The sequence below is a fragment of the Lissotriton vulgaris genome, chromosome 3_1 (assembly GCF_964263255.1).
Source record: "Lissotriton vulgaris chromosome 3_1, aLisVul1.2, whole genome shotgun sequence".
Classification (NCBI taxonomy): Eukaryota; Metazoa; Chordata; class Amphibia; order Caudata; family Salamandridae; genus Lissotriton; species Lissotriton vulgaris.
Window position 1 is genome coordinate 551704690 of NC_141689.1, and position 1016901 is coordinate 552721590.

The 1016901-nt window shown below is 46.9% G+C and overlaps 2 protein-coding genes, 1 long non-coding RNA gene and 1 pseudogene across 7 annotated transcripts; 2 read left to right on the forward strand and 2 right to left on the reverse strand.

The window, feature by feature from the left end:
- Positions 1-4845: 4845 nt before the first annotated feature.
- LOC147726780 (uncharacterized) lies at positions 4846-5922 on the reverse strand. The gene is made up of 3 exons (XR_015309290.1): positions 5794-5922; positions 5594-5697; positions 4846-5277 (listed from the first exon to the last, which is right to left on the reverse strand). It is a non-coding gene; the product is annotated as an uncharacterized LOC147726780 (long non-coding RNA).
- Positions 5923-49775: 43853 nt separating this feature from the next.
- LOC147726781 (uncharacterized) lies at positions 49776-54764 on the reverse strand. The gene is made up of 2 exons (XM_086960826.1): positions 53832-54764; positions 49776-50210 (listed from the first exon to the last, which is right to left on the reverse strand). Exons 1-2 carry the CDS (start codon positions 54762-54764, stop codon positions 49776-49778), a joined length of 1368 nt encoding a protein of 455 aa, XP_086816952.1.
- A 9245-nt stretch (positions 54765-64009) lies between these two features.
- ZFYVE16 (zinc finger FYVE-type containing 16) lies at positions 64010-807507 on the forward strand. 5 transcript variants are annotated; one of them, XM_086960831.1, is made up of 18 exons: positions 64049-64386; positions 156463-156569; positions 229143-231358; positions 335802-335898; positions 377605-377751; positions 398489-398634; positions 414297-414546; positions 449908-450030; positions 482539-482694; positions 500780-501004; positions 540271-540353; positions 565153-565257; positions 567449-567599; positions 586596-586676; positions 623334-623496; positions 712432-712537; positions 754151-754318; positions 802907-807500. In XM_086960831.1, exons 2-18 carry the CDS (start codon positions 156473-156475, stop codon positions 803066-803068), a joined length of 4476 nt encoding a protein of 1491 aa, XP_086816957.1. In that variant the 5' UTR covers positions 64049-64386; positions 156463-156472; the 3' UTR covers positions 803069-807500. The 5 variants fall into 5 exon arrangements, with proteins under 5 accessions (XP_086816956.1, XP_086816955.1, XP_086816957.1 ...); XM_086960830.1 differs by lacking the exon at positions 377605-377751 and having other exon boundaries at positions 64010-64405; positions 802907-807507; XM_086960829.1 differs by lacking the exon at positions 377605-377751 and having other exon boundaries at positions 64040-64386; positions 802907-807507.
- Positions 598406-599489, forward strand: LOC147726783 (homeobox protein Hox-B5a pseudogene; annotated as a pseudogene).
- Positions 807508-1016901: the final 209394 nt, after the last annotated feature.

The window sequence follows — 1016901 nt, forward strand, 5'->3', positions numbered from 1 at the left end:
ACCGCAAAGCATGGCTAGTCATCTGCCAACATATAAGCCTGACAGTGTCCTACCTGCAAGTAGAGAGAGGCAGGTTGAGGTGATTAAGATTTTAAACGTGCACACAGACGCACACAGTAAGTCTTTACCACCAAGCTGGAAAAAAGGAAAACAACTACCATGCTTCTTATGAAGAATGACTCCAACAGGAGGGGATCATCTTGGAGTCAGCCATCCCTTTAATTTCAAAGGAATGCTGTGCTTATAGGCAGCAGAGGGCGTATTTAGCAATAAAGTAGTTTTAGGCAGCAACGGGTTTATATCAGCCGGTAGAGGAACAAGAAGGAGACACAGTGACATCAAGGATCCACAGTTGTGGTCATTCTGTCTCCAAACAGCCTAGTTGGGAATAAAAGGAACCCCAGAGAATTATAAATCACTGACATTTTTCTAACCACGAGGAATGTAATATACATATATATTTTTATTTCCTCCATTTTCACCTTCATGCACACTGCCCACCAGTATCCAGCGCGTCTTGAGGACGAGCAGAAGAACAGCACCACCAACTCCTGTGTAATGAGGTAACTCCTTTTTTATTTTTCTAAATTTCAAATGGCCTCCATCACTCACTGGGCCATCACAAGCAAAGTGCAAGAGTGCATACAACCGGAAAAGATGACCTACGCGTTTCAGCTTGCGCCTTCTACTGGGTCATAAAGTGTTGTGCTGAATGTCAATTTAAAGGGAAAACACTCCATTTCACCACCACCAATTAAAAAACAGGTTTCACTTTTAAAGGGGACACAACCACAAATTAGGTTAGTAGGTTACTGCTGTACCAAACAAATTTCACGATAGATGTGATTAAGCAGCATCAAGAAAAAAATAATTGTAAAGTACACTTAGTCAGGGACTTGTTTGTAATTAACCTGGTTTGAAATAAAGGCTTATCTGTATTTTCATCTGAAAGATGGAGTATGCTACGGGTAGGACAAATTATCTCTGGGAAAAACATATGTATATATGTGTGTGTACATACAATATTGTATATGCCGCTGGGATGGAGGTACTCCTTCATTTGCTATTTACAGTGACATTCCTTGGGGATAAAGTAACCACCTCCATACCAAAAAGATAAATATATAAATGTATACATCTTTTTTGCAAGTAAAAGTACTCCTCTCAGCCTCCACATTATATATAATTGTTTTTCCACTGATAATATCATTCCATATGTTGATTAATACTTTACCCCAGATATACATCATATATACATTTAGCACAAAATAAACACTTCCTAATGTATATGCAACAACCGTGCATTTGCAAAACCCTAATGGTGTATTCCTAAATTGATCACCTATTCCAATACACATCAAAACATAATCAAAATAATCTGTTAGCTCGAGCTCATGAAAAGATATGTGTGATTAGTAATCACCATATCTTCCACAATTAACAAAATGTGATGTGCATGTATTGATCACTAAATTCAGATATACCTCCCAATTCTATAATCCTCCTCTTATTTTAGTTACCTCTATAAAGAAGAGGTCTACTTTACGGTGCAAATTACTGCTCACAAAGTGACGCATGTTGGCATTAAATGTTGTACAAAGTGCAATATTCTAAAAATTGCTCTAACCCACCAAAAAGAAACACTAACTCTAGGTTTCAATTTCGATTGAAGTGCGTAGTGCATGACTTCCAAGAAGAACACCTGCCTCTGGTTCTAGGTCTTAGCTAAAACATTATCTTGGAATCTTTGTAAATATGTTGATCAATGTAATTTCATCAAAACTAATCAAAGTGAGAAGTGTAACAGTACTCTTTTGTATAAAAAGTGACATGTGCATACACCGAACCCCAGACCCCTTTTGCTTGCGAGGCTGTGGGGAGGAGGGCACCTTCTTCCATACATTCTGGGATTGCCCACGCATACACAACTATTGGCGTCAGGTCCTGCGTACTATATCTCAGGTGCTGGAGGTCTCGGTGCTACCGGAGCCACGACGGTGCCTCCTCAATGTATGGGAACCAACAGATTTGTCCCGGTACGGCCGTCTTTGGGTGACACTGGGAATGATGGTAGCAAAGCGCGACATTGCGCAGCGTTGGGGGGTGGCGGACCTCCCGACAACATCACAATGGTGCACAAACATGGACAGAACGATGGTTACAGAGAGGGCGGTATACCTCAGCAGGGCCTGTCCTGGCAAGTGGAACAAAGTCTGGTCCCCATGGAACACCTACCGGGGTGACATCTGCGACCCGCTGCCAGAAGATGACCCAATGGACTCGGATGAGGATGATGGGTTGGAGTGAGAGTGATTGGCTGTGGGAGGGGGTCCTTCAGGAGGGATTGGGGGAGACGATGTTTTCTTTTTGCCCTACGTTAATTCCAGGATGAAAATGGCTTTGTCTTATCCCAGGTGTACTCTCGCATCTATCTAGCAATGTACGTAGTCAATGATCGCACTGTGATTTCCCGATGTTCGAATGTTCTTTTAGTTAGTTCCAAAAATAGAAAATGAGAACCTCATCTACCCTGTATGAAACATTTGCTTTTGTCCTTCACTACTTCTTCCGGCGACCCTTACTGAAATGACTTCTTCAACTCTTGCACTGTATGTACTCAAGGCTGTCGTTCCGATGTGGCACTCAAGATTAGCGGCCGGCCCTTCGGGTTGTAGGCGACATGCTGTGTAAAGATGTGAAGGTATAATAAAGGTTTTCAAAAAAAAAAAAAAAAAAAAGTGACATGTGCAATCTTAGGATATCAATAGACAAGTATTCGCCGTGATCAACTATTATTCCAAAAACAAGACATATAATTAAAATTGATTAAAGCACTGAAATATCATGGATCTATACAGGGAGTGAAAGCCACTGTTAATATACGGTTATGCTCTAGTAAAAACCGCTTCCAAATATCATAGTCTTACAGAAAGGAGTATAGTTCTGCATCCGTATTCAGGCCCAAAGGAATTTCTGTGCCCAAATTCACAATCCATTGCGATTCGGCATGCCTTAGGGCTAATTCTCTATCCCTTCCCCTGATCTTTATTGGTATATTGTCGTATCCTGGTTTTGGTTGCCTCGGAAACACCACGGAAGCGAAGCTTATCCACAACTCCCCTACACTGGTTCACTCTACACCAATATATATAAACACTGGTGAACAGAGATGATGCCAATGCCGGGAAAGCAGGGAAACAAAACAAGGAAAGGCGGGGAGACACAGGAATCAGGAATCCAGGATGCGTAGAGAACAGGAAATTCCCCTCAATGGTCAGCAATCTCTTCTCCTGTAAGTAAGAGGACCGATTAATGGAAACGTTCAAGTGACCCCTCTTATGTGTATCCCCTATGTCTTCAATATGATTTACCTGGATACAGTGTGTAAAGCATCTACCTAGACGTGACTGGATTCTGTTACCCTCACAGAAGAAGTCGATATAAGATGCAGTAAAAAGAACACTCCTATAGATAAGGAATATATATTAGCTCTTAGGGTCTATTGCTACTGGGGACTATTTAGACTAACATAAGATATAAATAGATACCAATTCTGTAGCGTGCTGTAAGAAGAATGTCTCCCTGTTGCTCCACAAGAAGTTCACTGGTTCTCTAATATTGATTCCCTAAATACAATAGAGATATTTAGTTTTCCTGTAGTATGACCAGTAGTTTTAGAAGCCCTCTTATAAATCAGGAGTACCTGTTTTGTGCCTGTGAACCACCTATAAAATAACGTCCTGGAGCGCTGAAAACTTATCAGAGCAGTTCCAACTCAAAGAAAAAACATCACCATAGCCGGTATTATTTCACGGATAAATTCTCCGTTTAACCAGCTTCAATATAAATACTTCGTTCAGCACAACCTGTCCTGAAACGTAATCTTCCACTAGGAAGCAGTAAATCACCAGATCTCTAATCACTTAGCTCTGCACTCGACGGAAGAACTCTGGAAGACGCCTCGAGAACACCAACCGTATCCCGACGCTGTCCGAACGCCAACAAACCCGGAAGCAATGCACCAAACCCGCAACGAACGCAAAGCGTCCTACCAAGACCAAGGAAGGACTAAATACTCTATTCACGCATGCGCTAGTTCTTGCGCATGCGCTCTTCCGTGAGTAGCGGAGTTATTGCCAACCATGTTATTGCCAACCATGTCTGTACGGGTTCGGCAGGCATGACATATATGCTCAATGCCGGAATAGAATAGGTGGTTTGTATCAAAAATGCTATCATGCTCTTTCCAAATCTGCTTAGCCATTACATACATGAAATCTTTATTGGTCACATCCCGCAGATGCTGGAGGATGTGTAACTTAAGTTTGTTCACTATACTCCAACATAACGTTGTCCGCATCCACACTCAAACAGATATACCACATGTGTGGTCTTGCATGTGATCCTCTCTTTAATGAACTTCTTAAAACCTTGGATGGTTGTTATTTCAACCATATTCCGCCCATTGTTGCAGGCTTTGCACTTGTGGCACTTATGGCATTTGACAAACCCCTTGTAAGAAAGCCACATACTTCTTTGGGCATTTTTGTTGGTAAAGTAACTTTGTGTTAACAGATCGCCCAATGACTGTACCTTTCTGTAAGTGATATTCGCATGCTGTGCAATAACTGGCTTGAGATCTTGGTCCTTTTTTAAAATATTTAAAAGAAAAAGAGAGGGACCCAACAGCCAAAGAAGTAGGGTACCAGACAAGATCAAGGTCAATAAAGAACCCCCTTTGGGTCAATCCACATTTATCATATTACACTACACATACACACAAAACCTCAAATCACCAATGTGAGAACAGTGGACGGAGAGACAATGTAATCACAAGATAACTTTAGTGTAAGAAATACAAATTTAATTGATAATGAAAATACAGGTATATAAATATTAGTGTGTTTCATACAACATACATTTAATATTTCAAAAGATAGTATCCTATCTAAGCTACATTTGGCAATAACATCACACACAATAAAAAAATGATAATGGCCCAACAAACAATAAAAAATCAAATGCTACTGAAACGAATTGGGAAACCAGGTAGGAAGAATACTTCCAAATCAAAGAAAAATACTACTTAATCAGAAATAAATCAATCGTAGTCATCTCAAACATTATTTCATAGATCATATGTAGTACAATTGTTCATAAAGATTTAGAGTAGACTTCTCTTTTCATTGCATCTCGACGCGTTTAGGTGGGCACTTGTATATAGCCATCACCTTCTTCAGGAAAAAACATAAATAGTTCCCAATACCAATTAAAAATCTGTAAAAAATCAACAAAAAAACAGGCATTAGCTATACCACTTTGGATACATAGTCTCCTCGTCCATAGGATAAACACATAGTTGACAATAAAAAAGGTTTCCACATTGATACTGTTCATTCTTCTCTCACACACACACACACACACAGTTTTCTGTCATTATTCTAGGGCACACATGGCTAAGAAGAAAGTTTAAGAAATCACAACTTCTCAAGAGAGGGGATCCAAACATCCTCCTCTTTTTCCTGTTCGTATAATAGACCAGTGTCTATGTGTTCAATACTACTAAGATCTTATTAAAGAACCTATATATTACCTTGAGAGATGTCTAATTTCTATGAATACGGAGATAAACCATCTCCAAAGGCAACCTATCCTGATACAGAGGTGCCAGTGAAAAGGTGCCGATAATTTCAGTACCTATTCAGAAAAAGAGAGAAAAGAAGAACCACCCTAATTTGTAATTACAGGTGTCTCTCCCGTGGGGTGTATATAGGTGTTCCTACAATACATTACCTCAAAAACTTGTCAAACTATACAGGCTATTATTGCAATGTCCTTTTTCTCAGCACATTGGGTCTCAGTAACCTGTTGTCAGAAACGTCTTGTAGTTACTTCCCCCGGACAATATAGGGCTATCTCAATCTGTAGATGTGTACAACATATCATCAATATATTTCAAATGAGGGTCATACCGAAAGATAAAAACATAGTATACATCGCATTACTATGATGAAAATGCCGAAATAGGGGCCACCTTATAGTTAGCATGCAGAAGTCTGTTTACCCCGCCTAGAAGTTTAGTCTGTATAAGACAGTCTCAAACTGCCTAATATTTAATACTTATTCCGGCCAAAAATTACACACTTAGACCTTCTTAGCTAACACGTGGCCTGTTGTGTAAAGTCCTTACGTAAATAATCTCTAAATTTATACTCGCTATTCGCCTTGTACCCATACGCTTGCAAAAGCCTGCACTGTAGTTTTAGGCATTTTACAAACCGTAATTACCTTAAAACTCTTTTTAGTGCTCTTGATCAGGCTCTTGTTAGATTAGTTATGTCCTCCGATTAAAGACCGCTATCACTGGCAGACTTCTTCGTCCTAGTCTCTTAAAATAGCAGAATATCTATCAATCCCGTTGCCGAGTCTGCAAAAAACAGTCCAGTTTTATGGGACAAAAATTACTCATTATGCAGTCTCTACCGCAATGTGCCAAAGCGTTATCAATCTGAGATCGGTATTGAATACAGTGAATCCGAAATTGGTATTATGTGCAAAAAACAACAATTTCAGATCTGCGATAGGTGTTTAAAAAATAAAAAAAATATATAAGATATGATATTCTATTTCGAAGGGTATGATCAAGACATCTTCCTTATTTGCAAATTGTATTGCCTCTCTCCAACCTCCCTAATATACTCACGAAAATGTTCCAGCAGTACCTTGAGACATGTAGAATCCAGTGGGGCCCAGTGAAGAAGAGGCTTTGTCAATGAAGCCACATAACCACAGTGATTTTACTAAATGTCCCCAATTAGTCGATCCCACTCCTCCCTTGAATTAAGTCCATTCCTCACAGTGTTAAGATAGGAGATATACCATTGGATATTTCCACCTCTTTTCCCAATTGTGACCTTCTCTAGAATAATGAAACTGAGGTCGGATGGATGCACAGCTTATTTTTGAAAGGTAAATGCACGATGTTTAGTAATTTTAATTTTGGTTTTGTGGTGCTCCGCAAGGTGACGTCGAGGGCCCAACGGCGTCAATTTAAATGCTTAGAAAGTGAGGCTAGAGGATCTCTAGTCTCATCCCTTGGCCGGCACACATTTTGTCGTCTTTTTAGAAGACGAACACCAGATCGGAACCCTTTCCAATCAAACTCCAGATTTCAAACAACTTCTGCAGACAGGCATTGTCGATTCCCTGATGAAGGGCATGATGGAAATGCCCGAAATGCATTGGATACGCTATAAAGACATTGCCTGAAGTAAAACACTTTTCATAATGATTTTGATGATATAATGAACTAATTTTGAAAAACTGGAGTTAAATCTGCAATGAAATATAAAGAAACGTAAACTAAAATACATTGAGTGGAAGTCTTTTGTTACCAGGAAAGACGACAAAATGTGTGCCGGCCAAGGGATGAGACTAGAGATCCTCTAGCCTCACTTTCTAAGCTTCTCTAGAATAAACCACATGAAATCATTTTCATTGTGGTTATATTCTATAAAATGGGCCACTAAAGGTGCATTTATCTTTTGGTCTTAATAGCTGACCTATGTTCCTGCAGTCTGATGCGCACCTCTCTGCCAGTTTCTCCCATGTAGCCCTTACCACAAGGGCATTGTAGGAAGTAAATAACATTCTTCCTCCTACAGTTATTCAAGGTTTTTGATTTGATACAACAGCCATTATGGGTGATCTCTTTCATCTGTAAGCATTGAGGACATACATTGCACGTTCCACATTTAACATTCCCAATTGCTAGAGCATCGGTAATCGTTCTCTGGATATCCTGGCCACTTTCCCGATAGGCATGTACTAACATATCTCTCAAATGTTTATTCTTTTTAAAGGCAAAAAGTGGTTTGTCTATTCTGACCTCTTCTTCATAATTCAGTATATGCCAGTTTCTGTAGACCACATTTTTTATTTGATTGCTTAGACTTGAAAATTTGCTGACAAACACCACTTTAGCTAGCGGTTCTTTTTTGCATGCAGACTTGTTGATATGGGCGTCTCAATCATAGAATCTTGGTCGCTTTACTGAGTGTGATAGAAGTTTTTTAGGGTATCCTCTGTCCCTAAACTTACATTTATTTATTTTTATTTTATTTTAGATTTTTGTAAAGCGCGTAGTCACCCTCGAGTATCCCAGCGCTGAACCTTGTGCTCTACAGGGGAGGGGCGGAGGAGACTTCAAGTAGATCAGGGAAAAAGGAGTGTTTTGAGGGACTTCCTAAATTTTAGGAGGTTAGGTTCCGCTCTAAGGTTCGGGGGAAGAGCGTTCCATTTTTTGGCCGTGTTTACAGAGAATCTGCGACCGCCAAAGCGGGCTTTCTTCACCCTGGGAACCGCGATGAGGTTACCCTGTTCAGACCGGAGCGCTCTCGATGGTCTGTAAGGGGTGATCCACGAGCTCAGAATGGGGGGGCCAGCCTTGTGTAAGGTTTTGTGGGCTAGGCAGAGGGCCTTGAACGCAACTCTTTCCCTCACTGGGAGCCAATGAAGTTTTCTCAATGCTGGTTTGGCCGATGTTCTTGAAGGGGTGTTTGTGAGCAAGCGGGCTGCGGCATTTTGGGTTTTTTGTAGGATCTGGTAGGTGGTTTCCGGCGCGCCGAGGTAGATAGCGTTGCTATAGTCTAGTCTTGCTAGCACTAGACCTTGGATTAGCAAGAGACGGGACTGGAATGGAAGTAGGGGGAGTACCTTCCTACATGATCTCAACAGCCCATAGCAGATGCCTGCAGTTTTTCTCGCCTGAGTCCGGAAGGTGAGGTCTGTCTCTAGCCACACTCCTAGACTCTTGACCTCTGTTTTGGGGGACGGGGGGTCGCCCATACAGGCGGGCCAGATGTCAGGAGGGAGACTCAAGGTTTTGTGGCCGAGGAGCAGGATCTCAGTTTTAGATCCATTAAGCTTTAAGTCCGAGTCGCTCATCCACTGATGGACGGTGGAAAGACAGTCACGCAGGTTGGAGGGTTTTAGCTTGGGGTGTGAGAGAGTCACCACCAGCTGGGTGTCGTCAGCATAGCTGACGATTGTAACTCCGAATGGAGCGACCAGCTCCTCCAGTGGGGCCATATACACGTTAAAAAGCGTGGGGCTCAGTGAAGAGCCCTGAGGCACTCCACACTGGAGGGGGATTGAGGGGGAGCGGCATTCTCCTTCCCAAACTTGGAAGGAGCGTTGGGAAAGGAAGGATGTGAGCCATCTCAGCGCACTGCCATGTATGCCTATGTTATCCAGGCGCTGGGCTAGGACCTGATGGTTGACCGTGTCGAATGCCGCACTGAGGTCCAGGAGGACCACTGCCACTGATCCTCCTGTGTCAATGATTTCCCTCGCTTTTTCTACCGCAACCAGGAGGGCGGTGTCTGTCCCCTGCCCTGGTCTGAAGCCGGTTTGGGAGTTTTTTAGGAGAAGGTTTGCCTCCAGGAAGTGGGACAGCTGTTTGTTTGCAAATTTCTCTGCGACCTTCCCTATCCAGGGGAGGAGCGAGATGGGTCTGTAGTTGGACCAGTCCATGGGGTCTAAAGATGGCTTCTTCAATAAGCCTTTGACTACGGCCTCCTTCCAGCTTTGAGGGACTTCGCCTTGTGTAAACGAGGTGTTAATAAGGGCCGTGAGTCTGGTTACAATAGTCCGGGCGATGTTTTTTGTAAACCGGACGGGCACTAAGTCGCTGGGGGCGCCACTTTTTGTGGCTGCTAGGGTGGATGCCACTTCTTCTTCCGTGAACGGTCCGAATGAGGCTAGGTTGGGAGGTTCGGAGGAGTCAGTAAGATTGTTTGACATAAGGGTACAATTCTTTGCTGATCCGGGGGTGGCATGCTTAGTAGCGGGTAGGGAGGAAAGGATTTTCTTTATTTTATTATCAAAGAAATTAGCCAGGCTGGTGCATTTCTCCTCGGCTGCTTTGGGGTCCAGGGATATCTGCGTGGGAGCTGGGACATTGAGAAGCTCTTTAAGAATGGAAAAGGTCTCCTTCGCAGAGCATGCAGAGTTTTTTCTTTTTTCCTCAAAGAAGGAGCTTTTTGCGCTGTGGAGGGCTTGTTTGTATGCCTTCATGGCTGTTTGGTAGGTGATTTTGTTCGACGCCGTTTTATTTTTCCTCCAAGTCCGCTCCGTCTTTTTGCACTCTTTCTTGAGGATGTTCAGGTCCGGAGTGTACCAAGGGGCGTGGTTGATCCTTTTTACATGCTTGAGGGTGCATGTTAGAGGGATGAGGCTATCTAAGGGATTGGAGAGCCAACTGTTGAATTCCCTATCTGCGGTGTTCGGGTCAGTGGAGAGGGGACCATCGGATTCCCTCAGCTTTACTTCCCATTCTTCTGGTCTTAGTTTATTCCAGCGTCTGGCACGAATCTTGGTTTTTTGTCTAGGTACCGTGGCTGGCTGATAGGGCCAGTGCATGGGGACCAGGAAGTGGTCGGTCCATGGTAGTGGGGTGGGGTCTTGTGTTTGGAGATTAGCGATATTGGAGAAAACTGGGTCCAGAAGGTGCCCCTTCTCGTGTGTGGGTTTCGAGTTGAGGAGCAGGAGGTCGGCTGCCATGAGGTCTGCTTGGAGATTGGTGGCCGTGTTATCTGCTTTGTCAAGGAAGTGGAGATTCAAGTCCCCTAGGAGAAGGAAGTTGGGTGTTTCTAAGGTTTTCGAAAGAATGTGGTCCATCAGCGTGCTGGGGAAGTCACCTGTCGCGCCTGGTGGTCGGTATACCAGCAGACCCGATAAAGAAGTGGTGGGGGAGATCTGAAGGGTGAAATTTCCGTTCTCACAGTCTTTTACCGTGCCCTCGTTGATCCTACAGCTAAAATTGCTTTTATACAGAATGGCGAGCCCGCCACCTCTTCCGACCGGTCTATCCAGGCAGCAGATTTGATAGCCTGGGGGGGTTGCGTTGACCAGATCCGAGCCGTTACTGGGGGTCAGCCAGGTTTCGGTCAGAAATAGGGCGTCTAACATAAGGGTTTGAGTGAGGAGATTGATCTCGTGCGAATGTTTCGCTAGCGACCTACAATTCAGGAGGCCCAGCCGCAGCGTGTGGCGGGGTTCCGTTTTTTTTTGGGTGTCGCAATGGGGGCATCCTGTGAATGGGGTGTCATCCTTAAGAATGAAGTCGCACTGCGGGTTTTTTCTAGTGTTCCAGAGACGGAGGGTATCCGGGGAGTAGGATAGGTGGGACTGTGATTTGGGCATAGTGACTGGTCCTAGGGCCGGCTGGGCCCGGACGGGCCCAGACGGGCTTGCCTTTGGCGCGCCTTCGGCGCGCTGACGGCGCGCCCGCTGCGCCCGTCCGCTGCGCGTCCGGTGATTGCACATTTTTTATGGGAGGGGAAGGTGCGGGTGGGCGTGGCCTCGGGGTGGGCGTGGCCTGTCACCTCGCCGTCAATGGCGTCCAAATTGTTTGTTTACGTTGCAGCGAAGGTCGCTGTTCGGCGCTTCTGTCGCCTGCGTTACCGTGTAGGCAGGGGGTGAGTGGGGTATTAAAAGAGCACACAGAGTGAAAAATACGCTATTACAAATTTAAAACTAGAGGTCTCCCGGCTTCCGCCTCAGGAGAGTAGCAAGGTTTGCTTTGCAGCGCTGAGTGCCGCGTATTTATGCTGTGGAGGGCGGGTGGGCGTGGCCTCGGGGTGGGTAAGGTCCGCAGCATGTTTGTAGAAATCATTCAAGTCAGAACAATTCATCCTCAACCGGAGGAATTGGGTAAAGGGGATGCTCTCTCTCTGTGCTGTAGGGTGAAAACTAGAAAAATAAAGAAGTGTATTTTTGGCCGTAGGCTTAATAAAAAGCTCTACCTCCAAAAATCTTTTCACATCCTTGATTGATATAACAAGGAAATCCACTTTGGTGGAGCTGTAGTGTGAGGTGAATTTGAGATTGGGGTCTCCTAAATTAAGCCACTTTAAAAATTCCTCCAAATCCTTAGTCGTGCCTTCCCAGATAAAAAATATGTTGTCAATGTAGCAGTACCAGCCCGCTACATTTTCAAAAAATGGGGCTAACTCCTCCAAATCTTCAGTCATGCCTTACCAGATAAAAAATATGTTGTCAATGTAGCGGTACCAGCCCGCACATTTTCGAAAAATGGGGCTCATTTTTTACAGATATTGGAAACTATTTATGTTTTTTCCAGAAGAAGGTGATGGCTATAAACTAGTGCCCACCAAAACGCGTTGAGATGCAATGAAAAGAAAAGTTTACTCTAAATCTTTGTGAACAATTGTACTACATATGATCTATAAAATAATGTTTGAGATAACTACGATTGATTTATTTCTGATTAAGTAGTATTTTTCTGTGATTTGGAAGTATTCTTTCTACCTGGTTTCCCAATTCGTTTCAGTAGCTTTTGATGGTTTATTGTGTGTGATTATGTTATTATATATTATATTATATTATCATTTTTTTATTGTGTGTGATTTTATTGCCAAATGTAGCTTAGATAGGATACTAACTTTTTAAATATTAAATGTATGTTGGGTGATACACACCGATATTTAGATACCTGTATTTTCATTAGCAATTAAATTTGTATTTCTTACACTAGAGTTAGCTCGTGATCACATTGTCTCTCCGTCCGCTGTTCTCATATTGGTGATTTGAGGCCTTTTTTACAAATATTCCAGTGTTTGTTTAATGCCAGTTTTACTCTGATATTGGAGCTATTAAAATCTGTAATAAACCTTGTTGTTTCAACAGTGTGTTCAGTTGATGTCTCAGTACTTTTGGGTAGTAATAGATCCTCCCTCTTCATGTTTGTGGCCCTCAGTCATGCATTTTCCAAAACCATAATTGGATATCCTCTTCGCATAAAACGGTCGAACATTAGGCCTACTTGTCTCGTGTACTCCCCATCCTCAGAGCAATTCCTGCGAGCCCGCAGGAACTCTCCATACGGGATGCTCCATTTTAGGGCTTTTGGGTGTGCACTGTTCGCTGATAGAATTCTGTTTCAGGATGTGGTCTTTCGGAAGAGGGTGGTACTTATTTGTTTGTGCTCAGTATAGATCCTTATATCAAGATAATCTACAGAGGTCCTGCTGTATGTATGCGTAAACCATAGATTGAGAGAATTATCGTTGAGTGATAATAGAAAATCCTTCAAATCATCTTCTTCTCCCTCCCATATGAGGAAGTGATCATCGATATAAAGGACCCATAGCACCACCCTCTGCAAGTTGATGTTATTACTTTCTGACCACAAACATCATGCCTCCCAAAAGCCCATGGTCAAGTTTGCATAGGTTGGAGCTAATGATGTCTCCATGGCAGTCCCATGATTCTATCCAGAGAACATCATCAAATCTGCTGAATTACGAGTATCAAAGAAAACAAGAACTGAACTACTGAGTCTTAAACAACGTGCAGAAAACAAAGAGGAGCGTCCTTGTTTTGTGTCGAAGTTTTGCACCACCAGCACTCAAATCAAAGCCTCTATCAAGAAACATTGGCAGTTACTACAACTGGAACCTGATTTTAATAACATCTTCAAATCTCAGCCTATCTTTGCGTACCAACGCACTAAGAACATTCAGCAACTGCTGAAAGCGAAGAAACAGGTCACAGATGCTAACTACAAAGGCACTATACCGTGCCTGAATTGTGGAAACTGTACCAGTATCATCAAAGGAACCATTATACAACACCCCACACAGGGCACCCCTATCCAACTCAAAATAAACACCAGATGCGACACCACCAATGTGGTATATCTCCTTAAATGCCTGTGTGGCTTACCCTAAGTAGGGAAAACTGAGGAAAATCAAGACCAGACTCACTGAACATCGCAGTAATATCCGGACTAAGAATGTAAAGTCCTGCGTAACAGCACACTTCATTAACCATTCCCATAACGTCAGCCAGTTGCGTTTCCTGATTCTGGAAGTCATGAACAAAGTCATAGGCAGAGACAATAAGAAATTCCTCTTCAAAGAGAACTTTATTGGATGCACAAATTAAATTCCATTCACCCGAAGGGTCTCAATGAAAGGCTAGAATACAGCTGTTACTTATAAGATGCCATTAAGTACTTGTTGAGACCAATGTGCTATGACCCCTCTGTTACCTATTGTCCACCTTCGTATGTTCGTTGTGTATTTCATTCTTATCCTGGTTTTAGTTCATTTTTCACCTTCACACTCTCACTAATGCTGATAATTATGTCATTACCCTTCTTGTTATCCTATGGTCATCTGTCTACCTTCTTTTTAGCTATGGGTACTGACATGCACACCTTCTATTTACTTTCTCCTTCCTTTCCTGGCCTTACGTCACTCTAATCAGTCCTACTGTCTCCCATTCTATGTCTGTTACTATTTCTGGTTTGTCTTTTTCACCTTTTTTCAGACATCCTTTACTTCACATTTTACCTCGCACACATATCCTGCTATTTTATGTCATTGTTTATATATAATCTTATTTCTGTATATGATTCACAGTGTTTGATTATCTATCAGCTTCCTTGTTTTTTAAGGTTGTGTTCCGATACTGTTTGTTTTCCTCATTCTTTCTCACATGCTTATGCTCTGCTTCCGTCTTTTTCTTTTCATAACTTTATTCTCCAGAATCGGGCCGAACATTCACTTTGCTCAGTCCGCTCTCTATCACATTTGTTTTGCACCATTTTCTGTGTTTATTACCCTGATAATGCTGCTTTCGCGCACGGCAGACACCATTGCTTTACTCGCGTTCGTGACTTCAGCACGCCAATTTCATGCTTGCGGTAAGCTTTTCTGCACCATGTCGGATTCTTCGGATACTAACGGTAGCGCACAGCCGACAGGCTTTTTTCACCGTTAATTCTATTTAATCTTCCGTTTCAATTTCTTACGCCCGCACTGGTGACATGCATTCTAATTTGTTCCAAAGCCACGTTGTGTTCTACGATTTGGTCGCGGTTACTTTCAGTGATTTTTAATTCACAATGTCAGTTTATCCACCGATTTTACTTTGTGAGCACATATTGATCTCAGGCACGCAGTACAAATATTGGGTATGTTCACTGTATTATTTGTCGCACGTTATTAACCTACTTAGGTAGCAACACAATTTTACCATCTCTGCACAGCTTTTCCTTACTTCAGATCAGCATGCAATTTTCACTTATACTGATTGAAATTGCTAGCCCTCATTTCGCGCTACATCCCCTATATCTTTCTCATCTGTTACAGACATTCCCCCTGAGGAAGAGCATCGCTCGAAATGCATAGGAGATGCATTTATGAATGACGTGTACATATTGAACTGTTCAAGAACATTGCAATAATGCAGTAACTTTATTTTGACTTATCCATCGTTCATTTAAGCTTTCTCAAGCTTTTTAAGATTGGTTCAAATTAAACCATCGACTTCAGGATAAACATTGGTTGTTTATTTGATTTTACTTCATTCAACACGCTTTGGCGTTTTGGGAGGATTGGAGATTCATCTCACACTGTACGAGACCTTTTGAGTCCCATGATTCTGCCGGTAAAACTTGCCATCAGAAATAAAAACATTGTTTGTAAGACAAAAGGACATCATTTCGAGAAGTATTTTCGTGTGGCTCAATAAATTGAGGGACCTTGATCCTAAAAAATGCTTGCATGCTTTGAGACCATCCTCATGAATTATTGAGGTGAACAACGAGACTACGTCGACCGTAACCATGATGTAACTTGGTTTCCATGGGGTGTTATTGATCCGGTTCAGATAATCCATGAAGTCACGGATATACGATGGTAGATTTGCAAAATAGGAGAAGATAAAAATGTCTATGAACCTTGAGGTGTTTTCAAGAAGAGATCCACACGAGCTAATAATTGGGGGGCCAGGAGGATTTTCAAAACTCTTATGCACCTTAGGCAGTACATAGAGTGTTAGCATGATGGCATGGTCTACTTTCAGGTATTGTAGCTCGTCATCATCTATAAGGCCATCTTCATGCTATTTATGTAACTTCGCATGGAAGATGGACTTAAGAACAATCCAATCCACGATATTAAGTCTCTCGTAGTTGGTCGAATCCGCTAACTGTCTTCTGATCTCTTGTTGATCTTTATTCTGATCACTAGATCCTCCGCTTGTCAGCCCTTTTCTTTGTTTTAAATTCCAACAGTAGATGGTGAAATACCACACTGCAACTCACATGAGAAATCTGACTTTCATGCCATTTGCACAGTTTTGGCAGTTTAATCGTGGACTTATCTGAAAGTGAAATAAGCCAATTAGTATTTACCAAACTGCATTGGAGACAGGACACATTCAGTGGGAGCCTCTCACTGATCAGAGGTTCACAAATGTAAGCATGCTTGATCAATCAGTTCGAAATACGTAGGCGTAACCTGTGAAAAAGCAGATTTTACTACAATGAAATTTACCAGTCTATCTCCATCACTTATATGTGCAGCTACTGGGATGACAAATTAGTATGAAAAGCACATGGCTGGATGTTTGCGAAAACCTAAAAACAAATGGTTTCATGGTTGTCAAACTAATTGCCTTGTATTTTCCTGGCTGCAAATCTTACATACAAAACTGTCAACCCTTTGGGATACTTGCTTTTGGATACTCAGTCAGGTTATATGTCCCCATAATGTACCCAAGCCTTGTTTAATGTTGTCACACATTAATCGCATATTCACTGGAACCTCACTCTGGGATTCCCCAGCCAATCTGCTGAAAGCCTCACTGCCTAGAGACACCAATATCAGGATATTAGTGTCTCGGGTGTGGAGTTACCGGGGAGTACCAGTGGAATCCTGAGCCTCTCTAGGGAAATGGGGTTCCTGGGGGATTCAAAATACTATAAACAATTCTGCGCGTACCTCCTTATGCCCCTTCAGAGTTCCACATATAGATTTTGGCTGCCTTCAAGAGCCAACCTGAGAGGTTAGAATAACTGTCCAACCCCCATTCATGGTGGGACAGGCATAGTCAACTACCAGGAAACAATTACACGCATTTCAGCAATGTTATCTCTGAAACGCTGCTTCAGCTGTTTAACCCCATATCACTTCACCCTGCAACGCACGCGAGACCTAATCTTGCATTTGCTAGAGTTTAAGCTATTGGCATTGTAAATTACAATGCTTTTTTATTTATGTCTGTTTTTTTAAAACAAATAAATAAAAGGCATTGTCATTACAATGCCAATAGCTTTAATTCTGCAAAACAACAGTTGATGGACAGAATGCAGAACATTGTCATACATTCACCCCAGTACAGAGATCTGGGCCATGTCTGAACTGGGGAGGCAGAGTGGGCTAAAGAATGGTGATGGATTAAACCCAGATCTGTTGACTGGGTGTGAGTGTTTGATTGGTTCAGATGCTCCGTTCATCACCACCCCCTTTTGTACCGCTTTGTTCGCCATAAGTTGGCAGGGTATGCTCAGACATGAGTCACTTGCTCATTTTGCCACTGGATTCAAGCAAGCCGGGCTGAAGACGGCTGTACTGCCAGAAACCGGTCCTCTGTAGCTTGTTTCCGGTCCAGGGAAGGCATGGCTTGGCAGTTCAGGCTAGACTGTTCCCATGAGGCACAGGGTCAGACTGATTTGCATATGGCCATGTCTGAACTGGGGAGGCAGAGTGGGGCTAAAGAACGGTGATGGATTAAACCCAGATCTGTTGACTGGGTGTGAGTGTTTGATTGGTTCAGATGCTCCGTTCATCGCCACCCCCTTTTGTACCGCTTTGTTCGCCATAGGTTGGCAGGGTATGCTCAGACGTGAGTCCCTTGCTCACTTTGCCACAGGATTCAAGCAAGCCGGGCTGAAGACTGCTGTACTGCCAGAAACCGGTCCTTGGTAGCTTGTTTCCGGTCCAGGGAAGACATGGCTTGGCAGTTCCGGCTGGACTGTTCCCATGAGGCACTGGGTCAGACTGATTTGCATATGGCCATATCTGAACTGGGGAGGCAGAGTGGGCTAAAGAACGGTGATGGATTAAACCCAGATCTGTTGACTGGGTGCGAGTGTTTGATTGGTTCAGATGCTCCGTTCATCACCACCACCTTTTGTACCGCTTTGTTCGCCATAAGTTGGCAGGGTATGCTCAGATGTGAGTCCCTTGCTCACTTTGCCACTGGATTCAAGCAAGCCGGGCTGAAGACAGCTGTAATGCCAGAAACCGGTCCTCAGTAGCTTGTTTCCGGTCCAGGGAAGGCATGGCTCGGCAGTTCGGGCTGGACTGTTCCCATGAGGCACAGGGTCAGACTGATTTGCATATGGCCATGTCTGAACTGGGGAGGCAGAGTGGGCTAAAGAACGGTGATGGATTAAACCCAGATCTGTTGACTGGGTGTGAGTGTTTGATTGGTTCAGATGCTCCGTTCATCACTACCACCTTTTGTACCGCTTTGTTCGCCATAAGTTGGCAGGGTTTGCTCAGATGTGAGTCCCTTGCTCACTTTGCCACTGGATTCAAGGAAGCCGGGCTGAAGACAGCTGTAATGCCAGAAACCGGTCCTCAGTAGCTTGTTTCCGGTCCAGGGAAGGCATGGCTCGGCAGTTCGGGCTGGACTGTTCCCATGAGGCACAGGGTCAGACTGATTTGCATATGGCCATGTCTGCACTGGGGAGGCAGAGTGGGCTAAAGAACGGTGATGGATTAAACCCAGATCTGTTGACTGGGTGTGAGTGTTTGATTGGTTCAGATGCTCCGTTCATCACCACCCCTTTTTGTACCGCTTTGTTCGCCATAAGTTGGCAGGGAATGCTCAGACGTGAGTCCATTGCTCACTTTGCCACTGGATTCAAGCAGGCCGGGCTGAAGACGGCTGTAATGCCAGAAACCGGTCCTCTGTAGCTTGTTTCCGGTACGGGGAAGGCATGGCTTGGCAGTTCGGGCTGGACTGTTCCCATGAAGCACAGGGTCAGACTGATTTGCATATGGCCATGTCTCAACTGGGGAGGGAGAGTGGGCTAAAGAACAGTGATGGATTAAACCCAGATCTGTTGACTGGGTGTGAGTATTTGATTGGTTCAGATGCTCCGTTCATCACCACCCCCTTTTGTACCGCTTTGTTCCCCATAAGTTGGCAGGGTATGCTCAGATGCGAGTCCCTTGCTCACTTTGCCACTGGATTCAAGAAAGCCGGGCTGAAGACTGCTGTAATGCCAGATACCGGTCCTCGGTAGCTTGTTTCCGGTCCAGGGAAGGCATGGCTTGGCAGTTCGGGCTGGACTGTTCCCATGAGGCACAGGGTCAGGCTGATTTGCATATGGCCATGTCTGAACTGGGGAGGCAGAGTGGGCTAAAGAACGGTGATGGATTAAACCCAGATCTGTTGACTGGGTGCGAGTTTTTGATTGGTTCAGATGCTCCGTTCATCACCACCCCCTTTTGTATCGCTTTGTTCGCCATAAGTTGGCAGGATATGCTCAGATGTGAGTCCCTTGCTCACTTTGCCACTGGATTCAAGCAAGCCGGGCTGAAAACGGCTGTAATGCCAGAAACCTGTCCTCTGTAGCTTGTTTCCAGTCCAGGGAAGGCATGGCTTGGCAGTTCGGGCTGGACTGTTCCCATGAAGCACAGGGTCAGACTGATTTGCATATGGCCATGTCTGAACTGAGGAGGCAGAGTGGGCTAAATGACGGTGATGGATTAAACCCAGATCTGTTGACTGGGTGTGAGTGTTTGCTTGGTTCAGATGCTCCGTTCATCACCACCCCCTTTTGTACCGCTTTGTTCGCCATAAGTTGGCAGGGTATGCTCAGATGTGAGTCCCTTGCTCACTTTGCCACTGGATTCAAGCAAGCCGGGCTGAAGACAGCTGTAATGCCAGAAACCGGTCCTCGGTAGCTTGTTTCCGGTCCAGGGAAGGCATGGCTCGGCAGTTCCGGCTGGACTGTTCCCATGAGGCACAGGGTCAGACTGATTTGCATATGGCCATGTCTGAACTGGGGAGGCAGAGTGGGCTAAAGAACGGTGATGGATTAAACCCAGATCTGTTGACTGGGTGTGAGTGTTTGATTGGTTCAGATGCTCCGTTCATCACCACCCCCTTTTGTACCGCTTTGTTCGCCATAAGTTGGCAGGGTATGCTCAGACGTGAGTCCATTGCTCACTATGCCACTGGTTTCAAGCAAGCCGGGCTGAAGACAGCTGTAATGCCAGAAACCGTTTCTCGGTAGCTTGTTTCCGGTCCAGGGAAAGCATGGCTTGGCAGTTCGGGCTGGACTGTTCCCATGAAGCACAGGGTCAGACTGATTTGCATATGGCCATGTCTGAACTGGGGAGGCAGAGTGGGCTAAAGAACGGTGATGGATTAAACCCAGATCTGTTGACTGGGTATGAGTGTTTGCTTGGTTCAGATGCTCCGTTCATCACCACCCCCTTTTTTACCGCTTTGTTCGCCATAAGTTGGCAGGGTATGCTCAGACGTGAGTCCCTTGCTCACTTTGCCACTGGATTCAAGCAAGCCAGGCTGAAGACGGCTGTAATGCCAGAAACCGGTCCTCGGTAACTTGTTTCAGGTCCAGGGAAGGCATGGCTTGGCAGATCGGGCTGGACTGTTCCCATGAGGCACAGGGTCAGACTGATTTGCATATGGCCATGTCTGAACTGGGGAGGCAGAGTGGGCTAAAGAATGGTGAAGGATTAAACCCAGATCTGTTGACTGGGTGTGAGTGTTTGATTGGTTCAGATGCTCCGTTCATCACCACCCCCTTTTGTACCGCTTTGTTCGCCATAAGTTGGCAGGGTATGCTCAGACATGAGTCACTTGCTCATTTTGCCACTGGATTCGAGCAAGCCGGGCTGAAGACGGCTGTAATGCCAGAAACCGGTCCTCGGTAGCTTGTTTCTGGTCCAGGGAAGGCATGGCTTGGCAGTTCGGGCTGGACTGTTCCCATGAGGCACAGGGTCAGACTGTTTTGCATATGGCCATGCCTGAACTGGGGAGGCAGAGTGGGCTAAAGAACGGTGATGGATTAAACCCAGATCTGTTTACTGGGTGTGAGTGTTTGATTGGTTCAGATGCTCCGTTCATCACCCCCCCCTTTTGTACCGCTTTGTTCGCCATAAGTTGGCAGGGTTTGCTCAGACGTGAGTCCCTTGCTCACTTTGCCACTGGATTCAAGCAAGCCGGGCTGAAGACGGCTGTAATGCCAGAAACCGGTCCTCGGTAGCTTGTTTCCGGTCCAGGGAAGGCATGGATAGGCAGTTCGGGCTGGACTGTTCCCATGAGGCACAGGGTCAGACTGATTTGCATATGGCCATGTCTGAACTGGGGAGGCAGAGTGGGCTAAAGAACGGTGATGGATTAAACCCAGATATGTTGACTGGGTGTGAGTGTTTGATTGGTTCAGATGCTCCGTTCATCACCACCCCCTTTTGTACCGCTTTGTTCGCCATAAGTTGGCAGGGTATGCTCAGACGTAAGTCCCTTGCTCACTTTGCCACTGGATTCAAGCAAGCCGGCATGAAGCCGGCTGCAATGCCAGAAACCGGTCCTTGGTAGCTTGTTTCCGGTCCAGGGAAGACATGGCTTGGCAGTTCCGGCTGGACTGTTCCCATGAGGCACTGGGTCAGACTGATTTGCATATGGCCATATCTGAACTGGGGAGGCAGAGTGGGCTAAAGAACTGTGATGGATTAAACCCAGATCTGTTGACTGGGTGCGAGTGTTTGATTGGTTCAGATGCTCCGTTCATCACCACCACCTTTTGTACCGCTTTGTTCGCCATAAGTTGGCAGGGTATGCTCAGATGTGAGTCCCTTGCTCACTTTGCCACTGGATTCAAGCAAGCCGGGCTGAAGACAGCTGTAATGCCAGAAACCGGTCCTCAGTAGCTTGTTTCCGGTCCAGGGAAGGCATGGCTCGGCAGTTCGGGCTGGACTGTTCCCATGAGGCACAGGGTCAGACTGATTTGCATATGGCCATGTCTGAACTGGGGAGGCAGAGTGGGCTAAAGAACGGTGATGGATTAAACCCAGATCTGTTGACTGGGTGTGAGTGTTTGATTGGTTCAGATGCTCCGTTCATCACCACCACCTTTTGTACCGCTTTGTTCGCCATAAGTTGGCAGGGTATGCTCAGACGTGAGTCCCTTGCTCACTTTGCCACTGGATTCAAGGAAGCCAGGCTGAAGACAGCTGTAATGCCAGAAACCGGTCCTCAGTAGCTTGTTTCCGGTCCAGGGAAGGCATGGCTCGGCAGTTCGGGCTGGACTGTTCCCATGAGGCACAGGGTCAGACTGATTTGCATATGGCCATGTCTGAACTAAGAAGGCAGAGTGAGCTAAAGAACGGTGATGGATTAAACCCAGATCTGTTGACTGGGTGTGAGTGTTTGCTTGGTTCAGATGCTCCGTTTATCACCACCCCCTTTTTGTACCGCTTTGTTCGCCATAAGTTGGCAGGGTATGCTCAGATGTGAGTCCCTTGCTCACTTTGCCACTGGATTCAAGCAAGCCGGGCTGAAGACAGCTGTAATGCCAGAAACCGGTCCTCGGTAGCTTGTTTCCGGTCCAGGGAAGGCATGGCTCGGCAGTTCCGGCTGGACTGTTCCCATGAGGCACAGGGTCAGACTGATTTGCATATGGCCATGTCTGAACTGGGGAGGCAGAGTGGGCTAAAGAACGGTGATGGATTAAACCCAGATCTGTTGACTGGGTGTGAGTGTTTGATTGGTTCAGATGCTCCGTTCATCACCACCCCCTTTTGTACCGCTTTGTTCGCCATAAGTTGGCAGGGTATGCTCAGACGTGAGTCCATTGCTCACTTTGCCACTGGTTTCAAGCAAGCCGGGCTGAAGACGACTGAAATGCCAGAAACCGTTTCTCTGTAGCTTGTTTCCGGTCCAGGGAAAGCATGGCTTGGCAGTTCGGGCTGGACTGTTCCCATGAAGCACAGGGTCAGACTGATTTGCATATGGCCATGTCTGAACTGGAGAGGCAGAGTGGGCTAAAGAACGGTGATGGATTAAACCCAGATCTGTTGACTGGGTATGAGTGTTTGCTTGGTTCAGATGCTCCGTTCATCACCACCCCCTTTTTTACCGCTTTGTTCGCCATAAGTTGGCAGGGTATGCTCAGACGTGAGTCCCTAGCTCACTTTGCCACTGGATTCAAGCAAGCCAGGCTGAAGACGGCTGTAATGCCAGAAACCGGTCCTCGGTAACTTGTTTCCGGTCCAGGGAAGGCATGGCTTGGCAGATCGGGCTGGACTGTTCCCATGAGGCACAGGGTCAGACTGATTTGCATATGGCCATGTCTGAACTGGGGAGGCAGAGTGGGCTAAAGAATGGTGAAGGATTAAACCCAGATCTGTTGACTGGGTGTGAGTGTTTGATTGGTTCAGATGCTCCGTTCATCACCACCCCCTTTTGTACCGCTTTGTTTGCCATAAGTTGGCAGGGTATGCTCAGACATGAGTCACTTGCTCATTTTGCCACTGGATTCAAGCAAGCCGGGCTGAAGACGGCTGTAATGCCAGAAACCGGTCCTCGGTAGCTTGTTTCCGGTCCAGGGAAGGCATGGCTTGGCAGTTCGGGCTGGACTGTTCCCATGAGGCACAGGGTCAGACTGATTTGCATATGGCCATGTCGGAACTGGGGAGGCAGAGTGGGCTAAAGAACGGTGATGGATTAAACCCAGATCTGTTGACTGGGTGTGAGTGTTTGATTGGTTCAGATGCTCCGTTCATCACCACCCCCTTTTGTACCGCTTTGTTCGCCATAGGTTGGCAGGGTATGCTCAAACGTGAGTCCCTTGCTCACTTTGCCACAGGATTCAAGCAAGCCGGGCTGAAGACGGCTGTACTGCCAGAAACCGGTCCTCTGTAGCTTGTTTCCGGTCCAGGGAAGGCATGGCTTGGCAGTTCAGGCTAGACTGTTCCCATGAGGCACATGTCAGACTGATTTGCATATGGCCATGTCTGAACTGGGGAGGCAGAGTGGGCTAAAGAACGGTGATGGATTAAACCCAGATCTGTTGACTGGGTGTGAGTGTTTGATTGGTTCAGATGCTCCGTTCATCACCACCCCCTTTTGTACCGCTTTGTTCGCCATAAGTTGGCAGGGTACGCTCAGATGTGAGTCCCTTGCTCACTTTGCCACTGGATTCAAGCAAGCCGGGCTGAAGACAGCTGTAATGCCAGAAACCGGTCCTCAGTAGCTTGTTTCCAGTCCAGGGAAGGCATGGCTCGGCAGTTCGGGCTGGACTATTCCCATGAGGCACAGGGTCAGACTGATTTGCATATGGCCATGTCTGAACTGGGGAGGCAGAGTGGGCTAAAGAACGGTGATGGATTAAACCCAGATCTGTTGACTGGGTGTGAGTGTTTGATTGGTTCAGATGCTCCGTTCATCACCACCACCTTTTGTACCGCTTTGTTCGCCATAAGTTGGCAGGGTTTGCTCAGACGTGAGTCCCTTGCTCACTTTGCCACTGGATTCAAGCAAGCCGGGCTGAAGACAGCTGTAATGCCAGAAACCGGTCCTCAGTAGCTTGTTTCCGGTCCAGGGAAGGCATGGCTCGGCAGTTCGGGCTGGACTGTTCCCATGAGGCACAGGGTCAGACTGATTTGCATATGGCCATGTCTGCACTGGGGAGGCAGAGTGGGCTAAAGAACGGTGATGGATTAAACCCAGATCTGTTGACTGGGTGTGAGTGTTTGATTGGTTCAGATGCTCCGTTCATCACCACCCCCTTTTTTACCGCTTTGTTCGCCATAAGTTGGCAGGGTATGCTCAGACGGGAGTCCCTTGCTCACTTTGCCACTGGATTCAAGCAAGCCGGGCTGAAGACGGCTGTAATGCCAGAAACCGGTCCTCGGTAGCTTGTTTCCGGTCCAGGGAAGGCATGGCTTGGCAGTTCGGGCTGGACTGTTCCCATGAGGCACAGGGTCAGACTGATTTGCATATGGCCATGTCTGAACTGGGGAGGCAGAGTGGGCTAAAGAACAGTGATGGATTAAACCCAGATATGTTGACTGGGTGTGAGTGTTTGATTGGTTCAGATGCTCCGTTCATCACCACACCCTTTTGTACCGCTTTTTTTCACCATAAGTTGGCAGGGTATGCTCAGACGTGAGTCCCTTGCTCACTTTGCCACTGGATTCAAGTAAGCATGGCTGAAGACGGCTGTAATGCCAGAAACCCGTCCTCAGTAGCTTGTTTCCGGTCTAAGGAAGGCATGGCTTGGCAGTTCGGGCTGGACTGTTCCCATGAGGCACTGGGTCGGACTGATTTGCATATGGCCATGTCTGAACTGGGGAGGCAGAGTGGGCTAAAGAACGGTGATGGATTAAACCCAGATCTGTTGACTGGGTGTTAGTGTTTGATTGGTTCAGATGCTCCGTTCATCACCACCCCCTTTTGTACCGCTTTGTTTGCCATAAGTTGGCAGGGTATGCTCAGATGTGAGTCCCTTGCTCACTTTGCCACTGGATTCAAGCAAGCCGGGCTGAAGACAGCTGTAATGCCAGAAACCGGTCCTCGGTAGCTTGTTTCCGGTCCAGGGAAGGCATGGCTCGGCAGTTCCGGCTGGACTGTTCCCATGAGGCACAGGGTCAGACTGATTTGCATATGGCCATGTCTGAACTGGGGAGGCAGAGTGGGCTAAAGAACGGTGATGGATTAAACCCAGATCTGTTGACTGGGTGTGAGTGTTTGATTGGTTCAGATGCTCCGTTCATCACCACCCCCTTTTGTACCGCTTTGTTCGCCATAAGTTGGCAGGGTATGCTCAGACGTGAGTCCATTGCTCACTATGCCACTGGTTTCAAGCAAGCCGGGCTGAAGACGGCTGTAGTGCCAGAAACCGGTCCTCGGTAGCTTGTTTCCGGTCCAGGGAAGGCATGGCTCGGCAGTTCCGGCTGGACTGTTCCCATGAGGCACAGGGTCAGACTGATTTGCATATGGCCATGTCTGAACTGGGGAGGCAGAGTGGGCTAAAGAACGGTGATGGATTAAACCCAGATCTGTTGACTGGGTGTGAGTGTTTGATTGGTTCAGATGCTCCGTTCATCACCCCCCCTTTTGTACCGCTTTGTTCGCCATAAGTTGGCAGGGTTTGCTCAGACGTGAGTCCCTTGCTCACTTTGCCACTGGATTCAAGCAAGCCGGGCTGAAGACGGCTGTAATGCCAGAAACCGGTCCTCGGTAGCTTGTTTCCGGTCCAGGGAAGGCATGGATAGGCAGTTCGGGCTGGACTGTTCCCATGAGGCACAGGGTCAGACTGATTTGCATATGGCCATGTCTGAACTGGGGAGGCAGAGTGGGCTAAAGAACGGTGATGGATTAAACCCAGATATGTTGACTGGGTGTGAGTGTTTGATTGGTTCAGATGCTCCGTTCATCACCACCCCCTTTTGTACCGCTTTGTTCGCCATAAGTTGGCAGGGTATGCTCAGACGTAAGTCCCTTGCTCACTTTGCCACTGGATTCAAGCAAGCCGGCATGAAGCCGGCTGCAATGCCAGAAACCGGTCCTTGGTAGCTTGTTTCCGGTCCAGGGAAGACATGGCTTGGCAGTTCCGGCTGGACTGTTCCCATGAGGCACTGGGTCAGACTGATTTGCATATGGCCATATCTGAACTGGGGAGGCAGAGTGGGCTAAAGAACTGTGATGGATTAAACCCAGATCTGTTGACTGGGTGCGAGTGTTTGATTGGTTCAGATGCTCCGTTCATCACCACCACCTTTTGTACCGCTTTGTTCGCCATAAGTTGGCAGGGTATGCTCAGATGTGAGTCCCTTGCTCACTTTGCCACTGGATTCAAGCAAGCCGGGCTGAAGACAGCTGTAATGCCAGAAACCGGTCCTCAGTAGCTTGTTTCCGGTCCAGGGAAGGCATGGCTCGGCAGTTCGGGCTGGACTGTTCCCATGAGGCACAGGGTCAGACTGATTTGCATATGGCCATGTCTGAACTGGGGAGGCAGAGTGGGCTAAAGAACGGTGATGGATTAAACCCAGATCTGTTGACTGGGTGTGAGTGTTTGATTGGTTCAGATGCTCCGTTCATCACCACCACCTTTTGTACCGCTTTGTTCGCCATAAGTTGGCAGGGTTTGCTCAGACGTGAGTCCCTTGCTCACTTTGCCACTGGATTCAAGGAAGCCGGGCTGAAGACAGCTGTAATGCCAGAAACCGGTCCTCAGTAGCTTGTTTCCGGTCCAGGGAAGGCATGGCTCGGCAGTTCGGGCTGGACTGTTCCCATGAGGCACAGGGTCAGACTGATTTGCATATGGCCATGTCTGCACTGGGGAGGCAGAGTGGGCTAAAGAACGGTGATGGATTAAACCCAGATCTGTTGACTGGGTGTGAGTGTTTGATTGGTTCAGATGCTCCGTTCATCACCACCCCCTTTTGTACCGCTTTGTTCGCCATAAGTTGGCAGGGAATGCTCAGACGTGAGTCCATTGCTCACTTTGCCACTGGATTCAAGCAGGCCGGGCTGAAGACGGCTGTAATGCCAGAAACCGGTCCTCTGTAGCTTGTTTCCGGTACGGGGAAGGCATGGCTTGGCAGTTCGGGCTGGACTGTTCCCATGAAGCACAGGGTCAGACTGATTTGCATATGGCCATGTCTGAACTGGGGAGGGAGAGTGGGCTAAAGAACAGTGATGGATTAAACCCAGATCTGTTGACTGGGTGTGAGTATTTGATTGGTTCAGATGCTCCGTTCATCACCACCCCCTTTTGTACCGCTTTGTTCCCCATAAGTTGGCAGGGTATGCTCAGATGCGAGTCCCTTGCTCACTTTGCCACTGGATTCAAGCAAGCCGGGCTGAAGACTGCTGTAATGCCAGATACCGGTCCTCGGTAGCTTGTTTCCGGTCCAGGGAAGGCATGGCTTGGCAATTCGGGCTGGACTGTTCCCATGAGGCACAGGGTCAGGCTGATTTGCATATGGCCATTTCTGAACTGGGGAGGCAGAGTGGGCTAAAGAACGGTGATGGATTAAACCCAGATCTGTTGACTGGGTGCGAGTGTTTGATTGGTTCAGATGCTCCGTTCACCACCACCCCCTTTTGTATCGCTTTGTTCGCCATAAGTTGGCAGGGTATGCTCAGATGTGAGTCCCTTGCTCACTTTGCCACTGGATTCAAGCAAGCCGGGCTGAAAACGGCTGTACTGCCAGAAACCTGTCCTCTGTAGCTTGTTTCCAGTCCAGGGAAGGCATGGCTTGGCAGTTCGGGCTGGACTGTTCCCATGAAGCACAGGGTCGGACTGATTTGCATATGGCCATGTCTGAACTAAGAAGGCAGAGTGAGCTAAAGAACGGTGATGGATTAAACCCAGATCTGTTGACTGGGTGTGAGTGTTTGCTTGGTTCAGATGCTCCGTTTATCACCACCCCCTTTTGTACCGCTTTGTTCGCCATAAGTTGGCAGGGTATGCTCAGATGTGAGTCCCTTGCTCACTTTGCCACTGGATTCAAGCAAGCCGGGCTGAAGACAGCTGTAATGCCAGAAACCGGTCCTCGGTAGCTTGTTTCCGGTCCAGGGAAGGCATGGCTCGGCAGTTCCGGCTGGACTGTTCCCATGAGGCACAGGGTCAGACTGATTTGCATATGGCCATGTCTGAACTGGGGAGGCAGAGTGGGCTTAAGAACGGTGATGGATTAAACCCAGATCTGTTGACTGGGTGTGAGTGTTTGATTGGTTCAGATGCTCCGTTCATCACCACCCCCTTTTGTACCGCTTTGTTCGCCATAAGTTGGCAGGGTATGCTCAGACGTGAGTCCATTGCTCACTTTGCCACTGGTTTCAAGCAAGCCGGGCTGAAGACGACTGAAATGCCAGAAACCGTTTCTCTGTAGCTTGTTTCCGGTCCAGGGAAAGCATGGCTTGGCAGTTCGGGCTGGACTGTTCCCATGAAGCACAGGGTCAGACTGATTTGCATATGGCCATGTCTGAACTGGAGAGGCAGAGTGGGCTAAAGAACGGTGATGGATTAAACCCAGATCTGTTGACTGGGTATGAGTGTTTGCTTGGTTCAGATGCTCCGTTCATCACCACCCCCTTTTTTACCGCTTTGTTCGCCATAAGTTGGCAGGGTATGCTCAGACGTGAGTCCCTAGCTCACTTTGCCACTGGATTCAAGCAAGCCAGGCTGAAGACGGCTGTAATGCCAGAAACCGGTCCTCGGTAACTTGTTTCCGGTCCAGGGAAGGCATGGCTTGGCAGATCGGGCTGGACTGTTCCCATGAGGCACAGGGTCAGACTGATTTGCATATGGCCATGTCTGAACTGGGGAGGCAGAGTGGGCTAAAGAATGGTGAAGGATTAAACCCAGATCTGTTGACTGGGTGTGAGTGTTTGATTGGTTCAGATGCTCCGTTCATCACCACCCCCTTTTGTACCGCTTTGTTCGCCATAAGTTGGCAGGGTATGCTCAGACATGAGTCACTTGCTCATTTTGCCACTGGATTCAAGCAAGCCGGGCTGAAGACGGCTGTAATGCCAGAAACCGGTCCTCGGTAGCTTGTTTCCGGTCCAGGGAAGGCATGGCTTGGCAGTTCGGGCTGGACTGTTCCCATGAGGCACAGGGTCAGACTGATTTGCATATGGCCATGTCGGAACTGGGGAGGCAGAGTGGGCTAAAGAACGGTGATGGATTAAACCCAGATCTGTTGACTGGGTGTGAGTGTTTGATTGGTTCAGATGCTCCGTTCATCACCACCCCCTTTTGTACCGCTTTGTTCGCCATAGGTTGGCAGGGTATGCTCAAACGTGAGTCCCTTGCTCACTTTGCCACAGGATTCAAGCAAGCCGGGCTGAAGACGGCTGTACTGCCAGAAACCGGTCCTCTGTAGCTTGTTTCCGGTCCAGGGAAGGCATGGCTTGGCAGTTCAGGCTAGACTGTTCCCATGAGGCACATGTCAGACTGATTTGCATATGGCCATGTCTGAACTGGGGAGGCAGAGTGGGCTAAAGAACGGTGATGGATTAAACCCAGATCTGTTGACTGGGTGTGAGTGTTTGATTGGTTCAGATGCTCCGTTCATCACCACCCCCTTTTGTACCGCTTTGTTCGCCATAAGTTGGCAGGGTACGCTCAGACGTAAGTCCCTTGCTCACTTTGCCACTGGATTCAAGCAAGCCGGCATGAAGCCAGCTGCAATGCCAGAAACCGGTCCTTGGTAGCTTGTTTCCGGTCCAGGGAAGACATGGCTTGGCAGTTCCGGCTGGACTGTTCCCATGAGGCACTGGGTCAGACTGATTTGCATATGGCCATATCTGAACTGGGGAGGCAGAGTGGGCTAAAGAACGGTGATGGATTAAACCCAGATCTGTTGACTGGGTGCGAGTGTTTGATTGGTTCAGATGCGCCGTTCATCACCACCACCTTTTGTACCGCTTTGTTCGCCATAAGTTGGCAGGGTATGCTCAGATGTGAGTCCCTTGCTCACTTTGCCACTGAATTCAAGCAAGCCGGGCTGAAGACAGCTGTAATGCCAGAAACCGGTCCTCAGTAGCTTGTTTCCAGTCCAGGGAAGGCATGGCTCGGCAGTTCGGGCTGGACTATTCCCATGAGGCACAGGGTCAGACTGATTTGCATATGGCCATGTCTGAACTGGGGAGGCAGAGTGGGCTAAAGAACGGTGATGGATTAAACCCAGATCTGTTGACTGGGTGTGAGTGTTTGATTGGTTCAGATGCTCCGTTCATCACCACCACCTTTTGTACCGCTTTGTTCGCCATAAGTTGGCAGGGTTTGCTCAGACGTGAGTCCCTTGCTCACTTTGCCACTGGATTCAAGCAAGCCGGGCTGAAGACAGCTGTAATGCCAGAAACCGGTCCTCAGTAGCTTGTTTCCGGTCCAGGGAAGGCATGGCTCGGCAGTTCGGGCTGGACTGTTCCCATGAGGCACAGGGTCAGACTGATTTGCATATGGCCATGTCTGCACTGGGGAGGCAGAGTGGGCTAAAGAACGGTGATGGATTAAACCCAGATCTGTTGACTGGGTGTGAGTGTTTGATTGGTTCAGATGCTCCGTTCATCACCACCCCCTTTTTTACCGCTTTGTTCGCCATAAGTTGGCAGGGTATGCTCAGACGGGAGTCCCTTGCTCACTTTGCCACTGGATTCAAGCAAGCCGGGCTGAAGACGGCTGTAATGCCAGAAACCGGTCCTCGGTAGCTTGTTTCCGGTCCAGGGAAGGCATGGCTTGGCAGTTCGGGCTGGACTGTTCCCATGAGGCACAGGGTCAGACTGATTTGCATATGGCCATGTCTGAACTGGGGAGGCAGAGTGGGCTAAAGAACAGTGATGGATTAAACCCAGATATGTTGACTGGGTGTGAGTGTTTGATTGGTTCAGATGCTCCGTTCATCACCACACCCTTTTGTACCGCTTTTTTTCACCATAAGTTGGCAGGGTATGCTCAGACGTGAGTCCCTTGCTCACTTTGCCACTGGATTCAAGTAAGCATGGCTGAAGACGGCTGTAATGCCAGAAACCCGTCCTCAGTAGCTTGTTTCCGGTCTAAGGAAGGCATGGCTTGGCAGTTCGGGCTGGACTGTTCCCATGAGGCACTGGGTCGGACTGATTTGCATATGGCCATGTCTGAACTGGGGAGGCAGAGTGGGCTAAAGAACGGTGATGGATTAAACCCAGATCTGTTGACTGGGTGTTAGTGTTTGATTGGTTCAGATGCTCCGTTCATCACCACCCCCTTTTGTACCGCTTTGTTTGCCATAAGTTGGCAGGGTATGCTCAGATGTGAGTCCCTTGCTCACTTTGCCACTGGATTCAAGCAAGCCGGGCTGAAGACAGCTGTAATGCCAGAAACCGGTCCTCGGTAGCTTGTTTCCGGTCCAGGGAAGGCATGGCTCGGCAGTTCCGGCTGGACTGTTCCCATGAGGCACAGGGTCAGACTGATTTGCATATGGCCATGTCTGAACTGGGGAGGCAGAGTGGGCTAAAGAACGGTGATGGATTAAACCCAGATCTGTTGACTGGGTGTGAGTGTTTGATTGGTTCAGATGCTCCGTTCATCACCACCCCCTTTTGTACCGCTTTGTTCGCCATAAGTTGGCAGGGTATGCTCAGACGTGAGTCCATTGCTCACTATGCCACTGGTTTCAAGCAAGCCGGGCTGAAGACGGCTGTAATGCCAGAAACCGTTTCTCGGTAGCTTGTTTCCGGTCCAGGGAAAGCATGGCTTGGCAGTTCGGGCTGGACTGTTCCCATGAAGCACAGGGTCAGACTGATTTGCATATGGCCATGTCTGAACTGGGGAGGCAGAGTGGGCTAAAGAACGGTGATGGATTAAACCCAGATCTGTTGACTGGGTATGAGTGTTTGCTTGGTTCAGATGCTCCGTTCATCACCACCCACTTTTTTACCGCTTTGTTCGCCATAAGTTGGCAGGGTATGCTCAGACGTGAGTCCCTTGCTCACTTTGCCACTGGATTCAAGCAAGCCAGGCTGAAGACGGCTGTAATGCCAGAAACCGGTCCTCGGTAACTTGTTTTAGGTCCAGGGAAGGCATGGCTTGGCAGATCGGGCTGGACTGTTCCCATGAGGCACAGGGTCAGACTGATTTGCATATGGCCATGTCTGAACTGGGGAGGCAGAGTGGGCTAAAGAATGGTGAAGGATTAAACCCAGATCTGTTGACTGGGTGTGAGTGTTTGATTGGTTCAGATGCTCCGTTCATCACCACCACCTTTTGTACCGCTTTGTTCGCCATAAGTTGGCAGGGTATGCTCAGATGTGAGTCCCTTGCTCACTTTGCCACTGGATTCAAGCAAGCCGGGCTGAAGACAGCTGTAATGCCAGAAACCGGTCCTCAGTAGCTTGTTTCCGGTCCAGGGAAGGCATGGCTCGGCAGTTCGGGGTGGACTGTTCCCATGAGGCACAGGGTCAGACTGATTTGCATATGGCCATGTCTGAACTGGGGAGGCAGAGTGGGCTAAAGAACGGTGATGGATTAAACCCAGATCTGTTGACTGGGTGTGAGTGTTTGATTGGTTCAGATGCTCCGTTCATCACCACCACCTTTTGTACCGCTTTGTTCGCCATAAGTTGGCAGGGTTTGCTCAGACGTGAGTCCCTTGCTCACTTTGCCACTGGATTCAAGGAAGCCGGGCTGAAGACAGCTGTAATGCCAGAAACCGGTCCTCAGTAGGTTGTTTCCGGTCCAGGGAAGGCATGGCTCGGCAGTTCGGGCTGGACTGTTCCCATGAGGCACAGGGTCAGACTGATTTGCATATGGCCATGTCTGCACTGGGGAGGCAGAGTGGGCTAAGGAACGGTGATGGATTAAACCCAGATCTGTTGACTGGGTGTGAGTGTTTGATTGGTTCAGATGCTCCGTTCATCACCACCCCCTTTTGTACCGCTTTGTTCGCCATAAGTTGGCAGGGAATGCTCAGACGTGAGTCCATTGCTCACTTTGCCACTGGATTCAAGCAGGCCGGGCTGAAGACGGCTGTAATGCTAGAAACCGGTCCTCTGTAGCTTGTTTCCGGTACGGGGAAGGCATGGCTTGGCAGTTCGGGCTGGACTGTTCCCATGAAGCACAGGGTCAGACTGATTTGCATATGGCCATGTCTGAACTGGGGAGGGAGAGTGGGCTAAAGAACAGTGAAAGATTAAACCCAGATCTGTTGACTGGGTGTGAGTATTTGATTGGTTCAGATACTCCGTTCATCACCACCCCCTTTTGTACCGCTTTGTTCCCCATAAGTTGGCAGGGTATGCTCAGATGCGAGTCCCTTGCTCACTTTGCCACTGGATTCAAGCAAGCCGGGCTGAAGACTGCTGTAATGCCAGATACCGGTCCTCGGTAGCTTGTTTCCGGTCCAGGGAAGGCATGGCTTGGCAATTCGGGCTGGACTGTTCCCATGAGGCACAGGGTCAGGCTGATTTGCATATGGCCATTTCTGAACTGGGGAGGCAGAGTGGGCTAAAGAACGGTGATGGATTAAACCCAGATCTGTTGACTGGGTGCAAGTGTTTGATTGGTTCAGATGCTCCGTTCATCACCACCCCGTTTTGTATCGCTTTGTTCGCCATAAGTTGGCAGGGTATGCTCAGATGTGAGTCCCTTGCTCACTTTGCCACTGGATTCAAGCAAGCCGGGCTGAAAACGGCTGTAATGCCAGAAACCTGTCCTCTGTAGCTTGTTTCCAGTCCAGGGAAGGCATGGCTTGGCAGTTCGGGCTGGACTGTTCCCATGAAGCACAGGGTCGGACTGATTTGCATATGGCCATGTCTGAACTAAGAAGGCAGAGTGAGCTAAAGAACGGTGATGGATTAAACCCAGATCTGTTGACTGGGTGTGAGTGTTTGCTTGGTTCAGATGCTCCGTTCATCACCACCCCCTTTTGTACCGCTTTGTTCGCCATAAGTTGGCAGGGTATGCTCAGATGTGAGTCCCTTGCTCACTTTGCCACTGGATTCAAGCAAGCCGGGCTGAAGACAGCTGTAATGCCAGAAACCGGTCCTCGGTAGCTTGTTTCCGGTCCAGGGAAGGCATGGCTCGGCAGTTCCGGCTGGACTGTTCCCATGAAGCACAGGGTCAGACTAATTTGCATATGGCCATGTCTGAACTGGAGAGGCAGAGTGGGCTAAAGAACGGTGATGGATTAAACCCAGATCTGTTGACTGGGTATGAGTGTTTGCTTGGTTCAGATGCTCCGTTCATCACCACCCCCTTTTTTACCGCTTTGTTCGCCATAAGTTGGCAGGGTATGCTCAGACGTGAGTCCCTAGCTCACTTTGCCACTGGATTCAAGCAAGCCAGGCTGAAGACGGCTGTAATGCCAGAAACCGGTCCTCGGTAACTTGTTTCCGGTCCAGGGAAGGCATGGCTTGGCAGATCGGGCTGGACTGTTCCCATGAGGCACAGGGTCAGACTGATTTGCATATGGCCATGTCTGAACTGGGGAGGCAGAGTGGGCTAAAGAATGGTGAAGGATTAAACCCAGATCTGTTGACTGGGTGTGAGTGTTTGATTGGTTCAGATGCTCCGTTCATCACCACCCCCTTTTGTACCGCTTTGTTCGCCATAGGTTGGCAGGGTATGCTCAGACGTGAGTCCCTTGCTCACTTTGCCACAGGATTCAAGCAAGCCGGGCTGAAGACGGCTGTACTGCCAGAAACCGGTCCTCTGTAGCTTGTTTCCGGTCCAGGGAAGGCATGGCTTGGCAGTTCAGGCTAGACTGTTCCCATGAGGCACAGGGTCAGACTGATTTGCATATGGCCATGTCTGAACTGGGGAGGCAGAGTGGGCTAAAGAATGGTGATGGATTAAACCCAGATCTGTTGACTGGGTGTGAGTGTTTGATTGGTTCAGATGCTCCGTTCATCACCACCCCCTTTTTTACCGCTTTGTTCGCCATAAGTTGGCAGGGTATGCTCAGATGCGAGTCCCTTGCTCACTTTGCCACTGGATTCAAGCAAGCCGGGCTGAAGACTGCTGTAATGCCAGATACCGGTCCTTGGTAGCTTGTTTCCGGTCCAGGGAAGGCATGGCTTGGCAGTTCGGGCTGGACTGTTCCCATGAAGCACAGGGTCAGACTGATTTGCATATGGCCATGTCTGAACTGGGGAGGGAGAGTGGGCTAAAGACCGGTGATGGATTAAACCCAGATCTGTTGACTGGGTGTGAGTATTTGATTGGTTCAGATGCTCCGTTCATCACCACCCCCATTTGTACCGCTTTGTTCGCCATAAGTTGGCAGGGTATGCTCAGATGCGAGTCCCTTGCTCACTTTGCCACTGGATTCAAGCAAGTCGGGCTGAAAACTGCTGTAATGCCAGATACCGGTCCTCGGTAGCTTGTTTCCGGTCCAGGGAAGGCATGGCTTGGCAGTTCGGGCTGGACTGTTTCCATGAGGCACAGGGTCAGGCTGATTTGCATATGGCCATGTCTGAACTGGGGAGGCAGAGTGGGCTAAAGAACGGTGATGGATTAAACCCAGATCTGTTGACTGGGTGTGAGTGTTTGCTTGGTTCAGATGCTCCGTTCATCACCACCCCCTTTTTTTTTTCACAACCAATTTTATTGAGCAAGTGAACAATAAAATCGTGGCACCCCACAGGCCGGAGATCACCACAACAATACCGGTATAGTAAATCACATGAGTTGCAAATGTCAAAGTAGGCATCAAGAATAGGCTCAGTATGAAGAAACCCCCAACCCACCCTACCCCCCAACCCCGGCCCCCCCAACACCCAGAAACTCCCCCCACACCCCGCCCCCACACGTGTACATATAGCAACAGAGAAAAGGTGTAGGTGTAGCGCGACAGGAGTGTCGCAGACTCGGGCCAACAATGTCCGTACAATCAAATGTCTTCTTCTCGCTCCGCTGGGGGATCCAGTGACAGACCCCGGTAATCGGCCCACCGCTTCCAAATTTTGTAGTGTTTGCGTGGGCAGCCCCTCGCCTCAAAGATCGGCCTTTCAAGGCCCATGAAGTAGTCCAGCCCAGCTTTCCACGCAGACAGGGGATGGGCCCTCACAGCCTTCCACGCCCGGGCCAGGTCCTGTTTGGCAACAACAAGCTCCAAAAGCAGCAGATGACGCTTATAGATGTTCCCACCAATGCCCTCCATGACGTGCAATAATCCTAGCCTATGGGTGCGGGGAAGGTCCCAGCCTAGGACCTCGGATAGACAATCCCACACACCTCTCCAAAAACCAGACAGCCGACCACACGACCCCACAGTGTGTATCAGGGATCCAGGCACCGTCCCACAGCGCAGACATTCCGGGGATGCAATCAACCCAGCTCTCCACAATCGTTCACGGGTGTAGTAGGCCCGGTGCAGGTATTTGAATTGGATGAGTCGGAGCCGCACAGCGATGGCGGTTCCACGCGGGCATTCTAGCGCCTCCCTCCAATCGTCCTCATCCAGGGGGCCGACGTCCACCTCCCAAGCCGCCCGAAGAGAATGCAGGGTAGAGGAGCAATGGATGACCAGCGTCTGGTATATCCGGGAAACCTTTCTATCCCCCAGGTCCCCCATAAAAACCTTTGCCTCGACTGGGCTGAACTCTGGTATGGAGTCTAGGTTGGCAATGCTCAGGGTGAGGGCATGGCGCAGCTGCAAATAGCGGAAAAACTGGGACTGAGGCATTTGGAACTCCGTGCGGAGTTCCTCGAACGATTTAAGGGTAGTGCCGGACATGACTTGGCCCAGTAGCGTGATACCTATCGCTTCCCAGCCCTCAAAACCGGCCAGGGCCGCCAGCTCCGGGAGCAGACCATTGTGCCAGAGCGGCGTCTCAGCCGTCAACTTGCCCCACCAGCCCATGCGGCGTAGGGCCTGCCTCCACACAGCGAAGACCACTCTGGTAACCGACGGTAGTGCACGACGCAGGCGGGCTGAATACAGAATGGTGTGGAGCGTATTATCGCCCATAAGCGACCGTTCTAAGGCATACGCCGGTCCCCCCTGTCACTGTACCACCACTCATTAAGAATAAGCAGTTGGGAAGCCTGGTAGTAAGAAAGGAGATCAGTGGTGGCCAGGCCTCCGTAATAAGTAGACAGGAAGCATGTTTTCAACGCCACTCTGGCCGCTCCACCAGCCCATAGGAAACGACCCAGCGTCGAGTTGTCCTGGCGAAACCACTGCGGGCCGATAGGGTACGGGAAGTTCTGAAGTTGATACAACAGGCGCGGAAGCGCCACCATTTTGAAGATGGCCGATCTTCCAAAGATAATAAGGGGCATTCTGGACCAAGTCTTGACATCGGCTTGGACCCGTTCCCACACCGGCAGGATGCCACGATCCCAAGCCACGGCGCGCGACTCCGAAAGAAATACGCCAAGGTACTTCAGTCCATCTGTCGCTACTCGCAGTCCTGCAGCCCTGGGGTCAATCACGGCCCCACCGCCCAGTACCCACAGGGTCGACTTGTGGAGGTTGAGTCGAAGGCCGGAGATCTCGCCAAATACGCGCATGACCTCCAGAACCCGGGGACCCGAGCGTTGTAGGTCGGTGAGAAAGAAAAGGATATCATCCGCATAGAGTGCGATTCTATCTACCAATTCACCACTCCAGACAAATCCGCGTATCTGGGCATCAGCATGCACCCGGGACGCCAGGGGCTCCATCGCAAGGGCGAACAGGTATGGGGACAGTGGGCAGCCCTGCCGGGTGCCCCAACCAATCCGAAAGCGCCCAGACGTGGCCCCGGCCACCCGGACTGAGGCCGTGACGTTGGTGTATAGTAGTCTCAGATACGACAGGAACACCGGACCAAGGTTAAGGCGGACCAGGAGTGTAAACAAGTATGCCCAACTCACAGAGTCAAAGGCCTTGTCCATATCCGCTAGTAGGAGTGCCGCCTGCTCATCCCGAGCACCCATGGCATCAACCGCCGCCTGCGCCCGCCGGATATTGTGGCGAGTTGCTCTACGGGGCATGAATCCAGCCTGGTCAGGGTGGACCAGGTCTGTAATATAGGGCAGCAGTCGGTTCGCCAAGGCCTTTGCCAGGATTTTGGCCTTGATGTTTAAAAGTGAAATGGGCCGGTACGAGTTGTGCCTGTCCGGCGCCCTGCCTGGTTTCAGAAAGACCACGATCTCAGCGTGGCGCCAATCGGGCGGTAGTTCCCCCTGGGCCCGTGCCGCCTCAAGCGCGCGCCTGTACTGAGGTCCCAGCTGGAGGTGGAACTTTTTGTAGAATTCACACGGGTAGCCGCTCGGGCCCGGCGCCTTCCCTGTATTCAGCTGTCCCAGTGCCTCCCCGAGTTCCTCAGCCGTGAGCGGGACGTCCAGTGCAGTTCTAGTTTCGTCGGAGGCGACCTGCGGCAGCAGGTCATCGAGATATGCGGATATCTCCTCCGTCTCCAGGGAGTCCCGGGGGGCATACTGTGTCTCATAATAATGGGCAAAGCTAGCTGCGAGACGGGCCGGGTCTGTCACCACCGAACCATCCTCCGCCGTGAGACCCGGCAATGTGAGAGGCTGGAAGGTAGCCTGACACAATCTGTGAAGCATCGTACAGGACTTGTCGCCCCATTGATAAATCTTGCTACGCGTGGCGAGCCACGCCTGTCTGGCCTCATCATGCAGGACCGAGGTGTAGGATTGCTGCGCCTGCAAGAGCTGTCGTACCGCATCTTCATCACCCCCATCCCGGCCACGCTGTTCCAACGTCTCCACATGAGCGGCGGCGGCCGTAATGGCCTCCCGATGCTTCCGCCGTGCGGCTGCACACCAAGCGATGTCAACTCCCCGTATCGTGGGCTTCAGCGCCTCCCATACCACCACTGCATCCACATCCCCCACAAGGTTATCGCGCCAATAATTATCAACCGCTTCACGCAAGTGATGCACATACTCAGGCTGCTGTAGGTGCCACGAAGACATCCGCCAACGAAACGGCTGTCGTTTCGAGGGGAGGTCTATGGTAGCCACAACTGGGGAGTGATCAGACAGACCTCTGGGTAGGATTGCAGCGTCCCTCACACGGCTCAAACAGGCACCAGGCATAAAGATATAGTCGAGTCTCGAGAAGGAGCCATGCACCGCCGACACATACGTGAACTCATGCGCAGCAGGATGAAAATGGCGCCACACATCAACCCAGCCTAAGCTATCCGCCGTTGCACGCAGTCTAGTATGCGCAGTGGCGGGGGGGATCTACAGCCACAGGCACGCGTCTCTGGCGGTCCGAGCCCACATCCATGACCTCATTCCAATCGCCCCCAACCACCGTCAACACATCTGGAATTTCATGCCACAACGTTAACAGTCTCTCTGACAGGGCCCACTGCATGGGAGGGGGGGCATAGACACTACCAAAGACCACTGGTTCGGCACCCATCAGTCCCTTAATAAAAACATAGCGGCCCTGAGGGTCGATCCACTGCTTTTCATGAACGTACGCCACCCTGCGATGAACCAAGATAGCCACCCCCCGTGAACCCCTCGCGAAGCCGGCATGGTAAACTTGTTGGAAGCCGAATCTCTGGAGGCTAAGGACCTTGGAGCCCAGCATATGAGTTTCTTGGAGCAACAGCACGTCCACCGCCTCCCTCTTCCCCCAGCGCAATATAGCTCCACGTTTGATTTTATCAAGCATCCCCCTCACATTCCACGTTACAATGCGAATGGCCTTATTAGGGGGCACGGCAGTCCGATCAGCCATCATCTAAGCAGTCCCCCCCATTAGGCCCTCCGCGCCACCCCGGCGCACCCCACCATCCACTCGATCCAACATCAATATACACGTGTGGTCCCATCCCCCCAGTACCAACTCCCCCCACCCCACCCCAGGCCCGAACCCCCCCCAACAACAACAGATCAACTCCCCCCCTGACCCCGCTCCCCCCACCCCTATACCTCATAGAACACTGAAGTATCTGTCGCGGCATGGAGAGACCCGGGTCCAAAACGGAGGACCCAGGGCCCGCCATACCAAGGGATCCCAAAACCCCAGTCATCACACACTCACCCCCCCCCCCGACAACACCCACAACTCGTGAGGGTCTAAGGCCCATAGAAGTCGCCTCCCGAGCCCCACAGCATTCCCACAGGTAGCCTCAAAATGTCTCAAGCGTATGCAGTCTGGCATTAACGAAGCCCCAATACAACAGCCCCACCAGCCGATCCATCACAAAGTAGGGCAACACATTACCGGACAGAACCAGGGTCCAGGCCCCACCAGAGTTCAACTGCCAGCATCGGAATGTTCAGAGTCCATCGTGCCGTTGGTCTGTGTCGCACTAGCGGAGGCTGACCGTTTACGTGATCTGGACCTCCGATGTCGTCCTTTTCGGTTTGGGCGGTTCGTCCGCTCCGGCGATGATCCCCGTGACCTGCCCGGGTCTAGCCCTGGCTGGGCATGCGGCCTGATTCTCACTGCTTCGTCAGTCCACCGAAAGACCTCCTCGGGCGAATCAAAGAAATGCGTCCGGGACTGGTACACCACCCGCAGGCGGGCCGGGTACAGAAGAGAATACTGGAGCTTCAGGCCCCGCAACTTGGCTTTGGCGGCCACAAAGGACTGTCTCTGCTGCTGCACCAGTTTCATATAATCAGGGAAGATCATAATGGTGTGGTTTTCATAGGTGAGCGAGCCCTTGTTCTTCGCCTCTCGCAGTATGGCATCGCGGTCGTGGTAATTCAAAAGTCTTGCAATAACAGGCCGAGGACGCTCACCCTCCGGCGGCCGCTGAGTCAAGGCCCTGTGCGCCCGCTCGATCACGAAACAAGTGGACAGTGCCCCCTCCGGGAGCCAGCTCTCCAGCCATCGGGTCAAAAACTGCTCCATACCATCCTTCTCACACCGCTCCGTAAAACCTATAAAGCGTAGGTTGTTCCTCCGTGCGCGCCCTTCGGCATCCTCCACTCGGGCAGCGAGAGTCTTTTGGGTACGCTCCACCTCCGCCATTCTCTGCTTCAGCGCGCCAATGTCTGTTTCTGTCACCGAGATTCGGGATTCGGTCTCAGTGATCCGCTCCACCGCATTGCGGAGGTCCTGGCGCAGCAGTGTAATGTCCGCTCCCACAGCCCCGATCTTGGCATCGAGCATGTCCCGGGATTGGGTGATGGCAGCCAGGATCGTTGCATTGTCCGGCCCTGTCCCGCCGCTGCCGCTGGGCGCCCCCAATCCACCACTGGGCCCCGTAAATTTATCGATATGGCCTTGCTTAGGCGGGCCTCCTCCACCACCCCTGGTCATGGCCGCTCGCAGGCTCAGCGGTGTCTCTCCTTGAGAAGGGCGGACACCTTCCGCGACAATCCTCAGCAGATCTTCAGGAGCAAACCCACAGCGATGGGCGCAGGAAGCCTCAGGCCCTGGGCTGGGACGCCGGCACCGGTGGCCTCAGAATAAGGAGCGACAAGTACTGCTCCCAGGCTAGGCCGGTCCCAGTGTCGCGAAACTCGAGGCCCCGGCCTCACAAGGGCGGGGTAGGCCTCTACCACGCTGTGTCGCCTGTAAATGTTCTCCCTAGGCACAGCACTGGAGTACAGGACACCTCTGCGATCCGTGGGCAACTGGAGCTGCAAGGCCAGGCCGGAATCCGCGTCGCCGATGCGACCTCCAGCAGCCTGCCAGCGACCGCCACCTGGCGTCTTGAAAATCGAGGTCCCAGGTCCACAGCCAGTCACTAGGCCGCGCGTCGGCGCCTCCGGTCCCCGGGAGAGATGGAATCGTGGGATCAAGACACCGGAGGAGTCAGAACACTCCCTGGAACCGATGCCACTCACGTGGTACCAACTGCGGGCTCGGGGGCCAGGATAAATGAGCAAATTGTGTCCGGGCCGGCGGGAGCTCTACAAGGCTGCGACATCCATCTTCGCCCGCCAAGCCACGCCCCCCACCACCCCCTTTTTTACCGCTTTGTTCGCCATAAGTTGGCAGGGTATGCTCAGACGTGAGTCCCTTACTCACTTTGCCACTGGATTCAAGCAAGCCGGGCTAAAAACGGCTGTAATGCCAGAAACAGGTCCTCGGTAGCTTGTTTCCGGTCCAGGGAAGGCATGGCTTGGCAGTTTGGGCTGGACTGTTCCCATGAGGCACAGGGTCAGACTGATTTGCATATGGCCATGTCTGAACTGGGGAGGCAGAGTGGGCTAAAGAACGGTGATGGATTAAACCCAGATCTGTTGACTGGGTGTGAGTGTTTGATTGGTTCAGATTCTCCGTTCATCACCACCCCCTTTTTGTACCAATAGCTTTAACTCTGGCAAATGTGAGACCTATTGCGAGTTTAAACATTTCAAGACATAAAAAGTATAGATGAATGGAAGTTCCAAGAAAGCTCTAGGAAGGAGAATATACAGCATGTGCTTCGACGGTCACATCCAGTTTCATTCACCCAATGTCTTTTTTTGTGTGCAGTTTTTTATAATGCAAACTTGACCCGAAGGTACTGGAGAGCATTACTTGAGCACCAGTTTCATTACACAAGGACACATTAATTTTTGGTAGGCACAGGGAGACTAACAGCCAGATTCATCAACCAAAATTACGATCGCAATAGCTGCGAATTAGTTATTGCTATCGCAATTCAATGAACCGCCATTTATGAAAAGAAAACTGACCATTTTGCAGATTTGCAAAATAGATTTTGCGAAATCGCAATTAAAATCGCAGAATCTGGGAGGAGCTTAGCGCGCATCCAAGATGGTCGCGTGAGCACAGGGCTCCCGAGACTCTCGCCGCCTCCTGCATCTATCCTGTCACAGATCCTGATATAGACGACGGGTTCTTTTAGATGTCACCCTGCTGACATAGAAGCTTTTTCCAGAAATCGATTTGGCTGCCGGAATCCGGACTTACTCCGCCTCGAAACTTTGTGGCCTACACCGATGAGCAGCCCGGGACTTGAGTTCTCGAGGTACCCAGGTGGCAATTGAACAACAACGGCCAGTGGAAACCGACCATTGCCCCTGCAGTACTTTCGGTTTCGTTTTTGGTCTTTGTCTGCTGTAACCTGCTGCCGTCTGACTTTGCTGGCCCGTGGTCCACCACTGGTCGAACGCTTGCCTTCTGGCCCCCGTCCCTGGACTCTACAAGTCAGCTTTGTGAGGAGCCATTCAAACCAGGTCCCAAAGGCCCCGTCGGGGCGCCTTTGCTCAATATGGCGGGCAAACCAGAAAGTGAGAAGCGGACCACCAAGGTTACGCACCGAGGGGGCACCACCCAATCCAACACTATGGACCGCTTCACCCGCCCAAAAGGATCTCCCAGTGGTGTGGGTAAAGCTCTGGACGAGACTGGGGATGGCTCCCCTGCGACTGAAGAACTGACATTGAGGGACGTAATGGGCGCCATTGCAAGCATGAAGACGGCCATGGGCCAGCAGTACGAGACACTGGCTTCAAAGATTGACACGGTAGCAATCGATGTCACCTTGATCAGGACTGATCTGGCGAAGACCAATGAGCGGGTCAAGTCTCTGGATATTAAGACCGCCAGTCTTACAACCGCCGTGTCCGATCTTCAGACAGACGTTCGTAATCTGCGGTCTTCTAATGACTTTTTCGCCCGTCGGCTGGTTGACTTCGAAAGTCGGGCTAGGCGCAACAATGTGCGTATCATCGGGGTTCCGGAGAAGCCCACTGAACGATCGACGGATCTCCTTGTAGAGGACCTAATACTGAACCATTTGGCCCCCAAGGGCCTCAGTACCTTTTTTTGCAGTGGAGCGCGCTCACAGAGTCCCTGGTGGGAAACATAAACCGGGTGCCTCTCCGCGGCCCATCATAGCCAGGATTTTCAATTTTCGTGACAGGGACGCTATCCTGCAGGCGTCGCGAGCCAACGGTCCCACGAAATTCGAAAATGCGACCATTGGTTTCTACCCGGATTTCACACAGGCTGTACAAAAACAGAGGATGGGTTTCATGGGGGTGAAACGACGACTTAGGGACATGGGCTTGAAATATGCTATGCTCTTCCCTGCCCGACTACGCATCGAATATAAGGAACGTGCGCTCTTCTTTGACCGACCCGAGGTTGTCAGTGACTGGCTTGATACTCTGCCAACGCATCGAGATCACCCGGAACAATTGAGAGGCGCTGAAGGTGGCTCAGCGGAGCAGGAGGAGTGAGAACTGACAGGTATGCGTGCTCTATAGACATTGCAGCAGTGGTTCGATGACTTTTTGTGTTTGTATGTATATTGGTAAATACCCGGGGGCGGTGGGGAATCGGGACTCTTCCTCCTCTGGGGATTTTTTCTCTTTTTGTAGATTAGTTTTATACTGGGGACACAGGCACACTGCAAGTTGGGGTGGCTTTTTGGTCTAACGCAGGGGTGCAGGGTGGAGGGGAGTGTTCGGGGAATTTCTTTTGGGGTGGTGGGAGGGACTTTGTTTTCTATTTATTTATTCCGAGGCTACATATTACTGCATATTCTGATTTTGGTGCCTGTTTCATTATAGGAGGGGCTCTGTCTTCATTTCCGGGATGGGGGGGTAGGGGGCTGAGGGTGCTAAGTGTGAATGTTAACGGTCTGGGAGATAGGATAAAGCGGGGGATAGTATTGCAGTATTTGAAACGTCTTTCCCCGGATGTAGTGTTGTTACAAGAAACACACTTGATAGGAAACACATGCCATGCACTGAATAGGCGGGGCTATCGTCTGGTGGCACACTCTGGATTCACTACTGTGTCGAGGGGGGCTGGCGTGCTTGTCAGGAACTCCCTCCCCCTGGAAATAGACACAATACTCGACGATAGGGGACGATATGCTGTTATCATGGGCAGGTGGGAGGGGAAAACGATTTCCATACTTTCTGTGTATGTCCCGCCAGGTTCGCAGTCCACGACGTTCTCTGATTTGGGAAAAGTGGTGTTGGGGCTCCCTGAAGGTATATTGGTTGTGGGTGGTGATTTTAACTCTGTAGTCTGTGGTAGGGAGGACCTCAGCCCCCCCAGGGATCTTGCGAGATCACAATCTTGGCTGGGTAACTTCCTGGAAACACTGGGTCTGGTGGACTGTTGGAGGATGCTGCACCCCGGACAGGCACAATATACCTTTTATTCGGGCGCGCATGGGAGCCTCTCAAGGCTTGATTATATCCTTGTGCCGGCGGTGCAGGCGGTCTCGGTGAGAGAAATTAGACACTTAGCCAGGGGCATCTCGGACCACTCCCCACTTTGGCTTTCTATTTATATACAGCTGGGAGCGGAGGGTCGAGTGGCTCCGATTAACCCCTGGCACCTTCGCAATCCTACAACTAGGGCTGGGGTGGTCAAGTCTATGGATTACTATTTCACTGAAAATGTGGGGTCGGTGTCTTCCTCCATCTCACTATGGGAGGCTTTCAAGACGGTAATCCGTGGCCAAACTTTGTCATTGATCGCTAGTGCAAAGAAAAGTAGGAATGAGGAGGTGGTACTACTGGAGACCGAAATTACTGACTTGGAGGAAGAACTGCAATCTGGGGTTACACAGGAGGGGCTGCACGTCTTAGCCCTTAAACAGTCTCATTATAGGGGTCTGGTGACTGATGCGGCCAAGGCAATGAGTCGTGAGCAACAGGGGCGTTTGTATGATGTTGGAGACTAAGCGGGGAAATTGATTGCTTGGTTGGATAAAAGGGATAGACTGAATCGTGTTGTGCCTGTTGTTGAGAGAGAGGATGGGGTGCAGGTTGTGGATCCGGTTGAGATAGTGGAGGTCTTCGCACACCACTTTCAAAAGGTGTATGCGCCGGTTTCAGACAGACCGGAGGAGGACTCGCACTTGTTGCTTAGAGATATCGCATTGCCTAGCTTGTCTGATTTGGACAAAGAGCTTATGGAGGCGGAATTTTCCAACGATGAAATAGCGCTCGCCATCCGCTCCATTCGCTCGGGGAAAGCAACGGGCCCAAATGGCATCCCCATCGAACTGTATAAGTGGTGTCCCGACAAAATGGCGCCACACCGTCGTCAGATGTTTCTAGAATCGCAAGATGTCGGATCCCTTCCCCGAGATCAGAGACTAGCGTCCATTGTTGTCATTCATAAAGAAGGGAAACCCCGAGACCTATGCACATCGTATAGACCGTTATCGCTTTTGAACGCCAAACCCAAAATCTTGGCAAAACTTCTGGCAAACCGGCTGATAAAGGTGATCGGCGATCTGATACACCCAGATCAGTCCGGGTTTATTCCCCACCGAAACACCGCGCTCAACCTGCGCCGTCTTCATGGCGTCTTGGCAAGGGTGGAGTCGCTGCGCAAGCCGGACATCTTGGTCTCCTTGGATGCCTCGATGGCCTTCGACACGGTGAAATGGCCATATTTATGGGCGGCCCTTGTCAAATTTGGTTTCGGCCTCGGGTTCATTGGTTGGGTTAAACTCCTATATGAGGAACCGTTGGCCCAGGTGGTGGTCAACGGCAGGGTCTCGGAAACCTTTGTTCTTGGGAGGGGTACGCGACAGGGGTGCCCTCTATCTCCATTGCTCTTCGCGCTTGCTTTGGAACCCCTCGCTGCGTGGCTGTGATGGGAACCGTTGCTTAAAGGCATTAGGTGGTCCCCTGATTTTGAGGACCGCATATCGCTATACGCGTACGACATTCTGCGATATCTCACTTCCCCCCGGAAGTCACTGGGGGTACTGTTTGACTTACTGAGTTCGTTCGGGAAGAACTCTGGTCTGGTAATCAATTGGGCTAAGTCTTGTATTTATTCGCTCAACGGAGAGGTACCCCCATTGCCGCGCGTCTGCCCGATACCGATTTCACACGTTGGTTTTAAATATTTGGGGATCTTTATATCTCTAGATCCCGTAGCACGATATGAGCGGAATTTGCTTCCTCCGCTTCTCCGGTTTAAATCCAACGTGACAGCTTGGTGCGGCCTGCCGCTGTCCCCAGTGGGAAGGGCTGCTCTTTTTAAGTGCAACGCTGCCATGGGGTGGTCAGATAGATTGACTAAAGCGACCCCGCTCTACGCGGCGGAGAGATTGGGCAATCTGTGGGCTACGAAAGGCTTCGAGAAGTGGGATCTTATTGGCACTAGCAGGGTCGGGGATCTCTGGGTTAAGAACAGGGTCAAGACTTTTGACGAACTCAAATCAGAATACGCGCTAAGTGATAGGGAGCACTTTCGTTACATGCAGATCCGTCATGCGCTTGGGTCGGTTTTCCCGGTCGGGACCGTTATCCCGGAGTCTTCTCCTCTTGAAGATAGAGTGCTTGACGGACACATCCCTGATAGCACTATTTCCCTAATATACAAAAAACGTATTACCGATCGATCGGACTTGCTTACACAGCTTCGGGGTGCTTGGATCAGCGATGGACTGGAGTTGGACGATGAAGATTGGCAGGCTTCGATATCCTCTCCTAAGGAGGTCGCGATTCCGGCCCGTCTCCGGCTGGTGCAATTAAAAATCCTACACCGTATCTATATCACGGGTCCACGGCTGCTGTGTATGGGTTATTCAGTGGACGGGCAGTGCAAGCGCGGGTGTGGTATGATTGCTACCTTCCTTCATATCATATGGGAGTGTCCGGATGTTGTGGTGTTTTGGAATCGTGTGCATGCTGTTATGGAAGAGGTTACGGGTTTTTCGTTGTTGCCGGAGGCTAGACGCTGTTTACTGAATGTATGGGAGCCAAACGACTATAATGTGGCGCAGACGCAATGGGCTACCCTTGGTAATATGGTAGCTAAAAGGGACATAGCCCAACTATGGGGATCCCAAAGAGCACCTCTGGTTTCAGCCTGGAAAGAAAACATGGATTGGTGCATGTTCAGGGAAAAAACTGTATGTCGCTCGGGGTAGACCCAAGAAGTGGGGGAGGATATGGAACCAATGGAACTTATACCGTGGGGAGATTTGCACTCCTCCTCTTGTGGACGTTGCTGAAATACCTCTGTCCCCGTGACCGCACATTCCTTGTATGGTACATACTACCACCTATGATGTGTTCGCCCGCTTCCTGCCCCCCTCTTCAGAGACTTTATCTCCTTACATCGCATACATTCTTTCTGATGTGATCCCCCTGCCCCAGAGACTGGCACTCATTGTATAGTTTTGTTGCCTCGCTAGTTTTTCTGTTTGTGTTTATTGTTTATTTATGAAATGTAAAATGTGAAACCTTAATTTATCCTGCCTACCACCACAGGACCTCTCAGAACGATGTGCGTAATCGCTGCCGGGCCCTCAGGTTGTCGGCTGAAGAGCTGTGTAACGATGCAATTTCGTGCTTTTATTACTAACGGCCGGCCCCTGTGGTTGTAGGTCTGCAACTGTATTGCTCTGATTGAATAAAGGTTTTCAAAAAAATAAATAAAAAAATAAATAAATAAATGTAAAAAAAATAAATAAATAAAAATCGATGAATCTAGGTGGAACCCCCTTAGCGAATCGGAATTAGCGAGACACCAATGATTCTGCGATTTCATTTGCGAATTCGCTAAATAATCGCAAACAAAATGAATGAAAAATCGCAATTAGTGTAAAACCTCAAAATCGCTATTTGCGAGGCGCAAGTTAAGGAGAACCCAAACCAGGTGGTACCCATGAAGTTAAAAAGAAATAAAATAATAATAATTCCCAACCTACCACAGGTGCGGGCCTGACCAAACACACTTAAGGAGACACAGTAGGAGCATGAGGACATTCACAATGCCAGGACTCTACATGGTGGTCAGGCGGCGAAGGCTCCAGGCTGCAGCAAGGAACAGACGCAGGATCCAGGAGCAAATTTTCCACCAGCGGATCACACTTCTGGGCCAAACTGAGGAAGAAATCTACTCCAAGTACCGTCTGAATGGGGCAATGATGACAAAGCTCATCCGGGACCTTGACCCCCTGATGCAGCACCCAACGAGGAGGACCAATGCCGTACCCACCCATGTCCAGGTCCTGTGCAGCCTGCATCTCCTGTCCTCCGGAAGCTTCCAGGGGATAGTTGCCGTTGCAGGGGTGATCTCCCAGAGCACCATGTCCCGCTGCCTAAGCAGTTTCCTGGAGGCCATGCTGACCCGGCTACACCATTACATCACTGTAGCAGGCTGGGGAAGGATAGGCAATACACTGATTCGAGTTGTTCTGGGTTTTATTTTACTATACAGGGTATCAGAGCTTTTCTTCCTAATAGTCCGTGATAATCGGGGAGAGCGACTCCGCACTGCTTTCCTGCTGCCTGACTCGGGGGAGGTTTGTTTGCGTCCCCGGTCGGTTGTCCGCCGAGGGATGTCTTCGTCGACTTCCGTGGTGCTCGATAGGTACCGGGAAGAGAAAAGCAAGAAAACGGAGTATCAGTACTCGTTCTACCTTGCTGTCACAGGGAAAGGAGTGAGGGACCAAACACACGTGAGGCACACTGCGCTTAAGCTGCCGAGGTGAAAGGGGGTTGTGCTCGGGGTGGGGAAAAACACACCAAGGAGTTGGGGATCCCGGGTTTAGTCAGACGCTGCAAACTTACGAGTGACCCAACCCCTCAACTTGTCACGCACCTGGTTAAGCCATACACCTCCCCCGGGTGTATGGCTGGGCGACTCGTGGTGTCGGTGGCCTCCTGGCGTCTCTTTTTCAGCGTCCTCTGCTCCGTCTCTCTGGGTACTCTCCTCGGACCCGGTCTTCCTCCGGACTGCAGGGGTTACTTCGACTTTCCTTTCGGTCCCTTCTCGCTCCGCATACAAGTCTCCACTTAACTCCGCTCCGCTTCCGTCCTCCTCCGCGTCTCCTTCGTCGTTCTGGGTGAACAAGCACACCCTTGATTCGTCCAGACCAGCATATGAGGTTTCCGTGTCCTGACGAGACTCCTCCCATTCCGAAACCCATTCTGAATTAAAGGGCCAGTGTGTGGAATGCGTGTCAACCTCCGTTTCAACGTTCTGTGGAGAGGGAGAGGTATTGTTTATCATTTGTCTATTCGTATATTTATTACAGACATTGCTTCTTGTCGACCCCGCTGTGTTACACACCTCCCCCTCCGGACACTCACGATCGGGGAGTGGATGACGGGATAAAAAGTCTGCCCCAATATTGTCACAGCCTTTTCGGTGATGGATGGAAAAGGAGTATGGTTGCAGTGAGAGGAACCACCGCAAAACTCTCGCATTATTAGCCTTATTGCGTGCCATCCAGAGTAAGGGAGCGTGGTCTGTAAACAGTTCAAACCTCCGGCCTTCCAGGTAATATGCCAGTTTATCAATGGCCCACTTAATTGCCAGGCACTCCTTCTCGACGGTTGCATATTTTAATTCGCGAGGAAACAATTTTCGGCTGACATATAATATTGGGTGATCCAGACCATCTTGCCCGGTCTGGGAGAGCACTGCCCCAATCCCATAGTCCGAAGCATCAGTGTGCAATGAGAACGGACGAGTGAAATCAGGGGAAGCCAAAACTGGTGTAGATGTAATCACCGACTTCAGAACTCTAAATGCCTCCTGCATCTGTACGGTGGGATGTACTGGTGAAGACGCTCGCCCTGCGTTTTTCAGTGCGTCCGTTAGGGGGGCGGCAATGTCCGCAAACTGAGGGATAAATCGTCTATAGTAGCCCACCAGGCCCAAAAAGGAACGCAATTCCCGTCGTGTGGATGGGAATGGGGTGTCAGCAATGGCCCTAACCTTCTCGATTTGAGGTTCAATCAAGCCATGTCCCAAGACATATCCAAGGTATTTAACTTTGTGAAAAGCTAGCTTGCACTTCTTAGCGTTGACAGTGAGGCCAGCCTCCCGAAGCGCCTTTAACACCACAGACAGGTGTCGTAGATGAGACTGCCAATCCGGACTGTAAATGACAATGTCATCCAGATAAGCTGACGTGAAATCCGACAAACCTGCGAGAACAGAGTTCATGAGGCGCTGAAAGGTGGCAGGCGCCCCGTGAAGGCCAAAAGGAAGAACCGTGAACTCAAAATGCCCCTGCTCTGTAGAGAACGCCGTTTTTTTGATGTCTTCCGGACGTAGAGGCACCTGCCAATACCCTTTTGTCAAGTCCAGGGTGGAAATGTATTTGGCCTGACCTAGGCGCTCAATTAACTCGTCCACCCTAGGGATGGGATACGCGTCGAAGAGTGAAATGTCATTAAGTGCCCGAAAGTCCATGCAAAACCTTCGGCTGCCATCTGGTTTAGGGACCATTACAATGGGGCTGGACCAATCGCTTTTCGATGGCCGAATCACCCCCAATCGCAGCATTTCATCAACTTCAGCCTTAATCGCCGCTCTTCTGGCTTCGGGAACTCTGTAAGGTTTAACCCTAACCTTTTTGTTGGGTGGGGTATCAATGCAATGTTCCGCTAGTGAGGTCCTCCCGGGTTTGTTGGAAAAAACATCCCCATACATCTCCAAAGTCCCCCTCAATTCCTCCTGTTGGTGGGCCTTGAGTTCCTCATTATGAACAAGCATGTCAATAGTAGAACCCACACCACCCGGTGTGTCTGTCACATGGATGTCCACAGGAGGAGGACCTAACCACTTTTTCAGCAGATTTATGTGATAAGATTGCCGCTTTCGGGGCGTTACCTGCAACTGATAACTAGTACTGCCAATGACCCCGACCACCTTAAACGGGCCCATCCACTCTGCCTTGAATTTGTGGGATGATGATGGGAGCAGCACCAAAGCCCAGTCCCCTATGTTAAGGTGTCTCCATTTTTTTCCTTTGTTGTAACTAGTTTGTTGTCTATGCTGACTAAGCTCCAGATGGTCTAACGCCAATTCCCTTAACTTAGCCAGTTTAGCCTTTAGGTCCCTGGCGTATTCAAGAGTAGCTTTAGCCTCCTCTTCCTGTTCATTAATCCAGGCATCTCGAGTCATCTCTAGTAATGACCGAGGTTGTCGGCCATAGAGCATTTCAAAGGCTGACACTCCCAGACTACTCGGTCTCTGAGCCCTAATGGCGTAAAGTGCCAAAGGCAACATCCGGTCCCAATCCTCCCCACTAACCTCCATCATTTTGCGAAGGGTGGATTTTAAGGTCCTGTTGTAGCGTTCCACCAGTCCGTCCGTTTGCGGATGGTAAACTGAGGTACGGATCTGGTGGACGTTCAAGGTGGCACAAATCTCCTTCATTAACTTCGACACAAAAGGCGTGCCCTGGTCGGTCAAAATCTCCTTCGGAAACCCAACCCGACTAAACAGCTCAATCATTTTGTCCCCGACCTGTCTGGAAGTGGCCACTGACAACGGAAAAGCCTCGGGGAAGCGTGTGGCATAGTCAACGACAACTAAAATGTGTTGGAACCCCTTTTTAGTTTTAGGCAGTGGACCGATAAGGTCCATGCCAACCCTTTCAAAAGGTTTGCCAATGACAGGTAAAGGTTGCAAAGGAACTGCCTGTGGTCTAACCATATTTTTCATTTGGAAAATTTCACAGGACTTGCAGTAAGCTTCGGTATCCTTATAAATACCGGGCCAAAAAAATTGCCTGAGGATGTTTTGGGTGGTTTTCTCCGCGCCTGAGTGCCCAGCGATGAGATGGCTGTGAGCGAAAAAAAGGACCTGCTCTCTGAAGGAGACCGGCACCAATAGTTGCGCCGGCTGACCCTCACCACTTATGCGATACAACAGGTCATGATCGATAATGAACCCTGGAAAAATTTTCGAGTTTTCCTCCCTCTGATGCGCTTGTTCCCATGCGTTGAGCAGCGTGGGATCACTGATTTGCGCAAATTTGAAGCTTCTATCCATAACCCAGGGATCCTGTGTCAGGAGCGAATTCACTGTCGGTGGACGTGACCCTGACGAGCCAAAACCCTTGGCGCCTCTCTCTGTGTCGTCCAGCTGTTGGAGGACCTCTACCCTGGTTTCTGCTATGCGCTCACAAAGTAATTGTGCTACTCTATCTCCTTTTCTTACTTGGAATGGTTCTGTACCAAAATTAAATAGTAGGATGACAACGTTACCTCTATAATCTTCGTCAATAACACCAGCCCCTACATCAATAAAATGTTTTGCTGCAAGGCCTGATCGTGGAGCAATTCTCCCATAGCAGCCTGGAGGGACTGCAACTTGTAGGTCTGTTTTGATCAGTGACTTCCCTTTTGCAGGAACCATATAATCATATGCACTGTAGAGGTCATAACCCGCAGCTTTTGCCGAACCTTTAGTGGGGGACCTTGCGTTATCAGACAATTTCACAACTTGGAGGCTAAGTCTAGGCGGACGTTCCATCAGGGTATTACCCTCCCCCTTTGTGTGGGGCACTGTTTTTAGTTTATCCCTAAACATGTTCAAGAAACTAGGGTTATCGGTCCCAATTATTATATCTTCGGGGAGGTTGGACATTACTCCTACTCTTACAGTTTGTGGAGGCGCCCCAATCTGTTCAAGCACAATGTCAGCAATGGGGTATGGCCGGATATCCCCATGAACACATTTAATGTTTACTATCCCCTGGGGAACATATTGCCCTGTCCTGACGTAGGGGGATTGTACTACCGACTGTCGGCAGCCTGAATCCAACAACGCCGATAATGAGTGACCATTGACGTTTACACTTACTCTAAAAGAGCCGCCCATCTCTGCTGAAAACAGTACCGCCCTGGGGAGGTACCCGACCTCCATTGGCTCCTCTTCATTCCTTTTCTTGGGGCACATCCGTGCAATGTGTCCCCATTGACCACAGTCGAAGCATTGTGGCCCTGGGTTGGTCATGTTCTCAGTCCTCCACGTACGGGGCCGGGTGGTCTCTTTTCCCCTTGCCGCCGGCTTCTCCAGTCGTCCAACTCCTTTCCTTTCCATTTCAAAGGGAAAATTTTTAGGTTGAGCCCGGGTAAAGGATGAGGCCATCTCCACTGCTTGAGTGGTTGTTAAATCGTTATGTTGGCGGAGCCACTTTTGAGTAGCGTATGGGAGAGCCTCAAGAAATTGTTCTAAGTAGATTCGATCAAGTATTTCTTCTTTCGTGCTGGTAGTGGGGGTTAGCCATTTATCTGCCGCCATTTTTAATCTCACGAATAGAGTTTTGGGATTTTCCCCTACTGTACCTCTCTCTTTTCTGAATTTTATGCGATATGCCTCGGGGTCTAATCCCAAATGATCTAGGATTATTTTTTTAATTTCGACATAGGTGGTGTCCCCTCTTGGATTTGCTACTTGGTACGCCGCCTGGGCCTCTCCCCCTAAGAGTGGTGCCAAGAAGAATGGCCATTTTGCCACTGGCCATCCACAGGCCCTTGCTGCCCTCTCAAAATTTAACAAGAAAGCGTCGGGGTCTTCTCCTTGTCTATATTTTTGCAGAGACACGGCCGGTGCGCCATGGGTTAGAGTTCTCTCTGTGTTCCCACTCCTCTGTGCTGGGTCTACCCATGGTTGTTTCTCCTCAATGGCTTTCTTTAGTATCTCTCTGTCGGCTTGTGCAGATACCAGGTGTTGTTCTAGCACCCACTCAATCCGTCCTTGACCTTTGACTAACTGATCTACCACGGTCTCCATCTTGACTCCGCAGATGGTGCCTATGCCCGCATTCTCCACCACTGTAGCAGGCTGGGGAAGGATAGGCAATACACTGATTCGAGTTGTTCTGGGTTTTATTTTACTATACAGGGTATCAGAGCTTTTCTTCCTAATAGTCCGTGATAATCGGGGAGAGCGACTCCGCACTGCTTTCCTGCTGCCTGACTCGGGGGAGGTTTGTTTGCGTCCCCGGTCGGTTGTCCGCCGAGGGATGTCTTCGTCGACTTCCGTGGTGCTCGATAGGTACCGGGAAGAGAAAAGCAAGAAAACGGAGTATCAGTACTCGTTCTACCTTGCTGTCACAGGGAAAGGAGTGAGGGACCAAACACACGTGAGGCACACTGCGCTTAAGCTGCCGAGGTGAAAGGGGGTTGTGCTCGGGGTGGGGAAAAACACACCAAGGAGTTGGGGATCCCGGGTTTAGTCCGACGCTGCAAACTTACGAGTGACCCAACCCCTCAACTTGTCACGCACCTGGTTAAGCCATACACCTCCCCCGGGTGTATGGCTGGGCGACTCGTGGTGTCGGTGGCCTCCTGGCGTCTCTTTTTCAGCGTCCTCTGCTCCGTCTCTCTGGGTACTCTCCTCGGACCCGGTCTTCCTCCGGACTGCAGGGGTTACTTCGACTTTCCTTTCGGTCCCTTCTCGCTCCGCATACAAGTCTCCACTTAACTCCGCTCCGCTTCCGTCCTCCTCCGCGTCTCCTTCGTCGTTCTGGGTGAACAAGCACACCCTTGATTCGTCCAGACCAGCATATGAGGTTTCCGTGTCCTGACGAGACTCCTCCCATTCCGAAACCCATTCTGAATTAAAGGGCCAGTGTGTGGAATGCGTGTCAACCTCCGTTTCAACGTTCTGTGGAGAGGGAGAGGTATTGTTTATCATTTGTCTATTCGTATATTTATTACAGACATTGCTTCTTGTCGACCCCGCTGTGTTACAATCACATTCCCAACCACCCAACACGACTTGAACCAGATTAAGCTAGATTTTTACAACATTGCGCAATTCCCCCATGTAAATGGATGCATTGACTGTACCCACATCCACATCTGCCCACCTGCAGGAACAGAATACGTGTACCGGAACCGCAAGTCCTACCACTCACTGAATATCCAGATGGTGTGCAATGCTAAGAAATCATCACGGACATAGTGGCACAATACCCGGGGAGCACACATCACTCCTTCATATTCCGGCACAGCGGCATGCACACACGACTGGTCAGAGGAGACTTTGGAGAAGGACACCTTCTAGGTAAGTACACATGTCAACAAATAATACATCGCGACCATGTAGCTGCGCATGACAGGCACTCACCCTCTGCTCCTTTCATTCAGGTGACAGCGCCTACGGTCTCCGTGACTAACGCCTCACCCTATACCTCAACCCTGCCATACCACACCAACAGCGTTACAATGCTGCACACATCCGCACAAGAAATTGCATTTAGCGGACATTTGGGCTTTTGAAGAGCCGATTCCGCAAACTACACAAGACTGGTGGGGCCCTCAAATACCAGCCTGAGGTCTGCTGCCTCATCGTGGCCGTGTGTGCAATACTCCACAACATTGCTACCAAGCGGAGGATACCTATAGAGATCTCTGGCAGTGAGTCAGAAGGGGACAACCGCCCACCTGCACATGTGCCTCATGCACACGGGGAGAATCCTGCTGAAGGACACAGGCGCCGCAACCAAATCACAATGAACTGTTTCTAGTGCACCCACTCCCCTTACCCAACACTTCACTCATGCATGACAAATGAAATAATGACATTAGTGAGATTAACTTGTGACTATTAAATCTTATTGTTTTTTTCACAATAATGTAGAATTTTTTTTTCATATGACATGAGCTGTATTCACTCATACATCCCCATGTTTGTGAAGAGGACATGCTTGTATCACCAGCATGGCCCTGCTGGTTCAGTACAATGAGTCAGTGGTGCCTCCGGGTGGACGCTTTTACAGTTCAACTTCCTCAACATCAGTATTCGCCTGTGAGGCTGCAGTGGGCCTGGTGCTGCGGCGGGGTACCGTCCCCAGCGGCAAGGACAGGCTGCTGTGGCTGGAATTGCCGTCACTGGCATCTTCCCCCCCACTAGCTTGGCCATGACCAGTCGGCTGCAGACTCTGCACTATTGTGGTGACTTGCTCAAGTGCCCTAGCGACGTCCTGGCTGCATTGCACCATTTGGATCTGCATCGCAAGGGAGCGACGCGATAGTTGGGAGGTGGCATTTCCAATTATATATTTGATCTTGTGTAAGTTGACAGGCGTGTTAGCAGCTGGCGGCGGCGGCGGGTGACATCCTGCTGCGACAGCAGGACCTGGCTGTTTTCATGGACAGCTGCGGTCATGAGTTGCATGCTATCAGTGAGCTGGCCCACATTACGCGCAGTCTTGTGCAGCTGCAGGTAGATGGCTGCCAAGTGGCGTGCTTGCTTCTGGTGGACTCTAAGCATCCGACGTTCAATGGACAGGTCAGGATCTGGGACATGTACCCCCCTGCCAGCGCTTGTTGTTACGTTGCGATGCTCCCTCACCAGTCCGCTGGACTGTGATCGCTCAGTGGCTGTGCGCATTGTCTGCTTCCTGGCTGCTGCCGTTGTGGCCTGTGCCACTGGCATGGGTGTTACATGGGGTGGTTGTGCAGCACCTGTGGCTGCAGGGGTGGCCCTGTTCACATGGGGTGGTGGTGGTACTGCTGCTGCTGACTGTGATGGTCCGGGTTGAGTGGAAGGATGGCCCTCTCCCTCGGTGTCCTCTGGGTTCTCATCGATGTGTAGGGCCTCACTGTCGGTGCTGGGTTGTTCAGTGCCACCTGTGATGTAAATGGGACCATGATTATTGACATGTTTCTTGCACATGGGAGGTTGCTACATGCATGCAGGCTTGCATTCCCCGACTGGCTTTAGGAATGACTCTCACTTGACAGGTCTGGCTGTGTGGGGCTATCTGGTAATAGTGGTCACACTACGAGTCACACAATGCAATTGGGCATTTCTGGTGTGCATGGCCTGCATTACTGGGGTTATCTAATGGGTAGCTCTAGAGTCATGGCCATTGTTAGGGGACAGGGTCGCAGTCGCATGGCACTTACCTTGGGATTGTTGGGTGGGTCGGGATGAGTCTAGCCGGGTAACCCCCACACATGCTTCTGGATTCAGGGTGTCCTCCACAAAGTCTTCCAGTGGGGTGTTGGGTGCGACAGTGGGCTCTCCTCCTGTTGCAACTCGCTCCCCCAACCTCTCTGCAATGCGTTCTTTCGCACGCCCTCTGAGGTCATACCACCTCTTTTTAAGTTCGTCAATGGAGCGCTGGGTCACTCCCACTGCATTGACCTTTGCGCGGATGCGCAGCCAAATACGCCTCTTGTCCGCCTCAAGCACCCTCTGGGAATCCTTACCGAACAGGCGGTCATGGTCCTTTGTCACTCCCTCTATTAAGTACTCAATTTCCTGCTAGGAAAATTTAATTTTCCTTTTTCTGCCCGGGGCACTGCTCCCTGATACTTCCTGGGACATTTTCTGAGGTTGTTTGTCTCCTGGGGTGCTGCTGCAGGTGGTCTGTAGTGGAGCTCTGGCCAGTGCTGCTTCCACTTTCAGGCTCAGGGATCAGAATGAGGGAGGGAACTGCCTACTTCCTGGTTGTGATGTCATCATTGTGCTCGGAATGCGACTTCCCGTTTTTGCGATCTCGCAATTAGCGAGATCTATATATAAGAGCTTTATTGCGTGATTAAAAGAAAAATCATTGCAAATACAGAATCTTTAAAATATGTAAAAGATACATTTAAAATACATATAAAAAATGGCGACTGATTGGGATCCAAGGTGGATAGGGACAGCCGATGGAGCCTGCCAGAACTTTAAGCCATCGATGAATCACTGGCATTTGGCCCCTCGCAGAGTTTTTTTTCTGCGAGGTCCATGAACCTTACCAAGGCACAGTTTAATTTGATGTTCCTGGGGTCAAAGCAGGCCAGAACTGCTGCTCTGCACGATCTAATCTTGTTTGTGTTCCAAAGGTGCTTCAAAAGGAACCGTCTTTCATTCAGCAGTTTTGGACAAAGACATAAAATGTGCGTGATGTCTTCTTTGTGATTCCCACAAAGTCGACAAAGTTCTCGTCCATGATCTCTTTTCCATTTTGGGAAATGGGCCAACAGGTTGATAACTCCCAGTCTCAATTTTAGGAATTTTGATTTAGTTCGTGCAGTAAAAGATACAGTTAGATACTGTTGTGGAATCAACAGGGCATAGGAATGCAGAGTCAACCACCCATGACTTCTTTTTGCCAGCCGTGCCTTATCTTCCACAGTTGACAACTTTTTTGTGCTTAGTTTCGCTAGCCGTTTAAATTCCATTTGGCTTACATGCATGCTCCAAAGTTCATTTAAGCATAAGGTTGTTAGGCCTTTTTTCCAATAGTCGTTCCCTGCGCGCCATGAGTTCGTATCGAGACTAACCCAGAGATGGTGTGCTAGACTGCCTTCCTTAGATGATCTCAGTTTGTGACAGCACACAAAAAAGGTCATGGCTCTGGCGTATGGTTGATGGCAGATTCCCAGTTCCAACCTGATTTGTGCCGGAGATGTTTGAATTTTTTTTTTGTAAAACAGTTTTTATTGCAGATTCCAATATGATCATTACAACGCGTTTGCAATTATGTTTGCGCAGGACCCCAGTGTCTCTCATTACTTCTGAGTAGTATGTACACAGCCTTATAACCCGCATCCCTGAGGCCGGGTGGCGTTCATCGTAGTCAGTGCATTCTTTTCATTACTCAGTGTAGGCATGTCCAGTGGTCAACCGCCATCTGCTTTTAACTTTTTTCCCCCCCCCCCCAACAGGTCCCCCCCCTCCAGCAACCGGTCAATGTGTATTTCTAATCTCGGTATCATTGGGGTGCTATACCTCCCTCCCCCTTCGCTCTACCCTCCCCCCTCCCCTCCGGTGTTCTGTGGTGTCCAGTGCCTGCGTCCGGTAGTAGTGTACTAAAGTATGTGGGTAAGCTGCGGAAGATGGAGTAAATCATTGAGTGTGTGTGTCCATGGTAGGCGCAAGGATCGGCGCCGCCTCCCCCTGGACCCCAGAGTCTACTGTGCCCTCTTCCTCCTCGCTCTCCACTGCACTGTCCCTGAGCGCTTGGGCTAGGATTTCCCACGCCAGTGCCATTTCCTGAGCTCTCTCGTCTGACCCCCGTCGTGCTAGTTGGTATCTGATTGTGCTCTCTGCCGCTGCCCACTTCTGAAATTCAGTCAGCCATTTCCGGTGCGTCGGCGCCGTCTTTGACTTCCATCCCCTGGTGAGTTCCCTCTTCGCAATAAGTAGGCCCATGTCTATGAATTTGCTCGTCAGTTTATTTTTGCGTGTGTGTGGGAACCAATGCCGGAGATGTTTGAATTGGTAGTTTGAACGCTGTTCTATAAATCTTTGTAATTATTTTGTCCAATTGGCCACTGTCCAGTCCTTTTAGGACTTCGCTGCCGTAGGTTAGTGTGGGAATGATTTTTGCCTGAGCGGCCTGTAAAGTAGGTGCAAAAGTTGGTCCTTGTAGTTTCTTGTGAACGGATCCAATGGCGAAGGCAAGTGCTGCACCCTTCCAACTGAGATTTATATCTGTTGTTGTTGTTAAAGATGACTCCAAGGTACTTATGGCATTTAGATTCGACAATGCTTTCCTTATTAAGGGTCCAAGACAGATTCTTAGCTTTACCTGAACGGACCGCCAATATTTTTGTCTTCTTATTATTGATCTGTAGGTTATTCTTTATTTGCGATTTCGGTAATTGCGAGATCGCAATTTCAACATGGAAAACGGCCGAATCTGAGAATTTTATGCGATTTTGGCAAAATCGCAATCGGCAATAGCGGCCGATTGCGATTCTCTTTTTTTTGATCGCATTTTTTCATGAATCCCATTCTGCGAATTCTAAATTGCGATTCGGTAATTATCGCAATTTGGAATTCACAGAATGTGACCTTGATGAATCTGGGGGTAAGTGATTTGCCCCAAATCACAGGATGTTGAACCGACGCGGAGACTCTAACCTGGTTCACCAGCTCCAAAGTCGGAAGCTCTGACCATTGCGCTACATCCTCTCCCCGATGTTATTGCAAGCAGTAGTAATCGTGAAGTATGCTAGTGTTTAACAGCCCAGCTGCCGTAGAATACTTGGGATTTCATCAAACCTCCACATGTTGAACATGTTAGAAACAGATTAAAAATAATGTATTGAGGGAGAGTGTCACTTGCATTTAACAGCAGTGCTATACTGCTGCGATGTGTTTAAAATACACCTCTGCTGGCTTACAAAATGTTCAAACATGTCCTTTGTGTGTCTCCGCACCGGATTCTTTGACGGTGTTTAAGATGTTTGAGCGCGAGGGTAGTTCAAAAGGGCTCGAGAACAGATCCCAGTGTCGAGCACCCTAAGCACATTACAGAGTGGGTTGGATATGGATCGGTGCTACCGGTTGTCTTCGAGATCTCGTCAAGTGATTTATTCATGTCGAGAGCAAGCCTTCTCCGTTGCAGAAGATGAAATATCAGCATGACACTGGAGCATGACGAGGCACGCTGCTCTTCAAGGAAGGGCGACTAGAGGGGGTTATACTGTTACACACAAGCAAGCCACAATTTCCTAGCACACATTCAAACCGTTCCATGCAGTTTGGGCGGGTGTACAACTATTTAGTAGTGTTTTCCGGCGGCTGCCTCCACGGAAAAATAATAACGAGCCTTGAGTGACTGGGAACAAGGGTTTGATTAAGTGGTTGTCACAGAGGCTCTTAAGGCATGGACAAAGTGGGGCCCGGATCAGGACCCCAGACTTTCAGAGTACCCCCTAATACAGCCAGCTCTGTTCCACAGAGTCTTGCCTTGATGACCTTGATTAATTTTTAAACAGCGTCTTCCTTTAATTTAATTTTAATGTGGTTGATATGTGGGAGTCTATTACAGACTTTTTAAAGAGAAACTATTTGGGTTTTCAACACTATTCAACATCCATAAAAATGTTTCTTTTAGATAAAAACAGGATGTTACAAAAGAGAAATGGGTTAGGATTGCAAAGATAATCTGCAATAATATTAGTGAGCTGCTGCTGTATATTCTAAAATTGAAAATACGTTACTATTCTTGAATATTAAATGTAAACACTTTTAGAATACGGACAAGTGTGCTTGTGCACTTTCAGTGACCTGGCCAAAGAGAGCCTGAAAGAGCTGCTATTGGATCAAGAATCCAAAACTGTTCCGCACAAAGCCCCCCAAATTACTTTTGGCCCAAGGCCCCTGAACTTCTTTGGATGGCCCTGGGCTGTCCTGTGCTCCTCTGCTCTCGTGTTGGGGGAGGGGGCTTTTTACATTGCAAGTTGTGTTTCAAAAAAAACAAATTGTAAAGTGTTACTGGATGAAATCCATGGTTGTCTAAGAAGTCAAGCATTTCATGAGGTCTGTTGGATGCTGCGATACTACATGTTAATACTGTAACTGCTTGATCCACAAGTGAAATCAAATTTAAGCCCTGCAGAGCTATTTTAAGGAAGTGCATTTTCCATTCATATCATACTTGTAACAAACATTGACAAAGCAATATATTACTATTTTGAATAATGCATAGAGAATATGTTATCATTAAGTTTCTCTAAAGGGTAAGGCAGGTAAAGCAGTAGCAGCAGGGCAAGCTTTTCTAGCACAATAAAAGCAAATTTACTAATGGAAGTGTGAGTGGCAGTGTGTGTGAGTGAGTGAGTGTGACAGTACAAAGGTACAAGAATGCAAGAGATATAGTGAGAAAGTGTGTGACAGAATGTGTGTGTGAGTGTATGCATGCTATCCTTACAGAGGGATTTTTTTAGAGGTACCCAAGACTATTGCTGCAGTATCAATGGTAACTTTTTGGTGCTGTCATATTGAATGTACTCATTGGCAGATGGGGCTTCCCCATGAAAAAATTAGGACCTTGGCATAGTGGAAGTTATTTCTGACATAAGACATTTAAAAAAAATCAGATTTACTCCTAAAAAAGCCAGGCCTCCTTGGTGCACCTTGAGAGTACTGGAATATTTTATGAATGCTCCATAAGGGACTGCCACATATTAGAAATGTGATCCCACAAATTTAAAAACATTGTCAGGGAAGAAGTCAACTCTCCCTTAAATCTTCTACAAGAAATCCTGGTAAATTGGTTTGCTTGCTGCAATCTGGGGAAAGTATCCCACCCCACCAATTACATGGATGTTTTTCCTCATATAATGGCTGTAAGGTTAGGTCTGACCCAGTTTCGGGAAATGCTTGTGCTGCCCCATTGCTGCTGGGAGCTTGACCGGCTTTAGGGCGGTGTGACCTGTTGCAGCCGCACCTCGCGTTGACTTTGGTGAGGGATACAGAGTTTAAAAATTATTTTTGGTTTAAAAGCAAGTTTCCTTGTGCATCAGGCAGTTTTCAGACAAAAATTAAAAATATCAAAATAACTCTAGTGATTAATGTTCCTACTCGTTCGAAATTTTGTCTAGTGAAAGTTTTGACTCATCGTAAAGTAGTGCAGAGGGTTAATGTGGCTGCTGCAAAGAACATGTACCATGCGGATCACAAAACTGAGTGAACTATGAGTAGCACTCTAAAAAATAGACATGATTTTTCCACATTTGGTCTAATTACTTTATGAATGCAAATAACAATAAAGCATATTGTGACTATATTCCTGCCTTTCTCAATATTTTTCTTCAAAACTATCCGATTATATTTGTTTACGGGGCGTATGGTCTCCTGCAACGGGAGATTTGTATTGGGATGCTGGAAAGTCCACAAGGTTGTCCCTGTCCCCCCCAGAAATTTAGTGTCTCCTACACCCCTGTGCAGTTATATTACAGTTCTACCTAAAAACAAATCTTCAGTGGAAGCTAACTAATTTATAACCAGCATTTGTACAATATTAAAAGGCGAAATAACGCTACCTTGCAAGGAAAATCCATGCAAGTTTTTTTAAACGTATTTTGTTACCTAGCCAGTTGCTGAACGTTACAGCACGGCCTGGCCTTTATGTGGCAGCGTGCGACGCTTCAACTAACATCCTCTGGTAGCGAACTCCTACCAAGCAACTTCTGACCAGCCTCATTCAAGTGAATCCAAAGACACACCTTTCCTCTGACCAACGAGCTATCATGTGATGCTGGGACACACTGCTAGTTAACGGCGCATGCGCAAACCACGGTGTTTACGCACGGATCACGTGAGCAGCAGTAGTCGTCCTCTTCACCGGGTTGCTTCCTGTAGTAGTGGGAGGTGATAGTTGCTTGCTATTTGGACCGCGGTGGGTGATGGGGCTGGTGTAGGATTGTTTGCACAGGTATAGAGGGTACGCGGATAGCAATGAATTTCAGCGTAAACAGATTAACTGCCCCTGCCCAGGATTTATATTTTGCTCCCGCTTTTGATTTCTTACTGACATTTTAGTGTAGATAAACCAGCTGAAACATACTAATCAGCGTCTTTGGAAGTTGCTGTATTCATCTCCTAATTGTATTTAAGATGTATTTGACCACAGTAAACCAAATCTGAAGTGAGGATGCTTTGTCGCCGAAGATAATAGGTAACCCTACTTTCTTAAAGTGCTTTGGGGAGATGATCGGGATATAATGTTATTGTGCATGTCATGCTGTGCCGCAAGAATATTAGTCTGCTTTTGTGCCCCATGAAGCTTTTATCTATCTTGTTTTTATTGTATGATTCTAGCATTTGTATAGCGCATACTACCCTTTAGTGGGGCGCCGAAGGGCTTAGCCACACGGATCGGAAGCAACCCTGTGTGTGCTTTACGGCTGGGAAGGTGTTTTTAGCCTTTATGTAAAATGTTTTCATGTCATGAACGATGTAAACCGAGGATGCAGCGTCTGGCGGGGTGAGGTGTATGTGAGGAAAGACGTGCTACTGATGTTGCTTTTGCGCCTGCACTGTGATTGTTACTTTGAACAACTTCTACCCAGTGGTATTTTCTTATTCACAGTTAGAAGGATAAAAGGCGGAATCTGACCCAGCAAAGGTTTGAATCTGTAACGTTCAGGGTATAATTTATGCACCTCAGTGTATAGCAGGTTAAATGGTGATGTATGTTAGAAGAGCACAGTGTTACTGTGTCCCATTTGGGAGCACTGGTTGATGTAGTGTTACGTTGAACTTAAGTGTGTACAGCAGAGGGCACGTGATTAGGCATGGTAAGTGAGCAGAAGTGAATGTCGGTAAAATCTTGGATTATCCCATGATAGGTGTGTGCAGCGAACCCAGTCCTGCTTTTCAATACACCCTGTTAGTATTTTTATATGGCCCGTGCAAATTTGAGACTGTTCTCCATGAAGTTGTCCTTTTTTAGTATGCAAGTAGTGAAGTGCATTTATAACTGCACTCTTGTATGCAATGTTGGTTTGTATTTATTTGAAGACTGCAATTATATTTTTGAAACCAATTTACTATGGATGTCCCACTTGTATGGCTAGTTTGCTTTTAATGTACTTCCATGTTGTTATATTTGTAAAGCAATTTTGTCTTATGTTCTGCTTTCTAGTGTGGTTTAAATGCTCTTGCATGCCCTTGGTATATAACAATGTAACTATTACATTTCTAATTTTAACTGCTCTGTATTCCACATTTTTTTTGTACTATTTATCTTTGCAGCTCTATCTGCTTTTCTGTCTACCATTACAACGCTGTCTGTCTAGCTAAGTATTTTAGCAAGTCCATCTATCCACCTCTCTCTATTTTTCTATTTATTTAAAAAGTTTTCTATAGCGCGAACATGACCACCGGGGGTATCGGAGCGATTTACAGTATATAAGTCAAGGAATGATACAAGGGGTAAAAAGCAGAACAACTAAACACAGTAAAAACAATCTTAACAGCTCCATAAAGCACACAACCCTAGGGAGTATTGGAAGCAAAGAGTCCAGACAAAAGTTTCTTTATCCATAACGTTTTTACCTCCTTGAGAAAGGATGTATAGGGATAAAGTCTCTGTTGCGAACATGGTCACAGGGGGTATCAGCGCTTTACTGTTTATCAGTTGCAAGTGGAATTTGGCGAAGGTAATAAATGACCGACTGAACCGCAAGACAGTCTTCATATATAGGGTTATCTATGTAACCCTTTCTATGTATGCAACCCACTATCTATGAAACTCCATGTAGCTATTATTTTATGCAATGCCATGTATCTATGCAATGCCGGTATCTATCTAGCTATGCAACACTGTGTATCTATCTAGCCATGCAACATCATGTCTCTAGCCATGCAACATCATGTCTCTAGCTGTGCAACACCATGTATTTAGCTATGCAACACCATGTATATAGCGATACCACCCTCTTTAGCTATCTGCCTTTGCAAACATCTCGAGCTACCTGTCTTTGCAAGCCTCTCTAGATATTTATCTTTGCTAGCCTCTCTAGCTATTTGTCTTTGCTAGCCCCTGTCAACACTAATCGAATCTCTCAACTGCCCCTGGTCCCCCAACAAACCCTTGCATTGTTGTCTTCGTGAAGGTGGACAACCAGCTCAAGGATCTCAGGAGATTGACCCAGCTCCTGCAGGACACACCGCAACTTACACCTAGCGATGAGGTCGAAAGCTGATTTCAAATCAATGAATGCTTTGTAGAGGCGTCATTGTTCATTGGTCACAGTTTTCCAGGCCAGTAGGGAAAAACGGAAGACCTGATCGATGGAACTGATCTTTCTTCTAAACCCTGCTTGGAAGGAGAATAAGATATTTTTCTCCTCCATCGAGATTGTGATTTTTGTGCGTAGTACACAGGAAAAGACCTTCTGAGCACCATCGATCAGGCTAATGGGCCTGTAGTTGGATGCTTGAGACCGATCACCCTTTTTGAAAACTGGGATCACCTTGGGGCCCTTCCATGAGGGAGGTATGGCCCCCCCTACAGCAATACCATTGGCCAAGGCACAGATGTATTTAGACCAGATGGGGATGTCGTTTAGAAAGACGTCGCTTGGGATGCCATCAGGCCCTGGAGCTTTGTTCCTAACAATAGATTTTATACTAAGTGTAATTTAAGATGAAGAAAACAGCCTAGGGGTCTAGTAACTGTTATAATTGATAGTAGGAACTTCGGTAGCCGGATCGCCTGTGGTATAGTGTGGTAAAGTGATCATACCGGGTGGCGATGGAAATGTTGTTGGTGGGTGGCCTTGGTATTTCCGTCTCCCCATCACAACTAAAAGCCAAAACTGTTGGGAATATTTCCTCTGGCAAGCTTTACTAATGTGAAGCCATCGATCCTCATCCCAATCCCTTTTGGCTTCGTCCAGGACTGCGTTATAGTTTCTTCTTGCCTCTCTTAATTCTGTCAGATCATTTGCTGTGATAGCAATAGCCAGTTTGGATCTTAAGTTCCTACACTCCTGGTTGAACCATGAGAACCGTGGTCTGGTGAAATTGGGGCCGTTGGGGCATACTAAAGTAAAACGCCAAATGGCTGAAAAAATTGGTATGGTATGCCGTGATCTTAGTAAACCCATCCTGCCGTTTAAGCAGACAATGTAACTCACTAGAGCTATCTAAAAGGTTAGACTTCATATCTTCAAGTTTCGCTACTCGGTCCCATTTGAGTCCCCTATTGTCGTTTGAAGGACAAACCTTCCTAGTTGTAAGAGGCATACTTGAAACGCTAGAGTTTTTTTCTTAAAGTGATGAGATGGTAAGCTCAAGGGGGTTGTGGTCCCTATCAGTAGTTGTTCCAACCACCAGGTCCGTCACACCTGGCCATAGTTTGACATCTAATAAAATATAATCAATGCAGTTCATATTCATAGTTCTATTATATGTATTCACCCCCATTTTGTCGGACTTGGTATGCCAGTTTGCGGCCCTGAGCCCATATTTGAGGGGTGGGGCATGATGCTGTTGTGCTGTGCATGTCCATTATTAGGTCTCGCACCTGCGCCGATCGCGAAGCGATGCCGCTGCGAGCCCTATTGTCGCCGGTTCTGCTTACAACGAGCTAAGGGAAACAAGAGATGGGCACGCACACCCTGCCGTAATTGGATCAGGTCGCGCGCGTTCACCATCTCCTGTCTCCCTTGTAAGCCTCCGCGCACAGCACACAGAGACACACGCACACGCGTGCACGCATACACACAGACACTCGCGCACACATCCCCTCCCCGCCCCCCCCACCAGTCATCCGGCTCTTTTTACACACTCACGCATACACACACACGCGCATACACGCATACACACACACGTGCACACACAGACACTCACACACAGGCACACTCGCACACACATACGCGCGCACACATCCCCCGCCCCCCCCCCCTCGCACCCCACTCACCGGGTTCTTTTTGCGTGTCCCTCTCTCCCTCGGCAGCCAGCGGGTCATTCTCGGCAACAGGCGGGGCTCTCCATGAGCACGGGAGCCCCGCTAGCTGACACGTAAATCTTCCGGACGGCTTCATGGGCACAGGAGTGCGGGGCAGGCTCCCGTCTGTTTCCTGTATTTTTGCGGCCCCGCCCCCGTCCCACCAAAGGTTGCCTGGTTTCCTGTTCAAGCTGGGCTGCGGCAGTGAGTTTTTTTCAATACCTAACTTGTTGTTAATGCGATCTCATGGGCCCCGGCGATAAGGTGATTTGTGTTTAGAGACTTCAGGTTCTATGTGGGGCACTCTGTGAGTGTGCATACTAACTTTAAGTACTGCCTGGAAGTGATGGTTAATATGAAATCTGGTTTGGTTTTTGTTTTATCTTACATACCGCTCACACTTTTGTCTCCTGACTACAGTAAAAGGGGCAGACTGTAACCCAGATCGGCGCGAGTATGTTAAGCTTGTTTTACGGCCCCTGTCAGGTTCTGTAACTCATGTTCTGAAGGAGGTAGCCTCTAAGGGATGCACTTTTAGCTTCGAGACGCCCATCTTCTTTATTAGAACAGTGGAAATGAGAACTGTGAAGATCTGGCAAAGCGAGGCATATCTGCAAGTCCTCATACCCTTAATCTCCACCCACCTTTCAAGAAACTTAGCCGTGGACATGGCAAGATTCAGGCATTGCCCTTTAAGGATCTATACACGGAGACTTTCTCTAATTTGCATGTCATTGCTAGCAGCATCCAACAAACTCGTGTATTGGCACTGGGCACTCGAGAGAGCAGGGAATCCTTCCAGAAGCACCTCCTGGGTGAGGCAGATGGGGAGGAAGAAAGGGGACTTCCATTGCTCTCTTATTGCCAAAGCCCCAGCATAGCTGTTTTTCACGGTCCAGAGCAGGCTTGTGGCCTATGGGAAGGCAGGATAGAGTACCTCAGCCGTGGAAGTTGTAGCCTCTGTCTGTGTACTATATGAAAAGCATAAACAGCTATGATTCTCACTCTCAGTGCTATGACTACTATATAGTACAAGTGAAGGAAAAAACAAAGTAACTCAAATAACAGCCATCCTAAAACCATGCTGTCCAGCAATCTCTTTTACTTAGTCACCCACCCGCACGTCACTGTGCAGGGTGGAGCTCCCCCCATCCCTGCCCTGAAGGCCTGTGAAGTAGGACAGACGCACACACTCTACTAATAAGGGCTTTTTATATGTTAAGGCTCCAAAGCGTTTCTTAATTGACAAGGATTTAGTTTTTTTTTTTTTGAGTTCAAATCTTTTTTATTGAGCAAAAACAAAGATGATAACGGCCATAATGCATCAGTAGATTTACATTCGTATTGGAGTGACGCCGTGGTCAAGCATGGATCAATGCATATAGAACAATACATACAGGAACGGAAAATAAAGCATAATGAAAACAAGAAGGTAACATCAGACCGAATCTGTAAGTGAGATGAGATGAATGAATAAATAAATGGATAAGCAAATAAATAAATAAATGAGCAAGGTAAACAATAAAATATGCCATCATTGCAATCTTCACGGCTGTGCACAGTTCCGTAGAGCTCTCCATCCAAATCTTATCAGATAATACCAGGTATACTTGTCATCCCTGCACATTGTGTCTAAGTCTGGTAAGCCCATATGGGCAGGATATAACCAGTACAATTCGTGCGTCAAGCACCCCCACATTTACTAAGTGTTGATCTCATTGATGGTGTATCATGGTGGATCGAAGGTAAAGGAAGCCTGGTCTAAAGAAGACCATAGTTTTTTGTTGGTAACCTGCCATGGTGATGAGTGAAGAGCAGGATTGTCAGTGCCCCTAATGCAGGATAGCCATTCCCTCCAGGCGTTAAAAGAGACCTCAGATGTTGATTTCCAATTGCATAGGACTACCTTGCATGCTAGTGTTAGCAGGAGATCCAGGAGCTGACGGTCATGATCACCCTTTAGTAGTGGGTCTAAAGCCCCCAGGATAATGTAGATGAATTCCCTTGTAGGGTGTATGTCACATGTGTGCCAAATGTAGTCAAAGATTTTAGTCCAATATGTTTGGAGCATGGGGCAGTTAAATAACATGTGTGGAAGGTCCCCAATACCCGAGGAGCAGTTCCAGCAATTCGGTGTATCTCGTAGGCCAACCTTAAATAATCGTTGTGGGGTCCAGAAAGCCCTGTTAAGAATCATATATTTGGTCTGTGATAGTATCGGCGAGACCTTATGTGTGAGTGCTGATGCATGTATCCTGACCCAGTCTATGCTTATGCCAGTGTTATTTGGTTCTGATTCCCATTTTGCTTCGTTACGCCTCATCGATTTGTTGGGTGTTGGTGCAAGAAGTTTATATATTTTTGAGACAAAATGTCCAGAGGATTGAAAGTGAGGGAGCATAGATTTCAGCCAAGGCGTCGCTAGTTTGAACGTTCTGCTGGATAAGGCTGACTTTAGCTTCAGGAATGAGTAAAAGTCAATCGGTAATAGGGAGTGTCTAGCCTGCAGAGTCGAGAATGGTAGTGGCATGTTATTTTCGTGTAGGTCTGCAATCACATTAACACCTTTATCAGACCAGTGGTCCCATATTATGGGCGATCCGCCAATTTTGATTGACAGGTTACGCCATAAAGAAGCAGATGATGAATTATGGATTTGTAGACCAGTTTTGTGAGCGCGGTCTAACCGCAAGAGAGCTCTCTTGGTATTAAGTATGATGTATTTAGAATTCGTAAGGTGTGAGAGATCAATTGTGAGCACAGCAGAGAGCGGGGCCTTTCTGATAATGGATCTCTCAATGTCAATCCATAAGGGCGTATAAGTAGGGTCTTCAGTAAACCAGGAAGCTCCTTGTCTGCAGAGAAAGGCGGTTTGGTAGTTTCTGAAATTTGGTAGACCTAAGCCCCCTTTAAGCTTTGGCAATTGCAGTTTCTTCATGGCAATTCTTGGTTTCTTCCCTTTCCACAGGAAGTCCGTTAACGACTTCTCAACTTTATGTAGAAAATCCTCTGAGAAGGTCATGGGGAGCATACATGCCATATAATTTACCAAGGGACTGATCATCATTTTTAATGTTTCCGCCCTACCCCACCATGAGAGGAACTTTGGGGACCAGCCATCTAAGAGTTTTTGTATTTTTTTTTGTAGAGTATCTCCTCATTAATTTTTAGGGTGGTTACCAAATCCCTTTCAAATTCCAGACCTAAGTATTTAAAACTCTTCGGCTGCCAGGTCAGCCCGGAATCGCCCAGGATGTTTTTATCACACAGATTATTTAACGACTTCACCTCAGTTTTATCCTTGTTCAGGGAGTACCCAGATACACTTGAGAATTCTTCGATTGTGGAGAGTAACGCCGGTATAGCCTTATCAGCTCTTTCACTCATGACCAATACGTCATCAGCATAGGCCGTGAGTTTGATTGTACAGTCTGAAAACTGAACTCCTGCAATTTCAGGGTTTTCCCTAATATAGTACAAAAAGGGTTCAATTGCCAGGAGGAATAAGGACGGGGACAATGGGCAACCCTGCCTAGTGCCTTGTTCTAGACTAAAGGGGGAGGAAAAGGCGCCACCAGCCCGCACTCTAGCAGAGGGACAGGCGTAGAGGGACATGACTAACCTAGTGAATAGGGGACCCAGGTCGAACTTGTGTAGTACAGCATTTAAATAAGTCCAGTCAACTTTGTCAAACGCTTTTTCAGCGTCTAGTGTGATAGCCACGGTGGGCGTTGATAAGAACTTCGCTTTTTCAATAACGTGAGCCAGAATTCTCGTGTTATCGCTCAAAAGCCTGTTCTTCAGGAATCCCGCTTGCGAGGGATGTATTAGGGTCGGCAGAACCTTCTGGATGCGTTTTGCTAAAATCGATGCCAGGAGCTTACAATCTAAATTTATCAGTGAGATAAGCCTGTAATTTTTGGGGAGTTTATGATCTTTGCCTTCCTTATGTATTACAGCAATTACGGCTTCAGCCATAGTTCCCTTGACCTCTCCTGTGATGCTAATTTCTTGAAAAACTTCTAATAGAGGAGTTGCAAGAATATGGGCAAAAGTCTTATAAAATGGTGCAGTATAGCCATCAGGGCCAGGGGCTTTCCCTTTTTTAAGGCATTTGATCTCGCTAACCACCTCCGATTCAGAGATCGGTTCATTTAAAGCTTCCCTTTCTGCGGTCGTAGGTGTTGGTAGTGTGCAGTTTGAGAGATACTTCTCCATTTTTTCACTGTCAACGTGTACGTTCCTAGCATAGAGTTTTTCATAAAAGTCTTTGAAAATGTTCGCAATCTTAGTGGGATCAGACTTAGGAGTACCATCGCCATCGATTAAGGAAGTAATGGTGTTCTTCTGAATTTTAAATTTAAGATAAGCCGCTAACCCCTTCCCTGCTTTGTTCGAGTCGCAGATTTTAAAACGCTTCTTCCTGTCCAGCCAAATTCCTGCTTTCTCACTGATAAGTTTATTATAGGTGTATTTTTGATTGGACGGTTCATTTAGGACTGCAGGGTTCCTACTCATCAGGTATTTGTGCTGAAGTTTCGAAATGTCCTCTTCTAACTTCAACAAGGCTGCAGTGCGGTTTTTATTAATAGCAGAGGATATTTTTATAATAAGTCCCCTTATAGTGGATTTCAGTGCCTCCCAACGGATGGTGTCTGAAGTGTCCCCTCTCTTATTGGACAATAAAAAGTCTCTAATGGCGGTATCAAGGATTTCTTTGTGTTTCGTGTCATTAAGAATAGTATCATTAAATCGCCACATAGATTGACGGGTAGATGGTTTAAGATTAGATAGTGTAAGGGAGACGCATGAGTGGTCAGAGACTAATCTGGGAGCAATGTCCGTGTCCTCAACTCTTGCCACTGCGTTTTTAGATATGAGTATATAGTCGATTCTCGAGAACGAGTCATGTGGCGGGGAGTAGAAGGAGTAGTCTCTGCCATCAGGATGCAGTAAGCGCCACGTGTCCACCATATGGGATCTGTTGCATAGTTTCATGAATGCCTCATGGGCTTTGCCTGGGCAAAAGACGCATTTAGAGTCCCTATCCAATACAGGGTCATATGGGAGATTGAAATCGCCTGCCAAAATATGGAGTGCTGTGTCAGGAATGGAGATGATCTGCTTCGAGAGGCCTACCCAGAAGGACGGATCATGTGTATTTGGGGCATAAACAGTTGTGATAAAGAACTCAGTGTCATCTTTGCGTAATTTCGCCGAAATCCATCTCCCTTTCGTGTCTGTAGTAGTAGAGACTACGTCCACATTCGCATTCTTGGCCACTAGCATCACCACCCCATTCTTTTTTGAGATTGCTTCAGAGCCTATCACTTCGGTGTAATATTTGTTACGTAATGTGTGAAATAGCTTCGCCTCTAGTTTTGTCTCCTGCAGTAAAGCTATATCTCCACGCTGCCTACGTAGATAATCAAGTACCTTTTGACGTTTAACTGGCTGATTGAGACCTTTCACATTTAACGATAATATTCGAAGATTAGCTATAGTTGTTGTCCCTATTGGAGTGTCCATTACAGGAGCCATCAATTATACAATAAGTGATACCGTCTCATGACCCATGCGTATGCGCAAAAGTTGGATCGAGAAGAGGGTCTCATACCTTTGTCAAAGCCAGTAGAGTCATATCTCGCCTTGAATACAGGGTTAGTACCTTTTGTAGGGGATCGGCGGACAGAGTTTAGGCTCCGGAACACAATGTAGTGCAATGTACGCAAGTTAGGATGCAAGATGGACAAAACTAAACAAAACAATATACAAAATGCAAAAACAATCCCGACAAGGATTTAGTTTTAACAAAACTAAGTCATACTCGTTTTATTAGCCCCGGGGAGTTACCGTGACCGTTAGGGAGAGTCCAACCTTCATTACTACCTCTGAGCTCAGCAGCTTGTTGTGCTGCGTCAACTAGCTACATGACACTTCCACCAACCCCACACAGACCCTTCCTCGTTGTCAGTCTCCCCCAATTGTCTCTCTCCTTAACACCCACCCCCCATAAATCAGTTTCCTTCATTTGCTAACATTGTTGTCCGACCCTATTTCTGCTCAGTTTCTCTCGTTGTGCCCATGGTCGTACAGATCGTCCGCTCGTTGTAAAGTGTGGTTGATCCCTTTCCTTTGCTTATTGCTATTTTTAGGTAATAAACTTGTACTAATGAGGTAAAAAGTTTTGCTTCGACCGCGGTAATCAGTGTAAAACCGACAAAGTAAGGAAATTATACTGTTACGAAATGTTGCGCTTTACACGGTGTAATTTGCCCTTTTTTTTCTCACAATTTTGTCATCTCTGCTGCGTAATTTGCGCTTCCCCTATTAGTAATTCCAGACCAATTTAACCCCCCTCTCCCCCTCGCTGGTGCACAGCAGACCCTGGGGCCTTGTGAGCCCACAGTTAGAGCCGACAAGTTGCTTTCTCAGTCACTCCATCATGCTGCTGTGAGTCATCCTTTTAACGTTTGTTCTGTCATTGTTTTGTCACCTTGTGGTGTTGACGGACTGATGCTAACAGGTTGTCCCATTCTAATCCTTATCAGTACCACACACTCCCACCCCACGGCTTCCGTTCTTCAGTCTTGTCCTCCTTTTGGTGTTTGACTGCACAACCTGTACTTTAATTTTGTTATTTGACAGCTATAGTTGTTTTATTTGTGCATCTCCTCTTATGGCTGCTCTGAAGCGAGCAGAGCTGCTGGTGGTTTCCTTTGCCCCCACATAAAGAAAGCTGTGGTCTTTGAATGCTACTGCCCTTTGTGCCAGCCAGCAATGCAATAGGTCTCGCATTTGCAAGAGTTTAAACTATTGGCATAGTAAATCGCAATGCCTTTTATTTATGTTTTAAAAATCAACACATAAAAAAAGGCATTGTCATTTACAATGCCAATAGCTCAAACTCTCGTAAATGCGAGACCTATTGCATTGCAAATGCTTGTTTAATAGCTAATAGATCAAGAGGGGGGATGTGCCGTAACTTGTTAAGCTTGCCACTATCAGTTATGTCCTCTGTGTCGAGGGGTTCATAGGTAACATTAAAGTCTCCTGCTATTATTAATGGTGCTAGGGACTCCCTCCCCTCAATACAGTCTTCTAACACTTGGAGAGTGGATGACCTACAACCAGCCTTGGAGCCTCGGGCATAGACATTAGAGAGGTCTAGCCCTATGCCCGTCCTGCCCCTAATGTGAATAACTAAAATATCTGGGCTGCTAGTCTTGAGCTCACGTATGGTACAGTGGAGCTCAATTTTGACCCAGATCTGCAGCCCTACAAGCAGACCGTCCTTCTCTTTTAGTGACTGCTGGGTGACAGAACGTCACATACCCAGGGATAAAAACTGGAGTGGTTGACCAGGTTTCCTGCAAAATACACATATCCTGTTGCTCTATTTATTGGACCCAGTGGGGGAGTGCCACCTTAGGCCTAACTCTGGCTACATTTCATGATAATATACTAAACTTTGGTGTCAAGCCTCTTGGGGCCAGGCATAGAGAGTGGTTCCCATCCATAGCGCACCTTAATCGCGGACCTACAATAGTATCACGCAGTGATAAAGACCCCATTTCTAGGGTACCAGTGGTGGACTGTGAACTATCTAAGGGCCCTTCGCTATTGAGTTTTGGATTTGGTGGTGTGTAGTCAATATGATGCCTAGGTTTGTGATGGGGTCACGGAGTCGAGCAGGTTCCAGATCACCATGACGTGTTTGTGGAGGGGGTACAAAAGGGGGTGGTAATGGACAGAGCATCTGAACCAATCAAACACTCACACCCAGTCAAAAGATCTGGGTTTAATCCATCACTGTTCTTTAGCCAACGCTGCCACCCCAGTTCAGACATGGCTTCCGAGGACCGGTTTCTGGCATTCCAGCCGTCTTCAGCCCGACTTGCTTGAATCCAGTGGCAAAGTGAGCAAGGGACTCACGTCTGAGCATACCCTGACACACTTATGGCGGCCAAAAGCGGTACAGAAGTGGGTGGTAATGGACGGAGCATCTGAACCAATCAAACACTCCTCTCACCCAGTCAAAAGATCTGGGTTTAATCCATCACCGTTCTTTAGCCCACTCTGCCACCCCAGTTCAGACATGGCTATATGCAAATCAGTCTGACCCTGTGCCTCATGGGAACAGTCCAGCCCGAACTGCCAAGCCATGTCTTCCCTGGACCGGAAACCAGCTTCTGAGGACCTGTTTCTGGCATTCCAGCCGTCTTCAGCCCGGCTTGCTTGAATCCAGTGGCAAAGTGAGCAAGGGACTCACGTCTGAGCATACCCTGCCACACTTATGGCGGCCAAAAGCGGTACAAAAGGGGGTCGTAATGGACGGAGCATCTGAACCAATCAAACACTCTCACCCAGTCAAAGTACTTTGGGTGCTAACTCGGATCCCCTTTGTCCTGAGACTAACACCTGGAGCTCTGTTCCCACAACCCTGTGGCCTGCCCGTGAGCAGCCTCCAACTGGAGGCCGCCTATTTCCCGTTGGATAACATTGGCACCCAGCCGCCCTATTGTGGCTGAGGGTGTTTTGAGAGTGCATCCTTGAAGGGGGAACCCTTGTTCTAACCCCAGAAACTCAACCCCAAAGACAGAGTACTTACCTGTTAAATGATAACCTAATTTCTCTCCATAGGAATACATTGACTGTGCAAGTCTTAAAGTGTAGATTTGACTTGTTTGAAAACCTGAAAAACTACAACTGTGCAAAACTGTTTACTTACCCTTTCGCTAGGAAATGTCCCAGAGTGATATCAGGCATATCACACTGAGTAGAAAAAGTAACTTAAAAAATAATCTGAATAGTAATTTCGACATTTTGACTTGCCTGTATGCCAATCAGTGGTATTTGAAGTTGTATTCAATTGTAAAACACTGCATAAGATTTGGCAAAGCATTTATTTCACTTACCTGTGCCAGTCATGGCTTGGTACTAGAAGTAAAATATCTTAATATTTTATACAAACAAAATTGATCTGAGTTCAGTCTTTGAGTGTGTGACATCATTTGCTGATGGTATATAATGAGCCAGCTTCCTACATTGGTGGATCAGCGGTGGGATATACAACTTTGTATTTGTTGGCTTACTTGGTTACCACCTGATCACATGACGGAACTCTTAAATTGTCTTTGGAATTCTGATTTTTTTTAATTGCAATTTTTCAAAATTACTAAATGTCTTGTTAGGGCCTTGGTTATGTCCCTTTAGAATATTAGAAAAATAAAAGTTCACTTTAGTTTGGGTTAATAGGGGTTAGAAGTTTTGTTTTTTTAACCATGTCTCTTAATAAACCAGATGTTAGTGAAGAAAACCACAATGGCATAGAGAATCCGATTGAGGAGCTCAATATCACCCCTTATTTCCACTTGGAATTTAGGGAGTTACGGTCTCTATGCCAAGTTAAATATATCATCACTGGGTCCCATCCCTCCAAACAAAGCTCCAGGAGCTGTGGTGAGGGTATGCAAAGGACCATGCTTCTGAGAAAGGTGAAGACTCTTCGATGAAGACGTAGAGGGAGGAGATGAGGATAACCCCCCCCCCCTTCATAGAGAGATAAGGGCCCCAGTGCCCCTGACTCCAAGAGTAAACCTCTCAGTACCTAGAGCTCACACAGGTAGATCAGGTGCTACTGAGGACATTGGGGCCAGCCTCAATGAGGAGTACAATCTTTTAGCACGTTTGACCAAAAGAGTTTATCTAGAGACCAGACTCCTGGCTATAGAGAGCAGAAATGGGCTTAGATCCCACCAGTGCTGGCAACTATTTAGTAAACAAGTATAAAACACAAACATATGATCCTAACATCCCCAAAGAGATTGTCACTAAATATGAAGAGGGTGATGATATCACAGAATGGTTCATAGCCTTGAGAGGGCCTGTGAAATGAGAAAACTGAAGAAGTCAATCTTGGGGGCACTCCCTTGGGAACTTTCCACTGGTAACTACAGGGACAGACTCCTGACCCTTACAGGGGCAGATGCTGGGTCTTATGCCCTCATGAAGAGTACTCTTATTGAGGGCTTTGGACTCACAACTGAGGAATATAGAATTAGATTTAGGGAGCCTTACAAAACCCCAAATCTTTCCTGGATTGACTTTGTTGACCACTCACTTAATACACTAGATGGTTGGTTACCTGGAAATAATGTGCATGGACTTTTCCATTTGTTTATGAAAGAACATATTTTAAGTGCTTGCACTACTAGAAAGTTACATCAACATTTGGTAGACGTAGGTCTGATTTTTTCCCAAGAATTGTGAAAGAAGGCATACCGCTGGGTCAAGACAAGGGTCACAAAAACAGCCACTGGATTTGACCAAAAGAAAGGGGTCACAAAACCTCCAATGGGGAACATTGGTGAGAATCCCTAAGATAAAAAGCCTGATTCTTCAAATGGGCCCCAAAAAACCTCCACAGGGGTGTGGGTCCCAAAACTCTTCCCTGTCCAATAATAGGTACAAGGGAAATAACTTTGGTCCCCTAAAGGCCTGGTGTCACAACTGTAAGAAGTTGGGACACTTAACTGGAGATGCTACTTGTCCTAACAAGAAGCCAATAGTCCTCCTACAGCTACTCCTGGTGTTGTCAATCTCCAGATGGGATCAGCGGTGTGCCCAGAGCATATCAGGGTTCACACTGAAGCAGTTCTAGTCACAGAGGGTAAAGTTGAGTTTGCCACTTTAGCTGTATGGCCACCAAACTTAAAGAAGTATTTACAATACCCCTGGATCAATGGGACTAGGATAGAAGCCCTGAGGAATACAGACGTCTGTGTCGCTATGGTGAGAGATACACTGGTTTCCCCAGAGCAATACCTGATTGGGAAATCTTACCCAGTCACCAATGCTGACAGTGTTACTACTAACCATGCAGTGACTATGGTGACATTAGACTGGGGGGGGGAGATGGGGGTGAGGGGTTACTGGCCTGAAACAGGTACTGGTCTCGCCAAAGCTTCCAGCTGCATGTCTGCTTGGTAATGACCGGTAAACCTCAGCATGGGTTGAGGTAAAATTAAAAACCTGTGCAGCAATGCTGGACATCCCTGAGATAGTGTGTGTAAAGACTAGAGCACAGAGCCGAAAGCAGGGTGAAAAAGAAGTGTTGGAGCCTGAAAGAATGGCCCAACCTTCCAAGAGAGCTGGTAAGAAAACTGGAAACCAGCTTCTGTACAGCAAACGGATCAGGACCCCTCTTCTCACTTGAGAGGACCTGGAAGCCCCAGAGAGAACTGAGCCCATGGAGCTTGACCCTTACCAGGTTGAACTCTTAGGCCCAGGGGGACCCTCTGGGGAAGTGCTTTGCATTGGACAGCAGGACTGTCCAACTCTTGAAAGCCTTAGGCAGCAAACTGCTGCACAGGAAAAGGGAGATGTCTGTGGTACCCACACAGTCTATTGGGAGGAGAGACTACAATACACTTAGACCAGAGACCCCAACCCTGGAACCACTAGGAGAGTGGTAGTGCTTCAGAAGTGCATGGAGTTCTTACTTGTGTTTAAGAAACTGGACCTCTTTCCCTATCCAACTCTTCCACCTGGGTTGTGTAAGCGCCAAGATACTCCTTGGAGTGGTAGCAGCGCTCTATAAATGCCCATTACATTTACATTTACATTTTACTAACTTTAGCTCATGACATCCCCCTAGCTGGACATCTAACCTAAACCTAATTAAACCTACATGATAATTATACTTGACCCATGGTCTTCTTTCAAGTACAACACAAACCAAAACCTTTGAAAGGCTAGTTTGCCACTTTCACTGGCCCTAGATGTCTGAGAAGGTAAAGGAGTTTGTCAGCTCCTATGTCACCTGTCAAGCCAGTGGTAAAACAGATTGACACCCAAAGGCCCCCTTGATGCCACTACCATGGCTGGGTTTCCCTTTGAGAGGTTAGGTGTGGACATAGTGGGTCCACTTGAGCCTCCCACAGCATCAGGAAACACATTTATATTAGTGGTAGTAGATCATGCCACAAGTTATCCAGAGGAAATTCCCCTTAGGACTACAGCTCCTGCAGTAGCCAAGGCCCTCATTGGTGTCTTCCCCGGGGTAGGGTTTCCTATGGAGGTGGTTTCAGACACAGGGTCAAACGTCATGTCTGCTTACCTATAACACATGTGGAAAAGTGTGGAGTGCAGTGCAAGTTTACTACACCCACAAACCAATGGTCTTGTTGAGAGGTTTAACAAGACATTGAAAGGCATGATTATGGGGCCCCCTGAAAAGCTCGAAAGGAGATGGGATGTCCTATCACCATGCTTCTTTTTCGCCTATAGAGAGGAGCCTTGGAAGGGAGTAGGAGTTTTTCTCCTTGAACTTCTGTTTGGCCATCCTGTTAGGGGACCACTCTATCTTGTGAAAGAAGGTTGGGAGAAGCCTCTCCAAGAACCCAAAAAAGACATTGTAGACTATGTACTAGGCCTGAGGTCCAGAATGGCTGAGGACATGGAAAAAGCTTCCAAAAATCTTGAGTCCAGCCAGGAGCTCCAGAAGCACTGATATGACCAAAAAGCTGCACTGGTAGAGAATTTCAACAAGGGCAAAAGTTGTGGCTTTTGGAGCCAGTGGCACCAAGGGCTCTCCAGGACGAATGGAGTGGCCCTTACCCCATCTTAGAAATAAAAAAGGGAGGTCACCTACTTGGTTGACCTGGGCACAAGCAAGACACCCAAAAGGGTGATCCATGTGAACCGCCTTAAGCTTTTCCATGACAGGACTGACATCACCATGCTGATGCTGATGGTGACTGACGAGGACCAGGAGACAGAGCGTGAACCTCTCCCTGACCTCCTCCTCATACAGACCCAAAGATGGGTCCCTGGGTAGAGTTGTCTTTTCAGACACCCTCACTACCCAACAGCAGACTGACTGCAAGCAACTTTTGCAGCACTATTCTAAGCTCTTTTCCTTAACCCCTGGCCAGACAAACTGTTTTACCCATGATGTGGATACTGGGGACAGTGCACCTGTCAAAAACAAAATCTATTGTCGGTCTGATCAAGTTAAGGAGAGCATCCGAGCTGAAGTCAACAAGATGCTGGGCTCAGGGTTATTGAACCATCTGAGAACCCCTGGGCCAGCCCAGTGTTTCTAGTCTCCAAACCTCATCCACAGGGTGGAAAGAGAGGAGAAAATGATGTTCTGTGTGGACTATAGAGGGCTCAACTTTGTCACCAAGCCAAATTTCTACATACCTTTGAATTAACTGCAGGGTACTGGCAGATTGGTGTGGCACCAGGAGCAAAAGAAAAGACAGTACTCTCCACACCTGATGGTCATTAATCAGTTTACTGTTATGCCTTTTGGTTTAAAGAATGCCCGTGCCACCTTCCAAAGGTTGATGAACCAAGTCCTTGCTGGATTGGAAGCCTTTAGTGCAGCATATCTAGATTATATTGCTGTTTTTAGCTCCACCTGGCAGGATCCCTTGATCCACCTGGGGAAGGTTTTAAAAGCCCTACAAACTGCAGGCCTATCTATCAAGGCATCTAAATGCCAGATAGGGCAGGGAACAGTGGTATACTTGACCCGCCTTGTTGGTGGAGTCCAAGTGCAAACCTTACGGCCCAATTTCTAGGCCATCCTGTACTGGGCCGCTCCAACAACTCAGACCCAAGTCAGGGCATTCCTTGGCTTGACTGAGTACTTCAGGAGGTATGTGAAGGGATATGGGTCCATTGGGACTCCCCTCACAGAACCTACCTCCAAGAAGATGCCCAAAAAGGTAAACTGGACAGTTAGATGTCAAAAGGCTTTTGACACCCTGAAAGAGGTGATGTGCTCCACACCAATTCTCAAAGCTCCAGACTATACCAAGCAGTTCATAGTGTAGACTGATGTTTCAGATTTAGGGAGGATAGGAGCGGTCATATCCCAGACCAATGATGAAGGCCAAGACCAAACTGTTGCTTTTATAAGCAGAAGGCTTCTCCCCAGGGAGCAGAGTTGGAGTGCCATTGATAGGGAGGCTTTTGATGAAGTTAGGTCCCTGAAGAAGCTAAGACCATGCTTGTTTGGTACTCCCTTCCTGGTTAAAACTGACCGCAGACCTCTCAAATGGCTATTGCAGATGAAAGGTGAAAATCCTAAACTTTTAAGGTGGTCCATCTCCCTACAGGGAATGGACTTTATAGTGAAACACAGACCTGGGACTGCCAATGCAGATGAACTTTCCACGTTCTACCACTTAGACAATGAAGACTCTCTAGGGGAACGTTAGTTTAATCCGGGGGGGGTGTAAGAATGCGCCCTCTTTTTGCATGGTAGCCCCCACTTTTTGCTAAACTGCTGATGTACTTTGACTGAGTGTGCCCTAGGTTCCTGCCAAACACGTTCCCAGGGCCTATATTCTTTCCCTAAAACTGGATTGAAAACAAAACCCAATTGGCACTCTTTGGCCACAGGTCAGTCCCTTGTAAATGGTTCGATAGGTACCAAGGGCTCTGTGGCCAGGGAAGGTCTTTAAGGGCTGGAGCACTTATTGTGCCACCCTTAGAGGCCCCGTACCTTTACACACACACTTACTGCCTTCACAGGCTGCATGTTTTGGTGCAGAACAAAGTGAAGAGTCGACATGGCACATATCCCTGTGAGCCATGCCTACAGCCCACTGCCCTGGCATAGGTCAGCCACCCCTCTAGCTGGGTGTACTATACAAATGGTGAAGGTACAGGTGCATGAACCCTGTACCCCTTAAGTGGCTAAGCCAATTCTTAGACATTGTAAGTGCAGTAATGCCATTAAGAGTATATGGAACTGTGAGTTTGTTGTTAACTACTCCACAGCACCATAATGACTTTACTGAAAACTGGGAAGTTTTGTATCAAACTTCTCAGCACATTAAACCCACAATGATGCCAGTGTGGGATTTAATGAAAAATGCACACATCTTCGGGTGCCCCCTGAAAAACGACCTAACACTAGTGTCCAGGCTGAGCGGCTGCTTGACACCTGCCACAACCAGACATGTTTCTGGACCCCTGGGTCTAGACCCCCTTTGCCCGGAGCCTAGGCCTGCTCATGAGCAACCACCAAACGGTGGCCCCTATCCCTCATTGGATAACATTGGGCCTCAGCACTCTGCACCCGGCCGCCCTAGAGCTACTGAGGGTGCTTTGAGAGTGTATCCTTGACCCTGGGGAAACCCTTGTTCTAACCCTAGAAACTCAACACCAAAGACCGGGTACTTACCTGTTAACAGATAACCTCATTTCTCTCCATAGGAATACATTGAGTGTTTTCTCTTGAAAAATGTTACAAGTGTGGAGTTGACTTGTATGAAAACCTGAAAAACTACAACTGTGCAAAACTGATTTTACTTATCCTTTCTCTAGGATATGTCCCGGTGTGATATCTAGGCATATTACACGGAGTAGAAAAAGTAACTTAAAAAGAAATCTGAAAAGTAATCTCGACACTTACCTGTGTTCCAATCAATTGCATTTAAACTTGCATCAATTGTAAAACACTGCATAAGATTTTGCAAAGCAAAGTCAAAGTCAAGTTTATTTGTATGATTAATTAAAATCTTACAAAAAATGCTTTTAAAATATCACCAGAGAATAAAAACTTTAAAACACCATGTACATAATTATTCTAATATCGTATAATTTGTAAAATTAAAAAATATTTTTGGAGGAGCTTCACGTGCAACCAAGATGGCCGCGTGAGCACAGGGCTCCCGAGACCCTCGCAGCCTCCTGCATACATCTTGTAGCTTATCCTGACTTTCATATATATCCCCATGAAGACGAACCGCTGGTGAGGCGAATACTGAAACCAGAATCCGGATCGAACCCCGGAAGCCGGAGTTATGACGATTTGAAGATCGCGGCCTGCGCCTCTGTGATGCCCGGCTGTGGGGTTGGCATGGTCCCAGAGTTGTAGTTGAACAACATCGGCCTGAGGTGACGGAGACGACCGGTCTGGCTCACTTTCACTTTCGTTTTCTGTTTGCTGGGAAGATCAAATACTGCGGTTTCAGCACTGCTGCCCGAGGGACCTCGGAGATCTCCATCTTTCTACCAAAGAATACCGTTGCCGGGCATGGCCATCCACTCAGCCCCTTGATTGCGCTTTTATCCCCCCCGCCCCAGTTCGGAATCATTTTTGCTGCGAGCGAGCGCTGCGAGGCCTCAGGGTAGTTACTCGCTATATAAGTTTAATTTTCATTTCATTCATTCATTCATTTCATTTCATTTCATTCATTTTCGCTGTCTTCACGATGGTGGGGAAGCCGGAGGGGGACAAGCAGAGATCAAAGGCTACTCGGCGGGGCAGCTATACCCAAACTAACATTATGGACTGCTATGCCCAGTCTAAGGTGTCACCTATTGGACCGGGTAGGTCGCTGGAGGGAACGAAAGATCCACTGACCTCAGCGACACAGCCTACCCTGCAGGACGTCATGGCTGCCATTGATGGGATCAGATCGTCCCTCGGGGGACAAATGGAGACTCTTTCCCATAAACTTGACACTGTGGCGATTGATGTGAATCTGATCCGCACTGACTAGCGAAAACCAACACAAAGGTTAAATCGCTTGATATTAAGACTTCTAGCCTGACGGACGACGTCGTTGAGATGCAGACGGAGGTTCGCAACCTAAGGGCTTCCAATGACCTCCTTGCACGTCGGCTGGAGGATTTTGAAGGAAGGTCTAGGCGGAATAACGTCCGTATTATAGGAGTTCCGGAGAAGGCGGAGGATTCAGCAACTGATCTTTTTGTGGAAAACCTGATCATGAATCACCTTGCACCCAAGGGCCTGAGCAATTTTTTTATAGTGGAACGAGCTCACAGAGTTCCAGGTGGACAACCCAAGACGGGTGCCCCGCCGCGGCCTATAATAGCACGCATTTTCAATTTCCGCGACAGAGACGCTATCCTGCAGGCTTCGCGTGCAGGCAGTCCCATAAAGTTTGAGAACACTACCATCAGTTTTTATCCAGACTTTACCCAAACCGTGCAGAAACAGAGACTTGGTTTTCTTGGGGTGAAAAGAAGACTCCGAGAGATGGGCCTCCAATATGCCATGCTTTTTCCGTTGCGCATCGAACATTTTTTCGACAGACCGGACGTCGTGTCCGACTGGCTTGATACTCTTCCGGCCCACCATCCGCAGGACGGGCAGAGTGGTGGCGCGGAGGGCGACTCGATGGACCAGGAATAAGCTTTATCATTGACTGGTTCCTGGGGTATTCTGGAAGCCTCGAACTGTGGTGCACTAATTTGTGTAATGTAACTTTGTGAGGCGCTTCGGGGGGTTGCGGGGCTATTGGGGGGTCGTTTTCCTCCTCTGATTTACATTCTGTAGATCAGTTTAGATGTGGGGGCGACAGGCACACTGCAAGTTGGGGTGGCTTTCTAGTCTTATGCAGGGGTGCAGGGTGGGGGGTGTTGTAACGGGTTGTTTGGTGGGGAGGAGGGGGGTTGTGGTGTTCTTTCAGTTTCGTTTTCTGCAAGGCAATGTATTGCAAGACTTTCTGAGCGGAGCGCTGGGTTCCTCATGGGGTTGGACTTTCTTTCTTGTGTGGGATGGGGGGGGTAGGGGGTTGAAACTTCTGAGTTGGAATGTGAATGGGTTGGGGGATAGGATAAAGCGTGGGGTGGTACTGCAGCAGTTAAAACGTCATTCCCCAGATGTGGTCCTACTACAGGAAACTCACTTGATAGGAAATACATGCTACGCTATGAATAGGAAGGGGTATCGCTCATGCAGGGTTTTCCTCAGGTTCCAGAGGGGTGGGTATTCTAATTAAGAGTTCTCTTCCGTTAGAGGTGGATGCAATGGTTCTCGATGATAGAGGGCGCTATGTCGTCCTTACTGGTCGTTGGGAGGGTAGGACCTTGTCCCTGGTATCTGTATATGTTCCTCCCGGTCTGCAGTCCACTACCTTCGCAGATCTGGGGCGGGTTCTCCTGACTCTCCCCGAGGGGTCATTGATATTGGGTGGGGATTTTAATGCGGTTGTGTCTGGTACTTTTGATAGACAACCACCTAGAGACCTTAAGGGGGCGCAGAACTGGCTTTGTGGTCTCATCGATACCTTAGGCCTAGTAGACTGTTGGAGATTGTTGCATCCCACTCAGCGGCAATACACGTTCCACTCCGGTGCCCATGGTAGCCTTTCGAGGATTGATTACGTCCTGGTGCCTGCTGCACAGGCGACTTCTGTTGCTGAGGTTAAACATATGGTCCGAGGAATTTCTGACCACTCTCCTCTGTGGCTTCGAATTGAATTATCTTCGGGGACCGAGGGGCGGGTGGCCCCGATCAACCCTTGGTATCTCCGTAATCCTAAAACTCGTAACAATTTGATAAAGTCACTTGATCTATATTTTTCAGAAAATGAGGGCTCTGTGTCGTCGGCAGTGTCACTTTGGGAGGCCTTTAAGACAGTTCTCAGGGGTCAAGCCTGTCTTTGATTGCTGGCGTTAAAAAACTGAATAATGAGGCGGTGGTGAATATCGAAACCGAAATAGCAGACCTTGAGTTGGACCTAGAGCAGAAGGTAACCCGTGCGAAGACACATATGTTAAGATTGAAACAGTCGGAATATAGGGCTCTAGTTACAGATCCTGCTAAGGCCATGAGTCGAGAGCAACAGGGTTGTCTATATGAAGTGGGAGATAAAGCAGGTAAATTGATAGCATGGTTGGACAAGAAGGACAGGGCTAGTCGGGTCGTGCCTGAGATTGAGAGGGTGAGTGGTATACGGGTCACTGACCCGGTAGAGATTGTTGAGTGCTTTGCTAATCACTTTCGGACGGTATACTCCCCCGTGTCGGATAGGCCGGAGGAGGACTCTCAATTGTTGCTGCGTGACATTGCACTGCCGAGTCTCTCGGACGTTGATGGAGAGCGAATGGATAGCGCACTAACCGCCGATGAGGTTGTCCTTGGGATCCGCTGGTAAGGCCATGGGTCCTAATGGGCCGCCGATAGAGCTATACAAGTTGCGACCTGATAAGATAGCTCCCTATCTGAGAGATATGTTTTTGGAGTCTCGTGAGTGTGGTTCTCTCCCCCGAGACCAGCGACTTGCGACAATTGTTGTTATACATAAAGAAGGGAAACCAAGGGACAAGTGTGGGTCGTATCATCCTACATCCCTTTTGAACGCCGAGCCTAAGATTCTTGCAAAGGTGTTGGCCAATCGCTTGATCACTGTCATTCGTGACCTGGTCCATCCAGATCAGTCCGGTTTTATTCCCCATCGTAACACTGCGTTGAATCTCAGGGGTCTGCATGGGGTTTTCGCGAGGGCTGGGACGTTGCGCGAGCCGGCCATCTTGGTGTCCTTGGATGCCATGATGGCTTTTGACACCATTGAGTGGCCTTATTTGTGGGCTGCATTAGCTAAATTTGGGTTCGGTCCCGGCTTTATCGGTTGGGTTCGGCTTCTCTATGAAGACCCGCTTGCTCAGATTGTAGTCAATGGTCGAGTTTCGGTACAGTTTAGCCTCTGGCGTGGTACACGTCAGGGATGCCCCCTATCACCGCTCCTGTTTGCCCTGACCCTGGAGCCCCTTGTTGCCTGGATACGCTGGGAGCCCTCGATGAGGGGTATTCGGTGGTCCACTGATTATGAAGATCGCATTTCGCTCTATGCTGACGACATATTGCTATATCTTGATGCTATATCATGATGCAACTGCTTCTATGGGTTGGCAGGACCGCCTGACTTTAGCGACCCCACTTTTTAACTCAGATAGGCTTGGTACTCTGTGGAAGACAAAAGGGTTTGATAGATGGGACCTCATTGGCATTAGCAAGGTAGGAGACCTATGGGTCAAAGGACAAGTGAAATCGTTTGATATGCTACAGAAGGAGTTTGAATTGGGGAACTCGGAATATTTTCGCTTTGTTCAGGTCCGCCATGCTCTGTTGTCTGTCTTATCGGTGGGGAAGACGATACCCGAGTCGTCCCCGCTAGAGGATAGATTAGATTGTTAGATGGCCACGTTCCGGATAGTACAATCTCCCTTGTGTATAAAAAGCTGATTAATGATAGATCGGATTTTCTGTTGCCCTTGCGCGAACTCTGGGTCCGGGACGGTCTTGAATTAGATGATGAAGATTGGCAGTCGGCAATTTCCTCTCCCAAGGAGGTCGCGATCCCAGCGAGACTTCGGCTGGTTCAGCTTAAGATCCTTCATAGGGTGTACGTCACAGGCCCTCGTCTGGTTCGCATGGGCTTCTCCGAGGAGGGTTTGTGTAAGAGGGGATGTGGATTGGTGGGGATATTTCTACATATTATCTGGGAATGTCCTGACGTAGTGGCTTATTGGAACGAGGTGTATGATGTGATCGAAGAAGTTACGGGTGTCCCCCTCCTACCGGAGGCTAGACGCTGTTTGCTAAACGTCTGGGAACCCACAGACTATAACGTGGCCCAGACCCGGTGGGTGACCCTGGGGACCATGATTGCTAAACGTGATATCGCACAACTGTGGGGGTCCCAAAGACAACCTACAGTTGAGATGTGGAAGGAAAACATGGATTGGTGCATGTTTCGGGAGAAAACGGTGTATTTGGTCCGGGGCCGTCCCCGGAAATGGGGGAAAATCTGGGGGCAATGGAATAGGTTTCGAGGTGACATATGTACACCACCTGCTGTTGATGATATCGATATCCCACTTTCCCCCTGACCACACATTCACTGTTTGTAATATCGTCTGCTTATGGTCTTTCCCTTATGCTCCTCCCTCCCTACAACGATTGCTCATTATTTGATGTACTGTCTATCTGACCTCATGTGAACGAAGCGCTATGTATATTGTGTTTGCCTTGCTTGTTTTACCTAATAAAATTTTAAAAAAAATATATATATATATATAGGCTCCCGTTTCATCAAGAGGCTCTGTTAACACTGGGACATTGCTTGTTTCTCCGGGGTACCGGATTTCACAGAGCCCACCACGCAGCGAAGCAAGAAGTACGACGGTGTGGAAGCCTGTGTGCGCCACGTCGGGCTGGTTGGATTATCACGACCTGCCCCCGTCAGAAAGGATTACTAAACTGCGGTGGTTGAAGCGGTATGGGGACCGGAGGAAACACACGCTGCGCATTTGTGCCTTGGGAACAATTGAAGGATACAAACAGACTTTGAGGTTCATTTTCCTTCCCCCTTCACATATGTGATACCTACCAGCAAAAAATCATTGCATGCTGGACCTTGTGGGCGCTGACAAGCAAGCGGACTACAGGAGGTGTATGCATTTAAAATCAAAGGGGGAGGAGCCAAAGTCCGTTTGGGAGAAGGCAGAGTATTTCAACCTTGCTCACGCCCGTTCACTCAAGCACACACACCTGGCGCTGAAGAGGCAGAGAATGCCGAAATGCATCCGCCATAACAAAGGAGAACATTTTCCGTGATGTGCAGCTCATTAAAGTGTTTCCGACTTGATCCTCAGCTGTGGCCTTACTTCTTTTCGAGTGAAAGGAGCGGAGTTTGATATTACAGCGCGGTTCCAGGACGCGCTTCTAAGGCTCCCGTTTCATCAAGAGGCTCTGTTAACACTGGGACATTGCTTGTTTCTCCGGGGTACCGGATTTCACAGAGCCCACCACGCAGCGAAGCAAGAAGTACGACGGTGTGGAAGCCTGTGTGCGCCACGTCGGGCTGGTTGGATTATCACGACCTGCCCCCGTCAGAAAGGATTACTAAACTGCGGTGGTTGAAGCGGTATGGGGACCGGAGGAAACACACGCTGCGCATTTGTGCCTTGGGAACAATTGAAGGATACAAACAGACTTTGAGGTTCATTTTCCTTCCCCCTTCACATATGTGATACCTACCAGCAAAAAATCATTGCATGCTGGACCTTGTGGGCGCTGACAAGCAAGCGGACTACAGGAGGTGTATGCATTTAAAATCAAAGGGGGAGGAGCCAAAGTCCGTTTGGGAGAAGGCAGAGTATTTCAACCTTGCTCACGCCCGTTCACTCAAGCACACACACCTGGCGCTGAAGAGGCAGAGAATGCCGAAATGCATCCGCCATAACAAAGGAGAACATTTTCCGTGATGTGCAGCTCATTAAAGTGTTTCCGACTTGATCCTCAGCTGTGGCCTTACTTCTTTTCGAGTGAAAGGAGCGGAGTTTGATATTACAGCGCGGTTCCAGGACGCGCTTCTAAGGCTCCCGTTTCATCAAGAGGCTCTGTTAACACTGGGACATTGCTTGTTTCTCCGGGGTACCGGATTTCACAGAGCCCACCACGCAGCGAAGCAAGAAGTACGACGGTGTGGAAGCCTGTGTGCGCCACGTCGGGCTGGTTGGATTATCACGACCTGCCCCCGTCAGAAAGGATTACTAAACTGCGGTGGTTGAAGCGGTATGGGGACCGGAGGAAACACACGCTGCGCATTTGTGCCTTGGGAACAATTGAAGGATACAAACAGACTTTGAGGTTCATTTTCCTTCCCCCTTCACATATGTGATACCTACCAGCAAAAAATCATTGCATGCTGGACCTTGTGGGCGCTGACAAGCAAGCGGACTACAGGAGGTGTATGCATTTAAAATCAAAGGGGGAGGAGCCAAAGTCCGTTTGGGAGAAGGCAGAGTATTTCAACCTTGCTCACGCCCGTTCACTCAAGCACACACACCTGGCGCTGAAGAGGCAGAGAATGCCGAAATGCATCCGCCATAACAAAGGAGAACATTTTCCGTGATGTGCAGCTCATTAAAGTGTTTCCGACTTGATCCTCAGCTGTGGCCTTACTTCTTTTCGAGTGAAAGGAGCGGAGTTTGATATTACAGCGCGGTTCCAGGACGCGCTTCTAAGGCTCCCGTTTCATCAAGAGGCTCTGTTAACACTGGGACATTGCTTGTTTCTCCGGGGTACCGGATTTCACAGAGCCCACCACGCAGCGAAGCAAGAAGTACGACGGTGTGGAAGCCTGTGTGCGCCACGTCGGGCTGGTTGGATTATCACGACCTGCCCCCGTCAGAAAGGATTACTAAACTGCGGTGGTTGAAGCGGTATGGGGACCGGAGGAAACACACGCTGCGCATTTGTGCCTTGGGAACAATTGAAGGATACAAACAGACTTTGAGGTTCATTTTCCTTCCCCCTTCACATATGTGATACCTACCAGCAAAAAATCATTGCATGCTGGACCTTGTGGGCGCTGACAAGCAAGCGGACTACAGGAGGTGTATGCATTTAAAATCAAAGGGGGAGGAGCCAAAGTCCGTTTGGGAGAAGGCAGAGTATTTCAACCTTGCTCACGCCCGTTCACTCAAGCACACACACCTGGCGCTGAAGAGGCAGAGAATGCCGAAATGCATCCGCCATAACAAAGGAGAACATTTTCCGTGATGTGCAGCTCATTAAAGTGTTTCCGACTTGATCCTCAGCTGTGGCCTTACTTCTTTTCGAGTGAAAGGAGCGGAGTTTGATATATATATATATATATATATATATATATATATATATATATATATATATATATATATATATTTTCTTCAAGTTTTTTACCAATCACAGATAAAAGTTTTACAAATGCAGAATCCATAAATACGTCATTCAGGTTTAGGCATGCCATTAACGCTTGTCTACATGTCCTTACCCCACGAGCATTAAATAGTCTCTTAAGGATAATTTTCCTTTCTGGTTCTATTGCAGGACAAAGACATAGTAGGTGTATAAAATTCTTATGGCCACATTTACATAGCCTACATAAAGTATTGTCCTCACTAATTTTCCATGACGGCAGATGACACAAACCTGGCCAAAGTCCAAAACGTGCTTTTGTAAAAATTCGCTTACTTTGCTGTGACCATGATGTTTCAAGATATTCTTGGACTTGCTTTTTTTAAAATCCATTTATAATTGGCCATGCGTGTCTTCTTTTTACAAGTACCTCTTTGTCTTTTATCAGCGAAAGATGATTAGTCAGTTTATTAATTGTTCTTTTGAAACTTTCCTGGGTAATTGTATTCTCCCAAATTGATGTTATTCCAAATTCTTCCGTCGCTTCCTTTAAATATGCCCAAGCTTGTAGTTTCAGGTTGTCTTTCACTTCTTGCCATAGTATCCGGGACATTTGATTGTCAAGGTCATTTTTTATACGATTCCATATTTTCAGGATTTGACCTTTTCGTGCGTGTTGCTGGTTATTTATCCCAAACTCCAACCTCACCTGTGCTTGCGAGGCATTATATGGTAGATGGAATAAAATCTTGTAAGTTTTAGCAACTGCATTATTAATTATCTCTGCGTCTTTACCATTCAAAACTTCAGAGCCATATGTCAAGGTTGGTAATAATTTAGCCGATATGATCTTTAATAAAGGGCCGTAGGACAGTGCTGTTAGTTTTTTTTGTATAACCCTAAATGCAGCCACCAAACTATTAGCTTTCCTAGTAATGTCTTTTTTCTGTGGGAGAAAATTTCCACTATCATTAAATATAACACCGAGATACCGGTAATAATCAACTTGCTCTAGTTGAGTTTGTTCCAGCATCCATTTGCATTTATTTTTTTGTCGTCTGTTCTTTGTGACTACCATTATTTTCGTCTTTGATTCATTTATTACCATTTGGTTCTCTTTTGCGTACATTGATATGCGATCAATTAGTCTTTGCAGGCCCACCTTAGTTTGACTTAGAAGTACAACGTCATCTGCGTACAGCAGATTTGATATTTGTTTTCCTGCTAGCTTTGGTGGGTGTGCATTAACTTAATTCAATGCAATGGTGAGGTCGGCTATAAATAGATTAAAAAGTAGTGGAGCAAGGACACAACCTTGCTTTAGTCCTCGTGTCGTGGGTATTTTATTAGATAATGTTCAGCCATCACCGATTCTCACCCTGACCCAGTTTTCAGAATACAATAATTGTATAAGTTTTAGTAGTGGGTCCGGAATTCCTTGGTCTTCAAGTTTTTTCCATAGAAGTTACCTGTTTACACAGTCAAATGCCGATTTAAAATCGACGAAACAAAAGTAGAGAGGTTGTTTAGCTAAAAGCGCCTTATCCATTAGAACAGATAGAATTAATATATCTGTGGAAGTTCCTAGACCTTTGATAAACCCAGTTTGGTTTGGGGGTAATATTTGCTTTTCCTTAACCCAATCTGATAAACTTGATAGTAAAAGACCCGCAAATAGTTTTGCGTCAGTATCTTGGAGGGTAATCAAGCGATAGTTCTCTGGTAGTTGCCAATTACCTTTTTTGTAGATACAAGATATTAGTGATCCTCTCCAAGATTTTGGTATTTGCCCTGATCGGACAACTTCATTAAAAACCTTTGTCAAATAGGTAGTCCATAAATCTGGATCTTCCTTGTAGAGAGCAAGCGGGATTCCATTAGGTCCTGGTGCTCCATCTTTGTTTTTTTATTACATTTGTTACTTCAATTTCTTTGAAAGCAGTTTCCAGATTAGTTTCTCGTTCTTTATCTATCCTTATTGTCTGCTTGTCTTTCTGAGTGTTAAGTCCCGATACAGGATCTAAGGTTTTTTTGAGGAATTCCAACCAGTCATCTTCAGTTAAGGAGGAAGCTACCACAGTTTTGTTGGGTCTACTTAGACCGTTAATAATTTTCCAAAACTCCCTCGAGTTTACTTGATTACAAGCATGAACATTTTTTGTCCATAATTCTTGCTGGATATTTTTTTTGTTCGTTCCACATTAATTTCCTAAAGTTATTGTTGGTGCTTTTAAGTTGCATTTGAATTTCCTCTTTATTCGAAAGCCTGGTTAGCTGCTTCCTCAGTCTATTACGGATCCGCCGGACTTTTTTGATCGTATGTGGGAGATTAATATTAGTATCTCTTGTTTCCATTTTAATCTGTTGAGTTTTTCTACTACAAGAAGTTACATCATTTGGTTGGACTATTTCCTGCGTGAAATGTTCCCACTGCTTAATTGCAGACTGCATAATATGTTCTTTGAAGCAATCTTTAATTAATTCTTGTGCCTTTTTTTTCATGACATCTTTATTATCAGTCTTCCATATGAGTTTCCTATAGTTGATAGTACAGGTCCGACCTTGTGTAGTTAGATAATTTTGATGTTTCGAGCATGCCAGTTTTATTTCTACTATTTGTTGGCTATGATCACTATCTTGCACCTTCTTTAAGCGATAGGAAACAATGTTATCAAAAATGTTTATAGATATCATTGTATAGTCTATTCTTGATTTAAATTTCTGTGTTTGGAATGACCAACCTGCAGGTATATCGGTTGAGAACCTGCCATTTAATACTCTTAGTCCCAGTGCTTCCACATCCATCAATAGTTTTTTTCTGATTGGATTATGCTTAGTATTTATGTCGAGATCCAGTGTTTGTTCGGGAATTGACCATTGGTGATTTTGGGACTGTATAAAATCATCCCATGTTAATTTTATTAACAGATTTATATTAAAGTCACCTGTAAAGATAAAGTTAACAGTTGGGTCATCTATTATTTGTTCCAATCATAATCCTGTTAGAGCAGCACTTATATTCTTCCTTGATGAGTACTTTAGTGGAATATATATATTGATTAATATTAACGTTTTCATGTTCTTTTACTCACTTGTTACATATTTTAACTTCACTGCTTGGATGTTTGAATTATTTGTGATCAACTGTTCATGTTCAATTCTCAAATTAATAAAAATAAATGTTGCCAAGCCTCCACATGGACGACCAAATTTGCAATCTCTAATTGCAGGCACATAGTATCCTTTGTACCATAAATGGGTCCGTTTCCCATGTCTCCTGCAGAAATATGATTTGATAGTGGTTTGACAAAGTATCTATTCGAGCATTTTTTATTTTTTTACAATCCGTTTATGTTCCATGAACATACTCCTATCGATAGGTGATCCTCATTCACTTCTTCTAATTTATATTGCGATCTATCATGTCACAGGAGAAGTGTGGCTCAATAGTTAGAGCGGCAGACCCTGATGCAGAGGTCTAGCCCGGGACCAGGGTTCAATTCCCCGCCTCGGCGGGTCTTGGGCTCAAAATTCCACGGACCTGATAATTCTCGCCTATTCCAATCATGGAGTCCCACTCTGCAACTCTGGGCAATAGCTTGCTCAATCTCCACAACGGCCCCCACAACGCTAAGGATGCCTGGCCTCCACCTTGGGGGTGCCCAGGAGTGGACGCCTCACAGGGAAAGCCAGGATGGGTTCCACAGCGGTATTCGTACAAGCGCCTTGAGACCCTCGCGGGTGAGTAGTGCGCTATACAAGTATCAATTTATCAATTTACATTTACTGTTTATGTAATACTGTCCTAATCCAATTTTCATTAATTTTTGTTTCTACAAATTTTATTTCCTCCATAGCTTTTTCATCATCCCGATGTGTATTACCCAAAGGGTTTTTTAATATTGAATACACTGAATTGTTCTTTCTCACTTTAGAGTTTTTTGTAGGGAATTCTTCCATTATAAACGGAGTCGGGTAAGGCTTGGAGGCTGGTAGAGTAATTTTTATCCCCCAGCCTTGAAAAACTTCTTGTTCCTGCAGGATTTGGTCCACTAAGGAAACTGTATTTACGGTTAGGAGTGTTCGCAATTGGCTGCCTTCCGGGTTTTGTACAAACCCCACAGATTCAATATCTCTTGTTGTCACTTTTTCTAATGAGGGAACTGATTTCATCAGCTGAAGAATAGTACTTCTATTCAAGATATGGTTGTTACCTCGTGAATCGTATAATGGTGTAAGAATTATTTGAGCAGTCTTCTTCAAAGGCAACGATTGTTTCTTTTTGTCATCATAAGTTTGATGGTCTTTATAAGTAATATGCTTAACTTGACCGACTTTTGTAATAATGAGTTCTTCTTTACTATGTTTGTAATCTTTATCGTTGATCTCTTTTTTTGATGTTACAGTGTTAGTCATAGATTCATCTATCCGCTGTTCTTTGAGATCTGAATTTTTTTTTGTTGTGACAGACTCCCATTTAATCTTAGAGGGTTATTTTGATCTTGTTGAATTGTTCTGTAGTCTTTGACCTGAGCGATTTTCATCTCCATTTAATAAGGTATTGGACTCTACCAAAGTCAGATAATTCTTTTTTTCCATCGGGTTACTTTGGATATCCCTTAAGTGGCTCCTAATAACACTTCTGTTTCCTTTTTGACCACATGTTACTTTTTTTTCTTGGTCTTGGTCTTTCTTACCCTTAGTTTGCTTTGGGACCAGTTGTAGATCCGTAGTGTCCGCTAATGTAGATGTGTTAGTTGTATGTAGTTTGTAGTCTGAGGAAATATAAATTTTATGGTCAAGAAATGTTCCCTAGCGTGTACCCCACCGTCTCCATGTACGAGCTTAAAGTACATGTAACTTCCCTCCTGTGCCAGCTATGAAGACGCAAATACATTTGCGTCCAACGTTAACATGTCCTCTTTCATATCCACCCTGAACGGGTTGAATATTCCGTTCCTAAGTATGCCATGCCAACGTCTTTTTGTGGTGTACTTTACACGTTTTTCAGCTCTGGCGAAGTAGGCCTCTGAATTCTGCCATCGAGTCTTTTCCTGCCTTCTGACTCTGAACGCCTCAGCCTGGGCTGCCTCTGTACCCGTGACCTCTGCCTTACTCCCTGCGCGGCTAACGGCGCTTAGCTCAGCCTGCTGCCTGCCAAGACTGTATTCAACCTTCGAATTATCTGCTCCGCTCCTCAAACATACATTCCTGCCTACTAGTTCAAGTAAACATCCTTCCAGCTGCAGAGCAAAGGGCCCGGCCTCACTGTCTCCGGGCAAGTAATTCATAGCTTCTGTTACCATGGTAGGTCCATGCCCCCTCGCATCTCATGCAGACACGTAGACGCCTATACACGCACTCACAGTCAGTATAGAATAGCCTCTGCCCAAGAGACCTTTCCCTCTAGATAATATGGTTCCCAAACATCAGATATTAGATATGATATAGGTACGAGTTGATCTGACATGCCAGACTTCTGTCTCTTTCCGCTAGTGTAAATGTCAAGTCCCCTGCACCCTCCAGCTTCACGTCAATCACACGTCATGCAGCTGCGCACGCATCCAGACCTCAGATTTCTGCTGACATTGCAAAATTCTGCTATGTACCCACCTACTTGTGACACTTACATGTGACGTTTCTTGCACACACCTCTATGTTCACGCCTAGTTCACGCCTTTTGATTACGTATTGCTAACACGTGTGTGTTTTTATCTTGTTTCTCTCAGCTGTTACGCCTACTGTATTGGTATTCATTATATGGTTTAAGTATAAAAGTTATGTCTTGTCAATAAAGTATGCTCTATCCCTTCCTGCACCCCAGTGGTGTCAGGAACCCGATATCCGGTACCAGAACCATTCCTTTTTAAGGAATAAAACCCCTAAGAACTCTAACACCACGGACTCTGCGTCTTTCTTTCCGATTGAGTTATTTTTGTTTAAGTACTTACCTGGATAGAAATTAGGACGGTAAATCAAATATTTACCACATTATTTTGGCGCCCGAACAGGGACCCCTCCCCCACCTTACGCGCCGGTTGGTGCGTTGCAACCTTTGCCCCCTGCCATAAGTCAAGACGGACAATTACGCGTACCCGCAGGATTTCCTGTATCTCCCTCTGGCCCACGGAGGTGACGGAGACTGCGATCAGCACCCAGACGAGGCGGTGAGGAGTGCGGAGGATCCCGACCAGAGCATAGCCGAAAGAAGCAAGGTCCGAGGTGTCAAGAGGCCCACCAGTTTCCGAAGTATCCACGTGTCGAGTCGAGTCCGGTCCAGTCCAGTAGAGTTTTCCGAGGCCTTCTGTTCCGTGCTTCCCGGTGAGTACCATTGCTGGGACGTATCTAGACGGGTGCATTATTATGTATCCGGTAAAGACGGGTTTGGGTACACAAACGCGGTCTGCACTGTTTTAGACAGTGTATCTGTACTGTTTAGCAGTACATCTAGTATCAAGGGTAGTGATATATGTTCAAAATGTTTTCATGTGATTAATGTCGTGGTATGAGTGACTGTTTGATGTACATTACTGTGTTTTTGTGTAACTAGCTGTGTTCAGAGTAAGTAACAAGTATCGAGTATCCAGTACTAAGCAACAAGATGCCGTTCTTCAATAAACTAAGACAGATAGGAACTAGGAAAGGGATGCTAGAGGAAGAAATTCCTATCCCCCCTAGGGACACTCCTGGAAATTTTATGTACCATAAGCATGGCTTGGATGCCATATTGTATCTAGATTTATGGGCCGATTATACTAAGCACCTAGACAAGAGACACAGATGGCCCGTTACAGGAACATGGGATGCCGAGTGCATCATGAAGGTAGAAGAAGCGTTATGGAAAAAGAAAGCCAGACAATCTCAGAAAGACGCCATAGAATTTTGGCGTAAAGAATCACATAAACGTGCTGAAAGAGCACTCCGTAAAGAAGACAGACATAGAGAAGAGTCGGATAGAGTCCGAGAAAACGAATTAGTTAATGAAGGGATCCGAGTAAAAGCAGAACAAGTAGACCGCATGCGAAACAATCTTGTAAATGGCATGTACTTAGTGGCCGAGGGTTTGCCTGAAGCCACTTCGGAAATACCGAAAAATCTGCCGCCACCATTGGTTCCGACTAAAGTAAATCACAGGACCACCAAAGACATATTCCTTGCTTCCTATCTAGACGATGTAGCACCCGCTTACACCAATCCACGTGCCCGCGTCCCGCCTACTGACGGTGACGGGGACGGAGGTGGCAACCCGCCTCAAGACCATATCCTGCCATTGCCGCAACAAGGTTCACCCGATCGACAGCCTGCTCCACTTGTTCCTCCACCTCCACCACTTCCCACACCTAAGATTAATATACCGAATCCGATTGCGCCTGATCCCAGTAAGAGACCAGTTCAGGTACACATACAGACTCCACAGAGAAATAATGCTCAAGCCTCTGCCTCAGGAGGTGCGACAGGAGGTCTCCAGACCCCGCCAGCAACACACAGATTCAACTTAAGGGACATGCTGAAGCAACATACACCCCAATCACCCCGTCTCGACATGCTCAAAGAACCCCTTCCAATTTGCAGATACGATCCAGTACCCGGTAAAGACGATAGAATGTTGATAGCATCACTACGCTTGCGACAAGCTACAGATTACCTAGTGTTATTCCCAGGGATGGCTGATCACCTAGATAGAATATATCATTTTGTCCAGACTGGGGAAAATCCCGAAAGTATTAAGGAGGCCCTGGCACACCAGAAAGTTGACACTCAAGCATATGTATTACGTTTTTTCATAAATTGCTTAATAAGAGACCGAGACAGGCCTGGGGTAGACCAGGAAGAAATGGAAGCACTAAACAAGTGGGGTCAAAATATAGCCGACGGAAAGCATGATAAACTGAATTGTATAGCAAGCATGTACAAGAAAATCAGATAGGAAGTAATAGAAATACACAGAAAAGAACAAGAAAAGGAAAAAGAAAATGACAACTCCTCCGAGGAGGACGAACCTGAAGAACCAGAAACGACTAAAGAAATGATAGCGTATGTAGGTAGGGGAAATTACCTTAGGAAAGGCATTCGTCCGGAGAGCAAGAGAGTTTTTCTCTCTGGCATATCAAAACCAAGTTCTCCTGAACATCTGTTTCAAGTTACCGATAAAATGCTTCAAGAACAAATGGGGTACCATGTACTCCAATTCTATGGACGAACAAGAACTAGCCCGGTCAGCAGTGCTATGGGCTGACAACCCTAGCACATACAATGATGATACGGTAGCACAGACATTTCTGAACCTTTCCCCAGACGAGCAGAAATTAGCTGGTGTATACATGATTCAGCATCTCATCACGTTATACAGACAACAACATTCTGATCCAGGTCCCTTACCTGATACATTAGAAGCCCTACTTATGAATAGATGGAGAGGCCTAAGTACCAGATTAATTCAAATAATTCTAGAACAACGACGTAAATATAACGCTTTCTTAGGCCCACAATATGTTTCAGCTCAGCCACCAGAAAGAAAAATGTGTCACTTTGAGCATTTTGACAGGTAGAATCCTTTACGAGAAGTACACCCAGTTATGGGTACTAATAACACCTTGGAACGTGTGTTTGTGTACACACCTTTAACAAAGTTAGAATTGTTAGAAATGAAGAAACTAGTACCCTGTCATGATAAAGACCCTGCAGGTTTTCACCGAGAACTTAAAGACATGTTACTCATGGGAGATTACACATATACAGACATTATGAAATTGTTAAAAGTACTGCTGCCCACCGGCATCTACGAGAAACTCAAGGAAAAAGAATGGGAGGTGGGAGATAAAAAGATTATATGGACTGAAATAGAAGACGAGGAAAAAGGTCGTACCCCAGGGCTAGGCCTTGGGGACAAAGCTAAAGCATTACCAGGTTTAATAGTACAGGTCTTGCCAAGATTATTGACAACTAAAAAGGAAGACTGGGACGCAATCTCAGCCTGTAAACAGAAACACAATGAAGATACCAGTGACTTCTATTCAAGATTCGAGAAATGTTTCAATATTAATAGTGGCCTAAAACCAGGTAGCGAGTCGTACCCGCATCTTTTTGTAACAAAGTTAGTCGAGAATTCCCTGACATCAGTTAAGAACCGTGTATATAAAGTTGAAAGTACATGGCAAGCAAATACGCCATCCCAGATGTTACAAATGTTACAATACCACCAGAACAGAATTAGAGAAGAACAGGATCACGAACAGAGACGTATGAAAGACACGAAAATGAAAATGTTAGTGGCCCAGTCGGTTCCAGCCGACGGCCAGAGAAAGGGTACGACCCAGACAGGTAATGCAGCAGCTCCCGTTAAAGGGACATGCAACTATTGCAAACAGCCAGGTCACTACGTACATGAATGTCCAGTCCTGAAACACAATATAGCAACAGGTAAAACTAAAGAAAGACCGCATCCGCCTAGACAAGATCAGGTCCAGCAACAGACTTCACAGAATTCACAACCTATGCATACTGCACCCTCCAGCTTCACGTCAATCACACGTCATGCAGCTGCGCACGCATCCAGACCTCAGATTTCTGCTGACATTGCAAAATTCTGCTATGTACCCACCTACTTGTGACACTTACATGTGACGTTTCTTGCACACACCTCTATGTTCACGCCTAGTTCACGCCTTTTGATTACGTATTGCTAACACGTGTGTGTTTTTATCTTGTTTCTCTCAGCTGTTACGCCTACTGTATTGGTATTCATTATATGGTTTAAGTATAAAAGTTATGTCTTGTCAATAAAGTATGCTCTATCCCTTCCTGCACCCCAGTGGTGTCAGGAACCCGATATCCGGTACCAGAACCATTCCTTTTTAAGGAATAAAACCCCTAAGAACTCTAACACCACGGACTCTGCGTCTTTCTTTCCGATTGAGTTATTTTTGTTTAAGTACTTACCTGCATAGAAATTAGGACGGTAAATCAAATATTTACCACATTATTTTGGCGCCACATCCAGCACAGACCGCAGCGGTATCACAGTCACAGCCACAGCCCATTGCCGCGACACAGCAAGTTTCACGACAGATGAACCAGTATGCCCAATCTGATTATCCCGATTATCAGCGATACACATGAAACAGCCTAGAGAGGGAGGTTGGCTTGCCTCTTATTGAGATTCCTGTAGATCAAGAGGGTCCTTATGTACACAGTCAAGTATTAGGAAAAGACAGAAAATTTTTAATAGACACGGGGGCAAGCCGCACAACAATCAGCCATAATGAAGTCCCAGGGGCACCCCTCTCAGGCTCACAGAATGTTTCCCTTGGTTTTTCAGGACAGCCTATTGTAAATGAGGTATCAAAACCAGTCCCCCTGGCTGTGGGTCCATTATCACGCGTTACAGACTTGTTACTCACGAAATCATGTCCAGAAAACTTGTTAGGTATCAAAACATTGAAGGCTCTAGGAGCTGTGATATGTTGTTCTCCGGAAGGAGTTAGACTTTTCCTGCGTGACTTTAAGGGTCACTATGTATTACGAGAGTTTGATGTCAGATTGAAAAATGTACCGAAACACCTGTGGGCACAAGGCCCAACCGATGTAGGTTGCATGCACATCACACCATACCGTGTTACACTCAGACCAGGAGTTGTTTTACCGCGAATCAGACAATACAAGTTACCACCCGATGCTGTAGTGGCTTTACTGGAAATCATTGAAGAGCTCATTGCCCAAGGAGTGGTCGTAGAAACCGACTCCAATATCTGTAATTCCCCTATCATTCCGATTCTTAAACGTACTGATCCCAATGCACCGCCAGTATATCGGCTGGTGATTGATTTACGAGAACTGAATAAATGCATTGTTCCACAGTACCCTGTGGTTCCCGACATCTCATCCCTATTGACTGCTATTGATTCAGAAGCAACGTTCTTTACTGTAATTGACCTCAAGAACGCCTTCTTCAGTGTGCCCATTGATCCAGAGAGCCAATACCTCTTCGGATTCAGTTTAAATGGACGAAGTTTCAAATTTTCACGCGCACCTCAAGGATTCACAGAAAGCCCCAGCATCTATAGCCAAGCACTGAAAAGACAACTTGATTGTATCCAAATGCCAGTTAATACCGCCTTACTACAGTACGTCGATGATATGCTGATCACCGCACAAAGTGAACCTGAATGTGAACAAGCATCACTGACAGTTTTACATTTTCTGGCCGACAAGGGACACAAGGTGTCTCCTTCGAAGCTACAATTCTGTGTTCAGCAAGTTGTGTACTTGGGTCACTTGCTGTCCAAAGTGGGGAGACAGCTCACACCTGACCGCATCCAGTTAATTATAAATATGCCACAACCCCAGACACAAAAGGAAGTGCGGGCCTTTATAGGCCTCACCTCGTACTGCAGACAATGGATTCCTCAATATGCATTTCTAGCTAAACCACTCATTCAGTTGACAACACAGGAGGCAGCGACTTCGACTGCCCTCCCTTGGACTCAGGAACATACACAGGCCTTTGAGGAATTAAAGAAAGCTTTATGTCAAGCACCAGTTTTAGCAACACCATGTTACAGCAAACCTTTTACGCTTTTTGTTACAGAACGTGATGGTACAGCGTTGTCTGTCCTCACTCAAGATCAAGCAGGTTCACATAAGCCTTGTGCTTATTTTTCAAGTACATTGGATTCAGTAGCCCAGGCGCTCCCTGCGTGCTTAAAGTCAGTTGCAGCGACAGCCCTAGCAATCAGACAGAGCGACTCAATTGTATTAGGACATCCATTAACAGTACAAGTTCCACATTCTGTAGAGGTTCTTTTAAACCGAACCCAGACTCAACACTTGACTATAGCACGACTGACAGGTTATGAATTGACGCTATTCCAGCCACACATAGAAATCAGACGCTGTAACATTCTGAATCCTGCAACATTGTTACCTTCGATTATGACAAATTCAGCCCCGCATGATTGTATAGAGATCATTAATGCAGTAACAAAGCCCCGACGAGACTTAACAGATGTTCCACTGACAAATCCAGATCTGACACTTTACGTGGATGGTTCATGTATGAGAACAAACACAGGAGAATTAGTGGCCGCGTATGCAGTGACCACTGAAACTGAAGTTAAAGAAACATATCGTATTGATACACTGTACGCTCAAGCAGCAGAGCTCATCGCTCTGACCCGAGCCTGTATACTAGCCAAGAACAGAAATGTTAACATATACACAGATTCACGTTATGCTTTCGGAGTCGTACACGACTTCGGAGTGTTATGGCAAGAACGAGGTTTCTTGACCTCTCACGGTGCCAAGATCCAACACGGTCCCCTCATTCAAGCACTATTAGAAGCAATACATCTGCCTTTAGGCATATCCATCATGAAGTGTAAAGCACATACTAAAGTTACAGATTCCATTTCCCAGGGTAACGACCTGGCAGACCAAACAGCAAAACATACAGCATTGACTCACACCCAGACAACTGATGTGACAAAGACAATAGTGCCGACACAGTGTATGACAGTTAGGGATCCCACACTAGATGTAATCGATATTCAGACACATGCTACTCCAGATGAAATCAAGAAATGGACTGAACTAGGAGGGATCCAGACAGCTCAAGGATGGATGACGAAGGGAAAATCTACATGGTTTCTCCCCGACTCTATGGTTCAAGTCATAATAAATACAGCACATAGTCCAGCACACCTAGGAGAAAAAGCTATGTTAGACAGTTTACAGAATCTCTGGTACAACAAACATTTACGAGCAGCAGCAAAACAGAAAGTGCGTACTTGCATGATCTGTTGTCAGTTCAATCCAGGTAAAAGCGTCCCTGTAGAGCAAGGTGGATTTCATCCTCCTGATCACCCTTTTGAAGTCCTCCAGATGGATTATATCCAGATGGACCGTTGTCGAGGATTCAAGTATGTCCTCGTAGTTGTTTGTGCACTTTCCCGTTGGACCGAAGCATATCCAGTCCCAGATTACACTGCCCCGACCACTGCCAGGCAGCTGGTTCGAGAATTCTTCCCACGGTACGGCTTGCCTCGTATCGTGTACTCAGATAACGGACAGCCATTCTCATCCGAGCTCATGAAGCAGGTTTCACTTCTGCTAGGATATCAGTGGAAATTCCATTGTGTCCGACATCCCGAGGCAGCTGGCCTTGTAGAAAGACATAACCAGACACTGAAAACACGCCATGCCAAAATATGTAAAGAGAAAGGGGTCGACAGGATAGTCGCCCTGCCAGTTGCACTGTTCTATATGAGAATGGTCCCCCATTCAAGATCAGGACTATCCCCGTATGAGGTGGTCTTTGGCCGACCACCAAATATGTGGGGGACGCCCATGCCTAAGAAAATAACCGATGTTGATTGTAATATGCTGACAGATTACCTTGCCTCCTTGATGTCTGCACTCCAATCATGTCGTTCACAGGTTGCCGCAGCCTTTCCCGACAACACTGATGTAAAGCCACACGACGTCCGTCCAGGTGACACTGTGTTGATTCGCAACTTCGACAGGAAAAGCCCGCTGGAGCCCCGCTGGAAGGAGCCGAAGATCGTCCTTCTGACCACGAGGACGGCAATTAAAGTTGAGGGCCGAAAGGGGTGGATCCACACGAGTCATATTAAAAAATGTAATGAACTGTTGCCAGAAACTGACTCTTCCACCCCCTCAAAGGACTGCCTCGATACTAGTGACTTTAAAGTTCCCAAGAGAGAGAAAACTCCCCAAGAGGAGTATAAAACGAAACTACGGTCTAGCAAGTCAGACAGTTTAATTGTTTAAGTCCTCCCCTAGGTGAATCGGTTAAATTAGTTTCTGACATGTATCCCCTAGACCGAGATAGAGAGAGAGACAACGTTGACCGCTTGGGGATGGAAGATCCTATCCTTCCTAGGCATTGCCCTTGTCATAGTATTCAGTTGCTGCCTGTGCCTACAGTGTGGGCCAGCGATTTGTGGTCTGTGCGCTACATCATGTATTCCACATACCAGTTTTCACTCAAAACGCGAAAAGAAGAAAGAAGAGCAAATGATGTTACAAGAACAGACTGATCGGTTCATGAGGATCGATATATCATGAAGGGTCCGTAGGGAACAAGGAGGGAATGAGGAAATATAAATTTTATGGTCAAGAAATGTTCCCTAGCGTGTACCCCACCGTCTCCATGTACGAGCTTAAAGTACATGTAACTTCCCTCCTGTGCCAGCTATGAAGACGCAAATACATTTGCGTCCAACGTTAACATGTCCTCTTTCATATCCACCCTGAACGGGTTGAATATTCCGTTCCTAAGTATGCCATGCCAACGTCTTTTTGTGGTGTACTTTACACGTTTTTCAGCTCTGGCGAAGTAGGCCTCTGAATTCTGCCATCGAGTCTTTTCCTGCCTTCTGACTCTGAACGCCTCAGCCTGGGCTGCCTCTGTACCCGTGACCTCTGCCTTACTCCCTGCGCGGCTAACGGCGCTTAGCTCAGCCTGCTGCCTGCCAAGACTGTATTCAACCTTCGAATTATCTGCTCCGCTCCTCAAACATACATTCCTGCCTACTAGTTCAAGTAAACATCCTTCCAGCTGCAGAGCAAAGGGCCCGGCCTCACTGTCTCCGTGCAAGTAATTCATAGCTTCTGTTACCATGGTAGGTCCATGCCCCCTCGCATCTCATGCAGACACGTAGACGCCTATACACGCACTCACAGTCAGTATAGAATAGCCTCTGCCCAAGAGACCTTTCCCTCTAGATAATATGGTTCCCAAACATCAGATATTAGATATGATATAGGTACGAGTTGATCTGACATGCCAGACTTCTGTCTCTTTCCGCTAGTGTAAATGTCAAGTCCCCTGCACCCTCCAGCTTCACGTCAATCACACGTCATGCAGCTGCGCACGCATCCAGACCTCAGATTTCTGCTGACATTGCAAAATTCTGCTATGTACCCACCTACTTGTGACACTTACATGTGACGTTTCTTGCACACACCTCTATGTTCACGCCTAGTTCACGCCTTTTGATTACGTATTGCTATCACGTGTGTGTTTTTATCTTGTTTCTCTCAGCTGTTACGCCTACTGTATTGGTATTCATTATATGGTTTAAGTATAAAAGTTATGTCTTGTCAATAAAGTATGCTCTATCCCTTCCTGCACCCCAGTGGTGTCAGGAACCCGATATCCGGTACCAGAACCATTCCTTTTTAAGGAATAAAACCCCTAAGAACTCTAACACCACGGACTCTGCGTCTTTCTTTCCGATTGAGTTATTTTTGTTTAAGTACTTACCTGCATAGAAATTAGGACGGTAAATCAAATATTTACCACAAGTCTGTCAGGTATTTTCCTGACTTTGTAAATATATCATAGTATTTTCCATTATTTTCCGCTCAGTACCTCACTATTTTGTATTTCTAATTCCTCCTGAGTCGGTCCTTCATGTCTCATTTCTATAGGTCTTTCCAAATTAGAATATACGTTTACTGTATTTTCATTCTTTACCGTATTTCTCGCCTTGCAAATTTTTTTCCTTTGCCTCTTTGTTATTTTGTAAACTTGATCATTTTCCTTACTTGTATTTATCCTTTCATATGCCTCTTGTGTAGTTTCTGTTACCAATTCAATTTCCACATTCGGGTCTTTTCCTTTTTCCGTTTGGTTCAATTTGTTCCCTTCTACAGGTTCCAATAGATTTTTTCCTGAATTTCCCATTTCGTTATTATGATCTTCGTGTTTATTACACAGAAGTACATGTCTCCTCTTTTTTGTTGTCATATTTTTTGTGTACTAAGTCTTTAACATCTTCCAAGATGGTGTTTACTACATCTGGGATAGTCGAAAGTTTATTTATGATAGGTTCACAAGTACATTCGAAGTAGTTGGAAGCTGCATCTTTTTGGGCTTTGTTGATTAAGTTATTTAACACGGCCAGTTTTCGGTCAATTCCGGTGACTGCGTTGGCCATTACTCCAAGTTTTTCAATTTGGGTATCCATTTTGTTAGACTGGTATGTCAATGCCTCTAATGTTAATGTTGATGTTTGATAAAATAAATCCCATGTAGATCCTAGATCTTGATTTTCTGTATTTTTTTTAATTTTGGTCGAATTGTATCTTACTGTTAATAGGATGGTTTTTAATATCCGTTTCATCAGTGTGATGATCTCTTTCCAACGTTTTAGTTTTTGCCGAGTTATCATAATTACCTATACAATCTGCTTTAAGCTCACCTTGGACTCTACTTTCCGCATTTATTCCCTTTGAGATGGCACAATCTGAATTTACATAATTCACATCCCCATATTTTTGCTCGATATTAAGCAAAGCATTTATTTCACTTACCTGTGCCAGCCTAGGCTTAGTTCCAAAAATACAATAACCTAATAATATTTTGATACAAACAAAATTGGTTGGAGTTCAGTCTTTGAGTGTGTGACAACATTGCTGATTGAGTGGGTACAAGAAATGCTCAACGCTACCCTCTGATAAAGCCTTACTGCTCGCCCACACTACCACAAATAGAGAGTAAGGTGCTATCTACTTTTACATCTGCTGCCTTTGGGCTACCACTGGACTCTGCACACTATACCTCATTTTGGTATAGTATATACAGAGCCAGCTTCCTACACACCCTACCTGTCTGAACCCACAGAGATCTGCTGTTGAGTACCCTAGGGATCCTCACTCAGCCCCACGCTCTTCAACATCTACATGGCCGCTCTCTCCCCCATCCTCAGAAAACACGGACTCATCATAGTATCCTATGCTGACGACACCCAGCTCATCCTCTCCCTCACCAACAAACCTGACGGCACCAGACACAGCTTGCAGGAAGGTATGGAGATGTCGCCCCAAAGATGAGATACAGGTGCCTAAAGCTCAAAACAGAGAAGACAGAAGTACTCGTCCTCGGATCCACACCTTCAGCATGGGACAACACCTGGTGGCCCTCCACCTCTGCGATCCTCCCACACACCACCGCACAACCCTGGCATCATACTCTACTCCTGCCTCACCATGAACCGACAGATCAACACCATAGCCTCCACATACTTCAACACCCTCTGCATCGTCCGCAAGACTTTCAAATGGACACCCCCCGAATCCAGAAGGATCGTCAGCCACACACTCATAACCAACAGACTGCACTACGGAAGCGCCCTCTACGTCTGAATGAACAAATCTCTACTCCACAAACTCCAGACTATCCAGAACGCTGCAGCTAGACTTGTCCTCCACATCCCACGACAACACCACATCACACAACACCTAAGAGAACTCCACTGGCTCCCTCTCGAAAAGAGTGACTTTCAAGTTCCTCACTCATGCCTACAAATCCCTCTACAACATTGGACCCCAATACCTCAACGAAGAATCTCCTTCCACACACCCAACAGAAGCTACCGATTCGCCGACCTTGCCCTAGCCATAATCCCAAGCACCTGCAGAGCCAAAGCGGGAGGATGATCCTTCACCTACATCGCTGCCAAAACCTAGAAGGATCTCCCTCTCAGAATCAGAAAATCCCTCACACTGCAAGCTTTCCGGAAACTCCTCAAGACCTGGCACTTCGGGTGAGACAAAGCTGCTCAAACCTGTTCTGCAGCACCTTGAGACCCTCGCGGGTGAGTAGCGCGCTTCATAAATCGCTTATTGATTGATTGAACCAATAAATAATTAATCCTCGAAGGAGTGATGTGGAGATGAGTAAAATGTATGATTGCTTCCTGAAGGGTTATATAGTCGCCATATGTCAAGTTATTATTATTGAAGCACATTCTCATTTGTTTGAGGGTTGTTCCTCTTAAATGTATGTGATTATATTCTGTCAAGATTGACATCCATTGGAAAATTGAAGTCTCCTCCCATTGTTACCGCAAGGCTGTCAGGTAGTTGTTAGTTGTTTATCTAGGTCCTTCCAAAAGTCTACCATATTGGATGCATAGACCATAACAACATAAAATTCTAGGTCTCTTTTCCTAACCCTGGAATGAGCCACCTACCACGTTGATTGTGTGTATGAGATATCCAGGTGATGTCAGATTTTCTTTATATTAAGGTGGGAACCTCATTCCTTTTCTGTGGTGCTGGGGAGATACAAATCTCTGCAATCATCGTGCTGTAAAATGTTGCATCTTGGATGGATTTTAAGTATATCTCCTGTAGCAAAATAATGCTTCCCTTCAGCTTGTTACAATAGTCTGCAATTGTTCTGCGTTTAACCGGATAGTTAAGACCTTTTGTATTTAAGGATTATGTTATGTTGTTGTGGATTGAAGTGGGGAGATGAAATGGACATCTAGGGTAGATGTGGGTAAAGAGAGCCCTCATGAGCGTTTTTTTTGTAGACCTATGTGTGAAAAACGGGGTCCCAAAACGTGTTTTCCCCATGCAATTTCCCATAGGACCTTTAGACAAAGCTACAGCCCGAATGGCTGAACGGAATTACACCAAATTTGGCAGAGAGGTAGTCCTCCGTTCCGACTTGTGCCTTTTGCTTATATGGCGTCAATCTGTTCAGTAGTTTATGCGAAAATTACAGTTAAAGTCTTTTATATATCTATGGGCGCGGTGGATGTGCGGATTCTGCGAGGTTTGACATTGTAGCATAAGCGCACCGTCTCGATCACACGCTCAATTCTAATTGGTTGTCAAGCTGTTGTAAACATTCGAAACCAGGAACTGTTGGCAGCCATTTTGTGCCTCGGTGGAAACGAGGGTGAAGAAGTCTGTGAAATATGTGTGCAAGGGGGGCGTGGTCTAACCAGCGATGTGGTGAGACGTGTCTCAGGGGAGCTCCCGGCCTCCACCACCTGTATAAGCTATCATAAGCGGAGTTGGGGCCACATCTGCACCCCCCGACGTGGACGATACACAAAGAGACTGGGGGGCCTGCAATGCGGTGCGCCTGCTGCCTGCGGCGACGATCGGGTCGGACGGCGAGACTGTGGGACGGTGTGTCTCACGGTGCCTGAAACCCAGTCTCAGGGCCTGGAGGGTTCCTTAAGGGAACACCAGGTTGGGGACCTAGACTGTACTTGTAGGCCATTTGAGGGGGATCTACTAGTGTCTGTTGAACGGGGAGTGCCTGTAACCAGGCCTCCATCAGTTCTGGTGTCTGGCAGTGCCACTCCAGTTGGGAGGGTGCAGAAGTCCAGACTGAGGGGTGAGAGGGGGAAGGAGTCCCCAGTGGGAGAACCAGTGTGTCAGGGACCAGTTACAAGGGCTGAGTCTCCCAGGAGTGACCATGGTGACGCCACTTCTGTCCTGGGGGATCTTCCCGCACTGTCAGGTGGACAGGGGTCGGGAGATCTCCGCCAGGCGGACTGTCACAGGACACATGAGTTGTCAAAGGCTCCGCGGTGGGAGCCGCCATCTTGTGGAGCTTGACGGGGATCCCAGTCAAGCGGACTGCCAGCCTCAGGGGAACTTCTGGCCCAGCGGCGTGTGTGCGGTCCCTTGCTGGCAGAGCGGACTGCGGGGCCTGGGGAAATCCGGGCGCTCGGCGGGTGACAGGACCGCCCCCGTGAATCCTCCGGTGCAGAGACCCAGGGGCCTGGGACGGAGCGGGTAGCGGGCCTAAGAGCTGCAGGCGGCCCTCTTCCCCCCCGGCCTGGGTGCGCCCGGGGAGGTGTGGACCAGTGACGACGGAGACACTACCTGGGGACCTCTGCGGCGGACTGGGCCTGGTGCGCTGGTGGGTCGGTGGCTGGCTGTTGGGACCCCCGGTGCCTCGTGACTGGGCTACAGGTGCTGCTGTGATGGGGGCCGGACTGCGGTGCCCCTGCGGTTGGAGGCTTGTGCAGGCAGAGGCCCTGGAACCCTCTGTGCAGCGGAAGGCGGACCCTGATGTTGAGGCGGTACTGAAGGCCCCCCACCCGCCTGAGAGAGGTTAGCGAGGAGCGACCCAGCGGCGACTGGGACATTGCCTGGCGGACCCGGTGAGTCGGTGGCAGGCTGTGGGGCCCTTGATGTTTCTGGGCTGGGCCGCCGGCGCTGCTGGGGGCGAGGCCAGGTTGTGTGGACACTGAGGGAGGACTGGAGGGGGCCCCGGATCTGGGCTCCCTCGCTGCGCGAAGGCCTCTGCCCCCTGCGCCTGGCCTCTGCGGTGAGCGGCGGCATTGGGCGCGCTCCCCCGCCATTTTGCCTCTTGACCCCGATGGGCCTGGTGACTTGGACTCCGGGGTGTCCTGGCCCCCCTACGCCCCGACCTAGACTAGGGCTTTCACCCTCCACCCTGGTGCTACTTGGGGGGCCTGCTGGACACCTGTGCGGGCGGTAATGGCCAGACTGCGGTGAGGCAGCAGGAGAGGAGCTGCGTGGCGGAGCCCTCGACCGCCATTTTGTGCTCGTCCCTGGGAGAGGCCTCGGGGTGCTGACTGCCTTCTTTGACGTCCGGATCTGACCTGAGGGGACTGGGAGGCTTGACTTTTGGGTCCCCGCGAGCTGTGGAAGTCACTTGCCAGCAGGGAGTGTGATAGGGCAAGTGCTTTTGCCCCCATACCAGAACGTGTCCTTCTGAAGTGGCCATCGGCCCTTGTCATTACCCCTGCGCCCTGGGGCCCGGTTCTGTGCGCCTGGCTTGCCGGGATATCGCTCCTGAGCGCGGCAGGGGGTGCTTGCACTGCGCTCTGGGAGTCCTCTGGTGGGGTGCATTGTGCTTGGTGGGGTGCAGTGAGGCCTGATTGGGAGACGTGTAGCTGAAGGGTCTGTGGTGCTGCCTGGGTCCGCTGGGCCTCCTGCACCCCTGGTTTCTCTGCGGAGGAGGGTGGTGGGTGCTGTCTGCGGCCCGCCTGGCTATCTTGGGCCTTCCCTTGTGGAACATTTGTGGTAGACGTCCCTGGGGGGTAGATTAACCTCCGTTGGAGGCTGTGTCACACCTGCTTCAGCCTCACAGGAGGGGAGGGGGGACCGTAGGAAGATCCCCGGAACTCGAGTGGCAGTGGGCGGGCAGTCGGGGTGCTGGGGACTGGTCCCTACATACTATTCTGCGACTGCGACTTTGGCGCATACCTGATAACCGACGACACAGTGAGGAGCCCCTCTGGTTATGGGGTGCTGAGCGGGTTGTGTTGGCATACTACCGGGCCGCCCCAAGACTGGCGATGACGCGCTCCAGAGGGGGTAACGTGGATCCGGCCGTGACCCTTAAGGACAACTCGGTCGTGGCAATGTGGGATAAGACGGGGGCGTCGACGGCCTCTGGAGGTTCTTCTCGGGCGGCAGGGGACTCTATTCCGGTTACACAGGCGTTTATGGACACTTTTATGACGAAGCTCAAGGTGGAAATCGGCTCCCTTAGATCCGAGGTACACACCTGTGGGACAGAGCTACGGAGAGAAGTCACGGACCTGGGGGAGCGAGTGGATGGCCTGGAAAAAATTATGAATGCCCGTATGGAGGACCAGGAACAGTTGTGGCAGCGCCTGGCGGTTCTGGAAGAGCTGCAAGTCAAACAGGAGGACCTAGAGAACAGAAGCCGCCGGAACAACCTCCGCATCCGGGGTATTCCCATCGGAGAAGAGGGGAAGGACATCCTCACGTATGTGGTTTAGCTTCTCCATGAGTATGGGGCGATGAGAACGCATCCCCGCCGACTTTGGATAGAGCGCATCGAGTCTCTGGACCCGCAGGGCGACTGGGCCTCCTTCCAGACATACTGACGCGGGTCCATTTCTTTATGGAGAAGGAAGCCATCTGGAGAGCGGCCCGTGACAAAACAGACCTCCGATATCAAGGTCACAAGATACAGATCTTTCAAGACCTGGCGCCCAACACTCTGAAGCGGCGACGGGCCTTCAGGCCAGTGACAGAGAAACTCCGCACCCTGGGCATTCCGTACCAATGGGGTCACCCTTTTGCCCTCCTCTTTCAGTGGGAGAGCAAGCGAAGAGTGATCAGGACTTTCACGGAGGTGGCGCGGCTCCTTCAAGTGCCAACATCGCCATCGGTGAGCCCGTCACACCCTCGACAACAGGAACGGGTGCCCGCCAGACCGACTTGGACCACTGTCCAGCGCCATCACCGCACGCCCCTGCGGGATGAGCGGTCGCCTTCTCAGGCCAAACAGGACATCATAGCCCACATTAAATCCTTTTTTTGTTTTTAAACTTTATTTTACAGATTTTCAGAAAAACAAAGCAGAGCACAGATATCAGTAAATATATATAGCAGGTACATTTCAATAATGGCGGTACATTACACTCTCCGTCGGAAACACATAGCAGTTCATCCCGGGCATAACACAGTGCATGGCGATAATCAGAAGCAGTTTGTAAGTAGGGGTCATCCCCTTAAAGTGTCCAGAACACTCTGGATTATCCAGCATATGCATAATTGTCTGTATTAAATTGTTCCAAGCATGCAAAAATATGAGTACAAATGTACTATCCTACTCAGCCTATCCCCGCTGGTTTCATACCCTGGCTTCATTGTGTAGCGGGAGGTTGCTGCAGCGAGGCCAGATAATTATTATTATTATGTTTCTTATATAGCGCCAGAATCGACCCCGAAGGGGTATCTCCGCGCTTGCCTTGGGAACCCGTCCTGGCTTTTCCTTGTGAGATAGCCCCTACAGGGCATCCCCAAGGTGAAAGCCAGGCATCCCGCCGCGGGGGGCCGTTGTGGAGATTAGGCAAGCTTAATGCCCAGAGTTGCAGAGTGTGAACCCATGATTAGGTCAGGCACCGAAGCGAGAATTATCGAGCCCATGGACATTTGAGCTCAAGACCCTGCCGCGTCGGGAATTGAACCCTGGTCCCGGGTCTGACCTCTGCTTCAGGGTCTGCCTGCTCTAACCAGTGAGCCACACTTCTCCACACGGAGAGGCCCCCAAATATTCTTAGGTCTGGAGGATGTAGGACAGGTGTTAGCATACATATCGCTGTGCGTTGTACAAGTTGTCATACTTCGTACCCATCCCTTCGTCGTTGGCACTTTCCGACCACCCCAGTAAATCGCAAACTCTCGTTTGGTGAGAAGCAAAGCAATAGCAGCGAATCTGCAGACTTTCAATTGGATTTACAACGCAATTTCTGGGATCGGCTGCAATGGGATTTGGATAATTACACTGAGGAGCCGATTTACATCTTCCCAGTACTCGTGGACTCGTGGACAGCTCCATGCCAAATGTGCGTAGCCTGCCTGTGGTGCTTGGCAACTTTGGCATGTGTGTGGAAATTTAAAATGTAGGTGTCTATGTTTACTGTTACCGTCCCTGTGACCCTGCAGCATCCCACCCACTGTTCATCTGTGATGGATATGCCTAAATCAGACTCCCACGCGGAGCGTATTTTCGAGTCGTCTAATGGTATCTCCTCGGAGCAGGCCTTGTAAAGTTGTGATGTAAGGTGTAGCCCTTTGTCGCTGGTTATTACCAATGTTCGTGGGGGGGAGGAGGGTGGCTCCAACGGGTAGTCGGGGAACTTGGCATGGAGTGCTGCGCGTAACCTGGCCAATATAAACTTGTCCGTGAACGAGGCCTCCAAAAGTGCGGGTGTTTCTTCCGGGTCAAAGATATGACCAAAGGGAAGAAGTCTCCTATTGTATGGAAATTGAATTTAGTACAGGTCTGTTGAACAATTCTCTCAGAAGTAATGGGTATGTAGGGGGGATTCAATATGGGAAGTGAGGAGGAGTACATAGCGCTCCTCTGTGCGAGTTTTTTTAGTTTCTGCCACGCCCAACTGGTAGTATAAACAGGTTGTATAATTTTTGGATCACGGGGGGTATTCCCGAGGGGATCACCGAGGCTAACGCACCGGGGAAAACAATGTCTGATTCGGGCGGAGATAAGTAAATCTGGCAGGTACCAAGAGTGTGCAAAGCTGGCTTGCGCGGCCAAATAGCATAGACGGAAATCAGGTACAGCATACCCGCCCCTCTCGTAGGGAAGAGTCATGACCTGCCACCACACTCTGGGCGTCCTGGCACCCCAAACTAATTTAATCAGCAAGGACCGTAATGTGCAGAAGAAGTTAGTAGTTGGGGGGGATTGGGATATTCTGAAATAAATACAAAAATCTAGGGAGGACTATCATTTTTATCAGGGCCATGCGGCCTGCTATAGAAAGTTGAATTTTAATCCAGGACGCAATACGCGCCTCCAGTTGGGATATCCCCACCCCGTAATTTCGGCGTACAGTCTGCTCAACATCGCGATGAACGTAGATTCCCAAATACTTCACTGATTCGATACACCAGTCCAATGGGAACTCCATGGTCCACTGATTCATTCTCTCAGTGAGCGGGAAGATAATTGATTTACCCCAATTAATTTTCAGGCCAGAAAAAGTGCCAAATCTTAGGATCTCCCTGAGTAGTGGATCAAGGTTAATCTGGGGGACATAGACATACAAAATTGTGTCGTCTGCATACAAGGAAACTAATAAAGGGCCCGTCCTGAGCACCAATCCTCTTTGGAGGTGTTTTTCTTGGAAGTGTCTGATCAATGGGTCCATTGCCAAGATGAATAATAAAGGGGAGAGGAGGCAGCCCTGGCGCGTCCCGCGTGATAGAGCAAAGGGAGCAGATAGGGTCCCATTTAACCGCAGTCTGGCTGTGGGTCGTGTATAGAGCAATGCTGTGGTTGAGCTGAATCTCTGGGGCATACCCATAGGCTGCATTACGGAGAGAAAAAAAGGGCCACTCTAAGGAATCTAATGCTTTCTCGTTGTCTAATAAAATTGCCGCTGCGGGTGTTTCTCGGGGTATTCTGTGTAGAATATTAAACAGGGTATGAAGATTGAAGGCAGTGGACCGATGTTGCACGAATCCCGATTGGGCCGGGGAAATTATGGACTCCATGAGGAGGGATAATCGGCACGCCAACGCTTTCGCTAGGATTTTAGAATCTAAATTCAGCAATGACAGCGGTCTATAGGAACTACAGTGGAGGGGATCCTTGCCGGGCTTCGGGAGTAATATTATCACTGCTTCTCTTAGAGTGGGAGGAAGCTGTTGGGATTCTAGGGCCTCCGCGTACATATCCAGTAAGTGTGGGGTTAATAGTTTCTTATATGCTTTATAAAATTCAGGAGTGTAGCCATCTAGTCCCGGGGTAGTGGATGTGTTTAATGCGTCAATTGCCTCATGTATGCTGTCAGCGGTGATGAGTTCTGCCAAAAAGTCTTGCATGAACTTTGTCAAATAAACCAGTGCTATCTCAGAAAGATATTCTTCCTGATCAGATTGGTCAGATCCTAGCTTAGTAGTGTATAATTGTTTAAAATATGATAGGAATTCTCCCTGTATCAGCACGGGATCTGTAAGTGTATGTCCTGTTTCCGAACGCAGCTCTGTGACATATGCCTTCGCATATGGTGGTCGAAGCATCTGAGCTAAGACTCTGCCAGGTCGCTCCCCCTCCCCATATACTCTGGCCTTAGGGAAATTTTGTATATTGGTAAATACCATATCGGCCGTCTCCCTGTATTGCAGGAGGAGGGCTGCTCTCTTGGTTTCAAACCCAGGGTCAGGAGTTGCCTGATGCGCAGTGTCCAATATTGTCAGGTCTGACTCCAATCGGGACAAGGAATTCCGTAGATCCCTAAGTGTCCCAGCGCTCTGTGAAATGCATATGCCTCTCAAGTTTGCTTTGAAGCCCTCCCACAGCACTGCCTCCGAGTCTACCGACCCCGTGTTGATATCAAAATAAGTTTCAATGGCGACATGTAGTGCTTCCCTAAAGTGCTCGTCTGCTAGTGCTAGTGACGGAAATCTCCACTGTCTCTCATACCCTTCAGGGCGGGGGACGTGCAACCTTAACAGCACAGGGGAATGGTCGGAATAAGACCTGGGCAACATGTGTATGTTGTGAGACCAACTGGAGAATTCGGGAGTGGCCAGGCAGTAATCGAGTCGGTTCCAAGTGTTACTAGCGCCTGTGTAGTGTGTATGTGCAACGTGGTTTGGGTCTCGCGTGCGCCCCAATTCCAAAAATGAGAGGCGGTCACACAGGGAGTGTAAGGCTTTGCGTGCTCTAGGCTTTGGGTCAGGAGCCTTGGAGGTGCTGTTGAGGTGCGGGTCAAAGGTAACATTGAAATCTCCTCCAATCAAAAGGGGATGGGGCCCAATTGCAATAGTTTTGCGTACAAGTCATGGAAGAAATCTGGGGAGTCAGTGTTTGGGCCATAGAGACATCCCAGTGCAATCTTGGCATAAAAAAGGATGCCCACCACAATAACAAATCTACCAGATTCGTCGTGTAGGACTGAGTGGCATTTGAAGGGTAGTCGCTTGTGAATTAAAATAGCTGTGCCTCTGGCGTAATTACTATAGTTAGTAAAATAGCAGTTTGGGCCCCAGGCAGCCGCAAACCGAGAGCGGTCCTCTAGTGGGAGGTGAGTTTCTTGTAACAGCGCAATGTCTACGGTATGTTGATTTAAATAATGCAGAACCTGCCTCCTCTTCCGAGTGTCGTTTAAGTCTCTGACATTCCATGTGGCCAGGGTAAGAGGGGATGGACCAGTCGTGTGCCCTACGTGTGCCATAGTTGCAGGGTAAACTCAATAATGAAGTACCGCCTAGGCTCGTACTCTGCTAACAAACCAATAATCATAACAATTCTGAACTTTGTGCAATGCAATTTAAACAGTTCCCATCCCCCCACCTCCCACCCAGCCTTCCCACCTGTCCGGTGAGGCAACATCCTATTGCTCAAAACAGCCCACAGTACCCAATAACATACCATTGTTACATCTAATCTAAACTTTGGGTGTACGAAACATATAATAATCATAGTTCAACGGTGTACACCAATTAGGGGGACGTTTGCCATCCAGAGTGCAGTAAACAAAGAGCAAATAATGACAACATATTAAGAGGTGCTATTGAGGACACATTCGGTGACCAAATCAAAAAGGATATTATTTCAGCCGGGGCCAGACGTGGAGAATAAGTCCGCACTAGCATCAGATCCGCTCAGTAGGGGAGAGGAGGAGACCTCGCCCGGAGAGCCCTTGTTGTTTTGCTTGTGAGTGTGTGACAGAAGTCCTGCACCTCCGCTGGGTTTTCAAATATTCTGGAGCGTCCATTAATGTCTACACACAATCTGGCGGGGTACAGCATCCCATATTTCAGTCCCAGGTTTCGTAGAGTGGCCTTGACACCCTGGAACTTTCTCTGGGCATTCTGCGCCATAGTGGTGAAATCCGGGTACATGGATAGTTTAGAGCCTTGCCAGTTAAGCTCACCTTTCTCTCTGGCCATCCGCAGCGCGGTGTCTCTGTCCCGGAAGTGCATTATCCTGGCAATGATGGGTCTGGGGGGAGGCCAGGGTTAGGTCTCGGGCCCAGTGTCCTGTGGGCGCGTTCCACCAAAAAACCTGGGGTGAACGCCTCCTTGCAAAAGAGATCCACCAGGATGGCCTCTACCAGGTTTCCATGCGGCCTGACGCTGTAGATTCCGGTACGCCCACAAGGTGGATGTTATTGCGGCGGCTCCTGGCTTCTAAATCCTCGTTCTTTATTGCCACGTCTTTTAGGATCTTTTCCATTCTGTCTATCCTCTTTAGGGATTGCGCCATGCCATCTTCCAGGTCCGATGTTCCCGATTCTACCACGTCCAGGCGGCGGTCATGAACTTGGATCTTTTCCCCTAGATCAGCGATATGTTTGTCCATAGCATCGAATCGGACATCCAGTGCTTTAAATCCTGCCCGCATTTCCAGTAGTAGGGGCTCCAACTGTCCCTTTTCTTCCGCGGAGGTGGATTGGTGTTGGCCGTCTGTCGCCATAGTGTAGGGTGGGCCCTTGCTGGTGTTGGTTAGTTTGTCAAAGGAGAGCTGACTTTGCTTTAAATCTCTGCGGCCCATGCCGCAATAGCCTGCCAAATAAGGCAGGAAGTTCAAGCTATGAAATGTACAAACTCCAGCCAGACGCTGCCCTGGAGTCACAAATTGAGCCGCCCACTCAGCCAGTGAGGCGCTCTACATGTGAGAGTTCTAGTTAGTGTCCATCGGAGGTTTGAGCAGGGCCCTCCCCGGTTAGTTTCGCCATGGGCCAGTTATATGCCATTACCTCAATGCGCCATCAGGTAGAAAAAGGCCGCCTCGATCCGCCGTTCTTGAAAGATGGGGCCCATGCAGTGTATACAGGGAGGACAGCTGAGTTAAATATGGTGCGGTGGGGCCAGCGCACCGCAGTACAGACAAAGATGGTAATTGGGAGGCCAGGGATAATGATTCACAGTACCATATAGTGCAGTGAGATCCCTTAGTAATGTTTATAAGGTGTCTTCCACCTCCTCATCCCTCCAGCGGTAGTAGCACTAGGCCGCAATGTGACCCGCGCTGCTGGTGTCTTTCTGCTGTCAAGGGGAAGCTCAGCCCGCCAATGTAGGGTCCTGTGTGCCAGCCCCGTCCTCACGCACACCGTGCTCTCAGCCAATCGGGGGGGGGGGGGTAAGGGGGGGGAGTCCAGGGGCGGCAGCCGGATCTTTGTTATGGGATCGCACCCCCCGGTCACCCCTGTCCGCCGCAACGCCTTCAGATCAGGTGGGGGGGGGGGGCACAAAGAGGCCTGGCAGGATAATGCAGGATGGTGATCCCCCATCGGCGCCGCGTGGAGCGTGGTCAGGGACACTAGCGGGAGCACCCGGCACTCACCGCATCAAGCCGCAGCGGTAATGCCACGGAGGCCGTCGCCAGTCCGCCCACCTCCTCGTTCCGGCCACGTCGCCCGACCTGGAAAGCACCCGGGGGAGCCGTGGGGGCGTCCGGACAACCGCCCGCCACTCCAGGCTGCAGCAGGCTGTTGGGGCAGCCCAGTCCCAGCGGGCGCCGCCCGACCCTCCTATCCGCCGTGGAGTCAGTGTTCAGCGGCGGACGCCGGGAGTCACCGCCGGGCCGCCATCTCGGATCTTCCTGGCCGCTCCGCTCACCGGCTATTTCAGGAGCTTTCTCAGCGCAGTCGGGGGGAATCCTAGAAGCAAGGGGCTCTTCCACTTGCTGCGGTGTTCCGACACTTCGACGGATCCAGTTGGGGCCACCAGTGTGTCCGTCAGCATCAAATGGGTCACATTACATTGGAGAGCTTCAGCGTAGCACGGCCATTTCGGTCGCCAGCTTAGCCACGCCCCCGGCCCACATTAAATCCTTGGAAGGTGATCGGGAGGAAGCTGCATCGCGCCCTTCGACATCATGATCGGAGTCTGAACTTCCGGCTAAGCAGCAGCCCCCCTGCTTCACCAGTGGCTTTATCCCACCCCCGGTGAGGGGTATTCTTCAACATGTCTTACCGTACGCCCGGCTCCTTGATGGGAGGGTGGGGGTGGCGGGAGTTCCCCGACGATGGGATTGTAGGATTGCTGCAGACCCACCCCGGACTGTCCCTAAGGGAGTGACATCCCAGAGAGTATCCAAATCCTTGGGTGTAGGATGCCTGGAACATGGCCCAGAGAAGTGCGGCCCTGTTGGCCGTTATGGTTCCACTGTGTTTTATGGCTGATTTGGCCGCTTTTTGTACTTTTGATCTTCTCTTTCTTTCTTTGTCTTGATCTGGCTTTTCTCCCTCTTTCGCTTCTTCCTCTCTTCTCCTTTCTTCGCCTCTTCACACCTTGCTTTCCCTCGCTTCCGCTTTTTTCCCCACTCCCTTCTTTCGTGTGCGTTGGGTTGGGGAGGATGCGACGTCAACAGTTGGGGTGGAGTGGGGAGGGGGGCATCCCCCACGAGGCTGCGCTGCGCAGAGAAGGAGAAATAGAGGCTAGGATAGGTACGGAATGGCCCATACCATGACAGCTAACATACCAAGGCCCTTGAAGGTCTTAACGCTGAACATCAAGGGCTTGAACTCCCCTAATAAGCGGCGCCAGACATGGCGGTATCTTCTGCTGCCGAGCCCAGACATTATATTTTTGCAGGAAACCCATATTTTACAGGCTGACACTGGACGCATGGCACATCCCAGATATCACCTTTAATTTTGGGCGGCAGCAGACACTAAGACAGCAGGTGTAGCTATACTGTGCAGGGCTGGCATCAGGCTGGGAGAGACTGGCCTTTCAGGAGTGGCGATGGGCGCTTCCTTAGGGTAAGTGTGGCGATTGGACTGTGTACTCTTACTCTGTGTAATGTGTATGCACCCAATCCGATGCAGGATCGGTATCTTCAGTTGCATCTGAAGGATCATGTTCCGCGGGGAGACCCCTTTCTGATACTAGGTGGGGATTTCAACCTAGTCTGGGACCCGGCAGTGGATCTGGGCCATGTCTTCCGGGGATAAGCGCGAAGCGTTTCAGTCCTATTACTCGGCGCTATATCGCTCTGGGAGTCCTCTGGTGGGGTGCATTGTGCTTGGTGGGGTGCAGTGAGGCCTGATTGGGAGACGTGTAGCTGAAGGGTCTGTGGTGCTGCCTGGGTCCGCTGGGCCTCCTGCACCCCTGGTTTCTCTGCGGAGGAGGGTGGTGGGTGCTGTCTGCGGCCCGCCTGGCTATCTTGGGCCTTCCCTTGTGGAACATTTGTGGTAGACGTCCCTGGGGGGTAGATTAACCTCCGTTGGAGGCTGTGTCACACCTGCTTCAGCCTCACAGGAGGGGAGGGGGGACCGTAGGAAGATCCCCGGAACTCGAGTGGCAGTGGGCGGGCAGTCGGGGTGCTGGGGACTGGTCCCTACATACTATTCTGCGACTGCGACTTTGGCGCATACCTGATAACCGACGACACAGTGAGGAGCCCCTCTGGTTATGGGGTGCTGAGCGGGTTGTGTTGGCATACTACCGGGCCGCCCCAAGACTGGCGATGACGCGCTCCAGAGGGGGTAACGTGGATCCGGCCGTGACCCTTAAGGACAACTCGGTCGTGGCAATGTGGGATAAGACGGGGGCGTCGACGGCCTCTGGAGGTTCTTCTCGGGCGGCAGGGGACTCTATTCCGGTTACACAGGCGTTTATGGACACTTTTATGACGAAGCTCAAGGTGGAAATCGGCTCCCTTAGATCCGAGGTACACACCTGTGGGACAGAGCTACGGAGAGAAGTCACGGACCTGGGGGAGCGAGTGGATGGCCTGGAAAAAATTATGAATGCCCGTATGGAGGACCAGGAACAGTTGTGGCAGCGCCTGGCGGTTCTGGAAGAGCTGCAAGTCAAACAGGAGGACCTAGAGAACAGAAGCCGCCGGAACAACCTCCGCATCCGGGGTATTCCCATCGGAGAAGAGGGGAAGGACATCCTCACGTATGTGGTTTAGCTTCTCCATGAGTATGGGGCGATGAGAACGCATCCCCGCCGACTTTGGATAGAGCGCATCGAGTCTCTGGACCCGCAGGGCGACTGGGCCTCCTTCCAGACATACTGACGCGGGTCCATTTCTTTATGGAGAAGGAAGCCATCTGGAGAGCGGCCCGTGACAAAACAGACCTCCGATATCAAGGTCACAAGATACAGATCTTTCAAGACCTGGCGCCCAACACTCTGAAGCGGCGACGGGCCTTCAGGCCAGTGACAGAGAAACTCCGCACCCTGGGCATTCCGTACCAATGGGGTCACCCTTTTGCCCTCCTCTTTCAGTGGGAGAGCAAGCGAAGAGTGATCAGGACTTTCACGGAGGTGGCGCGGCTCCTTCAAGTGCCAACATCGCCATCGGTGAGCCCGTCACACCCTCGACAACAGGAACGGGTGCCCGCCAGACCGACTTGGACCACTGTCCAGCGCCATCACCGCACGCCCCTGCGGGATGAGCGGTCGCCTTCTCAGGCCAAACAGGACATCATAGCCCACATTAAATCCTTTTTTTGTTTTTAAACTTTATTTTACAGATTTTCAGAAAAACAAAGCAGAGCACAGATATCAGTAAATATATATAGCAGGTACATTTCAATAATGGCGGTACATTACACTCTCCGTCGGAAACACATAGCAGTTCATCCCGGGCATAACACAGTGCATGGCGATAATCAGAAGCAGTTTGTAAGTAGGGGTCATCCCCTTAAAGTGTCCAGAACACTCTGGATTATCCAGCATATGCATAATTGTCTGTATTAAATTGTTCCAAGCATGCAAAAATATGAGTACAAATGTACTATCCTACTCAGCCTATCCCCGCTGGTTTCATACCCTGGCTTCATTGTGTAGCGGGAGGTTGCTGCAGCGAGGCCAGATAATTATTATTATTATGTTTCTTATATAGCGCCAGAATCGACCCCGAAGGGGTATCTCCGCGCTTGCCTTGGGAACCCGTCCTGGCTTTTCCTTGTGAGATAGCCCCTACAGGGCATCCCCAAGGTGAAAGCCAGGCATCCCGCCGCGGGGGGCCGTTGTGGAGATTAGGCAAGCTTAATGCCCAGAGTTGCAGAGTGTGAACCCATGATTAGGTCAGGCACCGAAGCGAGAATTATCGAGCCCATGGACATTTGAGCTCAAGACCCTGCCGCGTCGGGAATTGAACCCTGGTCCCGGGTCTGACCTCTGCTTCAGGGTCTGCCTGCTCTAACCAGTGAGCCACACTTCTCCACACGGAGAGGCCCCCAAATATTCTTAGGTCTGGAGGATGTAGGACAGGTGTTAGCATACATATCGCTGTGCGTTGTACAAGTTGTCATACTTCGTACCCATCCCTTCGTCGTTGGCACTTTCCGACCACCCCAGTAAATCGCAAACTCTCGTTTGGTGAGAAGCAAAGCAATAGCAGCGAATCTGCAGACTTTCAATTGGATTTACAACGCAATTTCTGGGATCGGCTGCAATGGGATTTGGATAATTACACTGAGGAGCCGATTTACATCTTCCCAGTACTCGTGGACTCGTGGACAGCTCCATGCCAAATGTGCGTAGCCTGCCTGTGGTGCTTGGCAACTTTGGCATGTGTGTGGAAATTTAAAATGTAGGTGTCTATGTTTACTGTTACCGTCCCTGTGACCCTGCAGCATCCCACCCACTGTTCATCTGTGATGGATATGCCTAAATCAGACTCCCACGCGGAGCGTATTTTCGAGTCGTCTAATGGTATCTCCTCGGAGCAGGCCTTGTAAAGTTGTGATGTAAGGTGTAGCCCTTTGTCGCTGGTTATTACCAATGTTCGTGGGGGGGAGGAGGGTGGCTCCAACGGGTAGTCGGGGAACTTGGCATGGAGTGCTGCGCGTAACCTGGCCAATATAAACTTGTCCGTGAACGAGGCCTCCAAAAGTGCGGGTGTTTCTTCCGGGTCAAAGATATGACCAAAGGGAAGAAGTCTCCTATTGTATGGAAATTGAATTTAGTACAGGTCTGTTGAACAATTCTCTCAGAAGTAATGGGTATGTAGGGGGGATTCAATATGGGAAGTGAGGAGGAGTACATAGCGCTCCTCTGTGCGAGTTTTTTTAGTTTCTGCCACGCCCAACTGGTAGTATAAACAGGTTGTATAATTTTTGGATCACGGGGGGTATTCCCGAGGGGATCACCGAGGCTAACGCACCGGGGAAAACAATGTCTGATTCGGGCGGAGATAAGTAAATCTGGCAGGTACCAAGAGTGTGCAAAGCTGGCTTGCGCGGCCAAATAGTATAGACGGAAATCAGGTACAGCATACCCGCCCCTCTCGTAGGGAAGAGTCATGACCTGCCACCACACTCTGGGCGTCCTGGCACCCCAAACTAATTTAATCAGCAAGGACCGTAATGTGCAGAAGAAGTTAGTAGTTGGGGGGGATTGGGATATTCTGAAATAAATACAAAAATCTAGGGAGGACTATCATTTTTATCAGGGCCATGCGGCCTGCTATAGAAAGTTGAATTTTAATCCAGGACGCAATACGCGCCTCCAGTTGGGATATCCCCACCCCGTAATTTCGGCGTACAGTCTGCTCAACATCGCGATGAACGTAGATTCCCAAATACTTCACTGATTCGATACACCAGTCCAATGGGAACTCCATGGTCCACTGATTCATTCTCTCAGTGAGCGGGAAGATAATTGATTTACCCCAATTAATTTTCAGGCCAGAAAAAGTGCCAAATCTTAGGATCTCCCTGAGTAGTGGATCAAGGTTAATCTGGGGGACATAGACATACAAAATTGTGTCGTCTGCATACAAGGAAACTAATAAAGGGCCCGTCCTGAGCACCAATCCTCTTTGGAGGTGTTTTTCTTGGAAGTGTCTGATCAATGGGTCCATTGCCAAGATGAATAATAAAGGGGAGAGGAGGCAGCCCTGGCGCGTCCCGCGTGATAGAGCAAAGGGAGCAGATAGGGTCCCATTTAACCGCAGTCTGGCTGTGGGTCGTGTATAGAGCAATGCTGTGGTTGAGCTGAATCTCTGGGGCATACCCATAGGCTGCATTACGGAGAGAAAAAAAGGGCCACTCTAAGGAATCTAATGCTTTCTCGTTGTCTAATAAAATTGCCGCTGCGGGTGTTTCTCGGGGTATTCTGTGTAGAATATTAAACAGGGTATGAAGATTGAAGGCAGTGGACCGATGTTGCACGAATCCCGATTGGGCCGGGGAAATTATGGACTCCATGAGGAGGGATAATCGGCACGCCAACGCTTTCGCTAGGATTTTAGAATCTAAATTCAGCAATGACAGCGGTCTATAGGAACTACAGTGGAGGGGATCCTTGCCGGGCTTCGGGAGTAATATTATCACTGCTTCTCTTAGAGTGGGAGGAAGCTGTTGGGATTCTAGGGCCTCCGCGTACATATCCAGTAAGTGTGGGGTTAATAGTTTCTTATATGCTTTATAAAATTCAGGAGTGTAGCCATCTAGTCCCGGGGTAGTGGATGTGTTTAATGCGTCAATTGCCTCATGTATGCTGTCAGCGGTGATGAGTTCTGCCAAAAAGTCTTGCATGAACTTTGTCAAATAAACCAGTGCTATCTCAGAAAGATATTCTTCCTGATCAGATTGGTCAGATCCTAGCTTAGTAGTGTATAATTGTTTAAAATATGATAGGAATTCTCCCTGTATCAGCACGGGATCTGTAAGTGTATGTCCTGTTTCCGAACGCAGCTCTGTGACATATGCCTTCGCATATGGTGGTCGAAGCATCTGAGCTAAGACTCTGCCAGGTCGCTCCCCCTCCCCATATACTCTGGCCTTAGGGAAATTTTGTATATTGGTAAATACCATATCGGCCGTCTCCCTGTATTGCAGGAGGAGGGCTGCTCTCTTGGTTTCAAACCCAGGGTCAGGAGTTGCCTGATGCGCAGTGTCCAATATTGTCAGGTCTGACTCCAATCGGGACAAGGAATTCCGTAGATCCCTAAGTGTCCCAGCGCTCTGTGAAATGCATATGCCTCTCAAGTTTGCTTTGAAGCCCTCCCACAGCACTGCCTCCGAGTCTACCGACCCCGTGTTGATATCAAAATAAGTTTCAATGGCGACATGTAGTGCTTCCCTAAAGTGCTCGTCTGCTAGTGCTAGTGACGGAAATCTCCACTGTCTCTCATACCCTTCAGGGCGGGGGACGTGCAACCTTAACAGCACAGGGGAATGGTCGGAATAAGACCTGGGCAACATGTGTATGTTGTGAGACCAACTGGAGAATTCGGGAGTGGCCAGGCAGTAATCGAGTCGGTTCCAAGTGTTACTAGCGCCTGTGTAGTGTGTATGTGCAACGTGGTTTGGGTCTCGCGTGCGCCCCAATTCCAAAAATGAGAGGCGGTCACACAGGGAGTGTAAGGCTTTGCGTGCTCTAGGCTTTGGGTCAGGAGCCTTGGAGGTGCTGTTGAGGTGCGGGTCAAAGGTAACATTGAAATCTCCTCCAATCAAAAGGGGGATGGGGCCCAATTGCAATAGTTTTGCGTACAAGTCATGGAAGAAATCTGGGGAGTCAGTGTTTGGGCCATAGAGACATCCCAGTGCAATCTTGGCATAAAAAAGGATGCCCACCACAATAACAAATCTACCAGATTCGTCGTGTAGGACTGAGTGGCATTTGAAGGGTAGTCGCTTGTGAATTAAAATAGCTGTGCCTCTGGCGTAATTACTATAGTTAGTAAAATAGCAGTTTGGGCCCCAGGCAGCCGCAAACCGAGAGCGGTCCTCTAGTGGGAGGTGAGTTTCTTGTAACAGCGCAATGTCTACGGTATGTTGATTTAAATAATGCAGAACCTGCCTCCTCTTCCGAGTGTCGTTTAAGTCTCTGACATTCCATGTGGCCAGGGTAAGAGGGGATGGACCAGTCGTGTGCCCTACGTGTGCCATAGTTGCAGGGTAAACTCAATAATGAAGTACCGCCTAGGCTCGTACTCTGCTAACAAACCAATAATCATAACAATTCTGAACTTTGTGCAATGCAATTTAAACAGTTCCCATCCCCCCACCTCCCACCCAGCCTTCCCGCCTGTCCGGTGAGGCAACATCCTATTGCTCAAAACAGCCCACAGTACCCAATAACATACCATTGTTACATCTAATCTAAACTTTGGGTGTACGAAACATATAATAATCATAGTTCAACGGTGTACACCAATTAGGGGGACGTTTGCCATCCAGAGTGCAGTAAACAAAGAGCAAATAATGACAACATATTAAGAGGTGCTATTGAGGACACATTCGGTGACCAAATCAAAAAGGATATTATTTCAGCCGGGGCCAGACGTGGAGAATAAGTCCGCACTAGCATCAGATCCGCTCAGTAGGGGAGAGGAGGAGACCTCGCCCGGAGAGCCCTTGTTGTTTTGCTTGTGAGTGTGTGACAGAAGTCCTGCACCTCCGCTGGGTTTTCAAATATTCTGGAGCGTCCATTAATGTCTACACACAATCTGGCGGGGTACAGCATCCCATATTTCAGTCCCAGGTTTCGTAGAGTGGCCTTGACACCCTGGAACTTTCTCTGGGCATTCTGCGCCATAGTGGTGAAATCCGGGTACATGGATAGTTTAGAGCCTTGCCAGTTAAGCTCACCTTTCTCTCTGGCCATCCGCAGCGCGGTGTCTCTGTCCCGGAAGTGCATTATCCTGGCAATGATGGGTCTGGGGGGAGGCCAGGGTTAGGTCTCGGGCCCAGTGTCCTGTGGGCGCGTTCCACCAAAAAACCTGGGGTGAACGCCTCCTTGCAAAAGAGATCCACCAGGATGGCCTCTACCAGGTTTCCATGCGGCCTGACGCTGTAGATTCCGGTACGCCCACAAGGTGGATGTTATTGCGGCGGCTCCTGGCTTCTAAATCCTCGTTCTTTATTGCCACGTCTTTTAGGATCTTTTCCATTCTGTCTATCCTCTTTAGGGATTGCGCCATGCCATCTTCCAGGTCCGATGTTCCCGATTCTACCACGTCCAGGCGGCGGTCATGAACTTGGATCTTTTCCCCTAGATCAGCGATATGTTTGTCCATAGCATCGAATCGGACATCCAGTGCTTTAAATCCTGCCCGCATTTCCAGTAGTAGGGGCTCCAACTGTCCCTTTTCTTCCGCGGAGGTGGATTGGTGTTGGCCGTCTGTCGCCATAGTGTAGGGTGGGCCCTTGCTGGTGTTGGTTAGTTTGTCAAAGGAGAGCTGACTTTGCTTTAAATCTCTGCGGCCCATGCCGCAATAGCCTGCCAAATAAGGCAGGAAGTTCAAGCTATGAAATGTACAAACTCCAGCCAGACGCTGCCCTGGAGTCACAAATTGAGCCGCCCACTCAGCCAGTGAGGCGCTCTACATGTGAGAGTTCTAGTTAGTGTCCATCGGAGGTTTGAGCAGGGCCCTCCCCGGTTAGTTTCGCCATGGGCCAGTTATATGCCATTACCTCAATGCGCCATCAGGTAGAAAAAGGCCGCCTCGATCCGCCGTTCTTGAAAGATGGGGCCCATGCAGTGTATACAGGGAGGACAGCTGAGTTAAATATGGTGCGGTGGGGCCAGCGCACCGCAGTACAGACAAAGATGGTAATTGGGAGGCCAGGGATAATGATTCACAGTACCATATAGTGCAGTGAGATCCCTTAGTAATGTTTATAAGGTGTCTTCCACCTCCTCATCCCTCCAGCGGTAGTAGCACTAGGCCGCAATGTGACCCGCGCTGCTGGTGTCTTTCTGCTGTCAAGGGGAAGCTCAGCCCGCCAATGTAGGGTCCTGTGTGCCAGCCCCGTCCTCACGCACACCGTGCTCTCAGCCAATGGGGGGGGGGGGTAAGGGGGGGAGTCCAGGGGCGGCAGCCGGATCTTTGTTATGGGATCGCACCCCCCGGTCACCCCTGTCCGCCGCAACGCCTTCAGATCAGGTGGGGGGGGGGGCACAAAGAGGCCTGGCAGGATAATGCAGGATGGTGATCCCCCATCGGCGCCGCGTGGAGCGTGGTCAGGGACACTAGCGGGAGCACCCGGCACTCACCGCATCAAGCCGCAGCGGTAATGCCACGGAGGCCGTCGCCAGTCCGCCCACCTCCTCGTTCCGGCCACGTCGCCCGACCTGGAAAGCACCCGGGGGAGCCGTGGGGGCGTCCGGACAACCGCCCGCCACTCCAGGCTGCAGCAGGCTGTTGGGGCAGCCCAGTCCCAGCGGGCGCCGCCCGACCCTCCTATCCGCCGTGGAGTCAGTGTTCAGCGGCGGACGCCGGGAGTCACCGCCGGGCCGCCATCTCGGATCTTCCTGGCCGCTCCGCTCACCGGCTATTTCAGGAGCTTTCTCAGCGCAGTCGGGGGGAATCCTAGAAGCAAGGGGCTCTTCCACTTGCTGCGGTGTTCCGACACTTCGACGGATCCAGTTGGGGCCACCAGTGTGTCCGTCAGCATCAAATGGGTCACATTACATTGGAGAGCTTCAGCGTAGCACGGCCATTTCGGTCGCCAGCTTAGCCACGCCCCCGGCCCACATTAAATCCTTGGAAGGTGATCGGGAGGAAGCTGCATCGCGCCCTTCGACATCATGATCGGAGTCTGAACTTCCGGCTAAGCAGCAGCCCCCCTGCTTCACCAGTGGCTTTATCCCACCCCCGGTGAGGGGTATTCTTCAACATGTCTTACCGTACGCCCGGCTCCTTGATGGGAGGGTGGGGGTGGCGGGAGTTCCCCGACGATGGGATTGTAGGATTGCTGCAGACCCACCCCGGACTGTCCCTAAGGGAGTGACATCCCAGAGAGTATCCAAATCCTTGGGTGTAGGATGCCTGGAACATGGCCCAGAGAAGTGCGGCCCTGTTGGCCGTTATGGTTCCACTGTGTTTTATGGCTGATTTGGCCGCTTTTTGTACTTTTGATCTTCTCTTTCTTTCTTTGTCTTGATCTGGCTTTTCTCCCTCTTTCGCTTCTTCCTCTCTTCTCCTTTCTTCGCCTCTTCACACCTTGCTTTCCCTCGCTTCCGCTTTTTTCCCCACTCCCTTCTTTCGTGTGCGTTGGGTTGGGGAGGATGCGACGTCAACAGTTGGGGTGGAGTGGGGAGGGGGGCATCCCCCACGAGGCTGCGCTGCGCAGAGAAGGAGAAATAGAGGCTAGGATAGGTACGGAATGGCCCATACCATGACAGCTAACATACCAAGGCCCTTGAAGGTCTTAACGCTGAACATCAAGGGCTTGAACTCCCCTAATAAGCGGCGCCAGACATGGCGGTATCTTCTGCTGCCGAGCCCAGACATTATATTTTTGCAGGAAACCCATATTTTACAGGCTGACACTGGACGCATGGCACATCCCAGATATCACCTTTAATTTTGGGCGGCAGCAGACACTAAGACAGCAGGTGTAGCTATACTGTGCAGGGCTGGCATCAGGCTGGGAGAGACTGGCCTTTCAGGAGTGGCGATGGGCACTTCCTTAGGGTAAGTGTGGCGATTGGACTGTGTACTCTTACTCTGTGTAATGTGTATGCACCCAATCCGATGCAGGATCGGTATCTTCAGTTGCATCTGAAGGATCATGTTCCGCGGGGAGACCCCTTTCTGATACTAGGTGGGGATTTCAACCTAGTCTGGGACCCGGCAGTGGATCTGGGCCATGTCTTCCGGGGATAAGCGCGAAGCGTTTCAGTCCTATTACTCGGCGCTATATCGGGGAGAGCCGCCGGACGTTCTCAATAATTACATGGGCGCGACCCTGCACCCGCACTATGCTGACACCCTGGAAGGTCCTATCACCCAAGAAGAGGTATTGGCAGCCCTGAGGCATCTTCCCCTGGGGAAGACTCCGGGACCACATGGTCTACCCTTATCTTTCTACCACATGTTCCAATCCCAGCTCTGGCCGCATCTTTTGAGGCTGTATAACTCTTTTACGGATACCGAGGGGCTGTCTAGAGATATGGGTATGGCGGAGATAGCATTAATTTTAAAGCCAGGGAAGGACTCCGCGCAGTGCGCGTCGTACCGCCCCATCGCCTTGCTAAATACTGACCTTAAAATTTATACCCAACTCCTGGCGAAGTGCCTGGACCCCTATATGTCGGATCTGGTAGACCCAGACCAGGTTGGCTTTATCCACAACCGGCAAGGGGCTGATAACGTACGCAAACTAGCCCACTTGGTGGGTAAGGCGCGCCACTGGGAGATCCCTGCTTGCCTCCTTTCGTTGAATGCGGAGAAGGCATTCGACCGTGAGGATTGGACCTTCCTACGGGCGGTATTATGTAAAATTGGATTGGGACGGAATATGATTACCCGGATCATGGCGCCATATCTTGCTCCACGGGCTCGGATCCGGGTCAATGGCCGACTTACGGAGCCGTTCACCATCTCTTGGGGTACCAGGCAGGGTTGCCCCCTTTCACCTCTGCTATTTGCCCTTGTGGTGGAACCACTGGCAGAGATGATTCGTCAGGCGCCTGATATCCATGGTATCCAATTGCGAGGGCATGAGAACAAGGTGGCGTTGTTTGCGGATGATCTCATTCTCTCTTTAACGTGTCCCCGGGAATCTCTTCCGGCCCTCCATGCTGCCCCGTGCCTTTTTGAACGCGCTTCTGGCCTTAAAATTAACCACAGTAAATCCTGGGCCCTCACCTTAACCATCCCGCAGGAAGACATTCCCATCCTGGAAATCCTGGTTCCATTCTAATGGACCACACACTCCATTCACTATCTTGGTCTTCAAGTGACTCCCTCCCTAGACACGTGGACGCAAGCTAACTGGCGAGACTTTCGCAGATCATTACTTGAGGATCTGAGGCGGTGGCGACCATTGCTGCTGTCGTGGCTGGGCCGCCTCAATGCTATCAAAATGTCGATCCTTCCAATAATTCTATATCTTTTCCAATGCCACCCCACCCCTATTCCGTTGCACCGCATACACAGCCTACAGCGCGACCTTACAAACTTTATATGGGGCAGCAAGAAACCTGGGTTCTCACAAAAGCTCCCGATGGCGCCTAGGGACAGGGGGGACTGGCATGGCCCAACTTCGTAGACTACTACTGAGCAGCACATCTTCGGTGCGGGGTGGAATGGGTGGTCGCGTAGAGTGAAAAGGGATGGCTACACATGGACGAAGCTGTGACAGGGTGCACTGTTTGGGACCTTGCCTGGCATCATCGGGCGGCGCGCTCTAAGAGCGCCTATGTTTCGGTGCCCACAAAAACAGTCCTAGACATCTGGGATAAAGTAGCCGTACGCAGAGGCCTCACGACCTTCCCCTCACCACACACTCCGATAGAGGGGAACCCATCCTTCCCACCGGCCTATCGCACACAGGCCTTTACAAAATGGTCGCAAGGGGACCGCCAGGTTATAACGGACCTGTTTGAGGGGGGTGCGCTTAAATCCTTCGCTCAGTGCAGGGAAGAATTCCGAGTCCCGATGACCGCAGGGCTACAATATGCCCAGCTGAAGCACTGGGTATCTGCAGAGGAGATGTACCAGGCGGCCACGCGGGACTTCACTCCCTTTGAGCGCCTGGCCCGACACCCGATTGAGTCAAAGGGGCTTATATCTCGAATCTATCAGATTCTCCAGCACCCACAGCAGCCACCTGCACACCCCTACCAACACCGCTGGCAGGAAATGTTAGACGCGTATATTTCACCTGCCCAGTGGAACCGATTGTGGCGCGATATTCCCAAAGTGTACCGTAGCATTCCACAACGGTAAAATGCTTATAAGCTCATTACCCAGTGGTATTACACGCCCCAACGCCTCCATAGGATGTTTCCCTCGTCTTCCCCCTTATGCTGGAGATGCCGATCTGCGACGGGAGACCTCATTCACATCTGGTGGGCCTGCCCATCGTTAACTGTGCTCTGGAAGGAGGTCCTCAGCCACATCAAGAGGGTGCTAGGGTTCCCTTTGCCTGACGATCCTAGCGCAGTCTTGCTGAACATCAAACCTGCTGGCCTGAAGGCACTCACCAGGACCGAGTGGACTCTGGCGCTTCAAATGTTGGGAGCGTCCAGACAGCTCATTGCCCTGTATTGGAAAAAACCTGAGAGACCCCCAATCGCAGTTTGTGCATTTATGGCATGTTGCCGCTATGGAGCTTTTCACAGCGCGATTGAAGGCGCGTGAAACACACTACAAGGCTGTCTGGCAACCTTTAATTACATACCTATGCAGAGTAGAACACGCACACCACATGCCCACCAAACTGAGAACGCTGCACCTGTTTACGGACGCTGTCCTCCCCTCAAACCCAAGCAGATTGCTGCCCTAGCCGCTTTCCTGTGCTGTGACCCTATCATGGCCATATGGGTAAGATCTTCATGCCCTGCTCTCATCCCTAACGCATACTACCCCTACTCTTGCTCCCCTTGTGCTGTCTCTTCTCTTCTCCTCCGTTCCTCTTCTGTTCTCTAGCCCTTCTTTTTCCTTTTCTCCGCTACTTTGCGGGCTCTGGGCCCCTGTTGGGCCATCTGTTGAGTTGCCCGCCTGTTGACAGAGTGGATACTAAGGCTCTCCCTCCATAAGGGATCAGATTATACCATCATGGACACTACAGAACGCGGTTGGCCCCTTGTGGGTTGTAGGCGTAACGCTGTGTAACACTTAGCCTTCTTTGCAGAGCACTAGCAAATTACATGTAATACTCGACCACGCAGCCGGCCCTGGTTAGGGTTGTAGGCTTAACGCTGTATATTCCTGGTCCTGTGATATGTGATATCCCTCTTCCTTTGAAAATAAAACAGATTTGAAACCAATATGTGTGCAAAACGTGGACAGGGGCTGGGTAGACACACCCTGACCCCCTAGGCCTGGCAGGGGGGTCACATAAAGACCCGTAGGGCAAAAAAAGTAGGACAATAATTTTTGTTTTTAAAATAGTCACGGGGTGCGCGTAGGATCCGCGCATTTCGCCGGCAAAAAAAACCAAAGCATGCATTTTTGAGATATACATCAAGCTTATGTGTTTAGATCTTGGATGGCTCTAAAAAGAGCCCTTGTGTTTATTGAGAGATTTTAGTACCTACAAGTCAGTACCGATGCAGAGTCTAAAGTTCATTAGGAAGACTCCGTTCCCTATATCTGACAAATGTACAGCATCTCTCCTATAGATGCCATGCATATTGAAACGCAGATTGTTGTGGTAAATGGACCCCATTCTAAAGTCTCTTTTGCTCAAGAAAATATAGTTGTGTCCCGCAATTCACAGTCTAAGCATCTTGAAAGAAGGTCTCGATGCACTCAGATGGTCTCTGTAAATGAAATGGCAGTTTGAAAACTAAGATTTTTCTAAAATGGTGGATGAGATGCAGTGTTGAAATACAGAAAAGAAATGAATGGATGATTGACAACATTCTACACTGAAAACTAGGGTGCATGTTTCTGTTTTTTAAAAGCACGATTCTTATTGGTTATCAGAACGTGATTGAAAATAACATTACTTAGGATAAGCTGGTATATTGAGAAGTCAAGCACGTTTGCTGTTTTATTTAGCAACATTGTGTGATGAACTTTTGCGTTCTTCGGGAGCCGGCATTGCTTTTTCGCATGGGGAGATGGTAATTTGTATGTGTTAATGCAATCTGCTTTGGATTTTCAAAGTGAGAACAGATTTCTCAGCTCTGTCTTTCAAAATGCAAACTAAGTTTGCTATGGGAGGGCGGGAGTCGTGGGAGTCCCGCCCTGTCAAAGCAAACAGCAGTGTCCCAGGGGTAGGACCCCGGGACACTGCATGAGCCGGCCGTCGGGCGTGCCGGTCCCCAGGGCCCACGAGGGCACCAGGCGGAGGGCCACGCAGTGTGCTTCCCGTAATACACAAATTCCCGGGTTTGGTGGTTCCCGGGACTTGAGGGGGGTTGTTGAGGCCCACACACTTCTAATTTTGTAGGGAGTTTGGACGCAAAAGTGGTGCAAGGGGGTTGTAAATCTGGTACACAGTGTTCTGTTTTACTTTGCTTTCCTTTCTGTCATGTAGAGGATCCTGGGTAAATATAACGGTTTTTGTACAGCCAGTACCTTTCAACCCTACTCCCAAACTGCTTACTGCCTGTTACTATAGTAACAGTTCATGGAACACATAAGTGAGCACAGAGGTTAAAAGTTCACCACACTATGTTGCTAATGATGTTGTAGTTTTAAAACTTTTCCATAGGAACCGTTAGTTGTAGCAATAGACTCTGGTAAAGATCTGGTAAAGAGTTAGCCTCAGAATTATACTTCAAATTGTAAATATCATTTCTATTGGGGACTGCAACCCCCACAAAAAAAAAAGACGTATATACTTTTTTTTATATTTAACTTTTATATAACTAGAAAGATAACTAAAAGATAACAATAAATAACTACAACCATAACTTTAACAAAACAATATAATAAACAACATGTTATAAGGACTCCAATAGAAGTGCTGTAGGTAAAATGCAAAACAAAAAAGAAAATTAGTGTTTAAAATTAGATCGATGTGACTAAATGAGGTGAAACATTACAAGTCAAAATAACACTTGACAATATTTACTTTTACATGTGTAGTGTGCCTAATACATTTCACTTGTCTTATAGGCTTGCGTTCGAGCGGTGTCTGTATAGAGTTGCCTACTGCGTCATATTTACATTGCAGATCAACAGGTCTTTAACCCCTTCACTGCTGGCCCGTTTCCGCCCCCGTGCGGTAAACAAATGAACAGGGGCGGGCCATGACGAACCCCAGCCGTCATCAGCACACGAGCACCGTAGTGCATGACGGCTGGGGTTCGTCACCAGCATGGAAGGGGTTAAAATGATTCAGAGATGAGACAGAATTAGGTGAGAGATCAAGTCATTATGCAGGACAATATTCTTTAGGGCTTATTTACAAGACTCTTGTTGCTTTTCTCATCTTGAAAGTGACGCAAAAGTGGCGCAAGGGGTTTCTAAATAAGCTCTTTTAGTTCTAATACATTTAATCGGAGGTATTGTATATCAAGGCCGTTCTGCTTACTTTGCGTAAACACTGTGACCAACTGAGTTCACAACTTCAACATGAAGTACATGAAGTACATGATGTACAGGGGGCGTGGCTTGGGCGCCGATGGCGATGGTCGCCTGAGAGCTCGGCTCCGGGACTAAGCCCGAGATTATCCTGAAATTCGGAGGCTGCGGGGCACCCCAGACCCCGCATTCTGCTGAGCGTGCCGACGGCAACCTGCCGGGGGCCCTGGTGGAGCTTGGACGAGGGTTGCTCCGAAGTAATACCGAAGTTTGCGGAGTTGCGGAGTGCGACCCAACATGGCGCCCGGACTCCTTTGTCCCCCTGATCGAAACTACTGAGTTGAAGAGGTGTCGCGGGTGTCGACTGGCGCCCGGCTTCGCCATCCTCGGTTGTTCTGGACATTGGACATTTACAGGATTGGACCTTTTGCAACGGATTTGCACTCGGTTGGACGGCCGGACGGGTGCCCGCGCACTGGAGGGCACCGGGAGCGGACGCCCTGTGATCCAAGCGGTGGCCCGCCTCGCGACTCCGCAACTGGCTACGTCTTCCTGGCCAGTCCAACTACATGGGAGGCGCAACACTCTGGCGCCACAGATCATCCGAGGAAGTTGGTGGCCCTCACCCCGGGGCTATAGTGGGTGAACGGGTCTGCCCGACTCGGCGACGGCTGTCTCCGCCCCCTCATCGGTGCCCTCGGACGCCGTGGCGGTGGCGTGAGCCGAAGCGGCGGAGTCTCCACAGGCTCTGGAGAAGGAGATCGCCCATACCCGAATTGAGGACAAGCACCCGGGAAGGTCGTGATCGACACCTGTACACGGAGACACCTACTCCGGGACCCTCACGGAGTGCCCCTGGCTGCATGGGGAAACCTAGAGGAGCTAAGGGATCCAACCAGACCACCTCGGACTCTGAAGCCCAGGACAAAGAGGAGCATGGGGACCCAAAAAGTTCTGGTAGCGCGCCACTGCAGCAACAGTTCGACCGTGTCCTAGAGGCGATAGAGGCTACGAGATCGGCCCTCCAACAGGACATTGCTCAGGTGGCGACGAGCCTGGGCCTCCTCAGGGCGGACCATGGCAAACTCTCAGACCGGGTCAAGGAGGTGGAGGGCACGGTGAAAACTTTGGAGCCGGCGCAGCGAACCTTGGCTGCGACGATAAAGGACGCCTTATCCCGAATCGAGACCCTCGAACGGAGGGCGGAGGATGTGGAAGGCCGCAACAGGAGGAACAACATCCGAGTGGTGGGCCTGCCGGAAAAGATCGAGGATGGCGACATGGTGCGATACTTGGAGACCTGGCTCCGAGACACGGTGGTCCCGGAGGGTCTGTCCTCCTTCTACACTCTAGAACGGGCCCACAGAGTCCCAGCACGGCCCCCACAGCAGGGACGTACCCCGAGGCCGGTGGTGGCGCGGTTGCTGCATTTTCGGGACAGGGACTTAATCCTCAATGCCGCCAGGCACAATGGCCCGTTCCAAGTTGCGAACAGTCAGGTGAACATCTTCCCTGATTACACCTACGAGACGCAGCGCAAGCGGTTCTCCTTCCTAGCGGTTAAGCGCGAACTCAGGAGCGAGGGCATTCAGTATTCACTCCTATATCCTGCAAGGCTCCGCATCATTGTCGACGACAAAACCCAATTCTTCGACACCCCGGAGGAGGTCTGTGACTGGCTCGAACTGTACCGGACAGGGAAAGATGGTTTTGGCTCCTCGTCCCAACAGGCGGATGAGCCGGAACAAAGGAGGCGATCCAAGAGGGTCAGGAATCGCCGCGGCCGCACGGGAGGGCCCTCGACTGCGGAGACATCATCGGAACGGAGGGGAGTGTTGGAAGTATTGTCGGAACTGTCGGGAGCAAGAGACGAAGCCATCGAGGAGGAAGAAAACCCGGGTGCTCAGGGGGCACCGTCGGACTCGGAGGATTCAGTGGCAGATAGTACCCATACACCGGTGATCACACCGAAATCGGTGGAGGACCTTCTAGATGGACAAGGGTAACGGGGTATACTGCCTTGTTTTGGGTGGGGGCCCGGCAGGGGGGAGGCGGTTGCCGTCCTTTATGGCTGACAACGAGGGAGAGAGGGTTGGGGGGCCTCTGCTTTTGCCCCGGAAGGTTTTGACACTGTTTGGGGCTTGTTATAGTCCTGGTGGCCTGGGCGACGAGGGCCCACTGCCTCCGCCCAGCCCGCACCTGGCCCATAAGGCCTTCCTACGGTGGCGACCGTAGGATTAGTGGGGGTTCTGGGGTTGATGTACGACGGGGTTTGGATGGGATCTAGATGGTGCAGTTTGGGTCCTGTTCTGGGGTGGGTGGGGGGGGGCTTTGTTGGTTCTTGGGTGGTTTGGTTTTGGTTGGGGAAAATGGCCGCCATCAGCGCTGGGAGGATTGATGCTTTTTCTTTGTGGGGACCCGGATGGGGGGACTGTGCAAGAACAATCTGGGACAATGGCTGATGTTGCTAACTTGAAATGTGTTACTTGGAACGTGAGGGGGCTTCACACTATGTCCAGGCGCCACAAGGTCCATGCTTATTTAGTGCGTAGGGGAGTGCAAATGGCGCTGCTGCAGGAAACGCATCTGAACAAGGCGGAAGGGGCGGCGCTTCAGCGTAGATGGCGGGGGCAGGTCTTTTCCACGTCGTACTCTGCTTATGCCAGGGGGGCGCTAATATGGATCAGGGCAGGGGTCCCCTTCCAGGTCACGAGGACAGTGTTGGATCCAGAGGGGCGTTTCGTGGCCATCTCAGGCACTCTAGGAGGGAGGGACCTGAACGTTTGCTATGTGTACGCTCCTAATGTAGACCAGACTGCCTTCCTTTCCAGGTTATCGGGCTCGTTGGCCCACTTTTTCGCCGGGCCCCTCCTGTTGGGGGGAGACTTTAACTCCGTAGTGGATGTGGACATAGACCGCTCGCATCCCCCGCTCCCCGATTCTCCGGTCCGTCGCACGGCTAAGGGTCGTCAGGATTGGCAGACCCGCTGGGGTTTGACGGACATTTGGAGGGCGCATCACCCCGCATCTAGGGATTATTCATATTTCTCGAGCCTCCATGGGTTGCATGTCAGGCTAGATGGCTTTCTTGGTTCGCCTGAACTGGTTTCGGCAGCGGTCCGATCAGAGTACTTATCGAGGACCATCTCGGACCATAACCCCCTCCTACTGGACATTCGCTGGTTTCCTGGGACGCCGGCGGTACCCACCTGGAAGATGCGACCCGAGATCCTCGAGGACAGTGTCTTCAAGGCGGACCTGGGGGAGAGAATATCGGATTATTTTGCGTCCAACGGCGGCTCCGCGAGTACTAGGGCGTTCGAATGGGACGCTTTTAAGGTAGTGGTGAGGGACTACTGTATCTCTAAGAAGGTGGGCATGAGGCGCGTCATCCTGGCTGATTTAGACACAGCGGACCGGGCACTCCGCGAGCTTGAAGTTAGCCGCCCCGGACACCCGGAATTGCAAGCACAAACGGTGGAGGCGAGGGAGAGGGTAGCGGTGGAGGTCGAACGGCTCCGCTGTTTTGATTATAAGGCCTATACGGTCCGGGCTATCGCGGAGGGAGACAGGTCGAGTGCGTTGCTGGCGTGGTTGGCCAACCCTACGCGCCAGTCCCAGACGACGACAAATATGCGTGGTGCAGACGGGACCGAGGTATGCACCCAACCGGAGATTCTTAGTTGCTTCCGGCATTATTATGAATGTTTATACCGCAGTCGCTCCGCACGTGACCCAGACCGGCTTGATAATTATCTTCGCCCACTGGAGCTCCGCACAGTAGGGCAGGAAGTGGCGAAAATTCTGGGTTCCGATATCGACTTGGGGGAGATCCGCGGGGCCATCAAACGGATGGCGAGGAACAAGACCCCGGGCCTAGATGGCCTACCAGTGGAGTTCTATGCAGCTTACGCTGACCTCTTAGCCCCTCGGTTACTGGTGGTCTACAGGGAGGCGAAGAGGTTGGGGCGACTCCCGAGCTCGATGTGTGAAGCGTTGGTGGTTCCTCTCCTCAAACCGGGCCGAGACTCCTCCGACCCGGGGTCCTACCGTCCCCTATCAATGTTGACGGTGGACTACAAAATATTGAGCAGCATCTTGGCCTCGAGGTTGCTGGGACATATGAGTTCCCTAGTGCATGAGGACCAGGCCGGCTTCATCCCACGGCGGAACACGACTATGAATATTCGAAGGTTGTTCCGCTTGCTTGGGGAACCATTTGTGGATGCCCCGTCCCCGGTAGTTTTGTCGGTGGACCTGGAGAAGGCTTTTGATAGCCTAGAGTGGGACTACCTCTGCATGGTGTTACGGAGATTCGGCCTCGGGGAGGGATTTGTCAGATGGACCGCGGTTCTCTATGCTTCTGCTTCGGCCAGGGTCCGATCGGGCCCATTGATTTCATCGCGGTATCCGGTGGAACGAGGCACGCGGCAGGGGTGCTCCTTGTCCCCGCTTCTTTTTGCGCTAGCGGTGGAGCCACTGGCGATGCACCTTCGCTCGGGAGCCCACTATACGGGCTTATGGACGGCAGCGGGCCCGCATTATGTCTCGCTATATGCGGACGACCTGTTGCTCTTCCTGGAGGACCCGGTCGACGCTTTGCGGGGAGCGGAATTGGCGCTCACGGAGTTCGGAGCGGTCTCAGGCCTCCGAGTGAATTGGTCTAAGACCTGTCTTTTTCCGGTACGCAGGGGTACCCCCGCCCCTGCGCTAAGTAGGGAGATCAGGTGGGAGCCCGACTGCTTTAAGTACCTTGGGGTATTCGTTTACCACGACCAACCCGACCTCCTAGATGGGAACATTGCCCGCTGCATTCGAGCACTCCGAGGTTGCATGGACTTTTGGGCCACGCTGCCGCTCTCAGTGGCGGGACGTATCGCCCTGCTCAAAATGGTGGCGCTTCCCCGGTTATTGTATTACTTCCGAACTTTACCGGTCTGGGTCCCACCGGCCACGTTTCGTCGCTTGCGCTCTATGGTGGTCGGGTTCCTCTGGGGAACGGGCCGGCGGCGGGTGGCCCTCAATACCTTGATGAGGCCGAAGGACGAGGGGGGGCTCGCTGTGCCGGACTTCGAGAAGTACTATCTGGCGGCGCAGCTCCAGACCTTCGCCCAGGAGATCGCCAGGGAATTCAGGGGCCCGGAAGACGGTAGAGGGACGGGTATGGCCAGGCATGTTCTCTCCTTTATAGCGCTGCGACAACGCTTGGTCCTGCGGGACTTGTCGATGGAGGAGCGGACTATCCGACTGTGTTGCAATCGGGCTCACGCCAGGGGCCAACTAAGAACACCATATGCGCCTGAAATACCGTTGGGGATGCTGACGGCCCTCCCCCACGGAGGGGATTGGTCACGATTGGCGGCCTGGGAGGATTCCGGTTTACAGCTCGTCGGTGATCTGTACGAGGACGGAGCGCTCCTGTCCTTTCAGGATCTCATTGACCGCTTCGGGATCTCCCGGGGCGACTTTCTGCTGCACTCGGCCATTGTGCGAGCGATCCAGGCACACTGGCAGAACGGGCTGGAAGAACCCCACTTGTCACAGGTGTGCCAGTACGTAATGATGTCGGCGGGCACGGTGAAGGCGGTCACTTGCCTCTACGGCAGGTTGATTGCCGAGGGATTGGCTCCTCTCGCCACATTGAGGACCCGCTGGGAGGAGGACATTGGTAGGGAGATCCCGGAGACGACCTGGGCCCAGTTGGTGAGACGTGCCTGGAAGGGCACACGTAGCGCCCGTTTCCAACTGGTCCACTATTATGTTCTCCATAGAGCGTACCTGACCCCGGTGAAGATCAGGCGTTATTTTGCCACGGCTTCAGCGGAATGCCCTAGATGCCCGGCTCAGGAGGCGGACCTCCTACACATGTTATGGGCCTGTCCAGGACTGACGTCCTACTGGCAGGAGGTAGCGACGACTCTGGAGGAGGTGACGGGGAGGCGCTTATCATTCGATGCGGCGATGGGGCTCTTACACTGGTTTCCCCATACCCCCCGGAATAAAATTTCCAGTAAATTTATCGACCTGGGGCTCCTCCTTGCTAAGCGAGAGGTGACCAGGAACTGGAAGGCACGAGCTGGTCCGGCAGGCAGCAGATGGCACAGTGAGCTTTTGAAATGGGCGGCGGGAGAGAGCGCGCTGAGATATCAGCTGGCTTGGAGGCAGGGTAATGAGAAGGCGCAGGAGGCCGCGTTGGAGTGGGAAATGCTGGTGCAGGCCCTCAGGGATTATTGTGCCCCCAGCGACTCCGAAAGTGAAGAAGCGACTCGCCCCGAGTCCCGATGAACGTCAGCACTGACAGTCCTATTACCTTCCCCGTGGGTCAAATAGTAGATCCTATGTTGATAAGCTCCCTGGCGCTGGTGGTGGGGGGGGAGAGGGGGGGGGTTCACAGTTAGTAGGTATTTTGAGGGGGGGGTTTATTTTGGGGGTTTTGGGTTTGTTTGGAAAAGCAGATGACGGACAGTGTATTATCCGGACCAGCTCCAGCATCCTACTGACCCCTGTTGCATTTCGCCGCCCGACCCCAGGGTTGTGGGCCGGTTGGCTGTGTACAGACTTTACGGAGGGGGGCCAGAGGGCTTTATTCTGTATATGTTGCTTATAATACAATGCTGGTCGCTACTGTACTGATTTACTGATTCCTGCAATAAAAATATATTTAAAAAAAAAAAAAAAAATGAAGTACATGATGTACATGCAGACTTTGGTCCACCAAAATGAATGTTTTGAAATTAATTTCCACAAGTCTTAAAAAAGGTGAATGCAAGAAAAGTTACTTGCCGCATATGCAAGACTGCTTTCAAGAGGAGATCCCAATAAAAAGTACTGGAGTGGAACTGCAAGTATGCGGAAGCACCTGCAGATCAAGCATCCGGTCAACTTTGCAAGGGAAGAGTTAACGAGATTGAGAGAGACTCCTCCTGCTTCATGAGAAGGCTCAAGTACCAGTGGAGCAACACCTCAACCTCTACTGCACAGGCTAATATTCGTCCCAAATTTCGAACGCTTTAAGAGAAAAAGTAAGAAGGTTGGGAGCTCTGTATGCCATCCTAAGACCTAATCATCCATTAGTTATAGAGAGATCCACCATGTATCAGACCCATCCGTACAAGTGTGAATTGGAGATTATCTGCCACCAAAAACCCCTCAAGTACTTATATCCGTTACTTTTTAACTTCGTCGACTAGTCATATTGAGAGTATTTACCTTAACGTTATCCGTTAAAATTATTATTTTTTTTTTGGCTTTTCACATCTAGTTCATGCCATATTTGAGACATCGTTGTAATGAGCTAGAATAGGAGGATATACTTTCTTCAATCTCAGCAATTTACTGCTGACTTATGTAACATTCTGCAAAATGAAAAAAAGAGTTAAAAATGTATATGTTGTACATATGTCCAAGCTTCATTTTAATGTACATAAAAACAATTGTTCTCAATAGGATTGGGGTTGAAAAGCAATCATCAGAGGTTTCAAACCAACCGCGTTAGGACCATACTAGTGATTAGACAAAATCATATGCGAATACCAATATGCTTTCGAGGGGCACTATGGACGCGCTCGGTAGGCGTTCATAAATGTCATCCCTAAGAACCCTCTTTCCTATTTACAACTATTCTAACGAAAAAAGTTATTAACATAAAATAACATAAAGTAATGTATCTTCAACAAATTAATGTTTTTGGACGTATCATTACCAGCATGCAAAAAACACCACAATTGTAGTTATCTGTCCGCAAACACATGAAATACACAAATGCTCATCTCCGAATGCTTTTCTATCATGAAATCTTGAAGTCAAACCTGAAAACTCCATTCGGTCCATTGCAATTTTCGGCTGATAGCATATGGAGAGTAGTCAGTGGATCTGGTGGGTCGAGTTGTTGACCACAACCTGGGATAGTGCATGGGCAGGAATAACCAGTTTGTGGCGACCAATATGTCCCATGGTTGAGACATCTGTATAATGAGCTAGAACAGGGGCAAATCAAGTTTAACGTTATTAAAAAACATGGAGAGCGTACTAAAATAAAATATTGGCCAATCGATTACATGTGCATTACACAAGAAAAACTACATCGCATTAACTTGAACAGCACTTAGCACACTGCTGCGAGAACGGCCACGTGGCGCTTGGCAAATGAATGAAATGGGCAGGATTAAGTGATTTGCACAAAACAAACGATAAGAAATCAAGTTTAACGTTATTAAAAAACATGGAGAGCGTGCTAAAATACGACATTGGTCAATCGTTTACATGTGCTGTGAATGGGGAGGAAGCAGCACGTGGCGCACTACTTAAAAAATTAAAGGCGGCAGGATTAAGTGATTTGCCCAGAAACATCGCCTACCGAGGCAAGATATTTGAGGTATAAAAGCTGGAAACTGTGCTAAAATACACTATTGCCGAAAACCTTTACTTTTGCAATGCATGGGGCACGTGACTCACTATTTACACGAGAAAAACTACATCGCATTAACTTGAACAGCACGTAGCACACTGCTGCGAGAACGGCCACGTGGCGCTTGGCAAATTAAAGAAATGGGCAGGATAGTGCATGGGCAGGAATAAACCGTTTGTGGCGACCAATACGTCCCATAGTTAAGACATCTGTATAATGAGCTAGAACAGGAGGCAAATCAAGTTTAACGTTAATAAAAAAACATGGAGAGCGTGCTAAAATACAATATTGGCCAATCGGTTACATGTGCATTACACGAGAAACTACATCGCAATAACTTGAACAGCACGTATCACACTGCTGCGAGAACGGCCACGTGGCGCTTGGCAAATTAAAGAAACGTGCCTGGATTAAGTGATTTGCACAAAACAAACGATAAGAAATCAAGTTTGTTGTTGTAAAAAACTTTATTTCAGCCAATGAGGCCATAAAAGTGCATAATTTAGCATTCCACTGTATACATACACTTTATACAATAATTTACAAATTCATAATAAATACATGGTTGAATAAAAAAATAAAACGGAAGAAGGAAAATAACCAGTGTAAACATAAAAAATACACAATGGCTATGGAGAATCATGTGTCCTTATATAATCCTCCCTTATCCAGATTTCAATAACAGCCTTCTTCTAATAAGCCACATAGCATTTAAAAAACAAGATACCGCAAATACAATTACAGGTTCGGTATCGTATTTTAAAACTCTAAATGCCACGGAACAGCGGGTAAAGCCTAGGTTTTCACATAGCTGAATTACCCAGCGTTTGTGGGGTAATGCATATGCCGGGCAAAAGAATAAAACAATACATCTCAGTTTCATCCGATCGTTTACAGCAAGGGCAGAAACTTGAATTCTCCGAGGCCCATGAGCTAGTGTATTCGCCAGAGGTAGGCCCTCCCCCCCTTTTAACGTTATTAAAAAACATGGAGAGCGTGCTAAAATACGACATTGGTCAATCTATTACATGTGCTGTGCATGGGGAGGAAGCAGTATGTGGCGCACTACTTAAAAAATTAAAGGTGGCAGGATTAAGTGATTTGCCTAGAAACAACGGCTACCAAGATAAGTTAATCGATATACAAGAGCTGGAAACTGTACTAAAATACACTATTGCTGAAAACATTACTTTTGCAATGCATGGGGCACGTGACTCACTAATTACACGAGTAAAACTACATCGCATTAAGTTGAACAGCATGTAGCACACTGTTGCGGGAACGGTCACGTGGGGCTTGGCAAATTAAAGAAACGCAGCAGGATTAAGTGATTTGCACGGAAATAAAAGTTGCAAAGTCAACTTTAACGATATAAAAAAGCAGGAAAGCGTGCTTAAAAATAACATTGTCAAATCGAACAAATTTGCATTTACGTGGTATTTAAAGATCGTTCAGATTAATTAATTTAATTACTCTTTAAAAAAGTGCTTACCTACGAAGAAGTGGATACGCACAGTATCAATAGCTGTGACTGCGGAATAGTTAAAATTCAAGAAAGTTGGCAGGTTATAAATGCTTTGCAGAATGATGATTGGTTGATCATGATGTCACTGGGTGTGAGAGCTGTGATTGGGCATGTTGTAATTGAGCATGCGCACATAAAATGAAATACTTTAGGGGTACTTAGCCAGACGGTGGGACATATTGTGCGCATGCGTAACATTAACACGCATACGCTACCACAAACATGCTTGCGCAAAGTGAAGGCAACTCCTAGGGGGTAAATACACAGATGGAGTTCAGATGTCGTTTGAACACTGGCTCCTGCAGGAGGCGGGGAGCCGGCGGGACAGTGGGGGAATTGGAGACCCTCCCACTGTCCTCAACGGTGACGGCCAAAATACATTTTTTAATAAGGCCGTTTCCGGGGAATGGGGTCCCCGGGACCTTGAAGTGGCTTCAGGACGGGGGCTATGTAGCCCTCCTCCTTAAAATAAAAATATATAATTAGCCATGCCCCAGGGGATGGGGACACCGGTGCCCGGAATTGGCCACTTGAGGGGGGCCACGCGGCCCCCTTCCCATAAAAAAATTTAATACAGATACTCTGCTTATTGTCATAGTACCATAAGGGTACCCTTTCGATCACGAGCTGAATGCTAATTGGCTGACAAGTGGTTGTCAACATTCGAAACTAGAAACTGTTGGCAGCCATTTTATGCCTCGGTAGAAGGGAGGCTGAAGAAGCGTGTGAAATGTGTGTTTAAAATGTGAAAAGGGGAGGGTAAACACACCCTGATGCTCTAGGTCTGCTGAGGGGGTCCCACAAGGACCCCCAAAGCCCCAATTTATTTATTTTTTTGGGTAAAATCGCGGGGTGCGCGTATGATCCGTGCATTCTAGAGATATTTAAAAAAAAAACCTGGGCTTTCGTGCGTCTTTGGTAATTTGCATTCTTTCAACTGTTTAGACGAGATGCACAAGTGCAGGATCCAGGATCCACCCCTGAGTAAGAAAAGGTAACGATAACACTATTTACCTGCTAAGTGAATTTTCTTCAATAGACTAACATTGAGTGGATTCACTTGCAAATTCTTCTAAGTGTGGAGTTTTGGAACTTTAAAATATTCACCTAAAATCATCCGAACAACGAATTCCAATTTACTCGCCTGTTATCAGGAGAGAACCCAGTGCTGCATCTTTTAGCCCAACACTGACCCTGAAAAGTAGTTCTAAGCATACTTACAAGTAATTTGTATTTCTTTCTGTAGGAATCCCCTTCCTATAAAATAAAAGCTAGATTTGCTGGTCAGGCTCTAGAGGATGAGGTCCCCAGGACCCAAAAAAAGTAAAAGGAAGGGGGACCACACAATGTAATGTAATTTAAAAAATAAAATATTTAAAAATAAATAGTTTTAAAAAAAATTAGTAAAGCAGTGTCAAAAAATTAAATATAAGAATAAATATATTTAAAAATTGTCATTTACTAAACCTTTGAAATTCACTGAAACACATAGGTTTCAGACATGTTATAGTTAGGAATTAGCATTTAAAAAACCTCAGAAATTCACAGAAAAACCCAGGTTTCAAAGGTGTTATAGTTAGTTGGACATTTCACTTGTACAAAACCATTGAAATTGGTGGGGAAAATGTATCCCAACCACAGTGCGTACGGTACAGAGCCGGTGCAAGGGCTTTAGCCCCCTCTTCTGCAAAATTCAGCACATGCTCCTTCGAGACTGTGTGAGTGAAACTAGGGAGGATTACCTCTTCCCCTCTCGGAACTGCAAGAACAAAAGGTGGCTGTCTGCCTTATTGCCTTTTTCATAGCAAGTTTGATTAACATAAAGCAATTTCTTAGCTGTCTTCATTTTAATTTGTTCTAATTTCCCACTAAGCCAGTGACATTCTCTTAGCTATCTCATTCTCAACCCATCGTTTCCGGAATGGGCGTTTTGGCACGCCAGGCTCAGCGACAGCCAGACCAGGGCGTTGTTGGACAGTCACTTGATATCTATGGTATTACGTAAGCTGTGGCTTTGGTGTAGCTCTACAAGGTGTCCTTTCCCACCCATGGGTGACAAGGGTGAACTTGGTCTGTGCACCAATGATGAATGTAAAAGACAGGTTACTGTAGCCCTGCAGACCTTTTTCGTTATGCACAATATCACATGCTCATTGTACTAAGAAGAATGAAGACTTTGAAATAAAAAGTATTTATTACTATAGGAACAATCTGTTTATGAGTACATCTAACACTACTATAATATTAAAAAACAGCAAGAAGGAACTGTATAAACAATGAGAATGAAATGAGCTTTTCTAGCATGTTAACAATGTAATCTAAAACCTAACACCCTAATGCCTACTTCCATGTGCCACACTAAGAGAGCATGGAAGGCAGAGCAACTTACAGTCTAGAATTTCTTAGGGAGAAGAGACGCACTGCATTGGCAGCAAAAGGCTGTCTTTATCAGCAGAGGCTTGAAGACCCTGTTCCCTGCTAAGGGCAAACACGTACTGCGGTAGTGGTCTTCCTCTGGGACTCCGCTTTATCGTTTTCAGGCGAGATGTAGCATCTGTGAAGTGTGCTGGCAGTAGGTGAGACAGTCTCTGGCAGAATCTCGTGCGATAATCTGCACAAAGGATTTCTCCTGGCAATTGTTCAAGTGGCAGTACTTGTATACTAAATCTTATCGGAATTTCTGACATAAGTTGAGGAATGTCTGACATAAATTATGTGCCTCAAGGTGTGCGTCCCAGATGTTTCCTTATGAATATATAAGGTAAAAGTATATCAATTCAGACTGCACTATTTCGGTATTTGTTCTTATTGAACCTTGACATGGTGAAAAGTAGACATTTGTCCCGGACGAATGTTGAATCAAGTGTGGTATCTGTGTCCTTAATCAAATGACTGGATGCTTTCACAGTTCTTAGAAAGATAAGGTCAGATGAAATATGCATCTAATGGCAGACATGACCATGCTTTTGCAAAAATTGGAGACAATAGTGACTTCCATTGCCTAAGATTGAGAAGATGGTGACCTCCATTACATAAGCTGGAGTCAGGGCCTGCATCAAATGGAGTCAGACCTTAAGGGCTTTACGTATGTGGTGGTACCCATCAGCATGGGCTGTAGGGTCTGTGCGGTTAGAAATAAACTGCATGAGTAAGTTTTATGGACATTGGAATAAAGTGTGTAGTTGCGATCACCCTGGTGGTGGTAACACCAGTCGTCCATACACACAGATCTGCTATTCCCTGTGTCAGGGAAGCTGATGGTTGAGGTTCACCACGGCAAAGGTGGGAGCGGTCCAACCCAAGACTCTGTGGGGGAGGGGGTATTGAGGTCTCTGCTTATAAGTATATTGCCCACTGTGAAGTGGGAGATCCTGTGGAAGAGGCCAGTAAAGAAGTTTTCTTTGAATTCTTTAAGACTTTAGATTGATTGGTCATCGTAGTTCCACCCAAGGTTCCTCTTATGCCAGCCCGACGACCCTCACAATTGGTATATGTATTGTTGATGTAGAAGGTTAGCTTTCTGCGGAGGAGCATCACTACTCCCTGAGATTTCCGTAGGTACGTGAAATGGAATTGCACAGGGTAGTATCAGTGGAGGCCTTCGGTGTCGGATCGGACCCTGGGGGGGGTTGAGGGAGCCGTCCAGCTTTGATGATTCCCTCTGCACAACAAAAGGGAGCCCCATTTTCACCTACCTACATCCACCATCAACTTAATGACAGTGCTCAAGAAACAGGTCATCAGGCCTTTGTTTTCTTTTTTTAAACAAACGTTATTGCCTTTTATTTTGCATACAGCATACATCTGTGAAATAGCAGTGCACATTGGTCTTGGACAGATAATTCAACCCATTGACCTGCTGATGTTGTCCATGTCCTTGTCGTGCCCGATCTGCACGTTACAGCTTGGGATTTTACCGTAGCCCCTTTAGCTATGCACCGTGCACCGTACATATACCCCCCTCCCCTGCTCCCGGCAATAAGGCCTCAAACAACAACTATGACCCCCCACCCCGCACTGCTGTCTTCCCCTGAGCATCATTCAGATCGGTTAGTGTGCTCCCTGGTACAGCCTGGACAGTGATGGTGTGCCAAGACCTTCCCTTGTGGTCCCCTACTGCACCCCTGGGTGTCAATGCTGGACCCATTCTCGCTTTTCTATTGTGTTATCCCATCTTAATATGGTCCCGGGGGGTGCTCTACATGCTGGATGCTCTCTGGTGTGGAAGCCTCAGAGTCCCTGCCCAGTCTCATTTAGTTTACCACCAGACCCTCCCATGCCTGAGCTCTCTCCAGCTTGCCCACTCCCCGCAGTGCATTCCGAAGCAGGACCCTGTCCTCGCAACCCATCCATCTCCCGTCTCCATCTGAGGACATCGGACCCCCCCGGCTTCTTCCAGCTACTAGTGATTTCCTGCTTCGCCAAAATAAATGCTAAGTCCTGGAACCTGGATGTGGTTTTGGTTTTAGCAGTGTGGAAATAAATGAAGCAGTACGTGGGCCGGCGTGCATGGGACCACCCTTTCCGTCAGCCTCGCTGTCACTTGTGTCACTTCTTGCCAATCTTGGGAGGTCATCAGGCCTTTGTTGTAAAGGTCTTTGCTACATTCTCATAGCAGCCCTGCCTCAATGTTCCCATACTTCACTATCTAAGGCTACATCCTTCTGCTCTGGAATGCAAGCATTACACACAATCCATGTCTGGAATGGAACACCTCCTTCCTCTCCGGCAGAACCCAGAGCGTTCGCCTCCCCCCTTTCCGTTCCAAAGCCTCCGAGATCATCTGCGGCGTACCCCAAGGATCATCCCTCAGCCCAACATTGTTCAACGTCTACATGGCTCCGCTCGCCCACGTCGCCCGACTGCTAGACCTCAACATTAACTCCTATGCTGACGACACCCAGCTAATCCTCTCCCTCACCAAGGACCCCCTCAACGCCAAAACCAACCTCCACGAAGGAATGAAAGCTGTCGCCAAGCGGATGAAGAACAGCCGTCTGAAGCTGAACTCGGACAAAACGGAGGTCCTCATCCTCGGCCTCACCCCCTCAGCCTGGGATGACTCCTGGTGGCCGACCGCACTGGGAGTAGCACCAACAACCACCGACCACACACACAACCTGGGGTTTATTCTCGACTCCACGCTCTCCATGAACAAGCAGGTTGTCAAAGCCATCTCATCTTCCTGCTTCAACACTCTCCGCAAGATCTACAGGTGGATCCCCACCGAAACAAGAAGAACGGTCACCCAGGCCCTCGTCAGTAGCAGGCAGGACAACGGAAACGCCCTCTATGCAGTAGCCTTGCCCAAACTCCTGAAACGTCTACATGCCTCCCCAAACATGGATTGCCTTGTGTGCGTGCGTGCGTGGGTGAGGAGCTTGAAGGTGATCCTCTTGTTGACGGGAAGCCCGTGCAGGGCTCTCAGGTGGGGTGTGATGTGGCTGTGGTGGGGGATGTCAAGGATCAGGCGTGCAGAGGCATTCTGTATGCATGTAGACGTTTCAGGAGTTTGAGCGAGGCTCCTGCATAGAGGGCGTTTCCGTTGTCCTGCCTGCTACTGATGAGGGCCTGGGTGACCGTTGTTCTTGTTTCGGTGGGGATCCACCTGTTGATCTTGCTGAGAGTGTTGAAGCAGGAAGACGAGATGGCTTTGACGACTTGCTTGGTCATGGAGAGTGTGGAGTTGAGGATAAACCCCAGGTTGTGTGCGTGGTCGGTGGTTGTTGGTGCTGCTCCCAGTGCGGTCGGCCACCAGGAGTCATCCCAGGCTGAGGTTGTGGGGCAGAGGATGAGGATCTTCCTTTTGTCCAAGTTCAGCTTCAGACGGCTGTTCTTCATCCGCTTGGCGACAGATTTCATTCCTTCGTGGAGGTTGGTTTTGGCGGTGAGGGGGTCCTGGGTGAGGGAGAGGGATCCGCTGGGTGTCGTCCACATAGGAGTTAATGTTGAGGTCTAGCAGTCGGGCGACGTGGGCCAGCGGAGCCATGTAGTTGTTGAAAAATGTTGGGCTGAGGGATGATCCTTGGGGTACGCCGCAGATGATCTCAGAGGCTTTGGAACGGAAAAGGGGGAGGCGGGCGCTCTGGGTTCTGCCGGAGAGGAAGGAGGTGTTCCATTCCAGAGCCTTGTCTTGGATCCCAATGTTGTGGAGGCGTGTGCGTAGGGTACGGTGGCAGACACTGTCGAAGGCGGCTGATAGGTCCAGAAGGATGAGGGCCGCGGTTTCGCTGTTGTCCAGCAGGGCCCTGATGTCATCGGTGGCGGCGATGAGGGCAGTTTCAGTGCTGTGGTTGCTGCGGAACCGAGACTGGGATGGGTCCAAGATGTTGTTCTCCTCGAGGTAGGAGGACAGCTGTCTGTTGATGGTTTTCTCGATGACCTTCGCCGGGAATGGGAGCAGGGAGATGGGCCGGAAGTTCTTGAGGCCTCTCGGATCTGCATTGGGTTTCCTGAGTAAGGCGTTGATCTTGGCATGCTTCCACCTCTCCGGGAAGGTTGCTGTCTCAAGGGAGATGTTGATGGCCTTCTGGAGATGAGGTTCGATGGTGGTGCTAGCTTTGTTGAAGAATTGGTGCGGGCATGGGTCTGACAGAGAGCCGGAGTGGATGGTGTTCATGATTTTGATGGTGTCGTCGTCGTTTATGTTGGCCCAGGTGATCAGGGGTTTGATATGGGTGGTGGCGGTGGGGTCTGAGGTGTCGGTGGCTGTCGGGGCAGTCAGGTTGTTGAAGCTGTTGTGGATGTCTGCGATCTTGCGATGGAAGAAGGTGGCAAGGGAGTCGCACAGGTCTTGCGATGGTGGGATGTCGTTGGTGTTGGAGAGTTCCTTCACGATGTTGAAGAGCTCTTTGCTGTTGTGTGCATTGTTGTCGAGACGGTCCTTGAAGGAGGCCCTTTTGGCGGATTTGATGAGGCGATGGTGTCTGTGGATGGCGTTCTTGTGGGCTGCATAGCTGTCTGGTGTCTGTTCGTGGTGCCATTTCTTCTCTAGTTTCAGGCAGGTTTGCTTGGAGGCCTGGAGGTCTGCGGTGAACCAGCTGGCTTTCTTGTCAGTGCGTCTGTTGGAGGGTGTCTTGATCCTGGCTAGTGTTGGCGCAGTCGTCGATCCAGAGCCTGAGGTTGCGGGCGGCGGTGTCTGTGTCGGTAGGATTGACAGGTGGGCTTCTGGTAAGGGTGGTGTTTAGCTGGTCTTCGGTGATTTTGCTCCAGCTGCGGCGGGGGATCTGTTGCGTGTGCTGATGGGTTTCCGGAAGGTGAAGTGGATGCATCGATGGTCGGTCTAGTGGAGTTTGGTGGTGTGGCTGAAGGAGACGTGTGGGCTTGCGAAGAAGATGGGGTCAAGCGTGTGGCCGGCAGAGTGGGTGGGTGTTGTGATGAGTTGTCTGAGACGAGGTTGTCAATCAGGGTGGTGGAGTTGGTGTCATCGTTGTTCTCGAAGTGAAAGTTCAGATCTCCGAGGAGGATGTAGTCTGTGGAGACAAGGGCGTCCGTGCTGACTAAGTCGGATATGGAGTTGCTGAACTGAGGCTGAGGTCCGGGGGTCTGTAGACAAGAGTTCCTCTGAGGGTAGTGTTGGGATCAGTGTGGATCTGGAAGTGCAGGTGTTCAGCGGTGCTGAGGGTGTCTTCGGTGCTGGTCGAGACCCTGAGGGTGTTCTTGTGGATGATGGTGATTCCCCCTCCTACTCCGTTGGTGCGGTCCCTGCGGGCGATCTTGTAGCCGTCCGGGATGGCGATGTCTGGTGCAGAGGAGGCCTTCATACAGGTCTTTGTCAGGAAGGCGACGTCTGGGAAGGATGTGTCGAGCAGGTCCCAGACTTAAACGGTGTGTTTGCGTGCGGAGCGGGTGTTCAGTAGTATGCATCTGAGGTGGTTGCGCCCTGTTGTGGTGGGCGGTTTGGCGGCTCGGAGGCTGGTGAAGCTGCAGCTGTGGCAGGAGAAGAAGGGTCCTTTGATGTGCTTCGGGCGGCCAAGAAGCAGGTGTGCTGTCGTCTGGTGTTGAGTGAGTGGAGGGTGCTGGTGGTGTAGTGGAGGCGTTCAGTGTGGCGTCCGCGGAGGCCAGGGGTCTGTCGCTAGGCGCGGACGGCCGCAGACGGGCTTGCCTTAGGCGCGCCTTTGGCGTTCCAGCGGCCATCTTATGAGGGGAGGTGGGAGGGAGGAGCAGCTGGGAGGCGCGAGCGTGGCGGCGGATGGGCAAGTAGGGGGCGGGTACGCAACAGCGTCAAAATGAGAGGGTAGAGCGGGCGAGGTTACAGAATGCATAAAACGGGCACAATAACACTACAACAGTACAAAAAGGAATAAGGCAAAATACAATTAATTACACTAGGGGAGCAGAAGCACAATCACAACAGGGCTAACAACGGAATAAATGGCACAGTGAGCGCAAGAGCTTACGGACTACCAGTGGTCGACATGTTTCGTTGCTGTAGATTTTGCAACTTCATCAGGGCAATTAGGGGTTCGCCACTTTTAAATTCCACTCATCGCTTAATTATAACCTGGGGGTTGCGTGTCTACCGCATACCTGCTACCTCCCTCAGACAGGCTTCTGTGTCATTAAAATCACGTATCCTGCTGGAAACCCGCTACAGTCTGGGCTTCCTGGCCGGTGAACACACGTTCAGTAACTCAGCCCTGATGAAGTTGCAAAATCTACAGCAACGAAACATGTCGGCGACTGAGACTCACATGAACTTGGTCTGATGTGAGTCTGTTTTAGCTTGGAGCACTCACAGCCCAGAATAAAACTGGAGTGGCCAGTGAGCGCTTCAATTTTAATGTGTGAGATTCACTTTTTGCTTTTGTCACTGGGGCCACTGGTGAATGTGTACACTAAACAGCGATTGCTACTTATTATCTGCTGTGGCACGAACATTCAGCACATTGTATGTCTGTTGTGGAGTATAAAGGATTGTTACATGGTGTTTGTCCTTTCCTTCCGTGTGTCTGTACCTTTTTCTTTCCACTATACCGAGAGTCAGCTACCTATGATGAGAAGTGGGTAGACTGGCAATTGTTAGCCAGATAACCCCATTGGTGGTTCTACCGTGAGGCGCTTACTCTTTTTCTCCACAATTTTTTGTGGTATGGGTGATGGTTGTTTGGCAATTTTTAACTTTACCTTATATGTACTTTGACAAAGAGTGACACTTGCACAGGTATTAAGAGCCCTGATACATCAGGAAAGGGGTAGTGATATTATTATGCACACACCTATATGAAGCCTGCAGCTTAATCGAATAAAGAGTGTCTTGAGGGACAGGCCATATTTGGTTTGGCAGTTTTTGAGTGGGGGCGGCCTGTACCTTTGTTCCCCCTAAGACTCCAAGGGAGTCGATACCAGATAACCTACACCTGAAGTCAGTCAGGGCAGGGGTGCACGTCTGTACTTTGAAGCTGGGGACATTCCCATCCCAACATCTAGTTTATCTTCACACTTTAAATGAGCTTTATATGCAAGTGCAGAATATAATTATTTATTATTTCAACTTGCAACAACCATCGTGATCTATCATGATTTCAATATTATCATTTACTTTGCAGACATGAGTTCCTACTGTGCCTTCTTTGCATAACATTTTACGTTTAGCATTAAAATATAACTTAAATATTGAAGTCTGTAACACGCAATGAATTCTGGAGATTTTCTTGCACTATGCCAAAGCAGGATGCTCTTTATTTAAAGTTATTACAAGGTCGCATTATTTGCTGAAAATTAACGGTATAATGTATGTTCCTAAGGTACAATTATATGACATTTGGAGTCCACTCTATTAAGATGGATAGCTACTTCAAAGCAGCTGTGTGTGACCTCGACAAACTACTTGATGACTTGGAGGAAAACACTGGTATGTGGATTTAATTTTGTTATTTTGAAACATTTTGATTATCTTACCTAACGTACATCTAAGGGCCATTACAAAGTGTTCAAAACTCATTCTAATGAAATCGCAGCGAATGTATTGCAATGTCTGGCTCGATCACCAGAAACACTTAATATACCTTGGTTCCACTGTTTGACAATGACAATCTGGTTTTAGGCAATACGTAATTAGTGTACTTTGCTTAGATGGATGCCACATAGGCAGGTCTACAGCAGATTAATACTGTTATTTTAAAACCACATTATTGCCATAATCGTTGATAGTGGATTTGTGAATTCAAATAACATTAATGATGGTATGCAACAAGGATGACTCTGGAACTCTTTCACTGTTAGTCATGCTCCTCAGGTTGTACATGTATGCCAGGCAAAGGTTGAACGCCACTCAAGATGCACTTCGCTGATGAGGTCAACAAGGACTAAATGAATCTGTGAGTTCCTGCTCATTTCTGATGTTCGGGCTATAGAGATCCTTTCGAGGCAGGATTAAGACACGTATGCTGTATTGGCATAGAAAACACAGAATCCATTTAAGACTCACTAGAGGAATTCCTAGCTTATATGTTTGGTGCAAACACTTTTGTTGATCACTTTCTCTTTTTCATTTTTCAAAATCGATTTATTAAGCACATTAAACCTTGGTACAAGCCAAAGGCCACAGAAACAACATGTATGTTCCAATTAATAACTAAATGCAGAATGGTGGTAAGCAATTAAACTGGTTACTGATTATTGTCCTCATATCAGAAGTAGTCATATTACCGTATTTTCCGGCGTATAAGACGACTTTTTAACCCCTTAAAATTTTCTGGAAAGTCGGGGGTCGTCTTATACGCCGGATACAAAATTAGACCGTTTGTTTTCATGGTTTTTTTCAACAGCGCGGACTACTCCTGAAGGTTCCTGCGCTTCCGGCCCAGCCGGAGGTGGGGGAGGGTGGCTCTAATCCAGCCGGAGGTGGGGGAGGGTGGCTCTAATCCGCCCGCCAGCCACAGAGGTGAAGAGTCGAAGAGCATTGCATCCTGGGGGCTCCCGCGCACAATTGGCTTTCAAGCCGCAACTTCGCTCCAACTTCGCCCCTACTGCCTGGTGGGTACCCCCGAGGCCTCCCGCAGAAATTGGCAGCCATAATGCCGGAGGATTCCCGCCGGAGCATTGCATCGGTGGACAACGCTGAGGATCCGCGATAGCATCCACGGAGTCGGAGGACGCCGCCGGGCACTGGAGCTGCTTCACTGCGGTAAGCTGAGCGTACTCGGAGGACTAGCGGGTGGAGAGATTACGGTAGGCTTGCAATATTCCCAGCATACAAGCAAGGTGGAAGAAACATTTCCCGCCTAAGTTACATGGTTCAAAAGTGACAATAGCGAGCAACCAAAATACATGAGGTAGCAATCGGTACATTACAAGAGAAAAAAGTGATAAGTGTGCAGGTTATAAAAGCATACAAGGTACAAGTAGAGTGTTGGACTGTGCTGGAAGTGGGGGTAGTCTTGGGGTAGTCTTATACGGCGAGTATAGCACAAAACCTAAATTTGATCAAGCAAAGTGGGGGGTCGTCTTATACGCCGGGTCGTCTTATACGCCGGAAAATACGGTATAATTGCGGGTTAAAGGGAGTGGAAGAAAGGTAAAGCATAGCAATAATTCAATTGCTTCATGTCCCCCTGCTGCACGCGGGCCAATGAATCCCTCACGGCGCTCTAAAAAATATCGTAATTGACACTGCCACTCTCCTGCAAGGAATTCCTACTATCCAAACATCATTCTTTCAGTGCGTGGCAAGGAGCCAATGTAACACAACAAATACTGCAGTCAGCATCTGAAGTACTTCCCTTTTATATCCATATTGATAGACTTTTGAAAAGATGTTCATCTAGATGCTCTAAAACATGTGGATGCAGATCATGTCACCACCTCTATTTACAAATTTTTCTCAACATTCAAAGCAATCGTTCTGCACTTGGAAACGTAGAGCCATGGTCAGTTGTAAGAAGCCAAACACTTTAAGGCAGCTCTAAAATGCAATGAAGCACCTGTATACTCATCCTTCCTCAGAAAAAGCAGTAATGAGGACATTGCATCCTCTCTGCTTGACAATGATGACACCATCACCCCCAGCATCCTGTTTGTTGCAGTGCTGGCCTATTATCCAAGCTTACCACTTCCTGTTCCTGACGCACCAGCACAGTTCTTGAAGTATTCAGTGACGTGCATCATTCTTTTATGTGCTTGGGTCTCCAAAATTGTCCTCGAGTCCAGATCCTGCATCTGCTTCTTTTTGTGCTCCACCTTGGATAGGAATGTTGATTATTATGTGGTGTGGTTGTAAGACCTCACCATGTATACTGTCACAATCTTTATCAACTCTAGTTAGGTCTCTTTAATAAAACCCTTAGCTCAGTCTGGGTAGCTGTGGCAGAGAGTAGTCTGACTTAATCCAAAAAATAAGTGTAACGCATTTAGTAGTATTAACACAGTTAATAAGTAAGACACTCAACTGACAGAGACGGATGGGGGTGAGGTGTGTGTGGAGACAACAGGGAACCGAGAAAGAACTATTGAAAACATTAATGGAGACTAGTGATAAATTAGAGCTTTACACATTGAAGTCACATCGTAAACTGCTTCACAGGGAGGGAGATAGATCGGGCGGATTACTGCCTGGATCCTCCGCCGAGAGCTGCCCCACACCCCAGTGCTTGACCTCACAGATCTCCTGGGGAGTGAGGCACAAACCTAAAAGTACTTGCTAGAGGTTTTCCGGGGACATTTATAGCGATTATACCCTAATTCAGGAGACCCGGACCATGATGGTCTTTGGGACTACCTGACAGGGATACGGATTCCACTGCTGGGTGACGAGATATGAAAGGAATTGTACTCGGCCATCACCTTAGAGAAGGTTCAGGCAGCTATTAAGTCCTTTCCAACTGTGAAAATGCCAGGGATTGACTGCTATGCAGCTGAATTTTATCAGGTTTATAAAACAGAACTGGCTTCCCAGAATACTCGAGGTTTACAAAGAAGCCTTTGACAAAAATATACTTCTGCCCTCAATGTGAGACAGTATCATAGCAATGATCTTGAACCCTGGTACTCAAGCATCTGACCCGTCTTCCTACTGTCCCATCAAAATGATAAACATCGACATGAAAATATTGTGTAAGGTTCTAGCCTCCAGATTGGCCCTGGAAATTGGCAGGCTGGTCCACCCGGACCTGTGTGGCTTCAACTCGGGGCATAGTACTACCATGAATATCCGGCGCTTAATGCATGCCCTGCATGAGGTGGAGGGCAGGGAGGAGAATTTAGCCTCAGTATCCATAGATATTGTGAAGGCCTTTGACACTGTAAACTGGAGGTACCTGTTGGCCGTCCTGGATGCCATGGGGTTTGGCCCTCGATTAACAAAATGGGGGAAGCCCATGGCCAGAGTTGGATTGGGCAGCCTGTTCTCCTCCCCCCTGAAATTGAGAGGGGTATGCAGCAGGGCTCCCCATTTTCGCCCCTGATTTTTGCAGTAGCACTGAAACCCTTGGCCCTGAGATTCACGTGGGATATGGTGGGCTGGGGAATTCGAGTGGGAGGAACCAACCATTTAATAGCGCTCTATGCAGATGACAAACTTTTCATTTTGTCAGCATTGAGTCAATCACTCCCCTTGCTTATCGAACAGTTTGACACCTTTGGGGACATCTCAAACTGCATATCAATATGAATGTCTTTGATGTTCTCCCTGGGCCAGCTCGAGACATGGGACCCCACCACATTGCTGAGTTTATCACTGCACTGGGAAACTGACCACTTCCATTATTTGAGAATAATGGTGGCACATACAATTCAGAAGCTGAACCAATATAATATTGCACATGAGACAGATGGCATAACCAAATCTGTGCAGTTTTGGACCTCGCTCCCCCTCTCTCTAATAGGACGTGTTGCAGTGGCGAAGATGGTGTTTTTGCCACATTGCCTATACATTCTACAACACTCTCTAGACACACTACCTAGGACAGTCTTTAAGCAATTACACTCCTTATTAACTACGTTAGTGCGGGCGGGAGGTCGGAGCAGAGTCACCAGTGAGGTTTTACACCTACCGGTTGGATGATGGGGAATTGGCACTGCACAATCTGGAACTTTACTTCTTAGCATCTCAGCTGCAACATTAGCACACTGGTTATATGAAGGGGGAAACTGGAAAAAACGTTAGTCTCTGGTGACCAACGAGAGGAAACGTTGTCACAGTTACTTCATCACCGTGAGAGAGGGATCCTAAAATGCCAAATTTAATCACGCACACATCATCATTGTGGGAGTGTGCAGTCAGAGTGGTGCTCACCCGTGCCCCCTTTGCACTAGAGTTTATCTTCTGAGATCTCCCAGCTTTCTGCTTGCTGTCTAACGCAGTTGATGTTGGCACCTGGGGCAACAGCGGGTGCATGACCCTGAGTGATCTATATCCAATGACACGTTTATCACTTATGAAGCAGCACAAGAAACATTTGGAGTGAGCCAGGGTCAGTTTTAACATATTATGGACATAGTACGTGAGATCTGGCCCACATAGCCGTACATCCCTCCTTCCTCTGAACTATTTCGAACGCAACTGGAATTAAGTGGAGGTTGACACTTAGTTTCCCATCTGTATAGAGCTATGACTTTGGATAAACCAAAGACAATATTTCGAGCCAAGGTGATGTGGGAGGAAGCATTGGGTACACCATTAGAGGATACACGATGGAAAGGACTTTGCGCACTTGTTAAACACGGCATGAGCAATGCGCGGTCCAAAGTAGTACATTTTAAGTATATACACCACACGTCATCCCAGTTTTCCTACATAGAATAGATCCCACCAAAACTGATGGGTGCCACCGATGACAGTGTAGACCTGCAACTTTCCTTCACTTAGCTTGCCACTGTCCTCCGGTACAGGCTTATTAGGAGTTAGTAGTCAAACGTTTGGAAAACATTGAGTGTGTAGAAGTGGCGTTGGACCTGACCACCTCTCTCTTGGGGACAGTTTAGAAACGCAAAGGCAGGAAAATGGAATTGAGATTTCTGCAACTCGCCCTGCTGCTAGCAAAACGGAGAGTTGCCATTTCCTGGATGAATCCTTTTGTGCCCTGGGAACAAGGATGGTAAAGGATGAAACAAGAGTGGGCAATATCTGAGGAGGTGAAACTATGTCATTGTAGGAGAAATTAACATGCACAAGAGGATTTACAAACCTGTTTGGAGACCCTTGCTATATTTGGGGAGCTCGAGGCGGGCTCTGCAGAAGACGGACGGGAATCGGAGAGTTGACCTTTGAGGGCATCTGTAGAGAGGGATGCAATTACCTGGGAGAAAAGGATTGACAGCTGATTCCAATTGTGATGTTATTTGCATAATGGTCCCTTTCAGATGATGGCTTCAATATTTGAGCTCATTGCTGATTCACTGTTTGGAATGTACTGCTTGTGTATGTAAAACATAATTTGTAAATACAAAAAAAAAGAAACACAACAACAATCTAACACCAATTTATAAAAATGAGTATTTTTATCATAACAAACACCGAAATGACAAATATATCACAGGAAACTGGAGATATGTTTTTCAAAGTTGTAAGTCATTTCTTTAAGTAAAGATGCAATATATCTTTGTAATCTGTTGAGCAGTTTTTGGCAACTGGCTAGTGGGGCTGTATCTCTTATCTTTGATGGGACATGGTGGAGTGGTATCTATTGACCGGGACTTCTTTGGCCCAGAGGGACAGTTACCTGCCCCTTCCAGCAGTATTTGTGTTCTCAGTATCTTTTTCTCCTTTACTATGGTTCAGCCAAGAAGTAGTCCTTATGTTGGGGATTCAGGATGATGAAGATACTGAAGACCCCCAGGAGATGTGGTTAGTTTTGCAGGTGCTTACCTGGCGTCCAAGAACATCAGGGGGTCATGTCCAGCTTCAGGACTAGATCTCCCATGATGCACTCAGGGAGTCTAGTGCAAGCCAAGTCTCTTCAGGTCAACTGGTCTCCCTGTTGCAGCACCCCCATTGGTTGCTTACTGGTAAGTACCGTTTTTGTTTCTGGGGCTCAGCATCCACTTCGGCTACAGGTTCCATTGGCTTGGAGACTCCTGGAAGGTCAGGCCTCTGTCGCTCTGCAGGCACTTTGGCATCCAGTGGCAGGCAGGCATTCATGGAGAGCTGGTCTCTTGAAGTACAGGGTTCCTTAGCTTTTGGTGATCCTGAAGCTTTTTAGGGGGGGGTAACCAACTAGCCCTTGAAGAACATTTTTTCATCCTGGCTCAAGAGGAGCTCTTTTCCCTGAGTGGGCACAGCAGACATAGTCCTCTTTGTGGGTCCTTTGGGTGTACCAGGTGAAGTCTAGATTTGGTACAGCTTCTGTTTGCTGGGTCTAGCGAACAACAGGACAATCCTTCTGTCTTCATCCCAGGCCGGTAGTGATCTGAGGACTGTGGGGCCACTTTCATGCCATCTCTGTATTTGTAGGAGGGGAATACACGCTTGCCAATGGCGCAATAGTTTCCTTGGGGTCATCTGTTCCAATTTACATCACTTCCTGGGGGCCTGGCTACCTGTCTAATCCCAGGATACCCTTCTCTACCCAAATTCAACATGGTGAAAGTCTTCTTTGTCTGTGAGGAGCCCCCGGCACACCCTTGGGGAGTACCCAGCATGATGAGCCTTCGCTCCTGGAAAACCGGTTTTGAAATCAGGATTCCACCACTGGAGGAGATGCCAGCCTGTATGCCTACACAAAGGAGCAGGCAGGCAAAGGTGTAATCACCGTTTGCTTATGTGAAGCTGTGCGATCTACGGCCACTGCCCTTAAGGTAGTCTTGTTGCTGATGGAGGTCACATTTCCTCCCACCAGAAATTCTCTTTATTCCCTAGTCCACTTCACTCGTCATAGCGGGGGCAGCATGGTTCCCGATTGACAGCTCCGGCAGATAAACAGGAAGGACTACCAGAGTTTTTGGCAACATAATAGTGACTTTCTAAACTCACCTTTCTAGTAACAGTTATCTTAAATATGATTGCGACAATGCATTGGGTTTAATGTAACAATTTATTTGAAACCCTGGATTAGTGTCTTTGGTGGTCCCGAATGGAAGCTACCACTTGGCACATTTGCTTAATGAAACCCCAGTTGGACCAACAGCCTTCCTACAGATAAAACGACAATTTGGTGTTTTCAGTGTCGGGTCATGTTAAACACAAAAGAAACATGCTCTTCTTTTTAACATTGGGTACCCTGCTTGGTATGCTTCCAAGAGCTTCCGTAGGGGTGGCTTATTAATATCGAAAAGGAAGAGTTTGACCTAGCGAAAGGTTTTGGCATGTCGAGCATATTATTATAAAGCTGACCAACTAGTCTGCAGTGGCAGGCCAAGTGTCCTGGTTTTACCCTGTCACTGTAGTGGTAGCACAATTAAGTGCTGCAGTCCTCTAGTGACATTTAACTTACTGATCGGAATACCTTTTGTACCATTTACTAGGAACTTATAGGTAAGTTAGATGAGCGAATCAGGGATTAGCCAATTGTAAACTTACTTTGGAAATTAGAGCACATGTACTGGGTGCTGTACAGCAGTGCCTAGTACTACCGAGTCAAAAGCCATCAGCATCAGTCTTAAAGCTTGAGGGTTGGTGGGGTCGGGGAAGGTAGTGGAGATCATACAAAAATACATCCTTTAATACATTTTGGATTTTAGGTCGTCCAATGAACCTTCCACTTGTGAGACCTTTCAGTGCATGCCATTGGTCATAGTTCCTAAACCCCCAAAAAGGTCATACAGAACACTATAAACTTGTGTGAAGAAGGCCAGACGAGGCTCATAGATGCGCTCTCCTCCCTCCAAGGTTCCTGCTTCTGCCATAGATCAAGAAAGTTTCTCTGGTCCTTAGTCTCTTTTAGTTTCAGTATCATGGTGTGTATAACCATATGGCATGAAACGCTTACACACTGTGTAAAATAGAACAAGATCTGCCCCAGTCTTTAGAGGCATCTTTCAGTAGTCACTTAGAATATTGCTGAAGTCAAGTAATGGTTGGGGTGGGTAGGAGTTACAGAACTTCCCTGCACAGCACTATGTCCACAAGTTCTGCTGAACTTGTCTCCCTGACTGCACCCACCATTTTGCACGCTCTACATTGCTACCAGGCCATTTCCCTCAAAACTCTGATTGTCTAGATTATGCGTTTTGGTTTTGGTGTGAAATAGACTAATAAAGATTCCTAATGTGTGTGTGTTAGGCCCTGATATCATACTAATATAGTGTGTGCTTGTAGGACTAGGCTAGTCTCTGGAAAAGAGAGGCCCAGAACCATTTTGGTCACACTCCCAAGCTTTTTATGATTTGGTGAATCGCGGACTTCATACAAAAGTTTTGGAATTTTAACAAATCAGACACAAATAAGAAAATCAATCCTGTGTATGTTTTCTTCATTTCAGAGGCCTGGAACAGGCTGGGTTTGTTTTCTTCATTTCAGAGGCCTGGAACAGGTCCCATGGAGGTGTGATTGCTGGAGTGCTTCCTTCCCTCCAACTCTGCTGAGGGAAGTGCTTTGGGAGAGGATTAGCGGTGGGAAAAGAGGCCTTGCATATCTTCTTTTTTCATTATTTATTTTTAATTTGTGCACCGTATCTCAGTGACTTGCTGGGTGAAACTGCACAGATAAAACAAGCAGCCATCGGACTCATCTTTATAACCTTTTCAAAGCACAGAGTTACCACGTCAATTTTTCAAACTTCTTAAAATGTTTGTTTAGAACTGTGCCAGTGAAAGCCTGTGCCCACCGCAGTCACTTTAAAAACTAAATGATGTTTAGTGATATGCACCCGTATCAGTGCAGACCTTCCTTGTTTAGCTGTACCATTCTTCATTAAGGTATTATACAGGGCTACTCTTGGATGTTCCAAAAAGCTATTTGCTTGCTAAAATCATAAGGTTATTAGGTGACTCCTTGCCATAAAAGACACAGTTTGCCTGTCTTGGCATGTCATTTAACAACCATAAGCGTTCTGAAATTTATAATCTAAGTTCATGTTAACTGAAGAAATTGCAGCACAGTTCAAGATTAACAAGCATTTAGCAAAGCCAATAGGTCTCGCTTTTGGCTGCCAATACAGACCTGCTGGCTATGCCAGTGGTTTTTGACAATGCTGTGCAGCATCAGAAAAAGAAATGCTTTTTGTTGGTGCTGCTTAACTTTAGCAGTGACATGCGTATGGCTGCCGTTAAGTTTATTTTTTTTTTAATTCCACATGGTGGATGCCAAGCTTAGATCAGATGATAACATTAAAACGTGCCTGTGTAAAAGGATCAGTGTAATGGCAAATTATCATTTAATGGACCGTGTAAAAATTTAAGAAAAATGTTTTTCAAACATTAAGACTGTGACAAAAAGGGGGCGTGGCCTGGGGGCGATGGAGTGAGCAGCGAAGCTCTGGACCTCTGTCCGGCTGACCCCCACTACGATCCATCCTGATCCCCCCCCCGAAGCCCAAACACACCCAGTAATCACCCCGGACCCACCCTGAGGTAGTGGGCACCCTGATGCGGCGTGAAGTTGCGTTACAGCAAAGAAAGAAGCCCCCGAGGCAGCACGACCGAGGGAGGCAGTACAAACTCCTCAAAATGGCTGCACCCAACGGAAACCGACGGAGAAAACCCAGGGGACTGTCCCCGGAGAGTTGGCGGCACTGAGGAAGTGCGGAGCCCACTGCGATCTACGGCTGCAGACTGCACTGGGTCCTGGAGGGCAGAGACGAGTGGCTGGCATGCAGTGGACCCACAAGCCGAGAAGTGAAAGCGGACCGAGATTGAAGTGGTTTCAGACGAAAGAGCCCTATGAAGTGTGAGATGCGAAGGGCAGCGTGAACAGAAACGGGCCCAGCAGTGTGAGTATTTTCGTGGCGCAGTAGGGAGCGGCTGTGTGGGCACCCCAGAGAGAGAGTACCTGTGGTGCTTGGAGGACGTAGGTGGCGGCTGCCTAATCTAAGATGGTTGACCCCAGCGTGGCGCTGACACCAGAGACTGAGGAGCGGACCGGAGCATTCCGAGAGCTGACGAGAGCCAGAGGGGCACTCCAGTAATTCACACCTGTGGTCCCACCCTTGCAGCAAGCAGGATGAAGGCGCCCAAAAGTGGAGGGTACCAGTAGGGAGCACTTGCGCCCCCCACCCCTCAGAGTGCAAGAATCGGAGAAGACCAGATTTGGGGGGGCGGCAGCAGCGGGCATATTTGACCCCCCTCCTAAAGAACACAGGCAGGAAATGACAGGTAGCAGAGGACGCCAGGGGCGGAAGAAGGGACCAAGTCCTGGCCAGCTGAGTAGCCGGGAGAGTGAAGCGAAGCCCCCTGAGCCTCAAGACAGTCGTCACGCACTGCAGAAACACCCAAACAAGGAACTGGGGTCAAGACCAAGGTGCAACGTGATGAGAGGCCCTGCAGCAAACAGAGGTCCCCGCCCTCCCCGAAGACGGACACTTAGCAGAGAGCGCCAGCGCCTAGGGGGGGAATCCCCAGAGGCAACAGATAGAGGGGAAGGACATACCCCTGCACAGTAGAGGCTCACAGAAAAGCAGACAGTGGACAAAGAAGGGCACTGAGCACTACAAACAGTGCAGGCAGCGCAAGGAACGCTGTTAATGAACAAAAAGCGTGGGGAGAGCCAAGCTTCCCCTAGAGGTGCACTGAACCAGGAGCAAAAGCCCAGAACTTGCGGTGTTGTGCTGGGGGTGTGATCACCCACTGAAAGAGTGTAGTCATCTCACGAGACGCTGGGCCACAGGACCCCAGATGCTAGAAGATCCTCAGCACGGACAAAGGAGGGCCCTCCTCCTTGGGGAACAGACCATAGCAGCATAGACCCTGAGAAAGGCGCACACACAGGCCTGACGTGGACGGTGAATGAGAAATGGGAAAAATTACAAAGAAGGGCACTGAAGGAACCCTGCTGGAGACTCGATTGAGGGAGGTGAGACCCCCCAAACTCAGACTGACTGCCCCCCAGCCCCAACTTTACAAGACATTCTTCAAGCAGTAACAAGTTCCAGTGAGCGACTAGAGGCAAAAATAGGCTCGATATGGGTGGACCCGGGCTTTTTTTACGAGACGACGACAAACACCTAGCAGAGCGAGTGATGGTGAACGAGTGACCGGTGTCAGATTGGATGGGAGGCACACACTTACTTTTACTGGGGAGTGGGATTTGGGGAGGTTGTTTGCAGTTACAAAGTTTAGGGGGTCTTGAGTTGCCCCGCCTACTAGGGCTAAGACAAAACAACCTGCAGAGTGGGGGGAACTGGGGAGAAAATGGGGAGTGCTTCAATTAAGAGTAAGAATGGCGACCTGGGCACATACATATAAACACGTCATGGAATATCTGGGGAATGCAGTCTATGACAAAGCAATATAAAGTGCTATCATATCTCAGGAAAAAGGGAGTGCAAATAGCACTCCTTCAAGAAACAAATCTCACACAGATGGAGGGGAGGGCACTGCAAAGACGATGGAGAGGCTAGACATACATCACCACGTACTCCGCTTACACTCTGGGGACATTGATCTGGGTGCAGGCTGGGCCCCCTTCCAGGTGATGGACTCCTTAGTAGACCCGAGGGAAGATATGTAGTGGTACGAGGGGGACTAGAAGGACGAGACCTAAACATAAGTGTCTACGCCCCAAACATGGACCAACCAGCATTCTTCAAACGGTTGTCCCGTAGATTAGCCCCATATATGACTGGCCCTACACTAATAGGGTGGAGGGGGAGACAGGGACTTTAATAGAGTGGCTGATGTAGTATTGGACAGATTCCATCCCCTGCAACAACATGCAGCGCATGAGCATTCACTGCCTGGCAGAAACACAGTGCACTGCTAGACTCTTGGAGGAGACTCCACCCTCACGATAGGGACTACTCTTCTCGCCCATGCACTAACTCCACATCCAAATAGATACCCTTTTGTGTACGGCGGATGTGCAGAGTGCGGTGTCCTCAACAGAGTATCTGGCCCGAACGATCTCGGACCATAACCCAGTTTTGCTAGAACTTACGTGGGCGCATACCTGGCATGTAATCCCACCATGGAAGCTCCGCCCAGAGGCGCTAGATGACCAGGTTTTCAGGGAAGGGATCCGGATGAAAATCACACAATATTTCGAGGACAGGGTAGGGACAGCCTCCTCCCCAATAGCAGAATGGGACGCCTTTAAGGCAGTTCTGCGAGGTCACTGCATAGAGGAAAGCAAGGGGATTAGGTGAACGCTCCCATTGGAGATAGAAGGGGCGGAGCGGACCCTCATGGACCCAGAGAAGGAGCGCCCAGGGAAACCAGAGATCCAGACAGAAGTGCAGTACGCTAGGGAGGAAGTAGCGAAGCAAATAGAACACCTTAAAAGCTTCAATTATAATTAATACATAAGCAGGGCGCACTTGGAGAGAGAAGTCCGGGTCTCTGCTGGTGTGGCTGGATAACCCCAATAACAGGAATTCCCCGATAAACGAATTTGAAGATCAAGAAGGCACTAGACGCTTTACCCAAGAGGCAATCAATAACATCTTTGCGCAATATTATGCTGGACTATACTGCAGCCCTGCAGAGCAAGATGGATCTGCAGCACAGGAATACCTAGATGGGGCACAATTGCCTAGGCTAGAACTAGAAGAGACGGATGAACTAGGGGACAACATCGCAGAGCAGGAGGTACGTAGAGCCATAAAACACATGGCACGTAGCAAACCCCCTGTACGGATGGGCTGCCGGCTGAGTTTTATGGGACATATACCAAAGAATTGACGCCTAGACTAACTGCCCTGTACAATGCGGCTCGCAAGGCTAGAATTGTGCCAGAGAGCTCCAGAGAAGCACTCATTGTTCCGATACTAAAGCCAGGTAATCTGGCACTTGACCGTAGAGCCTATCGGCCCCTTTCCATGTTAAACATGGACTACAAAATACTAAGTACAATCTTAGCAACGTGACTATAACCTTGCATGACAAAGTTGGTGCAGTTGGACCAGGCCGGGTTTATCCCGGGGCGAAACACAGTGATCAACTTACGGCGGCTCCTGGCCATCATGGACTCGTGTGATCACGATATACCTGAGGCAGCGGTGTTTGCAGTGGACATCGAGAAGGCCTTTGATAGCCTTGAGTGGTCTTTCCTCTGTGTGGTGCTGGACGCAATGGGACTGGGAGGCGGTTTCGCTGCATAGGTGAGATTGTGGTACACCAACCCTACGGCAAGGGTGTGCACAGGTAAAGTGATATCCGGAACACAGGCGATGCAACGGGGAACGCAGCAGGGCAGCCCCCTTTCCCTGCTGCTGTTCGCCGTAGCTTTGGAGCCTTTAGCCTCCTGAGCAAGACCGGGACAGGCCTTTAGAGGCCTCCTGGTGAGAGGCGTGCAGCACCACGTAGCACTATATGCGGATGATCTACAGACCATGGTAGAGGGGTTTGACAACCTGTCGGGACTCAAAGTTAATTGGCAGACGTCAAAACTATTCCACATGGAGCCGAACACGCCACCCCCCTTGGTATTGAATAACCTCCAATGAGAGCCCAATGCCTGTCATATCTGGGGGTAAGAATCTACCATGAAACAGCGGACCTGCTAGAGGGCAGCGTGGGCAGCGCAGTAAGCTTTCTGAGAGCGTCCATGAGCTTCTGGTGAACCCTGCCATTGCCTGTGGCTGGCAAAGTCGCCCTACTGAAGCCTACTGGCCTTACTCCGACTGCTGTATTTTTTCTGAACCCTCCCAGTAATGATCCCAAGGGCAACGTTTAAGGACCTTGATTCCATGATCTCATCGTTCCTATGGGGAACGGGCGCAGGCTAGCGGCTCTAACCACGCTGAAACGTTTTTCGGTGACAGGAGGACTGGCGGTACCTGATTTAGAGCTATATTACCTGGCGGCACAGCTCAACTGGCTGATCCAATGGCTGGCAGCGGGGCGCAACCTGGAAAGGACCCAGTATCCATTAGCGCCGACCTAGGCAGAACAACCAAAACTGTTACTGCGAGTCCGAAGGCAGACAGAACAAGATTCTATAGAAACCAAGGTGATCAATAAGTGCTGGTCCAGGTACCGCCAGCTCGCGAATCATCGATACCTGTATTTACCCGCATGAGCTTGAAAAATGGGCAAGTGCAGAATGGAGGATACTGTTGGTAAAAGCTGGATGGGGCATAGGCACCATTGACAGAGCCAGAGCATGGGGACATAGGCACCATTGACTGAGCCAGAGCATGGGGACAATTAGTAAATGAACTGATGGCACCTGAGCAGGAACAAGAGCAGCCAACTCCTGATGGCTTCCCACCACAAAACCAGACCGAGGAAGAGCAGGCAAGATAGAGAGGAGCCAACTCCTCCCCAGGAAGCCTCTCCATTGACATCAGACACATGACATATAGGATCAAAAGATCCTACAGTAGGAAGATGCTAGTTGTCACCCACCTAAGAAGAGAGAACAATAAGCGAAAGCGACTCAAGAGGGAGGGATAGAGGGTGGAAGGAGGGAACTTGATACTAGTTGAACGTTCGTGTTTAGAGTGCCAGCAATACATTAAAGATATATGTATGTAACACACAGATTTGTTTATATGTACTGTGAAGGATTTTAAATGCAAATAAAATCTGGTGACAGAAAGAGAAAGAAAGGAACGCAATAGACCAGCTGTGTAGAGGGAGATGAAGCAAGCCCAGCGCTATTAAAAGGGGAAAACAGCAGAACCATGGAGTGCTAAAAGAAAATAGAAGTTAACCGTATGTGAGCAGTGGAAGAATAAAAACCATCCAATCAAAAGGGTGAAAAATAAGCTTTGCTCACAAGGGATGAACAAGCACAAAAATAGGAAGCATATTAATCTAAGAGGAAACAAAAAAATGACTGACAAGAAAGCTAAAAGATCTCTGTATGTGAGAGCTAAGGAGCTGTAAAAGGGAACACTAGACTGGAGCATGACCTTCTCTCTGTATTACTTGGTGTGATTTAGTAGCTATGCAGAAAGTGCTTTATTTTTCCAACAATACTTTTTCCCTCCCTTATTGGTGTCTGTGTCGTATTTATTTGCATAATGTGTAGGCCTCTCAGCTGGCACGTGCATCGGTAACTAATTAAAAAAAACAGCATTTGCAATGCAATAGGTCTCGCAGCATCTAAGTTTAAGTGTTGGTATAGTTAATAATATTGCAGCAGAAAGTGTTTAGTGTTGTAAAAGTTGTTAATACAACATTGGCGTTTGTACAAATGAGGTAGTATGAAGTTATATAAAAGCATTTTACAAAAGCTAATAATTTGTATACAAAGAATATATGTACAGGTGGTTTGCATTTTATGGCATTGTTGAATGCTGTTCATATTTATAAGTGGTATATAGCAAGTCATAGAACATTTTGTGAAGGTATACTTTTGATAGCTAGCAAATATCTAGTTGATATTGTATATATTGGTTAAGATGTTCTGACTCAGTATATAGTATTTATAACTGTTTGTTTTACACATACGTTGTACATAATATATAGTATTGTATACAGTGTTAGCATTTTTTAATATATTTTAATAATTTTTAAGGTGTAACAGGTAATTAATGTAAGTACATAAAACAATTTATAAAGATACATACAATTAAAGCAAGTAATATAGTATTGACTATCAGTATCTAATTAGCATATATTATAGAAAATGCACAGCAAGGAATATGTTTAATAAAATGCACACAGAGTAAGCATAAAAGTGACAATAGTAGCATGCTAAAAGTTGCACACATTATATTAACTGCACATTCAAATAAAAGTAACATTGTTATTTATGCTCTGTATAAGTATTGACATTTATTGTAGCAAATTGTACAGAGTAGTTATAAATGTTGTGTTACATAAAGTTGCTTAATGATTTCTTTGATATATCCATTTGAGAATAATACATACAAAGTTAGTGACAAATGTGGCATTTATCAGGGCTTACCCTAGGTTAGCCATTGTCTGACCTAGGGTGGTGTGGAGCACAAAAAAACGATGGATTTAGGCCCAGATCTTTTTTACTGGGGTGAATGTAAGACATTACTCTGCATTCTGTCCATCAACTGTGTTTTTTTGCAATTTTCACCCCGAGCGGGCTGGGTATGCTCAGACGTGAGTCCCAGGCTCTCCACATCACTGGAGTCAAGCTATACAGGCTGAAGAAGGCCGATAGCCAGAAACCGGTCCTTGGATGCTTGATTCCGGTCTAGGATAGACATGGCTTGGTAGTTCGGGCTGGACTGTTCCCATGAGGCACAGGGTCAAGGCTGATTTGCATATAGCCATTGTCTGACCTAGGGTGGTGTGGAATGCAAAAAAACGATGGCTTTAGGCCCAGATCTTTGTACTGGGGTGAATGTAAGACAAGGTTCTGCATTCTGTCCATCAACTGTGTTTTTTGCAATTTTCACCCCGAGTGGGCTGGGTATGCTCAGACGTGAGTCCCAGGCTCTCCACATCACTGGAGTCAAGCTATCCAGGCTATAGAAGGCTGAGAGCCAGAAACCGGTCCTTGGATGCTTGATTCCGGTCTAGGAAATACATGGCTTGGTAGTTCGGGCTGGACTGTTCCCATGAGGCACAGGGTCAAGGCTGATTTGCATATAGCCATTGTCTGACCTAGGGTGGTGTGGAGTGCAAAAAAACGATGGATTTAGGCCCAGATCTTTGTACTGGGGTGAATGTAAGACATTGTTCTGCATTCTGTCCATCAACTGTGTTTTTTGCAATTTTCACCCCGAGTGGGCTGGGTATGCTCAGACGTGAGTCCCAGGCTCTCCACATCACTGGAGTCAAGCTATCCAGGCTGAAGAAGGCTGATAGCCAGAAACCGGTCCTTGGATGCTTGATTCCGGTCTAGGAAAGACATGGCTTGGTAGTTCGGGCTGGACTGTTCCCATGAGGCACAGGGTCAAGGCTGATTTGCATATAGCCATTGTCTGACCTAGGGTGGTGTGGAGTGCAAAAAAAACGATGGATTTAGGCCCAGATCTTTGTACTGGGGTGAATGTAAGATATTGTTCTGCATTCTGTCAATCAACTGTGTTTTTTTGCAACTTACATCTAGGATATCCATTAAAACGGTGTTGTATATATCCATTGACTGGAAATGTTCGGTTGCTTCCACTTGTACCGTTACTGTACTTATTTCAGTATTTGTTTTTTCCAAGCCATATAATGTCAAAGTAATGTTTTATTCTGGTGGTTGTATTACCAATTAAGGAAGATTATAATTAATGGCTATACAGCAAATGTTTGTATGTCTATTTAAGAGTATAATTTTAAGTTTACTTACTTGTATTTGGGTGAGGCGAGTTGTGTTGAGTATTTTTTTCACCATTGTATTCATGCACTGTCAAATGGGTTACTTTGACATATTTTCCAATTTCAATTGGGAAATCCGTTGCTTCTCTCCATAATGTTATTTTTACTGAGTCTCATTCAGGGTTATGGATTTTAGCTTTGTATCTTGCCCTGCAATGAATATTGCCTTTGTTGCTTCTTCCTGTAATAATTAATGTGTAAGCTATGCATTTTGTGTGTAAAAAAACATTATTGGTTTAATGCACAAACTTTAGAGAGCATTTGTGAAGGAATTACAAATAGTTTGCAATAAACATTTTGCAGTTTTATTAATCTGTTGTATTAAAAGTTGTTAGCAGTGCTTAGTGATTGTTAAAATAAATATAATGGTAATAGTAGTTACTTACCTTTACTTTGTGTTTTATCATTGTTACTTAGCTGGACATGTATATTTATGCAAAATAGAAATGTTTAATAATATACAGCTATACAAAATATATTTGTATTTAAAAATTATGAAACGCTCGCAGAGTGCTTGTGGAATTTTGGCAGCAGCAGAGGGTCACACAAACAGGGAGAACCACGTTCCCCAGCAGACAGCTGGGCTGAGAGCCGCCCTACCCCAACGCCCCTGCCCCAGGTGCTCCTTACCTCTTGCGTTTCCCGCTTCAAGGGAAACGCTCGCAGATTGCTTGTGGAATTTTGGCAGCAGCAGAGGGGCACACTAACAGGGAGAACCATGCTCCCCAGCAGACAGCGGGCTGAGAGCCGCCCTACCGACAAGCCCCTTCTCCACAGGTGGATTTAACTAGCCTCTCACTCCTGTCCCTCGGGACGGGACGGGGCATTCCACTAACCTCTTCACTGGAAGGTTAGTGTAACTTTAACCTACTCTGTAAGCTTTATTGCACTATAGTAGTTAGTACCCTTTAAGATATTGGCTGTTCTCTGTATTACATAATGTCATCATCTCTGGGCAGGAAAGGAAAAAAATCAACCGCAGATGGCTCCATTGTGGGATTCCTTGATCAGTTCTTAATAAGAGCATCTTCGGTCCTAGCCCTTGAAATTGTGCAGACAAAAAAGACTCTCACTGGATATTGCCTTTGAAAAACGTTCATCATTGGGTACCATGGCCGAGGCTCGGTCACCGCAACAATCTTATGCTCAAAATCTTACTGAGGCAGGCTGTAATAATGAAGGACAGGGGGAGAGCGTACCGTATCTGGCAGAAAGCCAGCCTTGCCCCCCTGTAATTGTTGAGATGGACGCGAGACTCGGGGTGGGGGAGGGGGGGGGGGTTTGTTGGGCTCGCCCCCCGCTGTGCTCCCTGCATCATTGGCACAACGCACTAAAACCTGTTCCGTATGTAGCTCTGAACAGGGGCGGACACAACTATGTTAAGTCAAACCTTTAAAAGGAAACGTAGGGGTGTAAATATTAAATAAAGAATGCCAAAAATCGGAAAATTAACACTTAAGATAAGGACGTTGGATCACCAGTGCCCCATATCCCGGATTTAGGCCAACCTCCTAGCGAAGCGATAGACCTGTCCTCTACTCCTGGTGACGAGTTACATGCTGAGCTGGGGCTGGATTTCTGGACTAAATTATAATCTATTTTTTAAAAAACGTGCCTCCCTATTTACGATAGGCTTGACATCATTGAAAATAGACTAGTATACCTTGAACTGTTATTTGCCAGTTTTGGCCACGGACTCGAATGTGATTGGCCATTCTAAGGGCCAGACGACTATGAGTAAATCTGTTGATACTGTTGTCACACTGCATATTCCCCCTCTTCCATCCTTGGGAAACCAAGATGTATCTAGTGAACCAGCGTTGAGTTGTGGGGTTGCAACAGGGGGAACTAACAGGGTGATGCCACATACCTCCCAAGCAAATCTGGGTACACCCTGTGTGCAACTAGTAAAAAGATTACCGCCTATTGATCTCCCCCCAGAATCCATCCCCTAAGTGGTGGTGCTTGCGGGGGTTCCCCCTCTAAGTCAGGGAAAAAGGGAGGAGTATAGGGACCTAAAGAATAAATGTACTCACTGGCTTAATTCCAATCGCCCATTGCCTGTGAATGTATTGGCTGAAATTCTCTTCGCAAGGAGTGTAGATTGGGTGGGTCCTCAGAAAAAGTCTATAGAGGGAGACTGTATGATTGTCAATTTTAGGGACAGAAGGGATGTTGAACACATTTGTTACTGGCTCGGGGCAAGTACAGCTATGACAATACGCCCCCTATCCTTACCTACTTTTACCAAGTAATGCATCAGCCCCTTGTAAATATGTTACCTGCTAGAGAGATTGAGTATAGGGGCAAAGAAGGAGGTATAAGGGTGTCCAATAGATATGAGAGGTTGTCGGGGTTGGAGGATTGCTATTGACAGTCCCCCTTGTCTAGGGTTGGGGTTCCTCACATGGAGCCAAGTCAGGGAATATCAAGCAGGAGAGTAGATCTACCTGCAGATAGTGCTAATAGCCATGTTGATATAGTAGCTCTTCACTCGAGTGGAATTGAATCAAAAACTGGTAATACTAATCAGGGCCATATGTGTGTAGTGACATTGCCAAATCCACCCACTGGGGATACAACAATTGTGACCCTACCCTCTGGCCCTGGTAAAGTAAATGGGCAATGTGATCTTTTAGGCAGGTCAGATGTTGGTGGTGGTTTGTCTCGCATGAATGGGAGTACTTCGATGATATCCTGGAATCTAGAGGGCCTGGGTCCTAAACTAGCGTCACCTGAGTGGTCTGATTTTATTGAAAATTGGACTTTTGTCTCTTCCAGGAGACATGGTCAGTAGACCCTGTTTTCCACTTGGGCTATCTTAACTTCTATGTCCCAGCGGTAAAGAAAGATAAGGGTTGTCCTGCTGGCGGGCTAGTTATATGGGTCAGGCAGGATCTGAGCTGTAATATCCAACAACGCCCGGTATGTAGCATTGATATCCTCGTAGTAAGACTTAGTACTCCTACAGGTATAAGCCTAGACATCTTTAATGTCTATGCTCGAGGCAACCCAGGAGGAAAAAAATTTGAGGTGTTAACCGCCCTAGAGGAGCTGTTGGTGATCATGCCCTCTAGCATCTTGCCTCTTATATCAGGGGATTTCAATACTACTTTCAAGCCTTTAGGGCATGATGACCAACGTCTCACCGAGGAGGAAGATTCCAGGTGGAATATCCCCGATCTGGAATTGGCACCCATAAAAAAGTGGACTGAGGCGGCCATTCAATTGAAAGGCTTGTACCTGGGTAACCACTTGAGGGCAGTTAATGGACGCACACTATCAGACAAGTTGGAAAATAATACCTATGATAATGGCCTTAGGACTAGCCGCCTAGACTATTTGCTCGTTCACCTAAGATTGTGGCATTATCTTAGGGATATGGTGGTAAGCGGCAGGTTAGAAAGTGACCACAACCCACTTACATCTATTTTTAATCTGCCATTAGTTGAGGGTGTATTATTAGACCAACAGGAGGCTATGGCATCGGATCTTGTATTAGCCAATGACATGCACCACCTAAAGTGGAATAAAATGGTTGACCACCCTGAAACATTGGCTATAATTAAAAAGGATGTAACTAATGTATTGGCTGAGTTGGGGTACAGCAATGCCGGTGTGGATTCCCGTCCCTTTGTATTTGATGTCCACACAAGTTCTTGACCGCCTATGATCCCACTTTTATAAGCCCAGTACAGGTAGGACTAAAAAGTGTAAAAAACCTGTGGGATGGTATAATGGGGCCTGTTGAAAAGCTCGGATTAGTCTCGGTAGGGCCTTAAGAACGGAAGACTCATGCAAAGTAAAGGAAGCTCGAGGCTGTTATAGGAAGATTCAGGCTGAGGCAAAAAAGTTCTGGCATGATGACAAGTGGCAGGAACTTAAAGATGCCTGTGTGGCTAAGAACCCTAAACAGTTCTGGGATATGTTCAAATGGGATAGGGGAGGTTGTCCGGATCGCCCTCAGAATAATGTGGCCCAGCACGCTTTGGTTGATTATTTTAAACAACAGTATGCTATAAGTAGTGATGTGGAGCCCCATGGTTCATTTGCATATGGATTGTATTCCGGCTGATCTTTTTGTAAATGACAAACAAACCTGGCGATTATATATTGCCCATATTGCAAATGCAATTGCCCAAGGAGCCGATGTCCCCCCCCTCATGGAAGGGGGCGGAAATTATCCCAGTGTTCAAAAAGGGAGATAAGTCCGTAGCAGGTAATTGTAGGCCAATCAGCCTAATCGATTCAGGTCAGAAGATTATGGGCAGATTGGTTTTGGGTAAGGTACAGGCCTGGATTGATGATAATGATATCTTGAGTCCAATGCAGGCTGGCTTTTGCCGCCTAACTAGCACAGTTGACCAAGTCTTCCGTTTTGTTACCATGTACTGGAGGACGGTGTTACTGGGAAAGAGAGCTTTGTAAGCTGTCTTCGTCGATTTGAGGGCAGCTTTTGATCTAGTACCGCGTAGAAAATTATGGCAGGTCTTGGGAGAGATGGGGTTGGCCCCGGAGTTGTTGTCTCTTATCATCCGGTTACATGAGGATAATTTTGCCCGGGTCCGGTGGGTGGCACAGGGTGAGGTTACGGAAGCCTTCCCCGTGGCAGGGGAGTCCGACAGGGATGCGTTATGGCGCCAACCCTGTTTTCACTCTTCGTCAATGGGGCAGCTGACTATCTTTCCCTGACCGCAACGGATGCCCTGGTGTTGGCAGGTACCCGAATTCCAATCCTCATGTTTGCGGATGATACTTTGATTATTTCAAAGACTCTGAGTGGTCTCCAGAAGGCCCTCCATCGATTAGAAGAATTTTGCCTTCTGCGCGGCATGGAAATAAATACTGTCAAGACCAAGTTAATGTCCTTTGATGTACACAAAACATTCAGTGGCAGCGTGTAGATGAACAACTCACCCCTGGAACAGGTTGAATCTTTTACATATCTGGGTATTACCTTAAAGAAGGATATGCGTTGGTAAAGCCAACTTGACCGGGCAGTCTTGATGCACAAGCAGCAGGCTGGTATCCTTCTAACCTCATTTAAAACCTCTTTAACTAAACCAATTAGCCCAGTGTTAGATATTTATGGAATGAAGGTGCTGAGCTCTGCCCTATATAGTGCAGAGCTATGGGGGTTGAATATTTAAAATGTTTGACTGTGCTGGAGAATGCGTTTATTTGCAGCGTTACTAGTCTCCCTCAAAGTACCCCCCTAGAACCTTTTTTTTTTGACCTCGGTAAAAAAAACTGTGGTATATTTAGCAAGTCTTTGCCCTTTATTGTACTGGCGTAGGCTATGGTGTACAGAGGAACTCTTACACTACGCCAAGGGCCTCCTGGACGTTATAAAAACTGACTCCTTCCACAAAATTAAATGGCTGAAGGACATTTGAACCCTGTTCGTGAAGTTGGGGATGACTGAACTTTGGGATCATCCCCTAAATGCAACCTTTCCCTCCCAAAAAATCACGAAAGAAAGGTATCGGAATTGGTACTTACGACAGCGAGTCAACAAGGTTTCACTACCTACCTTACTGGTATCTTTCTTGAATACAAGTCCTGCCCACAGTTTGAGAAGTATTGGGTTCTGATTGAGAAACCATATGATCGCAAACTGTATTTTCAGTTTAGGGTGGGTTCTCTCCCAACTCGAGATTTTACTTCTAAATGGGGGGGGGGGGGGGAGACAATCAATGACAGGTGTGGCAAGTGTTTGGAACAACGTGAAACAGTAGGTCATATCCTGTTTATTTGTTCACTATATGATGTACCACGGAGGATGTGGATAGGGCCTATTTGTGAGGCAATGGGTACTAGAAGATATACTGTAGCTCTACGAATTTTGTGTACTGACCCTGCCCCTCCAATAGCCATTGCTGTGGCGAACTTTCTGGAATGGGCATGGAAAATTCGCTCGAGAATGTTGTCACAAATAGCTAGTGATTGACTGTCTATGACATGCCAAGCAATATGAGGTTTCTGTGTTACTACCGCTCTGCTAAACTGACTAGTGTGTTGAGTTTCTATTGCCAAAGTCTGATTTTGGCTCCTTCTCTGGAGTTATATTTTTTAGCTTGTTTTATTGAATCTGAGTAATCACTTTTAAAAATGTTTTCGATAGTTGTCACAGGATTTAACCTCATAGATGCTATTAAACATTCCTCCCCAGTGCTGCGCTGTCCATTGGAACTAGTGCTGAATGGACGTCCAATGGTCGTGCGCAGCAATGGGGAGGTAGTGCTGCCGTCGGCCAATGCACCGAGGCAGCACTTAAGGGGTTAATTGTATCTTAAATATTTATTTAATTGGTTTTAAAGGAAAAAAAGAGTGTTTTATATTGTACTTTTATGACTTAATTGCCGAATTAAGTTTATGAACGAACAAAAATGTACATACCTGTTATATTGCTTCTTCATGTTTGCAATTTTTATGATCTACATTTATACATGTAAACAACATTTGTTACTATAGTAATATGATAGGTTGACAGAGTAATATTTGCTGTTTGTAGAATGCATATGTTGTGTAGGTACAATCATTATATACAGTTATTAACAATAAAGTATGAGAATTATGCATATTTTGTATAATACTTTGATTGTTGCTACTTAGTATTATTATATCAGCAAAGTTAGTGTATTTTTGCCCCTATTGGCAAAAGTAGCATTACCCCATAATAATAGAAACTAGAATAATCAGTTAACCTGTATAATGTAATGTGAAACATGTAATATCTTTTCAAGAGTATTTACTTACCTGTTAAGTGTTTTATTTTGAATGTACCTATTTTTTTTTTTCACAACCAATTTTATTGAGCAAAGCAGGCAATAAAATCGTGGCACCCCACAGATCGAAGATCACCACCAACAGTACAGACAAAATGTATCAGATGAGTAGCAAATGTTCAATCAGGCACCGAAAATAAGCTCAATATGAATAAACCCCCAACCCACCCTACCCCCCCAACTCCCGACCCCCCCCAGTTCCCAGAACCCCCCCCCATACCCCCTCCCCCACGCACATGTACATGTAGCAGCAAATAAAGGGTGTAGGTGCAGTGCGACAGGTGTGTCGCAGAATCGGGCCAACAATTTTCACACAATCAAATGTCCTCTTCTCGTTCCGCTGGGGGATCCAGCGTCAGACCTCTGTAGTCGGCCCACCGCTTCCAAATTTTGTAGTGTTTGCGTGGGCAGCCCCTTGCCTCAAAGATCGGTTTTTCAAGTCCCATGTAATAGTCCAATCCAGCTTTCCACGCAGACAGGGGGGGGGGGGCCCTCACTCCCTTCCACGCCCGGGCTAGATCCCGCTTGGCAACAACAAGCCCCAAAAGCAGCAGGTGGCGTTTATAGATGTTCCCACCAATGCCCTCCATAACATGTAGCAACCTCAGTCGATGGGTGCGGGGAAGATCCCAACCCAGGACCTCAGATAGACAGCTCCACACGCCTCTCCAAAAGCCAGACAACCGAGCACACGACCACACAGTATGCAACAGGGATCCAGGCACAGCCCCACAGCGCAGGCACTCCGGGGATTCAATCAACCCAGCCTTCCACAATCGCTCACGGGTGTAATAGGCCCTGTGCAGGTATTTGAATTGGATGAGCCGGAGTCACACAGCAATGGCGGTCCCACGCGGGGATTCTAGGGCCTCCCTCCAATCGTCCTCATCTAGGGGGCCCACGTCCACTTCCCATGCCTCCCGAAGAGAGAGTAGGGTAGAGGAGCAGTGGATGACCAGTGTCTGGTAGATACGGGATACCTTCCTATCACCCAGGTCTCCCATGAAGACCTTCGCCTCAACCGGGCTAAACTCTGGGAGAGAGTCTAGATGGGCAATGCTCGGGGTGAGGGCATGGCGCAACTGTAAATAGCGGAAGAACTGGGATTGAGGCATTTGGAACTCCGTGCGAAGTTCCTCAAAAGATTTAAGGGTAGTGCCGGACATCACCTGGCCCAGTAGCGAGATACCAATCGCCTCCCAGCCCTCAAATCCGGCCAGGGCCGAAAGCTCCGGGAGCAGGCCATTATGCCATAGCGGTGTCTCCGCCGTCAATTTGCCCCACCAGCCCATGCGGTGTAGGGCCTGTCTCCACACCGCAAAGACCACTCTTGTGACCGACGGCAGTGCACGACGCAAACGGGCTGAGTATAGAATGGTGTGTAGTGTGTTATCGCCCATAAGCGATCGCTCCAAAGCATATGCCGGGTCCCCCCTGTCGCTATACCACCACTCGTTAAGGACAAGTAATTGAGAAGCCTGGTAGTAAGATAGGAGATCAGAGGTGGCCAGGCCCCCGCAATAGGTAGATAGGAAGCATGTCTTCAACGCCACTCTGGCCGCTCCGCCGGCCCACAGAAAACGGCCTAGCGCCGAATTAACCTGGCGAAACCACTGCGGGCCAATAGGGTAAGGGAAATTCTGCAGCTGGTACAATAGGCGAGGGAGCGCCACCATTTTGAAGATGGCAGATCTTCCAAAGATGGTGAGGGGCATTCTGGACCAAGTCTTGCTATCGGCCTGGACCCGTTCCCACACCGGCAGGATACCACGGTCCCAAGCAACGGCGCGCGACTCCGAGAGAAAGACGCCAAGGTATTTCAGCCCATCCGTTGCCACGCACAGTCCTGCTGCCCAGGGGTCCGCCACGGCTCCGCCGCCCAGCACCCATAAGGTTGACTTGTGAAGATTGAGCCGAAGGCTGGAGATCTCGCCAAATATGCGCATGACCTCCAGAACCCGGGGTCCTGAGTGCTGCAGGTCTGTGAGGAAAAAGAGGATATCATCCGCATATAATGCAATTCTATCCACTAGTTCGCCACTCCACACAAACCCGCGTATCTGTGCATCAGCACGCACCCGAGATGCCAGGGGCTCCATCGCCAGGGCAAACAGGTACGGGTACAGTGGGCAACCCTGTCGGGTCCCCCGACCAATCCGAAAGCGCCCGGACGTGTCACTGGCCACCCGAACTGAGGCCGTGACATTGGTGTACAGTAGTTTCAGGTACGATAGGAACACCGGACCCAGGTTAAGGCGGGGCAAGAGTTCAAACAAGTATGCCCAACTCACAGAGTCAAAGGCCCTGTCCATATCTGCTAGCAGGAGTGCCTCCTGTTCGTCCCGAGCCCCCATGGCATCCACCGCCGCCTGTGCCCGCCGGATATTATGGCGAGTTGCTCTACGGGGCATGAACCCGGCCTGGTCAGGGTGGACCAGGTCCGTAATATAGGGCAGTAGGCGGTTCGCCAAGATTTTGGCTTCTATGTTTAATAGCGAAATGGGCCGGTACGAGTCGTGCCTGTCAGGGGCCCTGCCCGGCTTCAGAGACCCCACGATTTCGGCGTGGCGCCAATCTGGCGGTAGCTCCCCCTGGACCCGTGCTGCCTCAAGCGCGCGTCTGTACTGAGACCCCAGCTGGAGGTGAAACTTCTTGTAAAATTCGCACGGGTAACCGCTTGGGCCCGGCGCCTTCCCTGTATTGAGCTGCCCCTGCGCCTCTCCGAGTTCCTCAGCAGAGAGCGGAACGTCCAGCGCAGTTCTGGTGTCATCGGAGACTGCCTGTGGCGACAGGCCATCGAGATGTGTGGATATCTCCTCCGCCTCCAGGGAATCCCGGGGGGCATACTGTGCCTCAAAATAGTGGGCAAAGCTAGCCGCGAGGTGGGCCGGATCCGTCACCACCGAGCCATCCTCCGCCGTGAGGCCCGGCAACGTGAGTATATGGAAAGTAGCCTGACACAGCCTGTGGAGCATCGTGCAGGACTTGTCGCCCCACTGATGAATCCTACTGCGCGTGGCGAGCCACGCCTGTCTGGCCTCATCGTGTAAGACCGAGGCATAGGATTGGTGCGCCTGCAGGAGCTGCCGTATCACAGCCTCGTCCCCCCCCTCTCGGCCACGCTGTTCCAAGATCTACACCCGAGCGGCTGCGGCCGTAATGGCCTCCCGATGTTTCCGTCGGGCGGCTGCACACCAAGCGATGTCCACTCCCCGTATCGTGGGCTTCAGCGCCTCTCACACCACCACCGCGTCAATGTCCTCCACAAGGTTATCGCGCCAATAATTATCAATCGCCTCGCGCAAGTGATGCACCTGATGCCACGAGGACATCCGCCAACAGAACGGCTGCCGTTTCGTGGGAAGGTCTATGGTAGCCACAACGGGGGAGTGATCGGACAGACCCCTGGGCAGGATAGCAGCGTCACTCACACGACTCAAACAGGCACCAGGCATAAAGATGTAATCGAGCCTCGAAAAGGAGCCATGCACCGCCGACACATACGTGAACTCGCGCGCAGCCGGATGGAAATGGCGCCATACATCCACCCAGCCCAAGCTGTCCGCTGTCGCACGCAGCCTAGTATGCGGGGCAGGGGGAGAGGGATCCACAGCCACAGGCAATCGTCTCTGGCGGTCTGAGCCCACATCCATACCCTCATTCCAATCGCCCCCAACCACCGTCAACACATCCGGGATTTCATCCCATATCGCAAACAGTCTCTCCGACAGGGCCCACTGCATAGGAGGAGGGGCAAAAACACTACCAAAAACCACAGGTTCGGCACCCATCCTTCCCTTGATAAAGACAAAGCGGCCCTGAGGGTCTATCCACTGCTTTTCATGAACATAGGCCACCCTGCGAAGAACCAAGATGGCCACCCCTCTCGATCCCCTCGTAAAGCCGGCATGGTAGACCTGTTGAAAGCCAAACCTCTGAAGGCTAAGGACCTTGGAGCCCAGCATATGAGTTTCTTGGAGCTACAGCACATCCACCGCCTCCCTTTTCCCCCAGCGCAACACTGCTCCACGTTTGATTTTATCCAGCATCCCCCTCACATTCCATGTTACAACACGAACGGACTTATTGGGAAGCATAGAAGTCTGATCAGCCATTATCCAGACGGTCCCCCCCACTAGGCCCCCCGCACCACCCCAACGCACCCCACCACTCACTCAATCCAGCAGTAATATACACGTGCGGTTTCACCCACCCATCCCCAGGCCCCCCCACCCCACCCCAGTCCTGAACCCCCCCAACAACAAACCAACGCCCCCCACATCCCCATCCCAACTCCCCCCACCCCTATACCTCATAGAACACTGAAGTATCTGTCGCTGCATGGATAGACCCGGATCCAAAACAGAGGACCCAGGGCCAGCCATACCAAAGGATCCCAACATCCCGATCACAACACACACCCCCCCCCGACAACTCCCACAACTTGGAAGTCGCCTCCCGAGCCCCAACAGCGTCACCACATATAGCCTCAAAGAGTCTCGAAGGTAGGCAGTCTGGCATCGATGGTACCCCCACACAAACAGCCCCACCAAATGAACCATTACAAAGTAGGGCAACACATTACCGGAAAAGACCAGGGCCCAGGCCCCAACAGGGTTCAACTGCCAGCATCTGAGTGTTCAGAGTCCATTGTTCCACTGGCCTGTGTCGCGCCAGCGGAGGCTGACCGCTTGCGTGATCTGGACCTCCGATGTCGTCCTTTTCGGGTTTGGCGGTTCGTCCGCTTCTGCGATGATCCCCTCGACCCGCCCGGATCCAGCCCCGGCTGGGCGTGCGGCCTAATCCTCACTGCTTCGTCCGTCCACCGAAAGACCTCCTCAGGTGAATCAAAGAAATGTGTCCGGGACTGGTACACCACCCGCAGGCGAGCCGGGTACAGTAGAGAGTACTGGAGCTTCAGGCCCCGCAACTTGGCTTTGGCGGCTACAAACGACTGTCTCTGCTGCTGCACAAGCCTCGTATAATCAGGGAATATCATGATAGTGTGATTTTCATAGGAGAGTGGATTCTTGCTTCTCGCAATATGACATCGCGGTCATGGTAATTCAAAAGTCTTGCAATGACAGGCCGAGGACGCTCACCCTCCGGCGGCCGCTGTGTCAAGGCCCTGTGTGCACGCTCGATCACAAAACAAGAAGACAGGGCCCCCGCCGGGAGCCAGCCCTCCAGCCATCGGGACAAAAACTGCTCCATATCATCCTTCTCACACCTCTCCGGAAAACCTATAAAGCGAAGGTTGTTCCTGCGTGCGCGCCCTTCGACATCCTCCACTCGGGATGCGAGAGTCTTTTGGGCACTCTCCATCTCCGCCATTTTCTGCTTCAGTGTGCCAATGTCCGTCTCTGCCACCGAGATTCTGGATTCCGTCTCCGTAATCCGCTCCACTGCATTGCGAAGATCTTGGCGCAGCAGTGTAACGTCTGCACCCACAGCCCCAATCTTGGCGTCGAGCATGTCCCGGGACTGGGTGATGGCCGCCAAAATCGTTGCGTTATCCCGCCCTGTCCCTCCGCCACCGCCGGGCGCTCCAGACCCACCACTGGGCCCTGTAAATTTGTCGATAGGGCCCTGCTTAGGCGGGCCTGCGCCACCACCTCTGGTCATGGCCGCTTGCAGTCTCAACGTTACCACTCCTTGGGCTGCCGCCTCTGGCCCCGTCACCGGAGACCTCCACCTAGCCGGGCGGCACACCTCGAGATCAGGGCAAACACCTTCCGCGGCGGTCCTCAGTGAATCCCCAAGAGCAGACCCACAGCGGCGGGCACAAGAGGCTTCGGGCCCCGGGTCAGGGCACAACCGAAAGCGTCTTTGGAATGAAAAGCGACAACCACCGCGTCTAGGTCTAGGCCAGTCTCAATGTCGCGAAACTCGAGGCCCCGGTCTCACAAGGGCGGGACAGGCCTCCACCACGCCGTGTCGCCTCAAAAGGTTCTCCAAGGCACGGCGCCAGAACTCAGGGCACCTCTGCGACTCGTCGGCACTTGGAACTGCAAAGCCGGACCGGGACCCACCCAGCTGATGCGACCTCCGGCAGTCTGCCACTGACCACCTCCCGGCGTCCTGAAAATCGAGGTCCCGGCTCCACCGCCAGTCACTAGGCCGCACTCCGCCGCCGGCGTCTCCGGTCCCCGGGAGTGTTGGAACCGCGGGGCCAGCACACCGGAGGGATCAGGGCACCACCAGGAACAGGCGCCACTCACGTGGTCTCGTCAGTGGGCTCGGGGGCCAGGATAAATAAGCAAATTGTGTCCGGGCCGGCGGGAGCTCTACAAGGCTGCGACCGCCATCTTCGCCCGCCAAGCCACGCCCCCCTGAATGTACCTATTTTAACATAATGTTTGTCATATATAAATGTTACATGTTTACAAAACATACAGCTTTATATAGAGTATATTTGTATGTACAGTATAAATAATAATATATTTACCTAAGTGTTATATTGCTTTTTAATGTGTTGCTTAACTCTTAATCCACTCCTGATGAAACCATGGGTGACGGCTGTGGGAGAGTCATGTCCCAGTGCCCTATACCACACCTTGCTTCCCAGTATTGCATTGCCCTGTTGTTCCTTCTCTCTGCTTTGTCCACATACACCTTAACACTCAACCCACCTCATCTTTGGCTATTTTTATTTTCTCACATTTAATCTGTAGGTGAGGGTGCAGTTGGGTTTCTGTTAGCAGAGCATGAGTTACATCTGTAATAACACATTTTTACTTACCTGTTATTTTGTTATTGTTGTATTGGTATTTAATGCATATTTATGTTAAAGATGCATATTTAAGTCAAAGATGCATTTTTTAGCATACAACTTTATAAAACAGTAGTAAATGTAATCTTTTACAGTTAACATGTTAAAAAGCAGTTGAGCAGTTAAAAGCATAGCTGTATTGTATTACATTGTTTATGAATTATTAAAAAAAGTAACATTAGGCGTCAATGAAAAAATATAATATGTAATTTAGCTTACCTCTGTGATGGTCCCGGAAACACTTAGCAGTGTCTTTATGCTAGATTCTCTCACTGTTCATTTGTAAAGTTTTGCATAATTTCATTGTATTGCTGTTCTGGCATAATATAGTTATTTAATATTTCTTATTCAGTAGAACTTCTGATACCTAAATCTAGTGATAAGTCATACTGTATTTGTTTTTCATGTAAATGTAAGGCATTGTTTTCATCATTTATTGGTGTATTTGTTAATGGTGATACTGGAGGTGTAAGCATAATGTCATCATTTGCTGATGTGTTTGGATGAGTTGGTAGTTCAATATGTTTATTATATGCATTATGGTTTTCATCAACTATATCTTTTACATGTAAGCATCTTTCATAGTATGTATTTTCTTTATTTAGTATAGTATCTTCTGTTCTCCATGGGTAAAAAAGCAATAATAATTCTCTGTAATAGTTTTCAGAGTCATTAGTTTTGTGGAATCTACAAAAGCGTATTATTTTAGTTTGTTAACGCTTAGTAATTTTACTATTTTTGTTTGTATGTTTTTTCTTTATCTGAACTGTAAAAGTCTGTTTGTAAAAGTAAATCATCATAGGTATTTTTTATGTTTTATTTTTGTATTAGTTATATTGTAATTAGAAGCATAGTCTGCTAAAGTGCATTTTTCTAAGGCTTTTGGGCGATAGCTGTATTTGACAATTATATTGTCATATTGCACATCGCTTAATGTGTCTGGTAATAAATTGATTGTATTCATGTCTTTTATTAAGTGTTCGCTTAACTGGTGTGTTTGTATTAATGAATACAAATGATCTGGAACTTTTGCGCAATGGAATTTGCAAAATAAGGTATGCTGCTTCTTGTGCACTTATTTCAGTACAGTTTAAGAACTTGTTCCGTATGTGCTTTAATTGTTCTTTTGTATTTGGATTATGATGTACTTCTTTAGTAGCTTGTGCAATAAGTTTACTTAATTCACTTTGTAATTTGCTAATATATGAAACAATATATACCGCTCAAGCATAAGCATCTAATATGAACTGTAAATCTATCTTTGCTTGCCATGCTTGTAAAATAATTGGATTATAGTTATTTATGAAACATTCAGCAGGTGTTCTTTTTAAAAGTATTATTGTTTTTTGTATAGCATATTGTATGCATTTTATATATTGGGCTTCAGTTAATTGCATACATTGTAAAAACTCATCAAAAGTATATGTATTAAAATGTTGACTATTCATTGTTGTATAGATTAACTCTATTTGATATTTTAATATTGTATCTTTTTGTCTAGCTGTAATGGTTCAAGTATAATAGTATGGCACATAGGATAATTAGGATAGTGGTATTTACTTGTTTCTTTATGTTTAATGTGACAATTGTTAGTATGTCCATGTCTTTGCAATGGTAGCAAAGATTGTATATGTGTGTCTTGTGCTTTTGTACATGTAATGTATTTGTCTATAAACTGTATGACTCGGCTATCTTCAGTTTTGTTATATTGTGGAGCATTTTCTACCCATATTAAAGCATGTATATGTGGTGATCCTCATTGCTGAAATTCTACTCTATAAAAGTAATCTGTTATATTTCCTATTGAGTTACTTTGGTGTAGTATAATACAATTAAACAATTTCCTAACTTGATAATCAAAATGACGTGCACATGTAATAGGGTTATGTTAGATAAATGTACATTTAGTTTCCCATGACATATGTAAAAATTATTTTTTTGTACATTCAATTTTATTTGCAATGCGCAATAGTATGTTTATTCAATGATACCTTTTTGTTTCTGTAGCTGATAATGTTAGAAAAAAATTTGGTATTCCTAATTGCCTTATCATTGCAAATATATATTTTTTACAATGTTCCCAGTATGGTGGAGAGCTACGTATTGTTTTAAGTATTTTGTCCCCTTCATTGTATTGTAAAATAGTTTCTAAATTGTGTTTTATATCTTTAGCTGTTATAATTTTACCACAATTGAAATGTTTTTTAAGTGATATATATTTTGTCTTGTATTTGTTTTATTTGTAATTTCTTAAGTTTGAAAAATATATTTGTTATACATTTAGCTACTCTTTTGTCACAGCTTCCTAATTCCCATTGACATGTTGTACTGTAATGTACTGGTAAATGTCTATCTTTATTTGTAGGTCTACGTTTTCAAACAAATATTGTTGGGAATGCTAAATAATCCAAGTCCTTATCTTCATATAAATCACGTGGTGTGTTATGTTCTGCAGGTGCTAAGCTTAAAATATTAATATCGTCTGTTATTGGTTCATTTGTTAATTAAGTATCTAAATTACCTGCTGGTATGTTTTCTGTTGAACTCAATGTATTTTGTGTTTCTGAAGTGCTTATAAGGTCGCTTTGTTCTCCTAATGTGTATTCCCAATTTGTGTTTACAGTCACTCCATATTCTTTGAATAAATCACTATTGTTTTCTAAATATACTGCTGCTTTTTTAACTATGTTTGGTCTTACATTTTCTAAATGTGTGTAGGAGTTATAGCTTAATTTACACTATAATTTAATTGGAATTGTCATGTTATCATTTATTTGTCTTGGTAATATTGTAATAGTTGTCATAACACCTGCAGGTACATTAATAACAGCACCTGATAATGACTTTTGAAAACCTCGTGGTAGTGTTTTAATTTGCGGAAAAGGTATTCTTGGTGATACTAATCTTTCTTCTAAATTATGGAGACAAAGTTCAGATGGTATGTCAGGAAATTGCATGCCATTGCATGCCATTGTAAACAGAACTACTTACACTAAGTAATTTCCTCTCCTTTGTACAATCTATACTGAATGCAGCTCTTTATTATCTATCTGCTCCCTTTATGCAAGCTATGGCCACTATAGCTGCCAATCACAGTTGCCTATAGTAATGCTTTTAAGATAAACTATGACAAAAGCATTAGCTACCTATAGCTTTCCAACAAAAGCTATAATTTCTATTTAGTCCTCATTTGAAAAACTTTAAGCTTCCTGGCCACTAAAGCCTGGAACAACTTGCCCAAAAAACTCAGACAACAATCCCTCGAAAAACCCTTCAGAAAGCTCTTAAAGACCTGGATCTTCAACCTCTCTGATGACTACTCCAAGGCAGCCATCTAATCCCCCTCCGTCTCTAGGACCGATCATCCAGGATTTTTAGCGCCAAGATGCTCCCTCCGGAGCGAACGTTGCGCTGTAGAAATACCCTCACAAATATCACAAACTAGGTGGTATTTTTTCTTGTACAATATATCTGTAGCATATAGTACATATATAGTTTGTTTTTACTTTGCTAATGTTACACTCTATGAATGTTATATGTTCATGAATAATATGTGTTGCTTGTATTGTTTGTCTATGCCACATTTGATTAACAATAGTACAAATGTAATCCGGACCATATTGTACATGTGTATGAAAGACATTTATAATATTACTGTATGCTGTTTCGGTTAAGTTTATGGATATAGTATTTGTATTTTGGTTAGATTTGTTTTTGTGCTTGGTTTTTTTTTCTTGTATTTTGGGTCAAGCTTATATTGTTTTTTTTTATTTTATTTTTTTAAAACCTTTATTTACGAATGCACAATACACAGCGTCTGCCTACAACCCCGCAGGGCCGGCCGCTATGACATAAACAGGCTGAGTGAAAAGTAGATTATGAGACAGTACGTTGCTGAAGCAAACTTTCAAGTCCACATTATCGGTTAGAGCATAGCATCATACAATAGGATAAGAAAGGTTTAATTTTATGTTTTTGTCGAAAAGAACAACAACACACAAACACATGGTATCATAGTGGCAAGGGTCGCTGGAGGTGGGGGGAGAAAGTGACTTAGTAAAGAAGGACACCTGGCAAGGGGGGGGTGAGCACGAGAGGGAAAACAAAGCATGTAGTGAAATTGGAGGAGGAACGTAAATCATGGAGAGGAGGGGAGAGGGACCTCATAGTCAAGCGGAGGAGAACAGATATCTCCGCGATAAGTATTCCACTGAGCCCAGACTCTGGACCATTTCCCTGGACGCCCCCGAGCCTCATATACCGTCTTCTCTCGGAACATGGACCAGTCCATGTTCTCTTTCCAGGCACTGAGCAAGGGTAATCTAGGGGAGCCCCAGAGCTGCGCGATGTCTCTCTTTGCGACCATGTTGCCCAGGGTAACCCAAAGTGTCTGGGCAGCATTACAATCAGACGGTTCCCACACATTTAACAGACAACGTCGTGCTTCGGGAAGGAGTGAGATCCCAGTGACACGACTCATAACATCATGCACCCTGGACCAATAAGCTGCAATCATCGGGCATTCCCACAGAACATGAAGAAAGGTACCATCCATCCCACACCCACGCCTGCATCGTCCATCCGAAACCAAACCCATTCGCACCAGACGCACTCCAGTCAGATACACACGGTGGAGGATCTTCAACTGGACAAAGCGAAGCCGAGCCGGAATAGCCACCTCCTTAGGGGAGGACACAGCTGACTGCCAGTCCTCGTCGTCCAATTCGAGTCCGTCTGCCGTCCAGGAAGCCCGGAGCTTCTCAAGTTGGTCAGCCCTGTTGTTAATAAGCTTTTTGTAGATTAAGGAGATGGTACTATCGGGGACGTGGCCGTCTAGAACTCGATCCTCCAAAGGGGAGGACTGCGGAATGTCGGTACCAGATGGAAAGACGGAAGACAAGGCATGCCTCACCTGCAAATACCGGAAGTGCTCTCTATCATCGAGCCGGTATTCCAGTTTCAATAACTCAAAGGATTTAACCGCGCCCCGTGCCCATAGATCCTCCACCGTGCTGATCCCAATCATGTCCCATTTCTCAAATCCTTTCGTCTTCCACAGGTTGCCCAACCGTTCCGAATCATACAGTGGCGTCATACGTGTCAGCCTACCACCCCAGCCCGTGGCCACGGTAGCGTCCCTCCATGCCCGCACCGCACATTTCGTCGGGCCCGTAAGGAGTCGAAAGGGTGCCTTTGAATACAGAGCCCTATTGAAATTGCCACCGGGTAACAATAGTTTATCCAAGGCAAAGGCGGGAGCGGGCTCCGGAGCGTAGGTCGCATGGTTGATAGCGCTCAGGTGCGAGGCCCAGTAATACCGTCTAATGTCCGGCAACGCAATACCACCATCATACCAGGAGAGCGTGAGCTTGGACAAAGCAATGCGGGCACGGCCATCCCAAATCAGTTGACGCTGTAAGCTCTCAACTTCACGAAAGTAGCGAGCTGGGACAGGGTCGAAAAAATTTTGCAGGGCGTAGAGAAATCGGGGGAGCGACATCATTTTAAAGAGTGCCGCTCGGCCCAATGGAGATAAAGGCAAATCGCGCCACCGTCGAACGTCTTGCTTAAGTCTACGAAGCGGAGCGTATAAGTTTCGCTCGTAGCGGACCGAGGAGGTCATGGATACATAGATCCCCAAATACTTAAAGCCGTCGGTCGCTACCAGAATGGGAAACCTGCGGGGCAGAGGCGGCAGAGTCCCAGCTATGACGTAGACACAGGATTTGGTCCAGTTGATGATAAGTCCCGAGTTCTTACCGAAGGACGTGAGAACGTCGAAGAGAACGTTAAGCGACTTCTGAGGGGAGGTGAGATAAAGGAGGATATCATCCGCGTACAAGGAGACACGATCCTCGAGGTCTGGGGACCATCGGATCCCTTTAATAGAGGGTTCCCAGCGAAGCCATGCGGCAAGGGGCTCGAGCGCCAATGCGAATAGAAGCGGGGAGAGCGGACAGCCCTGGCGCGTGCCACGGCCTAAGGGGAAGGGGTCCGAGCATCTACCATTTACCGCGACCTGGGCCAGTGGCCGCTCGTAAAGGAGCTTGACCCATGCGATGAAATTAGGGCCAAAGCCAAATTTAGCGAGGGCCGCCCATAGGTAGGGCCATTCGATAGTGTCAAAAGCCATCGTGGCGTCCAGGGAAGCGACCACTGCCGGCTCGGCGAGAATTGGAGCTCTCGCGAGAACGCTGTGGATCCTACGCAGATTAAGGGCAGTGTTCCTATGGGGGATGAAACCGGATTGATCCGGGTGGACCAGGTCGCAAATCACCTTAAGCAACCGATTGGCCAGTACCTTGGCAAGGATTTTGGGTTCCGCGTTAAGGAGAGAAATGGGGCGGTACGAGGCGCAGCGGTCACGAGGTTTGCCGTCCTTATAAATGACTACTATAGTAGCGAGGCGCTGCTCAAGGGGGAGGCATCCAGCCTCAACCGCCTCGAGAAACATATGACGCAGGTGGGCGGCCATCTTGTCCGGACAAAGTTTGTAGAGCTCAATGGGGAGTCCATTGGGGCCCATCGCCTTTCCCGAGCGCAAGGATCGGATAGCGAGGGCAATCTCATCAACAGTAAAAGGGGCCTCCAGGGCAGGACCATCCTCATCCGAAACAGTGGGTAGGGCAATGTCTCGCAATAGTAGCCTGGAATCGGCCTCATCGCGATCACTCACAGGCGTGTAAACCTTCCGGAAGTGGTCCACAAAGCAATCAACAATTTCACCCGGATCAGAGACACTCTCACCAGATTCACGAACAATGGCAGGTACAACACGACTCGCACGTTCAGTCTTATCCAGCCACGCAAGGAGCTTGCTAGCCTTGTCACCCACATCATACAGTCGGCCTAGTTGATTCGCTCGCAACAGTTTAGCAGCATCCGTGACACAGGCTTTATAGTCTGCTTGCTTCAATTCCAGAGTGTGCAGCAGTGCAGGCGTGTCATTCCCACCCAACTCACTTTCAAGCGCAGTAATTTCGGTTTCGAGAGCCAAAACAGCCTCCCTCTTTACCCTACGCTCTGCAGCAATGAATGATAGGGCGGAGCCCCTAATAACCGTCTTGAAGGCCTCCCAAAGAACAGTGGGGGAAGTGACCGAGCCCACATTCTCATTGAAGTAGCAATCAATTGCCTTGATCAAATCTGAGCGGAGCCGGGGGTTTCGGAAATGCCAGGGAGGAATCGGGGGGACCCTGTTGCCAAGTAGACCACCCACAGAAATCGTAAGCAGCAAGGGGGAGTGGTCCGAGATACCCCGGGGAAGATGCCGTACCTCCCGAACAGTGGACAGAGTGGAGGCTAACATAAAAAAATAATCGATACGGGAGAGGCTGCCATGTGCACCAGAGTGAAAAGTGTATTGCTGGAGTGTGGGGTGTAGTGAGCGCCAGACATCTACCAAGCCAAAAGTATCAGTCATCTCACTGAGCCACATCTGGGACGGCAACAATACCCTAGGGGGAAGTCGATCACATTCACCGGACATAACAGAATTGAAGTCCCCGCCCAGGATTAACAATCCATCCGGAAGCCCAAGGAGAGTCCTGCCAAGATCGGCATAAGTGGTAGCCTTCAGTCCCGGGGGGATATAGACAACAACAAACACGATCTGTTTACCCTCCCACCTCCCAGAAACAGCAGCATACCGCCCACGGTCGTCAAGGATAACCTCGTCAATAGCAAGAGCAAGGGAAGACTTTACCATGATACCCACGCCCCGGGACCCCGAAGTGAAACCAGCATGTCCAACCAGGCGGTAACCCCGGCGGTCTAGGGCCTTGCAAGCGTTTCCAATTAAGTGGGTCTCCTGAAGGAATACAACATCTGGGGTATGGCGCCTCAAGAATTGCAGTACAATGCCCCGCTTGATCCTATCACCCAATCCGTTTACGTTCCAAGAAAGAACCCGCATTTCACCCCCCCCCATTGCGACAAAGACATTCCACCCCCACCCCCCAGCACAACCCACAGTTCAGGATAATTGCAAAATGTGAAATACCATGAAAACAGAGACGGAACAAACTAAACGAAACACAACCCAGTCCCCAGAAACCAACCCCAAAACTGAAACCCGTTACAACACCCCCCTCCCTGCACCCCTGCTGACTAAAAAGCCACCCCCAACTGCAGTGTGCCTGTCGCCCCATCTTATCTACACAAAGAACCCCCCGAGGAGGAAGGGAGAAATCACCCGTTCCCGCACCGCCACGGGCAGTACCATAAAGCACAAAGTTAATATACACAGTACAGTGCGTAGTCTCAGTCAGAACCTCCGGGGCCCCATATTACTCCTGGGCCGTTGCACCACCTTCCGCACCACCAGGTCCTCCACTCCCAGAGTCATCTGCCGGCAACGAGTCCAACCAGTAGGCAGCACGGTCAGGCTGATCAAAAAAGTAGGCACGTTCTCGAAATTCTATCCGTAGTCGGGCCGGAAACAGCATGGCGTATTTCAGTCCCCGATCTCTCAAGCGACGCTTCACTCCAAGGAAACCTGATCTCTGTCGCTGCACTTGGGGAGTGAAATCAGGATAGATGGCGACAGAGTTATTGTCGTATTTCAACGGGCCGTGTTTACGGGCGGCCTGGAGGATAGCGTCCCTGTCCCGGTAGTGAAAGAGTCTTGCAATGATAGGCCTCGGTGGGCTTCCCGGTTTCACTTGTCCTCCTGGAAAACGATAGGCGCGCTCTACGGCAAAGAACTTACTGAGTCCGGCCGGAGCAAGTTTAGCAACAATAAGTTCCTCGACCAACAAGTCGATCGATGCAGCACCATCACATTCCGGCACTCCGACTAGGCGTATGTTGTTCCGCCTGGCCCTGTTGTCATAGTCCTCCATACGCTTGAGCAGCAGATCGTGCGAGGCACGCAGATTACCAATCTCAGACTGTGCCTCCGCCATGTCCGTCACCAGACTCGACGCTTTAAGATCCAGAGCCTTCACCCGCTCATTTGTTTTGGCTAAGTCGGCCCGAATAAGAGTTACATCCACAGCCACCGTGTCTATTTTGGACACTACGGCTTCGAATTGCTGACTCATATCGGCCTTAAGTCCAGAGATGGCAGCCAACAGATCTTGGAGCGATACTTCCGAAGAAGACGGCATGTCCGTTTGAGGTCCTTCAGCACCCACGCTTGTGACACCGGGGGAGCCTCTCGGCTGGGTGTAGCGTTCGATCATATTGGACTGGATCGATCCCCCCCGGGTCGCAGCCTTCCTGCGTTTTTCGGCCTCCGCTTTCGTTGCCATGTCGCATTCAATGTTGGCCGAGTAGTCAGGAGAAGCGGAGAGAAGGAGAAAAAAAAAATCCAGAAACTCCGACGTGCCAGTGAAGTGGGAGTATCACGGCCTCCTTGCCAGTCCTATGGAGGAAAGTGCGGACTGTGAGGGCAGCAGGCGAAGGCAGAGTAGGAGGAGACAAGAACAATGAGGCTGGAAACCGAAAGTGAAAGCAGTACACCTCCGGTGGGCCAGATGCCAGGCAGCCGCTGTTGTTGAATTACGGGTCGGCCACAGTAGGTAGCCGAGTCCCCGGTCGCGCCCGTGGGCAGGCCAAAAAGTTGCGGATGACAGAAAAATGGTCCCCAGGGTCCGATTTCGACCAAAAAAGGATCATTAGCATCAGTGAAGATAGCGCTGCAAAAGCCCGTCAAAATGATCAGGATAAGTGAAGGATAGATAAAGAAGGGCGGCGCGGGTCTCGGGAGCTCTCTGCTCACGCGACCATCTTGGATGCCCGCGTAGCTCCTCCTCCGCTTATATTGTTATCAGTATCATATTGATTACTAAGCATTGGTGTTTGTTGATTAGTAGTATGTTGTATTTTGTCATTTCTATTATATTGTAAATTTATTTACATGTTTTGTAACATCACTATATGGTATATTTTTACATTTTAGTGTAGTGTTTTAGTAGTATGAATATATATTTTTTTAGTAGTATTGTTTGTATTGATAGAAATGCTTCTTTTTTGTGCTTTTTAAGAGACTTTTTTATGATACTTACATTAACAGGTATAATTTGAACTGATTATAGCAAATATACTATTAGTAATGCATGGGTTGCTATCTGTATTGTGTTGAAATTTTGCTTTTTTAAATTGATAATCTGCCTGTATTACTATGTTTTTATATTGTTTCTTACTTGAATTACTTTTTTTATAGCGAGTGATTGTTGTTTTTGTTGTTGATGTAGTTTATCAATTAATTTTTTATTGCTTGCTGTTAATATATTTTTGATAGTATTCTGGTCTTCTATGTTTTCAGTGTGTATAACATTTGTTTTAGTATTTGTTGTATCTAATATTGTACTAATGTATTGTGTATTTTTTATTGATGTATTACATTGATTTGTATGTGTTAATTTAGTAAAGGTTATTAATGGAATATTATGTACTTGTGTAGGTGATGTTTGCATATTTGTATCACAATTTTTGTATGTTACATTACTGTGTATAGTGCTCAATTGTAATTTTGTATTCGTTTTGTTGGTGTGTTTGCTTTCTTTAAGTGGACTAACATTTGCTGTGTTTGTAATTTTTTGTTTTTCTAGTGTGTGTTCTAGTATTGTAGTATGTATCATTTGTAATAAACATTTGAGGTTTATTGATATTTTAGTGTTAGTAATTGTTTTTTGTAGTTGTGTTGGTGAAGGTTGCTTACTACAATGAGCATTTGTTATAGTATTATGCAGAAAAAGTGTATTTACTGCTGGAGACATTATTTTTTGTTTGTTTCTTTGTTGTACTTTTTGTAAGGAGCATTTTGTAATAGTGTTTATACTTATTGCAATTAGTTCAAATGGAATATTATTTGCCTTGTGTTCTTTTAATGTTCTGCCTAATTCAAAAATTTAATTTATTACTTCAACAATAGTATTTTTTAATAGTAGTATACATGTTTCATTTGGGTGTGGCATTCCATTGCTGTCTCGATTGTGTGAGTCAAAAATAGCATATGCATTATTTTTGTCCATAATAGAAATAACATAGGCACCCATACAAAGAAAGATCCCTGTATGCCTAGGCAAAGACATTGTTAGAGCTTGACGTAAATCTGGATATAATGTATCAAAAGCTGCAGTATTGTTACATATGTAATAAGCATGGTCTGGGATTTTTATATTTGCTGCAAGTAGTTACAGTATTACTACTCTGATGACATGTATGGCATTAGCATTATAACATTTGCAATTTACATAAGTAGCAGTATTAACATATATAATAATGACGTTGCATCAACATCAACATAAGTTAAATTAATGCAGGCAACTGCAGTAGTTGTATACTTGCAATACATATAACATTATTCTTATTCCATGTTGGCAAGTTTAGCTGCATATACATGTAATATGTATGGTAACAAAATATAACAGTTTATAGTATAGCAAGCTTTGGGAAAAACAAGCATTTTAAGCTAGTTTCTGGTTAGTTACCTGTTATTAGTGATGGTAGTGTTAATAGTTGCATAACAAGTAAGAGAGTTATGCCTCAACATACCTTGCCATTGGTATTGCATTGTCTGTTCTAAGTTAGGATAACATGTCTAAACGTGGGCCTGTTGCTCACTTCTTACTGGATTTAAGGTAGCTTAACTGATGATAGCTCATTAGCTAAGAAGTAGTCTGTTTTAGCATGAGTGACCGTGTGTTTTGTTTTAGTATAAGTTACAATCTTTTTTATTTTTAGCATGAGAATCTAATGTGTAATATTTGGAATTAGTCTATAAAAGTATAGAGTAGTTAAAATGGCAAGAGTGAGGAGAGTATAGAAGACTTTAGATTCTGTCTTCTCATAAAAATTGCTAAAAGTATTAAAGGTGTGTAATTATGTTAAAGTATTTTCTTAAATACTTTTAAGATGTTTGTTTTAGTGCATGTAAATGCAACTTGCAAAATATCTTGTGAGTATACAAAAGAATGCTCTAAGGTAATGCCAAATGAGGACTAAATAGAAATTATAGCTTTTGTTGGAAAGCTATAGGTAGCTAATGCTTTTGTCATAGTTTATCTTAAAAGCATTACTATAGGCAACTGTGATTGGCAGCTATAGTGGCCATAGCTTGCATAAAGGGAGCAGATAGATAATAAAGAGCTGCATTCAGTATAGATTGTACAAAGGAGAGGAAATTACTTAGTGTAAGTAGATAGGTTCACATGACTACTTTTGTTATATGATCACAGAGATCATTAACAAAATGATATGGACTTTAATAATGGAAAGGGGCGACCATTCGGTCCCCCCGAACGTATGGTGTAGTACCACCATCCCCCCGGGAAGCCATCTTGGGCGGGAGGCGCGTCTTGGCTGGTATGCCCGAAGCGGCGTAGCCGGGGCGCGCCTTTTCCTGCCCTGGAGTGGGCTGGCCTAGACACTGACGCGGCCGGCCACGCCCTTGGGGCAGGCAGGGGCGGGTTTACGCCCGCCCTGAAGACGGATAAAAGGAGCAACAAGCCAAGGAAGCATCCTCTTGTTCCTGTGCTCTGAAGCTGCACCTCCTCGCTGCACGTGAGCTCGAGACGGAACGAAGAGCCAATTTTGAGCGTGGTAATCTTTCTTTTTGTCTTACAGATACTCTGTCTGAGAATGCCCAAGAAAGTCGGAAAGCGAGTCAGTACCGATCAGATGCTCCGCATGCTCATGAAAGAAGTAACCGATCTGAAGAAGCAGATGGCAGCTAAGGACGGGGAAGGGGGACCGAAACGACCTTTGTCGGGAGCAGCCCCCGGAGGGAAAGGCAAGAGGCCCAGAAGGGGGGAAGCTGGGGGGGAAACCCCGGTTCCCGATATCCCACTTGAAGAGCCAACTCCAGTGCCGAAGGAGGGGAATCCGATTCCCGTGGTGGTCACTCCCGTATCCGGGGAGGATATGCCTCCCGAGTTGGCAGCACAATTGGCAGCGTGGTTGGGGAAAGATAGCGAGGGCGCCACGGCTGACGACGCCCGGGTGTTAATGAGACAACTGCGTGAAACTAGGGAGGCGGTGAAGGCACCATCGTCAGTTACCCCGCTGTCTCCGGCGGCAGAAAAAGCAACAGGCCCAGGTCCGGCGGCAGATGCAGCTTCTGGTTCAGGTAAGCGGCCATTGCCGATTGCGAGGGAGGGGTCTGCACCTTCACGAAGGGAGAAGGTGGGTCAGCATGTTCCTTTGGCAATTAAGGAAAAGATGAGGGTGGATGAGTATGTAAACATTTTTTCTTTGCTTACCGACCATTATGAGATGGAGCATGTTAAGAGCCAGAAGGAGCTCATGCATCCGAGTGTTTGGCGCGCAAAAATGGCCACCTTTAAGGTCGACGAAAACATTGGCACTTGGGGCAGGGCATGGGGAATCTTTACCTCCATCATGGGCGAACGTAGGCCCGAGTTGCTGACCGAATTGCCTATTTATCAGTCACGGATCATGGAGTATTACGTATCATATGAGGGCAATCGGTGGTTCTGCTACGATAATATTTTTAGAAAGGCGAAGGAGCACGACAAAAACTTGACTTGGGATTGTTACGACTCCGTTTCATGGTCAAAAATGGAGAGTACAGGAATGTTAAAAGTACCATTGGTAGGTAGTAGCGGGGGTGAATCCTCCCGCCAATACGCTGGGACACCCTTTCGGTCGGGTGCAGGTAACGACTATCACTCAAAGCCGAATGGCAGTGCAGGTAAAAGGGGGATTTGTTGGAATTTCAAAAGGGGTAAATGTACGAGGCCCCAGGGGTCATGCAAGTTTAGACACGAATGTGGAGGGTGTGGGCAGCCATCCCATCCTGAGTCCATGTGCAGAGCCAAAACGGGTGATAACGGTGGTAGGGGAAGCGCCAAACAGGTCTGAAATAGTCCGAGGGGCGCCTTTACCTACTCCGATTGATACCATGGCAATGATTCCTTGGCTCAACGAATACCCGGATAATGCTTCCGCTGGGGTGTTGCGGAACGGGTTTTCATATGGTTTCCGCATCCCAGTGGGGGATTTTCAGGGTGTAGCAAAGTGTAAAAACCAACTGTCGGTCTTGCAACATACGACCGTGGTACAGGAAAAGATTGGGAAGGAGGTTACTCGAGGTCGAGTCGCCGGTCCATTTGATGTGCCACCAATGCCTAACTTTGTTTGTTCCCCTTTAGGGGTGGTCCCCAAGAAGGACCCGGGTGAGTTTCGGCTGATACATAATTTGTCAGCCCCACGTGGTCTTTCCGTGAATGATGCGATAGACCCGGAAGTGTGTTCGGTGCGGTACGCATCTTTCGATGAGGCCGTCGCCATGTTGAATCGCCTAGGGCCCGGTGCGCTGATGGCAAAGTCAGATATTGAGTCAGCGTTCCGGTTGCTCCCGGTACATCCAGACGATCAGCGTCTCCTTGCTTTCATGTTTCAGGGTCACTATTACATGGATAGATGTATGCCAATGGGATGCTCTATATCTTGTGCCTATTTTGAAAAGTTCAGTTGTTTTCTGCAATGGGTCTTCACAAAGAGGACGGGTTTTCAACATGTTATGCATTATCTCTGACTTTTTGTTTCTGGGGGCAGCCGGGGATCCAGAATGTGGACAGGCTTTGAACGAATTTTGTGTCTTAATGAATCATTTTGGTGTGCCATTGGCACCGGGTAAGACTGTGGGTCCCTCGACTTGCCTCGAGTTTCTGGGGATCGAGCTCGACTCAGAGGAAGGCTGTTTTCGATTACCAAGAGAAAAAGTGTTAAAATTCAGGGCATCCCTTGAAATGTGTATTAGTGAGTCTAAGGTTAAACTGCATCAATTACAACAATTGGTGGGCCAGTTGAATTTTGCCCTGAGAGTAATGCCGATGGCCCTCCCCTTTTCCCGCTCGATCGCTCAAGCCATGGTCGGCCTAAAGGAGGGTCATCATCGCACGAGGCTATCGGCAGAGGTTCGCCAGGACATGCGCATTTGGTTGGCATTTCTGGCGGATTTCAATGGTCGAATTGTTTGGAACAAACCGGCGGTGTCCTCCGAGGAGCTGGGGCTGTGGACAGATTCGGCTGGGAGCATTGGTTTTGGTGCCATATTTGGCACACAATGGTCGGCTCAAAGATGGCCGTCGTGGTGGCATGAGTGTGGACTGACAAGTAACATTGCTTTTCTTGAACTTTTCCCCATTCTGGTGGCCCTGCAAACTTGGCCCGAGGGATTCAGAGATCACTCTGTGGTGTTCTGGTCTGATAACATGACCGTGGTTGAGTGTATCAATAGCCAGGCAGCACGATGCAAATGGATTCTGAGATTGCTCAAAGAAATCGTGTTATTGTGTATGCAATTGAATGTGCTATTTAAGGCAAGACATGTGCCGGGGGTAATGAACAAAGCGGCTGATGCGCTTTCTCGTTTTCATATGCAGGCCTTCTGGGGTTTTCTGCCCACAGCGGACCCGGTGGCGGCACCCTTTCCCGAAGCTCTCTGGTCTCTCGGTGCCCCGAACTACAAACCTCGTGGGAGAGAGTTTAGCACCCAGGACGAGGAAGGCATATGAAGGGGCGTTCCGTTCCTATTGGGCCTTTTTGGGGGTTGCTAGGGGGGAGCTTTGGGGCCAGGAGGAGTTGGTAGTAAAATTTTTGCTGTCTTTACATCAGGCAGGCAAATCAGTGGCTACGGCCCAGAGGCACCGGGCAGCCATTTCCTTTATGGCAAGGGCTCATGGGATCCAGGACCCGACTGCGTCTTTCGTTGTGCAAAAAGCGCTACGTGGGTGGCAACGCCTTGAGGGTCGCAGAGTATGTGAAAGGCGCCCGATAGGTTTGGATAGGTTGGCCCTGTTATTATCTGTACTTCCTGCAACGTGTTCATCCCAGTATGAAAAAGTGTTATTCCGAGCCGCTTTTGCGCTAGCATTCCATGGGGCTATGCGGGTGAGCGAACTAGTGGCGAAGAACAAGCAGGATGCCATGGGGGGACTGTGCCAAGAGCACGTTCAGGTCAGGGGGGAGACAATGACTGTCTCGTTTGTCAAGTCCAAGACCGATCAGGGTGCGGTTGGGGACTGCATAATCATACAAAGGATTCCCGGGTCTTCCATGTGCCCTGTAGTGTGCGTAGAGGAATATTTGGCGCAAAGGGTGGCATCATGGGGGGGGGACCTTGTTGAACACGCTGACGCCACCCCACTGACGAGGTTTCAGTTCCAGCGGGTGCTTGCGATGTCGATTTCGGCCGCGGGCTTGAACCCCGGCGAGTTTGGGACCCATTCCTTTCGGATAGGGGCTGCTACAGAGGCTACAGCCAGGGGTCTGAATGTAGAACAAGTAAAACGTGTGGGGCGTTGGTCCTCGAACTGTTATAAGAGGTATGTGCGGTTGCATATGTTGTGAAGCTGTAATGATGTACTCACGCTTCTTGTTTTGTTTGGTTTTCAGTTGCGCAAGCCTGCGAGGCGGGGCGGACTGTGCAGTCGACCCGACACCGGGGGGCCAGCGGTCAGACATCACCGGCTGTGAAAAAGGAGGTGTGGGTCGTGGGCCACTCATACGTGAGGCGTGCCGCGGACGTATTCAAAGCAGGTGACATGATTCACGTGGCTGGGGAATACGGGAATACGGGTACAGGGTGTCCTTCTACGGAAAGGGCGGGCTCTGTATTGACCAGTTTCAATCATTTTTCGAGGGTTTGTTAGGGCGGACAAGGTCACCGCCGTCTGTAGTTGTAGTACATCTTGGGGGCAACGATTTGGTGACCACTGGTAGACGACTTCTTCTTGAGGCGATGCTTTCCACTGTAAGTTGGTTAGCGAGAAGAGTTCCAGGGTGCACAATTGCATGGTCCCATATGATCCCACGGAAAGTGTGGCGGGGGGCTATTTCGGTCTCTGCTCTGAATCATTCAGTAAGGAAAATTAATAATAAAGTGAGTAGATTGTTCCGTTCAAGTACACTGCATTCTGTTTCGCATGGTTGTATTAAAGGGGACAGTATGTATTTGGGGGATGGTGTTCATTTGTCCCGGATGGGGAACGAGTTACTCATAGGAGACCTGATAGCTTGGCTAAAGATTTTATGACATGACCTTTAGGCAGGAGTGTTGTGGGGGGGTCCGGATAGCCGGTCAACTATCCGGCCTGTGGCGGTAAGGTCATGATCGGTGAGCAGTAATTGGAAGATCCCTATGGGTGGGCGTCACCCATTACGGATGGGAGCGCTCGGGGGAGGTGGCCATTGGCCCCTCAACGGGGAGGCGGTCCCTTCTAAGGATGGGCCGCCGAAAGGAAAGGAAAGGCGGTCAAGGCCCCTTCCTGGGTAGGAGGGGCTACAGCCCTCTCCTGGGGAATTTCCCGGGGCCAGGACATCTGCGACGGCAGATGTGGTAAGTTGTGTGGGGTTTGGGAGGGGGTTTACGCTACCTTCTAGACACCTCACACGAGTCCTCGGACGACCTTTAAATGGCGTCGAGTTTATTGGGGCCCCCGTCAAGTCAAGGGAAATTGGTAGATGCACTTGAGGTACACCTCTGTGCGGTCGCCCCTCACAAGTGAGGGGGATATTTCTGGTTTAGGGATCTGACACCGGTTACGACCTTGCCGTTGGCCCTTAAACGTTAGGATGTACAATTTCAAGTTAAATGTCTTGTAGGATGTTAGTTCGGCTAGGTGAACCTTTGTATTAGAGAATATGTTAAGGTTAGCCAAACATCGCAATGTGGAAATGAAATTGTACATAATATGAAACTGTTATTTTAATGTTTTAATTTTGTTTCATATTTTAATAAATACGGCCGGGAGGGTCACTCCCTCCCGTCTTCCAAAAGTTCAGAACCGTTTCCAGTTTCCCATCCTTGGGGATTGTGTTGAGAGGGGGTGGCGGGTATCTCAGCCATATGGAAAGGGGCGACCATTCGGTCCCCCCGAACGTATGGTGGAGTACCACGATCCCCCTGGGAAGCCATCTTGGGCGGGAGGCGCGTCTCGGCTGGTATGCCCGAAGCGGCGTAGCCGGGGCGCGCCTTTTCCCGCCCTGGAGTGGGCTGGCCTAGACACTGACGCGGCCGGCCACGCCCTTGGGGCAGGCAGGGGCGGGTTTACGCCCGCCCTGAAGACGGATAAAAGGAGCAACAAGCCAAGGAAGCATCCTCTTGTTCCTGTGCTCTGAAGCTGCACCTCCTCGCTGCACGTGAGCTCGAGACGGAACGAAGAGCCAATTTTGACCCACCCACCAGCCCCTGAGGACAGCAAGTGGTTTTTGAATAAAGTTTTGATGTGGTAACTCTATTTCTTGCAGGTTGTGATGACTATCGTGATAACTTTGAGTATGCAATAAAGAATGGTCAATTTTAGTTTGTTTTGCAAATAAAGTAATTCTGCACTAGTGTTGATCAGTAATCATGCCTTTTAATAAGTGGTAATTGTTACTGTCATGTAGTAATGTAGTCATTTAGAATTTAGTTAGAATTGTCGTATTTATTTTGGTCGGGCGGTAAGGTCATGATCGGTGAGCAGTAATTGGAAGATCCCTATGGGTGGGCGTCACCCATTACGGATGGGAGCGCTCGGGGGAGGTGGCCATTGGCCCCTCAACGGGGAGGCGGTCCCTTCTAAGGATGGGCCGCCGAAAGGAAAGGAAAGGCGGTCAAGGCCCCTTCCTGGGTAGGAGGGGCTACAGCCCCCTCCTGGGGAATTTCCCGGGGCCAGGACATCTGCGACAGCAGATGTGGTAAGTTGTGTGGGGTTTGGGAGGGGGTTTACGCTACCTTCTAGACACCTCACACGAGTCCTCGGACGACCTTTAAATGGCGTCGAGTTTATTGGGGCCCCCGTCAAGTCAAGGGAAATTGGTAGATGCACTTGAGGTACACCTCTGTGCGGTCGCCCCTCACAAGTGAGGGGGATATTTCTGGTTTAGGGATCTGACACCGGTTACGACCTTGCCGTTGGCCCTTAAATGTTAGGATGTACAATTTCAAGTTAAATGTCTTGTAGGATGTTAGTTCGGCTAGGTGAACCTTTGTATTAGAGAATATGTTAAGGTTAGCCAAACATCGCAATGTGGAAATGAAATTGTACATAATATGAAACTGTTATTTTAATGTTTTAATTTTGTTTCATATTTTAATAAATACGGCCGGGAGGGTCACTCCCTCCCGTCTTCCAAAAGTTCAGAACCGTTTCCGGTTTCCCATCCTTGGGGATTGTGTTGAGAGGGGGTGGCGGGTATCTCAGCCATATAGCTTTCACTAATGGCATCTTATTAAAATTGCAAAAGAGCCAAAGACTGAAGTAGGCTCACTAAAAGCCCAATGTTTTAATGCATATATTCTAATGAATGTATTGTAATAAAATACTAATGATACAATATCTACAACTACATTGTGTATTGAGATGTTCTATAATGGTATTGCTATGTTTTTTGAAAGAGTGTTCATGACAAAGCAGGTTTGAGTAACACGGAGTGGGTGGAAGTGACATGTGAACTTGGTACAAATGCATTTTTATGTTACTGTAGAAAAGTATAGTGAACAGTTAATTGAAGCCCTTAAAAGTGGCAACTAGTGCTGCTATAATTAGTCTGTAATCTATTGTAGTGTGTCACAGGATGATGTTATGCTATATGTGGTTTATAGAAGTGTACCTAATGTTAATTTATAATAATTTTTAATAAACATCTAATCCAAATGTGATTCTCAAAATGTGTTCCTTGTTGGAATAACTTTTATAACAAAAACGTAGATTTGTAGTTAAATCCTCAATGTAAGATTTTTTTCTAAATATTCTCTAATTATATTTAGAATAGTAAATGTATGCAGTTTTAAGCAATAGATATGAAAGTGGCCAAACAGCATCGAAGTTTAATACATTGAAGTATTGTATAGAAAAGTATACAATTTTTGTTTATATTAAATCTAATTAATTGTTAATGTACTTTACTAAGACTAAATACTTTGCAAAATGTTTGTTTTAGAAAAGGAAATAATATAAGTTTTCTCTAAAAGTAAATAGGAGCATAAATGTAGCGAAATGTAAAGCATTTGTAATTAATAGTGTGGCCAAAACTTTGTTCGAAGGGGTCAGGGACAGATGGAACACAAGCAAACTATAAGAGTAGAGTTTGTTTTCTAAATGTTGTTGTTGTAAGTGGATAGGCATTACTCACTTTAAGAAAAAGTGAGCATATCTGTTTTGGTGCTAATAAGGAGTATGGTTGTTCACCTATACATAAAACGTTATAAAAAAAAATGTAAGGTTGATAAAGTATAGATAGGTGTGCTTTCTATGCGTGATTAAATGCTTGCTATTTCCTTACTAAGGAAGCCAATAGTTGCTTTTTTGGATTGTCGCAACCTAACCTTTGTATTTGAAATGGGGAAGCTAAGTTGCATTGGCTTCTTTAATAGCAAAAAGGCATTAAATAAGAAGAAAGAAATAATGTAACCCCAAAAAACTGGCTCTTTTAAATATGGAATCTTTTTTCTAAAGAAGCACATTAATTGGCGTATAGTATTGAGTAGTGTGTGTATTTCATAAAAGTAGTCTTACTTTTATAAAGCAAAGTACAGACTGGACAATCAATTATTGAGTGTTATTTTGCGTACTTGGAAATGGCGTTTACTAGCCCACACTACTTTTTTACGTAAGCCTAAGATTGCTCTACAATGTATTATTTCAGAGTCAGATGCTATAATTGGGTGTTTGTGAAGGACAAATGTAGTTATGTTTTGTGTGCAGGTCTCACAGATGCAGCCTTGTATTTTATCATTAACAAATGTACATAAGCTTCTGGAATTACTTTAGGACATTGTATAACATTTCTACCCCTTCCGCTTGGTGGTGAGGGTTTATTACTACCACTCCTATATATATGCATATTATTTTGCCCCTAATGCAATTAGTCGAACATAACTTTGAGCGTGGGCCATTGCTTATATTTAACGAGGGTCTTGTGTATTGGCATGCAGTTAAGCCCATTGGTAGTAAGATTTAGGTTTCTAAATCTATAATCGTGCCATAGAAGCTACAGATGAAGACATTATATAATTGGCATGGTTTATGGTAGTGCTGGAGTTTTTGGAGTTGTAATAATTGGTAATGTTAAAGTAGACGGTAGGTAAGTGAAAAGAACGTTAGTACACAAGAATGTCTTTGTATATACTTGATTGTCATATTTTGCATATATCTTTTTATTTTCTTAAGAGGAAGCGGGTTTGCTATTTCTTAGCTTAAGAAATTTTCAAAACACAATATTTGAAAGGGGTGTTTACTTAGGATGTGAAGAAGTTGGTACGGAATGTGAGTTTGCAAATGTTATATTAATAAGTGACGTTACTGGTGAAAAGAAAAAAATTAATTGGTGGATGTTTGATTGTGAAGTTACAATTCTATTCTATAGTATAATTCTGGGGTAGATTTTTCTGATATCTTCTTCTGTACTATTTTGGAAATACCATAGTTGAAAGCTTTAGAAAAAGGCTAAGTTTTCTTAGACATATTTTCTATCTACATAGAGGGTTACCCATGCCATAATGTTTTAAAAATAAAAGATTAAAATGTAATCTAGTATGCTGGCAAATTACACTTCTACAGGTACAACTTACAGTTCCATCAGAAAGTCTTTATGAAACTATTCTAAAACACAAGATTACTTCTGGCAGGTAACAATAATTTTATAAAGTTATTTTTAATAGACTTAAAACTTAGTTTTTGCAGTTCAGTTAATAAGTAAAGGCTTTGACACTTGTAATTGCTAAAATCTTGTTGACAAGTATTAAAAGTATACTTCTGTATACCCACACTCATACATGTAGAGATGAGATGAATGATTTGAATAGTAGGCCTTCTATTGTAATAGTTAAGAATGCTTAAATGTAGAACTAAAGATTACTATTATTTCCACTATTAGACTCGAGATGTAGCTGGTTAAGAATTCGACAAATGCGGTTTTAATTCACATCTGAAAATGACAATAAGATAGTTGCCTATGTATTGACTATCTAAAACGTAGGAGTAATGGGGCTAGCAGCATGTTGTTAGCTGAGGGTGATCTAAATATGAGGTGCTCGTGCTCTAAGAGAAATAAAATAGTGGCATGCTAAAATTCAGCTCTGCTAGTAGTTATCGCAGTGCCTGTTTTTTAGTTTGGTATTTTTCATTGTAATCTACCAGGCTACTGTAGTACACATTAACTATGTATGTATCTGTTTAGATTTAAAATCAGCAGAAACAGTTGAGCTTGAAGTGCCAGGTCCCATTTAGATGAGAAGAGAAGCAAGCTGGTATTGTTTTTTTGCCTATTTAGGCATCATTAGTGAAGTGTAACTTCATTACTGCGGAATTATAAACACAAGATCTATTGTTCACATCTTTTCTGTGGTCTAAGTCTAATGTGTATAAATACAAATAAAGACCTAACATTTAGTTGGTGACATACATATACAACTTATTGCGATTAGTTGTAGATTGTCTAGTTTGTTTTTGAAAGCCCAAGTTATAGACTCGCTAAGAATGCGCTTGTCAGTTTATGAAGCACATCAACTCTTCTGTACAGCATTAAGCTATTAAAGATTGTGTTGCAAACTGTGTTATATGCAAATGATGAGCATGGTATAAATTATTAGTTGTTCACATTTTTAGCTATTGACTAATGTGTGGAGTAGTGCTGTACGTGGCTTATTATGTTTTCCTAAGTTCTATGTATATGAAAAGATGGTTTTTATATTTCTTTTTGAATTATTAGTTACGATAACATTAGGCATTACCATGCAGAAAGGCACAAGCTTGATATGTTTTGCAAGTTTTTATTTTTATGATAACGGAACTCTGTCGAGATCCACATAACGGTTTAGCAATAAAGAAAAAAAAACAACATTGATTACATAAGTAAATAGAAATGTCAATACAGTGTTAAAAAACATTTAAAGAAGGAAAACAATTTAAAGCAAAACATTTCGTTAGGAGGATTAAACATAGCTGCAATGAAATCATAAGCAGTAAAAATACCCAGCTGAAAACACAAAGGTTTTAACCATTTTCGTCTGTGTACCATAAGGGCTGGGCAAACAAAAACTACATGGTATAAATCCTGGGGATAAAGTTTACAGAGTTCACAGATATCTGTACCACCATGCCATTTAGACAATAAACAATTCAATGGAAGTAAATCATATCTTAACAAAAAAATAAATCGCCTAACTGCATGAGGAAGATTCCAACCTAAATATGGTTGAAATTTTTTAATTTCACAAGAGTTACCGAGGGGGAACATTCCTCTCTTAGACTTTCGGATCGCACTGTCAGCTCTAAAACTCAACTCCCAAGACGAGGTCTTTAAAGATAACTTTAGTTGGGGAGCTGATAGTGTAAAAAGACTTTGTTCATCTATCTGTAATAGAGAAATTGCCTGTCTAAAGTTTTTTACAATAGAGGAGTAAACATTATAGGAACCCAACAACTCATTTTTTATTTGAAACCTCAGGGTGCCAGGTTTTCCTTCAGCAATATAAAAAACCCATCGCACCACACTCGCCACTGCCTGGGTCCGTGCACTACGCAGACCAAACTCTTGTCGTAACGATGACGTAGAGCTTGCAGTGTTTACAGAGGCTAAATTACGAAGAATTCTTCCTTCAATAGAATCCAGGAATTTCCAGCATGCCATGTCCACTATTTCTAGTCCGTAGATTAGAGATGCGGGGATTTTTGCCCGATAGACTTCGAGCAATATAGAAAAATGCCTCCGACCTGTCGCTTTATATAAGGAGATAAGACTCCTCCCTTGAGCGAGAGCTTTCCTACCATTTTTCTCTGTATGGGTTTTTTCTGATAGACTACTCGTGACTATCTTCCCAAGGAAGGGGTAGGATTTAACTACTTCTAATCTTTCCTCCCCGACTGACCAGAAATAATCGCTGTATTTAGGTTTTCTCCTTCCACAGAAGCACATTATTTTACTTTTTGAGGTGTTAATTTTTAAAAAGTGGGCCTCGGAGTAGGAGTTCAAACTTTTTAAACGATTATTCAAACCCTTTGGGGTGAGATCTAGAATTAAAATATCGTCAGCATACATTAAGCATGCGATGGATGATCCCCCTAATACAGGGGCAATACCATTGCTCGTGGATAATATGGCTTTAGGTAAATCCGCAATGTATAGGGAAAATAACAGGGGCGCCAGGAGGCAGCCCTGTTTAAGCCCATTATTGGTAGGTATTATCCTGGAAAGTCCTCTATCACCACCCATTAAAACTCTGCACCAGGTGTCTGTATGGAGTGCGATAACTAGTTTCAATAGGCTCGGGGGCATTCCTAATTTTATTAGCTTACTCCAAAGCAGAACTCTTTCCACCTTGTCAAAGGCCGTAGAGAAGTCAATAAATGCTCCATAAATACCTCCTCTACGGACTGTGACATATTTTTCAATCAAAATTTGGAGAGCAGTAGAGTTATCTAAGGTGCCGTGTTGTTTTCTAAATCCAGTCTGCTCCAGTGGAAGAATAGCAGACATGGTCACCCAGTCGTTTATAGAATTCAATAGACACTTGGTGAAAACCTTGCCTATAGCGTCTAGGAGAGCTATTTGTCTATAATTTTCAGGTGAATCCCTGGCGCCCTTTTTGTAGATAGGGATTAACAAGCTCCCTTTCCAAGAGTGTGGAACAATGCCATTATTATAACAAGCTTTAAAAACAGGGTATAGAATTTTTCCCCATAAGGCACTATGAGTTTTCAATACTGAAATTGGAATTTCATCTGGGCCGAGGGCACCGGACGAGCGGAGAGCTTTAATTGCGGTTTCAATTTCTAATTCGGAAGGAGGATCATAAGGACATAAATCTTCCTGCAATTTATTAAGATCAAACTCCTCACCATTACTACTATATAGACCCTGAACAAAATTTACCCAAGTCTGCTCATTTATTGATATCGGAGAGGGTCTGGCTCTCACCCCACAACCCTCCCCGATTAATGACCAAAAGGTCTTAGTTCGACCATTCTTGGCTGCTTCACGTAATTTGCCTTTTGCAATTGTGAAATCTAAGTACGAAAGACATTCAGGTTGCTATGGTCTAGTTGCAGATGCTATTGTTTTATTTGTGGACTATCGAATTTTATTTTGTACAGCTTACTAATGGGAAAAGGTAAATATCAAATCCATTTAGCAAACGTCAACATGTTCATTTGTACAGGTTTTTCGTGTTGCAGCTTTTTTATTTGCTGAGCATAATGAACTTTTTTGTGGGCAATTAACGGGCATTATGGTACTGCTCAGCTTCGCAGCAACTATTAGAATTATTAGTAACTTTTGTTTGCTGCTGTGCCTAGCTGAGTGCGTTGTGGCAAAGGTATTTAAAGCATAATTGTTGCATTGCTGTGATGCAGATCAAGTTTTGAGGTATCATTAGTGCATGATACAATATGCAGCGATTATGTACAAGGAGACTGTCTTTTATCTTTTTTATGGTGTGAAGTTCTGCACAGCTTGAAAGATGGAATTAAGGCGTAGACTCTTTTATTACCTGTGCAAAACATTGTGTATATTTAAATGTTACGATCTTATAATGTGCCAATATTTCTTGGGCTTCTGGCATTAAGTACATAAATTTTCTTGTGCTTAAAACCGGGTTCTATAAAGAATATTATGTAAATTACATAGATATAACGATGGGCATTAACCTTATTCTTATATGGACGAAAGTTATTCGTAAGTCTAACCAGTATTTTACATAAAAAATTAGCATACAGATGGTCAGCACGGCATATATTTTTATGTGTATAATGCACTAGTAAGATCAAATTGACTGCTTGAAAAGTACGTGCTCCTAAGTAATGTTTTTAGTAACAGAGAAAAGCAGTATAAGAAATGAACACATCCTACATCTATTATTATATATTGTCCTTATTAAAAGCATATTAAGGAGTACGGAAAATTTACAAGCCATGCATATAATATGTTTTGTTTATATTTACAGTGCATCCTTCTGATAAATGCATACACCACATGTATATCAACATGTTTTATAGTGCACCAAATAATTAACTACTTGCGCATTATGTGCTACTAAGTAATGATATCCTTTTATTAAATTTGCTTGAAATAAAAATTAATACTGCTTAATAAGCTTAGCAGATGTTCACAATATGCCTAAAGCTTTAATTTAGTCTATTTGCTGCAATCTGGTGTAATAAAATGAACTTAATTGGATGGATAGCGTAAAACTGAGCAGCAAAAAAACAAAATATGTAAGCAATGCAAAAACATGGTGCTTTTTTAAGTATACTTAGTTTAAACATGCGACAAAAAATGGTAAAGTAAGAAGTAGTGTTATAAGATGACACAAGTAACAGAAACACTTTTTTGTAGTTTTAAGATGTTTAGTAATAAACATGCCCCCTGAGAAAACCGTAATAACATGGATGGCCCTATGGTAATTTGTGAGCTATTTATAAGATGCTAATTAAAAGAACAAATTGGAAATAGGGCATTAGTTATATGTGTCTACATTATGTGGCCCTAATTCAACAGCATATTATGAAAGCAGCAACAATATTTAAAGCGCACACCAAAAGTATGCAACTAAAAGTGCATATAAAAAAGTAAAACAGCGTTGTAATGTATGGAGAACAACTGAAAAGCATTACTAAGTATTAATTGAAAAACACATAATATGCGTATGTTTTAATTTTATACCGCATTTGTAGTAGCATAAAAATATAAGCTACTTCTAAAAATCTTATAAAAGAAGAGAAGTAGTTAACTGCGTATTAGTAATACATATGCATGTAGCTCGCATTGTAACCTATGGTGTTGCATTTAATTGAAAGCGCCTATATTGTGTGGCTGTGAGTTGTTTCTTTGCTGTTTAACTTTCCTTGAATAATTCACAAAACAATCTGCGCACATGCCAATGTTTTAGTCTTACTAGTACAGCACATTACTTATTCATAAATAATGTGTTTCTAAATAATCACAAAACAAAAGAAGTGTGTGTATGTTTACAGCACGCTGTTATTATTTATGAGCACGCCACGCGTATATTATTATGTTTGATGGCGCATTATGAATTACAAAACAAATTAATTGCGTGCAAATTATGCTCTATTAAGTAATTTATGGCTCTTTAATAAATGCGTCTTAAAAAGGACACGTTCACGGCATGTCGACTAATTTCACAAAGCCAGGAAACGTAAATGAAAACACTGCAAGTGTTCGACTCTCCCGCCTTCCTGACCACGCTTTGTGCTGAACAGTGTGTCTTAGTAGCAGCTCGCAAAAGTAAAAGTGTAGGCAGCGCTAGAACAGAGGTGCATGTTTACAATTGATTTCTCCAAAAGCTTGTGGTAATAATATATCTAACTTGCTAAAGGACAAAGTTGGGGGCTGCTAGAAAAGAGGTGCACGTTCACAGTTTATGGTTGAAAGGTGTACACATACATATTACCGTTAGTAATTAGAAGTGCACAGAAAAGACAGACTATGCATATGTTTTCATTTTATACCGCACTCGCAGTAGCATTAAAATATAAGCTGCTTATGAGAAGCTTATAAAAAGATTAGTTAATTGTAATTAGTAATACTCATGCATATAGCTTGTATTGTAACGTATGCCGTTGCATTTAATTGTAAGCGCTTATATTGTCTGGCTGTGAGTGTTTGTTTGCTGTTTAACTTTTACTCATATAATTTACAAAACAGTATGCGCACATGCCAATATTTTAGTTTTACTAGTACAGCACATCATTGATTCATAAATAACGTGTTTATAAATCGCATACTAAGGAGTATGGATAATTAATACAACACACTTATATTATTTGTTTTCTTTTTATTGGGAGCACGCTAAGCAGGATGCTAAATTGACATGCCAAGCGCATTCATTAATGTTCTGTTTTTAATAAAGCATGCAAAGCAGTACAACAAGTGTATCCATCACACGTATATAATTTTTTTATTTATGAAACGCACATTAAAATAGGAGGCGTTTACAGCATGTTGATTATTATTTATGAATGCCATAACAAAGGAAGACATTGACGGCATGCTGTTATTATTTATGAACATGTTGCTCGTATATTATTATGTTCGTATTGCATTATTAATTACAAAGTAAATGAACTGCGTGCATGTTAACGGTATGCTATTATTATTTAAGCAATACTATGCTATATCATTATGTTTGATATTGCATTATTTTTCACAAAACAAAAGAAGTGCATGCACGTTCACAGCATGCTGTTATTATTTATGAGCACGCCATGCGTATATTATTATGTTTGATGGCGCACAATTGGGTACAAAACAAATTAATTTTGTGAACATTATGCTCTACTAAGTAATTTATGGCTCTTTAATAAAAGCGTCTTAAGAAGAACACGTCACAGCATGTCTACTAACTACATAGAGCTAGGAAAAGTAAAAGAATACACTGCAAGTGCGCAAGTGCGCAGCTCTCTCGCATTCCTGACCTTGCTTCGTGCTGACCTAGTAGCAGCTCGCAAAAGTAAAAGCATGGGGAGCGCTAGGAAAGAGGTGCACGTTCACAGTTCATGTCCCCAAAAGCTTGTGGTAACATTTAGGGCATGTTGTTTTTATTTATTTATGAACATGGCACACGTGTATTATTTTATGTGATGTTGCATATAAATAAAATGCGTGCACGTTCTATTATTTATGAACACACCACCTGTATATTATTATATTCTAATGGCACACTATTAATCACAAAACAAATGAACTGCCACGCGTATATTATAATGTTTGATGACGCATTATTAATGACAAAACAAATTTGCACTATATGCTACTTGTAATGTATGTCTCCTCTTGACGTTTATCGCAAAACAAATGCACATTATGGTAATGTATGGCTCTTAACGTTTATCACAAAACAAATGCACACTATGCCGTACTGGTAATGTATGGCTGTTCATGTTTGCGTATAAAAAGGTACACGTTCACGGCATTTGAACTAACCACACAAAGCTACACACAAACCGAGAGAAGGCAAATTGAAAATATTATGCACTACTGAGAATGTATGGCTGTTGACGTTTATTACAAAAGAGCGAGAGTAGGCAAATGTAATGTTTGGCTTGACGTTTATTACAAAAGAGCGAGAGACGGCAAATGGAAAATAATATGCGCTTCTGCTAATATATGGCTTTTGACGTTTATCTAAAAAAAAAATGCCGCGGCATGTCGACTAACTACACGGAGGCAGGGAAAGCAAATACAAATACTGCAAGTGCGCAGCTCTCCCGCCTTCCGGACCTTGCTCTGTGCTAAACAGTGTGTCCTGTTAGTAGCTCGCGAAAGTAAAAGCATGGCGGAGCGCGAGGCAGAGCACGAGGGAGAGCGCGAGAAGAGACGCGCGCGTTTACAGCCCATGTCTCCTAAAGCGCACGGTCACAGCCATTGTCTGCAATGAGTTTGGTAATCTTGTGCACCTCTCATGTCTTACTTCGTGTTCACAGTTCATGTGCCCAAAAGCTTGTGGTAATGGTATATTTAACTTGTTAAATGGCAATGTGGAGAGCGCTTGAAAAGAAGTGCACGTTTACAGTCTATGTTCTCAAAAGCATGTGGTAATAGTATATTTAACTTGTTAAGTGGCAACTAATAAAAGCGTTTTTTTGTGTTTCAAGCGCCCCCATTTGCTCATTATTAAGAACTTGTTTATGGGCGATTGCCAAGCACCGTGCTGCTCCTTAGTCGCGGAAAACAGTACTTCAACAATTAATCACTTTCGAAAGCTGCTCTGCCCAATAAGTATATTCTTGATGTGGAGGGAGGGACGTCGAAAATCTAAACTGTTACGCCGCCGACCAACAGTTAATATGCAGTTAAGCTTAGTGTGGAGGTGAGGGCGTGTTGTTATAGATGCATACTGTCGGTACTGCATTTGTTTTAGAGGAGAATACTGTGCATCTTACTTTAACTGTGAGTAAAATATATTATTTGTATTGTTAAAAGCATGTGAGAAACGTTTTGCCAACAAAGAGTATATGCTAATGTGGTATGGTAAAGCAATAGTAATTGCTACATTAAAGAGGTGCCTATGTTTTGTTCAGCAGTGTCACGTAATGCAATTGTATCTTAAGTGTGTATAGGTTTAAAAAAGCCTGTTTATATTGCATGCGTTAAATGTGTTTAAAAGCGGCATTAGAGGCATGCATATAACTTTAACTGCAATTTGAGGAGTTACGCGTGAAATGTGCATTAATTTGTTTAACTGCTTGTGGCAACTTTAAAGAAGCAAAAAGCTTTGGCATGTGTATATTGCTTATGTTGCAATATTATATAAGCAATGGCAGACTAGTGCGTAGTTTAGGATTTAAAGGTGTAAACACATACAGAAGAGCACAGATAAATGCAGCAGCATGAAAGGCGTGCGCAGTTAGCTAGCACAGCATTTAACAAGGATATATGCCTGTTGTGTAGCAAAGCAGTAAAAACAAAAGCAAGTTTGAATATGAAATTGCTTAATAGTTGTGCATTTATGCCTTTGTACCTAGTAGGGTGGCTAACAGCTTAAGACAGTTTCGGTTTGATTGTTGACTGTGAATAGCTTATTTTATTGCGAACAAAAATATTTGTGTTGCATATTTGTAGGTACTTTTACAATTTACTGCATAAAACATTTTACAATTACTTAGCTAGTACGATTAACGGTTAATGCATATACAGTAGATATCTAAATATTGAAGTATGTCATAGGAAATGTTCGCAAGCATATTTCCTGTTGCAATGTTGGCAATGTTATATATTGTTGGCAATAATGTTATATATGTAGTTATGGAGTATTACTAAGTGTTAGATATTTCATACGTATTTAATGCATGTAGTAATTTGAGCACAGTATGTACAAAAAAACTTGCTCTTGTGAATAACCGATGCGGTGGCTAAAGATTTAAAAAAGAATATTAAAAACACGTGTAATAAAGGGCAATTTCGAGATGAATCTGTTACTGCAAAATGCAAGCAGTTATGTTATATGTGGTAGCATTGATAAAACATTACTGGCATACAGGTAGCAAACTACTTGTACTCAAGATAATCGTAAAAGCACTGTAATTGGACAAAGCCAATGAAAATAGGATAGTTACAAAGTGAAACAAAGTGTGCATAAAGAAGATTATTACCACATTTTTTTAGCACAAATGTTTCTTAAAGTAAAAGTAGGTAATACTAAAGCGCTAATATATTTAAGGTAAGCATTTGTTTTTGCGCAAGACGTCTGCAGGCATATTTGTAAGTTCAGGAGTGGCTGTACGTTTGCCGATAGCCTGTTACTGCATAGGCCATATATAATGCGTAATAGCTGCATACAGAAGTTGTAAACAAAATGTGCAGAGTGAGAAATGAACACCATTAAAACGTGTATCTAAATAGAATTAGCAGGTCAATATATAGCAAAGGGTGAAAGGCGGCCTTGTTTTGCGTTACACTAAATGATTATGCCAAAGAAAAGTAAACAGTATTATCTGCTAGTAGCAACTTATAACGGTTGTGCAAATAGATATTTATTGCACACTGAACATTGTGTCTTATTGCGTAGTGCAGCTTTTGTGAAGCAAATTGTGTTTGAGGCAAAGAACTTCAGCAAATAGAAATGCGGCATAGCTACAATATAAACATAATACAAAGAGAGTTGGCCAGCAAGGGATTTTGTTGATTAACTAATTTACAGCACCATAGGGACCTGTATTATATCATGGTACCCGGGTATGGAATAAATCAATGGCTGTTTTTGGATTTGTTAATTTCTTGAAAAGAGTCCAGTAAAATCAGAACAACACAGTGTTACCACACTAACACCATATATACATTAAATAGAAAATTTTAAGTAAATTTTAAGTAAAAAACGGAAAGACCAGGATTTTGTGTTATTGGAGTATTATTATTCAAATCAGGCAGGGTACATACATAGATATTATTTAGATATTCAAGGTATTGGTAGTATCATCCTTAAACATATCTAAACATTAAGTCCAAACTGCGCAAAAATAAATACAATGATTTCAACTCAAAAATCAGAAGAAAATCAAAGGAAGGTAAATACACAAAATATGCAGAGATGGACTGAAGAAGTCGACGTTTCGGTCTTTTTGAAGATTTCACAAGACCATCATCAGGACAGTACGGTTATATATACAAGTGATGACCCTTTAGATTTCTTGAGTGTACGTCTATGAGTAGTTAAGACGATCGCAACACATTGAATCGTGGCGTTGGTTCGGGGCAGATACTGATTCTCAAGTGCCCAAGTGTAACTCTTGGTTTACATATAAATGTTGTCTGAGATTTCCAACAGTGAATCCAGAATGGGGCGTTTTCCCAGCACACATGTAATTTTCTAATTAGAGTTATACGAAGTGGCCGCATCCGAGAAAGCTTCTGGCAGGTCCGGCAAAGCTTACCTGTTTATTCACAATATAAACATGGCGGTTAAATTTAGGTTGAGCATAAGAAAAGAAAAGCAGTATTACAATGTACAAAAGCGGCAAATAAAATATGTTAAATATTTATGTACTTACAATTGTTCGAAGAAAAGTATACAATATACTGTAAGCAGTTTTGATTGGTCTTGCTACTTTCTTAGAACAATTGCTCTTAATGGAATATGTGCACGGATTTGCAAGCCACATACATAAGGAGTAAACAACAGTATTAGTATATTTGGAAAAAATATTGCTATCACAAAATGAATCAAACAGGTACACAGTAATTCGTTTTTAAAAAGCCAAGCGTTTATATAAAAATGCAACGGCATTAACATGAAGCAAATAGCACTACAAAAAAGTCTGCGTAATGTGTAATAAGCTGTAAATAAAATAGTTAAGATTAGCAATATATACTAAAGGAACGGAAAAGTAGGTAAATTAAGTATACCGAAAAACATCCTTTAAAACTTACTTGTTCAAAAGAACTTGTAAAGACGGGCATAAAGGCTTCAATGCTGCATTGGATAGCTCCGTTGTAAAGGTTTGCCGATGTTTACGGCGTCCCTGTTAAATAGAAGTCTGAGAGCAAAGATAGGGATCTTTAGGTGCAATAAAATAAAAAAACACATGCGACAAGGGGAAAGCATGGCTTTGCGTGAAAGTGGCTGAGGGCTGATAACGTGGTCAACTTAAATGTATACATAGTAAGTTATTAAAAAGATTTGCTTTAAAGATGCTAGTAAAACGCGTGTATATAAATATATTTTTGAGAGACGCACACTTGTATTGAAAGATTCTTGATATCCACAAATACAACTAATTGCGCGAGCAAAAGGCTTTGCAAGTAAGTTTATATACAAGTCCTTGTATTGCCATGTAAACCAGAATGCCCTATAGAAAAAGTTTATTTACAGGCTAATACATTTAAGGTGCTGATATGCAACTGAACATATTTAGAGCACATACCTTTAAAAATGTGTGTTACAGATAGTGTTTTTAAAGCGGCATGATTGGTGTGCATATGGGCTGTATTGCTACGTAAGGAGCCATACGTGTTTGCATGTTTGTATGTGTGTGCATATCTGTATATATGCAGTTAAGCTTATTTCATTTTTTGTATGTGCCTGTCTATGTAAGACTATGTGTGTTAATGCGGCATGCCAAAAGAAATAATGCGCATGCAGTATTAAAGGCTTGTACATAACTTGTAGTGCAACCTTAGCAGTTATGTTTGTATAGCTTTCTTTTTGTTTGCTTTACTTTATAAGATAACGTGTGTTAATGCGGTATGCTACAGAGATAAAGTGCCAAAGCAGTATTAAAGTTATGCACAAGATTTAAGTGCAATGTTACCACGCGCAATTGACCACATTTAGAGTGCATACCTTAATATTTGTTCCTTACAGTCTATACTTTAAATGTTTTCACAAGTTGTATTAATTGTGCACTTGGCTGTACTGCAACTTTACGAGATATACGTGGATTTGTATGTTTGCATGTGTGTGTATGTATATGTATGTATATATATATATATATATATATATATATATATATATGATTGAGTTATTTGTATGTAGCTATTTATATATGTACACTTTTTTATGTGTTTTTATGTATGCGTGTGGATGTAGTTTTGTATATGTATGCATATGAGTGTGTGTGTGTGTGTGTGTATGTCGTTGTGTGAGTGTGAATATATGCATGCACAGCGGTAAAAGTAAGATAACAGTAAAAGGTTTCCTTGCTGTGACAATGGATATTATTTATTGCAAAAGCTATATTAAAGCATGCATATCAGCTGTACTGGAACCTTAGGTTATACATGTGTTTTTGCATGTTTGGATGTGTGTATATATGTATACGAGTGTGATTATATAGGTGTAGCTATTTGTATATGTGCCTTTTATATATGTGTTTATATATGTATGTATATATGTAGTTTTGTATGTGTATATGTGTGTGTGTGTAACTTTGTGTGCATAACTGTATGCATTGCCAGCATGAAAATTAATATAAGCTGAAGGGTGCAAACACGATGACAAAGCTGTGTACATGATTAGATTGCAACTTCAGCTAATGCAATTTTCTGCATTTGAGATGTACAGCTTAAAAATTACGCGTTTGCAAAGTATATGTAAATATTTTGCAATGTGGTACTAAAGCCTGTCCATGGCTTGCATTGCAATTTCAGAATGGTTGTGTGTGAATAAAATATTGGGCTAGCAAATCTGCAAAAAATGCTATGAACAACGCATAAAGTAGAAGGCTTAAAGGCAACTTTATATACAAAATATTACCTGTGGAAAGCACAAGGTTTGCAACTAGCACTTCCCACGCACATGTATTTTTTATTCTACATGCATGCTAATGCTAGCAAAAAGTGTGCTAGCAATTCTGCAAAAATGCTCCCAACAACATATAAAGCAGGAGCCTTAAAGGCAACTTTATATACAAAATGACATTAACTGAGCAAAGCGCAAGGCCTGCCATACAAGCATTTCTTCTGTAACAACGGGCGCCAGGCTAACTCAATCATTGTGCATTCGGAGTTACCAGGATTGTAACCAATTCTAAATGTGGCTCAGCCCCAGGGCAAGTTAACTGCTGTTTTTGAGATGCTAGCAAAGGGAAACAAATCACCAATATGGCTCTAGCTGTACGCGTCACATTGTCAATCCCGATGTATTTTAAAAGAACTAAAGCAGAAGGGTGCAAATACGGAAGCAAAGTGTCATACTAGCTAGATCGTGACTTTAGCTAATGCAATTTTATTAATCGAAGATCTACAGCTTAAAAATTGTGCGTTATAGAGTAAATGTTAAAAGCGGTACTAATGGCTTGTACATAACCTGTATTACAATCTTAGAATACACGCGTTTAAACAAAATAAAAAAATGTGCATATGAAATTATACATGCTTATACGATCTACTACTATTTGCAAGCATAACTAAAGACAAGTAATGTAAAAGGGAACGCGTGTGTATTTTTAAATATTTTATGCATGCCAGTATTCCCGAAAACTGTAGTAGCAAATCGGAAAAAAATGCTTAACCCATCAAGCAGAAGTGTTACAGGTAACTTTATGTACAAAATGTTCTTAACTGTGCAAAGTATAAGGCCTACCACTGAAAAGTTACTTTTCAAAAGCCATATATAACATGCTAAGCAACGTCCAACTAGTATGTTATTGCGGCAATGGGCATACAAATAGGCTGTACGGCGTCTATTTTATGGTGCATAATGCACTAATAACGGCAAATAAATTGCGCGCACGTGTTTTTTAATACTACATGCATGCTAGTTCTAGCAAAAACTGTGCTAGCAATTCTGCACAAAATGCTCCTAACAACATATAAAGCAAGAGGCTTAAAGGCAACTTTAACTGGAGAAGTGTGGCTCAGTGGTTAGAGGCGGCAGACCCGGAAGCTGGGATCGACCGTGGACCAGGGTTCGATTCCCGGCCTCAGCGTGTCTCGGGCTCATAAAAAATTCCACGGCCTCGACAATTCTCGCTCCGGTGCCTACTCGGCTCACGGGGTCTCACTCTGCAACTCTGGGCAATAGCTTGCTTAATCTCCACTACGGCCCCTCGCGGCGGGATGCCTGGCTTTCACCCTGTGGACACCCTGCCGGGGCCTCTCACAGGGGAATACCAGGACGGGTTCCCTAAGCAAGCGCCAGGATGCCCTTTGGGTGACAGGTTGCGCTATATAAGTACACCTACATTTACATTTACATATAGAAAATGCAATTAACCGTGCAAAGCACAAGGCCTGCCATAGAAGCACTTCTTTTGTAGCAATGGGTGACAGGCTAACTCAATCATTGTGTGTGAGGTGTTACCAGGAAGGAGACAAATTAGAAATGTGGCGGTGGGCCAGGGCAACTTAACAGCTGTTTCTGAGGTGCTAGTAAAAGGAAACAAATTACTAATATGGTGCTAGCTGTACGCACCGCATTGTCTTCCGCATTGTATTTTAAAACGGCTAAAGCCACAGTGTGCAAATACAGCAGCAAAGCTGCATGCATAGCTAGATCGTAACTTTAGCTAATGCAATTTTATACATTGAAGATGAACAGCTTAAAAATTGCACGTTTACAGAGTAAATGTTAAATTTGTTACTAAAGGCTTGTACATAACCTGTACTACAATCTCAGAATAGACGCGTTTAAACAAAATGAAATAATGCGCATATGAAAGTATACATGCTTATAGGATCTACGACCATATGGAAGCATAACTAAAGATAAGTAATGTAAAAAGGGAACGTGCATGTGTTTTTTATATTTTATGCATGCCAGTGTTACGAAAAACTGTAGTTGCAAATCTGTAAAAAATGCTTAACGCATTTTTACGCAGAAGTGTTACTTTATGAACAAAATGCTATTAACCGTGCAAAGCATAAGGCCTACCGCAGAAAAGTTACTCCAGGAAGGGAAAAAATTAGAAATGTGGCGGGTCGCCAGGGCAACTTACCTGCTGGTTTTAAGGTGCTAGTAGAAAGGAAACAAATTACCAATATGGCGCTAGTTGTACACGCCACATTGTCTGTCTCGATGTATTTTAAAACAGCTAAAGTGGAAGGGTGCAAACACGGCAGCAAAGCTGCATACATACCTAGATCAGAACTTTAGCTAACGCAATTTATTCATCGAAGATGTACAGCTTAAAAATTGTGCGTTCGCAGAGTAAAGGTTAATAGCGCAACTAAAGGCTTCTACATAACCTGTACTACAATTTCAGAATCGACTTGTTTAAACAAAACGTAATAACTAACTATACGTGCTTATAGGATCTACGACCATATGGAAGCATAACTAAAGACAAGTAATGTAAAAGGGAACTCATGTGTGTTTTAATATTTTATGCATGCCAGTGTTGCCAAAAACTGTAGTAGCAAATCGGTCAAAAATGCTTCCGGACCTTGCTCCGTGCTGAACAGTGTGTCCTGGTAGCAGCTTGTGAAAGTGAAAGCATGGCGGAGCGCGAGGCAGAGCCCGAGGCAGAGTCCGAGGCAGAGCGCAAGTAGAGACAAATACACAAACTACATGTATATTGGTATTTCTTTTTATTATTTATGAAATGCACATTAAAAAGGAGACGTTGACGGCATGTTAATTATTAGGTGTGATTGCGCATAACAAAAGAACACGTCTAGGGCATGTTGTTAATATTTATTTATGAACATGGTACGTCGTCACAAAAGAACAAGAGAAAACAAATGGAAAATAATATATGCCACGGCATGTCGACTAACTAAACAGAGGCAGGAAAAGCAAATAGAAAAACTGCAAGTGCGCAGCTCTCTCGCCTTCCGGACCTTGCTCCGTGCTGAACAGTGTGTCCTGGTAGCAGCTTGTGAAAGTGAAAGCATGGCAGAGCGGAGGTAGAGCACGAGGCAGAGCGCGAGAAGAGACGGGCACGTTCACAGCCCATGTCTCCTAAAGCGCGCGGTCACAGCCATTGTCTGCAATTAGTTTGGTAAGATCGTGCACCTTTCATGTTCCACTTCGCTTAACTGCTGGTTTTGAGGTGCTAGCAGGAAGGAAACAAATTACCAATATGGCGCTAGTTCTACGCGCCACATTGTGTGCCTTGATGTATTTTAAAAGAGCTAAAGCGGAAGGGTGCAAACACGACAGCAAAGCTGCATACATAGCTAGATCGGAACTTTAGCTAACGCAAGTTTATTCATCGAAGATGTACAGATTAAAAATTGCGCGTTCGCAAAGTAAATGTTAAAAGCGGCACTGAAGGCTTGTACATGACCTGTACTACAATTTCAGAATAGACGCGTTTAAACAAAACGTAATAATGCGCATATCTAACTATACGTGCTTATAGGATCTACGACCATATGGAAGCATAACTAAAGACAAGTAATGTAAAAGGGAACGCAGGTGTTCTTTAATATTTTATGCATGCCAGCGTTACCAAAAACTGTAGTAGCAAATCGGTCAAAAATGCTTCCGGACCTTGCTCCGTGCTGAACAGTGTGGCCTGGTAGCAGCTCGTGAAAGTGAAAGCATGGCGGAGCGCGAGGCAGAGCACGAGGCAGAGCACGAGAAGATACAAATACACAAACTACACGTATATTGGTATTTCTTTTTATTATCTATGAAATGCACATTAAAAAGGAGACGTTGACGGCATGGTAATTATTATGTATGATTGCGCATCACAAAAGAACACGTCTAGGGCATGTTGTTGTTATTTATTTATGAACATGGTACGTCATCACAAAAGAACAAGAGAAAGCAAATGGAAAATAATATATGCCACAGCATGTCGACTAACTACACAGAGGCAGGAAAAGCAAATAAAAACACTGCAAGTGCGCAGCTCTCCCGCCTTCCGGACCTTGCTCTGTGCTGAACAGTGTGTCCTGGTAGCAGCTCGTGAAAGTGATAGCATGGCGGAGCGTGAGTCAGAGCACAAGGCAGAGCACGAGAAGAGACGTGCGCGTTCACAGCCCATGTCTCCTAAAGCGCGCGGTCACAGCCATTGTCTCCAATGAGTTTGGTAAGCTCGTGCACCTCTCAGGTCCCACTTCGCTAGCTGCCCAGCAACAATAGGTCTCGCTTTGGGACCAGCGCATGGCGCTGCATCGCTAGGCGAGACCTAAAAATGGGCATCCTCTGAGAGCTCTCTCCTTCAGCAGGTGTCTATGCAGCACACCCAGAAATGCAAAGTGAGGGATTTATATCTACTTCACTACTAAAACTGTTATGAGGAATGACTTTAATTAATACAAAGTGCTACAAAACTCTAGCGAAGCATGCACTTTTTTAGCCTTTGTTTACAGGAAAATGTAATTCTCCATGCCACAGTATCCCAGGTATCAGACTTGATAATGTGGATAAAAGTGTCATCCAAACTACTTCTTTTGTTCCTGTTCCAATTTCTCCATAACCAAAGAAGGGAGTTCTCCACAGAGTACACAAAGCGCTCCTGTGTGACCAGAACTGTAATGCCATCCAACAGATAAAAGCTGCAACCAGAGAGAGAGATTAGAACAAATGGCAGTGTACAGTGGCATACACATCCATTCATTAAAAAAATATATATATATTTCATTGAATTTTTAAGCAAAATATGATCAATTACAGGAGTCGAAGGTCAGTAGTAGTTCTCTGGATTTCAGCAAGTCTCAAATACATTTCCACATTCAAGAGTCTCTTGTTAGGCATTATTATTTATAAACACGAAGTGGGGCCTGGCCCATCAATCAGAGATTCCTTATTGGTCAGCATCCATCGAACCCTTCTGCGACTTAAGCAAGGCATATAAAGAAAAAGATCAAAATCACTCCCCTCCTCCCTTTAATCCCCTATCCCCGGTATGACCTCTATAGCTCAAACTAGTTTGAGTGTAGTGACATAGGATTCAACATTATATTACACATCCATTCGTATATTGACCCACACAGATGTATTAAAAGATCTAAATCTACACTTCCTATATAGTCTACCGGCGCTTAATTTGAGCCTGTGGTTGTACTTGGAGCCCACTGGCATTCATTATTTGGGACCCGCATACATTTTTCCTTGTCAGATCTAAACCGTGAGCAAGACCGTAAAAAAACTTCACAAGGGGGAAAGAAGGAGGAAGAGCAAGACAAACAAAAACCTGAGAGAATGAGATAAAGGAGCAGGGAGTGTCTGGTGGTGCATTAGTGGCATGAGCTGGAATCAAGACTATGCAGCCTTTGTATTCGTTACCCCTTAGCAAAACTTTGGCTCCATCACTTATTCTTTATTTTTTTAAATATCTTTTTCATTTTAGTTGGCATAGAACAAGCAACAATAAAGACGGAATCCATGCCCTACAGCAAAGGGGAAGGCAGGTATATACAGGCAGCTGTTCACACAATGCTGATATACGGCAACAAACAAAGTCAAGAAACATTGACTCAGAAGGCAGTACGTACACACTTTCCTCATGTTATGGGCATCGGCCCCAGCAACAGAAAACTGTAGGCCATAATGCTTTGACCAGCGTCCCCAAACCTTGAAAAACTTACTGCGGTAAACCCCTGCCTATATATGTAACCTTTTCCACCGCCATGTAGAGGTCAATCCCTAACTTCCATTCTTTCACAGACTGGACCACAGGAACACCCCAGTGACTTGCAATATCATGCTTAACCACTACAAGCCCCAAATTCCAAAAGAGGAGCTTCACTATGGGGCCATCTACATCTCCCGGTATTCCCAAGAGAACATGTTTGGGCTCTAGAGAGATATTTTTCCCCCAACACCATGCTGAGCTCCCGTCACCTGTGACCAGTGTACCAAAATAGCCAGGCAGCTCCAGATCGTATGGACAAATGTACCCTGCATCATCCCACACCTCAGACAATCCGAGGATGCAGCCCTCCCTATGCGGTGCAGATTGTTGCATTTCCAGTAAACTCGAGAGAGTCCTTTAAGTTGTATCCGGTGCTACAGGGACTTTATGGTGACCTCCCTTGGGTGAAACAGGTCCGCCTCCCAGTCCACATCCTCAAATTCCCCCTGCACACTCTCAGCGTAACCAGTGTATCTGGCATATTGTTCTTAGGTGTTTTGTAGGTGAGAAGGATTGTCTTTGAAGGTAACTCCTCTTGGAGCAGTCTGCCCTTAAGAGGACATACTTTGGCATGTCCAACATCCTGAGTGTCGGGGGAAGATTGGCTGAGTCCAGGGGTCCAAAGGGGTGGCAGAGCACCGATTTACTCCAGTTAACATGGTAAATAGAGTATGATGCATGCGTCTCAAACACTTGAAGGATAACCGGAAACCCATCACTTATTATTTTTACAAGTTAGCCACTGCACTGAACAATATTATGAATGGTACAAAACGTGTGAGCTACTATCCAGTGTGACTCAACCCTAAAAACATTACTTCACACAGTCAAAGACAATTTTAACAAGCCACTTTGACTCCGGGCAACAAGAAACTCAGAACCATAATTGTTGCCCAGTTTCCTAAAGAGCTTCAGGACCATACAAGTAATGAGAGTATGGTATGTGAATGTATTTACATAACATTTCGTTGCTCCTCGAAATGGTTTGTTTTTATTTCTTTGGAAACATGTTAATATAGTAATTTGTATTAAAAGTCAATAAAGCCTTGTTAAATCTTCTAATACGCATTTATGGCTAAATATTTGTGGGTTGTTTTAAAGACTATCCCATTTGATCAAAATGATAACCTTTTGTGCCTATTCTTGTTTTCTAGATGAACTGGAAAGCTACAGAGCAGTTGTCAGTGCACCAGAGGTAAACCACCATTCCTTTTCTTCTGAGCTATTATACTTTCAACCAGAAATCAGTGCACCTAAATTGCAACATGGAATTGGTGCTTCTTCTTTGGAGCCTCTATTCACATTAGAGCAAACTTCAACCAGTAAAGCAAGTTTGGAAGAATTGAACTCTACGCAAAATGAGAAAAACATCACTGGACCAGATCTGCTATCAATGGTAGATACCGGCATTTCGGATGAAATCCAGTCATCAAGCCTTGGAAGAGGAGGTGAACCTCTGTGTGATCTCATCAGTGACACGGGGAACCTAATCCACTCAACTGTAAATCCTGATAGTGGGCAACAACGCACTGAGGATTTCTCCTCTGGTAATGACTATTTACCTACTTTGGATTACTTGCCCAGCTCTCTCGAGACAAAGCTTGCAGGGCCTATGTCACAAAGTCAGCTTCCCATGACAGTTGGAGAGATAGGCTTACTAGATTTTAAGTCTTGTGGGTCATGTTTGGAGGAAAATGGCACAATATCAAAAGAGGAGAAGGATGTTAATAATTTGAATTCAGCTCCGGGAAACTTGCCCATGTCAAACTCCAGTGATAATGAACTTACTGCAAATTTGCATGGTGACTCTATGAAAGCTGCTGTCCACCTAATACCAGACGAATGCATAGAAAGTACAGATTCACTAACTGTTAATAATGATAAAGGGGTTAGCTTGAAAATTGTTTTGTCGGGTGAGCATAAGAGTTCAGATGGATTAAAGCCTGGCTCGTGCCTCACATCTGAAAATGTGTCAGTTTTTTATAAAAAAGAAGAAGCTGGTATAAGACAGGAGCATGATCAGGTAGTGGAAGAACAATTAAGTGTCTCTGAAATAAAGGACAACAAAGCACAATTAATGGAGGTATATTCAGCTCCAAGAACATCCCCAGGGGAAGTACACAGCTCCCTTTCTTGTCTTCCGATAGCAGTCTCATTGTGTGGTTCCTTAGTGACCTCAGAAGATTCTGACTCTCTTGTACCTCCTGAAGAAGATGCTCATGTCATTCATGATGCAGCATCTGTACATGCAGGAACAGCTAGCAGTCTTTCATCTGACTGCCTTTCCAATGTTTTAACTGGACATTGCAATGAACAGGCGGGGGAGGTGGAAGAAAAAGCGGAGAATATAAACAATGTCAATCAGACTGTTATAAAACAGGAAGAAGATACTCACTTACACAAAACTGTTGATTCTGAAACAATTGACATGGTTGCCTTGCCTCATCTGGAAGCCATTGCTGCTCTTTCAAGTACTCCAGAAGCTGAAAAGGATCCACCCAGGGATGTTGTCCGTCAGTTAAATGTAGACAATTGTAAAGCAGTTTCATCACCTATAACTGACGGTGAGAGCCAGAGTTCAACATCTGACCCAAGTGACATGCTAATGTCTGGCCAGGATGATATGCTGATGTGTGATGTATTAATCAGCGATGCAGAGCTAGATGCATTTCTAAAAGAGCAAAGTAGTTCGGTTTATAACACTAATCCATTCCAAGATGGTTTTCCAGTGCTTGATGCTGATCTCTCAGAGTTTTTATACATTGAGGACTCCATAGGTGTGGAAGGAAATACTGAACAAGCACCTAAAGTGACAGCAGATGGTACTGTTGAATATCCTGATCGAGCTGTAGGATTATATGATGCTGAAATGGAAGCACCAAGCTTGTCCGAGCCACCTGGAAAAGACAAAGATGTTTATCATGAAACCTTAAACCAGACCACTGATGTAGTCCTCTCTGAGAACAAATGGAGGAGCCATGGAGGTGCCAGACCGAAACAGTTGCTTGATCTTTCTCCACAATTGGCATCTGATGGGAAACTTAGTATGCCAATCCCACCTTGTAGTGTGACAGCTGGGCCTGAAAAGCAGCTAGTGAACTATGGAGAATCTTCTAATGTACCTGTTGACATTGACACTAGTTCTGATATCAGCGCTAACTTAAATTCTTCTGGCATCGAAACTAGCGTAGAAGCAGAGGATACTGTTAGTACTGTCAACAATGAACACTGTCCTACGGGTGGAGATCTGAATTCCCTAGGACAAAAACAACCTTCGTGGGTTCCTGATTCAGAAGCACCAAACTGCATGAACTGCCAAGTCAAATTCACTTTCACAAAGAGAAGACATCATTGTCGAGCATGTGGGAAAGTAAGTAAAAACAAAATCTGATACTTGTCAACAAAGGTAGGATGGGATCATAATTCTGGTTACTTAAGGTTCATATTTATTTTGTGCTTTTCCCAGTTTATAGGTTGTTTACGAATGAACGACATACTGGCAGATGCAGTGCAAAGAGAGCAGCACTAAGTTCAGTAAAAATAATCACAGCTATTAAGCTACACATATAGACTTGTTGTTTGGCTGAAGCGATTTTTTAAATATTTGTTTTTCCTTTAATGATTTAAAGAAAAAAATCTAAATATTATTGGTAGATCTGGAGAACAGCTGCAACATAGGAAATTGCCAGGTTCAAGTCTGAACACCTGTGTTTTACCTGATCTAACCTTGTTATGAACATCTCCTCTGCTATAGGGTGCATGTCTGGAGTGTTATAAAATGACAGAAGCAGTGGCGTCACTAGGGTTGGTGTCACCCAGTGCGGGTAACTCATGGTGTCACCCCCTCACAACTTACCAGATGGATCATCGCACCCTCTGCCTGCACCATCTCACCCCCTGCCTGCACCATCTCACCCTCTGCCTGCACCATCTCACCCTCTGCCTGCACCATCTCACCTCTGCCTGCACCATCTCCCCTCTGCCTGCACCATCTCTCCCTTTGTCCGCACCATCTCCCCTCTGCCTGCACCATCTCTCCCTCTGCCTGAACCATCTCCCCTCCACCTGCACCATTTCTCCCTCTGCCTGCACCATCGCTCCCTGTGCCTCCAACATCTCGACCTCTGCCTGCGCCATCTCTCCCTCTGCCTGCGCCATCTCTCCCTCTGCCTGCACCATCTCCCCCTCTGCCTGCACCATCTCCCCGCTGCCTGCACCATCTCCCCGCTGCCTGCACCATTTCTCCCTTTGCCTGCACCATCTCTCCCTCTGCCTGCACCATCTCTCCTCCGCCTGCACCATCTCCCCTCTGCCTGTACCATCTCTCCCTCTGTTTGCACCATCTCCCTCTCTGCCTGCACCATCCCTCCCTCTGCCTGCACCATCTCACCCGTTGCCTGCCCCATCTCTCCCTCTGCCTGCACCATCTCTCCCTCTGCCTGCACCATCTCTCCCTCTGCCTGCACCATCTCTCCCTCTGCCTGCACCATCTCACCCTCTGCCTGCACCATCTCACCCTCTGCCTGCACCATGTCTCCCCTCCTCCTGCACCATCTCTCCCCTCCTCCTGCACCACCCCTCCCTCTGCCTGCACCATCCCTCCCTCTGCCTGCACCATCCCTCCCTCTGCCTGCACCATCCCTCCCTCTGCCTGCACCATCTCACCCGTTGCCTGCCCCATCTCACCCGTTGCCTGCCCCATCTCTCCCTCTGCCTGCACCATCTCTCCCTCTGCCTGCACCATCTCTCCCTCTGCCTGCACCATCTCACCCTCTGCCTGCACCATCTCACCCTCTGCCTGCACCATGTCTCCCCTCCTCCTGCACCATCTCTCCCCTCCTCCTGCACCATCTCCTCCTCTGCCTGCACCATCTCTCCTTCTGCCTGCACCATCTCCCCCTCTGCCTGCACCATCTCCCCCTCTGCCTGCACCATCTCCCCCTCTGCCTGCACCATCTCCCCCTCTGCCTGCACCATCTCCCCCTCTGCCTGCACCATCTCCCCCTCTGCCTGCACCATCTCACCCTCTGCCTGCACCATCTCACCCTCTGCCTGCACCATCCCTCCCTCTGCCTGCACCATCCCTCCCTCTGCCTGCACCATCCCTCCCTCTGCCTGCACCATCTCACCCGTTGCCTGCACCATCTCACCCGTTGCCTGCACCATCTCTCCCCTCTGCCTGCACCATCTCTCCCTCTGCCTGCACCATCTCTCCCTCTGCCTGCACCATCTCACCCTCTGCCTGCACCATCTCACCCTCTGCCTGCACCATCTCTCCCCTCCTCCTGCACCATCTCTCCCCTCCTCCTGCACCATTTTCTCCTCTGCCTGCACCATCTCTCCTTCTGCCTGCACCATCTCCCCCTCTGCCTGCACCATCTCCCCCTCTGCCTGCACCATCTCCCCCTCTGCCTGCACCATCTCCCCCTCTGCCTGCACCATCTCACCCTCTGCCTGCACCATCCCTCCCTCTGCCTGCACCATCTCACCCGTTGCCTGCACCATCTCACCCGTTGCCTGCCCCATCTACCCTCTGCCTGCAACATCTCTCCTTCTGCCTGCACCATCTCTCCCTCTGCCTGCACCATCTCACCCTCTGCCTGCACCATCTCACCCTCTGCCTGCACCATCTCACCCTCTGCCTGCACCATCTCTCCCCTCCTCCTGCACCATCTCGCCCCTCCTCCTGCACCATCTCCTCCTCTGCCTGCACCATCTCTCCCTCTGCCTGCACCATCTCCCCCTCTGCCTGCACCATCTCACCTCTGTCTGCACCATCTCTCCCTCTGCCTGCGCCATCTCTCCCTCTGCCTGCACCATCTCCCCGCTGCCTGCACCATCTCTCCCTCTGCCTGCACCATCTCCCCTCCGCCTGCACCATCTCTCCCTCCGCCTGTACCATCTCTCCCTCCGTCTGCACCATCTCCCCTCTGCCTGCACCATCTCCCCTCTGCCTGCACCATCTCCCTCTCTGCCTGCACCATCTCCCTCTCTGCTTGCACCATCTCTCCCTCTGCCTGCACCATCCCTCCCTCTGCCTGCACCATCTCACCCTCTGCCTGCACCATCTCCCCCTCTGCCTGCACCATCTCCCCCTCTGCCTGCCCCATCTCCCCCTCTGCCTGCCCCATCTCCCCCTCTGCCTGCCCCATCTCTCCCTCTGCCTGCACCATCTCTCCCTCTGCCTGCACCAGCTCACCCTCTGCCTGCACCATCTCGCCCTCTGCCTGCACCATCTCGCCCTCTGCCTGCACCATCTCTCCCCTCCGCCTGCACCCTCACCCGCTCTGCCTGCACCATCCCTCCCCCTCCACCCCCTTCCCCCTCCAGCAGCTCTTTTAACCCTTTCCTCGTCGCCTTCGCCCTCCCAATCCCCCATGGTTTACCCCTCACAGTTCTCGGCTCTTCATAAAATGACTGAAATAAACTTATTAAATGTGCTTTGCATTCGTGCACTGGCAGCAAAACAATATGAATCTGCTGCCTACGTTCTCACAGGCAGAACGGACAAGATTGCCCTTACAAGTTGCCATTCTTGACTCATTGGCAGTGGAGTGAATGTTAAAAACGAATATCACTTTGCCTGACACGCAAAATATATTTTGCACCCTCAACTTTCATATATTAACATTTTTCCGTCAACATGGCAGTTATTTTGGGGACTTTTTATTGTATATAAGATAATAAAGCAGACTTACAGAATGCGTCCTACACTAATCCTTAGCCAACACACCGACATCAATCATTTATACCAGTGAGAGTTGGTTCTGCGCTCCGCTTTGCTTATGAGGTCAGGCTTAGTGGGTTGTGGCACTTATGAAATATTTATTTAGCAGAGAGTGCATTTTTTTGCCGAATAAAATCCATGCTCTGTTGCGCTATATTCAAATTTTCCAAATATTTCTTACTCATTCTGCGCACGTTCCCTTGCACGCAGATAACAAATGGTGCGTCATTCCGTCATTTTATATGCTCATTTATGCATTTCTAAGATGTCAAAAAGGTATTGCAGTTTTAATAGGAGAGATGTGTTCCTGAGTATGAACGCATGATTAGTGCATGCGACACTGAGAGGATACATTTAAATACACACACACAGAAGACACACTCGCCCTCACCTTTGAGCAGAGCTGTGTTACACAGCGTAACGTAACCAGATGGTGTCACCCCATGTGAGGGTGTCCCCCGGTGCGGTCCGCACCCCCCTAGTGACGCCACTGGACAGAAGCAGAGCCTTTTCTGGAGTTCATGCTTATTTGATGCTGTAGGTAGGTAAACAATCTTTAAAGTAGGCTGTGCAGAATGCAGTTTTTTTTGGTAATGAAATGTTCGAGGCATGTATGGCTGTAGATACACATGCTGTGCATACTCCTGCCATGTAGTGCTCGGCCCATATGTGTTCAAGTTGATTTTCTTCGAGAAAGTCTTTTGAGTCACGAGGTACTGTGATTCCTCTTGCTGGTAATACGCATGGACATCAATTCCATTGTTAGATTTTCTTTCCACTATTGGGATCGGATGTGTGCTTCCATGTTCCGGTTTGACACAGTTGTGGTGCTCTGTTCTGTTTACACTGGTTTCTTACCTCAGTCGGTATTGTTTTGATTGCGTTTCTCTTTTCCTTTTTTTTCAGGTCGACCGGGCAGTCTTTTTGTTTCGCTCTAGGCACCATGTGGGCTTTAGCCCTTCAGAGCCTCTTTCCATCTTCCGACGGCATCCCCCCCACTATATCCTTATGGTGATATAATAGATGCCATTTCGCTACTGTCCTTGCTTCCACACAAAATATCCCTAGACCACTCGCCATCAGGTTTGTAATTTGTGACTGTCTCCTGAGCATAACAAGGTTGCTTGCAACACCTGTCGCTCTTTCTATTCTAAGGAAACCCTCTGCGACCGCAAGGCCCAAAGTCTTGAGATGTCACGTAGGAGAGGTGACCACACAACGGATATTGAGGGTGAACACCAACCACAGTCCTCGGCCACAGATGAGGCTTTGCTCCTCCCACCCACCCAATTGACGGCTCCGGCTTCGAACTGGAGATCCAGGATCTTCCACAAGTGCATCCAGCTACGAGTACAGTACTCCACCCCTGACAGAGATCCCAAGCTGAGAGCCCATGTCAAAGGGTCGTCCAGCCACCCTGAAGCACCAGAGATGACTCCCGGGCTGCCACTGCTTTCAGCCCATGGTCATCACTGACCATAAACTTTGGACGCAACGCCCAGACCCAGCCCTTTGCTGAAGAAACCAACTAGGCTGACTGCTTCTGCACCACCAACGCCTGCCTCGGAGCCAACAACTTTGGCGTTGGAGCCAAGATCCTTGGTGCCGACCAGCTCCGAACCATCAAGCCCATTCTCCATAAACTTCAGGAGGAGATTGACACCCAGCAGAAACACAACACACTTGATGGTACATCCCCACATAGGCCGGATACTCACCTGCTCTTAGCGATAGGCAGCTCAACTGTCCAAACGGCAGTTGTCCTTCGAGGAAGCCTTAGACATGCCACCTTCACCCAAGCAGTGCAAGAAAGTGGGCAGGGCTATACGCCCTTTGCCAGTCACTTTTCCACCACATCCTGCTCCACGTCATCCACTCACTTCTCCAGGAGAACCTTTTCCCTATACATCTTATGGGTCACCTCATTCAGATTTGGGGAGACAAGGGGCAAGGGATACCTTCGATACTCCTCTGGAGTAGGAACCCTGGGACGTCTATGATTCTGACTCACCAGGGTACACACATCCAAACCTGTACCCTGCCTGTTCCTCCCCTCCTGACGATTCCATGTCCTGCCATGAACATATTGGTAGGGCTGCATCCTTCCACAAGGTAGATCTCCACACTGAGCCTTAAGAGGAGGACTTTCTATTCGAGACCCTGTCCTCCTTGCTATTCGAGACCCTGTCCTCCTCCTATTGCTCCCCACAGTAACTTCCCATGATTAAAGGCATGCTCAGTCACATCCCGGGCATCTTTAACAACCCTGTCTGCCCCAGACTCATTGCACCTAGGATGGACAAAAAATACAAACCTTCCCCTACTGATCCTCTGTACATTCGTGGCCAGCTTCCACCCAACTCTCTAGTAGTTGCTACCACCCGTAAGAGGGATAGCTCTCAGACTTCTAGTGATGCCCCTCCACCAGATAAATAGAGTAAACAAATAGATTCTGCAGGTGTAAGAGGGTAGCTGCGCAATCAGCCAACCATTGGCACATTGCCAATTCCATTTGGTAACTCTCTAGGTATGACCTTACCCATTGGAATAGAATGGAGGAGTTCCTCCAACATCTCCCAGGGGAGCACAGAAAAAGTTGCTATAAGGTCGACTCTGAAGGAAAGCAGATCGCCAACAACACCTTGTGCTGTGCACTAGATGCCGCGGACACTGATCGAAGGGTGGGGGTCAACTCCTGTGTCTTTCTGAATAGGCATGCCTAGCTCCGTACATCTCCAGCTTCAAGCCAGAAGTCCAGCAAAACTTGCTCAACCTACTTTTCAATGGCCAACATCTGTTTGGACCGCAGATTGACCAGATGTTGGAGAAAAAAAGAAATATACGGAGACGACTAAAGCGATGGACGTCCTTCAAACAACTACCCCTCTCGGCTCCTTTCGCCAGATGCTCTACTGTGTAGGCTCAAAGACCCCCCCTCCTCTGAGGCCTCCAACTTGTACCAACAGCCACACGCCCAACAGTCCTCTCCCAGAGGCTTTTTTAGGGTCCTATAGAGGCAACAACTCAAAAGGCAGGGGTAAAGGTGGATCCTTCAAAGGAGCTGCCACCACCACTAAGCTCTGAATTATTTCCCTTCCCTGATTATACAACACCTGTTGTGGAGCGTTTTCAAAGGTACTTTACCGCATGACAGAGCATCACCTCTGGCCACTGGGTGTTGGATATTATCTAACATGATTGTCTGCAGCTCACTTCCACGCCTGCCACTATTCTACCTTGCAAACACTAACCCTCTCCAGAACATCAAAGGATACTCTGGTAAAACGTTCAAGCACTCCTTCTCAAAGGGGCCATGGAACCCATCCCTTACCATCACCAGGGCACAAAAGTATGCTCTTTGTACATTTTCAGTCTCAAACAGATGGTTCTCTTCAACGCATTCGAGACCTCAGGACCCTAAACAAATACATTCTTTCAGAGCACTTCCACCTGGTCATCCCACTGCTACAACAAGGTGATTTTTATGGCCGCTTTCGAACTGAAGGGTGCTTATTTTCACATACCAATCCACCGGCACTTCGCTGGTATATCAGGTTTGAAATCAGCAGAATGCATTGGTAGTTCAAGGGGATCCCCTTTGGGGTCACCGCTGAACCAAGGGTGTTCACCAAGTGCCTTGCGGTTGCGGCTGCTCATCTGCACAGACCGGATATTCATATGTTCTCCTATCTGGAATACTGGCTCGTCAAGATTGTCACCCGCCAAAACTGTCTCGAGCGAACTCTGCTCACAATAAAGCATCTTCACCAACCAGGTTAGGGTTTACTAGCAACACTAAAGAATCCTTCCTCCAACCCCTCCATAGATAGCCCTATCTGGGGTAATCCTCAACTCAGAAGTTAGCATGGCTTATCCAAATGCTGTCAGGATAAATTCCTTCCAGGCACTAATCCTAATTTGATCCTCATGCGTATTATCAGCAAGAGGGAGTTACTCCTGACTCAAAATATTTATTTGAAGTAAAATAACTTTCACACATCTGGGCCCAACACTACATGGCAGGAGTATGCACAGCATGTGAATCTGCAGCACTACATCGCATAAACAGATGCTTACTGGGTAAATAACAACCTCTTTTCACAAGAGGGTACATTATAAAAAAAACAGCTGTCAAGCCGTAACCGCTCTAAATTCTTCTTTTTAAAACACTCTTAGACTTGCACCATCTCAAGTTTGATCAAATAAATCATAAATAAATGTTAGTTGGTTTATACTCAGTGTTACCAAAAAAGGCAGGAGAGATGAAGAAAGGACAAAAATGCAAACGCACAGTTTTCTAACACCGGCAAGGATAGTGTTCCTCTTTGCCATTCACTTCCTCCTCTAACATTTCAAGCTCTAGAAGGTCTAAGCTCAAAGATAACGGTTAGCTACCCCACCAAAACTCACCTAATGAGTCACTGCCCGGGGTTTGATCGTAGAAGAAAGTGTTTTGCCTCATCGACTAGCATGAAGCGTTACTTTTTGCCATCATGGTCCACTTTTAAACTCCTCTGGTATCCGGGAGTATAATTTTTGTAATTTTTAGGTCGAGTTTACTCAAACCTATTGCTGTCCATCCAAAAGCTGACTTTTTACGATGCGGATTTTCAAAAGTTCACGTGAAATCACGTGACCACAAGCTCCTTCGTGCGCGAGCTTGCATTTCCCCACAGGCTTCCCCCTGCCAGCAGCATTTGCCACATCAAAGGCTTCCGCTGCCCCACCCCCGCCGTCACTTATTCACGGCCGCACTTCAAAGGGTTCCGCTGCCCTGCCCCCTGCTTCATGGCCATCTGTTCCCTATGTGAAAGCTGCAGTATTTCTCTTTGGTCAGTCCAGGGTTGCTATTTAAAATATCATACTAAAGGTGTTGTAACGGTATACCCTTACTTTATTGTTACGACAACGGTTTGCTGCGCCTGAGAAGGGGAACGGCTGTTCCTTGCTGAATGTTATGTAATGTACACGTGGTGCGCATTCCTGTATTTTCGACTGGGCTTTGACTGCAGGCGTTTTCCGAAAAGCAGGCTTCTAACAGCCTCCCACGGTCTGGGTGATGCTCCGAGCTCCTCGGGGAGCAGCAGTTGATACGCGTTCGCTTTCGCGCCCGTGACATTTTAGTCAACCTACATGTGTCATCATACAAGGAAGGGTGCCCTGCTACTTCTCTGCGTGCGTTTTCCCACGTGTTTTTGTTGTGCTGAGGTTATGAATGATATATTTAGCCATGTGCTTCGAGGTGTTAAGATTAATTCACAACGACTTTGAATTCTCCACATCACGCCTTCCAGGTTTTTTTGTAACTCCAGTTTTTGCCCCCTAACGATTCGCTCATGTAAGTACCACAGCGCAAGCAGCTTAACTGGAAGCCTTCTTAGACAGTGGCAGCAACAGTATTTGTATTTCATTTGACACCTTTTACAAAGCGTCACAGGCCAAGCTAGAAACGATTTCCATTTAATGCAAAAGCGTGTAGATTTTGCTATTTTTGTTTTTTATTTATCGAATCAGTCATTGATACTAATGTCAGAATGAGAAATGGAAAGGAAGGGATTCTCGTGAATTATCCTATTGCAGACATTTCAAGAACTATGAAGCAATTGAGCCCTGGTGGTGTGAATGAATGTAGTCAAAAGATTATAAATAAAAACTATGTAAACACAGTAATGCAATTTTCAAACTACTTTCCAGGTGACGCAGTGCATGTTTTGATAATTTCAGACTCACTTGCGAACAACGCATGTTATGGAATATACACAATAGGTTCTGACTTAAATGTAAGGCAGATGCTGCAGCCCGCTCAGATACTTAACGCTGTGACTTTCGCTGGAGACTGGCGTTAGCAACAAGACAATAGTGGCTGATTTCAGCTGTGTGCATGCGAAACCCAATACACATCCATAGCTTATTTCTGTGCTCTGGCAGGGGTCACGGGTTACAGCGGCTCTGCAGGGTCTCGGCCTTTGATGTGGACCCAATCCTCCCTCTGTAGCATCCGCACCAGCTGTGATGCTTCACCACACGTTGCTGCATCATAAACCAGGGGCTGACATCCCATGCCGGCCCTGCTGCGGCTGGCTCGCAGGTTCCTTGTTGATTTAAGATGTTCTCCTTCTTCAAAGAGCCCGATTTCGTTTAATCCAGATTTAGTGTGACCACTAAATTCTCTCCTGTAGTAATGCTTAATACGAAATTTCTATCTTTAACTTCGCAATGTTTTTCTTAAGGATTATGCTTGTTTCCATTTTTAGTATTCTCGCAGTTATTTTACCACTATCTTTCCCTTAATGTGCCTTTTTTTTATTCTTTCACCATAATCCACACTTTATTGTTTAGAGCTCGCATTTGCAAGAGTTTAATCTATGGTTATTGTAAATGACAATGCCTTTTAGTTATCTGTTTTAAAAACAACACATAAATAAAAGACACTGTCATTTACAGTGCCAATAGCTCAAACTTTCGCAAAGGCTGCGAGGCTTAGTAATTGGCAATGTTTATTAATGTGAATAAATTATCACCAATACACTTGAAGACGGAGGTTAACCAAGGGAGGACGAGGGGGCAAACAAAGGCAAGAGAGAGGGAGAGGAAATAAGAAACCCCACCCGTCTGAAATAGAAAAATATAAAACTGCATGAAATAAATAAATAAATACCTGATTGTTTGTAAGAATTGCCGGCACTGTCCAAGTAAAAGTATCACGTTTTTCTTTAGAAGTGCTGGTACTGCTCCCTCTAAAAATAAAAAAGTGCTGGTACTCCGTACTGGACAGTTCCGACCCATTTAACCCACTGGTTATCAAGTATTTATTTTTGAGTATCTTCGTGTATGGACTAGCTGGGACACAGGCTCACACCAATTACCTGGTCACTAAATGAAATATACACGTTCCTAACACCACCACAGCACCACTCAGCACCACCACAGCACCACCACAGCACCACCACAGCACCACTCAGCACCACTACAGCACCACTCTGCACCACCACAGCACCACTCTGCACCACCACAGCACCACTCTGCACCACCACAGCACCACTCTGCACCACCACAGCACCACTCTGCACCACCACAGCACCACTTTTCACCACCACAGCACCACTTTTCACCACCAAAGCACCAATACAGCATCACTCAGCAACACTACAGCACCACTCAGCACCACTACAGCATCACTCAGCACCACTACAGCATCACTCAGCAACACCACAGCATTACTTAGCACCACTACAGCATTACTTAGCACCACCACAACCACAGCACCACTTTGCACAACCACAGCACCACTCTGCACCACTACAGCACCACTCTGTACCACCACAGCATCACTCGGCACCACCACAGCATCACTCAGCACCACCACAGCACCAATACAGCATCACTCAGCAAAACCTCAGCACTACTACAGCATCACTCAGCAATACCACAGCATCACTTAGACCACCACAGCATCACTTAGCATCACCACAGCCTCACTCAGCACCACCACAGCACCACTCAGCGCAACCCCAGCATCTCTCAGCACCACCACAGCATCACTTAGACCACCACAGCCTCACTCAGCACCACCACAGCACCACTCAGCACCACCACAGCACCACTCAGCACCACCACAGCATCACTCAGCATCACTCAGCACCACCACTGCATCACTAAGCACCACCACAGCATCACTCAGCACCACCACAGCATCACTCAGCACCACCACAGCATCACTCAGCACCACCCCAGCATCAATCTGCGCAACCATTCAACAACAACTGGTTCAAATATGTTCTCTCAATGTATCACGCTTTATTACAAATGTCACAAAAATATGTTAATATTTCACTTCTGTTCTTGGATTTTTGTCACAATAAAATACACTGAACATAATCTTCACAAAAGTTATTTACAAAAGTTTAAGCTATTGCCATTATAAATTACAATCACTTTTATTTAAGTATTAATTATTTAAAAAAATTAAAAGCCATTGTTATTTGTAATATCAATACATCTAAGTCACGTAAATACAACATATGTTGCATTACAAATGCTATAGGTGTCACATTTGCAAAAGTTAACACTATTGGCATTGTAAATGACAAAGTTAATAATTTCGCTATTTTCAAAACAAAAACATAAATAAAAAAATTGTCATTTACAATACTAATTCCTCTAACTTTACTAATGCGAGACCTATTGCATTGCAAATGCTTGTTTTTTTATCACTAATAGGCTCAATTTCTCATCAATGTCTCCTTCATTATGATGGCATTTCCCACCCTATATCACAGTTCTCAGATCTGTTAATCACTGTGCCTCCTACCAAGTCACTTAATTTTGAACAACTTGTGGGGACCCGGTATACTTATTGCAGGCACTATATTTCCCTCAAGTCTTTTGAACCACACACAGATGCTAGAAAGCCCTATTCAACCCCCAACATTTCTCCAGCGAGGACCGTAGGAGGGATCCTAGGTTTTCACAGATAAGCTCCAGGTCTTGCATTTTCTAGTGTAGCCAATTTTGCAACCATTCTTAGCAAGTTCTATATAGCACCATTGTGAAACTCCTCACTCTTCCTAAGACCTCGCCCACACCTGTGTGAGCCACCACTGCTGCTACCTTTATAAGCTTTACAGAAAAACTGATGATGTTAACCTTAACCGAGTGTGCACTCTGGTCAGTAGACAGTGCCTTGATTAGTTTCTCCAGTTATGCAGGAGTCTACTAGAGGGTCGTCTGAAACCATATGGCTCTGTGTGAGCGGTATCTGAAGGTTTAAAGAAAACGTCACCTACTGTTTTTATTTTTTTTCCTGCCAGGTCTGTATTTTCTGTGTGACTTTTATGCCCACAGCCTCCTCAGCAACTAGCGGGGCATAAGTGGTGTCCATGGCAAACGAGGTTCATTGGGTTTGCACCAAGCTGAGTCTCCTTCCTCTCTTATTTCGTGTTTAGAGAGCTTTGCTGGCTTTTTAAGGACCAAATAGTTTGCTCACCAGACAGTACTCTCCTCCCTAGTTCAAATGCTCCTCCAAACACGTTTTACTATTCACCTTTCAATTAATTTGTAATCCCGGATGTATTAGTCTGTTATAAGAATCATTATCTACTCAGTCTGTCATAGGAAATTGATTTTTTGGTTTGCCTATAACTTTTCACAGATCTTCATAACTTTTGACAAATTTTCACAAAACTTTCCAAAAAAAAGTCTCATGCTCCTCGGCTCCTTCCTGGAAAGTTTTTGGGAGATCTATCCAGTAGAGGCCAAGAAAAAGGGGGCCCAAAGCGGATTTTTCCCATGCAATTTTCCGTAGGAAGATTAAACACAGTTGAAAACACTGAACAGAATTACTCCAAATTTGGCTTCCAGCTAGATATTGGTCCAGAAAGTATGCTTTTTGTACGTAAATCTGAAATTAAGGTTCAGAATTATGGAACTATCTTTTCTGAGCCTACAGATCTTAAGATAAGATCTCATGATCGGGTTGAATGCCACAACATCAACAGATATGTGGGGCAGACATTTTAAGAGTTTGGGGAGCCAGTCCCCCGTCCTAGAAAAAGAATATCAAAAACATATGCGGGGCAGAGTAGAGATACCCAGCCTGGTGGGTGAGGTTTTCAGAGGGATCGAGCGAGGGGGCGTTGTTAATATTTACTTTCGTAGTAATGGTTAAACAAAATAAAGATGGGCTCCTGTCCTTTAAAGAAATAGGTTCCCTGAGGTAGGAGGGGAATGGGTGGATTGGTGAATTGTTCATTTTTGCACAGGTAGGGCATGCTTCCAGATCCTCTCCAAGCTTTACACTGGGCCCCGAAGAGAGTAGTGTCTCTGGAAGGTCATCCCCTGGGACATTGGAGTTCCGTGCCTGGGAGAGTGCGGGCAGGGAATACAAATTGAATTCTGTGCCCGCACTCTTCTGGTCAGGGAACACAAATTTCTCCTGGCCAGGAGTAGAAAAATAAATGATTACCACCCTGGTGGGAGCAAAGGAATAAAGCCGGCTCCCACCGCACCCAGGTTGGTTGCTGACTGGGGAGCCTGCAGAGTCCGTGTGAGGACCCAACTAAAAAAAAAAAAAGGTGGGTACTGTGGGTGGACACCTGGGCACCCACGTTAAAAGTTATATGTCTGGCTACCTCCCACAATGGGTGCTGGCTGGGGTGCTGCCAGGGTCCACATGGGCCTTGGGAATCTGCCTGAGGCCCCATGGTTAATATAAAGTGTGCTCTTTAATTATTCACTGCTCTGTGCACAGAGTGTCCCATAATCGCCTATTAGGGCTTTGTAGAAATTTGATCATGCTGAACCTTCCACACGAATAGGCAGGAGCACCACTGTGCCTTTTTTTTGTGAATGTTGTGGAGGGGTGCAGGGAGTGCAGCAGTTTCTGAGACATTTTTTTAAAATCATAGCAAGTCTCCTGAGTCATAGAATCCATGACCCCAGGATATCTTACCAATTTTTATTTAAAGGACTCGGAGCAGGAGCTGGATGTTCTTCCTCTGGAGTGTAGGGACATCTTGTGTTTGGTGTTATGGCTACACTTTGTAGCCTGAAACATGTTGAAGAAAAAAAAGGACTTAAATACATGTTACCTTTTTTATGCTTTGTTGAAAATATTTTATAACAATCACTATAAAATAAGTTGCTTTGTCAAATATGATGTGTTGACACCTCAATAAAGCCAGTAGGCTAGCTCCAGTTACAAAAAATATGTTGATGTCTGACTCTTTGACAAAGGTGGTGGGGTTGCCTTACTTAAAATGTCACCCTTTTATATCGTTACATGACCTAGTTAGGCGTGCACGCGTAGGGTGCTGGGTGCAGGGCCTTGCTACAGGCCAGGCCCTCTGTCCAACCCCACATGCCATATGCTGCACCCAAACCAACACCATGTGCAGCAAGGGACAACTTACTTTACATTTTAAAAGCATAGAAATTTACTGAAAAAACGAAGGTTAAAGTGGCCTCAGGGTGTCAAAGACCGGAGACTGAACCCTTAGAAATCAGGTAATCTTCCGTGCACTACTGTTCACTGAAATGGCTTCCCCCACAGTTTAACAGGTAATTATGTAGGTCAACCTCTACCTCATTTGTACCCTTTTTTTGGGTCTCCCATTGACAGGAGACTCCATGCTCCACCCCACCTTTCTGCTGACACTGAAAAATACCGAGGCTGCCCAAGACCAGTCTTGGATCTGAAATGTGGAACTCAGAAATGCTTTCTGCAACCCTAGGATAAAAATGGGACTGAAGCTTCCAGACACTGTCAACTTGTCTTTTCATGAATCTATGCATGTCCACACCAATGGTCACCGAGAAACTTTCTGTGCTTTAGAGTTGAAGTATTTACAGCCAACAGTCCTTGCTGTGTTCAGGGCCAGAAGTGTGATGAATTCGACCAGCCTGCCAGGAGAGGCTGCCTTGACTCGGATTTGAAAGGGACCTGGCTGACTGCTCAGGAGTGGCAAATTAGGTGCTCTGCAGGTGTTCTGCATGCAGAAGAAGCTGCACGAAAGTGCTGAGGTGGGGCGAACTGAAACTGTTTGCTGCCCCACTTTGCCAAGGTGTGGAGCTGGAAGTCCTGGGATACTACTGCAGCATGAGTTAAGGCCAAAAAACGAGCACCAGGTAAAAATGTCCTGCAAACCCAATAGTTCCTAAAGGTTTCCAATTTTTCAGAGTCTTAATTGCTGTCTGGACTACCTTTTCTGTCACTTTTGATGCAATATGATACTGGGTGGAACATATTGTGCATGCCAAGCATGCAAATGTATCTCCACTGTGTAACGGGAGGCACAATGCCTCTGATATTCCAGTAGTTTGTCCACTGGAAAATTTGAGTGTCCCCCTGAGACATTATGGTCTCCTTAATGCAAGGTTTCTCCCTGTTACCCCATTGTAGGGGACGCAGGTGTGGCTCATTAAAATGCAGCTATTTGTCATATTGTGATAAGTGGGAAAAACAAGGAAAGCTTTAATCTTCCATGTGGAGCTCCCACCACTTGTCTCTCAAACAATCTCCCAACTGATTTCCCTTTATTGTTTTGCAAAAGGCTCCTGTGTAATAGTTACCCCTTCCACTGGACCTGTCCTTTTGTCAACCCTTCACCACATTAAAATCTACAGCTATGGAAATATCTCCCACCGCTACTTCTCCCTAAGTTGACTGAGTATTCCGGGCAGTTTTTGCTGAATAAATCATTGCTATGGTCACCTGCTTTCCAGCCAAGTAATCCCATAGAGTCAAGAATCTCTCCTGCTTGTCCGATTTACTATTGTCACTTAGAAAGAGAGGTCCTTTCTTTTGAATTATGGCCACCCTGCTATGCTTTGTGTGAGTGGAAGAGTAGAATGCCTCGAGAAAGCCCTTTCTCATTAATGCTGGCCTCCCCTTGTTTGACTGGGAATGTCCCCTGCATGGTATAAAGGTATGTTTCCTGCATACCGGTATGTATTCCTGCTCTAACTGCCAAACTGCATGCATATCTGTTATCTTAACTTTTATGTTGGCCCTAGCATCATGCTGATCTTAGTGTGTGCACAGAGTCCTAGGCCTGTCCTTCACTATGTGAGGTCCTGTATTTGTCCTCTGACCTGGAGGGTGACCAAAGCATGCACTCCTTATGGGCTGAGAGCACTGTCTGTCTTTGGTATAGCACCTTAAGCTGTGGTGGTAGGATAACATGCTCTAAAAAGATCATTAGTGTGACCAGACCTTTTTATCTGTTTCAGTGGGAGTGAGGCATACTGGTCTACTTTTATAAAGTCCTGCTATTATGTGTATGGCCAGAGCCTTGCCCTGGCATTCCAGGTGTATGTCAAGTGTGTGCAAATCTTTTTGTTCCCCCTGCAATTCCAGTTTGAACCCAGCCATATGCAAATCAGTCTTGACCCTGCGCCCAAAGTGAACAGTCCAGCCTGAACTGCCAGGCCATGTCCTCCCTGGACTGGAAACAAGCATCCTAGGACTGGTTTCGGGGTTGCACCCCTCATCGGCCAGGATAGCTTAACTCCAGTGGCATACCCATCCCACTCGGGGTGACAAATGTAAAAAGAACAATTGATGGACAGAATGCAGAACAATGTGATACATTCACCCCAGTACAGAGATCTGGGCCTAAATCCATCATTCTTTTTCTCCCCATGCCATTCCAGTTTTAACCCAGCCATATGCAAATCAGTTTTGACCCTGCGCCTAATGGGAACAGTCCAGCCGAACTATCAGGCGATGATGAATTCAACCCAGATCTGAGACTCGGTGTGAGTGTCTGGAAAGTTTCAGCGCTCCGTCCATAATCTCTTTGTGTTTGCTTTGTTCACCCTAGGTTGGCAGGGTATGCCCAGGCGAGGGTCCCTTACTCACTTTGCCACTGGATTCAAGCGACCCTGGCTGATGAGGGGTGTTACCCCGAAACCTGCCCCAGGATGCTGGTTTCTGGTTGAGGGAAGACCTAGCTTGGCAGTTCGGGCTGGACTGCTTCCATGAGGCAAAGGGTCAAGACTGATTTGCATATAGCTGAGTCTGAACTGAGGTGGCAAAGTGAGCTAACGAACGATGACGGATTCAACCTAGATCTATGACTGTGGGTGAGTGTCTGAAAAGTTTCAGCACTCCGTCTATCATCTCTTTGTGTTTGCTTTGACTGAAACTGCTGGCAGGTCCCAATTACAGGCTGCGATTGCCTGAGGCGACTGGCTAGGGCTAGGGTTGGGTCACGCCCTCTGTCCTGTGGCGCATCCCCTTGCCACCAAAACTGGGGCCTAGTTGGCCAACACCAGCACATAATAATTTTGACATGGCCTCTGAGGTTACATGATGTGACACCCTTTTCCATATTGTGGGGGCAAGACCGTCTTGCAGTAAGAGGGCATCATGCCATGGAGGCTTAACTTAAATAATTGGAGTACACTTGGAGATGATTGAGATGTGGGCTTTTAACCCATTCCATGCTCATGACGAGCTCAGCTCGTCATGCAGCATAGTGCTCGTGTGCTCATGACGAGCTGAGCTTATTGTTACCTGTTCAAAGGGCCAATTGTGGGCTTAGATACCTCTTCAGACTGTGGTGTGATGTGAAGCCGGTAGGCGTTGTAGCTGGCATCCACCCTAACCTATAACTTTAGCAGTTGGAATGTCGGGTCTGAATAACATAGCCAAAAGGTATAAGGTACATACATATTTAAGGAAGAGGGGGCACCTATATCTCTTTCACAGGAGACTCACCTCACTGCCACTGAGAGGGATGCAATACAAAAAATATGGCGGGGACAGTTGAATGCAACTTCACGTTCCTCTTTCGCTAGAGGGGTCCTGTTGTGGATCTGCCCTTGTGTACCATTCTAAAAGACGAACAAAGTGATTGACCTCGAGGGGAGATACGTAATAGTAACAGGTCGCCTCGCGGGCCTGGGCTTGAAAATTGTAGTGATGTATGCTCCTAGCACAGACCAGGGGGGATTTTTTTGCTTACCTATCTTGAATCTCAACCCTCTATATAACACAGAACATACTGCTGGGCGGGGACTTCAACTATTTTGCAGTTTCAAATCTCAACAGATTCCACCCACTACTGGTGGACTCCCTGGTCCGCCAATGGCACTGGCCTTATCGACCTGCCAACAGGGATGGGGGTTAGTGGTCTCCTGAAGAAGACTTCACTCCGGGGATTATTCCTTCTTTTTCACGGTGCTTGGCCTCCGCAATGCTTTCCTGTGCTCCCCAGGGGTCCATGGAGTGGTCCGGAACTTTGAGTATCTATGTTGGATGGTCTTAAGCTACAAACTGGTGTTGATTTCCTCAAATTGGTATAGAGAACAGCTGCGAATACCAGATTGGCGCCTACAGGTGGGGGCTCTAGAGGACTCTGTATTTTTACAAACCATCGGTAACACCACACGTAATTATTTTGCAGATAATGAGGCCTCAACCACTCTACCATTGGTTGAGTGGAATGCGTTTAAGACATTCATTAGGGGAGATGTATAGCAGATATAGTGGGAGTGCGACGCATACTAGGAGAGGTTGAAGCTCATGATAGAGCGTTGGGAGACTGGCCAGGCCTGGGAATCCTTGCCTAAAGCTACAGCTCTTGAAGGCTAAGGAGCAGCTGGAGGCCCACCATGAAAATCTCAGTTACTTCGATTATCGAGAGTACATAGTATGCGGTCTCGTTGAGCACGATAAGGTGAAGACCCTACTGGCCGGGCTGACTATTTAGCAGCTCTTTGGTAACAAAAGGCCTCATAGGATTTCTAAATGTAGCCCTGTCTTCATCTTCCCAACTCCGGAGTCTGGGTTCTCTCCCTCAAACTTCAGGAATGCAGGCAATGCACTTCCTTTTGTGATATAGAGATGCAGATTACCATACGTGTTTGAGACAATTATTAAATATGTGTTCTAGTATACTAGTTAAAACCACAGAACACTTAGCAAATTACCACAAATGTAGCAAGTGCAGAGAAAAATTATTTTCTTAATGGTGGTTTGTACAATAACTGCAATATGTTACAATGAATAACTGTAAGACAATGGTATGCAAATAGTACACTGCATTGTGCAATGTTAATGACTGTAAATGGAGAGCACTGACGAGACAAAATTCTAACAGTTGATGTTCGACAAAGAAATTATGGCATAACGTAAAATCAAACATGTCTAAATTAAACCTCAAATGGCAGAACACTGATTGCATCGCTCATTACTGATCCACTGGAAATGCACTGACTCACCCATTGGCATTGTTTTTTGATAATCAAGTTTATTGGATTTTTTAGAGAACAACAATACATTGGTAGCATTTCAGTCACATTATTTAAATACAGTACAGACGATAAAAGGCGGTAGACTCCTAAGGCACTGATAGTTTGAATACAGCACATGTTTACAAATATTCATGTACCTGACCCACCCAAACCCCTCAAACGGGCAGTAAGTTGAACTATTTGCCCCATATTTTACCAAAAGGTTTGGGGCATCCCCTGGCCTCGAAGAGGGGCTCCTCTTGGGCTCCACACCAGTCGACTCCCCGTCTCCATTTCCGCATATTAGGTGGCTTGGCTTGGGACCAGAACGCTGTGATATCACGCTTTGCCACTGCTATTGCCATTCCCAGGAAGCGCTTATCGGCCCGGGATCCAAAAAGGCCGTCAAAAACCCCCAGGAGCAGGCGCAACGGATCGTGGGGCACCTCCCTCCTCCCCATGAAAAGCGGGTGAGGACCCCCTCCAGTTCCCGAAACCAGCCGCCTGGGAGATAGATGGTAATGTTTTGTAAGATGTATAGGAAGCGGGGAAGGACCATCATTTTAAAAAGGGTACCCCTGCCAAGGGGGTTTAGAGGGAGAGATTGCCATTTCCTGAGGTCCGCCTTTTCCCTAGTGACCAGGCGTGTGATATTTATGGCCCACTCAAGTTCCGGTAGAAGGGTGACCCATACCCCCAAGTACTTGAATGACTGCCTGCGCAAGGGAATGGTCTTCTGTCAGTTGAAGCATGCTCGGGACGGGTGTAGGGGGACCAGTGTGGATTTCGCCGGGTTGAGTCTGAAGGCGGAGAGGGCATCCAAGCATCGTGGGGCGGAGCTCTCGGGATCTGCCAGGTAACACATTGGCATTGTTATGCCCACACTCTATTTTCTTATTCTCTATAATGGCAACACATTGCCAAGGTGGATAATGCCTAAATAACAGATTTAACCACAGAACTGCATCCAGCTGATTTAGACTAATACCACCAAATTTTCACAACTTGTGTTTAATCGCACTAAGATGTGGCACTACATATAACATAACCAAGATGCCAGTTTTAATCAAACTCAGACACACTAACCACATACTTGTTAAACACTGATATTACATAACTAGCATTCAGCTTAGACCCTCCTTTTCTCAAATTCCTAAACCAACAAGTCTCACCATTACTGATAATTACCGATTCATGGCAATTTAAGATATACTTCCAAGATGGCACCAAACACCACTATCCTGTTTTGCTTTCCCAGTCCAACATTAGCAGTCTTTGTCACTTCCAGGCCCACGGTCCACTTTTGCACGCAACAACCCCTAAGATCTTAAAAATAATACCTAGGATTAACCTTCTCTGAACAGACTGCTTGATACCAAAGATCCGATTGAAGACCAGACCTCTGCCTCCTGCTCTCCACAGTACCAGAAGCTGTGCTGTAAACCCATATCTGCTGTCTCCCAGCAATTACACTGGCAGTGCACAATCACTGAGGTTTGGGCAAGTCATTACTTGACTATCACTCATATGAGCATAGCTATCTCACTAATACTCTTGACAGTATAGCGATTCTTACTTAATTGTTCTCATCCGATGTCGATATATGAGAATATACTGGCAATGGAACACTTGTGGTCATAATTTCTAAAAATTACTTAATGCACCCTCGAACAAGACCTCATGCCTTTTCGTGCTTTGCCTGGCCTACAAAAGAATAAATGATACATTTATCATTTGCACCCTTTCAAGTCGCCGCAATCTAAATGTATGCAGAGAAAGAATCCAATAATCTATGCGAACCAACTTACTCTGGAGCACTTGATTGTCAAGGTATCTCACATTACTCATATCTATAATTACTAATAATAATGGACTCCCAATTGATCTAGGAACGCCTTTTCTTTCGCCCCCAGAATGAACTGAACAACAGAATTACACCCATTTCAAAAAAGGAAAAGAGGGACCTTCTTTTTATAGGAGGTATGTCAACTGCCTGTTTTAATGTCACAGATAGGCTGGTAAATTGACCAAAGCCAGGCTATGAACATAGTCTCAAACTAAGGCTAAATCCCCAAATTAAATTAACACAGACAATTCCAGCCAGTCCACCTATTCCTTCAAACTTAGAATGCACCTTCCAATATTCCCTCCCCGCCTCATGTATGCTGCACTTTAGTGTTTTGATTTTGGCTCTTGTCACATTTGCAGTGACTCATGTTCTGTCACAGTTTTCTTAATTTTTAGCCAACAATATTTAAAACGCCCAAGGCCTGCAAGCTGCTATATAGGGTGATATACGAGTTGTCTGAAAACGCACCTTTACCACAGTTTCATGATCATCAAGTATATGCTCTGTACAATTAAATTATGTAAATTACCTAACAAAAAGTTGTTGTAATACCAGTACACAAGCTTGTTTTCAACTTGGAAATTGTTATACAAACAAGAATTAGATTTTTTAAAACAAAATTTTAATGCGGTTTCCAACAATAGTTGGACAGCAGAATTACTGTTACAGTATGCAAGTCAATATGTTTACCTCTGGGTGATCTCATTGATACATTCAAACGCTCCCTTCCGATAATCAAATAACATGGGGCAGGATCACACAATTGCAGCAATCCAGAACCCTGCTCACCACATCTGGGGCATGTTGCTCCAGAGGTTTGGAAAAGTCATATGATTTCACTGGAAGTGGGGTATGCCCTGTGTAAAAAGTAAAAATTATTCAAATTGAATCTAGCGTTCCTAGATACTGTGTAGCTGTCGGTAAGTTTCTCAGCCCATTCTGCTTCCACAATTGGTAGTGCAATGTCCTCTTCTCATTTCTCATGTAATTCCACCAGAGGTGTAGTAATGTTGGACTGTAGTGCCTGATACAGGCATGTCATCCCTCTCTAATGGCCAGTCAAAGTGCATAAAACGTAGCAACAATTGTGGGGAGTGGATTCGGCTATGCCAGCTCTCCAGTGTTTGTGTAAAGTTGCTACTACTGTTCAGTGTAAAGTAATTGGCCCCACGGTATTTCTAATGTGGTTGAGAAGAAGTCAAATGTAAGGAGTTCCCCATCTTTGTATAGATCTCCCACCGGGTCACCCCATATTAGGACCAGTCCACTGGTGCATTAGTGCTTAAACTCGAGCTCCAGCATCACTCCTGAGCCTCCAGGTTTTCCCTGGAGCCGAGGCGACCTGGTAGCAGATGCAGAGATATTATGAAGCTCTCCATCTGTTTTTCGGACTCTCTGGAGCGCCTTCAAGGGGGGTTGTAGGCCCTGTAACTGCCTCTGACTCTGAGGTGTCAGTGCGACTCGTGGCCACCAGTGGCGTCAGTTGACTCCGGCGTGACATTGGGTAGCTCAGGTGCAACTCCGGTCGTCATTCCAGTGCCCAGAGTTGCAGCGCCGGTAGACTCTGAGTTGGAATCTTTGTGCACTATAGAGCTGGCTTCACCACGACCTCTGATATCTTTCCAGGCGGACGTCGGCATGGCATCTCATTGATAACATTTGACCTCGTTTATGGAGGTATTTACTGCACCGCTCATTTTTGTGGAGGATCCACAAGACCTGTTAAGGGAAGGTTGTGAGGAGATGACCCCCTTGGAGAAGCCAGTGGCACTTTCTGGGTTGGATAGCTGGGTTGCGGAGCTGAGTGAAGAGAGCGGGCTAGATTTGTCTCCTGCTTCCTCCCTTTTGACACCTTCTGGCCTTGCCTCGGAAGCCAGTTCCTTTTTGGCAAAGGCTTTGAGAAGAGTGGCTGATGTCTTGCATATCGCTCTGCCTACTGGTAAAGGCTACTGACCCACTTATTGAGGTCCGTCATCCCGGCCAGCCAGGGGTTGAGCCGGGACTCCCTTTTTGGCAGGTCCTTACTGATATTTTATTGGGGGCATGGGTGAAACCACAGTGTGCTAGTGGACCGCATTATTGCCCACACATATCGCCCTGACCCTGGTGACTCCGCTTGCCTGGTTAGACAGCATACCCACCACAGCTTCGTGGTCCAGGCCATTACGGCATCCCCTGAGATGGAAAACCTCCCTCATTCCCCCCTTGTTAAAGAGTCCAGGAAACAGGATTCTTGCTGGAAGGGGATTTTTCCTCAACTAGTGCAGATTTACACTCAACTAATACAGTCTGTGTCCTCTGACATTTTCTCCATACCTTGTGGAAGTCTTTGGGCCAACTTTTGCCCTTGATCCCCGAGGTTAGCAGCGTTGAGTTCCATCGTTGATTCCAGATGGCTTTCAGGCAGCCAGACTGCTCATCAAGTGTGGAATGGATTCCACTGACTACATTGGGCGGGCCATGGCATCTGATGTGGCATTACGCCGGCACACATGGCTCTGGGCGTCTGGATTTTCGGAAGCTGTCCAGTCTGTCTTGATTGACATGCCATTTGATGGGGCTAATATTTTTGGAGCCCATATGGGTTTAGCCCTACGTAGATTCTGGGACGGCCAGACCCTGATCTGTCTCCTTCTCCCCTTCTTCAAATTACATGTTCTACGGGCTTCCCTTCTGTTTTTTGCCTAAGTTGACTGAGTCTGTCTGATTTTTACACCCCCTATTCTTTTGGTGAGCCATTGCTCGTTCTGCTGCTCTTTGCAGACACTTTTGTTGCGGTAGTCGAGGTTTCTCTAGTTTACTTGGCTCAGTGTGACTTTTGGTTGTACATGTTTGACAGCCGTTCAGTTTCAGTGTTATAATGCATCATGGCTGGTCGCTTATAGGATGTCCTTTTCAGGTCTTTTTCTTCCCTTTTATACAGCCACAGTCGTGGATCTTCAAGTTGACTGAAGGTTTATTTTCTGCCTCCTCTGTTGTGCATTTTGGTGTTTAAGTATCAAGCACTACTTCTTTTTTACTGAGAGAGTAATTTGCCTCTGGATTTGACTATGTTTGATCTCTGGAGGGGCCTTGCAGCTACATAGCTGTTTTGTTCTTTTATTGTACTCTGATGAGAAGCTTAGTCTCGAGTTCATACCTTTTATGGTATACCTCTAACTCTATGTAGAATATTGGTTCGCAAATGTGTAGCTTGTATATGTACTACTTACATCGTCTATTTGTTTGCTATTAGATTGGTCCTTCTTGAACTATATTATATAACCTTTATGGGCCCTTATTTTTTTTCGGTGCTTCCTTTCATTCTTGTTTGCTTTTTTATAACCAGGATATTTAGTGCAGTTCATTTACTCTTCTTGAGCACCGGGTGAAGATGTTCTAGTGCCAGTGCATGACGCCGCGTGTGGCGATTGGCTCAAAGATGTAGCATAATGCCAGGAGCAGCTGAGTGCATATTGGGAATTGATGCCGGCACGTTCCCCTCCCAAAGATATCTGGCCCCTTTTAAATGCATATCTTAATGCCCAATCGGAACTGGGAGAGGCTGTGAATGTTGATGATGTGGTTGCTTCGTTTGAGCCCATTGCTGTAGAATTCCTATAGCCGGACACCAAGGACATATTGTTTTGAGTCAAGGACAACAAGTTTTTATATTCATTTTGTCCTTGGGACAATTAGGCCAAACTCCCTGCAGGACAAACCCTTTGGCTACCAGTTTACAGTACCACATTATGGCTCCGGAAGGACATTGTCTGCAGATAAGGTAATATTTGTGTCCATAGGTTAATTCTGTTCGAACTTGTATTTATGGTTCATTAATGCAAAGCCTTTATTACTAGGGTGAGAACTCTAGGGAAATGTTGTAAGCACAGACTGCACAACTTATGGTATAAAAATGTGTACACATGTTATGCAAAGTCTAACAATATGAGAGTACGTATAATACCCCCAAAATGCTATCTGATTTGATGCAAATATTTGCAGAAACTGGAAAGCAAGATTGATGGATTATTTGCTTTGAAAATAAAATGTTCACAAAAAATGCAACTAGAAAACATAATGTGTTGCTAAACTAATGTGAAATTTTAGGTATCATTTCTTTGAAGCATCATTTTATTAAATGTGTTGATGCATGCCAGTATTTCAAAAAAATATAAAAAATGGAAAATCAGTGTAACAAGTTTTAACAAGATTATTGGAAGCATGAAAATAAACAAGCATTAGCAAAGCCATTAGGTTAGACATTGGCGGTCAGCCTTTTGGTTTTGTCCATGCATGTCTTGTTTTGACCTCAAACTTTCTTTGTGGGAACTGCGGGCCCTCGCTATTATAACAGACACTGGTAAAAAGCTAAAATATTTTGGGGTCTCAAAAAGCATGCATTGCCAATGTAGTTCCTAGAACTAAACAAAACTACTTTGTGTGCCGATATAATTCTTGTGATGAAGCAGAATGCGGGCACGGATAGTATAGCCAGCTTATAGATAGAGAGACAGAATTTTAATGAAAACAAAAGGTGTTTGTGTCCTCGTGGCCCCCCCCCCTTCTCGAGTGTGGTTGGTTACCCAACCTACACCTTCTCTCCGAAAGGAACACCAGAGTCTTGGGATATGATAGGAATAAGTCTTTATTTTGGGCTATTCAGGGTCTTCTGCTTGGCCTTTCCAAGCCTATTTTGGTCAAGTCACAATAGGTTTTTGTTGAAGCTAAAGAAATGAAATAAAAGGGGGGGGGGTAAACCAGGGGGTTGTAGGATCCAACACCGCTAGATAGGGGGTGCTTCTTTATGTCCTTAGTCCAAGGGGAAAGGGTCCTCCTGATGGTTGGGTGGTCCACGTCTGGTCAGTTCCACGAATGCTCCAGTCTCTTACAGGGGAACCGGAACTCAAAAAAAGAAAATAAATAAGAGCGATTGTCAGATCTCTTCACAACAAGGTATGTTAGAGTAAGGGATATTGTGCTGCCGCCACCAGTCCTTAACAGTGAGGTGCCTATGTGAGGGAAGGGGTTTTTGGTGTCCTAGTGTTTTGTGCCCCGTATTCCCTCCCAGCAACCCTGTAAAAGAGATCCCGGCACTTGCCTGAACCCACGGCCCTCCTTGGCTGTGGGGAGGGGAGTCACAGCCTCCACTTCACCTGCTGGAGTACCGGACTCGAGGGTGCTGCTCCCAGAGCTGTTATCCTCTTCGTTCGTCTCCTCTGGTAGGGGCTGGTCTTCCCGACGTGCTCCTGCCTCGGTCCTAGTATTCTGGAACTCTGGGCTCTTCTTCTCGCGTTCTCCCTCCGCCTCTCCTTCTCCTGCTTCCTCGATGGTGAGACCCTTCCACTGCAAGTCGGCGTTTTTAGGCCCTCCTCCGAGAGAGTTCACTTCCGTACCCGGGGCTTTGGTTTCAGCGTCTAGACCACTCATTCTACTTCCGGTTTGGAGTCTGGCAGCCGCCATGTTGGAGGGAGGCGTACCGCCCAACCGGGATGGGACACCATCACATTGCCTTCCATCCAGGAATGGACGTGTGGGCCATTCAGTCACGGGATATCTGGAGAAAAAGTCTACGTTCGTCTGAAGTTTCCCAGGGACATGTAAAGTACAAAAAGAAAAGGGTTGCAATGCAAGAAACCACCGGAGTACTTTTGGGTTTGAGTCTTTATGCATGGAGAGCCAGGTCAAGGGAGCATGGTCAGTCAAAAGAAGAAGACCTCTACCAAGGAGATAGTAGTGTAGAGCTTCTACCGCCCCCTTGATGGCCAAACACTCCTTTTCTATCATGGCATATCGTGTTTCCCTAGGGAATAACTTCCTACTTAGGAAAAGAATAGGACGTAGCTCCCCCTGTTCTTCTGGTTGGGATAGGACTGCCCCGAGCCCCCTACCAGGAGCATCTGTCTGAAGGACGAATGTCTTGGTATGGTCAAGACATGAAAGGATCGGGGCTTGCCATAACATGGTTTTCAGAAGGGTAAAACTGTGTTCCTGCGGTTGGGGCCATTGGAAGGGTTTCCCTGTTGTGGCTTTAGTTAAGATGTCGGTAAGGGAGAAGGCTAGGTCTGACAAACAGGGAATAAACCTCCTGTAATACCCCACCAACCCCAGAAATGAACGGACATCCTTTCTATTGGCGGGACGAGGAATGCGAGTGATAGCTTCAAGTTGATTCAGCTGAGGTCTGATCTTTCCTGCCTGTATGTCGTACCCAAGATATTGGATGTGGTCAGTACCGAATGTTGGGTTTTTTTTGGGTTGACAGTGACGCCAGCTTACCTTAGGGCATCTAATACTGCTTGTAGATGGGTAAGGTGGGTTTCCCAGTCAGGACTATGGATTACAATATCATCCAGATAGGCCACTGCGTATGTATGGTGTTTTTTAGAAGGACGTCCATTAATCTTTGAAAGGTGACCGGTGCGCCATGAAGGCCCAAGGGAAGAACCTTAAAATGGTAAAGGGCTGAGGGTGTTGAGAAGGTCATTTTTTCTCTATTTTCTTTGGCGAGGGTTTTTTGCCAATACTCCTTCGTGAGATCGATCGTGGACATAAGCTTTGCTTCCCCTAGCCGTTCAATTAACTAATCGACCCGGGGCATAGGGTAAGCATCAAACTTAGGTCTAGAGTTCAGTCGGCGGAAGTCGATACAGAATTGAATGCTCCTGTCTGGTTTAGGTACAAGAATGACCGGGGAGGACCAAGGGCTGTGCGAGGGCTCAATGATGCCAGCCTTCAACATATCCTTTATTTCCTGGTCCACGGCTTGTCTCCATGCAGCCGGTATGCGGTACGGTTTCAGTTGAATCGGATCAGCCCCCTCAGTGTCTATCTTGTGTTCAACTAAGGAGGTTCGTCCGGGTACACCTGATTTAGGGCGAGAATAATCGCCGCGCTGCAGCACTTACTTGCACAGAAAGCTCTGATATGCTGACACGCTGTTAAATACCTGAGCCCGCTATTGTTTCCAACCTGCATTATTGCATTTTAAAATCGCAGTTTGTACTGTTAGCTTAATGATTACGATTTTGCACAGTATATCATTTTAATTGTGGGCACATTAGTAAATTTGCACTTACTGTCCTAGGGCACCGCTCAACTCCCCGTTTCACCGCAGCCTGTGCTGTTTGTCGTGGAGGGAGTGGACTAGCGTGGTACAGAGGGAGTCTATCACCCTCACTTCCGGGGGCCATCTTTGAGAGGTGACGGTCTAGTGGTTGCACTAGGACCATCAGTAGCCTCCTATTTAAAGCTCACATGGGGCTGACGCGCAGCGGGCGCACCAATGGTGCATCGAAGGGGCGCCAAAGGTAAGCCTGTCTGTGCCCGTCCGTGCCGCGGCCGGGCCTAGGGCCATCCATCATGGCCAACCCATGTCTAATATCCTCCTCACCAGAGACGAGATACTTCCTCTGAACATTCACGACAGCCACTGTCATAATACCATAAATGTAGGTGACTGGCGGGGACCGACCTATTTTAAGCACTGCAGGGTAGAGTTGACCCCAGAGGAACATATCTTAGTGCCTAATAGGTCTTCTTCCCTCCGGGGAGGACTTATTAATGCCAGATCAATGTGCAAAAATGGGGCACATATCTATGACTTAATTTCTGAGAATGACTTAGATTGGCTGTTCGTCACAGAGACGTGGCTCAAAGCCTGGTGTACCCCAGATATTGTATCAGCCTTGCCGCAAGGGTACCACATCCAAAGACTAGACAGGCAGAAACAACGTGGGGGGGGGACTCGCCATTATTCATCGAAACTCGGTAAAATGTACTTCTTTCGAACTTTCAGACATTAAGGGGGCTGAAAGCTTGGGTTTCTGTTTACAATCACATAACTATTGCTTTTTCTGGGGCTTTAATTTATCGCCCACCAGGGCAACAGAAAGACTTTCTTGATAGCCTTGCGTAAGTGATTAGCGAACTTACTCTTAAATTCGCCAGTTTCACATTGTTAGGCGATCTAAATCTCCATCTTGATTCGGCTACGGACTTAAATGCGTCCTGTTTTAAAGACTTAATGAACGTGCTGGAGCTGACTTTACTGACATTGGACCCCACCCATAAGGCAGGACATACTCTGGACTGCATCTGCACAAACCTAACATCTCTGAAGGTTGAACCACCTTTTATCCTGACCTGGACCGATCACATGTTCATTCCTTTCGATTTCTTTGTAGAAGAAAAAGTGGTTTGGAAGAGCCTTCTAAAGTCGGTGTTAGCATGAAACAGGACTGGAAAAAAATAAGTAACAACCCAGACCTCCAGCGGATTGCAGTTAAAGGTAAACCCATACCGACTGGTGTCACAGAGATAGACAATAAAAATTTCAATCATTGGATGGTTGAAATTTGAGGACCACCCTAGGTGATTAATTCTAGCAAAATATATAATAAAAAAAAGTCTGCACCCTGGTTCTCACTCTCCCTAAAGGAGAAACATACTGAGGTTAGAATACTGGAGAGAAAATGGCGCCGCTTATATATAGCAGAAGAACTCAGCCATTACAAAGAAGCTAGGAGGCAGTACCATGCACTGATTAAAAATGCCAAAAAAGAATACTATCTAGAAGCAATCAATTCCTCTAATAAAAAACAGAAGGAGATATTCAAAATAGTTAATAACTTTATGAATCCTAGGTTTTTCCTACAAGAGATTCCTCCTTCCCTCACCCTATGTAATTCGATTGCCACCTTTTTTGAGCAGAAAATATTAGGCCTTACTAGAGATTTCCCTGAACAACCGAATTCCATCTGGGAAGAGGAAGCTGAAATGGACACCAGGACGGCGCATTTCAGTAATTTCCTGCTCATCAGCTTAGAAGACTCTCATCAATCAATATTATCCAGCAAATCTGGCTCTCCTTTTGACCCCTGCCCCCCCATGCTGCTGCATGCCTTGGTAGACACGGTAAACCCGATCATTAACAACATCATCAATTCCTCCCTGTCCTCTGCTGGGATCCCGCCGGAATAGAAAATGGCGTCGCTGAAACCTCTGCAAAAAAAGCCTTTAGTAGACCCTTCAACACTCTCCAATCTTCGCCCTATCTCGCTGCTTCCGTTACTTTTTAAACTTACGGAAACAGCTGTGAATAAACAACTGACTACGTTTTTGGAGGATGAGGATGTTCTGCACCCTAATCAATCTGGGTTTAGGGCGTCGCACTCTACAGAATCTGCTCTCTTGTTTACTGTAGAGACTTTGAAGACTGCCATGGATCAAGGGAAGACGGCTGTCCTAATTCTACTTGATCTATCGGCGGCCTTCGATACGGTGTCACACTCCGTACTGATTGGCCGCTTAGTAAAAGCAGGGACTGTGCTTGATTGGCTAAAGAACTTTCTCAGCCATAGGAGGCAAGTCACGGTGCTGGGGGAGTACTGCTCTGAAGAAAAAGCTATGCCAACAGGGGTGCCTCAGGGCTCAAGTTTGAGCCCGGTTCTGTTCAATCTGTACGTGACCCCCCTAATTTTTTTTTTTTTTTTTCAAATATATTTTTATTGCAGGAATCAGTAAATTTTTACAAAGCGACCAGCATTATAAATGCAATCAAAATTGTCAGTATACATCCTTCCGTCCCCTAGCAGGATGAACCATTACACAGCCATTCAGCCCACAACCCGAGGGTCGGGCGGCGATACCCATTGGGGACTCAACAGGAAGTCGGAGCTGGTCCGGATGATCCACTATCCGTCATCTGCTTTTCTAAACCATCCTACCAAAAACCAAAAGAAAACCCCCCCTCAAAACACTATGAATTAAAACCAAAACCCCCCCCACCCCCGCCATCAGTGCATGGTAACAGCCGTAATAGGATCTGTGAGAGGACCCATGAGGAAAGCAACAGACATGTAAAGTGCAATCGTCTATCGGGACTCGGGGCGAGCTGCATCTTCACTTTCGGAATCGCTGGGAGCGCAATAATCCCTGAGGGCCTGCACTAATGTCTCCCATTCTAGCGCCGCCTCCTGCGCCTTCTCGTTGCGTTGTCTCCTAGCTAACTGGTACCGCAGCGTGCTTTCCCCCGCTGCCCATTTCAGGAGTTCGCTGTGCCATCGGGCCCCCGTTGGACCAACCCGTGCCTTCCAATTCCTGGTTACCTCCCGTTTAGCAAGGAGAAGCCCCAAATCAATGAATTTACTAGTGATTTTATTTTTGGGGGTATGTGGGAACCAATGCAGGAGCCCCACTGCCGCATCAACCGATAAGGATCTCCCCGTTACCTCCTCCAGGGTATCCCCCACTTCCTGCCAGTAGGAGGACAGCCCCGGGCAGGACCACAACATATGAAGAAGGTCTGCATCAGGCGCCTGGCATCTGGGGCAGTCTGCGGAGTCCGTGGCAAAATATTGTCGGATCTTCGCCGGGGTCAAGTATGCCCTATGGAGTACGTAGTAGTGGACCAATTGAAATCGGGCGTGGCGCGTGCCCTTCCAGGCCCGTCTCATGAGTTGGGACCAGGTCGTCTCCGGGATCTCCTTCCCTATGTCTTCCTCCCAACGGGTTCTTACAGTAGTAAGGGGGGCCAACCCCTCAGTGAGCAGTCTGCCGTATAGGCAAGTGACCGCCTTAACAGTCCCCGCGGACATCATAACGTACTGGCACACCGGAGAAGTAGGAGGTTCCTCCCGCCCGTGCTTCCAGTGCGCCTGAATCGCTCGGACCAGGGCCGAGTGTAGAAGAAAATCACAGCGAGGAACCTCGAAGCGATCAATGAGCTCCTGAAAGGGCAGAAGCGCCCCGTCCTCGTAAAGGTCACCCACCAACTGTAGGCCCGCGTCCTCCCAATCCACTAATCGTGACCAATCACCGCCATGAGGCAGGGCCGTCAGCATGCCCAGAGGTATTTCGGGTGCATACGGTATCCGCAACTGGCCCCGGGCGTGGGCTCGGTTCCAACACAAGCGAATGGTCTTCTCTTCAAGTGTCAAGTCCTGCAAGGCCAAACGCTGTCGCAGCGCTATGAAGGAGAGAACATGCCTAGCTATCCCTGCGCCCCTCCTGTCCTCTGGGCCTCGGAATTCCCTGGCGACCTCCTGGGTGAAAGTCTGCAGCTGCGCTGCCAAATAATACTTTTCAAAGTCCGGCACCGCCAGCCCACCCTCAGCTTTCGGCCTCATCAGGGTCTTGAGGGCCACTCTTCGGCGGCCCGAACCCCAGAGGAATCCGACCACCATGGACCGTAACAGTCGAAATGTGGCTGGTGGGATCCAAATCGGCAGCGCCCGGAAATAATATAGCAACCTGGGAAGCGCTACCATTTTAAGCAAAGCGATCCGTCCAGCCACCGAGAGCGGTAGAGTGGCCCAGAAGTCCATGCTACCACGCAGCGCGCGAGTGCTGCGAGCTATGTTTCCATCCAGGAGGTCTGATGGTTCATGGTAAACGTATACCCCCAGGTACTTGAAGCAGTCAGGTTCCCACCTAATCTCTCTATTGATATCAGGGCTAGGTGTACCCTTACGAACCGGGAAAAGACAGGTCTTAGCCCAATTCACCCAAAGGCCCGAGACCTCCCCAAACGCCGTGAGCGCCGTCGCAGCTCCATTCAGGGCAGCAACTGGGTCCTCCAGGAAGAGCAACAGGTCATCAGCGTACAGCGAGACATAATGTGGGCCCGAAGGCGTCCATAAGCCATTATAGTGGGCTCCCGACCGGAGTAGCAGCGCCAGAGGTTCCACCGCTAACGCGAAGAGAAGCGGGGATAATGAACAACCCTGTCTCGTGCCTCTCTCCACCGGATATTGCAAGGAGATCAGCGGGCCTGCCCGTACCCTGGCTGACGCCGAGGTATACAGTACCGTGGTCCATCTGACGAAACCCTCACCGAGGCCGAATCGTAGTAATACTGTGCGCAAGTAGTCCCATTCCAGGCTGTCAAAAGCCTTCTCCAAATCTACCGAGAGGACTACCGGGCACGGGGCGTCCACGAGCGGTTCTCCCAGCAAGCGGAACAGCCTACGGATGTTCATGGTCGTGTTTCGCTTGGGGATGAATCCAGCCTGGTCCTCATGCACCAGAGAGCTCATGTGACCCAGCAACCTCGATGCCAAGATGCTGCTCAGTATTTTATAGTCGACCGTCAACATTGATAAAGGACGGTAGGACGCCGGATCGGACGAGTCCCTTCCCGGTTTAAGGAGGGGAACCACTAAGGCCTCACACATCGAGCCGGGGAGCCGACCAAGCCGCTTCGCCTCCCTGTAAACGATCAGCAACCTCGGTGCCAGGAGATCAGCATAAGCGGCATAAAATTCAACCGGAAGGCCGTCCAGACCCGGGGTCTTATTCCTCGCCATCTTTTTAATGGCGCTGCAAATCTCACCCAGTTCAATATCGGAACCTAGGGCTTTCGCTACGTCAGGTTCCACCATTGGGAGCTCTAGGGGTCGCAGGTAGCCATCAAGCTGGTCGGGGTCTCTGGCAGAGCGACTGCGGTACAAACGTTCATATTAGTGCAGGTAACATCTCAGAATCTCAGGCTGAGTGTGCACTTCGGTCCCATCCGCCGTACGCATGGACGTCGTCAGAGAGGTCTGGCGCGTAGGATTAGCTAGCCACGCCAGCAATGCGCTCGATCTATCCCCCTCTGCGAGGGACCTAACAGTATAGGCCTTATAGTCGAAAGAGCGCAGCCGTTCGACCTCTGCTGCTACCGCCTCCTTCGCCGCTGCCGTGCGTTCCTGGAGTTTCGGGCGCCCGGGACGACGGAGTTCTAACTCACGGAGCTTCTGATCTGCCAATTCTAAGTCATCAAGGATGATTCGCCTCATGCCCACCTTCTTGGAAATGCAGAAGCCCCTGACCACCACCTTAAAAGCGTCCCACTCTAGCGCCCGTTGGATGAGAAGTATTCCGAGATCTTGTCTTCTAGGTCCGCTTTGAATACAATATCCTCTAAGAGTTCGGGACGCAACTTCCAGGTGGGGACCGCTGGCACCCCCGGAAACCAGCGAAGGTCCAGCAGGAGAGGATTATGATCTGAGATGGTCCTGGTCAAATATTCAGACCGGACCGCCGCTGAAACCAAGTCCGTCGAGCCCAGAATAACGTCTAGACGGACGTGTAACTCGTGCAGGCCTGAGAAGGTGGAATAGTCCCTAGTGTCGGGGTGCTGCGCCCTCCAGATATCCGTCAGACCCCAGTGCGTCTGCCAGTCCCTCCTACCTTTAGCCACACGGCGAACTGGAGAGTCAGGGAGGGGGGGATGCGAGCGGTCATTCTCCACATCTACCACTGAATTGAAATCCCCGCCGAGCAGGAGGGGCCCAGAAAAGAAGTGGGGTAACGAGCCCGATAACCTTGAAAGGAAGGCAAGCTGGTCCACATTGGGTGCATAAACACAGCAAACGTTTAAGTCCCTCCCCCCTAGAGTGCCCGAAATGGCCACGTATCGACCCTCCGGATCCACCACTGACTTCGTGACCTGAAAAGGAACCCCAGCTCTGATCCAAATTAGCGCCCCCCTAGCATACGCTGAGTACGAGGTGTAAAAGACCTGCCCCCTCCACCTACGCTGTAGCGCCGCCCCTTCCGCCTTGGTAAGATGGGTTTCCTGCAGCAGCGCCATTTGCACCCCTCTACGCACTAAATAAGCGTGGACTTTGTGACGTCTAGACATAGTGTGAAGCCCCCGTACATTCCAAGTAATGCATTTCACATTAGCAACATCAGCCATTGTCCCATATTGTTTGTGCAAAGTCTCCCCATCCGGGCCCCAACAAAGAAAGAGCAACAGTCAACCCAGCACTGATGGCGGCCATTTTCCCCAACCAAAACTCAACAACCTCGGTTCGACCCAACCCCTTGCCCACCCTCCCCAGAACAGGACCCAAATAGTTCCATCTAGACCCCATCCAAACCATACCCCCAACAAACCCTCTGTCCCCGACTAATCCTGCAGTCGCCACCGCAGGAAGGCCTTAAGGGCCAGGTGCAGGCTGGGCGTCGGCAATGGGCCCTCGATGCTCGGGCAATCGAGACTAAAGTGAGCCCAAAACAATAAGAGGAAACCCTCAAGGCACAGGCAGGGCACCCCACCTCCACTTCCCCGGGAATTATGAGCAATCGCCCACCCCAGCCACCCCCGCTGCGGGCCCCCACCCAAACGGACGTGGCTCACCCCGTCAACCCTGTCCATCCAGAAGGTCCTCAACCGAGTTCGGAGTGATCACCGGGGTGTGGACACTGTCGGTCACCGATTCCTCCGAGTCCGTTGGCACCCCCTCGTCACCAAGGTCCGCTTCCTCTTCTATGGCACCATCTCGTGAGCCAGATAGCGCAGACAGCACCTCCAGCACTCCCTTCCGCTCCGTCGACGTCTCCGCAGTCGAGGGTCCGCCTGACCGGCGACGGCGACTCCGAATCCTTTTGGACCGCCGTTGCTGTCCAGGCTCCACTGCTAGTTGAGATGAGGAGCCAAAGCCATCCTTTCCGGCTCTATAAAGTTCTAGCCAGTTACAGACATCCTCCGGGGAATCAAAAAACTGAGTCTTGTCATCGACAATGATGCGGAGCCTTGCAGGAAACAGGAGCGAGTATTGGATGCCCTCGCTCCGGAGCTCGCGCTTGACCGCCAGGAATGAGAACCGCCTGCGCTGGGTCTCATAGGTGTAGTCCGGGAAGATATTCACCTGGCTGTTCGCCACCTTGAAGGGGCCATTATGTCTGGCGGCATTAAGGATGTGATCTCTGTCCCAAAAGTGCAATAACCGTGCCACCACCGGTCGCGGGGCTCGGCCCTGTTGCGGCGGCCTCGCTGGGACTCTATGCGCTCGCTCCAGGGTGTAGGAGGATAGACCCTCCGGAGCCACCGTGTCCCGTAGCCAGGCTTCTAAGTAGGCCATCATGTCGCCATCTTCGATCTTTTCCGGCAGGCCCACCACTCGAATGTTATTTCGCCTGTTGCGACCTTCCGCGTCTTTCGCTCGCCTTTCCAGGGCATCAATCCGGGATAGGGCATCCTTCATCGTCGCGGCTAGGGTTCTCTGTGCTGGCTCCAAGGTTTTTACCGAGCCCTCCACTTCCTTGACCCTATCCGAGAGCTTGCCGTGGTCCGCTCTAAGGAGGCCCAGACTCGTCGCCACCTGGGCAATGTCCTGCTGGAGGGCCCAGCGTGTGGTCGCGATCGCCTCCAGGACCCGGTCAAATTGTTGCTGCAATGGCGCTCCACCAGAACTCTCCGGGTCCCCACGTTCTTCTTTGTCCAGGGCCTCCGAGTCTGAGGCGCCCGGGGTGGTCCCCTTGGCTCCCCTCGGTTTTCCCATGGCGCAGGAGTCACACGGAGGAGAGCCAGTCAGAGGCGCCACCAAGTGCGGGTGTCGGCTATGTCTCTCTCGGCTAGTGGCCTTCGGGCCGAGGGCGGGCGATCTCCGTCTCCAGGGCCTGTTGGACCACCACAGCTTCGGGCCGCGCCACCACCGCGTCGTCGGAGGGCACTGAGGAGGAGGCGGGGACAATCGGCGCCAGGTCGGGCAGGCCCGTTTGGCCGATGAGGATCTGGAACGAGGGTCTCCAACACCACCGGAGACTTTGTGGCGCCAAGGCGCCGTACTGCCCATGGAAGTCAGTCACTCGGGGGGATGCAGCCAGGCGCGGCTCAGGGGATCGGCACCGCAGCCAGGGCCGCCAGGCGTCCGTGAGTCGAGGTCCACTATAGTCTGGGCATCCGATCATCCAGGAGCAATCACCGCAGTCAAAGTCCGATCAGAGCGACACTCAGACCATCACATTACAGGAAGATGAAAAGGTGGAGGCTGCGCTGTAGATAACGACGCTCCTCCAGACTAAAGGTCCCGACCAAGGGGACAAAGAGGTCCGGGCGCCATGTTGAACCGCACTCCGCGGGACCGCAAACTTCGACTTTCCGTCGGATCAACTCATATTCGAGTTGCACCAGGTGCCTCGGCAAGACCCAATCAGCCAGGACTAGGGTGCCCCACGGCCTCCGATCTGCAGGATAATTACGGGCTCAGTCCCGGAGCCGAGCTCTCAGGCGACCATCTCCATCGGCGTCCAAGCCACGCCCTCTGACCCCCCTGATTGAGCTGATTACATCTTTTCACATCAGCACTATATCGTATGCTGATGATACTCAGCTCATCCTTGTACTAGACGGGGAAACAGTGAAGGCAGAGGAAAATCTTAGAGATTGCCTCGCCGTAACCTTCGCCTGGATGAGGAAAAATCATCTCAAGTGTAATACTGGGAAAACCGAAATTCTACCGTTCGAGCCCCAAAACCCCTTTCCCCCTAGATTATAATGGCCACGAGACGCGAAGGGATTCAGGCGAGGGGAAGTCCCTAGCTGCTGAAGGCGGGTTTTTCTAAGAAATCGTTGTTGATTCTTGGAACTTAGTGGAAGTAGCCATGCCGTATTTGGGCTGTATAGGCTCAGTCCAAATATGGTAATGATTTCTATGCCTATATAAGGATCGGGTAATTTATACCTGTATAAGGGCATACATCGGTAAAATTACACTAGGGTCCTAGATTCATTTACGACACCCACTCCACGATATTGAGTTCAATAAACTAAATGTATAAGCACTGAACATATCTAAGGCATGTGTTTACAATCCCTCCCCAAAATACATGAAATGCACTTGAAATGGTTGTACAGGAAAAAATTAGTATTTCTACAGTACGCATTCAAGAAAATTATGTTATTCAAAGCATAAAGCATGATATCTGAAATGCAAACTGAATGAATCATGTAATTACATTTATGAAAATGGCTCTTAAGTACAAAAGAAAGGTCGAGACCATTTCATAACATAACCTAGCATATCAATAGGACAAGGCCCGAAAAGTTTTTTTTTTTTAGGAAGTGTTCAAAAAGAATTTCTTGTTCTCTAAGAATAGTTCTACTTTAAGCAGATTACTTTGCACCAAAAAAAGTTCAATGTTTTGGAGAAAATAAAAATGCAATTGTGAGTTCCAAAGTTAGAAGACTTTGTTTTGAAAACGGGAAGGCCGAATTTCAGAGTTCAGGGAACGCTGTGTGCATGAATCAAGAGTTATTCTCAGTTTCAGGAGCAAACATCAAATCGTCTAGGCTGGCAAAGAAATCGTCTACCACAGTAGGTGAAAGTGGAACTATTTCATCAAGTAGATCAAATGTGCACAGATTAGAAGTATTGCCGTCAGCGCCAGGTGCCGCATTAGCAATATTCATATCAGATGGTACCTGTGTGCCTGTTGATCCTCGTATCTCACCCTCAGTTAGACTTACTGGTAAGACTTACCAGCAAGACAAGGAAGGTCCAAGGATTGCAAGGTTAAACAACGCTTTAATAAGCTGCTTTTATAAGTAGATGGAGACACACTCGAAGCTCTGGACCTCTTGAGCTTCATAAAGGAAGACAAGTTTGAGAAGTGGAGAATGTGTAATCCATGAAAGATCAAAATTGTACTTATTTGGATAAATATCCGTTCTTTCAAATTGTCATATAGAGGACAGAACTACTTCAGGTTGCAGTGTGACATCTTTATTATTTTGTTGTGAGAAATGGACAGCCGACACGTGTTTCGCCCCCTATTGGCGAGTTGCGCCGGGGCTTTCTCAAGGCTATTTACACATATACAACGTATATTGTTACTGTTTCCAAATTGTCAAAATCCAAAAGACAAGAGTTTCAATACTCGTGGAGCAAAATTCTTATGTAAATTTTCAAAGGCTGACTAGTGCAGTTCGGTCCCTGCTCGCGGCTCTCAGTCGGCGGGTCGGTGTATGAGTTGAATCTCAATTTACGTTTCTTTAGACCAGGTCAGTGGCACAGTTTTTTGCAAAAGAATGACTTTCATTCTGCTTAAAGTATCAATTTGTATAGAAGAGATATTCAGTGAAGGCCATGACTCCGTCTCCCTGTCTGTCTTGCTCTTTGGATACAATACTTGCATACAACAAGTGACCCTGGATGACACACTAACGAGATAAGTTTTTCCTGGCAACATGCCACAACAGCTGTGGTCATTGAGCATAACGTAGCTGCCATTGGATAGCTGCCTGAAAATTGGTTCTATCACTGTGGAGGGTGTACCGTGCAGGTGGCAAGAGAGGTTATTTGCAGATCCTTCGCAGGCTCCATGTAAATTAATACCTTGGCACAAAAGTGTACCACTTAGTGAGTTCTTACAATTTTTACCACTAAGGAATACTTCTTTTCCCCCACTCCAACATTTGTGTGTGTATGGTAAAGTCCTGGTCGACTTAATGTATTCTTTACCCAACCTTTCATACAGGCCCGCTGGCACATGCTGTAGACCGTACTGAAATTGGAAAATCGTCACTGGTATCGTAAAGGTGCCATGAATTATCCATTCAATGACAGGTTTCTCAGAAACTGTTAATGGTAATCTTTCCAGTTTTTCAATGCTCAGTATCGTATAGTCTGCTCCTCTTTGTGCCAAAGAGATTTGTTTAGCTATAAGGTTAAATACAGCAAACAATGACATGGTGTTGATTAGACGCCATGGCACGTAGCCTGAACGAAGATTTTGTAACGTCCAGCCTAACTGCATTATAGAACGTAATTGAGACTGGCCATGTTGTAACATAAGCAAGTCCTGCTCTATTATGTCAATTGCAGAGGATACAATGCTGTCCAAAGAATATATCCTGGAGGACAGAGTCATTAACCCATTGTTCACTAAAGAGAGCTTTCTCTAAATTAATACGATCAATTTCTCGTATTCCTTCTGCAGTTTCCATTTGCGTTATATTCCAAGCTTCGTTGTACGCAGCGTATATACCGGCATATATGAAAAAATTTTGACGTGATTTGCGAGGCCCCATTAAGAAATCTCACAAATCATTGCCTTCTTTAAGTAAAGATAACTTGCGAAATTCGGTTTTGGTCCGGGTTTTGTTGGCTGGGTAAAACTTTTGTATGAGGAGCCATTGGTGCAGGTAGTAGTGAATGGTCGTGTGTCTAAGCCTTTTGTATTTGGGACGGGTACGCGGCAGGGCAGTCCGTTGTCTCTACTTCTTTTCGCCCTTGCCTTGGAGCAGGGGTACTCATAGTACGGCCCCCCCCCCCTAGACATCATACCTGAGTTTTTTTTTTTTTTTATTAAAGGCTGTCTGCAACCAGTGTTCGAATCAGAGACTCTGCTGGCTGTGGGGGCGGGCGATTTCCGCCGTATTCAGAGTGGGGCCGCAGGGGCGCTGAGAGGTGAAAATAGCCTCATTAACATGCAAATGGTCTTCTAAAGACCTGTGAAATGCTTTGATGCGGCTGTGTGAGCGTGCCTGGAAGCTGTCACAGCCCGGGAGGGGGAGGGCACACAGGCAGGGTCACCCTTTTGACCATGTCAGAGGAGTGGAGCACTGCGCAGTTCTTGACGCCTTTGGCCCCGTCAGTGCTCAGATTACCTAATCGGACAGAATCCCTCAGCGAATTAAACGCTCACAATTGAGAAATGCAGTGATCTGCAGGTCACAAATTCGAATCCTCGCAAGGCTGGCTGGGACTTCTAGCCTTCTGGTGTCGGTCAATGCAGTTCTGTGACTTTTAAGTAATAGAAACAGCTTTTAATCACAGCACTTACAAAGAATATATGTGTGGCTTGATGTGCTGTATACAGGTCTTTCAAAGACCATTTGCATGTTAATGAGGCTATTTTCACCTCTCAGGCCCCTGCAGCCCCACTCTGACTACGATGGAAATCGCCCGCCCCCACAGGCAGCAGAGTCTCTGCTGAGTCGAGCTCTGGTTGCAGACAGCCTTTAAAAAAAAAAGGGGAGGGAGACAGGGAGGGAGGGATGGAGGGAAAGAGAGGGAGAGCGAGGGGGAGGGAGAGCAAGGGAGGGAAGGAGAGCGAGGGAGGGAAGGAGAGCAAGGGAGGGAAGGAGAGCAAGGGAGGGAAGGAGAGCGAGGGAGGGAAGGAGAGCGAGGGAGGGAAAGAGAGCGAGGGAGGGAAGGAGAGGGAGAGCGAGGGAGGGAGGGAGAGGGAGGGAGGGAAGGAGAGCGAGGGAGGGAGGGAAGGAGAGCGAGGGAGGGAAGGAGAGGGAGGGGGAGGGAGGGAGGGAGAGGGAGGGAGAGCGAGGGAGGGAGAGCGAGGGAGGGAGAGCGAGGGAGGGAGAGCGAGGGAGGGAGGGAGAGGGAGGGAAGAAGAGGGAGGGAGTGCGAGGGAGGGAGAGCGAGGGAGAGCGAGGGAGGGAAGGAGAGGGAAGGAGAGCGAGGGAGGGAAGGAGAGGGAGGGAGGGAGGGAAAGCGAGGGAGGGAGGGAAAGGAAGGCAGACAGAGGGAGGGAAAGGGAGGGCGAGGGAGAGAGAGGGAGGGAGACAGAGGGAGGGAGTGAGAGAGTAAGAGTGAGTGAGACAGAGGGAGAGATGGAGACAGAGGGAGAGATGGAGACAGAGGGAGAGATGGAGAGATGGAGACAGAGGGAGAGATGGAGAGATGGAGACAGAGGGAGAGAGGGAGACATAGGGAGGGAGTGAGAGAGTGAGAGGGAGTGAGAGAGAGTGAGAGGGAGTGAGAGGGAGTGAGAGGGAGTGAGAGGGAGTGAGAGGGAGTGAGAGGGAGTGAGAGGGAGTGAGAGAGAGTGAGAGAGTGAGTGAGAGGGAGTGAGAGAGTGAGAGGGAGTGAGAGAGTGAGAGGGAGACAGAGAGTGAGAGGGAGACAGAGAGTCAGAGGGAGAGGGCGAGGGAGAGGGCGAGGGAGAGGGCGAGGGAGAGAGAGAGAGATGTGTGTGTGCCGGGTCTGGTGGCTCAGTGGACGAAGGCATCCGCTGTAGGGACCTATGATCAACCTCATGGTCACAGTTTTTTTGTTGTTCTAGCCCCGCCCCTTCCCCACTGACCCCGCCCCCACCGGTGCGGCCCTCGGACTCAAACCACACTGTAAATTTGGCCCCCTAGAGAAGGTTTGTGAGTACCCATGCCTTGGAGCCTCTGGCTGCCTGGCTCCGTTGGGAGCCGTCGATGAAGGGTATTCGGTGGTCCCCAGAATTCGAGGATTGTATATCGCTTTATGCAGACGACATTTTGCTGTACCTCACGTCCCCTCGTAAGTCGTTAAATGTATTGTTTGATGTGCTTACCTCATTTGGAAGGAACTCTGGCCTGGTGATTAACTGGACCAAGTCCTGTGTGTATGTGCTATCGGGGGATGCCCCCCCCTTTACCGCGCGGATGTCCTATCCAGGTGTCGCAGACGGGATTTAAGTATTTTGGAATTTTCATAACATTAGACCCCGTGGCTCGTTACGATCGTAACCTGCGCCCTCCTCTACAGAGGTTGAGTTCCGACGTTGCTGGGTGGCTCAGGTTACCACTTTCTCCTCTCTGGCGCGCAGCTCTTTTTAAAATGATGTCCCTACTGCAATTTCTATACGCGCTCCAGAATACTTTTGACGTAGTCCCGGCGAGCTATTTTCGGGAGGTGGAAAGCCTGCAGAGACGATTGATCTGGGTTGGACACTCTCGTATTGCCCTCGCCAAACTCACACTTCCCTGGTATGACGGAGGTATTGCCCTTCCGGATATCAGACGATATTACTGGGCCTCTCAGTTGGGAGCAATTAACCATGGAATGTATGGACCTGCCTCTAATCCTGCATTTGAGATGGATAAGTACTTGTTACCGGGCGGGAACTATTACAGGGCCCTTTATTCCAAGGCAGTGGGAAAGGGGCTCTCAGGACCTACCAAGATTGCGGTACGAGTGTGGCATGATGCGAATGCGGCATCGAAATGGAGGGATCGACTGACCTGTGTGACTCCGCTTTACGCTTCTGAAAGATTGGGTTGCCTGTGGAGGACGAAAGGATTTGAAAAGTGGGACATGATAGGTATCAGTAGGGTGAATGATCTGTGGGTCAAGGGTAAAATTAAGACCTTCGAGGCACTGAAGGCGGAGTATGAGGGGGCGTGGCTTGGACGCCGAAGGAAATGGCGGTGTGAGCCCAGAGCTCCGCGCCTATTCCCCACGTTAATCCTGATAAACGGAGCACGGAGCCCAGGAAAGCCCCGAAGACGAGGGGTCCTAGCACAGGGGCTCGAGGAGCACACGTGGAACCGCCGGTGGAGCTGCCTGATCGAGTGCAGCCGCCAAGGACCGGAGTTGCCGGAGCAAGGAGGAATCCAACATGGCGGCCGCGAGGAGAGGCCGATCGCGCTGAGGCTAGCCCGGCCGCCGGATACTGTCGCCGGCTGAGGAGTGGTCACCAGGCGATGTCCCCCGGGAGCTGGGGGACCAACGGGACTCTCGCCCGCTGCTGCTGGGGACGGCAGGACCGGATAGCGGTGTGACGCAGGCGGCTGCGCCGCGAAGGGGGGGCCGCCCGAGAGTGCCCGACACTGCAGCCGGAGTGGAGATCGGGCCGGCGAGGCCGGGACTCATGAGACGGAGTCTGCCCTGGGCCCTCCCCGCGGGAGAACTGGTGAGAGGATGGACCGAGCATTGGGCCAGCGGCGGGAAGGGACAGACAAGAGCTGCCTGCGGCCCCGCGGAGCCCGGTCGCTTCCCAGAGCGCAGCGGTCTGCTGGAGGGGGAGAGAGCCGGTAAGGAGGCCGGGGCTGCTGCCAATAGACGCCGCGAGAGGCGACATCGACCCGCCTGAGAGTTGCGGGGGAGCCCAAAAACGACACAGGGGCAGCTGTCTGAGGCCGGATTGCTCACGCTGAGCGGCCAACGGAGAGCGGCGGACAGGGATCGGACGCCAGAGGTCGGAGAAGGAAGAGATAGGCGGGATTCCCCCGATAACCCCAGGAGAGAGCAGCGGAGCCTGCGGCTGAAACCGCGGCGTTCACACAGCGGGACCTCACCATCTGCTGGAGGGCCCGCGGGACGGCGGGAGGCCTACGGGGTGGCCGGACGCTGGGCAGGCGCCTGTGGCGAGACACTGAGCAGCATGGGGAAACCGAGAGGTAAAACGGAGGGAACGGCGACCTCAGATGCAGCGGAAGGTGACCCTGCTGAACCCACTGACCTGCAGCGGCTGCAGGATCGCATTCTGGAGGCCATAACGGCCACGCGGGACACGCTGCAAAATGACATTGCGCAGGTGGCGTCGGGGCTGGGCCTACTCCGAGCGGAACACGATAAGCTGAAAGATAGGGTTAAGGAAGCTGAGATCACCCTAAAGGACCTGGCTCCCGCTCAGAAAACTTTGGAGAGCAAACTTACAGATGCCCTAGACCGAATCCAAGTCTTAGAAAGGCGGGCTGAGGATGCGGAAAATAGGAGTCGACGCAGCAATGTTCGAATAGTAGGTGTACCGGAAAAAGAGGAAGGAAAGGACATGGTGAACTTTCTTGATAATTGGCTTAAAACTGTGGTGGCACCAGAGGGCCTGTCGCCCTTCTTCACATTGGAGTGAGCACACCGAGTCCCGTCCGGACCGCCTAAACCAGGGCTGCCGCCAAGACCGATCGTAGCCAAGCTACTACATTAGAAGGATAGGGACCTGCTGTTACAAAGAGCCCGAGACGCTGGCCCATTTCAAATTGCGAACAGCAAAGTCAGGCTATTTCCTGACTTCACCTTTGAAACACAAAGACTGCGGGCCTCCTTCTTAACGATAAAAAAGGAGTTGCGAACCGAGGGCATCTAGTACTCCTTGCTCTTCCCAGCTAGACTCAGGATAGTGGTGGATGAAAAAACGCTTTTCTTCAGTACGGCAGCGGACGCTTGGGACTGGTGGGAAACGTATAAGGCGGGAACAGACGGTGCCAAGGTCCGGGAAGAAAGGGAGAAGGAACGTGAGCGAGCACCAGCGGGCCTGCGGAAGTCGAAGAGACTGCGCAAACGGAGACATGGGACACGCAAACCGACGGCCTCACAAACCGAAGCTGAACGGAAGGCTGCGCTGCATGCAGTGGAAACGATAGCACGGGCCGGGGACTCCCAATCCAAACAGGGCACGGACACGGAAACGCATGCTTCGGCCTCAGGATCGGAATCGGACCGGTCTGGGATCCATCATGCCAAAGGCCCGTTGGTGACGCCGCAGACGTCGGAGGAGATCCTGAATGTTTGACTTGCACCTAGCGGTTAAAGGGTAAAGGGTGGGGCAACTGATGGGAATCCCCACACTGGCAGGTATGAGGAACCGGGGCTGGACACTGGGCACACAGCTGGATACTATCATGGGGGATCGGGGGAAGGGTGCGGGGATGAGCCACGTGGCTCCCTTCTAGGCAAAGCCACGCTCCATTGGCCCTTAAGGCACCCTCGGTTACGGCCGTGTATTAGCAACCTGGGTCGGTCAGGTGCGGGAGATTGGATGGGAACTGATATCTTGGTATAGGGGCCTGTTCTGGGGGGGGGTTGCACTGTTGGGGACTGTTTGCATTTTTTGACACTGCTGACCCCGGAACTGCTGGGGGTTGGACAGTTGGGAGTTCATGGTTTGTTTGGGGGGGGACCGCCATCTGCAAGGGATTGACAATGTTGGGGAGGCACCTTTCTGACCTGAGGGACAATGGCTAATGTGAATTTGTTGAAATGCATTACCTGGAACGTGAGGGGGTTACACACGATGCAGCGCAGACATAAAGTGCACACCTATTTACTGCGGAGGGGGTACATATTGCGCTCCTACAGGAAACACACATCACGAAGCAGGAGGGAGCGGCGCTGCAGAGGAGATGGAGGGGGCAGATCTTTCATACTTGTTACTCAGCATATGCTAGGGGCATCTTGATATGGGTCAGAGCAGGAACACCTTTTCAACCAACACGGCAGCTGATAGACCCGGAGGGGAGATATGTGGTGGTGGAGGGTAAGCTAAGGGGCAGAGACATTGTCCTGGGTAGTGTATATGCCCCGAATGTAGAGAAAATTGCTTTCTTTGCAGGACTGTCAGGGACACTGGCACATTTCCTAGTGGGCCCGATCCTACTGGGGGGGGATTTTAACTCCATAGCGGACATTAATTTGGATAGTTCTCACCCGCCATTGAGGGACTCCCCTGTGCACCGACTGACTAGGGGTAGGCTGGAGTGGCAGGAAAGTTGGGGGTTGACCGACGCATGGAGAGCGCAGCATCCAACCGACCGTGACTATTCGTTCTTCTCCGGGTTACATGATCTCCACGTCCGCCTTGACGCAATGCTGTGCTCTCAAGGCTTATTGCCGGCCGTAACCTGGTCTGAGTATTTATCAAGAACAATCTCGGACCACAATCTGCTCCTGATTCACTTAGCCTGGGTGAACGAGACTCCCCGAGTGCCGACCTGGAAACTTAGGCCGGAAACTCTAGAGGACCCGCTGTTTGGTGCGGCCCTGGAGGAGGGTATGATCCAGTACTTCGCTGACAACGAGGGGACAACGGCCTCTAGAGCAATGGAATGGGATGCCTTTAAGGTGGTGATGAGGGGCCAATGTATTACAAATGTATTACAAAGTACGTGGGCACGAGGAGGGTGCTGTTGGAGGACCTGGGCAGGGCAGACACCAAATTGCGGGAAGCAGAAAAGAAGCGACCTGGCCGCCCTGATCTCCAGGAGGCAGTCGGCTCAGCTAGGGAGGCGGTAGCGGTTGAGGTGGAGAGGCTTTGTGCTTTTGATTATAAAGCATACATGCTGCGGTCCTACGTAGAGGGGGATAGGACAGGCACCCTATTGGCGTGGCTTGCAAACCCCACGAAACGTTGCTCCCCCATTCTGCATGTGCAAGATGAGGCGGGCCACATGCACTACACCCAATCAGCTATAGTGGATGGCTTCCAAAAGTATTACGAGGCCTTTATAAAAGCGACACAGGTGACCGAGAGGGTGCGGCCGTGGCCTTCCTGGATGGCCTAACCCTACCACGGCTGGATGAGGAGCAGGCGAAGGAGCTGGGGAAGGATATTGACTTGGGTGAGAAAATGGCCCGCAATAAGACGCCAGGGATAGACGGGTTACCCATTGAATTCTACAGCAAGTATCTGGACATCTTAGCACCGCGTCTCCAGACAGTTTACAAGGAGGCCAGAGATACGGCCACCTGCCTCAATCAATGCGAGCAGCAATAGTGGTACCGCTCCTAAAACCCGGTAGGGAGAATAGCAGCCCCGAATCTTACAGGCCGCTTTCCATGCTCACCGCCGACTATAAAATCTTGAGCTCCATACTAGCGGCGAGGCTCTTACAACATATGCCTGGCCTGATACATGAAGACCAGAACGGTTTTATCCCTGCCCGGAATACGACACTTAATATTAGGCAGCTCATTCGCCTCATGGATGACTCGCAAGAGGAAGGCAGAGCCCCTCTGGTCCTCTCAGTTGACATAGAAAAAGTGTTCGATAGTTTAGAATGGGACTATCTGTACACAGTGATGGAACGTTTCGGATTAGGCGAAGGCTATATTCAGTGGACGCGGGTTCTCTATGTGGCGGCAGTGGTGAGAGTGAGAGTCGGAACCTTGATATCCCACCAATATCCGGTGGAGAGAGGCACCCGACAAGGATGCTCCCTGTCCCCCCTTTTGTTCGCGCTAGCGATCGAGCCGCTAGCGGCTGAGGCCCGAGCGGGACGATATTTTGCTGGAGTGAGAGCCAGAGTTGGGCAACAGTTCATCTCACTGTACGCCGACGACTTACTGTTGTTTTTTGAAAATGATGTAACGGAGCTGGAAGGCGCAGAAGGGATGCTAGAGCGGTTTGGTGGACTCTCAGGGCTGAAGGTTAATTGGACCAAGACGAGCCTATTCCCGATGCGGGGGGGACACCGCTCGGCCTGACCACCGGCCAACGCTTACTTGGGAACCGACTTGCCTCAAATACCTCGGAGTTCACATTTATCATTCAGCTGTGGATCTGTTCGAGGGTAATGTAGGGCGCTGCGTGCGGGGGCTGAAGGGCAGCATGACCTTTTGGGCCACACTACCGCTTTCCATAGCTGGCTGGATATCCCTGTTGAAGATGGTCGCCCTCCCGCGATTGTTATACTACTTCCGCATGCTCCCGATCTGGATCCGTAGCTCTTTTTTCCGGCAACTCAGGTCCCAGATATCCGCGTTCCTGTGGGGAGCGGGTAGAAGCAGGGTGGCGTTGGCAACGCTCACCCGCCCGAAGGATGAGGGGGGACTTGCAGTGCCGGACTACGAGCTCTATTATCTCGCTGCCCAACTGCAGATCTTCACGCAGGAGGTGGCGCGAGTGTATCGGGGCCCAGAGGACGGCAGGCTGCGGGGCACGCCGCGGCACGTCTTGGCACGTCTTGGCCTATATCGCCCTACAACAGCGAATTGATGTTCGAAACTTGACCCTTGAACAACGCACGTTTCGACAGTACTGGAATCGTACGCAGCGGCGCGCGGGAACACGGCGCCCATACGCCTCGGAAATACCATTGGGCATGCTGATGGCGTTGCCGCACGGGGGCGATTGGACGCGACTACAGCAATGGGAGGAGGTGGGCATACAGGTCGTAGGAGACCTATACGAAAACGGGGCGCTCCTCCCGTTCCAGGAACTTTAGGAACGCTTCGACCTCTCAAGGGGGGGTTACCTCCTTCACGCGGCTGTGACAGGAGCGATTCAGACGCACTGGGGAACGGGGCTGGCGGAGCCTGGAACGTCTACGTCTTGTCAATATACTATGATGGCAGCGGGAACAGTCAAGGCGGTGACATGCCTGTATAATAGGATGATTCGCGAACGTTTGCCACCCCTCGCGACGCTAAAGGCTAAGTGGGAAGCTGACTTGGGCAAAGACATCCCTGAAACGACGTGGGCGCAGCTCGTGCGCCGGGCCCGTAATAGCACGAGAAATGCGAGATTTCAGATTATCCACTACTATATACTGCACAGGGCATACATGACCCCTGGGAGGATTAAGAGGTATTTTGGAGCGGTAGAGGCGGCGTGCCCTCGTTGTACAGAGGAGGGAACTGAGCTGGTACACATGTTGTGGTTGTGCCCGGCCCTTTGGGACTATTGGCAGGCCATAGGGGAGACCCTGAATGAGGTGACGGAAAGAACCATCGACTTCGACCCGGCGGTGTGTATACTGCATTGGTTCCCTCATACCCCCAAAAACAAACTTTCAAGCAAATTCATTGATATGGGATTGATAGTAGCCAAACGAGAAATAACCAGGCACTGGAAGGCGAGAACAGGCCCGACTCACAGGCGGTGGCTCAACGAATTTTTGAAATGGGCGGTCTGCGATAGCACACACAGGTACCAGATGGCGCGCAGGACTCCTAATCCAAGGGTGTAGGAAGTGGCGACAGCCTGGGAGGTTCTAGTACAGGCCCTCGGGGATAGCGAGGTGGCAGAGGAAGAAGAGACCCTCAGCACAAACAGGGATGGCACTCTAAACTAATTGAGAGCGCATAGAGCCATTAGTTGCAGGAGACCAGAGATCCCGCCCTAGGCGGACATATCCAGAGACCCTTAGAGCAGATGGTGGGGGTGGAGGGGGAGTTCCACTAGTTAGGGTGGGTTTACGGGGGGGGGGCTATATAGACCAGGTAGGAGAGGGACAAAAAGTAGTCATACACACACTAATGCAGAACGTTATTCCTGCAACATCGGCATCAGGCATAGGGGAGCTGAGAGATTGCTGCCGCCCGGCCCCCGGGATGTGGGCTTGCAGGCTGTGTATACTGGGATAAGAAATGATATGCAGCAGCACCCTGATTAATATTGTACATGTATGAGCAATGGCTTGAGCTATGTGTGGCTACAATAAAAATTACTTTAAAAAAAAAAAAGGCGGAGTATGAGCTGAGCGATAGGGAATTCTTCCGTTATGCGCAGATTACCCAAGCATTGCGCTCGATATTTCCCGAGGGTACCGACATCCCCGAATCCTCCCCATTGGAAGACCGGGTGCTTGACGGATATGTTCCCGACAGCACTATCTCATTGATATACAAAAAACTGATTAACAATCGTACGGATCTGTTGGTGCGGCTCAGGGAGGTTTGGACCAGCGACGGTTTGGAGCTGGATGATGAGGATTGGCAGTCAGCCCTGGCCTCACCCAAAGAGGTCGCGATTCCGGCCCGTCTCCGGTTCGTTCAGCTTAAAATCTTACATCAGGTATACGTCACGGGCCCACGCCTGATGCATATGGGCTATTCAGAGGATGGGTTATGTAAGCGTGGTTGTGGACTGATTGGAACCTTCCTCCACATAATCTGGGAGTGTCCGGAGGTGGTGGTGTTCTGGAATCATGTACATGCGGTTATGGAAAGAGTCACGGGGTGGCCTTATTGCCTGAAGCTAGGCGTTGCATGTTGAATGTCTGGGAACCGAATGACTATAACGTGGCGCAGACGCAGTGGGCGACCCTTGGAAATATGATTGCCAAGAGAGACATCGCCCAGTTGCCGCCCACGGTTCTGGCTTGGAAGGAGAACATGGACTGGTGTATGTTGAGGGAGAAGACGGTGTATGTGGCACGGGGTAGACACAGGAAGTGGAATAAAATTTGGAGCCAGTGGAAATCCTACCGTGGAAATATATGCTTGCCTCCTTTCGTGGAGACCTCGGAGGGTTCTCTTTCCCCCCGATCCAACATTCCTGCCATGTGTAACTTATGTTTACTGATTCTGTTTCCCCACTTACCCCCCCCCCCTTTTTTATTGCATCGATGAGCTCTATATTATACTGTCTTGCAGTGGCACTCCTTCTTGAACATATGAACGCATGTATTGTCTTATTGCCTTGTGTATTGTTTCTTTTTCTTTAATAAAATAAAAATTATATAAAAAAAAAAGATAAGTGTTTTATTTCTGGAAGTGTGGATGTCTGTAGCCACTCAAGGCATAGTTTTCCTATGCAGTATGTTGTTACTATCCCTGGATGTTGTCTCTGGGAATATCTTTGATCTGATAAATAAACAAGAAGAATCCTACTACCAGTGTGAAACAGAAAGGGGAGCACTCAGTGTTGTGTAAAATACCCCTCACACACCAACAGGCCCCTTGGTGTCATGCTTCATCATCGGGGTCTTCGCACCCCGCTAGAGGGATGCGGCACGCTGCGACCTACGACTACGCGGGAGCGTTGACAAATTTAGACTATGTGTGGTGTGTGTTGAGTGTGAGTGAAAAGAGGATTAAGTGTGAGTGGGAGATGTGGTGAGAAAATTAAAAAGTACCTGGCTAGTGGGTAAAATGAAAAAAACTTTATTTCGTACCACTGGCTGGTGCTATTAAAAAGGTGTGCAAAGAAAACGAGGTTTTTTGTCTTAATTAGGGACAGAACCTCTGGTGTGCGTCGACATGTTTCGGTACATGTGTACCTTCTTCAGGACGGGGCACAACTTCCCAACCCTACTCACGTTTTTCTAAAAAAAGGCGATTATTTTGCTAAAAAGTGAAAATCACTCATTTAAAGTTGGCTACAATGTGCCTACAGCGGTTCTCTGGATCATGTAATTACATGTCTTAGAAAAAAAGAAAAAACCATTAGGTTTGGTTACCATATGGTATTGGCTCAGACAGGTGCAGTCACCTGGAGCCCCAAACAGTTAAACAACCTGTAAAGGAAAAGACATACTAAACACACAACACATAAGACACAATTAGGTTTTTTGTACTTATTGTTTTTTTGGACATACTCGTGGTCTTTGATGTCTACTGCACCATGAGCAAGTCCTGAGCATCAAGGTAGGTAGGTGGATCCACAATCTATAAGGATAGAGAGGTGGACTCAGTGCTGTTGTTTTTATTTACTTCTTACCTCCTCCATACACCTAGAAGGGCTGGATTCTGTTGAAAAGAATACTCACGAAATCCGCCTATATTGGCCTCCTTCTACCACCCTGTGCAGCTCCGCCGTGAATGAAATGCGGACGAGTTCGGTGGTATATAGAGGGAGTCTGGGTGTGTTCCTATTGGTTAATTGTCGGAAATACCAGGGACCATGTATGAAGAATACTTGTTTTAGCCTCTGTACATGTGATCTGATCACATGAGACATGTGACCCTTTGTTATTTGTTCATTGCCGGAATGCCCATATATGGTCTTTCCGCTCAATAGCCACTCACGGACTGATGTTAAGTCTAGCGTTAAATGGGCACGGCTGTTGCACGACCGTGTGTCATGCGTGCATGCGCATGAGTAGTTTCCCACTTGTGTCTTTGCGCATGCGTGATAGTGGGATGAAGGTAGCGCATGTGCAAAGATGTCTTTTTTGTAGCGCTGCTCCTTGTTGGTACCATTTACTCCTTTGACAAACGGTATATGCGGGTTTGTGGACAGATTCCAACCGTAAGATCAAAAATGGTAATCAAGTGATTTGGCTCCACGGTATATCATCGTTTAGTCCCGTAATGTGGGTTCCCAGACGGAACACCCAACGTTGTTCCTTCTGGAACAGGCCTGTTTCTGAAGGCAGTCGTTCAATGACAGTCCAGCGGAGATCGTTGATGCAGTGCTGTTGTGACAGAAAATGCGATGCCATCTTTGTTGTTGTCTTTTTACAGCGTATGTTTGATTTATGTTCACCTATCCTTATTTTGACGGGTCGGGTGGTCATGCCTACATATTCCAGTCCGCATGGGCAGTTTATTAAGTAAACCACATTTTTCGTATTACAGTTTGAGAAAAGGCGCTGTTCCCATGTCATGCCATTCCTGAAGGTGAGATTCTTGCTTTTCTGAGTTTGGTGGCAGCAGCTGCAATCACCACACGGGAAGTGGCCCTGTATACTGGTCACATTTTGTCTCGCAGCCTGGTTTTCCCGCGGTCTAGTGTGGACCACGATGTCTTTTATGTTTTTGCCCCTTCGATGTGCATGCATCGGTTTCTCAAAATTAAGGTCTCCACAATTCCGTATCCCCCAGTGTTTATCGATAACCTTTGATACCTGGTTTGATATGGTGGAGTAGGTTGTCACACAGATAGGTCTTCTGTTTATTTCCTTTTCTTTGGGATTTTCCTCTATGAGTGCCTCCCTATGATTGTTTTTTGCGCGTTTCATCGCTTTTTCGATGGTCCTTGTGGGGTACTGCCTTTCCATAAGTTTCGTCTTAAGGTCTTTTGCCTGTCGGTTGAATTCGCTCAATTCCGTGCAGTTCCTCCGTAGTCTCAGAAACTGTCCGTACGGCAGGTTTTCCCTCAGGTGCCTTGGGTGAAAGCTGTCGTAACGTAATAGACAATTCCTGGAGGTGGGCTTAAAGTGGGTGTTGCTTTTTAGCCTTCCATCCTCGCTGTAAATGTTCAAATCCAAGAAGACCATCGATGTGTTTGAAACGGTGCTGGTGAATTTTAGATATTCGTTCTGGTTATTTAGCCAGGTCACAAAACTCTCGGCGCTGTTGACATCACCGTTCCAAATGATGAAAATGTCATCAATATACCGTTTCCAGATGCCAATCTGGGAACGGTAAGGATTACTTTCATGTAGGATCTTCTGTTCCTCTAGATGGTGGACGTATAGTCCCGCCAGGCTCGGAGCAAAAGTGCTTCCCATGCTTGTCCCATGGGTTTGCAGGTATAGTGTCTCCTTGTACTGAAAAAAGTTATCTCTCAGAGCCATGCTGATACATTCTAGGACCAGGTTTCTTGGTGTTTGATACTTCCACGGTCGGCTGAAGAGTACCTCTTCAATTATCTCCAGTGTCTCCTCGTGGGGCAAGCTTGTATATAAACTTTCCACGTCGAGGCTTACTAGGAGCTGCATGGTTGGGTCAAAGGTTTGGTCTTACAAGAGTTGTAGGACTGACTTGGTGTCCTTTAAGTATGTATTTGTAGCTTGTACCATCGGTCTGAGGAAAGCATCAGAGAATTTTGATAAAGGTTCCAGGATAGACCCGATACCGGACACAATTGGTCTTCCTGGTGGGTTGTCAATGTTCTTATGTATCTTGGGGATACAATAGAAGTATGGTATCTTAGGGGTGGGTTGTTGTAGGAAATCAGCTTCCTTCTTGCTGATCCAATCATGGGCTAGTCCTTCCTCTACCATGCCCCCGATTCGTGTCCGAAGTCTTTCTGTTGGGTCATTCTCCAATTCTTTATAGTTCCGTTGGTCAGACAGAAGGCGTAGACATTCCTTGTCATATGCTTCAAGGGTTTGTAACACTATTGCTCCCCCTTTGTCTGCTGGTTTTATGACGAGCTCGCAGTTGGCTGTCAATTCTCGAAGGGCTCTCTGCTCCTCTCCACTTGTGTTGTAGAAGACATTTCTTCCTTGGGTGTTCAGTTTGTTGACCTCTGTGACCACCGCTTTCTCAAAGGTTAGGATCTCCACTGGGATACCCGTATCTGGGGGGGTGAAGGTTGATTTTAGTCTCAGACCTGTATCTGTCTTTTCTTCAGGTGGAGGTTTATCCTTAAAAAAGGCCTGCAGTTTTAGTTTCCTGAAGAAGTCCTGTAACGAAATACAGGAACCCTATGTCAAGGGTCCAGAGACCTGGTAGGTGTTTGTATGGTCACTGCTTACTAAGTCAGTGTGTACCAAAAGTGTGTAAAAAAGAAAAATTTCTTTTTAGAGTCCCCTCACTCACCGGGGTTGCCCCACGGTGACATGCTTCATCATTGGGGCCATCCCAGTTCTCTACGAAAAGGGGCGTGCTGCGACAAGGCGACTACGCTGGAGCACTGGTTTTGTGAGATGACTATGTGTGGTGCATGTGTAGTGATGATGGAGTGGGTGTGGAATTAAAAATACCGTGCTAGTGGGCCTCAACAATTTATTTTGCTCCTAGTGTGGTATAAAAAATTAAAAAGGGGTAACACTGTGTTCCAACTTTTACTGAGTTAGATCAGTGTCAAGGTCAACATGTTTCAAGCTCCCCCAAGCTTTTCTTCAGGACCATACAGGGTCCAGCCCTGTATTGCCACTCCTGTTTTTCAAATGAAAAAGTATTGCTAAAAAATATTTATTTAGAATGAACGCTGTTGTTAATAAACATGCGTGTTGTTATACATACGTTTTGTATTTCACTTCGATTTCTGTAAAATAGAATAACAGTTGTTATTTGATGGACAACCCCTTCCAAGAAGGGGAACAACTCACATGCATCTCACTCCAACTAGGGCGTGAGTGTGCCCTTGGCATCATAATGATGCGTGCTGGTTTTCAAACCGGTGTAGAAAAATAAATCACTGTGAATAAAGTGGTTTAGTGGTTTCACACACAAAACATATAGACTTAATGTGACTATTGACAAGACACACAACACATACACACGAAATAATATGGCAGATGGTTATATTTACATAAAAGAGTGTATGATTACACCCCATGGTCTTAGGCAAGGGCAGGAACGCCTCGTGGAAACATTGCTGAAAAAGGATTATCAAGGTTTAGAGTTAGAAGGCTCTTTTCCTGTTTGCCCTTTAAAATTGCCGGTTTCCTTGCAGTCTATCGCAGTTCATACACTTACTTCCTATCGGCAGACCCGCTCGGTACTACCTGGTGCTTCCTCACCCGACCGCATACTGATCTAAAACCGGGCTCGCGGTGTATTTAAAACACGCGAGCTTCCGGGTTGCCGGGAAGCTAGAGCGCTCACTTGGGGCGGCCATCTTGGTGGGATGTGATCGCGCTCGGCGCGAGTGTTATCAAAAACTAGGGATAGTTACCGAATATTGCTGGGTTTAGGGATAAGAAGTATTCCAGAGTGATACTGTTAACTGGGGCTTTTTTATACACTAATTTAGAACACAGGTTTTTTTCTCGGGTAGATGAAGTTTTTAACAAAGGACTAGGCTTTATTCATGAAAAAACGGGTATTTTTTGCATTTGGTAGATAGGAGGGCTAGTACCTATCTTTGTTGGGAAGTCTGTGCTTGGTCTTTTAATTTTATGGAAAAAGGAATTTATGGTGACAGGGTCTGTTATTCTGGGGGGGGGGGGGGGGGGGAAGTATTACCATGATATTGAAGCAGGTGTGGTTCATACTATCCCAAGTTAATTCATTAAGAATGGTCTATGGGCGAAAGGCTCCCCATGGGATTTCATCATTAAGTCCCAGGGTGTCCGTATGTAGACGAAACACCCATCTTTGTTCTTTTTCGTGGAGGATGCGTTCCTGATTGTCTTTGTTCTTCACTGTTTCTATGACCACCCAGGTTAAATCATTAGGAGTATGGTTCTGTTCAATGAAGTGGGCGGTCATTCTTGTTGTGGCTCGCTTGCACCTGATGTTGCTTCTGTGCTCTACTATGCGAGTACTGACCTTCCTAGTGGTCATTCCTACATAGTGAAGGTTGCACGTGCAGGTTATTAAGTACACAACACCACTGGTATTGCAATTCGAAAATCCCTTCAGTTCCCATCTCGTAGTGTTGTTGAAAAATACGTTTTTGGTTGGGGAAGTCAAATGACAAACACTACAATTGTTGCATGGAAAATGACCATCAGGTAGTGGTTGGGATCTCACTGTCTGGGTTATGGGTGTGGGACGGGTATGCACCAAATAATCCTTCAAATTTTTACCCCGCCTATGACTGAACATGGGAGTGGGTATGTGAAGGCCGCCGCTGTTAAGTATTGGCCAATGTTTTTTGATTATTTTGGACACACTGTCAGAGACTTGATTGTACGTGGTGATACAGATTGGTTTTTTGTCCTCAGGTTGCGTTCTCTCTTTGGGTTCTAAAAGTGCTTCCCTATTGTTGTTAGCTGCCCGTTTTTTAGCCTCTTTGATTAGTTTGTCTGGGTATTTTCTGTATCTCAGCTTGTTGCTTAAGTCTTCCGCTTGGGTTAGGTAGTCGGATTTCTTGCTACAGTTCCTGCGCAAACGGAGGAATTGTCCAAATGGCAGGTTTTGTTTGAGATGGCGAGGGTGAAAACTGTCAAAGGTTAAGAGGCAGTTTCTTGCTGTCTCTTTAAAATGGGTTGTTGTCACCAGTCTGCCTGACTCAGCATGAATGTTTAGATCTAGAAAAACTAGATCGGTCTTGCTAATTGAGCAGGTAAATTTGAGGAAGGGATCCTGTGTGTTAAGCCAGGAGAGAAAGGTCTGTGCTTCTTCTTCTGTGCCTTGCCATATCAACAAAATATCGTCGATATAGCGTTTCCAATGTAGGATTTGATGTCTGTGTGGATTCCTTTCATTCAGTATTTTGTTTTTCTCCAGTTGATGGACGTACAACCCGGCTATGCTCGGCGCAAATGTACTGCCCATACTGGTCCCATGCTGTTGTTTATATAGGGTAGATTCAAAGCGGAAGAAGTTTTCACACAGTGCTAGTTGGCAGCATTCAAGTACTACATGGCGAGGCGTATGGAATTCCCACTCATTTTCGTACAATACTTCTTCTAGAATCTGTAAAGTCTCTCTGTGTGGCAAGCTGGTATATAGACTTTCGACATCCAGACTTATCAGAAGGCTGGATGTCGCGTCAAAGGTTAGGTCTTGTAACAGGCACAGTACGTCCTTGGTGTCCCTCAGGTAGGTGTCTGTTTTTTGCACAAGGGGTCTGAGAAAGGCATCTGCGAATTGTGAAAGAGGCTCTAGAATTGAGCCTATCCCCGAGACTATGGGCCTCCCTGGTGGGTTCTCCAATCTCTTGTGTATTTTGGGGATAGTATAGAAGTATGGTATTGTTGGTTTTTTGTTTGTTAAGAACTCAATTTCTTTTTTACTTAGCCAATCATTGGCTTGACATTCCTCTGTCAGGTATGCAATTGAGATTCTTAGACGTTCTGTTGGGTCTTCATCCAGTTTGGCGTAGTTCCTTGTGTCCCCTAGTAGACGGAGACATTCATTCCTGTAATCCGTGGTGTTTTGTAATACAATTGCCCCGCCTTTGTCGGCTGGTTTTATGGTAATTTGGTTGTTTTTTGACAGTTCCTGTAACGCGGATTGTTCAGCTTTGCTGGTATTATGAAATACTTTGATAGTTCGTGGGTCTAACTCCTGAACCTCTCTCATGACCGCTTTTTCAAAAGTTAATACTTCCACAGGTAGGCTGTGCGATGGAGGGACAAAGTTTGATTTTTTTATGTAATCCTGTGTCACTCTTTGTTTGTTCTGTGGGGTCTTTGTCTTGAAAGAATACCTGTAATTTGATTTTCCTCAGGAATTCTTTCAATTCACAGCATAGTTTGAACTTGTCTGTGGTTGGGGTGGGTACAAATCCTAAGCCTTTGTTAAGCACTTGGATCTGTATAGGCTTTTTATGACCCAATACCTCCGTAACAAAATGGCACCACCTGGTCTGATTGTGAAAAACGAACCACTAATTTTCCAGCAGGATATGATTTTTAAGAAAGAGTGGTCACTAATCTCCTGGCACTGTTCAAGAGATTGGTTAGTTCTCATAATCAAAACAGCTGCCAGGATTACACAAGAACTCAAAATTGAAATAAATAAAATTGAGGTCCAGTTGAAAACCTATATCTCACCGGAGGAACTGAAAACCAGACTCGATGAACTAAATCAACAGATGACGGATTTCGAGTTTAATCTGAAACAAAGCAAAACCAACAAATAGCCACATCTTTTGTCAAAGTTCACTCCAGAGAGTGCATATCCGTACACTAAAGTGGACTATGTCTCAAAAAACAGCTACAATGACGCGGACAGCGATACTTCAGATACTGGCTCATCGGGTTCCAACTCGAGTGGAAACAAAGGAAACAGACAACGGAGGGGTGGATGGAGACAAAGGCGCCAACAATTCCCAAGACAAAGAGGATGGCGAGGTTTCCAACCACCAAACCATTTCCAACCATTTATGGGTCCACCGCAATTCACCCCTTTCCAGTTCGGACCAATGTGGAACCAGGAATACAGTGATGGTTTCTATGGACAACAACAACACTATGGAGGTCAACAGCAGCCTTTTTTAGGGGCGCGCCAGAACACACGCGGGAAGAACCGGAAAGGGAACAACGTAGTGTGGGAAGATCAGGAACAGCCCAACGCCCGAACAACTCGGAGCATGACGGGGTCACTTCCAAACCAACCGTCCACCAGCAAGAAAGGGACTTAGTGGTGAACCTGACACCCATCACTTTAACAATGACGCAGAAAAACATCCTAAATAAAGGACTGGGATATGTTCCCACCCAGAAACCGGATGTTTTTAAACTTAATGTGGAGTTACAGGACTTCTTCAGGAAACTAAAACTGCAGGCCTTTTTTAAGGATAAACCTCCACCTGAAGAAAAGACAGATACAGGTCTGAGACTAAAATCAACCTTCACCCCTAAGATACCATACTTCTATTGTATCCCCAAGATACATAAGAACATTGACAACCCACCAGGAAGACCAATTGTGTCCGGTATCGGGTCTATCCTGGAACCTTTATCAAAATTCTCTGATGCTTTCCTCAGACCGATGGTACAAGCTACAAATACATACTTAAAGGACACCAAGTCAGTCCTACAACTCTTGGAAGACCAAACCTTTGACCCAACCATGCAGCTCCTAGTAAGCCTCGACGTGGAAAGTTTATATACAAGCTTGCCCCACGAGGAGACACTGGAGATAATTGAAGAGGTACTCTTCAGCCGACCGTAGAAGTATCAAACACCAAGAAACCTGGTCCTAGAATGTATCAGCATGGCTCTGAGAGATAACTTTTTTCAGTACAAGGAGACACTATACCTGCAAACCCATGGGACAAGCATGGGAAGCACTTTTGCTCCGAGCCTGGCGGGACTATACGTCCACCATCTAGAGGAACAGAAGATCCTACATGAAAGTAATCCTTACCGTTCCCAGATTGGCATCTGGAAACGGTATATTGATGACATTTTCATCATTTGGAACGGTGATGTCAACAGCGCCGAGAGTTTTGTGACCTGGCTAAATAACCAGAACGAATATCTAAAATTCACCAGCACCGTTTCAAACACATCGATGGTCTTCTTGGATTTGAACATTTACAGCGAGGATGGAAGGCTAAAAAGCAACACCCACTTTAAGCCCACCTCCAGGAATTGTCTATTACGTTACGACAGCTTTCACCCAAGGCACCTGAGGGAAAACCTGCCGTACGGACAGTTTCTGAGACTACGGAGGAACTGCACGGAATTGAGCGAATTCAACCGACAGGCAAAAGACCTTAAGACGAAACTTATGGAAAGGCAGTACCCCACAAGGACCATCGAAAAAGCGATGAAACGCGCAAAAAACAATCATAGGGAGGCACTCATAGAGGAAAATCCCAAAGAAAAGGAAATAAACAGAAGACCTATCTGTGTGACAACCTACTCCACCATATCAAACCAGGTATCAAAGGTTATCGATAAACACTGGGGGATACTGAATTGTGGAGACCTTAATTTTGAGAAACCGATGCATGCACATCGAAGGGGCAAAAACATAAAAGACATCGTGGTCCACACTAGACCGCGGGAAAACCAGGCTGCGAGACAAAATGTGACCAGTATACAGGGCCACTTCCCGTGTGGTGATTGCAGCTGCTGCCACCAAACTCAGAAAAGCAAGAATCTCACCTTCAGGAATGGCATGACATGGGAACAGCGCCTTTTCTCAAACTGTAATACGAAAAATGTGGTTTACTTAATAAACTGCCCATGCGGACTGGAATATGTAGGCATGACCACCCGACCCGTCAAAATAAGGATAGGTGAACATAAATCAAACATACGCTGTAAAAAGACAACAACAAAGATGGCATCGCATTTTCTGTCACAACAGCACTGCATCAACGATCTCCGCTGGACTGTCATTGAACGACTGCCTTCAGAAACAGGCCTGTTCCAGAAGGAACAACGTTGGGTGTTCCGTCTGGGAACCCACATTACGGGACTAAACGATGATATACCGTGGAGCCAAATCACTTGATTACCATTTTTGATCTTACGGTTGGAATCTGTCCACAAACCCGCATATACCGTTTGTCAAAGGAGTAAATGGTACCAACAAGGAGCAGCGCTACAAAAAAGACATCTTTGCACATGCGCTACCTTCATCCCACTATCACGCATGCGCAAAGACACAAGTGGGAAACTACTCATGCGCATGCACGCATGACACACGGTCGTGCAACAGCCGTGCCCATTTAACGCTAGACTTAACATCAGTCCGTGAGTGGCTATTGAGCGGAAAGACCATATATGGGCATTCCGGCAATGAACAAATAACAAAGGGTCACATGTCTCATGTGATCAGATCACATGTACAGAGGCTAAAACAAGTATTCTTCATACATGGTCCCTGGTATTTCCGACAATTAACCAATAGGAACACACCCAGACTCCCTCTATATACCACCGAACTCGTCCGCATTTCATTCACGGCGGAGCTGCACAGGGTGGTAGAAGGAGGCCAATATAGGCGGATTTCGTGAGTATTCTTTTCAACAGAATCCAGCCCTTCTAGGTGTATGGAGGAGGTAAGAAGTAAATAAAAACAACAGCACTGAGTCCACCTCTCTATCCTTATAGATTGTGGATCCACCTACCTACCTTGATGCTCAGGACTTGCTCATGGTGCAGTAGACATCAAAGACCACGAGTATGTCAAAAAAAACAATAAGTACAAAAAACCTAATTGTGTCTTATGTGTTGTGTGTTTAGTATGTCTTTTCCTTTACAGGTTGTTTAACTGTTTGGGGCTCCAGGTGACTGCACCTGTCTGAGCCAATACCATATGGTAACCAAACCTAATGGTTTTTTCTTTTTTTCTAGGACATGTAATTACATGATCCAGAGAACCGCTGTAGGCACATTGTAGCCAACTTTAAATGAGTGATTTTCACTTTTTAGCAAAATAATCGCCTTTTTTTAGAAAAACGTGAGTAGGGTTGGGAAGTTGTGCCCCGTCCTGAAGAAGGTACACATGTACCGAAACATGTCGACGCACACCAGAGGTTCTGTCCCTAATTAAGACAAAAAACCTCGTTTTCTTTGCACACCTTTTTAATAGCACCAGCCAGGGGTACGAAATAAAGTTTTTTTCATTTTACCCACTAGCCAGGTACTTTTTAATTTTCTCACCACATCTCCCACTCACATTTAATCCTCTTTTCACTCACACTCAACACACACCACACATAGTCTAAATTTGTCAACGCTCCCGCGTAGTCGTAGGTCGCAGCGTGCCGCATCCCTCTAGCGGGGTGCGAAGACCCCGATGATGAAGCATGACACCAAGGGGCCTGTTGGTGTGTGAGGGGTATTTTACACAACACTGAGTGCTCCCCTTTCTGTTTCACACTGGTAGTAGGATTCTTCTTGTTTATTTATCAGTGCCCGTGGAGTAGGAATCCTACGTTGTACTCTACCTCCCTTCTTTGTTAAAAATAATATCTTTGATCTGGCCTGTTCGTTTTGAACCCCTGTGTTTTGTTCAGGAATCTATCTTGACAGTTATTAGTGTTTGAGGGCCAGATTAACCATTTTTTCCAATCAGGATTAGTTATGTTGTGTTTTAAAATATATGGTACGTCTACCTCATTTTCTGTAGTATCATTACTCTCAGATGTGGGTTTAGGTATAGACGGTTTATTTAAATCTTTTATCTTAGCCAGGCCAAGACAAGAAGTTTGTTGAACAGTGTCATTTCAAAACATTATTTGTTCTGGTATAATGCAGGCTCGGAACAGGGCTTCTAAACCTTGCACCTGCCAGTCTTTCGTGCCCCAGACAGTTTTTTAGGTCGAGCAGACCTAAAAAGCATGCGAAGCATTCCTTGTCTGCGAAGACATCTTTTGCTGGCGTGTCTGGGGGAATGTGAGACAGCGATCGCCCACGCGCCTCGCTGTCTCAGATTCCTCCTCGAGGGCGAGCACATCCCCTGCCTGCCATTCACTCTCAATCACACACAGCCACACACACGCATACGGGCACACACACATACAGCCACGCAGGCACAATGCATACACACACACACACGAGCGCCCATGCACGCACATACATACATGCAGAGACACCCCCCCCGCACACATACACACACAAGAGCACTGAGGCCCCCCCAGCCCTTTGGAACTTACCAGGCCAATCTCGAGGGACTCCACTCGTAGCACGCTCCTTTTCCGGGGCTCCCACTTGGTCAAGGGAGCCCCGCAACACTTCCGCAACCTCCTGCTGGCGGCCCCGGGGCTCTCCACCGCTCACAGGAGCCCCGGGCCGCAAGACGGATTTACGCCTCCTCTTCCGGTCCGAACGCGGCCACGCCCCCGTCACAAGTCGACCTTGCCTGACTTCCGGTGGGGCCGCGGCGGGATTGCAACGCTGAACTGCTTTTTAAACAGAATAGCACATCCATGCTTTGCAATACGGTGAATGAAGGCAAGTTTGAAAGGTGGGAATTTACACATGTTGGCAGGTAATCAAATAAAGTTTGACCATGTACTTTTAAACACCACGTCAACATCCCACCGTGTGTTACTTCCTACGACTATTTTATAGATTTTCAGAAAAACACGCCACGCTAGCTGGTTGTGTCCGCCCAGCTGTTCTCGGGACCCAGCCGCACCGACTTTCCTCCCTTCCCAGAGGCCGTAGCCGACCTTCCTCCCAACCCAGCCCCGCGGCTTTCGCCGAGCTCCCTCCCATCTCGGCTGCCGGGTAGGAGCTTCCTCCCACTCCCAGCCGTAGGACCAGCGGTTCTGCTCCCTCCCGGCGCTGGGATCCGCGGTTCCCCTGCCTCCCGGCCCAACCGTAGCTCCCATCAGACCAGGACCCGCTGCCAGGCACCTCTGAGGCCCGTCGGACTCCGGAGCTCGCCTCTCTCCGGCAGCAGGGCAACAGCCGCGCATGCCGTCTTGGCAAAACCTTTTCCTGCTGCTGGCCAGAGATATAGAAAATGGCCGCTTAGAAGAGTGCAGTTTCCTGCCTGTTCTGCCGCCCTGCCTGACTGCGCTCGTGTGACGGGGAGCAGGGGTTCCGAGTGGGTCAGTAACCCCCAGATACCGCTTCCAAAGAAAGGGGTCCCCCGCCGAAGCTCTCCCTGAAAATGACTCGATGGGTCCCCACCAAGAAAGAAGAAAAATACGGCGTGGGTGAGTAAGAACACCAGTTTATTAGTTTGCTTTTCCGGTTTTTCTCAGCTTTTTTGCATTTTGTTTTTTGGGGACTGCTTGCACCTGGTTAGTGGGAGACCAGGCAGTATGTCCCCACGCCCGGGAGGTGCTACCGCCGCCATCAGGCATCATTCGCATAGATTCACATATGTCCTGGAGGTTTTGCGCGTGTTTGCCATTGAATCCCTGCACTAAAATAAAAGCAGCCTGGGGTTGTGGTTACTCGCCAGGCACTGTCCTCGTATAAACAAACAACATTTGCACTGATTTCTCGATTCAGGAAGTGTCTCTAATGTGTACTATGTTTGAAAAAAAAAATCTGGATTACTTTATTTTAAAATGCTGGTCTTCGCATCCCCAAAATGTTGAGAAAAAAGTCAATATTGGTGGTGGGTGTTAGACGAACTTGTCTTAGTGGCTTTTTAGAGCGTACAGATGCCTGGCATGGGTGCACCATGCTCCTTTAAACTCCAGTGACCTGGGCGTGTTTACATTTTCATTCTACAGACATGCACGCTCAGACGCCAGTGTTGTGGGGCTGGCGCACTGTTATTGTACAGCGTGTGTGGGGATGTCTGACAATCCCACAAGCTACACCTCTCAAAGGAACGAGAGAGACTTGAACATTGCCAGGCATTTAAAAGAAATTCTCGTCCTTGAATTATTGATAGTGCACAATTTAGAGTGATGAATATATGTTGCAAAGTTTGGAGCCACACGTTACAAATTAACATGAAAATGGTATTTAAAAGTGCAATGATCTGATGTCAATCTGTACTAAAGGAAACTAAATGCAAATAAAAACACCTACATCTTTAGCGTTTCATATAAGCATCAATCAAATCCTCAATTATGCTCTTACTTGTGAGCTTTTAAATCTGTGTTATCATTTTGCAGTTTATTGGTATCTTCAAATCTCTCTTGCCAAGGAAGAATTACTCGGAGCTCTCAATTTTCAAAGGCCCAGGCGTGTGTGGGTCATCCAGGACCGTGCTCTGCATTCTGTGAATTGTAGTCCTGATTTGATAATGGTCCAAATAGAACATTGAGGATCCTCAGGAATGTTTGCGCATCTCATGGGGCCTCCGTAAGCAGGCCTGGGTTTTTGGCAATTTATGGGATCAGCAGAATAGATGCTATGAAGTGCAGGTGCGTCATTCATGCTGAAGTAACTGCGCTGCCTCACACACACTGCGCTGCCTCACACACACTGCGCTGCCTCACACACACTGCGCTGCCTCACATACACACTGCCCTCCCTCACACACACACACCACGCTGCCTCACACACACACACCACGCTGCCTCACACACACACACCACGCTGCCTCACACACACACACACACCACGCTGCCTCACACACACACACCACGCTGCCTCACACACACACACACACACACTGCGCTGCCTCACACACACACACACACACACTGCGCTGCCTCACACACACACACACACACACACACTGCGCTGCCTCACACACACACACACACACACTGCGCTGCCTCACACACACACACACACACACACACACTGCGCTGCCTCACACACACACACACACACACACACACACTGCGCTGCCTCACACACACACACACACTGCGCTGCCTCACACACACTACGCTGCCTCACATACACACTGCCCTCCCTCACACACACTGTGGTGCCTCACACACACTGCGCCGCCTCTCACACACACTGCGCCGCCTCACACACACACTGCGCCGCCTCACACACACACTGCGCCGCCTCACACACACACTGCGCCGCCTCACACACACACTGCGCCGCCTCACACACACACTGCGCCGCCTCACACACACACACTGCGCCGCCTCTCACACACACTGCACCGCCTCACACACACACTGCACCGCCTCACACACACTGCACCGCCTCACACACACTGCACCGCCTCACACACACTGCACCGCCTCACACACACTGCACCGCCTCACACACACTGCACCGCCTCACACACTGCGCCGCCTCACACACACACTGCGCCGCCTCACACACACACTGCGCTGCCTCACACACACACTGCGCTGCCTTACACACACTGCACTGCCTCACACACACACACTGCCCTCCCTCACACACACACCACCCTCCCTCACACACACACCACGCTGCCTCACACACACACACACCACGCTGCCTCACACACACACACTGCGCTGCCTCACACACACACATACTGCGCTGCCTCACACACACACACTGCGCTGCTACACACACTGCGCTGCTACACACACACACACTGCGCTGCCTCACACACACACACACACACTGCGCTGCCTCAGACACACACACACTGCGCTACCTCACACACACACTACGCTGCATCACGCACACACTGCCCTGCTACACACTGCGCTGCCTCACACACACTGCGCTGCCTCACACACACTGCGCTGCCTCACACACACTGCGCTGCCTCACAGACTGCGCTGCCTCACACACACTGCACTGCCTCACACGCACACACTGCGCAGCCTCACACACACACACTTTGCAGCCTCACACACACACACACACTGCACTGCCTCACACGCACACTACGTAGGCACACACTGCTGTGTGTCACTCACACTGTCCTATCACACACACTGCACTGTTACACACAAACTGCACTGTGAGACACACACTGCACTGCCTCTCACACACACTGCGCTGCATCACACACAATGCCCTGTTACACACTACACTGCCTCACACACACACACACTGTGCTGCCTCACACTGTGCTGCCTCACACACACACTGCGCTGCCTCACACACGCACTGCGCTGCCTCACACACACACTGCGCTGCCACACACACTGCGCTGCCACACACACACACTGCGCTGCCACACACACATTGCGCTGCCACACACACACTGCGCTGCCACACACACTGCGCTGCCTCACACACACTGCGCTGCCTCACACACACTGCGCTGCCTCACACACACCACGCTGCCTCACACAGACACACACCACGCTGCCTCACACACACACACACACACACACTGCGCTGCCTCACGCACACACTGCGCTGCCTCACACACACACACTGCGCTGCTACACACACACACACTGCGCTCTCACACACACTGCGCTGCCACAGACACACACACTGCGCTACCTCACACACACACTACGCTGTATCACGCACACACTGCCCTGCTACACACTGCGCTGCCTCACACACACTGCGCTGCCTCACACACACTGCGCTGCCTCACAGACTGCGCTGCCTCACACACACTGCACTGCCTCACACGCACACACTGCGCAGCCTCACACACACACACTGTGCAGCCTCACACACACACACGCACACACTGCACTGCCTCACACGCACACTACGTAGGCACACACTGCTGTGTGTCACTCACACTGTCCTATCACACACACTGCACTGTTACACACAAACTGCACTGTGAGACTCACACTGCACTGCCTCTCACACACACTGTGCTGCATCACACACACTGCCCTGTTACACACTACACTGCCTCACACACGCACTGCGCTGCCTCACACACGCACTGCGCTGCCTCACACACACACACTGCGCTGCCACACACACTGCGCTGCCACACACACACTGCGCTGCCACACACACATTGCGCTGCCACACACACATTGCGCTGCCACACACACTGCGCTGCCTCAAACACACTGTGCTGCCTCAAACACACTGCGCTGCCTCACACACACTGCGCTGCCTCACACACACTGCGCTGCCTCACACACACTGCGCTGCCTCACACACACTGCGCTGCCTCACACACACACTGCGCTGCCTCACACACACACTGCGCTGCCTCACACACACACTGCGCTGCCTCACACACACACTGCGCTGCCTCACACACACACTGCGCTGCCTCACACACACACACACTGCGCTGCCTCACACACACACACTGCGCTGCCTCACTAAATATCAATACATCTAAGTCACGTAAATACAACACATATTGCATTACAAATGCTATAGGTGTCACATTTGCGAAAGTTAAAACTATTGACATTGTAAACAACAAAGCTATTAAGTTTGCTATTTTCAAAACTAACACATAAAAAAAAATGTGTCATTTACAATACCAATAGCTCAAACTTTCCTAATGCGAGACCTATTGCATTGCAAATGCTTGTGTCTCAATGTTGTCTTTCCAAAAGTCAAAACCTAGTGTAGACAGCTGAGCCTAAAAGTTTGCAGAATAAATTTGTTTAGTATCGGTCAACATTGTTTTCATTCCTGTCTTATTTACATTTTTGAAATAAAACGTTTCTGGATTTGTCACATTAAAACCTGAGAAGTAAAGAAACTTTTCATAAAATGTTTTTGAGCTGCCCTTTGGCGGCGTTGGACAATGTTCCCATTGATTATATGTAAAATCATTCCTAGGGCTTGCAGATTTATGCAAATCATGGTGACCATAATGATTAAAACAATACATTTGTTCATAATCTGATGACCCTTCTAAATAGTCATGTTCCGTACATTTTGCAGACATTTCTAAATCTGACATCATATTATTAATAGTCTCAAAGTCCCAATCATCAGAAAATGTGCTGGGTGATACAATGTCACTCAAAGAAACCTTGAACTGGTGTGGAATCTTCAGCAGCTCCACCGGGCCATAGATGTCAATCAGTTCTGTCCCACGCTATACCACCAGGTATAGGAATGGCTGTGATGTTCACTGATGAGAGGTCTCTTCGTTCACGATGAGATGATTTGTGAGGTTTCAGGACCAAGTTGATTTTCTGATTTGTTGTGTCCATTGTACTGTATTTTCCATCTATCAATTTTCCCAAGCTTAAAACCAGAATGAGCCGGAGCAGGAGGAAAAGTACACCTAACACAATCCAAAATTCAATCTATGGTGAAACCAGATATGTTTTTTCAAGTTGATGAAAGAGTTCTGTTATAATGGTGCTGCCTCTGGCTCCACTCTTGACTGCACCTCCTTTGCCACAGTCCATTCTGCTTCCCAACGCAGCGATACCACCTCCATTGACTAAGGAAGATGAGGCCCCAGTTGTCTTCTGTTGGCGCCGGTTCAACCTCGACCGAAATCTCCTTTGAAACTCCAGTTCCTCATTTGAACTGCCTTCTCAACGAAGACAGCATACCCTGAATTCCCTGCTCGGCCCAAATTCAGATAATGATTACACTGCGGAATATAAGATTGGCCAACCTTATCATGAGGAAAACTGGTATGGTGACCTGCAGGAGGCTAGTGGCTTGATACCGCTCCTGAGACCTGGCTCCTCTCACCCCTTGGACCTGCCACTGATGAGAGAGCTTCCTAAGCCTTGGTTATGTATAGGGCAACCAAAGTCCTTGATCTCCAGCTCCCCACCTTGGAGGTCAAGACCAAAATACTTAGAGGTTGTAGTGTAGTTCCTATATTCCCAATAGGCTCTGAGCATTGGAATAACATATACTACAGTTTAGACGTAGGACTGAGGTCGACTGGGTCTCTATCGTATATATTAAACTTAATTGCTCAAACTCTCGCAAATGCGAGACCTATTGCACTGCAAATGCTTGTTTTTAATGTCACAGTTCTGATGTGCACTCCATTTAAGCTGCTTCACAGCTGTTACTTGTGGTTTCTCACCCTGAAGATAGTATTCTTCAACGCTAGAACATTGGTGTGGCTGTGAGTGAGCGTCAACTTGCTGTACACCACCTTCTTTACAGAAAAAAAGTTTTTGCAGACATGGGCATCTTTCTTGCCTTAAGCTGTGACGCTGTTCCACATCAGTCAGAACATCACCGTGCCACTGTTTTGTGTTGCACGTCACTCCTTTAAGGAGGAGGAAAGTCTCCATTGGTTGATCTCTAAAAGAGGGCTGAGCATTTACATAGATCATACTAAAAAACACTGGGTGGACAATCAGCACTTTGTGGATTCTCTGTAGCGAAAAAAGGCAACGCTGTGCAAAAGAGAACCACTACCCCACGGATTATGTTCTTGTTGTATCCAAAGGATGACAGGAGAAGGAAGTAAACTTAAGGATTTAAGTTTATTCAGGAACATCAAGTACAGCACTAGATCAATCCGAGTGCTCATCCAAGAAGCATCAGTCTTCAACTGAAGATCAGAGGCATAACATTCCAGAATAACCTAGCAACCAAGGCACTAGGATACAGCCATATAATGGAGTACATACAATGAAGAGAATAACAGAGAAAACATAGGAAATAGGAAAACATAGGATATAACACACCTCCGTTCCCATAAACAAAACAAAGGAAAAACTAAACATATCAAATACAGGCTAAAAAACAAAAGAAGTAAATGTTATACAAAACAAAATTTCAAACAGAGAAAGAACATATCAAGTAGAATAATCATCGAAATATTTAGGTTTAAACCTAATTCTAGTGGACCTTGAGCAAGGGACAGATACATCAGGTAAAAACGTCTCACAATTGTCAGTAGTCACATTATCAGCAGACAAAGGCATCTCACAATCATCCACATTTAGATTATCAGCAGAAGGGTCATGAGTGCTAAGGCTGCAACCATCACTCATGAAAGGAGATAAGGCATCTGTCTCAACTTCAACAAGATCAAGATTCGAATTCTTTACCTTGGAAACATTTCTTTTACTCCACCACTTGCCACCAAGTACCTTAACAGCATGTTTTTTGATTTGAACAATAGTTGTTTCCGGATAAAATTTTGACCCCTTAACCTTACATGGTCTTCTGATTCTAACCTTGTCACCGATATCCAAACAAATTTCTTTTACATGTTTATCTTGATCATACCTGATTTTAGATTTCATCTGAGCAGACTCAACCTTACCCTTAATTTGATCCAAATCAGGTACACCCCTTTCATGAAAGGTTTTGTTAACAACCCAACCAGGAGACAACTCATTAAAAGATTGTCTCCCTCTTAACAAAAGGAAAGGTGTTACTCCAGTAGTCGAATGCGGGGTGTTGTTATATGACCAAATTCTGTCACTGACGACATCCTGAACACAAATACCAGATGAAATAGCTAACTGGACTGCATCCTTCAAGACCCGATTCACTCTTTCCACCAAGCCATTACCTTGCGGGGGAATATAAAGCAGTGGTAAGATGCTTAATGGCAAAATAGTTCAAAAAACTTTTCATCTCATGTGACACGAATTGTACACCGTTGTCTGAAACCAGAAAGGTTGGAATTCCCTCAGATTGAAAAAGCTTTTTAAGACATTTTATGACATTACTAGTGTTAGGTTCCTTCAGAAACTCAAAGACAACCCATTTGGAGTGATAGTCAATGATGCTAAGAATAAATCTAAAACCTTGATTTAAACCACCAATGGGTCCTAAGAAATCCATGCCTAATTTCTCCCAGGGACTGTCAGGAAAGACAACAGGACATAAAGGTTTATTAACAGTGCGTAAGGATTTCTCAACATGAGAACATTCAATACAGTCATTCAAAAAGGTATCCACGCAAATGTCCATACCTGGCCACCAATAATGAAGTCTCAACCTCTTCTTGGTACTCGTAATCCCTCCGTGACCTTTGTGAGCAATGTTGACAATCTTATCTCGGATGGAGACAGGAGCAATAGGAGAAAAACCCCTCAAAATGAAATCACCCTCCAAACTTAAATCATCTCTGACTTTGGAGAAAGGAAGAAGATCTTTATCTATTTGATTTTCTCTTGGCCAACCCTCAGCAATGTACTTTTTTAAAGTACAAAAAGAATAATCCTGCAAAGACGCCTAAATCCTATCAGACTCAGAAACAACATCCTTAGCAAGAACCAAACCATCAAGTAGATTAACTACCACTTCCTTGTCATCAAGAATTGGTGAAAACTGTAGAGAACTTGAAGGACACCTAGACAAGAAATCAGCAGTGAAGTTCTTTCCACCCGGAATGTGTCTCATTACAAAATTAAAATCATAAAGCTTAGAAAAAAGTCGACTTAATCTTGGACTTGCATTCCTTAAGCCTTTGTCATTCCAGATGAAGATCAATGGTTTGTGGTCTGACACCACTACAAATTCACGACCCCAAACATAAGTAGAGAAATGCTTGACTCCCCAAACGCAAGCTAAGGCCTCCTTTTCAATTGTACTGTAATTTCTTTCCGATGAGGTTAGTTGACGGGAAGCAAAAGCAACTACACTCTCATTACCACCATTGACTTGATTCAGCACAGCGCCTAAACCAGCATTGCTGGCATCTACTGTAATGAAAGAAAGAGAGTTCTCATCAAAAGGTTTAAGAGCCGGAGCTCCTATAATTAGATCCTTTAAAGACTCAAAAGCCAATTTATGTTCCTCACCCCACACAAATTTAACATTGTTCCTGGTAAGCATCCTCAAAGGCTCACTTACATGTGCAAAATTCTGTACAAATCTTGAATAAAATTCACTTAAACCCAAAAATGATCTCAACTGGTCTTTGTTACTGGGTTGAGCACAATCACGAATACCTTGCAACAGATCACGTTTTGGAGTTATGCCTTTATGAGAGATGGTATGACCAAGATACTCAACCTCGCTAAGAAGAAATTTACACTTCTGTTTTTTAACAGTCATGCCATGATCATTCAAAATGCCAATCACTTGATCTAATTTAATGAGATGTTCTTCAACGGTATTAGTAGATATCAAGATGTCATCCTGGTAGGCTAAAACATCACGAACTTCCCCAAACAACTGAAACATTAATTTCTGAAAAACTGATGCTGCTGAGGCAAGACCGAAAGGTAACCTCAAATATCTGTAGAGATCAAAGGGAGTATTGAAAGCAGTTAAATCCCTAGACTCTTTACATAACTCAATCTGATGATATGCTGCTTGTAAATCTATGGTAGAGAAAACTTTTGTACCTCTCAATTGAGCCAGCATATCTTCAATACGTGGGAGGGAAAAACAATCCACTTGTATATTCTTATTCAAAGCTCTAAGGTCTACACACAGCCTAAGCTCATCACAGTTCTTTTTAAGTGCGACCACAATTGGCAAAACCTACAAAGAAGAATTGATGTGTTCAATGACTCCATCCTTACTCAACTGAATAAGATGAGTTTTCAATTTCTCCATGATACTTAAAGGAACATGTCTGACCTTATGAATCACTGGAACAGCATCAGGTTTCAAAATGATTTTGTTTTCAAAACCCTTAACTGAACCAAGATTATCAGAAAACACAGCACTGTATTTTCCCATGATGCTCTCTAAGGACAATTATTCAGTAACTAGAGCATTAAATGTGGTAGATCGATCTAAAGAGATTGGATTATTAGTACCAGGTCTTAAAACTAAAGGAAATTTTCCTTGATCCTTCCATCCCAGAACATTATAGCCTTTCTTAGCTACCAAAGTTTTCGCTTGAATAGAACGATCTTCAAAAGTTAGACTATCAGTGAAATAACAGATTAAGTCAATAACCTTTCTATTAAATGCAAGAGTACGAATATCAGGAGGCAAAAGTAAAATTTCTTTCCAGTGTTCTAAGAAAAGAAAGTCAGCAATAATGGTGATAGGAGATCCTGAATCTACAGTAACTTTAACGAGTACCTCACCAATTTTTAAGTCACACACATGATCATAGGTAGAGAAATCCTCATGGCTATCTACCATATCAACAGACAATAACACATTTTTTACAATTTGTTCTTCACTAATACTAGATACTTCTTCAGAATTAGTAACCTCAAGATACATTGTTTTAGATTTGAATTTACACACTGCAGCAAAGTGTCCAATTTTTTTTACAATTAGAGCATTGTTTCTTTAAGGCAGGACAAGAAGTCGAATTAGCGAGATGTGACTTTGACCCACATCTAAAACAAGCAGGAGGTTTATCAGTTTTCTTCCATTCAAGCTTAGGAGGTTGATTACGTTGATTAGTATTTTGAGATGAAATTTTGCTTACTAAATCAACATGTGTAGGTTTATTATTGCTCAATTCTTTAGAAGCAAAAACATATCTTTCAATTCCTCTTGCTAATTCTAAAGTTTCTAGCAGTGAAGGATTCCGACAACATAAGATCCTCTCTTGAACTTTGTTACTAAAACAATTTACAACAATTTGATCTCTAAGGTATTGATCAATAGGGCCTTCAAATTCACAATTTGCAGCTAAGACCCTCAACCCAGCTAAAAATATATCAATTTTTTCATATTCTCTTTGTTTACGAGTATAAAATTTGTGTCTTTCAACAATTACACTCGGTTCATCTTTAAAATATTTCTCTAAACGTGCAACGGCTTCAGTATACTCATTCCAATCATCTGAAGGAGGTCTAGTGATAGGAGGTTGATGATCAAAAATCCTTTGACCCTCAGCACCTAAAGCACCATATAACATTGCATTTTTTCTAATAGGAGAAAATTTCACAGCATCAATAGCGATAATATAACTATTAAAAGCTTTAAACCATTGAGTCCATTTAATTTTTGGAGTACCTGGTTCAGGGAGAAATGATGACGGAAGGACTGCAGTTTGTTGAGCCATTATAAAACACTAGAAAATAAATAAAAACTAAAATTTGTATATTATATCAACAAGTAGGGGTTAATATGTATATATCGGGATAAATTAGACACAAAATTGTAAATTGTTATTTATAATAGTAAATACGTAGATGATAGCTGTGTGAATCAGCGTAAATGATACATGTAGTTCCAAAGTTGTTTTAAATAGTGTGTATCAGCGTAGATGAAGAAGGTATTAAAATTCAATATCAGCTGTGTGTATCAGCGTAAATGATACACGTCGTAAAAAAATCAATTTCAGCTGTGTGTATCAGCGTAGATGAAGAACGTATCTTAAAAGTTAATATCAGCTGTGTGTATCAGCGTAAATGATACACATCGTTTAAAATCAATTTCAGCTGAGTGTATCAGCGTAGATGAAGCACGTATTTTAAAAGATAATGTCAGCTGTGTGTATCAGCGTAAATGATACACGTCGTTTGAATACATTCACAGAGCTGTGTGTATCAGCGAAGAAAAGGAGTTAAAGGATTGAATAAATAGTAGTAAATACCTCATAGCTGTGTGCAATAACGAAGTCTTTCAAGGAGAGCGATACAGAAAGAAGATTTATTGTTGCTTAGCAACTCAAAATGGCCGCTGCGTTGTACGAAATGACGTGTTGACGTGAGCGTGAACGTCAAATCGTGATGACTGATTCTGCTGCTTGAGCCGCTGCCGGGAGATTGAGGAAAGTCAAAGAGACGTCAATGGAGCGCAAAGAATGGCGATCTTTGAAAGATGAAGATTCTGAGTGAGTTAAGAACAGTCAGTTGATTATTTGAATGTCGCAATCATAGCAATAAGTTAAAATTGAGAGAAAATTAAAATCGAAAGTCTGTAAAAGTCTGTGAAAAAAAAATTGAGGTCAAGATGAAACAGTCACAACAGCATGGTAGATGAAAAATGAAGGCAGGGACAGTTATTATGAAAGCAGAGAAAAGTAGTCAAAAACAAGCAAATTCGAAGGTTAATTCGAAACAAATCTATGAGCCTACATCAAATTAAATAATTAAAATGATGATAAATGCAGCGAAGCTCGCAATAGACTTTGTATTATTATTTTTTTTTTTAATGTTTTGAAAATAAAGGATAATTAAATATTAAAACTTATCTTGGTAGAAGATGAAATTCTTTGAGTATTAAGCAGGATTCCAAGTCTTTGAGGCAGTTCATGAAAATGAGTTGAAGTATTCAAAGTCCATAAAATTTAGAGAAGACCGTGAATGAACACTGAAGTCTGATAAGATCTTTTCAAAGTTGAATATGGGCGTAGGTTCGGGAAAGTGCTGACTTGACCACCTCGTCGCCAAATTATGTTGTATCCAAAGGATGACAGGAGAAGGAAGTAAACTTAAGGATTTAAGTTTATTCAGGAACATCAAGTACAGCACTAGATCAATCAGAGTGCTCATCCAAGAAGCATCAGTCTTCAACTGAAGATCAGAGGCATAACATTCCAGAATAACCTAGCAACCAAGGCACTAGGATACAGCCATATAATGCAGTACATAAAATGAAGAGAATAACAGAGAAAACATAGGAAATAGGAAAACATAGGATATAACAGTTCTGCATTAAGATCTGCTACGCATTGGCTAAAAGGAAATCTCTGGAGGGACTGCATGCTCATTCTACCAGGGCCAACCTTACAATTACGTTAACATACAGAGTCCCTGTCCTATACATTTGGCAGGCAGCTACGTGGAAGTCCCTCCATACATTCATGAAACACTATTGTCTGGATGGTCCAGTTCGCTAAGAGTGGCATTTTGCCCTCTTGGTCCTGCAGGACTTTCTGGTTTGAGTCCACACGGCAAACCCACCTCCAAATAGGTACTGTTTTGATATCCATACGAAAGGTGAGCAATCTGAGGCTAGAAGTCTGTCAGAAGAATAAGTTACTTACCTTCAATAATGCTCTGTTTGGTACATTCCTCACTGACCCTCCCATCTTCCCAGTTCTTTAGTTTACCTCTATGCATTATTAAGATCCTAAGTCTAGAAAACTGCAGGGTGGTCACAGTAATTTGTTTTTGGGGCTCTGCATCTGGGAGCGCAGACCGTATTGAAAGCAATTAACTGTGCACTGGATTGGTGCTTAAATAGACTATGCACATACTTTCCAGAGTAGAATGGCATCAGCGCAGAGTCACACAGTGCCACCTACTGGTGCACAGAGGTAGTGCTAAAAAGTTTTCTGGGCGTGGCCAAGATGGCGGGGTGAGCGGACGCTTCCTCCCGTAGCTCCTCCGGCCCAGCTCAGCTCGAGCCCCGATTCCTGCGCTTCTCTCCCCCCGCGGCTGCACTGCGGGCGAGAGACCTGTGCCGGAGTTCTTGGGGCACATTTTGATACCACTTTGCCTTCTGTTGCCCCGGGGGAAGTCCCCGAAAAGTTTGTTCAACGCTCGATTCGAGGAGTGGAGCCTGGATCGCCCCGAGGAGAAGGGCCTGGAGGCGGAGCGTAGTGCGGCGCTGTCCGCGCGCCTCGGCTGGGCCGAGTGCTGAAAGCTGGGGATCCCGAGGGAACGGACTCGACGGACTCCGTGGAGTGCGGAGGCTTCCTGGCCGGCGGCCTGGTGGCCAGAGTCATCGCTGGACGACAGACCCCAGACCTGCGTCGGCGATCTACCCCCCTGCCATGGGTGTCGGTGTGTGACGCCTTGCGGACCCCGAGCCTGGAAGCGAGGGACGTTGGAGTTTGTGCGGTGCCGAGCCGGGTGTACTAGCTGGTGAAACTGGGGGACACTGGTTTCGCACTTTCCCGACCCATTGCTGTCTGAGGGTCGCCCATAGACTTGCTGGCCTGGGCTGCCCCCCTAGGTTCCGCCCTCCCGCCATCTTGTCGTTGAGGAGCTGGTACTGGTGACCCTCGCCCGCGCCCTTGTCATACAGGCGCCTCGGTTCATCTTGGTGCCTATGCATCTGCCGCCCTCCCTGGAAGCACGCGGCTGGAGGCCTCCGACCTGAACCTTGATTATCGCCCTGACTGGCTCGATAGTCGTCTCGCCCTGGCCCGTGCCGCCATTTTGTCGCCTGTGACGCACTACCCTTGTCCTCGGCGAGGTCTTCACATCTGGTGCCCACGAGCGGCTAAGTACATTTGCAGCGGCCAGCTCTAGGCTTCACCCACCGCGGAGGCCGAGATGGCTGGGAGACGCGGCACGGGGAGATCGCACTCTACCGGACATGCTCGGCAGGGCCCAGCAACTGCGAGACAGGGCGCAGCCGTCCCCGGGGTCCTCCCGGGCCTCAACAGACACCGCCGGAGGCGAACCACCGGTCACGAGGTCCTTCATGGAGGACTTATTCAGCTCCCTCAAGGAGGAATTCCAGACTCTCAAGACCGAGGTGGCCGGAGAGGTCCGTGAAGTGCGTAGGGAAATCGAGGGCCTGGGCGAGCGGGTCGACACTGTGGAAACGGCGGCCCAACGTCGCGATGAAGAGATAGTTCATCTCCAGCAAGACGTTCTCCGCCTACGGGAGCAGTGTGTCGAGCTCCAGGCCCACTCTGAGGACCTCGAGAACAGGTCCAGGCGGAATAACATCCGGGTGCGAGGCGTGCCGTCCGCGGATGAGGGTGCGGACCTAGTGGCCTATCTGCAGGACCTGTTCCGCGACATCTTGAGAGAAGGAGCGGACTTCCCGATCCGCATCGACAGAGCACACAGGGTGGGCCGCCAGCGCCAGTCATCGGCACCCCCACCTGATATCCTGGCATTCCTGCCGGATTTCCCCCTGAAGGAGCGCATCATGACAGAGGCCCGCAGGAAGCAGCCGCTGTCCTTCCGAGAACGACCTGTGGCGCTCTATCAAGACCTGTCCGCCATCACACTGCAGAAGCGCAGGTCTTTCCGCATCGCTACGGACTTTCTGCGAGAGCATGAGACGGCCTACTCCTGGGGTCACCCCTTCCGTCTTATCTTCCGATGGAATGGGGTGCTACATCAGCTGCGCTCCTTACAAGATGTCTGTGGGGTGCTGGGACTCACAGCTACAGAGGAAGAAGGGGCGACACCCGCATGGAGGCGCCCCGAGCGGCGGGGCCGACGGAGATCGAGGAGGCGCCAATCGTCGGCGACGGCGAGTCGCCCTGACTCCCCTACCATCAGGGCGGATATGGCGGAGGCCCTGAGGACTGCGGCCAGGAACTTGCCTGAATCTAATGGCGTGGCCCAAACGGCCTAACTTTACTCCGGGGGGAGAGACTCTTAGCTTCTACGATGCTGGGTTGGGGCTGGGGGTTGGGGGGGAGAGGTTGGAGGTGTGTGGCTGGACGTCCACTTGACTGGTTTCTACAGACTCGCCCACTTGGGCTAGACTGAGACAATGGGGTGTTTTTTCTTGTTTTTGGTTTTGGCTGGTTGCCATGGGTTGGTTTTGGGGGGGTTCAAGAGCTGGTTTGGTGTTGGGGGGGTCCCGTCCGATACTGTCCGAACACATGCGAAGCCGACTCTGGCCTTCCCTGCGCCCCTGCCCCGCGCGCCCCCTCCACTGATCCCTCGCTTGCTGCATAGCGCTTTGCTTCCCTGGGAGCGATGCCGTCCCTGAAAGTAGTGACCCTTAACGTTAAGGGTCTGAATAATCCTGTGAAGCGTAGGGCGATCCTCTCCCTGCTAGAAGGGTCGCAGGCGGATATCTGCCTCCTGCAGGAAACCCATTTACTCTCTAAAGATTGCCATAGGTTGCGCTCTGCCAAGTTCCCCACGCAACTCTTTTCCTCGGCTGCGACTAAGACTGCGGGGGTAGCCATTCTTCTAGCCAGCTCCTTCAGGGGTGAGGTGTTGTATAAACATGCCGAGCAGAAGGGGAGGCTTCTGGTGTATCGCATGCGTCTGGGGGGTGTTGCCTTCACGGTTGGCTCCGTGTACAGCCCAAATGACCACCAGGATCGCTTCCTGGAATCTGTGTTGGTAGACGTTACTGCCTCGCCCGATCGCCACGTCATTCTGGGGGGAGACCTGAACATGGTCTTCGACTCCACTTTGGATAGGTCTGCCCAGCGCTTTCCGCAGACGGGGGAGCTTTCTAGAGCGGTTCAGGTCCAGATTGCAGAGATGGATCTGCATGACCTCTGGCGCACCATGCACCCCGCCGATAGGGACTACTCCTATTTCTCCCACGCACACCGCACTTATTCGCGGTTGGACTACCTCTTGGTGAGCGGACCGCTTCGCTCGGCCGCCACGGCGGCTGACATCGGGGTTTTGTCCCTGTCCGACCATGCGCCGGTTTCCGGAATATTTGCTTGGCCGGCGGCCCCCCCCTCTAGAGGGATGTGGCGGCTTCGGGACACGCTTCTCCATAAGAAATCGGTGGTGAAGCGAGTGGAGGAGGTCATTCAGGAGTACCTGACCCACAATAACAACTCCGACACGTCCCTAGCAACGCAGTGGGCGGCTTTGAAAGCGGTCGTCAGAGGGGAGTTTATCTCCATTTCCTCGGCGGAGAATAAGGAGCGGCAACGTAAGAGGGAGGAACTAACGGCGCAGGTCAGGGAACTTGAACAGGTTCACCGCCGGACGGGGGCTCCTCGAGTTTGGAGGCAGCTGAAGGCGGCGCGGAAACTCCTCTCTGCGTTGTACCTGGACCGGGCGGAGTATGCGGCGTTGCGCTTGAAACATGCCTTTTACACCGGCGGAGACAGATGCGGTAAGCTCCTGGCCCACCGGCTCAGGGCTGCGCAGCAGCGCAACGTGGTAAAGGAGCTAGTGGGAGCGGACGGGGTCCCGATTTCCGGTGACGCGGAGTTGGCGGATTCCTTCCGTGCCTTCTACGAGGCGCTGTACGCTGCAGAGCCCTCCCCACCGGGAGAGGCTGAGGCCTATTTGGAATCAGTATCCCTCCCAGTCCTGGATCCCGCCCAGGCGGACCACCTAGAGAGGAGCATTCATGTGGAGGAGGTCATCTCCGCTATTGCACGGTTAAAGCACGGCAAGGCCCCGGGCCCGGATGGCTATACGGCCTTGTTTTACAAGACCTTCTGTTCCACTGTCGCGCCTCTCCTGGCTCGCTTATTCAATTCCTTCTCTGAACCGGGAGCCATCCCACCGGACCTCCTCTCGGCGACTGTGTCGGTTATTCCGAAACCGGGGAAGGACCGGACTCTGTGCGGCTCGTATCGGCCCATCTCACTTCTAAACGTGGACCTCAAGCTTTACACGGGGATCTTGGCGGCCAGATTGGGTCTGCACCTACCCGGTAGGCAAACGGTCGACAACACCAAGAGGGTGACGCACGTGCTAGAAAAGGCCTCACGCGTCCCGGGGGAGCGGATGCTGCTGTCGGTCGACGCGGAGAAGGCCTTTGATAGGGTTCATTGGCCGTACCTCGAGCTGGTTCTCGGGAAACTGGGGATCGGCGAGAAGTTCCGCACTATGGTCTTTAATTGTTATAGGAGGCCGTCAGCATCGGTGCGTGTCAACGGACACAGCTCCTGCAGCTTTGCCATTGAGCGCGGCACGAGACAGGGCTGCCCCCTTTCGCCGCTCCTGTTTGCCCTCTATATGGAGCCGTTTGCCCAGAGGATTCGTGATAACCCGGATGCTATTGGGGTGAAGATGGGGCAATACACCCATACTGTCAGCTTATATGCGGACGATGTCTTGCTGACCCTGGATGACCCCAAGCGGTCGCTCCCTGCCTGCGTCCAGGAACTGAACTCCTTTGCCCGCGTGGCGGGCTTCAAAATGAATATGTCTAAATCGGCTGCCCTGGATGTGTCACTCTCTGTCGACACTAGGCGGGACCTCCAGCGTCTTTTTCCTCTGCAATGGTCCTCCTCCACGGTGCCTTACCTGGGGATTTTGCTTGCACCCTCCCTACCTGCAATGGTCACAGCCAACTATTCCTCCCTGGGCAAAAAGATCAAGGAGGAACTCAGCCGATGGAACAAAGGCCTGCTCTCGTGGCTGGGCCGTATCGCAGCGGTGAAGATGACGATACTGCCTCAGATCCTGTATCTTTTTCGCGCTCTACCTTTACAGCCCCCTGTAGGTTGGATACGGCAGGCGCAGGCTGACATCTCCCGCTTTGTGTGGCAAGGCCGTAAGCCTCGGATGAAACGGGTCCTCTCCATGCTTGCCCCGGAGGCGGGGGGTCTCGGTGTCCCGGACCTCCGGAAGTACTTTCAGGCGGCGCAACTTCGATATTTGGTGGAGTGGAGCCGGTGGGAATCGGACAAGCACTGGCTCTTTCAGGACCAGGCAGTTGCGGGCCGTACCCTCCAGGAAGTCCCGTTCCTGCGGCGCACTCACCGCCCGCCTAATCTCTACGCCTCCTTTATCACCCGGGTTCCTCTGCGAGTGTGGGACGCGGTGTGTGAGCTTCGTGAGCTCACCACTTTTCCATCACCGTTTACTCCCATTGCTGGCAATCCAGACTTCACTCCGGGTCTGGAACCGGGAGCCTTTTCCCACTGGGTGAGCGCGGGTTGTAGGGCGCTTTTCCAGATCTACGGGCCGGAGGGTGTGCTCCCCTTCCAGCAGCTCCGTCAGGAGTTTGGCCTAACGGAGGGGGACAGACTGCGTTATATGCAAGTCCGCCACTGGGCTCTTCAACCCCCAGTGCGCGATGTCGCTGCCCGTTCGATTACGCCCTATGAGCGCTGGCTGGTAACCCGGACCTCGGATGCCAAGCTTATCACCGACTTGTATAAGTTTCTCCAACCCCCGCCGTTTCATTACCATAACCCTGGGAGGGAGCGCTGGCACAGGGAATTGGGCAGGACCTTGAGCCACAAGGAATGGGACAGGATCGCGTATCGGGCGAGGCACTCTGCGTACCACACTGGGCTGACGGAGACCTTTACTAAGGTGTCCACCTATTGGTATTACACCCCGGAGAGGCTCTACGAGATGCGCAAAATCGTCGATAAAGGTTGTTGGCGCGGCTGCGGACAGGAAGGCACCCTCACGCACATTCTCTGGGAGTGCCCGGTGCTGTCGGCCTATTGGAAGGAGGTCTTGGATGAGGTGGATAGGCATTTTGAGATCGAGCTCCCGCGCTTCCCTGCGTATGTCTTGCTTGGCCTCCCCAATGACCTGATGTACCCGCTGAAGTCCCGCAGGGGTAGACAGATTGCGATTGCGCTAGGCTCAGCGGTTCAAAACATCCTTGTACTCTGGCGTACCCCCACTGCCCCCTCTATCACTGGCTGGCTACACCGGCTCTGGCAGGTACTGGGTATGGAGAAGATGTCGCTAACAGTAGCTGGGAATGTAGACCAGTTTGAAGAGCTCTGGCACCCCTTTTTAGCACTGCTGTCCACGGAATTTCGCGAGCTCACATATCCACGGTACCTGCGACTCCTTAGGCTGACGCCGCCGGCGGCTCCAACGGAGTGAATGTGGCGGGATCGGGGGGTTTGGGCTGGGGGTGGGGGGCGGGGTTACATGCTTCTAAATGCTGACTTTCGGACGGGGATGTTGGGGTATTGTTTTCTTCCTTTTTCTCCTTGCTTTTCTTTCTTCTATTTTTCCGGGGACGGGGGGGTTGGAGGGATGGTGTGTTTTTTCACTGTGTTGCGGGACGCTACTCCAGCTCGGCCTTGCTCGGGGAATGGGGGTCTACTGGAGGGTCATTCGCACTGCTTTATTGCCTTATGACTTATGCCCTGTTACCCTCCGGGGCTTCCTGCCTCCCTACTTTCCTTCTGAATCGCTGCAACGTTTTGCGTCTTGTACTGTATGTTCGCTTGACCTCATATTCCCTTCCCCATGTTTTTTGTACCTTAATAAAATACTTTAAACTAAAAAGTTTTCTGATCCAGTCTGACATCTGGGAAATATTCAAAAGGTGAGAATTCGTTTTTTTAAAAACTTTATTTAACTTATTTTCCATCATATACACCATACATTACAGCTTCGAAAGAACAACTTTAGTACAGGTATGCAATGGGTTATCGCAAGGTGCTGTCTATTTCCAAATTAATATAAGGGGAACAAATCACATCAAGCATATTAGGCGTGTACAGTCTCGGTATTATGTTGCTGTTGTAGGAGAAAATCAAGCAACAGAAGGACAATCCGTTGACCCATGAGATATCCGAAAGACTTTGTTTTATTTGTATTTCTTTATTAAACAACCGTCCTCATAGTACAAATGGTTCGATCAGCAGGTACAGTAAAATACATCATTATCATATTAAAATAGTTCAAATGAAGAGTTTCAACATTCAAAATGCAGGGACATCAGTAAAGCAACATTGCAAAATGTAGGCGTCCGATAACAGTAGGAGTGATGGCGTATCGCTCGGTACACAATGGCATATGTAACATGACAGAGCTGAGATTCCCACCTATGGCATTACAAATACAGAAAAAAAAATAGGGAGAGGGTATCCCTGGATCACGCAACAAGCGTGTGGACTTAGGAATCAGCGGTGGGAGGATGTTCAAGCAAATATGTCTGCAGCGGGCCCCATATGTCACAGGGTCGTGAGGAGCGGGTTAGCAGGTCAGCATAAATACATATTTGGTTTTGCCAAATGATCATATCGCCTAACCATTCCTTAAATTTAGGTGCACAGCCACAGCCCCACTTGCAGGCCACACGGCGTTTCGCTAGGACAAAACTGAAAGAAACAAACCTTCTGTGTGATATAGGGATGTGTGCAGTATAGCCCAGAAGCGCTGTGAGTGGAGATCTAGGAAGGGGTGTAGCGGGCATAGAATCAAGGGCTCCAAAAACCTGCTGCCAGTAGTCATACACCACGCCCAGGCAAGGTGAAGAAAACCTGTCCCGCCTGGCACCTAGCGCAGCCATCAGATTTGCGTAGGCCATGCTTGTGTAACCGCACTGGAGTATAGTAATAGCGTTGGAGATATCCATAGTGGGTAATATGCAGCCTGCTATTCAAAGAGACCTCTTCAGTCTGTTTACAGCAATAGGTCCATTGCTCATCAATTAGCTCTTGGCCCAGATGTAACCCCCACTTAGCTCAGGACGCACAAGACGAGTATTCGTGATCAACATACAGTGAATAGTAAAGTGTAGACACTAAATGACTAGCGTTATCCACCTGGAGCACACGATGGGTGAAAGCCAACAGGGTGAGATGCTCTGAAGGGAACGTGGAATTGCACGCTTGCATCCCGTGTCTCAGTCGGGTATACAGAAATGTGTCCATGGTAGAGGGTAGGGGGTCATGACACACCTGTTGGAGAGTGCGAAATGTATCTTTAACAAAGAGATCCCCTAGGTATGAATGTTCTGAGTGCATGTCATGTTTCTAAAAATACCTTCTTGCAGCAGTGCCACATCAGGGTGGTAGGTCAGCGGAAGGAGAGGGGAATAAATACTGGATGCGGACATGTGTACCAAAATACGGGCTTAGGCTGTGTTTGTGCAGTCTACTGAGGTAGGTTATTTTTCACGGGGTGGCACTCTGGACAATATTACACCATCCAACAGGATTGGGTCTGATAGCCAATGTTTAGTGGCTACGTGAGGGGTGTAGTGGGGGGGGGGGGGCGGAACCAGTAATGAGAAAAGTGTGCCTGTGCACTTAGGTAATATGGCTCAAAGTTTGGAATGTCCAAACCGCCTTGCTCATATGGTCGTGTATACGAGGTTGTTTACCGCTTCATACTAGTCTAATCACTTCCGAACGGAGAGTGTAAAATAAGTGGCTCCTGGGATCATAAGGTATATTGAGGTATAAGTAAATTGAATTTTGGTAATATAATCATTTTAATAAGGGATATACGTCCTGCCATAGTTGGAGGCAACTCCATCCAGCGGGTAATTCAGCCAGCAATATGCTCCATGGCGCATCCATAATAAAGGCGCATGAAGTCTTCACGATTCGTTGTAACCATGATCCCTAGATACTTGACCTCGTCCTCACACCACAGTATTAGATAATCCATCTCGAAGGGAGTATCAGCACTAGTCAATGGAAAGATTTGCGATTTGGACCAATTTATATTAATGCCTGAAAGGCCTCCAAATTTAACAAATTTACGCATAAGTGGATTAAAAATTTTGCAGGGCTCATTTACATAAAGGGTGCCGTCATACGCGTAGAGGGATATAAGGACAGGGCGTAATAGGCAACGGAGACCTACATGTTGGTAGTGCTGTCTAATCCTTGCCGCCAGTGGTTCCATTACAAGGGCAAAAAGGAGGGGGGAGAGGGGACATCCCTGGCGAGTGCCGCGGGATAAGGAGAAGGATGGTGAGGCGTCCACGTTAAGCAATACTCTCGCTATAGGCGATGTATACAACAAGCGGATCCAGGAGAGGAAACCGACGGGAAGTCCCATACATTGAAGCACAGCGAACAACTAATCCCATTCCACAGAGTCAAAAGCCTTGGAGGCATCTAAAGAAAACGCTGCCAGTGCCAGCTTGGGATCTACTGTCTGCAAGATGGAAAAAAAGGGTACGCAGATAATGGGATGTCGCCCTACCTGGTATAAAACCTGCCTGGTCAGGAAGGACCAATTTGTCTAACAGGAGGCACAGGCGGTTCGCCAATGACTTGGCAAGAATCTTGGTATCAGTGTTCAGTAAGGACAGCGGCCTATAGGACTCGCATCGGTCAGGGGGTTTACCCGGTTTTTAGGTCTCGCACTGCGAAGCGATCGCGAAGCGATCGTCGCTGCAAGACTATATTGCAATCATTTCTGCTTCCAAGGAGTCAAGGGAGACAGGAGATAAGTGATGTGCACGCGCACGTAAACGGATCCGGTCAGGGGTGCTTTCTGTCTCCCATGGCTTCTTGGAACCAGACACACGCACACACACACATACAGACCCCCCCCGCCACGCATACACGCACGCACACACACATAGAGAACCCCTCCCCGCAGCCGCGCATACACGCACGCACACACACAGAGAACCCCCCCGCCGCCGTGCGCACACACACACAGAACCCCCCCGGCCCCCCGGCGCTAATACACACACATCCAGTACCTCGGCTCGGCGTGTCTTCTCATCACAGCTTGCGCAGGGACAGCCAATGTGCACGCGCACGGTGACGGCGTTTCTTGCGCTACAACCGTGGTTTCGGTTTCGCGGCCTAACCTTGTTTAAATGAGCTTTCACTTTTGTTTGTGAGCTTCACGTGCCCGGGGTTGTTTTGCCCCATGCAGGGCAGCCGCCAGCCCTGCGGGTCCATCACGTCTTGGCGAGCAGTCTATTATTGTTTATTTGCTAGTTCTGCCTCCCGGGCTCGATGTGAGAGGGAGCTCGCCTTTTTCTGCAGCCTCTCTGTGCTGTCTCGTCAGCCCGCAAGGCCCTGCAATGATGAAACCTGTTGGAATTAGAAGCGGCGCTGCTGGTGTCTTGTCTTTGTAACTAGCGATATCTCAAGTCTTGCAGATTGTGAAAGAGCTGGTGTCACCGTTATGGTACCGAGCAGCCGTGGGGAATGAAGGTAGACTCAGCGCTAGCCTTCAGCTGAGCAAGAAGTGCCGTTCGATGCAGTTCGGCGAGGCATTATCACTGGTAGTTATTAAACTTTACCCAGTGCCTCGAGGTTCCAGGCGGCACATATAGGCACTTCATTTTCCGTGTCCGCTTTGACTTTTGTTAGAATGTGTGTTACATCCGCATGGAAGTGGTACCAGTGACTGGCAGTCTTTAGAAGACTATTGACGGACTAGTGAATAATGGTCCTTTTATATAACTCCACTGCCAGTGTTTAGCACTGCAAGGTGCCCGGGGCTTAATTTCTGTGGTGGTTAATTGGATGGGCACTAACACTTTGCTTTGGAGCCCGGGTCTTTTTTTTTCATGACCGGACTTTGACCCCCAGCTAGAGGGAGAAAGGTAAGACAGGATGAGTAAAAAACATAAAGGAAAACCGTGAAGAAGGAAGAAAACAGGGATGAAAACAAAGGCACAAGAGAGAGTTAAATGGCAAGTGAAGGGGGGCACAATGTGGCATCAAGATCGGGCAGCCTTGGTGTTCGGAGGTCCCTGCTTATGAGAAAAGCCCCGCATTCCTGCGCCACTTCTTTATTTATGGATTGATCGATTACTAATTAGGATGAACCTGCCACTGTTAGTCTTTTGCCATAACTTCACTGTCAGTGTGCAGCACTGCAGGGACCCGCACTATTTAACGCTGCCTGAGCTCCGTGTTCTGGTCGTCTCAGCGAGAATCGCTTCTACTCTGTGAGTTGACATGTGCTGTATGTAAAAGAAGTACTTCTTCTAACCAAGTGTTGCACGCAGCTACGTGTTTGTCTGTGTGTGTGTGTGTGTAGTTAATCCTTATTCAATATTACAACGTGTAGTGACCTTCATTAATATTGTGTGAGTAAATGAATGAGTGAGTCTTTGAAGTAGTGATTGGATGAGTGAAATAATAGCGGAGGGAGTTTGATCGACTTGTGGGAGTCAAAGAACAGTCGCACGAATAACTGAATGGCCTGAAAGTGAATTTTAACCCAATTTGCCTTTGCACAACCAATAGGTCTCGCCTTTGGGACCTTATAAGTATTTAGTTATGCAGCAGGTCCCAAAGGCGAGACCTATTGGCTATGTCAGTGCTTTTTTTTTTTATAAAGGTGCAATATACGTGTGTGTGTGTCTATCTGTCTGTCTGTCTATCTATCTAACTAATCTAGCAAGCGAGAAGTCAAGGTATCTAGGTTAGGTGAGATTCTTGATCTCAAGCAAACTAAATAAACCACTGTACACCTGCACATAGAGCCCTCAAGAAGGGTCATTGAGTCAAGCTGGCAATGAAATCTGCTGCGACCTGCAGGTCACGGGCTACTATTCTAGCAAGGCCAACTGAACCGTCCATTTTTCCGAGGTTGGTAAATCGAGTGCAGTTTTAAGAAGATCTTTTTTATTAATATTCTTGCATTTATGAAATGGTTACATCCCAACTTCAAAGGTAATATGCAGTTTCTAAAAAGTCCCTTCTTTCGGCTCTCAGAGTATTCTTAAGTTGAGTAATAACACCTGTTAATTACAGGAATGGACAGGCTGCAAAACTGCATTATAAAACGTATATAAAAGAGGAAGTAGACACACACACCAATGCATGTCTCTGCATGCAGGATGTCACAGCAGATGCCGTTTGTGTTTGGTGAATGGGGTCTTTGTCAGCAAGGCCATCGCGGCCACACCATAGTAAAGCTTTGCACCCCCCACTCCTCCACCCCCTTCCATAAGCAAATGATGCAGCAATGTGCATGTAGTTATATCTGTAGCTTTTGTTTATGTCCAACATCTCATACATATGTGCATGCGCCCCTTCAGTGTATGTCCTAACATCACAATGTGCACATCTGCAAGACACAAATCGACTTTTTAAGTCTCACAGACCTAGCCCTGGGTGTTTGCTCTTTGACCCGATATATCTAAAGCGCCCTGTCTGTTGGTATAGATGATGAGGTTCACTTCATTTTTTAAGCTATTAGTATTGTAAATAACAATGCCTTGTATTTATGTTTTAAACCGCAAAACATCAAAGGCATTGTCATTTACAATGTCAATAGCTCAAAATTGTGTGAATGTGAGACCTATTGCATTGCAAATGCTTGTTTAACAATGACGTGATTAGAGCTTCCCTCATTGAGTGTGGGAGGATTTGGGACTCTTGGGCTGAAAGAAAGACTTCTTTCAACACGGGGAGTAGTTGTTCAATGTATAATTTGTAAAAACCTACAGGTAGGCCTTCAGAGCCAGGGGCCTTGCCTGACCTCATCTGCATATTAGCCACCCTTAGCTTGTGGTCCTCAAAAGGCGCGGCCAGGAATTCACGTTGTGAGTCCCCTAACCATCCCAGGGTTTTGTCACCAAAGAAGGGTGTGAAATCTGGTGGGGAAGTGCGTTGCGTCTTGTATAACGTCTTGTAGAACGAGGTGAATGTGTTTAGTATGTCTTGGCTAACCCTAAGTCGTATGCCTTCATCATCCACTACTTCCAACACAAAACTAGAGATGCAAGGCTGTTTAATATCTGCAGCTAAGGCCCTGCCAAGTAGATCCCCCGTATCGGCGAGCGGTAAAGTATTTGCCGCAGAATTTCACTTTGCAGTCAGCGGTAGTAACATAGTCATTTTTTCTCTGAGCAATGCTCTGTGGGCGCCAGACCTGTCCCTCTACATGTCAGTCTCTAGCTGCCGAATCTCAACCTCTAGGCATTGTAGATTACGTCTAATGTTGCGGAGGACCCCAAAGCTCTTGCACATGTCTATACCTCGGACAGTGACTTTGAAAGCCCCACATAGTGTGGCTAGCAAGTCTACAGAACCCTTGTTTCTGTTGAAAAAATCTTTGATTTCTTCCCCTAGTTCAGCCTGGAAGATTGTATCTAAAAGGGACTCAGGGATCAGACGCCAGAAGCGGTAAAGGAGGCTACTGCACTGGGAGGGGCTATCTCAAGGCACACAGGGGCGTGGTCGAGTATGTGCGAGCAGACTGAATCCAAGGCGTCGTGGCCCATGAAGTCCAGTTGTCAATCCGAGACCACATGGCGTTTCCCGAGGTCTATTATGTATCCTCCCTCCCATTAGGATGTGTATACCTCCAGGCATCTACTAGCCCGTATTCCTCCGATATCCCCAGGAGTGCTTCATGTGCCCTGGTGAGGCAGGGGCAGGAGCGGTCCGCTGCTGGATGCAATGCTGTGTTAAAATCACCCCCCTATCACGTGTGGATCCTATATCTAATATGCGTCCCCATAAAGTGGAGAAGTAGTGTGGGTCGTCGTGATTAGGGCCGTAGCTACACGCCAGGGCAACCGACTGTATGCTCAGGGTACCCCACATTATGCAACTTCGACCAGAGTCATCACAGTATGTGCCGCCCAATATGAATGGTGTATTTTTTTATCAGAATGACGGTACCTCTAGAATAGGTGGAGTAGGAGGAAAAAGCATGGACAGAGGCCCATTTGTTGCCAAAGCTTGGGGGCGAACAGGGATCCATCCTCCGTGATTGGCGCTGTGACCGTCCTGAAGCCTTCAGAGGCGGACGCTCCTCACGCTGCTCCCTGTGGTATCGTAGCGCTTCACTGCCTCGCATTGCTCAGATTGATCTCTCTAATAGTTCGCTTTGCCCCTGCATTCATTAGTGCCTGCTTGCTGCTAATTATCGTATCGTAGCGCTATTTTGCGAAAGTGCGCATTCACTAGCATTCATTTGTGCTTTGCTGCCTTTGCCTGTATTATTATTTTGTGCCTGATTGTGCCGGTGCCACTGCCCACTACATAGCGCTTATTAGGTTGTGCCCCAATTCAGTTTCGCTTTTGGCTTGCAGCCATTTTGGTGTTTGTTGTTGTGCCTCCCTGCCCGGCTCTCCGCCCCGCTCCCGCCCCCCCAGCTGCTCCTCCCTCGCCCCTCCCCCCTCCACTATCCATTTATGACAGATGCTTTTGCGCGCAGCGTTCACGCGCAGCGGTCGCGCCCCATGGGCGCCGAAGTTGCGCCAAAGGTAAGCCCGTCTACGCCCGTCTGCGCCTGGACCGCGCCCAGCGCCATACCCCCTGCCCCCGCAAAATCCACTCCGCCCGCATAACATACGACGCCGCTACCCTCTTAGCCCTTAACCCCGGCCGCCCACCTAACTGCTACCAAGCCGCCCCAGGACACACCCATGGACCCTTCACCTGCCATTCCTGCAAGTTCGACTGCTTCAGGACCCACACCAAATCCACAAACTCCAAACAGAGCTCCGATACTAACCAACTAAAGTGCATCCTGCTCAACACCCGCTCGGTCCACAGACACGCCATTGAACTCTGGAACCTACTCGACACTACATAACCGGATGTCGCCTTCCTTACAGAAACCTGGATGAACGCATCATCAGCTCCCGACATCGCCATAGCCATCCCGGACGGCTACAAAATCATCCGAAAGGACCGCACCAACCAAATAGGAGGAGGCATCGCCATCGTCCACAAGAACACCATCCGCATCACGACCAGTTCCGACGACTACCTCACAAACGCCGAACACCTTCATTTCCAGATCCACACAGACCCCAAGACCACACTCAGAGGCACCCTCATCTACAGACCACCAGGACCCCGCACACAATTCAGCAATGACATCACTGACTTCATCAGCCCACACGCCCTCCCCTCCGAGGACTACAGTCTACTGGGAGACCTCAACTACCACCTTGAAAAGAAAAATGTCCCCAACACCACCACCCTTCTGGACAACCTGGCCAACCTCGGACTCGAACAACTTGTCAATACCCCCACCCACTATGCCGGATACACGCTCGACCCAATCTTCACCTCCGGCAAACACATCTCCTTCAATCACACCACAGCTCTCCAGTGGACGGACAACCGGTGCGTTCACTTCAACTTCAAAAAGACCACGACCCATAACCCCCCACAACGTATTCCCCGAAGAAACTGGAACAAAATTACCACCGACCAGCTCTTCACATCGCTACACCAAAACCCTCCTGCCAAATCACCGGACCCAAACCAAGCAGCCACCAACCTCACACATTGGATCACCCATAGCGCAGACGAACTAGCACCCTTGAAGAACCATCAAATCAAGCCAGGTAACAAATAAGCCCCCTGGTTCAAGGATGACCTTAAGAAATCCAAGAAGTCATGTCGCACCCTCGAGAAAGCCTGGAGAAAAAACCCTACCACTGACAACCTGACCACCTTCAAGAACGGTACCCGCAAACACCACCAACGGATCCGATCCACCAAGAAATCAGCATTCAAGGATGGACTTGACAACAACGCCCACAACAGCAAGGAACTATTCAACATAGTCAAAGATTTTACCAACCCCACCGCCGGCACCAACGACATCACACCCTCCCAAGACCTCTGCGATTCCCTAGCCTCTTTCTTCTACAACAAAATCGCCGACATACATAACAGCTTTGAAAACCAGTCCGGAGACCAGTCCACTGCACCCACCCCCAAACCAACACCCCCCTCTAACAACCTCTGCGCCTGGAACCCAATCACCACCAAAGACACCATCCGTCTGATGAACTTTATCCACTCAGGATCGCCAACCGACCCATGTCCTCACCACATTTTCAACAAAGCAGACTCCATCATCGCACCCCATCTCCGAGACGTCATCAACTGCTCCCTCAACTCCCCTACCTTCCCGGAAAGCTGGAAACATGCCGAACTCCGCGCCCTTCTGAAGAAACCCAAAGCAGACCCCACTGAACTTAAGAACTACCGCCCCATATCGCTCCTCCCATTCCCTGCCAAAGTTATAGAGAAAGCCGTCAACAATCAGCTCGCCGCCTTACTCGAAGTCAACAAATCCCTCGACCCCTCACAGTCCGGCTTCCGAGCCAAACACAGCATCAAAACAGCCCTCATCGCAGCAACAGACGACATCCGAACGCTACTGGACAACGGAGAAACAGCTGCCCTCATCCTACTTGACCTCTCCGCAGCCTTCGACACAGTCTGTCATAGCACCCTCATACAACGCCTCAGCAACGTCGGAATTCAAGGAAAAGCATTGGACTGGATCATCTCGTTCCTCGCTGGAAGAACCCAGAGAGTCCGCCTCCCCCCTTTTAGATCAGAGGCCACCGAAGTCATCTGCGGCGTTCCACAAGGATCATCACTCAGTCCCACCCTCTTCAACGTATATATGAGTCCCCTCGCATCCATCGCACGCCAACACAACATCAACATCATCTCCTACGCAGACGACACCCAGCTGATCCTCTCCCTCACCAAAGACCCAAACACCGCCAAAACCAACTTACACGAAGGAATGAAAGAAGTCGCCGAGTGGATGAAGAACAGCCCGCTAAAACTGAACTCTGACAAAACGGAAGTCCTCATCTTAGGATCACCCCCTCCGCCTGGGACGACTCATGGTGGCCACCGGCCCTGGGAACCACACCTATACCGACGGACCACGCACATAACCTGGGCTTCATCCTGGACTCCTCCCTCTCGATGACCAGACAAGTCAACGCCGTCTCATCCTCATGCTTCAACATCCTACGCATGCTCAAATAAATCTTCCGATGGATCCTCACCGAAACAAGAAAGACGGTCACCCACGCACTTGTCACAAGCCGTCTGGATTACGGAAACACCCTTTACGCCGGAACCACAGCCAAACTACAGAAAAAACTCCAACGCATCCAAAACGCCTCAGCTAGACTCATACTGGACATCCCCCGTCAAGCTCACATTTCCGGTCACCTGAAAGACCTCCACTGGCTCCCCGTCAACAAGAGAATAACGTTCCGTCTCCTCACCCACGCACACAAAGCCCTCTACGACTTTGGACCAGAATGCCTCAACACACGACTGTCCTTCTACACCCCCACCCGACTACTTCGATCATCCAACCAAGCCCTCGCCGCAATTCCCCGCATCCATAGATCCACCATGGGAGGAAGAACCTTCTCCTACTTAGCGGCCAAAACCTGGAATTCTCTCCCTACCCACCTCCGCCTTGTACAGAACCACCTCTCCTTCAGAAAGCAACTTAAAACTTGGACATTCAATAAGTAAAATACCCCACCTCCCCCAAGCGCCTTGAGACCCTCTGGGTGAGTAGTGCGCTATACAAATTTTTGAACTTGAACTTGAAGCAGTGCAATTTGCATATTGTGCCGATCTAAATAAGCCAAAAACTGTCTCCGCTTCCGTGGGTCGCCGAGACCCCTGACGTTCCATGTAAGCAGTTTTATACTAAGGGCCTTAGGGTGTGTTGCCATAAGAAATTCGAAGAAGTGGAGACGCTGTGTGAGCGATTGTAGAACAGTGTTGCGAGTACCTGTGTTCTGAACATCACAACAAAAGAATTGTACATTATTCATGACAGTGCAGTAAACAATAACCCACCCCTCCCACCCTCCCCCATCCCATAACTTCCCCAACCCATCTCACCCACTAGCAAGAAATGTCAATGCAGAGGCAATGATAAACAATCATGAACGTTTAGAACCCAGCCCGCCCACAACAGCACCCCAATCGTGCTGGTATGCCACCTCCCACTCGATGACACCCAATAAAACAGAAAAAGTTCACTTTCCTAGAAAAACTGTTGCAGGATCATGGAATAATAGAAAATAGTAATCAAGAAAACTTACATGCAGAGGGGAGCTCGTATAAGGGGGCGGTACCTAGTGGGCATGAACCCCCCTCCCACATCCAACATCGCTATGTCATGTACCCAAGGGGAAAGAGGAGAAGCATATCTTTCTCCAGAGGGAGAGACCAGCGGCGTGGGGTGCCCGGTGAAATAGTCAGTTCACCTCTCCAATGTACAAAGGATTGACTACGGAATATGCCCCAATGAGAGTCACGACAATCAAATTCACACAAAGCCTTTATCTGAACAGGAGCAGCTGCCAGGTGCAGGAGAGTGTCCAATATTTCACATGCGCTAGCAACGTGGAAGACTATCAGGGACCCAGCACGGACTGTATAGGACTGAAGTGCAAGTCAAAGCTCGTCAGGAGACTGGGAGGCCTCCTTCAGGTTGTAAATCAATTGCCGGTTGGCAAGGAGGGTCTAGAGTCTTGATCCCGTCTGGGCAATCTTCTAGCCAGTTTCTTTAGGAAATCATCGACTTGTTGTGGATTTGCACATGTTTGCCGTCGTGGAAGATCTGGAGTTTTGCAGGGTAGAGGAGAGCATAGTCTATATTAGCCTTACCGAGCTTTTGCTTAGCAGGTAAGAGTTTCCGACGTGCCTCCTGAACTGCGAGGGTGAAATCCGGATAGACAGAAAAAGAGTTGCCTTCAAATTGCGGAGGTTTCGTTTCACAAGCTTTCTGTAGTGCAACATTGCGATCTCTGAAATTAAGCAGTCTGGCAGTAATGGGTCGAGGGGGGGCTCCCTGTGGCGGCTGCGGCCCCAGGGAGTGGTGGGCGAGCTCCACGACCAGATGGGGTGAGAAGGAGTCCGCGCCAAAGGAGCCTTTCAAGAGACGTTCAACATAGTCTTTCATTCGGCCTGTGTTGGTCAATTCCGGTATGCCAACTAGGCGGATATTGTTGCGGCGGCCACACGCTTCAATTTCCTCACTTTTGGCCCCGATGTCCCTCAACAACTTAAACCATGTTCGTGACTCGATCCTGTAGTTGTGATGTGGTGTCTTCTGTCTCAGAGATGCGACGTTCTGCCTCTTTAAGTTGTCCATCGTGTTTGTTGACTTTGTGAACAAGGAAGTCGAGGCGGTTGTTCATGGAGTCCATTTTCCAAGATAAGTCTGTCAAGCTGTTCTGTACCGCCAAGAGGAGTGTCTTAACTTCATCTCCGGAGGACTGTTGGGCAGTCTGACTATGCTCCATCTCAGATGGCTCGGAATCTACAGAGGTGGAGCGCGTGCCGGCTTTCCTGGTATCAAACGTCAACCGAGGTTGGCGGGCGTCAGTTTTTCCCATATTGACTAGGTCCTCAAGAGGAGCAGTGGACCTCAGGACACTGTTGACCAGATGTACTATCCGTTTCCCACCGTACAATAAGTGACACCTTGGAGAAGGTGCGTCTGATAGGCAGTTCAGCTCGCCCTGCGACACTGAGCGTGACCCCCTGCAGTCGCGATGCCAGCAGTCAATGGAAGATTATTAGCAACATGTGGTGTATGGGGGGACAGATCTTGTAGAATATAGTATGAGCAGGGAGATGGCAGTGGCCAGACAAGTTGTGCACTGTGGACAAAGAAAAAAGCTAAGGATAGTTACAGAAGGCTTCTTATGTGGAATGAGGGGGGCACCTCCACTGTCAGAGGGGGGATGTGCATAAACCGCAAGGGGGTAGTTAGTAGAATGATGCCCGCAGGTATCCGGAGGTCTCAAGGGCCAGCCGCAGGCAGAGTTCACCTCACCACTCGTTGCCCACCCCTCGAGCAGCAGTAGTGTAGGGCAGCGTAAGAGTCCTGTGGTCAGAGGTATGAGCTCAGTGTTAAAAAGGTAGAGGCAGTAAAATCGATTTGCTGTATGAGACCCAGGTGCATCAGTAAGGGGGGATTGAGTGATGCCTTCCTCTCATCCCGCCATGTGTTAGTAACTTGCGGAGGGTGGAGCAGCCTGGTTTTGCTCCCAGATTTTGCCCTGTTACACCTCAATGTAACTGGGGCAGTCCGGCGATGGTAGAGACAGTCGACAGGTGAGCGCTGAGATGTCCCGACGGTGCAGGGGCTCGGCTCTCCCCGAAGTCAGCACCGGCCTATTACCACGTGGGAGACCGGGGGCTCGAGTAGACCCCGCAGCCCAGCAGAGGTTCCAGCTCGGATGAGTGCTCACAGGCCCGCTAGAGTTCAGCGCCATGGCTCCTCAAGGGGCTAAGCGGATGCTGCTTTTTTTCGCACAGGAGCTCCGGAAGGTTGCAGGCACAGGCAGATGGCGTCTTTAGGAAGAAAGGGCAGGCAATAATGCGGATATTCAGCGGATTTCTTCACCGGGCGTCCGGAGTCTCACAGGTGTGCCGCCATCTTGGATGTGCGCCACCTAGGGCCCCAGATATCTGAAGGACTTTTCTGATAGACAACCCACAGCATATTAGTTCATATAGCTTGCATTGTAGATCACTGAAACCACGAAGTAAGGGACTTTCAAGCATATGGCAATGTTTTACAGACATTTGCATTAACGAACGCGTCAGATGTTGCCGGTAATGGGGTGGAGATACATGGGTACCTAAAAAAACAACAAAAAGTTATTTGCCTGCGCACACCCTATTCAATGCCAAGTACTCTAAATGGTAAAAAAAGTTCAACTGTGTTTGTGTGCTGTTTGGTTGGAAGGCAGCCAGCCCTAATCAGTAATCAACCACTGGTGGAAACTCCACTAGTATACCAAACGCACTACTATAGTTAAAGTATGACAAGGATAGAGTCTTAATCTATTATTGATTAAACACCAAGTTATCATTCAAAGAATCTCTTTGCAAAAAATAGCCATGTATTTTTTGAATCAGTTAATTTTCATTACAAATTCAAAAGTCCATCAAAAACAAGTACATATGAATATGAGAAAATCAGAAACAACAATTGTCATATAACTGTTATAAATACATTGTCACACGTTTATCATGCTGGAATAATTACGGAAAAAGAATTAACATTCATGAAATTATAGAACTAAATTAGGAAAAGGCCCAATGCATTTCGGGAGGTTCCCTTCTTCAGGGGCATTCTAACTCAGGATGTGCAGTAGCGTGACTGAAAATATGTAGACAAAAGAAACTTGGACGAGCAACTCAGTATGATGAGCAGAAGCTGCTCGAAATGACAACTGTATGATTTCTCACGGTGTGATGCCGTCAAATCTGTGACTGAGACTGAACAAGATACAGAGAACGTATCTTTCTGAATCTTCTAAATTCTATTGTGTTCAAAAACAGTATGCAAACTTCTTTTATGAACATTGCCGCTAGGAAATTTTCAGACACGCATTGTGCGGTACTCGCCGACTCAATCACAGCTGCAAAAAACCGCGTGGCCTCGTTTTCCAAAAAAACGCGTGGCCTCGTTTTCCAAAAGCCGCTACGCGAACGCCTAGCGGCTTTTGGAAAACGAGGCCACGCGGTTTTTTGCAAGGCGTACCCGCGACACTCCCCCTACCACTGTCACATGCCGACTCAATCACAGCTGATGATCCAACAGACCCTCTCTGGTGTGACAAATCCTAGTCTGAAGATCTAAAGTGAGGCGGGCAGCATCCCTGGCCGGTCGAGGCGCAGATGGGCTTGCCTTAGGCACGCCATGGTACCGGCCATGGTATTTAAATAGGGAAAAGCGCTAGAGCGCTAAACTATCTCCTAGCTCTGCCCACTACGTCCGGAAGGAGCCTCGAGTATATGTCGGCACCCTCCTCAACAAACGGGGGAAATCCGCTGTGGAACGGGGCGCTGGCAGGAGGTATGACAGCAAAAGGTAACTAAGGTGTCTTTACCAATGACAAATTTTAATGAAAGCCGTTAAAAATCATAGCAAGCAATATGGTAAAAGCAAGTACTTCCAGAGCGTCCACTCGCAGCGAGCCGGCCTAGCTGTTTAAATAGGGAAAAGCGCTAGAGCACTAAACTATCTCCTAGCTCCGCCCACTACGTCCAGAAGGAGCCTCGATTATATACCGGCGCCCTCCACAACAAATGGGAGAAGCCGCGGTGGAACGGGGAGCTGGCAGGAGGTAAGACCGCAAAAGGTAACTAAGGTATCTTTACCAATGACAAATTTTAATGAAAGCAGTTAAAAAACATAGCAAGCAATTCGGTAAAAGCAAGTACTTCCAGTGATTAAAGCAGCAAGGGCTTGGAATGCACATCCTTTGCAACTTCGCGCCACTCAGGACCTCCATCTTTTTAAAAAAGCACTAAAAACAAATCTTTTTACCATGGCACTTTAACCTTCATTTTCATTCCTTATGTCTCTCTGCATGAGCTCGCGCCAGGACACTTGAGAGTATTTGAGCGCGATATAAAACCTCATATAACATAACATAACAGTGCGTCCATCTACCATCTTTATCGGGGACGCACGGCCAGCAAATAAGAGAGGCAGAGAGATCCAGCGAGTGACCTTGCTAGTGAGGCGAAATATAGCGGTACCATAGTTAAGACGGAGCAGTTCCTCCCGATCTCAGGACAGCTGTATCCCAAGATACCGAAGGTCAGTATCACACCAGTCTAATGGGTAGTCTAGATCACATCTAGCGACTGCAGTTGTCAACGGAAACAGCTGTGATTTCCCCCAGTTAAAATGCACCCCGGATAACCTACCTAATACAATGAATTTGTGCAGCAGAGGGTTGATGTTCTGTTGAGGGTCTCTTACATATAGAGCAATGTCGTCCGCATATAGGGACAGCTGTATTTGGCGTAAATAGCAACGGAATGCTTTATCGCTATGGTGCTGACGCAGCCTGGAGGCTAGTGGCTCTATCTCTATAGCGAAAAGAAGAGGGGAGTGCGGGTACCCATGCCGGGTACCCCTCGATATGGGGAATGCAGCCGATAGATGCCCGTTAATTAATACTTTAGCTGTGGGTATATGATACAATAAACGTATCCATGATATGAATAGGAGGTGGGCCCATCCGGCACTGCACCGCAAATAGGTAATCCCATTCCACTGAATCGAATGCTTTCGTAGCATCCAAAAATACGGCAGCCAATGGGAATTCTGGAGCAACATTTTGGATTAAGGAAAAGAGGGTACAGAGGTTATGTGAGGTGGCCCGTCCGGGCACAAATCCCGACTCATCCAGGAGGACAAGTTTATCTAACAGCAGTGTTGTTCAGTTCGCAATAACCTTGGCCAGGATTTTGGTATCGCAGTTTATAAGTGACAAAGGCCTATATGAGTCACAGAATTCTTGGGGTTTACCTGGCTTTAGAAGAGAGGTAATAAGCGCTTCTCTCATTGATTGTGGTAGCGCACCAACCTCCAGGGACTCCTCAAAGACTTACTTGAGCACCGGGGACATTATTTCTATATAGGTTTTATAAAATTCGATCGGAATGCCGTCGAGACCCGGCGCTTTACCTGATTGCATCTTCATTATCGCCGCTCTTATTTTGTCTAATTCAAACGGAGCGCAGAGAAATTCACGCTGTGTATCACTTAGCCAGCCTAATGCCACATCTTCCAGAAAGCTATTGAGTTCTAATATTTCGCTGCTCTGTGTGGTGTAGAGGGCAGTGTAATGGGAGGTAAATGTATTGAGTATGTCTGTGCCGCTTTGTTCCTGGGCCCTAAATTTCCAGTATGTAGTTTGAGAAGCGCAGATGTCTAATCACCTCAGCCAAAGCCCGTCCCAGTCGTTCACCCTCGCCATACCTGCAAGCCACCCAATGTCGCCCCCGGAATTTCCACTCTCTAGCTGCAGTTCCTTCGTATTCCAACAATTTCCTTCGGAAGTCTGTTTGCACTTGCCATATTTCACCTGTCTCCATCCAATGTTCCATAGCTTTAAGGTCTTTCCTCAGAGTTCTTAATGTCCCTTGGATGTCCCGAAGTACCCCAAAACTTTTAGAAATACAATACTCCCTGATTGTGACCTTAAAGGCTTCCCATATCAATTCCACACCATCCACCGATCCCTTATTTCTCTGAAAGAAATCTTGTATCTCTTCCCCCAGCTCATGGTGGAAAACTGTGTTGACTAACGCTGTGGGCTGCAGCCGCCAGCTAGGCCTGGGTTTGTCATACCCAGGTGGGTTGAGTGTTAGTGTCACCGGGCAGTGACGAGAGAGTGTTCCTGCAGGGTACGTGACTGCACGGATGGCCGGTCCCAGACCCCTTGTAATCAGGAAGTAATCTATTCTGGCCCAGGTAGCCACATATGTTGTGAAATGTGTACCTTCCCTGCCCTGAGGATGAGTGTGGTGCCAGGCCTCTATCAGTCCCCCCTCTGTGATTATGCCCTGCAGGACTTCTCGAGTATGGTTATAGTGATGGGGTGCAGGAATTGACCTATCTTGCGCCAGGTTGAAGGCTACATTAAAGTCCCCGCCTCAGATTATGTGGGTGGAGCCTATGCTCACTCTCTTGCCCACGAGGGTGGTGTAATATTCTGGGGAGTCTCTGTTAGGGCCATAACAGTATGCAAGCGTGACAGAGTCCGTACCTAGTCGGCCCCAGGCAATCACATATTGTCCCTGTGGATTAATCATGGACCGCGCCAGTGCGAAAGGAGTCTGCTTTTTTATCAGTATTGCTGTGCCTCTAGCATAGGAGGAGTACAACGAGAAAAGCCTACATTCTGCCCGTTTACTAGCAAATGTATTTGGAAGTGCATGGCTAACATGGGTTTCCTGGAGCATGGCACTCTTCTCGTCTCTTCCACGCATCTCCCAGTCCCCTAATATTCCAAAACCTTAATCTCAGCTGTGATATGTTTAACCTATCGCTCATTACTCCCTCTGGTGGTAATCTTGTAAGAGTATGAATGTGCACATAGTAATGATCGAGCAAGAGAAAATAAAAGAATAGCTTATATCTAACTTTACCATAAACCATAACTCTGCCACTCCCTCCCACTGAAGCATCCCAAACATACCAGATAAAACTGTCCCTCCCCCTCTCCAGCACCCTCAAAACTGAACATGTCGTTCAGCTGTTTTAGTTAGCATCATCCAAAGAAATCTGATAGGGGGATCTCCCTTAGGGGGAGCGTTTCAAGGTGGCACACAGGTACCTCCCGCCCTCCAGGGGTATCGAGTTGACCGCCGTATCCCCTGTTAGGCACGAAGGTGCCTGGCAACTTATGAGTCTCGGTGCCCATCGTATGACACGGATCTCCAGTTCTTGTGTGTAGTCCTAAAGGCCAGGTTCCTTTTATGCAGGAATTCATTCTGTCAGGTCCAGGCGAACACAGCGGAGATCATTCGGAACTATACAACTGGTTTGCAAATTTCCAATAAGTCTATTGGAGGTGTGTGCGACCTAGGTGAATCCCCTGATGCTATAGCCGCTGCCTTAGTAGTTTTGAGCCATTTCAAAAAGTCTTCCACTTGGTGGGGCTTTGTATAGAACATTTGTTTGCCTTGATACGTGACACGTAGTCACACTGGGTAAAGGAGAGCGCAATCAATTTGGGCCTGTCGCAGTTTCTGCTTCACCGTTAGAAATTTACATTGTTCTTCTTGTCTTGTGGTCGTAAAATCTGGATACACAGTGAAGGGCACTCCCTCGAAATTCAGCTGTTTCTTTTCTCTCGCGGTCCGGAGGGCGACATCTCTGTCTCTATAATTCAGGAGTTGGGCAATATTGGGTCGAGCGTGCTTCCAGGAGGTGGTTTTGGTCCGAGGGAGCTATGTGCCCTCTCCACAACGAATTGAGAGGAGAGAAGTTCCACCACCACTACGTCTAGCAATAGCCTCTTGATGTAGTCCTCCATTTTGCCCTTATTTGTGCTCTCAGGAATGCCCAAAACTCGGATATTATTTCTACGACTCCTCGATTCAATGTCTTCATTTTTAGCAGCGGTAAGTTTGAGCAGTTTATCCATTTGCGATACTGAGCTCTGGATGTGGGTAGTTGCATTCTCAGCATCCGAGATGCGTTGCTCCGTTTCTTTAATGCGTGCTTCATGACCATCAATCTTGTGGGCAATGGCATCCATACGAGTGGTCATTGTGTCAATTTTGTCTGCTATGCCTGCAAATCCCTGACGAACCTCTTGCAACAGTGCTTTCAAATCTTCATTTTGTGAGGGTTGTGCATCTAGTTGTCACTCCTGAGTTCCGCCTTCTGCATCTGTTAATTGCTGCTGGGTACTTTTCTTTGCATTGAAGGTGATGTGCCGCTGACAGGCATCTGGTTTCCCCATTCCGGGCTCTTGCAGTCATAATATGAGCAGTGGAAACTATGCGGGGAGAGCACCAAGGTTGTGACTCCACTGGGTACAGAGGCCTTGGGTCTGAAGTATACCTTCACTCACTTTCCAAATATATGTTACCTCTGTAAGTGTCTTTCAGGCCAACGTGCTCAGCCAGGCTAGAGTCAAGGGCGTCCTGTGGAGTACTCTAGGGCCCTTCCTTGCAACAGGCACTGGTGTAGATTATCCACTTATGTAACTTCAATGGTGCCTTCTCACTATCCCAACAAAAACTGTTTAATTTCCTCTGAGGCGTCGCTTCTGATACCAGGGCGGCCACTCACCAACCACGCATTCAGCGATGTCTTGCCACTTGTAGGCGCACAAATGTAGTATATACAGCTATCCAGACGCTTTCATGTCCTGCTGGAGCACCCTGCAGATATCTATAGATTCACCCCTGGCATTGAAAGCACTGGCAAAGTGCTCTGCTACCACGCCAAAGCCGCCTGCAGTTTCTGAAGAGGGCGCCGCTTATGGTCGATCCGTCACCCACGCGACCGCCGAGGCAGCAAGGACTAACCTCATCTTAGCACCAAGCTGTCAAACGTGCATTGTCCCATCCGCTCCCGTCGTCAATCTCTGTGAGCTCGCCTTTTCCGAATATATTAGGGAAGCGCCAGCGGGACTCGCCGCTTTAACCGCCAAGTCTCTGTCTCTCTGGCCCACACACCACATGGAATCCCTGGCACTGGCATGAGCGGGCAAGCCCAGCAGTAGTTAGTTGCAGACTGCCTGGCCTGTCCGCACGGGGCAGGATGTGAACCCCTGTCGCTACCACATTTCTCGTCAGATCTGTGCCAATCTCGCGCCGCAGCCTCTCAGCTACATGGACTCTTCAATTTTCGGTGTTTTGTGACGATCTACGCCGAATGGACAGGATGACTGGCAGGACATCGGTGCCAAGCAGCGGGAGCCTCACGGAAGAGCAGCCATTCCGCTCGAGCACCACCTAACGCCCCCCTCTAAAGGTGAAAAATCTATGGCTAGATATTCTCTATCAGAAGCAGCGTTACCAAAGGTAGCTTACTTGTTCATTAGTGCGCTGATTGGTTATACCAGGCTTTAGTTCTATTTACCTTCCACCAAGTTATAGACCACCTGGCTCTCTGATAGCAATTATTGAAAGGCTTTCTTAAGTTTTCAGCCTTTTATTGATTATTTGCTTCAAGTGGATTATTTTATGTGATAACTTCTGCTATGATGTATATCAATACATAGACCTTTTTCGGTTAAGTTATGAATTGAATTCCCCACTTTAGGTGAGCTCGCTTAGGTGACACATTTCTCAGTTTGCAAACTCTTCACACTGTTACCAATTACTAGCCTTGTCATAAAAAAAACGTAATGTTATCTCTTTGTATAGAGCAATTTATTATCTGTAAATGTTATTGTATTTTTTATCTATACAGCACTTCTCACTTCTGAGAAGGCGTTGAAGTGCTTTACTCTGGCTGCACACTACTCTGGAAACCCATGGTGTCTTAGACTGCTCAGTCTAATGGACTGAACTGCCTAGGGCTGTATAGTCTAATTACGTAGTTTTCTTTTTTCTTTTTGTTTAGCTTCATTAAAAGTGTATGCTGCACTGATAAATGTTTAATTCGTTCATTCTAAGTCAACAGGATGGCTCTCCCTGCAACCTCATCTCTCTGGGCCTTTTTTATCTTTATTATATACAGAAATTTGTTTTATTTCTATTCTTTCAGCCTGAATTTCTGAAAGACTATTTGTTGTTCATTTCATTTCAATGCTATGTTTCTGTTGTGGTTTTGTCAATTATGTGTTTGATCTATATCTAACTAATTGCTGATTATTTCAGTTGGTGGAAGTATGACATTATTTATTTGAAACTTTTCTCCGTATAGGTGTTTTGTGCCACCTGCTGCAATCGGAAATGCAAACTACCGTATATGGAAAAGGAGGCAAGAGTGTGCCTTGTTTGCCATGAATCGATTCTTAAAGGTAAACTTTTGTGTTCAAATAGTGATCATTTATTAGGTTTGTTTTTGTTTTCCAGTTTTTCATATTATAAATAGTAAAAATGATGGAACATCATATTACTTACAGTGACGAAGGCCACTTTTATAATTTGTTTATTATGAATGTAGTGATCAAATAACCAATGCAAATGTCACGATGTGCAAGACAATCATAGATTTAACATTGTAAAAGAAAACAGTTTACCAGTATACTTTGGAAAAATGCATGAACTACTTCTACATTCATAAACCAAGGCACAGTTGTGTGCGTTTCTGGCCTTTCAGTGCTGTGCTTTCTAAATTGTTGTACATCCATGGTATGCAAGTTTAAAAATCTATTTTATTAGGTAGCATGCTGTTGAGCGGCTTCTTTGGAATACGTGTTTGACTGATAAGGGCTCTTATTGACATTATGGCATTCTGAGGGAAGGGAGGCAAATGAGTCAGGTAGATGGTCAGTATCTGTTGTAGATCTCTGGTAATGTAAAGAGGTAGGTCTTCAATTTAGCAGGTATTTACTTTTTTGTTCCGAAGTACATGTTATATCTCCATACTGTAGCGGCCAGAGAAAAAACACAAGGTGAAAGTTCTGCAGGACAAAAAAAGTGATTAACAGGAAAGTGAGGTGAATGTGCTTTAATGTATGTTTCTGTAACATTGTTCATTTTGTGTTGTATTACAGAATTAAACTGAACAGTGTGCACTTGGTGAGACGTAATAAAGTTCATGAGGGATCTCTAAATGCAGGATTATTTAACTCTGCCTTCAGGTGGAATAGATGCTGGCCTTCATTCTTCTTTTTAGATTTATTGGCTATTCGGATGATAAAGAGTCCAATCATCCATCTCCACTGGACGGACCACAGCTGCGTCCACTTCAGCTTCGGAAGGACCACGATCCACCACCACCAGCAAAAGGTAGCACGCAGGAGCTGGAACAAGATCACAGCCGACCAGCTCGCGACCTCCCTGATCATGAACCCTCCCACCAGCACAACGAACCCTAGCCAGGCGGCCACCAACCTCACGAAGTGGATATGCGACTGCGCTGACGAGCTTGCCCCCCTGAAGACCCCGCCCAGCAGACCCGGTAGCAAGAAAGCCCCATGGTTCACCGACTAACTCAAGAGCTCCAAGAAGAACTGCCGAACCCTCGAGAGAACCTGGCGCAGAGACCCAACACCGGACAACATGACTGCCCTCAAGCTCGCCACCCGAAAACACCACCAACTCATCCACGCCACCAAGAAAACTGCATTCAAGGATCGACTGGACAACAACGCACACAACAGCAAGGAACTCTTCAACATCGTCAAAGAGCTCTCCAACCCCAACGCCGAAAACAACGACATCACCCCTTCGCAAGACCTCTGCAACTCCCTCGCCTCCTACTTCCACAACAAGATCGCGGACATACACAACAGCTTCAGCAGTCAACCAACGAACACCACGACCGAACCACCGCCCCCCACCACCACTCTCCGTGCCTGGACTCCGATCAGCACCGAAGACACCGTCCGCACGATGAACTCTATCCACTCCGGATCTCCGGCCGACCCCTGCCCTCACCACGTCTTCAACAAGGCCGACGCTGTCATCGCACCCCACCTGCGGGACATCATCGACACCGCTACCTTCCCGGAGAGCTGGAAGCACGCCGAACTCAGCGCCCTACTCAAGAAGCCATCGACCGACCTCAAGAACTACCGCCCCATCTCGCTGCTCCCGTTTCCTGCAAAAGTAATCGAGAAGACCGTCAACAAGCAGCTGGCCGCCTTCCTCGAGACGAACGGATCCCTCGACCCCTCGCAGTCTGGATTCCGGGCCAACCACAGCACCGAGACCGCCCTGATCGCAGCCACCGATGACATCCGAGCGCTGCTCGACAACGGAGAAACAGCGGCCCTCATCCTCCTCGACCTCTCCGCGGCCTTCGACACTGTCTGCCACCGTACCCTAGTACAACGCCTCAGCAACGTCGGAGTCCAGGAGAAGGCACTGGAGTGGATCATCTCCTTCCTCGCCGGAAGGACACAGAGAGTCCGTCTCCCTCCGTTCAGATCAGAAGCCACAGAAGTCATCTGCGGCGTCCCTCAGGGCTCCTCGCTCAGTCCAACCCTCTTCAACGTCTACATGAGCCCCCTCGCAGACATCGCACGCCAGCACAACCTCAACATCATCTCCTACGCCGACGACACCCAGCTGATCCTCTCCCTTACCAACGACCCCGCCACCGCCAGAGCCAACCTTCACGAAGGGATGAAAGAGGTAGCCGAATGGATGAAGAACAGCCGCCTGAAACTGAACTCGGACAAGACGGAAGTCCTCATCCTGGGATCCTCACCCGCCGCTTGGGACGACTCCTGGTGGCCCCCCGCCCTAGGCAGCGCACCCAAACCAACAGACCACGCACGCAACCTGGGCTTCATCCTGGACTCCTCCCTCTCCATGACCAGACAAGTCAACGCCGTCTCCTCGTCGTGCTTCAACATCCTGCGCATACTACGTAGGATCTTCCGGTGGATCCCCACCGAGACCAGGAAGACGGTCACCCAGGCCCTCGTCACCAGCCGTCTGGACTACGGCAACTCCCTCTACGCCGGAACCACCGCCAAACTCCAGAAGAGACTCCAGCGGATCCAGAACGCCTCAGCACGACTCATCCTGGACATCCCCCGTCGCAGCCACATCTCCGGACACCTGAGAGACCTGCACTGGCTCCCGGTCAACAAGAGAATCACCTTCCGTCTCCTCACCCACGCACACAAAGCCCTACACAACCAAGGCCCAGGATACCTCAACAGCCGCCTCAACTTCTACGCTCCCAAACGCCAGCTTCGATCGACCAGCCACGCCCTCGCCGCCGTCTCCCGCATCCGAAGAGCCACCACAGGGGGATGGTCCTTCTCCTACCTCGCCGCCAAGACATGGAACTCCCTCCCCACCCACCTCCGCCTGACCCAGGACCACCTCGCCTTCAGGAAGCAACTCAAGACCTGGCTGTTCGAGCAGTAGTGGACCCCCCTCCCCCAGCGCCTTGAGACCCTCTGGGTGAGTAGCGCGCTATATAAATGCGATGATTGATTGATTGATCTGGAAATACACACCTGTCTTAGATTCTTTATGGGTTTAGCATCTGTGCTATGCAACATTATAAGTTCAGATTGAATTGCATAGGATATCCTTCAGCATGTAAACCCTAATATTTGAAAACTGTGAGCACAGTGTTACATTTCAGTGTACAAGTGTAGGAAAGCGTACTTCTATCAATACTTATTTAAAAAGTGACATGTGTACATGTAGTGTTCTTTTCATAAAATTACTGATAATCCAGAACATCAACTGCTTGATTCACAAAGCAAAGGGCGAAATAAGTTGTTAATTTGCTGCTGTGGGATTACTCCTCTGATTAGAGCATTTTTCAAACTCTTTTGCTGTTAACAAAATTCCCAGGAAAATTCCTGTCAATCTACTCCTGACATCATTTTCAGGTATTACCACATGCGTAAAATGTATGCATGTGTAATTTTCAGTTGACCAAAAAATATGTATGTGGAAATATTGAATGTGCATTTGTAAGTGTAAAGTGTTGTAGTCTCCGTAGATTAAATATTTTGTCCCCATGGAGAATCCCCTCCCTGTTGAATATGCAGATGTACTCTTCCCAATCGGTCCTTCAAACACACTAACTGTTGACAGGAGTACGTTTGTGTAAATGTCCAGTCTTGGAGACTACCTGCAAAGTGTATCTGAATATCAAGTTATGTGGGTGTTCACCTACATTTAGGTATGCCACCCCACAGACGCATGAAAGCGTCCCTATGCCTACATTTTCATTGCAACAACTTTTTCTAAATCTGGCCCAAATAATTTAGTGGTTCTAAAAAGCCTACACAAATATTGGAAACCTAAATGCACTCCATTGAGGATTGATGTTTAACAAGCTGTTCGTGCTGCTTAAAATGTCATTTTCCCCCTAATCAAAATAGTTAAGGCCTTAACGTCCCTTTACAGGATGTATAAGGTTTTCTTTTCTAAATGAAACATCATTTGCTTAATTACGAAAGGTAATTGATCATTTGGTTGCTATGGTTTCTTGTATCCCCAAATTCTGTGAAGTATATCAGTCTCTGTTCACTTATTTTCCACGGTGACTTTGCAGGGCTGTATAAACCAGAAGGACCCAATGAACTGAAACGATAGTATAAGTGTGCTTGTAGTCCCACTCTGACCCACTTAAAGGCTGGGGGAGAAGGCTATTGCGAACGCCAAGTTTTCACAGTTGGCGATAGGGGAAGGGGAAGGTTCCATTGATAGGAAACGTCCATCTTTAGAAGGATTGCCAATCCTCCACCCTTCCTGTTCTCTCCTTAATAAAAAAATAAAGCACAAGCCTTGACCCGACTATAAAATAGTCGGGTCAAGGCTTGTGCTTTTTTTGAACCTTACTACTCATGGAGCCAGGTTTCAAACACATCTGTTTTTTCTTATTTTAAAAGCAAAACAATGTTCAGCTTGTGGCAGGGGAAGGATCTGCAGTTGATAAGAAACAGTTTCAATCTGCGTTGAGAGGGGGGTATTATTGTATAAGGGAGTAAATGACCAGGAGGGCACACAGCCCTTACTAAGTGTCCTTCATTAAGTTCAATTGAAAGGAATCATGTAGCACTTGGGTGCCTCCTTAGGGCAGTTAGTTCATGGGCGGAATAAGTAGTCTGACCTGGGGAGCTAGTTGTAGGATTTTTGGCCATTGGACCTTGTCAGGCATGGATGGGTGCAGGTAGTCTTTCCTTTGGCACTCCACGGGCTTCATGATATAGTCCAGTTGATTAGAGCAATTGGAGTTCTAACAAAAATGGCTTCCCACAGTAGGCTCTTAGTCCTCCCCACTCCCCCGGGAAAAAGTGGCTAGTGCAAAAGGCAAGCACTCTAACAGGTGCAGTAGTCCTGGATTAGACCAATATAAAACTAAGAGCAGGTAATTCAATGTTATTTTTAAAAGAAACAGAGGTAAAATAATTTAATTTCAAAATGTTACCCCCAGCAGCATTGGAAGTTGCTCATCATACAAGCCGATGTATTGAATCTACTCTATTTGTTATCCTCCCAAAACTTCAGTGAATCTGCCCTGAAAGATTACCATATTATCCTTCTCCCCCTGCTTCTCATGCATTCCTTATGCCCTCACTTTGTGATGCCAATTCCTGAATGCTTTCGGGTGTAACAGTTATACTCCCCTTCTCCTTCAGCCAAGGTAGTAAATTATTTTCAGTCCTTCTAAAATCCTCATCTCTTCATTAGGATACTGGCCATCTTGCCATACTAACAACCCTGTCTACATAATCATTCCATGATCTAGCGCATCTGCAACTCTCTGTTGTCGGGTAGACCTTCACTCCCAACTACCCTTCCTGTTGCATCTCTGTTCTGTAATATATTCAATGTTGCAAATGAAACATGCAACTGATTGTCCTCAAAATTGAGTCTCACCCACCCTTACTTGTTGTCTGGGAGTACTTGTGTCTTGGTTATGACATCTGCGGGGCAAAATTAGGGGAATCCTTTGGGGTTGTTGAAGGAGTCTCAACTTCAGGATTCTCAAAATCCTCTGCAGCTTCCTGTAGCTGTGTCAGTGGACAAATGCTAAGTACTTTATTGGAAGTGCCCATTGAGTCAACGGAAGGTGGGAGAGTGGACTTGTTCTAGGGGATCGTCATTTGAGGAGTCCTAAGACTGCTCACAAAAAACTCGCCATAAAGGGAAGGTGGTTTTTCACTTCTGCAATTTAGCTCCTACATATTTACTCTTACGGTGTTTAACAGTGTGTTCTAATGTTTTGTCATCAAATAAATGTCCCTTCGTTTGGCCAGGGCTACTTGTGCTTCTGAGTAGCCTTACAACACCCCCTACAGTATTTTTTAAAAAAAATTCTGTTCACCTGGAAAGGGTTTTTGCATGTGCTGTAATGGAGTTTCCATAATCCCCATGTGTTTCTAACAACTTTTGCAATTCAACTTTTATATGTCTACTCAATATTTCTCCTTTAAAAATGTTTTATACTGGTTCTCATACACAAAAAATTCTTCAGTTTATCTTTTCAGTCTTATATTAAACGTCATAACATTATGCTACATTATACAAAAACATCACTCTGTGGCCACATTTTTATTTACATGCACACACACACATTCATCATCAACATATTTAAAACATGAACACCTCAAATGCTTAAATGTTAATCACCTTTGTTTTGACTCCAAACTGTAAATGTCAGCAGCAACTGGCCAATTCCTTCCGCGCTCAAGAGAGGATAACCCTCAAACCACGAATCACATAGACAATGGAATGACTTCTAGACATTAGGTTCAGAACAGTAAATTGAGTGTTCATATCGTACTCGGAGGTAAGGTTTAGCAACATCATCCTTCCAGCTTGTCCCTCTGTGTCAAATATTGGAAAACATATTGGAAACCCAACTCCGAATCACCTACATTGACCACTTCCAACTTTATATTGGTATAAACACACTTCCAAATACGCAGCACCTTAACTTAATATTGTGCAACACATGTACACAATCTTGCATGCAATAACCTTATATTTACTTTACATCTGTGTTTACCATTGCTATAGAGACAAGTCATACAATATTCAAAACATGGATTTGTTCTACACACCAAAGAAAATAGCAAAGTGGGTGGATCAGTATGTATCAGTTGCCCTCGCTGCCAAGCCCTCAGGGCAGATGTGGTTCACATGTTCTCAACCTGTTAGCGGCTTGATGCCCTGAAGAAAGATAGAGAGCAGTTCCTAGAACTAACCCTAAAGGTGAATGTGGTTTTAACCCCAGAATTAATGACACTTGGAGTAAGTAGCTCAGGATCAGATGGTACCCAACCGTATTTTATGTTTCTAGCGATGGCAGTGGCTAAAATCTGTATCGCCACAGCTTGGTTGGATCCGATGGCCCCATCCTTTTTACAATGGCTCGCCCGGCTCCTTTCCACCTTTGATCTGGAGAAAGGAATTTATGAAAGAAAAGGCCGAAAGGCCCAAAAAACTGGGAGAAACAATGTGGGCTCCAGTTTATTGGTGGAGGTTGTTTTTTAGGTCGAGCATGCGTCTAGCTCGACAACTATTGTTGCCCATCTCCTGGGAATCTGAGACAGGAGATGGGCACGCGCGGAGATTTCTCAGATTTCTCCTCCTGGGCGCGTACGCCCAGCCCGGCGCCGTGCACATCTCCTGTCTCACATTCACAGCCTCTCTCAATCACACACAGCCACACTCACGCATGTGCACACACACATACACCCACGCAGGCACAATGCATCGGGACACACGCACACAGACACACATATACACACGCACAGTTAACAGACACACAGCCACACATATACATACACACGCACAGCTACACACGCGCACACACACAGTTACACCCACACACGCCCACCCCCCCACTCACCGGGCTCTTCTTGCTTCTTCGCACCGTTATGCATTTCCTGCTCTCTATCGAGAACCGCATCGCTCCTGGAATCCCTGCTTTCTTCTCCCGGAATCCCTGCTTGCTTGTGGGCTCCCTCTGCCTCCAAGGTGCCGCGTTCCGGACGAGCTACGTCACCGCTACCCTGCTACAGAGGCGGGGAATCTGCCGGAACTTCGCAGGCTCCTGCCTTTCGAAATAGAGCCCGCCTCTCTCGCCTGCGTTCCACGCCTTGGATGTTTGGCATCCTGGTTTTAGAAATGCCAGTGCTGAGCATCGGCAGGACATGGCACTGAAAGCCCTGTTTAACGGCATGCATGTTACACATTGCTATGTTTTTTTCTCGCATATGACTTTAGAGGATGAAGCTACACCAATTATTCCCCACCGGTTTTTCTTTGTCCCTGCCTTTTGAGTTCCAAGAATGGCAAGCTTAGGTGTACAGTACTGGTTTGGCATGCGCTACACCAAATAAATACACAAATTGCTATGTGTTCTTAAGTTAAAGCGATTTCATTCTAGTGAGGTTTTTTCCATGGACCATGGTGCTTGTGAGTAAAGGCTTCCTGCGGGGCACGCTTGTCACCTCGCCATAACTGTTCGCATAAACTGGGCCCACCAACAATTTGGTATACTTGGCAGCCGTGTCGGAAGGCAAGAGAGGGCACCGAATGTTCTCAGGCGGAGTTACAGCAGAGGTCGCCCTTGGTGACGAGGCCAGGAAGGGTGCTTGCTCCGGCGGTGCCGCTGCCCCACCCCCTTTCTCTCCGTATCGCTGGAGCTGCGCAGGGAGGCCAGGGGCTACAGGTGGCACAACAGGCTCCAGTTCACTGGTGTGTGTGCGCGTGTCGTGTGCCTGCCTTACAGTTTCACGCTCCGTCGCGCGCTCCTGTGAAAAGAGCAGCGCACATTGTCTCCCGCACTCCCGGGGGGCGCCCGTGACTGGACCACCTGCAAGCAGGGCCCGAGGGCACGCTCCGTCCCCGCCCCCTGACACTGTTCCCTCCGCGGGAGAAACCAAATACAGCAGCAATGATGGCGCTCAAAATTAACAGGTTAATCAGCCTGCCATGTAATTGCAGCTGTCAAATAGATCATTGTCTCCGTAAGTTCCTCCTTGGGGGACGGGAGAGGGCTCAGCGAGCAGGGCGTTCATGGCAGCCTTGAACCTGCATTGTGATGAGAGGTGGCAGCAGCACCCACTACAAGGCAGCTCAAGTGGGCTTAGGATCTGTCTCCTCGCAAATGCCGCTTCCCACAGACCTTAGCCCACCCCGAGGCGACGACTACAGGACTTAAGCATTCCGGGGCTGCAAATTAATTTCACCCCTCTTTCCCGTTTCTTTTCCGCTTCCTTTCGCCCTCTTTCCCATTTCTTTTCGCCCTCTTTTCCGTTTCTTTTCGCCCTCTTTTCTGTTTCTTTTCGCCCTCTTCTTGTCATTAGGCTTTTGACTCATCTGAGCACCAGGGCAGATTTGCTTACAACACAGGTGGCCATAGTGTGAAGAACTTGAGATGGCAAAACAGATGTGCTTATGATGCATAGTGTGACGTGATTAGGATGTTGTGCAATAGTGTGAATCAGTGACGTCGTGAACTCACCACTTTCACAGCTTAAGGGGGAGTGGTGTTGACACTTATAATTATTTATGGTTTTGTTCTGTCCGCAGAAAAAACGTTCATAAAAACAAAAGAAAGGGAAAACCATAACAGAGGCCAGGGGTAGGAAGTCAACAGTAAAGGAGGACTAAAAGGAGACATGATGAGACAAAGAGAATGAAAGAGTGTGCAGTGGCGTAGCTTCAATTAGTGCAGCAGGTGCAGTGTCACCAAGACTCAGTCTTAAGCAGCGCACTGAACCCTTCAATCAAGTAGTAGCCGTGGGGCCCATTTACTTCCTTACAGTGTGGCCCACAATACACTGGCTACGATACTGAGAGTGTGAGAGAGATGGCTAGAAAGAAGAATGAAATCCGGAACATATAAAAAGAAGAAAGAAACTGTGACCAGTAGGAACGGCAACATGCATTTACAATGCAACGGTCGCGCCTTTGCCAAAGTTAGAGCTATTGGCATTGTAAATGACAACATTTGTATGTATGTGTCTAGCTATCGCATCACCACAGCATCACTCAGCACCACCACAGCATCACTCAGGGGCACCACAACATCACTATGTGCTACCCCAGCGTCACTCGTAGCTACCACAGTATTACTCGTCACCACAGCATCACTCGTCACCACAGCATCACTCGTCACCACAGCATCACTCGTCACCACAGCATCACTCGTCACCACAGCATCACTCGTCACCACAGCATCACTCGTCACCACAGCATCACTCGTCACCACAGCATCACTCGTCACCACAGCATCACTCGGTACCACCGCATCACTCGTCGCCACCACAGCATCACTTGTCGCCACCACAGCATCACTTGTCGCCACCACAGCATCACTTGTCGCCACCACAGCATCACTTGTCGCCACCACAGCATCACTTGTCGCCACCACAGCATCACTTGTCGCCACCACAGCATCACTTGTCGCTACCACAGCATCACTCGTCGCCACCACAGCATCACTTGTCGCCACCACAGCATCACTTGTCGCTACCACAGCATCACTCGTCGCCACCACAGCATCACTCGTCGCCACCACAGCATCACTCGTCGCCACCACAGCATCACTCGTCGCCACCACAGCATCACTCAGCGCCACCACAGCATCACTCAGCGTCACCACAGCATCAATCTGTGCAACCATTCAACAACAACTGGTTCAAATATGTTCTCTCAATGTTTCGAGCTTTATTACAAATGTCACAAAAAATGTTAATATTTCACTTCTGTTCTTGGATTTTCGACACAATAAAATACACTGAACATAATCTTCACAATAGTTATTTACAAAAGTTTAAGATATTGCCATTATAAATTACAATAACTTTTATTTAAGTATTAATTGTTTTAAAAAAACAAAATCAATTGTTATTTGTAATATCAATACATCTAAGTCGCATAAATACAACACATATTGCATTACAAAGGCTATAGGTGTCACATTTGCAAAAGTTATAACTATTGGCATTGTAAATGACAAAGCTATTAATTCCGCTATTTTCAAAACCAACACATAAATAAAAAAAGTGTCATTTACAATACCAATAGCTCAAACGTTCCTAATGCGAGACCTATTGCATTGCAAATGCTTGTTTCAAAAGTAATAATGAATTTATTACTGTATATGAAAGTAATGCTGCTTTTATGTATAGGTTTATACCTCAATGTTTATTTTATCTCTATGAAATCTCTCTGAATAATTGTCTGTATATGAATTTATTTATGTTGCTTGCTTGAAAACAAAATTCAATAATAGTATTTTTTTTTAAATAATAATTTGGTGGGTAAACCGTTAAGGGCTGGAGTCTTACCCTACACCAGAGTCCTGATTGCAGATTTAATTTTTTGTTAGCTAATGGGGCTTTCTACCTCTTTGTGAAGATCGTTCGGGACTCTAGGGAGAAATGTTTGAGGCACCGAGCGCTATTTGAAAACGGGCATCGATACAGACAATCATATAAGCAGAACATTGTCTAACATATCCATGTTAAGAATAAACAAGATCTCTCAGTTCATTGCAATGAGCAAGAAAGGGATGTCTTCGCTAGTCCTCCAAAAGGATCTAGGCCAGGAGGCAGCCTGTCTGATCTGCTTCAGCTAGTGTTCTGGCATTGTATGCCGACAAATCTAGGCACCGACGTTTCTCAGTTAATGCTGCCTCCTCCGATTTAATGACTCATGTCTACAGCACCTCACAGTGGGGTCTTTTTCTTTCATAAAATTTTATTTCGGTCAAGCGACTATAAAAGCGTGCATAGAAGAACAGTATGTTAAAATTCATGTCACTTTAAAATTATACAGTAATTACCATACTTGTTTACATGGATCTAATTACAGCATCTCCATGGTTCTAACAGTAGAAATAAATATACAATGGCACTTCACTTATATAAAATATTTCTTGAGCTCATGTAGGTTGAGTAATTACAAAGATAGAGGCATTGACTGATGGAACAACGCCGTGGTAGAAACCCATGAATATTAACAGTCATAGTCTAAACAGAATGGAATTGTCTAAAAATATATAAAATAGCCATGCAGAGTCAGTTCCTTAGTACATGTTATGACTAAATAAAACCAGAGTATCTGCGCTCTGCGGCAGTGTAAGAGTCGTCCAGTCAAAGCGATTTCTGCTCCAGGGATTTGCATTCGCCCACCAGCACGTGAATACAATGGCTACGGACTACGACCTTCATCTCCTGTTCCAAAGCTGCGATGTATGACATGGAACATGTCCCAAAAAATATTCATCCTGTGATAGATGCACAGTGATTTAAAAAAAAAAGCTGATTTTATTGCATTGTGGCTTGTGATCCATCCATATCAACGTCTAGTCTTTCGCTTCACATATTTATTTTTCTTTTGTGTAAGCTTATGATCACATTGTTAATTCGTAACTTAACTATTTTCCAATCCCTCCTCTCGTGAGCTAACTGTATGTAGTTTGTATGGGTTGAGTGCTTGTTGAGTGCAGAAAGTATCAGTGTTGTGTAGGGGTAAGAGACTAGGGTAGGTCGGGATCTCCCTAGTAGCCTTTCGGTTGTGATGGGAGAAGGTCTGTGTGGAGAGTCCTTGATCTTAAGGTGGTGAATATCTCATGGAGCACAATCATTAGGTTCTCGCAGGGGTTCTATGGGTCTGGGTGAGAAAAGGCGTCTACCAAGTCCTCCTAGGCTCTAGCTACTTATATATTCCCCAGTCCCCTCTTCGTTTACCTTATTAGTCCCTCACAGCCCACCTACTTTATCAACTCGTTCTTCCATGTGACCAGCCTAGGTCCCCTGGCTGCTTTCCTATTTCTGGCTATTTCGCACTTGGCTAGGATAAATGCGAGGTCTTGGAATTTACTGGTTACTTTGGACTTGGATGTATGAGGAAACAACCCAGTAATAAATGGGCTGTCGTGGGTGGGATCTCTTTCAATTATCTCTTCTAGTAGGTGTGTTGCATTTTTCTTTTATGTCTATTACTCATTGATGCATTTTATGTATCCTTCTAAGTTCTATTATGGAATAGAGGTTTATAACTGAAGAGGACCGGTCTTTGGGCTGACGGCCTTTGTACTGTTATCTACAATAAACTTCTTTATATTCTTACCTGTACTGTTGGACTTCTACAAGGTGCAAAACCTCTCCCCAGAACTCACGCCGTCTCGGGCAGGACAAGAACATATGGATAATATGCACCATTTCCTCTTTGCATCGAGGGCAAGCCACCTCTTCCATTTGGAAGTATCTATGTATGTGCTCTGGGGTCACATAAGATCTATGTAGTACATAGTAGTTGAGTTTGAAGCGCGCATTCCTAGACACTCTGGGTACTCCAGCCAAAATATTGTCCCATTCCTACAGCAGGATCGGGATACCCAAGTCTCCCATTGGGCACGTAATTTCTCCAGCAGGCTCCGCTGGTCTGCCTGCAGAGCTTTGTACACGCAGGATACCGCTTTGATACTGCCTGCTGATCGGACGATGTAGTAGCAGCTCTGTTGTGATGGGGGCTCCGCAGCTCCCATCCGCCAGGGTTTACAGATTGCTGCTGTAACCGCTCTGTGTAAAAGGAAATGACTGCGGGCAAGGTTGGATTTTGCCTGGAACTTCTTGAAGGGGAGCAGCTCTGTGTTTCTGTAGAGATCCCCCATCTCGGTCACTCCAGCCACACCTCCAAGTCCCACTAGTTGCCTCCATGTGTTAGCGCCCTCAGCATGTCTTGTGGTATGTCTGGAGAATATGAGGCCGTAGTTCAAATTTTTTGCAGAGCTCAATGCCAGCTCCGAGGCTGCACGTTAAATGTGTGCGAGCCTCCTCAGGCTGACCTGGTTATCCCAAGGGGTACCCGCAAAAGATCAGGGAGCAGCGGCGATGCTGTGCGTGGATCACCATCTGGTTTTCGTTTCTGTGCGATATCCATAACCAACCATTATAGCTGAGCTGCCATGTAGTAGGTAGGTCTCAAATTCGGGGACTGCTAACCCACCCTCCTTTACCGGTCGTTGTGTTGTTGTAAGCGCCACTCTGCGTCGCCCCGTCCCTATATAAAAGGCCAGATCAGCGCATTTAGGTCTTTGAATAATGTCGCGGGGATCCAAAGTGGAAGTGTGATTAAATAGTATAATAGGCATTGAAGCGTCACCATTTTCAGAAGTGCAATCCTGCCAATTACTGAGCGAGGCAGGGTCTGCCAAAAGGCTATGGGCGTCCACAACCCTCACACTCCCCGCCCTATATTTCCCTCGTATAGGTCTGGTAAAAAGGGATATAATCGGACTTCCAAGTAGGGTTGGCAGCTTGGTTTCCATTGCAGCTGTGTTAAGTCAGTTGGGGGCTGTCCTGTAGGTGCTACCGGGAAGAGCCTTTATTTCTGCCAGCTCACTTTTAGTTCGGAGAAGGAGCTAAACTCCTCCAATAGGGAGTGGGTTCCCGGCAGGTCCTCCCGCTCCACCCCCTTGCAGGAAAAGTAAAGGTCATTAGCATAGAGTGCTATTTGATGAATAGTGTGTCCTGTGTGAAGTTTCCAGTAGAACTGCCCCGTCCTGGCTGCAATCGCAAATGGCTCTGTGGCGATTGCGGATAATAGTGGGAGAGCGGGCATCCCTATCTGATGCCCCACTCAACCCACCGTCCTCAAGATACGGTTTGGGCCGTGCGTACTCTTGCTGTGGGACTGGTATATAGCAGTTCATGGATGCACAGTGATATTAACAATACCACAGCTTGTTGCTACACAATGTGCAGATGAGTGTTGCTGTAACTTTAGTATCTCGGAAGATGGTAGAAGCATTTGTAATACCTGACATTTTCACAGCTATTTGCACCAAGTACTTTAGACGTCTACAGGAGAGAGTGAAGTAAAATCTGCTCTGTGCGAACCCAACAAAGTTCCTCTTTGAAGAGAGTGGTCCTGACAAATCTATTCAATTGAATTTTTTATGACAAATTGTTATCCTAGAAGGGTTTTACAAGATTGACAATCTGATGAAACCCCTTCTTGGAAAAGAGTCCTGTTGTTCAGGTGTTTTTCCAGATTTTTTTATTTTTGTTGTTTTTAAAGTAACCATTTTTTTCTTCATTTTACCCTTTTTTAAGCAGAGTTTCCCACTTTTTTACTTCTTTACCTTTTTCTCCTAAATGATGTTTCCACTTCTCTTTTAACCTCTCATTCACCCTTATATCATCACCCTTTCTTTGACCTCTCCAACCTATCCTCCTCCTGAGCATGTTGCAACCATCTTTTCCTTTCTTTTTTCCATAGCTCCTCCCTCACATCCTCCTCACATTTTACTCCTTTTTAGGTTTTGCCTAGCCAATGCGTACGAAGTACGCATGCGCTAGGAAAAAACCTAATGAGTATGGTATATGGGGCTTGTTAGGTTTTGCCTAGCCAATGCGTACGAAGTACGCATGCGCTAGGAAAAAACCTAATGAGTATAGTATATGGGACTTGGAATCCGCCCCGTCTTCCATTGGCTAGCTCCATAAAGGGAGGCTAGCCATTGGAAGACACGTTTGTTCGTCAATGCAGGACCAGATTCGGGGGCGTTCCCGAGAATTTTTGGCTTTTGGCGACGTCAGCCGAAAGCCTGTTCTCGAGAACGCCCCCGAATCTGGTCCGGCATTGGAAACACCGGAAGAAGATGTCCGGCCCGCCGCCTGGTTGTGGGCGGGGCCGGGAGGACGTGGTTTCCGCTTCCCCCTTCCTTGGGGAAGCCATTGCCTGCCTTGCCGGTCTCCCGTGTTGTGAGGGAGACCGGAGATGCTGCCCGCAGCGAGAAGCCGGCCCGAAGGAAGCAGCCGTGTGCCTCCAGCCAGGGCCGCGCTGGGATTGGCCCAGCCGGCCGAGTCTCCGCCACTTCATCCGGAGGAGGAGTGGAGAGCAGGAAGCAGCCTGCGTCTGTCCCGAGGCTCCCGAGCGAAGGAGGAGCCCCGGGGAAAGAGCAAGTCCCGCCGCGGCCCCGGAGAGTCCCGAGGAGCGGGAGCTCTCCTTCTCCAGCAGCCGCCAGACCAGGTGAGTGGGGCAAACGTGCTCACTGTCGGCACTGTGCAGTACCGCCCTCAGAAGGAGCACGAGGACGAGACGTGGTCGACGAGACGAGAGTCCCTTTTCTGAAATTGGGTTTTCTGCTCATGCATAATGTTGTGACCCTGGTGGTCTGTTACTCGCACCTTTTTTTTCATAGAAGGGCTCACTATCTGATGGTTGTCTTGGGCATTAGAGAGCATCACTCTGGGGGTTTGCAAGGCTCAAAGCTCTTGCCCTGCAGTCGATACCAATTTCATGGTTGTTCCTCTTTGACTTGGCTTAGTGTCACACTGTGGTGATGTCTGGAAGACCATAAACGTTTTCCTTGTGGACGCATTGTCTCTTTTTGGGAATAAATGGTATCCCACTGCAGTGTGGTCTCCACTTCTCCTGGGCTCCATTTTTCATGAGTTTTTCCTTGTAGATGGTCTCTTTGGTTTAACGAGGGGTCACGCTGCAATTTTGGGAATGCTGTACTCCCAGATGTTTTCTTAATAGATGACCGCTCAGTGATGCTTTCTGTTTGCCATCTTTTGATATCACACTATGGACTGGCGTGCAGTGCTCCTAGAAGCCTTTCCTTGTATATTCTCCTACTTTGAGGATTATCTCCCTTTGGCACCATATGTTGTCACCCCTTGGACTGCTAGTCAGTGTTCCTAGAAGTCTTTCCGTGTAGACGAACCCACTATAATGATTTAGGTTTGTCACCGAAGGGTGTGACACTATGGGCTGGCTTGTAGTGCTTACTAGAAGTATTTCCTTGCAGATGTTCTCTCTCTGATTATTTCCCTTTTATTTGATATGATGTCACACTGTGGCTTGGTGACGCCATGTCCGTAGAAACCCTTTCCTTGTAGATAATCCTATTGGGCTGTGGTTGCTTCTCTTTGGCGACCCATGATGTCACACTGTAAGCTGGGATTCACTGCTCCTTGAGGTCTTTGCTTGCAGATCTTCCCTCTCACAGTTTCTTTGACATGATATGGTATCACAGTATGTGTTGGGGATGTACTGGTGATAGAGTTCTTTGAAGAGGAATAGTCCATCCGCTGTGGTTTCCCTTTGGCATGACAGTGTCACACTATGGGATGCACTGCTCGTAAAGGTCTTTCCATGTGGATATTGCGCTGATACTTTGTCTTAGACATGACATGGTGTAAGGAAGCCCTTCTCGTAGAGGTGTTCTCTCGCACAAGTTACCTTACCTTATATAAAGCGCTTCGAATCCCCGCCCTCTGATAGCTCTGCAGGTCTGGCCTGGTTGGTGTTTGTTTGCCTGCCAGGTGTGTGGCTCACATTACAGCTGCAGTGACTCGTCTCCCGCCGGCAGGCTGGGAGCCTGTCTCACACCCAAGGCCTATTCTGGGGGGAGGGGTGGAGTGGACGCTAATACCGACTGCCACAGGTCCCTACCTATGCAGCACCAAGCCACCCCCATTCCGTCCCGGCTGCCGCCACTCCCAGTCCTACTGCCCCACCCCCACTACCTTGTTTCCCCTGTCCCAATCTTATCTTACTGCCCACCCCCAGTCCTTCCCCCTTACTGCCCTGTCCTCTCGCAGCCTGAGCCTGTCTCACACCCAAGGCCTATTCTGGGGGGAGGGGTGGGGTGGACGCTAATACCGACTGCCACAGCTCCCTACCTATGCAGCACCAAGCCACCCCCATTCCGTCCCGGCTGCCGCCACTCCCAGTCCTACTGCCCCACCCCCACTACCTTGTTTCCCCTGTCCCAATCTTATCTTACTGCCCATCCCCAGTCCTTCCCCCTTACTGCCCTGTCCTCTCGCAGCCTGCCTTCTCGCAGCCTGCCCTCTCCCAGCCTGCCCTCTCCCAGCCTGCCCTCTCCCAGCCTGCCCACTCCCAGCCTGCCCACTCCCAGCCTGCCCTCTCGCAGCCTGCCCTCTCGCAGCCTGCCCTCTCGCAGCCTGCCCTCTCGCAGCCTGCCCTCTCGCAGCCTGCCCTCTCGCAGCCTGCCCTCTCGCAGCCTGTCCTCTCGCAGCCTGTCCACTCACGGCCTGCCCTCTCCCAGCCTGTCCCCTCCCTGCCCTTTCCCAGCCTGTCCTCTTCCAGCCGGTCCACTTCCAGCCTGCCCTCTCCCAGCCTGTCCCCTCCCAGCCTGTCCCCTCCCTGCCCTCTCCCCGCCTGTCCCCTCCCTGCCCTCTCCCAGCCTGTCCTCTCCCTGCCTGTTGTCGTGTCCCGGCGGCAGCAGGCAGCAGGCTAGAGCGTGCACTGCGTCCCCGAAGTAACAGCCCTAAAGCAAGCAAGAAGTACGCCCCCCTCCCACCAATCCCTGTTAGGTAGTGGAAACTGTCCAAACTGGGGTGCAGACAGCCCCTCTCACCTTTCGGCCTGGTACCACTGCACCAGCCGCACTACTTCCCTACTGACCGTTCTCCACTTCAGCCCCGTCTAAATTACAATTCCTGCTTGTGACCCTTTTGCCTGCTTGTGCTTGTTTTCGTGACCCTGTTGCCTGCTTGTGCCTCCGTGTGCCCCTGTTCCCTGCTTGTGCCTCCGTTTTCGTGCCCCTGTCGCCTGCTTGTGCCTCAGTTTTCGTGCCCTTGTCGCCTGCTTGTGCCTCAGTTTTCGTGCCCTTGTCGCCTGCTTGTGCCTCAGTTTTCGTGCCCCTGTCGCCTGCTTGTGCCTCCGTGTGCCCCTGTCGCCTGCTTGTGCCTCCGTGTGCCCCTGTCGCCTGCTTGTGCCTCCGTGTGCCCCTGTTGCCTGCTTGTGCCCCCGTGTGCCCCTGTTGCCTGCTTGTGCCTCCGTGTGCCCCTGTTGCCTGCTTGTGCCTCCGTGTGCCCCTGTTGCCTGCTTGTGCCTCCGTGTGCCCCTGTTGCCTGCTTGTGCTGTGTGGGTGTGTGTGGAGGGCTGTGTGTGGCTGTGTGTGGGGGGGGCTCTGTGTGGCTGTGTGTGTGGGGGGCTCTGTGTGGCTGTGTGTGGGGGAGGCTCTGTGTGGCTGTGTGTGTGGGGGGCTCTGTGTGGCTGTGTGTGTGAGGGGCTCTGTGTGGGGGGGGCTCTGTGTGTGTTTGTGTGTGTCATTTGCGAGAGATAAAGCTAGTGGCATTGTAAATGACAATGCCATTTATTTATGTTAAAAAAAACATAAATAAAAATAATGTCAAGAGCAATGCCAATAGCTCTAACTTTAACAAAGGCAAAACCATTACATTGTAAATGCTTGTTAGATTTTGTTTTCTCCTTTTATTCTTGTTCTCCTGTGGTATGTCAGACTGTTTGTTCTAGGTCTCAGTAGACCTAGTAGGAAGACAATGGCACCTGTGATTTATTTTTTCTTTTTTCTCCTTTAATTAACTGTGGATTTTAGATCAAGACATATTGTGGGATGACCAAGAACATAGGGGAACTTGCAGTCCACCCATTGCCTAGCATTGTTTGAGTGTCACTCTCATTTCTCTGCTTCTTATTTAGTGGCTTGCCTTGTCCTTCTTGTGTCTGTCCCTCACCTGGAGCATTGCCAAATCAATGTGCCATTACACTGCTCACTTTTAGGGATCTACTTTTTTAGGTCGAGCAGACGTACTCTCAATGCGTGAGCATTGAGAGTGTCTGCTACAGACCTAATGTGGCCCGTATTTAGGAGAGTGGACACGACTCAGACGCGCGCTTTTGCAGTCTCAGTTTTGACCGCGGGAGCGCGCGTCTGAGCCGCGCTTGCGCAGAGTAACTCACAGCCCCTGCTCACACACAGACACAGCCAGCCCCCACCCCTCTGCCTACACACAAACACGCAAGCACGGAGCACCACTCACCCGGACTTCTACTCGTCCCGCTCCGGGCTGCTCACTCCGACGTCAACGGGCACAGGGACACCGGCACTCCGCTCCTTGGCTTCCCGGGCGGACGCCGGCTGCACGCAGGGCTCTCCTCTCTCTGCACCGGAGCCATGCGCCAGCCACTGCAGCCTGCCTCCTGGAAAGCTCCGGTCGCGTGTCTGGCCCCGCCCCCGTCCCAACAAAGGTTGCCTGGCTTCCTGTTGAAGCCGGGCTGCGGCGGTGAGTTTGCTTGTTTTTTTACGTGGTAAAAAGTGAGGCTTTGATTGACGGTGAACACACGTTTCTTATTTAATTCAAGCCAAAAACTTAAACATCGAAGCTCTGAATGTGTGCTCATTTATCTGCAAAGAGAACATATGAGACAGGGAGGAGCACAAATTATGATTGTGACAAGTTTTCGTACTTTGTGTCATTTGGGCGTTACAGCGTTATTACTTGAGCAAAGAGAAAAGCTCCGCACGTGTACTGGAAGTAAGGTCGTTGTTTTTTACGTGCCAAGTAACTGCTGTTTGTTTATGTTGTTGACTATGCTTAAAGTGATTCGAAAAATGTAAATCAATGCTTGCTGTGTTGTTGTTTAATGTATGCTGCAGTAACCTGTGCTTAGTGCCAGGGGACAGGTAGCTGGGCTGTACTTTATTGGGAAATCTTGAAAGTCCTGCAGGGCTGGGGTAAAGTCAGACACATAGCTGTCAGTTCCGTCCCACAACCCAATCGGTAAGGTTTCCAACCCCTTTCCGCCCGCCGCCCTCCTCCCAATAAGCCCTTTTTTTATATCTTGGGGCGAGGGGCTTTTAAAAAGTATCACTACTATCATTATATCCTAATGTTGTGGCGATGATTATTTCTAACTTGCTCTCGCATGGTCATTTCACTAGTGGGAAAGCCACATTTGCATCAGTAGAATCGTGCAAAAGCACTAGTGTTGCATGGGTAGCAGGCCTGCCGAACTCGTACTCATTTCCATCTTGTGGTGCTGTGCGTGAGACGGCGCAGGGGAGTGGAGGGCTCGTGGCCTGCCGCACCTTCCCTTCCTTCAGCACAGACGCACGCCCCCGGGACACCTGCCACGCTTAGGAGTGGCTGCAAAGCGTGCAATGGATCACAACACAGCGTGGCGCCTCCTTACACGGGCGGGAACACCTACTCTGTGTCAGGGCTGGCAGCCCACCCTGGTTTCACCAGGTGGCCGAGAGTTTAGTGATGACACCATGTGATATACGGTAGCACCATGGGAAGTGATATACGGTGGCGCTGTGTGATATATGGTGATACCAAGTTTTATACAGTGACACTGTGTGATACACGGTGCCACTGTGTGGTATACAGGGATATAAGGTGACACCAAGTTATATATTCTGTGCTATATGGTGACAATATGTTGTATACGGTGACACGTGATTTACGGTGGCACTGCTTGATATACGGTGATATATGGTGATGCCAAGTTATATACGGTAGTACTGTGATATATGATGACACCATGATAATATCGAAAATGCTTCAGTTCTGAAATAATGAGACTGACAGTACTATAACAAGTCTCTTCGAAGTCACATCACAGGCAGTGCAGGGTGGCAGGCACTGCTCCAAAGTTCAGATTTTTTTTCACCCTGAGGGTGAAGGCATAAATGGAGAGCCCGATAGGGACCCGTCTCAGCACCTGCTTTTTAGAACTGCCGGTGCGGAGTACCGGAAAGCCCTGTCCATTCATAGTAATACCCAAGGCTGGTGCTTCCCAAACTTTTTAGAACTACGACTAATTTTTTTCATGATAAACTTTCACGACCCACCAAGCTTTAATGGACATGAGGAAGGCAATTTGTAACTTCATTAATGCATTGTGTGGTAACGCCCTGTCATCTACATACATACAGTTTTACTGATAAAACTATATTTCATACAAATGGTAATATGTGGCTATTGAGTGTCAGTAAATAATTATTATTAAACATCTCCAAAAAAGTTAACTTGATTTGTTTGGTTTGATCCTATTAAAATCTTTGTTTTAATCACACTTCAGATTTACAAAACATGTGCTTCATAGTTGCTGTCATAACTGCTGAATGTGTACAGTTCATTTACAGTTATTTACATTTTGTGGTGTGTTACAAAAATAGCAGCCTACAGCCTTTCACAGTCTCTGTACCCCTGCTAGACTGTCACATAATTCACTTTACTTTACTTTTTCTGGCTGCACAGTGAGAGGAGTTTGTAAACACCAATGCAATGAATGCAACACACACTCCACACAATACCACTCAGTGCCACAATTATATGCTACATAATTACACTGCACTCAATGCAACATGCACTCCAAACAATACCACTCAGTGCCACATAATTGCACGCCACACAATTACACTCTACTAAATACAACATACACTCCACATAATTATATGCTACATAATTACACTGCGCTCAACGCAACATACACTCCAAATACCACTCAGTGCCACATAATTACACACCACATAATTTCAATGCAACGTACACTCCAAATACCACTCTGTGCCACATTACAAGCCACATAATTACACTGCACTCAATGCAACATGCACTCCAAACAATACCACTCAGTGCCACATAATTGCACGCCACACAATTACACTCTACTAAATACAACATACACTCCACATAATTATATGCTACATAATTACACTGCGCTCAACGCAACATACACTCCAAATACCACTCAGTGCCACATAATTACAGGCCACATAATTTCAATGCAACGTACACTCCAAATACCACTCTGTGCCACATTACAAGCCACATAATTACACTGCACTCAATGCAACATGCACTCCAAACAATACCACTCAGTGCCACATAATTGCACCCCACACAATTACACTCTACTAAATACAACATACACTCCACATAATTATATGCTACATAATTACACTGCGCTCAACGCAACATACACTCCAAATACCACTCAGTGCCACATAATTACACGCCACATAATTACACTGCACTCAACGCAACATACACTCCAAATACCACTGGCACATAATTACACGCCACATAATTACACTCTACTGAATGCAACACACTCCACACAATACCACTCAGTTCCACATAATTATGCTTCATAACTACATTGCACTCAATGCAACATACACTCCGAATACCACTCAGTGCCACATAATTACACTGCACTCAATGCAACATACACTCCAAATACCACTCAGTGCCACATAATTTCATGCCACATAATTACATTGCACTCAATGCAAAATACACTCCAAATACCACTCAGTGCCACATAATTACACGCCACATAATTACACTCTACTGAATGCAACACACTCCACACAATACCACTCAGTGCCACATAATTATGCTTCATAACTACACTGCACTCAATGCAACATACACTCCAAACAATACCACTCAGTGCCACATAATTACATGCCTCATATTTAGACTCTACTGAATACAAAATACACTCCAGACAATACCACTCAGTGTCACATAATTATATGCTAAATAATTAGACTGCGCTCAATGCAACATACACTCCAAATACCACTCAGTGCCACATAATTACACACCACATAATTACACTACACTCAATGCAACATACACTCCAAATACCACTCAGTGCCACATAATTACACGCCACATAATTACACTCTACTGAATGCAACACACTCCACACAATACCACTCATTGCCACATAATTATGCTACATTGTTATTAGTAATATCAATACATCTAAGTCACGTAAATACAACACATATTGCATTACAAATGCTATAGGTGTCACATTTGCGAAAGTTAAAAATATTGGCATTGTAAATGACAAAGCTATTAATTCCGCTATTTTCAAAACCAACAGATAAATATAAAATTTGTCATTTACAATACCAACAGCTCAAACTTTCCTAATGCGAGACCTATTGCATTGCAAATGCTTGTTCTATTGAGTGCATGTGCTTTCCAGCTGTCTACATAGTGTGCTTCTCTTCCCCCTCATGCTCCATGTTGCACTCTTACGTGTGTGCTTCACCTCCATTCCCCCTCATGGTGCTCTACCCCTTGTGTGCTTCTTCCCTGCGTTCATTTCTTGCACTTGTGCTTCTCTCCCAGTCCCTTATTTCTTTCTTGGTCGTCATTTGCTTTTCTACATCTTCCTCCAGTGCCCTCTGTTACTTCCACACCCCTGCACCCAACATGGTGTTTCCACCTCCTGTGGCCCCCTGTGTTACCACCCATCACTCTCTAAATAAGAAACCGCTTTTGCAGTTTTTTTCTTTTTATTTACTGATCCAGCTTCTGTGTTTACTGAGCACACCCTCAAAAGCAGATGGGCTGCCGTGGCATAAGCTTTTTCGAATTTTTGTATTATTCTTTGGCCAAGTGCAAGGTAAATTTGAATACCAGCAGACAATATGCATTGTCTGGTTTACCCACTAAAAAAAGAGGAGTGCTCAACGTTGAGGTAAAATGTAGCAGCACTTCCGATAGTGGAATTCCGTCAGAATCCCCTTTGTATCACACTTCGCGTGTGACTAATTCATTAATTAAAAAGGAAACTCTGTTGTGGGCTACATACCTAACTCCACTGTTGGATTTCTGCTATTCGCAGGGGAAGGCGCCTCCGTCGTGGTCAGGAAGTATTCTAATCCCTAGATCTATTAGATGCGTAGGGGAAAATAGTTGCTCGTGGTATTCTTTATCATCTCCCGGTATGGGTGGTGGAGAAGAAGGTCCTTCCCATAGAACAAGCAGGTTTTAGGAAAAATCAATTCACTCTGTATTAACATCTCCATGTTGAAATTAATTGAGGAGAAATACACGATTTTTCGTAGGTCAAATTTATACACAGTCTTTATAGATTTTTCAACAGGCTTTGATAAGGTAGACTGGCCCTTACTGTGGAAAACATTACACAAAATGGGAGTGCCTTCTCCTCTGTTATCTTTAATGATTGCCCTACCCTCTCAACATGGTGCTGGGTATTAATTGGAGCAAATCAAGGCTTATCATCTGTAATACCCACAGAAAAGGGCCTGAAGCAAGGCTGTCTATTTGGCACCATTGCTTTTTTCCTTGTATTTAGCAGATCTACCTGAATGCTTTTCTCATTTAGAGGGAGATGCACCAAAGATAGGTGGCTGTCCTTTTGCATGCTTCTTGGATGCAGATGACATAGCAGGATGGATTTAACTCCAAATGGGCTGAATAAAAAGCTGATTTCATTACAGAAATACACGATGGCACAATTCTTGAAGATCAATGTCTCTAAAAGTAAAGTTTTGATTATGAAATGTAATATTAGCAGAAAATTATGTAATTTTAAGTGTCGACTACACCGAGAATCTCTCAGAAATACTTATCCTGGAACTTAGAATATGGTATTCGACTATGGCTTACCCTATGTCGCATGAATCTTTTACCTATAAATGACCTAACAGCAAATGGTCCCACCCCATGAAAATGGAAAACAACTGTAATTTATGTGATTTGGGCATTCTGAACCTGGATCATGTCTTGTTTGTCTCCCCAGCATTGGTTCTGTGTCGTCGTCGTTGGCTACGTCCGATGTTTTTACAAAACTGTATCAAAAATGTAACATCAGCCCATGAACTTCTCTTTTGTTCAAAGAATGAAGCAGTTTGAGTAAAATTATTCAACTTTTTCAAGGAGTTTATGAACATATTTCAACCTTTTTTATAACTTATTTAAGTAGGTTCTCCTTTAAAAACATGGCTCTCCTTCCAATTATACTTTTAATCTTTGGGCCTTGGTATCTTTAAGGTTAAAGGAGTCTTAGTACTATTTTCTTTTTTTAGATTGTATTTTGCACATGTTATGGCTGCTATTCACCTATTCTTTGCACAATTGGGATATATTGTACTCCCACACTTCTGCTGCTGTCCTAAAATTAGATTTTCTTAAGAAGTTGTTACCATCCAATGCTGAATAATCTAGAAATTTGCACATGTAGTTGCTATTTAGAGCGTTTGTGCACAAAATTAGAATATATTTAGCTTTTAGGTTTTGTTGTTAAAGGATAATGTATTGTGTATTCAAATATGTTGGTTGTTTTAGAATACTTTCCTGTTTTTAACGAGCAGCTGTCGTGATGTACATTACTCAGAATTGAATCTATCATGAATCTGCTGTTGTTTAATTTGGATCTAAACTTGTCCCATTTGTTCTGGTAGAGGATTTATTAAGGCGTTGTAGCTGCTTATTTGTCTTAATGCTGATAACCTTTGTTTACATCTTGCTCATTGGGGTAATTGATTATATTAATCTATGTTATGTAAGGGAAAAATGTTAGACTGGCTCTGAAGGGTTTTGATATTTTTACAATGGACTAAGAAATTAACTGAGCTTAAATTTTATGATATTTATTATGTAATAATCGTATGTAGGGGCATGGCTTGGGGGCCGATGCAGGCAGAGGGGTGAGCGGTGAGCTCCGCCCGTGATCCCCGCTAAAATCCTGAATATTGACCCCTGGACCCCTCCAGACGTCCTCAAGGGGTGACCTGGTGAAGAGGAGCTGGCCCGTAGCGTTGGGGGCTCACCAGACGGAGAAATTAGAGGTCCTAGAGTGGTTTCCCCGGGCGGCGCCGAGCGCGATCGGCGCTGACAAAATGGCGGCTCCGTCGGATTGAAAAGGGGCCTACGAGCGAAGCAAGTGTGGCGGACGGCTGCTTCGGTCGGCCCTGTGTGGTCCGCTGTCCTGCCTATTGGATCGGCGCCGGCGCCTGAATATGTAGGCACATCGCGATGTGGGTGCTGCGCCGCTTCGGCTGGGCTGCTCCAGAGGACGACTGCCGAGCTGGAACGCGCTGCCGAATCCTGAACGGAGGAGCGGGTCAGCCCTCATTGTGGGGCAACTGATGGTGGTGGCTCCCGGCTCACAACGTTGGAGAGGGGAAACGACTTGCGCTGGCTGGCACCTGGACCTGCTGGGCCTGAGATTATACCGCGAGGACCCAGAGCGCCTGGAGGACTGGTGGCTTGGCCTGACCCAGCTTTGAGGTACACTAGCAGACTGGTGGCGCTTGGGACTGGGGCCGGGTTTCGGAGCACCCTGAGGCCTACATGAGAGCTGGAACTTTGTTCGGGGGCGCGGATAGGTGGCTCCTGAGGCGGAGGTCGGCGGACACATTGACTGCTCATTGAGACAGGGCCTATGGTTCACGCTTCAGATCTCTTACTGGCCGCAGCAGAGTGACCCAGGTGCCCCGATCCGCTGCTGCAGGGCGCAGAATTCATGGAGATGGGCCAGAAACACGCGTCCTAAGGAGGCTCACACCCTGTGGTACCGCCCGTTGTCTCACGGCTTGGACTCCTGTCCAGAACGGACATAACAAGTGAGTAGCCTTCTGAGAGGTGGCGCAGGAGTGCTTGACCTGTGCGGCAGGGTGGAGGATGAGCCCACTGTGAAACATTGGACCGGGGGTGGACCTGGGGGTTATAACGTTTGGCCCACCAGCCCTGTGAGCACGTAGAATTGAGAAACACCGAGTGCGGGTAAACTGGCCGGTGCCTATGCAGATGATGCAGTGAACGGAGGGTGCTGGCTGGGGGCATCGAAAACGCTTTGAGCGTCCAATGGGAGCTTTGGAAGGCCCGCTGATCTAGGATTTGGACCTCAGGCCCACCTGATGCATACTGCAAAACTGAGGCTTGGGGACCCCTAGTGTGAGTTTGACCCACCGACGCAGTGGACAAGCCCAGAGGGAAGAAGGAAGAAGACCCCCTGCCTTCTGACGCTGAGTCTCCAGCTCGGGATACCCAGGACACGCCGGGCCAGGCAAATGAACCTGGATTGCAGCAACAGCTGGATAAGATCCTCTCCGCCATCGCGGACTCGCGGGCTGCCCTACAGCAGGACATTGCACAAGTAGCGACGGGGCTGAGCCTCCTGCGGGCAGATCACTCGAAATTGTCAGATCGGATAAAACAGGTGGAAGATACGCTCCAGGAGGTAGCGTCTGCACAAGCCACATTGACTATAACGCTGACAAGCGCCCTGGACCGGATCACGGCGCTGGAAAAATGTGCGGAGGATGCGGAAGGAAGGAATAGGCGGAACAACATTCGAGTAGTGAGTCTACCAGAGAAAACGGAGGGCTCAGACATAGTGCGATTCCTGGAGGACTGGCTAATAACGGAGGTGGCCCCTGAGGGATTGTCCGCCTTCCACACTCTTGAGAGAGCGCACCACGTCCCTGCCAGACCCCCGCAGCAGGGACGTCCTCCTCGACCAGTGGTGGCGCGCCTGTTGCATTTTAGGGACAGAAACTTGCTCCTTCAGAAGGCCCGTACAGACGGCCCATACCAGGTTGGCAATAGTAAGGTTACCCTATTTCCGGACTACTCTTTTGAGACTCAGCTATGTCGAACAACCTTCCAGGCAGTCCAGAAGGAATTGAGAGCAGAGGGGATACAATACTTCCTGTTATTCCCGGCCAAACTTTGCATTATACTGGATGGGAAAACCTGTTTTCACGATACGCCGAAGGAAGTGTGGACGTGGCTGGAATCTTATCGTGCTGGTAGGAATGGACCGGAGTGAGAGGCGAGGGCGATGGCCGAGGAATCGCTGCCCCGAAGGTCACAGCGTATAAGACGCCGGCGGCATGGGCTGCGGAAACCATCGACCTCACAAACTGAGTTGGAGCGCAAAGGGGCACTAGCAGCAGTGTCGGCGATTTCTGGGAAACTGTTACTGACTTCGCCAAGAGGCTCGGAACTGGACAACGACAAGGACGCTTCGGAGACGGACGCCTCGGCATCCAGCAGTATAATTCTGCTGCTGATCACGCCGGGAACAGCGGACGGCCTGATGGATGAGTAGATTCTGTGTACTCTATGAGGGTGGAGGGCCTGGCCTGGCCTGACCAGAAGAGCGCTCGGGGGGGGGGGGGGGGGGGAAGGATGAACATTATGAACTGCTTGGGGATCTGTGTAGCGCTAAAGTGCAAGGGGGCCCCGGGCTTGGCTTAAGTTAGGCGGAACTGATTAGAGCCGGTGCCATTGTGATGTGTGGATTTATGCATGGGGGTAACGGGGGGGGGGGGTGAGGGATGGTTGGGGGGAATCCGGGAGCGGAGGTTGGGTGTTACACCGATTAGTCGCTGATTGTTTGCTAGGACCTGTCCAGCCCCCACAGGATGGTCCCCAGTTAGTTGACCTGACTATAATCTAAGGCAATTGTTGGGCTAGTTTGGATGGGATATACTACGTTAGTGCCTGTTCTTGGGGTGGGGGGGGGGAATGATGTACTGGGTGGGGTGGGATGGTTGGGGGAAGGGAATGGTTTAAGTGGGGAAGGGTGTCCGCCGGCGCAGCTAGGGGGGAAGGGACAGTTTCTGTGTTTTTTGCATTACTGTTATGGGTCAATTACCTGATGTGAAATGTGTGACTTGGAATGTACGGGGATTGCACTCCATGCAGCGTAGGTATAAAGTCCACTCCTATTTAGTTTGTAGAGGCGCGCAGATAGCCTTCCTACAGGCGTCTCACTTGACTAGAACAGAGTGGTTGGCACTGCAGTGCAGATGGTGAGGTCAGCTTTACTACACCACTTATTCAGCATTTGCAAGAGGGGTGTTAATTTGGATTAGGGCTGGGTTCCCCTCCCAGGTGACTGATCAACTGGTAGCTATGTAGTTGTTGTATTTTTTCCTTACCCTGCCAATATGAATACCTGTTGCAATTTTTCGGCAACTCCTTTCTGTAGTGGGAGGCTTTATCTGGGGTGCAGGGTGGCGTAGAGTAGCATTGGATACTCTGATACAGCCAAGGGCTGAAGGGGGCCTTGCCGTCCCAGATTTTGAATTGTATTATTTAGCTGCACAATTCCAACACCTTACCCAGGCAGTGGCACTGGAGTTTCGAGGACCGGAAAGGGAGTCTGAACCAGATGTGCCACGGCATGTTCTGTCCTTCGTGGTCCTGCAACAGAGATTGTGGACTACTGGTTTGTCGACAGTGGAGTGCGCCCTAAGGCATTGCTGGAAACGATTCCACAATAGAATTGGGGTGCAACGACCTTACGTTCCGGAAATACCGCTGGGCATGTGCACGGCCTTACCGCATGGTGGGGATTGGTCTACCCTCGCAGAGTGGGAGGCACTGGGACTACAGATGGTGGGTGATCTCTTTGAAGACTGCGCACTATTGCCCTACGGTACATTGCAAGAGACTTTTGGCCTCCCGCAAGGCCATTTCCTAATACACGCGGCCCTGGTTGCCGCTATCCAGAAGCATTGGGGCACTGGCCTCTCTGAACCGCCAACAAGCGGGGTGTGCCAATATGTGGTGATGGCAGCGGGCACGTATAAAGCGGTTACTTGCTTGTACAAACGTATGCTGGGAGAGGGGCTGAACCCGCTGCAGAGGCTACGTGAGCAATGGGCGACGGACTTGTATATAGAAATACCCGACACGGCCTGGTCACAAATACTTAAAAGAGCATGGAAGGGCACCAGAAATGATAGGTTCCAATTGATCCAATTTTTTATACTACACAGGGCATACCTTACGCCGGATAAAATTAACCAGTATTTCCAGGTTAACACAGCACTATTCCCCTGGTGTAGACTACAGGACGCGGATTTGCTGCACATGCTGTGGGATTATCCGCAGTTGGGCACATACTGGGAGGAGATAACTGGTTAACTCTGTAGAGTACCGGGGCGACAGATTACTCCGGCAAGGGGACTTGCCTATTACACTGGTTTCCACACACTTGCAAAATTAAATTGACTAGCAAATTTATAAACCTGGGATTTTTGCTGGCTAAGTGGGAAATTACATCTCACTGGAAGGCAGTGGCGGGCCTAGCTACCCTAGATGGAAGGCAGCATTACTCATGTGGGCTAGTAGCGAGAGCTCAGTTAGACTGCAACAGGCTCATAGGTCCCATAATGACAAGGCACTAGAGGCGGCGCGGGCTTGGAAGGCCCTGGTGGTGGAGCTAAGGACGACAGATCTAGACACTGACTCAGAGACAAGCCGCTGACCGAGGAAGAAAACCAGTAGACAGACTCCTCTAGACATTGGGGTGCCAGCATGTGATGCGATTCCCGACTCCAGTGATAATCAGAATACTTAATGGTACTGTTGGTGTGATGACACTTATGAAACCCACACGATATGGCAGTACTTCGATTGCATTTAGTCTTCTGGTAGTAGTGGCAAGGGGGGGGGGTGGTTAGACGGGGAGGGTGGGCCTGTAGATGGAGTTGAATAAAGGCCTGATGCCCAGTACTTTCAATCATAGTAGTAGGGGGGGCTTGACACTGTATCGTAAGTCTATTAAGGGACCTTGCGCCACTGGTCGATTCTGAATATTTGATTTGTCTTGATTGCCGGAATAGTGTCAATGTTCCCTTCATTACTAAATGTCGGGCTCCATGTAAATTTGGTGGTCCATCCTTATGTATGTTGTTTGTGTTTGAAAACAATAAAAAGATTTTTTTTAAAGTAATAATCATATGTATATTTTATGTGGACCTCACTGGAGATCCAAGTCTTTAATAAATATTGAATTGAATTGTGACTTTTATGGATATTGGGATTGAACCTGGTGCTTACTTGCCTTGTTGCATAATGACTCGCTACTTTCGTAGCCCTGTCTACTCAAAGGTTTAGGGACTTTCACCGTATAGACTGTTGCCCGAGAGTCCCTAGAAGTGGCTAAAGGGAGTTGCGCCTCATACCTTGTCAAACTAGGGGGAGATGGGGTTTGACGAGCCCCGAATATTTTTAGCGTATCAACTTGGGTTTTTTTGGAACTCAAATTCAAATCTAGGACTCTGGGTAGGGTGGCTTTGATTGTATCGCATGACTTGGAAAGCATGGCTTCCCGCCTTTCCTGAGGTGCACCATTTGTCGTAATACCCCAATGGGAAGGCCGTTTCAAGGGAAGGGAATGAGATGGTTGGGTTTTTGCATCTATGAGAGGATCGAATCTAGAATTTAGAGCTGCCACCATTTTCTTTAAAGCTTCCACCTCATTTTGAAGCAGCTCCACTTTCCGTTGAAGATCCTCATTTAAACCCCTACAGGCACAACTATTTGCCAGGATACCGGAACCAGCAGAGTTGCAGTTAATCAATTCCGTGGTAGGCAAACCCTCAGACATATGCTCCAATACTGCAAATCTGTTAGCACAGTGAATTGGGAAGAGAATTGCCTTTTCTTGATTATCACTTATTGACCCTGAGTTATTTTGATTCAGTGTTAGAATGGGAGGTGAGGGCTGACTGGATTTCCCTATGCTTTCAACCATAGGACTGTGAATAATTGGGTTTGTAGTTGAGCCAGCCTTTTTCCTAAACATTGGCGATGACTAACTGGTCCATTCTTTTGCAAGTCTGTGCCTGTATTAATTGCTACATTGTTAGGCCCCAGGATCTCTTCACATTCAGAAACTAAAACCTCTATTCTGTTTAGGACACATTTGTTCCCCCCGTGATTTGTCTTCTTAACTTTTTTCCCTTTCTTGTTTCCAACTAAGCCCCTTCACTCCATTGCTTTCCTTTTCCCCATAGTGTTTGTGGCCCAGCTAATTTTTTTACAATAAATCAATGGTCCCTCACCAAACTGGAAGCAGCTGTTAAAATAGTTCAGATATTGTTCAGCAAACAGGCCCACAAATGGGCTTGAAAACAGTACCTTGTAGCTGGGGGAAAAATGACAGGGGGGTGGCTCAGCCCAGCCTCTGCCTGCCGCTGACTGGCGTGGACGGGCCCGCCCTTGGCCCAGCACGCGGCGCACGTCCCGCGCTGCGGGAGGCGCCGAGTTAATTTAAGCGCCTCCGGTGCTTGAAGGTGACAACGATGGTGAGCGCCACACGGGGGAACCTGGGAGATGTAGTCCCAAGGCACAAGGCAACCCCACGCGTGGCCAGCACAGATAGCAGGAGTCGCGGGCGCAGATGCCCCTCTTCACTCCAGGGACGATGGCAATGCGCAGACCAGCCCCCAACAGGAATCCTGGGCAAAGCTGCAGGCCGAAGTAACCAAGGTGAGTCCTCGCGGCGTCCCTTCGAAGAAGAATCACCTGGAGCACTGAGTTAATTTTTCACCTGGAGCTTGGTTCAAAGCCACTCATACATATTTGGCCCTGAGATCCTCAGGTACTAAGGAAGCAAATGTACTAAGTATTACTTCATCTCCATGAGGTGTGTTCCGAACAAAGGTTGAGGCCCATCCACCTCAACTAATATTATGTCCTAGGTTTTACACAAGTGTGACCAGACAACGACTACTTTTTAAAGGCGCAATATGTCAACTTTTATTTGTATTACTGTGTCATAAACTCAGTCAGCGAATTTGCATGTCCGTCCAGTGTTTCTTGTCCCTGTTATCTGTATGCCTACTGTCGAAGTCGTGTATGCAGTCACTATTTCTAGCAATAACTGGTGTGCAGTCAAGTTTTGTAGATTGGGATATAGTGTAAATTGCACTAAGACTGGCTGTGTTGGTCCTGAAAGGCTTAAAGAACCATTTTCTATTGTAGCAGCGCTCCACGGAACTCTGCTAAATGTTCCTGATCACTTATGGGTCTCTCCTGCCTTGCAGGATGTTCTGCTGGCTTGTATATGAAGTTTTCAGCAGCAGCCTCAACTGTTTCAAATTCTACCCACAAGAAAAATATTTTAAAAGGATGCACTGCATTCGCTATAGCAAGTAATAATACTTCGTCCTCAGAATCCTGACCAAATGAGGTCAACACTGGTCGCCCTCACCGCACTTGCACTTTATCATAAACTTATCACCTTTTAATAAATGTGATCAAGTGATGACTAACACTCGTCACTCCTGAGGTCATAGCAGTTTTGGTGGGGCCTCAAATACAAACAATTTAGGGAACCAATTGTTTGTTCCATCCCGGATAGAATAGCTCTTCCAACAAATTTATAGTGGCCTCCTCTGAAGCTACAACATACCTTATAATGCGAAGGCCCTATCAACTGTGCCTACCTCACTATGTGATTGCTGGTATCCCAAGTTTCAAAATGTTCACCTCATTGAAACGGTCCATGAGGGCGCCTCTCTGGACATAGTTTTAGTAGCGAGCCACATAAGACAAATAAGCAAGGCGTCACATTCCTCCACAAAAGCGACTCACAAACTCACTTCCACAGCAGAACTCCGAGGCACTCACTAACCATACAGCTATATTTGTATGAGCCCATGCCTGCCGACCTTACTGATTTTATAGAGCTTTAAAATTGTAATGTGGTATTTTACGTAAGTGATGCAGTAACTAGTTGTATTTGTTTTTTGGACTAAAATGTACCTTGTGTTTAAAAAAATTGTCATTTTATTGGAATGATTCTAAGTAACTGTGCAGTTAATTAATCTAAATCGAAAATCGTCATCAGAAACAGGAAACCCTTATGACGTCAATTAATTGGTTACTGGTTCCTAATATTCGTTCTTATTCGTAAATTCCCATGAGCCATTTTAACACAGACACAGATTGTGTTAGAAACCTCATTTGAATCTTTTATTTCTTAATCAGTTTATGACCCAAATATTTCTCTCAGAGAATGCATGTTTGGCATATAAAAGAACTAATATTTGTAGCGAGCAACCACACGAAATCCCTACTATTATTTTTAAGGTTGTATTTAAAGACAATGTTATGGCATAGTATATATAAATAACTATTGTGGATATAAAAATATTGATTACATGGTAACATAATGAACAAAATTTGAAAGCAGACAGCATATAACGTGAGATTTCCCTTTGTATCTAGTCTTAGCTAACAACCATATTCATACAGAAAGTTTGCCATTCTATGAGGGTTCAGTACTTAAATGTTTGTTTTCGCCTACTTGAACTTTATTTACATTTGCAGCCCAAACTCTGCCTGCAAGACAAGGTTGTATCTATGCACCTATTGCTGCTTATCTGGTAAGGGCCGTGATTCAGTTACATCAAAACCTACCCTGCTCCTCTTGAGCCTAAAGTATCTACCTCCCGAAGAGAGCTGTGGGGGCTCATTTTATATAATTTCTTGATGTAATTTGGAGCAAAATACTCTTGTGATGCAAGGAGAGAAGCTTGCATGTGAGTTCACCTTCATATTCACTTTAAACCCACTATGTATTTTTTTAAATATCTTAACATTATCAAGATACAGGTGAAACACACTGACCGCTACTATTTAACCAGGGTGGCGGGGAGGAAGGGGATTAAAAAAATAAAAATAAATCACTTACCTGCAGGCCTGCTGCCGCCTTCCGGCCCTCTTCGGTCGTCGACTCAGAGTCCTAGAAGCAGGAAGCACACAGGCTCCCCTAGCCAATCATGACGCTGCTGTCACCAGCATGACAGGAGAGTTGTGATTGGTATGAGTGCAGTGGTTTAGTGTTCAAACAGGGACTCGGAGCCTGTGCATGTTCTCCACTCAGCCTGTGCCATACAGCCGGGTGAAGAACAAGCTAAGTGCGCATCAATGTTTGGTCCGCCCAAGAGGGACGGCCAAACCATCATGCGCACTTAGAGAGTGCCCACCACTCCTCCCCCCTCCTCTGGCCCGCCTGCCCCGCCCCACGCCTAAGCCAGTTCGGAAACATAAAATGATAATAACATTGCGTTATCATTTTGTTTTTCCTTTTTGACCTGCTTACAAAACAGTGGGGCGACGCTCCCCCGCCAGTAGAACACTTACTATATGATGTCATAATAAGCTTAGATGCATATAAACTAATAGGCAATTACAGAGTAATAGCAACATTTCAGGCCCTGGGCCATGATGAGTAAATGTTCAATAATAAGGTGTTCCTCTTAGGCATATAAAGCAAAACATAGTAAAATTGGTTAAATGTCCTTACACAGTTATGAATGTCCTGTGTGGACATATGTAGATAGGGGTTCCCATTGACTATACAATAGTAGTTGTCTGCAATCAAGGTTGCAGTGTAGTGAGTATGCTTATTTTCAAAATATATTCCATTCTTTATGATTTATTTTTTTAGGTACCGTTTGTGAGTGATTACTGACATGACTTGCAGGACTAACTTTTGCAAGGCAGATGTATTTGAGCGAATGTCTGCTGATTGCAAACTTACTTTTGATAGGATCTTTGTCCTCATTATGCATTAGACTTACAGGCCCATATCACACCATTGCACCTACCGCTGCAGACTAGGGACAGAGTGACTGAAGGTTGAGCAGGTGGTGGTGTGCTAGGCTGGGCTTAGAGTTGAATAGGTTAGTGAAATGATAGTTCTAAATAGTCGTGCTGTTGCATGTTCCTAAGCAGTGTAGCAGTGATGCTTGTGGATGTGTAGTTGGATGTGTGCATTTATTGGTTGGGATTCGTGCTGAGCTATGGAGGTGAAGGTTGGTGACCGAGAACGTGCATCAGTGTGTGCTTTGCTAAGTTTCACTTTGCTTGTGTTTATTTATTTATTTATTTTAAAGTTTTATAGAGCGAGAACCAGACCCGTGAGGGTATCAGAGTGCTTTACAGGATTGAACGATGTATACAAGGGACATAGGAGAGGAGGATATCAATGGGATACAAAGGGGTAGGTACATTGTGCCGGAAAAACAAGCAGTATAAAATTCCCGATACATTTGGGATAAAAACAGGTAGAATCATTATACAAGAAAGTAAGTAGTCTCAGCTCCCGGGTGGGATGCTCAGAAGGGCTGGGAAGGTATCGTATGGAAAAAGTCAAGGATAATGCCATAATGGTGGGAGAAACAAGGTCATAGAGGACATTGTAATGCAATCGTTAGGTGAGGAATTTTCCCATGAGGAACATTTTTGTCTCCTTTTTGAAGCGTGCCAAAGATGAGTCTTCTGATGGTGGGCGGGAGAGAGTTCCATATTCTTGGAGCGGCCCCGGGGAAGGCCCTATTGTAGGTTTTCTTTTCTCAGAGGCGAGCTGGTTGGAGCAAAGGGTCTCTGGCAGACCTGGAGTTTCTGGCCCCTCCAGATATCATGAGTTTCCGGGCGAGGAATGCTGGGGAATTGGAGTATAGAGCCTTGTGAGTAATGCAGGCCATCTTAAGTTGGATTCTGGCCTCAAGAGGAAGCCAGTTCAGAGCTTTAAGGTGGGGAGAGATGTGGTTGAATTTCTTTGTATGTGTATCACAGTTAATGAAAGCTGGGTGTGCTTATGTTTCTTGCATGCAGTTTTAGGCACGCGAAAGAGTTGGTGGGGTTAGGGGACAGAAGAGGTACGTAACTCCCTGTTAATCATCCCTACATGATTGGTCTCAAATGGTGGTAATGTATTTGCCTCTTTTGCTTTCGTGTGTATTGCATTAATGTGCCACTTTTGTTTTTACCTCACTGCTGACAGTCCTTGTGTAGATAATAGTTTTTTTTAAGCACCTGCAAATCTCCTGAGGCGGAAGCCGGGAGACGTCCGAATTTTTTTAAAAAACTGTATTTTTCCTGTGTCACTCCTGAATAACGTGTACTTTTAACAGGGCACTCACGCGGCTGGCACCTCCTGCAGCGGGCTCGAGAGACGCCTGAACAGCGACCCCTTCGCTGCACCGAACAAGCTAAAAACAAACATTTCACCGCCATTGTCGGCGAGGAATTGAGGCCACGCCCACCTTGAGGCCACGCCCACCCGCCACAGTTTAAAAGCGCTGTCATCAGCGCTAACTTATCAGAACCTGCAAATCTCCTGAGGCGGAAGCCGGGAGACGTCCGATTTTTAAAAAAACTGTATTTTTCCTGTGTCACTCCTGAATAACGTGTACTTTTAACAGGGCACTCACCCGGCTGGCACCTCCTGCAGCGGGCTCGAGAGACGCCTGAACAGCGACCCCTTCGCTGCACCGAACAAGCTAAAAACAAACATTTCACCGCCATTGTCGGCGAGGAATTGAGGCCACGCCCACCTTGAGGCCACGCCCACTCGCCCCCTTTCTTACCCATAAGGATGTGCAATCACAGGACGTGCAGCGGACGAGCGCAGCGGGAGCGCCTACGGCAAGCCCGTCTGCGCCCGTCCGCGCACGACCGGGCCCACGGCCAGCCCCCATGCCGGAATCTATCGCCATCAGGAGACCTTACTCTCGGCGAGATCTCCTTAGCCTCAGACCTTCGAAAAACACCACCTGTCATGCCTTACATGACCCAAACGTCCCCTTCACTAGCTGTAACATCTGCAAACCTGGAAACCTACTCCTTCCCAGGATGACCACACCACTCCCCGGCCTCAAATTAGCGACACTCAACTGTAGATCGCTTCCCAAGCACGCCCTCCTTATAAACCACTTAATCGTCGATCACGATCTGGATATACTCTTCCTTACCGAAACCTGGATCACCGGTCATTCTAACTCTGACATAGTTGCGGCCCTTCCCCCGGGCTTCCTCATTATGTCCCAACCCCGCCCTCTAGGCCGAGGTGGTGGTATAGCCATCATCTACCGAGACTACTTCACCTGCCGATCTACTGAGCTCCAGAGCAAGGAGTCGGAGAGTTGTCTGTTCACGCTGACGCTCTCGCCGACCTACTCCCTGTCAGGCCTTCTTGTCTACAGACCCCCTGGGCATTTTGGCCCCTTTTCCGCCGCCTTGTTAGAATCTGTCTCATCCTTGGCCCACTTAACATCCAACTTCCTAATTACAGGCGACCTCAACATCCATTTCGATGATCCAACAGACACAGGGTCGTCTGACTTAATCAGTGAACTTGGCGCCCTTGGCTTCTCCCTGACTAACTCAGGAGCCACGCATGCGAAAGGACATCTGCTCGACCCTGTATTCTCGAACATCCCTTCCCTCCAGTTCACCAATTCCCTCCCCCTCCCGTGGACGGACCACTTCTTGGTCTCGACCCATCTCCCAGGGGCTTTTAAGAAACCTCACAACCCCCCAACTTTTACTAAGGACAGATCCTGGGCCAGACTTTCGACGGACAACTGGGCCTTGGCGCTTGACGCTACCATCCCCAGTCTTGCAGCCGACCCCACCATGGCCGACACACAGTTCAGAGACTGGATTTCCTCCTCCCTCGACAGCCTTATCCCCATCAAAAATCGGGAGGTGAAAAATAAGACCAAGGGCCATGCCCCCTGGTATAACTCCGAACTTAGAGCGCTCCGTAAGGTGTGCAAAAAGGCGGAGAGAGCATGGAGGAAAGACTGGCTACACAGCAACAAGGACTTATATCACAACGCGGTAAGACAATATAAAACCGCCTTGAAACTAGCTAAATCTACGTTCTACGACAATAGAATAAAAACCGCGACCAACTCAGCCAAAGAATCCTATCAGATAGTCAAAGAACTTTTAAACATCCCAACAGCACCCTCCCCTCACTCCCCCCCCCCCCCAGACAGAAGCAAGGATCTGGCCAATTACTTCGAGTCCAAAATCCTGCGGATACTGGGCTCCCTTCCTACCGTCAGCCCCCCTCCCACCCTGGCCACAGCGGACGATAATAATAGCCCACAGCTGGAGACCTTTAGAGCAGTTTCCCTCACAGAGGTGACGTCCACGCTAGAGAAAATGAAAAGCGGTTCCCCCCTTGACCCAGCCCCGGCCAGATTTCTCAAAGAAGTGTCCTCCACCATAGCCCCTATCATCAGGGACCTTATCAACTCTTCCCTCGCTGGTGGAACGGTACCCCCCAACTGGAAGAACGCAGTTGTGAAGGCTCTGCTGAAAAAGCCCCATCTGAACCTGGACGATATGTCCAATTACAGACCAATCTCACTGCTCCCCTGTATCAGTAAGATGGCTGAAAAACTAGTCAACTCGCAACTATCCCAATTTCTCGAGACAAACAACATCCTGCGCCAATCCCAAACTGGATTTCGACCTGGCCATGGCACGGACACCGCACTCCTCTCTGTCATCGAGGAGGCAAGGTGTATCCTAGACTCAGGGGGATCAGTGGCAGTGATCCTCCTGGACCTTAGCGCCGCCTTTGATACGGTGGATCACCGTGTCCTACTACACCGCCTGGCCAAGGCAGGAATTGTGGGTACGGCGCGAGCTTGGATCGAATCCTTTCTTTCCCATCGATCCTTTCAGGTGTGGGATGGCAACGCCCGGTCAGAACCTCTTACTCTGAAGAATGGAGTTCCCCAAGGGTCGTCGCTCAGCCCCACCCTGTTTAATGTCTATATGGCCCCCCTGGAGGATGTAGTGGCCCCCTACGGGATAAAAATAGTTAACTACGCCGACGACACCCAACTTGTCGTATCCTTGTCCCACCTGGATAATCATCCTGACAGCTTGCGTCACTGCCTTCAGGACATCCATACTTGGATGTGTGACTCGGCCTTGAAGCTGAACGGCGCAAAGACCGAGATCATGCTCCTGGGCAATAAATGGACGACCTTTCCTCCTACATCCTGGCCCGACACCTTCGGCGAAATCCCCTCTCCTAGAAATGAAATCAAAACACTAGGAGTTTGGTTGGAACCTGACCTTACCATGAAAACGCAGGCATCGAAGACAGCAGGCACCTGCTTTGGTCTTCTGCGGTCCGTACGCAAGATCCTGCCTCTTCTTCCCCTCCCATCCAGGAAACTACTTGTCCAGGGTCTTGTCTTGGCCCGGCTCGATTACAGCAATGCCATCTATCTGGGGGCCCCTGATTACACCTTGGCCAAACTCCAACGCACCCAGAATGCGGCGGCCAGGCTCATTATGAACCTCCCCCCTAGAGTATCGGCTAAGCCTGCCCTTAAAGCCCTACACTGGCTCCCTGTCCGCCAGAGAGTAGAGTTCAAGGCCCTATGTACCACCCACAAGCTCATCAATGGAGCTGGCCCTGCCGCGCTTAAAAATATGGTCACCCCATATAAAGCCGCAAGACCCCTTCGCTCCGACGCCGAACATCTTGCTACGGTGCCCAAATTCAGGAAGGCTCGTACCGGTGGTCGCCGCTTTTCGGTCAAAGCCTCCACAGCGTGGAACTCACTCCCTCTCAGTCTACGCCTGGAACCCTCCCTCATGGTTTTCCGCAGGAAACTTAAAACCCTCCTTTTCCCCAAATAAGGCACTCCCTTCAACACCCCTCTGGACCCTTTCAGGTGAATAGCGCGGGGATGCCTACGGGTCACCAGGCGCTTTAGAAATCGCAAAATAAAATAAATAAAATAAAATAAGCGCAATGATGACGTTCTGAAAACAGGGTTGCTGTTAAGCAATATAGTCAACGTGGACACTTTCAGTTAGGCTTCATTAGGCCAGGTCATAATATGTGAGTGTCCTCCAGTTAAGGCGTCTCCCAGTAGTGCTGCAGAACATTCAATACAGCACTGACTGACCTGATGACTACAGAGCGGTAGCAGAAGGAGTAGGTTTACTACATTCCTCCTGCAATCGCAAAGGCATGTCCAAGTGGATTGAGGTTCGGATAACCGATATCAATGATGTGCTAGTTTAGAATGGAAAACTGCGTTCCTTCCTGGAGGACTTGCAGTAGAAGTGAAGCTTGATATCTTTGTGGTGTGCCTGGGAATTGCACAGCCACTGTTATTCATGTTGCAGAAGATGTTGAAGAACTTAAGCATGTATTAGGCTAAGAAAAAACATGATTGTTTTTCCATTTTCTTCTGGAGAAATCTTATATCTTGAAAATGAACAAATGTCAAATATTACTTGGTCAAATACGGTTATAAGGTATGTATGGTGAACCAAGCCTACTTCATTTTCAGACTTCCCTCGACCACGATCAGTTTTTGATATACAGCGTACATCTGTGCTGGAAACAAAAGGAAAGCTAAACCAATTTACCCAAGTGTGATCCTCCAGGGATTGAATACACGATATACAGTTCTCTCAGTTTAATACCAGAAATGCTTTGGAATATTATTATATGAATAAGTGTTTCGCATCAAAATGTATTCTACTATACAGCTCCTGAAATAAAATGAATTATTGTGCAAGTTAAAGCGAAAGGATCCCAAAAGAAAGTCGAGTTATACATGTTGAGGCAGCAGCGAGTTGATCAAGTTACAAATGCACCTAAGATTAGGAATAGTGTACAGGGCAAAAATCAATTCTAATTAGCAGATGAATTCAATATGATTAATAATAAATAGAATACATTTTGGTGGTGAAAAAGGAAACGTGCATTTCAGCAGTATATATTTTAGTGTACTCCCAATTTAACTTATATAAGGACTTTTACAAATTGTTTAGCGTACATATATCCAATTTGATCTCTGTATGCTAGACTGATAAATAGAGTGAACTCTAAAATATAAGGATCTATCCAATAAAGAATTTTGTAGCTAAACGATTCTGCGTTTTTTGTCCTCCCTTTAGCACAGGCATTTGAAAGGATGAGGAATCCAACAGGGCCTAAACCCGACATTAAACCTTGGCAGCAGGCCCAGGCAGAAGGCACATTTAACTCCACTCCGCCTACTGTTATGGAGCCTTTCTCAGTGCTTAAACAACCTGGAGTTGAAGGTAATTCAAGTGTGTTAGTTGTCTGCTAATTTGGTATTAAATAGACTAATTTAAAGATGAGTTTCAGCATTCACCTAGTCTCACTTGGACAGCACAGGTGCTGTCTCTTCGAGACCTTTTGTTTTTGGTCAGTGGGCTTGAACACTGCTCATTGCTTACAGATTCATTGCTCCAGTGTTACTCTCATTTGCTTGCTTCTTTATGGTCATGTGACATAGGATTATTTCCTCTTTATATGCTTGTCCCCCTCCATTATCTGCCTGCTCACTTCTGTCCGCCCTCGCTCCATAGTCCGAGTTGGCTTCCCCCATCTTCCCTCCCTACTTCTGTTGTTAATGTTGGCCTGTCCCCACCCTCCTTCCTTCTGTTCATTGACCGCATTGGCTTGCTCCCACCCGTAATTCATCCCTTCTTCCATTTGTTGTCCATGTTGGCTTGCCCCTACCTGCCCACCCACTCTCACTCTTGTTCGTTACCATGTTGGCTTGTTCCCACCCATCTTACCTCCTTCCTTCCGTTCATTGTCTGTAGTGGCCGCTCAGCATCCCTCCCACCTTCTGTTCATTGTCTGTGTTGACTTTCCCCCAACGCCCTCTCTCCCTCGCACCTTTCCTTGTCCACGTTGTACACCATCCCTCCTTCCATTGTCTGTGTTGCTCCACCTCTGTCACAGCAAAAAATAAGAGGTATGATTCAGAAACCACTGGTCGTGTGATAGCACTTTTCTTTTTTACCCACACCCTTCTTTGTCAGTAATGAACCATGTTACTTTGTCCACCTGCCCTCCATGTTTCACCCCCATGACATTTTGCCTCATCAATTGTTAGAAGGCTTAAAGACAGTCTCTCAACTTCAAAGCCTTCTCATCTTTCTTGATGAGATGGGTGTCATCTGCATCAAACAATGCCCTACATTTCATAAACGCCTGTGTAAATCTTGAAAATAATATTGCAGATAAATGAGCCAGGTGGAACCCCTAAACAGACATTTTCACAGATTTATAAGGGAGGAAATATAAAGTCTGGAATCACCTCTCCAGGAAGATTGACACTATCTTTAAACAACCCCTCTGCCAAGTGTTGTACCATCAGCCTGTGGCCCATCATAATAAACATGGTGGAGGTCACCAACAGGATCTAACCTGCATTCCTACCTTGGCCAAGGGTTACTACTGTGCCACCCCATCCAAGTTCCTTCATTTGGTGGGGGGGCCGGTTTTGGACCCCCGGGGCCGTTTTTGTTACAGGGCCGTTTTTGCAGCATAGCTGCAAAATCGGCCCTGTAACAAAATCGGCCGTAAATAGGCCCTGGCAAAGAGCTCGGCCGCACCCCCAACCCCCGGGGCTGGGGGTGGAGGGCAGGCTGAGCGCTTTGTCAGGGCCGGTTTGGGTTCCCAGTCCGGCCCTGTCAAAGGCAGTGCATCTATCCACTTTCTCCAAAGCCCCACCAAAATGAATCTTTTCTTTTTAAACCCACTGCTCTTTGACAAGGAGGAGAAGAGTAGAAGAAAGGAGAAGGAGTAGAGTGGGTTAGAAAATACCGCAAATCTCTCCCCCTTTGGCAATGCAAGGGTGGTAGTAACCATGCTACGAATCTGCACTTGGGCAACGCATTGTGTAAGAAATACCACATTTTCCACCATTTGGAGAGGCTGAAGTGATGAATATATTCCCACCCTCTCTTGGCCAAGAGCGTGTATGTAGGGTACTCACCACCTGACCCTTGGATAAGATAAGCGTCTAGAAAAAACTACCTCCACTCCTGGGTGAGCTAGAGGCTAAAAATATACCCCCATCCGCTCTTGGGAGGGATATGCACCACCCTTGTCATTGGGTTTAGATGCGAAAAGACTAGGCCCATGACCAAGATGGCCTAAGAAATATAATTCCACCACAGTTGTCCATGGCAAGGGATGCATATATCCTCCACCATATGGCAAGGCATAGAAGAGGCTACACACCAGCCCTTCCCTTGGGCGTGACAAGTGTTTAGAAAAAAAAATAACACCCACTCTTTGCCAAAGTGAAGGGAGAAATCCCAGTCCCTGGGTAAGGTGGAGAGAGATGTAAATGGAACAAAACATTTACCCCAACCACTCCAAGCTTGGGCAAGACTGGGAAAGGCAAGGCTGGATAAACATAACTTTCTTGTCCTTGGGGAAAGCAGAGGAACTAGACGCCACTCCTGCACTTTGGCAAAGTGGTCAGACAACTTACTTTACTTGCCCTCTGCCAAGTTGGGGGAAATAAAGGTACCCTAACTCACCCTTGAGACCCCCATCTTAAAGAAAGGCTGGGGTTTGAAAAAAATCGTAGCCCTCCTGCTAAGGCAAAGGAAAAATAAGTATCAAGCCCTCCTGGGGTAAAGCAGGGGGAAAGAAAGATACCTTACTACAAAAGGAAGTATACCTACACCTGATGTTCGCAATAACAGGTCTTGCTCTGTGAAGGAACACCCCATAAAGTCCTGCGAGGTCTGTTTTATTTATATGTTTGAGCCTGGTGGTGCCCTTAGAATAGGGAGGGGCAACACAAATCCTTTTTTTTTTTTTTTGTCAAAGGTTAACACAAATCCTTTTTTATATGTTCTAGGGTGGGCTCCATGGAGTGCAGTAACCTTTGCCCCTCACCCCTCCCCCAGCAACTTATAAAAAAAATGTTCTCCTGGTCATTAAATCCATGACCCGAGGAGAGGTTACCATATTTTTTTTAAAACACTCCTAGCTGACGTTTATGCTGTTTAACTGGAGTGCAGAGCCCCCTTGTGATGTTGGTTCTATGGCTACATTTTGTACCCTGAAAACTGTTTAACCCCTTCCATGCTGATGACGAACCCCAGCCGTCATGCACTACGGTGCTCGTGTGCTGATGACGGCTGGGGTTCGTCACGGCCCGCCCCTGTTCGTGCTGTTTACAGCACACCAGGGGAATCGCGGCCGCATGGAAAGGGTTAATAAAGACTTAGACATGTAATTTATTTTTTTCAAATAAAGCTTTATTGCAATTGTTTTTAGCAACAATCAATTTTATTAAACATGCAACTGTATGAATTAATGTACATTAAATTATTGGCTATTTTCTGTCATAAACAATACATATGCTTTATATATAATGATGTTCTGGCCCCTTCATAAAGCCAGTAGCCCTGCTTATTTTGGTATTCTGGCTCTTTGGCAAAGTCAGTAGCTCTGCCTTACTTAAAATTGCACCCCTTATTTTCAGTTATGTACGCTTGCGAGAGTTTGGGCACCAGATCCTGCGCCCAACCCACCTTGGCACTCAAACCATGCACAGTCTGGGGATGGATGAGGGCCCACGTTCAACCTCATGGTGGGAGTTTAGCTGCCTGCAAAGAGGGGATTGGTCAGTGTTGCCAGACCCTACCGTCATTCCCAAGCAGTGCATGGTTAAAAACACTTTTTTTCTTTGGAGTGCTTTGTTTTTCCACATGTCTGGATACCCAAGAGCACTTCCCTCTGGTCGATCACTTTTGGCTCCTTCTGACTGTTTTATCCCAATATCTTATGAGAAGGAGCAGAATTGTGAGTTTCAAAATGACAGGAAAAAAAATAGTTTGATGTTAATTTGTTTAGCTGTTTATGTAGTAGATATCTGCAAACGTTAATTTGTTCCTAAGTTAAAATGGGAAACCACTAAACCACATGCCTTTTCACACTTCACCCCCATTAACTTTCTTTCCTGCTGATTGATCATTACAAAACTTGGCATGCTGAAACTCAGCTGACAGTTTAAGTAGATTTTGTAATTATGTGCAAATTTGTCTATGGGATCAAAAGGTTTACGCAAATAAAAATGGCTCTCCAGTATAAAGCGCGTATCAATGTCATGATCTGGGTACAAAGCAGGTGACTTTCACTTACCCTAAGGCGATTTGGGAAAAGAGCTGAATGAGAATGCTACAAGCATGGAGAGTGTGGAGACCAGTTCATAGGAAACAGGGAATGGGATAGGAGCCCAGGTCTTCCAGCTCAGTTAGAAAAAGTCAGCTAATCAGATTGCCGTAGAATCACATCCTGGGTAACTTGAGCAGCTGGATGTCAGTAGCAAGTTGCCTTGCTACTTGCTTAGTTGTATGGTTCTCGCTTACTTAGTTACATCACAGTTTACGACATTTCTCTGCACCTTTGTTTTGTTCTACATTTTTCTCCTGCATTTCCCTTTTATTTATCCTTTTTTAAATCATCTGAAGATCTACTCTTCGGGTGTGCCTGAGTTTGGGGAAGGTAGCTGGGTACTTTCTGTGTTTGGTATTAGCTTTCTCTTACAAAAAATCAGTCCGATTCACTGTACCAGTGGTGTGCACGATTCCTTTACAGACCTCTCCGATAGAGATTGTCAACCCGTGTTATCCAAAACACCTTCCGAGGTGAATCATCCATTACAGTGTGCTTTTTAGGTCGAAGCCTGCATTGCAGGGCATGCCCTGCTGCAGGCAAAGAGATATTGTGAGCAGGGGATTTCAGTATGGCGTGAAGCCACGCCCCTTTTTCCATTGGCAGGCCTCTGGAAACGGAGGCCTGCCATTGGAAAAAGCTCTTGTTTAGCAGATTTGTCTGCTCTGGATCCCGCCTCTCGAGGACTCCATGACCTGCCTTACGGTAGCACGACAATATTTTTAGAAATATTGCCTTGGCAACCATGAGGCAGGTCAGGGAGCCCTGGAGGGGCGGGATTCAGTATCCTGTTTCCGCCCCGTTTTTTTTTTTTGTTTCGTTTGTGCCGTCATTCCTGTGCTGGGCGGTGGAGGAGGTAGGGGAGAGGAGGTGCTGGTTTTAAGACTTGTACCCTGGTTTATACATTTTAAGCTATGGTAAACTGCGTGCTGTAATCTAACAGGTTAAATAATGAAACGTTGTGTACTCGGTCGGCATGTAGAGTTTGTATGCGGTGTCCTGCGCGCTGATAGGGCGTTGTCCCGCGGTAGTGAGTGTAAACCTAACCTGGCGGCCATTGGCAGTGTGTGGAGGCCTGTACCAAGGAGTCGGCCTTGTAGCTGATCACTGTGCAACAAAACAACTCATTCGGACGTTCAAAGTGATTCATGGAAACGTGAGGTACATTTTTGACAGAGCTCGCGTTAAACTATATCTGCTGGCGAAGAAATAAGGTGCTTTGCTATTATTTGCTATTAGTTCAGCTAATTGGTGAATTTAGTCCAATATAATGTGCTAACAACATGGGAGGAGGGCGGGCATCCATTTTTTCAATATTGCTCGCTTGTTGTGAGGCTCAATTTGTAAAGTGGAAAATTGTCTTTGGATCGTTTTCTGTGCAGAAGGGCGTTGGAATGTGTTCGGATGGTCGAATGCACCTTCCGATCAGTCGGGTTTGTAATGCAAATGTGAGTGCGCTGTAGGAGATGAGAAGCCTTAAATGTATTTCTGTGGTTCACATATTAAAATGGAGGCCTCACTTACGGCTCTCTACCAGTTTAATGCTTTACTATCCTTTGGCAAAGTGGGTCACCAAGATTAAAAAAACACCAGTGGAATGAGAAAGGTGATGCAAAGACGCCATTCTATGTATTATTTATGAATACACGCGCAGCTTTGGATTGTTCACATTTTGGGATAATCAAGCCTCTGAAAAACTCCTGACAAGCAGGCCCAGTGCAATCTGTCACTCCTGACCAGCTGAACCCACACCATTAAACCCGCCGAGCAAGCAGCCCTCCCAGACTTCTGCACTTATTGTCAGAAGTTAATATTGTATGTTTATAAAACACTCGCCACAGACCACCTTTTAGCATTTTAACTATAAACGCTATTGTTAGTTTCAGAGATTTAAGCGGGCTGAGTCCTGCCAGTGCTCATCAGTTCTTAAAAGCAGGTGCTGAGACGCGTCACTATCGGGCTCTCGAATTTTGCCTTCACTCCTAGGGTGGAAAAAATAATTATAACTTTACAGCAGTACCACCGTTTGCTGCCTTTGATGTAACTTGAAAGACACTCATTCTAGTTTTAATGGTTTCCTGCTTATCACCAGTAGCTATTTCACCTTTTTGGGGTAACACGAGGCATCCAAAAATAGCCTTGTTTTTGGAGGCGCTCCGATGTTTTTGTGAACCGTCTGTAACTGATGTCATGGCCCTAGGTAGGACGTTTTTCCGCACTTAAAAAAAGCATGTTTTGGAAAATGAGCCGGAGCCTGTTCTGTGGGTCTTGGAATATCGCTGGCATCTCCCACAGTCCCTCGTCTATCTTTGCGGCTGGTAAACTTTGAATGTGGTAATTGGCGTAGAAGGGGTGGATGTCTCAGGACAGGTTCTTTTTAAATCAATCCCCTGCAGTTTGCATCTAGGCGGCAAAGCCACTGCTGCTTGAAGTTGGACCTCATCTGCCATCGACTAATGAGCGTACACTTCCCTTTTTCTATTTGAGCTGCGCTTCTCTTGAATGCTTTATCCAATGTCATGTAGTTTAAACCGTAAAACCAAGAGAAATGCATTTCCTCTGCATAGGTCAAGGGGCACTGGAATTATGCCATTTTAAAGCAGCTGTGTTTCTCGCATATTAAAGGGTCAGCCTGATAAAGCCATGTAATTCATCAGCTGTAGCAAAATCTGTAGAGTTTAACAAAAACGAATTTGCAAAGGTTACCTATCCACCTTTCTGATGCTTGTTGGTATATTTAGGTGTTATACTAGTACTAATGGGGTGAAACCAATGCTTAGACGGTGCTCACAAGTTTAACAAGCATTGGCATAGTCAATAGGTCTCACTTTTGGGACCTTATAGGTGTTTAGCCATGCAACAGATGATGTTGTTGCACCAAAGATATTGTGCTGCATAACTAAATACTTATAAGGTCCCAAAAGCGAGACCTATTGGCTATGCCAATGCCTGTTTCCTATTGTTCCCAATCCCCGCTTATGGACAGTAGGTTGGACATCCTATTCCTCTGCTTACTGTTCTTGCTTTGTAGAGTGGTGGACTAGCATCTGAATTTCCTTCTTCCACATGAGTCCCAACAGTGCCATGACACTTTGTGAGGCCCAATGGATTCCTAGGCTAATCCTTTCCGCATCATGTTACAATCACTCACCCTTATTCGGAAAGGTTTGGAAGTTGCTTGGCAAGCACATACATTTCTGCTAATATAGATTATGGAGCTTAGTACAAATCAGGAAAACTTAAATCCCTCCATTCCAAGTACCTCCCTAGCATCCGAGGACTCCATGACCCATCTGGAGAATGGTGGCTTTGGTATAAGCAGAACTGGATTTCCCAAAGGAGCCACAGGTTATCCCAACCGGAAATTTATTCTGGAGATCAGCAATACATCAAACCTTTCATGGCTCAATGCAAATTTCACTTCTTAAACGGACACCAAGCATTTTCCAGTGACGAGTATCATTTATCCTTTCATATTTAAATTAGGACGCATTCACGTGGCCAACACCTCTAATTAATGGAAATAGTCTTTTGCTTTTCATTTTGTTTTGGCCTTTGTGGAACAATTTCTTAAAGTATTTAATTGCTGGCGAACTGTGCAGAATGCTTATATGGAAAAATTTGAATCTCCAACAACAAAAGAGAGATTCAGTTTCCTTAAGTATACATTTTCAGTAATTAAGAGCCAAAACAATCTGGACTAATGAAGCTGCGGCCATGGCTGTGTATAATGGATTAAGAGATGAGCTGAAGGACATGTTGACTTTAGTATCTACTGGCTTTACCAAGTATGAAACCCTGATTAACCTAACCTTCTGGGTTGAAGCCCGGCAGCCGTCTTGAGTCGTAGAAAATATTCTGTGAAGATGGATTACGCCCAAAGACACATAAGCACCGTCGCTGGAAATATAGAGTGAAGAACCTATGCAAATTGGAACTTCATGAGGTCCCTTTTGTGCAGAAGGAGAATGCAGAAAGAAAGACATTTTACCCTTATTGTGGCCACGGTGGACCTTTTGTAAAAATCTGCCCCTTCCTTCTGGGAAACAGACAGTCTTGTCTGTAAAGAACAAACATCAGACAAGCCTCTCACATTTCCATCTGAAAAACAGCCATGTCACGTCAGATAGTCTTGCTTTGATGACATTATTTACTGAATGTGGAACCTCTGGCAATTTTATTGAAAAGGAATTCCGTGACAAACAACGGATTCCCATCATACAAAAGATCTACCTGAGGCTGTTTATGGATAGATGGTACTCTTCTGAATTCTGTAGATAGCCAGTGGGTGACAGAAACATCGCTGTTAGCTATGGAAAGTGGCCATGTTGAGTCCAAAACTTTGAATGTTATTTCTTCATGAATGTTTCCCATTGTGCTTGGTCATGGCTCTATAACCTTAAAATCTGTTTGCAAGATGAATACATTGTGATGAGTTCTCATCCTTGTAAAGAGCAGTGTTGACGAAGATCCACAGCTCTTTTGAAACAACCTTTGACTTGTTTTGCTGTTCAAAAACAGGTTGCCGACGTATTGATTCCGTTCACTTACCCAGACTATGCAGTTGTATTTAGTATAAAAGGAGCAAATGCCTTTCCAGTTCATTGAGCATACAGTTGTGTTATAAGTCTTCAGCTAAGAGCATCTATTCCACCTTGCAGGAAATACTCACTGACCCATAAGGAAGAATTATGTCTTGCGTATATTAGAGAAACACTTGACCAAATGATTGACAACCATTCAGTGTCAACAACATGGGTCCTAATCTTTTTATTTTTATTTATTTTTTATCCTGAAACCAAGAAGTGAATATCCACTCTGAATATCCACTCTGTATAGGTCCCTGGTAATAGAACAAAGCGGGTCATTACGATGATAGTTGGACTTTCATCCGACCGCCATCGTCGCAGGGCTTGGGACCTGCTGCCTGTAAGGCGGCGGTCCCACACAGAAGATCACGATGAGAACATGATGCGTCATGTCCAAAATGCACTGATGACATTTCTCTGCATTAAGTGGCAGGCACCACGCAGTGCCTGCCACCTGGTGCAGGGAAATGTAGGGGATACAGTAGGTACCACCCCCGCCCCCCATTGCACACCCACCTCCCCTCAATGGGCCCCCAAATGCAATCCCCGCCAACCTGTGAATGACGGTTGAACCACCATCCACCGCTGGTGGGGATGAAGCATCCTAATATGACGGACGGTGCCTGCTAGGCACTCCACCATTCTCAATACGCATTCCAGGTCCGCCAGGCAATCAGAACGATTGCCTGTGTCGGACCCTTGGCAGACGGTCTTCCCGTCTGCCAGCAAACCGCCCGCCATCGTAATTGGCAGGCGGAAAATGGCCGCAGGTTGGCGGTCAATCCGCCACCAGCAGGCTGCTGGTGGCGGAATCACTGCTATCGTAACCAGGCCCAAACTTACCATCAGTAATAGTAAGCGTCTTCCTCTTATTTGTGTCTCACTAACCCAAGAAAAGACTGCCAATATTTTCTCCAAATTTGAATTGAGAAGAGAGTATTTCTTAGTTTGCATCAAAAAGGCTGATGAGAGGAAAACTGCCTTTTAAACCAAATATGGACGTTAAGAATACCTTATAATGCCTTTTGGTCTTTGTAATGCCCTGGCTGCCTTCCAACATTTCCTTGCTTATATATTAGTAATCATTTGAGACACCTCTGTAATTATCTGCCATGGTGATACATTGGTATTCTCTTTAAATCTTGAAGAATTTCAAAGACATCTTCAAAAGATGATTGGACAAACACTTCCTATATGCTTAGATTGGGATTTGTATCTTTGAGACAAATCTTGTATTGAGACAAGTCTTTTCTGGGATTTCTAATTTCAGATAAACTGATTCAAATGGACCCAAACAAGGTTAACGCTGTGGAAGAATGAGTCCCTCCTTAGACGGTGAAACAAATGCAAATGTTCTTGGGCTTTGCCGATTTCTGTAGACTCTATAGAAGAGTTCTCCCAGATCATCAAACCCATTACAGAGCTCAAAAGAAAAATTAAACTTTCAAGTGGGGGATGGAACGAGAAGAAGCCTTCCAAACTTTAAAATATGCATTCATGACAGCCCTAATTTTGAGGCATGCAACCTTTTTTATGTGTGAGACAGACACCTTTTGTAGTACTTTCCATAACTTTACCCATATTTTCATTCCCAGTTCACTCCTGAACAAAACTCCACCATATATGATCATGAGTTATTAGTGATGAAAGAGACATGCACACATTAGAGGCATTACTTGAAGTGCTCTCCACACAGGGTCACAGTCTGGCCTGTTCACAAAAACCCTCCGTTTTCTAAAGAGTATGAAGTGTGGTAATCCCAGACAAGCCACATGGTCCCTCTTCTTCTCACTTTTTTGTTATGGCCTCATTCATATACCTGGTTCTCAACTCCTATTACCAGACCCGGTGCCATATTCACTCCATATTTATTTATTTGCGGGTTTATATCGCTAACTAGAATCGACTCCAACTGGAGTATCTCCGCACCCAAAAACACCAGAAACATACTCCAAAAAGAAGTCAGATGTTAGGAGAGTTAATTCTGAAACAGGAAAGTCTACAGTTTTTTCCTGAAGCTGAGATGCTCTGGACCTTGCCTGAGCATCAGAGGGAGCTTGTTCCATAATGTGGGGCCAACTACGGACAGAGCTTTACCCCCTGTCTAACCTTCTTTACAAATGGCACTCTCAGGAAAAGCTGGTTGCTAGACCTAAGAGAGCGAACAGGATTGTATGGTATAAATTTGTCTGTCCAGTATGAAGGTCCTAATCCGTTTAAGCTTTTATGAATTAGGCAACAGGTCTTGAATTATACCCTTTGGAGGATTGGAAGCCAATGTAGTTTATCCAAAAGGGGTTTAGATGGAGATCTAGGGGGGGCATTCAAGACCAGCCTGTCTGCAGTATTTTGGACAACTTGGAGTTTTGCTAATACTCCATCATTCACCGACAGCAGTAGCCCGTTACAATAGTCAATACGACTAAGTACCAAAGCCTGCACCAATGTTTTTCTGGTCGAATCGGGAAGCAAGGGAAAAACCTTACGTAAAAGACCCCTGACATGAAAGCAAGAGCCCACAATATAATTGCCATGCTGTTTAAGGGAGAGCTCTTGATCCATATTCCATGTTTTCAGACTCAAATCAAGCTCAGAGTAATCAAAGAACCAAACCACCTTCCATCATTTCTGCCTAGGGTCAACAGCAATTTGAAGTAGAAGTGATGTTATAATCCTCATTCAAGGGCCTTCCACAATATTTAAAACCCTGTGAGGGTAACAACGCCCAGTATCGATCCGCCTCTTTTATACGTGCCCCCAGCCTATTAAAGAGTTGCACAAAAAATTCCCCAGTAAATCAGCAACGTCAACGTTTTGGGGAATTTTAGCAGAGGAAGGGTGGATACTGTCATGACTCGGGGACAAAGAAGGCAAGGTTCACTTATCCGAAAGCAAAAGATCTGGGAGAAGGGCATAGCATAGAGACTCTGTAAATTGATTTATGAGAAATTTGTGCCGAGAGAGCAGTCAGGTCTTCCATGTCTGACGAAGGTTAGCCAAAATAATTTCAGTAGAATCTCGTCTCGGTTAATTTCAGCATCTCATTGGCAATAGCAAGTTGCTTCGCAACTGCTTAGATGTATGATTTCTGTTTGCTTAGTTTGATCAACGTTTATGGTTTTGCCTTCCATGCTTATTTTGTTCTCCGTATTTCTCTTTATTTCTTCCTTCATATGCCTCCAAATATCTATTCTTCGTTGACTTTCATTTGCTGTATAATATTAGTCACAACTACCAGCATCTCCTAGTTCACCCGAGCTTGAGGATGGTAACTGGGTAATTCATGGGTTTATCAGCTTTCCATTATGGAGCGTTAGACTTAGTGTACGTGTGTGATTTCTTTAAAGATCTCCCAGAGAGAAAATGTTAGCCCAAATCATTTAAAATACCCGAGAGATGGGACATCCACTCCACTGTTTTTCTGCCTCACATTCCCAATCCCTATTTTAGCCTCTTAATAAAGTAGGTTGAAGAATCTTTTTCCTCTGCTTACTGATAGTACTTGGAGGGTGATGGACTAGCATCTGGTTTTCCTACTCTCATATGGCTCCCAACAGGATTGTGACACTCAACCACAATTATACACTTACTGTACTAATAACTGTACAGTCACACATTTATTACTACATTGCACATTTACAATTTGAGTTTATCACCATAGTAAAACAAACTTATTATTTGAAAAACACTGATCACAACCTTACAGACTGCATGCAGCAATTAATATTACCTCAGGGAAACAACTCTCCTAACAGTCAGAAGGCGAAGAATGGGAATTTACCTTGAAATGCCTTAACGCCTTCCGCGCTGATGACGAGCTCAGCTCGTCATGAGGCTTACTTGCCGTGCGCTCATGACGAGCTGAGCTCGTCATGTAATGCGGTTTTTACAAAACCGCCGCGCACAGCGGGAAAAGTAGCCGCAGCGATGCGGTTAAGGTATTTCTAGCCCCTTGGATCTTTGTTTTGTATAAATACCTACTTGTTAAAACAGATATTCTTAAAAAAAATGCCATGACATAAGCCATATATACATATATGCAGAGTATAAAGTTGTATTTATTACTGTTATTAAGAGAGGGAAGGAGCAACATACCCCACTCGAGCCTTTGTCTCTCGTGACCCATGGCTCTGCCCCTCCCTCAACAATAGTAGTCTTTGAGTTAAAAACAGAGTAATGGTTCTTGCCATAATTTCTCCAACCAGCATGTGTTTTCTTTGTTTTTTTTTTGCTTTTACTTTTGTTTCTGAACAGTTTGCAAATTGGTGTTTTGAGCATGGTGGTTGGTCACGTTAAGATATGTTTTATGTGCATTGGTAACATTAATGGGCGAATTTCAGTTATTTGTTGTGTTTGAGCCAGAACCATAGCTAGGTTTTTTTGTTTCAGATTATTTCATTTTTGTTTTTCTTTTCTTTTTTATGACCAACCTAATTTACATACCTTTCTGCGTAGGACCTTCTGGGATTCTGGCACCTAAAATGGTCACTCTCATAACTCTCAAATCTTTTCTGACTTGTCACTAACCCTCTTTGTTTTTTCCTTTTTTTGGACTTATGCAGCGGCGGCCGCCATAACCGAAGAATGGTGTGATAGGTGGGGTCACACGAGGGATTGATTATGAAAAAGAAAGAAAACATACATTTTGTCGCCGGCTGCTCCAGTGCTGCGTCTCTTTGGTTGCTTCTCCTCTTCCTGCCTGCTGGTTCTAGCAGCCCCTGGGACAGACTCCCTGTCCGAATTGGCCGGAGCAGGCAGAAATTTCGCCCTGCTCCAACAAGGGAGTCTGTGGAGGTTCTCCAACCCGGCTGCTCAATGCAGCTGGGCTGGAGAAAACCTAAGTGCAAATGTGTGTTTTGGTTGGCCTGATTTGGGGGGACAAAACACAAATGCGCAATTATGGAGGGAGTGCACGTCGCACTCCTCCTTCCCTCCCTCGGCCAAACCCTCTCAACAGCTATGGCTAAGAGCTGGCAAAAGTAGATACAAATGATGCCAGAACATTGTGTTCATTTACATTTGCTGGCTCTGAGCCAGGCAGTGGGGCTACGCTCCTCTGCAATTGAGGCAGAGCCGTCACTGGACCTATGTTTTCCACCCTTTGGGTATCTGTTAGTCCTCCCTGGGGTCAGGCATTTCTGAGAGTGGCCCTTCCATAGCTGTGCAATTCTTTTCCCCCCAATGCGAAACTGTTTCAAAAACAAACAAAAAATCTAAATGTGATTGGCATGAGTTGTGATTCATTAAATAAAACAACAGAAATATACAAACTTTTCAGCTGAAGTTTATATCACACTTGGCAACTTTGTAAAATGCAAATATCTCAAAAACTACTGAAAAACAAGCACCATTTCAGATTAAAGTTCTACTTCCATGACAGGTTTGGTGTTAATGTGTTCAGTGGATTTTGCTATGTCGCCTGGCCAAATGTGCTGTGGAAGTAAAATGTTTTCCTGTGGACGGGTTCTTTTACGAAGGTTTGCATGCCAGAAGAAGATTGTTCAAGGGGTCAACAGTACTAGGAAAATAAAAAAAAAAGCATTTTCAATAGAAGCATCACATCATAACTACACATTGGCTGTCGCCACTATGTAGTATATGTCTTATAAAATCATGTATGATGGTCATATATTGCCTCTGCGCTCTGGTAACATTGTAAACCTTGTAAAAAACTAGTTTTGTAAATGCCATTAGATCATCAAGATGTCCATTTAGGAACATTTACCACGTTACCCTTTTTAGGTCTCGCAGAGAGACCTATTGCGGTGAAACCACAAAGTTAAACCATCCAAATTTTCAACAGTTCACGTGAAATCACGTGACCACAAGCACACGCATTTCCCCACCTCAAAGCCAGCTATCAGCCTCCCTCCCACAGGCTTCCCCAGCATGCGCAGTGCGCGCTGGCTTCCCTTCTCCTCCCCCCCTAATTTCTTGTTTTGAGGGCCGGCCTCCGAGAGCTTCAAAGGGATCTGCTTCTCCGCCCACTGCTTCACACTTTGTGGCGGCCGTGACTCGCATTTCTCCTTCCTTCGTTCCCAGCCCCCCTCCCAGCGCTGCCTTGTTCTAAAGTCTGTGGCTCCACTTAATCTCGTCCATCTTCCCTTTCTTTCCCTTGCCTTCGATCCCTTCATGCCCTCTCTCTTCTGCCCGCCACTTTGCCTCCCCTCCCTTCTTCTCTCCTCTCTCCTCCTTTCTTGTTTTTACATGAATACATTTTATGAAGGGCATTCTGGGAATGTTTACACTTGATGTAAGCAGGCTGCATGCGCTCGTGTGAAGCAGGGGCGACGACCGCTACGCAGGAGATGAACCCTTCCGATATCCCCGACTCCAACCCTTCAAAGGTGACCCTTTCATTCCAAGATCAATGAGTATCAGTGACATTTGGGAGAAACTGCTTTTAAATCGCACATTTTATCTTAAAGCGATCTCTCTCTTGGCTTCATTTTAAACATGAGTATTTTTTATCTGTGGTTTCTGCAGTCACATCGACCTCTGGTTTTTGACAGATTCCTTAGAAATATCAGTGTGCTGAGCTGGCAGAGGGTAAAAGAAGGGAGAGTGGCCCCCTAGCCAGTAACATGTTTGGATTTTTTTCAGATATGAAGACTTATTTTAGGTACTGTGGTGCAGTGATCACCTGCATGTATTAGGCCCAAACAGGTGTACATACATAGAATAGAATAAAACATAAACACAAGGGTCACAAAACACACAGAGCTTTATTTACACGTTTGCCTTCACATGTACTAACTAATTAGTTCCCCGGCCCTCTCGCTCCTAAACTGAGTATTGCCCACCCTCTCGCCAGTCACCCTGTCACACCCACTTCCTAATTTCTGTTCCATTGACACCCCACCCCACTCTCATATGTTCCAAGTGTTCCCCCCCAAAAATAGTACCAGAGCCACTATTCTCAGAGTAACCAATACCTAACTCCTAAACTAAGGCTCCCTCAGCACCCCCCCCCCTAGCTGCTCCCACTCGCGCGTCCTAGTTTATTCTAGGTTTCGCTCATTTTGGGTTCCTGTTTTTCGACCAAAATTAACTTAAATGTGCAGTTTTTGAGTAGTATCCATATAAGCACTTACATTGCGTTTGTAAAGTTACTTTTTTCGTTTGCAGTAACAAGGTAAGTGCACCCCGATAATTTGTTGTTATAATCAGCACTGTATTATTGTGAGTAATTTCACACAAGTCCCATAGAGCAGAGAAAACCACACTGCACAAACATGGTATACTTAGCTGTGACACATGCACATAACATTCATGCAAGCGGTCCTGCTCGCAGGCTTCACAAACTATCGTGTATGTTGCTAGGGGTAAAAAGCAACACAGGATTTACATAAAAGTGCCGATTTTGCTCGTTAAATCGGTTTCATTGTCGTGTTTTTCTCGGAGGGGGGCCTGTTAGCGAGCACCCTGGTAAGTGCTATATAATGACAGTGGTCGCCGGTCATCACGGGCACCTGCCTCCAGGTGAGCTGGCTTACAGCCGAGCTTCCGGCTATGGGAGTTACACAGTGACACTGCCTGCTGAGGGCGTGTGGAAAAACTTGAGGTTAATGCTGTTCAAAGAAAGGCAAGACGAAAAGCGTGGCCTAGGCCTTTCGTGATTACTGAGAAATATTCTTTCCGCACCCAAACATCAGGATCACAATTCTGTCCTTTCTCGCAACTGCAGCAAAGACACGCACTTCAACAATTCTCGCGCTACAGCAAAATTGTTGATAAACACAGGTACACTCCTTTAGAACAGCAATCAAATAATCAGGTGTCTCCTGTCCAAAAGTGGGCGATTTACTCTGAATTAAATAAAATTAAAATTAACCCTTTCTATGGTCCCTTTCAATAGATCTCTTCCTTTCTGAAAGTGGTCGTTTAGTTTTACCTGGTTATTATTCTGTATCCTCTGTTCAATTCTGGGGTGCTTTTTCAACTTGTTGCTAGTTCATTGCGAATCTTACCATTACTAATTCAAATTGTGTTACCTTTGGCTTATTTGCAATGCAGACTTTATCTCAATAAATTGCTTTAACAAGCTACTAGTCCACTACGTAAGCCCATTCATTTGCTCATTATTTTCCACATAAGGTTGCAAGATCATAAAGTGGAGTTTTAAGATTTTGAATAGTTTCTTGTTTGAAGATGTTACTCTCTCCTGCGCACCCCACTCCTGTACTAAGGTTATGAGTGGCTTGGCACCAGCCTTTCAGAGGTTCTTGCATCCACCCAAGTCTGGCCTGGCACTGGTGCGTCCCAGCCTGGCACACACCAGGTGATGATCTCCAGCTCACTACTGTTTGCAGTCTGTCACTCACCTCCCTGGCACTCACCCTTCACCCCTCAGGCCTGGCAGTCACTCCTCGTACCTGGCACTCACCCTTCTCCCTCTCTGGCACTCAGCATTGACTCACCGTGACACTCAACTGTCACCTCCCTGACACTCACCCTCGACACTCCTGGTACTCATACTTTCCGTCCCTGGCACATATCATTCACCTCCCTGACACTCGCCCACGTGCCTCCTGGCATTCACTACTCGACCCCTTGGCACTCACCCTTCACCTCCATGGCACTAGCCCTTCATCCCCCTGGCCTGGCAGCTACCCTTCACCCCTTGCACTCACCCTTCCCCTCCCTGGCACTCACCTTTAACCCTCCTGACTCTTACATCTCAGCTCCATGGCACTGAACCTTCATCTCCCTGGCACTCACCCATCATCCCCCTGACCTGGCACTCAGCCTTCACCTCCGTGACACTAGCCCTTCACACCCCCTGGCCTGGCAGCTACCCCTAACCCCTGGCACTCATACTTCCCCTTTTCAGCACTCACCCTTTCCCTCCCTGGCACTCACCCTGACTCTTACGTCTCATCTCCCTGGCACTCACTCCTCACCTCTCTGGCACTCACCCTTCAGCCTCATGGCCTGACAGTCACCCTTGGTCCTCCTGGCATTCACTCCTCACCTCGCCGGCCACTCACCCTTGACCCTCCTAGTTTCTGTCTCTCTCCTGTCTCTCTCTTTCTGTCTACCTCTACGCTCGATTGCCTTTCTTCTCTCTGCTCCTTGCATCTCTCCCATTCTTTTTCTGACTCTGTACCTTTCCTTTGCCTCCCTTATTCTGGGCGTCCCTCTCTGTACATCGTTCTGTATCGCTTTCTACCCTTCTTTCAAGTATATAACTTAATGTTGACCTATTTATTAAGCCTTCCCAGTGCCTGTCTCCAGTGTCTACCCAGATTCTTCCATTAATGCCCCCTCCCGAACCTGTGAATCTCACCCTCTGCTGCTTCTCTTACTCACACTGCCGTTTCTCCTCCCTACACAGATGTTTGACTTATTCTTTCATTTTACCTACTCAAATGTGATCTTATCCCTCCTGTTTCTCTTACTTATCCCGTTGTGTCATTTACTCTCTTATTTCCTATGCTCTTTAAAGGGGATCTTCCACCCACCGGTTTCTCGTGCTCTCTTGCTCGCCCCATGTTTCTCTTAGCTTTTCTGCAACCAGATGGTTTGCTTATTCTCTCATTTTCTTTCCTCAAAAGTGATTGTACCCCTACCCCCTGTTGTTTTCCTTATTATCCTTTAATACTTTGCCGCCTCTCGCTGCCCCCTCTACCAGCATCTTTCTAGTGCCTATTTCGGCCTTTTCGTTATTTTCATCTCTGTCTCAGTTGGCATTGCTAATAATAATGCAACACTAGCACCTGACTTCCTCAAACTAACTACACAACATAAAACAGACCACAGTTCTTCAAATCGGCCACAATACCTGAAACTGATCACAGTACGTGAAACTAACTGCAGTACGATATCTGAAACTGACCACAACCCTTGAAAACAAGCATATGTGGTACTGAGTGGTATTATGTTGAGTGTAGTTATGTTGTATTGAGTAGAGTGTAAATATGTGTTGTAAATATTTGTTGTGTAATTATGTGGTATTGAGTGTTATGATGTGGAGAGTATGTATGTTGCATTGATTAGTGTGTAAATATGTGGTTTGTAATTGTATGATACTGAGTGATATAAGGGGTGTATTTATGTTTCATTGAGTAGAGTACATAACTACACTCAACATAATACCACTCAGTACCACATAATTACACCGTATTCAATACGACATAAATACTCTCCACATACCACTCATAATTGCATGTCACATAATTACTCTACTTAAAGCAAGATAAATACACTCCACACAATACCACTCTGTGCCACATAACACAACACATAATTACACTGTACTCAATGCAATATAAATACACACTTTTCACTCAGGTTCGGGCTATATAAAAAAAAAATTGCAATACAGTAGGTCTCACATTACTGAATCTTTGAGCTGCTAGTGTTGCATTATTATTAGCAATGCCAACAGCTCAAACTTTTATAATGCGAGACCTATTGCATTGCAAATGCTTGTTGTATTTTTAGTTTACCTGTTTAGTTTGGTCCAGTTAGCATGAAAACAATACTGCTGTTAAAATAGAAATCTCAGGATACCCCAAAAAAATATTGAAGCCATTAATCAGCCAATCACATTCTTGAAAAAACAAATTACGATTGTGGTCGGTTAGCTTCCGACTGCCATTGTTGTGGGCATGTGACCGGCCGACAGGTAGTCAGCAGTCCGGCCCGCCAAATTACGTTCCGACCGCCGTGGAGGCAGTCAAAAACATGCCTCTTTGCATTGAGGCTTATGCTGCGACCCGGAAATGGGCCATAGCACATGTAAATGTGATTGGCACAACCCCCAAGTTTCTATTCCACAGGCTTACAGGAACATGATACCTCTAAAATGTAACGCTTTGTTGTCCTGCCTGTTTTTCAGATGCTGATATAAAAAATAAACACACAGAATGACTGAATGGACCAAACAAAGAAAAGCATACTTTCTGAGTGAGGTTATGATTACATGGCAAGTTTAGTATATATATCTATTCAGGTACTTATTACTGTGTTAAGGAGTAAATATTCCTATGAGAATCTGATAGGGAAAATCAACATTTTCTGGGGAGATTCATCAAATTGCGCAACAGTAATCATCGATTTAAGCAATGCATTCTTACTGGAAGGTGTGGCTGAAATAGCGATGCTGTAAAAAAAACAAAAAAAAATGTGTGAGTGTAAACACTTGTTTATATTTATATGCACCTCTAACATATTGTATTTTTGGTCTAATAAATGGTTTATAAATAATACAGTAAATTATTTTGACAAAGAAATCTCTGTATTTCTGATATAGATACTTTCCACTTCCATGAGATTTCTTCATTGGTGGGGCTGAGACCCTTATTGTATTGGAGCAGAATTTGGGGCACTGATGAATTGCGCCTTCTAAGGGAGTGTGTGCAAGATGTCATCTCTTCCAGTGGCAGAGCGGGAAATCAAATGGCTAGGGGCATTTAAGAAGCGTTGGAGTGAGTTGGGCCTGGGTAAATTCTAGAGTGAGTCCCAATCCATCAAGAGAGGGGATGCTGCCCTAGTTAAAAAGATGATGGAAGAGATGGCCACTAGATGCAGGGATCACTTTTCCTCAGCTTAATAAGGGAGCCTTCCTCCCCCTAAAATCAGTGTGCATCGCTGAGGAATTCCTGAACTTTATCCGCCCAGTTCGGGCTCGGTCCCTTTACCCCCAATTTATGTGTGGGTCGCTTCCTGTAGTGTAGCTAGTTGGAGAAAGATTAACCAGGGATCTAAATATTGTTACTATTGCAAAAATGTACGCGAAAGCGAGGCCCATGTCCAGATGGATTGTGCCAATGTACAGGATATTGAGCCTCCACATTCCACACCAGAGAAAAAGCATTCAGGGTATGCAGAAGTAAAACTTTTTCGATTGCGGCTGTTTCCAAGTTTCTCCACACAGCTTGGTTAATCAGATGTAAAATGTTAGACATTCTGTGAAAATATGCTCTAATGTCTTAAGCTGACTTTAACTCCGTGAGGGTGTTGGTGGTTGGCATTTCTGTACATAGACGGGGAAATTGGATGTATAGAGGCAGGTTTTGTTTGGAACCATGTGCTCCTCGTATGTTTTTATTGTTTTGTTTTTAACTTCGGAATTGATTTTTAATTTTGTACTTTTAGATTTTAAAACTTGATTATTTATTTATTGCTTGTACTTGAATCATAATGTTTGTATGTTAGATTTTCTTGATGCTGAAACAAAATGTTTCAAACGATCAATTTAATATTTTCCGCTTCTTTCTCACTTGAAAAGGTCCGAAAGAACAGAAGCGAGTGTGGTTTGCTGATGGTGTTCTACCCAATGGAGAACTTGCTGACACCACAAAATTAGCAGCAACAGGCAAACGATCATCTCAAGATCACAGTCCAGTGAGTCCCATACCACCAGAATCGCTAATTGTAAGTGAATCTGCAATTAAGATATTTAGTTAAGGTCATTCACGCACGGGGCAGAATTATGATAGCCTTTATTCACTCTTATATTGAAGAAATATATTTCGCTATATTGTTGCATTGTGTGCAGCTGTTTTTGTGAAATGTAGAGTTTGTTGAATCATCCAACTTATATTTTCTTTTCATGTTGATTGTGTTCAATATTCTGCAAGCATTCTTCCTTTTGTATCTTTGTCACATTTTTTCTTTATGTGCTGTTCTTTACTATGATTTCTGATGACGTTAATAAATAGGCTTTAACATGAATACCTTAATGTTACATTATATCATATTAATATAGGGTCAGTGAAATAGATACCAACACATTTTATTTTGCCATTGAATACAGTGTAAGGTATACAGCAAAGTAGGGCAGAAAACTATGACCTTCAACAGGATTATGTGGTGTTTAAATTATGTACTTTAATTGGAACGAGCATTGGTTGCCAGTAATCATCTGTACTCTGGGTGCCGTTCTTCCTTTTCACAAGTCCATCAGTCACTTCTTTTTCCAATCTTTGCTTTAGAAACAGTCACCCTAATGGTCTGCCAGCATAACGAGGGAAAGGATAAGTTCTGAAAGAGCTCTTAAAGAACAATGTGATAATTCACTGGAACAGAATCGCACAGTGTGAGGAAAGGAGTGACCTGATCTCTAAGCGAGTTTATATGAGAGAAAATCTTCAGATATTCTCCTGGCAGATGTTGGCTTCTTGAGACTAAAGTAAAATTCACATCCTCTGATAAGATTGTAAAGCCACCCTAATGGAGGAAGAACTACTTGAATAGGTGTACTGACAAGTTGGTTGATATCGAGTAGACAGGAAGCATATTCCTCCTTCATAGCCAGATACTCTATAAGGGCAGACTACAAGCTCCAGCCGTAAAGCATCAAAAAGGGAGGACCGCATATGAATTGGATCACACTTATACCTAAGAAGTATTTTGCTGACTCGCTGTTCAAAGAACATCTATCAAAACCATAAAAATCTTGCAGACAGATTGGCCTTTACAGAGATGGCATTTAGACTCCTTCTTTCAAGTGGCGAGTCTCTTAACCTCCAGAGTTGCACAAATGACTGAGTGATGTTTCCTAAAAGAAAGGTGACTTCCAAGTGAGGATTCATTCCACAGCAACTGAGAGTTTAACTAAAACCATCCCATCTTAACATAATATCTAACCGGTTCCCCCCCCATCCCCACCTGATCTTGCCCCATAGTTTTTTTTGATTGAATTTGTTTATTGGGATTTTACATTTCTGATCGGTTGCAGACTGTCATATTCTTCTAAGACATCAATACACAAATTACAGCAGAATATTTGCAATCAAAAACCGGTATTATTACCATTTATCACTGCGATTACCATTTATGATATGAGAAAAAAAAAGAAAAAATCACAAGGGAGGATCTCCCCTAACATTGTGAGTTATTCAGCGTCATTGCTTGGTACCCAGTCTGGACTTGCCTCTTTTGGGTGTGTGTGAATCTTAGTGTTGAGTGGTTTACCCAATGTTGTCGTGTCCATTCTCGTCTGTATGTATTCCCATCAAATATTATTGGGGTTGTGATTTCCGATATGAACTTTCTATAACTAGGATACACTACGGGGAAGCAGGGGAGCTTTCGGACTAAGAGAGGTTGATATTGCCAGTGGTTTCGGATCCTTTTTCTTTTGTGGAGGTGTGATGGTGCCTATGCGGAAGGTGGGCCAGGAGCGTGGAACGACGTATGCGGGGGAACTCTTGATTATTCTAAGGGAGAAGTTCGGGTGTGTTGTCGATTTCCGGATTGCCCTGGACAGGTGGGTCGTCCTGTAGCGCTTCTGTGACAGGTCCAGCGGGAGTCTGTTGGTGACTCTAGTGGATTTGTTTCGTGTGTGAACCTGTGTAGTAATTGTGCCCATTCCAGTGAGATAGGATGCTTACGGGTTCCCTTTACATGCTCGTCTCGGAGCACCTCTACCTCTGCTTTGCTCCATTTTTTCGTCGCTCCTATCCAGGCGGCTTCTGGGGTCCCTGACTGGCCTCGCCAATGCATGGCTATCCCCCTTATCGCTAAGAGGTTCGCGAGAGACATGAATCGGTACTGTACTTTTTCAGTCTTTTGCCTGCAGAAGACCCCGAGAGCACATTCCTCCCACGTGGACATTGTTGTGATATTGGTCGTTGCCCTAAGTGTCCGGTGCACCCTGTCCCAGTAATTGTGAATGGAGGGGCAATCCCAGAACATGTGTTTGAAGTCCGCTTCGGAGGTATGGCACCGGGGGCATGCGAAGTGTGTGTCTGGGTAGAACTGATGTAAACTGCGTCGCATAAGGTACGATCTGCGGAGGACATTGAACTCTATGTTTCGAAACCGCGCGTTCCTGGAGACCTTCTTGGGGTACTCTAAGCCGTGCTCCACTCTTTATCCTTGAGCACTCTTTCTATTTTCGTTTCCCATTTTTGATGCAACGGCTGTAGGGAGGGGAGGATTAGTTCCCGGACGTCTTTATACAGCCATGTGACTAAGTGTCGACCTACCCTCATATGCAGGATAGTGTGTATTACTGAGTGCATTGGGGGTTCCCCTTTATGTGGGTTCCAGTACCGACGACTGCTGTCTATAAGTTGTCTGTGAGTTAAGAACTGTCCTGGTGGCAGGTCATATTGTTCGACCATCTGGGCGTATGTCCTAAGTTGACCATCCTCGAACAGGGATTCTATCTCCGTAACTGCCAGGTCAGTCCATACTTGGAGGGTGCCGGCTGTAAAGTAATGCTCCTCTCTGTGGAAACCAACTATTGGGAGAAGGGGTGAGTATAGAGGTCTTCCCTTGGACATGCGTTGTATTCTCATCATACATGACCGGGCTATGGACATTTGGAGCGGTCGTGTATGTATGGGTTTGGTGCCCGGTAATAACAGACGATGGATCGCTGGCTATGGTGTGCGGCCCACTGCAGTGATGGTCTCTCCCGTCTGGCGCCCCGCCGTCCAGTATGACAGCCATTGTAGTTGAGCTGCCAGGAAATATGCTTTGATTGACGGCGCTCCCAATCCTCCAGGAGTCGTGGGCAGGTATAGCATTGACAATGCCACCCTGTGTCGTCCTCCTCCCCAAATCAGTTCGGTGAGTAGGGTGTCTTGCTCTTTAAAGAATATTCATGGTGGTATAACTGGAAGATTGGTGAAGTGATAGAGTAGTCTGGGGACCATTATCATCTGTGCCTGTGCCACTCTTCCTATAGGGCTAGGGGTAATGTCTTCCAGAACCCTGCTGCTGATCTAAGCCCTGCCAACGCCTTATGGTGATTCCCTTCATACAAGTCCTCTGGGGTATGGTACAATGTCACTCCCAGGTATCTGGGCGCTTCAGCGTTCCATGCAAGGGATTGAGGCCCAATCTGAATCTCAAATGGGGCCAAGTGAGGACTTAGTGGGTAGAGCGTGGATTTCTCCCAGTTCACTTTTGAGACCTGAGGCCTCCTCGAAGTCTCCCAGTGTCTCCCAGATAGATGATAGGTTTTGAGTAGCATCCCGCATGAAAATTAAAAGGTCATCTGCAAAGAATGACACGCAGTGATCAGTGTCCGCCAGTGGGATACCCCATACCCCACCCTCCCGTCTCAAGCGCAACACCAGTGGGACCACCGCCGAAGCAAACAGGAGGGGGGACAACAGGCACCCCTGCTTGGTTCCTCTATCAATTGCAAACGCAAGGGAGATGTATTTACCTATGCTAACTCGGGAGGTGAGACCTGTGTATAGGAGTTTTGTGTACGCTAGTAGGGTTGGTCTGATGTTGACTCTGCTAAGGACCTCAAATAAGTATGGCCATAATAGCGTGTCGAATGCCTTTTCTAGATCTAGTATTAGGCACGCCGCTTTTGGGAACTGCGCACTCGTCCTGTCTTGTATGTGGATTACGCCGTGGTAGGAACCCACACTGGTCTAGGTGGATTAATGGCGTCTGGATTTGTGTGAACCGCTCTGCTAGTGTTTTGCCCAAAATCTTAGAGTCCGCGTTGAGTAGGGTGATTGGTCTGCATGAGGAGGGGAGTGTTGAATCGCTATGCAGCTTTTGGAATGGGACTATGACCGAATCTCTCAGGGAGCCCGGTAATTCGCCCCTATCTAGGGCATCATTACACATGACGGTCATGTACCGGCTCAATTGGGCCAAAAAAGTGCTATAATACTCTAGTGGAAAGCCATCCATTCCTGGTGCTTTGTTCCGTGCTAGTGCCCCGATTGCATGGGTGACATCCGTGGGCTTAATCATCTCCTCCAGCATTTTTTTATCTGCCTGCGGAAATTGAGGCAGCGGTAATGAGTGTAGAAATCTAATAATTGTCTGTGGGTCACTCAGTCTCGGGGCTCGGTATATGTTGGAATAGAAGTCGTAAAAGATATTCAGGATGTCTGTATGTGAATGACGGAGTAGGCCTGACTTATCCCTTAGCTCGATGATTGGTTGTACCTCCAAATCCCTTTTAGCGAGCCAGGCTAAAAGTGTTCCTCCTCTATTGCCCTCCCGGTGAGCCCCGGAAGCGTATAACCTAAAATTGTATTTGCAGAGGTCTCTCAGTGTTTCTGTATGTTTTGTTTTAGGCGTGGCTATTTGTTCTGTGGTAGCCTCATCCTTGTCCGCCTTTTTCGAGAGGTCTGCTAAGGTTTGTTCTGCCACTTGCAATGACTCCTCAAGTATTCTACGTACTCCCATTATTAGCTGTATACAATGTCCCCTCGCTACCACTTTGCTTGCATCCCATTCAATCAGTCGCAACGTCGTCGTTCCCGTGTTCAGTGTAAAGTGCTCCTGGATGTGTTCCCCATGTTCTTGCCTGAACACTTGGTCTGTGAGGCAATCTAGCGGTAGCTTCCAGGTGGGAATGGCAGGGTGTGGCGGCTTCCATCTAAGGGTCAGTACATGTGCATCGTGATCTGAGCGCACCCTTCCCAGGTAATCGGAGTATTGCTCTTTTGGGAGTAGGGCAGTTGTGCATAAAAATCTATCTAGGCGTACTCGTAGGTTATGTGGAATGGAGTGAAAGGATTATACTCTGGTGGTGGGCTTTCGTGCTCGCCACGCGACTGTCAATGCCCAATGTGTTGAAAATTTCCTTTTGCTTATGTATCGGGGAGTGTGCAGGTGGGGGATGGGATCTATCCAGGCTAGTGTCCATGGCACAGTTGTAATCATCACCGAGTATCCATGGGGTTAGCGTGTAGGGGGTTAATACATTAGTGAGGCGACTCCAGAATGGGACTTGCTCTATATTTTGGGCGTAAATACTTCCTATCAGTATGGTTTGCCCTTCCAGTAATCCCTCTATTCGCGCCTGTTCCTTAAAGGGGGTTCCTGGACGAATCCAGACCAGTGCCCCCCTAGCGAACGCTGAATATGCTGTGACTCAGATGGTCCCCCTTCACTTTCTATGGAGGAGCTCCACCTCCACCGCTGTTAGATGTGTCTCCTGTAGGAGGGCTATGTGTGCTTGTTGTCTCTTGATGTAAGCGTATACTGCATAACGTTTACTAACAGTGTGCATCCCCCGCACATTTAGTGTGATAAGCTTTATGCCCATGTTAGGGATTCTAGTGGTCACGATGATAGTGGGTTTAACGGGGGTCGCCTATGTGGCGTTCTGTCGTGTCGACTCGTCTCTCCACACCCTCCACATACCTCTTGTTATCTTGTCCATTCGCTCCTGCAGGGGTTCTAGGGAAATGGTCAACGAGGGGGAACCTTAAACTAAGTTTCGGGAAACATTCCCAACTGATAGGACCTATCGTTCGGGACAACAAGTCCAAACTGTACATCTCGTACTGTCTCTAGTTCGTTACGTGAGAGTAGGTGGTCAAGTTTCCTAGCTGAGGAGATCAACGTCACAGCTGCCCAGTTCATGGCGAAGATTTATGAATGCCCGTGGATGTCTCCATCGCTTTCGTCGTATACCAGACGTCCGGCTGTGGTTATCGCTATGGGATGTCCCGGACACCGGCAGGGTGTTTTCTTGTGCTGTGGGGCGTATGCACAGATTAGATGGCGTGGTCTCGGGAGAGTCGTCTCGCTGTCTACTCTGCCAGTCCTGACTGACTTTGATGTGGCAGTCGTATCAATGTGTCCGCCGTTTGTGGGGTCACCAGCGGTGGGGTAACCCAGCCCTCCCAGGAGTTTTGTGTGTCACTGACATCCTCTTCCGAAGTGAAGAGGTGTGGGCCCCTGTCTCCATCTGAGGTCTCTCCAGTCGCTTCCTGTAGGGCTCTTCTGCGCTCCGCTATTATTTGTTTAAGGTCTGGGGAACTCCTGGTGGTGGGGGGGCGACTGTTGGCTCATTTGCGTGAGGGTGATTCGTTTATGTTGTTGTCGCCGCCGGTTGGTTAGTCGTTGGTTTTGTGCGGTTTTGTGTTCAGTATTCTCTCCTACATGTTGTTCCACCCAGTCTCTCGCCTCTGCTGGGTCTGTGAAGAAGTGTGTCTTCCTGCCGTGGATGATCTTGAGGCGGGCTGGGAATAGTTGTGCGTATTGTATGTTTTTTTGGCGTAGGTTGCGTTTTACAGTAAGGAACATGGCACGTTGTCTCTGGACTGCTGACTTGTTTGTCCTCCACCCTGAGTGTTCTCATGTGTCTGGCTGCCCTTAGCACTGTGTCTCTGTCCTGGTAATGGAGCAGTTTGAGGAGGAACTGTCTGGTTGGAGATCCTGGGGGAGGTTTCCGAGCTGGGACCCTATGGGCTCTCTCCACAGAGAAGTGTGGGGTTACGTCTTGCGCTTGGATAAACGTTTTGATCTATGTTTCCACGTATTGTATAGGGTCCTCCCCTTCCCCCACTCAGGCAGATTGATCACTCGAATGTTGCTCCATCGGGAGCGTCCCTCCAAGTCGTCTATCTTGTTTTCTAGAAACTGCACTTTGGCCTGTAGCTCTTCAATGGGTTTCTGATGCGACTGGATTTGTGGCACCACAGTTTGAAGCGTTCTTCCCCCTGTTTAACTTTATCAGCCAGCTTGCTATGGTCATCTCGTAGTAAGTTGAGGTCTGGCCAATTCACTATATTTGCTCTCCATTGTCAGCCGAGAGTGTACTATTGCCGCTAGAACTCTTTCTAACTTAGCAGAGGTAGAGTCAGAGTGCGAGGATTCGCTCGTCATCTTCCCTTCTGAGGGTCCCCGGGAGGGTTGCCGTGCTCTGGCTGGGGCTGGGGCTGGGGCTGGCATTGTTCCCGTGATTCTTTGTTGCCCCATGTCACTTAGGTTGTGGGTTAACTCGTTCCTACGTATCTTTATGTAGCGATTCTGAGATTTTCTAAAAGGTAAGGGCACTATCCGCCTCCTCTTCCTCTTGTTACCAAAGCGTTCTCTTTTTCTGGAAACTGTGGTCAACTTGGTGTGCGCTCAATTGATGACAATAACTACCAGCATGTGGAGCTAGTCAGTGTTGAACCGGCAGGATTTCGTCCGGTAATGCAAGGGGTTTGATTATGTCCGGTTTTTTAAGTGGGACACCAGGAAGGGTCCCTCTGTAATGGGTGTCCAGCACGTCAGCGCTCCAATTCTTGCTGCGCCCCCGTAGCCCCAGGTCCCTCTTCGCGCTTCTGGCCATGACTGCTGGGGCCTGTTGTCTCCCTCGGGTGAATCTCAACTGAAGCCCCGCGTCTTGTTCCGACTGTTGTTCCTATTGCCCCCCCCCTCCCCCGGTTTAACCGCCATGGCCCTGATTCCGAGCTCAGGAATCGAACTCCGCCCCTCCCATCAGCGCTCGTGAAGACGTTCACTGGGCCTAACTCTGTCCTCTTACTTGGTAGTGATGCAAGAATGTCTCTCCTTCTCTCAGGGGTGTTTACTCAGGAGTTTCTCTCCTCAGTGCGATCAACGGGGGGTCTCTCCTTTCGCCGCTAGCAGTTGAGACCGGGTCCCGCCACTTCGTGGTCAGGTTCTGCTTCCCTGTAGTGTTCCAACTGGGCAGGGGCCGGAAGGCTCGCAGCACTCTCACTTTTTCATAGGTAACATAGCCCCGTTATCTGTGTTTTGGGGGAGGGGCCCCCCCCCGTCATGTCAAAATTCCGCACTGGTCACCCCTCAGTGCCTCCTGCATGTGTGATTGTCCTTCCTCGCGCCTCAAGAGCCTGGCGCCAAACGAATGAGGGAATGCCTACCGCGTCCAGGCCGTTCTTGGATCAGGCCAGGCTGGGGGTTCTTTGCTGTGGTGTCCGGCAGCAGCGGGGTTCGCAGCAGGGCATCCAGCGTTCCCAGGGTCTCCCCGAGCTTGTGGTGAGCGCTCACCTGGAATTCGTGGTGTCTTCTTGGTGATCTGGGGCACTAGTCCAAGTGTCTGCTGCACAGCAACACAGCGAGCGCGGCTACAGTCCTAGTGGCACATTTCCGTTGGACTGTCTGTGACTAACTGCTGGTCTCCCATGGGCGCTGCCATTTCGTGGTCATCCCGGGAGTAGCGAGATGGTTCCGCGCCCCCTATCATCACCCCAGGCGGGGGGAGCTTCTAACGTGTCCGGGACGGTACGAGGGGGTTTATGGCCGCAACGTTTAGGCAACAGCGGGGGTCGTCGCAGGGCTTCCAGCGTTCCCAGGACCCCTCCGATCTTGCGGCCATCGCTCACCTGTCATTTGCGGTATCTTCTCGGTGATCTATGGCACTAGTCAGTGTCCTTCCCACAGTGGCACTTATTTTGCAGTGTCAGATCCTGGAGCGCGCCTCCGGCAAGCTGTCTGCTACGAGCTATCGGTCTCTGATGAGCGCCGCCATTTTGCGCTCGTCCCGGGATCAGCACGCATATCTTGTTCCTTTGAGTAGTCCCTCGGTGGAACCGCCACCACGGTATCAATCAGGCCGCCAGCAGATTATATAGCCTATCGTGGTAGTTTTTAGCAGGATTGAAGCATTTTCAACTGTGAATTATCTGGCTTGCACGGGCCGCAGAGAAGAGCATTAGAAGGGTGCGTTCGCCATCTTGGCTGGCTTGGCCACGCCCTCTGATCTTGCCCCATAGTTGGGTCAGTGGAAAAGCAAAGATGATGGGCAGAATATCTTTTGAGCCCATTTGGATAATTGGGCATCCACTCCCAAACTGATTCATTGTAGCAGTCGGGCAGAACTTGGGGTGCCTGCATTCTCCCAGAAACAAAACCAGTCTTCTCACTGCTAGTCAGACGGTCGGAAATCTCTTAACTGTCGTCACAAGCTATACTTGAGGGAAGTGGGGATCCCGCTTACTTTATACGTCTCTACTGGGCCTCCCATCTGGCATGGCGAGCTGATGGGATTAGCAGATTAAATTCTAGTTAAAACTTCATCTAAAAACTCAGTTACTAAGCTTTAGGATCTAGCCACCCGAGTCATTTAGTTTCACCATGCTTACTCGCTCACCAACATGCTACTGCACCTTGCACATAGTTGTTAAAGAAGTATAAATTGTACCTAGTACGCTGTACTCATGCATTTCTACAGTGACAACGAGGATTCAAAGGAGAAGGAAGGGTTGAACAACTATATGTAAAATAAGCCTAGAAGAGGAAGCGCAGTGCCTTGGCACCACAAGAAGCAGCAATAGCAGCTGCTGTTGTAAATTAGTGAAGAATCAGCTGTTAGGGTAAGAAGGCTTCTTAAGAATTAGCAATTGTACAAGATAGTTATATAGAGAATACAATCTCCAGTATTAGAGCATGAAGTGATGAGTTTTCAACACAGCTGGACCCGAATGAGGGAGGGGATGGGAAGGGAAGTCGCCCACCTGCTGTCAAAAACTGCAATGTTAAGACCAGGATATGGTGTAGGCAATTTAGAGAAGTCAGACGGAGATGTAACTGCAGATTTACAGGAGAAGAGTCAGTTTTCTGTAATTCTGTCCTGCCTTCCAATCATTGTACAATTTTCCACTGAAACCAAACTGCATACGCCTTGTGAGGGGGCAGGAAAATGAACAGCTAAGGAGAGACATACACTTTACTTTGGTATAGTGGTGCAGTGGCAGGACAGTGCTCTGCACAGGAGGTACAGAAATATTTCTTGGAGTTTAAGTTCAAACTGCAACCAATCCTGTACTTGTATTATTAATAATGACGTTTGTAGAAACTCAACCAGCATTGTTATGGCATTATAACACATTCTAGTCTTTGCATGACGATCTGGAGTGGAGAGGCCATAAAAAAGGACTGTCGCAACCACTGTGGGTTCGCGTTTGTTGGTCTTTGAGTGTGATTGATTGAGTGTTTGTACACGTTGTAGATTCAACATTATTTGTTTGAGCTCAAATTAAAATGTTACTATCTTTTTTGGCCTTGCGTCCTTTTGTGACTACACTCTCCAAAAGCTGTGGTCTTTGAAATATTTGAGAATGTAGGTACTTTCAAAGTGAAAGATTCCAAATAGTGAGTGAGTGGGTAAACAGTTTATTGGAAATGAAAAAAGGCTAGTGTGAAAGTGAATTTAATTAATAAAACTACTTTACTTGTGTTCTCTAATTTGGGCAGCATGATATATATATATTGTTTATAGCCAGAGTACAATGATTTTTAGATCTTGCCTACAGCAAACAATGTACTGTCTCCTTACAGTGGTCTTAGAAGCTAACCAATTCGTATCATTGGTTTGCTTCGATTTGCTTGCTTCTTATTAGTTTGCTTCTGTAAGCTCCATCTTCTTTGTCCCTTTCGCTGGAGCATGGACATCTGCTCATTTTTCGGGTGCTACTTTTCTCTTTATTTTATAGTACTCTGAGAGTGCATGTGTTTTTTCATCTCTCTCTACTTCATGTATTTCTCCCCCTTCATGTTCCTTCTCTAGTCCCTGATGCACACTCATCCGCTGTTGTCCATATGCTTACCCCCAGAAATGTCCCACCCATACGTACTAGTCTGTCCTTTCCCCCACTTCCCTCCTCCTGCCTCCTTCACCCCCTTTTCTCCCACCCTCCCCTCCTCAGTGTTGTCCCTTTCTCTACTCTCCAATTTCACTTCCCTTCGTTTGTTTAATTTTTAGGTCGAGCATTCGAGACCTCCTGTATATACTTTAGTATATACTTATATGTGTATGTACTTTGTGGGCTCTGGAGATCAGCCCTAGGACTGGTCTCCTTCCACTTAGGGAGTTTTTTTTCCGTCCAACTGCCTCTATTTACCTGTCTTGTTAGAAAAAGGCCAGTAGAAGTCAGTAAAATACCAGTATTGCTTTCTCTTGAGGGACTTTCTTTTTTTAATTTTTCTGGCAACTGCCTCTATTAAACTTTCTTGATAGAAAACGACCAGCAGAGGTCTGTGAAATACCAGAATCACTTTAGCATTCTCTAGATTCCAGTCCACAGAAATGGTCTTCCACAAGCACCCATAGACAATAATATATATTTTACTTTAAACAAGGTCAAGGTGCACCACTTCAATGTTTCCAGAAACTGTTAGCTCTGATGAGGTTAACAGAAAAAATCACATTAGTTGTTAATTGTATTCTTTAAAAGTTCTTTTATTCAATTCAGTCGAAAGTGAAAAACACGCACAGAAGCTACAGCCGACGCGTTTCGTCCTCTTGGGACTTCTTCAGGGCTGTTTACTAAAAATGACAATGTACAAAAGACATACGGTTAAAATTTACATTAAAAATGATGCAATTACGCTCATACAAAAAATGCCAGGCTTCATAAACAATACTTTACAATAATTTTTTTCTAACAAATTTTAAGAATTAGTGCAGGGATTATATTCAAATTGCCAACAACTAATGGAAGTAAATGCCTTACTTGGGTTACAAAAAGCATTTTGAGATTACTCTCAACTAAGAACAGCATATTCTAGGTCATTGCATATTGTTCTCCATATAGGTCTGCCCCTCCTTGGTCTATCCACCTCCCCTCCAAAATAAAGGGAACATCCTATGTATATAAGGAGTGGAAGCCCCAGCATCAAAGAGATTAACAAAAGAGGGGGGTAATCAGTAGTTGTAAAGCGAGGTTTGGCGCTAAAATGAAGACATACCGAAATCAATCTCAAGATAATATTCTTAGGTCTTCTCCCGTGGTTATTGGGTACGTATGTGTATCCGTGATGTTCTAGTATGCCGAATGGAGCATCTATAAATGATTGATAGAAAAGCATTTGTGAGGTCTAGTGACAGCCAACTAATGAGAGGAGTATTCTAAGCGAATCGAAAGCTTCCAATAGCTATGGATGATTGCGAGTGAAAACTATGACCTACCCTGTTTGAAAAGCAGTTCTCAGTGGAGGAATTTAGTCTGTCAGAGCCGTTCTTGTTATTAGGCGGTGTATATCTGTTTGTAGTCACATTCAGCCAATATATTCCTACAATGAGAGGTATTTCAATCTTATGTATACAATTTTCCTATGCGACAAACAAGGTTTTTTTAGAGAGATTCTTCTAAGTAACAATTCTACAGAGGTCATATGTTATTGGCTTGTAGGGAAGAAAGGCTAGTCGGTTGAGCCTGTGCCGCAGACATAAATATTTCATGATACTTTTCTCCTAATGGTCACATTCAACCATAAAAAATCGAATAGCTAGTTGTTTGTACATAAGTCAGAATTAGAAATTAGGAGCACTTCACTTACATCAAAGTATGGATTATATTCCAAGATAGTGCTGGATCCAGGGTAGTAAGTATGGAATGAAGATACTGTCTGATCTATATAAGGCAAGAAAAAAGAGAGAGGGGGGGCGGCGGGGGGAACAAAAAATGAGTATAATTATAAACTAAGCATACAAGAAGTGACCTGGGAATCCTTCACCTGCCCACTCCTATCCACAGTGCCATGCTAAGGACGAACATTTTACAATGACTAACCACTCCTATCCATGGTGCCATTGTAGGCAGAACATTTCATAATAACTGTCCACTGTATTATGTGCTTAGTTTATAATTATACTCATTTTTTGTTCCCCCCGCCGCCCCCCCCCCCCCTCTCTCTTTTTTCTTGCCTTATATAGATCAGACAGTATCTTCATTCCATACTTACTACCCTGGTTCCAGCACTATCTTGGAATATAATCCATACTTTGATGTAAGTGAGGTGCTCCTAATTTCTAATTCTTACTTATGTACAAACAACTAGCTATTCGATTTTTTATGGTTGAATGTGACCATTAGGAGAAAAGTATCATGAAATATTTAGGTCTGCGGCACAGGCTCAACCGACTAGCCTTTCTTCCCTACAAGCCAATAACGTATGACCTCTGTAGAATTGTTACTTAGAAGAATCTCTCTAAAAAAACCTTGTTTGTCGCATAGGAAAATTGTATACATAAGATTGAAATACCTCTCATTGTAGGAATATATTGGCTGAATGTGACTACAAACAGATATACACCGCCTAATAACAAGAACGGCTCTGACAGACTAAATTCCTCCACTGAGAACTGCTTTTCAAACAGGGTAGGTCATAGTTTTCACTCGCAATCATCCATAGCTATTGGAAGCTTTCGATTCGCTTAGAATACTCCTCTCATTAGTTGGCTGTCACTAGACCTCACAAATGCTTTTCTAGCAATCATTTATAGATGCTCCATTCAGCATACTAGAACATCACGGATACACCTACATACCCAATAACCACGGGAGAAGACCTAAGAATATTATCTTGAGATTGATTCGGTATGTCTTCATTTTAGCGCCAAACCTCGCTTTACAACTACTGATTACCCCCCTCTTTTGTTAATCTCTTTGATGCTGGGGCTTCCACTCCTTATATACATAGGATGTTCCCTTTATTTTGGAGGGGAGGTGGATAGACCAAGGAGGGGCAGACCTATATGGAGAACAATATGCAATGACCTAGAATATGCTGTTCTTAGTTGAGAGTAATCTCAAAATGCTTTTTGTAACCCAAGTAAGGCATTTACTTCCATTAGTTGTTGGCAATTTGAATATAATCCCTGCACTAATTCTTAGAATTTGTTAGAAAAAAATTATTGTAAAGTATTGTTTATGAAGCCTGGCATTTTTTGTATGAGCGTAATTGCATCATTTTTAATGTAAATTTTAACCGTATGTCTTTTGTACATTGTCATTTTTTGTAAACAGCCCTGAAGAAGTCCCAAGAGGACGAAACGCGTCGGCTGTAGCTCCTGTGCGTGTTTTTCACTTTCGACTGAATTGAATAAAATAACTTTTAAAGAATACAAGTAATAACTAATGTGATTTTTTCTGTTAACCTCATCAGAGCTAACAGTTTCTGGAAACATTAAAGTGGTGCACCTTGACCTTGTTTAAAGTACTTTATAGTTCATGTTTTGAACCAACATTGTAACGGTGGGTGTTCTTTGAAGTGTGCACACATATTGTCCCATGTACTGCAATGTGGGTCTGAATTAATTTTGGGAGAATATTTGACTAGGTGCTGCTCTGTTGGGAATCCTCCACCGTTGTTTTCTTCTTAAAATAATATATATTTTGTAATCTTGTATTTTCAGCGATAAGACCACCGAAGCCCATGATTTTATATTAAAAACAGAATTTTGGACTGTACAATTTCCAGCTGAAAGGCAATATTTATCTCCACGTAGTCCAATACCTGGCGTGTCACTCATTTTGGTGCTTACTTTCCCTCCATGTTAAAGAACAGTAGCTGTTTCAGCACCCAGGCTAATGTGCTGCATAGCTAAATGTAAATGTAAATGTCAAGGTATTTGTAGAGCGCACTGCCACCAAGCGGTTTCCTGGCGCTATCTCATACTGCTGTGGAACCCTTCCTGGCTTTCCCTGTGAAGTGTCCACTCCTGGGCACCCCCAGGATGAAGCCAGGCATCCACGGCGCTGTGGGGGCCGGTGTGGAGGTTAAGCAAGCTATTGCCCAGAGTTGCAGCGTGGGGCCCATGATTAGAATAGGCACCAAAGCGAGAATTGTCAGGTCTGAGGAAATTGAGCCCAAGACCCGCCAAGGCGGGAATTGAACCCTGGTCCCGGGCCAGAACTCTGCATCAGGGTCTGCCACTCTAACCATTGAGCCACACTCCTCCACTCCAATACATATAAGGTTCCAAAGGGGAGACCGATTGCATTGCAAATGCTTGTTTACTCTGTTCTTCTGTATCTCGTTTTCCCCCTCTCACCATCTTCCTTTCATCCTTCCTCCTTGAATTCCTCATTCCCACTCCCACATCCGCTAGGTACACTAGCTGTGTGGTAATGCCACAGTAGATATCAAATGTATATTACTAGAGAGGATATTTATTTTCTTTTAATATGAGCTTCAATAGATTTTACTGGACAATAAACTCGCAACTTTTGGTTATTTATCAACTGCAACCGTAGATGGGGTTTGCAATGTGACCCCTTAATAAATGGAAAATGTGTAATGGTAGAAATGTTAATAAATGAAAGTTGCAGCGACATTTTGAGACTTGCTCTCTCATTTAAGAGGTTGTTGACCAGTTAGAGAAAAAAAATATTTTCGGTGTAATAGATGTGGGTTTTTGTAGTTGGATCTAGTCTAATTTACATGTCATGAAACCAAAATGTTGCATTTCTTTTGTCACAAAGGTAGATGCTGAATACTAGGGAAACAGAGCAGTTATTTAATTGTTTGGCTGCTTCTGGCAGTTGTTAATTTAGAAATGTATTTGTCCCAAAGAGCATAACCAAGCAGTGTATTTAATTATCAACTTTTTCCACCCCTCAAAGATTGCAGGTCCTGGAAGTGGTACATTTGCTGCATCTGTTGACCGTGTCAATGATGAGACGATTAGTCTGACTTCTGAAACTGAGAAATTACACAGCCCTGCTGCTGCTGATGCATTCACAGTTGCTGGGTTATCCGACTACAGGATGCTGTGTGGCGTTGAGAAATGCGTTGGCAAGGACTTGAGCCTTCTTCCTGAGGATGAGGCTGGATTACCACCACTTTTATTGGCAACTGGAGAAAAAGGTGGAGGTAAAACTTCTACCTTGATTAAAGTATTGATTTCAATCAAGCTGCAGAGCTGCAGGAGCAGGCATTGAAATGTAAATTATTTTGACTTAAAAAAGTAAGATTCTCATATCTTTCTTCTAATGCTTTATTTATTTTTCTCGAGATAATATATAAGACTGCAGTGGTAAAATGACTTGCCCATCAGACAAAATTCAGTACCCATCATTTCAAAAGTTAAGAAATACACATCTTAATCAGTACCTTATTACTATTTCATCACAGATTATCTTAGGTTAAAATCAATGTACTCACTCCTCTGCATCATAATATGCATCATAATATGAGTAAATGAGAAGTTGTGGACAGAACACTACTGCAAGCTGTATTACTTGAAGATGCTTTGTGAATTTGATGTTGAAAGGCTGTAAGAAGGTTTGCTCAGCTGCATCATCATAGTTTTCCAGCGGAATGGTTTGGTGTTCTGGCAATATATACTGTGGGTGCTTGGGTGCATTTTACCCTCTGGCAGTGCATGGTTTACATAATAGAAATCATTACATGAAATTTGGACCCCTATTCTGTAAGTGGGTGTTCCAGGTATCCTAGTGGTTTGTTCCACCTTACACTGGTGCCATAAAATGCTTATTACACAATGGCTTGGAGTGACATGTAGCTGTCCCCTTTTTGGGATGGATCCAATTGACTTAATCCTCTGGTTTCAACACTGTTGTTTGGGCACTTTTTGTTGCCTCCTAAGGCTAATGTCAAATTCATTTATATGTAGCCGGCAGTGCCTATAATGCAATATTTTGCTGGTCTAATCTTGGGGGCTGTGTGCAGAGGGCACAGCTAGTCTCACTAAGATATGCAAGTGTGTTAAGTGAAAAAGATTCGTAGCGAACACCTTCCTTACCTGTCACACTGGGAGCATGCCACATACAACCCCCACCCCAAACTTAAGGGGAACTCGTTGCCTAGCAGAGCAGTTTTTACCTGGTTGTCTACCAGACTGCAGAGCAAAAGAAAAAGGCATGGTATGCATGCATATATTACATTTGGCCTTTTTATTTTACTGCCTGCTGTGGAGAAGAACAGTCATTCTGTCATGACTGTCCAATACTTTAGAGCCTGGCAGTAATATCTAGTCCGTGTTAATTCTGCCATCATTTGTTAGTGGAGATCCATGTCAACAGTTAAAACCTTGAAGGAAGAAGTGGGGAATCTATTATTTGTACAAGCTGAGGGTTTGATTGTGCTTACTCTGATCCTCATGTTGTGTAAGATGCATGGGGTAATGCACGTGGTGTGTTGTAAAGACTTGTGGTTTATACTACCGTGAAGTAGATGCAATAAATCGGGTAGTCAAAATGTATAGTCAGGTGGAGGTAAGAAATCTCATTATAGGCCGAGCAGGAAGAGTGTTAGACAGTGATTACTATGGCACCTTTGCAGGTAGATATAGATTAAAGAGGAGCACTCCAGGTGTAATCAGCAAAGATCCTATAAACTAATACTAATCCAAGGGTGCGGCACTACAGAAATGTGTTGGCTAGCAGAAGAAATTAAGAGAACAACAAAGTAGGGGACCCCTACTTGTAGTGCGCACTGTTCCTACTTTGCAGGTAGAACACAACAGAGCTACTTCGTGCTCCCTGTCGCTCCCGAAGGAACTGTGGGCTGATTGGAAGAGTTGCTCTGAGCTAGATGTTATAGGACTTAACTTTTAAAGTACTCAAAATGAAATAAAAACCATTTAAAATAAAAAAAAAAGCTATCCTCCAAATTAAGGATACATGTATTTCCTAACTGCCCAATACGAATAAGACGAAAATCTTTAAGGAAGGAAATATAAGGAAATTGAATTTTTTAAAAACTTAACCATTTCAACAACTGTTATTCTGATAGGTCATTAATGTTGAAGTCTTTAAATATGCATGTTATCATGTGGCTAGTGGTTAAAAGTAATGGAAATGTACCAGTTATAATCTGTGTTGTTTTTTTTAAGCGTGAACAGTCCAAAGGGTAGGTTCATGGATGATTGTGGGTAGTCATAGGCCGTCATTACCACTGGTCAATTACAATGAATGATGGCAGTTCAAGAGCTACTCTGGAGGGACCCACGCTAAACACTGTAAATCAGGCAAATGAAGCATTAATTGCTGAAAAGCTGGGGCTTTAATAGTTTCCCGAATGCAGTCTGATTAATGGTAATCCTTAATTGGAGTAGGAGATGCTTCCAGAAAGGAAAAGGAAGAGTTGACCTCAAAACGTACCCCAAAGTTCATGACTAGATTGGTCAGGGAAGGGCAATGAGGACCGTCAGCAGGCCAGCAGCCCATCCATCCAGGTAAGGGGCTAGAGCCAAAAAGCAAGATTTCAGGTTTGTCTGGGTTGCTTTAAAGATTATTGGCACTAAGCCAGACCATGACAGCTTTTATACAAGCTGAGAAAGCCAACTTTGCATTCATCAAGGTTCCTTTGTACAAGAACAACAACTGCATATGAAATAATTTTGATGTCAAACAACTCCACCAAAATAGCGTGGGGCGTCCTATAAATATTTAAAAAGGTTAAGGTTTATAGCAGAACCCTGAGGTACCCCATAGCATAGGGATTTCACCTCAGAGTGAAATAGTCTTATCCATACAGCTTGCTCTCTCGACTCAAGAAAGGAGGTGAGACAGGGGAGGGCTGAGCCAATCACACAAATCTCATAGAGCTGGTGTAGCAGAATCTTGCGAGACACCGTATTGAATGCCAGCGAAAGATCCAGTAGAACCAGCACAATGTTATAAAAGAGGTCTAGGTTCCACTTTTTAGCTCAAAGATCTCCAGCAGCGCTTTAATGTTCTATTCGGAGAGAAGAGCATTGACCTATTTCTCCAAAATTTTTGAAGGGGTTAGAAGCAGGGACATAAGGCCAAAATTAAATAAGAGCTGTATCTGCACTGCTAAATCCCTGAAATTTCCCCCACTCTCCCATCGGAAATGTTGGAGAGGGAGAGAAATATTGGAGATTATACATTTTTGGAGAAAAACGTGAGAATCTGATTACTGTACCAATTCCTGCATGTTTCCCCCTGATATTCCTTCCCCAGACTTTGTCTGCTTGCCGCAGTTGAAATCTCCATTAAGTATAATACTCACCGGCAGTCTCCCTGCTAATCATATTAATTCCTATGAACCTGGTAACTGTTGTTAGCAGGCCCCTTGGAAGTATTGGGCCACTCACAGTGAGGGCCACATAGGGCTTGGGCATATGCTTTGGTGAGCAAAGTCATCTTCTTATGTAGGCACTTTTACGAAGTTCATTGCATGCTGTCTTAAAGCTGTATTGGAGTAGGAATTATTAAGGATGATGCAGGAGCATGTAGTTAAGGTGGTTTGAAAAGGCTCTGACAGTCTGAATGTAACTGAAATATCAGCGTAAATTGTTAGTGGGCAAACACCAGGAATTAGTATAAAAACTCCAGCTCCCTCAGGTTATTTCAGAAAAAGCTGCAATCCCAGTTATTTACCTATCTTCAGCATTGCCAGGAACTACAGTAATAACCATTCTGCGAAATAACAGGCCTTAAACCAAAACACTCGCAAGGAGACCATAGGGAGGTGTAAATAGTGTGTGGCTCTAGCTAGAACGCTTTTGATAGGTGTTGTTTTTGTTGTTGCTTTGCATGAAAACTTCTAAAGATATGCTTTTTGTCACTGATCGTCCTTAAACATGAGAATGGTACAAGGAAACGGTTGTATTAGGCCCCAAACCTTTACCACGATGGGCTCCTCAAGGACAGTAATGGGCCTGCTGGTGTCAGGGAAGTAACTAATCTGGCTCTTTTACTCACTACACTTCTTCTCTGTGCCACATGAAAAGATGTTATTCATCACACTCCATCTTTTGTTTTCCAGTTTTTATTATATAATGTAGCCCCTTCACTTGCCATCTTTTGTAAGGTTGGATGAGGTACCATTTTTCATCCAGAATATAAGGGTTTATAATAATCCATGTGCCTTGCTGATGTCTCACATTACTTCTAGACAGTTATGTTAGACCAGCTGTGAAGTGCCTGTGTAGAGCCCCATGTTTTCATTGGAACAAGCGAATTGTAGATGGTTGTCAGAACAGAAGCAGTCACAAAAACACCTGCTGGCTTTCCATTGTGCAAAACTACAAAGGAAGAATGGTAAGAGCAGGCTGCGGAAGTTAAATGCAAACCCATAGTTGCTGCGAACCAATGAAAACCTAAAATAAATGGCAAGTTTGCAAACTGCGATAAATTCTGTGATTAGAAGTTCATTCACAACGCTGGTGTAACATTTAGCCAAGCCACAATATATTGAGGCCTAGGGCGTCTCAGTTACTCAGCCATCTATAACTGTCAGCCTGGTGGGGGCAAAGCCCTTGACGACGATCAAGCCATCTGTGCCACTTACTTCTAAGAAGCCAGCAAACTCGTCTGAGTCGAGTAGACATACAGCCTTGACTACACACATATCACAGGCGCCAATGCTCAAAAAACCTTCAGCACTGAAATTCCCTACATCGATTTTTTCTGCTCCAAAAGAATGTCTGACAAATAAAGGTCATAAGGACATGCCTTATATAGAAAGCCCATGCCACAGTTTACCCTGATGCAGAAGGCAATGTATATTAAAATCACCAAAAGACTAATGGACAGAAAAAGACATTTGGAGGCGAAACGTTTATCTGAAAAAACAAGACCATAAAGGACGAGGCAGGACACTTCAGCTGCAGTCTCCTCTAAAGAAAAAGACTATGGAACACAAAGCAACCAGCCCTACGCCACTTTACACTTCACCCCAATCAATATCACTATTGTCCACACACTCTGATGAGGGAGACATAGGGAGCCCTATCACCACAAAGACTCTCAAGGAGTGCCCCCAAATAGTCTAGACCTTAGGACGCATAAGATGTCATTCCTCCAGACCCTGACATTGATGTGTTTGTCCCAGTCAAGGCATCCCTACCAGATGACACCACTTCTTAAAGTAGTGTTATACGGTGTGTAGCTGACTTTCACAAAGTCCAGATGCACATCAAAGAGGAAGAATGTGATTATTTCTTTTGCCAAAACACTCTCCAAGACGGAGAACTCGGGTCAGTATTCACCCTTGATAGGGTCAATGCTCAGAGTCTCTTCTGGGATTTTTAAAGAGCCAGCTAAGTCAAGGGTATCAACATTTGGAATCAAGCTCAAATTCAAGCCTTCTCCCAATGTTCTGCACTACATTGGCGGACACATGTAGTTACAACAGCTAGGAAAAAGGCATCAACTAGGCAGCAGTCCTTTTGAAGACTTATCACAGGGGTGCAGCAAAAACCACCACACCCTATTCTACCAAAAATAACAAGAGACATACCACCAGCAAAGTGCAGGGGTTACTACAGAGGAGGATAAGGGGGTAACCAAAAACGTAGAGGTAAAGTTACTCCCAGAAAGTGAGGCTCCATAAATTCCCCCCAATCTCGGCTACACATGTCGTGGGAAGCTTGCTGCATTTCCACCAATTATAGCCAGAAATAGCATCCAACCAGTGGGTGCTGCCCATCATCATTCAGCACGGAAAGGGCTTAGAGCTCACTTCCCACCCTAAACATTCCACTACACTGACTGAACCTGAACACCTTCACCTTCTCAAGAAGGAGGTAAAAGCTCTGTTTTAAGGCATCTTAGAACCAGTTCCAAAGGCACGCCTCAGCAGAGGCCTATATTCCCTATACTTATTGATACCCAAAAAGGACAGTACGCTGATGCCAGTATTGGATCTCCTCCCTCTCAATTATTACATATTGTTAGAACACTTAAATATGGTGACACTACAGGATGTGATCCATCTACTTCAAGAAGTCAACTGCATGGTGACACTGGACCTGAAGGACGCTTACTTTCACATCCCCATTCATTCACCACATCACCATTACCTCAGGTTTGTGGTAAATGGATGTCATTACAAGTTCATAATGTGCCTTTTGGGGTGGCAACAGCACAACACGCTTTTACCAAATGTCTGACAGTTGTAGCAGCCCATTTAAGAAGACGCAACATCCATTCTTGGATGATTGGCTGGAAAATAGTTCAAGCAGATAGAAATGCCTGCAGGATACACAAACTGACATCAATTTGCTGCACAAATTGGGTTTCGCAATGAATGCCGCAAAGTCCCACTGTCCCTGTCCCATGATGCACTGGGACAGGGACAGACTGATTTGCATATAGCCAGGTTCTGAGCTGGGATGGTGCAGTGAGATAAATAACGGTGATGGATCAAGCCCTGATCTTTGGACTGGGTAAGAGTGGTCTGCTTAATTCAGACACTCTGTTCATCACCACCCCCTTTTCTGAATCATTTTTGGCCACTATAGGTGTGGCAGGGTATACTCAGACATGAGTCCCTTTCTCACTGCACCATCAGGATTCAAGCAATCCGGGCCGACGAAGGATGAAATGCCAGAAACCGGTCCCCGGTAGCTTGTCTCCTTTCTGGTGAAGAATTGGCTTGGTAGTTTAGTCTGCCCTGTTCCCATGATGCACTGGGCCAGGGCCAGACTGATTTGCATATAGCCAGGTTCTGAGCTGGGATGGTGCAGTGAGATAAATAACGGTGATGGATCAAGCCCTGATCTTTGGACTAGGTAAGAGTGGTCTGCTTAATTCAGACACTCTGTTCATCACCACCCCCTTTTCACAATCAATGTACTACATACAAAAATAGAGGAGGGGGGGGCACCCATTCGATACAGTTGTCACTCTTAGCACTTGAGATTTGGCTTTTTGCCATCACGTCCAGCTTCTGGCCGAATATCTCCTGGGAGTGTACAATTCTGTGGCAGACTTGTTGAGCAGGATGCAGCAATAAGACCATGAGTGGGACAACCACCTTCCGAGTCGTTCATTGCTACTTCAGCATTTCGGGATGCCAGATGTGAGCGTTTTAGCCAAAAACTCAAAGTCCCAATTATCACCTTCATGTACTACCACCTCAGTTCATAGGCAATGCACTGTGGACAAATTAGTCAGGGATGTTTACTGCGCTTTTCCGCCTCTCTCTCTCATTCATTATCTTGTCAGGAAACTCAGACCGACATCTCTCAAGATGACCTAGTAGCTCCCACATTTGCAAGACAACCCTGGTACACAACACTTGTTGAGCTATCCCTTGGATCTCACAAGTGGCTACCTAACACCACAGACCTTCTCACTCACCGCTCAGGCAAAGTCAGACATCCCAAACAACTCAACTTTGTAATCTGGCTCCTGAAATCATAGAGGTTGGATACACACAGCTGCCTCCAGAGTGTATGAGCATTTTTAGAGAGAAACGGTGTCCAACAACTAGAGCCTGTTACAGCTACATGGAAAAGGTTTGTCCTTTACTGTATAGCTCAGCACATAGACCCTTGTGCTCCCACAGTACAACAAATAGTATGTTATCAGCTACACTTACAGAAATCAAGACTAGCATACACTTACTTCCATATGACTACACCTTACAGCAATTGCAGCATACCTGCAAAATCATATACACCAGTCCCTTTTCTGCATACTGGTCATTATGGCATTCATAGAAGGTCTTAAAAGAATAATTCTTCCACGAGCCCTGCCGGTCCCATCATGGAATTTAAATGTGGTACTTACAAGACGAATGTTCACGCCTTTCAAACCATTACATTCCTGCCCACTACAGTTCCTGCAACAGAAGATTGCTTTTCTAGTGGCTATCACATCACTAAGAAGGATTAGTAAGTTGCATGCCCTTAAAATAAAAGTACCTTATTTTCAAGTTTTCCAAGAAGAGGTGCAACTGCAAAAGAGCTCAAAGATTCTTTAAAAAGTCCTCTCCCTTTTTCACTTGAATCTGACACTTTACCTCCTGTGTTTTTCCAAAACCAGAGACTGTTGCAGAAAGAGTACTTCACACTTGATGTTAAAAGAGCATTAAGGTGTAACATTGATGGGACTAAAACTCTAAGGAAAACACAGCAGCAGTTTGTTGCTTTCTCCTGCCCTAGCTAGAAATGTAAATGCAATTTCCAAAGCGGGAATTGCGTAATGGATAGTCAAATGCATACAGGTACGTTACATGAAAGCGAAATGTAAATTAACATCAATTCCACCAGCACATTATAATAGGACGAAAGATGCTTCTCTGGTCTTTCTAAGGAAAATTCCTTATGTTGACAATAACAAGACAGCTACATAGACCAATGTACATACATTTAGTAAACACTATTGTGTGGATGTCCAAGCAAGACAACAAGCTTTAGTTGGTCACCTATGTTAACACCTTAGATGCGGTGCAAATATTCCTCCCCAGTGCTGCGCTGTCCATTGGAACTAGTGCTGAATGGACGTCCAATGGTCGTGCGCAGCACTGGGGAGGTAGTGCTGCCGTCGGCCAACGCCCCGACGCAGCACTTAAGAGGTTAAGGAATTTATTCCAGACATCTGCACCATCTGATGCTTAAAGCCACAGTGAAAGGACAGCTGATTTACAGTTTATGCATAGCATGTGTATTATGCTTGTCAGCTTCATTGGTTATCTTATTGAACATCGGGCAGGAACCTGCAGGAAATAGGTTACCCGAGACTTAGAGCGAAGAGCCCTACATACTCTACTGTTACCAAAAGTAAAAATCGTGCCTCTGTTACTTAAAATGGCACTCCACTGCTGGAAGAATGCTCTGCTTTACACCTCAGATGTGATCCTGTATGCTGGTAATATCCCACTTTTGGGGCTACAAATCACTGGTGGCAGGCTCAAGAAAGCCTCAGTTACATGCCTGGTCGGAAGCTGGCATGGATGAGGTTCGGTCGCTGTTTGGCGATGGAACCCTCCTTGATCATGACACCTTTGTACAGACCACTGGCTTGCCGGATCGTCTTTACTTAACTCACGCAGCAGTATCTCACTGCCTTAGGAAGACATGGGCACCTCAACGTAATGAACCTCCGCAACACGAACTCGTCTGATCATTCTATTATATGGGGGAGGGCCGCCATCTTATTAAATGGTTGTTCGTTGGTATTCGTACGCAAGCATCCATCCCACTCACTGACCTTAAAACAAAATGAACCAAGACAACTGAAGCTGCACTAACTGATAAAGCATGGGCGAGTTTCCTAGAACACCCCAAGCGAGTATCCCGCAACACCAAATTTAATTTGTATTGTGTTACACAGATCCTATTTAACCCCAAAGAGAATACATCACATGTTCCCAGACGCCCAACACTGCTACCCACTTAGCAGGTCCGAGGAGGCAGGCTTTATCCTCATGCTATGGGCTTGCCCTCACCTTCGTGATTACTGGGGGGGTCCGAACTGCACTTGGGGAGCTCACGCATTTGCAGATTGAGGACAACATACTGGAGAGTTTATTGGGTCTCCGCAAGCGCACAGCGCTTTGAAAGTTCAACTGCGCTTCCTTGATCTTGCCCTCATATTCTCCATACGAGCGATCACCATGAGATGGAAATCCCCTAGATGCCCCACTTTACCCACGTGGCAGGAAGAGGTGGTACGCTGGTGCCGTGCCAAAAGCGCAGGCATTAGACACGAAGAGTTAAGCGGACTACGAAAACACCCCATCTCTGTGGAATGAGATCGCTTGCTGGAAGGTTTTAAAACACTAGATCTTCTTCCACAAGATATAATTTCTACCCCATATCAAAACCAGTTGTATGCGGTTCAAGGTTTGCAGAACTGTTAAATATCCAAATCGCGTTATCATCCGCACACCAGCAGTAGATTGTACCAAGTGGTATATACACAAGCACATACGGTCGAGTGGCAGACAGAAACCGACAGGCCAGGTGCGGGTTGGAGGGTGGTGGGCGTATTATGTTAATGGTGTTGCTTAGAAATTATTGCAAATTGAACCGAATGCTATGTTTGAGGCATATGAGCTGCAGACCACACACTAATGCATAGATCACCATCTGGTGGTGGGACCGGATGATTACACTTTGTTGTTGTCTTGGAAGAGTCTTTGTCTGTTGGGTGACTCCTCCTGTAGATCGTAGTGCGCATGGGCATCGACTCCATCTTCAGAATGTTTTTTTCCGCCATCGGGCTCGGATGTGTGGTCCCGTTACCGATCTCTTTTCGACTTCCAGTCCTACATCATACCATCAGTATCGTCTTCGACAGTAATTCCAGTTACCCGTGTCGAAGAAAGGCTTGCGCTTCTCGATTCCAGCGTTCGTCGGCCGTCGGGCCCAACTACGCCATTGGGTCTTTGGCTCATGGAAAAAACACCCTTCAAGAAGTTCCCTCAGCGTGGACACAAATTTCCTCACACAGCATTAGGTTTGCAATCTGTGCTTGTCTCCAGAGCAGGAGAGTCGAGATTGTGAGGCCTGCTCTTTGTTCCAGTCGAAGAAGACCATCAGGGACCGTTGAGCTCGAAGAGTCATGGCGCAGTCATCTTCATCAACACCAGACCTCATCATAGACGAGGCTCCGATCATTGTAGAGTCCGAAGAACAACAGCAGGACGACATCGTTTCCGAAGCAAAGGGTTCAGCTTCTGGAGCCGAGGATCAATCAGAAGACGACTATCTTCTTCCAGCTGGTCAACAGGTTGTGAGTACAAGCGTCGACCCTGTTCACTCCCCATACCGGCACAGGCTTCGGTTCCACCTCCACCTCCACCTCCGGGTCCATATGCACACCGACCAAAACCTTCCGACGCCCCGCCTTCTGGCTCGGCAACGAAGAATCCAAAAAAGCCTCCAGTTGACTCGGGCTCGAGTCAGTCTTTCGGTCCTGACAATCAGAAGGTCCTCAAACCAAAATTAACTCCAGCACCGAAGCAGCCTTCGATACCGAAACCGGTCGAGCCGAAATCAAGCTCAGCACCAAAAGACGTTCTCAAGTCTACCGAATCGAAGACAACTCGGGTTCCGAAAAAAGTCGACCCAGGGCCTGCTTCAGCACCAAAACACACTTCGGCTCCGAAGGTCGATGATTCCACACGTACTTCGGGAACAACAATTCCGGATCCAAAAAGCTCAGATCCGAGAAAGAAACATGTTATTAAGTCTTTGGAACCAAAGCCAAAATCTGCTCCAAAGACAATAGACACTGTAAAACTAAGCATTTTGGTCCCAAGCAGGATAAATCGGCACAGAAAAAAAATATTTCAGCAGAAGAGCTTTTCCACCCAGATCCAAAGCTAAAGACTCTTCGTATTAATCCAAAGACTGGACATGTCATTACAGTGCCTGAAAAGAGGAAAATGGACTCTCCCAAACCACCTCCAGTTCCTCTCAAAAAGCATGCTCAAACTTCCCCCATAAGAATCCCTTCACCATTGCTAGAGATACCAATAGATATTTCTCCTGTACACTCACCATCCAGCACACATAGCCCTATACCACAGGATGATGATGATGAAGACAATTATTCACATGGGGTAGAAAGTGAGCAACACATAGATGACACAGATGACCCAGACAATATTCCTGGGCCATCAGATGATCCCTGGGAAAATGATAATGCGCCAGATCTGCCACAAGATGATCCATACCCTTCTAGACCATCTCCCCCAGATGATACTAATGGGTTTACACAGCTCATTCATAGAGCAGCCCCTATTCATGGAGTGGACTTACATTTAGATCCAGTGGAAGAGGACTTCCTTTTGGATACACTACTGTCGTCACATAAAACCACAACCACATTACCAATACTTAGTGGAGTAGTGAAACATGCACCAGAGGTATTCAAAGACCCCGTCAGAGCCAGGGTAATTAACGCCAGACTAGAAAAAAATTATAAAGCGGCTCCAACTGATCCAGCATACATCAAAGGTAAGCTGCCATTGGACTCATTAGTAGTATCAAATGCGAGAAAAAGAGCTAACTCGCAGACAACAGGGGATGCTCCACCCCCTGATAAAGAGTTCAAGCTTTTAGATGCTTCAGGAAAACGCACCATCTCACAAGCAGCTCTCTGACGGGAGAATTGCTAACACTCAAGCTTTGTTAGCGAGATATGATCGAGCTCATTAAGATGAGTTAGAATCACTCATGCAACATTTACCAGAACAATATAAGACCAAGGCTTCTGACTTAATACAAGAAGGCAAGGTTATTACGAATACCTCAATCCGCTGTGCATTAGACGCTGCCGACACAGCCTCTAGAGCAATAAATACAGGAGTACTGTTGCGTAGACATGCATGGTTACGCATCTCTGGGTTCAAGCCAGAAGTACAGGACAGTATCTTAAATCAACCCTTTGACCAGCAACAACATTTTGGTCCAAAAGTTGATAATGCACCAGAGAAAATGAAAAAAGATACAATACGGCAAAATCCATGGGAGCCTTTCAAACATAGACCCATCGAGCATCCTTTCGTTGCTCTCCTACAGGGGCGCCTCTAAAGGTTTTCAAACTGACAACACCTCCTCTTCTTATAAAGCGCCCACCCAAACCTCGCCCAGTAGAGGGTATTACAGAGGAGATATAGAAGTAACAACAATAAGGGTAGAGGCAGAGGCAACAACAACCGCAATGCCTCTACTCCCAAACAGTGACTTCCCTTCCATCCCCTAGGCCATTCCACTCCTGTTGGGGGGGAGATTACAACAGTTCCTACCTGTCTGGAACTCCCATCACCACAGACAGGTGGGTAAGACAAATAGTTCAGTCAGGTTATTGCCTGGAGCTCACTTCCACTCCTCCAACAATACCACCCAGACAACGTCCCATGTCACAGGAGCATCTCACACTCCTAAAACAAGAGGTTGCATCTCTACTACAAAAGAATGCAATAGAACCAGTCCCAAAACACCATCATAAAACAGGAGTTAACTCCCTATACTTTCTCATACCCAAAAAGGACAGGTCCATCTGACCTATACTAGATCTAAGGCCTCCAAACCTTTACATACAATCCAACCATTTCCATATGGTCACACTACAACAGGTTCTGCCGCTGTTAAAACAAGGCGACCTCCTTGCCACATTAGATCTCAAGGACGTCTACTTCCACACGCCTATCCATCAATCTCACAGAAAGTGCCTTCGATTTGTACTAGAAGGTCAACATTATTGTCAAATGTTCTTCTAGAGCGCGGTCTCAAGGCGCTATGCAGCAAGGGACAACAACCAGACTTCAAAGGGTGCTAAAGATGCTTATTTAGGAAAAAGCCAAGTTTTTAATTTTGTCGAAAAGACATATCCGTGATAAGCAATAAGTGGGGCGGGAGTTTATTCCACAGATGAGGGGCAAGATAAGAAAAGGCCCGTTCTTCATTGTGTGAAGTACGCACACGAGGTTGAATCAAGAGGTATTGAGAGGAGTGTCTTTGTAATCTTTGAGGCTGATACCATGCCAATTTTTTTGCAAGGTAGATAGGGCCATTGCCTTAAAGTATTTTATGAGTCAAGCTCAATACTATGAAGTGAATTATTTGGCGGACAGGGAGCCAGTGCAGTTTTTTTTAGATTTGTAGCAGAGGCTGAGCTGGCAGGGAGATCTAAGATCAGTCTGGCTGCCGTGTTCTGCAGCACCTGCAACTTAGACAGAACATTCACATTTAATGAGGCAAACAGTACATTGCCATAATCCATACGGCTAATCACTAAGCCCTGCACCAGAGGGTTTCTGGATTCTATAGGTAGCCATCTGAAGATTTTGCATAACTTGCGCATAATCCCACAGCACATGCCTAATGTTTTATTAATGTGAGGCTTCATGGAAAGGTCACGGTCTAGAATGATTCCTAAGTCACGTACGGCCTCTTTAGGAGAAGGGCATTACCAGTTCAAAGTACTCCCTTTCGGAGTAACTACAGCACCTCGAGTGTTCACAAAGTGTCTAGCAGTAGTAGCAGCACACTTAAGAAGGGACAACATTCATGTCTTCCCATACCTAGACAACTGGTTAATAAAATCCAAATCATACCACCAAATGTGTACAGCACACGCATCAGACCATCTGCCTGTTACACAAGCTAGGATTCACAGTAAATCAAAAAAAGTCACATCTCCAACCATCCCTTTCTCAACAGTATCTAGGTGCCACAATATATACCTCCAAAGCAATTGCGTACCCCAATCCAACAAGGATGCAAAGTATGCAAGCTCTTATACAAAAATTCCAGCCACAACACTCACTACCAGCTCGAGTGTTCATGCAATTAATCGGAATGATGGCATCTTGCATTTTCATAGTACCATACGCAAAACTACAAATGCGCCCCATACAAGAGTGCTTAGCAAGTCAGTGGAATCAGGCTCAGCAACAAATAACAGATCTAGTGGTAGTTTACTATGGACATATTGCGCTCTGCAGTGGTGGAACACCAAAAACCTTTCCAAGGGCCAGCTGTTCATAGAGCCTGTTCCACAAGTGGTGCTAACCACAGACGCATCTCTCACGGGATGGGGAGCACATTTGGAAGAACACACAGTACAGGGTACATGGACACCGCAACAAAAGCTACTCCACATAAATCTGGAGTTGCTAGCAATTTTTCTAGCTCTAAAATCGTTTCAACATTACCTATCAAGCAAGGCTGTACTAGTCCGTACGGACACTATGACAGCCATGTATTACATCCAAAAACAAGGTAGGAACACACTCCTTACAGCTCTCCCGGCTGGCGCAGAGCATATGGAGGTAGGCCATTCCTCCAAAAATCTTTCTGTTAGCAGAACATCTACCAGGAGTTCAAAATCAAGTTGCAGATCTGTTAAGTCGTCGGAGACAACAGATACACGAGTGGGAACTTCATCCTCAAGTTCTTCAACCTTTCTTTCACAAGTGGGGCCAACCAGAGATAGATCTGTTTGCCACATACCGCAACTCCAAATGGCCAAGCTTCAACGCCAGATATCCACACACATTGTACAAGGGCAATGCGGTATGGATGAGTTGGTCAAGCAAATTTGCGTTCGCTTTTCAACTTCTCCCACTAATTCCGTTATCGGTACGCAAGCTACAGCAACATTCCCTCACATTGATTCTCATGGCACCAATGTGGGCAAGACAACCGTGGTACACCACACTACTAGAACTCTCAATAGTACCACATCAAAAATTAAAACTCTCTCCACATCTACTGACACAGAACCATGGAGAGATCATGTATACAGACCCAATGCAGCTCAATCTAGCGATTTGGCTCCTGAGGTCTTAGAATTTGGATACCTCAATCTTCCGCCTGATTGCATGAATGTCATAAAAGAAGCGAGACGCCCCACCACTAGAGCATGCTATGCAGCCAAGTGGAAAAGGTTTGTTGTATATTGCATAAATAACAACATTAACCCATTAGATGTTTCCATTCAAAACATTATATGCTACCTGCTCCATCTACAAAGATGTAGTTTAGCGTACTCCTCAATCAGGTTACATGTTGCTGCTATAGCAGCCTACCTTCAAAACAGACAACATTTGTCATTATTTAGATTCCCTGCCATCAAAACGTTTATGGAAGGACTCAAAAGAATAATTCCTCTCAGAATACCACCCTCTCCGGAATGGAATTTAAATATTGTTCTCACTAGACTTATGGGTCCTCCATTTGAACCATTACATAAGTGTGAGTTACAGTTCCTTAGATGGATAGTTGCTTTTTTAGTTGCTATTACCTCACTCAGAAGAGTAAGTGAGATCCAGGCATTAACAATTTAAGAACCATTTATACAACTCCATCACAACAAAGTGGTTCTTAAAACAAACCCGAAATTCCTTCCAAAAGTAATTTCACCGTTCCACCTCAACCAATCTATTGAGTTGACAGTATTCTATTCTCAACCACAAACCGTTGCAGAAAGAGCTCTACATACATTAGATGTACAAAGAGCACTCCTCTACTACATTGATAGGACAAAACCGTTTCGTAAAACAAAACAATTGTTTGTGTCCTTTTCTCCTCCACACAAAAGTAATCTGATTTAAAAATCGGACTTTGCAAGGTGGATTGTTAAGTGCATTCAAATCTGTTACCAAAAAGCAGAACGCACTCTATCCATTCCCCATACGGCTCATTCCACCTGTAAATTAGGGTCATCTATGGCATTCCTAGGAAATATACCCCTGGATGATATCTGCAAAGCAGCTACATGTTCTAAACCGCACACATTTACAAAACACTACTGTGTAGATGTGCTGCCAAAACAACAAGCTAGTGTGGGCCAGGCTGTACTCAAAACATTATTTGAAACTACTGCAACAGATACGGGTGGTCACCGCTAAGGGAGAAAACTGCTGTGCAATCAATGCAATAGTGTGTGGTCTGCAGCCCATATGCCTCGGATGGAAAATGCTACTTACCAGTATGCATCTGTTTTTGACATGTAGGGCTGCAGAGCCACACACGCCCACCCGCCTCCCCGGCCACCTATATTTGTTCCAGTAATATCTTAATTAAATACACAAGACATAGACAACCTTTTCTGTACTCATACAACTCCATCATTTCCCCAATGGCGAAAACAATCTGAAGATGGAGTCGATGCCAATGTGCACTACGATCTACAGGAGGAGTCATCCAACAGACAAGGACTCTTCCAAGTCCACAACAAAGTGTAATCATCCGGGCCCACCACCAGATGGTGATCTATACAATAGTGTGTGGTTCTGCAGCCCTATATGCCAAGAACAGATGCATACTGGTAAGTAGCATTTTCCTTTTGCATTTTTTATGTATTCATGTTTTCATAGTTGCACAGACTGCCTTATTTTTATTCTGGCATACGTAAGCAGATCTTTAGTATGCACGAAGGAAACATTTGTATACGATAAGAAAATAAAAAATGCCATGATGTACTAGTTATGACAGCTTGAAATCACTCTGTGGTGCTCAATAAAGTTTGTTTAAGAAAAAAAATACATAGCATGTGTTTCTGCAGCCAACACATTCCTCGAATGGAGTATGTTACTTACCTTGTAAGCATCAATTCGTAGTGTGTAATGCTGTAGATTCACATACACACTCCGCCTCCCCAGCAGCCATTCACCGGTGTCAGATTTCATGCATAAAAATTGTATATTCAGATATGTACATATATTTTAGCCTTGCACATACAAGGATTGATTCTTTCTATATCTGCACTAGCTCCATCCTCACATGCTGTGACGGCAGTAAAAAATGAACACACTAACAATGTAGCTGTTGAGTAAGTTCATTCACTTGCAGAGGAGGAGGTTCAGTGTCACGTGAGCAACAAACAGGTTGTAGAGTCAGAGCCTAACACTAGATGAGGAGTGTGCATATCATGTTAATCTGCAGCACTGCACGCTATTAATAGATGCTTACAAGATAAGTAACATATTCCTTCTGTGCTGTGGTTGGACCTGAATCTAGACTGCATGTCACTGAGGAGCTGGTGGTTGCAGAGGCATCGGATGATTAGTTTCTCGAAGACCTTGCAGGGTATGGTTGGAAACACGCCGAACTCAGCGCCCTTCTGAAAAAACCCACTGCAGACCCCTCAGAACTGAAAAACTACCGACCCATATCCCTCCTCCCTTTCCCGGCCAAAGTCATCGAGAAAGCCGTCAACAACCAGCTCGCCGCCTTCCTTGAATCCAACAACTCCCTTGATCCATCTCAATCCGGATTTCGAGCCAAACACAGCACCGAAACCGCCCTCATTGCAGCGACCGACGACATCCGAGCACTCCTTGACAACGGAGAAACAGTGGCCCTCATCCTACTCGACCTATCCGCCGCTTTCGACACAGTCTGCCACAGCACCCTTATACAACGCCTCAGCAACATCGGCATACAAGGAAAAGCCTTGGAATTGGAATTGGAATTGGAAATCGATTTATTAAGCGCGATTGCTGCCCGAGGGCGTCCAAGCGCTGGGTGTAAGGATCGCGGGACAGGTGACGTGACACATTAGAGCTCTGAGGCTTGGGTGAATAGTAGGGTTTTCAGCTTTTTACGGAATGACAGCAGGATATTCTCATTCCTAGCTGGGAGAACTCAGAGAGTCCGACTTCCCCATTCTACTCAAAGGCCACCAAAGTCATCTGCGGCGTACCTCAAGGATCCTCACTCAGTCCCATCCTCTTCAACGTCTACATGAGTCCTCTCGCCTCTATCGCGCGTCAACACAACCTCAACATCATCTCTTACGCCGACGACACCCAGCTAATCCTTTCCCTCACCAAAGACCCCAACACCGCCAAAACCAATCTTCACGAAGGCATGAAAGAAGTAGCCGAATGGATGAAACCGAGCCGCCTAAAACTCAACTCAGACAAAACGGAGGTGCTCATCCTAGGATCCTCCCCATCAGCTTGGGACGACTCTTGGTGGCCTTCCGCTCTGGGCACAGCACCCACACCCACAGACCATGGACGTAACCTTGGCTTCATTCTAGACTCCTCTCTCTCAATGTCCAGACAAGTCAACGCCGTCTCGTCCTCCTGCTTCAACGTCCTTCGCATTCTCAAAAAGATCTTCCGCTGGATCCCCCTCGAGACAAGAAAGACTGTCACCCATGCACTGGTCACGAGTCGTCTGGATTATGGCAACACACTTTACGCCGGAATTACAACAAAATTACAGAAAAAACTCCAGCGCATCCAAAACGCGTCAGCGAGACTCATATTAGACATCCCGCGCCAAGATCACATCACCGGACACCTAAAAGACCTCCACTGGCTTCCCATCAACAAAAGAATTACTTTCCGCCTTCTCACCCACGCACACACGGCACTTCATAATCTAGGACCCGAATGCCTCAACACTCGACTGTCCTTCTACAAACCCACCCGCCAACTAAGATCATCCAATCAAGCCCTCGCCGCAGTCCCGCGCATCCGAAAATCCACCATGGGTGGCAGATCCTTCTCCTTCCTGGCTGCCAAGACCTGGAACTCACTCCCCACCCACCTCCGCCTTACTCAAAACCACATCTCCTTCAGAAAAGAACTGAAAACCTGGCTATTCGACAAATAATGAACCCCCCTCTCTAGCGCCTTGAGACCCTCTGGGTGAGTAGTGCGCTATATAAATGCCTGAACTTGAACTTGAACTTGATGGAAATGGCTCTGTAGTTGGTAAGCGTGGCTGGGTCAGCGGATGTTTTCTTGAGCAGGGGCATGACAGTTCCATGTTTCCATGTGTCCAGGAATGCAGCTCAGTCACTGGACTCATTGAGGATGGGTGTTAGTGCTTCTCTGATGGGTGGGAGACCTTTTACAAAGACATGGTGGGGGCAAGCATCAGATGGAGGCCCAAGTGGATGGTCTTCATGCTAACAGTGGTTTAGATTGTGATGACGGCATGTTATGAGATCAGAGTTCATTCATTGGCTCTGATGAAAAGTTGAGTTGTGCCGGTGATGGGATCCGGTTCAGGTTCGAAGTAGCTTTTTCTGGATGCGATTGTGTTTCTGAAGAATTCTGAGAGCTTGTCGCAACAATCTTGTGAGTAGGTGATGTTGCTGGAGGCGACAGGAGGCATGGTGAAATATTTAATGACAGCGAATATTTCCTTGCTGCTGATAGTGCTGGCATTCATTTAATCTTGAGTGGTTTCGGTGGTGGTGGGTCTGTGATGATGCGGAATGGGTTTGCTGATACTGGCATGGCCATGATCTGTTGAGGTCATGGTTGCTGACTTGTCAACAATGATGTTGACAAGTCTGACTGCTGACTGAGGAGAAAATTGGATCCAATGAGTGTCCAGTGGTGTGAGTGGGTTTGTAAACTTGCTGGTTGAGGCCACGGTTTCTGAGATGTTCTAGAAGAGCCGTAGAGGTTAGGTCAAGGCAGTCTTCTAGGTAAAGTTGAGGTCTGCGAGGAGGATGAAGGTGCTGGTTTTGAGGATGAGGTGTGCAACAAAGCCTCTGATGGTGGTGGTGAAATCTATGCAGGGCCCTGGTATTCTGTATGAGGGCTCTGCCCAGATTGCATTTGGCTGTGACGCGCATCTTGAACATCAGGTGTTCCATGTAGCTGTTGGGGGTGTCCGTGTAGGTGGGACAGCTGATGGTATCTTTGAATATGATGGCTACTCCACCTCCGGGCGTGTGCGGTGGTCTTGTACCTGGCAGTGATGGCTGTTGCGATGTCTGGTGCCGAGGTTGGGTTTAGCCATTTTTCCTTGAGAAAAGGCAGGTCTGGAGCAGTAGGTATCATATCCCAGTGGCGTGTTTGGTGAGCGAAGGGGGAATTGAGTAGCATGCAAGTGAGTATGGTGTTTGGGTGGTGTTTGGTCTGTGTGAGTGTGAGCGGGTGGCTGGTTTGAGTAAGCGAGTGGAGAGCTGGGTGCTGTTGGTGCCAGAGTGGTGAGTTCAGGTTGTGGCATAATGCATTACAACTTGCAGGAGGCGCATGTGAATGATGTGAGATGATTCATACGAATTCAATAATTGTGAAGAATATTATGACTTAATCTGCAATCTAACTCTGTAAAAAAAGGTGTATAATGGCAGTCCATAGCTCCAAGTTATTTTATTTGATGGATGATCCCGTATGACTTACTTGGTCTTTGGTAAATCACTAGGTCCTTGGACCCCTGAACCTATTTCTGCTGCTGTTTTGGGAACATAGTGTTCGAGGCATGTGGGTTGCTGAATTCATATCTATGATCGCCGCATAGTGTTGGGTCCGGATGATTGCACATTGTTGTCCTGGAAGAGTCTTCGAAGTATCACGAGATAGGTGGCTCCTCCCCTGGACTACAGTGTGCATGGGCATCCTCAGATTGTTTTTTTCCGCCATTGGGTTCGGATGTACTTTCGTAACTCTGAGTTCGGAATAGATTTAAAGTTTCTAAAGGCCAAAAGGCTTTCGGGGTCGTCGGTATTGTTATTCAATAGGTGCCGACAACTTTATTCCTCTTGTTTTCTACTCACGACGTCGAATCGGGCCGCGTGGCCTTTTCGACACCAAGGGACCGATCGTCGATGGAACGAAGTCCATTCAAAAGATGCCCCAACTGTAACTCTAAATACCCACACATAGATAAACACCCGGTGTGTAACAAGTGTTTATCTCCAGAACACAATGAAGCCGACTGCTTAGCTTGTGCTCAATTTCGATCTAAAAAGACACTTCGAGTTCGACGAGCAGCGAGGCAGACGATGCAGAAGTCAGCGCCTGAGCCGGAAAATATCTTCGAAGACGACGAAGAGGTCGTTGACGCTGAAGACTCAGATCAGCAGTCAGAGCAGGGGTCAGAACATGACTCCAACTACTACATCGACGACGAAGCAGACATCATCGAGGTAGGGGACGACGATCCAGGCATCGGAGCCGTCGAGGACGACTCCGGCGAGGACACTGGGCCAACCGTGAGTACGGAGCCCAATACATTTACTGATGCGCTTCCAGAGGCTCAGGTCGAGGCATCGCCGGAAGGCCTTAGCCAAGATCGTAACATCGATTCTATAGCCCCGCAATTAAGCCCGGCTAAGAATATAAGACAAGAGCCATCGGTGCAACATTACCAAAGCTTGGTAAAATCGAAACCGAAAGTGATGGAACCTAAACAGAAACCGAAACTGATAGACTTCACAGTCTTCGGACCAACAAGTGTGGATCCATCGGAGCCGACCAAAAAGAGAAAGGTCGTCAACCCAGCAGGGTCGCATACAAGGGTTGTCGAGCCGAGAGCCAGTACACCCATGTCCACGTTTAAGCTAAAGGCCGTCGAACCGACGAGATCGATGTCGACACCAAGCAACACAAACAAGGGACTCGATCAGAAGACGGTTGTCGAAACGAAACAGAAAGTCGACAAACCAAGGCTGGTGCACTCAAAGACACGCGAGCCGCAGATAAGGATCGAACCGAAGGGGTCCGTCGAGCCGAGGCAGCAAAACATCGCTCCCAAGCAGCAAGCTCCGAAGACGACACAAGGCCAAAAAGTGGTTATCGAACAAACTAGAACCTTTCGGATCGATAACAATTACGGCTCCAAAAAAGTTCATACAGACTAAAAAGACTGTTGAAACACCGAAGTCTCTCGGACCAATAAAATTCGGACTTCCTACACACGTGAAGCCAAGAGCGGTCGAACCTTCTACCGAAATCGAACTGACACCAACAAAAAAAAGCGATATCGGGGGGAAAGAGCTAAAGCACCTGAAGAGCATGAGCCCTCAACAGATGAACAGTCAAAACTGTATGTTGACCCCGATACTGGCAAAGTTACCCTATTAAAGAGGAAAATCAGACCAGACACTTACGCTGAGTCCTATAAAATACCACTCAAAAAGAAAAGAGACACTTCTACATCTCCAATTCTCTTTGAGCCTATCAAACCATATGTGCAAGAGACTTATACATATTCTCCCACATGCACAGATGAGTATGGGGACTATGAGAATAATGAACAGTACAATTATCCGGTGGACAATGACCAGGACATTCAAAATCAACCATGGTCTTACCCTGTAGATCCTGGAGACTCTCAGCCAATTCCAGACAATACTGCATACCCTGTGAAGACTTAGCATACAGAAGACACAGCTGCTTTCAATGCATTGATTGAAAGAGCAGCATACAATCACCATGTGGAGATGCATGCAGATCCCATTGACAAAGACTTCCTCTTTGACACTTTCAACACTTCAGAAAAAAACTGTCAAAACATTGCCAATGTTAAAAGGTGTGCTTAAACATGCAGGGGACATATTTAAAGAAACAACCAGGGCACGGGTCGTTCACCCCAGAATAGAGAGAAAATATAGGCCAGCACCAGTGGACCCTACATACATTAAGGGACAGCTGCCTTTGGACTCTTTGGTAGTGTCCAATGCACGTAAACGTGCTAATTCGCAAACTTCTGGCGAGGCTCCACCTCCAGACAAGGAGTCTAAAATTCTGGAGGCTTCAGGAAAAAGGGTAGCTGCTCAAGCAGCTAACATATGGAGAATTTCAAACACACAAGACCTGTTAGCCAGGTATGACAGGGCACACTATGACACACTAGAGCAAATTCTCCAGCATCTACCTGACCTTTTTAAGGAACAGGCAGAGTTCCTAATACAAGAGGGCAAACTAATTTCTAACGCCTCCATCAAATGTGCCTTAGATGCGGCAGACACAGCAGCCAGGGCTATCAATACCAGTGTCATGCTCAGAAGACATGCGTGGCTATGCATCTCTGGGTTTAAGAATGAGGTTCCAAGCACTTTACTCAATCAACCTGTAAACCCTGATTTTTTATTTGGGCCTGATGTGGACTCCTTTCGTCGCTCTGGCAACATAGGAGCTGCAAGAGGAGGCTCAACACAGCAAACCTCATACAACAAAGGCAACACGCAAAGCACCTACAACAAAAACAGTAGCGGTGGATACCGTGGCAATAACACCAAGGGTAGAGGACGAGGGAATAACAACACCAGATCCTCTACCAACACCAAACAGTGACTTCTTGTCACTACCCCCAGACCATGTAACACCGGTCGCGGGAAGATTACAGCAGTTCCTGCCAGTCTGGGAAAACATAACTTCAGACAGGTGGGTGAGGCAAATTATACAGCATGGCTATTGCCTAGAATTAATCTCCACACCACCCAACATACCCCCAAGACACCGTCCTATGTCCGCAGAACACCTACACTTATTGCAGCAAGAAGTCATCAGCATGCTACAAAAAGGGGCCATAGAACTAGTACTATTCACCTCCTGCATAGTTTAGGTTTCTCGCTGAACTACAACAAGTCTCAACGCTAATCCAAAGGTTCAGGCCCCAACACTCGCTCCCAGCCCGAGTGTTTATGCAACTGATAGGCTTGATGGCCTCATGCATTTTCATAGTCCCTCACGCAAGACTTCACATGCGTCCGCTGCAGGAGTGCCTAGCACGGCAGTGGAACCAGGCTCAAGGACAATTGAACGACCTAGTGTTGGTGACCAGTCGTGCATACAACTCTCTGCATTGGTGGAATCCACAAAACCTTTGCAAGGGACGACTGTTCCAGGAGCCTGTACCACAAATAGTGTTGACGACGGACGCATCCCTGATGGGGTGGGTAGCCCATGTCCTCCACCACACAGTGCAGGGCTTATGGACCGGGCAGCAAAAGAAAATGCACATCAACCTACTGGAGCTGATGGCAATTTTTATGGCAATGAAAGCGTTCAAAGTACATCTGTTCAACAAGACCGTGTTGATCCGGACGGACAACATGACTGCAATGTACTACCTACAGAAACAGGGAGGAACACACTCTCCACAGCTGTCACATCTCGCTCAAAGCATGTGGAAGTGGGCCATTCAGAGGAACATTTTTCTCATGGCGGAACACCTCCCAGGCAAGGACAATCAAATAGCGGATCTGCGCAGCAGACACAGCCAACAGGTGCACGAGTGGGAGATTCATCCAACAGTGCTAAACCATACTTCCAACAGTGGGGACAACCAGAGATAGACCTGTTCGCCACAAAAGAAAACGCAAAATGCCAGTACCTCGCCGCAAGGTTCCCACACCTGCAGTCTCAGGGCAATGCGATATGGATGAACTGGTCAGGCAAATTTGCCTACGCTTTTCCACCAGCACCGTTGATACCGCTGGTGGCACGCAAACTATTCCAGCATTCAATGACGCTAATCCTGGTTGCTCCAACATGGGCAAGGCAACCGTGGTACACCACGTTCCTAGAACTTACCGTGGTGCCTCATCAAAGACTACGACTAACACCCAGTCTCTTAACGCAGAACCATGGAGACATTCAGCACCCAGATCCGCAGCAGCTGAACTTTGCAATCTGGCTCCTGAAGTCCTAGAGTTTGCCTACCTAAACTTCCCTCCGGACTGCATGAACATTATCAAGGAGGCAAGAAGACCTACAACAAAGAGCATGCAATGCGGCAAAGTGGAAACTTTTTGTCATTTATTGTAACAACAATGACAAACCCAATAGACGCATCAACTCAAAATATCATATGCTATCTTTTGCACCTACACCGCTGCAATCTAGCCTATACATCCTATACACTTAGCTGCCATAGCAGCTTACCGTCAGAACAGGCAGCACCTTTCGCTATTCAGATTACATGCAATTATTCATGGAGGGGCTCAAACGAGTGATCCCCCCCAAGACACCCACCTTCACCTGTCTGGAACCTAAACGTTGTTCTAACCAGACTAATGGGACCATCTTTTGAACCTTTACACTCGTGTGAAATTCAATTTTTAACATGGAAGGTGGCTTTTCTCGTAGCGATTACTTCGCTTAGAAGAGTTAGCGAGCTGCAAGCCCTAACTATTCAAGAGCCATTCATTCAAATTCACGCAAATAGGGTCGTGCTTAGGACAAACCCTAAATTCATGCCCAAAGTGGTATCCCACTTCCACATCAATCAAACAATAGAACTGCCAGTGTTCTTCCCAAATCCACAGTCAGTACCTGAAAGGGCTCTACGCACACTAGATGTTAAGAGGGCTCTCCTATATTACATAGACAGGACAAAGGATTTCAGGAAGACAAAACAGGTGTTTGTTGCCTTTTCACCACAGCACAAAGGCAACCCTATTTAAAAAAATGGTTTAGCTAGATGGATAGTTAAGTGCATCCAAATATGTTACATTAAAGTTAAACGCACTTTAACAGTTCCCCCAAGAGCGCATTCCACACGCAAAATGGGGGCATCCATGGCTTTCCTAGGAAACATTCCTCTAGAGGAGATATGTAGAGCAGCCACATGGACTACCATACATTCATTTACCAAACACTACTGCGTAGATGTACACTCCAAGCAGCTGTTCTCAAAACTCTTTTTCAGACTGCTGGAGCTGGCACGGGCAACCACCGCTAGGGGAGAGACTGCTATACATTCTATGCACAGATATGAATTCAGCAGCCCACATGCCTCGAACGGAATATGCTACTTACCAGTATGCATCTGTTCTTGGCATGTAGGGCTGCTGACATTCATATCGCACACCCTCCTCCCCGGTGCATGTCGCAGCTGTAGCATTCACTATTACTTCTTAGCATGGACATCACTTACTGTATCATACTCCATCTCTGCCACAATGGCGAAAAACAATCTGAGGATGGAGAGGATGCCCATGCGCACTGTAGTCCAGGGGAGGAGCCACCTATCTCGTGATACTTCGAAGACTCTTCCAGGACAACAATGTGCAATCATCCGGACCCAACACTAGGCGGCAATCTATGCACAGATATGAATGTCAGCAGCCCTACATGCCAAGAACAGATGCATACTGGTAAGTAGCATATTCCTTACCTCATGTGTCTTCTGCTTGCTGTTGACTGTATGTTTCTATATAGTGGCCGGCCGGGTTGATGTACAACTCTGATCAGAGTCTCAGTCCTGGCTGAAGGCAACACCACAGTGTCGTTTTCCTTAGTAAGAGAGATGGAGCCCGAAAAACTGTTATCAGTATTATGCCAGCAAACATGACTACACATATGGATGCCTCCAGAATTAATGTCCACCCATAAAACACTGCACCCACCACTCCTGTAATAAATTTTTCATCGTGACTCTGAAAAGTAGGCCTATATTAGCCGCATTTCCCCCTTCAGAAAGATTAGAGCCAAATCTTAATTGGATGTAAAAAAAAATTATAATCTTTCACATTCTTTACATGGGCTGGGGCTGGCCTGGTTGTAAGAGAAGTATAAGCGCAGGGAAATGAGACAGCCAGAGAGGATAAATAATGAAAAGTTACTAGGGAGAGCAACTAAATGAAAAGTTTCTAAAGAAGGGAGTGATGAGCAGTAACAAAGTGAAGTTGAATTGATAATGGGAATGAACTAGGGAAGGAATGAAATAAAAGCAAAAATCTTTATCAACTCTGGGAAAACCATCCCTGTGATATATTTATCGCACACATCTTTTTTTAATTTTTTTATTCTTCAGATCTACATTTCTTCTGTTCTACAAATAAAAACTGAAATCAGGAAAGCCTACTCATTGTGAAACCTGTAATAAACATCTTGTCCCAGACTGCACAAACACTTGTGACACTGATGGAGGTTAGATGAGCCATAGATGCCTTAAAATTCTCCAGTATTGAATCTTTCATAGATTCACATGCTTGTATCTTCCCCGTCGTCATGGTGGGAGTCTCACAGTAACAGTCTTCTGCTCCTGAGGAAAAAATAGATCCAAAAAAGCAAAAGACCAAAGAAAAAGAAGCCTCTTCATCTTCTCAGCCTCACACTCCCTTAAAAAAGTCACCTGTCTCAAGGGAGGTGTCTTTTGCTCCTTCTTCTAAAGTAGGAGTGTCACCGGCTTTGACTCCTGTGACAACAGCGACGACGCCGTCGACTACGATGACGACAGCTGCGTCGACTTCGAAAACGACATCATCCAAGAAGGGTTAATCGATGATCCCGTCGACTGGAAGAACAGCGTCGACGATGACCTTGTTGACGACATCTACCCCGACGGCACCGTTGGCGTCGACGACTTAGTCAACGGTAACTCGTATTTGATCGTCGATGGCAACATAGTCGACGGGAGCTCCTTCGACGACATCTTTTAAGTCCCCGAAGACAAAGTCATCAATAGCTCTGAAGTCCTTTCCACCGTCGACGGGCTTGTCGACGGCGGAAATCTACAGATTTTACAAGCTGGACTAAGATTTCACCTCTACCACCATCAAATCTGCTGGAGTTGCAGTCAGAGGATGTGAAATCGGGAGTGGCTTATAGTCCTTCCCAACTTCAGATACAAAAGTCAGGACACTGACGATGACGAGTTCCAGGAAGTTCATGAGGTGTTTTCTTTCCAGGATCGTCCAGTGACTGAATCAAAGAGATATGAATCATTTCAGCAGTCATATGCTTATGAGGAGAAGGAAGAAGTACAGCATGAGGTGAGAGAGTAGTCTGTCTCCATGCCAATTTCTCTTGTGACGGATCTACTTCATATGATTAACGACTACTATTGTCGTTTTCCCGAAGCTAACCCTCCAGCCTCAAAGCCTGTAGCAAGCCCAGCTCAATTTGTTTAACCTCCACCTTCAATTCAAAACGTTCGATCCCCCCCAATTATTACGATTAGAGATGATTTGACGGACAGTGACGGAGATCAACCGGAAGAAGGAGAACTTCTTCAGGAAAGTCCAGTTGGGAAAGAATGGGATCAATATATTATTCTAACTACGCCGTCACCATCGCCGTCTCCAGCAAATTCTCCTCCTCAGGATATTGGAGGATTCCATTACATTATGGAAATGGCCTCGAAAAGATTTCAACTCCAGCTCCCAGTTCAAGAAGCAGAATGTTTTCTTTATGATTTCAAAGAGGAGTCAAGAAAATCTATCCGAGCAATCCCAATTATAGAGTTCATTTGGGAAGAAGGATTGAAACTTATGAAAATCCGGCCTCGGTCGCAGCCTCGGTGCCTAGGATAGAGAAAAAGTATCGGGCACCAAAATCCTCTCCAGCATGTTTAATCGGGCATCCACGGCCAGAGTCAGAGGTAATGCAGGCCGCACAACGCAATTAAAAAAAAGTCCAGTCTCAACATCTGCAGCCCCTCCAGACAAGGAGGGAAGATGAATGGATGGTGCGGGGAAGCGATTTGCCGTGATGGCAGCAGCCTCCATTAGAGCTGCAAAGGTGTTAGCCCTCCTCAGTAGATAGAATCGGCAAATGTGGTCAGATATAGCTCCATTGTTGTCCCATCTGCCCGAGGATAAAAAGGAAGAGGCAGCCGCCATAATACAGGATGGATCCAGAGCGGCATCTGAATCTATAGATATCGCAATGGATATGTCTTCTATTTCATTTAGGCAAATGGCTGCGGCGGTAGTACTACGAAGACCGGGATGGCTTAAAGCCATTTCGTTTAGACAAGAAGTCCAAGTGAAATCAAGCCGTTCGACAGAGAAAATCTCTTCGGAAAGCACATCGATGAGGCCCTTCTAGGCAGCAAAGCTGACACTGATATGGCGTGAGCGTTGGGCTCTCTACAAGAGAGCAGATTTCAGTCCTTTAGAAAGAAAGGGTCTAAAGGACAGTATAATCAAAGACCCGCATATCAATCTGGCAGACATCAACCTTACAATCAGCAGGGGTATCGCCAGTTTTCAAGTAGCCAGCAATTTCGATTCACAAATACCTCGTATCATCAGCAGGCAAAGGGAAAGGCTACGGCTAGAGGTAAATCTTAACAGCCTAATAGAAGACAGTGACTTCAACAAAGCGCCTGCCACTTGTTCAAGCTTTAAAAAGCATTACCTTTCTCTATGTTATCAAGAATGGATGTCGATAACAACAGACAGATGGGTACTGGTCATAATTCAACAGGGCCATACCCTGGATTTCATACAGAAGCCTCCAAATCAACCTCCAGTTCTCAGAAAGCAACAGCACCTACCGCACTCAAGGTGGAAATGTTATCTCTCTTGCAAAAAGAGGCAATAGGGGAAGTGCCACGTCATCAACAAGGGAAAGGCTTTTATTCGTATTTCTTTCTAATAAAGAAAAACCACACAGGGAATTGTAGACAGGTAATGGACCTGAGAAGTTTGAACAAATTCATCAAAAGGATATCTTTTCGTATGCTATCCCTGCAAGAAATACTCCTTCCTCTCTGCAAAGGAGACTACATGGCATCCCTGGACCTCTTAGATGCTTATTTTCACATTCCGATCCATATAAATCACAGAAAAATTCTGCGCTACATGGTGGCGGGGCGCCACTACCAATTCAAAGTCTTACCATTCGGTCTGAAGTCGGCCAGAGGGTTTTGACAAAGTGTATGGCGCCAATGGCAGCTCACTTAAGACTTCAAGGTCACCAAATCTTCCTATACCTAGACGATTGGCTCATAAAAGGCACTTCGTTTCAGGAAACCCAGCAATCTCTACAATTTTGCATGGATATTTTCAGTCGTCTGGGTCTGAGAGTCAATCTAGAAAAGTCATTTCTCATCCAATCTCGGTCTCTTCAATTTCTGGGAGCCATGCTCCGCACAAGGGAAGCGAAGGCTTATCCTTCGGAGAAACGTGTTCGGAAAATAATAAATCTAGCATCTCATCTACAAACGAGAAAGTACACTTCTGTGAGAATCTACCAATCATTATTGGGGATGATGTCTTCTTGTATCCCCTTACTTCCCAATTGCAGACTGCACATGAGGCCTCTTCAAGAGCTTCTGGACAAATAATGGATTCAATCTCAAGGATCCTTCGAAGTTCGAGTGACTAACTCTCCTCTGATAAAAAAGGCCCTGTCATGGTGGAAAATCAGAAATAATTTAACAAGAGGTCTTCTCTTGGAACCTCAGCATCACAGTTATGTTATGATGACAGACGCATCTCTTCAAGTTTGGGGGGCACATCTCCAAGACCTCGAAATTCAGGGTCATTGGTCAGAATGCGAATCTCATCTTCACATCAACCTTCTGGAGCTAAAGGCAGTGTTCTTGGGATTACAGGCATTTCTACCCAGATTCAGAGGTTCCACAGTACTGGTAAGGACAGACTGTACAACGACCGTGTTTTACCTATTGAAACAAGGGCTTACAAAGTCATAACTTCTCTCAAAACAAGCGCAAGAGATTTGGAGGTGGTTACTACTCCACAACATCACGCTGCAAGTTCAAAATATTCCAGGTGTGGACAACATAAGAGCAGATACCCTCAGCAGATCAACAAGTGTTTCTCACGAGTGGGAATTAGATCAAGGTCATCTTCTCCAAGTCTTTCGCCTATGGGGAACCCAATCACTGGATCTGTTCGCGAAGATTCACTACTCAAAATGCAAACACTTTGCAAGCAGATTTCATCAGAAAGGATTGTGGGGCAATGCACTTCTAATGTGCTGGACAGGGATGTTCGCTTATGCATTCCCTCCATTGTTTCTGATATCGAGAGTGATTCGGAAAATGAAATCAGAACCGCGCCACTTAATCCTCATAGCTCCAGCGTGGCCGAGACAAGCTTGGTTCTCAGATCTCCTCAAGCTGTCTATGACACCCAGGATTTAGTTCCCATTCTCACAGAACCTGATCTCAATGAACAAAGGTCAAATTCTCCATCCAAATTTGAAATCGCTCAATTTGTCAGCATGGAACCTCACGAGCATGAATTCCAATGTTTAAATATTTGTCAGGAATGCTGAGATATTCTCTCAAGATCCTGGGCAATTTCTACGAACAAGACTTATACGGCTAAATGGAAGAGAGTTTGTCAATGGTGCGCATCTCAAAACCTTCATCCCTTTAATATCTCTTCAGAACAAATTCTGCCATATCTTTTGCATTTGGCTAAAGCGGGTCTTTCACATGCATCTATAAAAGTACATTTGCCAGTCATCTCAAGATATAGAAGGGATCCTAACCATCCATCTCTCTGGTCTCAAAGAATGATAAAAGAATTTCTCAAAGGGCATTTCAGGGTATTTCCCTCGGTTCACCGTCCAACAGTCTCTTGGCAGCTTAATACGGTTCTTGCACAGCTCATGAAACTGCCCTTTGAACTGGTACATAAAGCAGATTTACAATTTCTTTCATGGAAAACAACCTTGCTTTTAGCTCTCACTTCAGCAAGGAGAGTCAGCGAAATTCAGGCTTTCTCGATTTCAGAACCTTTTCTCCAATTCCCACCAGATAAGGTTATCTTGAGAACAAATCCGAAGTTCATTTCTAAGGTTCCCTCCATATTTCATCTCAACGAGCCTGTGGTATTACCTACATTTTTTAGAGATCCTTCATCGTCTGCGGAAAGGGCTCTACACTCTGTTGTGGGTAAAAGAAGATATAATGTAGAGGCATTCCCTGGACATCAAACGGTGTTTAAAGTTGTACATTGACAGAACAAGTCGTTCAGGAAAACAAACCAACTTTTTGTGGGTTTTTTTGGACCAAGAAAAGGTTTGGCACTGTCCAGATCTAGTATTTCTAGATGGATTTCTTCGGCTATCTCTTTGTGTCATGACAAAGCTAGTAAACCTCTACAATCCAGAGTACATGAGCATTCCACCAGAAAGATTGCAACTTCTTCGGCCCTATTTGCAGGTGTGTCTCTGTCCGACATTTGCAGGGCAAGACGTGATGATGCAGCAGTGGGACAAGCTGTTCTTCGCCATTCATTTCATTAGGGTATTTGTCAAAAAATATATATTTAATTATATATATATATATATATATATATATATATATATATATATATATATATATATATATAAATTTGAATCTTCTGGTTCGTTCCCACCTTGTATACAGAAGTCACGGCACCACAGCAGCAGTAAGTTTCAGTTATTTATTCTTTTATAACACCATGTGCATTTAGCAACAGGACGGCCTATGCGTTTCGACTATACTTGGTCTTCAACTGGACCATAGAGTCCTATGTGTCTAGACAATTTATACAGTGCTCTGTGTAAGTACCCTCATCAGTTTCCAACCATTTTTTAAAAACAACTAGACTACCAATCTTGAGCATATGTACAAGGCCCTTTGTAAATGCCATTTTACACTGAGTTTTCAATTCCAACATTACAATTCCATAGTAAAGTACTATTAAATGACTTATACGGAAGAAAAAACTGTATGAAGTGCAGGTATGTGTAAAAAAGGTGAAAAGATGTCATCCATAGGTTTTCCGTTATTCCTATTGGAGTGTTTGATGTGCGGTTCTAGAATTCTGTTTGTTACAACCATCTATACATTTGTACATTTTTGCATTTGTCTATCGAGTTCATGTGAAGTACATATCTATATTATAAATACAAAAAGAAAAGATTTAATTAAATCCTCCAATTAAATGGTCTACGGCAACTGAAGTCTATTTTCTCGTTGTTTATGCAATTACCCTTATCTCTAATTATTCTGTAAAATAACATTATTATTATTGTTTCTTCTAGTGAAGTACAGTTTTAGGAGGGTGCCAATGTGCATAAGACAATGTGTATCTTAAGGATATATATATCTCATATATTATATTTCTGCTACAATCCATGCCAGGACCCATAACAGAAAGGAGTTCATTTACTTATTAGGGAGATTGTAACTACCAGAATTCCTATAAAATATAAGTATTTCAATGATTGACACAATACTGGAAAACAATGACCAAAAAGTAAAAGAAGTGAAAGGCTCAGGAGGAAGAAAGAGGGAAATAATAGATGCTAAAGTAGACTAATTCAATTAAGTCCCGATCAAGGTGGCTGGAGTCTATGTAACTGGACAAGACCAATAGTTCCTCAGTCTTTTCTCAAATAGGACTTTTTGTCCTTTTCTAGAGTTCAAATATGGCTTTGATTTCAGTATCTTGCCACTTCCTTCTTGTTGCTTTTCAAGGACATTTCCAGCCATATGTTCAGTTACAATAAAGACTCTTCACTCTTATCAATCCCTCTTATCATTTCTTGGGTACAACTTTTAGTCATTTTATACATATTCACATTGTTCCTGCACTTCTCACGGGCTTTGTTGTTGATAAGATTTTTTCTATTTTGCTTACATTTCAAAGACAGGGGGAAGAGAGATAAATTCATATGTTGTACATAGCATTTGATGCAATTGGCTTGCCAAATGTTATTGCATAAACTGTGCAAATTGCTGGTTCTTTTATTTATCAAAGTGTACATATAACTGTGCATCCAAGTTGTGACCATGTGGGTATTCAGTTCCCATCCCAAGAACCATCCTGCTTTCCATCTTTCTTAATTTCAAGGTGTGGTTTCCTCCTCTTTTGGATATCTTGGCAAGTTTCAACCCTGAGTATATTAATTTGGTGCAATCCCCTTTATGGTGTTCATTAAAATGTTTTGCCATGGGGTAGTTCAGATCATTGTTCTTAATTGCGCGCAGGTGTTGGAGGATCCGCAATTTTAGTTTGTTGATGGTACTCCCAATGTATTCTTTTCCACATGGGCATTCAAGTCTGTAAATAACAAACTTTGATTCGCAGGTGATATGGTCTGAGATCTTTTCAATTTTCCCATTTAGCAAAGTATATTCCTTGATGTTCTTACCATGTTCGCAAGCTTTGCACTTTATACATTTCCAAAAGCCTGGTGTGCTCAACCACGGTATTGTTTCTTTCTCTGGTTGCTTTTTCTCCAGATGGCTTTGTGTCAAGATGTCTCTGAGGGACGATGTCTTCCTAGAGGTGATACTCGGAAAAGGAGTTCAGTGTTCCCGAAGAGTTTTGTCTAATAGAAGAATATTCCAATTCTTTTTTACGATCTTCTTCAGATTTTGGCTTTGATTATCAAAGTCCATAATGAGACGTGTTACATTTTCCGATTTTTCCATCTGTGGATCTCGAATGATCTCTTGGGCTTCCATTGTTCGTTTTTGTTCTTTCCGTGAGATCAAGAGATCTGATCTGTTCTTCAGATGCATCCGGGTTTTTGCTGTTGTCAAAACTTCTAGCGGGTATCCTCTGGATAGGAACCGGCTAAACATTCTCTCTATTTCTACATCCAAGTCTTCTTTTTCGGAGCAGTTCCTTTTCGCTCTTAACATCTCTCCGTACGGTATACTCCATTTTAAATTTGAGGGATGACCGCTATTTGCATGGAGGATGCTATTACAGGATGTGGGTTTGCGGTACATCTTAGTGCATAGTTTGTTTTCCCGTATGCTTACTTCTACATCCAAATAGATTACACATGTGTTGCCGATGGTTAATGTTTATGTTCTTGCATAATTTATATACTGTCTGGTCATAGGCATGCTTTGTTTCAAATCTTAGCAATCATTCTAATCTTATGGTTGTTAATATTCAAAAAATAGGGGCAGAGCCCACAGAGGATGTGAGGTTCTAACCTGAGCAACGCATCTTGTCACAAGTACTGCTCGCTATTCTGATACAAGCATGCGAATCTATGAAAGATTCAATACTGGAGAAAAAACTAGTTACTTACCTGTACACTATGGTTCTCCAGTATTATCTTTCACAGATTCACATGCGGCCCGCCCACCTCCCCGTTACTCAGGTAGACCTCTTATCTCTAGATATATCCTTGGCTCTCACTTGGGGCTGGAAATCTGAGGTATGATGGCTCTGCTGGGGAGTGTGATGTCAGGGCTGGCAGCTGATTGGCTGAGTTTTGGACCAAATAATGATGGGGTTTGGCTACCAAATATTATGGTTCCTTATGGGATTTTCTATGCAGTTTTTACTCTGATACTGCTGTGGTCATTCTGTTACCGTGAGACTCCCACCATGACGACGGAAAAGATACATGTATGTTAATCTATGAAAGATAATACTAGAGTACCATAGTGTACAGGTAAGTAACTAGTTTTTTCATCATGTCCATCATAGTCCCAAAAGAAGAGAACAGGACAAGGCTTCCGGCTGTGTTCTTTGTACATGCACAGATCTATTCTGATTAGTATTTATCTAGTAAGCAACTACTTCATAACAAGCAATACTTAAAATTCCTGCTTTCCTCATTTGTGCTCTGTTTGTTTCTTTCTGTAAATAGAAGCAATGATGGAAGAACGGCCATGTCACAAACAGCTTATGTCACTCTTGGAAGAAGGTGGACCTGATCCGTTAACATTCATTTTAAATGCTAATCTTCTAGTCAATGTGAAGTTAGTAACATGTAAGTATGTCTGTGTGTAAACCTTTATAACTAAACATTTATGTGCACTTTAATAACTGAAGTACAGTGTGTTGATATGATAGGAATACCATTATGTTCTTAAGATTGGGGTGTTTTATGGTTACATAGGCCTCAGATGGGAAACATAACAATTTTACATGTTCACATTTAAAGTTGACATCTTTCCTTAAACGTTGGCTTTTGACACATATAAGATAATATTCGCTGACATGGATTTGCTTACATTTACACTTCTTTGTAGGCATATTAATATGGACTTCAGTTCACTGCGCAAAATGTTGATGTTTGTTGTCCGCTCCGCGCCAGCCACTGCAATGGTTGGACCAATAATGACGGCCTGACTGACTCCACTATGGCAACATGGGCGAAGTTTGTTATATAAACAACACCAATCCTTTGAGCATTTTGTTGTCACTATCAAGGTTGGCCCATGCCGGAATTCCAGCCCAGCTGAATCCTGTTTACCTTTCTGAGACAGATGATGGCCTGCTCTGCACAAGAATGGACTCCCAGATGAAACATAAGCTTTGGTAACTAGGGAGTTAGATCACCGTAGGGGGGTAGCAAGATGGTGTCTGGCTGACGGCTGGTGAGAACGCTCCAGATGCCGGTATGGAGTAGATTGTAAAAATGGTGCATTAAGAGATTACATGCCCCATGGAAGCAGCTCTGAGCGACGGCATTTACCTGCACACTATCGAAGGGCTGGTTTTGAAGCTTCTGGCAAATGTAGCGGCGGCATTGGTAGAATTAGTTGAGCTCCGTGTGCAGCGAGCCGCTTGGACTTCTGCGTGGGCTACTGGCGGTGCTGGTGCTGCTGACGGAGTCTGAGTCAGCGCACCTAGCGGAGCTAGGCTAACCAACAGAGTCCGCAGACTCAGATGTGGAGGAGCATGCGGAGGCAGCCGGATCAGAGGGATCAGAAGGACCCGGAGCGGCAAGAACAGTGGCAAGTCGAGCGGACATACGGAAGCAAGTAGCTTCGTGGAGACACGAGGGCAGCGAGTCGCTTGGACCTCTGTGTGGGCTTCTGGCGGTGTCGGTGCTGCAGACAGAGTTGGAGTCGGCACACCAGGCGGAGCCCGGCTATCTAACAGAGCTTGGAAATTCGGAGCATACGGAGGCAGGCTGAACGGAGGGACCCGGAGCGGTAAGGAGAGAGGCAGGTTGAGTGACTACACTGAGGCGAGTAGTTCACTCGCGTTCAGAATGGCCCCAAAAATCACCTGTGGGGGAAAGGTAAGGGTACCAGTTGCTGAGCAAGTAGCTGCCCCCTCGAAGCACCCTGTATCCCAGAAGGAGCCGGTGAAAGGCAAGGACGCCGGTTGTACCCCAGGTGAGAGTGGGGGGGCAGGCACCAAGAACAATAATGATGAAGGTGCAGGTGCGTGGAGTAATACCAGGGGAAAGAAGCAGGGGGGTAACAAACATGGTGGCAAACACTGGGACTATAAAAAGTATCACAGGCTATTTTTCCCCTGCCAATCAACCTAACACAGCCAAAAAGAATATGGAGAAAAAAGCGGTCACTCCTAAGGGTAAAGCAAACATCCAGGAGGGTCCAAGACCGGTCTCAGATACTTAGGCAGCTCAACCTGAAACTCAATGGGGGGAGATCATGGACGCCCGGGAACAGCAAGGCATTCTCCCAGAGCAAGGAATGATAGAGCCAGGTGCCACAGATGTGGCAAGTGGAATGGATGCAGAGCTGTTGTTGACTGAGCTGCTGGTAAAGGAGATCACAGCAAGCAGTGGTCCGAGTGGCGCAGAGGACAACCAGGATGTAGCTGACAATTTTTTCTCAGTTCCAGATTGGTCTGATGACTCTAAGGGCCCCCTCCGACATTGAAGAGAGTGGAAGGGAAAACCCCACAGACATTAGCCTAGCTCTCAGCTCAGAAGGGAATAGCAGAGCTTCTTCAAGGGAAAAGGATCTATCTACTAGGAGAAAGAGGCTGTCGAGGCGGCAGAGAGATTCACAATCACAGGAGAAGACAGCCAGCGGTCAAAGGCGAGTTAGCGTGGCTATTACGGAAGCAGCCCTGAAATGGGATTATTCAGCCACCCGGGTGATCTACCCGGAGAATACAGTACAGGGAGCTGCGGAAACGGAAGCACCTACGTTACAGCTGATCTTAGACTCAATAAAACAATTGCAAGATGAGACAAAGATCGAGGGGGGAAAATCGAGTTGCAACTAAGAATTTACAATGTGCAATCAAAAAAGTCGCAAAGATCTGTACAGATACAAACGCAAGGGTAACCCATCTGGAGGACCGCACAAGTACCCTGGAAGATCAGCAAGTAAAAGACTCTGCTAAGTTAATCGGATACGAAAAACAAATAGTAGACGTCCAATAGAAATTGTAAGATTTAGAGACCCGCCAGAGGCGAAACAATCTCAGGATTTTGGGTATTGAAGAAGGGGTGGAGGGAGATGATGTAAGAGCCTATGTTCTAAAGCTGCTGAAAGGCGCATTTCCAGAGCTGAGTCATTGGGAGTGGGAAAAAGAAGTCCAAAGAGTACACTGATTCCCAATGACATTGAAGAAGAACCAGTCGAGGACTCGGGAAGGAGCGCAGAGGCCGAGAGCCATATTGATATATTTTGACAATTTTCTATTGAGGGAGGAAGTGTATGCTAAAGCCCGACCCAATGCCAAACGGTAGTTTGATAATCAGACCTTCCTCACAACCCCGGACTACTGTCATATCACAGTTGAAAGGCGATGGAGACTGAGAGAACTGTTGGATCCTTGTCATCAGATGGGCTTGCAGGCATATTTAATGAATCCAGCGAGGTTGAAGATAATACACAAAAAACACCACTAGAGTCTTCATGTCTGAAATACAAGCATGAGCATATATGGATACACTTAACCTCAGTGGACCAGCCAGAGGTACCCCATGAAGTTCATATTTGCACGAAAGACAATAGACATTGGGACAATGGGGACAATGGGGTAATTGGGGTCAACTGGGTGAGAATCTGGAAGGGCAGGTTTGAGGGTGCAAGAATTGACACTTGGAGGAAAGGGCAGGGGAGCAACTAGAATAATTCAAGGGCTGATCAGTAAGGCTCAAAATATATTTTTAAAAAAAGAAAAAATATATAAAATGTAGGGGTTGTTGAATTTATAGTGTTGGCTGTTTTGGTAAAAATGCACTAGACATATAAGTCTTGGCAGAGGGAGGCTGACGGCCAGACTCCATCACAGAGACCTTAGGTCTGCTTGCTTCAATAGGTGGGGGGGAGGTGGGGGAGGGATCGTTGAGAAGGGGGAGCACGGGGGGGACAAGGGGGCACGTGGGGAGAAAAGGGGATAAAAACATCATCATCATCGAGAAACAAGAAGGGCCAGAGTGACATATAGACATATATAGGAAGAGGAAGAGCGAATGTAAAAAAAAATCATGCGGATAGTTACGATGAATATATGTGGGCTGAATGATGCAAAAAAACTAAGAGATTTGAAGTAATATTTAAGGACAATGCATGCCGACCTTATATGTGTACAGGAAACTCATATTGAGGTCTCCAAAAAACAAGAACAACTGGGCTACCAATTACTAGCATATACAACACAAGGTACAAGAACTCGGGGGTGGCTATACTGGCGAGGGGAAGGTTTGTGGTAGTGAAAAGACAGAAGGCAGATGCTTATGGCCGATGGGTCATGATGGAATGCCAGGTGCAGGGATTCAATTTCACACTCTGTGCGGTCTATGCTCCCACAGTGGATGACCCGGAGGTCATCGATTATATTAATGCACAAATGACCAACTGGCCTATGCCAATCATTGTGTGCGGAGATCTGAATATTAATGGTCTGGACGGCCTGTGGAAAAGCAACCCAGCAAGGTTCTCTGGACAGAAGAAGAAAAGCCATAGGGCATTGATACAGCTGATGCAAGATAATGGGCTGATTGACATATGGGAACAATATAAAACTATGTTCGAGCTCTACTATACACCGCACAGAATTGCACGATGTTGCGGAACAAGGGGGATAACCTGCCCGAGATGCCAATCTTCACAAGCTGACACAGTGCATATGTTCGCTTCATGCCCCTCTCTAGACTTATTTAAACGATCATTAGAGCAATTCTTTGATAAATCTTTGGGGATCTCTATCTCTCTAACAAGCGAAGTTATGGTTTTAGTGGTAACCAGGGATGGTATTGAGGTTCCCCATCATGAATTTGAATATGTAGCAATGACACTAAGTCGGCTATGCATTGCAACACTTTGGAAAGATCTAAATCCACCAACATTTCAACAGTGGATGTCATGATTGCTGGCTATATATACATTAGAGAAAGCACTATATGACAGCAAGGGATGGAAGAGAAAGCAAGCAGGGAAAAGGATATGGGCCCCAGTCACAGAATGGAAACCGAGGCTGGAAGAAGGGTAAATAGGGTATAATGGAAAGGGGTTATGCTTGGTCTTAATAAGAAATCCCATTTGGTATAATTTATCTTTAAGCAAATATGTATCATGTATTATGGTGGTCCGCATATTCGGTTATATTTTCTGGATAGATCTTTTTTTCATGTTTTTTTCTGGAATACAATGCTCCATTACTGATATTTTGTATAATAATGCCACTCTGAAATGTGTAATGAATGGTTATTTTTGATGATGATGAATAAAAAAAAAAATCACCACCGTAGGGTATTCTGGCAGATTCACACCACCTAAGCACACTAGGTTAGGAAGTGCTAGGTAGGAGTTATGATGTGATTTTACATGTATGCTTATAATGAATGTCCCTGCACACTGACGGCATTGTTAATCTTCTTTATAATTCTAGTAATGCTGTTTACTCAATTCTTTTTCATTCTATTAATCGTTGGAGTGCTTGAATTTTACAAGAATCATAATGCTTCAATAAATGATTGAAATTCCAGTTCGAATATTTCTTGTATCTCCCTTTGGGCATGAATGAGTTACTAATGAAAGGGACTGGTCTGCTTCCTCGATTTCCTTAGGAAGTCAGAGGTGTCATGTTCTACGGTTGCTTATACCCTCCGGAACCCTGTATAGTTTAGGGATCTAGTGGGTGCACTGTGAGCTTGCCAGGACTAAGGCTATCATATCCTGATGATGTGCGTGATGTCAGTCTTGCACAGTTTTGACATTTGTGTTGTCCAAATGCACCGTACGACATGGCCCCACCAATGTTTTAGCTTGGGTACTTATTTATTTATTTTTTAACATAATTTTTTATTAGAAAGAAAGCAGAGTCATGAAATCAGTCACATGTACATCGACACAATTGAGTCAAGGTTACCACAATCAAGAAAGAGATTTGCATACATTTCGTCATATAGGTCCAACTCTGGCCATGGCCAGCTCCATCGTCGGGGATTCACAGAGTTCGCCACGGTATTTGTTCCAATGTCTCCATTTTTTGTCCCACTTCTTGGGGCAGCCTCTGATTTTATAAACCGTTTTTTCGGCAAGCATGCAGCGATCCATCTCAGCCATCCTGCCCACCACCAGCGGCCTCCCGGGAGCACCCCATTTCATAGCTATAGAGCGCTTAACAAGCAGGAAACCCAACGCTGCCCATTGTAGTTCCAGGTCATTCAAATCGGTGGCCCCCCATACATTAAGGACACATTCTTTGGCCGATAGTGGGACTGGCTTACCCAGGGAGTCACCCATTTTGCGATGTGTTCCCTCCCAGAATCGCTGTACCACAGGGCATTCCCAGAGGGTGTGGTAGAAGGTGCCGGGTAGGCCGCAGCCCCGTAAGCACAGCTCATCAGGGCGCCTATCGATTTTGGCTAGCGTGGGAGCAGACCTGTAGGCCCTGTGTAGTACTTTCAGTTGGATTACCCGAAACCGATGGCAGATTGCCGCCTCTCTAGGGGACATTAAGGCCGCCTGCCATTCCTCGTCATCCAACGGACCCAGGTCCGCCTCCCATTTGTCTAGCAGTGGCTGGAAGGTGTCAGTAAGGTTATTACAGAGCTTGCGGTATGTGTAGGAGATGGCCTTCGTAGGGAGGGGTTCTGATAGCAGTCTATCCTTCAGGGGGGAAGTCTCGGGTATGGATGTGAGGTCGGGGATGGCGGCATGGATGGCATGTTTGATTTGAAGATAGCGGAAAGATTCTGTCAGTGAAAGGGAGTGTTTGGCCTGTAGCTCAGCAAACGTCAGTATTTACCCCTGTGAACTAAGTCGCCCACCGTCGAATTGCCTATCGTGTCCAATTTTTCGAATCCTCGAAGAAAGCAGAGGGAGCCCAATTGTGGAGAGGATCATAGCGGTGTTGCCGCAGTAATTTTCTCCGACCACCCCATACTTTTGTTTGCTCTATGCCAGATTGCGACTGTGTGTGCCATGGGTCCAACATATCTATTCCTAACCGGTTTGCTATAAAGGGCACCCAGGTAGCCCTCTCGCACGGTCTGGCTTCTGTCGAGGAGGTAGGCCGGATTCATGGGCGAACCATGTATCCATTGGTTAACGGCCACCAGTTGTGACGCCCAGTAGTAGAGGCGCAGGTTAGGCAAGGCGATACCACAGTCGTACCAGCTTCGGCAGAGTTTGCGTAAGGCGATACGGGCTGCACCACCGTCTCATAATAGGAGTCGAATGTCACCCTCCATAGCACTAAAATGAGAATCGGGGATCTGGAAGGGACAATTCTGCATGGCGTACAAGAAACGTGGGAGTGCCAACATTTTAAATAAAGCCGCCCTGGTTTCGGTCGTGGAACACTTTGGGGTCTGATGTAACGTAGATTCTCTTGTTTGTCCTACTTATAATTAAGAAAATACCACAAAGGCCCCAGTGTGGTATTTTCTCAATTATAAGTGGGACAAACAAGAGAGAATTTATTATCTTTGAACTTGTGAATCAATAGAAACTCTATGTGTTAAGTTTAATTGTGATGAAGTAACATCGAGTTCAATTATTCTATACTGCATCAAGCAACAAGTTGCATGTACATATGGTGTACAAATCTATATGTTTTCGGTATATAGATGTTGTGTATAATTTAATGTTTTGTATATATAGAGACTGTGTATGAACACCTCCTTCGACACCGCTACCACCCCATCTCGCTGCTCCTGTTTCCTGCAAAAGTCATCGAGAAGACCGTCAACAAGCAGCTGGCCGCCTTCCTCGAGACAAATGGATCCCTCAACCTCTCGCAGTCTGGCTTCCGGGCCAACCACAGCACCGAGACCGCCCTGATCGCAGCCACCGATGACATCCGAGCACTGCTTGACAACGAAGAAACAGCAGCCCTCATCCTCCTAGACCTCTCTGCGGCCTTCGACACTGTCTGCCACCGTAAACTAGTGCAGCGACTCAGCAACGTCGGAATCCAGGAGAAGGCACTGGAGTGGATCATCTCCTTCCTCGCCGGAAGGACACAGAGAGTCCGCCTCCCCCCGTTCAGATCTGAAGCCACCGAAGTCATCTGCGGCGTTCCTCAAGGCTCCTCGCTCAGTCCAACCCTCTTCAACGTCTACATGAGCCCCCTCGCAGACATCGCACGCCAGCACAACCTCAACATCATCTCCTACGCCGACGACACCCAGCGGATTCTCTCCCTCACCAACGACCCCGCCACCGCCAGAGCCAACCTTCACGAAGGGATGAAAGAGGTAGCCGAATGGATGAAGAACAGCCGCCTGAAACTGAACTCGGACAAGACGGAAGTCCTCATCCTGGGATCCTCACCCTCCGCCTGGGACGACTCCTGGTGGCCCCCCACCCTAGGCAGCGCACCCAAACCAACAGACCACGCACGTAACCTGGGCTTCATCCTGGACTCCTCCCTCTCCATGACCAGACAAGTCAACGCCGTCTCCTCGTCGTGCTTCAACATCCTGCGCATGCTACGTAAGATCTTCCGGTGGATCCCCACGAGACCAGGAAGACGGTAACCCAGGCCCTTGTCACCAGCCGCCTGGACTACGGCAACTCCCTCTACGCCGGAACCACCGCCAAACTCCAGAAGAGACTCCAGCGGATCCAGAACGCCTCAGCACGACTCATCCTGGACATCCCCCATCGCAGCCACATCTCCGTACACCTGAGACTTGCACTGGCTCCCGGTCAACAAGAGAATCACCTTCCGACTCCTCACCCACGCACACAGAGCCCTACACAACCAAGGCCCAGGATACCTCAACAGCCGCCTCAACTTCTACGCTCCCAAACGCCAGCTTCGATCGACCGGCCACGCCCTCGCCGCCGTCCCCCACATCCGAAGAGCCACCACAGGGGGGACGGTCCTTCTCCTACCTCGCCGCCAAGACATGGAACTCCCTCCCGACCCACCTCCGCCTGACCCAGGACCACCTCGCCTTCAGGAAGCAACTCAAGACCTGGCTGTTAGAGCAGTAGCGGACCCCCCTCCCCTAGCGCCTTGAGACCCTCTGGGTGAGTAGTGCGCTATATAAATGCTTTGATTGATTGATTGATTGTACAGATAAGACTTAAGGAGAGGTGACTGCATTTTTTTAAATGAAGGAGATTCTAATTGTGTATATAAAAAAGTGAAAATAACGAAAAATTATAAATTTCAAGCCCAAGGTCAAATAAAGGGACTATTGTGGCAACAAACAAGTATTCAATCTATGGTGTCAGAGGTATCCTTGTATATAAAATTCTGTGCTATAGATTCCAGCCTCTGTCTTCCTAAATAGTCATCCCCCTGTGTTATATACCTAACATATACCAGGATGTCATCTGCATAGAGGGAAATTTTGTCCGTTATCTCATCGTTCCATTGGAGGCCTCTGATGTAGACATCTGTGCAGATCCAGTGGGCCAGGGGTTCCAGGGTGAGGGCAAACAACAACAGTGACAGGGGGCACCCCTGCCTTGTTCCCCTGTGAGATCTAAACTGTCTAGACGTGTGGTTGTTGACCCGTACTTGGCCTAGTCAGTCTGTATACAAGAGTTGTACTCAGCGGATGAACTTGGGTCCGAAGCCAAATCTGTGGAGGACCTCAAAGAGATAGGGCAATTCGATAGAATCGAAAGCCTTTGTGGCGTCAAGGGACAGAATGGCGGCGTCTTGTTGTATAATAGGCTGTCGACTTAGGACATTATTGACCCTCCGAAGATTGAGGGCCGTGTTGCGCCCCGGAAGGAAACCCGATTGTTCATCGTGGATTAGGGAGGGAAGCACGAGGAGGAGGCGATTAGCCAGAAGCTTTGCAAGGATCTTTGCCTCTGCCCTAATTAGAGAGATTGGCCTATATGTACCGCAGTCAGTGGGTGGTTTATTCGGCTTAAGGATGACCGCAATGGAGGCTAGTCTCAGGTCGAGCGGTAGGGAACCACTGTCCCTGCTGTCCTCAAACATGTTTTTTAGATGAGGGACAATCCCTGGAGCCATGCCTTTCAGGAATTCAATGGGAACTCCGTTGGGGCCCATAGCTTTACCGGAGTTAACTGCAAAGAGCGCCGTAGTTGGCTCGTCATCTGTGATGTCGGCGTCTAATGTCTCTTGCTTGGTCTCTGAGAGGGTAGGTAGGCGCATCTCCTCCAGAAGTTGTCTGGACTCCTCCGAGGTGTAACGCGCACCAGCAGGGTATATAAGTTCCAAGTGGTCGGCAAAAGCCTCCGCTATTACTTGTGGATCCCCTGTCACGGACCCATCTGGTCTTACTTTGGATGGCATCCATCTGGACCCCTGGTCACGCCGCTCCAGCCATGCAAGCATTTTCCCCCCACTGTCTCCAAATTCGTATACACAGTGACGTGAATGGAGTAACCAAGCCTATGCCTTTTCCTGCGCCAGCTCTTGATAAACAGCTTGTTGGGTTTGGAGACGGCGAGCCGTCTCTTCCGAGGGGGCGGTGTTGTGGGACCGTTCGAGACAAAGGAGGTCAGATTCGGCCTGCTGGATCTGTTAGTCGTGTTTGTGCAGATAAGCCATTTTAAGAGCTAACACCTCACCTTTAATGACCACTAGATATGCCTCCCAGATCGTGACCGCTGAGCTCACCGAGCCTACGTTGTCCGCGAAATAGAAATCGGTTCCCTCGATCAGGCTGTCTTTAATGTCCGGGATCTGTAGGAGCCAGGGGTTGATAATAATGGGACCCTGGGTGTACTGCCTGTGGTATGTCAGGTCCACGCTAAGGGGGGAGTGGTCGGAGATGCCCCGGGGAAGACCTTTCGGTTGAGTGAAGCAGCCTCTGTCTGTGGTGGGGCAAAAGAAATAGTCAATTCGGGACATGCTGTGGTGTACGTTAGAGTAGTGTGTGAAATAGGGTGTGGCGGGATTGTGGGTGCGCCAAATACCCTCAAGCCCCATTGCCTGCGCTAAGTCAGACAGTTCAGAGCCCTGTCTGTGTGAGCTGCGCCTAGGATGTCGGTCCATTTCATCATCCATCGTCATGTTGAAATCGCCCCCGATAAGAAGTGTGCCGGCGCGGAGGCCTAACAGTCGGGTTCCCAACTCTCTGAGGGAATCCCTACCTAGGGTTGGTGGGAGATATGCCGATATGATATTTAGGGGCTGTCCCTCCCAGGCGGCCTCTACTAGTGCAAAGCGGCCCAGGGGGTCGGCCCATGTCTTTGTAAGTGTCAGCGCTAGACTCTTAACCAGAATCCCGGTGCCACGAGACCCAGAGGTGAACCCCGCATGGACTAGTAGCCTGTAGCCCCCTCTGTGGAGTGTTTGACATGTATTACCTACCAAGTGGGTCTCCTGTAGTTGGTACTTTTTTAATGGGTCTCCAATGTAGTTTTTCCCTTGTGTGCCAAAAGACCCTACTCGCCAAATAATCAGGGACATCCGTGGTGTTTGGGAACAATCTTCCTCAGCAAAGTAGGGAACTCCTATTTCTGACTGTAGTTGTTCAAGCTTGACTCTTTTAATGATCATCGAAGTACCCACTCTGAATTCCATATTTGCACATGGCTAATCCAGCACAAGTGGCTTTGCCACTAAATTGCAGACATGCTTTAACATAGTTGTTATTATACCATAGGCTTACCCTGACAGGTGTGTATTTTACCATCTTCATAGAGGCCCATGAAGCATATAGAACAGAGGCACTCTATTCATGTATCACATTCCCGGCAGCAAATGCCAACACAGGGAATTTTCACACATACACTGAAGCACAAGTATCAAACAGCTATAGACTATATGAGGATTTAGAAATCCCATTATCATATCAGGAACATGTGAATTGATTCCAAGGCGCCCTACTGCATCCAAAAGAAAATGTCAGACTAGGTCCCTTCAGTAATGAGAGAGCAACATGGCCAGTCCTAAAAAGTTACACACCTTATCCAGCTATAAGAAACCTTAAGGTTTCAGAGCTATATGTACAACACACAGGTATAGTTACATTATATCGACGAGGAATACAATTCATTAAGCGAACCATAAGACCAAACCCAGCAAGGGCTGTTTTAGCTGCTCAACCACAATTGTCGATGCCGGAATCAGTCCAGTAACAATTAATGCAATATTGGGTCAAGTTCCCTTCAGGCGGGATGAGATTCTGTTCTGGGCTACACAAAAGACGAAGTAGTCTTTTCACACACGGGACCCCAAGAAAAGCATTGAATCCTCACAATGTGCCTACTATTAAGGATGGTTCCTCTGATAGAAGACTGCGCAACTTGGGTACAGCCTTTGCTGCAGTCTATACCATAACATATGGTCCATCATCATTATCTGTCTTGCCAGGGGTGCTAAAACAAATTCAAAATAAATATGGGCCAGCCCCTGCCCTGAGTTTGGGGGATGAAATTAATGGGTAATTTTTCTACAGTATCCGTAATGATATTAAATAATATAAAGGGGGAAGCAGCAGCGTTGGCAGTACTCCAGAGCCTCACGCAGGTAGACCCAGAGCGCGAATTATCTAAGATTATTGCAGAAACCCATTCCTTAATAGGTTGAGATAATTTGGGAGCCGGACCTAATAAGCCACAGCTAAAGGGTAATTCTGAAAAGGATAACTTAAAGTGGCACCAGAGTCTTTAACAAAAAACCCTGGAATAATAGGAAAAATAAAGAAAAGACTAAACCCCTGAGTGGATCTCCTCAACAGAACTCCTCTGATAAGCACTGTAACATGCGCAACCGTGATACAATTAAACAGCCTGATATGTATCAGGATACTGACATACTTCCCTCTCGTTTCTTACAGGAATCATCCCAAAAACACTCCGAGAGAGGATGACAATCAGAGGAGTATGTGAAACTGAAGAAGTACTCACAACACTCTTCTGACTACATAATAAAAAAGGAAGGAAAACTTCCACAGCACATGCTAGGATAAAAGTTAAACATGCCGCAAATATTGAGGACTCTGCTTCTGAACGGGGAGTGAGCACTGACTCTGCTAGACAGTGCGGTAGAAGTCACAATAGTTCGGCAAAATCTTATGGTGTGTCTGGCAGTAGTAGCAACCAATGACTATATTCAGGTGGAAGCACCAGACTCGACAAAGTTACCCCAGTCATTTATATCATTTACAACTCTAGATAGAGTGGGAGATACCAGGTACTCTCAATGTTCTCTTTTGTGGGTGCTTGCCATTTGGCTATGAGATTCTCTTGGCTGAAAAAGATTGGCCACCTGAGTTTGTTAGAAATTTCCCACCAGGAGAAACAGTAATATTACCAGCTTTTTCTGATCTTGTTTCAGTATCAGAAATGCACACGTACGCCAAATAGTGGTCCCTAGAACAAGCTCCGACGTTCTACCGCAATTACGTAGGTTGAGGTGAAGGATCCCCTTACCACATCATACCCACAAGCACAGCCACAATATCCTATTAAAAATGAAGCAAATCAGTTTAGAGAAATACTCACAAAACTTGAATATCAGGGTGTACTAGAAAGTTGCACCTCACCAGTGAACAATCTTTTGTTTCCAGTAATGAAACAAGATAATTCATATTGCTTAGGCTTGGACTATAGACAATTGAACAGTGTTACACGCACATTTGCAATACAAAACACATATGGGGCAGCACTAATGAACAATATTGTGTGAAAAAAGTATAAAACCACATCGGACATCTCAAATTGGTTTTTCTGCCAAAATATAGCATCTGAGACGGGTATCTGTCTTCATTTAGCACTCTCTGCTCTCAAAAACAATTTTGTCAATTGCCACGAGGGTATAAAAATAGCCCCAGGCTGTTCTCAGCCCATGGAACAGAACTGTTACAAGACTTTGAAGACCAAGAATTGTCCTATGTTGATGGCATATACTTGACGGATGATGATTTAGCAACACAGTTGGCCAGAGTAGACAGCATCATTCTAGGGTATACTCAAATGAGCTGCAAATTCAAATAAAAAAATTAAGAATTGCCTGCCTAAGTCTCCCGTTCTGAAGTGAAGGCAAAAGTCTAGCGACCCATTTCCTAGAGAAGTGTGTGCTTTTACATCCACAAAACACATTGAAAAAAGTCCAATCAATATTGGAGTTTCTCAATTTTGGCAGAATATACCATATTATGCAAAAACGGTTTTATGATTTAATTCATCCAGACTTTTCAAGCGCACATTGGACACCACAACATACTGAGATTTTGCGCTCAGTACAAGCAGAGCTTCAAAATGCTTACTCACACTTGTTAACATCACAAATTTGGTGATCTACGTAATCGCGGGAACCTCAAGTTGCACCTATGTCACATTCAATTAGGGTGGCACTGTACCAATTGCATACAAATCGCATCTATACATTAATGCAGAAGTGCGTTTTGCACCTACAGAAAAGATACTGACGGTAATACAGACAGCTGTAGTGAAAGAAAAATAATTGGCTCAGGGAAAACGAATAATTGTTGTGACCCTGAAGCAACTGGCTGTCATGAAGCAACTTGGGTGACCTTTACTATATAAGTTACACCAATTCTTTGTTTAGGCTGAGGAGCCTTTCGCTGTTACTGTTGAGATCGGCCTATGCAGAATTCCAGCCCAGATGAATCCTGTTTATCTTCCTGAAATGGACAATGTCCTGCTCTGCACAAGAACATGCTTTCGGAAAAAACATACCCACAGGTAACTGGGAAGTTAGATCACCCTACAGTATTCTGGGAGATTCGTACCCCTAAGCCCAGTATGTTAGGAAGCTCTAGGTAGGAGTATAGATATGATTATATGTGTATGGTTATTATCAATATAACAGCACAGTGGTGGAATTGTTTATCTTCTTTACCATTCTAGTAATGGTGATTACTTTGTTCGGTTTCCTTCTATTAATCCTTGCTGCACACATATTTTACACAAGAATCATAGTGCTCAACAAATGACTGGAATGCCAATGTGAACATTTCCAGCGTCTCCCTTTGGGCATGCACAAGTTTCTAATGAAAGGGGCTGATCTGTTTCTACGACTTTCTTGGGGAGTCAGGGTTGTCATGTTCTGAGGTTGCACATACCCTCTGGTACCTTGTAAGGTTTAGAGGTGCAGAGGGTGCTCTGTGAGCTAGCAGGACAAAGATAAATTTCCTGATAGTATGCATGGAGTCAATCTCGCACAGTTTTGACATTTATGTTATCCAAATGCACACTTTTACTGGTATAGCATGAACCGTGTGACAGGGAAGTTGTGATTGTGTGAAATAAGAATTGAAAGTTTACACCTGTTATATTTCAGGGACATTTGCAGACACCTCACTTACTAACACATGCTGTTTTGCACACAAAAGGGCAAACATTGGAAATTAAGTTCTATAGTTTCATCACAATGAAGGAAATAAAGTTTGATTTGAGCATCTTATCTCATGCAAGGTAATTGACTTTCTGGCAGCCTTGAAAGCAGTTAGGCAACTATCTTTTTTTAATTTAATTTTTTTATTATTTTTATTGAGTTTAACACATTCACAGATCTTAATAAATGGTTGGTACACCAGTGTTGATATCAATTAAGAAAGATCTCACGTGTATATAATACACAGGTCTATACCTATAATACATATTAACAACTTAACTTTAAAGCAAAGAAACCACGGTCACCCTTTTGTATCATCCTAACATTCACTTGTTCATTTCTTCACTTCACTTTAAATAGGTCCATTGTATTACCTAATCTGCAGTTACAATGTCCAGAGTACTGTACTTTACTTCCTGGTGAACGGTGTCCCGTCCGTCCAGTGTGGCCGACTCCGTCCCCGAATGCACATCCACCTTCTCGTTATTTTGGCTTCTGTTCATACCTTAATCATTACGAACATTCGGCCCACCTGTTCCCAACCAAGTCATATATGTCTTTTGGCCTGGACCGACTTAGTATTTATTAGCTCCCAATAATTTGACAGTTGATCTTTGCAGCATGTGGCTGCATCCACTCATTCTGCTATAGTTGGAGCGGTCTGCTTCTTCCAATGTATTGCCACCTGTCTTTTTGCCAAGAGTAACAGGATTGCAGTGAGTTTTCTCTGACCCTTTGGGACCTCTAGCACATATCCCAATAATGCTATCAGCGGTGTGCAGATCAGAGTATTGCTAATCATTTTGCCAATGCAACTAAACACTTCTAGCCAAAACTGTGCTATCAGTCTGCATTCCCAGGCTAGGTGAATGAATGTGGCTCTTTGGGATCCACACCTCCTGCAGAGTGTGTCTGGGTGTAATCCCATGCGGTATAGCTGAGTTGGTGTGCGGTACAATCTGTGCAGATAAATAAAGTGAATCGGCCTCAGCCTATAATTTGGTGAGAGGTGTTCAAGCTGGGCACAACAGAACTTCCTTTGTTTGTCTGTAATAATGATATCAGCATCTGACTCTCAGTCCTTTTTGGATTGAGTTATGGTAATCAGGGATTCCCTCTGGGTGATGCTGTAGAGGCGCGTTATCAGTTTGCGGGGGTTGATGATGTTGTGTAGGGGAAATTCTTTATATCTAGCTCTGCATGCAGCTCTAATCTGGTATTATAACAGCATATCTGATGCTGTAGGTGTTGCCGATTTGCACATCCGTTGTAATTTTAGAAATGTGCCATCTGGAAACAAATCGCTCCCTTTCGCTAGCTCGTGAAATGACGCTCATCTCTTGGCAGCATTGTCTAGTAGTGGTGCAATAAGTGGATTACTGCCGATTGGCATAGATGGCGCAAATAAAACTTTTTGGTGTGCCCTCTTTGCGAGCCCCTGCCAGGCCCTTCGCAGTATTTCAATAGTGTAAATTTCTAGGTTATGTCGCTTGTACTGCTGATAGAGTGCCGTGTTCAATGGGAGGGGGGCCGCCCTATCAATTTCTGTTGCCACATGAGGTTGATATGGTGTGGGGTGTTGCCAGTAATGCAGAAACTGTGCCTGTGCGCAATACGTATATAACTCAAAATCGGGCGCTCCTAAAACCCCTTGTGCAAATGGTGGAGTTAATAATTTCCAGGAGACCCGAGTTTGTTTACCTTCCCATAATAATTCCAGTATAGTAGTACGGAGCCTCATGAAAAAATGTACATTTAAGGGCATTGGAATGTTTATGAATAAATATAGTAGTTTAGGGAGTATTACCATTTTTGTTATTGCTATGCGCCCTATCGGGGATAATGGCAGTTGTTTCCATCGCTGTATTTTGCTGTCTAGCCAGTCTATTACTCAACCACAGTTCCTGCATATTCCTACTTATCCATATTACCAAATACCTGATCGTGTCTGTGGCCCATTGTATAGGGAATTCTGTGTCAAATTGAGCGGTGGTATCCGTGAGTGGTAGCATCGTTGACTTAGCCCAATTTATCTGAATTCCCGTAAGCCCCCCCATAGCGAATCAATTCTCTTATCACTATGGCAAAATTATCTTTAGGATTTATCAAATAAATGGTCATATTGTCTGCGTACATTGATATAAGTAGACCCCTAGATGTAAACCCTATACTGTGCTGTGTATGATGTTGGTGGAGCATGGCTGCCAGAGGTTCGGTGGCTATCGCAAAAAGAAGCAGTGATAAAGGGCAGACTTGTTGTGTCCCTCTTGTTATTGTGATCGGTTCTGAAATTTGATCATTAACCCTGACTCCTGCTGTCGATGTTGTGTAGAGTAATTGAATTTGTTTAATAAAAATTGGACTTAGCCCCATGCGGGTTAATAACATGAAGAGAAACTTACACTCTAAAGAATCAAATGCCTTAGTGGCATCTAACAGTGCCGCCCCTGCTTGAACCCGTGGAGCCAAATATTATAGAAAACCAAATATTGTTCAGAGGTTTTGCGCAGTCGAACGACCTTGTATAAAGCCTGATTGGTCTGGAAGTGCGATCATGGGGAGCATAGGTAGCCTGTTTGCTAATAATTTAGCATAAATCTTAGCATCTGGATTTATTAAGGACAATGGTCGGTACGATTCTGGGTGTGTCGGGTCTTTATCTGCTTTAAGTAGAGTTATTATGCTAGCCTCGTGCAGTGTCTGGGGCAAAAAACCTGTTTCCTGTGCTTCCTGGTATACCTGAAGTATTCGAGGCGCTAGTATGTCTGCATATTCTTTGTAAAATGCTGCAGTCAGTCCGTCAGCACCTGGGGCCTTATCTGCTGGCATTCTGTTTATTACTTGCCTAATGTCTTCCGCAGTAAATGATAGCTCCATATATTCACGGTGCCATCTATTCAACCACGTTAACACTACTGTGTCTAGGTATTCAATTATGTCAGACTGCGGCGGATCCGTTTGTGATGTATATAATTTTTGATAGAATTGTCATCGTGCATCGTATATCGAAAGGAGTCTGAGCAGGTTTACCCCTTTCAGATCGAAGTTTGGTTATGTATGTCGAGCCTCTTGGTGCTCGGAGCAGACCTGCTAGTGTTTTCCCTGGCTGCTCACCCTCCCCGTATTTATGTGCCTGTGCATATTTGTGCATATATTTTGTTTCCCTTTCTGCTTCATCTTGAAATTCTGTCAGTTTGGTTCTGATCTGTGCTATCGTGGTAGGGGAGGAGTTGATATGTTGTTATTATAGATCTCTAATTTCTCGTTCCAATCTGTTGATGGTATTACGTATGTCTTTAAGCACCTGTCTTCAGTGCTATGCATTCCCCTCTTGTTACCACCTTAAATGCTTCCCAGAGTGTTCCCGGTGAATCCACCATGCCTTCATTTAATATGAAATAGTCTATTATCTTAGTTCGTAACTCTTCCCGGAACACCTGATCTAGTAGGTCACTTGAAGGAAATCTCCAGCTAAACGGTTGGATGTATGGTTAAATTATGTGTAGCTTTAGTTGTACTAATGATCTGAGAATGTACGTGGATGGTGAGTTGCTGCTGCTACCCAGGCATGCAAATCTTTAGATGAAAGCCAGTAATCTAGTCTCGACCACGCGTTCCTATAGTGTGTTACACAGGTACCTTCCCTGACATTGGGGTGTAATACTCTCCAGGAGTCTACTAGCTGGTGGTCCTCTATGACATCTTTCAACACTGCCACTGTTTTCGGGTTGTGTTCCCGGGGTACACCCTGTCTGCCACTGTTGAAATGACCACATTAAAATCCCCGCCCCATAAAATTGACGCATTCCCCATCACCTGTAGCTCACCCCATATCAGTTGAAAAAAAGTGGGACTGTCTGAGTTTGGGCCATATGTATTTACTATTACCAATGGACTGTTGTATAGCTCTCCCTGTATCAGGATGTACCTCCCGTCCCTGTCTCTTATTGTGTCGTGTGTCTTCCACTGGAGGCCTTTCCGTATTAGTACCGCTACCCCTCGGGAATAGTTTGAATAACCAGCGTCGAAAATCTCCCCCATCTGTTATTTTTAAGCATTCCAGCTGATGCATTTGTCAAATGTGTTACTTGTAGTAGACATATGTCTACCGTGTGTCTGGTGAGATAAGAGTGAGTCAATCTGGTCTTGCTTCGATCATTGAGCCCCCTCACGTTCCAAGTAAGGCATGTCAGTGTATTCATGGCATTGCTATGCAACATATGTTAAGTATACAAAGTGATCGGCCATATATTTGATATGGAGTAGTGTATCTGCTGTGTAATAGCACATCCGGACAACCTACCATCTCCCACTTCTCGTGTATGTATATGGACTGAAGTGCGTGACATCTTCTCCCGGTACCTACCTATTTGTACAGGGTCTGGTTTTTCTTCATAACAAAACATTCCCCCCTCCCACACCAACCCCCCAATCAGGCTGTGTACTTCCCTTCAAATACCCCATTAACTACAACCAAATTCAAAAATATACGGGATTCATCCCATGAGGGTATGTGGGGCCGCCGGCAAACACCCCTGCGTGTTCAGCAAGGTGGCCAAGCCCTCAACGTGTGACCGTGATCCATAGTCCCATATGTCTCTGTACCTCAATTCGATTAACTGAAAGGCCAACAGCTTCCGTGATATCCGCATCCGGCCTGTTAAGAGTCTGATACAGCATCTTTTGCAATAACTCTTAACTGCCTTGTGTACAACAAAACTGAACATGGCACTTGTCTGCAGGACCGGCACGCCAGTTCTCTCTTGGTTCAGTCATTATCACTTAAATTGGTCTCTGCCTGTCCTTCTGTTGTCGTCTTCTGTTGTTTTTGATCCTTTGCCATCTGTTTAGCATAATTCAATGCGGCTTTTGCGTCTGTGAAGAAAGTGGGTCGACCATGTCCTTGGATTTTGAGCTTAGCAAGGTAAATTAGTGCATATTTGGTTCCAAGTTGTTGCCGTATTTTTTTGGCTGGTAGGAATTCCCTTTGAGCAGCTTGCATTTGCAATGGGAAATCGGGATACATTGAAATGTGGTTTCCTTGATAGTTGAGGGAACCTTTCTCCCTGGTCAGCGTTAAGATCCTGTCCCGATCTCTATAGTTTAATACCCGCGCCAATATTGGTCGTGCCATTGGCCCCCGTGGTGGCCTAGGGCCTAGCATGAGATGTGCTCGCTCAATTAGGAACATTTTGGACAGGTCAGGCCCAAATAGCTCATTCATCATATTTTCTATATATTACTCCATATTTTGAATATCCGTTGATTCTGGAACTCCTGTAATTCTTATGTTATTCCTTCACGATCTGGCTTCTAAATCCTCGTTCTTCTGTTTTATGACGTTGAACACTTCATCCATTTTCAGCATTTTAGTGCTCCTTTCCGTCTGATTGTCCTCAGTCTCCGTTACTCTCGTTTCCAGTGTATCCAGGCGTCCCTCTTGTTTTTCAACTCTCTGCATTATTCTGTCCATGCGCTCATTGAGCGTGTCCATTTTTGAGTCTATCCCCTGTAGACTGGTTTTGAGCTCTTTGAACATGGCGCGAAAGTCCTCATCGGGTTTTTGTCATGTGGGTGCCTCCTCTGCATGATCTTGTGTGATGGTATCTCCCTCCGATGATTTACTTATTTTTTTTATCAAAGTTAAGCCGGGGCTACCACGTATCTGGTTTCCCCATTCTTACTGTAGTTATCAGTGCTATGTGTGGGTGGTGTCTCAATGTCTACGCGGCAGAGCGCCTTGCGGTCTTGCCAACGGCGCCCTTAATTGTATGGCGTTGATGTCCTTAACCAGTTGCGGCCTATCTACACCACAATCTTCCACACAGTCCTGCGCCCCCAACTGTATCCACTCTCCTTTACCAATTGTGGCAGGTGTGGTCCTGGAGTGCTTGTGGGCGCCACGCAGCCAGCCGCTACCTGCTGTTAGTTGCCCGGTCTCATCCACCTCCCAGGCCTTGCAACAGTTCTGTACTTAATGTACTGTCACAGCAACTCTTCGTGTCAGTGGCGGGCTATATGGCTTGCCATCGGTCGTTCTGCACTATGCTTCACCAGGCCTTGGCCCCGCGCTAAGCTCTGCTAATCTCGGACTTCTGCGCTGCTGCCGCTAACAAAATGGCGGATCCACCAACCTCGGGTCCTCTGCTCCTGCGACCCGCTCTTACTCGCGTTGTTAGGCCTATGCACCGCCTACCCCAGTTTTCTTCGCCTCCTTGCCGCTGCGTCCCCAAGCCGCAAGCTCCAGCATATGTGTGCTCCCCCCCTTACAGGCTTGCAGTTATCGTCTATGGCTGCGCGCTGGCTGGCTTGTCAAGCCCGAGGATCAGCGGTCCGCTTGTACTAGCTGCACAGGTTGTATTACAGTAGCGCGTCTGCATAAAATGCGCTGACTGAACTTGTGACTGCCGCTCCGTAACGGCTGTCACCGACGGCTTCTCCCGGCTGTCCACACCTCCCCCGCCGGGTGGGCGCCAACTCCTGCCCCTGGCTTCTGATTTGCAACCTTGTGACTAGCCCGCAAAGAAGCGCGGGCTGTTCACCAGTTAGGAGTCCGCTCCAGATCCGCGCGGCACCTTCTTATTTCAGTGGTGATTGCCCAATCTTATTTGCTGCTCGTATCACTGGATGTAGACCATGGGTTCTTGCCTAATGGACGGATTGTACCGTATTTTTGAGCTCGGCCGGTGGAGCCGCTTTAGTGTGCGGCCATCTCGCTGCTCAGCGTAGCCACGCCCCCCAGTTAGGCAACTATCTTTCGTGTAAAAATGACTTAATCTTGTAATGGTGGTTGGGGTGTGATCTGAGTTAATCACACTGCAGAGGGTGCATGCTGTGGTAGTGTTACAACAGTCTGCTACACCTTCAAACATAGTACGCTTTTTATGCATAGAATTTTTTTGGATTAAAATCCTTTTTTGTTTGTTTACTGTTTAAAGCTGGGACACCTTGGACGTATTTTAATATCCCTAGGACTTTATTAGCCCATTAAAGTCTATTAGTTGCTTGTTCCTTGCCGACTAATGACTGGATTGGTTGTTGGTCATGATGAAATTATGACTCCAACAGTAAGTAAGAGTAGCTTTAGCCACCATCTCCGGCTCTGATCCGTAGTTAAATAACAACGGATCAAATGGATAGGCAACAGGCTACCACAGTTAATCTCATGGTTTTTTTTTTAATTCTGTTTATTAGCATTTTCAAACATCATGCAGTAAACATTGCATTAACAACTTCTGTCAGTCACTACATTTCACATAAAATCAAGTGTTTTAAAAAAAAAAAAAACACAGTACATTTAACGAAGGACTAAAATAATAGGTAGCAGCTTGTCCCCTTTGTCAGTACATGAAATACATACAGGTGAATAAGTACATTGGCGTCAAGGCCACAAGTCAACAGTCTGTGATACCAAGCAGATCCTTATTCAGAAGAGGCACACAATGCCCTTCTCCCCATCTCGACAAATTCCCAAGACCTCCCCATCACATACAACAAATGGATGATAAAATCATCGCATTATACACATTAGGTAAAGTGTCCAATATCTGTCATGAGTATCATTCATCATAACCTACCCCTCTGTCACACTGTTGTCTGCTCATCCACTGTGTAAACGGTTCCCAGATGACTCGCGGTCTGGAGGCGGATGGCATCAGCTCCCAAAAAATACCCAATTGTGTATGCCCATGGGTAACATCCGCAGTCCATCCCTTTATCGTGGGCACCTTACGCCTCCCCCAATGTATTGCTACCCTCCTTTTGGCATACAGTAGTAGCAGTGCATGCAATTTCCTGAATTTGGGTGGCGTGTCTTTAACATATGCCACACAACCCACAACCCAGAATGCATAACTCAGGAGACGGGACATCGGTGCGCCCCACAATTTGGTTTACAGCTGGAAAGATCGAGGACCAGTAGTCCTCCAGTTTAGTGCAGGACCATGTCATATGCAGGAATGTTGCGGGGGAATAACCGCACCTCCAACAACCATCCCCCTCTCGGATCCTCATTCTGTGAAGACTGATCGGTGTTCGATACATCCTGTCTAAGTATTTGAAATTAATTAGGCGCAATTTGTAATTGGGGGAAAGTTCAGTGAGCTGTCCGCAGCAGAAGTCCCACTGGTCCTCTGTGAGTACGGCAGGCAACTCCTCATTCCACCTTTGCAGTGCCGTCAGTTGGGCACGGGTATACCTCGCTGCATCTGTTTATATAATCGAGTTACCAGTTTCTTAGGGGATGGGGAACTCACAATGTTCTCAAGTGCAAGAAAGGTCGGGGGAGCACCTGGGAAGTCGCTGCCCATCTCTCGGCATGCCGATTTTAGTTTGTGATAAAGAAATAGCTCTGAGAAAGGTGCTTCCCAGCCTTCAGCGACCTCAGGTGAGGGGAGGAATTCATCATTCGGGAAAGGATCTGCGAATGTCTGAAGTGCCAGCTTTTGCTGCAATGAGTGCCCGATGCCCCCTGCAATGCATGGTAGCAGAGGGTTGTGAGCCAAAGACAATGAAGGAGCGTTCATCAGTGGAACACCTGCCCTCTTCCGCAATTCATCCAACACCCAGCCTAGAGTATCCGCAGTGTCCACGTCTCCTCTAGGGTGTTTCGCCTTCATGCACACCTCCACCTGCAGCGGAACCGGTGCCACAGCGTCCATCTCCACGGCCATGTGTGTCTGGAACAGGGTTGGATGAATCCAAAAGTGGAGAAATTGAGCCCAAGCATATAGCGCATAGAGGTGCATGTCTGGGTCCTCCAATCCTCCCCTCTTCAAGGGCAATGTTAGTGTGTCCCAGGCGATCCGTGCCTGCCCAGGCCGGAGTGACAAGCTGTGATTTCAGCGTGGTAAAAAAATGTGACGTGAGTGGGATTGGGATATTTACAAAAAGGTAAAGGAACTTAAGCAATACTATCATTTTTGCCAAGGCAACCCTCCCTGTAAGCGACAGAGGTAGCCGTGTCCACATCTTCACTTTGATCTCCCGCCATGTCATAGCTCGACCGAAATTCAGGTTCCAGATCTCTTGGAGAGATCTACAAATCCAAATGCCCAAATATTTAACCTCTTCAGCTTCCCACTTCAAGGGGAATTTTGAATGTACCTGCGGGGTACTGTCCGTCAAGGTGAACACGACCGACTTCAACAGTTAATCTCATGGTTAATCTCATGGCCTAGGGACCTGTGCGAATGGGGTGTAGTGGAAGAGGCCCATATGCACCTCGTCTGTACTGGTAAGAAAGACCAGGATGAGATCATGACCTGGGGGCTGGTTCTTAATAACTTTAATGAAGACACTGACACCAACTTTGGGAAGGGCTTGTTCAGACTTTAATGCCTTGTGAAGAATGTGATGGCCAAGTGTGAATTTATGCCCTTATGTTTTCTCCAATTAATTGGGTATTGTCTTTGACACATCATTCTACTATTCTAAATGTATGTTTTATGCCTCCTATGACCTGCATATTATTAATTTGCTTTGTTGATTGACATGAGGGAGCAGTGCTCCCATTGGTCTGTACTGTGTTTTGCACTGCTTGTTTTGTTTTTATGTTTTATGAGAAACGCAATAAAACTAAGTTTAAAAAATAAAATTACAACAGGGAATTTTAGCTTCCATCTGCATTGTTGGTGCTTTGAAATCAAGCTCCTTATTTAATTAAATGTATTTCTAACTTGGTTTATACAGAAAAGCTCTCTTATGAAAGTTATATCTTACTTTCAACTACCTCCAGCTGCGAAAAGTTATTGACTCTCAGTTAAAGTGGAGAACTCCAGATACTAATATCGACATAGACTTAGTTGTGAGAGCTGTATCTTATGCTTAGTTCTTTCTTAATGCAAATAGAATAATTGATGGACAGAATATAGAACAAAGTCATACATACACCCCAGTACAGAGATCTGGGCCTAAATCCATCGTTTTTTTGCTCACCATGCCATTCCAGTTTGGACACAGCCATATGCAAATCAGTCTTGACCCTGCGCAAAATGAATGAATGAAGAGGCATTTCTAGGGCTCATAGCTACCCAGGGGCATCCCAGCGCTAGTAGTGGTGCAGCTTCAACCACGGGCAGAGTATAGGGGAACAGCTAAGTTTTTAGTTGCTTTCGTAAGGTCAGGTAGTTAGGCTCGAGACGGATACCAAGAGGCAGAAGATTCCATAGTTTAGCTGCATTGTACGAAAAGCCACGGCCTCCGCTTCGTGTTTTTCTTATTTTTGGAACTACCGCCAACTGTTTATTATCTGACCTTAAAGACCTTATAGAGCGATAAGGTTGAATAATGGAGCTGATGCTGGGTGTGCCTTTACCTGAGAGGATGTTATGTGTGATGCACAAAGCCTTGAACTGGATTCTCTCTTGGATAGGTAGCCAGTCAAGCGATGAAAGCCCAGGATTAGCTGACAGGCGAACTGCACAGTTTTGCACTACCTGCAGTTTTTTGGTAGTGGTGAGTGGGGCTCCCAAATATAATGCATTGGCATAGTCCAGGTGTGGCAAAATCAGTGCTTGGACCAGCAGTCTTTTCGCGGTGAAGGGTAACAAGGGAAGGCTCTTTCTTAGCATTCTTAAAATCTCAAAGCAGCAGGCTGCAACCTTACGTGCTTGCTCTTTAAAATCAAGATTGCGGTCCAGCCATACACCCAGACTCTTTATTAGTTTTTTGGGACAGGTGGTGTCCCTAGACAGCTAGGCCAGAATGAGCCCATGCTCAACGAGGTCGAGTTACCCAAGAGCATCAGTTCAGTCTTAGCTCCATTAAGTTTTAGGCAGAAGCTGTCCATCCAACTCGACAGCTTTTCAAGGCATAAGGCTAGCCCTGAGCCTGAAATATCCTGTTGATTAAACGAAACCACCAACTGGGTATCATCAGCGTAGGTGATGATTTGAATGTCAAAAGGTGTTACTACTTCCGCCAGGAAATGCCTTTAGCCATTGAATAGAGTGGGGCTCACAAAAGATCCCTGGGGAACCCCACATCTAAGGGGCATTCGCTTTGAGGTGATTTCTTCTTCGAAAACCGCAAACGATCTGTCCTCTAAAAAGGACTGTATCCATTTTAGCGCTGTTCCTGCAACTCCTGCCTTCCTAAGTCTTTGGATTAGAAGATGGTGGTTCACCGTGTCAAAGGCTGCGCTGAGATCGAGTAATATGTAGTAATATAAGAGCAGCGCAGCCCACTCCATCCAAAATTTGCCTTAATTCTTCCACCACTGTTACGAGTGCAGTTTCTGTACCTTGTTGTGGTCTAAACCCTGTCTGTGAGGGATGAAGAAATTGTAGTTTTCCAAAAAGGATGAAAGTGTAATTTACGCGTGCTTCTCAGCTAATTTTGGGAACAGTCCAGCCCGAACTGCCAGGCCAGGTACTCCCTGGACTGGAAACAAGCATCCTAGGACCGGTTTCTGGCTTTCAGCCTTCATCAGCCAGGATATGTAAATGTAAATGTGTTTCGATTTATATAGCGCAACACTTTAACCCAGGGGTCTCAAGGCGCTTGCTTAGGGAACCCGTCCTGGTATTCCCCTGTGAGATACCCCGGCCGGGTATCCACAAGGTGAAAGCCAGGCATCCCGCCGCGAGGGGCCGTCGTGGAGATTAAGCAAGCTATTGCCCAGAGTCGCAGAGTGTGACCCCGTGAGTCGAGTAGGCACCGGAGCGAAAATTGTCGACACCGTGGAATTTTGAGCCCGAGACCCGCCGAGGCGGGGAATCGAACCCTGGTCCACGGCCGATCTCAGCTTCCGGGTCTGCCGCCTCTAACCACTGGGCCACGCTTGGGCCATAGCTTGACTCCAGTGGCATGGAGAGCACGGGACCCACGGGGTCTGGGCATACCCGTCCCACTCGGGGTGACAAATGCAAAAAGAACAATTGATGGACAGAATGTAGAACAATGTCTTACATTCACCCCATTACAGAGATCTGGGCCTAAATCCATCGTTATTTTGCTCACCATGCCATTCCAGTTTGGACCCAGCCATATGCAATTGAGTCTTGACCCTGCGCTCACTTGGCAGTTTGGGCTGGACTGTTCCCACAAGGAACAGGGTCACGGCTGATTTGCATATGGCTGGGTCCAAACTGGGGTGATGTGGTGAGCAAACAAATGATGGATTAAACCCAGATCCTTGTGACTGGGGGTGAATGTTTGCATTGACCAGCATTTCGTCCATCAATGTTTTCTTTTGCATATGTCGCCCTAAATGGGTTGTGCTCACTACACCACTGGATTCAAGCTAGCCTGGCTGATGAAGGATAATGCTCTTAAACCGGTCCCAGGATGCGTTTTTCCGGTCCAGGGAGGACCTGGCTTGGCAGTTCGGCTGAACTGTTCCCACAAGGAACAGGGCCAAGACTGATTTGCATATGGCTGGGTCCAAACTGGGGTGGTGTGGTGAGAAAAATATTGATGGATTAAACCCAGATCCTTGTAACTGGGGTGAATGTTTGCATTGTCCAGCATTCCCTCCATCAATTGTTTTTTTTGCAAAGGGCTTCCTTAAGCCATTGTTTGAAATTGCCTTAAACATTTTTGAAATATTCACTATTTGACCAGTCTCGCCCATTATTTTTACTATGCAAGCTAAAAATAGCACAATTACATGAGCTCATCCTCTTAAATGTTACACCAGGGGGTTGAAAAACGTTCCTTTCTCTTTTACATGTCATTTACAACAGGCATTGTGCAGTGAATCACACACAGCAAGCAATTCTTGATTTTGATCCTCACAATGCTTGCATCTCATCACTTGGGGAAGTTTCGTTCCTGAGTTCCTGCAATTTCTGACTTGGCACTATTCAAAGTTTTTAGAGAAACAGTCTCCTGCCAATGTCGAGGGAGACTCTGGACTTGTGCATATGACAGAACATGTCAAATAGGTAAAAGAGACTTGGTATGTACTCTTCTGAGGAGATCTTCCATCACTTGGCTGATTGTCGTAGGCTCCCTTTGGCATGATAAATATAAATGACAGAACAATTCCTCTTATATATGAAAAAAATCGGTTTGTCTTCGAGTCCAGACGCTCAGGTTAAGCATTAACTTTTGGTTGTTTTGTTTTATTGGTAAAGTTTTTCATTTATTTCCATGTATTTTATCAACACTTTCAGAGTTATTTTAAATGGCCTTCTGAAATGTATTTTTCTTATTTCACTACTTTTTACTTCAGGTGTTCCTTCTCCGTTTTTCGAGTCATGAAGTGTCCAGTTTCTTGAAAGGAATTTGTCAGATAATTGTAGTGGGGATCTTTGTGCAAATTACCCGCTTTTCTTTTGCTCATTATCTGTAGTGAAATTACGTTTTTCTTAATCTGTTTGTGGAATGTGAGGGGAAATCATTATTCAGCCGATGCTTTGCTAGGGGTTCCAATCTTTGGTGTGTCTGAACTCTGTACGAGTTTTCAGGAAACGCGAAGGCGTGTGGAGCAGTGAAGTTATTATCTTCGTCTTTTCTACTTCAGATTCTTTTCTACCAGAGTACTTTTGCAGTGCCTTTGATTATTGTGTCCCTCTGTTAAAAAGTTTGTCCTGCAGTTCAGTCGTTTCCATTACGTGAGGTCCATTCCCTTTGAGAAGTCAAGATCATAATGTATAGAAGTTAATGGGGGAGTAAGCTTAGTATTTGCCTTTCTGGTATCAGTCCTACTTCAGATGTCATTCAGTGTGCTGATTATTAAACAGTCCTACAGGTTTTTTAGCTGTTGTGTTTTGACATCTGAAAAGGCTGTGCTCCAGGCATCTATAGATATCTGATCAGTTCACCTTATGGAGAACGGAACCCTGTATCTCTATCGACTCCGTTTTTGTTCGGATGCTGGTATAGTTCACTCTGTTAATGTGGGTCGTGGCCAGGCAGAGTTAGTGACTTCTGGATGCTTTCTAAGTGCTGACAAGAGAAACAAGTTATTGATGAACAAAACTCTTAATGCGAACACGATGGGGGTCTCATATCTTGACATCTCAGGCTCCCAAGCATGTCTTGGAGTTGGGCAGGTGCTGCTATTGTGGCTGCAGACTGTTTCTGGGAACTATCCATGTCTGCATTAATTTCCAGGTTAGAGCTGCACTAGGACTATCAAACGTTTTTTAAACACCATCTGCGTGAGTGAATTCAGAGGAATAGTTATATCCCATGATTTTAGGCAGCCTATGGAACATCCTTATATACTTCTATACCAGTAACAATTAGTTTTACCACACATTTTATTTCTAGGTGTAAACATGGGTTTGAAACATTTCGTATTTTGTTCAAATAAACAGCCTACTACAGTTGGTGCATTTCTTGTAGCAACACCATGTGTCATAGATGAATAGGGCATTATTTCACTGAGTAATTGAAATATGTAACATTCAGGCTAATTTAATTTAAACCGAATTTATTCTGATTGATATTGCTCTGTTATTTATTAGAGTGCCAGGAGCGCCTCTCACTGAATAAATCCCCTTGTCCCCTCCACACCAAGAGTAAAACAATTGTATTGCTCCTCTTGAACACTGCAGATCTCTTCCCGCCTCTATGATTTATTATACTGCAGAACGTGACACTGCAGTCCTATTACTATTTCCAAGTATGGCAAGTGAAATGGTGCTCCCTTGAATGCTCGGTATGAGAACAATCTTTCTTTTGTGTTCTCTTCTGGCCTTTTCTCCTCTGCCATTGTCCTGCACTCACATTGGCAAAGCATTTTGGGTGGATGATTAATGGGAGGGTCACATATCACCCTTTTTGGCTGCAAAGAGGCTCGTCTTGTTTGTTGGACAGTTTTATAAATGTAGTCATTGTCTGTGTGACTACTACAGTGATTAGCTATGTGGCCCATGCTAGTGGCAACATGCAGGAAATTCTGTGCCTGTAGCACCTGTTGGCGATGGACAGTTAGGTAAACGGTGCGCGTTACATGGCGCTGGACAGAGACTGCAACAGTGGCGGTGCCTGGCCCACGTAGCCCTGTGGATGATGGCGCTGGCACCCTGTGCAGTCTAAGAGCTGTCCTTAATGTGGCGCTGTGGCGCTTATTGGGCCACTCTGGATAGTGCCTAGTGGTATAAAGCACGAAGTGCGCCAATATTCATGCAGATTGTAAGCAATTTAAGATGGCAAAAGTGCTCCTAAATTGGATGGTAAGTGAAAAAAACTTTACCACATTGGAAGCGAGAAGGTTAAAAAACATGCACAAGTGTAGTTAATATCATAGTTAAAATGTTTTTAGAAAATAGGCAGATATCGAGGCTCTGGGGGTTAGGGAGCTTTTTCACGAATCCGATCTGTAAATCAAAAGAGTGCCGTGATGAGCCCGGAAAACTGAATGGGTTCTGTTGATTAGCACCATTGGAGCACGCGTAGTCTTACTTGAATTAGACTAGTCGTCCAATGTAAACCTGAATAGGTCCCCGTGGTCCCGGCTGGTGCTGGGTCTCGGTGGGAAACCAGTTTAGGTAGGGTGCGGACCAGACCCAGAACGTGCGAGAGTGCATGTCCAGGTTGTTCCGTGACTCGGCATTCAGTATCGGTGCGCATGCTCGTGTGTGAGTGCTGATAGTTACCGGTGTGGAAGACGAGATGGGGCGTCCAATTTGGCGGCCATCTGAGAGAGGGGTCTTGAATCGAGATGCTCAATGTAATAGGGCAACGAGATATGCCCTATATGGGAGTGCGTGTATAGGCTTCTCAATAGGATCAACATATGCATTACCAAGGAAATGTTTAGAGAGAATTCCATACTCATGGGTCAAAGGTATAGTGAAGTCTGCCATAAGGTACATGGTGTCGCTCTGATAGATCAAGTACGACAATTGGCACAGGTGTATGCATTGGCTCCCTACTTCAGCTTCAGCCTCTGTCCCGATACTGTTACTTCTTTCTCCAACCCATGGTCCAGCCACTAACAACTACCTACAGGACACAAAGGACCTCCTCAGACTACTGAACAACATGACTTACAACCCAGAGACGTCATTCCTAGTAAGCCTTGATGTGGAAAGCCTCTATACAAGTCTCCCACAAGACAACACCCTCAGAGTCTTGGAGTTGCCACTGGACACAATGGACTGGCAATACCAGACCTCCAAGAGATTCATCTCGGAATGCGCAAACCTTGCGCTAAAGGACAATTTCTTTGAATTCTAAGGCCAACTGTACCTCCAGAAATACGGCACTTCGATGGGGAGCGTCTTCCCCCCAGTGTAGCTGGCCCCTATGTACACCATTTCGAGACCAAGTACATTTTTACCAATAACGTACCACTTGTTTCTACCAGACCGATCCAAGAGTGAAAGCAAGGGAACACCGTCCTCAATGCTTGGGGGCTTCCCAATGTCACCGGCCATTTCGCCGGTGGCAACTGCAGTGTATGCCACCTAACTGAAACCACTAAAAATCTCCAACTGGAACCCGGCAAGACATGGGAACTGCGACAACATACTAATTGCAATACTGCACATGCAATATACCTCATTGTGTGCCCCTGCAATCTCACCTATATTGGGATGACAAACAGGAAAGTAAAGACCAGAATTTGTGAACATCGGAGCACCATAAGATGCAAGAGAAACACCTTCAAAATTACCAATCATTTTTTTGGAGACAGGACACACGACCAACGACATGCGCTGGGTCATCATAGAGGCTCTAGACCCCAACATGCCCAACATCCAGCAACAACTACTACAGAAAGAACAAAGATGGATTTATCGCCTTTCTACCCATAAGATATGCTTGAAAGACAATATTCCGTGGAACAGCCTCAACAGACAATAATCACCTGTTTACTGTAGAATTGTTCCTATTACTGTGAGAGAAACAGGAAGATTACTACTTATAAGGCCTAAATAGACACCACACATATGGATACTAAAAGTATCCATGCATTCACCTGTGTCAATTGTCGCACTTGATCTCAGAGCGACACCATGTACCTTATGGCAGACTTCACTATACCTTTGACCCATGAGTATGGAATGCTGGAAGGAGAAAGGGCTGCGTCCAAAATAATTGATATTTCTATGGATCGATCTAGCCTCCTTGGGTTTTTGTCAACTGCCTCAAAACAACAAAAAACTCATTCTGAGTCTCCTGAACCGGTGAGTGCATCCTCTTCATCGACGAAGAACATCCCGTCGTCGAAGATCGCTACGCCGATGATGGCACCGTTGACGATATCTTTGCCTGGTTCGTTGCCTTCACGATACCAACGACGACTACCCATTTCACGTTGACGCCTACCTCGTCGTCGCCGGGGCGCTTGCCGTCGATTCTGCCACCGTCGGCGACGATCCACCTCCCGTCAAGGAGTCCACCGTCCACGACAGCAACAGCTTCGACAACATTGGCGAATATGGTTTTTCCGTCGACGACGTTTACGTTATTTTGGTCAGAGGCAAGAGTAAATGTCTTTCCATATACTTTTGGAGTTTATGGGAAGGGTTTTTCAACACAGATGAGAATTAACACTCCAGAGAAACATTACAAAGTTAACGCTACAAAAATACATTTTGATCAGGTTTCTGCATGTTGAAATCTCCAGTTGATGAGAATTCAGTTTGGACTACTCAAGGAAATGTACAATTGCATTAGAAATCCTTGACATAGTTGTGAAATATACTTTAAGTGGATGACTAATTCTGTGGTACCTAATTTTTGACTTTTAAAATGTCTCTTGTGAATCGGGCATACCTGTGAAAAATTCATGCACAAGTGAGTACAATTTCAGTATGATGTTTTTACAAAAAAATAAATGAGGTAAATGTTTTTATTGTATCACTATATTAATGTAGAATATTAATCTTTTTGCACTACTTTTAAGATTCATCAGAAAAATGCTGGTTCTTCTCTACCAATGGATTACATGGAGTAGGTCAGGCAGAAATTGTCATTCTCATGCTGCGTTTGCCTAATGAAGACACCCTTCCCAAAGACATCTTTAGACTGTTTCTCACCATTTATAAAGATGCACTGAAAGGTATGTCTGTTAACTTGCCTATTTGTACAGTGAGATTAACGTTTTGCATATTTATTATATGTTGATGCTTTAATATCAAAGGGATTGTTAGATTAACAGTGCGGCTTTACTGTGTCACAGTCATATGTACCAATTACTCTCTTGACACTTCTTCTGGACCCTTACCTCAGTACTTTTACTTTGTCTTCCATTAGTCCCCCTATAATTTACGTTAATTACATCAATAAATCAAAACCATCTTTTCATTATGCTGCTTCTAATACCTAAATCTAGCTTGCAAATGATGTTTGGTAACTAAAAGAATATAGTATACCCCAATCCTGTTGCATCCCTAGCTCTTTTCATATCCTATGTATGATATTTGAATGCGTTAATTTAACTCTGTGCTACTCGCTCTGTACTACTCACTCTCTACTACTCACTATCTACTACTCTCTACTCTACTCACTCTCTACTACTCTCTACTCTCTACTACTCACTCTACTACTCACTCTACTACTCACTCTACTACTCACTCTACTACTCACTCTACTACTCACGCTCTACTACTCACTCTACTACTCTCTCTACTACTCACTCTCTACTACTCTCTACTACTCACTCTCTACTACTCTACACATTCTACTACTCACTCTCTACTACTCACTCTCCACTCTCTACCTCTCTCTCTACTACACTTACCTCTCTACCGCTACCTCTCTACCTCTCTACGCGCACACATATATATATGTGTGTGTGTATATATATATATATATATATATATATATATATATATATATATATATATGCACATTTATATATATATATATACGTCTGCATATCTATGTAAATACAAATATAAATGTATGCATACATATACATATATGCATACATATGCATGTTATGTACATGAAAGTTTGAAAAACACTAATCAAAGCTAAAAAGCCACCTAATTACAAACAGAATTGATTTAACTTAAACGAGGGCGAGACCTATTGCATTTTCAATGCTTGTTTAAAGTTGTTTTAGCATATGCTTGTACAACAAGGTAAACCACCTCCTTCTTTTTTAGAAGACAATGGGATTTTGTTTTTTTGATGCCTAGATTCTTCCTCGCAAAAAAAAACACAAAGATCAGACTCACCTATTCTGCAGTGCTGATCCAAGTGTGACTGATTGGAGGTTAGATAGCCTCAGTTGAAATTCAGGCTTCAGTGCAGCTTGCTTTAAGAGCTTTGAAATACACTTGTGGACTAATGCACCAAATAATTAATCTGTTTCTCCAATGCCTATCTGTCCAAGCTTTTCTCCTTCCTATTGAGCGGTGTATCTGTATGTGAGCAGTGTGCTTTTGTGAGTGCAGAATAGGCAAGATGTTTTGTGAGTGCATTATGAGGAATATGCCTGTGTGAATGCAGGATTAACATTTCTTTGTGAGTGTAGGGTAAATGGTCTATAGGTTGAAAGTTGTGAGTGCTTAGTGCTGCCTATGTCTGTGTGAATGCACCATGAGGGATGTTCCCATCTGAGGGCAGCAGTGCGAGATTGTGGTGCCAACATATGTCTTGCATGCATGCACTTTACAAGGGGCCAAACCTTTTAGCTTTGGTAATGGTTTTTAGGGTTATAGTTTTGACTTGCAGAGAGTGGAAATATAACACTGTGTACATGAGTGATAGTGAGTTTTGATATGGCTTAGTAGTGCTGTCTGAAAGTTATCGCAGCTTTCATTGTGATGAGTTGGAATTCCCCATTAAACATCTCCTAGTGGTATTAGAAAACAGATCAAAATATTTTTCTTAAATGACAAATAATTACAGACACTGATGTAAAAGCGTCATTAAAATCAGTAAATATATCAGCAAAACAAGTACCCACCATATTAGTCTTGTGGGAATATGAACCTATTGAATTAACCAAAAATCTAATTTTAAACAATTGACTTTTATATCGGATTGATGAAAATTATTCGAACATATGGATATTTTTTAGTATTTTATATATGTAAATGTTTTTAGCTGCTTTTTGTAAGATTTTAATTAATCAAACAAATAAACCAAAAAATAAAAACATATTAGTCTTGAACCATTATTTTTAGATGTGGGTCACTGAGTTTCAACCTGATTTAGAACCACAAATGCAAAAAATTACTTTCTGCATCACAGCAGTTTGGCAATAAAAAGGTCAAAGAAAAGCTACAGATGATAACCAAAATGGCACATCGATTGGAGCCTCATTAGTGTGTGTTTAACAAATGAGGGGTCCACATTCCCAACAAACGCCCTCTGCCACAAAATCAGTGCTTGTTATTACAGATACAAGGTTACTGGTGGCATTTGTGCCACATGACAACCATGCCAGCCTGTGTATCACCAAGGACAAAAAAGAACTGTTTCAAATTAAATGGGTGGCTATAGAAGATTTGCTGCCATTAGGCAATAACTAACTTTCACCAATCTACCGTTCAAAGAACGCAGAGCCATAGCGCGCTCCTGGCTCTCTCTGTGCCCGTAAGGCATGTTCCTTAACAATTAAAAGGCTTCCCAGGATCCAGACTTTGGAAGGCAGGATCGGCCATTTTCTCCAGGGGTGACAGGACAGGACATCCAACAGGTGAGTACTGTAGATCGTTCAGTGGAGCTACACACTGCAATTCTTTTCCGACCTGTCACAAGAGCAGCTTTTAGAGGAGCATCTGTCCATTTTGCCGGAGAAAGTACAGGCTCTTTTGGTCAAAGGAGCCACAGAGTGTCAGCATTAGAAATAAGGACTGGTGTTACTCCTACTATTTCCTAGTGTAAACAAGCATTAGCAATGCAATAGGTCTCGCAAATGCGAGATTTTGAGCTATTGGCATTGTAAATGATAATGCCTTTTATTTATGTGTTTAAAAAAACAGCAATAGTAAAAGGCATTGTCATTTACAATACCAATAGGTCAAAGTTTCTAAAATGCGAGATCTATTGCATTGCAAATGCTTGTTACAAATGTTGTTAATTACACTTGTTGGCTTTGCCAGTTCTGAGAAACATAAAAAAGGATTAATGCGCAAAGGTGATAAATGAATGACAGCAGGGTGATTGGGTGTTCTTTTAAGATGTAAAATAGTCCATCATGTATTCCGAAGTAAGCGTTTCCTGGAAGTTGTAGGATCAGTGAGGACTAGCTATGCAATCACACTGGAAGAAAGAGCCCTCCTCATTCAAAGATACCACAGGGCGTAGCAGAAATGAGACATCTACTGTCGAGAATAAGTCACTGCATCTGCCATAGGGAGAATGTTTCGGTCAAAAGGAAGCTGAACATTAGCCTGACTAGTGGGGGACACAAGTGTGTCTGGCAGAGAGGATTAGCAGGATGGTAGGGCCTACCTAAATATGCATGCATTTTTTTTTAGTAATGCGCGTACATCCCGGCATGAAGGTGCATCATATCACGTTACGATCCCAGGACATTTTAAACATACAGAAAAAAATGCTAAGTAAGGCTTTGGTGAGCGTGTTCAAGTGATTGCCAGTGTTTTTGTCGTTCATACACATTTTAATTTGCCAATATAAGTGTGCCATAGAGGCAGGTCATCATGTATTGAACGGCTTTATAAAGCGAAGCAAACCCCTTTGCTGCACAGTCCTGGCGCTTAAAAAATTATATAGGACCGTATGAGGCTAAGTAAAAGGGGACACGCTGTATTTTACCTTCAACGCCCCTTGGAGGAAATAATGATAGTACTAGTAGAAATAAAGACCCACGTCCTTTATGAATACTGTGATGTTTACACGTTTCCCTTGTCAACTGCCAAACCGAAACTATGCTTTATTATACTGACGCCACTTAGGCCAACAAACCAGACAAGCGACTACTCGCATGCAGGCGCTCTAACTGCCCCAGTGCTAATGGTGACCAGGCATTTGGAACGCATGCAATCATTCAGTTTAGAAGCACTCAGAGCAAACTAAAAACTAATATTTCACAAATGGCATCGCCCTGCAAACTGCCCACTCATTATGAAACGCATTGCTGCCATAGGAGCCTTTCTGGGCAGGACATGTAAAATGAGTGTTTTCAACAATGGTACGTGGTTTTAAAACCGGGGTTGCTTCAAGGTCAGTACATGGAAATGCCTAGGTTAGATACAAGACTACGATGCCTTCCTAAAATGTCCAATTGTGTATTGTACAGTGGCACCACAGTAATTTGGAGTTATGAAGTGTACAATTGGCAATGAAAACAATGGGGGTTACATGCAATATCCAAGGTCACACTCAACATAACTTCCCTTAATATAACTTACTAAATCAAATATGAAGACTTTCAACTTTTATTACCAATGCAGAATTCAGGGGGTGTGGCCAACTGCCGACCGGAATGGCTCCCGGAATGGCTCCCGAAAACATCCTTCTAACTTCATCCACCCTGGCCAAAACTTGCTCCTGAGGGGACAAAGACAACTCATTATATGTGGTCTAACTGCAGAGGAAGTTTGAGCACTTTCGGAGAGAGCTGATCAAAGCTACATCCAGCGCCGGCTCTGATTGTGTGGGCCGAGCCGAAAGTAAGGGACAGTTCCCAGCACAGGAACTGCTTGCGAGGCCGCGATCATCCTACAAGCGTGCGCGGGCGGAGCTGCCAACCCCGAAAGAGTGTTGAGCAGGTGCCACCTGGAACCCTGACCACAGATGGCGCGGTGAGGGCTGAGTGAGGCCCGAATACAAGCCGAGACGGTTCCCCTCGTTATTGTGACCGGGACTCCAACATTGGGGCTGGCTGCAACCGGGCCCTTCCTCATTGCTGCTGGTCTTCCCTGAAGGGCCCGTTGAGGGAAGTGTACAGACCAGAGGGTCAGTGTGAATACAGAGCACCCGCGGGCCAGATCGAGTGACTCCTGTAGAGTCGAGCGGACCATAAGGGGAGTAGTTTTCCGCGAAGGTACACGTAGGCCTCGAGGGAGCAACGGGGCCCGACTGGGGGCTCAGACTGAGTTTAACCCCCCTGCGAGTGTTGGATGGGGGGATCTGAGAAACTTTAGGCACATTTTGCAGCCGGGAGTGGGAACCAACGGGCGGCCATACATGACCCATGAGAAAAGGTGGATTCAGAAGTGGGTCTGAAAGTACTGTTGAAGCGTGGTGGCTCCTCTCGGCCACACACCAAGCAGCCGCTTTTGTCTCTCCTGGTGCCATTTCATCTAATAGCCCTACCACGTCTGTCAAGAGGTGACCGCATCGGACCCTGGACATACCGCACAGTCCTGTGCCCCCGGCGATTGCCTGGGGAACATTCTAGATCCTTCGCGCCTCACTTGGGCAACACAGGTGGTGGTATTGATTAAACGATTGGGGTGGCACCTGCCAAACCCAACAGACCGGGTGGAGGAATTCACTGCAGGCGGCGGTAAGTAGTGGATGCACCTGGATCCCCCCCCCCCCCCCCCCCCCCCACGTTGCCCCCTGTGAGAGACAATATGGCGACGGGCTGCAGTGGTCAAACAGCGACTCAGGCCAAACTAGACAAGTTTGTGTTGCAAAAACAACAGAGTGATGACCATGGTGCGGCTGTGGCCCATAATGATACGACCGAACCCACGAACAGAGACCTCCTTGCAGCGATCACCGCAGTGCATGCCTCCCTAGAGACTCGGATTAATACGGTCGCCACAGAAGTGACCCTGATAAGGGAGGACATAAGGCGGATTGCGGACCGTGTAACAATGTTGAGGCTATTACGGCTGAACTGGGGACTGACACCACCCTCCTAAAAAAGTAGGTTTCAGAACAACGCACCTCTCCTGACGCCATGGCCTTACAACTGGATGATAACGAAGGTAGGATGAGGTGTAACAATGTCCGTATACTTGGAATTCCGGAGCGGGCTGAGGGACAAGCAGCGGACCTCTTTGTAAAGAAACTCATCTTGTAGCAGCTTCAGCTACGTGGACCGTCAAGGTGCTACTCCATTGAACGGGCCCATCGTGTACCTGGGGGAAGGCCGAAGCCGGGGCCTCCCCCGGCCACTTTTGTCTTGCGTATTTAATTTTCGTGACCGGGATGTGATCCTCCAGACATGCCCGGGCAGCACCCCCGTTGACAATCGAAAACAGCCAGGTCACATTCTTTCCGGACTTCACATTGAGGGTCCATAAGCAAAGGATTAGCTTCTTGGAGGTGAAACGGGCCCTCGGAGATCAGGAGATCAAAAATGCCATGATATTTCCAGCTAAACTCCAGGTGGAATCTGAGGGTAAACTATGGTTCTTCACAAAGCCGGAAGATGCCTAGGACTGGCTCGAAGGTTGGCGGACCGCTGGCAAGAAACAGCTCAAGTCTCTGCCTGCAACAACTGGACATGGCGACTGGTGACAATAGCAGCGTTCGAATCTCAGGGACCCGTGGGGTGACTATGAACACTGATTTGTGATGATAGACTGATTGATGGCCCACTGGTTCTTCCTGCCTAATTGGGTGTTATTGTGGCTTCGTTTGTATTAGTTAGGCACTTGTGCCTGTCTGGGGCCTATGAAGACCACGAGTTTGAGCTTTCGACAAAATGGTTTATATATGGTTTTGTCTTAACAATTGCAATATGTGCCCCTAAACAATATATTGCTAAAGTTATGCGGATTCTTGGTGTTGAGCAAAGTGGTTTTTGGGAGTGGGGTTGCTCACGTTCCGGATGTTGACAAGTGTGGGCGATAGGCTCTATGCAAGGCTCGCTGTGCAGGGAGGCAGGGTGGGGAGGTTCCAGGTTGGATGGGGAGGGGGGTTAGTTTATCATGTTTCTTTTGTTTTTCGCATTGGTGCATCATACCTTTCATTCTAATATCATACATGTTCCTACAATCATCTATACATGTGGACATTATGGGCGCAGCCCTAGGCAAAATATTGACCTGTATCGTGCCTGGCGGGGGTCCTCTACTGTCCTGTATGGATGTCTCCATCCGAATATATGATTTCTTCATCGCAAGTGTTTGATGGCACCTGGTACAGGACTTAGAATGGCCACCTGGAATGTGAATGGACTGGGGGACAAGATTCAACAGGGTATTGTTTTACGCTATGTTCAAAGACAAGAACTTGATTTGGTAATGTTGCAAGAGACTCACTTGGTTGGAATTTCATGCATGGCCCTGAATAGGAAGGGATACACTATGGTGGTAAATTCAGGGATTTCATCGGGATCCAGGGGAGTGGGGGTTCTCCTCCGAAAGGGTTGCCCGTACATTAGCACAATACACGGACCGACACTCTGGGCAAGTATTTGGCCATTAAAGGCACATGGGAAGGACGCACCCTGAATATAGTGTCCGTCTATGCCCCCCCCAGGACTACAACAATTGACACTACGAGGCGTTGGGACGCTGTTAATGGAACTACCCATGGGAACATTGATACTGGGAGGTGACTTCAATTCAACAATGGATGGCTCTAGGGATCGTCTCCCACCCCGAGTTGACCCGGCACGAGGCTTGCAGCACCAAGAGTTTGCCAGCTGCCCTGGGTATGTTAGACATATGGAGGTGGCTGAACCCCTCACACACTCACTATACCTTTTAATCGGAAGCGCATGGAAGTCAATTCTGCATTGATTATATGTTCACCCACGTCCAAGACATACTTAATTTCAATGAGGCCCGCTGTTTGGCACGAGGAATCTCTGATCACTCAGCTCTTTTAACAACTTTCGGCCTGTTACCGACCAGGCAACCTAGCTCTATCAAGATACTGCCATGATGGGCGCTCAAAATACCTCACATTAGGGAGGCCCTCTTGCAGGACACTGACTATTGTTTTGATGAGAACGTGGGGTCTGTGACCTCTGCAGCGACGCTCTGGGGGGCGTTTGGAGCGGTAATTAAGGGCAGAGCACTATCCTTGGCGGTGGGGCATCGAACCGAGCGCTCCCGGAGGGTGGTCGAAAGAGACATACTAGCCCTGGAAGAAGACCTTTCGCAGGCCCCTGATCCCAATACACAACACACACTCAAAGCAACAAGATTACAGACAGCTCCTATTGGAGGAAGCCACGATGCGCTCCTTGACTACCAGGCATCTAATTTATGAACTAGGCGAGCGTACAGGCAAGCTCCTGGTTTGGTTGAAGCGTAAAGAGCAGGCGACACGATGGGTCCATGAGATAGCTGGCCCTGATAAAGTGCTCCTTTCTGATCCTCAGGAGATTGAGAATACATTTGCCTCTTATTTTGAAGAAGTTTATAGGGTTCCCCATGCTTTCAGGCCCTGCTATCAGCTGATCTACTTGCCACAATCAATAGGATAGGATAGGGACGCCTTGGAGGCAGTCATTAGCGTGACGGAGATTCAAAAAGCCATAATGGGGGAACGCTCCGGTAAAGCAATGGGCCCTAATGGACTTCATATTGAGCTCTTCAAGCCCATGTCTGCAAAATTAGCACCCCATCTTTTGGGCCTATATAACGAATGCTACCTGTCTGGGCTCCTTCCTGCGGATAGTCATACTACAGCTATAGTGGTTGTACACAAGCCCAACAAACCCGCGGAAGAATGCAAATCGTACCGCCCAATATCCCTACTCAAAATAGAAGCTAAAATCCTTGCCATGCTCTTGGCTAATCGACTCCTCCCTTATATCGCAGAGTTAATTCACCCAGACCAATCCGGCTTTATGCCAGGTAGGAATACAGCCAGAAACCTACGACAAGTACATGGGGCCCTAGTGAGAATCGGTACTATTGAAGAGGAAGCAATCCTTTTATCCCTTGATTCTACCATGGCGTTTGATACCATTGAATGGGACTTCCTCTTTGCTGTGTTGAGTCGCATAGGATTCTGTCCCCGGTTGATTGGCTGGATTAAGTTATTATATACACAACCCATTGCATACGTCACTGTCAATAATCATCGCTCTGGCACTTTCCCCCTCCATTGGGGCACAAGGCAAGGCTGCCCACTTTCCCCACTTCTTTTTGCCCTGGTATTGAAGCCACTTGCAGTCCGAATCAGGGGAGACCCGGGTCTGCGGGGATTCAAATGGACACATGAACACGAAGATCTCATTTCCCTATACACGCACGAGATCCTCCTCTACCTAACTTCTCCAGCTCGTTCGCTGCGGAGAGTACTTCATATATTTCATATTTTCGGAGCGCATTCTGGTTAGCGGGTAAATAGGTCCAAATCCCAGATGTACGTACTGTAGGGCGAACCCCCACCCAGCCCGAGGGGACAAGACAGACAGGTAGCCACTATCGGCTTTCGATTTTGGGTGTGTTTGTAACCACAGATACTAAAATCTTTTTTGAATGAAATGTATTGGAGCCTCTCCAATGTCTAAAATCAGACGCCTGACACTGGCGTTCTCTCCCTCGCACCCTTTTGGGACGCGCATTCCTGTTTAAGATGCTTGCGCTCCCGCTTTTTCTCTATGCATTCCAGAATGCTCCATACCCAATCCCAGACTCATATTTTGCCCAAATCGACAGCGTGGTGCGTGGATTACTGTGGGAGGACATCCACCTCGAATTGCTATGAACAAATTCACCATGGGATGGTACGACGGGGGGGGGGATAGGATTGCCTGACTTACGGCTTTACGGCATCCCAACTGGCGGCAATTAATTGTTGGGTGTTCGGCCCACACGGCGATCCAAATTTCCGCACCGACCACTGGCTCTTGGGACGAGGCGGCTATAACAGGGGGTTGTATGCCAACCCCCGTAGACTTCGCTTGACGGGCCCCACGGCTTGTACGGTTGAAATATGGCACAGAATTATGAGGAGACTGGGGTGGCATAACCGCCTAACGAAAGCAACTCCGTTATGGAAACCGGATATCCTGAGCTGTCTCAGTAACCACCCCGGGTTTGATAAGTGGTACACTATTGGAATCTCTATTGTGGGGGACATGTGGGTGACGGGTAAACTGGCCACATTCTCCGACCTCTAGACTAAATACCAACTCGAGCCCTCGGAGACGTTTAGATCTCTCCAAATCAGGCACGCTATCTCCATGGCCTTGCCTACGGAAACCCCTCTCCCTGACTCTTCTCCATTCGAAAATTGGTTATTATTAGATCCAATGGAGCACAAGGCTATCTCCCTAAGGTACAAAAAATGGGTAAATAATCGCACTGATCCTATGCATAAAGTACGTACTAACTGGGAGTCTGATTTGGGTGCTATAGAAGATGAAGACTAGAGAGACACCCTCGCCTCTCCTAGAGGTAGCAATCCCCATGCGTCTCCACGTTATACAACTTAAAATACTCCATTGGGTATATTTTGATGCTAAGCTACTGTTCCGACTGAGAAGGCGGCCAGATCCGCTCTGTCTTCGATACTGCAACCAAGTCAGCACTTTCATACACATATTATGGGAATGTCCACACATACAAAACTATTGGGAAAGGGTGACACGCCAACTGACCAGGACATGCGACAAGCCCCTGCGTCTCTCTCCCAAACTCTGCCTCCTCAACATATGGGAAGCTACCGACCTCTCCCAGATGGAACAGGAGTGGGCCACAATGGGGTGGATGATTGCAAAGCGTAATATAGCACAGAAGTGGGGACAGGACTCTAGTCCGCAGGTAACCGACTGGGCAAAGGACATGGACTGTGCAATGATAGCTTAGAAAACGGTTTTCAAGGGATGGGATGCCCCAGGAAAAGGGATCATAAATGGGGAAAACGGAACAAATACAGAGGGGACATCTGCATCTCCCCAACAGTGGAAATGCGGAGTGAGAGGCAAGCACTAATAGCCAGCTCATGATTGACACTGGGCCCCCTCCACCGGCACTATGACATATGGGTTAAGGCGTGACTCCAAAAAGCATTCTAGTATGGTTTGTACAGTTCTAGTCCATATAAGTGTTGTAGTTATAAACAAGGGCCTACCGGGAGTAGCAAACGGTTGTAGTATTTTACACACTGTATGTAATATTTTGATGCCAATGTCTTGTTTTCTTCAGTGGACATGTCACTACGTCTGTATATTATTTGAACTTTCTTATAAATAAAAACAGTTTAAAAAAACAAAAACAATGCAGAATTCAACAAACTGTCGGCACATAACTCTAGGGATGATGTTGATTTTTAGCACTCCACTTGAAGTGTAATGCGTTCATGTAAACTGGCATTTGTTGTTCTGTTATATGGCGTTTACCACTGCTCAAAACGTAGCAATTATGCTGATCTTCTAACAAGACCAATCTTCACACAAACACACACACTGCACATTTCTTGACGGCTGCTTTCTCTGCAGCGAGTACCCCAAGAAACAAACATTACAAGATTTGCACTGCACATTTCTTGACAGCTGCTTTCTCTGCAGCGAGTACCCCAAGAAACAAACATGACAAGATTTGCATTAAAAGTTCCCAGGGTTGAGGACCATTATTTACAGTCTCTAATAACTGCCTCTGCATGCGTGCAAAATGACAAGTGCAGAAGATGTTGTACAGAGAAGAAAAAGCTTTCACCTTAATTGATTGAGAGCCACCGAAAATGTGCACAAGTCCTGATTCGTAACTACTTTAAAAATGTGCTGCATCTGTTAACCACCGGGAAATAAACGTAGGATCTTTCAGTAAGGGGGATCCTTAAAGTAAGGTAGCCTCTGTTAAAAAAATTTTAAAAACTGGCAGCCGCCATCTTAAACAGCTCAATTTCCACTATGATTCCTCTGAATTAGGTTAATAAAAGAGGCGATGTGCGGCCCATCTGCCCGTACACCCCTTTCCGGGGTCGCTCACTTCCCCAGGTCACGTCCCTATATTAACAGGCCTCCCCAAACATTTTAGACCCCCATCCAGTGGGTTTGTTTAGGGGCGACTGCTTCCTCTAGCCCTAGCACTGCCCGGGGACCTAGGCAGTCCACAACCTTTATGAAGAGATCGTTCTCCCAGAGGACAAGTGCAGGAGCCTAAGGGGTCGTGGGTCAGCAGAGCAGATACCTAGTAACCTCCGGCCCCAAAACCGGTAGGAAAGAGGCCCATCTGGCACAGAAGGGAACTAAAGTAGCCTGTGCAGCAAGAATGAAAGCAGCGCAGCACCCCCTCCTCCTCCTGCTGCTGCCTGGCTCGCCTCGCTGCCTGCGGGCGCCTGTCAGAAAACCAGCCGCCCACCCACCCTGCGCTCCCCAAACACTCCCATCCATGGACTGCTCCTGGGCCCAGACCGACCGCCAAGCTCGGTACTTACCCACAGAGCAGCCGAGACAAGGGCGGGAGCAGCTGCCGTGCTGACACTGAAACTTGAAAGTCGTTCAACAGAAAATGAATGTGAGCTAAGCAGCCATCTTGGAGCGAGCTGCAGACACTGTAAAGGACACTGCGCTCGTTTTTTTCTTTTTTTTTTTTACTTGAACACTTGAGCACTGTGTCATTAAAGCAGGTGCCGTGCTCAATGTTAAAGTTAAAACAATAAATAAAGAAACTAAGTGCAGTGTCCTCGAAGCGGCGCTGCGCTCACTATAAAAGTAACACGCATACGGTCAGACGCATTTAAAGTAAAATCGACCTCGCCAGTGCGCAAATGTGTGCTGCTTGTTAATATTTGCATCGCACTTTCACTTTAACGTGATCCAAAAATAAACACATGCCGCCAAAGGCGACTGAAAAAACAAAGTGACTAATGAAGGAGACCATGTCACGCCGCAAGCAAAAGATCCAGTCCGGATGGGCTATTCGAGAAGGAGACAGGGCAGTAACAAAAAATCCTTGTTTTCAATCGGAGGCCAGCTTTTAGCATAAATGACGACGCCAACCATTGGTAATGATGGGTGGGGCTTCAAGTTCCCTTCTGCAATCTTTCGATTACTATAAGCCTCGCCGAGCGAGGAGCACATGCACGCTCCAGCGCTAGGTCTGCGAGACCTAAAAAAGGACTGTGGTCTATGTCCTATGATAGCTTTTAAACCTCTCAACTTCTCACACTGGCCCAGGTTTTGTCTGGTCTGGATTTAGCAAATGGGATAGGATGGGATAGGATGTTGGATCTGCGGGACACCTATTTTAATGTTTCTGTCCTTAAGGCTCACAAACTCTCCTTGTTGTTTGTTTTCTGTGCTCCTTTCCGTTCTTCTCAGTAATGCCCTTGGGGTGTTCACGAAAGTGATGGCAGTGGTCATGACATATCTTCAGAGGTCGACTATACCAGTCTTCCTCTACGTCGATGACTGAATTTTGAGGTGGGCTTTCCACATGTCATGGACCACCTCCAGACGAGGGCAAACCTTGTGACATTATTGGGGTTTACTGTCAAAATGCTAAAGTCACACCTGGCTCCTTCCCAGAGGCTCCCATTCATCAGATACAAAACAAACAAGTCGGAGGGTCTTAAGAAAGCCACCTAAATCTAAAATGGCTAATATGTCTATGAGTACACCGAAAGAACTAACTCCACACAGAAAGTCCTATCTTAAAGGACGGAATCCCATCATTCACCGAGGTTTCATGCGTCATCATCTGGGACCTCCTCCCAGGTGTAAAACCTAGTACAGCCGACGGCTATAACCCCCTCACTGTGAGGGAGGAGAACCGGGATGTTTTCAAATGTTATGCCCCTAACTAGAGGTCACTAAAACACAAAAATGTGCTGGAGTGGACTAACTACCAGGAGGCATAACATTCTTTAATGGTTGTCTCCTGATGTCTGGATTAAAGACAGTGCAAATTGAGCAGTTTTAACATAATAACTGCTAGCATGGTCTACATGTATAGATTTAGGTGGCTTTCTTAAGACCCTCTGACTTGTTTGTTTTGTATAAGTAGATTGGGGATTTAGTCTGAGCTGGTCTTTAAACGTCTCCCTTTGGCCCTCCACTCTTGGTATTGTATTGTTGTTCCCATTCATCAGAGCCATTTTGGATATAATGAATTTTCGGTACCTACCTTCAAATCAACAAGTCCAGGACATCCTTCTGCTCACTGAGTTACACATGCTAAGTCAAAGGTGATGATGTGACAAGAAGAGAAAAGAGGTAATTAAACATAAATTACCTTCCCTGCTCATTACGTAAGCAGCTACCTACCTATGTCATCATCATATGAAATCTCTTTATTGTTGTCATAACTGCAGTTTCCGATTTCTTTATAAACGTTCTTGCTACCTTAAATGTACTTCACCATTTGCCCCCTCTTATCTGGTCGGGCTCACTTGCCTCGCTTACCACTGAGAACTCATATAGAACTCTTACGCCCTACCACTTTCAAATGTCACCAGCCGCCACTGCCAAGGGGCACTCTCTGATTTTGGCTCTGTAGAGTCCATGTGTCTGGCAGGTAGAGTGTCAGGGAAGGTTCTGTCTAGCCAATCCCAAGCACTGTCCGATGTATCAAAAAACAAAGAGCGTTGATTATATTTGACTTTCAATTTAGCAGAGAACAGTAAGGCAAATGTGAGGCCCGCAGCACAGACCCGAGTCTTAACATCCGTAAATGGAAAACGTTTGCGCTGTACAGCCAACATGTAGTCGACGAAGATCAAAATGTTCGTGTTGTCTACCAGCAATGGGCCATTGTCGCGTGCTGCCTGTAACAGATGGTCACGGTCTCTATAGTTCAGTATTCTGGCCAATATTTGGCAGGGATTTGCACCAGGTATTGGCTGACGTGCAGGAACTCTGTGGGCCCGTTCGACGGTAAAGTGTGCGGACAGGTCAGTGGGGGCCACAGTAGTTTTCAGCCAGTTTTCTATATAGATCGTCTGGTTGGATCCTTCTGATCCCTCAGTAAAGCTAACAATTCTAAGGTTATTACGTCGGGCCCGACCTTCCACATCATCTGAACAAGCCTGGAGGGAATCAATCTGTTGGCGCATTTCAAATAATTGTTCTTCATGAGCAGTTACTTGTGGCAGTAATGGTTCCAGTGTTTGTTCTGTGGACTTTACTCTACCTGCCAATTTTTTATGGTTGTCTTTGAGTAGGTTGAGCTCTACAGAAATCATGCCTAATTGGTTTTCCAGCGCAGTTCTCAAATCCCGGATTTCTTTCAAGATCATATCTAATTTGTCTCTCGGTGGACTGGACACAGCTCCCTCCTCCGCAGGGCGTAAATGGCCAAAGGAATTTTTAGAGGGTGGCGAGAGCGATCCGAATCTGGAGGTTGTTCTCAGGTTACTTCTGCCCATTGTTACCAATGGTTCAAGTGATTGAGTATTTTTGGGCTATATAAGGGCCCAATCTTGTCCCAAAGAGTCTATTAGCTGCTGCGAATGAGTACAATATTTAGTTGGTGTGTCACGGAGCTTGACTGCTGTGGGTCGTTGTGAGAACCGGGCAATATTTAACTGGTACGTCGCGAAGCAGTGGCGCACCTATCGGTGAGTGGCGCGCAAGTGGGCACCAGTGAACCCTCTGCGGAGGCTGCAATATTTATGCGGAATCCATGGGACTGTGGATGTGTCATACAACCATGTGATAATCCCGTCACCATAGATCACTTGCTGGTAGTAGCACTCTGATCACCACTTTCAAACCAGCTCACTCCTTAATCTGGTCAGGCCAAGCCCTTTTAGTTGTGATCAAGCGTCCTCCCAGTCACAGCAGGAAGGCTCTCATATGATGTAAAGTGGGGGGGCAGTATCAACAACGCTGAGCCACTTCAGGTGGATTGAGTCCACGGTGGGCCCCAATCCAAGTGGGGAGGGAGGGGGCGGCCCCCCTCGAGACGTCCCGTGAGAAACAATTCAGTAGTCCCTGCATAGGGCCAGCACCTCCTGGTTGAGCATGAATTGAGTGTCCAGTTGCTGCCATCTAAAACTATCCCTGGTTTAATGTTAGACAAGTGGTCAGAGTTACGGATGGGGGGAGCTAGCAGAGAATTTGTTGCTCCTCAGTAGTGATAGGATAGCACCCACGCAGCAGACTCCAATGAGGGCGGCAACACTGACCTGGGATTAGAGGCCCAATCTGACGGGATAGTCGAATAGTGAAGGGCGATCCCAGGTACCTCCACAGCGCTGTAACAAGCTGCAACATGGGTCTCTGCCCACCATTAGGTCCCGCAGCAGGTGCGCAGGCCAGGCCAAGTGCCACCCCACACGTTCCGCCCCAGCGCTCCTCACGGGTGCAAGTTACTCACAGCAGCCACCCGGGTGCCTCAGACATCACGGAGGAGGGGGGAGGGAGGAGGGCACCCCAAGTGCAAACATACTGGCTTAGTTCGCCGGCTCGAGGAGCTGCTCCGTTCGTCGGGGATGTAGTCCGGGCCGCTCAGCCCAAGGAGAGAGGATGTATTCACGGTAAGGACCTACAGGCCGCTTCTCCGGTACCACCACTCCACTCACCTACAGTCACGGCAGGTGTGCTCCAGCCCACCACAGACCACAAGCCGTGCAGTCGATCATAAGAGGTGGTGAATGGGGGCACGGGGCACAAGGCCAGAATCTGGGGACTCAAATTATAGCAGCAGCCGATCTCAGGGCAATGCAGTCCAGCGTAACTGCAGGCAAGTTCACTGTAATGGAGGCCCCTCCGTCAGGGCCAGACATGCGTCGTACCGGAGTATTTTGCGTCCCGAAACTCGGGTTTGTGATCACCTTGGAATCTAAGTTTTCAGCATAGAGATCTCATTACAGACAGCCAGCACCCTGCATGTTTTCGGCAGTCAGACAAGTTAGGAAATGTTGGATTATGATCGGATCAAGTGCCCCGGCTCGGAGCACGTCGCTTAAGCGACCACCATCTTGGGCTGCAGACCGCGCCCCCCTACAGAAAAGAACCTTGTCAAGATGGATTCAGTAACACTCTTTCAGCTGCATACATCTAATCCCAGATTCTGCCCTAGTCTTCCATCTCCCTGTGCCGGGGAATGGTCTTTTTCTCCATCCAAAGTGGCCCGAATTAGAGATCTGCACACTGGGACATCTGAATGTTGGTTGAACTTTGAGGGCACGGACAATATCCAGAAAGAAATTTACAGCAGGGTTAGTGGTTATATGTGGCTATGACATCAGTTCTGGGGTGGAATGACACAACCTCCCGCATACAGCAACTTGCTGTAAAAATGTTCCGGATCCCATCTGGTGCCTGGGGAAATTCACTAGGGAAGGAATATGCGTTTATCCACCGTAATATGATTTTATACACCAGAAAAAGCATTACCAAAGGTAAGTATCAATTCAGTGGCGAGACTCATCACAGGATCAAAGAAATCCTCTTGGATATCACCAGACCTTAGATCCCTCATCTGGCTACCGTTTGAGGCTAGAATTCACCTGAAAATAGCATGTATGACGCATTGGGCCATACATCACAATTCCCCGAGCTACCTCGCTCAGAAACTGATACTATCTGCTGGAATAGATCTTCCAGAAGCTCCAAGAATCTTTTACTGAAACCATAACGATTTGCCAAGAAAAAAACGTACAACCGGGCCTTTTCTGGAATGGCTCCCAGGATCTGGAATGCTTTGCCCACAGAAACAAGAGCAAACCCATCTACTGCCGCCTTAAAAAAGAAGTGAAAGTGATTTTCATGGCTGAATTCACGTGAATTACTTACGTTTTACTAGATGTCAATTATTAATCTGTATTATTGAGCACCGTATCTTATTTTCTGGTTCTGTACTATTGAGCACCTTATATCTGAACCACCTATAATTGGATTCTTTTATGCTAATGTTTTTTTCTTTTTCTTTCCTATTTACTCTTGCTTCTAATGTATGACATGTAAAGCGCTCTGATACCCAAAAGGGACTTGTTCGCGCTATATAAAACCTTCAAAAAAGTAACTTATTTGTGGCAATTGTTTTGCAGCTTAAATGAAGATTTACCGGTATTATCTTTTCTTTCAATAATACAATGGAGGATATGCACTTTATGTGACTCTAGAAAATTATACCAAAATGATGGTTATTACCAAGTATCTTGTTCTCCATATTTTCTAAAGTGGATGGTTAATTTCTAAACATTTGAAGCTGTCCACAGAGTACATTTTGAGGTGAAGATTTATGTAGCTGCTTCTCTTAGTACTTAGTAGTCTTTGGAAAGTAATATTGCGGTTGTAGAAACACATTAGCTTTTTCTGTTCTGAATAACATAACTTTAATTGTTGTGTAACAAGCTAAAACATAGGTTTTTTTGTTGTTTATTCTCATGTATGTCCTTTTTTTTCTTTAAAGGAAAATACATCAACAATTTGGAGAATGTCACCTTTAATGAAAGTTTTCTTGATAGCAAGGAACACGGAGGATTTCTCTTTATAACACCCATTTTTCAAAATCTCAGTGAACTTCCATTGCCAAATACTCCTTTTCTGTGTGGCATTCTTATTCATAAACTCGAGGTCCCGTGGGCAAAGGTTTTTCCAATTCGTGTAATGTTAAGATTAGGAGCAGAGTATGGTGGTAAGTTTGAACTTGTCATTTTTTATAATTTATAAGTTGAAATACAGTATTCAAATTGTGCTAACTTTCTCTAGACTCCTTGCGTTAGCATAGCCCTCCTTTTAATCCAAATTATGCTGCTATTTTGTTTTTACTAAATGAATTTCCTTCTGCTATGACCATGCTGAACAAAAAGATCACTCACTAGTGCTTGCTTGTTTTTCTTGATGGTTACCCTTTTCCTAACCTACTAAACTACACAAATATTTTAATGGTTGGCTCTGAGAAATATTGAAAGGAATCAAAGTATCCTATTGTAAGAAGCTCAGAAGATGTTTAGACAACTAAAGGACAACAATAGAAAATGCTAGCATGATCCCAAATTTTAAACCTCATACAGAACTTACTTGTAATGGTAGTGAACCTCTGGAATCAAAAGAATTAGTTTGAGGAGAGTACATTTAGCAAGGAGCACTGTTGTAACCTGTGCCAACATAATCAGATTTGAGTGAGGCCAGTCACTGACCTGGTACAAAGCCAAACATCTAAAATAAACGTGTATGTGTACAGGTACAAATAGTATCACAAGATGGAAAGATACGCACAGCAGAGGTGAGAAATTCAAAAAAATGTTGAAAAAATGCTGATAGCGTGCTCCTAAGGTATCACTCTCCAAGCCAGTGGGGTGTAACTATAGAATCAGGTAAATAGCGGACCCTTCTTATGGCCTGTCCCTTAGGTCACAGCTGTGATGCCGAGCAGCGGCTTAATGTTTTTTATCCAAACGGAAAAAGTAATCAAGAAGGTTGTTCAACCTAACAGAAATCTTCAGACTGTTTATATTTTATTTTTATATATCATTAGAGTTTTCAAAAAAGCGTTTTGAATATTGTCAGTCATTCAATCATTGGTGAATAGATGTTAATCATTCATCATAGGTCATGATGGGAGAGAACCCAAAAAAATCCCGATGCATTTCGGGCATTTAATATGCCCTTCTTCAGGGGGAACATCTGTAAGCCAAAACAAAAGAAAATGCACTGTATCCAAGTTCATCAATGAACAATCACATTAGCTATCATGACAATTTAGAAGAAAAGTAAACCGGTAATGCAAACGGTGCTCTACAGTGTGAGTGATCAGATTTGGCATCAAACAACGGTGATAAGTGAAGAAAATGAGAAAAAATGCGGTGTGGCGTTTACCCGGTGCTCCCAACGAGCATGCAGAAAAAAATGACGAGAAAAAACTCTTACTGGACGGGTTCAAACAAACAAAGAAAGATGGTGAAATGCCCACCATGGTGACGGTACAGCTATCTCAACACTGGGCGCGAGATAGAATCCATGGTTACTAATGTAAACGATCAAAAATCGTTAGTCGAATGAAAAAAAAACACCTCCAACAATTTGTTACGGAAATGAGAACATACGTACGTGATACAGCTGACTTCATCTTGAAAATCAACCAATTGAAATTTCACCCACAAGAAGAAAATTGGTTATGCACAGCGGACGTCAGATCGTTATACACATCAATACTCCACGACTTGGGCATTCAAGCAGTTGAACACGTATTACTCAGATCTATGCATTACCTGTTTACTTTTCTTCTAAATTCGCAGCACACTGTTCTATTTCCTTTACACTGGGGTTGTCATGATAGCTATTGCGATTGTTCATTGATGAACTTGGATACAGTGCATTTTCTTTTGTTTTGGCTTACAGATGTTCCCCGGAAGAAGGGCATATTAAATGCATGAAATGCATCGGTTTTTTTTGGGTTCTCTCCCATCATGACCTATGATGAATGATTAACATCTATTCACCAATGATTGGATGACTGACAATATTCAAAACGCTTTTTTGAAAACTCTAATGATATATAAAAATAAAATATAGGAGGAGGAGCTTAGCGCGCATCCAAGATGGTGGCGTGAGCTGAGATCTCCTGAGACCCTCGCCGCCTCCTACATATATCCTGTCACGGATCTTTGATATGAACGACGGGTTACTGTGACATAACCCTGCTGAACTAATTGCTTTTTTCAAAAATTGATTTGGACGCCGGGAACCAGAAATACTCCGTCCTGAAACCTGAAGGCCTACATCGAGCGACAGCCCGGGACTCGAGCATCCGGAATACCCGGGGGGCAGTTGAATAACAACGGCTGTTGGAAGAAGACTGGTGCCCCTGGTGTACTTTCGGTTTCATTTTTCCTGCTTTCGATTACTGAAAGACGGCTGCCCTTTGTTCCTGCCGGCCCATGGTCCAACTTGATTGACTGCTCCTACAGGGCGCCCCGTCTTTGGACTTTTCACAGTTTTATCCGAGAGGAGCCATTCGCACCAGGTCCCAAAAGCCCCTTTGGGGCGCGCAGCTCAACATGGCGAGCAAGTCTGAAAGCGATTAACGCACTATCAAGAACACGTCCCGAGGCGGTGCCACTCAATTCAACAACATGGATCGATATACTCGCCCTAAAGGTTCCCCCAGTGGTACTGGTAAACCTCCGGGGGACCTTGAAGGTGGCTCCCCATAAACGGAAGAGTTGACTCTGCGAGACATAATGGGCGCCATTGCGAGCGTGAAATCTTCCATGGGCCAGCAGTATGAGACAATGGCCTCCAAGATCGACACAGTGGCTATTGATGTCAGTTTGATCAGGACGGACTTGGCTAAAACTAACGAGCGGGTCAAGTCGTTGGACATCAAAACCGCCAGTCTTACAGTCGACGTGTCCGATCTCCAGACTGAAGTCCGGAACTTAAGAACCTCAAATGACCAGTTCGCCCGCCGGCTCGATGACTTTGAAAGTCGTGCGAGGCGCAACAATGTACGAATTATGGGAGTTCCGGAGACGTCTGCTGAACAATCGACTAATCTCCTGGTGGAGGATTTGATATTAAACCATCTCGCTCCTAAGGGCCTTAGCAATTTCTTCGCGGTGGAGCGTGCCCACAGAATTCCGGGCAGAAGACACAAACCAGGCGCCCCACCACGGCCCATAATTGCCAGAATCTTTAATTTCAGGGACAGGGATGCTATCTTGCAGGCATCGAGGACCAACGGCCCCACGAAATTTGAGAATGCATCCATCAGTTTCTACGTAGACTTCACCCAATCGGTGCAGAAACAGAGAATGGGATTCACTGGGGTGAAACTGAGACTGAGAGACTTGGGCTTGAAGTACGCCATGCTCTTCCCTGCCTGGTTACGGATTGAACATAACGAACGCGTACTCTTTTTTGATCGGCCTGAGGTGGCTAGTGACTGGCTAGACACTTTATCAACACATCGAGACCGGACGGAGCAACCTGGAGGTGCGGAAGGCGGCCAGATGGAACAGGAGTTGTAAGGGGAACGGCGTGCCTAGTTCATGTACTTTGCAGGAGTGGTTCGTTTTAATCTTGGGTTAATGTGACTATAATGACTATACACCCAGAGGCGGCGGGGGGATTGGGACTCTTCCTCCTCTTGGGGTGTTCCTCTTTCTTCTTGTAGATTAGTTTCTGGGGCAGGGCGACCGGCACACTGCAAGTTGGGGTGGTTTTTTGAATTACCGCAGGGGTGCAGGGAGGGGGGATGCGTGTTTGGGGTTCTCTTTGGATGGAGGGGGGTTCTTTTTTTCTTTTTGTGTTGTTACAGAGGCTACGTATCATTGTGCAATTCGACTTTTGTGTCCTTCTTAGTGTTCGGGAGATTCCGCCTGCATTCATGGGATGGGGGTAGGGGGTTGAGAGTATTAAGTTGGAATATCAATGGCTTGGGAGACAGGATAAAGCGGGGGATAGTATTGCAGCACTTGAAGCGCCATTCCCCTAATGTGGTACTATTACAGGAAACGCACTTGGTGGGGAACACATGTCACTCTATGAATCGGCGAGGCTATCGGCTGATTGCTCATTCTGGGTTTACCTCCGGATCAAGAGGGACTGGTGTTCTTGTTAGAAATTCCCTCCCCTTGGAAGTTGATGATACCATCCTAAATGATAGGGGACGATATGCTGCCATTACTGGTAGATGGGAGGGGAAAACGATTTCTATTCTCTCAGTATACGTTCCCCCGGGTTTACAAACCATGACGTTCGCTGACTTGGGGAAATTGGTGTTGGAGCTCCCAGAGGGGATTTCGGTTGTGGGTGGAGACTTCAACTCTGTTGTCTGTGGTAGAGAAGATCGTAACCCCCCCAGGGACCTTACGAGATCGCAATCCTGGCTTGGTAGCTTTTTAGATACATTGGGTCTAGTTGACTGTTGGAGAATGCCCGGACAGGCCTAGTACACCTTTCACTCTGGTGCGCACGGAAGCCTCGCGAGGCTTGATTACGTCCTCATGCCGGCGGCACAGGCCGTGTCTGTGAGAAAGGTCCGGCACTTGCCCAGAGGTATATCGGACCACTCCCCACTATGGCTTCTTATTGATATCCAGCTGGGAGCCGGGGGTCGGGTCGCCCCGATCAATCCTTGGCATCTCCGGAACCCTGAAACCCAGGCGGGTGTGGTCAAGACTATCGACGACTACTTTGCCGAAAATGTGGGGTCTTTGTACTCATCTATATCGCTGTAGGAGGCCTTCAAAACTGTGATTCGAGGCCAGACACTGTCGCTGATCGCCTGTGCTAAGAGACGGAATAATGAGGAGGTTGTGAGATTGGAGTCTGAAATCACTGCCCTAGAGGCAGACCTGGAGTCCGGGGTCACGCAGGACAAGGTGCATGTCTTGAATCTTAAACAGTCCGACTACAGTGCCTTGGTGACGGACTCTGCTAAAGCCATGAGTCGCGAGCAACTGGGACGCCTGTACGATGTGGGTGATAAAGCCGGGAAATTGATTGCATGGCTGGATAAGAAGGAAAGATTGAGTCGAGTGGTGCCAGTTGTTGAAAGAGAGGATAGTGTGCGTGTGGTTGATCCGCTGGAGATAGTGGAGGGGGAGTCACTTCCAAACTGTGTATGCGCCAGTCTCTGAAAGGCCTGAGGAGGACTCACATCTTTTGCTCAGAGATATCGCACTGCCTAGCTTGTCTGATTCTGATAGAGAGCTTATGGAGGCGGAATTTTCCACCGATGAAATAGCGCTCGCTATCCGCTCCATTCGCTCGGGAAAAGCTACGGGCCCAAATGGTATCCCCATCGAGTTGTACAAACTGTGTCCTGACAAAATGGTGCTGTATCTGCGCGCGATGTTCCTGGAGTCGCGTGAGAATGGGTTGCTTCCCCGAGATCAGAGACTAGCTTCCATTGTCGTGATCCATAAGGAAGGGAAACCCCGAGACTTGTGTGCCTCGTATAGACCTATATCACTTTTGAATGCCGAACCTAAGATCCTGGCGAAATTATTGGCAAATCGATTAATTAAAGTGATTGGGGACCTGATACACCCGGATCAGTCCGGATTCATTCCAACTCGTAACACCGCGCTGAATTTACGTCGCCTTCATGGCGTCCTCGCGAGGGCGGAAACGTTGCGTGAGCCGGCCATTTTTGTCTCTTTAGATGCCACTATGGCCTTCGACACCGTGGAGTGGCCATATTTATGGGCGGCCCTTGTGAAGTTCGGTTTTGGCCCTGTGTTCATCAGTTGGATCAAACTCCTCTATGAGAAGACGCTGGCCCAGGTGGTTGTCAATGGTAGGGTCTCGGAGTCTTTTACTCTCGGGAGAGGCACTCGGCAAGGATGCCCCCTATCTCCGCTACTGTTCGCGCTCACGTTGGAACCCCTGGCTGCATGGCTGCGGTGGGAACCGTCGCTCAAGGGCATTAGCTGGACCCCCGACTTTGAGGACCGCATATCTTTATATGCGGACGATATCCTCCTATACCTTACTTCCCCTCGGAAATCGTTGGGGGTACTTTTTGATGTCCTTTGCTCCTTTCGGAAGAATTCTGGCCTGGTGATCAATTGGACTAAGTCTCGAGTCTACTCGCTTACTGGTGAGGTACCTCTCGTGCCACGTAACTGCCCGATACAGATCTCGCATACTGGCTTCAAGTACTTGGGGATATACGTATTGCTTGACCCTGCGACTCGGTATCAGCGTAATTTGCTCCCTCCGCTTCTCCGGTTGAAATCCGACGTAACAGCCTGGTGTAAATTGCCGTTGTCTCTGGTCGGAAGGGCGACCCTATTCAAAATGATGTCCCTGCCCAGATTTTTATACGCCCTTCAAAATACGCTCGACCTTGTGCCCACCAGCTCTTTCCGTGAGATAGAATGCCCCGCATTGCCTTAGCAAAGTTAACACTGCCCTGGTATGACGGGGGCATTGCGTTGCGTTGCCTGACATCAAACGCAATTATTGGGCCTCCCAACTAAGTGCAATTAATCACGCTATGTACGCCCTGTGTCCAACCCAGCATTCGCAATGGATAAATGGCAGCTTCCAGGAGGGAACTACAACAGGGCGCAATATTCCAAAAAGACTGGCAGGACATTAACTGGACCCACCGGAGTTGCGGTCCGGATTTGGTATAGTGCGAATGTAGCTATCGGTTGGTCTGACGTATTGACCCGAGCTACCTGGCCGCCCCTGCGGCCGCTACTGACTTCCGAGGCTGGACTGCTCCGTCGACCCAAAATGGCGGTCGGGTCCGCCGACTGCCGACAGCACTGACTCCAGAGCAGATTCTGGGAGCGGGGAGCCTCCGCACTTACGGCCCAACAGACCCGACTGCCTGCAACTACGTGACGTCTCCACCTCGCTGGAGTGGCTGGAGGCGGGCTACGGCTTTGGATGACGGCCCCCCCCCCCTGTGCCCGGGACGACACCTACGCGAGTCCCCGGCTTTGAGTCTACGGCCGGGAACCGCTCCACACTGCCCGCACTCCTGCCGACTGCTCCTGCTGGCTACCGACTGCTGTGCTGTTAGTCCGGGCCCACCGTCGATCCTAGTGGGGGTCCACCTACGACGCGCCCCGTGAGGCCGCTCCGACTGCAGGGAGCTGAAGTGTTTTAAGGCCCATCTCTGCTCTGCCAGGAAGGATTCCTGCGACCGGGCTCACCAGGCCCACATGACCCGCTCTTAAACACCTGGCCACCCGACAACGCGACGACTGGGACATCACCCTCCGTTGTGGGCCTAGCCTCATCTGCCCCGAGGGAACCTGCTCCAGGACACAGGTTAGACATTAACGCTTGCTGCCTTGCTCTTGGCCCTGGATCACGGTGGCGGGCCACCCACCCACTTCCCCATAAGGCGCTATAGCGGCTGGAGATTTACCTGAGATACCATAGACCAGTACTGTGGCCGGACTCTTGGGGCGCCCCCCCTCTCTACTCACATGCACTGCATGCCTGGGCCCTCACGTGCTTGGAGCGCTCTCCTGTGGGACTTGCGAGTGTCCCTCTGCTCCTCCTCCTCTACACCCTCCTGCGCCATAAACACCCCGATGTTCTCAATCTATAAGGGGAGGGGACAGCTTACCTTAAATCAGGGGGGTGAGGGTCTACCATAGACTGTTTTCCAGCCCAGAGCCATCGGATTGCGCCGGGCGTATCAGCGCCCCAACATGGCCTCCAATAAAGGTAACCGACCGTCTAACCAGAGACAGATTAACAAACTCTCGTGGGCTCTAAAGGAGAGCCCAAGGAGGTGAACCCTGAGCCTGCGTCTAAAACTGCAACCACCCACAACCCCCCAAGCCCCCCCCCCCCCCCCCCCCCCCTCCCGGCAACACGTACCCCCACGCTGGTAGACGTGATGGAAGCGATAGCCGGAGTTCGCTCGTCACTGGAGACCCAAATCGACTCGGTTAATGTAGAGGTTACCCTGCTGCGAGCGGACCTGCGCAAAATGGACTCCAAAGTGCAAGATATAGAGGTAAAAACCGCGGCGCTCATAGACGACACCTCCACCCTCCAGCAACAGGTGACCCAACTACAAAAACAGCATGTGCTAATGGGGGAGCTCCTGGACGACTATGAAGGACGCGCTAGGCGCAACAACCTCTGCATCCAAGGTGTTCCGGAACGGATGGAGGGGCCGGCAACTGACCTCTTTGTAGAAAATCTAATCTTAAAACACCTTCAGCCAAAACAGCGGTCCAACTACTTCTCTATCGAACGAGCGCACAGAGTCCCTGGGGTAGGCCGAAGCCGGGCGCCCCCGACCCATAATTGCCCGGGTGTTTAACTTCCGTGACCGGGATGTAATCCTTCAAACGGTACAGGCAGGACCACCCTTAAGACTGGAGAACGCCCAGATCACACTCTTTCCCGACTTTACGGTGAAGGTTCAGGCCCGTAGACGCAGCTTCCTTAAAGTCAAAAGGGCACTCCGTGCCAAAGACATTAAGTATGCCATGCTGTTTCTCGCCAAATTAAGAGTGGAGTCGGAGGGGAAAACTTGGTTCTTTTTGTCACCTGAAGAAGCATGGTACTGGCTCGAGTGATGGCGTCAATCGGGCGCCACTCAGCACCAACGCCGCGGATCGGCCGACTGTGCCGACACTGGACAGCTACCAGAAAGCCAAGATCTGTTCACTGACGGCAATCGAGACAGCCTGTGATATTGACAGCTGCCTGCTCATTTTCGCCGCCAAAGGCGACGTTGTCCTAGGACTCGAATGGTATAACTGTGGTCTCCCGTCCTTGCCGGCCGGGGACACAATGGCTCTGTGTTCACCCCTGCTGGTTTGATCACTACTATCTGCGGTCCGGACATCATGGAACGTCCAGGTTGTGTCATTGCTTAATCTACTATGTGAATATAATTGTTGATTTATGGTTATTGAAGAAGCACTAGGCTCAATTATTTTGTTACTATTGGGCGAGGGCACTCATGGCTCTCCACACACCCCGTACATGTATGGGAGTACGACAGGCAATCGGTCTAGTTGGGGAGTGGATAGTTTCAAGTCCGCGGGCAGAGGGGCTGGGTGGGGGTTTGGAATGGGAGGGAGAGGGGTTCTAAGGTGTTTTACTTTGGATTTCTCAATTTTCTTTTGTGTTATCAGCAGAGTCTTTCCTAGTCACACTTCACTGCTCCCTCAGGGTCCAACCTTGACGGGCTGGCTACCTTGGGCAACACCTTGTCCCCGAGAAGATCGGAGGCCACCTGATCCTGTGTCCTCTCTTGTCCCGATAGACCAGCGACCCGAGCGGCTTCCCTTACGTCTCTCCTTCCATAGATCACACATTATCCACCACCATGTTGCAGCCCATCTCTAGAACCCTTACGGTCATGTCATGGAACGTTAACGGGTTGGGGCACAAAATAAAACTAGGCATAGTCCTTCAGTATTTCCAGCGCCAATCCCCTGATATCGTCTTATTGCAAGAGACACACTTGGTGGGCAACACTTGTCAAGCTCTTCAGAGAGCGGCTACAAACTGCTGGTACACGCGGCGTTCACCTCTGGATCCCGTGGCACGGGGATTCTTGTTAAAAAGAGTCTTGCACTCACTCACACGGCGACGTGGGCTGACCCGCTGAGCTGCTTTGCTCTGGTTGAGGCTGCTTGGGAGGGCCGTCCCCTAAACATTATCTCTGCATATCTTCCACCGACCTTAGCTTGCGACTCCCTGAAGGAGCCGGGCGCCCGTTTGCTAGGCCTCCCGGCAGGCACTCTCCATGTGTGACGAATTAGACCGCAGACATCAGCGCAGCTCTCATCAGCAGAGTTCAGATCTGTCTGATTTCGTGCATGCTATGGGGCTTGAGGACATCAGGCGCTATCATTATCGGGACACGCCTTATTTCACACACTATTCTAACGCACACAACAGCATGTCCCGAATTAATTATTTAATCTGTCCCACCACAGAAATTGACTATTTCATCCGCCCGAAAGGTCTTCCCCGGGGCATCTCTGATCACTCACCCCTTACCATGGACCTAACCTATCACGGCCAATCCAGACATGGCCCTATTATTATTAACCCCTGGCTTATGCAGATCCCGGACATCAAAGATAGCCTGATTGAGCGGACTGATTTTTACTTCGCGGAGAACACCGGTTCTGTGAGCTCGTTGGTCACGCTTTGGGAGGCATACCTGGCGGTGGTCAAGGGCGAGGCACTGGCACTTAAGATGGGGCATTTACGCAAACACAACAAACAGATTCTTCAGGCTGAATCTGACCTCATTAGCCTCGAAACGTCCCACAACGCGGCCCCCTCGGAAGACAAAGCTAGCCGTCTCTGAGCCCAGCAAATGGCCTACAAAGCTTTAGAACAAGAAAAGTCGCAATCCTGATTGCTTCACATGCGCCACCGCGTGTATGAGTTCGGCGACAGCGCGGGTAGGATGCTGGCTTGGCTGGAATGGCGTGACCAGGGGTCTAGATGGGTGTCGTCCATAATAAGACCGGATGGGGTCCAAGTTGTGGATCCACAAGACATAGCAGAGGCCTTCGCCGACCATCTGAAACTCATTTATACCGCTGGGACGTGCTATACGTCAGAGGAATCCAGACAGCTACTGGATGAGCTGCGCCTACCTACCATCTCAGATGCTGACAGGGAGACCGTAGACGCCAACATTACAGCAGAGGAGCTCACTACAGGGCTCTTTGCGGTTAACTCCGGCAAAGCAATGGCCCCAACGGAGTCCCCATAAAATTCCTGAGGGGCATGGTTCCGGGGATTGTCCCCCATCTCAAGAACATGTTGGAGGAAAGCAGTGAGGGGGGTACTCTCCCGCTTGATCAGCGACTAGCCTCCATTGCGGTCATCCTCAAGCCGAACAAACCGCCCACAAACCGCCCACTAATTGTGGCTCTTATCAGCCGATTTCCCTTGATTAGTGCGGAGGCAAAGGTCCTGGCTAAGCTCCTGGCGGGCCGCCTCCTTCTCATGCTTCCCTCCCTGATTCATAACAACCAGTTCGGTTTCCTCCCGGGACGTAACACGGCACTGAACCTCCGGAGGGTCAATAATGTCTTGAGTCGGCAATCTATCATACACAAGACGCCGCCATTTTATCCCTTGATGCCACGATGGCATTCGACTCGATCGAATGCCCCTATCTCTTCGAGGTCCTGCTTCGATTTGGCTTCGGGCCCAACTTCATTAGCTGGGTGCGGCTCCTGTACACAGATCTATTGGGCCAAGTCCGGGTCAACAACCACATGTCCCGGCAATTTTGCCTCTTGTCCCCGTTGTTTGCCCTTGCCCTCGAACCCCTTGCCCAATGGGTCCGCTCGGACGTTTCCATCAGAGGCCTCCAATGGAATGAAGAGATAACGGACAAAATCTCCCTCTATGCCGATGACATCCTGGGGTATGTAGCTTCCCCCCGGTCTTCTATTAATAGTTTATTCCATGTCCTTACTAACTTTGGGAAATACTCGGGCTACTCGATCAACTGGACTAAATCGACCTTATACATGCTACATGGCCCTCGCCCCGTCTTCCCCGGGGGTTTTCCGTTACAGTGGCTCTAGACGGATTTAAGTACCTTGGTATTTGTCACGCCAGATCCCAACGTGTTCCATGATCGCAACTTATTGGGTCCCCTGCGCAGACTACACAGTGACGTGGCCCACTGGCGGTCCCTCCCACTTTCCCTCCCCGGCAGGGGAGCCCTGTTTAAAATGCTGGCGCTCCCGAGCTTCCTGTACGCTCTGCTAAACTGTCCCTTTATGGTCCCGAACTCCTATTTCAGCGCGGTGGAGAGTGAAATCCGTCTTCTGTTGTGGGATGGCGGGGCAGCCCGTATCACCCTTCGCAAACTCTTTCAAGGCTGGTACGACGGAGGCATTGCCTTACCTAACCTCCGCCTCTAATACTGGGCGTCGCAATTGGAGGCTGTCAATCACTGGATTCATGGCTCACCCCTTAATCCGGCCTTCCTCCTTGACAGATGTCAGACTGGACGAGAGGGCTACCTGGGGGCCCTCTACAGCAAGCCCGTCCGGAACTGATATCTTGGACCCATAGCACACACGGTCGCAATATGGCACAGGGCCAACAAGAGTCTGGGATGGTCAGATAAACTCACTGAGGCAACACCCTTATGGTCGTCACAACGCCTGGGTTTCCTCTGCTTCCTTCAGGGATTCGTCAAATGGGACACGATAGGGATTTCGACGGTGGGAGACCTTGTTCGTAGGGGTAGGCTACTGACATTTACAGATCTTCAAGCCAAATATTCCCTTGCTTTGACAGAATCTTTCCGTTATCTACAAATCAAACACACCATCCTCGCCGCCATCCTAGACCTTACATCATCCCTGAGACTTCCCCCTTGGAGGATAGACTGTTATCGGAACCCCTCCCTGCGAAAGCTATCTCATACACTTATCGTTTTTTGTAACAACCTCCCCGATCCCTTCCAGTCCTTGCGGAACAAATGGGAGGGAGACCTAGGTACCCTAGACGACTAGGACTGGCGGGCGGCCCTAATGTACCCTAGGGAATCGGCTATCTGCCATAGGTTCAGATTAATCCAACTGAAGGTTTTACACAGAGCTTACATGTCCGCTCCTACACTGGCCAAAACTGGTAGACGCCCTGACGCACTTTTTTTTTGTAACTTGCACACACCATTTTTCCCTTGTAACACACAGTATGCTATCGCTCACATTTTGTTTGCCTTTGATACTTGCACAAGTGCCACCATTGCCTACGTTACGTCTATTCTTGTGCCTGAGTGTCTAGCATATTTTGCAGTATTATACCTCTAATTGTACTTTGTTTTCTCTTGTAACCTGCACACTTGCCACTTTTTTCCTCCTTTGCACTTTTTGCTACCTCATGTATTTTGTTTGCTCACAATTGTCACTTTTACCTCATGTAACTCTGCTTTTGTAATCTGTTCAAGTGTAATGTTCTCCTCATGTATCAGTTCTGTTCCTTTTGCGAAGCGCTCCGACTCCTTCGGGTAAGGTCCGCGCTATATAAAAACGCATAAATTAATTGTGTTTGCGAGGCTGCGGCCTGCCTGGCACCTTCTATCACATCCTATGGGAGTGCCCAGTGGTGCAACACTTCTGGGGTGGAACGACCCGTAAAATGAGCAGTTCTCTGGGTAAGCCACTTCTACCGTCACCCAAAGAATGTGTTCTCAATATATGGGGGGCCACAGACCTGAATGAACTGGAACTGCAGTGGGCAGCGTTGGGTTTTCTGTTAGCTAAACGCTCCATTGCAATGAGATAGGGCCCCCGGGAGAAGCCGCTAGTGGTGGGCTGGATGGCTGAGGTGGACCGTTGTATGATTGCTGAAAAGACGGTATACAAAATAAGAGTCTGCCCCAAGAAATGGGACAAGAAGTGGGGACATTGGAATAGGTATCAAGGTGAACTCTGCGAATCTCCGACGACGGAGCTGGCCATGGCCCGAGCTGGACCCATAGGACGAATTGTACGCTAATTTATTCCTCTGTTTCAGTTGTACCTTGACTCAAATATATCGTCTGGATTGTGACTGTGTTAGCCATGGTCCGGCCTGGACCCATAGGGCAAATTATACGTTAATATATTTTATGCTTAATTTGTACCTTGATTCAAATGTATCGTCTTGCTTGTGACTGATTTTCTGACTCTGCTTTTCTCTTTAACAAAATTTTATGTTAAAAAAGAAAAGAGAGGGAAGATAACATTTGGATTAAACTGAGAGAAGTTGCCTTTAAAGGCCAGGTAAGAACCTTTTGGTCTCTTATCGGGGAGGGATGTGGAACTAGATCTCGACCACTCCCTGTGGCCATTGAAGAGCATACATGGGTTAGCTTTATTCAGGACTTATATGCAGATAATGCAATGGCAATTAAGTATATCGCACCAAAGGAAGAAACCTCATTGTATGGATTGCCATCTGAAAAAGAAATAGAAATGGCGATCAGGGGGATGCGCTCCTCCGGAGCGATTGACGCGATGAATTACCAATCACAGTTTTGAAACAAAATAGTATACTGTGGAGTAAAATTCTTTATCCGGTGTTCAAGTATTGCAATGCAAACAAAATGGTTCCCCCCCTCTTGGAAGGGGAGTATAATAGTCCATCTGTTTAAGAAAGGATATCGACATGTTCCACACAACTATCGTCAAATTGCACTTCTTGGCGCAGTGGGTAAAGTTTTTGCTAAATGCCTCTTGACCCAAATTAATGATTGGGTGGACGCAGTTAAAATTTTACAGTTGGAGCAAACCTGGTTTAGGACAAAGCATGGAACAATTGATAACCTAACTGCACTACAATTAAAAAATTAAAAATATGTTAAAGTTAGAAGAGGAAGGGTGAATACAGCCTTTATAAACTTCTCCAAAGCATTCGATGAAGTAGATCGTCCTCTGCTGTGAAGGAAACTGTCAGACCTGGGTATGCCGCCACCCTTTTGGAGTTAGTTTGTGCTCTTCATACGGACACTTGGTGCAGAGTCCTAATGGGAGGGGAAAGAGGTCTCTCCCAAACCATCCCTACCGCAAATGGCCTAAAGCAGGGATGTTTACTAGCTCCCCTACTTTTCTCCCTGTATATCTCTGATCTTCCTCACAATTTGGCTCAAAGTGAGGGCATTGCCCCGTTACTAGGGGGAAAACCGGTTACTTATTTACTTTATGCAGACTACATAATAATATTGGATCTAACGCCTAGGGGATTAAATAGTCGTCTGCAAGCACTACACAAATTTGCAGAGGCCCACTATTTAAAGATTATTATATCAAAATGTAATATTATGTGCATGCACGGAAGAAAAAAGTTGCAGTATGGGAATTTTGTATGGTCTGTGGGTGGCCAAAAATTTTAACTTTTAATATCTTACGTTTTCTTGGCGAAAATAGTGTGTGGCAACCTAAGTGACAAAGCCCCTATAGAAAATAACATCCGTAAAGCTACCAGACGGGGGTAAAGCTCCCTCTATAGATCTACTGGAAAAAGACACTTTGCACTTTTATTAGAGGTTTTTTGTGCAAAAATCCCAGCTTCTCTGTTGTATGGTATTGAATTGCTTGATGCAGAGAAATGTTTTTTTTTAAATACAACAGAAGGCCAAATTTAAGGAGCTTAGCCTCAGTCAACTGCTTGCCCCGTGGCTGCTGTAAGGTTAGAATTTGGTTTAAGAAGTAGTTGGATACAGGGTCTTGCGGGGATAGTGCGATGGGTTGTTAACCTGGTAAAGGGTGATCCGGGCACACTAAGATTTTCAATTCAGAAAGAAATACTAGAAAGTTTAAAAGAGCAGTCATTAATTCTTAAAAATTTTAGGATTACGATTGACTTGCTGCAACTGGATGAGTCTCTGCTCTTCACCCTATCGCCATATCAATTAAGGGCCACTTTCAAACAGACCAATTAGGAATTAAGTTTCACAAGGGATTGAAAAGCTTGCTTTCTAAAAAGAGGGGTTTCCACCCGGCCACAAGCTCCTGTGTGATAAAAAAAAAGTACAGGCCTATATTTCCTGGAACATGCCCGATGGAGTGCACCGCTTTTGGCTATTACTGAGGCAGGGTATGCTCCCTTTAAATAATGTACTGTCTAAATGGTATGGTTCTTCTCCGATTTGTAATTTGTGTAATAATTCCATCCAGGATGTTAATCATGTGATATTTATTTGCCCACTTTATTATTGTGTCGGTGTAAATGGATAAGACCAATTTGTCTACAATTATCTATTTTCTCGGCCTCTGCACTAACTGATTGATTCTATATATGAGCCACCTAATGAAATATTTTGTCGTAAGATTTTTAACTTTTTTAAGTGTGTTTTAAATTTGTTAACCCTCATTTTATGAAGGAAGCAATTACTAAGTCTGGTTTTAACCTGATGTTATACAGTAATAAGGGCATAAAGGATATTTTAATTATTTCCTATTGTATAGAATATACCAATGTTTTGTATTTGAAGACTTTTTACTGATTGAAGAAACTATGTTGCACAAAATGTTTTATATGCTGCTGGTCTCTCGGTATATGTGGACCTCTTTGGAGTTCCAAGATCATAAATAAAAATAAACTTGAAACTTAACCATGCCTTGATAGTGGATAATGTGTATGCTATCATTTTCACCCCCAAACTTCGAAGTCATTGACAACCTTAAAAAAGCATTTCCACAGCTTCTTCCACAAGCCTAACAAAACAGGACTCTCTAAGTTTTTGTCAGGAGTTTCAAAAGTACAAATCTGTGACAGACTGTTGGACCCGGCCTAGTGGCGTGGTCCCACTCCTCCCGCATGGCGGGTCCCGGACTCCCTCGACCCCTGTTCCCCGGCCGAGAGCAGCACCATCCACCCTGCACGAGAGCCGCCCCTCCGGGCAGCCCCCAGCTCTCCCCCGTTGGGACTCGGCAACCTCTCCTCAACACCCTCGGCTGGTCCGAACCCTATCCCGGACCACCATCTCAAACCCAGACTCCATCTTGGGCCCTCCACAACCAGGCCTCGTGGCCTCGGCCAGACCCCAGCCGCAGACCCAGCGAAGCCCCGACATCGAGGCACCACGAACCGACCAGGGGGTAAAGAGACCACTTGACGGATCAATGGGGGAAAGAGTTTCGATGGTCCTCCAGCCGTCCCCCGACGCCTGGTTTCGATCGCCCCCAGCCTCCCTGGGCGCTGGCTCCACCCCCCTGCTGAGTGTCTGGACATGCACATCCCGGCCCCTCCGACCTCCAAGTGCGAGGGTCCGGACATCAAGGGACGCCAGACCTATAACTGGGGCACCTCCGGAGAAGGTCGGCAGTTGTATCCTGGAGTCGAGAGACACCGAGACGAACTCATCCGCGTGAAACCCGTAACCACCTTGGAGGCCTGCTGGCGCTGCCGCGGCTCATCTTCGCCGAACTATCCTTGGAGCCCTGCTGGCGCTGCCGCGGCCCATCTTCGTGAAACCATCTCTGGAGCCCTGCTGGCGCTGCCGCGGCCCATCTTCGTGAAACCATCTCTTGGAGCCCTGCTGGCGCTGCCGCGGCCCATCTTCGTGAAAACATCTCTGGAGGCCTGCTGGCGCTGCCGCGGCCCACCACCGTGAAACCATCTCTGGAGCCCTCCTGGCGCTGCCGCGGCCCATCTTTGTGAAATCACCTCTGGAGCCCTGCTGGCGCTGCCGTGGCCCATATTCGTGAAACCATCTCTGGAGCCCTGCTGGCGCAGCCGCGGCCCATACCGAAGAACCCCCCAGCTCGAGGATTGAGAGCTGAGCGCAGGGTATCCCGGTACCAGGCCGGTACCAAGACTGTCCCACTACCCCCTTCCCTCAGAGACTAATCTTGAAAGGATCCCTGGATCCAGTAATCCCTGTATCGTTACGATAACCTGCCTAAAAGTATTGATAAAAACGTTGAGAACCTATCTTTGTGTGGTGTCCATCTGTAGGGGGGTGGTTGCTTGTCTGTACGATCTTAGAAGAGGAACCTCGCCAGGAGACCTCTCGACCTCGCTCGGCCAGCCCTAAGATCCCCTTTCCAACATACACCTCAATGACCTAATAGATGTAATGAATAAAAACAATTGATGCTTTTTTATGTCTCAGTTCAATCCTGTTCAGTACTTTAGTAGACTTCCCAGTCTTCTATGCAGCCTTCACTGACTGACTGCAAAACCATTTAAGTCTTTTTTTCCAATATTATTTTGCAAGGGAACGGCTCGGAAGTGGATATTACTCTTTCCATGTTTACACAGAGGCATCATCCCTTTATATTCCTTTTACTTGTTTGTTTTGTCCTCAGGTGACCCGGTCACTGTTATTTGACTGCAGTCCTTAGTTTGAGCTAAAATATAAAAAAGTACAGGTGCCCAGAGTTTTTCTTAGGCTGACCTTCCATGCTAGTGGCGTCGTCTGCCTACATGGACATTGCATAAAGCTGGGTAACATGCTGACGGGTATCCTGCAGACTTTTATGCTGTCTTCTGCTCTCTTGTCTTCATTACTCTCCCTTATTTTTCTTACTTTTATTTATGTATCCCCATTTTTCTTTCTCTTTCTCTTTCTATCTTTCATCTGTTTCATACAGATAAGGGGGCTTGTTGAGATTCTACTGGGTGAGTGATATTTGGGCTTTGTGGACCGTGCTTGGCAATGAAAAAATGCACCCATGGCACTAGAGGGTTAGTTATTTCCCAATGATTATGCTCTGTCCGCTTCTTTTATTGATCGCTCAGTTGAAAGTGACCAGCTTTTTCAGACCAGAACCAACAGGAAAAACAAAGCAGAGCAAAGAATATCACACACTTTTACTCTCAGACTGCCTAACGTGGAAGCTACACATTGTAATATCCACCATTGTGATTTTTATGCAGCCTGAACCAACATGGTTTTAAATTAGGTAAAGGGGGCGGCTCTAGGTGGCGCACGACCAAAATGGCCGCATTCCTGTGAGGCTCTAGCCCTGCCGGGCCAAAAAAACACTTTTCATGCCCATCCTGCATCACCAATAATATCTCCTGCGCTGCCGCGAGGTACAAGACGTTTGCTGATTTTAACGATGCCCGCATTTTGCCCCTTGCTGGCTGTGATCCGTTGGTGACACTGGTGGAAGACTGCAGGACAGCCCGTTACGTTGCCTCTGGAGCTGTGGGACGGCTGCAGGGGAGCAGGAAAGCGCGCGGCTGTAATGGCCTCTGGGCCGGTGACACGAGCCCCTGCTCTTGTGAACCGGAAGTGCCCTCTGAGAAAGGCGGGGTGAGGTGCGACCTGGCGGCCCCTGGAGGGGTCGGGGATCCTGAAGTGTGTGCGCCGATGCCTGGACCTTAGCCCTGAGGGGTTGTGACGGCGGCATCGAGTAGCGGAAGAACTCTGCTGCCTGCCATTGCCGGTCCGGTGCTGAGATGCAGTGGCGGGTGATGCGAGGCGGCTGCGCTGCACTTAGGTAACCTGTTGTGACCCCACCCCGGCCATGGACAATGTCCGAATCCTCCCTCTAAGTAGGACGTCCTCTCATTGGCCGTCTGGATGATTTCTGCTGTTGCAGAGGCCTGGTGGCACATTTAAAGTTAGTGGGAACTCTTTATGCAGGACATACCCGTGGCTATGTGCACTATAATTGGAGGACAACCCTGCCTGCAGTGAAGTAGCCCCCATGCCCCTCAGCCTGCTAATGGACACCTTGCTTACGGATGGCCTTTTAGCCTGAGGGGGCAGCTTGTGCCTGATTGGTGGGGGCCATTTTGCGCCACCTAAGCGAAACACCCTATGGGCGGTACGTGTGGAACCACATTCTGCCCCACTGCCTAGAGGATCCTGCACATTTAAGGTCGGAATTCTGGGGTGAGCCTGTACCCTTGGCCTTGTATTTACTGCGGAGGTGGATTGTGGTGGGACTAAGCCCCACCTGAACGCTCACACGCATCACGAACTTCCCTGCTGTGCTGCAATAGACTGAAGGGTTGTGGTATTGGGTTCTCCAGGCCTACATACTCCGCAGAATACCCACTACACCGTAAGAACTGTTGGCACAGAAACTAGAAAATGTAAAAGACAAGTTTATTAAGACCCCATGGGGTGGTGGTACATTCCTACAGCACCCTTCGGCAATGCAAGAAGTATCACACCGAACATCGGTGCGAGTCCTTCTTTTATACAGTTTACAAACATAAAAAAGGTAGGCGGTACATGGTTACAGAGTTTTAGGTACATATATGGTCATTTTTGGAACACAGCCAACTCATGGGAGGGGTTACAACACCACTGGTCAGTTTGGCGGAACATTCCTAAGTGATGACTGGTCAATCGGAACTGCGCGTGTGCGGGCTTGACCGTTACTAAAAATAGCCTGTTGCTGGGCAAACTCAAGTGGTCAGTGGCACGGACAAAGGACTAAAGGGCACGCTGACCACGAGGCAGCTCGTTCTCTAAAATGGCCGCCGTAACATACAAAATGGCGTTTTCAAGTAAGGCCAAGATAAGGGAAATAACGTGTAGCAAAGCTTAACGCTAACCCAGTCATTGTCAAATTACGACAGACGACCCTTTTAGCGTTTAGCTGAAGCTACCTCATAATGGACATAATCAGGATACTCATCTTCTATATCGATGGACATAATCTGGGCCACTTCTTTATGAAGCATTAATTCATTTTGGGCAAAAGCTCGCCTAGATGGAATACAAGCTGATAAACACATAGAACATAATGCAGGGCCACATTGTATACATAAGCATAAGAAGAATAATATCCCAATTATTATACATAAGATCGTCAGTAGCTTCCAGCCCCATGTACTAAGCATTGACCAGAACCACCCCGAAAAGGTCCATGTACCATTATCCGGATGTATTTCAGCAGCAACTTTATGCAATTTGGATATGGCATCATATACAGATGGTGAATTGTCTGGCACGTAAACACAGCAACTACTTCCGATAATTCGGCATGCCCCTCCTCGATCAGCTAGAACTACATCTAGAACCATCCGGTTCTGAAGCGTTACAATTCTAGATATTTGAAGTTCTTCAGTTATATTCCCCAATGCAAAAGCAGTATCATTGGCAACAGCTTCAACAACACGAGTTAGTCGTCGTATTTTCCGACTGTTTAGAGCAGCTCCCACAAAAGAAAACAAGCCCAAATTAAAATCTACATATTGTTGCAGTGCGGTATCGGTCTGGTCTATATCTTCGAGGACTACTGCTCTTTTAACTCTGTTTAGTACAAAGTCATGGTACAAAACGTAATCATTATGATACATTGGTGGGGCAATGAATACAGGGGGCAATACAAAAGAGATGTAGCATGTTCCTAACCATCCTAACGGGAGACGATGATAACCTTTGTTGCCACATATGAAGTATGTATTTCGGGAGGCTACAAATGAAATGCCATTCGGGCTATCAAAGGTAAGTGTAGTGTTACATTCACTTCTGCCAACTGGGATTGTACCTTTATTACGTATACAGAGATCAGCCTTTGTATCAATGACATTAATAACATGAGAATTGGACATGTTAACATTTCGTTGGTTGCTGTAAATTCGTGGTGCAGATGCATTAGCGGGGCGGTACTCCTCCCATTCGAACCTATTACCCTCAGCTTGTGGATAGCCATCCCGATCATTATAGCATATTTTATTCAAACGGAAAAGCAACCCCCCTTTTGTTGGCCAGCGCAAAGTGAACAAGAGAGTGTACCAGGCATTGCAAGACCCGTTGTGGGAAAACGGGAGTGGGATGAGCGGTGTGCCTCCTTTCTTTTGATGCCCAGGCAACATCCCACATACCCAACAGTTAGAAGTGTTCGTCATATTGTGGGTGTGATGCAAGATTTGAATGAAGCTATTGTTCAAGTAAGTCTGTCGGTGCCGTTCTTCATGATATGGTAAGGTGAAATGAAAATGTTCAGATGGAGCCGGGGTAGTCGGCAGCAAATGTTCTCGCACAGGTACCACAAGTTCTACTACCCAGGCTATCACAGCTATTACCACAATTGTCAACACAAATAGCACAGCACCAAGGATTCTTTTGTCTCGTGCTGCAGAAGACGCCATAGTTCAAAAGTTCACAATGTCTCAAAATGTACAACTAAAAAATAAAAATATGAGTGCTGAGCTCCGAGGTAGCCGTTGTTTTCTTTTCCAGGGTCAAGACGGGTGTCGCTACTCTTGGGAGAACTGATCCCCCCCCCCTTGAGATTCCCGGCTTCCGTTTCACAAACCCCAGAGCGGTAACTCAACCAGTCTCGCACCAAAAAAAAAATCTTCCTCTTATCGTGGTCGCAGATTGTATCTTTGTCGTCCAGAAACAGTGTGGTCCGGGAAGGCTCCCTCCAATTCGGCCGACGTCACAGCTGGGCTCTTTTCCTCGTCCAAGATATCTCTGTAGTCAGATAGCACAGTAGGATTCACCAGGTCCGGAGAGACACGGCGGCAGTGAGTAGAATGCACCCACCGCTTCCTGTTGGTCACTCGCACAGCCGTTCGGGTTGCAAGCAGTACCTGCTCGGGGCCACGCCACCTCGGTTCCAAGCTGTTTGTTCTCTCGAAGGACTTTATCATCACATAGTCCCCAGGACGAAGATTGTGAGCCTCTCCAATGGAGTTGTCAGGGAGCGCTTCTCGAACCTGTTGATGAATAGAAAGCAAATAATTTGTTAATCGTGCCAAATAATCGTTCATCATTATACAAGGCACATCATGTAACAATCAAGGCTTAGGAACTCCCCATATATTCATCGGCCTTCCAAACACCACTTCATAAGGTGTGAGGCCAGTTCGAGAGTGGGGCACTGATCTGATAGAGAGTAATGCTAACGGCAAGGCATCCGGCCACTTCAAAGACGTGGATGCCACAATCTTAGCCAACTTTAGTTTCAAAGTAGCATTGTACCGTTCAACAAGACCTGCTGACTGAGGATGGAACACAGCATGAAACTTTTGCTGAATCCCCAATCCCTTCAACACATACTCCACAATTTTCCCAACAAAATGGGGACCATTATCGCTCCACAAAAATTTGCAAGCGCCATATCGAGGGAAGTACTCTTTGAGCAAAACCTTAGCTGTTGTCAAAGCTGTATTATCCTTCGTGGGGAAGGCCTCAACCCATTTGCTAAAGGCACACACCACCACTAAGACATGCTTAAGGTTATTGCAACGCTCAAGCTGAATGTAATCCATTTGTAGTACCTCGAATGGTGCAGAAGGTGGAACGAACCCTCCTTTCGGAGTATGCGTCCCTTTTGCAGGATTGTGCTGTAAACATATCAAACAGGTCTGCACTACTCTCTTGGCCGTGTTAGCAATCTCAGGATGCTCCCAAACTCGTGTTAGTAATCGAGTAATTGCAAGAGCTCCAACATGTGCCAACCCATGTGTCATCTGGACCATCGCTTGCAAGTAAGCTGCAGGCAATTTCCATCATTCCGTATCTTTGCTCCTCCAACAACCCTCATCATCCAGCACTCCCTCTGCTGCCCAGGTTGCAAGTTATGCTTCAGTCGCTGATTTCTGAATGTCTAATATCTCCGCTCTAGCATCATGCCATCGCTCGGCCTGCGACTTCACTACATACATTGGGGAGTCATTTCGTGACATAGCCGTTTGTCTTGCTATACTGTCTGCAAAGGCATTACCTTGTCCCACTTTGTCAGTGACCTTTTTATGTGCACTGCATTTGATTATCGCCACTTTCTTTGGACAAAGTAACGCGTTTAGGAGATCACGCACTAGTTCTCCGTGCATGATGTGCACTCCGTGCGAAGTCAAAAACCCACGCTCTCTCCAGAGTAGGCCAAAGTCATGCGCTACTCCGAAGGCGTACCGGCTGTCTGTGTAGATGTTCACACATAAGCCAGCACTCAGTTCGCAGGCTCTTGTCAAAGCTATCAGCTCCGCTGCTTGGGCCGATTTCTGTGGTATTCGTGCTGTTTTTACCACCGTCTTAAGTGTCGTGATCGCATATGCTGCAGAAGTCGTGCCATCTGGCAGCCTCAAACACGATCCATCAACCCACAGTTCCCCATCCACATCTGGAAGTGGCATATCCTGTAAGTCGACACGACCCTTTGTTTGTTCTTCGGTCAGGAAAACACAATCATGTGTTCTTCCTCCTGGCCCTCAGCAACCGGATATGGCAATAAAGTGGCTGGGTTCAGGGTAGCGCATCTTTTTAGTGTGATATGTGGCGCCAGAAGTGTAAGCTCATATCCTGGTAAACGTGCGCTTGTAAGATACTGTGTTTTCGTTTGATTTAACAGGGCATCCACTGCATGGGGAACTAGCACCAACAGTTTGTGCGACAAAACTATTCCCTCACTCTGCCGTACAGCTACTGCTGTTGCTGCAACTGCTCGGAAACACCCAGGTGACCCTCGTGCTACAGGATCAAGAATGGCTGAGAAATACGCACATGGCCTCTGCTTATCCCCGTGTGTCTGCACTAACACTGATAACGCGCACCCATCTTTCTCGTGCACGTACAACGTGAAAATCTTTGTGTAATCTGGTGTACCTAACACGAGTGCAGAGCAAAGGGCCTGTCTCAATTGTTCAAAAGCGTTTTGACATTCATCTGTCCATTCAAGGGGCATTGGTGTAGTTTTGGACAATAACGCTAGCAGGGGTTTGATAATGTGCGAAAACCCCATTATCTACTGTCTACAAAAGGACGTTAGTCCTATGAAGGCGCGTACATCTCTCTGAGTGCGGGGGACTGGTGTATCTAAAATCGCTTGAATTCGATCAGATGTTAATGCACGCCCCTCCTTATACAAAAGATGACCGAGGTAGGTCACCTTTGGTCTACAGTATTGTAGCTTTTTCTTAGAAACTTTATGATTATTCTGAGCCAAAAAGGAGAGCAAGGCAAGTGTACTTTCCTCACATTGTGCATAGGTATCTGCAGCCAATAGGAGGTCATCAACATATTGAATAAGGGCTACTCCAGATTGCAATTCAAATGAATCAGGCTGTCTTTTTAAAGCCTGGCTATAAATGCTAGGGCTCTCTGTGTAACCTTGAGGAACACGACAAAATCTATACGATTTATTATTTAACGTGAAGCCAAATAGGTATCTGCTGTCAGGAAGAATGGGAATGGAAAAGAACGCATTTTTAAGGTCAATAACAGAAAAAGTCGTTGCAGTGGGGGGAACCAAAGTAAGTAATGTTGTGATGTCAGACACCACCGGGTACTGGGGAATGACAATTTTGTTAATTTCTCTCAAATCAATAATAAATCGATAGACTTTGTCGTCAGTGTCTTTCTTAAGGATCGGAAGAATAGGGCTGTTACAGACATTGTAAGGAACTTCCTCCACTACTCCTGCGATAATCAAATCCTGAACGATGTGCGTCAGGGCAATTTCACCTTCTCTGGATATCTTATACTGCGGTACACGTGGCTAAGATACTCCCTCCTTAACAGTAATTCGAATAGGCGGGATGAGCATCTGTCCCACATCCGTATCTGATGTCGCCCATAACGTGTGTGGGAGAGAGGCTAATGCTTCAATTTCCTGCATGGTACAAAGTCTGCCTGAATCTGGGTAATTGTCATTCAAAATAACCCGCACTCCTTCTGGAGCGCAGCGTATCGTTGCTCGAAAATATTTGAGCAAATCATTGCCCATAATGTTGTCTGGAGTATGGGGTGACAACAAAAATGGACAAAAACCAAAAAATGTATCAATACAAAATGCAAGAGGTCGTGATAATGGGCTTGGAGAGGGTGTGCCATAGAACCCTATACATGTAATCGTTTCGCCAGACAGGGGAGCCCTTGGAACCAAGTTTTTAGACAAAGCACTACGAGTAGCTCCTGTGTCAACTAAAAACTGATCAGTAGAACCCAAAATGCCCGCTGATACATATGGACCTCTTTGATCTACTGGCACTTCAACCGATTCCACACCCCATCCTACGCAGTCCTATGCATGCACATAATCCTGACTTTCCACGTTCTCACCCTCCGATATCTGATACTGATTTCGCCGATCAAAAGTGTTTCGTTCGCCCTGACCACGACCCCTCGCCTCAAACCTACCACGATCACCTCCACCACCTCTCGCTCCCGAATAACTATTCCGTGACCTTCCACCACCCCGACCACGCTGGCTACGTTGCTCACGAAGCACCAGACAATCTTCAGCCCAATGCCCAAACTCTTTACAATACGCGCATTGATCCTCAGCAATATCAGTACGGCCATACGACGCAGTACCCCCTCCTTGTCTGCCTCTGTCATTCCCTCTAGATTTCGTACCACGAACCTGTGCCAACATCACCTTTGTCTTCAACTCCTTCGCCTTCTTATCTACACTTTCCTTAGCCTCTAATTCCTGCCGCTCATAATACTGTGCCATAGTTAACAAAGACGCAGGGGTCGCCGTGGTCCAGGAACTTTCACTTGTTTTCAATCGCTTCGCAATCTCCGGTAGGAGATTAGCCACATACTTGTCGACAAACAGATGCCTACCCGTATCATCTGTTAACGATTGTCCACTGTAATCGTGAAACGCTTCTTCAAAACGTGTGAAAAAGTCAGAAACCGATTCATCTTGTTTCTGTTTACACAATGCTAACATAGTCCAATCAATCTTTTTAGGGGGAACAAGCGTTTTTAATTTATTCAAAATAGCTGTTGGAAGATCTAAAATCAACTGACAAGGTTTGCATGCAGGCTCCCTGTCTAAATCAGCTTGGCTTATATCTTTCCAAGTTGCCCCAAACATTGCTTGATCATCGAACTTACGAATCGCTCTCCACATATCAGGGGGAAGAATTAATCCAAAGAAAAGATCTATATCAACGAGCGTCATAACACAAGAAGAAATAGCCCCCTCCACTCCTTCATAGAAAGCTGCCGGATTTTTACGGGGATCGGGTAAAGCGTTTTTCAATGCCATAACATCCGCTCTATTCCAAGGCGTATACACCCAATTATATATAAAATACCCTTTTGCATCTACGGACGTTTTATCATCATCTGTACCTTGCCCTTTAGGGGGAACATACAAAGGTGCAGCTTCACGCATAGGCATAACATGCACTTTAGAACTCTTATCTGCTCCAAAGATAGAACACTCTTTGGATTGCTCCGTCGACCCCGGCGCAGACTTCTCTGATGCTTTTCGTGCTTCCCGCAATCTGGACGCCTCATCCCGTAGCTGGACTAATCGTAGGAAAAAGGTATCCGCATCTGAAATATCAAATAAACCTTTACGCATATTATCATGATGAACTGATATATCCTTAGATTCTAATTCCTCTGAATTTTTACGAAAGCGGGCAACAACTTCGTCTGCAAAAGTACTTAAAAAACACATCTGTTCTCGTTCTGACCACTTATTCCGTTCAGCATTAAGTTCTGACAAAGTTATGTTATTCAGATTTAGTTTCCAAGCGAAACTACGCAATTCCACGGCTCTATTAGCAGTAAACCTAATACTTGCACTATCCCGGCCATCATCACCAGAGTCCTCTTCCGGAGCCGTAGGCTGAACATACGGAGGCGGAGATCGATCTAATAATGAAAAATCATCAACTTCATTAGTAAGGACAGGATAAAGCGGACGTCGAATAGGAAATTGACCGGTCGTTTGCAAATTACGTTCCTGTGCCTCCCTCTCTTTCTTCTCCTGCAATTCCTTCTCCTCCAGCTGTAAAGCTTTATCTCGAGCAGCCTTGCGCTGCTCTTTGTCCGCCAAGGCAATCTCACGCTTCATACGTTCACGCACTGCTTTCTCCCACATTCGCACACAATCAAACATATCCTGTCTAGACCTGCGCTGAAACAAACATTGCTCCACAAACTGAACCTTTCGTAAATCAAACGACCCATGTAGTGGCCATTGCAACTCGGGATCAGATTTAGTGTATTTGTTCCATAACTTACTGTACAGTATTGGGGGAAGGCCAAACTTTATATACATTTCACGATTAGGGGTCCCCTCTGGGGGAGCCGGCTGAGATTCGTTTAATCTGTATGTGGTACCATTTACAAGACAGCACATCCCTCGGAGCGTGCTGAAAACAGGCATGTTCAAAAAGTACCACGAAAACGTGATACCGAAAAAAGGCACTTACTATTCTTCACACAAATGTGCCGCTCAAAATAAAAGCAAAGTTAGAGAAACATCTCTACATGCCTGCCTATGTGAAGTGCACTACACATATAGAATCAAATTCACAAACTCAAATGTTAGCTAACTCAAATCATAGTCATATTCATAGAACTACAGTAAGCGTCCGCAGACTACCTTACCAATCACAATTCTTACCCAAATCTCAAATATCCAGGTTCCAACTGCCAAGGTCTTTGATCGAATCAGCCAAACAGGCACTGTACAGCAACGCAGACAAGCAGGATCTCAGTCGGGGACCGGCGCCACCTGGAAGGTCAGATCAGAAGGAAGGGAAGAAAACACCGTGGGTGCCAAGACTCGGGTCACTCAGTGGCAGCGTACGCGTCCATGGCGAGTTTCCAATCCTTCGTCACGACCTCTCCTTCGGGCATCCGAGTCGCCGATGAGTCCCTTCGTGGTCGCCAATTTGTGGTATTGGGTTCTCCAGGCCTACATACTCCGCAGAATACCCACTACACCGTAAGAACTGTTGGCACGGAAACTAGAAAATGTAAAAGACAAGTTTATTAAGACCCCATGGGGTGGTGGTACATTCCTACAGCACCCTTCGGCAATGCAAGAAGTATCACACCGAACATCGGTGCGAGTCCTTCTTTTATACAGTTTACAAACATAAAAAAGGTAGGCGGTACATGGTTACAGAGTTTTCGGTACATATATGGTCATTTTTGGAACACAGCCAACTCATGGGAGGGGTTACAACACCACTGGTCAGTTTGGCGGAACATTCCTAAGTGATGACTGGTCAATCGGAACTGCGCATGTGCAGGCTTGACCGTTACTAAAAATAGCCTGTTGCTGGGCAAACTCAAGTGGTCAGTGGCACGGACAAAGGACTAAAGGGCAGGCTGACCACGAGGCAGCTCGTTCTCTAAAATGGCCGCCGTAACATACAAAATGGCGTTTTCAAGTAAGGCAAAGATAAGGGAAATAACGTGTAGCAAAGCTTAACGCTAACCCAGTCATTGTCAAATTACGACAGGGTGACTGTTGGCATACTCCCATCCATGGTAGTTGAGACCTATCTTGCGTACTCCTATACTCGAGGATCCCACCTCTCCATCACCCCAGCACCTTGATTGCACCTGTTGTCCCGGTTGGACCTTCTTGCTGCCCTACTGAGTGGCTGGCATCATGGGGCATACCGATGCTAAGCAGACGAAAATCCAGTTTGAGGCGCGTAAGCCGCCTAAATCGCGATCTGAGGATCATGAAGACTCTGGTGCCCCGGACCAGACTGAGGAAAACTGGAAGGCGATCCTACTTGGAATGCAGCAGAGCCTTACCTCTATTGACGCCAAAATAGACACAGTGAACATTAGAATGCACCAGTGGTCACCAAGTTGGGGCAGCACCGTATTAAGGAGGTGGAGACTAGGGTGTCGGACCTGGAAGACGGTCCCACGGCGGGTAAAAGCCAAATGTCTCAGATGGAAAAATTGTTGAAAGTTATCGCTGATAAATACGAGGATTTGGAGGCACGTTTCCGAAGGAACAATGCCCGAATTCTAGGCCTGACCGTATCCACAAACACGGGGCGCATGGAAGACCATATTGAGAAGCTGATGGTTGAGCTCTTTGGCAGGGATGCCTTCCCGGCACATCTCACGGTTGAGAGGGCCCGTGGATCTCTTGCTGCCCCCCCGCCCCTGGGAGCGGTGCCGCGCCCCTTGATAGTCCGTTTTCTAAACTATTGTGACAGGGATACGGTGCTGCGCCTAGCCCGTGAAAAAAGACAAGTATGCTTTGAGAACACAATATTAATATTTTTCCCCGATTTTACAAAAACGGTGCAAGATGCCAGAAGAAAGTTTGCAGCAGTCAAGAAGAAATTACAGTCACAACAGATCCCCTACGCCATGTTGTACCCGGCGAAACTCAAGATCACCCACTATGGATCACAGCATTTTTTCACCAATCCGAACCAGGCAGAGGACTACCTTCGACGCCACAGACGCTCGGCTCTCACTGAATCCGAAGCGAGGGACCGCGATTTGTGGTTGTGGATGGGGAGGGAAGCTGTGCCCGGGAAGTTGGGGATGCCAGTGTGGGTGGGGGTGGGAGGGGTTTACTCTGGGTTCAGTTGTGGATTGTCCAGTCTGCTATAGCTGTCACCTTACAGGTTTATACAATATGCTGCACAGAATACAATGGGTGATAACACACGAAGCGTGAATGACATCCCAGTAGTACCGTGGAATGTACGTGGTTTAAATAATCCTTGGAAGAAGCGACAGGTATTGGGTTACCTGGATAGGCATCACATTTCAGTAGCTATTTTGTAAGAAACACACTTAAGCCCTGGCGCAACTCCGCAGTTTGCCTCGAGGTGGGCCTCTCACCGCTGCGTTGCGTCCTATTCTTCAGATTCCCGTGGGGTGGCCATATTGGTTAAGATGGGAGTTGCCTTTGTCCCCAGTGGGTCGGAAGCCGATATAGAAGGAAGATTCTGCTTGCTATGGGGCAGGTTTCACGCTCATGATGTTACCTTTGCTAATTATTACGCACCTAACATTGATAATACTCATGCACTACTTCACTTATGGAGCAGAATTCAAGAGATAGGCTCTACCAACACTGTCTGGGGGGGAGACTTCAATACAGCACTATGTCCTCGTCTAGATAGATCCCGCGACTCTCCACTGCATTACACGGCCACCCAAAGAATGCTACGTGAAATTGTTGATGAGAACTATTTACTCGACTCCTGGAGGCACTTTCACCCTACACAACGGGAGGGCACACACTTCTCGGCATACCACTCGACCTGGGCCAGATTAGACTATCTCTTCATATCCACTGGTATGGCACACTGGCTGAGGCTTGCAACCCATTTGGCTCTCACCCACTCTGATCACTCCCCAGTGGTCGCTGACCTACGTGCCCCCCTCACTCATTCTCCATATAACAGTTGGCGTCTCAATGCGCTACACCTTCTTAAAACTACATTCCGTACTGAGATGGAATCAGGATTTTTTTGACCGTAACCTAGATTCTGTCCCCAGTGTTACCTCAGTTTGGGAGGCGTTTAAGGTCACGGTTCGGGGCTGGTGTATCTCTACCGGTGAGGGGAATACTCAAGTCAATACGCACTGAACTATCTGCGCTGGAGAAAAAGCTCAGACGACTAGAAAGCGAGCTATGTTTAGATCCTGACCGGAATGCCACTAGAGCAGCTATGCACAGTAAACTCACTGATTATGAAGAGCTTGCCGATAGGGAATGTAAATTTAGGGGGAAATACCATGTAGCGAGAGTCTATGGTGAAGGTGATCGCCCGGGGAGAGCCCTAGCTGCAGCGGTTAACCCACCCAAGTTTTCTAACTATGTGCTGGAATTGCAGGATGCGCACGGCGAGGTCCATAGGAACTTACCTGACCAATTGCGTACACTTAGGGACTACTATAGCGCCCTGTACTCCACCCAAAGAGACACCCCTCTTGATCGGCCTAATTATCTCGAAGATACTGCTCTGGCATGGTTGGGGGACACCCAACGAACGTTTCTTAGCCTAGACCTGGAACTTGATGAAATAGTGGAAGCTATCATGCACATGAAGTCTGGCCGGGCCCCTGGGTCAGACAGAATACCCATTGAATTTTATAGAACATATGTCTCTATATTGGCCCCAATACTGATGGAGGTATACTACACAGCACTGGAGGAGGGTAGTCTGCCCCTGGCGATGCGGGAAGCAATGATAACATCCTTGCTTAAACCAGGGAAACCTTCGCATAGCTGCGACTCATACCGTCCGCTCTACCTTTTAAATTGCGACACTAAGTTACTAGCTAAGGTCCTAGCAACTCGGCCTTATTGAAGCAGCGCATAGCACTGCCTGACCAGGCTGGCTTTATTCCCAACAGAGCCACGCCCCATAATCTCCAGACTTTGGCCGCAGTCCTACAAGACATAGATCAGAAGTGCTCGGCGGTGGCTGTGTTTTTAGATGCTACTAAAGCATTTGATTCCCTGGAATGGGATTAGCTGCTGGGCGTCCTGGGGCGTATGGGGATGCCGCCTGCCTTCCTACAGTGGATATACTTATAGTACACAAACCCAGTGGCAATGGTTCTTCTGAATGGTACCAAATCTCCCTATTTTCCTGTATCCAGGGGCACACGACAAGGTTGCCCCCTGTCTCCTATCCTATCCTATCCTATTCGCTCTTGCAATTGAACCCATAGCCACTAAGTTACGGCAACATCATAATCATCCATCACCACCCCCTTTTGTACCGCTTTTGGCCGCCATAAGTGTGGCAGGGTATGCTCAGACGTGAGTCCCTTGCTCACTTTGCCACTGGATTCAAGCAAGCCGGGCTGAAGACGGCTGGAATGCCAGAAACCGGTCCTCGGAAGCTTGTTTCCGGTCCAGGGAAGACATGGCTTGGCAGTTCGGGCTGGACTGTTCCCATGAGGCACAGGGTCAGACTGATTTGCATATAGCCATGTCTGAACTGGGGTGGCAGAGTGGGCTAAAGAACGGTGATGGATTTAACCCAGATCTTTTGACTGGGTGTGAGTGTTTGATTGATTCAGATGCTCCGTCCATCACCACCCCCTTTTGTACAGCCTATCTATACTCCCCAGGATGCCCTTACTTCGAAATCCGCTGTTGCACGTCACCTCTGAGGGAATTTGTCGTAAATTGTTGGAAAAACGTAACTATAGCACTTGGGGGGATCTTTATGAGGGGGGACATTTTCGCACACTGGAGCAGTTATTTGGGGCCAAAGACTCGACGACGATGGACGTATTCATTTACACTCGCCTTCGACAGAGTGTTAAGGCCGCTACCCCAGACTTCCCTGAATGAGCCAGACACCCTGACCTCACTGCATGCTCTACTACAAACAAATAGCCCTCAGCACGTTATATCTCTCCTTTACCGGTACTCAAGTGTTACACCGCTCTCTGGTCAAGCACGTGCAAGGCAGGAGTGGAACGGTGACTTGAATATCTCTCTAACTGACGACCAGTGGGAACTCAGTTGTGCACAGACGGAAGCAGTAAATAGTAACAACAGGCTACGCCTCATACATTTAAAATATTTGCACTGACTATACCACACCCCGTCAAACTTCATAGGTTCCGTCTCCGTGACAATGATACATGTGCTCAATGTGGACGGGAGGGTGCGGGGTTCCTCCATTTGGCTTTGGATTGCCCCTTGTGATGACCTACTGGGTCCAAACGTTTCAGGGGTTATTGGCCATGTTAAACATTCAGATAGATCCCTGTCCTCTTATGATCCAAGATGTACAAACGGTGCATAAGAAGTTCCTCGCAATAGGATTACTGATGACCAAATGTCAGGTGGCTTGTAGATGAGGGAGAGGTCGTGCTCTTAAATTTAAGGATTGGGTTCAAACAATATCCACATGACAAGGTCACTTAATTTAATATGCAGAATTGCTTCCTAGTACATCGCACCCAAAAGATATATGGAGCCCCATAACCACCTACCTGCTTGCGCAAGAGGCAGAGGGAGTGGAGGACGATGAGGTTCCCGAAGCGGGAGGTTACTCCCAGGCCCCACAAGAGCCTTCCCAAAACACATGTTCAGATACAGAGGTGGCATCGGGACCACTGATCGGTAACTAGGGAGGACATACTTTTAATCCCCATGTGCTAGGGGAAGAAAAAGAGGAGGATGGGTTGTTGGAACTAGATTTGTGAGGCTTACATTCTGCTAACACTGATATGGTTTTGTGCTTGTGACCCTGTAATGTTGTGCTATTGTCTGTATATTTCAATAATGTTGCCAAGGACTGGACAGCTATATTTACATAGTTCTGGTTTTAACACTGATCCATTCCTTGTAATGTGGGGTTTGTAAGCGACTATTGATCCTATGTATGAACATATGTAACGCTGTACAGCATATAGGGGGGACGGAGCTAGCTCGCAACCAAGATGGCTGCTTGAGCCAAGTGCTCCCTCGCTTCTTCAACTATCCTGTAAAATATCCTGCTGGTAGCGGTGATCTGCGAGATCCTACTGACCGGATTTGAGCTCCGGAGTGTCTGGGGCGGACGACAGGCGATTTGCGAACTCTCATACCGACTGAAAGAGCTGCAAAGGACTGCAAGGGCTGGGCGGGCTGCGGGCCGTTAGGCGGCGTGGCCTGTCGCCAGCCGCGACAAGAACTGCGGGCCGCCTGGACGGCGAGACACCTCTGTCGGGGACCCAGGCGCCTGGAGCGGAGAGGCGGAGACCTGCGGCTGGCGGACTGGCCTGGCTCTTCCCTGATTGCCTGCAGTGGCGTGCGGGTAGGCGGAGGGAGCGAGTCGTGCTGGAGTGAGCCTCTGCCTGCGGCTTTGGTATTTACGCAAGCGCCCGGTCCGACTGGGCCTTTGAGATCCTTGACGCCGGGCGGGCCACAGAGGTCTGTGGGATTGGACCTTGTGGAGCGCGGTGCCCCCCTGTTGCCGATCACTGCCCCACTCCCCTTGTGCTCCCCCCCCCCCCTTGGGCGCACTGGAGGCTGTTAACCCGTTCCTGGCGATACTGCTAGGCGGACTGCCATGTAGACCCTGCGATCACGTGAGACCGCTTTTTAAGCACTGCTCGAGGTTGAAATCTGCTGCCACCAACTGATGAGGTGCTGAGAGGTGAGATGGCGATTTCTGAGACCGGCGCGGTCTCTCCAGCGTGAGTGCCTTAGAGGGTCAAGGGACTGCGAAGATAGGCCTGCCTGGTGGAGGGCCTGCGAGACTCGAGGGGTGAGCCCGGACCTATAAGCGCTGGCGCCATTGGCCCTAAGGGCATATCCTGCATGCTGAGGCGGTGCTGAGAGTGGGGCACGAGACTGGTCATCCGCGATCGGGACCCTGACAGCGGCGGAGGGGCTGATCTGCTACGTCTGCGCTTCTGCGGTGATTGTGGGACCTGGTGCTGCGGCCATTACTGTGGCATTGCTGCGACTCTGCTGCGGATCGAGTGGAGGCAGTGGCTGGATGCGGAGCTGAACCCCCCTACCTCCCAGCCTTAGAGGCCTACTGAGATACCCCGACTGGCTGGCCCCGGATCCCTTCTGCATTGCAGACTAAAATCCCTGCCTAGACAGCGCTGCTGATTTATGAGTGGCGAGCTCAGCAAATTGTCTTGGGCGGCCTCTGAGATACCTGTGACTTTCTCTTGCTTGGTGACGAGTGCACCAGCACCGTAATGGAGCGCCCAGGCAGGACTCAACCCAAACTGACTTTTAACAACAAGAGATCCAAATCCAGTGGTCCTCCGTCGGGGTGGAGAAAAATGGGGCAGAGTCGGCTGCGGAGGGAGACCCGCCGGAGCAAGATATTCGCAGCATTTTGATGGCCATGGAGAAGAACCTGCAGGGCGGGATAGACTCTCTAGGCACTAAAATGGACACTCTTACGTACCGTATGAACCGGATGGCAGAACGGCTAGATAAGCATGCCAAACGCCTTGACATGTCTGAGCGTCGCATAGGTGAAGTGGAAGAGGAGCAGAACACTCTGGATTCAGAACATAAGCAGTTCGGCAGGGTGATCCAACTCCTACAAGACAAGGCCGAGGATTTGGAGGCGCAGTCTCGTAGATGCAACATACGCATTATAGGTTTGCCGGAAACCACGCAGACAGGGAACATGGAACTTTTTTTCCAATATCCCTTGAAAAATTACTAGGAGACACGGCCTTCTCTGGGATGTTCGTCATTGAGAGGGCGCACCACACCCTGGGCCCGAGACCAAAACCCAGGACGCCTCCGCGCCCAATCATAGCCAAATTACTTAATTACAGGGACCGTGACACGGCGTTAAAGCTCGCCAGAGAGAAGCAACCGTTGACTTACGAGGGCTCTATGCTCTCCCTCTTTCCCAACTTCACTGCAAGGGTGCAGGAGGTGAAGCAGCAGTTTGTGCCAATGAAACGTCTACTGCGAGAAATGGGCTCGGACTACGCAATGTTATACCCTGCCAAACTGCGAGTAAATCGACAGGTGAAGTCTATGATATTCACTGACCCGAGGGCACTCCAGAAAGCCCTTAAGGAGTGGCGCAGGGAGGCGAAACACTCACCGGAGACCGGACGACCTGAGGTCTCTGAGGATGGCTCCCTGGAAGATCAGGACTGAAGCTGTTGACTGCGCCTCGATGAGGAGACACGTTGGTCGTTATGGCGCTGTGAACGGGTGAAGTATTGACTTGAGATTTTACTGTTGGTACTGACAGTCTAGGATACTACTTCTGTTGGACCTTTGCCCTCTGCGCCACTGTAAATCTTGAGTTCTGTGACTGTTCGGGGGTGGGGAGAGGGTCGATGTTGGGTTTGACACCAGTGTTGCATCATTGTATGATATAACGCATTGCCGTTTTCAACTTTTATGGGGACTTGTCAAGTTATTTGAGATCACTTGCTGCCATTTTTCCTTTTGTTTAGGAAGCGGGGGTGTGGCGCAGCAGCAAGACATTGTGTGAAGATTTGTTTTAGCTTTGCTGCCTGCGGACTACCTACGCCCCAGCGTGTAGCACACCTTACCAAGAGGGGTCCCTCTGTATGGGGATTCTTCTTTTTCTCCTTTCTGAACTTTAGGTTGGTGTGGGAAGGCGAGGGTGGGGGAGGGGGTTGGTGTCATGAAGAGGACTGTTGCGGGGACCGTGGCGGGTGGGGGGGAGGGTCCCTGCCTAGTTGGGGTTGGGCTGGCGTGGATGGGACAGGGGGGGGACTGCATAGTTGTTTTCTAGAAAAGAGTGGTGGGGGGGATTGTTTCTTAGTTTTTTGTACGGTTGAGAGTCTTGAGGGCACGAAAACAGAGCGGCAGGTACATTTGACATGGGCACGGACTGTGATACATGGTCATTTATACACACAATTTCCCCTGTAATGGCGCAGCAGGCTCACGCTAATGAAACGATTACATTGCTGACGTGGAACGTTAGGGGCCCGAATGACCACCGCAAAGTCAGACAGGTCCTTCAATATCTCTCTAGGCACGCGATGGACTTAGCACTGCTACAGGAGACCCACTTGCGCCCTGACAGCCCGACACTATGCTATAGGGGTTTATCGAACAATATACATGCAGCAGGATTCACCTCACATTCACATGCCAGGGGCGTTTTGACCTGGGTAAACCCCAAGGCTTCACTGGAGTTGACCCCGGTTGCGACTGACTGGGAGGGACGCTATGTCATCACAAAATGCGCTGGAAAGGGACTGGATTTCTACATAGTTAACACCTATGGACCAAACTTTGACTGCCCTGCTCTCTATTTGGCGCTGGCTTCTAGGGTGCGTGACCTTTGTGGAGAACATGTCCTTTGGGGGGGCGACTTTAATATGACTCGAGAGCCCACGCTGAATAGATCGGATGGCCCTGATCGGCGCCCCTTGATCTCTGCCAAGGCTCTGGAGGCTGAGATGATGCGCCTGGGGCTGCAGGATGTTTGGAGGACTAGACAACCGACACAGGGAGGGTACACACACTACTCAGCTCCGCATGATATCCATACCCACATTGATTACTGGTTGTCTACCTCGCACGTCCTCTCTCTGGTTCAATCGTGCCTAACACGGCCACGCACCTATTCTGACCTCTTCTCAGTTCTTATTACCCTTAACGCACCAGCGAGACGCCCTCCTCCTTTTACCTGGCGTTTCCCCCCCTACTCGTTGATGGATGATGTCTTCCAGGAAGAACTAGTTGTTGCCATTGAGGAATTCTTCGACAAGAACATTGGCTCAGTAGATTCGTTCCTGGCAGTTTGGGAGGCTTTTAACGCCTTCATACGTGGAGTTGCCATATCTAAACATGCGGGAGTCCTTAAATCAATCAGGGGCTGTCTGTCATTGCTAGAAAACAGGCTCAGGGACATTGAGGCACGACGTTTGCGAGATCCTAGTGCTGAGCTTCTTCAGGACTTAGCTCAACCGATTTGCGAATATCACGAGGAGGCGGATTCTGAGTTGAAACATTTAGGCAAATATGCCATTACGAGATCCTATTAGCGCAACTGGTGAGGCAGCGGAGGCATTGCGCGACGACGCCTGAGCTGTGATCCCCCCAGACTGGGGAGCTTTTACCTGATTAGCAGGTCGCGGACCGCTTTGGGGACTTTTATGCATCACTGTATGCCTTCAGGGGGCAGACTCCGGAGGAACGTATACTGGACTATTTGATGCACATCCAGCTACCATGGCAGACCAACACGCACCGCAAGTTTTTGGTTCGGCTGTTTGAACGGGAGGAAGTAGTCTGGGTACTATCATCGATGAGAGCTTGGAGCGCGCCTGTGTCGTTCTACAAAACGTACTCTGATTTGTTGATCCCTTAATTACTGACACTCGTTGAGCAGATGGCGGAGGCAGGTGAAATGCCCCCCACGATGCGGGAAGCGATTATAGTTGCTATTCTTAAGCCTCGGAAGCCCCCAGAGGACTGCACTTCGTACGGCCTGCTCTCGTTGCTCAATGTCGACGCAAAGATTTTCGCGAAAATTATAGCTAATCGTCTCAGCCCGTTGGTCAATAAACTTGTTGCCCCTGAGCAGGCGGGCTTTGTCCCTAATCGTAACCTCACTTACAACTTGAGGACTGTTTTGCGGCATTCCATCACACACGCCAGGATGTCTCTGCTGTAGCGGTTTTCCTGGATATGGAAAAGGCCTTTGATTCTGTCGAGTGGCCTTTCCTTAGACAGTTACTGAGCCGCATGGGAGTGGGAGACCTCTTCCTCCAGCTGTTAAATACACTCTACGCTTCCCCCTCGGCCCGGGTCCGTATAGGGTATATTGCGGAGCATCCCTGTCTGCCCTATTATATATAATAAAGTCCCTGGTGGCTGGCTCGAGCTTTCCCCAGAAGGTGATCGTAGTTTTGGAACTCGGATACAGGTTGACCCAGAAATCACACTCCTAGAAACTTGGTGTTCATTTAGAACTACTGCTATCAAAAGGATCTGGTTTTATTTACTCGTGGGAAGTGCAGAACAGTAAGAGAAGTATGAAAAAAATCAAACTGCAATTCTAGTACCTCCAGGGCCTTAAATGCATTCCAGTTTATATAACCTAGAAACCTGTGTACGGTTTATTCTGTCGAAGGGATTGCTAGAATCTTTATAGTTTGACTCCTTTTCATTGTCAAAAAAGTCAGACCAAATACTACAAGTACACTCTTAATATGTCTGTCTTTTTGTCCTTTTTGCCTGGGTTCAAGGAATTACATCTTAGATTTGAAGAGGCCAAGTAACTAATAATCTTCAGAAAATCTTCAAACATGCAACCGAAAATAAATCGGAATGCCCAACACAATAGATACTGATTTTAAGAAGAAAACAAACCGGTAAATTGTGACCAGTCACATAGACTGATTGGTGAAAGAGGACATGACACACTTCAAGAGGGGCCACACAGTAGTGTATTTTCATCTTGTACTGCGTTATTTGTATCCTATTGCTTCTCCCCCCGCTTCTGTAGTGTCTTATCCTCTGTTGGTGTAGAACAAAGGCGACATAGAGCAATAACCTTGATCTCCAAGCTGTCGGGTAGAGAAATCTCAAATTACATTACCTTCAAGGCAGTGGCGCTGTGGGAAGTTCCTTTTTGGTAAAAAATGAGATGTGTCCCTATGTGTATGAAAAAGAATTATAGTGGTAGAAGGCTGTTTGCTAAATATATTTCTACTTGTCTGTTAGAGTTGGCTATGTCCCGCCTCTTATTGTCTCTAAAACCATGAAACTTAACTTTTGTGCAGATGTGTCCGCGAGGATTTTTGGGTTAACAGTAGTTTGCTTTGTATAGTCACTCTATATAATTTTAAGATATTTTAACTCCATTTCATTTCTTTTCCCCTCTTGAAAGTTTACCCATCTCCTGTTGTAAGCATTCGGAACCGAAAGTCACTCTATGGAGAAATCGGGCATACAATTATGAACCTGCTAGCTGTGAGTAATTCACCTAACATCATAAAATGGCATTTGGCAGTGCGCACTGTTTGAGAGTCCTTTACAAACCATTTCTTTTGGAAATTGCTATCTAACATTTCACTGTTTTTGTGGCTAATTTGGACTTCATCCTTTTCTTGTGGCATAACCCTGCCGAAATGTGTTTTCATTATATGTGTTTTACATTTCTTTGTACTGTGTTTTGTCATTTCTAGTGACCTAGGAATACTTAAGTGGCCATCCCAGGTCAGCTCTTTAACTACGTCTGGACCACAATAGTATTGAATCATGAAATGCAATGCACTTGCAGAACTGTGAGGAACCAAATGTACCTTTTTAATTTAATTGAAGACTTTTAATATTTGAATAGGCTGCATGTCAAATGAGGTGCCCTCTTAAGGTTATAAATAGATAGACCCAACCCCTGACTCCCCCCCAGACCCATCCTAGCCAGGATAATGAATTTCAGAGAAAGAGGCACTGCGACTGGCCCGTGAAAAGAGCGACCTCACATGACAGGGCACCAAGCTGTCTCTATACCCTGACTTCACCGCTATGGTGCAAGACGCTAGAAGAAAGTTTCAGGGAGCCAAGGCTACACTCAAAAATGTAGGTCTAAAATATGGCATGCTATATGCTGCGAGATTACGGCTGGAAGTCAATGGCCACTCCTGAATATTTGAGAGCCCGGCGGAGGTGCAAGAATTCTGCCACTCGTACAAACTTAATACCACGAGCAATTCCGAGGCTGCAACCTCCTCCCCCCCTCATAGTCGGTCGGATGCTAGCGCAGACTTATTCTCCAACTCGGGTCATGGCTGACTGTTCAATTTGCATGTACTGCCGCTGCTCTGTTGGTTCATAATCACTATTGGGTCTTGTCTGAATATAATGAAAACATTATTTGTCATTGGTTACTGGTCTGTTGGAAAGTGTACGTCCCCACCTTTGGTGTACACCTCAGATCGTTTTTGGTTAAGACGACATGTACCCCATTAGACCGGTTTTCAAATGTTTCAAGGTTTACGGGTGCCATGCAGCACACTTGGAAAGTGGGGAGTGCCTCCCTGAATGGGCGGGAAGGCTGGGTGGGGGGTGGCGGAAAGGGAATTGGAGTTCAAGCTTTGCACTGAGTCTGTTATCTTTAATCACAGATGTTTTTGCAGGGTACAAGCCTGGGTTATCCATCAATATTGCACGAGACAAGCTGTCATGACGCACTTAGGTCACAACTCCGGCCCTTCAAGTGTGACTTTAGCCACATGGAATGTTCGGCATTTAAGCGACACCCGTAAAAGGAGACAGGTGATACATTACCTGATCCGCCACAAGGTAGACATCTCATTTCTTCAAGAGACACATCTCCCCCCTGGTGACCATTCCCGCTTTGCATCTTCGTGGGGACCACACTGTTTCTTTGCCAACTACAGCAATTACGCAAGGGGCACAGCCATTCTCATTCATAAACGTCTTCCCGTCAAGTGCCACTCAGTCTTATATGATGATGCCGGCAGATTTGTGATTGTGGAGGGCACACTTTTCAACCACAAGATTGCGTTGGGATGTGTATATATGGTCCCAACATTGACTCTCCTGATTTCTTTCACGCCCTCCACTCAAAACTGATGCAACTAGGCTCCATGCCCCTTCTCTTGGGGGGCGACTTTAACGCTACGCTCAATCTGGTTTCTGACAGCACATCCACGGCCCCAGACCCAAAACCAAGAGCACGCAAAGCCCTGCACTCAATGTGCGATCACCTTACATTACTAGACTTGGGACGAGTCCGCGACCCTGTCCTTACCACATATACACATTACACCAGTGTAAGGGACACTTGGACACGGCTTGATTATTGGTTGGCCTCCCCTGAAATATCTAGATCGTTCCACAAGATACGGACATTGCCCAGGTCGTATTCTGATCACTCCCCAGTATTACTGGGGCTATTGGTTCCTCGCCAGAAGGGTTTGAAAGGCAATGGAGATTCCCGAACCATGCTCTAGAGGACAAAGTGTTTAAACAAGAACTCTATGTAGCCATAGAGGACTATTTTGAATTGAACACTGGCTCTGTGGACTCTGAGGCGGTGTTGTGGGAGGTGTGTAAGGCCTATATGAGGGGAATATGTATTTCAAAGAGCTCTGGGGTACTTCGCGACATACGTGGCACCCTTTCCCATATAGAGAATGAACTGACTGCATTGGACACTGCTCAGGCGGCAACTGCCGACCCGGGCTATAACGTGAAGAGAGCAGCGCTGCTCTTAGAATACAAGGAGGTAGCTGACGGGGAAATACTCTACATGGGGAAATACCATAACACTAAAGTTTATGGAGAGAGGGATGGCCCTGGCCTTATCCTAGCACAAATGCTCCGACCTCCTTATGCAAAAGCATACGTCACAGAACACGGCAGGGACTACACTCACAGACCCACTACTGATACAGAAGGAATTTTTAACTTATTTTAAGGCACTATACACCTCTAGACTAGGGCAAGACCGTTCCAGGCAAGAGTTGTTGTACCTTTCCGAGATAGCATTGGTATATTTGGAGAAATTTATGCAAGATTTTTTAGCAGAACCCATTACAGCGGACAGCATAAATGAAGCCATTGCAGCCCTAAACCCATCCACAGCCCCCCGGGTTGGATGGATTTACAGGCGAATTCTACAAAACTTACAAAGACCTTTTGATCCCCTGACTTTTAGATGTTTATGCTGAGGCTCTGGAAAAGCAACGGCTCCCTCCTACCCTACGAGAGGCAGTTATTATTTTGCTCCCTAAACCCGGCAAAGATCCACTACACTGTAGCTCCTATAGACCCTTATCATTGATAAACTTAGACTATAAAATCCTTGCCAAGGCTTTGGCATGCCGACTCTCACTACTTATGGAGTCTATAATATCCCCTGCGCAATCAGGTTTCATTCCTCATCAATCCACTGCCTTCAACCTCCGCACCCTCGTCAACACCTTACACAGAATTAACCCGGAAGTCCCCGCAGCGGCAATCCTACTTGACACTGAAAAAGCTTTCGATTCCCTAGAATGGTCCTTTTTTCTTTCCATTATGCAACGCATGGGAATGCCCCAGGGATTAATTGCCACCACTGCTTTGTTATACACACAACCTACAGCTCGACTCCGAATGAACGCCACCTTATTGGCCCCCTTCACAATATCACGTGGCACATGGCAGTGTTGCCCCCTCTCCCCTTTACTGTTTATTCTAGCAATGGACCCACTGATAAGACACTTGCAGGAACAACATTTATACAGGGTACTGCAATTCAACACAGGCCCGCTATTGGTTTCCCTATACGCAGATGACACTATCTTATACGTCCGAGATCCTCAAACAAACTTGGATCCTCTCCTCAGAGAGATCCTCCGATTTGGCACCTTCTCAGGATTGGGAATAAACTGGCATAAATCAGTCATATTTCCTCTCACGGCTAGCACAACCAGATGGGTCCCGGAATTCCCTTTAGACTGGTGCGAGGATTCGGTAAAATACTTAGGGACACATATCCAGCTTGATACGGACCAGATTATACACCGTAATTATGGAGTGGCCATCTCTAAATTGGAAACACAAATTGACTCCTGGCTTAAACTTCCCCTTTCCATGGCGGGACGAGTTGCACTGGTAAAAATTATTGTACTCCCAAAATTTTAATATTTGTTTCACAATATACCAGTCCCACTCACTAACAAATTCTTCAATACTCTGAGGTCGCACCTGATTAGATTACTTTGAGGCGGTAGGACACCCAGAGTAAAATGGCAGGTGATGACACTCCCTTATGACCGAGGAGGGTACGGGGTTCTGGATCTTCAACTATACTTTCTGGCCACACAATGTAGTTTCGCGCAGACAGACGCAAGGATTACATACCTACACCCAGAATCTGACTTTGTTCTGCCTAACACACTTGCCACCTACTGCACACTGGTATCCCTAGCGACCCCTAAAACATACAGCCAGTTTCCACCACCAGCTGGGCATGGCTTAAACTGTGCCATATCACTCGCACACAAACATTGCATTCCTCGTCCCTTCCGCTTCCTAATGCCACTTTCCTACCTATAACTAGCGAAAAATTGGTACAAAGGACCTGCACTAAATTTAACATAGCCATGATGGGAGACCTCTATCCGGCTGGCCACGTTTTTGATTCAGAGGACATGTCTATCTTTTCAGATGCCACATTCATGGACAGATTTATTCTGGCCCATTTACGCTCTGCTCTGCGAGCCCGGCTTCCTGAATACCCACTAGAACCTGCCTCATTTCCCCCCCTCACATTGGTGATAGCCAGCAACAAAGGGTTCTATATAATATCACACTTGTATAGGGCGTGCTCTGACTTGATCCCAGTTGCCGATGAAAGATTGCGTAGTGCATGGGAATTGGACTTAGGCAACCCAATCACTGATGAACAATGGGTGGCCTGCTGCAGGGTTACTAGAACAGTGTCCCTCAACAGCAGACATAAACTGATACACTTTAAATTTTTACATAGAATTTACGTTACACCGGCCGGTATGCATAGAATAAACCCCACCAGACCGCACTTCTGCCAGCGTTGTCATGCTCCACAGGCCGACTTCTCACATCTCGCGTGGACTAGCCCGTGAGTTCACGCTTTTTGGGTAGCAGTAAACTAACTTTTAAGTAAAATGATACAGTTTCCTCTGGTGCCTTTGCCCGATATAGCTCTCTTGGGATATGTGGTCCAGATTCCCATAAAAGTGTGCAGATTTGTCGCTATCTCCCTACTCCTAGCCAAAAGAGAGGTCGCAATTTATTGGGGTAGCAAAAGGGCTACGACGACAACTGGTTGGCTCCAAAGCCTTGCATCCTTCTCCATGAAGAGCGATCTGTATGCTGGCACAATCCCGCCTTCTTCCAGACCGAAAGATATATGGGGCCCCTTCCACGCTTACCTTACACTACAGCAGCAAGATTCTCCCTCGTAAGTGGAACAGGGTATTGTACCAACAGGGGTGGGTTAGCGGAATGAACTGCATCCATACACGCACCTGGACACACTCCACGTATGCATAACAAGTGGGCCCGTAGATAGTTATGGTATATGTGAGTAGTAGGGGTTTTGGGAGGGAGCTATTGGGCCGATGCAATGTTGAACCCCTTGCTGAAGTTCAAGATATGTCAAATATGATGTTGTCACCACTTGATTGTCCTACCGTGCCTTAATTGACCTATTGTACTGATTGTGTTCAAAATGTACCCCAAGTATACTGCAATTGAACTCTGTGCTCTGCATTACTTTTCACAAAATGCTAAATAATGTAAAAAACATAGATTTATTATTTTCAGGAAACATGGTTGACCCTTTACCATAAAAAATATTTAATTAGCTACAGATTCTTCACCGTACAATATTCCCCTGGCGTCAGACTGGATCCATGTTTTTGCAGTACCTCTGCTTGCCAAATGGTGGTGTCATCCCTGCTGTAAGTGATGTGCGCAGTGCCAATATAGGCTCCACCCTAGCACATTTACATCAGTTCTTTTCTTTACGCGCCATTAGCGCAGATCCAGAGTGAGCTACCTCTGTCCACTTTTAGGATAACGTTTTTTTGACATTTAGTCGACTTATTTTGAGCTTTGTCTCCCAGTGTGCAAGTGATGCCACCCAAAAATCATTTTGGAATTAAACGATGTGGTTCCTGTAGTAGGCAGATGTCTGTGACAGACCCACATGTGGTTTGTCTCTAGAACTGGACCTGAGCCACAACTCCAATGCATTTGAGGACCGCTGCTCCATGAAAACCAAGGCCATGCAATATCGATCCCTGAAGTTCCTGATGCCGGTGGACTCCACGATGCTCTGGGTCCTGGTCGCATGAAAGGTCCTGGCCTGTTTGCAGAGCTGTTCCAGGCACTCGTCATAGTTTTTTTTTTTGTAAATATTTTTTATTTTCAGTTAACCAAAACAGTTAGGACAGTGCTTGTAAACATTCCGTTACAGTACATAGTCTTAGATCTTCGAACACATTGCAGGCATATTCAATTTAAAGAGTCATGAATCATTACAGAAAGCAGCATGTATCAACATTTCTAAACCCCATCCCCTCACGCCAGCTGTCTAGGAACTGTCCGGGTCTTCACCCTCCCCATCACTAGAGGGCGGCTCACAGATGTAACCTCAAAATTTGTTCCAGGCCCCCGAGATTCCATCCCATTTCCTCGGGCAACCACGGTGAATAAAAACCGCCTTTTCTGCCACCATTATCTCATCCATATCTCTACACCATTTATTAAGGGTCGGGGAAACTGCAGAGCCCGATAACATAGCAATGTTGCGCTTTGCCACCATCATGCCCAACATCACTCAATCTTGCTGTCTGTGATTCAGGTCATTGGGTTCCCAGACATTCAGTAAGCAGCGACGTGGCTCTGGCAATAAGGATATGTCTATTGCTTGAGAAATCGTGCGCATTTCTGCGATCCAGTATGTCAACATATATCTACAGTCTCAAATGGTGTGGAAGAACGTTCCCTCCTCCCCACAATTACAGAGACAGAACTTATGTGTGGCTTTACCTATTTTGTGAAGGGTTGGTCTCGTGTAATATATACGGTGAAGTACCTTGAGTTGGACCAGCTTTAATCTGGAGGGGATAGCAGTTTCGCGCGGAGAGGAGAGGGCCTCATGCCATTCGGAGTCATCAAGGGAACCCACCTCCTCAGACCAGGTCTGTTTCAGTTTGGACATTACGTCCTGTAGGTTATTAATAAGTTTCTTGTAAGTAAAGGAAGTGGCCTTGTCTGGGATGTGTTCTGAAAGGAGTCTATCTTCAAGCGGGATTGATTCCTGCAAGACAGTACCCGTGGTATTGCTGATTGTAACGCATGCTTAATTTGTAGGTATCGAAACATCTCCCTCTGGGACATCTCGTACTGTGTTTGTAGGTGGGCAAAGTCCACCACCGCACCCTTCTTCCAGAGATCACCCACCACTGATATGCCAATGGTGTCCCAAGCCTGGAACCCCTTACTGGTACGGAGGAAGCCTAGTTGGTAGGAGTCCCACAAAGGTGTCATTTGGGTGACGGTGCCCGAACACTGAAGCCGTCTATTGGCCTTGTACCATAACTGCACTGTGTATGCGTCGGGCCTATCAAATCCGTGTGGGGGCGTCGTAAGTATAGCGTACGAAGTACACCTCTGCTGTCCAAAGAGTGTCTGTCGGCGAGATATGCCGGCTCAGTCTGTGGGGCGGCAGCCAGAAATTGATCTGTTTAAGGTGTGCCGCCCAATAGTAGAGCTCAATATTTGGGAGCGCTATCCCCCCATCATACCAGCCTCTAGTTAGCTTATCCTGGGCAATTCGAGGTGGTCTTGCGCCCCATAGCAGGTGGGATACCATTGCAGCTATCGCCTTAAAATAAGCCGTAGGGACCAAGAACGGAGAATTTTCAAGCACGTAAAGGAAACGTGGGAGCACCATCATTTTGTACAGTGCCGCCTTACCTAAGAGTATGAGGGGAAGAGCCTGCCACACCTTAGCGTCACGTTTAAACCTATCCGACCCAGTAGAATTCGTCAGGGTCGGATGTAATAAGGATACCCAGATATTTGAATGAGGTTGCTGCAACCCTTAGGGGGCAGCTCGGGGGCAAGACGGGAGGGGGGCTGTTGATCTTATAACCGGACACTTTGCCAAACAGCTCACATACGTTTAACAGTACAAGAATAGACTTTCTAGGAAAGGTGAGATACAAAAGTATATCATCTGCTTAGAGGGATATACTATCCTCCCAGACAGCGGACCAGCGGATCCCCTTGATAGAGGGCTCCCATCTGACCCAGATCGCGAGAGGTTCTAATAGCAGGGTGAACAGCAGGGGTGACAGCGGACACCCCTGCCTTGTGCCACGGCCAAGAGGGAAGTCCCGCGAGATGCGTCCATTGGCAGCGACATGCGCCAGTGGCTTAGTATATAGCAAACTAATCCAGGCGCAGAATTTGGGGCCAAATCCCATATGTTGGAGCACTGCAAATAAGTAAGGCCATTCTACTGTGTCGAACGCCATAGTGGCGTCAAGCGAAAGGATGACAGCAGGTTCCTCGAGAAGTGGCGCTCGTGCCATGACCACGTGGAGCCATCGGAGATTAAGGGCCGTGCTCCGGTGGGGCATAAATCCGGATTGATCCGGACTGACCAGTGACGCGAGATGTGGAGTAAGACGTAACGCTAGTAGTTTGGCCAGGATTTTAGGTTCTGCGTTAATGAGAGAGATCGGGCGGTAGGAGGCACAGTCCGTCTCTGGTCTGCCCGGCTTGTAAATCGCGACAATCGTGGCCAAGCACTGTTCTCTCGGCAGTTCCCCCCTGTCGAGGCTATCAGCTAACATACTTAAGAAAAAGGGGGCCGTCGTTTGCATTGTTCTTTTGTGGAGTTTAACTGGGAGCCTGTTTGGACCCAGCGCCTTACTAGATGCCAGGGTGTAGGTAGCGGCCTGCACCTCCTCAATAGTGATATCAGCCTCCAATAGAAGCGCCGCCTCCGGAGAAAGCTTAGGTATCGTGAGGTCTTTAATGTAGTAATATGCCTCTGCAATCGTATAAGACACCTGCGGGGCGTAGATTCGTTCATAGTGGTCAGCCAAAATATTAACTATCCCATCAGGGTCAGTTACTAATGAGCCCCTGGGGGATTCCAGCTGAGCAATAACTTTGTTCGCCCGTTCCTTTTTATCTAGCCAGGCTAGCATCTTCCCCGGCTTATCACCCAGCTCGTATATCCTATGCCGAGTGGCCTGGATCCGAGCGTGTGCCATTTCTCTCTGGAGGGTGAGGACTTCAGTCTGCTTAAGACGAACCGTGCGGGCAGCCCCAGGAGACGGGTGGGCCTCCTGGTCCGCGATGGCTAAGGATAGTTCCGCCTCAAGACCGTCCAAGGTCGCCCGCCGCTCCCTCTTGTGTCCTGTGATGGAGGCCATTGCCTGACCCCGAAGGACCACTTTATACGCCTCCCAGAGTGTGCATGCGGAGTCTATCGAGCCTAGATTTTCCTGAAAGAAGTGTTTAGTAGTACGCGCCAGCGCCAACATGATAGGTTCCACCTGGAGAAAGCCAGCGTACAACAGATACATGCGTCTTCTACCAGTCCGGTGAAGGGTGTATTTCAACAATAATGGGGAGTGATCAGATATTCCCCTTGGATGTATAAGGACCTCCTCCAAACCCCCAAGAGCGTCCGCGGAGACAAAGAAATAATCAATGTGCGTGAGGCAAGTGTGTACTGCAGAGTAAAAAGTGAAGCGTTTCTCATCTGGGTGTTTGAATCTCCGACCGTCTGTGAGACCCAGGGCCTCCGCCAGACCTAGGAGGCGTCGCCCACCCTGCATCTCCATTCGAACAGGGAATCTGCCCAGGGTTCCATCAATAATATCGTTAAAATCACCCCCCATTAGGAGTGTCGCAACCGGCAATGTCAGCAGAAATGTTGTGAGGGCAGGATGAGCTTGTGCATGCAGTGCTGGGGGTATGTAGACCGATACCAAGTTAAACAATTGATCCTCCCATTGGCAAGTTAACGCCACGAAGCGGCCCTGGTCATCAACTCGTGTCTGCTGCACCACGAGGGGAAAGTTTTTCCTGATTAAAATTCCCGTACCCCTAGAACCTGAGGAGAACTCAGTGGGCCACCATCTTATAACCCCACTTGTCCATTGCTCGGACTGCTGACCCCACCAAATGCGTTTCCTGCAAAAAAAACACCGCTGGGCCACAGCGCTTCAGATACCAGTCCTCTCTTTACCTTATCCCCTAACCCGCGGACATTCCAGGTAAGCAGAGTGAGGGCTGCCAGAGGAGCCTGTGAGTCTTGTGAATTAGGTTCAGACATCAGCAAAGGGAAGGAATGTCAAAACATTTAGCACTGCAAGCGTTCCAGAAAATCGACACATCAAGGCACATAGCTGTCCTCCCCCAACCTCAGAATCAGTTTGGGGCAACGACGGAGAGAGCGTGGCCTCTTACTCTGAGCTTGGTCCAGGTGAGGTGAGGTTTCTTCCCCTGTCAAGAAGGGTGATTGATACACCAGCTGACATGGAGGACTAAAAGAACATACATCCTTTATAGTGTCACTGTTTTCGTTTTGTGTTATTTAGAGCACATTTTTCACTTGCAGTAGCAAAAATATTTAAGAACAGAGGCCCTGATGAAAGCCTAGGGAGTGAATCCCCGTTTAGGCAGAAACATGTTGGCCCCTAAACAGTCATTTGTTTATACTGTCATTTTGCACTGTTCTGGTTTTTAATAGAAAGAGGCTTACAGGTATTAAAGCTTTCTTATTGTAATTCCTCTATTCTTTTTAACATCACTTCCCTATACTTCCACATTTTGCACTGCACCTTTTTTCCATTTAGTGATCCCACGCATGGTCAACATGTGATTGTGGGTCTGACCTCAGTCCTACCAGACGGCACGGGAATTAGTCTCATATGATCTAGAGACTTTCCAGCCCTGTACTGTGGATGGCCAGATGATAAAATTAGATCACTAACAAGAATCGAAATTTGCCTAGCTTACGTAACGGTAAGTTTCAATTCTATTAAGGACACGGAGGCGAGGATTATGCTATATCTTCCTTCGCTTTATTAACATAAAGACTCCACAGCAGCTTAGGAAAAGATATAATAAGAACAAAAAATGCTTTAAACATAAAGCATTGACGTAATGTTCAACAAAAAGTAAACAACAACTCCCAAGAGTCTCTTTGCGTAACAATAGTCCATAGTCCTTTCACACTGTCCATTATCACTATATAACCGGACTTCTCATCATCTTCCTCCTCTTTCTTCGTGCAGATCATGCTTGAGCCTCATTGGTCCTGTTTAGCACCGTCGTTGCCTGCCAAAAAAAGGAACAGCATCAGCGAGGTGGCCCAGGAATGCGACAACAAGGCGAGGAGCATTCAGTGATTAACACAGTACTGACAATGTAAAGGAAAACGCTTTACTTACTGCCATACGGGTGGGTAGAGACACCACTGTGGCCTGGGTGGGATAATCCTCGCCTCCGTGTCCTTAATAGAATTGAAACTTACCGTTACGTAAGCTAGGCAAATTTCGATTCTATGTCAGGACCGGAGGCTTCAGATTATGCTAGTTTAAAGCTTACTTACCACCAACTGAGCCAAATCCACCACCGGCTTAAAATAAAACCTCTTGAAGGTGGAATCCGAGGACCAATCCGCAGCTCGCATTTGGTCCTCCAGACGAGCACCCACCGAGAATGCCTTAGAGGCCATGGCCCCCCTGGCGGAGTGTGCTCCAAAGAGAGAAGTATTGATGCCCGCTTCTTGCATGACCCATCGCACCCACCGAGCAATAGTGGGGGAGGAGACAGCTTTGTGTGGCTTCCGCAGGGCAATCAACAACTGACGCTCGCTCGGAGGGCGCAGATCCAAGGTCAGGTCCTCATATGCTTTGAGGCATTGCACGACACACAACTTAGGAGTGTCAGTAAAGGCTGGATAAGAAATGGAACGCGACGACGTCTTAGTACGTCGGCCCACGGTAAAAGTAACCCCATCCGGGGAAAAAATGCGTGCAGAGACATCCAGCGCGCGCACGTCCGAGACGCGCCTACAAGAGACCAGACATAACAACATGGCTAACTTCGCCGACAGCTCCTGAAGAGACCGATAAGAATTGGCTGGCCACGACAGGAACAAATTCAGAACCAAATTGACGTCCCAAAGGACGGAGTACCTGGGTTCTGGCGGCAGTGCGAGGCGAACAGCTCGCAGAAGCCGGCACACAAAAGGATGTTCCCCTACCGGACGGCCATCGATATTATCATGGCCCGCAGAAATCGCCGACCGGATAGCATTGATCGTCCTATACGCTAGACCCTTGTCGGCCAAATGTGCCAGGAAATTCAGCACGGGAACAAGGCCTGCGACCATGGGATCCAGATCCCTTCGTAAACACCAACGCATCCACTTAAGCCAAGCGGATCTGTAACGCTTCGTCGTACTATCGGCCCATGCTTTGGAGAGCAAGTGCTCAGCCGACCCCGAAAGGCCCGGGAGCGCCCAGCGTCTCCTGAGAGCCTCCACGCCACGAGGCGGAGAGAGTTCTGCATGACGAGAGGGTGAGGTTCCATATTTCAGCTGCATTTAATTTCGCCTGCTTGTTTAACGCTTTGCCTCCTTAGCGCTCTAAGTATTTGACTGTGCTTGCTGTTCATCACATTGTTTGCGCGTTAGCCAATAGCGCTCCGCCCTGCTCCCCCCTCCGCCTCCATTTTGTTTGTTTTTGTGCTCCTCGTGTGCCCGACCCGCCTCCCAGCTGAGACGCCCTCCCACTGAGTTCTTATAGCGCTCCTCGCCCTCTAGACGCTGTGACTCGCTCCTCCTCACGGTCCGAGTGGTCGCTCCCAGTGTCCCTGGCAGACACGTGGTATCGTAGCGCTGCTTTGCTCAAGATTGACATATTTCAGCTGCATTTAATTTCGCCTGCTTGTTTAACACTTTGCCTCCTTAGCGCTCGAAGTATTTGACTGTGCTTGCTGCTCATCACATTGTTTGCGCGTTAGCCAATAGCGCTCCGCCCTGCTCCCCCCTCCGCCTCCATTTTGTTTGTTTTTGTGCTCCTCGTGTGCCCGACCCGCCTCCCAGCTGAGACGCCCTCGCCCCTCCCCCTCCACTATCCATATATGACAGTAGCTCCCGCGCGCAGCGTCCGCGCCCAATCCGCGCCGAAGGTGCGCCAAAGGTAAGCCCGTCTACGCCCGTCCGCGCCTGGCCCGCGCCCAGTGCCAGACCCCCTGCCCCTCGCGCTCCCCAGCCCTCCCGCATTACCTACGATGCCGCCACCCTCCTAGCCCTTGACCCCGGTCGCGCCCCCAACTGCGTCCAAGCCGCTTCTGGACACACCCATGGACCTTTCTCCTGCTACTCCTGCAAATTCAGCGGCACCGTCAACATCTCCGCTACGACCACACCACAGATCCCCGACCCCAACCACCTACAATGCATCCTTCTCAACACCCGATCAGTCCACAGGCACGCCATTGACCTATGGAATCTACTAGACACCATCTCTCCAGACGTCGCCTTCCTAACGGAAACATGGATGAACGCTTCCTCCGCACCAGACATCACCATTGCCATCCCTGAAGACTATAAGATCACTCGCAAAGACCGTACCAGCCACACAGGAGGAGGGATCGCTATCGTCCATAAGAAATCAATCCGCATCTCAACCAGCTCTGACGCCAACCTCGCCAACTCCGAACACCTTCACTTCCAGATCCACATCGATCCCAAGACCACACTCAGAGGCACCCTCCTCTACAGACCACCAGGACCCCGAGCTAAATTCAGTGAAGACATCACGGACTTCATCACTCCACACGCGCTCCCCTCCAAAGACTACATCCTTCTGGGAGACCTCAACTTTCACCTTGAAAAGATCAACGACCGCAACACCGCCACCCTCGTGGACAACCTCGCCAACCTCGGACTTAAACAACTAGTCACTTCCCCCACCCACATCGCAGGTCACACACTCGACCCAATCTTCACCTCCAGCAACCATGTCTCCTTCAGCCACACCACGGACCTCCTCTGGACTGACCACAGCTGCGTTCACTTCACCTACAACAAACCAAAACCCAACATCCACCTCCAACCTACCCTGCAAAGAAACTGGAACAAAATCACCACGGACCAAATCTCCGCATCGCTCCTTCGAAACTCCCCAGCCCTCTCTTCTAACACCAACGAAGCCGCCGCCAACCTCACCCTATGGTTATCCAACACCGCCGACACCTTAGCATCACTGAAAAAACGTCAAAGCAAACCTGGCAGCAAGAAGGCCTCATGGTTCAACGATGATCTCAAGAAGTCCAAGAAACTCTGCCGCTCCCTTGAAAAGGCCTGGAAAAAAGACCCAACCACCAGCACCAAGGACGCCTTCAAAAGCGCCACCCGCACTCACCACCAACCGATCCGAAAAGAAAAGAAAACAGCATTCAAAGATCGACTTGACAACAACGCCCACAACAGCAAGGAACTTTTCAACATCGTCAAGGAATTTTCCAATCCCTCGGCCAACTCCAACGACATCACCCCATCTCAAGCCCTCTGCGACTCCCTAGCCTCATTTTTCCACAACAAGATTGCAGACATCCACAACAGCTTTGACAACCAACCCGGAAACCAACCCACCCTACCATTTGCTGATCATCTTCCCCCCGTGAACACCCTTAACAACTGGAACCCAATCTCCACTGAGGACACCATCCGTCTGATGAATTCCATCCACTCAGGATCCCCCACAGACCCATGTCCTCACCACATATTCAACAAAGCAGACTCCGTCATAGCACCGCACCTCCGAGACGTCATCAACTGCTCCCTCAACTCCGCCACCTTCCCGGAAGACTGGAAACACGCTGAACTCACCGCCCTCCTGAAAAAACCAACAGCAGACCCCACCGAACTCAAAAATTACCGCCCCATCTCGCTTCTTCCATTCCCGGCCAAAGTCATCGAGAAGGCTGTCAACAACCAACTCTCCGCCTTCCTCGAAGCCAACAAATCCCTCGACCCCTCACAATCTGGCTTCCGAGCAAAACACAGCACTGAGACCGCCCTCATCGCAGCAACAGACGACATTCGAACTCTACTGGACAATGGAGACACAGTCGCCCTCATCCTCCTTGACCTCTCTGCAGCATTCGACACAGTCTGCCACAGCACCCTTTTACAACGCCTCAATAACATCGGAATCCAAGGAAAAACACTTGAATGGATCACCTCGTTCCTCACCGGAAGAACCCAGAGAGTCCGCCTTCCTCCATTCAAGTCCGAGGCCTCTGAAGTCATCTGCGGCGTACCACAAGGATCCTCACTCAGTCCCACCCTCTTCAACGTATACATGAGCCCCCTCACGGCCATCGCACGCCAACACAACCTCAACATCATCTCTTACGCGGACGACACTCAACTAATCCTTTCCCTCACCAATGACCCCAGCACCGCCAAAACTAACCTACACGAAGGAATGAAAGAAGTTGCCGAATGGATGAAACAAAGCCGTCTGAAACTGAACTCGGACAAAACAGAAGTCCTCATCCTAGGTACATCCCCCTCTGCATGGGACGACTCCTGGTGGCCAGAAGCCCTCGGAAAAGCACCCATCCCGACAGACCACGCACGGAACCTAGGCGTCATCCTGGATTCTTCACTCTCAATGAACAGACAAGTCAGCGCTGTATCCTCTTCCTGCTTCAACATTCTTCGCATGCTCAGAAAAACATTTCGCTGGATCCCCTCCGAAACAAGGAAAACAGTCACCCACGCTCTGGTCACGAGCCGACTGGACTACGGAAACACCCTCTACGCAGGTACTACCCCAAAACTCCAGAAGAAACTCCAACGAATCCAAAACGCCTCAGCCAGGCTCATATTAGACATCCCACGCAACGAACACATCTCTGGTCACCTTAAAGACCTCCACTGGCTACCCGTCAATAAGAGGATCACTTTCCGTCTGCTTACCCACGCACACAAATCACTCTACGACATCGGACCAGATTGCCTCAACTCACGACTGTCCTTCTATACCCCCTCCCGCCAACTACGTTCTTCCAACCAAGCCCTCGCCACTGTACCTCGCATCAACAAGACCACCATGGGAGGCAGATCCTTTTCATACCTGGCTGCTAAAACATGGAACTCACTCCCCGCTTACCTTCGCCTTACCCAGAACCACCTAGCATTCAGAAAGCAACTTAAAACATGGATATTTGACAAGTAATCCTCCTCCCCTTCCTAAGCGCCTTGAAACCCTCTGGGTATGTAGTGCGCTATACAAATTCCATGACTTGACTTGACTTGACTGATCCGGGTTCGTCAGGAGCAGAGGAAACAGGGGGAGTAGGATTGGAAAATCCCAAGAAAGTTCCAGAAGAACCGGAAACCATACTTGAGACCTCCACAGCGGTGTAACCAACACCAGCTCCGCACCCTGGCGGCGTATTTGAGCCGCCGTTCGCATGATCATGGAGAACGGGGGAAACGCAAACGGCTGTTCCCGACTCCAATCCTGCAAGAACGCGTCCGTGGCCTCCGCTAGAGGGTCCGGCCTCCAGCTGTAAAACCGCGGCAGCTGGTGGTCGAGACGGGACGCAAAGAGGTCCACCGAGAAGGGGCCCCAGAGGGAGTGTAGCCACCGGAAGACTTCCGGATCCAGTTTCCACTGGCTGGCGTCCCTGAGATGTCGAGAGTGCCAATCCGCTACCTGATTGCACTGGCCTGGCAGATACTCCGCCGTCACCGCAATGTGACGAGACAGGCAATAATCCCAGAAGTCCTTCGCTAAGTCCGCCAAGGCGCGGGAACGAGGACCTCCTAGGTGGTTCACATACCGAACCGCCGAAATATTGTCCATCCGTAACAGGACACAAGCCTTGACCGAATTTTTGGTCCAACAGCGAACTGCGAAGGAGCCCGCCAGGAGCTCCAAACAATTGATATGCAATTGTTGTTCTTCTGACGACCAGGCGCCGCCGGTGGAAAAATCCCCGCACCGGGCGCCCCATCCCGACCTGCTGGCGTCGGACTCTATGATCAGGTCCGGAGCCGAACCGAAGATCGCTCGACCATTCCATGCCTCCATGTGAGACAGCCACCACGACATTTCCTCCTTCACCTCGTCCGTGAGGGGAACCAACTGATCGTAACTCATCCCACGGCGCAGATGTTGCGCCTTCAAGCGTTGAAGAGCCCTGTAGTGCAGCGGGCCTGGGAAAATCGCCTGGATGGAGGACGAGAGAAGGCCCACCACCTTGGCGATATGACGCAGTGACGTACGATCCCTTGCGATCGTCTGCTGAAGCAGGTGTCGTATCTTCGCGACCTTCCGACCCGGCAGGCTCAAGACCGCCTGCACCGAGTCCACCACGAAACCAAAAAAGGTGATCTGCTGAGTGGGAACCAAAACCGACTTGGAGCCGTTGATGACGAACCCTAGTCTCTGAAGCAGGCTGACAGCTTGACGCAGCTGGCCCGCCAGCACCTCCGGGCACTGCCCCATGAGGAGGATGTCGTCTAAGTATACTAGCATCCGGACCCCCTGACTTCTGAGAAACTCCACCACCGGGTGGAGGACCTTCGTGAAGCACCACGGGGCCGAAGAAAGACCGAACGGCAGGGCGGTGAATTCGAACACCTTGTCGTCCCACAGGAATTGCAGGAAGCGACGATGAGGGGGGTGGATGGGAACGACCAAGTAGGCATCCTTGAGATCCAGTCGCACCATCCAATCCCGAGGGAGGAGCACGTCTCGAAGGAGGTGGATCCCCTCCATCTTGAAGTGACGGTAGACCAACCACCCATTGAACTCTTTGAGATTGATCACAGGCCTCTTGCCCCCATCCGTCTTGTCTACTAAGAAGACGTTGCTGAGGAACCCATGTGGGTGGCGCGTTGATAGACGGATGGCTCCCTTGCGCAGCAAGTCCGAGACCTCTCCGTCTATCAATCGCGCGTCGGATTCTGAAAAAACCATCGGGCGCGGGGGCCTCGCCTGAGTTGGCTGGTCGTAAAACTCGATATGGAAACCTCTTACAGTTTGCAAAACCCAAGCGTCGGCAGTGAGCAATTCCCACTCCCCGTAAAAGCTTGCCAGCCGCCCCCCAATCGGAACCTGATCCAAGCAAAGTACACTTACCGGGGGCATTTCCTTGTCCGGGGTTCTTCTTGAACCCTCTGCCACCATAGCGCTGTCCCCTCGTGGGGTAGAAGTTGGTGTAGTTGGCTGAGGTCTGGTAATGACCTCTTCCGGAGCCTTGTCCTCTGTTGTTGGTCTGCTGACCCCGGCCGATCGCGCGGCCCCTGCCGCGACCGGCCCCTCCAGAAAAACGCTGGTGGAACACTTTCTTGATGCTGGACTGAGCCTTGTCCAGCGACGTGAACGTATTCACGAACTTTCCCAGCTCGCGGATGAAAGGCTCGCCGAAGAGGCCACCCTGAGCCACAGCACCTGCCTCCGACGAGGCCAGGTCCCCCAGCTTCGGATCCAGCTTGATCAGGAGCGAACGCCGCCTCTCCGTGGACAGGGCACAGTTGGCGTTGCCCAAGAATACGATCACCCTCTGGGCCCAGTTGGAGAGCACCTCCGGTGAAATGGCGGTGCCATTCGCTCGAGCCTCCTCCGCCATATCGAGGATCTTCGTGGCGGGCCCGACCGCATCCAACAATTTGTCCTGGCAAGCCCGCCAGGACCGGTCGATCCGTTTCCTGGGGTCCTTCATAAATTTCGCCAGGAAGGTGGCCATCTTGGGGTCCAATTCTGGTGTCATGGCCACTTTCCCTTCCAAAGTAGGCCGAGGGCATTCCCCACGCAGGCAACCCCTCGCCTCCTTTTCCAGGGGCTTGCGCAGCCTGCCCGTGACAAACTTCGCCACCGTCTCCCCCGGGGCCCAGGCCGCGGATCGGGGGTGGACGATTTCGTCCGGGTCCAGCATGCCCGACTCGTCCCGGGGCATCTCCTTCGCTGAAGGTGTCGGAAGCCAAGAACGGGTCGACTCCCCGTCGTCATCCGTGTCCGGAGAGTCGTAGATCGGGGAGGCGGGCGCCGTAGACACGTCGCCAGAAGTGCCAGGGTCCACCAAGGGTGCAGGGGGCACCGCCGTCGCCTTGGCCAGGAAGGCGTCACGAAGACGCCCGAAAGCGCCCCTGTCCACGCCTTGGGCCTCCGATGAAGGTCCCTCCTCACGAGGTCTCTTCGGAGCGGGTGGCAACCCGCCGGACGTCCCCGGGAGTTCGGGGGACGGAGGCACATGCGCCGCTGCCAGCTTCGCGCACTCTTCCACGATGCGGGCGGAAAGGCGGTCCTCCATGGGCCCTACCACCTCCGTCACGCAACGATAGATGGAGTTGTCCACCGCCTGATAAAACTCGTCATCCTGCAGATAGGGGCAGGCTTCTTCATCGTATTCCCCTTCCATCTCGGAACCAAGGGCAAATGCGGGGCACCCAAGAGGGCGGCAACCGAGAAAGTTCTCGAATGTGGGCAGGCCAAGCGGCTGCGATCACGTTTTGGGCCAGCTGACGTGGCAGGTGGGCTGCACCAACCCCCAAGCGCGCAGACCCTCCTCGCCGGGACCGGGTCTACGTACCCCTCAAGCGCGCTAGGCCACACACGGGTAAAGAGGTGCACAGATCTCGCCCGAAGGCGATTCACGCGGTCAGAACCGCTATACCGACCCCAGTGGGCGTCAAAAGTGGGCAAAAGTACAGACCCGGATCACCAGGTGTCAGAGGGGTACGCGAGGGTCGGCCCCTGCGCAAGCAGACTCCACGGCGCGGCTCCTTGTACTGCGGAGGCGCGCCGGAGGGGTCGGCGAGACGACAGGCCGCCCCCTTGTGGTCTATGTACACACCGCACACAAGTGGGAATAAAGTCGCGTAGGAACGAAGAACGTTCCCGCAACTGGGGACTCTGTAAGGGAATAAACCATGCAAGGAGTCCCCCAAACGATCGTACACAAGACAATCAATCACAATGAAAAGAAAACATATAGAAAAGCACTTATCTGGCTGCGGGAGCAGCGAAGAAAGAGGAGGAAGATGATGAGAAGTCCGGTTATATAGTGATAATGGACAGTGTGATTTATTTTTTGTTGAACATTACGTCAATGCTTTATGTTTAAAGCATTTTTTGTTCTTATTATATCTTTTCCTAAGCTGCTGTGGAGTCTTTATGTTAATAAAGCGAAGGAAGATATAGCATAATCTGAAGCCTCCGGTCCTGACATAGAATTTTGATGGTAATCCATCTCTGGATCTTGGGTCTCACCTACCGTTGCTAGTGTTCTTTTGCGTTGGTCTGTAAACATTCGAAATGGACTGTTGTACTATCTATTCTAGTACTTTATAGACAGAATTGATGAGTACAGTCCTCAGAGAGCACAAATTTGCTGTGACTCTAGACCCCCCCGGTTTTTCTGTATTTTATTTACATAGCTGTCCTAACAAAAGGAATTCGAACAAACCTGAAAAGAAAATCCCACGTATGATAGTGTGAACAGAATCATATGCAACAATTACCTTCCCACCCCAACAATCACTCCCCACCCTGCCTCCCTGCTCAGTAAACCTATAACTGCCCGCCACCCCAACATAGCAGAGCGCTTCATCCCACCCATAGTTGCAATACTTGCGATTAAGGGGAAAGAGTCCTGCGAGGCATCAGCCTTTTTGGAGTCCAAGAGGTCCCCCCCAGTCCGCGACCACCCGGCAGCCAAAGCACCGACATGCATGCTGCCTCATCCGGCACAAAGGTATAGTCATAGTGCGGCCCTTCTTATTCCTCTTCGAGGGTGAAATCATGGTGGGGTTCTTGACTGCCAAAGCCCAGATCATCTGTCGTGTTGTCTCCCTCCTGAAGACGATGTGGTCTGGGCCTCCGTTCCTTTTTATTCACCGTTGGCCATCCCTCCAGCCAGTCATGAGCTGCCTCCGGCGTATCAAAGAACCAGGCCCGTCCCTCATCAACCACCCGCAGTCTAGCAGGGAAAAGCATGGAGTACAGCACCTCCTGTGCCCGAAGTAGTTTCTTGACGTCAAAGAAGCTGCGACGTTTCCTGGAGACGGCTGCCGTGTAGTCAGGGAAAAAGGAGACTGTTAGGTTCTGTATTCGGATAGGGGGGTATATTCTTGCTGCCTGCAGAATTGCATCCCTATCCCTAAAATTGAAGAGACGGGCCAGGATAGGTCTCGGGGGAGCTCCTGGCATTGGCCACCCCCCCGGCACTCTATGAGCACGTTCAACGGAGAAGAAATGAGATAGTCCCTTTGGCTGTAGCTTGGTTTTTATCAGTTCCTCAACCTAAAGATCCATCGCCCGGATTCCTTCCATCTCCGGAACACCTATGATTCTCACGTTGTTCCGTCGTGCGCGTCCTTCCTGGTCGTCTAACTTGTCTGTTAGCATCTTGTTAACTTTTTCCAAGCGGGCCACTGACATTTGCAAGTCCGAGGTGTCCTGGACCAGGGATTTTGTCACAACTTCCACCTCCTTCACTCTATCCGCCATTTTGTGGCATTCCGCCCGGAGCAGGGAGACGTCCTTAGAGATGGTTCCAACCGTCGTTTGTACATTAGTTAGCGCCTTCATGATGTCTTCCAATGTGATTTTTTCCCCCCATCGCCCTCCTGAGTCTTACCCTGCGGCGGTGTCACATTCAGCCCTTTATCATAAGCATGTTTGTCCAGCTTACTCTGTGCAGTCTGAAACCTGGGCCTTCTGCCCGCCATGTCGCCGCGGATAGGGAAATATTTCACAGAGGCAAACGGCGAGCAGTCAGAAGATGGCCTGTAGTATGCGACCTAGCCAGGTCGCGGTCCGCGCCGTGGATTCCAAAGTGTTATGAATAGTGTGGGCCTGGAGGGGTGGAGGGAAGGAGGCCAGTTAAATGGTGAGGTAGGCACCCCCACAGTCACCGCGTGTTCGTCCCCTCATCAAGCAGGGGGCCCCGCACACAGTCTCGTTCCGGGCCAACACCCAAGCCCACACCTCGAGACGGAAGATTGTACCCGGCAATAACAGGCGCCAGTGGTAAATACACCACTCAATTCCAGGGTAGACAGCAGTTTAGTCCTGGCTCACCACTGTGCAGAGTCAGGATTACAGGGCCTGCACCCAATGCTCCTCAGAGATGCCTCAGTGCTCACTGGATTCGGGGTGCCCAGAAAGCACGAGGCGATGCAGCCCAGGGCATCAGGATCAAAGCCCCCGCAGAACAGTCCTCACCCACTAGTCACTGGGCGAGGGGTTAGGGCGGACACGACAGTGCCCAAGATGGCGCCGCCACTCACCCGGTCACATTCACCGCGGGGAGCCGAACAGTAGGGCGGCCAGTGTCGAGGTGCAGCTCGGGGATCCGGCGTAGTCCGTCAGGCCCTTAGAGGCAGGATATTGATGGGCACAGTAGTAGGTATAAGTGGGCCGGAAGCGCCGTCCTTTCGCCTCAGTGCTTCGCCGCTACAGAGCAGTGCGCCTCTTCGCGGCCGTTGTGTGCTGTCCTCGGCCTTCGGAAAGCACCTCAGCCCACGGTCTTGAAGGCTGCACTAGACCGCAGATGCTCGGGGACGTTATCAGCATATGTCCGCAACCGATCTGCACCGGAATGCCTGCGGTGCGTGCCGCCCACGTTCCGCCGCCGGTGGAGCCCCTCAACGGACCTCAAATGAACAGATAATTGCACAGATTTTGATGTTAGGGCTGGATCGGCCCCAGAGCTCCGGGACTAAGCAGCCATTTTCGTCGGCCGGTAGCCACGCCCCTCCTCGTCGTAGTTTTTTAAGTAGTCAGGTATGTCCAACTAGTAATCTAAGCTATCTCGTACTTCGCCGGTCCAAGTCATCGGACAAGACATGAGAGCGATGTTAACACTTTAGGCCGCACTCCCATGCATTAGCTGCGGAACCTCTCTCTGGCTCTGCTCTGCACCTCCCTAAATTTCTCAGAGCCGGAGTAACCCCTGCCCAGCTTTGTGAGTTTTATGCAAACTCGTACCTCATTTTTGGGTGAGTTCGAGGGGTCCCCACTGGAATTACTCAGGTGGGTCCACCCTCTGCACCAGTCAAGCCCCTCGGATTGGGTGCTGGATCTGGACCAGCTCCTGTCGCAAGACTGCAACTTTCCCTAAATCCAGTTCTAGTGACATTGTTCCCGCACCACCGACACCCACGGCAGCAGAGACCAAAATCATCATACCCGACCTGGAGACGGATCTGCATCGCCCGACTTCAACTCCGACGCCAGCCTGAACTCTACTTTCCAAGTCGAATACAGGCCTTCTGTTTTTTGACAGAGAGGAGTATGATCGGGGAGGATCTGAGGATACTGATGGTTACCAGAACCCCTTAGAAGAGCACAAGGACAACTGGTCTGAGGAACCGGTAGACGCCAGTGTTCTGGATACCTCCTCAGATACCGACTTTGTCCTTCCTCCTAATGCGACCATTGAGGAAGAGACTTCCTTTTCTATGGTGGTGAGGAGGGCGGCTGAGGTCCTGGACCTTATGTTGCCCTCAGTGGTAGTCAAGACAAATGTCTTGACTGAGGTGCTTCAGCCAGGAGTTGCCCCCACAGACCCTTTCCTCCCTTTAAATTAAACCCTCACAGATGTCCTGCTTTAAACGTGGGTCAAGCCCTGCACAGTGTCTCTTGTGGTGCACATAACAATTGCCTGTCTCTATCGCCCCGCTCATGGGGACCCAGCTTTCCTCACCCAACACGTGCCTTTTGGGCCGAAAAACACCCACACAGTTTGGAATTTAGTTGAGGAAGTGCTGCCCAAGTTCTTGAAGGAGGCCGTTGGTAGGGACAAATCAAAGTTCACCATTCGCTGCAGACTGGATACTACAGACTTGCTAGGGAGAGCTATTGCTGCGTGAGTGGCACTCAGATGGCAAACCTGGTTTTTGGGGTATATCCAGGAAACCCTTATGGACATGCCCTTCGAGGCACCCGCCTCTTCAGCGATGAGGCAGATTCTATGCTAGAGCACTTTAAGGACAGCCAAGCCACTTCACGGTTACTGGGTCTCTCATTACCTCACGCCAATCCCATTCTGCCTTTCGACCCTTCCCCGACTGCGGTGCGGGCTATCAGCCGTATCATTCCGGTCCAGCCTCCAACGCCCACAGGCTCTCCAGTCCTTTTGTGACCACAGACACGGCTCACACAACCCTCATGAGACACACAACCCGACGTCTACTAGTCTGCCACCACCTAGCAGCCCCAGCCTCAAAGTCACTTTAGTTTGCCCTTTTACCATCATGGACAACCAGTTGGTGGTAGGATCCAACACCACCTGCCCTGCTGTCAGTCTATAACATCGGACAAGTAGGTACTTAAAATGGTTACTTCAACCCTTTCTCATAAACCCCACTGCCCAAGCCACCATTCCAAACTGGCTGAATGTAGACCACCTCTCTCCCTGCTCCGTCAGGAAGTGCAGGCTCTTTTGGCGGAAGGAGCCATTGAGAGGGTGCCAGCATGAGAAGTAGGCCTTGGTTGCTATTCTGCTACTTTCTGGTGCCCAGGAAGAACTACGCCCTCTCAACTTCTTCCTGAAGAAGGAGAAATTAAATATGCTCACGGTGGCTCAGGTTCTGTTTGCCCTGGAAATCTGGATGTTAATGCTGGACTTGCAGGGAGCCTACTTCTACACATTTGTCCTGCCTGCCCATAGGCGTTTCCTGCGGTCCTTGGTGGGGCACAAGCATTTTCAGTTAGCTGTGCTCCCTTTTGGCCTCACCAGTGCCCCTGGGTATTCACCAATATGATGATGGTGGTTGGAGAACATCTGCAGGGGTCAGGAGTTCCTTCCAGTCTTCCCCTAGCTCAAGCACTGCCTGTTGAAAGTGAGCTCACCCCAGGCAGTCGTCTCCCACCTCCAGACTATAGTATATGTCCTGCAGTCTCTGGGCTTTACCATCAACATCCGAAGTCACACCTAACTCTTTCTGAGACGCTCACTTTAATCGGTCATAAGAGAACTATAAAATGATCCAAGTATGTGGTTGTCACCACAGCAATTCCATAATAGCTTTATTTCAAGTGAACATAACCTTGTGACTTAAGAATTGGAGGTTTAACTAATAGTTTTGACCATTAGGTATTACATGTCTTGATAGAGGAATCTTCTACTACTATGGTATGGTTTGTCTATCCTACAGTTGGATAATTGAATATTGTTTATTGTTGATTCTTCCTCCTTACAGGACCTTAGAAATTACCAGTACACCTTAACAACTGTAGATGGTTTGTTTATCCACATGGAAATGGGAGCAAGCTGTATTAAACTGCCTTTAAAGAGATACAATGAGGTGAGCACCACTCATAAAACATGGTAATTACTTGCATTCTTTTGGCTGCTGAATACTGTGCTGTAGTTGTAATTTCTATTAGCACATATTTGTTTTTGTTGCTAGAGAAGGAACTCTCTCACACCCATTTTTTCTAAAAGGTGAGTGGCTTAAAAATGTGTTCTTGCCCTTACAGAGATATGCACAAAGGATAAGCATAGACCAATAGACACTATCCACCTCTGAAGTGAAATAGCAAACAATATAGAGATTAACGAGAAATGGTAAATAGAAAATACTTTAGCACTGTTCTGTTTTTTAAAGTGGTCTACAAGCATTGATGTGGTGAAACAATGTTAAAATGTCCTTTACCTCAGAATATTAAATAACCAGTGTAGTCCAAAGTTAATAATTGAATCAGTAAGTGAATTTGCATTATGTGATGGATTAGTAGGGGATTGCTGCAATTTGCACAGAAGATAGTCCAACGCAAGAGCAAGAGGAACCACATTCATAAAAGTAGAAGATGGCACCAGTCTCTTTCAAAATGAGGCAGCCAGCTTGATCCTGGACAATAAAGACTGTAAATTTAGAGAGATGAGGCGGGAAACGGGTTGTGTTTTGATCATACAAGAGTTGAATACTGGGGAAAATAGCACAATGATAAGTGGCCAGTATTGCTAGTATTATATGACTGTCTCCTGCTCCTGACCTTTGGGGTTATCACTGCCATGTAGTGAGATTAGGAAATAGCTTGACACTGTTTTTCCATTTTTTTGCGTAGGATACCCTGCCTATACTGTACATTTGTTTTTTAACACACACTTGTCCCTCTCCTCCTACATTCCGTTTTGCTGCAAACTGAACCTTTGTTTGATCTAAATCCGCAGATCCCAAGACCTAGTTGTCCATTGTTCCTTATTGTGGTAGCCTGGGGTACAAAACTCTTCCACAGATTTATGGAACATTATAGTTATTGATGATGGCTTCTTCTGGATAATTAGGCCTGTTTCTGTTTCTTGAGATGGCCTGACACCAGAATGCTAATGCTACTAAGCCTGAGAATAGGTGGATGTTCCTTGAATGAATTTCCGCAAAGTTACGAAAGATATGGTTAAGAACGTTTGTCTGCTTTTGGAGGTCTCACCTATGAACTGCTTTAGATGTTTGTTGTAAAAACTCAATTGTTTCCAATATAATTCAATAAAATATGTAGAGTTGGCTGTGGATCAGTCGTTTGTTTGGATATCTTTACTGTCTATCTCAGTTAGATGCTCCTTATTTATTTACTTTCTTACTTCTTGTTTGCCCTGCCCCTGGAGCATTTCTGCTTTACCTTTTTTTTATTGGATCAGTTGTATACTTCCACTGCTCACCTCAAGGAACTATTCTTTTGTTTTCTTCTAGTGCTGCATGTGAGGACCTTGGTTCCCTTTCTCACTTTCTAATCCTCCTGCCCTGATTGTCCCCATCCAATCAGCACAAAATCTTTCTCCCTGCTCAGCCGTTGGCCGTTTGTCCTTCCCATCACGCTTACAGCTTTTTTTTTTTTATTACATTTTTTTCAATTTTGGCACGGGACTTTGTCACATACTGCTTCCAAGCTGATTGCCCACCAATTCTTTTCTCCCTTCTTGCTCCTTGCTGCTTCATTTATTTACTTCAAAGATGGTTGCTGTTGTATGAACATGTGTATTGATGTCAGGTGCTCTTGGTCTTATTGGAATGTGGGTTGGGTTTTTTTGGTTGATAAAATACCTTTACCCAGTACCAGCTAGGATGTTCCATGATACCACAGTAGCCATCTTGTAACCATGTTTTGTCAAAAAAAACTCATTCAAAGATGACTGTTCACAACTAAATCATTGTGTGTGCACTGGTGGTTATTTTGAGAAAGTTGGTGGGGGTTATATGTCAAAATAAACCTGCTGTTGCAAAGCCCTCAACTTGTTATTTGCAACTCAAAAGTAATGACCATTTATCTTTTGAATTGCCAGTAACTCTATGCTGTGTTCTGATTACACGATCAAGGTCAGCAACTGCCAGTGGATCTCTTGAAAAGTCTGCTATAACAGTCCTGTTCCATTTTGACAGAATCAGAAGGACCCCACATTTCTGCCCACTCCCCCAAAAACAATACTGCATAATGGTCTCATATAATGGTGTGTGCAAAATTAACATTTTCAATTGTGATAGTTATTTTTCATTGCAGATATTAAAAATAATAAGTGCCTCCAATGAACATGTTATTAGTATTGGTGCTAGCTTTAGCACGGAAGCAGATTCCCATCTTGTGTGTGTACAAAATGACGATGGAGTTTATCAAACACAAGCAAACAGTGCTACTGGCGAGCCAAGAAAAGGTAAATTGCACAGACATCTATTTTTTGTTTTATTCCAAGTTTTCTTAACAGCTGGAAATTCGTTTTGCCAATAAGGGTGTTACTGTTTATGCTTTTATCAAATGCATATCACTTTAATGTGTCATTTTTTAGCTTGTTTATGAAATCTTACTAACCACAGATTTGCTGTCATTGTCTTTGCCGTTCTAATGTGTTACTGTGGAATAGTGGCTGGCATTTTATTTTCTCTTTTTTTTTTTAGCCCCCGCCGACCGCAACTTCTATCATGTATGCGTGGATTTCGGCATATTTTTTTGTGTCTATTTTGTAACCCTCGCACTATTTTTATTTCTTTACATGTGACCCTGCTTCCCGTAATCCAGCTCCCTTCAGGAACATTGCGGTGGTATTTCGCCACCTGCTTCTGCCGTGTTTATATGATACAGTTCAGACAGCGAAGTGTCTGACTGCAAAAAGGGTGCATCTTGGAGTCCGCATACCTTGCTTCAGTGTGACAGGAACACCGCTAGCTTGCACCAGATGTATATGAAGACTGTAACACAAACAGTCGTATCTATGCGCTTAAGGAGTGTTAAAGCAGCAACCTGCCTCCCCTGGCATGCAGAATGTGGTTGTGAGAAATTAAGTTGTTTTAGTGTGGTTGGGGTGCTAACCCTTTTCAAGCAACACCCACAATCCCTGTTCAGTTGATCTACAAAAGTTAACAAATTAACCTGTGCTTATTCCTCTGGTAGCTTGGCACATAAGCAGTCCGGTTTAACTTAACAGTCAATGTGTAAAGTATTTATGCAGCACACACAGCAATAAAGTGAAAACACAACACTAGAACAAACAAACAGATTTAGAAAATAGAGTACATCTTAATACATTATTTGGCACCAAAACTCCCATCAGCAGAACGAAAGGTATGGATTTTGAATGTATATGGTACTGCTAGCACCCAAAAAAACAAAGCACCAACCACTGGCATCTAGTTGGATAAGACCGGATCAAAGTACAAACATTTGGCCATCCATGATGGAGCGCTGGGTAGATACAATAAGTGGATTGGGCACGGTCGGTGCTTACCTTTGGACTTACAAGAATTTTCATTAAAAATGTCTTAAGAAGGTAAAGTTCAGCAGGGCAAGATTGCAGGCTGTGTCCGAGAAGACGGCGTAGTGATTGATCTGTGAGCCGCTGGACAGAGACGAGATAAAGATTTCCATGTTCAGACTTAGGGCCTGATGTAGATCTTGGCGGACAGGTTCCTCCATCACAAAAGTGATGGATATCCCATCCGCCAAAATATAAATCCTATAGGATATAATGGTATTTATATTTCAGCGGATGGAATATCTGTCACCGTTGTGACGGAGTAACTTGTCCACCTAAATCTAAATCAAGCCTGATTTGCTGCTATCTGAGCCCTGAGGTGGAAAGCCGGGCCTTTAGGCCATTGTTTGATGAATTTTCCTGCCTGATTTTAGCCATTTGCACTATTTGCACAGTTGAATTTTAAATTGCTTTCAAAAGCTGCTGCACTTTCTGGGGCACTTTCGAACCTACCTGGATCCTCTCAGCTGTCCCCGCAGCCGATTTTGGGGCTGATGTGAGACGCTGATCGAACGACGCCATCTTGGGTGAGGCGACGGGTTGCGGACCAGCTGGTTCCTCCGCCCCGCCTTCTTGTCCCTGGGCACCTCCTCTACTTTTCCTAGTATTTATGGCATTGATTTCCCGTCCGCGCAGTGGGCGGGCGCGCCAGCGGCGCGCCAAAGGTGTGCCCGCCTGCGCCCAAACGGGCCCAGGGGCCATACCCCCTGGCCAAATTGCCAAGCCATCTCCTAGACTCACCTACAGCACCTGCTTACTGTGAGCTTATGGGTCCTATCGTCATGCAGACTGTTCCACGTTCAATTAAACAACCAAGTCCTCACAGTCTTGCTCTAACTGCTCTTTGTCCCTCGAGGTTCCCCAACTCTGTCATAGCTGTACACCTCAATTGCCGATTGTTTCTAGGAAAGTATATAATTTCCTCAGCATGAACTGTCGCTCTGTACCTAAGCACAGACGTGAGATCTTTGACCTTCTAAATGACGAACAACTGGACGCCCTCTTCGTTACGGAGTCTTGGCTCCATGAAGGTTCGGGCCCGGATATCGCAGAATCACTTCCGACTAACTATGCCATGGTCAGGTGTGATAGGGTGGCCAAAATTAGTGGGGGCATTACCATTATTTTTAAAAACGTGTATCAATGCTTCATAGACCGTATTAATCTACAAAACTGCGAAGCCGCATCTTTTAGACTTGTCCTCCATCCAAAGATCTCCCTAATTGGCATTCTTATCTACCGCTCACCAGGGCCAGTCAATGACTGGGTCACTCGCCTGTCTGAGCTTATTGCCTCCCTGTTGCCTAACGTTAGTACTCTTCTAGTTGTGGGTGATCTAGTAAGTGGGTTCTGATACCGTAGCGCTGCGAGCAGCGTTTTATACTGGGTTGGGCGGTGGGCGTGGCCTAGGGTAGGCGTGGCCTCGGGTCCTCGCCGTCAATGGCGGCAGGCAAGTGATTGTGCCGATTTGTTTGTTGCAGCGAGATGCGCTGTTTGAAGGTGTTTCTCTCGCCCGTGTCTGGAGAAGCCAGGCAGGTGAGTGGTGATTTAAAAGCAATTTGTTCGACGCAAAAGTGACACAAAGTATACAATTTTAAAAAGGGTGGACTCCCGGCTTCCGCCTCAGGAGTAAGTGGGTTCTGATACCGTAGCGCTGCGAGCAGCGTTTTATACTGGGTTGGGCGGTGGGCGTGGCCTAGGGTAGGCGTGGCCTCGGGTCCTCGCCGTCAATGGCGGCAGGCAAGTGATTGTGCCGATTTGTTTGTTGCAGCGAGATGCGCTGTTTGAAGGTGTTTCTCTCGCCCGTGTCTGGAGAAGCCAGGCAGGTGAGTGGTGATTTAAAAGCAATTTGTTCGACGCAAAAGTGACACAAAGTATACAATTTTAAAAAGGGTGGACTCCCGGCTTCCGCCTCAGGAGTAAGTGGGTTCTGATACCGTAGCGCTGCGAGCAGCGTTTTATACTGGGTTGGGCGGTGGGCGTGGCCTAGGGTAGGCGTGGCCTCGGGTCCTCGCCGTCAATGGCGGCAGGCAAGTGATTGTGCCGATTTGTTTGTTGCAGCGAGATGCGCTGTTTGAAGGTGTTTCTCTCGCCCGTGTCTGGAGAAGCCCTTATAAGATGTGTAACTACCGGACGCGCAGCGGACGGGCGCAGCGGGCGCGCCGTCAGCGTGCCGAAGGCGCGCCAAAGGCAAGCCCGTCTGGGCCCGTCCGGACCAGACGGCCCTAGGCCCCGTTACTCTGTCGGGCAGCCCTCAGGATCGAGTAACATATACACCGGATGCATTACGCGCCCTACGACCTAAGAACTTCCTTGCCTGTCACCACACGCTTACCGCAGGTAAGGCGTTCTCGATCTGTCCTCGATGCAATCCGATCCCCAGTCTGAAATCGACTACATTCGCACTGAAGTTGGGACTTCTTAATTGCCGCTCCCTCCCCAAACATGCTACCGAAATGAATCTCCTGATCCAGAATCAGGAGCTCGACCTACTGTTCATAACGGAAACATGGCTTTCAGACAACACCGACTCAGACGTTGTCACGGCCCTCCCCACTGGGTATGTCTGTCAAGCATTAAACAGACCTAGAGGGAGAGGAGGCGGGTAGCTATAATTCACAGGGAGCAATACACCTGTCGGATGACCAACGCTGGCATTGAGGATTGCGAGAGCGGACAATTCTCCATCCAAATCTCCCCAGCCCTTACCCTGGCAGGGCTTCTGATCTACCGCCCCCCAGGGGCCCTAGGTAACTTTATCAACGCTGTATTCGAATCTGTGTCTCAACTAGCTTCCTCCACCTCCAATTTTCTCATACTAGGTGATCTCAACGTCCACTTCCTGGACCCCATGGACCGAGCAGCCTCGGACATTAGACGTGATCTAAACTCTTTAAAGATTCGTCTAGTGAATAATGAGCCTACCCACGAGAAGGGCCACCTATTGGACCCTATCCTTACCGATATAATAACAGTGACCACTAACTTACCCGTGACCCTTCCATGGACGGATCACTTTTTGGTCCCTTTTTCCTGGGAAATCCCCCTACCCACTCACTCAATCCCTAAAACCCAGGTTACCGACCGACAATGGCGCAAACTATCTCCTGAGAAATGGGCTGCCTCTCTTGCAGATTCCATCCCCGAGCTCTCCTCTGACTCCAATACAGCTGACAAACAATTCAGCGATTGGATTACTTCATCCCTTGATACGTTGCTCCCGAAAATTACCACCTTCAAACAACCCAAAAGAATACCCCCCGCTGTATGGTACACCCCAGAGCTTAAAGCTCTGCGTCAAGAGTGTAAAAAAACCGAACGCTCCTGGAGACGCGACAAAACAGAAACCAAAAAAAACATCTACTCTATTTCTCTTCTGACCTACAAAACCGCCATTTTTAAAACCAAAAGCGTGTTCTTTCAGGAGAGAATAGAAAAAGCGGGAGGCTCCAGTAAGGAAGCATATTCCATCCTCAAAGAGCTCTCAAAACCCCCAGAACAAGGACTAGGACCTCCCTCCGATCCGAAACTCGACCAGGAGAAATGCCAACAACTGGCTAATTTCTTCCATGACAAAATTCGATTAATCCTGGAATCAATCCCCCCCTCTAGCTCGGAGGAAGAAATCGCTCTCCCACACCCCTCCACCTGTCTGTCCACATGGGGCCAGGTCACGATAGACGAGGTGAGAAACACGTTCAACTCTATGAAGAGCGGCTCCCCTAGGGACCCTGCTCCTCTTCGGATCCTCAAGGACGTAGCCCCCATCATCACTCCCCCCCTCACCCATCTGATTAACACTTCACTGCAACAAGGAGTTGTACCCGCGAGCTGGAAGAAGGCTGTGGTAAAAGCCCTTCTGAAGAAACCTGCGCTCGATCCCGAGAACCTGGCAAACTACAGGCCCATTTCCTTACTCCCAGGAGTTAGTAAGATCGCAGAAAAGTTAGTCAATAGGAAACTCTCGCAGTTTCTAGAGGCCAATGACAAATTAAAAAGTTCCCAGACGGGCTTCCGACCAGGACAGGGCACGGACATCGCCCTCCTGGCTGCGGTCGAGGATGCCAGAGCACTATTGGATGGGGGAGGATCAGTGGCAGTGATCCTCCTCGACCTTAGTGCGGCGTTCGATACCGTAGACCACCAACTCCTTATTGAAAGACTGGCTAGAGTTGGAGTGGAAGGTACAGCCTTATCATGGCTTTCATCCTTCTTGGCCCAACGGTCTTACCAGATCTGGGAGAAGAACGCTCGCTCCTCCGAAATACCCCTCCAATGTGGCGTGCCTCAGGGCTCCTCCTTGAGCCCTACATTATTTAATATCTACATGTCCACATTGGAGGAGGTCATCACCCCATTCGGAGTGAGCGTCGTCAGCTATGCTGACGACACACAATTAGTGGTATCCCTGTCCCACCCTAAACAACAGAAAGCCGATCTCTTCAACTGCCTTACGCAGGTCCATTGTTGGATGAACAGATCGGCCCTAAAACTGAATGGGACAAAAACCGAGGTCCTTATACTTGGTCCGAAAGGAACCTCACTCCCCACGGACAGCTGGCCAATTTGTCTGGGCCCTCCCCCTGACCCTAAGCCAGAAGTGAAAAGTCTGGGTGTGTGGATCGATTCTGATCTCACTTTCGCTTCGCAGGCAAAGAAGGTGGTAGGGACTTGCTTTGGTCTCTTAAAATCTCTGAGGAAAGTCCTGCCCCTTCTCCCCCCCAAATCCCAAAAACTATTAATCCAAGGTCTCATAATATCGAGACTGGATTATAGTAATGTGATTTATCTGGGTGCTCCCGAAGCGACCCTTACGAAACTGCAGAGAATCCAGAACACCGCCGCCCGGATCATCACAAACACCCCGGCCAGATCGTCCGCTAAACCAGCCCTCAAACTCCTTCATTGGCTCCCCATCAGAGAGAGAGTCAAATTCAAGGCCCTGTGTCTTGTTCACAAAACACTGCATAACCAAGGCCCCCCAGTCCTCAGCAAATTCATTACCCCCTACATATCTTCTAGATCCCTTCGGTCCAATGCAGAAAACCTTGTCAATACCCCCAGATTCAGGAAAACCCGATCAGGAGGAAGACGCTTCTCGGTACAAGCCGCTCACCTTTGGAATTCACTCCCTCATGACCTGCGACTTGAGCCACAATACCTGCGCTTCAGGAAGCTGCTAAAAACACATCTCTTCCCATAAACCTGTGTTTTTTTTTTTTTTTATCTTTTATCCTTTCATCCTTCCCCGCTCCTGCTTCTCCCGCTCCTCAGATCTGGTTAATTAGGGTTCTTTAGCGCTGGGATACCTCCGGGTGACTATCGCGCTCTATAAAAATAAATAATAATAATAATAATAATAATAATAATCTTAACATTCATTTGGACGACCCTAGCAACAGTGTAGCTAGAACCTTGATCACCGACCTCCAGTCGATGAACGTTATTTTACATAATCATGGTCCCACGCACAAAGGTGGACATTTCTTAGACCCCATTTTCTCCAATCTGCCAGATCTACAATGTCTTCCGGCCTTGCCCGTCCTTTGGTCAGATCACTATCTTGTCAATTTAGAATTTCGGCTCTGACCACCGCAGCCCTGCCCAGAAGCAACTATGCGGAAAGGAGCAGGGCATGGAGGAAATTGGACATCGGTTCTTTGAATAAATTTCTTGCCTACCATCTCCCTTTGGAACTGTCCACACTAGTTGATGTGGAAACTTCCGCTATGCTGATCGATTCTTGGCTAAAAAATGCCATTGATATCGTCCTCCCTACTTGTCTAAAGCCGGATATATCTCATAAGATGCCCGCCCCATGGTACACCGAGGCATTAAAAGCTGAGAAGTCTCGGTGCAAGAAGCTTGAGCACCTTCGGCGCAAAGACTATTCTCAGCATGCAGCCCGGATTTATAGAATCGCTTTGAAATCATACCACAAAGCGTGCGCCTCTACTAGGGCCAACTTTGTGACAAAATCCATAACAGATGCCATCGATAATTCCAAAGTCTTGTTCAGCTTAGTGAAAAATCTTGCAGGCTCCTCCACATTAGCTAAAACCCCTCCTCTGACAGACAGGAAATGCAATGAAATTGCCCAGTTTTTCCTAAGCAAGGTGGAGAAGATCCACCAGGACATCTCCACCTGCAACTTTAATAACAAGACCACTGTCCAATCCACTCTAGTAGAGAAAGTACCCTGGCCCGAGACCTCCCTTCTCCACCCGCTCTTAGCTTGGCCTGAACTACAGCCTGAGAGTCTTCAGGAATTGCTCTGTAATGTAAAATCTGACTCCCCTTTGGATCCCCTCCCTATTTCTGTACTTAGGGCGCTTGACCCCCCGCATCTATCTAAAATCTGTACATCCTGAATTTATCATTAAAGACTGCCACGGTTCCTGCCATATGGAAACATGCAATGGTCACGCCACTTTTAAAAAGCCAACCGCCGATCCCGAGCTTCTTGTCAACTACCGCCCCATCTCATTGCTACCTGCTTTTTCCAAGGTCCTGGAGCATCACATTCATCTTCATCTTACTCAGTATGTGAGCTACAACAACTTACTTCATCCTTCCCAGTCAGACTACCCTCCTGTGCCTTACAGAGAACCTACGGTCCCTGCTTGACAAAGGTGAAACGGCTGCGCTGATACTACTTGATCTCAGCGTGGCGTTTGACCCCATCTCTCACAAAATCCTTCTTGACGCTTTAGCCACCATGGGCGTGGAAGGATTAGCTTTGGACTGGCTGGCCTCCTTTCTTTCCAAACGCACCTTTCAAATTTTCTCCCGGTCTGCCACTTCCAATACCTACTCACAGCACCATGGTGTCCCTCAGGGTTCTATCCTCAGTCCCCTCCTTTTTAATCTTTGTTACCACCTAGCTCATATAGCTGATAATGTCGGTCTCACGTTATTCACTTACGCCGACGATTCCCAGGTTATCTTTTCGCTTACGAACTGCGGTGAGGCCTCCTCCTCCCGCCTTCAGTTTGGTCTTGGAGAAATAGCAAAATGGATGAATTTCAACCTTTTAAAACTGAACGACGAGAAGACGGAGGTCTTTGTCCTAGGACAGAAGCCTGACCTGTGGACCTCGAGACACTGGCCAGCAAACCTAGGTCCCCTTCCTGTACCAGTGGACCAAGTACGAAATGTAGGCGTTGTCATTCCCCTTGCCTGGGTTTTCAGACCGCCCTCGGCCGAGTGTTGACGCCGAGGGCTGGGATATGACTTTGGCCGCCATCTTGGGGGTAGGACTCTCCGCCCTCGCGCTCTAGTAGCGCTATAAAAGGGAACCTTGCCATTTGTTAGGTGATTACCATCTGCTACCAACCTTTTCCCTCCTGAGGCGGAAGCCGGGAGGTCTCCTTTCTTTCCTTTCATTTTGCACATTTTACTTGCGTGTATTGACTTGCGTGTTTAGTCATTTTTAAATTGTGTGCAGTTCAGGGTCGCGCTTGATTAAGAAGCGTTCACTGCCCTCTTAGAGACTTCCCAGCGCTTTTAGGCGCTTCGCCTGCTCCCTTCCCCTTGCCTGGGTTTTCAGACCGCCCTCGGCCGAGTGTTGACGCCGAGGGCTGGGATATGACTTTGGCCGCCATCTTGGGGGTAGGACTCTCCGCCCTCGCGCTCTAGTAGCGCTATAAAAGGGAACCTTGCCATTTGTTAGGTGATTACCATCTGCTACCAACCTTTTCCCTCCTGAGGCGGAAGCCGGGAGGTCTCCTTTCTTTCCTTTCATTTTGCACATTTTACTTGCGTGTATTGACTTGCGTGTTTAGTCATTTTTAAATTGTGTGCAGTTCAGGGTCGCGCTTGATTAAGAAGCGTTCACTGCCCTCTTAGAGACTTCCCAGCGCTTTTAGGCGCTTCGCCTGCTCCCTTCCCCTTGCCTGGGTTTTCAGACCGCCCTCGGCCGAGTGTTGACGCCGAGGGCTGGGATCTGACTTTGGCCGCCATCGTGGGGGTAGGACTCTCCGCCCTCGCGCTCTAGTAGCGCTATAAAAAGTTCACCTCTTCCTCCGCGTAGCGGACGCGTATTGCGGACGCGCCGGATCTGCGCCGGAGTCATGCCAGAGTCCTGCCCGTCTGCGCCCGTCAGCGTCCCGGAGGCGTACGGCGTGGCAGGATCTCATAGCCGTTACTCTTCCGTCCCCTGCACTAGCATGCTATCTTACTCATCCCAGGAGCTCCTCTCCTTGCGCCCGGATACGGCGTCCTGTCTTTCAGTCTTCCCTGCTCTATACAGGGGTAAGCATCAATGCCCAGGCTGTAATTGGCATCTTACTAGCGCACCTCCCATTACACCCCACACGAAGGAACGTAGCATTAAACATCATTGTTTACTCCTCAACACCAGGTCAATGCATAGGCATGCACAGGAGATTTTTGATCTCCTTTCTACGAACAAACCCACCTGTCTTATGCTTACCGAGACATGGCTCAATGAGTCCTCTCACCCTGACATTGTTGCTGCCATCCCTCCTGAGTATAACATCTTCAGACAAGACAGAGATAAGGGTAGAGGGGGAGGAGTGGCCCTCGTGGTGAAAAAAACTTTCACGTGTTCAGTCATCCACACGGAGACCATCACGGGAGCCGAATCCCTTGCCTTCACCCTATCCCTGTCACCTCAACAAGCTGTCAAAGGGCTCTTAGTATATAGACCTCCGGGACCTGCGGGGTCCTTTTTTGAGGAACTCCAGCAAGTCATGTCTGCATTAGTTTTGAGATCTGAGCGGTGTTTACTGGCGGGAGACTTTAACTTCCATATGGATGACTGTCAAGATCAGGATGCTATTAAGTTGCTTGATGTTACGTCTGCCTTGGGCTTGCTTCCCTACCTCTCTGGCCCGACCCACGACAAAGCTCACACCTTAGACCAGGTCTTCTCTACTTTACCTATTGAGGTCACGGCACTCCTGCCGGTATTATGGTCCGATCATCGGCTTGCCCACTTCCAATTATCTGGCATCGAGAAACCAGCAATTACTGCTATGAGACAGCAGGGAAGTAACTTCAGGGCGTATCATCGGGTGACCCCAGATCTGTTAGCCAAGGCCCTGGTGAACCATCCTGTGTCCTACACTGGTGATCTGGACAATGACCTTGAAACCCTGCAAACCTGGCTCTTAGCTAGATTAAATGAACTTGCCCCCCCACAGCCCTCCCGTTCCGGCATCAAACGGGTTTCGGTCCCTTGGTTTACAGCGGAGCTGGCCCATTCCCGTAGGCAATGTAAAATCGCCGAACGGACGTGGAGAGCCCAATATGATGTCGAGAATAGAGGAAGCAGACAACTCCTGCAAGGAGATTTTTTCGATCGTAAGGGAATTCACTACCCTGCGATCGAATTCAGTACAGGAAGTACCGGCTGAGAACTGGGCGGATACCATTGCTAACTTTTTTACCACCAAAATTAGGCAGATTCAAGATTCCTTTCCCTCGAGACCGTTAGTTGATCTCGTGACCCTGCCGGAAGAGCCAGTCCATCTACTCACCGCTGGCCCTGTCCTGGTGAATTTTCCGCCCCTCACGATATCTTCATCCCTAGCAATTATGAAGAATCTTAAATCCGGCTCACCACACGACCCCTGCCCAGCGAAATTTTTAGCTAAAATGGCCGACGTTGTCAACCCCATAGCCAACCCTATTCTGAATCTATCTCTGAGTCAGGGAGCCTTACCACATTCCTGGAAACAGGCCTTGGTTATTCCTCTCCTTAAAAAGCCTAGCCTTGCCCCGGAAGCCCCGGCCAATTATCGACCTATCTCGCTCCTTCCAGCTCTCACTAAAATCCTGGAGAAACATGTCCATAGCGTGCTCTCCAATTTCCTGGAGTCGAATGAGCTTCTCCACGCGTCTCAATCAGGTTTTCGACCTAACCTAAGCACTGAGACTGCGCTCCTGGAGGTTACAGAGGTTGTTAAGGAGTCGCTGGATGTCGGAGGCAGGGTGATGTTAGTAATGTTAGACCTGTCGGCGGCGTTTGACACCGTCCCCCATGAGGATCTCCTCACAAGACTACATGACATCGGTCTAAGGGGGACGGTGCTCAACTGGTTTCGTTCTTTTCTAGCCAACCGCCGACAAACGGTCTGGGCCCCCCCTGGATCTGCCGAAATGTCGCCATTGGGAGTCGGAGTGCCTCAGGGCTCAGTACTGAGCCCTACTCTATTTAACATCTTTATGACCCCTCTGGTGGCACCGGTGGAGTCCTATGGGGCCCAGATCGTCTCATATGCCGACGACACCCAGCTTCTTTTCACCTGCCGTAAGAGCGAAGAATTCGATGGGGAAAGTATCCGTGAGTGCCTTGGGGCTGTTTTTAATTGGTTCCAACTGAACAGCCTCAAGTGTAACTCGGATAAATCCGAGATACTTTTCTTTGGATGCCCATCGGAACCGGACTGGCATGATTGGTGGCCTGCCGACATGTTCCCCCCTGCTCACTCTTCTGAGTGGGCTAAGAACCTGGGTATTAAAATTGACAACAGGTTGTCGCTCAAATCCCAGGTGTCGACCCTCACAGGAACATGTTTCGGCATCCTCAGGATGCTCCGAAAGTTCTTTCCGGTGCTTTCTGAGGAACATCGGAGAATAACTGTCCAGGCCCTCATTGGATCCAGACTGGATTACGCCAATATCCTGTATCTGGGTCTTCCAGAATACCTCTTACAGCGTATGCAGGTGACCCAGAATGCAGCTGCATGAGCCATTTTTGGCCTGCATCGTCGAGCCAGTGCCTCAAACTTGCTGCAAACTCTACACTGGCTCCCCATACGGAAGAGGATAATATTTAAAGCCATGACTTTAGCTCATAAGGCTTTACACGCCACGGGTGCCAAATACCTACAAAAGAGGCTGGCCTTCTATCTGCCGACACGATCGTTAAGATCGGAGTCTCTGGCACTCGCGGTAGTCCCCCGTATAAAGAAATCCCGTGTTGGAGGACGGTCTTTCAGAATGCTGGCTCCCCAATTGTGGAATTCTTTGCAGCTGTCCCTGCGGTCCACTTTTAACTTACTCACTTTCAGGAAGGGTTTGAAGACCTGGCTTTTCACAGGCTAGAGTTTTTTTAGTTTTCTCCTCTGGCTCTGTCTCTTTCTGTATTTTTGGTATGTTTTCCAGTTTCCTTTTCTGGGTCTGGACGCAAAGCGCCGGAACACTCCTTTGGAGTAGCCGCGCGCTATAGTAGTCCCATTATAACATTAACATTGACAGGGGCCTGACAATGCAATGTCAAGTTAGTAAAGTATCTGCCATATGTTTTACCATCATACGTTGGCTTCGCAAGATCCTGTGGATGTTGCCTGATGACACAAGAAGGACGGTGGTGAGTGCCTTGGTCACCTCTCGGTTGGACTATGGCAACATACTCTACCTGGGGGCGGCCAAGGCTGTCACCCGTTGCCTGTAACTAGTCCAAAACGCTGCAGTGCGTCTACTCGGCGGTTGCCGCAAAACCGACCACATATCCAACCGCCTCCATGATCTTCACTGGTTGAAGGTTGAAAACCGAGTGAGGTTTAAGGCTCTCACCTACATGCATAAGATCAGGCATAAGGTGGCACCTAGTTATCTACAGACCCTAGTAAAATCTTATTCACCCTCAGCTCTTCCTCCCAATGCCTTTTCTCAGTTCCCAGGATCAAGCTCTCCAGAATAGGAGGTCGCTCCTTTTCTTACTTAGGGCCCAAGTTATGGAACTCCCTTCCTCTGGCCATCCGGTCTGATGACAGCCTTATTTGTTTTCGCAAAGCCGTTAAGACCTGGCTTTTCGATCTATCGCTACTTGGCCAACCATCTCTTGATAGCTGCAGTATCTTAGCGCCGGGAGACCCTTTTGGGTAGCTGTCGCGCTCTACAAGCTTAAATAAATAAATAAGCCCCAAGTCTATCTTTTTTTTTTTTAGAAGTCGATAGTCGAGAGGGCTGAGACTGGAGGCCCCTGTGAGGCTGGATACCCCTTCTGCAAAGAACTGATGAACAGGATTTCCTGCTGCGGATAAGAATGTAGTGGTAGCTGCTGTGAAGTTAGGCTAACCAGCGATGCACCTTTGGCAGATAGACTAGCAGGTGGTCCCAGTCTCTTATCGGTTCTCAGAACAGTTTTAGCAAAATATTTTCAAGTACCAAGTTTTGGATTTTGGCTATCTGGGAACCTTTAACACCTCTTCCATGGGTCCAGACATGGGGAGGCACCACCTGGAGGGTCAGGACTCACTCAGGCTGGGTCAAGGTGCAGGTTCAAGATGGAGGAAGCCTTTTCTGTCTCTAAGGCTTTTCTCCGGAGGCCATTCAACTGGGGCTTTAAGTCATTATGGTAGTCTTGGTTTCAAGGAGTGGAATGGGTCACAAGCAGCAGGTCAGGCCTCAGGGAGCAGAGCATCCTTCCAGATGCAGCAAAGCAGTCTACTGAAGTCCAAAGCAGGCCACAGCAGCAGGCAGTCCTTATACTCCTTCCACAGGTCCAACAAATGACCTAAAGCAGGAGCCTGAGGGTCATATTTTTATATCTGGTGCCAGTTTGAAGTAGGGGAAGTTTCTAGAGATCTTCCTTTGAAGAGCTTGGAAAGTCCTGTCTCCCCAGCCCTATATCCAGCCTCCTGACTGCAGACACATTGAAGTGGTATGAAGTCCTTTGTGAGATGGCATGGCACAGCCTATTGAGTTGCAAGTGGGCTGTGCCGAGCTCTGCCCACCAGCCCCATCCTTTAAGCGATAGCCCATCCAGGCACACCTAATCCCTCTATTGTGTGGCTGTCTGGAAGGAATAAACAAAGTCTAACTGCCAAGTGCACCCAGTCATGTGACTGAAAAACGGGCTGCAGGCAACAATTAAGGCAGGAAAATAACAGCTTTCTAAATGTGGCATTTTCAAAATTGTGACCTAAAATCTGACTTCTCCATTAAAGAGAATTTAAAATTACAATCTCGCAGGCATCAAACATGAAAGTCCTACTTTCTCCCTCCCAGTCAAAAGGTAGCACTTAATAAATGTAATCAGGCAACCCAATATTTTCCTATGGGAGAGGTAGGACTCAGTAGTGAAAAACACATTTGAGTTTTTCACAACTATGACAAGTAAAGCATAAAAGGACCTGTTCAACCTTTTAATTACAATGCACCCTTCCCTATGGACTACCTAGAGCCTACCTTAGGGGTGATGTAAATGTAATAAAAGGGGTGTTTAAGGCTTGGCACAGGGGTTATCTTGCCAAGTTGAATTGCCATGTTAAAAACTGCATTCAGGCTGCATTGGCGAGTCTGAGATGTTTTATGGGGCTACTTAAGTGGGTGGCACAAATAGTGCTGCTGACCTACTGTTAGCATTTAATTTACCAGCCCAGGGTATATAGTATAACACTTTACTAGGGACTTATAAGTAAAATAAATATGCCAATCTTGCTATTTTTTAGGTAGTGAACACCAATACTTTATCACTGGTTAGTAGTGGTAACATGCACTGTCCTAATGTCAACAAAAACAAATTAAGCAAAATGGGGGGGGCGTGCGGGCAGGGGTTGAAGGCAACATTTTTGGGGGAAGACCAACCTAAGGCCCGTTAGGTCTTACACTGGTTTTCAAGAAGCATTACAGGCACCACCAAGTGTTCAGAATATGCTTCGGAAGCAGTGCTACCTAGATCAGACCTACAGAAATAATTTCTTGAGCATTGCTACTTTTACCAGGTTTACAGAATATGTTTTTCCAACAGTACCTACTGTACTATGCGTTAAGAAATAGCTTCTCAAGAAGTGCTGCCTGCACCAGGGATACAGAATATGTGCAGAATGTGTTTATCCATCAGAACAAGATGGTTTATAAGCAGGACACAAGTAGTACTACCTAAACACCACATGGTGAGAATGTGTACCTTGAGCAGTGTTTCCTGCAGCAAATGTATAATGTTTTTCAAGCAGAACTAACTGCATTGTGTGTACAGAATGTTTCCCAAGTAGTGCTACAAGCACCAGGTTTACAGAATGTTTCAAAAACAGTGCTGAGTGCACTTGTTTTATAGAATGTGCTTCTCAAGCAGCACTATCTGTACCAGGTATTCAGAATTTGTGCATTATTATACTTATCCCAAGAGTACATAATGTTTCACAAGCAGCTGTATCAGCCCCAGACGTACATAAACAATGTATCGAGCTGTGTCAGGTATACAGAATGTTTTGCAAGCCGTGCTGCCTGCACGAGGTATATAATACGCTGGTGCATCATGACCTATAATGCAGTACCAGGTGTACAAAATGCTTTATATGCAGTCCTACCTACACCCGTGTAACAGACCGTATTCTATTGTAAGTAGTACTTCCATTACCAGGGTATGCCTTCACCAGTTGTACCAGAACAGTTTATCACCAGCCGTAATGCCTGTGCCAGGCATTCAGCATACGTTTCGTAAGCAGTGCTACCTGCCCCATGTGTGCGGTAAGAGTGCAAGAACAGTATCACTCCATGTGCTAGGTGTACAGAATGTGTTTCCTGAGCACCGTTAGGTGCTCCAGTTGTAAGCTAACAATGCAAGAAGTGAAACCGTGTAACAAAGTACCCCTTGTGGTAGGGCACAAGTGCAGCCAGTTCCAAGAGCAGTACTGTCTGCACAAAGATTGCAGTATTAATGTACCTCTACAGTACTACATCTTGTACAGTACAAGCCTGCGCGGAAATGGGAGTGTATTATATGATGTGTTTGTGCGACCTCACTGAGTAATACACTTACCAACCCTTTTAGGACCAGTAGGTTTCATTTGTGAAACTCTTAGCTTAGCCCCTGAGTAGCTGTGGCTCCGAGCAGTCAGGCTTACATAAAGTAACAAGTGTTAAGCATTTAAACAGCACTAAAACAATTGAAGCGGAAATGCATGAGGCACAAAACAAATCTGATACCATTTTATAACTAGCATTGGCAAAGCCAATAGGTCTCGCACTGCCGAGACCTATTTGCTTTGTCGATGTAAATGTCTTTTAGCCATGCTGAATAGAAGAAGCACAGGTGCTATGCAGCATGGCTGAAAGTTATGTTAAAAAGCGCTATTGATCTAATGTATTTATAAGGCCTAGTTTAGCCTAACAAGTGGACGATTAGGTCATATACATTTAGAGAGTCCTACTGAGAAAATGTAGTGAGGCATTTAATAGATGAAATATAAAGAACGCATGGATGTAACTAAAAAAAATAACACACTTTACCTATATATATATATATATATATATACATATATATAAAATGATAAATGACTTGCTCAATGCAGTGGTTACTCTAAAGTGAAAGGTTAACGGACCTGGTCATCTTTCAAGACATAACGCTATAGAGCTCATGTATGGTGGCAATAGGGGTAGGATTTCATTTAATACAAACGAAACTCAGATATAAAAACTACATCACACAAACATCTAGGAATAATGCTTTGAACACCTGCTTGTGAAGTTTCGAACACTCGGGACATTTATGCATCTAGCCTGAGGATGTCTTCATTTAAATGGATTTTTGGAGGGTGTGTTTAAGTGTCTCCATAGATGTATGAAACAGCTAGCCCTCTTGTCAAAGCTAGTACCCCTAAGGATATGTGATGATGAAACACTGCTTAAATCTGTGAATCTACTGTGCAATGTGGGATTTGTTGTGGTGAACAAAAGATATATTTAGACTGTTTGGAAAGATGTGTGGTTGACATTGAGAGTGTACAGAGGGTATAAGTGATGCTTCATTGACCATCCGGTTTTACTTGAGCAAAGACATTGAGCCATGATGGTCAAATGTGAGATAGTGGAATTCTGACTAGAACATTACTGGTTGTGGACCCAAGGTGTGATAGATGTATCCTTACCTCCCAATGGAACCGTTCGAGATACTAATGACCTAGAATACAATTGTAATAAAATGATATCTTGACATGATGCAATAAAATTATACTTACCAAAAAATCAATAAAAATGTGTTCTACACAAACAAAAAAGATGTATATATCTGCTGGAGATAATTTTCTTTGTGTTTGGACGACACCTTGGGTGCTGTATGTACAGAGTGTGGTACTTAGTGCAGAGTAAAAGCATTCTTTGGCCTGGCTCTTGGTCATGTTGGTCTGGCCAGCTAGTGTGAGTGGTTCTTGGAGTGCTCTGTACTGGCTTAGACTATTCTTCCCTACCCCATTTTGTTTTAAATATGGACTTTTTGATACATTGTTATCTTTGATTTCTGTTAAGAATGTGTTCATATTTTCTCACCACCATTAATTTCATTAATCTTATAGGTGTCCTATATCATTTTGTATTTTGTAATCCACATTTTTATTTATAGATTCTGTAAGTCCTGGGATACTGAATCTAAATGTGGATCAGTTTTATTACAATTGTGCATCTGTATTAAACATTTTGGATCATTGCTTTCACATTTTTTCAGACAGCAGTTGGAGAAATTCTTGCTCTTATTTCCAGAGTAGAATTATAATTTGTGTACTACATTCATATTCCAGAGAAGAATGTATTTCTCTGTAATCTCACAGGTAATAATACATTCTCTTTTGGATAGTCCGTGTTGGCCATTGTTTCTGGAGCCCGCTTGTGCAGTAGAAGCCGCATGACTGACTTACTCCTTTGAGGAAAGTATTTTGCCATTTAAAAGACTTAAAGTGTAGAACCAAAAGCTAGCATCAGGAGAATGTCCCTTGTTTTGCTATATGGGGTATTTTTTACTATCTATTATAGTTTTTGGTTATTGTGCAAAAATTATTTTAGAAGAGGAAAGATGGCACATTCAATTTGTTTGCCCAGTAAAACCAAGTGGTAGTGTCTGGAAGGAGGGTGAAGACTCCAAGATCATCAAGGTTTGGCAAGTGATATTCAGTAAAATTATTCCAGTAAACGTGAAACAGCAAGATAAGATACTGGTATCATACAATGACTCTCTTACTAGTTAAGAGATTTAAAACAGATTTATGTCAGTAATCCATATCAATTTTCTTGCACAATAAGTGTGTCTCATCTATTAGTATGGAAAGTTTACCACCGTTGTTTGTCGACTGTGACTTCCGTTTCAACTCCATCTAATTTACTCTGACTAGACTCTATCTCTGACCGAAACTTAATTTGTAATCCTCTTTCATTCCTCTAACCTCTGCTAACTCCTTTCACATGATTTCCCTACTGCCTCACTCCCCAACTGCCATGACAAAGAAAGGAATATTTTCCATGACAATAGTTGAATTCTATGATTATGATGATCATGTATCCCTGCACTGTATAACGTGAAACAATTTAGCAACCTGATCGTAGTTCCTGACGATTACCTAGTGAAAGTATGGACGTCATGATGACAGCAGTGTTGTGGGCCTGCAAACCAAGCAGAAATTGGAGTGTTTTGGCCCACTCTGGTCTTCTCCCATGTGTGAATGGATTCAATAAAGCATTGTGTAGGGTAATCCCTTGAAACTACTGTTAACATTGTTTTTTAAAATAAGAGGGAGATTGTGAGAGTAGGGCAAGGAATGACTTGCTCCCCATTCATCTGTAGCCATTATGTTTGGTTAATTTTACAATTATTTTCTGGTATCCTCATGAAATTACATTTTGTTATACGTCAACCCATTCAGATATTAAGGGAAACATCGTTGTTTCTACTGGTTGCTTGTCAAAACAGAAATTAAGGCTCTGATTTAAAGTTTGGTGGTAACAAAGAGCTTGTAAAGCAAGTGATAAATTTGAAAGTAAATTCACTGATGCTACTGCCCCCACCTTTTTTGTTGAGGAAATTTAACTGGTGGATGATCTATCAGATTTTAGAGCTGATTTGGTAAATTTGAGGATTTTCATTGACTATCTAAATGCCAATCAGGCTAAACATCTGTTCACCCCCTAAATTAATTATTGAATTTTTCTTCTTCATTTCAGTTACAGGTGCAAGTTTTGTAATATTTAATGGAGCCTTAAAAACATCATCAGGATTTCTTGCAAAATCAAGTATAGTTGAAGGTAAGCATCAAGTGTTTTCTTTTTCTTTCGGGGGTGGGAGAAACAAGAAACGTGTTTGGGAGGTGGAATTGCATAAGCTGTTTAACATTATCAAACTGCCCATTTATATTACTTCTGACGCTCTTGTGAAAAACTAAAAAGTGAACAGACAACAAGTGAGCAACATTAAGAAACCGACACATGAACATTTATGGCTTCAATTGTCAGACAAAAAAACAGAGATGCGATTTGTTTGGGCTTCTCATGAACTGTCGTACTACTAATTTAACTTAAAATCTAACTTTTGACATTTGGGAGCCTTTTATTCTAAAATTATACTCTGTGTGTCAGTCCAATCATGTTCAGCATCCTGTTTGCGTTAATAACCAAATCCTGATATTCAGTAATGCTACGCTGCTACTGATAAAATCCAGTCACTTGTCCAAGACTCCTGGTCCGAGCGGCATCCCAATTGCCATAGCCAAGGACAATCCCACTCTATTGAGTAGCATTATAAGCTCCTTTTTTTACAAACATTGTGCTATCTCCGGCTCCTGTTAAGGTTCAATATTGCAACTACTTTATAAACGTGGTTCACTTTCTGATCAAAAAAATTATTTGTTGCCTAAATGCTTTGTTAGACTTTTCCCTGGAAATTTTTGGCAACATTCTTTCTGGACAAACTATCAATTGGGCATATGAACGAGGTATGCTGAGGTTATCTCAAACTGGCTTTCTACCTAGTTCACAATATTACAACATACTTTAGCTATCAATTGTGCGCATTACCCAAGTGGGAGTAAACTTATTGTCTGCTTTGTCTATTACACTTTAATATTGACTGGGTAGAAAGAAGTCGCTGTGGTTCAAACTGCAGCCATGAGGGATTGATACAACTCTGCTGCACTTCCTGATACATTATTAAATCATCCCTGAAGATTTTGACAGCCAAAGGTCTCAGATACTGCTGTAAACTAGTCTGGCTTTTATTTTCTCTCTATATAGCAGAGCTCCCAGAGTTCTCAAATCATGATGCTGGGCTGGTTCCAAAGCTAGGGGCCACAAGACTGGCTCAGATCCTTTTAGCTGTAGACCCAGGAGACTGCCAGGCATCCCTGGGCTTGCAGGACACTTATTTCAGTTTACCCTTCCTGCAGTCCCACCGGCATTATCTTCAGTTCAAAGTGGACCTTACCTTTTGCACCTTTAGTGTTTAAAAAAATGATGGCAGTGGTCACTGCCCATCCTCAGAGTTCAGAGGAAACCTATTCCATAACTTGGCAACAGTCTGTTAAACACTAGCGTGTCACAGTTAGTCGTAGACCACCTGCAGATGGCGACCACACTGCTGACATTGTAGGGTTTCACCATAAATAAGGTGAAGTTCCACCTGAACTCTACGTAAAGACTTCCAGTTATTAGGTGAATTTTGGACAGGACATGGTGGTAATCTGGGCCTTACCTCAGCCAACCTGGCTCATTCAGGATCTTATTCCATTCCTGGCTCTCATTGAGCATGGTTCTGTTGGCTTCGTAGTCTCTTGGCCAAATAGCATATGTGGTCTCTGCAGTGGAACTTCAGCTCCCAAGGACCCCAGCATGAAGGATGCCTCTCTGACTTCATGCAGATCTCACAGTAGATTTCTATGGTGGCATACAAATGCCATCCTGATCTGTAGCAGGTCACTCTCCCTCCCCCAGACAGAGTTCATGCCAGACTCATCACAGCTGAACTGTGGGGGGCTACTTGGGAGATGTGGAGCTCAGAGGCCTTTGGCATCCCTCATAGAATGGCTCCATATCTGTCTTCTGGAGCTTCAGGCGGTTTGTCTGACCCTGGAAGTTTTCTGCCATCAAAGAGAGGCTGCTGCAGCTCCTCAAGCACAAAATAACCTCCATGTGGTACTGAAATAAGAAAGGCTGGGTGGGTTCCTGGATCCTTTGAGAGGAGGCGCTGTGCCTCTTGAAGTGACTGGACCAGCAGAGCATTTATCTGGTCGCAAGCCACCTGGTGGCGTCTCTAAATGCCAGAATGAATGCACAGAGTAGGTATGTCTAGAAAACCATTAGTGACATCTTCTTCCTGTGGTGATTCAGGGTGCCTTCAAGCAGTGGGGTACTCCCTGGCTCCATCTATTCGCCACCATTGAGAATGCTAATTGTCAACAATTATGTCCTCTGGAGTTTCCTGCAAGGCACTACTTAGAATGGGCCGAGGGACTCCTGTATTCATTTCCACCTGTGGCCCAAGTCTTTATCGCCCTGGAGTGGGCCAGGAGAGTGTGGTACACAGAGCATCTGACCATTTGCCCTCCAATCAGTCTGTTGCTTCGAGAGGACCACCTATCTCGGCAACATGACGGAGGTCTTACATCCATACATAAAGATTGAAATGTGGTAGCCTAACACATTTACGTGCCAACTGAGATGGTGGATGTCCTAGTTGCTCCCAAAACAGACTTCCACAAGTTGATCTACACTGGGTAGTGAAACAAAACTGTTGCCTGGTCTGCTGCCAGAAAACATATTTGTGCCCGTGGTTTGGCTCATTAGGGCTTTGCTTTTGGATAATGGAGCAGTCATTCTATCATTGAATCTTAAACTTGGGTAATCTAAGTCTGCCACTCTTTCCAGGTTCACATCGTAGATTTTAAACCCCGATTTACTTTTCTTGCTAGTCCTATGAATGAATGAATGAATTAATTAATATTGATTTGTAGAGCGCAAACTTAGCCAAAGGGCATCAAAACGCTGCCTGCCAGGCATCAGGATGCGGTGAGAGAGAGAACATGCTCAAACTGACATATCCAAGAAAAGCCAGGTCTTTAAGGTTTTACGAAAAAGCGGGAGGGACACCTGACTAGAAAGGGCTTCTGGGAGGGAATTCCACTGTTTGGGTGCAGCCATAGAAAAGGCTCTGCCATCCCATTTAGCCTTCTTAAACCTAGGAACTATCAGTAGGTTTTTGTTCGAGGACTGAAGCGGCCTGCTAGGAACATAGTGATGGACCATCAACTTAATGCCCTTTGAGCCAGAGCCATAATAGGCTTCATGAGTCCGGCATAGGATCTTAAAAAAGGATCCTATGGTCCATCGGCAACCAGTGCAATAGCTTAATTGAGGCCGTGACTGAGTGATGTTTAGGAAGATTCAATACCAGCCTGGCTGCAGCATTCTGCACCATCTGCAGACGACGAACAAGGCCTTTACCAATGCCCAGATACAGCGCATTGCAATAGTCCAATCTGAACATTACTAATGCAATGGCGGCCTGCTTACACACTTCGAAGGAGAGGTAGTGAGAGATTTTTCTAAGAATCCTAATGATCCCGAAGCAGGTGGAGACAGTCCTCGTGACCTGAAGGTCAAGAGAGAGAGCGATGTCCACAATCACCCCAAAGTTCTTCCCAGGAGATACTGGATAGGGACAAACACCAAGTGTGTCCCGCCACCAGTCACTGGACCAGATATCCAGCTTGCTCCCAAAAATCAGGACCTCTGTCTTCTCTCCATTCAGTTTCAGAAAGTTCTCCATCATCCAAGTGGAAACTGCCTCCAAACATCGCCCAAAATTGAGGGCAGAGTCCATTACACTATGTGTTAGAGAAACCATTATCGTCCGCATAGGACAACACCTCAAGCCCAAAAGATCTCACCACATTTGCGAGCGGGGCCACATAGATATTAAAAAGTGTTGGGCTGAGGAAGGAGCCCTGAGGAACACTGCACAGCAAAGGTTTAGGGGCTGAGTAAAACTGTCCCAACTTCACCATCTGAGCCCGCTCACCAAGAAAGGAGGCAAGGAGTCTCAGAGCAGCACCCCGACACCCATCTCTCCAAGGAGAGGCACCAGCCTGTGAGGAGATAGAGTATCAAAGGCTGCAGTGAAGTCCAATAGCACAAGAAGAGTAGTATGGCCTGCATCCACCTGTGTCCGGATGTTGTTAAAGACAGCCGTCAAGGTGGTCTCCGTGCTGTGGTGACTCCTAAAGCCATGTTGGGAGTCATCCGGAAGGTGGTGGTCTATTAGGTAAGTGCTAAGATGAAGATTGAGATAAGTCTCCAGAATCTTGGCAATGACGGGAAGCAAGGAGATTGGCCTTTTGTTTTTCTATTCCCCAGAATCCAAGGAGGGTTTCTTCAAAAGAGGCTGCACTACTGCCGTCGTCCATGACGAGGGATACACTCCCTCAGAGATGGCAGCGTTTATGACTTCAGTAAGGAGGGGAGTAATGATCACACACAACAAACAGTTGAGAAGGGTCTAAGGGCGGGTTTACCGACCGACCAGGTATATGCCCCAAACACAATATACAACAACAAATAATACCTGGGGGTCAAAAATGATATGAGTAAGTCAGACAGATTGGATCACAAAACCAGAACTACGCAAAAAGCACCAGTGAGAAATTCATGCATGTTAGTAACTGCAGGCCTAGTCAAGGCTCAAGAGCAATGGAGAAAATAGTTCCCATCAGAAGCCACACTGTACCGCCCTCTTTGTCATCATTTGGGTTCTCCTTACCCAGGAGACAAAACGGCCGGTCTGTTGTCACCGTGACCGATAAATGTGATATGTTGGAAGTACAGAAATTAATGCAAGTGGCTACTGAAGAAAGCAGTGTATGGTGATTTGGGTGAAAAGTGAGGGGTAATAATAAAATTAGGTGAACTGGGTAGAAAAAGGAATTTATTAATATCTCCCAATCCCTAAGATTAAAAGGCAGGTGTGAGTGCGGGTTTGAAATAATAACCACACTTAATAATGGTCAACATGTTTCTGCATTACATAGAACAGAGTTTCAAATGCATTCTTCAGGACCTTGTTGGAAATACACTACTGCTTTGGTGAATGATAATGAAAAAATATCACCTGAGAATCCCAGGCGTACTCAACCGTATACTGTTAATGCATAGTAGCATTGGATCCAAACCGAAAGACAAACAAACAGATAAACAGAGAAACAAAAGAGCATGAATGAATCCTACTCAAGTAGTTCCTACTTAAAACCATACTGTGATTGAAACACATTCACTCATACTAGGACACAGGCTCTAGTATACACACTCACCCATGTATGAAGGTTGAGAGGCTTCACCCCACCTGGCTGCAGCGCAGGTAAAAGGAGCACCGCTCTAAAAATAATTATGAATCACTTTTAGCGCAGTTTCAGCAAGGGAAAAAGAGAATAGAGTTTACATGGAGGCAAAAGGTGATTTTAATACCCCCATTGCGAATTGGGGCTTGCCACCTTTGAGAGGTCATGTTAAATGTGGAAATTGTATTGTATGTGATTTGACACTTGAGGGGCGCACTTTTAGTCACAATAACATCCAATCCTCATGAAAGATTTCACGAACTGCAACAGCTGCAATGTGATTTATGCGATTTTATGCCCCTGCCCTCTAATGTATGTGGGGCAAACGACACAAAAAATCAAGACCAGAATAAGCCAACATCAAAGCCGCATACGGTGTGGAACCCTGAACGCCCCATTGGTTGAACATTTTGCCAGCATGAACCACACAGCGGACGACCTGAAATGGACCATCCTGAAAACCGTCAGATTGCCACAGAGAGGTGGCAATTTGCAGCAACTGCTAAACAGGGAGGAACTAAAATCCATAATACAATTTAACACCATTCATACAGGTCTGAATCGGAGTGAGGACTGGACCACATTGCTGTGATTGGATTATTGATCCATGCAAACATTATCCCGAAACAGAAGAAGTGGGAAGTTTGGTAAAAACCTTTGGTTACAAAAAGGTAATGAGTAAAGATGAAATGACTGTAACATGATGAAGAGATGTTTGTGATATAATCTGACATCTGGGGCCGAAAGACTTTACTAATTGTTTTTAAAGCCAGTCACTTTTTCACACCAGTCACTTTTTTACTGTCACATTGTCACTATCACTGTAATTTAAGTCAATGCACCTCCACATCCCCTTGATCAGCCCACCCCATTCTCCACTCCAAGATGGCTGCCACCAAAGCCGCTTAGCCATTCCAAGATGGCACTCGCGGTAGCAAACACGTGACCATGGAGGAAGTATAGACTCCGCTCCAGCGAACTGGCCGCTACATCGAGACCGGCATTGTCGGAGTACCTCCGGTAGAGGCGAGTCGCATTTTGACTAAGTAAGTAATTCTGGACCCAACAGCTATCTCGTGTCTTGGGCCCCGTATCGAGCCGCGCATTTAGCCGCCTCCCCTTTCTATTGCAGCGCCTGAATACCACATTGCTGGACCCCCGGGATAGGCGAGTCACATTTTTGACTGAGTAAGTAATTCTGAATTCTAAATTCATTGCCAGTCATGGCCCCTATTCGGAGCCGCGCACTGAGCCGACTTCCCTTTTGTATTACAGCGCTTGAACACCACACTGTTGTTTCCCCGAGTGTATGGCCACTGTTGCCTATACCTTGAATCCCGTTCCTCGCTCTCATGCAGAGTAAAGAAAGGTAGGTCCCGCGACACACCCCCCCTCCATGAATGCTCGGAGCACCAATGCCATAACTCCGAATACTCCTAAGTAATTCCAATCCTTGTCACATTTTTTGCTTCCAGTGTGTTTACCGAAAAAAACAGAAACAGGCGTGAGGTATTATTTTCAACTGTCGAATGCAACATTTTGACTGGACCCCATTAAGGACCTCCAAGACACACTACCCCTTGGTATGGTTTAGTATGTATACTTTTCACTGCCCAATTAAAGAGGTAGATTGCCAACTAACTCGTCTGTAATTGTGTCCCTAGCCTGGCGCTACTACTTCCGCCTTGAACCAGAAGTACAGGAAACCTCCATTGTGAGGCTTCTTACCTCAAACTACAGAGGTATGAACCATTTCCCGAAATCTAACTTAAGGACTCATAAGGTCAATCCTAGCCACCTCTCCTCCCGCTACCATTTATTAATCAGAGTAATGTGTAAACTTACACTATCACTGCACTCCCATTAGATCAAAAGACGAACTGGAACTATCACATTCACTGCACAGTCCGTTAAACGCAGCAATTTCACGCATGCCACTGCGATGCCGAATACTGTCAAAATAAGCAATGTTAAGCTCTTTTACTTGGCACAAACACCTTGCACTGGTTCACACACTGCGATTTCGACTGTGTTACAATGAGGGCAGATAACTCTTGAACTACTCCGTAGTGGTAACCTGTTCTTAAAAATTCTTCTATCTTTTTTGTTTCTCCTAAACAGGCTGTATCTCATTCAGGCATGCTTTTTTCATTGTTTAAGTCCTGATGATGATCCCATGCATCTAGTTGAGCAATAGGAATCGAAACGTCGACACCCATGAGTGGGTTGACACTCACAATATTGTTAAATGAACTTGTGTACATTCCACTCCAGGCGACACTGTTATTGATTCTTTATTATTTACAGTGCCCTGTCCTTGCTCCCTTTCTTTGCCTGAAAAACACCCCTTTTTCACCCTACTTCTATTTTTCTTTTCCTTTGTCAGTATGGCACAGGCTTGTGTCATGTTATTTCTGTACTGTATATTTGACATTGTTTCTTAAAGAATAAATTCCTTTCCCGGCTAGGTCAGGAAAACTTAAATCGTATAGCTTTCCATTGTGTTCCTATACTGTATTGCATTTATGTTAACTATGTTTGTGTAGGCAATCTGTCAGGTTCAGGTGGAGTTACAGCATCTTTAAATAGGCATAAGGCCTGGAGTTTCGGGGGCAGAAAAAAGGCGCATGTTCTATTTTACAGAGATATGTAACTAATGGATTTCAAATTTTTGTGAAGCGGGTGTCGCGGGACTGCAGTCGCGCTGTGAAGAGTTCCATAGTCACTTCGTGCCATAGGCGCACAAACCAGGCAGAGCTATGTGCCAGTCACTACGAGGAAGCTCTTTGAAGTTGTCGGGCTTAAGGCCTAAAAGGACCGGGGCTGTGGATTCAGGCAGAGGGAAGTCCAGTACCTCCTTAACCCCTTTGCAGTGGGGGTAATTCCCCCGCTGTGCTGGGGGGGCGGGGGCGCGCACAGCGCCACGGTGCTTGTGACGAGCTGAGCTCGTCACGCAGCAAGGGGAAGGTCATGAGCCCCCTAGATACGGCCACCTTGTCCCATATATCCAGCACTGTCTTGGTGGACACAGCAATATAAGCGCTGCTGGAGCGCGCAGCCTGATGGAGCCAGGGAAGATTCCAGATGGTTCGACCGGTTACCGCCCTATCCATATGGAACCAGATCTTCTCGCTCTCAGTCGTTGTCCTCTCCGAAATGATACAAAGATGGGAGGCCCAATAGTATCCCAGTGGATTGGCGCACGCTAATCCTCCTTTATCCCGCTGGAGCATGAGAACTTTGTGGGAAAAGCGTGGACTACGCCCGCCCCATAGGACACTGGTGAGATCCCGCTGAAGGCTCTGGATCTGGTGTTGCGGGATGTGTGTGGGTATGCATTGTAATGTAATGTAAAAATGTAATGTAATTTGACTTATATAGCGCACAAATCACCCGAAGGTCTCAGGGCGCTTGCTTAGGGAACCCGTCCTGGTATTCCCCTGTGAGATACCCCCGGCAGGGTATCCACAAGGTGAAAGCCAGGCATCCCGCCGCGAGGGGCCGTAGTGGAGATTAAGCAAGCTATTGCCCAGAGTCGCAGAGTGTTACCCCGTGAGTTGAGTAGGCACCGGCGCGAGAATTAACGAGTCCGTGGAATTTTGAGCCCGAGACCCTGCCGCGTCGGGAATCGAACCCTGGTCCACGGCCGCTCTCAGCCTCCGGGTCTGCCGCCTCTAACCACTGAGCCACACTTCTCCACTCATATACTGTATTTTTGGGAGTATCAACATTTTTATAGTGTTTAAACGGCCCAGCCAGGAGAGAGTCAGGGATTTCCAACCCCTCGGGTCTTCCAAGACCGCTTTCGTACATTCCCGCCAATTCGTTTGGGTCCATGTGGCAAGAGAAGGGGTCAGCTGAAGCCCTAGATATCGAATGGAGTTAGTGGACCACTGGTATGGGACGAGTGCTTGCAGGGTCGGTATCTCCTCCTCGGGGATCATAAGGTTCAGGGCCCAAGACTTCCCATGGTTAATGTTAAGACCAGAGGCCTGCTCAAAGGACTGCAGCAAGGAGTGTAATTCCGGGAGGAAGATATCCGGGCGAGATAGTGTGAAGATAAGATCATCGGCAAAGCCTGCCACTTTGTTCTGCCGACCCGCGAGGAAGAGGCAATGTATGTCCACAGCTTGCCTAATCATCACAGCTAGGGGCTCTAACACGAGGGCAAAAAGCAGTGGGGACAGGGGGCAGCCCTGCCGTGTGCCCCTGTGTATGGAGATAGGGTCTGTAAGCTGACCGTTGACTCGCACCGAGCCTATGGGGAGAGGTAAGGGGCCATGATCCTAGCTATCATGTTCTGGCCCAATCACCCTGATCAAACGCCTTCTCCGCGCCTAGCGATAGAAGGCATGCTGGTATGTTCCAGTGTTGTGCCTTCCCCACAAGATGGTCAATTCTGCGTACATTGTCTGCTCCCTGTCGATTCCGGATGAAGCTGACCTGATCTGGGTCTACAAGGCCAGGCATGGGGGGATTGAGGCGCTTGGCCAGTATTTTGGTATGGATTTTAAGGTCTGTGTTCAGGAGGGCTATGGGACGGAAGGATGAGCACAACGTGGGGTCCTTCCCCGGCTTTGGAATAAGGGCTATTTCTGCCATTCCCATGGAGAGCGTTGGTCCCTCCGTGTCAGAGAAAGAATTAAACAGCCGCAGGAGTTAGGGTTGGAGTTGTGTTAGGAACAGGCGAATGAAGGCCATCCAGGCCCGGTGATTTCCCAATAGGGAGGACCTTTAGTGCCGTCGCCAACTCATCTGTTGTGAGGGGTTCCTCCAACTGCTTGGCCTGATGGGAGCTAAGTGGGGTCCAGGGGCCTTGGTCTAGGGTAGCTTTTATCTGATCCGGGGGCGGCTCGTCCACTGCGTACAGGGCTGAATAATATGCCCGGAATACCTCACGTTTGGCCCTCTCTGCGGTGGTCCTCTCACCGTCAGGGAGCTGGATGTTAGCTTTGTGTGCCCTCGCAGTGCGCGCTCGCAGGCGTTTCGCCAGCAACCTACCCACTTTGCCCCCCTCCTCAAAGTGTTGCTGCTTTAATGCTAGTAGGGCCCTCTCAGCCTTGTTGCTGCGGAGGGAACGAAGTTGCCCCCTACGGTTTGCAAAGCGTTGATTATGTGAGAGTGTGGGGCATTCCTGGTCCTGTCTCTCTAAATCTTTAATGTCCTTGGAAAAGCTATTCTCCAGGAGACGGGCCTCACGCGCCCACGTAATTGCCAGGGATGTGATATGGCCGCAGATCGTAGCCTTAAAGGCATCCCATACTACAGGGAAGGGTGTTTCGGAAATCACATTGGTTGCAAAATAAGAGTCAATGGCAGTCCGTATGCTCTCCAAGTCCACTGGGTCCCGTAGGATGTGCGGCGGCAGACGCCATTGTGGGGCACAGGATAGATAGGCAACCGGGTCCTGCAGGAGAAGTTCAACATGAGCGTGATCAGAAAGTGAGATTGCGGACATAGAGGCTGAAAGCGTGTCGCTGATCAGGGCGTGAGTGAGAAAAATATAATCTATGCGCGGGTACGAACAATGGACGTGTGAGTAATACGAAAAATTGCATGTGTCAGGAGAGTGGTAGCGCCTGGAGTCCTGCAAACCAAGGTCCGATATTTGTCTTCAGAGGGCGAGGACATGGTCCCCGTCCCATGCGAGGAGGCTTCACTGCGTCCTACTTTAGGGTCCCACTCTCCACCCCCCACCCCCGATTAGCGAGAGATCGTTCTGCGATACGTGGTCCCTCAAGGTCGTCCGGAGATAGGAGTCCTGCATCTGGTAGGGCGCATACACATTACACAGCGTAAAGAGCCGTTGTCCAATTCGAACCCCAGCCCTGATGAAGCGGCCATCCGAGCTACGGAAGACCCTGGATTCCCCCTGCCTGATGCCAGCTCTGCAAAGGATTGCCATCCCAGCCCTTTTAGTGGTCGCTGTGACCCAGATTTGGAGGGGATATTTAGGGTGAGCCATGTGAGGAGTATCAGCTTTTAAAAAGTGAGTTTCTTGTAAAAAAGATAATGTCTGGATTGTGTTGTAGAAGGTAGCGCCATGTTTGTTGCCGTTTGTTGGGGGAATTAAGTTTCTTAACATTAAGGGATAAAATCTACAGGGGGCAAGGTATAGTCCTGGTTGTGTCATGACCAGGTTTAGTCTGTCATGCCACCGTCGCAAACAAGATGGAATAGTGGGGAGAAGGTGGAGGAGGTCGTCACTCTCGTCAAAAGTAGGGCCCCGTGGGAAGGGGGTTACCAGCTCGCCATAGCCAGAGGAAGAAAGAAAGTGGGAAAAGAGAGAAAGCGGATATTAGAAATGTAGAGACAAAATGTAGATAACCAACATTGGCCAACCAGGCCACTGTGTCCTGTTCCAGTTGCGGATCCGCCTAGGCCTTAAGCCTCGGTGATCCCAGAGATGTCACTCTCTCAGCCGCTCACGGGGTTATCTGGGCGGGTAGTCCAGTACCATTAACACTGCAGGTAGGGAACTGGGTATGGACGATTCCTCAGATTGATCACCAACCCCAAGGGGGTCAGGGTCACTTTCCGAGAGCAGCCTGTTCATTCATTTGCAGAGGTGGGGTTGCAGTCGATCAAGGTGATGGAGAACGGGAATTAGCTGCAGGCTTTTCTCCCTCCAGGGATCTGATATGTTGGATAATGTCCTTCTTAGCTTGCGAGGATGAGTGTTCATCGGGAGGCGGTGAGCGACTATGACGGTGCACAGTGGACCATGATGGCTTGGCGGAAGACGTGCAGGGCTAACAGGTGACGTTGAGGATTATTTATGTTTTTAAAACAAAAACAAAAATAAAAGGCATTGTTATTTGCAAAGTGAATAGCTCAAACTCGCATAAATGGCAAGACCTATTGCATTGCAAATGCTTGTTTGGCTCTAGTGGCGACAAGGCGGCCAGTCACACATGCAAATGAAGTGTTTGAGGTCAATAGGCAACATTAGGCAATCATATTTGAAGTGTGATCAGTGAGAATTTATGGCTGGTCAACAAAGGCACGTGACTCGGTGGCGCGCACCCCCACCCCCCATATCTGGCCACATACATAGCAAAACGAAGTAAATGGGCTATAATTCATGAATTCGTCATGAATCTCGAAGCAGAAAAGTAATAACAACCACGATCCACAAATCAAGGCCTCCAAAAGAACCCAAATGAGCTCTTATTTGTGAACTCGCTCTCTGGGCGCTATGCAAATGGCCCCGAATATCAGATGCTAACTTATGGGACTGGCAGCGCCCTGAACTGCTCTTACAGGAACTCTGGCACTCTGGCAGCATGCACTCCAGCTTGTTTTGCTATAACTACAATGGCACGGACCTCACATTCAACCAGCAAGTCTCTTCTGGCCACTTCGGGCGGTGGGAGAAAGCTCCTGCGGCTTTGCCTCAGCCCAGCTGGCTGCCCAGGAGGGCAGGTTCAGGCAGGTGCCCAGCTGCTCCCTGTCCTCCCCAGAGCCTGCTCCAACAGCAAGCAGCCGCCCTCCTCCCCCAACACCCCCCGTCCGAGCGGGCGACCCCGGCATCTCCAGCCACTTCACGGAACCCAAGGAGACGAGCGCCTCCTCGGAGGCGGAGGAGGGCACCCCCTGGAGCAGCAGAGCGCCGGCAGAGCCCCCCAGCAACCCCTCTGCCACCTCCCGGGACGGACAAACGCCGCAGATCTTCCCCTGGACCCAGAAACTTCACATCAGCCATAGTACTGCTTTTTCATTTTTTGAGCTGTGAAGAAAATGTCCTGTTTTCCTCCCTGCGCCCCGCTGCATTCGCCCAGTTGTGGACCAACGAGTAGGAGTTGTGCTAACACAGCGAGCCGTCGGCATGCACATCTCCTGTCCTCCAGGCGCGTCCACATCTCCTGTCTCCCTTCCGAACTGAAACCGACGACAATAGCCTCGCCAAGGCGGGTAGCACACCTACACAGCCATCCGTGTAGCCAGGAGAATTTGATGGGGCTTTGACCAGAGAGGGTCCAAACTGGTTTTCCGCTGATAGTTTCGGTCTAGGACCCACTGTCCTGGTTCCAAGCTATGTCCAGGACCCTAAGGCAGGTCGAGAGCAGTCCGGCCAGGTGCACACCACACGTGTAACACCAAGGTGTCCGATCGGTATCTCTATTATTCACCAAACAAGTCCGTGGAGCGTCTACCCGTGCAGCCAATCAATCAATCAATCAATCAACAGAATTTGTATAGTGCTACTCACCCGTTAGGGTCTCAAGGCGCTGAGGGGGGGGAGGGGTTGCTACTGCTCGAACAACCAGGTCTTGAGTTGTTTCCTGAAGGAGAGATGGTCCAGGGTCAGCTGTAGGTGAGTGGGGAGGGAGTTCCATGTCTTGGCTGCCAGGTAGGAGTAGGATCTTCCTCCGACGGTGGATTTGCGGATTCGTGGGACGGGGGCGAGGCTGGAGGAACGGAGCTGGCGGATGGGTGTGTAGAATGTGAGTGGGCTGTTGAGGTACTTCGGGCTCGTGTCGTGGAGAGCCTTGTGTGCGTGAGTGAGGAGTCTGAACGTGATCCTCTTGTTGACTGGGAGCCAGTGCATGTCTTTCAGGTGGGCAGAGATGTGGCTGTGGCTGTGGCGAGGGATGTCGAGGATTAGTTGTGCTGAGGCGTTCTGGATGCGCTGGAGTCTTTTCTGGAGTTTGTTCGTGATTCCGGCGTAGAGGGTGTTACCGTAGTCCAGCCGGCTGGTGACGAGGGCCTGGGTTACCGTCTTCCTGGTTTCGATGGGGATCCATCGGAAGATCTTTCGGAGCCATGCGCAGGGTGTTGAAGCAGGAAGACGAGACGGCGTTGACTTGCTTGGTCATCGTGAGGGTGGAGTCCAGGATGAAGCCCAGGTTGCGTGCGTGGTCCGTTGGCTTGGGTGCGGTGCCCAGGGCTGGGGGCCACCAGGAGTCGTCCCAGGCGGAGGGAGATGACCGAGGATGTGGACTTCCGTCTTGTCTGAGTTCAGTTTCAGACGGCTGATCTGCATCCATTCCGCGACGTCTTTCATTCCTTCCTGGAGGTTGGCTTTGGTGGAGGCGGGGTCGTTTGGGAGGGAGAGAATCAGCTGGGTGTCGACGGCGTAGGAGATGATGTTGAGGTTGTTTTGGTGTGCGATGGCTGCGAGAGGGCTCATGTAGACGTTGAAGAGGGTGGGGCTGAGTGAGGATCCTTGCGGAACGCCGCAGATGACTTCGGTGTCCGAGGAGCGGAACGGGGGGAAGCGGACTCTCTGGGTTCTTCTGTCGAGGAACGAGATGATCCACTCCAGGGCCGCTCCTTGGATTCCGGTGTTGCTGAGGCGCTGTATCAGGGTGCGGTGGCATACGGCGTCGAAGGCTGCTGAGAGGTCCAGGAGGATGAGGGCAGCAGTTTCTCCATTGTCGAGCAGTGACTTGATGTCGTCGGCTGCGATGAGGGTGGTCTCGGTGCTGTGGTTTGCTCGGAACCCCAGACTGTGAGGGGTCGAGGGATCCGTTGGTTTGGAGGAAGGCGGAGAGTTGTCTGTTGACGGTCTTCTCGATGACTTTGGCTGGAAAGGGGAGGAGCGAGATGGGGCAGAAGTTTTTGAGGTCCGTAGGGTACGCGGTGGGTTTCTTCAGGAGGGCGCTCAGCTCGGCATGTTTCCAACTCTCCGGGAAGGTGGCGGATGCGATGGAGCTGTTGATGATGTTCCGGAGTTGGGGTGCGATGATGGAGTCGGCTTTGTTGAAGATGTGGTGTGGGCAGGGGTCGGTAGGGGAGCCGGAGTGAATGGTGTTCATCAGGCGGGTGGTGTCTTCGGTCCTGACCCGGGTGCAGGAGCAGAAGGTGGTGGTGGGGGGCGTTAGTTCGGTGGTTGGGTCCGTGGTCAACGCGCCGAAGCTGTTGTGTATGTCGTGCGGTGGAAAAACGAGGCGAACGAGGCGAGTGAATCGCAGATATCTTACCAGGGTGTGATGTCGTTGTTGCAGGCGCTGGGGTTGGAGAGCTCTTTAACGATGCTGAAGAGTTCCTTGCTGTTGTGGGTGTTGTTGTCGAGCCATTCTTTGAATGTGGTGGTGCGGATCAGCTGGTGGTGTTTGCGGGTGGCGTTCTTGAGGGCTGTCATGTTTTCTGTTGTCTGGTGGTGGCGCCAGGCTTTCTCGAGGGTGCAGCAGGTTTTCTTGGAGTTCTTGAGTTCGTTGGTAAACCACGAGGCTTTCCTGCTGCCGGGCCTGCTGGGAGGATTCTTCAGTTGTGCGAGTTCGTCAGCGCAGTTGATGAGCCACTGTGTGAGGTTGCAGGCTGCTTCGTTGGGGTCCGTCGTGTTGGTGGGCGGGTTCTGGTTGAGGGCGGTGGTGAGCTGGTCGGCGGTGATCTTACTTCAGCTTCTGCGGTGAGCCTGTTGCGGGTGGTGGTGGGTCGTGGTTCTCCTGAAGTTGAAGTGGACGCAGCTGTGGTCTGTCCAGTGTAGTCCGGTTGAGTGGCTCAAGGAGATGTGCTTGCTGGAGGAGAAGATGGGGTCGAGCGTGTGGCCGGCGTAGTGGGTGGTGGTGTTCACCAGATGCTTGAGTCCGAGGTTGGCGAGGTGATCCAACAGGGCGGCGGTGTTGCAGTCCTTGTTGTTCTCTAGGTGGAAGTTGAGGTCCCCTAGGAGGATGTAGTCTGTGGAGGTGAGGGCGTGCGGACTGACGAAGTCAGCGATGGCTTCGCTGAATTGTGTGCGTGGTCCCGGGGGTCTGTAGATAAGAGTGCCTCTGAGGGTGGTCTTGGGGGTCGGTGTGTATCTGATAGTGAAGGTGCTCGGCGACGATGAGGGTGTCGTCTGAGTTGGTCGAGATGCGGATGGTGTTTTTGTGGACGATGGCGATGCCTCCTCCGGTTTGGTTGACGCGGTCCCTCCGGGTGATCTTGTAGCCCTCTGGGATGGCTATGGCGATGTCTGGGGCTGAGGAGGCGTTCATCCATGTTTCTGAGAGAAAGGCGACGTCTGGTGATGTTGAGTCGAGGAGGTTCTAGAGTTAGACGAAGTGGAGAAGTGTGGCTCAGGGGTTAGAGGCGGCAGACCCGGAAGCTGAGATCGGCCCTGGACCAGGCTTCAATTCCCCGCCTCGGCGGGTCTTGGGCTCAAAAATTCCACGGACTCGATAATTCTCGCTCCGGTGCCTTCTCGACTCACGGGTTCACACTCTGCGACTCTGGGCAATAGCTTGCTTAATCTCCACAACGGCCCCTCGCGGCGGGATGCCTGGCTTTCGCCTTGTGGATACCCTGCCGGGGTTATCTCACAGGGGAATACCAGGACGGGTTCCCTAAGCAAGCGCCGGGAAACCCTTTGTGGGTAGCTGTGCGCTATATAAGCTCAAATACATTTACATTTACATTTAGACGGCGTGCCTGTGGACGGAGCGGGTGTTGAGCAGGATGCCCTTGAGGTGGTTGTTGCTGGGGCTCGGCTTGGCGGGTGCGTTGCAGGTTCGGAGGCAGGCTTGGCAGGTGAAGGGTCTGTGGGTGCGTTTCGGGGTGGCTCAGTAGCAAGCGGGGTTCCGGCCAGCATTGAGTGCGTGGAGGGTGGCGGCGTCGTAAGTTTGTCGGGTGCGCTGGCATCGACGAGGACCAGGGGTTCTGGCGCTGGGCACGGTCCAGGCGCGGACGGGCGTAGACGAGCTTGCATTTGGCGTGCAATCGGCGCATACGCGTGGACTCCGCCATAACGGCGAAGTGGGAGGGAGGCGCAGCTGGGAGGCGGGAGCGGGGTGGCGAATGGGAAGGGGAGAGGGTACAGAAAGAAGAAAGGGGGCAGGGCCACGGGGGAGCAGCAGCAGGAAGCGGGGAGCGGGTGAACCCGCGGGAAAAAGGCGGTCAGACAAACACAATAGCAGGAGAAAAAAGAGGGGCACAACAGTGAGAAAAACAACAAGTATTGGCACAAGAGCAGGAACCAAGGGCACCTAATCCGCACGGGCAGCGGCGATCAGGCGGCGGAGGCAAGGGGGACCGGCGCACTCAGGAGGAGTCACGCGGCGGGTGGAGCGACCGGCTCTGAAAAGGTCAGGTCAGATCAGGTCACGATGCTACCCTGTCAGACCCCCAAAGTTCTCCGTGGTACACCGACCACCAAATCAAATACAGCCAACTGCTACAAAGCGCTGCTCAACAGCGTATTTCCAAAAGCCACTAAACACAATTCACTCACCTGGTGCATGCAGGTACAATTTTGTATTCTCCACTGCCAGCTCCTGGAGACCAACACAGTCGGCTCCTGGATTACGCCTGTTGGACTCCGGCGAATGGTCACTAGCAGCTGGGGCTCCCTGTTCGCGAGAGCGGAGTAAGTCAGAATCTCTGGTCCGTCCAACCACTACCAGAGCTCCCCTTTTCTTAGTCCTTTTCTACCCAGTTACGGGAGGACGACCCCAACGCGGAGTCCCACCAGAGTCACCAACTGACGTACCATAGAAAATAACATAAGAAGCTTTACTTACCAATAGCCCCAATACCAATTACCCAATAACTTGTCAGTTGGCAGTGAAGAAAAGTTCAATCGTTTATTATACAGAATACCCTATAGAGGAGCCTCTATCTAGGTGCCTAGATAAGACTGATAGCTTACATTCAAAACAACACATATATACTTTCGGCATATCGCATGAAACACCGTAGATGGAAAAATACTACTTGGCCCTTGACCCTCGAGGAAGGACAATATATGGCAACATGATTAGTACAAAGCTCTGCTTTAGTTATTATTGAGGAGGTCAGGAGAGGTGACTCCCTTTCGTCTCAGTTCCCGGGAGTGCAGGCACAGCGCCTTCAGGAATGCGCTTATCGCACCCAAAGCCAGATGCGAACTTGAGTACCAGGACAGGGGAAGCATAGCGTGTATTCATTTGTCTCCAGCAAATCAACTAAGCTAGGGCCTGATAGCCATTAGAAGGTAGCACGTGATCACTGTTCATGCCTAACGCAAACAAAAAAAGATGGTGTCTGTATAGTTTTCGGCCTGCTTGATGAAAACAGAACACACACACAGCATATACCCTTACTAAGCTAAAGAAGTTATAGATTACGTTCTATGCATACCTGTATATTTAAGGATATATAGATACATCATGCTAACACAATATATATCTACGACCTATACCACTAACATAAGGAAAATCGGAGTTTTATCCTTCAGAAAATTCATTGCAGATGTCACATTAACTTTAATATTGCTGACATCTGTATGGTGTTTTTAAAAAACGTGGTTGGTGTCTTGGGGATATAATTGTCCCCCCACCGATATCAAAGGGTCGACATGTTTCTGCCAGGTGGCCCAGTAGGGTCCGTGGCATTCATCAGGACCTCACTGTAAGTGATTAAGGGCTCCACTCTTACCAAGCTGTGGTAGGAGGGTATCCACTGTGTGGGGTGAAGCAGAACACACTCCACTGCGAGATGGCCTTGGTATCTAAAGCCTGAAACGAGATATGGACATTGTGTAGCAAAATATTTGCACAAAGCAAAAGGAAAGCAAACAGCCTCATGCACAAACACTCTATGTGATAGGCTATAAGTACAACAAATGTTTGTCATAAATCTGCGCACTCTGTACAATAGGACATTCATTTATTATGCTTACCCTAAAGATGGAACTCAGTGCCCTATAGGAGGGTGAGGGTAGGGGACCCCTTTGGTCCAGAGCTATACTGAAAATTCAAAATGAGGAGAAAAAGACAAAATGCTGTGTATTTACATGATGTTTCAATTGAAAAAAGAACAGAGGGTTCTTTGAGTTTATAAGCCAGTACCTGAAAAAGAATTATACTCTCTCCCACATTCACACTTTTACTGTAACGTGATATGCTCTCCACTGCTCCACCTGTGTGCGTCCTCTTCCGCTCCTCAATGTAGACCGAGTGGTGTTTGCAGGGGACTATATATAGTAAGTCAGCGTTAATTAATTGGTAGCTTGTGATACTGATTAGGTGCCGGCATGGACAATTAGATGTCCTGTGTACCGCTGTGTTAAAATCCTAATCCCTTGCATGGCCCGCCCTACATGGTCTTTCCGGTCGCGGGTTTCCGATCATTACCACTTGTGTGTTGGCGTGAACTCAGATAGGCGTTGCCTGTGCTCTCGGCATCGTTAGAAAGCATTTGATGACTTGCGCATGCGCGGAGTGTCATGGAAAGGAGAAGTGTGGCTCAATGATTAGAGCGGCAGACCCTGATGCAGAGGTCTACCCCGGGACCAGGGTTCAATTCCCCACCTCTGCGGGTCTTGGGCTCAAAATTCCACAGACCTGATAATTCTCGCCTCGGTGCCTATTCCAATCATGGAGTCCCACTCTGCAACTCTGGGCAGTAGCTTGCTTAATCACCACAACGGCCCCCACAACGCTAAGGATGCCTGGCATCCACCTTGGGGGTGCCCAGGAGTGGCGCCTCACAGGGAAAGCCAGGATGGGTTCCACAGCGATATTCGTACAAGCGCCTTGAGACCCTTGCGGGTGAGTAGTGCGCTATATAAGTATCAGTTTACATTTACATTTGCATGCGCCCGGATTTTACACTAACATCCAGTGGTACGCGCATGCGCGCAAATCAAGAAGTGTGCCGGTGTCTTTTTAAAGCATGCACATTATACGTGGAGAAAATCTATGGATTTGAGGCATCCCTGAAGAATGTTAGACCTAGGGCCCGCATGCACAACGAACGGGGATACTGTGTATGTATTTAAATATTCCTGTGGTATGCTTTGTGTCTCATCCCCGTTTTTTTAAGGGATGCCACATTTGAAAGGTGGACCTGATGTATATAGCCATATATCTTGGGGGCTCCTAACTGGGTCACTTAAATAGCCCGGATTGTTACAAGTTTATGGAAAAGCCAGGCAAATAGACTACAGGTCCAGTAGGTTCCACATAGAACACTACAAGGGCAATGAGGTTTGTTTGTTGACAAACAGAAGCACATACATGTTGTGGCAATGGATGTCTTCTACACCACCCCAGGGGGTGTATGGGTGCCAGGTGTTTGTCTACGAATGCGATTGGATAGGTGGGGGTGTTTCTTTGTTGTAAAAAGTTTAAGGCACAGGTAGTTCAGTTCATGGGGCTAATTGTAGCCACGGTATTTCATCATTGAGTCCTTCGCTCCATGTGCGGAGGCGATACACCCACCTCTGTTCCCTAATGTGTAGTGGTTTCGTCAAGTCCATCTTCTGTTTCTTTAACACTTCAAGGATTCCCCACTTAAGATCTGTGTCTTTATGAGTGTTCCATGAAGTGTTTTGTGAGCTTGGTGTTGGTTTCCTTACACCTTATAGTACTGCGATGCTCGTTGATTTGGGTTTTTATTTTTCGTGCAGTCATGCCCAGGTTGCACGGGCATGTCAGGAGATACACCACATTCTCTGTGTTACAGTTGGAGAATGTGTTCAGCTTCCATGGGCGTGTAGTGCCAATGTCAACTTCTTTTGTTGTTAGGGTAAAGGGGCACACGACACAGTTACCACAGGCATAGTGTCCTGTCGGTCTCTGAGTATTCCAAAGGGTGATCTGGTCATCCCTCACTGTGGTTGGATCTTTTGCATGTACCAGTACATCCCGTAGGTTCTTGCTCCGCTTGAACGCAAAGAGTGGGGGTTCCCATCATTTCCCTGCACCATGGAGTATGGGCCAATTCTTTCTTACAATTTTCTGAATGGTTTTGGATACTGGAGTGTACGTAGTAACACACACAAGTCTGTTGGCTTTCTCTTTTTCAACGGTCTCCAGCAAGGCCTCACAGTTATTATTCTTGGCTCTTTTCCTTGCTTGTCTGATCATTTTTCTAGGGTAATGCCGTTCAAGGAGTTTTGTCTCTAATGCATCTGCTTGTTCCAGATAGGTCACTTTTTCTGTACAATTCCTTCGGACACGAAGAAATTGGCCAACCGGCAGGTTGTTCCGCAAGGCTTTCGGATGGAAGCTTTCATATAACAGCTATTCCTATATGTAGGTTTATTATGTACCTGTGAACTAATGCCCCCTGTGTTCATCATAATGTCTAGATCTAGAAAGATGGCATGATTCTTACTGATTGAGTGGGTGAATCTGAGATGTTGGTCTTTGGAGTTGACCCATTCTACAAAGGCTTGGGCGGTGTCCTCAGTCCCATGCCATACGATGAAGACATCATCTATAAACCTTTTCCAGGTTCTCAATTCCGCTGTGAGTGGGTTGCTTGCATGGAAGATATAGTCTTCCTCAAACTGGTGCACGTACTGGCATGCTAAGCTGGGGGCGAATGTGCTGCCCATTGAAGTACCAGTGATTTGATGGTATAGTACTTCTTCAAATTCAAAAAAGTTCTCTGTTAGGGCTACCTCTGCACATTCCATGAAAAAAGTGTTGTGGTGTGAGAAAATTCCATTCTGTATTCAAAACGATGTGTTCCACCACTTCTAGTGTGCGTCTTTGGGGAATGCTGGTATAAAGGGCCTCAATATCCATTGTGATAAAAAGATCTTCTGAGGCATCAATTTCCAAATCTTTTGAGAGGCAGAGCACATCCTTAGTGTCTCGCAGATACAATCGTGATTTTTGTACGATCGGTTTTAGAAACCAGTCGCAAAATTGCGATAATGGCTCAAGAATAGATCCGATCCCGGAAACCATTGGTCATCCTGGTGGGGAAGTTTTCTCTTTGTGAATCTTCGGCAAGGTGTAAAATCTTGCTGTTCTGGGTGATTGATTCACCAGGAAATCAGCCTCCTGTTTTGTAATCCAGTCATTACACAATGCTTCACCCACCATGCCCTTGATCTTTTTTGCGAGGCGTGATGTTGGATCGCTAGGACATTTCTCATTGCTGATGGTATTTGAAAGCAGGCGATTATATACCTCCCGGTACATTGATTTATTCATGAGTACAATTGTGCCCCCTTTGTCTACAGGCTTTATTGTGAGTTCAGAATTGTTTTTTAGTTTCTCCAGTGCTTTCCGTTCATTGTTTGTTAAGGTTCTGAAAGCCTTTTTCTTCTTTGTAGTTAATCTCTTCTACCTCTCTTAGCACTGCCTGTTCAAAGGCTAGCATGTGACAAGGGATTGTCTGAGTGGGTGGCATGAACGTTGACTTCTTCATGAGAACTGTGCTGGTAGGTTCCCTCAGATTGGCATTGTCTTCACCAAAATGGTTGCTAAGCTTTATCTTCCTGAAGAATTTTGCCAGTTCAGTGTGTAGTAGAAATGGGTCATTTGTTGGTGTTGGGACAAATCCTAAGCCCTTTGAGAGGACCATCTCTTCATCATTGGAGAGGGTGTAGTTGCTAAGGTTTACAATGTTAGTTATTCCCGGCTGGTCGACGGGCCGTCCCCTCTTCCTCTGCTCCTTGTTCCCATGGCTACTGAGGTCTGATCGTCCCATTGTACCCTTGTATTCCATCTTTTTTTTCTTCCTCTTCCCCTGCCCTGGCATAAAAAAGGCTGTGGGCCATGGGGGAACCCAAATGCTGGTGGATAAGAAGGCTGCTGCCAAAACCCCCCATCGGGCATCGGTGGGTGCATCATGTGTTGGTTGTAATTCTGTTTATGTCCCCCTTGATAGCCATCGGAGCTTTCATCACTGCTATTGCTTCCGCCTGAGCTTCTTTCTTCGCCGGAGCTAAAGATCCAATTTTGTGGTGTCGCTCTGGATCGTTGATGTTTCCTCGTATGTTGTGGTTGGACTGGCTTCTCGTAATATTCATCAGTAATAAATGGATATGTATTCTCCCTGCTGAATTTTTGTACGTCCTTCTTTAGTTTTGTTAGTTTTGATTGGGTACGGTAGTCTTGGTACTCAATATGGTCTTTATTAATTTCCTCCAGCTTCTTCTTAAAAACTGTTATCTGTTCCAGATCTTTTCCAGACATCATTCTCTAGAGCAGATTATAGAGTCCTTCAAGCTTCCATTCAAAATGTCCTTGCCAGTAATATGTCTTTCTTTCTTTGTAGTTTTGAGCTTGTTGTTCTAATCAGTGATCACAAATATCAGGAAATAGCCTTTAAATAATGACAAGATACTTTTAATTTATAATTAAAAGTAATTTATAATTAACACACCCCTCTTCCTAGGAACGTTAGGTCTATAGTATCCATCTTTCGCTTAATGGTTAGTTGCCTGTGTGTTTATGTTTAGCTGGCATCTTCTTTAGATTTAGAGCTTGAAAAAGTGGCGATTTTTTTTTTCTTATTGTCGTTAGCTATGTACAGTAATAGAAGTTGTAACCAGATTAAGTGATGTATTCAATTATTAAAAAGTTTTTACTCTATTAAAGTGTGTTCTGAATTCAAGCGCACAGACCTATCCAGTGATTAGTGATATTAAGAAGATGCACATGATACAGTACAATGAATCTAAATTCTAATCTAAATCTGGAACTACTCTAACCTTTCTCATTCTTTCCTCCTTGCCACTCGACAACACAGCTGAATGTGCCTGGTGTAAACTTGTTAAGGCTTCTTCATCGGTAGGCATGACCTTGTCATAGCTCTTAAAGAAGTACTGCATTTAAGGAACAAGAGTTTGACATCAGTACTTTTCTTAAGCACATGTACAGATATCTGGTCACATAGTTTACCTTGAACCTAAAGTGACAGAGCATGCAGGTTGCATGCGTTCAGTGTTGGAAATTGGGCATCTGATAAGATCAGAACTATCTTAGAGCATTTATCCTTTAAATTGTATTTTTCCTTGGCATTTGTTTCTGCTCAAGTCGGGAATATTCCACAAGCTGAATTTACAACACAGAGTAGATATGGTGAGTGTGTTTCTTATTTTTTTGTCATTTGTTTTTTCAAAGAGTTCAGAAATAATCAATCCAAATTTGTTATTATTGCGTCATAATAACTGGTGGTATTAAACCAACAATTGTTTATGCCCAATGCATTTCAGGCAGAAAATACCCTTCTTCAGGGGAGATACACTGAAATGTAGAGAAAACAAGATTATGGTACCAGACTACTGTTGTGACAATTGTACAGACATTGGTCATAAACGCGGTGACTCCATACTCACTGTGATATACTCGATAGGTAACCTGATGCCACATGCAAGTGGAAGTGATGGAGTGTATCAAAATTCTCCATTTCGTGACAAGCTGGGTAGCATCATTTATGAAAATAAAAAGTGCATGGAATGCAACCGTGAGAAAGGAACCCAGCATCAATTAATGTGAGCGGGAAACCCTACAACTAGTGTAAGTGATTTAATTCCAGCGCGTGACCAAAAACTGGTGCATTTTCGAAGAAAACGAACTCACGTCCGCTTCTATAAAAAAAGTGTCCTCATTAGAACCCTGTAAGCTAAACATGCTGAGCAAATGGTTATCAAAATATGTATACCATGGTAGCCAAGTAATAACACGGACACGGATCGAGTGCACTTACCCAAAAGTGTTCCGGCATTTCCTATGAACGAGATGTGAAGACCTTCAATGTGTGTAAACATGGTCTGCAACCGAAAGTATATATACGTCAACGCGATGTGGGTATGGAAATAGACGACACACCAAGGTGCCCATTGTTGTAGATCATTATTTGTGAGGTTAAACATTCAAAAGACCGTGCGCGTAAACAACAGTGGTGTTATAAGAGTTAATACATATGCTTCATGTAAATACCCAATCGGAAGCACGACATTTATCTTCATTAGAGTGAGTATTGACTACACGTGCAATGGATAGTAAAAAAAGACTCGTAGTTTTTGCAAATGTCATATGGCGGTTCCCCTCCATTTCACCCAAAATGGTCAATAGGAAATAACTCAAATACATATGTGCAATGCAATACAAAGATTCTATAAAAACAATCATCTTCAGGGGGTGAATCAAAACAACCTTCTGAAAACAATTCAATCCCAAGTGAATTAGTGGTGGTCCCTACTCAGTGGAAATGGATTAAAAATAATCGGTAACTCTTGCTAGGGTGAAGGAAAGTTCATGAAGCTGTATAGTCTACAAAAGGGTGAAAATAAATCATGTATACCCTTAGTGAGCCACACAAAATGGGGAAAAATTACATGTATACTCATTATCTAATACATCACTGAACATTACATAAAACAACTAAAATCATAACGTTCATTCCACCCCTTTGGGTTAATCGTGCCAATGAGGTTAATCCAATAAACCTCCCTTTGTAGCAGGTATTGCGTATTGTTGTGTCCCTTTTGGATTGGGGCCTGTTCAAGAATAAGGAAACGGAGTTGGCTAACGTTGTGATTCATGGTGTTAAAGTGTGCCGCGACTGTGGATTTGGGGTTGCGTGTACGAATGTTAATTTTGTGGTCATTCAATGTGATGCGAATTTTGCATTCAGTCTTGCCAACATAGGCCAATTCACACGGACATTTAAGCATGTAAATAACATTTTGACTGTTGCAGGTTGCGTTTACTTAGAGCTTGATGGTAGTTCCTTTGCTGGGATGTCTGGTCATATTGCCTTTGAGTATAGAATTGCAGTTACTGAAGTTTAAACAGGTTGTGGTTGCCTTGAAGTTGGTTTCTCTGTTACCTCCGGTTGTCGTAAGTAATTGTTTCAGGTTTCTTGATCGCTTCTAAGCAAATCTGGGTGGTGTGTTGAATATGCCTTTGAAATCAACTTCCATACTTGAGGTGCCGGGTTTTTAGGAACCCGGTGGTGCCAGGGGATAACACCCGAAGACCTCTGAGTTCTCCCTGTTCCGGACCACAGAAACACAGAGTCTTCTAGGTGAAGTCAGAGATCGAGTTTTATTGGCTGCAACCAAGTAACAAGTGTCCTAGAAGTACAACAGCACGGGATGTAAGTTCTCAGGAGACTGTTCGTTTTTACAGAACCAGCCATCTCCTTTTACACAAAATATTACACTTCAGGCAAGAATTCTTTGTTTTATGATGCAACCATATACATATTTGTTTAACAAAAGGAAAAGCACAGTCATGACGGTCAGCCTATAATTTCGTGTGTACAGTTAGTGATAGATTACCCAGCTCGGCCCAGAACTACCATCAGATATCGATGAAACCCCAATAAACTCGGGCACCTCCTCATCGTAAAACTGGCCATAAACAAGGGACATGGACAGGTGTATGTGTGTGGATAACATGGTTTGTATGTAGTGAATGGTTTATGGCATGTCGTGCCTTGTTGCTATCTTACTCGGCCACTGGGCGAGGGGCTGCCCGAACAGGTTCAGCTGGAGGCAGTGGAGTCAGCTCGGCCAGGTCATGGGGAAGTCAGCTATGGTGGACGTGTCCTTTCAGATCAAACTCGGCCTTAATCAATTGACTATATGAGGGCAAGCCACAAGATGGATGCCGTTCACAAAATGGAGTCTGAGAGTTCGGGACGGAAACCATGATTTAAGGGTGATAGCATCCCTTAATCACGACGCAAATGCATAGGGATAATGTCCTAATCATTACCGGTCTGTCGATACCAAATTCGTCATGGTACGACGATATTTTGTGACACGAGTGTTGGACCTTGATACCGGTATTACAGCAGGGTCAGAACCACAGGCCCTCCTTTTGCCCTCATATAAGGCAATAACTCGTGCTAATCTGAGTCCAAATCTGTATTGATGAATTCATGGAGATGCTGCTGTAGCATCATTCTGTTGCTCAATTCGTACCTTGACACAGGCTTCCTTACACATGAAGTAGCACAGAGGCCACATATTGCAGGAGCGCACTGTACAAACAGGCAGAACATAAAAAGAACGGCTAAGATCATCCCGATGAAGATCAGGGTTTTCCATCCCCAGGCAGAGATCAGTTCCCAGAACCACCCTAGCAGAGACCAATCCCCTCTATCCACATGAAGGGAATCGGAGATTTTGTGTAGTTTGGATATGGCCTGGTACACTGTCGGAGCATTATCGGGGATGAAAATGCAGCAACTGGATTGGATCACCCTACATACACCACCACGGTCTGCAAGTATGACATCTAGGGCAACTCGGTTCTGAAGAGTCATAAGCCGGTCCGACTGGAGCTCGGCTGTCAAATTACTAAGGGCACCGGCCGTTTCGGTCACGGCGGATTCAACTATTCTTGTTAACTGGCGAATGTTCCTGCTGTTCACCATAGGCCCCCAAAAGGGAAGAAAACCCTTTGCGAAGTCCCCAAATTCTTGACCCGCAGTGTCGTCTTGACTCACGACACCCCTAACTGTCCTTTTCCGATGGTAATCTGCCCCGGCCGTATAGGTGGGTGGCAGCAGAAATGAGATAAAACATGTGCCCGAGAAGTCAGGGGGCAACCAAGTGTATGCCTTGTCATGGCAGATGAAGTATGTACCCTTAGCCGCCAAGAATGGAGGGGAAGTTCGGGATGCAAACACATACGTTTCTGTGCAAACGCTCTTCCCCAACTGTGCTATGGGATCCCTGCCCATACCTTGCAGACATAGGTGACCTCGGTGGGGTACTACCCAAACTGAGGAGGGTTTCTTCGATTTCTGGCTTTCACTTAAGGAAATCCCATACTTTGTGATGTTCCACCTACTGTATGGGGCAGACTCATCCTTGGGAGTTGCTCTGACCGTGTCAATATCTCTACTCATATTTTTGATTCCTGCCACTAGTGCCTTGTTGTTTGAGTTTTCCCCTCGAACGTATGGTTCAAGGGAGAATAGGAACATGGTCTGGAAAGCCCACAAAGAACCGGAATAACTGAATGGCAGGACGAAGTAAGGGATACCCTTATCGGTTGTGTGTGGCATGAGTCCGCATATCCAACAGTTCGTAGTGTTCATGACAGATTGGTGCTGGTGTAGGAGTAGGACAAATTAATTATTTACAAATTCTAGTCTTCTGGCGGACTCGTGTTCAGGTAGTGGATGGAAGGAGTGTGTAGGAACAGTAGGAGGAGGTGTGAGCTGGGTGTTGGGCATGAATGGAACTCGAAAAATGGACAGGGCATAGCCAGTTAAAAACATTATTATACTACACAACATTGAGATGCTTAATACTAGAGATCGTCTCCTTGCCATTACAGTGCATATTTTCTTTTCAAAGTTCATGGGTCTAGCAGGTCTCTCCACCCCCGGAAACTCCATCCTCTAGTTGCTGCCCGCGGTGGGAGTTTGATTCTGCCAAGAAGTGCGCTCTGTCCAGTCCGGGGTAATTCCCTCAGACCGACCAGAACCGTTGACCTAGGCATCCCCAGCTGCACTCCTCAGACTTCAACCGCGGCCCTAGCAGCAGAACTGGATGGCGGTTCGAAAATCAAAAATGAGCAAGTTCCCTGGGCGAGAGAGCTGTAAAATCAAAAATAGTTCTTAGGGGAAAGAGAGTCACATAAATTCACTTTTATTAGTCCCTTTTTCTCGACCTCAGATTATATCGTTGTTTCCCAGGTACGGTGTGGTCTTCGAACAATGTTTCAGGTTCTGTAGTGTCCAACTGCATTGACGGGGTCACAAATTCTTGCAAAATACGATCACTCTCCTTTTCTGTACCAGTTCCTTTCAGTCGTGCATCGCTGAAGAGTGTAAAGGGAGGTACAGTTTCAGTCTCAGAGTCAGCGATTCCATCCTGGACCCACCGGTCATATGGAAGAGGAAGAGGGTCCCGTTTACAATGCCTCCCGTGGATCCAGTTCTTCTTTCCTTCCACCCGAACGGCTGATCTTGTGGAAAGGACGACGAGGTATGGCCCGGTCCACCTGGGCTGCTCGTTCGTGCGCTGAAAATTCCGCACCAACACCCAGGTGCCGGGTTCAATGGAGTGACCTGGATCATCGGAGGCTGGCGGAGAGGAACTGTGAACCTGTTGGTGTAAAACACGCAATTTAGTTGTCAATTCGTGTAAATAGTCAAGCAGTACAGGATGCTCTATCTCACTGAGATTTTTGGGCCTCGGTACCCCCCATATATTTTCTGGGCGCCCGAACACGATTTCGTGGGGGCTAAGTCCCAGCCTAGAATGGACAATCATTCTGGTAGATAGGAGTGCTAAAGGCAAGGCGTCAGGCCACTTAAGACCTGTGCTGGCTTGGATCTTGGCTAGTTTGAGCTTTAGGGTGCCGTTATAGCACTCTACTAGACCTGCTGATTGGGGGTGGTTTGCAGCGTGAAATTTCTGGTGGATGTCTAGACATTCGCACACTCTCTTCATCACCCGTCCCACGAATTCACTTCCATTATCACTCCAGACCATTCTAGGCATCCCAAACCTAGGGAAGAATTCCTTGACAAGGGCTTTGGCAGTGTACAATGCAGTGTTGTCCCTAAGGGGGTACGCATCCACCCACCTGGAGAAAGCGCAAACAACAACAAGCACGTATTTCAGATTGTTGCACCTCTCCATGTGGATGAAATCGAGCTGCAAAACCTCGAACAGGTACGTTGGAGGCGCAAAATGACCAGCTGGAGTTGGGGTCCCCCTACCAGGATTGTATTGCAAACACACCATACAACTCCTGACCAAATTCTCTGCGCATTTCGGGATACCACTATTCTGCCATACTGGGGCCAACAGTTTACAGATTCCTTTTACACTGATGTGCGCCATTCCATGGGCCATTGTCACCACTGCGAGTACATATGCCTCGGGTAACAGCCATCGTTGGTGCTCTGACAATTCGACCCAACAACCATTTGCATCCAATCTTCCCTTGCTTTCTCTCCATTCATTCACCTCTTTTTCAGTGGCATCAGCTTGTATGGACTTCACACTTTCAATAGTGTCCTCACACATACCCACATCAGGGATCCATCTAGCAGGACCTACAACATACATCCGACTCATTGTGTTCCTTGCGGTCTCTTTCGCAACCTCGTCGGCAAATGCATTCCCACGACCAACATCATCTTGAATCTTTCTATGTGCGCTGCACTTTACAATCGCAACTTGTAGCGGTAAGGTCAGTGACTCGAGGAGCTCGTTAACTAGCTGGCCATGTTGGATTCTCGCACCATGTGACGTCAGGAACTAACGTTCACGCCACAATCGTCCAAAACTATGGGCTACGCCAAAGGCGTATTGGCTATCAGTATACACATTCACTCGCTTTCCTTCTGCCAACACACATGCTCTTGTAAGTGCTATTAACTCTGCTGCTTGTGCGGAATTCTGGGGGATGCGTGCGGTCTCAACAATGGTGTGCAATGTTGTTACGGCATATGCTGCAGTCGTATCACCATTTGGCAACTTGAAGCATGAACCATCAACCCATAAAGTGTCATTACATTCAGGAAGGGGAGTGTCCTGCAAGTCTACTCTCCCTTTGGTCTCTTCTTCTGTCCTAAAACAGCAATCATGCATTTCGACCTTATCTGTCTCAGTTGGAATGGGCAATAGCGTGGCGGGGTTGAGTGCATCGCACCTTTTTATGTGAACGTGACTCGCTAATAGTGCCAGTTCATAGCTTGACAGTCGAGCACTAGTTAAATGCTGCGTCTTCGTTCTGTTAAGTAAAATGTCTACTGCATGTGGGACCATAACGATCAGTGTATTATGCATGACTAACCCAGCAGACTGTCGGATACAGACAGCTGCTGCAGCAGTGGCCCTCAAGCAACTTGGTAATGCCTTAGCTACAGGATCTAGGGTTGCTGAGAAGTATGCGCATGGGCGCTGTTTGCTCCCAAAGTATTGTGTTAGGACTGATAATGCGCAGCCTTCCTTCTCATGGACATATAACGTAAAAGGCTTACTGTAGTCGGGGTTGCCCAACACCGGAGCCGAACACAATGCATCACGCAACTCGTGGAAACTTGTCTGACAATCCTCAGACCAAGGCATAGGATCGGGTGTGTCTTTATGGATTAGTGCCAGCAAAGGTTTAGCCAATAGGGAGAAGTTCGGTATCCATTGTCTACAGTACGATGTAATGCCCAAGAAGGCACGCACTTCTCTTTGTGTCCTTGGGGCACTCAATCTTGCAGTTGCCTGTATTCTTTCTGGGGTCAGTCTCCTTCCCTCCTTCGATAAGATGTGACCTAGGTAGGTCACTTCTTGTCGGCAAAATTGCAGTTTTGACAGAGAGACTTTGTGTTTCATGTCGCATAAATAACGCAACAACGACAATGTGGCTCGCTTGCAAATCTCTTCAGTATCTGCAGCGATCAGCAAATCGTCTACATACTGAATCAGAGTCGCGCCATCAGGTAGAATAATCGTATCGAGTTGTGGTTTCAGAGCCTGACTGAATATTGATGGACTTTCACAGTAGCCCTGAGGAGCGCGTTTGAAACGGAAACTTCGTCCTCCTAAATTGAAGCCAAAAATGTCTCTGCTCTCCTCAGCAATCGGGATGCTGAAGAAGGCGTTCTTCAGGTCAATCACCGAAAACCAAGTGGCTGAAGCGGGAACCATTGTCAATAAGGCAGTAATGTCGGGGACGACTGGAAACTGCGGTACAACGATCTTATTGACTTCTCTGAGATCAATCACGAACCTGTACACATGGGGCTGTGAAGGATCAGTACGCTTTAAGACAGGCAAAATAGGACTGTTACAAATGTTGCCTGTTGTTTCCTCAATGACGTCTTTCTCAATCAGATCGTAAATAATCGTCAACAATGCTTTCTCACATTCGCTAAAGATCTTGTATTGTGGAATACGTGGCAACCTGACATTGGCTTTCAATGTTATGACATACGGTGCTATCTCCAAAAGACCTACATCATTAGAACCACTAGCCCAAAGTATATCTGGAAGAGATGACAATTCAATAGGAACATTCTCCCTTGCCAAATAAATTGGAGAAATCACTTTCTTACCAAGTGTAAGTTGTACTCCAGAAGGAGAACAGTACAAGGTAGCATATAATCTCTTTAACAGATCCAAACCTAACAAGTTTTCGCCACAACCTGTTGTAAGAATAAGGGGTGCTTCTAATTCGCATGGGCCAATAGAAAGGGGCATAGGACTAGAAATCGGGTTTCTAACAGGGGCGCCAGAGAAACCTACTGAAATATTCATTTCGCCAGACAAAGGTGCGCCAGGAAGTTTTGAGTGCATAATCCAACTTTTTGTAGCACCAGTATCCAGCAGAAATGGTTCCGACACTCCTGATGTAATCACCTCGACATAGGGTCCATTCTGATCTACTGGAACTGAAACAACTCCCTCTCTTTGTCCATGGCTGTCCTAGCAATTATTGCTCTCATTCTCTGGGTAGTAGTCATCAGCATAGTACTGAGCTGACCTAGAAGACACATTATTCTGTTGATCAAAGCTATTCATAGAATTCTGAGGCGGGAAAGAAGTGGTATTCTGGGGGAAATTCCCACGGCTCCTACCTCTAGGAGCCTGTTGAACACCTCTACCTCTTGCACCGGAAACACCATTTAGACGTCGCGCTAGAGCTGGACAATTATTTTTGAAATGACCCTCTTCTTTGCAATAGGCACACTGATTCGGGCCATACGGAAAACGCTGATGGGAAAACTCGTTTCCTTGTGCGTTTCTCGAATACTGCTGTGGTTGTTGGTAATTGGGCTGACTAGGCGTGCGAGGCGGATAGACTTGCTGGAGAAGAACTTTAGTTTTTAAATCTTTGGTCTTTTTGTCTGCCTTATCTAGCTCGTCTTTGCGTCTATTTTCGTAGTACTGGGCTGTGGCTAAAATCTGCGCGGACGTTGAAACAGCCCAAGCACTCTCTGAATCTTTTAATTTATTGCACAGTTCAGGGAGCAAATTATGTACGAATTTGTCTACAAACAATCTTTGGCCACCCTCGGTAGCCATATCCTGACCACTGTGATCGACGAAAGTCTCTTCAAATCTCGTGAAAAAGTCAGACACATTCTCGTCTTTCTTTTGCTTGCACGCAGACAACTTGTCCCAATTAACACGCAGTTCAGGCATTAACGTCTTCATGTACGTGATAATTCTACCAGGGAGTTCAGCTATTAAAGGCTCTGGTTTGGAACCACCAACTTGTCTAATATCTGCAGCAGTAATATTAGCCCACGTGTCACCTAGTTCCCGATCATGATCTGCATGACGAATTTTACTCCATAAAGGCTGTGGAACAACATTTCCAAACAACATGTCTATATCCGCTAAATTCATTATACATGAGCTGGCAGTCTGTGATAACTCCTTATAATACCCTGCAGGATTTTTACGGGGATCAGGTAATGTCTGTTTGAGTGCTAAAACTTCAGATCTTTTCCAGGGGACATGAACCCACACACGCTGGAAATGCGGCAGAATTGGTGGATTTACATTTGCATCACCTTCCCTCCATACTGGAGGAACCTCTCTCATAGGGTACTGTCGCGCCTTTTTCCTATCTGACACGTCATCTTCATACAAAGATCTAGAGACCTTTCCCTTACTCCTATAGGATAATAACAGATCTATTGCTTTTTCAACATCGGCACCTACAATCATGCCTTCATAGAACTTAAAACGCATACGAAATAATTCCTGCATTTTGCGTTTGGGATCATTTGTCTCCAAATCTTCGCAAAGGTATACACACATCTCTTCAAATACATATCTCTGAGTGGGTGCATCCCATTGACGGAAAACTTCCATAACAGACTGAACATCATATCTAACAGTGTCAGTGATCCATTTGCGTGCTAACTCATTCAGCACTCCTCGTTCCTCGTAATCCGGCAGTTGACTACGCAACTGTCTACGTCCTATTTTAGGGGTCGTCTTAGGCGACCTAAAGAAAGGTGAGAACAGACCAGTGACAGTACTTGCCACTCTCTGTCGAACAGAAGGAGAAGCTAGCGGAGAGGCAGATGCGCCAGAAAAGACAGGCTGATGTAAAGAGGAAGTCGAAGCGACAGCAGAAGAAGTCGAAGCAGTAGCAGAAGTAGTATCGGGATTAACAGGTGGAGCGGTAGGCAAAGTTGTAGGAGAAGTAAACGGAGTATGTAGCAAAGGCGGCGGCCCTGGAGAAGGCTGCACCGGAGAAGTAGGAACCAAATGAAGAGGAGCTGGTGCTTGCGCAAGAACTGTATTTCGTGCGCCAGGGTGCGGTATAACAATACGCTTCGGGGGTCCAACAATACTCGATGTGTATGGGGGTGGTGAATTCAACAAATGGGACATTAATGGATCTTTATCTGGTGTTTCCTTCGAATCTGGTCCCTCATGTGGTAACATCGGGTAGCATTTATCTACTGCTAGTTTCTTGCTTCTGAGCATTTGTTCACTTTCCTGCTCTTCCTCATTATCCCTGTATGCGATGGCAGCTTGCACCATTGACATACCTTTTTTGTTTTTCTTTGCTAATTTTATTTCTTTCTGTTTGACTCCTTTCGCTTATGGCGCAAAGAAGCCAAACATCGCCGGCCGGGCTTTCTTCTTAAACAGTTTGACCTCGAGGTTGTCTAAGACTTCTGAGTGAAAACTACCATATTGGGGCCATTTTAAAACACCATCCTTGCGGGTGTATTTTATCCATACCTCATTATATGTGATAGGGCCTACTCCGTGCTTGATATATAACTCATATGTTGGAGTTCCAATCGGAGGAACCGGACACGAATCCTCTAATCGGGAGTCCTTACTACAACCAAGACAAAACAAGTTTCCAAGTCTGCTAAGACCAGGCATCTTTGCTCACTAGTCTAGCTTCAAACTTCAAGGGATTATCTAACTATGATACTTTCGTGAATACATGAATCCCTCGGTTTTGGCGCTTGCAAGTACCAAACAAACCGTATCTCAAGGATACCAAAACTAAGAACCAAACTAAGGACTGGGAGACGCTCCACTTATACTTAACTGAAGTATTGAAGATCGATGACGTCACTAGAAGACTCGTCTATTGTTTCGCTCTACCAAGGATGACTGGGTCCAAAACAGGGCGATAGTCAGGGCAGCAGTCCTTCGTAGCCGTCGGGACGCGGGGAACCTCGCAGCAAAGACCTTCGGAACCACGTCGACATACGGGGGTCACTGAAGTGGCTGGCCGTCCTCTGGAATTTTCACAGGAAGCTCCTCACGAACATCTGGCTTGGACCGTCACCGCTTGATACCGCCCCGAGTTGGGCGCCAACTGAGGTGCCGGGTTTTTAGGAACCCGGTGGTGCCAGGGGATAACACCCGAAGACCTCTGAGTTCTCCCTGTTTCGGACCACAGAAACCAAGAGTCTTCTAGGTGAAGTCAGAGATCGAGTTTTATTGGCTGCAACCAAGTAACAAGCGTCCTAGAATTACAACAGCACGGGCTGTAAGCTCTCAGGAGACTGTTCGTTTTTACAGAACCAGCCTTCTCCTTCTATACAAAATATTGCACTTCAGGTGAGAATTCTTGGGTTTACGATATGGTCATAGACATATTTACACAATAAAGCAAAGAGCGAAGTCATGACGGCCAACCCATATTTTAGATGTCCAGTTTGTGATAGATGACCCAGCCCAGCCCGGAATTTACAATCAGATATTGATGAAACCTCAATAAAACAGGGCACCTCCTTGTCATAAAACTTGCCATAAACAAGAAACATGGACAGGTGTATGTGTGTAGAAAACATGGTCTGTAGGTGGTGAATGGTTTATGGCATGTTGTGTATTGATGCTATCTCATTCGGCCACTGGGCGAGGAGCTTCCCGAACAGGTTTGGCTGGAGGCAGTGGAGTCAGTTTGGCCAGGTCATGGGGAAGTCAGCTAAGGTGGACGTGTCCTTTCAGATCAAGCTCGGCCTTAATCAATTGACTATATGAGGGCAAGTCATAAGATGGATGCCGTTCACAAAATGGAGTCCGAGGGTTCGGAACGGAAACCATGATTTAAGGGTGTTAGCATAGCTCAATCATGACGCAAATGCACAGGGATAATGTCCTAATCATTACCGGTCTGTCGATACCAAATTCGTCATGGTACGACGATATTTTGTGACACGAGTGTTGGACCTTGATACCGGTATTACAGCAGGGTCTAGAATTTCAGAACCACGTACTAAGCATAGGCCAATACTTTAGAATAATTTTATTTACCTGGTGACTGTGGGTGGAATATTTGGATACAAATGCACATCTGCTTTCACCTTTATACTGAGAAATAATCATTAATAAATTTGTCAGTGATTTATTTTCTGCTTTAATGGCTGCTTTCTTTAGTATAACGTCCGAGTAGTTCCGTTGACAAATAAATAATTTACCTGAAATTTATGCTTTGTGAAAAATCTTAACTAAAAAGAAAGGATTGAACCGATTTCTTTGAGTGCATGTGGGAGACTCCCCTCTTTCTTCAAGGAGAGCGCTTTCACGATTGCTTATTCATTCCTCACACTCAGGGGGATTTTCCCCATTGCACCATCCACCATTATACTTGGATTAAATCAACTACCCGACAGGAGTGCGCCTTTCTCTTTCTAGTTCGAGTAAATTTACATCTGAACCATAACCCAAAAAATCCAATAGTAGCCCCAGGGATGTGGAGGTATTTGAGACACTGAAAGCATCTTGACTCTAAAAATAAGAACATCTTCTTTTCCTCCCAGCCTTTGCGAACAGAAGACTTTGGTACGAAGTGGTCATATTTGAAGTTTTTGAAATGGAGTATTATGTATTTGGTAATACGTGTGCTCAGTATGGTAGCCTCTTCATATGTATTCCCCACTCACCCTTTGAAGCAGCAACTGACTTGTTGGCTCAAGGAAATCACAACTAATTAAAACGTATTTATTTGACTGTTTTTTTCTACAGATGGCTTAATGGTGCAGATCACCCCAGAAACAATGGAAGGTCTGCGGCAAGCCCTAAGAGAGAAAAAGGACTTTCGAATAGCATGTGGAAAAGTAGATGCAGGAGACCTGAGGGAAGATGTGAACATCTGTTGGGTTCAGTCTGAAGATCAAACAAACAAAGGGTGAATGATTGGTTGCTTCTTGGTTTATTTTAATAAGCCTAAAATATTTTTAATTGAAGCAGATAAAAAATATCTTTATTTGTAGAAAATATTTTTATTGGCTACATAACGTAGTTATAATATCTATTTATGCAACACAAAGTTGGTAAAACAAATTGGGAAGTAAAATTAAGCTCATTCAGTTTCATATTTTAAACCTCAGAAGACAATTGAATCACAGATGGCTGACGGGCATTACCTAGCAAGAAGCTTGATCCTATATATATATAGTGTGTAGGTAGCAAATATACATATTCTGGTATCCACCTGATTGAATATCTTCACAACTGGCACACCTCAAGTGAATCAGTCAATCTCATAAGGAATCAACACCTATTAAGACTATTAAAACAGCATTTAAGTTATAACCTTTACATTTGTGTTCAGCCAGAATGTATGCATTGCGCAATACCATGCTGCTGGTGGTATTTTTCAGATAGAATCTGACAATATTATCCCACCAATTGGTGGCCCGCAATCAAGCCCTCCAATCATGGATCAAAACACCAGCTAACAAGGGGAGGGGGGAATTTATTATCAACAGTGTGATAGCTCATTGAATAAAATTGGCAGCAGTTAAAGTGATAGCACTACGTATAAAAAAATACAGTTTTGCGTATCTTGTCTTCCCCAGCTGTCCAGCTCTTACGTTGATGAAAGAGTTTATTTGTCGGGATTTCATCAAGGAAACTTGGCAGTGGCAGTGTGCTCCAGAAGGTTGAGGCTTGCAATTTCAGTAATTCCCCCTGGCCTCTTAAAAAAATATCTCAATCAAATTTAACTACGCAAGAGTTAGTCAGTTAATGGAGGCCAAAACTGGGTGCCAGATTTAGTAATGTGGAAGTCTGCATGAGCAGAACTTTGCATATGAAACTTAGAGTTTGAATTTGACTCTGTAAGTTGGCCAGTAACAGTCCGCAGAGCCCCTTAATTGCACTTATGAGGTCATCAGCTCTTTTTGTTTGTTGATGAGACAAGCCACATAGTTTTGTATTGAGGTGGTGCAACAGAGGGATCACACATACCTGGTCACATTGTTTACAGTACTAGGGACCATATGAATCTAAGATCTCACCTTGCCAGCAAATGTAATCTGATGGTGTTAGGTAAGGTATGAAAAAAGCATTATTCAGAGCCTGAGTAATAAAAACATAGATTTGGATTAATTTGTAGTAGTGTTTGGCCCAATCCTGTTTTGACTCTTTGATGTTGCTAGTTTGTTTGAGCAAAAAATGTCAAGTTAGCAATGTGCAATGATTAGTAGGCATACTCTTTAAACTATATTATTTTGTCCTGCAAATGCTTATTCCCAGTTACACAAATCAACAAAAACAGTTGCTTGTTTTAGAACCACAGCTGATATAATTGCTGCACTGCATTGTGTCGTTGGTGTATGAATAATGTATTGTGTTGTATTTGGTTTTCTAAAGTGCCTGGCTGCCCCCAACAGGGGGGTTCCAGTGCTCAAGGGTTCGGCTGTAACAGATATCCACAAAATAGGGCCTACACTGTTAAGAGAGCAGGACTTGAAAAATGTATGGAAAATGTCTTCACGTGGGCTTTGACGTAGATACAGTGGCAATTTATTCCAGAGTCGGGGTGACAGATCTCTAAACGAGTGCCGCCTATCTTGCTCAATTGAACCTAGGGACTTGAGCCAGTTTCAAGTTGGATGATGTTAGTGAATATAGTAAAAATAAATACTTGGACGAAGCATGTGGGCCGCTGAATTCACATCTTAGCATAGATTGCCGCCTAGTGTTGGGTCTGGATGTTTGCACCTGGTTGTCTTGGAAGAGTCTTCGAAGTATCACGAGATAGGTGACTCCTCCCCTGGACTACAGTGCACATGGGCATCTTCTCCATCTTCAGATTATTTTTTTCCGCCATTGGGTTTGGATGCACTTCGACAGCTCCAACTTCGAGACCGAAGTTTTCCAACTTTCCTACGCCAACAACCTTCTACATTCGACGGTATTGTTTCCGCTCGGTATCCCTCGACTCGACAACACTTTCGACTTTGCTCTGGTAGTCGACACGGGCTGATGGAAAGAACCCCGTTTAAAAGATGTCCACAATGTGGATCCAAATTTCCACTTACTGATGAGCATAAAGTATGCAACAGGTGCCTATCTCCAGAGCACAACGAAGAACACTGTCCAGCCTGTGCTCTGTTCTGGTCAAAGAAAACTATCCAGAACCGACGAGCTGCTCGACAAGAGATGCAGCGCCAGGCACCAGACCCAGAAAACATTTTTGACGACGAACATGAACTCCCAGAGGCGGCGGACTCCGATCTGGAGATAGACACCGTAGAGGACCAGTCAGACTCCGATGACCAGATCACACCAGGGCAAACAGTGAGTACCAAAGCCCCTACCCCGCCTCCACCTCCACAAAAGGCTCCGGTCAAAGCATCGCCTAAAAGCCTTAGCCGCAACCGAAACACCGCTTCAGAAGCCCCGCCTTCCGGCTCGGCTCCAAAGACTACACCCAAGCCTTCCGTAACCCCGGGACCGAGCAAAACACTTTCTAAAGTGCCCTCAGCATCGAGCAAAATCGCTCAACTCAAAAAATTCGACTAGCACAAGAAGGCCACCGACTTGAAAACAGCCGCAGTGCCAAGAACGGGAGTCGACACCAAGAAAGTCGTCGATCCAAAGAAGTCCGTCGACCTCAAGAAGGTCGTTTCATCCAAAAAAGGGCGTCGAGCCAAAGATGGTCGTCAAGCTGAAGACTGCCGTCAAGCCAAAGTAGGCCACCGAGCCAAAGAAGGCCATCGAGCCGAAGAAGGCCGTCGAGCCGAAGAAGGCCGTCGAGCCGAAGAAGACTGTCGAGCCAAAGAAGGCCATCGAGTCAAAAAAAGGTCTTCGAGCCGAAAAAAGCCGTCGAGCCGACAAAGGCCGACAAGCCAAAGAAGGCTGCCCATCATACAAAGAACGTCCAGCCTAAAAAGACACTCGACCCAAACAAATCCGTCAAGCTGAAACAGGCTCCACACCCAAGGGTCTTTGAGTCCGAGACTCACCGTAAAACAAGCCATAAAGACAAACAGGCGACCGATCCAAAAACCTCTGCGCCAAATCCACGGACAGTGGAAGAAGAACTTTTTCATCCAGATCCAGTCTACCCAGAACAACAAAGACTGTATATAGACCCTCATACAGGACATATATCCATTTACAATAAAAACAAGAGAAGACTGGACACTGAAGCCCCTTCTCCTGTTTCTCCTAAGAAAAAGGACTTTGGCACATCCCCTTCAAGACCTTACACACCTCCTCCTTTCACTCTTAACATGCCTTATGTTCCATATTCTCCCACACCTAGAGATTATGATAAGGAAGAAGACATGGGTGAAGATCCTCAGAATGACTTTATACAAACTGACGATCAAGTAAACCAGGATGACACATGGACTGACCATAATGATCCTGATGACACATATTATACACAACCCATAACAGATCCCTCACCTTATCCCACAAAGCCATCTCCTACTGACGACACTGTCGCTTTTGACCAGCTAGTGGACAGAGCAGCTCAGTATCATGGCGTACACATGCACACTGACCCCATGGAGGAGGATTTTCTATTCAACACCTTCCCAACATCAGAGAAGAGTGTACGTGTACTCCCTATGCTAAAAGGAGTACTAAAGCACGCACCAGACATCTTTAAAGAACCAGCCAGGGCTCGTGTCATCAATCCAAGGTTTGAAAAAATATATAAACCGGCCCCTACTCACCCCTCTTATATCCGGTCACAGCTACCACTAGCTGTGACCGGATATAAGATATAAGCACAAGGCACCTTTAATAAAGGCTCCAATAGAGGAGGTTATAGAGGGAACAATAACAAGGGCAGAGGATGTGGTAATAAAAACACCCGAGCCTCCGCCGCCACCAAACAGTGACCTCTTCACACTCCCTCAAAACCACTTAACACCAATCGGAGTCAGAATAACACAATTCCGACCAGTCTGGAATGCTATCACTACAGACAAGCGGGTGAGACAAATTATCGAGTATGGGTACTGTCATTTGAACTCACTTCTACTCCACCCAACATACCGCCCAAACAACAGGAGGTGCTATCCATGCTAGAAAAAGGTGCCATAGAGCCAGTCCCATTTCTTCATCAAGGAACAGGAGTATACTCTCTATACTTCCTCATTCCCAAAAACGATGGCTCCCTCAGACCGATATTAGACCTCAGACCTTTGAACCAATACATACTCTCAGATCATTTCCATATGATCACTCTACAACAGGTACTCCCAGTACTCCAGCAAGGCGACTTCCTCACCACACTAGACCTCAAGGATGCGTACTTTCACATCCCCATACATCCAGCTCACAGGAGATACCTCCGGTTCACAATAGATCACTATCAATTCAAAGTTCTCCCCATCGGGGTAACTACAGCACCAAGGGTTTTTACAAAATGCCTGGCAGTAGTGGCAGCACACCTCGGGAGGCAACACGTCCATGTGTTCCCCTGCCTCGCCGATTGGCTCATAAAAACCAACTCACAAGCACAGTGTGCCAGCCATACTTCACAAACAATCCATCTACTGCACAGTCTAGGATTTTCCATAAATTATCCAAAATCACATCTGCAACCCTCCCACATACAGCAATATCTGGCAGCAACAATAGACACCTCCGTAGCAAAGGCATATCCAAATCCAGCCAGGATAGCCAACATACAGTCTCTCATTCAAAAATTTCAGCCACAACACTCCCTGCCAGCACGAGTGTTCATGCAGCTTATAGGCATGATGGCCTCCTGCATATTCATCGTCCCTCATACTCGGCTTCAATTGCGCCCCTTACAGGAATGCCTAGCACGCCAGTGGAACCAAGTTCAAGGACAACTAAAAGACCTAGTGTTGGTAGACAGTCGCACTTACTGCTCTCTGCAGTGGTGGAACCCACAAAACCTTTCCAAGGGGCGATGTTCCAAGAGCCGGTTCCACAGGTAGTATTAACAGCGGACGCATCACTGACAGGCTGGGGAGCCCATCTCCTTCAATATACAGTCCAAGGTCTCTGGACAGCCAAAGAAAAGACACTACATATAAACCACTTAGAGTTGCTAGCAGTATTCCTAGCAATGAGAGCCTTTCAGAAATACTTGCGCAACAAGGCTGTGTTATTCCGGACGGACAACATAACAGCCATGTACTACATCCAAAAACAAGGGGGGGACACACTCTCTGCAACTATCTCACCTAGCACAGAGCATATGGAAGTGGGCAATCCCACAAAACATTTATCTCCTGGCAGAACACCTCCCAGGAATAGACAACCAGATAGCAGACCTACTGAGCCGACACAGTCAACAAGTACACGAATGGGAGATTCATCCTCAAGTTCTCCAACCATTCTTCCAAAAGTGGGGACATCCAGAGATAGATCTGTTTGCCACAAACGAAAACTCAAAATGCCCGTCCTTCGCCGCCACAAGGCAATGCGATATGGATGAACTGGTCAGGCAGATTTGCGTACGCTTTTCCACCAACCCCAATGATTCCATTAGTGGCACGCAAACTAAGGCAACAGTCACTCGCAATGATCCTGGTAGCTCCCACATGGGCAAGACAGCCATGGTACACAACGGTCCTAGAACTCTCAGTGGTTCCTCACCAAAAACTGCGCCTCCCGCCATAACTGCTAACATAGAACATGGAGAAATCGGGCACCCAGACCCCAATCACATGAACCTAGTGATCTGGCTCCTGAGGTCTTAGAGTTCGGATATCTTAACTTGCCTCCAGACTGTATGAACATTATCAAGGAAGCAAGGCGTCCCACTATCAGGGCATGCTACGCAGCTAAATGGAAAAGATTTGTAATTTATTGTAATAATAACCAAATCAATCCTTTAGATGCATCCATCCAAAATGTAATATGTTACCTGCTACATCTTCAGAGATGTAACCTAGCATACTCATCCATAAGGCTACACCTTGCTGCTATAGTAGCATATTTTCAAAATAGACAACATGTGTCCCTATTCAGAATCCCACCTATCAAAGCTTTTATGGGGTTATTCCTCCAAAGCATCCACCTTCTCCAGTCTGGAACTTAAATATAGTACTTACCAGACTCATGGGACCCCCTTTCGAACCACTTCATTCATGTGAACTACAGTGCTTAACATGGAAGGTGGCATTTTTAATTGCTATTACCTCCCTCAGGCAAGTGAGTGAGCTACAGGCACTAACCATTCAGAAACCTTTCATGCAAATACACCGCAATAAAATAGTGCTTCGTACAAACCCTAAATTTATGGGGGGCGGAGCTTACCGGCATCCATGGCGGACGCTTGAAAGCGCAGCTCCGCCACATCACCTACACAATCCTGAAGATATCCTTTTTCCTTCGGCGCTATTGATAAGGCGAGGACGTCTCCCCACCCCTGAACGCCCCCGGCACCTCCGGAGCCGTCAACGGGAGCCGTGTGACACTGGTGAGGGGAGGAAACGGCGGGCTAGAGTGCCGGGTTGTAGGGCCTCTGAACCGCGACCCTGCGTGGACCTGCCCCCGGAGTGCGTGCTGAGACGTGCAGCACGGGCTGCGCCTCGAGCCCGAGTGACGTCAGAGGTTGGTAGCCTTGCTCCCGTTCCGTAACTCGAGACTTCGGGGGGGCACCGGAGAGGGCACCGGAGAGCAGCGGAGCGCGGTGCCCACTGCGGGACAGCGCTTACAGGACCTTTTGGACCCACGAGCCATTGGGGTGAGGAGAGCAAATCACCTGACTCTTGCAGCTGCCGGGCCGCGGCTTCAGAGGCGGAGGCCCGGGGGGAAGCGACACAGCAGTGGAGCCCTAGCGACCCCGGTGAACAGGGAGCTGCACGGAGGCCTGGGGGCCGGATTTCACCAGCGCAGAGTGCTGAGGATACGGAGCGAGGGCCGGTGACTCACTGGGCCCTGACCATCTCTCCACCTGGTGGACGGTCTCCATCTGCCACGGCACATCTTCCCCCCTCGCCCCCACTGGACAACATCCGCCTGCCACGAAACCGAGGAGAGTGCCTGGCCCTGGGGGGGGCGCGTGTGGCGGCTGCCATATTTAGGCGGAGGCAACCCTGTGTCGTGGGGAGGCCCCTGTGAAGGCGCATATTTGACCCGGTACAATCTCCCTTCTGACGGGGCGATCAGCCGAGACGCGGTGGGTGTCCTGCCGAGAGTGGTGAAGAAACAGCCCGACCAAACGCCGCGGGTCCCCCACTGTTGAAGACTTGCTGGGGTGCTGTTCGGGACTGCCCTGGGGTGCCCTCTCTGCTGAGACTGATTCGCGACTACCTCCGCAGTCGCACGGAAGTGCCAGATCCGCAGTGGGACAAGCTGGGGAGCCCAGGGGACCTCACAAGAACGGTGTCACAATCTACTACAAGACTAACTCCCCCCAGAGACTGCGGTTCGCGGAGAGGCCGACAGAACAGCGGCGCTGCAAGATGGGGAAAGGGGATGCAGAGCAGTCTAAACTGCCATTTGAACAACGGCGCACTAAAACTCTCGATGCAGGAGAACCAGACAACGGGCAGCCTTCTACTACACAGGACGGCTCGATCTACTCCGGTATAAAGGAACTGCTGGTCACCATGGAAAAGGGCCTGCAAGACAGCATGGCGTCGATTGGGACGAAGATTGACGCCCTCACCTACCGGATGGACAGGATGTCGGAAAGGGTTGATAAACATGCGGAGCGCCTCGACATGTCCGAAAGGCGGATTACTGAAGTGGAGGAGGGGCAAATGGAACTCGATAAGGACCGCAAACACATGGCAAAGCTATTACAGGTGATCCAGGACAAGTCGGAGGATTTGGAAACTCGCTCCAGGAGGTCCAACATTCGAATTACGGGGGTACCGGAGACGACCCAAACGGGCAGGATGGAGCTGTTTGTTGAGAGGTTGCTAACCACTCTGCTGGGGGAGGACGCATTCTCCAACATGTTCATAGTGGAGAGGGCTCACCGCTCGTTGGGCCCCCAGACCGCGCCCGGGGGCCTCCCCCAGGCCTATAATAGCTAAACTCCTGAATTATCGTGACAGAGATACGGCACTGAGAGTGGCCAGGGAGAAAGGACAGCTGCAGTTCGAGGGATCTAACATATCACTGTATCCAGACTTCACCGCAAGGGTACAGGAAGAACGGAGACGTTTTGCCCCATACAAACAACAGATGCGAGATCTTGGATTGGACTACGCGATGCTGTACCCGGCGAAACTGCGGATAAATCAAGGTGGTCACTCCCATTTTTTTACGGACCCGAAAGACCTTCAGAAAGCGCTAAAAGCCTGGGCAAAGGAACGGCGGAGCAGCCCTGGGGGACGTACGGAAGAGCAGGAACCATCAAGTGGGCTTGAAGACCAAGAATGAATACTCGGCGTCCTGGGTTTAGTCCGGATAGTTACCGGCCAGTGTCGCACCGCAAAGAGGAGGTTGGTGCACAGTGCTGACCGGAGGCTTTTTCGCTACGATGGACTGCGCGGACGCTGAGAGCTGTTGGTGCTTCTGAGGCGAGCACGGACTCCGAAACTTGGTGAGACTGTTCCAAATTACTCTGGCACACTTGATCCCGTAGACTTTTTGGCTTCTTCTTCTTACCCTTAGATTTGTGTGCTATATGGGATTGTGTGCACTGGTTATTTCCTCCTACTTCCCTTAGGATCTTCGGACCGGGGGCTGACGGAGGGTAGACGGGGCTCTGGGACATGGCAGAGAATGATGTTTATCATTGATAGGTATTTGGACATGGATTGCCGTTGGAGGATAACTGAGGGGTGATGGGGCGGGGTGCTGGATGGCTGACGTTGTTTGAAGTCAAATGCTACATGCATTACTCTTGGTAACCTCTGCCCTAGCGCTGACAGCACAATGGGTTCCGGCTGGGCCCTATAGTACAGGTTTGGGGGGGAAGGGGAGGAGGGGGGATCTTATCGCCATGCTAGGCCATGTTGGGGTTTGTCTGCTGTGGGTGGAGGGGGGTGAAGGCACAGTTGCCATTAGGAGACAGAGGGAAAGTTGCGGTTCTTATGTTTTGTATCGTTGTAACTTGCCTCAAAGACCACGATGTGCTTCCTGTAAATGTCTGCTTGCCCGTAATTTGGCCTGCCCTTCACGCCTTACCACGACTCTAGAACCCGGGCATCATTCTCATGGCTGAGGTAGTTGGTGGGCGGGCTGAAGATAGACCCGGATCGATACACGCCCTCACGTGGAATGTCAGGGGGCTCAATGACCACAGGAAACTCAGGAAGGTGCTATGCTATCTGAGGCGCCACAATATCGATATTGTACTTTTACAAGAAACGCACCTCCCACTCTCGTGTAACATGCTGCACAATAGAAGCTTAGTGGGGCAGATAGCGGTTGCTGGGTTCACCACACACACGCGGGGGGTCCTCACCTGGGTAAACCCGAAATCGGGACTTCTGATCCAAACCCTGGGTGTCGACTCGGAGGGACGGTATGTCATAGCGTCTTGTAAGGGGCGGGGGTTGGAACTGTTGGTAGTTAACACATATTGGCCCAATTATGATTCTCCTGATTTCTTTGATTCCCTAGCCAATGAGATAGCTGGACATGACAATCCACACATATTGTGGGGTGGGAACTTCAATTTGACGTTAAACGTGATATAGACAGATCATCGGGACCCCCCCCCCCCCCCCCCCCCCCCCCCCGTCGGCCCTCTGCAGCTGCGCAGTCGCTTTCGGCGAAGCTGATGATGCTAGATATGATTGACGTGTGGCGGAACAGAAATGTTGGGAGGGGCGGCTTCACACACTACTCCGCATTTCATGACATACACACGAGGATAGATTACTGGTTTGCCACAGCGGGAACAGACCGTTCGATCAGACAATGTAAGGTGCTCCCGCGCACTCTCTCGGACCATTCCCCCATTCTGATAACCTTGGATACCCCAGTAAAGGGATACGCACCGTTCACGTGGCGCTTCCCGCCATACTCCTTGTTAGACCCGATCTTCCGCGGTGAGCTGGCGGAGGCGATTGATGTGTTCTACGAGAAAAATGTGGGGTCGGTGGAGGACTTTCAAACGATATGGGAGGCATTCAAAGTTTACATTAGGGGCATAGCGATGGCTAAGCACTCCAGTGTCTTGAAGGCTACCAGGGCCACCTTAGCTGACCTTGAGCTACAGTTGCAGGCGCTCGAGGCTAGAAGTCGATCTAACCCAGGGGTCTCTGTAGAAGCTGACACTAGCGCCTACTGGTAGAATACCACGAGGCTGCGGACAGAGAGGTACAACACTTGGGCAAGTACGCTACGGCCCGCATATACGGAGAGGGAGAGAGGCCAGGTGCAGTCCTAGCTAACGTCATTAAAGGTCGGAGGAGAAAGGCACTAATCGCAGAATTAAGGAACCCGAGCAGAGACAGAGTGTCTGATGAGGCCGAAATCGCAGCAGTCTTCAGAGACTATTATGCGGAGCTATACTCTTCCAAAAGCGGGCACATGTCGGCTGAAATAATGGACTATCTAGAGCACATACAACTCCCGTTCCTCCCACATTCCGACAGGGAGTTCCTGATGTGCCCTTTACAGCTGGACGAAATCAGAGAAGCACTAGCCTCCATGGGCTCGGGCAGTGCACCGGGCACGGACGGACTCTCAGTCGACTACTATAAAGCATTTCAGGAACAACTATTGCCATACATCCACACACTCCTAGAGGACATAAGTGTGCAAGGCCCCATGCCAAGCTCCATGAGAGAGGCGATGATAGTTACCATTCTGAAGCCGGGAAAGCCACATGACGACTGTAGCTCATACCACCCAATTTCGCTCTTGAATGTTGACACTAAAATCTACGCCAAGGTTCTGGCGAATAGACTTGCACTTCTGGCCCCTGACCTAGTGGCCCCGGAACAGGCGGGATTCATCCCCTCCAGAAACCTGACCTACAATATAAGAACAGTATTGGGTACCATCCAGCATGTAAAGCAGGACACACCAGCGGTGGCGCTCTTTTTAGACATGGAGAAGGCATTCGACTCGGTCGAATGGCAATTCCTCCTTCAGGTATTGCGCCGTATGGGTCTTGGCGAACCCTTTATTCAAATCATAGGCGCATTATATGACGGCCCCTCGGCCAGGGTTCGTGTGGGCAACGCAGTCTCCCCCCCTTTCTTCATAGGAAGAGGCACCCGTCAGGGATGCCCTTTATCCCCTTTACTGTATGCTCTCGCTGCAGAGCCTCTGGCCTGTGCACTACGAGAGTATCACAGCCACGAGGGAGTTCGGTTCCCAACGTACAAAATAGTTGCGTCTATGTATGCGGACGATACGTTGCTGTACGCCCATGACCCTGCTAACTCACTCCCCCCACTTCTGATGGAGGTCGTTCGGTTCGGTGCACTGTCAGGGCTCAAAGTTAATTGGGCAAAATCGGTGGCGCTGCCCCTCACTCCAGTGACAACTCGGGTGGAGACGGAGTACCCTGTACAGTGGACGGAAGACCCGATCAGATACTTGGGGATCCAAATCCACACGGATCCGGACCTGCTTATCGGGCAGAACTACGGGAGAGCAGTCAGTAAGTTAGAGGACGACATCGAGATCTGGTGCAAACTGCCCCTTACGCTGCTAGGCCGCATAGCTATAATGAAGATGATAGTGCTGCCGAGATTTCTGTTCCTATTTAACGCATTGCCGATCGTGCTTTCTGAGGCCTTCTTTCAACGCCTGACCAGCCTGATGATTAGACTAGCATGGGCAGGGAAACAGCCGAGAGTCAAGTGGACAACGCTCACCCTCCCGTACAATTTGGGGGGCCTAGCGGCGCCAGATCTTGCATTATATTACCGGGCTGCCCAGGCGTCTCATTTACACACTTGGGTACATGGCGACAAGCAAATACCACATGTCCGGATGGAACGATTATTCGCCCATCCACTACCGCTCCCGGCAACGGTCTGCCAACCGCAGGATCGCCGGACAGGAATACTGGATTCCATCTCCTCCACCAATCACGCCTGGCACTCACTCCTGTATCGCCAGGGAGGGGCAATGTTGTACTCGCCGGAGATGCCGCTTGAGTGGATGCGCTGGGTCCCGCCCATGGCGGACAAAGCAGTCACGCAGGAACTCTCAAAATTGGGGCTGAACAAGGCAGGAGACCTATTCCAAGACGGCACTGCCAAAACCTGGGAACAAACTCGGGGAGACAGGGCTGAACCCCCGTTACTCCAAAGATTCCACTTCCATAGAACTCGGAGTGCGCTTTCTGACCGCCTGGGTCCGGATATGGCGGAACCCCCAGATGTCCCAGAATTATCGTACGTGATTACGCATAAAGATCCCAAGAAGCTCTTATCAAACCTCTACAGCATAGCCAGATCACATGGGGAGCACCAGCTCATGAAAGCTCGGCTGGAGTGGCAGAGAGATTTGGGGTTGAAAAAATGACAAAGTCCCAAATCAGAGGACAAAGTAAAATCTGTCCTATTTTAGTGTTGGTACTACGAGTTATCTCCTAACTTGACATGTCCACAAATCAACGGGAAAAGCAAAGGTACAATCGAGTGTGTTTGATTATCAATCTATATCAGTTCCACACTATATTATCACGGACAAACATAGGTTGTGGCAGGTTCGGTACAGTGCTAACAACAAGAATATAAATTAAAATAAGACTTGTACCAGTGTATGTTTGGTAACTATGTTATTTAAATTTTATTCCACATAAACAATTTATAATTCACAATTCATATAAAATCATCATTAAAACATTTGTACTGTGCATATCAATAAAAAATGTTTTTGCATAAATAAAAACAAAAAAAGAATCACAAGGTCGACGCGGCGTTTCGGCTTTCTTTTGTACACCTTCCTCAGGACTGATTCTTATTGATCCAGATGGAATTATTGCCCATGTGGAGAATGTTGTTTTAGCGAAGGTCCTGCGTAGAATGGGACGATCAACTGAGCACAAGCTACTAACATCAATCTGTAAAGTGTGCTGTCTCTAATATCAAAGGAGTACCCTCAATTTCCTTTTGATCTCATTTTCTGTTTATTTATATGTTCATCTGTATATCGTCCTGCCGGGTTTAAGCTGCCAGAAGGAGCCACCGTTTGTATGAAGGTTATCGGTCAATTTCTCCCATAAGACCCGGGGGATCGGTCTTTAAAGTCGGAGATCTCTTTCAATTAGATCTGCGTCTCGCAATGGGACGATCAACACACTTGGGGTTCGCCTCACAGGGTTGTCGTGCACTTCGTAGCTTATTCCGGCCTCCCTGCTCCTGTCGTCTGGCAGCCTTTCCTCGTCTCAGTCAACCGGCATTCAAGAGAGATTTGGGGGCCACACTAGATGATGTGACGTGGTGCTACTGCTGTGAAAGCACGAAACGTATCTCCCTAAATGGTAAACACCGGCTCATACATTTAAGTTCCTCCAAAGGGTATATTATACCCCAGCGCGGTTGCACAGATATGGGCTGCGACCGGAGGCCCACTGCGAGCGCTGCCGAGCGACGGACGCTGACTTCTTGCATCTGTCATGGGGATGCCCGGGCATACAGACGTTCTGGCGCGACGTATTTTCCGAGATGAGCAGGATTCTTGAAGTCGACTTGGACATCGACCCGGGGATTGCACTCATAGGCAACACGAGGGGACTCCCGAGGGCAATACTCAGACTTACAGACATGGGAATGCTCATGGCCAGGAGAGCAGTAGCACAATGCTGGATGCGAGGCCCTCTACCAACTAAGGCCAGATGGTCGCGTGACATGCTGTACTGTAGCACACAGACGGAGACGTAAAGTGAACTACTACCCCCAAACAGCCGCCCGAAAAACATCTGTTCTTTATATACGTCCTATTTGCAGGAACAGAAACCCGTAGTTGCGAGCCCCACAGACAGCGTTTCCCACAGGTTGGGGACAAAACCCGCACACAACATACAACGGAGCACTGGCGCACACGAGAACGGATCGGAAGGGAATGGCAGGGACGAGAGAAGTGAGGGTGGAGAGGCAGGACAGGGTGGGAGCCATACTGGAGGGAATTCACTAGAAGAACCACACACTACACGAAAGCACCTCTAAATGCTGCACTAACACCCAGGAGTCGGGTCATAATACCTTCAGGACCCTCTTACCACTGACGTTACGCACACTGTCAGATGTTGGGGCGGTAGGGGTAGGGCTATTACGACAGTGGGAACCGTGAAACAGCGCAGGGAACTGTTGTGAGGCTTAAGGTAAGGGTGGGGGCGGGTAGTGCTGTAGGGGAGTTCAGGGTTGTTCTAGAGGGAGAAAAATACAAAACGCACAGGAACAATGGACGCTGCCTACAAGTAGGAACTATACTAGATGAGGAGTACACAGGATCCACTCTACGCATGCCGGACCCCTGGGTTGTCGGCTCCTAGGCTGTGTAACGTTTGATGTCGATTTGATGCGATTTACTGTTATGCGGCCGGCCCGGAGGGGTTGTAGGCCAGAAGCTGTGTCAATTGTGACTGCCTTTTCTGTGCAATAAAAAAAAAAAACTACATATATGCCAAAAGTTATATCCACTTTCCACATCAATCCGTCCATAGAATTGCCAGTTTTGTTTAAAAACCCGCAATCCGTGGCTGAAAGAGCTCTGCACACACTAGACGTTAAAAGAGCTCTGTTATATTACGTTGACAGAACAAAATCATTCAGAAAGACAAAGCAACTAGTTGTCGCTTTTTCACCACAACATAAAGGTAATCCCATTTCCAAGGCAGGAATAGCCAGATGGATAGTTAAATGCATTCAAATATGCTATCAAAAGGCACAGCGCACTTGAACAGTTCCCCTTAAAGAACACTCCACGCGTAAAATGGGGGCATCCATGGCTTTCCTAGGAAATCTTCCCTTAGTAGACCTATGTAGGGCAGCTACATGGTCTACCATTAAAACTTTCACTAAACACTACTGTGTTGACGTGCAAGCTAAGCAACAAGCTGCTGTAGGCCAGGCTGTCCTTAAAACTCTTTTTCAAACCACTGCAGCTGATACAGGCAACCACCGCTAGAGGAGAAACTGCTATACAGTCTATGCTAAGTTAGGAATTCAGCAGCCCACATGCCTCGAACGGAAAATGCTACTTAGCAGTATGCATCTGTTCTTGGCATGTAGGGCTGCTGACATTCATATACCCACCCTCCTCCCCGGTGCCTGTCACAGCTGCATGAGTATCTTCCTTACATACATTTTCATGGTCATCTCTTACATTACTATACTCCATCTTTGCCACAATGGCGAAAAACAATCTGAAGATGGAGAAGATGCCCATGCGCACTGTAGTCCAGGGGAGGAGTCTCCTATCTCGTGATACTTCGAAGACTCTTCCAAGACAACAAGGTGCAAACATCCGGACCCAACACAAGGCGGCGATCTATGCTAAGATATGAATGTCAACAGCCCTACATGCCAAGAGCAGATGCATACTGGTAAGTAGCATTTTCCTTATCCTTGTAGCGCTTCCTGATACAATTTTGCAGTGTCATAGCATTGTAAATATGAAATTGCACTATTGTCCTACACAGTGTTTCTTCTTTTATCCACTTTCAATTGAGCAACATTCAGGTTTGTCTGTCCTGAATTGAACTCTCTCAGAAACAGTGCTTAACTCTGAGTTATCCTGCCAACAATTTATGTTCTTCATGAGGTGCTCATGTTAAACGGTCTGATGCTGGTTGTTTTTTGTTAGATTTCTTTATATTGTTTTCAATAAACAATCAATATTCTCTTAGTCATATACAGGATAACCTATGTATTACTTCACCTATGACAGCGTAACTATCTTTTTGCTACCTATTTAGGTCTTCTTTTCACGCAGTGCATCATAACTATAGAGATCATGATTCCAGACTCCCAACTCCCCCCTCAAACCAGCTTCATATGTTCAGTGCCTTGTTAAGTACTTTAGGTGCCTTTTTGATTGTCATCATTCTGTTACAGCTCAGAATCCTGCCCCTTAATTCGGTTTCTTACTAATTATCACTAGGTTAATCTTTATTTCTTTAGATATCCTCCGTTTCTTGTCGCTCCCGCTCATCTACATCTTGTTGTGTGGGTGGAGTTAGTCCTACTACCTCTTAAATTATCATCCCCCAAGCCTGCAACACCTCGGGAAATTTCTCTTCCTGTCTAGTTTTCCTCATGTGTTCCTCCTCTGCCGTTGCCCATACCTTAAGGTCTGTCCTCCGCCACTTGTCTATAGCTGGGCCCTGTGGGGTTAACCAGTGTTTTGCTATTCGTCTCTTGGCTATCTTAAGCCCTAATTTCAGAAATCGTCTGCTAGTTTTATGTTTTGGGTTTCTGGGTATCAATCCCAAGAGGCAACTCTGTATTTCTAGAGCTGCTTTCCACCCCGTCACCCTGCTAAGTAGCTCTATTATTTCCGGCCATTATTTTTGTATTTTGGGGCAGTGCCAGACCACAAACTCTGCCTCCGTGTGGCAGCACCTGGGACATATTGAGTCTCGGGTTATGTTTATGGTTTGCAGTCGCCTAGAGGAGAGGTACGTAATATGTACAATGTTGTATTCAATCTGTTTAAAACTAGCACATATCGAGACTTTACGGACTTCCTCGTGTATGTTTTTCCAATCTTCTGACGTCAGTGGCTCTTTGCCGGCAGTTTGCCACTTCTCCTCTACCCTGAGGAGCTGATATTGTTTATCCGCCTTTAATGCTCTCAATAAGTAGGTTACCAATTTCTGCCCCCTGCCATTGTGATCATAGTAATTAGGGTTTGTGAGTGTTCTGGGGCTTCTGGGAATGTCGGCCAAAGCTGTTGGGCTGTGGCTGCCATCTTTGCGTACTGCAAGAATTGCCCTTCACCTAGTGCAAATGTTTCCATCACATCTTGATATGTTATGAACATGTTTTCAGTATATAGGTCTGCCAGCATTAGGCATCCATCTTCTTTCCATTTCTCGACCAACATTGTCTGTGCTACTTGGGTAAATTGTTGTACAGTCCAGACATCAGTGTACGGTGTTTGGGCACTCTTTTGGTGACCGTTCTTACTGTCCTGTCCCATATCCTGGCCACCAGCCGTACCACAGGGGGGAAAGCTCCCTGTATACCCCGTCCTTTCATAAGCAGGGTCTTCAGTTGCTGTCTGCCATAGGTGCCTGTGAGCAAGGTTCTCTCCCACGAAGGGTCCGGGTCTAGCCATTGTATTGCATGCTGTAACTGGGGTGCTAAAGTAATATATCTCCAAGTCCGGCATTTCCAATCCTCCTGTATCCCACTGCTGCTTCATTACCTCTAGTACTACACTGCAACGCTTCTCTTTCCACAACAGCAGTTTTAGCACTTAAACACTTTAGGCTGTATTTCATAGTAGGACTCCTCCATGACATAGAGGCATCTAGGCAGGACTACTATTTTGATCAGGGCTACTTTGCCCATCAGGAAAAATTTCAATGTGTTACAAAATTGTACACTTCTGTGTACTCCTTTTACTATCCTTGCAAATTTTCAGTTCATAAAATTTTTTTCCTCTCTGGTGATATGTATGCCTACATACCGGACAGTTTCCTTTGCCCAAGGGAGCTCTAACTGTGGGAGCTGGGATATTGCAGGTCCCTCCCGCTCGTCCTATCAGGTATAGCTGAGATTTAGACTTACTAATTCAAAGACCCAAGGCTTCACTACATTTTTCTAACACTCGGTTTAATACTGGGGTAGAGTGCATCGGGTACCTTAGGTATATCAGGTCATCATCCGCATGGAGTGACACTACATGTACCAGCTCGCAAATTGTTATGCCATGTCCCTTCAGCACTGTTCTGAGATGACATGCCAGTGGCTCTATTGCTATGAGAGGACAACCCTGCTGCGTCCCTCTATGGAGCGTCATACATTCGGACACATATCTCCCTCTGCGAAACCTGGCGGTTGGCTTTTTGTATAATAGTTTCAACCACTTGATAAATTGAGGACCCAGGCCCATTTTATGCAGTACTAGCCAATATATTCCCTTCTAACATAATCGAAAACGTATTCAATGTCCAGAAAGGCCAGAGCACATTCTTCTGAGACAGCGTCTAAAGTCTGCATAACATGTATGAGCCTGTGGATGTTCTTTAGGGTATTCCTGCGTGGTATAAGCCCTGTCTGGTCTTCATGTATGAGCTGGGGAAGATATGGGAGCAGTCTACTTGCCAAGACATGGCTAAAGATCTACATTCAGCATAGATAGTGGTCTGTACGAGTTCGGTCGCATCGGGTCCTTCCCAGGATTAGGCACTGCCACTATGAGCACCTCCAAAGCGGTACAAAAGGGGGTGGTGATAGAGGGAGCATCTGAACCAATCAAACACTCACACCCAGTCAACAGATCTGGGTTTAATCCATCACCGTTCTTTAACCCACACTGCCACCCCAGTTCAGACATGGCCATATGCAAATCAGTCTGACCCTGTGCCTCATGGGAACAGTCCAGCCCGAACTTCCAAGCCATGCCTTCCCTGGACCGGAAACAACCTTCCTTGGACCGGTTTCTGGCATTACAGCCGTCTTCAGCCAGGCTTGCTTGAATCCAGTGGCAAAGTGAGCAAGGGACTCAAGTTTGAGCATACCCTGACAACTTATGGCGAACAAAGCGGTACAAAAGGGGGTGGTAATGGACGGAGCATCTGAACCAATCAAACACTCACACTATGAGCGCTTACAGCGTTAAGCTCGGTAGCTATTTCTTCTCCCATACCTCCTCAAGTACCTCTATCAGTCTGTCCGCTACCAATTTGGGGTATTGCATGAGGACGTCTGAGCCCGTTGACTTTGCTGTTTTCATGTGTATGATCACAGTTTTTAATTCTGCCTTTGTCCTTTGTGCACCAAGGGCTTTCTGAGCTTCTAGGTCTAATCTGGGCGTTTCAGTGGCTTCCAGGTAGGTTTTTATATTCAGGGTGTGTGTGGCATTTTGAGGTTTCATGTATACCTTGTGTAGGTGAGCTGCAAATGCTGCAATAATTTCATGTTGCTGGAGAGCAGAGCTTGCCTGGCCTAAAGATGGCCGCTCCGTAATCGAGCTCCGCCAGCCACCGACAATCCGGCAAGCATTTGATGCCTTCATCGCTTGTTGTATGAGCGGAGAAACCGGGCGGAGGCAGCCTGTAATGAGTGGTGTGCATCGCAGTGTCCAACTGCTGTTTTGCCCTAATACAGCCAGTGATCTGGCCGATTATATCTACACCGGCGTGAGGCCTGCTTCCAGGGCCGACGCACGCAACGACACCCGCGGCGTCACCGCATCGCGGCTGGGGTGCAGAGCTTTGGAGCGTGACGTCCGCCTCAGCAAACGCTCTTGGTGGGGGCCTAGCGCGCTGAGCATTACCAGGACGGTGCTCTGGTGATCTACATGAGACGGGTGAGCCCCGCGGCTCGGTTCACAGCTCAAAGGTGCCTGATTGGCGGGCGGCGCATTGGAGGCTGACTTGCCCTATTCTTGCGCCTGATGACTCCTGCCTCTCCTGCTGGCCTACACTCCCCGTTCCCAGTATCCTTGACTGGTGCAGCCTGGGAGTGGGGCCCTCGGGATTTGCCTGCGTTTTACAGCCTACTCATCTTGGCTGCAACTGGTACTTCAGGGGGTGCGGGGGCTGCGACAATCACTCGAAGGGGCCGCATTCGTCCTTGAGCATGCTTTCTGCAAATTCCTCTCGCCTCGGAGCGCTGCTGACCCGGCTTGGCACCGCTTGAGAAGCCTCCTGAAGGTTAGTAGGTCCTGGGTCTGCTGTAGGAGGATGGGTAGGGTGTTCCAGGTCTTGGTGGCAAGGTAGAATGATCTGCAGCCGGAAGTTGTTTTTCGGATGAGGGTTACGGGGTCGAGGGCATGGTCGGCAAAGCGGAGCTGGCGGTTCAGGGTGTCGAAGGTGAGTCGTCTGTTGAGGTATGTTGGTCCGGTGTGTTGGAGTGCCTTGTGCGCGTGGGTTAGGAGCTTGAAGGTTATCCTTTTGTTGACGGGCAGCCAGTGCAGGTCTCTCAGGTGGGGTGTGATGTGGCGGTGTCGCGGGATGTCGAGGATCAGGCGGGCCAAGGCGTTCTGTATGCGTTGCAGACGTTTCAGTAGTTTGGCCGGGTCTTCGCGTAGACAGCGTTTCCGTAGTCCCGCCTGCTGCTGACGAGTGCCTGGGTAACCGGTTTTTTTGTGTCAATGGGGATCCATCTGTAGATCCTACGGAGCATGCTGAAGCAGGAGGATGAGACGGCGTTGACTTTCTTGGTCATGGACAGTGTTGAGTCGAGGATGAACCCCAGGTTGCGTGCGTGGTCAGTGGGCGTTGGTGCTGTTCCCAGGGCAGTCGGCCACCAGGAGTCGTCCCAGGCTGAGGGGGTGGAGCCGAGGATGAGGACCTCCGTCTTGTCTGAGTTCAGCATCAGACAGCTGTTCTTCATCCATTCGGCGAAGGCTTTCATTCCTTCATGGAGGTTGGTCTTGGCGGGTAGGGGGACCTTGGTGAGGGAGAGGATCAGCTGTGTGTCGTCTGGTAGATGTTGAACAATGTCGGGCCGAGGGATGATCCCTGTGGTACGCCGCAGATTATCTTGGAGGCTTTGGAGCGGAAATGGGGAGGCAGACGCTCTGGGGTCTGCCGGTGAGGAAGGAGGTGGTCCAATCCAGGGCCTTGTCTTGGATTCCTGCGTTGTAGAGGCGTGTGCGTAAGGTGCAGTGGCAGACCGTGTCGAAGGCGGCTGAATGGTCCAGGAGGTTGAGGGCCGCGGTTTCGCCGTTGTCTAGCAGGGCCCTGATGTCACCGTGGCGGCAATGAGGGCAGTTTCGGAATTGTGGTTGCTGCGGAACCCGGACTGGGACAGGTCCAGGATGTTGTTCTTCTCTAGGTAGCGGGTCAGCTGTGGGTTGATGGTTTTCCCGATGACCTTTGCCGGGAACAGGAGCAGAGAGATGGGCTGGAAGTTCTTGAGATCCCTCGGATCTGCCTTGGGCTTCTTAAGCAGGGCGTTGATCTCGGCGTGCTTCCCGCTCTCTGGGAAGGTCGCGGTCTCGAAGGAGATGTTGATAGCCTTGCGGAGCTGGGGTGCGATGGTGGCGCTGGCTTTGTTGAAGATGTAGTGTGGGCATGGGTCTGACGGGGAGCCGGAGTGGATGTTCATGATTTTGATGGTGTCGTCATCGTTGATGTTCGTCCAGGTGAGTAGGTGGTCGTTGTGGGTGGTGGTCGTGGGATCTGATGTGTCCTTGGCTGTCGTGGATGTCTGCAATCTTGGGATGGAAGAAGGTGGCCAGTAAGTTGCTCAGGTCTTGCGATGGTGGGATGTTGTTGGTGTTGAAGCTGGGGTTGGAGAGTTCCTTCACGATGTTGAAGAGCTCTTTGCTGTTGTGTGCGTTGTTGTCGAGGCAGACCCTTTGCGGATCTGATGAGATGGTGGTGTTGGCGCATGGCGTTCTTGAGGGCTGCATGGTTCTCCGGTGTCTGTTCGCGGTGCCACTTCTTCTCTAGTCTTTGGCGGGTTTGTTTGGATGTTTGGAAGTCCACTGAGAACCAGCTGGTGTTCTTGTTGGTGTGTCTGTTGGTGGGTTTCTTGATCGGGCTGAGGGTGTTGGCGCAATCTTTGATCCAGTGCTTGAGATTGCTGGCGGCGGCGTCTGGGTCGGTGGGGTCGGAGGGTGGGCTTCGGTGAGGGCAGTGTTTAGCTGTCTTCAGTGACTTGCCACCAGCAGCTGCGGGGGACCTGTTGGGCGCAGTGGTGGGTATCTGGAAGGCGAAGTGGATGCAGTGATGGTCGGTCCAGTGGAGTTCGGTGGTGTGGCTGAAGGAGACGTGGGAACTTGCGGAGAAGATGGGGTCTGGCGTGTGGCCGGCGGTGTGGGTGGGCGTTGAGATGAGCTGTCGTAGTCCAAGGTTGGCGAGGTTGGCGATCAGGGTGGTGGAGTTGGTGTTGTTGTTCTCAAGTGGAAGTTCAGGTCTCCGAGGAGGATGTAGTCCGTGGATGCGAGGGCGTGGCTGCTGACGAAGTCAGCCATTGAGTCGCTGACCTAAGGTCGAGGGGGGTCTGTAGATCACAGTTCCTCTGAGGATGGTGTTGGGATTGGTGTGGATCTGGAAGTGCAGGTGTTCGGCGTTGCTGAGGGTGTTGTTGGTGCTGGTCGAGACTTTGAGGGTGGTCTTGTTGATGATGGCGATTCCCCCTCCTATTCCGTTGGCACGGTCTTTGCGGGTGATCTTGTAGCCATATGGGATGGCTATTGCGATGTCCGGTGCCGAGGAGTCGTTCATCCAGGTCTCTGTCAGGAAGGCGACGACCGGGAAGGATGTGTCAAGCTGGTCCCAGAGTTCGATGGTGTGTTTGCGTGTGGAGCGGGTGTTCAGGAGTATGCATCGGAGGTGGTTGCGTCTTTTTCTGGCGGGTGGATTGGTGGGTCGGATGCTGTTGAAGTTGCAGTTCCGGCAGAAGAAGGGTCCTTCGGTGCGTTTGGGGGCGGCCAGGAAGGAGGTGTGTGATCGTCCGTCGTTGAGTGCGTGGAGGTTGCTGGCATCGTAGCAGAGGCGGGTGTTGTGGCGTTTGTGGGCGCCTGTCTGGCGCTGGGCGCGGACAGGCGCAGACGGATTTGCCTTAGGCGCGCCTGCGGGCTGTGCGGCAGCTGCGCAGCCTCCATATAAGGGGAGGTGGGAGGGAGGAGCAGCTGGGCGGTGGGAGCAGGGTTGGGAATGGGAGAGCAGGGGGGCAGGGCCGCATGGATGCAGCGGCGGGAAAACACAGGTGAGGGACGGCGGGGGAGCAGAGGGAAAAACTGGGCACAGAAAGGAAATGCAGAAAGGAAAATTAGGCAAGCAAAAACAAGTCTGACAAGTCTAGTAACAGTGCAGCGGCGTGGGGAGCGACCTGCCTGTGAGCAGGGTCATAGGTCGCTCCTTTCACCGCTGCGCGGCCTCCATATAACTGGGAGGTGGGAGGGAGCGGGGTGGCAAATGGGAGAGCAGGGGGGCAGGGACGCAGCGGCAGGAGCAGGAAAAAACGGGTGAGCGACGGCGGGGGTAGTAGAGGGAAAAACAGGGCACAGTAAGGAAATGCAGAAAGTAAAATTAGGCATGCAAAAACAGGTCTGGCAAGTGTAGCAACACCAGTGCAGCAGCACAGGGAGCGACCTGCCTTCAAGCAGGGTCAGAGGTCGCTCCTTTCACTGCTGCGCTGCCTCCATATAAGGGGAGGTGGGAGGGAGAAGCAGCTAGGAAGCGGGAGCAGGTGGCGAATAGGAGAGCAGGGGGGCAGGGACGCAGCGGTGGGAAAAAAGGGTGAGGGTTGGCGGGGGAGCTGAGGGAAAACTAATGTTCATCACTATGTCATTGGGGTAATTGATCGCAATCCACTCTGATGAGGACACTGATTCTGGTGGGAGGTGTAATTTAGGCTGTACGGGTGTCTTCCACTTGTTGCTGTTGGCTATTATTGAAGCATAAGGTTTGCTGATTGGTGGTGAGGCTGGGGGTGCACTAATGAAGCATTGCCAGGTAACATCCGCCCCAATGCGTTACACGCTGTTTTCTTGAGTATCTTGGGGTGTTCATTGTTTTGTGTATGCAATTTATTTGCATTTGTTGTATGTTTCAGTGATGACGGGGAGTTGATCTTCACCTTTTGCCAAGTTGGGGAACGCAAGGCGTGGGTGGAGGGTTAGAGTGGGGTGATTTTTGCATTTTTTGTTTCACAGCTCATATGTTTTAATATGACTATGATTGATAGGGTAATTTGCGTGGCTTTGCAGATTGGCGACATTTTTTATAAGCTACTACTATATGGCAGGTCAGCAAACTAAACTAGGTCGTATTAAGCGATTGAACCTTATTACATGGAATGTAAGGGGCTTGAATTATCACAGAAAGGTACGGAAAATATTGGCATATTTGAAGTGGAAGGAGGTAGACGTCGCTCTACTCCAGAAGACCCACCATCACCCGGGTTGCGCATTGCTCTCCAGCAGCAGATTAACGGGTCCCTTTCACGCTGCATGTTTTACTTCCCACTCCAGAGGGGTACTGACATGCTTTAACCCAAAATGGGGGCTCCGTTTGCTGCACTGCGCAACTGATAGGGTGGGCAGGTATGTTGTATATAGATGTTTTGGCCAGGAGCTCAATTTTCTTATTGTCAATTCGTTTGGCCCCAACTAAGACGACCCACAGTTTTACCAGACCATTTTTACACTACTTAAGGACCTTCATCCGTTACCGTTACTTGGGGGGGGGGGGGAGACTTCAATTATGTTTTAGACCCGTGCAGGACAGATCAAGGGGCCCATCTAGGCCCTTGTCTGCTTCAGCGAAAGTTATTGCTGACTTAACACTTCAATTGGCCCTTACAGCTGTTTGGAGAGCTAGGTACAGAGACGGGGGGATTCACTCATTACTCCCCTTACCATGACATTTACACACGTATTGACTATTGGCTTATTTCACAATCACAATCAGGACTGCTCCGTCTTGGCTTGTACTTTCTTGGATCCCTCTCCCATTTTGTTTTCTATAACTGTGACTTCCAGTGGTCCTCCTCCTTTCCTCTGGAGGTTCCCTCCGTATTCGCTATTGGACATAGTATTTAAGTCAGAGTTGCAGGACGCAATTGCTGAGTTCTTTGATATCAATGTCGGCTCTGTAGACTCCTTTGCCACGGTGTGGGAGTCATTTAAGGTCTATATTCTGGGTATCGCCATTAGTAATCATGCGGGAGTTCTATGCTCTATCAGAGACAGGCTTGCTTTGTTAGAATCCCAGATAGCTGGGCTTGAGGCCGAGCTCACCGATGGAAAAGATCCTGTTACACGTGAGCAATTAAAGGCGATGATTGAAGAATACCACAAATAAGCAGACAATGAGGTTAAACACATGGGCAAATATGCTACAGCTAGATTCTACGGAGAGGCGGATAGGCCGGGTTTGGTGCTGGTGGCACTAGCCCGTCGCAGATTGGAGCCAGGTAGCTTTACTGAGCTGGTCGATGATGAATGATCTCTTCGGACAGAGCAGGAGGATGTTGACAACCAGTTTTGCCGTTATTATCAAGAGCTCTATAGCTCTAAGATCACCTCTAGCGAGTCGACATATTGCAGTATCTTGAATATATTGAGCTCCCTTGGCTGCAAAATTGGCACGCGAATTCTTATTGCGTCCTGTTGAAGCTGCTGAATTACGACTTACCTTGAATTCCATGCGGAAGGTAGTGCTCCGGGCCAGGATGGGCTTACAGTATCTTTCTATAAGGGATTTGGTGACCTTTTGGTTCCCCATCTATCCACTCTGTTTCAAGAGATGGGAGGGGCTGGGATAATGCTTCCTTCTATGTTTGAGGCCTTGATTATAACATTGCTGAAACCTGGTAATGACTCTCATAAGTGCTCCTCTTAACGTCCACTTTCCCTCCTAAATGTAGATACCAAAATATTTCTAAGATACTCGCTATCAACTGATTGGCCCGGAGCAGGCTGGATTCATCCCAGGCCGCACGCTATTGTACAACCTTCGTACCGTGTTCGGTGCCCTTCAACATGTCTGGCCAGAGATTTAGGCAGCAGTGATCTTCCTAGATGCAGAGAAGGCCTTCGATTCGATCGAATGGGTGTTTATGCTAGCTGTTCTGCGATGAACAGGAGTTGAAGAGGTTTTTCTACAGTTGGTCTCTGTACTTTATAATTCACCTAAGGCCCGGGTACGCATGGCGGACGCGGTCTCTGCCCCAATTCTAATATCACAGGGCACTCGTCAAGGGTGCACTATTATATGCGGTGGCCGTCGAGCCTCTGCTGCGTGCCCTACAAGAGTGTCATGGACACAGAGGTCTGCGCTTCCCCAAATACAACTTAATTTTTTCAGCCTCTGCAGATGACATGTTACTGTATATTTGCGACCCTGAGAAACATCTTGCTCCCATGATGCGTGAAGTGTTACGATTTGGGGGTCGTTCGTGTTTAAAGATCAATTGGGACAAGTCCATAATCTTTCCGTTAACACCGGCCACTGTGCCGACACCTCTTGACTTCCCGATCCAGTGGACGTCTGACCCAGTTCGCTACCTGGGAATCCAAGTTCACTCCGATGCAGACCCGGTGCTTATAGCGAATTATGGCAGGGCTATTGTCAAACTGGGCGGGATATAGACAGATGGATCCGGCTTCCACTCTCACTCACGGGAAGAGTTTCCTTAATGAAAATGGTGCTGCTCCCGCGCTTTCTTTTTCTCTTTGTCAATATTCCCATAGTGGTGCCCCAACATATGTTTAGGGAGCTGCGGGTTCTGATTAATAAGGTGGCATGGGCGGGCAAGACACTGCACGTGGCACAAGACACTCTTATGTTGCCACCAGATCTGGAGCTTTATTACAGGATAGCGCACACCTTGCAAGCATACTCCATGGTCCACAAGTGCGGCCTCATCTCCAGATCGAGAATGTGGCCGCTGCCCTGGACCCTCTTCCTCGGTTGTTGACTAAGACCCTGAACAGGCGCTGTGGGGTTTTAGATTCTCTGAATTCCACAGTACATGCCTGGAATGTCCTCCTTAAAACTTTTGCTGGTGCACAACTGTATTCCTCAGATTGCGCGTTGAATGGTGTCAGTGTTGTGCTCTCAGTTCAGAGCGTGAGACTCTTCGTGCGCCAGACGACCTACATATACATGAGATGGGAGATTTGTTCAAAAATGGGCGGCTGATATCATGGGAGGAGGTCGCAATTGGTATTGCGGAGCCCTCAGTATTGACACGCTTCCATTTCTTTCGTACCATCCATGCTATGCATGATGATTTGCTTGAGCCAATGGAGATTCCATCGCTGTCCATAGTTTTGCGCTCACAGTCACCAGTTAAGCTAGTTTCACATCTGTATGCTTCAACACTACTCGCTAAGACCGCTCCCTTCACGAAAGCACGTCTGGCCTGGCAGACTGACATAGGGACTCCAATTACGGATGACGTGTGGTCATATTGCTGCGAAGTTACACGCAAGGTCTCCCTTAACGGATGCCACAGGTTGGCTCACTTAAAATTTTTAAACCGGGTACACACCACAGCGCCTGCATAGATACGGGCTGCAGGACACAGATAACTGTGAAAGGTGTGACAGGCCGGGTGCCGTTTTTTTCCACATGTCCGGACAATGGTCTTCAGTAGAGAATTTCTGGAGTAAAACTTGTATGGTATTAAATGAGATTGTTGGTCTCTTTCTCTGTCCGGACCCCCTATTGGCGCTGCTAGGTTATACAAAACCCCTCCGGAAAAATGTCTGCAAACTGGTTGCTATAGGTCTCCTTTTGGCAAAGTTCAAGTTCAAGTTCAGAAATTTGTATAGCGTACTACTCACCCAGAGGTCTCAAGGCGCTTGAGGGAGGGTGGGTGCTTTACTTATCAAATATCCAAGTTTGGGAGAGAATTCCAGGTTTCCAGGTTTTTGCCGCTAAGTAGGAGAAGGATCTTCCCCCCCATGGTGGATCTATGGATGCGCGGAATTGCGGCGAGGGCTTGACTGGACGATCGTAGTTGGCGGGGTGGGGGTGTAGAAGGACAGTCGCGTGTTGAGGCATTCGGGTCCTAGGTCGTAGAGGGCCTTGTGTGCGTGGGTGAGGAGACGGAACGTTATTCTCTTGTTGACGGGTAGCCAGCGGAGGTCTTTTAGGTGACCGGAAATGTGAGCTTGACGGGGGATGTCCAGTATGAGTATGGCTGAGGCGTTTTGGATGCGTTGGAGTTTTTTCTGTAGTTTGGCTGTGGTTCCGGCGTAGAGGGTATTTCCGTAATCCAGTCGGCTTGTGACCAGTGCGTGGGTGACTGTCTTTCTTGTTTCGGTGGAGATCCAACTAAAGATTTTTTTGAGCATGCGTAGGATGTTGAAGCATGATGATGAGACGGCGTTGACTTGTTTGGTCATCGAGAGGGAGGAGTCCAGGATGAAGCCCAGGTTACGTGCATGATCCGTAGGTATGGGTGCTGTTCCCTGGGGCCGGTGGCCACCATGAGTCGTCCCAGGCAGAGGGGGATGATCCTAAGATGAGGACTTCCTTTTTCTCCGAGTTTAGTTTTAAGCGGCTGTTCTTCATCCACTCGGCTGCTTCTTTCATTCCTTCGTGTAAGTTGGTTTTTGCGGTGTTTGGGTCTTTGGTGAGTGAGAGGATCAGCTGGGTGTCGTCTGCGTAGGAGATGATGTTGAGGTTGTGTTGGCGCGCGATGGGACTCATGTAGACGTTAAAGAGGGTGGGACTGAGTGATGATTCTTGTGGTACGCCGCAGATGACTTCGGTGGCCTCTGATTTGAATAGGGGGAGGCGGACTCTCTGGGTTCTTCCGGCGAGGAATGAGATGTTCCAGTCCAATGCTTTACCTTGTATTCCTACATTGCTGAGGCGTTGTATAAGGGTGTTATGACAGACTGTGTCGAAGGCGGCGGAGAGGTCAAGTAGGATGAGGGCAGCTGTTTCTCCGTTGTCCAGTAGCGTTCGGATGTCGTCTGTAGCTGCGGTGAGGGCAGTTTCGGTGCTGTGTTTGGCTCAGAAGCCGGACTGTGAGGGGTCGAGGGATTTGTTGGATTCAAGGAAGGCGGCGAGCTGACTGTTGACGGCTTCATCAATGACTTTGGCAGGGAATGGGAGGAGCGAGATGGGGCAGTAGTTCTTAAGTTCAGAGGGGTCTGCTGTGGGTTTCTTCAGAAGGGCGCTGAGTTCGGCATGTTTCCAGCTTTCCGGGAAGGTAGCGGAGTTGAAGGAACAGTTGATGACATCGCGGAGATGAGGTGCGATGATGGAGTCTGCTTTGTTGAAAATGTGGTGGGGACATGGGTCGGTTGGCGATCCTGAGTGGATGGAGTTCATTAGGCGGATAGTGTCTTCAGTAGTGATTGGGTTCCAGGCGCAAAGGTTGTTAGAGTGCTGTTTTGGTTCGGAGGTGGGTGGAGTGGACTGGTCTTCGGACTGGTTTTCAAAGCTGTTATGTATGTCGGCGATTTTGTTGTGGAAGAATGAGGATAAAGAGTCGCAGAGGTCTTGGGAGGGAGTGATGTCGTTGGTGCCGGCGGTGGGGTTGGTAAATTTTTTTACGATGTTGAATAGTTCCTTGCTGTTTTGGGCGTTGTTGTCAAGTCGATCTTTGAATGCTGATTTCTTGGTGGATCGGATCAGTTGGTGGTGTTTGCGGGTGGCGTTCTTGAAGGTTGCCAGTTTGTCAGTGGTTGGGTTTTTTCTCCAGGCTTTCTCGAGGGTGCGGCAGAACTTCTTGGATTTCTTAAGGTCATCGTTGAACCAGGGGGCTTTTTTGCGACCTTGCTTGATTTGATGGTTTTTCAAGTGTGCTAGTTCGTCGGCGCTGAGGGTGATCCATTGTGTTAGGTTGGTGGCTGCTTGGTTTGGGTCCGATGATTTGGCAGGAGGGTTTAGGTGAAGCGATGTGGAGAGCTGGGCGGTGGTGATTTTGTTCCAATTTCTTCAGGGGATAGGTTGTGGGGTGTTGTGGGTAGTGGTCTTTTTGTAGTTGAAGTGAACGCAGCTGTGGTCCGTCCAATGGAGAGCTGTGGTGTGATCGAAGGAGATGTGTTTGCTGGAGGTGAAGATTGGGTCGAGCGTGTGCCCGGCAAGGTGGGTGGGGGTGTCAACAAGTTGTTTGAGTCCGAGATTGGCCAGGTTGTCCAGAAGGGTGGTGGTGTTGTTGTCGTTATTCTTTTCCAGGTGGAAGTTGAGGTCTCCCAGTAGAATGTAGTTCTCGGAGGGGAGGGCATGTGGGCTGATGAAGTCAGTGATGTCTTCGCTGAATTGTGTGCGGGGTCCTGGAGGTCTGTAGATGAGTGTGCCTCTGAGTGTGGTCTTGGGGTCGGTGTGGATCTGGAAGTGAAGGTGTTCGGCGGTAGCGAGGTTATCGTCTGAGCTGGTCGTGATGCGGATGGTGTTCTTATGGACGATGGCTATGCCTCCTCCTGTTTGGTTGATGCGGTCCTTTCGAATGATCTTGTAGCCGTCCGGGATAGCTATGGCGATGTCTAGAGCCTAGACTCGCAATACAGTGGATGAAGGGCCCAGTTCCCACAGTCACAGAATGGGAAAACGAGATGTTGTACTGTAACATCCAATCGGATGTCTATAATGATAGTACATGTACTTTTTAATTGTGATGTGCTTTTTAAGATATTTTATATCGAAATAAAGCTTTGTTCAAGACTATAATGAACTGCTTTCCCCTGTAATCGGCCAAAGGGCTTCTGGGGGCTTTTTACACAATATCAACTGCTGCGATCGCACAATGATGGAGAGCAGGAATGGTGTTATTCATGTTATGTCCACTGTCCATTGATATACCTTTCTGGGTTTTTTATGTGGCTATGCTGATACTCTGCCTCTTGTCTGTAAAGATCTATCATTATATATATATGCCTGCCAATGCTGTAATATCGTAGCCCAATGTGTCTCTTATCAGTTATGCACACTTTATCAACGGTGCTGCTGACAATGTGATCTGTTTTTATTTTGTCATTGATGTTTTTTTGTATTTTAAAATCAATAAAAACATTTTTTTTTTAAAGCATGTTGCCTGTAGACCAGTTTATCCTGTCTGTTGCGTATCGCCAGTATTGGTTTAGGTTGTGTTTCCATTTTAATCCGGCGCGCCAGTTATCAGCCAGATTTATCCCCCTCTATGTACCATTGTCTTCTACTGTTATTTCCTTTGCACTTATGCAGTCTGTCCCACAGTTCCCCAACCTTCTGTCGCTTCTCTTTCCAGTTCTGGGGGCCCTCTTCTCCTGTGGGGAGTACAGCTTCTAGTTTGGCTAGGTCTCGCTCTTGGCTCTATAGGTCTCGTTCAGTCGTTTTCCTCACCCCCACCTCTGTTGACAGGCATACTGCTCTAAGTACCACTTTCATAGTATCCCATTCTGCTGCCCTACTACTGGCTATCTTTCAGTTTGTATAAAAAAGAAACTTTCAATTCAGTTTCTACTGTGGTCTTATAGACCGGGTCTGTAAGTGTTTCTACGTTTATCCTCCATAATGGTATCTTTGACACGGGTATGCACAATGCGTAAATTATTAGTAGTGGGGAGTGGTCTGATAGATATCGGGCCAGGTATTACGCTTCTATTACCCTGTGGATGGCCTTTGCCTGTATGAAAAAGTAGTCTAGTCGACTATATGTGTTTGTTGCCGGGGTGTGGCAAGAGTAGGCTTTTTGGTGTTGCCACATGTCTATGAGGTCGAAATTAGTTTGCATCTGGCACATCGCCTCTCTCGCCTTCAATTTGGCATGCAGTCTTGTTGGGAACCTATCCAGTGTCCCGTTAAAGGTGCAGTTGTAGTCCCCTGCAACTATGGGTTCCGTGTCAGGCGTTAGTTGGCCTGTCTAAGAGCAGATCCCAGGAAATCCCAGTCATCACTATTTGGAGCATATACATTGGGCAGGCACATACTATGCCCATCTAAACTACCCTCCACCATGACATACCTCCTGTTCAGGTCCAAGCAGGTCCTTTCCTTTTTAAAGAGGACTCCCGGAGCCACCCATTTTATCGTACCTCTGGTGTAGCCTGAGTATGGCGTCGCGAAGATCTGTCCTCACTAACGACTTTGGCCGTGTTTAAGACTATTGCCCCACAGTTGTGTTTCCTGCAGGAATGCAATCGAGACTCCATATCTTTTTAGGTAAGCTACTATTCCGTTCCATTTGACAAAATATTAAGTCCTAGGATATTTCATGTTGTAAACTTGTATTTTTGTTCTTTTCCCTTCATGTCACCGAATCATCGCAAGGTTTTCCTCTACTTCCCAAAGAGGGTTCTTGTCTAGAGCTGTGTCTAACTGGGACTTCCTGTACCCCTTCCTCTGCATGGCAGAACACTCCTCCTTTCCGCTGGTTTGTAACTTTTCACCATAACTGTAACATCCCCCTACTCCCACCTCCCACAGGCAGTAGTTCCATACTCCCATAGCTCAACAAATGGCCTAAGGACAGGTGACTCCGCCCCCAAACCAATTTTTAACTCTCCCCATCCCTAATACCTCATCCCTTTCTTTTCAAAACGAAAGATCAAATCTTTTCTAGTCCATTTAAGTAGTCTCTGCTATGTGGCCAGTCCACCAGTCACCTTGCTACCCCGCAGGACCAATTAGGCTCAGCAAGACCGCACATGTGCACAGCAGATGGAGTGTCCCATTAAGTTCAGTTGGCGGAACCCAGCATTTCCACCCCTTCCTGTTTTCCCTGATTCTATTCCCCCCCCACCCAATCCCCGGCAGAGGTTTTGACTGTCCGCACTGTCTCTGCATATTATGTTCCCCATTACACTGGACTACTCACAAGTCGATGATGCAATCTCTCACTGTTCCTAGACCCCACCTGCTTTGGATGTTCGCTTCCAAGTCACCCATTACTCCTCTAGGGTTCCATCAGTCTTAGTGTGGGTCTCTTGTACCAAGCAGATTGGAGAGTGCTGGTTTTGTAGTGGTATCCTTGCCAGTTCGGTCCATAAAGTTCCACCCGCTCCATCCAGGGTGCACCCAGTGTCTGTTACGTCTTGATGAGAGGGTCTCCTCTCTTCTGTTTCTCGGCGCTGACCACGCCGTTGTCTGTGGTTTTTCGACTGCTCATGCCATCCTTGGTTTTTGTCTGGTCAAGTCCATCCAGTCTATTGCATCTTGAGGTGTTTCATTAAAGTGGACAGGCTGTATTTGATATTATGATCCCGTAGGTGCTGTTTAACTCCTAAGAATCCGTTTCGGAGATCTTGCAGTTTCCTGGTGTAGTCAGGGTATATTTGAATGACGTGATCTTCATATTGAGGTGGGCCATTAACACGGATATGCTGTGATGATGTCCCTGTAGTTGAACAAGCGAGCTATCAGGGCTCTAGGCAGTGATCGCGGGCTCAAGAGGGGGTGTGGAGGGGGGGGCGCTCCAAAGCCCAGTGGGCTCTTTCTATAGCAAAAAACTTTGAGAGTCTGATGTTGTCGAAGGCCGTACTGATCCCCTTTTCCAGGAATAAGTCAGCTGCCGCCCTTCTGCCTTTTCAGGAAAACTTATAAACCTAAGGTTGTTCCTCCTAGATTGCCCTTCAGCATCTTCCACTCTGTTTTCCGTACGATTTGACAGAGCTTGTAGGGAGCGGACAGTTGTGTGGAGCCTCTGGACCTCTTCGCGCAGAGTTACCACCTCTTTTTCTGTATTCGTGACTTTCAGCTACCTTTCTAAGGTCTAGGCATAAGTGGTTGATGTCCATCGCCATATTGTCCATCTTCGTCTCCAGTGCCACTCAGGAGTCTCTAACGGCCTCCAGTATGTCCGTCTTGTCTTGTGCCATAGCGCCTCATTGTTCAGGTCTACCAGGTCTCTTCTCGCCTGTTCTGTTGGGCCAGGGACTGTGTATTGCACAATTTTGTTAGCCTGCCCACCTCTCAATGGCTTATCTTTGACCTTTTTTTGATCATGCATTTATGTCCTTTTGAGACTGTACATTCCTGTGCATAGTTGTGCTCTCCACCGTGCTTCTCTGTCCCGTTTGTTGGTCTGTGTTACTTTTGGTGACAGGGGGAGGAGGGGCACCCAGGCCCTCTTTGTTGGCTGGCGTGTACTCCTCTGTGACAAACCCTTGCAGTCCTCTTTGGACACGGCTGCACTGCGTCCCGCTATCTCTGACATTCCCTTCAATTGCCCAAGGAGGGGGGGGGGGGGGGGGGTAGCTTCTTAAATGAACAGCGAACATGTCGGCTGAATAGAGTCCATATGCCCTAGTTTCCTGGCTGCTGGCTTTTTAGTAGGCAGTTTGGCTGCGGGCCTCATTTTATCCAATATCCTGGGTAGGCCTGGTGATGCCACCCTCAGTAGTCTCTCCGCTACTCTGGGGAGCTACTGTCCTCTTCAGCCTCCTTGTCCACCGCTTCCGCTTCTAATATGCTACTGCTTCTACTGTCAATTTGCTCTCTCTCTCTCGCCACCTCAGCCTTGTGCATGTAGGTCACTAAACTTTATTGCCAGTTTTTTTATATATAGCCGGTCCCCGCATCTGTCCCGGCAATCAGATCACGCCTCCCATCACCAGGTGTTTTTCGTGGCATCTCTACTTAGAGTGGGAATATTATAGTCCGTTGAAGGGCTGCACTTCTTCGCGGCTCGTCTATTATGAGGTGCGGTGCAGGCCACACCCTACCAGGCCTGTCACGCTCAGGCCGCTCGTGGCCCGCCCCATGATTGAGACCCGCTGGGAAATGCCACCAACCTCACTGCAGTAGTCACGGCGGTCACGCTTTCTGTCTGTGATGCGGGTGCGGCAACCGATCAAGCCTTTTTACAGGTTGCGCTGTAGGCTTCCTTGGCCCTCTTGTCCTTTGTCGGCAATGGGTTAGGTGGCGCCATTTACTGTGCCAGGCACGCCTCTCGCCTCTCGCTTTCTTTTATGCTCAGTTTTTTTACTCTTTTTTTCTGGCGGCCCTCCATTTTTGTTGTCGCTGGGACTGGGTGCATTCCGACCTCAGTTAGGGTGGTTTTTATGCTGGTTCCGCCAGGATATGTACAGGATTCAGTATTGAGGGGCAGGAGCTCCGCTCAAGCACGTCTACCCAGCCATTTGTCCCTAATGCTCCTTGTTATCGCTATTTAGAAACCAAGTAAAATGTTTAAAAACTCAAACAACAAATATATTTACTTGAAACTGTTCAACTGATACTCTCTCTTTTGGAAAGAGATTAGCAGAGTCATAAAGAAAGGGTGGCTAGGGATCTTGACATGCAAGAACATGTGAGTCCTTGTGACTGGCTTTAAGTTAGCCCTACCTAGCATTTAAAAATCTGACCTGTTGGGAAATCTCTGGTTTTCTGTATCAGCCTTGGGACTTCAACTTGGTAACACATATAGTGTAGTGGGCTGGTGATCTTGATTTGACCTGGATCTTATCCCTGGTATCTTAACTAAACCAAATAATGACATCATGGGCAAGCAATGTCATTTATCTGCACATAAGAGCATGATGCTATATGCTCGTAGTATATAGAACTCAAATGAAATTTAAGAAAAGTCACTTTTTCTGCTCATAAGTGTTGTATTGGTTTTTACTTTTTTGGATAGACTTCTGTGTTCATTTGAACAGGCTAGTAGAGGTCGGGCTTATTCATTCCACTGTGCACCGTTCTGTACTTGACTTTGAAACGGGGACTAATTTAGAGAGCAGCTTCTTCCTATTGATGCAGCATACTATGTTATTGCCTTCAATAATAACAGCGTAGCAGGGCTTACATCCAAGAAGTGAGATAAAATCTCTGCACAAGCGTGTGTAGCCACAGTAGATGTGGCCACTGTTTTCAGAGCGAAGTAGAACCTTTGTTTTGGAGTCTAAGATGTTAATAGTTTTGTGACGTGAATTATAATCCCTCACTTGATCGCATTGCGTGAGCCTTAACAAATGCATTTACCCCTCTGCATCACATGCCCACTATTGAGCAAAGTGAAAATGGCTTAGAATTTAAATTAAATCTGATATAGTGCATACTTTTTTACTGACTTCTACGCTTGATTGAGCGTTCACCTCGAACATCAAAAAGTGTTTTTTTGGTGACCGTAACAACAAATGAAAATGGCTAGGTGAAATAAAAAGGAATTTACCTACAGCGGTTGTACCACATTGAAGAAAAACATACCACAATAGCAGACCACACATTTATTTTATTTTTATTTTTTTAATATATTTATGGATGTTCACCCATTTTAACCAAGGCACATACAATAGCCTGTTATGGTACAGTCAAAACCAAAGTCATAAAGAGAGAAAAACAAAAACAGAATAGAAAAATATTCAGTGTCCAGTTCGGCCTAGTTACACATAAAAATGCATATTCCTATCCAGTACTACATAATTTCAGAAACAGTCCAGAAATATTAAATCATGACCCCTTATCCCTATCTAAGATTTTGGAAAAAATAGGAAATAAAGAGATTATGCCCAAAAAGAAACATCACATATTACTTAATACCCCCAAAAAATACCCCATTTGTCGCTTTTACACCATTTACATTTGTTGTATCCAATTGGTAACAGAAGCCCATATTTGATATCCAACGGCTGTTTTTTCCCTGCCTTTGGTTTTATAGATTGAGATTTCTAAGTTATAAATAGCTAACAGTCTAGACCTCCAGCTATTGAACGTAGGTGGGCCTGGGCTGATCCATTCACTTGTAACACATACGCGGGCCAGGGCCATAGCAATAAACAGAATTGAGTTCATGGACGCGACCTATTAAGTCTTACCCTATCGACTCCTACACCCAAAATTACCATATCTGCAGCAATGCTCATCGACGTCCCTAAAATATTGGTCAAAAAATGTTCAATCTCTTGTAAGAACAAGCCTAGTCCAGGGCAGGAAAAAAACATTTGGACTGAGTATGCAGCTTGCAGTCCACACCTGTTACACTTATTCCCCTTTGCCTGCCCCCCCCCCCCCAATTTGGCAATTTTACCCTGAGTGTAGTATAAATCAAAAATGGACATTAAGTCATTAAAATCTGGTTCGCAATCCTCAATATTTACACCACTGTTCCCCAACTTATTCCCCCACTGTAAATTCCAAATCCCAATATCATCCGGAAATGATTCCAATAATGATTGATAGATCTCATCAATAGAGCTTTCATTCCCTATTCTTTCGATCAGGGGAATTTTTTCCCCTGCCCCAGTCCTCCCCAAAATGCTACGAACCTGTAGGTATTTAAAAAAATCTTGTTTTGATAAACCATATTTCCCCTGCAAACTTGTAAAGAATAAAATGTGGCCGTCTTCTAACAAATCTCCCAAAGAGATATGCCACTAACCTGGGCCCCCCCATTGACCCGGCTTAGGAGGGATGTGGCGAGGTGGAAGGCGTTGACGCTCTCCCTTTTGGGTAGGGCGGTGCTCTTCATTATGATGGCCCTACCCCGATTCTTGTATGTTTTCCAAAATACAATGGACCCGGTTCCGTCGTCCCACTTTAAAGAGATCAAGACCCTTCAATGGTAGCTACTGTGGGATGGCAAACCTCGCATTGCCTTCGCTAAGCTTTCTCTCCCCTGGTATGATGGGGGGATCGGCTTGCCTGATCTGCGGAAATACTACTGGGCCTCCCAATTAGCGGCGGTGAACCACGCAGTGTACGGGTCTCCCGGAGACCCTGGATATGCGATGGATCATGGACACGTCCCTGGGGGTGATTTTACGAGGGCGTTATATGCTAGGGCCGGCCATTTTCCCCTCGCTGGGCCGTCAGCTCACGCAGTACAGGTGTGGCACACAGCAACTCGACATCTTAAGTGGATGGAAAGCTCACCCTTGCGACCCCATTATGGAACTCGGAGAGGCTGGGCAGCCTGTGGAAGACTAAGGGTTTTGACAAGTGGGATCTCATCGGGATATTCCAGATCAAGGATGTCTGTAAAGGGGACACAGTTCTTACATTCGGTGCCCTCCAAGATAAGTATCATCTACAGGAGAGTGAGCACTACCGATACCTTCAAGTCAGACATGCTCTGCTTGCAAATATTCCCTGAGGCACAGAGCTTCCGGACGCCTCCCCCCTGGAAGACCGAGTGTTGGATGGGCACCTCCCGGAAAAGACCATCTCGTTGATGTACAGAAAACTCAATAATATGGGAGACCCAATGGCAGTCATTAGGACAAAATGGGTGGCGGATGGCTTGGAATTAGATGATGAGGACTGGAGGGAGGCAGTCTCTTCCCCTAAGGTAGTGGCTTTTCAAATGAGACTTAGACTGGTGCAATTAAAGATTCTCCACAGGTCTTATGTTACGGGGCCCCGGCTGGTACACATGGGTCGAGCGGAGAAAGGGGAGTGCCGAAGGGGTTGCAGAGAACTTGGAACTTTCATGCATATTCTGTGGCATTGCATAGACATAAAGGAATATAGGGTTAAAATTCATGAAAGGATGCAAAAGGTGTTGGGTACAGAGATTCCAATGTAAAAGTGATGTATGTCGCCTGATGCCTTTTCGTTTTTGGTTTTGTTAATAAAAAGATTTTTTTTTTTTTTTTAATGATTATAGTGGTTCTATGCCACGAATCAGGAATAGAGCCCTTTTGGGCAGATTGGAATAAAAACATAAGGTCTTGTTGAAGTACCTGTCGGAATGTCCTAAAAAAATCCAGAGGGATACCATCCGGGCCCACCGCTTTTCCCAGTGCCAATGACATTATCGCCCCCTCCATTTCTTCCCATTGGTGCCGCTAACATCTCATTCTGATCACTAGTAACCTTAGTTGTCTCCAACTCAGAGCAAAATTCCTGCATTTGAACGTTGCCACCTATGCCTCTTCCTCGGCATATAACTGATGATAATATCTATTAAACACTTTCAGAATTGCACCCAAAGAATCCTGTACCTGGTCAAGATGATCCTTAATCCTATAAATCTGATTGGCAGCTTCCCTCTGAGGTAATCGCTTGACTAATACCCTACCTGTATTTTCTCCTATTTCATATATTCCGGTCTTGAACTGAGCCTATTTAGCGGCTATCTCCTCGCTAAAATGCTGATGAATTTTCATTTTTATAATAGCAATGGCCTTTAAAGACTCTTCAATACTGAGACTCCTTGTTATATTTACCATAAGTTCTATTTCTAATAATCTCAACTGTTTGATCTAATTCTTAATCTCTCTGATTGACTATATAATAACTAATAGTCTCCCCACGTACCCTAGCCTTAAAGGCGTCCCGCTATATTTCTATTAATTTTAAAAAACTCTTTAATTCAGCTGCTCATGTGAGTACAGTATGTTTGATCCAGCAACAACTTTCTTTCGAAGGTCCAGGTCTTATGATTACACTTTCTACTGATTGGTAGCTCTAATATTACCAGATTATGGTCTGAAATAACCCTGGGTATAATCTCGATCTTAGCGTCTCGACAATTTATGTGGAGACGAAAAGTAATCCAAACGTACTTGTTTTCTATGAGGAGCTGAATAAAAAGTTGGTCCTGGATCATCTCTTTTATGCCTATGCCACAAATCCACCAGCCCAAATTCTCAAACTAACCCTTGATTGGCTTTAAAGACTTTACATTTCTTTACTCTATATCGGGTATTACTAGGAATATCAACATCACTATCTAAATGCAAATTGAAATCTCCACACACAATTAGAGGATGTGGCCACAGTGCTAATTCAACACTTAATAATGCAGCACTTCTGGATCATCCAAATTCGAGCCATAAATAGTACAAATTGTCAAAGGGGAGTTATTTATCGTAATTTCCACAATGGTCCAGCGCCCTAAGGTATCCTCTTTGAACCGCTTACCTACCCCCAGGTTGTGTTTTACCAAAATGGCTACTCCTCTGGTCGTTGTACCTTGCCTTGTGCAAGCCAACACTTCTAAACCCAAATCCTGCAGCCATCCACAATTATTCCAGGATATATGGGTCTCCTGTAAGCTTAACAGATCAACTTGCATGCTCTGTAAAACTTTGGCTGTCACACTTCTCTTTCTCCTATCATTTATGCCACATATGTTCCATGAACATATACAAATGCTACCAGTCATTATCATAACAAAAATATTCCAGCTCAAATCTGAACAGCCCGGACCCAGAGCTACATTTCATAACAGCTAAGAAATTATTATTTTTCTCATAGAAGCAAGTACCATAACCATACCTAATAACCAACAGCCACAGAAACCAACAGTGGCAGACCACACATTTAAAAGGTACTATAATGAATATCTCAAGAAACAAAAATGAACATTCGCCCAGTTAAAATACTGGCTGTGTGTGTGTAGGCAGAATAGTTTTCCTGCAATCACTTCCTGCTTTCATGTCAAGCATAAAGAATCTGAAAAGGCTGTTTGTCTTTCACTCTCATTTTGAATTAGTCCTAGCTGAGTGTCTCACACCAACAGTGATACATTATTGCACTTTCAGGTTTTTTCTTTTACATTTCCCAGTTAGTTAGAAAGTTCATGGTCTTTTGTTTGCATCTTATTCACAGCAGCTAAACGCAATGTTTATTTACACAGGAAATTCTTTCATTTTTGAAGAAGAGGCAAATGGCAGAAGGGAACATAGGGAACATCCATTCATGAACATGAATGAGGCACTCCATTACTGTAAATTGATTTACTTTATTGTAATTGTTTGTATTTAGATTTTCAAATGTAACATATATAGTGAGCTGATAATATGACACTGTCAAGAGCATTGTAAAAACATACAGTGTAGCTACACTAAGGAGGCTGGTGGCCAAGGAGATCAGTTCGAATTTTAGGCTCTTTCCATGGGGTCCCGGTGAGTTTGTGTCTAAGGGAATGTAAGTCTGCTCCAAGTATTCCCAGGCACACACTAATTGGTTTCCAGCTCCTCCAATATTTTAGTAACAATATGGGTGTTATCGGCAAACCCATAGTCGTACCTCTCAGGTATTGTCTCAACAGGTGTTATGTAGATGTTAAGAAGAGACCAAATATGTGCTGGTACATCCTAATCTTGCTGCAAAGTGGTAAATACTCTGTTCGAGGCATGTGAGCTGTAGATCACATGCTTTGCATAGCCTGGCATCTAGTGTTGTGTTCGGGTGTTTGAGGTTTGTTTTTCTTAGAAGAATTATTTTCCAGTCACGAGGTAGGTGACTCCTCCTTTCGATGATAGTGCACATGGGCATCCACTCCATTGTTAGATTGTTTTCTTCCGACATCGGGTTTGGATGTGCATTGCGGCGCTGCAGTTTGACACCGTTTCTCGGATTTCCCTCGACGCGCAATCCACTACTCTTGATGATATTGTTCTCCATCGCATTTCCCATTCTCCGTATATCATTTTGAATCAAAGTCTTCGATCGGAATATTCGTGGAGGGCCGTTGGGCCTACCCTCGTCGGGTTCGCTAGAAGTCGATGGAGCAGACTCTATTCAAATTCTGTCCCGGGTGTCGCACTAAATTTCCGCGCACCGACTTGTACGAAGTGTGCAATCTTATTCTATCCCCGGAACACGGCGAACAAGATTGCGACTCATGACGATCGTTTCGATCCAAGAAGACGCTCTGTGACCGTCAGGATAGACATCACGAAATGCACCAGCAAAATGGCTCCGCACTGGACATCTTTGGTGAAGATTCCGACCAGGAAGAATTCGCCGCACAAGGAGCCGAAGAAGAGGGGGAACACATCTCCATGTCCAAAGCCGACTCTGTCATGGAAGAACAAGAGCAAGTAACACTGGGTCAGCGTACTGTGAGTACAGACACCCCTCTGCCCCAACATTTGTTGAAGAAAAAGGCTGCGGTCCTTCCTCTGCCCTCAGGCGAAGGTCAGCACAGAGAAAAGGTTTTGGACGCCCAACCCTCCGGCCCGGCACCGAAACACAAATCAAACCCTTCTGGCTCATGTTCGAGTCACCCCCATGTCAATGCTGAACAGAAATCTTCGGCATCCAAATCGAAGCACGTAGTTGTGGCCATTCTCTTGCTACCGAAGAGTAAATCTACGTAGCCGAAAGCCTTGTAGCTGAAAATTTCGACTCCAAAAAGTACGGCGCCCAAAGGGAAAACCACTGTTCCATCCAAAGAGCCTTGTTTCGACGTTCTGTCTGCAAACACTGATCCGAAACAAAAAGAACTGGTTATCCATCCGGATACTGTACATATTAATGTGAAACTGCCAGAGAAAAGGAAAATGGGCTTTCAAGAGAACTACTACATTCTTTAAAATGCAAAAATGTGGGTACTAACGGCCACATGCATCAACCTATTTAGGAAGTGCAAACGGTGCGAATCGCAAAATTCGGCCGTTTGCATTTCCTAAATAGGTTTTTGGGATGCATCAAGCATTTTTGGTAAAATCGCTATTTTTAGCGAATTCCAAAAAGGCGATTGCTTTTAAGGAATCGCAAATTTGCGATTCCTTAAAAGCAATGCATGATTAATTTTAAAATTGCGAATTCGCAAATAGGGGGTGCAAATTACCACGAGGTTGAAACTCGTGGTAATTTGCGAAAATGTGTTAAAATGCTCTAATTTGCATTTCAAAACACTGTCATGTTACAGACACACATGTCCTTAGGACATGTGTGTTTGAAACATGCACTTCAAAATACATTTCAGGGGTGCAGGGGGAGGTCCTTTGGACCCTCCCCTGCACCCATGGAATGCATCAACATTTTGCGAATTCTAATTTGCGAATTCGCAATTCCCATTGATTCCTATGGGCCATTTGGCCCATAGTAATCAATGGGAATTGCGAAATCGCAAATTGAAATTCGCATAATATTTGCGATTCGGTAAAAATTGCGATTTTTACCGAATCGTAAATTTTATGCACTTTCAATCATGCATCCCGTTTTGCGATTCCTTATTTGCTGCCCGCAATCTGGGCGTTCAATTTGATGCTTCCCTCAGCTTCGATGAGCATGTGCGCATTACCGCAGGGCGCTGTTTCAGTCTGATCAGGCAATTAAAGAAATTTTTTAATTTTCTGCCTATTTCAGCCAGGAAATCAGTCGCGGTGGCGCTTATCCTCTCCCGGCTGGATTATTGTAACGGCCTCCTAGCAGGCATTAAGAAATCCTCTCTTAAAAAACTACAAAGTGTTCAACATGCAGCAGCTAGGCTTGTTTTGAAACTCCCCCGCAGGTCCTCGGCCTCTGCAGCCCTCAACGCCCTCCATTGGCTGCCCCTCCATAAGAGAATCTTATTCAAGCTTCTAGTTACTGTCTTTAAAGCTACCAGGTGCACGGGTCCATCCTACCTGACCAAGCGCTTCCAGCGTTACATTCCAACTCGCTGTTTGAGGTCATCAGGCGCTAACTTCATCTCTGAACCCCGAATAAAATTAAAATCCAAGGGCGGAAAGACCTTTTCTTTTCTGGCTGCTAAGGCATGGAACCGTCTCCCCCCCAACCTTAGGCATGCTCCCTCAGAAAGCCTTTTCAGGAAATCCCTGAAAACTTGGATTTACTCTCAATCTGACTCCTCAGTTCTCGCAGCTATCTGATCCACGCTCCCCATAGTCGACCTTCTGTGTGCTCAGCGCCAAGATGCTCCCTCCGGAGCGAAAGTAGCGCTTTACAAATGCCAATAAATATCAAATATCAAATTTGCGATTCCCTAAAAATCGCAAATTAGGAATCGCAAAACCGGAGTTTGATGCATGTGGCCGTTAGCCTTTTTCTCCTCCCATAACACCTTCTTCACCCATTCACCCAAATTTGCTCATCACAGCCACAAATTCCCCACAACCTCAATCACCTGATACGCAGGATGAAGAGGATGGGGATGAATATAAGCCACTGGACACTAATGACCCCAGGGAGGACTATAATACAGATCCGATCAGAGATCGATCCGGATCTATACCCTTTGAAACCCTCACCACCTGATAACTATATATAGAGCTACTTAATAGAGCTGTTCAATACCATGGGGTGGAATTACATAAAGAGGCTCTTGAAGAGGATTTTCTATTTCAGACCTTAAGTTGCTCTCCGAGATCAACACGGACACTACATTAAGGGAATGCTTAAACATACTATCTGAAAGAAACAGGTTAGTGTTAGATTCCTTACCTTAGAATATCCCCAGGCGTCAGACCGGAACGTTTTGCATAGCAGTACCTTTGCGCGTCGGTGGGCGTCGTCTGTGGCTCCGCGTCCGTCGTCGGCGATGTGTTCGCCGGGATTATATCGTCTGAGTACTTAGACACCGCCCTCGCTCGCTGACGTCTGTTCCGGGAAGAGCATTACTCCTAGTCACTTTTTGACTAAACTTTTTGATTTCTTTTGGTTCTTCTCGAGTCGTTACTCGACTCTCCGTCCCGATAAGGATGCCCGGGTTCAAACCCTGCGACGATTGTAACTGCTTGATGTAGGTTACCGACCCCCACGATCGGTGCCTTTACTGTCTCTGGCCAACCACGATGACAAGTCGTGCCCCGACTGCCGGGCCTTGGTGTTGAAAGCTAGGCGGGAGCGGTCCCGCAAGCGCCTCGAGCTCCGGCAGTTTGCCCCATGCCGCTCGAAGTCCTGGTCCAGGAGGAGGTCGAGGGACCGGTCGCGGGACCAAAGTCATCACAGCTCGGCGAGTCGACACCACGCGTTGGGCCCCAAGTCCTCAGGTAAGTCGAGGCACAAGAAGGTGTAAGAAGCAACATCGCTCTTCTGACTCCTCCCGACGCTCTCGCGACGCGACTGGGGGTTTGGGCGACACCGCCCACTCTGCTCTGCCGGAGCCGCAAGCGCCGTGTCCAGCTCCATACTCGCCGGTCCCTCGGCTATACGCGACGCCGGATGAGATCAGCGCCTTCCTCACGGCCATGAGGTCGTGCTTCCCTCCGTCGGACCCCGCCGAGGCGTCTTCGGGCCCCGCGGGTCCGTCTGGGAGCCAAAGCGGGCCGGCGGCTCTGGCACCGGCGCCGTCGGGTGCTACGGCGCAGTTGACGATTCCGGTACTGACGCCGCAGGGCTCCTCAGGAGCCAGGCCTGGATCCGTGACAACGCCTGTTGACCTTACGACCCCTCCGCTGGCGCCGTCCCCGGACAGCGTCGTCCACGATCCCCACCCCTTTGCCGATCGGTGAGCCCTTCACCGACAACCCGGCTCCATCATTTATTCCTGACTATCAGGAGATGGATGACGAGGGGGATTGGGAGGGGTCTGAGGACCCTCTGGCACTGCAGTGCCAGTTAAACCAGGACTGGGCAGCCGAGCTGGGGGAGGCCAGTGATCTGGACACTACGCCTGACATTGGATTTGTCTCCTCTCCTATCGTGGCAACGGAGGAGGGGGCTGCTTACAGTGTGGTGTTGACTTGGGCAGCCAAGGCCTTGGCTCTTGAGCTCTCAGTCGCGGCCGTGAGGACTAACCTCTTCACTGAGGTGCTCAAACCTCAGGCAAGCTCCTCGGAGCCTCTCCTGCGGTTTAACGAAGCCCTCACTGACGTTCTGTTGGGCACCTGGTCCAAGCCCTCCACAGGCCTCCCTGTAGATTGGAACGTGGCCCAACGCCGGCTCCGGGCGACCCCAGTTTCCTGTCCGTTCACCCCACCCCTGAGAGCCTGCTGATCCAGGCCTCTACCTCCCAGACTGCATTCTCGACTGCTCCTCCGGATCGGGAATCCAAAAGGTACGATTAGTTTGGGAAGAAACTGTTCTCACTCAGTTTGGGGTTGCGGTCTGTCAACTCCGCCTGCCTTTTGGGCCGTTACTCCCACTCTCTGTGGGATACGGTTGCGGAAGTGCTGCTGCAATGCCAGGCGGAGGTCCAGGCATAGCTTACCCAAGCCCTTGCAGAGGGACGGGATGCAGCATGATATTCGATTCGGTGTGGACTGGATACCACAGACCCGCTGGGCAGGGCGATTGCGATGACGGTGGCGGCTCGCTGCCACGCCTGGCTGAGGTCCGCCAACTTTTCGGGGGATGTCCAAGCCTCCCTTAAGGTCATGCCTCTTATGGGACAAGGCGGACAGGTGCGCTGGAGCATTTCATGCGGCCAAGTCCTTGGGCCTTGGCCAACGCTAGCAAACTTCTGGCTTTCGTCCCTTTCGTGGCCTAGGAAGGGGCGCCCCCACACGTCCAGCTAGCTTCAGGCCGCAGTATCCACCTCAACGTGGTCGCGGATGTAGTAACCGCCTTGGCGGTGCCGGGGGACACAGGCAAGATCAGTCCACACCCGCCCCTGCAGCATCTGCCTCAAAATCCTACTAGTCCGAATTTTCAGGCCCATTCGACGCAAGGGTTCGCCATCGCCTCCTTCACTGGCGCTCCATCACATCGGACAGGTGGGTGCTGCAAATCGTCCGAAGGGGATACTCCCTCCCCTTCGAGGCCACCCCTCCAGACATGCCACCTCAGTACCACCGCATGTTGGGGGATCACTTGCGACTTCTAAAGGAGGCAGTTGTGGCCCTCTTGGTCAAGGGGGCAGTCGAGCGCGTTCCTGGGCCAGAAGTAGGACGTGGTTGCTATTCCCACTACTTTCTGGTACCCAAGAAGGGCAAAGAAGGCCTATGCCTTATCTTGGACCTTCGGAGCGTCAACGGCTTCCTCCGGAAGGAGAAGTTCAAGATGCTGTTTTTGGCTCAGGTCCTGGCTGCCCTGGACCTAGAAGACTGGATGGTAGCGTTGGACTTGCAGGACGCATATTTCCACATCCCCGTCCTGCCAGCCCACCCGCGTTACCTGCGGTTTATGGTAGGCCACGAGCACTTTCAGTTTACCGTGCTTCCCTTCAGCCTTACCAGCACCCCACGGGTGTTCACGAAAGTTATGGCGGTGGTCGCAGCTCAACTGCGCAGATTGGGGGTTTCAGTCTTCCCTTATCTCGACGACTGGTTGTTGAAGGCGGGCTCGCCCCAGACAGTCGTCTCCCACCTCCAGACTACGGCCGACCTTCTGCACTCGCTGGGGTTCTCCATCAACGTGCCGAAGTCACACCTGTGTCCCTCTCAGAAGCTCCTTTTCATCGGAGCGGTTCTGAACTAAGCACAGTTTCGGGTTTATCCCCCTGAACAGCGGGTTCGGGATATTCAGGCTCTGATTCCGATCATTCAGCCTTTATACCGGGGCTCGGTCAGATTGACGCTGCAGCTCCTGGGGCTGATGGCCTCCTGCATCCTTCTGGTGCATCACGTCCGGTGGCGGATGCAGGCTCTACAGTGGGACCTGAAGTTTCAGTGGGCACAGCATCAGGGCAACCGGATCTCAGAAGACGGTTGCAATGGTGGCTCACGAACCGCGATTGGGTCAGTGGCAGATCTCTCTCCCTACCCCAACCGGAGCACGTAGTGGTTTCGGGTGCGTCCCTACTGGGATGGGGGTGCCACATGGGAGAGAGGGAGATCAGAGGCCTCTGGTCTCCGGCGGAGTCCCGGCTCCACATCAACCTTCTGGAGCTGCGGGCGATCAGGCTTGCACTGGAGGCATTCCTCCCCTCTGTCCAGGGAAGTGTAGTGCAGGTGTTCAGGGACAACACCACCGCCATGTGATACTGCAACAAACAGGGCGGGGTGGGGTTGTGGACCCTTTGTCAGGAGGCTCTGCGCCTCTGGCAATGGCTGGAACAACAGGGCGTCACACAGTTGGTTCAACACCTGGCAGGTTCCCTGAATGCCAGGGCGGACAAACTCAGCCGCTGGTGCATAATGGATCACGAATGGTGTCTGAACTCGGACGTGGTGCAAGGCCTCTTTTAGCAGTGGGGAGAGCCTTGGTTAGATCTATTCGCCACCGAAGAGAACGCACAATGTCATCAGTTCTGCGCGTTGGAATTTCCAAGGCGGCACTCGCTCGGAGATGCTTTTCGTTGCGAGTGGAGCTGCGGTCTGTTGTACGCCTTTCCCCCTATACCACTTCTGCCCAGAGTACTGAAGAAGATCAGGCGCGACTGGGCCCAAGTCATCCTTGTGGCTCTGGACTGGGCACGAAGATAATGGTATCCCGAGCTACTCAGCATGTCAGTCGATCCCCCGATTCGTCTACCTCTTCGGGAGGACCTTCTGTCGCAGCAGCAAGGGACGTTCTTCCACCCGAACCTGTCCAGTCTCCACCTACATGCGTGGAGATTGATCGGCAGAAGTTGAGGCCATTTGACTTGCCTCCTGAAATTTGTGATGTGATTCTGGCAGCCAGGCGTCCCTCCACAAAATCGCTATACGCCTGTAGGTGGAACACATTTGTGGCATGGTGCACAGCAAAGGCTGTGGATCCACTCTCGGCCCCCCTTTCTGAGGTTCTCCTCTTCCTCCTTTCTCTTGCCCAGCAGGGCTCTGCTCTGGGCACTCTTAAGGGCTACCTCTCTGCCATTTCATCCTTCTTGAGGCTTCCTGATCAGCCTTCTCTTTTCAAGTCCCCTGTTGTAAATAGATTCTTGAAAGGCATCACGCACATGTTTCCTCCTGTTCCTTTTGTGATGCCTCAGTGGGACTTTAACCTTGTTCTAACCTATCCTATGTGCTCTCCTTTCGAGCCACTTCACAATTGCCCTCTTCGTCTTCTGACCTTTAAGACTGCATTCCTGGTTGCCATCACCTCTGCCAGGAGAGTGAGTGAGCTCCAGGCTCTATATTCTAAGCCTCCTATCCTTTCTGTCCATCCGGAAAAAGTTGTTTTAAAAAACTCGTCCTTCTTTCCTGCCCAAGGTGGTTACGACCTTTCACATCGGGCAGTCCATCACCTTGCCACCTTCTTTCCGCCTCCGCATCCTTCGAAGGAGGAAGAGAGGCTCCACCGTCTGGACCCAAAACGTGCGCTCTCCTTCTACCTTGATCACGCACGCCAGTTCCAGGTGGACGACCAGCTCTTTGTTGGTTACGTGGGTGCGAAGAAGGGACGGGGGTGCACAAACGAACCATCTCTCGGTGGGTCGTGTTGTTCATCAAGGTCTGTTACTCCTTAGCTAGAAAGGAGCCCCCTGTTGGGCTGAGGGCCCATTCCACTCGGGCCACAGCGGCTACTACTGCCCTGGGTCGGGGAGTCCCCTTGCAGGACATCTGTCAGGCAGCTACGTGGGCCTCGCTGCACACGTACGCTAGACACTACTGCCTGTACAGCCAAGTCCGGAGAGATGGCTTCTTCGGCCGTACCGTTCTCCAGGACTTTTTGGTGTGAGCTTGGTTCGGAGACCCACCACCGGGGTTGGTACTGCTGGGGTATCTATTCTATGGTAAGGAATCCAACACTAACCTGTTTCTTTCAGATGCACAAGTTACTTACCTTCGGTAACGATATATCTGTAAGAAACAGTATTTAGTGTTAGATTCCTTACCGCTTCACCAATCCTCCCCAGTTTGCGAACCGATATCTAGGGTTAAGGATATCCCTTTCAGGGCCCTCCCTAGTTTCATGGCACCAGTGTCAGTCTCTGGCATGGCTCTGCGTTCTTGGCGCGGAAAGCTATGTACAAGAACTGACGTCAGCACGCGAGGGCGGCGTGTAAGTACTCCGACGTCATCCCCGGCGATCACGACGCCGACGACGGACGCCTACAGACGCGCAGGGGTACTGCTACACAAAACTTTCCGGATCCAGTCTGACGCCTGGGCATATTCTAAGGTAAGGAATCTAACACTAACTACTGTTTCTTACTGTAACTTACGGTAACTTATTGTTACCAAAGGTAAGTAACTTGTGCAACGAGATTTTTAAAGACCCTGTGCGGGCAAGAGTTATCACGCCCAGAATTGAGAAAAAGTACTATCCAGCACCTACTGACCCCACTTCCATCAGAGGTCAACTTCCATTAGACTCCCTTGTAGTCTCCAACGCTTGCAAACTCACAAACTACAGGAGAGGCCCCTCCTCCTGATAAGGAGTCATAATTAATTGTTGCCTCTGGCAAAAGAATAGCATTGCAAGCAGCCTAATCACTGGCAAATTGCAAATGCACATGCTCGCTACGACAGATCTCATTGTGATGAGCTAGAAAAATTAATGCAGTTTTTACCCGACAAGCACAAAACTAAAGCCAATGACCTAATTTAGGTGGGCAAATTAATTACTGATACTTCTATTAGGTGCCCCTTAGACGCAGCAGACACAGCAGCCCGCGCAGTCAACACCAGTGTGTTGCTACGCATGCATGCTTGGGTCAGAATTTCGAGGTTCAAACCTGAAGTCCAAGTCTCTATTCTGAATCAACTCTTTGATAAAGAGCACCTATTCGGCCCTACAGTGGACACTTCTTTAGAGAAGATGAAGAAAGATATCGAGGTCGCAAAATCCATTGGCGCTTTGCAACTCCCTTCCAATCAGGGATCCTTTTGCTACTCCTTTTACTGGGGTGGCTCCAAAAACACTTCATCAGAGAATCCCTCCTCCTCTTGCAAGGGCAATAATCAATCACCCTCATCAAGAGGTTACTTTAGAGGAGGATTTAGAGGGGGCAAGGGAAGAGGCAGAGGCAACTCAGCACGCACTTCCCCTGCAAACACCAAACAGTGACTTCCTTCCTCTACCAACGATCATTCCACTTCTGTCGGGGGACATCTCTCCCAATTTCTACCCATCTGGAATACAATTGCTTCAGACAGATGGGTTTTACAAATGATCCAATATGGTTATTCCCTGGAACTTACAGATACTCCCCCGAAACATTCCTCCAAGATCATTCGGAATGTCACAAGAACATCTCAACCTTCGCAAACAAGAGGTTCTCTCTCGGTTATAAAAAGAAGCTTTAGAACCAGTCCCATTACAATATCAAGGGGAAGGTGTATACTCCCTATACTTCTTAATTCCTAAAAAAGACCTATACTGGACCTCCGAGACCTGAATCTATACATTCAATTGGATCACTTTCATATGGTGACACTCCAACAAGTACTCCCGCTCCTCCAGCAAGGCGACTTTCTGTCAACCTTAGAGTAAAAGACGCCTACTTCCACATCCCAATACACCCTGCGCACCGCAAATACCTCAGGTTTGTGGTAGGGGGGCAATATTACTAATTCAAAGTACTCCCATTCGGAGTCACCACTGCTCCCAAGGTTTTCACCAAATGCCTGGCAGTAGTCGCAGCTTATTTATGTCTTCCCATACTTTGATGACTGTCTCATAAAAGCAAGCTCGCAAGCAAAATGTCTACGACATACTCACAAAACAGTGCAGCTGCTCCACGATCTTGGATTTTCAGTGAATCTGTCCAAGTCCCGTCCCCCACCCTCCAACACGCAAGCGTACTTGAAAGCCTCTCAACATACACAAAAAGCTCTGGCCTATCCCAATCCGGCCATAATCAGCAACATTCAAACTCTTCTTTCCCAGTTCCAGCGTCAACACTCATTGCCCACTCAAGTGTTCATGTAGTTACTAAGAATGATGGCGTCTTGCATCCTAAGATTCTCTTATGCTTATGCAAGACTTCAAATGGTCCCCTTCAGGAATGCTTAGCACGCCAGTGGAATCCGTCTCAGGGTCAGTTATCAGATCTAGTGCTGGTGGACGGCCGGACTCCTCGCTCTCTGCAGTGGTGGAATCCTGAAAACCTTCCCAAAGGGCGGCTTTTCATCGACCCGGTTCCACAGACCGTGCTAATAGCAGACGCATCACTCACTGTTTGGGGAGTTCATCTCTAAACGCTCACAATTCAGAGCATGAGGAGCCTGCATCAAAAGCAGCTTCACATAAATCATCTAGAACTTCTAGCGATATTTCTAGTGCTCAAAGCCTTTCAAATTCACCTGGTACGCTAAGCTGTCCTGATACGCACAGACAACATGACAGCAATGTATTACATACAGAAACAGGGAGGGACACACTTTCTCCAACTGTCACAATTAGCACAGACCATCTGGAGGTGGGGCCATACGTCAAAAAATGTATCTCCTAGCAGAACACCTTCCAGGTGTAGACAATCCAATTGCGGATCTGCTCAGCAGACCGAGACAACAGATCCACGAGTGAGAACTCCACCCTCGAGTTCTCCTCCTGTTCTTTCAGATATGGGGCTTCCCAGATATAGATCTGTTGGCCACACACCAAATCGCAAAATGCCCAAGCTTCGCCTCCAGGTATTCACACCTATTGTCCAGAGGCAATGCACTATGGATGAATTGGTCAGGGATATTTGCCAACTGTTGGACCCGGCCTATTAGGCAGGTTCACCCCTAGACTTTTTGCGTTTTCCTAGCCTATTTATGGAACCTGGTGTTGGTGATTTTAGGCCTCTGCGCACTTTTTCACTGTGGTACAGTGTAAAGTGCATGAGCTCTCTGTATGTGTGGTGAGTGACCTGCCCTCCCATAGGAATGAATGGGGATTATGTATGCCCATGGTAGTTCCTGATGTGTGGGGAGTGCAGGGGCGAGTTTGGTATGTATCAACTCGTGAGAGTGAATGCTGCAAAATGATGTATGCAGCATGACTGTGTCTAGTCTAGAAGTACTACTTTTGGAAGTTGGCATATTTGTGTAGGTTGTTGCTAGCGTGTGATTGGCTGGTGAGCCTGGCCCAGAGTGCATGGGCCTGCTTGTGGATTGACTGTCTGGGTTGAGGATGACAGGGGCTGGAGAGCCCAGGAGGTTGTCTGAGTCAGCCCATGGATGAAAGGCAGCATCTGCTGCCAGGGAAGTGGGAGGAGATGGCACCTGATAGTGAAGGGCTGTTCCTGTGTAACTACAAAGCTGGCTCCACCTCCCGCTGGGCGACTGACACCTCTGTCCCTGATACTGAAGGGGACTTCCCTCTAAACCAGTCCAGCTGGTTCTCACACTGCCTGCTTCAAAGGACTTCAAAGAACTTCAAAGGTTTTGCACTGTATAAGAAGGGGTTGTATCCCCTTCCAAATTGTTCTTGTTTTCAACTTGAATCTGCCAGGGGCATGCTGCTGCTGGGGCTCAGGGGAATCCCTGGGTCCTGCCCAGCTCCTGGACCTCTGATGGACATTCCTGGACTCCTGGGGGACCCCTCTGCCTTGCTGGGCTATGGGGGGGACTTTGCTTGCCCCCTTGGAATCTCTGGGACCTTGTTGCAGCATGGAGGAGCTGCATGTGCCTGCAGGAAGCGCTGTGCTTCCCCCTGAGCGCCTGGGAGTGCTCTGGCTGTTTTCTAGCGCTTTGGAGCGCTTCATTTTCGTCTGTAGCGCTGTGGATCGTGTTTAGCGCTAGGAGCGCCTTATTGCTGGGAGCCGGTGCCCACCCGGCGTGGATTTGCCCCGCTAGATCGTTGTTTACATTGCGAGTGCCCACCTCGCTTATCTGTACTTTTATTTCGGCTGCCCACGCCGATATCTTTAATGCCTGCCCGCCTGCCTGCCTGAATCGGGCCGCCGCGCTGCCCGCGGCGACCCGGAAGTACCTGGCCGGCCGGCCAATCCCAGCGCGGCCGGCCGGAAGTCCCGCCCCGCAGCCCGGGTGCCGAGGAATGGCGACCGCGAGCCCGGGGAAGGAAGGGAGAAGAGGACGCATTGCGGCGGGTCGGCCGGGCTCCCGTGAGCTGAGGGAGCCCGGCGGCCTCTGAGGAGGAGGCCCGAGTGAGGAGAGGAGCGGCGGGGGCGCGAGGCACATTGCCGGTGCCTGCCCCCACCGCCAGCAGATAAGAGCCGCCGTCCGGAGGAGCCGCCCCTGAGGCCCGGTGAGTCTGGGCTGGGGCCGGGCGGAGTGGGGCAGAGCAGGGGAGGGGCGCCGGGACACGTTGTCGGTGTCCGCCCCTCCCCCGCAGTAGCGCGAGCTCGCGCTCGAGGCAGAGAAGCCACGAAGGCTTCAAGGGCGGCCCCAGATAGCAGTGGGCCGCCCCAACGTTGTGCCCAGTGCAAGAAGGAAGCCATGAAGGCTTCATGGGCGGCCCCGGTTGGCAGTGGGTCGCCCCAACGTGCACAGAGCCCGGAGAGGCTCCCCGCCCCATTTTATTGTATTTAGAGCCCTGAGAGGCTCTGGGGGGCATTTGGTGAAGTAAATGGAGAGTCAGGGCGGCCCCAGATGGCAGTGGGTCGCCCCAACGCTTGGAGAGTCCAGGGAGGCTCCAGGGGGCATGCTGCTTTAGAGCCTGTGTGGCTCCAACGTGCTCAGTGTATATGCCCCAGAGCCTGTGTGGCTCCAGCATGGCGCAGTTTGCGCCCAAGGGTCAGTGAGGACCCTGTCGCAGTTCATTTTATTGCAATGCCTAGGTGCCCAGCACTTTGTGGGCACCTGCCACGTTTAGGCTTTTTGTACTTTGGACTGGCGCTGCATGGCAGCGCGCCCTGACATTGGACCCAGGGCATCTTTGCCCCACAAGGCCAGTTGGCCTAGGGACTGCCACAGGTAGTGGCTTATGTAGTGTTGGCGCAATGTGATTTCTATGCTTTTTAATAGTTATTGCTTGTGTGAGTTTTTGCGCTATTGATTTATTAGGCACCTCTGAATGTTTATGCATTATGTGTCTTCCTTTCCATGCGCTGCACCTCTGAAAGTTTAGTCATCATGTGTCTTCTTGCGCTGCACCCCTGAATGTATTTTATTGCATCATGTGCCCTATTCTTAACACCTCCGAATGTGTTACTGCATCATGTGTCTTCCTTTCCATGCGCTGCACCTCTGAATGTTTAGTCATCATGTGTCTTCTTGCGCTGCACCCCTGAATGTATTTTATTGCATCATGTGCCCTATTCTTAACACCTCTGAATGTTTAGTCATCATGTGTTTCTCCTTATTACTCCTCTGAATGTGTTCATGCATCATGGGTAAGGTGTTCTGGTTTATGCCCCTAAATGTGGTTATTCTTAGGTGGTTGTCTTTTCTACTCCTCTGAATGTAGGTTTATTACATCATGGGTAATGTATCCTTTCTTAGACCCCTAATGCTGTGTGATACTTAGGTGGTTCTTCTTTCTTAGTACAGGTGGTCCTAGTAAGGTCCTGGTTCCTGTTACCAGTGGTTACTGGTTGCTATCTTTGATTATTATTTTATGTTACATTTATTCTTTATTCTAGAAGTGATTTTAGATTCTACACTTTATCTAGAAGTTCTTTATCTGATTGTGACAGGCGCCCATGAGGCCCTGTCTTGTGTACATAATCCCTGTGAATATTGCCCGTGCCAGTTGGCACCATGTATATGTGTGATTTTATCTGGTGTGTTTTTACAATACAAAAGTTATTTTTATAATAACCTTGTGTGGAGTCTCTTTTGTGGTGTGCCTAGTATGTTGTTGCTGTTGTGCGCTGGCGCAAATGCTTTACACATTGCCTCCGAGTTTAGCCCTACTGCTTGTGCCAAGCTACCAGGGGGGTGAGCAGAGGTTATCTTGGCGTGTGACTTCCTTGCCCTGACTAGAATGGTGGTTTCTGCCTGGCTTTGGCGTCAGCCTTAGCCTACCAGAAATAGCCAGTTCTAACATTGGTGGCAGCGGTGGGATTTGGGACTTGTGTTTGCGCAGTGCCATAGCGACAACTGGCTACATTACAAAACTCTGCAATTGTTTTTTTTCAGATAGTCACATGTTTGGGATTATTGTTTTTGATTTTTTTCCTCAAGAGTGTCATTTTCAAATGTGTTTCTGCGCTTTATGTTTAGTGGCAGATGAGAGAAAGTGACAGGGCGGGACGCCATTAGAGGGGGGAGGTTCCCATAGATTAGGAATCCCTTGCTGGGTCCCGTGTCCAATCCCAAATCCTGTCCCTGTGTGGGTAGATGGAAGAGAGGGAGTGTGAGGAGAAATGACTAGCTCAGGAGGGTGGTTGTTCCCTGAGTGTAGTGTGTGTGTCTGGATTCCCCAGTGTGGTAGGATCCAGTGGTGGCAGCTTTAATGTGTCCAGTGTGTTAATTCCCATTCCCCGCTCCCAGAGTTTGGTACCTGTGTCACGTGTGGTCAGGTTGAGTGATCAGGGGTGGTGGAAACTGCCTTACCAGTCCGAGGGGGGGGAGTGTGCGAACGAATGATGTGCTGAACTGGAGGAGTTGGTGTGAGTTTTCTTTTTGTTAAAGAGCTTGCATGAGAGGTGTACCTCTGGTGGTGTGCAGGAGGTCCTGCAGAGGCACTGGACAGGAAGGTGGATGTCTGGCGGTGTGCTAGATGTCTTGCAGAGGCATTAGGGAGTGGTTCCAAAAGGAGTGGCTTGTGTATCTGATGATCCTGTAAAGGGGAAGAGGTTCATGTGTAACCCAGCTTGGTCCCAGTAGTATGGTAGGGGTGTAGGGGCTCACGCCCTGTCTCAGTGGAGGCGGAGTGAGTGTGGGACGGTGTGTCCCACGTTGGCCTGAAACCCTATCTCAGGGCCTGGAGGGTTCCTTAAGGGAGCGCCAGGTCAGGGGCCTAAGCTGTACATAGGTCATTTGAGGAGGATCTTCCTGTGTCTAGAGGACGGGGAGTGTCTGTAACCAGAACTCCGGCGGTCCTAGTGTTGGGCAGTACCGCTCCTAAGTGGAGGGTGCAGAAGTCCTGGCTCGCTGAGCATTTGACCGTCTAGAGTGCTTGACCATTTGTGGGGCCTCTGGAGGTCGTTCCCCGAGGAGGGGGGAAAGCCGGGTTGGGGTTGTGGCCTGACCTGGGAGGAGTACTGGAGGAGAGTGTGTCGCTGATACGCCGCTGGCGTGTGCTCTGTCTAGCCTGAGACATACTGGAACTGGAAGGGGGTGCAGAGGGACGGTGTCCTTACTTCTGACCCCGGTGTAACCTGAGGGTTTAGATCTTAGGTTGGGAGATTAGGAAACTTCTAGGTCAAGAGGAATCTCTACCAAAGTGGATCAGCTGAAGAGACTGAGGGGGCTGCCCTTGCTGTGTGTTCTGGGGCTCACCTGCAGTTTGTTGTTTCCACCAAGGTAGAGGAAAGGGGGCTTTGCTGTGTGCTGTGTCCCCCCACCTGCTTGAAGAGGAACTGTGCTGTGTGCTTTGTACCTCAGAAGTGAAATAGTTTCCAGGTGGTAGACCAGTGATGGAGTGAGGTCCTGATCTGGTAGGAGAATTGTGTTCTGGTGAAGTGCTTTTCTGTGAGGGTGCGGAAACCCAGAAGTAGAGGTAGGGTGGGGCATTCTTGCCCGTGACCTCTGGTCAGCCTGAGGGTATGGTCCCTAGGTTGTTGGATCTGTGGTGGTTGTAGCTACACTGAGAGAGAGAGTGGAGCATGGCTATTGTGTGCCAGGGGTTACTACCCCCCACTCTGTGGATTAGTTAGGACCTGTGATTTGGATGGCCTATGGCCTGGTCTTGGCTATGGATGACTAGTGTGTACCAGTGGGGTACCCTAGTTGAGTCAAAGAGTTATTATTTGGAGGAAACCATGTAGGTTCAGAGTGGCGAAAAACTGGACGGTGTCCCTGCTGTGCGAGGCCGTGTCCGTGGTTTTGTCGCCCAAAGCAGTGAAGCCCATCAGTGGTGTGATTGGTCTACCCTGCGTTTTGGCTGGAAGGGGGTTGTGTTGGACCCGGCCTATTAGGCAGGTTCACCCCTAGACTTTTTGCGTTTTCCTAGCCTATTTATGGAACCTGGTGTTGGTGATTTTAGGCCTCTGCGCACTTTTTCACTGTGGTACAGTGTAAAGTGCATGAGCTCTCTGTATGTGTGGTGAGTGACCTGCCCTCCCATAGGAATGAATGGGGATTATGCATGCCCATGGTAGTTCCTGATGTGTGGGGAGTGCAGGGGCGAGTTTGGTATGTATCAACTCGTGAGAGTGAATGCTGCAAAATGATGTATGCAGCATGACTGTGTCTAGTCTAGAAGTACTACTTTTGGAAGTTGGCATATTTGTGTAGGTTGTTGCTAGCGTGTGATTGGCTGGTGAGCCTGGCCCAGAGTGCATGGGCCTGCTTGTGGATTGACTGTCTGGGTTGAGGATGACAGGGGCTGGAGAGCCCAGGAGGTTGTCTGAGTCAGCCCATGGATGAAAGGCAGCATCTGCTGCCAGGGAAGTGGGAGGAGATGGCACCTGATAGTGAAGGGCTGTTCCTGTGTAACTACAAAGCTGGCTCCACCTCCCGCTGGGCGACTGACACCTCTGTCCCTGATACTGAAGGGGACTTCCCTCTAAACCAGTCCAGCTGGTTCTCACACTGCCTGCTTCAAAGGACTTCAAAGAACTTCAAAGGTTTTGCACTGTATAAGAAGGGGTTGTATCCCCTTCCAAATTGTTCTTGTTTTCAACTTGAATCTGCCAGGGGCATGCTGCTGCTGGGGCTCAGGGGAATCCCTGGGTCCTGCCCAGCTCCTGGACCTCTGATGGACATTCCTGGACTCCTGGGGGACCCCTCTGCCTTGCTGGGCTATGGGGGGGACTTTGCTTGCCCCCTTGGAATCTCTGGGACCTTGTTGCAGCATGGAGGAGCTGCATGTGCCTGCAGGAAGCGCTGTGCTTCCCCCTGAGCGCCTGGGAGTGCTCTGGCTGTTTTCTAGCGCTTTGGAGCGCTTCATTTTCGTCTGTAGCGCTGTGGATCGTGTTTAGCGCTAGGAGCGCCTTATTGCTGGGAGCCGGTGCCCACCCGGCGTGGATTTGCCCCGCTAGATCGTTGTTTACATTGCGAGTGCCCACCTCGCTTATCTGTACTTTTATTTCGGCTGCCCACGCCGATATCTTTAATGCCTGCCCGCCTGCCTGCCTGAATCGGGCCGCCGCGCTGCCCGCGGCGACCCGGAAGTACCTGGCCGGCCGGCCAATCCCAGCGCGGCCGGCCGGAAGTCCCGCCCCCGCAGCCCGGGTGCCGAGGAATGGCGACCGCGAGCCCGGGGAAGGAAGGGAGAAGAGGACGCATTGCGGCGGGTCGGCCGGGCTCCCGTGAGCTGAGGGAGCCCGGCGGCCTCTGAGGAGGAGGCCCGAGTGAGGAGAGGAGCGGCGGGGGCGCGAGGCACATTGCCGGTGCCTGCCCCCACCGCCAGCAGATAAGAGCCGCCGTCCGGAGGAGCCGCCCCTGAGGCCCGGTGAGTCTGGGCTGGGGCCGGGCGGAGTGGGGCAGAGCAGGGGAGGGGCGCCGGGACACGTTGTCGGTGTCCGCCCCTCCCCCGCAGTAGCGCGAGCTCGCGCTCGAGGCAGAGAAGCCACGAAGGCTTCAAGGGCGGCCCCAGATAGCAGTGGGCCGCCCCAACGTTGTGCCCAGTGCAAGAAGGAAGCCATGAAGGCTTCATGGGCGGCCCCGGTTGGCAGTGGGTCGCCCCAACGTGCACAGAGCCCGGAGAGGCTCCCCGCCCCATTTTATTGTATTTAGAGCCCTGAGAGGCTCTGGGGGGCATTTGGTGAAGTAAATGGAGAGTCAGGGCGGCCCCGGATGGCAGTGGGTCGCCCCAACGCTTGGAGAGTCCAGGGAGGCTCCAGGGGGCATGCTGCTTTAGAGCCTGTGTGGCTCCAACGTGCTCAGTGTATATGCCCCAGAGCCTGTGTGGCTCCAGCATGGCGCAGTTTGCGCCCAAGGGTCAGTGAGGACCCTGTCGCAGTTCATTTTATTGCAATGCCCAGGTGCCCAGCACTTTGTGGGCACCTGCCACGTTTAGGCTTTTTGTACTTTGGACTGGCGCTGCATGGCAGCGCGCCCTGACATTGGACCCAGGGCATCTTTGCCCCACAAGGCCAGTTGGCCTAGGGACTGCCACAGGTAGTGGCTTATGTAGTGTTGGCGCAATGTGATTTCTATGCTTTTTAATAGTTATTGCTTGTGTGAGTTTTTGCGCTATTGATTTATTAGGCACCTCTGAATGTTTATGCATTATGTGTCTTCCTTTCCATGCGCTGCACCTCTGAATGTTTAGTCATCATGTGTCTTCTTGCGCTGCACCCCTGAATGTATTTTATTGCATCATGTGCCCTATTCTTAACACCTCCGAATGTGTTACTGCATCATGTGTCTTCATTTCCATGCGCTGCACCTCTGAATGTTTAGTCATCATGTGTCTTCTTGCGCTGCACCCCTGAATGTATTTTATTGCATCATGTGCCCTATTCTTAACACCTCTGAATGTTTAGTCATCATGTGTTTCTCCTTATTACTCCTCTGAATGTGTTCATGCATCATGGGTAAGGTGTTCTGGTTTATGCCCCTAAATGTGGTTATTCTTAGGTGGTTGTCTTTTCTACTCCTCTGAATGTAGGTTTATTACATCATGGGTAATGTATCCTTTCTTAGACCCCTAATGCTGTGTGATACTTAGGTGGTTCTTCTTTCTTAGTACAGGTGGTCCTAGTAAGGTCCTGGTTCCTGTTACCAGTGGTTACTGGTTGCTATCTTTGATTATTATTTTATGTTACATTTATTCTTTATTCTAGAAGTGATTTTAGATTCTACACTTTATCTAGAAGTTCTTTATCTGATTGTGACAGGCGCCCATGAGGCCCTGTCTTGTGTACATAATCCCTGTGAATATTGCCCGTGCCAGTTGGCACCATGTATATGTGTGATTTTATCTGGTGTGTTTTTACAATACAAAAGTTATTTTTATAATAACCTTGTGTGGAGTCTCTTTTGTGGTGTGCCTAGTATGTTGTTGCTGTTGTGCGCTGGCGCAAATGCTTTACACATTGCCTCCGAGTTTAGCCCTACTGCTTGTGCCAAGCTACCAGGGGGGTGAGCAGAGGTTATCTTGGCGTGTGACTTCCTTGCCCTGACTAGAATGGTGGTTTCTGCCTGGCTTTGGCGTCAGCCTTAGCCTACCAGAAATAGCCAGTTCTAACACCAACGCTTCTCCACCTCTCCCACTCATTCCACTAGTGGTTCGGAAGATCAGACAGGCATCCCTAACACTAATCCTAGTTGCTTCCACATGGGCCTGTCAACCATGGTTCAAAACTACATCTTACATCCAGTCTCCTTGTGCAGAGCCGTGAATAGATAAGACATCCAGATCCAATTCATATCAACCTCGCGATATGTACCTGAAGTCATAGAGTTAGGCTACCTAAGTCTTCCGCCAGACTGCATGAACAATATCAAAGAGGCTAGACGTCCTGCTGCAAGGGCTTGCTATGCAGCAAAGTGCAAGCGATTTGTTATTTATTGTAACAACAAACAAATCAACCCGCTTGATGCTTCCGTTCAAAACATCATCTGCTATTTACTGCATCTACAGAGTTCAAATTTAGCGTACCCATGCATACGCTTACATTTTGCTGCAATAGCCGTATACCTTCAAAATAGACATCTGTCTCTCTTCAGGGTGCCTCTTATTAAGGCATTTATGGAAGGACTCGAAAGAGTCATTCCCCCAAAACTTCCACCTGCCTCAGTGTGGAATCTCAATATTGTGCTCACCAGACTAATGGGTCACCCTTTCAGCCATTGCAGAAATGTGAGCTGCAATTTCTCACTTGGAAAGTCTCTTTCCTTATAGCTATTACATCACTGAGGAGAGTAGGTGAGCTTCAGGCACTAACCATATAGAAACCATTTTTACATGTACACCAAAACAAAGTGGTTCTTCGGACTAATCCTACATTTTTACCCAAGGTGATTTCTGCCTTCCATATCAAACAATCTGTTGAGTTGCCTCTGTTCTTTCCTCAACCAGATTCTGTGGCAGAACGTGCTTTAATACCTTAGACGTTAAAAGAGCATTACTCTACTACATAGAAAGGACAAAACCTTTCCGTAAAATGAAACAACTCTTTGTGACTTTTGCTCCACCTCATAAAGGTAATCCCATCTCAAAATCCGGTATTGCACGGTGGATAGTCAAATGCATTCAGGCATGCTATGCAAAAGCGAAACAAACATTAACAATTCCCCCTGATGTGCACTCCACTAACAAACTAGGGGCTTCTATGGCTTTCTTAGGAAACATCCCCATAGATGACATATGCAAAGCTGCAACATGGTCTACACCTCACACATTCACAAAATACTATTGTGTAGATGTGTTAGCAAGACAGCAAACTAGTGTGGGCCAGACCTTCTACTTAGTCTTTCAAACCACTACAACCGTTACAGGTTAGCCACCGCTTTGGGAGATTATTGCTTTACAGTCTATGCAAAGCATGTGATCTACAGCTCACATGCTTCGGAACGGAAAATGCTACTTACCCAGTATTCATCTGTACATGGCATGTAGAGCTGTAGACTCACATGCGCCCACCGCCTCCCCAGATACCTATACCTGTTGCAGTGATATCTTACTCCGATACAAACACATGGACATCTCTAGTCTACTACTCTTACTAACTCCATTACCACCCTCTGCGGTAAAACAATCTAGCAATAGAGTCGATGCCCATGCGCACTATCACCGAAAGGAGGAGTCACCTACCTCATGACTGGAAAAGACACTTTTTCAAAGAAAAACAAAGTGCTAAACTCCAGACCCAACACTAGATGGCAGGCTATGCAAAGCATGAGAATCTATAGATCTACATGACAAGAACCGATGCATACTGGGTAAGCAGCATTTTCCTTATTCATTTTTGGGTAAACTACGACTTTGGCATCGTTCTATAAGGTTTGCTTTCCCACCCGCCGGTGTCATGGGTGTCAGTTCAATGCACCAGCGATGAATGTGAAAGGCAAATTATTGTAGCCCTGCAGAACACAACTCAATGTTTTATTGGAATAGAATTATTTCTTTTGGGTTACTAATAATCCTTATAAAAGTGATCAAGGGCACCGTAGTAAGAAACCTATTTGGTTGTTCACAATATGTTCAATGGCACTAATCCTGAACCTAGGATAGTGTCTCCTCTTGGCACCACCTGTTGTCCCCAATGGGTTTCTTGAATTTGATAATTGAGTTCACTGCTGGTTATCGCAATTAGTAAAACGTTAGTAATCTATTGAGTAATTCAAGTTTCCAAGTTATTATTACATATCTTTATTTTAATGGATCCCATATATGTACATCGAAAGGTGCATTCAAAAATAACCTATATGATTTAGTGCAAATCAGTTTCCCATCCCCAATGCATTTTGGTCCTGTGAATGTCCTTCATCAGGAAGTCTACTATGAATGAAAAAGAAAATGCGATTTCAATACTCTGTTAACAAAAATTCTAATTTTATTTTGATGATTCATGACTGACATGTCTTACATAAAATCTGTCTCCAATCCCTTATCTTCATGAATACAAACTTATTGCCAAATGCTAAGTGTTTGTTTTCTATATATTGCATTTTTACCCATCTCACAGATCATAAGTTCAATGAAGCATGTATGTATAAACATACGGTACTTGCTCAATGTCATTTGTATGTTTATGAAAGCAAATCTACCACAGGTTGAATATGTCCCTGTCAAGCAATACATACTCATGTTCCTGGTAAAAAGAAATTGGAAAGACTGATTGGAACATGCCCAGCGTCAAAAAAAGCACCCAATTACCTAGTGTGTTCCCCTCATTGAGATTGTTTTATATAATCTAATCAAAAAAGCGTTCTTGGTTCGTAAGTACAAACTATTGCAACTTGTAATCAATGCCTACATGAAAAATCACTAAAGTATGAACCTAATACTATGTGTCAACTAAAGTAGGGGCTTATTGCATAGTGGAATCGACTCCAGAGTCTCCTTGCATTTTATTAAAGCTTCCATATTTTGTTCGTTTATGAACTGACTCCAGTGCACCGGGGTCATAGAAATGGGACTTGTTGAAATGTTAACATACATTTTACTTTCTGCTGTGATCTAGTGTAATCTGATCAAAAGAGGCATTCTCAGTTTATAAATACAAACGACTCGAATGTGAAATCAACACCTAGGTATAAAAATCTATGTATATGAAAAAAACACTATGTGTAAATAGATCAGGGCTTACTGAAAAAATAAGTCTTCGATGATCTATTCAAGCAGCTGTATTTAGTTTGTTGTTTATAATGAGTAAACCTCCAGCACATAATAGCCCTCAAACATGGGGTTCAAAGTGGTAGACATTATTTGAATCGAATCGCCATGCTGAGACATCAATTTGGGTTTTACCATGATTTGACTGTCTGATATTGTAACACTATTATTCTTCCTGAAATGACATTCTCGAGAAAATAGGTTATAAATATAATTGAAAACTGTCCCAGAAAATTAAACGTAATCTCCAATACCCATAATTGATGCAAGTATCAAAACAATACTACCTGTCAACATGTCATACCTTAAGGTTTCTGTGACCATTTGAGCAATAGGAGTTCAAAATAAAGCGAAGGTGATTAAATACAATAGGCATGACTGATATCTTCTAATGTTGATGGTGTATCAAAAATGTGTATGAGACGAGGATTCTGTGACCATTTAAACGATGGGAGTTCAAAATCAAGATAAGGTGATTAAATACAGTTGGCTTGACTGATATCCTCCAATGTTGATGGTGTCTCAGAAATGTGTGTTAGAGAATGTGTATTAAAACATATCAGATATCCTCATTTTTGACCCACAAAATTAAATGTGAATAAAGATTGTATACCAAAGTGTATGGCACCGAAACAAATCACATCATTTAAAAAATCCTTGATTGTAACTATCATAAGTAAATATGGTGATAAAGCATAATACACCCCCTTCTTTACAAATAAGATGCATATTCCAAGCGGTCATTCAGTCCTTTTGAAGCTGTTGTATCCAGTTTCTTTATCCAAAAGAGTACTCTATTTGATAATAATTTTTCGTTATCCATGTCCTCTTTGATTTTGACCACTTCCACTGGTTATGATCCTGAATGAAGCCACAGAGAAGAGCACCATTTCAGAGATTGACAAAAGATTTCTAACCTGACTATATCCAAGGGTTCCAACCATAAATATGTTACCCAAGATAAATAAGAACATCAAACCATCTCCATTTTGCCCTATCTTGCCAACAAAGAATCCCATTCATAAACCTGTGGTAAAGTATTTATCTGCAACCAAGTATAGAATCTAGTCAATCTTATTTAAGGGGCACAACTGGTTTCTTAAATAAGATGAGAGAAATCTCAATAAATCAGAAAGTGGTGGCGCTCTTGGCTAAAGAAGCCATGGAGAGGGTGCCGGCATCAGATGTAGGTTGTGGTTGTTAGTCCCGCTACTTTCTGGTCCTAGACTAAACCTGCGCTCTCTCAATTTCTTCCTGAAAAAGAAGAAATTCAAAAAGTTCTGTCTGCCCTGGGTGTGCGAGACTGGATGTTGGCGTTGGACTTGCAGAAATGCATACTTCCACATCCCCATCCTGCCTGCCCACAGATATTACCGGCAGTTCACAGCAGGCCCCAGCCATTTTCAGTTCACCATGCTCCCCTTTGGCCTTACCAGTGCCCCTCTGGTTTTCACCAAGGTGATGGTGGTTGCAACTCATCTGCCAAGATCAGGGGGGGCTAGTCTTTCCCCATCTCAATGACGGTCCGTTGAAAGCTACCACCTCCAGATGACGGCATACCTCCTGCATTCGCTGGGGTTCACTATCAATTATTATTATTATTATTATATTTCTTATATAGCGCCAGAATCGACCCCCGAAGGGGTATCTCCGCGCTTGCCTTGGGAACCCGTCCTGGTTTTTCCCAGTGAGATAGCCCCTACAGGGCATCCCCAAGGTGAAAGCCAGGCATCCCGCCGCGGGGGGCCGTTGTGGAGATTAAGCAAACTTAATGCCCAGAGTTGCAGAGTGTGAACCCATGATTAGGTCAGGCACCGAAGCGAGAATTATCGAGTCCATGGACATTTGAGCTCAAGACCCTGCCGCGTCTGGAATTGAACCCTGGTCCCGGGTCTGACCTCTGCTTCAGGGACTGCCTGCTCTAACCAGTGAGCCACACTTCTCCAATGTGCTGAAGTCAAACCGGACCCCTTCTCAGACGCTCCCTTCCGTCTGAGCTGTTCTGCACACAGTGCGGTTTCTGGCTGGTCCTCCCGAACTGCGAGTCCAGATATTCAGGCTATGATACCAATGTTTCAGCCTCTATCCTGAATTTCAGTGAGACTGGCCCTGAGGCTGCTGGGCCTCATGACCTCCTGCATTCTGCTTGTGAGACATGCCTGCTGGCATATGCAGGCTCTGCAGTGGGATCTGAAGTTCTAATGAGCACAGCATCAGAGAACTCTCTCCGACATGGTCCAGATCATGAAGGGCACTGCAAAAGATCTGCAGTAGCGGTTAACAAACCGCCATTAGGTCAGCAGCAGACCCCTCTCCCTTCCCCAACCAGATCTGATAGTAGTGACATGTGTCACTCCTGGGCTCGGACAGCTAGCTGGTAGAGATAGAGTTCAGAGGACTCTAGTCTCCGGCAGAATCCAGGCTCCACATCAACCTATTGGAGCTCTGAGTGATCTGGCTGGCGGCGAAAGACTTTCTACCTTCCACCAAGGGAAGGCGAGTGCAGGTGTTCACGGACAACACCACCACCATGTGGTACTGCAACAAACAGGGCGGGTGGAGTCGTGGGCCCTTTGTCAAGATGCCCAACATCTCTGTAAATGGCTGCATTGTCAGTGCATTTCCCTTGTGATTCAAAACCTGGCGGGTTCTCTGAACGCCAGAGCAGAAGAACTCAGCTGAAGATGAGTAGCGAATCAATAATTGCATTTCCATCCGGAGGTGGTGCGAGGTCCCTTTCAGTGAGGAGAATCTTTGTTAGATCTGTTTGCCACCACAGAGAATGTGCAATGTCAGCAGTTCTGCGTGCTGGAGCTTCCAACGAAGTTCTCACTAAGAGACGCTTTTTATCTGGCGTGGAACACTGGCCTGTGTACGCCTTTCCGCCAATACCAATCCTACCTAGACCGGGTCCAAATCATCCTTGTGGCTCCAGGCTGGGCTCGGAGAGTCTAATTTCCTGAGCTGTTGAGCATGGCCTTTGGTCCACCAATCAGGCTGCCCTTTTGGGAGGATCTTCTGTCGCGCAGCAGCAGGGAAGGGGACTCCACCCCAGGGGCGGCCTTAGGCATGTGCAAGCTGTGCACCTGCACAGGGCCACCAAACCCCAGGGGCCACCACGCCAATATATATCCTTAATATAATAATCCTCTGAGGATGGATAAATATTTGCGTGGCGGCCCCTGGCAGGGATTTGGCGGCCTCCGGCTCTGTTCCACTTCCAAACACCCTGACCCCCCCCCCACCCCCACCCCCACCCCACCCCCTCTTCACTGGCCTCCACGAACTGCCCCGCCCGGACCCCTCTTCCGGGGCCCCCTACCTACACTCCCTGCCCAGGGCCGCCATGAGCCTAGAGCCGCCCCTGCTCCACCCAGACCTCATTCATGTGTGCAGCTTGAGTAGCAACAGTTGACTGCTTTTGACCTTCCTCCCGAATGCTGTGATGTTATCTTGGTAGCTCAAAGTCCCTCAATCAAAATGGTATACGCTGGCCATTGGGGCAAGTTTGTAGAATGGTGTACAACCAAACAGGTTGACCCTCTTATCTGCACCTCGTTCCCAAGTTCTTTTGTTTATCATTACCATGGCCCACCAAGGCTCTGCATTGGGCACATTGTGGTGTTTTTTTGTTTTTGCCATCACTGCCTTCCTGCAGCTGCCAGATCAGCCTACCCTTTTCACGTCCCCTGTTGTAAATAGGTTCCATAAAGGTTTGCAACATTTAATTCCACCAGCTACCTGTGATATGCCTCAATTGAACATTAATTTGGTTCTTACCTTTCTAATGTGTGCTCTTTGTGCTGGTTCATACTTGCCCTCTTAGACTCCACACCATGAAGACGACCTTTCTGGAGGCAAAAGTATCTGCCTGGAGGGTTATTGAACTGCAGATGCTGTCCTCTCGGCCTCCATACTTCTCTTTCTTCCCAGACATACTGGTCCTTCGGAACCCGAGCATCCTTAAGGTTGAAGGTGGTTACCCTGTTCCACATAAGCAAGTCAATCACTTTGCCTACCTTTTACGCTCCGCCTCATCCCTCTAAGGAAGAGAGACTCCACTGGCTAGACTCAAAAAGAGGGTTGTCATGCTACCTGGACTGCACAAAAGCGTTCCAGGTGGATGATCAACTCTTAGTCGGGTATGGGGGCGTGGCCAACCGGGCAGCGAGATGGCCGCTCTGTGAGCGAGCTCCGCCGGCTGCACACACAAAATCCTGCAAAATCCTGAACCGTGACCTCGGAGGGACCTGCTCTGCGAGTGTCTGGACCACGGACACCCAGCTGCACACTCGACCAAGCCCTCGCACGAAACGGGAGCCGGGAGAGCGAGATACGGCCCCTGACGTCTGGACCGGATCAGTCGCCTGCGTTCGCCCGCTGCTGTGGAGCCCTGTGCGGGAGCAATCTCCAACTCCGGCCCGGGGATTGTTGGGCCTGAATGGTCCGGGCGGGGAAGATGGCGTTGACCTCCTGAAAACCGCACCGCTCATGAAAACTGTGCCGAGGGTAGCTGCAGCACCGGCGAGTGGATCCTGGCGCCAGCGGAAGACGACCGAGTAAGTGGCAAAGCGCGAAATCCCAAATGTGCTGAGCGGAAGGGAGTCTCGGACGGGGACGCCATTTTGCCTCGACGGCGGGGTGCTGCCGGGGCGGCTGGATGTCCCTGAGCACACTGCCGGACTCAACTGCTGAAATATCTACTCGAAGGGTTTCAATGCCTCAATAACCCTTTGAAGACGTGCCGCCTCCTGCTGCTGCCTCGTGTGCTAGGGAGCTAAAACGGTGGTTCGCGCTGGGCGCTGTTGCAGCGGATAGCGGAGGCGGACACCACTGGATATAATACACTAGTGCTAGCAGACACCTGGCACAGGCTGAGAACCGGTCATATCTCCAGCGTACTCCTACACTCGCCGTGGTCGGCCAGAGCTGGTGCATTTGGCAGTTGATAACATCCGCCCTCTTCTGCCTGCCCTGTTAAGTGTGCTGAGCAGACATCTTGCTGACACTTGCCCCTCCTGAACACCTTGAGTACGTGATTGACCTGCACCTGCCTGGAAAGTGGGGACTGATCTACTGAGAGTTGCGGAGGGCACTGCGGCGAGACTTGCATTGTGCACCCCACTGTGTTGCGCTCCCCCACATCCAACATGGGGGGAAAGAATGAGGCAAGGCAGCCCAGGCTCAACTTTGAGCAGAAGCAAAAGACCAAACAAACTACTCCGGATACGGAGACTGAGGCGCCCCCCTCGCAGGGACCTGCTGCAGACATTGATTTTGGGGCGTTGATAATGGAGGTCAGATCGAGCCTGAAAAGTATAGACTCTAAACTGGATGCTATGTCCTCGCAACTAGACGCTGTTAAGACCAAAGTTGATGCGCATGAAAAAAGACTGGATTGCTTGGCGAATAGAAACACTGAGTGCTGCGAGTTCCAACAACACACCAAACAACATATCACCAACATTGAGAGGGAACTGGAGTCTCTACGCGCTAAGGCAGATGACTTGGAAGCGCGTTCCCGGAGGTCGAATATTCGCATTACAGGAATTCCGGAAACGGACAATACTGGTAAAATGGAGGTGTTTGTGACGGATCTCTTGCATGAACTTTTTGATCCAGACCTTTCCCAAGTCTTCACGGTCGAAAGGGCACACAGAGCACTTGGTAAGAAGCCACCGCCTGGCGCTACTCCTCGCCCTATACTTGCCAAACTGTTGAATTTCCAGGACAGGGACCACAGCCTGCGACTTGCAAGGGAGCTTGCAAGGGAGAAAGGCAAGATCACCCACAAAGGTAATCGCATCTCCTTTTACCCTGACTTCACCCCCCTTGTTCAGGCAGCCAGGAAGGAATTTATGCCGGCCAAGAAACTACTGATGCAAGCCGGGGTCCAGTGCTCATTCATGTATCCGGCAAAACTAAAGGTACTGCATGAGCATGCCGCACACTTTTTCACAGACGCACAATTGGCAATGAAATTTGCTAAACACATTTGCGGCCCTGGAGCAAGACGGAAATCGCCGAGACTGGAAGAAGACACTGGGCAACTAAGTGACAATGATTGAATGGCCTGTGACAGCTCGATGCGAGATTTCCCCTGATCGGGCCCGTATAGTTTGGCCCATGCGGTCCACTCGCCGCTGCTCTTGAAGGTGAACTGTCTATTAAGACTTGGGCTAATTGTGAACATCTGGATGGGTACCCTACTGTAAGTTATGCTCCTGGTTCGTGATACCCTCTTTGCATGCTGGATTGTTTGTGGTCGTTCCGTGGGGCTGGGCACCCTCCGGGCTGCGACCATCTCCTTCTGTGTGCAGCCACCCTGTGCAAACAGGGGTGTAAGCTGGGAGCACCACGCCCCCATGGGGTATCTCCCACTGTTACTGTTTCTAGTTGGCCTGAGCACTACTCAGAGCTCTGGCAGGGGTTTATCACAACCTGATTGGGGGGTTGGTGAGGGGGGGGGGGGAGAGGGTTGTTGGGTAATTTGTTTGATGTTAAGGAATGGTGCGCTACAGGATATCATATGTCTTATCCATTGCATGGGGTTTCGATGTGCAAACTTCGGGTGGGGCTGGCGTGGACTGCGAGAGAGGACGCAGGAGGGGACTCGTTGACTCTACAAGATTTCCAAAATGGGGGGGTTAAACTGTGGACTTGGAACATTCGGGGCTTGGGGGACTACAAAAAGGCTAGATTGATGCATGGTATGCTTGCTAGACACAATATAGACATATGCTTTTTACAAGAGAAACACATCAACACCACCCCCTCGCCCAGATTGAAGCACTCTAGGTGGTCACATATATACTCTGCCATCTATTCTAACTACGCCAGAGGTGTGGCGATACTCATCCGTAGAGGTTTGGATTGGAGGGAACACGCCAGTGTGCTAGATAAGGAAGGGAGATATGTTATAGTACATGGCTCATTACAGGGAAGGCCACTGGTACTGGCGGCCATCTATGGCCCGAATGTGAATGATCCAGACTTTTTTCGGAGTGTTTGTGCGCAAATCATGCTGCTGGATTGCCCACAAATTGTTTTAGGGGGAGATTTCAATGTGGTGCTGAATGATGACTTAGACCGTAGAGGCGTAGGGAGGCCCACGCATGCTAAAGCGAGACAGGCAATTCTTGATGTGATGGATGAGGGCTTGCTGTCTGATGTGTGGAGATCTAGACACCCTGGGGAAAGCATAGGGACGTGTATAACGTGCCGTCATGCTGCCTGGTCCCGCCTGGACTACTGGCTGGTGTCTTCTGATGTAGCGACTTGGGCAGTGGAAGTGGCCATTCAGGCTAGATCACTTCCGGACCACGCCCCCTGCATGCTGGAACTAATGCCACTAATAAAGCGTTTTCATGGCGCCTGCCCCCTCATGCCCTCACAGACTCAGCTTTTACTGAAGAAATTAGGGCAGATATTGTCAAATACTTTGAGGAAAACGAGGGCTCAGCATCGTAAGAGGCTATTGTATGGAACGCTTTTAAAGCGGTGATTCGGGGCCAATGTATTGCGAGACAAGCAGGGGTACTGCGAGCTATCCATCACACACTAGCCCAGCTAGAACGTGAACTGAAAGAATTGGACCTGGCCTTCTGTCGCAACCCTACATTAGAACTTGCAGGTCAGATGAAGTCCAAACTGATTACATTTAATGAGGAAGCGCAGAGGGAGGTGAAGTTCCTGGGAAAACATGCAGAGGCCCGCAGATATGGGGAAGGGGACAGACCTAGTAGAACCCTAGCTCGGTTAATAGCACCTCGCGCGCAGACACATTACATACACGCTATTCAAAATAGTAAGGGATCCCTAGTTGTCGGCCAGGAAGCTGTGCTTGATGCATTCACCGAGTTTTACGCATCCCTTTACACAACTAGACAACCCACGACCCCAACTTCCCTAGACAGCTTCTTAGATTCCATTGCCATCGTCTGGTTCAACGACCTCCACCGCCAGTATATGGATGTCCCTGTTACCGTCCAGGACATAGCTCAGGTGATCAAGAGCATGCCCGCGAACAAACCCCCGGGTCCAGACAGTCTGACGACAGCCTTTTATAAGGCGTACGCCGAGGAGCTAGCCCCGAAACTACACTCTGTGTTTGCTGAGGCTCTGGAGCTGAACTCCCTCCCAGATTCGATGCGCGAGGCCCTGATTATAACCCTGTTAAAACCAGACAAAGACGGCCGGATCCTTGACTCATATCGTCCCCTTTCCCTCATCAATGTGGACGTTAAAATCTATGCTAAGATCATTGCAGACAAACTACAGCCTTTATTACCAATGATCGCACTCCCTGACCAATCAGGATTTATTCCTGGCCGTGCCACCTCGCACAACCTCTGAACGATCTTTTCTATTCTGCATTATCTACATCCCTCCATTCAAGCAGCAGTGGTATTCCTGGACGCTACTAAAGCGTTCGATTCCCTCGAATGGCCATACCTGTTCAGAATTCTGGGCAGGATGGGGTTTAGCCGCACCTTCATAACTCTTATTAGGCTGCTGTACGATACACCCAGGGCGCGAGTACGTGCGAACGGGCTCATATCTAAACCCTTTGCAGTGTCTAGGGGGACCAGACAGGGCTGCCCCTTATCTCCACTGCTCTTCGCCATCGCAATGGAGCCTTTGGCAGCCAGAGTTAGTCAACATCACACGGCAAGAGGGATAGGCTTCAGCTCTCGCAGCCTGTTGATCTCCATGTATGCAGATGATGTCACACTGTACGTCATTAATCCCGCCGAGAACTTAAACCCCCTACTTCGCGAATTTGTGCGTTTTGAGGGACTGGCTGGTGTGTCTATTAACTGGTCCAAATCTGTTGCATTTCCTTTGACTGACACCACCAAAGAGTCACCTTTGGACTATCCACTGCGTTGGGAGACTGATGCTGTCAAGTACCTGGGAATATGGATCAGCCGTGACATACAGGAGCTGTGGACCCTAAATTTTGGCAGGGCGGTTGATTGGCTGGAACAAGGTCCCTCTGTCTCTGGTTGCAAGAATAGCACTGGCAAAGATGGTGGTTCTCCCCAAATTTTTGTATCTGTTTGTAAATGTTCCATTGCCCTTGACGGCGCATTTCCATGGGCGTGTCAGATCACTGCTGCTGACTCTTGTGTGGGCTGGTGGCCAGGCGAGAACATCTTGGGCACTACTCACGCTCCCACTGCGCCAGGGTGGACTGGGAGCACCCGACCTGAAATTGTACTCGCTGTGTGCGCAGGCACAATTCTTGCATTTCTGGGTCTTTCCCACCCCCTACAAGTCGCATGTGGCGGTGGAGCTGGTAGCTGTGACCCCGTCGCCGCTACGAGTAGCGCTGTATGGTAAAGTTTTGCGCCCTTCAAAAGACGTGGACACAGTTGAAATGATCCGCTGGTCCTGGCGCGAATTGAGCAATAGGGCAAAACTCCCCCTACTCTACGCGCCAGCCATCCCACTACGCGGCAACCCAATGGTGCCCTGCTTGCGTGCCAGGGGTGGAGTCCTCACACTCCGAGGGCAAAACATGAACACTTTTGCGGACTTATATCCCAATGGGACCTTCAGGGATTTGGGCGCTTCCGGAGAAGGTCAATCTGAATCATTTTCCGACTTACTTCTGCATCACTCCCTCAAGGAAGCTTGTCGGGCGCTCTGGCCCCAGTTCCCTGAGAAACCGCCGCAACTCACTGCCCTTCAGAACTTGCTTTCGAGACCCTCTCCTAAGAAGCTAGTGTCTCGGCTGTACAACTGCATGCAAGAGCAATCCCCGATCACTGTGCCTTCTTCTATGCAGGCTTGGAGTGCTGACCTGGAAGCGCCCCTAACAGAGGAACAATGGGAATACTGCTGTAAACAACTCACTGCGCTATCACCCAATTACAGATTACGATTAGTGCACTTCAAGTTCCTACACCCGTACTACCGCACACCAGTATTGTTGCACCGCATGGGCATTCGAGACGACGCCGCGTGCTGGAAATGCGGTGGCGCAGATGCATCCTTCCTACATGTAGCATGGAACTGTCCTAAGCTCATCAACCAAATCCTACACAGAACTGACGCAGCATTCCCACTCCTGGGCCTATTAGGATATGTTCAGGATACGGTGCCCGGTGACAGGAAGCTCCATGCGTTGTTGCTCCTCTATGCCAAGAGACAAGTAGCGATAAATTGGGGTCGCAAAACTTTGCCTACATTCACCGCGTGGGTGCGAGATGTAACTTATGGAAACACGCAGCTTACACACTACTGGGAATCGATGCCCACCGCTTCCAGGCCTAAAGACATATGGGAGCCATTTATGCAGTGGTCTAGGGAGCGTGAGGATTCCACCGCCTCGGGGCACTCGCCCGCTGTGGGAATCTCTGATGATATGGGGTGAAATTCTGGAGATTGCACGCGGAGCCTCATGTCGGGGTGGTATCTGAATGGGTTGACACTCTGCGACTGTAAGTCGGGCTTACAGATGCCCTGTTTGAGACTGTATGTGGCTATACTTCTTCGTATTGTGGTCCCCTTCCCTGCCCAGGCGATCCCATATGTGAATCTGCTCCCCCTCTCCCCCATGTAGCAGTCAGCTGCCCTCCCGCTGGGATTCCTGATGTCGCCGAATATTGTTGGAGTGACGACTCACCCGAATGCGTATGACCCTGCGCACAATTACCAATATGCATGTTCGATACTTCATCTTTGCACCTGAGTTAGTTTTTCTTTTTAAGGTTGTTGTTGGGGGGGGGGGGGGGGGAGGGGGAGGGGGGGGGGGGAAGAGAAAAAGGAGCCTGTGGACATGGCCTTATCCGCACTGTTGTTTAATTGTAATACATGCTGGTATACGTGCATTGATGACAAATCAACACCGATCATTTGAGAATGCTTTACACGTCTACTGACCCCTAAAAACATGTGAGACAAATTACTTAGCTACTGTTACACACACTTACTAAATGCTTCACACTGTAATATATGCTAACGTTCCATGGCACATCACATGATGCGCCAAACTGTTTTTTTTTTTATGTGACATTTATCTATATAGCGGCCTGCCTCCGGGTTGTTGGCGCTTGAATGTGTAACTTGAATACTATACAATAAACGTCTTACACCAAAAAAAAAACACGAAACTCTTAGTCGGGTACGCTGGACCCAGAAAAAGGAAAGGCCTGCAGAAATGAACCATCTCCTGATAGGTGGTGCTCTGCGTTACGATCTGCTACACATTGGCCTAGAAGTAGCTCCCGCGGAGTTCTGGTCATAGACCTCTGTCAGGCTGCAACATGGGCTTCGCTGCAGACATTCATCTAGCACGTCTGCCTGAACTGTCAAGTTTGCATACTGTCCTCTGGGGAGATATTCTTTGGGCACCTATTCTAAGGTAAGGAATCTGCGACTAGAAGTCTCTATCAGATGAATAAGTTACTTACCTTCGGTAATGCCTTATCTGGTAGACTCTCTATCTAGCAGCAGATTCCTTAATGAGCCACACATCCTCCCCAATCTGTAAACAGATGTTTATAGATTTAGGGCTGCTGCCTTTTCAGGGCCCTAGTTTCACACACCAATGGTCAGTGTTCTTCGTGACTTTGTGCTCCTTGTGTGGAAAGTTGTGAAACGAAACTGACGTCAGAGCACTGGCTGGGTGCTTATATAGGCACTGTGTACGCCGGTTCCAGCACGGATGCCTCTGCCATTCTGAACCCAACAGTGCCACCTACCGGTGCACAGGAGGTTCTGCTCATGAAAAATTTCCGGATCTAGTCTGATGCCTGGGGATAAGGCTAAGGTAAGGAATCTGTGGCTAGATAGAGTCTCTACCAGATAAGGCATTTCCAGAGATAAGTTAGTTGTTTGTCTAACATATTCCCTTGTCTGTTCAAATAAATTAGACCACCAGAAGCAATTTTGTAGCATTATTACGGTTGCATTAAATGCGGCAAGAGCAGATGCCAACCCCTCTTGTGCTTTGATTAAATATAACTAGACCGACTTCTGGGTATTATTCTGTTTCCCACTTCTGGTATTTTGACTTCGGTATGTTATCTGAGTTAAAGGTGTCGGAGTATTTGGGAGGAAAGCCTGCAGGATGTTTCCCACATTGATTGGTTGCATTTATGCCTGTTAAAATATCTGTCTATCTAAGTTTGAGATCTGGTTAGGACTGCTACTCTAACAGTCTGAATCGCAACCTTTACCCTTAGATCGGCTGCACAGCTTCTTTAGCATGAATACCATCACGCTAAATGTCGATAGTGTGCCTCACATGAACCAATGGAATGGACAGTGACCTTTCCCCAAAGCTGTTTCTACTTTATAGGTTTTGCCTTTTAATCCTTGAATCTATTCAACCATTAATACTTTAAGTCAACATTGTAACCTTGCAGGCAAAAGGATGAGTCAGCCTTTTGCAATGCAAGCAACCAGGCTTATGATTCAGCATGTTGTGCACTACTGTCACCTAAGATTTTAGTGTGAGTGTACTGTGGAAGGAGTTCATCATCCCTCACTACACCTTGTACTGACACGCTGGCAGCGGAGTACTTTATGTACGGGAGATACAAAAATTATATGTTTTCCCCGTGCCAAAGGGCGCTTCTTTAAAATAGCCGTTCGCACAGCCATCAGGATATTTTTGATGAAAGCAAAACGTGATTCATCTAAACAATACAAGTGAGACTTGTAAGTAATAGGGATAGCCTTAGCTTCATTTTAGATCATATAAGTATAACCATAAGTGACTGGGTATGATTCTGATAACTAGGTTAGAATTTATTATCGCTAGTTTGTAAATATTTAGTTTTAAGCATGTCTGCCTGTAGAGCACGCAAGATATCAGTGTGCGCTCAGTCCATGTTAAGATAAAAACGTGGGAGAAATAGGGGCATACAAGGGTTTCTATCTCTCAGCATAGGAAGGCAAGTAAGTATGTCCAAAGTAAAGGGATCCCAACAGGGATTGCAACTTTTTTTAGTGTATCGGAAGGTTTCGGACTAGCACACTTCTGAAGGAAGTATGGAGCTAGACCCTGGCCCTCACTGCATAACTCATATACTAGTAAGTCCCCATCATGTAGGCAATCTTCAACTTCTTAAAATTAATTTTGTAACCATGTGATGTTACTATGGTCACCACTCAGTCTACCCTAGTCAGGTGTAGATTTAAGTAATTGTCAGTAAAATAGATATTATCCGTGTATGACAATACCTTGGAGTCTGGTTGTAAGGTCGCCATTATACGTGCTGAAAATAAGCCAGGACAGTTCTTATAGCCCATGAACAAGCGTGGGAATGAAAACTGCACTCCGTCGAAACTGAAAGCCATTTGATACTCACTCTCAATTGCTAACTATGTTTTGACTAAAGAACCCGTTGGAAATATCCAGGGTTGTCTTGTATTTTTATCCTTACCAGGTTTATCGTTAAGCCTGTGCTATTCATGTTTTGTACCACATAGGTTTCTGTAGTCTAAAACTATTTAATGGGAGCCATCTGGTTTGGTGCCAGAAAAAAGGATTGTGTTCCTTGCTGAAAGAGAAGACACAATTATGCCCTGGTACTTCAACTGATCTAATATTACTCTTATGTCATGTTTTGCTTCTGACTTTAAAAGGTATTGTACTTGTGGTTGAGGCTGACTGCATAAGGGAATGACATGGACTAAAGTGTTTGTCCCACCCTGCTTGATTTATGTATAAAGCTGGAGTCTGTGTTACAGACTCCAGCTGATATCCTTGGGTACTATGGGTGATAAGGCTGCCCTTATGATTTACTCCCCCCGGGTTGCTTCCCTAATAAAAACTGGAAGCCAGTCCTCTCCCGCTAGGATGATGTCATAATAGTCAGATAATTGTGACCAAAAGACTCGTTTAACCCCTTCCATGCTGATGACAGCCCCCAGCCGTCATGCATCACAGTGGGCGTGTGCTGGGGCTGGGGGCCGTCATGAACCCGCCCACTCTTTAAAACGGCCGCACAGGCACAAAATCGCAGCCGCGTCCAAGGGGTTAATATTACCTGGTATATCCCATTCAATTTGCATGTTTAAATTGTTAACCGTCTCTGGAGGATTTAAATATTTATCTGGAGTCTCGATCTTTATAAAGCTGTCAGTGGGATTTGCATCCAAAACCCTCTGAAGCGTCTAATGCACTATTGTGACTTCTGCTGCGCTGTCTAGAAGCGATCATGCCCAAGTTCTGTTTTGCAGAAGAAATTGTAACTGTATCAACATGTTTCTTAGTAGGTCCTGCTGCTTTCTTCTTCTTTACTGGGGTTTTGGAGTTCATTCCTATCTCTACGCCTTGATGTCAGTCTAGCATCCGCCTTCCTTTTTCGTACTGTACCCCTCCTTTCTTCGGTACTCGATTGGCTCCCCCTCTCTGTTCTTTTACCATCAGTGTCCTGAAAAGAACGTGAAGGGCATCTATCAGAATACCTATGCCGTTCAGGTTTTTATTTATTTTGTGTTTTATAGAGCACAAACTTGACCCCTTAGGGTATCAGAGCGCATTACAGTAATCATAGGATTGTACAAAAAGACTTAGAATCACAAGAGTATAAAATCAATTAAGAGGTGGCTGGTGCAAAATACATAAGAGATAGGACAAGTATTTACAGATTACATTTACAATTACTCAAGACAAGACCACAGGTTTCTTGGTGGGGTGACTAGGAAATCCGATAGGAGGCAATATTTTATATCAGGGTCATAGTGGTGGTTGAAGGCAAAATTTAAACGAGGATATTTCCCAAAAGGAAGGTTTTGGTATCCTTTTTGAAACGAGACAGAGAAGAGATTCTTCTGATGGCGGGTGGGAGAGAGTTCCATATTCTAGGAACGACCCCAGAGAAAGCATGATTGAAAGTCGTTTTTTTTCCAGAAGCGAGCAGGTTGCAGCAGGAGATCTCTGGCGGACCTGGAGTTTCTGATACCTCCAGAAATCACAAGTTTCTGTGCAAGATATGCACGGGAGTTTGAGTATAAAGCTTGTGTGTAATGCAAGCTAGTTTAAGCTGTATTCTTGCCTCAAGAGGAAGCCAGTTCAGAGCTTTCAGGCGTGGGGAAATGTGGTTGAATTTCCTTGTGCCGTTAAGAAGCCTGGCAGCCGTATTGAGGCAAGCTTTTAAAGGTACTATAACAGCATAAAGGGTGGTGGTGGGGTCCTTGGGAATTAGTTTTAAAGACCAGCAAGGAGAGAATCCCCAATACATATTATGCAACACTGTACTACCTCGGGTCTGTATTGTAAGCACGTGAGATTATGTGTGAATGTGAGTTCTCGCTTACACTATTGTATAAAATGAATTCAATTATAATGTTATAATATAAAAGGGGGAATCGTCCCTTGAGGACTAGAACCCTCACTCACCCTTGGGTGACATGCTTCATCATATGGGTTCCTCCTCCCAGCAGGAAAACCTAGTCCTGCTGAGGGCCACAACCTCCTCGCTGTTAGGAGGGAGCTCAGGGATGTTTTTTCAAGATGTTACCTAGTGTTACTAGGATGCTAGAATCCCATATGTGAAAATGTAGTGTAGTGAGGGCGCAGCGCAAAAAAACAAATATAATGAGTCGGTCTAAACGTGAACTTAAAACTGCCTAGGAAGATGCAAGATTATTTTCTTTATTAAATTGCTCTCACTGGCAGGTTTAAAAAAAGCAGTGAGTAGAGCAGTATGGATTTAAAACTGCTAATAACAAATGCTCAACCTGTTTCAGCCAAGTGATCAGGGTTATGTATCGATGGCTTTCTTCAGGACCAGATAGAATGAAGGTATTCGCTGCTGCTATTATGATGAAGTGCTCAAATTATATGGAAGTAAACAAAGAAATACAACACCATTAATCCTTTGAGGTTGAATCAGGATTTACTGGGACAATCAGTGAAAAAAGAGAGAAAAGAGATAGACACACATAATCAGAATGTCATGCTTGACTATTGCCATCATGTGATACATTTTATCATCAGAGTGACCATATACTTATTATTAATATTTTTCTTTTTCTGTAAATCAACGTACCCTCATATGTAGGATAAGTCGCCTCACCTCCACCTGGCTACAGCTCGGGGGATGAGGCCCCGCTCTGTGGGGAGATAAGGATTACTTAATCACTCCTATTATAAATTGGAAGTGAGTCAGCTGTGTTTAAAAGGTACTCTAGATGTACTCCAGAATTCTTGAGGCAGCGTAACATCAACCCCACAGTTGTCCCCTCACTCAAGCCCTAAGTGCTCAAATAGTTTATAGAGTTAAAACGAGAGGTTGGTGTAACATTAGTCTCAAGGTTCCATGTTGTGTATATATATTGCTTATATTGTCCTTAAATGTGGCTATCACCAGTCATATTTACTATAATAGTTACAAAACAAGAAGTTTTAAAAGAATTAAGAAGCAAACGTTAACTGGCTTAGACCACAATACAGTGCAGGGACAACTCCTACCTTATTCTAAGACTGTCATGTAGTTCACAGCAATCTCACAAGGAACTGCTATTAAATAGACTTTCCAGAAGACTCCTTACCTGTCCGTCGGTACCTCTGCGCTGAACAGAGCTGCTCCGGGAGGTACCGATCGGACAGTCAGTTTCAGGGCTTCTTTCAAGGAGAGGATCTCCTCGAGAAATGAGGTTTTGATGTAGATCTGAGTGTCGTCTGCATACATATGGTAGGAGATATTGGCAGTGCGTAGTACTTCAGCAAGCGGTTAAAGGTAAAGGTTAAAGAGGGTGTGGGACAGGCTTGATCCTTGGGGGACTCCAACCGTGACCAGGGAGGGAGCAGATAATTTGCCGTTGATTAGGAATCTCTGTGATCGGTTATGGAGGAAGGACCTTAACCATCCTAGAACAGGACCTTCCAATCCCATCCTGAGTTTGAGGCGTTCGAGTAGTTTTTCATGGTTGACCATGTCGAAGGCCGAGGATAGATCTAGGAAGATTAGGAGACATGTTTTGCCTTGGTCAAGGGCTTGGAGGGCATCATCAACGATGTGGAGCATGGTGGTTTCCGTGCTGTGCCCAGGTCTAAATCTGGATTGGAAGTCATGGAGTAGGTGGAAGTTGTTGATGTGTTGACTTAGCTGCTGTTGCACACACTTCCCCAGCACTAGGAGAGGAATGTTGGAGATGGGTCTGAAGTTGCAATATGGGATTGTGGTGGTAGTGTTTCTCAAGATGAGAAAACGTCCGCACATATAAGCAATACAATTCTCTAAGCACGTATACGTGTAATGTCAATTATAAACAATTCTTTATGTGAGGTGCTCTGTTGTCCTGTCAAACACCCACCACCAGGAGTGTTGAATTAGCAAAAAATGTTTTCCAAAGAGAAAACAGGCGTTGTTAAGCACTCTCACAAAATATGTAATGATCCAAATGATTATTGTCATCAATCACCAGATTCAAGATTAAAGTTCATTGATAGGAATTGGACTTCCAAAGTACGGATCCAGACCAAGCGTTAGACTTCAAATCTTTATTTCATAAACATTAAAAATATTTCCAGCTTGTCCTGCCGACACGTGTTTCGTCTCGTGGAGATTTTTCAAGGCTGGAAGTATAAAAAAGCTAAAATCAGTATTTACACAATATTCACTATACATATACAACATCATGGAAGAATACATACAAAGAAGTCTAACAAATACATGTATTGTCTGAAGGTGTATCACACCTTATAGAGAAACCACAAGAACAAGAAAAAGGAACCAGTAAGCATGTGAATATCCAAACATATAGTTCTCCTTATTGTAATACTATAGCAGAAATGGATGATGTTCATAATTATTTTGTATAACCTCTTATTTCACTCATAACATTAGGCCAGTGAGCAACATATATCCATAGTATGGAAATGGTATCATCAATGAACCCACATGTTTAGGCACGAATTTGAGAATATAATTGCTAAATGACATGATCATGTTATAAAGGATTCTTCAAGGTACCGGATCTAATGGCACATAGGATTGGGGCATCCTGTCCCTATAGTGTTAGATTATGCCTCACAATTTGTTAAATAAAAATATAAACAAACATACCCAAGAAGACAGAAGTAGTGCACTGATATTGAACACCACGAATCTTGTTGTCTAATGCAGAAGAAACCGATTTCTAAGGTCACACCGGTAATATGAGTCCTAAAGAATTATGAAAAACACCAATTTTGAATGAAGTGAGGAATAAAATAAGACCTCTATTGTAAGATAACATAGTAATAATTAGAGACATACCGAAAAAGATATATCAGGGGGACACAATCCTTATAATCTTGTTCACTAGTATATATTCATGAGGAGCATGGAGCGATATCCGAAGTAATTGTTCAGAGTAAAAGAAGATGGACCTACGAGTAAGGCCAAGAAGTTGTAAAATGCCATAATAAGGAAAATTCTTATGCATATTAGATACTCAACAGGCTGTGAATATTTAAAACTAAGACATAATTATTCGCCTAAAAGGTATCCAAGTACGAGTGTCCTAATGGAAAACCAAGGCCATATGTTTCACATTTGTGCAGTGGTTCAAAGTCAAGAATAAAACTACATCTCTACACTCAGAATGGTACAATCAGTAGATGCAATAGATCCTATACCTGACAAACGGAAGGTAAAATCTAACTAATAGCACAAAGCAAGGTAACAAGGGGCAAAAAGTCACTACATATGTCAACTCACTTAATAAATTCACAGATCTTGCTGCGTGGAGGTGGAATCGTCTTTTCTTAAGTTTGAGCGATGACCATGATAAGTCACTAAATGGTAAAAGAAGAATAAAGCGCAAGGTTTGTTCTAGATGTAAATGGTGGGAAGGTCTGTACATTGTCATAGGCAAATAGCAATCACAAACACAAACTAGTCAGAGTGTCTTCAGATATAAATGGAGCAATGTACCAACCCCGCAAGCAAGGAAAGACAGACTCTAGTGCGTAGGGATTGCAGTCCATAAAACAGTACATATGCCCAAAGGGCAAGAGCAAACAAACCCTCGTGGTTCAAGTTATAACTAAAGCGGGTCGTTAAAAAGGGCGAATTCCCATTATGGGGGAAAACTTTGAAATGTCCACGTGTGAACGCTAGGGAATTCGGACCATTCAAAATAGTGCAAGGAAGCAACTTAGTCAAATAGTAGGTTGCTTAAAATATCAAACGATTCGTCAGTTCGCCCTAGATAACCATTTGGTTGCTTCAAAATATCAGAAGATTCGTCAATTCGTCCTAGCTCTTACCTCGTTTAGCGCAGTGTCACCCCGACACCTCCACTGCTGTCAGCTACCTATGGCATTGTCTCGCGCCAGTTTTTAAGAGGAAACGGGGGCGTGGCTTATACAGGAAAGCCAAGTGTAAATCGTGCAGTGAACAGGATCCCTTCTGAAAACCCTCGTAACAATCATGGCGGCCATCTTGTAAGGGTTAACCAGACCGTAATATGAACCTTAGTGACCATATTCTTATGGATAAAAGATTTTAGTCCCATAAAACATAATAATAAATTTATAAAGGCCGTCCCAGTCTATTATCGGGGTCAACAGCCCTGGGGATAGATGGTATGGCCAGGGACCTTATTTCATCTTTCCTGAAAAACCGTACCCAGACCGTGAGGCTGGGAGATTTCTACTCCCCTATCTCTGCACTCCCTTGTGGAGTCCCACAGGGCTCCTCGCTAAGTCCTATGCTATTTAACATCTACGTAGCGGACTTAGCGAGGGTAATAAAGGCCCATGGGGTACGGCTCACATCCTACGCAGACGATACCCAGCTGGTTCTAGCAATCCACAGAGATGGCCCTACTGTGGCAGCCAACTTCCAGAGAACCATGCTCGAGGTCAGCACTTGGATGGCCTCGAACTGTTTGAGGCTTAACTCGGACAAGACCGAGATTATGACCTTCGGCAGGCTGTCTCCTGAATGGTCTTCTATCTGGTGGCCTGAAAAGCTGGGCCCTTCACCTGTCCCAGTAGAAAAGACCAGAAATTTGGGAGTGATTTTTGACAGTAAACTGTCCTTTGACATCCACACAAACAAGGTTGTCTCCTCAGCATTCTTCATTTTGAAAAAAATTAAGAAACTATTGCCTTACTTCCCTACCTCAGCTGGGAAGACCCTGGTCTCCACCTTAGTCTTCTCAAAAATAGACTATGGGAACGCTCTCTTTTTAAACACACAGAAGCGTGTCCTAATGAAGTTGCAGTCTATTCAGAATGCGGCTGCAAGGATCCTTCTTAACATTCCTCGTCGCAAGCCCACCACTCCTGCCATTCGCCATCTCCACTGGCTGAGAGTCGAGAACCGTATCAAATTTAAGGCCCTCTGCATTGCCTATAAGGCAGTACATGGCGTTGGACCCAGGTTCCTCATAGAAGCCTTTCAGCTGTACACCCCCAAGAGGCAACTAAGATCGGCTAACATCTGTCTCCTCCCTGTACCGCGTGCAAGAACTGCCACCTGGGGAGACAAACGTTTTCTGGTGGCCACTCCAAAACTTTGGAATCTCTTGCCACTGGCTATTAAAACTGCCCCGAACCTGATGAGCTTTCGCAGGCTCCTAAAAACATGGCTGTTCAACCAGTAAGCTAATGGTTGTTTTCTAGTAGCTCCACAAGCGCCGAGACACTCTAGGGTATTTGTTGCGCTATAAAAATTTCGAAAATAAATAAATAAATATAAATTATGAAAGTAGAAACAAGAAAGAAACACTACATTACCCTCCATTTTCGGGAAAAACCCGATGGTTGGCACAGAAATATTCTAACCACTTAGGCGTTTGCATAATTCCGAATAAAGTCCGTTTTACTATGAATGTGCCCCGCATTATGGACTGGTATTCATGTCATCATTAGTACACATATAGCGTTCAATAATGGCAGACATCTTGTAATAGGTGTCTGAAGAACGGGCAAATTCCGGGACTCCAGTGCACAAACAGTATTGCTAAATATAGCAGCAACCATCAGTCAGAGCGAATACTCCATAAATATTTAGGAATATGAGGTAGTTGAGGTGATTCTCAACAGTATAATCTGACATTATCAATAAACAAAAAGAATTTTTGTTTATCCTGAGCAATTTTATACAATATATTCATTTAGGCAATCCTATCAACATTTCATAGTAACTCAAAGTAATTAGTAAACAGTGAACTGCATCGGTAATTGTTCTATAGTATACAACAACCCACTAAAATTCATCAATTGACATAGGTATACAGAAGATGAAAAATAAACACAATGTCAAATTAATGATATAGTGATTCAAAATGGACAGGTTGTATATGGTCACAGTATCATTATAAGATGATGGATAAGTCTCAAGCGACACACATAATGCCATTATTCTTTGAGAAACACATGTGGTTCTCTATCAGTATTCAGTCCCTGATCAACTGCACGGAGCTTAATCAACCATTTGGATTCAAGCTTACGTAGAGCCAATGTGTTGTCTCCCCCTCTTGGATCAGGTTTGATCATGTCTATTCCATGGAAATGGATACCAAGTACTTCTAGACCTGAATGTTCTTTGTTGTAATGAGCTGCTAGGGGATATTTGGCATTATTATTGTGAATGGCTCTAACATGTTCCTGTAGTCGTTCTTTTAGTGGGCGAATCGTGCTTCCCACGTAAATCAATCCACAATAACAAATAATACAGTATACCACCAGCTTGGAATTACAGTTAATGAAATGATTTATGTGGTGTACTTGTTTGGTAGGAAAAGGTCTTTTTCTTGTCCAATGCAAACTGGCACATGTTGCATAGAGTGCATCTAAACGAACCACACGGTTTGATAGGCATCCATTTTTTAATACCATCAATCATATAATTGTTGTGACCCGGGTTCTTTATGATGGAAGGACTAAGTAAGCTCTTAAGAGTTTTGCCTTTTTTATATATAACACGAGGTTTTTTGCCAACATATGTTTCTAGATCTTTATCTAGTTGGAGTAAATGCCAATGTTTTCTAATGGCATTATAGATCTGGGTGCTGTTAGCACTGTATTGGGTTATTAGGGCCAATTTGTTATTAGCCTCTTTGTTAGAATCTTTCTGTTTCCTTCTGAGCGTGGTTTTTCTGGAAACTTTCTGGATTTTATTATGTGCTTTTTCTAGTGTTTTGTTGTCATAGCCTCTCATCAGGAACCTGCTTTTTAGGATATCTATCTCTCTCACAAAATCATTCTCAGTACTGCAATTGCGTCGCAATCTAGTCATTTCTCCATACGGAATAGCTCCAATTTGTGAAGCCGGATGTGCACTACTCGCATGGAGAATTGAGTTGCAGGATGTACTCTTTCTATATAGTTTTGATTCAATTCTGTTCTCAGATATAAATAGCGTGACATCCAGAAAAGAAATGCTTTTAGTGCTAGATTCAAAGGTGAAGGTGAGATTATACTCATTTTGGTTTAGATAATTCATAAGATCACTAAGTAAATCATCTCCTCCCGCCCAGATCATAAAAACATCATTGATAAATCGACCCCAGTAAACAATGTGCTCTGTTAAAGTATGAGGAAGTTGTCAGGGGAAGCAGGATCTAGCGTCTGCTTTTTCAAAATGGGGAGGACTTTGCCGGCTTTCAAAGAGTCAGGCATCGATCCCTGCCAGAGAGAGGCGTTAATTATTGCAGTCCAGCTGGGAATAATAAATTAGGCAACGGCGGCTAGGCAGTTGAAGGGGAGCGGGTCATTAAAATGGTTGTTCGGGTTTAAGGTTTATAGGAATTTAGAGATGAGTCTTCATCATAGACTTTGAATTCGGTCCAGTGAGCTTGATTTTTATGTGAAATCTGTGAGGGCGTTGCGGCAGGAGCAGGCAGGTCTGGAAGGAGTTGAGAGTATGTGGCGGTACTGAGTTAGTTTCCCAAGGCTATGATTTTGTCAGCGAAGGAAGAGAATTCCTCGGAGGATATTAGGGACTTAGGCGTTTCTTTTGATGTTTTGGTCAATTTATTAGATTTGTGTTTGACTAGTTTGAAGAGCTTGCAGGGTCTGTTCTTTGCCTTCCCTAATTCAGATCTGAAGAATTCTTTTTTTGAGTTGAGGATGTTCCTGTTGTAGGCATTTCTGGCCTGGCGGAGAAGGTTTAGATGTGTGGTAGAGGATTTTTAAATTGTTTTGTGGTTTGTTCAGTTATAACCACCCCTGCCGGACTCCCGAGAAGCAGGTGATTCAGTCTTCCTCTTTTCTTTGTCTTTTCTTGGCCTTCCCTAATTCAGTTCTGAAGAATTCTTTTTTTGAGTTGAGGATGTTCCTGTTGTAGGCATTTCTGGCCTGCCGGAGAAGGTTTAGATGTGTGGTAGAGGATTTTTAAATTGTTTGTGGTCTGTTCAGTTATAACCACCCCTGCCGGACTCCCGAGAAGCAGGTGATTGATTCAGTGTTCTTATTTTCAGTTCATTCTTCTCTTCAGTTGCAGATTTCTCTTTAACAGGACCTTCACTGTCACTTTTAGGTTTTAAGTGTGGCTTAACAGATAGGGTACCCAAGGTATCCTACCTACAGTGGTATACATTTCCACGATTATTTTCGGTAGTTCCCGTTCACGTTCTTAAACTGCTTTGACTCTCTGACGTAAGACGGAAATGAAGCCTCTGTCCTAATAGAGCTTAGGATGATAGAGGACACTATAGGAAATGTCCCCATTAACTTTAATTCCTAAGTCCAGAACTGGTGCAGTTCTGTGCTCATTCTGTACCTTTCTAAGAATATCAGGGAAAAACTGCCAATGAAGGCTACCATGTCAAGGTATTTGTAGAGCGCACTGCCACCAAGCGGTTTCCTGGCGCTATTACTCATACCACTGTGGAACCCTTCCTGGCTTTCCCTGTGATGTGTCCACTCCTGGGCACCCCCAGGGTGAAGCCAGGCATCCTAGCGCTGTTGGGGCCGGTGTGGAGGTTAAGCAAGCTATTGCCCAGAGTTGCAGCGTGAGGCCCATGATTAGAGTAGGCACCGAGGTGAGAATTGTCAGGTCTGAGGAAATTGAGCCCAAGACCCGCCGAGGCGGGGATTGAACCCTGGTCCCGGGCCAGAACTCTGCATCAGGGTCTGCCGCTCTGACCATTTAGCCACACTCCTCCACCATGCGTACTAGTGTAAATTATCACAAAGCTGCTTCCCCAGTTGTTGCACTCCTCTACGACTGGCACCATTCTAAGAAAAAGACACATAGTCTGTTTTCTATATTTGTCTTTTGGGGTAGGGTATGGATACACTGCTTCTAATTGAATGGTCTTACGAGCAATCCAGAAGCCATTTCATCGCGTTTCGTTGATAATCTGTGGACTAATAGGTTTGTCAGGTCCTGCTGCGACAACTTGTCTGGAGCTCAATGTACTACAAATTGTACAAGTCTCCTACACGAGGCTCCCATACAAAGCAACTGCGTAATTTAACACCCCTACCATTTAATCTGCTGTTAAGTTGTTGGGGCGGGAAACGGGAGTATGGACAGCCAAAATTGGCCAAGTAGCTCCTTCATTGCTCAGGGACTCCAAACAAACATTTCTATGCTTCTGTAGCAATTGACCAGCCAACCAGTTCTCGTGTTCCCGGTAGGTTAAGGGGATTTCCGAACCTTGTTAAGCCCTATTGTGATCTGGCAGATCTACCGCTGTATAGGCACAAAGTGCCCTGAGGAAACATCGAATGGCTCGAACTCCACCCATGAGTAAAACGTCTCAAAGGCATACGTCGCATGTGCAGCTATTACAGAAGAAACTGCCCCCCTTCCCTTATGGGTGACACCTCGATCTTTCAGATGCTGAGTAACTACTTCTATGTAATTAACCGCTATCACAATAGGTGCCGCCATAATGCACAGACTATTAAAAATTGGAATCCAAGAAGTAGAAAACCCACAGAATGGGGAATACCCCTGTGAGTCAAGCTTCGGTGAGTGGAGCCGCTGGATGAAATTATGGTTCATTTGATAGTTTGGATGTGTCATACTCTGACTTAATTTAGTATTATATGAAAACCATTTATCTTTCTTTATGTGGAGTCAATATGCACGTTTGTTTTTTATACTTCTTTGTAGATGTGTATGTTGTGATAACGTTGTAAAACGGTTCAGTACCTTACATATGTGGAACTATTTATATATCTTTTACGATCAGATTGAATGAGTTTATATCAACATAATAAAATTAAGTTTGAATGGATTTTTGTGTACACTGAGTCTTTTATATCATATATGTGTTAGATTAGGTCTTAATATTGTTTAGACCAACTGTTGCCTAGGGATCTTCTTTTCCATTGTTGCATTTTCCCACCCTAGGAATCCGGACTTGTACCAGAGTGTCCTCTGTGTTGTCATTGCATCAATGTGTGTGTTCCAGGCATTTACTTATGAGCATATTCAGACTATACTATTTTGGCTATATGACTGTATTGGTTCTTATTTGACCTCGACAAGTTGAAGAGTAGATTTCTGTCCCAGACTCTTGCAGCGGTGTTATATCTGTGTCATTAGTCGAATGATTTGACCCTTTCACAGTTCTAAGATGAGGCCAGACGACGTATGCGTTAAACGGCAAACATGACGATGATTATGCATAAATTAGGAAAGATTGTGACTTCCATTTTTTAATATGGAGAAGATGGCGACCTCCTTTACCTAGATACATACATAAAATGGAGTCGAACTTTAGGTGCTTTACTTCACAATCTATGTGCTTAGGAAAATAAAAAGTCTGATATCTTTTACTTCTTTGTTTTTCTCTCTACTAACTATTTTTTGCATTGTTTTTCCACAGTGTCATCAGCCCTATTGATGGACAATCTCTAGCAGGAATTCTTAGTGATAAAATCCATCCGGAATCAGACTTTGAAGCAAATGACAAACTGGTGAGATGTACTGAGGTAAGAATTTGTAACTCATGAATAAATGTTGCCCCTTATTATTCCTTGACACTAAGGCACCTATGGTTGTACATAAATATTACGGTCTTACCTGTAAATGCCTATCAACATCTGTGGTGTAAGGTGTCCAGACTATGCTGTCCCGAACGCAGGATTACAAACTCCTAGATGGCTAGATGAGGTCAAACTCGTAGTGCAGATGGGCTGCCGGGGTATCTACAGGGACACGTGATGTATTCATGCCGGGGCTTGCAGCTAAGAGATGCCCACTTCCTGCACTGAAGATTCCCGCACCCTTTGCCTGCTCCTGGTGCCGGGCACCTGGATGGTCACAGAGGAACAGCTCTGGTGAGTTTTAGGCTGGCCTTGAAGGTACTTGGGTCTCGTGGGCAGGTGCACTCTGAGCTAGAGCGTTACTGTAGCAGGAGTCATCCATGAAGTAGCCATGGCCGCCAGGACATTCACTTATCTTTGCTGCCGACGAATCCCGGGTGGTGCTGCATCTGGGTGGAGCGCCACCAAATTTCAGGATTTGTGGTAGTACCACCTAGTGTGCCATGGACATCCTTGACTTCTGGTGGGTACTGCAGTGAGGAACAGACTGCAGCTGGCTTTGGAATAAGGTGAGAATCACAATTTTATTAGATCTGTGGGCCTGAATCCTGACCATGCCAGTTGCATGGGTAACAGCATACAGTACTGGGCTATGATTTGGTGTTTGGCTGGCTTTACTCTGTCCCCACTGCATGGATTTGGTGAATGGCTATTTGTCCAATCCAATTGTAACTTCTAGATGCATCAAACACACATTTGCACTGTCTCCCTTTGTTTATTCTGTAGCAATTGAACCATTAGCTTTTAAGCTCAGACAGCATTATTCAGATAGAGGTCATGGTTACAAAGGGTATGGTGTTTTTTCATCACTTTATGTGATGTGGATGTTACGGTGCTATTCGGCTAGGGTTTGGAGCAATAATTTATCACCACTGGTACCTGAGATCATTAGATTTGGTTTCCTGTCTGGTCTCGCTATTAACTGAAATAAACCCCTGAACACTTCCCCTCACTCAGAATACACCAGACCGCCCATTCGATTATCCAATAAAATGGTGCAGAGAACCAATAAAGGTATGTGGATTAGCCATTATGCACAAACTACCATCATGGAAAATGATGGCTTCACTGTTGCGCGAATGGAAGAGCAAGTAAATTCCTGGATTACACCTCCATTTTCTTGGCAGGTCGACTAGCTTTGATGCAGATGATAATCGTACCAAAATTGCTGTACTTATTTCTAAACATTTCTCTAGTTTTATATAAAAAAAAAATCTGGACTGTTAAATTTTTATTGGTACTTTAACCACCCGCCCACCACCCGTCTCACGTGGCATTCAAAAAGGGCAATGCATCCCCCCAATCTATTAATGCTGCTATATTCCGAATCACAGTACATACCCCAAACGTAATCCTCCAACTTCTCTCCCTTTTCCTGGAATCCAATAAAGTCAATCACCCAACCCAAACAGGGTTTAGACCTCAGCATATAAGTGATCAGCACTTATGGCCATGGTAGAAGAACTTGGGCAACTCGTAGACCAAAAAGGCTCTGCAACAGTCATCATTTTGGACCGCAGTGGTGCATTTGATACAGTGGACCATGAAACACTCGTTCAGAGGATTAAAGATGTTGTAATAAGTGACTGCGCTCTTAAATGGTTGACGTCTTTTCATGATGTTAGAACTTTCCAAGTGATAGACCAAATGTGTTACTCAGACACTTCCCCTCTGAAATGTGGAGTACTGTTGGGCTCAACTTCAATCTTTACATGCGCCCCATAGCAGAGATCGTACAAACCATTGGGTTGACTATAGTTTTGTACGCAGACGACACCCAATTAGTTGTTTCTTTCTCTCTGGAAAATGGTTTCAACTGTCAACAGCTTGACCCTTGTTAAAGGAGGTGGCTGACTGGATGACCTGCTTCTCCTCAAGCTTAGCTATGACAAGACTGAGCTTATGCTCTTAGGTAACAATTTGGCCAATTAGGTGTTATTCTCCTGGCTGGAGTGCCTAGAGAATACACCTAGCCCCAAAAATCTTGTAAAAACCTGAGAATCTAGCTGGATAACTCACTCACTATGGAATCACAGGTCAACAAACTGTCAGTAAATTTTTTGAAATACTAAGATTGCTGAGGAAAGTGTTAGATCTTTTGCCCTTCCTTTCCTGATAGATCATTATACAGGCCCTGATAATCTCCTGGTTGTATTACAGGGACTCTCTATATGAAAAGGTTACTAGTCATTCAAAATGCAGCAGCCACCTCCTTTTCAATATTCCAAGGCACCAGTCAGTAATACGGGCTAACCATCATTGGCACCCCATTGAGCAGCTGTTGACATTGAAAGTTCTCTGCATCGCTCATTGGGTCTTCTCTAGCAAAGGACCCCAACAACTACCTGCTCTCATTGAACTTCACAACCCTCGAGGGTCCCTGAGATCGGCGGATGCACTTCTTGCAACAGTACTTAAAATCCGCAGAGCAAGATGGAGAAGTCTTTCATTTAAGTACGTGGCCCAAAAGTGTGAAACTCTTTGCTGCTCATACGGCTCCAAATAGACTCAGAACCCATCTTCAGAAAATTCTTGAAGACCTGCCAGTTCCTTAATTAGTTGCTCACTCAGATTCCTTAAGTGGTCTGGTCCAAGGTTTTGCTGATTGGTGTAAGAGCTAAGAAGCCTTCTGGTAGCCATGCGATGTATAAATCCCCTAGATCAGATTGAAGATTAGAATAAGCAACAGTCATTTGCTCGATTAAGGCATGGAAGAAACTTCATCTAAGAGCCAAGGTATACAACATATATTCCCCATAATTTCCTTTTTGTTAGTCATCCCAACCTGGCTCTGACACAAGAGAAACCAACCATTTTACAGTTGCACATGCTTGATCTCACTGTACTTGGTAGGATCTTTAAAGAAGGACATTTGATTTAAATTCATGCCATAACAACTAACCCCAACCACACCCCTTTCGATGTTTTTATATATTATATACCGTGTGCGGTATGCAAATGTGAATTTCCTACATTCTTCTATGAACCACAGAAATTTAAATCCTTGACATTAATATTATCCTTCCCTTATACTAAACGTACAGTCTCTGAATGATATATAATGCTACTCCAGTATTGGCCTCTCTTGGTAAATAGTGTACTAAACTACAGAACCACATATGCAAAGATGATTGGAAATATTGTTTCTCTCAGACTTGGACCTTATTATTCAGTAGCAGTGACTGTATATTACCTCGCTAAGTTTGTCACAATGTTAGTTAGTTAAAGATCCTGGACTTAGGCAGTGTGGTGCAGTGAAAGATAGGTTGTTACGTGTTGCATGACCATGCTGCTAAATAAATAAATTTTAGGAGGTGGTGCTAGGATCAATTACTGTGGATCCAAAAATTACCTTCCTTGGACTGGTTAAAAATACTTCAGCTAATATTTGGAAATTCACAGGAGGGGTTGCGGAGTCTGCTCAGATTCATAGCAGCTGGCTCAAAAAGTTGACTTACTGTAGTGAACAGTTAAATTGTTTGGAAAAACCTCTACTCCAGGCTCCGAGGCCTAAGGCTGTAGGGTGGCCTTTGCGCACATTCCTGCTTAATTCTAGTTATCCTTTGCACTCACTACTTTGAAAGCTCTCTCATGTTAGTTAATTAGCATCGATTATATACCTGCGCTAGCTCAGTTATGAATTGCTCAATATAAGATTTACATATATTATATATTTAATCCTCTGATTGTGGCATAGGCATATTTATATGTGATACCATTTTTCATAGTACTATACCTGTTGTGTTAATATACTGCTTTATTGGTACTGTGGGTAAAAACATGACTTAATAAGTGTTCCCAAATTATATATTGTGTCAAATACCACTAAAAAGAAAAAAAGTTTACTTTTGATGGGTACTTCTAACCATATATTCATTACCTTAGAATACTTCCTATGCACAAGACTGAATGTGGAAACTTTCTCAGCAGTGGCCCTGCCGGCATCTTATTGATGCAATGCGTTTCCACACTGACGCAGATGGAGAGAAGGTGCATATATGTGCCCCCTACCTGTGTGCAGACACCAGCTCTGCATCCACAATCAGCAGCTTACTTCGATTCCTCACATTTGAAAAACCAAAGTGCTAGGGGACGATGTCACCTTCTCAAATGACAAGTTTCAAGCCATGCTGTGAATGCAGAAAACAGATGTTAATCACAGATACACATGAGGTGCATCTGGGCTTGAGGCATGACTCAAAGTTGTGCCACAAATGCACCTTAAGGCAATCCAGAAAGGGAAGCGAAACTGTCGCTGAACATCAGAAGTCAAAACCTTTGTGTAAGTCCCTCTACAGGTCACAGGCTCAGGCTAGTTCACAGTTCTGAGGCCGTTCTCTTGACAGGTCTACCTCCCGGTTGAAGTCCTCCACTAAGTCCAAGTTGGATAGAAAACATAAAAAGCAACCCCAGCCTAGCATGTGCGAGGGAATCACAATGCTAGTCTGCCTCCTTCAGTTTTCCTGAGAACAGAGCAAATTCCCCAGCTGATCCAGTTTAGCGTGAGTTTTCCCTCGCCATCAATGACACCACAGAAAATTGAGACCTTTGAAGAAGGCACGCTGCAAATCTTCAAGGTTTTTCCTCCCCCTCTGGGTACGCCTTTTGGCCCCAAAGATCTGCAGTGGCCTTCAGTCTGGTACAGATGGTGGGACTTGCCCAGTGTCAACTGACCCCTTGGAACATGTACCGGGGTCCAGTACCGAATCCGTACGGATACCTACTCTGGTACCTGGACCTGAGCTGGGTCGCAACTCACTGATGCTGGTGCCATTGGCGCTGGAAGATCCAATTCTAATCTCGATGTCTTACTTCGGCTCTATCTCGACTAATGTCATGAATGAGATCACAAAAGCTCTTCCAGTCATTATTCATCCTGATTTGTCACGGAGCTCTCCTTTAGGTTGACCGCGCCAACAGAGACTTCATTATCTTTTTGACTCCGATTCTAAAGGAGGTACTCCACAAGAGGAAGATTATGATGATGGGGTTGAGGTTGGAGATCTTCCACTCTCATTATAATGGTGACAGTTTTTATATAGCTTTATTAGACTCCAGTGGGCTAGATGCCTTCCCTGATACTGGGTTGGACTGACAGCCAGCTGAGGTCCTAGATTTACAATTGCCTTTTGAGACCAAAACAAAAGTTCTCTCTGAAATTCTACAGCCAACGTCTGCCACATCTGAGTCTTTGCTCCCTTTCAACAAGGCACTCACAGATACTTTGATGGGCACTTGATCAAAACATGTTCCTGTCTGCCGGCCAATGAGAAGGTGGCCAGGTGTTCCAGACCGGCACCAGGGTGACTCGGATTTTTTCACTAAGCATCCTACTTTATAGAGCCCAGTAATGCAGGCATCTACCTGTAAGATTAACCTCAATTATTTTCCTCTAACTTCTCTTGTTAGGGAATCCATGTGGATTGAGGCTTTTGGAAAACAGTTTGCAGAGCTGCTATACACATGCCCTTTGGTCTTAGCCAGCGAGATCTTGTCAATGTCCTCTCTGGCTCAAGCATACCACGATGGATAGGGTGCAGCTAAATACATGATTAGTTCTTGCCTAAAGACTAACAGCTGTTTGGGGATGGTGGTTGGCACCATCATTGTGCTCTGCCGCCACATGTGGATGCATTCCACAGAATTTTCTAGGGACATGCAAATTATTCTCATGTATATGCCCTTTGATGGCTCACGCCTCTTTTGTGACAATGTCGATTCTGTCAGCAGAGCTACCTCGCGCTCTATGGAACTGTTGACTCCCACCTATCAGTTCCTTCATCCATCTTGAAAATGTATGGGATACTCTAGGGGGGCTGCCCAACAGACTGCACCAGTCTTCTCAATCCTTTTAAGGCCAGGAATGAGGTCTGGAGGATGTTGTGCAGGCCATCAGGGGCACCAGTCTCCAGGTTCCCTTCACCTGTCATGACTTCTTCTAAACTGTTTTAGTTTGGTCTTAGCAGACATACCCATGATGGGGGGGGGGGCTGGGGGGGCAGAATTATTCTGTTTGTAGATGGGTCATGCAGATTGTTCTGCATGATTATGCTTGTTCCTTGTTGATTGCACTGCCATATTTTCCCATCACATCTGATTTTCTTTCAAATGAGCTCTTCTTCATTCTTGTGCGAATGTTGCTCTATAAAGGTGCTATGGAGCGAGTCCCTTATTTGAAAAGAGAAGAAGGTTGTTACTCTTGCTACTTACTCGTGCTGGAAAAGGACAGAGGTTTCCAGCCTGCATTGGAGCGCCAAACTTTGAAGACCTACCTGCAGAAGGATAAATTGAAAATGCTCATTTTGGCACAGATCTTGTCTGCTCTGGAACTAGGGATGGTGTCCTTGGACCTGCAGGAGGCATGTTTTTTATATGCACATCAGCAGTTCCACAGTCGTTGGCTGCAGTTCAGTGTTGGCCAGGAGCATTTCAAGTTTCCAGTCTTAACTGACACTTCTACTGCCAATTGCTACTGCAGCAAGCAGGCTGGAGTGAGTTCCTGGGTCTTATGCCAGGAGGTTTTGCATCTTTGGAACTGGTTGGACCACTAGGACATTTCCCTGATCACAAACTACCTGTTGGGATCATTGAATTCCAGATTGGGAGAGCTTGGTCAGCTCTATCTGTCAAAGTATGAATGGCGTCTTCATCCCAAGGTGGTGCAGAGCATCTTCCAACAGTGAGAAGAACCATGGATCGATCTCATCCCTACTATTGAGATTACGTAGTGTCAAAGGTCATGCATGTTGATGTTTCCACTAAGGGACTTGCTAGAAGATGCATTCCAGCTGAAATGTAACACCGGACTTCTGTAAGCCTTCCCACTCCTGCCTTTCATTCCCCTAGTCATCCTAGTGGCTCCGGAGTTGGAAAGGAGAGTGTGGTACCTGGAACTTGTGGGCATGAGCATCTACCATTCAATCAAGCTCCAATTTCAAGAGCTGCGCAGCAGACTTCACCTGAACCTGCGTAATCTACATCTCTATGCGTGGAGATTCAGCTTACTGCATTTGATCTGCCATCCTCACTGCTCATCAGCCTTCTAATGAAGTCGATTTTTGCTGGGCACCGGAATAAATTTGTGTCCTGGTGCGGAATTCCTGAGACAGACCCTTTACAAGCCAAACTGCCAGATGTTCTCCAGCTCATTTTTGGGCCAAGCAAGGCCTTGCAGTAGGCCCTATTAACGGTAATTTGTCGGCCCTTCCACCTTTTTTTGTTTGCCGGACCAAGCATCCTTGGATAAATCACCTGTTAAAGGTTTGACACCCATATTTTCTCCCATACTGATTGTGATGCCACAGTGGGACCTTTGGTTGGTCTTTATGTTGCTCACATGTATGCCCTTCGAGCCAATGCACAGCTGATTATTGCGTCTGGTGAATGTAAATACTCTTTCTCATAAAGATCACATCAGCTTGTCACATGAGTAAACTCCAGGCACTGTTGAGGCAACTGTCTGACACCACGTTTTCCCCAACAAACTGGTGATGAGGAATCTGTTTCCTGCTTGCCTAAAGTTCTGGCTCCCTTTCACGTTGGCCAACCCATCACCCTCTTTGCTCCTCCTGACCCCTTGAAAGAGGATGAGAGGTTCAATCGGCTGGAGTCCACAAGGGCTTTCAACTTTAACATTAATCATACCAAGAACCACCAGATGGATGATAAACATTTTGTGGTGTTCACGGGGACGGAGAAGGGGATTGAGGTGTGGAAAAGTGGCCATGTGAGGTGGATAGTCCTCTGCATTAAGATTTGCTATACACTGGACAAGAAGCAGCTTCCGGAAGGTCTGAGAGACCATTCAGCTAGGGCCAATAAGGTTGCAGATTCATCAAAGTTTTATGTAGATTTATTCCAGCACAGCAATAACAGTCCTTCCATAACTGTTCCAGATGCAACTGGCCAACTGATCAGGAATACCAGTACAAGTCCAAAGATGCAGAATGTGGAATGTTCAATGAACACAAACACAGTGCATGCCACATTACATCATAGCCACAGATGTCATGGGGACAAATGAAAAGATGGTTGAATAAAAATGAAAGAAAGATGTAACAAAGCAGCTTCCGGAAGGTCTGAGAGACCATTCAGCTAGGGCCAATGCTGCTACCATTGCATTGGGTGATATCTCCCAAGCTGTGACAAAGGCATCGGTGCACACTTTCATGAAGCACTACTTCTCTGACAACCAGGTTTGCCTGGAAGGACATTTTACCTGCTGGGTCTTGCAAGACCCTTTGGTCTGGGTCGACTCCACTACCCTTTTTTGGTTGAAGCCTGCGTTGCAGCGCATGCGCTGCTGCAGGCAAAGACCTATTGTGAACAGGGGGATTTCAGTACTGCGTGAAACCACGCCCCCTTTTTCCATTGGCAGGCCTCGCGAAATGGAGGCCTGCCATTGGAACTTACATGTGTTTTGTTGATTTGTCCACTTTCGATCCCGCCTCCCGAGGACTGGGTGACCTGCTTTACGGCACCCTGACAAAATTTCCTTGTATATTGTCATGGCAACCGTCAAGCAGGCCACCGTGTCCGGAGGAGCCCCGCTAGGATTGGCCCAGTGCTGCCTATGTCACCGGAGGCAAGGGGGCGTCGCCAGGCAAATAGGAAGCTTGTTCTGGAAGCCAGCAGCCAGCGAACCACTGTAGCCTGCGGAGCCGGCACCTGGGAAGTCACCGTGGGCAGCACCACTGGAGAGGGCGAGGGGGGAGACAGGGCCCGGCTCCCGAGCTGTCCGCGCCAAACCTCCTCCTGCAGGCGGGGTCCCGAGCCTGAAGAGGAGCACAGAGTCTGCGGGAGGGAGGGGGCTCCTGTGCTCCATAGCAGGCGCTGAGGCTCCGCTTCACTCCCCTGGACCCTTTTGTGAGCAGCGCTCGCTTCGTGCCGGGAGGCGTCTGTGCGCGGAGGTGAGGTAAGGCGCTCTCTGGGAAGGTGGGTGAGAGTGCGCCGAGTCACGGCTGCGCGCTTGGGGGTAGGAGAGGCACGTAGAGTGTCCCCGGGCAGAGCCTGTGCCCTCACCACTTGTCATGCAATGTCATAGAGAGATATAGAGGATAATATGTGAAGGCTCCCTGGAGATCCGACCTTCATTGTATAAAGAAACAAATTGAAGACTGTAACGAAGGTAAAGGGACAATCAATTCAGCCAGTTTTCGTTTCTTACTTTTGCCTGATTTAAATGCATGCAATGTTTTTTTTCTTGGCAAACAAACCTACGTATTATTTTGAGCGTTGGAAACCGTTTTGTTCCGTGCTATCGATGTGTGTTAAAATACCAAAATTGCTAGATATTATTTATGCTAGAATGTGCCTATACGCTGTTTTTATTTGCACAACACGTTACACATTTTCCCTGGTTTACCCCGTGGTTTTTTGTTTCCTTGCTGTATAATTACCTACTTCCATGCGTGCTAGACAGAGCTAGATCTTACCGCGGTTCCGTTTAAACTACTATCGATCTCTCGAAAGTGTTAATTGTTAATCACGCCAACAATTGTCATTGAAAACAGAGGAGTCTTGGTTGAGCAGTTCAGGGCCAGCCCTTGTATGCCAGATCCTGCTCTTCAGGGCGCTAGTCTGGCCTGTCACTGACCGCTCGATCTCGACCTGCCTCAGAAGATGCTGGTTAGTGGTTTCTATATCGTGCCGCCCACAGAAAGATGGATGCCTAGAGCTGCACTGTGGCAGGCGAGGCGCCCTGGGAGAGGTTTTCAGCTCGAGGGAGGTAGGAAATAGACAATAGCTGGGCCAGTGTAGAGATGGGCGCCCAGACCTGCAGTGTGCTCCTAGAGCTGAAAACACCCCCGAGGAGCCTCCAGGGAGTTCGGAAATAGCCAATTAATAGCTGGACCGTCACCCTGGAGCAGCCAAGGTGCTCATTATGCCCTTGACGCCCCAGGCCGGACACCTGTGTGGGACTGTCAGTGCACTGAGGGCTGGCTGGGAGCTAGCAGGTCCACAGCCAAGGTGCATTGTGGGAAGGAATACTTTACGGTAGCCTGTGGGCACTGGTCCACAAACCTAACACTCTCAAATATTCACGTTAGCGAGCCTCAGAGTCTGCTCGAAACAGACACATTGAGCCAAGCACTCAAAGCACCCGAAGGGTGACACTCGGCGCTTTATAAAACTACTAAATGAAACAAGCATTAAAAATGCAATAGGTCTTGCATTTCATGAAGTTAAAGCCATTTGCTTTGCTATACAATACCATTAGCAAAGCAAATGGCTTTAACTTAATCAAAGGCGAGACCTATTGCATTTTCAATGCTTGTTCTTTATGGAGCTCCTGTTTGGGTATATATTCTAAGGTGAGTAATCTGCTGTTACAGAAGAACAAGTCTCTCACTTACCTCCCAGCTTCCCGTTATGTAGAGTGGCCTCTTTTACCATCTAACAAGGTACAAAGTTGGGAATTAGCACACTGATGCCAACAATTGTTTCACAAGCTGTGTCTCTATGCGCAGAGAGAGTTGAGCAAGAAATTCACTTCAGCAGGCAGGGGTGGCCCTTATAAGTATCTCTACTCCGTCCCTTCAGCAATGTACAAAGCCAATGCAGAGCTACATGGCGCCACTTAGCAGCTCTCTGGGGCATTGCTGAAAATGTTTTCGGATCCAGTATGGCACCTTGGGAGTATTCGAAGGTGAGAAATCTGCTTTTAGTTGGGGAATCCACTAGAAAGAGCTTTACCGATGGTAAGTAACTTTTTGTTTTGACCTTTTGCAATGTGAGCATGCAATTTGCTGAAGCTGACCATTCTCAATGCTGGGTGTACTATATCGAGAGTATCAATCTTTGTTTTCTTTTCAAGAATTCGATTAGCATGATCAGGTGTTTCATTTTTGTTTCTTATGAAGAGTAGAAGTAGGTCTATTCTGTATAAGATGTTTGGGTTAATTCTGAAACAGTAAGTGTAGGATCTCTGCAGCTAAGTGTGAAACTGAGTGTTTACCAAGGCAAGACCATTCAACCTATTTAGTGCTCTTCGTTTCTCCATGTGGAAGATACACAATGACCTTTTCAGGCTTTATCCAATCATCTTAATACAGAGTAATGACATTTGGTGCAAAGTATCCGTCCACGGACTCACATCAGGTGTGTAACTTATGCTTGTCTCTGGAGCACAAAGAAGAAAGACTGCGACACTAGCAAATTGTTTCAGTCGGAGAAAATCCTTTGGATCATTGAACTTGATGTCGAGAAGAAGACTTTGTTGAAGACTTCGGGCAAGAAGAAATTGGTGTATCAGCGGCAGAGGAGAAAGTGGCCTTTTCAATGTCAGATTTATAGTTCAAGATAGACCTCAACGACGAAGAAGTTCCGCAGGGACAGGGTGACGTGAATACCGAAGACCCCTTTTTTTCATCAACCCACTCCCAAAAAACCTAAGGCTTCGGCACCACCTCTGGTATCTGGCTAAGGTTGGCAGCGAGACGATGTTTCCAATGCCCCGCCTTCCGACTTAGCTCCGAAACAACCAGTCAAACCTTCCAGCTTGGGATCGAGTCGACCCATAACCTCTTAGGAACTGAAGCCCTCCGGTTTAAGTCCAAATCCGACTTGGAGCCGAAATCCACCACGCCGAAAAAGGAACAAACTTGGCAGCCAAAATCCTACGCACCCAACGGCCAACCCATCTCGGCACTGAAAACATTGGTACCAAAACCAAAAGATGTCCCTTTGGATCCACATTTAGGCATTGTTCCTCTAAAATTAGATCCCAAACAAAAGAGACTTTATATTATTCCAGAAACAGGACATATTCATACCAAGCTGACTTATAAACACAAGCTACCGTATGACGGCAGTCATTACAAGATCCCTTTAAAGAAGAAGAATGTTGGTACCTGTCCTTTTCATCCACCACCAACATCCCCTCCACTTCCACCCTCCTCTACGACTTTAAATCCTTTGCACATTACAACTCAGGATTCTGCACTGTCTCAGCATGACGGGACGATATTGATGAAGTGGACATGCATTTACCAGTAGATCCATGGAAGGATTACACAATTGACCCTCCATTAGACAATGATCCAGACCTTTACCCTGCCAAGCCATCTCCACCTGATGACAATGCATCCTATCAGGGCCGCAGAATACCACGGGGTGGTACTACACAAAGAATCCTTAGAAGAGAATTTTTTGTTTGAGACACTAGGATCCACTCACAGGTCGACCCAAACACTCATTATGCTTAAAGGCATGATGAGACACCATGATGACATTGATGAAGATACTGTGCGTGCACTCATTTTGACTCCTAGAGTCGATAAAAAATATAAACCCTCCCCAACAGATTCGGTATTTATTCAGGGTCAGTTACCACTAGACTCACATTTAGTGTCCAATGTTCGCAAGCAAGCTAATTCCCAAACCTCTGAGGACGCTGCTCCCCCGGATAAAGAATCCAAGCTAATCTAATAGTCACTTCTGGCAAACGCATACCGGCTCAAGCTGCCAATCACTGGTGCATTGCAAACATGCAGGGCCTTTTAGCCAGATATGACAGTGCGAACTGGGATGAAATGGAGCAATTGCTCCAATATCTTTCAGATGAACATAAAGCAAAAGCGCAAGATTTAGTACATGAAGGAAAGCTAATTTCCAAATTTCCAATAAGATGTGCTCTAGATGCCGCTCGCACTGCAGCTAGAGAAGTCAACCCTAGCGTCTTACTCGGAAGGCATGCTTGGTTAAGGATTTCCGGGTTTAAACTCAAAGTACAACAATTCATTTTAAATACACCCTTTGACAAAAAACATCTCTTTGGTCCTGAGGTCGATTAGGCGCTTGAGAAAATGAAAAAGGACACTGAAGTAGCAAAATCCATGGGAGTGCTCTAGTCTCCTTCAAACAGAGGCTCCTTTCGCCTCTGCTTTTACCGAGCAGGGTCCAAAACCACACCCTTGGACCGTAATACGTCCTCTTACAAAGGTAACAACCAGTCTTCTTCCTCAAGAGGTTTTTTTAGAGAAGGATATAGAGTAAACAACTCCAAAGGCAGGGGTAAAGGCACCACACCACGTAACTCCCCTAATAAGCGGTGACTTCCCCAGACTTTCCTCCAACCATTTCACACCTGTTGGAGGAAGATTTCATAAATTTCTCTCCATTTGGCAATCTATAACAACCGACAAGTGGGTAATCGGATTTATCCAACATGGTTATTGCCTAGCTTATCACCAATCCTCCAAACATTCCACCTCCCTCTCTCAAATCCTCGCCAAATTGCCATTGATCGAACAAGAAGTGCAATTTCTCTTACTAAAAGGAGCCATAGAACCTGCTCCACTACAATAGTAAGGTTCTGGGAGTTAATCTCTCTTCTTTCTGATCCCCAAAAAGGACGGCTTCTTAAGACCTATTCTGGATCTCAGAAAGCTAAACCAATACATAATTTCGGAGCACTTTCACATGGTACCCCTTCAACAAGTACTTCCACTTTTACAGCAGGTAGATTTTTTGTCTACTCTAGACTTAAAAGATGCATATTTTCACATTCCAATTCATCCTGCTCATCGAAAATTCTTCAGATTTGTGATCGCAGGCAAACATTACCAGCTCATAGTACTTCCATTCGGAGTGACCACTTCTCCCAGGGTATTTACCAAATGTCTAGCAGTAGTCGCAGCTCTCCTCAGAAGACCGCATATTCACGTCTTCCCCTAACTAGATGACTGGCTCATCAAAGCCAGCTCTTACCAGAACTGTTGACTACACACTCAGACCATAATAGACCTACTTCATCAATTGGGCTTCAAGATCAATGCACAGAAATCTCACCTGCATCCTTCACAGATTCAGTCTGATCTAGGTGCCACTATCGACACTCAAAGCTATAGCCTCTCCCAATGTAACCAGAATTCACAACATTAAGTCTATGATGCTACAGTATCAACCCAAGCAAACATTACCAGCCAGAGTATTCATGCAACTGCTGGGAATGATGGCGTCTTGCTTCGCAATTGTACCCCATGCCGGACTTCACATGTGTCCCAACAAGAGTGTTTAGCACATCAGTGGAATCAGTCACAGTGCCAATTAACCGATCTAGTGTTGGCAGACGCTGTCTGCAGCGGATGGAACCCACAAAATGTATCAAAAGGGGGGCCATCCATTGACCCTATTCCACAGATCGTGCTAACAGCAGAGGCATCCCGGAATAGTTGGGGTGACCATCTTCAACATTTAACAATCCAGGGTCTGTGGAGCGACAGTCACAAAAGTCTCCACATCAACTACCTAGAACATCTAGCAGTGTTTCTAGCACCCAAAGTTTTTCAAACTCTCCTCATAGGCAAAGTTGTCTAAGTCCACACGGACAACATGACAGCAATGTACTATGTACAAAAACTGCTCCTCTTTGTAGTGGTCATGACTCCAGTCACTGCCAGCTAAAAAGAGAGGAGCCTTTTCTTCTGCTACTTTCACTTTGAGAAGAAATCCATTCGTTCTGGATTTAGAAAATGTCCCTTCATATTGCTCCAGAAGTTCAAGGTGTCACCAGCTTTATCTGTTATTGGCTGTGAAGATTTTGCCTAATATTTATTTATTAGTAGAGCACACGGGCCACCTTAAAGTCACCCAGGGGCAACATGGTGCTACAACAGTCAAAAAAACTAAAATAGATCACATAGAGGGCAGTAAGCTGGGAGAAAGTTAAGCAAACGGGTGGGCTATAAGCTTGTTCTTCAAAACCCTAAACGTAGAGATCTGGCAAGTGTCCAGAGGAGTGGAGTGGGACATTTCAGAGTTTGGCACCCAAGATTTTTCCAAAGATTTCCTCCTTGATGTAACAGATTGCTGTGAAGGGAAGCAGAACTGGCGGTGTGCATAATGAAATCAGATCTGAGATCAGCTGAGGACCTTTGAGGTGTAAAGGTTTATGCACATGACACGTCAAGTCAGAGACTCTTGTATAGTGCACAAATCACCGCTAGGTCTTATGGCGCTTGCAGAGGCTCCAGCAGCCTAGACCATGTCCTGATTACATAATTATTGGTCAAACAGCCAGGTCTTCAGTTCTTTACGAAAACCCTGGTGGACCCTTAATTGGGATCTGGCGCTGAGCTGGGAACCAGTGAACGTCATAGCATGCAAACAAATTATGGTCATATTTGTGGCCGCAACAAGCCATCCATGCTGACATGTTATGGATGCTCAGCAGCTTATTGAGCTGAGTGGTCTGGTGGCCCAAATGGATGGCCTTACAGTATTCCAGGCGGGCAAGAAGAGAGCACTCACATAGAGCTTGTTTATCAGTGGTGAGGAATTGATACATTTTCCCAGTTTGGGTGATTTCATAAATGGCAAACTCTAAATATTCATGAAGGATCTTGCTACCTATATTTGAGACACCAAAGATATTCTCAAAAAGTTGGAGAACATTGACTGGCAATCTGGCTACTCATTTGCTACCATAGACGTAGTCAGCTTATAAACGTCTATTAAACACCTAGATGGTCTAGAAGCTGTACGGAAGTCTTTAGCTACGAGATCAGTACATTTCCTGGAAAGGAGTATGATGATCATGGAAATGCTAGAATTTGCCTGAAGAATAACTTCTTTATTTTCAATGGTGATATCTATTTGCAGCACTTAGGGACTGACATGGGAGCCTGATATGCTCTACTATATGCCTGCCTTCTCATTGGAGGGGTGGAAAAATACTGGGTATGAAATTTAAAATGTGAAGATCTCAACAAAAACATAGTGTTCTGGGGGAGATGTATAAACAATATATTACTAAAATGGGACGAATCATCAACTTCATTTAAACAGTTCATCAACAACCTATCTCCAAACCAATATGGAATAACAGTGACACACAATTTCCAAATAAGAAATACATTTTTGTACCTAGCATTGTACACTAAAAACAAAACATTACAAATTAAATTCCATAGAAAATTGACTGTGGTAAAAGCTATTCTTCACGCCACCAGTTGCCACCAGCAATCTACCAACTCTAATATTCCAAAGGGTGAATAGAGACGTGCCAGAAGACACACTGCAGTAAATATGAGGATTACCAAACCAGACTCCCTGAAATCATCTAGAGAATAAGATAAAGAGGATACCAGCTCTTGAAAAAACAGAGAGACAGAATTAGTAGATCAAGATCTACTTTAACAAGAGTCAAGACTCACCAAGACACACCTGAAGTGTGGTTCATCACTCAGTATAGTAATGGTCACCAACATATTCGAAAAGTCTAAAAAGACATGGACATTATTAACCAGCAATCCAACCATACAAAAGGACATTCAATTCTTCCCACAATTTAGCTTCAGAAGAGCACCCACTCTGAGGGAAAAACTATGTCCATCTTTTTACCAAAAGAACGAAAAAGACATGGGAAATTTCTTAAGCAAATCAAAAGGATTTTTTACATGCAAAAACGACTCCATATATAAAGTGAGTCAAACCAAAACCAAAGAATTTACAATTAATGGCTTCTGACACAGAATTAAGGAATTGTATCAACTGTGAAAGCACCTATGTGGTCTATAACATAACCTGTGCGTGTAATAAAAATTACATTATGTGCAACATCAGACAGTTGAAGCAAAAGGATACAAGAACTGTACCACAATATCCACAAGACAGATCAAACATTACCTCTAGTGGAAGATTTTGCTGAACAACAACCACACCAACGTATATTGATCTTTTGAGGGCAAGAAAAACTCAAACAACACCCTCGAGGGTAAGCCTGGAATTGAAATTTCAGAAACATGAGTTAACTGACACTTCGATATGACACCGTAAGCCTGGAACTCAACAAAGACAAAGAATTCCATAATTTGGTGTTATGACGAGCTAAAGAAAGATCCTGATCGGAGTTTAAAACAACATTCATGAAGATATTTGACAAGAAGGGATTGTTAAATGAAATTGTTTTGGGAAAACCTTATCAACTATTGTTTTAAATAAGTGATTTTAAGTTGCATACTAATCTACCAGGCAATTTTTATACAAATGGATATATTAGGGTACACCCATGACAACTTTTGAATTATGCTGCTATATCTTCCCTTTAACCAGCATTATTCAAATCGCAGCAGGAATGTATTTCTGGTGCCTCATCAGATTGTGATAGTGAAGATTTCATACAGAGGCATTCTAATCGCATATGATGGACAGCTACACAATTGGATAAAGGGAATTTCTTCATAATAAGATCTTTTTGAACACAGAACACTAAAACATTACTGTAATTCAACTCATTTCCAGGTATTTAAAAATGATGTCCCTTCCATCATTTATCATTTGGACTTGGTCATATGTGCCTGATTATTAAAAACCTTAAAGAGACTACCATCTAGGATTTCCCTAACAGTAAGTTAGCACAGATTCCCTTTTAAGGTTTCCCATATTATATTATGTTGGACGCTTTCCCCTCGTAACTTCTCACTCGGATACGCTCTGAACATGCTACAAGAAATAATGTTGCTCCTAACATTTTCTGTTGGACTTGGTAATATGTACTCAACTATTAAAAATACAACAAGACTACCATCTCGGATTTCCCTTACAGTAAAATAGCAAAGACGCCCTAGTTTCCAACATTACAATATGGCGGCTGGTTCTTGTGTGTAATGCCACTATGAAGATGTAGACTCACACACATAATAGAATATGCTACACATAATATTATTCAGTATCAACAAGTTATCTGATCGTAGTAAGGCTTCCGACATACCAGTGATACTGCAAATGTAAAACTAACAGCCTGTATCTGTGATCATTACAATCGCCAATTATGTATCGTTCTTCCCTATAAAATGATGAAAATCAAAGAAAACTTTTTTTTAAATGGCGGCTGGTTCTAACGTTAAATTCTCGTGCCAACATGCTCTGAACACTGAAGAGCGACTTAACACTCCCCTGTGTTACTTAAAAATGGTGCCGTCTCAGGATGGTGCACAAATCGGACCAAAGCGACTGACTGAGGAGGGAATTGAGCCCGTGACGGGTAAGCAGCACTAAATGTTATTAACAGTAACGGTGTGCACATCGTGGTTTTTGGCTATTTTAATTTCTAACTTAGAATTTGATCAATATGTTTACATTATCGAGAATCGAGCTTAAACTGGACACAATGCACAGAGGCATAATGACCAAGCGTTAGATCACAGTAACAGTGTTGCACCCAATGTTGATTATATGTTGGTACTACCTATTTTGTATTCAGAAAGGGAACAACTACTCCCATATACCCTGCATAACCTACAACCAAATACATATACGACCAGATAAAGTAATCAAAATGTGCAATTTTGGATTAAGATCACCAGGAAACAAATAATGTACAGTTCTTAAATCAATTTTATATATATAATTTGCAACTTATTTGTATTTTTGTATTTATTTATTAAGCGCTGCATTCATCCCGAGGGATATCAAGGCGCTGGTAGCGAGTATCCTGGTTCCGCTGCGGGAGTGGGAATTAATATTTGGGGAACAAGTGAGTCTTTAGTTTTTTCCAGAACAGCACGTAATTCGAAGTGAGCCGAAGGTCCAGAGGTAACTGGTTCCATTTTTTGGCTGCCAGGTAAGCGAACGATCGCCCTCCTGTTCTCGCTTTCCTAATACGCTTGGTTTTTGCCAGAGCCAAATGGAGTGACCGAAGGCTCCTAGTGGGGACATAAAACTCAATTTTCTCCCGGAGTATAAAAGGGCCAGTTCGGTACAGGGCCTTATGTGCATGACTGAGCAACTTGAATGTTGCTCTTTGTCGTATAGGTAGCCAGTGCAATATCTTCATGCACGCAGAGGCCGAGCTAAACCTGTCTTTTTCGCAGACAAGTTTGGCGGCGGCGTTCTGAAGCACCTCAAGTCGCGTGAACAGTAGCTCGTTCATGTCTACAAATAGTGCATTACCATAGTCCATTTGGCTGACTAACAAGGCTTGTGTGACAGATCTTCTACAATCCAGAGGTATCCAGGGAAAGAGCCTGGCCGGGAGTTTCAGGGTAGCAAAGCCTCGTACATGGTCCTTCATGGACAGAGTGTCATCAGTGGTGATGCCCAGGTTTTTTGCGCAGTGGTTTGGGGTTGGAGCGGTCCTGAGTGTGTGTGCCCACCATGTGGCATCCCAAGCTAATTTAGCACCCCCAAAGAGTAGGATCTCAGATTTCCCTGCGTTCAGTTTCAGGCAGTGTTCATGTATCCATTGAGCCATTTCCGTGAGGCAATTGTGTAGTTTTAATTTAGTGACCGCAAGTTTTTCGTTCAGGGTCACCATCAGCTGCGTGTCATCAGCATAGGAGCATATACCAATGCCCCCCTTCCTGCTGATTTTAGCCAGCGAGGAGACATAGGCATTAACTAAGGTGGGGCTTAGGGATGCTCCCTGCGGGACTCCACAATTGATGTGGCTCGCTTTGGATTGATATTGGCCAAGGTGGACTGATTGTGTTCGGTTCCTTAGAAAGGAGCTGAGCCAGTTGAGTGCTTTAGAGTGGATTCCTTTTTCATAAAGGGTTTCTAGCAAACTGTTGTGTGAGACCGTGTCGAATGCGGCCAACAGGTCCAACAGTATCTTAGAGTTTAGAGGAGCTGTACTACGTTTTTCCCCTGAATACACATATCATATTGAACTAGAAGTTTTATCCAGTGTACATAAGAAGTGAACTGCCATCCGGCCATATACATATTCTCACATATCTACGGATGGGATAGCAATCTGGTCCTGCCAGCAGTCTCACGTTAGATTTAATTTCCTATCTATATGCGTGCATGTATTAGTTTTTACATGTCTTGTTGGATTTGTGGGCGGATCACAAGCTGTGTTGAAGGCTCGAGGGGGTCATTTTGAACGTGCAGCGATTCGGGTTAGCAGTCTAGTTGGAGACGCTGACTCCACCAATCGGCTTTATATTCCGCTGATGATACTCCCTCGTTTGGCTCCTCGCCATTAGTTACAGCACATTGCTGTGTTAAGGACTGTTTTCTCACTGCGCCTAGTTTAAAAACAAGAAGAAGCTTTTAACTTATTGCCTGCAGGGGGCGTGGTTTGCCGATTAGCGGAATAGCCGCTCTTTGAGTGAGCTCTCCCTGCTGGGTGTATAATCCTGCAATAATCCTGACATATGGCAAGCCTATTTCTGGTACCCCTGGATTGCTGACCTGCTGTGGATTGCCGCGGTGTGAGCTCCGTGCTCCGAGGGGGCTCTGCGGCGTGGTGGTGAGGGCACTGTCTGATGTCTGCTCTGCCCATGTCTGCTGTGGTGTGAGGAGGCCGGCTGTCCTGAAAATCGAGCCTGAGGCTGCCGTGGCGCTGCGGGCCTAGAGGTGCCGGTGAGGGTGCAGAGGCCATGTGCGGACTTGACTTGCTACTGACTATGGCTACAGCACTGGCGTGAGGCGATGGGGCGCTTGAAATTTGCGGTACGTGTCCCCATTTGCTGCTGGTGGACGCTCTTGGTCGTGGTGAGGAGGAACCCCGGTGTGATGGAGAAGAGCTACCGCCACCATTTTGAGGACTCCGAGATCGGAGGGCGAGTGACTGCAAGCATACTCCGTGAAGGTGACCCACCCCCCCCTCATCTCCCCCCCCCCTCCGAGGTCCGCTCCTCGTTGATGTGCCTGGAAGAGTGATCTGTCAAGCTGGGACACATGTTATGGTGAGTGCCCCTCTGATACCGCGCCCGATTCCCTAATTGCGGAGGGAGGGGGAACGCTGCTGGGAGAGAGGAGCTATTTTGAAGCGAGAGACAGAAGTGGGGCAGAAAGGAGCATAATATTGAGGAGAGCCTGGAGGCCAATGGATGTTTCCTGTGCTCCATATGCCCTGAGAAGCGTTTGGTGGCACAGAGGCAGCGTGAACCCTGGAGCAACAGCTGTCTGCCTGCCCTGCCACCCGGTCACCTCGCTGTTGAAGGTTGAAGGTGCGGCGAGGGGTCTCTGCATACTAAGGTTGAGGCAATTTGAGAGTGAATTCCCCTGGGGCGCTGTGGTATATCTGTGCATCTCTTGCTGCCTGCATGTTGCCCCAAACTGAGTCTGTATGCTGATACCTGCGCTGGGCCTGCATATCTGTGGTAATTATTCTGCCCCCCGGGGAAGCCTAATCGTGGCTTTCCCCTCTATGCCCTACGCCAAGAGGAGGCCTGCAAGCCTACCTCCCCTGCCCTACCTGGTCGACGCTGGGGCCACAATTTGTTAAGGGTGACCGAGTGGAAACAGGTACAGCGCACGCCTTGAATTGCACTACCTGCGGGAAGGAGGCCGGTGGCTGGGAGGCGCGGGAGCTTGCTTGTGGTCAGGGACTCTGTCTTTGCTTCAGGCTCTAAAGAACGCGGTTTGATTGCTTCATCATGGGCAAGCAAGATGCCAAGAAACCAAAGCTTAATTTTGATAAACGCTCTACTTGTCAAAATGAGTCACCTTTTGAGATGCAAACGGATGAGCAGCAGGAGACCCACTCCGAGGACCAGGGAGAAGCTCTGCGCACCCTCATGTTAGAAATGCGCTCCAACCTGAGAAATATCGACTCTAAATTAGATACCCTGAAAGCGCAGCTGGATTCTGTAAAGGCTCAAGTTACTGTCCATGAAACTCGCCTGGATGGATTGGAAAACAGACAAACCAAATTCCGCGAGTTTCAAATGGAGACCAAAGAGCATATGTTACATATAGATAAACTTTTGGGGGTAATCCGAGCCAAAAATGAAGATTTGGAGGCGAGGTCACTTAGAAATAACCTACGTATTACAGGCGTTCCGGAGACCACTACAATTGCCAAGATGGAAACCTATCTGACGGACCTTCTTCATGCACTATTTGACCATCAGTTGGCCCCTGTATTCGTGGCGGAAAAAGTGCACAGATCCTTAGGTCAGAAGCCTCCAGTGGGACCGCCGCCTAGACCGATATTGGCCAAATGGCTGCACTATCAAGACCGGGATAACATCTTGAGAATGGCGAGGGAAAAAGGCCAGTTGTCCTACCAAGGTAACAATATATCATTTTACCCCGGCTGTTCAAGCGGCGAGACGTGAATTTCTACAGGATAAGCGAATACTTCTTCAGGCGCAGATTCCCTATTCCCTGCTCTACCTTGCCAAACTAAAGGTTTCATATGATGGCACCGCGCACTATTTCACTGATGCCTTAACATTCGGAAACCATATAGGGGGTAAGAAGATCAAAGACTCTCGCAGAGCAGCGGCATCGGCGACTGACCAACTCAGCGATAATGACTGATTGGGTATTACTGTATTTGCTGTCCTAAGTGCCTCTTCAACGCGACGCTGAGATGTGTGGGAATTTCTATTGATGTAACTGTGGGTCTCCATGTTGTATTTTCTATATTAATGGATTTGCCTAGCGATGTCGTGGAGGGTTTGTACCACACACTGCAGAATTCCCTGCCACTCAGTTAACTCAGGGGTGATTGCATGGGAAGTTTCCTTTTCATTTTAAAGAGACTGTTATGTTTTTGCTCGCTAGGGAGGGTTACTCTGCAACCCGATTGGGGGGTTAGAGTGGGTAGGGGGGTTGGGGGTAGGGCTTGTTAGCTTGTTTGATGCCAGTACCAGTAATAGATGTTTGTCACGGTACACACTCAGCGATTTGACTTTTATGCTAAATTAATACCTACTCCCCACTGTGGGGATCTGTCTGGATGCACACACGGAAAACCTTTGAATTTGTTAACGTGGAACATTAGAGGGATGAATGATTGTCGTAAGTCTAGGCTTGTACATGCTTATCTATCCAGGCATCATATTGACATCTGTCTGTTACAGGAGACACATTTAAATGCTACTTGTATTCCCAGACTTTGAGGGAACTCAAACAATCGTGCAAAAAACTGGAAAGGAAATGGAGAATGGACTATGCTGCAGAAAAAAAAGTTAAATACGGAGAGGCAATTAAACTGTACAAAAAAAGAACTTAAGACTGCTCAATCGAGGTATTATCATGAGAAGATTGTTTCTGCAGCTAATTCCCCTCGCAAAATTTTAATTTATTTATTATTTTATTTATTAGTCTTATAAAGCGCACTATCACCTTGCAGGCATCCTGGCGCTGGAAGCTCAAAAGAAGGACAGGACAAAAGTCAGATGGAGCAGGACAGTCGGATTACATCACTTGGGAAAAAGCCAAGTTTTAACCTTTTTCCTAAAGGGGAGAGGCTCCTCAGTTTGCCTAATCTCGCACGGGAGCAGATTCCATAATTTGGCAGCAGCCACCTCAAATGATCTACCCCCTGATCTAACCTTCTTAAACCTAGGCACTCTCACCAGCCTAGCCGCTGAAGAGCGCAGCCGCCTGGCTGGGGTATACCAGGCAAATTTAGCTTGCAGGGGTAGAGGACCTACTCCATGAAGTGCTTTAAAAACTAGGCATAGGGCCTTAAATTGTACCCTCTGTCTCACCTGGAGCCAATGAAGTTTCGCCAGGGCTACCGGCGCATGTGCTCTCCTAGGAAGCCCCAGGACCAGCCTAGCAGCCGATGATTGCATTCTTTGAAGCCTGTCCAACAAAAAGCCAGGGGACTCCAATAGTAGGGCATTACAGTAATTTATCCTGCTAAGGATAGTACACCTGACCACTTGGGCGCGCGCCTGAAGTGGAAGTAATGGCATGATCTTCCGCAAAGACCGCAGGATAGCAAAACAGGAGGTCGTTTTTTTAACATGAGTCTCCATGCTCAATCTCTGATCAAGCATAACACCTAAGTTGCGGACTGATTCCACTGGCCGCACTGTGGTCATTGTCTCAGGGGGCAAAAAGTTCTCTGGTAAAGGACAGGAGATCTTATTCTCATTGCTGAAAAGCACATCTGTCTTCCCAGCATTAAATTGAAGAGAGTTGTTCTTCAGCCAGCGTGACGTATCCCGCAGACAATTGTGGAATACCTCCACAGGAATCGATTCCTCTCCCTCAAAGGAGAGGATCATCTGCGTATCATCCGCGTAGTTTATTATCTTGATTTTATAGGCTTTGATAAGCAAGATCAGAGCTCTTAAGTATAGGTTGAAGAGGATGGGGCTAATTGCTGATCCCTGTGACACCCTGTGTGGAACATAAGAAAACCCAGATTGAAAAGGAGGCAAGGACACCGGCTGCTGTCTGTCCTGCAAGAATGACCGAAACCACAACAGAGCACTACCTCTCACCCCCGCATCACTTAAACGGCCCAGTAAAATCTCAGGGTTAACCGTATCAAAGGCGGCAGACATGTCAAGCAGAATCAGAACCGCTGCCTGTCCCCTGTCTGCACGCCTTTGAAGCTCGTCCACGGCGGTGACCAATGCCGTTTCGGTCCCATGAGCTGGCCGGAAGCCAAATTGATCCCCCTCTAATAAGTGATGCTGTTCCAGGTGTTTTGAGAGAGTAGAACTGACCATACGCTCAACAATTTTGGCTGGGAAAGGCAGCAAGGAGATTGGTCTATAATTTTTGGAACATTCAGGGTCTAAGGCTTCTTCAACAGGGGAGATATCACAACCTGCTTCCACTGGGATGGAACAATACCAGTGGCAAGAGATTGATTACAGATTAGGCGAAGAGTCGGAAATAATTCCTCCTCGTACTCCTTCCAAATCTTGTGTGGCACGGGGTCCATAGGAGATTCAGAGGAAATCCCCCATGCCAGCCCACTAAAGGCTTCTCTCGTCAGAAGTGGAAGCTCTAGTAAAGGTTCACCCAACTGCCAAACTGGATAGTTAGTCTTATCAACCGGAGACCCGTGTCCGGTGGCCAAGAGTCCACCGCTCTCAGGGGAATCCTCCAAATCCTCAATGATTAACTCAATTTTCTCCTTGAAGAATTTGGCAAGACTCTCACAGAGCTCCTGAGACGGGACAATAGAGTCCTTGGTACACTTGTGAGACTGTTTAGTATGTTAAAAATACTCCTAGAGCTGTTGGTAGCATTACAAAACAAGGACGAAAAGTAGTCCGCCTTAGATTTCCTGATCAGACTCTTATATTCCGAGATTTTATTCTTCCACTGCAGCCTATTTGATTCCTCCTAATCACGCCTCCAACTTCTCTCTGCTTGTTTACAACCCCGCTTCAGATTTTTCAACGTGTCATTAAACCATGGGGCAGAGGTTTTCCTCTTACAACTACGAAGTTTAAGGGGGGCATAAAGCTCCAGTGGCACCATAATTTTTGAGCAAAGTGAGGCATAGTTCTCCTCCACTTACTTATCCAGAGCGAAACAATCTCCAACTTTAAACACCAAGTCAGAGGACTTCACTCGAGCAAGAGCCTTCCAGTCTTTGCACAAAAACTCCTTAGTTACCTGAGGATCCCTAGTCTGGGAGCCCTTTATTTTGACATAAAATTCGACGAGGGAATGGTCTGTCCAATCCATAGGCAAGATTTCCCCCATAACCAGTAAGTCTGGAACAGAGAACACCAGACCGAGGGGGTGCTCCACTTTATGAGTAGCTTCTTTGACTTGCTGAGAAAGACCAAAGCTTTCGCAAGTTTGGAGCAGATTTACTAAGCCTAGGTCAAAGGAACCATTCAACCAAAGGTTAAAGTCCCCCAGAATTATCAACTTATGGTGGGTAGCTGCCATGTTAGTGAGGGTAGCTAGTAGCGTTTTTTGCTGTTGGGCACAAAAGGCCCCAGGAGGTCTATAACATAAAACACTAGTAAAGATAGTCCCGAAGCAGCTTTGAATAGATAGGCCCAACAGTTCCATACCATCGGCAGGGTCCATGTTAATGGCTTTAATCTTCCAAGTTGCTTTAAAAATGACTCCTACCCCCCTCCACCCCGCCACCCCTCCTTTTTGGCCTGGGGGAGATGTATAAATTTGAAACCAGATGGACAAGCCCAGCCGGGATCAACCATACAATCAGGGCGAGTCCAAGTTTCCGTCATGAACAAGACGTCAAGCTCATGTGTCTCTATCAACAGCTGGATCTCCACGCTATGTTTAGGCAAGGACCCTACATTCAGAAGCCCACACATCATTAAAATTCAGCGACCGCTTCTAAAGTGCATGTCCGTGCTGACAGAGCCCTGCCAACCACGTCCGCCACCCTTAAGAGCCAGGATAGGGTTTGCACGCTCGCTCCAGTGTTGTTTTTATGGAGCCCAGAGCGTGCAGCCCCAACCACTAGACCGTGACCCAACTACCCCCAAGATGGCAGGTCCGCTCGCATGGACGGACCCGACCAGGGGAGGCACACAGGAGCCCAAGGAGACCACTCCGGTCCGCCACAAGGTAAGGGCAGTGCAAATTTACAATTATAACAGCAGATAGTGAGATAAAACAAGGACAGATTTTTAAAAACGCGGCAATTTAAAATTCAGCAACCGCTTCTAAAGTGCACGTCCGTGCTGACAGAGCCCTGCCAAACAACGTCCGTCACCCTTAAGAGCCCCATTTCCGCCCTCGATAATCCTCAGCTGCGATGTGAGGAAATTGCAGAATATTTTTCGTCCAAAGTACAAAAGATTTATAAGACTTTCTCACATCCTAACCCTACTAATGATAGTGCTATTTTGAAACAGCTAATTCTGCTGGATCAGTTTCCCCCTCTCTCCGCGTCCTCCACGCAGGAACTCCTTGGACAATTGAAATCGGGCTCGCCTTCGGACCCTGCCCCTCCGTCCATTCTAAATCTAATTCCTGAAATAGTATCTCCAGTTATACAGGATGTGATACATTCCTCCCTCCTAAGAAACAGGCGAGGGTCAAGGCACTCTTAAGAAAGGTGAATCTCGACCCCGAGCACTGGGCCAATTATCGGCCCATCTCCCTGCTGCCTGGAATTAGTAAATTGGCCAAAAAACATGTCAATTCGGTTCTGTTTTCATTTTTGGAAGACAACAAGTGTCTGCACCCCGCTCAGACAGGCTTTAGATGCCAACAGGGCACGGAGACGGCCCTCATAGTAGTAATAGAAGAGACCAGGAAGATCATGAATGACAGAGGCTGCACTGTCCTGATATTGTTGGACCTCACACAGCCTTCGACACCGTCAACCATCAACTTATGACTTAGGGAGGTCGGGGTAGCAGGAACTGCACTGCAATGGTTTAAGTCCTTTCTTGACAACCGCGGCTTCTGCATTTATGAAGGCGAAGTTGCATCAGGGTATATCCCTCTGCAGTGTGGTGTCCCCCAAGGATCATCTCTAAGTTCCCATCATGTTTATTAGCTACATGAGCTCATTAGCTGACTTTGTATGTCCTTGGGGAATCCAAATCGTCACTTACTCCGACGATAGGCAGCTTCTTCTTCCTTTCGACGTTAGACGGGTGCTGGTCCAGGCACTGATACTCTCGCGACTGGACTATGCAAACGCAGTGTACCTTGGTGCTACCCAGGAAACCACCAAGAGGCTACAAATTGTTTAGAACTGTGTGGCCTGTCTACTATTTAACATCCCGAAACGCAGTTCGGCCAGACCAGCTCTTATAGGTCTGCACTGGCTACCCAGTCAGGCCAGAATCAGCTTCAAGGCGATGTGCATCGTTCACAAAGCCATCTCTGGAGAAGGTTCCCTTCTGATCCAGGCGATGGTTCATCATCCTAACAGGTTGCTGGGATCTATGCACAAACGCTTACTCGTAGTGCCCATGATTAAGCGGTTCGAACAGGAGGTCGGCGGTTTTCATACAATGCAGCCAAAATATGGAACCGGATTCCTGAGCATAGTCGCCTGGAACCCAATTACCTCAGTTTCAGGAAACCGCTGAAAACCTTCCTTTTCTCCTAAGATGTGCTTGCTGAGTGAGGTGTCACACTAAAGCGCTGGGATGCCCTTGGGTAGCCATGCGCTACACAAGTGTGTTTTCATTCATTCAATTGTAAAAAAATGTATGCGCATAATTCTTATCTTTCGTATTTATTTTTCCTTATAACATTTGAGTTTCTTGCAGCACAAACCTAGTGCTAATGATTAATCCAGTGACATCATGGTTGCATGCCAGTACCGTTTTGAAAGATTTTTCAATGCTTAATGGTAGCACTTAAAGGGTACCATAATGGAAGAGTACCATGATTATAGTACTTTTTCTTGTATTTCACTACTACTTCGCACAATCTCATGTTAGGTGATGTACATATCATGAGTTACATACAAATATCCTTCACTCACAGAGGTGAACTCACGCGAATAACTGAATGAAAAAATATGATGCTTCCCTTAACATTTCAGCCCTGAGAAAGCCCCAGACTGTATAACATCTTAGGGGGGGGGGCAAAACACATGTCAGCTGTTTTCATACAAATCATACAATGGAATATGTTATACCTTAAGAAATTATTTTAGAACTTATAAAATTAAGTCTGATAACAGAATGCAATGAAATTCAAAGATGCAATTCAAGTTATGATCCGAGAATGAATTCAGGAAAATAAAAAGAATCTCATAAAGGATAAGATACAGTTGTAATTTTTTTTACACCACAGAATTGTTGGTGGAACCATTTAAGTGATTGCCACTTGAGTAGATACACTCATCACATACTTACATATTTGACTTGAGAGAGGAGCAGTTGATTCAAACCTCGAGTGGACTAGCCCCTATTTATAGGGTAAACATAACAGGACAGTAGTGCTGGACCACAACTTGTCTCCTGTTTTTAATTTAGACTGATTGTACATAAATACATTTCAACACCTTTTCCATTGTAGAACACCGGCAGTGGAGCAGAAATACCTTACTTCACCGTACCTCACAAGCACAACTGGTCAGTAACTGAAGATGCAAGTTTCCATGTGCCATTAGGCTTGACTCCAAACCTCTGACCCTAAAACAGACGCTCTGGAGAGAGTAATCAGCTTGCCTGTTGGTGGCAAGAACATATTTTCTGCTTTAAGGGATTAGAGCAATACTTCAAGGTCTGTACTTTAATTTGCAAGTGCCTTGGTATCATCATTAACAGCAGCCTCAAGGAATGACCAGAGACAAAATTCATCATGACTTCCCAGAAGTGCTGCCAGAGGAGTAGCCTACACCTTTTGGTTTAAATGCTATTTGTTACATAACATTTGACACGGTCACTACTTTTGCAGTTGATTTTAGCATGTGTTGGATTTTGTAACAAGGCTGCTTTAGAACCTGTATTTTGCAGATCACAGATGCAATACACTCTTCAGGTGCTACTTCTAACTCTGAAGAAAAGAGACACTGTTAATGCAAGATTTTGATCTTTAGAAGGGCTATGGGATATCAGTTGCTTAATTAAGTGATCCCGGCCACCAGATCCACAGGAACTTGAAGTGTCAATCTGAGGGTGCACAACTACCAGTTTGAGAGTCATGTCCTTAAATCAAGTCAGCATAAGCATTTTCACATGCTTTTCACTGCAGTGCTGGCTTTTGTTTGCAGTTAGAAATTCAAGTAAGTTCTCATGTACATGACTGTTAAGGGTTTTCTTCAAGAACTGGTCCCCTCAGGACTTCACCTGGTGGTTCAAAGCCATATCAACCTACAGTCCACTGTTGGTTATTTTCTCACTTTAGAAGATTCAATTAATGGATGAAGGTCTAAGTATCAGAGATTGAAACATGGTTTTATAATGTTGTAATATTTTAAGGATTTGTTTGTAGGTGTTTCAACTGAGGGTATATTTTTTAATATGACTTTAGGGTGAACCTGGTTATTGATGCGGTTTTTAAACTGTGGCTAAGGGCCTGGACAGAAATTACTGTTGTGTATTATGCAAGCAAAACTATGAGTAAAGGCCTGACATTTTCCCACCCCACAGTGTATTAACCATGGGGGCCCAGTGCCCTTATAGTCCTCTAGACCAAGCAGCATGCTTATTCCTGGTGCTTTCAGGCAGTCTTTGGACCCACAGCATAATGTGATTGATCATAATTACATACATTGTTTTTTACATCACATCCATTGTTTTTCACATCACCTATATTCTTCTTCACATCACCTAGTTAACTGCATGCTCTCCTTTTCCTGGTGGACTTATGCACCCATCCTTCTGACAGACTGGTCTTTTCTAGCACCTACTCCTCACGCATTAGCAATTACAAACTCATCCAAATGTGGATGGGAACGCATCTGGGGCAACCCGCCATTCAATACATTATGGGAACAGCATGACCTGGAAGCTCCATATAGTTGTACTATAGCACAGAGCCTTATTTAAAGATTTAAAGGACTACTTTTCTGTTGTGAGAGGACGGTTATAATGGTTCTCATGACCATGAGTAAAACCATATAGTAGATCAGTTAGCATGGCAGTCACACTCCCTTATTCTTTGCCGCCTGCCTTAGTGGATGGGTGGCTGTTCTCAATGACATACTGTTAGCTGAATTCTACATTGTGGGTGTACAGAATAGCTAGTGAACATAGTGAGCAATTTTTCACCTCCCCTCCCCACTCCTGAGTGGGAGCTGAAGTAGTCCATTCACATAATTCAAACATATGATAATACTTTGATAAATCTTTTTGCTCGAGAAACACCAAAATAAGGGATCCTGAATGATCAAGAGTGTAGATTCAAATGCTTTCATGATACATAAGCTTAGAGGTTTCTGTATTTTTTCTCTACAGTCCCATTTCTTATGAAAGTTTTTCTGAAATTCAAGAATGGTTATAGCTGTAATCCACCGGGCTGTAGCATAATGGAGAAGGACATCAGCTCACCCATCTGTGTTTACTAATGCATTGATTACTAATGTATTGCAGAAGGGAGTCTGTCCTTCTATGAGGTTCTCAATATCTTTTTAAAAAACTGATAGCAAAATTGATGCCAAGTGGACCGGATGTATGAGAACAAACTGACTACTTGCCGTATGGGTTTACATTCCTAGCTATGTAATCCACCGAAAGAGGGAGTGAGCACAGGTCTTTTACAAACTTCTACAAGAGTGAGACAGTACTTAAAATTGATTGGACATTAGAGTGTTATCAAATGTCACTTAAACCAAACCGTGTCATTGCTGACAGGATTCCTACCCAACCTGACCACATAAGCACGTAGGACAATGCATAGCATGGACATTAAAAAAACACTTTTGTCATTACTTTGACAACACTTAAACATTCAGGTTGACTGGCCAAATCTTCATGCAATAGGTGAAATTGTGCAAAGCCCAACCACTTTTCAAGCAAGATTTCCACATTGAATCCTTCTTTTCCAAATTGGATACGCCATAACCTGCCAGAACTTCAGCAGCATTTCTAACAAAATACTAGGTTGAAGGGAAATGGCAAAGCCTAACCTGAAAATTAGTTTACTTTCATAAAACATTACTTCCTGTATGTTGATGCCAAACTTTAAACCGGAATAAAGTACGCAGTCCTCTAAAGCGCACTGCTTGCCAAAACCTGCTAAAGCATCTTATACATTCAAGGAGTATGAAATTGCCTAGGGTAAGATAAGGGAGAGGCTTGGAGCAACACGGGTAAGGATTATAGTACACATCAAGAATGGGTGGGATTTTAAATTAGGAAACGTATGAATGTAAAACAGTTGACTACAGATAACAATTTGAACTACAGTTACAAATCAGTAACGTTTTTTTGAAGTATCCGGATGTCATTTTTAATTATTGTAAACATTAGTGTGAAGAGAAAATGTAGAGGTTAAATTTAGTTTTGCATACGGTTCTTCGAAATTATAGGCGCCATTGACCTTGTTTTACATCAAGATAGTGGCAATTTATAGCTTGTAGTGTTGGATGTCCTCCCCTCTTCCCTCATGTTGGATCTTGTTCGGCAGGCATGTTTTCAGACGAACAGTGGAAGCAGATTAAAACCTGGAGAAAAGTCATGTGAAACCAAAAATAAATATATCTTTTCCAAATACTGCACATCTAAGCAGATTGTGCAACGGAGGTAGTAGAAGGAGAGTAACTCTTCAGGCATGGCAGAACTAACCTGTTGGAGAATGCACATTGTTAGTCTGTGAAGGGACAGCAGATAACCTACCTAGACACGGAGAGGGCAAGGTTTCACTGCATCTTTGTCCTTGAGATGGTCACCCTGAAAACGAAAAGAAAAAACACAGGAAAGAGGAAAACAGAAAATATGATAAGAGGCGGAAGGGATGCATAAAGGGGAGGAAGACAAACAGGAAAGTAAAAACAAGAGTATAAAGAAAGATAAAATACTGTTACCCACCGGTGCAGGACCAGGAAGACACCAAACCAGATGGCGATACCCATGGTTGGACCCAGGAGTTTCCCGAATTTACCTGAGAAAAAAGAGGAGGGGAACAGGAGCAGTCCCAACGAGATGCATATGCCAAAGATCATTGTGTCCAAGTGTTTTCTGCACCTCTTTCCAGAACACGGGCCAGGAATGACTTTTCTAGACCCTCTGGTACCAAGGACGTAGCCACTGTGCCAACTTGAGACCGAGCTAGTGAACTACAACCATCCCACAACCCACTGAGCATGACTTGAGTGAGGCACATTTTAGGTAATGAGCAGTCCTGAGACCTCATAGCAATAGTTTGTGAAACCCAACCCCCTTTCATCATGAATAGACACATTCAAATACACTAGGAAGTTAGTAATGTACTTTCAAGATTTACTCAAATTTAAATCCTGTCCTAGTGCACACAATATTATTAGTAACTATTACGGAAATAAAGTAGTGATAACTATACTGGTCAGAGGGCAGAACAGAAAGTTTTCTAACATTGTCACGATTATAGAGCTTCGTTACATTATTATCCCCAACCCCTCCTTTCCCCACACTCACGAAGATAAACTTAATACCAACAAGGGCCTACTCTAGTTTCATTTTTTTTTTTTTAAAGTAATTTTTATTGTAGACACACGATTCGCAGGCCAACATTTATATATATACAGTATCAATCAGAGTGCTGTAGTCTGGTATATCATCTTCCAATTTACACAGCCTGCAGGCCCACATCCCGAGGGCCGGGCGACGACAAGATCTCAGCTCCCACATGCCCTGTGACACTTCCACAGGAGTATCGTCTCGCAGTAAGGTGTGTGCGTCTACTTTTAGGTCCTCATCTAAGTAAGCATAAAACTCCCCCCCCCAACACCCCCCTGTCCCAGAAAACTCAACCCCCCCTTTACCCCTCCCCCCACCATCCGCACAGGGGCCATCTGATGTGTACAGCTAAACTTGGTCGTCAGGCACTCTCATCTACCGGCTCTCTTCTCTCTCGGTCACTGTGCAGTGCTGCCCCTGGCAACGCCAAGGTCCTCCCCTTCATCTACTATCCCACTATCCCTGAGGTCCTGCACCATCATCTCCCAGGCCGTCGCCTGTTCTAGCACCCTCGTGTTAGTGGTTCTACGCGCCAGCTGATATCTATATGTACTGTTGCAAGCCGCCCATTTCAAAAATTCGTTGTACCACCTCTTGTACGTCGGGCCCGTCCTTGCCTTCCAGTTTCTAGTTATCTCACGCTTGGCAATCATCAACCCCATATCTATGAACTTACTTGAGAGCTTGTTTTTGGGGGTATGTGGGAACCAATGCAGGAGGCACGCCGCCGGGTCAAAGTCAACAGTCCGGTCCGTCACCTCGTTCAAAGACTCTCCCACGGCCTGCCAGTAGTCCGAGAGGGCCAGGCATGACCAGAGCATATGTACCAGCTCAGCTCCCTCTGCCGCGCAGCGGGGGCACCTCACGTCAGTCGCACCAAAGTATCTCAGGATCCTCCCGGGGGTCATGTATGCTCTGTGCAGTATATAATAGTGGATAATTTGAAATCTAGCTTTCCTTGTGCTGTTACGCGCTCGCCGCACCAATTGTGCCCACGTCGTGTCAGGTATGGACCTGCCCAGGTCAGTCTCCCACTTGAGTTTCAGCGTTTCTAGGGGCGGCAAATGCTCACGGAGCATTCTGTTATATAAGCAAGTCACCGCCTTCACCGTTCCCGCCGCCATCATGGTGTATTGACAAGCCATAGCCGTCTCTGGCTCCGCCAGTCCCAGTCCCCAGTGTTTCTGCATCGCTCTTATTATAGCTGCGTGAAGGAGGTAAGCCCCACGCGGGAGGTCAAAGCGTTCCTGGAGGGCTAGGAACGGGAGGAGCTACCCGTTTTCAAAAAGATCACCTATTACCTGTACTCCCGCTTCCTCCCATTGCTGCAGGCGGGACCAGTCGCCTCCGTGCGGTAGCGCGGTTAGCATGCCCAATGGCATCTCCGGGGCGTATGGGTACTTAATCCCCGCTCGCTTCTGCGCCCGGTTCCAGCATCGCCGAAATGTGTTCTGCTCAAGGGACAAGTCCCGAGCGGCAAGTTTCTGCCCCAATGCAATGTAGGCCAGTACGTGCCGTGGCGTGCCCCGCAGTCGCCCGTCCTTCGGGCCCCGGTAAACGCGTGCCACCTCTTGCGTGAACACCTGCAGCTGGGCAGCAAGGTAGTAGATCTCGTAATCTGGGAACGCCAAACCCCCTTCATCTTTCGGGCGGGTTAGTGTCGCCAGTGCCACTCTACACCTGTCCGCCCCCCACAGGAACGTAGTTAACTGGGTCCTAAGTTGGCGGAAAAAGGAGCTGGGGATCCAGATCGGAAGCGTCCGGAAGTAGTATAATAGCCGCGGCAATGCCACCATCTTCAAGAGGGCTATCCTACCAGCTATGGACAGTGGGAGCGTGGCCCAGAAGGCCATGCTGCCCTTCAGCCCTCTGACGCATCTCTCCACATTGCCCTCGAACAAAGCCGCCGCAGAGTGATATATGTAAACGCCAAGGTAATGGAGACAAGTCGGTTCCCAATTAAGCAACGGTCGGTGGTCCGGGCGGGCCGCGCCCTCCCTCAATGGAAAAAGGCTCGTTTTCGCCCAATTGACCTTCAACCCCGACAGCCTACCAAACCGTCCCAGCAACTCCTCCGCGCCGTCAAGCTCTGCTGCGTCGTTGTCAAGGAACAACAGGAGGTCATCGGCGTACAGCGATATAAACTGTCCATCTCTAGCTTGCACACCTGCGAAGTATCGCCCTCTCCGGGCCTCCGCCATATACGGCTCAATCGCCAAGGCGAACAGTAGGGGGGACAGGGAGCACCCTTGCCGGGTGCCTCTCTCCACTGGGTATTGGTGGGACACCAAGGTCCCCACCCGCACTCTCGCCACCGCTGCTGCATAAAGCACCTTCGTCCAACGGATATAACCTACTCCCACCCTGAAGCATTCCATGACCATGTATAAATAGTCCCATTCTAGACTACCGAACGCTTTTTCGATGTCAACCGAGAGGGCAAATGGAGTTCCGTCTCCCTCCCGCAAGTCTTCCATGAGTCGGATAAGCCTCCTAATATTAAGCGTCGTGTTCCGAGCAGGGATAAAGCCATTCTGATCCTCATGGATCAGGGTGGGCATGTGCGGCAAGAGTCGCGCCGCCAATATAGAGCTTAAGATTTTATAGTCTGCAGTTAGCATTGAGAGCGGTCTATAAGACGCAGGGTTGCTGCCTTCTCCGCCAGGCTTCAGTAGCGGTATGACTATCGCTTCTCGCATCGATTGGGGAAGCCGACCCGTGGTCCCTGCTTCCTTATATACGGCTAAAAGCCGCGGCGCCAAGGCGTCCACATACTTGCCATAGAATTCAATGGGCAAACCGTCTATCCCCGGCGTCTTGTTGTGGGCCATGGTCTTGATGGCCCTTCTAATCTCCCCCAAGTCAATGTCTCTTCCCAAGTCCTTCGCTTGCTCGTCCTCTAATCGCGGCAGGGTGAGGCCTTCCAGGAAAGCTGTTGTCTCCTCCCCCCGATCGCCCTGGGTACTGCTATAGAGTCTCCGGTAGTACCTCTGAAAGCCGTCCACTATGGCCGATTGGGTGTAGGACAGACGTCCCTCCTCATCTGCAATTTGCAAGATAGGGGAGCAGCGTTTCGTGGGGTTCGCAAGCCACGCCAGCAGAGTGCCCGATCGATCACCCTCCACATGAGAGCGCAGCGCATACGCCCGATGATCGTAAGCCTGCAGCCTTTCTACCTCAACCGCTACCGCTTCCCTAGCCGAGCTAACCGTCTCCTGAAGCTCCGGGCGGCCAGGCCGTTCCCTCTCCGCTTCTCGCAATCTTGCGTCCGCCTTCTCCAGGTCGGTCAGCAACACCCTTCTCGTGCCCACGTACTGTGTGATACACTGTCCCCTCACTACCACTTTAAAAGCATCCCATTCCGTTGCCCTGGAGTTCGTGGACCTCTCGTTGATGGTAAAGTACTGCGTCAACCCCTCCTCCAGTGCCGCCCCGAGAAGCGGGTCCTCCAGAGTCTCCGGTCGGAGCCTCCAGGTTGGCACCCTAGGCTTTTCCGTCACCCAGTCTAAGTGAATCAGGAGCGGATTATGGTCCGAAACCGTTCTCGTTAGGTATTCCGACCAGGCAACATACGGCAATACTTCCCGCGAACATAATATCGCATCCAGCCTAACGTGGAGATCATGTAACCCGGAGTAGAACGAGTAATCCCGGTCAGTCGAGTGTAGCGTCCTCCATGCATCAGTTAACCCCCAGCTCTCCTGCCAGTCCCGTCTACCCTTGGCGATGTGGTGCACCGGGGAATCTCTCAGGGGCGGGTGTGACCTATCCAAATGCACTTCCGCTATGGAGTTGAAGTCCCCTCCAATGAGTACTGGGCCCACTAGAAAGCGCGCCAGTGTCCCCGATAAGCCTGCATAAAAAGCTAGTTGTTCTACATTCGGGGCATATACACTGCATAGGACAATATCTTTTCCCCGTAACCTGCCCTCTACCACCACAAACCTCCCCTCTGGGTCTACCAGCTGCCGTGTCAGTTGAAAAGGTGTCCCGCTCTTATCCATATCAGTTCAGAAAAGGGGGTGGTGATGAACAGAGTGTCTGAATTAAGCAGACCACTCTTACCCAGTCCAAAGATCAGGGCTTGATCCATCACCGTTATTTATCTCACTGCACCATCCCAGCTCAGAACCTGGCTATATGCAAATCAGTCTGTCCCTGGCCCAGTGCATCATGGGAACAGGGCAGACTAAACTACCAAGCCAATTCTTCACCAGAAAGGAGACAAGCTACGGGGGACCGGTTTCTGGCATTTCAGCCGTCCCTTGCTCATTGCACCATCAGGATTCAAGCAAGCCGGGCCGAAGACGGCTGTAATGCCAGAAACCGGACCCCGGAAGCTTGTTTCCTTCCCAGTGAACGAATTGGCTTTGTAGTTTGGTTTGCCCTGTTCCCATCATGCACTGGGACAGGAACAGACTAATTTGCATATAGCCAGGTTCTGAGCTGGGATGGTGCAGTGAGCTAAAAAACGGTGTTGGATCTAGACCTGATCTCTTGACTGGGTGAGAGTATTCTGCTTAATTCAGAAACTCTGTCCATCACCACCCCTTGTTGTATAATTATAACTTATCCATATCAGGGCGCCTCTTGCGTAGGCCGAGTAAGAGGTGTGGTAAACCTGTCCCCTCCATCTCCTCTGCAGCGCCACCCCTTCCTGCTTTGTAATGTGTGTCTCTTGTAAGAGCGCAATGTGAATCCCTCTTCTCAATAGGTAGGCGTGCACTTTATGTCTGCGTTGCATCGTGTGTAGGCCCCTCACGTTCCAGGTTATGCATTTCAAAACATTCATGTTAGCCATTGCCCCGTAATCCAAGGTTCTGACTCACCCCCCCCCCCCCCCCCCCCCCATGTTCGTACTCCTGCGGATGATGGCCCCACCCCAACCCCAAACGTAAACACCCAACTGTCCAGCCCCTAAGCAATTCTGGGTCGGTGTCTGCAAAAAACTCCCTGCAACAAATCCCAACTGTGGAGTTCCCCCTCCCCCCAGAACAGGCCCCAATATCGAGATACCAGACCCCATCCAAACTCCCTTATCTGAGAACCCCCAGATGACTAGTTCACGGCCGCAGCCGTGAGTGCCTTAAGGGCTTACGGAGCGAGGACTCGCCCAAGAGGGGTCCACATGTCCCAGGCCCGCATCCATCCCCCCACTTCTGATAACAGTACTCAACCATTCACCCAGCGCCCAGTCCTGGAGCTAATACACCCACCAACCAGGAGAAACCCCTCAAGTTCCCTTCCCTTTACCCATCAGGCGGAAGTCAGATGTTCAGGATTTCTTCTGCTGTTTGCGGCGTCACCACCGGGCCCTTGGCGTCGTGGATCCCAGATAGGTCCGACTCCGAGCCCGAGGCCGATGCATGTGTCTCTGTGTCCGTGCCTCGTTTGGACTGGGAGTCCTCCGCTCTCGCCATCGTGACCACTGCTTGCAGCGCCGCCTTGCGTTCAGCCTCGGTTTGCGAGGCGGTCGGTTTCCCAGCTCCGCTCCGTCGTTTGCGCAGTCTTTGCGATTTGCGCAGGCCCTCTGGTGCTCGTTCCCGCTCCTTTTCCCGCTCCTCTCGGATCTTGGCTCCATCCGTGCCCGCTTTGTAGGTTTCCCACCAGTCCCAAGCGTCCGCGGCCAAGCTGAAGAACATCGTTTTTTCGTCCACCACAATTTGAAGTCTGGCAGGGAATAACAGGGAGTACGGGATGCCCTCGGGGCGCAGCTCCTTCTTGATCGTCAGAAAGGAAGCTCGCAGTCTTTGCGTTTCAAATGTGAAATCTGGAAACAGCGTGACTTTACTGTTCGCGATTTGGAACGGGCTAGCGTCCCGGGCTCTTTGCAGCAGCAGATCCCTGTCCTTGTAGTGAAACAGCTTGGCCACGATCGGTCTCGGCGGTAGGCCAGGTTTGGGCGGCCCGGATGGAACCCGGTGCGCTCTCTCCAGGGTGAAGAAGGGTGACAGGCCCTCAGGTGCTACTACAGTTTTAAGCCAATTGTCACAGTAGGCCACCAAGTCAGTCCCCCCTTCGCTCTCCGCAACGCCTACGTTTCGCACGTTACTGCGCCGGCTCCTGTTTTCCACATCCTCTGCACGTCTTTCCAAGATCTGAATCCGGTCTAGTGCCTCCGTGAGTTTGCTCTCCAGAGTTTTGTGGGCAGGAGCCAGGTCCTTCAGGGCAACCTCAGTCTCTTTTACTCTGTCTTTCAACTTGTCGTGGTCGGCACGTAGCAGGCCAAGTCCCGACGCCACTTGCGCAATATCATTGTGCAGCGCCTCTCTCGTTGCCGTTATGGCCTCCAGGATGCGATCTTGCAGCCGCTTCAGGTCAGTGGGCTCCCTAGTGTCGCTCTCCACTGTTTCCGAGGTCGCCGCCTCTTCCTGCTTGCCTCTCGGCTTCCCCATGTTGCTCAGCGTGAACCTCCGAGTCACTGCTCAGGGCCCACCCACCTCGCAGGCTCTCCAACGTTGCACGAGCACCCGCAGAGCAAGGTCAATCCACGCCGTCAGGGCATCCAGCCGCAACAGCTAGCTCCGCTGTTCAGGGTCAGGGTATGCAGGGGTTCGTGCGTGTCCCTCCGGGTCGATGGTGGTGGGGTCTCAGGTTCTGCCCTCCACCGGTACTCAGGTTCACCCCCAGCGGCCGCAGCCAGCCGGTCCAGTAGGGCGTGCCCAGCCCCCCACTGCCATCCGAGGGTAAAGTCTGCAAGTCCACGAAGCGGGGAGCGGCTGGGGCCCCAGCCGGTGCACTCGGTCTCCCCCTTGTCTGCTCGCTCCCGTCGGTGATGTCCCAGGTCACAGCGGGCCCTCCGCCGCCCACTCTCGTCCCTCCACTCCCCCCTGCGAGCTGTCTTGCCCTCTCGCTTACCGCTTGTTGCCGGGGGAGGGGGGGGGTAGAGCTCAGGGCACCTCCAGTTCTCCGGGGCCCAGCCGCGCCGGTCCGGACCGCAGCGTTTCCCCAGTGTCCGGTGCCCGCTCGGAGCTCCCCGCCTTCCGCCCAGCCTCCCTGGGCTGTCCGCCCGCGATAGTTCCGCTGCTCCTCGGAGCCTCCAGTGAGGGATTTCGCAGGGCCTTAGGGCCCCAGGGGTGGGGGGCACCGTTCACCAAGCCTCAATCGGCGACGGGTCTCGGGCTCACCCCCAGGCGTTGTCTCTTGGTCCGACCAGCTGGGCGCTACCAGGTCTTCCCCGCAGCCGCCATTTTAGGCGTCCCTCAGCCAATACACTCGTAGGAATACTGAATGTACCTCCTCTGTAGTCTTCAGCAAGGACAGTTGTTTACAGCTACTGGAAGGCCCTCAGTCTCATTTCCCTGGATCAGTGTTGCTCTCCGTCTAATAATACTTTGTTCCAGTTTATATACTCTGCACATTGTTGAACATCTTCAGAATAAGCAATAATGAAGCCCCTCAAAGCATTCTGTTAAAACTTGCTTTTGTTTAAAAACAGTAACCAAGAACTTAAGCAATCAATTTCTATGACACAATTACTAGATAAAAACAATTAAAACCATTCAAAAATAAATCTATGAATATATTTGTGCAAACTGAATTATAAAGTTGCAACAATACAAATACTTTACCACCATTGGTATTTATGCATTTGCATTGAAAATATACACCTAAATAATTGAACATGTATAATCCAAAATGAGACCCGACTGTTCTGGAGAGTTTATCTATGTTGTAAGCCTAAATAAATTAAAAAAATAGAAATAGAAAATATATAAAGATTATAATAACAACCATGCAGGAAGACTTGACAACACAAACTGACGTCCATTCTAGAGGTGCCGAACCTCTATCGGGCAGGAGTACCCCGGCCCTTTTTTGGAGGTACTGCCTCTGTCGCAATCCAAGAGTATTATGGCCCACTCAGCTCAGTGACTGAAGAAAGCGGGGTGGGGGACTACCCACAATCTGGAAGAGGAGTTGACCTCTATAATTCAGGACACGTATTGCCAAACCCTAGAGGTGCACAGAGACAGGAAGTAGCCTTGTCTTCATTCGTAACCTCTCATGAGGGCTGGCCCTTTTATTTCGGTTGTGACAGTCTTTTTTAGTCTGTAAGCACTACTTTCTTTAAATAGTTTCTTCTACTGCAGGCACGAGAGAGACAGCCAGCCACTGAGTGAGTGAGAGATGGACTTTTTCGAGGCCATGAGTAGGTGCTTACTCCAATACCTGTAATCCGAGCGTTTTAAATAGGACCTCTCTGGAACCCCACTCTTCCCCTTCTGCTTAGGCTGTGGCAAAGGAGTAATAGGAGAGAAGGGCGTTCCATAGAGCTTGCGTTTTTTAGATGCAGTTTGTTGTTGTTCAGTTCCTTTTATTTCTTAACTCTCCCCCCCCTCTCTTCCCAACCCTCACTCTTCCATTTTTGGATGCAGTGAGGGGGGGATGGTGTTCAAATTCATCTTTTGCAACTAGCGGTAGTCTGTATTTTTTCATTGGCGTTAATAGGGCGTTGTATAGTGTTTGTGGCATTCCTTGGTTGACTTGGATACAAATGTTTGGTATTTAATCATGTGCTAGTGCTTTATTTGTTGGAAAGCATAATAAAATTATTGAAATATATAATTACGCCTGGAAGTTTGATATCCAGTTATGTCTACTAAAAATGTATACTAATTATTTTTATCCCGTTTACATTTTACTGTGCTTGTTGCATGCCTTTTAAAGAAGCTCTTTAAGTTAAATATTCACTATTTTCCCTACGTTGCCCTACTGCAACATTTAATTTGTTTTGAGTACAACAGAGAAACGAGTTACACGATTAATGTGTTTTTTCCCCCAGGTGTTCTACCTTTTGAGAAATCATGATTTATCCACGACGACGATCTATTATCAGTTTGCAAAAGAAATTGCTTCGGCCTGCACCGCTGCTCTGTGTGAAAACTTCCGAACGCTCAAAGAGAACGGAATGAACAAGATCGCTGTTCGGGTCTCTATGGATGTTGACATGGTAATAACGAATGATTGGTTTATTTGTGAAGTACCACAGCACCGCTGCATGCTGCTTGACCAGTCTCTCGAACATTGATAATAGGCATTTACGCTGGTTTTCCAGTAATAATTATGCTAGTATATTCTAGTTTGATCCAAAACTAACTGTTGTCTGCGTTGAAAATATGAATTCAATAGATTTCAGTTGGAGGATCTAGAAACAGAAATCCAGCTGTGAAATGGAGCAGCCCTTTGTCAGTGAAATGGTATCTGCTCTGAGTTGAGGACGAAGTTAGCCTGTTTCATTGAGGTGATGTTTTATGCTTCCATCACATATATTGTAGAATTTAGTCATAGTTTCTACGATGGTGGTGATTTGTGCCCAACAGTCCATAGCTTTGGGGGCAGCTAACATGTGAACCACATCTGCATCCTCCATTCCACATCTTGAGCATGCAGTATCCTTTGCAACACCCCTCATGGAAATCGTTTGGAGGGTATATATTATAAATGAACCATATCCTAAAGTGGTGCATTTTGGGGTAAGCGGATTTCTGCAGATCATGTCACTGTGCGTGAATATAGATTCAGTAATTTCCATATTCATTTTCACAGATCACGGTAGACATTGCTCAACCAAAACAGACATAGTGATCAAATAATCTTTCTAAATTTGTGAAAATGAGCAAAGTATACCAGCATGAAAAAATTGCCCAGTTATGTACCCCCGTCCTCCTGTCATAGCTGCAACCTGAATCTCGAAATATGCTAGGCAAGGAGAATCTTACCCACAAAAACTATGTACCGTATATTTTGTAATTTCAAACAAACGTTGTTGTTGCCTTCAAATTCATAGCTTACTTCCAGAGCCTTAAATTGTACTCTTATCATAGCTCTGTTTAATTAAAAAAGATGTACACCCTACAGCTACATCCCCAATCATATGTTGGAAAAATGAACATTCTCCTACAGGGTCGTGAACAATATTAGTTTTAAGTAAACTGATTTCTCCATTTGTCTCACTAGACTCCTATAGAACAGCTAATAGGTGAATCTGAATGATGAAATTAACTATTGGGAATAAAGAGTAGAACATAACAAAATAAATGCAAACCCCTAGGCAGAATAATAATTTTTAATATCTGATAGAGACTTTTAGCCACAGATTGCTTACCTTAAAATATTCCCCAGATGTCTAACTGGATTCGGAAAATCTTGGAGTACCTCTGCGTGCTGGTATGTGCGCCAAACGCCTCTGCAGTGCCAGATGTGATATGCATGGTGTCTATATAGGTGTCACCCCAGCGCGCTGACCTCAGTTAATTTCTTTCCGCGCCATCAGCGTGGATCCAGAAGAGCTACCTCAGTCGTTTTTTGGCAGGAAGCTGTTGGTGGCAGGATTAAATCAAGTGGGTGCTTCAAAATGTGCAACAGGATTACGGTTTCCATTAACAGAGTCTCCGCCGTCCTTGCCACCGTTCTTAAATATGGTAATGGAGGACCACCTCTCCATATCTTATTATGCCAGGAAGTGTAGTCTCTTTTGTCCAAAGAATCCATATGGAGGGTGCCAGCATCAGAAGTAGGTTGTGGTTGTTATTCCCTCTACTTTCTGGTGCCCCAAAAAGATGGAGGCTTCTACCCTATCCTAGACCAGCGCCCTCTGAATGCATTTCTGAGGAAGGATAACTTCAAAATGCTCACACTCGCTCAGATGCAGTCTGCGCTCGACCGTGGAGGCTTGTGGTATCGCTGGACCTGCAGGACGCCTATTTTAATATTCCCGTCCTTCAGGCCCATTGGTGCTACCTACGGTTTACAGTTGGCCAAGACCATTTTCAGTTTGCTTTGCTCCCCTTTGGCGTAATCCGTGCTCCTCGTGTATTCACGATAGTGATGGCGGTGATTGCAACACACATTCGAAGGTTGGGGTTTCTGTCTTTCTCCTGCCTGTAAGACTGACTGCTGAAAGCAGACCCACCACAATCAGTCATCACCCTCCTCCAGACTACAGCAGATCTCCTGCACTCGCTAGGTTTTACTATCAATATGCCAAAGTCTCATCTGACTCCTTCTCAGATGCTCCCTTTCAGCTGAGTCAAGCTGGACATTATGCAGTTCCGTGCTTTTTAGGACATTCAGGCTTTGATACCAGTTGGGCACAGTTAAGGGGTATCTTATTGGCCGTTTTGGCTTTCATGTGGTTGCTGGATCAAACCTCCCTGTTTAAGTCTCCTATTGTAACACGTTTCCTGTAAGATCTTCAACATATATTCCCTCTCAACCCTTTTATGTGTTCCCCCTTTGAACCCTTGCATAGTTATACTCTCTGGCACCTAATATTTAAGACAATTTCTTGGTGGCACACACATCGGCCAGGAGGGTAAGCGGGTTACAAGGAGTGTCTGTTCAGCCTCCATACACCAGCTTCTTCCCAGATATAATGGTTCTCTGCACCTGTGCCTTCTTACCAAAGGTTGTAACACTTTTCCTGTCAATCAAAGCATCACACTGCCAACATATTGTGCACGCTCCTCCAAAGAAAAAGAGCGACTTTACCGTCTGGACCCGGAAAGAGTATTGTCCTACGATCTCATTCACATCAAAGAACATCGGATACACGACCAGCTCTTTCTGGGGTTCACCAGTACGAAGAAATAGAAAGCAATGCAGAAGCGGACCATCTCCAGTTGGATTCTATTCTGCATTAAGATCTGCTACTCACTGGTCAAGAAGCAGCTTCCTGTGGGCTTTCAAGCTCATTCTACCAGCACCAAAGCTGCGACCATTGAGTTAGCTCATGGAGGCCCTGTCCTGTACATCTGTCAGGCTGCGACATCGGCGTCTCTGTACACGTTTACTAAACACAGTAGTGAAACCAGCAGAAAACCGCCACCCCCAATGCACTTTACGACCAGCTCAATAGTCTACAATCAATTATATAAATATATGAAACCTATAATGCAAAGCTGTGAATCTATTCCAAGTCAAAATACATTATTTATTTATACAAACATGCATTCACTTCTTAATACATACCTTATTATGCATTTCATCATAAATTCATAAACCTAGCAGTCACATTTTGATATTTATCTAACACCCCTAAACCCTCACCAAGAGACCCCTTTTAAGAGATACAAATTCATCCATTAGTCACACATATTCATCATATCACATATTCAAATGCCTACTCACTCATGTTAAAATAAACGTATCATGTAATCCAGAGACCTAGCAAGCAAGACAATTTACCAAGTTAGAAAAAGTCTTCTTCTTATATACATTGTATATAATTCTTTCACCATATATTTTATATGCCCCGTTTTTGTCGCTTAATGTCAATAAATATCGTTCTTATATTTTTATGTTCTTTAAACTATAATCCTATAAATTTGCCAGGTTTCCACAAGTAAAAATACCCAACTAATTGGATCTTAAAGAGAGCAGGGAGCAGCCTAAAAAAATGTAACCAAGGATTGCCATATATAAACAAGCATTTGCAATGCAAATTGATCTCGCATTTGTGAGAGTTAGAGGTATTGGCGTTGTAAATGACAATGTATTTTACCTACCAAAGGAATGAAAGAGGAAAGAATATGGAAACAGAAAGAATTCTAGAGAAAGGTGGAAAATGCAACAGAGATGGAACAAATATGTGGAAAGGGGACAACTGGAGTGAAAATAAAATAATGGGGAAAACGGAAATGGCACAATAAAGACAGAGTGATGAAAAAGAGAGTTAAATAAAGCAAAAATGCCCCAAAGTTAACAAAGTAAAGAAAGCAGGAAATAGAAACAAATAAATAGAAACAGGAGAAGAAAAGAACAAACGAAAGCAAAGCAAAACAGGCCTTTTGTTCCTTTGTTTGCAATATATGAAAAACTCTTCCTAAGGCACAGCTTCTGGCCTGTTTTACACAATGCAGGCCTACTGACCTTCCCTGGGGCTCAAATGCCCTCTGTCCACAATGTCAGGGCTCTATCTTGGCCCTTTAGCTGCCAATGCAGCGAAGACAATGTGCACCATGCACTGGGGCACGGGGTGTACCTCACCCCTTCCTCCCTTAATCTGCCTGTGGTTGTTCAATAATTAAATGCCAGACTATCTAGTTAAAGGTTTTTGACACAGTGTTTGTCAAAGAGAAGGGAGATGGCTTAATGATATTCCTTGTTGGCGTGCTTCACCTCTTCTGTGTCCTTGTCATCTTAGGCCCCATTGCAGTGCCCTAATATTTACAAGCACACTTCTCTGTTCTCTCTCATCTACTGCAGTGTATCAACCTTCTTTTGTTTCTACGCCTTCATTACCTCACTTCCTGTGTACATTTCTGCTCCACTGTTCTTCAGCTCTCTTACTAGGTATTTTGTATGCAAACTCCAAATGCACTTCAGGGTGCTTTCTTCATTAGAGCTGGTCATATTCAGGGGGGTGCCTATCATTAGTGCAGTGGCTGCTGTGGCCGGTTTGTGAGCGACCCACTGCACCACAACTACTGCTGCATTTTCCTACCCAACTCTGGGCTAGGGGTGCCTGTTTTCCCTTCTTGCATTAGGGGAAACGAAAACCTTGCTGTCCCGATACCTGTGTTTTCTTTGCTAGAGTCCAGAATACCATGTCCAAGGGTGCCTTGACGAACAGGCACATTACAGTGCCCACTACAGGAAATCAAGACACTCAAATAATTCTTCAACTCCTAGCACTGAGCTTCATGGTAAGTAAACATCTCACACAGTTATAATGACTAGACCTCCCCTATGCCACCTAGTGCCCTTGGACATAAAGTTACTGCATGTCTACATGCGATCCCCTCCTGTGTTTTCATTTAACAACCTAGTCCATTCAGGGAGATGTTGTACTGGTTCACGTCAGTTGATCAATTGAAAACACCTGGAAATAATGATTTGTAAATGAAAAAAACCACACAGGATTAAATCATTGTGTAAAACATTGTGACCTGTGTGACACTGAGCCAGTCGTGCATTGGGTCATAAGTTACAGTTTGCTCTGGCTCGTTGTTTACGGCATTCCCATTAACACTGAAGGGTATGAAGGAAGTTACAGGAACAAAAAGTTACACAGACCTAAATGCAGTGTTGTTTTCTGCCCACCCTCTTTGACCTGACAGCAAATAGTAGGATAATAACGGGCTGACGGGCAGGCGGGCGAGCGTCCCATCCTGAGAGCTTGTTGGCAGTCACGGTGTCTGTAAAGTACGGCCACCGGAATTATGCCCTTGGGAGGGAGGAGCAAAGTGTGCAGCAGGGGTGACTGAATTATGTAAACAGTTGCACGGAAATGGAGGTCAGCACACTGGGGTGGTGCCTATGTAGGAACTGTGGACGTCACATCCGGCGCAGACAACACAGATGTAGCGCTTTTCAGCACCACCTACCGGTGCGCAGAGGTACTTCTCAAGATTTTCCAGATCTTGTCTGACGCCTGGGGAATATTCTACGGCAGTGGTTCCCAAACTTTTGACTCCTGAGGACCCCCATTGAGTCACCACTGGAAGCCGGGGACCCCCAAGAAAATTGTATGAGTTAAATTTCAAATATTAAAACAGTAATTCGAAAAAAATACACACGTGTGCACACAAAACAAATACTCAAAGTTCTAAGGATTTTGGGGCCAGATGTACGACCATTTCATTTAGCACCTCGCAATTGGCGACACATTGCGAGTGGCATATTGCGAGTCGCTAAATGAAATGTACAACAGTGTGTTTAACACTGTTTGGGATTCCCAATGGGGTTGCAAATTGCCAGGTTCATTAATATTAATGAGCCTCTCGCAATTTGCGTGCCCATTGGGAATGCCAGCCCTCCCAGTTATGGTGGCCTGCTGGGCTCTGCAGGCCACCATGTCTGGGACTGCTTTTAAATAAAGCAGTTAAAAAAAAATGCAGCCCGTTTACAATGCATTTTAAAAAAAGAAAGTGAAACGTTTTCGTTTCTTTTTCTAAGGGGAGGAAGAGGTCCCTGGGCCACTGCCTTCCCTTAAAAAATTATTTTGCATGCATTTACAAAGGGAAAGAGGTCCCCTGGGGACCCCTTCCCATTTGCCATTGCATTACCATCTACTTGAAGTAGGTGGTAATTGCGAGTGTTTAGCAACCACAAAACATTTGTACATGGTTTTGAGACTCGCTGTTTGGAAGGGAATGCCCCTTCCAAATAGCAAGTTGCAAAACCTATTTAGAGAGTCGCAAACAAATTGCGACTCGCAAAATAGGCAATGTACATGGCTCCTTAGGTTTTTGCATGCGCAAACGGGTTCGCCAACCCGTTCGCGCATATAAAAACAGATCGTACATCTGGCCCTTAGTATTTTATATTGCAGTAATAGCCCCTCTGTCACATGTATTTCACTTGTTTCATAGCATTTCTCATACCATTGTAGTATGTCAGAGCACTTTACATCACACACACATAGAGACAGTGAATCATACATGTAAATCAGTGTGTATATAAAATATTTAAAGAGTGCTTGGTCTGGAAAAGCACAAACTCAGACCAAATACATCTTTTTAGCCGCATCAGGATAATGAATAACTGGGAAAAAACATAAGTTACTAACTGGTACCATGCCGTTTGCAAGCAGCTCTTAGATGACAGTTTATAGGTCCCTCTGCTACATTACGATTGTCAGTTATAAAGAGCACAGTAACGAAAGAATCTCTGTGACAAAAGCAGTAACCACGAACCTATGCACATAAAATACTGCTTTTTAAAATGCATGTTACACATTCTTTGCAGTAGGCACATTAACCCTCTGTGCTACACTAGTTAAGTCAAAGCTGCCACTGAACAAAACTCTCCTCATGCTCCAGCAGGTACATTAATCACTGGCATTTTCTTGACACTTTTATTGTTGCTGGAAAGCTGCTAATTCTACAAGAAACTTTTCTGTGCTTTTAAGCTTTTAAAACTGTTGCCTACGGACCCCCTGGGAATGTGTCACGGACCCCTGGGGGTCCGCGGACCCCAGTTTGGGAAACACTGTTCTACGGTATGGAATCTGTAGCTAGGTATAGTCCCAACCTTATAAGGCATTACCTAAGGCAACTTGCTTGTTATAGAACCCAGTAGGTCACTTTTTCTTCCTTATTATGCACTGTTGTAAATTAATCACATAATTGACCTGAACAGTATTTTCCACAACAGCATACGCATGCACCCATAAATATGTAGCAGTTGGAACTATGGGCAGATCTCTTATCACTGTTGAAAATCATACCTAGACATGGCTGAATGTTAGTCAGTCCCTCTCTCAGTGATTTGAATAGTGAACGTAGTTCATCTGTATATTCTATCACATAATTTGAATATGCAAATATTTTGACTTCAGTCCGGTTCAAAACCTCTGGTTTAAAATATTTCAAGTTTAATAAGCAGCAAAGATGAGGTTAAAATAAAAAGCAAATAATATGTGCACAATATTTCATCCCAGATAATTATCCCTGGTTATGATAATCGGTCCTCATATAGCTCCCGTCCCTGCAACAGAGGCGACAAGAGTTTTTTTTCAGAGCTTGAACATAAGGTACAAAATGATTACTACAGCCAGGATGAGCAACGACCATCAAGAGAAGACACAAGAAGACTGTCAAAGGCGTTCTCTGACCCAACAGGAGCATACCAAGTCCACAAACTTATGTGTGTCCTGTGTTCCTGAAGGGCAAAACCATGTTGCCGAGATGATTCTGGATACAGTTGTCCGGATGCCTGAAATGACCCAAGCTCTTGAGCAGGCTTCCTTTTCTTTTTTTTTTTTTTAAGGAGTACAGCAGTATTATATCCAAGATTCCAGGATTTCAACATCCAGGCAAGTTCTGGTGAATTAATCTTTTAAAAAACAGCTACTTTACCACTAGATAATCTCATATCACATCAGCAATCTCACACGGAGTATGTAGAGGTTCTAATGCAGAAAATGTGTCTGGTGATAAAGTTTCAAACTAGATCTGCTCTGAGAAAATAATGTCTACTTCTGCGCAACGCACACATCTGCAAATCAAATGGTTAGTGGGAGAGCCTGGATGTCATTGCTCCAGTTAAACAAAAGATGATATTTGAAAAAGGCATCCCAACCATGGGTTGATAGGACTCTTAAGACATCTAGAAAAGAGTGTCGCAGACAAGAACCGAAATGGTGAAAAATCTGCAAGCCTGGAGATTAGGTCAATTATAAACTAAAATGAGCTGAACATAAAAAACTCATCATAGCTGCAAAGACAATTTACTATACAGAGCAAATTGATTCAGCTTGTGATTCCAACAAAACCGTTTTCTGAGTCATGCCCGTGCCCACCAGCCGTAATTCTGCAGCCTAATATATCAACACTGGAAAAACGCCAATGCTGCCTTTAGTTGTTTCCAACAAATAACGGACGCAAAAATATTGCTAGAAAAGGTGGAGAAAGAAATCTGTGAATTTAAAGACTACACTGTGAATCAAAAGACCAATCAATTTGAAAAGGATCAAAAATTCTTTAATTTGGAAAAGGTCTACCCTTATCTTCAATCTGACTTTTACACCCGTCCAGAATCTAGGAAATACTTACAGGACTATCAAGGACGATCAGCGAATAAATTCATCACATTCTCTGATACCTCCTCATCCGGAAGCAGTAGCGAGGGCGACAACACAGACCCTCGAGGTAATAATAGCCGAAGGGGCTCATTCCGACAGAATCAACAAGGGTCTAACAATAATTTTTTAGGGAGAGGACAGTCGAAACTAAGGGGAAAAGTAAGATTCAATCAGCCTTGGGAGATGTAAACTCGACGTCAAAACTACAAGAATTAACACCATATTTGATATTCAATCTCTCAAATAAAATCCTCACGAAAGAAGAAGAAAGTGTCCTTCAAAAAGGACTCTCATTCGTTCCCACGAAAAGGACAGATTTTGTCAAACTTAAAACCGAAACAATTGAGTTTTTCAGGAAAATCAGGCTGAAGACTTTCTTCTCGGAAAATCCCATAGTACAAGGGATGGAAACAACTGGACTGAGAAATAAATCAACATTCTGCCCGCCCAACCATAAAATACCCAAAGAAGTAATAACCTTTGAGAGAACAATCCTGTCCACGATCACGGAGATGGAGAAAAAGAAGAAATGGATTAAACACAATATTACAAAACCTGAATCTAATGCTCTAGCCGCTTTGAAGAATGATACATCTGTAATTATCAAGCAAGCAGATAAGGGGGGGATCTATTGTGGTTTGGGACCGCCAGCTATACACGCAAGAGGTGAAAAAACAACTAAGCGATGTTAACTGCTACCGGAAGATCAACAAGGATCCAACATCAGATCTGAAAAATTAACTACACTCAATTATTGATGAAGCATCCCAACTAGGCTTCCTTGGCAAAAAGGAGACAGAATATTTAAAGATCAAATATCCACGAATTCCCTTATTCTATATCTTGCCAAAAGTGCATAAAAATGAAAAAACACCACCTGGATGCCCCATCGTCTCAGGTTGTGAGTCACTAATGGAGCCAATATCCAAATTTGTGGATTTCTTTTTAAAACCGTTTCTACCTAATGTAAAATCATACATCAGGGACACGACGGACTTTATCAATAAACTGAGTGAGATTCAATTTGACAAGAACAACCATTGGATGGTAACCATGGACATAACATCGTTGTATACACAAATACCGCAAGATGAGGGGCTGGAAATTCTGAGACAAACACTTGACAGAAGAGACAAACCACAGAAGATACCAACAGAATTTATAATCCAACTGGCAGAGTTTGCATTGAAACGAAATTACTTCAACTTTGATGGAGACTTCTATTTCCAAGTAGGAGGTGTAGCCATGGGCTGTCCCTTTACGCCGGAATTAGCAATTTTATACATGTCTTCCTACGAAGAAAAATGTATCTACAACCAAAATCCCTTTGTCCAATGGATAAAAAATTGGAATCGTTTCATAGACGATGTCTTCTTTGTATGGACGGGCCCAGAAGAAGAACTATCAAATTTCCATAATTGGCTGAATAACAAAACACAAGAAATAAAATTCACTCTTAATTATTCAAAAAGTAAAATGCCATTTCTTGATGTGGAAATATATCCATCAGAAGAGGGGGGCCTAATCACGACCTTATACAAGAAAGACACCGACCGAAATAGATCATTACATTTTTCCAGCAACCATCCACGCAGCCTAAAGGAAAACCTTCCATACGGACAATATTTACGGATCCGTAGAAATTGCCAACATAAAGATGAATTTATGAAACATGCTATGAAATTAACAGTGAACTTGATGGAACGTGGATACCCAAAAAAACTACTTAATAGATGTAGGAAAAGAGCGTGGTGGACACCACGTGAATGCCTCCTAGAGAAGAAAAACAAACAAGAAATGGATCGTATGGTACTAGTCAGCACATACTGCCCAAATTCGAACATGCTAAAAAAAGCAATCAAAAGCAATTGGCATGTGATAAAAAACTTGAATGAGGAATTTTCTAAAGTTCCTTTATTTGCTTTTCGCAAAGAAGCAAGCATTGCAAATAAACTTATAAGAGCGTCTATGCCTGCGAAAGAGCAAGTGAATCTGAGAACTATGATTGGCCTACCTCCAATTCAAGGCCATCATAAATGTGGCAGCTGTAATTGCTGTGCGACCACAGAGGAAGGGATAACCTTCAAACATAAGGCGATCTCATGGAGACATGAAACATTCACCAACTGTAAGTCGCGTTACGTCATATATGGGATAATATGTCCATGCGACTTACTGTATGTGGGTAAAACCAATCAGGAGATTAAAACTAGAATCCAACAACATAAATCAAGAATAAAACGGAATCTTTGGTGCAACATTGGCAAGCAAAAAATCATCTGGAAACTGATCTTCACTGGACGGTGATAACAAAGGTCGAACAAGATAAGAGAGGAGGAGACCTTGAAGCAAAGTTATCCCGCTATGAGGCAATGATGATTGTTAAATTCAGCTCAGCAACTGAAGGGTTAAATGAAATTTCCGAAATGTATAAACCATCATGGACATAAGATGCTAGAATGGCTAGAGAAGCTGATTTCAGGAGAATACTAAGTATATGCTTGATGAAATGACTAAGTACGATCACAATACACCCAATAGAGCATTCCAACTGATATGGAAAATCGACCCTGTTCCAAGATGGCGGCACCACCGTTAATATTATAATAATTGAATGGATACAAAATATAAAACGTTTCTGAGCCGTAATTCCGTTTGATCTACACAACGGGTACATTGAAGTTTGAATAGAAGCTGTGGAAGAGAAACTACAGTACACGAACACACTCCAAGATGGCGCGACCCGGATGTACACCCGTGGTGTATATACGGCCCGCAAACCCGGAACAAGCCGTACGAGTACCTGAGAGTAAACAGATCCCCAGGAGCCGGAGCGTTATGGAATAATAGTCAAGATTCACGGTAAGAAACTAACTTGACTTGTGTCAGTGCAAATAGACTAGCAACGCTACCTCGAAAAAGAAGGGAAGTGATACAGAGACATTTCTTTGTCATTGCAGGACATTACAAATTCCGGCTCCCCATAGAGACTCCTTATCTCCAAGGTAACTAAACAACGGACTCATAACGGTATGCGTTATCAAATAGGTTGATCAGAACGTAGTAACAATACCCTTTATAATTTCAGGAGGGATTATTGTACCACTAAAAGAAAACTTCCCGCCAACAAAAAGAATAACTTAGATAAGAACGACTCCACGAGAAAAAATCCATTCATTTTCTCTTAAATAGTGAACAACTTTACCTAATACAAACCGCATTTTCAGATAGGTGGTGTATAAAACAAGACACACTGGTGAGTAAGACTGTGATTGTGAATCATTTTATCAGATATAGAGTACACATATACAGCTCGGCTGAGCTTTATGTTTGAATGTTGTTTAGGTTGTCCCGCGCCGTGTGCCTGAGGACTTCGACTAATTCATTTGGTTATACTGATATAGAGGTAAGAGGCGGAGAGACGGCTGTTGAGCCACATAAAAACTTCGACATTTGGTTATGAATCACAATCTAACCCAGGTCTCCCTTCCTCTTTTTCGTTTTCACAGTTTACGGTCCTGATGAGAACTCAAAAAATATGAAGAGTTCGAAACGCGTAGACCTTGTACTGTTTTATGCCATAAGATTGTAAAAGAATATAAGAACTTCTATTGAAAATTTACAAATAGGTCAAAAATAATATCTATGGCATTTTTGATAATTGATTGATATTGATCTTTGAATAACTGCTAATATGTACCTTGTATTGTAGAGTGTGTGAAAGTGTTTGAGTGTGTTGCATAAAAGAGTGTATGTGAGAGTGTGGGTAGGGTAGTGTTTTAAATGTATATAATGTGTTTCATATTTTGTATGTTATATGTTTTTTTAAACTGAAAAAAATGATTCAGAGAAAAATTAAAAAACTCAAATGAAGTAAAAAGAAAATAAAAATTAAAGATTCATTCAATAGACTTAGATCTTCTCATTTTTTGCTTTAATCAATGGTGAGGTTTGGATTTTGTGAGAAACAACTAAAGGCAGCATTGGCGTTTTTCTAGTGTTGATATATTATGCTGTGGCTTGGCCTTGCTGCTTGGGAGCCCATACCCAGTAGTGCTTATTCGTAATTCTGCAGCCAGCAGCCAGGAATTCTCGACTCACTAGCTTGTTTCATCCACGAGAAGGTTGTAACTATCTTACATTTTTTGGGGAGTGGAGTTTTGTATAGCGCGAATTAGACCTGAGAAATCTGGTATTAGAACGCTTTACATAGCACCAGTTTCGTTACACAAGGACACATTCATTTTTCTTAGGCACAGGGAGATTAAGTGATTTTCCCAGAATCACAGGATGTTAAGCGTCGTAGCCGAGACCCGACACGGTTCCCCCGCTTTGACCTCGACCACTCTAGCCGTAAGGCTACATCTTCTAATTCACGAATACATCTAAGTTCACTACCAGCAATTTGACTGCTCAACCGGCGACACAACCCTCTAATTTAGCTACAGGATACACAAGGTTTATGAGCTTTCAGTCCCCACAGCAGAGCAACTGAGGAAACGTATTTCTACTATAAAATTTGGTGCCCAGCAAGACCTGTGCCCACTTATGATAATGCATATGGTTACAGAACCAGTGGCACTGTATTTAGCTGATATCTTTGCTGCAGTGTTCAAAGAGGAGGTTTAGCCTAACCATTGAAAATCGGCCTCATTTCTTCCACTCCTAAAAAAAGAAAAAAAAAAAAAGGCTAACCTCAATACCACAGATTTGAAAACTATTGCCCTATCTCAAGGCTTCCTTACTCCGCTAACCTAGCGGAGAGAGTGATAGATGAACAGTTAGTCTCTCATTAGCTCTCACCCATTAGCTCCGTACAAACTCCCAGTCCACAGAGCATGTCCCCACCACCCCAACATCCCCTCTCCACTCTACTTAGTCACTCCACCAATCAGACGTCACCATCAGCCCTAGCTCCCCCATTTCACAACTCCCGTCCTCCACCCCTCACTCCCAACCTCCCACTATTCAGCCATCCTCTCATCCCCAAAGGACCTCCAACCCCCCTCTCCCCAGCTCCCAAAGCACCCCTAGCTACCAATCCTCCGCCCTTAGAGATCCACCCCAGTGTCCCCAACCTTCCTTGCTCTTCCACTCTGCCAAACCTACGTCCTCTCCCGCCCCAGCTCCCCTTTTCCCCCTACCCCGTCCTCCCCCATCACTCCCTAACTTCCAGTATTCAGGCCCCCACACATCCCCAAAGGACCCCCACCCATCCCCAAAGGACCCCCACCCTCCCACTCCCCAGCTCCAAAACCACAACTAGCTCTCAGCCCCTTCCCCTTAGAGATCGTCCCCTCCTCTCCCCCGAGATGTTGCATCGCCTCGACCTTATTGAAGCGCAGATCGCGACCCTGATCCTAGGCCTGAAGGAAACCCTATCTGCCCTAGGGAACCTCCAGTTGCCCTCCCCTCCGTCCCCACCACTCCACATCCCTCCTCCTCCCCCCAAGAATGACTGTTCCAACACAAACCGGGTTCATCCACACCCAGGTTCCCTGCCACCTCGCACCAAGGGCCAGACGGAACCGCGAACAATCAATCTAAGAAGAATTATAAACTCCCTCTCCCCTCAGGAAGTGAGCGCACTCGTCGCCTCGTACGAACTCCCCCCGAACCAGTCAGCCCAGGCCCCACTCACCAACTCGACTCTCACCTCTTCAATACAAGTCATCACCGGAGTGGGTAGAGACCTCCCCCCCCCCCCGTAGATCCACTAGACCTCCACCGTTACTTTCCTCCATACCCAGAACCAAGCCCGACAAGATAAAAGCGAAAGAAGACCCCCCATGATCTGTATGCTTATCAACAGTCGGTCCGCGGTCAAACATGCAACGGAAATAGCCAAAGCCATCCTCTCTCATGACCTGGATGTAGCCTTCATCACGGAAACATGGCTAAACACCTTATCCCTCCCCATTCTGGACATGCTGGTCCCACCCGGTTTCTCAATAATCCTCAAAGACAGGCCCCTACACAAAGGTGGGGGCATAGCAATTATCCACAAAAATGACCTCTCCATCTCCGAAGCTCCCTCCTGCCTGTACAGTTCCTTTGAATGCCTGTCGGTAAACCAAGTCTCACAGTCAGAGCTCACGTCAATGCCACCTCTTATACCATCCCCCAGGCAACTCCAACGAATTTAGAACTCAGCTGTCGAATCTCATCACCCAATCCGCACTTAACAGCGACGACAGTTTAATTCTAGGTGACCTCATCCTCAGATGGAAAGAATCCAATAACCCGCTGATTCAATCTCTCAAAACCCTCCTGCAAGCCAACGATCTGATCCAACACTGCTCAGAGGAAACGCACTACAGGGGAGCGACCCTGGATGCCATCATTGCGAACAAAAATGCAATCTCGATTAATCACATCATCCCGGTGGATTGGTCTGACCACCACATCATTCTCTTTCATATTATTCAGCCGGCCCTATCTCTCCCACCCACCCAACCCCCCCGTAAGTTGATCAGGAACACTTCCAGAATCCCCGAGACAAGCTAGAAGAAGGTCTCAGCTCACTCCTCCCGAACACGACGGAGTCCCTCTCAACTTTGGATCTCACCTCCCTCTACCATTCCAACCTGGAGCTCGCCCTGGATCAGCTGGCACCTCTGAAACGAAAAAAAACCCAGTAGCATCCCCTCCAGGTCTTGGTTCTCGACTGACATTAATGAGAAAAGAAGACATTTAAGATCCTTGGAAAGAACCTGGAGGACCAACCCCACCACCCTCCATCGGGACCAACTCAAGACAGCTCGCAAAAACTATTATACCCACATCAAAAACAAAAAGTCATCCTTCTTCTGCTCCGCCCTAGACAATGTCAAAAACCGCCCCAAAGAACTCTCAGACATCATCAGGAACCAAACTTCCATCCCTAAGGTAGCCAACCTTGTAGCATCCAAGACCCTGTGCGAAAACTTTGCAAGCTTTTTCAATGAAAAAATCGCCAAAATTGATCGCTCATTCAGCACGAGTCCTACACCCAGCCACAACCCCCCAGCAACCCAGACTATCCGTTGGTCATCCTTCCAGCCGATTAAGGAAGACATGATAAGCAATCTTATCGCCACCGCTAAACTCTCATCTCTTTCCCTTGATCAACTTCCCTCGAGATTGACAAAGGATTTGAAGCTCACTCTAGCCCCTATCTGGGCCAAGATCATCAACAGCTCCTTGAACGAGGGCTTCATCCCCGACTGCCTCAAACTAGGTCAAGTCACACCACTTCTAAAAAAAAACCTGGCCTTGATCTCAGTGACCTGAACAACTTCCGCCCGGTCTCGAACCTTCCGTTCCTAGCCAAAATTCTTGAAAGATGCGTGCTTTCACAATTAACCCAACATCTTGAGAATTCTAATCTACTGGACCCTCACCAGTCAGGGTTCAGGAAGGGCTGCATTACTGAAACCGCAATCCTAAATTTCCTAGATGATCTGCACTTGTCACTCGAATCCAACCAATGCAGCCTTCTCATCCTCCTTGACCTCTCGGCTGCGTTCGACACTGTGGATCATACCCTCCTAAATAATGCCCTCGGAGAGAGAGCGGGCATCGAAAAGACAGTCTTAAAATGGTTCTCCTCTTTTCTTAACAACCGATCAACAGCTTCGAATCGGACCCCCTCCCCGTCAGCAGAGGAGTCCCTCAAGGGTCAGTACTCTCTCCACAACTCTTCAACATCTACATGGAACCCCTCACCTCACTTCTAAGGAACTCCAACATCCCCTTCCACCTTTACGCGGATGACACACAACTCTATTTGAGAACCACTTCGATAGCCAACATTCATAGTCTAAATGCGACACTCATGGAGGTCCAACAGTGACTCACAGCCAACCACCTCAAACTGAATGAAGAAAAAACGGAAGTTCTCCTAATTTCGAACAAAGATGAAAACCCACAAATAGTGGAATGGCTCAAAGCCTTAAATGCTCTCAATGTCTCTCTAACACCAACAAACTACGCAAAATCCCTAGGAATCACTCTCGACTCCAAACTCGACATGAACAGACACATCTCTAAAACCGCCAAAGCGTGTTCCTGAACCTGAAACTTCTTTACAAAATTAAACCCTTCCTCCCGCCCAAAGACCTGAAACAGGCCACTCAGTCACTTGTGCTTTCCAGAATAGACTATGGCATCGCAGTGCTGACTGGAACTGCCAAGACACACCTGGAACCTCGCACCTCCACCCTCAACGCAGCAGCAAGAATGGTCACAGGAACAAAGAAATTTGACCACATCTCCCCAGCACTCAAAGAACTGAAATGGCTCCCGATTGACCAAAAAGCCAACTTCGCACAGCTTGCCTCACTCATAAAGCCCTGCATACAGGCAAACCGGAATACCTCGCTTCCAAACTCAAAAGGGCGGGTCAGTCCAGGAACCTCAGAAGCTCCAACACACTTCTACTCATCCCTCTGAAATCCCAGAAACGAAAAACCTCAAATAAATCCTTCGCGGGGAATGCCCCCAGGATCTGGAACTCCACCCTCTCCCCCATATCAGAATGACCGCCTCCTTCCCGCAATTCAAATCGCTACTCAAAGCCCTCTTCCTTGAACACTCTGGTGCCTAAGGAGAACTCCACGCCTGACGTTGGAAGTCCGCTTTCTCTCTGAACCCAGAGCGAGTTGATTCACTCCAGATCTCCGTACCTTATTGTGCTCAAGTTACTGTCGCACAGAATCTATTTCCTGCTTGTTGTTTTTTTCCATTCGCTGCATATCTGTATTTGCTGTGAAGTGCTCTGATACCCCCGGGTTCAGCTAGCGCTATACAAAACTTCAATAAATAAATACATAAAATAACATTTGGCAATAACACATCCTTTTGAATGCCAGTGTGGTGGCCATATGATTTAGGCTATATCCCCACTCGTTGTCTAAAGTAAGAAATATGGGATTATTGTTAGACAATGAGTTGAAGTTGAAATAACAAGTTAATAAGGTCACCTCTGCCGCTTTCTGCTCTTTAAAACTAGTAAAACAAAATAGAGAAATATCTTTCCTTCGAGACAGTAGTCATTTCTCTTGTATTGACAAGACTTGACTACTGCAGTAGTCTCTATCTTAATCTCTCGGTAGGCTCGCTGAAGAAGCTTCAGATCTTGCAGAATTCAGTGGCACGCTTTCATTTAACAACCCCAAAATTTGAATCAGCTAGTGGTGCCATCAGGAAACTTCATTGGTTGCTGGTCTGGCAATGCATCATCTTTAAGGCCCTTTGTTTGGTCTACAATACCGTGCATGGGCAAGATTTTTCTTTTTTTAAAAAACAAGCTGAGGTGGTATACTCCTAGCAACACCCTTTGTTCAGGTTCTGCCAAGAACCTGGTAGTCCCCTCTTTTAGAAGTACCCCTTGGGGCGGCAAACGTTTCTTTAGGTCAACAGCCCTGCTTTGGAACAGGTTGCCATTGGAACTTCAAACAGATCCTTGTTTGCGCTTAATAAATTGCTCATTCATCCAGTCACATTACATTGCAAATTCTCCAGTCATGACCAGTCCTGACTGGCAGACTCTCGTTTTATTTTGCCTCTCGACAAGGACATAAGAGTATGACTTCTGATACTAACCTTAAAGTACCCCAAAATCCGGCAAAAGAGGGAGAACCAAGCTTATTGGACAATTACTTCCTAAATAATCATGACAGTTATGGAATCATTAAAAAAAATCTTTTTATTAAATCAAAGCACAAGCTTCAGATGCAAGCAAATCTCAATATACATATATACAATTTTTGTCGAAGACATGGCAATTGCCAGGCTTTGTAACACGCAATACACAAGTACATTTTATGCAATTCCACACACCACCCGATGGAATACGTCACTGGACACTCCCAGGATAGCCTAAACAACGCACCTCATGAATCCCATCACAGACCTCTGTACAATGTCCCCCCATATTTTCTCCCACTTGCGAGGGCATCCATGACTTTGATAGACCACCTGCTCCGCATTATGACACCATTCCATATCACAAAGACATGCAGCTACGGTTGGGGGTTCCGTCGCTCCCCATGCACATGCGATGTTCCTCTTAGCAACCCCCACCCCTGCTAAAGCTAGCCACAGTTTGGCCCACTGTGGCCATGTGATCGCTCCCTTGATGCAGAGGATATGCCACCTGGAGTCCAGCGGAACCTGCTTGCCCACTACAACCTCCATTATGCGGGTGATGCCCCTCTAGTACTTCTGAATTCTGGGGCAGGACCACAAAATATGGAAGAATGACCCCCCTCTCACCACATCCCCTTGCACATAGCTCGGAACCCCCTTTAATACAGACCTGCACCATTTCGAGGCATATGACTTATGAAGGATGCGGAGTTGAAGAAGTCTAAAGCGTGCTCTGATGGCTATCCTCCTGGGGCACTGGAGGGTCCCCGTCCAATAATCATCCTCTAAAAGACCCACATCTGTTTCAATTAGTTGCTTTATGCCAAATGTCAATGACCGTCTTTGTGTGTGGTGGCAGATGTACAGAGCCCCTACCCCTGCGGTACAGTTCACCCAAGTGACTACGCTCACCCAAGGCCAGTCCGCCCACCCTGTAGGCTGGTTCCTCAAGTCGGGGAAAAACCCAGCCGTTGACATTGAGGAGGTGAGCGGCCCAGTAGTATTTCCAAATATCCGGGACTGCCAGCCCCCCTTCGTTCACCCCTTTCTGTAGCTTCTTGAGCGCAATCCTTGGACTGCCCCCCCCCCCCCCCCCCCCAATAGCAACTTGCATAGCTCGGACTCGATCGTTCAAAAGAATGAGTCCTGAATGTGTTAAGGAGTGTTCGGGAGGGCGTAAAGTAAACAAGGGAGGGCCGTCATCTTAAAGAGAACTGCCCTTCCCATAAAGGGGATCGGGAGCCCCCTCCAGTGCATCGCATCATCTTGCTACCTGGTAAGCTGCACTGGTCGATTAACTTGTGTAAACTCTGTCACAGACTTGCTTATCCAGATGTCCAAGTAGGAGTAGTTTCTATTCTGTAACTCCAGTTCTGTAGTAGGGGTATCTGTGTTATAGTCCTAATCTAATGAATAGTCCCGCTCATGAGCGTGGATCCCGGAGCAATCAAAAATAATCTCTTAAACTGTCTAACAATGCAGTCCTGCACAGACACTTAAGAGAGAATTTAAAGACATATAATGCAGCCTATATCCACAGGCTACACTGTCCAGTACTTCAACTAGACATTCCACCAAAACCACACACAGCACAGCCTGCCAAGTTTTCTCCATAGAGAAAAACTTCCCCTTTGAACAGCAAAGCCTCTGGAATGATAGTGAGGAAGGGAAGGACAGACAAGCCCCATAGGCTGCCATTATGTGGCTCAAAAAGGAATAACGTGCCTTTAAGGAAACTTTCCAGAACTTTCTCAGTATCCCAGAATGCCCAGCAGGTCCCATTTACTTTCAGTTCTTTTTGAAGGCGTATAACGCCAGACCTGTAGCATTCCGAACATAAACATCTGTCTCCACCGGGGAGGAGGGCGGGCGCTTATGACTCTAACAGAGATACCCCTGCTACAGAACTGGAGTTACAGGATAGAAACTACTCCTTCTGTAGTAGGGGATCTCTGTGTATAGTCATAATCTAGTGAATAGAATGGCAAGCCCATCCCCACACCAAAGCGGCAGTGGAGAGCAAAACGAGTACCACACCACTACAGTGCAAACAGATTTCTCAGCGAAGCCTGCCCAACCTGAGCGTCTGCCCTGGAATCAGTGTCCAGACAGTAATGCTTAGCAAAGGTATGGACCGACTTCCAAGTGGCTGCCCTGCAGATTTCTGCAATGGGAACAGTACGTAACAAAGCAGTCGTGGCAGCTTTGCCCCTGGTGGAATGAGCCTCAGGTTTACCCCCTAAGGTCTTATTAGCCTTTGGATAACACAACTGTATACAGACACAATCCACCTCGAAATAGACTGTTTCGAAGTAGCAAGACCTCTCCTGACCGAACCATAATTGATAAACAATTGGTCTGACCTACGAATATCCTTGGTTTTATCCAGGTAAAATTTCAACACCCTCCTGACATCCAGGGAATGAAGAGACCTTTCCGCTGGAGAGGAAGGATTCTGAAAAAACGTAGGTAAAGTTATGGTCTGGTTAACGTGGAAATCAGAAATAACCTTAGGAAGAAATTTAGGGGGAGTACGCATAACAACCCTAGCAGCATGAAATACAGTATAAGGTTCTTGGCAACACAACGCCTGAATTTCACTCACCCTGCGGGCCGATGTAATGGCCACGAGGAACGCCACCTTCCAGGACCGGTGCTGCAACGAAGCCTTATGAAGCCTTATGAATAGGTTCAAAAGGTTCTTTCATTAATCTGGACAGCACCACATTCAATTCCCATGAAGGCGAAGGAAGCCGGACATGAGGAAACACTTTCTGAAAGCCTTCCAAAAAATCCTTGATCACAGGGATCTGGAAGAAGGAGGTCCTGTAGGCAGTCAGCGCAGCGAGATGAACCTTAATAGAATGAAAATTAAGTCCAGACTGTGCCAAATGTAAAAGGTACGGAAGGATGACATCTTCCTTACATGTCGTTGGATCATAGTTCTTAGACTTGCACCAGATGCAAAATCTCTTCCACTTGTACGCATAAGAAGTCCTAGTGGAAGGTCTCTTGGCTTCCTTCAGTATGTCCATACAATCTGCAGGTAGATTCAACTGGCCATATTGCATTCTCAGGAGCCATGCCGCCAAACTCAAAGACGAGAGATTGGGGTGCACCATCTGCCCCCCGAACTTCGTGAGAAGATCTGGCTGACACGGCAGTTGTAGGTGAGGCTGAAGAGACCGGTGGAGCAGGTCCGTGAACCACCACTGCCTGGGCCATTCCGGAGCAATGTGGATCATCCGTGCCCGAGACTGGGCCAGCTGGATGAGCACCGCCGGAATCAAGGGAATGGGTGGAAAAGCGTACAGGAAGCTGTTCGACCAGTTGATCCATAACGCGTTCCCCAGCGTCCCCGGTTGGTAATACCTCGAGGCGAAGTCGCGGTATTTGCTGTTTTTGGCGGTGGGGAACAGATCCACGTCTGGAGTGCCCCACACGGCGAAGATGTCTTTGAGCACTTTGTCGTTTATGCCCCACTCGTGGTTTTCTTGCAGCAGCCTGCTGAGGGCGTCCGCCTGAACATTCTGTACACCGGGCAGATGAGTCGCGGTTATCGTCAATCCTCTGGCTAGCAGCCAGTGCCAGATCGCCTGTGCCTCCTGCGACAGTGTGCGCGATCTCGAGCCCCCCTGCTTGTCGAGGTAATACATCGTGGTCGTATTGTCAGTCTGTACAAGCAAGGAGCTGGGCTGGAAGGACAGAAGAAAGGCCTTCAGTGCCAAGTGAACAGCTCCGAGTTCCAGGAAATTGATGTGATATGTAGACTCCGCCGGAGACCAAGTTCCCTGGATCTGTAGATGGTCTGAATGCGCTCCCCAGCCCAGGAGAGACTCATCCGTCACAACATTCCGAGTCGGGATATCCTTGTGGAAAGGAACCCCTCTGAAGATATTCTCTGCCGAGCACCACCATCTCCGGGACTGTTGGGCGTGAAGAGACAACTGAATCAGGTCGTCCCAACACCCTTTCCTCTGGCCCCACTGGTCCTCCAAACATTCCTGTAGCGGCGTCATGTGTAGGCGCGTGTGCGGAGTGAGGAAGATCCAAAAGGCTATCGATCCCAGTAGAGAAGACACCGTCCTTACTGTTGTAGATGGAGCAGCTATGAGAGCCTGAGCCTTCCGAAGGATGGATAAGTGTCTCTCCTCCGAGGGAGACCCGCTTGCCGACAATGTATTGATGGAGGCTCCCAAGTACTGCAGGCACTGTACCTGAATCGGGACAGACTTGGACAGATTTATGTGCAACCCCAGACCGTTCAGCAGGACGGCTGTCCTGTTGAAGTGCAATTGCGCTTCCTGGAAGGTGGAGGCTTTGATCAACCAATCGTCCAGGTACGGGTCGACAAACACCTTGTTCTTTCTCAGGTGCACTGCTACCACAGCCATGCATTTCGAAAAAGTCCTGGGTGCAGACTTCAGTCCAAACTGTAGTTCGGTGTACTGATAGTGATTGTTGCCGATGAGGAAGCGCAGGAACTTCTGATGTTTCGGTGCAATGGGCACCTGGAGGTACGTATCCTGCAGTTCCATAGTGCACAGCCAGTCTCCTTTTTGCAGCTTAGGATAAATCCGGCGCAAAGAGAGCAACCATCAGTTTGCTTAAAGAAAAACCAGAATGGGCCTGAACTCGTTCTGGTCCTTCTCTCGCACCCGAAAGCACTGGGAGTACAGACCCTCTCTTAGAGACTGAGGGACATATTATCTCCCTTCTTCATTTCAGGGTAACGGCCTCCGCTCGGAACTTGTGCAGCTGGACCTTTGAGCGAACCAGTGGAATTCCTGGAGGAGGGCTGACAAATGAGGACTGTCTTAGACCCGGCCGGCCTTTGTTTGCCGAGGAGCATCAAGCTCTCCTGCGTATGGTCACAATTTACTTGTGAATTATTAAATGGCGGCCCGGGACCACATATAAATCCTGGGAGGAAAAACGCCGCTGGGTAGGGCGGAAGACCTTACGCCATTCTCCACGCTTCCCCAAACCTACAGCCTTCAAAAGTCTCCGATTCAGAGTTCATGCAGACCACTCACTACCCTCATGGCAGCCCAAGGGTTGCCCAAAGAACAGGAGAGTAGAAGCACACTGCTGTGCCGCAGGCTGCAGAGATGTCAAACGAATACAAGTATGGCAACGTAGGACAAACCCAAGGCAATACCTGGGGGTCGCCAGGAGAGAAAAACTCCGCTCCAACACCAATGATTAGATCTGAAACTATCAGGCCCTTTAGACTATCTCTTGTAAGGCTTCCCTCCTGTCTCTCGGCAGGGGAACCACAAATCGGTGAAGAAACACCCCCACACAGGGATCTTACCACAACAGCCCAGCAACAGCGGGCCACAGCATGCTGTCTACATGCCGTCACCCCTGTGACCAAGTCAGGAGTACGTGCGAAGCCAGAACTTCCTGGCAGGTGGTAGTGGACAGTAAAGTACCGCCCACCAGTGAACAACCCGCTAGGAGGAAAATTTGTAAGAGTAGGAGAGAACCTCCCCTTACTCATGGAAGATGCATCCCTGGCATCAAGGCACGGGGGTTCGCAGACTGAGGGGCCAAAGCCCCTGAGGTGGTGGGTGGGAGAGGGACAAGAGAGAATTCTGAAACATCCCCGGTGGTCACACCAGTGGTGGCAGAGCAGGAGGCGACCTAGACGATGAGTAGGTATGCGAATACTCAAAACGAAGCATAAGGACCAACGTCCCTCGCTTACAAGTCGTGAGTAGCCACAGACTCCCCGTCAGCAGAGTTCCTCAACGCTGATCAACTGCTCGGCGTCAAGAGTGGACGTTGACGGGAACACAAAGTCCCCTCCTACGATGAGAGGCTCACCACGGAGCGAGGCCTGGAACAAGACCCAGGCGTCAAGCGCCAGCAATGATTCCGCTGCGGTAACCCATGACTTCGACCTCACTACGACGTCACCATCACTAAGACATTGACTGTCTCTACGACATTGACCAACATCTCGACGTCAAGACTCACTACGGTGTTAAACCCTCTCACTTCGACATCAAGCAGCACTGTACCGAGACGCCTAGCCATCCATGACGGTGACGTCTGGACCTAACGGAAGACAGCGGAGCCCAAGCGACCAAAGCCCCAAAATGAGCATGACTGCCCTTCGACGTTGAGCATGACTGCCCTTCAACGTCGAGCATTACTGCCCTTCGACGTCGAGGCACTCCCTGACGTCACGTCGAGGCACTCCCTGACGTCACGTCGAGGCATTCCCTGACATCACGTTGAGGCACTCCCTGACGTCGAGGCACTCCCTGACGTCGAGGCACTCCCTGACGTCGAGGCACTACCTGACGTCGAGCCACTACCTGACGTCGAGGCACTACCTGACATCGAGGCACTCCCTGACATCGAGGCACTCCCTGACGTCGAGGCACTCCCTGACGTCGAGGCACTCCCTGACGTCGAGGCACTCCCTGACGTCGAGGCACTCCCTGACGTCGAGGCACTCCCTGACGTCGAGGCACTCCCTGACGTCGAGGCACTCCCTGACGTCGAGGCACTCCATGACGTTGTTCAACGTCACGTCAACGGGAGTCCTGGGTTGACAGAGAGTATACCTGCTCTCGACGTCACCGTCCTCGACGCTGACCGGACCCGCGTCATAGTTCAGACGCGCTCCTACTGGGGAGAACCCCAGAGGTCACAGCATGGGACTCGGTATAGGACCTACCCTCTCTTTACCCAGAGGCTGAAGATGCCTTCAAACTCCCCTGCTCCAAACCTGGGAGCCGAAGCCTCCTGGAAAAGAAGGTACAGAGAAGACAGGTGTCAAATGATACAGGCAAGCATAGAATGCAAACCCTGTGAGCTTCAGCTTTGGTCTTTAATTTAACTGCAGGCAAGCACTTGTCAGAAAGAAATAGTATAAAGACAAGAAGACTGCAGAAATTCTGCCAAAAAAACTCAAATTGAAGAGATAATGCTCCAGGGTCCTGCTAGCAGGAGTCGGAAAAAAGAACTGAAAGTAAATGGGACCTGCTGGGCATTCTGGGATACTGAGAAAGTTCTGGAAAGTTTCCTTAAAGGCACGGTATTCCTTTTTGAGCCACATAATGGCAGCCTATGGGGCTTTTCTGTCCTACCCTTCCTCTCTATCATTCCAGAGGCTTTGCTGTTTAAAGGGGAAGTTTTTCTCTATGGAGAAAACTTGGCAGGCTGTGCTGTGTGTGGTTTTGGTGGAATGTCTAGTTGAAGTACTGGACAGTGTTGCCTGTGGATATAGGCTGCATTATATGTCTTTAAATTCTCTCTTAAGTGTCTGTGCAGGACTGCATTGTTAGGCAGTTTAAGAGATTATTTTTGATTGCTCCGGGGTCCACTCTCATGAGCGGGACTATTCACTAGATTATGACTATACACAGAGATCCCCTGCTACAGGACTTAAACTTATCTTGCAACCCCATCTCCGAGCATGCCGACGTCAGAACCGGAGGGTCCCTGGCTAATGAAAAAACCAATGACTTGTCCCAGTTGATACGATATCCGGAGTAGGAACCAAAAGACCATATTATATGAATGAGCCTATGAAATGTTTGTAGGGGCCGGTGTGCATAGAGAAGGATATAATCTGTATACAGGAAGATGCGCTCTATCCAGCCCCACCCAGATCCATGCCCCTCACTACCGGGTCTCTTCTGATCCACGCCGCAAGCGGTTCCAGCACGAATAACATCGGGGACAGAGGACACCCCTGGCGCGTCCCCCTGTGTAACGCAAAGGCTCTGGTTACGACCCTGTTAAGCCTAGCGCAAGCCATCGGGGCAGTGTATAACAACCGGATCCACTTTTGCAAGTGTAAGCCAATGCCCACCTTCTCCAGCACAGCAAAAAGGTAGGACCATGCAATGATGTCAAACGCCATCCTCGCATCTAATGAAAGGAGAGTGACTGGGACATCTGGCTGCCTTTGAGTCATGTGCATGACTCCGTACAAGCTTCTCAGATTGACCCTCCTGCTCCTATGAGGCATAAAGCCAGATTGATCTGTGTGAATCAGAGATTGCCAGACCGGGCCCAGCCGGTTTGCGATAATCTTTCTAGAGCCTTGACGTTGAAGTTTAAGAGGGAGATAGGTCTATAGGAGCTTCAAAGGACATGCGGTTTGCCCTTCATAAGGAGTACAACTATAGTCGCCATTCTTGTGTCCTCAGGGAGTTGTCCCACTTCGAACGCTTCCCTAAACATGTTGAATATGTAAGGGGCTAGCTTGCCCACCACACATTTAAACAGCTCGGTGGGGAGCCCTTTCGGCCCGCCGCTTTCCCAGACTGCAAGTCTTTCATGGCGTTTTCTACTTCTTCCAGATGAAAGTCAGAATCTAGCGCCTCCCTGTCCTCCGACCCCACAGTTGGTAGAGAAATGTCACATAGGAATTCAGTACAGTCCGAATCCCTGTGTAGATTGAGACTGGTAAATGTTTTCGTAATACTTGGGAAAGATTTCTGTCAGGGCCGCCCTTGTATCACCCTGTGTACCCTCTGCGGACCGAATCTCTGAAACCCAGTTACGACTACTGTCCCTCCTTTCCAGCCACGCAATCACCGTTTTTATCACCCAAATCATACACTCTGCGCTGTGTGGCGAACATGTTAGCCCGAGCCGGGTTTTCTGCAAGGTCCCGAAGGGATTTTTCTTTGAGTTTGAGCGAATGCTTGAGCCCCCTGAGGCCCCCAGAATCCGCGTTTAGTGTGCGCTCCAAAGCGAGTATCTCCTACTCGAGTTCCTCGCACTCGACTTGTTTTTCTTTACGATAAGCACTGCTCGCCGTCTGTACAAAATCCCTCGCCACCACCTTGTATGCTTCCCAGAGGATGCTGGCGGAGCTAACAGAACTGTTGTTTTCGGCAAAGTATAGTTCAGTGCATTCCTCAAAGCGCTCCCGAAATTCCTGATCCTGAAACATTAAGGGATCCAGTCTCGGAGAAGAAATCAGTCACAAACTGGCCCGTGTAGCTGTACCGCAACCGGTGAGTGGTCTGATATCCCTCGCGCCTTATGGCACCCACCCTGAAAAAAACCCGCAGAGGTAGTATGTGTGAAAATATAATCCAGCCGTGCCCCACTGCCATGTGCTGCAGAAATATGAGTGTATTGTCTAGACCTGGAGTTGTGGCATCTCGATAGATCCACCAGTCCCAGCACTTGCAGGAATGTGTACAGTGGACAAGACCCCTTTACCCCAGGGACGTGAACTTCCCTATCTATCTCGGGCATCAGCGTATCGTTCATGTCGCCCCCCCCAAAGCAAAAGTCCCGGCAGGAATTCCAGCATAAGCTTACTAAATTCTGGAAACGTAATGTCATGCACTGGCTGGGAAATATACTCAGAACATATATTTACCACCTGTCCCTCCCAAGTTCCTGATAGGGCCACATATCGTCCCAGGTGTATCACCAGAGGGTTTGCATTTTTAATGAGTATGGCTGTGCCGCTGGACCCTAACGTGAAACCAGCGTGAGCCTGTAGTCAGTAGCCAAATCTACTAAGGGCTAAGTAAATGTTCCCCTTGAGATGCGTCTCTTGAAGTAAGACAATGTCTGGAGAGTGTCTGTGCAGATATTGTAGAACCATAGTGCGTTTAATTTGGTCTCCCGGGCCATTCACATTCCAGTAGAGGAATGTCAGCTTTATATTAGGTTGTGTGCCCCCCCTCCCCCCGCCCCCCCCCCCCCTCCCCTATACCTGCGGCAGGACCCAGCCCGTGACAGATCTGCTGCATGATCTGACCATTTAAACTAATAAATTGTTTGTAGCTCAAACATATCAAAAGTTAATATAAAATGTGACTCGTGTTGCTGCGGAGTGGATGGCCTATTGTAAAGGTTGAATGGTCACCTTTCTCACTGCTGCATTTGTATGTTACACTGGTACTAATAAGGCAACATCTTTCCAGAGGCTGTTAGCATGTGTGCACACGTCAAAATAATAAAATATCTGAAAATATACTGCATTACGCTGCAGCCTTTTTTTATGCATAATTTATCAACACTACGGCATAATGTTGTCATCCTTTGCTGCATAATTAATTCCAGTGGCCCCACAGCAGGCAGCACATGTTAAACGAGCTTGTGAATGAAGCAGGGAGACTGTGAAGTTTGCAAACTTAGTTTGGTGTGTGCAAATCCTGCATTGCCAATCCCTGGTGAATTGCAGCTACTGCTGCTGAAACAAGTCCAATGAAGGTACCTTTGGGAGAGGCAGACTGGCCTCAAGGGCAGGGCCAGCCATAGCACTGGTGGTGTCCTGTGCATTAATGTTTGTTAGTGCCCCACAATGACCACCTCTGCCATGGAATCCCTCACTACCACCCTTTAACTGTGTCCCCCAAGTCTCCATAACCACTCTCTCTCAGATGCATTTGATTTACAGCGCCACTCAAACCATTGTAGGGTGTCGGAGCACTTTACATCACACACAGACAATCAATATGTGTGTAAATCACTGTATAGAAAATGTTACATAAGACTAAGGACTACAAGGTGTAGGAGTCACATGACAACCATACTAGTAGCCCGTATAGTTTTATAGTGATTGGTCTGGAGAAACACAATACCAGGAATTTAAAACGTAATACCATGGTTGGGTTCTCCTTAATAATCCCTTAATTGATTTCTGTCCAAAAGAACACTTTTAGGGACATTAGGATAATCAAAGACTGGGGGATGAGGGGGGGGGGGGGGGGGGGGGGGGGGGACATAACGCTCAAATTTATACCTTGTAGTTTGCATGCAGCTCTTAGATGACAGTTAATAGCTCACTGTTCTAAGTTATAACTTATAAACTGCAATTAACAAAAGGATCTCTGACAAAAGCAGTAGCCCACTGACCTATTTACATTATTTGCACTTTGTGATCTGCATGGCGCATGTTCTTTGCAGCCGGTACGTTAACCATCCGAGCTACCTTTCCATGAGTCAAAACTTCCCCTAGACAAAATTCTGATCTCTCTCTAGGAAGAACATTAATCACCAGAGTCATCATGACATTTTTATTGTTGCCGAAAATTGCTGAAAGCCTGGAAGGAGGCAGCAAGCGTTGTTAAAACCATTATATACTTGCAAACATGATGCCTTCACCTAAAGTCAGCACCCGGTGCGGTCACACTGGTTGCACCGCCCTAGAGCTGGCCCTTCTCAAGGGTCCTGTGACCTCAGTGACTGTTGTTCTAGGGTGTGTTGCTTCATAGGGCTGCCAACAAGACTGAAGGTGAACTTCAGTATGGATAGTGGTGGACAAGCCTTGAAGGTTAACCTTCACTTGTCATGCTAGGGTCCACCTGCTGGTGCGAAGACACCAGGAATTCTAAGGTGTTGCGAAGCCTTCTAAGGTCTAGCATGTGATTGTGCTCTCGCAAGAGAGAGGTCTGGTGGGCTGGTTATTAAGGCTGAACCTGGTGCCCAGTTCCAAATTCAGCAGCTCTGACAATAGTGCCACATCCTCTCCCTCACTGAACACCGTACTGCCCCACTGAGAAAAACTCCCACTGTTTTCAACTACAACCCAATTGTTGCCCGCTATAAACACCTGGATGCGCAATTTAAATTCTGCACTAGACAAGAGCAATATGCGGCCTACACGAAAAAAGGAACAACATCCTGGAAGAAGCAAACACTTATAGGGAATGCAAAATTTTGCAAACCATGGGAAATGTAAGCAGGAGCAACATGGTTACCTTAACGCTTTTACACTCACTATTCAGAAATCAGTGAGTGCTTTTGCCTGAAAAGTCAAGGATACGACTACAGGGCCCTAAATGGATCCATTTCAATGGCCATTGCTTATATCCTTACAAAACGTAAGCAGTATGGTAAATCAATCAATCAATCACAACATTTATATAGCGCACTACTCACCCGGAGGGTCTCAAGGCGCTGGGGGGGGGAGGGGGGGTCCGCTACTGCTCGAACAGCCAGGTCTTGAGCTGCTTCCTGAAGGCAAGGTGGTCCTGGGTCAGGCGGAGGTGGGTCGGGAGGGAGTTCCAGGTCTTGGCGGCCAGGTAGGAGAAGTATCTTCCTCCTGTGGTGGCTCTTCGGATGCGGGGGATGGCGGCGAGGGCGTGGCCGGTCGATCGAAGTTGACGTGTGGGATTGTAGAAGTTGAGGCGGCTGTTGAGGTATCCTGGGCCTTGGTTGTGGAGGGCCTTGTGTGCGTGGGTGAGGAGACGGAAGGTGATTCTCTTGTTGACCAGGAGCCAGTGCAGATCTCTCAGGTGTCCGGAGATGTGGCTGCGACGGGGGATGTCCAAGATGAGTCGTGCTGAGGCGTTCTGGATCCGCTGGAGTCTCTTCTGGAGTTTGGCGGTGGTTCCGGCGTATAGGGAGTTGCCGTAGTCCAGGCGGCTGGTGACGAGGGCCTGGGTGACCGTCTTCCTGGTCTCAGTGGGGATCCACCGGAAGATCTTCCGTAGCATGCGCAGGATGTTGAAGCATGACAAGGAGACGGCGTTGACTTGTCTGGTCATGGAGAGGGAGGAGTCCAGGATGAAGCCCAGGTTGCGTGCGTGGTCTGTCGGTTTGGGTGCGCTGCCCAGGGCGGGGGGCCACCAGAAGTCGTCCCAGGCGGAGGGTGAAGATCCCAGGATGAGGACTTCCGTCTTGTCCGAGTTCAGTTTCAGTTTCAGGTAAAAAGACCACATCCCTGGACGCAGAGCCGCAGCACACCTTTTGTTTTCCAGTCCACACATTTTGGTACCTCCAGGATTGGTGCACTAGTTCCAAGTCCAGGGAAAACAAAGACAAGAAAACAAAAATAGCGCTTCACTGGCAAACTCTGTAAAAGTGGCACTAATGTTTTTCAGTGTGAATAAAATCAGTTTGGCCAATTTGCAACCACTCTGTCTTACTTTATTTAGTTATTTATCTATTTTTCATATTTTTAGCCTTTTATTCCCAATGCTGCACTTTGGAATAAAAATGGCAGAAAAATACTACATTTCCAGCAAAAGCGTCTTTAATTTTTGGATCCATTTCACAGGGAAGCAAATAAAAGAAAGGAGAGGAAAGAGAGTGAGAACCCCGTCTTGAAGTCACAGTTTTCATGGGCGTCCGCAGGGAGGGCAATGAGGATCGCTCCAGGGGGGGGCAAGCGTCCCTCCTTGCCCCCCCCCTGCGGACGCCCATGGAAGGAGACGAGGTTGAGGTATGCCACTATTAAGGAGATCCTTGTCTGTAAGTAGGAACTAACCCCGGAGGAGTGGAGGTTGAAATTCAGTGTTAGTCAGAAACTGTTACTAGTGCTGGGAGGATTTTGTGGGGTAGTTTAGAAATGCTTGTTAAAAGTACTGTTGTTTTGTAAGAAGGTGTTTCTAACAGCTTTATTCTTCTTCTGTGTTTTCAAATAGTACTGAGCAGAAGCAATGTGATAAATCTTTACTACAGACACTTTTTGGCTTGTTTATTTGATAAAGTTAAATGGCATCCCAATAATCATTTTTGACTATAGTAGATGGAAACTGAAATGCTCATATATTTTTTCAGATCTACTTCTAACCACTTTTTCAAGCAGTCTACTTGTAGGCAGCATTTCTTCCATCTTGTGACTTCCATGCTACAGAACATCTACATTTTTATAGTACACATTATTGTGTTTAAGATATAATGTAGCTTTCTCTGCCTTATTTACACCCACTAGTTTCTGACAGATGTCGTTGTTTTTCGGGCCACAATATTCACTAGAAGAACAAGTGGTTCTTCCTAATTTGTCTCTACACCCATAGTTTCAATAGAGTGTGTCACATATAAAGGAAAATACAGAACTGTACCTTTACGCCCTTTCAGAAACTTAATGGATGATGCTGATAACCCCTCCCCTGCTGGTGACGGAACCACTCCGTCATCAGCCGTGGTCGCGCTGTGCTGATGACGGAGCTGTTCCATCACACCCCGCTCGGAAATCCTGCGCGGCGCGGATTCCGCGCCTGCGCTGAATGTTCTATTGAGCACAGCGCAACCGCGGCTGGTGACGGAGCGGTTCCGTCACCAGCATGCTCCCGCCGCCCGGCTGCCCCGCCCCCTTAGCACTGCGGCGGAATTTTTTCGTAAATAACTAAGGTTTTTTAAATGCTAATTTCTAACTACAACGTCCCTGAAACCTGTGTTTTTTTCAGTCAATAGTTTTATATATAAAAACAAATAAATTAACTTAAAAGTGCACAATGCATGAAAGTCTGAGTTTATTAAATACAACTTAAATCTACATTGATTACCTTCTTTATACATATATACTTTCCATGTATCTATATATTTATTACTTTACTTCTAATTTAGCATCTCCAAGGCACTATCCTATATCTCACCCTATACCTCTCAATATATCCTCTACCTCCACCGACTCATCTCAAACATCTTTCTACTTCTCTCTCCAATGCACTACCCTATTTCTCACCCTATACCTCTCTCAATATATCTCTACCTCTACTCTCACTCATCTCAAACACCAGTCTACTACCATGATCCACAAAATAACCCGTTCTAGACTCTTCCCTCCTTGCATCATCTCGTACCTATTCAGATCTCCAAAACAAGCCTTTCTAAACCCTTCCCTTTGATTCTTCACCCCTCCATCTCCCCTTTACTCATCGCAAACCTCCTCCTACTGCTATCCTTTTTCAATTCAAATAACAATCTCACATGTCCAGTGCTCAAATTAATTTCAAATCTCCCTATACTAATTCACCACTAATTATTTTTGGGTTCCGTAGTAGCATGCTACTCGCTGAAAAAGCAATTGAACACCTTGTCCGAGGTTGTAAACCTTATTAGCTAATTCAATTACAATTACATGGATGGAGTCCTGCTGTATCAGTTTAACCCGGGCAAATTCTACTAATACTAAAACACTCATTTATACATGGCTACACCTCCCTTGTACATCTTCATCTATTTCTTCCACATTTCTAGGAATCATCTATCCTTTTCGTCTTGTGCTACGTTTTGTTGTAGAACTTCAAGTTTCGGTGTGTTTCTGTATTTGTATATAATTAAATTTGTTATATTATGTTTGTTAATTGTTTGGTTTAAATTGTATTGCAATGTTTTATTCATTATTACCTTAATGTTAGGAACACAAACACACTCATACAAGTACTCCTACATGTAATCACACACCTATACAGTCATACACACAGGTAGTGTAGTAGGGAGAATGGAGCTACGCAAGACATTTAACAGCAGCAATTATGTGGCATTTTGCACAGTGAGTAATCTCACTCAAATCTTCACAGGTATTCAAATGACCGCAGCTGATGAACGTTCTCTCAAGGGTGCACTAGTGGTGGAATATTAGTTTCTCGTGCATGATTCAGTTTCATACCATTTCATGAATTGCTTTTAAATGCTTCTAATTGGAACGTGTCCCATGTGAATACTACTTGGCAGCGCTGCTGGGTAACTCTATGCCGGAAATCATTACAGTGTACATGTTTAGCTATTGCATTCTTTTCCCTAGAAGGTATAGTACAGTGGTTCCAAACATCACTTTCTTTTGTGGTGTTTGTAGAAATATACAAGCATTTGAAAAGTTAGTGTAGAAAACTACATTTATAAGTAGTTAACAATGGTTAAATAAGTTGTTTTGTTTATGTGTAGTGAGTGCAATCCACAGTGTTCCTTAATTGCAATAAGAGAGTGTGCAGATTTGGGTTTTTTGTACTACCTTTAAGATTGTTTTTCCTCCACTGTTCTACGTGTTCTTCTTAAAAATGACATCATTTATGGTGTATGAGTAAAGATGCTGAGAGCAGTAAAAAAGGGAAAATAGTGCTTATTCGTATTAATATATAGCTTTACAGTATGAGATATGTCTAGTTACTTCTTAAAATTATTTCTTCATGCATAGTTGAAATTGTAAGTTACTTTTGAAATTCTATTGATTGTAAAACATCCAGCCAAACACAAATGCATCCAATAACATACCCAGGCATACACTGACGTCTACAATGACACACTCAGGAACATTATGTAGAATACTGTATATGTAATTATCCTGTTTTTCCCCAAAGTTTCATATAGCGCGAGCTTGACCCGAGATCGGGTATGAGAGCGATTTACAGGAGCACCAGTTCCGTTGCACGTGGACACATTCATTTTTGGCCCGGGGTGATTAAGTAATTTGCCCAGAATCACAGGATGTTAAGTGTCGTTGCCGAGACTTGAACCCGGTTCAGATTTGAAGTTCACCGTCCTAACTGTTAGGCTACATCCTCTCCCCTAGCTGCTCAGCCAGTGTGAATGTGCTGCGTGGAATGTTGGTGTGGTGATGATGGATGGAATGTTTTGGTGCCTTGAAGTGAAGTGTGACATTTGGAGTATGGGCTGAGCTGCAGGCAGGCTGCTCCTGGTGGGGCTATTTCACATCAACTTAACAATTCGTAACTAAGATTTAATGAATCAACTGAAACTACGTCTCGGCTACTGGGCATACTTACTACACATATCAATGCAGACACTAACACACAGGCATGTAACAATGCACACACTAAGACAGCCACGCAAACATTAATGCATTGATTAACACACCCAGGCATACACTGATGCATACAGTGACACACCCAAAAACATAGCAATACAGACACTGACACACCAAACCATATTGCAGTGCAGACACTGACACAGACAGCCAAACATTAATGCACCCAATAACACACAGGCATATGCTCAGCATACACTGACACACCCAGAGACTGACAAACACATGCATACAGCAATGTAGCCACTGACACACCCAGCCAAACAGTAATGCAACCAGTTACATACTCAGGAACACACTGCTGGAGACACTGACACACCAAGCTACTTTTCAATGCAAACACTGAAACACAGGCATTCAGCAATGCATACACTGACACACCTAGCCAAACGCTAATGTATCCAATAACACACTCAGGCACACCCTCATGCACACACTGTCACAACCAGGAACTTAGCAATCCAGACACTGTCACACCCATGCATAGAGCAATGCTCACATAGACAAACCCAGCCAAAAATGAATGCATCTAATAAGACATCCAGGCATACGTTGACACACCCGAGATTTATCATTGCAGACCCGGATACACCCATCCAAACACAAATACATCCAGTAACACACATACACAGACACACCCAGGGACATAACCGTGCAGACACTGGCAAGTCCAGGCATACAGCAATGCAGATACTGACACACCTATCTAAACAGTAAAGCTTTCAGTAAAACACCCAGGCACACACTGATGCAGACACTGACACACCCAGGGCTTTACATGGGCACACACTAACACACCCGGCCATACTGTAATGCAGACACTGACACAGACAGCCAAACATTAATCCGTCCAATAACACACCTTGGCATACACTTTCGTACCCAGGGACATACCCATGCAGTGCAAACACAAGGAGATGGACGGAGTGCTGATCCTTTTCAGACACTCACTTCCAGTCACAGATGTGGGTTGAATCCATCATTGTTCTTTAACTCACTTTGCCACCCCAGTTCAGACCCAACCTAATGCAAATCAGTCTTGACCCTGTGCCTCATGGGAACAGTCCAGACTGAACTGCCAAGCCAGGTCTTCCCTGGACCGGAAACAAACATCCTGGGACCGGTTTCTGGGTAACACCCCTCATCAGCCAGGCTAGCTTGAATGTGTCAGAAGTCATTGCGCTCATACCATTACGCCTTGATTAGTGTATTGTTCGGTATTTAAACGCCAACCAGTAATCGTTTTAACAAACTTTAGGCCATTCAAAATGCAGGTGCGCAAGTGGTGCTGGGCATTCCCAAACATCTCTCGTGAGTGAGGGATTCCAGACACTGCACTGGCTCCCAGTGAAGAAGATGTTGATCTTTTACGCCCTGCATCTGTTTTTTAAGGCCCTCATCCAGTAGGACTCTTATTACTTAAGAATTGATTTCAACTGGTATTTTCCCAGCAGACACTTGAGATCAGCTGGGCAGAGGAAAGTGAGTGTTCCCCATTTTAGGACGGCAAGATGGGGTGAGTGTGCCTTCTCTGTGGCAACAGCGACGATATGGAACACATTCTCTGTACATATTGTTAGCATTAATTCTTATTCCATGTTTTGCAAGCATTTGAAAACCAGGTTTTTTTCACAAGAATAATGGATTTTACTGGTCTGCCCCAATTCTTCTAGCCAGTTACAGCCTTTTGATGCCTTTTGGTTATAAGTGCTTTACAAATTATAAAATTACAAATTTTACATAGAACTTGTCCCATGCAAATATTTCTTTGCAGTGCTTCTGGATAACTTCTTGTCAAAGATTGTGCACTGGGCATATTTTGCTGATACCTACTTTTGCCCAGAAGGTATAGTGAAGTGCTTACATCTATCACTTCCTTTTCTGCGAAGTGGTGTGTCTTCTTCTTCATCCTCAAGAGGTTGTGGATTCTCATCTTGGACATATGATGTAGCTTCAGCTTTTGTCTAAAAGCACAGAATTGCTGCTTCTCAATCCTCCTTCTAGAGAATTCATTGGAGAAGTAACGGTCTGTAGATGTTGTTTTCCATATTAAAGCATGGGATCCTAATGCATCCAATCAGAAGGCAAGGTTTTGGTATATTATTGTGTGAATTACCAGTTCCGGTGTGTGAATTCACGAATTCACAAAGTCAGTAAATTTTTGGAAGAACAGATATTAGATGGTTTATATATACTTATAACTATGTTCACGCTGATGTTGATGACAATGGAGGGGTATACATATGTGCAGTAATTTGTAAAATTTCCATCAAAACTGCAGAATTGGAATCGCAGTATCGTTCCGATCACGTGAGCTGGTATAAAAACCATAGAGTATCAGACCATATATGTATTCGGACCTGCAAAGGTTTATTGGTACCTCAAAAATATTTTTGTTTATATATTTAATTCCATTAGAAAAACGTTTCACTCTACCATAACTACATATGTGATTTTTATATTTTTAAATGGATAAAAAGTTTGTGGGTAAAATAAGAATATCTATAGTATTAAAAAAAATCAATAACAAAATATTTTGTAATGCACTTAGTATTAAAAATAAACCCTACAAATTTACTAAAAGAGTAAATATTGGAGGGGTTGATATTTTACAAAAGCAGTTTGAAAAACCTTAGAAATTCACTGCAAAAGCGAAAGGTTCTAGGGGCATTATAGTTAGGAAATAACATTAAAAACCTTAAACCCACTGTGAAAAACAAAGGGTACAGTGATGTTATAGCTAGTAAATTGGATTAAAAGACCTTAGAAATTCACAGGAAAAGCCAAAGTTTACAGGGACGTTATAGTTAGGCTCACTTTTCACTTGTATAAAACCAGAGAAATTCAGCAGCTATGGTTACCTTAACTAACTAACTTACCCTCCCCCATGCCATGTACTGCCTTTGACCTCACATTTTACATCACTCATGACATGGTAAGTGACTTCACTGATGTCATCACTGATAACATCATCACGCCCCCCATGGTTTGCTCGCTTGAACTAACTACTCCGGGAATTGATATGGGCCGGAACAAAGTGTTTATAGAGGTGTTACAAAGGGCACTAGAACGCATTTGAGCTAAATTATCTGCCAGCTCAACTTCAATGGATGGCTCAGTGGTTGAATGGCAAGAATCTCAAGCTGTTGGGAAATGAAGGATGGCGGAATAGTCAGGTCTGGATGCGTGCTAGACTCTTACACCTAGCGGTGACCATACCAAAGCTGGGCATATTATTACTTGCTGCATAATACTGCTGAAGGAGGTGCCTCAGATGACAAATGGAGTCTACCCCTATACATCAGATCTTCCCCTGATTGGGATACCACATGGTGTCCCACTGGTATACGAAGCTTCAACTATCAGAATGGACTGCGGCAGGGATCACAACAATGGAAACAGTTTTTATATGGGGACATTAATTCCAATATTTGACTTTCGATCACAATAGGATATACCACACGGGCAATTTCTGACAAACCACTCAATGACAAGGACGTTTCGAGACCTGTGGCGAAGCGGCCAGCAGGAATCACAAACTCTTGGAGTCCTTCAAATATTGATTACTTTAGGGGTGGGCAGACACTTAGTGGTTGTACGGAGCATTACTATACATGGTGAAAAAAACGCTAGATCGAACTGGAGGGAAATGGGGGGAAATTATAGTAAGAGAGCCACCTGACAAGGAATGGAACCGAATCCTAGAGGATACGAAACAGGTGTCTGGAAACGCCAATTTTAAAGTGATTCAGTTTAACTCTGTTCACATGGTAAACCTGACCCCACAGACTGAATGTTATGCATGGAGGCGAGATCCGGGGTTGCTCTAGATGTGGACTGGGAGATGTAGGGTTTGCCCATATGACCTGGGAATGTGTGCATATTTGAGGGAGTTTTGGGAGACCGTTCTGAACATGATCAAGAAGACACTGGCACGCACCCTTCCTAGCATAACGGAGGTTTGCCTGCTGGGCATGTTCCCTAGACCGAAAGCCAAGAAAGTAGGTGACAGATTTGTGGACTTAGCATTTGTTTTAGCGATGAGACAGATAGCCCAACACTGTAAAGCACCTACAGGTCCTGTGATAACATCATGGGAAATCAATATAGATAACTGGGCCAGGGCAGAGAAGAGAGCACTGCAGAAAGAAGATGCAAGGGGGATTAGCCGGCGACCCCTAGCAGACCTATGGACAGAAATATTGAGAGCCTCAGAAACTAGACCTGAAATAGACTCAGGAAGGGATAAAGAGGTAACACAGGAACAGATTGACAACCGCTCTAAGTCTGGAGAAAAAGAAGTGGGGCTTGGATGAGATACATGCATGTGATGCTCCCTGCCTAATTCCCCTACTCTTCCCCCTCACCCACACATCTGATCACCAGCATAGATCTGGTATTCTGAGTTGAACAGAACTTTCCCCCACAGGGAAACAGTTATAAACCAGGACTTATAGCGGCGGAGCTGCTAGGACACGCACCACCAAAAGGTTTACTTAAGTTTAATGCATGACGTTGGATTATTGATGGTTTATGGTATATCTTTGCTTATTGGATATTAGTAACTCCCTCAAGTACACATGGAATAAAGTACAGAGAACATTTATGGGACATTCAATTATTAAAATTTGGATTTTCATTCACAGACATAAAGTGTTAAAAATCTTGGCTGAGCCATACAAGACTAATGGCCTGTGGATGCCATATATATGACTGTACATGTTGAAAAAGTATACACTCCAAAAATGCCAGTAAAGATATAGGGCCATATGTATCAAGCTCCCCTTTTGAGATTCTCAATTTGCGATTTATAGCGAATCGCAATTTCTGAATCGCAAAACGGTATGTATGTAAAAAAATCGCAAAAAATAGCAATTCTGTAAAAATCGCTATTTTCATTGCGACACTCCAAATAGTGATTCCTTAACGGAAAAAATCGCAAAATTGCGAATTTCGCTAATCTGAAAATCGGAAACTCAGGTGCAGCTTGATGACATCACAACCAGGAAGTGTGACTACCCATGCTGCACCTGAGTTTCTGAAGCACAGTCCGAGAGAAGGAGTGGTGGAGAGGGAACTCTGCAGTGGTGAAAATAATGGAAGACACTGGAGACATGGCCAGCCAGGACACAGAGCAGCAGCAGCAGGGGGAAACCCAGAGGAAAAGAAAACAAAAGTTTTCTGAAGCTGAGTTGGAGGTGCTCATCCAAGGAATGGTGACAAGCCATGAGCTCTCATTTGGGAAGAAATTTCTCCGGGTGCCTGAGACACGCGAGCGGCGTATATGGGCAGAAATCCAGCAGAAAGTGAATGCTGTTGGTGTCACACACAGGAGTGTGGAAGACTTAAGAAAGCGCTGGTAGGATATGCGCCAGTGCTCCAAAGAGAAGGTGGCTGCCAGGTTGGAGCAGTCCAGGAAGACCGGTGGAGGGACTGCCTCTGACTCCACACCTCTCGAGGAACTGGTGGAGGGGACCCTGCTTCCTGAAAGTGTAATGGGCATGGCGGACCTTGACAGCTCCGACCCCCAAGTACCAGGACAAGGTAAGAAGCATGCCATCATACTCCTGAGACCCCTCAACTACCCCCAGACACCCAGCAGCGACACAGGGGCAGGACAAAACTAGAATTCCAGTGCAGGTACACAAGCACACACTGCAATGCATTATGGGAGATGTAGTAACATGCACATTACAGTGGTGCATTTACACCCAGTCAGTCCCCAATAGCATGTGCACATCAAGAAAGGCAAATACAAGACACATGTAATCCCAAACAGTGATATTTAATAATTGACAAGGGCAAGTCAGAACAGTAAATAAATGTGTGCTTTTACGTCCACAGCACCATCTGGAACACAGGCCACAGGCAGTGGAAGACAGGGCGATTCCCCAAACAGACAAGCAGCAGGGCAGGAGGAGGAAACCGAGGAGGAGGACAGCCCAGTACACCATCCAAAGCGCCGCAGGAGAAATGTAGTGCCACCACTACCTTAATTGGAGGACGAGGGCCAGGACACCGATGGCAATTTCCAAACTGACGCAACACAGCCAGAGCCACATCACCGTGCACTTGCTGATCCCATCCCAACAGTCCAAACCAGGCGCAGGTCTCATGCATCCAGCAGTGCTGCAGACCCAGGGGATGACACCGTGTTCTGCGGACTGGAGATGCACATGTTGCAAGTACAGCGCCTGCAGGCCAAAAACATAAAAGCATTAAAGAGAGAAGTCAGGGCAGGCTTCAGGGGCATGACTGGTGCCCTGGAGGCACTCTGTGCCGAACTTAAGGCCGACCGTGCAACTAGGCGCTGGGAGATGCAGCGCCTAGACCTGTACACACATGCGGTGAACCGCCTGTCCTCTGCTACCAATGTACTATCAAGGCGCAGCATCTGCATGCAGCGTGAGGAGGCACACAACAGCCAGGACGTTGCAAGGGCCCTGGTCCAAATAACATCTGCTGTAGATGAGCTGCGGGCCTTTCGCACTACAGGGCCAGGAGTACTAACTCACACAGATGAGGACGCACAATCAGGAAGGAGCACCATCACCCCCCGCCCACCATGGATAAGCGCCGTAGTGGCAGTACCAGTAGGCCTAGTGGGCCAAGTGAGGAAGGCACTGTGCAATCCCGAACAGGGGCTTCCTCCCGACAGTGCCGCATTTGAGGTGAACTAAATAGGACCACTGGATGGGTGCAGCTACCCACTTTACATGGACACTTGCTCCTGATGAAAGACTTGCACTGTGACTGTAACATCTGCTGGACATTGGGATAGACATTGTGTGTCACTCAGGCTGTGTGACGTCATTCATCCTGAAGTTAAGGAATAAAACACAGTCTCACAAATGATATCTGGCATTGTGTCATTTTTTCTTACCTAGAAATAATTGTGTGTAATCTCATCTCGCCTCTGGCGCCCAGCAGCTGCACCAACTACACCGGCTGGCATGCGACTTGGGGCCGACCCCTCCACATCTGATGAATCCGATTCACTGAGCTCCACCGGTGTGCCTTTCCTGGTGGCGATGTTGTGCAGCATGGCACATGCTACCACTATCTTGCAACAGGTCTGGGGGCTGTATTGTACGCCCCTCCACTCTTACGGAGGCATCTGAATCTGCTCTTGAGTATCCTGAATGTCTGCTCAATGGTGCCTCTGGTTGCTATGTGGGCGCTATTGTACCCCCGCTCCCCAGCGTTGGCTGGATTCAGGTAGGGTATCAGTATGAACTCACGTACTGCATACGCACTGTCACCTGGGAGGAATATTGTTAAACACTGTCCTGCACATGCTATCCTTAACAAGTGTGTCCTCTGTTCAAATGCATTTACCTAGTAGATATCCCTCACCAAACTCCCCACTTGTGAGTCGACGGTGTATCCCACTGTGACGGAAGATGAAAGCGTTGTGTGTGCTGCCTGGGTATTTAGCGACAATGTCCGTGATGATGTGCTTGGCATCACACACACCTGTATGTTCAGGGAATGGTAGGATTTGCGATTCCTGAACACATACTCATTCTGGGAGGGGGGGGGGGATATTGCAACACGTGTCCCATCTATGCATCCAATGACGGGAAATTGGGCTATTTGATAGAAGTCCTGCTTGGTCTGGTCTAGTGCCTGTAGGGTGCTTGGTAAGTGAATGTGGTGATGCAGCCTCTGTACCATGGCATCAAGAAACGCGTGGAAAAAGCCCCAAAGTGCACTCTGTGACACCCCTCCTGCTGAGGCAATAACCCCCTGGAAACTACCTGATGCCAAGAGGTGCAGTGAGCACAGGACCTGGATGTGGGTGGGGATGGAGTGTGTCCTGCGTGTGGGGTGTTCAAGAAAGGTTTTGAGTTCCAAAATTAAATCAAGGATGCTCTCTTCATCCAGTCTGTAGTGTGTATGGATGTCCTCAGTCCGCTGGAACATGCTAATGCGCGCACGGAATATCCTCTAATGGCGTCTCCTCCTCTGTGCAGCCTCCTGGCTATTACGTACAGCCCAGCCATTGTGGAAAAAGTCTGTTGCATTATGGGACTCCTTAAATAGTTTGCACCTGGTTACCACCTCCTCCTACATGGTGGTAATTGCGATTCTCCAAATTGCAAATTTAGTGAATTCGCTAATTGCGATTTTATTTTCATACATTTCATAGCGATTTCCTATTTTGTGATTTCCTGTTAGCGAATTTCGCTAACTGAGAAAATCGCAAAATGAAGATTCGCTAAGGAATCGCTATTTTAGCAAATTCTCATTTTGCGATGCGATTGTGCATCATACATTGGAAATAGCAATTTTTTTTAGCGCAAACACTCTATTTTTGCGATTTGCAGCATTTGTGACTAAAAATTAGCTTGATACATATGGCACATATTAAATAAATATTACTGATAGCATCACAAATGACATCACTGACGACTTCATCCAGTGAGTATAGGTATTTTCTAAGAGTTCATGATTGTTAAACATATATACTAAGAAAAACAGACATCAATACACCAAAGTAGGTCTGTATTTGATTTATTCACAGTCTGCCTTGACTTGTTTCAGCCATAAAACCCGGCCTTGATATCAAGTATTGGGGTGCAATATTGTGTGGTTTTTTTTCCAGTGCTCATATACTCCACCTATCAAGCAACACAGTGATAATCCTTCACATTGTATATTAGACTACGTGCAAATATGTCCAAATGACTAATTATTACAATATTATCTAAATTACAATTTCATTATGCACTTCTTTCTACTTGTCATGACATTTTTAAATCCAAATTGAAGTCAACTAGTATCTTAGCTTCTCATATTACTTCTAGTACCCCGTCCATATGCGCAGGACCTTCGGTGATGGGCTAGATGCAAGAACTGGCTAAATGCCAGGCCCTGGGCTCAACACCAACAGTTTGGGCAATAGGCCTGGCGACTGCGGCCAACTTTGCCTCTGCCCCCCCTCTGCGCGGCAAGGGGCTGGTCGTAAATATATGCCTTGTTTTTAGGGCTCTGCACGGACAGGGACCAATGCTGCTCCAAAATCTCTTCTCCTGGTATCAAGCTGCCAGACCTTTGAGATCCTCCTCAGCGTTCCTGGTGATGGTTTCCAGGATTAACAGAGTGAGGATGGGCGGTCGTGACTTCAGCTTCACGGCCGCCACGTTATGGAACACCCTACCTCTGGCGCTGAGGAGTAGGCAAGATCTGATTTCTTTCAAGAGGGATCTCAAGACTTACCTCTTTCCAAGAGCAATGTAGTGTATTTCATCCGATGGAATGATATGGTCTCAGCGCCAGGATACCCTTTGGGTGACAGTCGCGCTTAACAAGTATCTATACATTTACATTTACATAATACAATATTAATTCACTTTAATAAATACAGAAATTCACTGTAAAAACAAAGGTAAAGTCAATTTACACATGAAGAAGGTTGTAAGATTTTAACTTGCATTTTAAAAAAACGTACAAATTAATTTAAATAGCACTACCCCTTAAGAACAAAGAAACTAGGGAAATATGGCAGTTATACGTAACTGGCTCAAGCATAACTTGCTGTTATACTTGCTATGTAGGCTGTGATGCTCAGCATATGATCTCACATATTACAACACTGATGAGTCTTCCATCTAAGGCGGTGCAACTTCTACTTAAGTGAGTTACGTATAATTGAAGGACGTACTGGCACATTTCATTGCTTTTTTAAATTTTGCAATTGTACTGCATTTTCAATTAATTTCTAGTTTTGTTTTGTTAATATAGGTTAAAATCCTGATGCTGAAGAAATGGTAACAGGAATTGTAGCCCAGTGCCCTAGTCCTTATTCACTGGTTCCTAAATCAGTGAATTTTTATTTGTCCATTGTAGGAAATTAGGTTACTGGTTGAGGAGGGTGAAAATCTACTGAAGCAGCCACCGCAATTCTTGTCATGGTAAAACACAACAAACCCCAAATTAATCGGTGCTTAACCCTTTGGTAAGTTAGCATAAAAGCAGTCAGGCTTAACTTGGAGGCAGTGTGTAAAGTATTTATGCAGCACTACAAACAGTAATAAAATGAAAGCACAACACAAGAAAAATCCCACACCATTTTAAAACAAATCGAATAAAATGTGATAAATTATTTGAGACTAAAACAACAAAATCCAATTAGTAGAATTGGAGATACGCTATTTTAAAGGTTTAGGTAAAGATAAAAGTACAAAGCACCAACTGTAGTTATCTGGTCGTGCCGAACCCGGAAAGAAAATCACAAGTTTAGGCCAGCTGTGATGGAGCGTGGACCGGATACATGGACCAAGTTGGGTCTGCTGAATAAAGTAGCTTAAATCCTGGTTGGGGAGCATTGTGAGGTCCTGTGTTGAGGATGCATCATGCAGAGGCAGTTTCAGTGGCATTGATGCAATGCACTACACTGAGGATGTGTTGCGTAGCTGCGGTTCAGATGAGCTGCGAGGTCCTGCAATGGGGATGTGTTGCGCAGTGGCGGTTCTGATGCGGAGCTGCAATGTGTCACGCTGTGTCTGTCACTCTGGTGATCCTGGGTTTGGGTTCAAGAAGCAGGTCCAATCCTTCTCATTCAGACAAGGCAACAAAGTAGCAGTCCTCCTTACAGCAGAGGTCTAGATGTGTTATGAAGAGTGAGTCTGAGGGTTTAATATTTATCCTTGGTTCCAGCTTGAAGTAGGAGAAGCTTCTAGAGGTTTCCACCTCCTAAGTGTCTGAGCTTCCTCCCTCCCTTCCCTGGCCCCAAGTTGTCTGGGGGCAGTAAAGACTGGTGTGAAACCCTTTGTGAGTGTGCTGAAGCAGAGTTTGTGGTATGCAATTGTGGTAAGTAACTGCACCTCACCCTTTTCGTGACGGAGATGGACCCTCCTGCTAACACCTATTCACTCTTTGTCTCACTGTCGTGGAGTAATAGTCAAGACCAACTCCCAGTTACACCTAGTCATGTGATCCAGGATACAGCCTACAGGCACTAAATAGTTTGAACATGAAGCTCCCACCTTTCTAGAAGTAGCATTTACAGAACTGTGATTTAAAATCAGACTTTACCATTAAAGTTGTTTTTAAATCACATTTCTTTAGACACCAAACGCGACATTCCTATTTGCTGCAAATTGAAAATAATCACTTATTAAATATAATAAGGTAACCCAATGTTTTCCTATTGGAGAGGTAGGCCTCGCAGTTGTGAAAAACGACTTTCAGTTTTGCCACTACCAGGACATGTAAAAGTTAAAAGTACATGTCTAACTTTTTAAATACAATGAACTCTGCCCTATGGCCTGTGTAGGGCCTATACCGGCGGGGTGACATATATAATAAAAAGGAAGTGTTAGGCCTGGTAAAATGTTTATTTTGCAAGGTTGAAATGGCAGGTTTAAACTACACTGGCAGGCCTGAGACATCTTTAAAGGGCTTCTTTGGTGGGTGGCACAATCAGTGCTGCAGGCCCACTAGTAGCATTTAATTTACAGATGCAGGTAGTACCACTTCACTACAGACCTACAAGTATATTAAATGTGCCAATTGGGTGTAAGCCAATGTTACCATGTTTTAGGATGAGTGCACAAGCACTTTAGCACTGGTTAGCAATGGTAAAGTGCCCAGAGTTAACAGTTTGGAGACATCCCCGCAGAAAGGGCCAAGTTCAACATCCACGTAGTGGTAAGTCCAAAGATCTGAGAAGACAAAACAATGTATTATCTTCGGTATGCCGGGAAACCTCCGGGTAGCTGTGCTCCTTATAAAATTAAATAACAATAACAATATGACCAGTCTTTAATACTCTATAAGAAAATGGCTCTTTATTATTATGACAATGTTTCACATTCCAAACAGTTGCCATAATGTTCCCATTGCTTCACTGATTTTTCATGCCAGTTGCTTCTTCAGGGTTGTTGGGTAAAAAATAATACCTCTATTTAAATCCATCGGTATCCAACGAAAATGGTATACATACATATATACAAATAGGCCAAATTGTCTAAAATATATTAAAAATCAAGTAACACATAAGATTCACAAGATATTCATATTGGTGAGTATTTAAATACAGTCCAATGCATTCCTATGTTTATCCAGTTACATCCCACAAAAGTGATTCATGAAAAATGCTTGCATATTTCCTACAAATGAAAAACAAGCAAACCCCACTATATCAATCAGCCATGTTATTCCTTTCACATTACTTCTTGTAATACATCACTATATATCATATTTTTTCCATTTGCACCTTTGCAGCTAACAAGTACATATCAAATATCACAATCTTTAGTGGATGAGCCTTGCTGCCCAGCCCACGTGTGCGAGGTGCACTTTCCCCATAGTTTACTTTTTCCATATGGTCTGGTCTTGTCTGGCATTGTCTGCTTTTTGGGGAGGCATAGGGCGAGAGATCTCTGGGAATCTGAGCTGCCACATAGACGTTGGTACTCTGATGGCCCTACTGGGTCTCCTGGAAGAAGTTGGGCAGCAGAGATCAAAAAGGTCATTTAAAGGAGTAGCCACATTGGTGGCCAAAAGGGACAATGACGGCACTTGAAGGCTACCGGTTACTCTTTTGTTGGCAGTATGGCGGAAGGAAGTGGACTGGTGTGCTCTCCAGGAGAAGCTGATTCATAAAGCACAAGGATGCCTCCAAAAACATAAGTTATGGGGTGGGTGGTGGGCATATCATGGACCTCTGGTGTAATGCTGTTGTTGTTTACAGGTATTTGTACTCTGTTCCAGTATCCAATGCACACTGTGATGATGTTAATCGATTGTTGGTGAATGCTGCTAGTTATGGTTAAAAGAAACTAATTTGGTTATTGGAAAAAAAAATCACAACCATTTTACTCTGGTAAGGACATATAAAATACATAAGTTAGCTCACCCAGCAGTGTGATTAGTTCCTATCTTTTGTACAAACTTCGCTACTTTACAGTTCATCGCTATGTATTATTAATTTTTCCATTTGCACCTTATCAGGTAGCAAGAACATAAAAATATCACGCTCTTTACAGCTGGCAGTGACTTAAGGTACATAAGTCAAGTCTCCTAACTTGATCAGATCCTAATTTATGTACAAACCTCAGTACTGATCGGCTAAACTCCACCTCAACATATCTACACAAAGTAAAACAGCTAATGTCACATTAGCAAGTTAGCACTTGTCATGCTTGAAAGATAATTAATTTGAATTGAAATGCTGAGTTATGCAGTATATTGATATGTATACAAAGCTCATTCATCAGTCTCGCAATTATATAGAAGTAACACCATCCCCATACAACAATCTCAAACATAAACTCTTTAATGAATAACCCTGTGACCTTAACTCGCCTCTAAATCCTATGTGTTACAATCGCCTCTTAGCCTAGTTAAAATTGCACTAAAGTCCTCGCATATCCACTCCACTTTAACCTTTGTGTTTTATTCCCTGTGAATGCGAATAAACTCTTGTTGGCAGTTTCTGTACTTTGGCATCTGGGCCTGTTTCATTTGTGCATCTTGTGCAAGCTGAGAGTTGATTACCTTTAAAGTATGTGCATTATCAAAACAAATGAACTCAAGTCTGACATGACCAATGACCACTCCGCTGTGGCATGACCCATGAAAGAGCCTATTACACTAAAACTTTTATCAAGCATGGGTGCAAAAACACAAGGGGTTTAATCTACACCACTTAGTTATAGTTACCTGGGTCTTGTTAATTTTGTTACTAATTATATACTTACTATTTTCCTTCCTTTTAATTGGTTATTTGTCCAAGTAGAAGCGACACTTGCTGTGTAATGTTGTATTTTTCTTTCATTTGGACCATAAAGGTACGGTATCAACTAGTGAATTTGTTCACAGTGCATATAACCGGTTTTGTAATTTTTGAACAAGTCTAACAACTTGGATCTCTTTTCCTTAAGGTTGAATATCAGGCTGGATCTTTTGGTCGTCTTCTCCCTCAGCGTTACCTAAATGATCTTGACAGTGCTTTGATCCCTGTGATCCATGGCAGGACGTCAGATTCCAGCAGTTTGCCATTAGTGATGGAGTTGATGTTTTTCCTCATTGAAAACCTTTTGTAATTTCCGCCATTGTGTATTTTATTGTATAAAATGTATTCATATGATTAATTAAACACCAAAGTTTAATAAGTTATGCTCAAACTTTATACACCCCTTGCAAGTTAATAAAATAACTATCACTATCCCTTCTTTTTTAAAGGTTAGAGGTTATAAATATCATAGAAACACAGCAATGTTTAATGTATAAGTATGTTTCCGAAGTTTAATATTGAGTGTAGCCCCTGAAAACTGCAGACTTGTTATAGCTTTTCGAAAAATCTATAGTGTGCACCGCCTACGGTGTTTGATAGTCCTCAGTTTTAAAATGTTCATGTAGTCCACATGTCTATTCAAACGTTTAATGGTGCCTAATTATCCTTGGCCTGATAAGTGGGATTAACTACTATTTACATTACTGTTATATAGAATGTATAATAATGATGGTTTAGCCTTTCCTCATAACATGTTATAAAAAGATAGCGAAGTCTAGAATTGCATAGCTTTTGTTTTTTTGTAAGAAGACTGCTCATTCCAACATATATGTGGCACTTTTGGTCTTGTGTTTCTAATGGGATGAGTAGAAGCCACATAATCCCACTCCAGACAACGTTTCCCTTTTGCCATGTACTGGATGAAAAATGTTAATGTAATGTGAAACAATAAGAACCCTCCTGTTTTAATTTTCAGCTGGCAGTCTGAAAGTGTTAGGTATTCTTAAGTTGCATACTACTGGAATTATCCTTTCGTGGTCTACCGAAATGGGCACACCTAACTGTCTTCTGCATCCCTGCAACTTCCTAGACTGGAAAAATAATTCTAGGATAAGCATTGGATGTGTTGACCATTCTCGCACAGACAGTTATAACATGGATTAAACAGAGGAATGAATTCTGAATGGCTGAAGGTGGCTAATCAATTTGGTTTAGACACTGGGTTGTTAATTCCTTTTGGATTGGCTGCATTGCAACCAATCTGAATTTGCTGCTTTGTTTAAGCCTTTAGTAACTGCTAAAGCACATCCATTAGGAGTGTCGGGCGCACTTCACAACATTTTAGACCTGGGAATTCAACAGCTATTTCTCATTACACAGCTCTGCCTGTTGCAGTTCCCTGTATTGGGATGTCAGTCCCTAGAAGAAGCCCATCCATCCAGATGCGTTCAGGTAAAGGTTCTGCAAAACCCTACAGTTTTGCCAACAAAATGAGGCAAATGCTCCATGAAATGAGTACCCTTGAAAACTTGTAGAAATTGAGCAATGCATAAAATGAAAGTATATTCTTAGTTAAAGTTCACACCTTTTTTCACAGAATGAATGCTTTGAAAGGTAACTGAAGGAAAAATTGTATTATTTTAGAGATAATGTAGTACTAACACTGATTCAGCTAAGGTCTGAATTCGTCAGCTATTGGTGCCTATATTGATTAATTCAATGTGCTAATCAAAATTGAAAAGCACATATCCAAATTAAATTATGACTGTCAAAGCTCAGTAAAAATCATTTGCTTTAAGTTTTAAGACCTCTAACTAAAAAATAAATAGCATAATTTTAGGAATCATTTCAGAACTCAAAAACCTTCTTGCAGTGCTGTTGGAGATGTTCCTCTCCTGATAGTTAATCAATGTAGCATGTAAAAATTATTTAAGCACATAAATACACATTTCTATATGGCTATTGAGGCATGAAGAGAGTAAATAGGTTGTATTGAAGTTAGGAACAGTTCAGGTGTGCCTCTCCACTCCACTCTAGGAAGAATACACATACAAAATTGACTATAGAAAGATGTGACTGATATGCAACTCTAGTTCCAATTCTCAAGGTGATCATAAAGGCATGGATCAAAAATTAAGGACAGCCCTGTTTTTCCTTTGTTTGTCTTGATTCTTCATCTTCTTTCATGTGATCTATCATAAATGTTTAAACTCATTTGTTCTACTCTGTTGTGTATATACATGTGTGTGAAAGTTCCATTGGGATGGTCATTATATTTAATAACTGAAAAAGTAACATTTTATCTCATGAAAATTGTTTTTTTATCTGACTTGTTCTGCGTGTGTTTCTTGACCTCTAAAGCATCCTGACTAAGTTTTGTGTTAAGGAGAAAACCCCTAGATGTTTTGTTGCAAGGTCTTTTTTAGATCTATTTTCCATTATTGACATAGCGCATGTTGAAAACGTGTGTAGTAGATTAAAACCAATATTGCTTCATTGTGGAGTTTAACAAGAAATTAAAAGGTAACTACACCTTGCATAATAACCTGTCAAAAAACATAAGGCTTTTTATGTATGGGCACTTATTCACAGAGACTTTAGTACCCATGCAAATTATCCGTGTGAAGAGGTACATTGATTTATGTGGCAGTTGTGTGATTGGAGTTTGGTCCTGCCTTGACCCAGTTAGACCAGGCTGAGGTTCCATCACAAGCATGTTGATCTACAAAAATGCCATACTACAGCATACCCAACTCCAAAAAAAGTCTCATTGGATTTGCCAAATCTTCATGTTTTGGGAATTAATGTTTTTTTGTAGCCCTGAAGGACAAGAATTTGTCTGCCCAAGACGATGGTGGAAGCTTGTTACCATTTCCTTTGGTCCGTCCACTTGATACTATAGTAGCTCTTTACATGTAATATGAAATATATTAGATTATCCCAATGATAGACTAGCCATTTTTTTAAAATGTGTATCTTTGTTTTTTAGATATTTTTTGGTGTACAAGGAAAGTTTCACTTTTTGGACAAGTTTGAAACATTTGTTACCAAATTTACTTTTGATCCCTTTAGTTGGACATGTTCATTCCATATTAGAAAGAACACTTCTTTGTGGGACAGGGCCATGTGACTATTTTATTGACACTTTTCTCCTTGTTGGGGAAAGTGCAAATACGCAGACAGATGGTTCAAGAGTTTTCTGTATTTCGAAGTGGTACATCACTGCATTGTAATATTTCTTATGTGTATTTTTTCCTTGTGGTACATTTAACTTTCACGTGTTTCACTGGGGAATTTCCATCCCAAGATCTTTTTGCAAATGAGCTGGTAATTTCAAGTCCTTACTGTAATGTCATAGTGTTTGAGAACGTCTACTCAGCAATGTCAAAGTAGATCAGGTCATGTTCGGAAAAGGAAGTATTTTTAAACAAATCTGCCAGGCTACTTTGGCCTGATCAGATTTGTCTGCAGCCTCACTCTTCACAAGAATTTCAAGATTCAAAAGTATCTAGATCTAGAGGAAGATTATTCAATTTTTATTTTGATGAACAATCTGGTGTTCAGTTAGAACAGCTTTGGAAATGGAAATGCAAATAACTGTAACCATGTAACTGTGAGAATCGCAGTCTTTCTACGTGCAAGAAAATCTGTCACCACAAATAACTCAAATTCATTATATTTTAGCATAGATTAATCAAACCTTGTTTCTTCTTTCTTTGTTTCTTACTCTATAAACAGGATGGATTGCTTCCAGATATATAGGCCTAAACTTGTGATTAATGGGTCCCTTATTTGTTTCAGTATTTTTCAATAAGCTGCTAATGTGGTGCATAGTTATTCTGTTCCCATTGTTGCACAGTTAAGATAAATATCAATCCATGGGTAGGTTGTTAATCAACTAAGAAAATTAAAACCATGCTCCGTTATTTAATACACTGTGTAAATTTTAGGAAACTTCTTTTACATGTATTTTATCATCCTGCACCTTGGTTTCCCTTCCTGTGCCTTAGTCACAGAGCTGAATCTACATTGCAAATAGTCTGAAGCTGTAGAGGTGGGCATTTGGCACTAAATGACAACATATTTGTTCAATAATTCAAGCTACATGTTGTCTCAGGGACTTGCACTGAGTGGACTATGAGCGTTGGAAAACGACTTGTGCCAGTCATCAAAGGATGCTGAATATGCAGACATTTACATTGTGTGTAATAAATGAACTGGTTTAATTGCATCATCATTTAGGACACTAAAGGTTTGAAATACCTGTTTTTAGATTATGATGGGAGGCTTGGAAAAGGTAGGAAGTATCAGGAATGTTGTAGGTGACTGTTTCAAGTGAACTATCAACAAAAGCTATGTGGGAATAAATGAAACAAGAACTAGTTCCAAAGTTGACTGAATTCTGATTACTGCATGATGTCTACTTTTATTTGTAGTACCTTTCAACAATGGGAAAATGGGAGTTCGATGCTGTTTGTTTAATATGGTACACTTTATGACATCTGAAAATCTTAATTATAAAATGTGTGTATTTTGTGCTTATTATTATAAATGATGTGGTGTTTTCTATAAGAAGTAGCTGTTTCATTACCTATATTTATAATGAGCTGATCTGCAATAATTTATAAATAACTAATATATTTTTGTACTATATCAATCAATGATTTCCTTTTTTATTACTTAAAAAATTATTCACATCAAGCAAGGTGTGCAAACAAAATGCATAAATAAATGAGTCATGATTGCTGAGTTTGTTTATTCTTTTTTCTTAGAAAGTGTCATACTTTAAAACATGGATTATTGTTAACCAGTTATTGATTTACTAGTAGAGGTGATTATTTTTAATTATCTCAATGTAAAAGTAGATGCTGGTAAAAAGAAAAGACAAATTGTACGACAGTAATAAATGAGTGTGCATTACAATATTACAGTGTAAAGAAAGTATTTTATTGATGACCAGTTGTTTTAGATTTGTGGCGGTACATTCTAGAAGTAGCTATGATTAATAGTTCAAATTAAAAGAGACTTTACACTTTGAAGTCCACTGTTAACTATAGAATACGTTCTGGTGAAGTATGTAATAAAGGAAGTAACAGAGTCCACTGTAGATATAGGTTCCTTTAATGTAAGTTCCTTCCAAGATAACAGGTACAGAAGTAAGATAGATAAAACCCCACCAGGAGCCAGCTCTCATCAGCTCAGCCTGAGTAGATCAACTGACGTTAAGAGCCAGAGAGTCACCCCAGGCATTCTATGATGTCATCAACATTCTAATCAGTAGAGCACCACAGAGAAGTAGTTTACTACACATCCTCTCTCCTTAGAGAATGAGAAAAGAAAGAAGAAAACATAGACAAAGATACCTCAAGTGTGACATTTGCATAAAAGTACAAAAATGAAGTACGCAAATAAATAATGTACAACAAGTACTGCATGAGGTATGATTAGCATGAACAGAAATACTATAATCGTAAGTATGAGCAGGAATAGAATAACATGCTAAATTTGGATGGAAAGAAACCACTAAATGCTACTATATGCCACATCCCATTCCCTTAGAGTAAAAGCATGGCATAGATGAATAAAGAGCAGAGTAGCAAAGAAAAATGGTCACGCTGCCAACTGGGTACACCAGAGAGAAAACCCTCTGAAAAACAAAGGCAAGCGTAGACACAGACCCTTTACAAGCTCCCCTAACAAAACAATCTGACAGAGAAAAATAAAAACTCCTCACCCAAAGTCCCACCGACATGAAACCCTTGGCCACGAATCTCAGGCAGGTAGACTTTGACAGAAGCAGAGTGTCAAAAAGCAACAATGTTAAACAATCTCCACCAAAAATAGGGAACACAGGGTACTAATACTTAAAAATCACAACCTCCCCAAAGTAGGGTACACCACAGGAAAGACAACCTGGAACCGAAATAGGGCATTGACCACCCACAAATCAACAACCTCCCCTCAAAAGGGTACACCGCAGGGTAGTGAACCTGGGACATGGGACATGGGGCATGGGCTACACGCACACACCACTACCACAAAAAGCTAAAAGAAATGGGCTTTGACTACCCACAGACACAACCTCCCCTAAGTAGGGTACACCGCAGGACAATACCTGGGAATCAAAATACACCACTACCACAAAAAGCTAAAAGAAATGGGCTTTGACTACCCACAGACACAACCTCCCCTAAGTAGGGTACACCGCAGGACAATACCTGGGAATCAAAATGGGACATGGACTACCCACACAAACAACTTCCCCTAAGTAGGAAACGCCACAGGATAATACCTGGGAACCAAAATGGGGCATGGACTACCCACACAGACAACCTCCCCTATGTAGGGTACACCACAGGACAATACCTGGGAACCAAAATGGGGCATGGACTACCCACACACACACAACCTCCCCTATGTAGGGTACACCACAGGACAATACCTGGGAACCAAAATGGGGCATGGACTATCCACACAGACAACCTCCCCTATGTAGGGTACACCGCAGGACCAAACCTGGGAACTGGCAAGGGCCTTGAGTACCCACAAACAACACAGCCTGTCCAAAGAGGATACAACACAGGATAGTCACACTGGTAAACCAAGATTACAACATCCCCTACATAACCCTATGTGTGATGTGAAGACTAAATAAGGACCCAGACCATTGAACAGTGCACAACACTCATGAGCTGTGCAGAACACTCACTGTCACACAATCCACTTGCATTGAAACCTGAATTGGAAGAGTGTACACACCCACAACTTAACCAAAGAAAGGGTAAACACTATGTTAAGCCACACAAGACACTATTCAAAATAAGTCTATAATGAATAATGTTCAAAATAAGGCTATAAGGAATGTTCAATGGTAAATTAGCTGCTAAAAATAAATAAACAACACATGCTCCGGTGAGCGACCTCTCACCCGGGGTCTTTGTACTCCGCTCCCTGCAGACGCCACTGAGGTCTCCGCATACACCGCCATCTCGCCATGAAGATGGGAAGTGATGGAAAACATGAAGAACATGAAGAAAGTCCCTTCAACACCGTAGCTCGGCACTTGGTCGAGAAATATTGCAGAAAACTGTTCAAAGTGCTGGACTAGTATTGATTTAAGTCGTGTGCCAAAACATATTGACTCGGCAGCACAGAAGCGTAAACAAAAGGCAGTCATTACACAAAATGAGAAACTTCTCAAAAATGCCTCGAGCTCCATTGTTGAATTCACAGCACAAGACAGCTTGCAACAGAAGCCAGGAACAGCGTACTGCACGCTGTTACGCCCCCGCCGGATGGTTCACGGCAAAGACGTGCTGTGAATAGTGACGACTGAACAGTAGGCAGACGTCACAGACTGTGACTGGAACGAGGCAGGCAGCGCGCGATGTGCGCGCGGTGGGAGAGACGAGCAAAATTCAAACTGCAGCGGTTAAACTGCCCTGGCAAAGTACATTTAAAAGGAATACAACTCAAACTAATTTTGTTGTCAAACATACATATTGGAAATTCTATACATTTTATAGTTTCAGTAATATATTGATATTTAGCTTATAGCAGTCTGTGACCTTGATTATGTTTGGATGCATGTATAGTGTGTACTGGGTCTGAAAAGGAGGCTAGAGTTATAGGGGGAACACATTTCAGGCTCCCACAACACTTAATCAGAGAGACTCACAAAGGTAAAATCGTTTTCTTCTTAGGGTATCCATTGTCCTGTCATTGGTAGACTTGCTGGACATAAAAACTACTTTCACAGATATTTAAAGAGCTGCAGTGTAAGATCACTTTAAACAAATAGTGACATGGGGGCGTGGCCTGGAGCCGTTGATGGTGGACGTGTAGTTCTCCAGCTCCGTCCTAAGCCCTGAATACAAGCTGATTATCCTGCACTCCCCTGCCTGCAACCCACCTAATCCCTCCACAGGTTGTCTCCGGGGTCGAGCGGCGTGAGGCGGTGAGACATAGCCCCTCTCGGACCGCTCCTTTGGCGAGTGCCGGCGACTGAGTCTGTTGCGGCCTGCGGGTCGAAGTGGAGCCCCGGCCTAAAGTGATTGGCCTGGCCGGCCTACCCCCAGCCTCCTTCGCGGTCCAGTCGGGACCTGGGATTGGACTTCTCCTGTATTGCCAGCCGGAACCTCAGTGTGCGGTATGGTGCCCCACCCTAACTGAGGCTCCGCTGCCCCCCGCTTGGTCGCTTCGCCACAGGCCGGCCGCCCTACTGCGAGGCCCCTTCGGGACGCGGGAGCACTCCCGGACCGTCCCCCCCGCCCGCCCACGAAGCTAGCGGGACTCCGGCATTCCGCTGCAGGGACAAGGACCGAAGAGCGGGCGGCACGCATAATCCACTGCCAACACCGCGGGACCGGCTTCGCCCTGCACAGGCTGCCAGCATCACAACGCGGATCGGCCCGACCTTGCTAATTTCCTGGCGCCATCTTGCCATCACATCGGGGCTTGGTAGAGACCCCCGGGCCCTGGCAGTCTCGCCTCGCATGCCCCCGAGCCGCCAGCCGGAGGACCTGAGACGGACACGCAGCACAGAGGGACACGCATTGAAGACACGCGGACCTCAGGTACAGGGGTCTGAAGAGGGGAAGTGCGCCACGCGCTTTGGCGCCTTATTACAGTGCTACAGCCCCGACCTTTGCCGCGCTCCCGACAGCCACGACGAGCTCACTCTGCAGTGGCCTGGACCCCACCACCTCTCCCCCCCCCCCACCGCCTCTACGGACCTGGGGTCATACCTGCCTGTGGAGACGCCGGAGGCGCACCGACCCACCCTACATTGACGCGTCGCCTAAGTAGCCTACGCTGTCCCTGCCAGCCCTGGGGTCTTCTCTACATCCGCCTCTACCCAGTACGTAGTGGTCCTTCAAAAACCACTGCCGGACACTCAGAGGGACTGCGGCGGTCTGCTGCATCCACTACAGCGCCACCCTGCTAACGAGATCCATGGGCAGAAACAGGGGCAAACCTCAGGACCAGGGCGCTCAAACGGACGTACAGTCCACGGGCTCTGACGACCCGCTGGCCTCCTCCAGCATGGACATCATTCCGCCGACCGGTAAGGGATCGCAAGACGCCAAGCTAGATCTGATCCTGAATGAAATACGCGTGAAGCGCTAGAATCGCGCATAGACAACATGGCGACTGGCCTGTCCCTACTGAAGGCTGACCATAACAAGTTGGCGGATCAAGTGGCGGAGCAGAAAATAGCGCTAGATGACCTTATCCCGCAGCAGACGGAAAACTCCACGAAATTGGAAAACGTAGAGAAGCAACTGAAGCAACTATGGGGTAGAGTGGACGATGCTGAAGGACGCGCCCGCCGCAACAACGTCCGCATCCTGGGCATTCCGGAGAGAAGCGAGGGGAGGGACCCCACGCAGTTTGTGAAAGATTGGCTACGGAAGCTGGTGGGCCAGAGAGACCTCACCGCCCTCTACAGTGTGGAACGGGCCCACAGGATGCCATCGCGGCCCCCACAACCAGGGGCACCCCCTCGCCCCCTGATCGCTCGTCTCCTCCACTTCAGAGACCGAGACACTGTCCTGCGAGCGGCCAGGGAGGAAGCGCCAATACGCTTCGAGGATAAGAATATATCGGTCTACCCTGATTTCACACCCACTGTGCAGCGAGCCAGGTCCAACTTCATGGGGGTGAAACGCAAATTGCGGGACAGGAACATGAAATATGCACTTTTGTTCCCTGCTCGGCTCAAAATCCTACATAACTACAGGTCCTATTTTTTCGACTCGCCTGAGGAAGCGGCAGAATGGATGAAGGTCACTCTGACCCCGCCGGCATCACAGGACCCATTCACAGACCACCACAGTGACACCCACAGGGGCTCGCCAGGCCGACGGAACAACACTCACAGCCCCGGCCATCATTCATCCCACGGAGCATCGGCGATGACGCATCCCCCTGGAAGCCAGGCGGCGGACCACTCGTCATCATCCCCGCAACAACGTCTAACAGAGGAGGCACTGGCCGCCCACGACGCGGGAGCAACCAAAGACAGACTCACCGTCACCACCGACACCCACACTGAGGTGTCTGGTTCAGTTGACAGCTTGCAGCTCTTCCCGAAGATCACGGCCCAGATGGCAGAGGAGTTCTGAACCACGACACGATTGGTAACGTATGACTACTCCCCTCCTTCACATATGGTGGGTTGTATGTGTAGGGGCCCATTGTATTGTGGGCTATCATGCCGACGCAGACCGTTCAGTGCCGATCGACGGAGGCTTACCACCCCCGGTATGCACACGAACTTGACTGACTTGTGCCCACGTTGGGCACCATGGTTTGGCTCCTGGGTACGTTGGCTCAGGGACCTTTTTGTTCAGGGGTTACTTGTTTGCGAGACACTCTCACTTTTTAGCACAGCAGGACATGTGGGGTCACCCAGTTGTTTCACATTGCCGCACCGCACAGATGGTAATGGGACCTCTTAACAATTACCAATTGTGCACCTGGAACGTGCGTGGCATGGGATCAGTGCACAAACGACATAGAATCCTTGCACAACTCAACCGCAGGGGGACACAGATTGCTTGCTTGCAAGAGACACATTTGAACGCTGCTGAAGCGGTGAAATTGCGCAAGAAATGGAGAGGGCAGCTCTTTGCTGCCTCATATTCTGCATTCTCAAGGGGGGCGGCGATTTGGCTCCGTGGCTCTCTTCCCTTCCAGATGCTGGAGCAACGAATTGATCAGGAGGGTCGCTATGTCTTTGTACGGGGACTGTTGGATGGGGAGGCGGTTGTCATTGAATGTGTGTACTCACCTAACGCAAACCAGTCGGAATTTTTGTTAACTGTCAACGGGGTACTTGCAGATTGGGCTGACCATCGCTGGATCATCGGGGGTGATTTCAATGCTGTACTTGATGTTATGCTAGATAGATCACACCCCCCCTTACATGCTACCGAGAGCAGGAAGCAGGCTGATGCGCTTACGAGTTGGGCTGAGGGCTGGGATTTGGCAGATGTGTGGCGCAGCATACACCCTCTGGAAAGGGAATACACTTTTTTCTCCCCTCCCCACCAGCTTCACACCAGAATTGACCATGTTTTCTGCTCCCGTTCCCATACAGCAATGATTGTCCAGACCCAGCACATGGGGAAAACTCTATCGGACCATAACCCCGTGGAGATCACATGGCAGTGGGGTAGGAGGCTGGCTCCCATTCCGACTTGGCGACTGTCTCCTGATCTCCTCGAGGATTCGGTCTTCCGGTCCTCCCTGTCCGACACTATAGACACCTACTTCTCCACGAATGCGAACACGGCCAGCTCCCGGCAGATAGAATGGGACACTTTCAAAGTCTGTCTTAGGGGGACTGCTATGACTACTAGGGTGGGAAGGAAGCGGGAGGTGATCAGCCAACTGAAGGAGGTGGAGGGCTCACTCGCGTCCCTAGAGAATGAGGCAGCGGGCTCCAATGCTCCCTGTACACCACTGCAAGAGGCACATATTAGGCACGCGGAGCTACTGGAAGACCTGCGGCTTATAGACTATAGGGAATACATGAACAGACAGCATACGCAGGCAGACCGAGCCGGTCCCCTACTAGCCCGCCTCCTACGGGACTCCCCAATCAGCCACCCCATTTTGAGGGTCTTGGACCAATCTGGCCGCTCGGCTACCACCCAAATAGGGATTAATACGGCGTTTAAGGACTATTACACCACGCTGTACGGTCCCCCGCAGCCCTTATCAGAACCCGCACTGGCGGCCTTCATGGAGGGTCTGTATCTCTCACAACTTTCTGCCAACCAGAACAAAGACTTGAAGCGTACTATTTCAGTGGCGGAAATTAGACAGGCGATACGAGCCCTTCCGAAGGGTAAGGCCCCCGGAACGGATGGCCTACCAGCTGAATTCTACGCAACATATATAGACCTCCTGGCCCCATGGTTACACACTGTTTATCTGGAAGCCCTACGTACAACCTCTCTACCGCAATCATCCATGCAAGCACTGATCACGTCCCTCTTGAAACCGGCCAAAGATGGTCTGCAGATGGCCGATTACAGACCCCTGTCCCTTCTCAATACTGATTCTAAAATATTGAGCAAGGTGCTGGCGTCGAGGCTCGTGCAGTATGTGCCTCAGCTGGTCCATCCGGATCAATGTGGTTTTGTAACGGGCCGTAATACGGCCATGAACCTTAGGCGCTTGGCCCAGCTCATGCTCGGAGACAATGTGGACACGGGCTCCGAAGGATGCATATCTCCGGACTTAAAACAAGCTTTCGATTCCTTAAGGTGGGACTATATGTTCGCCACCCTGTTAAAATTCGGGATACCGCCCGAATTTCTCGCTTGGGTCAGATTGCTATACACCATCCCCACGGCCAGGGTGCGCACCTCCAATCAAATCTCAGGTCACATAGCTATTGCAAGAGGCACCAGGCAGGGCTGCCCGCTCTCCCCTCTCCTCTTCGTCCTTGCCCTCGAACCATTGCTCTGTAGGCTCAGGTCGATGGCCCCCCGCTATGGCATACAACGGCATGGTACGGAACACATTGTATCTGCGTACGCGGATGATATTATATTATATCTTCGTGACCTGAGGGGTGACTTGAGCCCAGTTTCCCAGGTTTTTGAGGATTTTAGAGAGATCTCTGGCCTCACCATCAGCGAGTCTAAGTCCTATGGGTTCACCTTTGCAGCCGCTGGCGGGTCGGCCCCCCTGCCTTTTGCCCCTCATGAATTCCAGATGGCGGAAACCACCTTCCGATACCTTGGGATACAGATATACAGAGAGGCGGGCATGATGATAGATGGCAACCTGGGAAGGTCCATCAGAACGCTGAAGTCACAAATTCAGTTCTGGCTAACATTGCCGCTCTCAATACCCGGCAGGGTGGCAATATCCAAGATGGTGATGCTCCCCCGTCTCATCTACTACTTCACCAATCTGCCATTCCAGATCCCAGCAGCGACATTTCAGACCCTCGACTCCCTACTCACCGAACTTGTGTGGGGACATGGCCGCAGGCGCATAGGTCTGGCCAAGTTGCAGCTCCCCTCCAACTCCGGAGGTATGGGCTTACCGGACTTCAGAGCTTATAATTATGCATGTCAGCTACAATGGCTAGCTTATTGGGTGGCGGGCCGCAATCTTCATGAGATTAATGTTTCAAAGGACGACCATGCTAAGGGGAGAGTGCACATCTTGCTCCTACCTGTCTGGGATCTACCTAGAAACGCCCCGCCGCTTCTCAAGCTGGCGGTAACATACTGGCGGAAGGCATTAAAGTACACGTCCCCCGGGACACCTTATGCCCCCACGGTTCCACTACTGGGCATACCACTAGGCTCGGGCATACTCACGGCGACCTTGCTGGAGCCCTGGCATGACGCAGGTGTGACACACGTGGGTGACCTATTTGCGGAGGGGCACCTATTATCTTTCGAAGACTTCAGAACCACGCAGGGCGTCCCCAGCGGCTCCTTTCTTCCGCACGCCGGACTCCGCCATTATATCGCACGCAAATGGTCGCCTGACGGGCGGGAGCCTGTTACAAACCCTCTCGTCACAATGCTCTACCTCATGGGAACGGGCTGCCATCTAACCAGGTGGCTCACAACTAGCATCAAAACGGGGAGGGCACTTACACTGTCACCACTGCGGGCGGCATGGGAAGTAGATATTGGAAGGCCACTGCGAGACAAAGAATGGGAGCGCATACTTCAGTTCCCCAGGAAAATAGCTAGGAACCCCAAATAAAAGTTCATCCAACTGATGTTACTACATAGAGCCTACCTGACTCCGCACTGCCTCCATGTGATGTTCCCTGCATCCAAGAGCAACTGCCCCCGATGCGATGCAGACGACGCATCACTGGTACATATGCTGTGGCAATGCCCTAAATTAGGGTATTTCTGGACCACTGTCCATGACTCACTCGAGAGGGCTGGTACTCTGCCCCGATCACCTACACTGGAACATACACTTCTAGGGCTGGGGCCATCAACACGCACCAGAACCGTGGTGACGCGCTTCTCAGATCTGGCCCTGTTGCTGGCGAAGCGTGCCATCACGATGAGATGGAAATCATCTAAACCGCCCAACCCTGACCTGTGGCGGGCGGAAGTAGTGCGCTGGGGTAAGGCTGAGGGTGAAGCACTACAGAGAGAGGAAAGTAGGGGCCTCCGAAAAACACCGATCTCACTGGAATGGTTTGACACGTTAGGGGTCTTTGAGGCTGGCAATGACGAGGATGAAGGAAATACAAGTGAGTAGCCACTTGGGGTATAACTATGGCCCGATACACTCTCCCATGCACAGCCACTGCCCACGGTGCACTGCGATGGGATACGGGTGACCCCGACCCATCGATCACGCTACCCCACCCCACCTGTGTGTTCAACTTACACTACGTATCAATGCATTGGGGGTGACCCACTTATCGATATTTCAATAATGTGCCTGTTGAGAGTGTCGGGTGGGATTTCCTAGGGGTGGAGGGTGGGATCGGGTATGAACGGGGTTTGTTAGTTTGTTCTGGCTCATCGACAAAATGAAAAATCGAATTCACTATGTTTCTATATATGCTCTGAGCAAACGCATGCATGTACCACCGGGATTAATACTGAGCTCGTATATATGAAAATGTATGCATGTTACTGCTCTAAAAACTATGCTAATAAACAGATTTAAAAATAAAAATAAAAAAAAATAGTGACATTTCTTTAATATAAATTGTGAGAAAAGGTACAAATTGTGACACAACTGGCAAAAACCTATTGTGTACTTTTAGTGGCACCTGAAGACTTAGGCTGTTGTGCCCCGCAATTGCGTGTAATCTGATTAATGTCTTTTTTGAGCTGGAGGGAAAACTTTACTTTCAGGCTTAGAACATGTTGTGTAGGAAAAATCCATCCAGTCGAATAAAGCTGGAGGCTGTTTCCAATGATGCTGCCTTGAGATAGGATACAGTTGAAACCCATGATAAGCAGAGAAAATCTGAACTCGAAATTTTCTGTAGGAAGAAGTCGTCTTTTGAGAGCAGAGATGTGATGTTAGCTATCACTGTTGTGAGATCTTGATGAAAATCCAACTTGAAGAAAATTCTGAGTTCTGATTAATCTATTTTGTTGAAATGTTGGTGATTTCCCTTTTTGTTAGAATGTCTTTCACCAGCCATTTGTGAAGAAACATTTGTTTCTTCAAGGTTAATTTTATTTTTTTGGGCTTTTAAAGCGACTTACCCATTTAACTGTCAATTCCTTTTTTCAAAACCCTATTTCCTGCCTTCCATGCCCATTATAATGCACCCTTCCCCCTTTTCTACAGAGATTTCTTATCTCTTTATTCCCTCCATGTTGCTATTTTTCTTTCTAGCCTCCTTACTCCTCCAAATACAAAATGTTGACCGTTATTATCACTATTATTTTTCACTGACTGACCTATAATTACGAGACATTACACTCCAATGAGTGCCAGTTATATTGCTTTTAATTAGGGCAGGAGACCCCCAGAATAAACTCAATCTCTGGTACTCCCAGCCCCATTTTAAACTCACTACCACGTCTACACTCTTCTGGCCCCATACCCGCGCTTCATGATACGGCTGTTGGATAAAAGATCTCCGGTAAAGTGCCCCTCTCAGAGGTGAGCCCGTTGGGTATTGCACCGCCGACCCAACAAGGAGCAGCCCATATGATGAAGCATAACACCTGAAAGGGTGTGTGAGGGCATTAAAATCCAACAAATGGATTCCCAACTGTAGATCTCGATGAGACCTAGTGGTTTCCAGCCTTAGTGTGACTTCAACAACTCCTAACCGAGGAACAGCACCACACACCTCCCTTGACACAAAGCCAAAAGGCTGTCGATGATCACCAGACCTATAGGCGTATCTGAAAGAGACACGTTAGTGATAGATTCCTTACCTTAGAATATCCCCAGGCGTCAGACTGGATCCGGAAACTTTTGCGTAGCAATACCCCTGCGCGCTGGTAGGCGTCGTCTGCGGCTCCGCGTCCGTCGTCGGCGTCGTGAGCGCCGGGATGACGTCGTCGGAGTATTTAGACGGCGCCCATGCGCGCTGACGTCAGTTCTTCTTTTTTCCGCGCCAGCTAGCGCAGATCCGGAAGAAGCTCTACCCCCAGTCACTTTTTGACTGAAAACTTTTTGATCTTTTTGATCTTCTATTTAGTCGACTCTCGACTATCGGTGCCAGGGATGCCCGGGTTCAAGCCTTGTTCGAAGTGCGGCCGGCTCATGTCGGTCACGGACCCCCATCGCCGGTGCCTGAAGTGCTAAGGCCTCGACCACGACGATCGAACCTGCTCCGACTGCCGGGCCCTGACGTCGAAGGCTAGGCGGGAGCGGTCCCGCAAGCGTCTCGAGCTGAGGCAGTCGGCCCCGCGCCGCTCCAGGTCCCGGTCCCGGTCCCACGGGAGGTCGAGGGACAGGTCGCGAGGTCGGAGTCATCGACGTTCCGGGAGTGGACACCGATCGTCTGGTTCCAAGTCCTCAGGTAAGAGGCATGAGAGGTCGGAGCGACACCATCGATCCTCCGACCCGCCCCGACGCTCGCTCGATGCGGCCGGGGACGCGGGCGACACCGCCCACGCGGCTCCGCGGGAGTCGCAAGCGTCGCCGCCTGCCCCACACCTTCGGGTCCCTGGGCACGGCGCGTCGCAGGAGGAGGTCGAGAGGTACCTCATGGCCATGAGGGCCCTCCCTCCTCAGTCGGTTCCCGTGGCGCCTTCGGGCCGATCGGCTCCGTCTGGAGGTCCTTCCGGGTCGGGCGCTTCGGCCCCGACGACGTCGGGTGCTTCGGCCCCGGCGCCGCTGGCGACTTCGGTCCCGGCGCCGCACGACCTCGCTGGATCCGGCTCCGGATCCGGGACCTCGCCGGTCGACCTTACGACCTCGCCGGCGCCGTCCCTTCAGGTGTCGTCCCCGGCGGCCGATGTGGTTGCCGCCCCCAATGTTTCCTACGGTCCTACTCGGGTGTCGGAGGGGCGCCGCTGGGCGCCGATTCCGTCGGCCTTTGGGGAATTCTATCTCCACGAGGAGGCCCTGGCTGTTAATCCTGGTCTCCAGGAGCCAGGTGACGAGGAGCAATGGGAGGGGTCCGAGGACCCTCTGGCACGTGATTGCCAGTCACATCAGGACTGGACATATGAGCTTGGGAAGGCCAGTGGTATTGACACCTCGCCAGACACTGGATTTACGTCGCCCCCGACTGTGGCTTCGGAGGCGGGTTCTGCTTACTGCGTAGTGTTGACGAAGGCAGCTAAGGCCTTAAACCTTCAGCTCCCCGTCGCGGCCGTGAGGACTAATCTCCTCACTGAGGTCCTCAAACAGCAGTCCGGCTCCGCGGAGCCCCTCCTGCCGTTCAATGAGGCCTTGTGTGACGTTCTTCTGGGCACTTGGTCCAAGCCCGCCACAGGCCCCCCTGTGGACAGGAACGTGGCCAGACGCTACCGCCCGGCACCGGGCGACCCATGCCTTTTGTCCACCCACCCCACCCCCGAGAGCCTGGTCATCCAGGCCTCAACCTCCCAGACCGCATTCCCGTCGGCCCCGCCCGACAGGGAATCCAAGAGATATGAGCAGTTCGGGAAGAAGGTCTTCTCGTCTGTGAGCCTAGGGCTACGGTCAGTGAACACCAACTGTCTCTTGGGCCGCTACACCCACACTCTGTGGGACACGGTTGCGGAGGTGCTGCCACAATGCCCTGAGGAGGTCAGGGCTAAACTCAGCCAAACCCTTGCGGACGGCCGAGATGCGGCACGCTTTTCTATCCGGTGTGGGCTGGATACCACGGACTCACTGGGCAGGCGATGGCAACGACGGTGGCGGTTCGACGCCACGCCTGGTTGAGGTCCGCCAACTTCTCGGCCGATGTCCAGGCCACCCTCCTGGACATGCCGTTTGATGGCCGTCGCCTCTTCGGCGACAAGGCAGACCATGCGCTGGAACGTTTCAAGGACTCCAGGGCCACGGCCAAGTCCTTGGGCCTTACGGCCCCACGCCAGCAATCGGGTGCCTTTCGCTCCTTTCGTGGCCACGGAAGGGGCGCCCCACCACGGACCGTCAGCCACGCGCCGCAGAATGTTCAGCAACGCGGTGGCGGACGTGGGAACCGCCGCGGCGGTGGTCGGGGTCAGCGGCGAGGCCAGTCCACACCTCCCTCAGCAGCCCCCGCCTCAAAACCTTCCTAGTCCGAGTTTTCAGGCCCATGTGACGCCTGTGGGAGGCAGGGTTCGCCATCACCTCTCCCACTGGCATTCAGTCACTTCGGACAGGTGGGTGCTGCAAATTGTCCGAAGGGGTTTCTCCCTCCCCTTCGAGTCTTCCCCTCCATCCATGCCACCTCAATACCACCGTGTGTCGGGGGATCACTTGCAACTTCTGCAAGAGGAGGTTTCGGCCCTCTTGGCCAAGAGGGCCATCGAGCGCGTTCCTGGGCCAGAAGTAGGACGTGGTTGTTACTCCCACTACTTTCTGGTACCCAAGAAGGGCAAAGGGGGCCTACGCCCTATCTTGGATCTGCGGAACGTCAACGGCTTCCTCCGGACGGAGAAGTTCAAGATGCTCACTTTGGCTCAGGTCCTGGCTGCCCTGGACCCAGGAGACTGGATGGTAGCGTTGGACTTGCAGGACGCCTATTTCCATATCCCCGTCCTGCCGGCCCACCGGCGTTACCTACGGTTCATGGTAGGCCAAGAGCACTTTCAGTTTACCGTGCTCCCCTTCGGCCTTGCCAGCGCCCCACGGGTGTTCACGAAGGTGATGGCGGTGGTCGCAGCCCATCTGCGCAGGCAGGGGATATCAGTCTTCCCCTACCTCGACGACTGGTTGTTGAAGGCGGGCTCGCCCCAGTCAGTCGTCAGCCACCTCCAGACTACGGCCGACCTCCTGCACTTGCTGGGGTTCTCCATCAATGTGCCGAAGTCACACCTGTGTCCCTCTCAAAAGCTCCTCTTCATCGGAGCGGTTCTCGACTCAGCGCAGTTTCGGGTTTACCCACCCGAACAGCGGGTTCGGGATATTCAGGCTCTGATTCCTGTCTTCAGACCGTTATCCCGGGTCTCGGTCAGGTTGACGCTGCGGCTTCTGGGACTGATGGCCTCCTGCATCCTTCTGGTGCGTCACGCCAGGTGGCGGATGCGGGCTCTGCAGTGGGACCTGAAGTTTCAGTGGGCCCAGCATCAGGGCAACCTGTCCGATCATGTCCTGATCTCGGAGGGCACTGCGAAGCAACTGCAGTGGTGGCTCACGGACCGCGACTGGGTCAGTGGCAGACCCCTCTCCCTACCCCAGCCGGAGCACGTAGTTGTGACGGACGCGTCCCTCCAGGGCTGGGGAGGCCACATGGGAGAGGCGGAGATCAGAGGCCTCTGGTCTCCGGCGGAGTCCCGGCTCCACATCAACCTTCTGGAGCTGCGGACGATTCGTCTTGCGCTGAAAGCATTCCTCCCCTCTGTCAGGGGGAGCGTGGTGCAAGTGTTCACCGACAACACCACCGCCATGTGGTACTGCAACAAACAGGGCGGTGTGGGGTCGTGGACCCTTTGCCAGGAGGCTCTGCGCCTCTGGCAGTGGCTGGAACATCAGGGCGTGACCCTGGTGGTTCAACACCTGGCAGGCTCTCTGAATGCCAGGGCGGACGAACTCAGCCGCCGGTGCATGATGGATCACGAATGGCGTCTGAACTCGGACGTGGCGCAAGGTCTCTTTCGACAGTGGGGAGAGCCTTGGTTAGATCTATTCGCCACAGAAGAGAACGCGCAATGTCAGCAGTTCTGCGCGTTGGAGTTTCCAAGGCGGCACTCGCTCGGAGACGCTTTTCGTCGCGAGTGGAGCTGCGGTCTGTTGTACGCCTTTCCGCCTATACCACTTCTGCCCAGAGTGCTGAAGAAGATCAGGCGCGACCGGGCCCAGGTCGTCCTTGTGGCTCCGGACTGGGCACGAAGATACTGGTATCCCGAGCTACTCAGCATGTCAGTCGATCCCCCGATTCGTCTGCCTCTTCGGGAGGACCTTCTGTCGCAGCAGCAGGGGACGGTCCTGCACCCGAACCTGTCCAGTCTCCACCTACAAGCTTGGAGATTGAGCGGCGGCAGTTGAGGCCATTTGACTTGCCTCCCGAAGTCTGTGATATCATTCTGGCAGCCAGGCGTCCCTCCACAAAGTCGGTATACGCCTGCCGGTGGAACAGATTTGTGGCATGGTGCACAGCAAAGGCTGTGGATCCTCTCTCTGCACCCCTTTCGGAAGTGCTGCTCTTTCTGCTTTCCCTTGCCCAGCAGGGCTCTGCTCTGGGCACTCTTAGAGGGTACCTTTCTGCTCTTTCAGCCTTCTTGAGGCTACCAGATCAGCCTTCTTTATTCAAGTCCCCTATTGTGAGTAGATTTCTGAAGGGCATCATGCACATGTTTCCTCCTGTTCCCTTCGTGATGCCCCAGTGGGACTTGAATCTGGTTCTCACCTATCTGATGTGTGCTCCCTTTGAGCCGCTTCATAACTGCCCTCTTCGTCTCCTTACTCTAAAGACGGCCTTCCTGGTTGCCATCACCTCTGCCAGGAGGGTGAGTGAGCTCCAGGCTCTTTCTTCTTCTCCGCCTTTCCTGTCTGTTCATCCTGATAAGGTGGTGTTACGTACACGACCTTCCTTTCTGCCCAAGGTTGTCACGGCCTTCCACATCGGGCAGTCCATCACTTTGCCCACCTTCTTTCCGCCTCCGCATCCCTCGAAAGAGGAGGAGAGGCTCCACCGTCTGGATCCAAAACGTGCGCTCTCCTACTACCTAGATCGCACACGCCAATTCCGGGTGGATGACCAACTCTTCGTTGGTTACGTGGGCGCGAAGAAGGGAAAGGCTGTACACAAGAGGACCATCTCCAGGTGGATCATCTTGTGTATCCAAGCATGTTACTCCATGGCGAGGAAGGAGCCCCCGGCTGGATTGCGGGCTCACTCCACTCGGGCCACGGCAACGACAACTGCCCTGGGCCGCGGTGTCCCCCTGCAGGACATCTGTCAGGCAGCCACGTGGGCCTCGCTGCACACGTTCGCAAGACACTACTGCCTGGACAGTCAAGTCCGGAGGGATGGCTTCTTTGGCCGTTCCGTCCTCCAGGACTTTCTGGTGTGATATTGGTTCGCAGACCCACCACCGGGGTTGGTATTGCTGGGGTATCTATTCTAAGGTAAGGAATCTATCACTAACGTGTCTCTTTCAGATGCACAAGTTACTACTTGTGTAACGATATATCTGTAAGAGACATTAGTTAGTGATAGATTCCTTACCGCCCACCCATCCTCCCCGTTCTGCGAACCGATATCTAGGGTTAAGGTCATCCCCTTTCAGGGCCCTAGTTTCATGGCACCAGTGTTAGTTCTATCATGGCTCTGCGTATCTGGCGCGGAAAAGCTGTGTTATCAGAACTGACGTCAGCGCGCATGGGCGCCGTCTAAATACTCCGACGACGTCATCCCGGCGCTCACGACGCCGACGACGGACGCGGAGCCGCAGACGACGCCTACCAGCGCGCAGGGGTATTGCTACGCAAAAGTTTCCGGATCCAGTCTGACGCCTGGGGATATTCTAAGGTAAGGAATCTATCACTAACTAATGTCTCTTACAGATATATCGTTACACAAGTAGTAACTTGTGCTGCAAGTGGTTGTTTAGTTTCGGATTTGCTAAAGGTGGACACTAATTGTCTTGCCTGAGTCTAGTGTTTGACATTGTCTAACAGTGATATTATGATTTTTTAGTTGTCTCTCACCTAAAATTGTCTCTGCTGCAAAGTATGCTGTGATACTAGGTATGTTGTAAGGTGAAGTAATACTTTGTTTTTGCCTTCTTTTAATGTGTTTGGAAAAGCTGCAGCAGCAGCATCAATAAGCTAAGTGCTTTTTTGCTTTTACACTGTTGCACACATCTCAGACACACACACACACACCCATCGTTAAGCTAAGTGCTTTTACATATTGTTACGCATATCTCACAGTTGTATACAGCCACCTACTGATTCAGAACCATACTTCTGCCTCCTTTGTATGACAGTGTTTTAGAAGGCATGTGCTTAGACAGTCAACAGAGATGGCGTATTAGTGGATTAATGCTACCTAGACCCTAACTCGAGTTATGGAGGATAGCTATGAGGCAGAATCAGATGCCAAGACATCATCTGAGGGAGAAGAAAATGGATCAGACTCTCTAAGCAATTTTTCAGTCAGCAGATTCCAGCCGATAGCTCATCTTAATCATTCTGAGGAACATGGGTATGGCAGTTGTGATGTCCTTTTGCAAGCAGTCTGTGCAGCTGATAGACAGTAGCGGAGTATACAGTCTCAGAGAATAGGCTTGTGCAGCCCACCAATTTCGTGTATCCCTAAATTGCCCTGTTCATTGCAGACACTGGATATAAAGTCGATGCATCAAATGTTTTACCTATTGACTGTTGTCCATCTCTTTTTAGATGTTGACTTCCATGGGGAAGTTGTGCATCAAACACATTTGCTTATCTGAAGTGTTTCTGAATGAGCATGGTGGCACTCATGGGCCTCATTCTAGGGCACACAAGTGGACTCCCACTTCACTTGGTGAGTAAAGTTTCTAGGCCTTATGCTTAAAATGGGGATAGTGCCCAAAGCAAGCGTACAGTCCTACTGGCATGGTTTGGGTAACATCCAGGTTTGCACTGGTCATGAAAAGAGATGGGTTTTTGCTATTACAGTGTATGCTGCATTTCAATGATAACTCTGCTGCATTGCCCCGGAACCATCCAGACCATTACAGGTTGTTTAAAATTCTGCCTGTCATGAAACATTCATCTGCCAGGTTTCCTAAAATGTATAGAATATAGCTATAAGACCTTGATTCTGTACAAAGGGTGGCTGCAGTTCAGGCAGTAAGCAACGGAGCAAAAGGGCTTGTTATGGCATCAAAGTGTACATACAGTGTGAGAGCTATGCTGTTTATGTATACAGCCTGAGGATCAAGGAATCCTGCAGGAGCTTGTTCGTAAGAAGCTACAAAAATCCCAGAGCACTGCTCCTAATCAAATTCTCCGATTGGCGGGATGTGTATGCTCTCACTACAATCCATGATGAGAGCACTTCCCCAGTCACTGTTTGGGGTCTGTTGGCCAAAATTCACATGCCCACCTGCATATTTGCTTACAACAAATACATCAATCAGAACATGAGTCGTCATACTCGCACTTGGTAAAAGCTGTTCACCCGCCTGATCAGCTGGCAACATACAAAGCTTATGCTGTTAACCGTCAGACTACAACATGAAGACTGATGTCTTTCCTTGATTTTCAGTTGTCTGTCATTGAGAGTCTTACTGCTGAAGAAGTTGTAGCTTCCACTTCATCACTTTGCCGACCGCATCCTCACAACAGTGAGAAAGGATCAACCATGTTACTGTTGTGGAGTCTGCTCGAATCAGGAAAAGAGGCAGGAGACGTGTTACTGTCCCCAGTGCCTTTCTTAGCCAGGCCTGTGTTTTCCAACTTGTTTTACCATACAAAGGTGAAGTATCTGGAAATTGACTGTCTTATTATATAATTAATGGCTGGGCCATTACTTCACTAGCTAAGCAACCTTTGAAATTGTTTCCACTTGTTGAGAAAGTCTTTAACTTGCCTATGGCCTGTTTGACACCTTTATCCACTGTCAGAACAAGGTTGATGTTCTGTTTGCCATATGACAAGTGCATTACAGTCACCGCAATGCATGTAACGGTGGACGGAACATAGCCATGTTGTCACAGAGTGCTCTATGCAGCAAAACCTAAAGGCTTTAGAAGTTTTTGGAGTGCTCTCTTTATGGAGCTTCGGGCAGTCTTCCCAAGCATTTTTATTTTAGGTCGATATGCTCACTACGTTCATGGAACCTAGGCCTTGAGTGATCCTTTGACACCCCCAACTCACATCCACAAGCTAGAAGGAAATGAATTTAGCACAAGTATGCTGAAGGCACATGACAGACGTGTCTTCTTTAGCTACAGGTAGCTGCTACAAAAGGAGTTAGTAAAGGTTCAATTTGCAAGTATACAAGATTAGTCGGGACTTTGAAGGAGACGTGGGCCATGAGCAGGTAGGAAAAGCTTGAGTTAGGTGTGCTTTCACAGGGATATTGCATAGGTAGAAGGAAGATAGTCAAGGTAGTAGAGATACTCATGCTGGCATTTCATCTCCACCAAAGAACTAAACCCCACTGGTGCTGCACTCACCTCGATATTCAATTATTCTCTCAAACAACTAACCAGATGACTCCAAACCATACAAAACACAGCAGCCAGGCACACCCCAGCCTCCCACCATGCACACACTCTGCACCTCATAAAGAGCCTACTGGCTCGTTACCCAGAAGTGAGCTCTCTTCAAACTTCTCATGCACACATACAAAGCCTTATACAATACTGGCCCAGCATACCACACAAACTGCCTCCGATTTCAGAGACCTTCCAAACACATCCACTAGCCTGACTCCTACTCCCACACATGCCATGGACTCACTGGAACAGGCAGTATTGCCTTCTACCTTGCTCTGAAAGCCTTTAACAACCTGCCCCTACAATTCTGTTCCACTGCTAAAAGTCTTGAATACCCAGAAAAGCTGAAGACTTTGAATTGCAAATAGTCGAGTCCATGGATCAGCCCAGACTGCTCTTGTGTTTGCTGCAGGATAGCTTTACACGTGGGAGCACTTTTCCAATAGACCTTACTTTACGGAACTCTGTACCCTACAATAAACATGGTTTATATTTGTGGTCTGCTTGCTCTGTTTATCCTCCTTCTTAACATGGTAGGACTTCAGCTCATCATATGACAAGTACATTACAGTCACAGCACTGCACAGAACGTTGGACAGGACATATGCCACTTTGTCACTGAGTACCCTATTTGCCGAAAACTATGATCCTTAGTAGTTTAGGACGTGCTCTTTAGGGAACGTAGAGCAGTCTTTCCCAGCATGTCCACCTTAGTTTCAAAGGTAGATATGCTCACTCTGTTCGAGGAATCTAGGCCTCGATTCATTCTCAGTCACGCTCTAACTCACAGTCACACTTGGCAGGAGTTGTATTTAGTACAGTGAGCGGCTAAAGGTTCATTAAAGACACGCCTTCCTGAGCCTCATGTGGCTCTCATCGGAGCTTTTAGTAAAGGTTTACAAGCACGCATTTGCTAACCCTCAGAATGTCCATGGAGACATACTTGACAGGTAGTAAAAACGTAATCCAGTTTTTTTTTTTCATTTGTGAAGCTTATTGAGGCATCAACTGTCAGCGTGTCTGGCCATATGGGTGTAGAGGTTTGCTTGTGATGTGTTTGTATGCAAGTTAGTTGATTACTGGGTGAGAGGTGGTTTGATAGGGGATTTTTTCCAGTGGCATATGAATGTGATAGGCCCTGTATTGGTTCCTGTATGTTGATGTGAGTGCACTGCCGTGGTGGATTGGCCCCTGGCTGGCGATATTAAAGATGTGTGTGAATTGCCCATAAAGTGGTTGGTGCCGTGTTGTAGCTTTATGGCTCACCTGCAATAGTCTTGGTGTCAATATTCTGATACTGTGATTAGTAATTTCTCTTAGACGATAGCACTTCTGGATGTGCAAAGACCAACCAGTTTTAAGTGGTGGTTTCACTTCTAAAATTCAGAAACACGCCCTTCATTTTTTTTGCAAAATAAAAATCCAGAGGTGTCCAGGGTGGTGTAACTTGCATTGATCCAGCTCACTTTCTCAAAGTGCCCTGCAAAACATAAGTGCATAGATTGATAAGATCACATTTATTTACATTTTGTGTTTAAGATTTCTGGAATCTGTTGTGATCCACAAATAGACAAGCACCCATTTTCCCACGTCTTCATATAAAAATAAAACACAATTTTGGTCGGAGGACCTAGCGCTCACTATTCGATAGGGCACAAAACGCAACATGGACACATCAAATGTTTTCCACTGAAAACCACCTTCTTTTTACAATATGGGCAGCTGCAGAATTTGGGTCATGTCTATGCTGCCACCCAGGAAAACCTACCAAAACTCTCACATTTCTGAAAACTAGACAACCAGGGGAGTCCAGGCTGGTGTGGCTTACATGGATCTCACAAGGTTTTTTTACCCAGAAGTCCTTGCAAACCTCAAACTTTGGGTAAAAACGCACATCTTCCTTGCATTTCTGTGAGAGATATTTCCATAATCTGCGGGGACACAGATATTTCTTACCACCCTGAATTCCCACACATCTCCTGATAACAATGGTACCCCACTTGTATGGGTGAGCAAAGAGGCTGCAACACAAATGGCCCTAAAGCGCTAATTGCAGAGATCAGCAATAGGAGTGGCTATGGTATTTAGGGCTGTGTTCTGCTGCCACCCATGAAAACCTAACCACTACAGATATTTTTTTTAACTAGACATCCGTGAGTAGGGTGGTGTACCATGCGTGGATTCCACAAGGTTTCCTGCAATCCTCAAACTTTGCCTAAGATCAGGCCTTTTCCTTAGATTTCTGTGATAGAAACTTCTGGAAACAGGAGGAAGCCATAACATTCTTACCACCCTACATTACCACACATGTCCAAAAGCTGCCCTCTTTTGTGGCTGGACTTAGTACCCATGATAAGAATGGATCAAACCAAGAGCTGCCAACCTGAAAATCTTCCAGCTATTATAATCAAAAGTAATGTTGACTGATGGGTTCAGTTTTTCCTTGTAGTATTTATGTCTAAAATATTAACTGGGGTAGTTCCAGAATGTTGGAAAGGGGAATATTAAAGTCCATATGTAAGCAAGACACCACCTTTAATCTGAAGATTCTAGATTAATAAATGTTGGGACAAAGGTTTATGCAAAAATTATACATAATAGGTTAAAAGAGTGAATAGAGCAAAAGGATCTAATTACAATAGAGCAAGGAGGCTTGTTTTTGTCTATGGTAAAGAGCCAAGAAGTTGACAGAGATTAAAGACAACTTGTTTTGTTGCTATGTCGACTTCTAGGCAGCATTTGACTTTGTCAATCAAGAGATAGTTTGAGGTAAATTAAAAGAGCTGGAAATCATGGTGAGTGTATTGGAAATACTAAAGGAACTACTGGGGGAACTAGAAACGGATAGAGTTTAACTACAATAGCATGTTAGCAGAGAAAATTAGAAATGGATTTCCTCAGGGCTGTCTGTTGGCACCTAGGTTTTTTGCTCTTTAATAGATTTGCCATCTTGCTTATCAAATTTGACTTCCTTTTCTTCAAAGACGAGATGGTGCTAATTCTCCTTTTTTCTTTATGAAGATGATTTGACAGTTATGAACTTGACCCAACTAGGTCTGCAAAGTAAACTAGAAGTTTTCCATGGGTCGTTTCTGTCACCAACTTTCCCTCACTGCTCTTCTATTTCCGTGATTAGCCTCCTCTTGTATTCCAAAAGCTTTATTTCAGGGCTGTCTGTCCTGCTGGTATTTCTGCTCAACGCCGGAATCGCTGCACATCACTTGAAGAAACTTTAGACCATTCAGAAATCAGCGGCCAGACTCATCCTCGACCTCCCCAGATAGACTCACATCACCCCCTACCTGTAGAAACTCCGCTGGTTCCCAGTACACGAGATGTCAACTCATTACACACCTGGAGCAGAACCAGCTACTCCACGCATCTCAATCCGGCTCCTGCAGTAATCACTGCACTTGAAACTTCCCTGTTCACAGCCACCAATGACCTCCGCACCCTCCACGATGGAGGAAAACCAACAGCTTTGATCCTCCTTGACCTCCCAGCAGTCTTCGATACAGTATCCCACTACACACTGATCGAAAGACTCCACCACATCAGCATTCAAGGGGACGCGCTCAGATGGATCCCCTCCTTCCTCACCGAAAGAACCCAGAGGATCCACCTCATGCCTTTCAACTCTGAACCCAAGGAGATCACCTGCGGTGTGCCCCAGGGCTCATCCTCAGCCCCGTGCTCTTCAATGTATATATGACCCCGCTGGCCAGCATCATCAAATCCTGGGTCTCAACATAATTTTGTTATAACTTGTGTTTCCACACAGACGACACCTAACTCATCCTCTCACTTAATGACCATGCCACCACCAGAACCAACTTTCACAGATGCATGACAAACGTCACTAACTGGATGAAGAAAGCGGGGTGGAGCTTGCCAGGCTACAAGATGGCCACACTGTAGTAAGCTCCGGCATCAATATCTTTCATTATCCTGCAGCATCAGGAGACAGAAAAGGTGGCATACCTCTTGGAGAGGCGCAGTCGTTATACTGGTCTATTTCTCTTAGACGATATCTGGAGGTGCAAAAACCAACCAGTGTAAATGGTGGTTTTACTTCTAAAATTCATAAACACGTCCTTCATTTTTTTGCAAAATAAAAATCCAGAGGTGTCCAGGGTGATTGCGGCCGCTGAGCGCACCAATGACATCAGAGACAAACCCAGGCAGGTGGTTGCGGCACGGCCTACGAGATATTATCAGAGTGCGAGGCGAGAAAGGAGGGGCCTGATGCGGACCGGCTGGCGTCCCAGGCTGTGGGGCACACTCCTTGTGGCAACGAGAAGTGACTGGCGAATAATCTGAAGCGGCCGTGCTCCGAACGGCTAGAGAGATCTGCATGCCCCCGGCAGAAACTAAACGAGTACATTGGCAAGAAAGCGGTTGGGTTGAAGATATGACTGAAAGAAAGGTGAGGGAGCGCCACCCGCCGTTGCGGCCTGTACCCAATCTGCCTGAACCGTAACTGCACGATCCACTCAAATTGGTGCTAGAACCCAATCAGACCGTAATACGATGCGGTCCCACTATGGCGTTGTGACTGCTGTGGGAGGCATCCGGCCTAGGATCTTCATATCTAGACCAGGAGATTTTAGCAACACACCGGGTTGCAGTGTCGCTGGGCCGTCTTGATCCGGGGGACCTGTCGTGACGCCCTGAGCCTGGAATCTGCCTGCAAGACAAAGCATTGTAATAGCGAGGTGCTGAAAGAGATAGACCATACTTTGCAATAATATCAAAAGGAGCTGGGCAGAATTGACTTAAGAGAGCCATGGGGAAACCCGATGAAGAGTAATCAAGACTGCAGTTTGAGCAGCGGAAATCAGCTAGGCAGCCGGATAGGACAAGGCAGCATTTGAATCCGTTTCGGAGGCTGGGGAGCCGGCTGAGGACCTTGAGTTAAAACAAATCCTAGCAGCAATGCAAAGAAGCCTGTCCAAGATTGAAGAGAAAATTGATGCCTTGTTATTCTGCATGGACAGAATGTCAGAGCGTCTCGACAAGCAAGCCGAAAGGCATGACCTCGTAGAGAAACGGGTCAAGGATGTCGAAGACACCCTGAACACAGGTTCGCTGGCGCATCGTAAAATTGACAGACACCTGCAGTCCATACAGGCCAAAGATGAGGATTGGAAGGCGAGATCCCGCCACAGTAACATCAGACTCATGGGAATTGCAGAATCGATAAATATTCCTAATATAGAACTGTTTATGGAACAACTACTAGTCTCGCTCTTGGGCAGAGAAACCTTTTCCAATGTTTTTATTGCGGAGCGCCCGTATCACTCTCTCGAGCCCCGGCCGGTCCCGGGGGGCCCTCTGAGACCTATAATTGCAAGGTTGCTCAACTATAAGGAACGGGACGCTGCCCTAAGCAAAGCCAGGGAGCTACGCACACTGAGATACAAAGGTATGGAAATCTCCTTATATCCTGATTTCACGCTGCAAGTTCAGGAAGCACGGCAGCTCTTTCTCGATTAAACTAAAGCTTTGTGACCTTAATCTCAATTACAACATGATTTACCCAGCTAAATAGCACATTGAAGCAGAAGGCAAGGCCCACATCTTTTCCAACCCAAAGCAGGCACTGCAATTCATAAAAAGGCGAGGAAGCGGGTCTCGACAGGAAACTGTCTGCTCGCCTGCATCCTGGAGGGTGACCCCCCACCACCCTCCCCCCCCCCCCCCCCCCCCCCCCCAGAGACAGAAGAACAGTGAAATTATCTGACATTGCAGCAGCTTGTCCTCAATGAAGGATCCCCCCCCCCCCCCCCCCCCCCCCGAGGTATGGTGGGGTGGGACTGATTGGGTTTAGAAGGGAAAGAACAATACAAGAGTTTGAGCAACTTTTACAGTGTTCTTACTGGGGCAGACTGTTGGGACTAGACATAATGAACTAGCAGAGCCTCACGCAACAGGTACATTTGAGCCTATGCAACCGCTCCAGAACTGTTGGGCATATGCAATGACTGAGTTCCATTATATTTGGCAGTTTATACGTAGTGCACACTACCCCAGAGGGTTTGCACGATAGCAGCATTTATATATAAGCTGCCGGATGGCTTAATAAAGTAGATGGCAGTAATATTTGCCCCTGCGTGTTACACACTTTCCTTTAATGGTTTTGTTATGGGGTGGGAGTGGGGGGAGTTTGAGCTGGGAATTGTTTAGTGCGGGAGGGATGGGTACTGTCTTGACTATGCTAAGTTGGGGTCTGCATAGCGTGGGGGGGGGGGGGGGGGTTGTGCGGTATATAAGTACTTGGGCAAAGAGACTTTTTCAGATTTTATGGCACTGCTTATAATTCGGGCTTCTAAGATGGGCACAATGTGGCTATGACAAATCCATCTGCTACGTTGATGTAACGACGAAATTGTCAAACAGAGTTCGGTTCATGACCTTGAATGTAAAGGGGCTGAACGATGATAGGAAGATACGCAAAGTGATAGATTACCTCAAGCGCCATCAGGTAGACGTAGCATTTATTCAGGAAGCATATCTAGCTCCTAACGGAGACATGCTTACACCCAGGCGCCTGCAGGGTAGCTTTATTGTGGCAGGGTTTGTGCCACACGCCAGGGGAGTACTCACGTGGGTAGACTCGAAATCTGCCATTACTATTCAAGAACTAGAGGCTGACTCAGAAGGCAGATTTGTTATCTTTAGATGCTACAAAGAGCGGCTGAATATCAAACCAGTCAATGTGTATGGTCTGAACTTTGACGACCCTCTCCTTTACCATAAAGTCGTTTCGTGCGACCTTACAGGATCAGTCTCCCACTGATATGGGGATATGTGTTTTGGACCTATCCCGGGATCGCTCTAGGTGCCCCCCTAGGAAACCTCCAGCAGCAGCCACAGCCATACTAGATATTACGGATCAGTTAGTCTGACTGTGGCACTCCCTTGCAGCCTCTGGTTGTTCCCACTACTCAGCCCTGCATGACATTTGTACTAGGATTGACTTCTGGCTTGCTTCCAAGACACTAGCATCGGGGACTGTGCACCACTCCCACACACTTATTTGGACCACTCTCCTATGCTTCTAAATAGAACTGTACCCGCTAGAGGAGCTGCGCCCTTCACCTGGAGATTTCACCTATTTTCCTTATTCGATCCAGTCTTTAAGGCTTACCTAGATTAGGAATAATTTTTTTGTCAACAATATAGTCTCAGTTGACAAATTCAACAAGATTTGGGGAATATTTACGGTTTTTATCAGAGAGGTTGCCATCTCTAAGCACTCGGGGGTACTCCGATCGATTTAAAAATAAACGAGGCATTGGAAAAGAGACTTGCGGAGCTAGAGCAGGCATACCTTCAGGGTGCGGAGCTGCACACTCTTGAAGACATTAAATACGCCCTAAAAGCATACCAGGAAGAAGCAGATATGAAGTAAAACATGGGCACGTGTACAATAGCTAGAGGGTCCTGCGAGGGAGAGCGCCCGGAGCAATACTGGCTAATATGTAACAGCGCAAAAGGGAATCTGGCTCTATCACTGAAATCCTAGGGGAGGATGGGATTCCGATACACAGCTGATAACCGAGAGATTCAGCAGATACTTCACAGAACTGTATGCATCAAAACCAGACCCGGATGTGGAACGCATTAAGGACTACCTAGAGCATATCAAACTGCCATGTCTCACTAACTCACATAGAGAGTACCTGATGGCTCCCTTGGAGCCTGGCGATATTCGTGCAGCTCTGCAGTCCAGGAGAGACAGCAGCGCTCCGGACCCCGATGGCCTGACCGTAACCTTTTATAAAGCACTTGCGGACTTACTAATACCACATTTGGCCACCTTGTTTGAAGAGATGGTTGAGGCTGATAGAATGCCACCTACTGTGAGAGAGGCCCTGATAATGGCTATCCTTAAGCCAGGGAAATTGGTAAACGAAAGCTCCTCCTGCAGACCTTTGTCACTACTAAATGTTGACACTAAACTATTTGCCAAAATATTGGCTAATCGCTTAGCCCCCCCTTGTGTCTATGTTGGTGTGTGCAAAGCAGGATGAATTTGTTTCTAGGCAGTGCCACACCTATAATCTAAGACCAGTATTTGGAGCTATTCGGAACATTAACCCAGAGGGCAAAGCTGCTGCGGTCTTCTTAGATGCAGAAAAAGCGTTCGGCTTGGTGTACTGGACATTTATGAAAGCAGTGCTCAGACGGCTTGGACAGCGGAAATGTTTCTGCGAATGATGGGGGTTCTGTATTGTGCACCTGTCCCCAGGGTCAGGATTGGTACCGTGGTTACTCCCACTATTACAATATCCAGGGGCACCAGGCAGGGATGCCCGCTATCTCCCCTACTCTATGCCCTGGTTGTTGAACCCTTAACCTGTGCTCAAAGGGAGTACCACAGACATAGGGGCCTGAGGTTCCCTAAATATTTCCACCTATGCAGACGACATGCTGTTATATGTTCGGAATCCAGGGGAGAATCTTACGCCAGTGCTTACAGAGGTAATGAATTTTGGTGCCATAAATGGCCTGAAGGTAAACTGGTCAACGTCTATTATCTTCCTGCTGACCCCTGCCATGACCCCAGTGGTACATAGGAACAGTGGTCCCAGTGGGTAGTTTCATATACCTGGAAATAAATAGTACTTTATCAAGAAAAAATATAAACAGAAAGACATAATTATAATTATTACGTAGTGTTATTTAATCACACTGGGCACGTAAATGATGAATACATTTGTTATCACAATGTTAAGAACAGTGCCCCAGGAGGGGAGGGGGAAGGTAGGGGTGAGGATAAGGAAGTGCAAGTCCGGAAGTGTCATTCATACAATACACTATTTACACAACAGGGAGGCTCTCAAATCAGCCAAATTATTCACATAGTATCCATAATTCCAGAAGCCATGATGAAAAACAGTGATTTATCGCTGTTGATGTAGAGTTCTCAAATGTCGACTTTTCGACCAGGATGTCTCCCGCACGATTTGCTTGCAAGCAGGTGCACTTGCACTTTCTACTCGTGTGGTGTACTGCCGCTGCACATGTGCCCGCCGCTCCCAAAATAGTGCCGCCTGGGGCAGACCGCCCCCCCTCCCCAGCTACACCAGTGGTCCAGTATCCAGTAGGCACCACAGCCATACTTACTGGTATTGGCAGCATTAGGGCTGGGGACAATGCCTGTGCTGTAGCAGGCAGGGTCACAGCAAGCTGAGCCTTGGATGCCGATGCCATCGCCATCCCTGGACCTACTAATTACAGGCAGCACTAGCAGTGACATCACCTGCTGTGCTTGAGCAGCCGTCTGTTTCGCAATAAACCCAGTCACACCGCACTGATTAATATATGCAAAAAAAGCATTTTCATTTCGTGTTGAAACATCACATCAGTTGGGTAAAACTAACCTGTCTCACGACGGTGTAGGTCAGAAAGTAAAACATGCCATCTTCCACTTCTTTAGGAATGACAACAGGAAAACGCAGAGTTCAAAATAGCAGGCACATGTACAGATGGACGACAGGGGTCACAGGCAGCAGCAGTGTTATAGATGAGAGAGACAGCAGGAGTAAAGAGGAGAAAGAAACAACAGGAGAGGAGAGAGATAAGACAGAGCTAAGTAGAAGAAAAGGAGAGCAAATCAGATACAAAAAGAAAGAAGCCATGATGTGAAGAAGAGAGCATTAAGAAGAGAAGATAGACTGAAAGGATGTAGAGGACAGGACAGAGGGAAAAAAGCAGGCAAATGATAAAACAGAGACACAGCTAATCACTGCTAGAAGAGTGATAGTAAAGAGCCAAGATTGAGGGGAGAGAGAGCTTAGCATGGATAAAAGTGAAGAGGAAAAAGGGCAGGGCTAGAATTAATAGAGGGCAAATCAGAAATACAGGGAATAAGGTAACACACCAGGTCTGACAAAGATGATAGAAAACAATTAGAGCGGTGAGAGGATAGATCTTAGAGCAAAGACTTAGGGGACAGAGACCAGATCAAGGTTAGACGATAGAGACTGAGGCAGTGAGAGTGTTGAAAGTGGGGCTCACCGGAGGAAGAAGTGAGCTGTGGCCTCCTTGGCAAAATGTTCAGCACCTGCACTTCTTTCTTTACAAATTAAGCACTGAGTGAACTCCTTTCCCCCAACCCCCCAAATTTGGCCTGCACGCTTTTGGGGCTTCTGTCAACAATACCTTGTGGGAAAAGAGACTGGAGAACCTATAGGGGCCTTGGTCACCTAGAATCTGATATATTATTTCTTCTGCTGAAGGTGGGTCGATGTGTTGTTCATGTCTGCTAGATCTGACAGTTTGCATAAGAGTGCACAAGTACAGTCTTCCTGTTGGTTATGACCCCTGAAAAGATTATTTGCTCTGTTTGGTAAATACATTTGTTCTATGCAGGACGACCGTGTATCCTAATGCCTAAGCCATTGGACTTATGTGCCGTATTGTTTACTGTACTTACTTGCAAGTTTTAAATAAAGCTCTTTAAAACAAAAAAAAAAGAAAATCTGGTGGCCATCAGATCTAGGACCCGCACCACTCCCTCCAACCATGTCAGAAACCTCAGAATCATCTTTGACAACAAACTCACTATGAAATCACAGATCAACACCATCTCCGCTTGCTTCCTTGCTCTGAGCATACTACGTAAGATCTTCAAGTGGCTACCCCTAGACACGAGATGCACTATGACACAAGCCTTCATCACCAGCCGATTGGACTATGGAAATGCTCTCTACACAGGAATCTTGGCACACCTTCTACCTAGACTTCAGACCACACAGAACGCCACATCTCGACTCGTCCTCTGCCTTACCCGAAAAACCCACATCACACAGCACCTCAGGAACCTCCACTGTCTCCCCCTACAGATGAAATGCCAGTTCAAGCAGCTGACCCACGCAAGCAAGGCTCTACACAAACAAGGAACTGCCTACATTAACCACTGCCTGAACTTCCACCAACAATCAAGAGACTACGCTCCACCTCCCTTTCACTCTCCCATACTGCCCGCATCTACAGAAGCAGAAGTGGAGGACGCTCCTCCCACATTGCAGTAAAGACCTGGAACAGCCTCCCCACACACCTCCGGACCATCACCTCAATTCCGGAATTCCGAATGGCCCTCAAGTCCTGGCTGTTAGATTAATTCCCCCACGGCGCGGGGGTAAGGGGGGCCGCGCGCAGCGCCACGGTACTCATGATGAGCACAGCTCATCATGAGGCACACTGGAGCTGTGCTCATTATGATCTGAGCTCGTCATGACTCCGTCCATTCCTGTGGAACGCCCGCACAAGAGGGGAATTATCCCGCGTGGGCGTTCCGTGGCTGTTATGACGAGCTCAGCTAGTCATAAGCACAGCTCCACTGTGCCTCATGACAAGCAGAGCTCGTCATAAGCGCCGAAGGAGTTACCCCTCCGGGACCTGCAATTGCTTCGATACTCTATTGGGGCACTAGCTGTGCTTTATAAATCCTGATTGATTGATCGATTGAAGATCATGACGCATGCCTACAAAGCCCTGCACAACCGAGGGCCAGCATACATCAACCAATGCCTGAACTTCCACCGACCTTCCAGACACCTCTGCTCCGCCTTGCTCTCTCTCTTCCTCGCCCACACCCCGCATCCGTTGTACCACCAATGGAGGTCGTTCCTCCTCCTACCTAGTCAGGAAATCCTTTAATAGACTCCCGCTCCACCTAAGAACATCTCCCTCCAGGAATTCAGAAGGGGAATCAAGACCTGGCTCTTCAACTGAGACCCCCGAGGAGCCTGGACCCAACGCCTGGATACCCACTGGGTGACTGACGTGCTTTACAAATCTGGATGATTGATGGATATTGTGAATCAAATAGATTATTCATTATCATGGTATTTGGAAAACATTAGTATGTAGATGTGCAATTTTCAGCTAATTTAAGTTAGACAACACATTTAGAAATGGCAAAATCCCAAGCATTTCCCAACATTTGAGAGCTGCATACAGATACCCAGACTTAGCTCAACTAATGACAGCATTCATAGCAAAAGTACAAACCAAATTACTGTATGGGACAAAAGTATTATATTTGAGTGGAATGTCTGATTGGGATGAAAAAAAGGGTGAATACCTTGACACTGTTTTAAGCCTGCCCAAGTCATCAATGGTACAGGCAATAAAAACAGAAACGATGATTCTTGGCTTTAAGTATCTATGATACAAACCTTATGACTTTACAACACATTGTTTAAATTCAGGAGAAGATGAAATTTCTTCTTATTGTAAAAAGGAAACGATGGGAAGTAATTTAAACTGAGCTGCGATATTGATAGAGCACTTAGAGAATTTCACAGTACAACTTTCTAAACTCTCCCATTCTAACACATCTAGTAAGATTGTTAAAATCAGAAATAAGACTGACAGAGAAGATTTCTAAAGAGTTGGATTTTAGGTATTTATTAATTAAAAAGTCAACAAAATATATGTGGGATTCTTGGAGAAGTGATATATTTTCCTTTATATTTCTGCCCTACTAAACCATGAAATGAGACATGTAATTATAAAATTAAGAATTGGTTGAAATCCCTTTAAATGCTCATTCTGAGATAGGTTTAAATGAAATGGGAGTTGGGAAGTTTGTAAATGTGGAATAAGTATGAAATGTCCCATACAATTACTTTATCAGACTGTTTATTTTTACGATTGGAAAAGTGGAGGTTTTTAAACCCGATTTTATGTAATCTGGTGTAAATTCTCAATTGGAAGCCAGGGCGTTTTAATTCACAATGCACTTTTTAGATGTTGTTTGTGCAGTATAATGTTTTTATTAGCAGTGCAGAATTGTAAAATGGAATAGATTATTTTAGGGTTGTGAGGGTTATAGTGTATAAGTTGTTGAAGTGATGAAATGTATTGGATTTTGTTTGAAATAAATAAATACATTTGACTGACACTTTTCCCACTACCATTTTACTCATTTTATCAAACCCATTATTTCCCCTCCTGCTTTACCTTTAATTTTGTAAGCAAACCCCTTACTCTTACTCCTGTTTAACTCAATTTTTCAGATCCCTTACAACCCTCCATGCTTACTCCAATTTTTTTGTAATAAAAACCCTCACTTCCACTTTACTCCATTTAATATCAGATCCCTTACTCTTGTCCCACTATACTCCCCTTTCCAGTTTCCTTCCATAGTTTATTTTTTTCAGCAGATTCTTTATTTCCCCTTCTGATTTACTCTCCTTTTGAGAAACCCCTTACTCTCTCCACTACTTTAATCCTTTGAAACAAACCCTCACTCCTCCCACGCTACTCTCTTTTGTTATAAAACCCCTTACTCCCTCTCCTGATTTATTCCTTTTTTTTTTAACATACCCCCTACTCCCCACATACTCTTTTTTTTTTTTTAAACAATCCCTTCACATTACAGAGGCAGAAGCACGGATCTCGACAGTGGAGGACTCTGCGACTACCCTCCAGAAAAAAGTCAGCAAACTCCCTGTAGTTTCATAGGAACTAGCCTCTAGAGTAGAAGATGCAGAAGGTCGAGCAAGACGCAACAATCTGCGCTTTGTGGGTTTGCCAGTGGGGTGTACAGGATCCTCCATGACCCGCTTTATTGCCCAATGACTCACAGTTCTCATGCCACAGAAGCTGCTCTCCACGTGCTTTGTCGTGGAGCGAACCTACCGGGCACTGACCAAGAAACCACCTCCAGGCGAGAATCCCAGACCAGTAATTGCAAAATTATTGAATTATGCCAATCGGGATGCAATTCTACAGTTAGCTAGGACACATAGAGGACAATCAATCAATCAATCAAAATCTTCATTCGGCTGACTATCAGCCATAAAAGAGTGCATCAAGAAAAATATTTAAAATAAATTAAAAAGAAAAATACATACAAAGTGACAGTTTCCAAGACAGTAGCAATTTCAATATCTAAATTTCAGAGTTAGAATTAATAGTTACCACAAATATCGTCATAGGTTAGGGGCGGGGTACAAATGAATTCATAAACATTCCCCTGACCCAAAAACAACAAAGCCCGAAATTTATCTTTATTAAAACAGATAGGATAAAATCATTTCCAAACAATTTCCCGTAATCGAACACCCTAAGAGATCTATATCTGTAATTCATTAAACAAATAAATTCATCTTTCAAAAGCTGGAGGTGATATAGTGCTGCCCGACACTTCCTAATGTTTAAAAACTTTAAAAGGGGAATAATAAAATCATGCCTTGGTATGATATAAAGTTTACAAAAAAACTTAAAATGTAATGTACACTGAACCGACTTAGAGTACAGGGGCACAAATCTAGTTTAGCATCGCAATAAACTTTGCAGGATAAGAGACCCAAAAATGTGAGATACCGACCCCGAATCTTATAAAATAAAACAGTTTAGTGTGGCTGAAGTCGAAGGAAAGATAGGGATCTGTGCCTGGTGTGCAAACTAGCAAAGAGTGTTCTAAGAAACTCTTTTTTGCCATCTCTAAATTTCCTCTGTTTGAATGTAGACCGGTAAAAAAATCCCTTTTCAATGTCACTTTTCGTATTTTAGCAATACTACCTGGATTATAAAAACAATCCGCAAGCCCCATGTTCTCTAACTGTTAAGGGTTGCAGAGGTCTGGCCCGGGACCAGGGTTCAATTCCCCGCCTCGGCGGGTCTTGGGCTCAAAATTCCACGGACCTGATAATTCTCTCCTCGGTGCCTATTCCAATCATGGAGTCCCACTCTGGGCAATAGTTTGCTTAATCTCCACAACGGCCCCCACAACGCTAAGGATGCCTGGCCTCCACCTTGGGGTGCCCAGGAGTGGACGCCTCACAGGGAAAGCCAGGATGGGTTCCACAGCGGTATTCGTACAAGCGCCTTGATACCCTTGCGGGTGAGTAGTGCGCTATACAAGTATCAATTTATGTATTTATTATTATTACTAAGCCAAGGTATTTTTGTCATATGATCCAATTTATGACAGTCTAAAATGATAGCATGATTTAGGGCTGGTTCTTCCTTTGCCCAAATAGAATGCCACAATAATATTGGTGCTGTCTGTATACTAAAGGACAGAGGTATCAAACCTAGTTTGCTGTGACAATTAGTGGCAGCAAGGATTTTGGGAACAGTCAGCAAGCTTCTCATGAAAATGCTCTCGGCTCTTTGTAGGCCCCCTACGTTGCAAAATCCACATACTCCAGCACCATACAGAGTAGCGGAATAGGAGCATGCCTTATAAATATTAATATTTGCATTGATTGGTTTGGAGCCTAGCTTTTTCGTGAAACTAAAAATCACCTCCATGTTTTGATTTAAACTACTGATCCTTAAGTCTACTAAATGATGCTAGGTACTTTTTTGATCGGAAAGAATTCCCAAATAGGAATAGATGGGAACATAAGACAACTTTTCAGTTTTTAAAAGACAAGATTTTAAAACTGTGGGGTATTTACCCACCACCATAGTGTAAGATTTCCCTACATTAATCTTTAAACCAAGTTCATTCATAAAATCATTAAACCTAGTCAAAAGCTGCTGCAACCCCCAACCCCACCCTATTTCTAGACATTAAAACACGATCATCTGCATAAAGTAATGCTGGCCGCGACCTACGGCCTATCATGGGGGCATCACATTCCCACATTTAATATAGTTTTCTAAGTCGTTGATATACAAGCAGAATAAAAAAAGGTGCAAGAACGCAACCCTGGCGAACCCCGCAATTCATTTTTATTGGGGCCGTGAGTTCGCCACCTGCTCCATATCTGACTCTCCCTGTCACATCTTGGTGCATAGCAGCAAGGAAGTGCACGATAGTTTTATTTATTTATTTATTTATTTATGCAATTTTATATAGCGCGGACTTTACCCGAAGGTGTCAGAGCGCTTCACAATAGGAACAGAAATGATACAAACTGAGAACATTGCACGAGCAACAGATTGCAGAGGCATACGTTACGTTACATACGGTAAAGTGATAATTGTGAGCAAACAAGAATACATGAGGTAGTAAAAATTGTGAGAAACCAAAAATACATGCGGTAGACAAGGTAATTATGACACTTGTGAGCAAACAAAATACATGAGGTAGTAAAAATGTGGGCTACCAAAAATACATGAGGTAGTCAAAAGTGCACAGGAGGAAAAAGTGACAAGTGTGCAGGCTACAAGAGAAAATAGAGTATAATTTGCGGTATAATACTGCAATATATGTTAGACACTCAAGCACAAGAACAAACGATTACGTAGGCAAAAGTGGCACTTGTGCAAGTATCAAAGGTAAAAAACATGTGAGAGGAAGCAAACCGTGTGTTACAGGGGCAAAGTGGTGAGTGCAAGTTGCAAGAGGGTACCAAACACAAGTACATGGATAATACTGCAATAAAAGGCAAACACTCTAACCGCAAGAATACACTGGGAAGGCACTTCCATGGACATGAGAAGTAGAAATTTTCAGTAGTGGGAGGTCTTATAGATATTTCGACGCCCATATTAAATATCTTTTCCCACAATCTCCCTCTCTGCATCCAGTCAAAAGCTGACGTAAGGTCCCTGAACCCAAGATAAAGGGATCCAGGCTTAGCTAATGTGTACTTGCTTATGACCAGGTGCAGATTAATGCATTGTTCTACCATTCCCAGACCCCTCCTAAAGCCATATTGTATGTCAGAAAATGTCCCACTGTTGGTTACCTTAGGCCTCCAGCCGCTCCCATATAACCCTGCCCATCAATTTGCAAGTACATTTGATTAAGGAGATGGGCTGATAACATTTTGGGTCGGACCTGTCCCCTTTTTTTGAAAAATAGGGACTATTATCACAGATCTCCACGAATCAGGAGGCCCCTGGGTTGCATAACAGCTTAAAATGTTCCTCAACAGTGGGAGCCACAAGGGGGACTAGCTCGAAAGAAGCTGCTGGAATGCCGTCGGGGCTCGAGACCTTATTCTTCACAGTATGATTTAAAGCCCTCTCTACCTCATGAAGTGTTGGGTGAGCCAATTCTGAAGCCCGACAGTTTAAATTAGAGTGCGGCTCACCATTAATACTATATAAGCCAGTAAAGTGGTCTACCCAGGCTTCAGGCATAATTGTAACGTCAATATTGCTGTTATGGGAGCTTTTAAAGAAATCCTAATTACCAGTTTTCCAAAAAAGTCTGGAATCTTTGCTCTGACAAGCTAGATGTTGTTCCCAGACTTCTTTTCTTATGTCTAATTTACGTCTCCCTAGCTCCTTTTTGTACTCAAATCGTGACTGTTTTACCTCCAATTTGTCTCAAGGTTTTTTCTTCAGTGTCTTAACTAGTTCGTTGTGAGAATGTGAATATTTTGCCTCCGAGGTCTTATTTTATGATCACGGATTATGACAGCATTGATAGTCTCAGTTATTGCCGCGAAGGATGTTAGCATAGATGGGGGGTTTATGCTATCCTTCAGACAATCTAAACCTTGATTCATATTAGTTGTCATGATCTGTTGTAGAACAGAATCAGGATTTATAGTAGACCACTTCTGCAATAGCCCCTTATTTTTAACGTGAGTTATTGGGCATGATTTGATAGATATGGAGGGGTTGACAGCTTGAATCGCTAGATGAAGGGATAGAGGATAATGATCACTGAAGCAAACCTTATGTGTAGTAAAAGTCACAGATTGAGGTTTAAAATAATCAGAAAGGGCAATAAAATCAATTAAAGTCCCTTGACCTCTACCTACGTATGAAACTAGTTCGTATGAAACTAATTCCATACCATCCGTTTCGGTAAGATCAATTGTAAGGAAGAGAGAACATTTCGAAAGTAGTGGGTTACAAATGTTCCCACAGGGGTTGCGATAAAAGTGACAACCACCGTCCCTAGCACCATCTAATAAATGATAAAATCCATATTTATCTCCTGTATGTGTATGCACAACGATTTTTCTAGGTCTTCGGCAATGGCTGTGTTCTTAATATTAAAATTATTATGATCAAAATTAACAAGTATAAAAGTCAAGGTTTTTCAAAAAAGAATATTAATAATTTGAAAATGAGGTGAATGAAGCTGAGTCTTTCCTACTCTGCCTGACAATGTTGTTGATACCAGAATTAATAATCCACCCTTAGAATGACCACCTAGGGCTGCGTTGGCTGGGGTGTATATAGAAACATAGCTATCAATGTGTGCAGGCTCTCTCAGCCAGGTTTCTTGTAAACACACAATACTGTACCTTTTTATAAAAGCAAACCATTGTTCAGATTTTTACTTATTGGACAGGCCGGAAATGTTCCAAAAAAGCCTACCATACATGTTAAATCGTGCCAAAGGTTGTGCCACCTCGCCCAGTGGAATAACATTGGATTCAGACAAAGCTAGCTCTGAAGACTCAGGAGAGGGAGGACTAACTGCATTTGGCATAGCCGTCAGTGTTAATTTTTCGAGGCCACCAGCACAGCCTTCAGATGGTCTATATTTTAGAACATGCTTAGATTGTCTGACACAGCCAGACACCAGAGGATGTAGTCAATCCACATAATTATTCAATCAATCGGGTTGTAAAGCGTGCTACTCACCCGTGAGGGTCTCAAGGCGCGGGGAGCGGCTCCGGATTAGTTGAAGAGCCAGGTCTTGAGGTTGTTCCTGAACGTGTGTAGGGTCGGAGAGTGTATGATGTTCACAGGCAGCTCGTTCCAGGTTCTGGCTGCTATGTCGGAGAAAGCTCTCCCTTCAGTTCGGTTTCTGCGAATGCAGGGGACCTACGTGGAAGGATACTCTCTTGTTGAGGTATTTGGGTCCGATGTTGGTGAGGGATTTGTAGGCGTGGGTGAGGAGTTTGAAGGTGACCCTCTTCTTGACGTGGAGCCAGTGGAGGCCTCGTAGGTGTTGGGTCTTGCGCTCATGACGCGGTGTCCCGAGGACAAGTCTGGCTGCAGGGTACCGGATGGTTTGGGGTTTGTGTAGAAGGGTTCTGTTGATTCAGGCGTAGAGGGTGTTTCCGTAGTCCAGTCTGCTGGTTATGAGTGCGTGGGTGACGGTCCTTCTGCAGTCGGGGGGGATCCATTTGAAGGTCTAATGGAGGATGCAAAGTCAGTTGAAGCTAGTGGAGGTGACGGCGTTGATCTGGCGGGTCATGGGGATGGATGAGTCAAGGATGGTTTCGAGGTCCGAGCGTGGTCTGTAGGGGTGGGTGGGTTCCCGAGAGTGAAGGGCCACCAGGTGTTGTCCCAGATGGAGGTGTAGGGTCTGAGGATGAGGACCTCGGTCTTCTCCGAGTTGAGCTTCAAGCAGCTGTCCCTCATACAGGCTGCCACGTTCTTCATGGCGGCATGGAGAAGTGTGGCTCAATGGTTAGAGCGGCAGACCCTGATGCGGAGGTCTGGCCCGGGACCAGGGTTCAATTCCCGCCTCGGCGGGTCTTGGGCTCAATTTCCTCGGACCTGATAATTCTCGCCTCGGTGCCTATTCTAATCATGGTTCCCACTCTGCAACTCTGGGCAATAGCTTGCTTAATCTCCACAACGGCCCCAACAGCACTGGGATGCTTCACCTTGGAGGTGCCCAGGAGTGGGCATTTCACAGGGAAAAGCCAGGAAGGGTTCCACAGTGGTATGTGTACAGCGCCAAGATGCCTCAGGGTATAAGTGCGCTATACAAGTACGAATTCATTTCATTTCATTCATTCCTTCCTGGAAGCAGAGTCTGGTGTCTTCAGGATTTGTAGTGAGTGAGAGGATGAGCTGTGTGTCGTCGGCATAGTATACGATGATGAGCCCATGGTGTCTGACGATGGCGGTGAGGGGGGCCATGTAAATGTGCGTGGGGCTGAGTGATGATCCCTGGGGTACTCCGCAGTTGATTTCCTTGGGTTCGGAGAGGAAGGGGGAGTCGAATCCTCTGGGTTCTGCCGGAGAGGAAGGATTGGATCCAGTCGAGGGCGACTCCCTGTAACCCTGTGGCATGAAGTCTGGCTGCTAGTGTACAAGGCGGCGTTGAAGGCTGTGAGAGGTCTAGAAGGATGAGGGCCGCAGTGTGTCCCTAGTCTAGTAGCATGCGCATGTCATTAGTGGCGGCAAGGAGGGCGGTCTCGGTGCTGTGGTTGCTGGGGAATCCAGACTGGAAGGAGTCTAGGATGGAGTTCTCTTCGATGAAGTTGGTCAGCTAGGCGTTCACAAGTCTCTCAGTGACTTTGGCCGCGAATGGGAGGAGACAATTGAGCCGGTAGTTTTATATGTCTGTAGGGTCAGCCGTAGGTTTTTTGAGTCGGGGTTTCACTTCCGCCCGTTTTCAGTCGTCAGGGTGGATGCCGATCTGAGAGAGGCGTTGATTGTCTGTCCTAGTTCAGGTGCGATGACAGCGGCGGTCCTGTGAAAGATGTGCAGTGGGCAGGGGTCCATTGGGGCTCCTGAGTGAGTTTTCTTCATGGTTGCGGTGATGAGTTAGACGGTAGCGGGGTCTGAGGGAGAAAAAAGATTAAACGTTGGAATAGCAATTTCATGTATGACATTACCGGTTAAAAGTGGAAGCCTTTGTCCTGTGGGTATGTGTGACTTGTAAAAGTACCCTAATGGTACTATCTCGATGGGACCACTAGCATTGTTGCACCAAGAAAGCCTATCCATAAGAAAATAGACTAATGACCTATTTTTAAAATTTACAACAATGCAGTCACCTGACCCCATTTTCGCCCATGAAACCCGTTCAACATTATTTATATGGTGAAATAATTTGTCTCTTTTTGGCCAGTCCATCGCTTTTGCAAGCTAATGAACAGTTTTATTCTTTAACTGATTCAAGTCTTCCTCCTTGCTAGATGTCAGAGATGGCACATTCTTGAGAACTATTACGAATGGAGTTGCTTTGGGTGGAAGGTCGAGTATTCTTTCATGATTTTTCCTTGATTTACCATGACTGATGTCTAGACGATTGTCAACAGAATTGAGCACTCCAGTCTCTTTTGCCCCAGATGAAGTAATTGTCTGACCACTAGCCGAAACAGGAGCATTGTGTCTCTGAAGGGAGGAACAGGTTGAAATGTTAGCGTCAATGGCAGGGTGGTCTCTTAGGGACGTGACCAGGGAAAAAGATGCTATAAGTGGTGGTCGGAATTTGGATTAGGTACAATGTTTTTCCCAGGAATTAGGCTAGATAGACTAGATAGACTTGGACCAATCCATATTTTCAATGACGTATCTATACTATTCTGGATGCTTAGAAACGGTTCAAGAAGTGACTTCATTACTACTTCAAGCAAACTAACAAGTTGTGTGTGTGAAAGTGAGGCCCCTTTGACTTCATTTTCTTTCGTTCCTGCATCAGTTTCCACGTCTAAGGCCCTTGTGCTCTTCCTTACAGGAGGTACCTATGTTTTCTTACGAGTTACCGTGGCAGTGCATCTTTCTTAGGCTTGCCCCAGGCCTTTGACTTTTTCGGCAGGGGTGGGCGTAAGGTGTCTAAAACACAGCCTTGCTGGTTGAGACTATTAACACTGTTATTACTTGTGTTTATGGGAGCTTCCAAACTATTCAATGCCGTAGCGCCCATGACTGAATCAGAGGTCCTCAATTGATCACTGTCTGTTGGGCACTCCAACTCTGGCAATGTACTATTGTTTATTGCCAGTTTTATGGCCCCCAGTTTCTCCTCCAAGGACGCGATGTCGCTAGTGATAGCCCCCATAGCGGTGGTCAGGAAACTAGTAATAGTTGTAGTTAAAGGGCGATCCTTATTAGTAGGCTTGGTAGTTTTACGTTTCCCCATCCTCTTACCTTTAAACACACCTTGTTGTCCACCTGAGTGGCAAACTGCGGCAGCCAACCAAGAGACCCGGCCCAGCCCAGCCTCGTCCAACCATAGACAGGCACAGATGTGCCCGCCCTTGGCCCGGGCACAGCTGCGGGAGCCTGAGGCCGCTTTTATGCACCACCTGGTGCAGAGGAACCACATTGGCGCCTCCTGGCGCTTAGGATGCTGGGTGGTGTAGTCCCAGTAGTCCCGGTGAGCCCAGGCAAAGTGACGTTGAGCGGTAAAGTGCTACTGTACAAAGGAGCTCCTGCTCTGCGGGAGCCGGAGGCCGCTTTTATGCGCCGCCTGGTGCAGAGGAACCACCTTGGCACCTCCTGGCTCTTAGGATGCCTGGTAGTGTGGTCCCAGTACATCCAGTGAGCCCAGGCAAAGTGATATCATGCAGTAAAGTGCTACTGGTGCTACTGTGTAAAGGGGCTCCAGTATGATTCCAGGCCCATAATGGTGTTTCCGGATTATTCATGCCTCGTCCAGCAGCAACGCCAGTTATTCTCAGCAGCAAAGGGCCAGCTGCGAGACCTGAATCTGCAGCATAAGCTTTTATATCCAGCTAGGATGCAAGTAATATTTAATTCAAAGTCATTCTTTGACACACCGGAAGCAGTTTTCGCATGGATAGACGAACACTCCCACCTTAAGCCGCATTCACCAACGGCCACTGGAATCAGACTCCTCTCGTGGATCGCAACAGAACAGACCTCGCAGGACTAAATCAAAAAGATGTCACAGGTCTGGCTCGGACAGAAGATCTACCAGTCCAGAGCGTACGTCCTGAACCATCCAGTTATACTTCTAGCAACCAGCTGTGTATAGCCACGGATTGCCCTTCACTGAGACTAGCCTCATGTTTGCTATCCTCTGAACGGGCATGGGCGCCCAGCCACGGGGTTGCCAGGCCCTAGACACTTTGATCTGACCTTGTTACTAATGGTTTGTGGGTGGGTTGGATTTTGTTGAGGTGGGGGCCCGGGTCTCCCCTGTTGGGGGCCTGGTGAGCCCTAAACCACGACAGATGCTCCTAGTTTATGGCAGTGTCGGTAGAGGGTTGGGGGGATTTGTGGGGAATTCAGTTCTATTGTTTTATATGCAGACTTTTCACCTGGATTTCGATACTACCACTACTGTTCCTTTAGAGATAAGGGATGATGGTACAGTCTTATACAGCCCCCCTTGGGGACCTTACTGTGGTTTCATGGAATGTCTGAGGCCTTCTTAATAAAATTAAGAGGTGCTGTCTTATGTCAGGCCAAAAGATATGGGGCTGACATTCTACTCCTCCAAGAAACTCATCTCCTAGGTAATAAAACCCCTTGTCCGGCTTGATTTGGATACCATTATATATACCATGCAGGATTCACCAGGCTCACGGGGAGTGGCTTATTTGATACACCACAGAGTTCCGTTCCAGCACATAGACCACAGGGTAGATCTGGGGGGCAGATTTGCATTAGTCACGGGCACACTGTATGGCGAGCATGTTACCATAGGTAGTATTTATACTCTCCCTCCGCTAGGGGCGACCTTCGTCAACATGTTTTCTAGGGTTTGAGGGGGACCTGCCAGAGGGTCTGACCCTCCTAGGAGTTGACTGGAATGACATTATGGGGCCAATAGACAAGCAGCGTAGCACTGACTGGCAACCGCCAATGGGTTCCCTCTAAACTGCACATACTAGTCTCCACCTTGGGCTGGGCGGACATCTGGCGGGAGTCCACCCCACAGAACTTAGCTACACATTTATGTCTGCGGTTCACAATCCCAACGGAAATCTTTTTTCACGTCTTGCACAGTTCTCCACAGGTTCTCCCAGGTTGCCCACCTCCCCCGGGGGCTCTTGGATCATTCCCCAATCCCTCTTAAAGTCCATACTTGGGGGGCGTGGCCAAGCAGCATGGCCGACAGGATGTGAGCTCTACCAGCTCCCGTCTTGCGGACCCGAAAATCCTGGAAATAATCCTGCCCGGGCTCTGGTTGGCAGCGTCTGACGACCGGAGGCATTGCTGATGTAGGGGGGACCCTCCTTACCGAACTACAGCTGAAAGGAGCGGCGGATCTGACGGGGAGCAGTCCCGGTGTTCCGAGAACGGCCGCCACATCTACGTGAGTCCGTGGTCTGGGCCTGAGCGGACGGGAGCGGCCAAACCCTGTGGTGCCCCTGAGTGACGGCGGGGGGTTCGAGGATCGGAGGAGCTCTTCTCGGGTCGGGACCCTGCCCCAGGAGACAACATTGCGGGCTGAGGTTCTATGGACGGCCCCGGACCTGGAGACGCCTTGGGGAGAGTCACGGCCCCGGAGAGACAGTCCACGAGATCCGGTGAGCGGGGAAGGGGGTCTCAGGTCCACGTGTGCGCCCCGGAGTACAGATCCTGCGATCTCTTGCCCGGACATACCGCCGCCTGCACGGGTGAGGGACTGCCCTAGTGGAGCCGGGGAGCGGCGGGAGCGCCCGGGTCCGGGGTGTGCCCCTCCCCCATTGAGCCGCCATATTTGGGACGGCCCTCCAGGCCGTGAAGACCGGGATTGACCGGCGGCACCTGGGGGCCCAAGTAAACTGGCATCGACCTTCGGCAAGAGCGGGCCAGGGGCCCGGAGCGGCGGCAAGAAATTGGACACTGAGCCCCTGACTGATTGCGGGGGGTCGGCCCTGGTCTCCCGGGCCTAACTGCTTCCTGAGGCGCAGTGGAGAGGGGCGCAGGATTCGCTACTGGCTCTCTGGAGGGCCCTGGGCCTATGAATGAGGTGTTGGTCACTGGGCGACAATTGGGCCTCATAGCTGCGGCGACGGGAGGGTGCGCCCTGCAACCCTGGGCCCCCCTGCCTAGCTATTGAACAGGTAGTCGGGCCATACGAGCCAGTTGCGGAGAGTGGAGCGGCCTGCTATCTGTCGTGACCGGCTGGGCGAAGTGGCGGAGCATCGCATCCACCCGACTGGGGCCCGTGGGTGTCTCTGGCGAGGCTGGGTGCCTGGACGACTCTAAGCAAGATTGCGCTGCCCGGCTGGGAGTGTGTGGGTGCCGGTTTTTTCCTTGCCAGACCACGACTCGGCTCACGAAGCCCCATAACTGTGCCTGGTGTGCCTGGAAGTTGTCCTCGACGGGTGAGTTGGCAGAGCAGGGAGGCCCGCATGCCTACGAATGGGTGAGTGAATGAGCGAGGCACCTCACAGAACTGTCTACCGACTGGGGAGTAGTGGGATAGTGTCTGCTGCTACACCATAGGCACGCTATCCCTCCGTTGAGAATACACCGGAGATGCGCAAAGACAGGATGTCCCGCTCGACGCAGGCCAATACAATCACCCAGTACCCCACACAAAGGCTACCGTCCCAAAGGATTACACGCCAATCGGGCCAAGATGAGGAGCCGGGGGACCCTGGCGAACCCTCCCGAGCGGAGCTGCTGAAGGCAATACAGAGCTCCCACTCAGCGCTGGAGAGGCAAATCGAGACTGTCTCCATCGACGTCAACCTCCTGCGGACGGACCTCCGTAAAGTGGCAGACAAAGTCACGGATGCAGAGGCCAACATTGGGCAGCTACAGGGGGAGTTTGCCTCCCCAAAAAGACGGTCAAGCACCTTACAGCGTCGACAAGTGCCTTGGAACAGAGAGCGGAGGACGCGGAAGGGAGGGCGCGTCGCAGCAACATAAGAGTCCTAGGGGTCCCAGAGCGGCTGGAGGCTGGTAATCCTGAACGTTTTCTAGAAACATGGATCAGAACGAAGCTGTGTCCACGGGATCTCTCAGAGGTGTTTGTTATCGAGCGAGCTCATCGAGCCCTGGTTCCTCCGCCGCGTCCGGGGGCCTCTCCGCGAGCCCTGATTGCCAAAATATGGAATTATCGGGATCGAGATTGCATCCTACGAGCGGCAAGGGAAACGCCGGACCTAGCCATTGAGAACAACCGGATCTCAATATACCCTGACTATACACATCAAGTTCAAGAGATGAGGAAATTCTTTCTGGGGGTTAAGCAGAAGCTCCGTGCAATGCAATTGCAATACATGCTGCTGTATCCCGCCAAACTTAAAGTGCTCGCTCAGGGCAAGGCGCACTTCTTCGAATCCCCGGAGGAAGTATGGGAATGGTTGGAAGTTAGAGGAGACGGCGTTCCGCCGGGAGAACGTGGTGGGCCCAAGGAGACGTGGGGGAGTCGCCCACAGCGGAAGCCCCGGGGCAGACGGAGACGCCGCTCTGCGACGGAGAGCACTGGGGAACCTAGAGTCACGGTTGGGGCAGATGGCGCCATGCTCCTGGAACCTCTGCTGCTGGGGACCGGGTCGGGGTCTCCGAGCCCGCTGGAACCAGAGGAAATCCTGGTCCCGGACACGATACAGGCTGCGGAGCGTGACACAGCGCCATCGGACCTGGTGGTCCCGGAGACTGGTGGAGCTGGGGCCCCGGAGGTGAAGGGCCCACCATGAGGTTATATGGGAGCTGTATATACATTGTCTCTGGTTGGCTTCACATTGCGGGGTGGGGCAGGGGGCCATTCGCTCTGTAAGAACTGGAGATAATCGGGAAGTGGGTGTGCAAGTATCGGCTCTGGACCTGCTTGGTCGAATACAGTTGAAACGGAGCCGGGCGTACTTTATGTAAGCATTGGGTCGTGCGGGGGAGCTGGGGGGGGGGGGGGGTGATTCCAGTTTCATAGTTTGTGTGGGTGTGTGATGTGTTGTGAGGGATGTGTGGGGTGGCTGTGTACGTCCTGGCACCAGCAGGGGAAGGGCGGGCTGACATGTTGGGTTGTTGTCGTTATCCTGCTCGTGGGTGGGGGAGGGGGGGTGTGTTCTTCAAATGTCACGATACAGGGGGGGTGGGGGGTGGGGGGGGGAGTTGTTGAAGAAAGTTATTTCAGGCATCATGTGTATCACCGTTCAGGCCCTTAGGAGGCGGTATTTTGGCAGCAGACTTCATGGCCCGGCTGGGCGATCACAGGAAACATGGGATACAAATTCCTAACTTGGAACGTGCGTGGGTTGGGCACTTGTACCAAAAGACACAGGGTCCTATCTTTCCTTCGGAGGCATGGCATTTCTATTGCATGTTTGCAAGAAACACATCTGAATGAGGAGGGTGCGCAAAAGCTGGCTAAAAAATGGCGGGGTCAGGTGTTTCACTCTTCCTTTTCTACATATGCGCGTGGGGTCTTGATCTGGGTGGCTCCCGGGGTCCCCCTCGCTATACAGTATGCTGAGGCGGGCATTGAGGGCAGGTACCTGCTGTTGAGGGTGAAGCTGAATAACAGGGACCTTACACTACTTAATACATATGCACCTAATGTAGATGACGCGACCTTCTACTCACAAATTCAGGACGTCTTAGTGTCGGACTTGGATAGCCCTCTCCTATGGTTTGGGGATTTTACCTGTGTTTTAGACCCCGTCCTAGACAGGCATCCTCCCCGAGCAGGAACGAAACCTCGCATGACGCCGAGACTTCGCGAGGTCATGGCTAATCTGGGGGCAGCAGATGTGTGGCGTCGGGGTCACCCCTCACAGAAACTGTACACCTGTTACACTCCAACACACAACACCCATAGCAGGCTAGATAGGGTCCTTGCTGCAAATATGGATGTGTCGTATTCATTAAAGGTCACACATCTGGCCCGCTTCCTGTCTGACCACTCCCCGGTGTTGTGCGCTACACAGGAGGTCGACCAGCCTTGCCGCCCCCGCACCTGGCGGATGCCTACGGACCTTTTACAGGACCAAGTGGGTAGAGACCATGTGCAGACAGCCCTCACGAATTACATTAATCTGAACTGGGAAGGGGACGACACACCCCTGTCGACAAAATGGGACGCTCTGAAAGCAGTGGTGCGGGGAGAATGCATGGCCCTCACCTATGGGGTCCGCCAACAGCTCACTCGCGAGCTGCGGGAAGCTGAAGACACCCTGCGGACTCGTCAGGCCTCACCAGATCCTGGGGAACCAGAATTGGCGTCGGAGCGGGAGGCCCAGGAACGCATACACGATATACTTACTCGCCTCGATAGATTTACACTAGGTCAATTTAGACAGCGTCTTCACCGGGAGGGGGACAAATCCGGCCGATTATTGGCCTGGATTTTGAAGAAAGAAACGGCCCCAGTTCGGATAGTTGCCCTGAGGGGCCCTGATGGGGTTATGGTGCATTCAGAATCAAATATACTCCGTGTTCTCCGAAACCACCTACAGCAAGTGTATGCAGCGGATCCCCTGGTCACGGAAGCCTCCTATCAGCCTTACCTCCAGGGACTGCCTCTTCAGGCCCTTTCGAGAGAGGAAGCGGAAGAATTGGATGGGGCTTTAACCCTTCATGAAGTACGGGTGGCTATGGCTGGCCTACCGAGGGCTAAGTCCCCAGGAAGAGATGGGGTTCCTTACGAATTTTACCACACGTTCGGAGACATCCTCGGCCCCCTCCTCCTCCAGGTCTTCCTTAAGGCACTGGAGGTTGGATCCCTCCCGCCCACAATGTATCAAGGAGAGATTTGCATGCTTCTGAAGCCGAGTGGAGATGGTTACGACCCCGCGGCATTCCGCCCTATAACGATGATCAACACGGACGTGAAGATCCTGACCAAACTGTTAGCCACTCGCTTGGCGCCACACATGGCCCAGTTGGTTCACCAAGACCAGTGCGGGTTTATACCCGGCCGCAACACCGCAATGAATCTGCGGCGATTAAACCATATCCTGCATGAGGTGCGCGGCAGGGAGGATCCCCAGGTCCTGGTTTCGATAGACTTAGCCAAAGCATTTGATACTGTTAGTTGGGGGTACCTGTTAGAGGTGCTTCAGCGGGTGGGATTGGGGCCCGTGTTTTGCAGATGGATCCAGATATTGTACCAGGCGCCTCGAGCCAGAGTTAAACTTGGGGCCGCACGCTCTGAAGACTGGGCGTTGGAGAGGGGCACCCGTCAGGGATGCCCCCTCTCACCGCTTCTGTTCGCCCTGGCAATTGAGCCATTAGCGGTTGAAGTCCGTACCACGATGTCTCAATGGGGAATCAAAGTGGGGAATAATATACACACGGTTTCCTTGTATGCAGACGATGCTCTGTTTTATTTAACGTCTCCGCGGGAAGCGCTGCCGGTTTTGCTACAGCTGCTGTACCGTTTTGGTTCAGCCTCGGGTCTGTGTGTCAATGCAGGGAAGTCCCTGATATTCCCCCTAGCGGGATATGGTATGGACATGCGTGGGGACTTACCAAACCTAGGACTGCGGAGGGAACTGGAGGCCTTCCGCTATCTGGGGATCCAGGTGGCGTCGTCAGACGAACAGTTACTGACCCGTAATGCAGATAGGGTGGTTAACTCCCTGCAACAGTCGGTGTCCTTCTGGAACACACTGCCTCTCTCCCTAATGGGGCGCCTGGCGGTGGCAAAAATGGTGATGCTGCCAAGAATGCTATATGTATTGCAAAATTCTCTGTGCCCACTTCCCCCGCGGATATTCCGCACCCTTAACACACTCCTTACGTCCTTGCTCTGGGCGGGCAGGCATAGTAGAGTTGCCCTGCACACGGTTGTCCGGAGCTGGGAGGAGGGGGGGCTGGAGGCGCTGAGGTTTGACCTTTACTACTATGCAGCTCAGCTGTTGCCGGCTGCCAGGTGGTTCGCAGACTCGGACAACTGGGAACTGCAACTCCTAGCGGGGAGTGCGGACGAGAGAGCGGTACAGATGGCCCTGATGCACGGAAGGGGTGCAGATGGAGATCTGCCATACATAGTGCGGCACACCGCAGCAATTTGGCAGCGCTTCGTGGAAAAAGTCTTACGGAGGGCCCCCTTTCACAGGGAGCTGCCGATATGGATCATGGCCCCAGTGGTCGCCATGGAGGAACATATGCCCTTCCAAGAGTGGAGAGCAGGTGGATGCGAGTTATTGGCTGACCTTTACCCGGATGACCCGTTTCTGTCCATCGAGCGGGCAACGGAGACTTTCGGACTCGGTGGGGGCCAATTCTTACGCTATAAAGGCCTTCAAGCAATGGCGCGGAATACTTGGCCTCAATTCCCTGAAGCGCCCCAGATGTCCCATACCCTCAATGTTATTCTTTCCTGTGGTAGGGGCAGGAGGCTGATAACCCTATTGTACTCGGCCATGCGGCAGGACTCCACCCCACCGGTCCCTCCGGCCTGGGCGGCCTGGGAGACTGACCTGGGGATTGTTTTGGAACTGGAGCAGCGCAAATGCATAGGCACTCTCACCCAAAAGGTGTCGTGCAATGCACGGTTTAAATTGACTCATTTTAACTTTATGCACCGCACATATGTGACTCAGGTCAACTTGAGACATATCTCCCCGGACAAACGGGATGATTGGCCTAGATGTGGCGCGGCAGGTGCGACCTTCCTCCATCTGGCGTGGGACTGCCCGTTAGTTAAAGCCTTCTGGCAGTCAGTGGTGGAGCACATTCGCACAGTTACTGATCTCCGGATGGAGCTGACTCCCCTTCATTGTTTATTAGCCTTGGTCCCCAAACCCAAGAAGCGTAATCTGTCTTACAAAATGTTACAACTGCTTTTGATGTTGGCGTGAAGAAGGGTAGCGATTACATGGATGGGACAGAGGGCCCCGGAGGTGTCGCAGTGGCTTAGGGATGTATGGGGAATGGTCCCTAGCGGAAGAAACATTCATGCAGAGCGTGTGTAGGGATGTGAAGCTACAAGAAGACCTGCTTGAGTGGAGAATGATGCGAGTGGTGGGAGCGACCGCTGAGGATTCAGACGGCACGAGCGCGGAGTTGTTCACCCCTGAGGATACAGGGTCCGAAAGTGAGGGTGGAGGGGAGGGGGAGGGAGGGCAGTGATTTGGGGTAGTGCCTGGCTGTCCACACACGTGTATAATACATTTTGGAGAAGTTGTGTTTTGATCCCTGAAGGTTTCATTCCTATTCTAGTTAATCATTTCTGTCTTATCTGCCACTGGGAGTGCCATAATGAGGTGAACGAACTGTATACACGTCTTATTCATTGATGCCAAGGTTTTGGGGGGGAGGGGGTTTCTATTGGGGAGTTGGGGGGTAACCTGAATAAAATAAAAATAAAAGCAGATCAGAATATCCTGCCGTACAGTTGCATTGCTATGTTCTTCGCCAGTTCTGGCATGCTACCACCTACCGCCGCCCGGCCTTCGGGATGTGGGCTGATGGGCCGTGTGAAAAGTTACCTGTAGCTTGACTGAATGTCGTTATTCTAATGGAACTGTTGGCACAACTGTTTGTATGCTATAACTATCTGCGACAAAAATAAAGTTTAAAAAAAAAAAGTCCATACTTGATCCCATAAACCCCTCTTTTGATGGAGGATGTCTCTGTGGCACCTTCGAAGCCCAGACTATCAAGACATGTTGCATGCAGCGATATCCAAATATTTAGACATCAATGCCACCTCTGCCCCATCCCAGGATATCCTTTGGGAGGCCTTAAAACCCACCGTGCGTGGAGCCGAAATTAGCTACCGCACCAAAGAAAAAAGTGTACGACAAGAGCAACTGGCAGACCTGGAGTCGCGCCAGGCGTCCCTGGCATTACAATTAAGCTCGGATCCCAGCCCCACTCTACGTTGCAACTTACTGCAAGTGCAACAAGCAATACAGCAATATCTAATTGGGGAAGCAAAGGAGATTTGGGAGGTGTCACACCATCGGATTTACCTTTGGAGTGATAAGTCAAGTAAAATGCTCATAGGCTCTTGTTGGAGGGATTCTGATCAGACACAGAACTGTGCACAGCTACCCAGGACCTCAGTGAATTGTGGTGGACAAAAAAACTCACCTCAGTACCTAGAACCCCTAACCGACTAGCATCAGTGTCACATATGCTCTTCATCCTATAGCAAAGTAACCAATAATTAGACAACCCAGAACATGCGACTTAGGTTACTCTCAGTAATGGGGAATCAAGAACACTCTTTCGTTGGTTATTCTCATACCAGTCCACAACATGGGTAAACAAGCATTGGCATAGCCAATAGGTCTCACTTTTGGGACCTTATACGTTTTTAGTTATGCAACACAATTTCCTTGGTGCAACAACATCAACTGTTGCATGGCCAAACACTTATAAGGTCCCAAAGGCGAGACCTATCGGCTATACCAATGCTTTTTCATTTTTTTTAGAGATAAAGTAAAGGCCATTTGGGCAAAAGACATGCACTTGGAGATCAGGTGTGAGGATGGCATGTGAACACATGAAGAGGGTTCATCTACACAGAACCTTTATTACACTGGAAATCCTTTAAAAAATTAAGGCTATCATTACAGTTTCCGACATGTCAACAGTTCAGTAACGGTTTTACCACATGGTTCGGCACGGAACCCACACCTGGGCATCCCCTTCCCATTTAGAGGGACAGATGCAAATAGAACAGATGATGGACGTAATTCAGAACAAATGAAAGACGCACTAAGGGCATCACAATATAAACTTCAAAAAAGTGACGCATTGAGTGCATGAATCGGTATATCACAACAGTGAAAGGATTTTCACTCCGGTTCTAAACGCGGTTCTGCTCCATTGTACAAACTATTAGTCCCCCCCCAACCTTTAAAGTTGGGTGTAGTTGCGCCCTGGCCTGTACCAAAGATTATTTCACGTTATCACAGCTGTGTGTAGTTGAACCAAGGCCTGTCTCTACCAAAGATTCTTTCACGCTGGCTCTATATTCACCTTTTGTGGTGCAGCTGCATGAAAATAACCACAGAGAACAGAGAAAAGGGACTAACATGACAAGCTGGTTTGTGGACACTTTAGTTAAAACGTAGGCAATTCTACCATGTATTACTGAGCAAATTGCAAAGTGAGCTGTAGCGCATATTGAAGTTAAACCAAATATTGTGTAAGGCGCAACAGATTTAGCCTGGAACTACTTATCGTTTTTAAAGCTTTTATCGTTCCTAATTACACTTAATATTATAAATATTATAAATATATCTATGTATGAAATCGAATAAAGCATAACTAAACAGCTGAGAAAGCCAAATTAATCAATATATTTGTATTAAATATTGCCTTAATGGAATTCTAGCCGGAGCAGAAATATATAACCAAGAGGAACATTCACACTTCAAGGTGGCCGTAACATTTAACGCATCCGTGATGGCATTGTGCCATGAAGTTTCTATTCTATTTCTCTGTGGGCTGGAGCTGCTTCTGCCAGGTGTTTTGGTCACGTTACTCGCCAGGCAGTAAGGGCTTTCCATGATCCAGAGGTCTGCTGTCTTGTGACCGAAGATGCCCCTGTCCATCGCCGCCTGCTGCCTCTTATGCCTGGGGACTTTCCAGTTGTGTCTGCAGCCGGGGCAGGCAACCCGCAGTGGGCCCTCCAAAAAGCCCAATGTGGTTCTGATACTGACAGACGACCAGGATGTATACCTGGGCGGCATGGTAACTACACAGGAAGGAGTGGTATAACTGCACGGGAATACTTTTTTTTAGATGGTGGAGTATTACATGTATAGTGGCGGTAATTGCTAACGGGGGTCTTTATTGGGCAAGAGCTGTGTACTGTTGGTAACTACACAGTAGGACAGCTTAACCATGAATCGGGTATCTGGCGAAAATATTAACTGCACTGTTGGGCAGTATTGCTTTGTATTGCCTCGACATGGGTACTAATGGCTATATAAATACAATTACTCTACAATGTATGGGACATACCTGACGGCTATGATGCGACTTGCAGTGTGACAACGTAAGGCGTTCGCATGTTTTAGGTTAAACACTTCATCGGAAGCAGTTGAACAAGAATACTGGTGCAGTACCAACAGTCGAGTATTGGCTCTGATTTCTGACACTTGAAGGTCTGTGTACAAAATAAATGGGGAGGAGAGGGAAAGGAAGGGAGTCAGGAGCAGAAATAAAATTGCATGCGCACCTCAAGTTTAAAAAAAAGCACGCGAGTGGTGCGTGCGCAGCAGAAGTGAAAGTAATCGCACTCCAGATGGCGCTAAAAGCTGGTTGCGCGCTTGCACGCACGTGTGAATGCAAGCACTAGGCCGGCCAAAGCAGCTTATGGTAGCACTTTTTTACGCCCCTACTAAATGTCTGGTTGAGCAGCGCATGCACTGGCTCAGGCGAGACCTGAATAGAGACACTGTAAAGATTAAAATGTTTATTTTAACGACATGCTCTAAGATGCAGTATTTTTGCTAACATAAGCAGGCATATGATTAAAAATAATACGATCAGCATTGTTATAATTCTATAAAACACAAAAGGAGAAATCTTATTATAATGATGGTGGATATAGGTCCTATGGTACCTTGTATGCCACCCTCCTTAGCTAGGAACTATGTTTTATAAAATATAGAAGGCCTCTTAGGCTTGAATGGGGGACATACCTCTAAGATCAGCAGGAGTGAATCACATCAGTATCTGCAAAATCTCTCTCTGGAAACTGAATTCTTCCAAGTGCTCAAAATCATGTATGCAGTGCCATAATAAAGGCGCCAGAATTTCAGTTAACTGCAGCTGCATGTATGTTGTGTCTAAGCATGAGCCGATCAGCCCGAACATCCGCTAACATTTGTGATGATAACCTTGGAGGCTTTAGCACTCACTGTGCAGACTAAGGTTGCGGTGTAAGTCTGGGGATGTTGAAAACAAGCCATTCTCATGTGAAGATATTCATGCAGTCAAACTTACAACAACAGCTACCTGCAGTGTCGTGTGCAAAAGCGGCAAAAGGGGAAAATGGTGTTTAAACTTCTAATAAGCTTATGCTAACATAGCAATGTGCGCATGTGCGCAAGCAGAGGTCTGCCTTCACTACACTCTGCCAGGCTGACACATCCCCAGCCGTGGTCCCCACCATCTGCGACGCCAAGGGGGCCTTGTGTTCATCGCCGGAGGGGGTGGCCCAGGAATTTGCATGGCATTTCTCTTCACTATATGCACATCGCAAGCAGATTTCAGCGGCCCAAATAGCAGAATTCCTAGTGGATATCTTCCCTCGGAAGCACACAGAATATATGCGGGATCAACTGGAGGCCCCTATTACCTTAGACGAGCTGACGGGGGCCATACATATTCTATGCCCGGGACGGGACCCCGGAACCAATGGCTTCCCTATGGCATTCCTGCGGCCAAATATGCACCTGCTGGGCTGTCACTTATTAGCAGCTATACAAGATGCCCAAGAACTAAATATATTGCCCCAGGATTGGCGGCATGAGGAGATAGTCTTATTCCTTAAATCGAGGCGTCCTTTGGAGGACCCCTCCTCCTACCAGCCTATTTCCCAAATCAACTTTGAGCCTAAACTACTAGGGAAGGTCCTGGCTGATCGCCTACGTACATGTGTTTCAGACCTAATCCACCCAGACCACTTGGGCTTTATGCCCCAACAGGCTACTCGTCACAACATAGGAAGAGTACATTATGCCATAGCGGCAGCCCCGATGTTAGGATGCCCGACAGCCATATTATTAGCCGACATCGACAAAGCCTTCGACTCGCTCAGCTGGGTTTACCTTTTTCAACTACTGGAGGGGGTGAACTTTGGTCCACGCTTCATAGCCTATGTCCGCTTGCTCTACACTGATTTAACGATGTCGGTCCGTATAGCCGGCCACCACTCAGACCCCTTCCCAATTCACAGGAGCACTAGACAGGGCTGATCCTTATCCCCACTGTTGTTCGCTCTGGCGGTGGAACCTCTATCTGTGTGGGTTCGAAGCGACCCTGTGCTCCGTGGCTTGGATTGGTCCCCGTCGAGATCGGACCGCATCGCGTTGTACACGGATGATGTCCTTTTCTTTATGACGGACCTGTGGTTCTCGGGGCCTCGCATCCTGCAAATCCTTAGAGTGTATGGGGAAACTACTGGCCTGTACATCAACCCTGCAAAATCTGTGCTTTTTCCAGTCTGTGGTGACCAGGTATGAGGCACCTGGACGTCACAGCTGTCGCACCCGACGGATGGATTTAAGTATTTGGGCATCTTCGTATCGCCATGCCCTAAGATCTCATGGGCAAATAACATTAATCAATTGATCACTAGTCTAAACAATGAAACGACGATATGGCCATGTCACTATATGGAGATCGGCCATTTTTAAAATGGTGTCCCTGCCTCTAATTCTGTACAGACTACATCATTTTCCCCACCAAAATTCCTTGATCCTGGTTTGCACAAGTAAATGCCATACAAAATAAATTTTTCTAGAATGGAGGAGCGATTAGGGTCGCACTCCGCACCGGCACAGAATCTACGTACAGTGGGGGTATTGCGGCAGCAGATATATATTCCTATTACGTGGCTTCCCATATATTAATAATAAATGAATGGCGGTATAACTCCCCAACCAACCCGACCTTCGCGATTGAGAACGCAGCAATGGAGGGAGCCTCCCTTTTCCAGCTCCTTTGTAGCACCAAACACCTAGATTTTTTCTCCCCCGGTGAGTAGGGTAGTGATACAGCTTTGATGCAACACCGTCAGACAGATGGGATGACGCGGGACCCTGACCCAGACAACTGCATTATGGCAAGGCACATACCTCCGCCCTGTGGCGACTCAGGGAGGAATCTGAGGGTGGGACCTACAACGGACACAATTTTACAAATACCACCAATTCCGCCATGCTTTGATCTCCCCTGATTCGTGCCCTGGAGACCCTCCTAGAGTTTCACCATCTTGAGGGCCGCCTACTAACGGGGAATTTGGGCCTACATAGAATCAGGCAAATGCACCAGACATTGTTTTTTTTTAAAAACCTTTATTTGACATTTCAACCAAGTACAAACACGGGCCTACAACCCCCAGGGCCGGCCGCTAAGCAGTTGCAACACAATTAAACAATCAAAACCCAGACTCAGCATCCCGGGGAGCAGAATCGCCACATCCAATATACGTACTGGTTGTAAATCATATCAAGTTGGTAACAGGATAAAAAGTTTCCATTTTATAATATAAGATAGAAGGATCAGGTGCCATACAATATCTCAAGTTGCGAAAAAAAAAAAGGGGGTGGGGGGCGGAATAGCATATGTCCACAGTTAAATCATCTTCGTGTAAGTCAGCGGCGTTAAAACATACTATTAATGATAAGCGAGCGTACAAATACAGTTCGCGCCAGCAGAATGTCCGCCCAGTAGCACTGAAACATCGCGAGAATTGAGGCACATATGAAACAGCAGAGATGGCCATAAAAATGAATCCATTACACTGACCAGGAAAGGAAGAAAAGAAAAGGGCAAAGAAAGATAAGAAGAAAAAAGGCCATAGAAATAAAACGAAAAAGAAAACACCCATCCCCCAACCCCCCTCCCTGCACCCCTGCAGATGACTACGGCCTACTCCCCAGCAGCTTGCCTGTTTCCCAAGAACTGAGACCCGAAATATAGAAAGACCCAGAGAAAGACAGAAAGAAATTAAACCCCACCCAAAGAGGGGAAACGGAGGAGGGCTATCTTCTACGTGCTCCCGGTCTCTTCCCCCCCACCCTAACAAAGGGGTCCCCCTGAAACTGTCACATCTGAATAGTCCAAACTGAGAAAACATCCCGAGGGAACCACCAACCCTGCCCCGGACTCCGTTAGCTAATGAAGCAGTCCCGTTACCGATAAGACCACAATGAACAACCCAAACAACAGTCTCAGCCTTGGCCCCGTCGATCGAATTCGCCGAGTCCCTCAGACGAATAAAGCCCCATCATCAAAATGTCAAAAGATACACAGAAGTGGTCGGAACATGGTTCAGTAGATGGAAAAAGAACAGTAGATCCCAAAGTAAGCAGCTGGTACCGACGATGTCCCTCCCCGTCTCCGAAGCCAGGCCTTATCACGTCCGCCATCTTGATATAACGACTGGGGAGGGGGTTCGACACAATCCAAAACAGTTCACAGTACCAATTAAAAGGTTCCAGGATAGGGACAGCAGTTGAATGTTCCGACAGCTGCAAAACCGGGGATTCCCAAAAATTAGTTAAGTCACCGATCAGAGCCAATTCAAGTAGATCCACTTCTGTAGGGGCAGGCACAGCTTCCAGCACCGGGTCTGATTGCGCCACTGGGGTGTCGATCAAAAGGCAAGCTGGCTGCCGGGTCTCGGGCATCAAGTCAGGATCCGGTCTCCGTCCTTTAAGTCCATCTGCCACCGACAACAGGCTGCAGGTCTGAGCTGCCACAGTCGCCTGAAGTGCCTCCAGGGCCGCCAGCACCTCCAGCAATGACGGGCCCCTTTGGGCCTGCTCCGCCCGGTTCCATATTTCCTCAGGCATAATGATCCCCACGGAGAGGCGCCTTGTAGTATTCTGTGTTTGTGCCCTTATGGCACTGGTAGTTGGAACCCTGAGTGTTGGGAGTTCTGAGGCTGGGGAGTGGAATGCTGACAGTTGGTCAGTTGGATGCTGCACTATGTTCCTGTCGCTGTGCTGCTCTTGAGCCGAATAAACCTATTCACAAGCTTCCTGCGTCTGTGACCCTTCATTGATACCACAGAAATGATGGCGACGATGCTCAAGAGCATGAAACGGACCTGCAGTCTCACCTCGTGAATGTTGCAGAATCGAGAGAGAAGGTCGGAGTGTCTCAGCGCCGGCGAGGAGGAGGAATCGCGTTTTGGGAGTAGAACAGACCCCCACAGAAGGAGAAGGAATCTGTCCTGAGCGGAGCGCACGACGATGGACAATTCCAGATAAGTGTTCCGATTTGCCTTTCACTGCGCGTCCATCTGGGGGCGGAGAGCTGCTGCGCAACGGTCGTGGTTGGCGCTGAGTGGAGCGTGTGGTTGGCAGCGTTAGGCACGCTGACTTCGACCCGTCGGCCATTTTGACAGTGACGTCTGTGGTTGGCAACGCGGGACCACGCACGCAGCGGCCATTTTATCTAATGAAATCATACGTGGTTGGCAAACCACGAAGAAACTCCAAATACTGTTGTGTGCTACACGCTGTGGGGCAAGGTTCAATCTAAAAACGGCAAACAAGTTAAACGGAATATACTGTTGTGCGTTACACGCTGTGGGGCAAGGAACAACTAAAACACAAGAAAAAAAACGTTCTCCTCCATAACGCTCTACTGTTACACGAACAGTGAGTTGAATCAAAAAAAGGAATCAATAAAAGCTAAACGAGTATTTACTGCTGCATTCAGTTTTACTACTTTACTAGCCAGCATCCAGAACGTTCAAAGGAATACTTTATTCCTCAGTTGGCACAGCGACATCACAAGACCTGTTGTTTTTCTCTCATTTTCACTCAAATTACTTTTTCTTGCAATGCAGTCAGTTTCGCCTCCACCGCCCTTCCTGGAGACACCAGGGAATCCACCGATAATTTGGAGGAAGTGGTTTGACGCCTTCGAAACCTATCTAGGTGCAATAGGCGCGTCTAGATACCGCGCAGAAAGGAAGAAGTGTCTTCTGTTGCATTCTTTGGGTTTCGAGGGTAGGGAAATCTTTAAACACTTACCCCCTATTGCAATAAACAACGAAGATGACATCGATGAGTATGTTGAGACAAGGATGAAATTGGAGTTGAGGTTTGACGTGAAACCAAGTCTCGTTGTGATCAGACATAAGTTTTTCAAAAGGGACCAACTCCCAGGCGAAGATGTGGAAACCTATGTTTCCATTCTGAGACAATTGAGTGCTGAGTGCGAGTTTGAAGGATTCAGAGAACAATTGATAAGGGATCAGTACATCTGCAAGTGCACTGACAAGTCAATACAACAGAAGTTGCTCACGTTAGGGAATCCTACTCTGGAAGAAATAATCCGCACAGCCAAAAGTATTGAATTATCAAAGAAAGAGGTTAAAGAACTTGAAAGAAAGAACGAAGAGTCAGTCTCCATCGTGAGGTCCAAGGAGAACAGAGAAACCAGAACTAGTCCAGGTCAACAACCTTTTGAGAAGAACTTTCCTTCTTATCCACAACGCAACGATAGAAATATGTTTTCTAGACGTGACATTTGTTATAGATGTGGGAATCCTTCTCACAATAAGGATAATAAGTTCTTTCCGGCTAGGAGTGCTACTTGCCGCACCTGTGGGAAGTATGGTCATTTTGCAAAACTTTGCCAAAATCCTAGGCAGGGAAATACGAGTTTTGTCAATAAGTCTCAAAGTCAGGTTAACACTACTGGGGTAGGATGTGTTGCAGAATGCAATGAAAACACCAGCAGGGGGGAAGATCACATTAGTACCATCCAAGATGACCTTAGAGATATGGTTGTTGTGGTTCGTGAGGGGGAGAATTCCATTGATGTGCCTACCAAAGTCGACAAAGACATGGTCATAGCTGTGCGTGATGATGGTGTCATTGTTGGAGACCCTTCGGATTGTGTTGATCCTTATGAAAATTTTGGTGTAGGTGATAAAATCATTTCTTTATTAGTAGACTCAGGTGCAAAGGTCACTATGATCACCCAAGAGCTATTTAATGAGACTTGGCCAGGAAGGAAACTAGAACCTCTCGACAGAGCTCCTGTATCCTTTGAGGGGCGCAGAATAGCATTGGATGGGTATTTTGAGGATATCATTCAGTTCAGGGGGAGGAAAATCTTTGGAAAAATTTATGTGGCTATCAAGGGTCTTAACATTTTGGGTTGGTTCCATGGTGGATTGTTTCGGTTAATATTAAGACCAGGTGCTAAAGAACAGGTTGGGATGGAAGAGGATGTTTTTATTTTAGAGACTTTAGCAGCTGTAGAAACTGATGACTATGTGGTAGGTTTGGCCAATAAGTTTCCTTCTGTCTTCAGTAAAGGGCTTGGAACGATTAAAGGTTTCGAACACGAAATCAGAGTAAAGGAAGGGGCCATTCCAGTCAAGCATAAGGTAAGGGGTGTCCCTTTTAGTGTCAGAGATAGTCTTGAAAAGGAACTTATGGATTTGTGCAAAAAAGGAATTATCGAACCTATCGAGTCATCGTTGTGGTTGTCTCCCCTTGTTGTTGCAAGGAAAAGGAATGGAGAGTTGTGTGTCTGTGTCGACTTACGCAGCCTTAACAGAAACATCTGGGTTGACTTGCACCCTTTGCCTAAGATCACCGATTTATTGTCTCTTACCAGGGGTGCTAGATGGTTCACCAAGTTGGATCTAGCATCTGCATATCACCAGGTGGTGTTGAGTGAGTCCTCTAGGCATTTAACTGCTTTCGTTTCGCCTTTTGGCAGCTTCCAATACTGTAGAATGCCTTTTGGACTTGCCTCTGCGGCAGCAGTTTTTCAGAGGTTAATGAGTCAGATGTTCAAGGACACTCCTGGAGTGATCGTTTTCCAAGACGATGTCTTAATTTTTGGGCAAAGCAAAGGGGAACATGATGTTTCTTTAAGTCAGGTGTTAGGCATTATGCAAAGTAAAGGTGTTGTTCTTAAAAGAGAGAAATGCGTTTTCCTCAAAGAGAAAATGGAATTTCTTGGTCATGTAGTCTCTTACAATGGGGTTGAACCACGTCCAGGGTTAGTAAAAGCCATTGTCGATGCCTCTCCTCCCCTGGATAAACCTGGTTTAAAATCCTTTATAGGTTTGAGTGAATTCTACTCTAGATTCATCAAAGATTACGCGTCTAAAATTCAACCTTTAACCAACATGCTCAAGAAAAATGTACCTTTTGTGTGGAATGAGAACTGTGATGAAATTTTTCGTTGGATCAAGTCTCAGCTAGTGAGTGACAGTGTTCTTAGAGCTTTTGACCCCAATAAGGAATGTGTGGTGACTGTTGATGCTAGCGGGTTTGGTCTAGGGGCTGTGCTCACCCAGAAGAATGGTCAGGTTGATAACACCATAGCTTATGCGTCAAGAGTTTTGCGTGGTGCAGAAATGAATTTCTCGGTCATCGAGAAAGAGTTGTTGGCCTGCTGGTGGGCAGTCAGAAAATTCAATTCCTTTCTCTGGGGGAGTCATTTCACTATACGCACGGATCATAGTCCTTTGGTCTCAATTTTGTCTGGTGAAAAGATTAAGGAGCACACCCCTAGGATTGCAAGATTGTCGACCAAGCTACTTCAGTATGATTTTGACATAACCTATTTGCCTGGAGCAAAAAATGTCAGGGCAGACTATTTCTCACGCTTTCCCATCTCTGGTAACGACTTCGAGGTTGAGAGGGAAGATGATCAGGAGGACTGTTTTGTAGCGGCATTAGACTTGGAAGGCATGTGTGCTGTGAATGAAACTGAATGGAGAGGAGAATTGGCCAAGGATGTTATTCTTGCTCGTGTCATTGAATTTTTGAAGTCTGGTTGGCCGAGGGAGAAGTATGTCTCTGGACCGTTTCAGACGTATGTTAAGGTTGCCGATGAACTCTCTGTAGAGGATGGTATTCTTTTGCGATGTGGTAGGCTGATTCCTCCGGAGAGTTTGAGGGAACGGCTTATGGATGGTGCGCATGAAGGCCACTTAGGGAAAACTTTCACCAAACGCAGGTTGCGAGATGTATTTTGGTGGCCACAAATGGATGCGTGTGTTGATTCAATGATTGATGGTTGTGTCATATGCAATTTTTCTGACAAAAGTCTTAAAGTGAGGACGCCCCCCCTGGAACCGGTTCAACTTCCAGAAAGAGCTTGGGAAAAAATTGGAGTTGACCTGGTCGGACCTTTTAACCTCCTACCACCCACCTCACGATATGCAATCGTGGCCATTGATTATTATTCTAAATGGCCTGAGGTTTGGTTCATCAATGAGCCTTCCTCGGCAAATGTCATTCTGTTCCTGAAGGATATTTTTCTAAGAGAGGGTTTTCCTTCATGTATCATGACCGACAATGGGGTACAGTTTGTTAGTTCTGATTTCGAGTGTTTTCTCAGACAAAGTGGCGTCTCTCACAAGAAGAGTTCTTTGTACCATCCCCAGTCTAATGGTCTTGTCGAGAGAATGAACCATGTGTTGAATAACTGTGTGCAATGGGCCATTGCCAGTAAGTGTGTGATAGAAAACGCTGTTCGCTCCATGTTATGGTTTTACCGTACGACCGCACATTCTTCCACTGGTTTCTCCCCATTCGAGCTTCTAAGAGGGAGGAAACCGTCGACTAAGATTTGTCCAGGTTGGATGTCCAAGTGGGTCAAGATGAATGTCATAGATGGCATTGATGGTCTTGTGAGGGAAAATGTTAACAAAGCACAGACTAGGCAGAAAAGTCAATTTGATGAGAGGAAAAGGGTGGTGTCTCATGGTTTCTGTGTTGGTGATGTTGTTCGCATTAAGAATCCTGTTCATGTCACCAAGGGCAGGAGTAAATTCTCTGAACCGTTTGTTGTCAACAAGGTTTGTGGCAATGCTGTGCGTGTTAACAACAACCATTGGTGGAATGTCTGTAGGGTTGTCAAAGTTAAAAATGCCTCCTCTGAAACCACCAACTCTGGCAACAACTGTAGTAAAGATGATTTGTCTGCCACTCTTCGCAGGAGTTTGAGAGTACCCAGGATTCCTGCCAGGTTCAGATAGTTCTACTTTTCTCCCCTGTTTTGCTATGTTAGGTGTTTATTTTGTTTTGTGTTCTGCCAGTCTTTCTTTCTTTCCTTCTTTCTTTCGTTTCTCTTTTGTTTCTCTGTTTTCTTTGTGTGTCTCTTTACTCTTTTCTTTTCTTCCTTTTGTTTGCAGAAATGAGGATAATGTAGTATTCTGTGTTTGTGCCCTTATGGCACTGGTAGTTGGAACCCTGAGTGTTGGGAGTTCTGAGGCTGGGGAGTGGAATGCTGACAGTTGGTCAGTTGGATGCTGCACTATGTTCCTGTCGCTGTGCTGCTCTTGAGACGAATAAACCTATTCACAAGCTTCCTGCGTCTGTGACCCTTCATTGATACCACACGCCTTCTCCGGGGTAAGATCAGCAGGAGCAGGACTGCGCCATGAGGGACCAACCGTCAGCATGCATTAGTGCGCGACGAGACTCCAACCCAAGGTGCGCCGGCGATGCAAATGCCGGGCCTCCGGGTCAGGGACCCCTGCGACACAGCACCGTGCGTCACTCGTCTCCTCACCTCCAACACAACACCAAGCTGCCGATGATAGCAAAGCAATCCAAAAATTTCGAAAGTTCCAGAGACCGGACCCTGCCGCCCTCAACAGTCCGCTGTTGTTCAACTCAGACCCGGCTAAGCCAGCACTCGAGACCCCGGCTTCCAGACTGGGTTAGGCCACAGGTCGGTCCTCGACGTTACTCAGCTCCACAATGTCAGAAAAACCCCGGGATCACATCATCGGAGTGCGGATTAGTTCACACACACGGATCCGGGGCAGGAAATCAGGATAAGTGACAGGATCTTGGAGCATAAGACGGAGGTCAGCGGAGCCGGGAGACTATGCGGCCATCTTGCTTGCTGTCGTAGCTCCTCTGTGCACCAGACATTGTTGACCCACACATAGACGACACCTGATAAGACACGACAAGCGTGGCAAGCCGGTATTCCTGACCTACAATGACTGGGCGGAAGCCCTTGCCAGTCCCCGAGGCGCTGCGGTGTCCAACCGATACCAGCTAATTCAGTTCAAATATCTCCACTGCGCATATTATACACGGGTCCATCTGTGGAAGATGGGTGTTATCCAGTCCCCTGCATGTTTACGGTGTGAAAGGGAGGATGGGACTTTTTTACATACGGTTTGGAGCTGCACTGCAGAGTATTGTCATGCTTAAGTGAGGTACTATCATGGAAACTCCCACTAGACCCACGACTCCTCCTCCTACATAGTACAGACGACATCGGAGGAAATAAATACAAGTAACATTTACAAGCAACTTAGCCCTCAGTATCGCCAATCTTGATATTGCCCAGATGTGGAAAGGGTCTTCTCCCCCGACTATATGCAAATGGAAGACCGAACTAGACCGATGTATGGGTGCAGAAATTGCTGTGTTTTTAGCCTGTGGCTGACCAAAAAAGCACAGGAATATCTTGACCCACTGGGCAACATATCAAGGGATAGATCTTCCCCCCTACCATCCTTGGACCCCTGATAGGAGCCATTACCTATGTACATATCCTTTCAGCACGTACCCATTGAGCTCTCCTTTTCATATGCTGACATCTGACTCGGAGTCTTCCACCTTGGGTGGATCACATATGTCGCCTCTATAGCTGTTTCAACCACTCCAGACCTTTGCCCATTTTTTTGGACATCATCGATGGATAAATACTGATCTTTCCGCCACCATTGCCGTGTCCATATCCTTACACCATAGGTTGAGGCTAGGGCTCCCCAGCGTTGTGCGATGTTGCGCTTTGCTATTGTCATGCCCAATGTCACCCAGTCTTGGGCCATCCCAATGGGCTCCCAGATATTGAGCAGTCAGCACCTAGGTTCTGGCAATACTGTGACATGAGTGATCTGTGAGAGTGTTCGCATCACCGCCATCCAATAAGAAACGACCCTGGGACATTGCCAGATAGTATGGAAAATGTGCCTGCTTCCCCACACTGTCTGAGGCAGAGTGGTGTGTCAGTGCAGTGAATTTTGTGGTGAAGCATCCTCGTGTAATATGTGCCGTGCAGGATTTTAAGCTAGCCTTAGTCTTGATGCGATTGCTACCTCCCTGGGAGATGCAAGCGCTTCCTGCCAGTCAGCCTCCTCACTGTCTCCTAGCTCCCGCTCCGATGTAGCCTCCAGTGCAGCCGTAGCATCCGGGTAATTGTTAATTATCTTACGGTAGGTTAGTGAGATCTCCTTTGTGTGTAAGTGGTCCATTAAAAGTCTATCCTCTAGTGGTAAAGATTCTTCAGGTGGCGTCCCGGGCGACAATAGGGATTGGAGTGCATGCTTAATCTGTAAATACCGGAATTGTTCTGCCTGAGCTAAGCCATAGGTGGCTTGTAAATGGGCAAAAGTAACCATTTCCCCCTTCTGCCAAAGGTCTCCCACTGTGGATATGCCTATGAGATCCCAATTTCGGAACCCCTTGTTATTACCCAGCATCCCAAGTTGTTTTGTGTCCCATAAAGGCATTGTTAGTGTCACTACCCCATTCCAGCCATTCTGTGACTCAAACCATATACGTATTGCATGTGATGTTTACCTGTTATGTTGTGTCTCTTCTAATTATTGTATAGTGCCCCCATGACATGATCCCTGATGGAGCTAGTAAGTGCCTATCTCAACTAAACGCTGGATCCTCCTGGGGAATGTGAAGCCATTGATTAATAGCTACGAGCTGGGATGCCCAGTAATATGCCTTGATGTCTGGGAGGGCTATTCCTCCATCGTACCAGCTTCTAGTTATTTTGTGTAGGGCTATGCGGGGCGCCTTCCCGTCCCATAGCAGGGTCGTTACTTCTGCATTAATCGCCGCGAACTTGGCCCCGGGAACAGGGAATGGTGTGTTTTGCGGTGCGTAAAGGGATAGCAGTAATGCCATCATCTTAAAGAGGGCTACCCTCCCAAGTAGCGTCAGAGGCAGTGTGTGCCAATATTTAACATCATTTTCGAATCGCAATAGGGGTTGGGTCAGATTACGATCCGTGAACTGTGTGCGGTCGTGTGTGATAAATATCCCGAGGTATTTGAACCCATCCATGACTATTTGGAGAGCACAGCCCGCGGGAATCGTGGAGGAGGACTATGTAAAACATACAAAAGCGACTTCTCCCAATTAATGGTATACCCCGATACCCGCCCATAGGACGCACAGACGTCTAAGAGGCAATTGATGGATCGCGCCGTAGATGTTAAGTATAGTAGTATGTCATCCGCATAGAGCGAGATGCGATCCTCCCATCCGTCAGCCCATCTCATCCCTCTTATAGTCAGGTCTTGTCTAATCGATGCTGCCAGTGGTCCAAGGACTATTACGAATAGGAGTGGCAACAAAGGACAGCCCTGCCGTGTCCCTCTACCCAGTTGGAATTCTGTTGACAAATGGCCATTCACTACTACCCATGCCGCTGGCTCCATGTACAGTAGCTGTACCCACGCACAGAACTTCGGTCCAAACCTCATACGTTTAAGCACTGCAAAAAGAAAAGGCCACTCTACCAAGTCAAAGGCCATTCGCGCATCTAGGGAGAGTATTGCTGTATCCTCTGCAATGGTCAATTTACGTTTCATTACAATATATACCCTTCTAAGATTTAGTGCTGTGTTTCGGTGGGGCATGAAGCCGGACTGGTCTGGGTGGTTGTAGCCTGGTCGCTAGTGCCTTGGCTAGTATTTTGCCCTCCGCGTTTAGGAAGGAGATTGGTCTATAAGATGTGCACTCATGAGGCGGCTTACCAGGCTTATGTATCGCCACTATGGTGGCGAGCCTCTGGTCTTTAGGCAATATTCCTCTGTCCAGACTCTCCCTGTACATGGCTAGTAAGTGTGGCACAAGCTGTGGGGCGGCCTGTTTATAGAACTCAATCGAGATCCTGTTGGGACCCAACGCTTTACCCGGAAGTAGTGCCCTAATGGATTGTGTAAGTTCTTCCGGGGTGATGTCGCTCTCTAGGGCCTCTATAGCCTCCGCTTCTAACGCGGGCATGCGTATATCTTGAATGAATGCTATTTTGTCATCCACTGTTGCAGTGGCCATTGGAGAATAAATTGTCTTGCAGTGTCGTGCCAGAACTTCAGTAATTTGATGCGGCATAGCCACTAGGTCTCCATCTGTGAACCTTATCTGCGCTATCCAATTATGTGTCCTTTTCTTCTTCCCTAACCAGGCAAGTAATCGACCTGCTTTATCTCCCTGTTCGTAGACTATGTGTTGTGTCTTGGTCAACCTAGCGGGGGCCTCTTTGCACGCGAACATCGTATATTCCTGCTGTGCTAAGTGCAGTCTATGTGCGGCCTCCTCAGTCGTGGTCGCCATCAGGGTTGCTTCTGCCTGCGCTACCTCTAGTTCCAATTTGTCAATGTGCTTCTGCGTCTCTCGCTTATTATCTGTAATTAGGGAAATAGCATACCCTCTGAGCACCGTCTTGCATGCCTCCCATAGTGTAGTGGGGGATGAAACCGAGTGTTGGTTTTCTGCGAAGTAGCATTTCGTCGCCTTAATAAGAGTCTTGCTTATCTTGCGATCCTTGTGGTACCCTGGACGGATCGGGAACAGCCTCTGATTTTGCGGGGTATATGGAGCATATGTGATCAGGATTGGGGAGTGGTCTGATATGCCCTTGGGCAAATGTCTAACCTCCTCTAGACCGAGTATCCCTGTGGCTAGGGTAAAAATATAGTTGAGTCTGGATAGGCTATTGTGCACTCTTGAATGAAATGTAAATTGTCTCTCTTCTGGGTGTCTAGTTCTCCATATATCTAGTAGGCCAAACGAGTCTACAAAATCTCGGAGTTTATGAGCAGAACTACTAGTGGTTCTTGGGGTCTGTCGGTCCATGTCTGCGTTCATAGTGACATTAAAGTCCCCTCCTACAATCAGTTCACCCTGAGGAAGCGTAAGCAGGAACTTACCGAGATCTGGGAAGGCAACCTGGTGTAACGTTGGCAGTATAAATACTGACACCGCATAGTATTTCCTGCCATCCCATTGGAATGAGAGTGCAGCATACCTACCCTGTTTGTCATGTTGGGACCCGGTTACTATTATGGGACAACGCTTGTTTATCAGCATCCCTACTCCCCTTGAGCCCGAAGTGAACTCCGAATGTACCTCCATCCGGAAGCCCCACCGGTCCAGAGCTTTGACTGTTGTCCCCTGTAAGTGGGTCTCTTGCAGGAGCACCACTGCTGGCGCCTTCCGTTTAAGATATTGTAATACTAGCCCATGCTTAATTTTGTCCCCCAACCCAATTACGTTCCATGAAATCAGAGTCAGTGGGGGGTCCTGTCGCTGGGCTGGTTTTGCTTGTCTGGTTCCATCCCTGTCACCTTGGTGTGTAAATGCGATAATCATTGGATGTAACAGACGTATCCTGAGCTATTTCAAATCTGCATGCAATGCAATATCCTAGAACAATACTTCAGTTAATCTTATTAAAAAAAAAACTGAAACATGCCCAATCGCTTTGCCATTAACTGATCCCGTCCCACCACCCCCCTCCCTGCCTCGCGGATTTAGAACTACCCGCCTCCCCAACTTAGCAGAGTGCTTGAACCCCATAACTGTGTACTTGCGTGAAGGGTGGAGAGCTGCTCCGTTGCCCACCGCCTCACCCCAAAACAGTTATATGATCTAGAGCCTGCATCCCACACAGTGTGTCCTCCCCTTCAGGGGCGTAATGTTCACCCATCTCCTCGCTAATGAAGTCCATTATTCGGTTTGTTAAGTCTGCATAGTCAGTGATCTCTTCCTTGCTTTGAAGCCCGTCGGCTTGTCAGTGGGTGGGCCCGACCCTCTGCAAAAGTGTATTTCGGTGTTCTAGTAACTTCCAGGTAGTCTCTTGCTTCGTAAAAGTAGTGTCTCCCAGGCGTCATTCGGCCCCATTCACGTGTTCTGCGTCTGTGTGGTTCACTGGTGATCTCTCCAGCTCTCTTTTGTGAGCCTCTGGCAAGGGTTGTGGCCTTCTTCCAGCTTCCCGTCTGTTGTGTCCCTTGGCAGGGCGTCAGCCCTCCAACCAATATTGTGCCTCCTCCGGCGATGTAAAAAACCAGCTCTTGCCTTCTGCTTCGACTCTTAACTTTGCTGGAAAGAGCATTGCATATTTTAGTTCTCTGCTTCGGAGCTCTCGCTTGACTTCTGTAAAATTCCGCCGTTGTTTAGTTACTGCAGCTGTATAGTCCGGATATAATGTCACCTCGCTGTTATCGAACCGCAAGGGGGGGCTGACCCGAGCCGCCTGCAAGATCGCATCTCTATCTTTGAAATTAAATATGCGTACAAGGATAGGTCGCGGGGGTGCTCCCGGTCTTGGTCACCCGCCTGCGACACGGTGGGCCCTCTCCACCGAGAAGAAGTTTGAAAGTCCCCGTGGTTGTAGTTGGGATTGGATCAGCAACGAGATCTAAAGCCGGCCCCCTGACACTTTCTGGCACATCCACCAGGCAGATGTTATTGCGCCGCAATCTCCCTTCTTGATCGTCCAGCTTCTCAGCTAGCTGTCTAGTTGTAGCTTCCAGTTCTAGCACTTGGCGCTGCAAGGTGGCCTTGTCCGTTGTTAGGGTGGTCGTAGTACCTTTAACCTCTGCCACTCTCGTGCTCATTTTGGAGATGTCAGATCGGAGGAGAGTTATGTCACAGGATATGGTGCCAATAGAGTTTTGAATTAGTTGTAATGCGGACATCACGTCATTTAGGTTGATCTCTTTCGGTTGCTCTGCCTGCGCACTGTTTGTGGAGGCGGACGTCGCCTCAAGCGCTTCCTTGGCGGTGGCGTATTTATCTATACGGTTGCTCTGTACCGTCCTTATTCCCCTACCAGCCATGATGGGTTGAAAACGGCGTGGGCCAAACTAGTTTCTAGCAGCTTATGTAGTTTGCAGTTTTTTGTGGGGGAGAGGGGAATTAGGTCACCTAGACCAGTCGCTGTACTTGTTTAACAATTCTGGGGGCGGTTACCCGTTAGGTCCTGACCAGGGCGTCCTGTTACCTCCCAACTAGGATGGTGTGCCTCTCTGTCCCTACCAAGTTGCACCCAAGGTGTCTATTGGGGGCTGGCAGCCCCTGCCTATTGATGTCCAATTCACGGTGCCTGCAGTGTGTCCGGGGGCCGCATCGTTTCCTCAGCAGGCCATTCTTCCAATGTGTGCATCGTTGTTGCAGGCCGCCGCCCCTGTGTATGCCAACGTTGAGAGTGTGATGTTTACTGCGCCCAGGTCGCCCGGCACCTCGTGTCACCACAGGTCTGCCAATGCCCACGTTTTATAACTGGCCCCGTTTCTCAATATGCCGCCGGTACTTAGGTATCGCAGGCCCACGCTCCTTCCCCCCGGGGTGCTCCACCGAGTAGTGCCTCTATGCATGTGTGGTCTCAGCCTCTCCCGCACTTCCCTGGCTGTCTGAGCACCCCCGGGATGTGTCCTCGCTGCGGGGTGCCTGCGCTTATTTCGCACTCTGGGCCGATGCCCACGTTGTATATTAGGCCCGTGCCTTGTTAGGCCGTCGAGTTGTCATGGGCCCGCACTATCTTCCCCCGGGACTCTCCTCCTATTAATACCTCAGTGCTCGGTGCGTTTATGGCCTCCCCCGCACTCCGCAAGCTGTCCACTCCACATCAAGACGTGTCCTCTCTGCAGGGTGTCTGGTCCAGCTCACAACCCAAGTCAGGAGTGCAGTTCCGCTGCTCGTTGAATGCCCGCAGCCGGGCGTTGCAATCACTGTGTGTCCTGGCTTCCGCAGAGGACCTAGGCCGTAGCTCCGCCCCTCGACCGCCAAACACACCGGCTGCTTGCTTTTCGCACACATTTTTCACTGCTGCTACCTGAGGTCATGCGGCACTTCTGCAGTTTATTTCCACTGTGTAAGGCTCAGGAGAAATTACAGAATTACCGGGGTTATCACAGCTACCCCAGGAGCTCTCTCAGGCTGCGACCATTTTCGCCGGTCACTAGCCACGCCCCCACATCATCTATTGACTTGTAACTGAAAAGCCATCCATGGACTTTAACTGCAATGTTGGAAGTTTGTGCTGATCACTTTTTTCAAAGATGGACTTTGTCTGTGGAGGCCAGGGCATTCCTCAGTGCAATGATGTTGCATCTGATATGGATAGCTTGCAAGAGATTGCCTCCTGACTCACTTGCTGTAAATCAGCATCTAGTGGTTTCACATAGTTAGTATCAGTACTGCCAGGTTGAAAATTTCCAGCTTTTATGGACTATAACTATAAGAAATTGAGTCCAAATGGTCACAGCTCCCATGGGACTACCATAGGCTCTACATCTTCCCTACCAATGAGGGTAACCATAATACTTTATGGTGAAATGTGGTCGTCTCTGTTCAGGATCTTCAACTCTGAGGCTCCTGACTCCACAGGAAACATAATCCTCTGCTGGGCCTAGGAGTCAATTAGGTGGCAGACCTCTTTAGCCTTGATAACAAGCCACACAATCTAGGTGTTTTACACTGACTTGAAAAGGGAACCGAGGCAATCCCTTATAGGGTAACAGTGAAATTTACTTTCTATAAAGGACCCCAAGCTTAAGATTTTTGGTAACTGGGTTGTGATTTTTGGTTCGTGGAAGCAATTTTATCAAATGGTCCACGGCAACGCTAGCTAGAAATCGCTATCTTTTGAACGTTTATGGGCTCAAATTTTAGTGGGTTGTAGTCCTGAATATTGACTACTAAAATCTTGTACTCCCAAATTATCAAGAGTAGATTGACTACCAAACATTGTGAACACTATGCTTAAAATTAAAATAACAAAAATATTGATTTCAAACTATTCTCTTACAAAAAGATCTAACGTTTAAATGTATAATACAAATCTAGATTACAATACTATTTAGATTTTAAAAGTAACTTTAAAATCAACAAAACTAGAGAAAAACTAAATATAGTGTAAAATATGGATGATGTATTTAAAAATACCAAAAGTTATTTAAATACAACTATTTTTACATTTTCAAAAATTGCAGTACTTTCTAACATTCTATTTTACATGATTGATATGAATTTATTTTCTAATTATTAAGAACATATTTAAATTGCAATCTCCAATTAATCTTTTTACATTATAAAATATTTAGTTTGAAAACACAGCTACATTGAGAAATGTTATCTTTTTAAAGATCTATAAAAAATGAAAATCAAAATAAATATCTAAAAAAATGTTTTCACATTTTCAAAATATTAATTATTTTAAGAAATCTTCAAAAATGCAAAATAATTTTCAGATACATTTTAATTTCTAATAAATTAACTTAAATAAGCAAATGACCTAAAGTAACAGAATATAAATGTTCATAAAATGATTTTACAAACAAAAATAGCTAAAAGCCTCCTTCAATCTCAGTGTCCGCATGGTGGAATCCAAGAACCCCGTGTGGTTGACCAGGAACGCGGTCTTATTGGGCAAGGCCAAAAATGGCCCACAGTGAACTGGTCATTCCCTCCAGCCTCCTGATCCAACTGAAATATTTACACGTCTCCTACTTTACCCTTTTGGTTGAAGAAAATGGAGCAATTTCTACCTCAGATGTATGAGTGGTAATAGCGATTTCTTTCACATGGTGTGGCTTGTCCGGTTGTTGCACAGTATTGGGCAGTGATTTTTACTATACTGTTCAGAATTTTAGAGAGCGGTGGATTGCTTTTCCTACGTCTCACAGTTAGACATCCTATTTTATGTGGGCAGTTCCCAAGGTGAGTGCACCTGGGTTGGTATTGGCACAGTGATTGCCAAGCGTGACATTGCTTGACATTGGAAATCAGGATTGCCAGCGCTAGCTGAATGGTGCTCCACAATAGACTGGTGTGCTAAAGTGGAGGGGCAAGTGTTTACCGCCAGAAGAAGCCCTCACAAACATGTGAAGATCTGAGGGAGTTGATAGTATTATTACCTGCATTGCGAAGGAAATGGTGCTGCCTTTTTGTCTAGCACTTGGTGTTTTGTTATTCAATTTCTCTGTACTGAATTGTTTTCTTTATCCCGATTGCTTACGCAAAATTACAGACAATGTCTTTTACACACACTTAAGATTTATTTTATATATATATTGAGAGAACTGTGCAACCTCTTTTTAAGGAGAACTGTGCAATCCACTTTCTGTAAACTACTCTCAGGGGCCCATTAGGATGGCGGGCGGATTGCCACCGCCAGCCTGGCGGGGGCAATCCGCCCGCCATCCATACCTTAATTCCCCCGCCATATTAGGATGGCGGGCGGGACAGCGGCGGACGGAAAGACCGTCCGCCGCTTGGCGGTCGGGCGGAAAAAGATTAATATGTTGGCAGTGTCTATTAGAAACCGCCAGCCATATTATGATGGGCTTTAAACAATGCCTTTAAGTGGCGGCCATGCCGCCACGGAAAGGCATGCCGGCCTTTCCGTGCGGGCCCCCAGAGTGAAGGAGAGTTGAGGGGTGCACACGGGGGTACCTGTGGTACCCCCCAGCATTTGCATACAAGAAGCAGCAGGCACCGTGCGGTGCCTGCCGCTTCGTGTATGCAAATGCATACATGCATTTTTAACATTGTGGCGGGCGGTGCAGAGAGCACCGCCAGCCACAATGTTAAAAATGAGGGATGCACCCGCCACTGTGGCGGGCGCATCCTAATGCCACCATCGGGACCCCCGCCCTTATGGCGGGCGGTCCCTTTTTCCGATGGGATGGCGGGCAGACAAAGTCCGCCCGTCATCCTAATGGGGGCCTCAGCCTGAGCATTCAGGTCACTGTGCTGTACAAGTTACTCTTGTTCTGTTTATTTGTTGTGTTGGTTTTATCATGCAGTCTTGGACAACACTGGTGCCATACTGGCTGTATGATCCACTCTGCCACTAGAATCTGCCATCTTTAGAAAGTTTACGGTCCAGTCAGTTAACGGGATGTTCAGAGTGTGGAGAAGATTACTTAACTGCAATAGCACCACATTCATGCAATGGGTGTACTGGCGGTGCCCAAATACAAGCCCATCAAAGGATTGCCTTGATTGCCTCTAACTCCAACATCTCACAGGCAAAGTAAATCCTCACACGATTAAATTAAGTACGCAGTTAAGAGCTCTTCCATCGAAGCACATTCTTTAACACTCCAATTAGGAAAACTTTCCTTAGTGAAGATTGGCTCCACCTAAATTCAAACTTGATACTGCATTCGCTTTACCTGAGGGGTATAAAATATTGTCACGCTGCAGGAAAGGCCAAAGAAGCAGGGCAGAAGAAATTATATTTAGGAGGAAATGTACCTGCACCAGTCTCTTGGGATGAAAACCCCCCGGATCTGCTGCATTGTTCCAGTTCGTTCATTTTAGTGTTATACAGGCCTCTGGGAACTGATAAACACAGGAAGGAAGAACATATAGATGCCACTGGTAATATTCCAATGAAACTCTCTGTAGGAAAGTAGGGCCTGCTTTCATGGTCACCCCCCACTTTTTGCTTGGTGTCAGTATGTTTTTGACCTAGTCTGAATGAGATCCTGCTAATTAGAACCCCAGTCACAGTGCTTTCTCCTCAAATTGACCATGGTAAGTACTTGTCTACATTCACAATTGGCTACTGGTGTACCCCTGTAAGTCCCTAGTATATGGTACTAAGGTATCCTGGGCCAAGGTACACCAGGGGTCTCCCATGGGCTGCAGTATGTATATTGCCACCCATGAGAGTCCACCTAAACTGTGACTACAGGCCGGCCATTCCAGCCAGTGTGAGTTGGTGCTTGCACCTCTCACACCAGATATACGTTTCCTTATATCTGGGGTCACTACACTTAAAAACTATAAGTCACCCCTATGGCAGGCAATTCAGTTCTCCTGAGAGCATGGTGCTTGGTTATAAGTGAAAGGGTGCCACTGCACTCCCTTGGAGTGACTCCTTCACTCCAAGGGAGAATACTTCGGGTGTCCTTGATGCCCACAGGTCTGTTGAAGATTGTAGAAGAAGCACAGACACAGACAATGATGATGACTTGCAGAATAGCGAGACCAGGAGCAGCAGGAGTCTTCCTTGGTGCAGTTTCGGTTCCAGGTGAAGTCCAAGTGTCCAGACAGTCGAAGAGTGACATCGTTACAGACTTGAGTCTTGTCCCACAACTAATCTAAGGAACCACCCACAGGTAACACCTTAAGTACCCTAGGGAAAGGGTTGGAACAACTCGGGGATCCTCCCAGAGGGGGGACTGGACAGAGGGGAAGATACTCCCATGTTCTTTGTCCAGTTTCGCACCAGGGTGCGAGTCAAGGGCTGCCTGAACTGGCTCAAAGTGGATTTTGCAAGGAGGGCACCAAATGTGGCCTTCAAAGCAGTCTCGTAGCGCTAGCCAGCGCCCCCACCCCAGCCCAATACACTAAGTCCTGTCTGGGAGGTGATCACACCTCCCCGTGACAGGAAACCTATTGTTATACCTTCCCCTGCTTGAGTCTGGCTCAGCAGCAGGTGGGCAGAATCGTGTTTGTGGTCAGCAGCAGACTTGATGTCAGATCTTGAAAGTCTGTTACTGGTAGTACAGGGGGCTACCCCAAAGGAGCCCCCCAGGTACATGGGATCATACTTTCAAGACTGGAATCGGTGTTGGGGTATGATTGCAACATGTTTGAAACCAAACGTGACTGAGTTTGGTTCAGCCGTTTTATAGTTAGACATCTTGTGATGACTGATGTCCACTATAAGCATTAAAATGGCTGACCGCACCTACAAAGCCTGGAGAATCGAATCTGGGGTTTGTAGGGGTGTCCTGCTTCATACAACCTACACCACAAGATCAAACTCGTCAAACAAGCTACCACTTTGAGAGCTTTCTATGGTTATCAAAGACCGCTAAAATCACCATAAGGGTTACCTGGATTAGTGCAAGGTGCATCACTAAAATAAGTGTGCACCATATACTAAGCCAGCCTCCTACACTCCTTAAATTAGTTATAGTAAGAGATTCCAACTACATGTAGATGATCACAGAGATCTCTGATTGCAACTTTGGCTAACCTAATGACATTTTTGGGCTTTAATAATTAATTAATTACACCCTGCAGGTCACTGTTTGGATTTAATGTTATCTTTTAGAGAAAAATGTAATCATTTGAAGGGATTGCTGTAGGAGAAATCATTCTGTTGGGAAGAACAAATCACTGTTTAATCCAGTTAAGCATTGGCCACCAGTGGAGGGTCCTAGACTAAAGCTACATTGCCTCAAACCAAATGTGATCAAATATTAATGCTAACTTAAGGGCTATTCACAAAAGTAAATGTACACATGAGCGATTTTACAGCTTTTGTCTATTTACATTTTCTGAGGGTAAAGTTACTTCAAACTGTAGACTTTTATGTCCGCTCCTGCTGAAACCAGGGGATGGAGCCAAATATACAAGTTGCTACTTTAACATTTAGGAGAAGCTCCCTGCCACTATGGTGCTGGACTCCCTATCTAAAAGAATAGGGAAAGTGATTGAAGGTTATTCATTTTTTATTTGTTTTTTAAAGTATGAATTTGAAATAAATTAAAATAATATTTGTTATGCTTTCATTCATAAAATAAAAAGGTAGAGAACATTACTTCTTCAGAATAAATGTTTAATAACTAAATATATTAATGTATTACATTTATATTAACTTTTAAATAAAATAAAAACTGTACATAGCCAATTCAATTTAACTAATGTTTAATACAATTAATTGTGTTTAATGTAAATTTGGTTACACTTTTGAATAAACTTTTACAAATTAATTTTATTATTTAATACATTTTAATACATTTGCTGTTGATGTTTTTATGTTTAAACTAACAAAATATGTAAGACTAATCTGTATATATTGTTGCAAAAAAGAAACAGAGAACTCTGGGTAGTTCCCAAGTTTAAGTGGAGAGCAGCTCCTGTATAGAGCACCCTACAATACAAGAGACACTAGATTTGCTCTCCTCAAATGTCTGCTTTTTCTATCAAATTTTTTAAGCATAGGATTAGCATAATGCCATCCACGCCGGGATAGAAAGGGGCAATGTTTTTTGCCATTTCTACAGCAAAGACTTTAAGCATAGGATTAGCACTGTGCCATCCATGCTGAGCTGCAAATTGACAAAAGCCTTTTACCACTTCAGGCACAGTATTATACCTTTGGATTGGTAAATTACCACCCACGCCAATCTGGAATTGATAAAAGCAACCCCTGACACATGTTACGCTATCAATATAGCTCTTTAGAGAGGTTTAGCTTTGTCTAGACACAAGGGAGCACCCAGTATATGTAATAAAATATCCTTTCAGGCATAGTGCTGCATAAATAATGCAAAAAAAGAAGCAGAGAACTCTGGGTAGTTCCAAAGTTTAAGTGGAGAGCAGCTCCTGTATAGAGCACCAGTGACACTCTAAATTTGCTCACCTCAAATGTCTGCTTTTCTGTCAAAGCTTTTAAGCACAGGATTAGCACTTTGCCATACACACCAAGATAGAAAAGGACAAAGTATTTTGCAATTTCGACAGCAAAGTCTTTAAGAATAGGATTAGCACAGTGCTATATATGCCGAGCTGCAAAATGACAAAAGCCAACCTAGAGTGAATAAAAGCAACCCCAGACATGTGTTTTGCTATCATTATAGCTCTTCAGAGAGGTTTAGCTTTGTCCAGACACAAGGGAGCACCCAGTATAAGTAAAAGAAATACCCTTTCAGGAATAAAGTGCTGCATAAATTATGCAAAAAAAGAAGCAGATATACACACATACATGCAAACTGCTTGAAGTCCTATGTTGCCGTGCTGCTTCTCGGAGGTGTCACATGGTGCCGGGAGCGGGACTTGGTATAGTAAAGGAAGGATACTCTAGCCCTGCAACGTGTTTCAACCACTGGACTTGATCAGGTAATCAAAACCAGTGGCCAAAACACGTTGCAGGGGCTAGAGCACAATGAATAACCCCTATATTCATTCCCACCTGAGTGCAAGTGACGCGTCTATTTTCGAGTATCCTTACTATACATATATATAAATTATTATTATCCGTGGCAATTGTCACTGGGCAGTTCTAGTTGAGATCGTGTTTCAATAGGAAATGCATTTTTTTGTGTTAACTATAACTTTGGTGGAGTTTGACAAATCTTCACAAAATGTTCCCCAAAAAAGTGCTACACTCATGGTACCCTATAGAGACATCTAGCTGCAGATTCCTTACCTGTGAACTTACCAGGCGTCTGACTGGATCTGAAAGATTTTTCTTGAGCAGTACCCCTGCACACCATTAGGTGGCGTTGGTCGTCACCACATAACATCGTTGATGTCGTCCCAGTCATCGTGACGTCCGTGTCATCAATATAGGGGCCACCTCTGCACGCTGACGTCAGTCCTTTTCTTTCCCTGTCAGCTAGCCCAGATCCGTTTTAGAGCTACACCCTGTAATTTTTTGACAGACTTTTTGTCTAGCTTTTTCGGTGTGTAGGAATCCATCATGTCTAAAAAGACTTCCAGATTCAAACTAGGTGGTACCTGTCACCGTGCTACGTTGGTCACAGATCCCCATCTCTTGTGTCTTAGGTGCCTAGAGTGCGACCACGACCTGAAGTTGTGCTTTGACTACCAGGCCTCAGCTCCTAATGCTTTGAGGGAGCGGTTCCTAAAGCTTGCTTGCGGCCCGGCATCAGGAACCTCGGGAGTACCCTCAGAGGTCTTGTTCCAGGCCCTGGTATAGGTCGAGAGTAAGGTCCGAGCACCACTATGGGGGCTCCAAGTCTTCATCCTCTCATTCGCAGTCCTCGAAGGGGTCAGGTAAGAGGCACCACAAGAAGCGCAACCTCACCCCGTCAGTCACTTGATATGATGGAGAAGTCTTGACGTTCAAGGCCTCGTTCTGCGTAACTTGTGCCAGGGTGGGCTCCGTTTTTCCCTCTCTTACCAAGACTGAGAGCGACCCCTGCCCATTTAAAAGTTTTATTATGCCATGTGCGCCATTTTTGGCCAGCCATACCCTGCTGGCGCACCTTTGGGCTCTGCAGGCTCAGTAATAGAGTACCATTGGGTTCCGCACCGGTGGCTACAGCCTCAGCTTCCATGGCTCCTCAGGGATCTGTTCCCAGATCCAAGCCAACGCGAGTTGCACCTCCTCGTCCTTCCTCGATGCCACATCCAACGCTGAGACTCCCCAAGCCACTGTCATGCAACGGCAACGCCAGCCCCATTCTTATCCCCAATGACATGGAGCCTGCCAGGCGTCTACCGACGCCGAGACCTGCACCAACAGAGCCTTTGGGATCCTCAGCCTTTTTCAGAAGGGCTAGAATTGGGGGAAGATTGGGAGGGGACACTTGACCCCTTAGAAGTCCTGCATTATACAGAAGAAATGGACTGGTATGAGGAACTGGGTGATGCCAGTGGCTTGGATATCTCCAGAGCCTGGCATGCTTTCCCCTCCTAACCCGGCTTCAGAAGAGGTAACTTCCTTCGTCATGGTGATGTGTAGGGCTGCGGAGGTCCTGGATCTGCACCTTCCTACTGTTGCAGTCAAGACCAATGTCTTGACAGTGGTTCTGCAGCCTGGCGTCCCATCACAGAACCCCTGCTGCCATTTATGGAGGCCCTGACTGATGTTCTTCTGGGGACCTGTTTTAGAGCTACACCCTGTAATTTTTTGACAGACTTTTTGTCGAGCTTTTTCAGTGTGTAGGAATCCATCATGTCTAAAAAGACTTCCAGATTCAAACTAGGTGGTACCTGTCACCGTGCTACGTTGGTCACAGATCCCCACCTCTTGTGTCTTAGGTGCTTAGAGTGCGACCACGACCTGAAGTTGTGCTTTGACTACCAGACCTCGGCTCCTAAAGCTTTGAGGGAGCGGTTCCTAAACTGCTTGCGGCCCGGCATCAGGCACCTCGGAGGTACCCTCAGAGGTCTTGTTCCTGGCCCTAGTATAGGTCGAGAGGAAGGTCCAAGCACCACTATAGGGGCTCCAAGTCTTCATCCTCTCATTCGCAGTCCTCGAAGGGGTCAGGTAAGAGGCACCACAAGAAGCACAACCTCACCCCGTCAGTCACTCGATACGATGGAGAAGTCTTGACGTTTGAGGCCTCGTTCTGCGTAACTTGTGTCAGGGTGGGCTCCATTTTTCCCTCTCTTACCAAGACTGAGAGCGACTCCTGCCCAATTAAGAGTTTTATTATGCCATGGGCGCCATTTTTGGCCAGTCTGACCCTGCCGGCGCACCTTTGGGCTCCGCAGGCTCAGTAATAGGAGTACCATTGGGTTCCACACCGGTGGCTCCAGCCCCAGCTTCCATGGCTCCTCAGGGATCTGTTCCCGGATCCAAGCCAACACCAGTTGCACCTCCTCGACCTTCCTCGATGCCACGTCCTACGCTGAGACTCCCGAAGCCACTGTCATCCACCGGCAACGGCAGCCCCATTCTTATCCCCAAAGACATGGAGCCGGTCAGGCGTCTACCGACGCCGAGACCTGCGCCAACAGAGCCTTTGGGCTCCTCAGCCTTTTTCAGAAGGGCTAGAATTGGGGGAAGATTGGGAGGGGACACAGGACCCCTTAGAAGTCCTGCATTATACAGAAGAAATGGACTGGTATGAGGAACTGGGTGATGCCAGTGGCTTGGATATCTCCATAGCCTGGCATGCTTTCCCCTCCTAACCCGGCTTCAGAAGAGGTAACTTCCTTCGTCATGGTGATGTGTAGGGCTGCGGAGGTCCTGGATCTGCACCTTCCTACTGTGGCAGTCAAGACCAATGTCTTGACAGAGGTTCTGCAGCCTGGCGTCCCCACCACAGAACCCCTGCTGCCATTTATTGAGGCCTTGACTGATGTTCTTCTGGGGACCTGGTCCGAACCTAGCACAGGAGCTCCTGTGAATAGAACAATCTCCTGCCACCACCCCCCTGTGCCAGTTGACCCAGCTTTCCTCATCTCTCTCCCAAACCTGATAGTTTGGTGCTTGTGGCGCGTTCCCTTCTGCAGCCCTGGATAGGGAATCCAAAAGGCTGGATAGCTTTGGAAGGAGAATGTTTTCTTATACCAGCCTAGCATTGCAGTCAGTAAACATTGCATGCCTCTTGGGCCATTACTCCCATTCCCTGTGGGAGACAGTTGTGCAAGTGCTGCCACAAGTCCCGGAGGAGTCTTGGGCTGTCCTCTCCAAAGCTGTTGCAGCCTTGACTCAACAGACTCTCTGGGTAGAACAATTTCCACAACGGTGACTGTTAGGCGTGACGCCTGGTTGAGAACGTCTGGTTTCTCTGACGATGCCCAAGCGAATCTGATGGACATGCCCTTTTATGGTGCTCGTCTCTTCGGAGAAAGAGCAGACACGGCACTCAAACATGTTTTGCAGCCTCTGCGTGGCCGTGGGCGCGGCTCACCCCTACCCCGTGGGTTGGGCCACTGGAAGTCAGGTCAGGCCACAAACCCTCCTTCCTCCTCAACCTCCAAGCCTTCCTAGTCCGATCCTGTCAGATCATGGGTGTCCAGTTGGTGGCAGGATACGCCATCACCTCCACTACTAGCTGGAAATCACCTCGGACAGGTGGGTTCTTCAGATAGTCCGAAGGGGCTACTCCCTCCCCTTCGAGACTACCCCTTCCTCCATATCTCCTACATACGATCGACTGAAGGAGGGTTGCCTTGCTTTACTTTGAAAAGAAGTCAAGACTCTCTTGGCCAAGGGAACTATAGAAAGTGTTCCAGTGCAAAAAGTAGGCTGTGGTTGTTACTCCCGCTACGTTCTGGTCCCCAAGAAGGATGGAGGCCTTTGTCCTTTCCTTGACCTCAGAGCCCTCAACTACATCCTCAAATTTGAGTTCAAGATGCACACTCTGGCTTAGGTTCTGTCTACCCTGGACCCTGGAAACTGGATGATAGCACTGGACGTGCAGAATGCTTACTTCTATATTCCTGCCCTGCCTGCGGTTTACGATGGACCACAAGCACTTTTTTTCCGTGCTCCCCTATGGCCTCACCAGCGCCACTCTGCTGTTCACCAAGGTGATGCGGTGGTCACAGCTCATCTAGGGAGATCAGGGGTTCTAGTCTTCACCTCGACGACTAGCTGTTGAAGGAGGGCTTGCCCCAGGAGGTCATCTCCCATCTCCAGACTACAGAAATCCTCCTGCATTTGCTGGGGTTCACTATCAATGTGCCGAAGTCACACCTGACTCCTTCCCAGACGCTCCCTTTCATAGGAGCTGTTCAGGACATGGTGCAGTTTCGGGCCTATTGTCCTGAATGGCGAATGCAGGATATTCAGGCTACTATACCGATGTTTCAACCTCTATCCTGGATTTCGTTGGGACTGACTCTGAGGCTGCTGAGTCTTATGGTCCCCTGCTTCCTGCTAGTGAATCATGCTAGATGGCACATGGTGGCTGTACAGTGGTACTTGAAGTTCCAGTGGGTGCAGCATCTGTGAGATCTCATCAGCCTAGTCCAGATCTTAGAGGGAACTGTGCGAGATCTGCAATGGTGGCTAACAAACCCCAAATGGGTCACAGACAGACCCCTCTTCCTTCCCCAACTAGATCTCACAGTGGTGACGGACACGTCACTCCTGGGATGGGTCAGCCATCTGTGGGAGGTGGAGATCCGAGTACTCTGGTCTAAGCCAGGCTTCACATCAACCTGCTAGAGCTTCATGCAATCCGATTGGCACTGAAAGACTTCTCACCATCCCTCAAGGGAAGGCTGGTTGAGGTGTTCACGGGCAACACCCCAGCCATATAGTTCTGCAGCAAACTAGGTGGGATAAGGTTGTGAACCATCTGTCAGGATGCCCTGCATCTCTGGACTTGGCGGGAACAACAGGGCATATCCCTGGTGGTTCAACAACTTCCCAGTTGCCTGAATGCCAGGGTGGACAAACTCAGCTGTTGGTGCCCAGTGGATCACGAGTGGCATCTCCATCCAAAGGTGATGCAAGGACTCTTCCAGTGGTGGGGAGAGCCTTGGTTGGATCTGTTCACCTCCATCAAGAATTTGCAATGTCCTCAGCTTTGCACCTTGGTGTTTCCAAGGCAGCTCTCGTTCGGTGACAGTCTTCATCTCGGGTAGAACTCAGCCCTCCTTTGCGCCTTTCCGCCCATAGCACTCCTACCAAGAGTGCTCAAGAAGATCAGGAGCGACCGGGCACAAGTCATTCTTTTAGCTCTGGACTGGGAATGGAGAGTTTGGCATCAGATGCTTCTGCAAATGAGCATCAATACTCCTATCGGACTGCCCCTTCGAGAGGATCTTCTATCGCCGCAGCAGGGGAGGGTCCTCATTCCGATCCTGTCAACTCTCTGCCTCGTTGTATGGAGTTTGAGCAGCGACAGTTGACCGCATTTCACCTTCTTCTAGAAGAATGCAATGTTATTCTGGCAGCCAGGTGTCCCTCTACTAAGCCGATATAGACCTGCCAATGTCAAACATTTTGTAAATATTGTACAGAATGGTGTATCGACCCTTTGTCTGCCTCCCTTTAGGACATTCTCTTTTTTATCCTGTCTGTTGCCCAGCAGGGCTCTGCTCTGGGCATTCTGAAGGGTTACCTTTTGGCCCTTTCTGATTTTCTATGGTTGCCAGACCAACCATCACTATTCAAGTCTCCTATTGTACATAGATTTCTGAATGGACTTGCACATTTGTTTCCCCCTTCACCTTTCATCATGACCCATTTGGGGCTTATCTAATGTGTGCATCATTCGAGCCGCTGCACAATTGCCCACTCTGGCTGCTCACCATCAAGACAGCCTTTTTGGTGGCAATACCTTCTGCCAGGAGGGTGAGCGAGTTGCAGGCACTATCTTATCAGCTTCCTTACCTCTCTGTCTTCCCAGACAAAGCAGTGCTCCGCACTAGGGCTTCTTTTTTTGCACAAAGTAGTTACACCATTGCGCCAAGTGCAATTTGTCACCTTGCTCAACTTCTATGCTCCTCTGCATCCTTCTGAGGAAGAAGAATGTCTCCACTGTCTGGACCCATAAAGAGCATTAACATTTTACCTTGACTGCGCTAAGGTGTTCAGGAAGGACAACTAACTCTTTGTGTGGTACAACGGAGCAAAGAAGGACAGGTGCTGTACAGAAGAGGACCATCTCCCAATGAGATATCCTCTTCATTAAGATCTGTTACGCTCTGGCAAAGAAACAGCCTGCTGAAGGCCCCAGCGTCATTCCACCATGGCTAAGGCAGCCCCCTAGCTCTCCAGTGTGGTGTCCCAGTTCTTGACATCTGCCAAGCGGCTACATGGGCATCCCTACACACGTTTGCCAAGCATTATTGCCTGGACAATCCGGTCCATAGGAAGGGCCTTGTTAGAAATGGCAATTTCGGTTGGCTGAGGCTTGCGCCAAAGCCAGGCAGAAACCACCATTCTACGTCAGGGCAAGAAAGTCACCCGCCAAGGTATCCCCTGCTCACCCCCTTGGTAGCTTGGCACGAGCAGTCAGGCTATCTCAGAGGCGATGTGCAAAGCGTTTGCGCGCGCACCCAGCAACAACACCCTAGGCCCACCACAAAGGAAACTCCACACAAGGTTACATATAAAAATAGCCTTTGTATTATACCAAACACATTAGATAATAAATACACACTTTACAATGTGCCATAGGCACGGGCAGAATTTACAGGGGATTATGTACACGGGACAGGGCCAAATGGACCACTGTCAGGAATAACACTTTCAGAACTAGCACTTGGTAGAATTGGCACTTTGTAGGAATAACGCTTAGAACATAGAACATATAATAACTGCAGTACCAAATAGCAAATGTAGCACACAACCAGTAACCACTGGTAAAAGGTAAGTACCACCCACGCAACTCTAACCACCTTAGGAAAATATCACGCAGGCAACCATGAACTCACTAGTATAACTATACTAGGAAAAATAACCACCTAAGCATAAAAATACATTTAGGGGTATAGGCCAGAAGCTTCACACATGATGCATAAAAACACATTCAGATGTGTCAGAACACAGGGTGCGCCAAACTTACTACACACAGTACATTTCCTAACACCCACAGCATTAGCGCATAAATCACATTTGGCATAAACATGTACCCCACGCCAGGGCACAACAACACATGAACTGTCCCCAGGCCACTGTCTCTCAGGGGCTGAAACGCCTTGTGTCCAAAATGTTAGGACAGGCTGCGCAGGTAGCCAACAAAGATTGCTCAAAGGGGGAAACCTAAACGAAGCAGCTGCCCACTAAGTGCTGGGCAGCTGGGGATCTCCTCTGGGCTTCCTGGAACAGTAGGGCCCAAGAACAACGTGGGAGCCTCCTGGGCTCGGGCACAGCTGTGCCTCAACCACGCGAGAAACAAGATGCCCCTCTGGATGTCGGAGCCTCTCGGGCTCGAAATACAAATGCCCCCAAGAGCCTCGTGGGCTCGAAGAAGATGCTGCCAGCTGCGTTGGAGTCCTGCTTGGGGGTCTCGAAATACCAAAATGCCCCCAGGTGCCTCGCAGCTCTAAATCAAATATGCTCCCTCACTCGGTGGAGCCCGGCAGGCTCTAAACACAATGCTGCCAACGGGGGGGGAAGCCTTGTGGGCTCGGCAGAACAATGCCCCCTTTGGTGGAGCCTCTCTGGCTCTCTCACGTTGGAACCACGGGGTTTCCCTTTTACTAAGAAAATGCCCTTGACATGGAGCAGCCCACAACGACGGGCCCGCTCAGAACAGGAGCCGGGTTAGGACCAGCCCCTCTGTCACCCTCATGGAGCCCCCACCAGCCCTCTGTTACTCACCGGGGGCGGTTCTGGGGACTCCGCTTCTCTTCCGGCCTCCTTCTCTTCCTGCACCGCGGTAGGGCGCGGAGACTGCAGGCGGGGCTATTCGGCAGTGGAGCCAGCGCCGACAATGCACCTCTGCCCCCCCCTCGACAACGGGGGCTGCAGTGTCTTTGAGGAGCCTCAGAGGCTCCAAGCGGCTAGGCGGCGGCAACTTTCTCCTTACCCCGGAGCGCTGGGTGGGCTCCCATCGGCTTCCGGTTCTTGGGGGTAGCACTTCCGGGTTGCCGCGGCAGAGCGGCGGCCTGTAATATTGATGGCTGTGTCAGCTGTCTCTCGGGGTGCCAAACGAGGGGTAGGCTCCCTTGTAAAGCGGCACACAATTTCCAGATATGAAAGGGGGTGGGCACCCGTGAAATAAATAAATAAAAACAGGGCTTAGAAGAAATTAAAAGAAAGTGCTCCCAAGCGCTAGGGGGACAAAAACGGCAGATGAGCGGGGTGGGCACCCGCGTGTAAATCAGCGCAAAAGGGGGAATCCCCCCACACGCAGGGGGATCCCTTAGGCCAGGGATCACCGCTCCAGCAGCGCAAATGCGCTATTTTCAGCAGGGGGAGGCCAGCGCTTCCCAGGGGCTGGCAGGCAGGAATCCAAAAGTCCAGAAAAGTTCTTGTAAGAGGTGGGGGGGGGGGGGGGCAAAGGCTGGGCCCAGGGGCCAGCTCACAGGGCCCTACAGGCAGGGAGGCAGTCCCCAGTGGCGGTACTCCTGGCGCCCAGCAGCAGCAGGCCCCCTCCAAATTAGGATCAGCAAGAGAACCTTTTTCAAGGGGTCACAGCCCCTTTTTATACACTAAATCCCTTTGTCTCTAGGGTGCAGGGTGGGGGAAAACGAGACGCAGCTGGTTTTGGAGCACTCTGATGTGCTCAGCCCCTCTCACTATTCACTGGCCAGGCTAGGGTCATCAGTCGCACTACAGGGGGCGGAGCCAGCATTGTGTGGGGAAATCCCAGCCCTATTCAGGTCCCAGGTGCACTCCTCCCTCACATCAATCATGCAGATCTCTCCACTCACCACCGGGGCAGACCCATCCTGACTCCTGGAGCCAGGCTCACAAGCCAGACAGCCAATTCACATAATTTACACAGACATGCCAACTTCTAGAAGTGAAACAAAAGGGGATGATCCATCATCCCCTTTTGTATCGCTTTGTTCGCCCTAAGTTTGCAGGGTATGCCCAGACATGAGTCCCTTGCTCACTTGGCCACTGGATTCAAGATAGCCTGGCTGATGAGGATTATGAATCCGAAACCGGTCCCAGGATGCTTATTTCCGGTCCAGGGAAGACATGGCTTGGCAGTTCGGGCTGGACTGTTCCCATGAGGCACAGGGTCAGACTGATCTGCAAATGGCCGTGTCTGAACTGGGGTGGCTGAGTGAGCTAAAGAATGGTGATGGATTAAACCCAGATCAGTTGACTGGGGGTGAGTGTTTGATTTGCTCAAACGCTCCGTCCATCATCCCCTTTTGTATCGCTAACTTCTAGAAGTGGCACTTCCACACTAGACACATTTATGCTTCACACATCATCGCGCAGCATTTAATCACACGAGTCCGCAAATACCAAACTCGCACCTGCACTCCCCACGCATCAGGAACTACCAGGGACACATACATTCCCCATGAATTCCTATGGGAGGGCAGGCCAACCTCACTACACGTACGCACTTTACCCTGGGACACAGTGGTAAAGTGCGCAGAAGCCAAAAATCACTAACACCAAGTCACAATTAAAAGCAAAAAGTTTAGGGGTGAACCTGCCAGAAGGGCCAAGTCCAACAGGCCTCCTTGGCTGTTCAGTCCTACAGAACTTTCTGGTTTAACCCCTCCATGCCCATGACGAGCTGAGCTGAGCTCGTCATGAGCCATGGTGGCCGTGTGCTCATGACGAGCTGAGCTCATCATAACGGCCGCAACGCTCACACGCGGGGCTAATTCCACCACTGTGCTGAGCATTCTAAAGAAACGGGTGTGGCTGTGACGAGCTCAGCTCGTCATGACCACACGGCCACCATGGCTCCTGACGAGCTGAGCTCGTCATGAGCACCGGAGCGCTGGGGCGTGGCTTGGGCGCCGATGGCGATGGTCGCCTGAGAGCTCGGCTCCGAGACTGAGCCCGCTTTTATCCTGAATCCCGAGGGTTTTGGGGTACCCCGACCCCTGCAAATCGAAGATCGACCTGTGGCCGACTTGGTGGGGCACCTGAGCACGCCCGAACGTCGACTTTTCTGGTCGAAAAGCGAAGTTGCGGAGGAAGCGGAGCGGAGCTCAAGATGGCGCCCGGACCTTATTGTTAGACCTGCCGAGACCCTCGACCCGGAAGAGCCAGCCAGCTTGGCACGCACATTCTCCACGTCTCATTTCTCCGAACGGCGACCAGCCACCCGACGTCCTGGGAGTGCCCGGACACCGCAGACACCTCCGGGAAATTGATCGTCGATTTTACGGCGCCAGATGATCCCCGACGGCCGAAGGCCTTGACCAGAATAGCGGAGTCACCCGTGACGATCGGCTGTACTTCGTTGGGGTCCTGTGCTCACCTGGCCTCCAGGAACTATAGAGGCGACACTACGACTTGACCCTGCGGGGATCCCGGCTGTAGGGGTGGCCACGATCCGAGACCTCACTTGGACCGACGGGCCCATATCGACTGGCGGTGATCGCCCCCCACCTCCCCCTTGGTGGCCTTTGGGGACTTGGCAGAGTTCAGCCCTGAAAGATCGAACTAGTGCCAGAGCTCTGCGCCACTGTGTTGGGGTCGATCGAAGACCCACCTCACCGCGAACGCAACATCTGACGCCCGTAACTGGTGTGTAGAAAACGAGCCCGTAATCCTATCGATGCCCAGGCCGCTGGCGCAAACCGCCTCTTAGTTCCCATGTTGAATAATTACCAAATAAAGAGACGGGCGCTGGTAGCAGGAATCAAGAACAGAGTTTATTTCTCATGAGGAGAGCCAGTCATTCGGACACGAAACACAGTGTCTTTCGGGAGGTGCTCTAACAAGTGAGCTGAGACTCTTGCTTTTATACCCTACAAAACACTTGATAACACAATCAGGACTGTATGACGCAAAAGAAAGACATCCCTATAATCCTCGTGGTGATCCTATAATCCTCGTGGTGATCCTACCCACATACATTCACAATGGGGACCCTTGACCTGCTGATAAGAGGGGAGGGCAATCACGCAGCTGAGTGTTTCGTAGGATGTGTACGCCTGATCATAGCCCAGGGGGTGGGGTGGCTAAGGCCAATAGAGGATCCTTTGAAGAGGAGTGACTTCATACAATAAGGGCAGTAAATGGTATCTCCTGGCCTAGGCGATGGCCTCGGACATGTGTGGTCAGCCGGACTCGGGGGAAAGGGTCATCAAAGGAGTGGTATTCATGCCGCGTGGACAATCGAGCGCGGAGGGAAGGCTTGTCAACAGAGGGGCATTCATGGAAGGGAAGGAGGTGTTGGTCAGGCGCGGCCGTGACTCTCAAGGACAGGGTCTTGCAGAAGAAGAAGGTTTATGACTTGCCCACGTGAGGAGAAGGGAGGGGTAGCCAGGGTGGACACAAGGGTAGAGTCACACAGAGAGCGAGAGATCTTATGACCCGTATATGAGAGAGCGGGGGCAGTCAGGTGCAGCTGGGGAGGGCTACGTCAGCTAAGGCGAAGGATGCCTCTCCAAGAAGGAATAGGGGGGGGGGGGGTTTTGTGCGAGTCAAGGGGGAGAGTTGCCTTTCACAGCAGGGTCGCGCAGAGGGAGAGGGTTTCAGGGTCTATGCATGAGAGAGGGGGGAGGGTTAAGATACGCGCAGGAGGGAAACCAGAGATCCTAATGGGTAAAAAGGCCATGGTGCCTAAACTGGCTGTACATATGCACAGGGGTAGGGGCTTTTACTGGCAGAGTGATACGGTCAATAGTTTACGGTATTCATGGTGCTCACAGGGAGAGGAGTGGGAGAAGAAGGGGAATGAATGCTGTCTATGTACATCAATTTCTTCAACTTTCACAGTCGCCCCTTTTTACATAGCAGCAGTCATATTTGCAATTGATGGGTTTACAGGTAGACAGGCATCGTTGATGAATTAGCATTTTGTCGATACTAACATTTGGCGTACAATCATAGACAGTTAAGGTAATGGGCAGAATGCAGTACATAGAAAATTGCTTTTCATTGAGTTCCTAACAATTAAACGCACTACATAGCAAAAATCTTTCCGACTTAAAAAATGTGACCAATGAACAGTTTTGACCAGGTAGTTGAGAGCGGAATTCAGTTCAATACACAATATTTCTTCGTCCCAGTGTCTTTTTGTCAGTGAGCCATCACTGGTAGGCTCTAGTCCGAGTACTTTCGTTGGCGCTGTTGAGCACCGGCGGTGGAGCTATAGATCCAGCTCGGTTCTTATCCTTACGCGTTGCAGGGTGCGGTCGGTCCTCTGCTGTTAGACCACAGTCCTGTTCCCTAAACAATCCGGTTGGTGGCGCCTTATGCTCGGCACCCACAGTTCTATGGCAGCACCCTATTCCCAGTGGGATGCTGTTCTTTCCCTTGGCAAAAAGTCACGTGGAAAAGAGGGTGAGTGTGGTCCAAATAGTCGATAGGGGAGAGGGCGGAGTTGGGTCAGAGTTCCTGGGACACACAAAAGGGACCAAGGGAGCAAAGGATAACAAGCAGGCAGGCCCATCCATCGGGCTCAAGGAAGGGGGACGGAGACTCCAGGCACACGTGGGTTAGCAGGCGGGGGGCTTCGAGGCGGCCCACCGTTTTTCATTTTCCACGTTGAAATTGCGGTCTCGTCCCGTATCCTGTTGCTCTGCGGCTCCGCCTTTGGTCGAGGTCACACGAGTCCCAAGATCCGCAGCCAGGCTGTACGTCACTTCTGACCCATCTCCTTCGGTGATCGTGAATCTTTGAATAGGTACAAGACAAGGTTTCAGTGAAATGGCAAAAGAAGATATCAAGTTCAAGTTCAAGTTTAAATGCTTTATTCGACAACATTGTCATAAAAGCTTTCATCCCTATCTAAACATAATAAATACTAATCTAACAGTAAAAACATATTAAATTACATCCAGTATAGCTTGTTGGCGAATAAATCTTTAAAAAATTGTCATTTAAAAAGAATCATCACAGTCCAATGGGAGTTCATGTAGATCATAGGAGTTTTAAAGTGCGCATGCGTATTATCCATGCCCAACCCAGGAACTTGGCGACTGCAATTACAAGTTGAGGGGCACAGTTTGATTTTAGAACCCTGTAGGCCTCGAGGCATCTCCTTGTGCCCAAGTTTTTGCATGCAGGTTTCAGCCATCTGCTCCTTGGGGCAGCGTATAATGGGCATACGAATAGAAAGTGCAAAGTATCTTCTACTTGGGATTTGCAATAAGAGCATGTGCTAACATTATCAGCGGACCATTTTACAGTAAAGGCGTTCAGGGGTAGGGTGCCAACTCTAAACTGAAAAAACAATTTCCTATCTAGAGGCTTGGAGATCAAATCCCAGAACAATTCAAACATAGGAAGTGTTTTTATCTCTAAGAACTGGGATGTCAAGGTAGGGGATTGGCTGGAGACCAGTGTGGCATTATTTATCATTTCCCAATATAGCTTTTTTAACACAGTCTTAGAGGGAAAGACATCTGGGTCGGTTTCAGACCACAAGTGTTCAAGGTGCAGTTTTTGAAGTAGTTTCCTCACCTCTTTTAACCAAACTACTTTATGATAGGTATCAGAATTGACAACATCCGATAAAGCAGTGGCATAGTGGCTCAGTTCCGGAGTAGTTTTTATGCGCCTCCAATAAAGGAGGGGGCGAAGTCTAATCAAGTCCTCAATCCTTTTTCTCCCCAGATCATAAAGGAGGGGGATGATGGGGGTACTCTGCGGGACTCCGATCATGCCTCGGAAAAATTTGTTTTCTGCCACTGATAAAGAATTCAGATTGGTGAAGCCCCAAAGTTCTGACCCATAGAGACATGCACCCAGCACTTTCATGCCATAGATCTCCAATGTTGGCTGGATTGGTTTTGAGAATGAAGTTTTATACTTCTTTGTTATTGCCCCTGCCAGTTGGTTGTATTTTAGCATTACAAGGTCCATATGAGATCTCCAGTTCATACAAGCATTCATGGAAATGCCTAGATAGGTGAAGGCGTCAACTTCTTCTAAGAAGACCCCGTTGTAGACCATTTTCCCCTTGTATTTCTTAGAGGGATTCAGGTTCATAAATTTAGTCTTAGATGTATTTATTTCTAAGCCTCGGATCTGGCAGAATTCTCCAAAAGCGTTTAGTGTTTTTTGTAAGCCGCTAGGGGTCCGCGAGACCAGCAAAGTATCGTCCGCGAACATAAGTACTGGTACTCGCTTCCCATCCAGTAATGGAGCATCCGTCGGAGTTTGCTTCAAAAAGTCCACAATGCCGTTTATGTAAAGGGAGAATAGCGTGGGAGCAAGGACACAGCCCTGCCTTACTCCTCTCTCCACAGGAAAGGTTTCCGTGACCTCCCCCTGGGTTCCCCACCTTATCCGGGCATAGTTGTTCTCGTGGAGTCTTACAAGCAAGGTTAGAAGTTCCGGGCTTATTCCTAGATCCCTTAGGACATCCCAAAGTTTTTGACGGGGAACTAAATCAAATGCGGCCTTCAGGTCGACAAAAACAGCGAGCAGGGGACCATTTAGCAGGGTGACGTTCTTCCAATAAATGGTTAAGAAATGAAACACTTGATCAACAGAGCTGGTTAGAGGGCGAAATCCAGCTTGATAAGGCGAAAGGATGTCCTTGTCAACTATCCAGGTTTGTAACTTCTTTTGAACCAGCCTACCCATCAATTTTTGGGCACAGTCGATAAGGCTGATTGGCCTGTAGTTGCTTGCTAGAGCCTTATCTCCTTTTTTGTAAACGGGAACAATTTCTGCTCCTTTCCACGTAGAGGGAATCTTCGCCCCCTGTGCAATGGCATTCCCAAGCCATACAAAGTATTTGCACCAGCTGTCTCTGTCTACCAGGAAAACGTCGGCCGGTATCCCATCAATGCCTGGTGCCCTGCCTCTGGTCACTCCATCCATTGCCTCATGTGCATCTTTTAGTGTAAAAGGTCCATTGGCATAGAAGACCTTTTCTAAGGGAAGAGCTATCTGTTGTCCTATCCTATCAGCGTATTGGGGTTTGAAGAAGTCAACCCAGGACTCTTTCGGAACATGATTTTTTGGGCATTCCGCTACACCCCCTGAACCCCATTTTAGAATGGCCCAGAACTCTTTCTGATGTTTGTCAGCACAAGCCTTTTTCAGCTCTAACCAGAAGTTCTCGTCCCATTGCTTTTTTGCCTTTGCCTGAGTTTTCCTGTATTCGTCTCTAGCTTTCAAAACTCCCATTTTAGACGCATGTGAATTCCTCCCTCAATTCTACGCATTTGGGAGATACGCTCATTGGTCACAGTCAGAGGTCCATTACCAAGCAGTGCATGTGTCAGTATTCCTACTGGGTTCATGGCAGGTCTATTCATCGTCTTATTTATAAATCAAGTGAGGTAAATGAGGTTCCCATCAACCGTGCATTACATCATATTCAGCATTACAGAGCATTTCCCATCAGGACTGGCTAACCTTTTCGAACAGGGCGGGGGTGCCATTATCGAGAGTCAGGCAAAACAGGGTCTTCTCGAGGGTCAACAGCTACTCATGTGCATCAAGTTTATATTCGGGACAGCAATTGGGGTTTATCAAAAATGGGGCGGGGATGCTTCGGGCGCTTGCGCTTGGGTGCAAAAAAGGGGGGGGGGGGGTGGGGCAATCCGGGCGTTGGGGGTTCAATCTGGACGTTGGCGTTCGTCTCTGAAGAACAGACATAAGGTGCCATTGACATACAGTTCCCCTATAAATGGCCAGATTTGGGGGACTTTAGTCGTCTTACCTGTCCTTTCCTTCTCAGCCAATTCAAGTTCATTCATTTTGCAGAAAGGAGAGGCAGTAATATGGCGAGATACAATCATTTTAGTTTCGGTCAATTTCGCTGAACACCTTCGCGTTCAATATGTATCAAATCAGACTGGTGCCGGTGGGGCACAATTTTACCAATGAGGGAGAGAGAATAGGGAGACTCTCATAGAGAGTGAGAGTCGTCCGCAATCTAAACGAGCCATTCGGTACACGTATGACATGTAGGGAGAGAGAGAGAGAGAGAGAGAGAGAGAGAGAGAGAGACGTGTACAAAAATAGGTCATTTAGTGCGCTCACAACACGGAACAGCAAAGGTCAGGTAACACGCAGATACAGACAGAGGGAAGACATAAATTCGTACATTACACACACACAAACTCAGACAGGGAAGACGGCACATGTATTACACATATACAAGACATTCATGACAAGACAGGAAACAATTGTTAGCCTACAAGATCTGTTTTTATATGTATATCCTACGTATCTTTACTATCCTGTTTTATCTACGTGCTTAGCTCTTTCTACCCTTCCCCCCTTTCCCTTCTCGCTTGTCACGCCTGCGAGCGTTCCCAATTACCAATACTCACACCTCGGCTGGTCGATCAGTAATTAACCTGGTCGTGCTAGTTACCCATGGTTGGATCTTAAGCCATTTTTCTGTTCCCTCCTTTGGTGGGAAGTTCTCCAGGCTGAGGCAACGGCAAGTATTGATCGGGAGAACAGTCGGACAGCTTGGCTATATCTATAAGAGTGTGAGAAAGGGGGTAGTGCATTTTGAACATCAGCAACATTTCTACCTTCCTAGACGGGTGCAACCCTTACCCGTATAATTTTTCTTTGTCCTTTCCCTACCTAGTCAAACGTCCAGTTACATTATTTAACACGTCATTTCTAGTCAATTTTTCGTCATTCAGTACCTGTCCAGTTTCTATGTCAGTCCATCCTCTCAGTCGCTATGCCTAAGGAGGAACAGTCATGTTAAGCCTACGTCTTTTAAAAACTTATCGTTATAACGACTAAACACATATTCCCCCTTTCCCTTTTTCGTCGGTGGTCCAACCGTCGCTCTTCCACACCTCAGCCGACATTCTGACGTGACCTGCAGAGGGGAGGAAAAGAAGGGGTGGGGGGGCAGCATTCAAAGCACATCATCATGCAGTAGTTCGAAAATGTTTTTACCTACCATATACTCGCCCTATCTCCTCGTACTGCATTCCCTTGCCATCTCGGCGTTTAAGCCCAGAGGGACCAGTGGTGTCAGATAGATAATCATTGACGATCTGAGTATCTACATGAGCTACTTGGTCGTAACCCTCTTTATCGGGTGCAAGGGTGACGGTCAGGTGGCATTTTCTGTGGTGTCATTTTAAGGGTATCTGAAACACTTTTCCGGCTGCTTGTGGCACATAAGGTAGCTGCTAAATATCTGATCCCTTTTGATCTACATCCTTCATCATACTTACTCTTCGCTCACAGTAGTAAGGCGTCCAAAACTCATTAATGCAACTGCTACGACCATGCTTTCTTCTTCAAAATACTTTTAATAAACGAAATTGGTGGCAGTTCATTGCATAAAGTGCAGCAGTGCAAATAAAATCGTATTAAAATTTCCTTACAGAGCAAGCATGATGCATGTCAATAATTCATTCAAAAATTCATTATCCAATACTCATTCGTTATCTAAGTTATACCAATTCATTTTCCAAATCATAATCAGTACCCACCCTAAGTCAATTCATTATCCAAGCACATACTCAACGCCCTTCATATCTACTTTCATTATCCAAAAACTGCACATAGATCTCGGGGCAACAAGCTGCGCAATCTGGGTGCAACAAAGTTTATTCAAATACGTTTCATTTTGTGGCGGCGCCATTTTAGGTGTGGTCAGGCAAGTTCCAGCACAGTCAGAAAGTCTCTAGTCTCGCGTGGTTGGCCCAGAACTTTCCGTTGGTAGTTCAAAAAGTTTTGTGCTATGTGGTTAACAGTTTAGCAAATATGGACCATGAGTCAAAGAGTGGGAAGGGCGGCAACAATTTTCCTACCGGGTCATCCTGGCGTTCCTCCGGAACTGAACAAGTCCGTGCCGTGGCTTCATTTTAGCCATTTCCAATCCGAGGCTGGTGCCGGCAGGAGTTGCACCGGTGTCGTGGTTCCCAGTGAAGGGGGCGGGGGCACCCATGCGAAGGGATCGGGGTGCCCCCCGGCTCTTATAGAATCTTCAAGGTGGAGGGGAGAAGGCATGGAGCGTGTGCCCGTCCTGGGCAGAAGACCGCTTTATGATGTTGACCCTCTTTAAGTAAGAGCAGTGGGGTGTCGCTGGAAGCCTCCACCTGGAGGGAGGTGGGGGAGGCTCGTTCGCGTCACCTCCCCCTTCCAGCGACCCCGCGCCGTTACTCGGCTCCGTCGTTTCGATATTGGCCGTGCTGGCTATTGAAGATGGCGGGGGTGGTCGGCGGCTGAGGCAAGACAGCCCCCCCTTTTCTCTTGACATGTGGCGGGACTATCTGGAACTGTCCAGGCGTCGACATGTGGCGGCACTACCTGTAACTATCCAGGAATTTGACATGTGGCGGGACTACTTGATTTGCCGCCATTCTCGCCCTTGGCTTCGGCCTTCTTCGTGGGTCGGACCAGGCGAGAGACAGAAGGGGGGGGGGTGGTCGGTGGCTGAGGCAAGACAGCCCCCCCCCCCCGTGGCCTGCAGGGCAGCGGAAGAGGAGAGAAGGAGAGGACTCTGCCATTCTTTGGACCGCCTGCCCAACATCATCTCCTCCCGACCGTGGTCAGGCGGGCCCCTCGTGCCTCGAGGCCTCGCCTTCCGGATGGGCGTAACCGCGGACCTGTTGCACTTTGGGAGCTTCCGGAATGGGGGTAGGTACCTATTGGATTGTTTCTATTTCATGTGACCGTTATTTGGGCGTGGCGGGCAATGAGGCAGACATGTTGGGAGCAGGAACAGGCAGTGAAGCCTAGCTACCTCGTGGCTATTTTTGCTGCCAAACTTTTCGCCATTTTATATTTCTTGTTACGAACTATTTCTAATGTTTCTTATTTTTAGTGAAGTCAAAAGCTCATCAGGGGGTTACTGACTTAGCCTGATTTCTTTTTCTATTTTTCTTTCTCTTCCTTAGCGTGTTTCGAGCTAAAGCTTTCTGTTAGTAGGGAACGGTGATCACTTCATATTTTTATGTGTCCTTTTCACTAGGGGGTACTTCTGGACGGACCAGACGAGTTCCCTCCAATAAATGGTCCGGGGTGGAACGAGATTATCGATCAAAAGGGGAACATATATTCCTTCATTAGGGTATCATCCTGGACAGACCGAGCGATGTACTTCCATTTACTAGGGTAGCCTCCTGGACGGACCAGATGGTCTACCTCCACTAAATGGCCCATGAGCGGGGAGCATATGTCCTCCATAAGGGTAGTCTCCTGGGCGGACCATGCGAGCTACCCCCCAAACAGTGGGGAGTGGGTAGGACTGACGAATTCACAAAGGGGCATAACCTACCCTTTACTACTTGCAAAGACTAGATAGAATATTTCTATTCCACGTTGTTTGCAGGCAGAAAATACCTCAAACGAAACAATTCCTGGAACAACAATGTCCAGGCAACCAACCAATCAGTGGGGAGAAAAACAGGCATGACGGATTACAACGGGGACAAATGTCTGCATTACCTGCCCTTCGCTTTCCAAAAAGGAAGACAGAATATTTCTACTCGTCTCAGTTTGTAGACAGGGAAGATCTCAAAGAACAACAATCGATTATTAATCGACTTCAAACAATTCTCAAAGAACAACAATCGATTATTAATCGACTTCAAACAATTCAGTGGGGAGAAAAGTAGGCATGACGGATTAATACCGGGGACAAAAGTCTGCATTACCTACCCTTCTCTATCTGCAAAGAGGGACGACGTTCCTATTCGCCGCTGTTTGAAAACAGAGAATGTCTCGTTCTCAGAAGAGAACCAATATGTCAAGTAGCCCTCAAAGCTAAATGAACCAATACCAACAATTTCGGTATACAAATACCGATTTTCAATACAAACAATCAATCAATCAGGTGGATAGAACCACCCTACCAATCAGGCGTAAAAACGCCCTACTTAATCTTACCCGGACCGGACCATACGGACAGTTCTTCGACTTCCTCCTCCAGCGCCCGTTCGTTCTCTTACTCCATGTAGCATTCCTGTGGGATTCCAGTCAGGACAATAGGTCACTTCAAGAGAGGTCCGTTCAGAATTGGTGAAGTTCTGTCGATCGGCAGCCGGGCGAGGGCCCTCTCAAGGCAGGCATGCCCCGATCATTTAGATGTTCACTTCTTCGTCTGGATCTCTCTTACCGAACCCCATGTCACTGATGGACCCCGCGTTGGGACGCCAATTGTAGAAAACGAGCCCGTAATCCTATCGATGCCCAGGCCGCTGGCGCAAACCGCCTCTTAGTTCCCATGTTGAATAATTACCAAATAAAGAGACGGGCGCTGGTAGCAGGAATCAAGAACAGAGTTTATTTCTCATGAGGAGAGCCAGTCATTCGGACACGAAACACAGTGTCTTTCGGGAGGTGCTCTAACAAGTGAGCTGAGACTCTTGCTTTTATACCCTACAAAACACTTGATAACACAATCAGGACTGTATGACGCAAAAGAAAGACATCCCTATAATCCTCGTGGTGATCCTATAATCCTCGTGGTGATCCTACCCACATACATTCACAATGGGGACCCTTGACCTGCTGATAAGAGGGGAGGGCAATCACGCAGCTGAGTGTTTCGTAGGATGTGTACGCCTGATCATAGCCCAGGGGGTGGGGTGGCTAAGGCCAATAGAGGATCCTTTGAAGAGGAGTGACTTCATACAATAAGGGCAGTAAATGGTATCTCCTGGCCTAGGCGATGGCCTCGGACATGTGTGGTCAGCCGGACTCGGGGGAAAGGGTCATCAAAGGAGTGGTATTCATGCCGCGTGGACAATCGAGCGCGGAGGGAAGGCTTGTCAACAGAGGGGCATTCATGGAAGGGAAGGAGGTGTTGGTCAGGCGCGGCCGTGACTCTCAAGGACAGGGTCTTGCAGAAGAAGAAGGTTTATGACTTGCCCACGTGAGGAGAAGGGAGGGGTAGCCAGGGTGGACACAAGGGTAGAGTCACACAGAGAGCGAGAGATCTTATGACCCGTATATGAGAGAGCGGGGGCAGTCAGGTGCAGCTGGGGAGGGCTACGTCAGCTAAGGCGAAGGATGCCTCTCCAAGAAGGAATAGGGGGGGGGGGGGGGGGGGGTTTGTGCGAGTCAAGGGGGAGAGTTGCCTTTCACAGCAGGGTCGCGCAGAGGGAGAGGGTTTCAGGGTCTATGCATGAGAGAGGGGGGGGGGGGTTAAGATACGCGCAGGAGGGAAACCAGAGATCCTAATGGGTAAAAAGGCCATGGTGCCTAAACTGGCTGTACATATGCACAGGGGTAGGGGCTTTTACTGGCAGAGTGATACGGTCAATAGTTTACGGTATTCATGGTGCTCACAGGGAGAGGAGTGGGAGAAGAAGGGGAATGAATGCTGTCTATGTACATCAATTTCTTCAACTTTCACAGGTGGGCTGCCTCGAGTTTCTACTGCAGGGCACGCCCGCCATGGGAAAACCGAGAGGACCTAAAGGGACCACCCCGGCTGCCTCAGACACCGAGGCGCCGGACAAAGACGATCGTAATGACCCGGAGAGTTCTGGAGGCCCTCACCTACAGCAACAATTCGATAATATTCTGGAGGCGATTGCAGATACGAGATCGGCCCTACAACGAGCCATTGCCCAGGTGGCGACGAGTCTGGGTCTCCTCAGGGCGGACCACAGTAAGCTCGCGGACAGAGTCAAAGAGGTAGAGAGCTCGGTGAAGGTCCTGTAGCCGGCGCAGAAGACTCTGGCTGCTGCGATGAAGGACGCCCTGTCCCGGATCGACGACTTGGAAAGACGGGCGGAGGACGCTGAGGGGCGTAATAGGAGGAACAATATTCGCGTAGTGGGCCTACCGGAAAAAATCGAGAATGGTGATATGGTGGCATATCTTGAATCATGGCTCCGAACTGTGGTGGCGCCGGAGGGCCTGTCCTCCTTCTACACTCTGGAGCGTGCACACAGAGTACCGGCCAGGCCTCCTCAACAGGGCCGATCCCCGCGCCCGGTGGTGGCGCGCTTATTGCATTTCAGAGACAAGGATCTGCTCCTCAATGCCGCCAGACGTAATGGCCCATACAAGGTGGAGAACAGCCAGGTGAACATTTTTCCAGACTATACTTATGAGACCCAACGTAAGAGGTCCTCCTCCCTAGCGATCAAGCGTGAGTTGCGGAGTGAGGGCATACAATATCCTCTCCTGTTTCCTGCGAGACTCCGTATCATCCTTGATGATAAGACACAATTTTTTGAAACTCCGGAGGACGTCTGCACCTGGCTTGAACTGTACAGGGCTGGCAAAGATGGCTTCGGATCATCCCTCCAGACGACGTCGGAGGCCGGACAACAGCGACGGTCCAAAGGACTTCGAAGCCGCCGCGGCAAACCGGGCAAGCCCTCGACAGTGGAGACTTTGGCTGAACGGCGAGGCGTATTGGAAATGGTTTTCAATTTATCTGGCTCCCGGAGTGGTCCTGTCGTCGAAGAATCGGAACCCGGCGGAGAGGGGGCCCACTCGGACACTGAGGACTCGGAGACTGATAGTGTTAATTTACCAGTGGTCACTCCGGACTCAGCTGAGGGCATGTTGGATGGACAGGGATGACCTCGGGTGAGCTGATTCCATTTGGGCGGGGGGCCTTCATAGGGGTGGGGAGGCTGACGGTGTTACTGCTGGGCCATGAACCATTGATGGGGTCGGGGGGGCCTTGTTCTACTTGTTGCTAGTGATTTGGTGCTCGTTTTCGTCTCGGTAGTCCGAGATTCGGTAGCCAGTTGCTGGCGCCCAGCCCGCACTCAGCCCTTAAGGCACACCTGCGGTGGCTACCGCAGGATTAGTTGGGGGAGGAGAGTTTATGGAGGGTACAGTTTGGATGGGAACTGGATGGTGCTATTTGGGTCCTATTCTGGGGTGGGTGGGAGGGCGTTTGCTCCAAAGAGTAGTTCTGTTGTTGTTGGGGGGTTTGACCGCCATTGGTGTTGCACCGTATTTTGAATGTTCCATGTCTGAGCGCTGTTGGGGGAACCTGGGGGAGGCAATTTGGGACAATGGTTGAGATTACTAATGTAAAATGCGTCACTTGGAATGTGCGGGCCTTCACACTATGTCCAGACGGCACAAAATTTACGCTTATCTGGTGCGCAGAGGGGTGCAAATAGCGTTGCTGCAGGAGACACATCTCACTAAGGCGGAAGGGGCGGCGCTACAGCGTAGATGGAGAGGGCAGGTCTACTACACTACATACTCAGCTTACGCGAGAGGGGTGCTGATCTGGATAAGAGCTGGATTACCCTTTCAGGTTTCCAGAATCGTGGTGGATCCAGAGGGTCGCTACGTGGCCTTCTCTGGCACTCTGGGGGGTAGGGCACTGAACATTTGTTGCATTTATGCGCCTAATGTGGACCAGCTCGCCTTCCTGTCTGAGTTATCGGGCTCCTTAGCCCACTTCCTGTCGGGGACCCTCCTGCTGGGAGGAGATTTTAACTCGGTGGTGGATGTCGACGTCGATCGTTCACATCCCCCCCTTCCGGACTCCCCGGTCCGACGAGTAGCTAAAAGCAGGAAGGAATGGCAGGCTCAATGGGGGTTGACAGATATATGGCGAGCACAACACCCCCATACTAGAGATTATTCTTATTTTTCGGGAATGCACGAGTTGCATGTGAGACTGGATGGGTTTCTCGGGTCAACGGAACTGGTATCTGCGACTGTGCGGTCCGAGTATTTGGCTAGGACCATCTCGGACCACAACCCCCTATTAGTGGATTTCGGCTGGTTTCCCGGGGTCCCCAGTGTTCCGACTTGGAAACTGCGCCCCGAGATATTAGAGGACATTGTCTTCAAGTCGGATCTAGAGGAACAAATTACTACCTATTTTGCGACCAACAGGGGGTACTGCTGGCTCGAGGGCCTCGGAATGGGATGCGTTCAAGGTGGTAATCAGGGGCTACTGTATATCCAAGAAAGTGGGAATGCGTCGTGTCATCCTTGATGACCTGGCCGACGCGGACCGGAAGCTCCGCGAGCTGGAGCTTCGCCGCCCCGGCCACCCATAACTTCAGGAGCGTACCGCTGCAGCAAGGGAGGCGGTGGCGGCGGAGGTCGAACGATTGCGATGTTTCGATTATAGGGCCTACGTCGCCAGATCGCTCACGGAAGGGGATAAATTGGGCGCGCTCTTGGCTTGGTTGGCCAATCCCACGCGCCGGACCTCCCCGACGGTGTCCATGCGCACTGCGGAGGGACTTGAGGTGCATACCCAACCGGAGATTCTAGATTGCTACTTGCGATACTATGAACGGCTATACCGTAGTAGATCGACCCGCGATCCTACGCTGATTGACGATTATTTGCAATCCTTAGAGATTCCCGCACTGGAACCTGGCACAGCGAAGGCCCTGGGCACCGATATAGAACTTGGAGAGATTCGTAGCGCCATAAAAGGGATGGCGAGGAACAAGACCCCGGGGCTTGACGGGCTCCCGGTCGAATTCTACTCCACCTACGTGGACCTATTGGCACCCCGGCTAGTAGTCGTCTACAAGGAGGCGAAACGCTTGGGACGCCTACCCGGCTCGATGTGCGAGGCCTTGGTAGTCCCCCTCCTTAAACCTGGTAGGGAATCCGCTGACCCAGCATCCTATCGTCCGTTATCAATGTTAACGGTCAATTATAAGATTTTAAGCAGCATATTGGCATCGAGGCTGCTGGGGCACATGCGCTCCCTGGTGCATGAAGACCAGGCAGGATTTATCCCCAAACACAATACAACCATGAATATTCGGCGCTTGTTTCGCCTACTCGAAGAACCGCACGCGGAGGCCATGTGCCCACTGGTCCTCTCGGTTGACCTGGAAAAGGCCTTTGACAGCCTGGAGTGGGACTATCTGCGTAAGGTGCTACTGCGTTTCAGATTAGGGGAGGCGTTTGTTAGATGGACCTTGGTACTCTATGCCTCAACGTCGGCCAGGGTGAGAGCGGGCCCGCTGGTTTCTCAGCAATACCCAGTGGAACGAGGCACGAGACAAGGATGCTCGTTATCCCCTCTGCTTTTCGTGCTCGCGGTGGAACCGCTAGCGTTATCGGTCCGGACCGGAGCTTATTTCGGTGGACTGCGGACCCTATCGGGACAGCAATACATCTCCCTATATGCCGACGATCTGCTGCTCTTCCTTGAGGACTCGGACATTGCTCTCAATGGGGCTGGGGAGGCGCTCACAACCTTCGGGGAGATATCGGGCCTTAAGGTGAATTGGGCTAAGACCTGCCTCTTTCCGGTTCGGAGGGAAACGCCCAGACCCGACACTACCAGAGAGATTAGATGGGAACCCAGCTGCCTCAAGTATCTGGGGGTATACGTGTACCACGACCCCGCCGATCTCCTAGACGGCAATATAGCCCGCTGTATTCGCGCCGTGCGAGGCAGCATGGATTTCTGGGCCACCCTGCCGCTTTCAGTGGCCGGGCGTATAGCACTGTTGAAAATGGTGGCTCTACCCCGGCTGATCTATTATTTTAGAGCGCTTCCAATTTGGATTCCGCCGGCCACCTTTCGGCTCTTGCGATCCATGGTGGTGGGGTTCCTCTGGGGGTCGGGCTGTCGACGGGTGGCACTCAGGACCCTGATGAGGCCTAAATCGGAGGGCGGCCTAGCGGTGCCGGATTTTGAAAAATACTATTTAGCAGCTCAGCTGCAGACATTCACCCAGGAGATAGTGCGAGAATTCCGTGGTCCGGAGGACGGGAGAGGCAGGGGAATGCCCAGACATGTTCTTTCCTACGTCGCGTTACGCCAGCGCCTTGCGCTGCATGACCTTACGCTCGAGGAACGGACTGTACGGCTGTGCTGGAATCGGGCACACGCCCGGGGGGAGCTGAAACTCCTGTATGCCCCAGAGATTCCATTGGGTATGTTGACGGCCTTGCCGCACGGTGGAGACTGGTCGCGCTTGAGGCATTGGGAAGATGCAGGGTTGCAGTTGGTGGGAGATCTTTATGAAGATGGGGTGTTGCTGCCCTTTCAGGAGATTCTAGACCGGTTTGACGTCCCCCGGGGCGACTTCCTTCTTCATACAGCTATAGTTAGGGCAATCCAGACGCACTGGAAGAGGGGTACAGAGGAGCCACCAACATCATCGGTGTGCCAATATGTCATGATGTCCTCAGGGACGGTCAAGGCAGTCACGTGTTTATATAGCAGGTTGGTTACTGAGGGTCTGCCCCCGCTTACTGTACTGCGGAACCGATGGGAAGCCGACATAGGGAAAGACATACCCGAAACGACGTGGGCACAACTGATGCGTCGAGCCTGGAAGGGCACGCGACACGCCCGGTTTCGGCTGGTTCATTTTTACATACTTCACAGGGCTTACTTGACTCCGGCGAAAATCCAACAGTACTTCGCCGCGGACACGGCGGCTTGTCCCAGATGCCGAGCGCCCGCGGCGGACCTTATTCACATGTTATGGTCATGCCCTGCGCTGTTCTCTTACTGGCTCGTTGTAAGGGACACCCTCAATGGAGTCACTGGGAGAGCCTTCACTTTCAACGCGGCGGTGGCGATCCTACATTGGTTCCCTCACACCCCTAAAAATAAAATATCTAGTAAATTTATTGACCTAGGGCTCACTCTTGCTAAAAGGGAAATAACCAGGCAGTGGAAGGCAAGGGTTGGTCCAACGGGAGCTAAATGGCACAACAAACTCCTGAAATGGGCCACAGGGGAGAGCACCTTGCGCTACCAGCTGGCGAGACGACAGCATAATGAGAGGGCACTGGAAACAGCATTGGAATGGGAGACACTGGTGCAGGCCCTGCGAGATTACAGCACTTCCAGCGATTCTGAAAGTGATGACGAGGCACAACCTGTGTCCCATTAGATATCCACAACACTGATTCCTTCACAGTTACTACAGGTTTCTTCCCATAGGCTCTTACTACACATATAACACACTGATGGCGGGGCTGGGTGGGGGGAGGGTCTGGATGGAGGGGTTGTTGGGAGGGGTTTTGTTCTTTTAGGATGATCTAGAAAAGCAGATGAGGGTTGCTCGTTCATCCAGATCAGCCTCAGCGATGCACCGGATCCCCATATGCGGACTTCATCAGACGCCGCCCGACCCTCGGGTTGTGGGGTAAATGGCTGTGTATACGAGGCACTTCCTCACGGGGGATCGGGAGCTTTTCTTTTCCACTGAAGCTATATTGCTGAACTATCATGTAACTTTGGCTAATTCCTGCAATAAAAATATATTTAAAAAAAAAAAAAATGGAGCACCGGGGCGCTGTGCGCGCCCCCAGCACAGCGGGGGAAATTAGCCTCACAGGCAAGGGGTTAAACTTTTCTGCAGCCCCTCCTCTGGAGATGGTATTGCTTGGGTATCAGTTCACAGGTAAGGAATCGGCGGCTAGATGTCTATCAGATGGAGGAGTTACTTACCTTCAGTAACTCCTTATCTGGTAGAGATATGATCTAGCTTACTGACCCACCTATCCTCCTGCACTGTGGATCAGTTCTTCATGTCAGTGCATTTCCCTTCAGGTCCCTAGTTGTTTAAACACACCATTGTCCGTCAACTTCATTGCTCCGTGCTTCTGGCTTGGAAAGTCGTGAAAAGTACTGATGGCAACACGCCAAGGTGGCACCTATATTGATGAATGTCGTGATGACTGAGACGACGCTGACGACGCCACCTACTGGTACACAGGAGTAGTGACCAAGAAAATCTCACAGATCCAGTCTAACGCCTGGGAAGTTCACAGGTAAGGAATCTGCGTCTTGATCATGTCTCTACCAGATAAGGCATTACCGAAGGTAAGTAACTTGTCCGATCTGACAAGCAAGGGCCGAGCAAAATGGGGATCCCAAAACACATTTTTACCCATTCGTTTTTCAATAGGAACTATAGACACAGCTGCAGCCCAAACGGCTAAAATGGATTTACATCAAATTTGTCAGAAAGCTAGATCTTGTCCCTAAAAAGTGCTTTTTATGACTTGGCATAAATCCGTTCAGTGGATTTTGAGCATTTAAGGTTCAAAAAGGCTGTATATTTCTTGCTGCTGAGGATCCGGGACGGTTTTTCTGATCCGGAGCGAATCCCGGGAGGTGTCATGTTGAGTGTCACATGAATCCAAAGATCCATGGAACACCCCCAAGCACCCCTCAAAAAAACTGGGTTGTGTGCCTACGTGGGGGTTGAGTGACTGAGGGAATGTTAGATGCAAGGGGCGGCAGCAGTCTAGACTTTGCAGCCAGACCCATGCAGTGCACAGCTGAAGGACATGCTTGACATGGGTTTTGGCTGCCTAACAGTGTTGGCTGTAAGCCAGCCTCTGCATCCAACTACCAGCTCGGCACTAGCATGGAGTTGGCTTTACATATGGTAACAAAATATTGCATTAAAAAACTTGAAATTTACTGAAGAAAGTAACTTTATAGTTAGATAAAATTTTCAGTGATAAAGTAATGTTTCAAACTCAAAAAAGCACAGACATTCACCAGCTATAGTTATCTCAAGTAGCTATAACGCATCCCCTAAGGTAACTATAACTCGCACTCTTTGCATGCACTGCTAATTACCCCAAATATTATATCACTCATGACATCTTCTATGACATCATTGATAATATCACTGCAACATTTTCTATGAAATTATTGAAACAAAACTGTAGGATGGAGTGCACATTATAGTTACCTTAGGGGAGTTATAGTTACTTGAGATAAGAAAAATTAGTGAATTTCTGTGTTTTGTTTTTAACTTAAAACATTACGTTGTCACAGAAAATTTCACTGAACTAGAACGCTACTTTTAACCTTTGTTTTTTCGGTAAATATATATTCATGTGTATATATATATATATATATATATATATATATATATATATATATATATATATATATATATACACACACACACATAATGTAGGAGTCAGTTATTTAATTATTTAACATACCTTTATTATTTTCTATGAGAACATGATGCAGTACCTCTGAGTGACCTTGTATGATGCTGGAGGTATTCTAAGGCTCGGCTAGAGTTCATTTCCTACTGTTTTGTCACCTTTAGGGCAGGAGTAACTTTAGAAGTGTAGTTTGTCAATAGCAATGGCTTTACTATATTGTGTGTGGGTGTTTATCTTAGCATCATTAAAATCCTCATTTCCCCTTCCTATACCCCTCATTAAACTCATGCTATATGGTAGTAGATATTCATCATTTCCCCACCTCTCCCACACATTTAGTTCTAAGTAGTAAACTTGAATGTGCAGAAATATCCCCATAGAAAATATGGGAGAAGTTGTAGCTTTCTGTTCGTAGGTCTGTGAATTTCATTTTGCAGTAAGTAATTAGTACTACTGTAGTATTACTTTAGTTACAAAATGTAATTTTTGAATGGGGGGGGGGGGGGCACTGTGTCCATGCAACTCCAAAAAGCTCTAAAGAAAGTGTATATTGAGTTGGATCTGGATTCAGCCCTATCCAGTTTGTTGATGCTGCCTTAAACAATGGAGTCCCTAGTAATACCATAGACATTAAATAAGAAGGAGTGTTTTACCAGGAGTACGTAAAGGGAAAATTACTGGACAATCTGAGTGTAAATATAGATGCACTTAGTCTGACAATACCTTTATAGTTCAGACCTTAGGAATGATAAAGGAACCCTTAAAACAGCATAAAGGCAAAGGCTGATCAAGCAAATTCAGGTATCCAAGAATTCCATGGATTGACTTTTCACTGTAGTTTAAAACTTTCCCAAGCCCCATCCATCCCCGCCCCCGCCCCCGCACACTGGAAACAGCTGACAGAATATTTTCTACTAAAACATCAAAAAAAATGTCAAGGTTTATTAAATTACAGATGCTACTAAGGAAAATCACAATCTTACTTGTCATGAGATGTTCCAATTAGAGTGTTAAAATTGTACATGAACACATAGTAATTCAATCTTTCTCTCTTTCTTCAGGAACTGTATCAGTAACTTGTTCCCCCGCCCCCACTTTTTACAGAAATTATTTGATTTCATTCTGTTTTTCAGCAAAGCAAATGAATAAATATAATGTAGGGTAATATGAAGAAAATGTCAAACATAACACTAGTGTCAATGGTAACATATGTGCTGGCTACCTGACTTGGCATTCCCCCCGCTGATGATATGATTTGTACATTCTCATGACTGTCTTCTTTCTTGTTGAAATGAAAATTCAGAAAATGTGAAAAAAAGAACTAGTGTCAATGGCCTAGATCCCTGGTATACATAGGAGTACGATGAAAGAGCATTGCAAGTGCCATGAAGTTAACAATGGTGAAAGAAATTGTTTTCAGGTTTTTCAGCTTTGGAATTAGTTAAGAATAGGTACGGAAGAAGGGGATGTCAATTACTCCTCTTGTCTGGTAGTGCCTATTTCAATAATATTCCAATAGTACCGCCCTGTGTGCCAGTTGTTGCAGTAAATCTAGAGAGAAGTACGAAGGGAGGGGAGGGGGGGGGGCATGGCCGCGTAAATAGTGCTTAACTCAAAATCCTATGTAGCGGAGGTCGGTCTTCTAGGGAAGTCTCGGTGCATGGCTAGTAAAGCTTGAATCAGTGGGGCAGTGAGGGACAGTATTTTGTCTTGGCAATGTTGTGTGTGGCACTCAAAATTAGGGCAGAATGACAAGAGAATCAAGGGTCATGTATATTAGTGTGTTAGTGTAATTAAGTCAGACTAAGAAGGGGCCCCATACTCTATCAAATTTACCAACTCTTTCCTGCAGTTTGTATACCTCCCTCTCACAGGTGACAATTTGAAAGAGTTTAGTGACCCATTCATTTAAAGAGGGCACTGTCTGTTGTCTCCAATGGCGCAGAGTACACAACTTGGTTGCTGTCACAAATTCTGCTAGCTATCTTTGCTCAAGGATTAGTGTGCCAGTCAGGTCACACATGTCATAAAGGATGCCTAAGTGCACTGATGCCTATGCTAGGAATTCCAAGGTTGCAGATATATCCCTCCATATCACAGTCCACTAATGGTTCTACCTAGGGCAGTGTTACTGGACATGTGCAAGTCACAGCCTAGGCTATTACAGTGGTAGCAGTTGGAGTGAGGTAAGAAGTGTGTCCAGTGTAATTTGCAGGAGTTCCAGTCATGTAGTACTTTGAAGTATAGGAGTATCACCTTTGCTTCCCTGGGGTGTCTATCTTGGGTTTCCAGTATGGAAGCCCAGTCTTCTGCTGAGTATTTTCTGCTTAGAGCTGCCTTCCAGATTCATCTGGCATTTGAATATCATGCCTAGAGAAATAGTGGTTGAACCATACATTAGAAAGGCTTGAAACAACAGCATTCTATGAGACCTAGATCTAAATATAGCATAAGACCATTGTTTTTCCAATACCACTGTTGGCCCCCGATTCCACCATGAATGCAGGGAGTCATTTGTAGGTATTGCCAGCTGAATGCCTCTGCTAGTGAGAATTCTGCTTGCATGCATCAAAGGATTTGAGTGTACCAGTTGCTATAAGCTGTTATAGGCAATTGATTCCTTGCTGTCCCAGCGAGATCAAGATGCTTGAGCCCTCAATGCAAATACCTGCATTGTGTCATATGGCACATACTAGAGGGCCTAAAGTACCTCCTTATGAGCTTTTTTCCATGTATGGACCAATGCCTTACAACGTAAACTCTTAGTTAAGTCATCAAAGATGTTACCGCAGTGGTTGTATGGACCTTTGTTAGCTTACATGAAGCATTAAAAGGGAGGAGACATCAAAATACATTTCTAACTTGTGAAGCCTATGTGACTCCACAATAAGAACTAGGAATTGCAGAATATAGTTAGTTTAATTTTTTTAATTTCCAATCAATCCAGTATACATGCTAACCACAAGTAAGTTCAGTGAATGCAGCAATACAACAGGTAAGCTGAAATATCTCAGTAGGTTAAGGCGCAATAGAAAGACATATCGAATTGCAATAACCACCATTTTATGGACACAAATTAAAGCAAACAGGTGTTCCATAAAGAAACGTCCTTTCTACAGATAGATCAAAATGATGGGGTCATCTATCAAAGGCCTCTAATTCGGGGGATGGTGTCAGCATTATCAGAAGTCTTGGAAAAAAAGTGTTTAGATATAAAGCTTCACACTTGCAAGAATAAGGCAAGCAGAGAGGTTTCCACCTCGAACTCTAAAAAGAAATCTCTGGTCTCTAACTGTGTGAGCACCAATTTAAAAGGAACAGGAGATTCAGAAACGTCCTTATCTTATTTCACACTACGAGGTACCAAACAAACCATTACGTGAGTGCATCTGCAACATCACTCCATTTTCTCAAGGCTTTGCACTAACACTGTGGTTCTCAACCTTGAACCTCTTGCCATCCTGGTATATGATAAACAGAAGGCTTCTTTCGACCATTGTTTCTCCACTTTCACTGTTACGCTTTCCCTCCAAGCCTCTCTATCAGCAGTCTAATATGGACATAAGCATTTCTCTAGCTGACAAAAATCATGCAAATGAAAAAAGAACATGCTGGCTAAGCAAAATGCATTTCAACTGAGCCCTGTAGTCAGGCTAACTTTAATTAAGTATATTATGTGCACTTCGAATACATGGACGTACACATATAACTTTAGGAAAAATGTAAAATGTGAGTAAAAGAGCACATGTTTACATATGCACATATAACATGAAGTGTAAGTGTAAAAACTGGAAATAAAGAATGCACTCTTACATGTTTAAACTGAACATTAGTGCACATGTGAATAAATCTCAAGTCTCTACATTAAATACCTTTCATTAATCCATTTAAATGTTTCACACATGTTGCTAAAATTGTGAATAAGTGCATATAATGTCAAATATGCATATATAATTGCATTTCTGTGATGTGTAAGGATGGAGTCTATATTGCGCTGCTGCAATCCCCCCTCTCATGACCATGTTAGCCTTCACTATCAACATATGAATCTTATCAGATAAGAACAAATCAAAACCACGAGGTTTTCAACATTTTCCGTTTAGAGGTTTCCAGGTACTTCATTTCATCATAGAATTTACACCAACTCTCCTCTTGTTCCACATCCTTTCTTTTTTTTTCTTAGTCCCCCTCTTTCCTGCTGCACTTTTCTCTTTGCTTTTATATACTTGTAACCCCTAAAGATTACAAATAAACATATTGCACAAAGGGTAATTATCACAAGTGGTCTCAAAATGGAACCAATTATTCCACTTCCAAGATTCCCAAACCAAATGCCTCCTGCAGCAAATGTGTTCCCAATTGCTTCCCAAGCACATGTAGCTTTCAACTCCTATCAATCTTCCTTTAAGTCTGTGATATTTTCAATGTAACTTTTCACCTCCTCCCTCATGTCAGGTACGTAGGTACCAAAATAGGCACAGATGATGGACGGAATGCAGAGCACATCAAACCCAGTAAAAAGATCTCGGTTAAATCCATCATTCTTTTGCTCACCATGCCACCACAGTTTTGACCCAGCCATATAAAAGTCAGACTTGACCATGTGCCTCATGGTAACAGTCCAGACCAAACTGCCAAACCTGTTCCTTCCTGGACCGGAAACAAGCATCCTGGAACCAGGTTTGGGGCATCACCCCTCATGCTAGCTTGAATCCAGTGGCACCGTGAGCTCGGGAGCAGGGTCAAGACGGATTTGCACAGGGCTGGGTTTAAACTGGAAAGGCATGGGGAGCAAAGAAACTATGGATTTCGGTCCCAATCTCTATACTGGAGTGAATGTTTGACAGTGTTCAATATTCTGTCCATCATTGTTCTTTTAGCATTTGTCACCCGAGTGAGACAGGTATGCCCAGACGTGGGTCCCGCGCTCTCCATGCCACTGGAATCAAGCTGTCCTGGCTGTTGAGTGCTGAAAGCCTGAAACCGGTCCTAGGATGCTTGTTTAAAGTCCAGGGAGAACCTGGACTGGCAGTTCGGGCTGGACTGTTCCCATAGGGAGCAGGGTCAAGACTGATTTGCATATGACTGGGTTTAAACTGGAATGTCATGGGGAGCAAAGAAACAATGGCTTTAGGCCCAGATCTCTGTACTGGGGTGAATGTTTGACATTGTTCCACATTCTGACCATCATTGTTCTTTTTGCAGGTATGTAGGTACAGCAGTGCTGATCCTTCAGCATCTTGCAGACTAGGCCCTCTTTCACAAGAAAAATGTGTAACGCATGACGCAGACCTTATAGGTATCATTTCAGTGTCCAGAGCTAACGATTAACTTGCAGTACTATCTTATCAGCTATAGTGGACAACTTTCTAGAATTTAAGATCATTCAAAACTAATCGTACAGAAGGAATCAATGTACCAACTATTTGAGCACACCTACTGTTTCTTTTAGTTCTAACATATGAATTCCATACAAGATCATCTAGATGTTCAACATGATAAATCTGGGAAGACTTTTGCCAAGGTGCATGCCATACCAGCCTCGGGACAGTGTAAAATATGTGTGCTTCCCCACAAACTCTAAGAATAGCAGGATTTTGTCATCCCATGAATAGAGGCATTCAAAAATGTGATCACAATAACTCCTGCCGATGTTTTCAATGTGATTTGCAGATTTGAGTCTATCTACATATAGCTTTCCCTTCTGCTTCCAATCTAAAGTTAGTGCAGGCATAACTCCTGACTCTTGGTACTTTAATTCAGCTGTAGCCCATTGACTTCTATATTTTTGATCCCATCCTATTTTCCAACGGGCATCCATTGCTCTCCTCCTAACTTCTACAGAATCTAGAAATTTATTTTCAGCATCTGTTAAGGAATGAGTCGAATGCACATAAGCAGTATCTGATGTTAAAATGGGTTTCAAGAACTATCCACTGTTTCCATCTCTTTAGCCTTAGGGTGGCGATTCAAATGTTTAAATCAAGGGACTTCAGAAAGCACTAAATCATAATTTGAGAAATCATACTAAAAATTACCCTTTCCATATAAAAGGCTCATTAAGAGCCTACAAGTTACACCATATGTAGGAGGAATATAGTGGTAGGTAATTCCCTCTGCAGCTGATGCAGGTAACGTTGTACAAATGCAGAAGTCCTTTGCATCCTTCATGTCAATATATTCATAAACCAACTTAAAATAAGCATTCCAAGAGAAATCTCCTCTTGAGGAATCTACATGTAATGTCTTGAAATCAAATGTATGCAAGCAGTAGGAATCTGGTAAGTGGTAGTTTTAGATTTAATCTAAGACTACTCGACTTAATTGCAAAGTGTAGGCGAATATAATCCTAGAAGCCAAACAATTAGTCCCACAGTTACAGCTATCATTACACCTGCTAATATAAGCTTATGTCAGTTTTGATTGTTAGTTTCCATGGCTTTATTAGAATCAGACTGTTGAATAAGAACTTAGCTGCAGGCAGATTCTTTTGCAACTTTCTAGTTGTGCGGGTGGCAAAACAAGTCCATAAATCGTATGAGCTGATAATTTACAAAGTCTTAGTGAGTCATCTCTAACCCTACTCCATTTTATTCTGACACCCCTTCGCTCCTTCTGCTGCTTGGGGGCAAGGTAATCTCCTTAATTCATCTTTAAAAAGTCTATTTAATTGAATGTAATAAAAGCACAGATCAAATTTCAATTCAGAAATCAAGCCAGTGACAAATTGTGTCAATATATTCAATAGCAAAGAAAATTCAAAGCATGGTTCATTCACAAGCTTAAATTCATGGACGTTTAACTGGAATTGCACTATGCGGTATTTACTGCTAGGCTTCTGCAAAATCATGATGGGTGAGTTACATGGACTAGCCATTATCTCTTTCAAATTGCTTTGTTGTACCATTGACTCAGTCATTGGTATAATCCTGGCAATCTTGTCAGGGTTCAAATTGTATTGTGGAGTTCTTGGGTATTCAGCATTAGATTTTACATTTATAAGGACAGGCTGAACTCCTTTTATGAGACCCATGTCCTTTCCTGAGAAGTCCAAGACTTCAGGCTTCACTGTGTCCTTGCAATCCGGTGGTAAATCCTCAGTTGTGATCAAAGAGTAGAGTCCAATGTTAGGCCCATGATTCGCCAAATTGAAATCAACATCTTCATCATGAGTCTGAAACTCCACATCTTTTGGCGTGCAAAAGAAGGTGCAATTTAACTTACACAGCAAGTTGCTTCCTAAAAGATTCACAGGACTAGAATCACACACCTCTCTTCAAAGGGCACTATTTTAACAGGCACTTCTTGTGTTACAGGGTTTGTCATCTGTTTATTTGCAACTCCTACACCTTGAATTATTTTTCCCCGAGAGGAGTAGGTTTGGAACATCTGTTGGACTAACAGTGGAACGGGTAGCACCAGTGTTGATCAAAAATGATACAATGATACTGGGTGGCCATTTACTTCACCTTCTACAAATGGACCACTCTGGTCTACCTCTAAGACTGCGCCAAGCATGCAATCTTCCTCCCCCTCAGACACTATCATTGTGACAGATCTGAACCATAATCCTCAAGTGTGTCAAACATGGGAAACTACTGGAATGGGTTTTGGTTCTGGAATGAATTTGGATTAAAGTTTGGGACCTGGGTTAGAACTAAATCTAGGACCATTTATATTTCGCTGTGGAATTTGGGCTTGAGGAACCTGTGCATTAGGGATTTGCATTTTCTGTCAAGGCATATTTGTGGGCTGTACAGGGTTGTTAACCTGTGTCTGTCCAAATCCTGAATTTTGAACTTGATTCTCATTCATTACTCTGTTGGGATTAAGACCACATTCCCTCTTCCAATACTCTAATTTGCTACAATAATGGCATGGATTCAATTTCTTTAACATGGAAACATCAATTCCAGTACTCTGGTCAATCGAAACACCATGAACTTTACCCTGTTGTGGATAATAATCATTTCCACCTTGCCTCACAGGAACTCCCTGCTGATACACACCTTGCATAGCACAAAGATTCCTTACATGTGGTTGAGACTGATTTCCTCATAGTGCTGCTTTCATTTGTGCCAACATCAACTTCTCTTACAACTGCTTCTGTTTCATTTCCAATTCATCACTACTATATTTTGCATACCTCAGATCTCATCAATTGACTTATTCTGCCAACAACTTAAATGCTGTTGAATCATCACGCTATTTTCAGGATTCAATCCTTACACAGACCGAGACACTAAACTTCCCATCTACTTGGATTCAAGATTTTCCATTCCCCTGAACTGTTTGAACACTTGCAACAATCTCTCATAAAAAGAATACACAGTCTCTTTTGGCTTCTGAGTTCTTCTATCAATCTTAACCATATCAATGTCTTGCGTGTCTCTTTCCTTTCAAAAGGATAATCATCACCTGTTGATCCTTTTTTATCACCAATGGCGATGGGGCATGAGATGGCTGATTTCTTTGTGTCTCCTTGTTTAGACACTGTACAGCTACTTTATATTCTGTCCACAAATCACTTGCTACCACAATGTCGAAAAGGGTATTCAAATATTTCCTAAACATCTGGAAAATCTTTACAAATCAACCTGGGCATATCATAGGCATGAGTTTCAATTTGGGGTATTCATTTGTAAATAACGTTAGATCCCTCCTACTCCATGGTACATGATCGGAACCTCCATCAGGTACTTCTTTCAATGCGAAATTTAAAGCACCTTCTCCCTCTATTAAAGAATGGGGTGACTCTCCCTTTGCTTTTTTGGGGATCTTTCTTCATTGCCCATCTGCCTTTCCACTGATCTAATTGACTCCACATCCGGATGCTACTAATCAATTCTCTAGTTTGCATTCTCATTCTTGACGTCCCCATACTGATTACCCCTGAACTTCCACTAGTAACAACACTACTCATTCCTTCAGATTGAGTCACATTATAAGGCGGTGGACAGGTTGACAATACATCCAGAAAGTCATCACTGGGATCACTATCTTCGTCTGATCCCTCTGCACTCTCTACTTTAGACTCCTTTTTCTCTTTCTGAGGTTTCAGACTCATCAATGCAGGATATAACCTAGCTCCCTCAATTATGTCAGGTCTCCATTTTTGTTATTCAGTATCCCACCTAGCTTCGGCAAAGCTCCGTACTGCCTTTCTAACTCCACCTTGATATTTCTCTTTGGCATGAGCTTCACACTCCCAGGCTTTAAGTGTATCATACTGTGCATTTCTAGGAGATGGCTTTATCACGTACAATACCCTTCTCAGATTTTCAATATTTCTCAAATTAAATGTGTCTTAGTTTGGAAACATAAACGTGACTTCTTTTTTAGTGATCTTATGACATGGACTCTGCCTAATGCACATTTGGAGCCCCACCCTTATGACCATATATTGACCTGCCATACCTCTGGTGACACCTCTTCTCTAACAGGGACTCTCACATCTCCCCATATAAGATCTTGTATAGCCTTGACATTTTTCAGCAATAATATCAACAGTCAAAAGTAGAACTCTTGTTTCAAGCCAGGAATAATTCCTTTACCCACAATTCTCATTTGGCATCAACAACCAATAACAGAGCAGTACTCTGTGAAATGCTCAACTAATAATAGCTCAGCACAAATGGCAACCATTCAATCTCAGCGTGACACACTATGGTGTACTTCTGACTCCGAGCAGCACCTCATCCTCCTTTACAATTTTCACAAGTGAACCCTTCCTCAGCACTTAGCAAGTAAAAAATAAATGCTAAGCGATTTGAACAAATAACTTTTGTCTGCTCCACACAATCACACAAGAGATGGTCCATAGCGACACTTTACAACCTACTGAAACACGCACTTGAGTGAAACCTCCACCAGCGGAACTCACCCGGATCAGTGCAGCTTCTCCTTTGTGCAACAGGTTTCACTACACTAACTGCACCTTACATATATGTCCCTATCTCAATTGTGCATCTTGTGGTACCTCATAACTAGCACCACAAAACGTAGCAGACAAACTACAACACAGTGTATTCCACACCTATAGCTCTTACGCTACATCCAGCCTGATAACAATTTCAACTGCTCAGCATTAATCAAATTTACATCTATACCACAACTAAAATATAATTGTATCGCACCACACACGCTCATCAAAGTACAGCAAGCTTAACATACACAATTACAACATGCAATCCTATTAATACTAACTCCTTCGCTGTTACAACTCTTTTCTGAACCACAGGAACTCCACTGACCCTCCAAATTAAGGCATGGGCTTTGAGGACTTAGGCTGGGCTTTGGCAAGTCTAGAATTTCTACAAGGGATACATCAACTCTCTTTGCTTCAGTAGTTAACCATCCACAAGCTGCCATCTGATGTAGCAGTGGACCTGGCAATGTAATCTCTTAGTCAAGTCATCAAAGATTTTTGGCCGTTGGTAGTATGAACCTTTGATAGCTGACATGAAGCCCTGATAGAAAGGCGAAATCAACAACACATTTCTAACTTAAGAAGCCAATGTGAATCCACAATAAGAACTAGGAATCACTGAATAAAGCTAATGAGTTTTATTTTGGACTTCTGATCAATCCAGTATATATGCAAATCAAAACTAAGTTCAATAAATGAAGCAATACAATAAGTAAGATGAAAAATCTCAATAGGTTAAGGCACAATAGAATGGCATATCGAATTGCAATCACCACAATTGCATTGATACCAAAGCAAACAGGTGTTTCATGAATAAACTTTCCTTCTCTCTTCTAAACATAGATTAAAAATATAGGGTCATCTATCAAAGGTCTCTAATTTGGGAGTAGAAGTCTTGGTAAAAGAAAATAAGTGTTTAGCATAAAGCTTCACACTTCCAAGAATGAGGCAAGCATAGACATCTGCACTGGAAGTGTAAAAGGAATCTCTGGTCTTTAATTGTGGGAACCCCAATTTAAAAGTATCAGGAGGTTCAGAAAAGTTCTTATCTTATTTAACACCATCAGGGACCAATCTAACCCTTACTTGAGTGCATCTGCAACATCGCTCCATTTTCTCAACACATCAAACTAAGACTGCAGTTGAGCATCTTGCTATCCTGGTACATGATAAACAGAAGAATTCTTTCAAACATTTTTTCTCCATGTTCACTGCCAAGCTTTTTTTAATCCAAGTCTCTCTATCAACAGTCTAATACTGACAATAAGCCTTTTTCTAACTAACGAAAATAATGATAAGAAACCTACAAGGAAAAGAGAACATGCTGGCAAAGCAAAATGCATTTCAACTGAGGCCTGCAGTCAGGCTAACTTTAATTAAGTATATAGGGGCAGAATAGGATTGCGGTTTTTCCGCATCCTCCGGGCCGGCGGAAGCCACCGCCGGCCCGGAGGATGCGGAAAAACCGCAGCGAACCCACCAAAGATCCACCGCCACATTAGGATGGCTGGTGGGTCCTGGTTTCTGTCCGCAGCTTTTCCGCCGCGGTTGGCTTACAACCGCAGCGGAAAAGCCCTAATATGGTGGCGTTGTCTCTCAGACACTGCCAGCCATATTAGGATGCCCAAAAAGAAATGCTTTTCCACGGCGGGTTTTCTGCCGTGAAAAAGCATACTGACCTTCACTGCGGGGTCTCGTTGCGGGCCCCCTGGGTGAAGGGGGGGTGCACATGGGGAGTACCTATGGTACCCCCCTGCATTTGTATGCAGTAATCGGCAGGCACCGCGCGGTGCCTGCCGCTTTCTCCATACAAATGCAATGTATGCATTTTTAATTTTGCGGCGGGTGCAGCTTGAAGCCGCACCCGCCGCAATGTTAAAAATAGAGGATGTGACCGCCAGGGTGGCGGTCACATCCTAATTGGACAGGAGGGAACTCCGCAGGCCATGCGGAGGTTCCCTCCTCCTCGATGGTCGCGGACGGACTCAAGTCCGTCCGCGATCATAATGAGCCCCATAATGTGCACTTCGAATACATGTGTACTTATAATTTTAGGAAAAATTGAAAAAGTGAGTGAAAGTGTACAAGTTAACATATGCACATATAACATGAAGTGTAAGTGTAATAAACATGAATAAAAGTACACCCTGAACATAAGTGCACATTTGTATAAATAGCTACTCTCTACAGTGAATACATTTCATAAATATGTTAAAATGTTTCACACACTTTAAGAAATTTAAGGCACACAGAGAATATAATGTCAAATACACATATATAATTACTTTTCTGTGACGTGTAAGGATGGAGTCTACATTGCGCTGCTTCAGTGGCATGTAAGATGGGTTTGGAGAGTGCAGTGGGAGGCGAACTATGTGTGAATAAAGGAGCAAGGCCCTACAGTCCATCTTAGGTAGCAGGTTTTAGTGACACCTACAATGGCGGAGGGTCGGAACACGGTAGGAAGAAAACCAATGAAGTTTTACCTGTTCATATAAGGGCATCACTTTAATCATACAAATTTAAGGTCACTTCTTGTAGCTAAAACTGCACAGATTAGTTCCAAGAAGCCACCTCGCTGGCTTGCATTGCACTCTATAAATAAATTAATTACCTTAACTGCCGAGTTAAGCAGTGACTAATTTAAAAATTAGGATATATATATATATATTTATATATATATATATATTCACTGAAAAAACCATAGGTTATAGACCATATATAGTTAGGGATTAGCATTTAAAAAACCTTATTTTATTTGCACAAAACCATTGAAATTAAATATATAGTTATTTGCACTAACTATATATCGCGGACCCGCAATCCACTGCTAATGATGTCACATATTACATCATTCATGACATGGTCAGTGACATCACTGATAACATCACTGATGACATCTCAAATGACATCACTGATGACATCACTGATTACATCACTGATGACAACACCCAGTGACTGTATGTTTCTGTAAAGTTAAAATATGTCTTACATATTGAAGAATGAGTGGATGTATAAGTGTCTGGATGAAGGATTTAGTAGGTGCATGACTGACTGTATGAGAGAATTATTAAATGTGTCTCACTGAGTGTATGGGTTAGTGATTAAAGTGTCTTAATTTGGCAATCATTATTTATGTTGTTCTGTAAACTGCTGCATGTTTAAATCAGTAGCTATATCAGTAACTATATGGGTTATTGAATGGTTGCCCAAGTATTTGTATGGGAGACTGAGTATGTGTGTGGGTGGCTGGGAGGTGTATAACTCTGTGCATAGATGTGTGAGCAGTTGATTCCCTAGGTGTATGGGTTCAAAAGTGCATGTAGAAACAGCTGTATGGACAGTTGACTGTGTGCATGAGTATATTGGTGAGTGAATGGATATCTCAGTGCTACATGTCAAAGTAAGTACATATATAAAACACACTCCATGTGAGAGTTGACATATATAAATAACTGAACATAAGAGCCAGTGAATGTGTGAGTGGCTGTATGAATCATTGTGAACTTGTATCAAGGATTGTATAAGAGGGTAAATATGTGTTACTATATGTTTGAATAAGTAAGGTGTGTATAACTGTATAGTTGAGGAAATGGAGATGTGATTGATTCTTTGCATGACTGACTAGGTGTGTGAGTAACTCCATGGATGTGTGACAGTCTGTGAGTGCCTGTTTACACTGAGTGTATCTAAGGTTATATTAGAGTCTGAAGATGTATTATCACATAAATGATATCATCAGTGATGTAATCAGTAATGTCAAATGAGATGTCAGTGATGTCATCAGTGATGTCATTTGAGATGTCATCAGTGATGTCATCAGTGATGTCATTTGAGATGTCATCAGTGATGTCATCAGTGATGTCACTGACCATGTCATGAATGATGTAATATGTGACATCATTAGCAGTGGATTGCGGGTCCGCGATATATAGTTAGTGCAACTAACTATATATGGAATTTCAATGGTTTTGTGCAAATAAAATAAGGTTTTTTAAATGCTAATCCCTAACTATATATGGTCTATAACCTATGGTTTTTTCTGTGAATTTCATTGGTTTTTTAAAAGCTAATATCTATAGCTGTAAAATATATTCTTTATTAAGTGACCTATCACGTAGCCCGTGAGACGCCTCATGATGCATCGCATAACCGTGACGTATCGTCTCTGCAGGGCAAACCAAACCCAAAACGTAAGCGCGCCAGAACACGCTTAAAGATATATATATATTTTTTTTAACCTTCATTAGACAAAATCCACACGTGCACATATCACAAACGTTCAAAAAACACAATATGTCGGACTCCCGTTACGCTGCCGGTTAGCTGCCCGGTTAACGTACCAGGAAGCACCTTTACCGCGAAAAATCACAATTTTTTCTTTTTCTTTTGCCCCGCAGGGAACTTTAATAGCCCCCTCATCAATCCTAGGGGTTCAGGAGGGGTCTGCCTTACCCCTTTCATTCATTTACACCTTTTTTTTTTCCACCTCTTGTCTCTCGATCCTACCGAGAGACAAGATGGCGGCCGCTCCGGACTGTTTACAATGTTGACAGCCAATCAGCTACTCCTCAGACTCCCGTTACACTGCCGGTTAGCTTCCCGGTTAGCTGCCCGGTTAGCTGCCCGGTTCGCGTACCAAGACGCGTCTCTACGGCGAAAAAATCGGATTTTTTTCTTTTTTTTTGGGGGGCCCCGCGTGGCTCTATAATATCCCCCTCATCAATCCTATGGGGTCAGAAGGGGTCTACCTTGCCCTCTTTCCTTCATTTCCCCCTTTGTTTTGGTCTCCTCTTGTCTCTCGATCCTACCGAGAGACAAGATGGCGGCCGTTCCGGACTGTTTACAATGTTGACAGCCAATCAGCTACTCCTCAGACTCCCGTTACACTGCCGGTTAGCTTCCCGGTTAGCTGCCCGGTTCGCGTACCAAGATGCGTCTCTACGGCCTAAAAATCGGATTTTTTTTTTTTTTTTGGGGCCCCGCGTGGCTCTATAATATCCCCCTCATCAATCCTAGGGGGTCAGAAGGGGTCTACCTTGACCCCTTTCCTTCATTTCCCCCTTTGTTTTGGCCTCCTCTTGTCTCTCGATCCTACCGAGAGACAAGATGGCGGCCGCTCCGGACTGTTTAGAATGTTGACAGACACCGGAGAGCCAATCAGCTTCGCTTCGCAAAGTTCCGATACGCGAAAAGTTCGCTAACCGGAGCGCTACCCGGAGCGCTGTTACAGATATATATTTTGTTTTAAACGTTAATTTCTCAAAATCCACTGAAGCACATATATTGAGACCTAGCAAAGGCACATCGGGCTAACAGTCCCTACAATTTTGCCAAGTTTCGTGGAAATCCATTCAGCCGTTCGGGCTAAAAGTGAGGCCAACCGCCCTATGGAAATTAACATGGGAAAAACGCGTTTTGGGACCCCCCTTTTTTTTCGGCCCCCCCTTGACGAACCCCCCCCCCAAATTTCCAGGAGCTGCTCAGAAAAAAAATGTGCCATTTTCCTGAAAATTTCAGCCAATTCCGTCCACAAACGCCAAAGTTATTAGGCATAGAATTTTCAAAAGTTCCATAGAGAAAAAATCCTAACTATATATACCTACTGGCTATCGCCAGTAGGTAATATATATATATATATATATATATATATATATTCACTGAAAAAACCATAGGTTTCATACCAGTTATAGTTAGGAATTAGCATTTAAAAAACCTATTAAATTCACTGAAAAAAACATAGGTTTCACACCAGTTATAGTTAGCTGGAAATTTTACTGACATAAAACCATAGAAATTCCAACATTATAGTTAGTTGGACTCACTATAACAAGCGCGCCTGCAATGCACTGCTGATGATGTCACATATTACATCACTCATGACATTGTCAGTGCCGCGGGGCCCTTTTATAGCCCCCACATCAAACCTAGGGGGTCAGGGGGGTCTACTCTGCCCCCTTATGGTCATTTCCCCCTTTGTTTTTGCCACCTCTTGTGTCTCGATCCTACCGAGACACAAGATGGCGGCCGCTCCGGACTGTTTGGAATGTTGACAGACACCCGAGAGCCAATCAGCTTTCCTCGCGCGAACTCGCGTAGCGCGTTGGTTAGCGCCCCGGTGCGCGTACCGGGGAGCGCTTATAGATATATATATTTTTTGGAACCTAAATTACTCAAAATGCACTGGAGCACGTATCTTGAGACATAGCAAAGGCACATCGGGCTACCAGTCCCTACAATTTTGCCAAGTTTGGTGGAAATCCATTCAGCTGTTCGGGCTAAAAGTGAGGTTGACCGCCGTATGGAAATTAACATGGGGAAAACATGTTTTGGGACCCCCCTTTTATCTCGGCCCCCGCTTGACAAACATCCCCCCAAACTTTCAGGGAAGGACCGGGGCGCCGCGAGGCAAATTTGAGGAAATTTTCAGGCAGATTCCTCAACCGGCGCCAAAGTTGTTCACAATAGAATGTTGAGATTTTGTATTGAAAATAATCCTAACTATAACTATCTACTGGTAATATATATATATATATATATATATATATATATATATATATATATATATATATATATATATATATCTCCATCCTAAAGAAGGTGCTCGCAATGTGAAGCGCCCACTCAAACGTTGTTTTCCATCTTAATTTATTCAATCGGCAGCAACGAGTCCAGCGCACAGACACACACAAAGTCTTTGAAAGCCTTTTGCTGACGCGTTTCTGGAGACATTTCCTCCCTTCCTCATGGCAGGCTATCAGGGTGAGTTTAGCTGTCAAGTGATTTCATGCTTTTGTAATCATGCATAGTCCCGCCCTCAGAGGCGTTGTTCAATGGAATTGTGGATGATGTAGTATACTCCGTAGTGGAGATGGCAGCGTGTTTACTCAACTTGCCCAAAATAAATTCCATTGGGCTGCTTGCACCTTGTCACGCCGAACGCGTTGCTCCTCTTATGCCAGATTGAAGGATGACGCTGTGCCTTTGTGGTGATTGCTCGTCGTAAACACCAGGAAATGCACCGTCAGCAGGGGGGGCAGCTTCATGGCCGGAGCAGACCATTAAACATCCAAAAGAAGGTGCTCGCAAGGTGAAGAGCCCACTCAAACGTTGTTTTTCATCTTACTTTATTCAATCGGCAGCAACGAGTCCAGCGCACAGACACAAACAAAGTCTTTGAAAGCCTTTTGCCGACGCGTTTCTGGAGACATTTCCTCCCTTCTTCATGGCAGGCTATCAGGGTGAGTTTAGCTGTCAAGTGAGTTCATGCTTTTCTAATCATGCATAGTCCCGCCCTCAGGGGTGTTTTGTTCAATGGCATTGTGGTTGATGTAGTATACTCCGTAGTGGAGATGGCAGCGTGTTTACTCAACTTGCTCAAAATAAATTCCATCGGGCTTCTTGCACCTTGTCACGACGAACACGTTGCTCCTCTTATGCCAGATTGAAGGATGACGCTGTTCCTTTGTGGTGATTGCTCGTCGTAAACACCAGGACCTGCATCGTCAGCAAGGGGGCAGCTTCATGGCCGGAGCAGACCATTAAACATCCAAAAGAAGGTGCTCACAAGGTGAAGCGCCCACTCAAACGTTGTTTTCCATCTTACTTTATTCAATCGGCAGCAACGAGTCCAGCGCACAGACACAAAAAAAGTATTTGAAAGCCTTTTGCCGACGCGTTTCTGGAGACATTTCCTCGCTTCCTCATGGCAGGCTATCAGGGTGAGTTTAGCTGTCAAGTGATTTCATGCTTTTGTAATCATGCATAGTCCCGCCCTCAGGTGCGTTTTGTTCAATGGCATTGTGGTTGATGTAGTATACTCCATGGTGGAGATGGCAGCGTGTTTACTTGCCCAAATAAATTCCATCGGGCTGCTTGCACCTTGCACCGTTTCACGCTGAACGCTTTGCTCCTCTTATGCCAGATTGAAGGATGACGCTGTTCCTTTGTGGATGTTTAATGGTCTGCTCCGGCCACGATTCTAGTTCAGTGTGCCAGAGTGGCTGAAGGGTACCTAGTGGCTATAGAGAGTACAAGTCAGTTCCCTCCCACAAGTAACCTCATTTCTGTTTTGAATCATTTAGATATTTTTTTAACATGTTTTAAACTTAATTATGGAGGGTTGCACTAGTGTTTGAGGGTGATGACTTGTTTCCTACGATATAGAAAGGCAAAGGGCCTGATGTAGGTAATCCTCATTTACCGACTCTAAAATACCGAATTTTACCGATTGGGTATTCTAGATTCGGTAAATGAGATGTAGCTAAAAATTTTGTATTTTTTACCGAAACTGTAGGATTCGGTAATTACCGAATCGGTATTTACCGATTCGGTAATTGCCATTGATTCCTATGGGCCTTGACAGAATTGTCAAGGGGAACAGGGTGTCACTTTGACACCCTGTTGCACCCCTGATTTTGGCTTGTGTGCCATGTGCCACACATACATGCCCTAAGGGCCATGTGTGTCACATGGCACAGGTGTACATGCACAGATGTGCATGTACACAGGTATTCGTTATTTACCACCAAATAGTATTTGGAGGTAAATAACGAATCGGTAATGGCCTGTGGCACTGTTTAAAGTGCCACCTACATCTGGATTTACCGAATCGGTAAAATTAAGGCCACCTACATGTCAAAACCCAAATACCGGTCAGTAACGGCCGAAATCGGCTGTTACCGACCGGTATTTGCCGTCCTACATCTGACCCCAAATGTATCCTGCTGTTTCTTGAGTTACAGAAGGAGGTGACAAACTAATGAACAACACATTTGGAAACGGCCAGTATAGCCTTCTTATTATAATATAAATGATTGTGGCATACACACATACAGAGTGACTAGTATTACATTTGGTCCTGACTGTCAGGAATCAGGCTACCTGTACAGTCGTAGGGGTGGGATTGTGAGAAGGCGCGTGAACCCATAAATAGTCTGAAACTTATGGACGGCTCCTTGCTCCACAAGAGGCGACTTGGAAGGCAATTTTACACGGTCCCTAGACTACGTAAAATGACGCATCATGAAGAGGTCGGCGCTTGGCTTTCTGCTGTGCTCGTGTCTCTCCGACTCCCTGTGGGATATTGTGTTCCTGGTTATATGGATCCTTCGTCCTTGCCAGTAATTGAACCCCGCCTGTATTTTGAGAGTTACGAGGCTCTTGCGCCCTCAACCTTGCACGTCCTCGTTTTCTCTTCCCCGTCTGATTCCCTGAGCTCCCCCCCTTCTTTTTTCTCCCTTTTCTTTGTTCGGGTCAAGAAACCCGTCTAAAGCATTGTGCTTCCTGTGAAATTTCAAGTTGGCTGCCTCCGTTGCCTTAGCTTCGTAGTCCCTATTTTTTAGACGCAGCTGTATCCCGCGTATCAAGTTTAACTCTAGATGTTTTCCCTGCACATTTAAAATATTCTTAGCCATATGTAGGTAATCTACATTTACTGATTCTAAAATACCGAATGTTACCGATTCGGTATTTTAGAATCGGTAAATGCTACGTAGGAAAAAAATCAGTAAATTTTAGCGAATCGGTAAAATTCGGTAATTACGATTCGGTATTTACCGATTCGGTAATTCCCATTCATTTCTAGGGGCCTGGAGGCCCATAGGAATGAATGAGAATTACCGATTAGGTAAATACCGAATCGGTAATAGGGGAAGACTTACAAAGGTGGCAGGGTGTCACATTGACACGCTGTTGCACCCCTAAATAGTGCATGGGTGCACATGTGGCACACATACATGCCCTAAGGGCATGTATGTCTGCCACATGGCACTTTTGGAAAAGCACAAATTTGCTTTTTCATAGGTTTTCGATATTTACCACCAACTTTAAGTTGGTGGTAAATACCGAATCCTTAACTCAGAAATGCACTCACTTGAGTGCTCCCTACATTAAGGATTCCCAAATCGGTATTTTTATGAAACGGTAATTTACCGATTCCTTAAATTACTGATTAGGTAAATTACTGAATCCTTCAATATGGCCCCTACATCTCAAATGCCCAATACCGGTCGGTAACGGACGCAATTCGGTCATTTCGGCCGTTACCGACCGGTATTGGGCTACCTACATCTGGCCCACTATTACCTGATTGTGCATTCCAGTTCGCACCAGGATTTCGGGAGCAGCTCTCAGCGTCACAACTTCCCTTCTCATTTAATGGACGTTTGTTTTTGTATAGGCACAACCCGATGCCATTATTTTTTGTTGTTTAGTCAGGTTTCATCTTTTGGACTTCCGCTGCATTACCTGACAACTGTTCTTTCAAGTTCATGAAGAATCCTTTACTCTTATGGGCCCTGTCCTGAAGGTTACATTGTTTTATGACAGCGCCAAAGTAAGGAGTGATATAACTCCTTCCCCCAAAAAACCCTGTGATTGCGCCAGGAAACTTTTTGGTTGGTAAGTGGACAGACTCCTGTTTCTTGACATGTTCACGTGCATTCTCTTAAAATAATTGCACCTTGTCTATTGGAATAACTAGATTTATATTTTATTTTACAGCTTCTTGAATCCATTGACAATTCATCAGGGGTGGCCTGTAGCATCAAAAGGAGTAGAGTGGGGTTCACTCTGGTTATTCCTCCTCACCTTTTGGGAGCAGTGTTCTGTGACAGGAGTTCTTAGTTCTGCTAGACTCTGCTTTCAGATGGTGGGGGTGAGGTTGTCTTCGCTCCCGTGGAACCCTTGTCACCCTCACCTAGAGAACACAGGGTGACCCCTATCACTGAAGAATGCCTATGGACTCCTTTTGGAGCCTAGGAAAGGCAGAAACATGTTGACCTCTGAAGGGGGATATTTGTTTTGAATCCCCCTGTCCTCTGCTGTTTTAATCCTTTTCAAGGACTCTACCTAATAAAATTATTTGAGTCCGAGAGATAGTTTTATATTTCCCTGCACTTTTTCACAGCATTCTGTCCTTCACTCACCATTAACATCTTGTGACATCCCTTTGCCTTAAAACACCTCAGCTCCTCCACACACCACTACATTAGGTGGGGAGTTGTAGACCACATTGGGGACCGGCTGGCCATATGTGTGGAGGGAGCCCAATGATGAAGCATGTCACCTTTGGGTGAGTGAGCGTTCTTGTCCGTTAATGACATCTCCTTCCCACTTACACTATATCCCAACCCCATTATTGGTAGAACATATCCATACTGAGTTTGAAGATTGAGTGATATGTTTCCCTGTTGTTCTCCCTGGATCTTATGTGTGGAATTAGTATTGTGAACAGTCTACGGACTGGGGATCCTGAAGTATCTATTACATTTATACACACTGATCACCTTGTCTCAGGCTAGTAAAAGAACACAATGGCAGAAGGGCTTGGATTAGCGTAGATGAGGACATGGTCCAAGCTTTTTTACAGACTCTCACTCTTTTAGATTCCCCACTGACTTCTAACATGGATCATTCTGAGGAATGGAATAAACTTTCCAGTATGAAAAAGAAACACCTGAGGACAGCAATCCTCACTGAATATCTACGAGGTAATATAGCACCTCAAGGTCTGATAATTTCCAATGTCCCTAGTCTTTTCCTTGATAACAAAATATTCAACAAAAAGGGGTCCTAGATTTCAAGGAAATGTACACGAGACTGGATGATCTTGTTGATCAACACGTCAAAAGAAGTGGCAGATCTATTTCTAGTGGAGATACAGAAACTAGAATCACAGATCAAAATATCAGTACAGATCTCGAAATACAAGAAAAAACTAGAGGAAGTCAATAAGACACAAGAGAAGGAATCCTGAAATATAGAATCAATAAGTTGAAAAAAAACTTGAATCGCTTCACTCATGAAAAAGGCTACCCCTATACCAAAGAAGATTATGTCCCTGTATCTAATAAGAACACGAACCAGAGAGGCATGAGAGGTTGGAGGCAGGGTACAGATGAGTGGACTTCGAACTCTGATGAATGGAGTACCTCTGGAGATTCAGATTCTAGTAAATGCACCACCTCATACACAAAATCATCAATATAGAGGTGGTTTTGACAGGCCCCCAGCACAATTTCCACCAGGTCCATGGTGGCCACAACCATGGAGCTGTCCACCCCATTCCAATCGATGCTCTATGGACAACCAACTTTTCCTTTTCTAGGGCAAAGCAGAGGAGGGAGGGGCCGAAGGAGAAGAGGCAACAGAACCAACAGCCATGCAGACAATGGGACCCAGCGTTGGAACAGAGGGTGAACGGAGGATGACAGGAGACCCGTCTCCATCGACGAGCATGTAGAAGACTTGGTCATTAACTTAAGCTCACAAACTCTGACGGATTTAGAAAAAGAAGTTCTAAATAAGGGTCTGGGTTTTGTGCCAACAAATTTGGGTGATGATTTTGTGACCCTTACTGTCATGTAGTTCCTTTATAACCTATACAGGATCTGCGCATTTTGGTTAACATAAACTGTGGGATTGGTGGCAGACTGATTCCATGCACACCCACTGGATACGTTAGCCTGTCTGTATCAGCTAGCTCACAGTGCCACTAGAATCTCTTCCTATCGAGGAGAGAATAGTTCTTGGCAACCTCAGAACATGACAACCCTGATCCCTCAGAACCGTGGAAACAATTTACTACTTTTCGCTCAGTCGCTCGTGCTCACTTAGTCTCTCTTAGAGAGATACACAGAATAAACAGGCTGGGCATTTTCAATAAGAATGTATTGAACAATTGTATTTCTAGTGTAGAATAGATGAGCTGCAACAACCATTAGACAGTAGCAGAGATATATGATTAGAAGTACTATGAAAGTAAAAGGATGGTACAGTTCTACTGTTTTGTAATAATCATGAATACATACAAGTATATAAAACACATGATAAAAAGTGTGTACTCCTACAATGCCTCCCTAACTAGATATACCTAAATGTACCTAGCATCTGTGTAGGTGTTATGCCAAGAATCCCTGAGAATGAGAGAATATGAGACCCCATCCTGGTCTCGAGTTGGACACCCCCGCAAGGGATGTTAGATCACTGCAAGCTGGAGTGTCTGTCAGTGTCAAATTTGTTTTTGAGTTCCAAATTTGAACTTGTTTAAAAAAAAAAGCAAATTTCTTCCAGCACACGACACGCCAAATGAGTCAAATGTTTATTTGACCGGGGTGGTAGACGCAACATTTTCGCTGCTTGCTTCCGCAGTAGACGGTCCATATAGCACCTTGCAGAGTATGTCAATTGAGCACAGATGATGTTCCACACTGTCCGCAGACAGTGCTGGGGCAGCCTGTGCGCCATCCAAAGCCTGGGTGTCAGGGGAGGAGCTGATATCCATACCAACAGGTGCTATTACTACCTATGGGGGCTCAAGGAATGCCGCCATCAACATCGGAATAAGCTGAGGACACTGCAGAAATAGGCCTTTATCTGGTCCGAAAAACAGGCATCGGAGGACAGGTGAGATGCAGTCCATCCAGACTGGCTGAAATGGAAAAAACCAAGATGCACTTAGTTCTCTTAGGCGAAGCGTGCCTAGATGTTGGACCATGCGATCAGGGTATTTTCTCTCCTGGAGTACTGTTTCCATCTCCTTGGTGACGGGGACATCCATTGTGTAGCAGATGGAAAACAATCAGGATTCCTGCTGCTACAAACAGGATGAGTGGAAGTCCTCCAAAGATTCTTCCGAATATAGAGTGTATGACGTTTGGCATAACTCCACATACCGTCTGAAAGGTGCCCAGAAGTCCAGAACCTATGGCCTGTCAAATCAATCAAATCAAAACAGCTTTATTCGGTATGAGAAAAACGTCCTTAAAAGCATACTAATATTCTTTTTCTGTCTCAAACTATGCCTGTCATGTTAAAGCTACGATTTACCATTCTGCCAAATGGAAAGGGCAGTTTGTATGGATAAGCGCCTGTATCTCTGCCCAAGACCTTGCGATCTGGAGGTCAAAAGTCTTTCGACCGGAAGTTAATGGCACAGACTTCTGTAAAAGCATGGCTTTCATTCTGCTTAGAGCAGAGGTCTTCAAACTATGGGGCGCACCCCCCTGGGGTAGCTTGGATGTGCTGCCAGGGTGGCGCAAATAGGTCTGCAATTACATGTAAATGAAGATAGCCGGGAAGCGCGAAAGGCGCTGTTCTTGGCTGTCTTCATTTACATGCACTAGTTAAACGCCACAAGTGAAAGTACGGTACAACTAAGTGGCACTGGGGAGGCCAGCAATTGTGAAGTTAGGGCCAAAGACCAGGCTAAAAGAAGCAAAAAAGAAATCCATTGTTCACCTTGGAATAACTACTTATAAAAACATGCACACAACTCGAGGACAAATCATCAATTAACGGTCAATTAGGCATATAGGGCTGGTGTAGTGTCAGGTCACCCAGCTACAGCGTATATCCGTTGGGGAATGGAATGGAAAGTCTGCAGAGAAAACAAAACCCAATCCTGTTTAAACTGTGAAAGTGTTTAGCAACTCTTAAAGGTGAGACGGTTGATATAAACAGAGAGTTTCCACCCAAACTACTGGTGGTCATTGAAAGGTATCAAAGAGAAAAGTACTTAAGAACTACTTGTTGGGAGGCACAATAAACAAGGGATTTTTATTTTTTGTGAAAAATAAACTTTGCACAAGTACAAGTCAACAGGACATACTGCTGCATTTTTGTATGTTTCCTATTTTATTTTCAAGTGTGGAGATTGCAGGCAGGAGAGTGATAAATGGATGGCATTTCTCACCTAGCATGTTCGTTAGCGCATTGATAGACACAACTGTCAATTGTCCAGCACACTTACTGCACCGCAGTGACCATTGTAAAAGGACTTTGAGGTTATGCAGTTAGAGGCATCTGGTTTATCGTTGAAACTACATCTTTGTATCTGCGAGACTATGTTACATTTTGTAAAATGCAATATCTAATTTATGTTCTATTTTTGAAGATGTAATTATATTTGTAATAAAGACGCACACACTTTAGTTGAAAAATAAATGCAAGTTAAACTAACCAAAAGGAAATATACTCTTTTATCTTATGAAACCTCATTAAGCTAACGTGATCACTGCAGATGTCTTCGTGTTTGACGACTGAGTCACAGAATTAAATCCTGATTGGTGCAGTGATGAATAGTGGCTTGTTTATAGTGCTACAATGTCCCAGTCTGCGACAGAAAGAACTGTGAATGTCATTGTTTTAAAATTGTATTCCAATATATAAAACAGTCTGCAGCAAAATACAGTTTAAGATAAAAACAAGTGCTTTAAAAATATACATTTTATGATAAGAATCCAGACTATACCTAATGTAAATATTTTTATATATGCCCATTAAAAAGGTGCACTCCTTTTAATGGACACATACATTACCTCTCAGAAAGAATAAATATTTGTCACCATGAAACTGAGTGACTCTATTAATTAAAGCCTACACTGGCTCCAACATTGCACACATTGTACTGTACTGCTTGGCCAATGTCGGAGCTGCGTTCAATGCCCGACTGGTCTCTTTATGGTTAGAACTTTTTATTTGCTTTTAATCAGATGTTGAGGAAATCCTTTTAATCTTATGTTTTAAAACTATACTTGCTGCTACTGATTGCGGGATCACTTTACTTTTTTTCACAGGCTTTCACTTTGAGTGGGTGGCCATTTCGGGGATCACTAGGTTAGCGGCCCAGTCGTCTCACGCGGCCTATTTAAGAGACACGCTGACGCGGACGCGCCTGTACTGCCTGGCCGGTGTCGGAGCTGCGTTCAATGCCTGACCGGTCTCTTTATGGTTAGAACTTTTTATTTGTTTTTAATCAGATGTGGAGGAAATCCTTTTAATCTTATGTTTTAAAACTATACTTGCTGCTACTGATTGCGGGGTCACTTTACGTTTTGCACCGGCTTTCACTTTGAGTGGGCAGCCATTTTGGGGATCACTAGGTTTGCGGTCCAGTCGTCGAATGCGCCTATTTATGAGGCACGCTGACGCGGACATGCCTGTACTGCCTGGCCGGTGTCCGAGCTGCGTTCAATGCCCGACAGGTCTCTTTATGGTTAGAACTTTTTATTTGCTTTAAATCAGATGTTGAGGAAATCCTTTTAATCTTATGTTTTAATACTATACTTGCTGCTACTTATTGCGGGGTCACTTTACTTTTTGCACAGGCTTTCACTTTGAGTGGGCGGCCATTTTGGGGATCACTAGGTTAGCGGTCCAGTCGTCGCACGCGGCCTATTTAAGAGGCACGCTGACGCGGACACGCCTGTGCTGCCTGGCCGGTGTTGGAGCTGCGATCAATGCCCGACCGGTCTCTTTATGGCTAGATCTTTTTATTTGCTTTTATTCAGATGTTGAGGAAATCCTTTTAATCTTATGTTTTAAAACTATACTTGCTGCTACTGATTGGGGGGTCACTTTACTTTTTGCACAGGCTTTCACTTTGAGTGGGCGGCCATTTTGGGGATCACTAGGTTAGTAGTCCAGTCGTCGCATGCGGCCTATTTAAGAGGCACGTGGACGTGCAGCGGACACACTCAGCGGGCGTGCCTGAGGCAAACCTGTTTGCACCTGTCCGCGCTCGGACCGGGCTCAGGGCTGGTCTCCCTGGTTGTGAGAACCCAGTTTCTAACAGATACACAAAACAGGAGCTTCTGGGGCGAAGGCCAGGAGGTGTATCATCAAAATGCTCAAGGCTGGCTTGCGAGTCAATACATAAACGCCCACCAGGGGCTTGTGGTTACTGTGGCTTCCAGCTAGCCATTACACGGGTTCAACCTATCAGTGGACCTCACATTAAGCCCTACAAAGATACCCTCAGAGACAAGCTGCCCACAATTAAGTGTGTACTCTTAAATGCTAGGTCCCTGATCAAACATAGCATAGAATGGGCACTATTCCTAGAAGAACATAATATTAAAATTGCCTTCATCACGGAATCCTGGGCAGATCAAGCCTCAGTCCCTGATTTAGCAAAAGCCACCCCCCCTCCCCCCCCAGGTGTTTCAATGTCATACCCTGAACAGACCTCTGAGGAGGGGTGGGGGGCCTAGCGGTCATTTACCATGACTCAATAAATCCAATTTTTAACTCTGCTTCCAATACCTTTTGTGAGGCACTTTCCTTCGATTTCAATGTTGAGTATCTCAAACATTTCAAAGGGTTATTACTCTATCATCCTCCAGGTCCCAGAGCTAGGTTCCTTGAGACATTAAGCACTTTACTTGAAGATGGAATGTACTCATAATCATTCACGGTACTAGGGGCACACTTTGGATGGGATTTATTCCAACAACCTTGATTTGTTCTTTTCTGTTGTACTTCCCCTGGCCTGGTCGGGTCACAGTGCCATCATTTTCGAGTTGCAGGAGTCAATAGCCCCTAAATCTAAATCCATGCTTATAAAGTTGCTGTAAAAAAGAACATGGAAGAACCTAGCTGTGGGTCAGTTAGAGGAGGAACTGAAGAGAACCCTACTCCCACTTCCGTTGGAGGTATACAAAGCTGTGACAACTTACACAGACTGGCTAGATAAAGCTTGTAAAAAATTGGTCTCCATAAAAAAATGAACACCCAAGCGAGCCAAACCCTCGGCCCCTTGGTACTCAGATAAGTTAAAAACTCAGAAACTGGCCTATAGAAAAGGGTATAGAAATAATGATAAAAAACCTATAAGCATAGTCTCAAACTCTATAAAGAACTACTGCTGGAAAACAAAAAGATATTCGATTCCCATGAAATCCTCCAAGCGAAATCCAACGCCAAAGAATTATTCAAAATAGTAAAAAAACTGGCCTCACCTAATATTCCTAAGAGTGCAAGCAGCTCAGAACTGTGTGATAAACTAGCTACATTCTTCCAACATAAGGTAGAATATATATTTTCCACATTCACTCCAGCTCAGAAGGGAGAAGGAATATACTCACAGGAAATAGTTCAGACAGAACCCAATCTTCGGCCTGTCTTTGATCATTTCATACGACTAGAAATAGCAACAACCATCAAACTCTTGAATTCCATACAATCAGGTTTCCCCACAGACCCTTGCCCAGTCTCGATTCTGAAAATCATTCCGGAAACCATAGGATCCGCTTTACACCCTTTGATTAATAATATATTTTCTTTCTGGGATTTTTCCAAAGGAATGGAAAAGGGCCTCTAATGAAAAAACCTGCTTTGGACCCCACAGACCCTAGCAGTTACAGACCAATCTTGTGGCTTCCACTGCCGGCAAAAATCGTAGAAAAGGCGATGAATGTCCAGTTTAGCACTTATCTCCAAACCAACAATTTATTTGATCCATCTCAATATGGTTTCAGAGCAGAACATAGCACGGAACTGGCCCTAACTAAAACTTTAGAAGAAGCAAGGAAGGCTCTGGATGGTGGAGGGAAGGCTATATTGATTCTGTTAGACTTATCAGCAGCCTTCAACACAGTCCATCATATGGTTTTGATGGACCGATTATCGGAGGTAGGAGTACAAGGGGTGGCATGGAAACTCCTACAATCCTTTTTATCTGACAGAACACAAACCGTGGACCTGGACAATTATAAATCCCATCCGTTATGCCTCCCTTGTGGGGTCTCCCAGGGGTCCTCAATGAGCCCAATGCTCTTCAATATCTATATGATATCGCTGGCGGGCTTGATAAGATCTTATGGCTTCCAACTAACCTTCTAGCGTTCGACACCCAAATAATCCTTCAACGAGGGAGAGGAAAAAGATACGGAAGTGCGTTTTCATGACTGCATGAAGAACATAGCAGGATGGATGGCATCGAACTGCTTAAAATTAAACTCCAGCAAAACTGAGATTATTGTATTTGGAAGCAATCCTCATGTATGGATAGCGGACTGGTGGCCAGCGGATTTGGGCAATTGTCCTGCCCCGACTCTGAAAGCAAAGAATTTGGGGGTAACATTTGATAACAGACTGACATTCAGTAATCATACAAGTTCTGTGGTATCCACATGTTTCCAGAGATTACTAATCCTAAAGAAAATAAAACTTTATCTTACAGAAGGAAATTTCAGGACAGAGGTTACTGTGCTTGTAATGTCAGGGCTGGATTACTGCAATGGTATTTATCTGAACGCCCAAAAACAGCAAATCAATAGGCTTCAGATGGTTCAAAATGCAGCAGCCAGGCTGTTGTTAGGTATTCCCAAATTTGTCTTTGTGAAAAAAGAATTAACTAGGTTACACTGGCTGCCTGTGAAGCAAAGGGTACATTTTAAGGTCTTATGTACAGCCTTTAAGGCCCTCAGTGGAACTGGCCCTGACCATTTGAGGAAAAAGTTCAAGTGGTATGTTCCAGGTAGGACCCTTCGGTCCTCTGGAGCAAAAAAATTCCAAATCCCCACTTTTATAAAAAAACATTTAAAAAAACATTTGGTGAGGCAGGAGTTTCATTCCAAGGTGTGGAATGACTTGCCATTCCATTTGAGGAATGTCACAGATCTATTCTCTTTTAGAAAGGGACTGAAGACCTTCACTCCGCTGCCGCACAGGCAGTACATAGCGCCAGGACAACCTAGGGTAACTGCTGCGCTCAACAAATACAATTAACATACCATAACATAACACATTGGCATTTCTTTCAGGTAGCAGGCACCTTTACTTCTAAATTTGCTTTGCACTACAGGAGCCCTCCCCCTCCACACACACTCTGTGAGTGGGCACTATGAAAAAGAACATGTGGTGCATTTCCCTTGCTAGCATTAGCGCCCAAGACACCATTGTTCCGCACAGAATAGCGCCCAAGCTGCAGAAGGAGGGGGAGGTGCTAATTTTGCTATTCGTGTGGTTATTTTTTTGCAGAAATCCTGCTTTGGGCATCTGACCTATACGTAATAGCCCTGGGAGGGGCTGAGTAGACAGCCTGCTTTGCAGAGCTGAAGGCATCTTTGAAGCTGCAGCTGCATAAGAGGTCTAGATCACACTTCCTGTGCCAGTGTTTCTTTGAGCCTTGGGCCCAAGGGAGGGGGGAAATTAAACAGAGGAGACACCCTGATTTGGGCATCAGAGAGATGAGAGGGTGAGGAGGGATGAGAGGGAGAGGGATGGTATGAGATGGGATCCCATGTTGGGAAAGGTCAGAGGCGACAGCAAGGCAGCAGCTAATATTAGTGAAGTAAGTACAGTGACACTTTTGCCATGGGGCCCTCTGCACCACACACAATTATGAATGTTTTACAATAGAATTTGTGCATGGGGGCTCATTGTCCTTGCTAGAATTAGGGCAGATGACGCCATTGGCGCAAAACAACTGGGGAAGCAAGCAGTAGCTAATTTTCTTTCAGACAGACTAGTCTTGTTTTGAGATTGAAGTGATGGTCAGACATGGTGGAGAAGGAATAAAAGAAGAGGAAATAGCTTAGGGTTACAGCCATCATTAGTGCAGCAGGTGGAGTGCATTTTGGCCCACGGCACCCCAATTATGGGCAGTAGTGTTTGTTGTCAATTCTGTTCTTGCTTGGTGAGGCATATTTAGTGTGGATTACGAGCTACAGAAATGCACCCCTGAAATGGTCTCATGATCCTTGCCCCATGTGATCATCCCTCCTTTTCCCCAAATTCTTGCTAGTTTTGGATAGGGGCCTAACTTCAAAACATTTTGCTTAAGGGGGGCTCAGACCAAAATAGTTTGAAAACCTCTGGCTTAGAGTATCAAACCGTATTAAAGAAACATTCAGTGAAGGCCATAACGGCACCTACCTGACTGTATGTGTTGGTGGAAATAATACTTGGATGCAACAAGTAACCCTGGAGCTCACTGTTACCAGATATGCGATGCCTGGGAGCATTCCGCAGCAGCCTTGACTGTTCAGCAACAAGTAACTCCCATTCGAAAGTAGCCCGAATGCAGGAGTAAAATCACAGCAGCTGAGGCACCCCTCAGATGGCAGGACAAGTTTGCTACAGAACCATTACAAGCCCCGTGCAACATTATATCCTGGCATATGAGTGATCCACTTAAAGCGTTTGAACAGTTTCTACTGCTTAGAAACACTTCTTGATCCTCACTCCCGCAATTAAATTTGTATGGGACTTCCCATGATTCCTTAATGTGTTCCTTACCCATTTTTTCATATCTGTCTGCCTGCTTTTGTTCAAGGCAATACTGAAACTGAAAAGTAGTGACCGGTAGAGTTATGTGGCCATGGATTAGCCATTCCGTGGACGGTCATTCTGCCACTGTAAATGGTAATCTATCCAGTTTTTTTAAATGCAGCATTGTATATTTTGCTCCCCTTTGTGCCATTTCTATCTGTTTATCTGTCAGATTGTATTCAGAAAACAGAGACGTGCTATTGATAGAACGCCAAGGCACATAGCCTGCATGCAAAGATTGCCATGTCCAGCTTATGAAAATAATAGAACATAACTGAGATTGCCTGTCTTGTAATATGGCCAAATCTTGTTCTAGTATGTCTATGGCAGAAGACAAAATGTTGCCTAGGGAATATATCCTGGAGGTAATGTAGTTAACCCAATGTCTACCACTGCTAGAGATTCTAGATTTATATGGTCTATTTCCCGTAACCTCTCTGCAGCCTCTTATTGGGATATTTTCCATATTTCAATGTAGACAGCATAAATTAAATGTTTCTGACGTGGCTTCCTGGGACCTAGTAAAATGTCTCTAAGATCCACATCTTGTGACAGTAAGGATAAGTGTTGTTTCACCTGTGTAAGTGTTGAGATTTTTAGCCAATCAAGGCACAACTTCTCAACACTGTAGGATGTCACTACCCCTGGATGTTCTCTCTGTACATAACGTGGATCTGGCCTATGGATAGCGAATCCTTCAGTTTTACCCATGAATCTCGCCTGACAACTATTGGTGTCTGTGGGCCAAATCAACCATTTCTTCAAATCGGGGTCTGATCTGTTGTATTGTATAATGTCATCTATTGTAATCTCTTTCTGTGATGTTTCATTCCTCTCTGTGTGTAATGGAGTTGGCAGCCGAGGTGTGTTCAAGTCTTTGTTCTCAGCTAGTCCAAGGCGAGACGTCTGTTGCACTGTCTCGTTCAAAAACATGATCTGTTGAGGGATAAGGCATGCTCTAAATAAAGCTTCTGTTCCCTGAACTTGCCATTCTATAGTACCCCAGGCTGATTTCAAGTCTATGGTGTCCTTCCATAAATCGTAACCTTGTTCAGACAACTGGGCAATAAAGGAATTACAGTAAATCTGTTTGGTGTTTGTTGACATATTTTTATGTGCTGATGTTGGTGCAACCTTATAATAATATGAGGCTGGGTCAGACATACTAAACCCTGAAAAATTGTTTTCCAACCGCCTTTCGGCTATGTTGGACAATGTTCCCACTGGTGGTATGCGAACACATTTCTAGGATTAGCAGATTTATGCATAAAATGATGACTATATTGTTGATAACGATACGTTGTTTTGAAATCTAATGTGCTTTGAAATGTTTCACTTTTAGAAAATGCAGCAGATTTTTCTAAATCAGACAACATGTTATTTACAGTTTCAAAATCCCAATCATCGGAAAATGTACTTGAGGTAATGACATCACTCAACGATATTTTAAATAAACGTGGAATTCTTAAAAGTACGGTCGGACCAAATATATCAAAATCAACCTTGTCCCAAACTATACCATCAGGTATAGAAACTGCTGTAATGTTCACTGATGACAGGTGTCTTTGTTCTAATGAGATGATTGGTGTGGTTTTAAAATTAAATTCACCATTTGGGCTGCAAAGCTTTGTTGAATGTATTTTCCACTAACAAACATGCTAAAAACTATTACTAAGCCTACCCAGAAAAGAAAGAAAAGTATCCCGGTGATTACCCACAGTTCTACCCAAGGTGACACAAGGTAAGCTTTCTTAAGAACATTCAGAAAGTCTTTAACCTGCTGCTTGTGTGATTTTTATGCTGGTTTCAGGTTCACTTGGATCCAAAGAAAACATATCAAAGTTTATGAAGTAGCCAGAAGCAGTTCGATCAATTGTTGGTATTGCATTAGGATTTGTAGAAATCGTAGTTTGCTCTTGTTGAGGCATGTTGATGTAGACATCTGTATTTGGTCGAATTGAAATTTGTCTTTCACTTTGGTTCTGAATTTGAACTTCAGGTTCAAGAGGAATGAGTTCCATAGCATTATTGCATAGTCCATCATTCCATTCAGGGGACTTTTCGAACAAGATGAGTCTTTCTGTTTGAACTTCTTGAATTGTAGCGAGAGAAGGGCGTCGGCTACTTTGGAGTCCAAGTGGCCTGCTACTTAGTATTGGCCACATAGTGTAAATTGATTAGGCCAGTTGAGACAAATCTTTTCTCTTTTTTTCCTGACAAGAGACGGTAGAAGCACAGTTCTTTTTCCTTCGGCTGCTAGGACCTGTACAAGCTTTCTGTAGGATGGCCCAAATTCTTTCTTGTCCGCTATTTTCTCTCTGAATAGATCCCTGACTTTTGGACAGATCTTGCAGTGACTGATTTTACTTCCCCAGTGGCAGTCTGCTTCAAGTGGACATTGCTTTGTTGTGTCCTGGATTCATTTAGATCCTGTAAAACAGCAAAACGATCATGGATGTCAAAAGGTTTTCCATCTGCCACTGCGCTTTCACAGTCAAGATCAGGTACCCATATTCTTGTCCCAAATAGGACCTCATATGGAGTGACCACCCCTAGAAAACTTCTTGGCATGTTGTTCAAAGTTGCTGTACCCCATACAGATGTTTTACCCAGCTCTCACCCGTGCCTAATACTCTAGCTGTTAATGACTTCTTTAAGTCTCGTTTTTTTCTCTTCATGACAGAGTTTCCCTCGGGCTGGTATGGAGAGGGGTACTGGAATGCTACACACAATCCTCGCATGGCCACCTTGTACGCCCGAGAGCTAAATGCAGGGACCTGGTCAGAATGTAATGTGCCAATTGTGTATGTCCCTATAAAGACTCGCAAATCTTTTATAACAGTTCGAGCGTCAACCGAGCGCTGGAGGCCACACCAATACGAATCTTGAGCAGGAATCCACTGCAACCATGATATACCTGTAAGCCCCATCTCTTTGTAAGGGGCCGCAGTGTTCCAAGTAAACACACGCAAGTGGTTTTTCAGATATTAATAAAGATGTCTGCGCTGGACGTCTTATGGTGGAACCTTTCATCTGCTGGAAGATGTGACATTTCAAGATATAGGGGCATTTTCACAAGGAGCAATCTACGAATTAACAGTACTTTATTGCAGCCAAAGTTGTGATAAATTTACCACACCATTCACAAGCTGGTGCTAACAGTCCACAGCACCAGTTTTCCTGCGATAGCAGCTGCAAAAAACATCGCCACAGAGCACCCCCTAAAAAAGAGAGAGAGAGAGAGAAAGAGAGACAGAGAGACAGAGAGAGAGAGAGAAAAAAAAAACTCTACGCACCCAGGCCACACTACTCACTTGCTGCCACCGGTGTGTCTCCAACCATTTGCTGGTACATATAGCAGTACACCAGGTCACACATCTGAGACAGAGCCGTCATCTGAAACAGAGTCCAGAGGTATGACTGGCACAGTACACACACTTGCACAAGATAATATCGCCCGCCTCCCCCATGCACACCAAGGCAGAGGCATCCCAGTCCCTCCCGTCGCCCATCAGAGCATGCCGCCCATGCACACGGGCCTCACTGCTCACCTTCCGCCACCGGCGTGTGGACTGCAGGTCCCACCACGTGCCACTGCAAGCCACAAGCCCGGGGCCCACGGACATGGCACCCTCCACACCATGCAGCCACGCTGTGCAGGCCACCAGGTCTCACATTTGGTGCTGTGTCTTGATTACACCATGGGATGGGACATACCAGGGCACCCAGCAACATCGCAGCCTGTACAGTCGCTCAGCCCAATAGGTGTCACTAACTCTGTGATCCCAGAAGCGAGGCCATGTGGCGGTAGGCCCGCGTAGCCCACTGGTGTGGCCTACACTGCGGTCCAGCAAGGCACACTAATCCTGAGCAGTCCGGACCGCTGGGACGGGGCATTATCGCAGGCTGCACATCCGCTCAGCAGCTCAAGGTACCAATGACTTTGTGCATCCTAAGTCACAGTCCCGTGGCGGGGTGCCTGGGCCGGCCACAATGCAGCATGTGCCACAAACCCTGTTCAACTCCAGTCAGCGCCACGTGGTGGTAGGCCCGTGCGGGCCTCAAGGCCTCGGGTCTGTCACCCAGTCACCACTGGCAGAGGGGTATGTGACGTCGTCAGGCCCTTATATTTGAGGGGGTCACATGGCCTGTGACGCCTGTGCCGGGTGGGTGTGCTGTGCATGCAAATCTGCCCTCAGGGAATGGCTGTGACATGCTGACAACTATACTGGTGACCTGCACAACACCAGCCCCCTGGGAGCGTGAGCGGAGTAGTCTGGCCTGCTGTATGCCGGAACAGTGCGGGGCTTACAAAAATGACTTGTGGGCACTGGGTGTGGTTCAGTCCATGTTAATGTTAATGTTAATGTTATGGGTGTCTTATATAGCGCTCGGCTACTCCGAGGAGTGTCCCGGCGCTTTCTGACCCACAGCATGCCCGGACAAGAAAGTGGCAGGTGCGTGTGTTCCTGTTATTGTGTCCACGGGACCCGTGCACACATCGCTATGTAGCACCCTCTGACTGGCATCCCACAGGATGAGCACCATTGATGCAAGGGAAATCACTGTCCATACATTCATCCACACATACATACATGAATGATAAAAGACATGGCATAGTAGTGCGTCATTGGATGTTTATTTCACATCCAGTGCAGTTCCGCAGCTGGCGTGGTACAGGGCACTGCCGAATACACCACATTATTTGGCCTGCGGAGGGCCAGCCAGGGTCCATCCGTGGAAGACAAGTACTGCGGAAGAGAATGGGAGCAGTCCACCGTCTCGTCACTGTGTCATTGGTCATCATGTCGCTGTCCAAGGTGGATGCATCTGAGTGAATCGGGGGTCAGTGGAAGGTCATGAGGCCATATGCAGGACCAACCAGAAACAGGCCAGGTGGCGGAAATGAATGCTCCTGAGCCCTACTGATCACAATCCCATCCACGTCCTCGTCCCCGGATGTGTGCCCTGCCCCACCTGGGAGTGTTGCTGTACCGGCTGCGGCACTGTGTGCCAATGACACCTCAGGTGCCGGAGGTGGATTGTCGGCCACATTGTGTGCCAATGACACCTCAGGTGCCAGAGGTGGATTGTCGGACGCATTGTGTGACACTGTAACATCAGGTGCTGGAGTGGTTAGGCTACCGCACAGGGAGGCATTGACACACCAGGGGGCGGAGATGTGGATGATGTGGCGGCAGCAGCATTCAACATCGCCACGCCTTGTGGCTGCAATGCCATGATGAGGATCTGCAGGGCCTGGTAGATCCCAGCTACATTCCGCTGATGTGCAGCAGTGGCTGCCATCCTTTCCACCTCCATCCACACCCTGTCCTCCATGAGCCTCCGAATGTGTGCCAGCTCACGGCTGGTATCGCTGAAGCCACTGTGAGCATACAGGTGTTCTTCTCTCCGCATCATGACTCCAGCGATGTCAGTCAGGGCTCGTTGGAGACCACCATGGAGCGGGGCTTCACACCCAAGGATGGCATCAAGTTTGGTTGCCATGTTGCCAAAGCCCAACTGCACCTGCTCTGTGGTCTCCCTCTGACACTCCAGCACATGGCGTTGGAAGGCCATGTGTTGTTCCTAAGGGTCTTGGGGGAGTGCCGGGGCTGTGGGTGCCTCCTGTTGGGTGCTTTGGTTATGGGTGTGGTCTCCACGATGTAGCTGGCCTGCCCTGATACTGGAGGTGAGTGGCGGATGAGGTCAATGATGTCTTGGATGGCTTGGGTGTTGATGCTGGTGTTGTCCTCCTCTTCATCAGTGAAGAGTTGCTGGGACTGCTCTACAGGAGGTGTTGATGGTGCCCCTGCGATGTGAAGGGGAGATGGTGTATTACGATGTGTCCACATGTATGTAGCCACATGGTACATGGTGACATTCAGACAGCATGGCATTGTACATTGTGACAGTCTGTTGATCTGGGCGAGGACCCAGAGTCATTGTGGGTGTGCACTGTGCTCTGCATGATTGTGCATGTGTGCCATTGTGCCCATCTCCACCCGTCTCCCAGTACCTGGTGGTCACTCACCTTGTTGCAGTTGTGTTGTGTCCTGTCGAGCAGTGTACGATCCCTCGACTCCGGCCACAGTCTCCAGAATGATGACTATTGACACCATCTCCTCCATGTCATCCAGCATAAGATGTGGCGCTGGGCCCCCACTTCCAGTCTACGTTGCTGCCTTTTGGTTGGTGGAGATTTTCCCCCCGGTCCGCCACTTGATGTCATTCCATCGCCTCTTGACCTTGTCCATTGTCCTCTAGTGCTTCCCGACAGCATTCACCTTGTCCACGATGTCCCGCCATATTCCATTTTTGGTGCCTAATGACATGTTGGAGGTGACAAACAGTTGTTGATGGTGTTCCGTCACCTCCGTGACTATGATCCTGTTCACCTATGAACTGAACTTCATCTTGTCCTTGCCTTTCCCTGTCCCCGAGGTCCCGGGCTGGTCGTCCGGGGTGCTTGTGGAGTTGTGCTCGTCCTCTGCGCCTGCTCCAGCTGCCTCCATGGTGCTTGGGTGTTGATCAGTTTGTGTTTAGGTGTTTTTTCTACTTTTATGGTGATTTTTCCCACCTGCCAGGTGTGTGTTGCAGGCCTGGCGCTACTTATCGCTGGTTTCCTCATTGCGCTTTGGCCCATTGCATATTTTTTTGTGCTGTGGTTTGTGTTTTTGTCTCCATCGAGGTTGTAGTATTGCGGACATTGTCCACAGTTTCTATCGCATGCTACCGCCGTGTTGTGAATTCCACGTTGACACAGGGTTATTTTCCTGCGTTAGGCTGTGATGTTGAAAGTTGCGATACGCCACTCTTGCGGTAGTTATCACACGTTCTTGTGAATATACCCCATAGTCTTTAGTCTGCTTTGTTAATCCAGGTCACCAATAGCGTTGTTTCAATAAAGAAACAGTCACTGTAACTCCTGCATGTGCAGAACCTTTGCTGCGAGAATTAAACCTAACCTACGATCCATGTTTGGAATTACTCTAGCCCCCACTCCAGGAATCTGAGCAAATGGAATGTTATTGGCATCTAACTTGTAGGAGTACTTGAGTGGAAATCTTTTTGGTACTGCTTTGCTGTTTTTGCGTGAAGCAATGACAGCCACCATAATCTCACTGTCTATTCTCGTTTTAGAATGAGTGATTACAGCTATGGAAGCCGTGCGTACATCCCCCTTTGCGGCTTCATCAGGAAATGAATCCCCTTCAACGTGAACACCATCACGCTGATGACTCAGTGTATGTATCACGTGAGCCCTCAGTAGTTCGGTTTTCAACTCCACTACCTGTTCCCATAGCATTTTATGCTTAATTGTGCCACCTTTTGCATCTTTGAAACCGTTTTGAATCCAGTGCTGTAAATATTCATTGTATGACTGCACACAGTAAAAGTAATCGCATACAATTAGTGTGGGGAATTCTTGATCCATATTTACCAATGCAGTATCTTTTAACTCTGCCAGCTGTGCTGTGCAGTCTCCAAGAGATTGCATTTTCGTGCAACTTCGATGGAACTTTCCATCCCGCATGCGACCTTTAACGATTGCACATGCTGCGTTATATTGTTGCTTACTTCCTATGGCTAGTTGAGCAGATCCGTCAGTGTAAATTATATATTCATACTGATCTAGAGGCATTATTTTGTTTGGTAGAGGATATTCTTGTTTGTATTGCAGAAGTGCTTGTGTCTTTAGATTTGGGTCATACCTGTATTCTACAACTGTTTCAGTGACAGAATTAGCCCATTGTATCCACCTTGAATGTAAGTCTTTAGCTTTAGCAAAGCTTGCCTCCGTTGCAGCCTCTAGTGCTGGAACCGAAGTCACTACTATTATTAGTTTCCCCTGAGCCAGTGCTCTTTCTCCCACTAGAGCAGTCTGTACTGCTGTTAGGATCTATTCTGTAGATGGAAACGCATCATGGCATTTGTGTGGCAAATGTGATTTGTATACAATTGGTACTGTTTCACCTTCATTGCATGTTAGGTGTACCCAGATTGACCCGCAACTATACGGTACACCAGGTTGCGTACGTTTCTGCATGTCTGTAAATGTTTGGAAGCTATCATGTCAGCTTGTAAGGAATGTAGTGTATCTGTGTGTTCCTGTGTCCATTGTCTTACTGAAAAATCAGGTTTTACTAAATGATAGAAAGGTTTCACTCTTTCTGCGTAATATAAAATGTATGTTGTACCACAATATAGGAATCCCAGGATTTATTGTACTTTTTTTAATGATTTTGGAGGTTGAAGGAGTGTGCATTTTTCAAAAAAATTGGCTACCAGGCTTTTCCCTTCACTTGAAAGCTCATATCCTAAAAACAGGACACTGAGGTGGGCAATCTTTTATTTTTTAAAGTTAAATTTGTAGCCCTCAGATGCAAATCCCAAAATGATGGTATTCACTCTGTTCAAGTGTTCTTTTAGGTCATCATCTGTTAGATAAATATCACCCACATAGGACAATGCCTCTTCATCCAAATGTTGAAGTAACTCAGTTACTCTCGTAGAAAACAACCCCGGCCTATTCTTATACCCTTGGGGGAGTCCACAAAATTGATACTGGGACCCTAGCACTGAGAAGATATCTGCTTTCAGGCACTATATTTTGGCAGAAAAATCCATTTGAAATATCAAGTATTGTTTGATATTTTTTCTGCACAATGCTATTCATTAATGAGGCACAGTGTGCATTTTGGACAGCAAATGTCTTAGTGCAAGTGTTCAAATGTCTATAATCTAAAACTAAACTATATGAATTGTCAAGTTTCATGACTGGAAACAAAGGATTGTTCATTTGAGAGGTGCAAGTTTCAATCACCCCTTGATATTCAAGTTGATCTAAGATCTCCCTGACCTGTTTTTTAGCTTCTTGCTTTATTGGATACTGCCTCTGTGCAGTTGGAGTACTTTTTAAAGGAATTATGTGATGGGTTGAATCCTCATCCCATCCTACATGGTTTTTGTATAATGCTGGTGCTTGGGCTACTGCCCATTCCTGAGCATATGTGTATTAGGTGGGAATTTTGTCGGAGAAAGCCGGTAGAATTACTGTTTCCCCTTTAGGGCAATCCATGAGGAATGTCAGGTTCTCCTAAAAGAGACCTTTCACTGTTCTACATTTGTCCCCCTCCATCTGGAGCGTTATTTCATATACTTTATATGTTACCCTAGTATTTGGTGTTTCCACCATGACACCATGATATAATCATTCAAGTCCGCTGTCACCAGAAATTACATCAGTTTCTGGCGAGCTATTGTTACTTTTGCTGCACTGTCTAGCATCGTCAGAGCCCATTCCCCCTTCAGTAATCAAGTCCTCAGAATTATGGGCATGTCTGATTTTAGACCTGCAACCTTCTTTTTTGAACTGTGGCTTATGCTTTGATTTCTCTTCTTTTTTAGAAGTGTAATATTGAGCGTGTTGCTTGTCTCTGAACTTTGTATGTTCCTCTTGTCTGTTTGACCATTCTTCCCTCTCTGAGTTTTTTGAAGAACCCTGAAAGGAACAAGAGGGACGTGTATCAGTATCCTGATACTTGTCAGGTTTCCTAATATTATCCCTCTTCCTAAGGTTGTACCTCTTTCCGGAGGGCTCCTGTGATGGAGATCTACCTCTGGATTGAGATCTGTTTCCTTTAAAGTTTTGTTTTTTTATTGTCCCACTTCTTTTTTGTTGAAGCAGGTATCTGCTTGGAAGTGTCCTTTTTAGGCCTGCCCATCAGTTGTGGTTTTAAAGCTTTCCCACCCAAACTGTCTCTGCCTAATTCTGCATATGCAGTTTCAATTATTTTTGGTAGTTTGAGTTCCTGTTCTAAAGGACTGAACTCCCTCAGGTGTTGGCGGATAGCCACTGAAGCTGCTTCACCTTTAATATTATCTGATATTATGGCTGATACAAGGGCATAGTTGCCTAGTAACTTCATCCCTAAGTTCGAAGCAGTCTCTGCTCCGTCCTCGTTTTGTATTTGTCTCAGTACATCTAGTATCACTGCTAATGACGGAATACCATAAATTCTGGTATAAATGGCAGTAAAGACTATACCCCAAGTAGTACAATCCTCTATTTGTGGTGTTATCCCCATGGGCAAGCAGATTGTTAGCATTCTGTGTTTCTCATACAGGGCAGCATTCCGAAATACTACCTCCAGCTGTGTTATTTTCACGTTTGTGGGCATTTTACCCATTACCGCGGGTAATGTTTGTGGTGTGGTTTTAGTTGCTGTACCCTGAGCTTGAGCTCCATTAGTGGCAACTATTGCTGGTTGGACTGTAAGTGTCCTCATGACAAATTGCGTTAAGTTTCTGTATATTTTTTTCACTTCTTTTTGTTGTGTAAGTAAGTCACCTGGTGGCATTGTTTCAATGTCAGGATGTGGTAGGCCGCTAATATTGGCCATGTTGCCCCTTCTCTTCTGAGCGGGCTGAGACTCACTCTTCTTCTTATGTTGTCACGACCCCCAAAGCTCATATTCATGCTAAACCTTCTTAACAGGTTTTAGTCACATAGCTGGTTAACTTCCTTCTGTTCTTGATTACCCATTGCTTGACTTATGAGTAATTAAAGTGTACATAATAATTTATTCCCAATACATGTTGTAATATTGTGAGGAGATATAAATGTTAAATATGATTAATTTCATGTGCTTGTCAAAACATGTGGTAATATCATGAGGACTCAATACAAGAACAACGTGTGAACTCACAAATAAAAAATGTTTGCAAGCCTTAATCCCATTAGGTGTTTAGAAGCCCTTGCATGTGTTAACTGTCAAAACGTGTTGCACACGTCTATGGAAATAAACACGAGCGCTAGAGCTATTTAAGTCGCTCGCACCTCCATAGACTCGCTTGGTCTCGACTTCAAACAACAGATCCAAAACTTACCTGATTCTCCACTTCCGAGGCCTCGGCATCTTCCCACTCGTTTCCTACCTTCTCTTGGTGCCATCTGTTGTCCTCTGACACCCTTCAGTGGCGATCTGAAAAACTCAGGGTTTCCTTTTCTTCTAGAAAGCTGGATTCTTCTTCTCCACGCTCTTCTTCCGGTGAACCCCGCGCTCCTAAGAAAAAGAAAGAGAACAAGGTGACAATTATTTATAAATACCGATAGAAGACTTCCATCGGTAAGTACAGCATTTACTTGTCTTAAGAGCACAGCAAGGGGAACAAGTATTGGAAACTCTTGAAGGAGTAATTTCAAGAGTAAATCACGTTAAACTTTATTTTTGATTACATTTTTGACATTCAATTTCAATTGCACATTTTAGACTAATAAGAGAGACTTTGGTTAGACCTTCAAATAGGGCTCAAGGAATTCAGTGTAAGACTCTAAAGAACAAGAACCAAAGAGTCATTGATCAGAGCGCATGAGGAACAGACTATCAGAGACACTTTTAAGAGTACATTAAGAACATTCATCAAACGTTTTATATATATAATAGAATCCTATTTTACAGATATTCTTGTGGTGTAAAAGAAGAAAAACTAAATACCATTATTATTGTATTATTAATGTGTGGTTACCTGAACTCTGGAATATTGTTATTTTCTGTCTATTTACAGGATAGTAACGCAGACCATTTACCAAACCATAATTCTAGAGAGAAGTTCCTTAGGAGTTCTAGAATGTTTTATAGGTATTGAAAAGGGCTTAATCTTGTAATCTGTTAAGTGTCAAGTATTGACGTGTCAGAGGTTTTTATTGATATCATTGTATATTTCTTATATAGACACACAACAGAAATCTTCCAGGATCTGAAAGAAGAATCCCTAGAATAAACGCAAGCAGCCAGTAACGACAGAGGCTTCGCGCTAGAACAGAAGATACTGTATTTCTCTTCTCTCATTCCCATTCCCCCTTTCCCCCTGGGTCCTTTCTGAGTGTCAGAGTAATTTACTACTTCTGTGGCTTGGGGAGTTTCCGGGGAGACTGAGGTTTGTTTGTCGTCAATAAAGAGCAGGTGCTTCAGGTGGGTGCTTATCTTGACATATGTGGGGTAGGGCGTCTTTAAACCAGTGCAGGTGTTCCTGGTATGTGAGCGGAACCTCAATGTCCTCAAACAATATTCAGCTGGTGCATCTCCTTCTGTGTTAGGAGTGAAATGTTTTTGTTCTTGCATTTTCTGCTGGGAATGTAATCCATGAATAAAATTGTTCTGTTCTGTATGAATAGTGCGCCTCAATCCCAAATACTACTATACAACCCCTAGGTGTTAATCCATGCTCTAGCACTTTCAGGGTGACTGTATTTCTATAATTTTCTGCAATTTGTATTACATCTGCATCTTCTTCTCCTGCTGAGAGGTGTAGATCTACTCTTACGTTATCTCTGTCCTCAGTCACTTTTGTAAAGACGAGCTTTCCAAGGGAACTCAGATAAGATGTTTATGCAAAATTTAGGAACAATGTGTCCTTCAAGCTTGATTAACCAACAGGCAATAAATAGGATTTTTTGCCTACTCAGCTGTGGTGGAGTTTGTGCACACCTACTCCAGACGTCTCTGTTTTTTTGTGAGTAGGGGTCTCTGAGAATAGTACGACTGAACTACTCAGATTCTACTGTTGAATTAGTATCCAACCAACGTTGGCGGCGCCATGTTGTGTAGTTCCTATATACCCTATACAGGATCTTCGCGTTTTGGATAACATAAACTGTGTGATTGGTGGCAGACTGATTCCGTGCACCCCCACCTGAAACATTAGCCTGTCTGTATCAGCTAGCTCACAGTGCCACTTGAATCTTCTCTTATCAGGGAGAGAATAGTTCTTGGCAACCTCAGAACATGACAACCCTGATCCCTCAGAGCCATGGAAAAAAATATACTACTTTTCACTCAGTCGCTCATGCTCACTTAGTCTCTCTCAGAGAGATACTCAGAATAAACAGGCTGGGCGTTTTCAATAAGAATTTATTGAACAGTTGTTATTCTAGTGTAGAATAGATGAGCTGCATCAACCATTACAGATATTTGATTAGAAGTACTATGAAAGTAAAAGGATGGTACAGTTCTACTGTTTTGTAATAATCCTGAATACATAACAAGTATATAAAACACATTATAAAAAGTGCGCACTCCTACAATGCCTCCCTAACTAGATGTACCTAAATGTACCTAGCATCTGTGAAGGTGTTATGCCAAGAATCCCTCTAGGATTTAGTCAACCCCATTACCTGAGAATGAGAGAATATGGGACCCTGTCCTGGTCTCGAGATGGACACCCCATGAGGGATGTTGGACCACTGTGAGCTGGAGTGTCTGCATGCAGGAACCTCAACGTCTCTGTGTCAGCCAGGAAATCTCGGTCTCCTCTCCCCTTCTAAGCAAGATGTGATATATATATACCAATAGGTATCCCCAGGGGTCCTACCTTGCTGTGTTACTGTGTCAGCCTAAAGGATGACGTTGGGCCTGAACTTTATACAGAGATATTATACAGGAGATGTTCGACCTACTGTGCTTCCAAGAAACCTCATGCATGATGTATGAGATTTTAACTAGGGGGAAACCTGCGTTCTGTATGCAGTGTCGAATCTAGGTAAAGGGTCAGTCCCTAAGAACCATTATGTATATAAAATAGGGAAGAATATAGGTGGAATGTTGCAATGTTACCTGCGCCTATTTAGGGTTCCTGTATGGAATATAACAGTACTGAGTTGGCACAATGCTTTAGAAAGATAAGGTTAAACTTTTTCTTTCAGGATAAAAATTATGATAGTTGTGAACAAGAGATTAATACTGGATTGAACCTAAATCAACTTTCAATCCACCTCTCCAACTGAGGCCACCGGAAGTCGCGACTTTCGAGAAGGCCGTGATAAAGGACTTTGAAAGACTGAGACTTTTAGAGAAGACCCCGTTCTTTAATATATCTAAAAAGGAATGAGACCGTCTCCGTGCTCTGGGTTCCGACCCGGGGATTATGATTAAACTAGCAGACAAGGGAGGTGCTACTCTCATCATGAATATAGATGCATACCATTCAGAATGCCTCCGTCAATTGAATGATGACAGATATTACCAACGCCTTAACCTTGACCCCACGTCACTCCTGTCCAAAAAGATCAAGACAATGGTGACACATGCTTTGGAATCAGATTGTATTACCAAAGGAGAAGCATCTTTTTTGTTCAACACACAACCTAAGACACCTTACTTTTACGTGCTACCAAAAGTGCACTAACTGATTAGACCACCCTCAAGGAGACCCATCTTCTCATTGTTAGAGTCCCTGTCTCAGTTTGTTGACTGGTTTTTGCGTCTATTAGATGCAGAGACGCCTTCTTACCTGCAGGATACAAAACATGCATTGAACACACTGAAAGACATACCAGTTGACCCCAAGATCCACATCCTAGCTTCTTTTGATATGGTATCTCTCTATACCAACATTCCGCAGGATGAGTCCCTGGCTACAATAAGGACCCTGTTGGAAGAACGTATCAGAACAGATCAGACACCTACCTCTTTCGTACTGGGATGTGCATCACTGGCCTTGAAAGAAAACTTATTTCAATATGCTGATCATCTGTACCTCCAAGTCACTGGCACTTCAATGGGCAGTACCTTTGTCCCCAGCATGGCAAATTTATATATGTACGATTTCTAGACCAGGCATATCTACCCTATCGACAATCCGTACTCTTCCAATGTGAAAATTTGGGAGAGGATACATTGATAATATCCTGGTAGTCTAGGAGGAACAACTTACTAGTGGCCCAGTTCTTGAGAGTGCAACAGAATTGTACTGAGCTGAACAAATACAAGGAGCATGTACAAACACTGAGACTCGATCTACAACCATGCACCTATCCCCCAAGAGTTATACGGGGGCACAAAAACGGGCCAGGCATAACAACCGAGATGCCCTATTGGACACTGTGACCAAGGTTCCTTCTGATTGCCTGGTCTGTTAGTACTTACAGTAATCTTACCAACAGTGTTAAAAAATCTATCAATATGAATTGTAATTTTCTCAACACAGGGACTGCATCGCTCCCCAAACCACTATTTGCACTAAAACGCAGCAAGAACATAAAGGACATGATTATACACACATGTCCGCATAGTGCCATCTTCAACATTGGGCAACACATCTTATGGTCTACTACAATGCTAAGGGACATCATCCATGTGGCTCATGCTCAATCTGCCCTTTTACATCTAAGACTCTCACGATAGACTTAGGCCTGTCAACCCTATGGGAATTGAACTCCCTCACCAATTGCAACTCTGACGGTGTTATCTACTGTTTACAGTGTCCTTGCAATCTCTTGTATATTGGCATGACGCCACGTAAGTTCAAGTTGAGGATAGGAGATCACCGTAGCTCCATATGCTGCAGAAAGGACAATACCAAACTCACAAGGTACTTCTTGAATCTAGGCCATACAGAGCTCAACATACATTGGACAGTCATTGACGGGCCTATATATGTCAAAGAGATGGGTTCTCAAGAATCGGTCCTGTTCCGCAGGGAACAAAGATGGATTTACAGGCTCAGATGTGACACCCAAGGTTGTTATGTACCATTGTTGTGCTTCTTTGGTCTTTTAACTCTTTATGATATCCTTTGATCATGACTTCGATTTAAGTCCTACCTTAGTCTGTCAGTGGATAATTGCGACTTTCATTGGAGGCAGAATTCCATGTGTTCTGTATTTATTTTCACGCACGATAATTCATTGAGTGCGATCGCAAGAGATATAAAGTTTCTCCTGCCCCCTCCCCCTGGAGTGTGCCATTCGTTCACCTGTACCCGCTTTTACAACGAGAGAAATTAGCTGTTTAATGAATAACATCTAGCAGTCAACCGCTTAAATATTTATTTGGCATCAAATTTATTCAAGTTGACTGTCTGTGACTTTTCTGTTTTGTTTTTTGTTTTTTCGCACATATAATTATGCACATTTTGCTTTGGGTTGTTCTTAGACCTCATTCTGTGGAGGCTCCAATCCCCATCATCCATTGGTGTCTGGGCAGGAAATGGCATCATGTTACGTTCTCTGTATGTACAATGTCTGTTCTGATATACGGTGTTCCTTTCGGGATCCCCTCTCTCGCCAGGACCCGAACTGCACAGTACACTTTGCTGAGGACTGAGGTAAGTACCCGGTCATGGATTTTGATTTCTGTGTTAACGTAACTTACGGGATATCACTAGACAATACCAGTATTTAGATATGTTTTCTGACTGATTTGCAGCCCTCGTTCTAGAGGGTGACTGAAACAACTAGTATTTAGAGTTTGGTGTATGCATATTTAGAGACCCGATTGGAGATTACTTTTAATTGTGACCACTTTTGCCTAATTTTACTTGGTATCGTCACAAGTCCAAAGATTGAGTATTTAGATCATGGACTTTTGTCATTAAGGCGGAATGGGGATTGCATAATCTGTTCTTCCACCACCAACCTGCCATCCAATATTTGCTTGCGTGCTGTATTGTAATTAATAAATACGAGGCATAATTATAATACTCTTCTGAGAATCAATTCTCAGTCGTTTTAAAGAGACCCATCTCTTTACTTTTAGGACAGTCTGGTCAGTGGATGATTGTCTTTTGTATGTTTCTTTGAATATACCTAATGATTTTGATTGATTCCAATTACATGAGAAATGAAGTCGCCTGATCCTTTCTATTCCTGCTATTGTGGTTGTTGTTTCTTTTCTTTTGATTCTAGTTCAGTGTACCAAAGTAGCTGAAGGGTACCTAGTGGCTATAGAGAGTACAAGTCAGTTCCCTCCCACAGGTAACCTCATTTCTGGTTTGATTCATTTAGATATTTCTTTAATACGTTTTAAACTTAATTATGGATATTTGGACTAGTATTTTGGGTGATGACTCATTTCCTACGATATGGAAAGGCAAAATGCATGTTTTTCTTTCTTGTGTTACAGATGGAGGTGACGAACTAATGAACAATTCCTTTGGAAACGGCCAATATAGCCATCTTATTATAATGTAAATGATTGTGGCATACACACATACAGAGTGAGTAGTTTGATCCTGACGAATACCTAAGGACTCCTTTTGGAGCCAAGAAAAGGCAGAAACATGTTGACCTCTGAAAGGGGATATTTGTTTTGAACTCCCCTGTCCTCTGCTGTCTTAATCCTTTCCAAGCACTCAGTGTAATAAAATTATTTGAGTCCTAGAGATAGTTTTATATTTCCCTGCACTTTTTCACAGCACTGTGTCCTTCACTCACCATTAACATCTTGTGGCATCCCTTTCCCGTTAAACACCTCAGCTCTTTCCCACACCACTACATTAGGTGGGGAGTTGTAGCCCACATTGGGGACCGGCTGGCCCGATGTGCGGAGGAAGATGATGCATGTCTCTTTTGGGTGAGTGAGGGTTCTTGTCCGCTAAGGACATCTCCTTCCAACTTACACAATATTCAACCCGATTATTGGTAGAACATATCCTCAGTGAGTTTGAAGATTTAGATAGGGAGTGATATGTTCCCTGTTGTTCTCTCCTGGATCCTACATGTGGCATTAGCAATTAAGTAGTTTTCCATGCAATGTCAAGAATTTCAGAAGTTTGCAGTTAATATTGGGATCCGGGGGATTGAGGCTGTTGATTATAGCCGTCTGGCATGTTTGGATCCCCGTTCATTAAATATAGATTTCAGTACTAATGTACGGGGTTCCTTTAAAGCTGGGCATTTGCTGACCTTGTGTATAATATCTTCCTTTGGCGGGCCACATAGTCTGCATGATTTTTGGCCTTTGTATCTCCATTCAGGTTGGTTGGCCAAAGGTAGCAATATTCTTAATCGAAGTACCATTAGTTTCATTTTTAAATGTGCTGGATCTGTCGTGCTAAGATATTCTGCTGGTTTTAAACTGTTGTAGGATTGTACTACCATCCAGACATGTGTCCATGAGGTGAGTTTGTATTTGTCTTCAATAAAGGAATGTAGTTAAAGTTTGGTGATGTCACAACAACATTTAAAGTGTGGTAATTTCAAGTACCATAGATCAACGGTGTTAGATTCTTGCAATGATGACCACAAGTATTTGCTGTAGATTGAGTGTGTCGTTCTCCAAAGACTGCCATAATGCATTGACTAGTGGACTGTTTTGGTTCATCTGCCTTTTGTGCCATGTTTTCAATCTAATTATAACCTCTTGCCATTTTTTGTTGTATTAGGCCAAATTCCAATCGTACTTGCGCTGGAGAGGTGCTCTGAGGATGTGCAAAAACTCGTTTGTAGATGTTTATTTGTAGTTTATCCTTTCCGTGCATGACTGCGCTTGCAAACACCACCATTGGAAGTAATTTTGCAGTGATAACAGCTAAAAGAGGTTTAAATGAATGGCCTTCCAACGTTTTTGCAAAGGCACAGAAGGCATCGGTCAATGCCTTTTTTTCACCATATGTCATTTGTGCCTCAGGAAATTCAACCTTTTGTCTATTGTAACACCTAGGTGTTTGTAGGTGCTGACTTTCTCTAGAATTACGTCTTATAACGTGATCTTGAGTGGAGGTCCAGACCCATTCCTCCATGGACATTGTTTTAGTTTTTGTTGTGTTTATTACTAATTTATTTACCATGTCAAATTCCGATAATTCTTCCATTGACCTTTGGAAACCCACTCTTGTATGAGTCAGCAACACAATGTTGTCCACATACGACAGATGTATCAGGGTCAGTGGGAGGTTGTGAGTTTACTTAATCAAGTCGCGGCGATAGGATGGCCATGGAAAGATTGAAAAGGTGTTGTGCTAGGACGCAGCCTTGTATGAGGTCTTTGGTTGTAGATATTTGCCTGGACTACCTTGACCCATCCGCCAACTTAATTTGAATCCAAGTATAGTTCTACAATTTCTCCAAAGCTCACAGTATTTTGTCTTGAAAGCCCTACTGATAGAGCGCGCAGGTCACCCGATCCTTATTTATCAAAATAAAGACGCTTATTGGGCCCATCAATAATTTTTCATGAATCAGGTAACCTTCACTGCTCTATCAGTAATTCGGGGTTCTGACTTTCTATATATTTCATGTGTACCTGACTTACCAATCCTCGAGAACAGGTACCTATGACCACAATGGATCAGGAGCTAAATTTAAGATTAGGCAGATAACAATATTAACACATACATTTATATTTTGTGTATAACCTCGTAATAACCACAAACACAGGAAGTTTTAAAAGTTTTATCTAAATCATAAAAGGTTTTCATATGCCATGAGAATGAAATTTACACAAATGAGAACGTCTATAACCAAGATCAAAAACACAATATAACTATGAATCAGAGAGAGAATCATTAATATTCAGAAGGATACTATTGAGAAGGAACATGCTATTTCATCACTAAAGGATAGGTAAGAACAAGGGAACATACTACTAATTGCTAATTGGAATAAACTGAGAGGTTTTGTGCTTTAGAATAAGTGCAACTTCTATAGGAAGGGTAACAGTGGAACATACTAAATATGCAAACAATTCAGCATTTGAGTAAGGGTAGGGGAGAGATAAGGAACATGCTAAACGAATAATTTCGTCTGAGTTTTAAAGGTCAGAGATAAATCACAGGCAAGATTGCTTTATTTGGAAAATAGGAGAGAAAGATTTAGAAGGACGAACACCCACAGATAATTTATATTTACCTAGGACAGAATGAGGACTAACCCTGGCCACGGGTCAGTTGGGAAAGGCGGGAAAGGACCCTCAAGGACTTGGAATACCAGTAGGCGAGCAGGTACAGCTCGTGGACAGTCAGGACAGGATAACCCCAGGTTTTGGATCAGGACCGGACTCATCAAAGGGTACGACCAACACCTGCAGCTTCGGATGCAACACCTGCGCTACGCCCTCTCTGCAAGGAAACTGCCAATAACCCCGATTGGGTTCTCGAATCTCCCAGCAAAGTGCTTCGCCAGCACTTAAAAGTTCCTCCACCCCAGATTAAGTTTGTGGAAATTACGGACAGAGTGCTCAGCAGCTCTCTGTATCAATCACCTATAGAATTCGTAGGGTCAGTGACAGGTCGGCTATTCGGACAATTTCTCTAGCTAAAACTAGGCCAGTTATACTGTTTTCGGGTCAGTAGACCACCCACAAATGTTGCAAGTGTAGGGATCCCTGATTTCGGATTGGACAAGAGAGGTGGTTAGGTCATTGTCACCACCTAGAATTTGGTGTTCCCACAATTAATATTCATTTACTTGAATCCACCCCTTACATTCCAGTTCCCATGGCATAAGAGTGCCGAAACAATAGGGCACACAAACATTATCATAAAATGTAACATTTTCAGGTACAAGTCGAAGTTTTCTTCGGTAGCAGGGGTCACTTTCCCAGGAGCATCGTAGCTTCGGCAGCCAGCTGGCTGAGTTCCACTGCTGCGAGCCTCGCACGTCCCCTATCACGTGATTGGTGACACATGGGCTTCCAAGATGGAGCAGCACCTCTCCTCCGAGGCCCCCGGAGAATGTTACATGAAAAGTAAGCAAAAACAATTTAGAAACACAGAAAAAATGAATACACTGTATGCCATGAATAACTGCACTACACCCCTTACTTTATAATATCTATAGCATTAGGAGTTAAGCAGAAATAAACAGCTGAGCCAGAGCAGCGATGGCAAGCAGAGAGCATGTTAAAAACAAAGCGGCCATATTAGCAATACTGCGCATGAGCGAAAACCTCCCTCCAGAACTACGAGTGCGTCACATCACATGGGTATGACCGACGCATGCACAGACTGAAATCCCGCATAGCAGCGACCATGTTAGTTGCAAGCGTAGTTAGGATTAATAAACACATAGGCAAGCGTCTCTGGGACACCCACGTGTAGTGTAAAAGTGCTAAATTAATAACGGAAACAGGTTGATTACTATATTAATGTTTATGCGAGGGGTTTGAATTCAAGCAAGTCGCGTAACGTGCAAATCCTTGCTCCATCAATACCCTCTTTGATGATATTTACTATCATCACTATTAATGGAACCAGATGCCAACTTTCTCTTTCATATCTCATCCATCTCGATCTCAACAAACTTGTTGTTGATCCTTTTTCCTGCATCCTTATTAGGATGGAAATTCTTTGCTTTCTTATAAATCTGATTTTTCAGCTCTTCTAATTCGAGTTCATCAACATTCCTTTTCACTCCTCTCTTGTTCACAGCATACTTCTTTTTGCATTTCTGGCATTTCCACAAAGTATTATTATTAGCACAATTAAACTAATCCCTGCTATTGGCATCAGTATTTTACTCACAAGACTTTTACCTATGTTAGAAAACCAACTACCTACAGAGGAGAGACCATCAGTTAGTGTCTTCCAGGCACTGTCAACCTCCAGTGGTTTGAGTTCCTTTTCCAAATTAGTTATGTTTCTCACATATTTCTTAATTTCAACACTTTTATCTGGAATGTAAGTGCAACAATGTTGCGCTTTCAACATTCTACAGACTCCGCCCTCTTTTGCCAATAAGGTATCAAGAGCAAGTCTATTTTGTAAAATCATTGATCTGATCGCAACCAGTTCAGTATTGACCAGCAGGAAACCAGCAGCAGTGTCAGTAGATAACCAATCGACCACTGTAGACAATTTGCAAATGCGGTGTGTGTTCAGAACCACTCCCACTCCAGGTATCAATGCACTAAATATATCACCTATAATTTCTCCTACACTTTCTCTTCTATTACGCACTAAACCATTAGTATTTTCATTGCTTCCAGCGGCGTCATTCACATGGTATATTTTCGGGAAGACAATACCTAAATAGCAGCTTCCATACCAGTGATCCGGCAATTCGAAATAAGCCTTGTTCCCACATATATAATAAATTCCGGGAAACACAGGTTCTGACCCATTTTTGAAACCCCAACCTCCAATTACCTTATAATTGTGTTCGCATTCACTGGAACCGATGAATACATTGTTATAATAACTAGTCTTCTCTCTATGAAGACAAAGTTTCCCCTTTCTTTCGAAATCCAGCAACAGTGCAGCGTTCTCTTCACCCTTTGAGGTGCCTTCCATGTTTTCTGCCCATTTAGGAGTTTTCTGTCTTTTGTCATTGGCCTTTCTTTGGAAACTTTCCCTTCTCTTTTCTGCCATATTTAAAAATATTTTTTCTTGTTCATGTAATGAACAGGTCAAGTTATTTCTGTGTGCTTCACCTAAGTCTATGTCACCTATAGTCAAAAAGTATTCTCCCATGTATTGAGTCACGTCGCTCTTGATATGTACAATGTTCAGGTTTCCCCGAATAGGAAGTTCAGAAAATATTACGTCAGAGTTAGAATAGTAATACTGTAAAGTTCCTCTATAGAAGAGGCTTGCTAAAATGCTACAGGAAATTCCATAGGTTAGGGGTAAATGATGATAGGTCACACCTGAGTAATTACATCATTGGCAAAATGCCCACCTCTGTCTGATTCAACCGTGACTGGAAAACCGTACCTAGGTATCAGTTCCTTTAGTAACAGTTTGGCTACAGTAATGGCATCATTTTTCTTGGCGGGGTAAGCTTCTACCCATTCTGAAAATAGGCAGTCTTCTATTTCCATAGCTTCTACATAGTGAACTAAAAGATTTGCAAATACATTTAAATGCGTCCTGTTTCTTATTCTGTGATAATGTAGTCCTCCCTCATCTGATGCATCTATGTCCTTTTTTGTCTGTTTATGGTTAAAGGTTTTCTCACGTCTTTCTACACTTTGTGGTGTTTCTTCTGTCGGCAAAACATCTGAGTCTTTCGTCACTATTTTAGTAGGGTACAGGTTAGAATCTTTGCTTATCATGAAAGGTATTAAGACTGTTAGTCCTATCCATACTATCAGTACTATTGCTACACTACATAAGCATATTTTACAGCATGTTTTACAGCAATTCTGTCTAGGTCTTCCATTCACATTTGAATCAGATATTTTTTTGGCTTAGAAGAAGTTTTTCAACCCTTCTTTGTAACTTTACGCAGGTGGCTTACGCAGGTTAAATTTTCAGGTGGGGTCTTCTTCGGAACCCTGATCAGCAATCGATTCTTCGTCACCTCCGTCACTTATCTCGAGGTCTTCAAATTCCTCTAATACTAGGTAAGTCCATTCAGGACTCCGATATTTTTCGTTTTGTCTTTTTATTCTGTCACTTCTTCTTTTAGGCTTGGCTCCAGTCCTTTCCTTTTCACTGGCAGCCCTCTTTCTGTCTTATAGCTTTTCCTCCACAGTTTTCAATCTCAGTTTAGTCTTTTTATGAATCTTGGTTCATTTTTCTTCTTTAAGTCTTTTAACTGCCACTGTAATTTGGCTTTCTTCCCGAGCTCTTTTGTTTTCATTCAGTTGTGGCACAGCTATTTCAACACTTCCGTCTTTTCTTCCTCTCTGACTAGTCCCAGGTCTTATTACAGTTTCTTCTGCCTGGTTGCTAAACTGGCCTGGTTCAGGTGTATGCTGATTTTGACTTTCGTTTGTTTCAAGTACTGGTTCCTGAACACGTTCGTCTATTTCTATCTGATCCTGTTCATGCACTTCGAACCCTTGATCTTCTTCCGCATGAACTTCCGCCCTAATTTCTAACTGTCCCTTTTCTGTTTCTGGAGTTGTAGGAGGTGTGTCGATGACCTGTCCTGTCCCTATCTGACCTCCTTCTTCATCAGATCTGTCATGGATTTCGATAATCTGATTTTCTCTTCCTAGTCCTGTCTCGTCCTCACTATCCCACTCTCTATCTAAGTAGGTGTATCTTCTGGTTCTTATTGGATCAAGAGCCAGATCATCTGCGGGGTACCATTCGTCTTGGCTGGTGCTCGGTTGTTGGTCCTCAGCTACTTCAGGACCATCGTCTGGAGACCCTTCAGCTGCACAACCTTCAGCCTCAGCCGCTTCCCTTTCAGTCACTTTCTTGGTATGGCTTGCATGGATCCACTTTGGCACACCCGCACACTTTACTGCAGTTGTAGTGATGAGAATCACTTGCCTCGGCTTTCCCCACTTCGGTGCTAGGTAACTCTTTCGGGTGTGTTTCTTAAGCACAACCCAGTCTCCTGGTTTCAAATTATGGACTGGAGTTGTGGGCCTGGCGACGGCGTCTTCCCCAATCTGGTGAGAGATAGAACGCACTTGGTCACCCAGCTGCTTGCAGTATTCTAGTACCAAATCATCAGAAATACTTAGCAGTTTGTGTCCTGGTACCCATGCCTGCCGCATCACTCTTCCCATTAGTATCTCATGGGGACTTAGGCCTGTTTTTCGGTCTGGAATGCTTCTCAGTCCCATCAGGACAAGGGGCAAATCATCTATCCAATTCAATCCAGTAGAGTTACACATCTTTCCCAGTCTTGACTTTATAGTGTCATTCAGCTGTTCTACTACTCCAGAAGCCTCTGGATGATATGCACAGTGCAGTTTTTGGGTAATTTTAAATGCCTCGAAGAGCTGAGTAATTACATCATTGGCAAAATGCCCACCTCTGTCTGATTCAACCGTGACTGGAAAACCGTACCTAGGTATCAGTTCCTTTAGTAACAGTTTGGCTACAGTAATGGCATCATTTTTCTTGGCGGGGTAAGCTTCTACCCATTCTGAAAATAGGCAGACTATGACAAGAACATACCTATGTCCCTTGCAAATGGGTAACTGAATGAAGTCAACCTGTAGTCTGATAAAAGGGCCTTCTGCTTTTCCAATCGTACTGGGCAACACCACTGTCGTCTTTCCAGGATTAAACTGCTGACAAGTTAAGCACCTCTGGCAAAGTGCCTCTGCAATGTTCCTGAACTTCGAATTGTACCATTTTTGTTTAAAAACACGAACCATTGCATCTCTCCCTATGTGTGAGTTTCCATGTATTAGTCTTGCCATAGAAGCAACCATACTGTCTGGTAACACAGGCATACCATCCTTATAGACGATGATACCATCTCTATCCCTTGGTTGGCAATCATCTTTCTCCCATCTTGCTTTTTCTTCTAGTTCTGCTGCCTGTTGCAACCCTTTCAGTTCCTCCCAAGTTGATACATCCTCAAACACCATAAGTTGGCATCTGTTTCCGACTCCCCCCAATGTGATGTTCAATGACATTTTGTTTCGGGCACAATATTGGGCTATTTGGTCAGCATAACGGTTACCAGCTGTCACATTGTCATTGCCAGATTTGTGAGCAGCACACTTGACCACTGCCAATTCTTTTGGTAACTGGATTGCTTCCAGTAGGTTCTGTACCACTTTTCCATTTCTAATAGGGGTACCTGAGGAAGTCATGAATTCTCTTTGCAGCCACAACTGGCCGAAGTCATGCACAACCCCGAACCATATTGACTGTCAGTGTATATGGTTACTCTCTTATTTTTCCCATTTTTACAAGCTCTTGTTAATGCAACCAATTTGGCTACTTGTGCAGATTTTACTTCAAATAGGTAGGATGCTTCTATTGTTTTTGCTAGGGTGACCACAGCATAGGCAGCACTTAGGCCTCCATCCTCATGTCTCAAACATGAGCCATCCACAAACAATTCAATGTCTTCTATGGGCAAAGCTGTTTCCTTGATATCTGGGCGTGGTTTTGTACTATACTCAGTGAGATCAATGCAATTATGCTCAACTTCCTCTTTGACTTCTGCAGCCAGTGTATTCGGTAACAGAGTGGCTAGTGATAGTTACATTGGCAGCCCCCACTAAAATCCTCTCATACTTAGTCAGCCGACTAGGTGTGAGGTACTGAGTCTTGGTCCGGGTCAGTAGGATTACAACTGCATGTGGAACATACACAGTTACTGGATGTCCCATGACAATTGATTCACTTTGTTCAAGACTTGTGCAAGTTGCAGCTACTGCTTTCAGACATCCAGGCAATCCAGCAGCCACTGGATCTAAGGTGGCAGAAAAATATGCCACCGGACGTCTGGTTAGACCATGAATTTGAGTCAGGACTGAGAGTGCGCAATTGTCTCGTGTGTCGCAAAACAAGGCAAAATCTTTTGAATAGTCAGGCATTCCTAATGCAGGAGCTGAACACAGACAGTTTCGTAATTTTATCCAGGATGTCATGCTTTCATCATCCCACTCAACTGGATCTTTTGCTCCTTTCTTGGTCATTTTTATTAATGGCTTAGCTAGGACTGCAAATCCCACAATCCACTGTCTACAGTATCCTACCACTCCCAGGAACATTCTGATGTCCTTTTTGAGTACAGGGTAATTCCATGTCTCGAATTATCCTAATCCTTTCTGAAGTAACCTTCCGGATACCTTTTTCTATCTGGTGTCCCAGATATTTCACTGAATTCTTGCAGAACTGTAATTTGTCTGGCGATACCTTATGCACTCCTTTACCCAGATGGTCAAACAATGCAATTGTATCAGTAACACAGTTGTTCCGACTTTTAGACGCCACCAGGAGGTCGTCTATGTACTGGACCAAAACTGATTCTCCAGGTAAGACTAAGGATTCAAGGCATCTTTTTAGAATCTGATTGAAAATAGAAGGACTCTCTGTGTACCCTTGAGGGACACGATCCCAGACATAGACATGACTGTCGAATTCAAATGAGAAAAGAAATTTGCTGTCTGGATGCAATGGGATAGAAAAGAATGCGTGACATAAGTCAATGACGGTAAACCATCCAGCATTCCATGGAATTTGGTACAAAAACACTGCGGGGTTTGGCACAATAGGACAGCAAGGAACAACAATCTTGTTTACTTTGCGCAGGTCCTGCACTACCCTGTACTTCCCACTAGGCTTTTTGATTCCAATTATGGGTGAATTACAAGGACTGCTCATTACTTCCTGTATGATGTTGGCTTCTAGCAATCTTTTTATTTCGAGGGCAACTCCGGCTTTTACTTCTGCGTTCATTTTATACTGCTTGGTATTCGGGTAAACTGCATTTGGTTTTATGGCTATTTGAATCGGGTCTACATTTGCCATTAGTCCTACATCCCTTCCAGTGAAATCCCACACTTCTGGTATCACTGTCTGTTGGAGCTCTTCAGGTAAGTCTTGCATTGTTAATTTCTTAATTTCTGAGTCAGGCCTTAGTAACATTAATTTGTACAATCCGTCTTCATCTGGAGTCTGGATTTCAACGCCTTTTGGTGTGCAAAAGATGGTGCAGTTCATTTTGCACAGCAAATCACGTCTCAATAAGTTCACAGGGCTAGAATCACAGACAACAAATCTGTGCATTTCTATAAAGTTTCCTATTGAGATCTCCATTGGTTCAGTTACAGGGGTACTAATTATCTGGTTTGACACACCCACTACTTGGATTGCTTCTCCCGAGAGGGGTAGGTTAGGAACGTCTGCTGTTCTCACATTAGAACGGGTAGCACCAGTGTCCAACAGAAAGGTGACGTCATTTCCTTCAACCTTTCCTTCAATCTATGGCCCTTACTGGTCTACCGGCAAGGAGGTGCCAAGTACGCACTCCTCGTCCTCCCCCCTCAGGCCCCGTCAGTAAGGTTCATCACAGAGGAATGTATCATTCAACAGGAATTGCGAGGTTGCTGCATTTCTATCTTCCTTTCCTTCCCATACCTCGACCCCCTCATTCTGCTGAGCTTGGTTATTATAATTAGGTCTAGGAGCGCGAGGCAACTGATTCTGTTTTATCTGCTGCTGAATCTTTCGTGGCCCCTCTTTCTGCACCTGTGGATTTAAACCATTAATGAGGACATTACCAGCCTGTAAATTTGGACATTCGTCTCTCCAGTGCCCTATCTGACCGCACCCGTGGCAGGGAAACTTTTTCATAGCCTCCTCTCGACTCATTTTAACTCGGGGTTTCCCTCCTCCCCCTGTACCTGTATTCGGGGTGTTATTATTTATTTTACTTAACTGTTTTTCTTGTTGTTCCGCCAATTTCACTTGAGCCCACATAACCTTTTCCTGTAAGGCCTTCCGTTTGTTTTCCATCTCGTCTTCACAGTATTTGGCGTACTTCAGGACCTCATCTACGGGTTTACCCTGCCAACAGATTTTGTTATCTCTGATCCACTAGGAGATTTCAGGTCTCAATCCCAACACGAATCGATAAATGAAATGGGTCATATCCTTCATTTCAATATTATCGATTCCACTGTAGGTTTTGAATACCTGTAGCAGTCGCTCATAATAGGAGTGCACAGTTTCATCACGGTTCTGGGTAGTTCTATCTATGCGGGTCCAATCAGTTTCCTTTGCTAGCACCTTCCCTTTCAAATAGTGTATTACCTTATCATACTGCCTCATTACATTCGGGGAGGGAGCTCCTGTTCTGGAGTCTCTTTCATACTCCTCACTGGGCCAATCAACTGCAATTTTACATACTGTCCATAAATCTACAGGGACTACAATGTCGACGAACCCATCTAGGTCCTTCAGGAGGCACTTTTGGACTTTAACGAATCTCTCAACCTGCCTGTACCACTCTACCGGTTTCTCTCATAGTTTTGGGAAGTCATTTGTAAAGGACACAATATCCTGTCGGGACCATGGTACATGTACATATTTTCCCCCTGGCACTTCTCTCATGGGATACAAGGTTTCTGGTTTATTGACTTCCTTTAAGACATATTCAGAAGTCTTCGGTCTGGCCTTACTGTCTTCCTTTTTCTTTGCCCATCTGGCTTTCCATTTTTCTAAATCTCCCCATTTCTGTAACAGGTTCAGTAATTCTCGTATTTGTACCTTTTTCCCGGACACATTCATGTTTTCTAGGTCTTTGTCCGAAAACTCTGCTCTATAAGGCTTCTGTAATACTTTGGATTTGCTAACATCTATTCTCATATTAGCTGCAGTGTCCATTAGTTACTCATGGAACACTCTGGTGTTTCGGGTAAGACTTTTGCATATGAACAGTAATTCTTCCTCGCTAAGAGTGTTCAGTCTGTTTAATCCCAAGTTTCCAGCCATTAGTTCTTCCATCTCTATTCTTAGCTTGTAAATATCTAATGGTTTTGGCTGGGGAGTTGTTTTTTCTAATTCTCTGGTCCATCTATCTATTTCTTCCGGAGTCACCACTGTGGCACTTCGAGTACCTGAAGCTGTCTCTATCAGGACTTCCCTTGCACTAGTCTGTGTTCTCGTTCGAGGTACACTACTTTCTGGTTCCCTTATGGGCAGATCCAACAGGGAGACCACAGATTCGCACTCACTTGTCTGATCGTCAACTATGAGAGGCTCCTTTCTGGTTGGTGCTATGACTGGTGTAATAACTGGAGTTTTTGGACTAGCCTGTCTATCCCCATAAAGAGGAACAACTGGACCAATAGTTACTGGAATTGTCAAAGCTTCAGGACTGGGATTTAACAATGATATTTTCTGAATTAGTTCATTCCGTTGTTTAATTAATGCTTCCCTTTCTTGTTCCTGTAAAACATTTTCAATCGGTGTTTCATGTATTACTTGCGGAACTAAAGGAGGATACAGACTTGGGGCAGTTGGGACTGTCGTTCCTGGTCTTTCATCACCAAATGGCCCATAGTTCGGGAATGTTGTATCAGGCCTACAAAATCCCTCTTTACCTGCTACATCTGTTTCACTGGCCCTTCTTTCTCTAGGGTGTCGGAAAAACTGGTTTTTCGAACTCAGGGACCTAGATTCCTCATCATATGGCGGTGGATTTTTTATTAACCACATGGCTGCTGCGGGGATTTTTGCGCTGTGCTGCAAATTGCTCTTTTGCTGCAGATATGACGAGCTCAGCTCGTCATCAGCACACGACACCCGTGGGTGATGACGAGCTGAGCTCGTCATCAGCAGCGAAAGGGTTAATAAATCCTCCAGGTATTCATCTTCTGAATCACCTGCAGACCTTAGGTGTCGGGTTTTCTCTGTGCTTTTCCCTCCCTCGGGTTCGTTTATCCCAAATACTGGAAATAGTCCCTCAACCATCATATTCTGTGTCCACTGTTTCATCTTTTTCTCTTTGGCATCTCGCTGCAATTTCGGGTACCATTTGCTCACTCCCTTATCCATTCTAGGTCTGTCTCGCTCTAAGGCCTCAATCTCCCATTCTTCTAAAGCCTCATACTGAGTCAACCTTGGTCTAGGATGTAAGTCATTCATTCGGGTCCTCAAATTAAACAAAATTCTACTATTAAAGGTACCATCTAGGGGAAATGCTAGGATTCCATTGTCTTGGGTATATTTTGCCCAATTCTCCAACCATACGCAGGTGTGATAACCTTTGTCAAACATCATGAATGATGCGGGAGTATTAGGTGGTGGAATGATTACACCTTCTCTAGATCTAATGGGCTTGTCTTTCTTGAAATAATTTTTGATTTTGTCAGCAAATTACATTTTTCTCTTGCTTCCGTACATATTATAAGGTCTACCTCTTAGCATCTGATCCTTGTGAAAACCTAAAAGTTGTGGATAAGGTAAGAATTCGGGATACCACGTAGACTGTGTAACCAAAAGTTCCGTGGTCAGCTACGACCTTTTTGTTTACAAATCCTTCTTCCAATACTAGTGCGTCTTATGACTTTCAATAACCAATCAACGCAAGGCTTGCAAATTTTCTCGACCAATGGGTGCGCGGCCTTTTCGTGAGACGCGGTCTCACGCTTCGGCACTCACCCCTCCTTTACAATACCAGCTTTGTTACACTCCCGCTGTTTCATCCAATACCAGCGCGGCACAGAGTGACGTCAGCGCAGCTTCGCAACCGACTCCCTCCTTCACAAGGTAACGGAAACTTTTAATTTTTCTTAAAGTGCAAGTGCTCAATTTAGTTAACAACGTATAACATTCGCCACTGTGCTCGAGTGTCTAAAGAAAGAAAGTTTCACTGCAAGTAAACTTCTTCTGTCTACTTTTCATACACTACGGATAGACCCTTCTGCCTACCCTTTCACACAAGCATTAGAGAACCTGTTACTTCTTTGACTCATCCACTCTTTCCAGGATATATACCAAGTCTAAAGTTTCACCAAGGCACTCCTTTGCTATCATTCAAGCTCCGATGAACCTACTACTTCTTCCTCATGTTGTGGTAAATTTAAATTACCTATACTTAATTTATGCGGTAAAGTTCAAAAAGAATAACTCAGTCAAAAATAAGAGACAGAATCCGTGGTATTTGAGGTTTTAAAAGGGGTTTTATTCCTTAAACAGGAATTGGTTCGAACCAGGCAATCGGGTTCCGTCACCACGAAGGTTCGGGAAGGGATAGACAATACTTTATTGACAGGTTATCATATATATAGTCAATGCATTACAGTAAAGACATATGCAGGAGGCGTAACAGCTGAGAGAAACGAGATAAAGACATATGTACGTAACAGAAGGCGTGCATGAAGGCGTGTGCTAGACAACGTCACATGAAACGTATTACAAGTGGGTGGATCCATAAGTGAATCCTGCAGTGTCAGCAGAAAATATGTGGCAGAGATGCGCGCGCAGCAGCATGACGTATGCTTGACGTGGAACTGGAGGGTGAAGGGGACTTGACATTTAGCCCTACATGAGGAGACAGAAGTCTGGGGTGTCAGAACAACCTAATCCCAAATCATATCTGAGGAACTGTATTATCTAGAAGGAAAGGTCTCTCGGGCAGAGGTCATTCTATACTGACTGCTAGTGCGTGCATATGCGACTACGATGTCTACATGAGATGTGAGGGGCCATGGGCCTACCATGGTAACGGAAGCTATGAATTACTTGCATGGAGACAGTGAGGCCAGGCCCTTTGCTCTGCAGCTGGGAAGGATGTTTTCGTAAACTACTAGACAGGAATGTATTTTCGAGGAGCGGAGCAGATAACTTGAAGGTTGAATACAGTCTTGGCAGGCAAGGCAGGCCGAGCCTGGCACAGCTCGCCACGCAGGGAGTAAGTCAAGGGTCAGGAAGCAGCAGGCTGCGGTTTTCAGAGACAGAAGGCAGAAAGAGGCTCGATGGCAGAAATCAGGGCCTAACTCGCCAGAGCTAGAAATCATGAAAGTGCACCACATAAAGACGTTGGCAAGGTACACTGAGGAACAGAATATCTGACCCATTCATGGTGGATCTGAAAGAGGACATGTTAACGTTGGACGCAAATGTATTTGCGTCTTCATAGCTGGAAGTGGAGGAAACATACATGTACTTAAAGCACGTACATGGAGCCGGTGGGGTCTACGATAGGGGACACAACTGACCATAAAATTCATATAACCTCATTCCCTCCTTGTCCCCTACGGACCCTTCATGATATATCAATCCTCATTAATCTATCAATCTGTTCATGTAACATCATTTGCTCTTCTTTCTTCTTACGGCGTTTTGAATGAGGACTTGAATGAGGAATACATGATGTGGCGCACAGGTTGCAAATCGCTGGCCCACATTGCAGACATAGGCAGCAACTGAATACTATGAGAAGGCCAATACCTAGGAAGGATAGGATTTTCCATCCCCAGGCTGACAACGTGGTCCAGAACCAACCGGACCAAGTCCAGGTGCCTGGATTCTGGTGTATCAGACTTGCAATCTTGTGAAGACGAGTGATGGCTTTATATTCTGATGGCGCGTTTTCTGGAATGAAAACACAGCAGCTCGACCCGATGACCTTACAGGCTCCGCCCCTATCGGCCAGGATGACGTCAAGGACGAGACGATTTTGAAGAACAACAATCCGCATAGCAGACTGTTCCTCTGTTAAGTTACCTAGGGCGGAAGTAGTTTCATTCACTACTGCTTCGAGGGTTCTGGTTAATTTTCGTATCAGTTTACTATTAAAGACAGCACCTAAGTAGGGAAAGAAACCTTTATTGAAGTCTGTATATTGTTCTCATGCCGTTTCCGTGTAGTCGACAATCGGGAGATCTCTCTGTGGTCTGTTGTGTACTAGATGGGTGTTTCTATGATAATCAGGAGGGGCTAGGAAAACAGGTGGCAGAAGGAATGCAATGTAACAGGTGCCATCCCAATCTAGAGGTAAGCGTATATATGCGGTATGACCACAAACGAAGTAGGAATGACGTGAAGCTTTAAACGTAGACTTGCCCTTATCACTGAATCCGATCACAGTAGTACATTTACTATGACCCAGGTGTACTGAACCATTCTTTCTGACACATAATTCACCTTTGACTGGTAGCACAGACATAGCAGGCAAGACTGGTTCGGATTCGGATTCAACATTCAGAATCATGAGGTTAAGTGTAAAGTTACCTAATCCATATACTTCATTTTCTAGATCAGTTCCTGTTCTTTTAGGTAGACCCTCCTTGTCAGGAAAACATACTTTATGCAGAACTGTGTTCAGGTCACCCCATACCCAGTTGCCCTGGTAAACTACAGAATTGGAATCTAGAGAGTTCATTAAACTAAACCATGCCCCACAGGAACCATTGTGTGTAAACGGGTACGGGAAGAGGGGCAGAACTTCCTTGTATTTCTGATAGGGAGGGAGTCGGCCACATATCCAACAATTGGTAGCATTGCTGGTCTGATGGGAATGATGTAACATACTAATGAATGTGCTGTTGCGCAGCGCAAGTCGGTAAGACAATTCATGCGGGGGTAGTTCACTGAAAGAATGCTCGGCAGTGACATTGAAGGGAGAATGTGCACGCTTGAAAATAGGGTAGTAGATGTGTAACAGTATACTCGTAGCAATAATCAGAAGACTTAGAAAAAACATAATCAATAGTGTCACGATGCAATGGCTGTGAAGAGATTTACAATATTCACGTTTCTTGAGCTGTTTCTGTCTATCTCTCTCTCTATTGGGGTCTAGGGGATACATGTCAGAAAACCCGTTCAACCGATTCACCTAGGGGAGGACTTAAACAGTTAAACTGTCTGACTTGCTAGACCTCAATTTAAGTCTGTAATTCTGGGAAGAAGTTTTCTCGACCAGGGGGAGTTTTGAGTCAGTCTGTGGAGGAGGGCCGGGCGGCTGAGAGTTCAGATCTGGAGGCAGTCCATGAAATTTCTTAATATGACTCGAGTGAAGCCAGCCCTTGCGGCCCTCGACTTTCACTGCAGTCCTTGTGATTAGAAGTACTAATTTTGGCGTCTGCCAACGGGGCTCCAGCGGACTTCTTCGGTCGAAGTTCCTGATGAACACGTAATCGCCGGGAACCACTTCATGGGGCTTCACCTCGGTGTTGTCGGGAAAGGCTGCAGCTACCTGTGAACGACAAGATTGTAGTGCAGACATCAAGGAGGCAAGGTAATCGGTCAGCATAATACAGTCAACATCGGTGATTTTTCTAGGTAAAGGCGTCCCCCACATATTCGGTGGCCTACCAAAGACCACCTCATACGGGGATAGCCCTGTTCTGGAGTGTGCGACCATTCTTATGTAAAAGAGCGCAACTGGCGAAGCTACTATCCAGTCGACTCCTTTCTCTCTACAGATCTTGGCAAGGCGGATTTTCAGAGTCTGATTATGACGCTCCATGAGGCCTGCTGCCTCGGGATGTCGGACACCATGGAACTTCCATTGGTAGCCGAGCAGGAGAGATACTTGTTTCATTAACTCGGACGAGAATGGCTGACCGTTATCGGAGTATACGACGCGGGGCAAACCATATCTGGGGAAAAATTCACGAACCAGCTGCTTGGCAGTGGTCGGAGCAGTGTAATCTGGGACTGGATATGCTTCTGTCCAACGGGAGAGTGCACATACAACTACGAGGACATATCTGAATCCTCGACAACGTTCCATCTGAATATAATCCATCTGGAGGACTTCAAAAGGGTGATCGGGAGGATGGAATCCACCTTGCTCTACGGGAATGCTTTTACCTGGGTTGAACTGACAACAAATCATGCAAGTACGCACTTTCTGTTTGGCTGCTGCTCGTAAATGTTTATTGAACCAGATGTTTTGAATACTGTCTAACATGGCTTTTTCTCCTAAATGTGCAGGACTATGTACTGTGTTAATGATTACTTGGACCATAGAGTCAGGGAGAAACCATGTAGATTTTCCCTTCGTCTTCCATCCTTGATCTGTCTGGATCCCTCCTAGTTCAGTCCATTTCTTGATTTCATCTGGTGTAGCATGTGTCTGTATGTCAATTACATCTAGGGCGGGATCCCTAACTGTCATGCAATGTGTCGGTGTCTGGACTATTGTCTTTGTTAAGTCAGTTGCGTGAGTCTGAGCTGTATGCTTGGCTGTTCGGTCCGCCAGGTCGTTTCCCTGGGAAATGATATCAGTGACTTTTGTATGTGCCTTGCACTTCATGATGGATATTGCTGTAGGCAGATGTATTGCATCTAACAGAGTTTGAATAAGGGGACCGTGCTGAATTTTGGCCCCGTGAGAAGTCAGATAACCTCTCTCTCGCCACAGGACACCGAAGTCGTGTACGACTCCGAATGCATAACGTGAATCTGTGTATATGTTAACTCTCTTGTTTTTAGCTTGAATACAGGCTTGAGTCAGAGCGATGAGCTCTGCTGCTTGAGCTGACAGGGTATTAATACAATTTGTTTCTACGACTTCAGTTTCTGTCGTGACTGCATAAGCGGCCACTAATTCTCCTGTACTTGTTCTCATGCATGAACCATCCACATAAAGTGTCAGGTCTGGATCTGGTAATGGAGTGTCTGTCAAGTCTTGTCTGGGTTTCGTCGTAATAGTAATGACTTCGATACAATCATGTGCCAATGGATCTGTCCCACTTAATGGCAAAAGTGTAGCAGGGTTTAATGTGTTGCAACGTCTGATTTCTATATGTGGCTGAAACAATGTCAATTCATAACCTGTCAGTCGTGCTATAGTCAAGTGCTGGGTCTGTGTTCGGTTTAAAAGAACTTCCACGGAGTGTGGAACTTGCACTGTCAACTGGTGTCCTAACACTATAGAATCACTTTGTCTGATTGCTAGAGCTGTTGCTGCTACTGATTTCAAACACGCAGGCAGAGCCTGGGCTACTGGATCTAATGTACTGGAAAAATAAGCACATGGTTTGTGTGATCCTGCTTGTTCTTGCGTCAGCACTGACAATGCAGTACCTTCGCGTTCTGTGACAAAAAGTGTAAAAGATTTGCTGTAACATGGTGTCGCTAAAACTGGTGCTTGACATAAGGCTTTCTTTAAGTCGTCAAAAGCTTGTGTGTGTTCCTGAGTCCAAGGGAGGGCAGTCGAAGACGCTGCCTCCTGAGTTGTCAACTGGATGAGTGGCTTTGCTAGAAATGCGTACTGAGGAATCCATTGTCTGCAGTAAGAAGTGAGGCCTATAAAGGCTCGTACCTCCTTTTGTGTCTTGGGCTGTGACATGTGTACAATTAACTGAATGCGGTCAGGTGTTAGCTGTCTCCCCCCTTTGGACAGCAAGTGCCCAAGGTAAACAACTTGCTGAACACAGAATTGCAGCTTCGAAGGGGACACCTTGTGTCCCTTGTCAGCCAGGAAATGCAAAACCGTCAATGATGCTTGTTCACATTCAGGTTCGCTGCGGGCGGTGATCAATAGATCATCGGCGTACTGTAACAGGGCAGTGTTATCAGGCATGTGTATACTGTCTAGTTGTCTTTTCAGTGCTTGGCTATAGATGCTGGGGCTTTCTGTGAATCCTTGAGGTGCGCGTGCAAATTTGAAGCTTCGTCCATTTAAACAGAATCCGAAAAGGTATTGGCTTTCCGGGTCAATGGGGACACTAAAGAAGGCGTTCTTCAGGTCAATTACAGTAAAGAACGTTGCTTCGGAATCAATGGCAGTCAATAGAGACGAGATATCTGGGACCACGGGGTATTGTGATACAATGCATTTATTTAATTCGCGCAAATCGATAACTAATCCATAAACAGGAGGTGCATTTGGATCAGTACGTTTAAGAACTGGAATGATGGGGGAATTACATACATTGGAGTCGGTTTCTACAACCACTCCTTGTGCAATGAGCTCGTCAATTATTCTCAGTAAAGCCGCTACAGCATCTGGAGGTAACTTGTATTGTCGAATTCGTGGTAAGACTACTCCTGGTCTGAGTGTGACTCGATACGGTGTAATGTGCATACATCCTACATCAGTGGGGCCTTGTGCCCATAAATGTGCAGGAACATTCTGTAATCTGGGATCAATTTCTCTCAACACATAGTGACCTTTAAAGTCACGTAGAAACAGTCTTACTCCTTCCGGAGAACAGCAAATAACAGCTCCTAGAGCTTTCAATGTCTTTATACCTAACAAGTTTTCTGGGCATGATTTCGTTAGTAATAAATCTGTAGTACGTGTCAATGGACCAACTGCAAGGGGAAGTGGTTGCGATACTTCATTAATAATAGGCTTTCCTGAAAATCCAAGGGAAACATTCTGTGAGCCTGAGAGGGGTGCCCCTGGAACCTCATCGTGACTGATAGTTGTCCTGCTTGCCCCTGTATCAATTAAAAACTTTCTGTCTTTCCCTAATACTTGACTGTGTACATAAGGACCTTCTTGATCTACAGGAACCTCAATAAGAGGCAAGCCAACTTCCCTCTCTAGGCTGTTTCATGTGTATCGCTGATAGTCGGGATAATCATTTTGTGCATACTGGTACATCTGCTGTGTCGTGTTTTGTGTTGCGGCAATGGGTTGTGGCTGTGGGACTGCCACGGTCTGTACTGTCTGTTGTGAAGCTTGCATAGGCTGGATATTCTGTGGTACTTGTTGTTGGACCTGGTCCTGTCTAGGAGGACGCGGTCGTTCTTTAGTTTTACCTGTAGAGATATTGTGTTTCAAAACTGCGCAATCGTTTATATAGTGACCTGGCTGTTTACAATAGTTGCATATCCCTTTAACAGGAGCTGCTGAATTATGGGACTGTGTCGTACCCTTTTTCTGACCGTCAGCTGGAACTGACTGAGCGACTAACATTTTCATTTTTGTGTCTTTCATACGTCTTTGTTCGTGTTCTTGTTCCTCTCTAATTCTGTTCTGGTGGTACTGTAACATTTGTAACATTTGTGACGGAGTATTAGCTTGCCATGTGCTCTCGACTTTCAGAACACGATTCTTAACCTGGGGCAGGGAATTCTCGACTAATTTGGTTACAAAAAGATGTGGATATGACTCGCTACTTGCTTTTAAGCCACTATTAATACCAAAACATTTCTCAAATCGGGAATAAAAATCACTAGTGTCTTCATCAGGTTTCTGTTTGCAGGCTGAGATTGCACCCCAGTCTTCCTTTTTCGTTGATAATAATAGTGGCAATACTTGTACTAGTAATCCTGGTAATGCTTTAGTTTTCTCCCCAAGTCCTAGGCCTGCGGTTCGAGTATTTTCTTTGTTCTCTAATTCAGCCCAAATAATCTTTTGCTCTCCCACCTCCCATTCTTTTTCTTTGAGTTTCTCGTAAATACCGGCAGGCAATAATACTTTTAATATTTTCATAATATCGGGATAGGTGTAATCGCCCATGAGTAACATGTCTTTTATTTCACGGTGAAACCCTGCTGGATCTTTGTCATGGCTGGGCACTAATTTCTTCATTTCCAATAATTCTATTTTAGTTATGGGCGTGTACACAAACACGCGTCTAAGGGTATTATCATCATTCCTGACTGGATGTACTTCTCGCAAGGGATTCAGTCTGTCTATGTAATACATTTTCCTGTCTACGGGTGGAGCTGGATCAAACTGCGGACACAGGAAGGCACTATATCTGTGCCGATGTTCTAGAATTATTTTAATTAAGTCGGTACCTAGACCTCTCCATCTATTCATGAGTAGTTCTATTAATGTATCAGGTAGGGGACCTGGATCGGAATGTTGGCTTTTATACAATATAAGGAGGTGTTGTATCATGTAGATACCAGCTAAACGCTGTTCATCTGGAGAAAGATTCAGAAACGTTTGTGCTAATGCGTCATCACCATATTTATCAGAACTGTCAGCCCATTGTACTGCTGACCTGGCTAATTCTTGTTCATCCATAGAATTGAGTACATGGTACCCCATTCGTTCTTGAAGTATTTTATCGGTAGCCTGAAATAAGTGTTCAGGCGTCTTCGGGTTTGACATGGCAGCTCGAAAAAGTCTCTTACTTTCTGGACGTACCGGACGTGTTGAATTATTAAAGGGTCTTCCCTTACCCACATATGCTATCATTTCTCTAGCTGGTAACTGTAATGGTCCTGTTGTCGTTTCTGGTGTTTCCTCCTCCTCCGAGGATTCAGTCTTATCTGCATCTACCTCTCTTTCAGGCTGTTCTCTTTCATGTATTTGTTCTACTGCTTTTCGGATCCTTCGGTACATATTTTCTATACTATTCTGTTTATCGTGTTTTCCGTCTGCTATATTCTGACCCCATTTGTTGAGTGCTTTCATTTCTTCCTGGTCTACACCAGGCCTGTCTCGGTTCCTTATCAAGCAGTTTATGAAGAAACGTAATAACAGTTTTTGAGTGTCAACTTTCTGATATGCCATGGCCTCGCCAATACTTTCAGGACCTTCCCCCGTTTGGACAAAATGATATATTTTGTCTAGATGATCAATCATTCCCGGTAGTATCATTAAATAGTTTGCAACTCGTCGTAGACGTACTGATGATAGCATCATTCTGTCATCTTTACCGGGTACCGGATCATATCTACAGTCTGTAAGAGGCTCATTAAGTATGTCGTAACTCGCTGTTTGAGGTGTACGTTGGTGTGCTAAGTCCCTATAAGTCAATCGATGTGCTGGTGGTGGCGTTTGAAAACCTCCTGTGGCACCTCCTGAGGTGCCAGGTCCAAAAGAGTTTGTTGGGTGTATGGCAGGGAGAATAGGCGCGGGAAGAAGCGGAGGAACAGGCGGAAGAGGTGGAATGGGAGGAGGAGTACGTCGTTGCAGAGGTGGCGGTAGATTATCTCGGGGTGGAGTGCCGTCAACAGGTGGTGTGCGTGGCGGCGGAATATTAACATATTCGGGGGCTACATCGTCTAAATAGGAAGAGAGGGAAATGTCCTTTGCGGTCTTGTGGTGTAATTTTGTCGGGAGCAATGGAGGTGGCAGGTCTTTTGGTACTTCCGGGGTGGCCTTAGGTAAACCCTCGGCCAGGAGAGGATACATACCATTCATAAGAGTGTTTCGTTGTCTGTCTACTTGTTCTGCTTTTACTCGTATACCTTCCTCAACTAATACGTTTTCTCGGGCTTTGTCTGAATCCTCTCTACTTTTCTCTGCTTTTCTGAGTGCTTTCTCTGTCCGTCTGTGTGATTCTTTACGCCATAATTCAATGGCATCTTTCTGTGACTGTCTGGCTTTCTTTTTCCATAATGCTTCTTCTACTCTCATGATGCAATCGGCATCCCATGTCCCAGCAGCGGGCCATCTCTGATTCTCTGCTAAATCTTTGGTGTAATCCACCCACAAATCGAGATATAATACGGCATCTAGGCCATGTTTGTGGTACATAAAGTACCCTGGAGTGTCCCTAGGTGGAATAGGAACAGCTTCCTCTAGTATCCCTTTTCTAGTTTTTATCTGTCTTAGTTTAGAGAATAAAGGCATCTTGAACCTTACTACTCGATACCTACTTGAACTTGGACACAATTAATACAATAACCACGATAATGCAGATCGAACAATCACTCATACCACAACATTAAAACACATTTGAGACATTTTGAAAATGAACAATAATAATTAGAATAAAACTAACTACCTTCATACTAGATATACTGCTAAACAGTACAGATACACCGCTAGAACAGTGCAGACCGGGTCTGTGTACTCAAACCCGTCTTGACCGGCACAAATTAATGCGCTCGTCTAGATGCGTCCCCAGCAACGGTACTCACCGGGAAGCACGGAACAGAAGGCCTCGGAAACTCGACACTGGACTGGACCGGACTGGACTCGACTCGTGACGTAGATACTTCGGAACTTCGGAACCTGGTGGGCCTCTGAATACCTCGGACTTTGTTCTCTCAGCTAGGCTCTGGTCGGGATCCTCCGCACTCCTCACCGCCTCGTCTGGGTGTTGATCGCAGCCTCAGTCACCTCCGTTGGCCTGAGGGAGATACAGGAAATCCTGCGGGTACGCGTAGTTGTCCGTCTGGCTGTGGCAGGGCACCGGGCCTGCAACGCACCTCCGGCGCGTGGGGTGGGGGAGGGGTCCCTATTCGGGCGCCAATTATGTGGTAAATTTAAATTACCTATACTTAATTTATGCGGTAAAGTTCAATAAGAATGACTCATCCACTCTTTCCAGGATATATACTAAGTCTAAAGTTTCACCAAGGCACTCCTTTGCTATCATTCAAGCTCCGATGAACCTACTACTTCTTCCTCATGTTGTGGTAAATTTAAATTACCTATACTTAATTTATGCGGTAAAGTTCAATAAGAATAACTCAGTCAAAAATAAGAGACAGAATCCGTGGTATTTGAGGATTTAAAAGGGGTTTTATTCCTTAAAAAGGAATTGGTTCGAACCAGGCAATCGGGTTCCGTCACCACGAAGGTTCGGGAAGGGATAGACAATACTTTATTGACAGGTTATCATATATATAGTCAATGCATTACAGTAAAGACATATGCAGGAGGCGTAACAGCTGAGAGAAACGAGATAAAGACATATGTACGTAACAGAAGGCGTGCATGAAGGCGTGTGCTAGACAACGTCACATGAAACGTATTACAAGTGGGTGGATCCATAAGTGAATCCTGCAGTGTCAGCAGAAAATATGTGGCAGAGATGCGCGCGCAGCAGCATGACGTATGCTTGACGTGGAACTGGAGGGTGAAGGGGACTTGACATTTAGCCCTACATGAGGAGACAGAAGTCTGGGGTGTCAGAACAACCTAATCCCAAATCATATCTAATATCTTGTGTTTGAGGAACTGTATTATCTAGAAGGAAAGGTCTCTCGGGCAGAGGTCAATCTATACTGACTGCTAATGCGTGCATATGCGACTACGTGTCTACATGAGATGTGAGGGGCCATGGGCCTACCATGGTAACGGAAGCTATGAATTACTTGCATGGAGACAGTGAGGCCAGGCCCTTTGCTCTGCAGCTGGGAAGGATGTTTTCGTAAAATACTAGACAGGAATGTATTTTCGAGGAGCGGAGCAGATAACTTGAAGGTTGAATACAGTCTTGGCAGGCAAGGCAGGCCGAGCCTGGCACAGATCGCCGCGCAGGGAGTAAGTCAAGGGTCAGGAAGCAGCAGGCTGCGGTTTTCAGAGACAGAAGGCAGAAAGAGGCTTGATGGCAGAAATCAGGGCCTAACTCGCCAGAGCTAGAAATCATGAAAGTGCACCACATAAAGACGTTGGCAAGGTACACTGAGGAACGGAATATCTGACCCATTCATGGTGGATCTGAAAGAGGACATGTTAACGTTGGACGCAAATGTATTTGCGTCTTCATAGCTGGAAGTGGAGGAAACATACATGTACTTAAAGCACGTACATGGAGCCGGTGGGGTCTACGATAGGGGACACAACTGACCATAAAATTCATATTACCTCAATGTGACCCTTACTAGGTAATATCACAACTAAAGTTTCATTAGCGGACTCGTTGCTATCATTTATTCAACTATTCACTCAGAAAATCCTAATTAGCGCTTCCGGTTCTGCCTAACCATTCACTAATCTTCCTCGCAGCCAGTGACCTCACAGTCAAGTGGATTCTGCTCACCACCCGCTATACTATTCCCTGGGGATTCCAGACAACATAGAACAATCACTAACAATTTCTTAATCACATGCAATAATATAGCAGCATTTCACAGAATAATACTTTTATAACATTCCAAAACCAATAGTATTTAGATCGATCGATAACTAAAAGAAAAAGATTTTTTTATTTTTAGCAGCACATTTTATTTTCACGGTTTCATCAGTAAATATCGTATCTACCTATCTTAACTAGTCCTAACCATAGCTCTGCTACCAGAAAATTACTGATAGAGCGCGCAGGTCACCCAATCCTTATTTATCAAAATTAATACGCTTATTGGGCCCATCAATAATTTTTCATGAATCAGGTAACCTTCACAGTGCTATCAGTAATTCGGGGTTCTGACTTTCTATATATTTCATGTGTACCTGACTTACCAATCCTCGAGAACAGGTACCTATGACCACAATGGATCAGGAGCTAAATTTAAGATTAGGCAGATAACAATAATACCACATACATTTATATTTTGTGTATAACCTCGTAATAACCACAAACATAGGACGTTTTAAAAGTTTTATCTAAATCATAAAAGGTTTTCATATGCCATGAGAATGAAATTTACACAAATGAGAACGTCTAAAACCAAGATCAAAAACACAATATAACTATGAATCAGAGTGAGAATCATTAATATTCAGAAGGATACTATTGAGAAGGAACATGCTAGTTCATCACTAAAGGATAGGTAAGAACAAGGGAACATACTACTAATTGCTAATTGGAATAAACTGAGAGGTTTTGTGCTTTAGAATAAGTGCAACTTCTATAGGAAGGGTAACAGTGGAACATACTAAATATGCAAACAATTCAGCATTTGAGTAAGGGTAGGGGAGAGATAAGGAACATGCTAAACGAATAATTTCGTCTGAGTTTTAAAGGTCAGAGATAAATCACAGGCAAGATTGCTTTATTTGGAAAATAGGAGAGAAAGATTTAGAAGGACGAACACCCACAGATAATTTATATTTACCTAGGACAGAATGAGGACTAACCATGGCCACGGGTCAGTTGGGAAAGGCGGGAAAGGACCCTCAATGACTTGGAATGCCAGTAGGCGAGCAGGTACAGCTCATGGACAGTCAGGACAGGATAACCCCAGGATTTGGATCAGGACCGGACTCATCAAAGGGTACGACCAACACCTGCAGCTTCGGATGCAACGCCTGCGCCACGCCCTCTCTGCAAGGAATCTGCCAATAACCCTGATTGGGTTCTCGAATTTCCCAGCAAAGTGCTTCGCCAGCACTTAAAAGTTCCTCCACCCCAGACTAAGTTTGTGAAAATTACGGACAGAGTGCTCCGCAGCTCTCTGTATCAATCACCTATAGAATTCGTAGGGTCAGTGACAGGTCGGCTATTCGGACAAGTCAGACAATTTCTCTAGCTAAAACTAGGCCAGTTATACTGTTTTCGGGTCAGTAGACCACCCACAAATGTTGCAAGTGTAGGGATCCCTGATTTCGGATTGGACAAGAGAGGTGGTTAGGTCATTGTCACCACCTAGAATTTGTTGTTCCCACAATTAATATTCATTTACTTGAATCCACCCCTTACATTCCAGTTCCCATGGCGTAAGAGTGCCGAAACAATAGGGCACACAAACATTATCATAAAATGTAACATTTTCAGGTACAAGTCGAAGTTTTCTTCGGTAGCAGGGGTCACTTTCCCTGGAGCATCTTAGCTTCGGCAGCCAGCTGGCTGAGCACCACTGCTGCGAGCCTCGCACGTCCCCTATCACATGATTGGTGACACATGGGCTTCCAAGATGGAGCAGCACCTCTCCTCCCAGGCCCCCTGAGAATGTTACATGAAAAGTAAGCGAAAACAATTCAGAAACACAGAAAAAATGAATACACTGTATACCATGAATAACTGCACTACACCCCTTACTTTATAATATCTATAGCATTAGGAGTTAAGCAGAAATAAACAGCTGAGCCAGAGCAGCGATGGCAAGCAGAGAGCATGTTAAAAAGAAAGCGGCCATATTAGCAATACTGCGCATGAGCGAAAAAATCCCTCCAGAACTACGAGTTCGTCACATCACATGGGTATAACCGACGCATGCGCAGACTGAAATCCCGCATAGCAGCGACCATGTTAGTTGCAAGCGTAGTTAGGATTAATAAACACATAGGCAAGCGTCTCTGGGACACCCACGTGTAGTGTAAAAGTACAAAATTAATAACGGAAACAGGTTGATTACTATATTAATGTTTAGGCGAGGGGTTTGAATTCAAGCAAGTCGCGTAACGTGCGATTCCTTGCTCCATCACTACCACCTTAGTTTTCCCCACAAAAGCGTTCTATCTACCTGATTGAAGGTGGCCTTCAAGTCAATGAAACATAAAGCAATGTCTTTTTTAAACGCTTTCTTTTGTGGGCATTTAATGTTACTGCTAAAGTGTTGATTGTGGTTTCATAGCCTTTCCGAAACCATGTCTGGTTGAACAGTATCAGGTTGTTGGAATCAGACCACTCCACCAGATCTTCCAGGATTAATGAGGCATGGTATTTAGCTTCTGCGTCTATTAGGGCAATTAATCTATAAGTCGAAAGATTCGATCCCTCTCCACCCTTAAAAATTGGGTTCATTATTGATCCTCTCCAAATGTTGGGAATTAGTCCTGTTGCCTTCACCTGATTTTTCAATGGTGTCAGAGGACTGGCCCAGTGTTCTGGGTCTAGTTTATACACTGCCTGCAGAATGTCATTAAGACACGTCTCTTCGACCTCCCATTATTACTTTTGCCACTTTTTCTGTAGTGTGGTATGTTTCCACTGATTTGGACGGTGTCCCAGAAGTTATCAGGGCGTCCTGCTTGCTTACCTCAGTGTCGATGTTTTTGCCTCCCACAGATGAACATGATGGGTTGGCAAATGTATGCTGCGTAGACTTTTTACCGAATACTTGAGCTGTTTATTGATTTACCAATGTCATAATCATTGCCCAGAAAGCTCTAATATTTGTTCGTTTGGAAATAAATAGGAGTTTTGCCCTAAACTCTTCAGATTTTATTTTTCGTTCTTCCCAGAGTTGTTTTTTATATAGCTTTTTCATGGCTCTTATTGTATCGCATGTTTGAGCTGGAGCACTGGGCTTCCCAGCTCTTTTGATTTCACTTCTCGGTTCTCTTCTTAAGATTAGAGTTTTTGCCAGTAGGTCTAATGGTCGCCGCGTTAATTGCCTCATTTTGGTTGAGGATGCAGAGCCGTCTTTTAGCAGTTTTGTTAAAAACGTGTACCAGACTTGTACCCAATGCCCATTGTTATCAGGATTATGCCGAGCTCATGGCATGATTTAGAGACATATACACGGGCATCTATGAATTACATATAGACATTAACAGAAAAAAACTATTATCCCCTCAGGGTTGTTTTGTTATATCATTTGGTATTTAAGTCATGGACTACCCAGATCTTAACCGGGCCACGCCATCTTCAGGACCGCTGGCATAAAGACCGCAACCTCTGGACGCCCTCACCCTCTCTGGTCGGCTCCTAAATCCTACTGTGTCTTTTCTCAACTGCCTGACGTTTTTCTTCACCTCAGGAATAGCTCCTACTTTCCCATGATGACATCACATGAGGTGTGGTCTCCTGCTTGCACTGGGTCATTGAGCATAACATGCATACATACACAGGTTGTACAGATAAGCGAACAGTGAAAACTAATGAAATATACATTCAGTCAGGGGGAAAAAAAATGTGGTTCTGTATTCTGTCCAAACTAAATGACACTGAAAATGGCATGCGGTGCGCCAGCACCACCTTTGGTAAACAAAGATTTCTTTGCAAACATTGAAACTATTGACCTTCTATGTGCTAGCCTAATAACACCAAGCATATTTAACAGCACTTCAGTTGTCGCACTTACAACTTGCAAAAACACCTACTGGACAGACCTTCACAGGTGCATCTAGCATAGAATATTTATTAGGGGTGGGCAGAGTTGGTGTAGCACCACTATGCGGAGTTTCACAGGGTTATGGAAAAAATCTGTGGAACAGGAGTCACGTACTGCAGTCAGCCGAGGGTCCGTGTGCCCGGGACGGGGATCTCTCATGCCCGGGCAGGCTCCTAGATCTCCACGGACTGGCTGGGTTGAGAAGCAGGGACCGGGCCTGGGGCTTAGGTTTTGGGCAGGGCCTGGGGTGTGGGAGCCCCCGTCCTGCGGTCTGCTAAGGGTCCATCTGCCCGGGACAAGTGTCCCTGGTGCAAAGCCACCGAGCGCTCCTGAGGGCAAGCGGTGAAGGATCAGGGCGGGCAGATTGGCGTCCTTCGGACCCGGCCTTCTGGTTGCGCCTTCCCTCCGGCCATATGGTCGTCCGCAGTGCTTTCCATTGGGGTGACCAAATGGCCGCCCTGCCCTGGAAGTCCTGATGAGGACTCGTTTGCCTTCTCGATCCCAGCCAGGGCTCCAGAAGGTCAGGCACCCCATGCCCTGGGTTGCCTCCGTCACTCAGTGCGCACGGGTTACCAGAAAGAAGGGTAGCTTTCCTCCCGATTACTAGGGGCAGGTCATGACGGAACCACCCCCCTCCGGCGGGCGGTTCTTAGCTGGGGACCGGTTGGCCAGGCCCGGACAACACCTCCTCACTGCCAGGTACTCCCTCCTCCAGTCCTCTGCGGGCAAAGTGCCTGGGAAGGGCTCCATCAGTCCTGGGAAGTCCTCCCCTGGGCGTCCGGGCCTGAGATCTCTGGCCGGGTGCTCGCACCCCGGGCTCTGTCCCACGTCCGGGGCCTGGGCGGGCCATCCCCAGCTTAGATGGGTTCAGGAGCATAAGCCCAAGGGCCTTGGTGGCCCGACACATGCCCATGGAGTCCTCGGCCATGCGGCCTGGCCAGGGACTGCCGGGCAGGCCCAGGGATGGGTTAAGCTCTGTGTTGGTCCCTGGTCGGAGGTCTGCCGGAGACCCCCATTATCAGTCCCGGGACTGAGGCCCAGTGGGGTCTCCGAGGCCCTCCCCCGCCCTGGGACTCAGAGCCCACCAAGGGGCAGGTGGGAGCCCTCCGGCGAAGGCTCGGGCGGGCATATGGGCGTCCTTTGGTCCAGGCTATCTGGTTGCGCCTTTTCCCGTCCGCCATCGGGTTGCATGCAATGCTTTCCAATGGGGCGACCAGATGGCCTGGCCGGGCTGGAAGTCCTGCTGAGGGCTCGTCTGCATCCCCAATCCCAGCAGATATTCTCATATACTTATCCTTTAAATATTGCTGATGACTCTCAATTACCTTCATAGCTTTTCTCTGCTAAATCCTTATCATCTATTGTCTAAATCACTCTTTCAACCATTTCTATTTCTGATAGCAATTTTGCTCCATTTTCTTTGGCATGCCTAATAAGGATTTACATCATACCAAGCAACGCCCCTTCCAGATTGCTCTCCCATTCCTTCAAAAGGTCATCGCTCAGATCTTGTGCCAATTCCCCCCTTCCATCATTGAAACATGACATTGTAATACAAAATTATGAATAGCAATGAGTGCAAGTGATATATTTGAAACTAACATTCTAGATACGAAAAAGAGATTCCGGTTAAGAGGATATGATCAGAGGGTTTTGAATTCGGCTGAGAATAGGATATACCAATTGGAAAGGGAAGCCACACTTATGAGCAATCGCAAGGCCAAGAGGACAGATATGCAAAACAGAAACTTAAGATTTGTAACACAATACACTACATATAGTGAGAGAATATTCAGACTTTTCAAAAAGAACTATCACCTTTTGATGGAGATTCCGTATATGCGGAGTAATTTGATAGTAACTCCCTCCATTACCTATAGAAGGGGCATGACACTAAGGGATGAGTTGTGCCCTATTTATGTCACGTCTACTAGGCATAAAGGTAGTTGTCTCCCACTGATGCCCTGAGGATTTTTTATGTGTAATTCCTCTAATATCTGCACATATGTCTGAGAGTTTGGGATACAATAGTCCACATAAATATAAGATCAAACACTTTATCGATTGTAATACCACCTTTGTTGTCTATGTGTTGGGTGGTAGATGTAACATGATCTACGTGGACCGGGTTTGGCTTGCTGGCGGAAGGCCCTGGTATACACAGCCCCAACAATAGCGTACGCGGATAATATCCCCTTATTGGGAATCCCCAATCCACAAGGTAGACTCACTAGTAGAACAATGCGCCCCTGGCGGGAGGCTGGGTGACTGAGGTGGGTGATTTTTTCGGAGACGATAATTTATTACACCATGCCGCCTTCCAGCAGGCTACCGATGCCCCTCCACATTTGTATTTGCTTCACGCCACTGTTACACATTTCATACGCACCAGATGGGCGCTGCAGCGACTTCGACCTCCACAACACAAACTGGTGCGCCTACTGTATTAGATGGGCACAGGAGGTCACCTGGTCCGCTGGCTGTACACCGGCATCAGGGCACATGCCGCGATTCCACTCACGACACTGAAACATACTTGGGAGCAGGACACGGAAAAGATATTGACAGAGAGGGTGTGGCAGGCAGCACTAGAACATCCTAGGAGGGTTTCACGAAACGCTAGATTCAGATTCATACAAGTGATGATATTGCACAGGGCATACCTCACCCCTAAAAGGCTACACCTAATGTTCCCGGACGCCCCACATAGCTGCCCGCGCTGCGGGGAGGATGATGCTGGGTTTCTCCATATGCTCTGGCGTTGCACGAGACTTTGAGAATACTGATCGGAAGTATGCAGGGTACTCCACACGACTACGAACCTACCAGTACCGGTTGAAGCGCTGCCCTGTCTCCTAGGGCTGCGTGGCGGCCCAAACCGCAGAAAGCCAGACTGAAATTCTTAGATTTTGCCATGTTACTAGCAATACGGACATTGACTATGAGATGGAAATCTCCAAGAGTACCGGGACTACACACATGGCAATTAGAGGTATTGAAATGGGGCAGAGCAGAAGGGGCGGCCCTCAGGAGGGAGGAAATGCGGGGTCACAGGAAATATCCCATATCCCAGGACTGGGAGTTTATGCATATAGCGCTCGAAGAGATGGATCTAGCCCCGGCACCAGGGTTTAGTTCACAGGGTTAGAGAGTGGGAGTCAAGGACTACAGAGGTGTGGCCTGCTGACCCCCGCAACCCGCACAACTGTTTCAAGGCACACTACTTATCATGATACATGAAGGACGGTATAACCTGAGTTCAGAAGTAGAGAGTTACATAAGAAACCAGGAGACGGGGAGGGAGGGGAATGTTTGGGGGGGGGAGGGAGGGACAGGGTGAGACGAGTTAATCCCTGGTTGTAGTCCCACGACACTGCGGCTTATGAATACGGAGGAGTATTTTTGATATGTTGTACACCATGATTGGCCTACCTGTATTGTAGACGGCTCTCCGTTTAGGAACCGATAAGAGGAAGTGGGTTGTTGTGTTCAGAGGGGTAAAATAGAAAATACCAGCTGGTGCACCGTAAAGATTTACTACTGTCATTGTTTTGATAATACAGCTGTGAATAAAGAGTTAAAAAAAAAAAAGGATCTACGTGGACAGCACAACAAGCTGTCTCAAACTCTGTGTCTAGGAACATTGGAGAGCCATTAATAATGGCGACTCAAGGTATCCGATGGCAAAACAGTTCAGCCAGGTGCATCGCAAGGACCTCAGTTTTTGGTTCTACAGGATTGATCAAGTAAGCACTGATGCACGAGGAGGGAATAGGAAATTGCTGCTGAGACAGTGTGGGGCCAAATGGATCTGTTGGTTATGGGTGATTGTCCAGGGGCACAATACGGACAATGAATTGCATTATTTCTTAGGTTGATTAGCATCTTTTGGGTTCACGCCTGTTCTGTAAAAAACATCATGTAGTTGGTTATCTTTATCCCATACTGACACCATGTTAATGATAGGGTGCTCCCAGACTTGCTCCACTTTCACAAATTTTTTTTTGTCATTGGCAGTTGGTATCTCTATTGAACTAGTCTTACCACTGGGCATTTTGTATGGTATGGACTCGGGGCGCTGTTCTTATGGCGCCTTTAGATGACAACGGTGCACTAATTGGAACACGCTATCTTGCAATTTGTCAGTGGGAGAGGATGGTGTTTTGTTGCTGGTGGCAACTTGGCCTGGTTCCTACTTCTTATTTTGTTCTGTTGTGGTTATTTTGGTTAAAAGTGATTGATTTGTGAGGTTACATAATCATTGGATGCCAAATGCAGTTCTGGACGTTTCTGAGTACAAACTCCCATTATTCCATGACACCTTTTATTAATTCTGGGATATTTGCCACTGAGCCTTTAGGAGGTGTGCTTTCACTTCCTGAGTCGGGACACCCTTATTTCGATCTCTTTTACTTTCTGGATTAATTAACAGGCATAGTTGGCATTGGGTCACCCCCCATTTTTTTCTTTATGAATTCATGCCTTAAGATGAGCATAATTCTTATATCAAGACCAGTCATAGAGGGATAGTTGCCATTGGGACACTTCCTTTAAGAGATGGTGCTTGAGGTGGGCACAATCCTATATCTTACTGGGCAAGGATCCAGAGCACACTATATACAATTAGATATCGGTCATATGTTCAACTCTTCTCTCCTTAAGGATAGATCAACCAAATGTATTTTCTCAAAAAGTTTTTATTGTCATCAGTGTTCCCCACTTGGGAATCACTCTGTTTTTCACTTAGCCTACACGTGTTTCATCACAGCATGTGGCTGTGAATCTTCAGGGCTATAAGAAAATAATAGAAAGCAAAAAATGATAAAATAAGTGGACACAGGTACGTGTGAAAGGAGAAAAGGGGACACCAGTGCAGTGGAAACCAACACAGGAGGGACGGGAGTAGAACAAAATAGGGGGGGAAACATTTTTTTGTGACTTAAAGCACCAAAAATTTTATTTTGCTAGCAATTCCATTTCATAATGTCAGAATTGGTGACATAGAGTAATGTGTCGTGACATACGGCGCATTTTGAGAAAAGCTAGATATCTCCTGATTCCTATCTGTACTTAATACCCAGGTGCGTAGTGAGGTGACTTATTTGAATTGAAAATTTACATTTTATACTCAGATTTGACCTACAAAAAAGAACAATTTATATAGTTTAAATGACTGCGTATGCACCATACTAATGATTGACTGTATGCCGATTCAGTGACGTTTGAAGTGGCAAAAGTTTGAGAGACCAACATAACATATCTTTGATAACTTTTTCAAACTCAATAGTCCATGGTTAATTATAAATGATCACTCAGACATTTATTAAAGAGACATCTATATCTGTAAATTGCATTGAGTATTATACTACGAAAATTGTATTCACACGAGTATACAACATCACTCCTAAATGCTTCGAGCAGTTATAACTGTTCGCAAAACCAGTTTTTACATTCAGTAAATCACACGTTTCTAAATAAATACATTAGTCATGGTGAGGCGATTGTGCTGGAATGCCCGAATGATGATAATAATAATCATGAAAAAGCCACAAGTAAATGCCTAAACAAAGCCTTTACACTACTCTCAACACTATTCCCTTCGTAAATACGTTGACACTGAATCATAGAGGCATGTGGTAACAATAAACAATGTCGCTTCACTAAGGTATTATGTCTCATGAAAGTGGCAGCTAATAGATTCCAAGTCTTAAAGTCAAGTAAAATTTCTTTCTTTTATCTAGTATCTTTATATCATCCCTGGCATACGGTAAATTCAAAAAGTGAGCCGTGTCACTATAAAGAGGTAATAGTGGTCACTTTTATGAAGTCATTTTTACGAAGATTTAATTGTTTTTCGGCCAAAAGGTGATATCTTAGCAATAAAGGAGGTTTTAGTGTGCAGCTGCGAGAATAGAATAAGGGGAAAGGAGTTATTACCTGATCTAAAAGATCGAGGAGCGTGGTCTGTAGAAAAACAAGAATAGAGGGCGGATTTATTGGTACATTATTTAGACACGCTAATTCGTGCACATAAAAGTGATGGCTCAAAGGTCAAATAAACTCACCGGGGAACCGGTGATAATTCCAACCCGGTCCTTATCGGGTGGTATATTAATGTTCAAACAGGTATGCGGCACCGATCGGTATGTCTGGTTGCCGTAAGCGAAAAGCTTTGCCGATAAATATCAACGTATCAAGTTTCAAATTAGCAGTAATCAGGCTGGAAATAAAGTGAAAGATATCATAAGCGTTAAACGGGGTTCTACCTCCGTGAGAATGTTCACAAGGAGAGGTCGTTTGCGCATAGAGTGAAAGAGTCTTACCCGTGTGCAGCCCGTGTAGAAGCTTACTCCAGCTTCGGTATCGGTCACCAAGTGCGGGAACAACAGGATCAGTTGTTCCCGCCCCTTTTGAAAGCGTCAGTCGTGAAAGAAGCTAGACCGCTCGAGCTTAAAGATTCAATCACTGGCAAAAAAGGGAAGAGTTACTTCTCCTCAGAAACGCGTTGGAGTGTTGACCAAATTTTAAACTACAGACCTCGCGTATTAGTGCTCATTATTGGTTCAACAGAATAATAGATAAAATAGGGCTTCTATTTTTGAATTAATAGGGTTAAAAATCGGGAAAATTCAAGTGAATATGTGAATCCTGTCATTGAATACTTCGAGTGCTAAAGCCATCAAGACTCAAGTTTAGAGGGTTTGCATAGGTATCGGGAGAAGAATAATTCAATGGCTATATATTTATGGCTTAATCTGATTAATATACTGGAGAGGTTGGCCAGTATCCATGGGTTGTTTTGATAAATTTAATCCTGGAGTGGTTAACATACAAAGTGAATGGAAGAATCATATGGAAAGTATTGTAGGGATATTTTAATTAAATTCATTCGCAGCTGCTACATAAAATAGACATCGGGTGAGTTTAATTTCTTGATGGACGTACCCATCTATGGGTCATCTGACCTGTTCTAGAATCTGATCAAAATAAATCTAATTTTTCGGCAGTAATTGTAGAAACAAACTCCCTTAAAAAACCGGGACATCACATGGCAACCTGGACTGATAATGGCGACCCTTGATGTGGTATCGCTCTACACCTCCATAGAACCGAATCTGGGACTAGCAGCCGCAACCAGAGCATTGAATACTAGACCCATTACATTGCTCGAACACACCAAAATGCTGGTAACAATGATGGATATCATTTTAAATCAAAAATTTTTTGTATTTGACAAAAAATGGTACAAACAAACAAGGGGAGTAGCCATGGGGTCTAAATTTTCCCAGTCTTTTGCTAACATTTACATGGGCGCCCTTGAGACTGACATGATTTGGAGCATCAGAGGAACTAAATGGATCGACTATATACTATACTGGGGCCGGTACATTGATGACTGCCTCCTAATATGGTCAGGAACTGAGACCACACTTATGGATTTCTGAGCCTATTCAAAAATAGAAGCCCTATTTTATCTATTATTCTGTTGAACCAATAATGAGCACTAATACGCGAGGTCTGTAGTCTGATACTGGCCAACCTCTCCAGTATATTAATCAGATTAAGCCATAAATATATAGCCATTGAATTATTCTTCTCCCGATACCTATGCAAACCCTCTAAACTTGAGTCTTGATGGCTTTAGCACTCGAAGTATTCAATGACAGGATTCACATATTCACTTGAATTTTCCAGATTTTTAACCCTATTAATTCAAAAATAGAAGCCCTATTTTATCTATTATTCTGTTGAACCAATAAAGAGCACTAATACACGAGGTCTGTAGTTTAAAATTTGGTCAACACTCCAACGCGTTTCTGAGGAGAAGTAACTCTTTCCTTTTTTGCCAGTGATTGAATCTTTAAGCTTGAGCGGTCTAGCTTCTTTCACGACTGACGCTTTCAAAAGGGGCGGGAACAACTGATCCTGTTGTTCCCGCACTTGGTGACCGATACCGAAGCTGGAGTAAGCTTCTACACGGGCTGCACACGGGTAAGACTCTTTCACTCTATGCGCAAACGACCTCTCCTTGTGAACATTCTCACGGAGGTAGAACCCCGTTTAACGCTTATGATATCTTTCACTTTATTTCCAGCCTGATTACTGCTAATTTGAAACTTGATACGTTGATATTTATCGGCAAAGCTTTTCGCTTACGGCAACCAGACATACCGATCGGTGCCGCATACCTGTTTGAACATTAATATACCACCCGATAAGGACCGGGTTGGAATTATCACCGGTTCCCCGGTGAGTTTATTTGACCTTTGAGCCATCACTTTTATGTGCACGAATTAGCGTGTCTAAATAATGTACCAATAAATCCGCCCTCTATTCTTGTTTTTCTACAGACCACGCTCCTCGATCTTTTAGATCAGGTAATAACTCCTTTCCCCTTATTCTATTCTCGCAGCTGCACACTAAAACCTCCTTTATTGCTAAGATATCACCTTTTGGCCGAAAAACAATTAAATCTTCGTAAAAATGACTTCATAAAAGTGACCACTATTACCTCTTTATAGTGACACGGCTCACTTTTTGAATTTACCGTATGCCAGGGATGATATAAAGATACTAGATAAAAGAAAGAAATTTTACTTGACTTTAAGACTTGGAATCTATTAGCTGCCACTTTCATGAGACATAATACCTTAGTGAAGCGACATTGTTTATTGTTACCACATGCCTCTATGATTCAGTGTCAACGTATTTACGAAGGGAATAGTGTTGAGAGTAGTGTAAAGGCTTTGTTTAGGCATTTACTTGTGGCTTTTTCATGATTATTATTATCATCATTCGGGCATTCCAGCACAATCGCCTCACCATGACTAATGTATTTATTTAGAAACGTGTGATTTACTGAATGTAAAAACTGGTTTTGCGAACAGTTATAACTGCTCGAAGCATTTAGGAGTGATGTTGTATACTCGTGTGAATACAATTTTCGTAGTATAATACTCAATGCAATTTACAGATATAGATGTCTCTTTAATAAATGTCTGAGTGATCATTTATAATTAACCATGGACTATTGAGTTTGAAAAAGTTATCAAAGATATGTTATGTTGGTCTCTCAAACTTTTGCCACTTCAAACGTCACTGAATCGGCATACAGTCAATCATTAGTATGGTGCATACTCTGTCATTTAAACTATATAAATTGTTCTTTTTTGTAGGTCAAATCTGAGTATAAAATGTAAATTTTCAATTCAAATAAGTCACCTCACTACGCACCTGGGTATTAAGTACAGATAGGAATCAGGAGATATCTAGATTTTCTCAAAATGCGCCGTATGTCACGACACATTACTCTATGTCACCAATTCTGACATTATGAAATGGAATTGCTAGTAAAATAAAATTTTTGGTGCTTTAAGTCACAAAAAAAATTCCCCCCCCCTATTTTGTTCTACTCCCGTCCCTCCTGTGTTGGTTTCCACTGCACTGGTGTCCCCTTTTCTCCTTTCACACGTACCTGTGTCCACTTATTTTATCATTTTTTGCTTTCTATTATTTTCTTATAGCCCTGAAGATTCACAGCCACATGCTGTGATGAAACACGTGTAGGCTAAGTGAAAAACAGAGTGATTCCCAAGTGGGGAACACTGATGACAATAAAAACTTTTTGAGAAAATACATTTGGTTGATCTATCCTTAAGGAGAGAAGAGTTGAACATATGACCGATATCTAATTGTATATAGTGTGCTCTGGATCCTTGCCCAGTCAGAATAAGATAGAGGTTTTTGTACCTCTTTCTTCACAGAGGTTAAGGTTTTCCTCTGTCCAAGAAGCACCTACTTTGACACCAAATCAATCAAATATTCTACCGTGATAAGTTGAGCGCCAAAAATTTCTGAACACTTCAAAAACCTACTCTTAGACGTTTCACAATCCTATATCTTGACTTGACACTGAGGGACTGACTAACAATGACATTTAGGTGCTTGAGGTGGGAGCGATCCTATATCTTGAATTGCCACAGAGGGACTGACTAACAATGATATTGAGGTTAGCAGAACCTACCGGAAAATGGCATAGGTTACAGATGCCTTAATGATTCTGGGTGTTGTTGACCGTTCAATGAAATTGATAATTTCTATTATTTACCATATTGGTAATACGCTATTTAAAATACAAGTCTTGTCGTCTGTTCTATAAATATTAAACTTGGACGTTAACCCTTGCCATTCCCCATCAGTGACCATCAGTAATTTCTGCGGACGAGTTCTCTATCTGAAGAATTGGACTTTTAAAGATAGCCGCTAATGAACCTGGTACAGCCTTAGAGGCACTGGCTTAAATGGCGATGACGTTACCGGGATATCATCGGAATCTCCTTGTTTTGGTTTTGTCAACTCTGGAAACTTACGTAAGTGGGGCGTTTAAATATGAGGTAGTTCTGCACGATCTTGTTATGTGATTTCAATGAATCGGGGATACGGATACTTAGCAGGGTGGGTTTATTTCATTATTTCTTTATTTTAAGGTTTTATAGAGTGCAACCAGACCTGTGAGGGTATCAGAGCACTTTGCAAGATTGAAGGGTGGTACAATAGATTTAGGAGGGGAGGTTACAATTGGGGTAAAAATAGGCAAATCCAATATATAAGCAAAAACAAGCAGTACAAAGTCCTGGATACTTTTGGGATTAAAAAATAGGTAGATACATTATAAAAGAAGGCACGCTGCCTCAAACTCTTGGGTGGGATGCCCAGGAGTGCAGGGTAGTTATCAACCGTAAAAGCCATGGATAATGCCGAAGTCGTGGGTGGAACAGATCGTCGAGGTGATTATAATATGATCATTAGGCGAGCAATTTGCCCTTTAGGAAAGTTTTGGTACAGGTTTGAGTGAGTTATTTATAAATGCGAAGAGATCTATGAAGTATCATGCTGAGGTTTTTGAATTGGTAGTTTGAAGTAGCACGATTGTCTGTGGCACACAAACTTTTTGATAGACATTGGCTACTCGCGAGTGGGGTATGTCTCACTCTTAACATGGATAAAATGAATTTGTCTTCCGTTAATACTATGCTGATTTACTTAATGGTGGCTATGCCACCAATACCACCTTGATGTTTCTCCTTTGCGATAGGCCGCTATATGAGCTGTACGTAAGGTGGGGCATTTTATCTCCAGCAGCATAGCATGCACCTCTTATTTGATTTTATTATACTAAAGATTTGGCTGCAAAGCAGGACAGGCATGTGGTGATCAGGCAATCCAAGAAGCTAAGGGATGTGTGACCTCACACATTGGGGCCATTAAATTACTAGCTTCAAGTCGCAGGCTTGTTTCTTGTTCTTTGTTTTTTTTTATTCAGCACTTTTCTTTGATCAAATTGGCATTGAACACACATGAGGTTACATAGTGGCAGGGTATAAATATTCTCGATATGGACAGAATTAACTTGTCATATAGAAATACAATGTGGTGTGTTGTCAACATGATGGTGATGTGGCATGAGTGATCAAAATATGTGTAATAATGAATTAATTCATAATGCCATAGCAAGGCGAGCGTAATCAACTAGCTGCTTCGGGGGAAAGGTTGTGATAATGATGGCATTGGTGATAACAGATTATGTGATTCACACATGGTGCAAATTTTATTGGTATTATTAGAAACTGTTACTACTGATATGTCAGTCACTATTGGTATCATTCATATCAGGTTTCAAACGCGGGCCACTGTGATGCCCAGGGGAAATCCCTAAGTTGCCAGCATACCTAGCTGGAACGATGATATTGAACGTTGCTTGAAACACCACATACTATCATAGGAGATAAAGGTGAGACATTTGGATGATGTTGCCTCATGGATGCAATCACACGGGTCAGGGGTGTTTTCGGTCTCTATTTGTATACACATATTTCTCTAAATGCACATGCTGCTCTTTTTTTTATATATATTGTTTTCTTTGGCTGTTCTTCCAAATCCATTTTAATTTTTGTGATTTGGTGTATTCACATTTCTCATTCACTGTTGTATCTATGTTAATTGGTTATTTCTCTGCCACTACTTCTGAATATACCACTTTGGGTAGATTTTTATATTCAACTATGGATACAAATGGTTATGCATCATGGGCCCTAATTGGATTTAAAAAATGATTTAGGGTCTCCTCTCTATCCTACTTTCTCTTAAATGCAGTAATGCCTATTAGTTTATCAGGCAAATGATCGCTTACGTTTTCTCCTATTGGTGTTTAGAATTTGTTTTCACATATCAGTTTTGTATTAATACTGTTTGGTGTCTTTGTCTGTACGTTGTGTTTTTTATTCACATTTGGCTTTTTATGTTTGATTTTTTGCCCTATTAAATGTATTAAATGTATTAAATGTATATGTGCTCTATGTAATATGGGGACTTTAACTTTGGTCTGTACTGAAGCATCTAGGACGGAGCCTTTTATCCACAGCACTTGAAGCCCTCATCCCTTCCTACTTCTTGCGGAACCCGCTCCGCGGGTCCCGCTGCGTGTGGGGGGATCTTACCGGCGTTGGAAGAACTTTCACCGGGAGCAACAGCAGGCGAGTGACAGGCGGGGCTGCGAGCGAGTGCAGGCTCTGCGCAGGGACTACGGTTCCCAGGAGCGCCTGCCAGACCCAATTGCGAACACCTGGGCCGCTCTCCCTGTCTGCTCCTCCCCCTCCCCTGCGCTCAAGACTCGCGTGCTGGAGGCAGCATTTGGGACTTTAACTTTGGTCTGTACAGAAGCATCTAGGACGGAGCCTTTTATCCACAGCACTTGAAGCCCTCATCCCTTCCTACTTCTTGCGGAACCCGCTCCGCGGGTCCCGCTGCGTGTGGGGGGATCTTACCGGCGTTGGAAGAACTTTCACCGGGAGCAACAGCAGGCGAGTGACAGGCGGGGCTGCGAGCGAGTGCAGGCGCTGCGCAGGGACTACGGTTCCCAGGAGCGCCTGCCAGACCCAATTGCGAACACCTGGGCCGCTCTCCCTGTCTGCTCCTCCCCCTCCCCTGCGCTCAAGACTCGCGTGCTGGAGGCAGCATTTGGGACTTTAACTTTGGTCTGTACTGAAGCATCTAGGACGGAGCCTTTTATCCACAGCACTTGAAGCCCTCATCCCTTCCTACTTCTTGCGGAACCCGCTCCGCGGGTCCCGCTGCGTGTGGGGGGATCTTACCGGCGTTGGAAGAACTTTCACCGGGAGCAACAGCAGGCGAGTGACAGGCGGGGCTGCGAGCGAGTGCAGGCGCTGCGCAGGGACTACGGTTCCCAGGAGCGCCTGCCAGACCCAATTGCGAACACCTGGGCCGCTCTCCCTGTCTGCTCCTCCCCCTCCCCTATAGTCAGATAAAGCGACACTGCTATTACCGCTGCGCGGTAGCGCCGGGAGAAGCCCGGGACAAGGGCGGGACCGTTTGAGGCCGTTCGAGGCCTAAGAGGACTGGACTGGCCTACCCCTCTTGGTTCAATATTGTTAGTTCGTATGGGTAGATAAATCACTATCTGAGGGGAAATAGATCTATCTTTGCGACAGCGCCCTAATATCATGGATCCAAGGGTAACTCGTAGTAAATCTTCTAAACGTGGTTCACTAGTCAGTGGCCCCATGGATGACTTTATAACCCGCACTAATATAGCTATAGACAAGGAAATATCTAAGCTTCAGACCCGGGTCTCATTAGAACTAGATGCCGCAAGAAGAGTGTCTCAGGTAATTGCACTCTCCAAAAAATCCTCCCTTGGTCACATAGCCACCTCTGTTACCCCTGAGCGCCCAGCCCGCCCTAATTGTATAGTCGCCCAGGTAGACATCCACAATTCACCTACCCCGGCCATCCCCACACTTGCTACAGGAAGTAAGGTTGAGGATACTACATTAACACCTTTTAGTATGCCCATCCCTGCTCCCATTGTATCTCTCCCGAATTTGACTCACAATATCCCTAGTGGCAAACAGCCAAAGAGGAAACGCAATTCTCGCTCAGCTTATTTCCGTAAGAAAGCGAAAATTGCCGTTCCAAAAGATCTGCCCACGAATAACATCACAGCTTTTAATGCGGGAGCTGAGTTCACCATTAATACTCAGCCATGTAGTGAGGGACAGGGAGAAAATCCATCTATTTCCCTCCTGAATACCACAACAGACGAGGTCCCTGAAGCAGACGGGCTAACCAAGAACAATAAAGAATTTATAGAGGTGGTTTGGGACACACTCAAAAAACTTTTGTCTCCTTTGGACCTAAGATTATCAAGGATAGAAAACAGCTTGTTAGAAATGGAGAAGAGCATTATTGCGCTGGCCACTCTTGGGTTGAAAAGTCTGGAAAACCAGGGCATTATTGCAGCTGACCCAATCCCACAACCCACCGCACTACAAACTAATCCAGCTTCCTCCTTAGTACCACTTACAATAAAACCTGTTCCTAAACCAAGGACAGTTACGGTGGAACAAGCTTGTGTCAAACCAAAGCCTTCCACACGAGGCTCCACCCGTAACTCGCAACGTCCTAAACACGAAACAGTAATTAGACCGGTTCCTATTGAAACCCAGGCCCTCCCAGCCAAAGACAACTTTAGAGGTGGCTACATTGACCTTCCCCCAGAGGCAAACGACTATGTCGTTGTCTTGACGGGTGTTCCTACGTTAGGCAACGGCCAATTCGAAAATCACTGGTCGCTTAAAAATAAAATAATGCACTGGTTGAATGTCAACAGACCAATCCCCAATGGTAGAAGAAGTAGGGTATTGATGGTTCGCAGAACCCCCTGGGTAGGGCCAACGCTGAAATCCAGTCCGGGGGACTGTATAGTAGTGACTTTCGAAGATCCCCACACGGCGCATCACATTTGCAGTTGGCCCAGCAATGATGACTCTTTAGTCAAACCTAAGCAACTATCCTTTTTCTATCCTCCCCGACCTAGCTGTAACCAGGGGGACAATTGGACATTGGTTCAGCACCACCAACGGCCGAATAACTCCAGGGGCCACAGGGAGACCCTGCTACATTGGAATGGCCTCTCCACTTATAACAGATTCGGTGGTCTGGAGGAGGTGGATTGACTCCCTGTGCAAGCAGCCAAGCAAACGCGAAGGGTATCCCTAACTTCGCAAAGGCATTATTCCACCGATTGTACTGCTCCTGATTCTGCATCAAGCCAAACAGGACGATTTAACAACGCAAGGGCTGATGGGGTGGAAACGTCATTGGATTTAACAGCAAATTGTAAAAGAGAAGATCGGCCAACCCCGCCTTGTGAGACCCTTCCTGTACCTACTACTCCTGAGCAGTCGGATATCACCTGCCTCGCCCCTTATGTGTCTTTCTCATCTCCCCAAAACTGAGCCACTTGTGACGCTTTCAAAACCAGTGGGTGCTATTGTTTCCCCATTGCCTATGCCTACTGACCCCACCAGAGTCTTCTCACCATCCGACTCTGTCCTAAAAATTCTATCTTGGAACGTGGCTGGACTTGGCCGCAATTTTGACATCCCCGAATGGAACGACTTCCTGGAACCCTTCCACATCTGCCTTCTACAGGAGACCTGGTGCTTGGAGCCAAGACACCGAGTGGGATTTACCACCTTTTTTATCCCCGCAGTCCAGGAACAAGGGTCCAAAGGTCGCCCGTCAGGTGGACTTATAATATGGATCAGTATTGCTTTAGGCTACAGGGTAAAAGAAAGAAACACCCAATCCTCGGACCTCCAGTGGCTAACGGTAATACACAAAGGGGGAAGAAGTATGGAAATCTTCAACATCTACTTGAGGGGTGCCAAAGGCAGTGCATCCCATTTACCATCCACAGGTTTAAACGGCAACCTGGCTGCCTGCGATGCAGATTCCCATATAATGCTTGCAGGGGATTTCAACTGCTGTTTTGAGCCTTTGGCTAGCGAAGACATCTTGGACACTTTTGAAGAGGACAACAGGAGAGGTATTCCAATTCTGAATCTTGACCCGATTCCTAAATGGTCGCAAAACGCAATAGAGATCAATGCCTTGTGCATGGAGCACAACTTGCGACCGACAAATGGCCGATCCAAATCTGACCATATGGGTGCCCACACTTATAATAGACAAGACCACACGTCTAGGATTGATTACATCATGCTTAATTACAATCTTTGGCAATACCACCTAGATATGGAGGTTATAGTGTCGGTCGATAGCGATCACAACCCCTTATCGCTATCTGTTCTATCCCCTTGGCAGGCTGGAAAGCAAGGCTTAACCGGCCATAAGTGGAAATCCTCTCATGAAGTGGTCCCCACAAATTGTAGCAGGCGTTTAAATGGGCAAAAGTTTCAGCCGACGAGACAAGGATGGCCCATGCCGGGGCAATCTTGGAAGAGGTGGAGCCCCGGATGAGCCCTTCAAGCCAAAACGATAATAAGATCCTACCTCTATTCACTGAAACTGTACTGGCACTAAGCGACTTATTTATTGTCCCCCAAACCACTCGAAGGGGTCCCCCAAAATCTTTGCCTAAACAGTCAGAGAAATGGTACACTCAAAAATGTCGTGAGGCCAAGAAGGAACTTGTTGAGACATTAAAGACTAAAGATGCGGTTGCTATTAGGGCTGCCAGGAAACTTTATAAAAAAATCATAACTGAAGCTAAACAGACTTATGATTTTAACTTCTGGGGAGATCTAGTAGAGGCCAGTACCAGGAAGGATGCCAAGAGGTTTTGGGACCTACTAAGATCTAGGGAAAAGCCCATTGACCAGCAGCTAACTTGTAATATTGCAGGGGGAGCATGGTTTGACCACTTTTCGCAACTGTACTCTGCTCCCTCGGGTCCATCCAAGGTAGCTTGCCCGCCCACGGGCTTACCAATTAACCTCCCATGCTATGATGGCCTATTTACTAACTCAGAAGTAGAAAGAGCAATCCAATCCATTGTCCCGAATAAGGCAGCAGGACCAGACGGAATCCCAGGAGACCTAATTAAGAACTATCCATCTCCTTGGAGTAGATTAATTTCCTCGCTTTTGAACGAAGTGATGTTGGGTGGAGTCTTTCCCGACTCATGGAGGGGCGCTGAGGTCGTGCCTATTTTTAAAAAAGGCTCCAGGGACGACCCAGCAAACTACCGCCCAATTAGTTTATTAGATTCTTCTCAAAAGGTAGCAGGAAAGGTGGTATTGGGCAGGATCATCGAGTGGGCAGACGATAACCATATCCTATCAGATCTCCAAGCAGGCTTCAGAACAGGTACGGGTACAATCGAGCAGACGTTCCGCCTTCTAATGATCTATTGGAAAGTGGTGGTGCTGGGAGGGGGCAGTCTGTATTTAGTCTTCATTGACCTGCGGACTGCCTTCGACCTGGTACCACGCACGCTTCTATGGAACGTCCTCGATGGGTTAGGCCTCCCCCCCTATCTGCTGTCACTGCTTGTAAAATTCCATGATAGGAACTTCGCCCAAATTAGATGGGGTGCACAGGGAGAGAAAACAGCTCGTATCCCCGTGGACAGAGGCGTCCGCCAGGGGTGTGTGCTTGCCCCCACTCTGTTCTCTCTCTATATCAACGGAGTGGTGGAGCATCTTTTGCAACAACCATCAGACGCACCCACCCTGGCTGGAAGGAAGATCCCAACGCTTCTGTTCGCGGACGATACCCTCCTAATTTCAAAATCACCAATGGGCATCCAATCGTTGCTCTCCAGCTTTCAAACCTTCTGCAATGAAAGGGGCTTGGCCATAAATATAGGTAAAACTAAGTTCTTAGTTCTTAACCCGCCAAAAAAATCTGTTTATCCCCCGGTCCTGGATTCTGTCCCACTTGATCGTGTGAAAGAATTTGATTATCTGGGCATACGCATCAGTGATACCATGAGCTGGGAGGCACACCATCAAAAAATCTTCCTTACCCACAAAAGGGTGGCAGGTGCGCTGCTCAAGGAGCAGCGAGCATCACCATCAAAACCTATTGGGGCCCCCCTAGATATCTATAGGGCAAGGGTTGTAAGCGCGGCACTCTACGGTGCTGAGCTGTGGGGCACTCAAAAAGTTGACACTCTGGCCCATCTTGAGAACAACTTCCATAAAGACCTAATGGGTTTGCCCCACAGCACGCCAACAATCTCATTACTGATAGATGCAGGTACCCAGGCAATCTGCGACCAAGCGAAACTACGCCCAATCCTGTTATGGTCCAGAATTTGGAACGTGCAGGAATTAAGTTGTTACGCAGACGCCTTGAATGACATTTTGTCATTATCGGGTTCTCATAAGATCATCTGGCTCAGGGAGGTCAAAAAGCTGCTATACAATTTGGGCCTAGGCGAGGCTTGGTCCAACAAATCTGCACCCTCAAAACAATATCTAAAGAAGGTTTATTGGGCATGGGTGGACAGTGAGAGGGCCCGAAGTACAAACCATTGTAAATCTGTAGCCCTGTTTCTGTCAGTCAAGGAGTTGCCGTTAAGGGAACCTTATCTAGACACCATTCAGAGCCCAAGGGACAGAGCATTGTACATCAAGTTTAGGTTGGGGGTACTTCCACTATGTGAGTTCACGTCCACTTGGAAACCGCCCGCTCAAACTGTACCCTATTGCCCCTTTTGCGATTTAAGGGTAGAGTCTGTGTCCCATATGTTGTTCGAATGTAGTGTCTATGTAGCCCCGAGACGTAGGTGGTTGAAGCCTATTTGCAGAAGCCTGGGAACTCGCTCTCACTTAGAAGCCCTGCGTATTTTACGTACAGATCCTAGACCCCGCTTTTCAACTTGTATGGCAAAATTTTTGGGTTGGGCTTGGCGCCTAAGAACTGCAAGAAAAATGTTAATCCAGTGACCGAGCGTAGCCACCCAATATGCTGTTTTGTATATGAAATGTTTTTATGTGATGATTGTCGTTAAAAATGTTTTTTAAAGATGTGTAAATGCTTTTATGATATGTTTTTATCGAATAAAGCTATTACTTACTTACAAATATGGTCAATGTGATCAGCACGTTTTAATGTGTAACGTCAGTTTCCATTCCTTACGTATTTACTCAGAGACATAACATGCCTTTGAAAGAGATATTATTTAACCTTTGTGGTGTCTTGTGCCGTTTATGTTGAATTCTTTTTTTGTTGATTTGTTTTTTTATGTCAATTGGTTTTCAGGCCTGATGAAGTTCCTATTGTTTATGGAACGAAACGCGTTGGCAGGACAGTGTATATAAATAAAGAAAAAACTATGAAAAAAGAGAAAATAAAGGTCTTGCTACAATATGCTTGATTGTGCTTCTTTACCTGGTGCCCCTCCATATGCTTTATCAACTCAACACAGAAAAATGTTCAAGGACAAACAGTCAATGTATTCTTATGGAGAGAAATGAAGTTATTGCTTAACAGGTAAGTACTCGGTCTTTGGGTTTGAGTTTCTGGGGTTAGAACAAGGGTTCCCCCAGGATCAAGGATTTGCTCTCTAAACACCCTCAGCTGCACTAGGGCGGCCGGGTGCAGAGTGCTGAGGCCCAATGTTATCTAATGGGGGACAGGGTGCCTCTGGTTGGTGGCTGCTCCCGGGCAGGCCACAGGGTTGTGGGAGCAAAGCTCCAGGTGTTAGGCTCATGGCAAAGGGGGATCCGAGTTAGCACCCAAAGTACACCCACAACTGTGTAGGGGAGGCTTGGTGCAGGGTGCTCTTTTTGCATCGGGTGCCCTGTTGGTTTCAACTGGGTTTCTCTAGTTTTGACAAAGAATGCAGGCTCGGGACGAAGATTTTCTGGCGGTGACCACCGGTTGGAGAGGTAGGTTGGGATGCCTGGGGATGCTGGGACACTGTCGGTTTGGCCACTCAAGGCCTGTGCGATTTCAGGTGCAGGGGTGTCTTTAGGCATCGGGTTTTCTTACCAACTCCGGTCGCGGTTGGGGGGATCCTCCAGAAAGAGACTGCAGGGGTTGTGAAGAGGGTCATGGCAGGTCAGAGATCACCAGATCTCAGGTCAGGATCGCCTGGTAGACCTTCTTGTGGGTTGGGTCACTCGAACTTGGGCCGCGGCCGTCAGGTGCAGAGTGGTACAGACCAGCAGATTTGGCCAGAGCCAGAGTCTGTCGGTGAGCAAATCTGGTGCTCACGGGAGAGTTTTTTCTGTGGAAGGCAGGGCAGGTCCTCTGGGTTCTTGAGATTGCTGGCTGCAGAACACAGTGGGATTTCGCTTCTGCAGGTTTGATGTGGGGACAGGCCGGTAGTTCTGGGGCAAAGTCAGTGGGCATCTTCCTCTTCTTAGCTTCAGCACAGCTCTTTGGTCCTTCTTTTTTTCTTCTTGGTTGGTTCTTGTCTGAGGAGGCAATGTTCAGGGGTGCCCCTAAATATTAGATTTAGGGGCCTTACAGGTAAGTAAAGGTTGGGATCAAGGGGTCCCAACCTTGGGGTGGGTACACCCCCTATTATGCCACCCTCCAGTGTGAGGGGGCATAGGCCTCACTCTTGTTGGCTAGGTCCCCCCATGTGCAAGATGGCCAGGACAGAGTTGTGCTTCACCTCGCCTCCCCCACGTGAGGAGTGGGTTTGGCAAAGGTAGGCACACCTCCCTTCCTCACTAGGTTTTCCTGCAGATTCTCCTGCCCAAACTGGGAGTCAGAACCTGTGGGGGCCAGTTGCTGGAACCAGTAAAAGGCCTGTGGAAGCTCACAAAGGCGGCAAGCCTTTGGAGCTTCCCCTTCGTGGACCTCACCCATCCTGGGGGAGGAGGCTTGGCACCTCGTCCCAGGATGTGCATTGTTTTAGACCCCCGAGTACAGTAGGCTCATGGCCTAGGGGGTCCATAAACATGTCTGGTGGTGGCAGCTGGTGAGCAGCCACTCAGCCTGGACACTAGTGTTAGGTCGTTTTTCAGGGGCCATCTCTAAGATGCCCTCTGTGTGCATTTTTCATTAAATCCCTCACTGGCATCAGTGTGGGTTTAATGTGCTGAGAAGTTTGATACCAAACTTCCCAGTTTTCAATAAAGCCATTATGGTACTATGGAGTTCGTAATGACAAACTCCCAGCACCATATACTCTTAATGGCATTACTGCACTTACAATGTCTAAGATTTGGCTTAGACACTGTAGGGGTACAGGGCTCATGCACCTGTACCCTAACCACTGGTATAGTGCACCCAGCTAACAGGGTGGGTGATCTATGCCAGAGCACTGGGTTGTAGTCATGGCACACAGCCATGTCGACTCTTCACTTTGTTCTGCACCAAAACATGCAACCTGCAAAGGCAGTGTGTGTGTGTGTAGAGTTACAGGACCTCTAAGGGTGGCACAATAAGTGCTGCAACCCTTATAGACCTTCCCTGGCCACAGTGCCCTAGGTACCTGTGGTACCATTTACAAGGGGCTGAACTGTGGCCAGAGAGTGCCAATTGGGTTTTGTTTTCAATGTAATTTTAGGGAAAGGACATAAGCCCTGGGTACCTCTTTGGCAGGAGCCCAGGGAACACTCAGTCAAAGTGCATCAGCAGTTTAGCAAAAAGTGGGGGCAACCATGCAAAAAGAGAGCACTTTCTTACACCAACTAAGTTCTTTCAGCGCTCGTTAAGGTCCTTGAAGCAAAAGTTACAGTTTTCTCAGAATCATTATATTTCTGAGAGAGAATGGCAGCCACACCCTTTGCACTTGCATTAACAGTTATCACTAACTTGAGCGTGATGTTAAAAGGCACTAAAATTTCCGCCTCATATTTCGTTCTATATTAAATTAAAACACCCCTCCTGTTCTTGTGCCCAAGTAAAACTCTGTCAATACAGAAAAACGGTGGTCCTGGTTAAGTTACAATTTATATGTTAAATCCAGTATTTGTATCAAAATAGTACCCACCACAAATTCATTCGTCATACATGAAAACAGTTGAAGTAATGTACATTGAACCAAATGTGTATTTAGTATGCATTTATTTATGCATAGTTAGTATTGACGCAGTATTACTTTTGCGAGCTATTGAGCTTGTATCCAAAACACATAAAAACTAAAATGCAATTATGTAGTCATTACATTTCAATGTGCTCTCAGAAGAAAGGAAAGGGAAGGTGTGCAAGTTGTGAGGGACCGGGTAAAGGTGGTGTGACTGGTTTAAGAACATCACGTAGAAATCAAGATGCCTTTACAATCGTTAGGTACATGTTCCAAAAATGCATCAAACATAGGTTTAAATTCATTAATTTCCTTGTGTCCTATGTTGTGCTCGAGTGGCGTAGTCTACGTTTCGACCCCCAAAATACGCTGTAAGGGTGGCTGTTGCCTCATGTTGGGGTCTTCATCAGGACTGAGAGTAGTGAGAGCATCATCAGGACGGTAATGATCTTTGCCGTCTGGGAATGGGCATGGTGGTGCTCCTGGGAAATCTGTTGTGGGACTGCTCCTGACAAGTATAGACGAGTTGGAGCTCGACTTCAAAGGGAAGTCGAGCCTCCAACCCGACTATCATTCAGCGGCTGCACCGCGAGTTGTTCATTTCGAAACCAGAACTCCAGAGGTCGGACCACGAACGGCAAGATTAAACGCGCCCAACATCTGTGAATAACAGGACACAAGCCTGGAGCAACTCGTCTATACCGTCTGGGAATGGGCATGGTGGTGCTCCTGGGAAATCTGTTGTGGGACTGCTCCTGACAAGTATAGACGAGTTGCTCCAGGCTTGTGTCCTGTTATTCACAGATGTTGGGCGCGTTTAATCTTGCCGTTCGTGGTCCGACCTCTGGAGTTCTGGTTTCGAAATGAACAACTCGCGGTGCAGCCGCTGAATGATAGTCGGGTTGGAGGCTCGACTTCCCTTTGAAGTCGAGCTCCAACTCGTCTATACTTGTCAGGAGCAGTCCCACAACAGATTTCCCAGGAGCACCACCATGCCCATTCCCAGACGGCAAAGATCATTACCGTCCTGATGATGCTCTCACTACTCTCAGTCCTGATGAAGACCCCAACATGAGGCAACAGCCACCCTTACAGCGTATTTTGGGGGTCGAAACGTAGACTACGCCACTCGAGCACAACATAGGACACAAGGAAATTAATTAATTTAAACCTATGTTTGATGCATTTTTGGAACCATGTACCTAACGATTGTAAAGGCATCTTGATTTCTACGTGATGTTCTTAAACCAGTCACACCACCTTTACCCGGTCCCTCACAACTTGCACACCTTCCCTTTCCTTTCTTCTGAGAGCACATTGAAATGTAATGACTACATAATTGCATTTTAGTTTTTATGTGTTTTGGATACAAGCTCAATAGCTCGCAAAAGTAATACTGCGTCAATACTAACTATGCATAAATAAATGCATACTAAATACACATTTGGTTCAATGTACATTACTTCAACTGTTTTCATGTATGACGAATGAATTTGTGGTGGGTACTATTTTGATACAAATACTGGATTTAACATATAAATTGTAACTTAACCAGGACCACCGTTTTTCTGTATTGACTATTGGACCCCGGTCCTGGAGTTTTTAGGGTCTACCCCTTTCTTACTCCTACAAGTAAAACTCTGATCATTTCTCAGTAATCACCACAAACTTTCTGTTTTGTCCACAAACCTCTGTACAAACCTAGCATAGCACTCTATCAAACCCAAAAAGGATCTGAACTGTTTCTTGTACTGGTGTGTAGGAGCCAATTCAATTGCCTTCAATAAAGTTGTGTTTGGTGTTACCCCATCAGCCGACAAGGTATACACCAATTACTCCACTTGCTCCTGCAAAAACAACACTTGTCTTTATGCAATGTGACATCCACTTCTGCAAGTCTATGTAAAGCATGTTATAAAACAATGTCATGTTCTTCGACGGTTTTGCCAAAAATTAATACGTCATCTTGCAAAAACAAAATCTTGTCTAATATTTGAAAAGTTCAGTAACAACATAACCTTTTAAACTCTAAAAAAAACACTGAAATTGACCTGTTATAATTATCTCAAGTAACCATAACTTGTGCCCCCACCATACACAGTTTTCTCATCAATACTTTTAAATGCAAATGTTGCAGTGATATTATCAATTATGTCATAGAAGTTGTCATGGGTGATATAATATATGGGGTAGTTAGCAGTGCATGGCGAGGGCGCGATTGATGTGAGAAGAATGTGTACGGAGGTGCGTGACATATAGTAAGTTGAAGTAGAAATTATAAATGTAAGTTTTAATGAGTGGTGTGTAAATTTGTAATCTACATTATAACTATAACTTTAGCTTTTCTCCAGTTTGTATAGTTTAAGTTGGGTTTGTATCTAAGTTTTTCTAACTATAACTTAGCATTAACCTTTGTTTTTTTCATGAAATTGAAATGTTTTATATTTTGTTTTACAAAAATGTGTTTCGAATCATAGTGTTGAGTGTCATTAAACTAAGTGTTGTTAAGTGCAGTGTTGTGGACTATAGTAAAGGACTATGCAGTACAGTGTAGAGTCATAGAGTGATAGTGTTGTGGAGTGGAATACAGTAAAGTGGAGTGGAATTGCGTATAGTGGAGTAAGGTGTTATATAGTAAAGTGGCATGGTGTGTCGTAAAGTGGAGTGGAGTATTGTTGAATGTAGTGGCGTGTAGTGTTGTACAGTGCAGCTGAGTGTCGTACAGTGGGGTATCGTCAACTGTAGTGTCTTGGAGTTGAGTGTTGTGTAATGGTATAGAGTGGAGTAGAGTGTTGTGCAGTGCAGGACCACAGGGTGGTACAGTGGCATAGAGTGGAGTGTAGTACAGTGTTGTAGAGTGCACTTCTGTACAATAGTGTTTTGGAGTGGCGTACAATGACCTAATCTGTTGGAGTGGTGTAGCATAGAGTGGACTAAAGTGTCATATAGTGGAGTGGCATCTTGCATAGTAGACTGCCATGGTGTGTAGTACACTGTAGTGTTGTAGCATGGTGTGAGGTGTTATAGAGTGGAGTGGCATGTCATATATTGGAGTGGTTTACTGTGTTGTAGTAAAGTGTGTGAAACAGTCATCAAGTGGAGTACAGTGTACTGGCAGAGTGTAGAACAGTGTTTTACAGTGGAGTGAGGTAGAGTAGACAAGAGTGTGGTATAGTGTGCTACAGTGGAGTGCAATATAGTGTTGTAGAGTGTAGTAGCATATAGTGCCTTTGAGTGGAGTGACATAGAGTGAAGTGGCATACAGTGGAATAGTGTAGAGTGGAGTGTCGTAGAGCGGCGTCAAATGGAATAGCATACAGTGGAGTGCCATAACCTGGAGTAGCATTGAGTGGAGTTGCGTATGGAGAGAGAGTTTGAAACTCAGATGCTCCATGGTACAAGCTTGCCAAATACGTTACTTAAGTGAGTCATTTCCACTCGAGGAAATGCAGGGGAATTGAATGAAAAAGGGGATGTGGTGTTAGGGCCAGAGCGCCCCACTTTTGAATTGAGGAAACAGTTCAAGTGACAGTGCTTTTATAGCACGATGTAGCAGCTGAAACCAACCTTATCTGATAATCTCGATTTCATCCAATGTGCCTTACCAGCACTGTACTATATTAGAAGGCATGCAACATATGAACCTGACGTAACAAAATGAT

Coding starts and splice junctions, on each gene's coding strand:
- LOC147726781 (XM_086960826.1), bottom strand. CDS start 54,764: ATGGAGACCGTGGTAGATCAGTTAGTCAAAGGTCAAGGACGGATTGAG. Junction 50,211..53,831: donor AGATGGGCGGCTCTTTTAGA/GTAAGTGTAAAC, acceptor CCCTCTCCACAG/AACGTTGAAACGGAGGTTGA.
- ZFYVE16 (XM_086960831.1), top strand. CDS start 156,473: ATGACATTTGGAGTCCACTCTATTAAGATGGATAGCTACTTCAAAGCA. Junction 335,899..377,604: donor CCATGAATCGATTCTTAAAG/GTAAACTTTTGT, acceptor TCCTCCCTTTAG/CACAGGCATTTGAAAGGATG. Junction 623,497..712,431: donor GAAGATCAAACAAACAAAGG/GTGAATGATTGG, acceptor GTTTTTCCACAG/TGTCATCAGCCCTATTGATG.